This window comes from Neofelis nebulosa, chromosome 4 (genome assembly GCF_028018385.1).
Source record: "Neofelis nebulosa isolate mNeoNeb1 chromosome 4, mNeoNeb1.pri, whole genome shotgun sequence".
Classification (NCBI taxonomy): domain Eukaryota; kingdom Metazoa; phylum Chordata; class Mammalia; order Carnivora; family Felidae; genus Neofelis; species Neofelis nebulosa.
In genome coordinates, this window is record NC_080785.1 from 95,741,347 (window position 1) to 96,894,779 (window position 1,153,433).

The following is a 1,153,433-nucleotide window of genomic DNA, read 5'->3' on the forward strand; positions in this document are numbered from 1 at the left end:
AATTATAACAGATCTTTTACTTCATTTTATTTTTTTAAGGATGTTGATTGTTCACAGCAAAAGAAATAATAATACATTTTGCTTTCTATTGTGTATGCATATATGTTATATGTGTAGAATTAAAACCTTGGCAAAAACAGCATAAAAGATGGGAGAGGGAAATGGAAGTATGCTGTGGTAAGGTTCTTACACCAAATTTGAAGTAGTATAATATCATTTGAAATTAGATTCTGTTAAGATGAAGGTTCATATTGCAAGTCCCACAGTATGCACACAGACATACAAAAAAGAGGTATAGCTAACAAATAAATAATGGGGATAAAATGGAATACATTTAATGGAATACATTAAATAGAAATAGATCAACCACTCTAATTAAAAGGTAGGGAATGTTGAACTGGATTTTAAAAAAAGCAAGACCCACATAGATGCTATATACAAGAAACTTGCTTTAAATATAAAGAGGTATAGCTAACAAATAAATAATGGAGATAAAATGGAATGCATTTAATGGAATACAGTAATTAGAAATAGACTAGCCACTCTAATTAAAAGGTAGGGACTGTTGAACTGGATTTTCAAAAAAGCAAGATCCCCCCCCCCCAATAAATAAATAAATAAATAAATAAATAAATAAAGTAAGACCCAAATGCTATATACAAGAAACTTGCTTTACATATAGGTTAAAAGGATAGAAAAAGTTATAATAGGCAAACAATAATTACGAGAAAGCTGGAATGGCTCTAGTAAGAAAAAAGTAACATCAGGATAAAGAATATACCAGATATAAAGAGGGACATTTCAGTATGAAAAAGAATATGGGGTTAAATTCACAAGGATGACATAATTCCTACATGTATCTGCAGCTAAAAACAGTGTTTCAAAATATGAAGCGTAAGTTGATAGAATTAAAGGAGAAATAGAACAATTCACAATTGTGGTTCAAGATTTCACTCAGCTCAGTAATTGATAGACTAATTAGCACATCTGTAAGAATATATGAGACCCCTAAGCCACATTGACCCATTGATATTTATAGAACACTTTTTCCTTATCATAGTACACTATACCTAACAACAGAAGAATACACATTGTTTTTAACTTAGAATAATCACTAAAATAGGCCATATATTGGACCATAAAACAAGTTTCAATAGATTTAGATGTATTGAAATCATAATGAACATGTTCTCTGATCATAATGGAATTAAATTAGAAACTGGTAGCCAAAAGATATATGAGAAGAGTCTAATTATCTGGATAATCAACAGATTTGTAACTAATTTATGGATTAAAAAAGAAATCACAAAAGGAATTTTAAAACATTTTGAACCAACTGATAACAAAACCACAGCATATCAAAATTTATGGGAGGTAGCTAAAGCTTAAAGGAAAATGTGTAGTTTGTTAAACATTTTTTAAAATGTTTATTTATTTTTGAGACAGAGAGAGACAGAGCATGAGCATGGGAGGGGCAGAGAGAGAGGGAGACACAGAATCTGAAGCAGGCTCCAGGCTCTGAGCTGGCAGCACAGAGCCCGATGTGGGGCTCAAACTCGTTAACTATGAGATCATGACCTGAGCAGACGTTGGATGTTTAACCGACTAAGCCACGCAGGTGCCCCATTAAATAAATAATAAATTTTAAAAACAAAATAAAAATCCGTTGTAACTTTTAAGTTTATTTATTTATGAGAGAGAGAGAGAGAGAGAGAGAGAGAGAGAGAGGTGCAAGTGCGGGAGGGGCAGAGAAAAAGAGAAGGCAAGAGAGAATCACAAGCAGACTCCATAGTGTCAGTGCAGAGCTGGAGACAGGGCTCAAACCCATGAACCTTGAGATCATGAACCTGAGCCAAAATTGAGAGTCAGACGCTTAACCGACTGAGCCCCAAATCAATAGTAATTCCAAATACTAGTAATAAACTGAAGAAAATGAGGAGCACCTAGGTGGCTCAGCTGGTTAAACATCGACTTTGGCTCATGCAACTCAGGTCATTATCTCATACTTTGTGAGTTCGGGCCCTGCCTCTGGCTCTGTGCTGACAGCTCAGAACCTGGAACCTGCTTTAGATTCTTTGTCTTGCTCTCTTTCTGCCCTTTCCCTGCTCATGCTCTCTCTCTCTCTCAAAAATAAACATAAAAAGAAAACTAAAAAAAACCTGAAAAAAATGAAATATTAAAAAACATTTTACATATCTTTCATGAAAATTAACTAAAAAATGGATCACTGACCAAATATTAAAATGCAAAGCTATAAAACTTCCGGTTTGGAACATAGAAGAAAATATATTTGACCTTGGATTTGGTGATGAATTTTTAGATACACCAAAAGCATGATCCATGAAGGAAAAACTTGTTAATTTGTACTTTGTAAAAACTAAACATATCTGTTCTGGGAAGATAATCAAAAGACAAGCCTCGGACAGGCAAAAAATTTTTGGAAAACACATATCTGATATGAAAAATATACAAAGAACTCTTAAAGCTCAACAATAAGAAAACAATCCAAATTGTAAAAACGTGCATCAAATCTAAAACACACACAACATACACATCAAAGAAGATATGCAGATAGCAAATAAACATATGAAAAAATGCTCAATAGCATTTGATATTAGGGGTCTTCATAATAAAACAAGAAGATACGACTATATACCCGTTAGAACTGCTAAAATCCAAATACTGATAATACCTGTTGCTGGTGAGGATGTGGAGAACAGGAACTCTCACTCACTGATGGCAGAAATGGAAAATGGTACAAACACTTTGGTAGTTTCTTACAAAGCTAAAAATAGTCTAGACATAATATTATTATATGATCCAGCAATTTCACTCCTGGTGATTTGCTGATTTGCAAAATTACCCAACTGATTTGAAAAATTATGTCTACCTAGAAACCTGCAGACAATCATCAGCTCTATTCATAACCACTCAAAATAGGAAGCAACAAAGATATCCTTCAATAGGTGAAGAGATAAGCAAATTGTGGTACATCCATACAATGTATATCTTTTCAGCCACAAAAAAGAAATTAGCTATCAAGCCACAAAAAGATATGGATGAATCTTAAATACATATTGCTAAGTGAAAGGTGCCTGTCCCAAAAGATTACTGCATAATTATAATTACAATTACATCATGGAAAAGGTAAACTATAGCAGTATTAAAAAGATCAGTGATTGACAGGCCAGAGGCTTGAGGGGAATGGGAGAGGGTTAAATGGGTGAATCACAGAATTTTTTTTAGGGAAGTGAAACTATTCTATATGAGACGCTAGTGGTAGATACGTGAATTTAACAGTTTTGTACATAATAGCTCCCAACTGGAAACAACCTGAATGTCCAACCACAGGTGAGTGGATAAGCAATGTGGTCTATCCATTCAAGGCAGTACTACTCAGCAACAGGAAGAAATGAATTACTGATATGAGTTACAACACGACAAATCTCAAAAACACTACGTCTAGCAAGAGAAGCCAGTACTGCATACTCTATGATTCAGTTCAGCAGAAGTTCTAGAACATGAAAACTAGTTGCCTAGGGTGGGCTGGTGGTGGCAGTGGTGATTGATTGCAAAGAGGCAGGAGGAAAGTTTATTTTTGTGAATGACATATTCTTTGTGTGGTGGTTACATGCCTTATGTGTTTGCCACTATATTATAAACAAATTGATTTTGTAATAAAATTGATTTGATTTTTTTTTTTTTTAAAGAGGCAACGGTAAGACTGACTGGATGATTTGTAGACAAAGAAGGAGATTCTCAATTGATAGGCTTTCCTGGAGAGTACAGGTCATGGGCTGGTTTTTATGATGGAAACTTCTCCCATGCCAGAAGGGAGAGCTTTTCTCTGCTCTACCAACTCCTTCCTAACACCCCTACTTCTCTCTAGGTAGTTCTCTAGAAAGGAATTCTCCTGTCCATCCCAGCCTCCAGATGTAATCACCTGGCTGGCAACTATTCTGTGTCTCAAAGTCTGTTCCCTATACACCTTCGGATGGTCTGATCCTGCCTCATTTCTCTTTCTTTCCCTCTGTAATACTTCCTATACCCGAGTCCAAAACCTCTCCAAAGCCCTACAAATCCAGAGTTGTTTATGTGTTGTTAGGATGTTTGTTCTGTGATGTGCATCCGTTGATTTAATCCTAGTTGAAGTGTGTTGTAATAATTATCTATTGTTGAATAGCAAATACTGCAAAATTTAGGGGCTAAAACAATAATAAAAAGGACCTGAGGATCATTGGGGTTCATCTTGGGGGCTGTCTAATCCAGTCAGTAAATACTTACTTGTGTGTTTATGTCCATCTATTTCATTTTTATTCCTCAGCATCTGTTTCACCTGCCACTTGTGAAGAAAATACCAATCAATTTTTATTAGTATGATAGATACTATGGCAAACATAACTAAGACATTTATAGTATTTCAAAGTTTCAAAGTTACAATTGTAAGTGCTTCTCTCTCTCTCTTTTTTTAAAAAGACTTTTATTTTAAGTAATCTCTACTCTCTATACCCAGTGCCAGGCTCTAACTCACAATCCCGAGACCAAAAGTCGCATGCCCCATCAACAGAGCCAGCCAGGCACCTCTGTGTTTCTCTCTTTTCATTTTTATTTTTCATTATTTTTTAAAGTTTATTTATTTATTTGGAGAGAGAAAGAGAGAGCAGGGGAGGGGCAGAGAGAGGGAGAGAGAGAGAATCGAAAACACGCTTTGCACTGGTGGCACACACCCCTACACGGGTCTCAAACCCGCGAATTGTGAGGTCATGACCTGAGCTGAAACCAAAAGTTGGATGGACACTTAACCAACTGAGCCACTTAGGTGCCCCTCTCTCTTTCTAAAAAAGTAATAGATTTTAGAGCACCTGGCTTGCTCAGTCTGTTAAGCGTCTGATCCTTTATCTCGGCTCAGGTCATGATCTTACAGTTTGTGAGTCTGAGTCCCACGTTGAGCTCTGTGCTGAGAGGACAGGGCCTACTTGGGATTCTCTCTCTCCTTCTCTCACTGCCCTGCTCATGCTCTAAATCTCTTTCAAAATAAACATTTTTTAAAAAGTAATAGACTTTATCTTTTTGAGCAGTTTTAGATTAACAGAAGAATTGAGCAAGATGGATAGAGTCCCATAAACTCTTCACCCCCTGGTTTCTTCAACTAACGTCTTGCATTACTGTGGTGTGCTTGTTACAGTTAATGAATCAATAGGGATGCATTATTATTATTGAAGTTCATAGTCTACATTGGGTTCACTCTTAGTGTTGTGCATGCTATGGATTTTGACAAATGTATAATGACACGTATCTACCTTTACAGCATCATACAGAACAGTTCACTTCCTTAAAAATATTCCATCCTCCCCTAAGAACCTCTGATCTTTTTACTATCTCCAGTTTTGCCTTTCCCAGAATGTCATATCATTAGAATCATACAGTATTAAGCCTCTTCCAATTGGTTTCTTTCACTTAGTGATATGCACCTGGGTTCCTCTATGTCTTTTGTGGCTTGAGAGCTCAACTCTTTTCATTGCTGAGTAATATTCTACTGAATGGATGTACCACAGTTGGTTTACCCATTCACTTACTGATGGCTATCTCAGTTGCTTCCACATTTTGGAAATTATGGAAAAAGCTGCTATAAACACTGACGTGCAGGTTTTTGTGTAGCTATATACACATCCTTTTTCATCCTTGGTTCTTCAGGCTTATGCTAAACTTTTTTTTCTTAGATGGTTCATTTCTTTCATATCTGAGAAAAACCCTTCATCTTTTTTGTATGAGCCTGAATTCTTGGTAGTCTCTCAGTAAATATTAATTACTGCGAGGTTTCCTCAAAATTTGACAGGCATTTTAACTTCTGTTGAGTAACTTTCAAAGTCCTTTGAATTTCTAGACTCATGCCCATTTCCACAGAAAGGTAGAACTGTATGCTGTAATTGAGATTGGAGCAGTAAGGAACTTATGGATAATGCAAGCAAAAGTATTTTAAGTTCTTTTCACATGATGTTTTAAATGTCTATCTTATAATTTCTCTTTCTATCCTTACCTGAGCTCTTCATTAAGAATTCTAGCATAAACACATCCAAATTACTGAATATTCCATTTGATTATAAAATGAAGATTATGTTTCTCTGAAAACATCATGCCCAATTCTTGTGTTTTATTACTTTTTAAGCCATTCCAGGGGCCCTAAACACACACATGGCACCAAAACAGACTGCTCTGTATGAGAACACATATTTTGCTTTAGTTCTAGACAGCTGTAATGGACAGCTGGACTTTCTTGGCTGCAGCATAACCAACCTTTCTTCCTGTTTGAGGAAATTCCCCCACTGTCTCGTTGAGAGGTCACACCCTCCTTCCCACTCGGGAAGTGTAAGGGGCCATTTACCCTAGCAGCCTGCATGGGCACATGATCTTTAGCCAATGATCATTTTTTTCAGAAAGTTGAATCTTAACCAAGTGACACAAAAGTAAAGAAGTGATGAGATTTAATTCACACTAGTGGGGACATTATCTCTAAACAGCAGTGTCCTTCCACAGAGGTGGTTGTGTCCTTCCTCAGCGATTCTTCCTCACGTTTTCTGGCTTCCTTGCTGTCTGGATTTATCTGGGTCTTTACCTATTATTTAATCCATGGTATTATAGCTTCAATTTGTGAGCCCTTTACACATCTTCAATAAATTCCTTTTTTACTTAGGATTTTTAACTAACTTTCTAACTTTCAGTAGAATTATTTTAATTGATAAATCGGCAAAATCAATCCATCAATTCTCCCAATATTGATTAAGCACAACCTATGTTGTGCAGGGCTTAAGAATAAAATGGCGGGGCACGTGGGTATCTCAATCTGCTAAACTTCTGACTCTTGATTTCAGCTCAGGTCATGATCCCATGGTTCAGAAGACTGAGCCGCATGTTGGGCTCCACACTGACAGCACGGAGCCTGCTTGGGATTCTCTCTCTCCCTCTCTCTTTGCCCCTCTCCTGCTTGTGTGCGAGTGTGCACATGTGCGTGCTCTCTTTCTCAAAATACATAAACTTAAAAAAATAAATAAAATCTTAAACAAAAACCTGTCTACTTTGTACTTTAGATAACATTGAAAAGACAGAAACTAAGGCTTAATCTGGCATAATGTTTTCAAAGTTCATCCGTGTTATAGCATGTATTAGAAGTTCATTCCTTTTTATTGCTGACAAATACTATATTGTATGGATCTCTCACATGTTGTTTATCCATTCATCTGTTGATGGACATTTGGGCCCTTTCTACTTTTTGGCCATTATGCTGCTATAAACATTCATGTACAAGTTTTTGCATGGAAATAGGTTTTCACAACTCATAGGTATATACTTAATGGTAGAATTGCTGGGCCACATTGAAATTCTATGTTTAGCACTTTGAGGAACTGTCAAACTGTTTTCCAAAGCAGACATACCAATTTTACTTCCTTACCAGCAATGTATGAAGGTCCATTTTCTCCACATTTTTCAACAAAACTTATCTATTGATTATTGACAGCCTGGTGTTTGAAGTGGTATCTCACTGTGATTTTTATCTGAATTTCCCTAATAGCTAATGATGTTGAGCATCTTTTCATGTCCTTTTTTAGCTATTTGTATCTTCTTTGGAGAAGAGTCTATTCAGATCCTTTAACCATTTTAAAATTGGGTTTTTTCATTTCAATATTGAGTTGTAGGAATTCTTTATATATTCTAGATGCAAGTCCCTTAACACACACACACACACACACACACACACATATATATATAGCTCATATGTATGTATATGTGTGTATATGTGTGTATATGTGTGTATATATATATATAGCTCATATATATATATGAGCTATATATATATATATATATACACACATATACACACATATACGTACATATATATATATATATATATATATATATATATATGAGCTGTTCACTTTCTTGATGTTGTCATTTGAAGCACAAAGCTTTTGAATCATAATATGTCCAATTTATCTATTTTTCCTTTTGTCATTTGTATCCTTGGTATCTCATCTGAGATTTTATGTAACCCAAAATTGCAAATATTTATTTGTATGTTTCCTTCTCAGAGTTCTATAGTTTTAGGTCTTATATTAGGTCTCTAATCCATTTCATGTTAATTTTTGAATATGGTATGAGATTGGGGTCCAACTATGTTCTTTTGTATGTGGCTACCCAGTTGTCCCAGCACCGTTTGTTGAAAAGACTATTCTTCCCCATTGAATTATTTTGGGACCCTTGTTGAAAATGATCTGACCATAAAAATAAAGGTGAATCAACTCTTAAATTCTAAGTCTAATACGTTTATTGTAATGCTCTGAAAACAAAATAAGATTCTCATTGTCAGTTAAAAAGTTCTGGGAGAAATCATTTCACTTGATCTATATCACCAATCATGTACTTTAAGATTATAATGACTTCATTAATAAGAACTTTAACACAACATAGATGAATTGTTCATGTTTGTTTGCACTTTCTCCATCAACTCTCTTAGTTGATATAATTGGAAATTTAAAGTATTCTTGTTCTATACTTGAACTTCCAAATATTCCTGAAAATCTCCTAAGAGTACATATTCTGATGAAGTTACACATTAACAAACTATCCCAAAAAGGTATATCCATTTTAAATTCTGACATAATTCAATGTATTAATTTGATTTATCTCTATAACTAAGGCATAACTAGTATAAGATAACTGTAATGTTCGTAGTTTTATGCCAAAGTGTGAATCCTAGTTTTTGGACCAAACCCCCCCAAAATTACAACAGTTGCTCTAGGACAGGCATGAAAAATGATTTAATTGCTGGTACCATCTCTGACCTATTGGTAATGGGCCTCTGAACCATGGAAAAGATGAGCATGGGACCAGCACATCTATCATTTTCATCTATTATTAGTAAAATTCATCTTAAAATTTTATCACAAATTTTGTGTTTTACTTTTATTCTGAAATATACTATGTTTGTGTGCGCCTCCCCCAGGCTTAAGAAAAAAGTTATGCGTGATGTATAGATTAAAATCAAGAGCACCACAAAAGGGCGCCTGGGTGGCTCAGTTGGTTTAGGCGTCCGACTTCAGCTCAGGTCATGATTTCCCATGAGTTTGAGCCCTGTGTCAGGCTCTGTGCTGACAGCTCAGAGCTTAGAGCCTGCTTCACATTGTGTCTCCCTCTCTGCCCCTTCTGGGCTCACACATTCTTTCTCTCTCTAAAATAAAATGCATTAAAAACAAAAACAGAGCATCACTGAACTTTACCTTCCCTCCAACTAATTCCTCAAACTCCCTGTCCCTACACCCTTTGTGTTCCCAATTCCTTTCTTAGTGAATGAAGAGCTTAATCCCCAAAGGCCTGATATAATCCCCAGGGTTCTCTTCCCATAGATTTCCCACTCCTCTTCCCCCATTCCTGGGAAGGGGCAGGCACCTCAATTTGAATGGATGCGGTACAGCCTAGTGAAGGACCCCATAACCTGGGGCACCAAAATGGGGCCCTCGTGCCATAGAAAAAGGATACTGGTGCCTCTGAGAAAGGAGGCATGCAGACTCAAAATCCTCTCATCATGAATAGTCACTGCTAAATCGGTTGCCCTTCTAATGAGGGCTGTAGAACCACACCATGTCCTTCTTGAGCCCGAGCTGCTGGGCAATGTGGCTGATCTGCTCCACTGTGGGTTTCAGGCACTTATTTTGAGATGGAGTCTGAGGCTATATTTAGGATGCGCAGGAAGGAGTGCTGTCATTAATTAATGATATCCATCATGGAAGTGGGATGAGCATGGGGTCACACTGAAGTGTTTGGAATTTAGTTTGGCTGTAATAAAACTGGAAAAAGCAGCGGCTTAAACATATTACCAGATTTATGTATTTTTCAGTCCAGGATTGGTTTGGCACATCCACAACATCCTCAGGGAGCCAGGGTCCTCCACTCTCCCTCCACCTAGCAATCCTTAGCCCACACTTGTTCCTTTGTAGTCACAAGACGGCTGCCCAAACTCCAGTATTGCATCCAGACGTAAAGAAAAGTAAGGGTGAAGGGCAAAAGGCACAGGTCAGTTAAACTGGTCTTCCGTTTTCAGAAGCATTTACAGAAGCCTCATCCAAACTGTTCTGCTTCCATTTCATTGGCCAGAACTACATAATATGTTCTTGTCCTTCATCTGCATTGTGCTGGAAGATGTAGTTTTTAGCTAGGCACATTCATACCCCCTCCGAAACCAGTGTTCTGTTACTTATGATCAGGGAGAATCCATATTAGGAAGGTCTCTAGCAGTTTAGTCCACCACTCCTATTCTGTAAATAGGTATCCTTCAGCTTTATTGAACCAGCAAGAACTCTACCCCCAGTACCCCCAAATCCCCACCCACTTTCACACACAGAGGTAGCATTGCTCTCCTGCAAAGGGTTGATAGCCAGTGTGGGTTCTGAACTGTGTGAAAGATGAGCATGGGAGAGGCACTTCTTTTGCTTCTGAGTCTTACTAGTGAAATTGATCTTAAAATTGTATTACAAATTTTGTGTTCTATTTCCTTTTTCTGGGAAATTTATTACTATAGTTGTGTTCAACATAAATCTCAGGACTGATATCACTGTGAAACATCTTGTAATTCTTAAAAGACCGGACTACAAACCTAGACAGACTTGGGTTAGAATCCAGATCCAAATTTACTAGCAATGTACTTTGGGCAAGGCATTCAAACTATGCCTAAATTTCCTCATTTGTAAACTGTGGGTAATAATTTTTATAAGTCAGATGAGAAGACAATTTATGTCCAAACTGGAAAACCTTAATGTGCTGGAAAGGGGATACTATTAATAATTACGCTTCAGCAAGTGGCATAAACCAGGACCGCCCCAGGCAAACCCAGAACTATGGTCACCCTACTTATAGGTACTGATGAGGATTAAATGAGAAAATAAAAATAAAGCACTTAGCATAGAGCCTGATACACAGCAAGTGCTCAGTAAATACTAGCCACTACGTTTTTGTTATTGAATTGAGAAGTTTCACTGTTTTAGTTGACAATCTTCCATGTGATAGCGGGCTGACTTAAGAAGAGCTTAATTTCTTTCAAGGTGGAGAAAAACCTAACTGAAAGTCAAACAACCAGCCTCTCCAGAGGCGGAACAGTGTTGAAAGACACTGCAGAAATTCCTAGTGATAAGGATCCTGGAATGATAGTGAATGGCCTGTCAACAGTTTGTACGTTAGAAGCATGAAGCAGAGAATCAGAATTTTAATGATTTTATATACTATTTCTCAAAGGTTTTGATCTGAGGATCCTTTCACACTCTTAAAAATTTTTGAGGCCCACAAAGAGCTTTTGTTTATGTGAGTTGTATCTATTGATATTAAAAATAAAAGTGGAGAAAATTAAAAAGTATTCATCTGAAATGACAATAACCTCGTCATATATTAACACAACAAACACATTTAAATTAACTATCTTTACAAAACAAAACAAAACAAAACTGAGAGGATTATTGTTTTACCTTTCTGGAGATCTCTTTATCGACTGGTTTAATAGAACCAAAACTGATTCTCATTTCTGTCTTTTTATGACATTTGTTGCAGTATGTTGTTTCAGTGAATATATATGAACAAGATATGTCCTTGGAAAAGAGAGGGAGTATTTTAATACCCTTTCCAGATAATTGTGGTTATTCTTTGATATTACATCAAAACTCCACAGTAGTTTCTTAAAGGTTAGTTGTAAAGTGGAATCTCAAATCCTATCCCTGAATGTTTTGTACTTATATTAAAATCCCTCAGTCAGTCTTGCACTTTGAATGAATGTTTTACTCATGACTTTGTAACATCACCCATTACTCATATGGAAAATATCAGTTCATGGAGTTATGCAGATTTTCCAAATGTTTACACATTTCAGAAACCTAATACCTTAGAACATTCTAGAAAACAAATGAACACACAAGCACACATTCTATTAGCCACCAGAACGATGATGTCATCACATGTCATGTCGTCTCTGGAAAACTCCACCATACATTCATGAAAGAATTAGAATAAAAAAGACAAATCATATCTTATTATTAGGAAAAGTGTTCTGACTGCATGAGTCGCTGAATAGGTTTTAGTCTCAAGGCATACTTTAAGAACAGCTGATATGGTACGATATGACTGTTAGATAAAAAAAAGCAAAAAACTTACCACCTGTTTTTTTTTCTTTTAAAATCAAGAGGCAATAAATTATAACACACAAACAGCAAAATACTAAAATATAGTCCCAACTGGCAATTTCAAACCTTTTTATATGAAGACAAGTAGACAAGCTTACAGAAACAGATGGCTTTTAATCTGAAGGTCTTTCTCATTTTTTGTTTTTGTCTTTTGTTTTTAGTTTGGAGTCTATTAATTATTAGTATTTCCATGTATGCAGGCAGGTACCTCTTAGGAGCTCAAAATGCTTCATTTCTTCCACTTCTTCCCATTGCTCCCAAGATAGAATCTTTACAGAAACATGTGGGCAGCAAAATCCCACTAAAAATATTTTAGTACATCTTTTCTGTTTGCAACCTGGCCTGGAAGCTGCCCATGAATTATGGGTCAAGTTTTTGTACAAGTACAGATCACATTCTCACGTGAAATTGGTTATAGATTTGAGAAACTGCTAAATAAATCTCTTATCTTGCTCCCCTGCTCTGTTACTCCAGGCTTTTCAAAGTACGATGATAGTAGAGGTTAATCCTATTTTTTGGAAAAAACCACGTCCTACCTGGTCTTTAGCGGGCTATAACACCTTCACTCAGCATACTGCCAAGGAGGAATTTGTTTTAGGCACCCTGGCCCTTACTTTTCTATTCCGTTTTCCAGTGCCCTTACCACTTCCTTCTGGCTGCACAGTAGAGCCCACTGTGTGGCCCACCCAGGCTTACCTTCCTGGGCAATGCTTTGCCTCCTCCTTTATCCTTCAGCAAACACATACCCTTTGTATTCTTTCTTTCAGTAAAGTCTGATTTTAGCTTAGATTAGTCCAGTCTGAAAAACAGTGTTAGTGGATGTCAAACCAATTAAAATATTTACACTAAGGTATGAATGATGGAAGCATACCAAGTGTTTGGGAACTAAGAACCAACTGATGATCTGAAAAAACAAACATGTAAAGGGGTTACTACTTGTAGCCACTGAATGGACTGCTCAGCTTTTTTTCAAGTATATTAAAAGCCAATAACCCATTTAAATTTCAATCTAATTATCCTATGAGCCCAGTCTATAACTGAAAGGCAATTTGGGAAGGCAAGAAATGAGACATGAGGTCACCGAATGGCTACGTTTGGCAGCGCCATAGGTTTAGATATTAAGAAGAAAGTGGGTGAAGTGCCAAGAGGGCAGTCCTCATTTGAGCAAAATGTTTTGACTTCTAGCTGCTGGTAATAATTTTGGGATTTCCAGTAGTTCCTTTGGAAGTTTCATTTATTCCCCAAATCAATTCAAGGCTCTTTCTTTTTTAAAGTAAATTTCAGTGTTACCAAAGCTCAAGACTCTGATTCCCAAGTGTGCTTTTAGGTTAAGATGGGGCCTCCAACTTGGATGTTCGTAAGACAGTTTAAACCAACGCCACCTCTGCTCTCTTTTGCACGGTGCCCTCTTTTCTTGTCGCAGCTATTCCATCCTCGGGATTTGGCTGAGGGTACAAGATAGAATGACTACCCAGCCCAGAGGCTCCTAACGGCGTTACTAATGAGTCTCTAGATTCTTGCTGTCGCCGTGACCTTTCAACAGGCGGGCGGTGCAACACCGCGTTGGACGCAACAGGCACGACCGGCGTGCCATCACTGCGAGAGTCTCGAGCGACAGCAGTGGGCGGTACACGAAACCTCTCCTTTCTTTAACCCTTCTTCACACAGAGTCCCACCCTCACCGGAAGTGGAGCCGTTTCTACGTTACGCCACTTCCGGCCCGCACGCCCGTCTCCGGCGGGAGCGAGCACGCTGGTGCGCGGCAACTTTGTTCCCGCCTCCTTTGCCCCGACACCACTCACCTTCGGCTTTCTCGGAGCGTGACGTGCGTGCGCGTCCCTGGCCTTGCGTCAGGGCCGAGGGGAAAGGCCGAAAGAGCGAGGCGAGAAGGAGGGGTTGTGGAGGTTAGGGCCCAACCAGCAAGTCCCGTCGCCCTCCCTCCTCCTGACGAAGATCGGCGAGGGAAGGGGAGGAGCGAGCCGGGGCCGGCCGCGCACACCAGGAGCCTCCTCGTGGAGGGGGGGGGAGCGGAGGAAAAGGGAGCTCCGCCACCTCTGCTCGCGGCGGCGGCGAAGGAAGAAGAAAGTCAGGGCCCGAACCCACCGCCACAGGCTCAGAAACTTCCCCCCCCCGCCCCTATCTCCCCGGAAACAGCCCCCCGCCCAGCCCCGCACACTCGCTGCCCCAACCGTGAGCCGCAGCCCGGTCGCCCCCGCCTCGCCCCGCCCCGCCGCCCGTCCCTGCGGGCGGCAGAGTGCGCGAGGCCCTAGGCCGGGAGTTGTTGTCAGGCCCAGGCCACTTCCGAGGCGCCCGCCGTGTGTCGCCGCCACCACAGGAGGACGACGTCGACGCTGAGGAGGCGGCGGCGGAGGCGTGTTGTTGTTTCGCCCACTCCCCTCCCCTGAACTCGCACCCAACGTCAGGGCGCGATGGAGTGAAGCGGAGACGAAGGTGGTACTTCCGCGTTGCGCTGCCCGAGCCGAGAGCGCGGCCGAGGCCGCTCCCCCACCCCCGGGGGCACTTGGAGGACTCCGGACTCCCCCGCAGGTCAGCGCCCGGCGCATCTGGTGTTTTTGCTGCTGAGGAGAGGACGACGAGCACGATCGCGAGCTCTGCCACCAGGATTCCTGCTTCCCTCAGGCCCGGAGGCCGCTGCATACCCCACTGTGACCTGGAACCCAGGGACCCGAGTCCTGACCCGGATTATCGTGGCGCGTCCCCTGGCCGGCCCTGGTGCTCGGTGTCCCTCCGCCGCCGCCGCAGTTCCCGTTTCCGGCGGGGGAGATGGCCAGGATCTGACCCGGGAGGAGGCCGCACCCGCGCCGCGCTCTGCGGCGGGCTCTAGGCGATGCCGAGCAGCTCGGACACGGCGCTGGGGGGAGGCGGGGGCCTGAGCTGGGCGGAGAAGAAGTTGGAGGAACGCCGCAAGCGGAGGCGATTCCTGTCCCCTCAGCAGCCGCCGCTGCTGTTGCCGCTCCTGCAGCCGCAGCTCCTGCAACCGCCGCCGCCCCCGCCGCCTCTGCTCTTCCTGGCTGCTCCCGGCACGGCCGCCGCCGCAGCCGCCGCCGCCGCGGCCTCCTCCTCTTGCTTCAGCCCGGGCCCCCCTCTGGAGGTCAAGCGGCTGGCGAGAGGCAAGAGGCGCGCAGGAGGGCGGCAGAAGCGGCGCCGCGGGCCCCGCGCCGGGCAGGAGGCGGAGAAGCGTCGGGTCTTCTCGCTGCCCCAGCCGCAGCAGGACGGCGGTGGCGGTGCTAGTAGCGGCGGGGGTGTGACCCCGCTGGTGGAATACGAGGATGTGAGCTCCCAGTCCGAGCAGGGGCTGCTGCTGGGGGGGGCCAGCGCGGCAACGGCGGCGACGGCTGCCGGGGGAACGGGGGGCAGCGGCGGGAGTCCGGCCTCCTCCTCCGGCACCCAGCGGCGCGGGGAGGGGTCGGAGCGCAGGCCCCGCCGGGACCGCCGCAGCAGCAGCGGCCGCAGCAAGGAGCGCCACCGCGAGCACCGGCGGCGGGACGGGCAGCGCGGCGGCAGCGAGGCCTCCAAGTCCCGCAGCCGCCACAGCCACAGCGGCGAGGAGCGGGCCGAGGCCGCTAAGAGCGGCAGCAGCAGCAGCAGCGGCGGCCGCCGGAAAAGCGCCTCGGCCACGTCTAGCAGCAGCAGTAGCCGCAAGGATCGAGACCTGAAGGCTCACCGGAGCCGGACTAAGTCGTCCAAGGAGCCGCCTTCGGCCTACAAGGAGCCGCCCAAGGCCTACCGGGAGGACAAGAGCGAGCCCAAGGCCTACAGGCGGCGGCAGCGGTCCCTGAGCCCGCTGGGAGGCCGGGACGACAGCCCGGTGTCCCACAGGGCCTCGCAGAGCCTGAGAAGCCGCAAGTCCCCCAGCCCAGCAGGAGGTGGCAGCAGCCCGTACTCTCGGCGGCTGCCACGCTCCCCGAGCCCCTACAGCCGCCGCCGCTCCCCCAGCTACAGCCGCCACAGCTCCTACGAGCGGGGCGGCGACGTGTCCCCGAGCCCCTACAGCAGCAGCAGCTGGCGCCGCTCCCGGAGCCCCTACAGCCCGGTGATCAGGTGAGTCCGCCGCCTGGTGCGCGCCGGTCCTCTGCAGCGCTGGCCAGATCTCCAGGGGGCAGGGAAAGTGGTGATTGGCCTCTTGGAGCCACTTAGCTCTACAACCGGCCCTAGAAAAACCCATCTTCAGACTGGGCTTCAAGTCGGGAGAGGCGTTTTCGCGCGCCCACGACACCTTTTAGTGGGTTGGAGGGACAAAGCAACAGGTCCCGCAGTTTTTTTCTTCTCGCTCGTGCAGGGAAAATTTCTAAGAAAGAGTTCAAAGTTTTCAACTTGTTGCATTGATATATTCACAGATTTCCCTCAACTGCTCTTTGCTTTTCCAGCACAATTACTTTGGGTAAACCTAGACGTTTTAATTTGTCATCATTTTGAAAGCCCTATGAAGAGGTTTCATCGTTGGAGATTTAGGAACGGACTGCAGCTAGGGCCTAAATATTGTAGGAGAGAATCAGAATCACTTGCTGATGTCAGTTAGATGTACATTTCAGATGTTTCAGGTGATTAATACAACGACAGAAAAAGGTTTTCTGTAAAGTTTATTCTTTTAAGATGTAGAAGCCTTATAGTTCTAAATTCTCAAGACAAGGAAGATGCCCGATTTGTGATATTCTTGTGTGGAATGTTTTTTTAAGTGTTCAAAAGTAGAAAAAAAATGACAACATTGTGGTTTCTCTGTTGGTTTGTGATGACACCCAGTTGCTAATGACGTATAATTAATTGGTGTGACCAAGCAAATGGTCTGGTACATTCTTACACTATTACACTATTTACCATATACATTAAGTTACTGTTTACATTTACCATAAGTTAGCTATACTTTTAAAGATCAGGATCTTTGTTCAGGAATCTTTAAAAGGGGTAATTTAATCTAGTGAAATTGGAGTAAATCTTTTATGTAGTTGTTATACCTTGTTACGTAATTCTTCAGGAAAAGTGTGTGCATTGATATATGCATACCTGTGAAGCAAAGTGAATTAAAAATAACTTTTGAATATTTTGTAGGTTCTTAATTCCTTGAGTTGTCTGGAAATTCTAGGCCTTATATTTTAGGGTATTACAGAATGACGTTTGCATCTGTTATGCTTTTCCTATTGGCCTTAGTTTGCAGTAATGCCAAGTGGATGCTAAGAATCTCTAAGTAGAAATTATGTTGAATCTCAATTCATGTATCTGTAAAATTAGCAGATCTCTTTGAAGTGTCAGCCTAGTAAATATTTGTGAAGATGTGATTGGAGTAGAGATCTGGGTGTGAGTTTGTCTTTAAATGAAAACATCTGTGTACATGTGTTTCTTACAGTGTTCAAGTACACTTAAAATGCTAGTTGATGCCTTAATAAAGACTATTAACAGTGACCAGTTAGCTTTTATATCTTGTAAGACTTTGCATTTTACTTTTAGTTAAAATATTTTAGGTTTGCCAAAAGGCTTGCTTTCTTTTCTTTTTCTTTTTTTTTTTTGCAGTTGACTGTTTTTGAAAACTGATTAGGTTAAGTTTCAGCGCTTTACATTGTAATTTTTAAGCGTATGATGCAATATAAGAGTAGATTTATGTGTTTGTTTGGTTTTTTAGTTGCCGGTTACTTTAGCAAGGCCCTGCACTATGGTGCTGTGTATTTTATATATATTGTAGAGTAGTGGTATGTATGATTAGGATTATTCATCTTTATTAGCAAATATTTATTAAGCACATTATATGCCAGTTACTGTTCTAGGGACTGGAATAGATTGGTGAAGGGAGATGAGGTCCTTGCCCTCATGAAGCTTGCATTCTAGAGGGCCATTCATTGCTGAATCTTTTCATGGTGTTTATACTGACCACCAGTATTTCTAATGGATTGGATTTGGAAGAGGCTTTAGAGTATCTTGGCCAACATTCCTGACAGCTGTCCATTTGCATTTGGTGTGTGCCTGAAACATCCAGACCTGGGAAAACATTATTTTGAGATGGCCTGTTCCATTAGATTTGGGACTTGAATTCTAGTTCTGACTTAGCAAGACCCTCTCTTAAAGGCTCCCGTTTCTGAACTATAATGGGAAAATGCTTGTGATTTTTGGATTATTTCAAGGATTAAGTGAAAATTTGTGTTTTGTAAAGTATAGAAATACTATAGATTATGATAGAAATGTAATGTTGAGTTATTATTGCGTAGTTTGAATTATTAGAATTCTTCACATTGAAACAGAAATCTATCTCCATATAACTTTCTACCCATTGCTTCAAGTTTATCCCTTTGGAATGATACAGAGCAAACCTGTATGCCACCTCTTTAAAATGTAAAGGCACTTCCCATGTCTTCTTTTCTTCTCTAGGGCCAAGAACTTCATTTTTCGTGACGTGTGGTTTTTAAAGATTTTTAAATATAACAAATGTGTTATAACTGTTTAGGAAATTGAACTTGTCCAGTTTAATGCTAAAAGTTTTATTTACTTTCAGAATTTAGTAATGTCTTAAGTGTCTCATGTCATTTAATGAATAGACTGCTAGATCGTGAGCCTTGTGAAGGCAGCTATCCTGTCATGCCCACCACTGTATTCCTGGTGTTCAGCATGGCATCTAGCACATGTAGTCTCCTAATAATTGTTGAATGGGTAAATGAAGGGATGATGGAGTTTATGGAGCATGTGAAATATTAGAGTGGGCCTGGATTGCATAAGTATTTAATAGAGACCATGTGCTATGCTATGAGAAATATCAGTGAGATCTTTTACCAGTCCACATGGACCTAATGTATTCATAAATTGTCAGTGTAATATTTTAAGGAAATGCATGCACATTGAAAATGGTATTGAAACCATGGTATGAAGTTTTTTCTTGGTGTTAATTCCTAGAGTAAATCCTCTCCATTCTAGTGACTTCTAAATCACAGTTTTCTCTAGGCCTTCATCTGAATTTTCAGTCCTCTCCTCCTGCTTTTCTTTTCATCAGTCCCTCCTTAGCTTTACGTTTTCTCTGTGTAACCAGTTTACCATATTTTCTTTACTGCTTGACTATCGGGCTGTGGGAAGTCACATAATTTTGCTGACTGGCCCTATAGTAAGTGTGAGAGTGTACTGAAGAGAGAGCTGTTTAATAAAGGGAGGGAATGGTACTGAGATTTGGATTTTACTATATGCCAGGCATTGATAAATACTTTCCATACATTCACCCTCAAATCCCCTAAGATACACTTCTATTGATAGACTGGGAAACTGAAGCTTTAAAAAGTTAAGTCAGCTTGGATTCAAACCCAGGGCTGACTGAAGTATGTGTTCTTGATATTAGGTATTGGTATTGTCATGCATTAAAGGGAGCTGGCTTTCAAGGGAGCTGACCCCCTCATGTGATAATCTGTTTTGCTGAAATTCATCTCCCTGTTTGGTTATTTATTGATTTTTTTTTCCTGGCCATCTTTGCAGCATTTTGAAAATTTTAAAAAAGAAATTCTTCTCTAAAGATTGTTTCAGCTCATTTGGTCTTTATTAACTTGTAGTTTTTATGAATATGAGCCTAAGAACATTCCTTGAAGGCTTTAATTATACTTAGTTATTGACAGTTGTTTTGTAATGGAATGTCTTGATCTGAAGTCACTCAAGTCTCATCAGTTACAACCAGTATAATAAATTGTTATATATACTGTAATTGGTTCTGTGTCTGAAATTGTGGAAGTTCTATTCTAAATGGAGCAAAAGCCTCCATTACAGGATAGTATAGAGACCCTGAAAATCTAAAGATGGGTGGACCCTAGGTGTAAATCAGTGAAGTTATTAGTATTTACTTGCATATGATGTGGGATACCTCTGTCATGATTTATTTAGTGTATTGTCTTAAAATCTGTGTTCAAAAATATGTAAAATAAAACCACTCCGGGATAATGAAAAAGCTCCTATTAACCGATAATGCTACTGATTTGGTTTGTACTTACTAGAATGGTAGTATCCTTAGATGAATGTAATTCTTAAAATGCTTTTTAAAAGTGTTGAGTGTATAGGATACTAGAATAAATGAAGAAATACATAGAAGGAATGGAAATTTAGGTGAAGTGTCTTAAGTGTCCAAACCTGTAGTTACTTATTTCATGTTCAAAGTAGGCTTGTGTTTTGCTTCTTCTCTGACCAAACTTTACCCAGCATTTATATCTATGTAGTCCTTATCACATGTATATTTTTTAAGTTTATTTATTTTTGAGAGGCAGCACAGGTGAGGGAGGGGCAGAGAGAGAGGGAGACAGAGAATCCCAACAGGCTCTGCACTGTCAGTATAGAGCCCAACATGGGTCTCGAACCAACAAACTGTGACACTCTGACCTGAGCCGAAATCAAGACGCTGCTCAACTGACTGAGGCACCAAGGTGCCCTGCCCCATTTATCATATATTTGTTCTAACACTGGTATTTCTCCCGTTTTCATTTTCATTCAGCACCTTAGTTCAGGCCCTAGTTTTCACTCAGACTTCCTGTTATCATTCTTTTCTTCTTTCTTCTTCCATCCCTTTCTTCCCACTTCATTCTTTATCAGGAGAATTTTCTTTTTTAATTTCTTTTAACATTTATTCATTTTTGAGAAACAGAGCATGAGTGGGGAAGGGACAGAGAGAGAGAGGGAGACACAGAATCTGAAGCAGGCTCCAGGCTCTGAGCTGTCAGCACAGAGCCCGACATGGGGCTCGAACCCACGAACCGTGATATCGTGACCTGAGCCGAAGTTGGACGCTCAACTGACTGAGCCACCCAGGCGCCCCATCAGGAGAATTTTCTTAAAGTCTTGGTTAGATTGTGTCACTTCCATTTTATAGAATTAAGTCCAGACTTTTCAGTGGATTTTCAGGTAATACCTTTTATGATCAGGCCCCATTCTATCAGAATTCTATTTCCAGAGGCCCTTTTATTTCTCTGTATTCTTGCTCTTGCTGTTCTTTTACCTTGAAATGCCCGTTTTTCCCTCTTCTCTGCTTCCGGCTTTGCATTCAAATCCTAGCTCCAGTTGAACCATGTTGAGGTCTTGCTCCATTCATCTAGAAAAAGTTAATTCTTGTATTACTGCAGCACTTTGCTTTATCTTTGTTATAGAGCTTCAAAAAATTCTATTTAATATTCTAATTATTTGGCTGCGTACATTTGTGTTTTCTCTCTAAGATTGTAACCTCCTAGAGGATAAATTTTAAAGTGTATTGATTAGTGGTTGAGTTAGTTTAGATAGCATTTTTTCACCATAGATTAATGAAAATCAGCGTTTTTGCAGAATCCAGTTGTGTCTCTAAACTTGGAATTTTGGGGATGCGTGGGTGGCTCGTTCTGTTAAGCATCCATTCTGGATTTTGGTTCAGGTCATGATCCCACAAGCCCTGCGTCTGGGTTCCATGCTGAGCATGAAGCCTGCTTGGAATTCTCTCTCCCTTTCTTTGCCCCTCTCCCATTTGCGTTCTCTGTCTCTCTCAAAATAAATAAGTAAAAATTAAAAAAAAAATACTTGCTATTTTGGTTCACATATACTCTAGGATAGATGAAGTAATTATTTTATTTTGTAAGGAGAAAAGCTAAGAACTTCTTTTTCTAGCTGCTTCTTTACTGGCATGAGTTGAAGATGCTGGGACTCGTTTTCTGTGTGAGTAGAAAAAATTCAGACCTAGTGTTTATATTTGCACTCTGGTATTAATCAAGATAAGTGATATGCTTTTCTTGGTGAAAATTTTCTGAACAAGTTGACTGTATGTCAAGCTTTATTTCCTAACTGAAAAATTGTAGCTGTTTCTGAAAAATAAGTTGAAAATTAATATTGCTTAATATTTATATTTTAGATCATTTTAATCTGTTGTTTTACACTTTCTCTATGAATATCACTTAATTTTTTTTTTTAATTTATTCATTTACTTTGAGAGAGAGAATGAGAGAGAATTCCAGGCAGACTTCACACTGCTGGCCAGAGCTGGACGTGGGAGTCTTGAACCCACGAACCAACTACGAGATCACGACCTGAGGTGAAGTCTAGAGTCAGACATTCAACCGACTGAGCCACCCAGGCACCCCTCATTTAAATTTTTATTGCTGTTATTTTGGTTTTGGTTGGCTTTGTTTCATAGCTAGATATTTATATGCTTTTAAGTGGATGTCAGAAACAAAAGTATCAAGCTAGAATCAGAAGTACTACTTGTTTGCAGTGATTTTTGTTACTTGAATTTCTACATATGTAAATCGTGAGAGAATCTAGTTTGCTTAATGTATTTGGAAAACAAAATGAATGTACAGAGTAAAATCTAGGTTAGAAACTGGAATTTATTTTTAAAGTTTTAATTTAAATTCCAGTTAGTTGATGTACAGTGTAATACTAGTTTCACGTGTGCAATATAGTGATTCATCACTTCCGTACAACACCGGGCGCTCATGACAAGTACACTCCTTAATCCCCATCACCTATTTCAAAACCCATTCCTTCATCCCTTTGTCTCTGGTAACCATCAGTTTGTTCTCTATAGTTAAGAGTCTGTTTCTTGGTTTATCTTGCTCTTTTTTTCCCCTTTGCTCATTTAAAAACTGGAGTTTATAAAAAAGAAATGAAAAAGGTAGTGAGAGGAACTGAAAACTGAAAGTAGTTAATGGGCTGCATGCCTCCCCACTTTTGTTACTGCATTTTCAGTTGCACAGAGGCACTTTCACTGAGATATGTTATTGATTCTCCAAACTTACTTTATTTAATATTAAGTTAATTATTTCACCATTCTTAAAATCATTTCTTCTTCTGATGCTACTCTTCAGTATTTTTCACCTGTTTACAAAGATTCTAGAGAATCATGGTTTTTCGGTTACTACAGAACAGTGTGAGAGATTAAAAGTCCTTCTGAATCCAACCACCTGAGATGATCATCTTTGACATTTCTGAATAACATTCTTCTAGACTTCTCTCTGCATAATATATGGGACTTATGCATATAGCAAAGCATAGAGACAAAAGATTTTATATAAATCTTAGGAATTGTCGGAATATACTACAATGCTGTTTTGTACATTGTACTCTGTAGTATGGTCTTTTTATTGGCTTTTGTTGTTGTATGGATGTACTGTAACTTATTTGACCAACTCCATTTTGCTAGAATCTTAGTTTTTTATTTTTGACATGTGTATGTATTTGTTGCAGATATTTTGTATGTGCATTTGTCCCGTTAAATCCCATATATTGGACTTTTCAGAGGTAAAATTGTTGGGTCAGAAATGGTACTCATATTTGTAATTTTGATACACTGTCATATTGTCCTTCAGAAGGCTCTTACCGTTTTTTATTTCCCAACAATGTACCACTGCTCATTTCCTCAGCCCTATCATCACTCGGAGTTGTCAGATACGCCATTATTTTTTTATTTGCTTTTCTTTAATATCTAATAAGACTGACTTTATTTTCATCTATTTATTGAGTGTTTTAGTTTCTTGATTTATTCTCTTTGTTGTTTTTGTTATTAATTTGTAAGCTTTTTTGTGTATTAGGGGTATTAACTTTCTGTGGCATAGCAACTATTTTTCATGGGTTTGTTTTTTGTTTTTTTTTTTAACGTTGTTTATATAATGTTTTGTTTTAAGAAGTGCTATGCATGTATTCATGTTTTTTTTTTTAATATATGAAATTTATTGTCAAATTGGTTTCCATACAACACCCAGTGGTCATCCCAACAGGTGCCCTCCTCAATATCCATCACCCACCCTCCCCTCCCTTCCACCCCCCATGTATTCATGTGTTTTAAGTGACAGTTTCTCCAAGGCACCTAGGTCCAAAACTGCAGTAATACTTCACTTGCCTCTTGTTCTTCCCCAGTTCTAGTGAATTGCTTGTTCTGTTGGTCCTTTTGCAGTGGTCTTTAGTCTATCTGTTCTTACTTTGGTTTTGAAATTCCTTACTTTACGCTTTTATTGTGGGGTTTGCTTGCTTTGGGTTTTTCCTCTTAGACACTTTCCTGTTTTCTGCGTTCAAATTAATCTTAAAATACCATTTTGATTCTATCATGTTTCTCTGAAGCATACTTACCGAATCAAATTCTTGAACTGGGCATTTATGATTCCTTACCCCAGACCGACCCACACTACCTTTATTTATATATGCTGATCGCAATGCAAGCTGGACTCTTTACTATGTTAAAAACATGGAATTGCAGGTGCCCTACACTTTAGTTTATGCCCTTCTCTCAGTTGGCTAATCCTCCTTGTCCATTCTTCCAGCCATAGTTGAGGTGTCCTCTTCATTAATGTCATCTAGAAGTGACCTCTCACATCCAGGCTTGAATTAATTTGAGTTGTCCCCTCCCACCCAGGTATACTGGACATATTTCATTCATTCATTAAAAAAAAAGTCAGTTTCATTAAGGTATAATTTGCATACAGTATAATTTCCCAATTTATGTATAAAATTAAATGCTTTTGACAAATAGATATACTTGTGTATCTTCTACACAATCATGATAAAGAACATTTCTATTACCCCAAAAACTTCCCTGTGCCCCTTTGTAGTTTGTCCCCTGTTCTGCATGTGGTCCTTGGCAACTGCTAATCTGCTTTTTGTCACATTAATTTTATCTTTCTTGAACTTCATATCAGTAGAATTATATGGTATGTAATCTTTGGTGTCTGCCATTCACTTAGCATGCTTTTGAAATTCATTGTTGTTGATGTGCATTTGAGTGCTTTTTTAAAAAAATTTTTTAATGTTTATTTATTTTTTGAGAGAGAGACAGAGACAGAGCATGAGTGGGAGAGGGGCAGAGAGAGAGGGAGACACCGAATCCCAAGCAGTCTCCAGGCTCCAGGCTCTGAGCTGTCAGCACAGAGCCCAATGTGGGGCTCGAACTCACAAACCGCAAGATGACCTGAGCTGAAGTTGGATGCTTAACCGACTGAGCTACCCAGGTGCCTCAGTGGTTTGTTTCTTTTTATTGCTTAGTAGTATTCCATTTACATCTACAGTCGGTGGATATACCATAATTTGCTTGTCCATTCACCCAGTTGATGAGCATTTAAGTTTCCAGTTTTTGGCTATTATGAGCAAAGGTGCTGTGAACATTTGAATAGTTTTTTTCTGTTTGCATATCTCATGAATAAATTTGGAGTGGGATTGCTATGTTGTATAGGAAGTGAGTTTTTGACTTTATAAGCAGCCTCTTTTCCAAAATGGTTGTACCATTTTTCGTTCTAGTCAGTAATGTATGACCATTCTGGTAGCTTCAAATCCTGACTTGTTTTTATCAGTCTTTGTTCTTAGCTATTCTGGTGGACGTGTAATGGTACATCATTGTGCTTTTATTTGCAATTCTGTAATGACTAATAATGTTAAGCATCTTTCCATATGCTTATTTGCTCTTCATATCTTTTGTGAAGTGTCTTAAAATGTTTTGTCCATATTTTTTATGAATTGGGCTATTTGCTTTATTGAATTGTGAGAGTTCTGTACATATTATAGATATAAGCTTTGTCAGTTTGTAAATGAGTATTCCTGTTCTGTGGCTTGCCTTTCCTTAACAGTAGTTTTGAAAAGCAGAATTTGATGAAATCTAATTTAGCAAATCTGAGTCTAACTTATGGTCACAAAGACTTTCTCTTTGGTTTTATAATGTACCACTTTAGTTTATCACAGGCTACCTTCATGTATAATATAATATTGCAAGAGTATGCTTCTATTTCCTCCTTCTCTTCTTATGTACTATTCTTGTCATATGTGTTATTTCTACAGAAGTATGACTTATGTACGTTATTTATAGACATGAAATTAAAAAAATGAGAAAAAAATTTATATCTAATATATACCTCTTTTTTTTTTTGAGAGAGAGAGGGTGCAAGTGAGTGAAGGGTAGAGAGAGAAAGAGGAAGAATCCCACGAGGGGCAGAGAGAAAGAGAGAAGCGGTGTTCACCTGGGACTTGTGTTTAACCCAAAGCAGGGCTCGCGCTCACCTGATGTGGGGCTCGAACTCACAAACTGTGAGATAATGACCTGAGCCAAAGTCAGCTGCTTAATGACTGAGCCATGAAGCCACCCCTTAATGTACCTTTTGAAACACTTCTAATGCCTTTGTGTAGATCCAAGTTTTGAGGTAGTATTTTGCTGTAGTGAGAGAAATAGCTTTTAGCCTTTATTTTTTTTTTAAAGTAGGCTCCACACTGGGTATGGAGCCCAACACAGAGCTTAAACTCTTAAACTCATGACCCTGAGATCAAGACCTGAGCCGAGATCAAGATTCAGATGCTTAACCCAGACACCCCTTTCAGCATTTCTTACCAATGCCACTCTGCTGTCTTTGTCTGAAAAAGTCTCTATTTTGAAAGATATTTTTGCTGGGTATGGAATTCTACATGGACTTTCCTCCCCCCCCCCCACCCCCCCCTTTGTTACTTTAAGTTATTCCACTTCTGGCTTGGGTAGTTTGACAAGAATTTACATAATATTTTGTTTTTGCTTCAGTCACTGGATTGTAAGTCTCATGAGGTTCTTTTTTAATCTTACTGTCTCTTAAGCACCTACCACAGCACATGATAGGAAATAGATACCTAACAAATGATGTTAAATTGGTTTGGATAAGAAAATATCCAGCACCTCAGAATTTGAAAAAAAAATCCTTTTAATATTAATAGAGTCTAATATTGATTTATGAATAAATCAATAATGGCTAGAGCTGGACCTATCAAAAAATGTGCCTTTGTGCAAATCAAGTATTAAGCTTTCCCTCTACTTTTCTCACCATCTTTCCTTTTTCTCTCTTCAAAAACATATCTCAGGGCATGGTTCAGTGAAACATGAAGACAAACACAGTTTATGTGCTCAGTGGACTAGAACTTGTTTGCCTGAGCAAATCCGCAAAAAGTCAGTCATGTGTCTTTAATCTTCTTAACTTTTAGTGTTTCATAAGGAACATGAAAGGAAGTATACTTTTCAAATAAACACAAAACATTTCAGTTTTATATTAAATTTTTCTAGTTTTTAAAATAACATCTTTTTTGAGATATTATTCACCTACCATGCAATTTACTCTAATTTTAACTGATACAGACAGTGGCCTTTAGTATAGTCACAGAGTTGTGCAGCCATCACCACTAATTTTAGAACATTTTAATCACTCCAAAAAGAAACTCAGTGCCTGTTAGTAGTCAGTCTCCATTCTCACCTCCCTACATCTTTGGCAACTACCAATATACTTCTTATCTCTTTGGATTTGCCTATTTTGGACATTTCATATAAATGGCATCATATGATTCACGGTTTTTTATGACTGCTTTCATTTGAGCTTAATGTTATTAAGGTTCATCTATGTTGTAGCATGTGTCATCAGTATTTCATTTCTTTTTAGGGAAAAATAGTGTACCATTGTATGAATATACCACATTTTGTTGTCAGTTGATGGACATTTGGGTTGTTTTCAGTTTTTGAATATTATGAATTATGCTTCTATGAACATTTGTGTTTAGTTTCTTGTTTTCGTTTGTGTTTAGTTTTTGCATGAGATTTTTTTTGCATGAGGTATGTTTTTATTTCTTTTCTTCCTTTTTTTTTTTAATGTTTGTTTATTTTTGAGAGAGAGAGAGAGAGAGCAAGCAGGGGAGGGGCAGAGAGGGAGACACAGAATCGGAGGCAGGCTCTAGGCTCTGAGCTGTCAGCACAGAGCCTGAACTCATGAACTCATGAACTGCAGGATCATGACCTGAGCTGAAGTCAGACACTTAACCGACTGAGCTACCCACGTGCCCCTGTTTTATTTCTCTTGGATATATATATATACCTAGGAGTGGAATTTCTGGGTCATGTGGTAATTCTGTTTAACATCTTAAGGAACTGCCAATCTCTTTTCCAAAGTGGCTACATCATTTTTTATATTCCAACCAACTATATATGAGGGTTTCAATTTCTGCATATCCTTGACAATAGTTGTCTGTTTTTATTACATCTGTCCTGGTATCTCGTTGTACTTTTGATTTGCATTTCTTTAGTGACTAATGATGTTGAACAGCTTTTCATATGTTTATTGGCCATTTGTATATCTTTTTGGGAGAAATGTTTATTCATATCCTTCACCTATTTTAAAATTGGGTTTTCTTCTCATTGTTGAATGTCTTGAATTCTTTATATATTCTAGGTACTAATATGACTATGACATTTCTTCTAGAAAGAAGAACTCTTGTATTCACGAGAGTTCATTTTAATTTAGTGCAAAATAATGGACTCTCCCTAGGTAACTTGTTTGTAACCGCTTAGGCCATTCTCACAGTGTAAACTTTGGACAAGTCACTTAGCTTTTGAGTCATTGTCTATGGACTCATAAGAAGAAAAAAGAGAATTCCTAGGGCGAAGTGTTAACAGAACAACCAAAAGACTACTGTCTGGTTGGCAGACCCTCTACCTTGGGTTGACTGGGTAAATATCCACTATAAAGGAAAAAGCAAGGACTAGAAATTATATAGATGTGGATTTAGGTACTAATTCTGTTGCTTTCATAGCAGAGGAATATCAAGCAATTCAATTTTTGAGCTCTGGTCTTTCTACTTTGTAAAATGGGAGGTATAATGCCTACCTAGTAAAAAAAAGAAAAATAAAACAACAAAACTGGAAACAACCCAAGTACAATGACTAGGAGCAATTAAATTGTGCTACAGATACATGATTTGCATTTTTCCCCCATTGTATCACTTTGTTGACATCCATTAATGCACATTAGTTTTTAATTTTGATGAAGTCCTGTTTATTTTTTCTTTTGTTGCTTGTGCTTTGATGTTGTGTCTAAGAAGTCTTTGCCTAATTGAACATCACAAAGATTTATTCCTATATTTTCTTCTAAGAGTTTTATAGTTTTAGCTTTTACATCTTGATCTTTGATCTATTTTGGATTAATTTTTGTGTATGGTGAGAGAAAGAAGTCCACCCTTATTCTATTGTGTGGAAAACCAGTTGTGCCAGCACTATTTATTTAAAAGGCTATGTATTTTTTTCGCCATTGAATTGTATTGGCATCCTTGTTGAAAATCCACTTACTATAAATGAGAGGGTTTATATATGGACTGTCAGCTCTAGTCCATTGATTTTACATGTCCATCTTTAGCCAGTACCATACAGTTTTGATTATTCTAATCTTGTAGTAGTTTTTGAAATTAGGAAGTCCTTGATTCTAATTTTGCAGTGATTTTTGAAATCAGGAAGTGCAAGTCCTTCAGCTTTGCTCTTTTACATTGCTTTGACCTTTCCCCCTCTTTTTTGGAGGAGGAGAGGGGTCCTTTGCATTTCCACATGAATTTTAGGTTTACCTGGCCAAAAGGCAGCTTGGATTTTCATAGGGATTGCACTGAATCTGGAGATCAATTTGAGAGTATTGCCATCTTAATGGTAAGTCATAAAATATATGAGTATGGAATGTCTTTGCATTTATTTATGTCCCCTCAATATTTTCAGTGGTATGTTGAAGTTTTCAGGGAATAATCCTTGAACTTTTTTTTGTTAGATTTATTCCTAAGTATACTTTTTCAGTGTAATGGGAGTTGTTTTTGTAATTTCATTTAATTGTTCATTGCTAGTGTCTGGAACTACAATAGATTTTTCTACATTGATCATGTATCCTGCCATCTTGCTTGCTTATTAGTTCTAATAGTTTTTAGTAGATTTCTTAGGATTTTCTGTATACAAGATTATGTCATTTGCAAATGGATACAGTCTGGATTCCTTTTACTTATTTTTTCTTGCTCAGTTGCAATGGCTAGAATCTCAAGTACAATGTTTTGTGGGGTTTTTTTAAATTTATTTTTTTAATGTTAATTTATTTTTGAGACGGAGACAGAGTGTGAGCAGGGGAGGGGCAGAGAGAGAGGGAGACACAGAATCTGCAATGGGCTCCAGGCTCTGAGCTGTCAGCACAGAGCCCGATGTGGGGCTTGAACCCACGAAACGTGAGATCATGACCTGAGCTGAAGTCGGACGCTTAACCGACTGAGCCACCCAGGCGCTCCTCAAGTACAATGTTTATTAGAAGTGGTAAAATGAGACTTCCTTGTGTTGATCCTGATGATCCTATAGGAAAAGCATTTTAGTCTTTTTCCACAAAATGATGTTAGCTCTGAATTTTTCATAAATCCTACTTTTATTTTTTGGTTAAAGTTGTTTCCCTTGGGGTCTAATTTTTGGTGTCAGAAAAATTCTAGATGCCTTGCTTGACCCTTACATATGAGCCTGTGTAATTATTTATTACTCTTACAGAGTCCAGGAAAAGAGGAAAATCTCCTATTTTGTAGCATGTGTGTAATGATAATGATTAGCTATATTGGTTTCCTACAGGAACATTTGAAAAATGTTTTATTGTTAAAAATATATGCATTAATGTTCATAGTATTTTCTTTAATTAGTGTTACTTAAGTAATGATTTTCTAAATTTAATTTTTTAAGATTAAGAGGTGGTGTACTGTAGTAAGAATAATTTGTGCAGCCTTTTTTATTTTTATTAAAGAAAGTGACAAGTTTTCTTTATAGCATAGATTTTGGTTTGTTGTAATTTCTGGTGGTATTCATCTTTAAACTTTTCTGTTGGTGTTTGTGTATTCTTTTGATGAGTTTTGAATACTCACTGTTTTTTAAGTAATCTCTATGCCCTGTGTGAGACTTGTCCTCACGACCCCGAGATCAAGAGTTGCGTGCTCTACCAACTGAGCCAGCAAGGCACCACTGTTGGTGTTTATTTTCATTAAAATTTTTTTAAAAATTTATTTTTTACTAACAAAAGTGGGTTTATTTGAGAGTAACAGTAGCAGTCAAGGGCATACAAGCTACCACAGAACCATGGGCAGGATCTATGAGTATTTATTTTTAAACTTTTCTGTACTTTTCAGTTTTCTACAATGAAATTGTGTTACCTTTTTTAAAAACCCATACTGTTTGTATTTAAAACTTACATATGAGGGGGTGCATGGGTGGCTCAGTCTGCTAAGTGTCTGACTTTTGGTTTTCGGCTCAGGTCATGATCTCACTGGGGTTTGAGCCCCGCATCAGGCTCTGCACTGACAGCATGGAGCCTGCTTGGGATTCTCTCTCTCCCCCTCTCTCTGCACCTTCCCCTGCTTGCTTGCTCTCTTTCTCAAAATAAATAAATAAACATTAAAAAAAAAACCTTATATATGAGATACTTGAAAACAATACAGAAGAATATACAGCAAGATGTGAAAGCTACCCTTGATGTCCTTTTTGTTCCTGTTCCTTTTAAAATGTATAACTCTGTACGTAGTTGGTGTATATGTTTTTTCTGTGTATATACTTTCATACAAACATGTGTACATGTAAACATTAAGAATGTAACTATGCCATAAATTTTTATTTACTTTTTTTTTTTAGCAGTAGTATTTGAAGATCTTTCCAAATTGGCTACATAGAATTCCATACTGAAATGTTTCAAGTTTTATTTACCTATCAGTTGTTGGGCACTGTTTTTTCATTTTTTCTGTATTATAGTCAGTCCTTTAAAGAGTATCTGTGTAATAACTTTTTGACACATATGGAAATGTTTTTGTAGGATATGTTCTTGTAAGTGAAATTGCAGATCAAAAGCATTTGATAGATATTACCAAACTGCCTTTTAAAAAGGCTGAGTAATTTTATATTCCTTCTGATAATTTATGTAACTGACCATTTCTGTGCATTTTCATAAATTATGTTTTCAGAATTCCAATTTTTGACATTCTGATGGATGCAAATTAATTACCATTGCTTTATTTTGCCTTTTCTGGTTATGAGAGAGAAGAGAGCATTTAAATTTCTTTACTTGCCATTTGCATTTCTTCTGTGATTACATATTTTTCTAATCAAGAAGAGACTCTAGTTATTAAAAATAAGGAATGAATATAGTTTTACAACAGAAAAACTAGTTTTGTTCATTAAATCCCTATGGGATAATGGATATAAAATGGTTGGTTAATAAAATGATAAATTCATCTCAGTGTTTATATGAAGAAGCTAATTAGCTAAATGTTATTCTGTCTCAAATCTTTTTAGTTTAAGTAGAATTTCATCAGTGGACCTTTGCCTGTTAGTTAGCTGGGTATCAGTTATACAAAGTTAGCATTTATGGGCAGTTAGAGAATAGATGATAAACATGTGCTTTGCTCTTTTATTCATCAATTCAATAAATATCTTTTGATTCCTTATTACATACCAGACACAGTTCTAGGCACTGGGATGGAGTAATAAACAAGACAGTGGTGGAAGGGGGGAGGGAACATGATGTGCTTATTTATTTTTCTGAGGAGAGGCTCACTGTGGTGTTGATAAATATATGGGGCCCTGAATGACAAGAAAGAGCAACTATGTGATGATCTCAGTATCCCAGAAAGAGAAAACAGTATTGCCGAGGTACCAGGAAGAAGCATAACTTTGAAGAATCATAAAAGAGACTAGTGACTGGGACCTAGTGAGTAAAGGAGAGTGTAATGAAGATGAGAGGCAGTTTGGGTCTTGTGGATCACAACAAAGATTTTTATTTTAATTTTAAATGCAGTGAGAAGCCATTGGAGAGTTTTAGGCAAAGGTGTGGTATAATCCAGTTTATATTTTTGATAGACATAGAATACAAGACAGTATGTCACAAGTATTATTCAGCAAATGGGGAGGTTACAGAGTTGGGACTTTAACTTGATCCATAAAGGCAAGTAAGAAATAAATGGAGGGGAAGGATGTAGTTTGATGTGGTAGCAATAAAGAACGCCTGGGTTTCAATTGGAAGACTTGGTATTCAGTATTGACTCTACTTCTTTATAGCTCTTGGCCTCTACATAAAATTTTTAACTCTCTTCTTAGTTTCTCTCATCTTTCTGTGTACTTTGGTTGCTGGGAAGAGCAAGTCAGACGAACAATGTTTATAAAAGTGTTTTGTAAACTGAGACATGCAATATGGTATGTTTGTTTACTCAGGAAAAGACTTATCATCTGTGTGGTATTATGCTAAGGACTGTGGAGTGATTAAAAAAAAATGAATTATACCTTGTTTCTGCTGCTCAAAGAGGATATAGTCTAGTAGACAATGTGGTAAATACCTAAAATACAAAGTTAAGAATGGTAAACATCTTAAGAAAGATGCACATAAAGCCCTATGGGGAGTTCAAAGAAAGAAGAGCTTTCTTCTTTCTTGGAGTTGGCGGTAAGGCTTTTAGAGTAAGAACTCTTGAATGAGGCCTTGTAGGACTTCAGTAGAATATGGAGGGGAAGAGAATATTCTCAGTAGGTGAGTCTGTGAGTAAAGGCATGGCAATATTAGGCAGATTCAGAATGTGATAAGGAAAGGTAGTTTAGAATTAGATCATGCAGCACCTTAATATTAGGATAAGGAAGATGAATTCCATTCAATAGGAATATTCTCAGCAGGTGCTTAATTCTGCAAATATTTATTGACTATCTGCCATTGCCACATTGGTGCTAGTTAGGGCTATGAAGATACAGTTGATCTCAGTCTATTTGCGGAAGACAAATTATCTGTTATTCTAATGAGGCAGGATCATAGGAGAAGGAACATCTCCAGCTCTCTGGCATAATGAGGGAAGGCTTTATAGAGGTATCGTAGACCTTTTGTTATGATATGAGGTATCTTTGTACTTACCAGGTACCAGAGATGAAGAGAGGAATATAAGAAAGGCATTCTGTGTTTTGGCATGGCTGGACGAGGTCTTTGTATGCAGTGCAAGGTTGTCTAGAGCTTTGTTACAGGGGTAACTGAAGATTCAGGTGGTGGTATGGAGACTAAATTGGAAAGGATAGAGATTTGAGGTGAGGAGTCTGGAAAGGAGACTATTAGACTGGGCAAAGTGAGAGGTGATGTAGGACCAAATGAGAAATAGTAGCTATGGGACAAAGAGCCTAGACAACTAGAGAGATGCTTAAGATGTACAATTGGCAGGACTTGCAGATCAGTTGGATATGGGAGAAGAGAGGAAAAGGACCATATGGAATATAGAATGATTTCTGGATCTTTGCTGTTTCAGAATTTCAGAATCTGCTATTGCCTGAGAAGAAAAGGGGTGGATTTGGAGAGGACTTAATAGTTTTATCTGTATTGTGTTGAAGGTTCTTGTAGGTTAGTTGGAAGTGGGAAGAAGGTCATCACAGATGTTGATATTCCTCCCCCACCCCAAAGATAGGTCATTGTTCACCCTAGTAATTAATTTCAGTGAGGAGACAAGCCAAATTATAGGGGTTTGAGGGGTGTATGTATGTAGAGAATTTGGTTGTAATTGGAAGCAGAGAAAAAGATAAAATACAAAAATACCATTGTTTGTTTTTTTTTATATGTATGTATTTATGTACGTATTTTTCTTGTTTGTTTTTAAAGATTTTAAAGATGAATTATTTAATCCTTGAAATAGTAAATGGACAGCAAAGGGTTGAAGTCACAAATAGTGGAATAGTCATGGAGGAGCCTAGAATAGTGCATCTCAAACTTTAGTGAGGATCTTGTTAAAATGCAGACTCTGAATCGGAAGGTCTGGGTTGGGGCTTGAGATACAGCATTTCTGACAAACTCCCAGATGAGGCTAATGCTGCTGGTTTGTGGCCCATACTCTTTGAAGTAAGATCTAGAGAGTATGGCATTGATAGCATTATAAAAGAGTTAGTCTTGGATAGGAAGAAGAACACCTCTATTCTGAGATCAGGTAAAATGTGAGGTAGATGGAGATACAGATTAAGCTTGTAGGTGGGAGCTATGCCTGATAATTTTTTTTATTTCTGCAAAATAGAAGTAAAACAATGTTAAGAAAAGACTTTGGAATGGTGTTAACTTGAAGACAGAAAGGTTTGGAATAAATTGTGAAGGTTTGGAATAGCTACTAAAAAGAGAAGGGAAATGAGTGAATTTGGAGCATTTAACATTCACTGAACAGTGAGGATTTGTTTGGTGATGGTGTCTGTAGAAATAATTGGAGTAGGGAGAGACTATATATGAAGATTTTTGAGATGATAAGGTACTCTCAGGGGAGATAATGAGGTCTGAAATAGAAAAGTGGCCTTGAGAATACAGAGGGGAGGATGTGGTAGGCTACATAATGGCCCACCCAAAGGTGTCCATGTGAACCCGTGAGTATACTTCCTTACACGGCCAAAGGGACTTTGCAGATGAGATTAAAATAAGCATCTTGAGATGGAGAGATTATCCTGGACTGTACACGTGGGTCTTCTGTAATCACAAGGGTCATTATAAAAGGAAGCAGGAGGGTCAGCAGAGTCAGAAAAGGCCATGTGAGGACAGAAACAGCAGAAGAGGAAATGTGATAAAGGAAGCAGAGGTCAGATTGTTGGAGGACCAAGAGCCAAGGAATGGACAGCCTTAAGAAGCTAGAAAAGGCAAGGAAACAGATTTTCCCAAGAGACTGCAAAAGGAACAAAGCCCTGGTGATGTGCTGATTTTTGCCCAATAAGACTGATTTTGGAATTTCAACCTTCAGGTACTGTAAGATAATAAATTTGTGTGGTTAAGCCATTAAATCTGGTAATTTGTTATAGCCACAATAGGAAACATGCATAGAAGTGTGGATGTAAGGGAATGCAGAGTTAGAACTGATAAAGTGAGGCAGTTGATGAGATGTGCTGTGGGCATCAGGTAACTGGGAAGATTTCTAGCCTGGATAAATGGGTGGAAAAGAGTGGTGAAATTAAAATTACAGGAGGAGATATTAGAGGAAGGTAGTCGCTTTGCATTAAGTATAGATTAGTTAGGGTAAAGGAAGATCTGAAACAGGAAGACGGATTTAAGAGGCTGCCCTAGTATTGTTAATAGTTACTTGAAAAAAATGAGAAAAAAAAAGTTAATTGAGCTGTTCCAATACCAGTACATGACAAATTACATAGGAATATTTAAAATTTTGACTGAGAAGGTAACAAAAGGGATGATTGAGAAAGGCAGGTTTTTGACTACTTCAGGTACTGTTTTTCATTTTAGAAGTCATTTTATTTTACTAGTTTTATTAAGATATAATTGAGAAAATTATGTATTTAAAGTGTCATTGTGATGATTCGCTATGTGTATATATTGGGAAAAGATTCTCATATCATAATCAGGTTATGTAATACATCCATCACCTCATAGATTTAATTTTTTTGGTTAGAGTTCTCTAAGTTAATTTCAGTTATACAGTATTATCAATGGTAGTCACCACGTTACACATTAGATCCTCAAACCTTATTAATCTTGTAACTGAAAGTTTTTATTGAGGTGCGTTCCTTCTATACTGTTTGTTTAGTTTTTATCATGCAAAGTTGTTGAATTTTGTCAAATGCTTTTTCTGCATCTGCTGAGATGATCCTGTGATTTTTATCCTTCATTTTGTTGATGTGGTATGTCACATTTATGGATTAGCATATGTTGGACCGTCCTTGCATGGGAAGCATTGTTATATCTTTTTTGGGAGGGTAATCAAGTTTTTGAAATGCGTATAGCTGCTGTTAGAATGTGAAATAAACAGGGTAGAAAAATTAAGCTAAAAAATGTTGAGAATAGTGGCTAATGTATCAGACATGAACATGTATAGAACATTTCTATCATTTTAGAAACTTCTTTTGGATAGTGGTTATATATTGTTTTATATAATGAGGAACTAGATATTATTATAGTAAAAATTTTAAGAGTTAGTGTTAGCATACCTGGACTCTTGGAGAGATTGTGTGATATAGTTGAGTGAATACTACACCATGCTCTTTCTCTAAGAAACACTAACCTAATTCACAATGAGCACTAACCAGTTGAGTTTCGGGATATCAAGTTTTGATTCTGGTTCTGCTTTGTGTTGTATGAATTTGCAAGCCTTAGAAACATGGAAAGTTTTCTCAACTTCTTAAAGAGATACTACCATGTCTCAAAAACATTAAAAAGAGACAAACAGCTAATATGTATTCACTGCGTAGAGATATTAGAAAAAACATTTTTAAAAAGAAGAAAAATCTTATCTTCAAAGAGAGACTTGCTATCTACCATCCATTTCGTTCTTTTGGTTAAGATACCATGATATCGTTCATTCTGTAGTCTTGAAGATGCACTTCTCTCTTACCCTCATAACTTTGTATGGCTGAAGTATTAGATCATTTGTAAAAATGACTTAAACTTGAATTTTGTGTTTATATTTAATATTAGGTTCCCAAACCATGTTTGTTTCAGACCGTAAGCACTGAGAGAATGCATGTTTCCTAGGACATGAAGTTAAAAGGTTAAGGAACTTATGGGGCACCTGGGTGGCTCAGTCGGTATGATTTTGGCCCAGGTCGTGATCTTACCTTTTGTGAGATGGAGCCCCGTGTCGGATTCTGTGCTGTGATAGCACAGAGCCTGCTTGGAATTTTCTCTGTCCCTCTCTGTTTGCCCCTCTCCAGCTTGAACTCATGCAGTCTGTCTGTCTGTTTGTCTCTCTCTCTTTTTCAAAATAAGTAAATAAACATTTTTTTAAGTTAAAAAATGAAAAGTTAAATTTTTGAAGAGAAATAGAATTAGAGAGGAATGGAGGGTATGTCCAGAAGAATTTAATTGATACAGAGATCAAAACATATAAAAACCTCATTTCTTTTTTTTTTTTTTTTTTTTTAAATTTTTTTTTCAACGTTTTTTATTTATTTTTGGGACAGAGAGAGACAGAGCATGAACGGGGGAGGGGCACAGAGAGAGGGAGACACAGAATCGGAAACAGGCTCCAGGCTCCGAGCCATCAGCCCAGAGCCCGACGCGGGGCTCGAACTCACGGACCGCGAGATCGTGACCTGGCTGAAGTCGGACGCTTAACCGACTGCGCCACCCAGGCGCCCTAAAAACCTCATTTCTAAAATAACCCTTTTATTTTTTACTTTTTTTAAAAAAATGTTTATTTTTGGGAGAGAGCATGCACAAGCAAGGAAGGGGTAGAGAGAGGGATATAGCAGTGAGCTGGATGGGAGCGCGAACTCACAAATCTTGAGATCACGACCTGAGTCCAAGTGGGACACTCAACCAACTGAGCCACCCAGGCACCTCCAATATATATATCCCTTTTATAGACCAGAAAATTTTAAGTCTTTGCTGATAATGCTTATCCAGATTCTATCCAGAAAAGAATAATTTAATAGGCCACGGGAGTTAATTGTATTAGGGTTTTACCTAATATCTTTGTCTCTCTTTTCTCAGGTAAAACTTAGTCATAAATCTCTCAGTTAAATATAATTTATGTGTCTGTATGAAATTGATGATCCGAATCTTGCTAGCGTAGGAAAGTTAATTTGAGGAAAGTTCTGTACTGTTACCTCTGATGAAATGATAGTCTCTTTGCTCTCTCCTGCTGTGTACCTTTCTGTTGCTTTAGAAGCATGGCATATGAGACTTGTTTTGAGGCCCAAGAGTTTAAAGGGAGAAGACGTAAAAAATGTGGCTGTTTCATATTATGACACTGTTGGTTCCTGTATTAAAGTTATCTGAGATAGTTACCACTTTATATTTAGCAAAACAATTCCTCTCATATCCGTAAATAGTTGTAAGCTTATTGGTGATTTTAATGATTGGTGTATATGAATATTTAATGATAAGCAAGTGTTAGATTTAAGTATTTTTTTTTTTTAATTTTTTTTTTTTTCAACGTTTTTAATTTATTTTTGGGACAGAGAAAGACAGAGCATGAACGGGGGAGGGGCAGATAGAGAGGGAGACACAGAATCGGAAACAGGCTCCAGGCTCCGAGCCATCAGCCCAGAGCCTGATGCGGGGCTCGAACTCACGGACCGCGAGATCGTGACCTGGCTGAAGTCGGATGCTTAACCGACTGCGCCACCCAGGCGCCCCAGATTTAAGTATTTTCTAAACTGTGTTCCCATTAATCTAAAATAGTGTTGCATAAATACTTTATATAAAATATTGGGTTTGTATGAAACACAAGCTCAATGTTGAACAGCAATTGGCCCTCAGTACATTTTGAAATGTTTTTGAAAGAGTGAGGGAGAAGTTTAATTTGTATTTGAGTTTATCCTAAACCTAATCATCATTTTATTTTCATATTAGAATTATAGAATGTTTCTAACGTTTTTCCTCCATACTTTACTAACATCAGATATAAACAGAGTTTCCAGTCCTTTCTTTTCTCTCTGCCCTATTTTAATTATGGGTTCTTAGGAGTTTCTTTGCTTTATTTACTCTCTCCCCATAGCTTCTACAAAATTTCAGCAAGAGTTCTCTCCTTCACAGTGTGTTAATTTTTTTTATTGTGTTAACCTAGCTACTTTTCAGTCAGAAGGTCTGGATTTAAAACCTGGCATACAAGGTAGATCAGGCAAGGTTCTGAAAGGAAACTGAATCCAACTGAGATGGTGCAAGAGACTTTCACGAAGGATTGCAGATAAAGGGGTGGATTAAGGGAACCCACAAGGGATGTTCCTGTAGTTACAGAGGGAAGCAAGGAAAATACAGTGTTTTTAGAGCCTGATGAGAGCTGTGGAGAGGGTGATAAGGGGACACAGCTTCTGTCAGAAAATGTGACCAAAAGGGAGGATGCTGGGAAGAAATAATCCGGCCTTCTCTGCCTTCTGATCTGCCGGTGACAGCCCTGAAACTCAGAAGGTGCATTTGTTGAGGTTAGCCTCCTTTGGCACAGAGTTGGATAGAAGAGTATTGGAGGAATAGGGTAGTGACAGTAAGTAATAACCAGTACAACTACTGATGAGTATGGGATTGATTTTAGGTAAGATAATATTTTAGATTACATTTCTAATCTGTTAACTGTAGATACTTCACTAGGATTGATGTGAGCATTAAAATGAGACCTGGTAAACATGTCAGAGTACTATCATAGTGCCTTTGTCTTGTAGATACTTGTTTTTAGTTTTGATAAGGTGAGGATTTGAAAACTTCAGTTTCCTTTCACATGGTGCTGTGCTGCATTTGTTTTATAGGAATTTTGGTTGTCACTGTATTTTAAATATATATGATAGTTTTTGTATTTTCCAGTATTTTTTGAAAAGTGAATTGCAGTCATTATTGAGTAGTTACCAAGATTTAGAGACTGCTTTTACTTATTGCCCAATGACAGGCATTGTCTTTTTCACTCTTGCTGTAGACAGAGCACTACCGACTACTGAATTTGTGGGGTGAGGAAGCTTTACAGATGTAGAGATTAGACTTTGGTGAAAGATTGGTCAGACTTCACCCTGCTACTGCTACCATTGGTGTACCCTTGTTGTGTACTTCTCTTTTCTTTCTTTTTTTTTTTTTTTAAAGCAGGAGGCTCCCAGGGACCTCAGAAAGACCTTTTTTTTTTTTTTTTAATGTTTTAAAATGTTTATTTAATTAGAGAGAGAGAGTGAGTAAGCATGGGGGGGGGGCAGAGAGACAGAGACAGAATCTGAAGCAGACTCCAGGTTCCAGGCTGTGAGCTGTCAACACAGAGCCCAACACGGGGTCCAACTCACGAACCTGAAATCACGACCTGATCTGAAGTTGAACGCTCAACCGACTGAGCCATCCAGGCACCCCTGTACTTCTCTTTCCTTTCCTTTTCTTTCTTTTAATTATTTTTTAATCTTTATTTATTTTTGAGAGACAGAGTGTGAGCAGGGGAAGAGCAGAGAGAGAGGGAGACACAATCTGAAGTAGGCTCCAGGCCCCAAGCTGTCAGCCACAGCCCGACGCGGGGCTTAAACTCATGAACTGTGAGATCACGACCTGAGCTGAAGTCGGATGCTCAACCAACTGAACCACCCAGGCGCCCCTGTACTTCTCTTTTCTAAAGACAGCAGTGATGCTTCATCACACTTTTGTTCCTAATCCTTAGAGTATTTCTTCTACCAGAGATCTGCTTTCATCCAGTCTCACCTTTGAGCATTCATAGGCTAGACCAGGATGAAGACAGTCTATTTTCAGGAAAATTTTAGCTACCAGATAGATAATAATCTGCTTAAAAGCATTTTCTGTCTTTAAAAAAGTCTCCCCCCAAAAAACTATTATGATTTTGAAATTTAATAAATTTCTATTTTATGTAACAGGGTTGAGTTAGTAGTTTTTGTAAATTTCAGACTGAACTTTTCTGAATTCCTGACTAAATCTTCATTATTTTCCACCAGACGTTCTGCCAAATCCCGAAGCAGAAGCCCATATTCCTCTAGGCATTCAAGATCTCGTAGCAGGCACAGGTTGTCTCGATCCAGAAGCCGTCACTCTAGCATTTCTCCTAGCACACTAACTCTGAAGAGTAGCCTGGCAGCCGAGTTGAACAAGAATAAAAAAGCACGGGCTGCAGAGGCAGCAAGAGCTGCAGAAGCCGCAAAAGCTGCAGAAGCAGCTAAGGCTGCTGAGGCTGCTGCCAAAGCTGCCAAAGCCTCCAACACTTCTACACCTACGAAGGGGAGCACGGAGACGGGTGCCAGTGCATCTCAAACAAACCATGTGAAGGATGTGAAGAAACTGAAAACAGAACACGCACCTTCTCCGTCAAGTGGTGGGACTTTAAAAAACGACAAGGCAAAAACAAAGCCACCTCTTCAGGTAACCAAGGTGGACAATAATTTGATTGTAGATAAAGCCGCCAAGAAAGCAGTTGTAGTTGGGAAGGAGAGTAAGTCTGCTGCTACAAAGGACGAACCAGTATCTCTTAAAGAGAAAACCAAACCACTTACACCAAGTTTAGGAGCCAAGGAGAAGGAGCAACATGTGGCTTTAGTGACCTCTACGTTACCACCGTTACCTTTGCCTCCCATGCTGCCTGAAGATAAAGATGCCGATAGGTAAGTGCAAAAAAGTTTTGTCACTAACAGTTTATTTTTATTATTTTGAAATTATTTTTTTACTGTTTATTTTTGAGAGAGAGAGCAAGAGCAAATGAGCGTGGGGGAGGGGTAAAGAGAGAGGGGATGGGGGAGACACAGAATGTGAAGCATTCTGTCAGCACAGAACCAGCCTCGGGGCTCGAACTCTCAAGCCGCAAGTTAATGACCTGAGCCGAAGTCAGACGCTTAACTGACTGAGCCACCTAGGCGCCCTTGTCACTAACAGTTTAAAAAAAGAAATGTAAGTTTGGAGTGAGAAATTACCTGAAATGCCCTCCCCCCCCCCATAAAAAGGTTATAAAAAATCATAAGTAAGTAAACTATCTTTATTATGTACACTTTAAAATGAAGCACACTGCTTGTAAGATGAGAAAATATAGTTTATGCTAAGAATTCCAGGAAAAATTTGCTGTTGGGTTCGGAATACAATGTATATTTCCGATTGAGTTTGGGAATTAGAAATGCTAGTACTGTGTTTTCTTTGATTTAATATTCCTTAAATGACAGTATCAGAAACAGGACATTTATGAGAGACTCTGTCCTGGGTGATTAAAGCAGGTATATTCGTTATTTCTAGGTTTCTTCTGTGGCCTTATACATTTATCACTCTGGGTAGCTTTATGAATTTATTATTTTTTAGACTTTTCTTGACCCTTTTAATTTTGTGCAATTGGAGATTCATTATGTATTACAGAGAACTCAATGTGGTTATGCTTTCCTTTAACATGTTTACAGATTCTTTTATGAATATTGGGGGTATGACTTTTTTTTGAAACATTTTATTTTTTAGAGGATGAAGATAAGAGTGTCTGTAAAGTAAATGTGGTTCTAAGAATATTTCTGAAACATATGCTAGGATAGAAGCATTATGCTACTGTGTAATGTCTGTCTGTTACACCACTTAACCTTTTTCATTTTTATTTTTATGGAGAAATTAGAGCTGTTTTTCCCTCATTTTCTGTTAAAAAGCAACTATATGAGCAGTTTTCCTAGCTGACATCTTTATAGAATTTGGAAACAAGTGGATGAGAATGCTGTGTGGGTAGGTCTTTCAAGTGCTCACTTCGGCTGGCATTATGAACATTTTATAATTTAAAACAAAAAAATCATAATTCATGTGTTTTGTGTCCACTATAATGTCTTTTTTCTACAATCAAAAATGTTGCCAGGAGAACTCATCCAATATAATCAGGTATTCTCCAATTATACCACTCTAATTATGGTATTTACAGGTTTCACTATTCTCTAGGAACACTGAAGGTTCATAAACAGAGTAGTGATTTGTAATTTTGATGAGTTGTGGAATGGACTCTCCAGCAGAGAGGCATGAATGCAGAACTGAGTCACTTCATTAGTGAGAAAATAACCCATTTGCCAAGAATCTAGTAATTCTGGGCTGGTGAGACTGGTTATTCTCTATTTTTCATATATCCTATGGAGATAAATTTTTACTGGTGGTATTTTCAAGAATTCAAGATGTATGCAGGTGAATGCTTTAAGGAGGGCATTTTTTGTGCATCCTTTTTTTTTTTTGACAATTGACTGATTTATTGAACAATAGAATCTAAAGTTCTGATCTCGGATGTGTACAATCCCCATTTAGCTTTGCGTCTTTTATTTTTTATTTATTTATTTTTTTGATTTAACTTTATTTTTTATTTTTTTAAATTTACATCCAAACTAGTTAGTATATAGTGAAGCAATGATTTCAGTAGATTCCTTAATGCCCCTTACCCATTTAGCCCATCCCCCCTCCCACAACCCCTCCAGCAACCCTCAGTTTGTTCTCCATATTTATGAGTCTCTTTTGTTTTGTCCCCTCCCTGTTTTTATATTATTTTTGTTTCCCTTCCCTTATGTTCATCTGTTTTGTCTCTTAAAGTCCTCATATGAGTGAAGTGATATGATTTTTGTCTTTCTCTGACTAATTTCACAGCATAATACCCTCAAGTTCCATCCACATAGTTGCAAATGGCAAGATTTCATTCTTTTTGATTGCTGAGTAATACTTCATTGTATACATATACCACATTTTCTTTATCCATTCATCCATCGATGGACATTTGGGCTGTTTCCATACTTTGGCTATTGTTGATAGTGCTGCTATAAACATGGGGGCGCATGTGTCCCTTTGAAACAGCACACCTGTATCCCTTGGATAAATGCCTAGTAGTGCAATTGCTGGGTCATAGGGTAGTTCTGTTTTTAGTTGTTTGAGAAACCTCCATACTGTTTTCCATGTGCATCCATTTTTTTTTAACGTTTATTTATTTTTGAGACAGAGAGAGAGAGCATGAACAGGGGAGGGTCAGAGAAAGAGGGAGACACAGAATCTGAAACAGCCTCCAGGCTCTGAGCTGTCAGCACAGAACCCGATGCGGGGCTCGAACCTATGGACCGCGACATCATGACCTGAGCCGAAGTCGGACGCTTAACCGACTGAGCCACAGGCGCCCCAGTGTGCGTCCATTTTTAATGAGATGTTGGTATATGTCATGCTTATCATCAAAAATTTTTTTGACCTGTATTCTTTTTGGTCTCTTCTGCTTTTCTGTTGTGTCTCTGTTCTTCTTTCTTTGAATATGTTTGCACATTTCATGGATATAGAAGTTTTTAAGACCCCTGGCTACTACTACTAACATGTGTGGCCACAGATCAATTCAACACCAGTCAGTCACTCTTCTTTTGATGCTCCATTGTCCTTGGTCAGTGGGAACTCCTTAAGCTGACTGTCTTGTCCTTTTGACATGACCTGTTTGGTTTTGAGTACTTCCTAGCCAAGTAATATCTTTTAGGGTTACTTTGAACTTTGCTTCTCCTTCAGACCCGGAATTTATTACTCTTTAAAAATCACAAGATAGACTGTTAACTATATACTTTCATATAATAAATTGTTTTGTTTTAAAGGAAATTAGGATTATACTATGCATAATACTCGACTTTTTTTTTCATTTAATATGTTGGAGATCATTCCATATTGGTATATGGATAGGTTCAATATTCCTGTCTATAGGAATGGTAAATCATGCTCTTACTAACTATTCTATTGGTTAAGGGATACTTAGATTTATAATAATTGTTTGCTATCACACTCGTTATATTAATATTTTATGTACGTTTGAGCAATTTTTGTAGGATAGTTATAAGGTTGAAGTATACACATTTAAAATCTGATTGGGGCGCCTGGGTGGCGCAGTCGGTTAAGCGTCCGACTTCAGCCAGGTCACGATCTCGCGGTCCGTGAGTTCGAGCCCCGCGTCAGGCTCTGGGCTGATGGCTCGGAGCCTGGAGCCTGTTTCCGATTCTGTGTCTCCCTCTCTCTCTGCCCCTCCCCCGTTCATGCTCTGTCTCTCTCTGTCCCAAAAATAAATAAAAAATGTTGAGAAAAAAAAAAAAATTTAAATCTGATAAAAGCTGCCAAATTGTATCTTAATAAGACTGTGTGCCAATTTATACAGTCTATAAAATATATGATTATTTAATTTTGCATTTTTCTGATTGTTGAGATAGCATCTTTCTGAATACTTGTTGGCTATTTATTTTTTTCCAGTGAACTACTTGTTTATATCTTATGCTGGCTTTTCCTTAATACTGTTTTTCTTTTTTTTTTTTCCTTATGTTAAAGATCTTGCCTTTCAGAGTCTATTGCTTGCCTTTGACATTTATTTGTTTTTGGCCATATGGATGTTTTCCTTTTTTAAAAATTTTTTTTTAATGTTTATTATTTTTTGAGAGAGAGAGACAGAGAGCAAGCAGGGAAGGGGCAGAGAGAGAGGGAGACAGAATCGGAAGCAGGCTCCAGGCTCTGAGCTGTCAGCACAGAGCCCGATGCAGGACTCAAACTCACAGACCGCGAGATCATGACCCATGCTGTAGTGGGCCGCCCAACCGACTGAGCCACCCAGGCGCCCCGGATGTTTTCCATTTTTAAATATAGTCAGATCTGTCATTTTTCCTTTAAAACTTATGGGTTCATAAAGTTAAAAAAGCTTGACTCAAATCATACAGAAATTTGTTTTTGGTTATTAGATGAGGAAGAAAAATGCTCTCCCCTACCACCCTGTAGGCTGATAGATCTAGTTGTTTCTAACATCACTTACTGAATAGTCCCAGCTCACTGGTTTGTGGTGCCATATATAAAAATTCTTATAGATACCTGTATTTCTGGACCCTCTCTTCTTTTTTTTTAAAAAATGTTTCATTATTTTTGACAGAGAGACAGAGACAGAGAGACAGAGCATGAGTTGGGGAGGGGCAGAGAGGGAGGGCGACACAGAATCCATACAGGCTCCAGGCTTTGAGCTGTCAGCACGGAGCCCTATGTGGGACTCAGACTCACCGACCGCGAGATCATGACCTGAGCCGAAGTTGGATGCTCAACCGACTGAGCCACCCAGGTGCCCCTGGACCCTCTTTTCTATTAATGTGTTTTATTATTTCTTTGCCAGTACTTTTTTGTTTTGACTTCTTTAGATGAATAGTATATTGGTTCTCAGACTCAAATACCGATTAGTGAATAGCTCTGCTATTCAGCCTCAGCTTCAGTGCTACTGTATATGAATTTGAGCCCAGTGTTGCTAGAGCCTTTGATTTTTTTTTTAAGAAGCCTGAAATCTGAATGTTTATGTAAATTTTCTGATTTAAAAATATTTACAATTTAATTCATAGTTTTTTGTTTTTGTTTTTTTTTTTTCTTATAAAACATTGGGTAGACCATAATATATATTCCTTGACTTCAGCCAATCTTGGGCTTCTAGTTTGGGATCTTTTATAAAATTTGTTTTAATGTTTATTTTTGAGAGGGAGACAGAGAGAGACAGAGAGAGACAGAGTATGAGTGGGGGGATGGGCCGAGAGAGAAGTAGACATAGAATTCGAAGCAGGTTCCAAGCCATCAGCACAGAGCCGGATGTGGGGCTCGAACTCATGAACTGGGAGATCATGACCTGAGTCAAAGGTCACGCTTAACTGACTGAGCCATCCAGGTGCCCCTAGTTTGGGATCTTTTAAAACAGGTTGACCACAGGACAAGGCAAATATCACTTCATTATTGTTTTTTGGAAGTGTTTTTTGGCAGATTTTTGTCTTTATTCTTAGATTTTTATAAGCTGCTTGTCAAGTTATATTAAAAAATTTTTTGCTTGTGTTTTGTGTGGGACTCTAGTGAGTGTAGTAGATTAATTTGGAGACTAATAGCTTTACAGCATTACAGTTTCCCGTACAAAAACATTGTTTCTTTCCATTCATTCAGATCCAGTTTTATTTTCATCATATTTTTAAATTTTCTTCTATTGGCCTTGTATATTTCTTGTTAAGGCATTTTATTGTTTTTGTTGCTGTAGTATATGGGAGCTATTAAAAATGTCATGCTTCCTGTTTGGTTATTGTAGGTATTCAATAAAAATAATGATGCTTTTAATTATATAGTATTATTCTTGGATAGTTAGTATTTCATTTCTCTGAAGCCTGGGAGTCTTGCTGAATTTGGTAGTTCATAACATATATATGAATATAGGCAGTCTTTTAATTTTTAAGTTATAAGTAAAGTTAAGATTTGTGTTTTTTCCTCTAAAAATGTTGATTTGAATCTTCAGACAAATGAGAATTATTGACTGAAAACTAATTACAAGTAAGAGATTACAGTTTTGTTTTGTTTTGTTTTTTGAGACTACAGTTTTCTAAGAATTATTTGGAATAGGTTTATTTTCAGGCACAGTTCAAGTGGTACCTTTTTAGAAAGAAGCCTTTACTATCTTTCAATCCTGATTTAGCGACCCTTTAGCTACATTACTCTAGGACTCCATTTGTGTAGTACTTTATCCTACTGCTTGCTTGACTATGTTCTCCAAAAGTCTGTCTAAGTTCCTTTCTGAGAGGAGTTATATCTTAAATTTTTTTGATGTTTATTTATTTTATTTTTATTTTTTTTAAATGTTAAAAAAATGTTTATTTTTGAGAGAGAGGGAGAGACAGAGTGTGAGCAGAGGAGGGGCAGAGAGAGAGAGGGAGACACAGCATCCGAAGCAGGCTCCAGGCTCCGAGCTGTCAACACAGAGCCCAATGTGGGGCCCGAACTCACAAACCATGAGATCATGACCTGAGCTGAAGTTGGACACTTAACCATCTGAGCCACCCAGGCGCCCCTGGAGTTGTATCTTGACCTGAGCTGAAGTCGGATGCTCAGCTGACTGAGCCACCCAGGCACCCCTGATGTTTGTTTATTTTTGAGAGAGAGAGAGAGCGTGAGCAGGGGAGGGGCAGAGAGAGAGGAGACACAGAATCTAAAGCAGGCTCCAGGGTCTGAGCTGTGAGCACAGACGCAATGTGGGGCTCAAACTTCACAAACCATGAGATCATGACGTGAGCTGAAGTTGGATGCTTAACCATCTGGGCCACCCACGTGCCCCAGGAGTTGTATCTTAATATATTTGTTATAGTTTTTATTGTTAAAGTCCAGTGCCTTACCTAACATCTAGTACATAGAAGCATAAAATCAATTGAACGTATGGACATTAACATTGAAAAGGAGGCTATGTACCATTACTGTAAAAATAAAACTGCAAACTAGTTTCCTTTTGAGCATGTTTTCTCTGTTAAAGAACCTTCTGGTGAGTAACACGGGGCTATGGAGAAAAGGCACAATTTTATTGTAGTTATTGATAAATGGTTTTTATCAGATGGTATTAAAGTGTGCCTTTGTACAATAATATTGTTTAACATGAATAGAAGTTATAATTAATGATTTACATTGATAATGTCATTTGTAATTTCCGACCCCAGTGGTGTAGTCTCACTAAACTTTTTCATTATCGGACTCATAACTGCTATGAAAGTGTGTGAAGTCCAAATTTTGTTATCATTATAAGATTTTCTTTCAAGAAATGTCATTTTTTAAAAATTTTTTTCAACATTTTATTTATTTTCTGAGAACGAGAGACAGAGTGTGAGTGGGGGATGGTCAGAGAGAGGGGGAGACACAGAATCCAAAGCAGGCTCCAGGCTCTGAGCTGTCAGTACAGAGCCTGATGCAGGGCTTGAACCCACAAACTGTGAGATCATGACCTAAGCCGAAGTCTGACGCTTGACTGACAAGCCACCCAGGTGCCCCAAGAAATGTCATATTTTTAAGCAGATTTTTTAGTAACTGGGAGGTTTAAAATAATCAGATTACCTAGTTAAAATTCAGAGTTCTTTATGCATTCAAAAAAGTACAATACAAACAACTTAAATTTTGACCTGTAATTTCCGTAAGCTAGAACCTTAAAAATATTTGAGAGTCATTATCCAATTTAAGAAAATTAACCCTGGAAAAGGGCAAAGCTAAACTAGTTGTTCGTGGTTATTTAAATGGGCAAGATAAATAACTCCATTTAGTGTTATTTATTTAATAAGAGACTTTTTCTTTTAAGTTTATTTATTTATTTTGAGAGAGAGGGCATGAGTAGAGAAGGTGCAAAGAGAGAAGGAGAGACTCCCAAGCAGGCTTCATTCACACTGTCAGCACAGAGCCTGATGCGGGGCTTGAACTCACGAACCATGAGATCATGATGTGAGTTGAAATCAAGAGTTGGATGCTTAACTGACTGAGCCACCCAGATGCCCCGAGACTTTTTTTTTTTTAATGTTTGTTTATTTTTATGGGAGAGAAAGAGAACACATGCGGGGGAGGGGCAGAGAGAGAGGAAGAGAGAATCCTGTGGGTTCTGTGTTTGCAGCGCTTGAACTAACGAACACTGAGATCATGACGTGAGCCTAAATCACGAGTCGGACCCTCAACTGACTAGCTGCCCAGGTGCCCCATGTAGTGTTATTTATTTCTATAAAACCTCTTTATGTCTCTCCAACAGAGTCAGGATGCTATCACAGAACTAATGAATTTTTCTGTGAAGCATGAATAATTGATTTTTTTAGTCTTAATTTACAGTTTCATAGTAATTCTAAATCATCTTTAAAATATACGATTTTTTGAACAGATTTAGATTTGCAGAAAAATTATAATTATACTACAGAGAGTCCCCATAGATACTGTATTCAGTTTTTTCAGTATTAACATCTTACATTAATATGGTATGTTTGTTTCAATCAGTGAACAAATATCAAAATATTATTGTAACTAAAGTTCATACTTTGTTTAGGTTCCTTAGTTTTTATCTAATCATTTTGACCCCCAGATTTGGTATTTTGCAATTGAATACAGTTTATTATTTTAGCTGGAAAGTAACTTAGTTTAGTATTTTGCCATTACTACTTAAGTGTAAGACATGGCTGATTATTATTTCTCAAATAAATGTGTTTTGTTTGTCTGACTCCTTTCTTCCTTAGCTTACGAGGAAATATTTCAGTAAAAGCAGTTAAAAAAGAAGTAGAGAAGAAACTACGATGTTTACTTGCTGATTTACCACTGCCCCCTGAGCTACCAGGAGGAGATGATCTCTCAAAGAGTCCAGAAGAAAAGAAAACAACAACACAGTTACATAGTAAAAGGAGGCCTAAGTATGTTGCTTGCTTTCTACCTGCTTTTAAATTGACCAGAAATGATTCTGGGTCCTCATAAAATCATAAAACACAAAAAATTAAGATTTAAAATAATAAAAAGTATATTTATTCTTTAAACTTAAGTATATGAATAAATTCTACTAGAGTTTTGAAAAAAAATTCATAATTCCCTGCATACCTATTCAAAATGACTAATAAAACTAAATTTAATTTTCTCTCATGGTTTGTAATGTATTAATTTCTTGGGGTATTATATGTTAAAGATAATTTCTATAATTAAGTTTTTAAATAACACAAAACACTGAAATTGGAGAAGGTGGAAGTCAGCATTCAGTGAGCCCAAACAAAATTAGTAATGGGCAAGCTGCTATGTTTTCTTTGCTTTTTAGCTCCATTTGCTCCTATAACTAAATGCATTTTTCATTTTGCAAGAGGTGGAGTGGAAGAAGGTTTGAAATCTGTATCCTAAATTAGCTTCAAGTAAGTGCCTAGAGATAACTCCCTTGAAATGTGTTCATCAGTTAAGAAGTGAGCATGTTGATTTCTTTTTTTACTTCTACTTAACCAAGGGAAAGTGTGAGTAAGACTTTGAGTTAGATCTGATTTTAGAATTGCTGTTCAGGTGCCTCGTGTGAGTATGAGGCAATTTTCTAGTATAGAGTAGAAAACTAGAAAACTTTTAAAAGTCTTTCTGAGTATTGTAGCTTTATTCCTTTACTTGAATTTCTATTACATACCAGAATATTGAAAGACTATTAAATTATGTATCTTTTGAAGAATGTCAAATATTTGTCATATATAACACACACACAGCCACAAAGTATGGATTCCTGGAAGTTGATTATATTAATACTTTTTTTACTCTCTTGGACTAAACATCTTTCTAGTATTTCCATTTTTAAGATAATTTCATCTAGCTGTAAGTCTAAATTTGTCAGTAAGCTTTATAGTTAGATTTTTGGTGATGTTCATTATCAAACTTGCTTTTTGGAAGCATTTTATATATTTTGTATATATATATATATATAATATGTATTATATATATAGATGATGAATGAAAAGGAAAATTTCCTAAAGGTTGGTTAGAGAACTTTGACTCTTTGTATCAGTGTTGGTTTTATCCACTCATTGAAAAATTACATTTTATTAATCTGGAAGTTCTTCATATAAGCCTTAGTTCTTTTTCCAGTTTGTTAGTCTATAGAAGAAGAGTCAGCATGGAGAAATGATGCCTTGACTTTCATGATAATTTATAATACTTTTTGGGAGAGGGTGGATATTAAATATTAAACAGTTTATTCAACTTGCTTGATTGTATATAAAAACTTAAGAACTATATTTGATAGAATATGTGGGCCTCGCTATGGTGAAATCAAAGAAAAAGATATTGACTGGGGAAAACGCTGCGTGGATAAATTTGATATCATCGGAATTATTGGAGAAGGTACCTATGGACAAGTTTACAAGGCCAGGGATAAAGACACTGGTAAGTATGCCAAATACTGTGGATCTTTGGATCTATTGAATGTACTTAATTTGTGTTTTTTAAAGTGGTTTTTTAGTATTTGTGATGTGTAGCATGGTGGGATTTAGATTTCTTCAATTGTGAATAAATTCTTACATTGTTAGTAATCAGGGGGAAAAAAGTATCTTGACCTTAATTAGCCTTAGTAGTAAATTTTGTTGAATTAAGCCTTATGCAGCACTTTTGCTTTTAGCAAAATATTCTTTTTTTCTGTCAAAGTTACCCTTTGGAGGCCATATTTGGCAGCTTAATCTTTTAGAACATAATCAGGAACCTGTGAGACAGTTTTAAAGGTTTTGCAGCCAGTAAAAAGTAACTGTGCAGAGGCTACATATTTTACTAATAACTCTTAGAGCCAGTGTTTAATCTTTACTTATAATTCCTTGTTGAAATAAACCAATAGATTAAAATAGCATAGCTATTTGAAGCCATTTAGTATAGGGGAGACTAGACTACCTTATGCCTGGAAACTCTGGAACACGGTTACAGCATACAGTAATACTATTTATACTGGTGATTCTGCATTATCAAAAAGAGATTAAATTGTAGCTTTTAAAAGCTGTTTAACAAATAAGGAATCATACTTTATTTTAGACTTCCATCAAAGAGAATTAAATAAGTTTTAATGATTAAAAGGATAAACATCCTTCTTTTGGAAAATTTGTAAGTACAGAATTCCTTTTTTCTCCAAAGAAGTAGAATGAACAAACCTTTTTTTCTAATTTTTTTTTTTTTTTTTTAACATTTATTTATTTTTGAGAGAGACAGAGCATGAGTTGGGGAGGGGCAGAGAGAGGGAGACACAGAATCTGAAGCAGGCTTCAGGCTCTGAGCTGTCAGCATGGAGCCCTATGTGGGGCTCTAACTCACAAACTGAGATCATGACCTGAGCTGCAGTTAGACACTTAACCAACTGAGCCACCCAGGCGCCCCAACAAACCTTTATTATAGTTAACTTTTACTTACAGGATTTGTGTGTGTGTGTGTTCTTTTAATAGTGAGATCTTATCTGAGATAGTACTCACTCATATCTGAATTATAAAGTCGTTTAGTGTAGTGGGAAGAGCACATACTTTTGAGATAGCTAAAACAGATTTTGAATCCATGTCTCACTGCTGGGCTGGGCAGCTTTGGACAAGTTAATATGTCCGAGCACATTTTGTCACCTGCTTAATGTATAGAATCTTCTCATCTGTTGAGAGATTTTATGTATGTATAAGCATATTATATAAATTTAACCTCCTCTCTACCTTTTTTTTTTTTTTTTTTTTGAGGGAGAGAGAGCATGAGCCGAGGGGTGGTGGTATAGGAAAAGGGAGAATCTTCAGCAGGCTCTGTGCTCAGTGTGGAGCCCAAAGCAGAACTTGATTTCAGGAGCATGAGATCATGACCTGAGATGGAATCAAGCTGGACAGTTAACCAACTGAGCCATCCAGGCATTCCATCCCCTCCTTCACTTTTTAAAAATGGTAGTGTAATGCAGCTACTGTTCATCATCTTGCTTTTTTCATTTAATATATCATACAGAGCATACAGTAACAATACTTATGGACCTACACCCCATCCTTTTTAACAGTTATATAGTATTCCACAGTTTGGATAGTTTAACTAGAGACTTAATTTCTTGAGCTATGAACATTATCATTGGTACTTTGAAAGCTAAAATATATTTTGTGAGTAGTAAAAGGTAGGAACAGAAATTTTGAATTAAAATAAAGTTAAAATTAAGAAAAATGTCATTTGGTTTTGTCAGCTGCTAACTTGATTTTACTTAATTTTTATAGGAGAAATGGTAGCCTTAAAGAAAGTACGTCTAGATAATGAAAAGGAAGGCTTTCCAATTACAGCAATTCGAGAAATTAAAATTCTCCGGCAGCTTACCCACCAGAGTATTATCAATATGAAGGAAATAGTGACTGATAAAGAAGATGCTTTGGATTTTAAGAAGGATAAAGGTATGTGTGCATATTTACATAACCAGTTCTGCATACGCATGATGTTGCTAACTTGCAGATTTTGTCATAGGTATTGACTATATGAGTAATTACTAGGTACATAAAACTATTGCATTAATATCATACTCTGTTTTTAGATGTAGTTGAGTTGAAGAATTATTTATTTACTTTAGTGATATTTGAGTCCTCTAAGAAACAAAACATATTTATCGGTATTACACATATTTAGTAGTAGTAGTTTTTTGGAGCATCAATGTATAATTTTTAATCTTCATTTTTTAGTTATTGAGAAATAGTTTATATTGGGGCGCCTGGGTGGCGCAGTCGGTTAAGCGTCCGACTTCAGCCAGGTCACGATCTCGCGGTCCGTGAGTTCGAGCCCCGCATCAGGCTCTGGGCTGATGGCTTGGAGCCTGGAGCCTGTTTCCGATTCTGTGTCTCCCTCTCTCTCTGACCCTCCCCCGTTCATGCTCTGTCTCTCTCTGTCCCAAAAATAAATAAAATTAAAAAAAAAAACAACAACAACAAAAAATGAGAAATAGTTTATAGTAGTATAGAATATATGCTTATCTTACATTTTTAAAATGTTTTAATGCCTTAACATATAAGGAAACTTTATGGTAGGCATTTATGTTATTTCTGAACGTGTGGAGGCAAAATCTTACCTGAAATTGCCTTTAATGAATTATAGTGGTATATGCTTTTAGCAGAAAAACTAAAAAGAAATTAGCATGCTCATTAAAGTAGTTATCATAAGGCATATGGTAGGTAAAAGGCTCTACTTCCAGTAGGTTTTAGGATCTTTAAGATTTTGGAACCAAAGTTGACTTCATTATAACCTGTGGTTTTCAAAGAGCAAAATTCTTTTTCAAATCTAAGATAAGATAGATTAAAATAGGTGTTCTGATTGAACATGGTACTTAACCCCCTCCCATCCGCAACTGTACACACACACACACACACACACACACACACAATCTTAGTCTTCTGGGGAACAGTATAAAAAATGAGTGACTTAATACATAATAGTTACTTTGTAGAAAGGAACTTCTTCTCAAAGTATTCTGTATGCACTATGTAGAAAATTTGAATTTTTTTTAAAAATTTTTTAAATGTTTATTTATTGTTGAGAGAGACAGACCAACAGAACGTTGAGCAGGGGACGGGCAGAGAGAGAGGGAGACACAGAATCTGAAACAAGCTCCAGGCTCTGAGCTGTCAGCACAGAGCCCGATGCAGGGCTTGAACTTGTGAACCATGAGATCATGATCTGAACTGAAGTTGGATGCTTAACGGACTGAGCGGTTAAGTCCCTAGAATCATCTTTTTAATTGATACCACTTTCATTAGTTGTTGTCCACAATAACACCAATATTCCTTAGCTTGATTTTAATCCAGTTTCTATTTTTCATCGTTTCTTATTGTGTAGTAGAAAGGATACTGGTTTGACTTGTGTTGGAATGTCTGAGATTTGTGACTTTGCTTACGAGCAGTGCAACCTTATTTGCAAGATCTTTAGCCCATCTGAGCCCTTGTGACCTCTTCATCCATTAAAGGAAACATTATTTTTCTTACTGTGTAGTAAGGATTAAATTAAGATCTTATATATGAGTGTTGTATGTAAATATTTTTCCTTAATGTCATACTATAGCCAAAATTAATATATTTGTTCTTCCTCCAACATACCCTGAACCTCCTGCTGCTTTGATTTGGGGGATCATATCCCTGCCTATTTCTTTAACCCCATCTCTGCCATTTTTCTGATTGTCCACCAAGCTTCAGTCATATAGGTCACATATGCCAATGCACTTCGCTGCCTTAAAGTCTTTACATATGCTGCTTCCCTGGGCTTAAACCTCTCTACCCTCAACACACACATGCATGCATGCATGCACACACGTGTGCACACACAATTTGAAAGACTGTTTTCTCATCCTCTGGGTCACAGACTGAATGTTACTTTATTCATCAGTGAAGCCTAACTGGATGGACCACTTTCAGCTGAATGGAGACACAGGCAATTTAAAAGCCTTAGTTTTTTTCTTCATAACTTTTTCCAGAATAACTACTGATTTGTTATTTACTTTTATCTCCATATGAGAATGGGGACCATACCTGTTTTATTCATTATTATAACCCTTACCTAGCTCAGTGACTAGGCCATAGAAGGTACTGAATAACTAATTGCTGGATTGGTAATTAAACTCTGCTTACTATAGCCTGTTCATACTTTAATACTTTTTTTGTTTTAATTTTTTTTTTAATGTTTATTTATTTTTGAGAGAGACAGAGACAGAATGTGAGTAGGTTAGGGGCAGAGAGAGAGACACACAGAATCCTAAGCAGGCTCCAGGCTCTGAGCTGTCAGCCCAGAGCCCGACGCAGGGCTTGAACTCACAAGCTATGAGATCATGACCTGAGCCGAAGTCGGACGCTCAACTGACTGAGCCACCCAGGCGCCCCAATACTTTTTTTTTTTTTTTTTCAATGAAATCAGGTTCTTTATTTTATTTTTTTATTTATTTTTTATTTTTTAATATATGAAATTTACTGTCAAATTGGTTTCCATACAACACCCAGTGCTCATCCCAAAAGGTGCCCTCCTCAATACCCATCACCCACCCTGCCCTCCCTCCCACCCCCCATCAACCCTCAGTTTGTTCTCAGTTTTTAACAGTCTCTTATGCTTTGGCTCTCTCCCACTCTAACCTCTTTTTTTTTTTTTTTTTTCCTTCTCCTCCCCCATGGGTTTCTGTTATGTTTCTCAGGATCCACATAAGAGTGAAACCATATGGTATCTGTCTTTCTCTGTATGGCTTATTTCATTTAGCATCACACTCTCCAGTTCCATCCACGTTGCTACAAAAGGCCATATTTCATTTTTTCTCATTGCCACGTAGTATTCCATTGTGTATATAAACCACAATATCTTTATCCATTCATCAGTTGATGGACATTTAGGCTCTTTCCATAATTTGGCTATTGTTGAGAGTGCTGCTGTAAACATTGGGGTACAAGTGCCCCTATGCATCAGTACTCCTGTATCCCTTGGATAAATTCCTAGCAGTGCTATTGCTGGGTCATAGGGTAGGTCTATTTTTAATTTTCTGAGGAACCTCCACACTGCTTTCCAGAGCGGCTGCACCAATTTGCATTCCCACCAACAGTGCAAGAGGGTTCCCGTTTCTCCACATCCTCTCCAGCATCTATAGTCTCCTGATTTCTTCATTTTGGCCACTCTGACTGGCGTGAGGTGGTATCTGAGTGTGGTTTTGATTTGTATTTCCCTGATAAGGAGCGACGTTGAACATCTTTTCATGTGCCTGTTGGCCATCCGGATGTCTTCTTTAGAGAAGTGTCCATTCATGTTTTCTGCCCATTTCTTCACTGGGTTATTTGTTTTTCGGGTGTGGAGTTTGATGAGCTCTTTATAGATTTTGGATACTAGCCCTTTGTCCGATGTGTCATTTGCAAATATCTTTTCCCATTCCGTTGGTTGCCTTTTAGTTTTGTTGGTTGTTTCCTTTGCTGTGCAGAAGCTTTTTATCTTCATAAGGTCCCAGTAATTCACTTTTGCTTTTAATTCCCTTGCCTTTGGGGATGTGCCGAGTAAGAGATTGCTACGGCTGAGGTCAGAGAGGTCTTTTCCTGCTTTCTCCTCTAAGGTTTTGATGGTTTCCTGTCTCACATTCAGGTCCTTTATCCATTTTGAGTTTATTTTTGTGAATGGTGTGAGAAAGTGGTCTAGTTTCAACCTTCTGCATGTTGCTGTCCAGTTCTCCCAGCACCATTTGTTAAAGAGACTGTCTTTTTTCCATTGGATGTTCTTTCCTGCTTTGTCAAAGATGAGTTGGCCATACGTTTGTGGGTCTAGTTCTGGGGTTTCTATTCCATTCCATTGGTCTATGTGTCTGTTTTTATGCCAATACCATGCTGTCTTGATGATGACAGCTTTGTAGTAGAGGCTAAAGTCTGGGATTGTGATGCCTCCTGCTTTGGTCTTCTTCTTCAAAATTACTTTGGCTATTCGGGGCCTTTTGTGGTTCCATATGAATTTTAGGATTGCTTCTTCTAGTTTCGAGAAGAATGCTGGTGCAATTTTGATTGGGATTGCATTGAATGTGTAAATAGCTTTGGGTAGTATTGACATTTTGACAATATTTATTCTTCCAATCCATGAGCAGGGAATGTCTTTCCATTTCTTTATATCTTCTTCAATTACCTGCATAAGCTTTCTATAGTTTTCAGCATACAGATCTTTTACATCTTTGCTTAGATTTATTCCTAGGTATTTTATGCTTCTTGGTGCAATTGTGAATGGGATCAGTTTCTTTATTTGTCTTTCTGTTGCTTCATTGTTAGTGTATAAGAATGCAACTGATTTCTGTACATTGATTTTGTATCCTGCAACTTTGCTGAATTCATGTATCAGTTCTAGCAGACTTTTGGTGGAGTCTATCGGATTTTCCGTGTATAATATCATGTCATCTGCAAAAAGCGAAAGCTTGACTTCATCTTTGCCAATTTTGATGCCTTTGATTTCCTTTTGTTGTCTGATTGCTGATGCTAGAACTTCCAGCACTATATTGCCCCAATACTTTTTAAAAGAATACAGTAGTCAGAATTTTCCTTGTATCATATTTATGGTCCTTATTTATTTTCCTTACTGGATTATAAGTTTCCTCAGTCCTTTGTTTTTTGCTTTGTGTCTCCCCCACAATGTCTATCACCATATTTTACAAACCATAGATTTTCCTCTATTTGCTTCCTCATCTTTTCCCCCACCATAATCCTGTTTGTAATTGCTGGAATCATGATACATAATGTGTTTTACTGTGGGGAAGTTACATTTAGATGCCAGCTATTAAATATACTACAGTATGTCAAGGAGTATGGAATTTAAAACATAATCCTCTTTCAGAATTATTTATTTTATTGAGATAAAATCGACATAACATTGTATTAGTTTTAACAGTATAATGATTTGGTATTACATATATTGTGAAATGAGCACCGTGATAAATCCAGTTAACATTCATCACTACACAGTTACATTTTTTTTCTCACGAGAACTTTTTTTTTTTGAGAGCGCACATGAGCTGGAGTGAGCATGAGTCAGAGAGGAGCAGAGGGAGTGGGGGACCGGGCATGATCTCACAACTCTGAGATCATGACCTGAGCTGAAATCAAGAGCTGGATGCTTAACCGACAGAGCCACCTAGGCACCCCATGATGAGAACTTTTAAGATCTACTGTCTTGGTAACTTTCAAATATACAATACAGTATTATTAACCATAGTCACCATACTGTGTATTACACCCTCATGCACACAGTTATTTATTTTATAATTGGAAATTTCTATCTTTTGATCCCCTTCACCCATTTTGCCCACCTCTTGTCCCCTGCCTCTGGCAACCACCAGTCTGTTCTTTATTTTTTTTATTTATTTTTTTTTTTCAAAGGCTATTTTTTTTTTTTTAATTTTTTTTTTTTTCAACGTTTTTTATTTATTTTTGGGACAGAGAGAGACAGAGCATGAACGGGGGAGGGGCAGAGAGAGAGGGAGACACAGAATCGGAAACACGCTCCAGGCTCCGAGCCATCAGCCCAGAGCCTGACGCGGGGCTCGAACTCACAGACCGCGAGATCGTGACCTGGCTGAAGTCGGACGCTTAACCGACTGCGCCACCCAGGCGCCCCCAGTCTGTTCTTTAGATTATCTATGAGTTTGGGGGGTTTTTTGTTCTTGTTTTTGTTTTAAATTTCACATATAAGTGAGATCATATGATATTTGTCTTTCTCTGTTTGACTTCAGGGCACAAAACCCTCAGGGTCCATCCACATTGTTGCAAATGGCAAGATTTCCTTCTTTTTTATGGCTGAATTATATTATACCATATAGTTATGCTACATTTTATTTATTCAGTCATCTTTTGATAGACAGGTTGTTTCCATGTCTTGGCTGTTGTAAGTAATGTTGCATGGGGGTACATGCATCTTTTTGAGTTAGATTTTTATTTCTTTTGGATAAATAACCAGAAGTGGAATTGCTGAATCATATGGTAGTTCTACTTTTAATTTTTGAGGCGCTTCTATACTGTTTTCCATAATGGCTGCACCATTTTACATTCCCACCAACAGTGCATGAGGGTACCCTGTACTCCTCGCCAACGCTTATTTCTTGTCTTTTTTGATAATAGCTATTCTAATAGGTGTGAGGTGATACGTAATCCTTTTTCAATGAATCTATTAAATTTGGTTTGTTTTATTTTAGAGAGAGACAGTGTGTGAGCAGGGGAGAGGGGCAGAGGGAGAGAGAGAGAGAGGGAGAATCTTAAGCAGGCTCTACACTCAGAGCAGAGCCCAATGTAGGGCTCGATCCTACAACTCTAGGATCATGACTTGAGCCAAAATCAAGAGTTGAATGCTCAACTGACTGAGCCACCCAGGTGCCCCATGAATCTATTCTTTCTGGTGAGAACCACGATGATGCAGACTGATTTGGTGAAAAGGGAACTAGATCTGAAGTCTTTGGGTTCTAATCCTGATCATGTTAGCTGTGTACCATTATTCCAATTGTGATTGCTGTCCTGGAGCAGAAAGACAGTATGGAAACTTTGATTTAATATTTTATATTAGAATTGATGAAACTAAAACAACAAAGTAAAACCAAATACTTAACAATAATTTAAATTTGAAAATTGTAAACAACACAAAAATCAAGTAAAATTGCTAACATAATAATATAAACTTTGTGCCTGAGTGGCTCAGTCTGTTGAGTGTTGGACTTTTGGTTTCAGCTCAGGTCATGATCCCAGGGTTGTGAGATCAAGCGCAAAGTTGGCCTCCGCTTTGAGTTTAGAGTCTGCTTAAGATTCTCTCTTTTGGGGTGTCTGAGTGGTTCAGTAGGTTAAGCCTTTGACTCTTGACTTTGGCTCAGGTCATGATGTCATGGTTCATGAGTTCCAACCCTGTGTTGGTCTCTGTGCTAAGGCTACAGAGCCTGGATGGAATATTCTCTGTCTCTGTCTCTCTCTGTGTCTCTCTGTTCCTTCCCCTCCCACCATTAGTTCTTTCTCTCTCTCTCTCTCAAAATAAATAAATTTAAAAAAAATTAAAAAAATAAAAACTTAAAAAAATATAAAAACATAGTAAAAACAATATATATAAATATATAGTGTAAATATATTATAATAAATAATATAAATAAAATCAATAAATATAAATAAAATAGAAACAAATATATATAAAGATTTGCATTATTATAACAGAAGCCATAGCACAAAGCACTTGGCTCTACTTCCTTAAGGAAACAGGGTTAAGTGGTTTCCATAAGTCATAGGTAGATTTTTGTGCAAAATCTTAGAGATGCTGAATGAGCTTTTTCTGAAATAATCTGGGGAAATGGAGGGAGGCTAAACTAATTCTAAATTTTTTTCTTAATTTTCTTTATCTTCAGGCAGTCTCATCTTTTTAATAACTGAGGGGAATCTTTGAACCTTTTTGTGTGTTTTTCAGTCTTTAAGTGTTAGCAAAGGGTAGTTTTTGTTTCAAGGAAAATATTTCTTGTACTTCTAGATTTGCAGTTTCAAGTATGAAAGGAGAGTGGGATGTAATTACTTGTATTAATTTCAGTACTCTGGTGTTCATATTTCACCGTTCCTCAAATTTTTGAACTAAAGTATGAACTATTTTGCAACAAAAGTTTTGCTTTATTTTCTTGCTCCCACTGAGGATTATGAATTTATGGAAAGATACTTTCTGACTGAATGTAATAATATTCAATTAAAAATTTAAAGCAGTTTATAATTCTCTGGGCAGAGAAGACTTTGTTTTTGCAATTATATGCACTATAAAATAAAAACTACAGTCTTTGATCTCCATCTCAAAATGTAAATATTTTATATTCAGGTTAAAAAAAAAAAACCTTAATACTGAAATAATGGTATCATTCCAACAAAATAGTATTGGTACTTAAAAATAATATGATATGCTGGACAGCCAAAAGCTGCAATTGTAATTACTATATTCAAATTAAGCTATAATACTTTCAGTATTAGTACTTATTTAATCATGGAATTTGTGTAATCTTTTAATTTGGAATTTTCTTAAAAATCAGCAAAAAACAATATTCTATAGTAAATGTTTGTGGCAAAGTGTCACCATACGGTTGAGGGAAAAAGTCTCGTATGTCACTGCTATGATTTCTGATTTCACATGGTGCTCCCCTGCATTTGCATTGCATGTCATACACAGTTCTCCTAGACACTGGAGCCAGATTTCCTTCTGTTTTAGTGACTTTGTACATAAAACTTTTATTCACCTCTGATTGTTCCCTTAAATAGATTAATACAAATTGGATTACTAGGTCAGTGGATTTGAACTTTGAAATTTCTTGACACATGTCACCAAGTTTTTCAGAAAGGCTGTGCCAATTTATAAAGCAGGAATAGAACAGACTAGGAAAAGAAGGTAACTGTCTCAACCTGATGAAGGGCATCTATGAAAAACAAGATGTCTGTTCTTACCACCTCTATTCAGCATTGCCAAGGCAGTTAGGCAAGAAAATTAAATAAAAGATAAACAGATTAGAAAGGAAGAAATAATACTATCTCTAATGTGTGCATGGTGTGTGTGTGTGTGTGTGTGTGTGTGTGTGTGTGTGTATGTACGTACGTACGTACACACATACTCTCTCTTCATAGAGAATCCTATAGAATCTACTAAAAAACTCAGAACTAATAAATGAGTTCATTGAGGTGGCAGAATGCAAGATCAATACACAAAAAACTGTCATATTTCTGTATATTAACAATGAACAGTCCAAAGTGAAATTAAGAAAACAGTTTCATTGTAATAGCCCTAAAAGGAATAAAATATCTAGGAATAAATGAACAAAAAAAATGTAAAAGTCTTGTACACTGAAAACTATAAAACATCACTGAAAAAAAATAAGACATAAATAAATGGAAAGACGTTCCTTGTTCATGGATCTGTTGACTTAATATTACTAAGATGGTAAATTGATTTGTATATTTATTGCAGTCCCTATCCTGGCTGACTCCTTTTCAGAAACTGACCAGCTGATTTTAAAGTACATATGGAGGGGCAACTGGGTGACTCGTTCGGTTGAGTGTCTGACTCTTGGTTTCGGCTCAGATCATGATCCCAGGGTTATGAGTTCGAGCCTCTTATCACTCTGCATTGAGCATGGAGCCTGTTTCAGAATCTCTTTCTCTCCCTCTTTCTCTCCTTCTGCCTCTCCCTCTGCCTCTCCCTCTGCCCCTCCCTCTGCCCCTCCCTCTGCCCCTCTACCCTGCTCACACTTTTGAAAGAAAGAAAGAAAGAAAGAAAGAAAGAAAGAAAGAAAGACAAAGAAAGAACATATGAAAATTCAAGAGAGGTAAAACAGTCAAAAAATATCTTTAAACAGAAGAACTGGGGTGTCTGGGGGCTCAGTTGGTTAAAGTGTCTGACTTCAGCTCAAGTCATGACCTCACAGTTCACGAGTTCGAGCCCTGCGTTGGGCTGTGTGCTGACAGCTCAGAGCCTGGAGCCTGCTTCGGATTCTGTGTCTCCCTCTGTCTCTCTGCCCCTTCCCCACTTACGCTCTGTCTGTCTGTCTGTCTCTCTCTCTCAAAAATAAACATACTCACATTTCCTGATTTCAAATATTACTATAAAACTTAGAGTGATCAAGACTGTGTAGTTCTGGCTTTAGGATAAATATATAGATCCGTAGAATAGGTTTGGAAGTCTAGAAATAAACACTCACATTTTTGGTCAGTTGATTTTTCAATGATGATACCAAGACCATTCAGTGGAAAAGAATAGCCTTTTTTTAGTAATCAGTGCTGGCTCAAGTGGATATGAAAAAGAATGAAATTGGGCCTTTTATTCATACCATATGTAATAAATAACTCAAAATGGTTCAGTGACTTAAATATAAGACCTAAAACCTTAAAACTCTTAGAAGAAAATATAGCAGTAAATCTTCATGACCTTGAGTTAGCTAAAGCCTTCTTAAGACACCAAAAGCAGAAGCAGTAGAAGAAAGTAGATATATTGGACTTCGTCAAAATTAGAAACTTTTGTGCTCTAGGGGACACTACTGAGAACAAGTGAAAAGACAACTCATAGAATGGGAGAAAATATTTGTATAGCATCTATCTGATAAGGAACTTGTATCTAGAATGTATAAAGAACTCTTACAACCAAATGATAAAAAGACAACCTGTTTAAACATGCAAAGGATCTGAATAAACATTTTTCCAAAGAAGATAGGCAAATAGGGGCACCTGGGTGGCTCAGTCGATTCAGCATCTGACTTTGGCTCAGGTCATGATCTCTCAGTTTGTGAGTTCAAGCCCCGCATCAGGCTCTGTGCTGACAGCTCAGAGCCTGGAACCTACTTCGGATTCTGTGTCTGCCTGTCTCCCACTCATACTCTGTGTCTCTTTCTCTCTCAAAAATAAATAAAGATTTAAAAAGTTTAAAAAAAAAAACATAGGCAAATGACCAATAAGCACATGAAAACATGTTCAATATCATAGCCGTCAGGGAAATGCAAATCAAAATTAGAGTGAGATGCCACTTCATATGCACTATAGGATGGCCATAAGAAAGAGGATAGATATTGACATGTATTGGAGAAGATGTGGAGAGATTGGAAGATTCAGACATTACTGGTGGGAGACTCATACATTACTGGTGGGGTTGTAAAATGGTACAACCACCTTGGAAAGCAATCTGGCATGTTTTTCAGGATATTAAACGTAAGAGTTATGAGCTATAGAACTTCAACTTTTGGGACATATCCAGGAAAAATAAAAAGATATATCCACACAGAAACTTGTAAACTAATGTTCATAGGAGGATCATTCATAATGGCCAGAAAATGCCAACATCAGTTGATGAATATGTCTATCGATTGGTGAATAAACAAAATCTGGTACACCCATGCAGTGCAGTAGTATTATACCGTAAAAGAGAATGAAGAACTTAGACCAACAAATTTGATAACCTGGATAAAATGGAAAAATTCATAGAAATGTACAACCTCCAAGAATTATGAAGAAATAGAAAATCTGAACAGACCTATAACTGTAAGGAAATGAATCTGTAACAAAAACTTCAACAATAACAACTAAAAAGCCCAGGACCAGATGCTTTCACAGTGAATTCTACCAGTCATTTGAAGAATTAACATCAGTCCTCTCCAAAACTTTCCAAAAAAACTGATCACGAAGAAACATTTTTTGGGGCGCCTAGGTGGCTCAGTTGGTTAAGCGTCTGACTCTTGATTTCTGCTTGGGTCATGATCTCATGGTTCGTGGAATTGAGCCCTGCATTGGGTTTGGAGCTGACAGCTCGGAGCCTGCTTGGGATTCCCTCTTCCTCTCTATGCCCTTCCCTTGGTTGTATGGTCACTCTCTCCCTCTCTCTCTTTCAAAATACATAAACATTAAAAAAAAAAAAAAAAAAAGGGAGAAACACTTTCAGAATCATTCTGTAAGCACATCATTATCCTGATATCAAAACCAGGCAAAGACACTATAAGAAAACTATAGACCAATATTTCAGAGATATATTTATACAGAAATCCTTAGAAAATACTAGCAAACTGGATTCAGCAGTATATTAAGAGGATTATACACTATGACCAAGTGAGATTTATTCCTGGAATGCAGAGATAGTTCAGCATATGAAGATTAGTCACTGTAATACACTACATTAACACAATGAAGAAAAAAATTTACATGATCATCTCTCCAGATACAGAATAAACATTTGACAGAATTCAACATTCTTTCATGATAACGACACTCAACAAACTAGGATTAGAAGGAAACTATGTCAAACGTATTAAAGGCCCATATATGAAAAGTCCACAGCTACCGTCATATTCTGTAGTGAAAGATGAAAAGCTTTTATTTTATAATCAGGGTGAGACAAGGGTACTCACTTTTGTCACTTCTATTCAGTATAGTGCTAGAAGCAGTTAAGCAAGAAAAAGAAATAAATATATCAAAATTGGAAAGGGAGAAATAAAATTATCTTTATTCATAGACAACATGATCTTATATGTAGAAAGTCCTAAAGATTCTACCAAACAAAATATTAGAATTAATAAGTAAATTCAGCAAATCGCAAGGTACAAAATCAATGTGCAAAAAAGATGAGTTTCTGTATTCTAACAGCAAAAATCTGAAAAGGAAAAGAAAATGATTTCATTTGCAATAGCATCAAAAAGAATAAAATAGGAGTAAATTAACCAGGGAGATGAAATATTTGTATATTGAAAATTATAAAACGTTGCTGAAAGAAGTTAGACACCATAAATTAAAGATATTGGTGTTCCTGGATTAGAAGACTTAATATTGTTAAGATATCAGTACTACCCAGAGTAATCTACAGATTTAATGCAATTCTAATGAAAATCCCAACAATGGTTGTGGCAGATTGGAAAAATTCATCCTGAAATTTATTTGGAATCTCACGGGACCCTCAAATAACCGAAGCAAACTTGAAACAAGAACAAAGTTGGAGGTCTCACACTTCCCAGTTTCAACACTTATCATAAACTACAGTACTGGCATAAAGACAAGACATATGCACCAGTGGAACAGAATTCAGAGCCCAGAAATAAACCCTGGCATATATGGGCACGTGATTTTAGACAAGGGTACTAATACAGAGGAAGTTTTTTCAACAATTTGTGTTGAAAAAGTTGGATATCTATATGCGAAACCATGAAGTTGGACTCTTAACCTAATACTGTGTTAAAAATAAAACCTTGAGGGGCACCTGAGTGGCTCAGTCAGTTAAGTGTCCGACTTCGGCTCAGGTCATGATCTCATGGTTTGTGAGTTTGAGCCCCGCATTGAACTCTGTGCTGACTGCTCAGAGCCTGGAGCCTGCTTCAGATTCTGTGTCTCCCCCTCTCTCTGCCCCTCCCCTGCTCGTGCTCTCTCTCTCTCTCAAACATTTTTTTTAGTTAAAAAAACTAAAAAAATAGAAATAATATAAAACATCAGGGTGCCTGGGTGGCTCAGTCAGTTAAGCATCCAAATCTTGATTTCGGCTCAAGTTATGATCCCATGGTTATAAGATCCATCCCTGCTTTCGGCTCCGTGCTGGGTGTGGAGCTTGCTTGGGATTCTCTCTGTCCTTCTGTGCCTCTCCCCCACTTGCATGGTTTCTCTCTGTCTCTCTCCTTCAAAATGAAGTAAACTTTAAAAAAAAGTGAGACTGAGGATCACTTAAGATAAAATACAAAACAAAAAACGGGTGCCTGGATGGCTCAGTTGGTTAAGCATCCAACTTTGGCTCAGGTTATGATCTGGTGGTATGAGCCCCGTGTTGGGCTCTGTGCTGACAGCTCAGAGCCTGGAGCTTGCTTTAGGATTTGTGTGTATGTCTCTCTTTCTCTGCCTTTTGCCTGTTTACGTTCTCTCTCTCTCTCTCTCTCTCTCTCTCTCTCTCTCTCTCTCTCTCTCTCAAAAAGAAGAACTTAAAATAAAACCAATTCAAAATGGATCAAAGACCCAAATGTATGAGCTAGAACTAGAATACTTCTATAAGAAAACATAGGGGAGAACTTGACTACATTGAGTTTGGCAATGGTTTTTGGGTAGGATATCAAAAGCACAGAACAACAAAAGGAAAAAGAAAAAGTTGGGCTACTCAAAATTAAATTTGATTTTTTTAGCAAATTCTACCCCCAACATGGGGCTCAAACTCATGACCCCGAGATCAAGAGTCTCATGCTTTACAGGCTGAGCTACCCAGGCGTCCCCAAAATCAAAATTTTTTAGGCATCAAAGGACATAAGAGTAAAAAAGCAACTCAGGATATAGAAGAAGATATTTGCTAATCACATATCTGATAAGATTTTATATTAATTTTATGTAAAGAACTCCAACTCAATGAAAATAAAATACCAAAGGACTTTAATGGATTTTAAACACATGAAAAGACATTCAACATCACTATTAGGGAAATGCACGTTAAAACGGCATTGAATTACCAGTCATACCCATTAAAATGACTTATCAAAAGAACAAAAATAAAAACAACAGAAAATTAACGAGTGATGCCAAAGGTGTGGAGAAATTGGAATACTTGGCCTTTGCCAGTTGGAATGTATAATGGTAAAACTGCTGTGGAAGATATGATGATTCCTTAAAAAGTTAAAAACAATTAACCATATGGTCCAGCATTTCCACTTTTGGTTATATACTCATAAGAACTAAAGTAGCATCTTGAAGAGATATTTGTACCTTTTGTTAATAGCACTATTCACAGTAACCAAAAGGCAGAAGCAATCTAAATCTTCTTGGATGGATGAATTGACAAGCAAAATGTGGTATATACATACAATGAAATATCATTCAGTCTTTAAAAGGAAATTCTGACACAAGCTACAACATGGATGGACCTTAAGGACATTATGCTAAGTAAAATAAACATCACAAAAGCGAAATACTAGATGAATTTACTTTCAGGAAGTACCTGAGGTAGTCAGATCCATAGAGACAGAAAGTCAAATGGTGGTTACCAGGGAGTAGAGGCGGGTAAGAATGGGCAGTTACAGTTCAATAGGTACAGAATTTCATTTTTGCAAGATGAAAAGAGTTCTGGAAATGGGTGCTGCTGATTGGTTGCACAACAGTGTGAATGAACTTGCTGCCCCTAAATGGTACACTTAAAAAATAGTTATGAATGGTTTATATTATATACATTTTACTACAGTTTAAAAAAAAAAAAAAAGATGAAGTACAGATACATCTTACAACATGAATGGACCTTAAAAACAATAAGTGGAAGAAGCCAGGTAAAAAGACTGTGTATTGTATAATTCTGTTTATATAAAATGTCCAGAATAGGCAAATCTGTAAAGACAGAAAATAGATTGGTGGTTGTCAGACACTTGGGGAGGTGTTGAAAATGGGGAATACCTGCTAATGGGTATGAGGCTCTTTTTGAGGTGATTTCATTGTGGTGGTGGTTGCACAACTCTGAATACATTAAAACCGATTGAATTGAGTACTTTAAATGGGTGAATGTATGATATATGAATTAAATCTCAATGAAGCTGTTATTTAAGACAAAATCCAAACAGCACCCCAGAATTCTTTGTTCTGATGAAAATACTGGGTAGATTGAGAGGGAGAGGTGTGTGTGGTGGATGGGGTGGGTTTGTTTAGAAGATGAGACTGGAAGGGTAGGTTAGGACCAAAAATGGTGCTTGACATTAAATACAATGCCAAGGAATCAAAATACTCACTTTTTTCAGAAAAAATAGCACAGAGCTTGTCATGTATTTTGACCAGCATTTATAATGATTTTGTTTGATAATTTGATAGGTAAAAAATGGTATCCTGTCTTTTTAATAATTATTTTTTATTACAATGGAGATTGGACAGTTTCCTGTTCTTAGAGGCCATTTATATATATTTTTAACATATATTACCTATTTATGTCCTTTGCCTATTTTTTAAAATTAGGGTATTAGTGTTTTTAATTGAGTTTTGAATATATTTGTAACATAGTAAGAATGTTCATCTTTTGAGTAGTTTATATAGAAACTGTCCAGACATCTGGTTTCCTTGCTCTCATGTTTCTTATGTTAGTGCTCAGTAAATGTTAGAGTTGAATCGAGGAGAAAAATATTTATAAAACAGATTGTATTCTGTTCCAAAATAACCAAATGAATATTTCATGATTGTGAATTTTGCATAATCAGTTAAAAGGTATAGGAGTGTTTTATTTACATTTAATGAAATGTAGCATATAAAGCTTTTACTCTTTTAAATGTTTACTTTTGAGAGAGCATGGGGGAGGGGGAGAGAGAAAGTGGAGGGGGGGGAGAGAGAGACCATGTGGGTGTGAGCGTGGGGGATGGGCAGAGAGAGAAGGGGACAGAGGATCCGAAGCAGGCTCCATGCTGACAGCAGTGAGAGTCCAATGTGGGGCTCGAACTCACAAACCAGGAGATCATGAGCTGAACTGAAGTTGGATGCTCAGCTGACAGAGCTACCCAGGTGTCCCTTGCCTATAATGCTTTTAAAGGAAAGAATGTAAAATCTTAATTAGGAAATGACTCCTTTCTGAATCACAAGGAGATACAGAGTTAGCATCATGTGTTGAAATTAAGAGTTTATTTTCATTTATTTTTTGATTAAGCTCTATGCCCAAGGTGGGTCCTGAACTCAAGACCTTGAGATCAAGAGCCAGGTGCCTTTAAAAATTTAAAGAACATAGGGGTGCCTGGGTGGCTCAGTTGGTTAAGCATCCGACTTCGGCTCAGGTCATGATCTCGTGGTCCGTGAGTTCGAGCCCCGCGTCAGGCTCTGTGCTGACAGTTCAGAGCCTGGAGCCTGTTTCAGATTCTGTGTCTCCCTCTCTCTCTGACCCTCCCCTGTTCATGCTGTCTCTCCCTGTCTCAAAAATAAAAAAAATAAACATTAAAAAAATTAAAAAAAAAAATTTAAAGAACATAGAGAAATCAGAATGTTTAGTTGCCCATCAAATGATTTATGGCAAAGGGATTGTGGAGTTTAAGGGAAAAGGAATCTGTGGGAAAGGCAGGAAGGAGTAGATGGGAATGGAAAGGGGAAGTGCCTTTCTCTTGTCAATATTTCCTGAGTAGCTGAACAAGAAATAGTGTTCTTTTGGGGCAGATGTTATAAAGTAAAAGTAACGAGAAATATGTGTAATGATTAAGAGTACATAGTTTGAATCCGAGCTTCGTCCATCTCTGGTTTCCTCATCTGGAAGATGGAGTAATAATTCATTATTCATAGGTTTGTTGCATTTGATGAAATAATTCATGAGAAACACTTAGAATATTGCACACAGCAAGAACACAATAAAGTTTGTGTTTATTATAGGTTGGTAGTCTATTGATTGTGAGGGTAGAAATAGATCAATAATACAGTAATTGTTTTAATTAGGTGGAGAGGATGGAGGTTTGGGAGAAATGGTTTTAGTCCTCCAGTGAAGTTTTGGAGAGCAGACCCAGAAATTAGGAAAAAAAAAAAAAAACAACCTTTTTTCTGAAAGCTTACAAGTAGTCTTTAATTATTAATAGTAAAAGTTGTCAAGAGTGAAAAAGTTGTCACATAATGACTAGGTGTGTTTGATTGGTTAACCTTACCGGAAGTTAAAAAGTGAGCTCAAACCCAGGCAGAGAAAGGGGGATCGTAAGAATGAAACTCAGCAACAGACACGTAAGACAGAAGCCAATTGCAGAAGCCATGGTATCGGTTTGAAATGGAGAGTAGAGGGAGAAGTTAAAAAGCGGGTGATCTGCATTGTGAATACTGTGGCCATTAATAGAAGAACTTTAGCAGTTAAATCCTGCAGTGGGGCAAGGTGGGTGGTGAAGGGTGGAAGTGGCAGAGAATCATTTAGGGCAGCATCAGCATTAGGGCAGTCAACTATGAAAGGTTAAAGATTTGTCAGGTTTTTGCCATTTCTGTGAATTGCCCGTTTGTTTGATGTTTGCTTACTAACTGGAAAGATTTATTAAAATACATATTAATGTTTTATGTGTTTCACATAGCATAGATAATTTTTCCCATTTCCATTGTTTGCCCTCACCTTTGTTTTTCTCGTGTTCTTTGTTATTCTGAAATTTATATGTGGTCATATGTCAGTTTGTGGGATTTTTTTTTGAAGGAAGGTGATTTGTCTCACGCTTAGGAAGGCTTAGCCCCCTAGAAAATTGTAAGAATGTTTTCTGTTTACATATTTTTAAAGTTTTTATTTAAATTCTAATTAGTTAATGCAGTGTAATACTGGTGTCAGGTGTATAATACAGTGATTCAGCACTTACCATACAACACCGGGTGTTCATCACAAGTGCACTCCTTAATCCCCATCACCTACTTAACCCATCCCCCCATCCACCTCCCCTCTGGTAACCATCAGTTTGTTCTCTGTAGTTTAATAGTCTGTTTTTTGGTTTCCCTCTCCCCCTACCCCTTTGCTCATTTGTTTTCTTTCTCTTATTTAAATTTTACATATGACCATGGGGGAGGGGAAGAAAAAAAAAGGTTAGAGAGGGGGGGAGCCAAAGCATAAGAGACTCTTAAAAACTGAGAACAAACTGAGGGCTGATGGGGGGGTGAGAGGGAGCGGAGGGTGGGTGATGGGTATTGAGGAGGGCACCTGTTGGGATGAGCACTGGGTGTTGTATGGAAACCAATTTGACAATAAATTTCATAATAAAAATAAAAGTAAAAAATAAATAAATAAAATTTACATATAAATGAAATTTTGTGGTGTTTGTCTTTCTGTGACTGATTTATTTGGCCTATTTCCATAATTTGGCTGTTGTAGATACAAACATCAGGGTCTGTGTATCCCTTTGAATTAGTATCTTTGTGTTCTTTGGGTAAATACCTAGTAGCACAATTGCTGGGTTTTAGGTATTTCTATTTTCTGGTTTCTTAAAAATGTCTATGTGAGTTTTTAAAAACATTTGGATATTTAATCTTTCTTACTCTGTTCTGTCATGTTCATCGTATATAAAGTTTGTACATATTCTGGGCTTTCCTGTTTTATAGATCCCTTTGGGTGTCCTGCTATCATACATTGTTTTAATTATTGTAATCTTATATTACATTTTAATTTCTGATACATAAAGGTCTCCTCTTCTGTGCTCCTTAAGAAAAGATCTTATTTTTATACATTTAGATGTTCATGAAGTGTGAAAACTTAAAAATGGAGACTTGACTGGAATTATGTTGAGGTTTATTTGGGGAAGAGCAGGAGTTTTTAAAAAACTTGTTCAGTGTATGAAATCATAGGTATATTCATGTAATGCTTGAGACTGAAAATTGGTACAGCTTATTTCATAGAGGAAGGGCATGGTATGATACCTGGCACATACTACATGTTGTATAAGTATTTAATGTTGATATTATATTACAATAATTATTTCTTAAAGTATAATTGTCCTTTAACTCAGCAATTCTGTTTTTAGAAACATAGAAGGAAGTAATCATGACTTTATATAAATATAGCTATGAGAATGTTGTTCACATTATGGCTTATAATAGCAAAACATTAGAATTAATTTAAGTGTCTAACAACTTAAATTGCCTGGGTGGCTCAGTCGGTTAAATGTCCGACTTCGGCTCAGGTCATGATCTCAAAGCTTGTGAGTTGGCGCTCTGCGTTGGGCTCTGTGCTGACAGCTCAGAGCCAGGATGGAGCCTGCTTCGGATTCTGTGTCTCCCTCTCTTTCTGTCCCTCCCCTGCTTGCTTGAGCTCTATCTCAAAAATAAACATTAAAAAAAAAAAAAAAACTTTATATGTCTAACATCAGAAGATGATTGAACAGAACTATGGTGTATTATTACTTTGGAGTACTATGTAGCCATTATAATTGTGTTCAATGATAAGGAAAACTGTTCACTCTATATATTATGAACTGGAAAAAGTTTATAAAGGAGTAGGTAAAGTTTAATCCATATTTTGTATTAAAAACATAGTCTAGGAGCACAAGGAAACCTTTGGGGCTGATGGATGTGTTCATTATGTTAATTGTAGACACAGTCTCACAGGTGTATACCTATGTGAAAACTACTTAAATTGTGTCTTCTAAATATGTACAGTTTATTATTGTCAATTAACACATTGAAACTGAAAAACATTTTTGTTCAGTTAAAGTGTAATAAGCTCAAGGAGAACGATTGAGTTTATTACTTCAGAAATTAAACCAATAGAATATATGAATATATAGAGAGATTTATTTTAAGGAATTGGGTCAGACAATTGTTGAGGCTGGCAAGTCTGAAATTTGTTAAGAGTGGCTAGTAAGCTGGAAATTCTGGCAGGAGTCTGTGTTGCAGACTTGAGTTCAAAAGCATTCTGGAGGCAGAATTTCTTCTTTAAAAGGACCTCAGTCTTTTCTCTTGAGGCCTTCAGATGGTTGGATGAAGCCTACGCACATTATTGAAGGTAATCTGTCCTCAAAGTCTACTGACTTGAGTGTTAATCACATCTAAAAATACCTTCACACAACATCTGGACTGGTATTGACCAAGCAGCTGGGCACTGTAGCCTAGTCAGGGTAACACATCAAATTAACCATCACACTCTATCAGAGTGATTTCAGCAGAGCAACAAAATTCAATTGAAATGGTTTAATCATAATGGGAATGTATTAGCTTGCATAAAAAGTGGTCCAGAGATAGGGCAGGCTTTAGGGTTAATTGATTCAGTGGCTTTCGGATGTCATCAAAGGCTCAAGTTATGCCATCTGCAGTGTCTGTTTTATTCTCACAGTAGGATGGCTTGAAGAGGCAGTTACTCATATCTGGTGAGGGGAGAGCCTGGCTTCGCATGGCTTGCTTTCTTTTTCCTTTCCTTTCCTTTCCTTTCCTTTCCTTTCCTTTCCTTTCCTTTCCTTTCCTTTCCTTTCCTTTCCTTTCCTTTCCTTTTTTTTCTTTTCTTTTCTTTTCTTTTCTTTTCTTTTCTTTTCTTTTCTTTTCTTTTCTTTCTTTTCCTTTCCTTTCCTTTCCTTTCCTTTCCTTTCCTTTCCTTTCCTTTCCTTTCCTTTCCTTTCCTTTCTTTCCTTCCTTCCTTCCTTCCTTCCTTCCTTCCTTCCTTCCTTCCTTCCTTCCTTCCTTCCTTCCTTCCTTCCTTCCTTCCTTTTATTTACTTTTGTGAGAGAGAGAGTGTGAGGGCCGAGACACAGAATCTAAAGCAGTCTCCAGGCCTGAGCTGTCAGCACAGAGCCCTACACAGAGCTCAAACTCATGAACCGCGACATCATGACCTAAGCCAACATTGGATGCTTGACTGAGCCACCCAGACGCTCCTTCCCACGCATTTCTGAAGTCTCTTAGGGCCCCTCATCAGTGCCTCAGTAGGCCCAAATCTTCTGTGCCTGCACATCTGTTAAGTTAAGCTGTTAAGTTAACATAGAATGTACTGTAATTAGAATATGATGAAAAGAAAACAAACTAAGCAAAATACCACTTTCAGTACTCAGGACCTTATTGGGAGGGAGGGAGATAGCTGACTTGGGCAGAGACTGATTCTTGGCTTTACATGAAATCTGAAGATGCTACAGTATTACAAAAGAAGATTGAGAAATATGTATTGTGTTATGCAAGTGAAGGTTATGCAGACTTTTTCTTTTTCGGTTAGTCTGTGTCCCTAGGACAGGTGGGAATTGGCAGCCAAAATAGTCATGAAGTTAATGGAATTACTGACTTTTTATTTTAGGATATGGAAAGTTGCATTGATACTGTCTTTTTATGTTCTGACTTTAAGTGTTTTATTTTAGTTAATGTAGTAATTATTTCCTGACTGTTGGCTCCTATTACTGGGCTTGTTCATTAGGGCTTATGTTCATTTCACTCTTGGGTTTTTAGGTACCAGACTTTTAATTTGGGGATTTGGGGTCATTTTTGCATATAATTGGATTTTCTAGCAAATGTTATGTAATCATAAGATTTGTCCATTATCACAGATATTTGGGGTAACAATTGAATGCGTTTTGCATTTCTCGGCTTTTTTGTTCTTTGTTTCTGGGTTTAACTGAGTTTTCTGAAAGTGAATTGGAATTTTACAGTTTGTTCTAGATTTAATATAACCAGTAAACTTTTAAAAAGTTCAGATTCTCCTGTCATCTCATGTTATTTATGCAGCAGCCACTTGGCCAACTTGGATTCCCTACACACTATTAATCTTCATTTTAAAGCTGTTCACTCTCCCCCAACGTATTGAGTTGCATAAGAAAGACTGGACTGGCATCAGCTGTCCCTAAAATGTTACGTGATTGTATTTGTCCCAGAATGTAATTGAGGTTGCATAGACTTCTCACCGTACATCCAACTCTTACAGCAGAAGCTGCATTAAATGATGGCAGTTTAATGGAGCACTCATGATTAAGTGTAAATAAAGGTACATGATTAAGGTAAATAAAAATTGCTTAAACATGGGGATCCTGGGTGGCTGAGTTGGCTAACCATCCAACTTTGGCTTAGGTCATGATCTCACAGTTTGTGAGTTCAAGCCTCGCATCGGGCTCTGTGCTGACAGCTCAGAGCCTGGAGCCTGCTTCGGATTCTGTCTCCTCCTCTCTCTGACCCTCCCCACTTGTGCTCTCTCTCTCAGAAATAAATAAATGAAAAAAAATTGCTGAAACGTAACAAATATACTTTTAAGGGAGTGACAATATGGCTGTGGGTAAAATAGGTTGTAGGTAAAGTTTTAATTTTTTTAAAGGTTTTTTTTTTTTTCTTTTTAAGTTTATTTATTTTGCGTGAGCAGAAGAGGGGCAGAGAGAGAGGCAGAGAGAATCTCAAGCAGGAAACTGAACCACCCAGGCTCCCCTTTAGGTAAAATTTTTTAAAAACAGGACAACTTTGGAAGATAAGGTTACTTTAAACATACTGAAAAGTTACAAATTATGAAGTTATAAATTAATCTGAAATTCCCAAAGAGCAGTTAATGTGCTAGTCTTTTGAAATGACAATTTTGACTGTGAATTCTGGATAATTCGTTTTGAAGTGATCAAAAAATGAATTTTGAAAACCCCACTAAAAAAGTAAAGCCAAAAAAAAGCAAAAAAAAAGTAGAGCCAAAAATACTTTTTTGAAAATTAATTAGAAATTAATGAGAGAATTAATTTAACAAATTTGAAAAATGTAGTGTTTTATTTAATTAAAAAAAAATAATGCTTGCTGTGGGCCAGGCACTTTCCTGAGCAATTTACAAATATTAACTCAAAACTTATAGAAAGCTTATGAAAGTAATTGAAGAAGACACAAAAAAATGGAAAAAGATTCCATGCTCCTGGATAGGAAGAACAAATATTGTTAAAATGTCAATACTACCCAAAGCAATCTACATATTCAATGCAATCCACATGAAAATTACAACAGCATTCCTCACAGAGCTAGAACAAATAATCCTAAAATTTGTATGGAACCAGAAAAGACCCCGAATAGCCAAAGCAATCTTGAAAAAGAAAACCAAAGCAGGAGGCATCACAATCCCAGACTTCAAACTATACTACAAAGCTGTAATCATCAAGACAGAACAAAATAGAGAACCCAGAAATGGACCCACAAACGTATGGCCAACTAATCTTTGACAAAGCAGGAAAGAATATCCAATGGAATGAAGACAGTCTCTTCAGCAAGTGGTGCTGGGAAAACCGGACAGCAACATGCAGAAAAATGAACCTGGACCACACACCATACACAAAAATAAACTCAAAATGGATGAAAGACCTCAATGTAAGACAGGAAGCCATCAAAATCCTTGAGGAGAAAAACCTCTTTGATCTTGGTCGCAGCAACTTCTTACTCAAACCATGTCTGGAGGCAAGGGAAACAAAAGCAAAAATGAACTACTGGGACCTCATCAAAATAAAAAGCTTCTGCATAGCAAAGGAAATAATCAGCAAAACTAAAAAGGCAACTGACAGAATGGAAGAAGATATTTGTAAATGACATATCAGGTAAAGGGTTAGTATCCAAAATCTATAAAGAACTTAACCAAACTCAACACCCAAAAAACAAATAAGCCAGTGAAGAAATGGGCAAAAGATATGAATAGACACTTCTTCAAAGAAGACCTCCAGATGGCCAACCGACGCATGAAAAAATGCTCCACATCACTCATCATCAGGGAAATACAGATCAAAACCACAATGAGATACCACCTCACACCTGTCAGAATGGCTAACATTAACAACTCAGGCAGCAACAGGTGTTGGCGAGGATGCAGAGAAAGAGGATCTCTTTTGCATTGTTGGTGGGAATGCAGGGTGGTGCAGCCACTCTGGAAAAACAGTATGGAGGTTCCTCAAAAAAACATAAATAGAACTACCCTATGATCCAGCAATTGCACTACTAGGCATTTATCCAAGGGATACAGGTGTGCTGTTTCGAAGGGACACATTCACCCCCATGTCTATAGCAGCACTATCAACCATAGCCAAAGTATGGAAAGAGCCCAAATGTCCATCAATGGATGAATGGATAAAGAAGATGTGGTATATATATACAATGGAGTATTACTCGGCAATCAAAAAGAATGAAATCTTGCATTTGCAACCACGTGGGTAGAACTGGAGGGTATTATGCTAAGTGAAATTAATCAGAAAAAGACAAACATCATATGACTTCACTCATGTGAGGACTCTAAGAGACAAAACAGATGGACATAAGGGTAGGGAAACAAAAATATAAAAACCGGGAGGGGGACAAAATAGAAGAGACTCATAAATATGGAGAACAAACTGAAGGTTGTTGGAGGGGTTGTGGGTGGGGGGGATGGGCTAAATGGGTAAAGGACACTAAAGAATCTACTCCAGAAATCATTGTTGCATTATATGCTAACAAATTTGGATGTAAATTTAAAAAAATAAAAAATAAAACAAGTTAAAATATTAACTCGTTTAATCCTCATAAAAAATCTGTGAGGAATAGAGAAGGAAATGAGATGTAAAAACATCAGAACCACTCTTAAATACACATACCTGGTATATGAAAAATAGTGACTAGAAATACTCTTTTTCAAGTGGACATTTCAGTTTGTTTGATTTTAATAGGATGTAGAAAATCTGACTTTGATGTATCACAGTATTTTTGTGGGAAAATGCATTAGAAATACAAATATTAAGGCCAAGTACACACCTGTTTCCTGCCATTCTCAGCTGTGGTGGCATTCAATGGATTTCTCCTCTTTTCTGCTCCTTTCACATGGTGGGAGCACGTTTCCTAACCCCACTCACTGTCACTGGTAGTGACCTTGGAGGCCTGAAATGAGAAATGGAGACCTTCAGGTGACAAGCCAGGAGCTCTCAGGTTTTCAGAATTGGAAGCTTTTGGGCTTTTTTTTTGTGATAGAAAAATCTCTGGATTTGAGGTATTAGGTTTCAGGCAGGCACAGTCATCAAACCTCTCTCTTTCTGCCATTTCAGGAATTGATCTGTTTCTCTTTTTATTGCTACTGACCGCCACTCTTGGTCACAACTTCGTGTAATGTGCATATATCTGTTGTTAAGTTTTCTGCCGCTAATACCAATGAGAAGCAGAGGAGGATAGCTTTCTTCCTTCTCTGCCAGTACTTAACACCCAAACCCTTTTCCCCAGACACATTTTCCTCTTTGGCCTGTGGGAAATGCAGAGATAAGAAAGTGACTGGGTAATGTATTTACTGAATGCCGAAATAAAATTGTCTGGATACTTTTTTTTTTTTTTTTTTTTTTTAACATTTTTTAATTTATTTTTGGGACAGAGAGAGACATAGCATGAACGGGGGAGGGGCAGAGAGAGAGGGAGACACAGAATCGGAAACAGGCTCCAGGCTCTGAGCCATCAGCCCAGAGCCTGACGCGGGGCTCGAACTCACGGACAGCGAGATCGTGACCTGGCTGAAGTCGGACGCTTAACCGACTGCGCCACCCAGGCGCCCCTGTCTGGATACTTTTTGAAGAAATTACTTAACAAGTATTTGTTGAGTACTTGTTATATGCTTTACATTGTTCTAGATGCTAGGTATAGGCAGTACATTTGATAGACAAGTTTTCTACCTTTTGGTGCTTAACATTCTAATTGAATAAGACTGGCTGTCTTGGATATTCTATTGTAAGACCTGAGGATTGGGGTTGGGCTGGGGAGGATTTAAGGGAATAGGGAAATGAAGTTGCTTTTTTCTCCTCCAACTTGGACAGAATACAGAGTCAAAGGAGAGTTTAGGAATATCCCCATCCATCCTCAGTGATACTGTATGGTTTGGGATGCTGATGTTAAGTGGTTAATGTAGCATCATGTTTTCTAGCAATTACGGATTAAAGGCAAAGATGACTACAAGAAGAAATGTTTTTACTTTCTTTTTCTTTCCTTGCAGATTTCAGGCAGAAATGTTTTTGAATTTATATAAATGTCTTAAAAATGTATACATTCCAAATATTGAGACTATGATTCTTTTCCTTGTTTTCTTAAGTAAAGACAATGCAGTTTTGGCAGTCCTTAGTTTTACAGTGAGAACTGTTAAAGCATGTCCATTAAGCATTTCCTTCCTTGATTATTTCTGATGTTGAATTTGAGAAAACAGAGTTGTAATGCAGCTTATACTTTGTTTTTACAGGGTGAGAATTCTCTGCCTCCACTTCTGACTTTCCATGCACTCACCTCACTCTGTACCCATTTTGCTCTTTGAAGTAATGTTTCTTCCTGCTTAAGGCTGATTCCTTCTTGTTCCTAGGATCTTGGTTGTGTGTTATCTCTTCTGTATTTCGTCCTCTTCCCTCTTTTCTGGCTCCTTACTTTCAGGACTAAACCTACTCAAATCTCTTCTGTCTTGAACAAAACAAAAATCTTTCTCTGATTTGAGTCTACTTATGACTCCATTACTCTTGTTCCTTTCCATTGTTGCCAGACATTTGGAAAGAGTAATGAACAATTGTTGTCTGTATTTCTCACTTTTTCAATCACACATTCATCTGAATTTTCCTACTACTTTATTAAGATAACGTCATTAATGATCTCTTGCCAAACCAGTGGTAATTTTTCAGTTTTTCTTTATATGGGCAGTATTTACTGTTGACTTGTTTCTTAAATGTCTTCTTGCCTTTTCTGAAAAAGCTCTTGTCAGATTTGTTTTCTTCTTCTCTGACTGTGGCTTCATGGCCTTGATCATTGGCCCCTTCTTTGCCTGATACTTAAATGTTGGTGTTAAGTCCTTGGTGGTCTTCTCTTAATTCTCAGATACTCTCATTGGCTAAGGCTATTACCATCATTGGCTCTGTTCTGTTACCTTGTAAAAATTTTCTAGACCTGAGCTCCGTACAGTTACAACTGTTCACTAGATGTCTCCATATTGACATTTCACAAGGGTTTCTCAAACTGAGCATACTCCTTGCTTCTGTCAGCCTGCTTGCTCCTAGCCCTGATTTTAAACCCAGGTTAAAATGTTTCTTCTCGATTCCCTAATCAGGATACCACTGCATTTTAAGCTTGTCAGTTACAGCACTATAGTATTTTTATTTACTTAACATCTGCAGTGCTACCTTATTAGGCTCTTGATGTCAGCAGCTCTTAGTCATATCTGTACTTATAAGCCATAAACTTCTGTTGACTGTTCTATCGAAAAATGTCTCACAAAGGTAAAATTCTGAAATAATTGATACATTTACAAAACATATGTGATCTCAAAAATAATATAAATTAGAATTTACAAGTGGAAACTTGTAATTTTGGGTTCAAATTCACCATTCCTATACCTTGTGTTTGCTTCCAGTATTACTGTATTTGCCTTGAACAGGCAGGATCTAGGCTTAATATACTAGATGATTTTTAGAATGGCTAGTTGAAAGTAGATTGGTCTTTCACATTCTTTTCTTTTTTTAATTTTTTTTTGATTTTTTAATTTATTTTGAGACAGAGACAGCACAATTGGGAGAGGGGCAGAGAGAGAGACCAAGAGAATCCCATGGAGGCTCTGTTCTGCCAGCGCAGAGCCTAATGTGAGGCTCGAACCCATGAAGCCGTGAGATTACGACCTGAGCTGAAACCAAGAGTTGGATAACCAGCTGAGCCACCCAGGCACCCTAGAATGCTTTTTCTGTTTGCATTGTTTATTATGGTAATTAGTTAACAGCATGGTAACCTTCCATGTTCAAAAATAAGGCAATCTCGAACAGAGTGGTTGGTCTATTTATTTAAGAAATCTGTTTCTTTTGGGGCGCCTGAGTGGCTCAGTCGGTTAAGCATCCAACTTCGGCTCACATGACCTCACAGTTCATGGGTTCAACAGCACAGAGCTTGGAGCCTGCTTCAGATTCTGTGTCTCCCTCTCTTTCTGCCCCTCCCTCACTTGTGCTCACTCTCTTTCTCTCTCAAAAATAAATAACAATTAAAAAAAAAAAAGACGTCTTTGGCTCAGGTCATGATCTCATGTTTTGTGAGATTGAGCCCCATGTCAGGCTCCGTGCTGAGTGTAGAGCCTGCTTGGGATTCTCCCTCTCTGCCCCTCCACCACTTGCACTCTCACTCTCTCTCAAAATAAATAAATAAACATTAAAACACCACATTTTTATAAATTATGTTAGGCGTGAGTTTACCTTTCCATATATTTTGGTCATGGGTGAAATACTATATTTGAATTAGTACTAAGTGGACAGTTGATTTTCACATAAGTCAGTGTGCTAGTGAATTTATTGTTCATTTTTTGGATGTATTCCTCCCCTTCCCTACCTTTTTGCCATGTTTTTAATAATACAATAAAATATTTTCTCTTTGCTAATCATGATCTTTTTTTTTTAATGTGAGGGAGAGTGCAAGCAGGGGAGGGGCAGAGAGAGAGGGAGACACAGAATCTGAAGCAGGTTCCAGGCTCTAGGCTCTGAGTTGTCAGCACAGAGCCCAATGCGGGGTTTGAACTCATTAACCATGAGATCATGACCTGGGCCAAAGTTAGACGCTTAATTACTGAGCCACCTGGGCGTCCCATCCTTGCCAATTATTTTTAATAATATTTTATTTATTTAAAATACCCCAAAATATAATTGTAATTATAACATGTAATGATTATTTAAAAATTATTGAGATGTTTTACATGTTTTTGTACTAAGTCTTCAAAATCTATAGCACATCTCATCTCATTGGGTCTAGCCACATTTCAGGTGCTTCAAAGGCAATTGTGACTCATGCGTTGTGAATGGAGAGCGTAGTCCTAGAATATAGCTTGATAGTGGCTCTACTTTGAGGTTGATAATTGTATTTGATGTGTTTTGGAGTCTCCTACTGCCCATTTACCCCATTTCCTATATACTTCCTGTAACAGCTGTGGACTTTTTGTTTTTGAGGATCCACCTTTTATCTATTCTCGGTTGGTCTAGCAGTAGAGCTTACTCCACTTGCAGCGCCTTAGGGGCACATCACTGGCCAGTTAGAGTAAGGTCTTCCTGTGTATGAGGTTGAGATTTATTCCAAGATTTCATGCATAGAGTGAGGTTCTCTCACCTGTGCGGTGTAAGCTTGAGAGCAAGAAGGAACTGTTGTTGCAGCAGCCACCTTGTGACAGTATAGGTTCTTAGTTTAAGGCCAGCACTGAGATGTAGAGGAGACTAGACTCTTGGTGTAGGATTTTGAAAACTCCGTTTCACTCTATACCCAAAACAAAGAATGTTTAGGAGATTGATAAATCAACTTTTTTGTTCAGGTCAGTATACTTTGACTCTTGTAGGTGTGGATTAGGGAGGTCTATCTTAAAATATCCTGTGGTCTTAGAATGTCCTAGTAGCACAGGATTGTTCTGGGATTGACTGGAGGGTTTCCACCAAATATAATTCAGGTTAAGTTGTGATTCCTAGGCCTCAAATGCTTGACTTTACCCCTTATAAAGGGTTGTTCCTGACCTTCTGGTGGGGCTGACATTTAAGTACTCAGCCTAATTACAATGAACAGTAATGATTCAAATGTCTGTTCAGTGAAGGGAATCAGAAATGCAAGTAACACGTAATTTATTCCCCCCAATTTATTTGTTCTCCGTTTTGCATTTTATTGCTTTTGCCTGTGAGTGTAGAGCTTATTGTGATCAGTTTTTACTGAATTTAAAATCTCTTGTATCTTAAGGACTTTTAACTATAAATTCTTTATTATTTTAATGTTCTTTTGAAAGAGTTCCTCTGTAATGAGTATAAAAGTAAAAATTAGTTTATCATAATCTTTGAAATAATGCAAATATAGATAAAGAAAAAACTTAATTTCCTGGTTTTTTTTCTTGATACTTTTTTCCTAATCCAGGGTTAACAGCCTGTTATATATCTTTCAAGACCTTTGTGTCTTGGAATGGAAATAGAAATAGAAATAGAAATAATAGAAATGTAGATTTTTTAAGTTTATTTATTTTGAGAGAGAGCACATGCAAGGGAGGGAGAAGGAAGGGAGAGAATCCCAAGTAGGCTCCGTGCTGGCGGCACAGAGCCTGTCGTGGGGCTCAATCTCACAAACTGTGAGATCATGAGCTGACTCAAAATCATGAGTCTGATGCTTAATCGACTGAGCCACCCAAGTGCCCCTAGAAATATTTATTTATTTATTTATTTATTTATTTATTTATTTATTTATTTAATTTTTTCAACGTTTTTTATTTATTTTTTTTGGAACAGAGAGAGACAGAGCATGAACGGGGGAGGGGCAGAGAGAGAGGGAGACACAGAATCGGAAACAGGCTCCAGGCTCCAAGCCATCAGCCCAGAGCCTGACGCGGGGCTCGAACTCATGGACCACGAGATCGTGACCTGGCTGAAGTCGGACGCTTAACCGACTGCGCCACCCAGGCGCCCCTAGAAATATATATTTAAATATATATGTTGAGAGAGAGAGAGTCAGAGAGACAGTCAAGCAGAGAGAGACAGAATCCAACAGTTTGATAGAGTTTGAGACAAACTGATAGGAACACAGAGAAAGAAAGACAGGGGCACAGAAAGTCCCCCAGACACAGAGAATCTGACAGAGTATTTACACTGTCTTAAAAATCCCCTGTATTCACTTGTTCATATCCACATTTAAATTCTTTGGCAAATACTGTTTGTTTCTTACTATCTCCCTAGTTTTACATTTTCCAGAATGTCATTATAATTGGAAAAATAACAGTATGTAGCCTTTTCAGATTGGTTCCTTTCACTTAAATAATACACTTAAGTTTGCTCCATGGATTTCCATGGTTTTCATGCATCATTTCTTTTTAGTGCTAATTAATATTCCATTGGCTGGATGTACCCCATTTATCCATTCACCTACTGAAGGACATGCTGGGTTTGGATTATTGGGTTTGGATGCTTGGGTTTGAATAAAGCTGCTGTAAACATTCACATGCAGGTTTCTGTTTGGATATATGTTTGTAGCTTCTTTGGCTAAATATCAAGGGGCATGAGTACTGGGTCATATAGGAAGAATGTATTTGGTTTTCTGAGAAACTTTCAAATGGTCTTCAGAAGTGACTTTACCATTTTGTGTTTCCATTAAGTAATAAATGATGAGAGGTCTGCTGTTTCATAGCCTCACCAGCATTTGGTGTTGTCAATGTTTTGGATTTTTGCCATTCTAGTAGGTGTGTATGGTATCCCATTGTTGTTTCAGTTTGCCATTCTTTTTTATATTTATTTATTTTGGGGGAAAGCACAAGTGGGTGAGGGGCAGAGAGAGGAGGACTGCGCATCTGAAGGTGGGCTCTGTGCTGACAGGCTGACAGCAGGGAGCCCCATGTGGCTTGAACTCACAAACCTCAAAATCATACCTGAGCCACCCAGGTGGCCCTCAGTTTGCTCTTCTTTAATGAAGTATGATGTTGAGAATCTTTCCATATGCTTATGTGCCACCTGTTTGTGGGGTATTTTGGGTTTTTTTTCTCCTTGGTGAGGTATCTGTTCAGATCTTGTGCCCATGTTTTAATTGGGCTGTTTGTTTTCTTAGTGTTGAATTAAACAACTTTTTGTACATGGCTGTATACCAGTCCTTTCTCAGATACGTTTATTAAGATTTTCTTCCAGTCTGTGGCTTGCCTTTTCATTCTTCTAAGGGGGTCTTCCACAGAGCTGAAGTTTTTAATTTTAGTGAAGTCCAACTCTTTTTCCTTAACACCATTTCTTCTTTCACAGATTGTAAATTTGGTGGTACATCCAAAAAGCCTTTGTCAAACTCAGGGTCACCTGGATATTCTCCTGTGTTATCTTCTAGGAGCTTTATAGTTTTACATTTTACCCTTAGGTCTATGATCCATTTTAAGTTAATTTTTGTGAAGCATGTAGTATCTGTATCTAGATTCTTTCAGTTTTTTGTGGGTTTTCTTTCTTCTTTTTCTTTTTTGGCATGCATGCCAGTGCCTATTTATTCCAGCAGCATTTGTTGAAGACTGTCCTTTCACTATTGAGGTGCCTTTGCTCTGTTGCTGAAGATCAGTTGACTGTTTTTTAAGGGTCTATTTCTGGGCTCTCTATTCTGCTATTCCGTTCCATTGGTCTACTTGCCTATTCTTTTGCAAATACCACATTGTATTGAGTATTGTAGCTTATAGTGAGGTTAGATAGTGTTAGTCCTCTAACTTGATTCTTCTACTGTGTTGCTCTTCTAGGAATTTTGCCTCTCCGTATGAACTTTAGAATCATTTTGCCAATATTCATAAAATAACTTGTTAGGATTTTTATTAGGATTGCAATAAATGCATAGATCTGGTTGGGAAGAAATATCTTTACAATATTATGTCTTCACTCCATGTACATGGACTGTCTCCATTGATTTAGATTTTTGCTTTTTCATCAGGGTTTGTAGTTTTTCTGGTACATATTTTGTTAGATTTATAACTTAAATATTTAATTATTTTTGTTCTTAACGTGAATAGTATAATGTTTTTAATTTCGAATTCAGTTGTTCACTGCTGGTATATAAGAAAGCAGTTAACTTTGTACATCAATTTTGTATCTTGCAACCTTGTTACAATTGCTTATTAGTTGCCTGACTTTTTTTGGTAATTCTTTGGGATTTTCTACACAGACAATAATGCACATTTTATTTTTTCTTTCTAATAATGCCGTTTATTTCTTTTTCTTGTCTCACTGCATTAATTAGGTCTTACAGTACGACGAGTAGAAGTGATAAGAGGGGATATCCGTGGTTTATTCTTGCTATCAGTGGGAGATCTCTCACCATTTAAGAATGATGTTAGCTGCAGGTTTTTGTAGAAACTTTTGTAGAGGAAGTTTACTGAGTTTTGTTTTGTTTGTTTTGTTTTGTTTAATCATGAATGAGTGCTGGATTTTGTCAGATGCTTTTTCCTGCATCTGTTGCTATGATCAGATAATTTTTTTTTGTTGTTAGCCTTGATGTCATGGGTTACACTGACTAATTGTTGAATGATGAACCTGGTTTTCATACCTGAACTAAATCCCACTTGGTCATGGTGTATATTTTTTATATATACATTGTTGGATTTGATTTGCTTATATTTGGTGAGGATTCTTACATATGTGTTCATGAGAGATATTGGCTGTAGTTTTTATTTCTTGTGGTGACTTTAGTTTTGGTATTAGAGTAATGCTGGCCTTATAAAATGAGTTAGGAAGTAGTCTGTCTCCCTATATTTTCTGGAAGAGATTGTAGAGAATTGATATAATGTCCTTCTTAAAATTTTTGGTAAAATGCACCAGTAAGCCCATCTGGGCCTGATGCTTTTGGTCTTGGAAAGTTATTAATTATTAGTTCATTTTCTTTAATAGATATAGGCCTATTATTTTTCCTTTTGTGAGTTTTGGTACATTGTGTCTTCCAAGGCATTGGTTCATTTCATCTATATTATCAAATTTGTGGGCAGAGTTGTTCATATATTCCTTTACTGTCTTTAAAATGTTTTTGAGAGAAATAGTGATGTTTCCTCTTTCATTTCTGAGATTTGTAATTTGTACATATTCTCTTTTTTCCCCTAATTAACCTGGCTAGAGGTTTACTAATTTTATTTGATCTTTTCAAAGAATCAGCTTTTAATTTCACTGATTTCTATTCTAATTTTTATTATTTCTCTTTTGCTTACTTTGACTTTAATTTGCCTTTTTTCTAGTTTCCTAGAAAGATGGATGCTTAGGTTACTGATTTTAGGTCTTTTCAAATACATGCATTCAGTGATGTAATTTTTCTCTAAGCAGTACCTTTGCTTTCTGAGGAGAAATTTGATATAATTTTTATCTTTGCTACTCTGTAGGTGAGTTTCCCCCTCCCTCTGGCTTCTTTCAAGATTTTTCTTTCTTTCTTTCTTTATTTTATTTTATTTTATTTTTTGATTCTCAGTAGTTTGAATGTGATATACCTAGATGTAGTTGTTTTGTATTTGTCTTCCTGGGTATTCTTTGAGTTTCCTAGATCAGTGGTTTGGATTTATCATTAATTTGGGGGAGATTTCAGCCATTATTACTTGAGATTTTTTGTTTTCCTTCCTCTCTTTTTTCTGTTCCTAGTATTCTCTTTACATGTGTGTTAACACCTTTTGTACTTGTCCCACATTTTTTGAGTATTTTGTATTGTTCTGCATTTTTTTTTTTTCAGCTCAGTTTTGGAAGTTTCTTTTGATATCTTCAAGCTCAGTGATTTTTTGCTTGGCCATGTCCCATATATTGATTACCCATCAAAGGCATTCTTCATTTTTGTTACAGTGTTTTTTTATTTTTAGTACTTCCTATTCATTCTCTTTTAGAACTTCTATTTCTCTGCTTACAATACCCATTTGTTCTTGCTTGTTGTCTACTTTTCCCATTAGAGCCCTTAGAATATTAATTATAGTTTTTAAAATTCCTTGTGTGATAATTCTAGTTTTTCTGCTATATCTGAATGTGACTCTGATGTTTGCATTTTCTCTTCAGATTGTGTTATAAAATACTGTATGATATTTAGTTGAAAACCAGATGCACAATGTATTGGATAAAAGTAACTGAGGTAAATTGGCTTTTAGTGTATGGTTTATATTTATCTGCCTAGTGGCTAGGCTGTGCTTTTTGTTTGCTGAAGCTGTGTCAGAGGCTAAGCTCTCCCCTCTTGTCTTTTGGGTTCCTTGGAGACTTCTTAAATAATATCTGGGATGTGCAGTTCTTTAAGTTGTATTCCCTTGTTACTATACAGAAGCCCTATTTATACGGTGGTAAGTTATGGGGGGAGGAAAAGTATTCTGTACTTCTATGATTCGGTCTGTTTTTTAGTAAGCCTGTATCCTTGGGCTGTGTCCTTCAGAAGTGTTTCTCAGTTTTCTTATATTTTTCCCCCTTAAGTGAGGCAGGAATACTAAAGGATGCTGCAGTTGAGTATTTCCTTCCTCTAAGTGAAAGGCTAGAGTGTTGTGGAGATGGGATTTTATTTTTTTTCTGCCAGATCAGTAAGGCTCTCGTGGAACCCCAGTCAGTTAGTCTCTGTTAATATAATTTCTCTTGAGAGCAGGCTGTGTTAAGAACAGAATGCTCTGAGTGTATTTGATCATGACTGTTTTCCCCCACCCCTTGCTAGAAGCACAGTATAATTTTTTTGTGATCTTCGATGTGATAACCTGGTAGGTTTCCTGAAGGGAAAACTTGCAGAAGTATGGGAACCTATGTAAGGCTGGATCCCCTGGAGTTTTTAACTGTTAGACTTGTTCGTGTGGAGTATCCAGCCATTTGTCAACTACATTTTGGGCTTTCCTACCCTGATAATAGTTTCTATGGAGATTTCTGTTCCTGGGTTTCTGCTCTGGTGAGTTGACTCTCTTTATCCACCTGTCTCCTTTGCTAATTTGGGGGGCAGTGGTTTGCTCTGTGACCCTTAATTCTCTGATCTAAGAAGAGTTGTTGATTTTCAGTTTATTCTCCTATTTTCTTGTTGTAACAATGGGATTGGTAACTTCCAAATTCCATACATGTCAGACCAGAATCAGGAACACCTGGTGTTAATTGCTTTTTTACTATGTATTTTACTTTTCTTATTAAAGAATAAAACATACCTCTAGGTGATAAAATTTTTTTTTTTTTTTAATTTTTTTTTTTTTCAACGTTTTTTATTTTTATTTTTGGGACAGAGAGAAACAGAGCATGAACGGGGGAGGGGCAGAGAGAGAGAGGGAGACACAGAATCGGAAACAGGCTCCAGGCTCCGAGCCATCAGCCCAGAGCCTGATGCGGGGCTCGAACTCGCGGACCGGACCGCGAGATCGTGACCTGGCTGAAGTCGGACGCTTAACCGACTGCGCCACCCAGGCGCCCCGGTGATAAAATTTTTTTGACACAGCTGCATGATGTGCCACAGTGTGGATATGTACAGTTTTATTCAGTCAGTTCTTTATGGGCATTCAATATTTCCCATCATTTTTTGCATTACAAACAGTTCTGCTAGAAATGTTCTTATGGGGTACCTGGATGGCTCAGTCAGTTAAGCGTCTGACTCTTGATTTCGGCGCAGGTCTTGATCTCATGGCTCATGAGATCTAGCCCTACATCAGTTTATGAGATCGAGCCCCGCATTGGGCTCTGGGCTGACAGTGTGGAGCCTGCTTGGGATTCTCTCTCTCTCTGTCTCTCTGTCTCTCTCTGTCCCTCCCCTGCGCACACTCTCTGTCTCTCTCAATCTCTCTCTAAAATAAACATTTTTTTTTTTAAAGTCCTTATTCATGTGTAAGTATACATGTATACTTGCATACTGGCGCTATTATTTCCTTTGATTTACTCCCAAATGTGGGATAGCTAAGTCAACAGACATTGTAGTTTTAATTAGTAGGTAATCAGGTTACTTTGCTAAAAAGTTGTAGTGTATGAGTTTCCTTTCATTTGAAAATCACTGGAGGGGGTGCCTGCGTGGCTCAGTTGGTTAAGCATCTGACTCTTGGTTTTGGCTCAGGTCTCACGATCTCATGGTTTTGTGGGTTCGAGCCCCACTTTGGGCTTTGCACTGGGAGCCTGGAGCCTGCTTGGGATACTCTGTCTCCGTCTCTCTGATCCTCCCCCACTTGCACTGTCTCTGTTTCTCTTACATAAATAAACTTAGGAAGAAAGAAAGAAAGAAAAAGAAAGAAAGAAAGAAGGAAGGAAGGAAGGAAGGAAGGAAGGAAGGAAGGAAGGAAGGAGGAAGGAAGGAAGGAAGGAAGGAAGGAAGGAAGGAAGGAAGGAAGGAAGGAAGGAATTGCTGAATATTGTCAGTCTGATAGGTAAAAATGGTATCTCATTGTTTCTTTGATTAGTACTTTCCTGATTACTAGTGAGGTATGGAGCATCTTATTACCATTTTGATTTCCCACATGCATTCTTTGTGACATTGCCATTTCTTTCAGTTGGGTTGTTCTTTCCTTAACAAATTGTATATTAGACATAGTTGTTAGTATATTTAAAAATTTACTGTTTGTGTTCCTCGTAGAAAAGTCAGAAAATGGCAGCAAAAGAAGAAAGTAAAAATCACCCATCTGCTCACACAGAGATAAACTGCTCTTAGAATTTTGATATTGGACATTTTTCTAACCATATGTATGTATATAAATTCCTACCAAAATGAAAGTTTACTTGGCATGCTATATTATAAAAAATATTATTACATACGATTTTACTAATGTTTCAATACAATGTAAGGAAAAATAACATGCAGTAGAAAAAAAAATTTTTTTTTTAATTTTTTTTTTTTAATGTTTATTTTTGAGATAGAGACAGAGCATGAACGGGGGAGGGTCAGAGAGAGAGGGAGACACAGAATCCGAAGCAGGCTCCAGGCTCTGAGCTGTCAGCACAGAGCCTGATGCAGGGCTCGAACTCAGGGATCGCGAGATCATGACCTGAGCCGAAGTCGGACGCTTAACTGACTGAGCCACCCAGGCGCCCCGAAAAAAAAATTTTTTTAATGCATTTTGTGGGGTGCCCAGCTAGCTCAGTCAGTGCAGTGTATGACTCTTGATTTTGAGATTGTGGGTTTGGGCCCCACACTGAGTGTAAAGATTACTTAAAAATAAAATATTTAAAAATAAATTTTAAAAATAAAAATAAATGCTTATGACTTACTAAATTGATTTCATGATCCAGTTTGAAAGTTGGAACTTTTGAAACATTTTGATATGGGAACATTCTATCCCTTAATTCAGGATAACTTGAAAACCTACTGAAATTTTTATTTATTCATTTTTGTTGCACACATTTAAAACAATTCAGTATTAGTGAAATAGTATTATTGAACTACTCAAACATACTTAAGACAGTATGATGAAACCCATTGTTGCCATTTCTCACATTTAGCCATTATCACATTTTGCTAATCTTGTTTCATTTCTCTCCCCACCTGTTTTTATTATGCCTGGATTATTTTTAAGTGAGTCTTAGGCATCATATTGTAAACATAAATACTTGATTAATCCTCCGCCTATAGTATATAATGAAGTTGTGGTTATGTTAAAAAAGAGAAGAGGCAGTTTTTTATAATATTTATATAATTTATATAATATTTATATAATTTATAATATTTTCTAATAGTTGATATTTACATTTACCAAGTTGTCTCAGAAATACTTTTTATGAGGGCTTTGTTGAAATCTGGATGCAAACAAGATCTACATTGTATGTGGTTAATTATCTGCTCTTACGTTTTAAAAATTTCATTCCATTTATTTACTGAAGATTAGACCACATTTTGGATTTGGCTAAATGCTTCCTTTTGGTGTTTTTGGATTGTTCTTCTAACTCTCATATTTGCTATAAATGGTAATTAGATCTAGATGCTTATTTAGAGATAAGCTTGATTCTTTGGCAGTTGTGCTTAAAAGATGATGCTGGAAGCTATTATCTCTTATGGTTTCTATGGGCAGGGATTTAGGAGCATCTTTGCTGGGCACTTTTGGCTCACGTTCTCTCATGAGGTTGCAGTGAGGTGTTGACTAGATCTGTAGTCACTAGAAGGCTTGACTGGAGTTGGAGAATCAACTTCCCTCAAATGGCTGGCAAGGTGTAGTTCCACGGTTGGTGGGTGGTCTCAGTTCTTTACATGGGCCTTTCAGTAGAGTTGCTTGACTATCCTGACAGCTTCATGGCTGTCTTCTCCCAGGGCAAGTTATTCGAGAAGGTAAAATAGAACCTGCAGTGTCTATATACGATCTTGCCTTGGCAGTCATTGATATTATCACTTCTGCAGTATTCCTTTGGTCACACAGGCTGCCCTCGAACCATTGTGGGAGGGCAGAGATACCTGGACATAGAATTGTTGGGGACCATGTTGGAGGCTGACTAACCATAGATGATTTGTTTTTAAAGAAATTCATTTACTTATTTTTCATTCTAAGTAGGCTCCGTACCCAGCATGGTACTTGAACCATGACCCTGAGATCAAGAGTCACATGCTCTAGCAACAGAGCCAGCCAGGCGCCCTTACTGTAGATAATTTTAATTTAAAAGAATAAGGTTTATATTTGTTTGATCTTATACTTTTCTTTGTTCTATATTAAAAATCTTAATTCCCAAGGTACTAACCTAGTCCCATAATATACACAGAATTTCAAGATAACAATGCTAATATTAGTTACTAAGAAGAACACTGAATAAGGTTTTAGATTTCTTAATGTTTCTTTTTGTTCCTAGACTATACCCCACTAGGGATATTTAGTCAAAATACTATGATACAGACCTGCAGCCAGTTTGATACACGTTTAGGTTCATCTGTTTCTGATCTTTTATGGAAATACTTTCTTACCCTTTTTGATTAATGATGTATATTTATCATGTAAAACATTACATGACTCTAAACTCACAGGTTTAAAACAGGGCACATTCAGAATAGGCTCACTCGCATTTCTCTTTTTCTCATTCTGTCCCTTTCCCATGGGTAACTGTTATGTTTTTGTTTTTAAAGTTTAATTCATTTCAGTTTCTTTTCTACATATTCACCCTCCTCTCTTTGTATAAATAGAAGCATAATAGTAAATGATCTCCTGTGCCTGGTTCTTTCCTCCATAGTGGTAGAGATTGTCATCACCTCTTTTTATGGCTACACAGCACTCCACCATGCGGATGTACAGTTTATTTGGTCAGTCTCCTGCTGGTCGACATTTACATTGTTTTCAGTCTTTTACTGTTAGAAATAATGCTGCATTGAGTAGCTCTGTGCCTACATCATTTAGCATTTTTGTCAGTGAATTTTGGGACAGGTTCCTAGAATTGGGTTTGTTATAGGTCAAAGGGAAATGCTAAATATGATTAAATTAGATATTAACAGATTCCTAGCATGTCTGAGAGAGCGTTCCTTACAAGCTTTGCAGTAGAGTCTGGTGTCATACTTTAGGGTTGTTGTCAGTTTGTTATTGTGGTGAGCTTTCAGTTTGAAAAAATAAATTTTTATTCTGGGCGAGGTTAAGCAACTTTCCATTGATGGAATGGCAATTTGCTATACTGGTTTTTTGGTGGTTGTGGGTTTTTTTGTTTTTTTTTGGGGGGGGGATCTTTTTTTTGCCTACTTTTCTTAAGGTTGTTAATCTTTTTCTTTCCGACTTAGAGGGACTTTTTATAATGGATATTAATAAATTGCCTGGAATATAAGTTACAATTGAATATTTTCCAGTTTGCTTAACTCTTCTAAATTTGCTTGTAGTGTTTTTAGCCATGCAATAGATTTTTATTTTTACATAGTCGCATCATGGAAGTGTTTTCCCTCTTATTGCTTCTTGATTTGATTCCTAGTTAGGAAAGTTTTCCTCATTCTGAAGTTAGGAAGAAACTCATGGTTTTTTTTTTTTTTTTTTTTTTTAAGTGTTCTCATGATTTTATTTTTTATATTTAGGACTTCTTCGTTTGCTTTTTATGCTGGTGTATGTTGTGAGGAAAAGACCAGTTTTATCTGTTTCTGTCTATTTCAATTGCTCAAATATTGTCAATAAATCCATATTTTGCCCTATTGAAATGATACACCATCTTTATCATATATTAAAGTTTTGTATGTGCTTGGGTAATAGATTTCTGGATTTCTGCTTTATTTCATGTTTACTTGCAAATATTACACTTTCTAGTTACAGACATTAACACTGTCTTTATATCTGGTAGAGCCTCATGCCCAGATCCCCTTTTAGATGTTTTCATTGCTATTCTTATATTTTTCTATATGGATATAACATCAACTTTATGTTTAATTGTAGGGAAGAAAAGCTATTTTAAAAAATTGAGCTTGTGATTAATTTATAAATTACTTAGGGGGAATTGACATCTTTTTCATGTTGAGCCTTCCTATCTAAGAGTGTATGAACTTTTTGTGTGTATAGTTTTGTCTCGTAAGAGTCTTACAAGTTTATCTTTGAAGGATTTGGCACATTCCTTAAATTAAAAAAAATTAATCTTTTATTAGAAACAGAGCCTTCCATTTTGTCTTTTAACTGGTAGTTACGTTAGTGACTCCTTTATGTTTTATTTCTGCTGTTTTTTTTAAATGTGTTACTGTTTTTAATAATTTTCTCGTTGAATGTTTATGTCTTTTGCAGGGACCAAAAGATAATTTCATCTGTATAGAGAGATAGTTTTCGTTTTAATTCTTACACCTGTAATTCAATTCTAATAGAAATAGAATGCAAGCCGTTATATTTTAACTTAAAATGATCTGTTAGCCTCATTTTAAAAAAATCAGTCTGTTTAAATAATATTTTTATTTAACCCAGTGTATCAAGTAGATTATTTCAGAATGTGATTGGTATAACAGATTATTAAAGTATTTTATATTCTTTTTGTTGGTTTGTAGTAAGTCTTGGAAATCTGTTATACATTTTATACTTCCAGCACATTCAGTCTAGCCAGATTTCAAGTGTTGAATAGCCACATGTGGCTTGTGGCAACTGTATAACACCATGCACATTCTAAATACTTTCTCTAACTGTGTTATTTAATGTCATCAAAGATTAATCTGTCAAATGCATACTATTTTATAATCTACTTACTTTATCTTAACATCAATATTGTACCTCTACAATAATTTTCAAAGCGCATGGTATGGTATAGATGTACCATAATAAGCCAGTTTTTTGTTTGTTTTTTGTTTGCCTATTGTTTTGCCTTTAAGTATTTTATTGCACTATTGCTTTTAGTGAACATGCTTATAGCTAAATCTTTGCAATCTTTATTTCCTTTTGCTGAATATCTATAAATGCACTTGCTCTGTAAAAGGGTATGTAATTTTTAAAGCTTTGGTGTATATTGCCTACTTATATTTTATGAATCTTCTAATTTACTGATACTACATAACAGTGTCTATTTACCTCATGAGGCCTTTGTTAATACTGTGTATTTATTGTCTTTCTTTTGAAATGCCTTTAGTTAAAACCCTTTAGGTAACCCTTCGGTTAAAAGTGGTATATTGCTTTGTATATTTTGATTGATAGTGAAATGTGTGTTTGGATATAAGCATCTTTTGCATATTGACAGTTCATTTTATTTATCATTTTCTATTGTGGGATTGGTCTTCTAACGTACTGATTTGTAAGACTTTGTTTTATATTAAGGATATTAATCTGTTTTGTAGCAAATATATTTCTCCAGTTTGCCATTTGCCTTTACCTCCCTTTTTTTAATTGTATTTTAAAGTTTATTTATTATTTATTTTTGAGAGAGAGAGAAAGTGCACACGTGCACAAGCAGGGGAGGGGCAGAGAGAAGAAAAGAGAGACTCCCAAGCAGGCTCTGTGCTCTCAGTGGGACTTGATCCCACGAACTGTGAGATCATGACCTGAGCCGAAATCAAGAGTCAGACGCTTAACCGACTGAGCCACCCAGGCACCCCTTGCCTTTACCTTTCATATTGTTTACTTATGTACATGATTCTAAATTTTTATTTAGTGAAATCTGTTGGTTTTTTTTATGGGGTTGTGTTTTGTCTTTGGTGTAACTCACCCATCTTCCTGTGGGGTTATGGTATTTGTTCCAATACCAGCTTCACCTTGTTTTTTCTTCACTGACTTCAAATGCTTGCTTTCATAATTATTAGATGTATATTGACGCTTTATTTTCTGGTGTATATTATATTACACTTCTCTGTCCCTACAGGTTATATGAAATCTCTGGTAGGGCAGATGTTCATTTTCAGAAACATTTTGGCTGGTACTTTGGTTCTTGTTTTCTTTAAGGTGAATTTTAGCATTATTTTGTGAAGTTAATTATCTTCTTAGCAAGAGAAAATAGAAACAAATCCTTGGCTCTTTTATTGAAACCATTTTATAGTACAGAATTTTATAGTTTGGTATTTCGTAATGAATTTGTATGGTTATTGTTAAAGTTTATTTTCCTGGTCATTTGTAGTAATGTTTCTTCTGTGGAGTCGTGTAAATTTTATTTTCTACTAAGTTGTTACTTGCATATATGAATGCACCTTTTGCTTTTTGTATATGATTTTCTCTAACTTAGGTAGTCTCTTTTTATTCTATTGGATTTTCAAGGAAAATAGTCATCTACCAGTAATTCTGTTTTTCTTCCTTTCAGTGTTTACACATTGTCTTTAATTTTACTTACTAACTTCTACAGCAGTTAGTAATAATTAATGTTTTTTCTTGTTTATAACACCAAGCATTTTACTGCTAAATATGACTTGGTTGTTGGTTTGAGAGAAGGGTACCATCATAAACTTGTTTTTCAATTTTTATTTACATTCCAGTTAACATAGAGTGTAACGTTAGTTTCCGGTGTACAGTTTAGTGACTCGGCACTTACATAGAACACCCGATGCTCATCACAAGTTCACTCCTTCATCCCCAACTTTTAAGAGTATTTTTTTTTTAAGTTTACTATAAGTAAGATCTTGGCTCTGTTTTTAGTTAGGAACTGATTGTTAACTTTCTTCAGATGACTTTTTTGGCATATTGATAGCTTATTTTCTTTGATAGATATATTGAATTTTGTCAGCTTTTCCATGAATATTTTTAGATACAGCTTTGGATTCAATTTCTACAAGCTTCAGTTAGGGTTTTTGGATCTCTTATAAGTACAGTTGTTATGTATGTGCTATGTGCTATTTTAGGTTTTGGTAGCAAGATTAAGTTGGTTTTATAAAATAAAGTTGTAATTTGTGTGCTTTCAAATGCTCTGGAGATGTACAAACAGAATTAAATTATATGTTTATTGAAGGCTTAATAGAAATCATCTAAAATCAAACTGGGCTCAGATTCTTTTCTTATTAAATACAATTCTTTTAACACTTTTAAATTTTCTTTGATGAACTGTACTCATTTTATTCAGCTTCTGCTGAGAGACAATTTGTTCAGTGTATAAAGCAGTTAATTTATTTTACATTAATCACGCCCAGAAGCTATGCACTGTAGGGTTGATTTCCATATCTTAACAGTTTTCTGTTTCCTTGGGACGTTTTTATTGATTTTAAATTCAGAGAGAAAGATGAATGTTATTGAAGTCACAAAGTAGGACTTCTTTTCAAGAGATAATTTTCTTCACAGCATTTTTTTTTTTAAATTTTGAGCCTATAGAAAAGTCTTATAAGAATAAAAATTTTAATGTGTTAACTATTCTTGTTCTTAGGTGCATTTTATCTGGTGTTTGAATATATGGACCATGATCTGATGGGACTACTGGAATCAGGCTTGGTTCATTTTAATGAAAATCACATAAAGTCATTTATGAGACAGCTTATGGAAGGCCTGGATTATTGTCATAAGAAGAACTTTTTGCATAGAGATATTAAATGTTCAAATATTCTTCTAAATAATAGGTATGGTATGAGTCTGATATATGTGTTTCAAATGAGTATTATATAATGTATACTTTGATTCTGTTAAAAAGATTTAAAATTTATTGCTCAAGCTGTTATAACATAATCAGTGTTATTACTGCCAGAACTGCATCTGAACATGTGTTAAATACACTTTGGTTAATTTTCCGATAATGGTTTTTAGTGTACATAAAATAATACTTAATCAATTTTCTTATTTGATATTCTTCCAGATAATGTGAATGGATATTCTTATAATTAATAATGATTTCAGCCTTAGGTTAAGAATAGTTCTGAGAATTTTTTTTAATTTAGAATTTGTTTTACACCAGTATCACAGTTTTAAAGTGAACTTTTTTTGAAGTGTGTATACACAGACACACACACATATATACTTATACACACACACAAGTAGATATTTAAAGTTTATGTTAAACATTTTACTGACAGCATAACCTGAGCTCTGATAATTCTTTTGTAAGTAGTACTCCTTGTTAGTTTAAGTGAGATATGCCTGGTTCTGATTTTAGTTACTAGAAAGGGTTCTATGTACCTAGCCCCTCTAAGAATTGGAAAATTAAACATAAATTTAAAATGATACGATTTCATTCTCATGCTTTACTGTTTTGATTTGAACAAGTAATATGTCTTAATACTGAGTAGCAACAATAATCTCATTTTATTTTCATTGAAGTGTACTTTTCTTAATAGGAACTAACTAATACTAAAATACTGTTAATACTAGTACAATAATAGTAATAGTTGTGGTGGTTGTACTAGAATAATAGTAGCTGAAATTGTCAAAGGAAAAGTACTGTTTGTTTGGTTTTTTTTTTTTACTTGTTTATCTGTTTACCTTTCCTTATAGGACTTGGGGTACTGCTGTGTGATCAATGTTAAAGTTTATATAAGTATATTTTTTATTAGTTCTAGGAATAGAATATGAATGTGTATGATAGGATTAGATATCTATGAATATGTACAAATATGTATGATTTCATAGTAGACTAATAGTTTATGTTCATTTTGTCTTCCACCAGAGGGCAAATAAAACTTGCAGATTTTGGACTTGCTCGATTGTATAGCTCAGAAGAAAGGTAAGAGTATTTTCAAATGAGTATTATAGACAATAGAGACCAGTTTTAAGGACAGCTTATTGATAGTTTATTTTTTTTTTTAAGAAATAAACTTTTTTAAGAAAAGGGAAATATACTATACTTTTCATTGTTAAATACAGGAAATAATATAATTTTATACCATATTGGATTGACTGTTTTAATTATAAATTTTATGTATTTATCTCAATTTAAAAATAATTGTTTTTTTGGCACTTTAGAGGTAAATAAAAATTTTTTTTAAATGTGTCATTTTAAATGTATCTTAAGTGCAGATCCAGATATTAAGATGTTGGTGATTTTTGTGTTTAGTGAAAAATATTAGTACAGTATGTGCTTTTTTTATACTGCATGTTTAAGCTCACAAATTTTGTTTTAGTTATTAATTTGGATTCCTTTTTTTAAAAACTCAAGTTTTATCTATAGTTATGTTTGTTGTAAACTCTCTAGAACCTTTTATTTAAACTATTGTGAGAAAGTTCCATTGTATAACTCTTCTCTGTATGGAGCTTCCCTGGCTGCACTTGGGACGTGTATCCCATTTTGGCTCCTTTGGGCCTGGTGGTAGTGAAATAGGACTTGCCTCATTAGAACTAATATGTGGGAGTCTGGCTGGCTCAGTGGGTGGAGCATGGGATTCTTGATCTCGGGGTTGTAAGTTTAAGCCCACACTGGGTACAGAGATTACTTAAAAAGAAAATCTTAAAAAAAGAAGAAAACTAATATGGAATTTCAAAATTATTTTTGTGAAGTAGTGGATTTTATATAAATATTCTATGGAATTAATTGGGTTTAATCTATCTCTAGTTTGGTCAGTTTCTTTCCTATCAAACAACACTGTTTCTTTATTTCCAGATATATATTCTGAAATACTTTATGCTTGACAATTCTGTAATTTCTTTAGTGCAACTATAATTTAATCATGATACAAAAGTTAATTAGAATTCTCAGAAATAGGTACTTTCACTGAATGTTGGCCAGTTTCTGGTTGGTTGAAAAAAATCCTCTTTGAATTTTTTACAGTGAAAATTTATTTCTTTTCGTATCTTGCATTGTCTGTTATGTCATTCTGAAAATTATTTTCATTGTTTAGTGTGGAGAGGTTTTTAAATGGTGTGTTTTGGACCCATGAGAATTCATTAAATCCCTCAGAAACTATGGTATGGACCAGTTGTTACAGACCTACTTTAAAAAGGCAGAGCTTTTTGGCTTTTGTTGTTTTACCTGCCATACTTCTAATTAATATTTTATTTTAAGAAAGAGTCATAGGATTTATTTTTTTTAAGTTTGAAACTTTTCTAAAGCCTTAAAAGCTGTAACCCTCATCTTGCATTTGAGAAAACTGAGCCCTAGAAAGGGTTGAGTTAAAGATAAAAAAATATTTGTTGGCAGAGTCCAGAGTATGTGTAGTTCAGTTTCCAACTCCCAATTTTTTATTTTTTCTATCACCTATAATAGTGCCTCTTGGTAGAAATTGAAGAAAAAAATAAACTGGCCAAGTATGCACTTAATCCAAAACTTCTCTTGGGAGTATATTTTTTGAGTAACTAAATTTCGTTGACTATTCTTTATGGGGAAGTTCTTTTTTTTTTTTAACGTTTATTTATTTTTGAGACAGAGAGAGACAGAGCATGAACGGGGGAGGGGCAGAGAGAGAGGGAGACACAGAATCGGAAGCAGGCTCCAGGCTCTGAGCCATCAGCCCAGAGCCCGACGCGGGGCTCGAACTCACGGACCGCGAGATCGTGACCTGAGCTGAAGTTGGACGCTTAACCGACTGCGCCACCCAGGCGCCCCTGGGGAAGTTCTATTTAATTAAAGATTCTGTCCTCTTAGCTGGTTATTTGAGATTTCACTGTAGTTTCAATCATCCTTTCTTAATACAGGTATATGTTTTTGTCAAACTTAAATGTAAATCCCTTCTTGATTTCATGTTAGGTTTCAGTAGAAATGGAGAACAGCTAAATTACCATTTTTTGTCTTATTTTCATGTTAGTGAAAAATCTTAGTATAGTATATGCTTTTTATACTGTATGTTTAAGCTTATAAATTTTGTTTTAGTTATTAATTTGGACTTCCTTTTTTTAAAAAAAACCTCAATTTTATATATAGTTATATGTTTGTTGTAAACTCACTAGAATCTTTTATTTAAACAAACTATTGTGAGAAAGTTCCACTGTATAATTCATTTTATGTTGATATTTATTCACATTAGAATAGATATGTTCCAGAAAAACTGACTGTAAAGTCAAGTTTTACCTATCAAAATACATTTTCTAATTTATTTTACCTTTTAAAAATGGAGTGTTGGGGGGTGCCTGGGTGGCTCAGTCGGTTAAGTATCTGACTTCAGTTCAGGTCATGATCTCACAGCTGCTCATGCGTTCAACCCCTGCATCGGGCTCTGTGCTGACAGCTCAGAGCCTGGAGCCTGCTTCAGATTCTGTGTCTCCCTCTCTCTCTCTTGCCCCTCCGTTAAAAAAAATTTTTTTTAAATGGAGTGTTGGGTTTCAGGGGAGTGCCAAGGGTGTGGTGTGTTCACTGAGCCGGGGTCCCCATTGCTGTACTGAATTGATACAGGAATTTTGGGCTTAGAAAGGTAGGAAGTTTAAAATTTGCATCTTCAGGTAATGTGTAGTAAATGTTTCTGCTTACCCAATTTTTGTAAGATAAAACCTTTTGGTGTATTATTTTGTTTTGTAAGCAAAGTTTTTCAGGGGCTTATGTACTCCCTTACAACTTTTCTTTTTCAGATTTGAATAATTCCAATTTAAGATCAGAGTAGGTTTAATTTTAATGGAATGACTTTAAAATATATATATTGTTATAGTAAATTTTAATAACCTACCAGTTTCTAACATACTGCCTTTAGCAGATTTACTATTGTTCCGACTTTTCTAGATATTTTTAAAAATAAACATACCATGATATTTCATTCATACTTCTTTGTTGTTATAAGCAGGAATAAAAGTAAGGCTTTACAGTAATAACACTCATCCAAATGTTAAATCACTTTGAAGTGTTTTCTAAGTAACTAGCTGTTACAGATAGAATAACTGAAGTGTTCAAGAAATTATTGCAAGGTTTTTTTGTTCAGAAATTGAGCACATTTCAGCTTACCACTAATAGCTTCAACTACATTCTCACTCACTTGGTTTCCGATATCTTTTTTGAATTTGGAGAACTGGATGGAATTCTCTCTAGTACTTAGGAATTGAACATGGGAGGTGATGTGACCATTGTGGATCTCCTCTGTCACGTGTGCTACAGAAGAAAGAACCACTGAGTTAAAATTAGGGTGAAAATGATTCCTTTAAACTTGAAAAATCCTTTTCTCATTTTGGGAAATATAGAACTTGAGAACAGAGGGTTTTGCCCATTTCTTTATACCCATTCATTTTTTTCAGTAGCTATTTTAAGTTCAACTTTTCCTGAAACTTTTAGCCATGGTAATATACCCACATCTGAGTTTTTATTTTACCAAGTCATTGCTCCATTGCTTTCCCAAATGATGGGATATCTTTTTCTCTTTATGTGACTGTCCCATATGAATAAATATGTGCATCAGGAAAACTTTGGTTCTAGTCCTGGCATTTCCATTTCTTTAAGAAGTTAATCTTGGGCAGGTCACTTAATCTCTCTATATTTCATTATTCACAACTTTAAGATGAAAGATTTTGTTTTATAAAATTTTTTTAAGTTTATTTAGAGACAGAACGCATGCGTGCAAGTGAGCAGGGGAGGGGCAGAGAGAGAGAGAGAGAGAGAGAGAGAAAATCCCAAGCAGGCTTCACGCTGTCAGCACAGAGCCTGACGTGTGCCTCGAACTCACAAACTGTGAGATCATGACCTGAGCCAAAACCAACACCCAGACGCTTAATCGGCTGGGCCACCCAGGTGCCCCAAGATGAAAGATTTAAAATCTCTAAAATCCTTATTTAAAGTGTATTGAGAAACCTATCTTTTATGGTTCTAAGAGTTAGTGTAATCAAAATAAAAGTTTCTTAAACATTTTTAAAGGTAATATCACCATCTAGTGGCTTTTCATAAAATTGCCATTAAAAGCAAAATTAAATTTTTCCAAAGCTAAGTATCAGTGGGAAAGGGAGAAAGTATTACCTCTTGCAGCTTGTCCAAGGACTAGATGAATTTATATTCAGGACATATTACTTGTGTTCTTGCCTTTTCAGTCAAGCTAGAATTGTAGTCATCTTAAAGACAGAGACCATATTTTAAACTTTTATGTTTTTTATGCCCTAAAGTGTAAAACACATTCACACTAACTGCTTGATTAATTCTGATCCAAGAGACCAGCATTCTGATCTGGAGGACCCTCCTGATAGAGATTAGTGCAGGGAGCTCTGGGGACTACAGATAATACAGAGTACTTCTGGGAGATCCTGGGCCAATATTAGGACCATAGTAATAAAAAGATGGCTAATAACATATTAATAACAATAAAAAATGTGGCTAAACAAGCTTTAGGAATGGAAATCTCATTTAGATTACTAACCTAACCATATGATCCAGATTAAATTGTACTTCCTTTGGCCCTAATGGAGTAGCTTACATTTTTGAGCATATAAAATGGGAAAGGCAGTTTAATTATCTGGAGTATGGTGTTCCCCCTCTTCATGTAGGGTAAATGTATTCCCTCAATGCTGAAGATTTACAAATTTCTCTTTCTTTCTCTTGATCTTTCTTTTGATCTCTAAACCTGTACTGGACATAACTGCACAACTCCACCTAGGTGGTGTAGGTGCTTTAAACATACTGTACAAAGCCTGTCTTCGTATTTCCAGAAAAAAAGTTTGCTCTTTTCCTTTATTCCCCATTTTAGTTGAAGGTATCAGTCACTCTCACATATAGATATGTCTCCTATAGACCACTGTAAGTAGAATTGTATTGGTTTTCCTGCCTCTGGGCTGTTTCCCTAACATTCTTTTCCTTCTGCCATTCTTACCAATTGCTGTCCCCTGCCCCCCAGATAATAGCAATGTCAACTCTTTGTAGTTCCCTTAAACAGGTTAAGCTCTTGAATGCCTTTGTGAGTCTACATAAGTTGTTTCCTTTGTATGGAATTATACTTTCCATTATCTGAGTCTGATGTTTGTTTTTTTTTTGAAAAATTTACCCTGAATCCTACAGTCATTATTGGTCACATCTTCCTTTATGTATCCAGAGTACATTTTTCATTATTTTATGTAGTACTTAAAGTATATTATTGTAATTTATATCGATATTACCACCAGACTTCAAGGCTTTAAACAACTACTTGGTTGGTTGGCTCTTTGGTCTAGCCATCTCTTGGTGCTTAGTGCAGTACCTAGCTCAGAGTGTCAGTAAATACTTGTTTATAAAGAAGGAACAGGGACCCCTTGGGTTGCTCAGTTGGTTAAGGTCCAACTCTTGATTTAGGCTCAGGTCATTATCTCACACTTCATGAGTTCGGGCTCCACATTGGGCTCCTCGCTGACAGTGTGGAGGCTGCTGGGGTTCTCTCTCTCCCTCTTTCTCTGCCCTTCCCCTGCTTGTGTACTTGCTCACTCTCTCAACATAAATAAATAAACTTAAAAAAAATATATATATATATACATATATATATATTTTTTATATATATATATAAGTTTATATATATATATAAAGAAGGAACAAACTTAACTAGCATTTGTGCATAGTACTTTATTTTATATATGTATGTATACATATATACACATACATTCATACATACATACATATATACACATATACACATATATTCACAGTATATAATCAAAAGCATTAGACTTTTGATTTTGGTTTAGGTCGTGTTCTCACAGTTGTGAGATCGAGCCCCAAGTCGGGCTCTGTGCTGAGCCTGGAGGCTGCTTGAAATTCTCTCTCTCCCTGTCCCTCTGCCCTCCCCTGCTTGTTCACTTGTGCATGTGCTTGCGCTCTCTCTCATAAATAAATAAATAAATATCATTTAAATTAGTGAATTAGGTAATTTGAAATTGGCTTTATTTGCCAACTCCATCTATCTTGGTATTTGCTTTTATGATTAAAAGTCTGTCTGCATACTTTCTCAATATTTGCTTCCTTCTTATTAGACACTAAGGTAGAAAGTGAGGTGGGACACCTGTTTTGCAGAATACTTGAATAAATCATGTAAGTTTTTTCTTAACTTTTAAACAATCATTTTGTCTTTTGTCAATATTAACTTCTAAACATTTAAAACTAGTTTATTGAAAAGCTTATTTAAAATGTTTATTTAAAAAATGTTTAGCACAGACATTTAAAACATAATTATAGCACCATCATCTTAAAAGTTTTCTTGCTAGCTCTGCTCTCTCCCTGGCTTATCTCCTAGCTCTAGAAAATGAACATTTGCTCAGCCTTCTCAGGAACTGATGGTTCAGTGTGCTTGAAACAAGAACCAAGTAGTAAATATTTTTTTTTTTTTTTAATGTTTTTTTTATTTTTGAGAGACAGAGCATGAAGGGCAGAGAGAGACGGAAACACAGAATTGGAAGCAGGCTCCAGGCTCTGGGCTGTCAGCACAGAGCCCGACATGGGACTCGACCTCGTGAATCGTGAGATCATGACCTGAGCCGAAGTCGGCCACCTAACCAACTGAGCCACCTAGGCGCCCTAGTAATAAAGATTTTTATAGGCCTTATGTGCATATTCTCTAGGAGGAAGAGAATGTGTGTGTGTTAAAGGTATAACATATTGACGTTTTGTGTTGTCCCTTTGACTATTTGGAAAGGAAGTCTGGAAGCAAGGGCAGTCAGAGAGCTGTTGCAGTAAACCTGGGTAGGATGATTATGGCTAGAACTTGGGAATGGGCATAGATGTTGGCAAAACAGATGAATTATATCATAAGATATAAAATTGTTAAAACTTGATAGTTGCATATGTTTATTATTTATTTATTTTTAATTTTTTTTTTAACGTTTTATTTATTTTTGAGACAGGGAAAGACAGAGCATGAACGGGGGGGGGGGGTGGTGTCAGAGAGAGAGAGGGAGACACAGAATCTGAAACAGGCTCCAGGTCTGAGCTGTCAGCACAGAGCTTGACGTAGGGCTCGAACTCATGGACTGCGAGATCATGACCTGAGCCGAAGTCAGCCGCTTAACCGACTGAGCCACCCAGGCGCCCCTGAATATGTTTGTTTAGACACATCCCTGTCTGTACCTCTACTGTAGATTTCTGGTTAAGAAACTGAATAAATGGTTTGTTAGGGTAAGCTAAGCTTTTACATCAAAAAGAACCTGGAAATTCAGTGGCTTAAAGAGTACGAAGTTTGTATGTGTTTCTCACTTAATGATCAGGAATGGATATTGCTTACCTCAGTGGACAACGAAGAGTATTTAACCATCTCATTAGATCAAGTAGTGACTATTTCATATAGTCATTGAGGGATCCAAGTTGGAAGATCTGCCATCTTCTTCACATGACTTCCAAGGCTGACACCACCTCTGTTAACCAGAAGCTAGAAAAAAGGAGAGAGGGATGTTATGAGCCAGACCTAGAATGGTGCTTATCATTTATGATCATGTTCTTTTAGTGAGAACATGGTGCTGTGATCACACACACCCAACTACAGTGAGGGTAGGCAGTGGCCTATAGGTGGGCAGCTACCATTGAAGAAAAGAAGAACAGATTTTGGAAGACAGCTAGCAGTGTCTACCATACATTACTGAGACAGGAAACAGGAAGCAAGTGTGTGGCAAAAGATGATACATTTCCTTTGGGATGTGTTAAGATACAGGTACTTTTAGGACTTCTAAATTTACATGTGTAGTAAAAACAGGTAAGATGACCTTAGTTGGGGAAAAAAAATTATTGTTTCTTTGCAGCAGTGTTACAATACAGAAGTTTCAGAGTTATTTTTCTTGGAAAATATCAGGAAGAAAGTGGGAGTGAAGATAGAAAAGTAAGGGGGAAGGGGCATGTGAAAAAAATTGTGTTCGTCATATATAGTTAAGGCATGTCTTAGCTCATTAAAAGTATTAGTAAGTGCAGGGTACCCAGGTGGCTCAGTTGGTTAAATGTCTGACTCTTGATTTTGATTCATGTCATGATCTCACAGTTCTTGAGTTTGAACCCCGTGTGGGGCTCCACACTGCTGACAATGCAGAGCCTGTTTGAGATTCTCTTTCCCTCCTCCTTTATCTGCCCCTCCTCCACTCTCACCTGCTTTCTCTCTCAAAATAAATAGACTTAAGAATATGTTAATGAGGGGCGCATGGGTGGCTCAGTGGGTTGGTTGAGCGGCTGACTTCGACTTCGGCTCAGGACGATCTCACGGTCCGTGGGTTCGAGCCCGCATCGGGCTCTGTGCTGTCAGCTGGGAGCCTGGAGCCTGCTTCGGATTCTCGGTCTCTGTCTTACTCTGGCCCTCCCCTACTCATGTTCGTGTTCTCTCTCTCTCTCTCTCTCTGTCAAAAATATAAAACATTAAAAAATATATACATATATATTAACAAGTGCTTACTCTGTGCCAGACACTGACCTAGGTAATACCTACTGGTTAAGTATTAGAGATATAGCTATGAAAGACACCAGGTCCATGGTCTCATTTACACGGTGATGGCAGAGGTAGACATGAACCTGTGGAATAGAGGAAAGAATTTAAAATACTTAAGTGCTGCAAAACAAAATAGTGACTGCGAGGTCACTCTAGGCATGTGGGTAGTTTTTAGCTAAGGTAGTTAGGACAGACCTTTAAAGAAGTAAAATTGAGCCTGAGACCTGAATAATGAGTGATGAGAATGGGATAACTTAATGAAGACATAGGGCAAGAACATTCCAGTAGAAGGAACTGAGCAACTGCAAAACCTGGGAATAGACTTGGAAAATTTAAGGGCCAGAAAGTTGCCTAGTGTAAAAATAGGAGGTGAGATGCCCAGGAATATGGTTATATCAACTGAGGTAAAGTTTAAATTTTATGTACTTGCAGTAATAGGATCTGATTTTAGGCTTTGAAAAAAGTCTTTAAAAAAGTGGGGGAGGGAGGCCAGATAGAAATAGAGGCAGGGAAACTCATACCAATGAAAAAATAATAATGACTCAGACTAAAAGATAATCTTGGCTTTCACTTTTTTGAAATCATGGAAAATGGTTGGATTTAGCATCTGTTTGGATGTAGAAATGACAAAAGCTGTTGACAGGTTAGATGTGAGATTTGAAAGAAAGAAGAGTCAAGGATGACAGAATATTTTTGACCTCTGGAGAGTAGGTATTAAAAACAGGTCCTAGATTTCTTTTGTAGGTTTGATAGGTGTTTCTGCAGTAGATTCTGAAGGGAGACATGGCATTTGTGCATATGATAAATTTTGTTAGCAGAAGGCTCTCCATGTTTTTCTCAAAAATATAAGTTATAGTCTAAAAGAAGTACAGGCATACTATATATGTTGAAAGAATGAAGCATTTTGGAGCAGTTTAGGTATTTCCTTTTATATAATTCTCTTTTTTTTATTTCTTATAAGAGTCTTTAACAAAGTTAGCAACTCTGGTTTGTAAATTTTAATTATGTAGAACCTCCAAATACTTCAGGGGTCTAGGATCTTGCTCTGAACATTTGCTTTTTTGCCTTTTTATTTATTTAGACCAGATAGGAGGCTGAGTTGCCTACCAGCCTCGGGACACACCCTTAAGGCATTGCTTTTTTTTTTTTTTTTTTTTTTTAATTTTTTTTTTAACGTTTATTCATTTTCGAGAGACAGAAAGAGACAGAGCATGAGCGGGGAAGGGGCAGAGAGAGGGAGACACAGAATCTGAAACAGGCTTCAGGCTCTGAGCTGTCAGCACAGAGCCCAGTGCTCTCACAAACTGTGAGATCCTGACTAGACCCTAAGTCGGGCACTCAACTGACTGAGCCATCCAGGCATCCCAGGCATTGCTTTTGTTTGTTGGGAAAAAAGGTAGGCAAGTCTGTAACTGTTTCCCACCACCTCCCCTGATCCACCCCAGTCTTTTGAATTCCTGGGATTATCTAAAGGCAGAGTGTTGAAATCTATCATCTAACAGATAGTCTTTGAGCTCTCTTGATACCTCCATTGAATGTAAAGAAAAATTCAGTGAAAATTCACAATGGTACTTTGTTTTATAAAAGGTATATATCAATCTGAATATTTTATTCACTTTACAAATAAAAGAATTTCCCCAATATTGAGATATTCGTGTTTTAAAATTGAACTTTTTGGGGCACCTGGGTGGCTCAGTCAGTTAAGCTTCGGACTTTGGCTCAGGTCATGATCTTGCAGCCTGTGATTTTGAGCCCCTCATCGGGCTCTGTGTTAACGGCTCGGAGCCTGGAGCCTGCTTTGGATTCTGTGTCTTCCTCTGTCTCTGACCTTCCCCTGCTCGTGGTCTCTCTCTCAAAAACAAATAAACATAAAAAAAATATTTTTAGGGGCACCTGGGTGGCTCAGTCGGTTAAGCATCCAACTTCAGCTCAGGTCATGATCTCATGGTTTGTGGGTTTGAGCCCCGAGTCAGGCTTCTTGCTGACAGCTTAGAGCCTGGAACCTGCTTCAGATTCTGTATCTACACACTACCCCCCCCCCCCCCCCCCGCCACCTTTGCCCCTCCCCCGCTGGCACTCTGTCTCTCAAAAAAATAAAAAAGATTTTTTTTTTAATTAAAAAATATATAATTGAGCTTTCTGGGTCAAATTTTACAGTTGAATGATTTTTCTCGGTCTCCCTACTTCTTATTTTTTTCTGACAGAAACTAAGAATTTGGAAATATTAGAAAAAGCTGTCAACTAGTATACATGAAATATTTTTGCCATATATTTAGAAGTGTATTTTGGGACTCCTGGGCGACTCAATCAGTTGAGCATCTGACTTTGGCTCAGGTCATGATCTCACAGTTTGAGTTCGAGCCCCCTGTTGAGCCCTCCATTGTCAGTACAGAGCCCACATCAGATCCTCTGCCCCTCCCTGCTCATGCTCGCTTGCGAGAGCTCGCGCTCTCTCTCTCTCTCTCTCTGTCTCTCTCTCACACACACACACACAATAAACATTAAAAAATTAAAAAAAAAAAAGTGGATTTCATCCAGTTTTGCATTTAATCATCTTTGATAATATACTAAATATTTTCACTTCTGGATTTGATAAAAGTTAAAAAATTAAACTAGTCTAATTTTAACTGCTTAAAGATGACTATGTTGTAAATGTTGTCTAGGACTTGATACATAGTATATAAAATAATCTTTTATTTAAATATTGCTTTCAATAAAACTTAATGACTTTAATTTGTGTAATTTCTCTACATAATTCAACATACTTTTATTTTTAAAATTATATTTAAATATACTTCTAAACATAAAAAGATAAAATATAAACTATTTACAGATTTATATTAATTTAAACATATTCTTGAGACTGTAGATATCTAGTTGCACTTGAGGCGATGAGACCATAGGTTTCATATGCTTAAAAATCCTTGAAATGTTTTAGAAAACTAGCCATTATCATTTTCACAAATTTCTCCCACCCAGCTAATTCATATAGGTCAACTAAACTTGCAAGGCCATATCCATTAAAGTGTCTGTCCTGTGCTCAGCATTGTTCTGGGCTTTGTGTGTGGGGTTCATAATAAAGAATGGTCTCTGGGGTCTTTTGTCTTCCTGGGAAGACAGAAAACATAAAATACAATACAGTGGTAAGTATGATATAAAAAATAAGAATGTGAAAATCTGCTGATAATAGAGATTCGAGTTAATGAAGATTGGTCTTTCACTATGTCTTGAAGGAGGTACAGGATTGAATGAGAAAAATGGGGAATTTCAAATTTAAAAGGAGTTAAGGCATAAACAGGTGAATTTTTTTTATTGACGTATAATTGACATACAACTTTATATTAGTTTCAGAATGTAATGATTTGACAGTTGTATGCACTGTGAAATGACAGTAGATCTAGTTATCATTTGTCACCATAAAAAGTTACAGAAGAGGGGCGCCTGGGTGGCTCAGTCGGTTGAGCGCCGACTTCGGCTCAGGTCACGATCTCGCGGTCCGTGAGTTCGAGCCCCGCATCGGGCCCCTGTGCTGACAGCTCAGAGCCCGGAGCCTGTTTCGGATTCTGTGTCTCCCTCTCTCTGACCCTCCCCCATTCATGCTCTGTCTCTCTCTGTCTCAAAAATAAATAAACGTTAAAAAAAAAAAAAAAAAAAAAAAGTTACAGAAGAAAAATTTTCATTCTTGTGATGAGAACTTTTCAAGATCCACTCTCCTGGCAACCTTCAAATATGCACTGCAATACCATTGACTTTGAGTCACCATGCCGCACAGCACATCCCCATGACCTGTTCGTTTCACAACGGGAGGTCTGTACCTCCTGACTCTCTTCATCCAAATCACCCCACCTCCTCCCTGGCAACCACCATTCTGTTCTTCATGTCCATGAGTTTTTTTTATTGTTTGTTTTTTAGATTTCATATATAAATGAGATCACATGGTATTTGTCTTTTTCTGTCTGCTTATTTCACTTAGCACAATACCTTCATGGTCCATGCATGTTGTCACAAATGGCAAGATTTCATTCTCTTGCCTGCATAGTATGACTTATGACTGCATAGTATTCCATTATATAGAGAGTAGTCTCCAGGTCTGGGTTTTGTGTTCCACAGTTTCAGATGCCTGCAGTCAAACCCAGTTCAGAAGCAGATGATCCTTCTGATGTATCATCAGAAGGTCAGTAGTAGCCTAATGCTACATCACAGTGTCAGCATCACTCACCTCACTTTGTCTCATCACATAGGCATTTTGTTATCTCTCATCACAAGAAAGATGAGTACAGTACAGTAAGATACTTTGAGAGAGAGACCATATTCACAAGTTTCATTACTATATATTATAATTGTTCTACTTTATTATTATTATTATTATTGCTAATCTCTTATTGTGCCTGATTTATAAATTAAGCTTTATTATAGTTCTGTGTGGATTAGAAAAAAGCAGTATATGTATAGCTCAGTACTACTTAAGGTTTCAGGCATTCACTGGGGGGTTTTGGATTGTATCCCTTATGAATAAGGGGGGGACTACTTTGTGTACCACATCTTCTTTATCCATTCATCCATTGTTGGACGCTTAGGTTGATCCATATCATGACTACTGTAAATAATGCTGCAGTGAACATGGAGGTGCAGATTATTATTTCCATTAGTGTTTACTTTTTTTTTTTTTTTTTTTTGGATAAATACATAGAGTGGGATTGCTGGGTCATATGGTATTCTGTTCTTAGTTTTTTGAGGAACCTCCATACTGTTTTCCATAGTGGCTGTACCGATTTACGTTCCCACCAACAGTGCACAAGGGTCCCCTGTTCTCCACATCCTTGGCAACATTTGTTATTTCTTATCTTTCTGATAATAGCCATTCTAACAGGTGTGAATTGATCTCTCATGGTGGTTTTGCATTTCCCTCATGATAAGTGAGGCTGAGCATCTTATATGCCTGTTGGCCATGTGTATGTCATCTTTGGGAAAATGTCTCTTTGGATCCTATGCCCTTTTTTTTTTTTTTTTTTCTTTTTTCTTATGCCCATTTTTAAATCCGTTTTTTTTTGGGGGGGGGTTGTTTTGCTATTTGTATGAGTTCTTTATGTGTTTTGTATATTAACCCCTTATGAGATATATGATTTGCAAATATTTTCTCACAGTCAGTAGGTTGCCTTTTCATTTTGTTGATGGTTTTCTTTGCTGTGCAGAAGCTTTTTAATATGATGTAGTCCCAACTTGGGACTTTAACCTTTTTTGCCTTTTCTTTTGGAGTCAGATCAAAAAAAAAACCCCAAAAAACCAACACTAAGACTTGATGTCAAGTGTTTTCTTCTAGGAGTTTTCTGGTTTCAGGTGTTAACATTCAAGTCTTTAATCCATTTTGAGTTAATTTTTGTGTATGACAAGATAGTGGTCCAGTTTTATTGTTTTGCATGTGGCGGTTCAGTTTTCTCAGTACCATTGATACTCAAGAGATTGTCTTTTCTCTAGTTATATTCTTGTCTGCTTTGTCATAAGTTAATTGACCATATATGCGTGGGTTTATATCTGGGTTCTCTATTCCGATCCATTGACCTATGTGTCAGTTTTTATGCCACTGCTACACTGTTTAGATTACTATAGCTTAGTAAATTACTAAGTAAATTAATTGAAATTGGGAGAGTGTGATGCCTTCACCTTTCTTCAGATTGCTTTGGCTGTTTGGAGTCTTTTTTGGTTCCACTCAAATTTTGGGATAGTTTATACTATTTTTGTGAAAAATCCCATTGGGACTTTGATAGAACTTGCATTGAGTCTATAGATTGCTCTGAGTAGTATAGACATTTTAAACAATATTAATTTTTCCAGTCCATGAGCATGGACAATATGTCTTTACATTTATCTGTGCCTTTGGTTTCTTTCATCAGTGTCTTTATAGTTTTCAGTGAACAGGTCTTTAATCTCCTTAGTAAATTTATTTCTAGGTGTTTTATTCTTTTTGATGCAATTGTAAGTGGGATTGCTTTCTTAATTTCTCTTTCTCATAGTTTATTGTTAGTGTATAGCAATGCAACAGATTTTTGTGTGGTTGATTTTATATCCTGCAGTTTCACAGAATTTGTTTTATAGTATTTTGTGGAGTCTTTAGGGTTTTCTACATATAAAATGTCCTCCACAAATAGTGACACTTTTATTTCTTCCTTTTCAATTTCAGTGCTTTTTGTTTGTTTTTATTGCCTAATTGTTCTGGCTAGAGCAATTTGACATATTGAATGAAGGTGGATAGAATGGGCATCTTTGTCATTTTTACATCTGTGTTCACCAGGGATACTGGCCTATAATTTTCTTTTTTTTTTTTTTTCCTTTTCTTTTCTTTCCTCTTCTTTTTTTTTTTTTTTTTTTTTTTTTTTAATGTCTTTGGTTTTGTTATCGGGGTAATCCTGACCTAATAAAATGAGTTTGGAAGTGTTCTCCCTTAATCAATTTTTTGCCAGAGTTTTGGAAGGATAGGTATTAAATCTCTGTTTGGTAGAATTCATAAGTGAAGCCATCTGGTCCTGGACTTTTGTTTGTTGGGAGGTTTTTGATTACTGATTCAGTCTCATTAGTAGTTGGTCTGTTCACATTTTTTCTTCATGATTCGGTCTTGGAGGCCTGTATGTTTCTAGCGATTTTTGTTTGAGCCTTTTCTCTTTTTTTCTTGTTGAAGCTAGTTAAAGGTTTGTCAGTTCTGTTTAGTTTTCAGAGAACCAGTACATGGTGTCATTGATCTTTTCTGTTGTCTGATTAGTCTCTATTTCATTTATTTCTGCTCTGATCTTTGTTATTTCCCTCCTACTACTAACTTTGGGTTTTGTTCTTCTTTTTCTAGTTTCTTTACATGTAAAGTTAGATTGTTTATTTGAGATTTTTCTTATTGTTTGGAGGTAGCCTCTGTTGCTTTGAACTTCCCTTTTAGAACTGATTTTGCTGCATCCCATAGATTTTGGTAAGTTGTATTTCCATTTTCATTTGTTTTGATGTATTTTCTTACTTCTCCCTTCTAATTCTTCATTGACCCATTGGTGGTTTAGTATTATATTGTTTAATCTCCACATACTTATGATTTTTTTCCAGTTTTTTTTTTCATGTAAGTGATTTTTAGTTGCATACCATTGTGATTGAAAAAGATGCTTAATGTGATTTCAGTCTTCTCAAATTTATTGAGACTTACTTTGTGGCCTCACATGATTTATCCTAGTTGTTTATCTTTTTCTTATGTTTATTTAGTTTTGTCACAGAGAGAGAGAGAGAGAGAGAGAGAGAGAGAGAGAGAGAGGGAGAGAGGGAGAGAGGGGAAAGCATGGGGGTGGCAGAGAGAGAGGAGACACAGGCTCTGAGCTGTCAGCACTGAGCTTGACATAGGGTTCCAACTCAGAATTCTCAACATTATGACCTGAGCCAAAGTAAGATGCCTAACCAGCTGAACCACCCAGGTGCCCCTAATTGGTTGTTTAAAGCTGATGTTGCCTTACTGGTTTTTTTTGTCTGGATGATCTGTCCATTGATGTAAGTGGGGTATTAAGTCCCCTGATATTATTGTATTGCTGTCCATTTTTCCCATTGGGTCTGTTAATATTTACATATTTAGGTGCTCCTATCTTGGGTGCATAAGCATTTAGAAATGTTATATCCTCTTGTTGGATTGACCCCTTTATTATTATGTAAAGTTCTTCTTTGTCTCTTACTACATTCTTGGTTTTAAAATCTATTTTGTCTGATACAAGTAAAGCTACCTCTGCTTTCTTTTGGTTTCCATTTGTGTGAAATATATTTTTCCATTTCTTTAGGCTGTGTATGTTCTTACATCTGAAGCAAATCTCGTGTAGCAGATCGATGGTTTTTTTTATTCCAGCAACTTACTTTGTCTTTTGGTTGGAGAATTTAGTCCATTTACCTTAAAGTACTTATTGATATTTACTTATTGCCATTCTGTTCCTTGTTTTCTGGCTGTTTTGTAGTTCCTATCTTCTCTTGCTGTCTTCCTTTGTGATTTGATGGTTTTCTTTAGTGTTATGCTTAGATTCCTTTCTTGCTATTTTTGTGTTTCTCTTGTAGATGTTTACTTTGTGGTTACCATGATGCTCCCCCCTCCCATTTTATGTTTTTGATGTCACATTTTACATCTTTTTCTTTTGTGTGTCCCTTAACTGATTATTGTAGTTACAGTTATTTTTACTTATGTCTTTTAACCTGTATGGTAGCTTTATGTGATTAATCCATTACCTTTACTATATATTTATCTTTACCAGTGAGAGTTACATGTTTTCTTATTCAATTAGTGTACTTCCTTTGCTGCTTAAAGAATTCCCTTTAAAAGTTCTTTTATTTTTTTTTTTTTTTATTTTTTTATTTTTTTTTTTATTTATTTTTGGGACAGAGAGAGACAGAGCATGAACGGGGGAGGGGCAGAGAGAGAGGGAGACACAGAATCGGAAACAGGCTCCAGGCTCCGAGCCATCGGCCCAGAGCCTGACGCGGGGCTCGAACTCACGGACCGCGAGATCGTGACCTGGCTGAAGTCGGACGCTTAACCGACTGCGCCACCCAGGCGCCCCTAAAAGTTCTTTTAAAGCCAGTTTAGCAATGATGAACTTCTCTAGCTTTTGCTTGTCTGGAAAACTCTCTCTGCTTTAATTCTGAATGATAACCTTGCTGGGTAGAGTATTTTTGGTTGGAAGTTTCTTTCCTTTCAGCTCTTTGTCTATATTGTGCCTCTCCCTTCTGGCTTGCAAAGTTTCTGCTGAAAGATCTGCTTAAAGTCTTAAGGGGGCTGGGGTGGGGGGTTCCTTGTATCTTAAAGTTGTTTTCCTCTTGCTTCTTTTTGGATTCTCTGTTACTTTTGACATTTTAATTATACTATGTCTTGCTGTGGATCTTTTGGAGTTCAATTTTTTTTATGGGACCTTTTGGGCTTCCTAGATCTGGACATCTGTTTGCCCACATTAGGGATATTTGCAGCCATTATTTCTCCAAATAAGTTTAATGTCCCTTTGTTTTCTCTCTTCTCTTTCCGGTACCCCTATAAGGTGGATGTTATTCTGCTTGATGTCGTTCCATAGGTTCCTTAAGCTTTCTTCACTTTAATTTTTTTCTTTTTTCCACTCTGTTTGAGTTTCACTGCTATATCTTCTAGATCACTACTCTTGTCTCCTGCTTAATCTAGTCTGCTGTTGAATCCCTCTAGTTTAGTTTCTGTTTTTCAGATCAGTTGTCTTCAGCTTTGTGACTTCCCTTTGATACTTTTTTTTTTTTTTAATTTTTTTTTCAACATTTTTTATTTATTTTTGGGACAGAGAGAGACAGAGCATGAACGGGGGAGGGGCAGAGAGAGAGGGAGACACAGAATCGGAAACAGGCTCCAGGCTCCGAGCCATCAGCCCAGAGCCTGACGCAGGGCTCGAACTCACGGACCGCGAGATCGTGACCTGGCTGAAGTCGGACGCTTAACCGACTGCGCCACCCAGGCGCCCCTGATACTTTCTTATATTTTCAATCTATTTGTTTAACTTCATGCTGTGTTTGTTGACTTTTCTCCCAAGATTGGTGAACATGTTTATGATCATGACTTCCACTCTTGTTAGATAAATTACTTATTTCTGTTTCATTAAATTTTTTCTTCTCAGGTTTTATCTTGTTCTTTTGTTTGGAACATATTTTTCTGTTTCCTTATTTTGCTTGACTCTGTGTGTTGTTTCTATGTTTAGGGAAAACAGCTACCTCTTCTAGTCCTAAGGAGTGGCCTTGTGTGGGAGATGAACTTTGTCTTTCAACCTTGCCCTAGCTCTTCTGTTTATCAGACCTTTGTGTTTGTCTAAGCAGCCTGATTTATATTTGCTAGGAACCAGTTATTGAGGGTGTCCCAAGACCAGTCAGTGTTCTGAAGGGAGGGATCTCAGTCAACACTTAAGTTCAGGTTGATTGGAAGCCAGACCCTCAGGCGGCAGCTTTTAACATATGCAAATATATATAGTTGTATGGTACCACAATTGTAAATCCTCTGCCTACAGACCAGGTGATCTGGAGATATCCCTGGGCTACAATTGGAAAAGTCAAAATATATAAGCTCTTTTCTGGGAGGTACCAGTGAGCTGTAATGAGGCCAATGGAGAGTGCAAAGATGGTGTCCCCTGCCGGACATTGCCCGAGAGCACCTGTGTAGCCTTTAGATGTGTGGCAAACCTGAAGTCTGTCCCTTAGGCGGAAGCTCTAGGACAGATAAATGGGCCTTTTTCACAGAAAGCCTGGGGGTGTGTTTCAGTCTGTGTGGTGCCCTGGTTATGGTGGCCTGCCAAGAACCTTTTCTCTGATTATTACATTCTCATGGGACTAAGGAACGCAGTCACCCCTGGCCACTAGAGCCATGTGATCAGGGAGCATCTCTTGTGTAGACTGTGTGTGACCAGCAGGTTTAGTGCCACTGCGGGAGAGTGCAGGGCTGGGGTGCACCTGCTGGCTTTAGTGGGGCCATGGGAGAGTGCAACAGTGGCACAGGGCAGTGCCTTTGTCTCTGGAGAGAGTCCCAGCAGGCCCCTACCCCTCTGGTGGATGGTTTAAGATTAGCAAATTAATATCCTTCACATATAATCTAGTTGCTTTTTAAACAGCTACTTTGTGCTGGTCCCTGGCTTGAGGGAGCCTGTTTGCAAGCCTTTTAAGAGAAGTATCTCAATTCCCTACAGGCTGTTTGGTCCCCTGGATGTAAGCCCCACTGGCAAATAAAGAGGTAGCAGTATGTGTATATTTTCTCTGTTAGAAGGTGACAAAGGAATCGTCTGATACGGTATCATACCTATTGCTTGTGGCGCTTTGCAGAGTAGACCTCAGCTACTACAGTACATTCACGTACTTTGTGTTTGCATACTAAAGTGGGTTGAAATATTGTCAAAGATATGTCCAGGTGAAAATGTTTGTTAGGTGATTCCAATTTGTACCGTATCTTGCCACACATTAGTAATTTGCTGGCTTTGGTTAAAATCATTCAACTTCCTTTAAGTCAGTTAATTCCTTTTAAAGTTATGGAAAGGAAAAACCAAACTGAACAGTTGAGTTGAAATATAAAGACCTTTTTTGGACCAAATGACAGTTAAAATCAGCCAACTACTTTTCATTTTTATGTATTAAGGGAATTTTCGGTTAATCACGTTGCTCTCAGATGCATTTTATGATCATAGTCAGATGTAATAGCATGTCGGAATTTCGTAGGCAGGTGGAATTGGTTTTAGTTCGGATTGTTATGCTTTGATTAGCCAAAATAATATTTCCTAAGAGAATGTCTCTTATTCTAACAGATACTAACTCTAAAGAGTGATTTTTGTTTTCTTTTAGTCGGCCGTATACTAACAAGGTCATCACTTTATGGTACCGTCCACCTGAACTGCTGTTGGGAGAAGAAAGATACACACCAGCCATTGATGTATGGAGCTGTGGGTAAGATAGTTTTACTGATGGTTTAATTTACTTGAAACTTTTGGTAGTGAAGTAAATTCGTATCATTTAGTAATGATGGGTATTTTTCTCGTTAGATGTATCCTCGGTGAACTCTTCACTAAAAAACCTATATTTCAAGCAAATCAGGAACTTGCACAACTAGAATTAATAAGGTAAGTTCATGACTGTAATATTTGTCGGGGGTGTATTTAAAGTCTCTCAAGTTTGTGTTTTCAGGAGAACGACGTGGTTTTCCTGAAGGCTAATGATTGCTGAGTGGAGGAAAAACTAGAATGTGGGTACTTTGATCCTTGTTCTAGTAAAATTAAGGATCTTAAAGTCCCTAGATCTTTTTTGCAATTAAATGAAAGGGCTAGAGGCCCAAAAAATAAGACTGGGAAGAAAGAGTAAATAAATATGAGGAAGGAGACAATACGTGATAGGTAACATTTTTTTAGTATGTCAGGGTGGAAGAATTCATGTTTTGGAGTACTGTAAAAGAATATCTGTTTTATATATACATATGCATATGCATATACATTTATATGTATCTATATATGAATGTCTACACACCAAATGTATACATATGCACGTACCCACTAACATAAGTCTTCATTATTTGGAGCCTATTGTAGAGCCTACGTCATCAAGGGCATACATGTTAATCACGTTTCTCTTTAATATTTTAAAATATTTTTTTTAAAGAGCCTTGGTTTTCATATATAATAATGTTAATTTACAACTTCTAAGATTTGTGTGTTTCTCAAAATATGGATGAGAACTTTTAGGAAAGGTACTGGTATGAGGTACCTTTGATACCAGATACCAGTATACTATGATATATACCAGATACCAGTATACTATGAACCTTCCTTTCAACAGACTTAATTGGATTAATTGATGCTCCCCAGTCCCCCTGTAAGTAACACTAGCTTGATAAATGGCAAACTGAATGTTTGCAGCTAATAGGCTACTACTCTCTAGTAAGACTATGTATTTATCCTACCAGTTGAAGTATGATGACTAAGAAATAGGTGTTTACTGACTTTTTTGTATACCGACTTTTTTTTTGTATGCCTACGTTTTATTATTGTATATATATCCTTTAATTAAATATAGACAGATGCAGTGCTTTGCAAAGACTTAACAAAGTTGGGGTGGGCAAATTAGATAAGTCATAAAAATTTGGAAGAATTTAGTACTCAAATTGCTTTAAATCCTTGATATGATGTGTTATGGGTGTGGTTTATTCAAGAAAGCGAATACAGAGTCCCATTCAACGCATCCTCTGTTCAAAGGGAAGGCCTTGCTCTGTGTCAGAAAATTGGAGAATAAATGTACATTTTTTATTTTTCAGTTATAATAAAATGTTTAAATTATGTATCTGTGTTTCTTTATTTGTTTTAAATCATTCCCTGTTACCCATTTTTTCTATTAACAAGGCATTGGTCCTGATTGTATTGGATACTAAGGCTCCTATTAATGATAAGTTAACATTTATTTACTTTATACATAATGCAAGCATTGTTCTAAGAATTTCACCTGAATTAACCTCAGTTAAGCTTCATAACAACCTTCTTTCTTCTTTTTATAGTAAGAAAATGGAACCTTAGAAAGTGAAGAATTTGTCCAGGGTCATAGAACTAGCAAGTGGCAAATTTGAGATTTGAATTTAGTTTTACCATAGTAGCTAAACTTCTAACTCATTCTCTCCACCATGTAGGAAATAAAACTGCTTGGAGATTTTTGGTTAGTATGACATAAGCATCGATAATTGATCAAACATCCTGAAAAATTTCTCCAGAATATTAATCCAAAACTCCTAAAGAAAAGATTAGTCAGTAGTATCTAGTTTTTCATTAAAAATCAACTTGCAGAGTCAAGTAGGAGTCATCTCAAGAATACAAGAATGTTTCAGTTTTAGGAAATCTATTACTATAATTCATCATTTTAATAGAAGGAAAATAATTATCTTAGTAGGTATTGAATAGGCATTTACTAGAAATATAAACCAAGTGTAGAGGTAAAATTCTTTAATGTGATGAAAAGATGTATTACAGACTAATATCCAGAATATTTAGTGTTGAAATACTAGAAGATAGAAGACAAGAATTATAAAAAGTGTTTTCTAGTATCATTACTTTAAGAGTGTTTTTAGAAGTACCAACCAGTTAACTAGTAGTGTTATAAAAGTGAACCAATAAGAGGTATAAATAGTGGAAAGATAAGGCAGTATTGTTATAATTTGTATATGATAACATTGCATACATGCAACATGCAAGGGAATTACCTGAAAGACCTTAAATTAAAAAGTTTGGTAAAATGATGAGTGTTGAGAAACCCTGTGTGTGTGTACATATGTGTGTATATACGTATATACATATGTGTGTGTGTGTGTACACACAATATACACGTATATAAATATATATGTATATACATACAATACCCTAATACGTTAATACATTTATGCCAAAAGCAGTAGCTTCTTAAAAATATGTACCAATAATAACCAGTTAGAAACATACCTGAGGGAAAAGATCCCTTTAACAAAAGCACCATCATATATTCTCCATGCTTAGTGAAAACTATAATAATCTCACTTAACATTGTAAAGCAGATTTGAATAACTATTGGGAGAAATGTATCTTGTTTTTGGTTGGAAGCCTTAACTTTTTTAAAGATGGCAGTTCAACCTGTGTCAATCAGTATAGTCCTAATGAGAATTTCAAAAGACATTAGCCCTCCAGATAAACGTTAAAATAACCAGAAAAATTCTTAAAAAGAAGGAAAATCTGGCATATCATATGTTAAAACAAAATTATAGCAACTAAAACCATTTGCACTGGCACAACATACATAGATGAATTGGTGGAATTATATGGCAAGTCCAGAAATAAAGCAAATTTATATGGACTTTCAAATATAGTATAGAGAAAACATTTCAAGGCCAGGGGGATTAACTGAACAAGTATCTATTGGTTGCTGGTTGTGTGCCAGTTACTTGGCACTGAGGGTACAGTGAAGGGTGCGGGTTGTATCCTCAGTGCCTAGCGACTGGCACACAATTTTTTTACTTTCTAACTGGGAGAGACAAGACAAAACAAATTAATAAAATGGATCAGGTGGTGATAAGGGATAGAAAATGACAGGAGGTAGTGTTATATATAATATGAGTCAGGGAAGGTTTCTCCCATAAAGTATCATTTGAGCAGGGATCTGAAAGAAGTGAGGGGACAGCAAAATAAAGATCCTGATGCATGAGTGTACTTGTTATGAACATGTTAAGTCCATTAGTGAACTCAGCCCATCCACTTGGTCACATACTGTACAGAGATTAAAAAGGAAATGGTAGATCTGGAGATGTTGACATAGAAAAGCAACATCATTACATGATGTTTTACAGAACCGTTTTGCAGAAGGCTATGTTTGGTTTGGTCCCATTTAGGTAAGACTGACACATCAAAAGAGTCTGGAGTTACTGTCTGAGCATGGATTTGTGAGAGGGGGCTATTTTACATTCCAGTTTATATATTTCAGAATGTTTTTGTTTTTGTTGGTATGTTACCAAATATTTATAATATAAAAAGATGGTGGAATTGTGATTCTATGGCATTATTTTTAAAACATGAAGAAAAAGATGTTTCTGACAAAAGAAACAGTTGTCTCCCTGACTCCCTGATATGAAGGAGGCATCAGAGTACTATTGATTGAAAGGGTGGGCTGTGGAATCCTCCAGACCTGGGTTCTAATGCCAGCTCAGCTACTTCCTGCTCTTGTGACTTAGGGTAAGTTCCATAACCCTCTAAGTTTGTTTCTTCACAAGTAAAACAGGATTAATCATATGCTTAGGGTTGTAAGAATTTAGTGTAAGTTTCTTGCTTCTCCCTCTAACTTTGTTTGCAGTTATGTTTGAATATATCCCCAGTCTAAAGCCCCAGGAATGATGGGTTCTAGTCTGCATAAAAATCCGTGTGAACTAATCAAAGGTGGGAATACTAGTCAGAATCTGTATTTAAAAGCTTCACACTACAGTGGTTAAGTTCTGTCTACTTAGCCTTGTTCCAGAAACTATTTTAGGCAAATTACAAAAGTTTTGTGATAAGAAATAGCTTGGGTTTAAAATCAACGGCAAAAGAAAGTGAAAACAGGTGATGCCAAAATGGGATGAATTGAGAGCAAAAACTGTTAACACAAGAGTCACTGTTTTAACTCCACGAAGAACTTTTATATCACACAGTGTACATTACATTGCTTATGAAATAAAAAACACTTAATAATCATGGAAAAAGTGAGAAGTAGATTGGAATGAAAAGAATTCTGCTTCTATCCACCTATGGTCACACAGGTGACATTTTTAACACCTTAAAAGCTTAGCCATTGATTGTTCTAAAATATAGCTCAAGAAGGGAAGCTCCCATATTTTTAAAAATGAAGCATGTATATCTTCATAAATCAATAGCATAAACATTAGACTTGTGCTTCTTTTTGCTCTTAAGAATTTCTCTACACCCTGAAAAATTATGTAAGATCCCAGGAGCTTTGTTTATGCTAGTTGTATCTATTGATATTTATCATACAAGAAATTAAAACTGAAAAATTAAAAATATTCACTTTAAATCAATATATTAATACGGTTTAATTGTAAAAGTCTTTGTTTTCCAAACTAAAATAAATGTTGGTGAAAATGAGTAGCATTGTTTTACATTTTTATATATCATTTAATATCTGGCTTAATAAAGTAGTAACATCTGGATTCTTCTCTTTGTGATATGTTGTTTTCAGTAGTCTTTTAGATAATTGTGTGTATTCTCCTTTGAAACTATACTAAATAAGTGGTTATTTTTTATAGGTTAGTTGTAAAGTGCAGTGTGAAAACATGAAGGAATATATTGTATTCTAATGTATTAAAATCCATTAGTCTGTCTTGCACTCTGGATCTGTGTTGATTTTGTAACATTGGTAATTTGGAAGATATCAGATCACTGAATTTAGCAGATCTTCTAAATGGAACATTTCATTATATAATATTGGTTATCACCACTAATCTCATCAGAAAAGCCTATAGGTATTTATTGTGAAGCTTTCAAGTCTATGGTGTAGATAAAACCTTTCTGGTATTCTAATTTTCTCCTGAAATCTTGGATTTTATAATTGAAAATAAATACCACACTTGTCTTCCTTGAAGTAACAAGCTGACTTTGTTCACATGTGAGAAAATGTCTGGCAGATACCCAAGTCTGAATGACCGTAGTGTGTTACTTATTCATATAGGGAAAAATGATGGGCCGTGAAAAAACTGCTACTTCAGCAGGTACATAACACAAGTGTGTCTCAAGATAACCATCAGAATTTTTTGAGCAACAAAAGTGCTTTATCTTCTGTTTTCTCACTGAGAATATAAATAAGATGTATACTCAAGTGTTAGGGTTTAATAACATTAACAGTTTTTAGTGCTTCAGCAAGTATGACCGTAAGTGAAATGGCTGTTCTGTATCATCCCTGCCCTGGGAGATTGTATAGTAGTAAAGAGTATTTACTGTTGATAGCTTTATACCATCAGTGGATAATCAACACATTGAAAAAAGGCAAATAATGTTTCAGTAACATCTTTCACCTGCCGGACTGCTAAAGGGTCCAAGGGATTATTATCCAAGGGTCTTTGGACCCCCTTTTTGAGAACTGCTACTGTATACCAATCTCACATACGAATATTGATGCAAAACATCCAAACGAACAAGTAGAATACAGCATTACACTAAAATAATAGTACTTTTGTCAGGGCCAGGTGTATTCCTCATTTAAATGTAAGGATGAGTATTAGGAAAGCTCTTAATATAATATACAACATTAGTAACCCAGGGAGGAAAATGCAGATGATGGTTATAATAGTTTCTAAAAAATGAAACTAACAAACTAAAAATGAAACCAACAAAAGAGTGCAAAACATTATAGTTAGGCAAACTGCCTTTTAAACATTTAAAAGCCACAAAATAAAACCCATAGTAAAAAGGAATACGTTAATTTTTAACAGGATATATGTGAGAGAAAGTGTGTGTGTGTGTGTGTGTGTGTGTGTGTGTGTGTGTGTGTATGAATATCTTTATTATATGTTTTTCTCAAACCAAAAGTCATCATCCTTCCCAGTTGTAAACAATTAGAGTACTCCCATTTAAAGTCAGAAACTAAACTACCCAGTATCGTATGGCATCATTATCATTGTAACATTGTTTTGAAATTGCCACATACCATATCATAATGATAAAGAGGTATGCATGTTTGAAAAAATAGAGGAGAATTCTCATTATAGGTGAGAAGACTGTAAACCTGGAAAGCCTCAAAGAAACAACTATTAAAACTATGTTAGGACCCATAGGATCTCAGATGGCTATTTAAAATTTTGTGTCATATGTCAAACGTTTTCTATAATAGGACTTTCCTAATAGGAATAAGAATACATTCAAACAAGCAAAAAATAAGATGATAAAAAGCAATATATAAGATCTAATTAAAGATACATATAAACGGAAGGAAATATAAATGTTGTGTATTTCTGGGATAGAAATATTAAACCTTCTGAAGATAGCAATTCTTTCTAAATCTATAAATTCAGAGCAGCAGTGGAATCTGAACAGATTCTCTTACTTTTGGAGTGTGACAGTATTGATTCTACAATCTGTAAGAAAATTCTAAGGAGAGTAATTAGAGGTGTGGGTGGATAGAAGGCTTTTTCCTGTTGGCCTTACAAAAAATAAAAAGCTACCGTATGGTATTGATACCAGAGTAGGTGAGTCAGAATAAAGTCCCAAAATAGATCTCAGGTATTTGGGGATTTAGCATATGATGCATCTCAAGACCTCTTCGGTAAGTGATCTTGAGAGAGCTGGTTGGCCATCGGGTACAGATCTTAACCAACATGCACTTATCATCAATTGCTGTCATGTCTGCTTCCTCAGTTTCTAGTAACTTTCCCTGCCTCAGATGATCTAATGACCTGCTACTAGTTCGATAACTTCACTATTCAACTATCTTCTCACAACACATAGAGTAAAATAGTTGAAACTCTTTAGCTAAGGGGTAATGAAACTTACTTTCATTTTATTGCTATTGAATGGGCCAGATGCCAGCTCATTTAATTTCACAGCTCTGAAGTAAAACTAATCTGCCTTTTACAAAAGAAGAAACAGATTTTTAAGCAATGCAGTTTGACCAATTGTCACAGGCAGGTTTCAGTTCTAAAGTTTGTTTTCAGAGTTTGCCTTCATTCTAGTTAGGCGAACTGCCTGTTAAAACTTACTGTGTGGCTCCTATCTGTGCTCCCAGCAACCCTCCCTGAGCCCTAAATTCCACCTATTTCCTTAGTCTTCCTCTGATATGTCTGTACTGGACTACTTCTGTGCCTCTGCCTATGCACTTCTCTTTGCCAGTAACATTTTTGTTAGTTCCTTTCCACCTGTCTATTATTTACTTATCCTTGGAGCTGTAGCCAAAATTCTGTACCTCTTCCATAACTTGAGTACATTTTCTTGTATTTCTGCTGTTGAAAGCATCCTTCACTTTTGAAAATTTCAGTATACTTTATATTTCTGTAATAACGTACATCACTCTGCCTGGGATTATTTATATTTATACTGTTATTGAGAGAAGTTTACAAAAGTTAAAAGACACAGTTCCCAAACTGTAGTTTAGTAAGAAAAAACAGATACGTAAACTAAAATACAAAACAGTGAAATAGTGTCAAAAGAAGCAAGTAGAAAGCAGAGTGATTGTTCTCGGTAGCTATGGGGACACAGAAGACCTCATTGAATACATTATTTTTGATCTGAATCTGGAGAAATGAAAAGGATTCTTCTAGTTAGAATCTAGCAAGGGGAAATATCACAAATGTGGAAGAGTGATTGATCTGTGGGGAGGGATGAATTGGGAAATGAGACTGGGAAGGCAGTTTGAAACCAGATCATAGAACCATACTCCTGAGTTTGACCTTGTTTTCTGAGACAGCCACTGTATTTTTGAGGAAGTTGTAAGGAAAAAGAGACTGGCAGTGTACAAATACCTTAATACCTTTTTAAAAGCTTAAGTTTACAAAAATCCTGAACTATGTTGAAACAAAAATGTACTTTTCAGTGGCATAGCTTAAAAGACCTGCGATTTCTTCCATAAAGAAGAAATCTTTATTTCTTATGTGTTTCTGAGACCGTGTTCTACAGCTCAGCTAAAGAATGGCTGGCAACTTTAGCCATCGCTTGTTTATACACATTGGTGCATGCATTTATATTTATTATGTACAGAACAGTTACTTTTAGTCAGTGATGCCTGGACATTTCCTCTTTACATATGAAGACCAGCTGAGGATTTTATGTACAATGCACATTTATTTTTGAGATTCAGTGTACTGAGGGTAAGCATATTTAATGATTTTTCATCTATATATTATCAAATCAGTGTTTAAATATTTAGCAGCTGGGGTTATCCATGTTATAGCCTTCCTTCTACAAATTACCATAACAAGGACTTACTAGTTAGTACAAAAATAGGGTTTCCAAAATACAGATCAGCAGAGATTAAAGCAGTTAAAATTTCTAAATACCTTGAAATCAGTGGCACTACTTAAGTTGAAGAACTTTTATGTCTCAAGAATGTTACTTTGAAGGGTCCTCCTGTTGACTGAATTCAGCAGCAGACATAGTACAGTTCCCTTCCTGGATGTAGGAAGTTTGTTTCCAGTGTTCTCACAGACTTCATCATAGTCATGAGAAGGTGATGACAGGTACCTATAGAACAAGAGAAAGACATACTAAGTTCTTGCTCCTTAATTTATTGGCATAAATTTTTTAGCTTGCTTCACAATATGGTCAGCATATTTGAAGTGTTTTCAGACTTGATTGTACAAATATAAAGGTTTTCTTTTCAGGAATGTTTGGAGTGTTAGAAGTAGCTACTGAAAATAAGTTGATATCTTAACACAAGTAATTAAGTTGGGATGACTAAAATATTGAGTAAAACTTCTCATACATTGCATGAAGATTCTATGTAACCTTTATGTATTGAATAATGAGTTGAGGTTTTATGTGGCAGTCGTATGTATGATTTTTTTCTGTGTAATTTATATTGATGTACTTATTTTTGTGTGTTGTTTAGCCGTATATGTGGGAGTCCATGTCCTGCAGTGTGGCCTGATGTAATCAAACTACCGTATTTCAACACCATGAAACCAAAGAAGCAATATCGTCGAAAGTTAAGAGAAGAATTTGTTTTGTAAGAAGGGGATGCTTAAATGTCCATATTGCATTGATTTTTTTTTCTTTTTAGTTACTGTGAATTCTAAATGTTACTGTCCTCTATTGACCCAACGTAGACCGATCACAATTCTCTTATGTCCTTTAATTTTGACTTTCCCTTTGCTACATGCAAATTAACATTTCACTATCATTATGGTTTCAGTGATTTGGGGTTGTGTGTTTGATTTGGAGTTTACGTGATGGAACTTTAACATCATTTAAAATTTTAATGAAGCAACTTACATGTTATTTGAGTTCAGGTTTTTATTTTGTTATAGGAAACTATACTATTCAGTTCTTCATTGTTAAAATTGCATATTTCCAATTGAGTAATAAAATAACGCTATTGTTTGCCAAATTTCAAATTATTTAGAATGATAGTTAAAAAGTATGTAAAAATATGTCTCAAAGGAAAATTTGGAATTTATTGGACTAAAGTAGTACAAACATGTTATAAAATGTTATTTTAAAGAAGCATTAAACTTATGTCAAAGACCATGTATGACTTTTGTAATCCTCTCATGCCAGTATTCCTGCAGCCGCATTAGACTTATTTGATTACATGCTCGCCTTGGATCCTAGTAAGCGCTGCACTGCAGAACAGGCTCTTCAGTGCGAATTCCTTCGGGACGTGGAGCCCTCAAAGATGCCTCCACCAGAGTAAGTGGCTCTTTATTAATAATTAGATCCCATCTGGACAGTTTTAGTAGCATCTGTATAAAATGATCAGAAGCTATTGCATGATTATTTAAGTCAAAAAGAATAAGTCAAAAGAAATAGAATACTAGTAATACACATAATTTGCACATCTAGAATTTAGAACCTTGCTTAATGTTCTGCTAACCATAGGAATAGCAAGAGCAGCTTTCCTCTTTCTAATTTTATTAATAGATTTCAACTCTAGGAAAATATTCCTGCTGCTAATACTATTCTAGTACTACTTCTGCCAGCCCCGGTGTTGCTATAGCTAAAAATTTGGGTGCTATGCTAAGCATTTTTCATGTATTACATTAATCTTTATAATCCTATCAGGTGGGTATTATTATTGTCCTCTTTATATAGAGGAGGAAGCAGGCTCAAAGAGGTTAAGAAACTTGCCCAAGAATACAAATCTAGTAAAGGGTGGAGCCAGCCAGTTAGTTCAGTAGCAAAGAGAAGTTCTGAAATATTCCTGGCATACTATATAATAGAAAATCCTTATCATTGGATAAAAGAGCATTAGTAACAAAAGTCTGTATAGAAGGAGTTTATTGGATGAAGCAGAGAAAATGTATAGAGTTTGGGAGTCAGAATAGCTGGGTTCTTGAACCTTCCTTCCCTGTGGCTCCTGTAATTTCTCTAGGATTGCTTTGGGAAAAAGGGAGGGGACAGAGCAGTCCACTTGGTTCTCTTTTTTGATAGGACCTAGAACTTTTGTAGGGATTTTTATAGTAATTTAAAAACTTAACGATGAGTGTCACAAAAGCAGGCCTATCCCTATAATAAAATGTTTCCATGTATATTGTGAATGAACAAACATGGGCTTTGGAGTTCAAATCCTGGCTCTTCCACTTATCACTTAGATTGGACTTACTTTATTTCTGAGACCTTCACGTTCAACTTCATTAGGTTTTTATTGAATTATATGAATAGACATTGTGGGATGATTTGACAGGCAGAAAGGATCTATCACTTAACATGTTGAAGGACCTGAATCATTCGCTGTTTAATTAATTGTTTCATGGTGGGGTTTTTGTTGTTGTTGTTCTTTGCTTGTCAGTATATATCAGCAGGCTTGAGACTTTGGCACCAGTACCCCTTCAAAGTATATCTTTTATAACTTCTGATTTGGAAAAATTTCACCTCTGCAGAAAAATATGAAGAACAGTACAATAAGCACTTATATGTCATTCACCTAGATTCAATAATTATTAACATTTGCTTTATACTATATATAAGGTTTTTGTCCTGAAATATCTGAATATTGTATTGTGGAAGTGACACAATACTTATAAATGATTTGTCATGTAGCTATAAGAACTGGGACTTTGTTACTACAGTGCCATTATAAAGCATAAGAAATTTAACATTGCAGTATGTAGTAGGCAATCCATATTTAAATTTCTCCAGTTGTCCCAGTAATTTCCTTTATAGTTTTTGTTGTGTTTTTTGTGTTTTTTTGATGAAGAATTCATTCAAAGCTCACTCGTTGGATTTGGTTGTAATTCTCTTCAGTCTTTAATTGCTCTTTGGGGGAGGGCTTTTATGACATTGGCATTTTTGAAGAGTTCAAGCTAGCTATTTTGTAAAACATTCTACATTTTGGCTGTAATTGCTTTCTTGTGATCAAAATTAGAATAACTTTTTTTTTTTTTTGTCAAGAATAGTACTTAGGTAGTGATGTGTGCTTCCTGCTCTATCCTATCAGGAGGAATGTAAGGTCACTCTTCTCCCATTATTGGTAATACTAAGTTGATCTCCTGGTTCAAGTGGCCCACATGAAAGAATCCTGGTAAAAATTATATTGAGCATATTTTTAATTAACATCTAAACTTGTTTTAATCAAGGGTGGAGATAGTTGCAAAAGATGTAAATTTCAGTGTATGGTAAGTGTTGACACTTTTAAATGGAGCAGTTATCTCACTTCTTGTAAATGTACCCACTGGGATCAAAATATCTTAGCATTTTGATATTCATCAAGATTCATTTAGAAAATACAGAATACTCTTCAACAATTGGACAGTGTCCCTTTTTTTAATCTGGAACTTATATTAATTTCACAGGTTTTTAATGTAACATATTTATGCTTGAAAGTATTTTATTGATTACCGTATTGAACTTCTTTAAAACAAATATATGTATATAAATGGAAATTTAATCTTAAAATTTTTCTGACTTTAAGCTTTTTTTCTTCTTGATCAGATGGTCATTGTGAATATTACTAGTACATATTTCAGTTTAAAAAAGGAAAGAAAATTGTTGACTCACTATGTTGTAGCCCTGAAACTAATATAATATTATATGGTAAATTATATGGCAACTATGTTCCAATTAAAAACATTTTTTTAAGGAAAGAAAAAATTAATAAATTTGTTTGTAAATTCAACCTAATGAAATAGGTAGGACTGTGGTTTCTTTTTATATCTATCAATTAATATTACTCATTCTAGAATGAGAGAGTTCCACATTAATTGTAATTTTATTCTTTTCTTTTTATAAGTACCCTTGTAAGTAAGCCTTTGCGAACAAATGGTCTTTTGTCATAGTTTTATCACTGAGTTCTTTGCACCCCTTCCATATTATGTCCAAAAATCACAGAGTGATCTGTCATCAGAAATTATGGTAATGACCTTTCAGATATCGACTTAAGGTTCTGTTTTAATTTTCTTGACAGTAAAGAATTGGAAAGCCTATGGCTTGAAAAGATTTTTAAGAGTCATTCATTATTTATTTTTTCAAATTTTGAGAAAATAAACTAAAGAAGCTTCATTAGTATCTTATTAAATGATTTCTTATACTTCGTACTTTTTCTTTTATTAACACTAATTTCATCCAGTAAGTATACTTGGAAAAGTTTAGGGTGTCAACATGTAACATCAGTACAACTTCGCCAATCTTTTTGTTACATCTTTTTTCTTATTACATTTTTAAAATATGCATGGTTTTGTGAAAACCTTGGAACTGTAGATACACCCCATTTAATTAATGGAAAACATCTGTCATATAACCTAATTGGAACCTGTCCATATTGTCAAACACATCACCTAAATGTACTTAATTTTTACCAGAACACACCTGACTGCATTTCTCCATTAAAAATAAGCATATTAAAAAAAAAACAAAACATATTAATACACATTTTGGTGAACAGGCTGTAATCCAGTAATAAATTACAGGATGCATCACTAAAGCATTCAGGTTGAAAGTATAATGATATTGTGATTAATTTTAGGAATAATCAAATGAGAATAGGATATTAAAACAAAAAAACAAAACAACTGCATTAATTATATTAGATGTGGTGTCGAGACTTTACTGGCATATTTAATGGAAAGAAAAAAACATATTGCTAAAAAGTGAAAGAGTGACAGCTAGCCTATAATTTTATTTTTTCTCAACAGCAAGTGAAAAGCACTGAACAATTTATAAGATAAAATATGATCAGCTGTAATTGGAATAAGCATTTGATGATGTGAGTGATTTGATAAAAGTAGTTTTAAACTATCTTACGGAATGATGATAAATGGGTATCAAGCGTGAATACAGTGCCTACTATGTGAGGGGCACTGTCCATCGCTTACATATGTTAACATATATCATTACCTCTACCCCATAAGGTAGATTATATTGTTAATCTCATTTTTAAAGATAAGGAAACTGAGGCACAGAGGTCAAGTTACTTGCCTAATGAGAGCCAGTAAGTAAGTGGCTGAGCCGGTATTTGAACCTTCAGAAAAAGCACATAAAAATGTGGTCATCCTGGAAAACATTGCCGGTATATCCAGAGTCTGCATCACTAACCTATACATTACAGCTATTGGTTGGGTAATGTTGGTCTTTCCTAGAGATGAGCGTGGAGATCATCCGTAAAGAATCTCTCAGCTTTAAATTGTGGGAGGGAGCCCAGAAGCCCTTTCCCGTGGATTTCTTTGCTTTCCCGTTATGGGGCTCTCCTGCAAGAGCATCAGGGTGGAAGAAGTGAAGTCACTCCTGTTGCCCCACTCTGAGTACTGCAGTATATCTGAATTCAGAATATCCCAGCAGGGGCTAAGGCCACACATCTTAAAATACATAAACACACACACAGAAAGGAAAGTCTTTGGCGGGTTTATGATGCCTTAAAGCTTCCCAATATCAATATTTCAAATTGTACCTTTGTTTGTTACTCCAGGAGGTTTTTACACGCTGAGGCAATGCACCATAGTAAGATGGCTGAGAGGTATGCCTTTGTTTTGTTTTTGGACCTCAGGTGCATAGACTTGGTTTAATCATAATCCTTGTGTCACTCATCATTGGTCCATGCATGGCTCTCTTTTTTTTCTTTTAGTTACTTAATTAGTTATTTTAAATGATGTTAATAAGCAGCCATGAACCTACCAAATAAAAGCTAGAACCTTGGAAATAACCTACGTTAGTCATATCATACCCTCTCCCCACCCCCTGCCCCACGACCTATCCCCTTGCCTTCCTCCACCTGAGGTAACCATCATCCCTGTTTTCTTTTGTATATACTTTTGTTGCCATCTATATGTACTCATAAAAAGTTATATTTTAAAATTTTTAGTTGTTTTTAATTTTATAAAAGGGTGTCATGCTGTTTGTAATCTTTTGGGAATGACTTTTTTTTACTTGATATTATATTGCTAAGATTCGACCATATTGTTGCATATGCCTTTATTTTGTAACATGAGATGAGAGTAATTGTGAAAGAGGAGGTGTGAAAGAACTTGCTGTGCAGGCCATTCTCCAAAGTCAATTGTAGGAAAGGACACGGAGCTATGTCAGTTGTTTTAAAACCATTTCAGGTGCATCCCCTTCAAAAGCATCCCTAGAGGTGAACACACCCAGGTTGAAGACTTGTAGCTGTATCAACCAGGTTGGGGCTGCTTAAGAGAATTTGTAGATATTCTGGGCAAGTTTATTAACCTTTCCAAGCCTCAATTTTCTCATCTTTAAAATAGATATAATAGTAACTTCCCATTGGAATTTTTATTAGGATAAGAAGAAAACATTTATAAATCAACCACTTACATCTTTCTTTAGGCAAAAGTTACTCTGTAGTGTTGTCAGTTTTAAGAAATTACATTAATGAAGGTAGAACTGTTTCAGAATTGTGGGTAATTTTGATAGCTGCTAGGCATTCAGAACTCTTTATTGATGAGTAATTAGCCTGGACTACCTATTTTTGAACCTTCTCTGTAGCATAGTTTGATTTTAGAGCATTTGATTATGGAAGTAAATAAGAGGGTATTAAAAAAGTAAAAAGCTTTTACTAGAAAGTCTTTCACAAATGTTATCTCCTAGCCTTTACTACTCTTTAATCCTGTTTCCATTTCCTGCGAATGGCATATTTTTTGCCTTTTTTTCCATGTCCTGTTCAGTGTATGGTGTACTGTGATAAGAACTGGCTTTAAAAGACTGCACCAAGGATAATAGTAACAAAGTTTTATGAACATGTGTTCTTCATTCATAGTTTTTAAAAAATTTTTTAATGTTTTATTTTTTATAGAGAGAGAGAGACAGAGCGTGAGCGGGGGAGGGGCAGATAGAGAGGGAGACATACAATCCGAAGCAGGCTTCAGGCTCCAAGCTGTCAGCACAGAGCCCGACACGGGGCTCAAACCCACGAACTGCGAGATTATGACCTGAGCCAAAGTCGGATGCATAACCGACTGAGCCACCCAGGCACCCCCTTCATTCATAGTTTTAATAAATGATTATTTGTCAATTATTCAGAAGCCACAGGAAAACAGTCCATTTGTAAAAGTGAATCCCTGACAGAGGTGGGGCCTCAAGGATGATTTTTGTTGAGGGGCTCACACAGCATGTGTATGGAGTCTTCAAGATCAACTGGCAGGGGTGTGGGGTGGCAGCTTTGGTGCTGTGTAGGAAATATTAGCAGGTTTTGGTTGTCATTAAGAAATAACACTGACAAACAATTTTGATACCTTTTTTTTTTCCAGTCTTCCTTTATGGCAAGATTGTCATGAGCTGTGGAGTAAAAAGCGAAGAAGACAGAAGCAGATGGGCATGACTGATGATGTTTCAACAATTAAAGCCCCCAGAAAGGACTTGTCTCTTGGCTTAGATGACAGCAGGACCAGCACACCACAGGGCGTGCTGCCGTCTTCACAGCTGAAACCTCAGGGCAACTCGAACGTAGCACCTGGTCAGTAATGCTTCCCGGGTTGGTTTTCTTCCCTCGTTTTGTGGCTAGCGGTGATTATGTTGCTATCGTGTTAAAGCATTTGTGGCTAAAACATTAAGATTTACTCACCAAACTTGACATTTCCCTGTTAATTGCTTGTGCCAGTATAGACATTTCACTGCTACTGGCATCACAATATGAAACAATCTTAAAGTAAGAGGCACTTCAGAAGAGCATCAAATTACATATGATTAGTGAATGGTCAGATTTCTCTATTTCCTTTTTCCCCCTAGGGCAAGAATCCAGAGAAAGATACAGGAAGACAGCCAAAATTCATAATAGAAGTTCTTTCATTCTGTTTATAATGTCCTCAGATCACTCTTACTACATGGCCTGTTATATTATAGAATCTCAAAAATTGGAATCTCATATTGTTCGAGAAATGACTTGAAGTATGATAAAGAAGGCTATCTGGGGGAAACTTACTAAATATCTTCCTCTGGATCAGTCTGTCATAAGAGTAAGCTTCTTCATGAGAATTCGGCCTCTTGAGTGTTGTCAGAAATGTTGTTAAACTCATTCTGTCATTTAGTTTTAAAGATCAGTTAGTTGATTAAAACAGATCTGCTGATCAGATTGAGCTTTGGTGGTTGGATATAAATATAGAGTAGATTAGCTGAGAAAGATTACCATTAATGCTTTCCCATGTAATATGCAAGCTTATACTTGACCTTGGTCAGACTGCATTAAAGTACTGGTACATTACTTTACAAACCAAAAGCAATTGTTATTTGTTGCTCAGAGTTTCATTTTATCTTTTGTTTTCCTTTTTTTGAAACTGTCACTGTTAAGAAGAATCCTGGTTTTGTGAAATAGGAATGAATCCTCTCTGCTTCATTTTCTTCATCATCAACTGTCTTATTTTAAAAGAAAATGCCCTTTTTGTTAGAGGAGACACCATAGTTACAGAATACTTGCAAGCTCACACAGAGCCTGCCTCTGCTGATGTAGAAATTAAATGGAAAATGAGGGGAAACTGGCTCTTAGGATGCAGCAAACAGATATGGCTCCTTGTTTCTTAATGCCTGCGAGTCACAGGAAGAACTTGCAAAAGTTTGTTTTGAGTTAACCTACAAATAACATTAAGAAGTAATAAAAAGTCTCTTAAAATATATATAAAGAGAGAAAATAAAAGGAGAGCATTACTCATCAGTTTTTTATTTTCTTGGAGTTTCTCTTCTGTTGGTTCATCATTCTTATAATAGAAATTGCTTATCAGGGTAGTGTCGCTGAACTTCTGTGGTATCATACACATTCGAGCCTCGTTATGTGTGGCTCAGAGAAGCTTGCACGAGAACCTGTGTAAACCGTCACAAGCCTCAACTGAAAATTGAAAAACAACGCCATCTGTTTTGTTGGTGATGAGTTAATACCATCTTGCAGGAGCATTATAAGCATGCTTCTGTAGGAGTTTCTAACTTACCCTAAGGGACTTACCTTAAAAAAAAGGTAATTTGAATAAAATACATTTTATTAAGGAGTCCATAACATCTCAGTTTGAATTTACAGCAAAATCAGGTTAGGTCCTCAGATAATAAGCATGATTTTAGAGATGATTTTAGTGAGTAGTTAAGAGCTCAGACTCTGGAATCAGAATACCTGGGTTCTGATCTCAACTTGGGCAAATTATTTAGTGTCCCTGGATGTCAGTTTCTTCTTCAGTTTAAAAACAAACAAACTGGGAGTAATAATAGAGGGTGCCTTCAAGGTTGTTGCGAGGAATGAAAGATCCCAAATGCTTCAAGAGTGCCTGACACTGTAGCTGCCTGGCACCGCCGCCTCCAGTCCCTGCTCACAGCTGGCGGCTCCCACTCACACCTACCGTACGGGGCTCCAGCAGTAGTCTCGGTTTTCCTTTTGAACTATTGAGCCCTGAAGAGAATTCTTCAGAACGGGCCGCAGTGTGTTGTTGTTGTTTTGACTTACGTGCAGTTACATCTTAAATGTACGTACATGAAATTAGAACCAGACTGAGATTCCTGTTTCACAGTGTTCCCTACACACTGTCCCACAAATGGACATTTTAATAGGGTAATATAGAGCCATTTTGGGGGGACGGGGTGTGCTGTGAATTATGGCAATTCTAATTAATACAAATTTTGTCTTTAGTAAAAACAGGCCCTGGACAGCAGTTAAACCACAGTGAATTGGCAATTCTACTAAACCTACTACAGTCTAAAACAAGTGTTAATATGGCTGATTTTGTCCAAGTGTTGAACATTAAGGTAAACTCTGAGACTCAACAGCAGCTAAATAAAATAAACCTTCCTGCTGGAATTTTGGCAACAGGTGAAAAACAGACAGACCCATCCACACCACAACAGGAGTCTTCGAAACCATTGGGAGGAATTCAGCCTTCTTCTCAGAGCGCGCAGCCTAAAGTGGAGACTGATGCTGCCCAGGCGGCCGTGCAGAGCGCGTTTGCAGTTCTGCTGACTCAGTTAATAAAGGCCCAGCAGTCCAAGCAGAAAGACGTGCTACTGGAAGAGAGGGAAAATGGGTCGGGACATGAAGCATCATTACAACTCAGGCCACCTCCAGAACCTAGCACTCCGGCATCGGGTGAGTGTGCAGAGAGCAGACCGCTAACAGTGTCCACACTGTTTTTCTTGATGGGGGGGGGGGGGGGGGGTCTCTGATGTGTATCATTTGGTGGCATTGCTAGGAGTAGATGTTCTGAAAATTCCCAGGTCACTGGTCATAGGTTGGTTCGTGAGTCCATTTACTCCTAGGAGGAGTAGATTCTTTGACAAATTACCCATGTGTGCTGTAGCTCATTAAGAATGCCAGAGATTTTTCTCATGTAAACCTCTTATGGAAGAAATAATTTACTCCAACTACAACAACATGATTGAGCAAGGCAGAAACTTTGTGTGTACGGTAGCTTTTGTTCTTCAGGCAATAAATAGGTAGATGTGAGATACCTTGGAAAAGTCCGATGCAGTTAAATTTTTCAGTCACCACAGACCTAAATGGTAGCAGGCAATATTAGTATTTATATCCCTGTTTCCTTTCGTTCCTTTTTTTTTTGCTGGAAATGGAACTTCCGGAACTTGTGATGTTCTTTAGGACCACCTGTGGGAAACTGACTATTTTGAAACACGTAGTTTTCCATGATCACTTTTGACTCTCTCTCTCTCTTTTTTTTTCCTTTTCTCTTTGCTTTGTTTCACTTAGGGCAAGATGACCTCATTCAGCACCAAGATATGAGGATGTTGGAGCTCACCCCAGAACCGGACCGGCCTCGTATCCTCCCTCCTGATCAGCGACCTCCTGAACCGCCTGAACCACCACCAGTCACCGAAGAAGATCTGGATTATCGGACAGAAAACCAGCACGTACCCACCACCAGTTCTTCGTTAACTGACCCTCATGCCGGAGTGAAAGCCGCCCTGTTACAGCTGCTCGCTCAGCATCAGCCCCAGGATGATCCCAAAAGAGAAAGTGGTATGGATTACCAGGCAGGAGACACTTATGTGCCCACATCAGACTACAAGGACAATTTTGGATCCTCTTCTTTCTCTTCCGCTCCTTATGTTAGCAATGATGGTCTGGGAAGTAGCTCTGCTCCTCCACCATTGGAACGACGTAGCTTCATTGGAAACTCAGATATTCAGTCTTTGGATAACTACAGTACTTCTTCATCTCATTCTGGTGGTCCACCTCAGCCTTCTGCCTTTTCCGAGTCATTTCCCAGTTCAGTAGCTGGATACGGAGACATTTACCTCAATACTGGTCCCATGTTGTTCAGTGGAGACAAGGACCATAGATTTGAATATAGCCATGGCCCCATTGCAGTCCTGGCGAACAGCAGTGACCCTCCCACAGGGCCAGAGAGTACTCATCCTTTGCCAGCAAAGATGCACAACTATAACTATGGTGGTAACTTACAGGAAAACCCGGGTGGCCCTGGCCTCATGCATGGACAGACCTGGACTTCTCCTGCCCAAGGACCTGGATATTCACAAGGATACAGGGGACACATTAGCACATCAGCTGGCAGAGGTCGAGGCAGAGGGTTACCATACTGAGTATCTGTTTTTCCTCAGGCACATCATTTTTATCTGGAAAGACTTTTCTAGCTGCAATTTAAGGCAGCAATCCAAGAGACTTGAATAATATTAATTCAACAACAGCTTTATTTTTATGTGGAAAGGGTCTTGCATACAATAGTTAAAAAAAAAAGAAAAAAAAACCTTTGCTTAAATTCATGCTGTTCTAAAAACTAGATCTATTGATTGTACATCTTCACAAATTCTAGTTAACAGTTTTATTTTGTATTCTTGCAGTTTTACGTGGATGCTAATCTTAGGGACATAAGAGTCTTTTATGGCCCTCTTGCAGATCTTCTGAACTATGCACATTTGTGCTTTTTTTGTAAGTTTGGACCAACTTTTATGTAACAACCAACCAACCCCGCCCCCCCTCCAGTTTTACAACAATCAGAAAGGGCACTGATTTATTTGGTATTTTTCTTTTTACAAAGCTACCTTTAGTCAAAGGTCACTGTCAGTCTTTGCACCTGCTTCCAGTGTTATTGTGAAAGGTGTACTTTGTGCTCACTTCAGAAAATAAAACACAACCTTTCTCTTGATGCAACAGTTTTATAAAAAAAAATGGTCAACGTTATTTTTGTTTTATTTTGCAGATTATCATAGCCGAGCAAAATGCATTCAAATGAAATAGTGGGTTTTATATGAAAAATATGGGGTGGGGAGGGTAAGTAAGTGCCTTAACAGGTAAGCTGAAGGTCTGAAAAAGCAGTTAACCTTTACACCCATTTGTCTTCTAAAGGGAATCAATACTGTATTGAAGAGGCAGGGAGCTCTCCAGTGTTTAGGGACTGCTGCCTGTTCAGTTCCCGCTAGACTCATTCCCTCTGCCTGTCACACTTTCTTCTTTCCTGCCTGTCTTTGGGCTATGTTACCTTCCACTACCACCTTGTCTTGATAGGAGCGTGAGAGCAAAGAAAGGGATTAGAACTCCAGTCAGTACCTTGTTACTTCCAAGAAGTTCTAAAAAGTTACATCAGTTAAGTGGTTGAAAGTAATAGCTAAATGAGAATTTTAGAGTACCCGTTTTCAGGCTGCCATATTGTCCCTGTTTTCCTTTTGCCATGGATAATTGGAGGGCAGTAGTACAGAAGCAAGGCTTAATAAACAGAATTGCCTGATTCTATTAAAGTTCATGGGGGGAGGGGAGGCAGACATCATATTTTAAGTTACGCAATTGCCATTTTAAGAAAAAGCCGTTCAGTTTGTTAACTAGAAACTTTGCCTACACCGAATTTATTGAAACAAAAAGAAAAAGTAGTGAGAGAAAACCTCTTCTCTTCCTTCCTCTCACCTTCTGTGAGGTTTATTAGGACTTCTGCCAGACTTAGAGCAACTTTAGTTCATTTTAGCATTTTTCTCTTTTATTAAAAGCAGCAAAGAAGGATGGACTAACCCTTATGTAAGCTGTAATGGTGTCAAGTCTAACTAACTTCTCGTGCACGCTCAGGTACACGTACAATTACAATAAATTCTCAAAAGGAACCAAAGGTGAATAACCAGTGTTTCCAGTATCCCTGAATGGAAAAATAAACTCTGGAAATGAGAGCTGTGCCAATTAACCATTTTGTTTTAACTGTTCTTTCTCCTGGTAACTTACTTTTTCATTGGAATTGTAAATCGGAAGAACTGTTTTAGAATGGAAATTTGCTCCAGTTCTAAAGTCAGTCTTTTAACCCCATGTCCTCTGACTTGTGAACCTTCATTTCAAAATACTATATGGGAAGCATTACAGTTTGGTGACAGCAAGGATATTTTAAAGTGGATATTTTACCATTTTACTGCTATAAAATGAGTTGATGTCAGTTGATCATTTTATTTTTTTGATGGAATTTTTTTTTATTGGGGAGAAAAATGAATGGAAGAAAAATTATTTTGCTTTTATTTGAATTTTGAGTACTAACAACTTAAAACTACGTTGCAGGAGGTGAAGAAATACTTCAAATTTAGCAAAATAGCTACAGTATTCAACTATCTCAAATTTTAATATGGTGAGTCTTAGCGCTTTAGACTTTCCTATAAGTGACAGTATCTAAGTTATTCTTAATAGTCACACTTGATAATTCTGCTGACCATAGCAGCTAACCGAAAATTGAAGATATTTATGTGACATGAATAGCCTGTGTTTTAAAAATTAAATATTTTATATAAAATTGAACTGTGTTTGGATAGTTTTTCCAACATTTCAGTTATATATTTATGTTGGGAGAGTGGCTGGGAGGACAGGGAAATTGTTGCTTGAAATTGGAAATTTGAACTACAGCTTATAATATTACCCTTAGACAGTATTAATTGTGAAATATACCAGTATCTTATGCACCACTTAGAAAAAATCTTGCCGGTTAAACCACAACACAATGCCCAGATGCAGTAATTGTCAGATACTTCCAAATTCATAGATGTTATTATATGAAACAGTCGGTAAAATACGGTAATAAAAATCTCAATGCATCCTTCCATACCATTTAATACTTCAGTAAATACGGATTAATAAAAAGAGCCGGGATGGAAATCACTAATTACATAGGTTATAATTGCAGTAATCACGAGTATTCTTGAGTAAAGTCTAAGGACCATAAAACGTTAACTTAAGTTTTGGGGAAAGAAACAGGTAAGTCAGATTGCAAATATGAAGATGAAAATAGAAGACTGACCTACCAAAAGAAGAAAACTTATTATCTCCCATGTGAAATTCCCATTTATATTTCCTGACGCAGCAAGTTTTTCTGCATGCGACTCAAAAGTCTTCAGTCTGTTCTTTGTGGAAGAATTGTAGTCACCCATGAAATTTTTAAGACTCGTTTTAAGAGGTTTATTGATGAAAATGGTTTGTGGAATGTGAATTAAGATAATGCTTTAGCTGTGATTCAGGGCTTCATTCTGTCAGTGAGTATATATATTCAGTGCCTTGGGCTACGTCAGTTAACTTGTGAAGGGCATTCAGTCACACTTCCAGTGGGCTGATAAGATTTTAAAAAGGGGCTGGAGAAGCTAGTAGTATTTGCTACTCTCAGCTGTATCTACATTACTCTTAAGTGAATGTAAGAAGTGACCATGTGAGTGTGCAGTTTTAAAGTGGAAACTGAATAAAGAAATAACATTCTGGAACAAAATAGAACAACTGGAAACTCTATGATGAAAACAAATTTTAAGTTGCATCTGGCCAATTTGTAATAGGCCAATTTGTAGGAAATATCAGGATTTCTTAAGAAAAGTGGAAGGTAAATGGGTTAAGTGCTTCCAAACTACTCTCACTGGAACTCGTGAGTCAAAGTTTTGCCGTGTTTGCTAGGAGCTTAATCATATTTTACACAACTTTTCACCATAGTCCCTCCCCCCACCTTTTGTTAAAATAAACTTGAAATACAAGTTCTGAATGAAAATCTACTGATCCTCTGGGATACTGGTTTTGAGATTTTTAAAGTCTGAACAGGACATGCCTTCCAATATTCTAACCATCTGGTCTGTCCCCTCACTTTTACAGCCTAAGAGAAATGAGATGGATTTCCAGGGCAGTTCCTCTAAGCCTCATCTAAATTCTGCAGAAAACACTTAACTTTTTTAAAAAATTGACTTAAAATAGTTACCAATGTTGGGGCCAGGCTGACAGAAGCCTGCTTGGGATTCTCTCTTGCCCCTCCCCTGCTCACGCATGTGCACACTCACTCTCTCAAACTTAAAAAAAAAAAAAAAAAATTACCAGTGTTACAGTGAAGTAAAATAATTAAATTTAGAATACTGAACAACTACCTTAACACAAATGGTTTTAAAAAGTCAACTTATAAAACGACTCAAAAAATAGAGAAATAGACTAAAACAAAACTTTAGAAAAACTTCATTAGAAGCCTATACAGGATGGATAGTTCTTCAAAAGGAGGCTCCTCGTTTTTTTTTGGTTTGTTTTTTGTTTGTTTCTTTTTTTTTTTTTTTTTTTTTTTTTAATTTTTTTTTTTCAACATTTTTTATTTATTTTTGGGACAGAGAGAGACAGAGCATGAACGGGGGAGGGGCAGAGAGAGACGGAGACACAGAATCGGAAACAGGCTCCAGGCTCCGAGCCATCGGCCCAGAGCCTGACGCGGGGCTCGAACTCACAGACCGCGAGATCGTGACCTGGCTGAAGTCGGACGCTTAACCGACTGCGCCACCCAGGCGCCCATGTTTGTTTCTTTTTGACAACAGTAGTTTTTAACGATTAGGTAGTGAACTGAATCATTTACATTTGTTTTCTCTTTAGAGGAGGAAAGTCTATGCTAGCAGGCCTGCAAACATTGCTTTTAAAATCTTTCAAGGGTTTATAATTTCCAGTGGTGTCATGAGGGAGCAACGGTTTGTCATTTACCAAAGCCTCTCCAGATAATTTCTCAAGCTGCTTTTAATTTAATTAAAAATAAAAGCTATTAAATTAATAAGCTATCAAGGGATCCACTTGAAGATGGAGAAAACAAAATTTTGACCATAACAGAACTTTGTCTTTAAATTGTGTAGACTAACAAATTTTGTGGGTCTTACCCTCTTCATCACGTCAAAACAATTCCTAGTTGTAGTTGCATTCAAAATGAGGCCCTGTAAGTGAATCACCCCTTGGTTTTCTTTGACAGCTAGTTTGTTGTAAAGGTGTTGTACTTTTTTGCAAGAACTTTTAGTAAAGTCTTGTAACTGTTAAATCTAATGTGTTTAATAGAAGCCATTTGTTTAAAAATAAATAAATAAAGGCTGTATTCGATAGTCTGTAAATAAACTGCCATAAGAATTCGAGGCCATTTTTAGCCTTGTTTTATTCTTGCTTATATCCAGTACAGACTTCCAGGAATAATCTTAATAAATAATCTGAAAAAGATGACCACTTATTATCCATTGTGCCGTGTTTTATTGACAAAACGTAAAACCCGGAATACTTACTTTGTCCTTTTTAGACTGGTACATATTTGAAAATGTAGGAACACCTCCAAAGATAACCGTTAATAATTAGACTTTGATGGATGTATATAAATGCATATCTAATCTTTTTCTTAAAACAATGGGTTTATGTTACCCGTAACTTTGTAGTTTATTTTTTTCATTTAATAATACATTGTGAACATCCTGCTATGCGAATAATTAAATTCTACCCTCTTTTTAATGGTTGTTAAGTTATTCCCTTATAAAAAGAAGAACCGTAGCTTCCAATTTCCTTATTGCTGGACACAAAATATTTCTAACCCTCCTGTCATAAATAACGTGATGAAAATCCACATAAAAACAAATATGCATGATTTCCTTGGAATTGCTGGTGTATAGGAGTATACTTCTAAATTTCTGCTATATCCAAATTGCCCTCAGGAAGGGTTTGCAAATTTTACATTCATTCCTATTACTTTTCACTTAGCTATGCTGGGTATTTAAAACTTTTAAATCTGCCATTTTGACAGGTGATAAATCATTTCGATTTGTATTTATTTGATTACTAATGAAATTCATTATTATTTCATGTTAGCCAGGTGTATTTTGTTTTATTAACTATTCATGTTCAATTATTGCTTGAAAGAGCAACAGAGATAAAGAAGATAGCCCTATGTAAAGTATAATTTTAAAAACACTGTATGGTGTGTTTTGATGTAGGAAAAATTTATAATTTTTAATTTATAATATATAATTTATAATTTTTAATTTATAATTTTTAGCCAATTCTCTTCATCTTTTCCTATGGTTTCTCCTTAGAAAAGCTTTCTCCAAGATTATTTTAATATTCACATAAGTTTTATTTTACTTCTCTGGCTTCTTTTACACTTAATTCTAAATCACCTTAGAATTCAGTTTTGTGAGGTGAGCGACGACTTAAGGCTTTCTCGGAGTGGCTAACCTGATGACGCAAGCAGCATTGGTGAGCAGTACGTCCTAGTCATAGTTTGTAAATACCATCTATGTCTTATTCAGGTCTGTTTCTGGGCTTTCAGTTGCGTTCCACCCTCATCTCTTCTGTTACAAGTTCTACAGTTGCATTATGTCTGTATAAATTATGCATCGGTCCTTGTAGTCCTTTTTTTAATCACTCTATTTTCAATCCCTAGAACGATGTATAGCACACTGCAGGCAGTAATACTTGCTGTAGGACAGAGCTTAGTTGTCCCTTTTTCAAAGTTTTCTATTTTTGCCTGTTTATTTTTTCATGTGACTTTTAGAATCATTTTGTTCACTTTCCCCAAGGTATCTTGTTAGGATTTTAACTGGAAACATTAAGTGTTTAAATTCACTTAGGAGTCTTTCCATTGAGAACATAGAATTGGTTTTTCGCATGTTCCTCATTGAAAGTTCCAAAATTTTCTTTACTGTAGCTGTTAATTTTTTAAAAAGTTTCCAAAAATATTGTTGTTGCCTTTAGAAATGGCCTTTTCATATTATTAAATAATAGTATTGTAATATTTTAAACTAGTCACTGCTTATATAGGAAAGCAGTCTTTTTTTTTTTAACTGAAGACATTTTATTATTATTTCCAGTAATTTTTTGTTTGATTTAATATGATAATGGGCATTCTTGTTTCTGACTTTATGAAAGTCTGTAGTATTTCACTCCCACGTATAATTTTAACCTATAGAGTAGAAATAGAATGCTTTATGGGGCACCTGGGTGGCTCAGTTGGTTAAGCGTCTGGCTCTTGATTTTGGCTCAGGGCATGATCTCATGGTTTGTGACTCTGTGCTGACAGTGCTTTATTATGTCAAGATTATTCATGAAGCCCATTTATTAGGATCAGATGTTAAATTTTTTTTCAAATGCCTTTTCAGTGTCTACCATTATATTTATACAGATTTTCTCCTTTGAGCTATTGATCATAGACACCAACTATGTTAGTAGAATCCAATCTTGAGCTGCTCATTTAAAATGCTGCTGTGTTCTATTGACTAACCCTGTATTTAGGATTTTGTATTTACGTTTGTTCATAAGAAACAAGTCTGGTTTTAATTTACAGGTTTTGATAGCTGTGCAGAATAAACTCGAAAACTATCTCCTGTTTTGTTTGATTTGGAATAGTTTATATATTTGAGAATGATTGTTTATTGAAGTTGATGCTGTTTTACTTATACCCAGATAGACCTGACTCTTTTCTTGAAGGTAATTCTTTCACAGTATTTCTGTTTCCTCATATGTTCTTGCTCTGTTCAGCATTCTGTTTCTTGAGTACATGTTGGTAATTTTCCTTTTTCTGGAAATTTGTCATTGTGGTCTACCTTATATTTAAACTGTTCTTAGCATACAGTTGCACTTAATAATCTCACTGTTGTAAATACATATATTATCTGTTACCAATCTCCTTTTTGTGTCTTTTCTTCTCCTTCATTAGACTAGCTCTGATTTGCTCCCTTCTTCCTCCATCCTTTCTCTCACTACCAAGGAAGGAAGGATCTATTGTTTTCTCATTTATTTCAGTATTTTGACTTTGATTCCTTTCTTCTACTTCCCTTACTTATTCCCACCTCTTGAGTTTGAATGACTGATTCATTTATTTTTCTTTCTTCGATTCTAAAGCCATGTTAATGGTATGGATTCTCTGATTATTTTCTTTGGCTCCATTCCATACGTTGAGGATGGTGTGTTATCATCACTGTTTTCTAAATATTTGGTGGCTGCAAATTTAATAGCTTGTTTGATCCAAGTCTTACTGAGGATAGTGTGTTTGAATTTCCAGGTGGCTGGATATACTTTATTTTTTACTTTAGTGTTTTGTTAATAACTTATAGTTTCTTTTCTTTCTTTTTTTTTTTTTTTAATGTTTATTTTTGAGAGAGACAGAGCATGAGTGGGGCAGGGGCAGAGAGAGAGGGAGACAAAATCCGAAGCAGGTTCCAGGCTCTGAACTGTCAGCACAGAGCCCGATGTGGGGCTTGAATTGGCAAGCTATGACCTGAGCTGAAGTCGGACGCTCGACCAACTGAGCCACCCAGGTACCCCAATAACTTACAGTTTGTATTACATGTAGTCAGTGTATACAGTCCACTTTGGGGAACTTATTAAGGATATCTTTTTAACCTGCTAACCAAACACATTTTGTAAATATTTCCTGGGTGCTCTGGTACAGGGCATTTCCTTTGGTACAGTTTGTCATATAACCACTCAATCAATATTATTCATTGAACACTGGGGAGATCTTTACTTACTATCTATATGTCTTTCAAGGAGTGAGATATGTAAATTCTCATACTGCTTTTATGTATTTTTCCATATTAATCCTTTTTGTTATATATATTCTGTGCTCTTACAGGTTCATAACTACTTAATCTTTGTTCCATTTCTTCACATTTTTGAAAACTTTTAATTCCAGTGGGTCCAGTTTTAAGATTATCACTATTAATGTTATCACTTGATCTTCTGAAAGTTTATTTTATAATCCCTTCTTGCCCTTTTTTTTTTTTTTTAATGCTACCTTGCTGGCTTTGTTTTTAATCTTTTATTAACTTACTTTCTTTTACTCTCTTTTTAAAATTTGTGTTTGGGGGCCTTCTGTTGATTTGTAATGTTCCTGTTTATCTTTAAATGTTTGGAAGACATATGTAAACCTATATTTTGAATGAATAATGTCAGGAATGAGGGAGTTGCTATAGACCGTCACTTATATAAAAAGAAATGTGCCTACTTTCCCTATTTCCTAACCTACTTCCTGCTACTTTTTTGGTAGTAAAATTCATGATTTTAGACTCATTTTAAAAATACTGTGCTTCAGTTCTGTTACATAGCTATTATAATCATCACCAAAACCTAATGCCACCAATATATTGGGATATATTGTTAGACACGTTCACTTTAAGAGGAGGAATGGACAAACGTGCCCATTATGAGTGACTACTTGGTATTTGACACTTTGTAGCAGGTCTTGTTACACAGTTAAGAAAGAGCTGGGAGAAGGAGGAAGGAAGAGAAGAGTAGGATTGGAAAGGAAGAAAAAGTTCTTAATGGCAGACTCTATTACTGTCTATGGAGGACTTGCAACAGAGATCCATGGGAAAATTATTAGCATTAATATGCACTTTGAGAAAGTGGCTAAAACATTTATACAGAAGAACAAGGGACCAAGAATAGCAAAGGCAATTTTGAAAAAATAAGAATTTGGACTTGTTCTACCGGATACTAAGTTTTCTGGGACAATTGGTTATATGCAAGTACAAATACTAACGTCAAAAAGAGGCAAATGTTTAAAATACACATTTTCTTGAGTCTGTGTGACAAAAATTAAAAATCCGGAGGAAGAGGGGCGCCTGGGTGGCGCAGTCGGTTAAGCGTCCGACTTCAGCCAGGTCACGATCTCGCGGTCCGTGAGTTCGAGCCCCGCGTCAGGCTCTGGGCTGATGGCTCGGAGCCTGGAGCCTGTTTCCGATTCTGTGTCTCCCTCTCTCTCTGCCCCTCCCCCGTTCATGCTCTGTCTCTCTCTGTCCCAAAAATAAATAAAAAACATTAAAAAAATTAAAAAAAAAAAATCCGGAGGAAGAGAAAATGCACTTTGACATAGCAAATCCATTTCTGGGAATCTGTTATTCATAAATAATATTATTTACAAAGTAGTAAATGTAAATATCCCTTTATTGGAGAATAGTTAAATATTGTTATGGATAAAAGTATAGTATGATTCCATTTGATTAACGAAATATGTCTATATATGGTGTATAGGAAAGATATGAAAACTAAAACTGATTGTGGGTTAATGAATAACAGTGGTTTAAAAGGCAGGCTTCTAAGCCAGCATCAAACTCTGGCTTTACCATGTATTAATCTGTACAACCTTAGACAAGTTAGTGAAACTCTGATTCTCAGTTTTTACATTTGTGAAACGGGTAAAATACTAAAGTTTTATGGGTTCAGTAACTTCATAGCGCCTGGTATCTAGTAAGTGCTTCATGAATACTCATGTTGTTACCGACAGATTGGGTAGGAGTGGTGAAGGGCAAATTTTGCTGCTTCATTCATGCTTGCTCTTTATCTTTAAAAAAATTTTTTTTAAATGTTTTTATTTATTTTTGAGACAGAGAGAGACAGAGCATGAGCAGGGGAGGGGCAGAGGGGGAGACACAGAATCTGAAGTGGGCTCCAGGCTCCGAGCTGTCAGCACAGAGCCTGACGCGGGGCTTGAACTCACGGAGTGTGAGATCATGATCTGAGCTGAAGTCAGACACTCAACCGACTGAGCCACCCAGGCACCCCTATGCTTGCTCTTTATCTTAACATCTTTTTGTAATAAAAAATTTTAAGTTGGAAGGTATCAACTTCAGTCAACAAATAATAACTTTCACCCTTGAGGCTTTCCACAGAATATAAAAACTATCTTGAACTATCACCTTAAACACCAGAAAGAAGTGATTAACAGAGAACTGTCTGTTCTTTCTCCTTCAAGCACTAATGTTTACTATCCGCAAGTTCAGAGAAATGATTTCTTTCTCGATCTCCATCAGAGGAGTTAGGAGTAAAGCTAGTTCTGCGTTCACTACGGGAAAATGGTCTAATAAGCATTGGGACCACTCATTTTGAAAATGGAGGGTTCCATCAGTGCTCAGACCGGCTTTCTCAAGCCACGTGTGAATACAAAATTTCAGCCTTGGGTGGGCATTAGAATCACATGTTAAGTTTTATTTTTAACTGAACATTTAAACTTTTACGTAGGTATAACACGGATAAGTTAAAGTAACATTAAGTATATACCTAATGCATTCTTACATGTTTGCACCCCATGTAACCACGGCCCAGATTAACGTTTCTATCACTCCAAAAGGTCACACTCCTTCCCAAGCAGGACTCCTAGGAACTACCGTTCTAACTTCTATCACCTTTGATTAGGATTTTGTCTGTTCCTAGGCTTCAAATTAAGGGAGCCAGACAGTATATACTCTTATTAACAACTTTGTTCAAATAAATTTGATAAGGTAGATGAAACAGACAAATACAATTTAAGACTGGCAGGAAAATTGAAAAGTCTTGAATTGAAACTATAATTAGAAACCTCCCCCACCCCACCTCCCCCAAAAAACCCAAAACATATAACTGCAGGCTCAGAATGGTTTGCTAATGAAACCTTCCAAACACCTACAGAAAAACTAATAATTCTACACTATTAGAGATTAGAGAGAGAAGAAATATATTCCCACTCATGAGTTCAACAAAACCCTGACAGCTAAAACCTAACATGGACTTTGCAAGAAAATTATAAGCCAATATCTCTCATTGAACATCCCTAACAAAATAGAAAATCCAGATTAAAAGAAAAAAATGTATGATGACTAAGTGGAGTTTATGCCAGGAATGCAAGGTTGGGTTAAAATTCATAAATCAATGTAATTTACCACATTCACATGATAAGGAGAAAAGCCATGTCATCATCTCCATGAGGAACTTCCTCAATTTGATGAAGGGTATTTATTTAAAACCTATACCTAGGGGCGCCTGGGTGGCTCAGTTGGTTAAGCATCCAACTTCGGCTCAGGTCATGATCTTGAGGTTCCTGGGTTCAAGACCTGCATTGGGCTCTGTGCTGACAGCTCACAGCCTGGAGCCTTCTTTGGATTCTGTGTCTCCCTCTCTCTCTGCTCCTCCCTTGCTCATGCTTTGTCTCTCTGTCTCAAAAATAAACATTAGAAAAAAATAAAAAAGAAAAGAAAAGAAAACCTATACCTTACATACCTAATGGAAAAATATCAAACTCTTCCTCCTGAGGTCCAGACAAGAAAGGATGTTTAACTATCACTGCTGCTTATCAATATTTTACTAGAGGTATGAGCCATAAGACAAGGAGGAGAATGTAAAGATTGGAACAGAAGAAGCAAGTATGCCTTTATTTGCAGATGATATGATTGTATAAATAAAAATAGAAAAGAAACTACAAATAATAAGTTAATTTAGCAAGGAATCTGAATAAAAAATCAGTATACAAAAATCAATTGTATTTATTTATACTAGCAGTTAGAAAATGAAATTCATGGGGCGCCTGGGTGGCTCAGTCGGTTAAGCGCTGACTTTGGCTCAGGTCATGTTCTCGCGGTTCATGGGTTCGAGCCCCGCGTCGGGCTCTGTGCTGACAGCTCAGAGCCCAGAGCCTGCTTCCGAACCCATGTCTGTCTCTCTCTCTCTCTCTCTCTGCCCCTCACCCACTCGAGCTCTTGTCTCTCTCAAAAATAAACATTAAAAAAATTAAAAAAAAAAAAGAAAATGAAATTCAGTAAATCTCACTTACATTAACATAAATATAGGAATATCCTACAAAAAATGTACTTCTATACTAAAAACTACAATACACTGCCAAGAGAAGTTAAAGGAGGCCTAAAACTATGGAGAAAAAGTGACAGACAATGAACTAGCTCATGGGTAAATATATTAAGCTCATCGATTGGAAGCCTCAGTTTTATTATATCAATTCTACTCATACTGGGCTATCTATAGATTTAATGCAATTCCAATCAGAAACGCAGCAGGTGTGTGTGTGTGTGTGTGTGTGTGTGTGAGAGAGAGAGAGAGAGAGAGGGAGGGAGAGAATTGACATATTGACATTAAAATTTAAGGCCAAGTGGCAAAGGAACTAGCATAGCCAAGGAAACCTTGAAGAAGAATAAAATTGAAGAACTTTATCAGATTTTCAATGCTTAATGTAAAGAAACAGCTTTTAAAATAGTGTGGTATTTACACAATGGTAGGTGTAGACCAATGAAACAGAATACAAGTCCAGAAATAAATCCCCACATACCCACTCACCTTCATGTAATTCAGTGAGATAAACTAATCTTTTCCAAAACTTTTTTTAATGTTTATTTTTGAGACACACACACACACAGCGTGAGGGGGAGTGGCGGGGCAGAGAGAGAGGAAGACGCAGAATCCAAAGCAAGCTCCAGTCTCTGAGCTGTCAGCACAGAGCCCAAGGTGGGGCTCGAACCCACAAACCATGAGATCATGACATGAGCAAAGTCAGATACTTAACTGAGCCACCCAGGTGTCCCAAAATAATCTTTTCAATAAATGTTGCTGTAGTAATTGGTATCCATGTGTGTGTGGGGGGGGGATGAAGCTTGAGTCATATATCATATGGTATTCAAAAATTAATTTCAGATAGATCATAGGGCTAAATGTGAAAGGTCAAAAAAGCAAAGCTTGGGGCACCTGAGTGGCTCGGTCGGTTAATCGTTTGATTCTTGACCTCAGCTCAGGTCTCGATCTCAAAGTTGTGAATTCAAACCCAACTTTGGGCTCTGCATTGGGCTCCATGTTGGGTTGTAAAGCCTGCTTTAAAAAAAATTAAAAATGGGATGCCTGGGAGGCTCAGTTGGCTGAATATCTCTTGATTTCCACTCAGATCATGATCTCAGAGTCATGGGAGTGAGGCCCATGTCGGGCTTTGCACTGTGTTGGGAGTCTGCTTGAGATTCTCTCTCTCTCTCTCTCTCTCTCTCTCTCTCTCTCTCTCTCCATCCCCCTCACCCCTCTCCCCAGCTCATGCTCTCTCTCTCTCTAAAATGAAAAAAAAAGGGGGGGGTGCCTGTGTAGCTCAGTCAGTTGAGTGTCTGACTCTTGATTTTGGCTCAGGCCATGGTCTCCTAGTAGTGGGACTGAACCCCGAGTTGGGCTCCGGGCTAGGTGTGGAGCCTGCTTGAGATTCTCCCCGTCCCTCTCCCTCTGCCCCTCCCTCTCTCTCAAATAAATAAATAAGAAAAAAGAAAATGTTTAAAAAATTAATTTAAAAAATTTTAATAAAAAGATAAAAAAAGCAAAGCTTATAGAAAAAAATACATTTGTTGTGACTCTGAACAAAACACAAAAGCACTAATACTTCATTAAATTTAGGAAAAAAGTCATGTTTTCTTCTACATATTCTAAGTGGTATCCTCAGATCAAACTAGACCTTCAGAATATTTAAGTACTGCTACCATTATCTGGATAGTTTGTAGAATTGCCTTAACTAACATTTTATTGGTAAGCTTTCAGCTTTTTATCAAAGGACACTATACAAAAACTAATGAAATTATTCTTGCATTTGGTGTCATTGATTCTTTAACCAACACTTTTCCTGTTTACCATGTGTTATGCACTGTTCTAAGACCTTTATAAATATTAACTTATTTAATCCTAATAACTCTCAGGAGCTGGATACTAGTCCTAAGTACATTTTACAGAGGATGATACTGGTGAAGAAACATTAAACACATTGCCTGTGGTCATATAATCAGTTATAGGCAGTGTGGGGATTTAAACATGGCCATAACCCAAAACCACAGGCTGGGGGGCTTACATTTAAACAGAAATTTATTTCTCACAGTTCTGGAGATTGGAGGTCCCAGACAAAGGTCAGCAGGGTTTCTGGTAAGAGCTCTCTTCTGATTTGTAGATGGCCACCTTTCCCCTGTGTCCTCACATAGCCTTTCTTCTGAGTGTGTGGAGAGAGAGAGACAGAGACAGAGACAGAACTCTCTGGCATCTATCCCGATAAGGACACTAATCCTATTGGATCAAGGGCCCATTCTAATGACCTCATTTAACCTTAATGATTCCTTACTCCTTATTTAACAACACTGGGGGTTAGAGCTTTAGTTTATGAAGCTGTTAGAGCTTTAGTTTATGAACCAGACTGGGGACACAGTCTGGTTCCAGAGTCCACATAGAACCACTGATTCTAAGGTGCACATAAACATTTTCTGTAAGAAATTGATGCAGGGAGAGATTAGCATATTGAGCACACTCTTCTTCAAAAATTTCTGTATTTATAATTCAATAACAGTGTCAGAACACAGGCCTCTTATGTCCTAGAAGGTTTTAGAAATTCTTGGAAGATAGAATGCAAAGAAGTTGGAGAAACTTGATAGAAAACAATTAAAACAGGGGCACCCAGGTGGCTCCGTCGGTTAAGCATCCGACTTCAGCTCAGGTCATGAACTCGTTGTTCATGAGTTCGAGCCCCACATGGGGCTCTGTGCTGACAGCTCAGAGCCTGGAGCCTGCTTCAGATTCTGTGTCTCCCTCTCTCTCTGTTCCTACCCTGCTTGTACTCTCTCCCTCAAAAATAAAGTTTAAGAAAAAAATTTAAAAAACGTAGGGGGAAACCACATGGTGAAATATTACAGAGAAATTCCAAGGTCGGAGCCAGTAAATATAGATCCTTCTTATGCCAGGAAAATTGGTGCAGCAGAAAACAACTTACAGGGAATCCACTCCCAATGGGGGTGAGGAATTCTACGACGGGGGAAAAAGTTCGCTCGGTACTTTATCTTTAATGATTATGAAAGCCATGAGAATGAATGTATTAAATGTATAGTTAACAAAACTTGTTATAATTGCAACTGTAGTGTTAAAAAGATACCAGTTGAATCACTTGTCTTTTTGGATGTAATAGTTTTGATGAAACAGTGTTGCTAACACAATGAGATGCCTTTCATTCTACGCTTCACTTTTGTAATCTCTTCATCCCTCTCACCTTCTACTTTATATCTGCCCTTGAAATTTGAAACAACAGCATTAGGTAAGAAAGAATGCTTCATAACCCTATAGTTCTGAGAAAGGCATAATAAAATTTATCTTTTTTTTCCTCAGTCTTATCTCCTACTATGTCTTCCACTTCCTGGAGCAGAGAATTCAGCTTTTCAAACCTCAGGGTCTTGACTTGGATTGCAGGCTGGACCTGGGAAGGACTTGTGCTTTCAGATAGGTCACCTTCGGCTGGATCTTTTCTTGTGTGCTGTAAGAAATGGCCAACATATTCCAACATCCTCATTTTTCCCTACCATTTGCCTTGATACCACATTTCTGTAGGTATATGGTTAATGTCCCAATGTATAAGGTAAGAACTTAGCCAAATGCAAGGGTCATCCAAACCTGGAACAGTGGGAATCACGTTGTCCAATCTTCCACATCCTTGACTTTGCCAATTATACATTTGAGGATGTGCTGTGGTACTTGAAGCGTCTTACTTCCTTTAACCACATTCTCTATCAGGTCAGCATGTTTGGGTTGCTCATCACAGAAAATCCAGCTCAAAGTTGCATAAGCAATAGGGAAATTTATGGGGCGTCTGGGTTGCTCAGTCATTTAAGCATCTGACTTGGCTCAGGTCATGATGTAGTGGTTTGTGAGTTTGAGCCCTGGATCAGACTCTCTGCTGTCAGCACAGAGCCTGCTTTGGATCCTCTGTCTCCCTTTCTCTCTGCCCTTCCCCTGCTCACTCTCTCTGTCTTTCAAAAATAAATAAACATTAAAAAAAAAAAAAAGCAATAGGGAAATTTATTTTCTCACATAGACCCAGAAAAGGGTAACTTTCAGACATGGTATGCCAGCTACTTCTTTGTAGCTTTCCTGATCGGTTCTGTCCTCTGTGCATTGGTTTCATTTCAGCAGGGGAGCAAGTTTGTTGTGGCTGTTCCGGTATCACAAACAAAACTCTCTAGAGCAAGACGGATGGCCTCTTAAGAACTACATCTCATTAGCCAGAATCGAACTATATACACATTGCCAATCCAACTACTGAACGAGGAATGACATGGTTAAAGAAATGTTGGAGAGTCACTTCTTATTAAGCATTCATAAAAAAAAAAAAAAAAAAAAGCTGACAAAAGTGAGAATCAGAGTTCCTGGATATTAAAAACATGATTGCAAACAAACAAAAAGGTGGACGGGCTGTAAAATATCCATAGCTGAAGGTCAAATTAGTGAGCCTGAGTATCAAGCCGGAAGATGTTGGGGATGATCCTCCCCCAAATTCACCACTAAACTAAATAAGGAAAAGTATAAGCAAATTGAATAAGTAGATGGATATCCCAGTATCCATCTGATAGGAGTTCCAAAAGGAGAAAACAGAGAGATTGGAGAGGAAGAAATAAGCAAAAAAGTATTAGAAGAAACTTTCCCAGAACTGAAAGAGACATGAGGCTTGTAATGGAAGAGGTCCAGAGCAAGACCTATGATAAAAGATTTACACATGAAATACACCAAAGTAATATGTCAGAGTTTTCAGTTTTATTGGAACTTTAGATTTATTTAGATTGAGGAAATAACAAAAATAGACTGTCAGTAAAAGAGAGAATCAGACTGCCACTGGACCCCTCACCATTAACACTGGATGCTAAAAGTTACTGCAAAGTCTAAGGGAAATCATTTTGACTTTAGAATACCCTACTCAGTGTGGGAAGGGATAGTTGTGTTCTCCTGGTCTGCTTGCTTTGACTGATACCTCGCCCTTCCCTAAGGATACCGATTGCCCTGCAGCCTTCTCAAGTGATAGCTGTTTTCTCTCCCTTGTGCCACTGTGCCTGGAGTCCAATTAGGTTTCCTTCTTGACCTTCAATTTTGGTTTTAGACTTCTCTCATTGCCTCCTTAAAACTACATAGTTTTTTTTGTTTGTTTTTAATGTTGATTTTTGAGAGAGCTCCAGCAGGGGAGGGGCAGAGACAGAGAGAGAGAGAGAGAGAGAAAGATACGGAATCGGAAGCAGGCTCCGGGCTCTGAGCTGTTAGCATGGAGCCTGATGTAGGGCTCGAACCCACAAACCGTGAAATCATGACCTGAGCCAAAGTCGGATGTTTAACCTACTGAGCCACCTAGGCGCCCCAAAACTACATAGTTTTGACTCTCCTTAGACTGTTTCACTCCACTTGTCCTGCTGTTATTATTTACTGACCTCTGAGTTGTTCTTCTCCTTCCACCCTCCCCCCAATACCCAACCCCACACGCATTCTTTCAAGATTTTAATTCCTGGCTCACTCACTCTTGCCTATTTCTATCTTGATTTCACATGTGGATGATTCTTCAAACCTTGCCCACTTCTCTAATGGTCTTTTCCTCCACCTCATCTCAGCTACTCACGCCCTTGTCATACTTGGGACTTTATCAACACCAATAATGTCATCCCCTCCACAAACCTCAATGTCAAGCACATTACTCATACTGCTCTTTGGAACTCCTCCTAAGTTTGTAGCTCACCCTCCCAGTACTCAGACTCTGCTACTTGTTTTCATTATCATCTCTCCCTCACTTCCTTATATACCCCTTCAACTGCCTCAGGCATCCCCTTTCTTTCCTGTACTCACTTGATAAAATGAAAACTCTGTTTAGACCCAAACTCCAGAAACACTGTTTGAATCCACACTATGCCTGTATCCATGCAGCTGAACATAGTGGAGAAACGAGCTGTGCCATCTAGTTTCCCTTTACTTCATGATCACCAGTCTCACTGTGGGCCCACTGGCTGCCCATCACTTATCCTGTCATATGCCATCGGTTCTAGAACATACACGCTGTCACACTTAGTATCTCCAGAATGAGGGTGTGCCTTGTACACGTCACTACCAAATGTCATACTTTGATTGGCAGAGCTTTTCCTTTTTTGTGGAACCTAAAACATTGTTGTGGCTCTCAAGTGGCATTTTGGGTTTGATGAACTGCAGCATAATTCTCTAGTCCTCGTCATTCTCTTGTCCTGATCATGATCATCTCACACTCTTCCCCTCTCTCCTCAGACCTCCAGGACTTCTCTGCCCAAGGCTGCCTTCTCGCTGTGTCCTCACATGGTCTCCCCTCTGTGTGTGCCCCAATTTCCTCTTATATGGACACCAGTCATACTGGATTAGGGGCCACACTGACAGCCTCATTTTAATTAGGTTACCTCTGTAAAGACCTTATCTGCAAATACAGTTACATTGTTAGGTACTGGGGGGCTAGGACTTCAACATATGAATTTTGAGGGGACACAGTTCTGCCCATCACACTCTCCCATCCTCACTTTTCCCCCCTTTATTACAGATACAGAAATAAGAAATCCCAAAGCTGCTACCTCCACCTTTCACTAACTGCCCCCATTTCAAGAATGCCTTTCCTGTTACTGTGGATAAACTCTCTCCCAGAAAATCTCTTCTTGCCAAAAAAAGAACTTCACTCCAGCCTGTGTCTCCCTCCTGCTTTATCGACTTTTCCCCTCATATAAACTCCAAGGGAACCAGTTGTTTGTTTTGTTTTGTTTTGTTTTATGGTTCTCTACTCCCAGTCTCTAGAAATGTGACTGGCACACCATACAAGCTCAATATTCAAGGAACAAATACTGATTTTATGGATAAAAAGGAAACCCTTCCCTGGAAGTAGAAATATGAGTATATCAAATAAGACAATAAAATGAAACAAAGTTTCAGTCAGCCCAAGAAAGGCAGAACACTTCACAGGAAAAGAGGGAGGTGGTTGAAGAACAGCAGTCACTTGAAGGAAAAAACCTCACTTTCAGATTCATTTCAGATATGACCATATGCCAAAGACACAGGAGATTCAGACAGAGCCATGGCTGATGAAAAAACTTACTTTCCTGTCCAGTAAAAAACTCCATAGGGTTTTTTGCTATGCTTTTCAATTAGGCTATGTTATATACATATTTTCATTTCCTTCCCATCCTAATGGAATCCTTCCTTCCTCCCTCCCTTCCATCCTCTCTCCCTCCCTTCCTTCCCTCCATCCTTCCTTTCCTCCTCCCTCCCTCCCTTCTTTCCACCCTTCCTCCCTCCCTTCCTCCCTCCCTCCCTTCCTTCCTCCCTCCCTCCCTTCCTTCTTCCATCTCCCCTCCCTCCATCCTTCCTTCTTTCTCTCATCCTTCTTCATCTCCTCCTCTTCCTCCTTCTAATTGTAAATACCCAGTTTCCTTTCCACAACTGCCTATTTGAGTATGGAGGAACTGGTTAAGTATGTAATTTAGCCTCAGTTTGCCATAAGGAGTTGTACCATAGCAAACCTGAAAAGAGAAATACATATCTAGAGTTTTTTTTGAACTTCATTGTGAATGAATAATGAGACAGAGTTGTCTCTATAAAAAGATGTGTTTGGTCATATACGGTAGTTACATTTTATCAGGTGTGACTTTTAAAAGTACATGTTGGCTAAATGCAGTGTGGAATTGTGGATTGGATCTTAGAACAGATCACTAATGGAAAGACTGATGAAATCCAAATAGTCTGCAGCTTAGTATTCTTGACAAGTACAGTGTGGTTATATAAGATGCTAATATCAGGGAAAGTTGTGTAAAGACTATACAGGAACTCTCTGTACTATCTTTGCAACTTTCTGTAAGTCTAACATTAAAAATATAAACCAACCCCTGAAAACAGTGTATGTATAAAGAAACCTATATATGGAAACTGGACTGCTGGGAGATGGAATATCTTTTCTTACTTAGCATTCATTTCCTCTTTGGCAAGAACATTCTGCTTCCTATTGGGAAACTATGCATTCCTTTGCTCTCAGTATTCATGTTTCAGAGAGCCATGGACTCTCCTCTGCCTCTGTGGATGGCAAGTGCCCCAGGCTTGCCCTACTGATTAATATCATATCCTCGGATATGTCCCTCAATCAATGTCTGTGAGACTCAATTCCCAGAAATGACCATTCCCTAGAAAATGGTACCAAGACAGGAAAGAGCACAACAACCACCCAGAGAGCAAATCCATGAACTGATAACACCATCTAAGCTCCTCTCTATAGCTCTCTACAGCTAGCCTTGGACTTGCTCAATAAAGTTCGTTTGCTGAATAGGTCAATTTAAGTTGGATTTTCTGAAGCTTGCAATTTGGATGCAGACTAGTTCAAAAATTTCTAACTGGAGTGGGTTAATGCTAAACTGTTCATCTAGTATGATACCTTTTGAAAACATATTTGGGCATCTAAAATCGTTGGAAAGATTTAATCTGTTACCTGGATTGGGGTTATAAGACTTTTACAGCCTGCTTTACACGTTTCTGAATTGCTCTTAAGGACATATGATATTTCTGTCACTGGAGGTAGCAAATATAGACTGCTGTCCTGTGAGATATCTATGGTAAAGAAAATCAAATTAAAAACAGCTGGACCTTAGTTATTTTAATTTGCCTTGTTCAGTTAGTCAGATAATTTAATTGGCTCAAGTGATAGGCTGAGCCACTAAGATTTTTTTCTTAATCCATGCCATATAGCTGAAAGTGATAAACATTTTGCTCATGACAAACATACAGAATATTTCATGAAAGATAGGCATGAAAAACATGCAGCTTTTGAGAGAAAACTCTAGCAATGTACAGACTTTTATTTTGTTAACATCTCTTCCCTCTACCTTTGATTTTTGGTCCAATTCATTTTCTAGGGTTACAAGTTTAAAATGATTACAGCATAGTACATAGTACCAAAGTTTGAGATGAAGTAGTTCATTGTTTTATTTTTTTTTTTTTTTAAATTTTTTTTTTTTTCAACGTTTTTTATTTATTTTTGAGACAGAGAGAGACAGAGCATGAACGGGGGAGGGGCAGAGAGAGAGGGAGACACAGAATCGGAAACAGGCTCCAGGCTCCGAGCCATCAGCCCAGAGCCTGACGCGGGGCTCGAACTCACGGACCGCGAGATCGTGACCTGGCTGAAGTCGGACGCTTAACCGACTGCGCCACCCAGGCGCCCAGTAGTTCATTGTTTTAAATTCAGGATTCATAATACAATAGTGTCCTTCAATGGGAATTTCATCACGTGTTCTATGGGCTCTTGTGGTGAAAGAAAAAAAAAATTATCACAATCATCCATTAAACTTTGTTGAATTACAAAATTGGTCCTAACATGTAGAATATCAACCAACAATGTGAATTCCTTTATACCTACATATTTAGGGAATATTTGGAAAAGTTACTCAATAGATTCCAATCCTAGCTTGAAAAGTGTACCCCCTCCTCTATCCCTGGCCCTTGCATTTATTGAGGACACGAAAAAGCATTTACCAAGGGACAACATGTGCACATTTCTCTGTGAATCACTCAGAACAAAGGTTATAAACTGATGACCCAAGGTAGGGATTCAGTTTATAGGTGGTTTTCTTTGGTTTACAGTGTTTAAACACTTAAAGAATTAGTGTGAAACTGGGAGGATTTGTGTAAAAAAGTCCAGATTTCTAGGAGTCATTTGAAAAATGGAAAATCTGGCATCATTGCGCTTCTGCTTTGGGCATTTTGTACCAATTTACAAACAGATTAACTTCTCAGCTTCTGTCACATGTAAATGCAGGTAGGAAAAAGATGGCAAGAGAAATGGCTCATCCCCCTCCCCTGCAGTCCTCTCTCTGGGAGCCGAATGTTGAAGATTCTTCAATAACATAGAGCTCACTGTTCTACAAGAAGTATTAAGGATTCTGACTTCCAAAGGATTAATAACAATCTAGAAGACCAAAGGGAAAGGTAATGTGCAGTATTTACTTAAATGTTGCTTTTGCAGCATCAAATTACAGATCTAATATGTTTAAGGGCCATTTCATAAAATCAGAACAAAACAAATAGAAAGCATGCTGATACTTTCTTATGGTGTAAGCTTACCCTAACTAGAGAATAAAGGAGAGGAAGAAATTTGAATGTTAGAGTCATAAAACCCCACCAAATATACTTATCCCAGATGATATGCTCACCTAAAGAAAAATAAAATTTTGACAGTTTTCTTTGACTCTTTTTACCCTAGCCTCATAGGCATTGGGTTTTGGTGTTTCTTTAATGAATCTTAACTATGAAAAACTTAGTGAACTAGCAGGGTTTGGATAATCTATGTGGCCGAGACATTCATTGAAGCTGTAAGCTGAGGTAATGAAAGTTGGTCTGTACGTTAACAATCTCATCCTCAAGGGCTGTTCTCTTCCATTCCTCATTCCCTATTACAAAAACAAACTTAACAAGGATTTCCAGATAACACAAATCTTTCCTTTTTTTTTTTTTTTTTTAATGCTTATTTATATTTGAAACAGAGAAAGAGACAGAGGGCAAGTGGGGGAAGGACAGAGAGGGAGACAGAATCCGAAGCAGGCTCCAGGCTCTGGGGTGTTAGCACAGAGCCCAATGAGGAACTTGAACTCACGAACTATGAGATCATGACCTGAGCTGAAGTTGGACGTTTAACCGACTGAGCCACCCAGGTGCCCCAGCAAATCTTTGCTTTTAAAATCTCTATGGATTGTGTTACATCTAACTAATCCAAGGCATGAAACAAAATTCACTATATTTATTAAGTGGGAAGGTTCTTTTAACACCAGTGGCATGCCTGAAGGAGCAGGATTTAAGTTGGGCCGCTGGAATGCTCTCTGAAAACATAGAAGTTGTCCAGTAGGGAACTTACTGCACTGAAGCCACACTAAAACTGGGGATACCACTGCCAGCAACTGCATCTAGATAATAGGAAGACAACTGCATCCAGGCACTAGGGAACTAGGTCAAGAAGCCGGAGACACCTACAAAGTTGGCAAATGAACCTTGGAATCTTCTCAGGAAAACTACAATCTTCCTAACCAGTGGCAACAGCCAGAAGCCACCCTGAAGATGGACTAACTTCTACTTCCCAAATCTTGGGCAAGTGTGTCTAACGGACAAAAACAGATTTATATTTAGAGATTAGGTGCAAAAGGGTTGGAGCATTAAAAAAAACGAAACATCTTTCTAACAAGGGAAGATGAATGAAAGTTGAAGGCCAAATTACTTACTATATACGTTTTTAAAATTTAATTTGTGTTAAATGATTTCTGCAAATGTATATTTAAAGGTATACAGAATTAAGGTGCTACAGCAACAATTCAATTCTAGGCATTTACAAACATTTAACACAGATTACATATAAGGTAATAGGACTGTGAGAAAAACAAAGAAGGGATTATATTTTCTCTCACACAGAAATAAGCTGTAGGGGGGCCCCAGGGTGGCTCAGTCGGTTAAGCATCTGACTCTAGATCTCGGCTCAGGTCATGATCTCACTGTTTGTGGGATCGAGCCCCCAGTTGGGCTCTGTGCTGACAGCATGGAGCCTGCTTGGCATTCTCTGTCTCCCTCTCTCTGCCCCTCCCCCGCTCACTAGCATGTGCTCTCTCTCTCTCTCTCTCAAAATAAAATTAAAAGAAAAAAATGGAGCTGTAGGACTAATACTTTAAACTTGCTTTATCCTGGAATCCATCCATTTCCAGCTCTATTGTCACTATTTCAATGCAATGCATGACCATCTGTGGCCCTATCTTAGTGGTTTACTAAATGGTCTTTGGGAATCTATTGTCTATTCTGTTTTCCACACTGAAGTCAAAGTAAAAAAATTTTTTTTTAATTAATAGACTTTATTTTTCTCAGTTTAGGTTTACAGAAGAATGAGCAGAAAACACAGAAAGTTCCCATATACCCTCTCATCCTCCTTTTACCCCCATTTCCCCTGCTATTAACATCTTGCATTAGTGTGGTGCCTTTATTGTAACTGAGCCATTATTAATACATTATTTAACATATAAAGTCACAGATTAGAGTTCACTTTTTGTGCTGTACATTCTATGGGTGTGGGTCATTGTATAATGACATGTATCCACCATTAACAGTGCCATAGAGAATAGTTTCACTGCCCTAGAAATCCCCTGTGCTTCACCTATTCATTCTTCCCTCCACCCACCAATCCCTCCAAGCTTCTGCAACAACTGGTCTTTTTAACTGTCTCCATCGTTTTGCCTTTTCCAGAATGTCACATCAGTGCAATGATAGCATGTGTAGGCTTTTCAGATTGACTTCTTTCACTTAGCTCTTAAGTTTTCTCCGTGACTTTTCGTGACTTGATAAGTGATTTCTTTTTATTGCTGGATAACTCAACTGTATGGATGTACCACAGTTTGTTACCTATTGAAGGACATGTGGTTGCTTCCAAGTTTTGGCAATTATGAATAAAGCTGTTATAAATACAAATGTGCAGTTTTTGTGTGGACATAAGTTTTCAACTCTTTTGGGTAAATACCAAGGAATATGATTACTGGATCATTTCGAAGGAGTTCAATTAGTTTTTTAGGAAAATGCCAAACTGTCTTCCAAAGTGGCTGCATCATTTTGCATTCTCACTAGCAATGCATGAGGGTTCCTGTTGCATTACATCCTTGTAAACATTTAGTGTTTTCAGCGTTTTGGATTTTATCCACTGGATTACCCATTACAACTGGTATCTCATTGTTCTGCATGTATTTTCTCCCCATCCATGGCTTGTTTCTTCATTTTCTGAACATTGTCTTTTGCAGAGCAGAAATTTTCAATTTTAATGAAGTTTAACTTACTTTTTCTTTTATGGATCATGCATTTAGTGCTGTATCTAAAAAGTCATCACCACAGCCAAGGTAACCTAGATTTTCTTGTAAGTTACCTTCTTTTATAGGTTTGTGTTTTCTATTTAGGTCTATGATTCATTATTATTTTTTGAAAGGTGTAAGGTCTGTGTCCAGTTGTTCTAACACCATTTGTTGAAAGACGGTCCTTTCTCCACTGAATTGCCTTTGATCCTTCATCAAAGATGTTGACTATATTTGTGTTGGTCTATTTCTGGTGTCTGTATTCTGCTCTATTGACCTGGCTGTCTATTCTTTCACCAGTACCACATGGTCTTGGTTATTGTAGCTTAATAGGAAGTCTTGGGGTCTGATAGTGTCAATCTTCCAACTATGTTCTTATTTAATATTGTGTTGGCTGTTTTGCCTTTACAATTAAATTTTACAGTCCTTTGACTTTACAATTAAACTTTAGAATCATTTTGTCAATATTTAACTTCCTGGCATTTTGATTGGGATTGCATTGAATCTATAAATCAAATTGGGAAGAACTGATATCTTGACAATATTGAGTCTTTTTATCTGTGTATATGGAGTATATCCATTTATTTCAAATTTTTATATTTTTCACCAGTTTTGTAGTTTTCCTCATAGAGATCTTACATATATTTTGTTAGATTTATACCTCAGTATTTATTATTATTATTACTATTATTATTTTGGTGTTAATGTAAGCTATATTGGATTTTTAAATTCAAATTCTAATCTTTCTGGTATACAAGAAAGCTATTAACTTTGTATACTGCAACCTTTTTGTAATTGCTTATTCCAGGATGTTTTGTCTTTTTTTTTTTTGATTCTTTGTGCTTTTCTACATAGACAATAGTGTCATTTGTGAATAGGTTTTAATTTCTTTCTTCTCAATTTGTACACCTTTAATTTTTTTTTTTTTTTTTTGGAACTTCCAGTACAGTGTTGAAAAGCCATGGTAAGAGGGGACATGCTGGCCTTGTTCCTGATCTTGGTTGGAGCTTATTTTTCTCACCATTTAGTATGATATTAGCTGTAGGTTTTGGTAGATATTCTTTCTCAAGTTTGAGAAACTTCCTTTCTGTTCTAGTTTGTTGAAAGTTTTAATCATTAATGGGTGCTGGACTTTGTCAAATACTTTTTCTGCCTATATTGATAAGATCATATGATTTTTCTTCTTTAGCCTGTTAATATGATGAATTACATTGATTTTTTTAATTAAAAAATTTTTTTTACACTTATTTATTTTTTGAGAGACAGAGCACAAGTGGGGGAGGGGCAGATTTTAATATTTTCCAACTTTTGATAGCTTGTAATATACACCCATCTACCCATCCACCCAAATCCATTTGAAGCTTCTATCTCCCTACCCCAAAATAATTACTATCATGAGTAGGATTTCTTACTTTCGTTCATATTTTTATACACTTTATTATTTGGCAGACTTAAATTTTCATGTAAAGAATATCACATGGCTTTTTTTTTTTTTGCTCTTTACATAAAACTATTTTTACATAAATTTGTGTCTGTAGCTTAATTTGCTGAATTCTATTACATTTTGCAAATTTACAACTTAACCTTTTTCCTATCAATGGTCATTTAGATTATTGCCAATCTTTTGATCTTACAAACATCACTGCAAAGAACATTCTTAACTATATCTCAGCAAAAATACAACAGCAAGTATTTTTCTAGGTTATATATTGCAGAAGAAAATAGCTCATCTTTTAATTCTCTTATTTTATTTGCAAAAATAATTTTTGCAAGGAGGCTTCCAGATACTTTATTCAGTAAGATTTAAAAATATTTTTGGGGCACCTGGGTGGCTCAGTCAGTTGAGCGTCCGACTTTGGCTCAGGTCACGATCTCGCGGTTCGTGAGTTCGAGCCCCGCGTCGGGCTCTGGGCTGATGGCTCAGAGCCTGGAGCCTGTTTCCGATTCTGTGTCTCCCTCTCTCTCTGCCCCTCCCCCGTTCATGCTCTGTCTCTCTCTGTTCCAAAAATAAATAAACGTTAAAAAAAAAATAAAAAAAAAATATTTTTATGCTGAGTTCATGGTCAGGTTATTATACACAATTTGTGAGTGAACTGACCTATCATAACTTTAAATAAACATAAATTCATGCACAAATATTTTTATTTATTTAAAATATTTTTTAAGTTTATTTAGAGAGAGAGACAGAGAGAGGGAGCAGGGGAGGGGCAGAGAGAGAGGGATAGAGAGAATCCCAAGCAGGCTCTGCACGGCCAGCACAGAGTGGGATGCAGGGCTCAAACCCACGAAGCTGAGATCATGACCTGAGCTGAAACCAAGAGTTGGATGCTTTACAGGCTGAGCCACTCAGGCACCCCACTTTACTTGTTTTGTAATTACTTTAGTGTGGTATCTTGCTCAAGATTTTTGACCACTATGTTCATAAGTTAAATATTGTACAATTTCCATTAATAGGTCCTTGGCCAGGTTTGAGATCAAGTTAATACCAAGGTTGTAGCCTGTGTTGGATACTTTCTTTTCTTTCTTTTTTTTTTTAGATAAAGGTTTTGTAATACAGGGATTAGGTGTTCCAGGAAGGTTTGGTTAAGTCTGATGTCATTTTTGGGGAGAATCATTATCAATTCAATATGTATAATGGCTGTTGGTTTATTCCTGCTTTCTATTCTTTTTGAGTCAATTTGGATCATGTCCTTTTCTAAAAAATTACTCATTTTAACTGTTTTCAAATGCTTTGGCCATACTATGTTTGAATGACTTTCAAAGCTTCTATCAGTAGTAATAGAATTTCTTCATCTTAATCCTCAATATACCAGAAAAAAATAAACATCATTTGTTATCTGGGGCCAACACATCCTTTTAATTTTTAGATGTATTTTAAGTTATTTATCAAAATGTACAGAATATATAGTTAGAAGCACTTTATTAGAAATTTGAATAAAAATATAAACATAGCAAATCCCAATTTTTGTTATTTTCTTTGTTTTCATGGTATTAATATAGGAGACACTGGTAATGTATTTCGAATATAATAGACATTCCTTAACTGTCATGAGCCTAGAACATATTCAACTTATAAATCTTGACTCCAGATTTCAAGTAAATCTCTAATGGGCTCTGGATTAGTATTACTTCTGGTTCTTCTTACACTTGCATCTTCAAAATGCAATATAGTCTAAGACTTTGATGTCACACTTTTGAAGAGAATGGCTATCTTCTGTGCTTTGTAATGGCAAAACATTTTCACTTGTAGATTTGTAAACACTAATTAAAATGGTGAATCCAATTTTTCACTTTTACATCATTTATTTCATTTCAATCACCTTTAAATATGCATCTGCCTTTAAATTTTGTCTTACAAACTAGATCATGTAAATTTTGATGAACACAAAAGATGTTCTTGCGAGACAGTATTGTAATGAAGTCCTTTTAGATGACAAATTATATGGATTAAGTATTTCCTTTGTCCTTAGAAATGTATTGCCCACTCACTGATTCTTGAATTTCGGAAAAATTTTCTAGGGTATTTTCATTTGAAAATTTATAGTTAGGGTTAGAATCCAGAGGGCTTGTGAAATACCTTTTTCTTTACCATCATGAATGCAAAATAAAAAACTACAAATTGCTAACTGTGCTCGGTGAAAGCTTAAAAAAATGGTTGCATGGATTGTCTCTAGACTTCTTGTATATCTTCTTAAAATATGATGCAGTACTTCAGGCAATGCAATAAAAAAGGATGATGCAATGATGGTTTATTTCACTATTGCATTATCCTTCTAGGTGATTACTTCCATTGCTATTGTTTTCTTACAGTCTTTTTTTTTTCTTTTTTTGCATAGTTTCTGATATTACACCAAAGGTTAATAGTTTAGGTTTTTTCATCTGTCATTGCACCCCCCGCCCCTCCCGGCAACCCACCTTCATCAATTTTTGTTTCATTTATCCAAAGAATAGGCTTTTGCTTTCTTAACATTCTCTACAGTTTGCCTTCTGTTTCACTGATTTATCCTTTTATTTTTTGATGGAGGGTACTTTTTATTTTTAAATTTATCAAGCATTTTGTCAGAGAACTTGATCTGCATATCAATCACATCTTTGAAATTTGCACTTTGTCATTTAGAACATATAAAAATTATTATACGCTGTGTGTAGTTGGAAAGAATGTACATATATATACACATAACCTCTGTTTTGTCTGTATCCTTACAAATTCCACATCTGCTTGATATGTCTGTCCATGTCTGGTACAGATGTGCTAAAATCCCCACTGTGATTGTGAATTTGAATCTTTTTGTAACCCTTTATAACCCTTTTAGATGTATCTTTTTAAAACCAGCAAATATATTGATTCCATTCTCCTAATCCAATCTGATGTTTCTTTAAAACAAATTTTTATTTTTCTTAGATTCATTGTGATACATTGGGACTTACTACTGTCATTTTTACTTTTTTTTCCTTCCCTGATTTCTTTTGGATTTATGGTTTACTATACTTTCTTCCTCCTCTGCTGGAGATCTTTAAAATTTTTGGTCATATATTCTCTATCGTAAAGGAAGTAATTTCTGTAATATTGAAATTTTAAGCTAAGTCCATTAAATTACAAAGGTATCCAGCTGATACATCACAGCAATTTGATATTCACCATTACTCCTTAAAAGTTATTGAAATTTTATGCTATTTTATTTCTAAATTATATCTCCATTATACTTTCCCATGTAATTTTATCTCATTGGAATATAGTGTATTGCTTGATAGTCTTTTACTGATACTTTATTATACATCTCTGACTCAAAATACATGAAAAACATTTACTGAAATAAAAAATATTTTTAGAAATTAAAAAAATATATTTCTAATAACTATAAACCTCCAAGTGTTGAAGATTGTTGTTTGGATTATCATCACTATTCAAATGATAAAAACATAAATATATTAATTTTAATAAATTATTAAAAACATAACATTAAGTTTTATTGGAAATGTATCTTAATGAGGATAGTGCTGTATTTTATTTTCATAAATATTGCTAATTGCTAGAATAATACATCTATTTTATTACTATTTTCTATGTATAATGTAATATATAATATATAAAATGTATACATATATAATATATAATGTATAAATGTTAAATATACGTATGTATAAATGCTAAGAAAATTCATTCACGTATATAGTAAAAAGGGATAGAAAGAATTCTGTTGTAGTGATGTCACTCATTTCTTGAATTCCTTTTAAGTTACATGCCAAAACTTATAAACTAGTCTGTCATCAAATTATTTTTAATGATTTTAATTGACAATCTGATTAAGCTTTCTTCAATTTTGTTGAAAGCAAAGAGCTGAAAACTACCCTCACTAAAGACCTTATTTTCAAGCCATTTTCCTTCTCAATTCTTTGGAAAGTTAACCAAAGATGTTTATTACTAAGACTTATCTATAACTCTTTCACAGAGTCATCTTGCTCATGGAGCTTAAAATTAAGATAAAATGGAGTAAAAATACCCCCACAAAATTTGAAATTGCACAGATTTCTTGAGGATAATTTTATATAGATTAGAAACTGTATGTTTGAAAGTTATAGTTTTTACAAAATTAGGATGTAATATAAAAGAATTAATCATAACTAAATAAAGTTGATTTTCTAAAGTTAAATGTACTATGTCCTAGTGTACATTTTGGGAATACTTATTCCATTTACCAATATAAGTATATGTTCTGCTTTTATGATTATTGTTTATGGTATTTTTATCAAACTAAGATACATATCTTAACATTTATGAAACTGGGATGCATCTTACAATTGATGGCATATCATAGTGGGTAGTGTTTTTACTAAGTGGTGTGTAACAGTGAATCACAGAATAGCGTCTTAGATTAGATGAAAAATTAGGTTGTGGAAATTAGGAGGTAAAAACTATATTGAATCACTAGTAAGCCAGGTATATCGATGACTATTATGGGTTTTATTTATAATAAAAGTTAATAGTTTTGTTAATTTAAACCTAAATACATATTAAGAATGAAAAAAGCTTAGGAAATAAGGAAGAGACTTGGGCTAGGTAAAAAATTAATAAGGATTTACAAAATCTAATAATGAACTGGCAAAGGTTAATAAGTTTCTCCTAAGAAATCTGAAAAATGCTCTGGAAAATATACAATCATGAACTTACCTTTGGTATGTGATCTATTCATTTGAAAATCTATTAGTATGTCAGAAATAAACATGGAACTTTCAATTTCTTCCTCCTTGAAATCATGCTAATTATGCTACTGAGACAGGTTTGAGACATTATTTATCAGGCTCTTTACCATTATTGAGAATGGTGAAAATAGTTTGCTTGACAGCATTTATCAAAACCCATCATGTTTTTGTACCAATTTCGAATATTCTAAGATAGATGAGGCAAATAATCTTATCATTTGTTACCTAAAAATAAGGTACCTTTACCTTCATTTATGTTCTTGCTCTTTGCTTTACTTTCACATGATTCACCCACAGGAATAATGAATTTTTGATCAGGAAACAAAAAAGGCAAGGTCATTAAATAAGAACTATCATTATACTATCTCCTACTTGACCACACATCTGAATTCTGAAAATCTCCACATTGGCCAATATAACCCATTTCTAAGACCACACTTCACTCACAATGAAAATTAACTTCCACCATATTTTAAATAGAGCAGTCAGAAAAGGTCTGTTCAGGTTGCAAGGGAAGGGATGTAACTCCACATCTTGATGGGGTAGTGCAAGGTTCTGGAAGAGTATGTGGGATCTGAAATATTGTTGGGCTTGTTTTTGGAAAACACAAGCTGCCATAGTTTTCTTACGTAAAGTGGGAGAAGGGTTATTATGAAAAGGCAGAAGATAAAAAGGAGAACTGGCACAATTCACCAAACATGAAAATGTTCTTTAGGCAGATCATTTTAACAAAGAGTATATATGGGAACTGAGGATCTGCAAAGGTTTTTATGCCTGCATTTCCCTTGGAAGGCTGAAGACTCCCAGAAGTACACACACCCTTGTTTGAAGACCCCATACAGATTATACTTCTGTTCTTTAGTTATCTGAATATTCAGGATGCATACTTAACTAAAACTTTTTCCAACTTATATAGCATTTCTATGGAGGCAAAAATGTGTATTTTGAAACGCTAGAAAACAATTATTTTTCATTTTAAAGAATGATCAATTCCTTTCATTCAGCTAAACAAAGATAGGCTAATAATAGCAACAAACCAAATTATCAATGTTGCAAGAACTTGGATATCTGAAGACACTACTAACTAGAGCGAAATAGCAATGCACCCTCCCTGAGGACAAAAAAAAGTTTTTCTTAAGAAAAGTCAGAAAAGGTCAGACCCCTGGAAGTAGATGTTGGGTACTTGGCAAGAAAGAAATTTTACATTTAGTTTTTAACATTACACTTATAGTGAAATAAAATGCACATAAACCATTGGAACCGTTACAATTTGTGTATCTTCCAAATATGATATGAATACATTGGCACAAAATTCTTCCTGACTTCCTTTTTCATCTTTGCCAATAACCCAGTGATCTCTAAGAGGTGGTTTAATAATTATTTCCAAATGTCATTTCCTGAAGATAGTATATCTTACCTATAAAGTTCATTAAAAGATTTATAAGTATTCTACTTGCTCTAATTTCCATCACACATCATGACCTCAAATAATCTGGAAAGACAATGTGTTAAAGAATAAAGACATTTCCTTTAAAATATTGGGGAAAATTACTAATTTACTATCCCTTTTATATAGAGGAGACAAGGCAGAGCAATATAGTAGTTATAATCAGAAGGTCTACATTCATTCACCAAATATTTATTAAGCACCTACTATTTCCCAGACATCATTCTAGGAGCTGAGGCTCTATAGGGGTGAATGAGAAAGTAATAGCTACCATTTATTGAGTGCTTACTATGTGCCAGGCTCTGGCCTAAGAGTTGCACACATATAAACCCATTGAATCCTCAAACACAATACCTCTATGACATGGGTACTATTTTCATTTTACATATGAAAAAATTGAGGCATAGAGAAGTTAAATAACTGAATCAGCTAGTAGTTGGTACAAACAGTCCTGGCTGTTGTGAAGCTAAACTCCTTCCCTTCTCATTTTCTTCTTTGCCTCTGCCAAAGACCTAACAGAACAGAGTATGGCTCAAATAGGTGTGTGACCTTTTCATTTTTAGATGTTTCTTTTTTGGGGATGTTTAAAAAGAATTTTAACTAGCTCTACCTTCATCATGTTGTGATCTAAAAACATCTAAAAAGCCTGAATGTTAGAAAACTTAGCTTTATTTAAATATTTGCGGGAGAAATACAGGTATACACACGTAGCATCCCTTCCTTTGGAAAACCACTATTCTAATCCAGGCAGGCCTAGCAGGGCTGAAGATTATGGGACCCTGTCTTGTTATAGGGGAGGTCAATAGTTCAAGGCCTCACTGCCTTGAGCATAATTATTGGTTCAAGACTATAGAAATATGAATCAGGCATGACAAATTTGTCTTCCTTGGGATGGACGGTATTAGGAAATGTTCTCTTCACAATGGAAGTGATTTCAGACTGCTGGTATCCATCTTCCTTGGCTCAAGAGAAGATGGCCCCGTAATATTGAGATGTTGAGAAATTCAGATACAGAACACTTTAATCTAGCTACACAAGAAATAGGTCTATCATTGCCCTTTCTAGTTAAATGAGTATAAAAAGAATAAATACCCTCTTTAAGTGTAAGTGGGTTTCTGTGACTTTCAATAAAGTTTCAATGCATTTTTACAAAAGCATTACATAACTATGCACAAACAATGGTTATAATAAATATGAGTAGAATTCTTTTCTGTTCTCTTCCTTCACCCTTTTTCCCTATGAACAAATATAGAACTATCTACAGCTCAAAGGATGGTTTATTTCACTTTCAAAAGTAGTATGCAAAATATTTATCTATGAATTCTAAGCAAGTGATTACAGGCATTATTTTGATAATTCCACTTCTTTAGCATATGACAAAACCACAATATATCTAGAAAGACAAAATGTTTTATTTTAAAACATTGGAAAAACCATTGAAAAGACAAATGTCCATTATATAACCATGAACGTTAAATATCTGGAAACTGTAAATCTTCTAAAATGTGGTAGGCACTTCCAAAGAGCTAAATATTGCAAATTATTCTACTGGATGTTTTCTCTATTATCAACAATACTTGATATGATGAAAAATACCAAGAAGACCCAACTAATTATTCAAAGTCACCATCTTAGGGTTCAACTTAATTACACAAGTAAAAGTTTTGTCCAAGATGTTCCTGTCACAAGAAGCTTCCCGGTGAATTTCAGAAATGTTAACAAAAGTATCTTCCTTTTTTGCCTGTGAATGTTTGAGTATTGCTGTACTGTTGGTTAATATCCACTACAGATACTGGTTCTAGGCCAGCCCAAGGGTCTTCAAGCATTGAAGGCTTGAAATAACTTTCCAACTCATTAGACATTCTTTTTTCTCTACCACGCCCTGATCCAAATGGTGTAGATGTCCTTGGAGAACCCTTTAGAAAAAAAATCATCAGTTAAAAAAATGTTTAGTAGAGATAATTGGCACTTTTTTTTTTTTAAAGCTAGTGGGGATCACATTGCTAGTTAAAAATTGTGTTTTGAACCCAAACATGTTCAACTGCAAAGTCGGTTCTTCCTTTAATCTAGTGTTTTTGTTCCTAAAAGTATTTAAGCCAGTTTGATATACTTGTTTATTAATAAGTCCATGCCAACTGTCACCTTCAAATACTTCTAGATTTCTAGTGTAGTAACTGCAGAACTATCAGTTGGTGATGAAATAAGAAATTATATTTCAATTTTTCCTCAAAATTTTCATCTTTTTCTGAAAGGAAATTAAAACTTTTTTTTTTAACCCTACACCTTCAAAATTTCTAGAACCTTTACATCCTATGAAATTTTATCTCTTTATAAAGCACCAGACTCTAAGGGGGTGAGGTTGGTTTAGTATAAGGAAAGTTAGAAAACCATGTAAGTTTTAAACGACAGAAACCCTAGACACATCAGAAATACCCCCTGGGCCTTCCTGAATTCACTTACTGAGAATGGGAAACTTCCAATATCACCGATTTTCCTTTAAGAAGGCTTGGAGCAGGAGACAGTGTCGTTTGAAGCTCCTAACCCCCTCCCGCCGCCCTCGCCTAAAAAAGGTACCGGTAGTAAGAAAATGGCACCAGGCTAGAACCCAGTAACTCAGAGGAACTCTATGCTGGTGAGTCATTCGTCCCCCCCCCCCCCCCCCGGAGAATAATTTACACACACGAACTGGCAAGGTCCCTGGCAAAGGGGAGGGAATTAGGGAAATCTATGTATGAATAGCAGTGTACTAGTTCAAAGCAGGAGGGCTCTAGAAACACAAAGTACAGCTCTATTACTTAAGATAATCTAAAGAAAGTTACTTAACTTCTCTCAGCCTCAGTTTACTCATCTGCAAAACAGGGCCAACAATAGTATCTCACCTCATAGAGGATTAAACAAAATAATCCATGTAAAGGGATTATTAGCACCATGCCTGCCATACAGTAAGAGCTCGGCAAACGCTGGCTATTATTACCTGGGGGTGGGTCTGCTGCTGCCCTGGGGAGTAGCCGAATTGCTGCTGGGACCCCGCGGGGGACTTGGAGTAGGAGCCAGGGTAGCCGCCAGGGGACGGAGACCCGAATCGGCCCCCCGGGAAGCTGCCGCCGTGTCGCGGAGAGTGGCTGCTCCCGTAGGGCCTAGACCGGGGCCCGTACGGCGGCGTGTGGTGCGGACTCCCGTACCCGTCCCGAGGGGAGGGCGGCCGCGGTCCGCCTCCGCCCGGGGTACCCCGGAAGCTGCTCCCGCTACCCCAACCTCCTACACCCGCGCCGGGGTAGGGAGGAGTCGGGGGTCGAAAATTCTGTCGGTGCATATCAGGAGATGAAGACGAAGACCTCACTGCCGCGTTCTCCCGCCGGAACTGTCCCGACCAACCCTTCTCAGAGACTCGGTGGTCCTTTGGCAAAACAGTCCTCTGCCTTTCAGCGCAGTACAGCATATTGGTTCCGGTGTCACAAGGGTTCCGCTAGGCACAGGCCAGCCAGTACGTGGATTACTGAATTGGGTGGAGATTGAACGGATTAAAGTAAAGGAAGGATAAATAAAAAGAACAAAAGAAAGACCGAACCCTCGGCTCCAGCAAAGAGCTCTGTCGTCTTTTGCGGTGTGCGGTCGGGACCGACTAACTAGACAACTCCCGGACGCAGTGACAAGAGATCCAGAGCACTTCGACGGAGCTCCGCCCAGTGGGGGGGCTGCCCAGTTGGGGGCGGGGCCTGGTGTGCTCGCGGGCGCCCCCAGTGGCGGCGAACGGCGCGCGCGCTGTGCTCTTTCCTCACGCAGGGTCCTAGGCTAACCGAGAGGCGCGCGATGCTGGCGACCCTGGCGAAGGTTGCGGCTCTGCGGAGAACCCGCCTTCTCTTCGGCCCGGGCGGCGGGAGGGGGCTGTGGACCGGCCGCCCGCAGTCAGGTACCCTCCGAGACGCGGTCCGGGCGGCGAAGGGGAACCCAGCCCCTGTCTCCCCTTCGGGCGGCGCCATGGAGAGAGCGCCCGCGCTTTCCTGAAGTGTCTCCTGTCCCCGCAGCCCGCCCTTTGGCCTCTCCCATCTCCCGGGGCCTTCACTCGTTGGCCCCGCGGCCGGCTTGGCCCCGCGCCCGCAGCCGCCCCGGGGTCACCTGCCCGGCTTCCCGGCCGAGGGCCCGAGAGTTCGCCCCTGCGCGATCGTACTGGGCGGACGCCTCGCCTCTGCCCCTTACCCCTTCCCTGTGTCCCCCGAGTTTAAGTAACTTTAAAAAGGTACACCCAGCCGCATTTCAGAAAGGATTTCAGAATACATCTCTGCATAACTTGGGGGGAGAGCCTGTGGTAACTCATATCGGACTTCAGCCCCTTCCTTGTTCTTGTTAAATGGAAGCGGGTTAGGGAGGCGGCTCCGAGGCAGATGCTGATTTTCAGAGAGCAAACTTTGACCGAAGCTTTTAAAATCTTGACTGTTTCACAAACTGTTGGTTATAAAGACGAATGTGCTAATTCAGGAACGACACCTACTGTATAATAAAACACGCTTTTGTACCAGACACCTGTCCCAGAATTTTATTTAGAAAATGTAGTTTAAATTGACTACCGTTTTAAAGAACTTTCTTTACTCCCTCAGAATTTGGGAATGATAGTCCACCATGACTCTTGAAATCAGCTCGCAGGAAACAGAATCTTAAGGAACTTTAGGACTCATTAAATCACAGCCTAACGGGTAGCGGGGACCTCTGCTTTCCAGGCTGTACGCCTTGCAGCTGTCACTCCTCACTGCCTCTCTGTCACTGCTTGGTGTCACTGCTAGGTGACATGGCTAGCTGAAGAGCGTGCTGTCTTCTCAGCTTCCATCCCTCTTGAGAAGTGGAGACACAAATGGTTGTTTTTGTTTTTGTTTTTTGTTATTTATTCTGAGCAAGTTCTGTTCACCAAATTTGTCCTTTAGACCCAAGTTGTAGAATCGATCAGGGCAGGATAATGCCATCAAGGCCTTGTGACACAATGCAGGCGTGAGGACCCAGATTATCTACTTTATTGTGTATTTCTATCTTGGCCAAAAATTTAGCTTTTGTACCTTGTCTGTGGTGCTTAGCTTAATGCCTGGTAATTGAGCAGTCAGGTATTTATTGAATAAACGATTGGGTCGGTCACGACATCATCAGTGATACCTGTCATGTAATTAACCAATCTACTTTTCTGGGGAGAGGAGCAGAAAAATGAGGGTGTTGGAGGCCAAAATTACCTTTATTAATTTTTTTATAACTGGCAAATGATTTGCAGAATTGATTAAAATACCGTATGTTGTCTTTTTACTTGGCTTACACTTTTAGAACGATCTTCCCTGAGGCGGTGTCTTGCTATCTTCTACACGTATGCATTTGCATTAGAAATGGGGTGGGAGGAGTGCCTGGGTGGCTCATTCAGTTAAGCCTCTGACTCTTGGTTTTGGCTCAGGTCATGATCTCACAGTTCGTGGGACCCTGCCCTGTGTCAGGCTCTGTGCTAACAGCACTGAGCCTGCGTGGGATTCTCTCTCCTTTCTGCCCATCTCCCTCATGCATACATGCAAGCCCGCTCTCTCTTTTTTCTTTCAAAATAAATAAATAAATAAATGTTAAAAAAAAATAGATGAGTAAAGGAAAGAAATACAGTGCAGAATGTTTGACAGGTAGATTATACATGACAATGTACCCTTCACCAGGTTTGCAGATACATATGAGGATTGTGGGAGAGTTCTTAATTATATGAAAACTCCATATTCCATTTGGATCACTTCTGAGCATAGGCCATTTGCCTTTTTAGAGATGAGAAATAGCCCAAGAGAAGTCAAGTTGACTTGCTTAAGTTCACATAACAAACAGAGGTGCGACTAGAACTCAGGCTTCTTGAATCCCAGGAGATTTTTTTTCCTACGTAAAGATATATGAATTGACTATTAGTCTGTGCTTTGGAAACTGCAATAGATAAATAAACATGTAAAATTTTGAAAATGCTGTGTAGCATATTGTTTTGGATTTAGAGATTAGTAGGTATAGCCTTAATACTGATTTTTTGTAAGTGTAGCTACAATCTTCTCAGGTGTTAGCATGGGAATTGCAATGTGGGTGCCTGAACTGGTCCGTCTGAGGCATCTGTTTGTATTCAATGTATGGTGGTGAGTTCAGGGGGAGAGAGATGAGGGGAAGGAGAAGTAAAAAAGTGAAGAACTGGGATGATAGATATGAGAGTATGGTAGTTGCCCCCCTGAAGTCTGAGTCCTGTGGAGAGAAAAGGGCACTTCTTATTTTGTGAGCAACAGAGGTTTGGTTCCCTCCCCCCGCCACTCTCCCCTCCCCCCCCCCCCCCCCCCCCCCCCCGCCAAAAAAAAAGAATTGCAGCCCTGTTTAGGGAGTATCAACATTAGAAAATTGGGTACTGGATAGGTTGGTGCTTTCATGGAAGACACTTAGTGTCTTTTTTCAAGTGGCATTGTGTACATAGGACATCAACAGACAGAACATCAAGAACTTTCTGAGTACCTGTGAACAATATGAGGAGCCCCAGAAATAATTGGTTAATTTTATGGTGTTGTGTATTTTATAAGTTTCACATTAATGCAAGTAAGAGTACCAAGCCAAGGAAATTTAAGCGAAAATGTCAATGGAACCATGTCTGTTTCTGTAAGACAGGATTTTTATTTAGGTTGCTTAAGATTTTTCAGTGTTTTTTTTTTTTTTCTTCCAGTGGATTTCAAGTTTTTGTTTTGTTTTGTTTTTTTGTAGAGTCTTATCTTTAAAAAACATAATTGGAAACCCCAAATATGAGAGCATATGGGCTGTGCTTGAAGCAGGAATTGGGGTTTCAGAGCCCTGCTCACTATGCACCTCTAAATGCTCCCCTGAAAAGAGGCATCTGAGGCACCTCTGAGGAATTCCCAGGGCTCTCTAGAAAGAGTGCGAAAGCCAGTATTTTAGGAGGTGTCAGATATTAACAAGGGCTGAAAATATTGAATATTTTGGCTTGTTTTACTGTGTATTACCAAGAAGTGTATATATTCATTTTTCTGCGTGATCACGGCTTTCTAAGTCAAGAAAACCAGAACCTGGATTAAAGGGCAAGGTTTGGAAGTTAAATGATTGTTAAGAGATTAGATTGTTAGAGAATTCCCAGGAAGTTTATGTGTCTATTTCAAAGAGGTATAAAACTCTGAGCCTTGGAGACATTCAGGATTGAGATTGTAAAGCTGTAAAATTAATCTTTCCCTCTGTAAAGTTAATCTTCTCTCCCTGAGACATTTATTTACATTCCAAAGGGTAAGAACTCAGAGACCTTCCCTTTTCTTCCTAAGGAAAATTTGCTTACATTAGGAAGATTAACTTTTTTCTGCCTTTCTCAGGGAAAGGTGGCAATTGGGTAGCTATAATATATATACTCCCAGATTTATACTTTTGGGGATCTTTCCTGTGGTTCAACCCCTGTATGTACAGGCCTACCCAACTGTCTGTCTTACAATGCCTTGACATATTAGATATACATACCTAATATCATGACCTGAGCTGAAACCAAGAGTCAGATGCTTAACTGACTGAACCACCCAGGCGCCCCTTGGCCTAATTATTTATGCAAGCCCAGGAAGAATAGCATTTGGCCTTATAGATCTTTTAAAATCTGCTTCGCTGGAACTTCTCATGAGGAATCTCAATTGAACTGTTAGTAGCCTCTCTAGGCCAGAAGCCAAGCCAAATACTTGTCATCAGACATACCTCCAATACGTATAGATTTGGGCGATTTCCTCTTCGAGGTCCCCAAAGTATCCTGAGGTTCCTGCACCTGCCAGGAAGTGACATTCTTTACTCACCTGGTAAGGCTGCTGGGAACTCTGTAAGCAGGGTATCAGGCCAACATTTCCAAGGGACTTTATGACTCCGTGTTTCATAAAGTCAACCTCAGTTCCTTAAAGCTGTCTGGTCATCTGAGTCTATGCATGTCTTTCTCAGATATGGCATTCCAGTCTAAACCTTGGTAAAAGAACTAGTGTTTCCAATGGTTTCCTGTTAAAAGGAGAACAGATTCTTATTGAACTTAATGCAAATGACTATGATTACCATGGAAGAAAGGATACTCACTGAGACTTTTTGAACTTCAGAGGGTTCAGATAGAGAGAAAAATTAAATACTTCAATTTGTTTACAAATGAATACCACATTTCTGTAAGTCATAGATATCTTAAGAGAAAGTTTCCTTAATCTGGAATAGCAAACGTTACAGAACCAGCAATGTTTCAAACAAGAGTTACAAAAACTGTAATAATTTTCCCCAATTCACTTAGTTCCATGTTACTAATTCTTGTTCAGTTAAAATGCAGCTTTTTAGTTAGTTCTGGAGGTTCTTACCCATTTCAGTTTTATGATCTTAAAGATGTCAAATACCTGTATTTGTCAAAAGCCCTTTTTATAAATCTCCTTGAAGACAAAATTCATTTTGCAAGAGCATCAGAACAATAACTATAAATTACAAAGACATTGTTAACAATCTGGTGAGAGTTCATTATGATGCAATTGGCATGAAAACTTGGTTATGTCTGTGACACAAAACAGTTTAATAATCAGAATATTGAGTGATGTCCTTATCCCAGAATATAACATATCAGGTAAACAAGCTGAATTAGTCACAGACTTCAGTTTACAATTTTAAATCCTGGGGAAGTTTGTTAAAACTTTAGAAAGTTTTTATTTTTTTAATGTTTATTTACTTTTGAGAGAGACAGAGACAGAGCGTGAGCAGGGGAGGGGCAGAAAGAGAGAGGGAGATGCAGAATCCTAAGTAGGCTCCAGCTGAGCTGTCAGCACAGAGCCCAATGCAGGGCTCGAACTCACAACCTGTGAGATCATGACCTGAGCCTAAGTTGGATGCTTAACTGACTGAACCACCCAGGCACCTCTAAAACCTTAGAAAGTTTTAAAGCACATGCCTAAATAGGATTATGGATCATTAAAGACCTGATAAAGACAAAACATAGAAACTGGTTTTTCGGGGCAAAGAAAAGAGAAAACAACTTTGTTTACATTTTCTTATCAAGAGCCGAGAACAATCCAAGGAAACTTTGTGTTTTTAACAGAGAGAAAAGCAGAATTGTAAACTCTTAGCAACCTTAGTCTCCAGTGAAAACTAAGTAGTAACCAATTGTGAGCTGTGAACTGTTGCACCAAGATTCTTTGGATCGCAAATTTATGAATCAATTAAGCATAAAGCATGTTTTCCAATGTACCCAAATATTCTTAGTTTTTCTGAAATAAGTCAAGACCAGATAAAACTCATGTTTAGTAATCAATGTGTTAGTATTTTATCTTATTTGGAAAAGACCTAGAAGTCCAATGAATTCAATCCCATTTATCATCTAAGCGGAACTTTACAATTTCAGGTTACCAAAGTCTTTTAAAGCTATTTTAACCTATGAAAATTTTGAGACAAACAAAATTCACCATTATTTTAAGTCATGTTTTTGCTAACAAATTGAAACAGGAATAACATGAGCTTATTTGGCCTTCAGTAAATCTTGGTAGAATAAAAGTTTCAATTAGTTTAAATACTGAATTATGTTTCACCTGGGTGCACTTAAAAGTCAATCAGTTTGTCCCCATGTCAGTTTTTACCTGGGGCACCGGTGAAGAACTCTGAAGTGGGTGGTCTAAGTCCCAAAGGATGCTCTTGGCTTCTACACAGAAAATTCTTTTTTTTCTGTGACACAAAATACTTTAATAGGAATTTTGAGTGATGACTTTCTACCAGAATATAACATACCAAGCAAACAAGCCGAATTAGTCAGAAATTTCAGTTTACAGTTTTAAACCTGGAGAAGTTTGTTAAAACCTTAGAAAGTATTTTTTTTTTAACGTTTATTTATTTTTGAGACAGAGAGAGACAGAGCATGAACAGGGGAGGGGCAGAGAGAGAGGGAGACACAGAATCTGAAACAGGCTCCAGGCTCTGAGCGGTCAGCACAGAGCCCGACGTGGGGCTCGAACTCACGGACCGTGAGATCATGACCTGAGCCGAAGTCGGATGCTTAACTGACCAAGCCACCCAGGCGCCCCAGAAAGTATTTTTTTTTAATGTTTATTTATTTTAAAGAGAATGAGAGAGACAGAGCATGAACAGGGGAAGGGCAGAGAGAGGGCAACAGAATCTGAAGCAGGATCCAGGCTCTGCAAGGATAGAAGGAGGAGCCAATGATGCTGGAGGCACTGAGGATGCTATAGGAACCAGTTAGGTAGGCTGAACCCAAAGTGGTGCAGAAACAGGAGGAGGTGGAGGCAGAAGAGGTGAGGTGCCACTAGAAGGCAGAGAAAAAGGACTCCCCAGTCCTAATGCTTGGCTTCTCAATTTGGACAGATTTGCAGATGCCATGTTTTCCTGTCATCAGATGAAAATTTAGGCAGTTCGCATGGGGTGGGAGAAGACAGGAACCTTTCCCAAAACAAAGGGAGTTTCTGCAGCTGCTTGGGAATATTTCTTAAAGTCCCCCTCAAAGATAGATTAACCAGAGACAGTTGGCTCCAAATTATCATAGCCATTAACTTGGGAAATGAATGAGGGAGAAGCCCCCATATCTATTAGGAGGAAGCACAGTGAGGCAGTCAGCATCCAATATGTCAGGCAGCAACTGGCTATTGGCCAAACACATTCTGCAAATGGCTCTTATGTCAAGGTGCTGATTTAGGGCCATGAAACCGACCAAGATGTCGGAAGATATGGGACTTCTAACCATTTGGAAGAGTTCTAGCAAAGGAGGTCAAGCTGAAAAAAATATTATACAAAAGCGTTCTGTGGAAGGGCCATACCTCTTAATCAGGGGGTTTGTACTAAGGCCCAGAAACATCAGGCCTTGTGGATCCAATTTGTTCCTGCTTTTAAGAACACAGCCCAAGAGTGAGTCAGAAGGAAGAGAAGAGGTCCCATCGTCGGAAAGACCAGCTACTGATTCCCAAAGGGGTGTCCTGACAAAGAGAATGGAGTTCGGACTCATGGTCTGGATTTTAGTCAGGGCGTCGGGCTGACCTGAAAAAGGACCAGACCTAATAGGAGGGGATGGACTCTTCAGGTGGTGTCCCACCATGGAGAGGAGTCATGGCAAATACAGGGTGACCAACTCTTGGGGTATCCCACCGTGTTGGTGTGTATTACCAAGAGGTTGCAGCAAATGGCATGGCACTTCCTGGTGGGGTGTCCCCTGGCGACAGGGAGAGCCAGACACCGGTTTGGCCAGACTGGGTCAGACCCATGCAGATGCGTGGGAACATGTTTGCCCACAGATCAAGATGGCAGCTGGATCTGCAGGAACAGAGGAAAAGGGTGGAGGCCAAAAGAAGCAGCGGCTCAGAGTCAGCCAGTGTCAGGAAAGGGTCCCAATGCAGTCCATAGTGTGTGGGGATTCAGACTGGGCAACCTGCCAGTTGTGTCAGACTTTGGGAACAGACCTCAGGAGACAGAATGAGAGAGCAGAGAAAAGAGGTCCTTCACTCTCCCAGGCTCGGACAATCCTAGCTTTCCCCCTCAGACCTTCAGACCACACTGGAGAGCCGCCCTGGCCAGAGGCCTTCAGTTATCTGAGGAGTACTAGGGGTTAGACTGTTGAAGGGTCCAAAAGAGAAAGGAGCGGGAGGGAGGGATTCCCCTCTGAAGGGCAAAAGGGGAAATCCCTCACCCTTTCTGGCAAGGGCGTCAGGCTGGTTCTCCCTGGGGCTTTGAATCCTGTATGAGGAGTAACCCCTGACAGAGGTCATCAGTTCCCCAAAGAGCAGTAGAGCTGGTTCACCCAGGGAAAGTCCTGAGAGATTCCCAAGAGAATTTGAGGAGAGTCCCAGACCGGCAGGGCTCCTCGTGCAGGGTTCCCCCAAATGTGGGTGGAGGGGGCACCAAATGTGGTGCCTCCTAAATGGGGGGGTCTCTTGATCAGATGGGGGCCCTCAAATGTGGGGTGATGATTGGGTGGAAGCCAGTGGCCCCTGAGGTGGAAGAATTCACCTGAAGCAGAACAAAGGAGATAGAAGTTTACTGAACACATGGAATGGGAGCTGAGGGCAGGACAGCAGAGGAGAGGCTGTCTGCGATGAGACAGTAGGAGGGGGCTGCTTGTAAGGAGTGGAGGTGAGGTATGAAATTTTACCTTTTTTGGTAACTGTCTGGTTATAAGTAGCCCACTGGTCAGTTAGGAATTATAGGTATTTCCGGGTGGGTCACTGATGGGCCTGTGTTCAGCCAGGTGGTCACTGTGGCCCTTTCTGCATTCCATCATTGCTCAAACCTGTTTGTGTAAAAAGGGCCTCCACATCTGAGAGCCAAAGGTTACTGTTAATCATCTTCTTTTTAACTCTAAGCATGTATGCATTGTCTGTGGTAGTCAAGCACAGGTGAATTGTTTTATACATATTTACTTCTTTAAAAAAATTTATGTTTATTTATTTTTGAGAGAGACAGAGACAGAGTGCGAGCAGGGGAGGGGCCGAGAGAGAATGAGGCACAGACTCTGAAGCAGGCTCCAGGCTCTGAGCTGTAGGCTCTGAGCTGTCAGTACAGAGCCCGATGAGGGGCTTGAACTTGCAAACGGTGAGATCATGACCTGAGCCGAAGTCGGATGCCTAACTGACTGAGCCACACAGGTGCCCCACATATTTACTTCTTTGTAGACTAATATTCTTTACTCAGGTGTTAACACAGATGTTAAAGCGTTAACTCGCACATAAAAATTTTCTTTGAGAATAAAGTTGCTGACAGAGTACTTCAATATGAAGGGATATGTAAGAGTATAAATATTGTTTTTGAGACAGATATTTATTTTATTATTAATTTTTTTAAATGTTTATTTATTTATTTTGAAAGGGAGAGAGGGAAAGAGAGAATCCTAAGCTGAGCTCCACACTCAGTACAGAGCCCGATGTGGTACTTGATCTCATTAACTGTAATCATGACCTGAAGTCGAAATCAAGAGTTAGATGCTTTACCAACTGAGCCACATAGGTGCCCCACAAATATTTATTTTAAAATTAAAAAATAAAATTTTTATTTCACTGGAAGTCATATTCTTGTATATTTTCCAGTTATAAAAACAATAAAATTTGTAGAAAACCTGAAGTGTTTAGAAAAATAGAAAGCAAGATTAATTTCTTATCTAAGAAGCAACTATTAATACTTAAATAGAAAAAATAAGCCTTAGGTAGCTTAAACCTTTAAATAGGAAAATAAAAGCTTTTTAAATGGGAAACCCACCTGTACACGAACATTTATATAATCTGGGATTGGGATAACATGGTACCTGTGCAGAAAATCATTAACATAGCAGGCCTCAGGCCTTTAGAAGGCCTTTAGAAGGGGGCGCCTGGGTGGCGCAGTCGGTTAGGCGTCCGACTTCAGCCAGGTCACGATCTCGCGGTCCGTGAGTTCGAGCCCCGCGTCAGGCTCTGGGCTGATAGCTCGGAGCCTGGAGCCTGTTTCCGATTCTGTGTCTCCCTCTCTCTCTGCCCCTCCCCCGTTCATGCTCTGTCTCTCCATAAAAATTATGGTCCATAAAAATTAATAATAAGAAAATTCTGCCTAAGCAATATGGGGCAAACAAAATAATTTATAAGAGAATTTATAAGAATAATTTATAAGGGAAGATGTGAAACAAGAGCAGTTACGAAAAACTCTTCACTTTCAGAAGTCATTAAATAAATGCAAATTAAAATGACAATGACATGCAAATTTTTAATTTTCAAATTTGCAACAAGTAAATAAAAATCCTACAAAGCCAAGAGATCATATTCAGTGTTATGGAAGATGGCGGAGAACACTATTTTCATACACTGCTGGTGCCAGCATATATTAGTACTACCTTTCTCATGGACAATTTGATAATTGGTATTAACAGTACTAAAGAGTTTGTATCATGAACACAGCTAGGCCACCATAAGGCCTGCCTCTGTATTTGGAAGCATGGTCTTTGTTTTCCTTTAAGTATCAACTTATATGCAAGATATTGTTTACAAGTTATTTAGGAGTTAGACCACTACTAAAGATTCGTATGTGGAAGGCTGAAAAGCTACCAATTTATAGACTTTATAAATCAATCTAGAGTTAAAGACTTTATAACCAAAAGTTTTTATCACTTAAATACATTTTATAATATGAACTAAAGTGAGAGTTAAGATCTGGGATGTGTGAGGAATATGCTTTTCTTTAGCCTAGTGGGGAGAACGGTTATCATGAAAGAAGGCTTATTCACTGGCTAATCAACTTTAGGCAAGAATACATATGGAAGTTGAGGGGCGCCTGGGTGGCTTAGTTGGTTAAGTGTCTGACTTCAGCTCAGGTCATGATCTTGCGGTTCTTGGGTTCGAGCCATGTGTCTGGCTCTGTGCTGACAGCTTGGATCCTGGAGACTGCTTTGGATTCTGTGTCTCCCTGTCCTCTTTGCTCCTTTCTATCTCTCTGTGTGTCTCTTTCTCTCTGTCTCTGTCTCTCAAAAATGACTAAACATTTAAAAAATTAAAAAAATGTATGTATGGAAGTTGAAAACCTGGAAATTGATTTTTTAAAAATGATTCATGTATCTCTTAGGAAAGTTTTCACACATCTCAGTTTGAAGACTGCTGCTAAAGGGATAGTAAAACAATCTACCCCTGAAATGGACTTATCACTTGTTAGCTTTCTTGCCGTGAAATTGCTTAGAAGCTACCATTTTTCTTCCTTCAATGCTTGGCATCTCAAGTGGTCAGGATAGGCTTGGTTGTGCTGCAGTACAAATTAGCCCACCATCTCATTGGCTTTAATACAATAAAAACATCTTTCTTGCATGTCTGTCTTCACTATGTGAAACTTGCAGCCTCCAGGGTTGCTGCAGTAGAAGAGAAACCTGGAGGATTTCATGGGATTAAAAAAAATTATTTATTTATTTTGAGAGAGAGCGAGAGTGTGTGTGTGCACATGCATGAACCGGGGAAGGGCAGAGACAGAGGGAGACCAAAGATCCCAAGCAGGTTCCATGTTGTCAGCGCAGAGCCTGATGCTGGACTCTATCTCACAAACCATGAGATCATGACCTGAGCTGAAATCAAGAGTTGGTCGCTTAGCCGACTAAGCCACCCAGGTGCTCCTTCATGGGATGTTTTTAAGGGTCTGTACTGAATTGGCTTAAGTTACTTCCATCTATCCATTTCATTGGCCAGACCCCAGGCATTTGAGCCCAATCTCACTGAAAGAGAAAGCTATAAGTGTGGAGGGGCAGAGGGATTTGGAATTAGCACTGACGTGTATTTTGGTTGTGGCACGCTTTACTCATGATTCAGAAGCCCTCTTTCTGATCAGAGGCCATCGTTCTTCCTATAAACTTCTCAAGTTTTCATTAAAATAGTGGCATCCGACAGTTATAAAACCTGTTTGATTGCAAATCCCACAGTAATAATAGCTGCATTCTTATAGGTGAAGGGCAGTTGGTAAGAAACTGGTGTCAATAGGAGGTAGATTATAAATTATTCTAAGTTATTTTTTTTAATTTTTTAAGGTTTATTTATTTTTTGAAAGAGAGAGAGGGAGGGAGGGAGGGGTGGAAAGAGAGGGAGACCCAGAATCCGAAGCAGGTTCCAGGCTCTGAGCTGTCAGCACAGAGCCCGATGCGGGGCCCAAACTCATGAACTGTGAGATCATGACCTGAGCCGAAGTCAGATGCTTTAACTGACTGAGCCACCCAGGCACCCCAATTATTCTAAGTTATTACCCATCTATTTTCTGGTTGTCTCTAAGTGGTATGGTTGGCTCATAACTTGAGTATCACTCCCACACTACCTTTTTACAACTCAGAAATTCTACTTTCCCTGGAATGTCTTCCAGTGGATACTAATTTTTGAAGTGCTCTAAACTCCTAAAATTACCTGTCAAACTATATCATTAGTAACAGAGATTTTTTCAAGACTTCTAACACATGCCAGAAAGAAAACATCATGCTAACTATTTTAAATAAAGCTTCAGCAGATTAAGAGAACATGCTTTGAAAAAAATGTCCATCTTCTGCTTTCTCACTCCTAAGTTCTGGTAGTTAAGTTCTCTGTAAAATATCAAATTAAAAAAATCCTTTTAATGTATATTACATATTCTATTTGATCAGTTTGTTTTATGACTTGGCCTTTTTGTTAGCTAGTACAGTGGGGAGGGATGCCATGATTGCTGTCACACAGATGAGCCACTTAGCTGGGTATTTGTCAATTATGTCTACTCTCATGCTGCTCAAGTTTATTTGTGTCCTGGAAACCTTAGGGCCACATACCAGGGGAGTCTTAGAAACAGCTCTAGCAAGCAGGGAATTGATGGCTCCTTCATTACAATTATACTTCTTTGCATGATTGCTTGGCTGTATTCTTATAATAGCTTTCCATCCTAGAGGCCAAATAAATAGAGCGATATACAAACTGCTTGATATATCACAGAAAATTAACAACTGTTGCCCTTTCCAACTGTTTTTCCTCCTATAATCACCCTTTACTCCCATCCAACTTATTCTTGTCTTTCACAAACTGCCAAAATGTGGATGTAGATATCCTTAAGTATAGAGTGTTGAGAGTCATTTTTTTTTTCTGTACCTTAAAATAATTGTGTGTTTTTCTTTTCTTATTTTCCAATCTAGAATAAGTTATTTACTTTAATAGGTGGTGTGACTGTGTAATACATATATGATAGTGATAATAATGACAAAAGTAAACTTTTAGTAAGCCTTTACTATATGCCAAGAAGTTTGCTGAGCACTTTACACACAACATTTCATGTAATATTGCAAACTCTATGATTTAGGTGTTTCACATGAGGAAACTGAAGCTCAGAGACGTGAAGTTACCTTGAAGGTCATAAGGTAGCAAGTACTGGAGCAGGGAATTGAATCCAGTCAGTCTCCAAAGTTCATGCTCTTTACTATTGAAAGCTCATTTATTAATTTTGACTTCAGTGTGTTCCAGAAGTCCTTTCTGGGTGTCTTCTCAGACAATACAAAATTCTGTTGCCTGATATGAAATGAATTCAGTTTAAAAGTTTTTGTGGTTTATATATACAATGGAATACTACTTGGCAATGAGAAAGAATGAAATCTTGCCATTTGCAACAATGTGGATGGAACTGGAAGGTATTATGCTGAATGAAGTAAGTCGGTCAGAGAAGGACAGATATCATATGTTTTCACTCATATGTGGAATTTGAGAAACTTAACAAAAGACCATGGGGGAAGGGAAAGGGAAAAAATTGTTTCAAACAGAGAGGGAGGCAAACCATAAGAGACTCTTAAATACAGAGGACAAACTGAGGGTTGATGGGGGTGGGGTGGGGGAGAGGGGAAAATGGATGATGGGCATTGAGGAGGGCACTTGTTGGGATGAGCACAGGGTGTTGTATGTAAGCGATGAATCACGGGAATCTACCCCCGAAGCCATTGATATACTGTATGTTAGCTAACTTGACAATAAATTATATTAAAAAAAAAAGTTTTTGCTTCATTGAAGTGCCTGGGTGGCTCAGTTGGTTAAGTGTCTGACTCTTGATTTCGGGTCAGGTCATGATCTCACGTTTCAGGGGTTTGATCCCCATGTTGGGCTCTGCGCTGACAGTGCAAAGCCTTGCTTGGGATTCTCTGTCTCCCTCTCTGCCTTTCCCTCATACACACACACACACACTCTCTCTCTCTCTCTCTCTCAAATAAATAAAAATTAAAAATAAATAAAAGTTTTTGCTTCATTAAACAAAATTTACTAATTTTTATGGCTGTGAGATGGCATTGTAGTGAAATATAGACTTCTCTTAATAGATTTGTAATGAAACGAGATTTATGGGATGAAGAGATTCCTAAACGTATCTTATGCATCATTTGAAATAAAACAGGGGACCTAAAAAGAGATTTGAGAACAGAAGACCAGTATTTTTGGAGACATATATAACAAAGAGAATTACTTGTCCGTTCATTCCTAATGATGTCAAACTATCCTCTCATATTTGAGGTCTTTTTCTATGTTTTTATTCTTGAAAATGTTTTTCCAATGTTTTTGTTTATTCTGTATGTTTTTTCTTTTTCTTTTTTTTTTTGCTGATTAGAAACATAATCAAAATTAAACAAAATTACAGAAAAATAAAACTTAGCTGGTAAAAGTTCTCCATAACTTCTTTTCCCAAGATTTAATCCCTGATAAAATTTCATGAATGCTTCTACAACTACCAACATACATTATTAATGCTATTATGTATATTTATAAAATAGGATAATATTATGCATTTTATTCTATAACTTGATTTTATTTTTTAACTAGAAATATATCTTGGTTGTGGCACCTGGCTCAGTGACTGAGTGGGTCAATCGGTTAAGCATCCAATTCTTGATTTGACTCAGGTCATGATCTTACGGTTGGTGAGGTCAAGCCCTGTGTCAGGCTCTGTGCTGACAGTGCAAAACTTGCTTGGGATTCTCTCTCTCCCTCTCTTGTCTTTGCCCCTCCCCCACATCCTGCTCATGTGCACAATCTCTGTCTCAAGATAAATTAACTTCAAAAAAAAAGAAATATATATACTGGTCCACTTTTCGTGTTAGGATATGTAAGTCTGTTTCATTTTTTTTTCTTTTTTTTTAAATTAAAAAAAGTTTGTTTGTTTGTTTGTTTGTTTGTTTATTTATTTATTTATCTATTTAGATCACGAGTGGGGAAGGGGCAGAAAGAGAGGGAGAGTGAGAGAATCCCAAACAGGCTCTGTGCTGTGTGTGTAGAGTCTGGTGTGGGGCTTGAACTCATGAAATGTGAAATCATGACCTGATCTGAAATTAAGAGTCACACGCCCAACCAACTGAGCCACTCAGGCTCCCTTTAAATTTTCTTTAATGTTTATTTATTTTTGAGAGAGAGAGACAGACAGACAGACAGACAGACAGTGTGTGAGTCGGGAAAGGGTAGAGACAGAGGGAGACACACAATCTGAAGCAGGCTCCAGGCTCTGAGCTGTCGGCACAGAGTCCAGTCAGGACTCGAACCTACGAACTATGAGATCATGACCTGAGCCAAAGTTGGATGCTTAACCACTGAGCCACTCAGGCACCCTTGTTTCCTTTTTAAAAATATCTATATGAGAATCTGTTGTATGAATGTGCCAGTGCTTATTTAACATTTCACCTGTTGGTGGATTTTTGCATTGTTTTGAATATTTTGCTTCAGTATTTTCATTTCTTTAAAATTTTAGTAAGAGTGTGTGAGCAGGGGAGAGGCACAGCGAAAGAGAGAGAGAGAGAGACAGACAGAGAGAGAGAGAGAGAGAGAGAGAGAGAGAGAGAGAGAGAGAGAGAATGTTAAGCAGTCTCCTCACCCAGCGACTGGAGCGCTTGACCCTGAGATCATGACCTGAGCTGAAATCAAGATTCAGTCGCTCAGCCAAGTGAGCCATCCAGGTGCCCCTATTTTGCTTCACTATTAAACATAGTGGGGCAGTTCATAAGAAGATGTATGAATGGCCAATTATTACACGAAAAGATGTGCAATATCATTATTCATCAGGGAAATGCAAATTAAAACCACAACAAGAAATATCTACCCATTAGAATGACTAACTTTGAAAATAACAGCAATTTCCAGTGTTGCGAGGATGTGGAGCATCTAGAACTCACATGCACTGTTTTACAACCACTTGGAAGATCTGTTTGGCTGTTTCTTAGAAGGTTAAAGATACACTTAGCATATTACCCAGCCGTTTCACTAGGTATTTACCCAAGAAAAATTAAAACATGTTCATACAAAGACTTGTACATGAATGTTCATAGCAGTTTGATTCATTGTAGCCTAAAACTGGAACCAACTCAATGTCCATCAACAGCTGAATGCATAACAAATGTGGTATATCCATATAGTAGAATACTACTCACTTATAAAAATGCAACAACATGAATGAATCTCAAAATTATAATGCTTTATGAAAGAAGCCAGACATACAAGAGTCTCTATTAAGTGATTTCATTTACATAAAATTCTAGAAAATGCAAACTACATTTTAGTAACAGAAAGCAGATCATTGGTTGCCTAAGGCTGAGAGTGGAGGGAGAGGTAGTTTGCAAAGGAAGAATCTTCTTTCACAGGAAGAAACTTTCAGGGGATGGAGAGTTCTATTGATTGTGGAGGTGACTGCACAAGTATATATATCTGTCAAAACTTAATTAATTGTATAATTTATTATATGTAAATTATTTTTAACAATGTTGATAGAAAAACATTTGAAGTACAGCTGAAAATCAAAACAAAAAGGTTCTGCAATGAACATTTTCTTTTACCCATGTCTAGGCATACTTGTGGAATTGTTTTGTGAATTAAATGCCAAACAACAGGAAAACCTAGTATGAGGATATTAACATTTAAAAAAATTTTTTAATGTTTTTATTTATTTTTTGAGAGAGAGAGAGAGAGACAGAGTGTGAGTGGGGGAGGGACAGAGAGAGGGAGACACAGAATCTGAAACAGGTTCTGCAGGCTCTGAAATGTCATGACAGCACAGAGCTTGATGTAGGACTCGAACTTGCAGACCACGAGATCATGATCTAAGCTGAAGTTGGATGCTTAACCGACTGAGCCAACCAGGTGCCCCTAACATTTAAAATTTTTATGCCCTACAAAGTTGTTAGTGATTTATGTGTATGAATGTGCCCATTTCATCACCCCCTTGCCAATATTGGGTATTATAAATATTTGCCAATCTGGTGAGAAAAATATTATTATTATTATAACTTTCATCTTTTCATTGTAGATGAAATTGCTATGGATGTCTTTTGTTACGCATACTAGAAATTTTTATTTATCTGTGAATTGACTGTGTATATTTCCAATTTTTCCTTTCTTTCTTTCTTACTGATTTCTAACAGTATTTTATATGTAATAAAAACCTTTGTCTTTTATTTTTATTGCAAATATTTCCATTCTTCCAGTATGTTATTTATCTTTTAAGTTTAATCATGGTATCTTTCATTGTACTGAGTTTAAAATTTTATGTAGTCAGAACTGTCAACTTTGATGATGTTTTAATTTCAAAATTTTTTTTAGATAGAGAAGAACTTTTCTCAAAGTTTCTCAAACGTTCTTGCTTTAATGGTTTTATTTACTTTAAATTTTATTTGTATTTAGATCTTAGAACTTAAGTGTAGATCACATTTCTTCTTTTCTATATGGATAGTCAGTTTTCCTAACACTGTTTCTTAAATAATTTATCATTTTCCCACTGATTTGAGATTTCTTCTTTGTTATGTAATAATTTTTCATTTCTATGTATGGCTGTTTCTTTGTTCATATGTTAATATCTTATTTTAAAAATTACACTTTTATTTTTACCTTGTAGGCTAAATATTCTTCTCCCCACAAAAAATTTTTTCTAGGCTATTCTTGATCATATACTCATCAAGATGAATTTTAGAATCAATTTATCAAATCTTCTTTACCTTTTCTTCCCCTGTGGCCCACCCTTCCAAACTGTGTTTTGATGATGGCACTCAGGTTTGTTTGAAAGCTTCCCAAGGCTGGTCAGGGCTTTCTGGTTGAGGTAGTGCTGATCTTTCTCTTGCCTCTTTTATACAGTTAATTCTCGTTATTAGAAGTAGTTTTGTTCTATAAACTGTGAACACCAAATTAGTGAATACTGAACCATTGCTCCTGGGGGAAATATAGGATTAAGTTCCTGCAAGTCTTTGGTCACACATTTTTGTCTACCAGTTAATACACATAATGTTGTATTATGGGTGTTTCTGTTTAAAGTCGCCTTACTTAATATATATTGTTGATTCATTAACATTGAATCCATGGCCATAGCATTATAACTTATATAGTTATAGTCATGCCTGAACAAAGCTTATCTAACACATATTTTCTCTATAGGGCTCATCATGGTCTTCTTGCACTTAGGAACACCAGACAGCACTTCAGCACTACTCTTGGGGCCATTTTATTTATTTATTTATTTATTAATTAAAAAATTAAAAATTAAAAAATTAAAACAATTTTTTTTTCTTTATTTTTGAGAGAGAGAGAGACAGAGTGCGAGCTGGGGAGGGGCAGAAAGAGAGGGAGACACAGAATCAGAAGCAGGCTCCAGGCTCTGAGCTATCAGCACAGAGCCCAACACGGGGCTCGAACCCACAAACCATGAGATCATGACTTGAGCCGAAGTCAGATGCTCAGCCGACTTGAGCCACCCAGGCGACTTAGACTTGGGGGCTATTTTAAATGGTGAAATCACCAACAAAAAAGCACAGAAACGTGAAAATGTGACACTAAGTACACCACACTAAGGACACTTGTTTACAGTATGAGACCTGAGACAAGAAGGCCTAACAAGGCAAAACAAGAAGAGTGTTGCTGGGAACATGTACATCAAGTGATTGAAATTTTTCTGCATTCTGTGCATGGCCTGGAATGACTGCAAAAGCACTGAAAATGTTGATTTTGGAGTTAGTGAGTAGTTGAATCCTCAAATACAGAATCTGCGAATGATGACAATAGACTATAATTTCCCCTTGAAGCTGCTGCAGTGTGTGTAAATAATTAAATGGAAAGCTTCAGAGTGCAATATTTATCAAAACATTGCAGGGGGCAGTACAGCAAAATGATTCCTCAACTGTCGCTCATGAATTTAACGTAACTTATAGTTTATTTTTTAATTTTTAAAATCAATATTTTATATATACTTCACATCTATATGGTTAATTACGAAAAATAGTAACCTCTGATGCCTCTGCCCCTTTTTCCCAGAGACAACAAATGTCAATTCTTTTAGCTGTTTCTTTTAGCTTTTACCTTCAAATTTCTAAGTAATGTAATTATAATGCTACTTCTTGCTTTTGTTTTTAGGAATTTTCTGTAGTGAGAAAGACTAGCTCTCTTTCACCACCATGCCAACAACTACACATACACTTTCTATCTTATCAAATCATACATTTTGCTAGATCAGAATTCAAGTATTTGCATCGTTATGATTATACAACTATTCTTCAGATTTGGATGACATTGCTGCTCTTGCACACCTTTTTGTTTTTCCTTGTGTTAATATTTGTATGGCTTCTTTATTTACTTTCTCAATATATGTCCTTAATTCACCCCCAACTGGACCATGAAGATATTTCAGCTATTGTGTTAGTATTTTCTTTACTTTCATTCTGAAGATTCCTTTCATCTTTCTCCTTTAGATCCCTCATTTTCTGGATCCCTTATCTTCTTATTTCTTTAAAAAAAATTTTTTTTTAACATTTATTCATTTTTGAGAGGCAGAGAGAGACAGCATGAGCAGGGAAGGGGCAGAGAAAGGGAGACACAGAATCCGAAGCAGGTCCAGGCTCTGAGCCGTCAGCACAGAGCCCAACGTGGGGCTCGAACTCAGGAACTGCGAGATCATGACCTGAGCCGAAGTGGGATGCTCAACCGACTGAGCCACCCAGGTGCCTCTCTTCTTATTTCTTTTTAAAAAGTGTTTATTTATTTATTTTGAGACGGAGAGCAAGAGAGAGTGCACTTGCTTGCATGAGCGGGGGAGGGGCAGAGGGAGAGAGAGAATCCTAAGCGGGACCCCACTCTGTCAGCACAGAGCCCAACATGGGGCTCGAACTCACGATGCTGGGATCCTGACTGGAGCTAAAATCAAGAGTTGGTCACTCAACCGACTGAGCCATCCAGGTGCCCCTCTTTCTTTTTCTGTTTTTGGTGGACCATATCCTCTAGAAATAATTTTCCCAAGAAGGGATGGGAAGGTAAAATTTTTCTGATTAAAAAGTTTCTTTTTTCTACCCTCACACAAGACTCATGGCTTGACTGGGTTTAGAATTTAAAAGAGAAATACATATTCCTTTCAAAAATTTTAAGGTTTTTGTTCCATTTTTATGTTTTAGCTTCTAGTACTGTTGAGAAGTTCAATGAGATTCTGTTAGCCAATCCTTTATATATGCTTGTTTCCTCCCTAGAGATTTTTCAGATCTTCTTTTGGCAGAGACAAAAAATCTTAGTGTTCCAAATTCTTACACTGATGTGCCTTGGTGTATGTTTTTAATTTATTTATTTGTTTTTAAATTTCTAGCACTTTGTCACCTTTTAAAATTTTTATTGTGGTTGAGACACAATGTTACATTAGTTGCAGGTATATAATATTGTGATTTGACCACTTTAATATATGCTATATTCACCACAAGTGTAGCTACCGTCTGTCACTGTACAATGCTATTACAACACCATTTATCATTTTTCCTATCCTGTACCTTTTTTTTTTTTAAGTTTATGTATTTATTTTGAGAGAGAGAGAGAGATTGAAAGAGAGAGCACAGGAGTGGAGCAGAGAGAGAGAGGGGAGAGAGAGAATCCCAAGCAGGCTCTGCACTGACAGTGAGATCATGACCTGAGCTGAAATCAAGAGTTGGATGTTTAACTGACTGAGCCACTCAGGCACCCCTCCTATGCTGTACCTTTCATTCCCATGACTTATTCATTCTTGGTGTGTGTCTTTATTGTTATTAATTTAATTTGACTTAATTAATTTGTAAAAATTTGAGTATATTTGACACGTTACATTGGTTTCAGGTATACAATATAGTGATTTGACAAATCTGTATGTTAATACTACCCTCACCACAAATGTAGCTATAATCTGACACCATGCAATGCTATTACCATATTGTTAACTAGAGTCCTTATGCTTTGCCTGTTATCCCCATGACTTACTCATTCCATAACTGGAAGCCTGTATCTCTAACTCCCCGTCAACCATTTTGCCCATCCTCCTACCCCCTCTCCTCTCTGGCAACCATCAGTTTGTATTTATAGGTCTGATTCTGCTTTTTGTTTGTTTATTCATTTATTTTGCTTTTTAGATTTCATCTCTGAGTGAAATCATGTGATGTTTGTCTTTCTGTCTGACTTACTTCACTTAGCATAATACCCTCTAAGTTCATCCGTGTTGTTGCAAATGGCAAGATCTCATCTTTTTTAAGGCTGAGTAATATTCCACTGTGTGTGTGTGTGTGTGTGTGTGTGTGTGTGTGTGTGTGTGTGTATCATATCTTCTTTATCCATTCATCTATTGATGAACACTTGGGCTGCTTTCATATATTGGCTATTGTAAATAATGCTGAAATAAACATAAGGGTGCATGTATCTTTTCAAAATGGGGTGTGTCTTTTTAAAGTCTAGGCAGGGCATTCAGAGCCCCCCTCTTTTTTTGAGATATAGAGGGGAGGGGCAGAGAGGGAGAGAGAGTATCTCGATCAGGCTCCATGCTCAGCACGGAGCCCTATGAGGGACCTGATCTCATGACCCTGAGATCAAGACCCTGAGATCACGACCTGAGCTGAAACCAAGAGTTGGAAGCTTAACCGACTACAGCACCCAGGTGCTGCAAGGACCCTTTCAGTCTGCAAAATCATATCCTTCAATTCTGTGATCTTGATCTGAATTATTTATTAATGTTCTCTCTTCTGTTTTTGCTGTTCACTCTTTGAGAAACCTGTATTATTGGAATTCCTAGGCTGATTCTTTTTTTCCCCCTCTCCTCCATTTTTCACTTTTATCATTTCTTTTTGTTCTACTGTCTGAGTGATTTTCTTTTTTCTTTTTTTTAATTTTGTTAATGTTTATTTATTTTTGAAAGACAGAGTGTGAGTAAGGGAGGGGCAGAGAGAGAGAGGGAGACACAGAATCTGAAGCAGGCTCCAGGCTCCAAGCCATCAGCATAGAGCCCGACGCGGGGCTTGAACCCACAAGCTGTGAGATCGTCACCTGAGTCAAAGTTGGACACTTAGCCAACTGAGCCACCCAGGCGCCCCTGGGTAATTTTCTTATCTTTATCTTTCTGCCTTTCTCTTACATTTTCATTCTTCTGTCATTTTTTAAAGTTCCAAGATCATATTTTCATTCTCTAAATACTTTTTACAAGTGTCCTTTTCTGTTTTATAGGTGCAAGTTCTTCATTTTTCTGATAATATTGATAATTTTTTATGGACATAAAACTTGCATACAGTAAAATTCTTTTTGGCGTGTAGTCCTGTGAATTTGGGCAAACATATAGAGTCACGTAACCATCACCATAATTACGATATAGAACACTTCCCTCACCTCTCAAAACTTGCAGTCATTCTCTCTTCATTCCCAGCCTCTCCCAACTCTTACCTATTTTCTATCTCTATCCTTTGTCTTTTCAAGAATGTCATATTGATGGAATTGTAATGTAGTTTACCTGTCTTATATCTGTTTGCTCTTTCTTTTTCATGTTTGCCTTGGTCTCTTTCTTTCCTGATATAGGTTTTCCCTATATCTTGCTGATTTTTTGACTGTTCTTTTATACAATAGGGGATGGACATTTAAAAAGCTGATTAGAGGGGTGCCTGGGTGGCTCACTTGGTTAGTGTCTGACTTTGGCTTGGGTCATGATCTCGCAGTTCGTGAGTTCAAGCCCCGTGTCTGACTCTGTGCTGACAGCTCAGAGCCTGGAGCCTGCTTCAGATTCTGTGTCTCCCTGTCTCTCTGCCCCTCTCCCTTTCATGCTCTCTCTCAAAAATAAATAAACATTAGAAAAAAATTAAAAAAAAATAAAAAGCTGATTAGAAACTGTATGCATGGGTCGAGCTTTGTTATGGGCTGAATTTGTCCCCCTCAATTTATACATTGAAGTCCTAATCCCCCACATCTCAGACTGTTTTTGGAGATAGTTCCCTTAAAGAGATACTTACATTAAAATGAGGCTATTTGGGTGGGTCTTTACTGGTTGGTGTCTTTATAAGAAGAGGTTAGAACATAGAGATATCAGGGATGTAGTGCAAAGAGGGATGACCCTGTGAAGAGGCAGCAAGAAGGTGGCCATCTGCAAATGAAGGAGAGAGGTTTCAGGAGAAACTAAACTTGCTGATACCTTGATCTTGGACTTCTAGTCTCTAGAACTATGAAAAAATAATTCCTATTGTTGAAGGCACTCAGGCTATGGTATTTTGTTATGGCAGCTCCAGAACACTAAATAAGGTTTCTTGGTTGACAAGTTTCAATGTCGGGTGATATGATATGGCTGGACTTTTATGTGTCAATGACTACTATCAGTATTTTTAGTTATTTTCTCTTGGATTGATAAAATTCTTTTCCAAAGAGGAATTTTCAAGTAAAGCTATTTGATATGGCAGCTAGAGAAGAAAGGGATTTGGAGACTTATGGAGTGGAGAAGATTTGCAATAGCTGTTTTGGGAAGAGGTGGGTTGAGCAATAGGTTGTTGGGTAACAATGAATTTGAAGTTAGGCAACTTGATTTTATAGGGGGCAAAACTCAATAGCCTCTCTTCATCAGCTTGATGTTTATGTTGCAGTGTAAGTGACAAGGATGGTAAGGGTGCTTGAAGCAATGTTGTGTAGGCTCCTTAAGGAACTGAATTAAACATGGGCACAAGTTTCAAGTAGATGTTTATGTATTTTTAAAACATTTATTTATTTACTTATTTGTGGGGGAGGGAGCATGAGTGGGGGAGGGGGAGAGAGGGGGAATCCCATGCAGGTTCTGCACATTCAGCACAGAGCCCAGCTTGGGGCTTGATCTCACAAACCTCAAGATCATGACTGGAGCCCAAATCAAGAGTCTGATGCTCAACTGACTGAGCTACCCAGATGCCCCACAAGCAGATGTTTACTAGAAGAGGTATGATAATGGCCAATAAACATATCAAAATGTGCTCAATGTCACTTGTCATCACAGCAATACAGATTGAAACCACTATGAGTGTATTACCCAGTGTCCAAGATGGCTGCAATGATCCTTACCTCCTCATACACCCTTGTGTATGGAGTACTCCCTAATACTGCACCAGAGTTGGCCTATGTGACTAATAGCATATGGTAGCTGTGATAATATGTCACATATGAGATTAGGTTATAAACACTGCAGCATCCATCTTGGCACCAAGAAACCCCACCTGTAATATTGCTGCAATGGGACTGTAGTTTTTTCACTGTGTTCCATTATGGCAATCTATTAATGCATTGTGGCAAAATGAGGATTTTTTTTTTTCTCCTCATCTTTCTGTCCTTTCTTTCCCTCCACAAACATTTTTTAAATGGTATTTTTAAAGTTTACTTATTTTGAGAGGGAGGGAGGGGCAGAGTGAGGGGAAGAGAGAGAGACTCCCAAGCAGGCTCCGTGGTGTCAGTGCAGAGCCCAACACAGGGCTTGAACCCACGAACTGTGAGACCATGACTTGAGCCAAAATCAAGAGTTGGAGGCTTAACCGACTGGACCATCCAGGTGCCCCTTTAATGTTTTTTTTTTTTTTTTTTTAATGTTTATTTTTGAGAGAGAGAGAGAGGGGCAGAGAGAGAGGGGGACAGAGGATCCAAAGTGGGCTCTGAGCTGACAGCAGATAGCTTGATGCAGGGCTCAAACTCACGAACTGTGAGATCATGACCTGAGCCGAAGTCTGATGCTTAACTGACTGAACCACCCAGGAGCTCCAGCAATTTCTTATTTTAAAAGAATGAATGGGTTGATTTCAAGGAGCAAGTGCCCACTATATGGAATTTCAATGTTCCTTACCAGAACATTGAGGTAATGTCCTCTTAGCTGAGGACACTCCTAGCTAAGAATTGTTGTGTCTCTTGTGATCCTTCTCAAGACTATAATGATATGTGTGTAAATGTGTGGTATATGTGTAAATCTGTAACTCTTATTCTTAATCCACTGGTGATGGAGATGCATTAAGATTTTTAAAAAAATGTATTGACATGAGGAACTCCCAATCATTGCTGGTGGGAATGCAAAACGGTACAGCTACTTTGGAAGGTGGGGTGGAAAACGAAACATACTCTTAGCACACTTTTCAGTAATCAGCACTTCTTGAGAATTACCCAAATGAATTGAAAATTTAATGTCCACAGAAAAACCTGCACACAATGTTTTAGCAGCTTTCTTTGTAACCACCAAACCTGGGAAGCAACCAAGGTGCCCTTTAGTAGGTGAATGGATAAATAAACTGGTCTATCAAGGTATTGGAATATCATTCAGCACTGAAAAGAAATGATCTGTCAAGCCACAGAGGAAACTTAAATGAATATTATTGAGTGAAAGAAGACAATCTAAAAAGGGTACTACTGTATGATTCCAACCATATGACATTCTGGAAAAGGCAAACTGTGGATACAGTAAAAAGATTGGATTACAGGAGTTTGAGGTGGGGAGGAAGGGATGAATAGGCAGAGCAGAGAGGATTTTTGGGGCAGTGAAAGTATTCTGTGTATTATAATGTTTGATACACGCCATTATGCATTTGTCTAAACCCATAAAATGTACGAGAGCAAGAGTGAACTCTAAAGTATGCGATAGTGATGTGTCAGGGTAACTTTGTCAGTTGTGAAAAATGTGTCACTCTGGTGAGGGATGTTCAAAATGGGCGATGTTGGGCACATGTGGGGAAAAGAAGTACATGAGAATTCTTTGTAATTTCTGCTCAGTTTTGCTGTGAATCTAAAAACTTCTCTAAAAAAGTCTATTTAAAAAATGTATTGAACCAGTAGTTCATCATTTTCCCCCATAAATTCAGCTTGATCTCAGTCATCATGATCTAAACTTTGTAAGCCATTTGGCTAGAATTTGACTTTGTGATTTAGTGTTGATGTTAAATATTTTTAGTGAATTAGTGATACAATTATTGACCTATCTGCTAATTTTTATAGCTGGTGGGTGAAGAGAAGAAGTAAATACACATATTTTTTATATGTAAATATTTTTTGTAAATAAATTATTTAATAAACTTTAAAAATTCATATTTTCTCCCTGTCTGAAGTGTAGAATAAATACGTGGAGGTCTTTGTTGTTCTTTTTTAGTTGTTAGTAATTTTTTTGTTGTTTAGTTCACTTTTTATTATTTTTTTTATGACTTTATTTTTTTTATAGCTGTTTCAGGTTTACAGCAAAATTGAGAGGAAGGTACAGAGATTTCCCATATACCCCTTGCCTACACACACCTCCATTATCCATATCCCTCCACCAGAGTATAATTTGTTAGAAACTATATTGACAGTGCCCTAAAAATCCTTATTTTTCATTAGACAAATTATCTTAGGTGTAACTGTGGACTTTATTAATAGGGTATTAGAGGTTGTAATTTTTACAGATTGACTTAACTGGATCAGGTCAAAAGTTTCTGTGTTACATATAAAGCAGAAATATAGTAAAGGAAAAAATATAGTTTTGGTAGTAATAGAGATTACTTAAAACAGAATATTAACAATTTTGCACTTTTCCTTCTGAAAATTCGTCATCAATGCTCTTAAAATATTTTCTGTGTTTTGCCAGATACTGACAATATGAAGCCACTGGAGGGTGTAAAAATTCTGGATCTAACAAGGTTTGTATTGGTTTATCTATGTTTTGGTGATTGAATTTTCCCTTCTTTCAAAAAAACATTCATTCAGTTTTGGGTTTTAATGCTTACTATTAAAATTTTAGAAAAGAAAATAAAAAAATGGTATAATTTCATCATTCTAACAGATAATTAGTATAATATTTGCATTTTTTTCAATCTGCATATTTATATATTATTTTTAAAGACAAATATTAGAACTATACTGAAATTATAGTTTTACCCACATGTAAAAGATAATATTATATTCTGAGTATTTTTCCATGTCATTAAAAATTCAACAAAAATGTAAGATGATATTTTATTATATGGTTGTCACATAATTACTCATCCCCCAAGATTTCACTGTTGTAAATTAGGCTTCCTTCCGGATGTACAATTCCTTGTTCATCAGTCTTTGCCTCAGGAAATCTTAGGATTTCTTCCTCAGGATAGAATGCTGAAAGTGGAATTACTGCATCAGTATACTTTTTAAAGCTTTTAATACATAAGGTCAAATTGCAATTCTGAACAGTTTTAACAATTTTAAATCTTGCTAGCATTATATGAGCTTGTCTGTGTTAATGGATTATTAAGAAAAGAATTAATATAAACATCTTCAAGGTGGTGATTACTTGTCATTGTTAATATTGTAGAGTACTGGCGGGACCTTTTGCTACTATGAATTTAGGAGATCTTGGAGCAGAAGTTATAAAAGTGGAAAGACCAGGTAAAGCTATTTATTACTCCTTTTAAAACATAGAAACAGACTAATACAGTTTTTTTTTTTAAGATTTTGTTTATTATTATTATTTTTTAAAGTTTATTCATTTTTGATAGAGAGAAGGAGAGAGAGAGAGAGAGAGAGAGAGACAGACAGACAGACAGAGCTTGAGCAGGGGAGGGGCAGGGAGGGAGAAACAATCTGTAGCAGGCTCCTGGCTTTGAGCTGTCAGCACAGAGCTACGAGATCATGACCTGAGCAGAAGTCGGATGCTTAACTAAATGAGCCACCCAGGCGCCCCTAGGATTTTATTTTTAAGTAACCTCTATATCTAGCATGGGGCTTGTACTCACGACCCTGAGATCAAGCGTCTCATGCTCTTTTGACTGAGCAAGCCAGGCACTGCAAACTAATGGTTTTTTTTGTTGTTGTTGTTGTTTGTTTTTAAGTGTATTTATTTATTTTGAGAGAGCTCAAGCAGGGGAGGGGCAGAGAGAGAGACAGAGAGAGAGATAATCCCAAGCTGGCTCTGTACTGTCAGAATGGAGCCCAACTCGGGAGCTGGATGCTTAACCAACTGAGCCACCCAAGCGCTCTAATAACAGTTTTTAACTGGTTTTTGAAATATCCATGTACCTATATGTGGAATGAGGAGAGAATTGACTGAAATGTTTATTTTTTTTCCTCCATTCCTTACTTTCCTCTGAACCTATACTAATGATTTCCTTTCACTTTTTTAAAGTGTTTTTTAAATTTTATTTTTGAAAGAGAGAGAGAGCGTGCGAGCTTGTGCCCATGTGCACATGACCAGGGGGTGGGGGGGTGGGGAGAAGGGCAGAGAGAGGGATACAGGGTCCGAACCAGGCTCCTCACTATCAGCACAGAGCCTGAAATGGGGCTGGAACCCACGAACTGCGAGATCATGTCGTGAGCCGAAGACAGGCACCCCTCTTTTTACTTTTTATAAGTGCCAAGGGCTAAAGCTTAAGTCAGGTCCTTCACACACACCTGAAAGCCTCTGGTAGAAACTGAGATGCAGCTCGTAGTAACAGATGCTAACACTTGTCAGAGTACCATATACAGTTCTAAGCACTTTGCCTATATTAATTTATTTAATCTCTACAACAGCCTTATGGGTTGCTGTTATTATTCCTCGATTAAAAATGAAAAGACAGGGGTCCTGGGTAGCTCAGTTGGTTGAGTGACTCTTGGTTTTGGCTCAGGTCATGATCTCATAGTTCGTGGGATGGAGCACTGAGTCAGGCTCTGTGCTGACAGCACGGAGTCTGTTTGGGATTCTTTCTCTCCCTCTCTCTCTGCCCATCTCTGGTGCCTGCTCTCTCTCTTTCTCTGTCTCTCTCTCTCAAAATAAATTTTAAAAAAGTTAAAAAAATAAATGAAAAGACAGAGACAAAGGGAGATAAAGCAGTTTGTCCAAAGTCACACAGGTAATAAGGAATATCCAGGCGCTCAGGTCTGGTCCTGGCCCTCCCTAGCCCCATACAAACCTTACTGTTGATGGGGCACCTGGGTGGCTCAGTCGGTTGGGCGGCCGACTTCGGCTCAGGTCAGGATCTTGCGGTCCGTGAGTTCGAGCCCCGCGTTGGGCTCTGTGCTGACAGCTCAGAGCCTGGAGCCTGTTTCAGATTCTGTGTCTCCCTCTCTCTGACCCTCCCCCGTTCATGCTCTGTCTCTCTCTGTCTCAAAAATAAATAAACGTTAAAAAAAAAAATTTAAAACCTTACTGTTGAGACTGAATTTAGAGTCGACCCCGCCACATTCCCTCGCTGTGGGATGAAGGGAACGCGAGGAGGAGGGAGGGTAAAAGGGTCTTCCCTTTTAGCACACACAAGAAGGAGAGAGGGAAAGGAATCCAAGTCCTTCCGAAAGGAACCCAGATACTCCAATCCAAGTCATTCTTTTCTCTTTCTAGTAAAAGAAACATTTTCTCATTATATGATTTTCAAGATTTTGAGCAAGAAACACCGAAGCTGAGATCAATTCTTTGTATTTGTTTTTCATCTGACATCTTTCCTATTTTTTCTTTCCCCTGTGTCCACCAGATAAACCTATTCTGTGTACATAATTCTCACTTCCGTTTGGTGCTTTCTCAGTATTTTGGTATTGAGCTCATGCTGGTATTGAAAGTGTCATGTTGTATGCTCTTTCTCTCCTGCAAGCACTTGAAGGGCACAGTCCATATTCTCCATATCCTCTACATCATTCTATTGTTTTGGAAGGTTTTAAAAGTTAGCATTATTATTTGTTTTTCAAGATCGGATCCATATGGATCTGGAACAGAATTACTAAATCAGTGAAAATGGTCTACCCTTGAATAGTGTGAGTATATCTGTAAGACCATAAGAGTCGAGTTTATTACATCACCTTATTAATTTCCCATAAGTGATTAAATGCCATAAAGTAGAATACTTGGTGTGGAAGATTCATCTTCCTGATAAATAGATTTCTTAGGAGGCTGAAGCAAATTAGCATAAGATTCTCTGATCAGCATGGGGAATATTACATATTATTCTGTTGTATAATCGGACCCTGTGTTTATCAGGCTCCAGGTGGTAGCTCCTGCTTTCAGGGATAATGCTTCAATTATCTAGATAGTGTTGTTCACCACTTTTGGTCATTGCTGGCTACATGCTGGCTACATGTTTACTTTCTAGCTGAATATCTGTTTTTTCTTTTCCACATTTCATAAAACTTTAATTTCCACACTGTTACGCAATTTCAACACGACAGCACTTTGAAATTTTAGCTGTTAGGTCTTCTAATCCTAGGTAGAGCATCTGATCTTCTCTCTCTTGCTATTTCAGTTGATCACTGGTCTACATATTTGTATTTATATTAATTTTAGAGATCATTATCCCCTGTTTACGTGGGCCTTATTTCTCCTTTGTACTTTTTCGGTTTTTCAGTGGGGGGCACCTTCCTTGTGTAGGCATTCCACAGTCCTACACTTGGTAGCAAGCTTTGCTGCTAGCAGGTAGGTGTTTATTGCTTTTTGCCTGACTGATTACTCTCTTTCCCTTAACCCTTCTGCCCAATGCATTTTATTGTTCATATTGTGTATTTAACAGTTTTGGGTTTTTGAGATGGTTGTTCAACCCAGATCTGAGGCGAAGTGGCTTGGCAGAGTTATCAAAGTTCAGTAGAGAACTAGTCTTTTCTCATGTCTGCTTCTCCTGTTCTTTAATTACATAGAATTGGTTACAGTTTTGGGACTTGGGACTTGGACTATTCTTATTTTTATAATCAAAGAGCAAATAAATTTTCTTCTCCTTCTTTCTGTAGAGTTACCTTAGTCTGTAACCTAGCTGAGTGAAGTGGACAGTGTAGGGCAGCAGATGATGTGACTGGGGTTCCTGGACTATCCCCTGTAGGCAGGGATATGAAGGCAGGGGTGTTGATCTTTTGGTCATTGCTGTGTCTGCTCTGCATAGAGCAGTGTCTGTGACATAGTAGGTACCCAATAAATACTTGCCGAGTGTCTTGAATGTGTTGAAATGTCATTTAAGAAAGGCAGTGTGAAATTTTATATGAGATCTCCAGATTTTGAAATCATGGCAGCTAGTTAAAAACTTTAAATTATGTGTGGGTCAAATAAGACATCTCTCAAACTGCCAGTTTTCCCAGTTTGTAAACTTTAGCCCTTATATCCTGTCATGTGCCATCAGTGCTGATTCTTTTTTTTTTTTTTTTAAATGTTTACTTATTTTTGAGAGAGAGAACGTGAAAACAGGGGAGGGGCAGAGAGAAGGGGAGACACAGAATCCAGAGTAGGCTCCCAACCGTGAGATCATGACCTGAGCGGAAGTCGGATGCTTAACCAACTAAGCCACCCGGCCTGCCCATCAGCACTGATTCTTTAGAGAGGCCATTGATCCTCTCCAAAGCCCTGGATACTTCCCAAAGACAGATGGGGCAGGAAAGCCCTGTAGGCCTTCAATTTAGATTCCTGACAATATCTCCACCTGAGATGAATGTAAACATTTAAAATTATTTAATTTTAGCCTTATGTTGGCATTGCTTTATTAAAAAAAATTAATATATTGGGAGCCTTAAAAAAATGGAAGTGGCTGGATTTTCTCTTGACTCTGTGAGGTCCTGTCTGATCCTGAAGGTCCAGATTCACACATACCTTTTCCATGAAGCCTCTAATTGGTTTTTTACTAGAAGATTGCCTTTCTCGGATCTTGTAGTTTTATTTTTCCCCTGGTGTTTTGAGCATGCCATTCCTTTTGATACTTACCACTGATTGCTTTGTGTTGTTATTGGTTCATCTCCAGTTAGAACTAATGCTTCTTTTCTCCTCTGGCTTGTTGTCCTCTCTCTTATGAGGTTTGTCTTCCTTCCTTCCTTCCTTCCTTCCTTCCTTCCTTCCTTCCTTCCTTCCTTCCTTCCTTCCTTCCTTCACAAGTCTGTTCTTTGGCCTCTGTTTTGTTTTCCAAAAGGCTGTATTTGCTTTTCTTGATTAGTTTCAGTGGGTAAAGTCTACTGGGCCAATAGATTAATTATATCATTTAGATGAGATCAGAATTTAAACTTTAATTCATTCTCAAGTTCTCTCTTCTTGGGGGCTAGAGATAAATACTTTAACTGTAATTACCTATATAATGATTAGTTTCTAATATCAATATTTAATCAGACTTTATAAAATTCTTAAGTGATACTATTTTGTGCCACTTAATCCTTGATTCATTTTCTGAGCTCTGTCTACGTTGTCAGTGGCTTTTTGTGCAAAGGAAAATTTTTTTCTGTAACTCTATAGTGTTGTCTTTGAATCTAACACAAACATATGACTTGAAGTAGATGTTCAGAAGAAAACACCCTATATTTTGATGGTTTTAAACTTTTACTTTGTAGCAAGACCTAGATGAGTAAAATTTTATTCTAGAATAGTATTTTAAATTAAATAAATATGCTATTCATTTACTTATTTTGCCTTTTTTGATTGTTTGTAACACATTTTTTTTTTTTTTTAAGTAGGCTCCACACTTGGTGTGGAGCCCAACGTGGGGCTTGAACTCAGGACCCTGAGATCAGATCAAGAGTTGAACTCAGGACCCTGAGCTAAGATCAAGAGTTGGACACTTAAATGACTTATCCACCCAGGTGCCCATATAACACAAATTTTTTTCCCAATTGTATTGAGAAATAATTAGCACACATCACTGTGTAAGTATAAGGCACAGAACATGATGGTTTAATTTATATACTTAGTTATCGTGTTATTACCACAATAAGTTCAGCTTACATCCCTCTTCTCTTGTAGACATGATAAGAAAAGAAAAAAGAAAAAAATTTTCTTCTTGTGATGAGAGCTATTAGGATTTACTCTCTCAATTTTTTTTTTTTTTTTTTTTTTTTTAGTATTTATTTTTTGGGAAAGTGCAAGCAGGGGAGAGGCAAAGAGAGGGGGACAGAGGATCTGAAGCAGGCTCTGCACTGATAGGCTGACAGCAGTGAGCCCGATGTGGGGCTCGAACTCACGAACCTTGAGATCATGACCTGAGCCAAGGTCGGACACTCAACTGACTGAGCCACCCAGATGCCCCTAGGATTTACTCTCTTAACAAATTTCCTGTATATCATACAGCAGTGTTAACTATAGTCATGATGCTGTACGTTACATCCCTCATACTTACTTGACCTTATGCCTGGCAGTTTGTACCTTTTGACCACCTTCCTCCAGTCTCCCCTGCCCCCACCCTCCACCTCTGGTAACCACAGGTCAGATCTCTTATTCTATGAATTTGTTTTTTTTTTTTTTTAATTTTTTTTTAATGTTTATTTATTTTTGAGACAGAGAGACAGAGCATGAATGGGAGAGGGTCAGAGAGAGAGGGAGACACAGAATCCGAAGCAGGCTCCAGGCTCTGAGCTGTCAGCACAGAGCCCGTCGCGGGGCTCAAACTCACGGACCCGTGAGATCATGACCTGAGCCGAAGTCGGATGATTAACCGACTGAGCCACCCAGGCGCCCCTGAATTTGGTTTTTTATTTTCTAAAATTCCACATATAAATGAGATCATACAATATTTGTCTTTATCTGAGTTATCTCATTTAGCATGATGCTTTCAAGTCCATCCATGTTGTCACAAATGGAGGATTTCCTCATTTTTTATGGCTTAATATTCCATTGTGTGTATGTGTGTGTGTGTGTGTGTGTGTATACATACAGTTGTGTATATACTCCCTCTCTCTCTCTCTCTCTCTCTATATATATATATATATATATACACATATACATATACATATATATGTATACATATATACATATATATGTATATGTATATGTGTATGTATACATATATATGTATATATATATGTATATATGTATATATATGTGTGTGTGTGTACATATATATATATATATATATATATTGCAACTTTATCCATGCATCCATCAATGGACACAGGTGTGTTTTCATGTCTTGGCTATTGTAAATAATGCTGCTATGAACATAGGATGCATATCTTTTTGAGTTAGTGTTTTTGTTTCCTTTGGATATATTCCAGGAAGTGGAATTGCTGGATCATATTGTAGTTCTATTTTTAATTTTTTGAGGATATTTCATATTGTTTTCAATAGTGGCTGTACTGATTTACATTCCTATAAACAGTGCACAAGGGTTCCCTTTTATCTACATTCTTGCCAGCATTTGTTGTCTCTTGTCTTTTTGACGGTGACCATTCTAACAGGTGTGAGGTTGTGGTTTTATTTTGCATTCTTGCAATGAATAGTGATGTTGAGCTTCTTTTTATGTACCTGTTGGTCTTTTGTCTATCTTTAAAAAAATGTCTTTTTGGGTCCTTTGCCCATTTAAAAAAATTTGTTTGTTTATGTATTTATTCATTTATTTTTGAGAGAGAGAGAGAGGGTGCATGTGAGCAAGGAGCAGAGAGAGAGGGAGAGAGAGAGGTAGAGAGAGAGAGAAGTGGGACTCACCTGAAGTGGGGCTCAAGCTCACCCAACACGGGGCTGGAACTCAGGAACTGTGAGATCATGACCTGAGTTGAAGTCTGACACTTAACTGACTGAGCTACCCAGGTGCCCCCTTTTGCCCATTTTTTAATTGGGTTATTTGTTTTTTAGCTGTTGACTTGTGTGAGTTCTTTAGATGTTTGGGTATTAACCTGTTATGAGCTATATGATTTGCAAATATTTTTTCCCCATTCTGTAAGTTGTCTTTTCACTTCAACAAAGTGAAATGGTTTCTTTTGCTGTGCAGAAGCTTTTCAGTTTGATGCAGTCTCACTTGTTTATTTTAGATTTTATTGCTTGGTACTTTGGTGTCAAATCCAAAAAAAATCATTAACTAAGACCCATGTCAAGGAACTTTGTTCCCATGTTTTTTCTAGGAGTTTCATGCTTTTAGGTCTTAAAGTTGTCTTTAACTCATTTAACTCAGTTAACTCATTTTGAGTTAATTTAAAACATTGTTTTAAGGTTTGTTTATTTTTGAGAGAGAGAGAGAGAGAGAGAGAGAGAGAGTAAGAGAGTCAGAGCATGAGTGGGGGAGGGGTTGAGAGAGAAGGGACTCAGAATCTGAAGCAGGCTCCAGGCTCCAGGCTCTGAGCTGTCAGCACGAAGCCTGACACAGGGCTTGAACTAACGAACCATGAGATCATGACCTGAGTTGAAGTCAGACACTTAATCAACTGATCCACCCAGGCGCCCCTTTTTTGAGTTAATTTTTGTGAATGATGTGTGGTGTAAGATATAGGTTCAGTTTCATTATTTTACATGTGACTATCCAATTATCCCAGCACCATTTGTTGAAAAGACTATCTTTTTTCTTCATTGAGTGTTCTTGGCTCTCTTGTCAAACTGAAGCTTAGTTTGATTTTTCTAAATTTTTCTCCATTGTTGTTGCCCTGCTCTATTTTTCTGCAATGGTCTACCCTCACTTTGGACCCAATTCTCATTGTCTTCATTTTCAGACCATTCTTTTTATCTTCTCTTCAGTGGTTAGTTGATTTTATTTAAATCATTAAATATTAGTTGACCATATATGCTTGGTTTATTTCTGGAATTTCACAAAAATTTATAGATTTATTTATTTATTTATCATTGTTCTTAAGATGCCGTTTTATTATAAAATCTCACTTACCATTATTCTGGTTTAAATAATATTTAACAAAAATCTTTTGCAGACTCAGCATTTCTTTGTACATTTAATGCTGAGAAACACCCAAAGAGCTGACCAACTTGCTTGCCAAAAATTGAGAGTGATTCTTTTAGATTTGCCATTTATTAATTTTTTTTTTCAGATTTGCTATTTATTAAATCTAAAGACTGCTAGTAGGGCATTTCTTTCTGGATTTTGACTTTTAGGGATGGCTTCTAGTGAAAGATGATTTGGAAGGATTTCATTATTAACATGAGCAGGTTGAGTTTGGACAGTTCCAGCAAGTTCTTATGGCCCCTCTAGATTGCCAATTCCACTGAATTGAGCTGATTTTGTTTAGGCATCTGTGAATGTATATGATGGGTTGGTTTGAATGTCTTATGATGTTTCAGAGATAAAGATTAATAGCTCATACTGTTATTTTCAGGAGCTGGTGATGATACACGAACTTGGGGGCCACCTTTTGTGGGGACAGAGAGTACTTATTTTCTCAGTGTTAATCGAAATAAAAAAGTAAGAATATTTCTTTCTTTGATTTTTGTGTAATTTTCTTGTAATAATAAAACTTTAGGTATTACCTTGGTTCATTCATTTCTACCCTTTTTTTTTGTATATATAAATAATATTTCAAATAAGATGAAATTTTATTCATTCACTAGTTACCAAATAGAAACAATAGAGTTTTTTTGAAACTAATATTCCTTCTCGACTAACTTAAAAATTTCATGAGAATTTATAATGGTTTATAATGGGAATAATTTTATTAGAGGAAGAAATCATTTGATTCTCTACATTTCATTCTTTTGGAGATTGCTAATTGCCTAACACTTGATATTATAGTTTGAAAAATTTTTTGTATAATCCTTGCTTGTGGGGAATAAGCTTAGGACTTCCCTGAGCTTTCATCAATGGGTTAACTAGGCATAAAGAATTAGAAAGCCATAGGATGTACACACCCAAGTTTGGGTAAATAAGATTAGGTGAATAAGATTAGGTAAACAGGGCAAAGGCCCCCAGTATAGGACAAAGGTATAGGAATAGGGAATTTTAGGATGAAAACATCCAAGATTAGGTATTCAGGGTGGAAACACCCCCCCCCCCCCCCAACTTAGTACAATAGCAGAAAGCTGCTTTCACAGAAGGAAGGACCAAATTAGGTAAACAGGTAAATAGAGGTGTAGACCCCTATGGGCCAGCGAAGTGGCTAACTAGCAAAAGAAAGATACTTTGTTGACCCTGAGATAGCATGCTCTTGTCCCTTAGGCCAGTTTAGGCAAACAGAGGTGGGGCCTCATGTCTGCTGTAAACAACCTTCTGCCTGGAGCCAGGATTTTGTTTTGTATTGACCCAAACCCCTAATACCACATATCTTCAAAATCCCCTTTCTCTCATGTCCATGAGGTAATATTCACGATTCATCGTCTCTTTGTGCATATCCATCACCACATTTTTAAGCCTTCTGATCCTAAGAAAAACAGAGCAAGGACCCTTCCTCAGGCTTTTGTTTCCTCCTGCACATTAGCCTCACTTGCATTTTTAATCCTGTGTCCCAGTTTCTTGCTGGACAAGAGAGAACTCCAGACCCAGAGTCTATGACACTTGCTCTCATCCTAACATATCTACATTGCAAATAAAATCAGTAAAGATAATTTAAATGTTTCTTCTTGAGGAAAATACATTTGCTTTAAGAAGAGAATCTATGCTATGGATGGCTCCCTTATTGAACTGTTAGTACTATGAAAAACATTTATGATACTATTTTAAGATATATATATTTTAATTTTTAGAGTATAGCTGTTAATATCAAGGATCCAAGAGGGGTGAAAATCATCAAAGAGGTACAGTATGCTCTATGGAAGGCATCTTGTCACTTGGGTTGTAATTGGGGATTTGAGCATCAGAGTAAAAGTGTTTTAAAAATTTATTTCATTGGCAGTCTCTAATTTTGCTATGAATGCCATTTGGGAATTTAACTTTACTTTTATCGTAAGTAAAATATGCTTTATAATTTCTCATATGTTGTGTATAATGTTTCTCTACAGTGTGTAAGTGTTCAGTTAATACTAGCTACTATTGACTGAATCCCTACTCTGCATCAGATCTTAGGCTTGGGCACTTACAGTATATCTCCTCAAATCCTCAGAATTTTATTTGTAAATGAAGTATTAGGATCCTCATTTTCATGTGGGGGGAAATGAGCCTCATGGGGCTCAAGTGTTGCTCCAAAGATCACATAGCTAGTAAAGGGAAGAGCTGGAATTTCAACCCAGGTCACATCACTGGAGAGCTCAAGCTTTTTCTAACCCTTATTCAGATGGCTAATATATCCAGACCTAATCTGAGCATCTTTTCTTTTTTTTTTTAATTTTTTTTTTTTTCAACGTTTTTTATTTATTTTTGGGACAGAGAGAGACAGAGCATGAACGGGGGAGGGGCGGAGAGAGAGGGAGACACAGAATGGGAAACAGGCTCCAGGCTCCGAGCCATCAGCCCAGAGCCCGACGCGGGGTTCGAACTCACGGACCGCGAGATTGTGACCTGGCTGAAGTCGGACGCTTAACCGACTGCGCCACCCAGGCGCCCCTGAGCATCTTTTCTTGAGAGGCAAGATTGTGTGATGGTTTGGTGCACACCTTAGTGTTCCAGTGCTGAGATTCAATTCCTGCCTTCTCTACTTACTAGCTATGTGACTGCAGGTAGGTTACTTAAGTTTATTTTTTGATTGTTACTTAACATTTTCTTTAAATGTTTGTTTATTTAGAGAGAATGAGCAGGGGAGGGGCAGAGAGAGAGGGTAAGAGAGAGAGAATCCCAAGTAGGCTTTATGCTCAGCATGGAGCCCGACGTGGGGGCTCGATCTCACAGCCGTGAGATCATAACTTAAGCTGAAATCAAGAGTTGGAAGATTGAGCCACCCAGGCGCCCCTTAGTTAACATCTTTATGCCCTTCATTCCTTACCAGTAAAATGGGGATAATAATAGTACCTGCATCTGAAACTTGTTAGAATTGAGTTGATATGTGTAAAATATATAGAAGAGTGTTTGCCATAGTTAGTACTCATTAAGTATTAGCTATTATTGTTGTTCTTTTTTTTATTAAAAAAAAATTTTTTTTTAATGTTTATTTTTGAGACAGAGAGAGACAGAGCATGAACGGGGGAGGGGCACAGAGAGAGGGAGACACAGAATCTGAAGCAGGCTCCAGGCTCTGAGCTGTCAGCACAGAGCCCGACGCAGAGCTCGAACTCACGGACCGTGACATCATGACCTGAGCCAAAGTCGGATGCTTAACCGACTGAGACACCCAGGCGCCCCTATTATTGTTGTTCTTGATGCACATGAAATTGGATTATCATGTGAGATAGAACTTGCTTGCTGTCTTTGTTAAAGTTTAAAATCTACCCTAGTGGATGTACTTGATTAGAGAACCAAATCCCCAAATTTGTTTCATATCAAAGCATCAACTTTGACATCATTGCTCTGTTGGCTACTTTCCTTATCTATCTGGCTGATTGAAAGATAATTTCTTTTAATCATTAGGATTAGAATCAGTGACCATCCGCTTTGGATCTCATGGGTCATTCCAACAAATTTAGAATTTTTGTTTACTAGATATATTTTGAACACAAGGCGTGGTAATTGTCCTGATCTTAGTGCCTTATTTCCACATATCTTTTCTACAGTATAACTTACATTTTTTGTTTGTTTGTTTGTTTTCTTTTTTAATTGAACCTTAGTTTGATTTTTCTAAATTTTTCTCCATTGTTGTTGCCCTGCTCTATTTTTTCTGCAATGGCCTACCCTCACTTTGAACCCAATTCCCATTGTCTGCATTCTCAGACCATTCTTTTTATTTTCTCTTCAGTGGTTAGTTGATTTTATTTAATTTTGTTTTAGGCAATTGTTCTTGCCTCAATTCTTCTTTATGTCCTGTCTCTCAGTTTCATCTTTAGTGTTCATAGCTCCTGCTTCTTTGCTTCTATTTCAGGGCATTCTGATATTTTATCCTCAAAAGTCAAGGTTTCAGATTTGATTAAACCCATACTTTGCAATTTCATTAGAGCTTCTCAATGAGGCAGTATTTGGGTGGAGTTCATAACTCTTGCTACTAAGACATAAATGTACATTTGAGTATTTTGGACCTGCTTGTGTAGTTCAGACCAAAGTAAATGAATCTCCAGGACTTGCTTCTAATTCTCCTTGGATCTTGCCAGTTTTCTACTATACTGTAACAACTTTAAATAAATTTCATCATGGGCTTGATTTCTCTTCATGTCTGATTGATAACAATAAAGTACATTTCAACTCCTATTAAACTTAAATAGATTGTATGGGGACATTATTCATATCCATTGCTGGTTGTACCATTCATGTTATGTATCTTATTGCCTAGGGGAAAAATTATCTTTTGCTTAGTCTTTTTAATCTTTCTGGCATGGATTTCTCTTTTAGCTTAAGAGTAGTAAAACAACCTCTGTATACAGACCGTGGTGGCTATGATTGCTAACATAATGAGTTTAGTTTATAGAAATAGTTCCAAAGTAGCTTACAAACCAATCAGCTGGATACACGAGAGCTCCAAAAAATATGACTCCTTTGTACAAGGCTAACCAAAAACAGCTTGTGCAAAAAACAAAACTCTGCTTTGAAAATCTATGTAGAGCCTGGTATTTTCATGGCAATATGATTTGATAACTTTCTAATATGTCATTTATATTTCAAATAATTCTCTATGTTAGTCAATAGTCACAATATCCAGGGGCGCCTGGGTGGCGCAGTCGGTTGGGCGTCCGACTTCAGCCAGGTCACGATCTCGCGGTCCGTGAGTTCGAGCCCCGCGTCAGGCTCTGGGCTGATGGCTCAGAGCCTGGAGCCTGTTTCCGATTCTGTGTCTCCCTCTCTCTCTGCCCCTCCCCCATTCATGCTATGTCTCTCTCTGTCCCAAAAATAAATAAAAAACGTTGAAAAAAAAAATTAAAAAAAAAAAAAATAGTCACAATATCCATATTGTGTGCACATATTATGGTCCATAGAGCAATGTCATGGATTTTATTTTCTTCCAACATTTTATTATGAAAAATTCAAACGTACAGAAAAGTTGAAAGAATAGTATAATGAACTTTCAATAACCCTATCCTACATGTAATAATTTTAATATTTTGCTATATTTGCATATTTACATATGTATACCTATCTGTGTGTGTGTGTGTGTGTGTGTGTGTGTGTGTGTGTGTGTTTGAACTATTTTAAAGTGGGAGATATCATGAAACTTTGCACTTAAATCTTTTAGAATACATTTCTTACCAGTAAGCACATTATTTGATACAACATTTAAAAAATTACTGTACTGGGGCGCCTGGGTGGCTCAGTTGGTTAAGTGACTGACTTCGGCCCAGGTCATGACCTCGCAGTTTGTGAGTTCGAACCCCGCATCAGGCTCTGTGCTGACAGCTCAGAGCCTGGAGCCTACTTCAGATTCTATGTCTCCCCCTCTCTCTACCCCTCCCCTGCTCACGCTCTGTGTCTCTCTGTCTCTCAATAATAAATATTGAAAAATTAAAAAAAAAATTACTGTACTATTTCTGATCTCTAGTCTGTTCTTAAATTACATCTAATAAAGATAACTCAGAATTAGATACTCTATATTTCAAATGAATTTTAGTTCTTATTTACTCTGTGACTAGAGGGAAGAATTTTTTTTATCTCCTTTCAGAAAGAAAAAAGATAGTAGGTTCTCTAAGTCATTCAAAATTGTGCTTGCTTTTTATTCTGGGCCAGATTCTAGAATAGATTTTTTCAATGATTTGTAAGCACTTAGATGAGGAAGAGGATATAATACCAGTAAAACTGGGAACTAGTCTTCTTCTCTCCCTTTATTTCCTGGTAGATCATTGTATCAGGGAAATGCAGTAAACATTTGGTCTCTACTGAGGTAACTATCACATATAATACTTGTAGTTAGTGTGGAGATCAATTTCTCATGGCTCCGAGTTTTGCACTATTTTCTTAGAATACTTCTGAATGATTAGCTAAAGCTGTAGGGAATAGATATAATCTTGAAATGGGTGAATATCCTAAAACAGAGAGGGAGAGAGAATATGGTCAATGACAGACCAGCTTGGAATCAATATCTAGTAAGTGGCTAGTACATATCTAAAATAAATATTTGTAAAATGGAGAAAGGAATAATTTCTGCCCTATAAACTTTTTTTGGGTATTTCTTAATAAATAAATATCAAAATGCATACATGTTGATTTCTTGGGTAATCATAAAAAAACTACTGTGCATCTTTATTAGTAGAAATATTTAGCTCTTAAACTCAACTTTTCTGTATTTTTCTTGTAATGTTGTAGAGCCAGACTACATGGTACTCTGAGCACAGCTCTTTTTAGTTACCATTTTTTTTTCATGTTACCCAAGAAATAATACAAGTTCATGCAAAGACATTAATATTTTAGTATATCATATCCAATCTCTTTATGTCCTTGTATACTTATTTTTCCCGAAAACGTGAGATAATACCATGTATATTGTTTTTTTATCTGCTTTTTTTGGCTACTTGAAATATTTTTATACTTTTATATTAATATAAATTACTCATTATATTTATTTCCTTCTGTTATTGAAATAGTGCATTTGTTTGTGGTTCATCTATATACTTTATGTAGATTGAGATGTGACTTAGGATTCCTTAGAAGTCTAAAAATACAAATACCTTACATAGTTAAAAAATTTTTTGTTGTGGTAAAATATATAGAGCATAAAAATTTCCATTTTAACCATTTTTAAGTACACAGTTCAGTGGCATTAATATATTCCTAATACTGTACAATCAGCACTGCTATTTTTTTTAAATGTTTTATTTATTTGAGACAAAGAGATAGAGAGTGAGCAGGGGAGGGGCAGAGAGAGTGAGGGAGACAGAGAATCCCAAGCAGGCTCTGCAACTGTCAGTACAGAGCCCGATGTAGGGCTTGAACTCACGAACCATGAGATTATGATCTGACCGGAAACCCAAGAGTTGGACGCTTAACTGACTGAGCCACCCAGGTGGCCCACTACTATCTATTTCTAAAATGTTGCATCACCCCAGACAGAAACTGTATCCATTAAGCAATAATTCCACTTCCCACTCACTCCAGCCCCTGATAATCTCTCATCTACTTTGTGTCTCTATGGGTTTGCCTATTGTGAGTATTTTATATAAGTGAAATTATACAATATTTGTATTTTTGTGTCTGATTACTGTCATTTAGCATAATATTAAAAAAAATTTTTTTTAAACGTTTATTCGCCCCTGAGACAGAGAGAGACAGAGGATGAATGGGGGAGGGTCAGAGAGAGAGGGAGACACAGAATCTGAAACAGGCTCCAGGCTCTGAGCTGTCAGCACAGAGCCCAATGTGGGGCTTGAACTCACGGACCGCGAGATAATGACCTGAGCCGAAGTCAGACGCCCTTCCGACTGAGCCACCCAGGAGCCCATTTAGTATAATATTTTAAAGGTTTGTGTATGTTCTAGCATGTATCAGAACTTCATTCTCTTTTTACAACTGAGTAATATTCCACTTTATGGATGGATACGTTTGTCTGCTGATGGACACTTGGATTATTTCCACCTTTTGGCTATTGCAAATAATACTGCTGCCTTGAACATTGGCATACAAGTATCTGTTCGGGTCCCTGATTTTAGTTCTTTTGAGTATATACCTGGGAGAGGCATTGCTGGGTCATATGGTAATTCTATGTTTAACTTCTTGGGGAACCCACACAGAGTTTTAAAAAATTAAATAATTCATTAAATGTCATTTGCATAAGGTGCTATATAGTGCGCCATGCAGAATATATGCAGCAAGAGATGACCAGTGTAGAAGTCTAGATGTGTTTGATGTAGTTTGTTTTCTTTACAGCCCACAGGAGTGCCTTGTCAATAGTAAATAGAGGCTCAGAAGAATTTGTGGAATAAATTAAAGTGTACCATTTTGTTTTATTTAAAATAAACACTTGGCCTTCCTCCAAATCCCTAAGCAAGCAGTACTTGGTAGAATCATTAACAATAAATAAGTAAATGCATTTTTATTGGGACTCTCCCTGTATGGAGTTGCTTACAAACAGCTCAAATGTTAATTGGTACCTGAAATTTGGAAAGACACCTATATGGCTTGAGATTTGGAGTGCATACTTCAACCTTTCTATCTCTGTCCTATGTCTTAATATATTTATCATTTCTCTCTAGAGAAGTGTTTACCTGGCTCCTGGTGCCACTGTTTCAGGAGCTCTGGAGGATGACAGCTTATTTCCTTGAGATGTTTCCTGAGATCCCCTCCCTCCAAATTTTGTTAAATCTGACAATTCCATATATATATTCCAAACTCAGTGACACAGTAACATATAGGCATTCAGTTTATTTACATGTTTCCATCTAAAGTTGATGCTAATTCAGTCTTTTTAATCTAGAGCAGAGGTTTGTAGATAATGTGGGTCATATCAGGTTTGTTTCTGTATGGTCCTTGGACTAAGAATCGATTTTACATTTTTAAAGATTGCTGAAGGAAAATAAAGAAGAGTATCTGACAGGGAATGTATGTGGCCTTCAAAGGCTGAAATATTTACTATTTGACCTTTTATGGAAAAAGTTTGCCCATCTTTTATCTAGAGTCTTACTCTATTACATTAGTTTGTATGCGTGGATATATTTAAGTCTATGTCACCATGGCAATTAAAAAAATTGTTGAATAGGGGCGCCTGGGTGGCGCAGTCGGTTAAGCGTCCGACTTCAGCCAGGTCACGATCTCGCGGTCCGTGAGTTCGAGCCCCGCGTCAGGCTCTGGGCTGATGGCTCGGAGCCTGGAGCCTGTTTCCGATTCTGTGTCTCCCTCTCTCTCTGCCCCTCCCCCGTTCATGCTCTGTCTCTCTCTGTCCCAAAAATAAATAAAAAAATGTTGAAAAAAAAATTAAAAAAAAAATTGTTGAATAGTTATTAGGCACTTGAATATGTTCAAGAATTACTGTAATGGGGGCACCTGGCTGGTGGAGCATGTGATTCTTGATCTTGGGATTGTAGGTTCGAGCCCCACGTTGGGTGTAGAGATTACTTAAAAATAAATTCTTTAAAAAAAAAGGATTACTGTAATGAATTTCTCTGGGTGAAATAGTATAATTTTTGGATGACTTTAAAACATACCTTAAAAGATGTGTAGTCACAATTGAAATTTTGAAAATTTAAGGTTAAGGTTTACAGTGGTTCATTGTCCTCTAATTCGGGTTGCAGTGATCTGGGAATCAAAATCTGGGTCTTGTTTCTGACTTACTGCTTCACTGAGCTATGTATGGTTTAATATGCATATTTATATATATTATATATATGTATATATGTATATATATTATATTAATATGAATATATATATTTAAATGATTCATTAAATACATTTAGAACTCTTTGGAAAGGAAGCATCTGAAAAGTATGAAGACATTTCTGAATCATGTTTACATGTATTAAACACCTATATGTTCAGGTTGTAATGAGGAACAAACATTACATAGTGACCATGATGAAGAGCAAAAAACATCATATTTAGTTTTTTATAAAGGGTTTAGAAGATGTTTTTCATATATTTTTATACATATATTTTACCTTTCCTACTGAAACTTCTGAGAATATGTTGGGACCATGTAACCTAGATATTTCTTACATTTAACATAAGCAGAATCCACTTAACACCACAGTAGTTACCGAATATTTTAATGGCCATTGTTTTATTGGCAGTAATATCTCAAGTAGTTGACCAGAGCCTTTGTGTTTATTTAATTCTACTTTGTAATTCTACTTTTCTTGTTGTTTTTCTGGACTATTACAAAGTGAAGATCAACTGTGTTTACTGAAATTAGAATTGTGTCATGTGGGGGCTTGTTGAAAGTCTGGAAGGTCCCTGAAGAAGTCTGACTCATCTTCACCTCTTTCCTCAGCTTGCAGCTGTTTGTGATGTGTTTGTGGAAAACTATGTCCCTGGCAAACTGTCTGAAATGGGCCTAGGATATGAAGATATAGACAAGATTGCTCCTCACATCATCTATTGTTCCATCACAGGTATCTGTACCCCACACCCTCCCCAGTGAGTAGACTTTTCAGTTATTGGGTTTCTTTATGTACGTAAGAAACCTCTTGCTAGTGTTGGCTTTCCTGAAGTGATTCCGTTCTCCCTTGCCCTCACCCCCAACTCATTGTTAAAGAACATTAACCTAAATGAAGATTTTCATGCTTTGATTGGCTGTTTGTATTTCTTCTTGTATTGTATGTCTGTAGTTTTTTGCCCATTTTTCTACTGATATTCTACAAACATTTACGAAGTACTGTTATTAATTAATACATAGAAATATAGGTGAAATATTAGTTGGCTTTAAGATAGCACAGGGTCTCGGGGTGCCTGGGTGGCTCAGTTGGTTGAGTGTCTGACTTCAGCTCAGGTCATGATCTCACACTCTGTGTTAGAGCCCCGTGTCGGGCTGTGTGCTGACAGCTCAGAGCCTGGAGCCTGCTTCAGATTCTGTCTCCCCCTCCCCTGTTCATGCTCTGTCTCTCTCTGTCTCAAAATAAAAATAAAAACATTAAAAAAAAAGATAGTACAGGATCCCAACATATCCCTTTAATATATTCAAAAGCGTTAAGCCAGGTGAAGGAAAAGAGTGCTTTATATATAGTCTTCCAGATTGTTGAGCCGGTGAACATTGTGTGTGTGTGTGTGTGTGTGTGTGTGTGTGTGCACGTGTGTGTGCGTGTGTGTCTTTAGGTCCAAAAGAAAAAAGTCATTATATTAGTTAAGTTTTCTATTTTATAAGCAATTGTGTATTAATTAGGGATGCAATATAGAGAGGTGGCTCTGAAAATTCCAAGTTACATTGATAGTTTTTGTCAGAAAACTTTCTTAATATTTTCAGTCTTTATTCATTCATCTTCTAAATATTTACTGCAGGCCTATGATCTGCCAGGCAGTATTCTAAGGTCCTGGGATGTAGCACTGAATAACACATATTTATACTTTCATTGAGGTTTGCATTATAGGTTAGGGAGATAGATAGTAAATACAGAAACAAAAACATTCTTTTGTTTTTGTCTTTTATAATTGAACCCAGTAGTGATAAGGGCAAAAGAGAAATAAAGTACGGCGAGGGGGATGAGGTAAGGAGGAGCTATTTTATGCTTGGAAGTAAGAGAAGTTTCCCTTGATAAGGTGACATTTGAGCAGAGACCTGGATGAAGTAAAGGAGTGAATCATGTAGATATTGGCAAAGATGGTTTCAGGAAAGAAAAACAGCAAGTGCAGGGGCACCTGGTTGGCTCAGTGGGTTGAGCGACCGACTTTGGCTCAGGTCATGATCTCACAGTTTGTGAGCTGTGCTGACAGCTCAGAGCCCGGAGCCTGCTTCAGATTCTGCGTCTCCCTCTCTCTCTCTGCCCCTCTCCCACTCATGCTCTGTCTCTCTCTGTCTCAGAAATAAATAAACATAAAAAAAATAAAAATAAAACAGCAAGTGCAAAGGACCTGAGGCAGGAATGTGCTGGGCATGTTTGAGGACCAGCAAGGCAGAGTGAGCCAAGAGGAATGTAATAGGAAGAAAATCAGGGAGATGTTGGTTAGCACGATCATGAAGAGTTCAGGGTGACTCTTACTGAAGGAGTTTGACTTTTATTTTGAATAAGTGAATAAGCCAATGGAGTGTTTTGAGCAGAAGAATGATATGATGTGACATTTTTTTTTTTTAAAGGATGAGTTTAGCTACCGTGTTGAGAAAAAGATTGTAGAAGACAAGGGTAGAAGTGGAAGAACAATTGTGAAGCTATTGAACTAGTCCAGGCTAGAGATGTTGGTGGCCTGAATTAGAGTAGTCATGGTAGAGGTAGTTGAAGAGTGATAGGATTAAAGATATCTGTTAGTCATAAAGTAATAACCAAAATACTTTTGTTTCTATGCATTCGGGTTACTTGGGATACAATAATACTTTGACTATGACATATTGCTTTAGTAAAAATAGTGCTTTTCATGGTATAGTTTTGTGGTGCTATTTTCATATAAATTAGGCTATAACTGCAATGTTTGACATATTAGAGAGGATGAAGGGCCCAATGATCATTAACTTCTCTACTGAATCAGCATGAGAGACAGAGTCTGTACACAGTAGATGACTCTTTGCCTCTAGATCTGAGTCTTTCTTAGATGTGCTATTTTATAGACCTGTAATCACACTTTTGTTTTTGTATCTGTATGACAATATTTATATGTGTCCGAGAGAGGGAAAGATTTTTCCCTAAAATATCACAGTCCAATGGAAATGTTGAAGTCTGAATTATTAAAATAGGTAAAATATTATCTTCTGAATTATCCTGTTATCATAAAAATGCTATGTAATTGGCAAATGCAAAATCTCATATGACAGTAAGTCTTTATTTCTCATTCTCATCAATTTGGGTTGGCTGCGATTTGGCTGATCTATGACTGGTTAGATTGGGCTCCAAGTTTTATGTTGGGGACCTGGCCTGTTCTCCATGTCTCTTATACTCCTTGGATCAGTGGCTACCAAATGCATCTTCTCATAGTGAAAGGCAAGCGTACAGAGAACAAGCCCAACTTCACAAGCACATTTAAAGCATGTGCTCGCATCTGATTTGCTTACTTTACTTTGGTCAAGGAAAGTCATATGGCCAAAGGCCACTACCAATGTGTGATCGAAATATATTCTACTCTACGTGGCAGGAACTACAGAGTCACATGGCAAAGTGTGGATTTCAAGAGGGGTAAAGTTTGGGAATAATAATGTATTTTATCATATCCCCCAGCCTAATAAAATGCTAATAATCCACATGGGGAGCCTCACAGTTCTCAAAGTTCCACATACTATAACTAAATGTTTAGAGCCAAGAGTTCTTCTGGGCCTTGGCTTGTGATTAGAGAATCTCTGTGTTTTCTTCCAGTTCTCAGATCCCGTATTAACATTTTGGTGTGGCAAAGGGCCTTGGAGATAGACTATATAATTCAGAAATTCTCAGCTATGGGGAGAATGGGGATTTCATATTCTTTTCAGTGTTACAGATGGGGAAATAAAGAAGTGATGGGGAAAAGCATTTGTAGTCTGGAAAAATACCTTCCATAATTCTGTAATCCTTTACATCCCCATCTCCTGCCAATCATTAGAATAACATCCATACAGTGCATTCTCCTTTATTTCCTGATAAGGAAACAGGTCCAGAACATCTAAGGGACCTCTGGTCATACAGATATTTAATGGCATATGGGTTTAAAACTCAGGCCTCTTGACTAAATATTAAGTGCCCTATGCTTTCCAAACTTAGACATATATCATTGTTAAGTAATGACACGGACTTTGCGACCATAAGACACCGAACAGCTTGACTTGAGAATAACATATACTTGCTCTTCTCTTTCATTTGTTGTTAATCATATTTTCAGTGGTGGAAGTCATGAACAAGTTTGCTCATCAGGGAGTTTAAATTTCAACAGATTCTTTTGGAAGCAAAGGTCATTTATGAGTCATGAATTTGTGTATATAAAGTAAGGGCCATCTCTTTTTTAAAAGTTTGATATTCTTGGTAATCAGTGTTTGTTTTTGATATTTTTTAATAAGACTGATTAGATCAGTCTAAAGTTGCACATGTTATGATTGGGATCCTAGACTTTCCTGATGTTTCCCAGTGGCATTGCTGTTCGGTCAGTGCTGTCCAAGCCCAAATAGTCTGTTCTCACTCACATGTTGGCCTTATTGCTGATGAGAGTAATCTTAGAATGGTTGAGAGATTTACTTTAATGCACTCTGACAGTTGTGTGGTTGAGATTGCCTCAGTATGTGAAATCTGGTCTGCAGGACAAAAATGCTAGACTGATCACAGGGGAGGAAGGACCAGATTATTTTTGTTAGCGAGGTCCTCTTATCATCTCAGAGTGTGAACATTAGGGGGCAGTGTTTAAAAAGCTATAAGCCACTAGGAATTACTTAAAAAAAAAAATTTTTTTTTTAATCTTTATTTTTGAGAGAGAGAGAGAGAGACAGAGAGAGAGAGAGAGACAGAGAGACAGAGTGCAAGTGGGGGAGGGGCAGGGACAGAAGGAAGCACAGAATCCGAAACAGGCTTCAGGCTCTGAGCTGTCAGCACAAAGCCCGACGCGGGGCTGAAACTCACGCACTGCAAGATCTTGACCTGAGCCAAAATCGAACACTTAACCACCTGAGCCACCCAGGTGCCCCAGGAATTACTTTTTGAGAAAACTAGTGTTTCCTTTGTACCAGTGGGTAGAGAAAAATCTCTTAAAGTACATTATTTATATTTTTAAAGTTTTTTGTTTTAAGTGACCATTCTCTACTTCTGTATACTTGTAGAAGTATAATACTTCCCTTAACACTTTAATTTTAATGTTTTTTTTTAATTTGTTTTTGAAGGAGAGAGGGAGACAGAGCATGAGCGGGGGAGGAACAGAGAGAGAGGGAGACACAGAATCCAAAGCAGGCTCCAGGCTCTGAGCTGTCAGCACAGAGCCTGATGTGGGGCTCAAACCCACAAACTGTGAGATCATGACCTGAGCCGAAGTCGGACACTTAACCGGCTGAGCCACCCAGACGCCCCATTAACACTTTAATTTTAGGTTGTATCTGTTTTCCTTTGCATCTTCTGAGCGTGTTATTAATTATAAACATTTAGTATTAAAAATCCTCTCTACCACATTTTATTTTATTTTATTTTATTTATTTATTTTTTCAGAGCTAGGATTTATTTTATTTATTTTTAATTTTTTTAAATGTTTTATTTATTATTGAGGGAGAGAGTATGAGCTGGGGAGGGGCAGAGAGAGAGGGAGACACAGAAGCCGAAGCAGGTTCCAGGCTCTGAGCTGTCAGTTGAAGCCCAATGCGGGGCTCAAACTCGTGAACTGTGAGATCCTGACCTGAGCCGAAGTCAGACTCTTACCTGACTGAACCACCCAGGCACCCCTGTTTTATTTTATTTTTTAATTTTATTTATTTTTTAAATTTACATTCAAGTTAGTTAGCATATGGTGCAACAAAGATTTCAAGAGTAGATTTCTTAATGTGCCTTACTCATTTAGCCCATCTCCCCCTTCCCACAACCCCTCTAGTAACCCTCTGTTTATTCTCTATATTTAAGAGTCTCTTATGTTTTGTCCCCCTCCCTGTTTTTTTAAATTATTTTTGCTTCCCTTCCCTTATGTTTATCTGTTTTGTCTCTTAAAGTCCTCATATGAGTGAAGTCATATGATATTTGTCTTTCTCTGACTAATTTCGCTTAGCATAATACCCTCTTGTTCCATCCATGTAGTTGCAAGTGGCAAGATTTCATTCTTTTTGATTGCTGAATAATACTCCATTGTATATATATACCACATCTTCTTTATCCATTTATCTATCGATGGCCATTTGGGTTCTTTCCATACTTTGGCTATGGTTGATAGTGCTGCTACAAATATTGGGGTGCATGTGTCCCTTTGAAACAGCATACCTGTATCCCTTGGATAAATACCTAGTAGTGCAATTGCTGGGTCATAGGGTAGTTCTATTTTTAGTTTTTTGAGGAACCTCCATACTGTTTTCCAGAGTGGCTGCACCCCCTTGCAGTCCCACCAACAATGCAAGAGATCCTCTTTCTCTGCATCCTCACCAACATCTGTTGTTGCCTGAGTTGTTAATGTTGGCCATTCTGACAGGTGTGAAGTGGTATCTCATTGTGGTTTCGATTTGTATTTCCCTGATGATGAGTGATCTGGAGCATTTTTTCATGTGTTGGTTGGCCATCTGGATGTCTTCTTTGGAGAAGTGTCTATTCATGTCTTTTGCCCATTTCTTCACTGGCTTATTTGTTTTTTGGGTGTTGAGTTTGATAAATTCTTTATAGATTTTGGATACTAACCCTTTATCTGATGTGTCATTTGCAAATATCTTCTTCCATTCTGTCAGTTGCCTTTTAGTTTTGTTGATTTTTTCCTTCGCTGTGCAGTAGCTTTTAATTTTGATGAGGTCCCAATAGTTCATTTTTGCTTTTGTTTCCCTTGCCTCCAGAGATGTGTTGAGTAAGAAGTTGCTGTGGCCAAAGTCAAAGAGGTTTTTGCCTGCTTTCTCCTCGAGGATTTTGATGGCTTCCTGTCTTACATTGAGGTCTTTCATCCATTTGGAGCTTATTTTTGTATATGATGCAAGAAAGTGGTCCAGGTTGATTTTTCTGTATGTCGGTGTCCAGTTTTCCCAGTACCACTTGCTGAAGAGACTGTCTTCATTCCATTGGATATTCTTTCCTGCTTTGTCAAAGATTAGTTGGCCATACCTCTCTACCACATTTAAAAATATTTACTTTTTTTATTATCAACTTCATTATTTTTTCTTCCTAGAAGGATAAACATTACATTATATCATTGACTAGACTAATTTTGTGGTAGGAACACTGTTTGCCCTTTAATAAATCATTATTATTATTATTATTATTAGGAAAGCGGTTTGCAAAGTACCCTTTTGATTTTTGTGAATTCCCCAATGGCATCTTCTTATTTTTTTCTTAAAAATTTTATTTATTTTTTTTTTAAATTTTTTTCAACGTTTTTTATTTATTTTTGGGACAGAGAGAGACAGATCATGAACGGGGGAGGGGCAGAGAGAGAGGGAGACACAGAATCGGAAACAGGCTCCAGGCTCCGAGCCATCAGCCCAGAGCCTGACGTGGGGCTCGAACTCACGGACTGCGAGATCGTGACCTGGCTGAAGTTGGACGCTTAACTGACTGCGCCACCCAGGCGCCCCTTAAAAATTTTATTTTTAAGTAATCTCTACACCCATCATGGGGCTTTAACTCGCAACCCCAAGATCAAGAGTTGCAAGCTCTACTGACTGAGTTAGCCAGGAACCACCCCCAACTCCCATGGCATTTTCTTAATCTCTGTCCTTGTATGGACAGATTACAGGATTTCTCTTGGGGATAGGTACTCAGGAGGGACCTCAGGACTCATATCAAAGAGAATATTTTAGAGAATTAGACCCATTTTAAAATTTTAAATAGAAAAAGTCTGAGGGCCCTACTTAAGAGCTAAGAATAGTTAAGGCAGTTTTAAGGAAGAACCTGGTAGGCAGATTTGCCCTTTTAGATATAAAGACATGCAACCCATAATATTAGTACAAGGATAAAGAAATACATCAATGGAACAGAATAGAGAGCTCAGAAACATGTAGGCATATATATGGAAACATGTTTTTTTAGGGCTTATACTATAAATCATTAAAGAATAGAGTAAACAATAATTGATGGTTGAACATTAATTATCCTTATGGGGAAAGATAAAAATTGAATAAATTTTAGTTTATTCTATATAATAAAATAATGTTCGAGGTCAATTTATGCCCTAAATATAAAAAGCAAAACTTTAAAACTTATAGAAAATAATATAGGAAAGCATCTTTATGACCTTAGGGCAGGGAAGAATTTTGTAGACAACATACGAAAAGTATAAACTACAAAGAAAAGATTGATAAACTTCACTACTTATTAAAATGAAAAACTTTTGTGCATCAGAAGCCACCATATAAAAGCAAGAAGATGAATCACAGACCCTTAGAAGGTAACGGACCAAAGATTAATAACCAGAATATATTAAAAATTCCTTAAAATCAAATAGAAAAAAGAAACAATTCAGCAGAAAAATAGGCAATCTCCAGAAAAGGAAACCTGACTGGCTATAAAACGTTACTCAGGCTCAGTTGTTTTTAGACCAATGCAAATTAAAACAGAAATAATATTCCATTTCACACTGAAGAGATTGTAAGACATTTAAGAGTCTGACACTACTAAGTGTGGATAAAGCAAAGAAATCCATGAACATTGCTGGAGGACTGATATCCATGTTGGAAAATGATACCCGTGTTGGAGAGCAATTTGGCAAGCTCTTTGAGATTGTACATGAGTCTACCCTATGATCTCCAGTTTCACCTTTAGGCATGTCCCTGTAGAAAGTCTTGAACATGTGCATGAGGGGACATGGAAAATGTTCACAGCAGCATTGTTTTTAATAGCCAAAAGGTGAAAATATGAGATGAAGTGTATTTCAATATGAAAATGGATAAGTGTGTAATATAATGGGATACTATTAAGCAGTGGAAAAAATAAGCTAGAACAACGTGAAATGAATTAGATGAATTTTCCAAACATAAAATTCAGTGAAGAAAGCAAGTTACAAAAACTGATATGCAGGATGATGCTATTTATGCAGAGTTAAAATAATAAAAATCATGTATATTTTTTAGTAATTCACTTAAATGTGGTTAAAATATAAAGACCTGCATGGTAGTGAGAAATACTAAATTTAAGAGAATGCTTACCCCTGGGGAGTGGAAAGGGAGGGATATGGGACATGGAAGGGACACAAGACACAAGACTTCAACTTGCTTGCCAAATAAGCATGTGTATTTGTTATATTATTCTTGTATACCCTTTTACATTTGACATAACAAAAGATCCAGAAATGCCCAAATAATTCCCTCCCTTACTTTCTTCTGTCTTCCTCCTCCCACTCCAATGCATATTGCTTTTAAAAAATTTAGTTTAAATTTGGAGAGGGAAGGAGGGAGGGAGAGAGAGAGAGAGAGTGAGAGAGTGAGTCTCAAGCAGACTCCACACCCAGCATGGAGCCAGATGTGGGGCTCGATCCCACAGCCCTGGGATTATAACCCAAGCTGAAATCAAGAGTTGGCTGCTCAACTGACTGAGCTACCCAGCCACCCCTCCAATGCATGTTTCTTGAGCTTCTGTATTGCCTGGCTGTGTTGAGTGTACAGGTTGAACAATGCAGACATGATTTCTGCCTTTTGAGAGCTTACAGCCTATCGTTAGAGACATTTTATAAAGAAGTTAAAAAAATACTATGGCATGTATTAATAAATTGTGTTATTATGAAAGAATCAAATAAGGTACTGTGACAGAGATTAATAGGGGAGGGGATGCATAGTGTAAATGGGATGGTCAGCAAAGGCTTTTCTGGGGAGTTATCATTTAGTAGACCTAAAATATGAGTAAGAGCCAGCCATTCAAGGATCAAGGGGAAGAGTAGTTCAGGCAGTGAGAACACCGTGCGCAAAGGCCCTGAGGTAGGAAGGGCCTAGATACATTTAAAGGCCTAAGAGAATACCACTGTGACTGAAATACCAAAAACAACCAGGATGCTTGACAAGACACTATATAAGGATGCAAGGGCCATGGCATACTGGGAAAGATTTAAGCAGTAGAGGGATACGATCCAAATTACATTAAAAACAATCTTTAAAATAAGTAGGAATCAAATACTGATTAAGTCATCAAAGAACTTCATTATAAATATTGAACACTGAATTGCACAACCATAAAAAAGGATGAGCTCTGCCATTTGTGATATCATGGATGGACCTCGAGTATTATGCTAAGTGAAATAAAATCAGAGAAAGACAAACACCATATGATTTCACTCATATGTGGAATCTAAAATACAAAACAAATGAATAAAGAAACAAAAGCAGAATTAGACCTAGAAATGCAGAGGACAAACTGATGGTTGCTGGGGGTGGGGAAAGGGTGGGCAAAATATGTGAAGGGGAGTGGGAGATACACACTTCCAGTTATGGAATGAGTAAGTCATGGGAATAAAAGGCACAGCGTAGGGAATATAATCAACAATATTGTAATAGCATTGCATGGTGACAGAAAGTAGCTACACTTGTGGTGAGCATAATGTATAGAGAAGTTCAATCACTATGTGGTACACCTGAAGCTAAAGTAACACTGTGTGTCAACTATACTCAAAAAAACAAAAACAAAAACAAAAACGAAACACAACCGATAAACTTCTAGTCATACTGACCAAGATAAAAAGAGAGAAGATACAAAGTTATTAGGAATACAAAGTATCAGGAATGAAAGAAGGGCCATCACTCCTGACAACAAAGGCATTGAAAGGATATCAACAGAATATTACAAATAACTCTATGCCCACGAATTAAAAAATTGAGATAAAATAGAATAGAATAATTCCTTAGAAGACACAAAGTACCAAAACTCAGTCAAGAGGAACTAATGTGAATCGTGCTATATCTATTAGAGACATTATATTTTTAGTTAAATACCCTTTAGAAAAGAAAACTTCAGGCCCAGATGGTTTCATGGTGAATTTTACCAACACTGAGTAAGAAATGCTGTCAATTCTACACAACCTCTTCCAGAAATTAGAAACGCAGGAAATACTTCCAAACTCATTTCGTGAGGCCAGCATTACCCTGATTCCAAACTAAAGACATTTCAAGAAAAGAAAACCAAAGACCAATGTCCCTCATGAACAAGGAAGCAAAAATTCTCCACAAAATATGAACAAATTGAATCCAGCAGTGTATAAAATGACAATACATCACAATCGAGTGGGATTCATCCCAGTAATGCAGGACAGGTCAACGTTCAAAATCTATGGTAACCATATTAGCGCACACAAGAAGGACATAGGAGAAAAGCAGCATGAGCTTTGGCTTTGACTGTGACTTGAGACATATGATAAAGAGCGCGATCCACTCGGCTGTCAAAAGGAGTGTAGTATTGACTCATACTACAGTATGGGTAAACCTCAGAAAACATCAAGCTACATGAAAAAGGCCAGATGCAAAAGACTAGGTATTGTCTGATTCCGTTTACGTGAAATGTCTAGGAAGAGACAAATTTATAAGTTGGAAAGCAGATCAGTGGTTGCCTAAAGCTGGAGATGGGAGCAGGGGATTAACTGCAAATGAGCATGAGGAGACTTTTTAGATTGTGGCGATGGTTGTAAAACTCTGTCTATTGATTTATGTACTTATGGTGGGTGGATTTAATGCTGTATAAATTATATTTTCATGAAGCCATTCAGAAAAGTGAAAAAAAATTGGATGTTGAAATACAGTTCATGTTACAGAGAGTAGTTATTAAAATGAAATTTCTGTAGATTACTAAAGAAATCACCATACCTCCATAGTGCTTCAGAGTTGATAGCCGAGAGGGGTGAGCCCAAATGGATATGGCAAATCATGTAGCAACTGCATCCAACATTCATATCATGGCAACGGCAATACAAAACAAAACAGTGCTGCGGTTGGATTCTTCCGGAGTGAGTTAGTCTGTGTGTGTGTATATATATATTCTCATCATTTTCTGCATATTCACCGCATAACCACATCTCTTAGAAAAGAATAATTAGAAGTCTGCCTGCACTGTAAATCCATCAAAATTTTGAAGGAGAGAAAAAGAAGGAAGGAAAGAAAGGAGGGAGGAATGGATGGAGGAGGATGACAGAAAGAAGGGAAGGAAGGAAAGAAGAGAAAGACTCAGAGTTAAGTCAAATGGAATAACAATGGGCAAGTTTGTTTTTTGTTTTTGTTTTTCTTTCTTTCTTTCTTTTTTTTTTTTTTTACACCTCTAAAATTTGTAGTCCAGTTTAGTTCATGTGGCATTCACATGGCAGTAAGCATCATTTCTAGATTGGGTCAATAATCAATATGGATATGACATTAAAAGGGTCCTTATAGTCAAAATAATTGGAAACTACTGGTCTAAATTATGAATGTCTTGGTTGCACCCTGTCTTCTCAGGAAGTGTTTTTTTCTTCAGAAATTCAGAGTATTGTGGCCATCTGTCCAACTTTATAGTCAGTGATCCCCAGCAAAAGTGTGGTTTGACGTATTTACCATTTCATACCAAACTCGTTATTTAAACAAATAATGACACCATCTCTGCAGGGGAAGAGAAACTTAGCACATAAATACAAGATTTCAAAACACAGCCCATAAAGCTGAGGACTGAGATTATATTTTGTCTGTAGACATGGACTGGCTCCAGAAAGTGACTTTATGCCTTTATTTTATTCCCGAAGGGAATAACCTTTTTATCTTCAAATACTTCTTTTTACCCTCACACATATAACAGATGTGTTGTTTGAGTTGGACTCAGTGGAGAATAGGCAGAAACTTTATTCTCCCCCACCCTACCTCTGCAACCTGCAGTCTTGACTCATTTTCATTGCTCATGGATGAAATCCCAGGCAAGTCCTATCAATATTTTTCCTGCTGTTTCATGTAAAGTATTAAAAAGTCCAGCTCAGTCTGAAATCATAACTTCAGACTCTTGTGGAATTTATGACTTTTCCCTTTCCCCAACTTGGGCCTGTCTTTTTGGAAACCTGGAGTGAGAGAGAGAGGGAGAGAGAGAGAGAGAGTTGGGAGGTGATATTTTCTTCATTCTTCCATGATTCTCTTCCATACTGCTAGCTGCTGTAATTCCTTCAGAGTCAGGTCCTCTTAGGGAAAGGGAACCGAGTTGGTGAGCCCACAAAAAGCCTTCAGTTGACTGGTGTAATTGGAGCCCTGTGCTGGAGACTTCTGTTCCCCTGAATCTCAGGTGGTGGCTCTTTGTCTTGCGGGGAGCTTTGTAGGATCCTGAGACCTCAGACTGTAGTTCTTCCCCTCCAGTCTCTGTCTCATTGTGGTCCTCTGTACATAGAGACTATCCATTCAGGTCACATGGTCCTATAGGCAGCCCTCATGGATAGAATTCCTTATACTTTTTTTTTGACAGGAAGGGATGGAAGGAGGGAGGGAGGGAGAGAGAGAGAGAGAGAGAGAGAGAGAATGAGAATGAACATGAGCGGGGAGGGGCAGAGAAAGAGGGAGACAGAGAATCATAAGCAGGCTCTGCACTGTTAGCACAGAGCCTGACCCTGGTTTTGAACCCATGAACTGTGAGATCATGACCTGAGCTGAAGTCTTGCTGGGCCACCCAGATGCCCCATAGAATTCCTTTTATATGAGCTAGTTGTGCTCTGCTGATGGTCTACTTGGCTCATAAGGAAAACTCCTCCTTTCTCTTCATCATTGGCAGGAGTGCAGTTTACTCCCAAACCTGTTACTTTTGCTGCTTTTACCTGATTTAACCATAACTTCTTGCTTTTGGTATGTTTTTAGGCCACGTGTCAAGTCCTTACGTAATTTCCAGTTCTCAGAACAGGGCCAAGATCTCAGATACTCTTTTTGAAGAGTCCCTCAAGTGGCTTGAAAGAAGGGGGGGGAGGTAGTTTGGCGGGGTGAAATGCATGGCCTGCTGACAACTCCTTCTAGGGAAAGCCTTGCTAAAGGTCTTATTTGCCTCTACCTTCTTGCGTCCCTTCATGGATGATAAGCTAAGGGCAGCAAGACTGGTTTCATAATAGTTCAGCATGACCTACACTGGTATTCTGGCAATTAATGGCATTCTTTTTGGATTTGAAGCCTCAGATGAACTGAGGTGAGACATTTGAACACTCTAACTCCTATTTTGTTGAAGAAATGTTTTTCAGGTAATAAAGAATAATATTAAGTAGAGCAGACCTGAGATATCTGTCTTCAAAATTTTTAAGAATTAAAGGATAATATTTAATGATAAAAATGTTTTGGCTAATTTCCTATGTGTTTTAAATTATTTAAACACAAATGCAAAGGTCAAGTTTTTCCATATACATAATTTCCAAGTAAGTATCTTTTCTCAATAACAAATACCACTTTATAGCTGATACTCAGTTGTTACTGGGTATAAGGAGCATTATAATAGCTTCCCTTGGGAATTCTTTTTTTTTTTTAATTTATTTTTAAATTTTTTACTATTTTTTAAAAAGTTTATTTATTTACTTTGAGACAGACAGAGCACAAGCAGGGAAGGGGCAGAGAGAGAGGAAGAGAGGAGAATCTCAAGCAGGCTCTGCACTATCAGCACAGATAGTGCTCAAATTCATGAACCATGAGATCATACCTGAGCCGAAATCAGGAGTTAGTCGCTTAAGCGACTCAACCACCCAGGCACCCCTTTTTAAAATTTATTTTGAGAGAGAGAGAGAGACAGACAGAGAGATAATATGAGCAGGGGAGGGCCAGAGAGAGAGGGGGAGAGAGAGAATCCCAAATGGGGCTCGAACTCACGAACATGAAATCCTGGCCTGAGCTGAAATCAAGAGCTGGGCACTTAACTGACTGAGCCACCCAGGCACCCCCTTTGGGAACTCTTTATGAAACTGTGGGATTAGGAATATCTACTGGACTGGAACATGGACAAAATGACTTGCCATCATGTTAAAAGAGACAAAATTGCTCTTCTTAAAAGATCTCTGCTGGGTGTATTTATGGATATGCAGTGAGTACCATCTCATGACAGAATTTTATACATAAATGTATGTTTGGCCTACTCCAGTCCCCAGTTACTTTTATTTTTCATATACTATTGATCAGTAAAAAAAGGAATTCAAGGAGCACCTGGGTGGCTCAGTCAGTTGAGCGTCTGACTTCGGCTTAGGTCATGATCTTACAGTCCATGAGTTCGAGCCCCGCGTCGGGCTCTGTGCTGACAGCTTGGAGCCTGGAGCCTGCTTTGGATTCTGTGTCTCCCTTTCTCTCTGCCCCTTCCCTGACCATGCTCTGTCTATATCTCTCAAAAATAAATAAACATTAAAAGAAATTAAAAAAAGAGGAATTCAAGATGTGGGGAGGTGGAGCTGTTTTCTCAGTGCTTTAAAATTCCAGAAGAAAAGAGACAGGCTTGGCCTAGAAATATGGTATATATCTAGAATCAGCTGGTTTCATGTTTGGTCTTCAATTTCTAATATATGGATAATGGTTTCCAATTTAAAGAACTTCTTGGGGACTAGCGACCAGCAAGAGGGGAAAAAATATGACAATGTTAGGTAATGTTAAAGCAGTAATAATTTCAAAATCTTCACAAATCAAGTGTTTCATGTGTCATGCCAAATCAACATGCCAAGACTTAGCCATCATCCCAAAACCCTGTCATCAAACTGAATTGTTTCCCTTTATGGTAATAGGCCTGGAAAATAAATCCATAAATTTAAAGAAGCAATGCTAGATAAGAGGAAATGTTATACTTCAAAGGATGCCAAAAATAAATGTTAGATAAAATTTAGATAGCATTTATTTCATGAATACTAATGATATTTTCCAGTCTTTGGATGGTCTTCCAAGCCAGCATTAGTGCAATATTACAACTTTCAGCCCTTGATTTGAACTACAGTATTTTTAATCACAGAGGTTAAAAAATGTGGAGTAAGTAATAGTCCTGCACCCTGAAAGATAAAGGATGTTGCTAGAATATCAGATTGTGTAATCAGTGATTCTGATTTGTAAAGAACATAAAATCCACAAAAGTTTATCAAGTGAAAAAAATACCAATGTTAAAAAATTTGGCTAACATACTTGCTTATAAGAAAAGCTAGTCTTAAACAAGCCAGTTAAAAAATGGGCAAAGGACCTGAATAGACTTTTCTCCAAAGCAAATATACAAACGCCAATGAGCACAAGAAAAGCTGCTCAATGTAACTGATCATTAGGAAAATTCAAATCAATACCACAATGAGATACCACTCATAGGGTTACTACTATTAAAAAAAAACTACAAAAGATAAGTGTTGGTGAGGATATGGAGAAATTGGAACCCTTGTGCATTGTTGGTGGGAATGTATAATGATGTAAACCACAATGGAGGTTCCTCAGATATTTAAACAGAATTACCATATGAGCCAGCAATTCCACTGCTGGGTGTACGTGCAAAAGAATTGAAACAGAGACTTGAACAGATACTACACATATATGTTCATAGCAGCATTATTCAAGATGGCCATAAGTTGGATGGATGAACATTAAAAAAAATTAAAGGATGAACCTTGAAGATGTTATGCTAAGTGAAATAAGCCAGCCACAAAAGGACAAATACTTATGATTCCACTCATATGAAGTACCTAGAATAGTCAGATTCATAGAGACAGGAAGTAGACCTGTGGTTGCTGGGGCTTGTGGGGAGGGAAAATGAGGAGTTCTTGTTTCATGCAAAGTTTCAGTTTGGGAAGGTGAAAAAGTTTTGGAGATGGTTGAATGGTGATGGCAATATAAATGCCACTGCACTGTGCACTTAAACCTGGTTAAAATGGCAAAGTTTATGTTATGCATACTTTATCATGATTTAAAAGGTAGAAATTCAAATTAAAAAATAAGTTAAATAATTAAGTAAAATAAATAATAGTTTAAGCTACAAGGTATACTATGGGAAAAACTATAATTACTATGCTACAGCCACAAGAAAATGTTTTACTGTATCTGGAATAGTGGTATACAAATATAAATATTTGACGACTAAGTATTGAATATATAAAACACTCCTTTGTTCAAGAATAAATTGATTCTTATGTGTATAAATTAAAAGCCCTTTATTTCAAGGATTTTGTTTCTTTTCAATCTGATGGGATTAGTATCTGTATATATATTAGAATATAATTGTAAATTTGCTTAATACTAATATTGACCAGTATTCCATTTCTTTTGGTCAAAATCCTATTCCATAATACTAATTCTATGTGTTTAGATTCTTACTGCTTTTCACCCTATATTTATCATTCTGTTGTGAATAATTTATCATTCCTACCATTGCCTATGAAATACTCAGAGGATTGAGGCAAATATTTATTCATCTAAATGAATCCTTTCTGGAAAGAAGAATTGCCTGTCAGAATAAATAGTTATGAGAGTTCTATGAGAATTGCCGGTCTTACTTCAAAATAAAGGTACAGTTTTATAAAAATTTCCAATCTGACAAATGAAATGTTATAGTCCCAGGTATTTCTAGGAGGGTTCATTTCTCCTACTCCAGCCAGAAATTTCAGTCGTGTTTCTCACAGATCCCCAAGGAAAGCCAAAATGGTAGTGTGGGACTTCCTACCGTCACCATATTAGATACACTCAGAACTTTATTTGTTCTATTACCACCCTTATTTTTATTTTTTTATTTTTTTTACATGTTTATCTATTTTTGAAGGAAAGACAGCGTGAGAAGGGGAGGGGCAGAGAGAGGGAGACACAGACTACGAAATGGGCTCCAGGCTCTGAGCTGTCAGCGCAGAGCCCGACCCCACAAACCGTAAGATCGTGACCTGAGCTGAAGTCAGTTGCTTAACAGACTGAGCCACCCAGGCACCCCTCCACCATTATGTTTTGAATCTTCTACTCTTCTTCCCGCACAGAACCTTGGGCGCTTGTGTCTCACATACTATCAGTTCTATTTCTAACACAGCATGTGGGTGCAGTGATTCCACCAGGCTGTACATGTTTGTGTCCACACAGATACCCTCATTTAGATCTTTTACCTGTCAGCGTTTAGTTGAAGGTGCTCAGGATCATTTATCAGCAACTAAGTCTTTATTTACTTGTTTATTTGTTTATAATGTTTGCTTATTTTTGAGAGAGAGTGTGTGAGCTGGGGAGGGACAGCGGGAGAGGGAGGCAGAAGATCGAAAGCGGGCTCTATGCTTCAGCGGGGCTTGAACTCACGAACCATGAAATCGTGACCTGAGCCAAAATCCCATACTTAACCGACTGAGCCACCCAGGCGCCCCCAGTCTTCAGTTTTTATCCTCAGTGCTTCTGTGGGTCTTTTGCTTCTTTGGGGGGGATGCTGTATGCTTCTGTCCTTTACCCTCTCCACCATCTCAGGTCTGATCTGTCACTTGGACTTAAATTGTTTATTATATCTGAAAGCCATGGAGATAATGGACCTAAGCTGTCTGGTCTGTCTTTTTGACTCTCTTGAGTTTTGCAGTCTTGGAAACAACCAAAGCTAATGTGAAAAGAATAGTCACTGACTGTGCGGCCCAAGTACTCTCAGGTGAAAATGGGGTGGGTGTGCCGGATAAGGCACAGGAAGAATCTCAGATTGTGAGATATGGGTGTGGAGAGGCAAATGTTTCCCTCTCATGTGCCTACCATTGCACTTCCAGCATTTCATTGGATTCCTTGAAGTTCCTCAATTCAGTTACATAGAGCAGGCACCTGGAAGGGCTTGTGGGCCAAATCTGTCCAGTTGTCATCTTTTGAAAATAAAGTTTTGAAAATTTTTTTTTTAAGGTTTTATTTATTTTTGAGACAGAGAGAGACAGAGCATGAACGGGGGAGGGGCAGAGAGAGAGGGAGACACAGAATCAGAAGCAGGCTCCAGGCTCTGAGCCATCAGCCCAGAGCCCGACGCGGGGCTCGAACCCACGGACTGCGAGATCGTGACCTGAGCTGAAGTCGGACGCTTAACCGACTGAGCCACCCAGGCGCCCCAAAAATAAAGTTTTGTAGGAACACAGCCATCCCCATTTGTTTATATATTATCTATGGCTATTTTTGCATTGCAACAGCAGGGTTGAGTAGTTGCAACAGAGACACCCCCCAACCTCACACAGTCTAAAATATTTACTATCTAGTGCTTGACAGAGTTTGCAGGTCCCAGATCTAGAGCATTATTAATGGTCTGAAGGTGGGATGATACCACAGGATGGAGACGAAAATACTATCCTTTTGCTTTTATTTTATTTATTTGTTCCCTTTCATTCTCTTTTGAGTAAAAACTCTAAGGATATTTAGGATAGAAAGTGCATTATGATGTTAAAGCTAGAATCTGAGTTCTGTGCCTATATTCCCAAGAAGGAAAACAATTCTCTACAATGAAAATGACTATAGACATAATAAATGGAATCAAGAAAAAATTTACATTTAGAGTGGCTATATAACATAACATCTAATATTTTAAGTCTTTTTTGAAAGTTTATTTAGGCTCAGTCGGTTAAGCGTCCAACTTTGGCTCAGGTCATGATCTCACGGTTCATGGGTTCAAGCCCCACATCGGGCTCTGTGCTGACAGCTCAGAGCGTGGAGCCTGCTTCAGATTCTGTGTCTCCCTCTCTCTCTGCCCCTCCCCCACTCGTGCTCTGTGTCTCTCAAAAATAAATAAACATAAAAAAAAATAAAGTTTATTTATTTATTTTGAGAGAGAGAGAGAGAGACAGAGCGAGCAGGAGAGGGGCAGAGGGAGAGGGAGAGAGAGAATCCCAAGCAATCTCTGTGCTGTCAGCACAGACCCCGACCAGGGGCTCAAACCCACAAACTGAGAGATCATGACCTGAGCCAAAATCAAGAGGCAGATGCTCAACTGACTGAACCACCCTGGCACTCCCATAATATCTAATATTTATTGAGTGCTTATTATGTTTTAGGCACTGTGGTAAGCATTTATTATGTATTATTCATATAACAGATCTTGGAATTATATTAATTGCTTATCAATTATAAAAAATAGCATGTAGCATAATCTAAAAAAGCTCTCAATGAGGATTTATGATGTGTGTATTGGAATATCTTGTAACCTTGGGGAAGTCATTACACTGATCTGAGCTTAAATGTCCTCATCTCTAAAATGGAAAGAAATCTGCCCTGCTTCCTCATAAACTTCTAGTGGACTCTGAGATGTGATTCATGAAACTTCCTTCAAAGTTGTAAATTATTATGTAGATATTAGAGACATGAAGTCATTAAATATGTTTCAGGTTATGCTATGTAAATTTTATATTGTGTATGACACTAGTCATACTCTTTTTCATGAGACTACATAATGGAGAGCAAAGGCTGAGTTGTTGGAGGACCTGGGGTAAATTCCCAGTTCTAACATTGTTGGCTGTATAACTTTTGTCAAGTTATTTAATCTCTGTTTTCTGACTGTACTATAGGAACATTGATGCTGGTGCCTCCCCTGGTGATGTTATTATAAGGATTAAGTAGGAGTGCAAATAGAATCCATAAAAGTGATACAGTCTTAACAAGCAATGTTATTCTCAGACCTTGAGCCTTCTACCCCCCTCTCCTCCACGGTACTCCGGACCTTTTCCTTCCACATACCCTCTATAGTGAAACTCAAAGTTGACAAGAAATTGCTCTCGAGCTACCATTTCTCAGGGCAGAGACTGAACTAAATATGTTAATCCTCACATTCTAATGTCTCCCACGTTCTCTGGCTCAATGCTGCTTTCTGTGCTTACTTCTTTATATGCTGTATGGAAGCTCATTTATTTTTGCTTTGTTATATGAGCCGGAATAAAAAAAAAATACAAATGAGGGTTCTTTTCTCAGTTAAAAGCAAGAAAGAATTTGTGGAACGTATCCTGAGGTGACAGCTGTCCATTCAAGAAATATTTACTGATGTAGATACTTTGATAGGTACCAGGAGCACAAAGATTAATGAGTCACATGGGCAGCCAGCAGCCCCTGGGGAAAAGAGATGGTTCGTATGGAAGCCAATAGTTACAGATCAATTTAAGGAATGGACAGAAGTACTCTGAAGCACAGATTAGGGGTTGACTAACTCCACGGTGGGTGGTGGGGTGCTAAGGAAGTCTTAACAAAGGAAGTAATAATTAAGTTGGCTTTTGTAATATGATTAGGTTTTTTTTTTTCCAGGCAGGGAGTGGAAGTATAAGATGTGTTAGACAGTGGGATTGATCGGGCAAAGGAGTTGAGACACAAAGAGATGGTGTGTTCAAAGAAAGTGCAGAGGCCTATGTGGATAAAATGTGAGGTAGAAGATGAGGCTTGAAAAGTAGAGTGAGGCCCCACAGAAAGACTATATGCCAGATTTACAAGTTCAGTCTCTATCCTGTTATCAATAGGAAATCATCAGAGACTTTAAGCAGGGAAATGTCCTGGTCAAATCCATTTTAAGAAGATAACTAATTGCAGGTAGAGAATTGCATTCAAGCAGAGAATATCCTGACAGCAGTTCATCCGTTATAGTAAAATAATGGGAGAAACAGTCTGCACAAAGAAGAAGCAATGGGGCTAGAGTGGAGGGGGTGGATCAAAGAAGGATTTAGCATGTGAATTGAGTGACCAAAAGAAAGGAAAAAGATAGGAATTGAGATGATTTCAAATTGTCTAGTTTAAGCCATTCTGGGATCAGGGAGAAATGAAAATAAGTTCAATATTGGGAGCAGTGGGAAGAGAGAATTTCACGGGGAAGATAAAATAATCAGTGTCAGATCCTGTGCAGAGGACATTTTTGACCTTGTACTCTCATAGCCCCTTTTCTACTCTTTTGATTTCAGCATTTATTAGATTGTATTCATCCATATTTAGATGGATGCATGGATCCACTCATTCATTTGTTCATTCATTCAGCAAAGTAAGTGTTGTATCTACTCCATGCAAAGCAATATAATGTAATTCTTTAGCTGAATTCCTTCTCCCCTCAAGTATGAGTCTGTGATCACCTTGATAGCAGAACTGAGTCTTCTTTATGCTCCCAATACTAGGATGATGTCTGTAATGCAGAAGTAATGCAAACATGTTTGTTGGGGTCATTATTGAGCCAAACAGGATATGGACTGGAAGAACAAGCCATTAAATTAAACATTAAGAGGTTATTGTTAATCCTTCAGGAACAATTCACTAGAATGTTGGGAGAAGAAGGCAAATTATAAAGGGTGTTTAGGAGTGAATGGGAGGTGATAAAATAAAAAAATGAGTTGTCAATTCTTCAAGAGTTTTTAGGTTAAAGGAAAGAGAGCATTTGGATGGCAGCTTCGAGGGCAGAAAGTATTGGGCAGGCTTTGATAATACATTCCTGTAATACAAAAGTTGAGTCAATATTATATAAAATTTTAGAGAATGGATAGTGCAACATTTAAACTATACATTTAAAATTTTTTTCTCATGTTTACTTATTTTTGAGAGAGAGAGAGACAGAGAGAGAGAGAGAGAGAGAGAGAGAGAGAAAGAGAAAGAGGCAAAACATGAGCAGTGTAGGGGCAGAGAGAGAGGGACACACAGAATCTGAAGCAGGCTCCAGGCTCTGAGCTGTCAGCACAGAGCCCAACATGGGGCTCGAACTCACAACTCCATAGATTGGGGGGATATTGGAGCAATGGCCTGAAGGAAGTGAAGGAATGTCTCGTATAAACTCGTATCTAGAAAAAGAACATTCTCAGCAGAGATTAGGAAGGGCAGAGGTCTTCAGGTAGAAGAGAGCTTGCCTTGTTCAAGCAACATTGAGGAGTTAATAGGGCTGGATCAGAGTGGGTGGACACTTAATGAAGTTTAGGTTAGACAGGTGGTTGGGGACTGGATTCATGGGGCCTTGTGGGCAGCTTTAAGGACTTTGGTTTTTACTCTAAATGAGATGCCAAGCCCATGGGGGATTTTTGAGCAGAGTAGTGATACAATCTGTGTTTTGAAAGAGTTAAGCAAGGAGACCAGTTAAGAAAGAGCTGTGTGTGAGGGGCACCTGGGTGGCTCATTCGGTTAAGTGGCTGACTTCATCTCAGGTCATGATCCCGCGGTTCGTGAGTTCGAGCCCTGCGTTGAGCTCTGTGATGACAGTTCAGAGCCTGGAGCCTGCTTCAGTTTCTGTGTCTTCCACTCTCTGCCCCTCCCCACTCATGTTCTGTCTCTCTCTCTGTCTCTCTCTCTGTCTCTTTCTCTCTCTCAAAAATAAACATTTAAAAAAACAACAACAAAGAGCCGAATGTGAGAGGCTGATGGCCTTGAACCAGGAGGCTGGTAGTGCAAGTGGTCAGATTCTGGACTTACTTTCCAGTTAGAACTGACAGAATTTGGTGAAAGTTTGGATGTGTAATGCAGGAGAAAGAAAGGAATCAAGGATGACTCCAAAGTTTTTTTTGCCTGAACGGCTGAAAGGATACTATATTGGTTAGGGTAGGTATACTGCTCTCTAGTCAGTCCCAAATCTCCATGACTTAATTATGGTTTATTTCTTATTTGTATCATGAATAGTAGGACTCAGAGAGAGAGGGCTTTGCACTGGTATAATCATCCTAGGACTGGGTCCTTTCATTTGGTAGCTCAGCTATTATCAAGAGCATTTGAATCTTGTGTCAGATCCTCTGAAACCAGCTTCAAATGAAGAAAGTGAGTGTGTGGAATGAGGAGGGTCACTCTAACCTGAATCAGGGTAAATGGGAAGAAATCCTTATCTCCGCACATCAGAGACAGAGAAGATATTAACAGTAGCTGAAGGGGAAGGGGAAGACAGTTTATTGTCAAAGGAATGAGAGTTGTCTGACAGCTGGCTTCTTAATAGCAGCATTGAAAGCTAGGAAATAGTGGACAAATATCTTTATCAAGGTGCTGAAATAAAAGAACGGTCAATTAATACTTCTGTAACCAAAGGGGCTCCTGGGTGGCTCAGTTGGTTAAGCCTCCGACTTTGGCTCAGGTCATGATCTCTCGTTTGGTGAGTTCCAGCCCCGAGGGCTCACTGTTGTCAGCACAGAGCCCACTCTGGATCCTCTGTCCCTCTGTTTCTCTGTCCCTCCCCTGTGTGCACGCCTGCTCGCTTGCTCTCTCTCCCTCTCTAAAAAATAAACATTAAAAAACAAAACAAAACAAAAAGAATTCTCTAACCACAAAAATATTCTCCAAAAATGTTGACGACAAAGACATTTTCCAACAAAATACACTGAGAGAATTCACTTAGTAGCAAACTCGTACCAAAAAATTCTACAGGCCCTTCTTCAGAAGGAAAATGAGCTTAAATGGGTAAACCTAAATAAATGCTGACTATATAAAACATAATATGTGGGTATTAAAAATATGTATGTATGTACATATACATTAGTACATAATATGTGTAGCACATACACACATATATGACCATAGCAAATAAGTTAGGAGGGGGTAAAAGTGTTCTAATGTCTTTGCACTGTCCAGGAGAAGGATAGAAGAAAAAAAAAAAGATCACATAGACTGGTAATTCCAAGGATGAATACTACATTTTCTAAGCTAAGAAAATAGAAAAGACAGCTAGAAAAAAAAAAAAAATGCAAGGTGGGGGGCATAGCTTCTAAACTAATGCAAGGGATAAAGAATGACAACAGATATGCAGCCTATCCAAAAGAAGTTAAGAGAGGAGAGCCGAACATAGAACAGTTGGGACAGATATAAAGGACGTTAGGAGATGATAGAGGAGTTAAAACCAAATAGAAGATACAATTCTTTTTTTTTTTTTCTTTTCCTGATGATAGAATCTAAGGTCAATTTTATTTTTACAAAAAAAAAAAAAAAAAAGGCAGTCAAAACAATAGAAAGCACATGTAAAGGATGTTGCTGAGTGAGCTTCGAGTGCAGCCTGCCTCTGCAAAGGGTTTGAGTCCAGAGGGAGAGGGAAGGCCTGGTCTCTGTCCTGGCCTGGCCGACTGCTCCGAAGGAAGGGGCCAGCGGGGCGCAGGTGACCCAGACTGGTGGAGGCTACAGCCGCGTCCAGCCAATCCCAGCCAATTCCAGCTCCGAAAAAGGTCAAACTGCACCGAGGGAGGGTCGTCGAGGGAGGGTCCCGGTGGGACTGCACCGCACTGAGAAGCCGGGGGAGCGAGCTCGTGACAGGTCTTCAGCGTGGCCTGCAATGACCCGCACATTTTCTCCAGTGGCTGCAGGGAGGAGAGGCACCCTTTGGCCTCCGGAGACCCACTGGCGAGGAATTCCTCCCCCAAGTGCTCGGCCATCCTCTGGTCGGAGGGCCCTCCCCTGGGGCCCCACAGACCGGGTTTCCCTGAGCAGGCCAGGCCCGGCTGGAAGTCAATCACGCAGGCGGACATCAGGGTTTGCCCATTCGATTGACGTTTTTGTGGTAACAGCCGGCCAGATTTGTACTTAAGAACTGGGCCTCCCTTTTCATGACTTTTGTTTTTTGTTTGGTTTGGTGGTGAGGAGGAGGTGGTGGGGTGGTGAGTAGTGATTTGCTTGTTTTTAAATTAAAAAAAAAAAGGATGTTATAAATTGGAGCCGCCAGGAGATTTGAACCAACTCCCACACAGGGCAGTGCAACATGGGAGAAGCCACCAGACAGCCACGAGCTGTCTCCTTGCGGAGGAGGCTGGTCTGGGGAAGGGAATGAGTGAAAAATAAACCCAGTGCAAGAAAATGGGAGCTGCAAGGGAACTGCAACCTTTGTTTTTTCTTTCTTTCTTTAACCTTAAAGGCTAAATGTAAATGGAAGATTTTGGATAAATTTGGACAAGAAAAGAAACACCACTCTTTCTTTCCTTTTTAAGTAGGCTTCACACCCAACCCAACTTGGAGTCCAAGGTGGGGGCTTGAACTCAGGACCCTGAGATCATGACCTGAGCTGAGATGGAGAGTCCCACTGCTCAACTGACTGAGCTACCCAGGCTGTCTACTTTTAAAGTAGATTGATGCAGTGATTTTCAAAACAAAGCAGAACTAGAGCATCTTACATTTTTAATCCTTCCTTTACAGGTCACCTAGACTGCTTTTGATTCAGATAACAGTAGACAGTGAGTAACTGCTGGGAGCAAATGCCAGGTGGCACATGGGTCCTGTTTTGGGGGGTGTCTGAGTGTAGGGGTCTCTGTGCACAGGCTTGTTGCCGTCGGTGTCTTCTCCCTGTATTTCTTTGTAGCCTCTGAAGCATTCTTACGTAACATTTTACCGCCCTTAGAGTATTCTTCAGCTATAGCTTCCAGCTTTCAGCACAAATTATCGGACAGACCTGCCCCTTTTCATGGTTGTTCCGGTGGTCTTTTGTTTTAAAGGTGATCTACGGAGGTTTGAACGTGGACTCTTCTGGAAACATGACTTCCATTGTGAAGGCCCTCTTATCATATGGAGGCTTGTCAGGAACAAGAGGCCCTTGCCAAGTCAGTAAATTAGCTTCACCAACCTGGGTTGTTAGGTTTTTCATTCTACATCTGCAGATTTCTTCAAGCTCCTTCCTCAGCCTCCTACTGGCCACCATCTTGGATCCGGTGCTGCTCTACAATTGCTTTAAATATAAAAGGATTAACGTTTCCAGTTAATGTCAGAGATTCTCAGACTAGGTACACACACACACACACACACACACACACACACACACACACTTTAACTAAAGTATCCTTTTTTGGTTTGTTTTTAAGTACTTTTTAAGTAGGCTCCATACCTAAGGTGGGGCTTGAACTCCAAACCACTGAGATCCCTGCTTGTACAATTGTGTTCTCCAAAACAGTGGCCGGAATGACTGCAAAGCAACCATGTCCCTCTCCTGCTTTACACCCTCCAATAGCTCCGTCAAAAACCCTCCCAAAGCACGTGGAATGGGATCCAGACTCCTCTTTGGCCTGTAGGACCCTGCCTGTATCTACAACTGCATCTTACCATATATTCCTTACTACAGTGCTCACTGAACCTCAGGGACGCTCGCATTCTTTTTGTCCTTCAACCTTCCAAGCTAATGCTTAGTGCTTTTATGCATGACTTTTATGCCTGGAATTTCTTTATCCAGCCCTTCTAATGCTGGATTTATTTGTTTATTTATGTTTAATTTAGGTCTCAGGTAAATGTGATCTACTAAGAGAGAGCCTTTCCAACTTTTCCATCCGTGATATTACTTTGACCCTTTTATTGTTTTGAAACTACTTACTACCTACCTGTGTGATATATATTTCTAGTTCCATGCAACCACTCTTTCTTTTTTTATGACTTGCTTTCCCAAAATATTTCTAACAATTTCTGGAAGTAACATGTGTGGTACAAACATTCCTCTGTTAGTGGGTCCTGATTAAGGTAACTTTTCCTCTAAGAGAGAAGTTCTTAATCCGGGCTGCACATTAGTATTACCTGGTATAATTAAAAAAAAAAAATAGTGATGCCTAGGCACCTCCCCATTGAATCAGAATCTCAGAGAGGGCAGGGTGAGGCCTGGGCTCATATTTTTTTAGGAGCTCACCAGGTAATTCAAACGTGAATCTAGAGTTGAGAATCTGTCTTAGAAGTTAGCTGGGTGCCTGGGTGGCTCAGTTGGTTGAGTGTCCAGTGGCTCAGCTCATGATCTCAGGATCTGGGGGGGATGGAGCCTCATGTTGGGTTCTGCACAGAGTGTGAAACCTCTCCCTCCCTCTGCCCCTCTGCCCTGCTCATGCTTGCTCTCTTGCTCTTTCTTTTAAAAAAGAAAAAAAAGTTAATGGAGGTAGCAGTAGGAGGAGGACAGGAGAGCGGAGAGTATTTTTTGTCACATATAATCTGAGCCCGAAGCTTTCCAGTCCTGCTGCCCTGTCTGTGGCTATTACTGTCCCTATGTTCTGTTGCTTCTGAGGCTCACTGGTTTCTACCAAATGTGATCTACTAATAGAAAAGCTCTAGGGACCTGCCTAAGCTGGAGTCAGTCTCTTTCAGACCACTGGGCTTGTTTCTTTCTGTCTTAGGTGCTGTGCTCATTTTCTAACACTTACTGATGCTATGTGTTAATGATATGGTAAGTCCTTGAAATTTTTTTTATTTTGGCATAATTTTAGATGGACAGGAAAGGAGCAAAGATAGTGCAGAGAGTTCATATATACCTTTACCCCACTTTCTCTTATGTTAACATATAACAATGATACATTTGTCAAATTAATAAATTAACATTGGTATGATATTTTCTTTTAATTTAATTTTTTAACATTGATTTGATATTTTAAATCCCAGGCTTTATTCAGATTTTGCCAGTTTTTCCATTAATGTCTTTTTTTCTGTCCCAGAATCCATTCCAAGATGTTGCATCACATACAGTTATTATATTTCCTTAAATTTCTCCAATCTGTGACAGTTCCTCAGGCTTTCCTTGTTTTTATGGCCTTGACACTTTTGGAGAATGCTTGTTAGATGTTTTGTAGAATGTTCCTCACTTTGGATTTGTCTGATGTTTTCCTACGATTCAACTTGGGTAGGGGTGCCTGGGTGGCTCAGTCAGTTCAGCATCCGACTCTTGATTTCGGTTCAGGTCATGATCTCACAGTTCCTGGGTTCGAGCCCTGCATCAGGTTCCCTGCTGACAGCACGGAGCCTGCTTGGGATTCTCTCCTTCTCCTTTTCTTTGTGCCTTCCCCCGCTCATGTGTGTTATGTGCTCTCTCTCTCCAAATAAATGAATAAACTTAAAAAAAATTCTTAGCAAAATAAACCGGGGTGATGGGCTTTTCGGGAAGAACATCACAGAAGTGAAATGTCCTTCTCATGGAGTCATGTCAGCAGTATACTATATCAACATGACCTGTCACTGGTGATGTTAACTTTGATCTCCTGGTTAGAGTGCTGTCTGCCAGCTTTCTCCACTATAAATCCACTACTTTTCTCTTTCCGTACTGTATTCTTGGGAATCCAGTCACTAAGTTCAATCTACTCGCAAGTAAAGGGGACTTAAGGTACAACTTCTGGAGTGGGAGTATCTACAGATATCTGTCGTAATTCTGAAAAGAGGATTTGTCCATTCTTGCTCATGTGTTTGTTTACTCATTCGTATCCGCCCATGCTCATGCATATTTGTCTTATTCATTTGGTTATAATCAATTGCTGTTGTTGCTTTGTTGCTAACATTTCTCCAGCTTTGGCCATGGGTTGCACTTTTTAGGTTGGATTCTATGTCCTTTTTTAACACGTCTCCATCTTTTCCTTTCTTTTTCTCTCTGCTGCTCTTTCTCTCTCTGTCTCCCTCCCTGTTTCTCCCTCTCCCCCAACATTTCCTCCTCCCCTTCCTCCTTTTTTCTAACATTACCTTCTGGTACTAGGACATGCTCATCTTGTATTTTCCTTGCCTCAGCCCTGCAACCGAGTGCTTTTTTTTTATATACATGATCTCATTGAACCCCCAAGATACCTTGTGAGGTGGATAGATATTATCTCCATTTTTACTCATTTTGAAATGGAACCCATGTGGTAAGTATCCTAGAGAGAACATGAAACAGCACTGTTTGGAACCAAACAGAACCATTTTGTTATTGACCCCTAAGATATACGCCTTCTTCTGAAACGCTCATTCTGAGATAGATTGGTTGAGGAAACACCTATGGGTGTGGTGCAAACATTTTCCCACAATGCTTCTCCCTCCTTCCAGGCCCTTCTATCCCTGGGAACTCAGTAGTAACCAAAACAGTGAAAAATCCCAGCCCTCATGGAGTCTACATTGTTATGAGATAATAATAGCAATTATTGAACATACGAATGTTAGGTACTGTTTGTCTTTACAACAGTCTTTAACCTTTAACTGATACAGTCTTTACAACAGCCCTTTGAAGTAACTTCTGTTATCATTCATCATTTTTAAGAGAGAACTGAGGCACGGTGAGGTTAAATCACTAGTCCAAGTTTGCTAGTTAAGTGGCTTGTCCAGGATTGCTCTGCTAGTAAGCCGTGGAGCCAGACTCTGAACCAGGCAGTCTCACTGCCCTGCCTCTATCCCTACACACTCCCTACTGTTGTTTGCCTGTGAGGAAATGAAGCTTACAGGTGTGAATTACATGTCTGCACTCCAGACCTATGTTTAAACTAATCCCATTTGAATTGTGTTTAATAGAAGTTCCTAATAATTTGGGGGTCAGAGATACAGGTTTTACCCATTTGTGTAGTTCTTTGGCTATTTCTGTCAGAATGGGGAGAGAGAATTGTGAGGCCAGAGCTCACCATCCATGCCTGGAAACCCATTGGATACTTTTTTTTTTTTTTTTTTTTTTTTTTAAGAGAGAGAGTGAGCAAAGGAGTGTGTGCTAATTCATGCATGAGCGGGGTAGGGGCAGAGGGAGAGAGAGAGAGAGAGAGAGAGAGAGAGAGAGAGAGAGAGAGAGAGAGAATCTCAAGCAGGGTCCACACTTAGCAAAGACCCTGATATGGGGCTCAAACTCACAACTGTGAGATTATGAGCTGAGCTGAAATCAAGAGTTAGATGCTTAACTGACTAGCAACCCACGCACCCACTTTTTAAAATTTTTTTGAGTGTCGGCCATTTAAAAATTTTTTTAAGTTTATTTATTTTGGAGGGGGAGGGGCAGAGAGAGAGACAGGAGAGAGAGAATTCCAAGCAGGCAGCGCAGAGCCCCATGTGGGACTCAAACTCAGCAACCGTGAGATCATGACCTGAGCAGACAACAAGGGTTGGACGCTTAGCCGACTGAGCCACCCAGGCGCCCCTGGAACCTCTCTGTTATGAATGGCTCTGGATTTTGGAATGGCTGTTTCTCTATTATTAGTTAAATGGAGGTAGATGACTACAACCCACAGCTCAGACATTTTAGGAAATAGCTGCTTATAATTACCTTTATTGGGAGAGAGATTCTGGATCAACAGTGAAATTTACTTACAACTTCCATCTATAGGAAAGTCCTGTTCTACTTTCTTTCTTTGTTTTGGGAAACAAAAGTGCTTAAAAAAATTTTTTTTTAATTATTTTTCTTGGTGCAGATGTATAGATAGCTTACAAGAAAGCATGAAGGGAGGTGGGTGGGGGATGGGTGAAATAGATGAAAAGGATTAAGAGGTACAAACTTGAAGTTATTAAATACACAAGGCACAGAAATGAAGAGAACAGCATAGGGAATACAGTCATAATATTGTAACGACATTGTATGGTGACAGATGGTGACTACACTTACCATGGTGAGTATTGAGTAATGGACGGAATTGTCAAATCAATATGTTGTACACCTGAAACTATTATAACATTGTAAGTCAGTTGTACTTAAATTAAAAAAAGAAAGGGGGAAGCATGAGGGACAAGCTGGCTAAACTTGCTTCAGAAGGGTGTAGTAATTTATTTGTACCCTCTTTATGTAAGAAGGGGGAAGGGCTAACAGGATAGCTAGGAGGCCACATGCAAGGATGTTCCTGGTGGAGTGTTCTTTTCTACCCTGTCCACATGGAGGCTTGCGTTTCCCCTCTCTCCATGCTAGATTGCATGGCTCATTATTTATAGAATCCGTATCTGAATTTAGCAGAGGATTGCTGCACTGAGGTTTTTAGTGTCTTGCTTTTGTTTCCTGTTACTATGATGAAGCCAGGGTCACAGATACCATGTGAAGTCTCCTTCACCCCCTCCCAGCCAACTTCCCCACCCTGAATTGCTTCCAGAATTACCCTTGTCTTCACTCCTGCTCACAGTGCTTTTGCTTAGATATCAAAGCATCCCAGTATCCTGTCCGTCTACTAATCCTTATGCAATTTCTTCTGTGTTTTGTACCAGGAATTTGTAGGAATTGGAATGGTTATAGAAACAGAAAGGTGAAAGGGACTGATGGAAGACCCAAACTGTGTTCTGGAAAGCTTTCATTTCTTTATATGCTTTATGGCTTCTAGAAGTAGTGACTGTGCCAGGGTACTCTTGGAAAAGAGTGGACAGAGATGTTTGACCACTTGCAATGTGATAATCCTTCTGGAAAAAGAGGGACAAACTGTCACTAGTGTCCCTCGAGTTGGTCATGCATGGTTAGGGAGCTTCAGTCCAGGACATTTCACACAGTTTAAAAGAAAGGGGTGAAAGCAAGAGATGCTTAGTTTACTCTTCAGAGAACTGTGCACACGTACTACTTTGTGGTAGTAATAGTTCTAGGAAAGAGTGGAGGAAGCTTGACTACCAGTGCTCCAAATGAGAAAACAGTTTGTAATTGGATGTCATTCATTAATTGTCATTGAATGATCAATCATCTCAGTTATAAAAGTCAGGTCACCTTGTCTCTTGGAGAGGTGGTGGCCAGGCCGTGTCTGTGGATATTTTCCATGGGTGACCTCTCTCCACCAGGCATGCTGGTTGTAGGGGTGTGACAGCTCTTTGCATGTTTAAAGCAAACATTGAGCAGACACAGTGAAACAAAAGTACCAAACAAAAGTACAAAATTAAAAAGTCCTTATCAGCAAAGGACTGAAAAAAGCCATTACAGATAATACCTTAATGTCGAAATGAAGAGACTTTATTAAAAAATCCCTTTGACCAAACTTTTTTCCTTAGAATTCTAAATCTTTTTTGTTTACTGCCTTATACAAAGTATCAATTAATTTATTAGGACCTTGTGAAGATGAGGAAGTCTGCCCTAATCTCTGGCTGTTTTTTGTTAGCATAGGAACATGTAGGGGAAAATATTTTTTTCCTATTTATTAGAAGGTGGCCTGTATGGTTCTGGTACAGAATAGGATGTGTATGATCTATCACTCAAGAATGCATCTTAACCCTTTGCACCAATGATGTTTTCCATGGAAATTCTCCATGGAACATTGCTTGTCATGTTATCTTCCTTTCAAAGTTCCTTCCTTCCTTCCTTCCTTCCTTCCTTCCTTCCTTCCTTCCTTCCTTCCTTCCTTCCCTTCCTTCCTTCCTTCCCTTCTTTTCCTTCTTTTCTTCTTTCTTCCTCTCTCCCTTCATTCGTTCATTCGTTCGTTCCTTCCTTCGTTCCCTCCTTCGTTCCTTCCTTCCTCTCTCCCTTCCCTTCCCTTCCCCTTCCCCAGTTTTGATCTTTACTATTTCTCTCTATAGTTATTTTGATGGGAGGTTGAGAGAAAGCATACTAGCATGACTGTCTGCTTCCATGTTAACTCAGAAGTTAGAGAACCAGTTTTGATACATTCCCTGATATTTCATCTGGCTCTAATGATATTCCCAGAGTGTCCCAGATATTTATTTACATCTGGTGCAAAGATAGTATTAATTAAAAACATAAAGCTGGCTTTGGAACTTGACTGTATCAGGAGGAAACTTGGCATTGGTTCAGAGCTTTGTGATAAGTCTGTTACTGAGTACTTTGAGGCTATCAGACCATCAGGCCAAGTGATAGTCCCTGAGTGATGATGGAGGAACGAACTGCTTAATCGAAATTGCATGTGGAGATGACAAAATCTGAAAGTCTCTAATCACTTCATCAGGACCATTTAACTGAGGGCTGCAACAGAGACTACAATTTATGCAATAATTTCTCATATAGTTTGGGAAATTTTCTACTCCTGGCACAATTCCCCATAAATAAGTAGAAATACCGATTTCCTACAAAGTAAGGTCAGCCTCACTTTAGTTTCTTATTCTAGCATGGTAAATTCTAAATTATTTATTTTTGGATTATCCACAGGGGAAAAGAAAAAAAAGATGGAACCTGAGCTGACTCCCCCTGACACAAAATGTTTGGAATCCTCCTCCTTTGCCATTGTTTGGATTCTTGAAAGAAAATGTAAATTTATCTTAATATGAGTTTAGTTCAAACTGTGAGGAAGATAAGTTTAGTGACATTAAAAACATAGATTTGTATTGGGGATACAGTAACTGAACAGTTTTTTTTTTTTTTGGGTAGGGGTCTCTGTCTTCACCACCAGTGGAGACACCAAAGATGTGAGTATGGTTAGATCTCCTCTTGACATTTGTTGCTCGTAGAAAAAAAATAAAAAGCAGCTTTCCTCTAATATTGGGAAGTATACTTTGAAACTGTTGTTGATTAGACATCTGATTATAGAATAAAGCAGATATTTACATTATCTATGTTTTTCCTTAATGAAAAAAACCTGTTACTGCTTTTTGTCAGTCATAAAAGTGATAAATGTTTATTGTGGGAAATTCTGAAAGTAGAGGGCTATAAAAAAAAATAATTATGAGCTACAATGCTACCACCCTGAGATAACAATTGTAAGATTCTGGTGCATTTCCGTAATCATGTTTACACTGAGATTTTTTAATCGAACATTTAAAGTTTCAAAAGAAATAGTTTTACGAATTTAGAATCTTAAACCAAAGGAAAGGACCCTGAATGGGACGCCTGGGAGGATTTGGTGTTTGTTCCCTGGAGCTTGGTAGATAAGTGGATTGATATGTGATTCATGCCTGAGATTTTTAGAGAGACAGAGGATGTCTGGAGGGCTGTGGTTTGGGAGCCACTGTGGTCTTGCCAATATTTCCTGTGGATCAGGGTGAGAACGAGAAAAACATTGTGTGATTGCTTTAGATCCTGTCCAAGAGGGCAGAAGGAAGCTGGTGGTGTACTAATGATGTCTGGGGATGAGGACGGATCATAAGTGATTAACTGGAAAAGGGAGAGATTGACCAGTATAAAGAGACCCTGGAGGTAAGAGACCCCCGCTGATGGAGTAGGGGAGGTCTTTGAAGAACCCATTAAAGTACTCTGTGAAACAAGTAGGCTTTAAACCCCTGCCAAGTCTAGATCACCATGATAGTACCAATTAAGAAGACATTCCCTGCTGACCATACCTCTTCTCATTTTTCTCCATCCCCATCCCTTCCAACATATGCCTGAACATGGAGGCATTAGAAACTAAGCTTAGCAAATGGGGAAGCTACACAGAGTTGGATTCTGTCATTATTGGATGCTCATGAGTTTTCTTAACGCTACTGATTTCTTGAAAGTAACATTTACACATGGTAGATATTCAGTAGATACTTATCCAATCAATATTAGTGGAATAAAATGTTGTAACTGATTTACTAGAAATGAAATGATTATCCAAGTTCCTGTTTTGGGTTTGAGCACTGTGATGGGTGTTCTTTTCCTTCCTGAAGCTTTGCTTTAAAGTACTGGACTTAGCTTGTCCTGACCTCTTTATAGCCTTTGTCTTGTGTCTTCCCAAGTGATACTCTCATTGCAACTTTAGGGCAAGTCGTCTGGCAACATTGTGAGGGAGAATTGTGTAATATAGTGTTTTAAAGTTATTGAGGCTTTTCTTCGAATATCTTCCATAGAAGCCTAACACAGATAAAGGTAGAGCTGCTCAGATCAAAGCAGGGCAAAGAGAGCAGGGGGCATTGTCCCCTATACAGTAGACTGGTTCAAACATTGGCTCTGTCACTTACTACTTACGTGGTTTTGGATAAGTTACTTAACCTTTGCAGGTGCAATTTTCTCATCTGTAAATTTTAGGGTCATTGTAAGAAAGGGTTATTATAAAGGTTGTTACAGGGTTATTACAAGGGAGTGCTCAGGAAATGTTAGCTATTCCTCCTTGGCCACTGCTGCCTTCCGCTCCTCGTCTTCCTCTTTATTTTCCTTTTCTTCCTTAAGCACAGGGCTGAGTTTAATGGTGTTCAGGTGTGTGTTAGAACTCAGTACTTAAAGTTTATTATAAGTTTTGATCTTTACTATTTCTCCCCATAGGTATTTTGATGGGAGGTTGAGAGAAAGCATACACACTAGCATGGCTGTCTGCTTCCATGTTAACTCAGAGGTTAGAGAACCAGTTTTCTGCTTCCCATCCAGTCCCATGGACTTGGATATACAAATACTTCTGCCTTATACTTCTTTCTGCTTCTATCTATCTATCTATCTATCTGTCTACTAATCTGTCATCTATCTACATTTTTTAAAGTTTATTTATTCTGAGAGAAAGAAAGAGAACGACAGCATGAGTGGGGTAGGGGTAGAGAGAGGGAGAGAGAATTCCAAGCAGGCTCCATGCTATCAGCGCATAAACTGTGAGATCGTGACCAGAGCCAAGATCAGGAGTCTGACACTTAAACTACTGAGTCACCCAGATGCCCCTGTCTACATTTTTTATGAACCCAATAAGAGTAAGCTACAGCCATGTGATGCCCATTTCCCATAAATTTTTTAGTTTGTATTTCATAAAAACATAGAATTCTGTTATGTAACCAATTACCAAAATCAGGAAATTAACATTGAAAAATACTATCGTACAATTTTCAGACTTAACTGATATTTTATCTATTGTCCCATTAATGTCTTTTTACAGCAAAAGAAAGAAAATGTAGGTTGCATTGTATTCAATTGTCATGTCTGTTTAGCCTCCTTTCATCTGGGCCTATCTTTGTAGCATTTGAGTCTTTCTGTGTGATTCCTGGCATTGACATTTTTGAAGAGTGTAGGTCAGTTATTTAGTAGACTATCCCTCAATTTGGATTTGTCCGATATTTCTTCATGAAGAGATTCAAGAGAGGTCTTTTGACCTTCATGCCACAGAAGGGATGCTAAGTTCTCAGTGCATTGTCAGGAGGCACATGCTTTTTTTTTTTTTTAATATGAAATTTATTGTCAAATTGGTTTCTTTTTTTTTAATATGAAATTTATTGTCAAATTGGTTTCCATACAACACCCAGTGCTCCTCCCAACAGGTTCCCTCTTCAATGCCCATCACCCACTTGTTCACCACCCGCCCCACCCCCCCAACCCTCAGTTTATTCTCAGTGTTTAGGAGGAACATGCTTTTGATTAGTCTAGTACTAGCAATGTAATTTTGACCATTGGGTTTAGGTGGTAGTTTCTACAGGGTAAAGTTATTGTTTTCTCTTTTACAGTTAAAGGGAGATGTTGTAATGGGTGAGGGACAGTATACTTTGAGACTATGTAAATATTCTGGTATTTGCTTAAGCTACCATCCACTACTTTTGTCATATATTGATAGTTCTTACTTGAGTTTACCATTGTTATGATGATGTTAGTGATTTTCTAATTCTACCATTCCTTCTACATTTATTAGTTGACTTTCTACAGTAAGGAAGAGCTTTCCCTTTCCTTTATTTACTTATATCGGGGTTGACTCTTGAATTCATATTTTATTCTTTCAGTTCCAATCCTTTATTCTCACTATATATTTTGGTGCTCAGATTGCCCCAGATTTGGCCACTGGGAACACCTTCAAGATGTCCTCTGTATTCTTTTGATATGTGCTCACCATCTTTTGAGCACTTTCTGAAGTTTTGGCATGAGATGGTCTAGGTTTATCCTGTTTTGTGTCCCCCCCACTCCTGCCCTGTCCCAGTCCTGGAACTGACCATTTCTCCAAGTAGCCCTGATTCCACTGAGTGGAGAATGGTATTTACAAACCAAGATCTAAGCACTAGACGTCCTCATAACTGCAAACTTTTAAAAGCTTCCATCAGCTTATTTTACAAATGATTATTTTCACCAGTGCCATTACATGTTATACTATTCCTCTTGATTTCATGTTATTTTCCTGCTTTTGGATTTATTGTATACACATATAATACTATGTGTATGTGCTTATTTTGGAAACATTGGTTACGCAGAAGTCTGTACTTTTGGAAAGGTTTTAATTATTTGCGATTTTGGGCAGTTCGAGGATTACCGGATTTTATTTGATATCTTTCTTACTTGGGTTACTGTTATCCTTTTTTTCCCTCATTGATCTCTATTAAATAAAGATGTAGACTGTACTTAATTGAATATTTTTTTCTTGGCAATGAACGAAGGCTAAAGGTGATTCTTGTTAATTTGTTACTCAATCGAGTTATCTGTTTATCTGGATTTAATTTGAGATGATGTTTAGTCTCTCAAAAGAGGTCAGTAATGAACATTTTTATGGTCTTTGCCTAGAATGTTCTTTCACAGTCTGACGTAGTGCTGCTGTTTGGGGTGTGGGAATCTAGCTATAGGGAGTTGGTTTTACGTGAGAGTCTGGCTCAATTTTTATTTTCTTTTCAACTCATAGGGTGTGTTTTATCTTTCTGACGTTTAAAATTTGATTTTGTACCTGAAAATGAAGAATATATATAGCAATAGTCATTCTCTTTGTTCTTTAATGATTTTTATGGGGCATTTGTCAGAATGTGAACTGTATTTGTCTAATAGAAAATATTGACTCTTGGGATATGGATGTAACTACTAATGTAGTTTCTTTAAAATAGATCCTGTGAAATATATTTGGATTCTTAATTTCAGGACAAATTCTGCAATTTATTTTCATTATTTAAAAAATTTTTTAAACGTTTATTTACTTTTGAGACAGAGAGAGACAGAGCATGAACGGGGAGGGTCAGAGAGAGAGAGAGGGAGACACAGAATCTGAAACAGGCTCCAGGCTCTGAGCTGTCAGCACAGAGCCCGACGCGGGGCTCGAACTCACGAACCATGAGATCATGACCTGAGCCGAAGTCGGACACTTAACTGACTGAGCCACCCAGGCGCCCCTATTTTCATTATTTAAATTTGGTTTGTAATAGTTTTTCCCTCCCTACTTGAATAAGTCTTAAGGAATTTAGGATAATTTGTGTGTGTGTACGTGTGTGTGTGTATGCACGTGATTGAGGTGTAGTTAAGTCACTTTTAGCATGATGCACTGACATGATCATGACAGTCTTTGAAACTGTAGATTCCTGTTGGATGATGGAATTATTGAAGAGTTTTGATCTCTTTTCCATAAAAAAACATTGTGTATATTATAGACAAGATTGTATCTTGATACCCAGTTATCCCTAACTCCTGTCAATCCTATAAAAACATTTGAAAAAAATAGTTACAAACAGAGAGGGAGGGAGGCTAACCATAAGAGACTCTTAAATGCAGAGAACAAACTGAGGATGGATGGGGGGTGTGTGAAGGAGAGGGGGCAAATGGGTGATGGGCACTGAGGAGGACACTTGTTGGGATAAGCACTGGATGTTGTATGTAAGCAATGAACCATGGGAATCTACCCCAAAAACCAAGAACACACTTACCTTACACACTGCATATTAGCCAATTAGCCAATAAATTATATTAAAAAATAAAAATAAAAACATTTGATAGTTTATGTGAAGAATATCATTGGCATGCATGAAATAGTATAAAATACAAAAATATGCACCAGTTGGGTGATAAATGTTTATTAAGTACTTACTGTGTGCTTATTGTTATGTTAACTAGTTGGGGAAAATGAAATATCTGCATAAGAAACAATTCTTGAACACACATACTTTTATATTAATGTCAGCAAATTGTGTATTGTAAAACGAAGTGGTAATTCTGTGATAAAGACATGTATCGTCAGTGTAAGCTGTTTTTTATTTTTTATTTTGCTTAGTATGCTTTAGCTGCATTGCAGAATACTGCTTAACTTACAAATTCACTTACCCTTTCTGACTAGGAACATATGCTTATTAGTATTATATTTCAGATGCTTGGGTGCTGTACAGTTAGTTACCCAGTTTTGATGCCTCCCTGTGATAGAGAGTGAGGAGTCTAATTTCAAAGATCATTGAGGGAACAAACCTAGTGATTAATATATCAAATTTCTGGTCTTTGAACAATGTGTGCACTTTTGATACTCATGGAAATATTTTGTAAAAGTGGTTACACAGTAATGAATGTCAACAGTTTGATAATTACATATAGAATCACAGTAAGCAGCTGTGTGACTTCGGGTTAGGCACTTAGTCTCTCAAAATTTCATTTTTCTCAACGGTAATTAAAATACCTCATGTAGGTTTCATGAGACTTAAACATGTACAGAGCACCAGCACAGTTCCTGGCACATAGCAAGTGCTCTGTACATGTTAACTATTATTATTGGATTAATTGTATAAAATAGAAAGTGGCCAAGAAGATTCTTCAGAATAGAATAAAACTCTACTGTTTAGATGAAGGAGAACCCAATTGGGAAACTGAAAACTTGAGTGTTCATTCTAGTTTTGCTGTTGATAGGCTTTATGACTTTGGGCAAGTCAGTTAATCTCTGTAGGCCTCAGTTTTCTCATTTGTAAAGCCATAATTTTTGCCCCAGACCCATTCAACTCAAATATGCCTTGGTGTACTTTCAGGCATACAAAATGAAATTTTCCTATCATTGACAGTTGATTTTTTGACATTTTATTGTAGAAAAATTTAAAGTTACAGGAAAGTAGACAGAAGAGTATAATGGCTCTTGAGGTACACCCATAATCTCTTTATGACCAATCTTATTTTGTCTATAATCCCACATATTCTCTCTCCCCTGATTATTTAAGAGCACATCTCAGATTTTATATCATTTCATTTCTAAATACCTCAGAATATATCCAAAAAAAGGATTATTTTTAAAGCATCAACACTCAGTGGCATCACATGTAAATAAAAAAAGGACTATAATTCCTTAATATTATTAAATATTCAGCTGGTGTTTCAATTTTCCCAATTCCCTCTCTCTTTCTCTTTATAGTTTGTTAATTTTGAACTGGCATCCAAATGAAGTCTAGTCACTGCAACTGATTGATATGTTTCTTAAATCTTCTTTAATTTGATTGTTCCTCCTCAATCTTGTTTTTCCTGCAACTTTTTTTTAAATTTTTAAATGTTTATTTATTTTTGAGAGAGAAAAAGCATGAGCAGAGAAAGGCAGACACACACACACACACACACACACACACACACACACACACAGAATCCAAAGCAGGTTCCGGGCTCTGAGCTCTCAGCACACAGCCCCACATGGGGCTGGAACTCACAAACCATGATATTATGACCTGAGTCAAAGTCGGACACTTTGGCTCAACTGAGCCACCTAGGTGCCCCATAACTTATTTGTTTAAAATATCAGTTTATTTATCTTGGTGCCCATGTGTTTAATTTTGTTGTTGTTTTTTAAAAAATTGGCATCTGTAGGTTTGCTCAGATTTTGGTTTGATATATTTTTTTTTGTTAAGGATATTTCATAGAGGGGCTCCTGAGTGGGTCTGTTGGTTAAGTGTTGGACTTCTGATTTTGGTTCATTCGTGATCTCATGGTTCATGGGATCAGGTCCCATGTTGGGCTCTGTGCTGACAACGCGGAGCCTGCTTGGGATTCTCTCCCTCCCTCTCTCTCTGCCCTTCCTCTGCTTGCACTCTCTCTCTCTCTCTCTCTCTCTCAAAATAAATAAATAAACATTAAATAGAAGGGTATTTCACAGAAGGTGGTGTGTAGTTCCATTAGGAGGCACATAAGGGCTAGCTATTGCTGTCTTTGTGATGTTAGAAGCCATTGATGATGATTGCCTACATCTGTTAATTCATTAGGAATTATGAAATGATAATATCCTAATTTTTCCAGTCCTTCTTCATATATTGGTTGGGAAATTTCTATAAAAGAATATCCTCTCATCAACTATTGGATTAGTATTTGACAAGCAAAGGCAACACAGATGTAAATTCTTTCCTTTTATTCACCAATTGTCATAATAACAAATTTATTTCCTATTATCCTCCAAGGGTGACTGGTGATTTAAAAAATATCATTATGAATTCTCAAAATTTGCCATATTTGTTGTGTTTCAGTCCATTGCAGCTATTATTTTGATTCATACTCAAAATCGTCTCATCTTTGGTCATTGCAGGTCAGTTCAAGTTGGCATCTGCATATTTTTTTGACATGACCAGTAGTCTTTGATAGGATCCTTGATTTCTGGCCAAACAAGATATTCTAGGTAAATTTTGTATGTTTCCTGCTCTATCCTGGGATCAACCATTTCTTCATGGAATCCTGGTTCCTTTTAGTAGGAAATGGCATTTAGAGACCACAGTCTGGATACTAAGAATGCTCATTGCCACTGGGTTAGTCTTTGGTTCTAGGCCTTTTCAGTGGACAGATAAGAAAATAAATATCCTTTAAAAATAAAATCAATTATTAGTTCATAATCTATCATTTTAATTCAGAAACATTTTGTACATGAGAAAATGAGCAAAGAAAGAAACAAAGTTCATATACAGTTGACCCTTGAAAATGTGGGGGTTAGGGCTCTTGACTCCCCCCCCCCCCCTTGCAGTTGAAAATCTGTGTATAACATTTGACATCCAAAACTTAACTACTAATAGCCTAATTACTGTTGCCTGGAAGCCTTATCAATAACATAAACAATAGATTAGCACATATTTTGTATGTTGTGTGTATTATATACTGTGCTTTTAAATAAAATAAGCTATAGAAAAGAAAATTTTATTAAAATCATAAGGGGTGCCTAGGTGGCTCAGTGGGTTAAACATCCAACTCTTGATTCAGCTCATGTCATGATCTTATGGTTCAGTTAATGAGTTTGAGCCCTGCATCTGGCTCTGTGCTGACAGTGCAGAGCCTGCTTGGGATTCTCTCTGTCTGCCTCTCTCTCTATTCCTCCCCTACTTGTGCTCTCTCTCTCTTTCAAAATAAATAAATAAACTTAAAAAAATTGTAATGAAGAGAAAATATATTTATGGTACTGTGCTGTATTTTTGGAAGAAATTTGCATGTAAGTAGACGTGCACAGTTCAAACCTGTGCAGTTGACCAACTGTATTAATATACGTTTTTAAGGATTACATTATTTGCTATAAAATATTTTATTGCCTTCTGATCTTCTTTGGTAAATAATCTATTGTTGGAGTTTCTGTAGCTGCTGGAATAGTAGTATTAACTATCTAGATAATAGCCATAGTATTAACTTTAAACATACTCCTCTTTTGTTTTGAATTTATCAACAGGGTAGATAGTAGTCCTCTTTGAAACCTCCTTCTTTATTGTCCATAATAGCCATTATCGACTAAGTCTGTATCTTGAGGAGGTTTATATTTCCTAGACAGATGGGGGAAGTGGGGATCACAAGTAAAATGGCATGAACAGAGAGAAGCCCAGAGTTAATGAAAGAGCCTTGCATATTTGGAGAGCAGCTATACTGAATATGAGTTGTTTTGGAGGAGTGACAGGAGATAAGATGTATGGGGTAGTTAGAGGCTAGGTCACAAAAGACTCAGTTGGTCATACTGAGTAATTTTTATACTATGGGCAACTTAATAAGAATTTAAGGGGCACCTGGGGGGCTCAGTCAGTTAGCATTGGACTTTGGCTCTGGTCGTGATCTCGCAGTTCATGAGTTTGAGTCCTGTGTTGGGCTCTGTGCTGACAGCTCAGAGCCTGGAGCCTGCTTCAGATTCTGTGCCTCCCTCTCTCTCTGCCCCTACCCCACTTATGCTCTCTCTCTCTCTCTCAAAAATAAATAAAACATTAAAAAATTTTAATGAAAGAAATGACTTGATCAGAATTACGTATTTGAAAGATCTTTGTAGCCATGTGAAGAACAAACTGAGACAGGGGGACCAGTAAGTAAGCTATTGCAATGTATAAGGACTTAGATGGATTGAGAGTTACTTAACAGATCAAATAAGGAATTAGTGACCAATTGGTCATGGGCAGGAACTGAAAGAGTCCAGGATGACTTTTAGGTTTTGGAGTTGTGCAAATGTGTGGGTGAAGTTTCACTCAGTGAAACAAAAGTGGTCTCCCAGTCTGGGTTGGTGATCTTGAGGGTGAATGTGCTGGGGTAATACTTTCTGTTTAGGGCATCTTTAAACTTGTGGTGCCTTCGATTTTTTGGTGGAGATGTCTGTACACACACAAGCAAACATCTTTGTGTATAAGGATTCAGACTTGGGTTAAAATCTTGGTTCTGCTACTTCTTATCTGTATGACCTTGGATGGGTCACTTAACATTTTAAGCCTCAGATTTTATCATTGTAAAAAAGGGATAATGGTACCTAACTCATAAGGGTCTTATGTGAATTAAGTGATTCTAATGGACAAAAATCTATCAGTGTCTACTACATAGTAACTTGATAAATCGTCATTATTATTCTAGATAGGGTGTTGCCAGTATCTTGTTTGAGGCCACGGTATGGATGAAATTCATTAGAACACTGAGAATAAGAGAGGGGGCCAAATATGTATGGACTCTTGGGGAATGTCAGTGGTTGAACCTGGGAAATTTAGTTTGCCTGGACCTTCCCACACTGTCCCTTTCCCCAAGCCCCAAACAGGTTATTTCAGGTATTACTAGAGGAGGTATAATTTAATCTTTGTGTTATAGCCAGTAGTAAGATAAGTGTTATTTTTATTTCCCTAGCTTATTTAATTATATTCATTCATTTGTTTAACACACATTTACTGAGATACTGGTAGACATTAATCTAGGTGCTGAAGGAATCGCAGAGAATATTCACCTCCGTCACAGCTCTCATGGGGCTAACGTTCTAGAGGGGAGATATATATTCATGTAAAAAATTAAACATCAGATAGTGATAAGTACTTTAGAGAGACTGAAAATATGATAAAGTGCTAGGGAGTTCCTAGAAGTCTATTTTAGATTGGGTAGTTAGGGAAGGCCTTTTTGAAGAGGGTATGTTCAGGATGACATAATCAGTAGTAGCAGGCATGGGAAGACTGGAAGAAAGAACATTCTCGGTAGTGCAAGATCTCCAGGATGGAGATAAGCTGTGGGTGTATTCAGAGAACAATAAGAATCACAGGGGGACTCGAGGTAGAGGGCAGTGGGAAAACTGATGAGATTAGTCCAGAGAGCAGGCAAGAACTAAGACACGGACATGAAGAGTTTGGATTTACTCTAGATGGCTTGGAAAGCCCCTAGAAAGCTTTAGGCAGGTAAGTAGGACACACTGATTTAGATTTTAGGAAGATCACCAGGAACACAAGAGGCAAGCATGAGGGAGAGAGACTAGAGCAGGAGGCTAATGATGAGAGATGCTGTGTTTCATTCCCCCCTTTTCTTTTTATTAGGCCAAAGCCGCATGCTGGAGCTCATAGTTGCTAGGAAGCCTCATAGCTGTCCTTGAACTGATCCCCAGCAGGAGAGTTATACTGATGATGCAGGTGCCGTGGGCCTGGAGTAGATAGATGCAAGCAGTGGTAACTTGCAGAGGGTCCTTTAACCTGCCTCTTCACTAGGGGTGCATGAACGGGGTTTGAAATGTTTTGTTGTTTTCTTCTGGGGAGGAGTTCTAACTTCTTGCCAGTTTGTCAGAGGGGTGTTTGACCTTCAAAAGGTTAACCTTTGATAGTGTGTTGAGCACTGTGGGAGGTGTCATAGGAGTTATAGAAAACAAAAGCACCCGTGGGAGTTCCTGCTTTCTAAGTGCTCGTAAGTTAAGGTCAAAGGGAAAACACAGATATAATTAAGAAGAAAAATGGTGAAGCCAGGAGCGGGCAGACCAGATCATGTGGTATTCAGGACAAATATTAAAAGAAGAAATCTTTTCCCTTTAAGTTTCTTTTCCTCACAGTTTTGCTTGTAGGTCTGGAAATGTGTTTTGCTTTATGGTCAATGTTCATAAAAGCCACAAGATGGCGAGGTTGCTCCTTAAAATGAATGTGAGTGAAGTTAAGGGGTGGGAGAAGAGAGACAGAGAAGGAGAGAGAGGGAGAGAGAGAGACAGAGAGAGAGAGGGAAAGAGAGAGAGAGAGAGAAGAAAGAAAGCGAGAGAAAAAAAATGAATGAATGTGTGGCGTTCCTCTCTGATTTTCCATAACCTCCTTAATTTTCCTTACCCCATTACTTGAATATGCAATAAAACTGACATGCTTAGATTTCTTCTCTTTAGTTTAGGTTTTGATTATACTTATTTTGGAATTGTAAGCTAAAATAAAATTAAAAAGAACTTTCTGGATCCCAGGCTTATCATTTTTTCAGCCTTTTAATAAATTATTACTAAATCAATCTTCACGTTGCCAACAGAGTAATCTTTACAAAATACTATTTGATAATATCAGTTCCCAGCTTTAAAACAGCTCAGAGTCTGGAGTCTGCTTCAGATTCTGTATCTCCCTCTCTCTCTCTATCCCTCCCCTGCTTGTGCTCTTCTCTGTCTGTCAAAAATAAATAAATGTTAAAAAAAATTAAAAAAAACCCTTTCGGGGGGTGGGAGGGAGGGGAGGGTGGGTGATGGGTATTGAGGAGGGCACCTTTTGGGATGAGCACTGGGTGTTGTATGGAAACCAATTTGACAATAAATTTCATAAAAAAATAAAAAAAAGAAAAAACAACAACAACAACAACAACAACAAACCCCTTTCTATTTATTGTCAGAAATATTGGTTAATAGTCCTGGTAGTCAGTATTCAGATAGTTAAGGTTAAGTGTAGGATGAAAAGGTGGAATAATTTTTGACTCATATTGTTGCAGGATGATCAAGTGCAACAGTCAAGAAAGAGTTCTTGAGAGGTTGTACAGTGCAACTTACTAAATTTATTTAAGTAACACAGGGACAGGACCTGGGGACAGAAAGAGCCCCACTTTTTGCTGTATGAAGCTGGTGATTATATGCTTAGTGCTTAATGGGGAGAGGACATACTGGGCATATTAGATCATAACTGTCTTCTTCAAATTTCTACTCATAAAACTACCTTTACACGATTTCCCTCATACTTATCATTCAGTTCGATATTAACTATCAGTGGGATGTATAGGCAGTCATGAGACCCTTTAAGATAAATGTAACAACCAGCGCATGTTTGATCCTTGTCAGCACTACGCAGGCTCTAGGTCAGCCTTCTGGGCTAAAGGTGAACATTTTTCTGCTCCTGACCCTCGTCAGTATTACAAAATATATATATTTTATTATTGTCTGCTTCTTCTCCAAAACGAACATATGCAAGCTTTCAAGTACAAAAATTTTCAATTTTTATGTATTATTAAATAACGTAATTGCAATGCTTAGAATATTTATTGTCATCATTTCAACATACCTCAAGGTAGTTTTCTTTTTATTCTCAACATGTTGTGGAAAGAGTAAGGTACTGCATTATTAGTATACTGATTAAGGCATATTTATTAATGAAGTGTATTTAGCCCTTGATGTAAAATACACTTTGCTTATGCTGTCTTATCAAATAAAATCCTCATAAGACATCTATGAGATAAGTGTGAATATTGCCATTTTACAGATGAGGACATTGAGGCTCAGGAAGATCAAATAAATTGCTGATGATTTAGTAGTTGGCAGAACTATAATGTGGATCCATGTTTTTTTTCAGTCCTGAAAACTCATCTTCTGACTCAGTATGCCCTACTGTCTCCATGAGAGCAACTACATCTCTCTTTAAAAGAAGTACTTGGGGGCACCTGGGTGGTTCAGGTGGTTAAGTGTCCAACTCTTGGTTTTGGCTCCGGGCATGATCTTATGGTTTGTGAGTTCAAGCTGCATGTTGGCCTCTGTGCTCAAAGAAAAAAATAGTTAAAAGAAAAAGAAGTTAGATGGAAAAAAAAAAGTACTTGGAAGTTGTAATTTAAAGTAATTTGGTATTTGTGCTTCCTCTTTGTTGTAAACTGAACAAGAAAATTTGTATCACAAGGCAACTATTTTGGTGCACTTTTATTTAGCCTGTTGTTTGTTTTTCTGAGCATATTTTCCTGCAGGCCTTTATTTAGAAGACTCCATATAGAGTTGTGCTGATGGGCCTTGATTGATTTGAGGGATTTGGACTCCTAATTCCTGAGCACCTGAGAGTGGACTGAAACTTAATTCCTTCTCTTGACTTCCTGTTGAGCTAACAGGTTTTTTTAAATTTTAATTTTTATTTTATTTTATTCTTTTTGGAGAGAGAGAGGGTGGGGACAGAGGGAGAGGGAGAAAGAGAATCTTAAGCAGGCTCTAAGCTCAGTGTGGAGCCCAGCTTGGAGCCTGATGCATCGCTCGATCCCATGACCCTGAGATCATGACCTGAGCTAAAATCAAGAGTCAGATGCTTAACCAACCAAGCCACCCAGGCGCTCCAATGTTCCTCTCTTATGGTGGAGCTTTTCTCTGCTCCAGGGGGCCTGTTTTATGTTGGAGATACCAGCTGTTTAAAAACTATTGTGTGGAATACTGGAAGGCTGGTCTAGAGCGCCCTTTACAGTTGTAAATTAGCTGCCCTGGAATATAAATTCACTCCTAATGCTTGGTATTAATTTTTGTATTTCTGGAGAAATATCACCTTATGCTTTATTTCCCATTATATTCCCTTCATATCCCATTTTAGCTTTTCTAAAGATTTAAAAAGTAACAGTTCAGAATTTACAAGTTTTGTTTCTGAAACTGGAACACCAGCATGGCAGAGTCTAGGATTTTGTGTGAATAGTTTTTACCTGAGTCAAGACTTTTTATGGTTTTTACTTCGTTCTTCATATAATAGTTTTAGCTGAAAAATAAGTGTAATGGAAAGAAGATTGTCTATGAATAAATAATTATGGAAGTTGCTAATGGATTTATTATATGATTCTTCCAACTTTTATTTGTGTGAAACTTTCCAAAATAAGGCATATAGGAGATATATGTTGTGACATCTTTTCTGTCATCGGTACTGATAAATATAACTTAATCTTGAACCACTTTAATTTCTTAATACTAAGTGATAATTTTATCTGGAGATTTTGTTTTACATATCTATCTTTTTTTTCTTTTTTCCCAAGATAAATGAGAAATAATTGACAAAATTGTATATATTCAAAATGCACAATGTGTTTCCATATCTTTGCTATTGTGAATAATGCCGCACTGAATATGAGAGTCCACATACCTTCTTGAGATACTGATTTCATGTCCTTTGGATATATACCCAGAAGTGGTATCATATGGAGTTCTATTATTAATTTATTTTTCTGAGGAATTTTCATAATGTTTTCCATAATAGCTATACCAACTTACATTCCTACCAATAGTGCTCAAGGGTTCCTTTTTTTTCCTAGAACCTTGCCAACATTTGTCATCTCTTGTCTTTTTGATAATAGCCATCCTAACAAGTGTGTGGTGATATCTCATTGTGGGTTTGATTTGCATTTCCCTGATGATTAATGAAGTTGAGCATCTTTCATGTACTTATTGGTCTCTTGTTATGTCTTCTTTGGAAAAATGTTTATTCAGGTCCTGTGTTCATTTTTAAATCAGATTATTTGTTTTTTTTTTTTTCTATTTGGTTGTATGAGTTCCATATAAATTTTGGATATTAACACCTTATCAGGTTACATGGTTTGCAAATACTTTCTCCCATTCTGTAGATAGACTTTTCATTTCTGATTGTTCCCTGTGCTTTGCAGAAGCTTTTTAGTTTAATGTAATTCCATTTGTCTATTTTAGCCCATGTTTTCGGTGTCATATCCAAAAAATTATTGCCAAGGGCAATGTGAAGAAGCTTTTTCCTTATGTTTTCTTCTAGAACTTTTATGATTTCACATATTATAGTTAAGTATTTAAACCATTTTGAGTTGATTTTTGTGTATAGTGTAATATAGGGATACATTTCATTCTTTTGCATGTGGAGATATATATATATATATATATATATATATATATTTAAATTTATATATATATGTGTGTATATATATATATATATTTTTTTTTTTTTTTTCCCCCCCAGCACCATTTATTGAACAGAATGTCAATTACCATTGTGTGTTCTTGGTACTCTTGTCAAAGATTAGTTGACCATATATTTGTGGTTTTTGGGGGGCTCTGTATTCAGTTCCATTGGTCTATTTGTCTGTTTTTATGCCATTACCATGTACTGTTTTGATTACTGTAGCTTTTAATATATTTTGAAATCAAGAAATGTGGTGTTTCCAGCTTTGTTCTTATTGCTCACAATAGCTTTGGCTATTTAGGGTCTTTTCTGGTTTCATATAAATTATACTATTATTTTTCTAATTTCATAAAAAGTGCCATTGGGATTTTGATACAGATTGTGTTGAATCTGTAGGTGGCTTCGGGTAACACTGACATTTTAACAATGTTAATTCTTCCAGTCCAAGAGCTTGGGGAATCTTTCCATTTAATGTGTCTTCTTCAGTTTCTTTCATTAATGTCTATAATTTTCAGTGTACAGATCTTTTATCTTTTTGGTTAATATATTACAAATGTTTTATTGTTTTGATACTGTTGTAAATAGGGTTGTTTTCTTAATTTCTCTTTCATATAATTTGTTGTTAGTGTATAGAAATGCAACAGATTTTTGTATATTGAGTTTGTATCCTGAAATTTTATTAAATTTGTTTATTTTCACAGTTTTTGGTGGAGTCTTAAGGGTTTTCTATATGTAAGATCGTATCATTCACAGACGATTTTACTTTTCCTTTCTGCTTTGGATGCACTTTTTTTTTTCTTCAATTAATTTGCTTAATTACTCTGGCTAGGTCCTCAAATACTATGTTGAATAGAAGTGGTGAGAGTGGGTACTATTGTCTTGTGCCTGATTTTAGAGGGAAAGCTGATAACTTTTCACCATTTAGTATGGTGTTAACTCTGGTTTTGTCATATATGTCCTTTATTAGGTTGTGGTACATTCCCTGTATACTCAATTTGTTGAGAGCTTTTATGATAAATGGATGTTGAATTTTGTCAGGTGCTTTATCTGTATCTATTGACATGATCATATGATTTTTATCCTTCATTTTGTTGATGTGATGTATCACATTGACTGATTTGTGGATGTTGAACCATCCTTGCATTCCTGGAATAAATTCCACTTGATCATGGTGTATTTAAAATGTTCTGTTGGATTCAGTTTGCTAATTTTTGTTGAGATTTTTACATCTATGTTGATCAGGGTTATTAGTCTGTAATTTTCTTTTCTTTAGTGTCCTTGTTGGTTTTGGTGTCAGGATAATACTGGCCTTGTAAAATGAGTTTTGAAGCCCTCCTCTTTTAGATTTTGGCAGTTGTCTAATATATAGGTTGTCCAATTTGTTGTTGTATAATTGTTAATAATAGTCTCTTGTGTCCTTTGTATTTCTGTGGCATCACTTGTAACTTCTCTTTCATTTCTGATTTTATTTATTTCAGTTCTGTCTCTTTTTTTCCCTTGGCTATTCTAACTAAAGATTGTCTATTTTGTTTATATTTAAAAAAAAAAAGAGATGTTAGTTTCATTGATCTTTTCTGTTATCTTTTTAGTCTCTATCTGTTCCGATTTTGGTTATTTCCTTCTGTCTGCTAATTTTGGGCTTAGTTTGTTCTTCTTTTCCTAGTCCTTGAGGTGTGAAATTAGGTTGTTTATCTGAGATCTTTCCTTTTTCTCAATGTAGGCATTTATCACTGTAAACTTCCCTCTTAGAACTGCTTATATATTATATATTACAAGTTTTGTTAAGTTGTATTTGCATTTTTATTTGTCTCAAGATGTTTATTTATCTTTTGATTTCTTCTTTGACCCATTGGTTGTTTAGGAGCATGTACATAAATATTTACAAGTGTTATATCCTCCCGTTGGATTGACTTTTTTTTTAATCATTACACAATACCCTTGTTTATCTCTTATTAGAGTCTTTGGCTTAAAGTCTATTTTACTTGATATAACTATAGCTACCCTTGCTTTCTTTTGGTTTCATTTGCATAGAATATTTTTTCTATCTTTTCATTTTCAATCTGTGTGCTTAAAGTTTAAGGAAGTCTTTAGTAGGCAGCATATAGTTGGGTCTTTTTTTTTTTTTAATCTATTTAGCTACTCTATGTCTTTTGATTAGAGAACTTAGTGCATTTGTATTAAAGTAATTATTGATAGGTAAGGACTTAACTGTGTCATTTTGTTAATTGTTGTCTGGTTGTTTTGTAATTGCTTTGTTTCTTCCTTTCTCTTTTGTTTTCTTCTTTTATGATTTGATGATTTTCTGTGGTGGTATGCTTAGATTTCTTTCTTTTTTGTGTAGCTGTTATAGGTTTTTGCTTTCTGTTACCATGAGGCTTACATAAAACATCTTATAATTATAGCAGTCTATTATAAGTTGATAACAACCTAATTTAGATGTATACAAACATTTTTACATTCTTTCCTGACATTTTAATGTTTTGATGTCACAGTTTATATTTTTTTATATTATGTATCTATTTAGAAATTACTATAAGTCAGGCAGAGAAAGACAGATACCATATGTTTTCACTCTTATCCTGAGAAACTTAATAGAAGACCAGGGGGGAGGGGCAGGGGGAAAAAAAAAGTTACAGAGAGAGAAGGAGGCAAACCATAATAGACTCTTAAATACTGAGAACAAACTGAGGGTTGATGGGCAGTGGGGGAGAGGGAAAAGTGGGTGATGGGCATTGAGGAGGGCACCTATTGGGGTGAGCACTGGGTGTTGTATGGAAACCAATCTGACAATAAATTATATATACAATAAAATAAAAACCTACAACCTAAAAAAAAAGAAATTACTGTAGTTATGGGAGTTCTTAATACTTTTGTCTTTTAACTTTTATATTACAGTTATATAAGTGACTTACCCACCACCATTACAACATTAGAGTTTTCTGAATTTAGCTATATATTTACCAAAGTGTCATACTTTGATAAATTTAATGTAACCAGTTAGCACTCTTTTGTTTTCATACCTTGCAAGGCTGGTCTAGTGGGGATAAATTCCTCCAGCTTTTGTTCATCTGGGAAATTCTTTATTACTCCTTCAATTCTGAAAGGCAGCTTTATTGAATAGAGTGTCCTTGGCTGGCAATTTTTTTTATTTCAGCACTTTGAATATCTCATTTTACTCCCTTCTGGCCTGCATAGTTTTTGTAAAATCTACTGTTAGTCTTATGACAGTTCTCTTATATGCAACAAGTTGCTCTTCTCTTGATGGTTTTAAGGTTCTCCCTTTGGCAGTAAGTTTTGACAATTTAATTATAATGTGTCTGAGTGTGAGTCTCTTTAGATTCATCTTTTTAGGTATTTTTGGGCTGCCTGGATCTGGATATCATGTTTTTTCTTTCAGATAAGGGAAGTTTTTAGGCACTATATCTTTAAGTAAACTTTTGCCTCTTCCTCTGCCTCTTTTCTTCTTCTGGGACCTCTATAATATGTATATTGGTCTTTTTGATGATGTCCCATAAGCCCATAAGCTATTTTCACTCATTTTCCTTTTTGTTCCTCTGATTGGATGTGTTCCACTGCCTGTCTTCTAATTCTCTGATCTCTTCTTCCAGCTGATCTAGTCTGTGGTTGAATGCGTCTACCAAATTTTTCACTTTAGTTATTGTATTCTTCAGCTCTATGATTTCTGTGGTACTTTTAAATGTTTTCTCTCTCTTTGTCCAAGTTTTCACTTTGGTCATGCATTACTTTCCTGTGAAGTTCTCACTTTGACCATGCATTGCTCTTCTGATCTTGCCTTTATGATTGTTATTTCAAACTCTCTGTCAGAAAAATAATTTCCATTTCCTTCAGGTCAGTTTCTGGAGATTTACCGTGTTCTTTTGTTTGGAACATATTCCTGTTTCTTCGTTTTCCTTGATTCTCTGTGTTGGTTTCTATATATTATCTAAAACAGCCACCTCTCTCAGTCTTGAGACCAGTTTTGTATAGGAGACAAACCTCATTAATCACCCTGGGCTGAGCTCCAAGTTTCCTCTCAAATCTTTATGATTGCCCAAGCCATTGTGTTTGTTCTTCATGTCTTTTGCTGGTTGAGTGTGTGCCAAGATCCATCAGTGTCCCCAAAGGGGATGATAGCAGTTAACAAGTACATGTAAGTTTATTAGAAGCTGGTCCTCAGACAACACCTGAGAAAGTATGCATTCAAACTCCTTCTGTGGAGAAACTGGGAGATAGGTGTTTTTGTGCTCTCTTTCTGTGCTGAGCCTGATGTATAGCCATGGAATTTGCCTGTTTATTTATTTATTAAAAAAATTTTTTTTAACGTTTATTTATTTTTGAGACAAAGACAGAGCATGAACGGGGGAGGGGCAGAGAGAGAGGGAGACACAGAATCGGAAGCAGGCTCCAGGCTCTGAGCCATCAGCCCAGAGCCCGACGCGGGGCTCGAACTCACGGACCAGACCATGAGATCGTGACCTGAGCTGAAGTTGGATGCTTAACTGACTGAGCCACCCAGGCGCCCCAAAGTTTGCCTGTTTAAAAGCTGCTTCTTTATAGCAGGTATAGCACTGTGGGACTTGTGAATGTAAACCCACATTGGCTGTCAGAGTCAGGTGATCTGGGGGCCCATCCCTTGGGCAATAGTTACAAAAGCCTGGGTCCAGACATGTGTAGAAGCTCTTTCCAGAGAGATGCTGGTGACCTGGTGTTATTATTGGAGTATGAACCACTAGCTCTTTTGAATTCCAGGTAGAATTGCAGTCAGCACCTAGATATATGTTAATTACAGTCCAAATCCTCAGGTGGTAGCTTATAAATTATGCAGTGAGACCATTTGTAGGGAAAAGCTGGGAGATGGACGTTTTTGCCTGCTCCCTCTGTGCTGATCCCTGGGAAGATAGCTTGTGGTTAGTGTTTATGCACCTGTCATTGACTCGTTTTTGTTTGCTTTAGTTCTGCTTTAGTCCTGCTGGATCTCAGAGCGAGGTGCTTTGGGGGCCTTTCCCTCAGGTGGGAGCCTTAAAAGTTGGGACACCTGATATGTGGCCCAAACCTTTTACTCTTGAAGGAGAAGTTGGAGCTGGGAGTTTCCTCTTGATTGGATGGTGCTGTGCCAGGAGTGGGGTTTATGGCAGGAGTGTGACTCAGCCTTTCCTGCCCATTCAGATGTGGGTATTTTCTCCATTACACCATGTAGTAGTCAAACAACTAATTCTGGATTTCTCTCAGAGGGAATTAGTCCACGTGGAGCTGTGCATTTGGTGTGTCTGTGGGAGGAGGAAAATTCAGGCACCTCCTAGATTGCAATTTTTGTCAAAAACAAAACAAAACAAAAAGTTCTTTAGTTTCTTTATTAATTTAGTTGTTATAGATTATTTCTTTTAATGTATTTTATGTAACAAGTATTCATTTATTCAATAAATGTTATTGAATACTATTCTGGATGCTGTGAACCCAGCAGTGAATCAGATGGAAAAAAAATTCTGGAGCACACATTTTCGTAGGGAGGAGACCAGACTAAATCAGTAAACATACAGCTATGTTATATATCTTGGGATGAGTGCTATGAAGACAAATATAGTCAGATAAGGCAGATTAAGAGTGAGAAGGGAGAGTGCTCTTTCATAAAAGTTCTTTGGGGAAGGCCTCTCTGGTAAGGAGACATTTGAATGCAAATTTGGAGGATGTGAGGGAGTGATGTATATGGATATATGGAATGAAATGGAGGGAGAATGTCCCAGGTAACTGGAGAGGAAAGCAAAGGCCCTGAGGCACCCCTTTCTGGGTTTTTAAAGTAAGGTATACAGGAGATTTCAGCTAATAGCTTACGGATCTGGAAGGCTTTTCATGTGTTCACTCTTTGGTTGATAACATGGTATTTGGAGACAGATTCATGTAGCACCTGAAATACTCTTTATTATTCAACAATAAGTGCCAGGGCTTAGGAACCTAGGAGAGCAGGAGAAACTATTTCTTGTGTTCTCTTGATTTTTGCTGGAGGAAAAAAAAATAATAACTTCACCTTCTGTTTGTAATCTTAGAACACACTGTTAGGTCATGCAATCATATTATTTATGTTCAAAGTTTTTAATCATCATTTGTGTATATATTTTTGCATACCTGAGAAAATATGTAAACAGATTCCAGAGGGACATTGGTTTATTGTTTTATTTTACTTTGTATTATTGGTTTGTACAGAACAAGAATAACATATATGATTGGAGTCTGGGAGTGAATTAGGCTTAGGCATAAAGGAGTAAGACTGGTGGAGGAAAGGCAAATTGGAGAATTTTATTTCCCTCTGTAAAGGGAAGAGCTGTTACTTACTCTAATTGATTGTTGCCTGGACCTAGTTTTGAACTTATTTTCTGATTTTTCAAGAAAAGCCAGAGATTTGCATTTTATGTGTTATCTCCTGCTTTTTAAACAGCTGGAAACTCAATAAAAACATTCCAGGACACTCTTCAGGCCAGACAGAACATTCATGCAGGTGGGATTCAGACCTCGAGTTTCCAGTTTGCACCCTTTTAGGGTATAAGATCATAAATAATTTTTGTTGCTTCCTTTCAAGGGATACTATTATATGCCTTGTAATAGTAATAAATTGCTGCAAGATTTCTGGATACAAAGAGTTTTTAACACACTATTGTACCATTGCTCCCCCGGCTTGTTACCGACTATGTCTATTCTTGTCTTAGGGTACGGTCAGACAGGTCCACTGTCTCAGCGAGCTGGTTATGATGCTGTTGCCTCTGCTGTTTCTGGTCTGATGCACATCACAGGGCCTGAGGTAGGTATCATTCTTTAGCTTTAGAATATTCATAAATTTATTCCCTGTTTCTTCCAAAGGGATTTTCCTCTTCATTAACCTATAAGCCTAAATTTGAGTTAATTTTATAACAATCTTTTTAAAAAGCAAGAAGCAACAGATAAGCGATGAACACATTTTCTGCGTGGATTATATTGTTCAAGCTTGGTATAGGCACCCGGATGTAACTTAGGAATAGTCCTTCTGTCAAGTAGAATGGCTGACTAGACCATACCTTCATTTGGCATATGTACAGAGCGGAAGGTCTCTTTTTCCTTCTGGAGTATTAATAAGTGGTTATGTATTTAAAAATTTGTTGCTTAAAGCCTCAGGTGGAGTTGCGTCTGATTTGTTATATACATTAGGTTCTGACAGTGGGAGAATTATTTGATTTTATAGCAAACCCTCTTTATTAATAATAGGTTGGGAATTTCCTAAAAAATGTAGAGATGACTAAAATGTGTTTGGTTGACTTGAAGACTCTTAGAAAACGGACTCTGTGAGAAAACGGTAAGAATGGCGTGGGAGCTAAAAAAAAGTGTGAAAGTCTAATAAATAAAAATAGTTAAAGACATCCATTTCCAAAACAGATTGGATTGGTAGGTCTGAAACCTTTTCCCAGTTAGGTGTTCCTTCCCTGAATCACTTTAGTCAGTGAATTCTTTAGGAAATATACCTGCAGTTTTGGGTTAAACGGAGGCAGAGTGACCTTGAGTCTTCTCTTTTGCTGCCTTTCCTTCTTTTTATTAATTTTAAAGCAGCTGTTGGGATTTCAGTGTCTTGAGATACAAGTATTTGTTGCTTTTATTGCCTGTTTCATTTTCACAAGTCTAAGAAAAATGTGTATAGCCTTTTCTTAAAATATGTAAGGACACCAGTTTTCTTTCCATCTGCCAGGAGAATGGAGGATGGATATATCTCTTTGCTCTATCCCATAGAAGTGCTTATGTGTACAAGACTTTATTATTGTGGGTGGTTTTGTTTTAAGAGTACTGAACTCAACCACGAATATGTGAAAAGATCTTGGACTTTCTTTTTTTTTTAATGTTTATTTATTTATTTTGAGAGAGAGAGAGAGACAGACAGAGAGTGGGGGCGGGGCAGAGAGAGAGAGAGGGAGGGAGAGAATCCCAAACAAGGTCCATGCTCAGCGCAGAGCCCAACACAGGGCCTGATTCTATGAACTTTGAGATCGTGACCTGAGCTGAAACCAAGAGTCAGACGCTTAACTGACTGAGTCATCTAGGCGCCCTGGATCTTGGACTTTTAAATTTGTATATTCACATGTTAAAATGAAATAACTTAAAAACAGTTGTTGTGAAGCATTACTCTGGTTCCTTTAGTGCACTGTGATATATACTCTGACAGGGGTAACCACCCAGCATGTGCTCAACCTTAGTATTTGTCAGTCACTAACAGCTGTTCTGTCTTCTGTTATCCTACTTGGCAGATTTTTGTTCTAGCTAAGCAGATAAAGACAGCATTCATTGAGTGCTACTAAGTGCCCAGCATTACTTTATGTACTTTACATGTATTAGGTAAACTTAACTTCCATATACTGTATTTCTTTCTTTCACATGGACACATCTTTATATCTTAATTAATCGATCCAGTGAATGGTTCTTGCACATGTTCCCTCTCTATGCTGGGAACTGGCAGGCACTGGTGATAAAGCAGGCAATGGCGGGGGGCAGGGGGGGCACAGTCCTTAAATGGAGAAAACAAACATTAGCAGAAAGTAAACACTAAAGACAAATAAAAAGAACTCTGAAAAAGGGCTCTATATACTATTAACATATACAACAGTGTGCCTCAGACCATTATAATAGTGTACTTCCAAAGTTCTCTGCAAAATGTGTTTTGACAGCAAAGAATAAAAGCAGAAGTGGAGAGAATTAGGCCACATTGGGAGTTCCCTTTAATAGTACTCCCTGTTGTCAGCAATATTTTATACCTCTTGGCAGAGGAAGGAACACTTCCGAAAGCTCTGGCTGATATCTTCAACTAGCCAATGCAGATGCATTATTGCCAGTTATATCATATTGCTCGTGAACTTTTATCTACCTTGTCAGATGACTGAATGGAACCCAGGCTTCTCTATCATGTATCATTGTCCTGAGGCTTCACCACATCACCCTACACTGTGCAGCCTAACACTGTCGGAATGGTTGGTCAGGGAAGGCTTCTCTGAGGACCAGATGTATAAGGTGCGACCCAGTTAGGCATCAGCCTGGTGACCCATGCTGGTGTCTAAATGCTGGAGAGTCTGGTACGTTTGAGGAGCTAAAAGAATGCCAGTGTCATTGGATTGTTGTGAGCTGACAAAGAAGGGGGAAAATTAGGTTGGGGAGGTAGGACATGGTAGCTGAACTTAGTCTTTAGGGTCTTATTATATTACTTAACAGTTTGATAAAAAGAGAAGATACATTATTATATATACACACTTTTTAAGTGATGATCCGATATAATTCTTCCTAGAAAATGAAGTGATGTTCCTAATGTATAGACTAGCATCATGATAATAAAACCTCAAAATGCATGTTTTTTTAAAAAATGTTTAATTATTTTTGAGAGAGAGAGAGAGAGAGACAGAGTGTGAACTGGGAAAGGGGCAGAGATAGGGAGATACAGAATCTGAAGCAGGCTGCAGGCTCCAGGCTCCGGGCTGTCAGCCCAGAGCCCGATGCAGGGCTCGAACTCACAAGCCTGAGATCATGACCTGAGCCAAAGTTGGGCACTCAACTGACTGAGCCACCCAGGCGCCCTGCATGTTTTTTTTAAATAACAGGATAATATTGCGCTTTTTATCCCAACGGGGTATCACCTAAGTATATAATGTAGGATAAAATTTGTGAAAGCAGTCTCTATGATGAAATTTAAGCAAACCAGTTACAGTTGACTTCCACTAGATCTCAAATCTGGCCTTTTAGGTTAGGCATGCTGTGGTGTTGTCAGATAAGATTCATATTTGATTGTGGAGGAAAAGCTAACCAATGCCTGCACTCTCCTGGACCCATGCTTGATGCTTTACATACACTGTTACAGGTTTTGATCCTCACATCAATCCTTCTAGGTAGGCATTGATAAATTCTGTAACAAAAGCTTAAAGGGTTAGATAACTTGTCCAGAGTGCTGTCATGGTATATGAAGCGCAAAAGCCAGACTTTTAACCCAGATTTCCTTTACTCTTTACACCCTGACACTATATCCACTCTCCATACTTCCTGAAGAATGAATTTTGCTTTTTATTGTATTTGCATTTTGCCTACACAGGCTACATGATATGATATGTTACAGTTAGTGAATCAATCATGCATTGTAGGGAGAAAGCATTTGATTAAGAGTCTGGAGGCCTGACTGTATCTAATTTCTCTTGTGTAATGTTTACTGGCTGCCCAATGTGCCCAAAAGAATAATAAGCCTCATAAGACCATGGTCTTTGCTTGGTCACTGCTGTATCTCTGCCTAGAACAGTCTGGCACTTGGTAAGCACTTAATGAATACATGTTGAATGAATATTCTGGCACTGTGCTGTGTGACCTTGAACATATCACCTAGCTTCTCTGTGTTTCAGTGAAGTGCACCTCGAAGTGATACTCACATATTTTCTCTTCAAGGTATTAGATTAAGCAAATAAAATATCTCTTATAAAACATAAAAGCACAAAATTGTGTGTAATGTGGGATAGTATATAAAATAGTCAGCAAGTGCTTGGTATATCTGTAGTTTTCTCATCTCCACTCTTAGAGATACTGATTTGTGGGCTTATCATTAATGCATATTTAATGGTGACCCCAAATGTTTCTGATGGAGATGGTTTGAGAAACACTTGGAAACATTATGTGAGGTATTGTTATTAAAAACCCCTTTGCACTGAAAGTAGGCAGCAGATATTCTTTGATAGCCTCTGACAGAAGCCAATGACTTACTAAGGTCTATATATTATGATTAAATTATAATCTTGTGCTTCAAACAAAATCATATTATCTTTTTCATGTTCATGGCTGTATGCTAACTAGTCATTACTCAAAACAGGTATCTATCTATCCATCTACTTTTTTTTTTTCTTCATGCATAGGGAATATGGAGAAGGGTTGGGAACAAAACCAATAAGTATGAGATTTTGAAAAGTAGATGACTGATAAATATGTAACATGTATTCTGAGTAATAATTCACCTATAATTTATAGTACACATAAATATCAAGATGGATTATTTTGATCGGTCAATGAACAATGATGTATTTACCATATGTGTATAGTATTGTATTAGATATCATAAGTTTAGTATCTTACTCTATAAGTAACAATTTGATTGACTAGATTCAACATATACTTACGGAAAAATTAGAAAAGAATAGAAAATGCATAAAATTAAGTGGAATGCTCTGTAGCAGACAATATAGAGAGCTGTAAGATAGAGGACCTCTAACTTTTTCTTCCGGAGAAGCAACTTTTGAAAGCCTTTGAGTTTTATGATCCTAGAGGCCTGGGTTAGGAAATATGTATGTGTGTGGGTGTGTGTGTCTGTATGTGGAATGTTGATTGCGCATTAAGTGCTTTGCAGGCAGCTGAGAATGGCAGATATGTGAGGAAAAGTTGGTATGGGAGCAGTTGTCAGCTGTTTCTATGAGATCTTCCAGGGTGGGGACAGCCTCTTATTCAACCTGATGTCTTAGTGCCCAGAACAATAGATACTCTAAAAATGTTTTCTTTTTTTAAATGTAACTAATAAATTCTTCAAAAGCCAATTTATGGCTCACTTGGAATCTGTTGTAGAGAATTTACTCTAACTTGAAGTAAAATATAAGTGTGGCTCAGAGCAGGACTTGAAGAAAGTGGCAAGATTTGAGTTGAAGGCCACCTGGAAAAGTGGATAGCATTCAGATGGATGGAGACATTCGTAGTGGAGATCAGAGTGGATAAAGACAGAGAAGCAGGATAGAATCAGGCTTATGTAGGGCAAGTATATGGGCTAGGTATGGAAGAGCTGAGTTAAGGTTTCAGAAGAGTGGGAGAAAAGTGGTGAAGGTGCTACTTTGCAAAGTCTAAGTTCAAGCGAAGAAGTTGGGATGTTGTTTGCTCATGGTGGAGTTATGGAGGTTTTTGAAGGGGTATGATGTGATGAAAGCTGTACTTCAGATTAGTTTGTCTCAAGTGTGCAGGATTGATAAAATGAGGTTCACAAGCAATGCTTCTTAGATATTTATCTTTCCTTTTAAAACCAAAGGAAGCACTTGGGGCACCTGGGTGGCTCAGTCGGTTAAGCGGCCAACTTTGGCTCAGGTCATGATCTCATGGTTCGTGGGTTCAAGCCCTGCATCAGGCTCTGTGCTGACAGCTCGGAGCCTGGATCCTGCTTCAGATTCTGTGTCTCCCTCTTTCTCTGCCCTTCCCCTGCTCATGTTCTGTCTCTGTCTCAAAAGTAAACATTAAAAAAAAATTAAGTGAAAGCCAAGGAAGCACAAATAATGGCATAAAGAGAAAATGCTCTTACGGTGCTGTCCAAAGGCACTGTATTACATTTAGTTTGTATTTTATTTTGAAGATGTAATACATTCATATACTAAATCTACAAGACATGTGAATATGTTGACCATATAATTTAACTATAACCAGGACTCTTTTAAGAGTGGAAGAGGGTTTTTACATAATAACATTGGGGTGTAAATCAGGCTTGTCTTTGTCACCCTAAATTTAAGAGTCTACAGTGTAAATCTCCTTTCCTCAATGTAAATCCGATTGTCTTGTCCTCCTCAGAAACAATCAGTGCTACCACTTTTCTCTTGCATCCTTTCAGAGAAACTCTGTTCAAAAATAAGTAAAATAGGGGCACCTGGGTGCTTCAGTCAGTTGAACATCTGACTTCGGCTCACGTCTCCCAGTTCGTGGGTTTGAGCCCCGCATTGGGCTCTGTGCTGACAGCTCAGAGCCTGCAGCCTGCTTCAGATTCTGTGTCTCCATCTCTCTCTGCCCCTTCCCCGCTCATGCTGTCTCTCTCTCTCTCAAAAATAAATAAACATTAAAAAATTTTAATAAAAAAATAAGCAAAATAGTCTTCCCTTAGCTTTGAAGAAACACAGTTGGTACTATATTTTCTTGATGTTTTAAAATCCCATAAAAGCTGGGGTATAATTATACTCGTGAAAAATCTTAAGGGTATGGTTTATTTTTTTTTTAATATTTATTTTTGAGAGAGAGAGAGAGAGAGAGAGCCAGCAGGGGAGGGGCAGAGAGTAAGGGGGACAGAAGATCCAAAGCAGACTCCATGCTGACAGCAGAGAGCCTGATGTGGAACTCCAACTCACGAACTGTGAGATCATGACCTGAGCCAAAGTCGCATGCTTAACCGAATGAGCCACCCAGGCACCCCTTGAGGGTATGGCTTAATGATTTACAAATATATTGTAATATTACAATAATACAATATTGTAATACCACCTTCTCCTAACCACTGTTTTCACTTCTATGGACTATTTTATTTCTTAAACATCTATCAATAGAATCATATTGTAAAGGAGTACCTTAATGTCTGGCTTCTTTTGCTCAACATAATGTTTTGAGGTTCATTCAATTGTGTGCATTACTGATATGTTTTTACTGCTATATAGTATTTCACTGGTTGAATATATCACAATTTATCTACTGTTTTATTAATGAACATCTGAGCTGTTTCCAGGTTTTGCCTGTTATGAATAAAACTCCCATGAACATTCTTTTGAATGTCTTTTTTTGGACATTCACACTCCTTTATATCTTGGATATATACCTAGGTGTGGGACTGATGGATCATAGGTTAGAGATACATTTAGCTTTAGTAGACTACCAGTTTTCCAGAATGGTACCAGTTTATACTCTTCCAGCAATGAGTGGAAGTTTTAATTATCTTCACCAACTCTTGCCATTGCTAGTCTCTTTAGCTATAGTCATGTTGGTGGGTATGCTGTAGTACCTCATTGTGATGTGAATTTGCATTTCCCTGATGAATAATGATATACATTTTTTTCATATTGCTAGTGGTCATTTGGATATCTTTTGAACTATATGTTAGAATCTTTTCTGTTTTTTTTTTTTTTTGGAGCATTATTTTTTTTTTTTCTCATTGATTCATAGGATTTCTTTTTGTATTTTGGATACAAGTGTCTGTCAGATAAATGTATTGCTGATATTTTCTCCCCGTCTATGGGCTTGCCTTTTTAGTATCATAATGATGTTTTTTGATGAGAAGTTTTTAATTTTAAGTCAAATTAATGTTTTCCATTTATTTGTTACTGTCCTTTATGTCCTGTTTAAGAAATCTTTACTTGCCTTAAGTCAGGAAGATTTTCTTCTATGTTTTTTTTTTCTAGAAGCTTTAGAATTTAAATTTTCACAATTTGGGTTACATAAACTAAATGTATTGTATTGTATTTTATTTCACTTTATATATTTTGGAGCTTATTCTGTATCAGTACACTTCCTTTTATTTTGTCCACATCTACGGATATGCCATAATTTATTTAAGCAGCCTTTTCTTGATGGGCATTTCATTCCTTTTGAGTATTTTGCTATTTCCATAAGACTGCAGGGAATATTCTTTTTTAAAAAAATGTTTATTTATTTATTTTGGGAGAGAGTGTGCTCTAGCAGAGGAGGGACAGAGAGAGAGAGAGAGGGTGAGAGAGAATCCCAAGTAGGCTCTGCACTGACAGATGTGAGTCTTAATCTATGAACCATGAAATCATGACCCAAGCCAAATTGAGTTGGACGCTTAACTGACTGAGCCACTCAGGTGCCCCTACAGGGAATATTCTTGCATCTGTTATTTTTCACATGTGTAATTATATATATATTAAAAAGTCCCTAGAACAAAAATGCTGTGTCAAAAGATTTTTTCATTTGTACTTTTGATAGCTATTGATATTCCATGAGATTCAACCAATTGATACTCCTGTCAGTAATGTCTGAGAATAAGGACCTAACTGAAATTTGAAATATTTATGTACAGGCATATCTCAGAGATACTGTGAGTTTGGTTCCAGAGCACCACAATAAGGCCAATATTGCAATAAAGCAAGTCAAATGAACTTTTTGGCTTCCCAGTGAATATAAAATTTATGTTTGCACTGTAGTCTATTAAGTGTGCAATAGCATTATATCTTAAAAAATGCACTTCCTTAACTTAAAAACCCTTTATTGCCAAAAATTGCTAACGATCAGTTGAACTTTCAGTGAGTTATAATCTTATGGCAGGTGGAGGGTTTTGCCTTGATGTTGGTAGCTGCTGACCAATTAGGGTGGTGGTTGCGGAAGGTTGGAATAGATGTGACAATTTTTTTTCTTTAAGTTTTTATTTAAATTCCAATTAGCTAACATACAGTGTAATATTAGTTTCAGGTATACAGGCTCGTGATTCAACACTTCCATATAGCACCTGCTGCTCATCACAAGCACCATCCTTAATCCGCATCACCTATTTAATCTGTCTCCCACCCATGTCTCTTCTGGTAACCATCAGTTTGTTCTCTATACTTAAGAGTCTGTTTCTTGGATTGCCTCTCTCTCTTTTATTGTTTCCCTTTGCTCATTTGTTTTGTTTCTTAAATTCCACATATGAGTGAAATCATATGGTATTTGTCTTTCTCTGACTGCCTTCTTTCAACTTAGCATAATACTTTCTAGCTTCATCCATGCCAATGCAAATGGCAAGATTTCATTCCCTTTTATGGCTGAGTAATATTCTATTGTATATATACACCACATCTTTACTCATCTATCTGTCGATGGGCACTTGGGCTGTTACCATGGTTTGGCTACTGTAGATAATGCTGCTATAAACATTGGAGTGCATGTATCCTTTTGAATTAGTAATTTTGTATTCTTTGGGTAAATACCTAGTGGTGCAATTGCTGGATCATAGGGTGGTTCTATTTTTAACTTCTTGAGGAACCTCCATACTGTTTTCCAGAGTGGTTGCCCCTGTTTACAACCCCACCAATGATGCAAGAGAATTCCTTTTCCTCCACATCCTCGACAACACTTGTTGTTTCTTACATTTTTTATTTTAACCATTCTGAGAGGTATGAGGTAATGTCCCATAGTAGTTTTGATTTGCCTTTCCCTGATGAGCAGTGATGTTGAGCATTTTTTTGTATGTCTGTTGCCATCTGGATGTCTTCTTTGGAAATTGTCCATTTCTTTTTTTCTTTAATGTTTATTTATTTTTGATAGAGAGAGAGTGTGTGTGTGTGTGAAGCAGGGGAAGGGACAGAGAGAGAGGGAGACACAGAATCCAAAGCAGGCTTTAGGCTCTGAGCTGGCAGCACAGAACCCGACACAGGGCTCAAACCCACAAACTGTGAGATCATGACCTGAGCTGAAGTAGGACACCCAACTGACTGAGCCACCCAGGCGCCCCTGAAAAATGTCCATTTCTTAACTGGGTTATTTGTTTTTTGGGTGTTGAGTTTGCTGAAGTTGCTACAGGCCATGTCAATGGAGGTTACTGTAGCCAGTGCTCTCTCCCAGGATTTTTATGATTTCAGGCCTCACATTTAGGGCTTTAATACATTTTGAGTTTTTCTGTGTGTGTGTGTGTGTGTATGTGTATGTGTGTGTGTGTGTGTGTGTGGTATAAAAAGTGGTCCAGTTTCATTCTTTTGCATGTTGCTGTCCAGTTTTCCCATCACCATTTTTTGAAGAGACTGTCTTTTTTCCATTAGATTTTCTTTCCTGCTTTGTCGAAGATTAATTGACCATATAATTGTGGTGGGTTCATCTCTGGGTTTTCTGTTCTGTTACATTGATCTATGTGTCTGTTTTGTGCAGTACCATACTGTTTTTATCACTACAGCTTTGTAATATAACTTGAAGTCTGCAATTGTGATGCTTCCAGCTTTGTTTTTCTTTTTCAAGGTTGCTTTGCCTATTTGGGGACTTGTGTGGTTCCATTCAGATTTTAGGATTGTTCTAGTTCTGTGAAAAATGCTGTTGGTATTTTGATAGGGGTTGAATTAAATGTGTATATTGCTTTGGGTAAGTATAGACATTTTGACAATGTTTGTTATTCTGATCCATGAGCATGGAATGTTTTTCCATTTTTTTGTGTTGTCTTCGATTTTTTTCATCAGTGTTTTATAGATTTCAGAGTACAGGTCTTTCACCTCTTTGGTTTGGTTTATTCATAGGTATTTTATTGTTTTTTGTGCAGTTGTAAATGGGATTGATTCCTTAATTTCTCTTTGTGCCACTTCATTATTGGTGCATAGAAATGCAACAGGTGTCTGTACATTGATTTTGTATCCTGCAACTTTACTGAATTCATTTATCAGTTATAGCAGTTTTGCTGGTGGAGTCTTTTGGGTTTTCTATGTATAGTATCGTGTCATCCTGCAAATAGTGGAAGTTGTAGTTTGTCCTTGCTGATCTGGATGCCTTTTATTTCTTTGTGTTGTCCAGTTGTTGTGGCTAGGACTTCCAGTGCTATATTGAATAACGGGCAGTAACCTCTGTTGACATCGGCTGTAGCGCCTTCATTCTAGACATGTCTCATGAGGCAAGGGAAGCAAGATAAAAAATAAACTATTGGAACTAAATCAAAAAAAAAAAAAAGCTTCTGCACAGTGAAGGAAATAATCAACAAAACCAAAAGGCAAACTAGGGAATGAGAGAAGATTTTTGTAAATGACGTATCTGATGAAGGGTTAGCATCTCAAATCTACAAAGAACTTATTAAACTGAATCACCAAAAAAACAAATAACCCAATTGAGAAATGGGCAGAAAACATGAATAAACATTTTTCCAAAGAAGACATCCAGATGGCCAACAGACATACAAAAAAATGCTCAACATCACTGCTCATCAGGGAAAGGCAAATCAAAACTACTATGGGACATTACCTCATACCTCTCAGAATGGTTAAAATAAAAAATGTAAGAAGCAAGTGTTGTCGAGGATGTGGAAGAAAAGGAATTCTCTTGCATCATTGGTGGGGTTGCAAAGAGATGCAACCACTCTGGAAAACAGTATGGAGGTTCCTCAAGAATTTAAAAATAGAACCACCCTATGATCCAGCTATTTACCCAAAGAATACAAAATTACTAATTCAAAAGGTTACATGCACTCTGATGTTTATAGCAGCATTATCTACCATAGCCAAACTATGGAAACAGCCCAAGTGTCCTTCGATGGATGAATGGGTAAAGAAGATGTGGTCTATATATACAGTGGAGTATTACCCATAAAAGGGAATGAAATCTTGCCATTTGCAACAACATGGATGAAGCTAGAGGGTATTATGCTAACTGAAAGAAGGCAGTCAGAGAAAGACAAATACCGTATGATTTCACTCACATGTGATATTTAAGAAACAAAATGACTGGGCAAAGGGGAAAAGAAAAAGAGGGAAGGAGGCAATCCAAGAAACAGACTCTTAACTATAGAGAATAAATTGATGGTCACCAGAAAGGAGATGGGTAGGTGGGACAGATTAAATAGGTGATGGGGATCAAGGAGTGCCCTTGTTGTGATGAGCACTGGGTGTTGTATGGAAATGTTGAATCACTCTATTACATACCTGAAACTAATATAACACTGTATGTTAACTAACTAGAATTGAAAAGTTATAAAAAGAAGTTAAGCAATGCAGAAAACAATGGATTAGAAAACAAATTATCCTAGATTTCACCACTCAGAAGTTACTAGTAGTAATATTTGGTGAGCATCATTCCAGACATCTGTTTATGCTTTACAAGTGGACATATTCAGATGGCATGATAAATGGAAATAATTTCATAAGAACAAGATCATAATGTATCTTAATTATAATATTCTTGTTGATTTAAAGCCAATAAGTATTAAATTTAGTTGAATTTAACAAAGGAACAATAAATTAAGTGAAATAGAAGGCATTGCTTGAATTTAGCTAAATGTTCCTTCTTTACAAAAGTAATTGTTCATAACAGATCCTTTCAAGGTTGAGACAAGAGATTATGAAAACCCATCAAGTAATGTTGGAGTCATTTCATGCTTCGTTAACTAACCTCATGTTCATTTTTAAACATTGTGTGTTGATTTCGTGCTATGAGAAATTATTAGCATTCTACATTTCTTCCCTCTATCTCCCTTTCATCACTTCCCAATTGTTGCTGATTAGTACTTTGACTTAGTCAAAGTTTAGTTAGTATTTATACTTAAGTACTTTTATTCACTTACTCTGTCTCTAATACCAGCTCTAGTCAAGTTCTGTAGCACTGAAGTTCTGGACTGCAACAATCATTTCTCCAAGTTGGAGTTGCTTGAGGTATAGGAATAGGAGTGGGGTGAGGTAGAAGAGGTTGAGTGGGGGGTGGTAGGAGGCCAAGCCTTGCAGGACTGAGTGTAGTCTTTACTGGGGCTTAGGGTTGCCCTCTTTCTAGACCCCAACAAGTGCCCTGTGCTACACCTGCTTCAGCCAGCCAATGGTGTGTGGAACTCCCAAGAATGGACAAGGCAAATCCTGGTGGCATTTCTTGCCTTGGTTCTGGACCTTAGACTTTCTTCTTTAAGGGCATTTTTTTTTTTAATTTAGTTATTTATTTTGCGAGAGTGGGGGGAGCATGGGGGAGGGGCAGAGAGAGAGAGAGGGAAAGAGAGAATCCCAAGCAGGCCCTGCACTGAAGCATGGAGCCAGACACGGGGCTTGATCTCAGGAACCATGAGATCATGACCTGAGCCAAAATCAAGAGTCAGATGCTTAACAGATTGAGCTATCCAGGCGCCCCTCCTTTAAGGGTACTTGTGTTAACTTTTCTGAGAGTTCTTTTTTTTTTTTTTTTTAACCCTTTCATTGTGCTTCTTTCCTATTAGAGAGTTTTGATCTGGATTCTCAGTATTTGGTCAACTAAACCTATCTTTCCTTAGTATTGTCTGGGCAAGGGAGGGGAAGTGAGGAGCTGTACCACATGGGTGCTCCTCAATTTTTGGTTCTTTTCATGGTCTGTGCCTTTTAAGAGTTATCATTCCATCGTTGCAGAGTTATACTTCTTTGGTTCATAATAGGACCAATGATGTAGGAAAAACAAACAAAAACCTAAAATCCACACAAAGAAGATGATGGGCAAAGTATAAACGGGGTGGTAGAATTGTGCTTTAATGTGTCTGTTCACCAGCCGAAAACAGTAATTTTCCAATTGGACTTGTATTTTCCCAAATAAAACAATGTGTAATAACATTTTTATTTGGTTATTAAAGTTACAATTCCGTAGGTCACATAAGATTCCAAGATAAAAAAGTCCTAAGGATATACCATATGTTGGTAAATATGGTTTTATTATAATAAATATTTTGGGATAGTGTCCAGATCATGGAAGATGTTTTGTGAGACACAGAAAATGTTGCTAAGAATTTCCAAATACAATTACCACAGACATTATAAATGATAATTCTGAAAGTACTGAATTTTAAGGGTTAATAACATATCATTCCTCTTATTTCCTAACACCTCTTGGAAATGTAGTGTATACGAAGGATTTGATTTATTAAACCTTTGTAAAGCTAATGAATATTATAACTATGGTAAGGAATTGTAGTTTGGAAACAATGAGGCCATTTTGATCTTTATCAGAGCAGTTGTGTGATCTAGAAGAAAGAGCATGGACTTTGGTGTTACATAGAGTTTGAATCTAGGCTCTGCTATTTATTATCTAAGTAACTTTACACAAGCTACTATGAATTTCCATTTCCTCATCTATAAAATGGCAGTCACATACCTGTTTTTCATAATTGTTGTGAAGATTCTACCCACTGTAGTGCCTGAATAAGAGTATGTGCTGAATAAATGGAATACTTGAATTAGTGTCCTAGTAGTAGAGGTCAGTCCTGAAAGGGCAACATTACTTTTAGTTTGTCCACCCATCCCACATTATTTCCAGTCACTCCCCAACTCCTTACCCTCCTTATTTTTTCTTCATAGCACTTATCGTCGTGTGTGGAATTATATTTCGTTCTTTTTTTTAAAAGTTTTTAAAATTTATTTTTAGAGAGAGCATATGGGGTAGGGGCAGAGAGAGAGGGAGAGCAAGAATCCCAAGCAGGCATGGAGCCAGATGCAGGGCTGGAACCCACAAACTGTGAGATCATGACCTGAGCCTAAATCAAGAGTCAGATGCGTAACTGATTGAGTCACCCAGGTGCCCTTATTCTTACCCGTTTATTGTTTACTGTCCATTTTCACCTTTAAAATGTAAGCTCTGTGAGGTCACGAACTTGTTGTTACTGCCAGAATCTATGACAATGCCTGGAACATAACAGGCACTCAAACATTGGTTGACTGAATGCAGATGTACATTTATATGTGTTAAAACAACTAGATCGTAGGTCAGTTCAGTGAAACTGCAAATAAATTTAGAGAAAAGAAATAATTATGTTTTTTCCCCCTTGTGTACAACCGATTTGTTGGTTGATTTATTGACTATTCAATTTAGTTTAGTTTGTATAAAGTTGGATTTATGAACCTGATCCTACTGACTGACATTAACACTACTGATATTTCTTTTTGAAGCTTACTTGGTGTTTTAGCTGCTATTCCATAGAGTGTATATTACAGTGTAGTTTTGCTTTGTTTTCTTCATATTTGACCCCTAAATGGAAGTGAACACAAAGAAAGAGTCAGCTGTGAAATTAATGAAGGAATGCAAAAATCCTCAAATTCCTCTAAAACAGATCTCTAATAAGATATTTCACAGGGATCCTGGGTGGCTCAGTCGATTACACATCAGACTCTTGGTTTCAGCTCAGGTCATGGTTTCATGAGTTTGAGCCCCTTGCTTGGGATTGTCTCGCTCTCTCCCTCTCTCTCAGCCCCTCTCCTGCTCATGCTGTCTCAGTTTCTCTCAAGTAAATAAAGTTTAAAAAGTATTAAAAAAAGATTTTATACACATGCATGCATACACAAACAAACAATCCCAGTTTTTCAAGAAATGAACTATATTTCCTTGGGGAGAAAAGGCCTCCTTTATTTAAGTTTTTTCTTTTAGAGAAAGCATTCTATTTTATTTTTTTTAATGCCTGATTCTTTTTATTTGTTTACAAAATGTACAATGATCAGCTAGTTCTCTAGGTTCTGAGTCCTTTCAAGCTGCTCTGACAAAATATCACAGACTGGGGTGGAAAGCATTTCATTTTAGAAGGATTATGTCTTATTCTGAAATAGCCAATGCTTGCTAAAAATTTCTTTATACTATAAAAAGCCATACAATCTTCTATAGTTTAAGATGTCAAATTATTCTCGGTTACTGGTTGTTGTTTTTTTTCCCTGTAACTTAAATACCTTTAAAAATGTACTGTTCTTTTTTTCTAGAAAATTCCTGGGGTGCCTGGTTTGCTCGGTTGGTTAAGTGTCCGACTTCCGACTTGGGCTCAGATCATGATCTCACAGTTTGTGAATTCAAGCCCTGCATCGGGCTCTGTGCTGATAGCTTGGAGCCTGGAGCCTGCTTCGGATTCTGTTGTCTCCCTATCTCTCTGACCCTCCTGTGCTCATGCTCTGTCTCTCTGTCTCTCAAAAATAAATAACCATTGAAAAAAAATTAAAAAAAAAAGAAAACTCGGGGCGCCTGGGTGGCGCAGTCGGTTAAGCGTCCGACTTCAGCCAGGTCACGATCTCGCGGTCCGTGAGTTCGAGCCCTGCGTCAGGCTCTGGGCTGATGGCTCGGAGCCTGGAGCCTGTTTCCGATTCTGTGTCTCCCTCTCTCTCTGCCCCTCCCCTGTTCATGCTATGTCTCTCTCTGTCCCAAAAATAAATAAAAAACGTTGAAAAAAAAAATTAAAAAAAAAAAAAAAAAAGAAAACTCCTTTAAAAAATTTAACACATTTATATTTAATGATTCTTTACTTTTCATAGGATAAAAAGCAAATACTTGCTTTAAACTTTGAAAGAGAATAGTAATAGAGACGTCCTTCATTTTGAACTCATCCATAAATTGCAATAGAAAAGAACAATAGCAGGAGGCTTAAAGATGTGATTTTATTTTTTCTTCATTCTATGAAAGAGTTAAAAAAAACAGACTGAATTGTCTGCTTATAATCTGTAGGTTTGCATATTTTCTCTTATTTGCAATCTAGTTTTCCCCTGATGTTTTCTTTTGATCATCAGTCGGAGATTTTCTCATCTAAAAAATTATATGTTGGGATTACATAGACTGAGGAATGAGGATGCATGTGTATTACCCTTTTGGGGGTGAGGAAGTCTCAGCACCTAGTTTGTTTGGGAGTGAGGATTTTTTTTTTTTAACATTTATTTTTGAGAGAGAGAGAGGGACAGAGAGTGTGAGTGGGGGAGGGGCAGAGAGAGAGAGGGAGACACAGAATGTGAAGCAGGCTCCAGGCTCTGAGCATGGAGCCTGATGTGGGGCTCAGACCCACAAACTGCGAGACCATGACCTGAACCCAAGTCGGATGCTTAACCAACTGAGCCACCCAGGTGCCCAGGAGTGAGGATTCCTAATGGTCAGCAGTTCTTATTATAGAGGCTGGTCATTATTATCATGTTTCTAAACTGTCCAGTATATATAACCAGAATTTGAATAAGTTATTTTTATTTAGCATTTTATTCACCCAAATTACTTGTTTATGTTGACCCCTTTGATATTGTCAATATCATTTTGAGCTGTATCCACTCTTGTTTCACAGTGCAGAGGAAGAAGATTATTATAGTTTATCTATATATAGCACTGGTACTCCTGGAAATGTAATACTGAGTTGATTTGTAAACACCAAAAATGCCAGAGAAATGTCAACAAGTTGGAAACATCCCAAAGAAATGTTAAAAAAAAAAAAATCCTTTTTTTAAGACCAAGAGGAAAGACTAAAGTAAATATAAACAGTTTATTTAAATGTTGTAGGACAAAAAGGACATTTACCAATATAGAAAGGGATTATACATTGGGGTGTTTTGTAATATTATTTGTATCATGTATGGGTTTTATTTACCTTTTTCAAGTTCCTCTCAATTGGAGGATGCTCGTGCTTGGCTACTGCACCTTCTGCAAACTTCAGGCTAGGGATGGGGTCCTAGTCTTCTTGCTGTCCATCCCCACATCTAGCGTTTGGTTCCACAACTTAGGCCAACACTCACTCCACTTCTAAAATCTCTGCACAAACTCTCTCTTTCCCGTGCTTCTAGCTATAGTCATCCTGGTCTTGTCTCTCTTTTGCCATGTTATCCTGGAACTTTGACCCTCACAGTTGTCTTGTCAAGTCCCCATGCCTGTCATTATCTTGAACTGTTTTAACACCTTCATTGAATGGTCCCAGGAATTAGGAATCTGGGTTTGAACGTTCATCCTGTCATTCAGTTTAACATAAGACAAGTTGTCTACATTAATTTTCTCCTTTAAAAGACAGAGAAAACATCTTGTTAAAATGGTGGTTGTAAAGTGGTCAAGTGATGGTAGAAGCATCACATGAATTACATGGGAAACCATGCTCAGTGCCTGTTCTATAGTCATCTTTTAGGTAGTGACAGTTAATTTGGTTCATCAAACCAACTGATATGTCTGCATTTTATATTTTGTGTAACATAAAGATTCCATTTTGGTATGTATTCTCTGATTGCATCTTCCACACCACAAATTCCTTCACCTTATTATCCCTCTTAATCTTTTAAACCCATCTTCCTATTCATTTAGTCATTCACCTTTCTTTTACTTCATTTCCCTTGCTACTGTCTGTAACTAAGAAGTAGGATGATGGGTCTCTGCACTTTGTCAGTTCTGAACTTGAGGTAGCCTATGCTCTAGAAATTGTTTTCATCTGGGTGGTAGTCTCTATCCCTACTTTGGGGAGTTTTAAAATGACATGCGATTGTTATTGGCACTTAGTACTTAGGGTAGGGATGAGTAAACATCCTTAATCTATGGATGGGCTCATGAATCTAAAATTCTCCCTCCAAGGGTGCCTGGGTGGTCCAGTTGGGTAATTGTCCTACTGTTGATTTCAGCTCAGGTCATGATCTCAAGGTTTGTGGGTTTGTGAGATCGAGCCCCGTGTCAGGCTCTGTGCTGACAGTTCATGCCTGCTTGGGATTCCCTCTCTCTCTGCCCTTTCCCCACTTGTGTACACACACTCTCTCTCTCTCTCTCTCTCAAAATAAATAAATAAATAAATAAATAAATAAATAAACAAACACTAAAAATATCTTAAAAAATAAATAAAATTCTCCCTGTAAAATGCCAGTAGTGCCCCTATTGAAAGCACTAGTCTGTTTCCAGGGCTTTTATTCATCATTTATAACCTGGTTCCTTTCTTACTTTTTTAGGCTACATTTGCCACTTCTTTCTCTATGTACCTGTATAATTTTCATTATGCTGTTAACTGTATGTCTCTCTGTCTTTAGAATGTAAGTGGCTTGGGGCGCCTGGGTGGCTCGGTCGGTTAAGCGTCTGACTTCGGCTCAGGTCATGATCTCACGGTCCATGAGTTCGAGCCCTGCGTCGGGCTCTGTGCTGACTGCTCAGAGCCTGGATCCTGTTTCAGATTCTGTGTCTCCCTCTCTCTCTGGCCCTCCCCTGTTCATACTCTGTCTCTCTCTGTCTCAAAAATAAACGTTAAAAAAAATTAAAAAAAAAAAGAATATAAGTGGCTTAATTCAGGGAGAGTGTCTTTGGAACACTTACTTTTGTATGCCTAGAGTATAATACAGATCTCCTACATAGTTGGTACTCACTGACTGTTACATATGAATTTGGAATCTCTCATTGTTTCAGGAAGGATCATTTTCCATTTGATAAAAAGAGGTTGGTAAAGTGTAGCAACATCTATGACATTTGAGTTTCCATCTGAAGTCCTTTCTTTTTTAAAATTAATTTTGAGAGAGAGAGACAGAGAGAGGGACAGAGAGACAGAGAGAGAGAGAACGAGTGGTTGGGGGTGGGGGCAGAGAGAGAGGGGGACAGAAGATCCGAAGCTCTGTGCTGACAGCTGACAGCCTGATGTGGGTCTTGAACTCACGAACCACAAGATCATGACCTGAGCCAAAGTTGGACGCATAACTGACTGAGTCCCTCAGGAGTCCCCACTCCCTCATGCTTTTTTAAAATGTTTTTTTATATTTTGACGGAGACAGAGACAGTGCAAGAGGGGGAGGAGCAGAGAGAGAGGGAAACACAGAATCCGAAGCAGGCTCCAGAGCTGTCAGCACAGAACCTGATGCGGGACTCAAACCATGGGCCGCAAGATCATGACACTTCACCAACTGAGCCACCCAGGCTCCCCTAAAGTTCTTTAAGAGACATGAAAATAAAAAGAATATCTTTCCTATTGGGTAGATCACATAAACATCTCATACTCGGAAAATGAAAATAAAGAATTTGGGGGTTGTGACTGGAAAAATACGGTAAAAATATTTGAAAACATGTACAGCTTGAAATAAGGATTAAAAAACATTTAAATAAGTTTCTTTCTAATGTTTTTGTTTTTTGAATCTTATAATAGAAAAATCTTCCCCCTCCTTTTTTTTTCTATCTCACTAAATGGTTGCTTTTGAGAGCGTTGTGTTCATTTTGAGTCATCATGCTTTGAAAAAGTGTTATAATCAGAGAAGATCCTGAAAAGAATGGCCAAAATTATCCCAGGGATATAAAATAGTGTTTTTTTTTTTTTTCAATGAAAGCCTATAGGGACTGGATTTGTTTACCTGAGATAGGGCAAAGAAATAATTTGATTTCTATTTTCATCTATTTTTGGGGAGAGAATGTAGAATAGTTATTTTCATTGCTCAAAGAATAATGAACAAGAGAAAACGTGCTCACATCAGAGAGGAGATTTTAGTTAGCTGAATGAAGGGTATTGAACAGTGCAGTGCATGAAGAAGAAGGTCATGCCATTTCTACTAGTTTGGTGGAAAGACACTGGGCTTTGAGACAGGAACCATAGTCCCACTTAACATCTCTGAACCTCATTGTTTTCATTGGTAAAAATGAGAGTACTAACACGTCCTGAAAGATGTCCTCAGATACCATATGTTTTCACTCTTATGTGGATCCTGAGAAACTTAACAGAAGACCATGGGGAGGGGAAGGAAAATAAAAAAGGTTAGAGAGGGAGGGAGCCAAACCATAAGAGACTCTTAAAAACTGAGAATAAACTGAGGGTTGATGGGGGGTGGGAAGGAGGGGAGGGTGGGTGATGGGCATTGAGGAGGGCACCTGTTGGGGTGAGCACTGGGTGTTGTATGGAAACCAATTTGACAATGAATTTCATATTAAAAAAAAATCCCAATGGGTGGGGGGGGAAGGTGTCCTCAGATTAAATGACATAATGTGTAGTCAAGCACCTGGGAAATAACGCTAGCTCCTGTTCCCTTTCTGGCACATGCCTGGTATGTACTAGGTAGTCAATAACTGTTCTTATTCCTCTGGAGATCCTTAAGGAGAGGAGGATAAGCATCTGTACTGGAAAATTTAGAAATGCACCTGTCTAAAGGTAGTGAGTTAGGCCCAATGCCCTTTTGAGAGTTTTTATATCTTTAGGAGTCTTTATTTACTGCTCTATTTGGAAACCAAGTAATAGATTGTTCTTAAGTTCTTTTGTGGGAAAGATTTACCAGTCAAGGATGTATGTAGTGTTTGATTCATACTTCATTATACACTGTAAAAAGAAAGATGCAGAGTGTCTTGAATTACCTTTTGAACCATAAAGACTTTTGATGGAAAGTTAATGAGAGCTTGAATTCTGAGTTAGCATCTTCCCTAGGACATTGGATTGTAGGGCAGATCACAATGTGTATTTTGCACCCTGGCATTTTTATCTATGTGAGATCAGGGTAAAGTGCTAAAAAGGAGGAGTTAAGAGGGTCCCTAAAGGGGAGTATGCAGCCTTGAGAAAATAAGATTTAGCTCGGTCAGTCTTAGTTCTGAACCACCTTATTTTCACGCATTGTTATCCCTCTGGCTGGGGGTCAGACACCATAACCCTGTTTAGCTGTAACTGAGGAATAGTTTCCACATTTACTTTTGAGAAGGAAGTTTAATTTTCTTTCTTTTACTACATGTTCAGAGAGGAATAGACACCTGCACTTTTGGCATGAAAAGTTCTAAAATATTAGGAGGAATGATACTTAAGTCTGTGCAAACACAATAGCTTTCAGTAGAGTCAAATGTGATTTTAGTCAAATGCCCGAAGTAGTGTTTCCCTTTGTATATTGAGGATAAGCCAGTGCAAAAAATATTAAATACTTGGTTTATAGTCAGAGTCACTGGAAAAGAATTTTGAATTTTTCAGAAAGCTCACAGTGGTGTGAGTAAATTATAATTCCTCTCCTGATGTGTAAGGGATGTTGAAGAACTTTCACTACAGAAGAGGGTTAAGAACTGCAGCTTGTACCCTTTTGTGTCCTCAGTGTTCCTTCTATAATGTATTGCCAGTTTTCCTCTTGGCCAGTTGTGAGCCTTGATTTCTATTCTGCTAACAATTATTGTGTAATAATTCACCCTAGAACCTAATGACTTCCAACAAGAGCAATTATTATATTAACTCTCATAGTTTCCATGGTTCAGGAAATGGGGAAGGGCTTAGCTGCGTGGTTCTGGCATGGGGTTTTCTCAAGTAATTGTAGTCAAAGCAGGAGCAGTGGGGGCTGGAGCGTCTTGCGGCTGCCAGGCACCTCTCCGTGTAATCTCAGGGCTTCTTCGTGTGGACCGTTTACATGGGGGCTCAGGGCTCTACTTGCACAAGTGTTCCAGTAAACACGGCAAAGGCCCCATTCCATATATGTTTTGTGCTGTAGTAGTTGTGGAAGTTATGCTCTAACCCTTCTGCAACTCTTTATTTGGTTCTGAGCATGTCACAAGACCATCCAGATTCAAGGATCAGGAAGTGGCAAGGTACTTTCAGTCTTTCTATAATCTTTCCACTTTGTGGAGAAATCTATAAGTAACAATGGACTTTTCATAGCATTGATTGATCTTTTCTTGGCTTTGCCTGTGGCAAAAATCAATTATGGACTAAGCTTTAATGATCTCAGTATCAGCCTTCTCTACTGTTAGTGTCTGAACCTAATCACCAAAGAAGGAAGCAGGATGGAAGGAACAAAGCAGATTATCTCTTGACACATTAAATAGCAGTTTTGAGCAGGTAAAAAGGATATGTTACCACCATTTATTCTTCATCTTTTAGAACTTGTATCTTAATGACTTGATAATCCATTTGGATAAAACAAATGCACAGTCATAGGGAGCAGAAAGATAAATGTTTCCTTATGTGCTGATGGCTTGTTATTGTGCACCACCAAATTTGGCCTTAATATGCTTCTGGTTCTACCTAATTTTTGTCCTGACTAAACAACTAAAGTAATTGTTTTCACCGGATTATTTCATGCTTTTATTTGGCTTAACCTAGCAATTCCATGCATGTGGAGGGTTCAGGAAGAATTGTACTGGATAACTCGTAATACTGATGTAAAAGATTTCTCTACAAGAAGTGATTGCATTCAAAGTACATAGTGTGCATCTTTGAGACATCATTCATTGATGGGAAATGAAATTAAATGAAGTAGGTACAAATCATAGGATAGGAAAAGCCCTCAAGAGTTCATCTGTTTAACACAGGAAACAGCAGATGCGGGAAAAGGGGAATTTCTTACACTTTTGGTGGGAATGCATACTGGTGCAGGCACTGTGGAAAACAGTATGGAGGTTCCTCAAAAAGTTAAAAATAGAACTACCCTATTGCACTATTAGGTATTGCAAAGGATACAACAATATTGATTCAAAAGGGCACATGCACTCCAGTGTTTATAGCAGCATTATCAACAATAGCCAAATTATGGAAAGGGCCCAAATGTCCATCAACTGATTAATGGATAAAGAAGATTACACACACACACACACACACACACACACACACACACACACACAGTGGTATATTACCCTTACCATGATGAGGACTGAGTAATGTGTAGAATTGTTGAATCACTATATGGTATACCTGTAACTAATATAACACTGTATGTTAATTAAACTGGAATTAAAATTTAAAAAACTTCATAAAAGAAAAACATTGACTGTTAGATTTGACTTTGCTTCTTTCTGATGCATTAGCGCAGAAAGCGCTAACACAGAAACTATTCTTGAAGAACAACATGGAAAGAAGTAAAAAAAACTTTCCAAATTATTTCTTAGGCCATCCCTTAAAATGTCAGAATTCCCTAACCATCCATTCCATTTTCTCCCAGTCTTACCCTATTTAAACTATGATATTTTGGGCATCTCACAGTGGGAGTTAACTTAAAATGATTTAGATGGTATTTAATCACTGGATAAGAAAATATTCTAATTGGTGTGTTAAACATTTTTGAAAATTTTTAATTTTGTCTACTTTTTATTTTGGAGTCATTAATCCATCCAATAAATGGATTTTTACAGTTTTTTTCTGAAAAATGTGTGGTTTACATTTTTCACACTGATAAAATCATATTTCCTTGTAAGTGCATTAGATTGTTTGCAGTTCACTTGAATCGCTTAGAACAAATGATCTCACATCGGGACTGATTACTGAAGTTGTAGAAATGACAAATCAACTCACATCTTTGAAAGTTTTGGGCTCTAGTGATTGCCTGAAGAAAAGATGATGAACTGGAATTAGAATAATGTATGGAGGCAAGATGGTAGTGAAAAGAACAGAAGCTTTAGGGTCAGAATTCCTGCGTCCTAGTCCGAGTTGTACCCGATGCTCTCTGTGATTTTGACAAGTTCATTTATCATCTATATCCTTCCTTCACAATATGTAAAATGGAGATAATATTGGTACTTACAGAATTGTTGTGGAAAGCTAAATGTAACTTTAACATAGTTAAAGTACCTTGAAAAGCAGGAAGTTTCATACAGCATTGTAGACCTGCAGGAGACCTGAAGAGAGCTTCTTACTAGCTTACTAAATACAAGATAGTTAAGAATCCAAACCTGCTCATGAAGCCCTAGGAATATAGCTGAATGCAGTAATGTGGTAGAGGCAGTGGATTCGAGGCCACTTGCCTGGGGTCTTGTTTTGACTCAGCTACTAAATGATTGTAACGTGTTCTTCGGTTCCTTGTCCTTCACAAGGATTGCTTACTTCGAAGGATTGTGCAAAGAGTTGGTTAGTTATTTTTGAGAGAGGGAGAAAGAGCACAAGTAGGGGAGGGGCAGAGAGAGAGGAGGAATAGAGGATCCTAAGTGGACTCTGCTGACAGCAGAGAGCCTGATGCAAGGGCTTGAACTCATAAACTGTGAGATCATGACCTGATCCTAATACTTAACCTACTGAGCCATCCAGGTGCCCCTTAGAAACTGTTTTTTTTTTTTTTAGTTTATTTTTATTTATTTTGAGAGAGAGAGAGAGAGAGAGAGAGAGAGAGAGAAAGCAGGGGTGAGGCAGAAAGAGAGGGAGACAGAATCCCAAGCGGGCTCCGTGCCACCAGTGCAGAGCCCGATGTAGGGCTTGTATGTATGTGTGTGTGTGACAACCGTGAGATCATGACCTGAGCCTAAGTTAAGAGTCTTACGCTCAGCCGACTGAGCCACCCAGGCACACCTAGATACTGGTTTTAAAGTGCACTATAAGAATGTTATATTCTGTAAATACCTCTAAGTTATATTTTTAATGTTTAGAAGTACAAAAACCTTTAATTCATTACCAGAAAGAAATTTCCGAACAGGTAATGAAGCATTCACAAGCAGCCAGAGAATGGCACAAATTGGTTTGTTACATTTACCCTTGAGCTGCCTATCTGGTGTGGACTCTCTGATCTTCTCTCCCTTCTCAGTTTCTCTTCTCCTTCCTTCCTTCTGGGGTCCCAGTTTGTTGTGACTTTGGCTTCTGACTTGTGCTTTGTTGAGGCTGAGATGGAGATGTGTTGGCTTGAAACTTCAAGTCTTTCAGGATGTGATGAAGAAAGGTGATCTTCCTGTTCCAGTCTCCAGGTGAAACATCTAAAGATTTTTCTCCTGTTGGTACCGTCCACCCCTAAAAGCCTAGCTTTAATGCATTTCGATGCAAAAACAACATTTTCTCTTTCTTACTGGGTATCTGTTTGCTAGTAAGTAGCATCGACTGATCTCTTAGCAACTACACACTTTCCTGCTTTTCTGCCTTCGCTGATAGGGGACTGAGCCATGAGATCCTTTTAACTTCTAAAAAGATGTGATTTAGGTTGGAGGAGTCAGTGAGGCACATAGGTGATAGATTTTGCTGTGCCTTTTTACAGGTGAGAAAGTGAAGGCATGGAGGAGTTGGATCTATAGCTCTGAGTTCAGTGTTTCAGCCACTACATAGATTTTCTCTTCATGTAAGGGAAATAGTACTTCGTAGAAATTTATATGTGGATGTCACTATCAGCATATTTTTAGCTTCAGTGAGTGGTTTGGGTACAGTGTGTATTTAGAACAGAAGGTTTGGATACTGTGTGGTTCCAGTGCCTGCACCCATGAAATGTGGGGGCAGTGACCGTGGTGACTGACTGTATTCTTGTGCCCTGGAAGACTTGTTTGATCTGAATATATCATAGTTTGTTGTTGTTGTTGTTGTGCGCCATGTTGCCCTTTGTACTAAAGATATTTTTCCTACTAGTTGGGGATCTAAGTCATACTTGCAGTGTTTTTCGTAATCAAAATATTACTTTCATATTAAGAAAGTTAATTGCATGTTGATTATTTTCCCAAGTTAATTCAATTAAAATTTTTTAAAATGTTTATTTATTTTCGAGAGACAGAGACAGAGACAGAGACATAGAGACAGAGAGAGAGGGAGACACAGAATCTGAAGCAGGCTCCAGGCTCTGAGTTGTCAGTACAGAGCCTGATGTGGGGCTCGAACTCACGGAATGTGAGATCATGACCCGAGCTGAAGTCTGGTGCTTAACTGACTGAGCCATCCAGTTGTCTCCCCCTCAAATTAATTTAATTTTAACCTCTCTTTTCATTTGATCAGTAATCAAAGTCTAAGAATTCAAATTTCTAAGGATCTCTGGCATCAACCCATTCCCTCTGTCCTTAATTGAGGTTCTCTCTATGGCTCTCTCCCTTGGACTATTGCTAAATGTTTCTGATGGATCTCCTAGCCCCACACCAAGTATCGTATAAAAAGTCACATTTGTGTATAAAGTGCTTTTATACACCTTTTCTTATTTAATTCTCATACCTTGTGATGAAGTAGATTTTATCATTACCCGCCTTTGACAATTGGGAAAAAATTAGAATGGCTAAGAACTTTTCAGAGTAATGGTGGAAGAATTCATATTTTAGAAAATAGGTCACTGAAAAAATTCATGTGCCCCAAGGTAGAAACAAAATTTTCTGTAGATTACATTAGTATAATGAATGACTCAGTATGAAATAAATGTATGACATACAGACACAGATACATTTAAGGATAACTTTTTATTTTGGAAATGAAGCCAAGTACTTAAAAAAAAGTTTTAACATTTTTGTTGTTTTATGAAATAATTAGGTTGAGTAATATAACTAAGGAGAAAAATGCTTGGTGACTCCTTAAATTCATGCCACTTTATCGAACACCTTCCAGAATTGATTTACAGTTTCTTATGTACTTTTTTTTTTTTGACCAAACAAGGTTTTAAATAATAACTTAGAAAATCACATGATTTTTCTTTCTTCCACCCTCCCTTCTTTCCTTTAAAAAATTTATTTGGTAACCTCTGAAAGTTGTGGGGATATGGAGAAATAAATGAAAATGTTACATAGCCTTAAATCATGTATGGAAGGCAATCTTTTTTAAAATTCTTAATTTAGGACACTGTGATGTAAAGGAAACAAAATGACCTTTTAGGTTTTTTTTTTTTCCCCCTTCTCTAGATTGCATTATTAGGAAACAAAAAAACACTAAAACATTTCTACAACTTAAAATTATCATATTTATTTTTTAAAGAAATAATTCAGGTTTTACTTTTCAACTTTTTAAACTTTGAAGCAGTTTTATACTTATAGAAAAGTTGCAAAAATAGTACAGTGAGTTCCTATACCTTTTACCAATACCCTTACCTATACCGTATAACCTTCAACCCATACCCTTCACCATTTGTAATGTTTTTACAAAACCATAATATGATGATCAAAACTAAGACATTCACACTGGTGCAGGACTATTACCTAAACTATACTCCAGTTTAGTCAGATTTCGCTAGTTATTTATTTATTTTTAACTAATGCTCAGGTTTTACTTTTGAATTGCATGAATGAATGGGGATGAGAGAGCTTAAGAAAACAACACTGGTAACAGTTGAGGATGCAAAAATACATGAATGGATGTAGAAAGTGAATAACTGGGAAGACTTAGTATTTCTAACATATACATATACATATACATATACATATACATATACATATACATATACCATATCAGTTTAGATCCACTTCTTCCAAACAATGATGATGGATGGAATTCTAGTGCATATTGCTTAACAAGATCAGTTAATTACCCATTTTTTCCTCAAATGTGTTTTGGCTAAGTGTTATGAGCCATATCTATTAAAAAGGTTTTTTAGGGGCACCTGGATGACTCAGTTGGGTGAGCATTTGACTTCAGCCTAGGTCATGATCTCGCTGTTGGTGAGTTTGAGCCCCATGTCGGGCTCTGTGCTGCCTGCTCAGAGCCTGGAGCCTGCTTCGGATTCTGTGTCTCCCTCTCTGCCTCTCCCCGACTCATGCTGTGTCTCTCTCAAAAATAAAACATTTTTTTAAACGTTTATTTATTTTTGAGAGAGAGAGACACACACACACACAGAGTTAAAGCGGGGTAGGGGCAGAGAGAGAGGAGGACAAAGGATCTGAAGCAGGCTCCAGGCTCCCAGCTGTCAGTCAGCACAGAGCTGGACTTGGGGCTTGAACTCAGGAACCGTGAGATCATGACCCAAGCCAAAGTTGGACGCTTAACCGACTGAATCACCCAGGTGCCCCTAAATTCTTATATCTATTGACATGCAGAGATAACACCACCCCATTTATCCCAAATTTCAAGAGGAGAGACACATTGTTTTGTATTGTCAAGGCAATAGGGCTGGAGCTCTGGATGTGGAAGGGGAGTTTCATACTTTGTATGTACACAGTCCCCGCTCTGATTCTGTTAGATTGCACCTGGGAATACTTAGTCATTTCACAGCCACAGTGTGCTTCTCTGTGGGATTTCCTGCTTACTAAATGGTATTTTATTGGCACTTCCTTATTTCTCTGGCATGCTGACAATTCTTCAATGACAGGAATATGATTGAGGGATTTCCAAACTATGAGCATAGCCACCTCTGAATTATACTGGAAGATGAGTGGTACATCCTTAGTTATTGCTACCAAAGAGCTTTGAATGAAATGTAGCTTCTCGAGTTTCCACTAATACATGTCCTTTTAGCAGGCCTTTAAAAAGACTTTTTAAAAACTTTATTTCCAATGACTTCTTTTTTTTCTGTTTTGTTTAATTATCAGCATTATAATGGTATTTAAAAAGTGAAACAGCTTTATGAACACATAATTCATAGGCCATATGATTCACTCATTTAAGGTGTACAAGTCGATGGTTTTATATTCACAGAGTTCTGCAGCCTTCACCACAACCAATTTAAGGCATTTTCATTTAGGGGCGCCTGGGTGGCTCAGTTGGTTAAGTGTTCGACTTTGGCTCAGGTCATGATCTCCCGGTTTTTGGGTTCGAGCCCCAAGTCGAGCTCTGTGCTGACAGCTCAGAGCCTGGAGCCTGCTTAAGATTCTGTGTCTCCCTCTCTCTCTGCCTGTCCCCCACTCGCATTCTGTCTCTTTCTCAAAAAGAAATAAACATTAAAAAAATGTTTTTAAAACATTTTCATCTTTTAAAAGGAACCCCAAACTCATTAGCAGCACTTCCTATTCCACTTCCTGTCAGACCCTGGCTCTACTTTTTGTCTCTATGGATTTGCCTATTCTAGACATTTCACAAAAATAGTATCATATAATATGTGGCCTTTTGGGACTGGCTTCTGTCACTTAGTGTAAAATCTTAGCATGTATCGGTACTTCATTTCTTTTTATTGCCTAACATATCCCATTGTGTGGCCATCCCACAATTTATTCACTTATTGGTTGATGGACAGTTGGGTTACTTCCACTCTTAGGCCAAGATGAATAATGCTGCTATGAATTGTACATTGAGTTTTTTGTGAAGACGTATGTTTTCATTCTTTTGGGTATATTCCTGGAAGTCGAATTGCCGGGTCATAAGGCAGCTTTATGTTTAACTCTTTAAGGAATTGCCAGACTGTTTTCCACAATGAGCACACCATTTGCAATCCCATCAGCGCTGTATAAGAATTTTGATTTTTCCACATCCTTGCTAACACTTGCTATTATCTCTCTTTTTCATGACAGCCATTCTAGTTAGTGTAATATGGCATTTCATTGTGGTTTTCATTTACATTTCCCTGATGGCTATGGATGTTGAGCATCTTTTCATGTGCTTATTGGCTATCTGTACATCTTGTTTTTGAGTGTGTAAACACTCTGCTCATTTGAAACTTGAGTTGTCTTTTTATTGTTGGGTTGTAAGTTTATTGTGGTTTTCATTTCCATTTCCCTGATGGCTAGTGATGTTGAACATCTTTTTTCATGTGCTTAATGGCTATTTGTGTATCTTCTTTGGAGAAATGTCTGTTTTGCCCACTTTGCTCATTTAAAAAGTGGGTTATTTGCCTTCTTATTATTGAGTTGTAAATTATTGAGTTTCTTTATAAATTCTACACATTTTTAAGTTGATGATGTTTCATTTATCTATTTTTATCTTTTGTTGCTATTGATGTCATAACTAAGAGATCATAGCCAAATTTACAATCATGAGAGTTTATGGCTATATTTTTTTCTGTTGTATAGTTTTAGCCTTATGTTTAGGTCTATGATCCATTTAGAGTTAATTTTTTTTTTTTTTATGTGGTGTAAGGAGGGATTCCAACTTCATTCTTTTGCACTACCATTTTTTGAAAAGACTACTCTTTCCCCATTGAATTATCTTGGTATGGGGGGTACTTGTGATGAGCACTGGGTGTTGTATGTAAGTGATGAATCACTGAATTCTACTCCTGAAACCAATATTGCACTGTATGTTAACTAAATATAATTTAAAAAAATTAATTGCAAGTAAATCTGAAAACTTCCATTGTCTGTATATCTGTCTTGTTTTAATACCATGCTGCCTTATTTACAGTAGCATTGCAGTAAGTTTTGAAATTGGGAAGTCTGAATTGTCCAACTTTATTCTTCTTTTTCTAGATTTTTTTTGGCTATTGTCCCTGGTATTTTCATATGGATTATAAGATTAGATATTATTTCTACAAAAAAAGGCATCTAGGATTTTGGTAGGTGAAATTGCATTGAATGTGTAGATCAATTTGGGGAGTATTGGCCATATTAACAATATAAAGTCTTCTGATTCATGACAGTGGGATGTCTTTCCTTTTATTTAGGTCTTTAATTTCTTTCTTTTCAGAATGTAAGTTTGTTACATTTATTCCTAAGTATTTTATTCATATTGATGGTATTGTAAGTGGAATTGTTTTCTTAATATAATTTTTAGTTTACTTATTGTTACTGTGTAGAAATACAATAGATTTTTTATATTGCCTGTATCTTGCAAACTTGCTGAACTCATTTATTAGTTCTAAGAGTTTTTTAGTGGGTTTCTAAGCATTTTCTGTATATATGATTATGTCATCTGCAAATATAGGTTTACTTCTTTCTTTCCAGTCTAGATTCCTTTTATTTCTTTTTCTCTCTTTTTAAAAAAAATTTTTTTTTAACGTTTATTTATTTTTGAGACAGAGAGAGACAGAGCATGAACAGGGGAGGGTCAGAGAGAGAGAGAGGGAGACACAGAATCTGAAACAGGCTTCAGGCTCTGAGCTGTCAGCACAGAGCCCGACACGGGGCTCGAACTCACGAACCACGAGATCATGACCTGAGCTGAAGTCAGACACTTAACCAACTGAGCCACCAGGCGCCTCTCTTTTTCTCTCTTAATTGCACTGGCTACAACCTGCAGTACAATGTTGAAGGGATGAGAGCAGGCATCCTTCTCTTATTCCTGATATTAGAAGGAAAACATTCAGTTTTTCATATTTACTTATGATATGGCCTCTGTCTTTTTCACATATGTCCTGTATGAGATTGAAGAAGTTCACTTCTCTTCCTAGTGTGTTGAGTATTTCAACATGAAGGGTGTTGAATTTTATCAATGCTTTATTTGCCCCTGTTGAGATGATCATTTTGCATTTTTCCTTTATTTTAATGATTTGGTCTGTTATATTGATTGATTTTCAAATGTTAGATCAACCTTGTTCCTGAGAAAATTGATCCCAATTGCTCATGGTGTATAATCCTTTTGTATATTGCCAGCTTCAATTTGCTAGTATTTGGTTGAGAATTTTTTTTGTGTTTATATTCATAAGAGATATTGGTCTGTATAGTTTTATTTTCTTTTGATGTCTTTGTGTGGCTTGACCTCAGTATATTACTAGCCTCAAAGAATAAGCTGAGAAGTGTTCTCTTTCAGTTTTTGGAGGCATTTATTACGAATTAATATTAACTCTTCTTTAAATACTTGGTAGACAATTCTTTAAATGCTTAGCTGTTATTTTGAGATAGTTCTTCTTTTAAATACAGGTATGTACAGCTATAAGTTGCTCTCAAATACTGCTTTAGCTGCATCTCATAAATTTTGGTATGTTTACCTTTATTTTCATTTGTCTTGAAGCATTTTCTTTCCTTTTTTAAAAAAATTTTATTTGAGTATAGTTGGCCCACAATGTTACATTATTTTCAGGTGTACAAGATAGTGATTCCACATGTTTATATGTTATGCTATCCTCACCACAGATGTAGCTACCATCTGCATCATACAACACTGTTCCAATACCATTGACTATATTCTTTGTGCTGTGCCTTTTATTCCCATGACTTATTTATTCCATAACTGGAAGCCACCTCTCTTCACCATTTTCCCTAGCCCCCACCTTCCATCCCTCTGGCAACCATCAAACAAAGTCTGTTTCTGCTTTTTGTTTGTTATTTCATTTGTTTTTTAGATTCTACATATAAACAAAATCGTATGGTGTTTGTCTTTCTCTGACTTATTTCACTTAGCGTAATACCCTCCAGGTCTATCCGGGCTGTCTCAAATGGATGTATCTCACCCTTTTTTATGACAATGTAATATTTCAGTGTGTGTGTGCGTGTGCGTGTGTGTGTGTGTGTGTGTGTGTACATGTACAAATATACCACATATTTCTTATCCATTTGTTTCTCTCTGTTTTTTTGAAAATTTTTAACATTTATTCATTTTTGAGAGACAGAGTGCAAGCAGGGGAGGGGCAGAGAGAGACAGGGAGACACAGAATCCGAAGCAGGCTCTAGGCTCTGAGCTGTCAACACAGAGCCTGATGCAAGGCTCGAACTCATGAACTGTGAGATCTTGACCTGAGCTGAGGTTGGTCGCCTAACCGACTGAGCCACCCAGGCACTCCGTCCATTTGGCTCTTGATGGACTCTTAGGTTGCTTCCATATCTTGGCTATTGTAAGTAAGGCTGCAACAAACATAGGGGTATATACATCTTTTTGAATTAGTGTTTTTGTTTTTTTGGGGGGTAAATAGCCAGTAGTGGAATTATTGGATCATATGGTCTTTCTATTTTTAATTTTTTGAGGAACTCTTATATTGTTTCCACAGTATGGAGTGTACCAGTTTACATTCCCACCAACAGAGCACAAAAGTTCCTTTTTTTTCCATGTCTTTGGCAATACTTGTTATTTCTTATCTTTTTGATGTCAGCCATTCTGACAGGTGTAAGGTGTTATCTCATTGTGGTCTTAATTTCTGTTTCTCTGGTGATTGGTGATGTTGAGAATCTTTCCATGTGTCTGTTGGCCATCTGTAGGTCTTCTATGGAAAAATTTCTATTCAGGTTCTGTGCCCATTTTTAATCAGATTTTTTTTTTTTTTTGGTATTGAGTTGTGTAAATCCTTTACATATTTTGGATCTTAACCCTTTATTGGATTTATCATTTGCAAATATCTTTTCCCATTCACTAGGTTGCATTTTTGTTTTGTTGATGGTTTCTTTCACTGTGAAAGAACTTTTTATTTTGATGTAGTCCCGATAGTTTATTTTTGTTTTTTTCCCTTGCTTTAGGAGACATATTTAGAAAACTATTGCTATAGTTCATGTTAGAGAAATGACTGCCTGTGTTCTCTTGTAGGTTTTCTATGGTTTCATGTCTTACATTTGGGTCTTTAATCTATTTTGAGTTATTTTTGTGTATGGTGTTAGAAAGTGGTTCAGTTTCATTCTTTTACATGTAGCTGTCTAGTTTTCCCAGTACCATTTATGAAGAGACTGTCTTTTCCTCATTGTGTATTCTTGCCTCCTTTGTAATAGATTAATTGACCATATAATTGTGGGTTTATTTTGGGTTCTCTGTTCTGTTCTGTTGATCTATGTGTCTATTTTTGTGCCAGTACCATACTGTTTTGATCACTACAGCTTTGTAATATAACTTGAAGTCAGAATTGTGAGGCTTCCAGCTTTGTTTTTCTTTTTCAAGGTTGCTTTGACTATTTGGGGACTTGTGTGGTTCCATACAAATTTTAGGATTGTTGTAGTTTTATGAAAAATGCTGTTGGTATTTTGATAGGGATTGCATTGAATCTGTAGATTGCTTTTGGGTAGTATGCACATTTTTAAGATTAATTCATCTAATCCATGAGCATGACATATATTTCCATTTGTTTGTGTCATCTTCAATTTCTTTCATCGATGTTTTATGGTTTTCAAAGTACAGGACTTTCACCTTCTTCTTTAAGTTTATTCCTAGGTATTTTATTCTTTTTGGTATACTTGTAAATGGAGTTATTGTCTTAATTTCTCTTTCGTTATTAGTATATAGAATGATACTGACTTCTGGGTATTAATTTTGTATCCTGAAATTTTACTGAATTCATTTACTCAGTAAATAATAGTTTTTTTGGTGGGGTCTAGGATTTTCTATGTGTAGTACAATGTTGTCTGTAAATAGAGATAGGTTAAACTTTACCTATATGGATGCCTCTTATTCATCTTGAAGTATTTTCTAATTTCTTATGTGATTTTCTTTGTTGCTTATTGGTATATTGGGATTATGTTGTTTGCTGTGCACATATTTTTGAGTTTCCAAAATATGCCTCTGTTAGTGATTCTAATTTTATTCAGTTGTTATCTGAGAACATATTTTGTGTGAACTCACTACTTTTAAGTTTATTTTAGCTTGTCTTATTGCCTATGATATGATCTGTCCTAGAGAATGTTCCATGTGCACTTGAGAAGAATGTGCGTTTTGTTGTTGTTGCATGAAGTGTTTTATAGTCATTTAAATATAGATGTATTTGGTTTATGGTGTTGTTCAAATCTTTTCTTTCTTTTCTGATATTCTCTCTAGTTGTTCTATTCACTATTTGTATTTGAGTATTGAAACCTGCTATTATACCTGAAGTGTCTGTTTCTCTTTTCAAATATGTCACTTTTTGCTTTTTATATTTTGGCAGCTCTGTTTTGGGTGCATATATGTTTATAATTATTATATCTTCCCAGTGCCATGGCCCCATTTTCCTTATAAAATCTTTTATTTTCTCAAGTGACTTTTTTTGGTTTGTTTAAAATCTATTTTGTCTGATAGTAGTATAGCCACTCCAGCATTTTTATGGCTATTGTTTGCAAGATCTGTTTTTCCCCATGCTTTCTTTTTATTTTCAGCCAATTTGTATCTTTGAATCTAAAGCGTGTTAGTAAGCTTGTTTCACTTAGTGTTTCACTAAAATTATCTGGTACAAATTGTCACTTTTAAGAGTGATAATGTTGTTTCTGTAGATGAGTTCATGTTTATTTAATGTCCATACATTTAATACTATTATTCTGGATAACATAATGATATTTTTAGAATATTAATCAGGTGAAGTCTCCCCCTTTCAATAAGTTTATATATAAGTTAAAAGATTTATTATCTACTTTATTCCTATTGGTCTGAGAAGCATAGCAGATAAAATATGAGTACATTATTTTATAGTGAGGAAATGTGTCTATAAACTTAGATTTGAACTTGTCTCTCATTTAAAAAAAATTTTTTTTAAACGTTTATTTTTAATTTTTGAGCAGAGAGAGACAGAGCATGAACGGGGGAGGGGCAGAGAGAGAGGGAGACACAGAATTGGAAGCAGGCTCTAGCCTCTGAGCCATCAGCCCAGAGCCCAGCGTGGGGCTCGAACTCCGACCGCGAGATTGTGACCTGAGCTGAAGTCAGACACTTAACCGACTGAGCCACCCAGGCGCCCCTTGTCTCTCATTTTTTAACATAATAAATAATTTTAAATCCCAGTGACAAATTTAATTTAAAATTTACTGATTTTATTCTTTTTGGTACAATTGTAAATAGAGTTATTTTCTTAATTTCTCTTTCTACTATTTTGGTATTAGTACATAGAATGCTACAAAACTACAAGTTTTTCCAATCATAATAGTTAGAAAACAGCTAGAAGTTGCCAATTTTCATTGCTATATCTTTCTTGAAATGGTGTTGAAAAGCAAAAAAAAAAAAAAAAGTTTAGTCATTAAATATTCTCATTTACTTGCTTTTAACATTATTTAGTACTCTTATAAGGTGATTGACAGATTATGTATGGGTTGCAGAAAAGGGAAAACTAGCTTCTGAAAATGGTTGAATAACAGCTGGAATTAATGAATAAGGAAGTGATTGAATAAATGCATCAACCAGATGAAATGTAGGTTTTTTTAGGTATTCTGTGTAATGAAAGGCTTAACAGAATTCAAGGTAGTGAAAAATAAGAACTCTATGATGTTACAATGACTGATAATAATGTAAATGATAGTGTTAGCTCATTTTTACCTGGTACTTATTGTTTGCCAGGCACAGTTCTAGTATCTGTACGTATAGGTCAAGGATTGGATTATCAAAACCGACTGACATCAGTTGAAGATGTTAATCAGTATTAAGCTTTACTTGTAATTTTAAGGGTACAAGGAACCAAAAGGCACAGGAAAATCAGACTGAAGTCTTGAACATTGAGAGAGGCTTTCTTTCTTCCCACAATAGACAAAATTCTCAATCCCAGAGCAGTAGGTACTATACCTAATGAAGTACATGGGTTACCTCATACAGTAGGGAACATTGCAGGCTGTGAAATGTTACATTTTATACTTTGATAATGCATAGCTGGTGTCCTATCCCTTATAAACCTATAGATTCTAGGCTTGTTTATCATGGTAATTCTAAGCCAGGAATAATCTGCTTTTAAAAGCCTTCTATGGATAAGTATTACTTTTTTTTTTAAGCAAATACCATTAGTATATTTGCCAGTAATTAGCATGCTTATAAGGAGAATAGCCCAGGTCTTCTGCCTTTTTCCTGGAAGAGCCTCCTACCCAACAGGAAAAAAAAAATGCTCTTTTTCATTCCCAATATATTAACTCATTTAAATTCAAATTTAATTATTTATTTTGTTACTATAAACAGGTAAAATATATTAAGAAGGCACCTGGGTGGCTCAGTCAGTTCATTGTCTGACTTCGGCTCAGGTCATGATTTTGCTCTTCCTGAGTTCGGTCCCCGTATCAGGCTCTGTGCTGACAGCTCGGAGCCTGTAGCCTGCTTCAGATTCTGTGTCTCCCTCCCTCTCTGCCCCTCCCACACTCATGTTCTCTCTCTCTCTCTCTCTCTGTCTCAAAAATAAATAAACATTAAATTTTTTTTTTTTAAAAAGAAGGAACTTCAGACATGTTTAAAAAATATTTTATTTTATTTGGTTTGGTTTAGTTTGGTTGGTAGGAGAAGGAGTGAGAAATACAGTAAATATATATTCTTACCACCAACAGGTATCCACAGTAGCAGCTTGTTGGTTTTTCTCTTGTGTGTGTGCATACACAAGTCATATACAATTCTTTCTTCTGTTTGATCTTAGAATATTTGAGAAATCATCTGATGGTTTCAATTTTCAATTTTCTCTGTTTTTCTCACCCCAACCCTCAATCAGGATGGAGATCCAGTTCGTCCAGGAGTGGCCATGACTGATCTTGCTACTGGCCTGTATGCATATGGAGCCATTATGGCTGGATTGATACAAAGATATAAAACTGGGAAAGGACTGTTCATTGATTGCAACCTGCTGTCATCTCAGGTACCAATCCAAAAAGCATTCTAGATTGTGCTGTAAAGACGTGTATCTGGGTCATACTCTTTCATATCAAATTTTATGGTCACATGTGCAAAAATAAAAACAACAGAAAAAAACCCACAAACAACAACAGCAAAAGCTATTTTGTTTTGATATAGTTAATTATTGTCATCTTAAAATAAGTGGGCCATGAAGATTTTGTTGTAATAGGCATTGCTGTTGAATTAGAATTTTAAGGACTGTTTATATTAGAATGAGTGTGACAAGAGTGAGATAAGAGTACGTTTGGTTCTATTTTATTGTCACATGAGCTCTGTAACTTCTTTTGACAAGAGTTTCTTCACCTTTTTTGTACTGTAGACCCCTTGTGTACTCTGGTGAAGTCTATGGACCTTTTCTTAGAATTATATTTCTAAATGCATAAAATGATATACTTAGGATTGCAAGGGAAGCCAATTATATTGAAATATAGTTATTTCAATGTAAAAACCAATTTTGTGTTATAATAACATATCGTTTTTTTATTAACACATTAAACCATAAGATCTATTATTGGGCCTAGTAACTACTACAATTTTGAGGAAATGTTGAACATAAATGATGCTTTAAGATACCTACAATAACTATAATATGATATGAAAATATGTATAATATTTATTGGTGATCAAGCCATAGGTACTACTAATCTCCTGTGGTTTGCTGCTTATACTCGTAATTGAAGAAAACGCTAAATTTTATCTAGGAGTTGGATGGAAATAAAGATCTAATTTTTTCTGTTCAGGTTAATTAGTTGCCAGAATTCTTTCCATGGACTCCGGAGTAAGAACCCTTGGTTTAGACAGTTATCAGTTATGTTATGCTAAATACTAAACTGGTAGAATAAAAGAGTTAACTAACTCTCACATTGACATTTTGCCTCCTTTTTACTGGAGCAGACCCAGGTGCTGTACCATAGGTGGACGTTGATTTGGAACAGATAATTTTTTGGGAATAGAATAAAAAAGAAAATAGTTTAATTTGTGCAAGGAGATATTTTACCATGAGAAAAATTACTTTATAGATGGAGATCTCAGTTAGGAATTTCAGATTTAAATGGCATACACGGGAGACTAATAAAGTTGGAAAACTGCTTTGGAGATATTTTCTCTTAGACAAAATTGAGGAATTATCTAGAGGTAAGAAAAATATCAAATGGTTGCAGGTGAATTACAATGTCTGGAGTTTCAACATTAGCTTTGAGTTACAGTGAGCATTTTAATGGTTAAATAAAAGGGTAAAATAATTCTCTCCAAATGAATGAATTGTCTTTTGAATAGAAAAACACAGATGTTAGTTATGGGAAGAAGCTGAAAGCCTTTTTCTTCCCTCCTCTAATTTAATAGCTGTAGGGAACCTGATGTAGGTTAAGTGACTGTTTACAAGTTACACATTTAATAAGTATGGAAGACATGAAGGTTTCATGGGTGTTTGACCTGTCTGATCACAGAGGGTCCTAGGCTTAGTTTAAAGTCCTTAAGACTCCTGAACTGTACTTAGACTGCTTTACTTATATGTCAATGATAATTAGCTTTGGAAGAAATTCTCCTATAGAGTATTATACAGTTTAAGTCTCTTCCATCACCTAATGCAATGATTCACAACTCAGAGGTGTGTGGGTCCCTGGAGATGGGAGTGGAGGGGGGTGGTATGACTGGTAGGGCTGTTTCGAAGTGAGGGTACAGTAAGTCCAAACTCATGCATGCATACACACATATACACATTCCAGTCATTTTGGGTATGTGTCTGTGTTTGTTGTTCATGGTATTTCCTAAGACTGTAAGTTCCCTGAATGCAGGAATGTTTGTTCCTGTTTACAGTGGTAACCTAATAGCGTATCCCAGTATTTGTCAAATAGCAGTCTCTCCCAGTCTTTTGAGATCAGTCGGGGACCCACTGTTACCAGTAGGTATGTCACACAGCCTTTAGGTTTGCTGCGAAAGATTAGAAAAAGGTAGAAAACCATTGAATTAGAATAAGTACTTAATAAACAACTTATGATGAAATGATGTGTTTTCAGTAAACTAGGTAGCAGTGATTTAGCTGTAGCTGATGGTGCTGTAGTTAACCTAGTCAAAGTTTGCTAAAATTATTTGTGTATTTAAGACTCATTAACTATCTTTTTTAAAATTGAGGTAAATTGGGGCACCTGAGTGACTTAGTCGCTTAAGCATCCAACTTCAGCTCAGGTCATGATCTCGCTGTTTGTGGGTTCAAGCCCTGTGTCAGGCTGTGTGCTGACAGCTCAGAGCCTGGAGCCTGCTTCAGATTCTGTGTGTGTGTCTCTCTCTGCCCTTCTCTCTCTCTCTCTCTCTCTCTCTCTGTCAAAAATAAATAAACTGAGGTAAAACTGATATATAACATTATATTAAGTTCAGTTGCACAACAAAATGATTTGATATTTGTATACATTGCAAAACGCTCACCACGTCTGGTTAACATCGGTTGATTTTGTTTTCTCGTGGTGAGAACTTTCTCCATCTACTCTCTTAGCAGCTTTCAAATATGTGGTAGAGTATTACTAGTTATAGTCACCATGTTGTACATTACATCCCTATGACTTATTTATTTTATAACTGGAAATTTGTACCTTTTGACCCCCTTCACCCGTTTTACCCACCCTCTGCCTCTCACAATCACCAATCTATTCTCTGTATTATGAGCTCAGTATTTTTTTTAAGTAAAAAAAAGTCTTCTAGATTCCAAAAATAAGTGAGATTGTACTGTATTTGTTTTTCTCTCTCTGGCTTATTTTACTTAATGCCCTCAAGGTCCATCCATGTTATTGCAAATGACAGGATTTCCTTCTTTTTTTTTTTTTTTTATGGCTGAATAACATTCCATTGTGTGTGTGTATATGTATCACATTATTTTATCCATTCATCCACCGATGAACACTTAGCTTGTTTACATACCTTGACCGTTGTCCTTACCTTTTACCTTTTATGATAAAAAAATTGATTAAGTCTAATTTTAGAGCTATGGACTTTCACATCTACTATTTTATTTTTATTATTTTATTTTATTATATTTTTGAGAGAGAGAGAGAGTGTGAGCCTGGGAAAGGGGCAGAGGGAGAGAAAGAGAGAATCTTAAGCAGGCTCCATGCTCAGTGTGGAGCCTGATGTGGGGCTCGATCCCACGGCCTGGGATCATGACTCAAGCTGAAACCAAGAGTCAGATGCTCAAACAACTGAGCCACCCAGGTGCCCCATGTTTACTATTATATATGATCTTCATAATTATCACCTGAGGTAGGTAGGGCAGGAATTTTTATTCCTATTTTACTTATAAGGAAACTGAAGTAGGAGAGGTTGATCTGCTTGACCAAAGAGTCACAGCAAGAATTTGGTTTCTGATATCCTGGCTGGTTCTCTTTTCCCTGCTTCATAAAGGCTAGATTTTTAGCACTGAGGGACAGGCAAGATCCAGCTTTCCTACACTGGGGCTCCAGAGGAGAAGGCAAATTTAGTAAGAGGCAGAGGAAGCAAAAGAGCACTCAGTAACAAGGGAAAACATAACAGGACTGGCTCCCCTGCCCCCCAACCTGCATGCCAAGAGTCAGAATAAGATAGTGCAACAAGGTGGCCCCTCTGGATCATTATCTAATCATGTTTAGATCCAGTGAATGAAAACTATCATGGAATTTAACCCGATGGACCAGTGTTTCTGTTGAAATATGAGAATTTTGAGAAAAACAGCATTTAGAGTCATGGACACCTGGATTTTTTTATGCACTCTGGCCAACTGAGGGCTCACTGTGCCCCAGGCTCTGTGGTCGCTAGGTTGGAGTGCAAAGTGACACCTCAGTCCAAGGTTTAATACAAGAGGCAGCTGTGTCAGAAAGGAGAGTCTAAGGTGTGGTTTTCTAACAGGGCCTTGGAACATGGTTGGACCAAGGTAGTTAAGGGCCTTGTATGTTATGCTTCGGAATCTGGATTTTAACCTCCCAAGGCCTCTGTTTCTCTACCTACAAATTCTGTTGGTGATGGTCTTTTCAACCAAAGACTACGTCTGCTTGGGTACATGCTATAGTTGCCATGTGCTGAATAACCTCTGGGCTGTGGACAACGTTTGAGTTTCAGAGGGCAGTGGTACAGACACTATTTTTTGTTGAAGGCTGTCTGAGGTGCCAGGCAGCGGGTGGGAAGAACATTTTCGTTCTCTTAACCCACTGCAGCCCAAGCTCTGTTTTTCTCTTTTTGCCTCTGCCCTTGTCTTGTCTCTGTACTTCTTCTCATGTGTGTTTCTCTACCCTTGGGCATCTCTTTTCTCTGTCTATTTCTCACTTGTCTTTCTTTACTTTCCTGTTTTCACTCCTATTCTGTGCTGTCGCTGCCTTCCTCTGTCCCCTTTTCTCCATGTTTCATGATGTGGAGCTATAGGTGAAGCAGTTCTGGTCCCAGGTCTTATGTCCTTATACTGTACGGTTAAGGAAACTTACAGAATCGTTTAGCAGTTTGCATGGAAGAGAAAGGAAGACCTTTTTCCTGGAAGCCCCGGAAAACAAGACCATATATTTTACTGGGTTAAATGACCATTCCTGAACCAATTAATGAGGACTGAAAGAAATATGCTATTTGGCTTAAGCTGTTCTAGGTACTAGTGATAGTGTTAACTCTACCCAAACCATAAGACTGTAACTGGGGAGATGTGATTCACCTAAAGCATTGTGTGGTTATCTTTTGTCCAGAGGAAGGGGAAATAAATGTTGGGGGGCCAATCAACATTCTACTAACATAACTGGGTTGTTTAGAGAATCTACTGCTCTCAAGGATGTGAAAAATTCTTCATAAAAGTATTCTGATGACTAGCATTAATTTTATTAGGTTATTTAAAAAATATTTTGCAGTGTTAGAAATGGGCTGAGATTGGGGCACCTGGGTGGCGCAGTCGGTTAAGCATCCAACTTCGGCTCAGGTCATGATTTCGCGGTCCGTGAGTTCGAGCCCCGCGTCGGGCTCTGTGCTGACAGCTCAGAGCCTGGAGCCTGTTTCAGATTCTGTGTCTCCCTCTCTCTCTGACCCTCCCCCATTCATGCTGTCTCTCCCTGTCTCAAAAATAAATAAATGTTAAAAAAAATTAAAAAAAAAAAAGAAATGGGCTGAGATTAAAAAAACTGGTTATTGACATAATTATTTTATTATCATTATTATTATAACTTTTCATAATAGAGAAATCTTGACTAACTTTACTTAGTCTTTCCTTAAAAAATTTTTTTTTGGGGCTGCCTGGGTGGCTCAGTCGGTTGGGCGTCTGACTTCGGCTCAGGTCATGATCTCGCAGTTCGTGGGTTCAGACCCCGCGTCAGGCTCTGTGCTGACAGCTCAGAGCCTGGACCCTGCTTCAGATTCTGTGTCTCCCTGTCTCTCTCTGCCCCTCCCCTGCTCATGCTCTGTCTCTCTCTGTCTCAAAAATAAAATAAAACATTAAAAAAATGGGGCACAGAGAGAGAGGGAGACACAGTATCCAAAGTAGGCTCCAGGCTCTGAGCTGTCAACACAGAGCCCAACACGGGGCTTGAACTCATGAACCATGAGATCATGACCTGAGCTGAAGTTGGACACTTAACCGACTGAGCCACCCAGACATCCCACTTTACTTAGTTTTTCAATTTAAGATAACATAGATCCTAGATCCAAAAACCCAACCCAACCCCAAAATGATTAAAATCTGCTTCATGTAAATGTGAAGTGCTATTTCTAGATGCTTTTCAAAGTAATATAATAGGAAACTTCACCTTTTAAAAAATGTATTCACTTTCTTCTTCTTTTTTTATATAAATGTTCACCTGCGTTAAGCAGATAGCATTCGAACTTCATTTCAGATGCCTGGAAAGTGACTGTGATTTCATGCAGTGGGTAAAAAAACAGGCTTTTCTAACTCATTTTGATTGCGTTACACAGGATGACAAATGAATGACTATAACATTCAATATCAGTTGCTAAAAATGAAATTTTGTACTCCCTCTCCTAAAAGTGATCTAGTGTACAATTACACAAATTACACTTGATTTGAATAGTAGCTAATTATTAACTCAGAGCTGATTGCCTCGACCACAACAAAACCGTTTCATTGTAGAGACATGACAGTTGCCAGGATGTGGTTTATAGTGGGCACCAGATTTTTTGTAGTTTCAAGGCTGTGAACTTTTAACCCTTGTCATAAAATTCTTTGATTTTTTTTTAAGTCTTAATATGATTTAAAGTTGTCAACTGAAGATTGTCTCCCGTCAGCATCTAAACAGTATTCTTTAGATGATATTGGTAAATAACAAGGAAGTGGATTTGGATGTGGTTCCAATTATTCTGTTGCTCTTATTCTTCTGTTGTGGCTGACAGAAATATCTTTTGGAAGTTTTAATATCCTTCCTGTACTTAATTGCAACCAGGCTCCCTTAATTACTACTACAATGAGTTAGTTTTTTTAGCACCAAACTTCCATAATTATTTTCACATATAGAATGTTTTGACATTTTTGATGTCATTATTCTTTTTTCATGTTTGTAAAAGTGTTCATATTTAGGGTAGATAAAATTTTAACTCCCAGTATTATGGCACATTTTTGTGGGGATCAACTTCTGAATTTAAAATAAGTATAGTAATCTGAAATTTATCTTTTTGTGTTTTTAGATACACCTGTGTTTCTGCTTTTTTTTTATTCTGTATCGTAAAAAATTTTTTTTTTAGTTTATTTTTTTTTAGTTTATTTTTTTTTAGTTTATTCTCTCTTTTTAGAGAGAGAGAGCAGGGGAGGGACAGAGAGAGAAGGAGAGAAAGAATCTGAAGCAGGCTCCACACTGTCAGTGCAGAGCCTGATGTGGGGCTCGAACTCATGAACTTGAGACTGTGACCTGAGCCAACATCAAGAGTCGGAGGCTTAACCAACTGAGCCACCTAGGTGCCCTTCTATATCTTTTTAAAGAAACAGTTTCAGTGAGGTATATTTTGCACGTCATAAAATTCACCCTGTTTCAATGGACCATTTAATAATTCTTAGTGTATGTGTTGAGTGATGCAACCGTCACCATAAGTCAGGTTTTGAAATAAATACTCATATGGTCACTTCTGGTATGGGTCTTATCCATAAGGCTAGCATGGACCAGTTTTGAGTGGGAAGGATGTAGGGCTAGGTTGACTCACAATTCAGGGCCCATTATGACTTCTGTGGGCCCTAGAAAATTTTGCCCTTGTAGGTCCTTTGCTCCAATAAAAATACTATGAATTACAGATGCATTGGTATAAAGATGAATATAATTCATTAATGTGTATTAATTATTATTGCATTAATTTTTTTCTGATTTAAAAAGCAATTAGAATTGGAACGCCTGGGTGGCTCAGTTGGTTAAGCATCTGACTTCAGCTCTGGTCGCATGATCTTGCGGTTCGTGAGTTTGAGCACCACATCGGTGCTGACAGCTCAGTTCCTGGACCCTGTGTCAGATTCTGTGTCTATCTGTGTCTCTGCCCCTTCCCCGTTCTCTCTCTCTCTCTCTCTTTCTCTCAAAAATAAATAAACATAAAAAAAAAGAAATTAGAATGAAAACATTTTGTGTACCTCTCAAGTATCATGAGCACTGTATCATATTGATGTCAGCTCTGAAAGAATTTCCTTAAGAATATTGTAAATGTGCCAGATCTGTGAGGAAAGACAATTACGTATCCAGGAAGGAAGTGAGAGGCTGAAGGTTGAGATCATGCTGAAGGGTGAATAGAGGATGGAAAGGGAGAGAGGCAGCAGCCTATGACCAAGGAAGTTGACAGCATGGAGTAGGGAGAGAAAAAAGAGGAGGTAATATCATCAGAAAGCTTAAGAAATCAGAGAACTGTGAGTTTGCATTTGAATCTCCCGTTTTTGAGGAGCCTAATGCATTCCTGCCCTGAAGACTCCTGTCAGCCTGACAATCCTTAGTTACTTGAGGCCCATTAAAAACATTTCTTTTTTAATTTGTAAGTTTATGTATTTATGTATTTATGTATGTATGTATGTATGTATGTATGTATTTATTTATTTATTTAGTGTGTGTGTGTGTGTGTGTGTGTGTGTGAGAGAGAGAGTGAGAGAGAGAGAGAGAGGCAGAGAGAGGATCCCAAGCAGGTCCTGCGTTGTTAGTACAGAGCCTGACCTGGGGCTCTAACTCACAAACTGAGACCCTGACCTGAGCCGAAAGCAAGGATTGGACACTAAACTGACTGAGCCACCCAGGTGTCCCATGAAGCCAATTTTTAAATCCTTGTCCAGCTTCCATTCTTTAACTGGCATTCTCTCCAAGGCCTCCTGCTCCTTTATTATAGTTCAGGGAATAAAAAAAAAATCAACACTTATCTAATATCAAGATGACTAATTAGGAAGGTAAAGACACACCAAAAAATGAAATCTCAGATGATTTCCAAAGAAAATTAGAATTTTAGATAATCTATTATTTTATGTTTTTATTTTTATACTGTTGGATTGAATGCAAGTTGGCTGTAATATAAAACATGGTTGGCTGTTTTTCTTTCTCTTTCTTTCTTTCTTTCTTTCTTTCTTTCTTTCTTTCTTTCTTTCTTTCTTTCTTTCTTTCTTTCTTTCTTTCTTTCTTCTGCTCCTATTCCTCCTCCTCCTCCTCCTCCCCCTCTCCCTCCTCCTCCTCCTCCTCCTCCTCCTCCTCCTCCTCCTTCTCCTTCTTCTAGAAGATCCAGTGAAATGTAAGTGTATTGGGAGGATGCTCTAGCTTTGTATAACTGAAATCCTTAGTTATATTCATGGGCATTGCATATTTTTATATGACATGAACCACAGTGAGGGAAACTAGGGCTTTTAATTGTAATAATTGATAATCAGTGATGAGAGAATATCTCAAAGGAGAAAAGAATAAAACAGGAGGACAAATTTCATTGTGATCTAATTTAATTCTCTTATTAGATACTTTAAAACAATTTGGTACTTTCAAAATGTTCTGAAAAAAATAGGAACATGATTAAGATCAAGATACAAAAGAGATAGGAGAAAGATCCATTGGTGCTGATAAATAGTCACTGAATTTAGATTTTAGTTTTGCAGAATCTTATGGAATAATGAATTTAATGGACTGTTCCTAAAGGTGGATTTAACAGTATGAGAATCACTTATGTTCTTCTACTAGAGTTACAACAATTTGTTTTTGTTGCTAAGTTAATCGATTCTACCTTCATCTTTGTACTTCCTAGGGTTGGAACATTTTATGTAGAATGAAATGTAGTAATCATATCCTCTGTGTTGGCTAATTAGTAGTAGCTCTATACCTGCCATAGTTATAGACCAACTGATTCCTAGTGGAACACATCTATTTGGCCCCAACCATTATGTCATCATTGTAGCTAAAGGAAAAGTAAACCACTAGCATGAAGCATGGTGGTTGAGATTTAATTTCTAGGAAAATCACTTTAACTTCTTTACAGAATGTATATGAAGTATAATGGTGAGTAATTTTTAAGTTTTTTTGTATCCTTGAGTCATTATATACCAGCAATACATAACAAGATCTTGATTAGCTCAAGTACTTAGCAATTTGGATATTCTGGTTGATTTCATTTTGTAGATGACTGGAGGCTAAAAGGAAACTACTTTGGTTTCAACCATTTTCATAGAAAATCTTCTAATATGCTTTAATTTACCTTTCTGTTGTGGTAAATGCCATATACTAAATATATTTTCACCTTAAAAGTTATTATTCAGATCTTTTTCTCTTTTTTTTCAACCTATGGATACTCACTGTAGGGAGTAAGAAATGAAGGAGAATCTGCACTAACAGAGTCTATCTGCCTGCCATCCGTCCATCCTTCCTCCCTGTTTCTCATCTACTATACGCCAAAGTATGCAATAAATGATAAATAAGCCAGTATGTTCCTTGTCTAATGGAATTTAGACACAGACAAAAAACGAGTAATAAGTGACACATTTGCAGAAGGAAATAAACAGTGTAATAAAGATAACAGGGGCACGTCTGTTAGCCAGGGCAAGATCATTCCAGAGAGAGGGAACAATAAATGCAAAGGCCCGAAGCAGGACAGGACTTGGCATGTTCTAGGAACTGACAAAAGTCTGATGTGACTGACTGCAAGACATCCCTTGAAGTAGACACTGGCACTAAACCTGGTCATTTATTAATAATCATCTGAGGAATAAGCATGGGTTGTGACATTTAAATAATAACCCAATAATCTATAATTAGTAGGCCCATTAGAAGTTAGGAGTAGGTAACAGGTCAAACCTGTAGGGTAGGAGTTGAGTTCTGTTAACAACAGAACTAGAAGTTCTCAAAGTGCTGTTTTAGTGGGATGATAGAAGAAACAACACAGGACTGCAAATAGCTTTAATCTTTAATCACTTAGGCTGACTGGAGACCAGTACCAAGAAGATTGAGACAGGTTCTGTGGTGAGACAGTGCTGTGGTTATTAACAACGGTGTCTGCCAAGGTGCAACACTGGGAAAGCGCTATCACCTTGCTGACCTTGGAGTAGATGCTGTGTTACATAGGCTGCTTTTATTCTCTGAAGTTGAATTACTGAGAATGGCTTTAACAACTTAATAAAACTTGTATAATGTTTGCTTTATACTAGACACTATTCTAAGAACCTTGCATATATTAACTAATTTATTTCCTCAACAGCTCTATTGTTCCCATTTTACTGAGGAGGAAACAGAGGCACAGAATAATAATACATAGTCATTAACTAAGTGGTAGAGCTGGAACCTGAACTAGGTCTGCATCCAGAGGCTGCTATATTTTTATTCTCCTTGAGTGTATAAGGCCCTCCCACTATTCATTAATTTATTTATGCACTTAAATCTTTAAGTGCCCAATGCTAGAAATATATTGTTATGATGAATAGGGATGTTTGGGGAACATGTTTTAGCTATTAAGAAGGACTTACAAAAAGAATATATCTTGACTTATCTTTTGGGAGAATGATCTTAATCAGTAAGGTGATTAGCACTGAGCAATAGAACTTAACATGATTGTAGATTCATCTTGTATCTTGCAGCCTTGCTGGGCTCATTTTTCTAGTTCTAAGTGTATTTTAGTGGATACTGTAGGATTTTCCATATACAAGACCACATCATATGTGAATAAAGATAGTTTTACTTTCTCCTTTTCAAAATGGATGCCTGCTATTTCTTTTTCTTGCTTAACTGCCCTGGGTAGAAAGAATCCCAGTACAATGTTGAATAGAAGTGGCAAGAGCAAACAACCTTTTCTTCTTCTTTATTTCAGAGCAAAATGTTCAGTTTTTACCAGTATGTATGAGGTGAGCTGTGGTTTTTTCATTGATGCTCTTTATCAGATTGAGGAGTTTCCTTTTATACTTGGTTTGCTGAGTGTTTTTTATCACAAAAGGTGTTAGATTTTGGCAACTGCTGTTTCTGAAACTATTAAGATCATTATTTGGCTTTCATCAATTATCCTATTAAATTGTTATTTGATTATTAATTGGTTAACTTTGATTGATTGATTTTGTAGTCCTGGGGAAAATCTCACTTGGTCATGTTGCATAATCTTTTGTATCTGTTACTCTATTCAGTTTGCTACTATATTGCTAAGGATTTTGGGGTCTATATTCAAAAGGAGAATTGGTCTGTAGTTTTCTTCTTCTGGATATTTTTCTGTTTTTGGTATCAGGTATATCACATAGAATGAGTTTTTCCTTTTTCTCCTAGTTTTTGGAAGAGTTTGTGGAGAATTGGCATTAGTTTTTCTTTAATTGTTTGGTAGAGTTCATCAATGAAGCTAAAAAATCCTGGACTTTTAATTGTTTTGTAAGTTTTATGAGTACTAATTCAATCTCCCTATTTGTTATATGTTTATTTCGATTTTCTATTTATTATTTAGTCAGTTTCAGTAATTTGTGTCTTTGTAGGAATTTGTCATTTTATTTAGGTGACTTAATTTATTGGAATATGATTGTAGTATTTAAAAAAATTTTTTTTAACGTTTATTTTGAGACAGAGACAGAGATGAGTGGGGGTGGGCAGAGAGAGAGGGAGACACAGAATCTGAAGCAGGATCCAGGCTCTGAGCTGTCAGCACAGAGCCTGACACGGGGCTCGAACTCGTCAACTGCAAGATCATGACCTGAGCCAAAGTCAGATGCTCAACCAACTGAGCCACCCAGGTGCCCCTGTAGTATTTTTATATAACCCTTTTTATTTCTGTAAGATGATTAGAGATGTTCACTCTTTTATTCCTGATTTTAGCAATTTGAGTCTTCTCTCTTTTTTTTCTCAGTCTACCTTAAGATTTGTTAATTTTTTCGATCATTCCAGCAAACCAACGTTAGATTTCATTGATTTTCTCTGTTGTTTTTCTCCATTCTATTTCATTCATTCCTGCTCTTTATTATTTCTTTCCTCTTGTTAATTTTGGGTTTAGTTTGCTTGTCTTTTTTTGGTGTCTTATGGTGGAATGTTAAGTTATTTATTTGAGGTCATTTTCTTTTTAAACGTAGGTATTTTCAGCTGTAAATTTCCTTTAAGGACTGTTTCACTAAATTTCATCTCATAAGTTCTGGTGTGTTGTGTTTTCCTTTTCAATTATCTCAAATTGCTTTCTAATTTCCTTTTGTGATTTCTTCTTTGATCCATTGGTTTTTAGGAATGTGCTGTTGAATTTCCATTCGTTTGTGAATTTCCCAAATACCTTCTGTTATTAATTTTTCACTTCATTCCATTGTAGTTGGAGAACGTTCATTGTGTGAATTTCAGTCTTTTTAAATGTACTGTGGCTTGTTTTTGACCTAACGAATGGTCTGTCTTAGAGGATATTCCAGGTGTGCTTGTGAAGTGGGGTGTTATATAGATGCCTGTTAAGTCTAGTTGGTTTGTAAAGTAATGTTATGTTTAATATTTTGAGGAACTGTCATTTTTTTTCTAAAACAGCAGCACTATTTTATAATGTCACCAGCAATTTATGAAGTATCTAATTTTTCCACATCCTTTCCTAACATGACTAGCTATTCTCTATAATTTGTTTTAAAAGTGTATTTATTTATTTATTTTGAAAGAGAGAGAGAGAGAGAGAGAGAGAGAGAGAGAGAGAGAATCCCTCTGTCAGCACAGAGCCTGAAGCAAGGCTGAATCCCACGAACTGTGAGATCAGCCCTTGAGCCAAAACCAAGAGTTGGATGCTTAACTGACGGAGCCACCCAGGTGCCCCTCTATAATTTTTTAATTTAGTTCTTATAAAGTAATTCATGTAAAGTGGTTTTGATTTACATTTATGCATTTCAGTTCTATTTCTCTGTTGATTTTCTGCCTAGTCACTCTATCCATTATTGAAAGTGGGGTATATAAGTCTCCATCTGTTATTATTGGATTGTCTCTTTCTTCCTTCATTTCTCTCAGTTTTTGCTTCAGGTCTTTGGTAGTCTGTTGTTAGGCTCATATATGTTTATAATTGTTATGTCTTCCTGATAAATTGACCATTTGATCATTGTAAAATGAATTCATTTGCCTCCAGTAACAAGTTTTTGGTCTTAAAGTCTATTTTGTCTGATATTTGTATGTATTCCATCTGTCTTTTGGCTACCATTTTCATGAGGTATTATTTGCTAGGCCTATCATAATGAAGTACCATAGACTGAGTGGCTTAAACACTAGACATTTATTTTCTCATAATTCTAGAGGGTTGAACTCTGAGGTGAGGGTGTTGTCAGAGTTGATTTCTTCTGAAGGCCATGAGGGAAGGATCTGGTTCAGGCCTTTTTTCTTGCTTGTGGATGGTCATGTTTACCTATGTTTTTACATCATCGTTTTTTTGCACTCTGTGTCCAAATGTTTTCTTTACATAAAGACATCAGTCATTTTAGATTAGGGCACATCCCAGTGACCTCATTTTAACTTAATTGCCTCTTAGAAGACACTGTCTCCAAATGTGGTCACATCCTGAGGTACAAAGATTAAGACTTCAATGCATGAACTTTTGAGGAGGTATAGCCCATGACATATGGTCTATCTTCTTTCATCATTTTACCTTGACCTCTTTGTGGTTTTGAATTTAAAGTGTGTCTCTTATAGACAGAATATGGTTAGATTGACTTTTTTAATGCATTTTGCTAATCTCTGCTTTTTAAATTTGCTATTTGCTATTGTTTTTTATATGTCTTACATATTTTTTGTTTCTTTGTTCCTTCATTAATGTCTTTTTTTGGTTAAATAGATGTTTTGTAGTGTATTATTATAATTCCCTTTATATATATAATACATATATTAATTTTTTATTTTCTCAGTGTTGTCCTGGGAATTATAAATAATATCTCAATCTAAAACAATCTATTTTAGATTAATACCAACTTAATTTGAATACCAGGTAAAAATTTTGCTCCAATATAACTTTGTTTCCTCCTCTTTTCTTTGCACCACTATTGTGATACATCTTTATACATTGTATGCTCATCAACACAGATTTACCACTATAGGCTCTATTCAGTTCTCTTCTAAATCAGGTAGAAGAAGAAAGATTTATGCACAAAATATATTTATACTGTCTTTTATGCTTACTTATTTTGTTTAAAAACTTTTTTAATATTTATGTATTATTTTGAGAGACAGAGACAGAGCGTGAGCAGAGGAGGGGCAGAGAGAGGGAAACACAGAATCCAAAGCACGCTCCAGGCTCTGAGCTGTTAACACAGAGCCTAATGGGCTAGAACTCACGAACCATGACATCATGACCTGAGCCAAAGTTGGATGCTTATTCGACTGAGCCACCCAGTTGTCCCCTCCCACCCCAATTTTTTTAATGTTTATTTATTTATTTTTGAGAGAGAGAGTGAGAGACAGAGCGCAAACAGAGGAGGGGCAGAGAGAGAGGGAGACACACAATCCAAAGCAGGCTCCAGGCTCTGAGCTGTCAGCACAGAGCCCAACGTGGGGTTTGAACCCACAAACTGAGATCACAATGTGAGCCAAGGTCAGATGCTTACCTGACTGAGCCACCCAGGAGCCCCCTATCCTTACTTATTTTAGGTAGCTCTACTGGTGCTCTTTATTTCTTTGTGTGGATTTGTGTTACTGTCTAGTATTTATTTATTTATTTTTTCCATTTCTGCCTACAGGACTCCCTTTGGTATTTCTTGTGGGACAGGTTTGCTAGCAACAAATTCTTCCTTTTTTTTTTTGTTTCTCTAAAAATGTCTTAATTACTCCTTTAGTTTTGCAAGGTAGTTTTTCCAGGAATAAAATTCTTGTTTGGAATTCTCTCTACCCACATATGTTATTCTATGGGACCTGTGATTTTTAATGAGAAGTCAGGTATGAAATCTTTCTACTTTCAAAATTCTTTCTTTGCCTCTGTCTTTTGTCAGTTGATTTTTTATGTGTCTAGATTTGGATCTCTTTGGGTCCTGCTTGGAATTCGCTGAGCTTGTTGGATGTGTCGATTAATGTTTTCCATCAAATTTGGGAAGTTTTTGGCCATTGCTCTTTTTAATATTTATTCTTCCACTGTTATTCTTTCCTCTCTTCTGACTCCACTCTCATAGTCATTCTTACACTTTTCTTTAATTTTTCAGGCAGGGTTCTTTCAGGTCTTTCTTTGTACAAACTTACAGTACCTGATTTAAAGTCTTTGTCTAGGAAGTATAACACTGGGGCTTCCTCAGAGATAGTTCCTCTTGACTGCCTTCCCCTACCTTCTCCCGCCTCCCACCCCCCACTGTGCATAGCCATAATTTACCATCTCTTTTCATGTCTCTTAATTTTGTTGTTGTTGAAAACTGGATATTTTATTTTTTTTAAGTTTATTTATTTATTTTTGAGAGAGAGAGAGAGAGAGAGAGCACAAGTTGGGGGGGGGGGTGCAGAGAGAGAGGGAGAGAGACAATTCCAAGCATGCTTCATGCTATCAGAGCAGAGATCATGACCCAAGCCAAAATCAAGACTTGGACGCTTTACTGACTGAGCCACCCAGATGTCCCCAAAAGTAGATATTTTAAATAATAGAATGTAGAAACTATGGAGATTGAATTTTTCCTGTACCCGATGGTTTGTTATTGTTGCTATATGTTGTTGCTGTTATTTGTTTGCTTAATGACTTTATCGAATGAATTCTGTAAAGTCTTTCTTGTTTGTCTTGTGTAGCCACTGAAGTCTGTGCTCAGTTCAGTGGTTAGCTGCTGATTAGGCAGACAATTTCTTCCATTGTTCTTTTGTTCCTTTATTCCTTCCATCCTTTTTTCCTTCTTTCTTTCTTTCTTTCTTTCTTTCTTTCTTTCTTTCTTTCTTTCTTTGGAGATTGAAGTTTATTGAATACACTATAAGGTAGCAGGAGGCAGGACAGCGAAGGAGAGACTGTTTGCCAGGAGGCAGTGATGGAGGGGGCTGTAGTTAAGGGGGGAAGTGAGAAGGTATAGGAACATATGAATTTTCCTTTTTTGGTATCTGTGCCCAGTTGTAAGTAGCCCGTTGGTCAGCTAGGGCTTATGGATAATTTGAGGTGGGTCACCTAATGTGTCTATTTGCATCTAACCCAGTGGTCACTGTGGGCCCTTTTTCTTTACTCAGGTTTCCATTGCTCAAGCCGCTTGCCTAAAAGCAGCCTCTACATTCCCCCTGACGATCTACAATGACATATCTTTGGCATTTGGGCAGAGGGCTCAAATTCAGTAACTGCTTCATGCTGGATGGGGGTGGAGTGCTGTCCCTACCCAGACTTACCAATCTGTCAGGGGTTCTGTGCAGTTATAGACCAAAGCATGGTATTATAGTAATGGGCTGATGGGTGATTTGAGTGAAATTCCTTGGTGGTCAGGTCCCCGGGATTTAGGGGTAAGGGATCCTCCGATGCTATTGGCTGGAATCCTTGTTGAAACATGATTTGTATATGGAATTGTTGGATTCACTCATATTTTGCTGCCAGATCAAGATGATGGTGGATCTGTGGGAACAAAAGGAAAAGGGGGGCACACAGGAAGCAAGGCCTCTGAGAGTCAGGAGGTGTCAGGAAAAGGGTCCCCTGCAAGTCCAAAACTAGTGCAGATTCGCCCTGAGGGAGCTTCTTCTGCCAATGGAGGCCTCAGGGGGACAGAGTGGGAGAAGAGAGAAAGGAAAGGGGTCCTTAGCCCTCGCAGGCATGGACCATCTCACCTGCTTACCTTCAGACCTTCAGATCACACTGGGGAGCCACCCTGGCCAGAGATCTTCAGTTGTCTGAGGAGTACTAGGCTTAGACCACCTACGGTAGGAAGAGAATTTCCCTTAACTGTCTTGAGCCAATATATCTCTTAGTTTTGCACTGTGTGTGTTGGAACAGAATTCCCAACTCTACCTTAGCCTTCACTTCACATTTGTGCAGAACCTGAAGGTTGGCTGTAAGTGAAACATTAATTAGGTCTTGTCAGGTCTTTCTTGTTCATGCACATGGCCCTGCACATGCATGTTGCCTTCTAGATTCCCAGGAATATGTTGGAGCTTTCCAATGTTCCCTATGGACATCTCTTTACCCAGTGCTTCTTTTTAAGTTTGGGGGTAGCCTCTTGTTTCCTCTCATGGGTATTGCCACTTCAGCTAGCTGTGATGTTAAAAAATTACTGCTAATTGTTTTTCCAAATGTCCTGAGGACAGGGCTTTTTGTACTGAGTAAGCTCCGAGGCAAGTCAAATAAGGCAAACCTGAAAATGCCGCTCTTCTAGGGCACTGCCAGGCAGGTTAAATAGTGACAGTTTTCTGGTGATGGTGCTCTTTCATAAACTTCAAATTCATTCTGCCCATTTCTGTGGCTTCTAGGTTGCTAGCTGTGAGGCTGTTGATTTTCAAGGTTGCCTTGGAACTGGTCAAGGCGGATGGTAATATGGCAAGTTAAGAGAAAAGCTTACTGTTCTTACTTAAATTCAGTCATTTTTCTTGAATAATCATTCATCAAGCTCCAAGGCTTTGCTCAACTTGCAGGTTCTGAAAAAGTTGATTTTGAGAATTTTTCCAGGGTTCTCATTTTGGAAGTTGTATTAATCAGAGTTCTCTAGGAGCACCTGGGTGGTTCAGTCGGGTAAGTGTCCGACTTCAACTCAGGTCATGATCTTGTGGTTCCTGAGTTCCAGCCCCGCATCGGGCTCTGTGCTGACAGCTCGGAGCCTGGAACCTGCTTCAGATTCTGTGTCTCCCTCTTTCTCCACCCCTCCCCTGCTCGTGCTCTGTCTCTCTCTTTCTCTCAAAAATAAATAAACATTAAAAAATTTTTTCAAAAAGTCAGAGTTCTCTAGAGGACCAGACCTATAGTATACATACTGCTACATACATATATATGATATAGGAAGGCCAATAGTTTAATTCCGTCCAAATTTGAAGGCCCAAGAACCAGTAGCACTGATTCCAGGGGCAGGAGTAGATGGATGCTCCCATTCAGGCAGATTGGATGATGGAGTGGATTACATGGTGCCCACTCAGATTGGTGAGGCGAACTTCATTTGCTCTTTCTTCTTTTTTTTTTTTAAATGTGATAATTGTTCAGAGAGAAACAGAACATGAGCAGGGGAGGGGCAGAGAGACAGGGAGACACAGAATCCAAAGCAGGTTCCAGGCTCTGAGCTGTTAGCACAGAGCCTGACGCAGGGCTCAAACCCACGAACTGTGAGCTCACGGCCTGAGCCGAGGTCGGACGCTTAGCTGACTGAGACACCCAGCTGCCCCTTTTGCTCTTTATTCAAGGGCTATTTTTTTCTGGAAACAGCAGAAATAATGTTTTACCAGATATCTGTGCATCCCTTAATCCAGTCAAGTTGACACATAAAATTAACCATCAAATAAGTGCTACTTCCTTACACACGTAATTAAAAGTTTCTAACAGCCACAATAAAAAAGTAAGAAGAAAGTAGTGAAATTAATTTTAATTATGTATTTCATTTAACCAAATATAATGAAGATATTTTTATTTCACAATGTAAAATTGATATAAAATCAATAAGGAGATATTTTACATTTTTTTTCTGTACCAAGTCTTTCCATATTTGATACATACTTTATACTTCTAGCACATCTTAATTTGGAGGGCTCATGAAGGGCTCATGAAAGACTCAATTGGCCACATGTGGCTAGTGGCTTTTGCAATGGCCAGAACAGTCTTAGAAGGCAGAAGAATGGGTAGATGTGTTGAGATTCTAGCATAGAAATTCTAGTAAAAGAAATCCTTGCCCAGTTGTGTTGAAAGGGAAACATAATGTTTAACTATGACCATGTCCACCATCTACTTCTTCCCCGTTACTGTCTGTGGTAGATTGAATAATGGCCCTGAAAGATGTCAATGTCCTTATTCCCGGAACCTGTGGATATGTTACCTTACATGGTAGAAGGAACAATGTAGATCTGATTAAGTTAAGGAGTTTGAGACAGGGAGAGTATCCTTTGTACTTACAAGTGTCCTTGTAAGAGAGAGGGAGGAAGATCAGAGTCAATAGTTTGAGCTATGACAATGGTAGCAAGAGAGTGGAGTGGTGTGAGGAAAGAGGCCACACCTTAAGGAACACAGATGGCCTCTGGAAACTGTCAGGGGAAAGCAAACAGGTTCTCACCAGAGAGCCTCCAGAAGGAATCAGTCTTGTTGACCCCTTGACATTAGCCCAGTGACAGTGGTTTTAGACTTCTGACCTCCAGGACTATAAGATAACAAATTTGTGTTGTTTTGAACCCCTAAGTTTGGGGTCATCTGTAATAGCAGCAGTGGGAATTAGCAGCAACTAATTTACCACCTTAGCAGGCAGAAATGGCTATAGAAAGTTTGGCTTCATATATAAACTTTTGTTAATATTAAAGAAGTCATGTTCTGTGTATGTTAAGGTCCACATCAATTATTTCTTTAGTTTTTATTTTTTTGAGAGAGGGAGAGGACAGGGGAGAGGCAGAGGGAGAGGGAGAGGGAGGGTCTTAAGTAGGTTCCACGCCTGGTGTGGGGCCTGATGCAGGGCTCAGTCTCCTAACTGTGAGATCAAGACCTGAGCCTAAATTGAGTCAGACACCTAACCAACTAAGCCACCCAGGCTCCCTGTTACATATCAACTCAAGCTTTGTGTCACTGATTGAAGTACTCATTTTTAGTTTCAGCAATTTTATACTTTAGATGAATTTTCACAGGGCCAGAGGATTAAACCATTACTGAGAGACGATTGCCAGAAATTTCAGGGTAGCTCTAGAATCTATATATTTATCTCTAAAATTCCAGGAACACGGTGTCTTCTTGGTGGGATAGTTTGTTTTCAGTTCAATCAATTCTTTCTGAAATGGAACCACACTTACAGGATAGATGATAACACAAATAGGTTCTGAGGTTTTTTCTAAAGGAAACTGCAGAACTTAAAGCATGATTTGAAATCATGTAAATTGTGGAGTCTTTTCTGAAACGATGACTTCCTTCCCACCAAATAGTTCCATAATTCTTTATATTTTTGAGTTTATTGAACTCAAGCCAGGCCACAATAGTAAAGTGAGTACATTCTCCTTTAGTGTTGTGTTCAACCTATAGGCCCAGTTTGAGGCTGAAATTTGCACTTCTTTGAGTAAAAATAGGGTTTTTGAATTCTAGGACTGTAGTTTTCCATTGTATTTGGATATACTATTTCCAATTTACTAATGTAGTGTCTTGTAAGCCACTGAGGGAAAACCAGGTGCATCTGTCAGTCTTCTTAACTACAGAAAAAAAGATTTGACTGGAGAAATAATTTGGTTTCTCTGACATTGGTACCTAATTGAATATTTAGTTTGTTTTGTTTTGGTACACATTCTGCTTCCGCATCTACTAAATATCCCTAAACTGTTGCAGATTGGTTTATAATGGTATGAAAAAAATGTACAATATTTGTTACTTCCTTTGTCATATAATGAAACTGACCTGTGATATTTAGAGCATAAGTTTTTTGTCAATGAAGGCTGGACTTAATAAGTTTCCTTTTCCATTGCCTCAAACTGTTGAAAACCTCAAACTGTTGAAAACTTTTTCTCCTCCCTTTTTTGTATGTTGTCATATTGGTAAAAAGTATTTTTCCATGTTTAAATTTTTTTAAATGTTTATTTTTGAGAAAGAGAGAGAGAGAGAAAGAGAGAGATAGAGATATTGAGCACAAGTGGGGGAGGGGCAGAGAGAGGGAGACACAGAATCCGAAGCAGACTCCAGGCTCTGAGCTGTCAGCACAGAACCTGATGCAGGACTGGAACCCATGAACCATGAGATCATGACTGGAACTGAAGTCAGACATTTAACCAGCTGAGCCACCCAGGCACCCCATCTTTTTCCATGTTTAAACCATACTTAACATTTTTCTTAATGACAGTGTGTTAGGTTTTATTTGTTGCCACCATGGCTAAGTGGGTATTAAACATTTTTTCTTGTTGTTACTGCTAAAAACTTCAAGCTGAATATGCCTAGACGCCAAGGAATGCTGCATTTGGCCTCTGTGCTTTACCTAATAGCCAGTGCTCAAACTTGGCCACACATTGGGATCCCTTGGGAGTTTCAAAAACGTCACCTATGTACCACCCCCAGAAATTCTGGAGATATGGTCTGGGCATTGGAATTTTTAAAAGTTCTCTAGATGATTCTAATGTACAGCAAAGTTTGAGAACTGCCACTCCACAAAGTGATCCCCAAATTATGATGTATGAAGTTCACTAGGAAACTTAAGAAAAAAAAAAGCAACAACAGTGTTTTTAAGACTAGTTTTTGGTTTACAACAAAATTGAGAGGAAGGTACAGAGATTTCTCATATACTCTCTCTTCCTATACTATTATCAATATCACTGTCCAGAACGGTACATTTTTACCCAGGATGAACCTACACTGACACATCATAATTACCCAAAGTCCATAGTTTAAATTAGGGATGTACATAGCATTGTGTATCCTATGGGTTTAGATAAAAGTATAATGATATGTATCCATCATTATAATATCATACACAATATTTTCACTACCTTAAAAATCCTCTGTTCATTCCCTCCCCAACCCTGCAACTACTGATCATTTCATTGTCTCTAGTTTTGCCTTTTCCAGAATGTCATATAGTTGGAATCATACAGTACGTAGCCTTTTCAGATGGGCTTCTTTCACTTACTAATATGCATTTAAGCTTCCTCCATGTCTTTTCATGGCTTGACAGCTCATTTCTTTTTGACGCTGAATAATATTCCATTGTTTGGATATACTACAGCTTGGGTAATTATGAATAACCAAAGTTTTGGCAATTATGAAGAAAGCTATGATAAACATCCACGAACAGGTTTTTGAGTGATGTAAGTTTTTAACTCTTTTGGTAAATAATGGTGAGTGCAATTGCTGGGTCATATGGCAAGATTGTATTTAGTTTTGTAAGGAACCACTAAGCTGTCTTTCAAAGTGGCTGTACCATTTTGCATTCCTGCCAGCGTGAGAGTTCTTGTTGCTGCACATCCTTGCCAGCATTTGGTGTTGTCAGTGTTCTGGATTTTGGCCATTCTAATAGCTGTGTCCAGGGAGATGAAAACAAACAAACAAACAAACAAACAAACAAACAAACAAACCCCCAGATTCTTGGGCCTCACACGCAAGCATTCACTTCCAGTTCTGGGGCAGAACTTTGAAGCCTGCAGTTTGAAGCAGCATCCCAGGAGACTGTTGCATTTGACCTGTGGGTCAGATTTTATTTTGATTGATTGATTGATTTTTAATTTTTTAAAACGTTTATTTATTTTTGAGAGAGATAGAGACAGAGTGTGAGCAGGGGAGGGGCAGAAAGAGAGAGGGAGACACACACACATAGAATCCAAAGCAGGCTTCAGGCTCTGAGCTGTCAGCACAGAGTCTGAAGCAGGGCTCGAACTCACAAGCTATGAGATAATGACCTGAGCCGAAGTTGGACTCTCAACCAACAGAGCCACGCAGGTGCCCCTATTTATTTATTTTTAAAAGTTTATTCATGGGGCACCTGGGTGGCTCAGTCAGTTAAGCGGCCGACTTCAGCTCAGGTCACGATCTCGCGGTCCGTGAGTTCGAGCCCCGCATCGGGCTCTGGGCTGATGGCTCAGAGCCTGGAGCCTGCTTCCGATTCTGTGTCTCCCTCTCTCTCTGCCCCTCCCCCATTCATGCTCTGTCTCTCTCTGTCTCAAAAATAAATAAAACGTTAAAAAAAATTTTAAAGTTTATTCATTTTGAGAGAGATTGAGACAGCATGAGTAGGGAAGGGGCAGAGAGAGGGAGAGAGAGAATCCTTAGCAGGCTCTGCATTGTCAGCTGAAATCAAGAGTTGGACACTTAACCCATTGAGCCACCCCGGGCACCCCAGAATTTTAAAAGGAGGTTGGTCTTCCAGGGATAAGGTAGGTGAGTCACATGTACACTTCTTCTGCATGCTACCATAATCTTTTCTTGCAGTCAACCTGCAAGGTATATCTCTTCCATATATCATCTTGATACTTGTACAATTAAATGGCATTAAAATTCCCCCAAATAATTAAAAAAAATTTAATGTTTATTTATTTTTTGAGAGAGAGAGAGAGACAGAGGGTGAGCGGGGCAGGGGCAGAGAGAGAGGGAGATACAGACTCCGAAGCAGACTCCAGGCTCTGAGCTGTCAACACAGAGCCCGACACAGGGCTCAAACTCACAAACGGAGAGATCATCACCTGAGCTGAAGTCAAACACTTAACTGACTGAGCCACCAAGGTGCCCCAAGTTTTAATCAAAACTCAAGTCATACTTGACACAACTTTTTTGGCTGGGTTTAGTTATTTGCATCACTGTACTTCAAGTCTTTGCTCTACAAGCTTCCATGGGACCTGTAGCTAGATAGGGAACCAAAAGAACATAAAGTAATTTGGAAACAACCTTAGCTTTATGACTGTATGGTAAATTGAACACAACTTTAGGCATTGATGGTGTGGAATAAATGAAAATCAGCAGCTAACTGGTCACTGTGACTTACAGTCTTTAGGAGTGTGGGAACTCTTCATCCTGAATCCTTAGCTTAAAGGAAAACAGCTGGAGAGAGGGACATTCCAGGGACCACAGACATGAACCTCAAGTCAGACTCTGTTTCTCACATACTGGTGACCAGAGTTCACATATTTTTCTTTTTAATCATATTTGTACCCATAGATATGTTATCAATCATGGCATTTGAAAAATGAAAGAATTTAAAAATCTGGCCTAGCTGATAACTGGGAAATACACTTTACCAAATAATTAGATTTATAAGTAGTTCTTTGTTATTTGTTATTTTAAGCAAAAAAGCTGAGTTTTAGAAGTGTATGTGAACATATCAATTGCATGATTGAAATATAGAAGGGATATATAGAAAATAGAGACAAATGTCTTATTTAGTGTTTCTTCCTGATGAGTGTAATAGAGTGGAGCACAGGACTTTTCCAGATTTTTAACAAAAGAAATGCATGTTCATGAAAAAATTGTTAAAAATATACAAATGTGTAACTTAGTAACTAAAAGTTTTTTGAAATTCCACTCCTTAGCAATAACTACTATTAAAAGTTTGGTGAGTATTTCAGCAAAAGATTTTATTAAAATAACTCACTAATGCATCTTTCTTGAATTGCTTCCAGGGACATATATAGTTATTTTGTCTTAGGATATAATCAGTGATAATATTATGATTTAAAAAAAAATTTTTTTTTAACATTTATTTATTTTTGAGAGGGAGAGAGAGAGAGAGAGCAGGTGAGCATGAGCAGGGGAGAGGGAGACACAGAATACGAAGCAGGCTCCAGGTTCCGAGCTGTTGGCACAGAGCCCGACGTGGGGCTCGAACCCACAAGCTGTGAGATCATGACCTGAGCCGAAGTTGGACGCTTAACCAACTGAGCCACTCAGGTACCCCAATAATATTATGGTTTTGAATGAAAAACTAAACTTTAGAATTCAGTTAAGTCATATTGTAAACATTCCCAGCGTGAGAATTTTTGAAAGCGAATCACCTGCCTATTTAGGTCTCTAGAGAAATTTTGCTTTGTTGGATATGTGCTTGGCTCTCCTCCCTACACCTCTCACTCCTCCACCACATGGTTACTTGCTGCATCCATTTTCCTTCTGGAAGTTCCACAGTACAGGTGCTGCTGATGGGGCGCTCCCCACAATTTGTGTTGTTCTTTGGAGTGGATATTTCAGCCCTTGCCACTGACTGCTTCTCAACTCCATTATCCATGAATTGAACAGTTACATTCACGAGCGCTGAAGTGCTCTATATGTTGTCACTAGGTGACAGATGCTATTAATAAATAGTTTGTTTTCTCGAGGAAAATGAAGCACTCTACTAAATTATCAGCAACCTTTCTTACCCCTCAAGTTAATAGCTTGGGTTGTTCTGGTCAAACTCGCATGTTTAATTAAGAAGGGTTGGGGCACCTGGGTGGCTCAGTTGGTTAGGCGGCCGACTTCAGCTCAGGTCACGATCTCACGGTCTGTGAGTTCGAGCCCCGCGTCAGGCTCTGGGCTGATGGCTCAGAGCCTGGAGCCTGCTTCCGATTCTGTGTCTCCCTCTCTCTCTGCCCCTCCCCCGTTCATGCTCTGTCTCTCTCTGTCTCAAAAATAAATAAAACGTTAAAAAAAAATTAAAAAAAAAAAAAGAAGGGTTGGGGGAGGGGTGCTTGGGTGGCTCAGTCGGTTAAGTGTCTGACTCTTCGTTTTAGCTCAGGTCATGATCTCACAGTTTATGAGTTCAACCCCACATCAGGCTCTATGCTGACAGTGCAGAGCCTGCTTGGGATTCTCTCTCTCCCTCTCTCTCTGCCCTTCCCCCTGCTCTCTCTCTCTCTGTAAAAATAAATAAATAAACTTAAAAAATTTTTTTTAAAAACAGTGGGGGGAAATTTAAATGTAAGGGTCATTCTGCAAAAGTTATAGTAAATTAAAAGATAGGTATTACTAATGTAAGTTTCCTTTTTTGTGTGGAAATTCTGGATTAGTTATAGGAAAGATTATAGTAACCTGCAGGAGAAATGTATGCGTGATTCACCTACCTTATCACTGGATGGCACTGTGGGCTCATGAACTGCACTAGAAATAGGCTGTCCTTGGTGGCTGAAATCTTGTGCTCCCATCTTTCTGGAGAAGGCTTTTTATATTCATTTCTAATGTTTGTAATTGCGCTTGTTACCTGTTGCCAAATACACATGAAAATTTATATTGTGTTTATTAGGTAGAACATTTTAATCTGAATGCAAAATGTATTTTTTTCCTTATAAGGTAAAACCTCATTTCTTTTTTTTTTGTTATTTAATTTTTTAATGTATGTTTATTTATTTTTGAGAGAGTGAGCACAAGCAGGGGAGGGGCTGAGAGAGAGGCAGACATAGAATCTGAAGCAGGCTCCAGGCTCTGAGCTGTCATCAGAGAGCCTGATGGGGGGCTTGAACCCACAAACCGTGGGATCATGACCTGAGTCGAAGTTGGATGCTTAACTGACTGAGCCACCCTGGCACCCCTTAAATTTAATTTTAAACTTGTTGAATTATTTTCTCTCATTTGGTAACCTTTCTGTTTAGACTACAGAGTAGTCGTTAGGAGCATGGACTCTCCAGCCAGACTGCTGAAATTTAAATCCTCAATATGCTACTAAGTAGCTAAAGACTTGTGCAAGTCAAAATGGCTCTGTCTCAGTTTTCTCATTCATTAAATGGGGATAATAACACTGTCTGCCTCCTCCAATTGCTATGAGGATTAAAATAGGCTAATACATGTAAAGTGCTTACTGCAGAGTCCATTACATAGTAAGCACTAAATAAGTGTTAACTTTTATTATTGTATTATCATTATTATTGTTGTCTCTACTTTAGTTTTTCCTGTTTTGTTTCCTTTCCTTGTCCCCCCCTTTTGCACACTCTTACCTTATTACTGCCTTTCTTAACCTTACATGTCCAGACACAGGAGCTATATTGGTTGCAGCAGAGACTGATTTTTTTTTTTTTTTTTTTTTTTTTTTTTTTTTTACCCAAAGCTTTTTTGAGTAAGTCTTGCAATTATTTATTTAATTTTTTTCCAAAAATAATTTTAAAAAATATTTTTTTAATGTTTATTTATTTTTGAGAGAGAGAGAGATAGGGAGAGTGAGCATAAGTAGGCAGACAGAATGCAAAACAGTCTCCAGGCTCTGAGCTGTCAGCACAGAGCCCGACCTGGGACTCTAGCTCATGAACTAGTCTTGCGATTAATTATTTAGAATATAACCATTAAGGGGTGCCTGGGTGGCTCAGTCATTTGAGTGTCCGACCTCGGCTCCCGTTCATGATCTCGCAGTTCGTAAGTTTGGGCCCCGTGTCGGCTCTGTGCTGACGGCCTGGAGCCTGCTTTGGGTTCTGTGTCTCCCTCTCTCTCCGCCCCTCCCCTGCTTGTGCTCTGTGTCTCTCTGTCCCTCAAAAATAAATAAAGGTTAAAAAAAAACATTTAGAATACAACCATTAAAAAGTAAAAATCTTGCTACTGCTTTTTTTTTTTTTAAGTTGAGGGAACGTGTGTGCTAAAATGCCTCAACCAAAATTAAGCTAAAAATAGTGGTGACATATTGCTTATGTCATTATACAGGCGAGGCCCGCGGATGATGGTTGGAGCTCAGACTAGGCAGTGGGCTGAGACCACTTGTAAGTCCAGAAAATACTTTCAGTCAGCTGCAGTACATGCCTGAGAATTGTGAGCAGAAGTACTCAGGCTCACCTTGAGTTCTTTTACTAAAAGCACTCAGTACCCCCTGAAGCTAACATGACATTACATGTTAACTATGCTGGAAATGAAATAAAAAATAAAATAAAATAAAATAAAATAAAATAAAATAAAATGAGAAGAACTCTGTTATTCTTGAGGTCCAGGTCTTTAGCATTAGATCAGTGAAAATCAATATACAGAAAACAAAAAACTCGATGTAAGTTAGCACTGCTAGTACACATTACTGAATGTAGGTAAAACTCTTGCTCTTTTTGTTATTGTTCTGCCTTGTTTTTGTTTTCAGTATTATCAACAAACTGCTTTTAAGTTTAGCTGGATCATTTCCTAAGCTTTCCCATGTATACTGGAGAATGTCCCATGGAAGTGAGAGCATGTCGAAAATCGGAGGCAAAATGTTTCACGGGTGACCAAGAATAGTATTTGGATTCTACCCCAACTCAACATATATATATATATATATATATATATATATATATATATATATGTTTCTTTTTTTTAATTTATTTTTGAGAGAGAGTGCAAGCAGTGGAGGGACAGAGAGAGGGAGACAGAATCTGCAGCAGGCTGCAGGCTCTGAGCTGTCAGCTCAGAGCCTGACACGGGGCTGAAACTCAGGAACCGTGAGATCATGACCTGAGCCAAAGTCAGACACTTAAATGACTGAGTTACCTAGGCGCCCCTAACTCAACATTTATATTAAGAGCAATCAAAAACACAACAGTGGCTTTCCTCCTTTTATCAACTTGGTCCCCTTCTCTCATGTTACCTCAAACATGCTTTTGTCCTTTCTTTGTTCTTCTCCTCTGTTCCTCTCACCTTCTTTCCTTTCTATTTCTTTCTTCCTGTTGCTTTACTATCCTTGATTTGTTGCCACAGTAAAATTGAACATATGATAATTTGGGGACTAGGATAGAGTTCCAAATACTTGTCATTTTGGGGCATGTCGAAAAAAAGAAAAGGCCAGGAATCATGCTGAAGTAGGTCTGAGACTGAAGAGAAATGTAGCGAGAGGTGGAGGAGAGAAGATAGACTTTGAAAAGTGGTGTGTATTGAGGCTCCTGGCACTTGGTCAGATTGCCCCTTCCTTAACGGTGGTGGTGATTACTGGCAGGACAGTATTCACATCTACGGAACCAGTCGATGGGAACTGTTTTAGGAACTTCCCTTGGTGTGCATTCCTCCCCAGATTTTGTCCTCTGTCTTTGTTCTTGGGACTGTGGAAGTGGTTTCTGGAAAATGCTTTTCTTCTGGTGGGTGGGACTCTGATACTCATGCCCCAAGGGAAGGGAGGGATAAATGAAAGCACTATTGTCTTTGGAAGCACAGACCTATGTATTAGGGCAGGCTAAGCATGGGTTCATCTGTGTGTGAACCCATGTAATGTGACATGAAAGGGAATTTTTCTGACCACTATCATATCTGATTTCATGTTCAGACATTCTAGTCAAGAGTCATTTAGTCAGAGGTTTGTCTCGTGTCAGAATTTTTCTGCTCAGGGTTTCAAGATATCTGTCATATATCCATTTGCAGACAAACCAAAGCCTTCAGAGTTTTGAAAAGCAATGATGATCTTTCCCCCCCTAGAAATAAAAATCCTCAGCTTTTCATTATTTGTTTCGTAAGGGTATACAGTTAAACAATACTCTTATCATTTAAAAAATATCTATATTTGCTAACTGTTCCATTTATGACTTGAAAACCATCACAATGTTCTTGTTTGCCTAAATACCACAATGACTAAAATAGGGAGAAGAAGGAATCTGTAGATGGTATTTCACTTTGTCCAACTGTGTTGAATTTAAGCCTGGTCTTTGTTTTTAATTATCAAGCAAGCACAGTGGCTTAGGTTTTTGGTTTTTGTTCTTTGTTTTTTTCTTTGTTATCACCTAAGAGTTGTTTTGAATACATTATGACTGTAAACCAGGAGTTGCAAATACTTAAATATGCCAGGCAGGTTATTAAAATGAGTGAAGTGAGCCAGACAAGGAACAATAGTGGTGGATATGGGCTAGGAAGGGCTTAGTCACTCCTCACTCCAGCATTTACTGTCATGTGAGATTGTGGTCCAAGTGTGGGGTGTGCTTGTAAATGTTCAACTTGCTTTCTTAAAGCAAAAAGAAAAAAAGAAAAAAAAAAAAGAGCAGCGATTTGTAGCATTTGCCAATTCTCATTGTGTAAACATTTCCACATGGCTGATTTCAAGCCTCTAATACGATCGTTACTGAACGTGTTTGGAGGAGATGCTAACAATCAACTCTGCGGAACCAGTATAAGCCAGTTCCACCATACTGGCCCAGTATAACCAGATCTTCAATTTTTGAAGTAAGACATTTGAATTTTTATATAAAACTTTTTAATTTTCGAAATGCTACATAGCCCAGACGAAATGCAGTTGTGAATGGAATCCTGCTCACGAGCTGCTCGTTTGCAACCTCTGGAGGTAAACTGCTGATGATTTGTCTTAGAAATCTCATTAGAAATCAATTTTTGCTGCTTTATAGTCTACCTGAAGATTTAATCAATGGTTTGATTCATCCAAACATTGAGTTAAAAAAATTTAATTCCAATAGAATTAACATACAGAATTATACTTGTTTCAGGTACAAAGTGTTGATTTTAATCAGTGGTTCCACTGCTATTTTTCTGAACCAGTAGTGTTTTAAAGTGTGTTTAATATTTATAAGAGTTAAAAAAATTTGCAGTTCAGAAACTTCTTTCATGAATAAAAACAATCAATATACCTGGAATTTCTAAAGCTGACTGACCTGTTTTTGCCATCTCTGGGAATTGTTTTTCCTAGATGGATTATTTGTATGAATGAAAGATGGAGAGCATCAATCTAATAGAAATTACTAAATTGTTGTAGAGTAAAACCCCATGTGAGCTCTTTGGTCTGTATTTGCTTGGATAATATGTTTTTTTAAAGGATAATTTTTTAGGATTCTTACATTTGAGTATTTTCAAAGTGCTTTTACCATGTTATTGTGAAGTTATACGAACAAGGCTATAAAGAAGTTGGTTATGTTTTGCAAACCTGAGTTGGGGTTCAGAACTTTGTAGTGAAGAACTAGGCTGACCCTGGGACTCAGGATCCAAATATCTTTCCACCAAACTGCTGAGGATATCAAAAAGATTCAAAGACTCTGCCCTCTTCAGAACTGTCTAGCCCTCCAATTGTGGTTAAGGAGTAGGTGGAGGATGTGGCTAAGAGACTGATCATTGTCTGATGAATATGAGGATTGACACAACAAAGCAAAGTGGATCCTTAAGGGCTCTATCATATTACAGTCCTCTAGCAGAGAAAAACAGATTTGCGGATACGTTAGAATGCAGATCATATGCAAATGTATGAAATTAGGGGCATATGAGAATGTGGATATATGATACAGTGTGTCATCAAAGGCTGATTATGTCGGTGTACCTTTGAGGTCTCTTAAAGGTGATGTTGAAAAGTCCAAACACATCCACAGGTTGCAGCTTAGACCTTAAAAGCCATCCAGCTTGTGTCATGTGGCTTGCTGTTGAGTTCTGACTGTGGGATGTAAGTTAGCAAAGTTCTGAAATCAGTTTCCTTGGTTTTAGTCTCTGGTCAGATGTGTTAGTAAGAACAGAGGTGAGGTTGCCCAGGTGTTCGTATGTAGAGTGGAGTATTATTATTGTTTCTGTTCCCGTGAAGTGACTCCCACACCAGTAAAGATGGCTGTAACGTGGCAGTTATATTTGCCAAAAGCAGTTTTTGTGTCCTGGTGGCAGGAGGGGGCAGGGAAGTGTGAAAAGAATATGCTTATCATGCTTATCATGCCAAGGTCACTTTGCTCAAAGTCCCCTAGGCTTGTCCCCAAATTCCTCACCTCACTAGGCTTTATATCGTTTTTTTTTTTAAGTTTCTAAATTTATTTTGAGAGAGAGAGAGTGAGAGAGCAGAAGACAGGCAGGGACAGGGAGAGAGAGAGAGAGAGAGAGAGAGAGAGAGAATCCCAAGCACGCTCTGTGCTGTCAGCACAGAGCCTGATGCAGGGCTCGATCTCACAAACCCCGAGATCACGACCTGAGCCGAAGTCAGAGGCTTAACTGACTGAGCCGCCCGGGCGCCCCATAGGCTGTACATGTTTAACGTGTCCTCTCTCTAGACCCTGTGTTCCATGAGGGCAGAGGATTTATCTCTTTCACTATTGTATTCCCAGGACCTTGCACGTTGCCTGGAACAAAGTAGTCACTCAATACGTATTTGTTGATTGAAGATATGAAATGTAAGTACAAGATTAACACTTTCAAATACAACAGAATTAGTATATAAAAATAGAGGGGCGCCTGGGTGGCTCAGTCGGTTAAGCGGCCGACTTCGGCTCAGGTCATGATCACGCGGTCCGTGAGTTCGAGCCCCACATCGGGCTCTGTGCTGACAGCTCAGAGCCTGGAGCCTGTTTCGGATTCTGTGTCTCTCTCTCTCTGACCCTCCCCCATTCGTGCTCTGTCTCAAAAATAAATAAACGTTAAAAAAACGTAATGTATTTTTTCTTTCTTGGTGTTCTTAGAGTTTTTTGTTTGTCTGTTTTTATCACTGAGTTGATTTTGTTAATTAAATGGCAGTCCTTGGCACTGTGTACCTGTCTTCAGTGCATGAATTTTTTCTTGAAGTGTAATAATGTGACACATACTTTACCTGCTGAATCATTTGGTCACTGACATGATTTCTTGCCCTAATTCACACCTGGTTTTGCACCTCTCCCTTGAAGTCCCATGAGGACACTTTAAGAAGAGTCACCACTGAAGAACTTAATCATGTCCTGTATGCTGGTGAGTCTCCCTTGTTATTCTGGGAGCCATGCCACAGAAGCTCAGGAGAGCAGTGCAGTGTGATGTGGCCAGACAAAAATCCTCATTCGAATCACCTTTACATTCTTGGATTTTAGTCAGTTAGAATGATCAGATGTAGTCAGAGTGTGTAAATGAATTTTTGTTCTCATGTCGGAGCTTGGTTTATAAGCTGTTGTTCTATGCAGCGTTGTTTTATATAGCTCTGTGACTTCAAGGTTCTAGGAAAATGACTCAATTATAAAATCTTTCTCCCATGAACTTGAGGGAAATGCCTGAAATTCCACTCAGAGAGATTCATTCCTTTAGCTCTAAGGCTTTTGTGTTCATTAGTTTTCTATTAAAGTCTGTATACCCTGGAAAAGGTAACATCACGAACAATCTTCACTTGACACCATTTTTGGTAATTTGGCTAAGCATTCCAGCTATTGTTCTGTCTCTTTCCTCCTTTTACTGCCAGACTTACATGTATTATTTGTATTGAGTTTTCTGTTTTCCACCGACTTTTCTTAATCCTTTGCGTTATGATATCCACTCCAATTTCTCTCTTGACATTGCCTTTGAAGGCTAATTTCTTTTTGTTGAGTCTGAGATTCTCACTGTCCTCCTCCTTGGCCTCACTTGGCTATTTGGCACACATTCAACACTGTTCTTCTAACATGCTTCTCCTTTGGCCTCCAGACACCACACCTTTCTGTTATTCTTCCCACCTTCATATCCTTTAGAGTTATGTTCTTTTTTTTTTTTTTTTTTTGTTCCCTCTTTGGTTGACTCCAGAGCCCTTCCCCTGTCCTCTGCTTTCCTTGGAAGCATTCAGCCGACTCATCTACTTCAGCGGCTTCAGCCTTGTATTAATTTTCTATTGCCATGTAATAGATTAACACATGCATAGTTCGAAATAACACAAGGTTATTACATTATAGTTTCCATGGGTGAAGAGTCTAGGAAAGCCTGGACCATTTGCTCAGGTCTTAAGAGGCTACGATCAAGGTGTCTGCTGGGCTGCAGCTCTCACTAGGGGCTCAGAGTCCTTCAAACCCTTTCAGGTTGTTGGCAGGTTGTTCCTTGTGGCTGTAGAGCCCATGCAGGCTGTGTTGTCAAGGTCGGCAGGAGCATGTCTCTCTGAGCTTAACCTTTATTTTATTTTATTATTTATTTTTAAGTTTTTATTTAAATTCCAGTTAGCTGACATACAATGTTAGTTTCAGGTGTACCGTGTAGTGATTCAACACTTCCATACAATACCCAGTGCTCATCACAGCGTGTGCCCTCCTTAATCCCCATCAACTATTTAACCCATCCCCCCCCCCCCCCACCTCCCTTCTGGTAACCATCAGTTTATTCTGTATAGTTAAGAGTCTGTTTCTTGGAGTGCTTCTCTCTCTTTTATTTTTTGCCTTTGATTGTTTTGTTTCTTAAATTCCACATATGAGTGAAATCGTATGGTATTTGTCTTTCTCTGACTGACTTATTTAGCTTAGTAATAATACTCTCTAGCTCCATCCACATCGTTGCAAATGGCAAGATTTATTCTTTTTTTATGGCTGAGTAATATTCCATTATGTATAATACATTGTATATTATACATTAATGTAATATATTAATAATTTTTATATATTATAATATATATATCTCCCATCTTCATTATCCATTCATCAGTGGAGAGACACTTGGACTGTTTCCATAATTTGGCTATTGTAGTTAATGCTGCTATAAACATCAGGGTATATGTATCCTTTTGAATTAGTGTTTTTATATTCTTTGAATAAATACCTAGTAGTGCAGTTGCTGGATGGAAACCTCCATAGTGTTTTCCAGAGTGGCTGCACCAATTTGCATTCCCACCAACAGTGCAAGAGGGTTCCACTTTCTCCACATCCTTGCCAACATCTGTTGCTTCTATGTTGTTGACATTCTGACAGGTGTGAGGTGATATCTCATTGTAGTTTTGATTTGCATTTCCTTGATGATCAGTGATGTTGAGCATCTTTTCATGTATCTGTTGGCCATCTGGATATTTTCTTTTTTCTCTTCTGCCCATTTTAATTGGATTTTTCGGGTTTTTTGAGTGTTCAGTTTTATACGTTCTTTATATATTTTGGATACTAACCCTTTATCTGGTATGTCATTTGCAAGTAAGTATCTTCCCCCATTCCATAGGTTGCCTTTTAGTTTTGTTGATTGTTTCCTTCGCTGTGCAGAAGCATTTTATTTTGATGAAGTCCCAATGGTTTATTTTTGCTTTTGTTTTCCTTGCTTTAGGAGACATATCTAGAAAGAAGTTGCTACGGCTGGCATCATGGATGTTACTGTCTGCATTCTCTTCTAGAATTTTTATGGTTTCAGGTCTTACATGTAGGTTTTTAATCCATTTTGAACTTATTTTTGTGTATGGTGTAAGAAAATGGTCCAGTTTCATTGTTTTGGATGTTGTTCCAGTTTTCCCAACACCATTTGTTGAAGAGACCATCTTTTCCCCGTTGCATATTCTTTTTATGCTTTGTCAAAGATTTATTGACTATGTAGTTTTAGGTTCCTTTTTGGGTTTTCTATTCTACTTCATTGATATATATGTCTGTTTTGGTGCCAGTACTATACTGGTTTGATCACTATAGCTTTGTAATTTAAGTTGAAATCCAGTATTGTGATGCCTCCAGCTTTGCTTTTCTTTTTCAAGGTGCTTTGGCTATTTAGGGTCTTTTGTGATTCCTTACACATTTTAGGATTATTTGTTGTAGCTCTGTGAAAAACGCTGTTTGTATTTAAAAACTTTTTTTAATGTTTATTTTTAAGAGAGAGAGAGAGAGAGAGAGAGAGAGAGAGAGAGAGAGGCAGTGTGCATGAGTGGGGCAGGGGCAAAGAAAGAAGGAGACACAGAATCTGAAGCAGACTCCCGGCTCTGAGCTGTCGGCACAGAGCCCGATATGGGGCTCAAACCCACGAACTGCGAGATCATAACCTGAGCCAAAGTGGGACGCCCAACCTACTGAGCCACCTAGGCGTCCTGTCTACTTGATAGATTTTTTTTAAAAAGTCTCTTGTGGGACTGATTATTTCTATTTTGAATTAAAGATTTTAGCTTTCGGGTGTCTGGGTGGCTCAGTCTGTTAAGCATCCAGCTTCGGCTCAGGTCATGATCTCACAGTCCGTGAGTTGGAGCCCTGCGTCGGGCTCTGTGCTGACAGTTCAGAGCCTGGAGCCTGCTTCAGATTCTGTGTCTGCCTCTCTCTCTCTCTCTGCCCCTCCCCTGCTCATGCTCTGTCTCTCTCTGTCTCAAAAATAAATAAAAACATTTACAAAAATGGAAAAAAAGATTTTAACTGTCTTGAGAGATAAAACTCTCTTTTTTTTTGATTTTGGGACCTCTGACAGCACCTGACAGAGTGCTCTGCATATAATAAGGGCTTATTAAATATCTGCTAAATGCATGAAGGAAGCAATAAACAAAAGTAACTTTCATTTCTTATAACTTCTTTTTAAAACTAGCGTTGCAGAGCAATGTATGTATTCTAAAAACAGAACTTAGAAAAATGTTTGAGTGTAATTGACACACAATGTTACATTAGTTTCAGGTGTACGGCGTGGGGATTCAACAACTCTGTACTTCTGCTGTGCTCAACACAAGTGTAGCTACCATCTGTCACCATATCGTGCTGTTATAATATCGTTGACTATATTCCCTATGCTATGCCTTCTATTCCTGAGACTTTCTCCTTCCATAAATGGAAGCCTGTATCTTCCACTTCCCTTCATCCATTTTGCCCACTCTCTCACCCCCATTCCCTCTGGCAACCATCGGTTTGTTCTCTATATTTATAGTCTGATTCTGCTTTTTGTTTGTTTATTCATTTGTTTTAAGAAACAAATATTTTAAAGAATGAAGTTATTTCAAATGTAAAACCATATTTGAAGAAAACATTTGAAACCGAAGACATCACAGGAATAAATAAGTACATCATGTCACTAACTGTTACCTTTCTATATTTCCACTTACTCATCACATTTTTTCCTTTTAGTTATTCATAACCACTTTTTGAGTGAAATGATTGACTGGGTCAGTGGTTAATGGTAAGAAATATGTTTGATGTATTACACTAAACATGCTTTTGAAATTCTGTCTCTCTGTGTTGTCTGGTCTTACCTTCTGGCATTTGAGATCCAGTTTCCACATGTCTGATTTTGATTCAGATGGATTGGCAAAATTATTCTGAGTATGATGCAAATATGTTTTCTTTTTGAGTTCAGTATATAAAATAAACATCAATATGATTTGACTACCATTAGTGATAGTTCAGAGGAATGTGAAATGTGTGTGTTCCTTTCATTAGGTTAAAAAAAAATGCCCCAAAGAGAAGGATTTGACAATATGTTCTTCCTTTGCTAAACAAATACAGGTAGAGATTTTAAAATTACATAACAGCCCTACTGGTTTTTCCAGTGTTTACAGGTAAAATGTTTATAGGTTGAAGTTTATTTCTAATTACATTGGAATAGAAGTAAAGACATAGTTGCAGCAAAGCAGAAATCTTTGAGTGAGTACCATATTAAGGATTATGTAATAATTAAGGTCGGACTTATCTGTAGAGGTTTACCTAATAGAAAAGGATGTTTACTGACTGTCTTTTCTTTACCAAGTAGGACAGTCCAATAAACCTTTTCTAGGATCGTGGCCATTCAGGAATACTAAGGAGTTTGATTCTGTATGAAATACAGAATAGAATGCCAGAATCCAGACTAGCTGAGTTCAGGTCCTGGCTTGTCCATTTACTAGGTATGTAACTGTGGGAAGATTATGAAACTGCTCTGTGCCTCAGTTTTCTCATTTGTAAAATGGGTTCATCATAGCACCTCTCTCATACAGTTGTCATGTGGATGAAATAAGATAATTTGCATAAAATGCTTAGAACAGTACACAGTAAGTACTTAATACAGATATTAGCTTTTATCGTTAGTGAATACTAGAAGCTTAAAATGGTAAATGCAGTATGAATAGGTATAGTTCTTGTTCTTTTTTCAACATGGGATAGCCATTCCACTCCTGAATGCGTTCCCTCCTTAGCCCTATGGGCTGGAGATTAGACTGACCTGCGAGTGAGTCATAGATTTGCCATTCAGTAACTCACTGTGTGACCTAGACGAGACACCTAATCTGCCTAGGCTTAGTTTTTTCATCTGTAAAATAGAGGCTGTAATACCAACCTCATGTGAGATCATTTGGTTTCATTCATTCCCCCTTAATACTCCATATAACAGCCAGATGATCTAATTATTATAAATCAATGGCTTCCCATGACACTTAGAATGATATTGTAGGTCCTTACTCAGGCCTGCAATACCTACATGATCTGGTGCTTGCTTCCCTCTTTAACTCCATCTTTTTTTTTTTTTTTTTTTTTTTTTTTTTAAGTTTATTTATTTATTCTGAGAGAGAGAGAATCGGGAGAGAGAGTGCATGAGCAGGGTAGGGGCAGAGAAAGAGAGAATACCAAGCAGGCTCCACACTGTCAGCACAGAGCCTGACACGGGGGCTTGAGCTCACAAACCGTGAGATCATGACCTGAGCTGAAATCAAGAGTCCAACGCTTAACTGACTGAGCCACCCAGGCGCCCCCCTCCTTAACCCCATCTTATACTATTGCCTTTTTTACCTACTACGTTCCCGCTCCAGTGACCTTATTTCTGTTCTGAAATATGGTAGATTTTTTACCGCAAGAAAGTCTTTTAGTTGTTGATGTGGTTGCCTAGAAAGATTCCCCTAGATTTTCACATGCTTTCTACAGGTCTCCAGTTAAGTGTTAACATCTTCAAAAAAATTTTTATTTTTACATTTATTTATTTTTGAGAGACAGAGAGACACAGAGCACAAGTGGGGGAGGGGCAGAGAGAGAGGGAGACACAGAATCGGAATCAGGCTCCAGGCTTCCAGCTGTCAGCACAGAGCCCCATGCGGGGCTCGAACCCGCAAGAACTGGGAGATCATGACCTGAACTGCAAGATCATGACCTGAGCCGAAGTCGGACGCTTAACCGACTGAGTGACCCAGGTGCCCCTAGTGTTAACCTCTTCAAAGAGACTTTTCTAACCTGCTGGTCTAGAAAATCATTTCTATCTATCATTTCTTGATATCCTCCTGTTTTTTTATGCCTGAATGTAGCTGACCCTGGAATGTAAGCTTCATGACAGTGCAACCATGTCTGTCTTATTCACTCCTATTTCCCCTGTGCCTTGAACAGTTCCTGGCACATAGTAGGTGTGATGTCAAGATTTTTGAATAAATGAATGAATGAGGCACTGGTTGACACTTAAATAAATATTATATATAATATATTAACATAATATATAAATAAACATTCCCTTTACTTACCTTTTGATCCCTCTTCTTTTTATGCTTTCTTGTAAGACTGAAACAGGACTTCTAGAGATGATCCTGGAGTATCCTGTAGTGCCACAAAAAAAAGAAGTGCTTAAAAACAAAAACCTCACCATGATGGGGTGTGTGTCAAAGGAGCCAACTGAAAGAACTCCCAGTGGCCAAAAAAGAATGATTTGAGCAACAAAATAGAGTCATATTGGATTATAACCCAAAGTATAAAATAAATACCTAGGACTCTGTGCTGATATAAATAAATGACTGAATAAATAAATAGGAGAGAAGAGACAAATATCCTATGCAGAATTCAAAATAATTTATGTGGACAGTTCATCCTTGAGAAGGAGGAGCATAACTCCTCACCCCCAAAGATTTCATTGTGGAAAGGGGGAGAAAAAAAAGGATGATTTTACAGTGGAGATACCTGATAGCCACCACCTCAGGCAGGTGATGGAGGTCAACACCAACAATGTTAAGTCATATGGATAGTTTGTACCTTTGATAAGATGGACGAAAATGGCCCTTTACTTTTGTGAGCTTTCTTCCAAAAAGTCCAAATTCCCAAAGACCAACCCATAATTCTCTAATTATGAGAAAAATAGAAGAAAAATCCCTATTGAGGAGCAGTCTCCAAAATACCTGATCTGTACTCCTCAAAGCTGTCCAGGTCCTCAGAAAGAAAGAATGTATGATCAGTTGTTACAATCAAGAGGAGCCTACGGAAGCAACCACCAAATAGAATGTGATAGGTATCCTGAATAGGATCTTGGAGCTGAAAAGAACATTAAAAATGAAGGAAATCTGAGGCACCTGGGTGGCTCAGTCGGTTAAGCATCCAACTTGGGCTCAGGTCATGATCTCACGGTTTGTGTGTTTGAGCCCTGTGTCCTGGGTCTGTGCTGACAGCTCAGAGCCTGGAGCCTGCTTCAAAAAGAATAAGTTCTGTCTCTCTCTCTCAAAAGTAAACAAACATTAAAAAAATTTTTTTTAAATGAAGGAAATCTGAACACATGGACTTTAATAACAATGTGTCAATATTGGCTCTTTCATTGTAAAATATATACCACACTGGAGTAAGAGGCTAATTAATAGGAGCATTGGAATGAACAGTCAAGGGAATAAAAGGCGCAGCATAGGGAATATAGTGAATGGCACTGGGATGGCGTTGAAGGAAGCCTGATGGGAGCCACACTTGTGCTGAGCACAGCATAACGTCTAGAGAAGTTGAGTCTCTAGGTGGTACACCTGAAACCAATGTAACATTGTGTCAGCTAAAAAATAAATAAGAAATGAAATCAGCAGAGAAAAGAAATAAAAATAATAGGGGAACTGGGTGTGGAGTATATGGGAACTCATTACTATTTTGGTAAGTTTTCTGTAACTCTAAAACCGTTCTAAGATAAAAAGTTAAAAAAATTATAAACATTTCCTCACATGGTACTACCTTCTTCTGTTGCACCATTTTAAATGCCTACTTTTATCTCCTGTTATGTTTAAATATCGTAGTTTATTTCACCTACTCCCTATTTTGGGGTAAGTTGGTGCTGGTGGTTTGAATTGCATCATCATCATACCTCTGATTGGAGGCTATTTTTGGCATGGAGACTTATCTTCTTTTGTTTTACCTTGTTCCTGGTTTCTTCTCTAATTTTCTCTCCCTATTTTCCCTTAGGGAATGACTTTAAATACTTTCTATATGCTGATGACTGCAGCCCCAATGATTGTCTTGCATGCATCTCCAATGCAACATATGCAAAGGAGGGTTCTTGTTTTCCTTTCCCTTCACCTCCTTCCTCTCTTGGATTTGCTTATTTCTGTTAGTGCCTTCATAGCCTACCCAGATATTCAGCCAGAAACCTGGGAGTTATGTGTAGCTCCCTCCTCTTCCTCACCATTTTATCTGCCATCCCCTTCCCATACAGTCTTTTACATGTTCTGTCCATTCTATCCCTAAAGGAGATCTTAAATCCATTCATTTGGCCATTTCCACTGCCACGAACTTAGTCTGAGCGGTCATAGGCTTATGCCTGGACCTTCACAGTATCTGTAACTGGTCCCTTTTCTCTCTTGTCTCTTTTCAGTCCATTCTTTGGGTTTAATTCCAAATGCAGTGGGAAGCCCTATGAGTTTTAAATAAAAGGATGACATAATATAATTCTTGATTTTAAAACTATCATTCTGAGGGACACCTGGCTGGCTCAGTCGGTGGAGCATGAGACTTGTGATCTTGGGGTTGTGAGTTTGAGCCCCACGTTGGGTGTAGAGATTAATTACAAACAAACAAACAAACAAATAAAATAAAATAAAATGATCATTCTGAAAGATGTGCAGAGAATGACTCCTTCAGGGGCCGGCAGGATCTGTCCACCTCTAATTTCATTTCCTGTCTCTTTCCTGTCATGCTTCAGTTATATGCGTCTACTTTCAGATTTTTTTTCCCCTGTATGCCACTCTCTTTCTTGCCTTAGGACTTGCCCACATGGTATTCTCTTTGTTTTTAAAGTTCTCCCCATGCAATTCCTATAACTGTTTAGTTGTCTTCTCCACTATTCTTAAGTCCAAAGAGAGCAGGACTGTGTCTTTTTATTTACTTTTGTACCCAGTAGCTGACATAATACCTTACACAAAGCAGCACTCAGTATTTGTTGAGTAAATAAACTAATACTTACTGTTTCCATTCACGCGTTAAAAAAATTAGTGCGTGGAAGCGCCTGGGTGGCTCAGTAGATGGATTAAGCATCCAGCTGCAGCTCAGGTCAGGATCTTGCGGTTTATGACTTGGAGTCCCACATCGGGCTCACTGCTGTCAGCACAGAGCCTGCTTTGGATCCTCTGTCCCCCTCTTTCTCTGCCCCTCCCTTGCTCACACACTCTTTCTCTCTCAAAAATAAACATTAAAAAAATAGTGTGGAAACTCTATGTTAGGTGCTGGGAGAACATATGAAGGGTTTGTAGCAAACAGTTCTTACCCTGAAATAGTTCCCGGTTTAAAAAGAGGGATAGGATAAGCTATGGATAATAAGTTAGGTTGGAGGAGGACACTGTAGTTAGAGTAGTTTAAAGTTCTGTCATTAGCCAGCTGTGTGACTTCAAGTAAGTTATTTCCTTCTCTGTTCCTTTATTTATCCATCTCTAACCTTAAGAGATTAGGCTAGATTTTCCTGAGGCTTTGGTTCTCAAATCTGGTTACATTGGTTAAATTATGTTTTTCCCAGACCCCATCCCTGGAGAGTCTGATTCAGTAGGTCCGGGGCGGGGGGGGGGGGGGGGGGTCCAGGAATTCTGCAGGTGACTATGATGCACAGGTAGGTTTAGGAACCACTGATCTAGGTTTTCTTAGCTTTGCCATCTTATAAGTGTAGTTGTATAAGGTGGACTGTGAAAGGGCAGCTGGAGTTAGGCAGATTAAGGGGTTGTGTTTGTTCAGAGGCAGGGGAAATATTTGTTTGCTTGGGTGATGAGAGGGTACTTAGTGGAAATGGTGACATTGCAATGGACTTTGAAGAATGGTTGGAAAGATGGGCAGGTGCAGAAGTGAAGCATGATTGGTGTTTAGCCCAGCTTAGTTGGAGGCCAGAATATGTGCAAGGGAGCAGGAGGGAAAAATTGACCAGTTGTGATGCAATGGACCCCAATCCCAGTATTGTTTTCCCCACTTTTCCCATCATACTTGGTTTTTTGGAGATGAAAAATTCTATTATTGCAGTTTGATCCTCATTTGGTAGAAGTGAAATGTGGTGACAGACCCCATGGGGCTGCTGTGGGAAATAATTGGGTGTATTCTTCCTCATGTCTTTTGGGGCTGTGCCCTTTGAGAGCCACTTTGACCATGCCATTGGTTTTCTGGTTAGACACACAATACCAGGACCCACTATGTTATCTAAAATAATAGTTTTTCTGTCAGAATGATTATTATTAAACCAAAGTTGGCTTTTTTGTTCAGATGAAACCATATAAAGGCAACATTCTGAGTAAATTATATAGCGTCCACATGATGAAATAATGGCCCTAAGTTTAGGGGATGTAAGTAATGATCTAATGCAATATTTAGAATGGATATACAGTATGTAGTTATTAACCTAAAAGTCACATCCTGCATTCTCTTGATTTGTGGAAAATTTGTCATTAATTGCCAGGAAGCCTCTGATTTTTCATACATAATCACGTCATAGCTGTTGACTTTCTCCCCCTTCTCCTGCCTTAAAATACTTCATTGCAAATAGTAGATTACTCTTAGTTTTGCAATGCCCCTTTTAAACACTGGGTTGCTAAATTTAGCCCTGTCGCTCCTTTTTTTTTTTTTTTAATAGAATTCATTTTTCCCCCAAATTTGCCTCTGAATAGTTACTGACAAATCACACTTTGTTTTTGGGTGGCAGTGGCTTAAAATCTTATCTAACCTTTCTGCCCAGTGAGAGGCTGTTAGTCCTGAAATGCTCTTTTGTTTTCATGAGTTACTGTTGTGTGCAAGAAACTGATAGGGCATCCCATTTAGAAACAGTTGGTGAGATGAGTTTTGACTCTTCATTCAAACTTACTCTAAATAACTCTGATTTTACTAAATAGTTATCAAAGATATAGCTTAGCAAGGTAGGGTCAGAAACACAGAAGTCAAAATTGAGATGAGAGAAAGAGGTCGTGGGCAAGAAAGGAGGTAGTCGGGCTCATCTCCAGCCTAGAATCCAGCCCATACATCCTCCTGGCAACCATGTCAGATCAATCTAGGATTTTCAGGTTAACCTGTGATCATCCAGTCAGTTCACTACCTCTTGCAGCTATTGCTGATGTTGGTCTATTGACTCTCAGTTGACTTTGAAATTAAAAGAGTGGAAATACCAAGCCTCTTATGATTCTTTGCTTGCAGAGAATTACCTTTATTAATGTGAATCCTTGGCCTTCAGTAGCACCAGAGCAACTTGGAGAGTGACTTTTACCAGAATTTATTTGAGAAGAACAACCTCCTCCCCCCATCTCTCATATATAGTTAGATCAAAGAAAAACCTTTCTTATAGAAAAACCTCAGACTTGAGAGAATTTACCCAATTTCAGGAAGAGCTTTAACGGGAAAATGACTACGATTGCATCCCTGGTATCATTTTTATCTGCCAGATTGTTAAGAAGAATAAGAGTCAGAAGTATAGACCTAGGAAGCAAATTTAAGACCATTTACTATTTGCAAATTAAGTTCTGTGTTTATGCTGCCCCGGGTGACATTGTAGGCCTGCTTCCGCTTCAACCAGAACACTGGGGGTTTACTTCCTCACACATTAGGATTTTGTGCATTATGTGGTTTGGTACAGGAGTTCTGCTTTTTTCCTCCTTTTTTTTAAAAGATCGAAAAGTACCCATTTTGGCCAAATGCCCAAGATTTTATAGAGAATGTGTCTGAAGGTCAAAGTAGTTAAATACCTACAGCCGTACAACCTCTTAGAGTTTACAGAGATGCAAAATCATGAAACTGGACTTCCTATCCAGTGCATTTTTTTGACTACAAAATGTTGATTTGATTTTCCATTTTGAAAGACACAGAAGTGATCTGTGAAATGGTGATTAGCACGAGGCAGCCCCAGGCAGCCCTGGAATGCTCCATGGTTCAAATGCCCGAGACCAGATGGAGGTCCAGAAGTGGATGACTCAAAGTTTATTAGTTTTGCCACCTGGGCAGTACAGCCGAACCAGCTGCCATAAGGCAGTTCCAATTTCAACAGAGCAGTAAATGAACATAAAAGTGAGTGTAAATCCCAAGAATAAAGTAAAGGAGAATGTCTGCTGCTGTAAGGAGATTCATCCAGGCCGAGCCCTCTTGATAGGCCTTGAGGGAGGCAAGAAGCCATGCCAGGGAGAGGGCAATGACAGGTCATGGCACGGAGCCCTGAAAAACCACCCCTGAGTTGTTCCAGGAGCCAGACTTAGTTTGGGATATGTTCGACTTACTGGCTTGGGAGATTCCCAGTCACACCTGATGATCCAGAATGGGGAAAATAAACCCATGGTATATGTGGAATATCCTGATTATGTTATGAGGCCAGAAGCTCGTGGCGGGTCATCGGGAATCAAGTCATTATCCTCATGTTATCCTCCTATGCTATTGAATCATTGTAGGTTTTCAAGATATGTGTATGAAATACTGCAAGAGTCAGAAGTTGACCCTAAGGTTTTAGATGATCCCTTTAAGAGATCTAAGGCTTTTGAAACCTGAAATAGGTATAATAATGAGGGTATGGGGTTAGGACTAATTTGAGAGAGGTACAGCAGTTTTTGTTTAAATGAGGACAATTCACGGGGAATTTCAAAAAGTCAAATAATTTCGATTCTCTGTGTCAGTAAGAATGCTTTGGGCAGCTGAACTGATTGAAACAAACTAGAGGTTTATTATTGTTATTTTTTTCATGAAATGAGAACTTTAGAGGAACCTGGCTCATGGCTGGTTCAGCTGCTCAGGGATGACACCAGCTCTTCTTTTTGTCATTCTGACAGAAAGCAAAAGGACACGGGTGAGGAGGGGAAAGGAATGTACTAGATGCTGATGTATTTTGATGTGGTTTTGATGCTAAAGGCTGGACCAGGGTTTCATCTACTGGGTCGACCTCCATCCTCAGTTGATCTTTAAATTTTATTTTTTAAGTTTATTTATTTATTTTGAGAGAGACAGAGACAGCATGAGAAAGGGAGGGGCTGAGAGAGAATCCCAAGCAGGCCTTGCGCTGTCAGCGCAGAGTCCAATGTGGGGCTCAAACCCATGAAATTTTGGTGAGGCGAAACCAAGAGTTGGATGCTTAAACTGATTTGAGCCACCCAGGCACCCCTGTCCTCCAGTGATCTTTCTGGGAGCTGAATGTTATTCATACTTAGTCTCAGGCAATAATGTAATACTGTTCTATCTTTCTTTGCGTGATGAAGGCATGGTGGCCTGTGTATTTTCTTTATTTTTTAAATGTTTTTATTTATTTTTGAGAGACAGAGACAGAGCACAAGTTGGGGAGGGGCAGAGAGAGAGGGAGACACCGAATCGGAAGCAGGCTCCAGGCTCTGAGCTGTCAGCACAGAGCCCGATGTGGGGCTCGAACTCAGGAACCTCAAGATCATGACCTGAGCCAAAGTCGGACATGTAACCAACTGAGCCACCCAGGCATCCCTCCTGTGTATTTTCTAACCTATTTGGAGTTTCTTCTCTCTTTTATTTTCTTCTGCACTGACATGAAATGAACTCAAATGAGAACTTTCACAGTATAACCTTCTGTTCGTAATTGTGGGTTAACTACCTTTTTTTCCCCCCCTCCTCTGGTAGGTGGCCTGTCTGACCCAGGTAGCTGCTAACTATCTGATTGCCCAAAAGGAAGCAGAACGATGGGGCACAGCTCATGGCAGTATTGTTCCTTACCAGGTAAGAATAATACATACAACATAGAGTTGGGCTACTGTAATCTGCAGTTTCGTATGATATGAATTTGGGAAATTATTTCCCTTGCTAAGAAAAAAAAACCTTTCAGGATACTCTGTTATGTATCTTTGTCTGACTATAACAAGGTTCTGTTGTTCACTTTAAATTCTGTTTGCACATTTCTTCATCAGAAGATTAGTAACAGGACACTTAAATGGATCAAAGGAACTTGCTGAAAGTGAGTGACTTTTGGCCACACATGATGGTTTGTGTTTTTTTTCACCCCAAAGAAACACTGATTGTAGCCATTTTATAAAGCATGGTTTGTTCACCATGTCAGTTATAAACCAAATGTTACCTACCCCAGCTGACAATAATATTCTCACAGGGTTGGAGTAAAATGAAAACTCGCGTGTGACGGATCTTTATTTTCAGAGCAAAGCAGATGGTTCAGGAACTGCTGTTCTTTATTAAGTGTCTAAACTTGTCCTTAGAAATTCTTGATGTTGGCTAGTGTGAATGAATATGTGAAGGAATTGTGATCTTTCACAAATAAAATAAGAACAGAAACTAACTCTTCTTCCAAACCCTTAACCTTTGCTTAGCTTTGTAGTATCATTTCTCATTGTATTTACTAATATATTTGTTATATCTTCTCTAATACGTTTAAGAGTTAGAGGTGTCTTTTTCATCACCATATCCTTTCTCACATCCAGCAGAAGTATGGACTAGGCACCATGTAAATATCTGTTGAATGAAGGAGTGAAGTTTACTGTAGCCATTTCAGTGCTAATGGCCTTGACAGAGCATGCAGAAGTCAGCATTTTGCATTTGCCAGGAAGTCAATCCATCAACAACTGCTACTCATCCTTTTAGTTTTAAGAACATTATTTCCTTCAGCAAAGCTAGCTTCTTTTCCATTTCTTTTAATACCAATTTGAGCAATTCAGTGACCCAATGTGAATCTGGAATTTTTCGCTTTCTATTTCTGTGTATCTTCTCCTTGTCCCTGAGGCGTTACTATGATTTCCTTGTAGAAGTGCCTTTTGGCGTAACTACAGTAGTGGAGACATTTTCTTTTCTTTTCTTTTTTCCTTTCTAAGTTTTTATTTATTTATTTTGAGAGAAACAGAGACAGTGTGAGCTGAAGACGGGCAGAGGGAGAGGGAGAGAGAGAGAGAGAGAGAGAAAATCCCAAGTAGGCTCCACACTGTTAGCACAGAGCCTGACATGGGGCTCAATCTCATGAACTGTGAGATCATGACCTGAGCCAAAACCAAGAGTCTGATACTTAACTGTCTGAGCCACCCAGGTACCCCTGAAGATGTTTTCTTGAGTGCCTCCCCTTTTTTCTTTAGCAGTGCTTTTATGACCACTGTTAGTGACATTTGGGTTCCCTACTTCTTAGCCCTCTGTGGCTAAACTTCTAGCCAGACCTACCAAAAGCTGCATTTTTGAACTTTTTAGAGATTATCAAATTCAGCCTTCTTACTTCTCTGATAGGCAACTTGATACCTGGGGCGCCTGGGTGGCTCAGTTGGTTAAGCGTCCGACTTCAGCTTAGGTCATGATCTCACCACTCATGAATTCAAGCCCTGAGTCGGGCTCCATGCTGACAGCTCAGAGCCTGGAACCTGCTTCCGATTCTGTGTCTGCCTCTCTCTCTGCTTCTCCCCTGCTCACCCTCTGTCTCTCTCTCTCTCTTTCTCTCAAAAATAAATAAATGTTAAAAAAAAAAAAAGAATTTGATACCTGTATTGAATAGATGGATCCCAACACTGATCTGCCTCCTTGTTGACTAGTCTTTCAGATCCTGCTACCTTTGACAGGAGAGTGCTGTGGTTCCAGTTGCTTCTTCTATTCCAAACCATACCCTCTCCGTCAAACTTGCTCATGGCTGAAAGGTTGCCATCAACTAATTGATACTTATCACTGACTGTGGAGATCCATCTCAAAGGCATTTTAGCAGAGGGAAATGTTGGAACCTGTGGGAGTTCATCACTAATAATGGAAGGCGTATTTTTAGTTTTTGGTGTGTGGAGAAAGCATTTTTGACTTGGAAGGCTTTATAGTATAATTCCAAATCACATCACATAGGGATGTGTTCACTGTGTTGTAGTGTAAGGTTTATAGTTTATTTTTTGATTATTTTTTTAAAAAATGGAATGTCTTTTAAAAATATATATTTTTAATGTTTTATTTATTTATTTTTGAGAGGGGGTGGTGGGGAAGGGCAGAGGGAGAAGGAGACCAAGAATCTGAAGCAGGCTCTGCGCTGACAGCAGTGAGCCTGATGCGAGGCTTGAACTCACAAACCGTGAGATCATGACCTGAACTGAAGTCGGACGCTTAACCAACTGAACTACCCAGGCGCCCCAGAAAAAATAGAATGTCTTTTAAAAAAGTTTTGTATATCGGGGTGCCTGGGGGGCTCAGTCAATTAAGCGTCTGACTTCGGCTCAGGTCATGATCTCACGGTTCGTGAGTTCGGGCCCCACTTGGGGCTCTGGACTGACAGCTCAGAGCCTGGAGCCCACTTCCGATTTTGTGTCTCCCTCTCTCTGTCTCAGCCCCTCCCCCACTCGTTCTCTGTCTCTCTCAAAAATAAATAAACATTAAAAAAAAAAAAAAGTTTTGTATAGACCTTGGCTGTCCTTCCTGTGCTCAGGAGTCTTGAGTATGCTGTCAATTATTTTACTGTGAGGTAAAAAGAAATTTAGAATCTTTTGGCTTTTACTAGAGTAGGTAAAGGATATGGGAGACTCTGTGTGTGCATGTGTATATATTCTTTGAAGACAGAAATGTACTTTTCCTGCCAGAATTGTCCCAGTCACATAAAGTGGATACTGTGCTTATTTGATCTAGTTGATTGCAGCTTTATTATCTGTAAGAAATAAGAGAAGATCTACTAGGATCTTTCCTCAGGAACTCAGAATTCATCTGTTTTTTCTTGGTAGAGGACTGGTTCAGCACTGTGATTAAGGAACAAATGCAAATTCAGCTTGAATGAAACCAGCATATTAAGATGGATCCTAGATATGTTTCTAGACCTTGGTCTGTTTTTAATTTTTAAAATAGATTTGGGAAATATTTTTATGGGTGAGTGCCAGGATAATTATAATTCAGTTTTCTAGAATAATTATAGCTTTGCATCTAATTTGAGTTGTCTGCGTTTGGAGCTGAAAGTCTATAATGGAAGACCCCAATGGTCTCAGGAATTAGTTAGGCACCCTGCTCACTCTGCTTAATTCTTGTTGAACCCTATCTGAAAGATCACAGACCTTGAATGCATGGAATGTAAATTTCTGAAAAGTAAGGATCCTTCATTTGTATGTTATTTTATGTACCCTCAATCCTGAACTTCTCGGGTTGATTATCCACTTGTGTTCATTCTTCCCTATTCTTCAACTGCCAACTTTCTGAAAATGAGTAAACCAAACAAAAGTAGACAGAATTGAGATAGTCATTCTGCTACTTGTTGAATAGATTTGGTGGGTGCTTTTCTGAGAATTCAGATTTTTAAAAAGTGGATTTCAGTGTTTCTTTTGTTACCATTACCATTGGGCCTTGCCTCTGAGAAACACCTAGCCCAAGGGGTTAATAATTACATAATGCTGATGTGATGCTGATGATTTTTAATGCATTGGTATTAGTCCGGTGTTTCTCAGCCCTTCAAACATTTATATTTATAAAGACAGGAGAGTTTTGGGGGATGGGAGAGAAGAGTGCAGAGAAAGCAATTGGCTGGTCTTCAAAAAGAATATGTTTTATTGTGTAATATGGTTATCAGTGGGGCCACTGCACTTTACATACATGCTTAACATCATAATCCCCCTAATTTCATAACCCATGTGTATCCAAAAGTCTCTCCCATATTTCTTCAACATGCTAGGAGCCTGTATTTGTATGTTCCTCTCTGCTTTCCAGGCTCATGATCCTTACTGACCCCTCTCCCTCTCTCCAGAAGATCCATTCACACATATACTCATGAAGAGAGGAGACTATACTGAACATTTTCAAGGAAAAGGGGGAGATTTTATAGATGAAACTTATACAGTCTCTGATAGGAAGTCTCACCTGTCTTAACCATATCTTTTGGCTGCTACTGGGGAGTTTCACTATCTTGAATAGCATAAGAATCTCCCCATCTTTTCTGTTCCTCTTTCTCTCCCCTCTTCTTTTCGGAGACCAACGAACTTCTCTACTCTTATACAGAATTATTGTGCTCTGTAGTGCAAGCACAGATCTTTGGGTGGCCATCTCTGCCCTAAATGCTTAACAATGTATTGCTACTGTGCCCTAAGGAGCATGCTGGTATATGGATCTAACAGAAGCCCACTGAGCTCCCTCTGGATTCCTGATAAGACCATCTCTCTCCCAGTCCATACTACCAGCAGGACTTGGGGATGCTCACAGAGTTCTATGTGCTCCTTGGAAAAAACCCACAATCTCTTCAGCTACAGCATTGCCTTCATGATTAGTATGTACTGCCACAGAGACCAATCTGGGGAATGAGACAACCACAATTACCTCCTTCCCTTAAAAGAACACCCATCCCATCATCCTTTACACATTTGCCTCAATCACCACCAGGACTCCAAGCCTTCCAGGCTATGTGTTATCACCCGCACGATTATTCTCACATGGCTCCGTTCATCTCTTCCTTTGACCCAGTTATTTCTTCTATCAACAGTCTTGGTGGCTTTACAATCCACTTAGATGACCCAAGCAACATCCTGGCATCTCATTTCTTTAGCGTCCCATGGCCCTTAATGATCTTTTCCTGTTTGCACTTGACTACCACTCAGGTATTTCTCAAGCTTTAACATGCATATGAATCTCTACATAGAAATCGTAAGATGCATTGTCTGATTCCAGGTGATATTGATGCTGCACTATGAGTAATAAATGACTATATTATTATTGGTAACTGTACCGTCTCCTTTGTATTCAAGTGGCAAAAGCCCACTGCTGATTAGACTTAATGCTCCTTTCAATCTGCGCCCACACTCAAGTAGCGAATATGGCTAGAGGAAAACACAGCTACCATGTTGACAAGCTCCCTCTCCATTCACCACCATTTTTCTCAAGTGGTCCCTCATCCTTACCCACAATCCTGGCACACTATTTACATATTTATTTTCTCTCTCTGAGATGACCATTTCACATCTCTGTCCGCAGACCTTCCCCCATCTCCTCATCCTTAGCCAAAGATGGTCTCTTATTTCACTGAAAATTGATGCGATTGGAAAAGAACTATTTCATCTTTTCTTTGCCATGCCTCCCCAGCTCCTGAATGTGTTCCCATCTATGGTTCACTTCATTCCCTCCTGTCACAATGAATGAATTGTCCCTTTCCACATTTTACCTATTTAAAGGCATTGCCCCTGTACTTTATCTCCTCTGTCACCTGCATTGTGTATCTGTGGGTAGTCATATGATCATGTTCCTCACCTTAAAAACCCCAGCAACCTTCCTTAGACCCCCAAGGCATCTTTTTCCTTTTACCATCCCATTTCTCTGTGCTCTTGTATTACAGAATTCCTCAGAAGAGTTTTGGGTGGTATCTGCTGGGAAGAAGGACTACATCATCTAGTTTGCAATGTCATTTGTACCTCACAGGCAAAGAGATTTTACAGTCCTCAGTCCTCAGCCATTTGGGTGCTGTGGAATAGCTCAGGGAAGTTGACTTTCTGAGCAGTTCATTAATATTACTCTTTTTATGCTTTTTCTTGAGGCTTTCAAATGTAGGGCCTTCAAAAGAAACCTTTCCTCTAAATGGCCTGAGAATTCACATGGCAATTTCTTTTAAAGCTTCCTTTTTCTGGAGTACCCTCTAAACCAAGAAATTGAAGAAAACAATTATTTAGATGATTAAATAAAATCATGTCTCCTTTTCTTCAGTTTGGGCTCATTCAACCAAGGAATAGAGCAGGAAGCTTGCTCTGTTATTTCTGGTATGGACATTATACTGTATATTTAATTTGGCACAAGCAGAGACTCAGACAGGCAGTAAATTCCAAGTTTGAAGAGATGCAGTACTTTGCTATCATTCCTTAGAAAACGTTAAAATGCTGTTAAATCATAACAGATTAGGTAACCTTGGGAATCTTTTTTTTTCGCCCATGTTAAGATTTTGTAAAAAGTGAAAATGTAAATGATATATATCTGTCTCTTCTTGTGTGGCTTTTTTTCTTTACCATAGTCACACTAAAGCATTCACTGGAATTTGAAAGTATACTTTAAACAGGCATATGATTATATTGCGTATTTAATTTCATTGATGTATTAGTAAATAACAGTAAAATAATCATGCTGGCTTCCATTGAAACAATGATTATATATTATGTAAATTATATAAATTTTTATATATTCATTATATAATAAACAATATATAATTATATACATAATTATATAATAAATTTACATAATATATACTTTATATAAATTATATATATATACTCACATATGTAAAAGTTATATATATGTAAATATGTTGATGAAAGGGAGGCCAAGAGAGAGAAAGCAACTTTGTTGTGGCCATTGGTAGAAAATCCGAGACCCTGGATCAGAACCATAGTTTTAATATTTCCAAAACTTGCTTCCTTTCCCTCTGTATTTAAACTAGTAGTTCTTTTGGTGCTTGATACATTGTGGATGCCTGTCTTTTAGTTTCTTTGATAGATGGTAGAATTCTTCTCATATTTTTCCATCATCTTGACAAATGACCTATTTATTATGATTCTGGAAGGCGTCAAACCTAATAAATGACATTGAAGTACATTTGAATTTTGAGCTATGGGGCAATTAATGGTAGGTTTCCGTCATGTTTTCAACGTATGCTTTCAAATGACTCTTGATTTTTCAATTAAACAGTTTCTTGAGCCTCCAGTGGAGTAGGCAGTGTTTTAGTTCTCGAAGGCTTCCAGATGAGGAAGAACTGGGCCTTTGATTTCAAGGAGGTCAGAAGCACTACAGCAGGCATGGTTGGGAGAGCTTGAACTTGGGAGTCAGACCACGGTTCGTAACTTGGCTCTGCCCCTTATTGACTGTGAAATCTCGAACAGGTCTTTTGATATCACTAGTGTTAGCTGCTTCCTACACAACAAGGTGATAATGATAGTTTCCATGTTTGTCTGAAAGAATTAAATGGAATAGCATACGCTGGATATTTGCTGCAGTACCAGACTCTTGTAAGAATTCAGTGGAAGGTGCTCCTATTATTACTTCTGTAGTTGAACTTATTACTTTGTGAAAGTTTCTAGGAAACTACGAAATAATCTCTGTGAAAGCTATCCATGGCAATGGAGGGGCAGAGTAAATAAAGAATAAAGATACATAGCCGAATTTCTTTCATAATGGAATTTCTACTTTAATTTGTTTCTTTCTTTTCAAGATGGAAAGGAGAGCAACATGCTGTGGTATTTTTGTTTGTTTTAGAAAACAGAAAACTGTTCTTAGATCTTTTGAAGAAATTGCAAGTTATACCACTGCCAAAATGTACCATTCTTTTTTCCCCAGGTGTATTGAGGAATAATTGACATACATTTCTGTATAAGTTTAAGGTGTACAGTGTGATGGTTTGATTTACACATATTGTGAAGTGATAATACAATAGATTCAGCTAATGTCCATTTTTTCTTGTAGTTGCAAAAAAAAAAAAGAGAAAAAGAAAAAAGGAAAAAAATTTTTTTTCTCCTTGTGCTGAGAACTCTCTTACAACTTCTTGAAAGAAATCTAGTTTGAGAATTTACTCTCAACAACTTCTTGAAAGAAATATAGTTTGAGGAGAATCATATATCGCAATATCATTGAGTTGTCAAGGGGAATAGGGCTTCTTGTTTATCGAATTGTCTGATTAATTGAGATTTAGTATATATTCATAGTTAGCAAAATCAAACATGACAAAAATGATTTTCAGAAATAATCTCTGAGAAGCCCACAAGATGGGAACCTAGCTCTATAAAAGTTACATTTCCCTTTGAGGGCCAAAAACTACGGTGATTTGTCCTCCAGTTTTAAAAAGTGAGAGAATTAGAGAATATTTTAAACATCTGTTCTTGTAATCTTAAGATTGCAATGAACTTTGATAATGTTTACCCAGTAAAAAAATACCTGGGGATTTATTTGAAACAAAAGTGCCGGTGATAGGAAATACATTAGATTGCATCTCTGAGGTTTCTGAAAACTTTTGGATTACTTAGTAGTGACAAGTTAGAATATTCAAATGTCTGTATTTTTTTTTTTTTGGGTAAATTAAGGCATGAATTATCTGAATATCTCCCACATCCTTTATTCTACAGCTTTTGGCAAGGTAGCTTTGGAGTATTTGCTATAAAGCTTATGTGTGTGCCTCAGTTCTTACGAATTTTGGATTCTTGTTAAAGCAAAACAAAAATTTTTATTTGGAGATTCTGGTTACTTTGAAGCCAGTTGGCCTGGACTTTGCCACAGTCCTAAGAATATAGGTAATTGGGCATTCCAACAGGCAGATAAAATTAGGGCAAATATGCCAGCTACTGGCATAATAGTTGCCACTCTCTGGGCTTCTCCTTAGAAAAAGTTCAGCTTTCTTTAGTTTAAAATAAAATTGTGAAGTTTAAAAGAAATTTGACAATATGATGTTTAAGGAGAGCATATTGCACAAAGAATAAATGTAGTTATGACTGTTCAAAAACTAATGTGCTTTTTAAAAATCAGAATTGCCTCCAATTGACAAATACAGTCTTTTTTAAAAAAAATATTTATTTCTTTAGAGAGACAGAGAGAGAGGCAGGGAGGGGCAGAGAGAGAGAGAGAGAGAGAGGGAGAGAGAGAATCCCAAGCAGGCCTCATGCGGTTGGCACAGAGCCTGACATGGGACTCAGTCTCACAAACAGCAAGACCATGATCTGAACTGAAATCAAGAGTGGGATGCTTAACCGACTGAGCCACACAGGCATCCCAATATGGTTTTTTAATGCATTTTACTAAGAGGTAAAATGGAAACACAAGGACAGGCAATGTATCTTAAGAAATATACCTGAAATTCATTTAGGATTTTATCAACTTCTCTTGCATTCTCAATATTCTCAATATATAAGCAGAATTGATGGGATTGTATGTTGTTTATACCTATCAATTTTGGCTAAAATTTGATGGTGGGAATGCAAATTGGTGCAGCCACTGTGGAAAACAGTATGGAGGTTCCTAAAAAAAATTAAAAACAGAATTATCATGTGATCCAGTAGCTCCTACTGCTAGGTATTTAGCCAAAAACAATGAAAACACACATTTGAAAAGATGTATGCACCCCTATGTTTATTTCAGCATTATTTACATTAGCCCAGATATGGAAGCAGCCCAAGTGTCCATCCATAGATGAATGGATAAAGGAGATATGGTAATAAATAAATAATGGAATATTACCATAAAAAAATGAAATCTTGCCATTTGCAACAACATGGATGGATCCGTAGGGAATAATGCTAAGTGAAATAAGTCAAAGACAAGTATACAGTTTCACTCATGTGAAATTTAAGAAACAAAACAAGTAAACAAACAAACAGAAAAAAACAGACTCTTAAATACAGAGAACACACTGGTGGTTGCCAGAGGGGAGGTGGTGGGGGAATGGGTGAAGTACATAAAGGAGATTAAGAGTATATTTACCTTGGTGAGCACTGAGAAATTTATGAAATTGTTGAATTATTTTACTCTATACCTGAAACTAATATAACACTGCATGTTCATTATACTTGAATTAAAAAAAAAAGAATAATAAAAAAAAACTTGGCTAAAATTATCCAAGAGAATTAAACACCATTTTGAATAATATTAATAGTCGTTACTCTTAATAATATATTAATAGTTATAACCATCACTAGAGGTAACATTTATTGAATGATTACTCCATGTTAGTTATTAACTACTTTGCCTATATTAATTCAGTCATCACAACAACCCTCCGAAATAGGTATTGCTGTTGTCCTCACTTTCAGATGAGGATACTGAGGCATAGAGAGGTTAGGTAACCAACTCGCCCAAGGTCATATGCAAGTAAATGGTGTAATAGGATTCTAACAATAGGCAGGTGATGCAGGGCTACTTACTGACACTGGCATGTTATTTCATTTTCTGTCTTCGTCCCACTTTTGAGGAAGAATTATGTGACATTTTCCTCTACCTACTTTCCCCTTTGGGACTGCCAAGAATAATTGAAGAGGTAGAAACAATTCTGTTGTTGACCCATCACAAACATCCTTAATTATGACTTAAAAGCAGATTTCCATCAGGAAATCAAGTTGTACATCTTTTGAATAAATCCTTTGATTGCAGATGCTGAAACTATTAGAATCATAGCTAAGTCAAGTTCTAGTGAAACAGGTATTTCTAGCTCTGTCTGTGGTAATGAGAACAATATTGTCCTTGAGCGATATGGGAGCTTGGGATGGTTTGAACTGTTGTGAGACTCACAGTTTCTGGTTTTCAAACTGTGTTTCTGTGAGGGTAGTAGCTGGGGTGGGATTTGGGGTGAGAAGGAGTATTTAAGGCGTGAAGAGGAGTATTTAGGGGAGGGGCAGTATGGGGAGTATGGGGAGGGGCAGGCTGGGGAGAAATCAGATAGTTAGATCTCCAAGTACTCTAACTCTATTTCAGCCAAAACAGGTCCACTTTTCTTTGTTTGAAATAGGAATCCCACTGCTTAAAAAAAAAAAAAAAAAAAAAAAAAAAAAAAAAGATTATTTGTCTTGGATCAATCTGTTTGTACTAAAGGATTCTCCTAGACTAGAAAGTGGGTTTTGTACATGGTTCTGTGTGTGTTTGGGGAAAGAGAGACTGATTTTCCTCAATGTTGATGGCTCCTAGCACTGTGACCTAGAACCAAAGGGTTTCATCTAGCTGAGGAGGAGTCTGAGTGGGGCCTGACAGATCAACTGGGTGAAGGAGCTCATACATTACCTTACAGCTAAGAGTCTACTCTGGGGGCTCTGCATGGAGGTCAAGGCTCTTTGGCTCAGATAAATCACATAGGACTGGGTTCTGGAGACAGTTGGATTTGGATATAGCCACACATCCTGTTCTGTACTTAGGAATGTCCAGGCAAAATATTGTTGAAATTCTGAGGAGGTGTGCTTAGTGCCTAGACATTACCCCAATGGCTTCCTGCTCAGGTTTGGGTTACCTGAGGGAAAAAGAACTGAGTTCTGATATGGTTCAAATTACTATTATAATATAATTTGATATTGAGCAAATAAAATAATAGCAATGAAAGAAAACTTACAAGATGTTAAGTTCTGAAGTGAACCTGAGACTTGAGCAAATCATGTCACAAATAAATATGGTTGTGAAGTAAGCTCTTTTCCTTCTTAGTTTTGTTGGTGGTATTTAGGATGAGGAGTGTTGGCCTCAGGACTCTGCTCAGACAGGAGACCATAAGTGTGCATGCTGAGTTGGGCGAATGAACCAGGAACTTAAAAAAAAATTATGGTAATAATTTATCTGACCTAATTTTAACCTGGAAGTGATGATTCTCAAATGTCCCTTCCCTCTTTTCTTTCCTGAGGGTAAAAGCAGGTATGAACTGTTCTAGGTCCGTGCCACTCTCTTAATGGTCCATGGAGTAGTGGCATCAGCATTACCTGTAGCTTGTTAGAAATAATAGATTCTAGTCTATTCTACTGAACCAGAATCTGTATTTTAACAAGATTCTCAGGTGATTTCATGTTCACGTTAGATTTTGAGATGCCCTGGTCTAAAGTACATGTAAAATACTTTCGGTCATTGTATTATGTGTCCACTAGATGTCACTCTTGTAACCTGATAATGGGATGGCACTTTTCAATGGGGACTTGAAAAAAAATCTGTGAATAATGAGCACATTATTAGGTGATTTGCTCCCTATCCTTAGAGCTACTGATATCCACATTGATTATTTTAGGTAAAACTACCTTTCTTTTTGCTTCAAAGTCCTGGAGAGAGATTCCTGGAAGTGATTTTCATTTTGTTGAATTAGCACTCATGCCTTCTGTCTCTCCCTCCTCAAGCCCCCTGTTGCTTGGGCTAGTTCTGTCATTATATAACCTTAGCACAGAATATACTGCACTTGCTCTGAATGACTGGCTTACCGAGAGAACAGAGAGCAGGTTTGATTTCTGCAGAAGTGATTGGGAGCAGAAAGGAAGCAAGGCTGTATCCTGAAATTAGCATCAATCTCTGTGTGATTGTTGGAGGAAGTGTGGACCTTTCTGAATTCTCGGGGTGTCTCCAGGGTGGTTTTACAAAAAAGATCAAGTTCACTTCTACTTAGAAGGAAGTGTCCCAAGTGTAACCTTTTAGGGTGCTAGTTCCAGCCATGAAGATGGATGTAAGGGACATTTACAGGTAAATTTTACTGTAGAGTAAAATCCATAGGGAGATGATATACTTTCAGAAACATATGAGGCCCCTAGGACAAGTCCTGTTAACAACTGGTTAGGTCTGCATATTAGGAAAGAGGGTGAAAAGGTTAAGGACTGTGCTTTAGAATATCCAATTTTTTTGCCGGATGCCCAGCTTGAGAAAAGTTAGTCTTGAAATAAATCAAACCCTTGCAAAACTCTCTTCCCTCTGAGTCTGATGTGGTTTTTCATCTGTTTCAGTTAACAAGGGTAGCAAACGACTCATAAAGTAGCAGGTGTGTGTGCGCGTGCACTTGGGTGTGTTTGATGAGCACGTATATTTCCTCTTCTTGGTCTGTGGGAGGGTCATTTAATTTGGTAATATCACCAAACGAATGCAAAATGTTTAATTTGATTTCAGTCAAGTAAATATTCTTATTGGTATGAAAACAATATGGTTTTTGCTTAAATATAATTTTTCTTTTGTTCAATATAATTAAAGTGGCCATAGTATTTACTTCTAAGCTTTAGAATCTTTTTGGCAACATCATTTACAATGATGTGATTCTTAATGATGAGGAACAAAAGTAAGCATTTCAAGCATTTTACTGAAAATCAATTTCATTTTTAAAAACAGAATCTAAATTATGGAAAGCAAGCCTAAAATGCTTATTCCCATTCTAGCCATGGTTTAAATTTCTACATCTGCAGCGATAGCATTTTGCACCACCATCCCTTTTACTGTTGAATTTCCTTCTGTCCTTTGTTTTTAATTGTTGCTCTTGATGCTGTCAGATGTAGCAGCATACTTTAGATGTATTATTTAAAAGCATGGGCTTTGGAGTGAGACAGACCTTGGGCAAACTGCTTCATTTCACTGAACCTTAGTTTTGTTTGTAAAGTAGAGATACTATTACCTGCCTCATGGGTGGTGGTGATGATTGAGCAAGACAGTGCATATGAAGTATGTGGCATAGGGGTGCCTGGGTGGCTCAACAGATTAAGCATCAGACTCTTGATTTTGGTTCAGGTCATGACCTCACCATTCATGAGTTCTAGCCCCGCGTCTGGCTCTGCCTTGTCAGCACGGATTGAGATTCTCTTTCTTTTCTTCTCTCTCTGCTCCTACCCTGCTGGTGTTCTGTCTCTCTCTATCTTTCTCAAAGTTAATAAATAAACTTAAAAAAAGTTCAGTGTGTGAAGCATAGAGTCAGGCACATAGTGTAGTAGATGGTAGCTGTTATCACCATTTTTGCATCCATCCCACAGCCCCCAGACCTGTGGCTGGTATCCCCATCTCTCCTGTTAAAATCCCTGCACCAACTGTGGCAGGAGCGCCTGTCCCTATACTTTTTCTCTCCAAGTCAAGGAAGAGTCTTGCTTTCCTCTGCCCAGCCGATGTGCATGTGGTGGGGGTGGGGCAGGGAGCAGATGACGAGGGTGGTGGAGCGATAGAGCAGGTGTTGGCCCAGGACTGCAGGGAGGAGAGAAGTCTTCCTCACAGCCCATACTGGAACTCTTGGTAGACATCTCCCTCAGGGTCATAAAATGGTGGTCCCGTTCAGCAGAAAATTGAGAGGACTGTTAGGATCATCAGTGCATCCACAGGACAGGCTGGCCTGGCCCATGACCCTGTTCACCAATTTAAACAATGCTTTTAAAGCAAAACAAAAAAACAACAAACAAAACAAAACAAAACAAAACAAAAACCCTTGAGATGCAAACTGCCAAATCTCAATTGAATTTCTGTAACATATGTTTCAGCTCATTTGCTCTTTCTTATCTTAACTGCTTTGGAATGACTTTTTTGGTCCTGAAGGATCTCTAGACCTTGGGGTTACTGGAACATTACCTGGTTAGCAGCAGACTCAGAGAGCTGCTGTGCAGAAGTCTAAGGAGATACTTCATCCGAGAACATCCTTGTAAGAGTCTTTGCAATTCCATTGTAAGCCGCCCTGTGGTTTCATTTGATAATATCCTGTTGATGAAGAACAATGGAGATTTTGATGTAGCAGTAGCTGTAGGAGTGTGCTGCCTCAAGTAGAAGAGGATTTAAAATATTAAGAATTATGAGCATGATGTATCTTAAAAATACACTCTCACTCTTTTTGTTTCCTTGCTAGACTTTTGGAATCTGCACTGGATTTTTTTACATAGTGAATCTTAATATATATTTTCAGTAGTTTAAAATGCATGCTCAACAACAACAACAAAAAACCTTAAAAAGGGCATGGATCATTCTTTTCCCCTCATCATATCATTCTTGTTTCCATTGCAAGGAGTCAAGTCAGTAAGTTCAGTCCAGTTCAAAGAAGAGGGGGTAGGGAGCAAAACTTATAATGGTGTTACTGTGTAGATTGCAAAAGAATCTGAGGTTTGTTCAGCAAATATAATGGTGCATTGAGGTGTTGTGTTAATGTGGGGGGCCAGAAAATGAGCTCTGTGTGTAGCAAATCTGTTAAGTGGCAGTTTAGAGTTTAACCTAAAAATTGGGAGAAAGTTGATAAGTGCACAGGAAGCATGAGACCCAATTTGACACAGATCTTGCTAAGGAGATGGTGGTGGGGTGTGGAAGGAGGGGTGGGAGGAGAAGGGACTCTGTCATGTTGGATGAAGATGGGATGGAAAAACTGTCCATCCATCAAAACAGAATTGGTACTTTGGGGGAAAAGCAAAGTCTCACGTATTTAAGTGCATAGTGGATATATAAACTCTGGAAGTATAAATAAGAGTGGATGGGGCGCCTGGGTGGCTCATTCAGTTGAGTGTCTGACTGAGGCTCAGGTCATGACCTCGCAGTTCATGGGTTCAAGCCCCGTGTTGGACTCTGTGCTGACAGCTCAGAGCCTGGAGCCTGCTTTGGATTCTGTGTCTCCCTCTCTCTCTGCCCCTCCCCTGCTCATGCTCTTTCTCTCTCAAAAAATGAATAAACCTTTATTTATTTTTTTTTTAAAAGAAGAGTGGATAGAATGATTGGTAGCAAGTAAGGATCCCAATTCCATTTTTTTCCCCCTCCTTAGGCTTGGTAGAAGGAGGAAACTAGTAGGAACTGGTGAAAACTGGTTACAACAGGGTTAGGGAATCCATGGGAATATTAGGGATGGATGAACTGATGGGGTTATAACATTTTATGAGCAGAAATGATGAAAACAGAATAGGTATAATAAAAACAGTAAACAAAAGTGTACAAAATAATGCTGGGTAAATACATTCTGTGTGGATGAGAAATTCATGCCCAATAATAATATATTTAGGGACACTATGAATCCTAAACTTTTTTGTTTGTTTCTTAATCCCTGTGAGAAACTCTGAAATTCTTTCTCAGAAAAGTCCACATTCCCATAGACATGTGTGGTTTTGCCTACGATTTCAGGAGCTTCTCAGACTTCCCAGCACCCATTCCTGGACCGTGGCTAAGATTCCCCACTAAATGCCAACCAGATAGGGTAAGGATATTGAAATTCTATTGATAACAGTGGAGAATTAGACCAAATAATAGTTATGAGGGAAGTCATACCCTAAGATTGGAAGATCTCACACAAATATCTGTTTCATAAGGCAAGAAGTTTTGAAATTAAGGAAGGAGAGAAATTATACTGGCCTTGAGCCTAAGATTAGACAGGGATTAGTGCAGGAAATTATCTGTGACTGTTGTAATAATGCTCACAACTCAATTACATTCAACCTTCTGAAGGGGAGTAAAAGACGAAAAAATCCTGTCACATTATTATTCAGTTCAAGAGAATGGAACTATGATCAAATCAATGTGTGCATGCAGTTAACATTGAAAGTAATATTTTAAAAAGTCTGTAACTTGTAGGAAACCTGGAAATGCTTTAAGCACATTAATGGAAGGGCAGGGAAATATGTCACATACCAAAGATTAGGAGTTTATATAAAAACGTTTGCATCCATCTCATAAAGTGTAAAAGAAGCAAAAGTGGGGGTCGGGGGAAAGTAGGCAAAAGATTGTGCCAGTCGAGAACAAGGAAGGCCTCAAAGTGTGACAGGTCAGGTGTAAATAAGTCAGGTTGTAAAGGAATTCAAGAAACAGCACAAAAAGGACTCTAATCCAGAAATAAAAGCTTTTTTATACATGAAAGGCAGAAGGTCAACTGGGGAATCAATAGGACCGCTTGATGATCAGGATGCAAAAGATGTGCTCCCGGGGAAGAAAGGAGATCTGGAGGCTCACTGAATTCTTTGCTTTGGTCTTTGTTGAAACATAGACATTTCCACTGTCATCACGTCTTTTGAAGCAAAGAGGTGAGAGATGTAGTATGAGATCAAATGATGGTAGGGGAACAGGATGTTCTACCTGCTTGGCATGCCGGATATGAGTAAATTGCTGAAACTTTATGGCATCTGTTATAAAGGTCTGAAGAAGCTCAAGGGAATAAGTGACCAAAGTGCAAGATAAGCTATTGCATGTATTCTTCAGTATTCGTGAAGTCTACTCTTGTTTCATTTCTAATGGAGAGGCCCTAAAGTCTACCGGTGAAGCTCACTCATATTGGTAAACTCCAGAAGTTAAGGGATCATTGACCACTTAGTGTAATGAGTGGAGAGGAGTATTCTGTTTCCTAGAACATGTCTGAATTGGTTGAGGAGGTTCATAAGCACCAGGAAAAAAACAAAAACAACAAATGTGGTTTGTTTAGACTTCAAGGAGTCAGTTACAAAGTTTTACAACAAAGCTATTCCAAATCGTGTTACCATGGTTAGAGAAGGACTATTTTGTCACACATAGGTGTGAATAGAGGAAACAAAAAGTAGGATGTGTGAGCCTGCTGTTGATGGAGACGTGTAAACAGTGAGGCCCCTCCAGGGATTTCTGCTGGGGCTCTTTATTAAACATGTTTATAGATAATCTGGAAGAGTAAGTACACCATGAAATTTCAGAGGGGGCAGGACTGAGCTCTTTTGGCTGGTGAAATTAAAAAATCAGCACGAATGAGCTTTTGAAAGATTGTATAAGTGGAGAAGAAAGTGGCTGGGAGGCTGAAAGTGCTGAAAGTACTGGGAGAAGTGCTACCCATTTATGGAGAAACCAGAGTAAACTCGTAAAATTTTGGGCTCTGAATTATTTAGAAACCTGCTTTCATTTAGAAGCCAGAAAAGGAATTTGGCATCATTCCTTTCTGAGTAGCCCGTCAGAATGTCTCATCCTTCTGAATAGGCCGGCAGAATGTTGGAAGATTCTGAAAACAAAGGTACACGTGAAGCCAAACCATTGTGCCTATGTATTCTTTTGGTTTTGACCCTCCTATCTCAAAAAGGCACATGACAGATACCTGGTTTCAAACCCTGACACAGTCCTCAAAACACTGTCATGAGGACCAAATTAAATAACATGTATAATTGCCTAGAACCATGGTCCATGGCAAATATTGAATGCAGAGTCCCAGAGGGGGCATGATGAGATTAGATGCTCTTCGTTGGAAGAAATCATTCAATCTGTCACTTGGTACAGGATATTCCATCCCAGATGCTGATCCAGCTTCTCTCTAACTCACCTACAAGGAACTCGCTTTAAAGGAAGATGATTTAATAATTGTCACTAAGTACTTTATACTTAGTTGAAAGCTACCTTTCTGTAAGTTATAGAACAACAGAAAAGAAGGACCTGAGACATCACTCCTTGTTTTCTGAATGAGGACCAGGAATATAGGGTGAAATCAAATCTCAGGAAAGTAAATGAGAGACAAATGACCAATTTCTGAACTTTGATTTTCCAAGAGTGTAATCAATCATAAAGTTCCCGACACACAAGCTTACACATCTCTGTTTAGTTAGTGATTACTAGATGCTTAACTCAGAGTGGTGGGCTCTGTGGAAAGTGTATAGACTACCTGGGATTCCATTCTCAAGAGTCTTTAAAAAAAAAATGCTGGGCAACCTATTACCGATGTTGTCACTTTCCAATCCCAGCATATTAGAAGTTAATAGAAGGTCCCAAAAATCTTAACTGTTGGTCTCCCTCAGTCTTGAGAAGCAATGTAGCCTGAAATATCTTGCTGTTTTTAGAAGCGTGGCATATAAGAAGCTTTCTAATATGAAGTAATCACTGTTGATAAACATCTTTATTTTGTTTGTTTGTTTAAAATCCAGGCTAAGCTACGGAGTGAGTTTCATAGTTATACCCAAATATATACATCTATATCAGCATTTCACTTTCCAGTTTATCTCAAAATGTTACTCTAATTCATCTGTTAATTCCTAAGATTATTATTGTTATATTTATTAGAAATTTCTATTGGCCCATGAACTCACAGCTATTATAATTACTTGCAAAATATAAATTAATTTGCGTACTAGAGAGTCATGATATTTATCTATAATAATTACCAACATGCCACCTCACAGAATGTTTCTGGCCAGGGTGATAGAGCAAATTAGGCAGACTTGGGACTTGAATCCAGATTTTTCCAAAGCCAAGAAATCAGAAACCTCTTTGAAACCGTGCCTTGTGTTTCAGTCCTAGAATCTTTTGGAAAAAAGATAAAGGAAAAGGAACCATAGAGATCTATGTAGATGATGGCATTTCACCAGAAGAGTGAGAAAGGTCTTCATATAGGAAATGAAGTTTGAGGGGCGCCTGGGTGGCTCAGTCGGTTAAGCGGCCGACTTCGGCTCAGGTCACTATCTCGCGGTCCGTGGGTTCGAGCCCCGCGTCGGGCTCTGGGCTGATGGCTCAGAGCCTGGAGCCTGCTTCTGATTCTGTGTCTCCCTCTCTCTCTGCCCCTCCCCTGCTCATGCTGTGTCTCTCTCTGTCTCAAAAATAAATAAACGTTAAAAAAAAAAAAAAGGAAATGAAGTTTGATTTAAATATTGAAGGCTGAGTAGAAGCTTGATAAGTGAAGAAGAGAGAATGGGGAGAAGAGGGTTTGAGTATTTGAAGCCTGTGTGTGTACAAGGCATGGATCGACAAATGCGTCCAGGTGACTTCCCATTCGTTTTCTTCCCTGTAGAGGGATGAACACTGTCCTATGTCTGGTATTATCAATATCATGAATGCTTTTAGCCTTGTACATACATGTATGTCTTCAAATAATACATAGTACTGTTTTAGGTGCTTGTAAACTTTATATAAATAGTATCATACTGATACATCATTTTGAAAATTGCCTTTTTTTCTTTCAACCTCATTTTTATAAGTTTTATCAGCATTAACACATACAGTTCTAATACATTTATTTTTAATGCCCTGTATTATTCCATTCCATCAGTATGGCACATTGTTTACCATTTACCTGTTGAAAGACTTCTGTACATTTTTGTTGTTCATATATCTGAAATTCTTTGGAATCTATACCTGAGAATAGAAGTGCTGGGTCATAGATATTTGTATCTTCAACTTTGCCTGTATTATATAAATAGATTTTCTAATATTGCATCAGTTTTTGGATTCCCAGGAAAACCCATTGATTTACTGTATTGTTTTTACATCTTTATAAATTTATTTTTCTAGAGTTTTATGTGGGACTGTTACATCTGTTTTACATTATAAGTAAACTGGCACAGAACTTCCTTTTGTCATGGTACTCTTGTGTGTGTGTGTGTGTGTGTGTGTGTGTGTGTGTGTGTGTTTTAATATAAATCTCATAATGAGATAGAGGGGGCACCTGTGTGGCTGAGTTGTTTGAGTGTCCGACTTTGGCCCAGATCATGATCTCATGGTTCATGAGTTCACACTCCGTGTTGGGCTCTGTGCTGACAGCTCAGAGCCTGGGTGGAGCCTGCTTTGGATTCTGTGTCTCCTGCTCTCTCTGCCCCTTCCTCACTCATGCTCTGTCTCTGTCTCTCTCTATCTCAAAAATAAATAAACATTAAAAAAATTTTAAAAATGAGATAGAGAATATCCATTCCTTTGCTGTTCTCTAGATTAGAATTATCTGTATATTAAAAGTTTGTAGAAATTGTTTATTAGACCAAATGGTTCTAGTAGTCTTTGGATGAATAGATTTTAAATTATAGATTTTTTTGAAAGATTAAAGATCTATATATGGGATTTCTATTTCTTTTTAAGTCAGTTTTACTGAGTTACATTTTTTTCTATAAATTTGTCCATGCAATCTAAGTATTCTAATTTATTCTCATAAAGTTAAGCATGTTTTCCCATAATTAAAAAAAATAGATACTGTTGTACCTATTATTGTTTTCTTCTTTTCATTCCTAACATAGAGAAAATAACTATAGGGTAGTGAATAAAAGCACAGACTATATAGCCATATTATTTCTGTTTGAATACAGGTTACCCAATTTTCGGGTTATATAACCTTGGGAAAGTTACAAAACTTCTCTGTGCCTCAGCTCCTCAACTATAAAAATGATAGTAAAATAGCATTTACCTTACAGGCTGTACTTAGAATTTTATAAACCTAAAAAAATGTATATACACAAAAATACCTATATGTACACAAATGTGCATAAACACAAATGTATATACGTATATATATATTTTCATCTATCTTATCTGCATGTATGCACACATGCACATATATACATCATTATACATATGATGATGTAATATATACATTATAGACATGGATTAAATGTTTGTGTCACTGAAAATTCATATATGGATTTTGCCTTAACTCTCAGTGTGGCTGCTTAGAGTAAAATGTAAGAGAAGAGACATGAATTGAAGAATAATTGTTAACTAAAAGGGAACCAGAAGTTAAAGATTTGGAAATTTCTCAGCCTGTCCATATTGCAAAAAATAAGAAAGCATGTTTAGAGGAGAACACCAAAGGTGTGGCTAAACTATAATTTGATAAAGAGATCATATAATTATATGAGCAGAAATACTGCCAATTTGGACTGAAGGGGATGGAGACAGGACAAAGTGAAGGAAGGCTGGGGACCTCTGGAATTCTACAGAAAGGGACCATAGAGCTATCCAGCTGCAGTCCTGGTTATCCTTCAAGAAAAGGGAAGAATTACCTCAAAGTCAATTCAGAAATCATTGGGGCTCTCCTTCCACCGAAGGCCCAGGGGTTAAGGCTGATTGCTCTTTGGTTTCAGAGGTGGAGCCCCCTCTTTAGTTTCAGTGTGCCAGGTGACTACTGCAAAGATCTGTGTGGGCAGCCCCACAGAGCCGTGGGGATGATGCTACCACTCCAGTGAGCTTGGAGGGCAGAGCGCTGAACCAGAGTATTGTTAGTCTTGAGCCTCAAGATCTACTAGAATTTACTTCGGCAGGTTTTGGACTTCCTTAGAACCCATCACCCTTTTCTTCCGGATTTTCGCTTTTGGAATGGGAATGGCTACCCTATGCCTGTTCTCCCATTATATTCTGGAAGCACATAACTTGTCTGGGTTCACAAGTTCACAGCCAGAGAGGAATTCTGTCTCAGATGAATTGTACCCAGAGTCTCACCCAAACCTGATTTAGATGAATTTTAGATGAGACTTCAGATTTTAATGATGATGTAATGAGTTAAGACTTTGAGGCTGTTGAAATGGAATGAATGTATTTTGCATGTGAGAAGCACATGAAATTTGGGGGGGCCAGGGATGGAGTGTTATGAACTGAAAGTTTGTAGCCCCTCAAATTCATATATGGAAGCCCCATCCCCCGGTGTGGCTACATTTACTTTATGGAATGTAATTAAGGTTAAATGAGGTCATAAGGGTGGGGACACCAGAGAACTCTTTGTGAGTCTCCCCTCCTTTGTGCACGCGCTGAGGAAAGGCCATGTGAGGACATGCTGAGAAGTGGCTGTTTGCAAGCCAGGAAGAAAACTCTTACCAGAAACTTAATTGGCTAGAACCATGATCTTGAGTTTCTGGCCTCCAGAACTGATAAATGCCTGTTGTTTAAGCTACCTAGTCTGTGGTGTTTTGTTATAGAAGCCCGAGCAGACTAATATACTACTTGGACCTGACTGGGTTAATTAAGTTCCATGTAAGAAGCTGCCATGATTTTTAGGGAAGATTTTTCTTCCCTATCTCACGTGGAGACATTTATATTTCCCTTGCAGGCCGACATTTTTTTTTTTTTCTAGTTGAGCCCTGCTTTTTAAAAATACATCAACAGTATGTGAAAGTGTCTATTTTTCCTCATTCTTACCAGCAATGCTAGATATTATCATTAAAAAAATCTTTTCCTATTTGCAGATGAAAAATGATACTGCCTTTTTTTTTTATTTTAGTTGACATTTATTTGATCTCAAGAGTTTTATTTTAGCCATATTTTTGTTCTGCTTTTGTAACTTCCTTATTCAGATCATTAAGCAATTTTACAATTTTCATTTTTTTCTTACTGATTTCTGGAATATCCTCAAAGTTCTTGACTTCTTTAATTGTCATTTATGATGTCACTATGGCTGTTGTCTGTTTTTGACAGCTGACTTTCGCATTCTTGGCTGGTTCTGGTCTTGGGTACTTGCTTGAAGATCATTCATGGTTTCAGCTATGGCCCACATCTTCTGTGCTTACAACTGTCTCATCATCTCTGTCTTTCTTCATTATACCCCAGTGAAACATTTAAGGGGTATATATTAGATACCTGATCTTTCCTAAGATCCCGGGACAGGCTATCTACCTGGATTAATAGTAATTACATGATTTTTTATGTGTAGGTATTTTGTAGAAGGATTTTATTTTATATAAAAGAGTAGATTGATTACTGTTAAGATATGGATTTTCTCATTTAGTTTTGCCTATAGGAATCCTTTTTTGGATCATGTAGGCAAAATGCATGTGAGGAAGTAATCATTTTCATGAACACTGGTTAAAAATACATCAGCGAAGAGCCTATAAATACTGGTGATACTGTTATACATAGAACAATGGATTGGATAGATTCTTGGCTTGCTTATTATGGCATAGTTTGTTTGCATGTACATATACATATGTGTCCATGTATATATGTACACATATATGTGTATATATGCATCATATGTTATATGTTTTAAGTAGTGTTGAGAAATTGTCCTGCTTACGGTTGGACTTCCATCTTCTCTTGACCCTCTGTGGCTCTGATTATACATTATCCTCTAATATAAGCTTGAATGTTTCCAAATTTATATGTGAAATGTCATTATTGCCAAGAAGGAAATGTTCAGTAAATTACAAAGTTAATCAGGAAGCCATTGGAAATAATAGCAAAAATAATGAAATTCTATAATTTAACAATTGAAATCGACTGGATAAAAACAAGTTTATGGAAATACTATTTTTACTTATTTGTAAATATATATTGCATGAATGGTAAACTAAATTTTGAGGTATCCAGAATAACTTAACATTAATTTTTTTTTTTTTTTTGAGAGAGAGAAAGAGAGAAGGTGCAAGTGAGAGAGGGGAAGAGAGAGAGAGAGGGAGAGAGAGAGACAGAAAGAAAGAGAAGGGGGAGAGAGAGAGAGAGAGAGAGAGAGAGAGAGAGAGAGAGAGAGAGAAAGAATACCAAGCAGGCTCTGCAGGGTCATCCCACATCTCTGATGTGGGGCTAGACTCACCAACTGTGAGATCATGACCTGAGCCAAAGTTAGATGCTTAACTGACTGAGCCACCCAGGTGCCCTTAGCATTGATTTGTTTTTTGTTTACTATTTTTTTATTCACTTGTTTTATTTTTAATTTTTTTAAATTTACATCCAGATTAGTTACCATATAGTGCAACAATGATTTCAGGAGTAGATTCCTTAGTGCTCCTTACCCATTTAGCCCATCCCCCCTCCCATAACCCCTCCCTTAACCCTCAGTTTGTTCTCCATATTTATGAGTCTCTTCTGTTTTGTCCCCCTCCCTGTTTTTATATTATTTTTGTTTCCCTTCCCTTATGTTCATCTGTTTTGTCTCTTAAAGTCCTCATATGAGTGAAGTCATATGATATCTGTCTTTCTCTGACTGACTCATTTCACTTAGCATAATACCCTCCAGTTCCATCCACGTAGTTGCAAATGGCAAGATTTTCATTCTTTTGGATTGCCGAGTAACACTCCATTGTATATATATACCACATCTTCTTTATCCATTCATCCATCGATGGCTATTTGGGCTCTTCCCATATTTTGGCTATTGTTGATAGTTCTGCTATAAACATGGGGTGCATGTGTCCCTTCAAAACAGCACACCTGTATCCCTTGGATAAATGCCTAGTAGTGCAATTTCTGGGTCGTAGGGTAGTTCTATTTTTAGTTTTTGGAGGAACCTCCATACTGTTTACCAGAATGGCTGCACCAGCTTGCATTCCCAATATTAATTTTTTTATAGGCAATAAAAATTATGAGTATATAAAGGAAAAAATATTGGCTGAAATCCATCATCCAAGATATAATATAACTATTATTGAAATTCGTATGCCTTTTTTCTAGTCTGTTCTTTCTCATTTTTTATGTGTGTGTCCATGTGTTTGTGTAGATGTATTTGTGTGCTTATTTGAATTGCTAGGTTTGGAGAGGTGTATATATAAATGTACATATGTGTGTGCATGTATGTACATGTGTACATAGACAAATGTGTATGTGCACATGTGTATATATGTGTGCAACACATATGCATATAAATGTGCATTTCCATCTCTTCCATTTTTCTTTATCTTGATCATCTGCCATATCATTATGTATCTTTCAAAAACGTGATTTTTAAAAATGTTTATTATTTATTTTTGAGACAGAGAGAGACAGAGTGTGAGCGGGGCAGGGGCAGAGAGAGAGGGAGACCCAAAGCAGGCTCCAGGCTCTGAGCCGTCAGCACTGAGCCCGATGCAGGGCTCCAACCCACGAACCGTGAGATCATGACCTGTGCTGAAGTCAGATGCTTAACCGGCTGAGCCACCCAGGTGCCCTTCAAAAACATGATTTTTAATGTCACATGGGTTAAAAATGATGATGTGGTGAATAGGCATGTATATAACAAAGATTTTTAGAAGAAGAAATTACCCACGTGGTTTTCCTAGTGTTTTTATGGATTTCATTATCGTGTTTGATTTTTGTCACTTGTCACATTGAAAAACATCATCTTTATCACTTGAGTTTAAATTTAAGCTCCTTAACAATGTCATATAAGGGATCTGTTCTGTTCTTATCTTTCCTGTTTCAAATTCTTAGTATCCTGTCGCTCCTTCCCCAGCCATCATCAACACTTGGTATTTGTGTTGTGTTCTAGCTCAACCCCAGAAGTTTATACATTCTTCTTCCTCCGCCCACACACCATTTCTCAATTGGCTAGTGAGCTTATTTGCAGTTTTTGTTCAGTTAATCATTTGTGGAGTTAATCTTTTTCTCATTCATTTGTAAAACTTTTTATATGTTGAAGATATTAATCTTTTGACATACAGTTGTGATATTTTTCTTACATTATTCACATGTAAATTTTATATGTGGTGGTTTTCTTTATGTAGAATACTTTGGTTTTTTTAATGTGATCAAATCCATCACTCTTTTAAGATTTCAGTTTTTGAAGTAAATTGCCTGCATTATTTTGTTTTCCTATTTTTTGGAATTTTAAATTCATATCAGGTTTCTATGGCTATATAATCTGAAGTAAATTTTAACAGTTTTTTTCCCTCTCAATAATATGTGAATTATTCCAGAATATTGAAGTAATCCATGCTTTGTCCACTGTTTAAAGCGTTAATTTTGTCACATATCAAATTTACATATATTGGTCATTTTCTGACTCCTGTGTTCTGTTTATTCTATTGATGTCTTCTCTCAAACCTGTGTCACATTGTGACTCTATAATATGCTCTAATATTCTGTGGTGAATATCGCCCCTCATTTTCATTTTCATCATTTACTTAGATTTTTTTGGTGATGATTTCTTTCAAAATAGGTAAAAAGTCTTTTTCAAGTTAAGAAATCCCTTTCAAGTTTTCTTAAGATTACATTGAACATATAAATTGTTGGGCAAGGATTTTCCCTTAAACTTACTGATTAATGCATTCGTATAATAAGTTTCTTAATATTGAGTTATTCAGATATTTCTGGGACCAATTGTATTCAGTCATAGTTTATTTTTCTCTTATATGCTGCTGATCTAATATGGTAGTATTTTAGTTACAAGTTTTACATCTATTTTTCTAAGTATTGATTCATAAGTTTTCTTTATTATGTTTTAGGTTGTAGTTTGAGGACAATGCTAGATTTTGGATATCAAAGTAGGCAGTTTTCCAGTTTTATTAAGAGTTGAACTTTTTTTCTTAGATCTTTTTAAATTATTAGGATATAACTGACATACAGCATTGTTAAGTTAAGATGGTGTACAATACATTGAATTGATACATTTGTATATTGCAACATGATTACCCTCATAGCATTAACTAATGCCTTGGTTGTCATATAATTATCTTTTCTTTTTTGTGGTGAGAACATGTAAGAGCTAGTCTCTTACCAACTTTGAAGATGACCTTTACGTAACAGAAGTATCTTTTCTATGAGTGTTTGGTAAGAAACTTTCCTAAAATCTGACTCCAGGGCTTTTTCTTCGGGAGTCAGTTTTAGTCTATAGTATTTCTTTGTGTCTTCAGTTGTTCAGCTTACTTTATGGTCACCTGCACTGAATTATATAATGTTATTTTTGTATAGCTTTATGAATCTCCTCTGTCACCAGGTCTTTGTTCTAATTTTGGGTGTTTGATTACTGACCCTCTTGTTCTATTTTAATTAATTCAAGTTTAGTTTTAATTTTTTTTTACAAAACAGAATCTCATCTTTGATTTATCAAAATGGTGTTTTTTTTTCCCTAGAAATTGAAATTTGCAGCAAGATATATCTAGGTTGGTCTTCATTTAGTAATTTTGGGGGTCTTTAATTTACAAACCTGTCTTTTTTAAAAAAAATTAGGGGGCTGTACTCCCATTATATTTTTATCTCTTCTTAGAAATACCAGATTATCTTTATTTTGGGTGTCTATCTGTTCTCCATACTTATTATGTTTCCTCAATTTCATTCTCGTTTTTTTTCCTTCTTCATTCTGGAAGAACTTTTGGGGTTCGTCCCACACACGACTTACTCTGGTACTTCTGCAATGCTGAAACTGGCTTTTTGCTTTTAATATATTTTTGTCATCATATTCCTGCCTACCTCTGTTGTAAATCCTTCTGACCTCTCAGGTCGTGCCATTATCTCATAATCGTATGGTTTATCTCCTATTTCAGAAAGATTGTATTTCCATGAATTTTATTGAGTGACCAAAGCAGGTATTCATTGTAATTGACTTATTTTCCCTGCATAAGTAATTTTGAAATTTTTGTCTTTTTCATGTATTTGGAGTTCTCTGTTCTCTTTCTTCTATGTTATAGAATATTTTATGCATCCTCTCCATCTCTCTTCTGCATAATTCTCTCTGAATGAGCTCTCGTCGGTGTTGTCTGGTGTTTACAAAGCAGGTGGCTTTGCTTCTCTTTAGTACTCATCACTATCTGCTTACTGTTCAAAATGCTTCTTTTAAATCTTAATGTGAAATACTCACTGGTCCAAACTTAGACTCAAAGGCATTATGGAGTAGATAGACAGTCCCATCAGGGCAATGAGGTTGCTTCTCAGCCTGTTGTTCCAGTGACTAGCTTTCTGTGTCTGACATTATACTTGTCTTTGTTCCAAGTATAAGCTGGGTGTCCTATCTGAAATAATTGAGTCCAGCCCTTGGTATTCTGCTTTCTGTCTGGTGTTGTCCATGCACAAAATACGGTGCTTGGTCCCAGAGCCCTGCTTTCAAACATTGCTTATTCCCCAAATGGAGGCTGTGCCACTTGCTTCCAAACTGCCGTATGATTTGGTTCCTCTAATAAGGTCCTTCTTGCATTTTGCCAGTGTTATTTTTTTCACTTGTGGGAGTTATCTGTGGGTCCCTGGTGATTTCATTTAGTTTGGCTTGTTTAGAATGTACCTAGCAGAAAATCTTCAACATTTCTGTTCCAGTACTCATGATCCTTATAGCATTCTTTTTCTTATTTTAAAAATCATTTCAGGGGCTCCTGGGTGGCTCAGTTGGTTATGTGTCTGACTTTGGCTCAAGTCATGATCTCATGGCTCATGGGTTTGGGCCCCGCATGAGGCTCTGTGCTGACAGCTCAGAGCCTGGAACCTGCTTTGGATTCTGTATCTCTCTCTCTCTCTCTCTCTGTCCCCTACCTGCTCCTGTTCTGTCTTTCTCTTTTCCCTCAAAAATAAATAAACATTAAAAAAAGTATGTTCCATCCTGAAATATGACAATAATTGATCTTCTTTTGTCAAATTTTTATGATTTCCCATGAAAATATTTTTATGTTTATTTCCTCCCTTTAAAAAATAAACAATGTTCCTATCTTCCTTGAATGGATTATTAGACTTATTTTGAGATTCAGTATAATTATAATAGTTTGATTGTATTTTCTTCCACTATCCTTCCAAGATGCTTCAAGCCTTTGTTAGTAGTATCTCATTAATTCACACCACACCCTTGTGGGTTAGGTAATAACTGTGATCAGAATCCCAAGGCTGTTTTTAGAAAATCCCCAGAACAAATAAGGCTTAATTTTGTTAACTAAACATTTATAAGCAGTCTTTAATGACTGCTTGACATCACATTTAGAGTTTGGGACAAAAGCATAGTTCTATTTTGCCAACTTCTATTTTCTGACTTTATTTTTTAATCTGTGGAAAATTTGCCACTGTCGTACATCTTTCTTAAATGATATAAGGTGGATTATGATTGAACAAATGGAGATTTTAAATTTAAATTGAGTGGTTCTCAATCTTGGCTTCATATTAGAATTATCTGAGAAGCTTTTTAGAATACACTAATATTTAAGTTTCACCCCCAGAAATTACTGTTTAATTGTTCTGTGTTGGAATTCGGTATTAAGAGTTATTAAAAAGCTCCCCAGGTGATTCTAATGTGCAGCCAGCGTAGGAAACCATTATTTGACATCAGCGGTTCTCCAAGTGTTGTCCCCAGATTTGCTGTATCACCTGGGAACTTGTTAGAAATGCAAATTTTCAGGCCATGTCTCAGGCCTATTGAATCAGAAACTCTGGCGATAGGGCTTGGCAGTGTGTGTGTGTGTGTGTGTGTGTGTGTGTGTGTTAACTTTTTGTTATAATTGTAGATTCACATGAAGTTGAAAGAAATAATACAGGGATCCATTTTCACCAGGTTTTTTAAAAAAAATTTAATGTTTATTTTAGTTTTGAGAGAAAGAGAGAGACAGAGTGGGAGCGGGGGAGGAGCAAAGAGAGAGGGAGACATAGAATGTGAAGCAGGCTCCAGACTCAGAGCTGTCAGCACAGAGCCCGACGTGGGCCTCGAACTCACGAACTGTGAGGTCATAACCTGAGCCGAAGTCAAATGCGTAACCTACTAAGCCACCCAGACGCCCCCATTTTCACCAATTTGGCTTACACTGGAGTGTGTGTTTAGGTCTATGAAATTTTATCATGGGTGCCACCACCACACTTAAAATACAACAGATATCTGTATTTTCTCAAGCCTTCAGGTGATTCTAATGCAGCGAAGGCTTGAGAAAACTACTTTAAAAATGAGACTTCAGGAGCAAGAACAATCTAACTACTCCAAGTCTGCTAACAGGCCAGCAGTGCAGAGCTCAGCAGAAGCTTGAGAAATGCATTGGCCCACCCCAGTTCCTTCTCAGACCCAAGGAATTGGAGTCTGCATTATGACACCATCCCCAGGGGATTTGTGTGCACATTGAGGATGAAGGGGACCTCACAAATAGGTAAACCAAAACCAAAAACATCTCCAACAAACAAACAAAAATTTAGTTTTTTGAAATTGGGCTCAGATATTTACTTTTGCGGTAAAGATAAAATCAGTTTTTAAGCCAAACTAGTATCCATTTTTCTGCTTTTATAGCCTGCTCTTACTTTTGTCTGATGGACTTGGATTTTTTTTTTTTTTTACAACATATGATATAAAATTTGAGATTTTTCTCTTAGTCTTAATATTATAACATATTAAGTATAAGAAACAATGACAGCTGTCATCAGCTTCATTGATATCAAATATGAATGTGTCTGAACCCTTTTCCCCATCTCTCTCTCTCCTTCTATTCCCCACTTGTTTCTGATAAAATTGAAGATTCTGGGTTTGTCTCATGTTCATGTTGCAGCTCTTTTGATGACTATCACTCTTTCCTGCTTTCATTTTTATGGTATTTGTTTTGAGAGTCTGAGACAGTGCTTTAAGGAAAAAAGTGCTGCATTGAGGAGAACAATTAAGTGGGGTGGGGAGCCCTGTTATTGGTCCATTATTTTAGGCCATTTTCCACCTCCCTTCCACCTTGATTCCCACCTGAGAATAAATGAGGACATTTAGAGTTTTTCCTTCTCTCCTCCCTCTCTTCCTCTGTACTTATAAGGCAGCAGAGATTAATCAGTGAATAAGATACGACTCTGTTTCTTAGGGAGCTGACATTCTGTTGGGAATATGCAAAACAATCACAAAACGATGAAGAGAGTATGAGAGGAACACCAACAAGGGAAGACTCAGCTCAAGCTGGGGAAAAGTGTTGCTGAACAAGGTTTCACAGAAGTGCATCTATTCAGGCTGAATGTAGAAGGTTGGATAAGAATTTGTTAGGCAGGGGAATCTGGGTGGCACAGTTAGTTGAGCACCTGACTTCGGCTCAGGTTATGATCTCAAGGTTTGTGGGCTCCACACTGGGCTCGCTGCTGTCAGCCAGACAATGTGGAGCCAGCTTAAGATCCTCTGTTCCCCTCTCTCTTCCCCCGCCTCCCACTTGCTCTGTCCCCAAAATAAATAAATATTTAAAAAAAAAACGAGAATTTGTTAGGCAGATTTATCAGCCAGGGGTCAGCAGGAAACAAATTCAGCCCTGATAGTTTAAGTGGAGGTACTAAATACAACGGTGAGGGTAGAAGGCAATGAAAGGATGGAAAGGCAGGCAAAGTGGGACACTATTACCTCTTTATACAGCCAAAGGGATGAGAAGGAAATAGAGGTCCTGGAGCCCAGTGAGGGCTAGAGCTGTGGAGGAGAGGCCACCTGGTTAAAGCTGTAGTAGTGGAGACACCCGGCTGCTTCCAGAGATAACAGTGCCTAAGCTGGGAGGGAGCTGCTAAGAAAGTCCTTGATCTCTTCCTCTTCCCATTGGTGCCTGCCATTGGTCAAATCTAATTAAAAGTCAACTGGCAAGGGAACTGGGTACTGCGGTCCATACGGTCAGTGTCAAGAGCGCCGAGCAGGGCAGAGCACACTGGGAATGGATGGAGGTTGGACCAAGTAAAAGAACCAGGAGATAAGGGAGAATTGGCAGTTACAGGAACATTACGTGCTGATGCACGGAAATGCAGAAGATTGGCAACTCCGAGGAATAAAAAGGAGAAAAGGAAGGAGGGAATGTGAAAAGAGAGGAGTAACAGATGTGGCTGGATAAATATTAATAATAGCCAGTATAATTTTGGCCCCAGGCATTTGGCTAAATACTTTATATAATTTATTCCATTCAGCCCTCACATGGTTATGGATTTGGCCATCTTAAGTTGCAGTTATGACTCGTGTCCACAAATACGTATGCAATTATTTTTTTACATTGACTCAGATTTGGCTGTGAACCTTTAATTGTATTGGGAGATTGTATCTCGGTCATTATTTTAGAGGCTCCTGCCCTCTTCACTGAGTTGCATGGAAAGCCAGGACATTCGCATGGTGCCCAGATAAATAAGGAAGACTCTAATTTCCAGGCTGCTAGATTCTGCTGACCTCCCCCCTTGTGACCTGAGATCCCTGCATTATCACCTAGGGAATGCCGGCATCTTTGTGGAGGCTGTGAGCCCCAAGGGGGAGTCATTCCTGATGTCATAATTTGTGTCAGAATCTTTTGGCAAGAGCCTTAGGAAGGTATGTTGTACTTTGTCCCTCTTTCAGATAAGGGTATTCTTCAAGAGTTTTTGATTTATATCAATCATAACCTGTGATAGTTTTTTATCTTTATATTATTGTAACCTGTTCCACTTTTGGGAAATATAAACAGTTTATGCTCCTTGGAGACTGTGACATCCTCCATTTTACCACCAACTCTTTTGAGCAAGAGTTGGCAAATTTTTTCGGTAAAGGTCTAGATAGTAATTTAGGCTCTGCAAGCCAAGAGGCAAAATTGAGGGCATTATGCAAGTACTTATATAATAATGGAGAAAACAAATTTTCACAAAATTTTCATTAGTAAAATTAGAAATATAATAATTGAGTACAGTTTTTATTTATTTATTTTTTGTAAAACACATTTACTAATGAGAAGAGTGAAATTCTTTTTGGGGGAGGGTAATATTTTTATTTAATTGGGGTACAAAGTTAATGTTCCCTATCACCAGAATTGATCGCAAATGTTTTTCCCTTAATGTTGATTTGTAATAAGAATTTACATATTTCATCATTAAAAATTTTTTTTTCCCACACAGAAAGGTGCTGCCAAATAGTGATATCAATCCACAAGCACCTGATTTTAATTGAGTGTATTCATTGCCTAGAGAACATTTATAGAATTTAGTAGAGTTTTCTCCTGGTGTTCTCCTTTTTTGTGTCGTTACATTGCAGATTCATCACTTAAAATGGAAGTGCTCCTTGATGGCACAGTTAAATGGATTTTGAAATACGGAAATTTCCTTTGCAATTGCATGGAAGTCTGAAAACCACTGCTGTAGTTTGAGTTCAGAAAATGAATCTGCTGCAAGTTTGTGTGGGAATAGAAATCTCACTTTTTGTTTTAACTTTTGCCAGCATGGGGAGTACATAAAGCATTACTGGTGATTGCCATTAGTTGTCAATGAAATGACTTTATCACCGTAAAAGTTTTGCATGTTAGTTCTGTTTTGCCTTATAATTTTAGGTTGAATTCATGAAAAAAACATTACCAATTCTGCAGGAAGAGGTAATTTCCAGAGCTACTCAGCATTCATTTATGGTGGTTGAGGGTGGTTCTTCTTATTCAGAAAAGACTAATTCTTGACCATGAGCTTTAAAAAAAATCACAGTCAAAGGCGCCTAGGTGGCTCAGTCAGTTGAGCATTGGACTTGGGCTCAGGTCATGATCTCAGGGTTCATGAGTTTGAGCCTCACATCAGGCTCGCTGCTGTCAGCACAGAGCCCTGCTATGGATCCTCTGTCCTCCCTCTCCCTGCCCCTCCCCCTCCCCCTCTTTCTGTCTCCCTCAAAAATAAATAAAACATTAAAAAAAATAAAATCACCGTCAAACTTGACCAGTGTTAAGCCATAGTACTGCTGTATGATAGAGTGGGTCACGATATTCAGCTTCTATTTTTGAGAAAATTTCATGAGACTAATGACAGTTAAGGCTATCAGAACAAATGAAAATCACCATTAACACTGCTGGTTTAATGTCACTCGATAGAGTCAAGTGTTTTCCTCAAAATACATGCTGACAAATAAAACAATGAACAGCCCTTGGCTTTAAACACCTGATATTTTTACAAGCTCTGCACCTTTGTTCAGCTAAGTCTGTTTTTGCCACCTTAAGTTGTAACATATCTTTGCGGAGTCCACTTAATAGCTTAAGTTGTATTGAATTAGTGCTTTTTCAACTTCTTTGGAAATATCCTTGTTTGTAGTTGTTCCATGCGGCCTATTCATAGAGGCTAATTCTTCAGTCACTTCAAAATCGGCAAAATTGACTCTTTTTATAAAGAACAACTGAGCAGTATCCAACAACATCTGTCAACTCATCAAAGCCAAGGAAAACCACTCAGAATAATTTGCCTCATTTTTAAATTGACTATTGATATTACTCCCAATGTCTTCAACTCTTTGAACAACTGTTCTTACCAAAAGACTAATCGTCCTAAACAAGTTTATTTTCTTTGGACACATTGCTTCAGCTGCTGCAATCAAACACAACTTAATTAACTCACCATTGGTAAATGGCTTTCCTTGCCTGGCCAACAGAGCAGCCACTCAGAAACTGACTTTTGTTGCCGTCTCACTTTTAATTTTTTTATACTTTTGTGAAGGAATTCTGCTGTGATGAGATATTCTGTTTTAAATTTTATTCTAAGTTTTTTGACCACTTCTTTTCCTATGAGTTGGGCATATTGCAATGCACACTTAATTGTGTATATTGTAGTAGTTAGCATGGACCTAATATCATTGAATAATAAACCAAACACCTTGTTATCTAATTCAATAAAAAAATAGCCCATCTTCCAGTGTGTGCTAAGAGTATGGCACACTTCACCTCTTTTTTTGTTTTGTTTTGACATGATGGGTGTGCATTGTGGTAAGGTGATACATGTGACATTTGAAAAACTGTTGAGTTCTAGCTGCATCACTGTGATTTGGAGTGCACCAGGCAGGCGTGCAAAGCCATGAGTGTGGGAGTGCCACATGGGGTCGTTGTTACAACCTCTCAGCTTTTGTACGTGCAAAAGCAACCAGAGGTGTGAATAGGTGAGTGTGGCTGTGTTCTAATAAAAATTGATTTATGACCCTGAAGTTGGAATGCCTTATGTTTTATCTATTATGAAATATTATTTTCCTTTTGATTTTTTTAACCATTTAAACATGTAAACATAATTCTTAGTTTGTGGATCAAACAAAAATGGGCAGCAGTCTAGGTTTGGCCTGCAGGCCATTGTTTGCTGACCGCTGATTCTCCTCATCATCTAGGTCACTTTGAATCTCAGAGCCACTGAGCAATACAGATGTCTAGGCCCTGCTTACGACTTGACAGTTAGGAAAACCTGCCTACCTTGTTTAACATTAAATCTCCAGCATATAGATGCTCAGTATTTTTTTGAGTAATAAATTATAGAGAATTTCTGGCATATAAAAAGCCTAGAATAAGTCTGTTGGATTAATGATATGAATGATTTATTATGTATCATTATAATTTATGGGATCTTAAAGATAGTGAGATTGAAATGGATTGTTTAATCTTAGAGAAGTTAAAATAGAGAGGGGTAGCCCTGAGAAGCATAAAGTGTTTAGTATCTGGGAATTATTTTGGCCAGACTGCTATATATATATATATATATATACACACACACACACACACACATACATATACATATATGTATACATATATATGTATGTACATATACAATATACATACATATATATGTGTGTGTGTATATATATATATATATATATATATATATATTTTTTTTTTTTTTTTTTTTTTTTTTTTTAATTTGAGAGAGAGAGAGAGAGAGAGAGCGCGCATGAGCCAGGGAGAGGGGCAGAGGGAGAGAGAGAAAATCCCAAGCAGGCTCCATGCTCAGTGTGGAGCTCCATGTGGGGCTCAATCCCACAAACCTGGGATCATGATCTGAGTGGAAATCAAGAGTTGGATACTCAACCGACTGGGCCACCCAGGCACCCCCAGGCTACTAATTTAAGTAATAATAACTGGGGAACCTATTATATAAGGTAATTCAGATATTAGGGAGGTATAGCAGGTAAACAAAATACTCTGTAGGCTATTTCAATAAGACTCTTTACCATTAGATATTATAACTAGATCTCTTAACAATGTTATACAGACTCTATCAAAATTCTAATGGCATCTTACACAGAACAAGGACAAACAATCCTAAAACTTGTATGGACTCACAAAAGATCCTGAATAGCCAAGACAATTGTGAGAAAGAAGAACAAAGCTGGAGGTATCATACTCTTTGGTTTCAAACAATATGACAAGGTATAGTAATCAAAACACTGTGGTATTGGCATAAAAAGAGACATAGAGATCAATGGAACAGAATTAAGAGACCAAAAATAAACCCACACATATATGGTCAGTTAATTTATGACACAGGACGCAAGAAAAGACAATGGGAAAAGGACGGTTTCTTCAAAAAGTGGTTCTGGGAAAACTGGACAGACAGTTACATGCGAAAGAATATAACCGGACCAGTTGTCTTACACCATACACAAAAATTAACTCAAAATGGATTAAAGACTTGAAACCGTAAAACTCCTATAAGGAAACATAGGTAGTAAGCTCCTTGACGTTGTTCTTGGTGATATTATTTTAGATCTGATTACAAAGGCAGTGGCAACAAAAGTAAAACTAAACAGTTGTAACTACATCAAACTAAAATCCTGCACAGCCAAGGAGACTATCAACAAAATAAAAAGGCAACCTAATGAATGGGAGAAGATATATGCAGATCATGTATCAGATAAGGGGTTAACATCTAAAATTATATATATAAAGAACTCATATAGCTCAATACCAATAAAACCAAACAGTCCAATTACAAAAAATGGGCAGAGGACCTGAACAGACATTTTTCCAAAGAAGAAATCCAGGGGTGCCTGGGTGGCTCAATCAGTTAAGCATCTGACTTCGGCTCCCAGGTCATGATTTCATGGCTCATGAGTTCGAGCCATGCATCGGATTCTGTGCTGACAGATCCTGGAGCCTGCTTCAGATTCTGTGTCTTCCTTTCTCTCTGATCCTCCCCCACTCTCTCTCTCTCTCTCTGTCTCTCTCTCTCTCTCTCTCTCTCTCTCTCTCACTCACTCTCAAAAATAAAGATTAAAAAAAGGAAGACATCCAGATGGCCAGCAGACACATTGAAAAGACGCTCAACACTGTCAACCATCAGGGAAATGCAAAACAAAACCACCATGAGATACTCCCTCACACCTGTCAGAATGGCTGTTTTCAAAAAAGTACAACAAGGATTGGTGAGGATGTGGAGAAAAGGGGACCCCCAGGCACCGTTGGTGGGAATGTACATTGGTACAGCCACTATGGAAAGCAGTTTGGAAGTTCTTAAAAAAATTAACAATAGAACTACCATATGATGCAGCAGTTCTACTTCTGGGTATTTATCTGAAGAAAAGAAGAACACTAATTTGAAAAGATATATGCACCCCAATGTTCACTGCAGCATTATTTATAATAACCAAGCTATGGAAAGAACCTATGCATCCACTAATGGATAAATGGACAAAGAAGATGTGGAGATACACCACACACACAGTAGAATACTGCTCAACCATAAAGAGAATGAAATTTACCATTTGTCACAATGTGGATAGACCTGGAGGGTATTATGCTAAGTGAAGTAAGTCAGATACAGAAAGACAAATACCATATGATTTCACTTATATATGGAATCTAAAAAAGCAAAACAAATGAACAAACAAAGCAAAACAAAACTTACTGGTACAAAGAATAAATTGGTGGTTGCCAGAGGGGAGGGTGTGGGGGATGGATGAACTTGGTGCAGAGGATCAAGAGGTATAAACTTCCAGTTACAAATAAGTCCTGAGGATTTGATGTACAGCATGGTGGCTACAGCCAATAATATTGTAAAGTTGGAAGTTGCTAAGAAGGTTAATCTTTTCTTTAAAATTTATTTTGAGAGAGAGACAGAGCGAGAGAGAGAGAGACTGAGAGCACATGGGAAGGGCAGAGACAGAGGGAGAGAGAATCCCAAGCAGGCTTCACACTGTTAGCACACAGCCTGATCCATGCTGGGCTCGAACCCATGAACTGTTGAGATCATGACCTGAGCTGAAATCAAGAGTCAGACGCTGAACTGACTGAGCCACCCAAGGCGCCCTGAAAGTGAATCTTAAAAGCCTGCACACATGCACACACATGAATTGCTTTGTGACTTTGTATGGTGACCCATGGTAACCAGACTTACTCTGGTGATCATTTCACAATGTATATGATTGTGGAATCATGGTGTTGCACACCTGAAACTAACATGTTTTGTTTTTGTTTTTGTTTTTTGTGGGGTTTTTTTTGGCTAAAACTAACTTTATTTATTTTTAAAAATTTATTAATTAAAAAAAAATTACATCCAAGTTAGTTAACGTATAGTGCAATAATGATTTCAGGAGTAGAACCCAGTGATTCATCACCTACATATAACACCCAGTGCCCATCCTGACAGATGCCCTCCTTTAATGCCCATCACCCATTTAGCCCATCCTCCCACTCAAAATCTCTCCAGCAACCTCAGTTTGTTCTCTGTATTTAAGAGTCTCTTATGGTTTGTCCCCCTCCCTGTTTTTATATTATTTTTGCTTCCCTTCCCTTATGTTCATCTGTTGTGTATCTTAAATTCCACATATGAAGTCATATGATATTTGTCTTTCTCTGACTAATTTTGCTTAGCATAATACACTCTATGAAACTAACATGTTGTATGTCAGTTACACCTCAATTAAAAAAAGTTATGCAGAGAAAATGAAAGACTTTTCAGCAAGGAAAGAATTTCAAACCAAAGAAGCTAGTAGCTAATTGCATTTTCCAGGAGGGTTAACTCAGTGTATTTTAGCTATTTAATATACTAGAATATTTAAATAAAGTCCTCCCTCCCCAATTAGTGTGTACCTTCAAGAGTGTGCTTTGACATAGGATATGGACACCTGTGACTGTTTGCCAAAGGTATACTTTAAACTACATTTCAAATTCATTTAGATCACATGCAATTAGAGAACTCAGCTCTTAAGCTTTGACATAGGGCTGTGTTCCATGGATATACACTATTATAAAGTCAGAGGCATTTCTCACAGCAGCCTTAACTTTGTGTTTTGTTACTAGAGCAAGATTAAACGTGACATGGCTATGAAAGTACAGGTTTCCTGTTCATCCCCACCACCCCCCTCCCCCGACACTGCTGCCCACTATAACGGTATACAAGAGAAGGGTTTGTATACTGGCTTTTTTCACATCCTAATTGTGCTCTTGTAGGCAAGGTGCTTACCCTTACCGAGCCTTGGTTTATTTCTCTGAGAAGCTGTAATATGATCTTCCTTTAGAGCTTGATTATGGAGATTAAATGAGACAATATGTGTCAACTGCTGAGCACAGTGCTTGGAGAATGGTAATGGTAGCTATTATTTATATTAAATGACAGATTTCTTACTTTAATATTTCTTAATTTAAGATGACTAGGTGACTGTTGACACTGCATAATACAAGGTCATTATGGGCAGAGTTAAACAGTAACTACTTACAAATGTTGGATAAATGAACCACAGCCTTTTAATATCCACAGGGTAGCCCATGGGTCTGTTGTGCATGTGTGTGCAAGACTTTTTTTTAACTACTGTTTTTCTTGCATTCTGACTTTGCTTGAAGAGGATTAATGCAGATTTTGCTAATGAGGTTTGTGAGAAGGGATACTAAGGATGATTATTAATTAATTAATTGTTTATTTCAATAATACTGAGCACCTACAATGTACCAAGCATTGGGTGACAGTGAAGAATAAGACATTGTCTCTGCCCCTAAGGAGCTTACTTGTAGCTGGGAAGACAATCAAGTTAGCAATGGATACGGTAACAGAGTAAGTGCATGATCATACGGGCATGAATGAAAGGGGCATCTAACTGGTTTTGGGAGACGAGAGATTTCCCAGAAGAAATCCGAAGTCTGGTGACATAGTGATGAGGGCATTGGACTAGCAGCAGAGGGAGCAGTGAAAGCATCTGGAGAGGTTTGTCCACCATGTTATGAAACGTGAACACCATCCTACCGGCAGGAAGGAGCGTCTGAAAGGTTTTAAGTACACAAAGGCATCTGTGTTCAGAGATACAGTTTTGGTAGTAGTGCAGAAGGAAGAAAGGTTGTGGGTAAGATGACCAGTTAAGAGGCTGGTGCAGCACTCTGGGCTCAAGGCAATGGTGGTTATGGGGATGGAGACAAAGCGAACAGATACCAGATCTGTTAAAGAGTTAGAATTGAGGTTACTTGGTCTCTAATTGAAGGTGAGGGTATATAAAAGATGGAGGGTTAAGTCCCGGGTTTTTTACTTCAGCCTCTGGGTAGATGTTGGTGCCATTCATTGAGATAGGAAATGTGAGAGGAAGAACAGGTTTTGTCTGGGGAATTGGGGAGATGATGAGTTCTTTTTTAGACATATTGATTTTTTTAGTGCTTATGGGATCTTCAGATGGAGATCCCTCCCTGCCATACCATCCCAATATCTGTAATTTAGGAAAGGAAACTTAGGAAAGGAAAGGAAAGGAAAGGAAAGGTCTAGCATGTGTTTGATTTCCCAGCAGGCAATCTAGTCAGCTTTTGGGATACCAGCAAAGCTTAGGCACCTCATACCTCAAGAGAGAGAAAATTAGAAAAATCTAGAAAGAAGTTACTTAAACTTCAGCATACTTTTAAAATTTTGTGTCAGTTTAAAAGTAAAATTTTATTTTGTTGTTTAAGTTTGTTTAATTTTGAATGGCAAAGGTTGTGGGAACTGGAAGTACTGATCCGTGAATCATTGGCATAAAGAGGCTAATTAAAGTGACCATGTGGAAGAAGTTATCCAGGGAGGGAATGAAGAGCAGTAGTTTTCTCTTTGACTGCACATTGGAATTTTTTGGAGGAACTCGAAAAAAAATTCTGATGCTTGAGACCTATCTCTAGAGATTCTGACTTAATTGATCCAGGTTGACCTGGGTCAAGGTTTGAGAAGCTCTGGCCCAGAGTGAGGAGAGATCCCAGGAAAGAATATGGACGATCGTGATACTTAAGAGTAAGACAGGTGGCCTGACTCAGAGTCCACGGAGACGCTCTTCAGGGACATTGGGTATAGCTGCCTCGTATGTGCTTGACTCAGATAATTGAGTTCAAAGACCAACCAACCAACCAACCAATCTTCAATAATCTCCAGAGTCTCCCATCACCACCACCATCCCTCCTGGGATGTATAGGATAACAATGAGTGCTATGGATAAAGACTCTGAGACTAAGCCTGCATGCTAAAGAAGGGAGCTTGGCAAGGAATTCCTACATGTATCTGGCCTCAGTGTGTGTGTGTAGTTATCTCTTTCTGTTGTAGTACTATATAGCTGTGAGTATTAAAGATTACATCCAACTTAGGAGGAAAGTTGGAAGTAGAAGCTTAAGTCTGGAAGCAATAATATAGTTCTACAAAGTTGAGATGTAATTCACATACCACAAAAATTCATCCTTTAAAAATGTGCAATTCTGGGGTGCCTGGGTGGCTCAGTCAGGTAAGCATCCGCCTTTGGCTCAGGTCATGATCTCACAGTTCATGAGTTCAAGCCCCGTGTTGGGCTGTGCGCTGTCAGCTTAGAGCCTAGACCCTGCTTTGGATTATGTGTCTCCCTCTCTTTCTGTCCCTCCTCCACATATGCTCTGTTTCTCTCTCTCTCTCAAAAATAAACATTAAAAAAACAATGTTAGTATATTCACAAGGTTGTATAACTGTTACTACTATCTAACACCAGAAAAAAAATGTAGTTTTGACCTTTGTGATAGGAAAAGAATTTGCTTTTAGTCATTTGACTTGCAAATATAATTTAATCTAATATATATGAAAACAGTTCTAGTTTTAAAAATTACAAAGTGAAATGCAAAAAAAACAAAAAAAACCACCTTAACTCATTTTAAAAAACTGCTGGCACTGAGGTATTTGCTAAAAGTATATCAACTCACTAAACAACACCAAAAATATCCATTATTTAAAAAAAAACAACAAAGCACAACTGTTATTTTACTTCCATACAATGAAACCCAACATCATTTGCCATGAGTAGTAAGAGTAAGAATAAATATAATGGAAATTAAGAAAGTAAGATTTAACTACAGCAAAGATATTTCTTTTTTTTCTTTTTAAAAATGATTTATTTTTGAGAGAGAGAGAGAGAGTGGGGAAGGGGCAGAGAGAGAGAGAAGGGGACAGAGGATCCAAAGTGGTTCCGTGCTGACAGCAGAGAGCCTGATGGGGGGCTCAAACCCATGAACCAGGAGATCATGACCTGAGCCAAAGTCGGATGCTTAACCGACTGTGCCACCCAGATGCCCCAAAGATATTCATTTTCAGTATCTCACAGATCTCTCCCGTTATGTCCATTTACCTCCATCACTGCTGCCCCTAGTCTGGGCCATCATCCCTCAGAATCCTGCAGAATCTCATTGTTCCCTTGCTTTCATGCTTGCCTCTCAAACCTTGAAGACCTATTTTTTAACTGGCCTTCCTGTCTCACACGATTTGTCCTTGCTTCTCTGCCCATGCTCATCTCCTAACATTGTCTTCTGTCTATACTGCACTCCATGTAAACTGCCTGCTTTCATTCCCTCAGATGAATCACTCTTCTTTTAGCCCCTAAGCTTTTCTTTCTGACATTTTTCCATCTCCCTGAAACACTCTTGTCCTCGTCTCTTTGCCTCATAAACTCCTACTTATCTTTTAGTCACCTTCTCGGGAAGTCTTCCCTGACCACATTCTCATACTTCCTGCTCTTGCCTACTGAGTCAAATCTCCCTTTATAAGACTTTATCTATATGTTGTGTGTGTGTGATTATTTGTGTAATGTTCATTATCTGTCTTAATAGATCATAAATTCAGTAAGAACAAGGGCTTGATCTGTTTTGCTTATTCTTGTATTCCCCACACATAGCACGTTGTTTGGCACATAATAGGTCTCACTATATATTATCTTAAAAAAAAATGAGTGAATGAGTACTTGAATGGACCCATTGTCCTTGATTGGTTGTATTCTGACTTCCATATTCTTTCTTGTTCTCTCTTGACTGGAATGCTTCTCTTACACTGAGCTGATATGATGATGGCATAGAGTTTTCATCTTCTGTCTGCAGTTGCCTGAAGTTCAGACTTTAAGGACAGAGTATATTCTCTGGCTGAATATCTATAGCTAATATTAGTGTTGATCATAATTTACCACTACTCAGAATTAGGCAACATGAAACTGAAGAAAATCCATTTTCCTATAATGTACCGATTCCCCAAGTTGCTGATTTTCAAAATCATCTGGAGACCTTTTCAAAATGTAAATTCCTGGGTTTTGGGTGTCCCAAATTAGAACTTTTGATTGGGGCCTGGATGTCCATATTTTTGGTAAGTTCTCCAGGTAGTTCACATCCAGTGGTATTAGCACTGGACTGAAGAGTGACAAATGGGAACCAGTAATTTAGAAAATGTGGCAAAATGCTGATGTAACTGTCTTCCCTCTTTGTCTTGGAGGTAGGGTGGAGCATGAGGAGGGAGGTGAGTATTATTACACATTTCTCTGGCTTTTGTGGAAAGAAAACTTCTAAGTTGAGCTCTTTCTGAAGAAACTAAGGCTCAATGTCTATATCAATATCTTTACAATTTCTTCCATCGTATTATCAGATATCCTATCCTAGCCCTGACTTTCCATTTCCACATTGCAGCAGTGTGGTATATAATTGCTTAGCAATTTTATATACATCTATGTCCAACCACTCATGGAACGTTACAATAGACCATTGAGAGAAGGAAGGAAGTTCAGATGTGGTAGGGCCATGCCAAGGAATGACTCTGCTCATGTCCCTAAGAAGGAGGATGGGGCATTAGTCCAAGTCATATATTTAAGAGACATAGAAAAGTTGTAACCATTTTGGGTTTATTGTGAGCAGCCGATGGCAGGAAATGGAGAAGGAATATTGGATGGAGGCGACAAGGAAAAAACTAGGCCCAGAGATTATGATCTCAAGGATCAGTTGCAGTAGACCCTAGGTTCCTATAACTGTGGGACTATGTCAAGAATGGAGGATGGTTGTGGAAAGGAGGAAGGCAACTGGTGACATCTAGCGGCATTTCAGAATGATGGCGAGATTAACTGAGGTCATGGCCAAGGTGAAGACCATATGCAGGGAGTATGATACTCCATGCTCCAACATCCAGGGAATATGATATTGGACAGGTGGCAAAAATTTAGTTCAGGACACGTGGTTTGTGCAGCCCTGGTGTTGTTTGTGTAACACACAGCACTGCAGCTAAATTGGGAGTAGGGGAAGGTGAGGCACCCCGGGCACGTTGGATCTGGGATTTAGGGTAGTTTGCAAATATCTGACTCTACTCGCTAGTGGGAGTAGAGCTTCTGATCTACTGATCACTGGTACTCCACAGTGATAGTAGAAAGTGAATAGTAGAAAGCTGTCTCATCATATCTGCCTCCCTTCCCCCTCAGATTAATTAGTAAAGGACACCTAGAGGAGGTAAGTAGAAAACAAGAATGGTTCTTGCAAAAGCCAGGGAGGGATCAGTTTTAAGGATGGACCGGTTTCCTTTCCATACTTTCTCTGAATACTTTGTTTACTAAGTTGCCCAAATTAGAAGCTTTGTGGTCAATCTTGAATTCTCTTCTTTCACTTTATCTATCCTGATGTGATATTGATTCTACCTCCTAAACATCTCTGAAATCTCTCTCCTCTCCTTTCCTTAGCTGTTCTCTCTGCCTCTCTGCTCTCCTTGCTCCGATGCCTCCTTAAAGTTTTCTTTCTATACTTAAAAACTGAGTGTCACCACCCAGCCAAGAAGACTTCCCTCTGACAAATTAGTGATTACCTCTGACAAATTAGAGAAGAATTTATTGAATATATCTTGGAGTTCCTATATGCAGTCCATGCTCATTATTCACGGACTCTGTATCGTCAATTTGTCTACTTCCTGACATTTATTTGTAACCCCAAATCAATACTTGTGTGGTTTCATGGTCATGTGCAGTGTTGCACGGAGCAGCAGCGTTGTCTGTCATGCATGTTCCCAGCTGAAGTCAAACACGGCTATGTTCTTTTCTTATACTGCAAACTGGTGCCCTTCTGGTGGTCTATGTAGTAACTTGTTTTTCACATTTTTGTGCCTTTTCTTGTGCTTTTGCTGTTTAAAATGGAACCCAAGTGTAGGGGTGCCTGGGTGGCTCCGTCAGTCAAGCGTCTGACTTTGGCTCAGGTCATGATCTCATGGTTTGTGAGTTCAAGCCCCGCGTCTGGCGCTGTGCTGACAGTGTGGAGCCTGCTTGTGATTCTCTCTTTGTCTCTCTTTGACCCTTCCCCCCGCTCTCTCTCTTTCAAAACAAATAAAAAAACTTAAAAAAAAAATGGAACACAAGTGTAGTGCTGATGCACGATCTAGTTTTCCTAAGTGCAAGGAGGCTGTAATGTGCCTGTTGGAGAAACTACAAGTGTTAGATAAGCTTTGTTCATGCATGAGTTTAGTGCTGTTGGCTGTGAGTTCAGTGTTAATGAGTCAACAATATATATTAAATACGGTGTCTTTAAGCAGAAACACACATAAAACAAGTCTATGTAACAATGAGTCGATGAAAATGTGACCAGAGGCTCTCAGGAACCTAACCGTGTATTTCACCTAGGAGAATAGCTCAGTATTTGCTAACTCGGTGCTCCCTGTGACTTTACTGAATATAACTACTGCAAATAACAAGAACTGACTGTATATGGACTCAATTAATTCTTATACGCATGCTACTATGATCCCATTTTTATAAATGGAAACCCAAGCTTATGGAAGTTAAGTAAGTTCCCCAAGGTCATGTAAGTGGTGTACCTGGAGCTGGAACTGAGGACAGTTTGACAGCAAAATTCATGCCTCTAACCATTTGTCTCTGTGGTCTAAAAGCCTTAGCATGGCAGATGAGTTCCCTTACTAGCTGGCCCTCCCTCCCTTCTAGGTTCCCTTCTCCACTGCTCCCCTCTCCATGGCAGAGTGCCTGAGCTACAGCCATATGGGACAAATGTAATTTTCTGAAAATGCCATCTTCCTTCAGGCCTCTCTGCTTTTGGCCATGCTATTTTCTTTGTATATATTACTTTCTTCTTATTGTAGGCAAATATATACACATTCTTCTTGCATTTCAGTGTTAACTTTAAAAAGTCCATCAACATGGAAAAAGTAAAGCAGATTGTAAACCATGTGCAGAGTGATACCCCTGGGATCTGCATGCCATGGTGGTGATGATTAACTCATGAGATCCCTGAGGACGGAATAAGTGGGACTCTGAACTCTACCTGCTCTTTCCTACATGCATATTCTTCTAACTTTGCCCAATCTGGAGGATCAAGAGTGATTTTCCCCAAGAGGGGGTAATTGCCAAGTCCCTCTGTATGAAATTGATTGCTTTATATGTAGCTGGGGCTACAGTGTCCCTATACCTAGGGATCCTCACTTGCAGGGGTTCATTTCACTATGCTTAGGATGTGTGTAGAGGGTAAAATGCATGTGTGTGTGTGTGTGAGAGAGAGAGAGAGAGAGAGAGAGAGAGAGAGAGAGAGAGAGAGATGGAGACATGCCTAAAGGTTAACTGTGGTTATCTCACTTTTAAGAGTTGGGGTGATTCTCATTTTTTCTTTTGCTGCTCAGTGTTTTCTGAACATTTCTACAATTTGTGTACATTACTTTTTAATAAGAAAAAAATGTTTTTATAAAGCACCTCAGCTATAATTTGTATTTGTGCAAAAATGTGAGCACAAAACATGCTTGAAACCAACAAATAACAAGTTTAGTGTTAATTTATGGAGGAACTATCGTGTGTTAAACACTTCACCTTAAGTGACTCTTAGTAACATTGTACAACATATATTATGATTATTATTTTACAGGTGGAGAAACTGATGCTCAGAGAAATTATATGACTTTCCCAGAGACTTTTGTAACACAGAGCTAGACAGTCCCAGCTCAAAAGACCATAAATGTTTCTTTTATACAATCGTTTTTCTTATTATGAACATTAAGAAACAATGCAAAAAGAATCCATTTTGACCAAGTTCTCAGTTGTGATTTATCCAATGCGCTCTCTCTCTTAGTTCCTTAAAAACAGTGTGTTGCTAGATAAGGGCTCAGTAAATGCTGATTGGTTATTTTTCATTTATTTTTCATAAATACAGTGCAGGATGAGCCAGGAACTCTTCTTTATGCTTTGCTTTCTGTGCTTTGTTTGTTCAGTTTGTTCTTTTGATTTCTCCTACAGTTTGGGCGTGTAGTCAGTAAGCAGCGATGCCAGTGAGAAAGAGTATAGGAAAGGTTACTGTAGAAAGAAAGTCAGTTGTTAACCTTCAGGAATGCAGGTGTGGAGTCAGGTTAAAGGCAAAGCATGACTTCCTCGGCACTTCAAGTTTTTAAAAGTAATCAAAGAGGGGCGCCTGGGTGGCTCAGTCGGTTAAGCGTCCGACTTCGGCTCAGGTCGTGATCTCACGGTTTGTGAGTTCGAGCCCCGCGTCGGGCTCTGTGCTGACAGCTCAGAGCCTGGAGCCTGTTTCGGATTCTGTGTCTCCCTCTCTCTCTCTGACCCTCCCCCATTCATGCTGTTTCTCTCTCTGTCTCAAAGGTAAATAAACGTTAAAAAAAATAAAAAAAAAAGTAATCAAAGAAATAGAGACAATGAATTCATTATATTTTGTTTTCTCTACCCTGGCTAACTGAGCAAATTTGGGAACCTGACAAAATGTTACACATTGTTGAAAAATATTAATAAGAAGTCTCAGCTGTGCAACAAACGTCATTAAATTTAATATTTTTAGAAGATGTTTCGGTCATCAAAGAATTTTGGTATTGTTTCCTTAGGATCTTAGTTGTCACTGCTCAGAGGTAACATTCAACATTGTACTGATATTCAAACAGATTATTAAAAAAACTTCCATTTCATTTCCTGAGGTACAGGAAGAAAAGACTCTTCTGATTTTCTCCTCCCTAATTTAAAAATCATGTTCACAGGAAATTCTTTATAATTCTTTTAAATAAACAGGAAACATAATTATTTGCTTGCGGGTGTATATATATATGTGTGTGTGTGTTAAAAATAGTATTGGTTGAGGAGTACAGTGTTTTGTTTTTTTTTTAAATCAGGATTATGTAACGTGCTTCAAATGAGATCCAGGGTTGTGTGTGTGTGTGTATGTGTGTGTGTGTGTGTGTGTGTGTGTGTGTGTGTGTGTGTGTGTATGTATGTTTTCATGGTTACTGGCTTGAGGATTTTTTTGGTTGTTGTTAAGTTTTGTTTTTGAATTTTATTTTTCTGACACTCTTCCTGTTTTCTTATAAGTTCAGTGATGGAATAAGAGTTGAAGAGCTGGCAGATTCCCATGGAGACAGTCTTTGTAACATCATCTTTCAGGTGTCTGTTTCTTTCTTATTAGTCATCTGGAATTTTGAAGACTGATTGAGGCCATTACAAAATGCCTCGTACTGCAGATCATAGACCTTACATCTTTAATTAATTAATGTTCACACAGCACTGTGCAATTGATTAATAAAACTGGCTGTTGAAATATACTGAATGGTTAGCTCTTTCCATATTTTTCTCTTGTTTCCACACGAAATGCATTAATCTGATTTAAAAAAATATGTGCCATAGCTGATCTCAAGCACTTTTTTTCTTTTGAGCTCTTTTTGCATTATTTACCATTTATATAGGTATAGCTTTCATAGTTTTGCTTCTTCTGATTTTCCTGGTACATATATATTCCTGAAGGATATAGATTTATTTCTTATCTGGAAAACACCGTTCAAATGTCATTTTCATTTTTTTTTTTTAATGTTTATTTATTTTTGAGACAGAGGGAGACAGAGCATGAACAGGGGAGGGGCAGAGAGAGAGGGAGACACAGAATCTGAAACAGGCTCCAGGCTCTGAGCTGTCATCAGCACAGAGCCCGATGCTGGGCTCGAACTCACGGACCGTGAGATCATGACCTGAGCCGAAGTCGGACGCTTAACTGACCGAGCCACCCAGGCCCCCCCATTTTCATTCTTAATAGAATTAATTTTTTATGTCAATGGGAAAAATCTGTAAAATTATTCAGGCAACTAAACCAACATCTATATCAGCTTTGAAAGAGAAACTTAAGGATCATAGAGAATACTTTCTAAGAAAAAAGAATATTTAATGAAGAATGCTCATTTACATGAAAAGGTACTATCTGTTGTAAAAAACAGCAACGACTGTGACCTAAGGAGCAGATACATTCTTAATCAGATAACTGTGAAAAATTCAATACAAGTAATTTAGTCATGTTACCCTCTAAGAATTCATAATATCAAATCCATATTGAGTTAAAAAATTTTTTTTAATCTTTATTTACTTTTGAGAGAGACAGAGACAGAGTGCAAGTGGGAGAGAAACAGAGAAAGAGGGAGACACCGAATCGGAAGCAGGCCCCAGGCTCTGAGCTGTCGCGGGGCTCGAACTCATGAACTGTAAGATCATGAGCTGAGCAGAAGTTGGACATTTAACCAGCTGAGGCACCCAAGTGCCCCTCAAATCCATGTTGATTTTTAATAAAAATAAGTTGCAGCACAAATTTATAAAGACGGGATTATTAGCTCAAATAAAGTAAGATTTATATCAAATTTAGATCAGTGAAATGTAACCTTAAAGTTTTATAGATTTTATCCCTGAAGAGCATTATGAGACTTTAAGTCATATCCTCATAATTTGAGGATATTAATTTTGAATGGGAGAAGTTTTCAATGGGAGAGTATGTATTTTTGAAAAAGGAATATAATACCAGGAAGTCCTCATATTTAAATTAGGAAGATACTGTCTGTGGACGTCATTCTGTCTATATATGTGTATTTCTGATTGTCCTTGATATCGGAAGTTGAATGTGAATTTATTTTTGTAAGTAACAGCAGAGATAGACAAGTGATTTATCTATGATTGACTCATTCCGTTTGTGGCAAATCACTTTTGGAAGTATTTTCAGGGGTTTTGACAAAATAACTGAGTTTTAATAGAAATGAGTCAATGACAAGAGTAATAGAAATCTGTGAGGATGTTTAGAATATTCTGTAGATAAAAAGTATATGCAAGTTGAATTCATTATCATAAAGAGTTCACTTGGGTAGGTACAAAATAGCTGTATTAATTTTTTTCTTTTTATGCCTGCAATTTATCAGCATATATACCCAAGGCCCCCATTCGTATTTGGTCAAATACAAAAATGTTCTGGTAAATATTTTTTACATTTTTGCTGTGAAGTAAGATTTGAAGTTCCTCGTGAAACATCTGAGTTACATGAAGCCCTATTAAAGTTGTACAACACTACTGTATACGCCCATAGGGCAAGACTTTGATAAAGTGTGTCAGGTACTTTGCTGGGCAAGTGCTTATATAGGAAAGATCCAGGAAAGAGGGATATTAATCTAGCCCTGAGGAAAAGCTATTTCTGTGTTGAAGATGTCAATAATTACAGTTTGAATTAACATTTATATGGTGATATTTGCATGTATTTTCTGGTTTAACCTTCAAAGTGACCATCTGAGGTATGTGTTATTTTATACACGAGGGAACTGAGGTTCAGAGATATGAATTGCCTTAAGTCATAGATGAGCAAAGTGAATTTAACTCAAGTCTCCTGGCTCTATATTCTTTATTTTTTCTTTCTATCAAGTGGAGACAGAAGCAAAGTTTGCATCCATATTAAGGGGATCAGCATAAATTTTATGAGACAGGCAATGCTTCAAAACCTTCAAGGAAAGGCAAAATCCAGATGTGTGGAACTAGGGATGTCACAAACTGAATGAGTGATCAACCAATTGGATTCAGCCTGCGGATGAGTTTGGTGTGAGTAGTCTGGTGTTTTTTTAAAAAGTCTGAATTTGAATGCCTTAGGTAGAAGAAGGATTTTCTGGTTGTCTCAGTCTCCACTACTCTCTATTATTCTCATCTGACTGCCCTCACTATATCATCTGCTTGGACTTGGATGTTCTTTGAATATGCAGTCCTGAGCTGAATGAATCACATGACCAAAAACGATCACATGGAGGAAAGGATGAAGGGTGGACGTAGAGAGCAGTTTCATCTGGCCTGAGCATAGCTTTTTATCCGGGGGACCTTGGCAGAAAGTTGCCAAGGACCAGATTACGGATGCTACTTGTCCCTCCACCTCCCCCAACCACCCCACCTCTTCCATGAAAACTAGCCTGGATGAGTTGGCCATAGTCCAAGGGAGTAGGAGTATATCATGATCTATGAGGCACAGTCCTTGGAAGGGAGGTCCTGAAATTTCAAGCTTAATTGAGGTAGGTCCAATTTCTTGGGAACGCACTATTGTGTAGACAGGGTCACAATGCTGTCTTCTGAGGTTGGAAAAGCAATCACGGTAAGTGAGTTAAGTTCCTGAGTATTGCTCTGAACATTGGCTGATGTTACTAGTACACTTTAATGGGACACTGGAAGCATGTTGTTGTATAGATACATTTTTTAAGGGTCGGGGAAGAGTAGAAATGTGCAATCAGTTTTGTTTTGTTTTGTTTTTGTATATGTGTAAGGTTGTTTCCTGAGATACCTAATTAAGGCAAGTCCCTTTAATTGGATACTTTGTGGGGACAGTTGCTTCTTTTCTTCCAATGGACTTTGGAGCCTTTGGAGAAGAAATAAGGTTATGAGAAATTACCTATGTATATTTATGTCTGGATTCTGAAATCATGAACTTCTTTTCCACCTCAGGGCCTTTGCACATACTTTATTTCCTGCATGTAATGTTCTTCTCCATTCTTAATGAAGCTGACTTGTTTTTATCCTTTAAGTTCTTTACATATCAGCACAACTATCTCTCCTTTGGGAGATTGTCTCTGACCTATCTAAAAAGTAAATTCCTAACTAAACCTCATCTAAAAAGTAAGCTCCTTCCACCTTTATTTTGTTGTGTTTTTTGTTGTTGTTTTTGTCTTTTGTTATTTTTTTGTTATTTTTTGTTATTTTTTGTTATCTTTTGTTAATTTTTACCATAGGATTAATCAGTTTATAATTGTTTTGTCTATGTACATATTTGTGGAAATGTAGCCTCAGAGTAATGTATCCCACAGTATTCTCAAAGAATATAAATTTTGTAAGGTCAGAGATTATGAATTCAGACTCTAGTTCCATGACAGAATGGATACTCAAATAAGTATGTGTAAATGAATAAATAATGGGAATACAACCGAAGAAAAATAAAACCATGGGTATTGATGGGAAGCCTAAATTCCCATATTAGATGGAGGATGTGGAAGATGTTTTTCCAGTGTGCATTGTAACAAGAATTCAATGTGTAATAGCAATAGGGAAATCTCATACTACTGCTGAAAATTTCTTACTGCTAAAGTAGAATATTGAGTAATTCTTTAAAAATTGCATAATTAATACATTTTGAAGGTATAAAGTTTAAATGACAGAAAAGGCTGCAAAGGGAAAGTAAAACTTTTAGTTCCCCCTAATTCCATTTAATCACTATTAATACATTCTTACATGTCTTTCTATAAATTTTATATGTGTATATATCTGTCATTGATCTTACTTATATCTAGTTATCCCCTTGTTGTCTAAACCATTTTGATTATAATAGAAGTATGGTTCTGCTATTTGCAATTTTCATTTAGCGTATCTTGAATATTTTCTCATGTGAACCCGTAAGGATATAATGACTTGTTTTTTAACAATTGCATAAACTCTCTTAAAGTGCCATTTGATTACAATTTCCCTTCTGTCTGAAGAACTTCCTTTAGTAATTCTTTTGCAGGTCTGCTGGCTACAAATTCTCTTAGTTCCATTCATTTGAGAATGTCATTATTTCATCTTTATTCCCGAATGGTAATTTTACCGGATATAGAATTCTGGGTTATGGTTCTTTTCTTTCAGCATGTTGAACATGTTTCAGTTTCTTTTGCCTTTCATGGTTTCTGGTAAGAAACCCATAGTTATTTGGATTATTGTTCCCTTATAGGTAATGCATCGTTGTTCTTTGGCAATTTTCAAAGTACTTTTTCTTTGTCATAAACTCTCACCTGTTTGATTATGTGCCTGGGCATGGGTTGCTCTGAGTTTATCCTACTTGGAAATCATTCACCTTCTTTAATCTGTTTCACTAAATTTGGGAAATTTTCAGCCATTATTTCTTAAAACATTTTTTCAGCACCAACCCTTTTCCCTGTCTTTCTGACACTTTGAAGATGTAAATATTAGTCATTTTGTTATTGTCCAACAGATCCCTGTTCATTTTTTCTTCATTCTGTTCTGTGCATTGTGTTCATTCTTTCTTCAAACGTTTCTCTCCACTCTGGTTTAGACTGAATAATTTCTATTGATCTATCTTCAAGTACACTGACACTTTCCTTTGTCATCTATATTCTGCTCTCATGTTCATCAGTGAATTTGTAATTTTGGTTATTGTATTTTTTACTTCTAAAATTCCTATTTGGTTTCTCTATATATTTTTTTCTGATACTTTCTATTTTAATATTTGTCTCAAGAGTATTAGTATCACTTGAGCATTTTTTAAACAGCTGCTTCAAAATTTTTGTCAGATAATTTTCGTACATGTGCTATTTCATCCTTGATGTGTGTTAAATGTCTTGCTCTGTGGTTTGAAATTTTCATAGCTCTTCATATACTGAGAAATTTTGAATTTTATTATGGGTGCTTTGAATATAATGTTGTGGGACCCTGGGTCTTGTTTAAATGCTATGGCAAAGTTTTATATTTTTGTTTTAGTGGACATTTGACTTGGTTAAGTTTAGGCCATAAGTTCAAAGTGCTTTCTGTTTGCCTTCTGTTGGTTCTAATGGTGGTTTACTTTCAAAGTTTTTGCAGTACTATTTGAATCTGTCCTGCATTTGCACTACTCAGTGGTCTGAGACTTGGGCTAAGGTCTCTGTTAGCTCAATTTTCAAAATCTTTGATATACCAATGAAAGCCATATCTTAATAGGCATAGATAAGGGGTGAACTAAGGTGTTCATAAACAATTTCATAGGATTTCTTCCCAGACCTCTTTCCTTTGTACTACCTTTCTAGTTCTTTCCAGTTCCCTGGGCTACTCTTCATGGTTCTCGGGCCAAAAAATGCCTATTTCTCCAATTACACTAATTCTGGGGCCATGTGGTGGGAGGCCAACCATGAGAAAGGAAATAAAAGCAAGGGATTTGTTCTTACACCACTGGGACTCCAACGAACAGAGAGCTTCCCCCTCCATATAGTTATAGTTTCTACTTTCATATTACTGGCTGTCTTTCACTGCTACCTCTCCACCCATCGCCCTTTTTGACAATATTACTTCTCTACTAGGGCATGAGAGGGTCAAAGAAAAAAAGAAAAGACAAAAGAAAAGAAAAGAAAAAAGAAAAAAGAAAGGAAAAGAAAATGAACCTATGGAAATTTCCCCCATTCACTTTGAACTGTAAGATTTTTTTTTCTTCTTTTTGAACTAGAAGTTTACTTCCAGATCTCTCTTTGTCTGCACCGCAGTGCTCACTTTTAGGATTTGAGCTGTATTGAGTTCAGATCAGGAGGTACGTGGAGGTAAACAGAATGACGAACTCACTGCCAGTTTGGTAATACTTTACATTCTGGTGTTTTCTGATCTGCCTGCTGATATTTACCTTTTGAAGTCAAATAGTTGCACAATGCTTTCTGTCCAGGTTTTATAGTTGGATTCATTGGGAGAGAAAACTTGGCCTGTGTTTATTTCCCTTACTGGGAGCTGGAACTCTATCCTATTCGTCATTGTTTATAATTATCTATTAATTATGCAGTGTTTTACTCTAAATATGTTTTCTTAGTTCTACCTATTCCCATATCATTTAGTTTAGCTTTCTTATCATCCTGCCTCTGATCTCTTTTTGTATAAGGTTTCACATTGTCCCTACTTTTTTCAGGAGAGTGAAATACTTGCTATGGGAAACTATTTTTTTGTGATATGTCTTCTTCCAGAACATATCCTTCATCTTCCTTTACCCTCCATGCACTTTCCTAGTTTGTTTTCTTTAAGCAGTGATTTTGCATCAGTGTTGTATAATTGCCTTTAATTTTATATAACTTTGACATGAGATGCTGTATATCAGCTTTCTTTTTCCTCAAATATGGTGTGAATGAATTCCATTTAACATTTTTCCACCTTTTATAGGTGCTGTTGGTATTTATGCTTAAGGATGAAATATTAATGGCTTAGGTTCAATTTGATCTTCTGTTTCCTGTAGGCAGAGAGAGGGGAGAAATGTGATAAAGAGCTGAAAGCCACATGGAGCTGTGGGTTGGCACAGTTGGTGTAAAAGTTTGCACTATTGTGTCTTTCCTTTTTGCTATAATTCCTAAATAGTTAGGAGCACATGGACTTCCCAAGGAAGCTACATTCAAGTTTTTTATTTCCCCACCTCATAGTTTTTTCTAATAGAGAAAATTAGCCTTGCATTTCTGTTTCCTAATATTTCTTACCTTCCCAAGCAGCTATATCCAGATGCCTCCATCTCAAGGGCAGAAAAAATTATTTTTAAAACATAGGGCTTTTAAAATATTTTAAGTTTATTAAAGTTTATTTATAAAAATATTAAGATTTATTCTATGTGATTGGTCTCTTCTCTCTTGCTGCTTTCAAGATTCTTTCTTTGTCTTTAGCTTTTGGTTGTTTGGTTATGATATGTCTAGCTGTGGAGCTCTTGGTTTATCCAACGTGGAGTTCACAGAGCTTCTTGGATGTATAGTTAGTTTTTTTTTCTTTAATATTTTCATCAAATATAGGATGTTTTTGGCTTTTGGCTTTTAATTCCTTAAATATGTTTTGTTTTGTTTTCTTTCTTTTTTTTATCTCTTTCTCTTCTTCTGTTTCTCTCTTCTCTCCTTTTTCCTTTTGGAATTCTCATTATGCCTATGTAGGTACATTTGATTGTGTTCCACAAGTCTCTAAGGGTTTTTACACTTTTTTTCCCCATTCCTTTTTCTTTCTGCTACTCAGACTGTATACTCTGAATTAACCTATCTTCAAGTTCACAGATGCTTTCTTCTGTTACCTCAAATCTATTGAGCTCACCTAGTGAAATTTTAATTTATATTATTTTACTTTTTAATTCCAGAATCTCTATTTGGTTCTTTTTATAATTTGTATTTCTTTATTGATATTCTTTATTTGGTGAGTCATTGCTCTCATACTTTCTTTTAGTTCACAAGACATGGTTTCTTTTAATTCTTTGAAGAAATTTTATTTTATTTTATTTTTTTTTTAAGTTTGTCTGTTTGTTTATTTATTTTTAGAAAGAGAGAGAGAGAATCCCAAGCAGGCTCCGCACCGTCAGCTCAGAGCCCAATGCATGTCTCAATCTTACAAATAGAACCATGAGATCACCTGAGCCAAAGTTGGGCACTTAACCCACTGAGCCACCCACACACCCCAATGGCTGATTTTTTTTTTTTAATTAATTAATTAATTAATTTATTTTTTAATATATGAAATTTACTGTCAAATTGGTTTCCATACAACACCCAGTGCTCATCCCAAAAGGTGCCCTCCTCAATACCCATCACCCACCCTGCCCTCCCTCCCACCCCCCATCAACCCTCAGTTTGTTCTCAGTTTTTAACAGTCTCTTATGCTTTGGCTCTCTCCCACTCTAACCTCTTTTTTTTTTTTTTTTTTCCCCTTCCCCTCCCCCATGGGTTTCTGTTACGTTTCTCAGGATCCACATAAGAGTGAAACATATGGTATCTGTCTTTCTCTGTGTGGCTTATTTCACTTAGCATCACACTCTCCAGTTCCATCCACGTTGCTACAAAAGGCCATATTTCATTTTTTCTCATTGCCACGTAGTATTCCATTGTGTATATAAACCACAATTTCTTTATCCATTCTTCAGTTGATGGACATTTAGGCTCTTTCCATAATTTGGCTATTGTTGAGAGTGCTGCTATAAACATTGGGGTACAAGTGCTCCTATGCATCAGTACTCCTGTATCCCTTGGATAAATTCCTAGCAGTGCTATTGCTGGGTCATAGGGTAGGTCTATTTTTAATTTTCTGAGGAACCTCCACACTGCTTTCCAGAGCGGCTGCACCAATTTGCATTCCCACCAACAGTGCAAGAGGGTTCCCGTCTCTCCACATCCTCTCCAGCATCTATAGTCTCCTGATTTCTTCATGTTGGCCACTCTGACTGGCGTGAGGTGGTATCTGAGTGTGGTTTTGATTTGTATTTCCCTGATGAGGAGCGACGTTGAACATCTTTTCGTGTGCCTGTTGGCCATCCGGATGTCTTCTTTAGAGAAGTGTCTATTCATGTTTTCTGCCCATTTCTTCACTGGGTTATTTGTTTTTCGGGTGTGGAGTTTGATGAGCTCTTTATAGATTTTAGATACTAGCCCTTTGTCCGATGTGTCATTTGCAAATATCTTTTCCCATTCCGTTGGTTGCCTTTTAGTTTTGTTGGTTGTTTCCTTTGCTGTGCAGAAGCTTTTTATCTTCATAAGGTCCCAGTAATTCGTTTTTGCTTTTAATTCCCTTGCCTTTGGGGATGTGCCGAGTAAGAGATTGCTACGGCTGAGGTCAGAGAGGTCTTTTCCTGCTTTCTCCTCTAAGGTTTTGATGGTTTCCTGTCTCACATTCAGGTCCTTTATCCATTTTGAGTTTATTTTTGTGAATGGTGTGAGAAAGTGGTCTAGTTTCAACCTTCTGCATGTTGCTGTCCAGTTCTCCCAGCACCATTTGTTAAAGAGACTGTCTTTTTTCCATTGGATGTTCTTTCCTGCTTTGTCAAAAATGAGTTGGCCATACGTTTGTGGGTCTAGTTCTGGGGTTTCTATTCGATTCCATTGGTCTATGTGTCTGTTTTTATGCCAATACCACGCTGTCTTGATGATGACAGCTTTGTAGTAGAGGCTAAAGTCTGGGATTGTGATGCCTCCTGCTTTGGTCTTCTTCTTCAAAATGACTTTGGCTATTCGGGGCCTTTTGTGGTTCCATATGAATTTTAGGACTGCTTGTTCTAGTTTCAAGAAGAATGCTGGTGCAATTTTGATTGGGATTGCACTGAATGTGTAGATAGCTTTGGGTAGTATTGACATTTTGACAATATTTATTCTTCCAATCCATGAGCAGGGAATGTCTTTCCATTTCTTTATATCTTCTTCAATTACCTGCATAAGCTTTCTATAGTTTTCAGCATACAGATCTTTTACATCTTTGGTTAGATTTATTCCTAGGTATTTTATGCTTCTTCGTGCAATTGTGAATGGGATCAGTTTCTTTATTTGTCTTTCTATTGCTTCATTGTTAGTGTATAAGAATGCAACTGATTTCTGTACATTGATTTTGTATCCTGCAACTTTGCTGAATTCATGTATCAGTTCTAGCAGACTTTTGGTGGAGTCTATCGGATTTTCCATGTATAATATCATGTCATCTGCAAAAAGCGAAAGCTTGACTTCATCTTTGCCAATTTGGATGCCTTTGATTTCCTTTTGTTGTCTGATTGCTGATGCTAGAACTTCCAGCACTATATTAAACAACAGCGGTGAGAGTGGGCATCCCTGTCGTGTTCCTGATCTCAGGGAAAAAGCTCTCAGTTTTTCCCCATTGAGGATGATGTTAGCTGTGGGCTTTTCATAAATGGCTTTTATGATCTTTAAGTATGTTCCTTCTATCCCGACTTTCTCAAGGGTTTTTATTAAGAAAGGGTGCTGGATTTTGTCAAAGGCCTTTTCTGCATCGATTGACAGGATCATATGGTTCTTCTCTTTTTTTTTGTTAATGTGATGTATCACGTTGATCGATTTGCGAATGTTGAACCAGCCCTGCATCCCAGGAATGAATCCCACTTGATCATGGTGAATAATTCTTTTTATATGCTGTTGAATTCGATTTGCTAGTATCTTATTGAGAATTTTTGCATCCATATTCATCAGGGATATTGGCCTGTAGTTCTCTTTTTTTACTGGGTCTCTGTCTGGTTTAGGAATCAAAGTAATACTGGCTTCATAGAATGAGTCTGGAAGTTTTCCTTCCCTTTCTATTTCTTGGAATAGCTTGAGAAGGATAGGTATTATCTCTGCTTTAAACGTCTGGTAGAACTCCCCTGGGAAGCCATCTGGTCCTGGACTCTTATTTGTTGGGAGATTTTTGATAACCGATTCAATTTCTTCACTGGTTATGGGTCTGTTCAAGCTTTCTATTTCCTCCTGATTGAGTTTTGGAAGAGTGTGGGTGTTTAGGAATTTGTCCATTTCTTCAAGGTTGTCCAATTTGTTGGCATATAATTTTTCATAGTATTCCCTGATAATTGTTTGTATCTCTGAGGGATTGGTTGTAATAATTCCATTTTCATTCATGATTTTATCTATTTGGGTCATCTCCCTTTTCTTTTTGAGAAGCCTGGCTAGAGGTTTGTCAATTTTGTTTATTTTTTCAAAAAACCAACTCTTGGTTTCGTTGATCTGCTCTACAGTTTTTTTAGATTCTATATTGTTTATTTCTGCTCTGATCTTTATGATTTCTCTTCTTCTGCTGGGTTTAGGCTGCCTTTGCTGTTCTGCTTCTATTTCCTTTAGGTGTGCTGTTAGATTTTGTATTTGGGATTTTTCTTGTTTCTTGAGATAGGCCTGGATTGCAATGTATTTTCCTCTCAGGACTGCCTTCGCTGCGTCCCAAAGAGTTTGGATTGTTGTATTTTCATTTTCGTTTGTTTCCATATATTTTTTAATTTCTTCTCTAATTTCCTGGTTGACCCACTCATTCGTTAGTAGGGTGTTCTTTAACCTCCATGCTTTTGGAGGTTTTCCAGACTTTTTCCTGTGGTTGATTTCAAGCTTCATAGCATTGTGGTCTGAAAGTATGCATGGTATAATTTCAATTCTTGTAAACTTATGAAGGGCTGTTTTGTGACCCAGTATATGATCTATCTTGGAGAATGTTCCATGTGCACTCGAGAAGAAAGTATATTCTGTTGCTTTGGGATGCAGAGTTCTAAATATATCTGTCAAGTCCATCTGATCCAATGTATCATTCAGGGCCCTTGTTTCTTTATTGACTGTGTGTCTAGACGATCTATCCATTTCTCTAAGTGGGGTGTTAAAGTCCCCTGCAATGACCACATTCTTATCAATAAGGTTGCTTATGTTTATGAGTAACTGTTTTATATATCTGGGGGCTCCGGTATTTGGCGCATAGACATTTATAATTGTTAGCTCTTCCTGATGGATAGACCCTGTAATTATTATATAATGCCCTTCTTCATCTCTTGTTACAGCCTTTAATTTAAAGTCTAGTTTGTCTGATATAAGTATGGCTACTCCAGCTTTCTTTTGGCTTCCAGTAGCATGATAAATAGTTCTCCATCCCCTCACTCTCAATCTAAAGGTGTCCTCAGATCTCAAATGAGTCTCTTGTAGACAGCAAATAGATGGGTCTTGTTTTTTTATCCATTCTGACACCCTATGTCTTTTGGTTGGCGCATTTAATCCATTTACATTCAGTGTTATTATAGAAAGATACGGGTTTAGAGTCATTGTGATGTCTGTATGTTTTATGCTTGTAGTAATGTCTCTGGTACTTTGTCTCACAGGATCCCCCTTAGGATCTCTTGTAGGGCTGGTTTCGTGGTGACAAATTCCTTCAGTTTTTGTTTGTTTGGGAAGACCTTTATCTCTCCTTCTATTCTAAATGACAGACTTGCTGGATAAAGGATTCTCGGCTGCATATTTTTTCTGTTTAGCACACTGAAGATATCGTGCCAAGCCTTTCTGGCCTGCCTAGTTTCAAAGGAGAGATCAGTCACGAGTCTTATAGGTCTCCCTTTATATGTGAGGGCACGTTTATCCCTTGCTGCTTTCAGAATTTTCTCTTTATCCTTGTATTTTGCCAGTTTCACTATGATATGTCGTGCAGAAGATCGATTCAAGTTACGTCTGAAGGGAGTTCTCTGTGCCTCTTGGATTTCAATGCCTTTTTCCTTCCCCAGTTCAGGGAAGTTCTCAGCTATAATTTCTTCAAGTACCCCTTCAGCACCTTTCCCTCTCTCTTCCTCCTCTGGGATACCAATTATGCGTATATTATTTCTTTTTAGTGTATCACTTAGTTCTCTAATTTTCCCCTCATACTCCTGGATTTTTTTATCTCTCTTTCTTTCAGCTTCCTCTTTCTCCATAACTTTATCTTCTAGTTCACCTATTCTCTCCTCTGCCTCTTCAATCCGAGCCGTCGTGGTTTCCATTTTGTTTTGCATTTCGTTTAAAGCGTTTTTCAGCTCCTCGTGACTGTTCCTTAGTCCCTTGATCTCTGTAGCAAGAGATTCTCTGCTGTCCTGTATACTGTTTTCAAGCCCAGCGATTAATTTTATGACTATTATTCTAAATTCACTTTCTGTTATATTATTTAAATCCTTTTTGATCAGTTCATTAGCTGTTGTTATTTCCTGGAGATTCTTCTGAGGGGAATTCTTCTGTTTGGTCATTTTGGATAGTCCCTGGAGTGGTGAGGACCCGCAGGGCACTTCCCCCGTGCTGTGGTGTATAACTGGAGTTGGTGGGCGGGGCCGCAGTCCGACCTGATGTCTGCCCCCAGCCCACCGCTGGGGCCACAGTCAGACTGGTGTGTGCCTTCTCTTCCCCTCTCCTAGGGGCGGGATTCACTGTGGGGTGGCGTGGCCCGTCTGGGCTACTTGCACACTGCCAGGCTTGTGGTGCTGGGGATCTGGCGTATTAGCTGGGGTGGGTAGGCAAGGTGCACGGGGGCGGGAGGGGCAGGCTTAGCTCGCTTCTCCTTAGGTGATCCACTTCAGGAGGGGCCCTGTGGCAGCGGGAGGGAGTCAGATCCGCTGCCGGAGGTTTGGCTCCGCAGAAGCACAGAGTTGGGTGTTTGCGCGGAGCGAGCAAGTTCCCTGGCAGGAACTGGTTCTCTTTGGGATTTTGGCTGGGGGATGGGCGGGGGAGATGGCGCTGGCGAGCGCCTTTGTTCCCCGCCAAGCTGAGCTCTGCCGTCCGTCTGGGGGCTCAGCAGCTCTCCCTCCCTTTGTCCTCCAGCCTTCCCGCTTTCTGAGCAGAGCTGTTAACTTATGACCTCCCAGACGCTAAGTCGCGCTTGCTGTCAGAACACGGTCCGTCCGGCCCCTCCGCTTTTGCCAGCCCGACTCAGAGGCTCTGCTTGGCCGGCGAGCCGCCCCTCCGCCCCGGCTCCCTCCCGCCAGTCCGTGGAGCGCGCACCGCCTCGCCGCCCTTCCTACCCTCTTCCGTGGGCCTCTCGTCTGCGCTTGGCTCCGGAGACTCCGTTCTGCTAATCCTCTGGCGCTTTTCTGGGTTCTTTAGGCAGGTGTAGGTGGAATCTAAGTGATTAGCAGGACGCGCGGTGAGCCCAGCGTCCTCCTACGCCGCCATCTTCCGGAACACTCCCCTTTGAAGAAATTTTAAATACCTCGTTTACAATTTTTGTAGCAGGCTGAATGGTGGTTTCAATGATGTATTCATGTCCTAATCCTTAAAGCCTGTCTTACATGCCAAAAGAGTAATTTATGGCAAAATATGTGATTAAATTAAGGGTCTTGAGAGGTGGAGATTATCCTGGGTTTTCTGGGTGGGCTCTAATTGTAATCACATGCATCCTTACTAGAGATAGAGGAGGCTTTGAGATACACAAAATAAGAGAAAGCAATGTGAAGATGGAGGCAGAGATTGGAGTGATACAGTCTCAAGCCAAGGAGAGCCAGTGATAGAAGGTGGTAGAAACAAGGAAAGGAATATTCTCTAGAGCCTCTTGAGGTAATGTAACCATGCCAGCCCCTCAATTTCAGACTTATGAGCTCCAGAACTATGCGAGAATAAATTTATGTTATTTAAACCTAGCAAGATCACGATAATTTGTTATGGCAGCCGTAGGAAACTAATAAAGTCTGTCTAGTAAGTCCAATGTCTGGCCTTCCTCAGGAACAGTTTCTGTAGACTACTTTTTTTCCCTGTTAAGGTCCATAAATTTTGTTTCTTTGCATATTTCATATTTTTGTTATCGGAATTGCACATTTAAAATAATATTATGTGGTGGGTTTGACTTTTGCTGAGTCCTGGGGATGGTGTGTGTCAAGCTCAGAGTGCTGACATCAGCACAGTTCCAAGCCTGGTGACCAGGTACTTGCTTTCAGCTTTCATGCCGCTCTCATGAAATGCAACCCCCACTCTACCTAAGACATTGGTGAGTTTTGGTCCCATCTGTCCAGATTTCAGCCTGGACACCATGCAGAGGGGATGAGGTTTTATCCTTGCCCAGTTGGCCAGTCAGGTGATCTTACAATGAGATGCTACTCTCCATAAGGATGCTCATGCTCTCAGCCACACAAGTCTATTCGTTCTTGACTATCCAGCTCTTTGCATTCTTAAACCTGCTACCTATAGAAGCAGACATTTTAGCATATAATTTTGAAAATGCATCTCAGACATTTGATGACTGTCCAGTAAGACTTGGTTATAGACTTCCAGCTGAAGGTTTAAAGATTTGTGTTTTTTTCTTTATTTTTCTTTTTAATGTTTATTTATTTTTGAGAGAGAGAGAGCATGTGTGCATGAGTGGGGGAGGGGCGGGGGGTTAGACAGAGAACCCCAAGCAGGCTCTGAGCTGTCAGTGCAGAGCCAGACTTGAAACTCGAACTCATGAACCAAGAGATCATGACCTGTGTGGAAATCAAGTATTGGACACTTAACTGACTGAGCCACCCAGGTGCTCCTAAATACAAATCAAATGTATTTGATTAATTCAAAACCAGAGAACACTGTGAACCCATAGTGCCTCCCCCACTAAGAGACAATTCATCTGGCACTTTCACTGTGGTAATTAGAAGACTTGATTGTAATTTTGATGTAAAGGTTTTATTTATTTTTTTAGTGTTTATTTATTTTGAGAGAGAGAGATCATAAGCAGGGAAGGGGCAGAGAGACAATCCCAACCAGTCTTTGCTTTGTCAGCACAGAGCCTGATGTGGGGCTCTATTTATGAATCCTTGAGATCACGACCTGAGCTGAAACCACGAGTTGTATGCTTAGCCAACTGAGCCACCCAGGTGCCCCTGATGTAAAGGTTTTAAATTCACAGAGAGCAGTATACAAAGCAGACATAGTTGACAATATTGACTCTGATAACCTCATTAGCATGGGATCCAACAACTTTGATGTGCTAAAGAAAGTTGACATTCCATCTGTCTTTACTGGGGAATCATCAGCTAGTTCCCTGAAAGATGAATTCACATATGAGAAAAGGGGCACATTATCATAGTTCCACAAGCCAGTCTTCCTCTCGAATCCCATCTAATCCCTTTCTCATGATAGTGGGCATCTGTCTCACCTTGATAGTCATTTTCATGAAGTAGGTAAATTCACATTAAATATATTTTTAAAAATAGCATGGGGGGTTCTAAAAATCATTGTATTGAGTAAAAGGAGTCTTACATAAAGGAGTACATATTGAATGAGTCCATTTATATGATTGGGTCTGGAAAAAGTAAAGATAATCTGGGTAGAAATTTCAGAACAGTGATTGCTTCTGGGTGGGGGCTGGAAAAGGGTGAGGGATATACTGAGATGGGTATGGGAAACTTTTTTATTTTGTGATAAGTCATATTCTGTATCTTGAGAGAGGTTTAGATTGCAGAGATTTCTGTATACTTAAATTTGGTGCATTTCATTGTATATAAGTTTTACCTAAGGGAGGAAAAACTAAGAAAAATACTAAACTCTAAGTAATGATACATATGCTAAAGTATTTGGGGGCTAAAGTATACTGAGTATCTGCAACTTACTTTGAAGTGCACTGTTAAAAAATGAAGAGAAAAAAAGATGTATTGATGGATAGAGAGGTGATAAAAAAAATACGGTACATCGTTAATTATAGAATCTAGGTAGTGGATATATGTGTATTAAAGAATTTCTTCAACTTTTCACTGTACTTCAAATTTTTATATTAAAATGTAAATAAAGAATAGTATGAGTGCTATAATAAAATAATATTATGTGGCAACTCTGGAAGTCAGATTCTTCTCCCCCTTCAGGGTTTGTTGTTGCTGTTTGCCTAATGATTTTTCTGAACTCAGTCTGTAAAGTCTGTACTTGTTGTGTGTGATCACTGAAGTCTCTTCTCTGTTAGCTTGGTGATCAATTAATGATTGGACAGAGATTTGTGTAAGTTTGTGGAACCAGTAAGTCTCCAAGTTTCTGCTGAGGGGCTGTCTGTATGTGTTGTGTATGTCTTTCACACTCAGAAAGGCAGTTGACAATTCTGCTTTACTTTTACTTCCTGCTTGCACATAGCTTCAAGGTCAGTCACAGCTGAGAACTAGGGTCTTCTCAGCTCCTTTTCTGAGCACGTGCACAGCTCTGGAGATGCAAACAACCCCACACATGTGATGGACCTTTTAGATTTCCAGGAATATTTTGGTGCTTTTCAAAGCTCCTTCTTGACATTTCACTCCCCAGATTTCCCTTGATAAGCTTTTTGCTTAGTCTTTTGTTTGCCCTAGCACTGCCTCAGTCAGCAGTGATGTTAAACAATTAACAAATGCCCTCAAGACAAGGCTATTGGCATTGAGGGAACTCTGAGTTAGGTCAGATAAAAAGAAGCCTTCCATAAAGAGTATACTTATCATGATGAACACTAAGTAATGTGTAGAATTGTTAAATCGCTATATTGTACACCTGAGAGAAGATGTTAAATGGCAGAGCAGAGTGGAGACCCTCAGTTTGTCCCATTCCTGAAACACAGCCAGATCAGCCCCAAACCATTTTTGCACACCTAGGAAATTGATCTGAGGATTAACACAATTTGCATAACTTGAGCCTCTGAGCTTGTCAGGTACACCTTGCCTTGCGGAGAGGTGAAGGGGGGAGAGAAAAGCCGGAGGGTAGCTGTTTTTGTAGAGAGAGGACAGAGAAAGGGGGAGAGTGCAGCACACTGGGAGAGTGCAGGAAAAACACTCCCCCAGAAGTAGTTGGAGAGAAAGAGAGGGAGAGAGTGAAAACACTCACAGGGGACTGAACAAGAAATCTGTTCCCTAAAATCACTGATGGGAAGAAAGGAGAGGGTTTCAGTATCACCAGGATTCCATAAACAGTGGAGTGCAGTCTGAAGTTCCGGAGCTCAGTGGCTGGCTGTGCTCTGGGGAGGAAGTAGGGTGAGTCACCAGGAACAGGCAGCAGAGTCTGAGAGGTTCGTGTGTCACACAGGAAGAAGCAGTTCCCCTGCTTGGAGAGCATTTGGTAGAGGGCATATAGCCTCCCCACAGGCAAAAGTCCCAACAGACTCTGGAGAGCAGCCGTGTTTGCTGGTATTGGGAAAAAGATGCCAGAGTATGGTGAAACCTGTGCCAGCTGGGTGTTATGATTTGTTATAATCTCTGAAGCTCTGTTGCTGCACTATTGCACAAACATTTTCTGGGACAAGCCGGCACCTGGCCACTGCTCAGCAAGACCCTCCCCCAGAGAGTTGGCCTGAGTCCATGCTGCAGGGGTCTCTGAAGTGTGTGATTTTGAAATACAACCCCATCTGATATAAAACTCTGGAGGGAGGTGCTGCCTGGTAAGCGGATGGCTTGGACATGGACAGAGTAGAAGCGGGGAGTGGACAGAGGCCTGAGACAAAGGAGGGGCTTGATCGCTGCTGGGTGAGAGAGCAAAGTTCCTGTGCCCAAGACTAGGGAGCTGGGTGAAGCCATTTCCACCTCTCCTGCACACACGCTTGTGTGTCACACTGATCCACCCAAGTAATGTAAGCAGCGCCACCTAGTGGAAAAGGGAGCCATTACACCAAGTCCTGCCCAACTGCACCGTCCAAGCACATACCCTGGAAGACCAGCACAAGTCCTTCCATCTGCTTAGTGTACTGACCATAGAGGGCTTCATAGTTTCAGTTCTCCAAGACAGACAAGGAAAGAATTATGAAAGCAACAAGGGAAAACAAGTCCTTAAGTATAAGGGAAGACAGATCAGGTTCACAGCAGACCTATCTACAGAAATTAGGCATGACAGAAAGGAGTGTCAGGATAGATGCAACGTTCTGAATTGGAAAAATATACAGCCAAGAATTCTTTATCCAGCAAGGCTGTCATTCAAAATAGAAGGAGAGATAAAGAATTTCCCAGACAAACAAAAACCAAGTGAGTTTGTGACCACTAAACCTGCCCCGGAAGAAATTTTAAGGGGGACTCTTTGGAGAAAAGATGAAACAAAACAAACAAGACCAAAAGCAACAAAGACTAGAAAGTACCAGAGAACATCACCAGAAACACCCAATTCTACAGGCACCACAATGGCATCAAGTTCATCTCTTTCAGTACTCACTGTAAATGTCAAACGTTAAATGCTCTAAATGCTCCAATCAAAAGATATACGGTATCAGAATATATAAGAAACCAAGTCCCATCTATATGCTGATTATAAGAGACCCGTTTTAGACCTAAAGACACCTGCAGATTGAAAGTAAGGGGATGGAAAACCATCTATCATGTTAATGTTTGTCAAAAGAAAGCTGGAATAGCCATACTTATATCAGACAAACTAGATTTTAAAATAAAGATTGTAACAGATAAAGAAGGGCATTACATCATAATTAAAGGGTCTATCCACCAAGGAGATCTAACAATTGTAAATATTTATGCCCCAACGTGAGACACCCAAATATATAAATCAATCACAAACATAAACTCATTGGTAATAATGCCATAATAATAGGGGACTTCAATACCCCACTTACAACAGTGGACAGATCATCTAAACAGAAAATCAACAATGGCTCTGAATAGCACATTGGATAAGATGGACTAAACAGATATATTCAGAATATTTCATCCTAAAGCAACATAGTACACATTCTTCTCGAGTGCACACGGAACATTCTCTAGAATAGATCACATACTGGGACACAAGTCAGCCCTCAACAAGTACAAAAAGATTGAGATCATACCTTGGATATTTTCAGGCCACTATATTGTACACCTAAAACTAATATAACAATGTATGTTAACTATACTGGAATTAAAATAAAAAAAAAACAATTAAAAAAAGAAGCCTTCCAAATGGGTCTTCCAGATAGGTCAAATACTGACAATTTTCTGTTAATGAGGCTTTGAAAGTTCCAACCCCATTCTGTATCCACTAGTGGCTGCTAGACAGCTGGTTTTCACTGTGATTGCAGACTACTGATTTTCAAGGCTACTGGGTAGCTGGAATTGGGGGATGGGAATAGGTTAAGTTAAAATGTCATGAAGCTCACTGTTCTTACTGTTGACTCAGCTGTTTTTCCAAAATAAATGCTCTCTGGATTGCCACAAGCCTTTCGTTAATTTTCAAAGTTCTGAAAAAGTTTTATTGACTATTTTCACCAATGATATTATTGTTATGTGGAGGAGAGAATTTTGGGGGTCTTTAGCCTTCCATATTTGCTGATGTCACTCCAACATGTGGCTTTTGGGTGAAGTGTTTTTATAGGATGGAGGGGAGAGGACTTAACAATAGTTTTGCCTTATGACTTTACTATAGTTTTAGTATTAATTTCTTTTTCTTTCATTTTTGTAAGTCCTTGTTTGTTTTTTGAGGTGATGATGAGTGTGCAGGCTGCCTCCTAAACAGGGAATAGCCAAATGGCAAGTCTTTTGAGACACTTCGTGCTGTGTTTATGGTTTACCTCTGAAAGGGCAAGATTCTGTACTTTGGAGTGGCATTACTGGTCTTTTTTTGTTTTCCTCGATTCCTATTGGCCTTTTCTTTGAGTCGCATTTCATCCTCTAGATTCTACTTCATTCCTAATCGAGGAATATCAATAAGAATTTTCACAATTTTCTGGATTCAGTTTCCCTCATCTCCATAATGCTTCTGGACAATAATGAAAGGAGCTAAATATTGATATCATAAATCTTCAGTCCGTTGTCTATGATGACACTTAACAAAATTTGGGGTGTTACTGCTGTCTTCTTCTGCTTGCTGCTTGCACATTTTGATTCTTTTTCCTTTTTGTATTTATTTTGTTAGGTTTTGGGATAGAGGTTTTGTGATTCAGTTTCTTCTTTGTACTGACTTTCTGAAATGGTGCAGAATTATTTACTTTAAAATAAAAAGTAAATGTCTATAAAATGGGAATTTTGGTTTTAAAGAATGTGTGGTGGAATGTGTTGAGAAAAATGAAAGAATTCACTTTGTTTTATCTTTTTAAATTCAAGTTATTTGATTCTTTAAGAGTCAGCTCGATTCTTATCACAGAATTATGCTGCAAGTCTGTATGACCCTGAATGTGGCTGGATATATAATATATAAATAATAGAAATAGTAGTACTAGTAATAGTAATCATAATGAAAAACTTTTAATAATATGTAAATTGTGTTTTTAGTTACCTTTGTGCAGGAATATTATAAGGCAGTTGCATTATTTAGGTTTGTTTGTCCCAGTCTTATAGTACTGTTTCTTTTGTTCACATGGATAAAATATTAAAATGTGAATGTGTCACCTTCACAATTTAAATTCTTTTAAACTCCAATTCCTTTAAAAAACTGTCCACAAAGCATTACCAGTTTTACTCTTGTACAAAACAAAATAAACAGGGCATCTGAGTGGCTCAGTCGGTTGAGCATCTGACTCTATCTAGATTTTGGCTCAGGTTTTGATCTCACAGTTTTTGAGTTCAAAGACCCACATCGCGCTCTGCACTGGTGGTGTGGAACCTGCTTGGGATTCTCTCTCTCCCTCTCTGTGACCCTCCCCAGCTCTCTCTCTCTCTTTCTCAAAGTAAATAAATAAACTTAAAAAAAAAAAAAATAAACAACCCCTTCCCCACAAGAAACTCCTAAATCTGTTGATTGGTTTTTCAGAAAAAAATATGAAATTCAGTAATTTATAAATCAGTGTGATGAGGTTATTTCCATTTTACAGGAACCACCCTAGACCCAGTGGTGTTGTGCCAGTGTGGATGTAATGAAACCTGATACATTAATGATTATATTGGAAAGTCCAAAATATGTTATCTCCCTTGTCTCCCCCACTGTGCCAAATATCCTAATCATTAAAAAAAAATCACAAATGGGCACACAAAAATTCTGTCAGAACAGATAACTATGTAACATCTGGAAAAATTTGGTTAAGGAACAAGACAATAAGTGGTCTTTTTTTTTCATGTCAGTCATTTGTGCTTATATTTATTTTATATTTCTTTCTTTGGACAGTTATTTTAGAAGAGGTTGATGAACTTAACTTATTCATCCAACACATCATGCAAGTTCTGCTGATTACACAGAACCAGAGTAATGTAGTTCCTACCATCAAGGGAGGGGCATCTGTCTGTAAAACCCTAGACATTTCTTGGACCTGGTAATTAAGACATGGATACTGAATTAATAGCACTGTTATTATTTTTCAAAAAATGCCTAATATATTTGAAAATATAAGCAATGCTATTTTAGTATATTTATTTTCATGTGTCCCTGAGTATCCTGTTTTAAGAGTCTTATGGGCATGTTTCTTTTCTAGAGATAGTTTTTCAGGATCTTGCATAATCTAGTGGCTCTCAGAATTATGTTATGAGGAATAGAATTTTATTGCTTGTAGGTTTACTCTTCACACATTTATACTCTTCATATATTTATGGTTAAAAATGTAAAGAGCTATTTTAAGGTAGAAGGAAGTGAGCTTAGCTCGTCTCATGTTGTCCCTTGAGAGAACAACACTCCCAAGGATTTGGAGCATCCACTCCACATTACTGGATAGGAAGAGGTCATGGGTTACTAGTTTCAGTCAATCTCTCCTTTTTATGGTAAAGAATACTCCTCAAATATACAGAAAGGAGCATGTGAAAGATGATATAAAACCTTGGCTTTGTGTCTAAGATCATACCTTTAACTCGTAATTACAGTGCTAACTATAATGGTTTACATGGACTTAGCAAGGAACAAAGGGTTACACCTTATTAAGTCTAATATATTTGTGTTAATTTAGATATATTCATGAGATAAAGAAACCAATATGTTTCAAATGTTTATATCAAGTTAAGCATTTCAAATTTTATTTCCTACTGCTTTGGTTAGCTGTACTACAGCTAGGTTAGACTACAAATGATAGTCTTTCCTTAGTATTCACATGAAAGATTTGCATTTATAGAAGATTTCATTGATATTTCATTTAACTAATTAAATCTGTTTAATTGTTATTTGTTGATTTAAAAATCAAATATTAAGTTATGGGTATAAAGAAATATTTTTGTTTTTTTCCTTGCTCATAATAAGGGGCTTACTTTCTATATCATAAATAGAATCTCTAAATTGGTATTTTTACCTAACTACTGACCCAAGAAAACACATGTGATGAGTTGTTTTATAGATAAATTTCTTTTTCTAAATCATTATTATTATTTTTATTTTAGAGAGAGAGAGAACAGGGGACAGGGGCAGAAGGAAAGAAAGAGAATCTTAAGCAGGCTCCATGCTCAGTGTGGAGCCTGATGCAGGGGTCAATCCCATGACCCTGGGGTCATGATCTGAGCCCAAATCAAGAGTCAGACACTCCACTGACTGAGCCACATAGGTGCCTCAACAAATTTCTTTTAAATAGAGAAAAAATACAAATTAAAATAGCAAAGAGTTGAAATAAAACAAAAGAGAATTTAATTTAGATTTCGTGCTTAGAAATGTCTGAGACCATATTATTTGAATATATAGTCTTTGATGAAATGTCAAATTAGATGTTTTGAAAACTATGTTAACTCTTTGAAATTGTGATCACCTAGCTTTTCTCCATCATCTTTGGAAAGCATTTAAATGCTGAAACATACGTGATTATATACATTACAAAGAAAACTACTGAGAAATATACTTCTGTTTGTAAGATCTCATATTCTAAGACAGATTACACTCATTTTCATTTTTCATATTCATTTTATTAAATGTAGGGGAGCTAAGTAGGGGTAGACTTTAATTAAGTAATACAGAAATGAATAAAAATCGTAAGTATCGTAAGTCATGCAAAGTGGAGATTTATAGTGCTGTGAGAGCATTGTGTGGAGGGGTTTGATGTAATCATGGTCATCAGGGAAATTTCTCTGGAAGTGATGATGAGTTGAGCTCTGAAGAAACACTGAGAGTTACTAGGCACAGGGTAAGGAGAATCCTATTTCCTCTGGTTGGAATTTTTCACAGATTTTATACTATATAATATATTGACACATTAATATTGGCTTGAGAGATCAACCCTTGTTCACTCCTTTGTCAGACAAGGAAACTAGAATCCATGCAGGTTAAGTAACTTGCCTGATTCATAGCTACTTCTGAGAAAAATGGAAGTAGGATTTATGATTTATGTTTAATGCCCCTTCTATTAAGCCAGGTTCAAGACATAAGAATAACAGGACAAAGATGCACTTAACTTCTTGTTCGTTCATTTATTTACTCAACTTATAAAGCACCACTGCATGGAAGACTCTGTGCTACTTGATGTAAAAGATACAGAAGTGACTGATATGTGGCATTTGCCTTCGGGGAACTTTTCATCTAGTAGGTAATGTAAAGCCATATATGAATTTATAGACTAAAATTATATATGCTGAAAGAAAAATCTAGATAAAATATGGGAATTGAGATGAAGAAAGAATTAACGTCCATTGGGAATAAGTTTGTGAAGGCTTCCTGGAGGGAATGATAATTGAGCTGGGCTCAAGCATGAAAATGAAGGGCGTTTGGTGCAAAATGAGCTGCATGATCAAAGGAAGATTGTCAGAACATCAGCAGGTAGTTCTCTTTAGATGACACTAAAATGGGTCAAGGGATGGACAGTGAGTAATAGATTTGGAATATGGGTTGAGGCTTGATTGTGGAGAAATACTACAGGTAAGGGCCAGTCATTATTGAAAAGAGGCATAAAGAAATCGTAACTGTAGGTCAATGCTAAGAGCACTGGGTAGAAGGTAAAGAAAGACTGAATGTGTAGGTGCTTTATGGGATGCTGGGGATACAAAGATGAATGTATGCAATTTAAGGATAGAAGTAAGTGTGATGGAGGAAACACAGAGAAAACCAGGTATGAGAGTTTCATGCCTACGTTGGGGGTTAGCCATTAGTTCTCTTGTGAAGAGTTTTCAAAGTCGTTGTAGGTAGGTGGAGTTACAGTTGTTCATCTCTGCTCTTGTTTTGTCTCCTTGGACCACTGGTTCTCTATAAGTCAATGATTATCCAGCAGTGGACAATGAAGGCTTACTGACCCTGGTGTTACCACTACGCCATGCTTCCTTTAGCTCATAAGACTGCCCTGGCTTCTTCAATTTTTCATTCATCAGATGTTTATTGACAGCCTACTATGTGCCAGGTGTGGAGTTTGGGTGCTGAGAGTATGGCAAATGATGCTAGAAACCTTTCCTGTCCTCAAGGGTCTTGCGTCTGGCATATGAAACAAGTAATTAAAATGTGGTGTGATTAGTGTTACTGATAGAGGAAGGGATTGGGAACTATGGAAGATAAAACCAGGGAAGGCTCTTTTCAATGATCATAACATTAAAAAAATTTTTTTGTTTATTTATTCTTGAGACAGAGAGAGACAGAGCGCGAGCAGGGGAGGGGGAGAGAGAGAGGGAGACATAGAATCTGAAACAGGCTCCAGGCTCTGAGCTGTCAGCACAGAACCTGATATGGTGCTTGAACCCACAAACCTCGAGATCATGACCTGAGGGGTCATGTGAGGGGTACCCCTGTGAGGGGTAAAGAAAGAAGGAGGACTCATAGCTGGGAGCATGGCCTTGGAGTCCAACAGTCCTGGCTGGATTTCAGTCAGTACTTACTTGCTGGGTGACCTTCTGTAAGCTACTTAATGCCACTGCCCTCAGTTTCTTCAGCTGTAAAGTGGGGAAAATTGTATCTACCTCTTAGTAAAACTTAAGTGAGATGAATATTTGAAGCATATTGCTTTGTATGTACTAAGTATTCAATGAGTGATGTCTTTTTAAAAAGATACAGTGCTCGTCAGGGCACCTGGGTGGCTCAGTCGGTTGAGCGTCTGACTTTGGCTCAGGTCATGATCTCACAGTTCATGAGTTCGAGCCCCACGGCGGGCTCTGTGCTGACAGCTCAGAGTCTGGAGCCTGCTTCGGATTCTGTGTCTCCCTCTCTCTCCGCCCTTCCCCTGCTCATGTTCTGTGTCTGTCTGTCCCTCAAAAATGAATAAATGTTAAAAAAAAAAAAGATACAGTGCTTGTAAGAGAATGGGATCTAACTAGTGTTTTAATCTCTGTGCAGTATTTGGATCCTATGTCCACTGATCACTGTCCTTGGGCAAGAAGTCTGACTTTGTGCAATCTTCTCCCATATAAAAAAGCGACTGTGTTTCCCCCTCTTTCCTTTTAGTAAAAGTATGAAGAATTACACCATATAGTACTTTTTATTTATTTTATTTTATTATTTTTTTCATGTTTATTTAGTTTTAGAGCAAGAGAGAGAGAGAGACAGACAGACAGACAGAGTGCTAGGGGTGGGAGGGGCAAAGAGAGAGGCAGACACAGAATGTGAAGCAGGCACCAGGCTCTGAGCTGTCAGTACAGAGCCCAACAAGGGGCTCGAACTCACTAACCGCAAGATCATGACCTGAGCCGAAGATGGACGCTTAACCGACTGAGCCACCCAGGTGCCCCACCCTATAGTACCTTTTTAGATGCTACATCTAGTGTTTTATTCCTTCGATCAAATTAATTTTTCTACAAAAGTCGAAAATCGTTCATGTCTCTTTCTAATCTTATTTTTTTTAACGCACATGGCTGTTTACAGCTTTTAAGGTGACGTGTGGACATTTCTCACGAAACTAATAATTTGTGTCACTTTATAAAGCACTGCCCGAGTCCTTCCTTGCCAATCTTCTTGTGACATGGAACAATTGTTAGGTGGGATGGATGCATATGCAGATGCTTAACCAGATTTTATTGATTATAAATAAAATGGCTTAAAATAAAACTTTAAAAATACAATCACTGCTGCCATTTTCATAAGAAATTCAGAGTAAAGAAATATGGGGTGTTCTCTTTGGGACAGGAACCTGGATTGGTTCTTTCTTCATTGTTCTAAGACATAGATGCAGTGTGGAAGGCCATTTTCAGAACAGTACAGAAGATGGTACAAAGGAGTGTTCAGAAGAGCACTCGAGAGGTGCTCATGCTTTTCAGAAAGGCCCTAAACACTGTGCTCTTAAAAATGAAATAGCTATGGGGCATATCAGTCTTTTCAGTAAGCTCCAGTAATAAGAAATGCTACATTCTTTCTTTCTTTCTTTTAAATAAATCTACATCCATCTCTGAACTCCCATCCCACTAGCTTGAATTGAGTCTCAGTCGTAAAGGCACTCCCTCTCTCACTCACAAAATTACGGGGTCCAGTTCCTGAGCGTGTTGCACAGAACAGAGCATTCAAGGGTGATCCTTGGTCTTTTCGTCCCAATTAGTTTCCACTTTGATACCCATGGCCTGCCAGTGTCTCTTAACAGAGTGTCCTGGCATTTTGGGTGGGACAGGTTTTGTGGCGTAGAACATGTCACTGTAGGATGTTTTTGGCATCTGTGACTGTCACTTGTTTTGACAACAACTATAAGAACAAAAGTCTTCCCTCCCTTTCTAAAGTGCCTTAGTTGGACCCCCTAATGTACCTACTTTTATTTCCCCAGCCAATCCTTTGGGGTCAGATGGTGTTGTGGCGACTGTGTCACCCAGCATCTGGGGACCCACTGGGCTCAGGTGCTCTGAATGGAGTCTTTCGTGGCCACTTTGCTATTGTTTCCTATGGAGACCCAGCCTCTTTCCTGGAATTCTGTAAGGGAGAAGCTGCAGATACCTTTGCTGAAGGTCCCACAGACTTCCAGCCCTTCATTAAGCCTGGGACAGTCTTGCTGCTTGTGCCACCCCTGTCCCCACCTTTATCTCACAATCTCACACTCTCACATTTAGCTAATGCTAAAGTGCATTAGCTTTTGTTTGTTTGTTTCCCTAGAACAAAGCTTTTGGAAAACTATAGCAAGGAAAAGAAGTTCTCTTAAGGCTACTTCGCCTCATCCCTGCAGCCTACACTGTGGCAAGGGAGTGCCGAAGGCCTGGTCATCCGTTCTTAGAAAGTAGGGGTGGAAACTAAGTAGGCAAAATAGAAAATAGAAACTACTCAATGTCATTTCACCCTTTGACATCATTCAATGGCACTAAAACCAAAAAGCTAGTTAATATCTCAGTGCATTATCCCAGCACATATCCAAGTATAAATTTTTATACCGCATCCCCCCAAAATGAATGGTGCTGACTTACCTCTGTGGTCTGCTTTTTCAAATATTTATTTATTTTTGAGAGAGAGGGAGACAGAGCATGAGTGGGGAGGGACAGAGAGAAAGGGAGACACAGAATCTGAAGCAGGCTTCAGGCTCTAAGCTGTCAGCACAGAGCCCGATGTTGGGCTTGAACCCATGACTGTGAGATCATAATCTGAGCTGAAGTCAGATACTTAACCAACTGAGCCACCCAGGTGCCCTTGGTATGATTTCTTTACCACAGAAATCGGAGCTCCATAACTTGGGCAAATAGGACCATGGCTATTAGTAATGCTGAGGCAAAGGCAGAGAATAATTGGATAGAACTGAGAGCATATGTACTTTTTTTTGTTTTTTGTTTTTGTTTTTTGGAGTTCTTCAGCTGAACAACAGAAAGCAGAAAACTATTTGAGCGGCTATTCACAACTCTCCTGTGGATGGTACTTTCTAGTTTGATAGGAGAGAAGTTAATTTGTTCCGTGCAATGGATGCCTTAGGATTAGGCATTAGGGGCATTAAGATTTACTTTTCTTGCTGAACCTTTAGGAGTGGTGAGCATTAACACCATTTATCTGGTCCTGTTGCCCTGTGAAATAATCAGAACTGTGATTTACATTTGGCTTCTCATCTATTAAAGGAGGATGATAATAGTACCTACCCCGTGGGGCTATTAAAGATTTAAAGGAATTAATACACAGAAAGTCCCCAGAACACAGCCTGGCACTCAGTAGGTGCCGTGTAAGGAGATCATGTTAATGAGTCCTGGTGCTGTGCTAAGTACTTTACGTCTTTGTGCATTCTCATTTATGCTCCCCTAAACCTTCCTAAGATAGATATTATTATCCCCATTTCACAGAGAACGATATGAGGCTTAAAGAGTTTTTTACTTGCCCAGAGAAACACAGCCTATGAGGGGATGAGTTGGAATTGGTTGCAAGTACAGAGAGAAGCATCCTCTTTGCAACTGTGAGGGGGAGAGGGGCTCGGGCTCACCTTATTGTATTGCTGAGTTATTGCATTGCTGAGTTTTGTTTGTACATGCCCGCACACACTCTTTGATTGAAAGTAGAATAATGAAGCAGAAATCCAATCAGAATGATCCCGATGTTCAGACTGAAAAAAATGAATCCGGTTAAGTCTGTTGAGTAAGAGGGTTTACACCTGGAATATATTTGTTTGAATCCCCCTTACGCACTACTGACAAATAGTCTGTAATTATGGGCATTTAATGAAGCAGGCTAGTGGGCATGTTGGTAATAGGTTACATTTTATTTTCCTTAGGGTGATTATAACAGGCTTAACGTATAATGAGAGAATTTTGGTTTTGGAATTGAAATGAATTTAAATACAAATCACTGGAAAAGCACAAGTCAGAACATGTGAACATTTTAAAAATTAGCAGATGTTCTTGTAGAACTTCACATTTTATATTTTCACATTATGCTCTGAAGTAAAATAAAAGCAGGATCTCCTATTATTTTGAGTGTGGATAATTCATAATGATTTAGTTATAAGGGATCTTTTTTCTTCTAGAAAAAGTCCTCCATGGTTCTCAGTATTCATGTTTTTACCAATTAAGAGCTTAAGAAATATGTTTGACATGTTCCTTTATCCAGAGAAAAACTATGCTGCCCTGTCATCGTCAGACTTTCCCTCTTGTTATTGTTTTTTTAAAATGTTTATTTATTTTTGAGACAGAGAGAGACAGAGCATGAATGGGGGAGGGTCAGAGAGAGGGAGACACAGAATCTGAAACAGGCTCCAGGCTCTGAGCTGTCAGCACAGAGCCCAATGCGGGGCTCGAACTCACGGACCGCGAGATCATGACCTGAGCCGAAGTCGGCCGCTTAACCGACTGAGCCACCCAGGCGCCCCCTAGTAAGACTAACTTAAGTAGATAAAAATATCAAAGTATTTTTCAGATTCCTTTGCAAAAGTAAGACATTTGAATAATTATGGAGCACATTCATCAAGTTTGTGTTCTGGCTTTAAAATCAACAACAAATATTGATAATAATTAAAATTCCAATTTATTGGGTTTTACTCTGTGCCAGGTTATATCCTAAGCACCTTATATCATTAATATTTATTCATTTGCTTATTTATTGATAGAGAACAAACTCAAGAGAGGGGGAGGGGCAGAGGGAGAGGCAGAGAATCTTAAGCAGGCTCCATTCTCAGTGCAGAGCCTGACGCGGGCATGATCCCACAACTGTGAGATCATGACCCAACCCTAAATCGAGAGTCGGACACCCAACCGACTGAGCCACCCAGGTGCCCCTATCTCATTAATTCTTAATGACAAAGCAATAAGGTGAATATTATCCCCGGTGCCCCTATCTCATTAATTCTTAATGACAAAGCAATAAGGTGAATATTATCCCCACTGTCCACATGAAGGAGGTGAGAAATTAAAGAAGTTACATGATTTTCTCAGGTAAGAATGTTGACAAATGGTGCATCAGTGGTTGGAATCCAGATCTCTGTCATTAGTCAGTTTTCTCAACTACTGCATTATGATGTGAGTGAAACAGAAGTGCACAGGTGATTATGGACATATTGAGGTAGACACTTCACCAAGCCTGGGGGACATGAGTCCTAAGGTATATGAATGAGCTAAGGGTGTTTCTGGAGGAGACATGGGAGAGTAGGGAGGGAGAAGGAAGGAATTCCAGGTAGAGGATTCTGTAAGTCGAAGAACTGTTGCTGTTACTTGCAGTGTATTGGGAGTATTAAATGAGACAGGGGATGATGCCAGAGAGGTAAGGTCAAAATATTGGAGAATCTGTGTTGAAGAGCTTAAGCATGTTCTGATAGGATAGGGAGACCCTGACAGTTTTCAGGCAGATAACTGGCATGGTTATAACTGTGTTTTAGGTAAATCACTCTTGAATGGGTGAGGAGATGGTTTTAGTAGACAAAACTGAGGGAAGGAGTCCAGTTGCAGTCTTCTGAGGATGATGAAGACTTGGATTACGTCAGCGGTGCTAGGGGATCCATATAGGGTGTGATTAAGGTACATACTTGCAGTATTTAATGGTGCTTAGCTCTGGGTGATGAGAGAAAGGGGTAAATACTAAGTGTCAGATTTCCATACTGCATAACTGGGTGGTTTGTAGAGTCACTAGTTAAGACTGAGAAAAATAGAGGAAGAGGATTAGGCATAAGATAAAATGAGTTCAGTTTGGGACATGTTGGGTTTGATACAGCCAAACGTATTTTTCAATTTCAACAGAAATTGACTATATCAGTCTGACAGTGTGGGCAGCGATTTGAGGTGGAGAGGCTTAGGAATCACAAGCAGCTATGATAGGTGCAGCTATTATAGTAACTAAGATCATGGTGCCAGTGAGAATAGCGAGCTGTCAATGGGCCACTGGGGTACCTAGGTTGGGTGAAGAGAGGGGAACCTACTAAGGAGACAGAGCAAGAATAATCAGAGAGATGATGAAGCAACAGTGTGTGGCATCAGAGAAACAGAATTTCAGGAAAACGATAAACAGGTGTGGAGTGCTGGAGAGCAGTGTTATAAGGGTTGGAAAATGTCTACAGAATGAGGCAATGGAGGTAACAGGTGACTTTTGCAAGAAGAAATCTAGTACAATGGTGACAGTGGTTGACACAAATCATGACACATTGGGTTTAGACGTAAATGTTAGGCTGGGAATTAAGATGCCAAGAAAGTTCACTTTCTTTTTGGTCGATTTAACAGGTTTCTAGGTTGTGGGGAAGGAGGCCACTGAGAGGGAAGGGTTAAAGATACAGGAGAGTTATGGCCAATGTGCAGGACCCAGATGAGGCCCTGGGGCTGAATTAAAGAGACACAGACCTGGCATGGGATTACGAGGCCATTCCTTTCCTGAAGGAAGGAAGGAGAAGAATGAATATGGGTGTGCTTACAGATCACTTATGGGTCCTGTATGTTAGTCCGGTGATAACACAGCTTGCTTGTTTTCAGCTATCTGGAAGAAGGAAGTAATGACAATTCTTGAAAATAAATGTGGCGAGAGACGTGGAGAGGGGTGAAGCTTTATCACCTGTTTTGGAGTGCTGGAGTGAACAACAACAACAACAACAAACCCAAAGGATTGTGCTAGTATTGTGTCTTGGGTCCTGGTGACCACAATGTAGATGGTCACCCAGGGGACAAGCTATGAGTAGTTGACCTGGACTTTAAGCTTTGACTTTGGTGACTTTGTCTATAGGTGCTGAGACATTGCATAGGAAGGGAATAGTTCCTTTAGACCAGAGGTTTCCAAAAGTGATTGCTAGCAGGAGTCCCTGGGAGTGCTTTTAAGAAATAATGATGCCAGTGTTACTCCCTTAGTTTCTGAGTTGACTGATTTTGGGTGGTACATGGTCATCAGTGTTTCTTTAAAAATATTTTTAGGGGTGCCTGGGTGGCGCAGTCGGTTAAGCATCCGACATCAGCCAGGTCACGATCTCGCGGTCCGTGAGTTCGAGCCCCGCGTCAGGCTCTGGGCTGATGGCTCGGAGCCTGGAGCCTGTTTCTGATTCTGTGTCTCCCTCTCTCTCTGCCCCTCCCCCGTTCATGCTCTGTCTCTCTCTGTCCCAAAAATAAATAAAAAACGTTGAAAAAAAATTAAAAAAAAAATTTAATGTTTGTTTATTTTTGAGAGAGAGAAAGAGAGAGCAGGGGAGGGGTAGAGAGAGGGGGACAGAAGAGCCAAAGCAGACTCCGTGCTGACAGCAGAGTGCCTGATGCAGGGCTTGAACTCATGAACCATGAGATTATGGCCTGAGCCAAAGTTGGAGGCTTAACTGACTGAGCCACCCAGGTGTTCCCATGGTCATCAATATTTTTTAAAGCTCAGTAGGTGGTTTGATGATGCAGCCAGGGTTGAGAACCACTGCTTTAGACCAGTGGTCAGCAAATGGTTCCTGTGAAGGGCCACACAGTAAATAGTTTGGGCTTTGTGGGCTCTAAAGTCTCTGTTTTAACTATTCAACTCTGTCCTAGCTCAAAAGAAGCCAAAGATAATACATCAATAAGTTAGCATGGCTGTATCCCAGTAAAAATTTACTTATGGACACTGAAATGTGAATTTCATATAATTTTCACATGTCACAAAATATTACTCTTCTTTTGATACCGACCCCACCCCTGACCAGCCATTTAAGAATGTGAAAACTGGGGCGCGTGGGTGGCTTAGTTGGTTGAGCGTCTGACTTCAGCTCAGGTCATGATCTCACAGTCTGTGAGTTCAAGCCCCGCATCAGTCTCTGTGCTGACAGCCTGCTTCGGATTCTGTGTCTCCCTCTCTCTTTGCCCCTCCCCTGCTCATGCTCTGTCTCTCTGTCTCAAAAATAAATAAAAACATTAAAAATTTTTAAAAAAAGAATATGAAAACCATTATCTCATTAGCTGTATTGGCATGGGCTGCAGTTTGCAGACTCCTGCTTTACACCCTCATTGCTCAAAGTGTGGTCCTGAACTAAGAACATTGGCATCACCTAGAAGGTAGTTAGAAGTGCAGAATTTTGAGCCTCAACCTGAACTAGCTTCTATGAATTCAGGTCCTGAATCATAATCTGGATTTTAACAAGATTCTCAAGTGGTTTATATGCAGATTAAAGTCTGAGAGTCATTAATCTGCTCTAAGCCATTCTACTCCCATTTCTACCCGGCTCAGAAAGTAGGGGAGCTCCTTCATTGGCCCCATTGTCTCAGTGATCTTTTAATGAAGTTAGAGAGCTTTTAAGGAGAATCCTGTGGCAAGAAGCTGTCATCCAGGTTTCTGAATTGCTTAACAATTCACATAGTCTGGCTTTAGGTCTTAGAACTTATAAGTGGAAAATTGACATTCTGTTATGAAAATCAGAGCTTTAATTTATATTCTAGCACATATAGAGGATCTGTCTTCATATAGAACAAGCACACTTTGGGTTTTGGAGGCAGAACCAAATTTTTCCTTAAGAAAAACCTTAAATTTATTTAGTAGCCTCTAATAAGAACTTTTCTGAAACTCCAGAAAACTATATCCAAGAGCATGTAAAAGAGGTTTTATGGGAGGAAAACCATGGAAATCATGGACAAATATTTTTTTTTAAATTTATTTATTTTGAGAGAGAGGGAGGGAGCGAGAGAGAACCCCAAGCAGGCTCTGTGTTGTCAGCACGGAGCCCGACATGGGGCTCGATCTCACAAATCGTGAGATCATGACCTAAACCGAAATTAGAGTCTGATGCTTAACATACTGAGCCACCCAGATGCCCCATGGGGGAATATTAAATGTCTCAAGATTAGCTCATGCACTCATAGTGAGGCCATTACTGAAAGAAGTGAGCCCCACCTGTTTTGCCCTGCGTAGGGCAAAAGCAAATTACTTAGCAAATAATATTTCCTACTGAGACCCATTTCAGGTAAATTAGGAAGAACATGAAAAGTGGGACTCAAAACACCTCATCACAACTCTGAAGTGGGGAGGCTCTGAAAAGTATGAACTGATTTTTCTGATGCAGACGAACTCATGCCTTTGTGAGCTGGGCTAAGGCTGTGAGTGTATTTGCAGGTTGACAAAACAATTGTTAGTTTGATTGTCTACAACGGTCTTCAGGCTGAACTGAAGTATTTGTTCTGCAAGAAAAGAAACCATTTCCTTTTAGCTTCGGTTATAACACTTTCGCAGATTTGCTTCCCATTTGACTCTGGTAAGAGAAAGATTAATAGGGGAACTGTAGCAAGACTAAAATGTTAATTCCCCCAGGATGTGGAGAAAAACCACATGCATACAAATGTGTTTAACGTTGATTTCCCACGTTATTTACTTTGGCTAATTTCCTTTTAAACTCACATATATGTGTAGGTTTGGACACCTGTTGAAGAGAATATTAAGCCTTGACTGATTTTGTTCATTAATCTTTTTTTTTTATTACCTTGATCCAACTCTTTTGCAAAACAGTAACCAACACTTCTTTCTTTAAACACCATTTGGACAAACAGAGATAAAAAAGATCACAGACTTTTAAACTTTTATGACCGTAAGGGAATGACCTCCTCTGACTTCCTACATTTCCTTTCAACAAGTTTGATAGTGCGGAAATTTTAAAATATGAATACTAACCTGGTATTAGAAAATGATATGCTGTTGATTGGCCTTCCCGCCAGAGGCACTGATGTCATGCCACTTTTAGGAGTTGAAAGCTCCGATAATAAATTACTGAAATGGTTAAAAGTTCATGCAGAGTGGTGTTTTCCCGCCATATCCCCCCGTATAGCTCTGTGATGTGTACATTATGCTTCAGCCAAATCAGACTGTTTCTCAGAGGAGCGTGCATTTTTCTGTGGTTGGAGCTTTGCTTATAATATTCTCTATATTTAGAAAGCCCTCTAGCCACCTTTTACTGACAAAATCCCATCCATCCTTCAAAACTCTGCTCACAAGCCCCCTCCTTCACATATCCTTCCTGATCCTGCCAACTGGATGTGATATTTATCTCCGTTGAGCCCTCAAAGCACTTTGTATGTACCTCTCTTATGGCACTTAGCTCATTCTGCCTTATGTTTTAGTTATTTGTGACCTTGATTTCTTTCCTTTGCTAGGCAGCTGGAGAGCAGGGACTATGTCTTCTTTATTCCTGAAACTCTTGAAAGTTAATGCTCCTGTTTCCACAAGATCATTCTTGAGGAGTCTAAAGACAGAGACTGGTCAGAAAAAGGACAGATTATATCAAGCAGAAGTTTCTTTTGTCTTTTGGATGATGTTGATCAAAAGGGAAAATATTATATTTAATACAGGAATTGGATCTGTTGTTAGATGTAGAAATACAATAGTTTAAGTGGGTGAATGAAGAGGCATGTGGAGACTGTAGAGAAATCCAGGAGATAATGGGAGACAGAAGAATGGTGGGGTTCTTGTGATCACAGAGGTGAGATACCTTGAAATCTCAGCCTGTGTAACTGAGACTGTTGACGTCAACCCTCCTGCCCCCATGCTGCTTGCATCTACTTCTGAGTTCTCCTGCAGTGTGTGGTCCCTGACAGCTTCCCACCTCAAGCATTTGTGTCTCTCTGTGTCTCTGCCAGACACACTTCTGTTTACTTCCGTGTCATAGGTGACTGCTTCACCCACATATAGGCTAGCTCGGAAATGCCAGGGAACTCATGCCTCCCTGGGCAACCCTCCACCAGTGAGGGATGACTGTCAGTGTTTTCACATTCTATCTGGTCTCTTCCTGGATGTGACAATTCTGAGGTATATTGTATGTGGTTTGCCAGAAGGGCCCCAGTGGGATTGAGTCTCAGCCTGCCACAGCAATAATCTGATCATTATCTCATTTTTTTTATTGGCTTTTCTTCCTTTCCTGATTTCACTTTTATTTCTCCCTAACTTGTGCTTCCTGCGATCACACAGCAAACGAGGTCTTCCTTTGGGTTAACCTATCCTGAGACATTCTGACCAAGTAGAACTGAGGTCTTAGAAAAGAATAAATTACTTCCATGATGAGGTCCAATCTTTATATTAATAATGTAATCAGTGTATTACACTATTACAATGTAATAGTGTATATACATTATATTAATAATGTAATCAGTGACAGTAGCCACAGATAAAACATACACAGGGTAATCAGAGTAGGAAAAATGTGGCTTAGTTTGCATCATTTTGGAAAAGGATTTTTGTAGGGGTCTAGGAAGAATTTGTACAATGAACGAAGGATGGACTCATAAAGGGATGGCCTAGGGTTGTAGACAACAGTTGATTGTATTGAGCCTTCATGCTCGAAAACAAAATGTGTACCATATAGTTCTCATATCTCCTGTTGCATTTTGCCATAATCAGTATAAATAAAATATACATTTTATACATCTATGCTGAACAAATCTGCCATGTCTGATTGCATTCCACTGCTATTTTAATGATGAGAGTGAATCCAGAAGTATAATGGATGAATCTACATTGTCAGCCTCTTACATTGGGAAGAGGTTTACAGAGGATTGACTTTGATTCACCAGTTAGAGATTAAAAAAAATTACCACATTACATTTATTTCTCACACATATGACAGGCTCTTATTTTTATATACTAATTTATATGTTATTTTACCCATGCAAGATATATTTAGAGTCAACCTTCAAGGTAGAAAAAACAGCAGGAAAAGAATTCAAAAGTCTAACCCCTAGGGGGACTTAAGGTAAGAAAGAAGATACTAGAAAAAAAAAATTAGACTCTTAGGTGATCAACCTACATTGGCTTAAGCCAAAAAAGGAATTTATTATTTCATATAATGGAATAGTCCAGGGATAGAACTACTCTCAGACTAGCATGATTCATGGTTCAACGTCCCTAGGTCATTTTTAGGCCCTGCACTTAATGGGGTAGTTCTATTCTCAGACTGTGTGATGGATCCCAGAGACTTGAGAGTCTCTTCACGACAAGAAAAAATAATACAGCGGAAAAGAGATTTCATACCCAAATTCGGGAATTGGACCTCACTGGCCTGACTTGGGTCATGTGTCCATCTCCAAACAGAGCTCATGTCAATGAAATGAGCACATTAGCTTATTTGACTTTCCACTTTCTAATCTGTATGCCATTCGTGTCTTTTTCTTGATTTACTGCTCTGTCTAGTTCCTCCCGTACAATGTTGCATAGAAAGCAGGGATCCCAGCTTTTTCCTGATATTAGAGAAAAATGGTTTAGTGTTTTACACAAACTTCATGATAGTTATAGGTTTTTTATAAGGCTTCATCTATCAGAGTGAGGAAGCCCTCTTCCATTCCTAGTTTACAGAGGATTTAAAAAAAATCATGAATTGGTGTTCAATTTTATTAAGTGCTTTTTCTGCATAAATAGAGATGATTATGTGGATGTTCTTCATTATCCCGTTAGTATGGTGAATTATGTCAATGGATCTCACCTTGATTCCTAGCATAAACGCTACAAAGTCATGACGTATTGGATAAGTTTTAAAAGTTGCTGAATTCAGTTGTGTGTGTGTGTGTGTGTGTGTGTGTGCATGCGCTTAATGTTTATGTCTACATTCTGGAGTGATACTGGTTTGTTGCATTGTTTTTTGTAATATGTTTATCTGATTTTGATATCAGGGTAATGCTGGCCTCATAAAATGAGTTGGAAAGTGTTCCCTCTTCCTCTATTTACTGACAGAGTTTGTAAGAAGATTAACTTATTTTAATTCATGATCTTACCCTACTTCTCAAGGAGGAGAGTCAGTTTTACCCAAGTGTGTTCATTGACAATGGGAGAGGGATGGTTCCTCTGAAAAAAATGGAGGTCCTGTGGCTGCAAGAAAGAAGAGCGGAAGCTCTTTGATAGATTGAAGGTACAACAAATGACTATTACACCCAATGAAGCAGAACAAGTCTTCTCATCACCAAGACTAGATAAGATTCCCTGGGTTGGTGGGGCAGGAAGGAAAGAGCGGAATCGAATGAGGAGATAGGGCTCACAAGTAGGAGCAGAGTTAGTTTCTAAAGGTTGAGCAGTGCCCACTGTTATGGGAGACTCTTGGGAGCTAACTTGAGTCTTCATCTGAGAAGAATTTACTGATGCCTCACCTGTGGCAAGGATGTGAGGAGCTGTTCTTCTAATTGGCATTTGGTGAGGACCTAACTCCCTGTCAGCATGTTTTTCATTGACTTTCGACTGATGTGATACAGTTTTGTGCCTCCACATTTTGCTTACTTTCTACTCTGTTTACCTAAGTGACACCTTTCAGTGTCCTTGGATACTCACACCCCCTTCAACTCAATTCCTACAGATATAGAGTATGAACCCACACTCCAGAAAAGTGGTGGAGTATGAGGGGGCAAAGCTTCCCACCCCTGTAGTTGGATGGGTTTGAACAGAACTGGGTGGATCTCTCTGATACAAGTAATGGTCAAAAAAAGCTGCCCAACTGATCTGTCTGAAGTTGCTAAAATGCTCTTATTTTACATCATTTTTTTCATCCTAATGTTAATCTATCTGTGATTGACCCCTTTCTTGTCAATCTTGAATTGATTCTTCTTAACTTCAGAGAGTAAGGAAAGATAACCAGCTGGTGTTTTTTCCTTCTGGACGAGCCTGCATGTCACAAAGCCATGCTTTTTAAAAATTGCAGTCTCTGTCTTCAAAAGGAGAGTTTCCCCTCATTACCAGCTGGTTTAAAAATCTTCTTGGGATTTTATTACACTAAACCTGAGAGATCGTTGTATGACAATAAAAGATGCAGTGGCAGGATGCTTATTTCACTTCGTCTTCCTAAGGGGTCTATTATATACCAGGTAAGCAACAGGGCTACACCTTGGGATGATTAGACAAAGACTCTGCCCTCTGGGTGCTCCGCAACCCTGTAGAGTAGAAGTGGTGGACACTGAAGACTGGATAAGAAAACGGAAGTGGAACAGCATGTGAGAGGCTGCTAATTTGTTAATTTATGCAGCACACTGTTAGTATCCAAGCAGAGAAGAGTCAGCCAAACTTGTGAGAGTTCTGGAAAGATAGGTTAAGGAACCCTTCATTCCTCTCCTCTCCACTCTTTGGGGTTTGTACTTCAATTTTGCAGTCTGGGAGTTGGCCATTCAGTTCATCTAAGGAGTGATTAAGCCTGGGGGAAAATGTACTCACAATGACCAAATTCTGATTTTAGCTCAAAACTAGTTTAATAACTTAAAATAGCAAATCCTTCTTCCTAGAAGGGAAGTTTACATAAGACCAGAAATAACAGGAGCTGTAAATCAAGACGAGAAAGCAACTTGGTGAATATATACTATTTGAATAAAGAAGGGTCCCTAAGGAAAAGCCTATCCCAACTATTAGAGTACTCTAGTCTACTTAGGGTTCCTTCGTCCTTAACCATGATCCCATTTCTTTCTGGTAATCTTTCAAAAATGCTCCAGGTTGCTCCCTGTAATATTTTTGGTTACAACAACTACCGTTTTTTTTTTTTTTTAATTTTTTTTTTTCAACATTTTTTATTTATTTTTGGGACAGAGAGAGACAGAGCATGAACGGGGGAGGGGCAGAGAGAGAGGGAGACACAGAATCGGAAACAGGCTCCAGGCTCCGAGCCATCAGCCCAGAGCCTGACGCGGGGCTCGAACTCACGGACCGCGAGATTGTGACCTGGCTGAAGTCGGACGCTTAACCGACTGCGCCACCCAGGCGCCCCCAACTACCGTTTTTTTTAACTAAACATTCCAAATTGCTTCATGAAAAGCACATTCAGTGAACACACATAATAATAATAATAGCTAATAGCTAATATGTATTGAGCATTTACTGTTCTAAATGTTTCATATGGATTATATTCTTTATCTCTTATGCCCAATCTATGAAATATGTGCTATTATCGCCCTGCCCCCCCCTTTTTTTCTCAAATGAAGAAGCTAAAGGTGGTCGGGAGGGTGGTCCCAGATCCTGTGCTGCTAAAGCATCTGTGATCCTCTCAGCCTTTCATTTGAGGTGGTTGAGACATTCAAGATGAGTTGTTGTAATCTGTGTTCAATTTATCTTTAAAATTAAAACAAATTATGTTAGAGAGAGAGTACAAGTGGAGTAGAGGGGCAGAGAGAGTGAGAGAGAGAGAGAGAGAGAGAGAGAGAGAGACAGAATATTACACAGGCTCCATGCTCAGTGTGGAGCATGATGTGGGGCTCGAACCCCTGCCCCTGGGATCATGATCTGAGCAGAAATCGAGTCGGGCGCTCAACTGACTGAGCCACTCAGGTGCCCCCTATGTTCATTTTTTTAAAATTTTTTTTTTTCAACATTTTTTTTTTTTTTTTAATTTTTGGGACAGAGAGAGACAGCTATGCTCATTTTTAAGATGAGTGAATAGAGAGGGTTATGGGAGTGCAGTTTATGGCTGATGTAGAAAATCAAGCTGTCTGCTCTTGTGCTTTCTGACATTGTATGGCTTGGAAATTAGCTGTCTTAATTAAGAAGGGCAACATTCTTTTTATAAACTCCTGTAGAGAAACACTAATGATAAAACAAAAATAAAGCCCAGTAACACTGTACTCATGCAGACAGTGCGATTTCTCTTTGTTCTGCAGGTATTGTTTATTTCCATGTATCTTCTTTCTGTTATTTCCTGTAAATCCACTTTTGAACATGTATCTAACTTTTCTATTCTTGGCCCAAATGTGTTAGGATGGGAGTTCATATTTGTAGTTTATTAAGAGCCACATTAAATGGTTTTGGAATAAAATCTCTGTCTCAGTCTCTCAACTTTTAGGAAGTCCTCTCTTATTGCTTCATCCTGATTGGGAAGGATCCACCCTTTTTAGGGTAAGAGAAAGCTCAGTCTCCAAACGGATTAAACTTTGGACCCTCCACAGTGAGCACTGCCAACTTGCTGATTTCTGTGTGTTTTTAGTGATGAGGACTACTGTCATCCGTGGATATAGGTGAGAGCACCAGAGACTTCTTACTGGAAAATTCATGTTGCACTTAATTTCCAATAGGTTAGAAGCAGTTCAGTACCTGATCAAATGCAGGGAGGCATTAGCTGGTCTCGATGTCTGGGCCACTTATTATATTTTAAGCTGTAACCTTATTCCTCATGTTCAATGTTCATTCTTATATTTTTCCATTTTCCTTCTTTTGCTTTTGGGGAGTAGATGACAATGTTAAACACAATAATTTTCTTTTTGTTGTCATTTCCCCATAATTTTATTAGGTTTTACACAAAAATGCTGCTGACCTGGCACAAAAATAAGGACATAGATGAGGCAAACAATCTAAAAATCCTTGTCAGTAGGTAAAGAGTCCCATGCAAGTTTTGCTCACTAATAAATAGAACAAGACTTGTCATGCGGAATGAAGCTGGGTAGGGTTTTCTTCACCACACACTTGAATATGCCACAACTTATTCATCTTATTGTATTAAAATTAGTGACACCATTTTTAGGAACACAGACTTTTGCTAGAGGGACTGCAAATCTAAACGGACAGAGGAATAGCTTTTTCAAAGATGGAATAATAACTATATTTTTCACTGTTAGTATGTTGGGCAAAAGAGGAAGGTTATATAGGCATAAAAATGGAGGATCCAGTGGAAAACTCATGAGAATTGTTTACGTAGCCTGAGCATGTTCTATGACCTGAACATAGGTCAGAGTAGCTAAAATGTTTAATTTCAGTCTGAGGCTGACCTTGTCTCTGGTTTTGATGTGCTTAGATGATTCATAATTTATTTCTACTCAATTTCTTCATAAGAGAATGGAACTAATTTGATGCAGTTTGATGGCAAGCATGTTTTCGTGTTTTCTTTGTCTATATGGCAAACAGGTTGAGTTTACAGTATGAACATGCCTTTTTAATCTCTTTGAAGATTAATTTTGGAAGCAGCATCTGCTCCTGGTGATTCTTTCTGACTGGCTCGCTGGCTGATGAAATGTAATCAATCTAGATGGAATCATCATTCCAGTCTTGGCTCGCTCTTTTTTTCCTTTCCTTTCCTTTCCTTTCCTTTCCTTTCCTTTCCTTTCCTTTCCTTTCCTTTCCTTTCCTTTCCTTTCCTTTCCTTTCCTTTCCTTTCCTTTCCTTTCCTTTCCTTTCCTTCCCTTCCCTTCCCTTCCCTTCCCTTCCCTTCCCTTCCCTTCCCTTCCCTTCCCTTCCCTTTCCTTCCCTTCCCTTCCCTTCCCTTCCCTTCCTTCCCCTCTCCTTCCCTCCCCTCTCCTTTCTTCTCCTCTCCCCTCCCCTTTTTTCTTCCTTCCTTCCTTCCTTCCTTCCTTCCTTCCTTCCTTCCTTCCTTCCTTCCTTCCTTCCTTCCTTCCTTCTTTTAGTAGGTTTTCTTCCTCAGGTTTTAAGTGTCACAGGAAAAGGAGATAAGGCAGGGATCAAGAGAAGAACCGTACTGGCTTTGTCCAGGGATCAAACACAAAGTGCGTGCAGGTCACGTAGGAAGGGAAGCAGACACAGGAACACTGTTCTCTGCCATGGGAGGGCCCCTGCCTGCATCTCAGGAAACTCTACTCTGACTGAGTGACCTTGGGCAAGTTGCTGAATTTCACTGGTCTTGTGTTTTCTCATCAGTAAGATGAAGAATTCGAGCTGATGAGGTTCCTTGAAGAGTTACTGTTCCATGCTTCTACGTAGAAGAGGGAAAGTGACATTGGTCTTACTAACTAGGAAGCTTGGTAAGGCCTCTGACACGTTGCACAGGAGCGAGTACCATGGTGGTGACCTCTGTTTTCCTTTAGCTTCCTCGGTCTGGGGAAGACATTCCTTTGGAGAGGTGTCTAGTCGCGTTTGTTGCTCTATCTTTGTACCTAGAGGAGTTCCTGATGTTCTGGCATTTTGGTAACATAGCTTCTTGTAGACAAAAATAATTTTTAGGCCAACAGAGGCTCTTCAGCATGATCCCAAACTCTCCTGGATCTGTACTTCTGATGGAGAAATGTGCCCTTGTAACGCTGGGACTAAGTGCTTCCTGTCCTTAATCCTAGTATCTTGATGGAATTAGTCGGGCTTTAGCTTGAAACATCACAGCAGGGCTCTCTGGGGTACTGAGCAGGGTATGTGGTTTAATTTCTAAGCCTCTTCATCACCTGAAATTGAAACCTAAACGTCACTACCTTCCTGCAAGCTGCATAGGAGATCAGAGATGAGAGTCTCTCTGCAGATCCCCCAGAGCGCAAGAAGGATTTAAATATCCAGGCCCCTCCTGGACTGTCCAGATGACGCTGTGGTGGCATCAGTTTATTGATCTCTGCTCACATGGCTAGAAAGAGTAAGAGAGTCCCCAATCAGGATACTGTAACCTCATTCACACTCAGTGTTTGATGCTGTTTTTTTTTTTTTTTTATAAATCTTTAAAAAAATTTTTTTTAAATATTTTTATTTATTTTTGAAGGAGAGAGAGAGAGACAGAGCATGAGCAGGGGAGGAGCAGAGAGAGAGGGAGACACAGAATCGGAAACAGGCTCCAGGCTCTGAGCTGTCAGCACAGAGCCTGACTTGGGGCTCGAACCCACAAACTGTGAGATCGTGACCTGAGTCAAAGTCGGACGCTTAACCGACTGAGCCACCCAGGGGCTCTGATGCTGGTTTTAAAGAGATAGAAGATGTAGGTGTGATAGGAAACCTGTTACATGAATAGGGACCTCATTTTCTTCATTTCTATAATGAGGATAATGTCTTTTCCTTTTGCATTATCATTAATATAATAGGTTTCCTGCTTTAAAGTTAGCATTTGAACATGTACTGCTTTACATTTTATTTTATTGCAAAGCACATTTAACTTTGCTTCTGATAATGCCAATGTTTCTTATTATAGGAAATATTTTGTAAACTTAACATTTAAAAAATTTTTTATTAATATTTATTTTATTTTTTGCCAGAGAGACAGGGCATGAATGGGGGAGGCCCAGAGAAAGAGGGAGGACACAGAATCTGAAGCAGGCTCCAGGCTCTGGGCTGTCGCCTGGATGCAGGGCTTGAACTCACAAATTGCAAGACCAGACCTGAGCTGAAGTCAGATGCTCAACCGACTGAGCCACCCAGGCGCCCCTAAACTTAGCATTTTGAACAATAAGGAAATGTCCCTTTAGATTTATGAAGTCCTATAATGCTATCACAGCAGATTTTAATCGTGATGCAATTAGGAAAGTAAAGTAGTTTATTTGTGTTGGAGAGCTAATCTGATTAGAGTTAGTTCAGTTCTGAGCTGATTTATACAAATCTCATTTATTCAGAAGGTCGTCACATAGTCAGAAAAGAGTGAGTAATATTATCGTAAAAGGTGCTGGTTGTTTAGGTGCTTATTCATATTCATTGACAGCTTAGCAAATTCTGAGTTTTTACAATGATCATTTGGCTTGGGACTAGAAACAAAGGGTCTCTTTTTATTTGCTGTTTTTGCTAAGCTTTTAAAAAATTATACATAAGGGGCACCTGGGTGGCTCAGTAGGTTGAGCGTCAGACTTGGGCTCAGGTCACTATCTCGGGGTTTGTGAGTTCGAGCCCTACGTTGGGCACGCTGCTGTCAGCCTGTCGCTGCAGAGCCCACTTGGGATCTTCTGTCCCCCTCTCTTTGCCCCTCCTGTTTGCGCTCTCCCTAAATAAATAGATATTTTAAAAAATGATACATATAAGCAGAAAACTGGGAAACATAATGATAGCCTAGGTTCTTGGTTTAAAAAAATGTTGAGATGAAGCTTAGCTTTCAAAATTAAAACAAATAAGTTTTTTCCAGTAGACTTCAGATATGTATGTGAGATCATTAAATACATTTTTTTTTGGGAAAAAAAAGGAGTTGCAAGGTCTATTGGTTTCAAGACTACAACAAAGAAAACAGAAAATATGAATGAAAATGAGAATCCAAATACACAAGCTTCTAGAAAAATACTTGCAATTTATTTTATTGTCATAAGATGAACTTTTACTATCAACATCTATATGTTGATTGAAGACAAATTTTCCCCTGACTTGTTTGGCTCCCTGAATAAAAATATAATAAACATAGCTATGCAAGATTTCAAGAGCTGGATGAAACAGCTTTTAAAATTTAAGAGCAATTCCAGTTATTTTGTTTGATTAAAACAATAGAAGTCAGAAAGCATTGTCAGAATGTTATATGAACTTAAGGTAAATGTATTCCCTTACTCTTCTGTTGTATCTTTTGATGAAGTTGATAAAGACATACAATTGTGTGTGTATTGCTACTGGGCAAAAAATTAAACAAAAGGAATATTATTTTTTATCTGATATATATGTTTGAAAGTAGTCCAATTTAAGTTGTAAAAGGATAGAAATAGTTTCAGAACTTAAGAAGATCATGCCAAGAAAAAAAAATTATATTGAGCTCAGCCTGTACGTATTGAAGAATAAACAACATGGACAATACTTTGCTTTTGATTCAGTTTTGGCAATCCTCAGCAAAAGGATTTGGCAAGTCTGAGCTTTTAGAAGGCTTTTTAAGGAGTATATGTAATAGGAGTACCCTTTTTTTTAACACCCCCTTCCCCAATTTATTTCTCAATGCACACAGAATTGGCAACATGGACCAGAGGAACATTTTCATTTATATTCATTCTAAACTAGATTATCTTCGCTTAAAACAGGACACAGTCTCTGAAATAAGAGCCATCTGATTCAGTCCCCAATGAGGCTGGGATAGTTTTCTATTACATTAACTCACTAACCTACCCCTGAGTTCAGATGTTTTCTTTAGTCCTAAAGAAAACATTTTACCTATTTCTCTTGGAAGGATATTAGTAACTTGTTGATTTTGATGCCAGTAAGCTTTTCCAAGTCACTCAAACCAAACATACTTTTATGTAATCTTTTAGTGGTCATTATGTCAGAAAATGTAATAGGTAAATTGAAGGGGGTGACTTTAAAGGAATGTGACAATATTCCTAGAGCATTCCTTCCAGCTATCATCTTTCTTTTAAAGGACAGGCGCTCCCAATGATCAGTGTGTAATGTGGGTATGTGCATATTCTATTCATCATATATGCTGGAGTCGCTACTAAGAACATATGCTCTAGTGATTTTTCTAGAGATGCTCATCTGTATTAGTAGTAACATAGAAAAAATAGTCACTTGTATTTGACTATTTTTTTTCTTCCTGAAACCATGTTAGAAACAGGCTTATGCAAACTGAGAAAGGATGGGCTTTCTTTGATTATTTATATATCCCTCCCAGGACGCATGCCCTTCCTACCTGCAGAAGGTGGCCTCATGGAACTCCTTTCTGACTCTGTCGCCTCACCGAGTCCTGCCTTTCCAGGGCAGTTCCCAGCTTTCTAAGGAGGTTTTCACCCGTTTTCTCTTTCACAGATTTATCTGGGTGATAGTTTGTTACCAAAGCCATTTTTGTTCCTTAGTTGCCTTTCACTGTGGAGGGAATCTCAAGTTTATAGAATGAAAACAACGTATTTTTCTATTCTAATTACAACTCTAATGGAATCCACAGCATTAAAATAACATTTATGAGGTTTTTCTAATTACACAGTTAAAACATTTGCAATGTTGGAAATTTGGAGAGCTCGGGAAAATATCAAAATGCTAAGGAAAGACAAAACAATCTGCAACACAACAAAATAAAAATTATTTGTAATTTTACTGCATGAGTACAGTTCATATTTTTCCCTTTCTTTCTTTCTTAATGTTTTTTTTTTTTTTCACTTTTGAGAGACAGAGAGAGAGTGTGAGCGGGAGAGGGGCAGAGAGAGAGAGAGAGGGAGACACAAAGTCTGAAGCAGGCTCCAGGATCTGAGCTGTCAGCACAGAGCCCAATGTGGAACTTGAACCCATGAACTGTGAGATCATGACCTGAGCTGAAGTCAGACACTCAACCGTCTGAGCCACCCAGGCATCCATTTATGTATTTCTTTCAAATAGTTAACTCATTAACTTAATCTGTCAGTGATATTAACTAATATTATGAACACAAATACACACAGGCCCACGTGGTTCTGGACTTTATGTTTGGTCCATTGTCTCCCAGCTAAACTCTATTACCAGTATTTTAGCTTTATAACAACTTCAGACTTCTATTTCTCTAAGCTTTCTAGCATTATTCTTTTTCAATATTTTCTTGCCTATTATTATCTGTGTATACTTTCGGGGAAAGTTTGATTGAAAATGTCAAGTTAAAAGCATCCTTTCACGGGTGCCTGGGTGGCTCAGTCAGTGAAGCGTCTGAATCTTGGTTTTGGCTTAGATCATGATCTCACAATTCGTGAGTTTGAGCTCCATGTTGGGCTCTGTGCTGAGCCTGCTTGGGATTCTCTCTCTTCCTCTCTCTCTGCTCCTCCCCTGCTGGCATGTGCTCTCTCTCTCTCTCAAAATAAATAAATTAAGAAAAATAATCCTTTCAGATTTTGATTGGAATTTCTTTAAATATAAAAATTAATTTGGCTAGAGGTGACCTGATTCATAACTGAATTGTCTCATCCAGGAATATGACAGTAATCAACCCTTACAGTACACCCCTCAGCCCGGTTTTGCATATTTTTTTCATGTTAAGTCATATACTTTTTTTCTTGTCTATTATTGGCTATCTTACATGTTTTGGGAACTGTAGTGGGTAGGATCTTTTCCCATTATGTTTGCCAGGTAGTAACTGCTTGTGATATGTATGGTTCATAACTGGACACATCACCAAAATCCTTTATTATTTCTAATTAGTTCTAATTCAGATCTTGAGTTGTATAATATTAACTTTCCCTAATTTATGTAGTTATTTTAAGTTATCCTTTTTTATTCAATTTCATATTTTTTGTCCTGAATTCTCTAATTTTTGTTTGCTTGTATGACATTATTTTATCTGTTTGGTATGACTTTGTCCATAAATGAAGGCAACAGAGAGAGGCAGGTGATAGATCTGCAGGGGTAGCATTGAGGAACACCTGTGTGGAGCAGCAATATCATGATTAAAATCATGTGCTCTGGCGCGGGACTGCCTTTGGTCATGGCTATGCCACTTACTACCTGATTGACCTTAGGCACGTTAATTAACCACTTTGTCCCTCAGTTTATATCATCTATAGAATGGGAACGTTTTGAGGATTTCAGTGAATAACCAGATGTAAAATGCTTGTGATGGTTCGTGTCTCAAGTGTACTACACACTATATAAGTATATGCTATTATCATTGTTATTCTTATATATATTTTAAACTTTATAGAACAATTTTGATTGATTAATTTATTTTAATGTTTATTTATTTATTTTGAGAGAGACAGAGAGAAGAGAGACAGGGGGAGAGAGAATCCCAAGTAGGCTCCACGCTCAGCACACCCCATTATTTTGATTTAGTTATGTCTTTTAAAATATAGTTTTAAATAAATGCTTATTTCTGTAATACTGATATATTTGGTTCTGCTTCTTATGTGAGTTTTTTTAAAAAAACTTTTCTGTTGTTCCCTTTGCTTTGTGTCTTTTCAAAACTTGCTGTATTGCTTTTTTGTTCCTTCTAGTAATTTGGAGTATATATACTTGAAAATATATTGTATACCTATCCACCTTAAGAAACAGACCCTATTGGGGTACCTGGGTGGCTCAGTTGGTTAAGCATCTGACTCTTGATTTCGGCTCAGGTCACGATCTCACGATTCATGAGATTGACCCCTGCATTCAACTCTGTGCTGATAGTGTGGAGCCTGCTTGGGATTCATTCTCTCTCTCTCTCTCTCTCTCTCTCTCTCTCTCTCCCTCCTCCCTGCCCCTCCCCCACCTACCCTCTCTCTGTTTCTAAAAATAAATAAACTTAAAAAAAAGAAACAAACCATATTGTTTCTCTTGATATGAATTAAAGGAATTTGTGCCTTTAGTTTTCTTCTCCCTACAGCTTCCAGATTTGTTTGCAGATTTTGTCGTTTTTCATCTCACTTACTACTTATTTTTTTAACTTGTATCATTTCTTTCGATAATTATTATGTTGTTTTATATTTGTATTTTAGTAGCTATTTTATTATAATTATGAGATTAAGTGGTGACAGTATTCATTCCCATTTCTTTCATAGCTCAGTTTGCATATTTGTGAGGTTTTTGTCTTATTTAACCTGTGGTTGAAATATGCCTCCAAGCATTTTATTTTTCCTCTGGTATACATAGTTGGTATATTTTATAAGCCTTTACATATCTGATAATATATTTCTGTTGTCTTTACAAATGAGTGATGATTTGTCTGGCTATAGAATTCTTAAGCAATCTTTACCCGTTAAAATAATTTTATTCTATCTGTAATATTGTGAATAAGTGATCTAGACCAATCTACCGTTATAAAAACTTTTTAAGGAGTATTTACCTTTGACAAATATATATCAGGGGTTTTCTAGGTATAATTAGTTGTATCCTGTATAGAGTGAAGGTTTTTGGTCAGCAGATTTAGATTTTTTTATTCAGCTCAGTAATTTTATTTTTTATGGAAAAACTGTGATTAAGCTAAAAGAATACAGATTTGGCAAAATGGCACATCTCACTCCTCCCTAACCCACTGACATAAGCCAATGAATCAGGCTTGCAAAAAAAGGACATGTATTGAGTGTGGTGGACAGAAATGTGGCAGGGCATTCCTCCTGCCCTCTTTAACCCAACCCTATTTATGTGCTGCTCCTCTTCTGGTTGGGCATTGTTGATGGCAAATATGATGTAAATGAATTCTTGTTGAAGGATGGAAGTCAAAAGGCACCAGTACGGTTTCATATCTGATCATTCCTTTAATAGTGTTCCCAACCCCCAAAATTTTGTCTGTTAGACCAGAGTCTCTGCTGTTGTTCATAGTCTTTATGACACATATCAGAAGCCACTCTCCTCTCATTGGCTTATTTCCTCCTCTAAGTTTGACTCACAAATACAGCGCTTAATTCTTACAGGTGCATCTATTCTACTCGTTAGGAAGACAATATTTAATCAGGAACTAACACTTTTTGATGGCTGAAGGTGCTGAACAAGACAGCATTCTTTTTTTTTTTTTTTTTAAGTTTATTTATTTTGAGAGAGATAGAGCATGTGCAAGTGAGGGGGGGGGGGGTGGTCAGAGAGAAGGAAGGAGAATCCTAAGCAGGCCTGTGCTGCCAGTGCAGAACCTGACGTGGAGCTCCATTTCACGAACCGTGAGATCATGGCCTGAGCCAAGATCAAGAGTTGGTAGCTTAAAGGACTGAGTGACCCTGGCGCCCCAAGACATCATCCTTACTACTGCTCAGAGTAATTGTATTTGAAACACTAGCTGATGCTTTTTCTTTATTCTTCCAAGAGGAGATTGAACAACGCCAACTGTTCTTTTGAGGGTGGTTTCTTGTGCCATATTAGATGTTTTTGTTTCATTTGTTTAGATTTCATCTTTAACAAAATACATTATTGTAATGTTGAATCTCCATTTTGTATCTTCTATAATTTTTACCATTTTTGGAGCATTTTAATATTGTGTCCCTTTCTTCTTCAATGTTGGCTAGGTTTAAAAGTTTGTGCTTCTGCTGACTTACTAGATTTTCTGCAGTATAGATGCTGACATTTATAAGTTTTAGTGTGATTTTAATTCTATTGAGTCATTGTCTCTTTACTCTCTACGTGCTTTTAGCAAGTCCGTTGATTTTCTTTTCCTGTAAGTGCTTTTTCTTAGTTCATATTCACTCTTTTTGTTTGGGGAGTCCAGAATGTTTTCTTTAATTTACTTGAGAGCATAAATAAATGCTTTCTAAACTTTACTTATGTTTTCTGCCATATTTACATTAAATATGCTCTTTACCTCTTACATGTTGTATTTGTTTTCTTTCATAGGGCATAAACTCTTTATGGGTATCATTTCATCTTTATATTTATACATTCTTAAATGAAAAAGATGTATTCTGACCATGTATTTGCCAATAAATAGCATGAATGGATTTTGAGAGGGGACTTTTCACAATATTCTCCTGTATAATATTAGGATTCTTCCCTAAGCTTTACAGTCTAATGGCTTTCTGGGGTAACTTTATATTAGTGACCCAGCAATCTGGAAGAAGTTGGAGACATGGGGGACATCCAAGCAGGGAAATTTTCTCTCTGTGTGGTTTTTTTCTCTGTATGTGGGGAAGCTGTGTTTAGCTTTCCAAAGCTAGTTTCTTTTCTTCCCTGCTTCCCCTAAAAAACACTGTTTGGCTATGTCTGACCTCTTTCCTGGAGCTGCCTGCTGTCTCAGGCAAAAACCCTACTTTAATAGGAGAGTCGGATTCCTAACTCACTTCATCCACCAAAATAAACTCCAGATGGATTAAAGATTTACATGTAAAAAAAAAAAAAAACTCTGTAAGTACTCAAAGAAAATATGGGAAAGCATTTATATACTCTTTGGGTGGCAATGTACATTTTAAGTCCAATATAAAGACAAATTAAGTTACTGAGAGATTTAACTATTTGAAAATGTATAACGTCTGTGTGTGAGAAAGCCCACTCCATATATGATATTATATGGTAAATAAAAAATATTTATAACATGATTTGATGGTCAAGGAATAAGTGCTTTGGTGTAAAGAAGTTTTACAAACCAATAAGGAAAATATGAAAATCCTAATAAAAAATGAACAATATTGAGAGATAACTTATACAGAAGAAAATACAAATGGCTAATAACAATGTGAAAAAAATCTTTTCATGTAATTAATAATTAAATAAGTACAAATCACAGTATTGAGATATAATTTTTTTATTATATTGATAAGTGTAAAGAAAAGTCAACAATATTTATCCACTAATAATACTTACCATGGAAATTTCACTTTTCAAGGTCTTTTTTTAAATAGTTGCATAATATTTCATGGCTTGGATATAACTTGGTTTATTCTCCACTGATGGACAGTATACTGGTTCCATTTTTTTTTGCCATGATAATAAATGTTGTAATGAATATTCATTTAAATATGAATAAACTATGGCTGTTATATACACAGGATAGGTTATCAGGAGTGGGATTTCTATAACTAAGGGAATGAAGAAACAATTCACATTTTTACCAGCAGTATGTGAAAAAGCTCTTGTCCTGCCTCTAATTTTCCCTAAAACTGGGTACTATCACTTTTCATAATTTTTGCCAACCCTAATGGGTAAGAAGTTGAAGAGCATTGCTGTTTAAATATTTAATATTGGATATTTGCATTTCTAGTCATATTATATTTTTGTTTGTTTCAGTATTTTTCTTTCAATACGTAGGAATTCTTTTTATATTGATATTTTCTCAACGTAACTTTCATCTTTAACTATGTTTTTATTTTTTAACTAATCAAATGTAATTGATTTTTCTTCCAGAACTTTTGGGTTTTGGCCTTGATTAAAAGATTTCTCAACATTTATTTTTCTTTATTTCATTCTATTAAAAAATTTGTTTTGATGTTTATTCACTTTTTGAGAGAGAGAGAGGAGGGGGGTAGAACATGAGCAGGGGAGGGGTAGAGAGAGAGGAAGGCACAGAATCAGAAGTAGGCTTCAGGCTTTGAGCTGTCAGCACAGAGCCCAATGCCGGGCTTGAACCCATGAACAATGAGATCATGACCTCGGCTGAAGGAGCACTTAACCCACTGCGCCACCCAGGTTCCCCTATTCTATTTTTGTTTTATTTTTACATTTGTGTCTTTACTCCATATGAAATGTTTCTTTTTTTTTTTAATTTTTAACATATTTATCTATTTATTTATTTGAGAGAGAGAGTGAGAGAGAGAGCGAGAGAGAGAGCACAAGCGGGGAGGGGCAGAGAGAGAAGGAGACACAGAATCTGAAGCAGACTCCAGGCTCTGAGCTGTCAGCACAGAGCCTGATGAGGGGCTCGAACCCATGAACCATGAGATCATGGCCTGAGCTGAAGTCGAACGCTCAACCAGCTGAGCCACTCAGGCGCCCCAATATGAAATGTTTCTTTATATGACAGGAAGTAGTGTCCAACTTAATTTACTTACAGATGGATAGCTAGTTTTGACAGAATTTTGACTAGTTTTTTATTTCTAAAATAAAATTCTATCTCTGTCATATTAAATTTTTGTGTATATTGGGACCTACTACTGATTCTCTTTCATTCCACTGAATTATTTATTTCTTGTTTGATTAAGATTATGTTACAGTAGTTTCTTTGGTTTTTGTTGTTTTTTAAATTTATTTTCAGAAAGAGAGAGAGAGAGAGTGCATGAGTGGGAGGGGCAGAGAGAGACGGGGAGACAGAACCCCAAGTAGGCTCTGCACTGCCAGTGCTGGGCTTGAACTCACCAACTGAGATCATGACCCGAGCTGACATTAAGAGTCAGACACTTAACCAACTGAGCCACGCAGGCACCTCTATAGTAAGTTTTAGTAGATGGTTGCAAGCCCTCAACTTACTCTTATTTTCATATTTTTTCTTTCTTACCAATGTATTCTTCCATGTGAATATTTTTTTAATGTTTATTTATTTTTGAGAGAGAGAGGGAGCAGGGGTGGGGCGCAGAGAGAGGAGACAGAGAATTCCCAGCAGGCTCCATGCTGTCAGTGCAGTGCCTGATGGGGACTTGAACTCATGAACCCCACATTATGACCTGAGCTGAAATCAATAGTAGGACGCTTAACTGACAGAGCCACCCAGGCGACCTATCTTCCATATGAATATTAAGATCATTTTAACTTAATTCAAAATAATTAGGATTCCAACTGGATTGCTTGCAATCCAGAAAAAATGAAGAAATGAAAAATATATACTTTCAAAGTATATGCATTAGGAGGACATATTTATATATATTTATAATATTTTGGCATCAAATCTTCCTTTTCAAGGACATGGTTTGCCTCTTGACTGGTTAAAATCTTATTTGTATCTGAGAATAAAATTTTATGCCTACATAGATTTTTTTCACTATTGTGAATAGGAATTTGGTTTTATTTTAATTTCTTTTGTTTGTCAGGCATAAAATGTTGGTTTTGCATATGACATATCTAGTCACCTTATCAAATAATCTCATGGATTGTAGCAGCTTTATTTTTAGGGTCTTTTGAATTTTCTAGGTATAATTTTCTAGGTATGTTAGTCGTTTTGTTTCTTATCTTCATATACTGGAGTCTAAAGCCCAATTTTGGCTAAGAACTGTGATAAAGGGTCATCGTGATTTTAATGATGTTTATCTTTTTATATAGTCTTACTGTATTCTTTTTACTTTCAATTTTACTTGGAGCTCTTAGAAATTATTGTTGAATTTTATAAAGTGACATTTAGTATCATTTATAGAATCATACATCAATATGAAATTTTTTGAAGTTTTGGATGCAATTCATTTGTTATATTTCTTGATCATCTTTGGCTTTCTGAAATAAACCCTCCTTGATCATAGTGCAACATTCTTTTGAAATATTGCAAATATTAATAGATTTTATTTGGAATAATTTAAATAACATTGGAATTTGAGTCCTTTAAAACTTGGCAAGAGTTCAGTTGTAGATCTATCTGGGCCTCGTGCTTCTAGAAATGATTCGTTTTAAGATTGTCATAATTTAATAGCCTTTATAATCTTCATCATTAATGGTTTGTTCAGTTTTTGATACTTTTTTCATTGGTTTTGATATTTTTCTAGAAAATATTGGCCATTTATGTTAGGCTTTCAAATATGTTGTCAGAATTGCATATAATATTTTTAGGCCTTTTCCTAATTTCCTGTGTATCTTTTATGTCTCTGTTTTTGTTTCTTTTTGCCTGCTTTATTTATCTTTTCTTTTTTTTTATCAGACTTGTGAAAATGTATGTATTTCATTGGTCTTAACAAAGAATTTTTTATTTTTTCTGTTATTTTTCTATCATATATTTCAGCTTTTCCTTTTGTTAATTTCTGTGCTATATTTTCTTTTGGTTTATTTTGTGATCTCTTTTTTCCCCTCTCCTTCTCCCCCAACGTGGAACTTGAACTCACAACCCTGAGATCAAGATTTGAGATCAAGGGTCAGACTCTTAACTGACTGAGCCACCCAGGTGCCCCTATCTTGTGGCTTCTTCTTAAATACTTAAAATGTATACTTGGTTCCTTTATTTTCAGTTTTATTTTTTAATCATAATAGTTCAAGCTATACATTTTTCTGGAAATAAGTTTTATGTTTCCCAGAGGTTTTGATATTTACTAGTCTCTCCTTTTCATTGACTTGTAGATAATTAGTAATTGCAGTTTTCATTTATTTTCTAATGTAGGTATTATTTAGGAAAATAATGATCAATTTCCAAAGAGGTTTGTTTTTATTAACTTTTATTATAATTTTCTAATTTATTGGTTTATAGAAGTGACCCATACAGTTTGTCGGATTTTGAATTTGTTAAACATTTTGTGTATGTGTGTGTTCAAATGTATGATTTATTTAAAAAAAGTGTTCTGTGGACATTAAGAAAATGTTCTTCATTTATAGTATGTGAAACTGTGTATTATGTATTTATATAAAATCTTATTTTTGGATTACATGATTCAATTTTTCTATTGATTATATTATTTAACTTTTCTATGTGCTTACATATTTTTAATGTACTAGCTCTTTGGTCTTTTGAAAGATTAATATCTCTCTCTGATTGTATTGTTTATGAATTTCTCCTTGTATTTCTATTAGCTTTTGCTTTATTTATTTTGTTTTGTTTATTTTACTTCTCAGTTATTTCACTTTGTTTATTTAACATCTTTGTTATTTAACTTTTAAGTTATATGTTTTTGAAATTAAACCTTCCTTGTATAAATCATATTTTGTATTACTGTGTAATGCTATTCTCTGTCATGTTTAATTTTTTTAACTTAAATTCTGGCTCATCAAAGATTACTGTCACTGCCCCTGCTTTCCTTTTTGTTTGCACTTGAATGTCCGTTGTTTTGTTTTTCTTTTAATTTTAGTCTTTTTCTATTGTTTTTTAAAAAGTATAAACATACTGATTTATAAAATATGTTAGTACAGAATACATTTAAAAAAAAGAAAATGCTAGGTAAAATTATCCTCATTTATGAGTTATATAATGAGCTCCTATGGATTGAAAAGAAATACCTCAATAGAAAAATGATCAAAGAACACAATTTACATCAATAACAATACAGCCTATGTAAAAATATAGATAGGCTATTTCAGCCTTACTGGTGATTAAACTAATGTGACTTAAAAGAAAAGTCTTAAGTTTGTATCCTTTAAATTCAGAAAAAATGGATAATATCTGATGTTTTAATGAAATTAAATAGTTTTGCTTTGCTTTGGCCTGTATAAATAGGTAATCTACTTTTGAAAAACTACTTGGCAATGCCTTTCAAGAAACACATAGCAATTTTGTACTTTGGCTCATAATTCCCACTTTTGCAAATTTTCCCTGAGGAATTTTATTTATGGCAACAACTAATAACAAATCTAATATCTAATAGGAGAATGGTATCTTGAATTATGATGTATCAACTTCATGATATTTTAAGTAGGCACTGAAACTTAATAGACTGTATTGGGAGAGGCTTAACTCATTTGTTTCTGTGCTATGACCACCATTGTAAAAGCATAAACACATAAATCTGTATCTATCTATCTATCTATCTATCTATCATCTCTCTATCTGTCATCTCTCTGGATGATGTGTGGAAGATGTTGTGGAAAATGTTTATTATCAGTTTTGCTTTTGTCAGATTATGGGATTTGTTCTTTAAAATTATTTTTACTTCTTTTATTTTTATTTATTTATTTTTTAAAATTATTTTTACTTCTTTTAAAAGTATTAATTTTATAAGAACATTTTTGCCGTTTGGTGATTTGTATTAATTTTGGCTGGAGAGGGTGTGTTTGTGCTGGTTTCAGCCTATCAATAACCAGCGTCATGGTTGGTCTATCCCTTTTGATTCTTATATGATTTCAAGACACCCTTCAGCAACAATCACTGGGAAACTTTGAAAAAGTCAAGGTTTATTACTTATAAGACCTGGAAATTACACAGCACACCTGGGGCCACAATAAGATCACAGGTAGAGAGAGAGGGAGATTGAGAGAGAGAGAGAGAGAGAGAGAGAGAGCAAGAGTGTGTGGGCTGGGGGTTCTGCTTTTATTAGGGTTGAGGGTGGAGACCTGGGATTTTGCTGCCTCACTCTTTATTGGTGAATTTAAAACATAAGAGTGGGAATTCAAAGTGTGGGGAACAGAAAAGACAAGTGGCCAAATTTAGAAATCAACATCTCTAAAACAAAAGTGCCTTGGACAGGGGGGTTGTTGTTGTTGTTGGTGGCCTGACTTTTTACTTAGTGTGGCTGGCAATATGTTTATTCAAGAAAGTCTTATTGAAGTGGATGTCTCGGTGATCAAAGATTACTGTCGGGACTTATACCACAGGGTATTTGTATGGAACTTTGTGTCTTGAACTGATATTTATTCCTTCATAATTTTCTGAAGATACTTCCAAAGCATGAGAATTTTGAGTAGCTTATTTTGTAAACAGAAAAGGCATAGTAGTCAGTGATAATTGTTTGAAGAATTAGGAGATGGTCCTCAATGGTCCATGTCCTTGTGTAATCCCGTTCCCTAGAATACAAGTGGAACTTAGAACCTGTTCTCGAGCCCACACAGCACATGGGGAAGGTGATGGGCTAGTCACTGCTATGACTATGTTATAGCCTATGGCTCTGTCTTAGTAGACGGGGTGAGAGACTGTCTCTTGGTGGCCATGACGAAGCAAACAGCCATGTTGTGAACTCCTTTTGTAGAGGTGTGGCCTTTGGCAGCTGAGGGCCTCAGTCCTACAAGCACAAGGAAATGAATCAGCAAACGAAGGGAGCTTGGAAAGGGATCCTTTCCTGGTCAAGCCTCCAATGGCACCAGGCCCTGGGTGGCACCTGGATTTTAGCTGTTGAGACCCTGCACAGAGAACTCAGCTGAGCTGTGTCCCGATTTGCCATATAGAAACTGAAATAATAACTGGATGCCCTTTTCAGCCACTAAGTTTATAGTAATTTATTATGTAGCATAGAAAATCAGTACATCTGATAAGCATTTATATTTCATATGAGCCTCAAGCTTCACATGATGTCAACCGGTTTAAGACAAATCTGTATTTTTCATGTGACTATAACCCCAAAGTTGCATATTTATTTTGATGTTTAAAGAGAAGAAATTTTCCTTTCTGTTATGTTTTTGAATTTTACATTTTGTGAAAGTGCTTTTTCTCTTAATTCTGAAATTGTATCAGTTATCCAATAGACACCATGTTAAAAGTCGCTGTATATCTGATTGCAAGCAGAGAGCCACTGGGTAAAAAGACATTTCTTGTAAGGACTCACAGATTGGAAATTTCAGGAACTGTGTCTTCTTTAGGAACCAGTCTCTCTGCCCTCTCTGCTTCTCCCTGGATAATGCTGTGATCTCCAATGATTGGCTTCCTCACCAGCTAGTCAGTGTTGTTTTGCTCCTTCATTATTTTGGGGTGCATGTGTGGTGCAAGGCAATAAATAGCCTTGCCGTGTGCCTTGAGTCACTTTCATAATGTATTTTTGCTTCCAGCTTCACATTTAATGGCCCAGCCTCTCCTTTTCCCAGTATCAAATGTTTGGGAGAATGAGATTGGACCAGCTCAAAGTTATGGTCAAGAATAGGCCACCGTTGAGCTGCTACTGGTCAGGTGCCCCTGTCTAACTCTCATGAACTAAGGCAAGAGAGGGTTCCCATGGTAGAGGAAAAACCACTTAAGGTGCAGGAGTTAGAAAGAGGCAGATTATGGTGAGGTGTGGTCTGGATAGGCAGTGACAGCATTACTTGTATAATCTGTCAATTGCCAGGAGGTTCTTTAAATGAAAAGCATCATCAGGGCACCTGGGTGGCTCAGTCAGTTGAGCATTATACTTTGGCTCAGGTCATGATCTCATGGTTTTTGAGTTCAAGTCCTGCATAGGGCTTGCTGATGACAGCTCAGAGCCTGCTTCGGATCCTCTGTCTCTCCCCCCACCCCCCTGCCCCTTCCCCACTCATGCTTCTCTCTCTCAAAAATGAGTAAATATTTTTAAAAAACAAATGAAAAGCATCCCCATTTTTAGTTTTTCTCACTTGTAAAATAGAGGAAGTTACATTTTCCCATTTGTCCTCTGAAGGTTGGACAACTTAATTTTGGAATACTGCAAAGAAATTAAAATGCCTTATTACAGCATCAGAATCCATAAACTGCAGTGTATTTATAGTAATAATTTTAGTGTTCATTAGGGTCCTGAAATAATGCTTTATTTTTTTTCTTACTCCCTGCCTAAAGTATAATGCTGTAAATATATTTGGAAGTTATTATGGCAAGAAATGTAATTGTAAAGAAGAACATCAGTGTAAACTATGTTAACTCAGCTCATGTCCTGAAAGGCAGCAGAATCATAAAGGAATGTGTTCATCTATGGGGCAGTGAGTTCCTGCTGCAATGGAACAAAAGACAGTTTGTGTTTATATATTGTAAATGGATACCGTAAATGGAGAGTTCTTCGTGGGTTTTATGGATTGAATTTCTTTGGCTGATGACAAAGTTACTAAAAAGTAGTGCAAATAGAGATCTGATAGCAGAAATTCATTTTCTTCCTTTTACTTAATTAACCACATCCACTTTTGTTATATTGCTAGCCAACTCTAAATCTAGACAGAATCCCCAATATACTCATGAATCACTTGATTCGTTACTGAAGGGGAAAAAATAATTTTGGCTTGAATTAGAAGGAAAAGGAGGAGAGTTGTAATTTTTAACCAGTAAAAAGCTACTTTCCCCCTGTTTTTTTTTTAACCTGGTCGCAAAGGTACGCCGAGTTCAGTTTATACTTTTGGTGTTCCCTCTTTGCATTTTTTCTTGTCCGATAGCTGTCGGAAGAAATGACCAATTGATTCAAGAGCTTGGTATCTCCTTGTGAATTTACAGTCCAAGTCCTCTCTGGGAAAGTCCACTTCCAAGAGGCATATCTGGATGGAAGGTGGTTGAGAGGCTAGAGATCTTGGTAGAAAGCCTAGTTCTAGTCCTTGACTTTGGTCAAGTAGCCTGGTCTGCTTTGTTGTTTAATCTGCAACAGCATGAGAATAGTTAATGGAAGAGCTGTATGATTCAGTGCTTCTGCCATGCCAGTCACTGCTTTAATCAGTTTCCAAGTATTGTCTCCCACACTTCTTGCAGTAGTCCTGTGAGGTAGGCTTTACATGCATCTTGCAGAAGAGGATAGGGGCCCAACGGTGTTATGTAGGTGGTAAACTGCAGAAACAAGCGACTGTGAGGGGTGCCTGGGTGGGTCAATCAGTTAAGTATCTGACTTCGGCTCAGGTCATGATCTTGCAGTCCATGAGTTGAGCCCTGCATCAGGCTCTGTGCTGACAGCTCAGAGCCTGGAGCCTGCTTTGGATTCTGTATCTCCCTCTCTCTCTGCCCCCGCCCACTCGCACCCTGTCTCTCTCTCAAAAACATTAAAAAATAATAAAAAATAATAAAAAACAAAAAACCAGGAGCCTGTGCTCCTAACCTGTGTGTTTGACTTCCTTTCCCTGTGATGGCTTACAGTCTCAGGAGGAAGAACAGAAAATGGGAATCAACACCTTGTGTGTGTTAAGTACTGGAGCAGAGAATGGACGGCTGCTGTGGAGTAACAGACGCGGGGAGATCAGAGAACTTCGGGAGAATCAGAAGCCGAGGTGAAATTTGAAGCATGAGAAAGGGTTGTTGAATGAAGAAGGTAGGAAGAGGACATTCTGGTGACAAGGACTAGCATTCTGTGTTATGTGGGTGGGTGACTATGGGTGCATTACTCTCCTGGTGCAGAGAAAGTTTCCTAGGCACAGGTACTTCAATGGGCAGGAGTCAGATTCCACTATGGAAGTTGCTTTGTACGAAGGTTATGTCTGCACATTTCCTTGACGTTTCTAAGTGCCATGGGGAGGCTTCTGTGACTGGCTCTTTGTGCTGCTGTGATTTGCATCTCCATTTCCACGAACACAGCCTTAACTCGGTAGCTCACTTTTGCTTACCTGGAAGATTATACAAGTTTACCTTCTCCCTTGTTTTCTTTCTGATATATACTCTTTTGAACCTGGAAGCAGAGTTCTTTGATCAGGTCTCTCTCCTGCTCACAAACTTACAGAGGCTCTCGAAGGTTTTATTGGCTAAAATCTAGCTTTCTTAATGTGACTGCTGTCAAAGGCTCTATCCCATCTTTCCAACGGTATTTTCAGTATTTCCTTTAACAACTTATCAGATGGATTTGTTGATGTGCTCACTTTGTGCTCTCTCACTGAGTCCCCTTCTTACCTTCCCCCATCTTTGGGTCTTCAAAGATGTCCAGCCAGGTAGAGAGCTGTAATAGATGCTTCTTAACTGATTCCCGAGAACTCTGGCACCTTTTTTTTTTTTTTTTAATGTTTATTTATTTTTGACAGAGAGAGAGACAGAGCATGAACAGGGGAGGGGCAGAGAGAGAGGGAGACAGAATCTGAAACAGGCTTCAGGCTCCGAGCTGTCAGCACAGAGACCGACGCGGGGCTCGAACTCACAGACCGCGTGAGATCATGACCTGAGCCGAAGTTGGACACTCAACCGACTGAGCCACCCAGGCACCTTCCTCTGGCACCTTTTAAACAGCTTTAGGAGCTGTGTTTTGCAGCTCTGGGGACTTTTCTAGCTTCTGTCTTCCATGTTCTGCTTACATCTAATTTCCTGAGCTTCTGTCTTATTGTCCAGTTCCTAGAGATCTGTTGCTGCCTTTTCCCTTGTTTTCTCCTCAATATATCACCACCTGCATCATCTTGCACTGAGAGGTCACAGAACAAGGGACACCTGACTCCTTGTCCTGACCAGACCAGGCTCTAGGGTACTTTACTAGAATTCAGGCTTGGTATTCCTGCTGCCCTCTGGTCTAGACAGAAGATTGGCCCTGATTCATTTTGTCATCTATTCCTTTCACCAATATTTACCAATTACCTAGTAATTGTGTGCCAGGCCACTGGAGATACTGTGGTGAGCCAAACAGTCGGTATGACACCTACTTTCTAAGGATGTCAGGAAATGCTTGCTTCCTTGAGAACTCCCCAAGACTAATAGTTGTCACTATCCCTAAGACTGTGCATTAACCCTGAGCTATTGGAGTTAAACGAACAGTTGTTAGAAAAGGGCTGTGTGAATACTGATGTGTTCACCCAGTTTTGAGCTCTTTATCTTGCCCCTACTTTCTTCTTTGGTCCATAGGGACCATGTTTTGGCAAATTCCAATATCTACCCCTTGAGTCATTTTTTCCCAGATCAAGACTAGGTATACATAACTGAAGGAACTATTTGAACTTTTTTTTTTTATTTGATCCCTAGAAGTCTGTGGAACCCAATTAAAATGGATTTAAATGCTTCTAAATTAGTCTTAAATTTATAATAAGCGCGAGATATGGTGGGAACAAGTGGGAGGGTTCTTTGTTTATGTTGGTAGTATTTTGTTAGTATTTAGAATGAGGTGTAATTAAATTTTTAATAAATAACTTATTGGCTAGCAGTTTTAGTGGTTAGTAGGTGACAGGCACTATGCTAAAAGTTACCATATGTATTATTTCATTTAATCCTTTGGAAAAACTGTCAACACATCTTTCACTGAATTCATGTATAAACACTTTCTTGGGCTCTTCACAATTTGGCTTCCACCGTGTCCGGACTCATTTTCTACTATCTTTGAACCTTTTGTGACAACTCAGCATATTCCTGGCTATTTTGTGTGTTGTATTAGTGTCTGTTTTTTCTTCCACCTATTCTTCCACCATTCTTTCCTCTTCATGTGAAAATCTTACACTTTGTAATCGTTACATTGTCAAGATATTCCAGTCTGTACACATTGGATGTGATCTTTGACACTTTCCCTAAATAAAGTAGAGGTTCAGTGAATATCTGTTGGGTTAAACGTCAGGTGCTTTGGGTAGTTTTGCTAATTTATCTCACTTAAAATAGGTAGATGTTCTTTAACAGCCACGTAATTAATATGATTTGAAATGGTTTGCTGCTCTTCATCCTTCCATCTTAGAGAACTAACCAGCTGCCAAAACAAACATCCTTTTTAAAACATATAATCACTAAGAATTACTTCATTTCGAACAACTTCTATGATTTAAGAGTATCTTATTTTGTATTTTAATAAAGGAAGTCCCAGGAAGTCTAGTTTATAACTGTTTGCCACAGTAGGTGCTCAGTTTTTGAATGAGTGGGTCCTAGGAGATGGGTAATGTTATTATTTTTTTAATGTTTATTTTTGAGAGAGAGAGAGAGAGAGAGAGAGAAAGAGAGACAGAGAGAGAATATGAGTGGGGGAGGGGCAGAAATAGAAGGGGACACAGACTCCAAAGCAGGATCCAGGCTCCAAGCTGTCCAGACAGAGCCCAAGGTGGGGCTCAAACCCACGAACAGTGAGATCATGAACTCAGGGGAAGTCAGATGCTTAACCAACTGAGCCACCCAGGCTCTCAGAGACAGGTATTATTATTATATCAGATTATGGCACAGAGAAGTTAGGTAGGTTGCCCGCCTCACACAAAGTTGCTGTACAGAGCTGACATTTATGTGTCATCCCAACTGTGTCAACAGTTTTCAGGGGTATATTTCTAAATTGAGTCTCATTTCACACTTAATTCCATTATTACTCTTTGGTATACCACCCTTCTAGGAACACCTGGACTCCCAAATACCGTGACAAATGACTGTAGAAAAATATTAATGTTACTGATGATGCATGTCATATCTGATAAAAAAAAAGTGCATGTCAAAGTGTCTGAAATGGTAGATTATTTTATAGAAAAAGATAGGATTAGGGATGCCTGGGTCGCTCAGTCAATTAAGCGTCCAACTTGATTTTGGCTCAGGTCATGATCTCATGGTTGTGAGATCGAGTCCCCTGTCGGGCTCCAGGCTGACAGCATGGTGCCTGCTTGGGATTCTCTCTCTCTCTTCTCTCACTTCCCCTCCCCCTGCTTGCATGCACTCTCTCTCTCAAAATAAATAAATAAACTTAAAGAAAAAGATAGGATTAAATTTATTTGGCAAAAACTTCCAAAATATATTATGAATCTAATTGCCAAAAGCTTTTATTTAATTTTCCTTGACAGAACCTGTTCTTCAAAATAATTGAAAAAAACTTCTTCCAAATGGTCAACAGTTGCTTCCCCCCCACCCACTTTTAAAAAATGTTACTTACTAAGAACACAGATGCCAGATTTCACTTAATTGCATTTTTACGGTGCAGTCATTAACTACTGAAAAAAAGTAGCTTAAATGGAAACACTGACATAAACCTCATTACACTGGCTCCAATGTGTTGCTATCGTAAAGTATCCATCTTCTATATGTGTATGTTTTCATAGGATGCTCTTGAAAAGGTAATGGAAAATTAATGTTGCAATGGAGAATTTGATTCTGTGTATATATTTTTAAACACTCTAGCACAGTGTATGTTTACAACATCAAGCGGTTTATTTGGAATTAAGGTTTATCATAAACTTTATGATATTTAAAACATATTTTACAACCGACCATATATTATTTATGCTCCCCATTTTGAGGTTTTTCTTATTTCTTTGACCAAGTATTTCTTATGCTTCTCTCTTTAGGCTGAACAGACTATTTATACTCAATTTTCAATAAGGATAAACAAGCCTTAGGATTTCAAAGTGATTAATTAAGCTTTCTCTCATAAATTATTTTTCTGACATTTAAATTTGAGAGCATGCTCTGCCATGGTGGGGTAGTGTGTCAAACGATAGACATAGTGGAGTTTAAAATAATCATTTAAAAGGTGTCACCGCAATCATCATCTTTGACCTCACTGATCCCTGTGTAGTTTTGCTGTTGTTTGAGAGAGAGAGAGAGAGAGAGAGAGAGAGAGAAAGAGAGAAAGAGAGAATCTTAAGCAGGCTTCACCCTCATCACGTAGCCTGACCTGGGGCTAGATCCCACGACCCTTGGGATCATGACCCTGAGCTGAAATCAAGAGCAGGATGCTTTAATGGACTACTCACGCACCACAGCTGGTGTAGTTTTTATAAAGAAGGGAACGAAGGTGTGGGGAACTAAAGTAATTGAAATGTGATAGGAATGTGCAAGCCTGGGAGCTAATCTCTTTTCATACACGCTTGCTATATGTGTAGATGTATGGGAAAACAGTAGAGGAGGAAGAATTTCATGATTTGAGACTCTGTAATCATTGCCTTCTCAGTCTAATCATGCTAAATAGCAATTCGAAAAGCCTGAGGAGAAATGAGTACTTTTCTTTAAGACTCAGTGCTTCTACTACATGGTAGGTGCTTTGCTGGAAGGGGTTTGAGAGCGTTCATCTTTTTTAACTGTATGACCCTGGACACGGTGCTTAACTTCTCTGTGTTCTAGTTTCTATCCCTGTAAAATGGAGACCATAGTACTCTCTAGCTGATAACATTTCTGGGAGGCTTCACAGGGTTATTACACAATAAGGATTCAATAAATTTTACAACTATTATTATTTCAATAGCAAACCGGTTTATTTTGAGGCAGAAAGGTAGAGTAGAGCTTGATGGACTTGGGTTCTCATCTCGGTTTCTTATTTAATGGTGTTCAGCTAAGCTACCGTATTCTCTGAGGCCTGATTTTCTTATGAGTAAAATGGGATAATATTATTTTGCAGTCTTTGGAAGAATGAGATTATGTATGTAAATTACCAAGCATGGGAGTCACACCCAGTAGTGGGTGCTCAGTGAATGGAGCCATTATAATTACTTACAAAAAACACGGTAATAATTAGATTGAGTGCCTAAGGACACTGTGTCTTTACAAAATAGCTTTACTTTGTTCAACAACATAAAGAACAAAGGTCAGTGTTCTGAGAAACTCATGTAGTTGAACATGACCTCTCAGCCAAAAGAAATACATTATGGAGTAAGTGGTTGTAAATGCTATGTTCTATTTATACATGATGAGGGTGTTGTGAACTCTGGAGCCACATTTTTAAATATCATGTGTGAGGGCTTTCTTGTTTCTTACCTTATAAAATGTACTCATTTTAAATGTCTCTAAGTGCATGTAAACATATATAAAATAGCCCCAAACACTTGCTTTAAAATAAGCAAGATCTTCTAGACCAGACCATTTTCTTTCTTTTTCACTGTTTTACTACAATCCTCCTATCAGGATTTCATGTTTGATCTTAAAATCACAGAATTTTATAGCTGGAAGGGACCAGTCCAACACCCTAAATTTATAAGTGAGGAAACTGACCTGACAAGTTTAAGTGACTTGCCTAAGGCTACGTAGTAAGTTAGTGACAGAATCTTGGTCTCTTGTCTCTAAGCCAGAACATTTAGGGAAGAGAAGTAATGACTGGATTCAGACAAAATTGAAGCTTTTGCAAACTTAGGAGAGATGGTTTGGGACCAGCAGCATAGAGCTGAAAGAAAGGTTTGGGTGAGGCTGGTGCTGGGGAACATCACCTGGTGGCAGAGACTGGCCCTTGTGAAATCACCTGGATGGAGCCATACTCCTTTTCTAAAGGATATTGTGATCTCGGGTATGTTCAGGTAACAATTATCTAAGGATGTCAGTTTGAACCAGAAAGTCAAGCACCAGGTAGGTATCCAGATAGTGGGATGGAAGCTTCAAAGTCAGAAAGGCAATATGGCACCTTAAGCTCCAGGGGTGCTGTGCTAATTGATAGCTTGAGGAAGTCATTTATCTTTCAGTGCTTTGCTTTTCTCAATAACACATTTGTATTAATACCTGTATCTTACGGTTGTGTTGATCACAGAACAAGGTGATTGATTCATGAGGCGAATGTAGCATAGTGTCCGGTCAGTATAGTAACTGCTTAGTACACAATAGCCATCACTACAGCTCCATGTAATCAGTCTCTCCGTGGTAGAAGATCTGTTACAGGGAGGTAAATTCTATCCCTTGAGAAAGTGCTTGGAGAACTTGCTATGTTCTCAGGTCCCAACAAAGGCACCCGCAACTTAGGATAGCATTCTAGTCTGAACAGATAAAAGAGGTACTTAAGGCAGGTGCTTAATCTAGAATTAATTTGTAATTTCTCTTAAGAGAAATTAAGGCAGAAGCCTGTTGCCTGAGCTGGCCAACAACGTGGGTATTCAGTATTCTTAGGGCGTGAAGCATCTGGAATAGTATACTTTCCAATAAATACAAGTGAGGTGGGTATATCTCAGGCTCAAGAGGCCGAGTCTAAGACACATTTCAGTGACCTTATTCTAACTAGACTCCAAGATCACTGCCGGATTTTCCTCCTCCATTGTTTTAGAAAGATGACTTTAAAAAAAAATTTTTTTATGTTTATTTATTTTTGAGACAGAGAGAGACAGAGCATGAATGGGGGAGAGTCAGAGAGAGGGAGACACAGAATCCGAAACAGGCTCCAGGCTCCGAACTGTCAGCTTGGGGCCCGACGCGGGGCTCGAACTCACGGACTGAGAGATCATGACCTGAGCTGAAGTCGGATGCTTAACCAACTGAGCCACCCAGGCGCCCCTCGAAAGATGACTTTTAAAAAACATCTAGTTAATATCTATTATGATTGCCTTAACTTTAAAACTTACTGGTGGCTAGTAAATGTCTTCTTTTAGATATGGCATTCGTAATGTGTTTTTTTAATTTGTTTTCTGCTGCTGCTCCAAAGTGACTTTTAAGTGCTGTGCTGACTGGTTACAGTTGTAGTTAAAGTTTAGTCTCTAAAATGCTGCTCTAGGTTTTGATAAACCCAAATAGCAGTCCACCTGAGCCTCAAAAATCTCAGCAACAAATTTGCCCCAACTACAAATTTCTGCTGTATCCCAAGACATGAAAATATATGGTTTTTCTTAACTGTTTATAAGGTTTAACTTCTGTTTACTTAATTTCTTTCTTTTAACATTTATTCATTTTTGAGAGACAGGGAGAGACAGAGCACAAGCAGGGGTGGGGCAGAGAGAGAGGGAGGACACAGAATCTGAAGCAGGCTCCAGGCTCTGAGCTGTCAGCACAGAGCCCAGCGTGGGGCTCAAACTCACAAACCGTGAGATCATGACCTGAGTGGAAATCGGACGCTTAACCAACTGAGCCACCCAGACACCCCTGTTTACTTAATTTCTTAATTTCTGATCATGGAGTTTCAGGGGAAATCTGTGTAGCCTGAAGCAGCTTGAGTAAGGAAATGATGTGGGCATATTACATGCAAAAGTTGTGCATTAAAGATTAATAGAAAAGACATCAATTTACAGTTAATAAGAACCATGTATTTGTACATTAGATCTTCCCAGATTCTTCTTAGAATGTAGACATAAGCATTGAAAATCAAGGCCAAAAATCAACCACAAAAGGAAAATGTGGAAACAAATAAGACAGAAGACATTTTGTTTTTGTTAGCTCTCACATTTCTTCCTTTATTCACAAGATCATAAGATTTTACATTGGACTTCTTGAGAGTGTATTATTCGTGTTTATAGCCCCAGTGTCTAATATAGCAGCCTGAAGAAAATATAGTAGGTGCATAATAATATGTGTTGGATGAATGAATAATGGCAGTTTGATTATATAATCCTGGGACAAGGAATAGCCTAGTAAATGTGGAGAACTTTTGGATGTTTTGTAGTATGTGCAGAATATTCTTTTAGTTCTCTTTGTAAGAGAACCTGTTTGATCAAATAAAACAATATATATGAAAATTCATTATAAATCTCTACATGCTCTGCCAAAAGTAGGTCTTGTCAGTACTCCATATTATTACTTTGAGGACCTGGAAAGACCACATCCTCTGCATAAGGGCCAAGGTCTATGAGTAAGGAAAATGCTGACACACACCACGCCTAACAAAAGCTAAAGTCAATTCTTTTATTTTTTGTTTTTTATTATTAATTAATTAATTAATTAATTAATTTTTGACCATTTTATTTTTTATTTTTAAAATATAATTTATTGTCAAGTTAGGTAACATACAGTGTATACAGCGTGCTCTTGGCTTCGAGAGTAGATTCCCATGATTCTTCGCTTACATACCCAGTGCTCATCCCAATAAATGTCCTTTACAACGCCCATCAACCATTTTCCCTTCTCCCCTGCCCTCCTCCCACCCATCAACCCTCAGTTTGTTCTCTAAGAGTCTCTTATGCTTTGCCTCCCTCTCTGTTTGAAACTGTTTTTCCCCTTCCCTTCCCCCATGGTCTTCTGTTAAGTTTCTCAAATTCCACATGTGAGTGAAAACATATGATATTTGTCTTTCTCTGCCTGACTTAATTCGCTTAGCATAATACCCTCCAGGTCCATCCATCTTGTTGAAAATGGCAGGATTTCATTCTTTCTCATTGCTGAATTATATTCCATTGTATACATAAACCACATCTTCTTTATCCACTCATCAGTTGTTGGACATTTGGGCTCTTTCCATAATTTGGGTGTTGTTGATAGCTAAAGCCAAATCTTGATACGATCAAGGTGATCTTTCAGGTACTACAATATATTTGCCATAACAAAACTTAACATAAACATCCTGGAATTTTATAAGAAGTTGACATCATCCAGAACCTTAGGCATATAATCTTTATAATGTTTAACCCACGACTGAAAATTTGTAGATGTGAGAAAGCTGGAAAAAAGTCACTAATAAGAAAAAGATAAAATCCTCAATGGAAACAGACACAGAGATGATCCAGATGGATTTTTAAATTTTATTGGGTTTTATTTTATTAATCACGATTAGTGTGTTAAATAGAGGGAAATATGGAAAAAATAATGATAATTAAAAAGATAGGATATTTACACAGAAATATAACATTAATTAAATGAGCATTTGGAGAATATAACTGAAATGAGAACTCATTAGATGAATTTAATTTCAGACTACACACAGCAAGACAGAATTAGTGAATTCACAGATAAGTCAGTAAAAAACATCCAGACTGAAATTCAAGATTGAAAAAACAACAAGAAGAAAAGAATGTAAGCAGAAAAAGTATAGGTATAAATTGATCATCTGCAAATGCTCAAACATATGTGTGACTTTAATCCCAGAAGAAGAGGACAGAGAATGGGATTAAGTAATGTCTGGACAAATCATAGCTGAGAATTTTACTAACCTGATGAAAGATATCCAGCCACTGAATCAAGAATCTCAGGCAACTGAAAAGAAATCTCAGAACCTCAGAATCTAAATGAATCTTCATTGATTAAATGAAGCCAGAGTAGGGGGAAAAGCCGTGTTACCTGTGAAGGAGCAACATAAAGAATAAGGACTGATTTTTGACCAGAATCTGTGAAAGCCGGGAGACAATGTGATGGCATTTTAAAATGCTGAAATTAAAAGGGGGGGGGGGGAAGCCCTATATGGTAAAAGACCTAATATTACTGTGATGTGCCGCCTTGACATCTGGAACCAGGAGAGCCTAGAATGGCCTAATTGCAAGTTCCTGTCCCCACTCTGTTCCCAGGGATAAAGTCCTCTAGCTGATCAAATCTCCTTATCAGCTCCTGCTTATTTCTGAGGAACACGCCTCAGTCTTCTGCCCACCTGTGGAATTATCCAAACAAACCCATCACATGGTTCTGTGGGAACCAGAGTGGCACTCTGCCTCTGATCTTGCAAAGCCTTGCTTCCCACAGCCACTGGTTGTTCACTCTGTTCCTGAATGCAGCCCCCATGTGGCCCTGTGTGGTGTGCAGTGCCCTCCTTCCCTAGGCTGTGGGTACAAGTGACTAATAAACTGTTGTTCTTATCTTCCCAGTTTTAGGTGTTATGTGTTTGGCCATTCCCTTAATCCTAGGGTAGGGGCTCCCTCCTTCACCAATGAGGTAAAGAGGAGGCAATGGAAACCTTTCTGCCTGTGATGTTTTATTATCATACAAGGAATTTTGCTAAGTGCAGGGGCAAAGGTAGTGATCAATAAGATATCATCTCTTGCTTCAAGGAGCTTATGATTTAGAGGGATAAAAGAATAATCCAAAATTTAGAACCGGATTATCTAATGAAAGCCAGGCTAGTTGCCTGCTGCGATCAACTCTGGAACAAAACATTAAGAGCAGTAAATTGGAAAGGGGGAGCCTGAGGTTTAGAGGGCTTAAAGCAATACCAGACATGTTTTAGAAAAATTGAAACTCCTGGTCCCTACCCTTATCTATTCTGATCCTGTAGGTGTTTGAAAGGCTTACATGTAAAGTGGTATTAGACTTGTTCTATGTGACCTCCAGCAGTTAGGAACTACCTGAAGGAAGAGCAAGCTACAAAAAGATGGATTTGGGTTAAAAAATAAAGTACCTCTGTTGATGGTCAGAAATACCTATTTAAGGACTTGGTGACTTTGGCTGATACTAATTTCTGCATCACTGGAAATGTTACTGCAGATGGGTGACAACCACCTTGTGGAAATTCTGGAATTGGATCTCAGGCCCTTCAAGTTTTATAGCACTGGAGAATATCTGGGTTTATGATCAGCGAAGGTTTATGGAAATAGTGGGTGCTAAAGTGTGACTAAAAGGTATGGAAGCAGGAGAGCATGTTTTTTCTTCAGAGAATGCTACATTTTAAATTTTAGTCGAATCATAGAAAGATATGTCTAGGAGTTGTGAGTGGTGAGATTCAACAGGTGGATTGGGATCAAACTGTGGGGAGTTCCGAGTGCATAATAAGGATTTTATGTTTATTTGATAACTAACAAGTGATAATGACACTTGCCATGGTCTGAATGTGCCCCCCCCCCCCGATTTATATATTGAAAATTAATCTCCAAGGTGATGGTATTAGGAGGTGGGGCTTCTGGGAGATGATAAATTTTGGATTATTTGTACTAGTTCTGTGAAAAATACCATTAGAATTTTATAGGGATTATATTGATTGTACATTGTATACATATTGCAATGATTGTATATTCCTTTGGATAATATGGACATTTTAACATATTAATTCTTTCAGTCCATGAGCACAGAGTATTCTTTCCATTTATTTGTGTCTTCGGTTTCTTCCAACAGTGTCTTACAGTTTTCAGAGTACAGATCTTTCACCCCCTTGATTACCTTTATTTCTAGATATTTTATTCTGTTTGATACAATTATAAATTGTATTGTTTCCCTTGATTTCTATTTCTGACAGTTCATTTTAGTGTATAAAAATACAGATTTTTGTATATTAGATTTGTATCTGGAAACTTTACTGAATTCATTTGTTAGCTCTAATAGTTTTTTGATGGAGTCTGTAGGATTTTCTACATACTGTATCATGAAGTCTGCAAATAGTGACAATTTTAAGTCTTCCTTTCCATTTTGAATGTCTTCTATTTCATTTTCTTGGCTATTTTCTCTGGCTATGACTTTCAATGCTATGTTGAATAAAAGTGGGGAGGGTGGGCATCCTTGTTTTGTTCCTAATCTTAGAGGAAAAGCTTTCTGCTTCTCACCATTAACTATGATATTAAATGGGGCTTGTTAAATACACTTTGTATGAAATTCAGGTACATTTCCTCCTTGGACACTTCGTTGGGAGTTTTTTTTTTTATCATAAATAGATGTTGAATTTTGTGAAATGTTTTTTTCTGTTTATATTGATCTGATCACGTTTTTTATTTTTCATTTTGTTAATGTGATATATCATGTTGATTGATTTGTGGATGTTGAACTATCCTTGGATCCCTAGAATAAGTCTCACTCGATCTTGGTGTCATACCCTTTTAATGTGTTGTTGAATTAGGTTTACTGAGGATTCGTGCGTCTATTTTTCTCAAGGATATTGGCCTGTACTTTTTTTATTTGGTGTCCTTGTCTGGTTTTGGTATCAGGGTAATGCTGGCCTTGTTTGTTCATTTGTAAAGTTTATTTATTTTGAAAGAGAAAGAGAGAGAGAGAGAGAGAGAGAGAGAGAGAGAGAGAGAGCAAGCTGGGGAGGGGCAGAGAGAGAGGAGGAGAGAGAGAATCCCAAGCAGGCTCTACGCTGTCAGCACAGAGCCTGACATAGGGTTCAAACTCATGAACCGTGAGATCATGACCCAAATTTGAAATCAGGAGTCGGATGCTGAACTGACTGAGCCACCCAGGCAACCCTGGCCTTGGTAAAATGAGTTTATAAGTGTTTTCCCCTCTTTAGTTTTTTGGAAGAGTTCAAGAGGATTGATATTAATTATATGACTAATTATATTGGTGTTCTTTATATTTTTGGTAGACTCTATCAGTGAAGCCATCTGATCCTGGACTTTTGTTCATTGGGAGGTTTTTGATTACTGATTCACTCTCTTTACTCATGATGGGTCTGTTCAGATTTTCTATTTCTTATGATTCAGTCTTGGAAGGTTGTATGTTTCTGGGAATTTACCCATTTCTTTTAGATTGTGCAATGTGTTGACATACAATTATTAATTGTAGTCTCTTATGATCCTTTGTATTTCTGTGGTATCAGTTGTAACTTCTCCTCTTTCATTTCTGATTTTACTTATTTGGGCCCTCTCTTTTTTTTCTTGGAGTGCCTAGTTAAAGGTTTGTCCAAATTCTTTATCTTTTCAAAGAATCAGCTCTTAGGCTTATTAACCTTTTCTACTGCATTTTTAGTTTCTATTTCTTATTTCCTTCCTGTTCTTTATTATTTACTTCTTTCTACTAATGATTTTGTTTGTTCTTTTTCTAGCCCCTTTAGATGGAAATTTAGGTTGTTTATTCAGGCTTTTTCTTTTTCTTGAGTTGACCTGAAATGTTATGAACTTCCCTCTTTTAGCCACTTATGCTGAATCCTATAGATTTTGATACACTGCATTTTTGTTTTCCTCTGTCACTAGGTATTTTTTTATTTACCTTGATTTCTTTGATTACCAATTAGTTCCTCGATAGTATGTTTTTTAATCTCCACATTTTTGTGGTTTTTCCATTTTTCATTTTGTACTTGATTTTCATACCATTTTTCTGAAAAGATGCTTGATATGATTTCATTCTTCTTTTTTTAAGTTTATTTATTTTGAGAGACAGAGCATGAGTGGGGAGGGGTAGAGAGAGGGAGAGAGAGAAAATCCCAAGCAGGCTCTGTTCTATCAGCCCAGAGCCTGATGCAGGGCTTGAACTCATAAACTGTGAGATCATGACCTGAGCCAAAATCAAGAGTCAGATGTTTAAATCACTGAGCCACCCAGGCACCTCCAATTTCATTCTTCTTAAATTTACTGTAGACTTGCTTTGTGGCCTAACATGTGATATGGAGAATGGTTCATGTGAACTGAGAATATGTATTCTACTGCTATTGGATGGAATGTTCCATAAATAAACATTAAGTCCCTCTGGTCTTATTTAAGGCTGATGTTTTCTTATTGATTATCTGTCTGGATGATTTATCCATTGATGTAAGTGGGGTTTTAAAGTCTCCTACTATAATTTTATTGCTGTCTATTTCTCCCTTTAGATCTGTTGATATTTGCGTTTTATATTTTTGTGCTCCTATGTTGGTTGCATATATATTCATAAAGGTTTTATCTTCTGGCTCAGTTCACCCCTTTTGTCATTAGGTATTGCACTACTTTGTCTTTTATTAGTCTTTGTTTTAAAGTCTAGTTTGTCTGTTATGAATACAGCTACACCAGTTTTCTTTTGTTTTCCTTTGTATGGAATATCTTTTTCCATCCTTTTACTTTTAGTCTGTGTGTGTCTTACTTCTGAAGTGTGTCCTTTGTAGGCGGCATATAGACAAACTCCTCTTTTTCTCCATTTAGCTACTTTTGATTGAAGAATGTAGCTGATTTATATTTAAGGTAATTATCGGTGGGTATGTGTTATTGTCATTTTAAAAATTGTTTTCTGGCTGTTTTTGTAGTTCCTATATGCTTCTTTCTTCTCTCTCTTTTCTCATGTAATGTAGTTTCATAACTTTCTTGGTGTTATTTTTAGATTCCTTTTTCACTTTCTTTTGTGTATTTACTGTAAATTTTTGTTTTGTGGTTACTGTGAGGTTCACATATAACATACTATCCATATAATGGCCTATTTTAAGGTCAGAGAAACTTAAATTTGAATACATTGCCAAACTCCACATTTTGACACCCCCCCCAATTTTATGTTTTTGATGTCATATTTTACATTTTTAACTTTATGTATTCCTTAGCTAATTATTGCAATTTTAGTTAATTTTGTCACTTTTGCCTTTTGACCTTCATAGAAGCTTTATGAGTGATTAGTCAACTACCTTTACTATATATTTACCTTTACTAGTGGGATTTTTACTCTTGTAAAAATTACTCTTGTTATTAATTGGTGCTATTTCATTTCAACTTAAAGAAATCTCTTCAACATTTCTTACAAGGCTGCTTTAGTGGTAATGCACTTCTTTAGCTTTTCTTATGTGGAAAAGTTTTTAATCTGTCCTATGATCACCTTGCCAGACAGAGTATACTTTTCTTTTTAAGTTTTTATTTTTATTTAAAAATTTTTGAAGTTTATTTATTTATTTTGAGAGAGGGAGGAGAGCACAAGCAGGGGAGGGACAGAGAGAGAGGGAGAGAGAGAGAATCCCAAGCAGGCTCTGTACTGTCAGCACAAAGCCCGATGTGGAGCTTAAACTCACGAACTGAGATTACGACCTGAGCCGAAACCAAGAGTCAGATGCTTAATGACTGAGCCACCCAGGCGGCCCTTAAGTTTTTATTTAAATTCCAGTTTGTTAACATACAGTGTAGTATTAGGTGTACAATTAGTGATTCAACACGTCCTTACAATACCTGGTGCTTATCACAACAAGTGCACTCCTTAGTCCCCATCATCTATTTAACCCATCCCTCTACCTACCTCCCCTCTGCTAACCATTAGTTTGTTCTCTATATTAAAGAGTCTATTTCTTGGTTTGCCTCTCTCTTTCTTTTTTTCCCCCTTGCTCATTTGTTTTGTTTCTTAAATTCCACATATGAATGAAATCATATGATATTTGTCTTTCTCTGACCAGGCAGAATATTTTTGGTTGGAAGTTGTTGTTTTTGTTTTTGTTTTTTTCCTTTTAGTACTTCAAATATGTCATGCCACTCCCTTCTGCAAAGTTTCTGCTGAAAAATCTGCTGGTAGCCTTATAAGGTTTCCCTTGTATGTAACAAGTTTTTCTCTTGCTAATTTTACAGTTCTTTCTTAATGTTTAATTTCTAATATTTTAATTACAGATATTCCTCTGGGCACCTGGGTGGCTCAGTTGGTTAAGTATCCAATTTTGGCTCAGGTCATGATCTCACGGTTCATGGGTTTGAGCCCCAAGTCAGGCTCTGTGCTGACAGCTCAGAGCCTGGAGCCTGCTTTGGATTCTTTGTTACCCTTTCTTTCTGCCTCTCCCCCACTCGCCCTCCATCTCTCTCTCAAAAATATATAGACATTAAAAAATTTTTAATTAAAGATATTCCTTGACTTATGATGGAATTATGTTCTGACAAACTTACTGTAAGTTGAAAATATCTTCAGTCAAAAATACATTTAATACACCTAACCTATTGAACATGATAGCTTAGCCTTGCCTACCTCAAACATGCCCAGAGTAGTTATATCAGTGTACAGTTGGGCAAAGTCATCTAATGCAAAGTCTACTTTATAACAATGTGTTCAATAACTCGTGTAATGTATTGAACACCCACTGTACTGAAAGTGAGAAACAGAAGTGTTGTAAGTATATCAGTTGTTCTTGTGATTGACTGGCAAACTGCTAGCTGTGGCTTGCTGCTGTCACCTAGCATCATGAGGGAGTATTACACCACATATCACTAGCCTGGGAAAAGATCAAAATTCAAAATTTGCTTTTTCAGTTTTTTCAGTTTCTACTGAATGCATATCACTTTTGCACCACCATAATGTCAAAAAATCATAAATTGAATTGTCATGAATCAGGGACTGCCTGTATAATGTGGTGTCTTTGGTATGGATCCCTTTGGGTCCATTTTGTTTGGAAATCTCTTTGTTTCCTGGACTTAGATGTCTATTTCCTTTTCCACATTTCAGAAGTTTTCATTTATTATTTCTTCAAATAAGTTTTCTGCCCATCTCTTTTTCTCTTCTCCTTCTGGGACCCCTATAATGTGGATGTTATTCCACTTGATATTTTCCTATTTCCTTAAGCTCTCTTCACTTTCTAAAATTCTTGTTTTATCTTTGCTGCTCTGCCTGGGTAAGTTTCATTGTTTCTTCTTTTAGGCCAGTGATACATTCTTCTGCTTTATCCAGTCTTCTTTGTAACCCCTCTAGTTTATTTTTCAGTTCAGTTATTTTATTCCATCAGTTCTGTGACTTGTTTGGCATTGCATTATTTTTTTTAAGTTTAAAAATATTTTCTGTATCTTTGTTGAGGTTCTGACTGTGTTCATCCATTTTTCTTCTCTAGTGTCTTAAGCATCTTTATTACCATTACTTTGAATTCTTTATCAGGTAGATGACTTAATTCCCATTTCGCTAATGTTTTCTTTACAGTTTTTGTCTTATTCTTTTGTTTGGACTGTATTCTAAGTCTCCTCATTTTGCCTGATTCTCTGTGTAGTTTGTATGTATTAGGCAAAACAGCTACTTCTCCAAGTCTTAAAGGAGTTGCCTTGTATAGGAGATGATATGATATGTGGGGCCTAGAATCACAATTCTCCCTTGCCATTAGAGCCAAGTGCTCCAGGGGGCTCTCCTGCTTAGGCTGTGTGTGCCCATCAGCTATGGTGTGGCTGCTGTGGAGGGAGAGCCATTGTACTCCCAACTGTGCTAGCAGGTTAGAGGAAGACTGCCATAAAGGCACCCACCAGTGTAGGCATTATCAAGGTATGGTGTGATTGCAAAAATGGTACCCATTAGCACTTTTGTCCCTGGAAAGGGTCCCAACAGGTTCTTGTGTTTCTGACAGTCTCTTTAAGATTTGCAAGTAGCTCTCCTTCACATATGATATATGGTCTAGGTGCTTTTCAAACTGCTGCTTTTGTGCTGAACCCTGCCTGGCCTGAGTCTGCATACAAGCCCTTTAAGGGTAGATTCTTCATCCCGTACAGTTTTATGGTTCTCCTGGACATAATTCCCATTGGTTTTATGTTTCATGGTCTTGACTCTCCAGTTCAGGACTCAAGGTTGGGGAACCTGATACAGAACACAAACCCCTCAACCTCAGGGGAAAGTTCATATTTTTGAGATCTTTCCAGAAAGTGAGTCACCATGCCTGGGGTGGAGTTTTTGGCAAGAACATGAATCTGCCTCTCCTACCTTTCTTATAACACAAATCTGGTGGTGATGAATTTTCTTAGCTTTTGTTTATCTGGGAAACTCTTTATTTGTCTTTTATTTTGAAGGACAGTTTTGCTGGGAATCCTAGTCTTGGTAGTCAGTTCTTTTATTTCAGCATTTTGAATATATCATCCCATCTCTTGTGGTCTGTAAGATTCTGCTAAGAAATCTGCTCATTGTCTTGTGGGAGCCTGTTTGTGTGTGATGAATTGCTTTTTTTTTTTTTATTCCTGCTTTCAACATTCTCTTTTTGTTTTTGACTTTTGACATTTTAATTATAATGTATTTTGGTGTGGACTTCTTTAGGTTTACTCTAGTTGGATTTTTGGGGGGAAGGTGTGGCTTCTTGAATCTGGATATCCATTTCTTTCCCCAGAACTGTGAAGTTTCTTTTTTAATTCTTTTTAATGTTTTATTTATTTTTGAGAGAGAGACACACACACAGAATGTGAGCAGGGGAGGGGAAGAGAGAGAGACACACACACAGAATCTGAAGCAGACTCAAGGCTCTGAGCAATCAGCACAGAGCTCGATGCAGGGCTTGAACCCATGAACTGTGGGATCACAACCTGAGCTGAAGTTGGACGCCCAATAGACTGAGCCATCCAGGCGCCACCCTCCCCCCCCCCCCCCCCCCCCCCCGCCGATTTGGGAAGTTTTAATCATTTTCTCTAGTAACCCTTCTGATCCTTTGTTTCTCTATTCTCCTTCTTGGGACATTTATAAATGTATATTAGTCTACTGGATTGTGTCTCATAAGTTCCTTATGCTTTCTTCATTCTTTTTTCCTTTCTTCTTCTGACTGGATAATTTGAAATGACCTATCTTTGAGTTCACTGATTCTTTCTTCAATCTGATCAAGTCGACTGTTGTTCAATTAAGTGAACAACAAATTCTTTGTGTGTCAATTCAGTTATCGTATCCTTTGGCTCCAAAATTTTAAGTTGGTTTTTTTTTTTATATTTTCCATGTTTTTGATGTTAGTCTATTTTGTTCATACATTGTTTCCCTGAGCTCATTGAGCATTCTCATGATGGTCATTTAGTATATTATCAAGTAACTCATATTATACCCATTTCTTTAGGATTGGTTTCTGTAGATTAATTTTGTTTCTTTGATTGGACCAATATGTCCCTGTTTCTTCATGTACCTTATATCTAACTTGGTGTTGGGATTCATGTACTTGAAAAAACAGCTAGCTTTCCAGTTTTTATGGGCTGTCTCTGTTCAGGGAAAGACCTTTACCAATTATCCTCGCTAGATATTCTGGGGTTTCCTCAAATCTTTTTGGTGGGTGCATATTCTCTGGACTGGTTTATATAGAGTCAGAGGGATTTGCTAGTTTTATTTTTCAGGAGCTCATAATCTTTTGCTCCCTCTGGCATCTGTGCACATTACTGCAGTTTCTCTAGAAGTGACACAAATTCCTAGCTCTCTTTTATCCTCATTCTACCCTGCCGCATCACCCCCATTCCTGGCCCCAGCTATCCAGTGTATGTTGTGTCAAATCAGTGATCCGAGACTGGAGAGACAGAAACCAGTCCCTTGAGCAGCCCCTGAGAAGCCAGAATATTGATGCACACTCCACTCCTCTTTCCTACCCTTTGAGTGAGAGGCCACTTCACTATGTTGGCCTCTATCTGTTGTACTGTTGTTCCTCTGAAATAGTAACAGGCCACCCAAGTATCTTTTTCCATCTGGAATCCTAAGGCATCTAGAGTATGCTGTGTCCTATAAGTGTTCTGAGACATGCAAAACAGAAACTAGTGCCTTGGGCAGCCCCCTGAAAATTTAGAAAATTATACACAGTCTCCAACTCTTTCCCTCCCCAAGGAAAAGCCAGGAGTTAGGAGTTTTCTTTCACTTTTTCTACAGTGAACCAGGGGGAAGGACTATGATGAGAGAGTGTGTGCTAGTCCAAACCCTCACTTTCATTCTCAGCAGCTCACGGCCCAACATCGTTCTTGTTAGCACTTAGATTCAGGCAAGACAAAAACCAGTTCCTCAGGTAGCCCTTCAGAAAGTCTGCTTACTGGACATACATTTTGTTTTTTTCTTTCCCTCCCCAAGGAAAAGCCAGGAGCTGGGAGTTTTTGCTTAACAATGCCTCACTGAGCTGGGGCAGGGAGGGAATATGGCCAGTGAGTTCTACAGATTTTCCTGCTGGCTTTGATGTGATTGGTTTCACACTCACTTGGGGTGCGGCAGACTTTTAGCCATTTTTCTGAGTTTCTCACAAAGGAAATTGATCTATGTATTGTTATTGAATCAGTGTTTCCATGGGGGGTGGGCAGCTGCGGCTTCCTATTCTGCCATTTTGCTGATGTCATCTCACATCTTTAAGGGAGATCTTAGTGATTCATTTCCATTCCTGCTACCACCACTCCTACTATTAACTGCCTCCCTTCTTCCTCCTCTCCGCCTTCTCCTTTTTCATATTAGTGCTTTAGGTTAACTCATATGTATTTTCTTTCCTTTTTCACAATTCCTTTTTGTATTTCATTTCTTCTAGATTCAATTTCTGTCTTCCTAAAGCATATATTTTAGAAATTGCTTAGTGAGGATCTGGTGGTGATAAGCTGTCTTAGATTTTGCTAGTCTGAACATAACTTTATTTCAAGATCATTCTTCAACGTTTTTTTGTTTTTTGTTTTTTTTTTATTTATTTTTGGGACAGAGAGAGACAGAGCATGAACGGGGGAGGGGCAGAGAGAGAGGGAGACACAGAATCGGAAACAGGCTCCAGGCTCCGAGCCATCAGCCCAGAGCCTGACGCGGGGCTCGAACTCACGGACCGCGAGATCGTGACCCGGCTGAAGTCGGACGCTTAACCGACTGCGCCACCCAGGCGCCCCTATTTCAAGATCATTCTTTAACAATATTTTAGCTACGTATAAAATTCTTTGTTAACAGTTATTATACCCCAGCTTTATCATCTGACTTCTATAATTGCTATTGAAGTTTCTGCTGCTGGTGTAAATGATATGCTTTACAGGTATTCAGCCCTTTTTAAAAAATGTTTATTTATTTTTGAGAGAGAGAGAGAGAGAGAGAGAGAGAGATCACAAGCAGTGGTGGGGGGGGTGGGGCAGAGAAAGAGGGAGACAGACAGAAAATCCCAAGCAGGCTCTTCACTGTCAGCACAGAGCCTGACCAGGGGCTGGAACTCATGACTCATGAGATGACGACCTGAGCTGAAATCAAGAGTCATACGCTTAACCAACTGAGCCACGCAGGTGCCCCTGTCTTTTCCATTTGGATGATTTTAACATGTCTACTTTGGCTTTGGTATTCTTCACTTTTACTGTGGTATATCTGATTGTCCATTTCTTTTTGTTTGTCCCACTTGGGATTCATTGAGTTTATAGGATTAATTAATTCTGGATATTTATCTTTTATATACTGTGTTTCCTCCATTATCTTTGTCTTTCCATCTGTAATTGGAGAATTTCATTTTAACCTTCTCTCTCACTCTCTCTTTTAGAAGAGAAAGAGAGCATGGGAAGAGCTGGGGGAGAGAGAGAAGGAGACAGAGAGAGAGAGAGAGGGAGGGAGAGAGAGAGAGAGAGAGAGAAGGAGAGAGAGAGAGAGAGAGAGAGAGAGAGAGAATCTTAAGCAGGCTCCACACCCAGTGTGAAACCCAGTGCGAAGCTCAATCTCACAACTGTGAGATCATCACCTGAGCCAAAATCAAGAGTCAGATGCTTAACTGACTGAGCCATCCAGGCACCCCAACCTCCTTGTCTCTTAATATCACTTTTATAGTTTTGATCTCTTCTTTCTGCTTAATTCTATCTAGCTTCTATCTAGCTTATTTTTCAAAATGTCTGTTTCAGGCAACAATTCTTATTTCAGCTTTGAATTTTAAATTTCAATGATACTTTTATTTTATTTTATTAAAAATTTTTTTAATGTTTACTTTTGAGACAGAGACAGAGCACAAGCAGGGAGATGCAGAGAGAGAGGGAGCCACAGAATAGGAAGCAGGTTCCAGACTCTGAGCTGTCAGCACAGAGTCCGACGTGGGGCTCGAACTCACGAACTGTGAGATCAAGACCTGAGCCGAAGTTGGACGCTTAACCGACTGAGCCACCCAGGCATTCTCCCAATGATATTTTTATTTTAAAAAATGATATCTTGTTCTTTCAAAAATGTACCTTTTAAAAGAGTAACTTCTACTTTCCTCATATGTTTGAATCTATACTCCATTAAAAATATTAGCCATGCTTATTTTATATTTTATTTCTAGAAATACTGTTATTTGAAGATCTTGTTATTCGAATTCTGCTTCTTATTGTTGCTTCCAACTCTGGCTCATGGTAGCTTATTTCCATGTATAATGTTGCATTATAGGCTCAAATACAACTGGACTATCTCAGTGAAAATCTCCCTCAATTTCAGTTGAGGGTTTCCTTCTAAATAGGATTCGTATTTGTTTCTTGCATAGTAACTGAAGGCAGTAGAAAGAAGGACTGGCTTTCTGTTAATTTTTTGTTTTTTGTGATCCACACCTTTACAGATAAATTCGAACCTCTTTAAGGAAAAGCCATGATTAGGATTATTCAGGGGAGTCTTTTTTTCTCTCACCTTTTCTTATGAATGGATCTTTCTCATTTACACGTTTACTGGTAAAGTAGCCCTTTATGTGTCCCAGCTTTATGAGGATGTTCCCTTGATGCAGTTTCTCAACTTGTCCCAGTCCTGGTTTAGACTTGATTACCAACTTTGGCTAATTTAGTACAAGAGCTTGGGAGTGGGTCGGTGTCCGAAAAAGAATTCCTATAGAAGTTATGGTTGAATCTCTGCTAGTGAGTGAGGTCACAGTGCCAAAAGGTAAGGAGGAGGGAGAGAGGTCACCTGAGGAGGAAAGCTCAAGAACCCCCCCAGAATGGATGGGGTTGGAATCTGAAGGAAGTAAGATTGTGTAGTTTCTCCCAATGGTAAAATGGGAGGTTTGAGGACAAAGAGATAAAGAAAGGTGAGGACTTTGAGAAAACATACTGTGATTAAGATGGCATTTGACAGTAGTTTTTCTGGCGTTCTGGGATGGGCACCATCCCAGGGATGGAGGGAAGGGGTAAATGGTAGGGAAATGGAAGTAGAGAGGGACCCTCTGAGTCCCTTTTGCTCTGAGAAGAAAAGTAATTTATTGTATGCAGTGTAAATAATTAAACACTAAATTTTATTATTATTTATTTATAAGTGAGGTATAATTAACATATAATGTTATATTAGTTTCAGGTACAAAAGATAATGATTCAACAATTCTATATATAACTTAGTGCTCACCGCAATAGGTGTAGTCACCTGAATTTTAATTTTTAACATTTAGAGAGGTTCCTGAAGAACTTAAACTATTTAGTCTTTGCACATGTTCTTCTCTCCTCAGAGCACCAGATTTACAAGATTTCAAGGTCATTTAAAAAAAAAAACTATCCTGGGGCGCCTGGGTGGCTCGGTCGGTTAAGCGGCCGACTTCGGCTCAGGTCATGATCTCGTGGTCCGTGAGTTCGAGCCCCGCATCGGGCTCTGTGCTGACTGCTCAGAGCCTGGAGCCTGTTTCAGATTCTGTGTCTCCCTCTCTCTCTGCCCCTCCCCTGTTCATGCTCTGTCTCTCTCTGTCTCAAAAATAAATAAACGTTAAAAAAAATTAAAAAAAAACAAAACAAAACTATCCTATCTAAATAATTAGCTATCATATTTAAAAAAACCTGAACTTATTGGGTGGAAAATATAGATTAAGGTAAAATAATTTATAGCATTTTTTTTTTTTTTTTGGAGTTTAGCCAAAGCCTTTATTTAGGGACTTGTATAAAATTTCAAGCATGGTTTATCCATTAGGGGATAATGTTAAATCAGACTTTAAATCAGTTAATTTGTGAAACTAACCTTGAAGAAAATGAAAGATAACAGTTTGTAGGTTCTTCTGGATGACAGCAGGGTCTTTGCTCCTTTAAAGATCTGACAGGTTCATGTTGTTCTGTGGAACACTCTTTTGGCCCTTTTCATATTGTTCTGTGGAACACTCTTCTGGGAGAAATTAATGGGTATGCTTAGAAAAAAGGGTTTCATGAACAAACTAATTTGAGGAACTCCTTTTTAAAGACTCTAGGCCTCTTTTGGAGATTCATAAAATTCACTATCACATTAAGGGTTTTGAAAAGTAGAGTTTAAAAAGCTGTTGAACTTGCGTTTCTCAAACTTATTTGAGTGAAGAAATGAAAAAGTTTGTATGTGTGTGGTGCTGAGAGAGAAAAGTAGAGAGAAGGCTATTATTAATACTTTATGTAACAGTGTTTTGTGGAACTAGTTTGGGAAATACCTGTTTAAAATCTCTAGTAAAAGGAAAAGATTTCAAATAAGTATAAGGACCTCCTTTATATCAGGCCCTGTGCTAGGCAAATAGACATTGAGTCCATAAGATATTGACCCAGCTTGTTCACTGCTCCCCAAAACTCTGCTCTGCTAGAGAACTCCAGTTATCTATTGATCCTCAATTTGCACCATATAGCACCATTTAGGAAATCTATGATTAAGTCGTTTTTGGTTCTAACAAACAGAAATGCAGCCAAGATAATTCTGATAAATAGAGATGAGGTGGCTAAGAGGGAGGTCATTGTAAGGCTATAGAGATTTTGCAGAAACAAAAGTATAGTTTGGTTTCATGAAAATCAGGGTACTATCAGACATGGAGCAGTTCCTTAGTCCTTATCAGTTTCCTTTGTGTAGTCTAGTCTTTTGTCTCACTTGTAGTCTGTCTGAGGCTTTCTTACTTACTTACGTAAGCCTAATATGGCCATTTCAGCCCCATCTCCACGTGACCTTTTGAATTCTCAAGTTGATGTAATTGATTCCTGTCCAGTGAATCTATTAGCTGGCTTGGGAATGGTATCCACACTATTCTAGTCAACCAGGGGTGAGGAATGATCAGTCACATGAAGAATGAGGTTGCTTCTTCAAGGGGTGAGGGTTGGGATGGAATGGAAATTAAACATATTTAATGCAATTGGGATGAAGAATTGTAGTGTTTGAAGAGACAGGGAATGGTAAGTTATTTCCAGCACATTCTGTTATTATGTATAAAAATTCGTATGCAGAATAAGTTTCCACCTTCATTTGTAGAACATGATATCCAGAGGAACTAAAATATAAATTATCCAAAATAGATAAATAAACTCTAAAATAAAACAGAATCTCCTGCTACCTTTGAGTTTTTAACTAAAATAACCTGTTAATGTTGACAGGGATGCACAGAAGTACCAAATATGTTCTGTTAAGTGCTTATGTAGAAGACCAGAAAGGGATTATTGCTTCTTTCACCTTCTGACCTACTAGAAGGACTACTGAAAATTCTTTTCAGGTTGTTTGTAAGAATGCTGTGCTGTTAAGTTACTTTGGAAGGGACAACTTCTTAGTTGGTCTAAAAGAACCTTGTATAACACTCTCATGACTCAGTCATGCCGTATGTGCCCATGTGAGTCCAACTCTTTTGGGTCACCAGTGATTGAAACAGGAATGCACAGAATAGTATTCAGAATGCATCTTGTTTTTTCTTGTGTATTTCATGAAATGTAAATGGTTGAGGTACATTTTGAGATCTCTGATCTCTAGTGATTCAGCATGGCTTCTTCTGCTGAACAAGTCTGAGCTCATTTCCCCCTGCTTCTTGTAGCCATATGTGGAAGGGTCTACTGACCTTTCCACCGACAGATTCAGACTTGACTCAGCATCTAGATGCAAGAGGACTTGAGACAAGAAGTAATTAATCCATGTTCAATTCTGATAATTTTGCCTTCTGATTATTAGTTTTCAAGGGAGAAAATTTATGGAGCATTTAGTCTTCAAAGATACTGGCTTCTAATATAGTTCTTTCTCACTGTATAGTGGCAATATTATCATCCTGGTGTCGACCTTAATCTCCCATGCACTTTAGATGGCCTACGTCAGGCTTTCAGGTCCTGATAATCCAGTGAAGGAGTAGGTCCTTTGAGGGACCAGTCCAGACCCTGGAATATGGCAATCTCATCAAATTCCTAACAGCTACTTATAGCCTACTGCTTTTTCCATCACTTTCCTTAGAAATGTCTACAGATATTTAAGACAGAGCTTTCCCCTGTGCTTTTTCTGACTCTTGAGTTAACTTGTTTTAGATACTTGGTTATCCCATGAAGGCTACATTTTACCTGTTCCTGTGAGTTAGCAGGTCCTTCTTAAAGTGCTTATTCTCCACCATGTTAAGCCACATAGCTTCTCGTGATCTTTAGACCAAGCCCACAGATATTTTGAGAATCTGTATACTTTGATTCCAAGCCTCTGTACAGGAACTCATTTTATATTGGGTGGAAAATAAATTTTAATTCCAGTTCATGTCCAATGACTTGGTAATAGCTATGTGGAATGTTTCTTGGGAAGAATACTAAGGATGATCCTATATGCTTCAAGACAGAGTGGATACTGGATTAGGGTGATAATGGTGGAATTGGTCGTTGGAGGTAGTGGCAGTATGCATGGATCCTTGCCCCATGACAATATGCTAAGGAGATTTCTCCTCACCATCCTACAAGGTAGCGACTTGCAAACATCACGATGGGTTAAGAAACCCTTGGCTATGAGTATTAGGGAGATAAGGGAAGAGATCTTTCAGACAACTAAATGGTCTTTGGAAAGGGACATTGTGAAGGGGCTAAATTTTGACCATGGAAAGAAGGAGGAGTACTTAATTAGGGGGACTAAGTCTCTCATTGTTCCAACTACAGGACATATCTGGAACTCCTTTTGGAATTATATTCTCCATCTCCCCTAAAACTTAATCTTCACCTTTAAATTTAGGCAGTCATCTCTAAGGAAGGACGTTTGCTGTGGGAATTGATTCTTAGTGTGTTTGCCATGCTCAGTAAGCACCCTCTTCGAGTCCTTGACATTTTCTCATCTCTTCTACTTCTTGCTTCCCAGTTTTGCTGCCATGCCTTTTGTATAGTGAGTAATGGTTCATGAGTTGCCTAGTTTGCTGTTATTTAATGTTAATACATTGGCTTTCATTTAACAAAATGTATTGAAGCCTGCCATGCCAGACATAATCCCAGATATTAGGTATAACTACCATGGGCTCTAAGTTCTTATATGCCAGCCAGACTCCCGTGCTTATAGGAACTGTCATTGATTCATATATCTTTGTTCAAAGTCTTGGGCTTCTGCTTTTGTCTCTATTCTCTGAGCTTCTCGTCTAGTTAACTTCCTGTTTCCTGTCCCTCTAACTTTTGCTTTGTTTTCACAAGTCTTTGAGCCTCCTTCCCATAACCGGGACCCTATAGGCTCTATCTGTACATCTCAGTGGCCAACTGCCTTCAAGAATTATTCTGTCAGAATTTCTCACCCTCTCTACCTATACCCCCATACTTTATCTTGCCAACTGCTTTCCTGAACCATGCTTATTTAAACTTTCCATACTCTGCGGTGAAATTCTGCTGTCAACTGGACCTGTACTGTACCACCTACTGCCTTGCTTCAGGTGTAGTGGGCAGGTCTCATGTCAGGGCCTCCCTCCTCCTAATCCTAATCGCTTATGTTTTGTCATTGATGAATCTTGAGACATGATGGAATTAAAATATGTTTGGAAAACCTTATTGGCAATCCACTCTATAATCCACATTAGAATATTCTCATTGTAATTATAATTAATATCCTTTTATAGCTTGATTTTTGGCTTGAAAGTGAACTATGGTGGCATCTTGAATAAAGTTCTGGTCTATGAATGAATGCCTTAAACTAGTCTGAAATAAATGTAGGCTCATTTTCAGAAATGGTATTTTCATGGATGGAACATAACTCATTGGGACTGTGATTGTTGTAACATGTTTGAGATAAAGAGAAGTTTGAAAATGCTTAACACCTTGAAGTGCTCCTGAAAAATCAATATGGACTTATCCAGGAATTTTTGGTTGTTGCTTTTGCTTGCCTATTTCAAATAATCTGGCTTATTATTCTTTATAATGAAATCAATTCAGGATCATCATCAAAACCAGTTTCTGGCCCATACTTCCCAAGGAAAGGAACCCCATGTGCCATTTTACATTGTGTCCAGGATGCACGATGACTCCATTTTTGACAGTAGGCTTTCATGACAAAGGACTTCTTTTCTTAAAAAAAAATCCATTGACAGTGTGGGAAGAATATTAAAAAATTTTGACATTTCTCATTTTCTTCTTTGCACTTGCATAGTATCAGAAACTGAGTGATTGAAGATCATACATATGTTCAATTTGAAATGAGACTTAATTGATTTGAAGAACCTCCAGTATATTTTTGAACATTCAAATTTCCTGTGGAATCAGCAAATCCTGGCCTTGATCTGAGGTGGAAGGAAATCAGCATGTAATACCTCTGTAAAGGCTATTCTAAATTTCAAGGCAAAGATTTGTATTTAGAAATCGGTCTTCAAAATGGCTTTTTTTTTTTCATGATGAAAAATGTACAGACGAAGGCAAATTGGTAGTAGGCGAGATTAGGGACTCCTGGGTTCGTTTACCACTTGTTGCATGGTTTCATCCCATAGATGACACTGTTCTTGAGCTCTAAGTGGTTTGTGCCTCACTGCCATCTGGCTCAGCCAGCTTCAGCACCATAAGGTGAACTGAACTGTTTGTGGTAGGAAATAGTGCTCTATATTTGTCATGATGTACTAGCACAGACCCAAAGTCGGTAACTGCTTGACATTCCAGAAAACATTCTCATGGCAGTGAGTTGAACTTCATGGAATGTCTTTTTCCAGTGGATGATGAAGTCATTTAGCAATAGTTACCTTTTGTGGAAGAAAATCTTGTTAAAAATTAGGTAGCCCTGGGAGACCCAAGAGTTTGAGGGCTTGTTTTTGAAGTAGACACAGCACCACTTGTATGTACTTTATTTAGACGAGAGGAAATACTGATGCATCAATATGGTAGCTTAAGAGAGTGACACAGGAAGTTTCAGTTTTATTTTTTTTTTCCTTTTTCCATTTGACCATGAAATATATTGAGTTGGTGCAGAACTTCGAAGGGTCCTTCTGTGATTTTATCTGTAGCCAGATCAATAATTAAGAGATCATCAATCCGGGTTAGCTGGCCTGGAAGCAGGGAAAGCAGAGTATTTCGGAAGCAGTAGACACTTCCAGATTTACCTTCTTATATCTCTGACTTCATGTCTGCTCAGTATTCTCTATTCCTATATCTTCTATCGCCACCCCTGGGTCTCTCAGGTGTGGTCCTATTTCACCTGTGACACTGTTCTAACCAGAGCAATGAAACTCTGACTCCCCATGCCTTCTTGTCTTTACATGTCTCCCAATTTGCTCGTAAGTGGTACAGTTTCTTTGGCACGTCCAATCGCTTGACCCATCAATATTTTCTCAGTCTGAGAAACACCTCTTCACCCAGGAGAGGAGGTTCATTGTGAACTGGAATGTGAAGAAAACTGTGCAGTTTCTGTGTGGTCTCCCCAATGGTGAAACTTACCCTAGAGAAAGCACAACCCATGGTAATAAGCTTAATAAAATCTGGTCTTCTAAGAGGAATGGCTTGGTTTTGGCTTTGTCCTTTTTCTGTTTGTTTGTTTTGTTTTTGTTTTTTTGTTTCTCTTTTTTTGTAATTTTATGTATGTATGCATGTATGTATGTATTTTTTTATTTATATCCAAGTTAGTTGGCATATAGTGCAAAAATGATTTCAGGAGTCCAGTGATTCATTCCCTATGTATAACACCCAGTGCTCATCCCAACAAGTGTCTGCCTTAATGCCCCTTACCCATTTAGCCCATCCCCTCCCCACAACCCCTCCAGCAACCCTCTGTTTGTTCTCTGTATTTAAGAGTCTCCTATGTTTTGTCTCTCTCTCTGTTTTTATAGTATTTTTGCTTCCCTTCCCTTGTGTTCAGATCTTTTGTATATTAAATTCTACATAGGAGTGAAACCATATGATATTTGTCTTTCTGTGACTGACTAATTTTGCTTAGCATAATACCCTCTAGTTCCATCCACGTAGCTGCAAATGGCAAGATTTCGTTCTTTCCGATTACCGTGTAATACTCCATTGTGTATATATATATCTTCTTTATCCATTCTCTTGTTGATGGACATTTGGGCTCTTCAGTACTTTGACTCTTGTCGATAGTGCTGCTGTGAATACTGGAGTTTGGCCTTGTCCTTTTAAAACTATAGACCCCTGCTGCCCTCTCCCCCATCATTTCATGCAGAAGCAATGGTTTCTTGCCTCCTGAGGCCTAAATTCCTTATGAGAGAAACACCCTAGCCATGAGTGTTTTTAGCCCAATTCGATGCTTTTGATGTGAGTTCTCCCTGGTGTGGAAAGCCTGCTGGCAGTTTGTGCGTATGGCTTGTTATCACTTACTTTGCTCAGTCTGGAGAGTGAGGCAACCAAGGGAATAAAGAGAGAGAGAGGAGTCTGTTGCAGAGTAGATGAGGGCCCAAGAGTCAGGATATAAGGGTTTAGAATACATAAGGAAGTTCCTTTTAGGTAGGATGCAATTATTTAATAATAATGATATTTATTGAATCCCTACCTTTTATTTATTTTTGAGAGAGAGTTACACGTGGATTATGCGTGTGTGGGTTGCCATTGTTCAAGGGTCAGTCCCTGTGAGGCCTTCCTTTCCTGTTGATGACTCTTGTGTTGGGGTCTGTAATGGACAGCTATTCTTGTAATTGATGCTTGTCAATTACAAGTGATACAGCTTTTCCTTTTTTTTTTTTTTTTTTAAATTCTTTTTAACATTTATTCATTTTTGAGAGACAGAGCATGAGTGGGGAAGGGGCAGAGAGAGGGAGACACAGAATCCGAACTAGGCTCCAGGCTCTGAGCTGTCAGCACAGAGCCCGATGTGGGGCTCGAACTCACAAACTGTGAGATCACGACCTGAGCCGAAGTCGGACGCTTAACCGACTGAGCCACCCAGGCGCCCCCAGCTTTTCCTTTTAATCTCCTGACTCCACTTTAGTGACGTTTCCCTCTATTAATTTTCATACTCCTAATACCATCATATTGGGGTTAGGATTTCAACATGCGACTCTGAGACATAATTATTTACTCTTCAGCCAATACTTTGTTTTTAAGTTTTTACTTAAAATATATTTATTAAATAAACACTGTAGGAACAGTAACAGGGAACAAATAAGCATTTAAAGAACTCAATCTTACCTTTATCCTTATAAATCTATTTGATGATCTTTAATTGTGTTTAGTGGCTCAGCCACTATGCAGTCTTCATTTTCCTGTGATCATTAACTGGTTATCTCTGCTTAAAGTTTTGAAAGTTTTATATTGATAAAGACATATTTCATGGCATAGCTAAGGCTTAAGGAAGAAACACTTCTTCATTAATTAAAAGGGAATGAGGATCTCCAAAAATGTAAACTTGCTGAGTTTTTTGTCACTAATCTAAAATTTTAAAATTTATTTATTTATTTACTTTGAGAGAGAGACAGAAAAGAGAGAGGCTGAGCAGGGGAGGGGCAGGGAGAGAGAGAATCCCAAGCAGGCTCTGCACTCTCAGTGTGGAGCCTGATGTGGGGCTCAAACTCACGAACTGTGAGATCATGATCTGAGCCAAAATCAAGAGTCGGATACTTAACCAACTGAGCTACCCAGGCACCCCTAAAATTTTGAAAATCTTTTTTCACATTATACTTGGTAGCATACATTGTTACTTCGCATTACTTATTCGCTTCCCAACTCAGTTTTTCTCCGGAAAACAAACAAAAAAACAAGCCGACAATCTGTGTACCTTCATAGTTATCAATGGTTTATTGGGGCATCTCTGTTCAAAATCCTTTGCTCCTCACTCATACCTCCATTGCAAATTCCCTTTCTATAGTTTGAGAAACACCAATGCATTGTTTATAACACAAACTTTGCTTTTGCCCTGTGAACAGGGAAGATAAACTTTTAAAATAGTTCATGTGAAATCTTTTTAGTAGCATTCATTACCAAATCAAGCAAAATGTAAATAGAATAAACCCCATTAATAATGTTTTGCCTGAGATTCATTTTAGCCATGAGTCTATTATATGGAAGCAGTTATCTGAGAGATTTATTACATTTTACGACCATTTATTAATTGCCTAACATTCTTCAGATATCATGTTAGGTCTAGTAGGAAGAATAAAAAGAAAACATACCATCTTCCAGCTTCAGTTTCCCAGCATCAGACAATGGGACTTTCAATGATGCTGGAAATGCTCTTTATCTACGCTGATATGACAGCCATGGCTTTTGAATGTTTGACATTGTGGCTAGTGGGTCTGTGGAACTGAACTGTTACTTACTTTTTTCTGAATAACATCTCTACTGAGATATAATTGATATATCATAATTCACTCATGTAAAGTGTACATTACAACAATCTTGGAACATTTTCATCACCCCATCAGGAAACCCAGAACTCATTAGTGGTAGTGGTCACACCCCCAAATTCTCCCCATCTTCTCAGCCCTGGGTGGTTGCCAATCTTTCTGTCTCTATGGATTTCCCTATTTTGGACGTATCATATAAATGCTATCAAAATATGTGGACTTTTGTGACTGGCTAATTTAATTTTAGTTTATTTAAATTTAATAGCCACATGCGGCTAATGGCTATTATAGGAAGCAAGTGAAGTGAAAGACCACATACAGATCCTGAAGGCTAAGAAGAAGATAATTCTGAGAAAGGGGAATGCGGAATACAGGTCAGAGAGATTGGAGATGAACCCAGATGGAGCCTAGTGATAAGACAGGTTCCTGGAGGAAGGGATGGTTAACAGTACCAAATAATACAGAGGGGTCAAGAAAGAATAGTTCAGTGTAAAGATCGGATAAAAATCCTGATGACAAAGGGCATTGGCATGTGGCGTTGGTGAAGAAGTGTAGGCAGGTGGAATTTTATATCATTCAGAGATGGAGGGAAGGAAGAAAATTTCAAGATAGCCTGAGAAGGATAACAGGATTGATAGAAATTTTGTTTTGTTGCTGTTAATATTTTTAGTGTAGACATGAGCCTATATCTAGGCAGAAAGAAAAGGATCTAGTCGGAATGAAGAGATTAAGGATGATTGAGCAAGGTTCTGAAGGATATGAGTGAGGGTGGGACGAGGGTTTTTAGTATAGGAGCAAGCCCTGGCAAGGAAGATTGAAGTCATCTTTCTCAGAGGTAGGAGTAAGTAAAGAAAGAGTAGGTGAAAATACAGAGTAATGTTTACATAGAAAAGAAGGAAACTAAAGGAACTCATTTAAGAAAGTGGGAATGAGGCCTTCTGTGGGTAAAATTTGGTTCCTCCAACCATCACTGTGATCAAATGTGGAGAAGGGAGTTCTCCAGATGCTCTGGGAGGTGAGTGTATCAATTTCTTATATTCTTGTTGCTGCTCAAATGAATGTGTCTCCTAGAAGCAACAAACATTTTCAAGTACATAAAAGCCACATGAGATTCAGAGATCCACATGTGTCAATTTTCACTTAATGAAAAGTAAATTGTCCAAAAGTTTACATATGAGATCTTCAAAGATAAAATGTATCAGTGTATGCATCCTCCCTTCCACCCTCCCTTCCTCCCTCCTCCCTCCCTGTTTCCTTCCTTCCTTCCTTCCTTCCTTCCTTCCTTCCTTCCTTCCTTCCTTCCTTCCTTCCTTCCTCCCTCCCTCCCTCCCTCCCTCCCTCCCTCCCATTCATTTATTTTTCTTTCAGTTTGTAGAAAACATTGTATCCTCTTGCTCTTTTCCCTCCAAGGAAAAATGGAAACAAACAAAATATAAAACTTTGGAAAAGCCCAACATTAATCCATACTATAATGAATACAGAATTTCATGTTATGCATTATAATAAAACTGTTTTAGTTTAATTTAGTATTTTCTTTATTTTTCCAAGCCGTGTTACAACAGTTAATGGAAGAGCCAGGAAGTGCTTTGAAAATCCCAAATTAAGAAAAACAAAACAAAACAAAAGAAACCAACTATGCAAATATAAGAACAAAATCTACTAATTAATATTTATTTAATTAGTAATGTACTTTAGAATATGCTTTCTATATAGAAGTTTTAGAAATTAAAGCTAACTTTTATGGTATTTTCAATATATAAAGTTATATATTCATGTATCTATGTATTTGTATGTATGTATGTGTGTACTTATGTATTTATTGATTTCTTTTAGGCTTTTAAAACCAAGGATGGATATCTTGTAGTTGGAGCAGGAAATAACCAACAGTTTGCTACTGTGTGCAAGGTAATCTTGAATCACTGGGGTGGGCGGATGACCCGTGCAACAACTCGTTTTGTATACAGCCAGGAAAGTTCAGTTTTGCCTAGAACAATGTTGTTAAGTCTACAGCCAACTCCAGACCCCTTGCCTTCACACCTAACAATGTGCCATTTTGATACTTACAAGTGCTCGGGACATGGTCTGAATTAGCATTCTGACTATATGTTTTTTTCAGGTTATCTGGCTGTATTTTGAAATGAATCATAGTACATAGGAACCTAAATTATCCTCAAACAGGACCTGACTACCAGTCCAATGAAAAAAAAAAGGAAAGAAAAAAATGCACTAATTTTTTTTTTAAATGTTTGTTTATTTTTGAGAGAAAGAGACACAGAATGTGAGAGGGAGGGTCAGAGAGAGAGAGAGAGAGAGAGAGAGAGAGATGGAATCTGAAGCAGGCTCCAGGCTCTGAGCTGTCAGCACAGAGCCCCATGTGGGGCTTGAATCCATAAACCAAACCATGAGATCATGACCTGAACCGATGTCAGATGCTTAACCGACTGAGCCACCCAGGTGCCCCCAAAAAAATGCATTTTAAAAGGAATTTTATTGCCAGGATATTTTTCTTTTCTCTTTCCTTTCTTTTTTTTTCTTTTTTTTTTCTTTTTTTTTTGTAATAACATGAGATCTAATTAGGCCCAAATACAGTATAATACCAAATTTATTGTATTAACCACTAGAAAACTAAAAACAACTTTTCACATTAGCTTTTAATTTTGCAGAATACCTTTCTGCAAAATTCATGTTTTAAGGTGTTAGCAATTAAGGTTGTATTAAAGATGTTGCTACTCATTGGGTTTAAAAAAAGGCCTTGGAATAGTTTGAGATAATTTTATATTGAAGATTTTACATTTTTGGCATCGCTTAGACACTTTTTTTATTTGATGTCTTTACTACTTACCTAGATTTTAGGGTTTTTTAGATTTGCTTTTATTTAAGTCTTTAGGTTCCCGTTCACTTTTTCCAGTTCTAGTCCCAGAAGTATGATCTAGCTTTAAAAATATGTATTTAAGTTTTTGTTTTAATTTTTCTTTCCTGTAGGGGAAAGGCCTCACCTGTTGAGGACGTTTTAATTTTTTTGCACTCCTCATACGTACCACTGTGAACTTCCGGCGTTATTAAAGATGCCCAAATATTCCTTAGAGGAGCCTTCTTTATTGCAGTTAGCCTGCTAGAACCTTCTGTATTGCAGTTAACCTGTTATGCACAAAAATTCTTTATTGTGGTGCCTCTTTTGCAGGAGAGGGTAGGGAGCGCAGCTCAAAACCACAGCAAAGGGGTGGGAAGTACCAGGGAGAAGGTGACAAATGGAGCTGGTTCCTATGGCAGGGAGGGCTGGAACATCTGAGGTGGGGAAGAGGGAGCTTTCATAATGGTGACTCTGAGTAAGTGTAGAGAAAATCGATTCAAACATTTGATCCAGGATCAAAGAATCTTTATTATGAACGGTCAACGTTAAAAATATGAAACATACGGAAGCCGTTGCCTGTGAAGTCATTTGCGTACTCTAGCCACAGAGATGTAAAAGCCAGTTCATTGCTATAAATGAGTACAGATTTTCTTCCTGGGCCATATGTTTTGGAGTTTTCTCTCTCCAGAAAGGGGGGCGGGGTGGGGGGGGGTAGAAATTACTGGTTGACATATTCTTCACTGTTGAAAATAACTGTACTGAGCTCTTTTTATTTTTGATTCATTACTGCTGATCAGTTTGAAACTTTTGAACTTCCTCATAAATATCCATAAGAACATTTTTTTTTGAAAAGATTTTTATTTCAAAGCAGAATATTTGCCATAAGTCTGAGTACTAAAATATGACTTACTGTGATGGTGTGTTAGGATACGTTTGTTTAAAAGGAGACCATCAGAGGGCCTTTGAGAGTGGTACACTTGACCTTGTTTTTCCATATGTGAGTTAGGAATGATAATCTCTGTTATGAGCCCATAAGACAATGTCTATCAAATTCTTTGAAACACTCAGAAGAAAATTTTTATGTGTCCAGGATTTTAATGCTATTTACATCACTTACTAGGCATCTTGAGCGAACATTGCAATCTGATTGATTTTTTTTAACCTTCATAATTATATCCTTACATGTAAACTTGCCCTATAAAACCTTTTAACCTGAGAAAAATGCTCTGTTCCCTTATGCCATGTATAGTGGGTTTCTTATAAGTATTTTTGGTTCAGATTTATCTGTTGCTAAGGGGCTTGTGATTCAAATTGACCTTACGGAAGATGAAGTTCCCAGGTTTTCACATGATGCCCATCAATTGTTCTTTTGCCAATTAAGGCCTGTCATAAAAGATAGGGTGGCTCGGGTGCCTGGGTAGCTCAGTTGGTTGAATGTCAGACTTCAGCTCAAGTCATGATCTTGCAGTCAGTGAATTTGAGCCCCCCACATTAGGCTCTGTGCTGACAGCTCAGAGCCTAGAGTCTGCTATGGCTTCTGTGTCTCCCTCTCTCTCTGCCCCTTCCTCACTCATGCTCTGTCTCTCTCTCTCACTCTCTCTCTCTCTCTCTCTCTCAAAAAATAAACAAACATCCAAAAAAAAAAAAAAAAAAGATAGGGAGGCTCTACCTCCTAGGGAGAAATACAGCAGTATTGTCTGTGATGAATGAGTAGAATTTACTTGGGCCTAATCTCTTTCCAAAATTGAAATAGATCTACTGGTTGACTAATACTTCTGGGGCAGGGGGTCCTATTAAGGAGCTCTTATTGTCAGGAATTAGGGTGAGAACAAGAGCAATTGGGTTCAAGGCTTGGGGTTCAGAAAATCTTCCTGCATATAAACCAAACCTTGGCTTAGAACAAATCCCATTTTATGTCTCTTAACGTGATACAGAAGAGTAGGCAACATGAGCATATGTAAGCTATTTTAAGCTGATTGATGCCAACACTAATGGGTATTCCTATTTGAAGTACATTGACATCCTTTCAAAAGTCATTTAGACTGAAAGTTTCTTTTATTGGAGGCAATATGCATTGGTTCTCAACTCTAGCATGCATAAGAAATCTCCTTGAGCTTCATACCCAAAGATTTTGACTTAGTGTGTCTGAGGTGGGGTATGGGAAACTTCAATTTCAGTAAGCGTTGTAGCTGATTTTGGAGCAGGTGGTTTGAGGACGTTATAGCATAGTTCTAAGGCATACTGTGAGTCTTGGAGATAGTCAGGTGACCTCTGGCAAGATGCTTAATCTTTGTTAAGCATCTGTGTTCTCATGACAAAATGAATATTATAATACATGACTATGCTAATATATAACTTTTGGGATTTTGCAAGAGTTAGATTGGATAAGTAAAATAGTCTGTCTAGTCCTGACTCACAGTATGCACTTAATAAATGGTCTCTATAAAAATTACATTTGTGGGGGGGCATCTGGGTGACTCAGTCAGTTAAGCAACCAACTATTGGTTTCAGCTCAGGTCATGATCTCTTTGTGAGATTGAGCCTCCTGTAGGGCTCTGTATGGACAGCACGAAGCCTGCTTGGGATTCTCTCTCTCTCTGTCCCTCCCCCCCCCCCCCACTTGCTGTCTCTCTCTCTCTCTCTCTCTCTCTCTCAAAATAAATAAATCTTAAAAAATTGGGTTTGGAGAATCTGGTTCTGGTTAAGATAAAGTAAGCACACTTCTCCCTATCTCTTCCATTGAATGCAGCGATAAAACCTGGATAGAATGCAGGGAGCATCTATGAGAGGGTGTAAGAGGGCTCTGAGAAGTAAGTAGTAGGAGGAGAATTGGGGAAGAACACCAGAATTTAAAGTATCTCTAAGGCAGCAGTAAGTTTCTCTGCAATGACTTCCTTATACAGTGGAGCCTGAAACATGGAAGTAGGCACTAGGAAACAGAGCTGAGCCCTACGAGATGCCCTTTGTTCTTAGAGTGAGGACCACAAAAGAGAGCTCTAATAGCAGAGAGAGTGTGGAAATCCTCCGTCTTTTCTCCCTCTCCATTTTCTCATGCGCCACCCCACAAACAACCCCTGTAATGGTATCAGCAGATGAACAGGAACTAAAACTCTGAGGAAGGAGAACTTTCCTCTTTATCTCTGAGCAGTGATCCCCCAGAAAGAGGGGTGAATCCCTGTTGCCTTTTTCTCTCCCCCCACTGCTTGGCCTCCACCCTGCAAGTCTGCTGGGGAGTAGGCTACCTAAGGGGGTAGTTCTATCAGGGAACTGGAAAGAGACTGCAGAGAGGCAGGAGCTGTGGAAAGCAATCCTTGAAGTTGTTGGTGAACCCCTCACTCACCTCTGAGCTGCACATACACTGATCTGGTGCTAACCAGCACCCCAGAGGAGTTGAGGACTGAGTTAAGGAACAGATGACTGCCCAGGTGGCAGCATAACCATTAAGTAGGGCACATGTGGGACAGATTCGAATAGCACTGCAAGCGCTCAGAACTCCACTACCTCTAGAACCAAAGCACACCAAAGGTGGGTTGTGGGACTCACAGCCTGGACCTCACCAGGTCAACTGCTTGCTAAACACAATAACAACAAGATTTTTCTGTAGGATTTAAACAAGACCCAGAGGCTCATAATATAATATTTAAAACGTCCAGGATACAATCCAAAATTACTCAGCATATGCAGAGCCAGAGCTTGCATGAGAAAAGACAGTCAATAAATGCCAATGCCAAGATGACACAGATGTTGGAATTAATTTACAAAGGCTTTAAAACAGCTATTATAAAAATGCTCCGATAAGCATCACAGACTTTGTGGAAATAAATGGAAAAATAGAAATGTCCCGCAAAGAAATAGAAGATATGAAGAAGAACCAACTAGAAATTCTAGGATGGAAAAATACAGCCACCAAATAAAAAAAAAAAGCATCTCCTCACTGGGTGAGCCCAATAACACAATGGGGATGACAGAGGAAACTAGTCATGGAACTTGAAGATAGATAAGTAGAAATCATTCAGTCTGAACCACAGAGAAAGAAAAAAAGGGAGTCTCCTCCCCAAAAGTCTATGCTGAAAAAATATTTGAAGATGTAATTGCTGAAAACTTCCCAAATTTGGCAAAAGACAAAAACCTACAGATTTAATAATTTCAGCGAACCCCAAATAGGATCAACCCCAATAAATCCATGCACAAACACACCCAAGACTACCCACTGAAAAGGAAAGACCAAAGCAGATATTTTGAAAGCACCCGAAGAAAAATGATATATTACCTGTGGGGGGACACGGACTCAATTGACTGCAGATTTTTCGTAAGAACTTGGGAGCCCAGAGAGAAGTGGCACAGAGGTGTCCACCCTGAACTCTATATCCAGTAGAAATATTCTCAGAAAATGAAGGTTAATTAAAGACATTCTCCCTTCCTGTCTCCCCGCCTTCCTCTTTCCCATCCTTCTCTTTTGAACAAACCCATACTTCATTATTTCTTTTGGGGGAAAATGCACCTCATTGGAATGCTTCCCATGGATTTAGTGCTCAAGATGTCAGGCACTTTCACTGACATGGCTTCATTCCGTCCCAGGCAACACTGCTTCGAGCACGTAAGGAATGGTTGTGATCACAGCACCCGAAACGAAGCGGTCTCTCTAGGAACATTTTGAATGGCAGCGTGGCTGAACACAGAACAATAATTATTGTGACCCACTGTTTCGTATCAACTTTCAAATAGAAAAGAGGTCTAATATGTCAAGTTTAGAGAAGGACAAATGAGGATATCCTGGTTCCCATTGAGTAAAATCACTGAGTGGGTTTTTTTTTGTTTGTTTTTTTTTTTTTAACATTTATTCAGTTTTTGAGAGACAGAGAGAGACAGAGCATGAGGGGGGAGGGACAAAGAGAGAGGGAGACACAGAATCCGAAGCAGGCTCCAGGCTCTGAGCTGTCAGTACAGAGTCCAATGTGGGGCTCTAACCCACAAACTTTGAGACCCTGACTTGAGCCAAAGTCAGATGCTCAACTGACTGAGCCACCCAGGCGCCCCACTGAGTGTTTTTTTTATTTTATTTTTTTAATGTAGCTTATACTATTTCTGGGTGAGGCTAGATTTACAGATTTAACCTGTGATTTGGTGAAGGCACTTGCTTTTTCTTGAAATGACTTATTCATTCTTGGGGAGGGAAGGGGTTTCCATTCCTGGACAAGGCTGGAGGCCATTCTGGGATCAGGTGTGGTGACAGGGAGGGTTTGAAAAAGGACGCTCTATGTGGTGTCGCTTTTTAAACTCTGGGAGAGTAACGCTGTCTTTATTATTCCTAAAGGAAATGAATAAGTGAACCATGCAAAAGAGAAATGACACCGTGGAGATGCTCTCTTTACTCCAGGGAACCTCCTTCACTTCTCTGTCCTTTGTGAGATGATTAATGGATTGATTTTATTTAAACTGTGGGAAACAAATGAAACCATTAAATGTTTATATTTAAAGCAAATACATTACTAGAGGTAGTGAAGCTTTCTGTGGGCCACATGGCCTGCCCGGAACCCATAAATGCTCCTTCTGACTTTCCAACACAACTGCCAAACACTGCCTCCACACATTCTTTATAAAACTTCTTTTCCATTCCAAATCCACTTGGTACTTTCATTACGGTCTTGTTAAAATTGCAAGATGTCCGAAGGGACTTGCAAGATAGATTTCCCTTTATTGAGGAGGAGCAAAAGAGGAAGTGTATAAAAGCATTTCTATTTGTTATTCCTTCAGGGAGACATATTAAAGAAAAATAGTGACACTTCTATAGGAAGAATATCTTTTAATTTGACATTATTTTAATGGTGAGCATTTGGGGCAAATGTATATGCTTTTCCTCTATTTTAGCACCTTGTACAACATCCTGGATTGGACTTCTGGGACAGATAATGTTATTTTATTTACATGTGGAACAAATAAGTGAATGTACCTACAAGATATATGTTGATCGTGGGCTTTGTGAAAGTGCAGACAAGTACTTATGATATTGGTTCTCAGAATTAGGTCCGTTTTATCCAGTTTTGTATCTCTCTACTTACTCTCTCCAGACAAGCTTATGATGGGGATCTGATAACTCTTTCTATGCTCCTGTTTGTAGGTACCTACACAAATGTAGCAAAAACTTCTCATAAATGACAAACTCAGTCACAACATTACCCATATTAAAAAAATTTTTTGTACCGTTTATTCATTTTTGAGAGACAGAGAGACAGAGAGTGAGTGGGGGAGGGGCAGAGAGAGAGGGAGACACAGAATCCATAGCAGGATCCAGGCTCTGAGCTGTCAGCACAGTCCGACATGGGGTTTGAACTCACTGACCGTGAGAATATAACCTGAGCCAAGTCAGACGCTCAACTGACTGAGCCACCCAGGCCCCTCAACATTACCCATCTTGATTGCACGATCCTTCCCTCTATATTCCTTTGCTGTTCTATATGCTTTTGTCTGGAAGCATAAAGGTCAGCAAAGGATGGTGTTGGGAAGGGTGTGGTAGTTGCTGAACACTTGCACTCACAGGCAGGTACCCCCAAAATCGTGAATTATACATTAAGATTATTTTTCCTGGGGGCGCCTGGGTGGCTCAGTTGCTTAAGCATCAGACTCTTGATTTCCTCTCAGGTCATGATCTCAGGGTTCATGAGTTCAAACCCTGAGTCAGGCTCTGTGCTGGCAGCACAGACACTACTTGGGATTCTCTCTCTCCTTCTCTTTCTCTCTCTGTCCCTCCACCCCCCCCCCTTGCTCTTTCAAAAGTAAGTAAATAAATAAATGTTAAAAAACATTATTTTTCCCTTTTAGATCTTGAATTTGCCTGAACTGATTGATGACTCCAAGTATAAAACTAACCACCTTCGGGTACAGAATAGAAAAGAGCTTATCAAAATACTATCTGCACGGTAAGCTTGGATTTACTGTGTGTACACTTAAGAATTAATGTCATTAGATTTACCTGGGTTTTTTTTCGTTTGTTTGTTTTTTGGTGTTCTTTTTTGCCTTATTTAAATTAACTTGTATTTCTTTAACATTTCACAAAGCTGGTTAGTGGAAAGATATTTCAAAGCCATGTTTTTTCTTTATTTGAAAACATTTTACATGTCTTATTAAGAACTGAGTCATAACAATGATATAAATAAGAAAGTCAAATGACTTGAATTAGGTTGCTCTTCTGTAGCATGTGAGTGTTTGGGATTAGTCTATTATGAATTCTAATAACAACACTACTAGTAATAATGATTTAACTTTTTTTTTACCTTTTACTATTTAAACAGTCTACATATCTGACCCCTTTTAACCCTTACAATCATTCTGTGAGGTAAATTCTATTCCTATTTTACAGATAAGGAAACTGAGGCAAAGAACAGTGAAGTCAAAAGTTTGTTGGCTTTTCTGTTCTCCTGTGCAGTTTATCATGATGACGTTTGGAAAATGCCAGATTGAGTTATGGGTCATAAAGGATTAATGCTAGTCAATTAGAGCATTTGATTTCCAAATTATAACATTCATGTCAGGTTTTGCTTTCATTAAAACCCGCATCAGTCTTTCAGGTATCCCTCAGAAAAGGGTACCAATCCTGCATATTTCCTACCAGTGTCGCTTTTGTTTATGTCTAAACTCCATCTACAGAATAGGCATCAGGGTTCTTGTGGATCTAAATGCCCACAGAAGCGGTTCTTCAATACGGAACATTTGCTGTCATCATGCCCATGAATTAAGTACTTTTGTTCAAATATCATATCTTGTCTTTTGAAAGAGCCCTTATTTTTCTGTGTAGTATGTACCAAAGTTCTTAGACAATAAGATTCTGCTACTGTAATTTTTATTTCTGTCCCCTTGGTATTTGGGGATCTCTGTGTGAATCAGCAACAATTCATTACCTATTTTCCCTTTCCTGGATCGCAGACACTTCGCAATGCCTGTTTCGCCTTGGGCCCCATGCCGGTCGATCAGCGGGGGGCTCTGTGTGGGACTGATGTGCAGAGAATGCAGGAGGCAGAATCGGGCTCCCCTATCCCTGTCGTTCGTTAAATGTCAGTCTGATTCTACCACAGAGCCTGAGAGCCCTCAGTCATTAACCTTTCTTCACACGAGAATTGGCCATTTATTTCTGCTCTTTGCCTCTCATTTAATTCATTGATAGGACTTTTTCCTTTCACACCAAGGTTACCCACTTTCAATAATAGGCATTTGTGAGAACCTTATCAAAAGCTCTTTGAGAGTCTAAATAGATCGTATCCATGCTGTGAGAAGTGGACCCAAGAAAAATACAAAACTGAGGCAGATAAAAGTGTCATCTTCGTACTCAGCTGCCGGCCCTTTTATAACATCAAGGGCCACAAAGTTACATTACTGGTTTCCCATGTCTTAAGATTTTTCTTCCTTGCTCAATTCTGTGACAGAATTCTGCTGTAGAAAGACTTTTAGTAGCATCTGTAATAGATTAATTTCTATTTTCTCTCTTCATTGTGAATTACATAATTTGTCGCCTCCTTCTTTCTACTCTTACGCACACAGAAGTGGAAGTTTCCTCATTGTGGAAATCCATAAGGTTCTTATGTCTTTATTCAGGGCTTAACAAGGAGTTAAGGAATCCAATCACAAGGAAGAGACTGGGGGGTTGTCTTCAGAGAGGAAATTTGATAGGGGAGGTCACATTATCACAGGTCCTGCTGTTAAAGCACAGACCACAGAGAGCCTGCACTGTTTGGAGGCTCTGTTGTGTGAGTGTGTTGATGTTTTTTGGTGCTCTCTTGTGGTAAGCAGTCTTCAGTCTCTGCCAGCTCAAGTCTCTTCTGCGTGATGGATCAAACAGTGATGAGTGGGGAAGATTAGGATATGATTCATTCCCATTTATGACCTTGTCGTTTGTTTTTCTGAACAAATGTCACTGGATTCACCGGTACTGTTCAGTGCCTGGCTTTCGGGGGGTCTCTGTGAAAGTTTAAAAGTGTATCATTTTCATTAGCTGATTCTATGTTCTCTATGAAAATTTAAAAATGTTTAGTGGCTCTCTATTATAGGATGAAAGCTGGTCTTTTTTGTCTGACATCATGGTCTTCCACAGTCTGACATGGTTTTTTCTTTCCACCTTTTCTCAACATAAAGGCCCTGCTGTGGCCACACTCCCATTCGGTGGGGTCTTTTGTTCTCTGTCTGGAACGCTTCCCAGACTCACTACGATTCTGAAACATAGTCGTGCTTCCAAGGTCAGTTCCACAGCTTCATGAAACCATCCTCAAATGTCCCTCTTTGGGGTCCCAGTCAGATGACAACACTTGCAGAAAAGCAGGTGTCCTTCCGTGCTTCGTATCCAGCCTACCAGTTATCAAACACAAACAGAATCGGCATTAACTTGTTGGGAATGGTTCTGTCAGAGGTGTGCTTGACACGCTGTTCTTTTCATTCCACAGCAGAACCTGTGAATCACAGACACGCTAGCTCCCAACCACAGAAAGGAGGCAGGGAGAAGGGAAGGGGAGAAAGCAGCACTGAGTAGATGCCTTTAATTATCAGGAAAGCATTATTATTCCCACTTTACAGATGAATATTCTGAAGTGTAGGGAGGTTAGTCTCAAGGTTAGAAACATAGTGAATAGTTAGTTTAGAATTCAAAAGGCTGTATCTTTTCCATATGTCATATTGCCTCCCTAAAGTGGTGCACGGAACGTTACCCTGTCTTTGCTTATTTACTCAATAAATATTTATTGATCACTAGGGATAGAGAATAAACGAAACAAAGAACATTGGTGAAAAATATTGCAGGGAAGGAAAATGAGGAGTGCCAAAAGTTGGTTGTGAGGCTATTTCATTTAAGCTGGTCACAGAGAGCTTCTCTGCTTAAGGGACATTTGAGCAGAGTCCTGAAGGAGGTGAGGGAAGGGACCTGCAGAGAACTGGAAGAAGCTCTTTAGGCAGCAGGTGCATGGGTGGGAGTTTAGGGAGTACCAGAGAGGACAGTGAGCCCAAACTCAATGATCAAAAGGAAGAGTTGGGGGGGAGGTGGGTCCAGAGAGAGAGAGAGAGAGAGAGAGAGAGAGAGAGAGAGAGAATGGAGGGATGTGGGTCCAGGGTGGGTCCAGGGAGACAGTAGAGAGAGTGGGGGGAGGTGGCCAGCAAATCATGTTTAAAAGTTATGATAGACTTTATAACAAAGTAGTTTCTTAAACTCGTGAAATGAAGGGATTATTTTCATCATATAGTCAGTTTGCTTCTCAGCCACTACTATTTTCTATCCAACCTGAAGACACATTTTTTTCCAGTTTGATTGAGACATGCCTGACATATAACCGTGTATTAGTTTAAGGCATACACCATCATGATGTGATATATGCATGTATTGCAAAATGAGCATCCCAGTAAGTTTCGTTGACACCCATCACCTCACAGTTACAGATTTCTTTTTCTTGTGTTGGGTTTTAAAATCTCTCCTAGCAACCTTCACATATACAGTATTGTTAACTACAGTCCTCTTTGTGTTCTCCTATGGAATTCATAGACTCTTTTGAAAGCCTACCAGGAAAGCCAGTCGCTTACCTCACTTTTCTGTTATTCCTGCTAAAAATCGTGTGATGCTTCTCTCTGAGCAGCCAGGCTCATTCAGGAAGGCAGCTGCATGTTTTTGTCATCCGCTGAGTTTTCCGCAGACAGCACACAGTGTGTCTCAGGTGTTCTCAGGTGTTACTATTTCCCACCCCCCCACCCCCGCCCCCCACCAGGCTGGCCCTGAACAAGTTTTGCTTTTTTTAAATTTCAAGATGGGAGACTTTTCCCTTGGGCTTGCCGTTTTATCCAGGGTGTTGCAGAACGTCTGTTTACCCAGCTGCTAAGACTGAAAACGGTGCAAGGAGAAAGCATGTTAAAAGTCCCCAGCTAAAACAGAAGAGACATAATAGAGACTAATCCAGGGCCCGTTAAAACAAACCCCTTCTCTGCAGCTCCCAGGAGCAATAACTCCTAAGTCAGGGCCCCTGATACACTGAATCAGCACTTTTGCCACCGTGAGGACCTCAAGGGAGAGAGTGAACATCATAACCTGCATTGAAACCAAGAGGAGAAGGTTAAAGATGTTGTGTTAGTAATTGGGGAAAATAAGAGGAAGACATGAAATGAGGAGGAAGGAGAAGAGAAATGATGGAGAAAATAGAAATATAATTTGCTTTATTTCTCTCCCTTCCTTTCTTCACTGTTACTGGCCACTGACTGTGTGCCCTTGTCCTGCAGCTACAGAGATGAAACAAAAGATCTGGGCTTGTGAGGAGTTCATGATCTAGTTAGGAAAATAAGCAGGTAAAGCAGTGGCTTAAGTAGTGTTTGCTCAGGACAACTGGTAAACACACTCACAGGGTGCCCGCAGCCCAGAGAAGGGTAACTCCCTCAACGTGGGCAAGTCCAGGAAGGCTTCCTGGAGGTGGTGCCACCTGAGATGAGTCTTTTTTTTTTTTTTAAATGTTTGTATATTTTTGAAGGAGAGAGAGAGCATGAGCAGGGGAGGGGCAGAGAGAGAGAGAGAGAGAGAGAGAGAGAGAGAGAGAGAGAGAACACAAGGCAGGCTCCAGGCTCTGAGCTCTCTGCACAGAGCCCAACACAGGGCTTGAGCTCGCAACCTGTGAGATCATGACCTGAGCTGAAGTTGGATGCTTAACTGACTGAGCCACCCAGGCGTACCCCCCGCCCCACCCCAGATGAGTCTTGGACAAATAGAATGAGGTGAAGAGAAGAGAAAAGAGAACTCAAAGGAAGAACTATCTGATCAAGTGGAATTTCACAGGGAGAAAAAAAAATAAGTCATAGGAGAAGAAAAATAAGGTAACTTGGAAAGAAACTGATGACAACTTTTAAATTGATTTTTGAAAAATGCTGCACATGTTAAGCAAGTGTCTGTCAATATAGTCCTAGTGAAGGCGTTACTAAAAAGTTGGTTACACTAAGATGATATAAATAAAAATTAACAATGTAAGATAAACTTACCTTTTTTACAATGCTGTGACAATTCCTTTAGTGAAATAGTAATTGGTTTTGGTTTGAATGATCTGATTTTTCTTAAGTTTCTGATATGTGATTGAGTATTTACTTACTTTCAGAGTTTACTGTATTAAAAAACAGTGAAATTTTTTTTATTAAAAAAATGTTTTTTAATGTTTATCTTTGAGAGACTTTGAGAGAGATGGAGAGACAGAGCGTGAGTGGGGGAGGGACAGAGAGAGAGGGAGGGAGACACAGAATCCAAAGCAGGCAGGCTCCAGGCTCTGAGCTGTCAGCACAGAGCCCGACATGGGGCTGGAACTCATGAACCGTGAGATCATGACCTGAGTTGAAGTTGGACGCCTAATCTACTGAGCCACCCTGGCACCCCAAAAAACAATGAAATTAAGTGCTGGAGTTCAGGGCCTTCTAAGCGGAAGTGCTAAATAAATATTGGTGAACTGAATCAAAGGTTTATTAAAGAGCTTCATCTAATCTGATCACTTCCAAAATTTGGTATCAAATTATTTTATTTTATTTTTAAATTTAAATTTAATTTTATCATTGTATTAATTTTTTTATTTTAGAGAGACATAGGGCACAGGAGAGTGGCAGAAGGAGAGAGAGAAAATCCCAAGCAGGCTTCACATTCAGTACAGAGCCCAATATGGGGCTTGATCCCATGATGCTCAAATTATTTTTTTAATTTTTTAAAAATTTGTTTAATGTTTATTTTTGAGAGAGAGAGAGAGAGAGAGAGCAGAGGAGGGGCAGAGAGACCCAGAGACAGAATCTGAAGCAGGCTCCAGGCTCTGAGCTGTCAGCACAGAGCCCGACGCAGGGCTCGAACCCACGAACTGTGAGATCATGACCTGAGCTGAAGTCGGATGCTTAACCGACTGAACCACCCAGGCGCTCCCCAAATTATTTTTAATTGGCTTGTTTAGAATATTGGAGAGTTGGACCTAGAGTGTTTTTTGGCTGTTGGTAGGGGGTTGTATTTTCAAAGGTGCCTGAATATAATGTTAATTTATAAAAACTGACATCTTGGTCTCAATCCGGCAAATTTGGTCCTTCTGCTTCCCTGCCTAGGTCTTTCAGGGAGTCTCCACAGCTTTGAGGACAAAGATTGAACTGTTTGCCTTAATACATGTAATTGCCTCCTACCTAGTCACCCAAGAACCACCTGCAACTCCTTATAACGTGGCCTGGTGTTTTAATCCTCTGTGTCTTCCCATATGCTGTTTGCTTTTCACTGAAATGATGAAGCTTCTTGGCCTCACTGGCTGCTTCCATTCCTTCCAAATGAGCACGAGCCCCAGGAGCCTTTCCTGCCTCACTTGTCTGTTGTAAACAGCCCCTCTGATGCCACGACATCAAAGCATCCATCACACCCAACTATCATCAGTTGTCCTCCTTGACAAGACAGTAAAGTTCTTAAATAAGTTTCACATTTCTTAATTTCTTATTTTTTTAAGTTTATTTATTTGTTTTTAGAGAGGGGGAGAGCAGGAGTGGGGGGAGGGGCAGAGAGAGAGGGAGAGAGAGAATCACAAACAGTCTCCACACTGTCAGTGCAGAGTCGGACCTGGGGCTTGATCTCACGAACTGTGAGCTCATGACCTGAGCCTAAATCAAGAGTCGGACACTTGATTGAGTCACCCAACTGCCCCTCTTATTTTTTTAAAACAATTAAATGTTTTTGAGAGAAGTTTTAGGAGGAAGGTACAGAAAGTTTCCATATATCCCCCTCCCCCACTATCAACACTCCCCACTAGAGTGGTACATTTGGTGCAATTGATGAACCTACATGGACACATCATAAGAGATAATATATCTCTTTTGATTTTTATTTCTAATGCCTGTTGGGTTTCTGGAACTCAATAAACAATCTTTCAGTTAGTCAACGTATTACCCAAGGAGCAATACCATCCAAGTTTGGAAGAAGTAGCCAAAAGGAAAAGAGGACAAATTCCCAGTGTTGTTAAGATAAAAAGAGAACAATGGAATATTACTCAGCCATCACAAGGAATGGAATCTTGCCATTTGCAGTGATGTGGATGGAACTAGAGTGTATTATGCTGAGCGAAATAAGTCAGTTCAGGAAAGAAAAATACCATATGATTTCACTCATATGTGGAATTTAAGAAACAAAACAGATGAACATAGGAAAAAGGAAGGAAAAATAAAATAAGATAAAAACAGAGAAGGGAGGCAAACCGTAAAGAGACTCTTGTTTTTTTAAGTTTATTTATTTATTGAGAGAGACAGAAGGAGAGAGAGGGAGAGAAGCCTGATGATCTCACACTATGAGATCCTGACCTGAACTGAAACCAAAAGTCACTTAACCGACTGAGCCATCCAGGTTCCAAAAGAGACTCTTATGTACAGAGAACAAACTGAGGATTGCTGGAGGGGAGTTGGGTGGGGGATGGGCTAAATGGGCAACGGGCATTAAGGAGGGCATTTGTGATGAGCAATGGGTGTTATATGTAAATGATGAATCACTAAATTCTACTCCTGAAACCAATGTTACGAGTATGTTAACTAGCTTGAGTTTAAATAAAAACTTAGAAGGCAAAGGAAAAATAAAAAAAAGAACAATGGTAGCCAGAGATGAAAACTTTCTAAACTAACCTAAGAGGACTGTATTATGATCACTGAATGTCAAAAGGCCTGAATTTGAGGCCAGAGTCTTCCACTAACTCTGTGGCCTTGAACTAGCCCCGATTCTTGGAGCCTCAGGTCCTCATATATATATACAATGTGCATAACGATACCTACACCATAGTGAGAATTACGAACCAGAGCAGGCCTGAGAGCAGCTAGCCCAACACAGCACACAGCAATGTTCGGTCTGTTTTAGGAGAATCTCAATCCCCTAGAATCACAAATCACAGTTCCCCAGTTTTGTTTTTTTTACCATCAAATTTCTCCTGTATAATTTTTTTTTTTACTCATGAACCCCCTATCTTTGAGAAATTTTTCTCTCCCAAGCTGTAAATTTTCATGAATTCCATAATTTTTATTTAATCAAGTTCTATTCAACTGCCAATCAAACCCTGCTTAGGATGATACAACGGGTATCATTGATTATTGTACTGATTTGATCCCAGTGAAAGGAAAGCAGGATATTGTAGTAGGCCTGTATATCCTTTTTGCAGCTAAATGATTTCTGTTCAACTCTCTTGAAAAGTTAAAAATAGCTCACAAGGCTTGGAATAAAGACTTTATTCTTAATGAAGACTGTTAATAGTGCTTAGTTTTTTAAACCAAAATAGACCTTAACGGCCCATAGTCTATTCCCTTTCAAGAGACACTTGTTTCTTGGTGGGGGCGATGAATTTGGAACTTGTGAACACTCCATTTAAGTTATTCCTTGCATTGGTGGCTATACCCTCATAAAGAACGACACATTTTGCGTTCCTTAGCTGCTATGCTGTGTTAATAGTCTCTATGAAAAGCTTCAGCCAGGGCCTTTGAACTTGGAAAAAAATATGTCCATGAGTTCTCCTGTGTCATTTTTATGGTTAAGTTTTTTCAAAGTTTTAATGGGCATTTTTGGCCTTCCTGAAAGCTATTGACTTTAATTATCTGCTAAATAACATCTATAATTTCCTTAATTTTTATTCTTAGTAGAAAATGAAGCTACAGTTGACCCTTGAACAAAACAGGTTTGAACTGTGCAGGTTCATATACATGCAGAATTTTTTCGATACATACAAATGGGACTATAAACGTACTTTCTCTTTCTTATGATTTTTCCCAGTAACATTTTTTCTCTAGCTTACTTTATTGTAAGAATACAGCATATAATACATATAACATACAACATATGTGTTAATGGACTATTCTGTTATTGGTAAGTCTTCTGGTCAACAGGAGGCTCTTGGTTAAATTTTAGGGAAGTCAAACGTTATACACGGATTTTCAACTGTGTGTGGGGTTGACGCCCCTAATCTCTGTTCTGTTTAAGGGCCAACTCTTCTTTATATTTAATTTCTTAATGGCTAGCTATCATTCATTCCTTCCCTTTATCCCTGTCTTAAACCCCATTTTAGTTCATCCTCTTGTCTTCCTTTTCTGGTTCCATCTTCCTGTCCTCATCCAGTTATTAAGAATTTGATCTCTTTTTAAAATTAAATTCTAAATGGATATTATGTATCACTTTCCTAATAATTGGATTTCATTTATTTGCATGAAGCCTTCATTTGAATAAGTAGTTTGCTCAGAGAACAGAGAATTTTATCAGTGTCCACCTATATGATAGAATTTAGAAGGGCTGGAAGGAACCTCTGTTGCATGGAATATAACCCTTCCTTACACTGCTGATTTCAGAGGTCTGCAATTATAGATTTTTTTTGCCCCAAAAGTTTGTCTATTCTTTTTTTTTTTAAGTTTTTTGTTATTATTTATTTTTGAGAAAGAGAGAGTGTGAGGAGGGGAGGGATAGAGACAGAGGGAGAATCTCAAGCAGGCTCTGTGCTGTCAGCGCAGAGCCCAACCTGAGGCTCGAACTCATGAGACTGTGCAATCATGAGCTGAGCTAAAATCAAGAGTCAGACGCTTAACTGACTGAGCCATCCAGGTACCCTAAGTTTTTCCATTCTTAAGCTTCAGACAGCACAGAGAGAGTTAAAGCTTGAACTCTTATTCCTTAGCGTAAGTTTTCTCAGACTTTCCCCTCAGACTAGATTTTCATGTGAAGAAAGTAGAGAAATCATCAAAGCCCAGGCTGCCTCAGCGAGGCCGAGAGCAGAGTGAAAGGCTGAGAGCACTCAGGAGCCCCAGAGATCAAGTTCCCTCCAATGATGCTTCTGCCAGGGCTGGGAGGCTAGGGAAGTCTCTTTTAACTCTGATTCATTCCTCTCCTCTCTAAACCTGGCAACCATCGACTCTCCCATGTCTACATGTTTTTAATATATAGAGAGAAACTTATTGTTCGCTCCCCCTGAAACTCTTTGGTTGGTCTAAAGTTCTCTTTCCCATGTGATCACATTTTAAAATCTTCCTGCCAGCCTTCCCCCCACCCCCCCACCCCTGACTTCTATTAGTATCTTATGAGGCTGCAATTCGTGTGATTTATATATATCCTCAACCTACATGTTTAGTTTATTGCAGCCTCCCCCCCTCAAACCTCTTATAATGCCTTGAATGATACTGTAGGTTAATCTGGCATTTGCTGCAGAGGGCTGATTGGGATAAATGGATCTGATGTTTTGGTGAGGGTCACATTGGTTTTCTTTTGCATTCCATGGCAGCTCTGCCATTATCAGCTAATAGATGGTTCCTTGTAAAATGTCTCTATTTTATGTGGTACGTTTTCTGAATGTTGGCTATTTGGAGATAGCTTTAAGTGGCTGTGTGTTGTTACTATAAAATCAGCCTGGAGGGAAAAAGAATGAAAGAAACACAGCCCTGGAATGTATCCTTTTGGCTTACAGATCGTATAAGGAACTACTGCAACTCCAAACGAGGGGCTGTTTCTACCCTGTTAGGAGAATTCTTTGTGACTGAGGATCGAATGATATCTTTAAGTGAGTCAGGATGAAATGGAATGTCATCCCGCTCCTCCCCCCACCCCCATTTTTTTCTTTCCAGGAGGGCTATAAACCATTCCATACTGCCTTTTAGTAGAAAGAATTAGATGGTGGTGGTGGGATATTTATATATGTGTGTGGGGGCGGGAAGGGGGGGTGATGGCTGTGAGAGGGAGTCCAGTAAACTATGTTTCCCTGGATAAAACATTTAATACCCTCGTTTCTCCACTGGAACTTAATGTATATTTTTAGATTTATAGAATGCTAAAGTCCTAAACATTTGGGGAGTTGGGTAGGGCCTCAGATACCATTCATTGGACTTAACCCCTTCCTAAGTGTAAGAACTTAGAATTTAACAGCATCATGGCTGGAGACCCCTGATCTGGTGGGAGACTGCACAAAGCCAGCTCAGAAGGCTTTCCTTTGGGAAGGGTGTAGGCACATCTCTCCAGCCTTTTCTGGCTGACCTTGTTTTGCTCTTGACTTTCAAATTGGATAGGGAATCTGGAGTTTGACTCAGTCTCTTGACACTGCTTTGCTCCTCAGACTCCCCAGACTCATCCTGCCCTGCCCAATTTCCTGCCTGCCTTTGGCTCACACCGAGTTCTGTTCTGCAACTACTTTGCCCCTACTTGGGTTCTATTCTTATCTCTTCTTAGCTTTGGTGCCCTCGCATAGGCCTTCCTCTGCTCTTTTTGATCTTACATTAACTGATGTTTCTAGTAAGAGCAGACTCCACCTCTCTTCCAGTGCTGACAGCTGACGTCCCTGCTGGGTCTTGATTTCCACCAGCTGTCCAGCATCCTGGAACATTCCCTGGTGACCAGCTGCTCCTGACCACCTTCACCTGGATGATCCACAGTAGTCCTGGCAAGCTACTTGCCGCTCCCAATGTCAGACTAAACCTACCTTAGTTCTAGTTTAACATGTTTTGGCCAATAACACATAGGTCATTAGTGAGGCTCAAATTGGGAATCTCTTGATTATCAATGCCTTTTCCACAGCACTCACAGAATAACTGCTTTTTTTCTCTTTTCTCTATAAATTTCATATTTAGAATAATACTGGCCGGGGAAAGGAAACAAGTAAACACCCTGCACCTCACCCCCCACACTTATACAAACACACACACACACAGACACACAGGTACACACACAACTTTTAATCTTTGAATTTATAAATTGACATTTTCCTTTCTTAATGATTTTTCTTCCCTCTATTGTGAATTGTTTTTCTTTTTCTCATTTGCTAACTTTGGAAAGAAAAATCCAGACATTGGAATGTCTGAGTTTATTTAAGTCTCAGTACTCTGTTCAATTTAATGAAGGAAAACAAAAAAAGGAAAATTGGAGTGCTGGTCTGTATCTTCATAGCCCTGGGACTGACCCTTCCTGGCGGTCATTGATCTATACTGTATCTTTAAAATAAGAGTCATTGATTGTTCCAAGTTATTTTTAAGCATGGAAAGATATAGAAATATATTCCAAAACATAGAAAGTTATATATTCTAAAACATTAGAAAGTTAGAAATTGTGAGACACATGATTATTTTATAATAATTTAACATGGTATTTTCTAAACTAGATTAAGAACTAAAAAGAGGATTTATTTAGTATATTGAATGAGATGGAAGTATTAGATATACGTCACCTTACGTACCCTGCTAACAGAGAGCACATAGTCTTGTGTCTGTGGAACATTTACAAACACTGATTATAGACTAGGTTACAAAAAAAATTTCAGTAAGCTTCAAAAGAACCAACTACAATGAAATATTCTAAAACTTAATAATAAATTTAGAAATACAATTATAGACAAAACTATAAAGCAAAGTGTTTAAGTAAAAAGGAATTAAATGGGATTAAAATTGTAAAATCGTAGTTAACTATTGTGGCATGGCAAACCATACTGAAACTTATCGCTTTAAAACGAGTTGGCAAGCTTTTTCTATAAAGATAATAAATACTTGAGCCTCTGTGGATTAAATGATCTCCATCACAGCTACTTAACTCTACCATTGTAGCCAGATAGCAACCGTAGACAATACTTAAATGAGTGGACATGACTGTATTCCGTTTTTTTATATTAAAATTTTTTTTAATTTTTTTAAATTTTTATTATTTTTGATTGAGAGAGAAAGAGACAGAGAAAGAGAGAGAGAGAGAGAGCAGGGGAAAGGCAGAGAGAGAGGGAGACACAGAATCTGAAGCAGGCTCCAGGCTTGGAGCTGTCAGCACAGAGCCCAATGAGGGGCTCGAACTCCTGAACTGCGAGATCATGACCTGAGCCAACATCAGATGCTTAACCGACTGAGCCACCCAGGCACCCCACATGACTGTATTCCAATAGAATTTTATTTGTGGACACCAAAAGTTGAATTTCATAGAGCTTTCATATGTTATGAGATATTCTTCTTTTGATTCCTTCCAACCATTTAAAAAGGTAAAATCCATTTTTTAATGAGAACTCATAAGATTTACTCTATTAACTTCCCTACATCTCATATAACAGTGTTAGCTACAGTCATTGTGGTGTACATTATATCCCTAGTACTTGTTTATCTTATGACTGGCAATTTGTCTTTTCTGACTACCTTTCTCCACTCTTCCTTCCTCTCCACTCCACCTCTGGGAATCAACAGTCTGATCTCTTTTTCTGGCATGTTATGTTTTCAATTTTCCTTTGATCCATTGTTTGTTCAGGAGAGTGTTGTTTAATTTCCATGTATTCATGAATTGCCAGTTTTTTTCTTGTTCTTGAATTCTAGTTTAATGCCACTGTGGTCAGAGAAGATACTTGCTATCATTTCAATCTTCTTGAATTTGCTAAGACTTGTTTTTTGGCCTAACATATAGCCTATTCTAGAACATGTTCCATGTGCACTTGAGAAGAACGTGTATTCTGCTGTTGTTGGATAGAATGTTCTGTATAAATCTTTTAGGTCCATTTGGTCTCTAGTGTTATTCAGATCTGCTGTTTCCTTATTGATTCTCTATCTGGATAATCTATCTGTTGTTGAGAGTAGGGTATTAAAGTCCCCAACTATTATTGTATTATTGTATTTTATTGTGTTGTATTGTATTGTATTATTGTATTTTATTCAATTTTATTTCTTATTTTAGCTGTGTTAGTTTTCACTTTATATATTTAGGTGTTCCAAGTGTTGAATGCACTTACATTTACAGTTATGTCTTCTTGATGAATTGATCACATTAGCATCATATAGTGCCCCTGTTTCCTTTCATCATTTGTAAAGTCTATTTTGTCTGATGTAAGTATAGCTAAGCCTACTCATTTTTGGTTACTTTTGTCTTTTGTTGTGTGTGTTCTGGTTGTTTTAGAGATCTTTGTTTCTTGTTTCTTATCCTGCTATCTTTGTGTGTGTGTGTTGATGTTTTTGTATCAGTATGTTTTGAGTTCTTTAATTTTTTTGTTTGTTTACTTATTCTTGGGAGAGAGAGAGAGCACGAGTAGGGAAGGGGCAGAGAGCAACAAAAAGACACAGAATCTCAAGCAGGCTCCAGACTCTGAGATGTCAGCACAGAGCCTGATGTGGGGCTCGAACCCACGGACAGTGAGATCATAACCTGAGCTGAAGTTGGATGCTTAACTGACTGAGCCTGCAGGTGCCCCTGTTTTGAATTCTTTCTCATGCTCTTTTTTTTAAATACTACAGGATTTTCCTTTGTGGCTTATGTAAAATGTTTTAATTTTATAACACCTTGTTTTAAACTGATGACAACTTAACTTCAATAGAATTCATGAACTTTATATTTTTACTGCTCCTGCTTGTCAAGTTTTTGGTTACTGCTGTTAAAATTTACGTGTTTTTAATATCATGCAACTAATACTATTGTAGGCACGGTTATTTTTACTATCCTCATTTTTTAAAACTTTCATACAAAAGTTGTAAGTGAATTATATACCACTCTTATCATCTAACTACATATTTACTGTTATTAGTGAGATATACACTACCTTTTACGTTTTTATTATGTTAATTGTTGTTCTTTAACTTCTACTCCAAGAGATCCCTTTAGCATTTCTTGTAAGGCAGATCTGGTGGTAATGAACTCCCTCAGCCTTTGTTTGGGAAAGTCTTTGTCCCTCCGTCAAGTCTGAAGGACAGCTTTGGCTGACAGCTATTTTATTTCAATATTTTGAATATGTCATCCCATTCTTGCCTGGCTTGAAAAGTTTCTGTTAAGAAATGTGCTGATGATCTTATGGGTTTCCTTGTATGTACCTTCTTTCTTTTCTGTTCCTGCTTTTATTTATTTATTTATTTATTTATTTATTTATTTAGTCTTCATTTTTGAGAGAAAGAGAGAGAGACAGACAGAGTGTGAGCAGGAGAGAAACAGAGAGAGAGAGGGAGGTGCAGAATCCAAAGCAGGCTCCAGGCTCTGAGCTGTCAGCACAGAGCCCGACACGGGGCTTGACCTCATGAACCGTGAGATCATGACCTGCGCCAAAGTTGGACGCTTAACCTACTGAGCCACCCAGGCGCCCCTCTGTTCCTGCTTTTAAAATTCTTTGTCTTTGACTTTTGACAATTTAACTATAATTAAATTTTATCCTAAATAGGGCTTTGATCCCAAATAGGGCTCAATTAGTTTGGGTCCTTTGGGCCTCATTGATATGACTGTCCATTTCTCTCCCCAGGTTTGGGGCATTTTCAACTATTTTTGCTTTAAAGATACTTTCTGTCTCTTTTTTTTTCTCCTTCTGGATTTCCCATAATGCAAATATTGTCTCTTTTTTCATTGTGCCCTATAATTCCTGTAAGTTTTCTTCACTCTTTTTCATTCTTTTTTCCTTTTGTGCCTCTCACTGGATAATTTCCAACGTCCCATCCTCCAGATCACTGATTCTTATGCATGGCCGAGTTTACTTTTGAGACTCTATTGAATTCTTCAGTTCAGTTATTATATTTTTGAACTCTGGGATTGCTGTTTCATTATTATTATTATTTTTTGATGGCTGCTATTTTCTTGTCAGACTTCTCCTTTTGCTTATGCATTCTTTTCTTAATTTTATTTAGTTGTCGGTGTGTTATTAAAGGTCACTAAACTACTTTGAGAGGATTGTTTTGAATTCCTTGTCTGACAGTTCATAGATCTCCATTTTTTTTTAAAGATCAGTTTTTAAAGCTTTATTGTTGTCTTTTGGTGCTGTCATATTTCTCTGTTTTTCATCCTTGATTTCCTTATGTTCTTATCTCTGCATTTGAGTAATCACATGCACACTTAACGGGCTTGTTTTGGCAGAAACAGTTCTTCACCAGGCGGCTTGGGTTTCTGGGTGTGTCTCTTGGTAATGTCCTTGAGCAGGTGGGGTCTGTTATTATGATTTATTTTGGGGGCAAGGCAACCGTTCAGGCTGTGAGGATGGGAGTGCAGGTGGTGTGCCAATGCCTGAGGAAGTTGTGTAGGACTGCTGTCTTGGCTCCCTACCCAAGTGAGGTTGTAGGATGGGTCCACGGTTGCCTGGATTCTCTGTCAGGCTTACCAGATGGTAGGGACTGGGTGCTATGTTCAGTAGTAGCTGGAGCTATGAATTAGCTTCCCTGCCCTGGCAAGGCAGCAGGATGGGACCTGGGGCCTATACAGCTCATTGGGGACCCAAATCAGGCCAGGGTATGCACTGGACTTCCTGGTCAGGTGAAGACGGTGGGGGAAGCCATGAGCTATGCTCTCTGTTCAGGTGCCACTCTCTGAGGAGCTGTCGAATGAGCCATGCAGCTTCCTGTGTGTTTTGGTCAGGTTCCCTGGTTGGACCAGCTGATAGCTGTATTCAGTGATAAATGGGACTATGAATTAGATTCCTTCCCCGGGTACCGTAGAAGCAGCTCTAAAGCTGGCAAAGCTCTTTTTTGTTGTTGTTATTTTTAACTCAAGCCAACCTGCCCCTAAATTCTCTGACCAAACAAAGCTACTGGCTTTGTTCTGTAGACTGTGGGCTCAGGCAGCCCACCTCTCCACTTCAGTGCCACCGGGCTGCACAGTTTGCAGGGGTTGTGACTGGCCCTTCTGGTTAGATGGGCCTGGAAGATACTCTCCAAAGTGAGTGAGGCTATGTCTCAGCTCCCTTCCATGGCTGATAGAGGGAGGGGCTGCTCCTGACCACTCTCAGTTTTTCAAACAGGCTATCTTATTGGGTGAGGCTGGGAGCTACTATTAGCTTTGGCTATGAATTAATCTATTGCTTGTATATAGCATGGGATTACTCCATGCTCAGTACTAGCTCTGCTCTGGGGGTGATTAGTGCTGCCTGCTTATTTCTTACCTTAGGCGCCACGGGCCAGCACAGGTTCCGGTAGCTGTCATCAGTCCTGGTCAGATGGGGCTGGAGGCCACTCTCCACAGTGGGTGGGGCTGCGATTCAACTCCTTGCCTGGGCGTGGGCAAACCGGGCTCTAGGGCCCTCAAAACTCCTTGTTTGAGGATCCAAATTGGGCAGATGTGTGTTCCACTGAGTTCCCTGGTCAGAGTGTGGCCCTAATTTGCCTCTGCAGATGAGCAAAGCCACTGGTTGGGAGGACTGCTCTGGCAGTACAAGCATGAACTGGTTTTTGCAAGCCCCTCCCCTTTTCTCCTTCACGGTTGGATCCCCAATGGTTGTGCCCTACAGGTTCCCCTGTAATCTCTGTGGTCTGAGATCAGACTAGGGGTTCCTGCAAAGTGACCCACAATGCTGGAGAGGGTTCCCATTTTCACTGGAGGAAGCATAGCCGCAGGGGAGACCTCTCCTTGTGGTGCTATGCTGACTGGGGTGAGGAACAGTATGGTCATTGTGTCACCACTTGTCTTGCCCTTCTAATGCAGTCTGTCTTGGTCTCTGTGGGGTGGGGGGGGGCACTTAAGTCTCAGCCCTCTGTTGTAGGATTCTCTCAGTGGGGCTCCTGGGTGGCTCAGTCGGTTAAGCATCTGACTCTTGATTTCAGCTTAGGTCATGATCTCACGGTTCATGGGTTCCAGCCGAATGTCAGGCTCCACACTAACAGCATGGAGCCTGCTTGGGATTCTCTCTCTCATTCTCTCTCTCTCTCTCTCTCTCTCTCTCTCTCTCCCCGCCCCTCAAAAATAAATAACCAAACATTAAAAAAAAAAAAAGAATTCTCTCAGTGGTGTCTTCTTCTTAAATAGCTGGTAGTCATTCTTATGAGGAGTAACAGTCAGGAATGATGTATGTTACACCTCAGGATGTCACTCCTATGTCCATTTTTAGCTTGAGGGTTGTACAAAAACAGATGGACTAAATGTGGCCCGTGGGTCACAATTTTGAGTTTTTGAGCCTGTTTTAAAACAACGGTGATTTACTATTTCTCATGATTCTGAGAGTTGGCTTGGTGGTCCTGTTGGACTTGGGGGCTCCATTAAGTGGTTGCTTTTAGCTAGTAGGTTATCTGGGCCAGAAAGTCCAGGATGGCCCTACTCTCTTGTCTGGCTGGTGCCGGCTATTGGTTACATGGAGTTACTTGGTTCTCTTGTTCATCTTTTTAATCCTTCAGGCTACAGAGACTTGCTTATATGGTGCTCTTTGAATACCGTTGAAGGGCAAAGGCAGAAGCAACAAGGCTTTTGAGATGTGGACTCTAGAACTTGCACAGTATCTCTTCCATCATATTTTATTAGTCTAGATGCATCCCAAGGTCAACCAACATTTAAACTGGAGGCAAATATTTTATTTTTTTAGAGAATTCCTTACATTAATATGCTGACATATATTATGAATCTCAGTGGAGAAGTGTAGCAAGCAGTGATTTCCAAACGAATGTGGCCAGAGAAACTGTTTTCTCCTTTCTACTCCACTAGCCCCAATTCCTATTAACATATCAAGGGATGTTAGCATGCCTTGGAACACAGTTTGGAAATCAGGATATATAATCTAATATAATTTAGGAAACTAGATACTGAAATAATATCAGAATATAAGAATGTATTAAAAACATAATACATGTTTTTAAGTAGAGCTTATCTCAAATATTAAAGTTACAGGAAACCTAGGACTTGAACTTGCACAGGGGTTCTACCTTTTACTGTTATATTGTAGCAGAGTAGAGTTATGTAGATCTTGGACTGAACTAGATTATTTTAATACCAGAACGAAAGGACCATGCATTCATTACCTAAGACAGATTGGGAAGGCTGCAGGATCTTTCCAGGATTTTATCCAGGGTTTAGAAAATACTAAATCCAGAGAATGGGTTGAAAGTTGGGAGAGAGAATAAAATCAATATCTGAATGCACACTAGTATATACAGATTGTTCACTAAAATGATTATATTTGTCAGATGGAAAAGAGTATTAAACACTGATCTGCATATAATAAAGGAATAATACTTTTAACAAAACTTACAACTAATTGAGTTAAGCATGTGATCAAATACAAAATCAATGTACAGAAAATACTGCTTTCCTTTATAATTGTATATGTAATGAAGGAGAGATTCCATACCTACCATATAGATATGTAACCCCCCCCCCCACCACAGAGATTTGTAACACCATATACAAAACACCTAGGAAAATGGTAACAAGGTATGGGAGTTACATGAAAAAAAAATCACAAAATTTATTGCTAGGAGAACTAAATATTGTAAAGATATCAGTTTTTCTTATTATTAGTTGTTTAACAAAATCCAAACACCATTTCAACAGCATTAATTTGGGAATTTAACAAATTCTAAAATTTATCTTTAAGAATAGAGTAAATGAATTAAGAAGTATTAGAGATTACTATCCCTACTATGTATTAGAACAACTCTAAAAACACCATAATGCACCATAAATGCATATATTTATTTTCTGTGTAAGAGAGTCAGAGAGAGAGAGAGAGAGAGAGAGAGAGAATCGTGATATGGGGCTTGATCTCACGACTGTGAGATCATGACTTGAGCCAAAATCAAGAGTCAGACACTTAACCAACTGGGCCACCTAGGCTCCCCTTAAACACCATAAATAAATTAAAAGAAAAATGAAGTGGGAAAAGTATTTCCAACAGTAACTACAGATAATGGTAGTTATTTTACAAGAGAACAGCCAAATAGATTAGAAAACAACAAACAAACAACAACAGCAACCTCAGCAGATTAACCTGAATAACTCATAAAAGCTGAAATCTTAATGTCAATATATGAAGAAGTATTTGGTTTTGCTAATAATTAGATATATGTAGATAAAGATGGCTCAAATATGTTATTTATTCAAATATTTATTAAACAAAATAATTAATGTGTCCTAATACATAGTAAGATATAGAAGTTGATGCCATGCTGAGGAGAAAGAACGTGGACAGTAGGTGTATAGAACATTAAAGTGACTATTCTTAGTGACTTTATAATTCTATTTTAAAATAACCATCCTTTGCATTCTAGTAAATCTCTTTAGAGGAATCAAGCTAAAGACACTTGCAGAGTTGTTTGCAATAATGAAATATGCAAAGCACATAAACATATGGCATTAGGGTAATAAGTAAGCACTTACTGTACAATATTGTTCATTCACCCCAAATTAAATTTTTTATAGGAAGGGAAATGCTTATTATATAATATTAATTTAAAAAGGAAAAACTATAAACTATATTAACAACAGCAAAGGAAAGGCACCAAGGGGAGAAGTATTGGTTAATATTAACCATGGTTGTCTCTGGAGAGAATTGTAATTTCACCCATTTTAGGAGAGCAAACAACATAACACCAAAAATAACCAAAAAATAAAAAATTCTGTGCTCTGGCCTAATTGGTAAACACACCAACAGTTTTATTATAAGTGTTTGGTCATTGAGTGCTAAGAATAGCACAGAACATAGAGGTCAAAATAAAGGTAAGAAGTTAATGCTGTTTAAGGAGATGCCTCCTGTCGTTAGTGCATGTTCTTAATTTCACTTGGTGTGCATTTCAAAATAAAAACAGGTATCTTTGATTTTTTTCTGACCTTAATGTTAATCTGGATAAGTAGCTACATTTTTATGATAATGTCCTATACATTTTACTTGTTTTCAGTTCTACTTTTATTACATTTACTGAGAAGGTTGTATATATTCTGTGCTTTGACTTCTGGAAAGGAAAGTGTAAAGTTGGTAAGAAGAAAAAGGACCGTGTCTTTTGTGTGCTACAAAACTTTTCATTTTTCAGTGGGGGAAAGAATATTTTGATGAAACACAGTCCACCAATGAATTCTGCCATAATTTGCAGAATCTACTAACAATTTATGCATGCTTTTTGTGGTTGTTTACCGTATTGTTCAATAAAGCTTACATATTTGTTGTAACAGTAACCATATGAAGCATCTTAAAGCAACATGTCCATGCAAAAGCTGTATGTTTGAGAAATGTCAATAATTTTCTGATAGCGGGTCACCTTATTTTTTTCCATGCAACAACCGGCAGTAGAATGCAACAGTTAATCATTAAAATGTTATTTTTCAGTAAAATAAAAAATTGCTACAAAGTAAGATTGCACTTAGGATACCTTCCCAAGAAGCCTTATGCTTTTCCCATTCCCAAGGTGTTTCTAAGTCTGCACTGTTCATTCTATAAGAAAGCAGAAACCTAGCATTACTGGTTAATCAATAACACTTTCCACTGCTTCTTGAAATTACTCCTGGAATTAGAAGGGGGCAACTGTGACCTCAGAATGCAGTAGCAAAGGGTGGCATGATTTGGTTTTCCAGTTTGATAGATCCAGTATGATTTATTTTCCTAAGTACCAACAACTCCCTTTGAGCTTATCCAAAAAGGAAATGATTTAAGGAACTCATCCCTCTCAGAAATATTCTTGAGAATGGGGGCAGTTTTGTAATTTGGTACTGGAAATCCACTGCTGGGTGACAGGGTGGGCAAAGACATACATTGTACTTGAGTTACAGTGATTATGTTAAAAATTCCTGTCTCATGTTCCTTTCCCATTATTTTGCCATCTTTCCTTCCCTAAACCTATTATTGGGTTTAGCTAATGACCTAGAAGAAAATCGTGCTAACCCCTTTTATTTTCCCCCAAGACATGCTCTAGTTTAGCTCAGAACATAAAACAATCAAAGCGTGTATAATTAATGTCAGAGCTATCCATGGTATGCTTAAAAAGATAAATTACTTAAACTCTTGAAGAAATTAAATTAAGTCATTACTTAATTACTTAAAGTTAGTGGAAGATTTAAGAGTGATTCAGAAATCACTTAGCTGGGTTTCCCCTAAAGCAGATCCTGATCCAGGGACTTGGGTGGAGGGAATTTATTAGGGAAATGATCTCATGAAACACAAATAAACAAGGGGAAAATAAGACAGAGAAGGGTGCTTTGATGAGCAGGTTGCCACTGTGGGCAGCTGGGGTCAGTCATTCTGGGAACATTGAAAATGGCCTGGAACGTGCTTCACTATCATCTCACCAGAGAATGGAGACACTGGGTATTTATCCACCATCTCCCGTCCCTAGTGCTTGAGGATTGCCCCTGCGGGTGCCATCCAGCAAATTCCCACGGTGTTGGAGAAAGCCCACATATAAGGAAACGATGCAGGCATTTGCAAGAGGAAGCCATCAGTGGGCTGGAACTCTCTAGAGCTGAGGTAGAGCTCATGCTGGTCAAGGGCACATGGGGTGGGGATTCTACAGCCTCTGCAGCTATTCGTGTCAGAGGACAAGAAAGGCTGAGTAGAATCGTGGTTAACCTCAGTTGAAGCTGGAATTAGACTCCTCAGCTTTCAACACTTGTCCTATCCTATCAATTGTAAGATATTAGGCAAGCTGTGAGGCTTTGATATTCTACATTTTTCATCTGTAAATTGGGGATAATAATAATAATCCTTACGTCTAGAATTGTTGAAAGAATTGAATGGGTGAATACACACGGAGGAAAAGCTCTCAGCAGAATGCCTGGCATAGGGCAGACACTAGATAATGTGTTACTTATTGTACAGGCCGGGCAGCAGTCTAATGGAGTGGTAGTTCATTTGTTTTGGGTAACAGTTCTGTTGCTGTCCCAGTTTCCACTCTTATTCCGCAGCCATGTGGCATGTTGACTCTCAATATGCGACCACAAACGCCTTATTTCCTTTTCTTTTCTTCCTCCCTCCCTCCCTCTCTCTCTCTCTCCCCCCCTTTTTCTTTTTCTTTTTCTTTCTTTCTTTCTTTCTTTCTTTCTTTCTTTCTTTCTTTCTTTCTTTCTTTCTTTCTTTCTTTCTTTCTTTCTTTCTTTCTTTCTCTTTCTTTCTTTCTTTCTTTCTTTCTTTCTTTCTTTCTTTCTTTCTTTCTCTTTCTTTCTCTCTCTTTTTCTTTCTTTCTTTCTTTCTTTCTTTCTTTCTTTCTTTCTTTCTTTCTTTCTTTCTTTCTTTCTTTCTTTCTTCCTTCCTTCCTTCCTTCCTTCCTTCCTTCCTTCCTTCCTTCCTTCCTTCCTTTCTTTCTTTCTTTCTTTCTTTCTTTCTTTCTTTCTTTCTTTCTTTCTTTCTTTCTTCCTTTCAGAGAGAGAGAGCACATGTGAGTCAGCAGGGAAGCGGCAGAGGGAGCAGGAGAGTCTCCACACCCAGCACAGAGCCCAACCAGGCCCCATCTTACAAACTGTGAGATCATGACCTGAGCCAAAATCAAGAGTCAGATGCTTAACCGACTAAGTGACCCAGGTGCCCTTCAAAGCACCTTTAAAAAAAAAACACAAAACCCTGGAGGTAACTGGGTCATTCAGTGGGTTAAGCATCCGACTTCAGCTCAGGTCATGACCTCACAGTTTGTGAGTTCGAGCCCCACGTCAGGCTCTGAGCTAATAGCTCAGAGCCTGGAGCCTGCTTCAGATTCTGTCTCCCTCCCTTGCTTGTCCTTCTCTCTCTCTTCCTATCTCTCAAAAATAAATGAATAAACATTTAAAAAACGTTTAAAAAATTAAAAATAAACTCTGGCTACTATTAAGCCCTGTTTCTCTGTGCATTTATTATTTTTGTATGTAACTTCCTTTTTTTTTTTTTAATTAACTTTGTTTAAGACACAATTGGCTCTGTTTAAACCAACTTGATTGCTGTATCTACTAGCTTCTTGTTATGCACAAATCCAACCAACATGACATCATCCTAATCCTCATTTAGATTCAACAACAGACACCACCCTTACTATCCAGGATTGAAACTGAACTGTCTGGGTGTGTGGTGGCCTGGCTTGAAATTTGCACATCATGTCCTTATGCAAACTGCATTTCTCTGTCTTATCCACAAGGACATTTTTAATGACCTTGTGGGTAGCTTTGGTGAAATCCAGGAACGCTGCCCATTCGTATTTCCTTCACACTCCTGTATGAACCCAATCAAAAGAATACTTCTTTTTATAAGTATTAAAAAGTTATTTTAAAGTCCTGTATTCAATGACATATTGAGCTCCTACTCTGCTAAGCATCATTTTTGTGTCTCAGGGTGACTTTTCCAAGATTCGACAGCAAATGAACAAAAAACCCAGTTTCCTCATATTGAAAAAAATGGGCCATATAAGGCATCCTTGCAAAGTGCGTGCTATGATTTAGTGAGATAATGTATGAAAGCACCTATCATGGTTCCAGAGTGCATAGGTGTCTAATACGTCAGTTTCCTTTCTCAGGTTCCAGAGAGAGTAAACACAAACAATTCATTAGTCAATCAGTTGATCGATCCGTTGATCCATTCTTCCATATATACATTTTTTATTGCTCACCTCCTCATTTACTGAAGTGGTACAGCATAGGGGAAGGGTGGGGAGAGCATGGATTCTGGAACTCATACTATCTGGGTTCTAATCCTGGATCTTTTCCTGACCGTGTGATCTTGCCAAGTCACTGAAGCCTCGCCATGCTTCAGGTTCATCATCTATCAAATGGGGATGATAATAGTATCTATGTCATAGGGTTGTTATATTAGATGTGTAATCCATGTAAAGAGCTTAAAGTAGTGTCTGGCACATAGAATATGCTATGTAAATGTCATCTATCAAATGTCAGGCTCTGTCGTCGTATAAGGATACAACAGAAAGCAAGCCAAGCCCATCTCTTGCCCCATAGTACTTACTGTTAGTGGGGATCCCCATATTTTTTATGGAGCCATGAGACTGCTTTAATCATCTTGGTTTCTTTTAAGGATTTGAGAAATTTTGAAGAAAAAAAGAATACGATGAGTTCTTTTTTTTTTTAGTTCTATTTATATCTTGCCAAATTGTTTTGTGGAGTTTTGTTAATGTATATACATAATTAGATATAATTATATGCACATACAATTGTGAGTTCTGTTTTTGCATTTCCTAAAGTATTTCTGTGTATATTGTATAAAGTATTTAGTGTATATTGGCTATATATTTACTTTAAATTGCTTATGTACTAACCTGTTGTATAAATATTCTGTAGTGTACAAAGGCATTTTGCTGTTTTCTAGGCATTTAGGATATTTTTACTTTTTTACTGCATTAGAAGCTTTTGATTTGAATATCACTGTACAAATGGAATCATTCAAACTGCATGAACAGATTTATAGTTCTTATTACTTCTTAACAGATTGTTTTCAAGAAAATCTGAGTTAATTTGTAGGACCTCAGTAATATGTAACCATACTTTTTCCCCCCACTTCTTACAGTGTATAATGATACCTCAAATCATTTAACTTGCATCTCTTAAATTATAAGTGGGGCTGAGCATGTTTTTCTGTGATGGTTTATTTTCATCTTTTCCCTTTGAATAACATGTTTTTCTCCACTGATGGGTAGGCTATGAATTGTTTAAATTCTTTGTATATGCCATATTGAGGAATAGGTAAAGGATGTCAGGGTGTTTCATTTCCAGAAGAGAGGACTTGATGGAGGATCATGGCTGCTCTTTTAGAATGTGAAAAGACTGTTATGGGGAAGAATGTGGTCTGAGGCTCCCCAGGAGTCAACAAGGATCAGTGGGGAAGACATTTCCAGAGGCAGATTCGAGGATGGATGTGAACGGTTGTGTTCTAACATTTACAGTCTTGGTTCCCACCCTCAGGGAAAGGGTACCAGGGTGGGTGGAGCTAGGGAGGATGGGAAAAGAAGAGAAAGATTGGGAAGCTAGAATCCTTCTTCAGAGATTTCCAAATATGAAGTGAGTTCCTTCTGAAGGTACTGTCTTCCCTGGCAGAGCACTGTCTGTACTATCTACATGCAAAAGCAGGTTGGACGGCCACTCTTCTGGGTTTTAAGGATTGGAAGACATTACCAATAGAATTCATTCTCCCTCTGGTATCCTTTGGAATAATAAAAAAAGTAGATTCTCTGTCTTATAACTCTTTTCCTTCCTATCATTTTCATGTTAGTGTATTATGTCCAGTAACAAAATCATGTGCCCTTTCCTAAAGGTGTTCATTCATGGAAGACACCAGATGAGAAAGTGGGTAAATCTGTGAAGTAGTAGATTTTCACACTTCATTTGAAAATGTCTTTTATTTGGGGCACCTGCGTGACTCAGTCAGTTAAGCATCCAACTCTTGGTTTCAGCTCAGGTCATGATCTTGCGGTTTCTTGCATTCAAGCCCCGTGTTGGGCTCTGCATTGACTGCACTCGTGCTTGGGATTCTCTGTCTCCCTGTCTCTCTGCCCCTGCCCCTGTCTCTCTCAAAATAAATAAATAAACTTAAAAAAAATAAAGAAGAAAGAAAATATCTTTTGTTTAATGAGTGTAAATCAGATTCAGTAGAGATGCCTTGAAAAGCAGTGTTTTGAAGCAGGAAAATTAAGGAACAATTGCAAGCTTGCCTTTTAGGGTGTGTTGCTTTGCATTAGCTTATACCTGGATTCAGATTGTGTTTGATATGATGCTAATGGTCTAAATGTGTATTTGAAGTGAGTAGAAGAGGTGGACGTCATACATCACCTGGGTTATACATTTTACTCCTGGGCAGGACTAGAAGCACGTAAGTAAAAGATGCCTGTTGGTCAAGTGATAACAGGTTGAACTTGGCCAGGAAAAATAAAAACTGAATCATAAATGAGTTTCCTTTGATTTCAAAATGGCACCTGACTCACAGCCAAAAGGAAGCTTCTCCACATTTCTTAAAAATAATACCCTGGAGGGGCGCCTGTGTGGCTCAGTTGGTTAAGCATTTGACTCTTGATTTCAGCTCAGCTCATGATCTGAGTTCGTGGGTTCAAGCCTTGCATTGGGCTCCCCACTGACAATGCAGAGCCTGCTTGGGATTCTCTGTCTCCCTCTCTCTGCCCCTCCCCTGCTCTCTCTAAACTTAAACATTTTTTTGAACAATACCCTTGAACTTCTGGGAAGACAGTGGTGGCAGTGGCAGCATCATTTTTGGATCTCCCAAATCTCCACATAAAAACAGAGCTACTAAAGAACAAAATGAGAAAAAAACACGGAAAACACTTACAACAAAAGGACAACCCTCTTCAACCCCAAAATGTGAGTGGAGACAAACTACCAAAAGCATAGGACCTGAATAATAGCATCTGTCTGTAAGGGGAAAAACCGAGGGTAGCACTGGGGCCTCTGTCCTGGACTCGAGCATAGGTTCAGAATAACCTAGACGCATTCTTCAGGAAGGGACGAGCAATTTTGAGAACAGCAACAGAAGCTAGGAACTGAGTGCAGGGCTTCCCAATGAGCTCTGAAGAAACTGGGGCAGTATAGTTGCTATGAATTGTTGACAGTCCCCTCCAGGAGAGGACTCCATGCTGAAAAACTTCAGGGAGTGAGATAAAAATTGAGCAGGGTATTGGGAAGCCAGCATGGCTCAGTCGGTTAAGCACTGACTTCAGCTCAGGTCATGATCTCACGGTTCGTGAGTTTGAGCCCTGCGTTGGGCTCTGTGCTGACAGCTTAGAGCCTAGAGCCTGCTTCGGATTCTGTGTCTCCCTCTCTCTCTCTGCCCCTCTCTCCACTCACACTCTATCTTGCTCTGTCTCTCAAAAATAATAAACATTAAAAAAAGTTTAAAAGTATATAAAAAAATTAAAAATTCAGGAAAACTAGTTTTACATAAAAAAGGAGAAAGTAACAGAAAAGTGCTGAGATCAAATCCTATCAGTTATAAAATTTAAAAAAGAGAAGAAGCAGAATGATATTCCTATAGGCAATGAAAACATGCCATTAAGACATGCCCATAGAACAGATAAAAATGAAGTAAAAGACACTAAAAATGATGTAAGATCTGAAAGAGCAACTTGACTAAGAATTTGAAACACACAGAAATTAAGTGAAAGAACTCAGAAAATATTACATATGAAAGAAAAAAAATCAAGATTAAATGAGAAGGCACACAAGAGGGAATCAACAACAGAAAAGTCTTCAGGAAAATAAAAAAAAAAATTCAAAAATTAAAAAGCAATGGAAATATATTTCAAGCAAGAATTTGAGGAAAGTGCCAAATGTTGAAGATGGAGGGGGGAAGAAAATCTAACACATGACTAATAGCAGTCTCCAAGGTATAAAACCAAAGCAGGAGAACAGAACAAATACAGAAACAACAGGGTGTCTATAAAAGTCTGGAAATATAAGCTAATGTACATTATGTCATAAAAGACAGTTAAAAAAATACGGTTAATATATACTTAAATTTTAAAGCAAAATGGTGTAATGAATGCCCATGGAATTACTACTCATGCAAGAACCAGAATATTAATCTATCTGTATGTGACTCACCTATATCATCTTCCTGGTACCCTCCGGGAGGAAGGAACAGCTACACTGAATTTTGTGTTCATTTCCTTCCTTTCTTTATGTACTTTCAACACATATATAGGTAGCCTAAAGAATAGATTGTTTAGTTCATAAATGACACTTTTAATATTTAAGAACATAATAATATTATCTGTTTCCAGACTTTTAAGATAGTCACTATAACTGATGGCAATTTCCTGAAGTTAAAAAAAATAATTTGAAGCTATATATTGAAATAGCATACCATGTATCTGAGACTATTGACTCTAAAAAACAATGCTAAGACATAGGAAAATTATTGGACTTTAAAGGAAAAAAAAATATATATCTTTCAAGCCAGTAGGCAAAAAGAACGCATAATGTATAAGGGCAAGAAATTTAAATTATCAGATTTTTTTTTCAGGAGCAGTAATTTATTCCAGAAAAAAAAAAAAGGGGAGTAACATTTTAAAGATATTCAAAGAAAGAAAGCTAAGGATTTTCATAAACACTCAACCTGACCTTAAAGTAAAAAGGATACAAATTGTTAATAATTATGCAGGAATTGTGTAATCTACTAAAAAATGGGCTAACAAAAGTAACTGGAAATATAGTGACCTAAAGACTTGTGGCAAGCCCCATTTATAAATATGAAATATATGTAATATAAGTAAATGAAAGTCAAAGAGAAAGTATGTAGTATGCACCGGCAATATATTCTGGCTATGTAGATACATAGATACAGAAAGTTAAACATGGGGAGTACAATTGGGGCCACATAACAAAAATATTTTTAAAAAAAATCATAATTGTGGTAGGATTAAAGTAGTTATTCTGAGATTATTGTGTATGTGATGTAGGATAATGCAAATGGATAATTATGAGTTATTCTAATTCTATTATCACCTGTGTCCTTGAGAATCAAAATTATTCTAAAAGTTCTGTACATTAAAAACCACCGTAAATAAAAGTTAAAGGCAAATACAAAACTTGTCAAAGCTTGTCACACATTAATATGAAAGAGGAAAACCCAATAGAAAATTGTTGAAAGAATATAATCAGGCATTTTATAAATAAAGATACACAAATAATCAAAAGCATTAGTGATTAGCAAGATGTCTTTCTTTTTTCTTTTGGCTTACCAAATTGGGAAAAATCAAATCAAATGATAGTTTCCGATTTGCTGTAAGAGAAACTGTCCATACAGTGCATTTGGCAACATTTATTCTTTTCACTGAGACCTTCTTAAGTCATCCTATTAATGGTGTGTCCACTCATGGAAGGTGTTTATTTTCTGCTTTATTTTTCTCCACAGCACTTCTGCAAGAAATATAGATTTTACTCATTTATTCTGTCTCCTTCATGAAGATGAGAATTTTTGTTTTGTTCACTGCTATAATCCTAGACACTTCCTAGCACTTAGTAGGAACTCAGTAAATACTTGTTCAATGAATGAATATAAAAATGTTCTAAAATTATGCACATTTAAAAGATTTTCATTTCTAGGAATAAATCCTGAGGAAATAAGATCATGTATAGAGAATAAGCTGTGATGATGTTTATTGAAGCAACATTCACATACCTTAAGAAAATAAAACACAAATATCCAAATGCCATAGTAAGTAACTATTCCTTGACTGTTGGACATGTGATTGCTAAATTTGAAATGGTTACAAAGCATCGTAAATCATTTATCCATTGATGGATATGTGGTTGCTTCCACGTTTTAACTATTGTGAATAGAGGCGCCTGGGTGGCTCAGTGGGTTAAGTGTTCAACTCTTGATTTCGGCTCAGGTCATGAACTTATGTTTTGTGAGTTTGAATCCCACATCAGGCTCCACACTGACAATGCAGAACCTGCTTGGGATTCTTTCTCTCCCTCTCTACCCCACCCCTACTAAAGTTCATGCTCTCTCTCTCAAAATAAAAAAAATAAACTAAAAAAAATTTAAAAAATAACAATTGTGAATAATGCTGCTATAAACACAGGTGTACAAATACTTTGAGATCTTGCTTTCACTCCTTTTGGGTATATACTCATTAGTGGAATTACTGGGTCATATGGCAATTCTTTTTTTTTTTTTTTTTTTTTTTTTTTTAAATTTTTTTTTCAACGTTTTTTATTTATTTTTGGGACAGAGAGAGACAGAGCATGAACGGGGAGGGGCAGAGAGAGAGGGAGACACAGAATCAGAAACAGGCTCCAGGCTCCGAGCCATCAGCCCAGAGCCTGACGCGGGGCTCGAACTCACAGACCGCGAGATCGTGACCTGGCTGAAGTCGGACGCTTAACCGACTGCGCCACCCAGGCGCCCCTTCTTTTTTTTTTTAAAGTTTTTTGGGGAATATCCATACAGTTTTCCAGGTGACTGTACCATTTTACATTCTCACCAACAGTGCACGAGAGTTTCAGTCTCTCCACATCCTTGCTAGCACTTGTTTTCTGGGTTTTTTTCTTCTCTTGAAATAGTCATACTTTCAAGGTATGAGGTGATATCTCTATGTAGTTTTGATTTGCATTTCACCATTGATTAAAGATGAGCATCTTTTCATGTGCTTTGAAGAAATGTCTATTCAAGTCCTTTACCCATTTTTTAAACTGTGTTGTTTCTTTGTTGTTGAGTTTTTGGAGTTCTCTATATATTTTGGTTATTAATCCCTTATCAGATATATAATTTGCAAATATTCTTTCCCATTCTGTGCATTGCCTTTTTTTCTCTTAATGCTAGGATACAGGAACTTTATTTATTTATTTTTATTTAAATTTTAGTTAACATACAGTACAATATCGGTTTCAGGAGTAGAATTTAGTGATTCATCAGTTACATAAAACACCCAGTGCTCATCACAAGTGCCCTCCATAGTACCCATCACCCATCTAGCCAATCTCCCACTCACCTCCCTCCATCAACCCTCAGTTTGTTCTCTATCATTAGAAGTCTCTCATGGTTTGTTTCCCTCTCTTCCCCACCCCTTCCCATATGTTCATCTGTTTTGTTTTTTAAATTCCACATATGAGCGAAATCATATGGCATTTGTCTTTCTCTGATTGACTTATTTCATTGAACATAATTCATTCTAGCTGTATCCATGTCATTGAAAATGGCGAGAGTTCATTCTTTTTGATAACTGACTAATATTCCATTGTATATGTATCACATCTTCTTTATCCATTCATCAGTTGATGGATATTTGGGCTCCCTCCTGAGTTTGGCTATTGTTGATCATGTGCTATAACCAGTGAAGTTCATACATCCCTTTGAATCTCTATTTTTGTATCCTTTGGGTAAATATCTAGTAATGCAATTGCCGGGTCATAGAGTAGCTCTATTTTTAGTTTTTTGAAGAGTCTCCATACTGTTCTCCTGAGTGGCTGCACCAGTTTGCATTCCCAACAACAGTGCAAAAGAGTTCCCTTTTCTCCACATCCTGCCAACGCCTATAGTTTCTTGTGTTGTTCATTTTAGCCATTCTGTTAGGTGTGAGGTGCTGTTTCACCATGGTTTTGATTTATATTTCCCTGAAGATGATTGATGTTGAATATCTTTTCATTTGTCTGTTAGCCATCTGGATGTCTTGTTTGATAAAGGGTCTATTCATGTTTTTTGCCCATTTCTTAACTGGGTTGTTTGATTTTTGGGTGTTGAGTTTGGTAAGTTCTTTATAGATTTTGGATACTAACCCTTTATCAGATATGTCATTTGCAGATATCTTCTCCCATTCCATAGGCTGCCTTTTAGTTCTGTTGATTGTTTTCTTTGCTGTGCAGAAGTTTTTCTCTTGATGAAGTCCCAATAGTTCATATTTTCTTTTGTTTCCCTTGCCTTCAGCAATGTGTCTAGTGAGAAGTTGTTCTGGCCAAGGTCAAAGAGGTTGCTGCCTGTGTTCTTCTCTAGGATTTTGATGGTTTCCTGTCTCACATTTAGGTCTGTCATCTATTTTGAATTTATTTTATGTATGGTGTTATAAAGTGGTCCAGTTTCATTCTTCTGCATGTCACCACCAGTTTTCCCACCATCATTTGTTGAAGAGACTGTCTTTTTTCCATTGGATATTCTTTCTTGCTTTGTTGAAGATGAGTTGACCATATAGTTGTGGGACCACTTCCAGGTTTTCTATTCTGTTCCATTGATCTATTTGTCTGGTTTTGTGCCAAAACATACCGTCTTGATGACTACAACTTTGTAGTAAAGCTTGAAATCTGGAATCGTGATGCCTCCAGTTTTGTTTTTCTTTTTTAGCATTGCTTTGGCTATTTGGCAGCATCTTTTGTGGTTCCACACAAATTTTGGGATTGTTTATTATAGCTCTGCAAAAAAAATACTGGTGGTATTTTGATAGGGATTGCATTAAATGTGTAGACTGCTTTGAGTAGTATAGACATTTAAAAAAAAAGTTTAAATGTTTTTTATCTATCTATTTTTTTGAGACAGAGAGAGGCAGAGCATGAGCAGGGGAGGGGCAGAGAGAGAGAGAGAGATACAGAATCTGAAGCAGGCTCCAGGCTCTGAGCTGTCAGCACAGAGCCCGACGTGGGGCTTGAACTCACGGACTGTGAGATCATGACCTGAGCTGAAGTTGGACGCTCAACCGACTGAGCCACCCAGGCACCCCTAGACATTTTAACAATGTTTGTTCCTCCAATCCCTGAGCATGGAATATTTTTCCATTTCTTTGTGTCTTCAATTTCTTTCATAAGCATTATATAGTTTTCAGTGTACAGATCTTTTACCTCTTTGGTTAGCTTTCTAGGTTTCCTAGGTTTCCAGGTTTTATTCTTTTTCCTAGGTTTATTATTATTCCTAGTTTTCTAGGTTTCATTCCTAGGTTTCTTATGATTTTTGGTGAAATTGTAAATGGGATCAATTCCTTTATTTCTCTTTCTGTTGCTTCATTATTGGTGAATATAAATGCAACAGATTTCTATACGTTGATTTTATATTCTGTGACTTTGCTGAATTCATGTATCAGTTCTAGCTATTTTTTTGGTGGAGTCTTTCAGGTTTTCCATGTAGAGTATCATGTTGTCTGCAAATAGTGAAAGTTTGACTTCTTCCTTGCCAGTTTGTATGCCCTTTATTTCCTTTGGTTGTCTGATTACTGAGGCTATGACTTCCAGTACTATGTTAAATAGTAATGGTGAGAGTGGACATCCTTGTCTTGTTTCTGACCATAGGGGAAAGGCTCTCAGTTTTTCCCCGTTGAGGATGATATTAGCTGCTGGTGTTTCATATATGGCCCTTATGATGTTGAGGTATGTTCCATCTATCCCTACTTTGTTGAGGGTTTTTTATCAAGAATAGATACTTCTGTCAAATGCTTTTTCTACATCTATTGAGAAGATCATAACCTTTCTTTTATTAATGTGTTGTATCACATTGATGATTTGTGAATATTGAACTAGCCCTGCAGCCCAGGAAATCTCACTTGATCATGGTGAATAATTCTTTTAATGTAATTTTGAATTCAATGTGTGCATTGGCTTTTTACTTTATGAATAGTGTCTTTGATGCACAAATTTTTCAAATTTTCATGAAGTCCAGTTTATCTTTTTTTTTTTTTTTTTTGGTTACCTGTGCCTTTGGTGTCCTATCCAAAAAATCATTGCCAAATCCAGTGTTGTGAAACTTTTGTCCTATGTATTCTTCTAAGAGCTTTCTTGTTCTATGTGTTACATTTAGGTCCATGATCCACTTTGAGTTAATTTTTGTACATGGTGTTAGATAAGATTCCAACATCATTCTTTTTACATGTGGATATACAGTTAGTTTTCCCTGCACCATTTGTTGAAAAATCATCCTTTCCCCCATTGAATGGTCTTGGCACCCTGTTAAAAGTCATCTGACCATAAATGTTAGGGTTTATTTCTGGCTCTCTTTTCTATTCTGTTAGTCTGTATGTCTGTCTTTATGCAAAACCATACTCTTTTGATTACTATAACTTTGTAGTTATAGTCTCTCTCTCTCTCAAAAAAAAGTAAATAAATAAATAAAACGTTAAATATGGTTGAGATGATGGATTTAAAGTTATGTGTATTTATTTTAACACAATGAAAAGAAAAAAACATTGTGATCCCTTTTAAATTTCTAAAATTATTTTTTTAATGTTTATTTATTTTTGAGAGAGCGAGACAGAGCACGAGCGGGGGATGGGTGGAGAGAGAGGGAGACACAGAATCCAAAGCAAGCTCCAGGCTCTGAGCTGTCAGCACAGAGCCCGACGTGGGCTCGAACTCATGAACCGTGAGATCATGACCTGAGCTGAAGTGAGAAGCTTAACTGAGCCACCCAGGCGCTCCTAAAATTATTTCTGTAATTGATTTTATTTCTTCTTTTGTGTCTGTTGATATTAAATATTTTTCTACAAAAATTACGTATTGCTTTACTAGTAGGTCTTCACAAAGAGATCTCAGTTCAAGAGGCTTATGTTTTAGTATGAGAGGCCTTGGTATAAGTTATTTCTGGACCTTGGAAATGTGGGCAACTTTCCTATATTAGCTTTGCAGTGATGCTGCTTGGGCTGTTTGTACAGTCACAGCAGATGCTGGTCAAACCGTTATAATATTATGACCCACACTTCATTTAAAATCTGTACAAAACAGAGTATGTTTCTGAACTGTGAATGATCGTTAGTATGGGCCAGAATTATTACTGTGGTAACAGTTAGTGTGAATCTTAAGAAATAGTGGCCTAGTAAGTGTCTTGATGGGTTTAAGAGCAAGTTGTATGAAAAGTTCTGAGTGACCCTGCTCTGGAAGGCAGTGACTGGATTCCCCGGGGGAATTCTCGCTCCATCTTTTGTGTGGCCTGCAGATTGACATTCAGGCAAAGGAGAGAGCTAGTGAATGCTAGAGGGAAAAAGGGATAACTTTAATCATAATTTATCAGTAATAGTAGAGATAAATTTCTAAGAGGAAATAAGGTCTGAGAAGATTACAGGAAATATTAAGTCTGTGGTTCTGTTTACGGTAGGAACACCGACCAACAAATTCCAGCTGTTTTTCTGTGGGTTATAGAAGTGTTACAGGCCTGTTTATAGTTAATGCATTGTAGACTTTAGCCTGGATATTATGGAATCCTATTGGTTTGGTTTGGATTTACTCAGATTTGTCCAAACAGACCTTTTCTATAGGCAGTATATTTATCTACCAAATTTTTGTTTCCAAAACTTCTAGTTTCTTTCCCCTTGTTGCCAACAGTTTGCCTCTCCAGTAATGTTAGTGTAGCTTTATTTATTTAACACTTCTGTAGCACTGACTCATACCATGCACTGTTCTATACACCTTTAAATTTAATGCCTCATGACAAGCTTACAAGCTAGATACTGCTTATTAAATCAGAGCAGAAAGCAAAAAAATGACAGGACAAGAATTATGATTTGTCTACATTAAAATTAATAGTTATTGTATGAAAAGGTAAGAAAGCTAAAAGACGAGCTATAGTGTAGAAAAAATTTAAAGCACGTTAAGTCAGTAGTAAAAGAGAAATAGTCCAATTGAGAAAAGTGCAAAAAATATGAAAGGGAAAGAAAAAAATATTCTTTAAACTTGTGAAAAGATGTTTACCTTCTCTAGTTGTGAGAAATGCAATTTAATTTAAAGTAACCATGAGAGGGGTCCCTGGGTGGCTCAGCTGGCTGAGCATCTGACTTCAGCTTAGGTCATGATCCATGGTTCGTGAGTTTGAGTCCTGCGTCAGGCTCTGTGCTGGCAGCTCAGAGCCTGCAGTCTGCTTTGGATTCTGTGTCTCCCTCTGTCTGCCCCTTCCCTGCTTGTGCTCTGTCTCTTTCTCAAAAATAAATAAACAATAAAAAAAATTAAAGTAACCATGAGATACCATTTCATCTCTACCAGAGTGACAAAACTTTAGTCTGACAATAACAAAAGTTGGTGAGAATATGGAGCATGAAAGAAGCAAAAATTGTCATCAGGCTGTATGGAGCTCTTTGGAGAATAGTCTGGCAAAATCTAATACAGCTGATGATATATCTACTTTATGACTCAGCAATTCTGCTTCTCTATGTATACCTTAGGGAATCAATCCTACTTGAATAGATAGAGAAAATTATTAGGTTCTATTGAGCATCATGTGTAATAGTAGGAAACTGGAAACAATAGACCATAAGTAGGAAAAAAGATAAATTGCGGAATATTCACACAGGAATGTGCCCAGTGGATAAAGCACATGAACCAAATCCGTATGTATGAATACAGATAGATCTTGAAATTAAAATGCTTAATATGAAAGCAAGTTCCAGTATAAAGTTTAAAAACCCACATGATACCTTTTATTGCTCATGGATTAATTCCAACAGATACACATGTATTTAATAGGATGGTGCTTCTTTTGAAGAGGAGAAAAAGGGCAACAAGGTAAAAGAGAGGTACAAAAGGGGCTTCACCTCTGTTGGCAACATTTGTTCCTTAAAGATAGGAAACACAGATGCTCAAATGTTAAGATTTTAATGATGTGGGTAGGTGAGGGGACATAAGTATTTGCATTATTTTCTTTCCTATAGCTTTCTATTCCTATACTTTTTGGCATGTTTGAAATATTTTACAAGAGTAAAATAAAAAATAAACTTAATAATTTAAAAACTAACTCTAGTGGATAACATTCCTGAATTTTCTTTTAAAAATCACAGGAAAGCATTGCTATTATATTGAAATAAACTCTCCCCAAAACTTGTATGTTATGTGGACAGCATTTCTTTACAAAGTTATATTCAGTTCTCACTGTCTTCCAGTGTAATGTATTTTGCAATTCTCCATTGTTTTTGTTAAGTCCCCGCAAGATATTTATTTAGCTTTCTGTGTTTTTCACAAAATTATTTGGAGTTTAAAGGCACAGTCTTTTGTATATCAAGAAGATGGGGTGTGAAAACTTTCTCTCCACTGTTCTGGAGAGCCACCCTTAGAGGAAATCCACAAATGTATTTATATTTATTTGTATAAGGGGATGGAATTAATGTGTACAAATTTTAGAAGATTATGGGTTCTGGGTATACAGATATTGACACTTATATTAAAAAAAAAACTGTGGTTGGCAAATTGACAACTCTTCCGTAGAAACAATATTGCAGCAAGATAAGGTTTACCTTTGTGCTTATGCAAAAAATATAATTTTTTTTGCAAATTGATTCATATTTCCAATTATATGAACAAATCATTGTGTGCATTGAAGAATGCTTTTATAACATAAAGTCATATTCCAATGTTAGTTAAGTTACATTTGGATTTTCATATAAAACTTCTCTGAAAATACAACTAACTAGACCTCCAAAATAACTTACATTTTTGAGTCCTGAATTTTGATGTGGAAAAATGATTGAGGGGACTCAAAGATTTAAAAACTTGTTGCAGAGTCTCTGTATATAGTTTATCCTTGAAATACTTTTCTGTTCTGACCCAAAAGTGGGGAGAAACTCATAAAACCAAGATGGATGTGATTTTACTTTTGCCACAAATGTTGCCATATTCTTCACTCAAGAAACTCTGAAGACCATGGAAGACAACGTTTCTTTGAGCCTCTCATAAAGTCAGGCGGGAGATATAGGTAAAAGGGCAAAGGCTCCAAGTTGCTGTCACTAACTTTTAAGTCACCATATTTTGCCCAGGGGTATCCATGGACCTCTTAAGGAAATGAGACCTTGTCTATCTATGGGCACAGTGTGACCTCGCAGTAGGCATTCTCTTTTGTCACTGACAGGAATTGAGACTTTGTACTTCCTCTGAACCACTAGGATGAGCCAGAAAGACAAGATTTAACATCTGTGGCTCTCTACAAGCTATAGTGATGTTGGTACCTCTTTAAATTGTTACAACCCTCCTGGATGCTATCCTGGTTAAAATGTATTTGCTCTACTACCCCCTGCTTAGCTTGAAATCTCTGCATTGTCGCTACCTACCATGAGATCTCCAGATGTAATGAAGACCAGTTGAAATTCCTGACACTGGTGGCATCACCAATGATTTACACTGCACAAACACTGATATTTTCTAGAAAAAAAATAACAAAGTGACATGTAAATACATTTTAGAAGTCCCAGAAGCTTTGAATTTTTATTTTCAAAATTAAAAATAGTTTTTGATTGGGTGCCTGGGAGGCTCAGGAGATTGAGCATTTGACTCTTGGTTTTGGGTCAGGTCACGATTCCAGGGTCATGGGACTGAGCCCTGCATTGGGCTCTGTGCTGATCATGGAGCCTGCTTAAGGATTCTCTTTCCCTCCCTCTGCCCCTCTCATCTGCTCTCTCTCTAAAATAAATAAATAATATTTTTTGATTGAGGTACACAGTTGACTCTTAGGGGTGCCAGACTCCCACGCAGTTAGTTGAAAAATCTCTTTATAACTTTTGAGTGTCTATGAATTTAACTAGTAGTAGGCTACTGTTGACTAGAAGCCTTACTAATAACATGAACAGGTGATTAACTCATTTTGCATGTTATATGTATTATAAACTGTATTCTTACAATAAGCTGGAGAAAAGAAAATGTTATTAAGAAAATCATAAAAAAGAAAATACATTTACAGTACTGTATTGTATTTATTGAAAAAAGTCTGTGTGTAAGTGGACCCACGCAATTCAAGCTGATATTGTTCAAAGGTCAACTGTAATTGATACATAATACTGTATTAGTTTTAGGTGTACAGCATAATGAATGATTTGACATATATATGCTTATATTTTTACAGCCATAAAATATCTGAGAGATGATCAGCAGTAAATAGGATCTGCTGTATAAATTGTTAAAATGCATTCCTTGGATTGCAGTTTAGGCATATTTTATTATCGTGTTTATTTTTAGTATAAGTGATACAACGACTAAGTGGAATACCAGTTATTGGGTACTTACTATGTGCTATGTGCCATGTTAAGCAATTTGCAACTATAATTTTCTTATAGCAGATGAGAAAATTAGAACTCAGAAAAGTTAAACCACTTACCTACCATCACAAAGCTAAGGGAGGTTAGGAAATACATTTCATTTATTGATTTGTTTATTGATTATCTTTCATAAATGGCAGCAGTGCATAGTGAGATGAGCTCTGAGCCAAGAATATAAAGATTGAGTATGACTCCCAATTATGCTTCAAATTTTTCGTCTTCAAAATAATGATAACTTGTCCTTTCTCATAGGATTCTTGAAAAGATCAGATTGGAATATGGTGGTCAATATTATGAGACATTATGGGACCATAGCATTGATCAATGGTCAGTGAGAAAGAAATTGGGAATTGTTGGAGAACAAGCACCTCACCCAGTACAGAGTTAACTTGCTTCTGTCCCCCAACTTTGATATGCCAGTGGCCTAAGGGTGCCACTGTATGCTGAGCTTGGTTGGATTGATGTTGACTTCTAGCAGGTCGACCCTACTGAGCAAACATAGAGAAAGACGAGTTCAAAATCCCACCCATGGATAGATTTGAGCCTTCTCTTACATATACCTCCCTACTTGACTTCTCTATGCCTTAATTTACTCAGTCATCAGAATCATAAAACTCACCTCCCAGGATTATGATGACTAGAAATAATATATGCAAAGTATTTCTTATGGTGCCTAGTAGATAAAAGGCTCTCAGTTAAGAGTAACACCAAGATGCTAGGCTTCAAGTACTCCTTTTGAAGCCTTCTCTGGGGCTGGTCTTCGGCTGCACATGACTCACAGAGCTTTGTCTGGTCTGCTCTCCTGGACTTTGCTACCTTGAGTCAAACAGTAGAAAGTTGTGGTTAACACATGGGCTTTGGACCCAGGATAGACTTCCAGCTTGGCTACTTAATTTGATATGACTTAAAAAGGTTACTTAAACTCTCTAAACTGTGGTTTATTTAAAGGTTTAAACCTTTAAAATGACCATGATGATACCCTTCTCACAGGATCGTTGTGAGAATTGATTTGATTTGAAAAATTGTGAATGTTATTAACTGATATTTTTATTAAGGTCATATAGGTAGGTGGTTTTGGGGCTGTAACTCAATATCTATCCACATCTCATGCCTTTTCTGTTGTGCACACTTCCTGTGTTTGAATACTTTCAGTAACTGGACTGACAGTGTGCTATTAATAGAAATATGTACAATGTGCAAAATAGGATGATTTTATAGAGCCATAGAAAACAATAGATAGTTTTTAAGGTCTTTTTAATTCCTGAGATCTTATGATTTTCTGGATAACATAGTCAGTCCCTAAATCAAAACATTATGTTTTAAGCATCTGTTTGTAAGTTAGTTGTTGGGAACTTGAAATTTATTTTCAATAAGACATATTTCTGTGAAGAATTTAAAGAGCAGTGTGAAGGAAGAAGGAAAAGAGGAGATATTGTGATACTGCATTTAAACCTAAGACCCTCAGATTGTCTTCCTTCTCCAAACCTCAGTATCTAAATATACCTACTGTCAGCAAGGTTTTGGAAGAAAGTAATCTACCCCACTTATTCAAGCTAATGTGACTAAGACCCTCTTATTCTGACCAATTAGTCGTATACTCATTCATTTAGCAAATATTGGGTGCCAACTGTGTTCTCAGTTTTGGGGATATAGCAGTGAAGAGATAGTCTGTTTCTCTAGTGTGAGAGAAGATAGTCATCCTGGGAAAAGAGACAATTGGACAGATTTGAAACATCTAAAATTCACTTTAGTAAAAGGAGTAAAATTGGAGGCAATAAGTTTTTAGTCTACTATTGCCACAGTCCAAGTGTCAGACTAGATAAGTAAAACTTAACTATTGAAATGTTGATTCTGCAGGCCCGTTATGTGTCAATTATAAGAGATGACGAAAAAACGAGTTCCTGAGTTAGCCAAAAGTGTGAATTCAGGAAAGGGAGAAATACAAGGTTTATGGGGGCAACAGAAGTGGTAGTCATCCATGGGCGTGTTGTATTTATGGGGATGGTAGTGCATCTGAGTGGAAATATCCTATGGCAACTAGGAAGAGGAGATGGGGGAAAGGTCAGGGCTAGAAATACAGATTTGGATATCATCTCCATGGAGATGACAGGATTACTTAGATAGGTGAAAAAGAACAAAGAATATTGGGACTGGAAGAAAAAGGTAAAAGAATTTAAAGAAGAAACTGAGGGGCGCCCGGGTGGCTCAGTCGGTTGAGCACCCGACTTCGACTCAGGTCATGATCTCACAGTCTGTGAGTTCGAGCCCCGCATCGGGCTCTGTGCTGATGGCTCAGAGCCTGGAGCCTGCTTCTGATTCTGTGTCTCCCTCTCTCTCTGCCCCTTCCCTGCTCATGCTCTGTCTCTCTCTGTCTCAAAAATAAATAAAAACATTAAGAAAAAAAAATTAAAAAAAAAAAAAGAAGAAACTGAAATGGCCAAAGAGGTCTTAAAAATCCAATAAGTATAGTACTATAGGATGTAAAGATAGGCTGGTCAAAAGCATCAAATGCTGTGTGGAGAGCAGGTAAGATGAGGACTGTGAAAAGAATATTGGGTTTGACAAGTGGTAACTGAAGACTCTTGGAGTCTGGGTAAGAAAAAGTGTTGGTGAACAAATCAGATTTCTGAGGCTTATGCAGCCATGACAGACAGGAAATGGATAAATAAGAGGGCAAAAGGGGTAAGAGCGCCAAGAAAACGTTTTTTTTTCCAATGAAAATTGTTTATTATTGGCAATAATATGGAAGATATTGATAGAGGGGAAGATTTAAGATGCATCGGAGAGAGAGTACATTACCTCCTTTCAAGTTTTCTTGCCTCTGGTCTCATCTGTATCTCTCCGTTCTCTGTGTTAATGTGTTAATGCTGATTATGTCAGTCCCCCGCTGAAAGACCTCTCTGGATTCCTCGTTGCCAGTGGAAATCCAATATCCTTAGCATAGCAGACAAGATGCCTTGCACTCCAGTTCTAACCTTCTTTTCTCATTTTTCATCTTTTGCCACTCAGGGCACAGGAGACTTTAGATTCTTTCCAGGATGGGTCTTTGTACATATTGTTCTCTCTGTCTGGAAGACCCTTCTTTCCATCTTCCCCATGGAAAATGCTAACTCATCCTTCAACAGCTGGCTCAAATGTCACCTGGTTTTTTAATTCCTTCCTGACTCACCAGGCCCCGTTCAGGTCTCCTTTTTTGGTACTTTAATTCAGGTTGTATACTCATTTTTTTGCTTTAGCATCTTGCATTGCAATTCATCAGTTTCTTTAGCTGTGTTCTCCCTTTAGGTCTCCTTTATGATCTTTGAATACAGGGGCGTTTTTATTGTTGTAATCCCCATGACTGACACAAAACACACTATTAGTAAAAACATCAGGAATGAGTGAGTATTAATGTAAGGAGATAGAGCTTGAAGTGAAAAAGCATCTTTGTGCTAAATGAAATAAGCCAGATGCAGAAATACAAACAGTGCATTGATCTCACTTATGTGTGGAATCTAAAAAGTCAAACTCCTAGAACCAGAGTGTAGAATGGTGGTTGCCCAGGACTAGGGTGTGGGGAAAGTGGGGAAATACTGGTCAAAGGGTACAAGCTTTCAGTTATAAGATGAGTAAGTTCTGAGAATTGAATGCATAGCATGGTCATTATAGGTTTTAATACCATATTTTATACTTAAATTGTTCTTAAGTAGATTTTAAATGTTCTCACTCCCCCCCTCACCCACATAAATGGTAACCATGAGGTGAAGGATGTGTAAATTAATTTGCCTGCAATAATCATTTCATGATGTATATGTATATTAAATCACTGCACCACATTTCACTCTTTAAAAAACCATGTTGTACAAGCTAAATGTGTACAGTTTTTATTGGTCAGTCATACCTCAAAAAAAGGTTGGGGGGGGCTAAAGCTGTATGAATTTGAGCAGGTTCATTTCTCCAAACCTGATTTTCCTACTGATCATATGAGAATAATATTTACCTTACAGTAAGCTTGTGAGGATAAAAGCTACAAGATATAGACCAAACAATTTAATAACCAGTATTTAGTAATCATTAACATTAGAATTATTTCCAACTCCACCTTCATGGCCCATGCCTCTTAGTTTCTCTCTGGTCTTGCATTTGGCTGCAACGTTACACCATTCTCTAAAGAGAAGAGTTTTTGTTTTTTAAGTGAAATCTTGATGCAAAGAAATTTAAACTCAAGTCCGTCTTCGTGTTTCATCTACCTAAGTGATGCGATCTGGTTAACAATACTCATTCTGACATCAAGTGAATTCAGCAAAAATCTAAAATGTAATATGTGGATTGGTTTAATAAGTTCACAATTAAGTCTGGTTTGTTTAATGAGTTTCCAAGTAACGTCCCAGAGGAGGCTCTAATTTTGAGGCTCACTTCACTGGATCTAGGGACACTTTCCTGTCTTACCTTCAGTATTATACTGCCTGAAAAGTGATTTAGAACAGCTCTTTCCTTTTCCTTTTTTTTTTCAGCAGAATTTTTGTGGTTAATAAAAACATGCGCTTACAGCTTTTTTGCATAGATAAAGGAAAGGATTCCACATCAGATTTAGATCAAGAGATAGATTTTCAGAGGAAAATGATGGATGTGTCCTCTGGGAGCAGCGGAATGTAGCGATGTTCTGTCTCTGACTGATTGAGTTTAAGGCATTTACGAACACTTCCACACCCACACCCACGCAAATACACAAACAGTGGTCACAACTGCAGCTCCAGACACTGCCTCTCTCCCCTGTCTCATTTCCAAAGTGCATCCATTGTTTTCCATAACATGAAATAAATCCCTTGCTTTTGCCCAGTGGTGAAAAGCTTATATAAATACTAAAACTGCAACTATTCCCCTGAGTTTTCTGTTGGCAAGTCTGCAGCCATGGGTTTGTTTGGATATTGACATGCATTTTCTGTGCGGCTCTTTTAGGCCACTTGGGTGAGGCCAGTGGTGATAAATTCACTTGTCTTGAAAATTTATCAGCTTAACCATTATAATACTCCGTTTATGAAAATTTAAGTAATTGACACCTTGATTGAAAAGGCTCCAAGTTCAAAGTATCTCTTTTATTCTTTCAGCATATATCATTCTGGTGATATATATGTCTCAGGAAGTCTTGGCCAGGAGATGACTTTAACAGTCATTGAAAAGAAAATAAGGTTGTGAAGAATTGATTATTGTAAGACATTTAATGTGCATGGTGGTGTTCCCATGAAAGAATGCTTTTCAGTATGTAGAAGGGAAGTGTTTGGTTGTATACTACATAGGGATGGTTAACATTACCGGCTGCGATTCAAATGTACAATAAAATCTTGTCATAATAATAAGATTAGAAAAGTGTCCTCAAAGTATTGATACTGTTTTTACCCTGGTTTTAAACAGTGGAAGGAGTAGTGTATTTCTCTTACATAATTTCCCACAGAATCTGCAAATTTAAGGTTAATTCTAGCTATGTGTAAGATTGCTGAATGGAAATCCATGAATACTATTTCAATTATATTTTCACTTGTTTTTCCATAGTAGTACCTTCTACTTGCTCCCAATAATCTATTTTACCTAAGGCGTTTTAAAAATCTCTTTTCACCTAGATTATTACTTAACTGAAAATAGTTCGCCACTTTAACAATTAGTAATTCTAAACTCTTTTACAAGTTATCACTGTTCAGTTGCCTTGAAGATCCAAGATTGTGTTCTATTTCATTGTCTTAACAAGAAAAAATACAAAACAGTTAATCTCATTAATGAATTAGGTCCCCTTTTCTTGAGACCTAATAGAGAAAATAAAGGCAATCAATTAGGCTTTTAGGTCTGTGGAGCCTAATTTTAAATTATAGAAAAAACAAACAGAGGTAAGGGACTTGGTTGGATTTGAGAGGTAATGGCTAAACTGATATATCAGTCTTCACATGCCTAGATTTGTTCTGATTAGTAAATCACAGTGCAAATAAGTACCTAAAGTTGTTTTTAGGCCAATGGTTGTGGCTGTTAGCTCTGATGTACCTTAAATATAATAGGGGTAGAACATATAGCTTTCTTTTAAAACAACTACATTTTTTAACAATGTTTATTTATTTTGAGAGAGAGAGAACAAGGGAGAGAGAAGGAGTGTGAGCAGGGGAGGGGCAGAGAGAATTTCAAGCAGGTTCCATACTGCCAGTGCAGAGCCTGATGCAGGGCTTGAACCCACGAACCATGAGATCATGACCTGAGCTGAAATCAAGAGTCGGATACTAAACTGACTGAGTTACCCAGGCACCGCTAACGCAACATTTGTTTATTTTTTGTTTTGAGGAATAATTTAGTATGTCAGTGTCTACCTTACACTGGTGTATTATGCCTTATACCTAAAAAATACTTTGCACAATGACATTATGCTCAAAATTGCAATTATTATTATTATTATATTTATAAACTGCTCGAAACCACAACAATTGAAACTCAGTTAAAACCATTCCCCACATAATCTCTCTTCTCCAGTGGGCTCTCTGTCAAAAAGCACACAGGGACAGAAGTAGGAGGAGTTTTATCTCTAAAGGTGGATTTTCAAACAACGGGACCTGGGTGGCTGTTCTTACCACTGCAGGGCAAGTCGAGTTGTTTCAGTTAGACAACATTCTCAAAACTAGGAGCAAAGAGAGTCTAAGAAACATATTTTTGTCGTTATTGGTTGCTTCAAAAGAGGGCCATATGAGAAAAACTGTTGTGTTACATTCTTTGTAAAAATACATCTTTTTTTGGTGTGTTCCTAGGTTTGAAAAAGAAATGACCAGCAAGTGGTTATACCTCTTTGAAGGCAGTGGGGTTGCATACGGCCCAATCAACAACATGAAGAATGTATTTGCAGAACCCCAGGTTTGGTTTTTGAAGTTTTTAGTACATTGCAGTTTTTTAGTACATATTGCCTCTCTTTCTTATCCAGATTGATTCATATAAATACCTGTTAGCCATTGGTCTTGAGCTTAAGTCACGTAACATGATTTTTGACTATTATGTTAGACTGTGGGTCTGAAGTAAAAAGAATCAATTTGGAACTGGCTGTCTATAATCATGCTTTTATGTCCATCAGATCTAACATATTTCTTCAACAGTCTCTACATAAAGCCTGCAAGGTCAGGACATTCGTTTTTCCTGAAAAATAGAAATATAGACAATTGAAAGATTGGGATCAGGCACTTGGAGATCATTCTCTGTAGAAGGAAATATGACAGCTCTCACAGTTACAGTCCATATCTTGTCAGATGGCTATCTTAAACTGTACAAAGCAGGTTACATTAATTTTGCAAATGAGAGGCTTTTATATGTTTTGATTAATAAAGGGCATTATTTGTGAAGAATTAATTGTTCTTGAATAGAGATTTGATCTGTACAATTCTTATAGGCTTCTTCTTGGGCCCAGGAATAAGGATCACCTGAAAAAATATTTTTTTCTATAACATTGTTCAAATAATTACTTTTAGATGGTATCGAAATAATTTCTGATTTTATTAATCAGTATCACTGCAGGCAACTTACTGTTTCTTGGATTCACATATTAATCCCAAAAGGTAGAGGAACTCCATTTTTCTATGAAGCTTTCACTATGATTATTCACATATCTTGTCAGTTTCCAATGCTTCAAAATTACAGGTTTAAAAAAATTCTTTTCATTGTAACAGATTTTTCTTTGAAACGAATTATTGAAAATGGAATACGATGTTTTCTAAGAGAGGAGAACTTCGTTGGAAGCTGACCTAATTCTTTACCTTTGGTATCTGTATTTTACATGTATACCTGCTTCAAGGAGAATTGAGATGTATTTGATTCAATGGTTACAGTATTTACTGGAGGAAAAAAAGTGAATGAATTCAGGAATTCTGCTTTGGGTTTATTTTCCTGCCAAGATCGTGAAAATGGCAAGGCTTTGCCCGTAATAAAACAATGGCCAATAAGTATTTGAGATAAGGGGGCCCACTTGATGTGTGCTGAGTTTATGTGGAAGGGTCCTCACTATATCATGGATCACTGTCTGGTGACTCTTTGCAATGATGTAGCAGCATGCATGCCCTGAAATGTACTAGACCCAGAGGACCAGTTTCCTCACTTCATGACTTTGAATGAGGCCAAGCTCTGACTTTAAATTGTTGTGGGGGAATGGGTGGGTGTGTTGTTCTATTATTTTCCCGCTTAAAAGTGGTACTGAGGCGTGTAGGACTTGGTGTTTAATTCAATTAATGTGAGGGCATGTTTCTCTAGAGATAATTTCTGAGAGTTTTATCATCAGCATTTCCGTTGCTCCACCTGTTTCATCAGGCGTAAATTCACCCCAAAGAACGTTATTTTAAAAATCAGTAGGTATATTCTAATGTGACCTATTTTCTAGGTTTTGTTGAACAAGGAACCAAGGTTCCACTCTTCAAATTGATCAATGCAGTCTGCTCTGGTTCAGACCGAATCTAGGATAATTAGATTTTTCATTCCCAATTTTCCCTTGTAGTTTAGTTTAATTACTGGAATCTCTGTATCTCGTCTCTTTTGGACCTGCATGAAGTTTCTATTGTTGGTCTATGGCATATTTTTAGGACTTCAATCATTTTTCAAATGGAGAAGAGTGGTATTACCTGAGCCAGGACACCAACTTGTGCTACTACCCCAAGGGTCTCTGAAAACTGCCTTCTTAGCCACCAAAAAGAAGATTGTAACTATTACAATTCTAACATCAAAAATTTTTAACTGTACAGTGATGATTACTGACAAGGTACCCTAGTCTCAAGAATAGAGTTGGTCTCTTTTATATATAATTTCATTCTTCTTTGCGATTTAAATATCAAGCGTACACTTCAAAGTTTTTTGGAGTTTTAGAAAGACAAGAGAGCAGCATACCATTACATTTTGAAAGTTACCAAAGATGGCTCTGGCAGTTGTACGTAGGATTGTTTGGCACAAGAGGTAAGGCCACTGTATTTCCCCTATGCTTGGAATTGCTGGGCTCTTTTTAAAGAATTCCATATAATTTGGAATTTTGGAAGGAATGTAAAATGTGACAAAATCATGGAGTTGTTTTTTAGGACTGCTTTAAAAGTTCATTCGGCAAACCATTCTTGTACTTATTATGTACCAAGTGCTAGGGATTTAGCATGAACTTAGTAATTATCTTACGTTCTGAAAAATAAATTTAAAATGGACTTAAATAGCAGATACACATTAAATATTGTTGATGCATGGATCAGTGAATGAATGAGTTGGCTAACTCTGCAAAGTATAGGTTTTCCAAATGATCAAGTGGCTATTGTGCACCCCTGAGTGGGGCTGACAAGCTCTATCTATAGTGCTGGCTGGAAACCCTTTGTCTGGAAAGCCTAGGGGAGGTAAGCACAACATAATGGTTAAGACCATGAAGTCAAAATTGTTGGGCAGCTTTATAAACTTACTAGGGTTCAGTTTACTCAACTGTAAAGTGGTGAAATAGGATCTTGTCTCTATATTGTTGTGTTGTGAGAGATAGTGTTTATCAAGGGCAGTAAGGGATTGCCAGATGGTAATATCCCTGGTTATGATGGTGTTCTTTAAGGTCATATTTTTGTTTAAAAAAAAAGAAACACCCTCTTTTACTTACCTTTGTTTCGTGAATACAAACAAACTCAGTGTGGCTGTGGGGAGGGGATCGTTAGCTTAAAACCGAGCTCTAATACTCTTTTAAGAAAATGCATCTACAAACTCTGTGCCAAGTTCTCAACCTTCATCATTTCTGATTGCTGAAATTCCTTTTATTTTATTTTTTATTTTCTGTACAAGTATCATTTCCGTTTAAGGTGTCCTCCCTTGTTTTTCCCCCATGAGCTGTAGAGTTTCTTGGCCCTGGGTATGTGGAACCGGCCACTTGTGCTCAGATGTGGGACCGTGCCGCTGGCGCCCGTGGCTGGCTCTCCGTGTGTGCTGTGCCAGCACAGCTGCTAGTTCAACTGAAAATTGACTTGGGTGAAATACAAGGCCTGGAACATGGCGCAGGAAGTGAGGCTTTGATGAAGTGAAGAGGGGGTATGTCTAACCAAAAAAAAAAAAAAAAAAAAAAGAAGCATCACAGTGCAAGAGAGAATTTTCTGCGGGCCTGCTTATAGTGGGCCATGTACATTTCATCTATGGTTTAGACTTGGTAGACAACAAAAATTTACTTGACGGTAGAAACTACTGCTAACCTAAATAATTTCATCATGGCCTCCTGTTCCAAGAAAACTTGATTTTTTGACTCAACTGAAAGAACAGATGATTTTTTTTTTTTCTTGGATAGAGACAAGGTTGTCTACCTTTTATCCTCTGGTTATATGCTACAGACTGCGTAGTCAAAATGATCCTAAAGTATCCACTGTTAAGTCAATCAAGAATACTATGGGGGTTTTGGTCTGGATTTACTGATAGCTTTGAGAAATTTTGATCCAAAAGCCTTTTAGTGGTAGTTTTATTGTTTTTCTCCCTCAGTTATAAATTATCTGTGGAAAAGTCTGTGTATTATAGAAGTATAATGGAGATTATCTGCATATAGATTTTCATGGTCGTTTTTCCAAGTGCTTTCTTAAAATATCTTTTTTTAATCAGGCCAAGATTGTGCAATACATTAAAGGAATTCTTAAAAAGTTTAAAAAACTTGCTAGATGACCTCAGTATGGTCCTATTTAACATACCCTTGGGAACATGTGCATGAAATACATTGTGGTTTGAGGTTTTCCAACCCAAACAAACTTAAAAGAAAATGCAGCTTTTAATAGAAACTATTCAAATTCTTGCAAAAATAGGTATGGATCTCACCACTGAGAGCATTTAAAAGCATCATTATCTACCATGAGAATCAAAAGAGATTGTGTTATCCTGTCTTTTGTATTTTGGTTAAGACTGTGTGTTTGACGATTCTAGTGTATTCTTTGCTGAACTGCGCAATTAAAAAAAATACATAGAGATGAATGACTGAATGTCTGATTAATGTTTTTTTTTTTTTCTCCTTGATGCCATGACCTGTGGGTGGGGAAGAGAGGGCAAAGGGTGTCGCAAAACTGATGTTATTTAACAAAGTCTTCACATTTCTACCACACAAGTTGAATACATCAGGTGTAAGACATCACCCTGAAGCATCACTTCTGAGAACTATTGGGAGGGAAATATCAGAACTGAAATATCACAGCTGGCCCTGATTTTAGCTGGTGCCAAACACCTGCAGGCTCTAAAAGGATACCAAAACAAAACCCCACCCCATGGCCGCAAGCCATCCCTTAACAACCCTTCCTTAACTTTGTATCACCATCAAAATTAATTTAACATTTTCTACAGAAACCTTATTCTTCCGGTCCCAGAAGGCCATTACAACTCCGTTAGCAAATCTTTCGTATGGGGTAAATATGTCATAGAAACAAACAGAATGAAGTATTGAAATATTTGATGGCTTAAAATTATCTGTTGTTTTCATATCATTATTTGTGGAAGCCTGTGAACTTGGAGATTTTATTAATCTCTAGGCTAGCTCATATTCTCTAAGTGATTTGGGTTTTTTTTAGCACATTTTGGCAAAATATCTGAGCATCTGGGAAAAAAAGTTTCAATATTCATGTAGTAAGTGTCAGAAGCACCCCAATATACAAAGCTGTTTTTCAAGCCCTTTCTACACTCATGCATGCACGTGCTTCTGCACATGCGCACAAACGCACGCATGCACACACACATTGTTGATGCATTTTAAAGATTGCCTTCTCAATGACATTAGTTAATATTTATTGAAATGCAGTTGTATAGCCTTGGGGGTCTTATACACCTCAGACAAAATTATATCCTTGTCTCTAATACTGCTGGGAAGCACGCATACCTACAGTGCTTCTTGCAACAGGAAAACAGTTGATGAAGATCCGAAGTAAAACATTATGTCTGGAAATAATTCCTGGGAGACGAAGGAGATAAAAAAACAAATTTTGTGCCCATCTCTGAATATATACATGACACATTTTAGATGGTGAACAAATTCAGATATATTATGTGTGTGTTTGTTTTATGAACCTGGGTTTAATACTTTAAATTTTTGAAGAAATAATGGGTTTTAGACTTAAGTGATTAAATAAAATAAAAATGGAGAGTGTAAGCCTTCAATTTTATATTAAAATAAAAAGCATTAGGCAGTAATATCTAGTGTTATTTTATTGTGTTGAGAAGGATCCTAATAATGTAAGAGGAAACCGATTAAAATGTCAAATCAAAATTAAGGACATATTACAACATTACTGGCATTTTGTGCTCATTTTTAAAATATAGCTAAGAAAATTGGATGCACCAGTTTCTTTGAATGATAACACTTCTATATATTTAGATAGCCAATTCAAATGCCTTGGACATTACTTGACTGATGGTGATGGAAATAAGATTGTAGAGTTTATGTTAAAGAAAAAAAGCCTCCTTTACTTTTTATCTTTTTATAAAAATGTCAAAGGCATGGTTCAGGGCAAAGGAGAATGTATTTGCTTATTCATTCAATCAGACATTCACTCATTTGTTCAGCAAATAGTAATTGATGGCCAACACTAGCTTATGTGCATGCACACTCTCATAGATATTATATTACATAATATATAATATATATATACCAATATATATACCGATATATATATTGGTTTTGTAGTAGATATTTTGCAAAGGAAGAGAGTATGATGGAAAACAGTAAATCAACAAAAATAAAGCTTCCTCCAAGGAGGCCCTGCTGTCCAGTTCAAGGTAATGAGTGTCCATCAATCACAGAAGAGTTACATATAAATGTTTTGGGCATTTTAGTAGTGAGAAATAATAGTCACAAATCATCCTATTTAATGAACTAACAGAAGTTTAAGATATGACAAAGACTTGCAAAATGTCTTTATCATGAAACTTACCAAAAAACTCTTTATTCTTTTAAATACTTTTTGTAATCAGTTTGTCATATTACTCATATATTCTTTCTCAGTGATTAAGAGGAATTTAATGGAGGTTTTAAACTTTTACTGTTCAGTGATTTTGAAATTATTTGGGACCTGGGAATATCTGAAGGGTTTGTTTGTTTGTTTGTTTGTTTGTTTTGTAAAGTTATTCTCTCTGTATTTCTCTGTCTCAGCCAATACTGAATGTTATGATTTCACAGATTTAGTCAAATAAGAACATTTTTCATTACCATGGTATTGTAGTTATTAATTAAAAAGCATTCTATTTGTATTATTGGTACTACTGAACATGAACAATGATTGACAGGGACTGAGCACCATTGATATTTGAAGAACTTTCCTAAAATGATTAATGATGAAGAAAGAAGACCCACAAAATGGTGTATTCAAAGTCTAAAGGGACCTTGAAATGGAGTTCAACATTCTGTAAGAACTCAGCAGTTAAAAATGGACCCTGAATTTGCAATTTAGCTCTTTTATTTTTGTTACCTGTGCTTTATGTGCTATACTAGGAAACCGTTGCTTATCTGAGGACATGAATATTTACGGCTGTATTTTCTAAGAGTTTTGTAAGTTTTACATCTTACATTCAGGTCTGTGAACAATCTGGCACGTGTGTGTGTGTGTGTGTGTGTGTGTGTGTGTGTGTGTGTGTGTATGTTCATCCTGTAAGGTGTGGAGTCCAACTTCACTATTTTGCATATGGATATATCCAAATTTGTTAAAAAAAAGACTATTCTTTTCCCATTGAATTTTCTTGTCATTCTTGTTCAAAACCTATTAATGTAAGTGTTCATTTCAGAACTTTAATTATTTAAACATTTTTATTTATTTCCACAATTGTGTATTTCTCAAGATTTCTAATGCTGATTTCTAATTTTATTCATTGTGTTTGAAAAACATACTTTGAATGATTTAAGCTCCTTCAAATTTATTGAGGCTTATTTTATGTCTTATTATAGGATCCATTCTGCAGAATGTTCAATGTATTCTTAAGAATGTGTATTCTATTGGAGTGTTCTGTAGATGTCTGTTAGGTCTCATTTATTTTTACCATTATTTAACTCTTATATTTCCTTGTTGATCTTCGGCCTTGTTGTTGTAGACATTATTGAAAGTTGGGTGTGAAATCTCCCAATGGTTATTGGTAAATTGTCTGTCTCTCCTTTTGGTCAGCTTTTGCTTCATCTATTTTGGGCTCTGTTGTTACATGCTTATATGTTCATCACTGTTATACCATCTTGATGAATTATCCCTTTATCATCATAAAATGTTTGTCTTTCACTCTAGTAAGATTCTGTTTTTGATTTTTTAAAGTTTATTTTGAGAGAGAGAGCAAGAGAGAGTGAGAGCAAGCATGCATGAGTGGGGAAGGGCAGAGAGAGAGGGAGAGAGAAAATCCCAAGCAGGCTCCATGCTGTCCACACAGAGCCCAATGCAGAGCTGAATGTCATGAACAGTGAGATTGTGACCTGAACTGAGATCAAGAGTCAGGCACTTAACTGACTGAATCACCCAGGTGCTCCAAGATTTTTTGTTTTAATATCTACTTTCTGATAATTAGTATTGTCACTGCATTCTCTTTTATGATTGTTGTTTGCATTGTACATCTTTTTCATCCTTTTGTTTTCAATCTATTTGCATGTTTGAATATAAAGTATCTCTTATGTAGACAGTATATAGTTGGATCTTGTTTTTTTTTTTTTAATCCAACCTGAAAATGTATGCCTTTTGATTGAATTGTTTAAGCCATTTACACTTAGTTATTACTGGTGTGGTTGGATTTACACCTGACATTTTGCTTTTTGTTTTCTATGTGTCTCAAGTCTTTTTTATTGCTGTTCTTTTCATTGCCTTCTTTTGTATTAAGTAGATATTTTCCTCTGTAATATTTTAATTCCTTTCATAACTTTTAATGATATTTTGAGCTTTTTTTATTGGTTTCTTTGGGGCCTATAATATATACCTTAACTTATCAGAATTGACTTCAGCTTCTTTTATTTGAGTTTAGTTGACACACAATGTCACATTAGTTTCAGGTGTACAAAATAGTGATTCAACAACTATAGTTATGCTGTTCTCACAAGTATAGCCACCATATGTCACCATACAGCACTATTGCAACACCAGTGACTATATTCTCTGCATTGCACCTTTTATTCCTATGACTAATTCATTCCATAACTGGCAGCCTGTATCTCCCACTACCTTCACTCATAACCACTAGTGGATACTTACCCAAAGAAAATGAAAACACTAATTCAAAAAATATATGCACCCCTATGTTTATTACAGCATTATTTATAATAACCAAGATATGGAAGAACTCAAGTATCCATCAGTAGATGAATGCATAAAGAAGGTGTGGCACACACACACACACACACACACACACACACACACAGGAATATTACTCGGCCATAAAAAAGGTGAGATCTTGCCATTTGTGACAACATGGATTGACCTAGAAGGTCCTAAAGGAAGACAAATGCTGTGTGATTTGTATATGTGGAACCTACAAAATAAAACAAATGAATGAACAAACAAAAAGCAAAATCAGACCTATAAATACAGAGAACAAACTGGTGGTTGCCAGAGGCAAGAAGGGTGGGTAGGTGGTCAAAAAGAATTGATTTCACGGGCTCCTGGGTGGCTGCGTTGGTTAAGCGTCAGACTTCGGCTCAGGTCATGATCTCACGGTCTGTGACTTCGAGCCCCGCATTGGGCTCTGTGCTGACAGCTCAGAGCCTGGAGCCTGTTTTGGATTCTGTGTCTCCCTCTCTCTCTGCCCCTCCCCTGTTCACACTGTCTCTCTCTGTCTCAAAAATAAATAAACGTTAAAAAAAAAAAAAAAAAAGAATTGACTTCAGTTTTATACTGACTTAGTTACAGTGAAATATTGAAACTTTACTCCTATATAGCTCCATATATATATATATATATATATATATATATATATATATATATAGTATATATAGTTTCAGATATATAACATCTATACATATTATAAACTCAGCAATACGCTGTTACAATTATTTCTCTATAAAATATGTTATACAGTATTAAATCTTTCAGAGTTGCTGATGAAAGAAATAAGGGCAAATAAATATTCATAGAATTTTTATATTAATCTTTTTATGCCATCTTATTTTCTTAATTTATACCTATGGATTTGAGTTAAAGATTTGAGTTGGATCTGATGTCCTTTCCTTAATCCAGTACATCTTTTTGCTGTTGTCTACCCCCCCTTGTGCTATTATTGTTAAATATATTACATTTACATATTATAGGCCCAATAGTATATTTATATACATACTGTTTATTGCAATAGCTTTTGTTTGTTTCACATTTTTATTTAAATTCTAGTTAGTTAACATACAGTTGGTATTGGTTTCAGGTGTAGAATCCAGCGATTCATTACTTACATACAACACCTAGTTTTCATCACAAGTGCCCTCCTTAATGCCCATCACCCATTTAGCCCATCCCTTCTAGCAACCCTCAGTTTGTTCTCTATAGTTAAGAGTCTGTTCTATGGTTTGCCTCTCTCTCTTTTTTACCCCCTATGTTCATCTGTTTTGTTTCTTAAATTCCACATATGAGTGAAAACATATGGTATTTGTCTTTCTCTGACTGACTTATTTTACTTAGCATAATACTCTCTAGTTCCATCCCTGTTGTTGTGAATGGCAAGATTTCATTATTTTTTTATGGCTGAACAATATTTCTCTCTCTCTCTCTCTCTGTCTCTGTCTCTGTCTCTGTCTCTCTCTCTCTCTCTCTCTCTGTGTATATATATGTGTGTGTGTGTGTATATATATATCCACACACACACACGTATATATATACACACATACATACATACATGCCACATCGTCTTTATCCACTCATCAGTCAGTGGACACTTGAGCTCTTTCCATAATTTGGCTATTATAGATAATGCTGCTATAAACATTGGGGTGCACGTGCCCCTTCGAATCAGTATTTTTGTATCATTTGGGTGAATATCTAGTAGTGTACCTGTTGGGTCATAGGGTAGTTCTATTTTTAAGTTTTTGAGGAAACTCCATACTGTTTACCAAAGTGGCTGTGCCAATTTGTATTCCCATGAACAGTGTAAGAGGGTTCCCCTTTCTATGAATCCTCACCAACACCTGTTGTTTCCTGTGCTGTTCATTTTAGCCATTCTGACAGGTGTGAGGTGGTATCTCATCATATTTTTGATTTATATTTCCCTGATGATGAGTGATGGTGAGCATCTTTTCATGTGTCTGTTAGCCATCTGGATGTCTTCTTTGGAAAAATGTGTATTCATGTCTTCTGCCCAGTTCTTAACTGGATTATTTGATTTTTGAGTGTTGAGTTTGATAAGGTCTTTATAGATTTTGCAGTAGCTATGTAAATCAGTCAAGAGGAGAAAGTAACAAATATGTAATTACATTGTTTTTTGTAATTGCCTTAATTATTATTTTATTGGTTTTCTGCTGTGTATCTGTGTGTGGATTCATAGTGCTATATGATATCATTTACTTCCAGCCTAAAGAACTTTCTTTGCTATTTATTACAATGTAAATCTGATACCAAAAAATTCTTTCAGTTTTTGTTTATCTGGGATTATCTTTAGTTTGCTTTCATTTGTGAAAGATAGTTTTGCTGGCTATAATATTGTTTGACAGTTTTTTACTTCTAACTCTTTTAATACATTGCTCCAGTGCCTTCTGAATTCCATGGTATCTGATGAGATGTTACATGTTAGTTTTACTGGGCTACCTAGTATGTTATCAGTCATTTTTCTTTTGCTCCTTTAGGGTTTCTTCTTTGTATTTGAACATTTTGAGTATTATGTGTCTGGGTGTATGTGAATCCCTTTACATTGATCATACTTAGAGTTCATTGAGCTTCTTGGATGTGTAGACTAATGTTTTTCATGAAATTTCCAAAGTTTTCAGCCATTATTTCTTTGGTATTGTTCATCACTTTCTCATACCTCCTTCTGGTTCTCCCATTTATGTGTATGTTGGTGCTTTTAAATGGCTCTGTTCTCATTTCTCTAAGGCTCTGTTCTTCATTTTTTCCTCTTCTTCAGATTGCATAATCTCTATTCATCTATCTCCAAATTTACTGATTATTTCTTCTGCCAATTCAAGTATATGGTTGAGCCCCTCCAGTGAAATTTTCATTTCAGTTATTGTACTTCTTGACTGCAGAATTTCCATTTGGTTCCTTTTAAATAATTGGAATATTTCTATCTCCCCATTGATATGGTATCTTTGATGAGACAATGTCCTCATATCTTCCTTTAATTATTTAAGCATGATTTCCTTTTGTTCTTTGAACATATTTATAATAGCTGCTTTGAAGTTTTTGCCTGCTAAGTCCACCATCTGGGCCTCTCCAAAGGCAGTTTCTATTGCCAGCATTTTCTTTCTGTGTATTGGTCACACTTTACTGTTTATTTGCATGTCTCATACCTTTTTGTTGCTATCTGGATATATTAGATCTCCTCCAACCCCAGGCATTGTTTTGTTTGTTGCTTAACAGGTAATACAACAGTGACTTGCCTGCATCCATTCTGTGAGAACCATTTTCCTTGCAATGCATAGCCACTGAGGTCCCAGCTCAGATGGTTTCCACTTACTTTTATCTTTTAGCTCCAAGTCTTCCCTGAGTAGGTATAAGCCACTTACTAAGAACCCTGAGGATGTTCTTACCCAGTTAGATTTTTATCCTTTGTAGTTGGTCGTGTGTGTGACTTGGAAGCTGCTATTGAGTTTACAGTCTCCTTCCCCCCACCCCCTGCCTTTTTTTTTAGCCAGGGACTAATAGCTTGGGGATTTCCTCTGTGACTGCTTCTGAGAGATCACAACCTTGGACACTCACACAGCTCCTAGACTTCCAGAAGTAATTGTGATTTGATTTTTAAGTGTAACTTCCAGTCTGTCTTTCTAGGATGTCCTGAAGTTGTTTACCCTATCAGAATATCCACGTCTAAATTTCTTTTACTTTGTACTTTGTGCTGACCCTCTTTACACTTATGCTTACACCTTCAAGAAGGTCTTACTGTGCTCTGCTGGAGTTCTTAGGCTCCTTGTCCTTACCTTGCTAGGTTTGGTCTCCCATTTATTGCTACTTTTGAAAGACAAATGTAAAAGTTTTATGGCAGTGTTTTTAGAGTGGTCTCCAAAAGAACACCTGGGTTAGAATCATCCAGAGGCCTTGTTAAAATTCATATTTCTGGAACTAACCAAGCCCAGTGATTTTTAATGTCTTTGGATGAGGTTCAGGTATTGGCTTATGTAGATTTCCCAGAATTATTCTGGTACAAACTATATTTTGAAAACCATTATAGGAGATGGTAGAAGATTAAGTTGGAAGTGTAGCTTGGGTCCTGATCGTGAAGCACCTCAAATATTTCTCTAAAGGATTTGAATTTTCCCTGTGGGCTAAGTGTTGGAAACAAAAATGGCCTTACATATTATGTGTATAGTACTAAGTATCTTCTGTGTTCTCTCACCTTCCTTGATGGTCTCCCTGCTCTGTTGCAGACACTTTGTGTGCTCCTCACTCACTCACTAAGGACTTAGGGCCCTCATCCTTTTATCCTCTTTTATCCTTGCTTCCTCTCCTTTCTATTGTCTCTGACTCCCTACCAGCTCAGCATGACCTCATCCACCCTTCTCCTCAAAGATCTTAAAGCATCACTTTGTTTCTTTCTCTTTCAAGTAAAAACTTAAAAGAGTATTTCCAGCAATTCAAATGAATTTCTAAACCAGATACTGGGTGCAGGGAGTTATTTTTTAATAGGATTAGCTTTCTTGCCTACTTCTCTGCACTACCCTCCACTAATGCCATAAGAAAAAGGGACAGTAACCTTGTACTTAAATTCTGAAATATTATCAACCCCTAAAATTCCTAAAGATTGTCAGCCTAATATAGGCATTGATTAAAAGTGAAGACTTTCTAAAAAAGCCATATATATCAAGAACTTCTATGTAGGAAATATTAACTTGGATACCAAGTAAAAAATTATTTGATGGGTGCTTTTAAAATCATAGGAAAGAAGATCTTATAGAAAGCTTTTGCCATAGATCAATTAGAGGATTATGTTGCTGAATGATTACTCTAGGCATCAGATGTTAAAAGCTTGAACTAAAATGATTATGATGGGTCTGGAAAATAAGAGATAAAAGCCACACTAAAAAAGAAGTGATTGGACTCAGTGACTACTTGAATATTGGGAACACTACAATTTAGAGTCAAAGATACTATAAGTTCTCATGTCCAGATTATATAAATAATTTCTACAGCTCAATAATAAAAAGAGAAATAATACAATTAAAAGTGGATAAACGATTTATATAGACACTTGTCCAAAGAAGATATACAAATGGCCATTAATCACATGTAAGAATGCTCAGCATCATAAATTATTATGGAAATACAAATCAGAATTACAGTGTGATATAACTAGGGTGACTGTAATGAAAAAGTGGTAAGTGTTGTTAAGGGTATAAATGAGTTGGAACCCTTGTACAGTGCTGGTGACAGTGTGAAATGGTGCAACTGCTTTGGAAAATAGTTTGTCAGTTCCTCAAAATGTTAAACATGGAGTTACCACCTGACCCAGCGATTTCCCTCCTAGGTATAATAATTGAAGAAAAATATGTTTGTACAAAAATGTGCCCACATATGTTCATGAAAGCTTTACTTGTAATATCTAAAAAGACACAAACAACCGAAATTTTCATCTGCAGATGAATAGATAATCAAATGTGGTATATCTATGCAATGGAATATTATTCATCCATAAAACTGTATGAAGTTCTGCAACAGCATGAATGGCCCTTGAAAACATTATGCTAAGTGAAGGGAGATACCTGTAATTGGCCACCTATTGTATGACTCCAACTATATGAAATGTCCAGAAGAGGTAAAACCTATTCAGAAAGACAGAAAATACATTGGTGGCTTCCAGGGACTGAGAGAAGGAGGGGGAATGGGGAATGGTTGCTAATGAGTATGGGGTTTCCTTCTGGAATGATGAAAATGTTCTGGAATTAGATAGTAGTGAGGGTTGCACAAACTTGAGAATGTATTTAAAGCCACTGAATTGTACACTTTAAAAGGATGAATTTCGTGATATATAAATTATATCTCAAAATAATAACAAAAACAAAAAAAAGATACCAGAAGAGGTTAGAAATCTATTGTTAAAGAACAAATCAGAGTTTTGGGAGGGTTTAATTTGTTGTATAGGGATGAACATGGAGAAGTCTGGGTTAGGTCTTGAGTTTTATGAAAGAGTAGAAAATTTCATATACTCCCTTAAAGCAGATTCCTTTGGGTTTCTTGGTCTTTGTGTCCCTAATTACAGTCTCACTGTAGGCTTACAATGTAGTTGTAAACAGGATGAATATAATACCCGTGCATTCTTGTTATTGTCCCACAGATCACTGAGAACTTGTTTTTTTTTTTAATGTTTATTAATTTATTCTGAGAGAGAAAGAGATCGAGCAGGGGAGGGGCAGAGAGAGAGAGGGAGAGAGAATCCCAAGCAGGCTCTGTGCTATCAACACAAAGCCTGACGTGGGGCTCTATCCCGCGAACCCTGAGATTGTGACCTGAGTTGAGATCAAGAGTCAGACGCTTACCCAACTGAGCCACACAGGCACCCTGACTGTGTTTTTTTATTCAATTGTTTTTCTCTTTTTTCACATGACATTGGTCATTTCAACATGATTGGGTTCATACTAAGTTCTGCTTAGCCTTCAGTGGGGAATGGTTCTAATGTCATTTCAATTTTCTAACCTTTTGCAGAGCTATCCAAATCTGGGGTGCATATATACCACCTTGTAGCCAGTATGGGATCTGGGTCATGTTGTGTCTGTTAATTCAGTTTTCAAAGTGTGGTTTGTTGAACTCGACACATACACATGTCTAGGAGTTCATAAGCAACGTTACACAGCCATATTCCTGAGTTCCTCTCTCAAGATCCCTTTGGTAATTTCCAGTTTCCTGGGGTGCATCTTTTTGGTCCTCTGGCCAGAATGCTATGACTTTAGTTATGCTATTCTCTGTGCACTTCCACAACTGCACCTGTCTTTGGGGCCAAGTGGCAGCAGGACAATGAAGGAAAAAGTGCCATCAGATCTGAGTCCACCCTTTGCAACTGCAGTTCCATCAAACTTCAAGGAACATTCCCTTTCTTAGGATTTTGTCTTCTGCTGGCTCCCACTGCCTCTGCTGTCAAAGCTGCTGCTACCCTGACACCACAGCATTGCCTGAGAGCCGGGGAGTGAGATAGATAAAAGAAAGAGAAAAAACCAGGGGGGTTCCACTGTCTTGTTGACTGTTTTGCATTCACTTTCCCACTCCTTGAACCAGAACTAAAAGGCTTCTCTCCGTGTTTTCCCTGTCTGCATCGATTGTAGTCCATTTAGGATGCTGTAACAAAAATACCGTAGACTGTGTTGCTAATAAACAACAGAAACTTATTTGTCACATTTCTAGAGGCTGGAAAATCCAAGACGAAGATGCTGGCATGTTTGGCGTCTGGTGAGGATCCACTTCCTGGTTCATAGCCAGCTGTTTTTATGTTTTGTTCTGTCATGTTGGAAGGGGTGAGGGAGCTCCCTGAAGTTTGAGGGTGTTAATCTCATTCATGAGGGCTCCACCCTCCTGCCTTAATCACCTCCTTAGGACTCCCACCTCCAAATACCATCACTTTGGTGGACTAGATTTCAACATAAGAATTTGGATGGGGGGGTGGGCATGGAAGATGGGCACAAACATTCAGCCTATAGCAGCCTCCCAGTGTTCACTTCTTTGTTTCCTATGTGATGAGTTCAGACCAGGGGATACAGCAGTAAAAAAATTGGTAAACTTACTGCTTATATGGTGGTATTTGAATTCTGTTCTTCCCCAATCCATCTGCTGCTGTTTACTTTTGAATCCTCAAATAGCCGTTCCCTGTATTCTGTCGAGGTTTTATAGCCGCATTCAGTGGGAGACAGTGTAGAGTATACTTATTTCTCTGTTACCCAGAACCTGAATGTTTCAACTTTAAAGCAAAATTTCTTACTATTTTTAGAAAAGTTCTTGAATAGTTTTTCTCAAAGAGAATCCTGTCATAGTTAAGTAGAAGTGCTCAAAAAGTTCGTGTACTTTGTAACTACTTATTCATGCAAATTAGGGTTTTTATGAAATACGTAATCAAAACAAAATATAGAAATAAATTGAACAAAAAAGTTATTAAATAACCTGAACTATAATAGAAAACCCCAATTTTTATATGGATTGTAGGGTAAGCAAATGTTATCGTTTTGAACGATACATTTACATAACTATACTAATACATTCTTGCTTTTGAATGCTTTATGTATTGGGGTTTTGTTTACTTTTTTCATTAAAATAAAGGCTTTTCTGCTAAAGAGAAGAAAATCTTCTGACTTGTAGGAATGACTCGTTAGCTTGTCCTTAAGGTACTCTCCTTAAATACCAATTTTCCATGTCAGGCATTTGACATACATCTAGCACTTCTTCATTGTTCCCTGACAAATGAAATATTTTGGAGTATGAGAAAAAACAGAATTTTCAGAAAGAGGAATAACGTATCAGAGCCAGCAATGGTCAGGGATACTAAGAGAAAAAAAAGTCTATTTTCTTGTTTCTGAGCAGTGCTAAATCATTCGTCCAGTTTTTCACAGCAAACGTAATATAAGCCTGGAACACTTTGTGGTGACAGTGAGGAAGTGCTCACAAAATGATGGGAACATGAAAGAAGTACAAAGGAACCAACTTCAGAGAGTTCCCAAGGGCCCGGATGGGACCCTTTGAGTAACAAAATAAATATAATATAATTATGGTAATGAACTGTAATGCATAGAATATCCATGAGTCTATACTAATGTAAATAAATAATTGAATCAATAAATAAATGTGGAAGAATGGAAAAGAGCTGGTCAGATTGTAGGATTTCAATTAACAAACATAGAAGGAATGAGGAAATAGAAAATTACCTTTAGGTAAACATCACAGTAAAATCTGTTTCAGGAAAGAACCATTGATGGATGCTAAAATTACAGTGAAAAAGAGGATGTTCGTAATCTCAAAGTATGTCTCTATCTTCTCAGTTACAAAGGAAAAGCTAGTAACTTTATGCTGGGGTGGGGGGAGGGGATTGGTTACTAATACCAGCTTAACCAAGTGATCCAAGTTAGTACTAAGATCTGTCAGCATCAGAAACCCTTTGAGATGATTCATGACATCACTTTTTTGCTCCAAATGCATAATTTTAACCTAGTCATGAGAAAATATCTGATCAACTCAATTTGAGAGACATTCTATACAATACCTGACCAGTCCTCTTTAAAAGTGTCCAGGTCATGCAAGACAGAGACTGAGGAACTGTCCCAGATTGGAGAATGCTAAAAAGGTTTGACAGTTACCTGCAGTGTGGGATCCTGGATTGTACCTTGGACCAGAGAAAAGGGCCAGTGTGATACTTGTCAAAATCCAGAGTCTCTACATTAGTTACTAATATAGTACCCATTTAAAATTGTTGGTTTTATTTTTTTTTTAATTTTTTTTTTCAACGTTTTTTATTTATTTATTTTGGGGACAGAGACAGAGCATGAACGGGGGAGGGGCAGAGAGAGAGGGAGACACAGAATCGGAAACAGGCTCCAGGCTCCGAGCCATCAGCCCAGAGCCTGACGCGGGGCTCGAACTCACGGACTGCGAGATCGTGACCTGGCTGAAGTCGGACGCTTAACCGACGGCGCCACCCAGGCGCCCCTAAAATTGTTGGTTTTAATAGTTTTACTATGGTTAGGAAAGATGTTAATAGTAGAAGCTGGATGAAGTGATGTTTGAGTACTGTGCTTTGCAACTTTTCTGTAAGTCTAAAATTATTTCCAAATAAAAATGAAAAAAAAAATCAGAAAAAATTTCATTTCAAGTAACTTATATTATATAAATGCAAAAACAAAGAGGCTTGCATTAAAAGAAAATTAAAATGAAATGTAACAAAGGGAAGTCCTACGGAACAGACAAAATAAAATTTCAAATTTCATTGCCTTTCTTTCAGATTTCAGTCACTTAAAAACAATGCTTATTAAAAAGTCTGAAGACTGTTATATACCATTTTTCCCCTCACATTTCAAATTGACTGGTTATAATACTTCTCCCTTTACTCTTTTAGAGATATGAAACACTGAGTAATTGAAGCCTGAACTATTACTGATATTTCTGCATCATAGTTGAGATTTTATTTCTGATGCCTGAAGACCACGAAGACAGCATACACTCAATCAAATGTTCAGATCTTCTCCACACAATTGTAGTTGATTCCTTGTCAAAAATTTAAATGAAAGATAATTTAAATTCATTTTTCTTTACAAAACAGATTTTTGCTAATTTATAAAATGTAATTAAAATGTTACCAGAATGCAGTTACTCTTGGAAATACTTCTCTACAGATTCTCATTTTTGCAAAATAGATATGTCTCATTTAACTTTTATGAAAAATGGTTAAATTTTCAAAATTGGTTTCAGATGCTACCCAATTTCTTGGTACATTGAAGTGTCAATAGTTGATGTAAGCCCTTTTAGTTCAGCAGGCAGGGATTCTCAAACAGGGTATCCATTAGTCACCTGGGGAACTATTTCAAAATATAGATCCCACAGCTCCAGCAACAGGGATTCTGACAGCACAGGTTAATATAGAATTAAGGATGTCTGGATTTTTAGAAGATTCCCCAAGGATTCTACTGTAGAACCACAGAATGCTTTGGAGAGAGGAGAGTGTTGTTTATGAACATGGTCGTTATAGTTGGACAGAACTGACTTTTATTTGAGCTCTGCCACTTACTCATGGAGTGATTTGAGCATTACTCAAGTTTCCTATGCCTCAGTTTCCACCTGTGTAAAATGGAGCTTTTAATGATTTCTATCTCATTAATTAAAAATATTTCAATGACATAGTGCATATGAAGTATTTAAAATGAAAGCACTTTTTATTGATTCATTTTTTAAGATGGCTAGATGTTTTTTTGGAAAATGCGATGGTGCACAGGGAAGCACTTCAGGCAGAAGCATTAACCAAGCAAAGAAATAGGAGATGTGGAGCTGCCTGCAGAGGTCTGAGAAGCTCAGGTGTTGGGTTATGGCTGGAGCCTAGAGTGTGGGGGAGATATGGTAAGAGGTGAAAATAGGGAACCCAAGAGTCATTTCATGGAGTACTTGTATGCCATGCTGAAGGGCTTGATCTACATCCAAAATGTCAGACTGTGTAGTGTGATACCAGCTACTGGAAGTGGAGCAGAGGAACTTGTATGAGCAGCAATGTTGTCTGGTGATCCTGGGTAGCAGTGAAGCCCAGGAGGATGTAGGGTGCAGGATACACACGCCGATGTACAGCTGTGTGTGACATATGCGGAGTTTATCAGTTTCATGGTAGAGATTCAGGATATAAGATAGAATTCCTCAGGTTCAAGCCATATTTGATATAGCCTACCAAAAATCATGCACTGTAAGAGTTACTAGAAGCTATTCATTCTTTGTTTTATATCCTGTCAGCCAGAACTCTGGTCCTGAACCCCTCATAAACTCAAATTCTGGTAAAAATCTAGCTGTAGATGACCATATCTGAGCATTGTGGAAACGTAGTTTCCAGGTTCTAGGAAATCAGCCACTTTAATAATTCTAGACATGTGTGGGCATCTTGGGGAACAGTATCGTTGTGTTGCAACTAGACTAACAGATCCTATGTTAATCCCTGTTCTTGGCCATGTCAGAGGGTAAAATCTATTTCAAAGAACTTTTTCCAGGATAAGATTCAGTTCCTAGTCTCGTGGAGATTCATTTTACTTATCCTCAGACTGAAGTGTGGGGAAGCCAGGACACCTATTTGCAGGAGCAGACACGGGCTGAGTAGGATGCTATTTATAGTCTGGGGTCCTCTGACCCAAGGCACACAATGACATCATCTCATTGAAAAAGTGACTTTTTTTTAATGACTCTTATCCCCCAAAAGTTTATGAATGCAACTAGGGCTTGTTTAAGTTAGGAGATTCTCCTAGAAATAGTGGTGATTGCATGGTCAGTGGCTCAGAGAAGTATATTTCTGCCAACTGTAGTAAGAAGAACAAGTAAAGAAGGACTGTATTTTTTTCAGAGACTGAGAGATTTATATGTGGAAAAGAAGGTGCTTTGGGTTATTCTGCTGTGTCATTGTTGGTTATTTGTAGTGATGTAATTGGTGGCAGATGTTGATAATGGGAGAGGCTATGCATGTGTGGGGACTGGGCATATATGGAAACTCTTTGTACCTTCCTTTTAGTTTTGTTGTGAACCTAAAACAGTTCTAGAAAATGGTCTTTAAATATGCAAAAAAGGAAGGTGCCCTAAACTGAGATTGCTGTTCCCTTTATTTATTTATTAAAAATTTTCTTAATATGTATTTATTTTTAGAGAGAGAGAGACAGACAGACAGACTGAGTGTGAACAGGGGAGTTGCAGAGAGAGAGGGAGACAGAATCTGAAGCAGGCTCCAGGCTCTGAGCTGTCAGCACAGAGCCCGACATGGGGCTCAAACTCACAGACCACAAGATCATGACCTGAGCCAAAGCTGAACGCTTAACTGACTGAGCCACCCAGGCACCCCTTGCTGTTCCCTTTGGGAGAGGCTTCCCAGTAATGAAGTGGAGCTGCTACAGTTGTTTATTGAGACCTAAAGATCAGAATTGATTCATAGTCAAATATTTCATGAGTATCAGCTGTGTGCAAAGCAGTGTGCTAAGCACTGGGGAGAAAAAATCACAATACTAGGTTTACTCTAAGCAAATAGGAGACTACTTAATGAACAGAGGTACCAAATAATTTATTTGCAATGAGAGACTTAATTGCCTCAAAGCCTTTAATATGTTATATCTATTTGCCAGGGTATCTTTTTTAGGTACTGAGCAACTCATTGAGAACCAGGTTAATAATTAGGACATCGTTGACAAAGATCAGATTAGAAGACCATCGAGGTTTAAAAAAATTTTTTTTAAACATTTTATTTAGAAATAATTAGATTCACAGGGAATTCCAAAGATGGTACAGAGAGTTCCTGTGGACTCCTCACTTGTTTCCCTCGATGATTATGTCTTGCTTACATAATTACAGCATAACAGCAAAACCAGGAATCTGACGTTGGTAGAATGTGTGTATATAGTTCTATGTCGTTTTATTACATGATTGTGTAGATTTGTGTAACCATGGCCACAATCCAGGCCCAGAACTCATCTGTAACCACATCCATATCCCTTCTGCTGCCTCACTGTGGCCATATCAAACACTTCCCTGTTTCTAATTCACAGCAGCCACGAGTTTTCCTTCCATCTTTATAATTTTGTCATTTCAAGAATGTTAGATAGATGCGATCCTACAGCGTGTGAGCTTTTAAAAAACTACTAGCTTTATTGGGATATTATTCATATAGTGGAAAATTCCCCCTTTAAAGTGTATAATCCATGATTTTCAGCACACTTCACAGAATTGTGCAACCATCACCTCTAATTTCAGAACATTTTTATAACCCCCTAAAAAGCCCCATTAGCATTTCCTCTCCATTTTACCATCTTGCCAGCTTCCTGCAACCACTAATGTGCTTTCTGTTTTTATGGATTTGCCTATTCTCTGCATTTCATATAAATAGAATCATTCAACATGTGTCTTTTTGTGAGTGGCTCCTTCACTTAGCCTAATGATTTCAAGGTTCCTCCAATACTCCATTCCTTTATGTGGCTGAATAATGTACCTTGGTATAGATGCACCACATTTCACTTGTACATTCATCAGTTGATGGACATTTGGTTTATACCCACATAGTGTCTGTTTTGAAAGGTGTTTTTATGTAAATTCATGTACAGGCTTTGTGTAGATATATGTTTTAATACCTATTGGATAGATAGCCAGGAGTAAACATAATTCTGTTTAATTTTTTGAGGAATTGCCAAACTGGTTTCCAAAGTAGCTGCCCCATTTTACAGTCCCACAAACAGTGCATGAAGGTTGCAATTTCTCTATGTCCTTGCCAACACTTATTATCTTCCTTCCTTCCTTCCTTCCTTCCTTCCTTCCTTCCTTCCTTCCTTCCTTCCTTCCTTCTTCCTTCCTTCCTTAGTCTTTCTTTCCTCCCTGCCTTCTTTCCTTCCTTCTTCCCTTCCCTCCCATCCTCCGTATTTCCTTCTCCCTCTCCCTCCCTCCTTTCCTCCTTTATTCCTTCTCTTCTTCTTTCCTTTTTTCCTTTCATAGCCATACTAGTGGATATGAAGTAGTATCTCACTATGGTTTTGATTTGTATTTCACTAATGATAATGATGTTGAAAATGTTCTAAAGTGATTATTGACCATTTGTATGTCCACTCTGGATAAATGCCTATACAAATATTTTGCCCATTTTTCAATTGGGTTATTTGTCTTTATTATTGAGTTAAAAGAGTTCTTTACGGGCAACTGGGTGGCTCAGTTGGTTGAGCGTCCAACTCTTGACTTTAGCTCAGGTCATGATCTCATGGTTAGTGAGATCAAACCTTGGGGTCGGGCTCTGTGCTCTCTCTCCCTCTCTCTCACCCCTCCCCTATTTGTGCTTGCCCTCTCTCAAAAATAAAAAAAATAAAGAGTTCTTTAGATCCTCTGGATACAAGTCCCTAATCAAATGTATGAGTTGCAAATATTTTCTTCCATCCTGTGGGTTGTCTTTATATTTTCTTGATGGTCTCTGAAGCACAAGTACTTTTAGTTTTGATGAAGTCTTATTTATCTATTTTTTTTTTCTTTCATTGCTTGTGTTTTTGGTGTTGTATTCAAGAATCCAAGGACATAAAGATTTATGAATATGTTTTCTTCTAACAATTTTATAGTTTTACCTTTACATTTAGGTCTCTAATCCATTTAGTTTAATTAACTCTATGAGTTAGTCTTTACATATGGTGTGAGATAGGAGTCTAACTTTTTTCTTTTACATATAAATAACCAGTGGCACGCTACCAATTATTGAACGACTATTCTTTCCTGCATTGAATTTTCTGGCACCCTTGTTGGGAATCAATTCATAGGAAATGTGAGGGTTTATTTCTGTTCCATTAATCTGTATGTCTGTTCTTTTGCCAGTACCACACTGTCTTGAACTGTGGCTTTGTCATAGTTTTGAAATGAAGAGAACCTCAACTTTGTTTTTCCTTTCCAAGATTGTTTTTTATTCCAGCTCCCTTGCATTGCCACATAAATTTTAGGAGTAGCTTGTCAGTTTCTGCTAATTAGTTAGTTGGGATTTTGATAGGAATTGTGCTGAATCTGTAGATCAATTTGGTAGCATTGTCATTTTAGCAATATTGTCTTCTGATCCTTGAAGATATTATGTCTTTCCGTTTATTTAGTCTAATTTATTGCAAACATATTTTGTCGTTTTCAGTGTGCAAGTCTTGTATTTCTTTGGCCAATTTTGTGCCTGAGTATTTTACTCTTTTTGATGATACTGTAAATGGAATTTATTTCTCGATTTTACTTTTGTAATTTTAGTTATTACTGCATGGAAATAAAATTGACTTTTTCTTCAGTCTTACTGAATTCACTTACTAGTTCCAATAGTATTTTTTAGGAGGGGTTGCGGATTCCTTGGGAATTTTCTGTATATAAGATTATGCTGTCTTCCTATCTAATCTGGATGGCTTTCATTTCAGTTTTTGTCTGAATTCCTTAGGTAGAGTCCCCAGTACTATGTTGAATAGAAGTAGCAAGAGCAGACATCTTTGTCTTGTTCCTGATCTAAGGGACAAAGCATTCATTTTTTTACTTCCAAGTATAACATTTGCTGTGGTCTTTTCATACGTGCCTTGTATCAGGACTGGGGAAGTTACTTTGAATTTATTGTTTGTTGAATGCTTTTATCATAAAAGAGTGTTGCTTTTCGGTATCTATTGAAATGATTATGTGTTCTTTGTTTTTTTTTATTGATATGGTGATTTACCTTAATTGGTATTCAGTTGTCAAATCAAACTTGCATTCCTGGGATAAATTACAATCAGTCATGGTGTATAATTCATTTTATTTGATGCTGTGTTTGGTTTGCTGATATTTTGTCGAGTATTTTTTGGGTCTGTTTTCATAAAAGTATGTATATATGCATGTAGTTTTCTTATGTCTTGTTTTGTTTTTATTTCAGGGTAATACTGGCCTCATATAATGAATTCAAAACTCATATAATGAGTTGGTCTCATACATGTATGTGTGTAATAGGTTTTTTTTTTTATTTAGTTAGGATAAGAAAGAAGATGAAATATACATTTCTTATGTCTTTTATATTTTGATACTTGCCTTTACTGGTTTTTCCATATGGACTCAAAGGACTTCCTTTAATATGTCTTATAAGGTCTATTAACAGCACAGTCTCAGTCTTTGTTTATCTGGGAATGTCTTTAGTTCATTTACATTTTTAAAAAACTGAAAAATAATTTATGAGAAATAATTTTGCAAGATGTATGTATGTAAGATTATTGATTGACAGTTTTTTGGGTTTTTTCCCCCAAATATTTGTGAAACTTCTTGATATATCATCCCCTGCCTTCTGTACTGCATTGTTTCTTCTTTCCTTTTTTTTTGAATGTTTACTTATTTTTGAGAGAGAGAGAGAGAGAGAGAGAGAGAGAGAGAGAGAGAGAGAGAAGGGTAGGGGCAGAGAGAGAGAGAGAGGGGGAGACACAGAATCCGAAGCAGGCTCTAGGCTCTAACCTGTCGGCACAGAGCCCAATGCGGTGCTCGAACTCATGAACTGGGAGATCATGACCTGAGCCAAAGTCAGACGTTTAACCCACTGAGCCACCCAGGCACCCCTGTCTTGTTTCGGATGTGAAATCAGCTGCCAATATTATTGGTGTTCCTTTTTTGTTCCAAGTTGTTTTTCTCTTGATTTCAAGATTTTCTTTTTGTCTTTGGTTTTTAACATTTTGACTAAGTTGTGTCTGGGTGTGGATTTCTTTAAATTGATCCTAGTTGGAGCTCATTGAACTTCTTGGATGTGCAGGTTAATGTTTTCATCAAATTTTGGAAATACTTAGCCATTTTGTGTCCCTTTCTTTCTCTCTTCTTCCTTGGTACACTCATTATGCCTATGTTGCTGTATTTAGTGCTGTCACATTTATCTGAGTCTATTTTTCTTCATTCTTTTTTTCTGTTTTTTCAGACTTCATAATCCCTATCAATTTATCTTCAGACTCATTCAGTGTTTATTCTCCTAGTTCAAATTTACTTTTTAGCCCCTGTAGTAAATATTTAATTTCAATTATTCTACTGTTTTAGCTTCAGAAGTTTCATTTGGTCCTTTTAAAATAATTTATTTTCCTTTATTGATATTCTCTATTTGGCAAGATATTTTCATCATTCTTTCCTGTAATTCATTAAGCATGGTTTCCTTTTAGTTTTCTGAACATACTTATAAGGCTATTTTGAAATCTTTATCCATTAGGTCTGACATCTGGATACTCTCAGAAGTAGTTTTTATTGCCTACTCTTTTTCTTGTGTATGAGTCACATTTTCATGTTTCTTTGCATGTGTCATAATTTTTGCTGAAAACTGGACATTTTAGATAGTGTACCGTAAGCAGTTTGGGGTACAGATTCCCTCACCATGCCTCTGCAATGCTTGTTGTTATTTCTTGTTTATTGTTTAATGACTTTTCTGGATTGATTCTGTGAAGTCTCTCCTCTCCCTCTTCCCCTTGCAGTTTGAACCCTCTACTGTTGACATTCAGAAGGTGTAGCCTTGGGCATAGGTAGTCTCAACCTAGGACTGCAGTGGTTTTAGCAGAGCTCTCTTTGACTTTCCCTAATCTCTCTGTTAAATTATCTGCCTCAGTGGATATCACATCTGGGTGTTAGGCTCTATTATTGTTTGGTTTTTCTGTATTGTTTTTAGCAATGCCTTTGAGCATGAATAGCCCCATAGTCTGATCCAACTAAATTGGTTCCCCTTTGTAGGGATGGTTTTCTGAGGCCAGCTTTGTGTTTTGTTCTGACCCAAGAGGGACTCTACTTAATTTTCTCTTTGGTTGCTTCTGATAAATAAAGTGGCCTCCAGTTTACTTTTTTTGCTCTCATATAGCTACTAGCCTCCTATTAATTGCCTATCAGCAGATCTCCATTGTTTTCGAGAGCATCCTTACTCCTAGACTTCCCCATACTCTTTCCAAATACAGTCACTTCCTTTGGGAGAACTCTTGATCTTCCTGTTCTTATCACTTCCTTCAGTCTGTGGGCAAAATCTCTGAGGCACTGCTCTGGAGATCTAGTCAGGGACAGTGGTGGCTTCTCTCAGAGTGCCATCCTTGCTTTATGAGCAGAGCACTTGGTGGGAGTGGTGACTTCTGGTCTTTTTGGTTTGCCTTTCCCAGTTAGGGAATCTCTGTTCTATGAGCAAGGTGGGACAAGAGTAACTGGGATCTCAGTATTCTTGGCCTGTCATCCCTGGGGTCAAAACCATGTTCTATGAGTCAGAGCTGTGTGGAAAAAGATAGCCCTATACCTCTAACACTTCTTGCCTGAAATAGAGAATTTGCAGTACTGAGCTTGGGAGTAGGGGAGGTTTGGCAATGAGAAATGCTCTTGGGTGGCTCAGTCGGTTAAGTGTTGACTTTTGCTCAGGTCATGATCTCATGGTTTGTGAATTCAAGCCCCACATTGGGCTCTGTGCTGACAGCTCAGAGCTGGGAGCCTGCTTTGGATTCTGTATCTTCCTCTCTCTGTGCCTCTCTTTTTCTCTCTCTCTCTCTTTTTCTCTCTCTCTCAAAAATAAATAAACATTAAAGAAAAAAAAGAAAAGAAATGCTATTGGCCTATGACTTTTGGAGAGACACTGTAGCCCTTGGTTGGGAGCTGGGTGGATGGGGAGCCCTGTGTTCTTAGAGGCACCCACTGGGAGTAGAGTTTTATCCTGCTGATCTCAGTGGTGGTTAAAAGAGGGGGACTGGTGGAGGGAGTGGGTTGTGGCCCAAATGCCACAGACTTTTGCTCTTCTTTCTGAGATTTAGTAGCTTTTATTGAATAAATATTTCTTCCTTTGCTCTATATTCTTTGGATAATTTATAGAAACTTTAAATGGTTGTTTTTAAAAGTGGTTTTTACCAGCTATGGTTGTTTCACTGAAGAGTGAATCCATGGAGCTATTTGTGTTATCATTCTGGAAGTTACCAAACAGCCCCCACCAACCTCTGCCACACACACCCACATCAGGTAAATTTTAGGTGCATCTTGCTGCACTTAAGCCAGGCACAAAAGACTGCATATTATTTAATTACATTTGTATAACATTCCAGAAGATGTGAAAATGAAGAGTTGGAAAACAGGTTAATGATTGATAGTGGTTAAGAGTTGAGGTAGAGATTGATTATGAGGGGACAGCACACGAGAATTTTGGGGGTGATTGCACTGTTCCATATGGTGCTGTGGTGGTAATACGGAAATTTATGTATTGGTCAAAACTCATACCACTCTATCGTATGAAGAGTATCAAAATTGATAAAAAATCAACCAGGATGTCAAGAAACCCAGATCTTGACTGTGACAAATGAACAGCATAACTACACTACAGAGGATAGGGAAGGAAGGAGCTAACCTGACTTGGGAAGCCAGTTTTTTGACTAAATACTGTAAGGCTAAAGACAAAAATTACCACATACAAACAATGTACTGTAGCTGGTAAATTTGTTTTTCAAATGGGCGTGGGTTAGCACCTGTGAAACTGCTTTCATATGTGTAATAGGGTCGAACAGACAAGCAGATATATTGTAGATAATGAAAGCCAGGTTTCTTTTGTTGTAAAAGAATTTATAAATAAACACAGTAAGAATAATAGAATGAGTCCTCTGGTGCTTGATTAGAATCAATATCAATTCATTTGTTGTTGTTTTTTAAAAATACATACAGATACAGAAATACAGAAACAAATACAGATATATGTGCATGAGTAGTTAGCATTCATACACGTGAGGTCATAGAAGCAGGGAATCCACAGTTGTCATGAACATACTTAACTCCCAGGTCTTGCTCTCTAAATATTATTCTTTTATTACATAGTATCAGAGCTTCTTGGAAAAATAGTTGGTTCCAGGGCTTGTGTAGGAAAAATTCAGGATAAACCTGGGCATCTGGTGATGCCAGAAAATATGGAGGTCCAAAAAAAAAGTGTGGGGACATATCAAAAGGATATGGGAGCTAACCTGAAAGAACTTTCCACGGTCAAAGTTAGAACATGTAGAATACCAAATAATCCAAACAAAGGCATAAAAACCAAAAAGCCAAAAGTATTTGAATCATACCTCAAATAATAAAATATTTATTTTTTCACACTGACATAATAAATGATTAAATGAATGAATAAGTAAGAATAAGGGACAAGTCTTTCTTACAGAAATATTACAGTTAATAAATGTAGAAGGGATGAAGGAAATAGAATATCACCATTAAAACATCACAAGAGTAATTACAGTAGGCAAAATCCACCAGTGAATGCTTATATTAGTGTGTGAATGTTTAATGAGAAGCAGGATATTTTCAGTACATCACCATCCTCCCCCAAATATTTATTAACGACGCTAAGAAGAATATAAGTTAACAGCAGTGAAAACTGGTAGACACACTGCAGACACTCTGCAGTCTGGTAATATCACCCGTGATGATGATGATGATGATGATGATGATGATGATGATGGTGGTGGTGTAATCTTGAATTAGATCCTGGCATAGGAAAAGGACATTAGTGGAAGAGCTGCTAAAACCCAAATAAAGTCTATAATTTAGTCAATAGCATTGTACCAATGTTAGTTTCTCAGTGTTGACAGTTGTACCCGGTTATGTAAGAGGTTAGCACTAAGAGAAGCTAGGTAAAGCATACATAGGAACTCTTTGTAACTATTTTTTTTTAACTTTTCTTATGTCTGAACTTATTTCAAAATAAATAATTGAAACAGTTAAACAAAAAATGAAGTGAAACAACATTGTATAAAAGACATCACAAGATGCTTTATGGACAATAGTTACAAAAAAATTCTTTGAACTGAGAAAAGGAAAAGGAAAAGAAGAATCCTGACAGCATATGTCTGATTTAAATCTCTGAAGCAAATTGCCAGAAGAGTAGAATTCATAATAAAAGTACTGTAACGGAGGTAATTCATAAAGATAAGACAAGCTATGATAAATTTTATTAGCTTATAATAGTGAACAAAAACGAGATTATTTTTGCTTAATAATGCATGTGGATTTTCCTTCCAGTAGGGGAATCTTACATTGCCGATACAGAGTCAGTGTGAATTTCATGGAACTCTATCTCGTGCAAAATTAGGATAATTTATAAAGGTGTCCAACAGACTTCAACTTTGTTGAAAAATTCATTCAACTACTTATTCATTCCAGGGACTGAGTAAATGACAGTTACCAAAGCATATGATTCATACTTTCTGATACTTTGGAATTTGGACTGTCTTTAAAAAGAGGAAGCTGAGTAACCTCTAATTTTAAAGTTTGGAAGACTATGGAAATAAACAATGGGAAACTGGCTTACTGAATACAGGCAGAATGGATAATCAAAAGGAGATAATAAGGAATTTTTACATTGAGCTGGAAGAAAATGAAAGTTCCAAATAAGGCTTGGCACCCAATTCACGTGTAGAGGATTCTAATACCAAGTGTCCTAGACATATAGAATAAAAACAAAATACTAAAAAACACATGATATCCTTACAAAACTGGAATATCCATAATTTTCGACATATAGCATTGAATATAATTAGAAAGGCTAAAGATGAGACAGACTGAAACAATTCTGGTGGTTATTAAAATGATCTTTTCTGGGGGCTTTCTAGCTGTCTCTGTCACTAATTATGTAACCTTGAACAAGTCACTTATCTCTAAACCTTAATTTCCTCAATTATAAACTGGTGACTATAATACTGACAATTGTAGGGTCGCTGTGATGATGAAATGAGATAGCATAAGTATCACTTAGCACAGTATTGGTACATGTTAAGGCCTCAATAAACGTAAGCTACTGTTCTAATCACTACTGTTGTCACTGTTAATTCCTATTTGTTGAGTGCCTCCTATGTACCCGCTCACTGTTGCTGGGTGAACTCACCTATTGTTTAATAATCTAAGTGGTTCTAGAAGTAGATGCCATTATAAATTCTCCTTTATTTGGGCACTTGGAGAATATACAGGACTTAACATTGGCTTTGCTCACCCAGGCTTTTCATACTTCCTTCATACATGCATAACGTTAACGCGACCTTTATTAATGTTACCTCGCCCCCCTTCAGCCCTCTCTATTTGGTCACTCCTTTCTGGTCTTCTTTTTGTTGTCACCCACCGCTATCCCCTCCTTGTCTTTTGATTATCCTGCTGATCTCCTTACAACACCTGGCAGGACCCAGTGATACTTGGTTAATATCTCCATTTCTCATTTGAAAGGTGAAAAATTATTTCCTATTAGTCTATTTTTTACCCCATACCTTGTCTATTCAACTCTTTGCAACATTGACCTTGGCGAAGAGCCTCACCTTTAAAAACTAGGTGTTTTTCTCTGTATGGCTTATTTCACTTAGCATCACACTCTCCAGTTCCATCCACGTTGCTACAAAAGGCCATATTTCATTCTTTCTCATTGCCACGTAGTATTCCATTGTGTATATAAACCACAATTTCTTTATCCATTCATCAGTTGATGGACATTTAGGCTCTTTCCATAATTTGGCGATTGTTGAGAGTGCTGCTATAAACATTGGGGTACAAGTGCCCCTATGCATATGGTTTCACTCTTATGTGGATCCTGAGAAACGTAACAGAAACCCATGGGGGAGGGGAAGGGAAAAAAAAAAAAAAAAGAGGTTAGAGTGGGAGAGAGCCAAAGCATAAGAGACTGTTAAAAACTGAGAACAAACTGAGGGTTGATGGGGGGTGGGAGGGAGGGCAGGGTGGGTGATGGGTATTGAGGAGGGCACCTTTTGGGATGAGCACTGGGTGTTGTATGGAAACCAATTTGACAGTAAATTTCATATATTAAAAAATAAATAAATAAATAAATAAATAAAAAAAATAAAAAATAAAAACTAGGTGTTTTTGGGGCCCCTGGGTGGCTCAGTCGGTTGAGTGTCTGATTTCAGCTCAGGTCATAATCTCACAGTTGCTGAGTTCAAGCCCCACATTGGGCTGTGTGCTGACAGTGCAGAGCCTGGGGCCTGATTCAGGTTCTGTCTCCCTCCCTCTCTCTCTGCCCCTCTGTTGCTTGTGTTCTCTTTCTCAAAAAATAAATAAACTTTAAAAATTAGGTGTGTTGTTGTTGTTGTTGTTGTTGTTTTTAGCTTTATTGATAGTATAGTTCATGTCCTTTCTCTGTTTAAGTTTAATTTTCTGGTTCCTCTTCTTCCTTCTTTTAGAGGCACTGTAGAATAGTGAGAGATTGTGTAGGCTTGAATCAAATGGATTTGAGGAAGGGTCCTGTCTCTCTAGTTTCTATTCTGTAACCTGGGACAAGTTGTTGAACTTCCCTGAAATTGCCAAACCTCTCTAGGCTTCTGTTGTCTTATTTGTGACCCCCAGCCCCCCACCCCCCGAGTAGGTATAGAGTGTGAAGATATTTGTGTACCATGTTCATGCTCATTAACGGCTCTCAATAATCAAGCAGACAAAATGACGCGTTTTTTAATGGATGTCAGTAAACCTCTTTTCTCAGTCCCCCCCACCCCCCGCCGAGTACCTGCTCAATGGATCCATGTACAAAGTAGCCATATGCAGGGATAGAGGCTATGAATGGGCTCAACAATATAGATTTCTCCTCATCAAGGCTTAGCGCCTTGTGTAGTGCCTACCCTGCCAATAGCAGAGACCACTTAGGGTGGGTTGATTACATTAGGCACATGCCATCATGGAGGTGGCATGATTTTCCCCCCTCCCTGTACTGGCATGTAATCCTGATGTGGATTTGCCTTCCCCACCCATAATGCCTTTGCCAGCATCCAGGGATTCACAAGAATGTATTATCCATTATCATGATACTTTGCACAACATCGTGCAGCATCTCACCACAAAATTGTGTGGTGATAGGCTCAAGCCTGTGAAATTAACTTGTCCTAGCCCTTGTCTCATCACTCAGAAGCAGCTTTCCCCATGGAAGGGTAGAATGGAGACCGCACCTGGAAGAATGGGCGCTGTCTTACAGAATGCAGTATCTGCTTTGAATCAAAGTCCCACTTCTGGTGTTGTGTCTTCTATGGGTCTGGAAACCAAGGAATTAGGAGTGGCTCCACTCATTGTAATATCTACAAGCCCATTCTCAGAATTTTGGTTTCTCTCTCTACAACATTAAGCTCTGCTGGTTAATAGTCACATTTCCTAAGGAAAGAGAGCCTCTACCAGGTGACCCAGTACCAATTCATTGAACTGAAGATGAGTCAGCCACCTGACTATGTAGGGATTCAAATGCCACTGAAGCAACAAGTAACAAATGTAGCTGCTAGCTGGGGTGGCTGATCCTGACTGCCAAGGGAAAATAGGGTTGGTACCACACAATGAGAGCAGGGAAGACCATGTCTGAAAACCAGCACATTTTCTTGGAAGCCTCTTAGTACTTCCATGTCCAGTAGGTAAAAGTTACAATGAAACAGGATTCAGACACATCAGGAATGAGGGTTCAGGTTACCTCATCAGGTAAGAACACTGACTTACTGAAGTTTTGGCTGAGGGGGAGGAAACTTGGAATAGGTGGTAAAAGAAGGACGTTATAAACATCAGTGACAGACTCATGACCAGTTTCATAAATAGTGTAGCAGCGATGTGTCTTTTCCTCTTTGTGTTTTATAGCTTTTTAGAGATTATTTTCCAGTTGGTACCAGGTAAGAGAAAATTCAGATGGGACTGTGGCCAGATTTGGTATACAGTAGCATTTCACAGGAATGGGTGCCATGACTGTTAAGATTTTTCTCTCTATTAATTTTCAAGGGAGGGTGTCTTCATTCGCACTAACAGGTGCATCTTGTTGTGTGGAAACGGAATTGTGTCGTTGTCGTTTAGACGAAATGTGAATGTGCATCCTCGAAGGGCTGAACCAGTTACTAAGTTCTTTCTCAGCCTCATATCCATGCTTTTGTACTCTGCTTTGTGATGTTGGAGCTGGGACTCTAAACCACATTTCTGGGGGCGCCTGGGTGGCTCAGTCGGTTAAGCATCTGACTCTTGGTTTCAGCTCAGGTCGTGATCTGGTGGTTTTGGGAGTTCGAGCCCAGGATCTGGCTCTGTGCTCACAGCGCGGAGCCTGCTTGGGATTCTCTCTGTCTCTCTGTCTCTCTCACTCTTTCTCCCTCTCTCTGCCCTTTCCCCACTCGCCCTGTCTGTGTCTCTCTCAAAATAAATAAATAAAACTTTTTTAAAAAATTTAAAAAATAAACCACATTTCTGCTTTGCTACCTGACTTGTGTTTGAAGCTGGCACAGAGGAGGCACTAGAGGGAGTCAGCAAGGTGGGAGGAGCAAGAAAAAGACTTCCTCTTTACTATTTTTCTGCATCCTCCCATGGACTCCAGTTCATCTGTGGCTCTTGAACTCATCATGCTAGCAACCCTTCCCCTGCGGGCAGCAGGGCTTTTATGTGGCGGCAGCTGAGTCAAGTTTGAAGTTTTCCAGCACTTGCAGAATTAACTGCAAAATGTCCAATCTCAGAGAAACCGGCTCTCACTGGCCAGCACCTTCTCAGGGGTCTGAGTTTTAACTCTGCCATTTCTATCTCTAAGGGCCTAGGTTTAATAATGCCGACATTTTCTACTGTTTCCCCTAGTCCTAGGAATTGCTAACTTTGTAATACCTTGGAGTTCTCTCTCTCTCTCTCTCTCTCTCTCTCTCTCTCTCTCTCCCTCCCTCTCATTTTTAACAGATTAAATTTATCACAGTGCACATACACCATTCAACACTGTGCATTAATGTTGTATTTATTTTTAAGAAAGAGAGTGTGAGCAAGGGAGGGGCAGAGAGCGGGGGCAGGGGTGTTATAGAGGGTCCAAAGTGGGGTCTGCGCTGACAGCAGCAAGCCCTACAGGGCGGGGCTCAAACTCACGAACCGTGAGATCATGACCTGAGCCAAAGTACGATGCTCAACCGACTGAACCACCCAGGTGACCCTAGAGTTCTCTTTTTATCTGTTCAGTTACCTTGCTAACAACTTTGGGGGGAATTCTTATTGGATTGTCTATGAAAAGAGAAATGGTGTGCTTTCTGTCTCTTGACTTGACCCTGACTGATTCTGAAAGTCGCATAAAAACAATTTAATTTGGAGAAAATTTTGTGTAGGGAATGTTAAATATACCACAAGGGAAAGCATCTCATAAATATTTGAAATTTTCCATCAAGGGAGTAACTAGACTGAGTTGTCCTTTTTCCTTTTAGTTGTGGCTGGTGAGTAGACCTACTGGAAGTTACTCTAGGAAGAACCTTCAAATTCCAAGCTAACAAAGTTCTTCCTATTTGCGCATTTATTTGCTAATCATTTTCTGTCCCTGCTGCGGACAGGTTCACACTACTGTTGCAGGTGCGGCCGGCCATAACACCTGGGGGCGATGCCAGCAATTCTCTTCCCCAGGAGTAAATTCCCATGTGGTTTATTTATTAAAATCCATTTAAGAAGTTCTAACTGACACATTTTGTTTACTTTCTAAAAATTTCAGGATTCAATATCTATTAAACTATATTTTATGCATAGATGCTCAATAATGTATTATAATTAATGTGTGCCAGACTCTTTTTTTTTCTAAGTTATTTATTTGTTTTGAGAGAAACAGAGAGAGTGAGCGAGGGAGGGGCAGAGAGAGAGAGTGAGAGAGAGAAGCCCAAGCAGGCTCTATGCTGCCAGCAGCAGAGCCCGACAGCGGCTCAAACTCAAACCCTGAGATCATGCCCGGAGCTGAAACCAAGAGTTGGATGTTTAACTGACTGAGCCACCTAGGCAACCAATGTTGCCAAACTCTTAAGTGAAGCTGGGTATGAAATATAGAAAGTGAATGTCCCTTTATCCCTATTTTAATAATAAATAATTTTATGACATTATCTATAGAATTCAGAAAGATGTTAAGAATGTCCTAATAGCAAAGACTAAGATATTTAGGACAAAGTTGTAAGTTTATTTACTTTCGGTCAATAATAACAAACCACCAAAATCAATTTTATTAACATGCAGACATCTACAGATTTCTAAAGTGAGACTATCAGCAGACATAATGAAACTATGCATCATTAAAAAGAATCAGAAAGTCTTATATCTTTGACATTTAACATGTATCTTAAAATTTGTAATTTGTATCTGTTTCTTCCACTGGAAGTACTGTGATCTCAAAGGCAGGAGGATATCTTAGTATTTGTAACAGTGTCTGATTGTATTGGTTTTCTATTATTGCTAAAACAATTTTCTTTACATACTAAAATAATACATATTTATTATAATTCTGCAGGTCTGAAATCTGAAATAGGTCTCACTGAGCTAAAAATCAAGATGTCTGTAGGGTTAAATTCCTATGGAGGCTCTAGGGGAGAATTAATTCCCTTGCCTTTACCAGCTTCTAGAAACTGTCCATATTCTTTCTCTCATGGTCTCCTTCCACCTTTTAAAGACAGCAATGTACATTTGAGTCTTTCCTTTTGTTATATACCTCACTTTGAAACAGATTCTTCTGCTTTCCTTTTGCTGTTAAAAGGACCCTTGTAACTGTACTGGGCCCACCCAGGTTACCCAGGGTAATCACCCCATCTCAAAGCTGCTGATTTAATCACACTCAGAAGGCCCTTATTGCTATGTAAAATAACACATTCACAGTTTCTGGGGATTAGGGTGTGGACATCTTTGAGGGGTTATTGTTTTGCCTATGGCAGTGGTCTGCAGCCCAGAACAATTATTGACTCAGTGGACCCAATAAAGTTGCACATAGTATCTAAAAATAGAGGCAGAGAATTTCCACGTAAATATTATGCAATGGTTAAGGGTAATTGTGCAATGGGAAGGAATGTAGTCAGTGTTTTTAAAGAATGATTTTAATTGTTTTAAAATCGGTAATTATTTATATATTACGTTATATTAATGATTAATTATTTAAATATCAAATGATTTTTAAAGGATGCACATTTGGTATACGGGAATAACAAAATTTTTTAGATGGCGCCTATGTGGCTTGAAATGTTTAGATGCATGGAGTAAGACAACGTGCAAGTTTTTCTAGAATAAATTCCTTGAAGTATTAATTCTGGTAGAGCAAGTAAGCAAAATTTGAATTTCAGTAAAAACAACCAAAATGCTTCTCAGAGGGCTGTGCTGATTCGTACTCCAATCAACGTTGAACGGAGAATGGTTTTCTCACACCGTCACCAATACTAGAGGCCATCCATCTTTGCAGCTTTCACTCCTGTGACTCAAAAAGAGGTGGCATTTGCATTTCATAAACATTAGCACTAGCTCTTTGATTCCTAGATTAAAAATGAGAATGAGAACTTTTTTTCTGTCCATTTGTCCTGTTAAAATCCTTTGCCCATTTTTCTTTTAGATTTTAAGAGGTTCTTAACTTTGTATATTATGGATCTTAATCCTTTTTTCTAGTTATAAACAGTAAACTTGTTTCCTGAAGTGATGCTGGCCTTTTAGCTTTATGCGTTAAAAAAAAAAAAAAAAATTATTGGGGCACCTGGGCGACTCAGTCGGTTAAGCGTCTGGCTTCGGCTCAGGTCATGATCTCACAGTTTGTGGGTTTGAGCCCCACGTCGGGCTCTGTGCTGACAGCTCAGAACCTGGAGCCTGCTTGGGATTTTGTGTCTCCCTGTCTCTCTCTGCCCCTCTCCTGCTTGTGCTCTGTCTCTCTCAAAAATAAATAAAATAAAAATGTAAAAAAAAAAAAATTTAAAAAACCTTATTTATTTTTTGCCAAAAATAATATTTGGTTTTTAGTGTAGTTGAATAAGTCGGGGTTTTGTTTTTGTTTTTTCCTTTATGGAGACTGAGCTTAGTGTCTTATGTAAAAAGGTCTGCCCTCTCAAAGTAATTAAAATTCATTATTTCTCTGACGCTTTATAGCTTTGTTTTTAGCTGTTTATTATATCAAGAATTTTTGTCTATGGTGTGGGATAAGATAATAATATAACTTAGTTTTTTTTTAAACTAAGTAAAAAGCTATGTATCCCAATGCCATTTATTGTTGTTAGTCTTTTTTTTTTCCTGTTGGTTTGAAATATTACCATTAGCATGATAAATTTCATGTATGCATGGATCTTTTTCTGGATTCTCTATTCTGTTTACCGTCCAGTCTATGTATCTCTAGATTACTTGCTGATTTTTAAATACTGTATTTGCATAGTATGTCAGGCCAAATTTTCTTCTTTTTAAGAAATGATTTTGTTCATTTCATGAATGTATTTTACATAGATTTTAGTATAATGAAGGATTTTCTTTAATTTATAAATTAATTTGGGGCAAATTCACACTTTTACAATATTGAATCTTCCTACCCAGGAACACGGTATTCTCTAGGATTTAAGCTTTATTATGTGTCCTTCATAAGATTGACAGTTATTCTAAAAATATCTTTTGCACATTTACTTGATCTTTATTCTTAGTTATTATATGAGTGTTATTTGAATTCTGAATGAAATCTTTATGGGTTTCATCTTCTAATTTGTGACTGTTAGCATGTAAGATAGCTACTGATTTTATGTTGACATTGTTTCCATCTGGCTTAGTAAACTCATATTTATTTTAATAATTTTCTAAATGTTTTGCTAGACATCAGATTGTTGGTAAAGAATGCTAATTTTGTTTCTTACACTACATGCTTTGATTCCTTATGTTTTTTTTTTTTCTTAATGTTTTTGCTAAGGCCAATTTTTTGTCCCTTTTACTCTACTCTGGAAGATTTCTTATGATCTTCTGAATCATTAATTGAACCTTTACTCATATTCATATTCATATCCACTTTATTGTTTACTCATCTATTGATTTGTTTTATTTCAGCCACACTGCTTTCAATTTCCAAAAATGCTAACTCTTTTCTTCCTTCACTTCCTTTTTCTTCCTATTCTTCTTTCATATCCACAATGTTTTTTTTAAAGAATGCAATATTTTCTTTAGTTTTGTTGATTATAATAATTACAGTCCTTTGAAAAGTTCTTTTTATTTCTTTCAGAAATTCTTTTTTCATAGGGATTTGTTCTGTTTGGAACCTTTTTATCATTCCATTGGTCTCCCTTAAATGTTGGTGATTCTTGTTAGTTAGAGTTGAAGGACTCTGTTGAATGTTTTTGGTAGTTGGATGGTTACTCCCTAAGGATAATTAGGAAATCCTGTTCCTTCAGCGACAGATCTGGTCAAATCCCAGGAAAACTTCCTTGGTGGTGGTTCTGTGGAGAGAGGAAGGAGGGTGTTGGATGTTTGCTTCACCTCATGACCTCAGGACTCTAGAGTAGAAGCCCTCTTCCTATATCAACATTTTTATCTTTGGCATCTGAAAGTGCAGGCTTCATATTTAATCCAAATGCTGCCATATAGGCTAACCAAAGACCCATGTTAAATCTTTAGACACTTATTATTTTCTTCTAATGGCTGTAAATTCAATATGGCAGAATAATAAAATTGGAAGCACTAGTCTGTAATTAAATCTGGGATAGTAAACAGACATTAATGTATTCCATGCCTTAATGCCTGTTCTCACTTTGCATTTTACATCCATTATTGTTTGTCTGAAGCTGTGAGGAGGGATGAAGAACAGTTACTGGGACATCCATGAAATGTTTTGGAGACAGTGAATATACAACTGTGATTCAAATTTAGGATTCACAAAAAGAAACCATTGGAGATAAAGCTGGAGCCAAGCTGTGAAGATGCTCATGTTTATGTTTAAGGAGTTTGGACTTTACCTTGTCAGTAACGGAGTATTTTGGATGGGTTTTGAGCAGGGAAGTGTCGTGATAAAAGTGGCTTTATTTGAGAGCTGTCTCCATGATAAGTATCAGGAGGTCAGACACCACTGTGGTAATCTAGGAAGAGATAATAAGGTCCTGAGATAAAGTAAGGGAAATTGGAATGGGAAGCAAGTGACATATATAAGAGTCTGAGCAAAATCATTTTAGCCTTTGGCGATTTCTTGGATGAGAGTATAAAGAGAAAGGAATGCTCGAAAAGACCTCAAGGTTTCAAGCCTAGATCACTAAAAGAGGTAACAGAACTAAATAAGGGGATAAAAAGAGGCTGCTATCCCCCCCCCCCAATTTTAGCTGTCGTTTAAACACTTCGACCCCATCATGTTTTGTTTCTTTATTTTCATCTAATTTTTTCATTAGATGATTTATGCTTAAAAATGTCAAATGATCAGAAATGAATTATTTTATGTTTCCTGTCCAGTGATACTAAGAATATCCATTGATTTCCTAAGGCTGTGGAGCTGGCTGTGGGGATGGAAAAGACGGTATTTGAGGAATGTGCTGGTCAGACTTGAGGACAGTGTAGTATGGTGCCTGCCACCTCACTGACCACCAAACTACTCACTGTGTCTGGCTAGCTGCACTCGGCCCAGATCCCATTCTGGAGGGGAAGGGGAAAAGACTAGACCTTGACCTGTTTGTCTTTCAAAAGAAATTTCAAAATATTATGAAGATTCTTTAGCTGTAAATGTTGCTGTAGAGACACATGAAAGTTCTCTCTTCGTTCCTCTGTTTTTGCCTCTGCGTCTACCCGTAGCTGGATTTTCAAGAAACTTACTGTTTTCATAGTAGCACTGTCTTTTCTTAGGTCTTAATTTCACTGTGCCCTGTTGAGCTGGTGAGTTGCATGGGCATAGCAGTTACAAAGTTGCCCATAAGGATTACATGGGTGAATCTAAGTAATACATACAAGTCATAAAGACATATATATAACACATTATATATATATATATATATATATATATATATATATATATGTATGTGTCATGAAGAGGCTTTGCTCGCAGTGAAGCCCTCAGTAACTATGAACTGTTAAGACCCACAGACTGAAGATGGGCATCTCTACTTTTTACGGATTGTGTGGTGCCATTCCAGGCAGTGGATCTCAAACTTTAGTGTGCATTAAGATAATCTTTTGGGTTGATGAAAACACAGATTACCAGGCCTTATCCCCAGAGTTTTGATTCAGCTGGTCTTAGGTGGAGCCTGAGAATTTGTGTCTGTAGCAAGTTCCCAGAAGATGTTGATGCTGCCGGCTGGGGACTAAGTTTTTGAGAACCAGCGGTTTGGGGACTGGGAGGAAGGTTAATGAGATTTGTATTCATAATGGAGTCAGTTACTTTGCAGTTAGGAATTCCCTTCTTTTCTGGCTGTACATTCTGAACCCTAGTCTGCTGGGCTCTTTGTTTTCTGAAGCAGCAGAAACCAGTCAGCAGGTGACAAATTTCATTACTCTACTTTCTTTGAATTTTCCCAGGGATTACTAAGTATACCACTGTTAGTGCTGGCACTTCTCTGTTATTTTAAGGATTTGTTGGTTTTTCCAAGGTGGTTTTCCCTTGATGCCAGAAGATGTGAATAGGAGCAATCTCATGGTGATGCTTGGGTCTCTCTTGGTATTTGCTATACTGCAGAATTTATATTTTTCACTTAATATTAATTTTAAATCCGTGCCTTTCTTTCTCACACCCTTTTAAATTCTCATTTAATTAGTCAGAGTTACAAATGGCATCACTTATAAACATACTTGTGTAAAGCAGAGCAATGTGGCTTTCGGCATCTCTGTAATGAAAGTTTAAACTACTTGGAACTCTAGCTTACATTCCTTTAAGTCTTTATGATCTAAATATTCTTTTCCGTGATGCCAAAAAGGTTCTGTGTGATCATCTAAAGTTTTAAATTCGTTTTCAAATCAAAGGCACTGCCAAACTCAGAAGCAACTGTGTGAAGAAAATGTGTGGAAACACCAGTCATTACAGGTTGGTTTATAAAAAGAGTTGCAGATTGATCGGTCTTTGAAAAATGTTTGGTGACACGAAACTCTTTCAATCAGTTCCAAATCTGGCAACTCTCTTGTTGCATTAGATTTTCTTTCCTTCACTTTTCTTCTCTCTCTAACAGAGACAGACACATCCCTTTTCCTGCGTCCCGTTTTAGATGACTGACGGAAAAGTAAACACCAAATATGAGCATGTGGGGATGGTTTATTTCTTTTTACATTGACTAGAAGGCAGTGTTGAAAGGGAGACACTGCTGTCATTTCACAATGTAGGAAATTTAGAAAAGGTGTTAGAGCTGTTTTAAATAATTTCTATTTTTGGATTATGCCATTCATGAGGGTATGTAGTCTTTCCTTTAGAGAAGGAATTTGTTTAAAGTATATCTGAGATCTCTTGGTGACAAATAAACAATGTGTTCAAAAGAAAGCCCTGTAATATTTTTCATTCGATGATTCATGCTTAAAAATGTCAAATGATCAGAAACGAAAGACCCAATGATCGGGTCATTTGAAACATATGGTTCTGGGAATTATTAGGCATGCCAACTCTAATATGGAATCTCAGTCCCTTCTTTTGTCCTCATAAAGATAGCAGAGTCATTTGTGCCTCGTTCTTTTCTTTTTACCTGTCACATTCAGTGCCCTCACGTTTCCTCGCCTGTGAGGCAGCACTCACACAGGGGTTGGATGAGTCTGCCCGAGTTCAAGTTCTGACTCCACTACTTATTTACTGAGTGCTGCTGAGAAAGCCACTCACCTTTCTGTGCTTCCATTTCCTAACTCGTCAACTCAAAATGAGGACACGTACCTTGAAACACGATGGCAAAGAATAAATAATACACGTACTGCCCTTAGAGCAGTTTCTGGCACAGAATAGCAGAGTCTGTCAATGTTAGCTTTTATCGCTTACTTTGTTGGACTTCCTGGTTTGGTTACTTATTTCTCCCAGAGAAGGAAGATTATGACAACCTCCCTGTCAATGGCTATTTAGAATATCATTGGGAATGATGGAGAGTTAATATGGCTCCAATATTATAAATTCAGAACCATCCTTATGAGAATCAAATAAGTGATATTTTGGTCATGAGTTCTGTTTCTCCATGTTAGAAACCATCTTCTTTTACAGTAATTGCCCCACACATTAACAATGGGAAATTCTTTTAGGCCAGTAGACTTTGGATTTTTTTGTTTAGTGAGATCTGTGATTTTTATTTCTGTTCTGTTTTCTCTGATGAATGAAAAGTTTGCACAAAAAAGCACAACTTGTTAATTCTATTGAAACCATTAAGAATGGCTCAAGTTAAATATAACTTCATAGAAATGAGTTCTTCTGAACTGTTTGTATATTTGGACTTGAGATGCACATTGAAGATACTTTGGAGATATTAAAATGATGTATTTGGATTCCTAATGACAAGTTCCTACTTGTGCCTTGATTCTCCTGCCTCATTAAATCAATAACACCCATTATTTCTTGGGAAGGAAAGACCCAGCTGAGAACAGCAGAGTTATAATGCGGCTTTGAACTTCCAAATAGAATTTGTCACATCGATAGCAAGGTCATAGTCTTGCTATGTAAGCACCTTTTATTTGCAGAAGCCATTCTTTTTTGAGGAAGAAAAAAAAGAGGGGCGTATGTAATGGTTTTCTTATAAATCAGAACTTGGAGGAGGGGTTGTGGAGCAGGAAAGAGCAGAGCAGAGCACAGATCAGAACTCATGGGCGTTCCCACCATATGAGAAGGAGCAAATGTCACAGGACTGGAGAGAATCACTGGAAGAGAAGTAGGTCCAGAAAGGTGACAGAACATTTTCACTTCCGCATCCTGTGACCGTATGGTGGGATCTTGAAACTGGGAGGGGAGAATTAAATATTAATAAATCTGTCTGAATTCGGCAGTCAGTATTCCCTTTCACTTGGGAAAAGCCTGGGAAAGTTGCAGACCCTTCGTCATGGCAAGATGTCCAGCAGAGAAAGCAGCTGAAAGCTTCTTCTTCCCCATTTGCTCTCCACCGTTCCCATTCTGAGAGGACAAGTGGACCAAAGGGCCAGGTACTGGAGGATGCAGAATGGAGGGAAGGCAAGCTTCATGGCCATCAGCAGTGGGTACCAGGCCGACACCATCAAAAACCAGGTCAGAGAAATCAGTCTCACTAACAGAGGATTCCCAGCAGACGGCACATTGCAGGACATCTCAGCGAAGCCAGAGAAAACCCAGGGGATACAGGAACCAGATGCTCCTCTCCACACAGACAACGCCACCTCGGGAAGAAGGATGAGGGAGGAAAAAAATTTTCCTTTCAATTGTCAAGTTAAAAGATTTTTTGTTTGTTTGTTGTGTCATCAGTAAGAATGAGACTTGGAAGGAAAACGTTACCAGTGAAGGAAGCTAAAGTAGGTGAATTGTAGAACAGAAATTTCACCCCACGACACTGAGTATTAGTTAAGATCGTCATTCTACATGAAAGGTTGAGTTTCCCAAGGTCTAGAAATGCGGGAGTATAAACACAGCTCATTCAGCCCCACAACGGACCACATGCCCCCAGAGTCCCACTGTCTGGAGATTTTTAACCTAATTGCTCACCTGACTCCAATTTCTCTGCTTTAAATTCTATCCCGCATGTTTCTGCCCACGTAATCATCTGCCTGCAGTCAGCCTCTTTTGTCATGTAGTTCCTTAGCACAAGAACCCCAGCGATGTATGTGTTTATTTGGTATAAAGTACTGTGATTCACTCTTACGGTTTATTTGTTTCTTGCTTTATTGCTATTTTTTTGTCCCTTTTGAATGGTTCTAATTATAACTTCTATCAAATTGGGAATAGTTCTGTAATTTTTAGCTACAGAAAATGACTATTTGAATTTAGTTTTACTTCTCTGCCGTTACTGTTATTTGAAAGAGACTATGTACATTTTGGCAGAAAGATATAATTGTTTTAATAAAGAATCATACGGGCCAATAGCAGGAAGTATATATAAGCCTTCAAATTCTACTGCTAAGCAGTCGAATTCAGTGACCACACTGAAACCTGAGAAAAGCATGCTTACAATTTAGCTTTGTGGTGTATTGAAGTCTTGTATGTCAGTTTTCCTATTTCATGGGATTTGTAAGCTGAAAGACCTTGATGCTAACTTAATACAAACAAGATAAAACATTCTTAACAGAGTGTGCTGACCATATGTGGGATTCATTTGATGAGGATTTTCATTTTCTTTATAAAACATATCTCAGGAAGACCAGCAGTTATTGTTTAAATCACAAAAATGAAGTGATATCAGGGCACGCACAGGCTCCGTCATCTCTGAGGGTTTAAGTTTCAGATTGTGCTAACCTACTCCGAATCTACTAATATCACAAAAACCAAGCCCAATTCTTTTCTGTATGTCGTATGTTCATTTAATCATCCATTGAGTCCCCCCACACCCCGCACTGTGGGTTAGGCATGTGCTAGGTACAAAATTTGAGATGGAAGAGATGGAGGGCACAGTTTAGGAACTCGAGGGATGTAGAGTGTGGTCTGGGAGTTGGACCAATAGACAGGTAAATATTACATTTGTACAGGTTGATCGCGGGGCCTGGAGGATGAGCTCATTCAACTTGGAGATGGTCAGGAAAGGGTTTCTTGAGTGTTGATGCGTTAATCTATACTATCCAAGTAAACAGATGAAGAAGGATTTTGAAACAAAGGGAAAGAATGAAGATGACATTTTAACTTATTTTTTTAATTATGCATTTTCATTTTTTTAAAGCTTATTGATTTATTTTTGAGAAAGACAGAGCATGAGCAGGAGAGGGACAGAGAGAGAGAGAGAGAGAGGGAGAAAGAGAGAGAGAGGAAATCCCAAGCAGGCTCTGCCCTGTCAGTGTAGAGCCCAATGTGGAGCTTCAACTCACAAACAGTGAGATCATGACCTGAGCTGAAACCGAGTCTGATGCGTCACTGGCTGAGCCACCCGGGTGTCCAGAAGATGACATTTTTAGAGAAGCTTCAGGAGTTTGGTGTGACTAGAATACAAGATGCATGCTGATGAAGTATAGAGACACTTCAGTGTAAGGATTAAAAATTAGAGTGGAAGAAAGGTTATGAGCTATCTAGTTTAAACCTCACAACAACTCTGTCTGGTGGGTGGTATTATGCCTGTTTTAATGATGAGGAAGCAGAGTTGTGAAGCTTAGACATGCTTATGGCCACACAGTAAGCAGCAGAGATGGGGGGGGGGGGTCTTCTGACTACAAATTCAGTGATGCAGCCGAGGAGGTCACAGGATTTTTTTTTTTTTTAGTCTCTTCGTGGCCTCTTTCCCCACCCCCCCCCCCCCGCCACGATATAATTATCCATAACATGTGAGAAAGAATTAAATTAGAATTGCTTTGTGGTTGTTTAGAAAATTAAACTACTCAAAAATGTAATAATAATAATAATAATAATAATAATAATGGTTCTTGCTCTTATTATAACAAGGAAGAAGTTCCCAGTCACCTCCACAGTGATGTGCTTACAGTTTGTACTGAGCATGTGAAATTTTAAAAATATGTTTCTGCCACACTTATGGGACAGTCTTTAGCTAGTCCTTCTGAATATCCTCCTTCCAAAAGCCTGAGAGATGAGATCAAACAGCCGAGGGAATGGGTCTAAGGAATGGGGCCGACTGGACGGGTGGTCTCATGTGGATTTTTATGAGGTTGTTTAAAATCTGTGCATGGTTTCTTCAGGAATAAGGATCCAACCAAAATGGTTTGATGTCTTCTAGTGACTTTACCACAGGAGAAACACTAGAAGAATTTATTTTAGAATTCTTACAACAATACAAAACAAGTCAAAACAAAACTAAACTATGTCTTATGATCCTTTGAGGACCACAAAAGGAAAATCATCTTGTTTGAAGAAAAATTGACTAACCTGGGGCCCATTTTCCTTAGGAGAGTTCCCATGTTAGGCTTTAGCCAGGGGTCTGTGTGTATATAATATGTCTGGAATGGAGGGAGGGAACCTATAGGACTCCTTATGTTCTTAAAGGGACCAAATCAGGAAAGATTAAGAAATATTTCATGTAAGGGACGCCTGAGTGGCTCAGTCAGTTAAGCCTCCGACTTCAGCTCAGGTCATGATGTCGGTTTGTGAGTTTCAGCCCTGCGTTGGGCTCTGTGTTGACAGCTCAGAGCCTGGAGCCCACTTCAGATTCTGTGTGTATCTGTCTCTCTCTGCCCCTCCCCCATTCACACTCTGTCTCTGTTTCTCTCTCTCTCAAAAATAAATAGACATTAAAAAATAGAAACATTTCAAGTGTGACACCCCAAACTGAATGTGTGTGTGAGTGTGCGTGTGCATGCGCGTATGTGTGTGTGTGGTCTCAGATTACTTTTAATTTGTAGGATTGAATTCTCCAGATTTGATCCTAAGTAAGCATGCAAGAGGTTTTAGAAGGCATTTCATTTTAACATTTGACAAAATAAGGGTTTTTTTTTTAATATTAAGAGAGGATTTTCATAAAGTAACATGCTGATTCCGTTATCTCATCCAAACAATAGTATCAACATTGTTCCACAACAATAAAGCTTTTGAACCTATAAATAAGTGTTAAAATGTCAATTATAACAGTATTTTAATTATGATGGAATTAAATCAATATCACATCATCACTCCTCTCAGCTGATATGAATGAATAGAATAGCTATCTTTAAGTTCAGTTGAGTTGGTTAACAATTTCTGTGTTTTAAAATTTGTGACATGCTACTAAGTCCCTTGATAAACTGTCCCCTCAAACTCCAAAACTTTTTCAGATAATTCAGAATAGAATATGAGTTGCTATGTAATAACTATATATGTACAAGCTAAAGTAATATACCATGCAATAGCCATGAAATGCAGGGTGCATTACTATGAAGTTTGTATTAAATAAACAAAGAGCCAGAATGTGTAAAGGTAATTCAACTGTAAAAAATTTAATCTTATGTTATCAGTAAAATTAAAATCTGTGAATCATGTTTGTATCATCTACAGAGTTTTTGCAAATCTTCAATTGTTTCAGCGTTTATTTCTTTTAAAGGGTAGCTCTTTCATTTTGCTCAAATTACTGGCCTTGAAAGGTAAATTTAAGTTGGAATAATATTGCATCCAATATAAGCAATACATATTTCAGAATAGTAATTAAATATCAGTATTTATCTTTTTTATGGGAGCTGTGGAGAAATACCTAAATCAAAAAACTATAATCTTGTCCTATCTAAGAAGATGGTTTTGTTGATTTTTACATGTTTGGAGAGAATACTTTTTTATATGCTTTCCACTCTTTTGCAAAATCCATTTTGAAATTTAGCTGAAGAATCACTTCTAATTTTGAAAGTAAGAAAATACGTGTAATTCTGTGTTTAACCTTTTTAGAAAGAAGTCTTTCTAAAGACTCAGCATATGATAAAGAAATTTTAAACCCAAAGTAAATTCAGATTTGTACAACACTATCACCAAATCCTTTGATTTATCAGCCACCTATTTGTTTGATTGAAAAATCATTTTCTACAACATCCGATGTTTTCATAGCTTTTGGAATGTTTCGATCACACCTAATAATGCACTAGGGTGCAAGTCCAGCACATTTCTAAAAATTATGTAGCTTCTTGCACATTATTAATCTCTACTTGTTGATATTTTGACAAATGGCCAATCTTTCTGCAGATGCACACAAGGAGCTGATAGTATTGGGAACACTTTCCAGTTCTTGCCGTCTCCTCTGAAACTTTACCACTTCTCAATCCAAAAGACATGTAAGACAGAGTAAATACACTTAAATTTTGCAGCAAAATGTCTATGTGTGTTAATGGCATGATATTAGACCTGGTTTAAAGTTTTAGGAAAATAATTTTGAATTGGTGCAATTAAAAAAAAAATTAGTTGGATGATCCCACTATTCTCCAAGGTCTCTCCTTAGTATGGTTTCTGATGTCAATTGCCTGTATCTTATACAAATAGATTCTGTTTTTGGGGTGTACCTATTGTCACATCTGATATTGAATAGACTGAAGAACATTAAATCTCATTAATGGTATTCAGTAGGAATTTGATCTTTGTTATGCCAGTGATTTTATATGGAATTTGGGCAAATTTGTCAGAATCAAAAACTTATTTCTTAAGTTAAAACAATCTTATCTTCCATTCTGATTTTCAGTAATTTCCCAAAACCTTTAGTCACAGTTAAAAAATTATTGATGCCATCTTAATGGTAAACATGTTTTTAAGAAATAAGATGTTTTCAACCATAAGTTTCGCCTACTCTTTCTTTTTCTTAACATGTTTTTATAATTTGTGGGTGACAGTTGATCACAAAGGGATTCATTCCAAAACTGCGATGATTTTAAATATAATTATTTGAATGATTTGTGAATATTTTAAAATATTTTGTGAGCAACCGTTCTCTATAGATTAAATTTTTGATGTGAGAACAAATTTGTATACATTTAAATGTAATATCCTGATTATCACTTATCTAGATATTAAGATGCTTTAAAAAAGATTTTGTTTTAAAATTTTTATAATTTACTTATTTATTTTAAACAAATTTTTAAATCTTTGTTTATTTTGAAAGAGACAGAGCATGAGCAGGGGAGGGCAGAGAGAGAGGGAGACACAGAATTGGAAGCAGGCTCCAGGCTCTGAGCTGTCAGCACAGAGCCCGATGCAGGGCTCAAACCCATGAGCCATGAGATCATGACCTGAGCCGAAGTCGGACGCTCAACCGACTAAGCCACCCAGGCACCCCCAAATTTTTATGATTTAGGGATAATTTTGTGCATACAATATTACTTATATTTATGACTCTCCCACTGTATATGGAATCCAGGTTTACAATAGCACCGTTATCTACGAATACATTGATAGCAGATCTACACTAACAAAATATTCAGTTATGTTATCCTTTTGCCATTAGCACTATGGCTTGACTTCCCCGTTTTAGGGAAACATTATAACACAGAGTTTTATTTTAATATTATTGCCAAGTAACTAAAGTTCATAGGAACCCCACATCAGTGACCAAATAGTTTGCAAAATTGTACAAGTGCTTGACAGGTGTTGTTTATTCAGAAAGATTTCTGTGGAATGGGAGAGGCAGGGCACTCGTAGCATTGGGGTTTAGGTATTCATGGGAGTGAGTGAACCCGTTGGATCAATCTTTCCAGGAGCTTGGCTGTGAATGGAAGGTCAGAGGGATGATTAAAAGGAGATGTTATAAGAGACTCTTAAAAACTGAGAACAAACTGAGGGTTGATGGGGGGTGGGAGGGAGGGTAGGGTAGGTGATGGGCATTGAAGAGGGCATCTTTTGGGATGAGCACTGGGTGTTGTATGGAAACCAATTCGACAATAAATTTCATATATTAAAAAAATAATTTCTGGAAGGATTAAAAAAAAAAAGGAGATGTTAGATCAAGGATGGGGGAGACTTGCACACTTCAGAGAAGGCACTGACAGCCGAGAGGAAGAGGTTGCATATTCTGGAGAAAGAAGGAGCATGGCAAGTGGAATAAGATGGTGACCTGGGGCGCCTGGGTGGCTCAGTCGGTTAAGCGGCCGACTTCGGCTCAGGTCATGATCTCACGGTCCATGAGTTCGAGCCCCGCGTTGGGCTCTGTGCTGATAGCTCGGAGCCTGGAGCCTGTTTCGGCTTCTGTGTCTCCCTCTCTCTGACCCTCCCCCGTTCATGCTCTGTCTCTCTCTGGCTCAAAAATAAATAAACGTTAAAAAAAAAATTAAAAAAAAAAAGATGGTGACTATGCAGGGTATGGGAAGGGAGAAGAAAGAGAACCAAGGAGAAGGCACTTTATGCCCTGAGATTGGCAGAAAGAAAGGGGAGATGGGTGGTGTGAAGGTGAAAAGATATGCAGAAAGAGTTCATGCTTTGTTCATTTGCTCAAAATGAGGTTGGGGGCAAAATGATTAGTTAATGGGAAGAGGAGAAGGCAAGGCAATTGTGAGGAATGTGAGAATGGAAAATTTTGGTTGGCTATTCTCAGACTTGGAGGTGAGCTAGCCAGCTAGGGCCAGGCAAATAGCCGTGTCATGCTGAGACCCATTAACTTAATAAGCACTTCCCGAAGGCTTGCCACATGCTAAGTACTTGGTTAGGCTCTGGGGATACAGAGATGAAAGACCTGGTCCTGGTCCCCAAGGAGTCTGCGGATGCGTAAGTCACTAGTTACCATGCGGGTGCTGCCGTGGGAGCTGAGAGAGGGATGTGTTTCTCAGCCTGGGGAGAAGAGAGAAGCTGGAAAATTTTCTTCTAAAGGAGAGCTTCTTAGACTCTTTTAATGTGCCTGGTTAGCTTTACTTTATGCATTTCAAAGAAGATTATCTAGTTTTCAAGGAAATTAGCAGGAGAAAATTCTAAGGTCTCAGTTATGCTCTAAGTGACATCTGACAGAACAATAGGAAATAAACTACAAAGCCAAAAAAAAAAAAATGAGTACCAACATCTTAGACTCTTTAATTGGTTAGTGACCAAAATCTAATTCAAAATGGATTAAAGAGAAAGGAATGAAATTAGAGATTCACATCATTGTCAAAGTCTGGGAGGCATTCTTGGTCTCAGGAATGGCTGCATTTAGGAGTTCAAATAATATCATCAGGTCTTGGTCTTTCTACATTTTTTGAGAAATGAGCCTCTTCTTTACTTCTTTCTGGCAGTTTCATACCATAGCACCTTTAAGCCTGTGTTTTCTCTTTGGGAAGTAAAATTGTACCTTTTGCCAGAGCAGCGTGGCGGACCTTGGAGCCCCCGGTTCAAGAAAGCTACATTCCCTATAAATGTGGGTCACTGAATCTGATGGGAAACTTTTGCCATTAAAAAAAAAAAAGGTTTTGAAGCTATTATTCATATTTTTGTTAAAGTTTGGGGTAAAACTATAAAATCCACAATTAAAGCTTATCATGATCCCCCCCCCCCCGTGGTTGAGTAGTTTTTAGGCTTCATTGATTAATCCTAAAAGCTTAATCTTTATTAACAAGAAGTAGCCACTAATAACTTCAGTATAATTCTGGATACATCCCATGTGCAACTCTGGTGTTTGGAGGGAGTAATTTAAACAGTAGAAAACAGACACATCCATTAGAATCTTAGATGTACATGTAGACTAAATCTTATGTGCTTGTTTGAGAAATAATTTTTGTGGTTCTACAGCTCTGACTAAACCATTATAAAACGTTTACTGTGGGGTCCCCCTAACATTCAGATGTATTGCCTCTTGTCAGTGATCTTAACGATTTTGAACTTAATATAACCCAAATGACTATTAAGTACTTTTCCTAATAATGTTTAATACAGATAAGAAACTATCGGTGGTGAACATTTAAGAATTTTGGAGATTAAAAAGAAAGAGTCAAGGGGTGTCTGGGTGGCTCAGTTGGTTAAGTATCTGACTCAATTTTGTCTCAGGTCTTGATCCCAGGACTATGAGATCGAGTCCCTTGTCCGGCTCTGCTCTGGGCATGGAGCCTGCTTAAGATTCTCCTTCTCCCTCTCCTTCTGCCCCTCCCTCACTTGCACATGCTCTCTCTCTGTCTCTCAAAAAAAAAAAAAAAAGAAAGAAAGAAAGAAAGAAAGAAAGAAAGAAAGAAAGAAAAAAGAAAAGAAAAGAAAAGAAAAAAAAAGAAACAGCCAAAACACAGTAGCATGTCTAGTTTTAGACTGACTACATTCCGAGCAAGGGAATTTCTACTTGGGGAAGTTTAGAAAATAACGTATACATGTTTTATATAATTAATAATTATGAATCATTTTAGTGTGCTCTGTTACATCTATTGGAATTTCTATACTCCTTTTTTGTTGTTAGAATAAAAATCAAGGATATCTACAAAACACTGTTTCCTTTACCTAATGAACTTTAACCCTTCTATAGCCTCAATGACATTCATCTGTAGGTGATCAACTTAATTCTACTATTGATGTCGCTCTCATAATAAATCAAGTAAGAGAATGTGTCTGTAGTGAAGCACAATGTATTGTGTTTTGGTAGTTCAGTTTTATTACTGTGATTAATGACAATAATGACTATTATTATTGTTGTCTCGTCTAGCCTTGGTATTTTTTGACATAAGAAATCATTACCACCTATTCATCCACTTAGCATTAGTAATTTTTAATGCTTAGACTTTGGTACTCTGTTTGAAAGCAACTGGAAGGATGCAAATGTTAGGATTATTACTGATTACCAAATAAATGTCCTGGAGATATTAAATGATATAAAAAGTTTAAAGTTTGTGCACAGCCTGCAGTAGAAAATGAAGGCTTATGACATGATCTCTGCAGTCAAAATAATCCTCTCTCCTCCTCCCTAAAATATACTCAACCAGATAAGATTATAGTTTTGCTCACTAAATTGTTGTTTTGTTTTTTTTTTTTTTTTTAATTACAGCTGGTCATTTTGCCTCTAAGTTTCCAGTCAGAGGTTAGAACTGTGTAAAACAAAATAAACACCTTTGTTATATAAGCACTGCATGTAGATAGGCCATGTCCTTTCGAATATTAAAGGCCTAGAATATAGAAGCTAGTAATCTGGGTAAATTTTTAAAGAAATGATTCTCAACAACACAAACGACAAAGTTGAAGGCTCAGTATTGACGATACAAAGGAATGATAAGAAACAAGGACAGAAATTTCACCAGAGAGATTTTCTTTTCAAAAAATTTTTTTAATGTTTATTTATTTTTGAGAGAGAGATGGAGTGTGAGTGTTGGAGGGACAGAGAGAGAGGGAGACACAGAATCCGAAGCAGGCTCCAGGCTCTGAGCTGTCAGCACAGAGCCCAACATGGTGCTCGAAGTCACGAACCACCAGATCACAACCTGAGCCAAGTCGGATGCTTAACCGACTGAGCCACCCAGGTACCCCTCACCAGAGATATTTTCTTGAGGAAACGCTGAACACAGAAGACCCCTGAACTTGTACAGTGGGTGTGCAGATGAAGAAATACTGAATGAGATGCTCTGGGACTGTACAGGGCAGAAGGAAGACACACAGGTGAAAGGTAGCTCTCCTTTAAAAGACTCTATGAAGCTCCAAACTCACCCCTCCCTCATCATTGAGATTGTTCTGGGTCTTTATTTAACTTTCTTACTCAAGAAGATAAAAGGCCAAGTAGGAAAATCTGGGCAAAAAAAATGTGTATATATATTATATATATATAATAAAATCTATCTGGGAAGAGTTGAGAACACAAAATACAAAATGCTGTGTACTCCAGCACATTCAGAAGTGACCTCACATTTTTTTTCTGAGAGTTCTATCAGCCAGCAAAGAGAAGGAAACTGGATCCCTTACAAGCCTCACGGTTTTCGTAAAATTAAAATAAACCGTTGTTCTGGAGAAGCAAACTCCTTTACTGACTCTATAAATAGATATTTTTCTTGTTAGTCCTTATAGAGTTAGGGAAAGGGTGATTCCTTTCCTTTTGTCTCAAATGTTAGGCAGAATCTTCTCATTCACAAAGTACGAAGTAGAAGTTGAACACCTCTCAATAAGGTAAACGGAAAAAAAATTGCCAACATTATTTCATCCCTAGAAAAATGCTCCTGACATTTTCAATCATAGAACACGTTATTGTTTTAGCACTAACTAAATGCCAGTAATAACCAAGGTGCCTGTCTTTGGAAATCAATGATTTTAACATATTTTATGCTACTTTGCAGGTTGCAAAGTGCTTTCACATTCATTGTTACATCCAATTTTTACAGTGTCTCTGTGGTGTAGATAATATTATCTCTGTTGACAGTGTGGTGGGTACTGGTTTGAGGTCAAGGGACTCACTTGCTTGAATTTCCACATCCAGGAAGTAGTATAATTGGGGCTCAAACTGGAATCAAATCTTCCTTTCTTAAAATAGTATATTTTCCCCGCTACAGCAAATGCAATTCAATTTTGCAGGGGAAACCTCCCACTGAATCACGTATCATAGGTATAGACATTTCTTTCCAATACTTATTTCAGATATTAGCAGCATACCTTCATCTGTTGCTTTAATCTTCATAATGTGGAATAAGTTGAAGAAATACCAGGCATAATAAAATAGCCACCATTTGTCAAGCACTACACCATGATTTCATTTGGTATTAAAACAACCCTTTAAAGCCAGTGTCATGGTCCACATTTTTCAGATGACAAAATTGATGTCAGAAGAAGGAAAAAAAGGGACGTAACTGGTGTGTGGCAGTGAAAATTCTAACCAGGTCTGTTTGACTCCAAAGACCTTGTTTTGATCACCATAATGTGTGGCTTGGCAGCTTTCGTGATCCACGTCCAACAAGCGTTCACGATGGAAGTGAGAGACCACTGTTGCTCTGTCCTTGCCAGGGAAGTCATAGAAAGCATAGCTGTCTGCACTGGACATTTGGTAAATGCCTACTTACTCTCTAGGACATACTGATGTTGGCGAACAGGGCATTTTCTTAACCAATCGTTGCTCCTGTGTTTAAGAGCAGGTCTTTGGGAGTTATCAGGATGAAGCTGCCAGTCTAATTTCCATTAGGTCCTCAAAGTGAGTAGTGAAGAGTATATACTTACACACCTGATTAGTATGTATCTCAGTAGAATCTCCATTTCAGAATTCCTCACCTTCTTCTTCCCTGGCCCTATGGGTGCTGCCATGTTCATTTCAGCTGGCCAAGGGAAATCATGGTTTTAGCAAGAAGAGGGTGAACCATAGCCAACTTATTTTAGAATTCAAAGCACTCATTTTTCTCTGTAACTTTTCCCATCCACTCATAGTTCCGTGCCTGCAGTGTGTTTTTGTGTACGTACATTTTATGTCTTTCCTCAGGTGCTGTGGTAGGCACCGTAGGGAGTGCAAAAATGAGCAAAAACCAAAACAAACCACCTTAGAGAAATTTATGATCTTGCAGAAGGTAAAGAGAAAAAAAGCAAGTATCTTATTTAAAAATTCTCCAGGTTATGTAAGCTAAATGTCTAAGAAAAAAATAGAACCATAAAGAATAAATGTATTAGTAAGCAGAAATATGCAAATGTAAATAGTGATGTCTGTTTACACTGAATAAAGTAACAAGAATTAGAAGTCTGGATAGAGCCAGAAGTTGGCAGAGATGTGGGGATATAGAGGCCAACACACACCTTTGTGAGAGTGCACGCCAGTGCAGACATTCTGAGGACAGTGTAGCATTACTTAGTCAATAGGCTTACCTCTTCCTGTGATGCTGCATTTGTTCTGTTCAGTATATATCTCAATAAAATTCCCAAACAGGGCCATAAGGGGCCATGTATGAACATACTCATTTCTGGCAGCCAGGAGTATATTGTCAAAAGTGTAGGTGAGGGGTGCCTGGGTGGCTCAGTCAGTTGAACATCTGACTTTGGCTCAAGTCATGATCTCGTGTTATCGATTGAAGCCGCACATGAGGCTCTGTGCTGACAGCTCAGAGCCTGTAGCCGCTTTGTATTCTGTGTCTCCCTCTCTCTCTGCCCCTGCCCTGCTCATTTCCTGTCTCTCTCTCTCTGTCTCTCAAAAAACAAAAACAAAAACAAAAACCGTTAAAAAAAGTGTAGGTGAAGTGTGGGCAATGCAAATCATAGAGTATTACGCAGCAGTTAGAAATACCAGAAGAAACATGGAAGGGTCACGAAACAGCATGGAACAATAAAAGAAGCAGAGTAAAATTTATCATGGTATCTATTTAAATAAATTAGCATGCTTGCATAAAAATAGTGTATATTTCCCAAGAACACTTAATAAAAAGATACATATTTATGGGTTTTTGTGGGAAGAAGAGAATTGAAATGGGGATTGGGAATAAAAGGGAAAATAAATATAACACAGGGACTATCCATTGACCCATCTTTTTTTTTTTAAGTTTATTTATTTTGAGAGAGAGTGTGAGTGAGCAGGGGAGGACAGAGAGAGAGAGAGGAAAAGAGAATTCCAAGCAGACTGTCAGCACAGAGCCTGATGAACTCACGAACCGTGAGATCATGACCTGAGCCAAAACTAAGAGTCAGATGCTTAACTGAGCCACCCAGATGCCCCTATCCATTAACCAATCTTTGTGACATGACATTAAATGAGGAGCATGTTGAATTCAATGCTCTACAACAAGCAAAACAAAAATCATGGAGATTCAAGGTGGTAAGAGTTACAACCTGATGAGTTCAGGAAATAACTTCATAGAAAAGTGGCACTTGACATATGTCTCTAAGGATGGGTAAAATCTGAACAGAGGTTAGAGAAGACGGGAAGCCAGTACAGGGAGTAGATATTGGGGTATATGAAAAGGGCCTTCCAGGGAAAGCAGGGCCAACAAATGCTTGGCAATACAGTGACAAGGGGCAAGGGTTCAGTGAGGAGAGAAGGGCTCACTTTGGCTGATGCATAGAGTACAGGTGCGGCACTGTAGTAACAGCTAAGTGTCAGGCTCTAAGCTGAGTCTTTTATGCACCTTATCTACTGAATCCTCACAATGGCCAGATGATACAGATATTCTACTCTTAATCATCATCAATCATCATCATTCACTTTACAGATGGGGAAGTGTGTTGAAGAGGTAAGTAACTTTCTAGCTGCACATCCTGTAATTGCTAGATACATGACGAAAAGCCAGGTATCTCTGGCTTCAGAGCCTGTGCCCTTAACCCCCATGCTCGCCTCCCTTTCAGGGCCATGCTCTCTATTCCTCTGTCAGCGTAGATGTAGAAGGGCCTGGTAGTGAAGGGGTTAAAGTAGTCAGAACTCAGCCCTATGCTGTGTATGGCTTTAATTATCCCTTACTACTGATTAGTTTGATAGCAAAAGGATATTTGAGAAGGAAGCTGCCCATGTTATAAAGTTCTGCCTATATTATAAAGGCCTTTCTGCTCATGTGTCTCTCATTGAAATGATGGAGGGGCTGTGCCAACATCAAGCTAAATAAGGAGAAAACATTTATAAGCACCCTTTTAACCCTGTTGAAGCTATGCGTTCTGAAATCCCTTCAAGTAACAAATGGGTAAGAACAAAAGGGGCAAAACTAGCTTTTTAACTATGGCGACTGAGGTCAAAGCTTTAGCTGGGCCCTGTTTATCATGCTGCCTTGATTAAACTCTAAGCTTCTATGCCATAAAGATGAGAGGAATGACCACATCTATAAGATAGGGTTTTGAATCTCAGCATACTCAACTGGAACATATCAGGACATATCACTCTGGTCGATGTAGGAGTAGAGTTTGGTTTGTTGGAAATGTATAGCCAGGTGAACACTGAGGCCAAGTACTATGACAGTTTCCATGTTTTGGGAAGTGGCATTTGCAAACAGAGAAACGGTTGCGTATAGACGCACACAAATGGAAAACAAAGGCCAGAGTGTCGAGAAAGGGCTTTTAGTGATAGACTCAAGTGAAATGAAGTTTCGACAGGTCTGTTTTTTATTTATGCCTTCCTTTTTCTTGCATCTCCACCCATTTCTCAAATTCTTTCTTTGCTATTTACACATCAGAACATCTGGGATTGGGCTTCCAGCACCTGCTATAGGGAGCAGAGATTTTCCTGCTGAAAATATACTTTTCAATGGCAAAATTTAAATTAGTATGCCTTACTTAGTTCAAAAAGAGTATGTTTCAAAATCTGGCTCTAAGCAAATACGCAGCTTAAGAAACAATCGAGAGCAACAAAATAATTTTAACAAAAGAAATACCCAAACCTGAAGATCTTGATAAAAGAATAAAACAAACGAAGGATTCAACACACAGACTGAAAACAGACTCTTCATAGTTTAGACCTGGAAGGCTCTACAGTACATCTGGTTAACATCTTGCAAGCTGAAGAACCCTGCCTTGAAAAACCTTCTGTACCAATGACACACAGAATGAAAGGTTATGTTATGACTTTCAGATGGAAACCTGCAAAAGTATATCCACTGGACTGGACCGTTAACTCTTACTACTTCTGATTCCAACTGTTAAAGAGATTTTTCATGTGTGAATTATAATGAACTTTTTCAGTTTATATCAGAAACACCAGAAAGAATTTTTACTTGGAGAGAGTGAACATGCTGTGGACGGAATAGAATGTCTCAGTTGTGATGTCCAAATGGAACTAAAATCCCCCCAGTAGGGATTTTGTAGACTGCATTTTAATAATAAGCATACATGTCTGTATATTGGGTTGGGAACAAAAATGCCGTATTTGAAATACAAGCGTGTTACAAAACCTCTGTAACTGGTAACATTCACTGAAAGTTTTGTTGAGATAAAGGAGTCTATTTGCTTCCAAGTATGGGTACAGAAAAATGCCTTTATATTGATGTGGCAAAAGTCATACGTGCTAAGGAGGTACTGTAATTTGTAATATAGTAGAAAAATTAGAAGAATCCTTTTTTGAGATCCGTTCACTATCAGAATTGTATTGTCTTTGTCTACAATTTACTTGACTCTGGGGAGGGAGGTAAAAATGAAGAAGGGCAGTTTCTCTAAACACCGGATTGTCCTGTGTTTAACCATCACGTGGTTATGCATTTTCTTGATCTGTAGGAAGGAGGTACTTCCTTCTTCCCTAACCACCCAGGAGGCTCGCTGCCAGCCTCTTGCCTCCATGCCCCCAGCATCCAGCAGACACTTCTCAGAAATGCCGTTTGAAGTTCTCTGTGCAGCAAGTGGGTGTGTGAGCGAAGGAGAGGTATCATTTCCTTCAGACACATACACACCCCCCCCCCCCCCACCCAGACGAAGGGAGAATCGGCTATGCAGCAGGCTTGCTACAAGGGATTTTTCCATGTGTGTTTTATTATGCTGGAGAGGACTGTGGTGACAAGCAACACATGAAATTGCTATCTGTCTTTTCTGAAATTTTACATTCTCTTCTCTTTGTAGGGAAAGTGATGTAATACTCTATTGCTTGTGTAAACAGTATCATTCAATTAGAGGGTGTCTGCTTTCCCTTGCATACCGTGAAAGCTGCATTCTCCTCGCTCAGATGCCATCATGGACTTGGTTGCGTAGTGGTGACCTGTGCTCTTGGGGACAGTGAGCTGCATATACTGACACTGTTAGTAGCCAGAAGTTTTCACTGGGGAAATAAGTTTAGTATACTGTTATTAATTTGGTTCAGAAAAGAGTTGCAGAAGTACTCAGATGAATAAGACGTAGCAAGAACACATGGTCTTCGTTATTCAATAACTATTCCTCTGCAAAGGAAACATGGTCTATTTCCCATTTGAGAAGGAGCTTACAACAAACTAGTAAATATGGAAAAAGGGCTACACATGTACTATAATTTTATTGAGGAGTTGTCCTCGTGCACTTATGTAGCCCTCCCCCACCCCAACAAACTCACAAAACATGTCCACGTCGATGTATTCCCAGCTGGTATTAGCATAATCATTACCACATTATAAACAAGCCTGTGGAAAAATAGCCTGCGAGATTTAGATGGCTTGTTGTATAAATGAAGGCAGGTGGGGATAGACAACCAGATATTTTGGGAACAAATTCTTCCCCCCCCCCCCTTTAGAAATAATAGGTGAGATCTACCAAATCTCAGTTGATAGCATGGACTGAAGAGGTAAGAGTTGAAAGGCATTATGACACGTTCAGTATGCCTAGATAGAAGTCTGTGAAAGGCTTACTGTGGAGCCCCTCCACTGGAAGAAGTTCTCATTTGATGATGGGAATGTTGAGCCTCCCTTTTTTCTTTCCTATTGGAGCACAAGTGGACTACTTTTCCTCTGATTTCATATAGTTCCTGTTGGTCAAGGTATCTGGCTCTTTCTTTCTTTCTTTCTTTCTTTCTTTCTTTCTTTCTTTCTTTCTTTCTTTCTTTCTTTCTTTCTTTCTTTCTTTCTTTCTTTTCCCTATTGTACTTTTTCCAAGAGTTGACCAGATGAGAAATCTGGACTTAATAGCTACTTCCAAGTTTACTGCCAAGACCAGAAATAAAATATGATGTAGAATATTGCCTTACCTGAAAGCTTCAGGACGCTAAATGCCGTTAGATCCAGGTTTAATTGTAAAAAGAGTCCAAGACAGAGGAAGGAAACGAATTTTATGAAAGTAAAAGCTGGTCCGTGTGTCCAGGTTCTAAGAGATCAGACAACAGGCTGAAGAGATTTAGCATATTTAGAGATTTAGATTTAGCATTTGCTTCTTTCTTTTTTTCTATTGATTTGTACAGGCATGCAGAGAATAACTAAGTATGCTAGCCACAGAAAAATCATGGTGTATTCTTTCAAATTTGTGATTCGAGCAATACCCAGAGAACCATACAATTAGGATAAGGATGCATTGGTGAGTGTGGGTGAGGCAATATATTCTCTGTGGGCTTATTACATCTTCTGTGGCCTGGTGATTTGTTTGTAAGTTGCTTTAATTTGATGAGATGGGTTTAACCACATGTACCTATAAAATCAGAATGATATATAATATGGATCGCATGAGTTTCAACATCCAGGGAAGTTAATCTTCGAGTACAGTACTCCAGTAAGGGTCCCTCAACTTTGACATGAGATTTCTATTTGCAATAAAGTTAACGAGGCTCTTTCTTCCTAGGCTGTCTTAGACTCAGATATAGGTAACCATCAGGTATAGCAGACCTATGGGAAGGGAATGCACACAGATCAAACTGGCATGATGGTCTGCTTTACTGGAACTCACTTAACCCCTGTGCAATATCCTCAAATTGCATAAGTGCTGAAGTTACTTAATGTTTCATTATAAATAAATTATCTGATATGAAATGTGTTATTCTCATAAATTGGCTTTTTCCGTGATTAAGAAAGAGAATTAGATTAAAATGGGCCTGTTTCAAAGTGACATGGCCATTTTTCCTTTATATGTTTGCAAAGTTAATAAAGTAATTGATATTGCAGAGACTTTGCCAAAAGGCAGGGCATTTTCAGGCCCTACAATTAAACCATGATGTCCAAAAGAGCTTGCTTAATGTATTATTTATTGAGCACTGATGGGATATTCAGTATAGCATAAGAATGAAGTTAAGCCAGTGTTTTCACAGTTTGAATAAAAGCATCTAAGTGTTGTTTCCTATTGATAATAGAATCTGAGATTTATAGACAAGAAAAAGGACCCTGGAGGATTTCTGGTAACAACTCATTTTATAGATGAAGAATCAGAGGCTTCAAGAAAGGAAATGATTTATTCACTCCAAGGCATAATAGCTCAGCTAGAATTAGAACTCAGCCCTGTTGACTTTCCCAACACCATAGCTGTGCTCTCCCGCTGGCTGCACCCCTCCATGCTTGCCATCCCTCATCCTTTTTGCCCAATCCCTGAAGCATCTTTCTGGCTGGATTCTTAGCCTCTAGCCTTTCTCACCTGTAGTCCATCCCACACATCACTTATAAGATTAACTGTCTTTAAACCTATTTCTTTAAAAAAAATTTTTTATGGTTTTTTTTTTTTTTTTTTTTTTTTTTTTTTTTTTTTTTTTGAGAGACAGAGACAAAGCATGAGCAGCAGAGAGGGAGAGAGAGGGAGACACAGAGCTCATAGCAGGCTCCAGGCTCCGAGCTGTCAGCACAGAGCCTGACACAGGGCTCGAACTCACAAACCATGAGATCATGACCCGAGCCAAAGTTGGACGCTTAACTGACTGAGCCACCCAGGCACCCCTTTAAACTTATTTCTTATCAAGAATCCCTTCTGTATTAGGGTTCTCCAGGGAAACAGAACCAGTAGGAGATACACATATGTACACCCCCACACCCAGTGGTATAGTTCTGGTCTGAAGCTGAAGGTCTGAGATCCCAGCTCACACAGTCAGACAGGTGAAGCCCCCCCTTAACTTAGCATTGTACCCAGGTCTTCACTGACTGGATGAGGGCCACCACATTGGAGAGGGTCATCTGTTTTATTTAGTCTATGGACCCAAATGTTAATATCATCCAAAAACCTCCTCACAGACACATGCACATTAACGTTTGACCAAATACCTGGGCATCTCATGGTGCAGTAAAGTTGACACATAAAATTAACCATCATACTTTCCTTCAGAAGGTATAATGGCTATGTCTTCCTCTTCTTCCTCTTCTTCTTCTCCTTCTTCTTCTTGTTCTTGTTCTTCTTGTTCTTGTTGTTGTTGTTGTTGTTGTTCTTCTTCTTCTTCTTTTTCTTCTTCTTCTCCTTCTCCTTCTTCCTTTTCATCAGAGCTTATTATCTGGAGTTTCAAAACTCTTTCCTGGACTTAATTTTATTATATCATCACTTGGACACAGAGAGAAGGGAAGGCTGACTTTGAGTGCCAAATTGCTCTGAGGCACTAAGAAAATCTTATAGTATTTATTTCTGTTATAAAATAAATACATGTTTATCATAAAAAATACAGATAATGGAGATAAGTAAAAGAAGGAAATAGATGTCTTCCTTGATTCAAGAGTCAGAGGTAACCTCTATAGCTTTTTAGACTTTTGTGTATGTAGTTTTATAAAATGTTACATGTAATACTCATCCTGAGTATTATTTTCCACTAACACACACATATACCTATGGAAGGATTATTTTTAATCATTTCACAGTATTTTCTTTATGAACGTCCCCATAATTTGTTAACTAATTCGGTATTGGATACCAAGATAATTTCCATTTTATTCTGAGATACCACTTTGTACATGTAGCCTTGCATACATGTCTAATTCTTCTTCTTTTTTTTTCATTTTTAAGTTTATTTATTTATTTTTGTGAAAGAGATGGAGAGAGTGAGCGGGGAAGGGACAGAGAGAGAAGGAGACAGAGAATCTCAAGAAGGCTCCACACTGTCAGCATGGAGCCCAATGTGGGGCTCAATCTCACAAACCAGGAGATCATGACCTGAGCCAAAACCAAGAGTTGGACACTTAACCGACTGAGCCACCTAGGCGCCCCTAATTATTCTTTTATAAAAAAACACAGGTGAATTGTTACTTTCTTTATCACATCAGCTCTAAACTACTTTGCCTAATTTTCACCTTCTCCTCCTAACTATATTTTTTACAACTTCCTAAAGCAAATCTTTTAATTTGGTGACCTTGGTTTTATACTGTCTTATGTTCTTTACTTTCTTGCCTGTATTTATTTTAGCCCTCCAGATAAGCTATCAGCGTCTTGAAGGAAAGAGTCATATTTTATATTTTTATATAAAGATATAAACATATCAAGAGTGGTAGAACCTTGGTTTGAGAGCATAATTTGTGCCAGAAACATGCTTGTGATCCAGAGCACTTGTGTGTCAAAGTGAATTTCAAGAACCACTGGCTCAGTTGTGATCATGTGATGTTCAGTGTCACATACTACTCATATGGCAAGACATCGCTTGTTTATTAAGTTAAAATTTATTAGAATTGTTTGTTCATCTTGCAGAACAAGTTACTAGCAATTCAAGGTTTTATTGTAATTGATTTGAATTGTTAATAAAACTTCCTGTGCACTGTTAGGCTATTTTTAGTTCAGTAGTCTAAGTCCTAAAGAAATTATTTTATGTAGTTCCTATCAGCTTTGAAAATTTGGTAGCTCACAAATTAAACATAAATAGTGAGTTTCTCAATCTTTCAATCACTTGACACATTATTGAGTACTTTTCTTTGTGTAGATTATTGCAGTGGTCCTGTTTGAGGGTGCAGTGAGGCACAAAGAGACACTATTTCTACATCTCAAGATATAGCTAACAATCTGTGTCATACATATAAGATAAAAAATTATTTGGGGCACTCTTGTGCTTTCCCTGATACAATTTTCTGTAAGAAATTTCTCCATTTTTTTAAATGTTTGTTTTTGAGAGAGAGAGACAGAGACAGAGACAGAGTATGAGCCAGGGAGGGGCAGAGAGAGAGAGAGGGAGACACAGAATCTGAAGCAGGCTCCAGCTGTCAGCACAAAGCCCGACATGGGGCTCGAACTCATAAGCCATGAGATCATGACCTGAGCTGAAGTTGGACGCTTAAACGACTGGGCCCCCAGGCGCCCTGACATTGTTCCATTTAATTAATGACATGGATTTTGCCCTTTGTTAACATGACATCCACTGTCACTTTTTTGTTTGGACTTTCACTTGATATTTGGTCTGATGATCTAGACTTTCTATAGATTTGATTAAGAAATTATGGATGGAAAATATTGCATTCTAAAAATAGAACTCTTTCGTGTGATTATTACGAATACATATTAGGAGGCCTTGGAGTGATCACTAAATTTAAACTGAGTATGAAATTAGAACAAGCATTAACAAAATGCAAGGATAGGCTGAAATTTTGTTGGGGAGGAAAACACCTAGATGGTAAAACTGCCTGAGGTCTTTATTGTCCAGTTGGAAATTTGGACACATACAACTCTCTAGTGATGCCAATTAGGCATTAACATAATTCAAATGTGTGAAGGGGAATAATTACTGTGACTAAGAGGGTCAAGGAAAGATTCATTGAGAAAAAGACACTGGAGCAGGGCCTTGAAAGAGAAGTAGGATTTAGATGTGTCAGTAGTGGAAAGTGAACTGGAAGTGTTGGGGAGAGCATGAAGAGACATACAAACATCTGAACATATATTTTTGTTCCTAGAATGTTGAAGGGTCTTGTGTAGTGGGGGAACAAAAAAAGATGAGGGAGGAGGAAAATGGTAGAAGGAAAAAAATGGGCCTGTAGATTGAGGTCTGATTCTGACGACTGTTCAATGTCATTCTAAGCAGCTCAGAATTCATTCTACAGGGGGAGAGGTTTTAAAACAGAGAATGGCGGGGCGCCTGGGTGGCGCAGTCGGTTAAGCGTCCGACTTCAGCCAGGTCACGATCTCGCGGTCCGTGAGTTCGAGCCCCGCGTCAGGCTCTGGGCTGATGGCTCGGAGCCTGGAGCCTGTTTCCGATTCTGTGTCTCCCTCTCTCTCTGCCCCTCCCCTGTTCATGCTCTGTCTCTCTCTGTCCAAAAATAAAAAAATAAAAAAATAAAAACGTTGAAAAAAAAAAAAAGAAAAAAAGAAAAAAAAAAATAAAAATAAAACAGAGAATGGCATGATTGGGTTTATCTCTCAGGTTGATATTCTGACTTTGTCAGAGAAGATAACTTGCAAGGGCTAGACACTGGAGGTGAGAGAACAGTTGAGAATACAAGCAATGGTTCAGGGTGACTATCCACAAGGAACTGTTATTTATAACAGCGGCTCTAACACCTGAGGAAGAGATACTTTAATGGAATTTAAACTGTCCTGGATTTTATCTGTGTGGGTTTTTTTTTTTTTTTAATGTTTATTTAGCAGGTGCTAATGGTCTAACAGTCCAGATTTCATCTTCTCTTCAACACCTAGTCTTTTATGAATTTGCATTTGCTTTCATGGACCGATTCTTCTCTATTCCACCTCTGGTCTTTATTGACAGGAAGACAGGAACAGAGGCAGATCCAATCAAAAACTATTTATTCCCATTTGGGTGGAGAACAGCTGTTGCTGCCCTCACATTTGGGACAAGAATATCCTTACGGCATCGTATCTTGAGACTTAAAACCAACAAAGATTTATCTGAGAACCATGTAATCATACACTGTGGAGAAAGCATGAACTAAAATGATGAAATAACTGTATGAACATTACCAACAAGTACAAATACACCAATATACTTCTTCTTGGCCCTTGGTTTCACTTCACTTGGGAAGTTCTCCCTCGCCGGAATAGCCATGGCTCCTTTCTCTTTCCATTACTCTCACGCTCCCTTTTCTGTCTTGCAAGGTGCTCTAGCTGTTTGGCAAGGTTCACATACATTTCACCTTTCTCCTCAGGACCCATTCACTATATTATTAGATTTCTCCTGGCTAGGAAGTGTTTCCCTTCTTCTTGCTTTCCCTTTTACTCATTTGGCCTGTTTGCTTTTTCTGTCTCTTTTGTGGTTTTTCTCCCCCCTTGGCAGCCTGCTTCCTGCCTTTCATCGGCTGCAGGTGTCCTGTGTCTTTGTGATGACTTCTTGTTCAGAGGCCCTCACCAAGCCCTTCTCAGGCCTTCCACATTCAAGTGGGCATGCTCTCTGGCCAACGGGTCTCCCCAGGACCTCCTCCTGATGATTCTCTCGGGCCACTTTTGTTTTTACAGATTACAACTTTCTTGCTCTCCTGTTCCCCACTCTACACCTCCCCTCTGCCCCTCATCTGTTTTGGTTAAATCCTCGGCGAGGGTTCTGGCCTTTGTGTTGAAAAGCTGCTTTCTGGTATAAAAGACAACTCAGTTTCTGCTGAATGTAAAGTTTTATTTATTTTCCCTCAGAATATACAATCTCTTTGGAGGGAGAGAATCGGCTTTCAGTCTGCATGCTACTAGGAATACCATCATCGCTACAAATATGGTCAACCTATACTCGCATATGACTTTAAAACACATTTAGTGTTATCATAAATGAAGCAGTTTGGTTCAATCATGAGGAAGTATCCGATGTCAGCCAGAAAGAGAAATCAATATGTATTGTGCTGGGTCATAATGAGTATTGACAAGGCAGACTGGAGTACATGTATTTGTTCACAGAACGCACCCCAACGGAACATGGTATGTGTTGAGTTCTGTAGACATGAGACAGTAGAAAGCATACTTTCTGTCCGTACAGAAGTCAGTCTCGTTGGAGGGACCAACGTGAATCTGGATGTTTACAGTGTGGTAGGATGAGTGCCGCGATACAGACATATAAAGGAATCTTGGACGCACAGAAGGAGAATGTAAATAATTTTGCCCCAGGGGTGCCGACCGACCTCAGCTCAGGTCACGATCTCATGGTCAGTGAGTTCGAGCCCCACGTCGGGCTCCGTGCTGACAGCATGGAGCCTGCTTTGGATTTTGCATCTTCCTCTCTCTCTGCCCCTCCCCTGCTCATGATCTATCTGTCTCTCAAAAATAAATAAACGTTAAAAAAAAGTTTTTTAAAAATACTTCTGACCCAGCCCAGGAAACCGCTCTGCAGTGATGGTGTTCAGTTAGTCAGCCTGAGAACGACAGATTCTGGAATACACGAGGTTTCACAGGCCAGCATTACACCTGGTGTGCAAGCTGTGAGAGGCCACTTTCAGCTCAAGTACAGAGTTTATCAGAATTGTTGAACTTCAGCTAGGCGATCTTGGAGCGCTTTCTCAAACTCTAAGGATCCGGATTGCCTAGAGAACAAAAGCATCTATGAGATGCTTGAGACCTGTTCTCTAGAGGCCATAGGTCGCTGTTTCCCATGTCACATTGACACTTTCCCTTGACAGTGTGCTAGCAAAGCAGTAACATCTGTTTCTGCGCGGCTATGCTGTGAATGCATCGAAGAGGACAGGCAGGCAGTGGTTTAGTGCAGCCTGCGACTTGTAAGGAATTTCATATGGAGAGAATTCTACTCTGTGGTTCCGAAATTAGGGTAAAGAGGAAGTTGCTTTTATTACTGTGGCAGAAGAGGGCCCTCTGCCCTCGATTTCTCTTTCTTTTTCTAATTTGTAACCATTTCCTGACTGACGTTGCCATTGCATGCTTTTTTTCTTAAGTTCCCCCTGATGCTTAAATAGGTTAAGGGCCCGGGCCGCACCGGGTGAGCCCAGACTCCCCGCACCTGGGCTCACACCCCTGCTCCATCACACAGGGTCCGGCGCTGACCTGCCAGGCCACATGGAACTGTTCAACCCCCGTGTCCTCCGTCAAGATTACCATGAGCTGGGGGTTTACCCTGCTTGCTCCTCATTTTCTTTGTCAGCAAGACTGAGATCAAAGTGCAAGACGGATACATAAACGATAACCTAGAACTTTGCCCAAACACAGAGGCTGCTACCCAGGCAGCATCTTCCATCACACTTTCCCCAAAGGCAAGGAAGGAGAGGGGCCAATTATGTTTAAGTATAGCCTTTCTCACACAGCCGCTTCCAACCACCCCCCGCCCCTCGCTTTTTTTCCTGAACCCATCATCGCTGTATTAATCAATTGGTTCAGGGATTTGAGGTTTCCTGACCTAATCACAGGATCTGGGACATACTGATTTCTGTTTATATGAAGCTGTGGCCGTGATTGCAAACTTCGTACCTGGCTGAGCTCACATCTGTCATTCTGTACTCAGGGTCTGGGATGGTTCTGGCTGTTCTCCTGAAGAGTGGGGAAGGGTGATCTCCGCTTGTGTTGTGAGCCGATGATAGTTTACTTTCGGAATGCATTTCGTTTAAAACAATATTGACAAATAACATTCGTAATGGCAACAATGATTTATGGAAGCAATCGGACAGGTAATAATTCCCTTTGGGCTTGTGTCCCAGATTTTTACAAAATACCTTGCAGCGTGTCTGAGTTGATTTATGTCATGCTACACTTCCTCTCTTTAAAACGAATATTGGTGTCTTGAAGAAAGAGAGAGATGGACCGAGGATATAGCCAAAAGGTAGGGAATGACTGGGAATTAACCAAGAGGATTAATTCTTTTAGAAAAATAACACTCAGATAACACCAGTTTTAGTTAGCAAAATTTATATGATTGTTCTCTAGATTGATGTTGTCTCTGAGCCCATCGTATAGACTAGACCTGGAAAGGTGAGGTTGAATAAGGCAGCTCTTGCGTAGTGCAGTTGTAAATGCTCCGTGGATTTTTTTTTTTTTTATCAATATGATTGATTATATTTTATAACAGATGGTAATTCCTCCCTGGATCTCCAGAAATCACAGCTAACCCATGTGATTGTTCTCATTCCTTTCTGAAATCAGGTATCTATATGTGCATGTGTATCTTATAGATACATGACTCCGTAGATCTTCCCATACCCACACGGGCTGATACAGCATTAATTGGTCATGGAAAAGCTGAAGCGTGGACACTTCCCCCACACTCCTATCACCCCTACCAAGCTGCCACATTTGTGTGCGTGTGTGTATGCACTCACATCCAAGCATGCTCGCGTTTGTATGTATCTTCAGTGCTGTCAGCCATGTTGTATTTCAAATGCTCTGCTTGGTTTCTCAGAAAATACTGGCACGTTTTGGAAATACTGAGGATGATCTCAGTCAGTAACCACCACAGCAGGTAGGGGAGCAGCACAACCCCGAACTGAGACAACTCGGGTTAGACCTTCCAGGTAGACTCTTGCTGAACTTGACATTTGACTTCTCCGGGTCTCATATTCCTCACCTGTAAAATGGTGACAATACTGAGTACCACAAAGCGTTCTTTAAAGGATTAAATTATAAGATATAATGTATGAAGAGACCTAGTGCTTTGAACTCTGGCCCTGGAGTGGGCATGTGTGGATTTGCATCCAGGCTTTGCTTCTTAAGAGCTGTGTAAACTCCAGGCGCCAATCTTGGCTCAGGTCATGATCTCATGGCTTGTCATCAAGGCCCGCGTAGGGCTCTGTGCTGACAGCTCAGAGCCTGGATGGAGCCTGCTTCGGATTCTGTGTCTCCCTCTCGCTCTGCCCCTCCCCCGCTCATGCTTTATCTCTCCTTCAGAAATAAATAAACTTAAAAAAAAAAAAAGCTGTGTACCCTCAAGCAATTCATTTAATTCTCTGTGTCTCAGAAAAAAAAAAAAATACAATGCATATAAAGAGCAAAGTTCCTGGTATGTTGTAAGCACTTGTTAAATATTTGCCATTATTATTAAATTATAAAAACTATGCAGATGTTACCTTTTGTTATGATGGGCCAATTAATAAGACAATGTCTAACTCTGAGGGTAAGTGTTTTTCTGACAACTGATCTGGAGAATGTAGTGGCCTGCTAATCAGCATTTTGTTGAAATAACCTGCCAGCTTTGTGAGGGAATGGATGTATTTATAGACTTAAGCTCAAAGTGTGATCCCATGCGTGTGTCTTAAAGACGCCTGGAGTCATTTAGCTTGTCCACGTTTCACAAGCTCTCCTATGGTAAATATGAGAGTTAAACAGCATTTGCATGGTTGCAGCTTCTCTGTCCCCTGCTTTGCCGTGGGGATAATTTTAATGACTGTTGTTCTGTGGCTAAGAATGAATGTTTGGTTTCAGAAAAAAAAATCCAACTTTTGTAGAAGAGCTGTGGCACATTAATTGATATCAGCAGTCTGCAGAAAAAATGTTCCCTTGTCTTTCCGTGGTTAAATATTTGTCAAGTTTATCTCTAGAATTTTTCATGTGTTTTTCTGCCTTGCCGTAGTTCTACTGAGCCTCCTAAGATATTCCCTTTTTTCCAGGATCTCTTCTAATTCTTTTTGTTTCCCTTGCCAGAGACACTTACCTAAAGCCCCAGCTCTTGTTTATTTCATGCCCTGGCCTGATGGTTCCTCACCCTGATCTAGAATGCCTCTTCCTAAAATCATATTTCCATGACTCCTTTCTTCATACCCTGTCCCACCAAACTGTTCTTCTTTCATAAAGCATACTTTTATATATTACATATTCGTGGTCACTTCTAAACCATTTGCTTATAGGGATTCTCTCATCTTTCATACGGCATTTGATACACAATTCCAAAATATGGCGGTGCTGCCTGTTGGCAAAAACTGTTAGCCTGTCATTGTGTGAGTATTTGTGAGCCCCTGGAGCTGCCCCAGTCCTTAAGGAAGAAGGAACAGCAAGAACTTCTAGACTTCCAGGAGACGAATGGGGAGGATGGCCCTTATGGTGGTCCAGGCCCTTCCCTCTGGCCATTGAAATTGTTCCTCTCTATCATTTTTGTTTTCATTGAATTGGCTTCATGGATCTCTTCATCGCCTGAGCATCAAGCTTGTAGTTCAGGCTGCTCTCTGGCATGGCTGTCCCTTCGTCTAGTCCAAGATCCACTTTCATCCCTGCTGTTGTTATTCACTTAAGAGAGGGAGTGGAAGAGTCACCTGCAGGGCTCATTAGAGTAGACCACTGGATCCATTCCAGAGTATCTGATTCATGTAAGTCTAGAGTGCGGGCTGAGATTTTGCATTTCTAACACTTTCTGGGGTGGGTGTGGGAAATCATACATATTTGGAACTCTTTATATTTGCTGAATACTATCTGATTATGAAAGTGCTCTATGCCTTCATACCTCTGTGCGGCTGCTCATGTAGTTTGGTTGATCTTGAAGGCTTTCCCTAAATCTTGCCATTTGGAACACCCAGGTTAAATGCCACCGCTTTAGTGGTCTTTTACGATTCCCTTAGCCAGGGCATGAAACTGTTGTTGTATGATCTCTTCTCCCCAATTTCGTAACAATTTATTTGTCCCTCATAGTATTTACCACCATCTACTCTATATAAAGTATGCATGTCCTGGCTTTGCTCCTTGAAGGCAAAGGTATTAGTCTCTTTTATCTCGCTTCTTCAAGTTCACTACAGTGCTTTACACACACACTGTTTCTGTTGATGCTCTACCCACATCTCCTTGGAGATTTACCACCTCTGTGTATCCATCTTTCACACTTCTGTATGGTTTGTTCCTACCAAGTTGAATTTCTGACTTTCTTTGGAGGACTAAACTTGAACCACCAGAGCCGCTTATCTCAACCATGTGAAGAGCTAGAATTGTCTGGAAGTTTACACCCCCGGCAGAATGACCTACAGCTAGTGCAGGAGTACAAAAGCCCTTGCCTTGAGGGGGACACACATGCTGCACAGCTCTCATGGGATGAGGCTGACACAGGGACCTCACCTGAAATCACATTCCTGTTTGCTATCTTCTCCTTTCCTATCCTGCTTTTCTTACTCCCTCAGTGGCTTTCTCCTGGGAGCACTTCCTTAATAAATCACTTCTGCATGAACTCTTGTCTCAGGGCCTGCTTCTGGTATTGTGGAAATGCTTATTGAATGAATGAATGCTTGAAAAGGAAAGTAACATCATAGTGGGGAGCTTGGACTCCAGAGCCAGACTGCCTGGGTTTAAATCCCAGTTCTGCCACTCTCAGCTCTGTGACCTTGGGCAAGTCACTAAACCTCTTTGTGTTTCAGTTTCTTTGTTCATAAAATTGAGTTAAAATCGTTCTTTACGGGGATGTTAAGAGGGGATAAATAAATCAATACTTGTAAAGCATTTGAGTGTAGTTCCCAGAATAGAGTAAATGCCAATTAAATATTTGTATAAACAAGTAAAAAAATAAATGCATTGAAAGAAATGAAAGGAAACATAAGTAATCCAAAGACATAGTATGTTCAACAATAGGAAGACAATATTAAGATGATAGTACTACTGAAAGTGACCTATGGATTCAGTGTAATCCCTATGGCACTTTTTTTTTCTTTGAAGAAGTAAAAGTCCTAAAGGAATTCTGAATAGCTGAAATAACCTTGAAAAAGAAGAATGAAGTAGGAGGACTCACACCTCACAGTCTCCAAACTTATTACAAAGCTATAGCAATCAAAATGGTGTGGTACCAGTATAAGGACAGACAGTTCATGGCTGTCCCTCATATATGAAATAAATCCTTATATAGGCGATCAATTGTTGATTTTCAACAAAGGTCCCAAGGCCATTCAATGGCTGGGAGAGGGCAATCTCTTCAACCAAAGTGTTGGATATCCACATGCAAAAGCTTTTGCCATATATGAACATTAACTCAAAATGGACTAAGAACCTAAAATGTGAGACCTAATATTACAATACTGTTTGAAAAAAAAATAGGGGAAAATATCCATGACTTTAGGTCTGGGAATGACTTTTTATTTTTTTTTTTTTTATTTTTTTTTTTATTTTTTAATATATGAAATTTACTGTCAAATTGGTTTCCATACAACACCCAGTGCTCATCCCAAAAGGTGCCCTCCTCAATACCCATCACCCACCCTGCCCTCCCTCCCACCCCCCAACAACCCTCAGTTTGTTCTCAGTTTTTAACAGTCTCTTATGCTTTGGCTCTCTCCCACTCTAACCTCTTTTTTTTTTTTTTTTCCCTTCCCCTCCCCCATGGGTTTCTGTTACGTTTCTCAGGATCCACATAAGAGTGAAACCATATGGTATCTGTCTTTCTCTGTATGGCTTATTTCACTTAGCATCACACTCTCCAGTTCCATCCACGTTGCTACAAAAGGCCATATTTCATTCTTTCTCATTGCCACGTAGTATTCCATTGTGTATATAAACCACAATTTCTTTATCCATTCATCAGTTGATGGACATTTAGGCTCTTTCCATAATTTGGCGATTGTTGAGAGTGCTGCTATAAACATTGGGGTACAAGTGCCCCTATGCATCAGTACTCCTGTATCCCTTGGATAAATTCCTAGCAGTGCTATTGCTGGGTCATAGGGTAGGTCTATTTTTAATTTTTTGAGGAACCTCCACACTGCTTTCCAGAGCGGCTGCACCAATTTGCATTCCCACCAACAGTGCAAGAGGGTTCCCGTCTCTCTACATCCTCTCCAGCATCTATAGTCTCCTGATTTGTTCATTTTGGCCACTCTGACTGGCGTGAGGTGGTATCTGAGTGTGGTTTTGATTTGTATTTCCCTGATGAGGAGCGACGTTGAACATCTTTTCATGTGCCTGTTGGCCATCCGGATGTCTTCTTTAGAGAAGTGTCTATTCATGTTTTCTGCCCATTTCTTCACTGGGTTATTTGTTTTTCGGGTGTGGAGTTTGATGAGCTCTTTATAGATTTTGGATACTAGCCCTTTGTCCGATGTGTCATTTGCAAATATCTTTTCCCATTCCGTTGGTTGCCTTTTAGTTTTGTTGGTTGTTTCCTTTGCTGTGCAGAAGCTTTTTATCTTCATAAGGTCCCAGTAATTCACTTTTGCTTTTAATTCCCTTGCCTTTGGGATGGGAATGACTTTTTAGATATGATTCCAAAAGTACAGGCAGCAAAAGAAAAAAATATATGAAATGGACTTTATCAAAATTAAAAACTTTAATATGCCAAAAACCACTATCAAAAGAGTGAAAAGGCAACCCATAGAAAGGGAGAGCATATTTAAAAATCATACATCTGATAAGGGATTGATATCCAGAATATATCAAGAACTCTTACAACTCAACAAAAAAATATCCAATTCAAAATATGGGCCAAGGACTCAAATAGACATTTCTTTGAAGAAGATATGCAAATAGTGAATAATCACATGAATAAGTATAAACACACAAACAGAAAATAACAAGTGTTGGTAAACATATGGAGAAATTGAAACCCTTATGCAATGTGGGAATGTAAAATTGTACAGCTGCTGTGGAAAACAGTTCAGCAGTTTTTCAAAAAGTTAAGCATTGGCAATCCCATTTACAATTGCACCAAAAGCAATAAAATATCTAGGAATAAACTTAACCGAAGAGGTGAACAATCTGTACTCTAAAAGCTATAAAACATTGATAAAAGAAATTCAAGACAATGCAAAAAAATGGAAAGAACTTTCATGCTCATAGATTGGAAGAACAAATATTATTAAAATGTCTATACCACCCAAAGCAATCTACAGATTTAATGCAATCCCTATCAAAATGCCAACAACATTTTTCACAGAACTAGAACAAACAATCCTAAAATTTGTATGGAACCATTAAAGACCCCCAAATAACCAAAGCAGTCTTCAAAAAGAAGAATAAAACTGGAGGTATCATAATTCCAGATTTCAAGTTACATTACAAAGTGGTAGTAATGAAAATAGTATGGTCTTGGCATAAAAATAGACACATAGGGGCGCCTGGGTGGCTCAGTCAGTTAAGCGTCTGACTTTGGCTCAGGTCATGCTGACAGCTCAGAGCCTCGAGCCTGCTTCAGATTCTGTGTCTCCCTCTCTCTCTGCCCCTCCCCTGCTCATGCTCTATCTCTCTTTCTCTCTCTTTCTTTCAAAAATAAACATTTACCAAAAAACTTTAAAAATAAACACATAGATTAAGAGAAGAATAGAAAACCCAGAAATAAACCCACAATTATATGATCAGTTAATCTTCAACAAAGGAGGAATGAATATACAATGGGAAAGAGACAATCTCTTCCTCAAATGGTGTTGGGAAAACTAGACAGCTGCATGTAAAAGGATGAAACCGGACTGGTTATGCAATACACAAAATAAACTTAAAATGATTAAAAGACCTAAATGTGAGATCAGAAACCATAAAAATCATAGAAGAGAGTACAGGCAGTAATTCCTCTGACATTGACCATGACATTTTTGTATATCTGTCTCTGGAGGCAAGGAAAGCAAAAGCAAAAATAAACTATCGGGACTTCATTAAAATAAAAAGTTTCTGCACAGTGAAGGAAACAATCAATAAAACTAAAAGGCAACCTATGGAATGGGAGAAGATTTTGCAAATGACATCTGATAAAGGGGTATTATCCAAAGTACATAAAGAACTTATTACAACTCAACACCCAAAAAACAGATGACCCATTTAAAAAATGGGCAGAAGACATGAACAGACATTTCTCCAAAGAAGACATCCAGATGGCCAACAGACACATGAAAAGATGCTTAACATCACTTCCATCATCATGGAAATACAAATCAAAACCACAATGAGATACCACCTCACACCTGTCAGAATGGCTAAAACCAACAACACAAAAAACAACAATTTTTGGTGAGGATGTAGAAAAAGGAACCCTGGTGCCCTGTTGGTGGGAATGCAAACTGGTATAACCACCATGGAAAACAGTATGGAGGTTTCTCAAAAAGTTAAAAACAGAACTACCCTACGATCCATCATATTACTCAATCCTACTACTGAGTATTTACCCCAAAAACGAGAAAATACTAATTCAAAGGGATACACAAACCCCTGTGTTTATAGCAGCATTATTTAAAAAAACCAAAATATCAAAGCAGCTCAAATGTTCATTGATTGGTGAATAGATAAAGGAAGAGGTGTCATGCATATATATATATATATATATATGCATATTCCATTATATATACAATATAATGTATATTATATATATATTATATATATAATGGAATATTATTCAGCCATAAAAAAGAATGAAATCTTGCCATTTGCAAAATTATGGATAGAGCTAGAGAGTATAATGCTAAGTGAAATAAATCAACCAGAGAAAGACAAATGCTGTATGGTCTCATTCATACATGGAATTTAAGAAACAAAACAAAGAAGCAAAGGAGAAAATAAAAGAGACAAACCAATAAAGAAACTTTTAACTATAGAGAACAAACTGATGGTTACCAGAGGGGAGGTGGTGGGGGGAGATGGCTGAAATAGGTGATGGGGAAAAAACAAAGAAAAAAAAATTTAAACATGGAATTACTATATGGTCCAATAATTCGGTCTAGTAATCCAGTAGGTATATACTCCAATGAGATGAAAGCAAACACTCTAAGAGATACTTGTGCACCAATGATCATAGCAACATTATTCACAATAGCCAATAGGTGGAAACAACTCAAGTGTCCGTTACAGATGAATGTATGAACAAAATGTTACATACAATGGAACTTACTGAGCCATAAAAAGGAATGAAATTCTGGTACATGCACAACATGGATGAACTTTGAAAACATTATGCTAAGTGAAGTAAGCAAGACATAAAAGGACAAATACCGTATGATTCCACTTACATGAGGTACCTAGAATAGACAAATTCATAGAGACAGAAAGTAGGCCAGAGGTTACTGGGGGAGGAATGAGAGTGGGGAGTTCTTGTTTAATGGGTACAAAGTTTCCCTTTAGGATGATAAAAACAGTCTGGAAATAGATAGTGGTGATGGTTGTATAACATTATGAATGTGCTTAATGCAATCGTATACTCAAAAATGGTTAAAATGGGTAATATTATGTTATGTGTATTTTACCAGAGTACAATGAAAATGCACTAATCCTAGTCTTTCATTTTGCTATTCCTATTCTGTCTCTGGGACTTTGTTATCTGTCTCAATGTTTCGTTTCTCTCTCATGGAAGAAAGACATGTGATTCATCTATGGGCATTTAAGCAAAGTGCTTGAGTAGCTGTGAATTTTTAAACATCCAAACAAAAGCAGAGAAATGAAAAAACTGTGGATAAACATGAATAAATTGAAAAATAGATTATTTGAAAATTCTTTAGTTTTAGTCAGAATTAGTTATAACCCCCTGAGTGCAATGAGTCAAGTTTAATTATTGATGCCATAAAGCAGTCTGAGCCTAGAGTTTTCTTCAGCTTTACCATTTATGGTTTTATAAAAGCTGTCCATATGGGTCCACTTGGTTTGGGCTCACAGGCAAATTGGTCTCCAGCCAGATGCTCCATCTTCTTACGTTATCACACCTCTCCATAGAGCTGAAATGTTCCCCTGAAGAGAAACTTTTAAAAATCCCACAGACTCTAATTTAAATTTGGCAATCACTGTGCTGTGATGTTTGAGTGTTTTAGACTTAGCGATAAATAATGTTTTAAAACTTCCAATGTCTTGTGTCTTAGTTGCTGTGCTCTTTGTGTCTGTAGGCAAAAACCTTAGACGTAAGAGTAAATTAAATCTAACAGAGCCTCTCATTGGCTAAGATTGTTCTTCCTACCCCACTGTCCAAGATTCTCCTCATTTTTATCATAAATAGGGAAGTGAAATGAAAGAAGTAAGGAGAGGAGAAGGTTCGTTTGTTTATGAGGTAGTGTTCCTCAAGGACTCAGTCAGCACGTTTGACTAACCCTCATGACATTTACTTTGATATATTTTTGTCTTTGCTTGTTATATTTACATCTTTATTTTAAGACTTTTTGGTCTTCCTCTGGCCAATCTGTTGGGTCAGAGGACTGACCTATTCAAATATATGTTAACTCACATCCAGTTTCATCAAAAGGGACACAATAGGAACTTTAGCCCAAATTGCATTTAACAATAAGTTTCCCAAATTCAGCCAGTCTCACACCTATTTCAAACAAAACTATTCTACTCTAAGCCTTTTTCAGAACAAGACAAGTCATTAAGGGACAAAATAGTGTATGTTGAACTATTCAATACAAAATTTCTGTATGCAATAGTATATTTCTTATGTTTGCAGTTTGGATTCAAATTGGCTCCTCTTTTGTTATTGGTCTAGAGGTCTTAGGTGAAAAGGGAGTTGGTTGTAAATTATCCTGTTGAAGACATCTTGATGCTTGTTACTGGTGGATCTGTTCTCAGGCAGTGTAAACACAACACATCTCTTCATCTATTGTGAATGGAGTTAACTGTGACAAGAGATGAGTAGCTTTGAGTATACAGTTAGGTTGACCAAGTGAGTACTTGGTCAATACCCACTAGTAGAAAACCTGAGCATTTGGAAAGCAACACACACACACATGTGCATATATATACATGTACCCATAATACATATGTACGTACATATTTATATATATTCTCTCTGTTTTTTGAGTGGAGGGACCTGACAAACAGTGACATAGCCAATGAACAGAGAGGCAGAAAAAGGAATGGGTACAGGGAAGAGGGCAGTATTCTTTAAGGTTTTACTTATCAAACTAATTTCTGGGGGTTACTTGCTCTCTCCACTCAAGGCAGAGAGTTAATTCTCACGGAGTTAACAGCATCACAGCTTACTCCCTTATGGCATGCACAGAACTCCCAAAAAGTCTCTTAGGGGTGATATATCTTAAGCCAAATGGAAATCCTATACCCAAGGTCTTGGATTCCTGAGTAGAGATTATACAGATAGAGACAAATTGGTTATTTCCACTCAACCCTCCAAACCCTACTGTTCGGCTTTGTATTGAAAATCAAAAGTAAACCTTTGTTTATTTCCCTTTACTGCAAGACTTCCATGGTGGAAGTTGGTTGATGAGCAGTAAATCCCTAGTGGGAAATTACTAGAACTAACAAGACTAGGAATATTTGTTTTCAAATGGATTTTTAAATTGACCTTGATAGTTTTCAGTGTTTCTTAATTAGTGTTTGCAAATCTGCTGATTTTATGAAAAATCTGTTTCTTGCTGTATTAGAGTATAGCATCACAACAAAATTAGCATTCCATATGTTGTTTTGTTAAACATACTTGGTGACTTTCTTTAAAATCCCTTGGGAAATGTTTTGAAATTTGTTGAAACAAATATGCAACACTTGAAATTAAATGGTGATTATCACCACATTGTTCTTTCTTTAAAGCATCGCCTGTGTTTGGATTCATTTAGGAGTGCTATCACTGAACACATACCCTTCAGAAATTACTCATGAATGGGTAAGGCTTAGATACAAGCCTTTTGACCTAGGTAAGTAAAAGCAGCTTGCTACAGAATTCTACCAGTGCCATGATGCCATGATGATTCTCTTCTACCTCACCAAGGGCTGTATTGGCAAAACTGTCTTATAAAAGACTTTATGTAGGTTTTCTGTCCTCTAAGTGGAATGAGAAAATTCAGCTCCCTTTTCCTAAAGTCTCCTTCAGAACTCTTTAAAAAAATTTTTTTTAGTGTTTTTTTAGTATTTTTGTGACAGAGAGAGACAGAGCATGAGCGGGGGAGGGGCAGAGAAACAGAGGGAGACACAGAATCCAAAGCAGACACCAGGCTCTGAGCTGTCAGCACAGAGCCAGATGCAGGGCTCAAACTCACTGACTGTGAGATCATGACCTAAGCTGAAATCAGACGCTTAACCGACTAAGCCACCCAGGCACCCCTCCTTCAGAACTGTTAAATAGAAACAGAAGAATAGATTTCATCTGAAATTGGAGAACTGGGATGCCTCCCATTGGGAACACTGATCATTAACATTTAATCATTTATTGTATCTGAGATGTGGAAAGAGGTGTTGTGTACAGGCCTTCATGTCAGGCTTAAAATTTAATCAGCACACATATTGAACATCTACTATGTGCCAGGCCTTGTGGTAGGGACTGAAGTTTCTGCTGGAAATACCACACAATGGGATCAATATCTCTACCTTGATGGTATCACAGCTTAGCAGGGAAATAATGGGCAGCACATTGGGGCTAGTGCTCAGAGATTTCACAGAAAACTAGATGCTAAAGCATAAAAGCAAATGCAAGTTTACCAGATAGAAGAGGCAGGGAAGGATCTTCCAGGAGGAGTGACTGAGTCATATTAGGCACTGAAGTGTAAAAGGTTGCAGGTTGTTGGTGATGGTGTGATCACAATTCATTCAGTTTGGTTGGAGCATAAGATTCAAGGTGGGCCTAGGGGTGAGTTGGGGGAAGCATTTGAAAGGTAGGTGTTTTTCTGCCATACTGAGGAGTTTGGACCTCATCTTGTAGGATATGGAGAGACTGAAAAATTTTAAGAAGGGACGGGTATGGGACAGAGGTGATGAGCCTGAAGACACTGCGAGTGAATCGTAACAGTATGGATCTTTGCCTTCGCTCCTAGAGCGTTCCCTGCCTCCCTTTAGGGCTTGTCTTCCCATGGGAGGCGGGTCCAGGGAAGTGAGGGTGGTTAACGCTTGTCCCCTATTAGCAGCTGAGTGCCACTTGCATGCACATGCCATGGCAGGGGCTCTCTCTAGCCTCCTGTCCTGTGGATACCCACGGAGAAGAGCTTGCTAGGGTGCAGACTCCCCCTTTGCCCGTGGCTTCTGGTTATCCTGTCATGCTAGCCCATGGTCAGATTTGAAGAATTTGTTAAAAGTTTAACTTTTTCTCTTAGCCTTTATGACAGACATCTCTTCTTCCCACACTCAGCCAAAGGAGAAACATTTCCTGTGTCCCACCTCTTCCCAGAGGGGTGATCCACTTGGAATTTGGTTCACCTGATTGCCCTGCTTCTTTAAGCTCTAGGAAGTACCCAAGAAAAGTCTTGGTTTGTAAATTATTTGGCTTTTTCTCATTGTTAGGATAAGAACTTCTTGTGAGTTTCTGCATTCTACTTGGAAGCAGTACTCCCTCTATAGAATTGATTTTGCTAATTAAGGATCTGGCAATTACTTTACAACATGATCTGAAAAGACAGCTTCTGGCAGGTAGTCACACGAGGACCATAGGTATATACTGGAGAGGCTCTTCTAGATTATTGCCCAAATCAGAACTGTTTCTGTTAGGCTGCCTTTACCTCTCTTAACCCTCAGCACTTCAAGGACACCACCTTGCAACTGAGGGTAAATAAAGCAGAAAGCAAAACAAATTGTAGTGTGTCCCCAAACCTCTAAAAATTCAATATGGACATATTGGTTTGGAAACTCGGACTATGGCAGTTAAAAACCTAACCAAGCCAAAATAAATATGGAGGAGGGGAGAGTTGGATGCCCACACCGTATTTTTCTTCTGTGAGTTAGATGGGGGTGGGGGTAGTCAGCACACTTTTTCTATAAAGGGCCAGCCAGACTATAAATATTTCAGGCTTTGCAGGCCTTGCAGTCTCTGTTAAGATCATTCTATTGCAACTTAACTCTGCCATGGTAGAAGAAAAGCAGCCATGGTTAATACAAAAACAAATGGGTGTGGCTGTGTTCTAGTAAAACTTTATTTACCAAAACAGGTGACAGCTAGATTTGACCCCAGGGGTACAGTTTGCTAGCCCCTGAGTTATAGGATTGATATAGAGTGTTTGGCAGATTCCATCACCATTTTGGCCATGACAATCCATCTATATCACACAGTTTTGCAAAGAAATTCATTGAACTCAAGCCTAACCTGATGTACTAACTCAAAATATTTTCCTGTGAAATGTGAATCGTCTCTGTTATAAATCGCATTTAGAAGCAATAACTGCCCACTGGATTTTCAATGTTAAGTCTTTTGTGGAACAAGACACAGAATCGATCATTACATAAATAATACAAGTGGAGATTACATATATATGTGTGATGTGTATGATACATTTTATATGATACATAATACAAATATTTATATAATACATAATATAAATTTTTATATTATAACTTAAATGATAATATATAAGATATATAGATAAATATAAATATATATGAATATAGAAAATATAGTTTACATTATATATTTGTATTCATATAATACATATAAAATATATATTATATAAATATAATATAAAATATATATTATGTTATATATATTATGTTATATATGTATATAATATTTTATATATATTTTAATATAAAATATTTGTATTATATATCATGTACATAAAATAACTGGAAGGAAGGAAACATACCAAAATATTACTATTTCTTAGATCTGAGTTGTTGAATTGTAGGCAATTTAATTGTTAAAAATATGCAAAGTTTCAAACAATAAGCCTGTGTAACTTTTAACATCACCCAAAAATTATTTTAAAACAAAATAACACTAGGGTGCCTGTGTGGCTCTGTCGGTTAAGCATCCGACTTCGGCTCAGGTCATGACCTCGCATTTCATGGGTTTGAGCCCCTCATCGGGCTCTGTGCTGACAGTTTAGACCCTGGATCCTGATTCAGATTCTATGTCTCCCTCTCCTCCCTCTCCCTCATTCATGCTCTGTCTCTGTCTCTCAAAAAATGAATAAACATTAAAATTTAAAGCAACACTAATATATGTATACTGGGGGAAAGGAATGTATTTGAAAATATTCTGTATGTAGGAATTCATTTTAATTTATTCTGTTTACTTTCCTCAAGTCATTAATTAGAATCTCAGGGTTTTTTTTTTCTTTTCTGGGCTAGAGATTTGTCCATTCCTTTAGACTTTAGATGATTTAACATCTTGAGAATGAAGATAATTTTGTGACATAAAAAAGCTTGCTATTACTAAGCCCTGGGCCAATGGTCCTTGTTAACATGGCCTGTCATAGGAGCCTAAACTCCTATACTTAAGGATGGATGGACTCAGATCTCTCTAATAATCAAGTTTCCTTTTTGCTACCAAACTGGACACTCTAAGAGACATACTTATGAATTAAGAGCAGCCTTTTAGTATATTAGGAATGAAGACCATTTTCTATCCTCCAAAGGGCCCCAGTATTAGTTTGGTCTACATAAAAGGCACTTGCTAACCGTGTTCTCCTAGAAGTAGAGCCACATCCAACTTCCTGTGCTATGAGTATAAAAATAATCCAGGAATGATACCCACGCCCTTTGACTAGAAACCCTGGATTCTGCAGAAGTAGGGTGGGCACTGCAAATACACTGTAGATGTGGGCAAGTATTGTCAGGACTGGCCTTTGGGCCACTGAAAAATAGGCAGAATCATTGTCATTGTCTTCCTACTTCCCCTTTCAGTGGCGTCCTTCCAATTCTGTTATTACTCAACTCCTATCAAGAACCTAAGATACAGCTTTCGTCTCCCAGATCTCTTTTTATGCAGAGGCTTATGAAAACTGCTTTCTGCTTTTGGTCACATTGGGCAGAATCTGTTTGTCAACCAATTCATGAAACACACCGATGGCTTACAGTGACCACGTTGTGATGCTGCTCAGATGCATTCTGCAGTAGAGCAGGGAACATGCTTTTAATTAAAGGAACAAAGGTCTAATCCAATGGTGGATAAATTTTTATTGGGGTGATATGATGTTACCATCACATCATATATTCCTTCAGCGTTTCTTTCATTCAACAGATCTTTAGTAAACATCTGTCCGTGCTAGGCACTGTTTTAAGTACTTGCATGTTAAGGATTTTATGGCTCGGCTTTAGTTAGAAGCTGCTGTGACCTGCCCTGGTCCTTGGACACCGTAATTATCATGTCCCTTCTCTGCTTGGGCCCTCCGGTGGCTTTCCATCACAATTGGCAGGATTTCCGAGGCTCTACATAATGTGGCCCAGGTTAGCTCTCTCCTTATTTCCTGCCTCCACCCAACTTCGTCACTTTGCTCCAGCCCCACTGACTCCCTTAATGGTCCTCAGGCAAGCTTAGCAAGCTCATGCTGCAGGATTCTTGTGCAGTAGTGCCCCCTTACACATGGTTTTGCTCTCCACAGTTTCAGTTGCCTACGGCCAATCACAGCCTAGAAGCGGATGGTCCTCCTGACATAGTGTCAGAAGGTCAACAGTAGCCTAACTCTATGTCACAAGGCTGATGCCATCTACCTTACTTTCTCCCATCACACAGGCATTTTATCAGCTCACATCATCACAAGAAGAAGAAGAAGAATTACAGTACAAGAAAGTGTTTTGAGAGAGGGACCACATTTACATAACTCTTATTACAGTAGATTGTTATGATAATTCTAGTATCTAGATAACTAATTTATTATTGGTTATTGTTATTACTGTCTTACTGTGCCTAATTTATAAATTAAACTCCATCATAGATATGTACATATAGGAAAAAATAGTATATATAGGGTTTGGTACTATCTGTGATTTTAGGCATCCTCTGAGGGTCTTGGAATGTGTGCCCTGCAGATAAGAGGTGACTGCTGTATTTGCTATTCTGTCTTTATGGAATACTCTTTCTATAGAAACCATGGTGCTTACTCCCTCACTTTATTCAGGGGTCTGCCCAGATGTCACCTCAACAGAGGTGCTTTACCTGACATAATACTCTTTATTTTCTGTTCCTTTTTCTGGCTTCACTTTCATCATATTACCTATAAGCACCTGGCCACACACACACACACACACACACACACACACACACGGTGTGTGTGCATGTGTGTATACATGTGTATGTGGCCTTTTTCTCCACTAGAATATAAACTCCATGAAGTCAGTTATTTTATTTTGTTCATGGTTAACGTTTCCAGCACCTAAGATAGTACTTGGGCATAATATATAAATCAACAAATATTTATAGATTGTTGAAAGACTGTGGTTTACTTGAAGCATCTACAATTCAGTCTTCTTAACCTTGAGTTCTTGTCTCTTGCCCAGCACATAATCAGCTCAACAAGGAAGGAATAGCATGATTACACCAAAAATGCTTATGGAGGGAATTCAATCATAAGTCCCGGTTACCTACCAAAGATACAACTAATATTAGATCCACGAGTTCCTTTCCTAGAGCCTTGTTTTCGGGACATTTGGCCGTTGTGACTTTGGTTTGGCTCTGCTGTTATTTTTACATGGTGTTAATGTGTTCCTGACATATTTCAGAGACCGGGCTTGTCATTTACTTTGAGGGGTCCCATGAATTTCTCTCTTACACTTTTGAAATGAAATTTCAGAATTGACTCAAATTTATTGTTTCAATCAAATGGATTTGATTTACAGATGTCTGATCCCTTAAAAACAGATCTAAAAATGGAAAGCTTCCATCAACTTCAGTTCTCGTTTTCTTGTCTCCTCTAAACGAGAACTAAGAACTTTCTATGAGACATTTTCTGTAAGACTTTATTGTGTTAAAAACATCAGTGCATGTTAAACTAAGTACATTATATTTGCTTATGTTTTAAGGTTCATTTCATCGGGGAAGTAGTATAATCCACTAGCAAGTTGTGTATGCCTTTTCAGAATGTGATTATTGCTCATAAAAGTGGTTTTAATTGAAAATTTTATGTCATGGATAGCCTATAGCAGTCTTAGATCCACATACCTATATTTATGTGTCTATAATTTATTTTTTAAGATTCCCAGTACAACACTATTTTGAAATTACTAAAGGGGTTTTCTTTATTTTTTTGTTATTCATTTGGGTATCTTAAAAAAAATATTGCTGTTATGTTTGACTGTTGGCACCACTGCAGGCAACTAAAAGCTTAAGAAAATTATTCCCCCGCCTGTCCCCTCCCAAAGCCACATCTAAAAAGGTCACAAAAGGAAACACACAATTCAAATAATCTCCGTGCTGTATCTGAGATTAACTTGGACACAGATGTTTTCACTTATAGTTTGATCTGGCATAATATATACATTTAACAAAATCCTGTTTTGTATTGCTTCTATAAACACTGAAGTCTGATAAAAGTGTATTGATTTTTCTGCTATTTAAGAGCTTTTGAACCAGTGCTTCAAGTGGGTTTTCTCCAAGGCCTAAATTAACTCTTTCAGCTTTTGACGACGGTTTCCGTGTAGGGGTGGGTGTACATGCAAGTATGTGTTTGTTTACGCTTGAAATGGATCAGAATGGCAAGCCATTTTGTGGTCTGCAATATTTTACTTGCTAGGGATAATCATTAGACTTTGTTCTTGGTTTTTTTCTTAGAAGATGAAATGATTCAACACTGTTCATTACTGTTCATTTCCTAACCACACTGTAATCATTATAGGCCTGAACATTATCTGAGAAGTCGCTGAAAATATTAATGCAACATGAACAGAGTTTGCCTCCCCGACTCTGGGCATTTCAATATGGGCATCATACTTCCCTCCCTGATCCTCAGGCCTTTGGTCCAACTGACCTCATCACGAGGGCTCTCAAAGTGGTGACTCAGGGAACATCAGTGTCGTGTAAGTTTGTCTGGCTTGGAAAGCCATTCTCTCATCTCTTCTTTCTTGGCCTACATTCCAACACTCTACAAGGTCAGCTTCTTACCTTGTGAGGCTCGCAGCAGCCACGACAACCAGACCGTAATTGTGACCTTAGTAACTCCTGGGGAAGAAGATAGGCCTAAATTTAAAATTTCAAATAAGGGGCGCCTGGGTGGCTCAGTCAGTTGAGCGTCCAACTCTTGATTTGGGCTCAGGTCATGATCTCACAGTTCATGATTTCGAGCCCTATATCTGTCAGCGCAGATACTGCTTGGGATTCTCTTTCTCTTCCTCTCTCTGGCCCTCCCCTGCTCATGCTCTCTCTGTCTCTCTCAAGATAAATAAATAAATAAATAAATAAATAAATAAATAAATAAATAGAATTTTTAAAATGTCAAACGGAATGTCAGATTCAGCAACACTATGACCCTTTGAAGCTACAGAGACTATTACTTAGTGGAGTATCTTATGATGGTATGAAAAGACAGGTTCTGAGTTAGATAAGACACCAGCTAATTTTGTAAGGTCAGACCACATGTCTTACTTTTTACATTCATCTTTCGGGTGCATAGTAAGCATAACATATAACAGCAGTGAGAACATTTATCTATTTTTTTTAATTAAAAAAATATTTATTTATTTTTGAGAGAGAGCAAGCAGACAAGCAGAGGAGGAGGAGAAAGAGAGAGGGAGAGAGAGAGTCCCAAGCAGACTCTGCCTTGTCAATGCAGAACCCGATGCAGGGCTCGAACTCATGAACTGTGAGATCATGACGTGAATTGAAATCAAGAGTCAGATGCTTAACCAGCTGAGCTCCTCAGGCACCCTGAGAACATCTATCTACCTATCAGCCACACACACACACACACACACACACACACACACACACACACACACCTCAAGATCAGGGGACAAACAAATGGGTAACCCCAAACTAGAAATCTATGAAGGTTTTGTAAAGGATTCTCTCCATACCTTAAAGGGCAAACTTGAACAAAACTTAAAGAACATAAATATCCATTTCAGTGATTGCCAGAGAATTTGCTTGTCAGCTAACAGAGGCTGGCTGCCCTCCCCCCGCCCCCCAACCCCACCCAGGGACAGTACTTCCAAGTTCTCTTGGGGCCAGGGGGCAGCACTGTTGGCCTCATCACCTTTGCAGAGTGTAAACACGCCTGTCCAGACGTTGGCTGGAAAATGACACTGTAGACACATGACGGCTCTTGGGAAACCGAGGACATAGTCTCAGGTAAACTTGTTATTTATTGATGTCAAGATTATAGAAGTGTTTGACATGGTTATGGAGATTTTCCTTACTTTACATTTTATAAAAGGAAAGTATCTTCCCCTAGCAGAAATGCTTGATAACTTCCTCAGTGAGAATGGCTGTTCTATCAGCAACAGTAGAAGGCAAGAGAATAGTATAATTCTGAAGGGTGTGGCTTTAAATCCTGGCTCTGCTACTCACTAACTGTATGATCTTGGGTAAGTTAATTTTCTCTGTGAGCCTCGGTTCTTCCTGTCTGCAAAACGTGAATAATAATATCTACTTGAAGGGTTGTTTGAAAGATTATAGGGAATATACGTACTGGCCCCAGATGACTTTTTAAAAAAGCAGGTATTTCATTTACTTGAGGAACAGGGCTTTGGCTCATGAAAAGTTTCATCACAGGGACACCTGGGTGGCTCAGTCAGTTGAGCGTCTGACTTGGGTTCAGGTCATGATCTCGCAGTTTGTGAGTTCGAGCCCCACATCAGGCTCACTGCTGTCAGCACAGAGCTTGCTTTGGATCCCCTGTCTCCCTCTCCCTACCCCTCCCCTGCTTATGCTCTCCCAAAAATAAATGAAAAAAAGGAAGTTTCAGCACAGGACATATATGCTACCAAGGACCTATAACTCCATTACAAATACCTGAAATACCATATAAGGGAGGTGAGATGAGGAGGCAGGAAGTTTAGATTGTAAGAAACAGCGGAATCCTAAGGAGACACTTACCGGCCTTCCTTCCTCCAGTGGTTACTGAACCTTTGGCAAAGGCAGCATTCACCAGATCAGTAAAAGTGTGAATGTCTTCCTTTTGCTTGCTCTCTCTTCCCGTGTGCCTTTGACTTCTATCTGCTCCTTTCATCCGCCAAATTTGCTTTTATTGTCTGCAGCCCTGTAGAGCCAGCACCTCCCTGCAGGAATGAGCTGGATCGAATTCTGCTTCTCACAGCCCTGACAGAGCCGTCAGCTTCATTTCCATCACAGAATCCTGGGAGCTCTTAAGAGTGTCAGAACTCAATGTTTCCCAACCCAGGTTGAACTGGCACAGCCGGGGCAGAGAGGAATCTTCTTTAAACTTGTGTACTGAGCAACTTGGATTAGCAAGTCACTGAGAAGATGTAAATGGGGGGTTGAATTTTTACCGTAAAAATCTCAATTATCTGAATGTCAAAAGATCATAAAAAATGAACTTGGAAATCATTCATTGATAGGTGAAAGTTACATTATGAAAAACAATCAGACCATCTAATCCCTTTGACCTGTGGTCTATTGTGAACATATAAATGCCCCGAAAAGCTTTTAATCTCATTAAACTTTGAGCCCCAACCTAAATGATAAGGTAGATGCTGCCCTTCATTTATTTAATTGGAAAAAATAATAGGCAGAAATTGATACAGTTCTTCCACCAAAATCTGAAACATGGCATCCAGAGTTGACGATATGCAGCTTGCTTCCATAGAGGCGAAGGCTGCATAGCCACGTTGTTATCAAACCTTATTTGCATATAGTAAAGAAAATGTGGGTTTTGAGAGAGATTACTGCATTGGGGGCAGTCGTTCAGTGGTAAACTGTATCCCATTTCGGGAAATAAGAGTTCTGCCAGTTACCTGAAGTTGCTACTGTTTTTATCCTTAAGACTGACTCATTTTAAATATTGTTGATAGACATACAGTTCTACGTATCTCACTCTTTGCTTAAAAAGCTAGTTTAGACCAGAGGTAGCTTTATCAGAATGACACAGAGTTAACATTATAGATATTTATTCTTGCATTTATTTATTTGGCAAACGTTTGCCTAGTGCCCATCCAGTGACACTTCCTAGTGTCACCTCGCCTGGAGGAGTTTAGTGAGGAGGAAGAGAATGGAGCAATGGACTGAAAACGACAGACTGGAGCACAGTTAGACCTCGCGGGGCTGTTCGTGAAACGTGTAGAGCTCTTGCCCTCACCTTACACGTCACCGATTTACTGTATGTTGCGAGATGCATGTGGCGTTTTTATTTTATGCTGCTGATGCTGTTCCTCTGGTTTCTTCGTGCATTATTGTTAATTCTTTGACTGTGAAGCAATGATTGCATCTGAGTCCAGTAACTTTATCTTCTTTCTTTCTAAGTTGCTTTCTGTTGAGGCGAAAGATCAGATAACCAAACTAGTTAGAATCGTGTCTAAGGTATGAGTAAAAAACCATGAATTTGAGAAGTCTCCTCTAGGCAAAATCTATAAGCCTTTATAAACGGACCACTTTCTTCTAGACCTCAGTGTCTTCATCTGTAAAAGCTGGCTAATGATCAAAACACCCCATAAGTGCCCTTTCGGTCTGTAATTTGACCTGCAATGGTTTTATAAAAGATCTTTAAAAATTAATTGCATTTTGTTGTGCTTTCCATAGTTAAGCTTGCCACATCTTAATCATCTGGAGGTGTTAACTACTTCTTTAAATACCAGTACCCTCAATGCCTCCATATTGAGTAAGAGAAACTAAAAACATTAAAGTTTTGAAAATCTAAATATCTTAATGAGGATCAATATTTAATTATAAATTTTTTAAAGGTTTATTTATTTATTTTTGAGAGAGCGAGAACTTGAGCAGAAGAGGGGCAGAGAGAAAGGGAGACAGAGAATTTGAAGCAGGTTCAATGCTGTCAGCGCACAGCCCAATGCAGGGCTCGAACTCAAGAACCGCGAGATTACGACCTGAGCAGAAGTCAAGAGTGAGATGCTTAACCAACTGAGCCACCCGGGCGCCCCATATTTAATTATAAATCACCTGTTCTCTTACATTTTTCTTCATCTGACTATAAAATGCATTAGGGGGAGATGTGAACACAAGTGAAATGTACAGTTTTGGGTTCCCTAATGATTTCTTGTATTTTGGGAATGCATGTAATTATTTTCTTTTTTAAATTATTTAGAGAGAGAGAGAGAGCAGGGGAAGGGCAGCAAGAGAGGGAGGCACAGAATCCGAAGCAGCCTCCAGGCTCTGAGCTGTCAGCACAGTGCCCAACGCGGGGCTCGAACTCACAAACTGTGAGATCATGACCTGAGCCGAAGTCAGACACTTAACCAACTAAACCACCCAGGCACCCTGTAATTATTCTCTTATTTCAAAATTCTAGACTCTAAACTTTTTTGTACACAGGAGTGTGCAGCGTGCACGGACACACATTACTAACTCTGAGAGGAGTCTCTTCTATTTTCATATCTCTGCAGCATTTGCTACAGCATTCTGAGCAGACTAGGTACACAAGAAAATGTTTATTGAATGAATGAATGCATCAATGACTAAAATCCATTGGCTTGAATCCTACTTAAACTTTGCTAAAATGTATCAGGAGTCATCACCCAGCTGCTCTTCTGTCTTCAGAAAAGCTTTTGTCAGGCACCAGTTTCTTAAAAATAAAGCGTGGATTTGTGGTGTTCTAGAATTCTCTGAGATTATGTAAGAATGTGTAAGATGGTCTTCAACTGTCTCAGGAGAAAACGATTAGTCGGAAACACATAGAAATGAAATAGTTTCAGACAGTGGTCAACCTCAGCAAAATATTTCTAAGACAGCCATCCAGTGACTTTTTCCCTTTGCTTCTGGAGTGTGAAGCTGTCTACTCACCTCCAGATCTCACTCCTGGCTAATTGCAGGGAGGGATGCGTGGAAGCAGGGTGCTAGACAAGTGCTGACAGCTGTCCTGAATGTGGCATCTTATTTCCTGCAGGCTCAGGTCTGCTTAGCATTACACAGTGCTTAGCTTTGGTCAGGATGTGGTCAGTGTTTGTTGGAAGGTGTATCATATGAACTTGGCTCTCGAGGAGGAAAGCTCCTGAAAAATTTACACTATGCATGCAAATTTTAGTGTAGAAAATTGCCTGTAAAAATTCAGGATGCGGGGTGGTTGGGGGAGAAAATTGGTTTGGCAGCAAGGGCAATATTTCTTTTGCGTCCCCAAAGGAAAAGATTCTTTGGAGCTTATCGTCTATAGTTGGAGAGAAATAAATTCATCCCTAGAAATATTTTGGGAGCACTAGCTCTCACATGGCTCAGGGTCCGTTCATCTGTGGTCAGGTGATGCTGGAGAGTTTTGTCGGGGGTCAAGGAAGGAAACATGAAGAGATGGGCTGGGGGGTCTTGTATGAGGATGGCAGGTACTCTTGTGTTAGAACGAGCCTTGAAGATCATGAGGAAGTGGTGGAAGTTATTTATTGCATTAATCTGGGCCTAAACTTAATGGGGATTATCTTTAGTTTAAAGAGCAGTGGTGGAAAAAGGCATCTGGGGAAAAGCTTTAACAACTTCTGGAAGAAATTTCTGATTTTAATCTCATCATATTATTGTGTGTTTAAAGTATTAACTCTTCCCTAAGACTAAGCAGCTAAACTGATGATGTGCGAGGTCCCCACTGGCTTTAGATGCTGTGATTAATAAAGAACAAAGGGCGTGTCTGAGAAAGACCCGGCGTGTCTGCTTATTTCTAAATAAAATAGTGTCATTGGTAGTATTCATTGTGGCATCGAATTCTCTGGAACAAGAAGAGACAGGATGTAAGCTGCACAGGTAAGTGATTCACATTGATGAAGAGATCTGTCTGAGTCGTTTGGAGAGTTGGCTGCAAAATCTGGGGCTGAGGACGATGAGAGTAACGAGACACCCATCCAATCACAACGTGTGAGCACAGACGTTCACGTTTTGTTTCATCTTGAGCTGTGACGTCTCAATATCGCTTGCTCAGCCTTTCCTAATACCGGAGCAACTGAAAAACAACTCACGTTTTTGTTTTTGTTGTTGTTGTTTTAACCAAAATGGCATAAAGCCGCTCCTCTGAGTCTCTGACTTTGACAGGACTCATTCTGGAATGGTCCTGCATTCCACAACCTATACAGCAAATCTGTTACTTTTATAACAGAAGAATCAGACAAGATTTTCCAGAGTCCACCTGTGGATCTTTTGATTGCCGTCATGTTACTCAGAACAGAACAACTGTTTGAATCAAAGCCAAAGATGTCCTTGAATCATTTGGTATCAGGGCACTAACGAGCTCTGCAGACATTTCAAATTCCTTTTCCTTCCCTTCTCTCCCTCCCCTTCCACCTTAACCAGGTGTGACTTAATCCAGCCTACTTTTCCCCTAAGTAATAAACTGTAATAACACACACATGCACACACACACACACACACACACACACACACACACACACGCCTATATACTTGTGTATATGTACACACATGAAACGTATGTATACACAATTTTTTACTGTGAAGTGAGTTTTCCAAACAATGGGTTGCTTTTTTTAAACAAGCACTAGAGACTTGACTGATGTATTTCATGAATAGGTATGGAAAAGCGGAGCCTCAGTTTTCATTGTCTCCTGGAGTTTTTAAGAGACGACAGATACCTTAATGATCTGATAAGCCAACTCAGATTTGCGAGATGAGAAGGACAAGGCTCAGGGTTTGAAGAGACTTACCCAAGATCACGCAGGTAGTGGCTGGCAGAGCTCGACTAGAACCAGGTCCTTGAACTCCTGTGCTCTTTCCTCTGGAGCACGTGATTTGAGAGCTTCATTGATATATCTCTCTCTTCTCCTCTTTTTCTCCACTTAAAATTGTTTGCTATAAATGGGCCAGTTTTAATGACCTATGATGTTTCCTTTTTCTTGTTTTCCATGGTGACTTTGTGATATTATGTTATACTGAAGTCATAAGTTATGTGAACACATGTAAGTTCTATTTGTCTGGTATGCTCGCTGCTCCCTCCCCCTCCTGTCATCTCATCTGTCTGATGAACCCCCACTGATAACCAAGGCTCAGCTCCTCTGCTGTGTCTGTGCAAAGTGAAACCTTCCCCAGACAACCACCTCCCTTCACCCCCTCTCCCGTGCCAGCTGTCCCTTCTCTGTGCTCTAGCAATCCTTTACATATGTGACTATGAGCACTTTTTACATTGTGTTATATTGATTTATTTATTCATTCATTTAACTCTTAATTTTATTATTATTTTTTTAATTTTAGAGAGATGAGGGAGGGGTGCAGAGAGAGAATCCCAAGCAGGCTCCACGCTGAGCTCAATCCAACCACCCTGGGATCATTATCTGAGCTGAAATCAAGAGTTGGACACTCAACCTGAGCCACCCAGGCACCCCAATTCACTTAACCCTTTTCTCCCCAGTTCCACAATATAGAAAATGGAATCCTTTGTAGAACAAACCTCTAAATAATTTAAAACCCTTTTAACATTTATTTCTAATTTTGTTTTCTGAACACATATGTTGTCTATTAGTTCAGTCTCACAGATTTTTAGAGCAACAGCTTTTACTTCCAATTAACTGAGATTATTGAGCACTTACTATTACAAATAACTACAGCAGCTGGTCCTATAGACATCTCAATGAAATCCTTGCAACAATCGCAGGGGTTTAAGTTATCATACTCAATGTATAGCTATGGAAACTGAATTGCACAAAGTACACATCTTGTCCAACATCCATATAGTGGCTGCATCTGAAATTAATTCAGATTCAACCAGTGGAATCAGTGCTCAAGTATTTTTTCCCAATTACATCCATTCTTGTATCATTAAGCATTTTCTTCAGTGTGCTATACTTCAATTAAGTATGCAATTATATACAAGTATAATATATAATACAATGTATGTAGTATACAAGTATACTGCAATAAGGTACAAGAGTGGCTTTGGAGAGGGAAGTTGAGAGAAGTTTTGGAAGTTTGGGGATAAATTCATTGGGTTGTCTGCGTTGTATATATCTGTTCAAAAGTCACCACCACTAATATGAAAAATGTAACTGTTACACTTTTGAAAGAAGGGGACTAATCTTTACTTTGTTATTATTGCCTTTCTGTGTATAACTTGTTTGGTGTAATTTCTTACCACCAATACTTTTTTTTTTTTTTTAAATTGGCAACAAGTTTAGTATGCTAACTACTAAAAGATAGCTCTGAGGATCATGGAAGACAGAGGATGACACTTAAATTACTAGTTGCTTAAAAATCTTGAATTTGTCTCTTTGCACTTTCCCACTACATTTTTTGCCAGAACATCTAATCAACATCAAATGTAGAACTTCAACTCCTTTTTTTTTTTTTCATCTTTTAATCTCGGAAGTCCTATTGATTCTTTAAGTGGATATATAGAGAGTGGTAAAGAGCAGAAAAGTTAAAAGTCTCTAAGGTTTCCTCACAGTGAATCACCTGCACCTGAATAGGTATGTCACGTGTAAGTCTTGCCCTGTGTTTTGAAAACTAGACAGGATTGCTGAACTGGGACAAAACAGTCTTTTAATTCGCTGTTGCTCATATTTGGCATTTGTCAATTAGCACTAGAGCATAAAGGATGGGCCTTTTATTCACAGAAGATTAAAAAATAAGGCTCATAAAGCTTATTTAGCATTTTGAACAGCCCAGTGCTAGTGGCAGAACAGGAGTGTGTTTGAAAGAATTGAAAGTAACAGAAAGTGAAGGGCACCTGGATGGCTCAGTCGGTTGAGTGTCCGACTTCAGCTCAGATCATGATCTCACAGCCTGTGAGTTCGAGCCCTGCATCTGGCTCTGTGCTGACAGCTCAGAGCCTGGAGCCTGCTTTGGATTCTGTGACTCCCTCTCTCTCTCTGCCCCTCTGTCTCTCTCTTTGAGAGAGACTGTTTCTCTTTGAGAGTGTCTCTCTCTCAAAAATAAATAAACATTAAAAAAATTTTTTTAAGTAACAAAAGGTGTTTATCCATTGGTAGAGCAGCAGCTTGAAAGGTTGAATGTTAGCGGCAGCTTCGTAACTTTTGGCTACTCCATCTATTTTCTCTTCTGCCTTGCAGCTGTCAAATGAAGGTGACAGTTTGTGAAAAGGCAAGAGAGAAAGTAGAGAAAGGGGTCTGCTCTCCAGAGGAAAATGCTTTTTCTTTTTCTTATTTCTTTTAATGTTTATTTTTTGAGAGAGAAAGAGACAGATCATGAGCAAGGGAGGGCCCAAGAGGGAGGGGGAGTCACAGAAGCCGAAACAAGCTCCAGGCTCTGAGCTGTCAGCACAGAGCCCCATGTGGGGCTCAAACTCATAGACTGCGAAATCATGACCTGAACTGAAGTCAGGCTCTTAACCAACTGAGCCACTCAGGCACCCCAGAAAATGCTTTTTCAATTCAGCTTATGAGCTTCTAAAAAAGCTGTTTATGCCCCCCAAAAGTAAAATAAAAAATCTCTTCAGTCCTTTGAGAGCAGAGAACATGTGAATTGGGGAAATCAGAAGGCTCTTGGAAACCTGAGCATTATGTGAAAGTTAGAATGAGGTCATAGGGGAGGGCTGTTCCAAAAAGCTACTGGGCAGTGTAGTCTTGTTGGTCAAGCAGACCAGAAGGAGAGAATTGCCAGCATTGTCCTCATTTTATAGGAAGAGGCTTGGTTGAGTTTTGTTAGAGCCACTGTTTTCAAATGTATTTCTTATCACTTGAACCCTTTTATCAAATCAAATATCAATATATAAAATTGATAACAACAGATCTGCTTTGAATGAAGTGAGGCGAGGGTCTGGAGCCCTGCCTCCAAAGCTTCACCTTTCTGCTGACAGCTGATCCTCAAGCATCAGATTTCCCCAGGACACAGTTTGGAAACCATATGATCATGTTTGGAACTCAGACCAGTGGTTCTCAAAGTGTGGCCCAAGACCAGCAACATCAGGATCACCGGGAACTTGTTAGACTGCAAAGTCAGTGTCAAAATCCCTTGGCGGGGGAGGGACCCAGCAGGCTGTTTTCTAACAATACCTGCAAGTGTCAAGACCACCAGTGTTTGAGAACCATTACTATACCATTAGTTTGGACTTTTAGATTTCTCAGACCAGTTGCCTAATTGGGTCCTCAGAGAAGCAGACACCAAGATGAAATTGAACTTGCAAGGATTTTAATAGAGGAAACACCTGTTAGAGAAAATGGAGAGGGAACTGAGAAAGGCTGGGAGAGCTGTTTCAACCTCAGCACAGGTCTACCCTGAGTGGAGGAGACAGGAAAGGAAGAGCGAATGGAAGCATCTCAGAATGTAACTGCTAATATCTGGGTCATTTCCATTGTTTCTTTTTTTTCTTTTGAAAATGTTATATTTTCCTGAGTATTTGTTGTTGTTGTTGTTGTTGTTGTTGTTGTTGTTAGGGAGGAGCCGTATGGTGAGTAAATTGCTTTGTTTTCTGGTCATTGTGAATGATCTGTTGTAGAGATTCTGTATTTTGGTATACTCCTCTGAAGAGTGCTGGTTTTCAAAACAGGCTCTAAGTTTTTCTGGACTCAAACTGCAGAATCTCTCTCCTTTGCACCTCAAATCTTGGCTCATTCTTCTTAGTCTTAGCTGTCAGTGCTACATGGACAGGTCAGGGTCATCATGGTTTGGGCAGAATTTATACATTTCCCTTTCAGGCTGTTTCCTTTCTGGGGTTCCCTCTTCACTTTTTAGGAGCTGTAGTTTCCTTGAGTTCTGATCTCTATTTCTTTAGGCCAGGACGACTCTAAATTATCAATAGGAATTGTATCCTTTTCTCATGGGTCTATTTTGTGTTTATTTGGTTTTGTTTCTTGTTTTAAGTATTTAATTTTGTTGTGTTTTCATATATCCAGATTCAAGATTGGTATTTATATATTTTAAAAACTAAATTATGCCTCTATCATTACATATCTCTTTAAAAAAATTTTTTTAAACGTTTTTCTTTATTTTTGACAGAGAGAGAGACAGAGGATGAACGGAGGAGGGTCAGAGGGAGAGGGAGACACAGAATCTGAAACAGGCTCCAGGCCCTGAGCTGTCAGCACAGAGCCCGACACGGGGCTCGAACCCACAAGCTGTGAGATCATGACCTGAGCTGAAGTCGGATGCTTAACCGACTGAGCCACCCAGGCACCCCCATTACATATCTGTTGAACTTTTTAGTGTTTTGTCTTCAAATTTCTCCTTATTTTTGATATTAATATTGGCTCTTTTATCTTCTCTTTATTTGCATTTGCCTATCTTTTTGCTCATTTATTTATATTAAATCTTTAGTACTTTGGATTAATTTTTAAAAATATAATCTGCCAATTGCTTTTAAGTGGGAAAATGTGCCCATTCACATTTATTTTACCACTGATATACTTAGCGTTCTTTTTTCCCCATTTTTGTTTTACATTCAATATTTATTTCCTTCTTTTCTTTTTTTGAAAAATTTATGCCAATTTTCTGATGCTGTAATTCATTTACTTTATTCCCTTTTCTAAATTATTTTTCTATTCCATTAGTGGTTGCCTTCACTCTCTAATATTCACAATATTATACATATTTTTAAATTGTCAGATGAAATCAAGATACCAGAATTTCTCTTAGGAACATACTCTATTCTTCCAGGGAGATGAATGAAACCTATAGAAAACCTTTACTGTCTATTCCTCTCTCCCCATATTTTTACCAAACTTCTGGGTTGTACTGCAATAATGTAATATTTTAAGTTCTGGAATTAATTAAATTTTCTCTCATGGTATATATCTCTTTTATCTCAGGAGTCCTTATTTAGCAGCACTTTACACATTTCTAGATAGTCTGTCAGTGTATCATTATCTGTAGATTTAATTATATGGAGATAGTATATGTGCATATGTATGTATGTGTGTGTATTTCTAATTAATGTTTCCTCCTTTCTCAATCTTGAGGCTTCTGTTCAGATTCAGTGTTTCAATAGATTTGTTTTTTGAGTATTTTCTTTAGTTGGGTCTATGGTTTATTTGTTATCTGAATATTTGCATATCTAAAGACACGAGGTGTTTTTTTCAAGCCTAATAACGGGTGCAGGTTCTTTGAGTTGCAATCCTTTAGATAATCTGTATTATGGATTATATTATTTTACTGTCTTCTAACATCTAGGTTTGCAAGTGAGAAGTCTGATTCATGTCTGTTTCTTTTCTCTTTTGGTAAGGAAATCATTCTTTCAACCTAGAAGATTGTAAGATTTTGTTTTTAAATCCTTGGATTTAAGGATTTTTTAAGTCATATGTGTCTAAATGTATTTTATCATCAATTCTATTTGAAACTTAGTCTACTCTTTCAAGTCTTTCTTCATTTTGGAGGATTTTTAAAAAATTTGTTCAATACTTATCTTTCCTCTGTTAGTTCCTCTTGCTGACCTCCCAGGGTACCCGCTATTTGGATGTTAAGGGCTTGTGGATTTGTCTTTAGTTTTTTTGTTTGTTTGTTTGTTTTTTGTTCCTTATGATTTCTATCTTTTTGCATGTTTTCTCTTTGATTTTCTAGGCTATTAATTTGACTCTTGACAGAGACCAATTTCTCCTTCAACTTATGTAACAATTTTTTTAGTTTAAAAATTATGGTGGTTTTTAATTTTGTTTTTTAAGTCCTCTGGTTAGGGGACCCCGAGTGGTTGTGGTCATGGGGAATGGTTGAGGGCAGATTGTCTCTGACCTCAATGCAGCAGCAAGCATGTGATGAGGTTTATGTTCAAACACTAGAAATCCACTCCGTTCTTTGGTCTCCACACCAAGCACGCAGCCTACTTGTTCAATATTCTTCAGTATCTTGGGCTTCAAGGACACCAGTAGGCCCAGCTTTTCAGAACCAAGTCAAGAGACTGCTTGGTTGGTCACCAGGGAATCAAGAAGGTCCAAAGGAGAGCAATCCCTTTCATGTATCTACGGTGTGACATCTCCTTCATCCTGCTTGACTGCCTGCTGGCCTCGCCACCTGCTAGGCTCAAGACAGATGCTTGGGTTGGAGTGGATTTGGGGAATGGAGGGAAAAGAAGTGTATTTGGGCCACCCCATTTCTAGTACAAAGGCAGCCCCTTGATGGCAAGACAGAGCATTTGTCAGTTTTTAATTCTTTCAGAAGAATGTAACAATTACGCATTTTTTGACTGAGTAATATTCTTTTAGCATTATATTAACAAGGTACTCTATTCTTAGGAGTTTCACAGTAGTTTAAACCTTATGCTGATTTTTTTTTTTTGCCTATGATTGTTTAAAAACCATAAACAATTGTTTTATTGCTTGAGCACAATATGCCTTTTCTCCAGTTTACATGTTCCTAAAATCAAAGGAGAGTTTAATATTTATCCCCCAGTAGAATCCTGGTAAGTTCATTCATTCATTTGTCTCTTCCTTTATTCATTCATTCATTCTTCTAGCCAGTGTCTACTTCTTTAACTTTATCTATATTATTGACACAGAGTTCTCTTCTCTAACATAGGGGTTCTCAAGTGAAGGGGTTCTCACTTCAGCCCATATCAGAATCATGTGATTCTAAAACACAGATTGTCCGCCCCCCGTCCCACCGCCAGCATTTCTGATTCAGTAGGACCAGTCTTTGAGAACCACTTGTCTGACTAGTTTTCCAAGGACAGCTCCAGTTTTAGCACTAAAGGCACATGTCCTGGAAATCACGTCCTGGGCAAACCAAGATAACTGGTTGCCTTAAGTGGCACACACTTAGTTATATATTGCAGTCTTCTACAAAGTCTTCTAGAACACTGATGCTTGCTTGGCCCTCACTGCTCCATAGTCTTTATTTGATGGGTTTAGGACGTTCTAATGGCACATGGACTAAAGCTCTCTAGATGATTCTAATCAAGGGTTATATTCTTATCATTGCTCTAATTACAAGCCTTACTCCCATAGGAAGACTTTTGTACTAGCAGTTTCTTTGCCTGGAAGGTTCTTTCTCTTCAGTGGTTCTCATTCCTAGCTGTCCATTACAATTGGCTTGGGAACATTCAAATATACCAGTACCCAGGCCCCACCATCTGAGCACAGTGAAATCAGAATCTCTAATTCCTTAACATCCCCAATGATTCTCATGGGCAACCACAAAGGACAGGTATTGTGATCTTGTGGCTGGCTCCAGTCATTCAGTGAAAAAGACCCATCCTAGTCACTCCATTTAAATTAGCTCCTCAACCCCTCACCCTGACGCTTCCTAATAGCATGTACCACTTTCTCATCTTTTCTTCTTTCTTTAATTCTCTATTTATTTGTTTTCTGCTTCCTACTACCCCACCCCCAAATAGAATTCAAGCTCCATGACAGTAAGAATTTTATCTTATCACCATATCCCCAGATCTCAGAATAGTATCTAGACCATGTAAGCACTTAATAAATATTAGTCCATGCCTGCAGTGTGCTAAGCACTATGTTAGGCACTAGGGACAGTACAATACTAACAACAGATGAAAAAAATAGTGCTTTCTGCCTACACCTCAGGAAAGTAAATGGTAAAATAAAAGGGAAACACCTTGCCACTCAAAGACCATTACTAGCATCCTGTCTTTTCATTGCAGCTATCAACAACACATTTACACCATTAAATGGACCCAGTGATTTACAGAAACTGAAATGACATTTCAACCCTCTGCCTTAAAACAACCCAAGCCATGGTTTCAGGACTCTGATTTCTTCCGCCTTCCCTTGCAGCCTAGTGCTGTTGAGGAGAGGTGAGACAGTACAACTTCTTCTCCCACGCGGCGGGTCTTTGGTGGGATCCTCCTGGTGGTCCAAGCCCAGAGCCGAGCCTTCCTGCTGTAGTTGGCCGCAGGAAGTACTCTCTAGTCCTTCAGTTCAGCTGAACACACACATGAAAGGGCCCAGGAACACACACAGAGAAAACACATAAACAAGTGCACACTCATCCATTTTTATAGAAATAGACATTAGTGGTGTGGGTGTGCTTTAGCACGTGGAGTGTCTACATTCTAGAGGCTTTAATCAGCAGACAGTGACTAAATCTCTATGGCAGAAATTTCAGGGAAAGGGAGACTCATTCAGGGAGATCAGAACCAGAGCAGTGCAGGCCAAGCAAATCTATCTGGTGAGTCTAAGAGACTGTAGCTAACACACCTCATGTGAGGCCAAAGCGAGTAGTCCCTTTACTGATCTGAGGGAGTCCTGCCTGGACTGGAGCAAGATGGTTTAGGGGTTAGGTAGAGTTGGCATTTCTTCATGCTGTCTTTCCTTCTGAGAGAATAGCCCTATGTGGTCAGGTTTATTATAGAAAAAAGGAGTAATTATAAAGCGATTTATTCATCCATTTGAAATGATCCTCATAGCCAGTATAGACACTGTATGGAAACAAACATTAAGGAGACGTTTGACTAGCTTATCTATATTTATTATGTCTTTAATTATTACGCCCTGAGAAAAGCTTAACCTAGAACTTTGTGTTTGCAATGCAAACTTTAGACGGAATCCATTAGTTGAAGCATGAGCATGAACAAGATATATTTTTTCCATTTCAGTATATCTATACTATAGACATAGTATATATGTTACACATATACTAACTATATTATGTATATAGTATTTATGTATATGTGTATCTGTCTAAATGAGATGACAAACTCTAGGCTGCCAAAGGTAGTGAATATTCTGCCTGGAAAATATGTCCTATAAACATTTAAAATATTTATGTTTTCAGTGAAGAAAGGTTTTTTAAAAATTTTTTTAATGTTTATTTATTTAATGTTTATTTATTTATTTAGAGATAGGGACAGAACACGAATGGGGGAGGGGCAGAGAGAGAGGGAGACACAGAATCTGAAACAGGCTCCAGGCTCTGAGCAGTCAGCACAGAGCCCGACGCGGGCTCGAACTCACGGACCGCGAGATCATGACCTGAGCCAAAGTCGGACGCTTAACCGACCAAGCCACCCAGGCGCCCCAATACATACTTACTGAGTTGTATTATGTGCCCGGGTACTGTGATGGCACTGGGTATATAATGGTTAAAATTTTTAGAAGTTTAGTATTAAGTGAAGGAGGCAGGGATTAAAATCTCTATTACAATAGGGGTGGTCTTACTTGAATCTACATGGGCTATGAGAAACTCATGTGGGGGATACAATTTAAATGAGAGATGGGCAGCTAAGTGACATTTAAGCTTAGAAGGAGTCAGCCAGCCAAAGACTATTTTATATTTCAGGGTTTCCAGAAAATCTTCAACTTGGCATATTTTGTTTTACTTTCAGAGCTAAAGGAAGAAGAAGGACAGTAACTTATTTTAGTTTTTATTGTATTTTTGGAGAAAGATGTGGAAATTAATTTTCCCTCTTAAGTATGGTAATTGTGGAGGAAGCCTAAAAAAGATTACTTTATTTTTGTTTCAAAATTGTGATTTTATCCTACACATTTAATACCCTACCTCCCAAATGATGTGTGTGTATGTGTGTGTATAATCTTTTTCCTGATACATATCAGGTAAAAGACTGTACTTGCACAGGAAATAAGAAATAGGAATCCCCACAGGCTAGAATATTTGAATAATTTCTGCAAGATGTAGTAAAAATAGGATCTAATTTAGGGAGGTTTTACTCAGCCTGGCATTTATAGCATGGGAAGGAAAAGTCCACCTCAAAGTAAGTGGAGAGAATCTCAAAGAGTTACAGTCGCCTCCATGTTTGTAAAGACTCATCTATGAAGCTAAAGACAGGAGACCAATGGGCACAGAAGTAAATGTCCCTCCTCCTACATGACTAATCTGGGGAAACAGAACTTCAGGAAACATCATCTTCCTTCTTTATACTTTGGTACTGGGAGTATGGATCAGGGGCACACAATCTCTCACGGATTCCATTATAAAGTCCAATCCTGGACAAACATATACCAACTCATAAGGATAGAGCGAAAAGCCACTAGGAGAGGTTGCTTCCAGAAACAATAGGCAAACAGAAGAAATCCTCTTTCCTCACCCGGAAAATAGGGTCATAGGTAGACTATAAACCTATATCTATAATTGCATCTGAAAATAGAGTCATCCCCTTCAGAATGATTGCACTGGGAGGATTATGAAGTATACACTTCACTGGTATATTCTGTGTGTTGTTTCCTAATTGAAGACATATTAACAAATTGTGTAATGGTTTTGGTGTCTCTCAACAATGATGTATTTTTTAAAGTTTTTATTTAGATTCCAGTTAGTTAGCATACAGTGTAACATTAGTGTCAGTTGTACAATTGAATGATTCAACACTGCCATACATCACCCAGTGCTCATTACAACAAGCGCCTTCCTTAATCCCCGTCACCTATTTCACCCGTACCCACACCCACCTTCTGGTAATCATCAGTTTGTTCGCAATAGTTAAGAGTCTCTTTCTTGGTTTGCCTCTGTTTCTTTTCCCTGTGCTCGTTTGTTTTGTTTCTTAAATTCTACATATGAGTGAAATTGTATGGTATTTTTCTTTCTCTCACTGACTTATTTTGCTGAGCATAATACTGTCTAGCTCCATCCATGTCATTTCAAATGGCAAGATTTCATTCTTGTTTATGGCTAAATAATATTCCAACAGTGATGTATCTGAATCCCATTATTGTTTTCACAACCAGAACTAACGTTGGGTCACTGTTTGCCACTAAACGGTTATAATCAAGGTATAGGGCCTAAAGATTGGTTTTCATTACTACAAGTGCTATAAATTTTACCCATAATTTGGTATTTAATAGTGCTTTTTTTTTGTGGGCCCTAGTTTTTTATCTGCCCTGATGAGACACTGTGGCCCAAACTTTGAACTAGAACTTGTTTCTAGTGCTCTAACAGAAGACTTTTATTGAAGGTCTCCTCCCCCTCTGCCAGCTACTGCTGCAAACACAAAATTGGGTTGCTGGGTAACAGCAAGTGCTCTGGAATCCAATGACTCAGCTTTCTCTCCCCACTTTGCCTTAACTTCCTTGTCTATGCACCGGGGAAACGAATGCTCTTGTGTTGAGCGGGCTGCTGGCTTCATGCCTATCACAGAGCCCATGCTCAGTATAGCATCCAAAAAGCTCTACATCCAAAAGGGTTAGGAAAGCAAGGGTTTAATAATGTCACTGTGTGGCATTTTCAGTAATAATAATAATGCTGCTATTATTAATATTTCCTAGATACTGTCATTTTTTTCCCCAAAGACCCTTATGTTAGCTCTCTTTTATATATAGGTATATCTTCCTTAAAAAGTAAACCAACACAAGCACAAAAAAGTGACTCACTATGCAAATACAATTTGTTGCACACAAAAATTGGCAGTTCAGTAACTTGCTTCACCACATAATTCTCTGAAATAACAAGTAACTAGTTATCTGAAGCTTTTGAAAGCAAAAAATTCACAGAATGGCTAGCTACATCAGGAAAGCTAGATGTACTTCAAAAAACCTAAAAAACCCAGTGAAGTGCATAGGTGCAAAAAATAGCCTTTGAATTCCTATAATAAGACAATATAAAAGTAAAAGAGATTTTTTTCTTGACTGTAGAAGGACATAGATTTTTTTAGTGCTCTATAAAAAAACTCTTTTGTCCTACATGGATAGATCTTTCCTTGGTTCTTCTAATAAAGCACATTTTAGCATTATGTATTTTTCTTAAAGCGATCATGAAAGGTCAATATCCTTGCCATTGTTAATTCACAGTCAATCTTCCAAAACAGATCTTCTTTTGACTTGCCTGATGACCTTCAGTGACACACTGACTCAATGTTTTTACCTTCACATCCAGACAGTTCAGCTTAAAATCAATTCTTCAACATAGAAAACCGAAAACAATGCTTCCAAATTAAACCGGTGGCACTTCCTGTATCTGCAGCATGCTTTAACTTCTACCACGTATGCATTAAGTTGGCAAAGTACCTTATGGACTATAATAATCCTGATGGCTTAGAATCAGTGTTTTACCATCATTGAACAAGTCCCGAGCCCATCTACCCTGAATCTCTGCATAAAGACAAGACTCCATCCTGCCATGCACCTGGTCAGTTGTGCAATGGTGACCAACAAACAGCTGCTAACAATAAGGGTATTGTGCTTATGTAACACAGTTCAGGATCTGATGTTTAGTCTCTTGATAAATGGCAAAACACTAGGGAATTTTCTCTTGCCAGGATGCCGGCTTCATGGAAAATACCGTGTCTATGTTGAGCTGTACACTTAAATCTACACTCTATATGAGCTGGCGGACTTGGATTCTAGAAGATCACGTTAGCCTTCCCAGTTGGTTTTGAGGGGGTTAAGCATCTCTCAGCCAAGAAATGGCCATACAGTGTGGCAGTGGATGTAATTTTAGGAACTGTTTTCTGTATACTTGTTTTACCATGTTAACAAAAGTCTGTATTATGTTTCTTCCCCTTGATGTGGGTGTGTCCTTGTGTGTGTATTCAAGAGAGGCTTCCGTTTGTTGAGTGATCTTCATGCAAACATCTTGGAGTGCTTTACAAAAGAATTTTAAAAATTAAACCAAACAGGATATGAAACTGTGCTGCCAAACAAGTAAGTCTTTAGGCATGATTTAAATTTAGTTAATGACATAAAGAGCTAAATCTGTGAAAGGAAGCAAGTTCCTTGGATCAGAGAAAAAGAAGCAGAAAACAGATTCTCATATTTGTGTAAGTCTTCATTTGAGTGGCTCCAAAAATGTTCTTTTAGAAGTGTGGTTGGAAAACCCCAGGCTAAGTGAGTTCCAAGGCACAGTATTTTAGGGAAGAAGACCAAATAATAGCTCCCATGTGCGTAGCAATGTACAGATCGTGAAGTATTTTCCCAGCCATTATCTCATTTGATTGTCACAACACCCCACCAAAGTAGTTAAGGAATGTGTTATCCCACTTTACAGATGAATACACTGATGGCGGGAGAAATTAAGGTATTGCTCTAAGGTCGCTCAACCAGAAGGTGATAGAACTACGAATCTGATGTGTATTTTGATCTTGACCTATTGTGCTATTTATATTTCTCTGAGTCTGTGGCACGTCATCTATGCCGGCTGCTTTTCTCCTGCCATTATAGTTCTCTGTATCTGAGGTAATACTCTGGCTTCCCAGGAGAACCTGGCATTCTGCTCCCTCTCAGGAGGAATTCCTGACATTCTTGTGTACATGGGAAATGAGAAAACCAGGGTCTTCTAATGCAAGTGCACCCCAGACGACAATGTCATGGCTTAATCCTTTCACAACATCCAAGCTGACCTTGTTGGTTTGCCTTTTAATTCACCCTCCAGTGGTTCCCAGGTTGCTCCCTGAGTAGATGTGATTGGAATGATAGGGGCCCCAGTTCCCACTGTTGTAGGTGGCTTCTTGTGGTAAGAGATGATAGTGGGAGGGAAATGGGGGATTCTTAATGAGCTTCCTGTCCATTGGTGACTCGGGCCAAGTGTGGTTATTCTAGAGACTCTGAAGATTATGTGAGCATTGTGGTTTCAGACAGTGAGTCTTGGCCTTGTGCCCAAAGGCTGGGTGACATAGTAACTGGGTTGGTTCTTGAGACTTACAGTGTCTCTTCAAGGCAGATCATTTAGAAGTGACAGAGCTACTGCTGTCAAGTTTCATTGTTGTTGTTTTGCCTTTTCTTCTAAAAACACATTTGATTTCTCACCCAAAGCTTGGACTTTAGAAGTTTACATTTTTGTTAAGATTCAGTTTGCTTCAGACAAGCCGGGAAGAACGCTGTTTTGTGACTCTAGATCTTTCGGCAAAACATATGTGGTGGAACCCAACAAGCAGCTGAAGCCATGTCTCTGTAACCAGCTCCTTGAGGAAGTCACTCGGGCCAAATATAAGCCCAATAAGGTGATGGAAAAAAGGAGGGACACCATTAGAGGCAGCTAGGGCCTTGCAGGAAGCCAGTAAACTTAAGGATGTTACTTTATACCTTACATTTCAATATTGCTTTTGCAGATTTTTGCCTTTATGCTTAATTCAAAAATATTAATACAAAGGCTTCAGCTATCTTGCCGTTAGCCAATAAACATAGCCTATCCAAAAGATTTGTATGACTTCCATATGTCATTTGAGCATTTGAGACAGGAAGACAAACCATCCCATCTGGAACCATCAGGGATAAAAGATAGCTGGAACCACATTTCCAAACTGGCTGCATTCCCCAGCCGAGCCTCCTGTATGGGCACCCGTTCTCATAGCCTTCAATCTTTTAGGTGATGAATTGTTCCTGGCTGCAATGAGCTAATCTTTGGACACTGCCCCCCTCCTATGTTTATCTCAGTATCACTTTGATTTCCTGTTCTCTGTTCATCTATTCATTTTTTTCAACTTGACTTGACTTTGCTTCTTATCCCTTACCTCTGGATTGGTTCTATGCACAGCTTTGCCAATCTGCCCTTGGTTTGATCTGCTCTGAGCATCTGTTTCTTGGATGCTTATCACATGGCTGTCCATCACATGGCACCCTCTGTCACGTGACTGTATTTATTCCCGTTCCTGATCATTTGGTTCCTCCCTGTCTTGGTGTGTTAGTTATAACCCCATCAGTGCATATAGGACTGGGCTTGAGGCTCTGGAAGGAATATAAAAAAGTAGAAGATAAGGTTCCACCTACTTCTTACATACCTGGATTTCTCCTTATCATTTTTGTCCTAAATTTTTAATGACCCACTTCTTTTACCAGCCAGACCTTGGTAATTGTTGCTTCTTTTAAATTTCTTCAGCATTTATCATCCAGGTGGCTAGGCATCACCTAAATGCTACAACATTGTATGCTTGTATTGTAATACAAGGCAGCTCTTCAGGTCCTCGGTCCCTGGCAGTGTCTGGCACAGAATAGATGCTCAGTCATTGTCTGCTAATTATTATTAGTTTTGTGCACAGAAAAACTGAGAATATGACTATATCATGTAACCCAGTCACAAATGGAACTGTATAGTTTAAATGTTCATTAATGTTGTCCAACAGCAGTTCTTGTAATGATTGAAATAGTTTATACAGGCATACCTTGAGAGACTGCGGGTTTGGTTTCATACCACCATAATAAGCCAAATATCTAAATAAAGTGAATCAAATGAATTTTTTGGTTTCTTGGTGGATATAAAAGTTATGCTTACACTATACTACAGTCTGTTAAGTGTGCAATTGCATTATAGCTAAAAAACCAGTGTACTTAATTAAAAAGTATTTTATTGCTAAAACATGCTAACAACTATCTGAGCTTTCAGGGAGTCATACTCTTTTTGCTGGTGGAGGGTCTTGCCTAATGTTGATGGCTGCTGATTGGGGTGCTGGTTGCTGAAGGTTGGGGTGGCTGTGGAAATTTCTTAAAATAAGACAGCAATGAAGTTTGCCACATCAATTGACCTTTCTTTTCATGAACAATTTGTCTGTAGCATGTGATGCTGTGTGATAGCACTTTACTCACAGTACCTTGTTTCAAAAGTGGAGTCAATCCTCTCAAACCCTGCTGCTTTATCTACTAAGTTGATGTGATATTCTAACTCCTTTGTTATCATTGCAAGTCTTCACAGCATCTTCACCAGGAGTAGATTCTATTTCAAGAAACTACTTTCTTTGCATCAGAAGCAACTCTTCATCCATTAAAGTTGTATGGTGAGATTGCAGCCACTCAGTCCCATCCTCAGGCTCCACTTCTAATTCTAGTTCTCATGCTGTTTCCATCCTGTCTTAAGGTATTCCCTCCACTGAAGTGTTGAACCCCTGAAAGTCACCCATGAGGGTTGGAATCAGCTTCTTCCAAACTCCTGTTCATGTTGATATTTTGGCTTCTTCCCATGAATCATGAATGTTCTTAATGGTATCAAGAATAGTGAATCCTTTCCAGAATATTTTCAAGTTATTTTACCAAAATTCATCCAAGGAGTCACTATGGCAATGGTAGCCTTATGAAATGGATTTTTTAAAAAAAAATAAGACTTGAAAGTCAAAATTACTTCTTGATCTTTGTTTTGCAGAATGGATGTTTTTAGTATAGGCATGAAAACAACATTAATCATTGTCCCATTGTCCACCTTCATCAGAGCTCTTAGGTGACCAGGTGCTTTGTCAATGAGCAGTAATATTTTGAAAGGAATTTTTTTTTTGAATAGGTCTCAACAGCAGGCTTAATATATTAAGTTAACCATGTCGTAAGCAGATGTGCTGCTATCCAGGCTTTGTTGTCCCATTTATAGAGCGCAGGTAGAGTAGATTTAGCATCATTCTTAAGGTTCTTAGGATCTTTAGAATGATAAATGAGCATTAGCTTCAACTTAAAGTCACCAGCTGCACTAGCAGTTGAGAAGAGAGTCAGCCTGTCCCTTGAAACTTTGATGCCAGGTATTTACTTCTCCCTAGCTATGGAAGTCCTAGATGCCATCTTCTTCCAGGAGAAGACTGTTTTTTTCTACATCAAAAATCTGTTGTTTAGCGTAGCCAGTGTCAGTAGCTCAGCTAAATCTTCTGGATAACTTGCTGTGGCTTCTATATCAGCACTTTCTGCTCTGCCTTGCACTTTTAGGCTTTGGCTTAAGGGAATGTTGTGGCTGGTTTGATCTTCTATCCAGACCACTCAAACTTTCTCCATATCAGCAATAAGGTTGTTTTGCTTTCTCATCATTCATGTGTTCACTGGAGTAGCACATTTAATTTTCTTCAAGAACTTTTCCTTTGTATGTCTAAGTTGGCTAACTTTTTGGCACAAGAGACATAGCTTTTCACCTATCTTGGCTTTTGACATGCCCTCCTGACTAAGCTTAATCATTTCTAGCTTTTGATTTACAATGAGAGACGTATGACTCTTCCCTTCATTTGAGCACTTAGATGCCATTGTAGGGCTATTAATTGGGTTAATTTCAATATTTTTGTGTCTCAGGAAATACAAAGTTTTGAGGAGAGGGAGGGAGATGGGGGAACCGCTGGTTGGTGAAGCAGTCAACATGTATTATTAAGTTGATTATCTTATACAGGCACCGATCATGGTACCCCAAAACAATTGCAATAGTAACATCAAAGATTACTGATCACAGATCGCCATAATAAGTGCAGTAATAAAGAAAAAGTTTGAAATATTGCAGGAATTAACAAAGCGAGACAGAGACACCAAGTGAGCAAATGCTGTTGGAAAAATGGCACCAATAGACTTGCGGGATGAAGGTTTGTCACAAGCATTCAGCTTGTGAACATTGCAGTATCTGCAAAGCACAATGAAATGATGTGAAATAAAACGAGGTATGCTTGTATCTTCATTGCCTAATATGGCAGCCACTAGCCACCTTTTCAAGTTAGAACTGGAAATGTGGCTACTGTGACCAAAGGATTGAGTTTAAATTTTATTTTAACTGTAATTAATTTAAAGTTAAAAAGCCACATGTGCCACCAGATTGGATAATGTGTGCTACAGGAATGTGGAGAATGGAAAGATAAATGTGGGCTGTGAATTGGAACATGTGGCCTTCCTTATGGAAGAAGATGAACTTGGGTCTTAAGGGTGGGAAGCAGAAAGAAGGAGTGATGTGTTTCTAATTTTTTAAAATATTTATTTATTTTTGAGAGAGAGAGAGAGAAAGAGAGAGACAGAATGTGAGCAGGGAAGGGGCAAAGAGAGAGGGAGACACAATCTGAAGCAGGCTCCAGGCTCTGAGCTGTCAGCACAGAGCCCCACATAGAGCTCGAACTAACAAGCCATGAGATCATGACCTGAGCTGAAGTCGGACGCTTAACTGACTGAGCCATCTAGGCGCCCTGGGGGTGATGTATTTTAAATAAAGGGGTATAGTGGAAGCTCTGAGGTGGTTGAAGATGTTATGTTTGGGATCAGTTTGAAGATTTGAAGTAAAACAGTTTGAGAACTAAGGATAATAGTAATAATAATAGCAGTTGTTAATTCACACTACAAGTCACACATTAATTTAATCTTCACACCAATATTATGACTCAGAAAATATAAGTGATTTGCCTAAGGGAACAAATTAATATATGACAGACTTTGGATTTGGACAAAGGTCTGTCTAGCTCAAAAAACTAGGCTCTTAAGCACCATACTATACTGTCTCGTGCTTTGACATATTAAGAAAGACTGGCAAGTAAAAAATATCCCAAATGTCCTTCATCTGGTAAATGGGTAAACAAATAATGCAATATACCCAACCAATGGCATACTCCTTAGCATTATAAACAGTTACAGAATTGCAGATAAATGTAACAATATGGATGACTCTCAAATGCATTATGCCAAATGGAAGAAGCCAGATTTAAAAGGCTACATACTATTGGGGTGCCTGGGTGGCTCAGTCGGGTGGGCGTCCAACTTCGGCTCAGGACATGATCTCACGGTTTGTGAGTTCGAGCCCCGCATCGGGCCCAGTGCTGACAGCTCAGAGCCTGGAGCCTGCTTTGGATTCTGTGTCTCCCTCTGTCTCTGCCCCTCCCCTGCTCACACTCTCTGTCTCTCAAAAATAAATAAATGTTAAAAAAAAATTTTTTAAATAAAATAAAAAGCCACATACTGTATTATTCCATTTATATGACACTCTGGAAAAGGTAAAATTATAGGAACAAGAAACAAATCAGTGACTGTCATGGGCTAGGGGTGAGGGGCAGGGATTGACTACAGGAAAACAAAACATTGGGGTGGAGGGTGATGAAATAATCTACATTTTTATTGTGGTGGTGGTTACCTGACCATGTATTTGTCAAACTCACAGAAATGTGAACCAAAAAAGGGTGAATTTCACTATATGTGAATTATACTTGAATAAACTTGACTGAAAAAGAAAGAAAGACTTACAAATAGATCCAAGTTTATTTTCACAAAGGCAGGTGGGAATATGGTTGGTTTCTCTAACTCAGATATTTTCAAAAATAAATAATTCTAAATTTTTTGTGTCTAAACATATCTTCATATTTATTATATATGTACATATATTTATACACACACACACAACAAAAAAGCGATGTAGGCATTTAAGACTTTAAAAGAGATGTGTGTGTGTGTGTGTGTGTGTGTGTGTGTGTGTCTAAAGCAGTTAAATTTATATTTAACATGAGTTGACACAGTAAATGTTTATTCAACGTGGTGTTTATTTGCCATTGGCATGGGAAAGAGGCTCGAGGTGGAAGAGGAAGAGATATTTTAATTAAACCTGAATGGTAAGATGTCAGATGACTTATCCCATTTTCTTTTTATTTTGTTTAAGTGAAGAATAGCTACCCTATGAGGTCACCAGCTCCTTTGAAAGCTTGCTTTAAAATTTCCCAGTACATAATGAAATTCTTGTTTTTAAGCCATTTATATGAGACAATAGTACAATGGATCTTTTTGCATATACTGATTTCCTCTTTTTATATTTGTATTTCTAAGAAAGCTGTCATGCAGAATTGATTATGTAAAAGGCTCACATGACTTTGTCTTCACTCATGTTGCTGTGTGTTCATAAAATCACGGATACATTAAATATTTAGGCGGAGGGGATGTCAAAATATTGTATGGACGCCCAGAGACGCTGTCTCTGGGCAGATAAGGGGTTATCTGTGTTTTATAATTGAAGAATTGGTTTATAACGGACATACAGAGTAGTTAAATAACTTTCCCATGATCACATTTCTAATGCTTAGGGTTTTATGTGTAAAGAGTGATTAATCTTAATAAAGAACTATAAACAAGATTAATTAGTGATTATGATTTAAGTATTTTTCTGGGTTTTCTGCATTAAGCATTTTTCCAGGTTCAAGCTTTATTATCATACATAATAATACTTTAATAACCCTGGTTAATCTTAAAATAGCTTTCTTAGGGAAAGTGTAAATTACAGGATATGTTATTTTTTTTGAATAATTCCATTTACTAATGTGGAATTTGAAGTAGTGAATATGAAAACACTTTGCTGGCTATAAAGCACTGAACAAATGTTGTATTTTTTCTTTGATTTTTATCTCCCAGTCATGTACTTTTTGTTTTTCCTAGAATCCTGAGTGGTATAATGCATACATTTGCAGAGAAAGCTGACATCTGATATTTTTGATAGCGAGGCAATATTTCTGTTGGGGTACAAAAAAATATGTAATTATATATCTACATCTACATATAATAAAATTTCAAAGAGTTTCTAATTAAAATAATCTAAATAAAAGTGCTTTTTGAACTGGTTAAAAAATCAGTAATTGGTGTCATAGTGACCTGTCACTCCATTTAATAATGTTATAGATCATTTAAATACATAATATACCCGTGTGTGTGTGTGTGTGTGTGTGTGTGTGTGAACCTAGGCAACATTTTCATATTTACTCCATTTATTTTTCTCGTAATTTAACTTTAAAGATATATAGGGGGAAAGAGATTAGATTATAAATAGGGTCAGAGAACTTGTCTCTTAATTGTGTTAAGGCAATGTTAATATCTCCATAACTATTTCTTCAGACACTTAATGAAAACTTAAAACCAAAGAACAAAATGGTAACTTTGTTGATTTTATAATTTCTGTTTTGGATCTTCTACTAGATTGAAAGCATTTTGGAGAAGTATTTGGATGCCTTTTCTACCCATTTCTAGTTATTTCTTTTCACAAAATAGAGAAAAACTTTGCAAAAGGAGAGAATGTTTTAGCTGTGTGGCAGGAGGTATCAAACTTACATCGGAAGACAAATCTTTGGCAATGTTAAAGGACAGGTTTAAACATTTGTTGAAAAGTTGACTTTGATTTTCATTCAAGTCCCTTTCTCTTTTGTGAATTGCTAATTGCCATAATCAGTTTAGCTATTGAAAACTGATGGCTTAAAAGACAGAGCCCCAAGTCCTGTTGTCTCCCTCATTCCCTTGGGGCAGACTCAGATAAAATAATGAAGCCTGCTGCTCCTGCTTGTGCGGGCTACTGTACGGAAAGCCCTACAATCACTGGTTGTCTGGAGAGAGAGGGAGAGAGAACCCATGCGAGATGGTAGTAATTCCCTATCTTTCCTCCATTACCAAGGAGGTAAGGATGGTCTTCAACTCATTACTCTTCTTCATCTCTGGGTCTTGAGAATGGCGAATAAAGTTTAGAGATGTCTGTTGTCCACATTTCTCAGTTATAAACAGTGATTTTTTCCATTTGCATTTACATCAAAAAGCTCTCCAAAGAGCTAAATGAAATATCCTGCTTGGAATTAAGGTCACAACAAGAGCCAGGTGATTAATCTAGATCAGAGCCTCTGAGAAAAGCATAGCTGTGGGCCAGACTCTAAGTGACTGAGTGACAGAAAGAGGAAGAAGACAAAGATGATGAAGGACACAGCCAGGTAAGAAGGCAGAAGCCTCCTGGAACTGTTAGGAATTCAGGGTCATAGAGATAATACATAGGTGTATTATCCCTGGATGCTGATTTCAGGGCCCATAGGTGGATTTTGATGGTGACCAGAAAATTGGTGTTGGCAAAAGGGAACCAGGAGAGTTGTTACCCCAAGGGTCTGGCCTGTCTGAGGGGTTCATGGGTTAGGAAGTTTGAAAACAATATACTAAAATCAATTTAAAAAGTAAACAAAAAAAATCTTAAATAGGAAATTTTTGACTTAAAAAATCTCAGAACTTTTTTTCAAATAAAATGTGGTGTCAAATCCTTGCTATATCATCACTTCCATCATAATTGCAAAATATGATCGCGCTTCCTTTTCATACCCAGTTATTATGGTGGGAACCTCCACTTGCCAAATTGCTGACAATTAGCCTATCTCAAAATGTCCTCAAACAATTTAATTATCCCACTTGGGGTAAGTTACTTAACATCCTTATGCCTCAGTTTCCTCCTCTGTAAAACCAGGGGAATATCTACCTAGTAGGGTTCCAGTGAGGATTAAATGAGTAAATCATTGTACAGCACTTAAGGCTTGGCATGTAGAATGCCGTATAGGTGATAATTTATTATTATTTTGTCTGCTTCTGCCTCATACATGCCCAAGAATAAGCTCCTCCTTCTCCCTGCCTCTTGTTTATCTGGCTCAAACTCTTCAAGTCACCAAATGGTGGCCTTGGGAGAGCACGCCAGGCTAGGCACCTTTTTCCAGCGACAATGACTGCCACTCCACACTTGGGTTTCCAACGAAGTACATTGGACTACTTTTCCCCACACGCGGACACAAGTCCATCAGAGTCTACCGTGTCTCTTGTATGAGACACATACAAGATCTGGGGATGGCAGAGGCAGAATACAGCACAGGGAATGACTCTCAAAAGTAAGCACAAGTCCAGACCCAGCCCAGACCCTCCTCAGGCCAGTGCCAGCCTCGCCCGGCCTCCCCCACAGGGCAGAGATGTGGCTCATTCTCCACCTCCCAGACCACTCAGCCTCCAGGCTGGGGTTCAGGGCCAAACCTTGGCCCCAGATGTGCCTGCCTGACTCTGAAACTTTTCCAGGGTTATTCACAGTGAGAAGAGCTGTCTTCTGGGGAAACTCCTCCCTTCACAGAAGTACGGCCAGGTGTGTGGCACCGACAAGAAAATCGTAACTAGACCATCACTGGCGCATTTTCTGATCCCACCCTTATACACGGTCGGTATCAAACAGAGCAAAGTAGAGCTGCTTTGGTTAAAGTCGGGCAAGAAACCCAAAGTCTCATCTGCTTGGGCTTCCCCAGCCCTACCACCCTGCAGGCCACTCTGCTGGTCTAGAATGAAAATCACACCTTTAATGCATCCTTTCTCCTAGGAGTAGTTTATCGACCGTCTCCACTTTCTGTGTCATTACTGAATCATTCTTGCTTTGGAGTATCCTCTGGCATTGATAATGAAACAAGAAGGGATTTTTTTTTGGTCAAACCTCTGGAGAAAAGAGTGTTCTCCATATACTTCATATTATAAAGATGAAACAAAAAGTGTTAAAGCTTACAGTGTGCCTGGTGCTTTTTTTTTTTTTTTTTTTTAATTTATTTTTGGGACAGAGAGAGACAGAGCATGAACGGGGGAGGGGCAGAGAGAGAGGGAGACACAGAATCGGAAACAGGCTCCAGGCTCCGAGCCATCAGCCCAGAGCCTGACGCGGGGCTCTGAACTCACGGACCGCGAGATCGTGACCTGGCTGAAGTCGGACGCTTAACCGACTGCACCACCCAGGCGCCCCTGCCTGGTGCTTTTAAATATCTTATCCTCCATGCTATGTGCCATAATTCTGTGACAAAACTACTATCCTCCACATTATGGTAGATAAAAACGGGCGCCTAAAAAAGGTGAAGTTATTTGGCTTAGGTCATAATGCTACAAAGTGACGGATCTGTATGACACTAAAGGCCACATTCTTTCCATTCCCCCCGTTCCTTCTATGGATGCTTCAGGAAATGTATTGCGCTGCTTAATTTCTGCTATAATATATTATTAGGAATGTTAATGCTGTGGGCAGAGAAGCAAGTGGAGTAGAGCCTGTGAACCTTGGAAAGCATTTCATAGGAAGTTGGGAGTAGGTAGTTGGCAAGTTGACGTTGGTAAGACTGAAAACATGTTAGAGGTAGAGGACAAAGCCTCGCATTACTTCTTGGACAGAGGTGTGGAAAAGGAGAAACTTCAGGAAGTTTTAGTGGCTCCCTGCATGTTGCGTATCTTACTGGGCTACTAGATCTAACCTTTCCTTTTAATTTCCTTCGTTCATTCGTTTGTTCGTTCCTTCCTTCCTCCTTCCCTCCCTCCCTCCCTTCCTTCCTTTTCCATGTAAAAGAAAAATACAGTGAATTTTCAATGTTAGGAACTAGCTACAGTATATTACCATTGTCTTCTTCAGGATCACTCAGTGGTCACAACTTGTTAAAAGTGAAATGTGGCAACCAAAATATGGAGAGGGTGTTTGTATGAAGCCTTTGTATGAAGGCTGAAACATAACATAGCCTATTCACACCTGTGAGCTGGGTAGGACTTAGAGTTTGTACCAATGGTTGGTAGCTTACGATCTTAAACTTTGTTGCTTAAACAATATATATTCATCAAAAGCAATTACTGGTACCTCTTCTCCTGCCTAAAGTTGATGGAAAAAAGTGTCCTAAATAGGACAAATAATTGGATGGAAGATCATCTTAAAATAACACTCAATCATGGACATGTTGAAGGGCAAATAGTCACATTCCCATGTAGTGTGAAATGTTCATTTTATTCAGAACATGACTGACATGTTTATAAGCTAAGGTTCTTTTCAGACCAGAGAATCCTACAGATGTCTCATCTGGGAGGACTTAGGAGCTATGTGACTTACTTTATTGTTATTGTTAATAATAAAACAAACTTTAATTTAGAAATCATTTCTTATCCTTTTCATTGCTTCTTGCACATTTTCTTTGCAGCTTTAAAAGGATCCTTTGTGTTTTAATAGTTGACTCACTCCTTCCAATAAAAATAGCTAAATAATAAAACTACAATAGGCATTGGGAGTACACCAAGTCCTCTGAAGACACGTTGGTACTACCGATATTAAGAGGACCACAGAGGCACAGAGAAAATTCTGCAACTGCTTTTGCGAATATGGAGAGAACATTTTGGTAATGTTGTGTGCTGCTGCAATGTACATTTTCATATATTGTTTAGGAAATTAGAGCCTTTAAAACAAGACCAAATTGTTCTAAATTGAATACCTAGGAAATCAAAGGAAAACCTTTAAAGGCCCTATGAGCTAGCTCAGAAAACATAAGGCTCCGGTTCCATAAATGGGTCACACACAGTCAGGTTTGACTTCATGTATCTTTTACCTGGACATGTTTCATTGCACGCTAGAGATCTACTAGTTGGCAACGGATGAAGATCTTTCTAACAGTGAGGTGTTAATGTGTTTCTTGTATTCCTCTTGTATTCCTTGTCTCCCCTATCACTTATTTTTCCTATGAGCTCCCTTTAGGGGCTTATATATCAGTGCATTGAGCACATTAGTGAAGCCTTAGTAATTTTCATATGATGTTAATCATGTATTACCACATTATATTATTTAGAATCAAGTGATTTCTATCACTGGTGGTAAATAGATTATAAGATTCATGAAGTCAAGGATCATACGTTTTTCTCTTAGTCTCTGTATTACCAATGAAGTGATGAATGAACGCTTCAGCCAAGTGCCTGTATCCAGTGGATATTAAATGAACATTGGATAATTGTATGAAATAATGTTATCTGCAACTGGATAGAAAAACTGAAGCACATAAGCTTATAAGACTCTGAAGTTAAACAACAGGCAGGTGGAAAATGAGGAACCAGATCTCAGATGTTTGCCTTTCTCATCCATCTTCGATTTCTAGCAGACTTTTCTTCCTTCAAGAGGAAATTCTTAACTCATCAAAATCTGTTAATAACTGGACTAATTTTTCCCCAACATATTTGTCAAACAACAGGGACTGGTCTGATCAGGCTTCCTTAGCCAAAGTCCTTGAAGATATAACTGTATAGTTGTGCCACTGCACGTTCAAATAGACTTTTCTAGAATCTTTCAAACTGGATACAGAGACCCTCAAGACATCTATGAACAATGTGCATTGTATTCACTTAAACTAAATCAATAGGAAAACCTGTTCCAGTACAATACAGTTCAATTTATTGTAAGAGCTGTTATCTTCTTTACAAGCCTGGGGTACAAATAAGGTCATGTGCTAGTCATCAGCGCTACTCACCAAATATTTCCAGCTATCTCCCTTCTGGCCACATGGTAGGGCTGCACTTCTTGGTTTCCAACAGTGAGATGGGACCATGTGACTAGATCTGGCCAATGTGTTGTGAACGAAGAGCATATGTCATTTCTAAGCCAGAACATTTAATATCGGGCCTGAGACCCTACATAGCTATCATCCTCTTTGGTGCCATGGGCTGGTAAATGCTTGCGATGGTGGCTCCTCTATCAGTCTGGGTCCCTGAGAGATTAAAAGGAGCAGAGTCCACTATTGGCCCAAAGTATGCGTGCAGGTAATATTTTTCTAGCTAATTTTTGGAGTGCTCAGGGACTATCATCTGCCTTCTCCATCAATTTGTCCCCCAAAATGCAGTGTTTTGTTTTATCCAAAAAGGTCATAAAAAGATTGAAAAGTCCACTACTGCCTTTTCTCTGTGTCTACCACAGCGTCTCTGTGTCTGTCCCCAGTTTCTCACAAAGTGGCTTTTTTGTCCTCTAGAGTGATAATACTCCTGCTGGTCCAGATCCCCCATAGGTGTAAGTATTGCCACATGCCCAGATTCCAATTGCTTCAATCCACACTTACATCCTTAGCTGTTGCCCAAGTGTAGCAGTATGGAAGGGTAAGTGGACCACAGCACTCACTATACTGAAACCACACCTCTCTCCTAAGTGTTGGGCCATAGCAGGTCCCTCTCTGTGGTGTCAGCTGATCATAGTTAGAGTCATGATTTATCAGCGACAGTCCAATAATCCTCACCACCAAGGAGGAGGAAATCAACGCCCTGATCCTTGCTCAGGGAGACAGACAGGTACATACACAGTAAATTCTAATGTATACATCAGGCTCTGTCATTCTTACAGAAGCAGAAGCTCTTGTGAAAGGTGATAGGAGGGAGCCTTTATTGAAGTGATAATTGATTTGAGCCTCAAAGTATATGATTTTTTTTTCCCAGGGGGTTGGAGCAGACAGGGGGATCTAATGAGACATACATCTGGAAAGGAGTTTGTTGGGATGCATGGGGAGTGAGAAATCACTGTAGGACATGATGTGGATAATCAGATGGGAAAGCAGGTGATATAAGATGATAACTTTGACCGTCCCAAACACAGCATCTTTGTAGTACAGGGTGCCAATTTCTAAACTTCTCACATGTGATACATGACTTCTAGAACCGAGAAGATTCTCTTTGAACTAAATTGGAAAGAGGGAGCATATGGGATTTTCAAAACACCGACAGAGGTGATCCTAAAGAGATCATCTCCATCATCTCCAAGACCATATTTTTTCTCCATCCACAGCTCTCAACGTGACAGTGGCTGCAGAGGTGGGCACAGCCTAAACGTGGTTCGCCTGCCTCCTCACTTCCCCCTAAATAAAATGCCGTCTCTCCTTTCTGCTGCCCCTTTCAGAAGCCACAGGAAGCAGCCTGACTTTGTGGTCAGATGCAAGAAAGGGAGGTTGAAACCAATACTTTCAGGGAAGCCTCAGAAACTGGTGCTTGAGATTTGCTGGCCATCGCTCCTTATCCTTGCTGTAGGAGACCACCATGTCAGGCAGAGTTTGTGGAGAAGTCGTGGGCAGCCTGTACATTCTCATTAATTAGGAAATTCGATTGTTGACGATAAATTGGAGGGTTAGGAATGTCTTTATTTAAAGTAGAGGAAATGAAGCGTGGGAGGTTAGATGATAGCTATGCTTTTTTACACCAGATCGCACTGGCTTACTTGCTTTTGCTTCAGGGGTTACATTAACTTCAGCACCAAAGCTTGTCCCTCAGAAGGCTGTACAGTTCCCCCTTTGGATGGGTTCATTTTACAAGATTTCCCGTGTGAACGTGATTCTGGGTAACATAAGTAACCTTATTGATTATAAGTCTTTTTTTTCTCTTCCCCTAAACTGCCCATCTGATTTTCTTAAAACTCTCTTACTCTTTAGGGGAGCCTGGGTGGCTCAGTCTGTTTAAAAGTCAGACTTCAGCTCAGGTCACGATCTCGCAGTTTGTGACTTCCAGCCCCCTGTCAGGCTCTGTGCTGACAGCTCGAAGCCCGGAGCCTGCTTCAGATTCTGTGTCTCCCTCTCTCTCTCTGTTCCTCCCTCCTCTCATGCTCTGTCTCTCTGTTTCTCTCAAAAATAAATATTAAAACACACATACACACAGTCTCTCACACACACAACTCTCTTACTCTTTCTAGAAGCAAACTTAAAATCCAATTGTTTTTTATTTCTAACCAAGTCTCCCTAGGCTTACCAGCTTGTGGATAATACTTCATAAACTGAAATATCATCTCCACTCACTAGTATAATTCCTGGTTTCTAATCACACTCCTACACAGTCCTTTCTTATTTTCCCCACTTCAGCCCTGAACCCCTTGCTGGGGTGCAAACCCCAGGGACACTTAGGGGTAAGTGCCCTATGTGGCCACCAGGGCCCGCCATAGGAATACTGGAGTGTGCCTGAAAAGAGCTGACACCTGCCCTCTTTAAGCTCTTTCAAGGTGCTGGGGTCCCTGCATGTCTCCTTGTGGGAAAACTATCCTGGATTCTACATACATGAAGAAATTGCCTTTCTTCCTCTTTGCAGTTACACTTTGTCTCTTGGCCCTGGAGTGGCGTTCCTTGTGCGGATCAGGAAAGCGCTCCGTCAGCTTTCCTTGCAGCTCTCCTTTCCGGGGTTCTGTACCTGCTGTAGACTACGAGCTGTTCTTTTTTTTTTTTTTTTTTAATTTATTTTTTATTTTTAATTTTTTAAAAAGTTTTTATTTATTTATTTTGAGAGAGAGTGAGAAAGAGAGAGAGTAGAGAGAGAGAGCAGAAGGAGAGAGAGACAGAGAGACACCCAAGCAGGCTTTGCAACACCAGCACCGAGCCCGACACGGGGCTCGAACTCACAAACCATGAGATCATGACCTGAGCCAAAATCAAGAGTTGGAAGCTTAACCGACTGAACCATCCAGGCGCCCGACTATGGACTGTTCTGCCTGTCACAGTGTTTTCCTGGATGTGTATAAAAGCCATCTTATTGTTCATTTTTAGGAACCTGCCCTCCACACATAAAAGCAAAAGAATCCCAGCAACAAAAGCGTAAGAGCCTGAGTTCTTACCCACCCCTTCATCAGGTGTGCTAAACCCCAGTTTAGATTCAAGCTGGATTCCTGCACACATAAAAGTTACTTCTTGCAAGTGTTTCTTAACCACACTGAAGAGGGTAGGCTGCAAAATCGCTTCCCCAGAATCCAACACATCACTGTCACTAGATGAATCGGTTATCAAGGATGACAGTGACATCATTTGAAGAATGTCATCCAAGGCATTAATTTTGCGAACGTCACATGTTTTAGGAGAACCTCTGGGCATCAGCTTAATCTCCAGGGCTTTCACATAAGTCTAGGGGATAAAGTTGCAACAGTCCCCATTCCTCTTTCTCTGGCAGGAGACACAGACAACTTAGTACTCGACTTCCTATGTGGTTCGAAAAATCAAGCCTCAAATACTGTGGGGAGAAGTGGAATTTGTTAAAATCAAGGTGAACCACTTTTGTTGGTCAAGAGGGCATACAGGTTCAGAATTTGTAAAGAGTCCAGGTTTTTCCTAACTCGTGGATTAGATCCAGTTGAACAGGCATTCACTGTGTGCACAGGAAGTAGATATGTGCGTGGGGTTTTCTAATTAAAGGCAGTTTTGTTTTGTTTTGAAACCATCTTTACATTGATATGGGTGCCATTCAAGGACATTTTTTGTTACCTGTGTTCCGTACTCCGTTCCAGTATTTTCCCTGGTGGAAACATGACATGTACCTCTGTCATTCTAATAACAACATACCCGGAATTCTACGAATCTGGTGCGAATTCTAGGAAGAGGAGGACGGGACTACATTTCTTAGGTCACATGTTTACATAAAATACAGAACTGTTCGCGGTAATTGGAGAACAAACACGTTCCGGCCTAGATGGTACAAAAGGAAACAAATAGCTTCCAGGGTAATAATTGTACAAGTTAGAGACCTGTAGTGTTTGATACCCGAGTGTACACTACAAATATTCCCTGGGACTCAAGTTTATCTTGAGTCTTGTGGTGTAGACCTGAAGCTCCTACTCTATCTGTTCCGGAGCCAGAGGGAGAGATCATGGGCCTGCAGGTACCAGGTTCTCTTGTGGGCTGTGACCATCCAGCACAGTTTTATCTCAAATCCATGTGTCGCTAGTGTCATCGATTTCTGCGTGATAAAATAATATTGCTTAGAAGTATTTTCTGAAGGTTTCACATGTGTAACGGAAATGATTATGTGAACCACGCAGTTCCCTGGCTTCACGTTGCGGTTCATTAACACGAGATTCCATCACGTGGAGTATCACAGTAATCTTGCTCTACCCCCTTCCAGTGTTGGATGATAGCAGTTTGCTGCAGAAAGCCCAAGCCTAGAAAATATTACACACAATCAGATCTAAACATTCAAATGGCCAAGTTCAAGTGTATGTGAAAGTCCAGAATTGCCCTTTGCCTGGAAGTTTGCATTTTAAAGCATATCTCATTAGAAATAGTTCCTGGGGCCCCTGGGTGGCTCAGTCAGTTAAGTGTCTGACTTCAGCTTAAGTCATGATCTCACGGTTCATGGGTTCAAGTCCCTCTTTGGGCTCTGTGCTGACAGGTCAGCCTGGAACTTGCTTTAGATTCTGTGTCTCCCTCTCTCTCTCTCTCTGCCCCTCTTCTGCTTGCATTCTCTCTCTCTCTCAAAAATAAATAAACATTCAAAACGTTTTTGTAAAAAAAGAAATAGTTCCTTTGGCCTTTTATAGACACACAATTTCAATTTTGTACTGAAACTAAAATGTTAATTTATGTCATTATTTGGAAGGCCTCTTCATATAACAACACTTGGGATTTTAAAAATGGTTTGTACTAAATAATCTCTGCTCCGCTTTGCTGAGTGAAAAAGATTTCCTTTGTTCCCTAATCCTGTCTGCTATAATACAGGCTTAGATTGTATGGCTATAGCTGTATACTTACTTCAGGCATGGGGACAAACAGACAAACACAAACCATGAGTTACTGAAGCAGTAGGAAGTCCTAGTGACCTCATGAGAACCTACTAGAACCATTTCCTTCCCTTCTGACATCTTCAATTCTTTTTGCCATCTACTTCAGTTATTTCTATGTGCACTCTGTCTCCCTTCCAGGAATTAGCAATCCCATTGTAGACATTGTTTATAGTAGCCCCATCATCCTTTTCTTCTTTTTTCATTCATTTTTTAAAATGTTTTTAAAAAAATTTTTAATGTTTATTTTTGAGAGAGAAGAGTGTTGAGTGAGGGAGGGGCAGAGAGAGAGGGAGACACAGAATCTGAAGCAGGCTCCAGGATCTGACCCGTCGGCAGAGCCTGACGTGGGCCTCGAACCCACAGACCGCGAGATCATGACCCAAGCCGAAGTCGGACGCTTACCTGACTGAGCCAGCCAGGCATTCCCCCTCCCCCCCATCATCCTTTTCAATAGAAATGATGCCCTTAAGATTTGCCCACTTGCTTCCTGAAAATGACAGGCCTAATGCCTAATGCCCTGGGTGACTGCTTTTCAGACTTGCAGCAATGATGGGATTTTGGAGCAAACAGGCTGGACAAGCCATTTTAAGCATAAATAGGTCTGAGGGAACAAAAAACTCTCATCTGAGCTTGTTGGGAACTTAAATTTTAGGAGGAATTAGGTACATTTTTCATTTGTAGTCATTCTCTAGTTTGGTGCTCATGTGTCTTTAGAATATCCAGCCTGTTTTTAGGGGAAATATGACTTAATATGGATTTAAATTTGTTTTTTTCCCCTAAATTCAAACTATTTGTTCATGCTTAGAGAATTGGGTTTTCGAGACTAAGAGGGCTTAGATACATATGGATGTATACAAATGCACAATGACAACATAAAGTGCTTTTGTTGGTATTTTTATCTGCCTAAGATAACCTGTGAAAAAAGTGTTTTCCTCTCTACTTGATTTGAAGTCGTCTGTGCGTTTCTAGAAGACAGAGATTACATTTCATTAGCCCCAGAGTTCCCAGAAGAGTCTAGTACAGTGGTTTAGCATAGTAGCAGCTCCATAAATATTTGTGAGGTTAAGTCCCTCTGTAAATAACATTACTTTTCTAATTGGAAAGTAGTGTTATAAGTTAGGTCACTTGCGGTTTTATTCTGAGTTCAGTTGGCTCTAAGCCTTCTGGTCCACCAAAATGGTGGCAAGACACGGGGCCCTGGGTCTAGGGTAAAGCAAGTGGAGCAGAAATGGAAGAAACTCCCCATTCTTACTTGCTACACTCTGGTTTTTCAAAAATAGATTTATGATCTTGGTAGGCCTTATCATAATTAGTAAGCATGGCATTTAATTTCACATTTCATATTTGAGATGCATAAGCTTGCCCCACTGTCTTTTATTTCTAGAGTGAACTTCCCAACATGCAAGTTTGATCAGGTCACTCACTCCGTTTAAAACTCTCCAAGCATTTCTTCTGGCACGGGGAGAAAATCATACCCCATAGTACGACCATGGAGTATGGCCATGGGGTATACCCAGCTTGTCTTTCACTACACCCCAGCTCTGTTCCCCGTCTGGAGCACCTGTGGGCCTCCAGCAGTCATTCCCCATTCTCCTTCCGGAGCCCTGTGCATGGGTAAAATCCCAGGTAGACCTCTCACGTCTGCCTGAGGTGGATTTTGAAGGAAAAAGACAATATTCTGCACACTCTTTCTGAGTATTAACGAGACCCTTGCTATCTGCTCCTTCCTAGCAGGTTTTGGGGTTAATCGAGCAGACAGTCTCCCCATAAGGACTATGATATTCCTTTGTTCTCCTCAAACAAATCCTTGTGGGGTTCCTTGAGAGCTACATGAATCTGTTCAGTTTATTTTTATTTTGCTTTTCTAGATCACTGGCCCTTACTCTTAACAACAGAAGCATCTGTCTCTAGAATGTGAGAGTATGTGATATTTTTTTCTCTGCTTCCACTCGTTAACCCTCATAAAATGTAAATATCTACCTAGAGGAAGGAGTTTACCCCCATTCAGCCTTTTAATAGCCTGATGACCTTAAAGTCACACTTCTGATACCTAAAATATCTAAACCAAATCAGTAAGAGCAGAAAGTAATTGCTTTCATGTTGGGGGGAGGGGCATTTTGCAAACCTCCACCTCTAAGCCTGAAGGAATCAGAATGCATGATATAACCAGTGTAGGACGCTTTTCTGTAGCTGTCCTGCTAAGTAGGAGTGAGTTAAAGCTTTCTTTTCCAAGGAATTATCACACTTCTAAGTGAACAGCTTCCCCTTTGCCCTCTCCTCATTTACTCCAAAACTGGTGTGCTTGAGATCTGGAAGTTCACTGACACCTCATTGTCAGTGGGAAGAACAGAACGGAGCGCCAGGGAGCAGGCAAGGACAGGAGGGCAGGCGCACTGACCCGGATTTGGACGTTTTGGTTTATTGAACAACTTCACCCCAGCTCCGCCGGTTGTGTTGACCGGTCTGGCAAGGTATTGGGAGTTGTGCGCCCTCTGCTGGTCAGAGCAACACTAGCGGCCGCCCCACGGCACCTGGCCTAAGGAACTTCACGCTTTTGCTAACCCCAGGGGCAGATTTTCTTCTCAGGGGAGATGCTCTGCTGGTGTAAGATGATGGTCATGAAAACAGAGCGTTGGATTTCTAAGTTAGTTTTAAGTCTAATCTGAACAAACAAACAACTCATTTTATGTTTTATCCTGGTCAACCTCATACTCACCCATTTCCTCTGTGCTGATTGTGGCTTTAATCATACTGTCAGGGCATTCGGTTCAATGGCACAATACATCAAAGTGTCTTTGTGCTCAGAGTAAATAGGATCACAAGAAGAATCACTTACTAACTCACACTTTCTATTTAACATGTCATATTTTGGAGCGAGTGGAAGACTTTGGCATATGCGAATGCTTTTCCTTATGTTTAACTCAGCTCTTTCTAACATTAATATTCCAATATCAGGGCTTAAACTTTTATTTGAATTTCATGCCTTATTTTTTTTAGTCATTTCACAAACATTAAGGAGCACTTACTATATATCAGGCACTGTACAGGGTTGTACAGAGAACTAGGAAAGAGAGGAGATAAGAGACACCCAGAATTTCGAGGGGCTCAGTCTCCAGGGTGGTGTTTAGACTTGCAACATAAAAAGTATTAAGAAAGAAAGGGATCCAGCGCGCTGAGCAGATAGGATTGTACAGCGGGCGGTGGGGCCTCACAGAAAGGCCATAACCAGGAAGGCAAAATGACCGCTTTTCACTGTGGAAATATCTCAGGAAGGTAGAGGGTGGATAGAGGGTCGGGCAATGTCAAAGTATCAAGAGGAGGCTATTTAGAAAACTGCTGGGAGTCGAAGAGAAAAACAAAACAAAACAGAGAGTGGGGATCCTGGGGAAAGGGTTAACTGGACAGCCTCTTAAGAGGTGGACCTGGCTGTGGAGGATGAGGAAGATGAAAGAATGAAGACAAGTTGGATGCCAGGTGACGGTGATAGTGGGCTGAGCAGGAAAAGATTTGGGGTAGCCGTAGTGAGCTCCACTTTGGGCCTGCTGAATTCGAGGTGACTGCATGTGAGGATATGCCCTTCAGTAGATGGCAATGCAGGTCATGAGCTCAGAAAGGGGGCATGGCTAACAGGGAGATCTGAGATTCACCAGCTGGAGCCTGAGGAATCAGTGAGAGTGTCCAAGAACTCTGCGTGGACAGAAGATAGGCAAAAATGGAACGTCTCACACTTCTCTTTTACTCCATTGAGTTAGGTGACAATTTCATGACCTGCTCTTTATTAATTTTTTATTTTTTTAAAATGAAAGAAAACAAAACAAAACAAAATAAAATAAAATAAAATAAAATAAAAATAAGACTGTGAGCAGGGGAGGGGCAGAGAGAGAAGAAGAAGAGAGAATTCCAAGCAGACTCCGTGCTGTCAGTGCAGAGCTGGACTCAGGGCTCAAACTCAGGAAGCATGAGATCATGACCTGAGCTGAAATCAAGAGTCTGCCACTCAACCAACTGAGCCACCTAAGTGCCTTTCATAACCTGCTTTTTAAATATTAAATGTTGTCGAGGATGTGGATTTGGGTAACATGTTCTCTTAATGAAAAACCTATTTAAGAGTAAGTTTAAAAAAAGAAAAAGAAAAAGAAAAACCTGTGCTCCTTACATGATCCAGTCTTCATTATGCAGCCTGTTAGCTTTTGCATCTAATACATTTTTTCAAAAAGTCATATTAAATCAGAAATGACTTAAAAATAAACTCTCAATGAACTTGATCTATGCAAGTTAAAAGCCAGGATTAAGCTATATACATGATAAAGCATAAAGATTCAGTTCTTTTTGGGTGGGCTTTGGAATGGAAAAGTGGGAAAAGATCTCATTTGTTATGATCTCAAGGGGAAGGGGATCAGCATTCATTTTAATCTCTATTCATATGCATAACTAGTTCTGAAAAATGCCTAGAATTCTAATCTCTTAACGAGGAGGGAAGAATTTAGAGATCTTGTAAAATCCTCTGTTTGACAGACAAGGAAACTGCACAGTAAATTTAAGAAACACTGCACGCTGCCTCTTATGTCTCTTTAGGAGATTCATAATTCATGCTGTCTCTTTAAAGGCTCCGAGAGGTTCTGCAGGAGAGAAAATACTGATTTTGTTTAACTTAGATTTCCCAGTCTTATCTGATGACCAACCCAATATTTCCCAGAGTTTGAGGAGCGGTGCTTTGAAGGTTTCCTTTATAATTAAGTGGACGAATGTAATATTTCAAACCATTAGCCCCAAAGCTCGATTTTGTTAGCAAACATTTATTGATCCCTTACTATTTATAGGCACTATGTTAGGTACTAAGGGCACAACGGCTATTCATAAAATGACAATAATAAATAATGATGATAATAATAATTAAAACTTATGAGCATTTACCAAGTGCCAGGAGATTTGCTAAATATTTTACACATATCATCTCATTTAATCCTTTCAACCCTGTGAAGGAAGAAAGCACTTTTTCCCATTTTAGAGATGAGGAAATTAAGGCTCAGAGAGGTGAAGGGATTTTCCTAAGATGGTGGAACTAGTGAATTACAAAATTGGTATTCAAATGTTGTTTCTATCTGATTCTGCTGCCTACTTTCTTAACTACCGTATAGCACTGTCCTTGGAGAATTTTCGGCCTGAGTAATCTCCATAAACTTTGCCAAGATGGGCTTCAGGTTTTTTGACTTGAGAATCTTCAAACTGTGAAGTCTAATGGTGACCCTTGGCATTCACCTTAACCCTAACCTTGACATTACCCTGACAAGTCTACATTTACCAACCAGGGTGATCTCTCTGAGTCTGAAGCTCTTGGTATCAAACAGCTCTTTGTTGGGCTGTAGTATCTCGTTTCTTCTGCATTACATAATGCAACATATATGAAGTAAATCAGGATATAGCTAATTTACAACTTTCCTGCAAGGTTCCTGAATGTTCTTTTTTAATTTTTTTTTTTTTAAGCGGGAAAAATGAGCACTATATTTTAAATCTTCTTTATACACTCTAGGCAATACTTAAACATTTAACTCTTAGCAATTTGTGTTTTTAATGGAATAGGGTTTTCCTTTTGGGTCATTTTCATAGAGTAACTTTGGTTGTCCAAACATACTCTGAAATACGTTGGGGATTATGGTTTCAACACATGTAAGCCTAAGGCCAAAGTATGAGTAACACAAGATATTTTGTTACATTTCGTGAACAAACCACTGTTTTGTGGTATAATACAAAACATAGCTAAGTAGTTTAGATCACTATCAGGCATTACAAGGTTAGGTTTTCAATTTATGTGATTACTCAAAGCTCATTAGAAGTATATTCTCTAGCTCCAGGGACTGCAGCCTAGAAAACTGTGGTTTCCCTTGTGAAAATGGTATATTTTTAGTCCATTTATTATGTTTTTAGTTTATCTCAATTATACCCCTTTGTACTTCTAGTACAATAGTTGAATTCATAAATAAACTTACAAAGTCTATTTACCAACGAGCCAAAATGGGTAAACAAACAAAGAAAGAAAGCACATTATTTTGATTTATTAACCTAAGCTCTGTCTGTAGAGTGTCACCAACTTTCTATCAATGAAACCACTGTTAACAAATTCTTCTCTTTCAATCATACCAACTATGATGTAGTAGAAAAGTTCCAAGTTCTAGTTCTGGCTCTCCTATACATTAGAAAGACCGTTTGACTTGTTGATTTTTTTGGGTTCCACACTTAGCAAATGGGCCTACTATCATGTGCCTGGCTGTGAGAAAGTTCTGATGTGTGTTGGGAATCCCATGAGCTTCGCAATTATGTATGCGCGGAGGCCATATTCTCTTGCCAGCTTTGTGATCTTGGGTGAATTTTTTAATCTCTTTGAGCCCTGGTTTCTTCATTTGTAAAACAATGATAATGATAGTGTCTACCTGATAGGATTACTGTGGGGATTAAATTAGAAAATATGTGTAATTACCAGAGACCAGGATGGTGTATACAGGGTAATTACTCACTGCATGTTAAATTCTTTCTCTTATTCCTTATGATACACATACTATTATGATTTTATTCTTTTATAAACTTTCTTTTATTTATATATGAATATTTCTAAAATTGCACTTAAAATCCTAAATAAATAATATGAAAACCATGACTGTGGCTTATGGTTATATATCTGATACTTGAGGAACTGGGGCTAATTTTGATCCAGCATATTTACTGAGCTTTTGCTGTGTGTGTTACGTTGGATCAGCAAATGAGAACTTACCTGTTTCCAAATTCTTGGTGAGTCCACATTTCAAAACTGGGAGGATTTTTGTTTTGTTCTGTTTTGCTTTTATTTTTAGCAAAACAAGAATGCATTATTGGTAATATAAGGGTCATTACTTGGAAATAATCCACTTCCTTGGTTTAAAAACTGAAATGCAATTGATCGTAGAGACGTTCCTTCTAGAGAGTCTAGAGGCCTTTCTATGGGAAAAGGCTGCAGGATATTGCTCTGGAAGAGACATGTGTGAAGGAAACATTCATCTGTGAGTCTTAAGTAGACACACATGCATTGAAATAGTCTGACCTGTAATTTTGAAATAATTCCATTAAATCCGGCTGCATATCTTCAGTTCCTTTAACTTCATTCTTACAGTTCTTTTCTTTACTTGCTTTGACCATCAGGAAGCTTAACATTGAATCTGTGACCCGATTATTTTCGCCTATGATACTTTAGCTTGGGTCTTATTTTACTTGGCCCTGAATTTTAGATTTTGGTTTCAATTAGTTATCTCATATATTTTGTTGAGGAAGAGGGGGTATTAATAAAACAAATAGATACATACATATATCAGAAAAAAAAATCCAGTTAAACCTTGATGCAGTTCCCAAAGGAGCCAGACATTTGACTCGTAATGGGTAAGAAAAACATGGGTCAGCTTACATGAGGTGTAAGCAGATGAGGTCTCCTCCCTTTTGGAAAATACAAACCCCAAACTGAGTGTTTGGAGAGGGGGCATTCTTAGAAGAGACCAGAAAATCCCCATGATTTTGGACTGCCCTTGGGATCAGAGTGTTGGTTTGAACGATGATCCTGATTTTTAACATCTTATTGCTATGTGGACCCGCTTCGTGCCAAGGGGATTTATTCATGCTTATGACTTCAGATTCCACCATGAACCTCCACGTTGCCCCATGTCAGTTTAAGATTAATTACGGTAATTCTCAAAGCCATTGAGTGCACGTCAGAGTCTCCATCTCAGTGGATACTCCTCCTCTGATCCAGAACCCAGGCTGGGGAGGCTGGGAAGGAAGGACGTAGACTCTGAGGAAGGACATGCATTTCAGGCATTTCTCCTGAGCACGGTGAGTTCCAGTAGCATGAAGCCTGACCTCCCACTGTTAATAGTATAAGCGGGCACTTTCATGTATACTTGCTGTACATTTCCTGGCTCTGTCATACATTTTTATAGTCAGGAGACATCAGATTTAGCAATAAAATTCCAGAATGATCATATGCTTTGAGGTCTAATTCCTTTTCCAACACAGAAAATGAAAAGACAATTAGGTCGTGAATCCGTAAACAATCAGCCATTCCCTTGTTCAAGTACAACAAATGTCTCAGTAAATTCAGCTTTCTTTAGAGTGCCGTTTATGTCCCCATGCTATATCATGATGGTTGGTGATGACTGAAAAAATAATACCCCATGAAGTTTTCCATTTTAGGTTGCTAATGGCAAGAGTGATTGTAAGCGGACTCAAACACCCTGGCTGTCCTTCTGCAAACTTTGGGAGACAAAGTTCTTGGGTCTTCACACGGAGCACTGATTTTATTTTAAATCAGATGGTATCCCCACATTCCATGTGTTCCATTGTTTCTCTGGGGGCAGTACTTCTGTGAGGAAAAAAAAAAAACTACAAGATATACTGAGTTATGTAGTAGAATTTCACAGTAGTAGGAACAGTAATAGCTTCTACTACTATAGCAAACATTTTTTTTGGAATATCTTCCAGGCTTCCCTCTAAGTACATTACATCTATTATCTAACTTAAATATCACAATCCTAGAAGGCAAACATTATTATTATCTCCATTGTCCAACCCTCTAGGCATTTTTAGTATCTTCACTTTACAGGTGAGGAAACTGAGGCACAGACAGGGTAAGCCACTTGCCCAAGGTCACACAGCTATTAAATAGTAGAGCGCATTTTCTTTTTTTTTTTTAAATTTTTTTTCAACGTTTTTTATTTATTTTTGGGACAGAGAGAGACAGAGCATGAACGGGGGAGGGGCAGAGAGAGAGGGAGACACAGAATCGGAAGCAGGCTCCAGGCTCCGAGCCATCAGCCCAGAGCCTGACGCGGGGCTCGAACTCACGGACCGCGAGATCGTGACCTGGCTGAAGTCCGACGCTTAACCGACTGCGCCACCCAGGCGCCCCAAGAGCGCATTTTCTGATCTGGGCAGCCCGTAGACAGAGATACTGCATTTATTTATTTATTTATTTATTTATTTATTTATTTATTTAAAACTCTTTTAAGTTTTATTTGTTTTTGAGAGAGAGAGAGAGACAGAGAGAGGGAGAGAGAGCACAAATAGGGGAGGGGAAGAAGAGGGGGCCAGAGGATCTGAAGCTGGCTCTGTGCTGACAGCAGTGAGTCCCATGTGGGGCTCGAACTCACGAACCGTGAGATCATGACCTGAGGCGAAGTTGGACGCTCAGTGGACTAACACAGGTGCCCCAGAGCTGCTGTTTTTAAGCCACTATCATAGAAGAGCTGCCTCCTCCGTCATTCTTTATTGTTGATATTTTATACATTTATATTACATTAAAGCATTGTCAGAAACCTAAATTAACCCCCCTTTTAAAAATAATGTGCCACAGATTTGTAAACAACATCCCTGTGTGTTAACAAAGACCATAACAAAAATCATGTTATGATTAAGTGTATATGCATGATGGGTCTGATAGCTAACATTTATTGATGTTTTGTCAGGCATTTTTTAAAGTCCTTTACATGCATTAAAACATTCAATTTAGCTCTTACTTAGGTATCAGTAAAGATAATAATTAACTACGTTGTAGAATTAATAAATGCAAAGGGCTTGGAATGTATGGCATACAGTAAGTGCTCAAAAATGCTAATTATTATTATCTTTATGTTACAGAGGAGGGGACTGAGACTTTACTGAGGTCAAATGCTTGCTCACAGGCATGCGGCTGGTTAGAGGCAGAGCAGGGCTTTGAACTGAGGCTATCATGCTTCAGACCCCATACTCAACCACCACGCAAGCAGGAAAAATCAAGACATCTATGAATGACACTTTTGTTTTTACTTGCTTTGATGGCCAATCCGAACTGAAGCTTTTATTTTATTTATGAGAAGCAGCAAGGTATCAGAATTAAGAGGAGTCAGCCTGTCTAAATTGAAACATCATCTTTATCCTGTGAGAGCTGTGCAACCTTGGGAACTTTACCCAAACTCTCTGTGCCCTGGGTTTCTTATCTCTCCCATGGGAAAAATTATACCTTACAAGGCTGCTGTGAAGATTAAAAGAGAAAAACCTATCTAAAGCTCTTAGTGTAGTTTCTGGAATATAGTAGCATCCAAATAAGATTAGCTAACGTTATCATGGTTATTAGAAAGACACTTACATTTGCATTTCACAAGTATACTTTGAATTTTAAAGTCACAGATTAAGTCCTGGGAGCCCAATTTAATGAATACTTCTATAAGCTATATCAGACTTTCAAAGTCTATGTGTACCAAACTGTCTTACTCTGAAAGTCAGAGTGTGGGCTATTATAACAGGGCTTGAGGGAGAACACGATGAGGCTACTTAACACAGCTGGAGTAGCTGGTGGGGGAACTGACTGAAAATGCCAAAATGAACCACATTGCTACATTTATTTTGGGCATTTAGAAGCCATGTTTAGACAGCTTCTTCTCTGGTTTTGTGGGGAATCAGAATTCACTTAGTTCAGTTATGACTATTTTCCAGACCCAAGATAGAAGGAGAAGAGAGAGAGAGAGACAAGGAACATATACAATGACCTTGTGACATGGTGCCTTCCCCATCTTTGATTCTTTCATTCTTGGACAATAAGCCAAGTGGTACGGCCTGCTCACAACAGCCAGCATGCACTTTTGTTGATGTCTCCCAGACTTATCATGCACCCAGTATTTCTAAATAACACAGTAGTGAATGCTATGGGTTATAGTTTTGATTTCTATTAATTTTTAAGTTGTTTCTGTTCGGGGTTTTGAATGGCTTATCTGTGCCTAAAATTTTTTACAGTACTTGCTCTCTGAAAGCCTAGAGTTTCCTTCAGGGAAACAGTTCTGGGAAGGGGAGAATACGATAAATAAAAAACCGTAAGCAAATCCAAGGCAGTGTTTGTTTCAAAACCCACTCTGTTATCCAGTTGACTTTGAGGGATTGTTGCTTCATTTTTCTTGTTTTCTCTTCATTCTGTTGAGTTCTGCATTCAAGAAGACAACATGTTTCCGTGTGGCTATTGCCTGCTTCCCCAGTCTGTTTACAATGGCAGGTCAGAGGATATTAATAGATGCTCTTGCTAGAAGAGTGCACGGTTTCACATTCATTTGGGACACACTGGCTTATACAGCATACCCAGGCTTCTTCTCTGCTGGACTTTGTAAGACTGTGCTAGTCCCGTGTACTCATCAGGAGATGATCATAAGATGTGTCTATTTCTTTTTAAAAAAAATGAATGTTTACTTATATCTGAGAAAGAGAGGGAGAGACAGAGTGTCAGTGAGGAGAGGGAGACACAGAATCCAAAGAAGGCTCCAGACTCTGATCTGTCAGCACAGAGTCTCACATGGGGCTCAAACTCATGAGCCGTGAGATCATGACCTGAGCCAAAGTTGGACACTTAACCGACTGAGCCACCCAAGCACTCCAGGATGCTGTGACATCTTTATTTCTTGCAATGTCTTAGAGTTAGTGTTTGAGGACCATGCTCTGAGAAATGCTAATTTATATAGTCATCATTTTTTCAGATAGAAATAGTTAGGGAAAGGTGCTAGAGCTTAATGGTAATTGCACTATTATTTTTTAAAGATTAAATAAGTGATATACCACAGCTTATTAAAAATACAAAAATCTTGAATTCAGAACTTACTAGAATGTTCTTCCCCGGTATCAAACTTAAGAAAAAGAGGAAAATGACAAAAATGAAAAATAGAATTAATTTAAAAATACAATCTGATTCTCTACCAAATCCTGAATCCACCAGAAATTTAATCCAATAGTAAACATATTCTATCTACAGTCAGATTGTTGAGAGACACCTAGGGTACCCCAAGCCCCTCAACCATCAAAGATGTTGTATTTCTTCTTCTTCCTCTTCCTCTTCTTCTTCCCCCTCTCTTCCTCCTTATCCTCCTTCTACCAATGCAAGGCAGTACAATATAGACTAATAAACTACTGATAATTTTTATAATAGAGATTGAAACAAACATATTTTAGGACATCCCCATTGACCCAAAAAACCATTTTACCAGAACCTCCTAACCCCAGAATACTAAATGGGATAATTTATTATGGTGATATTTTAATTTATGCCCTTTAATTCTTAGGTAGGAAGAAAATTAATTTTTGCTATCGTGAAAATAAGAAGATAATCAGACAGAAAATCAAAAGGTCTTGGTGGCCTTGTTAAGTTCATATCCCAACAGGCATCATGCCTGATACAGAGCAGCTACTGGACACATGTTTGTGGCATCAACTTCATCTGCCAGTGCTTTGACCTCCCATCTGTTCAAAGAAGAGGTGGGACAGAATACATGACCTCGTAGGTTCCTTAGTGCATGGAAATGTGGGTTCTGTGTTACACTGTAGTTCCTAGATTGTTAGGGAACACGTAAGTGTCATTTGAGAGCAAATACAAATAATTTTCACTTTGCTGTATATAATCATAAGACCAAGTATAAGCTTTATTTTAAAAATCAAATCTTCCTCCCTGCTTCAGCTTTTATCCTATTCATTGTTTTTGACACTCTTTCAAATGTGAAGAATGAACCCTCTTCTCCACACAGAACGGAGAGCAAATTATTATTGCTGGTGGTATAGAAGAGTTTGCTCTCAGTCTTGAAAGTCACCCACCATTCAAAATGTTTCATCCATCATTAGGACTTAATTAATGCACTTAATTAACTCTTGGAAATAGGAACAGCTGCCTTTCCCTCAAAGGTCACTTGTACACTTTTGATTCCAGGATGACTATCTAAAATGTCAAAACTATAATAAATATATAACTGCAAACCGCAGTTATGTATTAACTGAATGCCTACTATGTCCCGATACTGCACAGTACGTTTACATATCTGGCTGTAGGATCTTCCTTATTCTTGAAAGAAACCTAAGAACTAGGTATTGAAGTCTGTTTTGAGAAAATCGAGGCTAAAGTTCAGGTGATTTGTGCAAGCTCCAAGAGCTAGTACGTGATGGAAGAGGAGTACAAACCTAGTTACCTTCAGAGGAAAAGAAAAGTATTTCGGGAATTAACTAGTCCGTTTCAAGTGTATAGTGGATGATGTAACTGTGGGATTATTAGAGAGAGAGAAGACCTTGAAGGTGGCAGTGGACTAAGGGCCTTTATGGTCTCCAGGCAAGGGTCTTCAGTAGAAGTGGGCTGTGACCCCCTATTGTACACTGTACTCTCAGGAGAGCTTAAAGCTTAAGTGGCAGTCCATTCCGCATGGTGTGGGCTTGAGGACAACACATTTATCAGGATATTTTTATTTGATTAATGTTGCTTGCTATGGCAAAGTCTAGATTTTTCCATTTGCCTATGAATGAATCCAGATATTCAATAAAGTTTCCAGTTCAAATATGAAAAGGATATCTTTAGTGGATTAAAGGTCAGGAATAGTTATGACTGTTTTTCATACCATGCTACAAGGCAAATGAATATTACGTTTTTGTTTTTTTTTAGACTCAAACTTCATTTTTCACCTTTATTTTATTTCCTGTTGAATGTTTGACCAAAAAAAAAAAAAAAAAAATTCCAAAGACACTTGCTTCTACTTCTATTTTGAAGAAGGCATTCCTAAAGACTGGGGGTATGTCTTTAAAAGATGGATGGGGGCGCCTGGGTGGCGCAGTCGGTTAAGCGTCCGACTTCAGCCAGGTCACGATCTCGCGGTCCGTGAGTTCGAGCCCCGCGTCAGGCTCTGGGCTGATGGCTCGGGGCCTGGAGCCTGTTTCCGATTTTGTGTCTCCCTCTCTCTCTGCCCCTCCCCCGTTCATGCTCTGTCTCTCTCTGTCCCAAAAATAAATAAAAAATGTTGAAAAAAAAAAATTAAAAAAAAAAAAAAAAAGATGGATGAACATCATTTTAATGTCCAGTAGAACACCTTTGTCATACTGGAGCTTAATGAATGCTCTTGGATGATCAAGGGTAGATGAAAGCATTTGGAAGGCCATCTAGTCCTGGGCTTTGAATAAGATCTCCTCCAAGGTTTCTGTTGGGCTTGAAGCTTTATACTTTTATGCTATCTGAAGTTTGCCCATGAAATGTGTGCTTTTGACATATTTTTTAAAGAAGAAGTTTTGATTCTCACAGTAAAAGAGCTCAGATGTCCGGTAAAATTCCGATATAAATTCCACTGGTTAGATTTCTTTTTAAAAAATTATTATTAACTGACCTCTTCAAGGAAAAAAGAGAATTAGTTACTTAAAACAAATCACTGTAGACCCTCACTAAGGATTCCATACATAAAAATAACTTTTAGTCATATTAAGGAGTTAAGTTTTCAAATCTAAGAAGATTTAAAACACCTCAGAAATTTTATTTCTTCAGATCTTTACCTATAACTTTATTTTAAATACTGAAAATCAATAACTACATACATATTTCTAAGTGGAAAGAAACGACTGTGTTTTCTTGATCGTTTCAGTGACATGCCCCTTACGCCACTTAAAAAAAAAAGTCAAATAAATTCTTATTTCTTACATTTTACCAATTATTGGAAATCATGTCTTACTTCAGGTTCTTCATATGTATTCCATCAGACTATCTCAATAATATTTTTCTTCCTGTTTTTAGTTGCCTTTTATATACTGCGGACAAAAATATATTTCTACTTTATTATAACTCTGCTCTGTAATCACATTGTATATTTCTTGTAATCCATTTCATTCTCTTTCTAGAAGCCATTCTTGGAGATTTCCACTGATTTCCCATTTTAATTTTGACCAACTGTTTTCTAGGCCTGTTGCAAAGCTGACATCACAAGAATTATTTTCAAAGAACTCTTGAATTGGTTTCAACATTATATAGCACTGATGTCTTTCTTTTGGTCTTTCTATTCTTATTCTGTGAGATCACTACTTGACGTCTCCTCTTCGATATCTAGTAAACATCTCAAATGTAATAGGTCTTTCCGCTAGACCTGCTCTACCCTTCATGTTTGTTAAGGGTAGAGCAAACATGGCTCTGGCTGGCCCATCCTTTCAGCTTCTCAGGCCGGAAATCCGGAAGCTGCACTTGACTCTTCCTCTCACCCTCCACATCTCATCCAACAGGAAATGCTTTAGCCTTCCTGCCGAAATACATGAACATCTAAGCAGACCTCTACTGCAACCATGTGCATCCTTGGAGTGGTAGCCATAGTCTGTCTCAGAATCGTACATGACCAAATGACTTTGTTGTCACTTACAAACACTTAAGTAGAGACAGCTAGGCTGGTAACCTGTCTTGATTCATTCTGATTTGGAATTCCACCCTCCAGAAACAACCCTTGGTGGCATTCGGTAGCTATTTGTAAATAACTTAGGGACTGTCAAATAGTTGCAAACAGTAAGAAGTAATTGTTGGAGTTCACATTGTCTGTTATTTGTAGAGCAACTTATAATTTATAAAGCACTTCACATAATTATATCACTTGATCTTCACAATCCTAGGGAGCTGTTTTTATTACTGTTTTGCAGATAGAGAAACTGAGGCTCAGAGTCTAAGTGATTTGATCTCAGCCCATTAATGGTGAATGACCTCAGAATTTAAATCTGATCTTTTCCTTTTAAATCTTACAGTTTCTGCTACTTTGCTTCTGTCTTCTAGAAGGCATAAATAGGACATGTAGTCTGAACTTAGTCTTATTGAGAAAAATGGACACTCTCATAATCAGAGCTAATCATCCAACATTAGACTGTGTTGCAGAGATGAACATTTTTCTCTCCATGGTGGTGTTTAAGGAGAGGCAGATATCCGGCCCCCCCTTCTCTTCCCAACCACTCCATCACCTCTCACGCTCTGGCCAGGGATACCGTGGGAATCCCACACTGGCTAGGTAGCTTTTTGGGATGCTGCCCACACATCCTTTCAGAGATGAGATTCTGTTATTTATAAAGACCTACAGGCATCTCTGCTTCTATAGGAACCCATACATCAAAGATACTGCTAGGCTCGTTGTTTTCTCATGAATAGAACTGCTTTTTATTAAATTACTGAAGCTGCTAAATTATTAGTCATGACTACTGCCTTGTCCATTAATTCTTTAATATTTAATATCTGTCTTATTTTCTTCATGCTATCGTAGGCCAGTATATTTAAAATGAAAGCTAAAGAAATACCCTGACAAATAGTTGAAAAATATATTCTGTATTTCACATTGCCAAATGTTATTCATCTATTAATTTTTCTTTACTCAGAGTACTTAAAAATTTTACATGAAAAGCTAGATGAAGGAAGTCATTCTGACACTTTTATTATTTATTGTTTTTGTGTTGGCCAGTTTTCATACATTAGTGATAAATGACCTCTCTATTAGGTGTACGACTTTTGTTTCGAAATTTTTAACAGGTATGAGGACATATTTTCATGAAATAGGTTTTAAAGTCAGATAGAGGCGGAAGATTTATTTTATTTTTACCATCATACATGAAGTAATTCTTACCTTGTATTTCACAGATTTTGTCAGCCAGGCAAAGCTTTTGTAAAATTCCTTTCCCTCACATTCATTTGTGATGCATGACCAGGCTAATGATTAGTTTTAAAGGAAATGTTGAAGACCTACATTTTCATCCACTGGCTTCTTTCTGGGCAACGGCACTGATGGATGCCATAGTCTCATTTTTCAGAATGAAGAGATGCTGGGGCGCCTAGGTCTCTCAGTAGGTTAAGCATCCAACTTTGGCTCAGGTCATGATCTCACTGTTTGGGAGTTTGAGCCCCGCATCGGGCTCTGTTCTGACAGCTCAGAGCCTGGAGGCTGCTTCAGATTCTGTGTCTCCCTCTCTCTTCTCCTCCCTGGCTCTCTCTCTCTCTCTCTCTCTCTCTCTCTCTCTCTCTCTCTCTCTCTCTGTCACACACACACACACACACACACACACACACAAACAAACATTGAAAAAAAAACAATGGAGAGGTGCTTTTCTCATTTTCCTTTTCATCAGTAGTTATGAGTTAGACAGGTATAGCAGACAGGTATTGATGTATAACTTTTGTCCTAAGAGATGAATATTAGAGTATTTCAAAGAGTAACAAGTCAATGACATTTGAATTATTTTAGCCAACGTGGTGTACAGATGAAAGAAAAGAAGAGGAAAAACTCTGTATGTTATAGCTGAGGACTAGGTAGTATGACTTTACTTTATTGAATTAAAACATTCGGTTTGGGGGGAAAAGAGTCTTAAATAAAGAAACTAAGCCCCATGTCAAAAGAATGCTGATATTCCCCATTAGTACTAGACTTGTCATCCTGTATATGATATTTTTGCTCTATTACTTGCAATTCGGCTTTCAAAGTTGTCTACAAAGAGTTTTCACTTTTGATTCTAGCTTTGTACTGTAACAACAGAATAATTTGGTGCCTTCCCTCACCTTTTCAGTGAATGAAAAAAGAATCTGGTGTCTGCAAATTGTCTGGTACATGGCCAGGGTCCACCTCCCCCACTCAGATGGTCACCTGCATGGAGCAGTGGGTGAATTATTCCACATTCTGAATAAGGCTGGCCAAGACTCAAGCCATGGTGTGTGGGAGCACTGCCACAGTTAAGATGTCACTGAGCCCCATCCCTTCCCAACTCTATGCTCAGTAACATCTCCTTGGCAGTTTGAAATTCCTTGCTGGGAGTATTTATACCATGGGAACCAGTGAATACTACAAATCGGAACTCTTCCCTGACCCCAAAGAGTTGCTTGGTAAACATTTACCAGCACAACCCTGGTTTGACACAATTTATGTGACTTTGCTCAAGATAGTTGACCTCTCTGAGCCTCATTTTTTATCTCTGTCAAAGTTTGGGAAGCCAGTACCTACTTCACAAAATTTTTGAAAAAAATTACATGAGCTAACATTATCTAGATGGCATGGAACTTAATCAGTGGCTATAATAATGATGTTAATGATAAAAATAATCCTTTCGAACACAAACAGATTGGTAGTATTAACTTCCAAGGCCTTGGAAAGGCCTTACTCACTGTTAGCTAAGTAGCAAGAAGAACAAAATAGTAAAATGAGGGGAGAAACTTGGGTTTTTAGGTGGACATAGTCCTGGTGAGCTCTTTCTCTTATCAGTCTTTTAACTTTTTTGATTTAATTCAGCATCTATTTTCAGTACACATCATATGGCAAACCACTATGGTAAGTATAGTGAGAAGTATGTTTTGTATTTTGCAGTCTGTTTCCTTTTGCTATTCCGAAACAGTAAAACAGTTCTTGAAGTAAGCACCAACAATTTATCATGCGTTTTTATTCATCCTGTATTCTAAGACCTTTTTATTATATTCATTTATTTATATTTACATATGGAATGCATATTATATACATTTTTGTTATTATAATTTATGATTGCATCAGGTGGAGAAATAAACAGGAAACGAGAAATAGAAGGTCCACAGGAAAGTCAGCAATTCCAGGCCAAGGAATGCAATAGAAAGAACACTGAACAGGGAGCTTTCCTGTGTTTGTTACTTTGTTGTTGTTGTTGTTGTTGTTGTTGTTGTTGTTGTTGTTTTTTCCCCTGTCTTTCTCCTTGTATTGATCAGTGATGATGATGGACCAATGTCAGCTGGACTGCTAAGCTGCATTTCGCTCCCTGGCTTGTAGCTTGAGAGGACAGAGTCTCAAGGGTGGAGTGTGTAGAAGTAGGTACCTAAGGAGAAGGAACCAGTTTAAGTCTCTGGGGTTTTGCCTACACAGCAGAGAACAGGGGAGGCTGGTCTTGGCCTGTGAGCCAGCCCTGAGGCTGTTCAGAAGGGGCTACAGTGAGGTTTCTTGACATATGGAACAGTTGGAGAAATCTGGAGATAAAAGGAAGAAGGGTGTTTCAATAGCTTGAGGAGAAGGTAACAAGCAAGGGAAAATCAGGGATGCAGGATGTGAAGTGAAATGATGGAACTTTCCATCTTAATCTAGACCATCTGGTCATCTTATCTTTAAAGCAGTGATTTCTCAGACATTTTTCATCTTATATCACGATGACCATATGTCCCAGATTTCCTAGGATGGGCCAGATGTCAAATATTTTCACCATTGTTAGACCATTGGTACCAAATCAGGATTGGAAAATACGATCATTATTCTTACATCCTCCTCTGTCAGCTCTTGTTTACCTTTATCACATTGTTTCCAAGTAGTTAACAGCATCATCAAGCAGCTGTCCAAAGCAGTAGTTCCCAAATCTGATTGTGTATCTGAATCATCTGGGATGTTTGTTAAAATACTGGTTCTTGTGGTACCTGCTCCACCTTTATAAACCTGAAAATTTAGGTTGATCCAGATCTGGAAGATACTCAGATGTCTATCTGTATTTTTAGCAAGTGTCCTATGTGGTCATGAGGCAGCTGGCTTGGACAGGTTTTAAGAACCACTGGACCAGTCAACACCATTCACATCTTCTTCTGAGCATTGCAAAGTCTCTTACAACAGAGCTTCTCATACAGGGGTTCTGTTGACTTCTGGATTCTGTGAGCTCCTGAAATTTTAACATTACATTTGGAAGTCTGGGTCCATGAGCAATTTCCTGGGAAAGGACCACAGCCTTAATTAAGTTCTTGATGGAGTTAATGGCCAAGAAAGGTTACAAACCCAAGAATACAAGATCATTTAGAAGGTAGAAGGTACTTTTTTCAATGATCTTAGACTTAACTGCCCCTGTGTTTTGTTTTGTTCATCTTCTCATTACTCATATCTACTTAATGATCTAATAGGAGTCTTTTTCCTGGGTTTAAGGAATACATGTATGTGTGTGTACATGCACACACACACACACACACACACACACACACACACACACCAGTGACTTATTCTAAAACAGTGATTCTTCTTGCAGACAAGTATTTTTGAATTTATCAGCCAATAACGTGTGTGTGTGTGTGTGTGTGTGTGTGTGTGTGTGTGTGTGTGTTAAGGGTGATGGTTTGTTGGGTGGGGTGATCCGATCACTTAATTTAAACTCCCTATTTCCTCAGCCAGTCCTGCCCCGCCCTCCTTTGCTCTCCAGCTTTCCCTGTGTATCCATTGAAACAGGTTGTGGATCCATGATCCAGTGAAATCCTGTGTGTTTTAAACCTTGGGGTTAATATTCTCCAGCTGTGTTGCCTCAGCTCTAGGGAGACTACTTCCTTGACAAGCATTTGTGGTTTAAGGAGCCAAGCAATAGACTAGAAACTTCAGGGCTATGAGTTCTAACTCTGGGTCTGCCCTGACACAGTGTGTGACCTTGGGCAATTCATTTGATCTCTGTCCAAACTCTCTGATGCTTGATAACAGGATTTTCTAGAAATCTCCCTGCCAATAAAGACATATGGAACCACTCCTTGCTTCCACAAGGGAAGGCTACAGTTCATTATCTTCTAGGCTTTTAACTCTCTTTCTCCATTTGCCCATTTCCCCATGCCAGGGACTCCAGAGTCTAACTGTGGCTGTTTTCCCAAGTCTTAGAACCACTTTCTTACTTTTCTTTCCAAAAGTGCGTCAGCAATGCTACCATATTTCAGCCTGCCCCAGGATTCCAGACTTTGTCCCCAAATGCATACCCCACAAAACTAAATTGCCCAGGCTGCTTTGGAACAGTGTGTGTTGTGCAGAACTGTACTCTGCCCTGGATTTCACGTGGCTACTGTAGATAGATGAGAGCTGAGTTTCTCTCCCATCTTTTGCATTCTGCAAAGTACAATTTATTGCTTTATGAGCCTCCACAAATCATTTTTATACTCCTTCTACTTTTTAACATCTCCTTTTATAGAAAATGATTAAGCTAATAAATTTTATGAAAAGCAATACAATTCCAAGAATTTTTTTTTAAAGAAAATATGCACTATTTCAGCTTTTGGATTTTGTTGGAAGATCATTAACTCAGATAATATGTGTCTTTTAAGTTTTGGGAACACACACACACATTTTTTAGTGTGCAGTCAAGAGTTTTGTGGGGTGGCAGAGGAGAAAATGATGTTTTGTAATGGCTGGTTCTCTCCTTTCAGAATACAGCTGGAGCAGTGGAGTTGTGAATGCTTCTTTTTTTACTAATGTCTTGCTCTGCCTTCTGCCTCAAGATACCATGCCCCTCCAGACATTGGGTTTTGATGTCTCAGATAGTTTATTTCTGCTAATGATAGATAAAGGTCCTTGGACCAAAATACTAGAAAGAGTCAGCATGTGGCCTGAAGCACATCAGTCAAATGGATTTGAGTTCACCAGGTAGTGGAGTAACTTTGGTTGTGTGTTTTAAGTGCCTTCTGATTTGGAGTGGTATCAGTGGGTACTCATCTGGGATGGAGAACTTTCCTTCCCCTGGGATGGAGGTGCGTCCCTCACTCTCCTCTCAATCTGTGGCTGCTCCAGAGCCCACCACCCTGGTTTATCTCCCCAGTATCTTTCTTCTGTTGGACCATCCCCTTTTTCCTCTCCGCTAAGACCTCTTTTGAGTAATTGCCAACCTGGAAATTATTTGATAATCTAATATCTCTGTATTATTTCATTGCAAAGGAAGTATATTAAAGGAACAATAACAGTTAGCATTTATTATTTACTCTGTGCCAAGACTTTTTTACAATACTTTACATGTAATTTTGCACTCAATCATCACAATAAGCCTGTGGGGTCTTTGATACACCCACTATCTATATGAAGAGTAAAAAAGTGTTAAGGTAATTTGCCTAGACCCACTCGATGAGTAAAGGCAAACTGAATGGAGACCTGTGTGCTTGATGAATGTGCTCCATCTTTTAAATTTTTTGTTAATTTATTTTTAAATAATCTCTACGCCCAACATGGGGCTCGAACTCATGACCCCGAGGTCGAGAGTTGCATGGTCTACTTACTGAGCCAGCTCTCAGTCCCTCAATGTGCTCATCTTTAAAGAATAACCAGATGCACTGTTGTATGTGGTTTGTGAAATTGTGATGATGAGGTCCCAGTCACAGGAAGAGCTGCTCTAAAGGTGACAGATGACAGGAAAGTGGACGGGGGGAGAAGCAAGTAGGTAGGGTTCTGTGTCCCCTTCCTTCTCCTTTCTGTCTCTCTCTTTCTCTCACCCACACACCACATGCATGTGCACACACATCAAGCTGAGCAAATATTCTTTTATCTGTTTTCACAATGGACTTCCAAGTAATGTTTCCTTTGAAGAGTTTCTCTGTAAAATACAAACACACTTTGAGAATGACTGCTTTCTAGGATCCCACTTATCACAGCATATTCTTATCTCTTCCCCCTGATCTGGAAATGCTAATATAACTCAGATGTTAACTGAGGTCTCCCTTGTCTCTGAGGTCACCCTGTCCTTTGAGATTTAAGTAAAATTGTCTCTGCCCCCCATTTCCTATCTCCTGGAAGTTTCCAGCGCCATCGTTCAGATTTCTGCACATTCTCGAACCTACTCTCAGGGGCAGTTTTCCCTGGCAAACTCTTGACCTCACTGCATCCTACCTCCCACAGCTGCCTTTTCCTCTGTGTTGCTTGCTGACCTCGAGGGGACTCAGTTCATTTTTCTTCACTTGCACCCTCACTTCGTCCACAATTCACTCCCACAGAGAACTGTTCCATAGTGAAGACCTGCAGGCCACAGGAGAGGGTTGACATCCCAGCAAAACATTTAAATGGAAGATTAAGCATCCTTGTTCTGAAACCATGTTAAGTCTCTTTGCCACCAGGAATTTCTAACTGACTGCAGGCTGCAGGGCATTCTTCTGCAGGGCACGTTCAGTCCAAGCCTTTTCCCTCTCAGTTCCTTTCCCCTCCCTCTTCTTACTCCCCTCCCTCCTCCCCCTCCTCCCCTTTCCCTCCTCTCCCTCCTCCCTCCTTCCCTCCTTCCTTCCTTCCTTCCTTCCTTCCTTCCTTCCTTCCTTCCTTCCTTCCTTCCTTCCTTCCATTCTCCTTCCTTTCCTCCTCCCTCCTTCTCTCCTCCCTTCCCTTTTCCCTTCCCTTCTCCCCCTCTTCCCTCCTTCCCTCCTCCCTTCTTTTCTCCCTCCTTTCTCCTCCTCCTCTCCCCCTCCCTCCCTTTCCCCTTCCCTTCTCTCCCTCCTTCTCCTCCCCTCTCTTCTTCCCAGACTCCTTCTCTTCCTTGCCATCCCTCAATTCAAAATCCCTCTGCATTTCCTCAGCTAGGTTTTGTTTCCTGCCTCCTTCTTAACCACGTACCCTAGAACCTCAACTTTTCTACCCAGAGCAATGAGCAACATAGTAGGGTATTTCTGTAAACAGAGTTAGGTTTCTCTCCAAAAGAAACCACGGTAAGCCGTTGAGAGGGTTCCCCCCAGCTCCATGAACACAGGATAGCCCCGTTGGAAGGGTGTGGCCAGGCGGATCAGCAAGCCCAGACTGGAGGCTGACTTCAACCCTTCTTGGAGAAGAGTCAGGGGCCTGTGTAAAGGGTGGGTAAACAATTTGCCTTCTTCCTGCACTGTTAATAGGCAGTAGTAAAAACCAGCATCAGGCACCATGCGAAGCACTTCACATTTGTCATTTGATTGAAATCTCACACTCTGTGAAGTACATTATTTCTATTTTCTTTTCACTAATGATGGGGGTTAAGCACCTTGCCGCAGATTCACAGTTAGGACAGCCTGCTTGGGCCCCACACAGACTTGCCATGCTCTTGACTACAGTGCTACGTTATTCAACCACTCAGTGGTCAGAAGAATACTTCTTTCCCTAAGTGTTTCAGTCCACCTTCTAGCACCCCTTACTCCCCATGGGAAGTTCCTCAGGCTCCATGTCTTTTTCCTGCCTCCTGAGAGACTCCGAGGAATGCAACTATTTTCGGCTCCCTTATGGGAATATGTGCTTTTTCCAGTATACAGCAGAGAACCGAGCTTATCTGCAAGTCATGTTAACTGTATATTTAGATATCTGTATCTCGAAATGAAATGTGCTAAGTAAACTTTTTTTTTTTTTTTTTTTTTTAACAATAATGACAGAGCTTGTGGGGAAGGGGGCCCAGTCATGGGCCTCCATCCTGGGTTTACATCTTCTTGTGTGTCTGATGGCAAGTTGCTTGTTTTCTACATAGCCTCTATTTCTGTGTGATGGGCACAATAATACCTACTTCCCCGCCATAGTGCCTGACACTCAGAAAATGCGTAATGAATATTAGTTTCTTTCCTTTTTGTAGTTGACATTCTCATATCAGCATATTTACTCTGTATTTGCTCAAAATTCCAAGTGATTTCAGCATTGAAAGTTGAAGGAAGGTGATAGGATGAATGTGTTCTACTTTTTCAGTTTTCTTTAACTTTTTATATGCATTTTTCTTGTAAAAAAAATAAAAATAGAGGTCTTTCTAAATGCCAACAAGGAGAGGCCTATTATCCAGCTCCTGGTTTCGGTGAAGAGGCAAAGGCATGTAGACAAGAGGCTGGAGGTGGATTCGAACCCCGTGAGGTAAAACTCTTTTTGTCAGGGCTGGATGGCAGGATGGCTCTCAAAATTTGTGAAGGAATTAAAGATGGTTTTCACATCCTCATAGTGAAACATGTGGCCTGTGTTCATCTGAACGTATCAGTTTATTGGCTAGTTGGAATTTGGGATTTTTATGTGATCAACATTTACTACATCTATTTTTTAAAAATATATTTTTTTATTTATAGAGAGAGAAAGAGTGTGAGCATGTGGAGGGGCAGAGGGAGGGAGAGAGAGAAAGAAAGAGGAAGAGAGAGAGAGAAAGAGAGAGAGAGAGAAGGGGAGAGAATCTTCAGCAGGCTCCATGGAGCAGGGCTCGATCTTATGACCCTGGGATCATGACCTGAGCCTAAATCAGGAGTTAGACACTCAACTGACTGAGCAACTCAGGCATGCCAACATTTACTATATTATGTGACTTTATTTCCAAATTTACTGTAAATGTTTTGTAATTTAAATGGGCTCATTCAAATGCAAGGTGCTTCCTGCAGCTTCATTGGGTGGTAAGCATCAGTCCGATGATTTGACAACTTTCTCCTCCCAATAACCATAGGCACAAAATATCTACACTGTTCAATCATAAGACTCTGCTATTTAATTTCTCTTTAAGTGAGTGGTAGCTGAGAGGTGAGACATCCGAATCAGGCCCTCGGGCTAGTGCTGAGACACACACAAGGGCTCCTGTCACCTTGAATGGAAAGATTTCATCAGGCAGCCAATCCTGCTCCTGTTTGACATCAATAACTACAAGCTAAAAGGAAACCTGTGTCCAAGATAAAGTGTTCTTTCTCCCTTCAGGTTCTAAATTATTTCTGAAAGTGAATAGTAGTAAAAACTTTGAAACTTGCTGTCTATACTTATACTTCAGTGGCTCTCAAACCTCAATACCCAATACAATTGCCAGACTCCTAGGTGCCACCCACTACCATCGGCTCTGAGTGAGTTAACTTGTATTGGAATCTAAGAATCCTGACTTTTCAAAAGCCCCTTCTCCTCCTCCTCCTTCTCCTCCTCCTTCTCCTCCTCCTTCTTCTTCTTCTTCTTCTTCTTCTTCTTCTTCTTCTTCTTCAAGATTTTTAATTTTAACTCCAGTATGGTTAACATACAGTGTTATATTAGTTTCAGGCATACAATAAAACAATTCACCAATTCTGTGCATTACTCAGTGCTCATCATGATAATAAACACACTCTTAATCTCTATCATCTATTCTGCTTGAGTGTTTCTGTACAAATAGTGCCTGTCTTTCAAATAGCTGCATTACAGGGGCTCTTAGGTGGCTCAGTAGGTTAATCGTCTAACTCTTGATTTTGGCTCAGGTCATGATCTCATGGTCGTGAGATCAATCCCCGCATCAGGCTCTGTGCTGAGTGTTGAGCCTGGTTGGGATTCTCTCTCTGCCTCTCTTTCTGCCTTTCCCCTGCTAGCACACATGTGCATGCTAGCTCTCTTTCTTACAGATAAATAAAACATTTAAAAAACACAAGTAGCTACATTGCAGATAATCAATACATGCAAATAGCTGCTTCTGCTCCTCTTCTACCCCTGAATGCCTCTATTCTTCCGCCTCCACCCTCCCATCCCATGTTGTTTCTTTATAAAAAGTTGTTTTATAAAGATTGTTGGGTTTCTATGGGCTCTGAAGTGGAAGAAGGAACTGCAGTAGTAATTAGCATATACCACTCTTCCACAGGGATCTCAGTGAGTCTGACTTGCCTAAGCAGTGACTGGATTCCTGTCCAAAGCTGTATTTACTCCACTTGTCTCTGTTGGTCAGGGATGGCTCCACTGCAGGAGGCAGAATTGATTACAGAACCTCTCCGCTGTGCTGCTGAAAAGCTGCACCACTTCTGCGAGAAACTGATGGTAAGGAGGCTATTGCTACGAGGGTTCTGCTTCCTCTGCTGCCCTCAGGAAAGCAACTTTGGCTGCTAAGCCAGGAAGAACCTAATTCAGGAACAACACAGTCTCTGGCGGAAAGTGAGATGCCCCACACTTGCTTCTCTCTCCATGAGACTCACTATTCGAGATCAGAATTTCATGTAAGGTCCTCTGATTGGTGGAAACTAAGTCTTGCCTGAAACCCTAGTTACAAGAGTGTCTTCTAGTTGTTGTGTTTCTTTTTTCCCCCAAAATTTAACTCTCCAATCTCTTGCTAACTAGAAGGGAGCTAGAATAGATCTTGGACCAATGTATTCTCAGCATCTGCTAATTCCCTTGCAGCTTGAATGTTTGCACTTCATTTTATTATATTTTCAGAAGTGTCATCATTTAAAAGTTAATTTGAGTCCTCGAATTCTGCGAATACTTTATTCTAGTCATTGTTTCTGTGAGGGGAAAAAAACATTTCCAAGATCAAAAAACATTCTTATCAATATATTTTTAGATTGAAGCTCTTTATAATATGGAGACTGCCTTTTTGGAGAAGCTATCTTGTTACATACATGTATATGCAAGTGTATGTGTGTTCTGTTAATGCAAATGACCTTGACCTAGTGCATATGTGGTAATTATTATTGACAGTCATACTGATCAATTGGAAGCCCTACCAGATTCTGAAGTGCCATAGTAATTATAGTAGATAACACTTATTGAGCCTTAACTTTGTTCCAAGAACCATGCTATATGTGTTCTTATATTTAAATTCTTAAAATTCTATGAGCTGGGTGTCATTGTCATCATCCCACTTTACCAAAAAGGAAACGGAAGCAGGGAGATTAATTTGCCAATGATCCACAGCTGGTAAGTGGCACAGCCGGAAGTTGAATCCAGTATTCACATCATCCCACAAAAGTATTATTAGTATGATTTCACTATAGGTGTTTTATTTTAATCTAATACCAGATGGCATAATTTATTCTCTCTCCATGTCTTTCTGCCTCTTTGCTGGTGCGTGTGTAAGTGTGTGAGTTCAGTTTTGGACATGTTATATTTGAGATCCTACCCGCGCGTGGTGGGGCGGCATTCTTTAATCTCCTCATCTTTGTTTAGAATGAAATTTAAGATAAAAAGTTTATTCATCTCCAGTTCCAAAAGAAATACTAACCCACATTTGTCCAACTGGTAAGCAGGAAAGGAGAATGTATAGGTTCACAGCTCATCGAAAAGTAGAACACTTGTGATACTTCACCATCTGGTGGTCAGAAACTCAAGTGAGCCATCTGGGCACTAACTAAGCAAAGACCATGTTATTGAGGTGCCTTCTTACTTAGCTGAGAATTCTGTTATGACTTGGCCATTAGCCAGTACCAAGGACTGCTGTCTAGCTGTCATGCAAAAGTAGAATTCTCAGTTCATGCTCTAAGCCATGCAGATCTTAGTATATATGCCAGTCGTGTGCATTCCTGCACTCAACTGTTAGAGGTCTGATCCTGCACTTCTCCACTGAAAACCATTTACACTGAGCCAGGTTTTGACCCTTCTGGTCATAACCAGTCATATTTTGCTCTCTTGACCACTTGCTCTTTCTAAATTCTATCCTCCCCTGACTTCTGGAAGTGTACATACACCCTCTTCTAGTTTTCCTTCTGCCCCTTTAGTCTTCCCTCTCAGGCACCCCCTTAAAAGTTCCTCTTGTTTTATTGGTCCCTAAAATTTAGTTATTTATTAGGGTCCCATGCTTGGCCTTTTGGGTTCAATGGGGAGCTCTTGGCAAGTCGTAGTAACTTCCGATTCCTAACTTCATCCCCAAGGAAGAGGGCTGATTAAGTGGGATCAAGGGCAATGACATTTATTAGATCCAGGTGCAGCGGACTCTCTCTCAGTATATCTCTTGATTATTACCCTTATACAATACCTCTCTTTCTCCTATGAAATTGGGAGTGACATGGATTTGGGGCCATTACTTCCAGGGAAATACCTTATCCTGAGAACTCCTTGGTGCCTGGATTAGACAGTTTCTGCTGTAGACCATGGGAAAACCCCTGCTTTGTCCTCTTGTTTACCTCAGTCTACTTTTCCTTTGACATTGGAGTGGGCAGATACAGAGGACTAAGACTTGTGTTTCTGTTTAGGGCATATGGACTAAACAGCCTTCTCAGCCTACTTTAAAGGCCCTAGATCCTTTGTATCTGCTTCTGGCATTAGAACATGGGCCTGTATTTCCTTGGGGAATTTATGAAGGAGATTGAAGGTGAAGGGTAGAGCTTGGGAATTCTATGGCAAGACAAAGTTTAGTGTTCTGGTTTCTGAATATCTCTTAATGGATTTCCATCATAGTCACAGCTTATAAGACCTACTTCTCATTCTATATATACCTCCTTCTTTTGCTTCTAAATAGAACTCAGCTACCACGTACATGCTGGCTTTTCCAATAGTCTTATCTTTAGTCTAATTGTCCCTACTACAGGCTAGACACATACAGTCCTTTGTCATCTGGAAATTTTTCCTTGGGCACCCCACAGGATCTTACACGTGTCCCAACTAAACTCATATCTTTCCTTCTCTCACCTCCTGAATTGGCCCTTCCTCCTCTTTCTCAACAATAGCAGACATTCCCGTTGGAAACGAACCTGGCTGTCTCGTAGCCCCCACATTCAACTGTCATTAAGTTATGCAGAGAGAATGTTGCAAGTAGCTTCCTTGGGGGGCACCTGGCTGGCTCAGTCAGTGGAGCATGTGACTCTTGATCCGGGGGTTGTGAGTTTGAGCCCTACGTTGGGCATAGAGTTTGCTTAAAAATAAAATCTTAAAAAACAAACAAACAAACAAACAAACAAACAAACAAACAAATCTTCCTTGGATCTGCTGTCTCTTTTTCACTCTCACTGCCACTGCCTTATTTAGGCCTTCATCATTTCTCACATGTTTTATACCAGTCCTAAGAGGTCTCCCTCTTCACATCACCGTCTCACAGCCTCCAGGTACACATGGGATGGAGTCACCTGCTTTCACTCTTTCAGAACAGGACCCACAGCCCTCACCTTCCTCCCCTGCGGTCAGCTCTGTCCTCTCACTGCCTGTGCTGTGTCCTCACTGAACAGCATCCAGTCCCAGAGTGCACGCTGTGATTTCCAGCCCACTGCTTCGTCTGCCCAGATGTCCTCACCCCACAGATGCTGCTGCTCAGGATCTCCTTCCTCCCTTCTCCCTGTGTTCTCCGCTTGGGACTTGTTTCTTCTGTATCATCTCTTAGCAACTTTTGCTTTTCTCTATCATAGTCCTTGCATCATCATCTTATAATTTTCCATTTACTCAGCTTCTACTAAACCGTGATATCCCCAAGATGAGGAGCTAGGCCTTTTTCATGTTCGCATAAGCCCAGCCAAACACACAGCCTGACACTCACTAAGCGTCATGTATGTAGTTGAAATCAAAGAATGGTATATTTATCCAGCTAAAAAACCTTGTGTGCCACCCCTCAGGGTATGTATTATTTCAACATTTAGCTAATCATTTGAACTCAGAAAGTCTCCCATGTAGAAAATAAGTAATAAGCCAGGAGCAAAGAGAAAATTCCTTCTTCTCTTCCTAAGCATCATTAGGGGAGAGCCTCACAGAGGAAGACCTTTGAGGGTAGCCTTAAAGGTAGACTCAATTTCCCAAAGACACAAGAGACAGAGGGGCTTTCAAGCCACAGCTCTCAAGATGATGTTTGTGGACCTCCACTAATCCTGTGTGGCAAGAATAGGGGGTAAGAGTGTCACAGGAGGAGGGGGTCAGTCTTGAGGGACCTTGAGAGGGAGAATGTGTTGTCTGAGGCCACTTAGTATGTTAGTAACTAAGTTGAGATTCAGGTTCTTTTATTTGAAGAATGAGCCAGGAAAGGTATTGTTCAAAATTGGTGATCAGAGTTGAAGATGGCCTCATCAGTCAGATTATACATCAAAAACTACCAATCTTGTGAATCGGTATTATGTATTTTATCCAAATATAAAATTGACATGCCAGGTTAAACATCAAAGGAGGAAAATATTCATGACTCTTTAAAAGATCTTTCAGTCTATAAGCAGAACTCTACTTGCAAAGGGCAGAGTTAGAATGAAAAGCTACTGGAGCGCCTGGGTGGCTCAGGTGGTTAAGCATTCAACTTCTGCTCAGGTCATGATCTCATGGTTTGTGGGTTTGAGCCCCACATTGGACTCTGTGCTGACAGCTCGGAACCTGGACCCTACTTCAGATCCTGTGTTTCCCTCTCTCTCTGCTCCTACCCTGCTTGCACTTTGTCTCTCTCTTCCTCTCAAAAACGAATAAACATTAAAAACAAACAAACAAACAAACAAACAAAGAATGAAAAGCTACAGTTTGAGAAGAAACATCTCTAAGTTTGTGAGGCCGATTTCGGTAGGGGAAATAAAAACCTGGCACTTCAGGAGAAGAAAGTTTTCAGGGGCAGCCTGCTTATACTTCTCCTGACTTCTGGCTTCCTGCTTCTTGGTTTAAGCCTATACTTAGGCAGCACCTGGGGGGCTCAGTCAGTTGAGTGTCTGGCTTCAGAGTTTGGCTCAGGTCATGATCCCAGGATTGTGGGATCAAGCTCCATATCAAGCCCCATCTTGAGTTCCATGCTGAGTGTGAAGCCTGTTTAGGATTCTTTCTGTCTCTGTCCCTCTCCTCCGCTCACACTCTCTATCTATAATAATAATAAAAAAGCCTCCACTTAGGCAGAGAATGACCCTTACCTCCCCTCAATTAGCCAGCTTAGTCCCACACTGTCTTTGCCAATACGTCCTCTACCCACTTGCTCTGTGCTGTCAGGAAACCACTTCTCCGTCAGGGCTTCCTCAGTTCACCTATTCTGCTTTGCTCCTTCAGTGACTGTTCCTTAGCCCAAGCCCAGAGTCCTCTGATACCGGCTCCCTATCAAGTCACATGGAAGGAGGAAGCCACCTGTCTTGCTCCATGTTGGCTCTCGGGAAGTGGGGAAGTAGATCTTTTCCTTCTTTATCTCCCACGTCTTCAATTCATACTATAAAATACCTGGTATCCTTTCATATCTGCTTGACCCGATATCTGAGAACCACGATACTATTTCTTAGGAAAGAGTAACCACAAGCCAAGGGCAAGAAAACACTAGAAATACCAGACCTCTGATTGTAACGTCATTTGTGGTGAAAAGATTTTGCATGTGCGCACTGGTAATGTTGGCACTGAGATGTTGTCTTTCTCTTGTTCTCTCTTCCTCACTTAAATGGAGACAAGGGCCCTTGTGACATGAACATAGTGAAAGTTATAAAAGCAGAGACAGAAAAGAACATTTTTTTGAGTACCTCCTCTATGCCAAGAACTTTCTGAATCCTCATGCCTGAAAGATAAGCTACACGTCTGTCTCCAAAGAGTTCTCGGTTTAGTAGAGAAGGTAAATTTGTAAAAAATACTTAAAAAGCCTTATAATAGAGTACACACAGGATTCTGAGCTAACAGAATGGGAATTGATTACCCAGTGAGTGAGTGTGTGTGTGTGTGTGTGTGTGTGTGTAGACAGAGAGAGAGAGAGAGAGAGAGAGAGAGAGAGAGAGAATCTCATTTGTTCCATATGAAAATCCTATGAGATTTTATTAATCTGAGATAGTTATTAATATCTCTGCTTTACAGATTAGAAAATTGAAGCTCAGAGTGGCAGTGTAATGTGACCCAGGTCAGGTAGTAGGTGCTTAACTTGACATTCACACTGAAATCTGTCTGACTCCAAAGTCCCACATTGTTTTACTTCATTCCACTGTCTCCTGTCTCCATATCCCTATGTTCTAGGAGGATAGAACAGAACTGGATGGAAACAGAAAACACTAATCATTATCATGAGCACTGTATTGTACACACGTGTCGTGCAGCCGTACCCTGGATGGTTTTGGGTTTCTCTCGGCATTATTTCTGTGTAGCAAGGAACCATTTAGCCTTCAACATACACTCCCAACTTATGTTTCATAGCACTTTTCTTCCGAACTTTGGCTGTATGTGTATTGTTATGGATTTTGAACATAATATGCACCCACCTGAGCGTTAAGATGACCATGGGACATTTGTTGTCCCTGTCACCAAATGTCTAGGTTCAGTTGTACACACTCAACATTCAAGAGGTTTTTCCTCATCGGAGACCTACATCAGCAGATGCCTCACAAGTTGTCAAAAAAGCCCCTTTGTGATCTGACATGTTGTGTGTGTATTGGATCTGGAATAACTGTGGCAGGAATGGAGTCATTAGTTTTAGGCTTTTTGTCATCAAGAAGGTAATACCACAGATTTCTCAGATCAGATCCTTCTGTAGAGGTCCATCTCTCCTGAGATATAAGAGCTGTTCCATCTCAAAGGCCTGAGTAGAGTATGACAGGCGTAGTGAGGAGACCACAGAGCTGAGATTCCCTTGATTGTGGAGAGGACACCGCCCCCCCGACCCCCAATCTTCTCTAGGAAAATAAAGGTCCACTTTACTGCTGCATGGATTTGAAGGTTCTTCTTTGAGAACCTGGAATCATCCCCCACATCTACACCCACCTCTGAATTTTAACCCAGCTGGGTTTTTGAAGTTACTGGATTCTTTCTTTGGACCCTGACCTGACCCGTTGTAGATGCTTCCAGGCCCAGAGCCCTTTTGGTTTTACTGGAATGCCAGCCCCATGCAAGCGGGGCCTCATTTACCACAGTGTCTCCATGGCCTAGAATAGTGTCTTGCATAAATATGTGTGGAATGAATTTTGCCCCACTAGACACTCAGGATGACCCATTCTTGTCTGAGATTGTTTTCCTCCTGGGATGGAAGTCCTGCCCCAGTCTTTATCATATAGCATGATAGCAAAAGCTTTTAAAAGTTTTTTGCCAGTTTTCTTGAGCTATAATTGACATATAACATTGTGTAAGTTTAAAGTACACAACATCATGATTTGAGATGTATAAATTGTGAAATTATTACTGCAATAAGTTTAGTTAACACCCATCAGTTCACACAGTTATGGTTTTTCCCTTATGATGAGAACTTTTACGATCTACTCTTAACAACTTTCAAATATACAGCACAATATTGTTAACTCTAGTCATCATGTTTTCTGTTACATCCCTAGAACTTGTTTATGTTATAGCTGGAAGTTCGTACCTTTTGCCCACCTTCACCCAATTCCCCCACCTCCTACCCCTGCCTCTGACAACCACAAATATGATCTGTTTCTATGAGTTTGGTGTTTTAGATTCCACAAATAAGTGAGATCACACAGTATTTGTCTTTCCCTGACTTATCTCATTTAGCGTAATACCCTCAAGGTCCATCCCTACTGTCACAAAGGGCAGGATTCCCTTCTTTTTTTTCTGGCTGAAGAGTTTTCCATTATATACACACACACACACACACACACACACACACACACACCCCCACACACACATAATTCTCACATTTTCTGTTGATGGACTCTTCTGTTGTTCTAGTGAACGTGAGAGTGCAGATCTCTTCAAGGTAGCGATTTTGTTACCTTTGGATAAATATAAATACTCAGGAGTGGGATTGCTGGAGCATATGGTAGTTCTATTTTCAATATTTGGAGGATTCTCCATATTGGTTTTCATTGTGGCTGTACCCATTTATCTTCCCACCAACGCTGCACCAAAGTTCTATTTTCTTTACATCCTCGCCAGCATTTATTGTCTCTTGTCTTTTGGGTGATTGGTCATTCTAACAGGTGTGAGGTGATGTCTTACTGTGGTTTGGGTTTGTATTTCCCTGATGATGGGGATATTCAGCACCTGTTAGCCATTCGAATGTCTTCTTTGGAAAACGACTTGCTTTTTGCTGGAAGATGAGATTTGTGCTCTTTTATGCCAGGCATAAAGCTTAAGGCTAGTAAATGCCAGACTTCCTTATCTGAATCATCTACCTCTTTGTCTCTTCTTAAGCAGTGTGTGATCCCCATTCAGGCATCTGTCCTTCCCCACTTGGCTTTCCATTTCCTAATCAACCTCACTCAGCATGAAAACAACCTAAGCAAAAATGAAAAAGGGAAAATGGAGCCACCCACCAATTTCTTTCTTCTGACTTTCTTGCCCTTCTATGCCTGAGCAAGAAGAAAAAGTAATATAGCTGTTCCTATGCAGATGGTGTACAATCATATTCACTCATTTAAAAAACACTAATGAGTATTAACTCTATGTCAGTCACACAAATTTTTGAAAACCTAAAGTATTTTCTCTGTATTTTTGAAAAAGAGAAGACTTAGAATCTCCCACTTAGAAATATTAAACAATAATGACTAGTGCCATTAAACAATAAATGCCTTGAATTTAAGGACAATAGTATTTCTAAATGCCACTAAGTCATGTCATAACCTGCACATTTCATAAGTCTGGATACAGACTGAATTATAAAGAGAGTTGTTTTCTTCACCTAGTTAAAAAAAAATGTATCCTTAGGAGAATATCTCAAAAACTATGAGAGAGAGAGAGAGAGAGAGAGAGAGAGAAAGAGAGAGAGAGAGAGAAGCAGGGAGAGAAACAGAGAGAGACTGATTTAGAAGGGTTCATCACATAGCATAAAACAACCATATTATAATTTTTAAAATGTTTATTTATTTTTGAGAGAGAAAAAGAAAGAGACAGAGTGTGAGGAGGGCAGGGGCATAGAGAGAGGGAGACACAGAATCCGAAGCAGGCTCCAGGCTCTGAGCTGTCAGCACAGAGCCCGACACAGGACTCAAATTCACATATCATGAGATCATGACCTGAGCCAAAGTCGGATGCTTAACCAACTGAGCTACCCAGGCACCCCAAAACAACTATATTATAAATAGTATAAAGTCAGCTAGAGGATGAATTGTGTCTTACACATTCCTTGTATTATCCAGTGTAGGTACTCAGTAACTTTGCCTCTGAGTTCCTGTACAGACATCTGTTTAAGTAAAATCAGAAATTGAAATTGTCTGCATTGTATTTTCTTTTAAATTATTTAATACATAATATTAAGGACTGAAAGTGTATCTTTTTAAAATAACATAAACTTTCTATAAATGATACAACCCCATATGCAGAAACTGACCTCTTTGCAGAAAGACAGGCCTGTACTGAAATGGGCTGACTCAGCTCAGGGTTTTTGAACATATTAAAGTTTGCCCGCAATGAAATGACAGGTATACACATATTTATATGAAGTCTACTGTCAGTGTGTATATCAAGGTCTCTGCACCTTCAATCAGAAAAACGGTAGATTCTAGCAGGTGCTTGGTGCAATCAGAACTTGTCCTTGAAAATTAGAAGAGCTAAAGAAGCAGTTCTCATGTAGCTGGGAGCCCGTTAAGTTACGAAGATTTCTGAAGCAAAATTCAGTAATTCAAAAGATATAAAGGCTCCTAAACAGAGTTATGGAGATCTACAAAAGGTTCGTTTCCCATGTGAGGAATGTAACGTGTGATTTTCTGCGTATCTTCTGCTTTTGCATAAATATGCACATGTATTTAAAAGTTGTATTCTTTTGGTAACACTAACATTGAATCAAATATTTGTCAGACCCCTGCATTACTTATAGCATTTGCTTCAGAGCATTATTTTCAGTTCTTTATTATAGCAAATACTATCATTTTTTGCAATGTAGACTTACTTTACCTTTTCTTCATTATGATAAAAAGATGAATTTTTAAAAATGTTTCATTTATTGTTGAGAGAGAGTGCAAGCAGAGGCGGGGCAGGGAGAGATATAATTGTCAAATCACTATGTTGTATATCTGAAACTAATATTATCGCCCAAATATACTTCAACTAAATTAAAAAAAAAAATTTAACGTTTATTTATTTTTGGGAGACAGAGAGACAGAGCGTGAGCAGGGGAGGGGCAGAGAAAAGTGGAGACACAGAATGTGAAGCAGGCTCCAGGCTCTGAGCTGTCATCACAGAGCCCGACACGGGGCTTGAACCTACAAACTGTGAGATCATGAACCTGAGCTGAAGTTGGTTGCTTAACCAACTAAGCCACCCAGGAGCCCCCAATTAAACTTTTTTTTTTTAATTTTAAAAAAGAAAATATGTAGAAATTCAATACTATGACAGATAGCCAGTTTATTGAATAAGTGGGAGGAATTACACTGAAGGATTTAGAAATAATCAAACATTTGTCAAATGATTTCAATAGCATTATTTTAGAAATCTTTGAAATAATTAAAAAAGGGCCTCGTATCCACATTAAACAGTAGTAGGAGATTGTAAATAAAAATAAAAATTTTTGAAAGTAGTATGTATGAATGCAGCTAAGGACCCATTAGAAACCTTGCAACTGAATTTTTCATATAGGTTAAAAATTAAAAACAAGGACTCTAATAAAGAAAATAAATAATAAATTGGATAAAGTTGAAGCAATACTTAATGAAATGGAATTAGAACTGAGTAAATTACATGGAATGTTCAAAAAGAAAAAAGATATGAAAAGTATAAAAGATATGAGAGTCAGGATGAATTGACACACTGAAATATATATTTTTTAAGTGTTTTTTATGTTTATTTATTTTTGAGTGAGACAGAGTGTAAGCAGAGGAGGGGCAGAGAAGGAAGGAGACACAGAATTCAAAGCAGGTTTCAGGCTCTGAGCTGTCAGCACAGACCCCGATGCAGGGCTCTAGCTCAAAAACCATGAGATGATGACCTGAGCCGAAGTCGGATGCTTAAGCGACTGAGCCACCTAGGCACCCCCTGAAATATATTTCTTAGAGGAGTTCCAGGAGGATAGGATGAAGAAAAGATATTAACAGATGATAACAGCTGAGAATTTTCTAGAACTGAAGTGCATTCCCAGCCAGATAAAGCATGGAGTGGCAATCAGTGTAAATTAAAACAAACAAACAAACAAACAAACAAAAAAAACCCCCCAAAACTCTGCCTATAAACACATTTTATTGAAGCTTTACATTAAGGTATTATTTTGAAACGTTATTTTTTTTTAGTCTTATTTTTGCCAGAACACAGCCTGTTTGCATTATTATCTTTCTTTCTGCCATGAAGATCACCTATTCTCTTGTTTTTATCACCAATATTTGTTAAAGGAAGGGGAAAGCAATTAAAATAGGCAAAATTTGAATTTTATTTTCTCACCAAGGAGAAACACACTTTGGTTTTGCTGGTGTTACACGTATACATCAATAATACTTCTTATCTTTTTTTTCTTAAAGTATAGTTGATACACCGTGTGACATTTGTTTCAGGTATACAGCATAGTGATTCAAGCTCTATGTTGTGCTGTGCTCACCACAAGCACGGCTACCATCTGTCACCATACAACACTAATTACAGTACCATTAACTCTATTCCCTATGCTGTGCCTTTGATTCCTGTGACTTATTCATTTCATAGGTATGAATATTCATTTCCAAGGTATGAATATTACTAGCTATTATGTAGATACTCCAGTAACCCTGGTAGATTCAAGACTGTTGCTTTCTTCTTGCCTTCACTCTAGTCTAACTTACTATGAACTCGTTTCACTGACTATTCGAAAGCCATCTTATCTTCCAAATTCCCTGGAATGGGTTTCTGATTTTTTTTTTTCCTGCTTGATCCATCGTATGGGATACACAGAGGTCTGACATTCAGCTGATACACAGCTATGTGACATACCGGCATTTACCCTGAGTAGTTGTTACTCCAATTATCTATTGCTATGTAACAAACGGTCTCAAAAGTTAGTGATAGAAAGCATTGACAACATTTATCTTGCTTGTGAATATGAGATTTGAGGAGGGCTGAATGAGGCCAGCTTGTCTGTCTTTCCCTTGGTGTCAGCCAGGGTGGCTCCAAAGTTGGGGGCTGCAGTTACCTCAAGACTCGCTCACATGTCCGGTGCTTAGTGCCAGCCACTGGCTGGGACTTCAGCTGGGGCTGGGGCCAGAATACCTACTCTTGGCTTCCGTGGACTCTGGTGTCTGGGTTCCCAGGGTGAGAAGAGAGGAAGCCAGGTAGAAGCTGTATTGTTATTTTGACCTAGGCTCAGTCAGCCAGGGCCACATTTACCTCATTAGAAGTATTATTCACTAGAAGTGAGTCACAAAGGGGGTGCCTGGGTGGCTCAATCGGTTAAGCGTCCGACTTCAGCTCAGGTCATGATCTCATGGTTTGTGGGTTCGAGCCCCACGTCGGCCTCTGCGCTGACAGCTCAGAGCCTGGAGCCTGCTTCAGATTCTGTGTCTCCCTCTCTCTCTGCCCCTTCCCTGCTCACACTCTGTCTCTCTGTCTCTCAAAAATAAATAAATGTTAAAAAAAAAAAAAGTGAGTCACAAAGGCAGACCCATATTCAAGGGAGGAGAAATTAGATTCACCTTTTGATGGGCAGGAAAGAATTACAGACATTAAAGCCACAGTCCTTTCATGGGATATGTAGAGTAGGCAAATCCACAGAGACACGCAACACAGCAGAGGTTACTGGGAGCTGGATGGAAGGCGGACTGGTGCATTACTGTTTAACGCATACAGGGTTTCTTTCTGTTTGGTGGGATGAAAGGTTCTGCAAATGATAATGGTGATGGTTGCACGACATTGTGAATGAACTTAATGCCACTGGATTGTACACTTAAAATGGTTAAAAGATAAATTTTATGTTATGTATATTTTGCTACCATGAAACAACAAGTGTAACACATGGTCTACACCCATTGTAATGAATCAGTGTTTGGCTATTTTGCCCTTAAAGTATTTTTAAAGTATGTTTTAAGTTTATTTACTTATTTTGAGAGAGAGAAAGTGTGAGTAGCGGAGGGGCAGAAAGAGAGGGAGACAGAGAATCCAAAACAGGCTCTACATTCACAGCATAGAGCCCCGACCTGGGGCTGGATCTCATGAACCGTGAGATCATGACCTGAGCCGAAACCAAGAGTCAGACGCTTAGCCAGCTGAGCCACCCAGGCACCCCTTGGTCTTAAAGTATTTTAATTAATATTTCTCTGGGCACATGTGTGTCCCAAAAGTATTCATAAAGCTATGAACTCCTCACTCCTCCCTGTCCTGACGGATTCCACAAAGGTAGGGGCAAATATTACTATTGGAAGGAAGCAGTGACTTTTGCTTGCTATGTGCTCCTGGGGCCACAAGATCTAGAAAAATTTGGAAAATGCTGTTTTATTTGGTGAGCCACCCAACTGGCTTTTAATAAATAAGATGGCTGATGAAGCACACGTTTCCTATTTATGTTTGATGAACTAGGAATATCCTTTCATTCCAGGGAAACCTCACTAAAAGGGAAGTTCTCATGGAGATTTTTAACTACTAAACCCAGCTTCCTCATTCTATTCACCAAAGGCTGGAAAAGCCAAATATCCTCAATTCCTCACGGAGTTACAGTGGGACTTGGTGAGAAGCGTGTTAACACTGACCACCCAGTTAGCACCAGCCCCAGGACCTTTGCAGTCTTGTCATGCACGCCCAACGCTTCCACCAAAACATTTGAGTTCCACGCTGGTATCAGGGAGAAGTGTGGCTAATTCATAGGAACCAGTGTCTCTAAAACATAAAAATATGTTTAGTTGTGAACAGCAGACACTCAGTCCTGGGATCATTTTGTACAACATCAGACCCTGGGTCACTCTCATGAATAGAAACGTCTTTCTGGTATATTTGATGTTAATTCTTTACTATCAGACCTTAGTCAGAAAACTACCATAGCACATAGCTCACTGGCCTTAGGAAATTGGCTGCCTGCATTTCAGCATGATGGCCTTTCTTTCTTTAGGAATGCCAGAGCGTGGTCTCTTCATGTTTTGCCACTAATTGAGAACCCTTACAAGTGTTCTAATATATTTACCTCTGTGGTTTCTTAGTTTTATAATAGTGATATCCCCACACTAACTGATTATTACGCTAACAGCACAAATGTACTCCTTTGAGAATGTAATATGATGGTTGGAAAAGTCTTTAAGTTTACTTCTATTGAGCAATGATTTGCCTTAAAAGTAAGGGTCAGTTGCCTTCAGAAGGCAAGGTTACTAACCATTGCCTTCAAACATCTTGCAATCATTTTTGGTGGCAGGTTAGTAACCACAATGCCTTGATTGTGAGGTGTGTTGTGAAGCATAAATCATTGTTTACCACCAGTTAAGTGAAATTCTAGAGTGGTTTATTAGAGATAAGTTAGAGCAAATTCAGGGTTTTCCCTTTAATGCTATCACTCTGACTTGCCTTCAGAAATGCTTTCTGGGTGGAAGAGACTAGATGGAGCTATGACAGCATCACTCCCATGTTGTCATCCATCATGTGCATATTGAAGGGTTCTGGCTCATTTGGCACTTTGTGTTCATCCTGGTGCTTTGCTTGTGTCTGCCTTTAAATATCTCAAGCCCACAATGACTGAGCACATGTCCCAAAGTGGGGAAAGCTGGATTAGAGTGCTTCCAGAAAAGTTCTCACATTTCTGCTTAGCGTGAGGGGGGAAAGGACAAAGGTACCGAGAATGATACCACGTTGTCCTATCTGCCTGTGGGACGTGTTCATTCCTAGGGCACAGAGGTGCTGCACAGGTCAGCAGTGAGGAAGGGACAAGGCGCATGCATTAGGAGAAGGATGGTTAGGGATACAGTGCATGTGATGTAAAAGGACCTCAGGGTAGTGTGATGGAGACAAAGAGGGTCCAGTTGGGCAGGGAGAAGGGATAATGGATGGCTTCAGAGATATCATTAGGACACACAGAGGAGGTGATAGGAGGGCATTATGAAGAATTGAAATCCAAGGAAAGAATAATCCAAGGTCGATTATTCTTTTTTTGCATTTAAGAGCCCTTTTAGTACCTCGGCTCTTATTCTTTGGCCCTTCAGAAGTCACAGTCAACCAAGGAACATTGATTGGATGATATCCACTTAATTGGAAACATCAAGATAACTGAGATTGAATTGAGTTAGCAGTGGAATGACTTACAGTTTGGGGAGATGAATGTGATTACTCAGTAGATATTTTTCAGCAGTTTCTTGTGCAGCCTGCAGAATTTGTACCATTTGGCCAGGTCCAGAGTGTGCTCCCTAATGTTCTAGCCTGCTGTTAATAACCCACATTTCACTTATTAGTACTTTTTGTATGTCTGTCTTCCTGGCTAAACTGTGAACCGTGAGGGCGGGACCACATCTACCCGCCTAACTCATACATTCCCTGTACAGTGCCTGGCAAAAAATCATTGCTAAGTAGATGTTGGCAAAGAGGAAGCATAATAGAGAGAAAAGACCATAGCATTTCAAACCAGATGAACCTGAATTCTAGGTTTATCATTTACTTAGCAATTATCTAACTTGAACCAGTCACATTAATTATGCTTTTTTTTTTTTTTGCCTGTAAAATGAGGGTAATAGCAAATGCTTTACAAAGATATTAGGAATTAAAGATAGTGTTTGTAAAATACTTCATTCAGTTTATGGCTCTTAGTAGGTGCTCAATAAATGCTTTCTATTATTTGTAATAATAAGCGATTAAAGTCATCTTTCTCTGGTGTTTGTTTTATTGAACAAGCTATGAAGATTCTAGCATCACTGTGTTTGAAAACGTATGTGAGAATGTGCAAACCATCCTTAAGATGCTTGCTAGAAATTCTTCATTTCAGAAGAATATAAAACAATGCTTATACCTTCTTAATGAACCCTCCCTTCAAACTTCTGGTGGCTCTCTTTTCCCATTAAACCCAGTAAGTCAGAAAATCAAACAGTGAAACAAAAAAAGCTAAAACCAACCATGGGAAGTGAAATAAATATTTACACATGGCTTCCATAAGCATGATATATGTTTATACCTTTAGTATGTCTTGATTTGTGTATCCTACCACCTCAAGATGGAAGCTTCTAGCAGCTGGGATCCGCATCCTGGACGTATTTTGTTTGCTCTTTATTGTATGTGATGACTTCGGAGTCTACCACTAAACATACTAGACTTAGTGTGGATACATGCAAGGCTAATTCCACAGGCAAGCATTTTTTTTTCCCCAGAAAGCATTCTTATCTAAAATTCTGTGTTTGTGCTTGGCTGCTGTATCAGTAGACTCGAAGACTCAGCTACAGTCATCCTTAGAGGCTATCTATAAAAGTGCAGGTGTTCAGCATTAGCAAATAGTTCTTATTATATGGATCGACTTTTGGCAGCTAGTAACGATGTTTCCTGAGATTGAAAAATGATTTTCTACCTTAAACAGTGGTTTCACATTACTGGAATGCCGAATTACAAAAAAAAAAAAAAAAAAAAAAAAAAAAAGCGCCACACAAAATTCCTCTCATCAAATAGTACTGAAACTGTTTTTGTTCGTTGTATACATCGCATGATTTGTATATTTTATAGTAGAATGTAAGCCTTTCTTTTTAACTATTGTGGTTAGGTTTAGGTCCTTTGGCAAACGAAGCAGACTATGAAGAATTAGGAAGGGTAATGCATCCTGGGGTTCTGTTCCTGGTAAAGGGGACCGAGACCTGGCTGGATGCCAAGGAAGGACCTGGGCTGGAGATGTTTTCAGAGCTTTAAGAATATCAGGGCGTTCTTGTGTTCTACTTTTAGAGACTTGTTTTTACAGCACCAGATACTAGCAGATTGCCTTTTAGCCCCATTTTCAAGGATTTCAAATGCCCTTTAGGATGTCACTTTTACCCTTCCTGGACCTTAACTTGAAGGTCACGGCTGTGCAGAATTTGAGGACCTTGTTTAAAATATTTATGGGAAGTTGAGAAATCCCCTGCATTCTCTGTTTCCTACATGCAATGCCCACTGATTAAACCAGAGGATGAGCTATGTGGCTTGGTATCTGTTGACTTCTAGGTCAAAAATACAAGACTAAAAACTTCAAGTATGGGGCAGAGACATTTTCCTTTTGGAATATTGTATTTAAAATATTTTAAAGCTACTATCTAATACTTGAGGTCTTCTAATACTTGAGTTCTTCACTGCTTGCTTGGGAGTCTGCTGGGGCAACAGAAACCTGTTTGGCTAAATAAATCAAAGACAAGATGGTGCTATTAGGTGGGTGGTGTTGGGGGACTACCACTGAGCTGGTCTTAAAAAAGGCTGGTTGTGTTAAATAAGTAATCTTCCTTACTTTGGAAACACATCACTGACTTTTTGGAATCTTTACAAGGTAAGTAAGCCTTGATATGGAGGAAAACCAAACAAACTGATGTCAGTTATCTGAACTAAGCTCTACTCTAGCGGGCTTGAGTTATGGCCCATGTCAGGAGAATTCAGAAACGTTCCACGTGCAAAGGTTTCCCCTTTATCATCTTACCTTCTCTCTCCTTCAGGTCTCTGCAGCAGAGTGCTTTTCAGGTTTTTGTTCAACATACGAAAGGCTCAGTTTCAAAGGCTTGGGTTTTCACATCCATGTCAATATCACAGATTGAAATGTGACACAGGTACCTGGCTGCATACTTTCTTTAAACCTGAGCCAGTAATACTGCGAAATGTTAGGGGAGGCACTCTTTCATCTCACACTTTAAAGTGAAAGGTTTGTTGATGTAACCCAATTTCCAGTCTGCAGAGGTCACCCTGTAATGTAGCACAATGATGATAAGCCCATCAATCCTGTTTGATGTTCGAGTTTCCCTTCCCCTGGTTTTACCCCCACCTTGTTTTGTAAAGTAAGTTTAGTAATAGTGATATTCTGGCTTGCCAACATGTGATGATGTGATTTCCCCTGACACTCACAGGGTGGCTTTTTAAAACCACACATGTGCTTTGCAGGGATTGTTCCCTGGATACAATTATGAGAGGGATGATAGAAATAAGTATGTTCTTCCCTACATTTGATAATGTTCTTGGGGAAAGTAAGTGATCAAATACCGAGCTACTAAACTCCAATTCCTGGCTCTTCTGTGACCTTTGACAGCAGTAAACGTTGTTCTGTATTCTAAGCATTCAGCAACCAATATGAAGTCAGTTAGTGGTCTCAGTGCAGCCACTGTATGGTGTGGGTGTGTGGGCATGAGCTGAGGGTAGGGTGAACAAGGGCTTCGGACAGGAACCAGTGTTGGGGACAGGAAGGCATGAGACAATGCTTGTGACATCCTCAGTCGCCCTTGGTAGAACATACATAAACCTAAAGTCAAAGGCCATACAATTGTTTCTGGTCCCGGTCCTAAATTAAAAAACAGAATCAGGGATGAACATGGACCAAAGCCTGTTGCCTAGAATATACTGGAAGGTCCAAGTCGGTTGGAACCAGGACAGCGAAATAGAGGTTGAAACAGGCTGGAGAGACAATACTTGGTCATTTATGATTTATAAAACAACAACAACAACAACAACAACAACAACAAAAACAACAACAAAAATCATTTATGATTTATAAAACAATCAATAACATATGATTCAAAGTTTTCATTTCATTTCATTTCATTTCATTTCATTTCATTTCATTTCATTTCATTGATTCAACCTAATTCTGTCTGCAGTAAGTAAATCAGTTTTATCCTTCTGGTTTAAAAACACCTCCCTTACCACCCCTTTCTCCTGGAAGACCAGGGCTATAGTGAGGGCAGGAGGTATTAATTAGCAGATGTCTATTATGACCAACATTGATTATCTTTGTCTTCTGGCCCCTTTGGGATAGGAGAGACAGAAAGACACCTTCTTCGAATTATAACGCTGGAGGTCACCTGGGAAGCCCCAGTAGTTTATCCCTTTCTCTCTGGCTAAACCATCCTGATAATTATTTACCCTTTCGTTAAGGTCTGTATCAGCAGCAATGGCAGTAAAGGGTATCCCTAGCTCTTCTTCATAATACTTTTCAGTGAACCTCTCAGCTACACGCAGCCGCCTCTAAGACCTAGGGGCATTACTAGATGGGGTGTATGGTGATAGAAAAAGAAAGACCCGTATTCATACAGTCCCTTCCAAGTGAGTGGAAACTCTCTGTGTTGCTTTCAAGCCCTTCTCTAGGTGACAATCACCATGAAGGTTTCAGAAGCTCTGTCTTCACCTGTGACTCAGCTGCACAAATTGAGTTAGCAGTTTTCTTAATAACTAAGCAACATAATTTCTGGGGTTAGCATTTTCCCAGCACAGTAGGAACTACTTCAGAGGTCTAGAAACTACAGCTTGAAGTACTACGGTTCCTCTGAGTTGCCTTTGGGTGGCTCCTGAGGAAGGGGAGGTGGCGTCCCTGTGGGTTCTGCCCGGGCTTTCTACACCTCTTACCTTTTTCCTCCTTTCAGCCAGGACAGCTCCGTCTCCTGTGTTTTCTATCTGAAGAATGACCTCAACAACTAAAATCCATAACAACAAATATTGAAGGCCCCTGGAACAAACGATCTTCAGGTCTTTTAGCTTACTGAGAAATTAGAATTTTTCCTCTAAATATCAAAATGCACAATCTGACAGTGTATGCCAGTATAATGCAAGGAAAATAATTTCCTTCCTTTTCCAGGCATCCCTACCGAGGCCCATAAAATAGAAACATCTGTCCTTCTGGAGATACTGGGAAGGGAGGAAACTTTCAGCCTTTCTTCCAGGCCCCCTCCCAGAGGAGACGGGGACTCCTTTGACTGACTAATTTGAGGAAAGGAACTGGACTTTGTGTGGCTCAACCCCCGCTGGATTTTCTTTCTGTCAGCCCAGTTTTGCCTGCAGACAGGGCATGTTCTTTCCTCCTTGTGGAAATCAGACAGGGAAGGCTGTGCCTCTTAGTCTGCAAAACCTGCCATTTGGAGTGGGTATGGGGAAGGGGGAAGCTTGACCGTGACCTCAGTCCTAGCCACATTCTCTGAGCCAGACTGACTAGCAATAAAACTGACAGATCGATCCCCATGTGACTCTTGCATTCATTTCTCAGTAAGTTCTGAAACTGTAGGGGTGGGAGATGGAGTAAGTTTCCTTGGAGAAACTCCAACAACGAAAGCCTCATTCCCTGGCCATTAATTCTCGATTTCCCCAGTATACAGAACATCCCCGCCCCCACCCCCTGATCGCTTGGCCGGTGCGGCTGTGCCTTCTGTGTCTAGACTAACAATCTGTCCTCTTATTCTCACCTCACCACCTCTCTTATTCTAGGCTGTGCCCGTAGCTGGTGCACAATGATTTCTCTACTGGATCTATGAGCCACTCTCATTACTGATCACGTGCTCTCTTCTGTCCCAGTTATTTACTTTTCCTCACACTGCCTTTGCAGTGCAGGTGAATGCACAGCCCTGTGACCTACCAGAAGTGGATCTGGTCTTCACAAGAAAGTGGGGAGTTCAGCCCCAATGGACAAGAGCAGTCAGCTCAACCACAGCGTTACGTGCTCAGACATGCCCAACGCTTTAATCTCAGGACGCCTCCCTCTGTTCCATGGCAAACGGAGGTGTCTGTCAGTTGCAAGCTGGTGGGAAGCCTTGTGGCATGAAGTTTGCAGCGCCAGGAGAAAGCCCCTGTCATTCCTCTGTCTCTTTATTTCTTTCCTGGGCAGGCCCTGTGTGGCACTTGGCCTCAGACTGCCTCATGGTGTCCACCAGAATCCTTCTGTGGGTCCGTCCTCATCCCTGCACCTATGTTCAGGGGAAGCACATCCTATGCCTTGCCTCAGGTGTGCTGTTGGTGTATTTCTGTCTCTGTTTTTCTCCAGGGCTTCCGGCATGATATATTTCAAAGTGCTTTTCCTGCCTTCTCCCCACCCCTGCCCCCTACTCGTGTTCCATTCCCATGGCTTGTGCAATGTATTCCCGCTGACTGAGTCCGTAGAGGAGGGTGTTTAATCCACTGGAGCAGATATGACTCGACATCACTCTGTTCGGCACAGTCACGTGCTGTGCCCTGCTCTTTTCCGTCTATTTGTCAACACCTACCTGAGTGTAGAGCATATACCTGAACTGCTGCTGGCTTCCACACAGGCTGAGGCTCAACCGTGCCTTCCCGCCTCCCTTCTATTGGCTACTCTGCTTAAAATGCCTTCCCCACCATGCCTGGGGTTGGGCAGCAAGAACGGGGAGCCTCTGATCTTGAGGACAAGTGAGAACACCATCCTAGAAGAACTCCAGGGCCTGGTGCTGTTGACCATGGCTCTCTTCTCTCCCCCCCGGGTTAGTGTGTACCCGTGGGAGGACCAGCAATGCAGAAAGGGCCAGAGGCTATGTAGACATGACAGAAATGCTCTCAGGGCTGCTTTTCTTGTATGTTCCTCACTTCATGCACATGAGCACACAGTGGAATGCAGAGGCTCTCTACCCCGTGATTTTTCTCACCCTTGCATCCCTGAAACACTGTGATTTATCTTCCTTGGAGAGACACTGCCTTTCCATGAAGGCTCCTTTAAAAAATTTTTTTAATGATTTTATTTTTATTACTTATTTTGAGAGAGAGAGAGAGAGAGAGAGAGAGAGCAGGGGAGGGGCAGAGAGAGAGAAACCCAAGCAGTGGTCACCGACGCAGGGCTCAATCCCACGAACCACAAGATCATGACCCAAGCCAAAATCAAGAGTCAGACGCTTAACCGATTGAGCCACCCAGGTGCCTCTCCACTAAGACTCATTTAGAATCAAAGTATCTGGTAGAGCACAGGCACATAGTCCAGTGCAGGCGAGATCTTGGTTCTAGAAGCCTGGCAGGAAATATCTAGGTCATTTTAGTCTATACGTCAGACAGGATCCCAGCGGGATCCAAGAGTGGACCTCAGTCTACTGCAAGGCCCCCACCTCAGGGAGAAGGGATCGGTGGGAGGTCAGTCCCTCAGCCAACCAAGTTGGGGTTCAGGCCAAGGCTCAAGTCAAAGTGGGAACTGTTTCACAAGGTCTAGGCAGTTCTGACCCTGACCAACATCCACGTTTTCATCTCGAGCTCAGACCTCCATATCAGTTCCAGATGTGTATACCCAGCAGCCTCCTTACATCTCCACCGGGGTACTAGATGTTTACCATATCTGAAATATATTTCAAATATCACATGGAAGACTCTACTCTTAGCCTCATTTTCAACTCCACCATCACCAACCCACCAATAAAATTTTCTCCAAGCCTCCTCATCAGTGGCCCTGCAGCCAGCCATTTGCTCAAGCAAGAATCCTGGAAAAGTGTTCTTTTCCTTAGACACAGTATAGTAGCAAGCTCTATCATTTCCTTCCCCACAGAAAACTCAAATGCATCCAGCGGCCTGCCTCCCCACTGGTTAGAGGCCCTACTACACTTCATCTGGAACTCTTCCTAGCCTCCTCACTAGTCTCCGCATTTCATTCTTCTCTATTTTCTATTTTCCAGAAAGCCGTCAATGCTTCAAAAACATAATTTGGAAAAGCATTGTTCTGTTCCTTTGCTTTAAACCTATCAATGCCTTCTCAGTGCACATAAAACAGAATCAAAATGTATTTCTTGGGGTGCCTGGGTGGCTCAGTCACTTGCATATCTGACTTCAACTCAGGTCATGATCTTACGGTTCATGAATTCAAGCCCCACTCAGGTTTTCTGCTGACAGCTCAGAGCCTGGAGCCTGCTTTGGATTCTGTTTCTCCCTCTCTCTCTGCCCCTCCCCACTCACGCTCTCTCTGTCTCTCTGTCTCTCTCTCTCTCTCTCTCTCAGTCAAAAATAAATAAATATTTAAAAAACATTTAAAAAATGTATTTCCTACTGTGTTCTACAAGACCAAGCTCTGCAAGGGCTGGCCTCTGTTTAGCCAGCCTGTATCTTTCTTCTCTCCCCTGTGCCAGGACACCTGCTTTGTTTCTATTGTTTGTGTTTGTCTAGTGCTTTCCCCTCCAGAACCTTCATGCAGAATTCCCTCACGCAGGTCACTATCCTGCCGTCTTCTTTGTCTAGGCTTCTCCCTTCATCCTTGAGGTTTTCAATGAACTGTCACCTCCTCAAAGAGACCTCCCCTGACTACCCAGTCTGACTAGGTCACCTATTCTTGGCTCTTTTACATCTTTATACCCTTCATGCTGCTTATTACAATGTTTAGATCTATATTTGTGTAGTGCTTTAATTCACTAAGCTCCTGGACCACAGGTGCTATTTTATTCAGCATCTAATACAAGACCTTGTATTCAATGAATGTTTGTTACATGACTGAATCATCTAACTCTGCAAGGGTCTGGGTGAGCAAGGTGGTGATGCCAACTCAGAAATTGGGCATACCTGCCAGCAGCTAGTGCAGTGTGTGAATCCTGGACTGCTGGGCTGCTGTGCTCTTGGAGAGAGTGCTCTGAACACAATGCCCAGGGTTTGGCAGGTTGGGCTGGGTGCACAGGAAGGCCACCAACCTTCAACCCCTGCAGCCTGACACAATACGGCAAGAATACTCTCTGTTCTAACACTATCTGTACTAATGTCAGGGCCCTCAGCATCCTCTGTGGCCTCTTTCACTGGGGGTTGGACAGGTGACTATAAGCCTATAATCATCAAATCATTACAATATTAAATCATTTGAAGGATATAAAAAAATACCTGGAGGGGCGCCTGGGTGGCTCAGTCGGTTAAGCATTTGACCTTTGGCTCAGGTCATGATCTCACGGTTCATGAGTTCAAGCCCCATATCGGGCTCTGTGCTGACAGCTGGGAGTCTGGAGCCTGCTTCGGATTCTGTGTCTCCCTCTCTCTCTCTGCCCCTCCCCTGCTCAGACTCTGTTTCTGTCTCGCTGTCTCTCAAAAATAAATAAATATTTAAAAAAATACCTAGAAATATATCAGACTTGCCTGTGTATTTGGTAGGGGGTGGGCAGGAACGACTATCCTATCGTCATTTTGGGTTTCTTTAGGACCTCTGTGGCTGTGTACAATTGAAATTATCATGTTGCATTTCAGGAATGCACTGAATCAGAATATACGTGTGGAAATCTAGAAGGTACATTATTACTACCACCCCTTTATTCCTACTAATACTGCTAATATTAGTAATTGGAATTTCATACACGATATGGCATTGCTGGACCTGAAATTTACATTTCATACACTGTATGAAATTGTTGGTCAAACTGTAGGTAAAAAGCAGTTGAGCCATCATTTTTGTTAAATATATGAGCAAAAACCTTGCTAAAACAATATTCTGAGTCAAGCCCTGTTATATTTCCTGCTTACAGATTAGGACACTGAAACACCTAGAGGTTAGGGCTTGCCCAAGTTCACGCAGCCAGGAAGGAATAGATCTTGAACATAAGCCCAGGTTATTGGTATGTGATCTTAACTAATATGTGACGTGGAAACAGCCATCTCAATCCCGTACATTCTGTGAGTTTTACTGAATTCCTTCAAAAAAACACAGGAATATCCACAGCTATCAGAAGGCAGGTATGAAACATACACACTACATTTACTGTTATAAAGCAGACAAAGACTGTGAAAGTCTAAAAAAATTCTAACTGTAAGAAAATATTGACAGTTCAGAAAATTATAAAGATGAAAATAAAATCACCCCTAATGCTATCAACCAGTGTTAACCACTATTAATATTTTAGTGTGTTTTCTCTAAAACTTTTTTCTATGCATATTTGTGCATAGGTCATTATATCTTTTTACCTGTTTATTTATATTTCCGTATTTTTAGTTTATATCATATCCCTAACACTTTCTCCCATATTAATTATTCTTCCACAACTGATTTTCAGTTGGTTTTAAATATTTGGTTACGTAGAGGCATGCTAATTTGTTTCTTTATTGTCACATATTTAAATTGTTTCTGGGTATATTTAGGTTTCCTTCTATAAATAGTGCATAGCTGTGATTGGTTGAATTGTGTGCCACAAGAGATATATGCTGAAGTCCTAACCTTGGTACCTATGAATGTGACTTCATGTGGACATAGAGTCTTTGGAGATATAACTGAGTTAGAATGAAGTCATCCTGGTTGGGGTCGGTCCTGAATCCAGTGATTGGTGTCCTTATCAGTGGGGAGAGATTTAGAAGCAGAATCACACACACACGTACAGAGAAGGTGGCCGCAGGAAGATGGAGGCAGGAACCGATGTCATACACCTGTCCATAAAGGAAGGCCAACCCCGAATAGCCATAGCAATCCTGAAAATGAAAACCAAAGCTGGGGGCATCACAATACCAGACTTCAAGCTATACTACAAAGCTGTAATCATCAAGACAGTATGGTACTGACACAAGAACAGACACTCAGATCAATGGAACAGAATAGAGAACCCAGAAATGGAACCACAAATGTATGGCCAACTAATCTTTGACAAAGCAGGAAAGAATATCCAATGGAATAAAAAAAGTCTCTTCAGCAAATAGTGTTGGGAAAACTGGACAGCAACATGTAGAAAAATGAATCTTGACCACTTTCTTACACCAGACACAAAAATAAACTCAAAATGGATGAAAGACCTAAACATAAGACAGGAAGCCATCAAAATCCTTGAAGAGAAAGCAGGCAAAAACTTCTGTGACCTTGGCCGCAGCAACTTCATCCTCAACAAGTCTCCAGAGACAAGGGAAACAAAAGCAAAAATGAACCCAGTAGGACCTCATCAAGATAAAAAGCATCTGTACAGAAAAGGAAACAATCAGCAAAACTAAAAGGAAACTGATGGAGTGGTAGAAGATATTTGCAAATGACATATTAGATAAAGGGTTAGTATCCAAAATCTGTAAAGAACTTATCAAACTCAACACCCAAAAAACAAATAATGCAGTGAAGAAATGGGCAAAAGACATGAATAGACACTTTTCCAAAGAAAACATCCAGATGGCTAACAGATAAATGAAAAATTCTCAATATCATTCATCATCAGGGAAATACAAATTAAAACCACAATGAGATGCCACCTCACACCAGTGAAAATGGCTAAAATTAGCAACTCACTCAGACAATAAGAGATATTGTCAAGGATGCGGAGAAAGAGGATGTCTTTTGTACTGCTGGTGGGAATGCAAACTGGTGCAGCCACTCTGGAATATGGAGGTTCCTCAAAAAGTCAAAAATAGAACTACCCTATGACCCAGCAATTGCATTATTAGGTATTTATCCAAGGGATACAGGTGTGCTGTTTTGAAAAGTTACATGCACCCCAATGCTTATAGCAGCACTATCAACAATGGCCAAAGTATGGAAAGAGCCCAAATGTCCATAGACAGACAAATGGATAAAGAGATGTGGTATATATACACAATGGAGTATTACTTGGCAATTACAAAGAATGAAATCTTTTCATTTGCAACTACGTGGATGGACCCAGAGGGTATTATGCTAAGCAAAATAAGTCAGAGAAAGACAAATATCATATGACTTCACTTGTATGTGGTATTTAAGTTACAAAACAGATGAACATAAGGGAAGGGAAACAAAAATAATATAAAAATGGAGGGAGACAAAACATAAGAGACTCTTAAATACAGAGAACAAACAGAGGGTTGCTATAGGGGTTGTGGGTGGGGGGATGGGCTAAATGGGTACAGGGCATTAAGGAAGACACTTGTTGGGATGAGCAGTGGGTATTATACTTAGGGGATGAAGCACTGGAATCTACTCCTGAAATCATTGTTGCACTATATGCTAAGTAACTTGGATATAAATTAAAAAATTAATTAGATAAAAAAAAAAAAAAAAAGGAAGACCAAGGGCTGTGGGCAACACCAGAAGCTGGAATGAGGCAGGTAAGGATTTGTCCCTAGAACCTTCTAAGGGATCCCAGGCCAGCTGACACCTTGCTGGCCTCCAGAAATGGAGGGAATAATTTTTTGTTGTCTTAAGCCACCCAGTTTTTGGCAATTTGTTACAGAAGCCCTAGAAATCATATAAAATAGTACAAATTTGTATAAAGACATTTTTCTTTAAAAAATGGGAGGGCTTAATCTATTTTCATTTGTTATTATCATTAATGTAATTAGTCTAACATCTTTGACTTACTTGATTCTTTTTATCTGCTTCCTAATGTTACTTTTTTTTTTTTTTTTTGGTCTTTTTATTTATGTATACTTAGCCATTGTTTTCAAAAGTGTATCTATTACTTCTATGCTTTTCAAAATCATTATTTGTCTTATATTTTTTCTAATTGTCAGAATTAAGATTGAAACAGCACTATCTGAATTGCCTATACGAGAGATTAGTAGGAGTCGAGCAAATTTACTTTTCCCTTCGTTTCCACTTTTAGCTCTTAAAATACAGTGATGTTACCTCACATTTACTGAGTAGGTTTCATGATGCTGTACTAGTGTTTACATGCAAAAGCATATCTCTGCTTCACAGATGAGGAGACTGAAGCATGGAGAGATTATGGAGCTCGCCCAAGGTTATCATGTAAACCTGGTTGACCCAACATTCAAAAAGAGGGTCTTCTATTTCTGGAGCTGGGTTCTCTACCACTATGCTGTCAGGCCTTCCGAATAAATTATGGCGTTTTAGGCCTAACTTGTAATAGATTATGGTGTTCTACATTAATTATATCTTCTATTTTAAGATAATTTTGGACATTTTTTTTTAGTGTTAAAGATAGATTGCAATTTTATTAGAAACTTAAAAAGAGATATATTGATGGATTAATTGACTGATTGGCTGATTTCTAAATCCTTGTAGTCCATGATCAGAGACTTGATGGGATTTAGCACATGTATCAAGTTCTTGATCTGATCAGGGATGTCTCGCATCTCCAGACCAAGACTAATTTTCAGTTGTTCAAAAATAGGCCATATGGTAGAAATTTCAGAGCACCAAGTGACCCAGAAGCCAAAGAATTATGTTCTCTCCCCTTATTATTTACTCAGTATTAACATGTTATATATTGGTTATCTACTGCTGCATGACAAATTACCCCAAAACTTGAATGGCTTAAAATAAGAAACATTTATTATCTCAGGGTTTTTGTGTCAGGGGTCTGAGCATGGCTTAATTGGATGCCTCTGGCTCAAGGTCTTTTTCGCAAGATTGCAATCCACCTGCTTGCCAGGGATACGTTCCTATCTGAAGGCTCAGCCAGGGGAGTGGATTTGTTGGCAGGGTTAATTTCCTCATAAGTTGTTGGGCTGAGGGCCTCAGTTCCTCACAGGTTCTTGGTAGGGGGCCTCTTTTGGTTCCTTACCATGTGGGACTCCCAATTGCGAGCAACATGGCAGCAAGAGTTCCAGGGCCAGGGAGAGAATGAGAATGTGTGTCCAAGGCAAGAGCCACATTCGTTTTGTAACCTAATCCTGGATGTAACATTCTGCTACCTCTGCCACATTATATTTATCCTACAAGAGGATATATATATCTTGTAGGATATATATATATATATATATCCTACAAGAGGATAACTAAATTCAATCCACTGTCAAGGAGAAGGGCTTACACAAGAGCATGAATACCAGGAGATGGGGATCATTGGAGGCCATCTTAGAGGCTGCCTACCACATCTTGGTTTTAGCTCTCTGTTCATGTGAGAACATTTTAAAATCATACTTCTGAGCAGGTTAGAATCACCTTACATCTTTTAGAGGAAACTGATACTGAGAGTTTTGGCATATGCTTCTGGGGGCAATGTTCCGCCACCTCTTATCTGATTTAGGCAGAAATGATTGGCAGTGATCACATGGATATGCCTTAACCAAATTTCAGCAATAAATTAGATCTCCCTTCATTGTCATTTTGTATTTAATGCTGTAAAGGATATTGTTAAGAGTGATTAAAATGTGTTGCTTTGTATTCCTGAATCTGGGAATTTTTTCCACTTAATTTTAACTTAGGGATATGCTTAGGCCTGCACTTTCTCACTGGTTTTCCTGTGAACTATAAGCTGTCAACTGTTGCAATCTGCTTACACTGCCCTTTCTTCATCTCAAGGAAATCTTTTCCTTTTATGTCTTTGATTATTGCTGGTTTTCTTTTATTTTATTCTTTTCTTCAGAAACAACTTTCAGCCTCAAGTTGAGTTTATGGTTTTGATCATCTGTGGTGCTCATTTCCTTCTTCTTGCTTGGAATTTTCCATCATTCTAAAAAAACTTCTATGCCCACCATGATGATGCACACTTGAGTTTTTATATCATTGGTTCTACCCTAACTTCAATGTAGATTTCAAAGATGTTCATTCTAATAGTGTGGTTTCAATGTCCTTGCCATTGGTTTTTCATTTTATCCTCACCCTTTTAATTCCTCATTTTATTTTTCACTTCATCCTGTTGTTTCCTTAAAATTATTTGTTCCTATTTATAGTTGCCTTGTCTTCTTGTCCTTCATTGAGGAAAACAAACATTTTCTGGAAATTCTTCTCAGTCCTAAAGTAATATTACAAAGTGTTTTATTCATCCCTATCTGCTGAATGCTATTTTTTTCTACGAAATCTTTTCTCCATGTCAATTTTCTTTTTACTCATCTTCGAACAGGGTCCAGACTCACTTTTTCAATAAATAAGGCGATTAGATAGATCTTTCCGTACCTGAGACTGAATTAGTTTCTTGACTGCGCATGTGGAGGCAGGTTTATATATTTGCCTCCCATTTTAGGCTTAAATTATGCTGCATCTCTACCCCATTGAAGGAGCAACTCACTCCCTCTCTGACTTCTTATTTCTCTGGTGATTCAATACATCAAATACTCTAACATTTGTGATCCAAAGCTTCCAAAATGTACCACCCTAGGGGCGCCTGGGTGGCTTAGTTAAGCATCTGACTCTTGATTTCGGCACCAGTCATGATCTCATGGTTTGTGGGTTCGTGCCCTGCATCGGGCTCTGCGAGGGCAGCGCAGAACCTACCTGCGATTCTCTGTCTCCCTCTCTCTCTGCCCCTCCCTCGCTTGTGCTTTCTCTCTCTCTGAAAATAAATAAATAAATAAACATTTTTAAAAAATGTATCACTGTAGGGGCACCTGGGTGGCTCAGTCAGTTAAGCGTCCGACTTGGGCTCAGGTCATGATCTTGCAGTTCGTGGGTTCAAGCCCTGCGTCGGGCTCTGTGCCGAAAGCTCGGAGCCTGGAGCCTGCTTCGGATTCTCCATCTCCCCCTTTCTCTGCGCTTCCCATGCTCATGTTCTGTCTCTGTCTCTCAATAATAAGTAAACGTTAAAAAAAAATGTATCACTGTATCTCTAGGATCTCCTCCCTACTATTTACCACCCAATGGCTTCCTGGCTTTCTGTCCAGGGCTGCAAATAGACTCTTAGAGAGATGTTAGGTAGTCCAGCTCCACCCACCTTCGAATTATTGCCTGTTTTCCTAGATCCGTACATTGTTGATACTGGTTTTAGGTGTGTTTAACTTTTTCTGTGCCTTCATGGATATTTTAACAGGAAGATGAGAATTGCACCGGTGACTGTTACCAAACATTGTTTTGGAAGAAAAATCTGTATTGATATCATAATACTTGCCCTCTCCAATATGTTTGCCACAGTGCTGCTTATAGGTCTTTGCAAGATCTCTAAGCAGATCTTATGCCTTTGTAAGGCATAGATTGTGCCACTCCCACTCCCTGCCCTGTCCCCGAACATCCTTCCTATCCAAACTCCGTGCCATGGGATATTTGATCTTCAAAAATCTCATGTCTGCCTAAAGCTCCCGCTTCGTCCCTCACACCGCATTCCAATCCGCTGTGCTTTGACTGGTGGCATTCCCTCTGCCCATTTTGTCCTTTCTTCCCAGCTGGTCTTGAAAGTGCTTGTTCGAGGCAGTTCCTGCTTCATCTCCACGAAAAGGAGACTTGATAATTCCATTCTGTGCCTCCACCAGGTCCCCTGCATGAGCTGGTCTCGGTACCTCTCTCTCCTCATCACTTTTACCTGGCCGTGGCTAAGCAGAGATTTCTAGTTTACTTTTATATCGCCAGAACCTGGTACGTATTGTCTGGCCTGACACAGACACAATATTGTCTGGTCCATCTGATGCAGTATGTCTAGTACACATTAAATGCATCAAAAAATGGTTTCTGAGTCAAGGAAAACTTGGATGTGTAAGTACGTTTCTTCTTGCTCTTAGTAAAATAAGGAGTGGTAAATATGGGGGCTAGTTCCTCTCTTTAGGTCCTCTTTTCTCTTAAGGATTTACAGTTCAATTCTTGAGGTTTTGCTGTTGTTGACTAAAATTAAAACCTCTCATCCTGTAAAAAAATTCATAAACTGCATTGTGATTTTGGTGCTCGTTACGCCCTCTCTGTGACAGTTGGGTACATCAACCCTCCTACTGGAAGCAACGACGGAGGATGATAGCCAACTCGTAAATGGACATTCCCTAAGCGTATTTAAAAATCTGGATTCAAACACCCCTTCCCCTTCCCCCTCCCTTTCAGTTCCCACTTTACTCCTTTCCAGTCCCGTTTATAGCATAAACAACCAGAATGATCTGGGAGTTGCCTGGTCAGCTTCATGGAGTCCTAATGTTGGCGCAGTTAGGCTGTAAATCCCTGAGGAAACCACTTAGCCCTCTAGGTGTCTCACCTTTAACCTCTACAAAACCGGTTGACCTGGTTCACTGGGCTGTTTCGCATGAACTCCATCTATTAAGTAGCATAAAAGTAGTGTTGTTTTTCCCTGCCTGGATGCTAAAATTAGTTTCTGTGGAAATGATTTAGTTGTCGCTAACAGTATTACGGACTCCTGTGTGACACAGTAGCAAATACACATCAGCTGTTAAGAAACAAAGATCTTGCTTTCCTACTGGAGACATATGGTTAAAACCACAACAACAACAATTACACAAAGTACCAAAAGGATATTCTGCACACGCTGAAAAAAAATGCAAGAGAATTAGTTTTAATTCACGTATCACCGACTTTTCCTTGAAGTATCAATATCTCCGAAACACTGAATAGCATTGATCTGATTTTTGACAATTTGATGTTAAATTAAGACACGAGTTACTTTAGCAACAAGGAGATGGATAGAGTACGTTAGGGAGTGAGAAGGAATCTTTTGCTCTTGTCACTTACGAGAATGAAAGTATAAGAGGAGCTCAGGAAAAAAAAAATGTCTAATTGCAGTGCAATCCGCAAGTTTGCACATCCTATAACAAGAAAGCTCCTTGTTAGCTGCCAAAATCTGCCATCCAATCTGTCTGGTAGTTGATTTCGTTATTGCATTTTGATGTGCCCTTGACAAGCTTTAGCACACAGAAACTCAACACCTCCTCCTGAACCCTCCAGTACCAGAAAGATCATGGAGGGATGACAAAGGCCCGTGCTTGGCTTTTTATTATCCACATAGCTGGAATGTTTATAAACAGAACAGAGTGTAAGGAGAGCAAATGCTCAGCTCCATCAAGCGGCTCCCTTGTCTTGCCTGCCATTTAAATATCGACTCCCTCTTATCCTGCATTTGAGGCTTCCCACACACAAAGACCCAAACTAAGTGCCTGAAAACTGTCCTTAAGGGCTTAAAAATGTGGACAAACAAATCTCTTTTCTTTTGATAATTCTGATGCATTGTTCCACCACTTTGGGTCTGTAGCATCTGGTGTTTTTGAAATCCTCTTTGCATGTCACCCTGAACTCCATCGTTCTAGTGACAGCACTAGGCTTGCTCAGTCCCTGACACATCCTCACAGGTGGACCCCGTGCCTGGACTCACGTGGGGAAATGGAAGGGATTCAACATTGCCATTAATTTTATGACATATATTACAAGCCTCAGAAAAACTTAAAGGAGAGGCCATCAACACAACCAGTGCCACGGTGCCTTCGCCAGTAGAATCATATCCTCCCTCTCTTTTCCGTTGGTGTTAATGTGGTATAAATGTTTTGGCCGAGTTTCATTTGAAAGGTCATAACCCGGTCCCCAGGAGTGAAATGTCACTTTCAGCATCACTCCTAGCTACGCTGAACTTCTTCATCGCAAAGCAGAATTCTCTCTTGCACTCGGGGCAGAGTGTCAGTTGACGAACTTGTCCATGGTTTAGAGACTAGTTACAAAGGGATTGACACACCCGAACCCCAGGGCCCTGACCTGATTTTGGTGTAGCAAGATGATTATAATCTGCTACTATTGACTATTTCGGGGGGCGGGTGGTGGGGGCAGTGGTGAAATCATAAAGGTACAGTTTGCTGCAATCATAAAAATAGATGCCAGGACATACTTTTCATGGAATGCCTTTAACTGCAATGATGAACTTTTCTGAGCCATCTAAAGGAGAACACTTTCAAATCCATGTGTATGTTTAATTTCTTTTATACTTTTTTGTGCTGTCCTACTGACATTTTAGGTTGTAGGGTACAGACAGCTTCCTGTCTCATTATATTTGCCAAAAATATATTGCTTTCAGAAGAATAAGCTAACAAAGAAGAGAGGGTCAAGAGAGTTAACATTTGTGGGATACTTATAGCCACACAGTCTCATAATTGTTTTACATATGCTGGATAATTTAATATAATAATCAGAACACAGATCTCCTCCAGATAAGAAATATTCCCATTTCCCAGATAAGGAAAAGATAAAGAAAGATTAAGTAACGTTCCCAAAGCCACACAGCTAGTAAATTAAAATCTAGGTCATTCTGATGCCAAAACCGTGCTTCTTTCTCAGCATCTTTTCTTTCTTAAAGAGACAAGAACACCTAGAGTTCACCCTAACATTCAAACTCCCAGGCAAAATGTGCACCTCAAAGGGACACTCAAAAATTTGCCTTAGTTCACCAACCACGGACAGAAACCACATATAGATATAGTACTAATGATTCACATTGAAATAAGAAGCGAATATATTCATTATCTGCAAGTGACCTGTTTGCATTTGAGATTAGCTCGAAATCCTAGGCTACTCTTTCTTGTTTTAAACATGTAATTAAACCAACTGTCCTAAGAAAACTCTTCCTTCTGTTCCCCATATAACCAATTCCAGATGTGAAACTGCTTGCCTGCAATAATTGGTGAGCGTTCTACTTTGACTGGTCTGACCTTTCGTAAAGCCTATTCCTCTCTCAAACTCATTTAGATTCTGGTCTCCAGACTGAAATCAGATTTGGACCCTAAAGTGAAGAATGTCTGCAAACTGAAAATTCCAATTTAATTTACGCGCTGTTCTCGAAACATTAGAAGTTGAAGGGAAGGAAGGAACGATGATCTCCCCAGGACCAAAGATCCAACTCTAGTCTGGTATGTTCCTGTGGCGTAGCCCCTCTTCCAGGCAGGACCCTCAGCTGGGGCTTTCTTGGCTTGGAGTCATTTTGCTGCAGTTAGCATTTAGTTCACACATCATTAGGTGAAGCCCGGGTTACAAAGATACACTGCTCTTGTCATAGCAGAAGTATGCTGCGTGCACCTGCAGTTTGAAGTTTTTGTTGAGGGAATAGACTAAAATGAATGAAAATATTGAAACCATTTACTTTTTTGTGACTCCACCTGCTGTGGTATATTTTTGTTGGATGGGATAACTAGAGGTGTGTTTATGGCTTTAGGGAAAGGATACATTAGGGGTTACATGGTTTTAAGGCTATTTTTTTCTTTAAAGCTATAAATCAAATTTCCATGAAAACAGTTATATGTATATAACTGTTATAGATTTTGTGTATATATGTATTGTACTTTTTTCCCCCCTTTGGTGAGTCAGAGAGGAATAATTTCCTTTGTGGTCATCAGCCCAGGAATAATTTGCTCGTGGTCCTGGTGTGTCAGTACTATATCTGTGTTGTGTTTGACGTTGACAACAAGGACAGGATAAAAACTAGCCTACCATCCTTGTAAATTTACAAATGCCAGCTTCTGCTTCAAGTGTCTTTCAGGAAAGCACATTCTATAACCGGTGTCCAGGTGGGTCCTACTGCGTTTTGCTGGTAACCTCAATGATAATGGTAATCTCAAATGTAGTTGGCATCCATTGTGCATCATGGTCTATACTGGGTGTCTGGACACAGATAAAGCATGCTTCCTGCTCTCCAAGAAAGGAAGCGTTGGGATTGCCATAAATGTTAAATACTGATAAATAGATAGAAGAGCAGATTAATGGAATAAGAAACCAAATGCAGCAAAGGCTGATTGTAGCTGCCAAATTCACCAAAACAACGGCTTCAGTTAGATAGGACAGTAAAACCCTTGCTTAGTATTAGGCACACAGACAACCATTTTCCGGATGAAGAACCTCAGGCTAAAGAAGGTAAGTGACTTGTGAAGCTTTCAGAGCTCTCAAGTGATAGAGCTGGGCTGCAATACGTGGTCCACGGACACAAAGTACAATGCTCGACTACCCAGCAGTCCCACTACTAAAAACTAAAGCCCCAAACGACAGTCAAACACACTGTGCTTCTATCAATTTGTTTCAGGATTTCTGCTAACCTTCCATTTCCTATCTATGACTTCTCGGTATCCTTTCTATGTGGCATTTCACTTAGCGACCTCTCAGTATTTACAAGTTAGAATGACCATAGGAAGTATAATCACTATATTGAGGAGTCTCAATTCATTGAGATAGAAGCAGGAAATGGTCTTGATGTTTACTGATGACCGTTTTTAACTCTGTTGAACCCCTCCCCCACTTTCCCATCTACTATGACATTGGTATGACTCCATAAATTTCCAGTTAGTTTAATATTAGGCCAGATATTAGTCGAATCCCATACTCATTTTAAAGCCCTCTCTTTTTCCTACCAAAGGCTAGACTTCTCCCTTAGAGTGGAGGAGTTTATGCCCTGGCTCCGGGTTACCTTCTTCCAACATCCTCTTTCACACTTAGATCCTTATCTGTTGGGCTCAGGCAGGAGGAATAGCAAAGGCAGATATCTTCTTTCCTTCTCCCTTTTTTTCAAATACCTTTTTCTCCTATACCTTTCTATTGATGTATAATTGACAAATAAAATTGTAATGTATTTAAAGAGTACCACGTGACGATTTGATACACGTACGTGTTGTGAAAGGATACCCACCACCAAGTTAGCGAACACATCCATCACTCCACATTTTTTACCTTTTTTCTCACTTGGCTTTGGGTGAAGGGCACCATCACTCTCTCCTTCTGCTTAGACACACTGGACTACTCATGAAGCCAGCAACTCAGGTCTCACCTCCTCTTAACCCTGTCTTTATATAAGCTAGGGAGGAGGGATGTGGGGTAATGGTTGGTGGGTGTAAATTACTAAACTACATCTTGGTAATTTTTGGAAGAGGTCCCTGGCTCTAATTATGAGACACATGATAGATATTTATTGGTTAAAGTAGTATTATCTGGGTAATGAATACACCTGAAATTTCAGTGGCTTATTCAATATAATTTCTATTTTTCCCACATAAAGCCTCCTAACCAGGAGACTTGCTCTGTATAGGCTGAGAGAGGCTCTGCCATATTCAGTATCAGGCCTGCCATGTCAATCTGACCTTGACACCCAGCCAGCGAAAGAGCCGAGACAGAAAACGTGTAAAGTGTTTGTGGGCCAGACTGGAAGTGGCATTCATCATTCCTGTTCACATTTTGTTGGCCAGAACTTAGTTACACCTAATTCATGCCTTTACCTAAAAACACAGGATGAGGGTGGAGGAGGTGGCTGGGAAATGTAGCCTTTGGTTGGGAAGCTGTCTCTCTCTCAACACTGAGAAGGGAGAGTATGAACCTTTGGTAGATGGCTAGTCATTGCCATCTATGAAGCATGACACACATAGACGAGCCCCTCCCTGCAGGGTTTGCACCACATTCCCTGGGGTCAAATGTCTAGCAGCCACAGAGAATCCCCGAGCTTGCCAGTCACTGAGTGCACAAACTCAAGACCAGTCCCAGCAGTCCTCACACCCTCAGTTGCCTTCAGAGCTCCTCACCTTGTGCTTCCCCTCCTGCTGTGTAACCACACCAGTCATATCCCATTTGCTATACCCTACTCTCTCACTCTCCAAACCTCCCCATCATATCTCATCAACTATCCTATACCCTCAACCTTTTCTTGGAAAGTTCCCTTGACTTTCTTGCTCTAACCATAACCAACCTGGCTCTGTCCCGAGAACACTGCCTCTCCTACAGCCCTCTCACATGACAGTGGTGTTGACTTCCTCCTGTACAGATCTCAGGGCTAGAAGGCCAGGTGGGTATCACTTTCTCTATTTTCTGCTTCTAAATTGTCCTGTCATCTTCAGTCTTTGACATGCATGTCATCAGACTCTACTATCCATAGCCCTTCCCATCGGCATCTCTTGGCTTTCTGATCTCATGTCTGATGATGATGTCAGCATTTAGATGATTATCTCACTTTTGACCACTTATCCCTTCATTCTTGACAATTTCTACGTCCAAGCAGTTACTTCAAACGATACCCCGGTGCCTTGGTTCTCTTATCCCTTTGGCTTCCATGATCTTATCGACCTACCACATGTTGCAACTTATTCAGGCACTAATATTGGAGATGTTTAATCACTGATCGTTGTGCCACCTCGGAAAACTCAATTTGATAAGAGCAACCCACCTCCTATATTTCTAACTCACTTACTCTGGTTCTATCTTTCTAAGAGTCTTCCACTAATCCTCAGCTGTGTCTCTTTTCAACAATTCATTATTCTCCTGGTGCCCTTACCACTTTGCCTACTGGCCTCGTTTCCAGTGCTCAGCACTTACAATCTCACATTCTTTGCTCCTCTTTTTTTTTTTTTTTTTCTGTTGTTGTACTTGACTGGAAAAACCCCAAGTCTAGTCAAATCCAACTATCTACTTATGCCACACATGTATCTGTGCAGCTGAATGTTGCTAGTGAAAAAAAAAAACAAAAAAAAAAAACCAAAAAAAACTACAACTTTACTGACTGGACTCATTTCAAATTTATGACCAAAAATCTCAAATGGGTAGTAGTCGTGTTTTCCATATATAGAACACAGGAAGATTTTACTACTTGAAGCGACATTAATACAAATTTCAGCTTAGTGTCCAAATAATGGCAAAACATTAGTGTACTAGTGTATCTCCATACCACAGATAAGAATTACTGCCCCCTTTTATGATGATAGATAAAAGGCTCATTAATTCCATTGCTTTTGTTTGTTTAATTTTTAATTAAGGAGAATTCTTTTAAAAATAACATTTTTCTCTTTTCCTGCTTATTAATGTAATACATAAATATTTTTTTTAATTTAGAAAATTTATATAAAAAAGAAAATTATGTAAAAGTATTTCTTACTTTTAAAGCCATCAAGAGAAAATTACTTACGACTTTCTGGTGTAATGTATATTGTGCTTAGTTATTTAAAGTACCCTCCCCCTCAGTCTCTCTTGGAGGTCGTCTGTGAGCTGGGTGGTCTCTTGTACACATGTTCTTAAATTAATCCATACCATAGCTATGACCAATAACCCATTTCTAGCCCTCTGCCCATCAGTTGGTTATCCTTCAGGTAGTTTCAAGGCCATTCATCTTGAATAGAAGGGCTTCAATTCCACCCAGCCTCATTCATAGGAAACATATTCAGAGTGTGATCCATGAACCAGCAATATCAGCATCACCTGAGGGTTTGTTAGAAATGCAAATTAAGCCTCCTGGTTTGGGTTGAATTGTGTCCCACCAACATTTACATAGGAAGGCCTGATCTCCAGTGTCTCAGAATGTCCTTTGGAAATAGTTTTTATAGAAATAGGTTAAAATAAGGTCATTACAGTAGGCTCTAATCCAATATGAACGGCTTCCTTTTTAAGAGGGGAAATTTGGACAGGAATTTAGAAATTTGCATAGAGGGAAGATGCCATCCATAAACTAAGGAGAGAGGCTTGGAACAGACCCTCGTCTCACAGCCTTTGGAAGAAACTGACCACGCAAACTCATTGATTTTGGACTTCTAGATTCCAGAATTTTGAATACATTTCTTTTGTATCAGCCACCAAGCTTGTGGTGCATTATTACAGTAACCCTAGCAAACTATTCCCTCTATAGAGCTGTGAATCAGGATCTGCATTTTAACAAAATCGTCAAGTGATTTTTATGCAAATAAAACATGGAGTTTTATGCATGTTGGAAATAAGGCGTTAGAGTGCTTTCAAGGGCAAGTAAGGAAGAACCTGACTTCCACAGTCATCAACAACAAAGAGTACTGATTGAAGGGGCTCAGAACCCTGGAGGCACATTAGAATCACCTGGGGAGCTTTTAAAAAATACAAATGCCCGGGGCCCAACTCAGAACACTTACCTAAGACTCTCTTTTGGATGGATTTCATGTATCCTTAACCTTCCCAGAAGAATCTAAAGGATGGCCAGGGATAGGAACTACTTAAGTAACTGAACAATCCTGCATAGTGTAAACTCTGAGTGTGATGGATCAGGGTTTGACTTTGATTCTAGCTCTCTATGTTGATTTGTCCTCAGATGATTTCCTTCAAGGTCAAGAGCTTCTGCTGGCAGCAATCATGGCTGCCTGCTTCCTCAGTCATCTCCAGAGGAGATGGAGGGTGCTTTACTTTAGCTTGACTGGGCCTACTTCTGACATCGCTTGTCCCTGAACTACAGCGAAGCTCAGGGAGCACTAGGTACTGAAAGGTTTGAGGCTGCTGTGTGTGCCCATTCTCAAATCAATGATGGTGAGGGCAGAGGAGCCACTCTGAATTCCTTTGACCAAATGAAAGGAACCTCTGAAGCAAACAGTGGGGCCGTTCCCTTCCAAACTGCTGGGCTTTCTCAGAGCAGGGAGGGTTATATGAAATCTCTTTGATTGTTCATTTTAATGCTCCATGTGCCAATAAATATGTAAGTACAGTTAATAGGCAGGAAGGAAGGAAGGTGGCTTTGCTGAAGCAGAGTTAAATAAACAAATGGAATTAATCTAACAAATATTTTAAAGCAATCATAATTAAAATACTTAAACTAACAATTATGAATGTGCTTGAAACAGATGAGAACAATAGAAAGTCTAAGAAACAGAATGTGCCAGCAGAAAAATAGATGATGTAAAAAAATGAAAAATAGAATAATAATAAAAAAATCCCTTAAAAACCCAAAACTCATTAGATGGATTCAATAGCAGAGCAGAGGGGGCAGAGAAAAGAATCAGTGCACTTCAAGATAGAGCAATAGAAATTCCCTCAGATGAACAGCAGAGAGAAAATAGACTGGAAAAAAAATAAAAAAATAAAAGAACAGAGCCTCGGGGATCTGTAGGATCTAACACTCCTGTTATTGGTGTCCTAGAGAGACAAAATCAAAAGGGTGAGGCTGAAAAAGTACTGGAAGAAATAATGACCAAAAACTTCCCAAATTTGGCAAGAAACATAAATGTAGAGAATCTGGAAGCTGAACAAATCCTGAAGAAAAACAAACAAACAAAATCCATGCCAAAGCACAACATAATTCTGAAAACTTCTAAAAACTAAAGACCTGGAAAAACAAAATCTTTAAAGCAGCCAGAGAAAAAGGACACCTTACCTATAGAGGAAAAACAATTCAAATATCAGCAGATTTCTCATCAGACATCATGGAAGCCAAGAAAGAAGTAGCACAAGATCGTTCAAGGGCTGAAAGAAAGAAATTGTCAACCCAGAACTCTATAAACAGCAAAAATATGCTTCAGGAATGAAGAGAAAATGAAGACATTCTCAGATGAAAGAAAACTAAGACAATTTGTCACTAGCAGACTAAAAGGACGGCTAAAGGAAACCCTAAATAGAAAGAAAAGGATAAAAGAAGGAATCTTGGAACATTAGCAAGGAAGAAAGAACATGAAGAGTAAAAATATGGGTAATTACAATAGACTTTCCTTCTCTTCTTGAATTTTTTAAAATTATGTTTGAAGATTCAAGCAAAAAGTCAGACACTGTCTGATGTAGTTCTAAATGTATGTCAGGAAACTACTTAAGACAATTATATACAAGGGAGGACAAACAGATGTAAAAGGAGGTAAGATTTCTACACTTCATTTAAAGTGATAAAATGTCTGAAAAAAAAAAAAACTAGTAAAGTGACAAGAGCAGTGGACAGTTACCGAATATGTATATATAATATCTTATGCAACCATTTAAAAACTGTACAAAGGTACACAGTTTGAAAATACTATATCTAAACCACAATGGAATTTTTTAAAGCATGTGAGAAACCCACAGGAAGGTAGGAAAAAGAAAAAAAGTGAGAGAAATAGAAAACACAAAATGGCAGACTTAAGTTATAAAATATGCAAAAATTACATTATAGGTAAATCATCTATATACACCAATTAAAAATAAAGATTGGCAGAGTGAATTAAAAAAACACGACCCACCTCTGTACTATCTATAAGAAACTTGCTTCAATATAATGTAGGTTGGAAGTAAAAGGATGGAAAAAGATCATGAAAATGTTAATCAGAAGACAATGGGATTGACTATATTAATTCTGATAAAGTAGACTTCAGAGCTGAGCTAATATATGAGAGCAAAGGTGGATATTATGTAGTGATAGAAGTGTAAATATATCAAGAAGAGATAGCAAATTCTACATGTGTATGCAACAGACAACAGAGTGTAAAATGTGTGAATCAAAACTGATAGACTCAAAAAAAGACTCAAAAACCTGATAGACTCAAAAGAAAAAGACTAAAAAAAACCGATAGACTCATTCATAATTATAGTTGGAGATTTCAACACCCTTTCTCAACAACCAAGAGAACAACTGGGCAGACAACAAGGGAATGAAAGAACTTAACACTGTCAACTGACATCCAACAACAATGGCAGAATACATGTTCTTTCCATGTGTCCATAGAACATAGACAGATATAGACCATTCCTTGGGCCACAAGAAAAACCACCAAATTTAAAGGAGTAAAAATCATTGAGTACACATGGACAATGGAATTTAACTAGAAATCAATAGCAGAAAGATAATCCTAGAAAAGTCTCCAAACACTGGGAAATGAAACAACATGCTTATAAATAATTAGTGGATAGGGGCGCCTGGGTGGCGCAGTCGGTTAAGCGTCCGACTTCAGCCAGGTCACGATCTCGCGGTCCGTGAGTTCGAGCCCCGCGTCAGGCTCTGGGCCGATGGCTCGGAGCCTGGAGCCTGTTTCCGATTCTGTGTCTCCCTCTCTCTCTGCCCCTCCCCCGTTCATGCTCTGTCTCTCTCTGTCCCAAAAATAAATTAAAAATGTTGAAAAAAAAAAAAAAAATTAAAAAAAAAAAAAATAAATAAATAAATAAATAATTAGTGGATAAAAGAGAAAGTCTTAAGGGAAGTCAAACAAACAGGAACTAACTGAATAGAATGGAAATGAAAATAGAGCATATCAAAATTCACAGGACATGGCTAAAACAGCAAGGAACTGTTAGCACTAAATGCAAAAGTCAGAAAAGAGGGAGTCTCACATCAATCAACTACATTCCCACCACAAGAACCTAGAAAAAGAAGAGCAAAATAAAACAGATGCAAACAGAAGGAAGGAATTAATAAAGAGCAGAAATCAATGAAACTAAATATAGAAAAGCCAATAGAGAAAAATCAAGGAAACGAAGAACAGGTGGTTTGAAAAGATTGATAAAATTAACAAACTTGTACAAAGACAGACAAAGATAAAAAGAAAAAAGACAAATGACCAAGCTCAATGATGAAACGGGATATTAACAAGACCCTGCAGATATCCAAAGGATAATAAAGGAATCCTATGAATGACTGTATGTACATAAATTTGACAACTTAGATGGAATGGATCACTTCTCTGGAAAATCACTTCTCCAGAAAACACAAACAACCACAACTCACCCAATATCAAATACTTAAGTAATCAAATAAATAATTTGAATAGTCCTATAACTATTAATGCAATTGGAGTCTAATAGGCACTCTCTGTGCTTCTTGGATTTTAATGTTTGTGTCCTTCCCTAGATATATTAGGCGAAGCAAAATAAGTCAGAGAAAGACAAATACCATATGATTTCACTCATATGTGGAATTTAAGAAACAAAACAGAGGAACATAGAGGAAGGGAAGGAAAAGTAAGATAAAAACAGAGAGGGAGGCAAACCATAAGAGACTCTCAAATACAGAGAACAAACTAAGGATTGCTTGTGGGGAGGTGAGTGAGGGGATGGGCTAAATGGGTGATAGGTACTAAGGAGGGCACTTGTGGCGAGTACTGGGTGTTATATGTAAGTGATGAATCACTAAATTCTACTCCTGAAAACATTATTATACTATATGCTAACTAACTTGGATTTAAATAAAATTTTTAAAAAAGAAAGAAATAATATGGGATCTGTTTTAAAAAAAATATTTCTATAATAAGATAATATGTATCAATTTAGCATGTTATACAATATATAAATGACACAGACAAATGTTTGCAAAATTATAAATAGCAAATATAAGTTTAAGAACATGACCTTAATTTAAAAAAAAATACATAAATAGACAAATAAAAAATATGTGTTACAGATATATAGATGAATATCCAAAGACACCAGGGACATGATAAGTAATTCATTTTCTTCATTTTGTTATCTTTCCTAAATTTTCTACCTTTGCATTAAAAATTGTCTTTTTAGAGGGAAAAAAAAGCTATTGAAGTCATAATTTTAAAACTCCCTAAAGAAATATTTAAAAAAGAACTAACATAAATTCTATACAATCTCTTCCAGAAATTAAGAGAATAAAACTCATTATTTAGTTAATTTTATGAAGATAATATTACCCTGATATCAAAAACAAAGAAACCAATAGAGAAAAAGAGGAAAAAAAAGACCAATATTCTTAATGAATATAGAAGCAAAAATCCTAAATAAAAGTTTGTAAATAAATTCCGCAATATGTAAGAAGGATTATACATTATGACAAGTGGGGTTTATTGCAGAAATGCAAGGTACAATATTTGCAAATCAAAGCTTGCCTATATCCTGCTGGGATTTCGATAGGAATTGTGTGAAAACTATTTATCAATATAGGGATCATCTATACATTTCCTATATTGAGTCTTCCAATCAGTGGAGTACTAGAGAGTTACCATATTCATAGGCTAAAGAAGACCAATGATATGATCATATCAACCAATGAAGAAAAAGCACATGAGAAATATTTAAAACCCATTTATGAAAAAAACTTTCAGAAAAATAGGAGTAGAGGAGAATTTTACCAACTTGATCAAGAGCATTTGCAAAATTCTGGAAGTTCTAGCCACTGCAACAACAAAAGGAAATAAAAGGCATACAAATTGGAGAGGAAGAAAATTAAAATGGTCTTTGCAGATGGCATAGCTGACTATATAGGAAATCCTCAGAAATCTGTAGAAAACTCTTAGAACTAATAAGTGAGTTCAGCAAGGTAGCAGGATGTTACCATATCCAAATCATTTTTATTTCTATATACTGGGAATGAACATGTGGACAACAAATTTAAAATACAGTGTCGTTTATATTATTTGAAAAATAAAAATGAAATAAGTATGTAGGACTGGTATGCTAAAACAGAAAATGCTGGTGAAAGAAATCAAAGAAAGTTTAAATAAATGGAGAGAAATGCCATGTCTATAGATGGGAAGACTCAACGTAAGAAAGGTGCCACTTAGAATATTGATAATATAGGTTTAATGGAATTCTTAGCAAAATCCCAGCAAGATACAGACAAACTTATTCCAGATTTTATAGAGAAGCGTGGGATTTAGACTAACTAGAACAGTACTGAAGAAGAAGGATAAAATAATTAGTGTATTTGGGGCACCTGGGTGGCTCAGTCAGTTAAGTGTCTGACTTCAGCTCAGGTCATAATCTCACAGTTCATAGGTTCGAGCCCCACATTGGGCTCTGTGCTGGCAGCTCAGAGCCTGGAGCCTGCTTCAGATTCTGTGTCTCCTTCTCTCTCTGCCCCCCACCTTCATGTTCTGTCTTGCTCTGACTCTCAAAAATAAATAAATGTTAAATTTTCTTTTTAAAAAATTAGTGTATTCAATTCTAAGACTTATATAGCTACACTAGTCAAGACTGTGTGGAATAGGAGGGCAGCTAAACGTGTAGATCAATGGAAGGGAAGACAGAAAGAACCCAGAAATAGACCCCCACAAATATGCCCCACTGATTTTTGACAAAGGTGCAAAAGCAATTCAACAGAAGAAAGATAGACTTTTCAACAAGTTGTGTGGGAGAAATTGGACACCCATGGGAAAAAAAAACAAAATAAATGTAATATTCATAACTTATACAAAGATTAACTCAAAATATATAAAAAACTTAAATCTAAAACATAAAGCTGTAAAACCTTCAAAAAAACAGGAAAAAAATCTTTGGAATCTATGACTAGGCAGAGAATTACTAGACTTGAAACAAAAGCAAGTCCACAAAAGAAGAAAATGGTAAATTGACTTTCACTAAAATTGAGAACTTTCCTCCATGAGGACACTGTTAGGAAGATAAAAGACAAGCTAGAGAGGGGGAGAAAATATTTGTAATCCACATTATCCAGCAAAGGACCAGTAGTCCTAGTTTAAAAACAAGACAAAACAAGCTTAATACAAACAGTAAAAAAAAAAAAAAAAAATCTGATTAGAAAATAGGCAAAAGACTTGAACAGATATTTCTTCTAAGATGATATACAAGTACATGGATGTTCAACATCTTTAGCCATTAGGGGATTGCAAATGACAACCACAATGAGATATTACTACCCACTTATCACGCCAAGACATGGTAACAATACCAAATGTTGGCTGAAGACATGGAGAAACTGGGTCACTTGTACCTCGCTGATGGGCATAATTAATGGCATGGCCACTCTGGAAATCAGTTTTGCAGTTTCTTAAAAACTATTTGAATTCCACATGACCCAGTAATATTACTTCTGGGCATTTGTCCCAGATAAATGAAAAGTTATGTTCATTTAAAAAAAATATGAATGTTTGTAGCAGCTTTATTCTTAATAGCCCCAAACTAGAAACAAACAAACCAGTACACTCATACTATGGAATATTTCTCAGCAACAAAAAAGAATGAACTATTAAAATGTAGGAGAAAAAGTCATGATGTTGGACTTGGCAATGATTTCTTTGCACAACCAACAAAAGCAAAAATAGACAAGTAAGACTATATCAAACTTCAAAACTTCTGTGCAGGAAGGGAAATAATGAACATGGTGGAAAAGCAAACTATGGAATGGGAGAAAATATTTGCAAATCATCTGATAATGGGCTGATATCCACAATAAAAAACAACTCCTATGACTCAATAACAACAAAACAACAATAACAACAGCAACAATAACCTGATTAAATAGCCAATGGACTTGAATGGACATTTCTTCAAAGAAGGTATACAAATGGCCATGTACACATGTACATATGCATGTACAAATGTATACAAAAACATAGGTAATCATCAGGGAAATGTAAATCAAAACCACGATCAGATATCATCTTACACCCTTTAGGATGGCTACTAACAAAAAAGAAAGAGGAAGGAAGGAAGGAAGGGGGGAGGGAGGGAGGAGAGAGATGAAAGAAAGAAAGAAAGAAAGAAAAGAAAGAAAGAAAGAGAAAGAGAAAGAAAGAAAGAAGAAAGAAAGGGAGGGAGAAAGAAGGAGAGAAAGAAAGAAAAGAAGAGAGAGAGAAAGAAAGAGACAAAGAAAAATAGAGAAAGAAAAGAAAGGAAGAAAAAAACACATGTTGGTAAGGATATGGAGAAATTAGAACCCTTGTGCACTGCTGGTGGGAATATAAAATGGTGCAGCTGCTATGGAAATAGTATATAAGTTCCTCAAAATACTAAGAATATGATCCGGCAATCAAACTTCTAGGTATATGTTCAAAATAATTAAAAACTGGATCTTAAAGAGATATTTGCATACACATGTTCATTGCAACATTATTCACAGTAACCAGGAAGTGGAAACAACCTAAATGTCCATCAGTAGATGAATGGATAAAGAAAATGTGGTATATACATACAACGAAATATTCAGCCTTAAGACAAGAAAATTTTGTCATATGCTACAACATGGATGAAGTTGAGGACATGTAAGTGAAATAAGCTAGACACAAAAAGACAAATACTGCTTGATTCCACTTAGGAAGTATCTAAAGTAGTCAAATTCTTAGAACCTAAAAAGTAGAGTGGTGGTTCCTAGGCGCTAGGGTAGAGGTGGAGAATTTGAAGCTTTAAGTGGATATAGGGTTTTAGTTTTGCAAGTTGAGAGAGTTCTACTAGAGATTTGTTGCACAACAATGTACATATAGTTAACACTACTGTACCGTATGCTTAAAATGGTTAAGATGGTAAATTTCATGTCATTTGTTTTTATTACAATTTTTTAAAAAGCAACAAACTATTGATACATATAGTAACTTTTCTTGATTGCCAGGGAATTATGCTGGCAGTTCCAGAACTTACATATTGTATCATTCCTTTTAAATGTACATTCTTAAAAAATAAATGAATAAATGTATGTTCTTGAAATGACAAAATTATAGAAATAGAGGCTAGATTCATGGTTGCCAGGGTTTAAGGAGAAGGTGGGGACAGGAATCAAGTAGTGTGGGTGTCAAAGGCCAACAGAAGAGATCTTTATGGCTATGGCAATGTGGTAAAGGAATGTGTCTTCACTGTGTCAATGTTGGTATCCTGCTTGTGATATGGTACTACAGTTTTACAAAATGTTACCATTGGGGGAAATTGAGTAGGGAGTACTTAGGATCTCTCTGTATTATTTCTTACAACTGCATGCAAATCAATAATTATCTCAAAATCAAAATTTTAATAAAAATAAACTTTAGGTAATTTACAGTATAGTAAAATGCATTTTAAAAGTAATCCCCAGACCCAACATGGAACTCAGACTCATGACTCCAAGATCAAGAGTTACATGCTCTACTGACTGAGCCTGCCAGGTACCCCTAAAATGCTTTTTTTTTTTAATGTGTACAGCTTGATGAGTTTTGACAAAGGCATACAACCGGGTAACCACCACCATGTACACTTGAATCTCTGTCCTCCATATCTGCTATTTTCTTTCTCACGTCATTTTCATTTCTTTGTTTCTTTCCCCTCTGTGATAAGAGAACATTTCATCTTTGTCCCCTCAATCACTGATTAGATTTTCTGTAGAGTAACATGTTTTTCAACTATTAATACAGATTTGGATAGTGCTATGTGCTTAAATGTTTCTTGAATACTACCTGTGGGTCCTGCTGCTCACATCACTGATCAAATTCTAACCTCCCATGCCCTTTTATAATTTTGTTTCTTCTTCTTGGATGCTACTCCATTTCTGCCAACACTCCCCCTGAATCACTGAGTCACTTCCTCTATTTAAACCTTGCATCAAAGCTCTTTTTTTCTTTTTTTCTTTATGAATGAAACTCTCAGTGAGGAATTTTGTGATTCTATTTAAGGGCACTATGTAAAGCCGAAGAATATTATATAACCACCCATAAAATGTCTGTGACTGAAATAAAACATACAAATGGAGGATATACCATTCATAAACTTCCATAAACTTCTTTTATAGTCACCTATCACTTAATAAACATAAAGGAATTAAGTGTAGCACATTTTTTTTCATGTTGTTTTTGTATAACCAATCATTGAGACCAAATTACTTGTGTTTTGGAGCCAGTTTTAATGTTTTGTGGCCAAAAATTGTATGCATTGTGAATTTACCTATCTTATTGGGGAGAAATAATTCCTCCCCTAATTTTACAAGGAGTTTTGCTACCTTAAAAGACATTGCAGATACCTAGAATCCTCTTCTGTTCCCCAAACTCATTTTCTGCCAAAATCACTTAAAACAACAATCAACCACAACAGCAATAACAACAATGAAAACCAGGCCCAGATTTTAAACATTCAAAAGTTCTAAAATTAAGGTGGAGAGGAAGAGTAAATGAAAGATTAAGCTGAGTTATTAAAGAAACAAATACACAAGGCTTAAAATGTGAAACTGTTCTTTCTGTTTTTGGAAGAACAAGTTTGTCATTATAGTATTAAATGGTATTTCTCCCTGGAAATAATTAATTTTCTGTAAGGAGTAACTGCACGCAATAGAGACTTTTACCACAGGATATAGTCTATGGAAACTTCATGTACCTTGTAGTGAAACTCTCTATTACAGACTATTGCTTAATCTGACACTTGAAGTCCAAGAAATCCAGCTGGTTTGTGCCAGCTAAGACAAAAGAAGTCCTTTGAAGGGTGAGAAGAGCCGTCTGGTTCAGAATGTCATCATATTCACATTTCATAATATGCCCTTTCTTAACTTTCTATTGAAATACTTATGAAGACATAGGAACTTATACAGTTATGAAAAGCAATGATAATACTGAGCCATTTGATGGCCATGGAGGAACTCTATCAACCATAGAAGGAAAGAAACTGGATGGAGACCCAAATCTGTGGCCTCTGCATGCATGCTTTAACTTCTAGAAAAGAGTAGCTTCATCTGATGAGAAATAAAAAATTAAGGCAAATTAAAAAATAAGCCAGGAAATTAGAAAAATGGTTATGGTTTAGAAATAGATAAGGGGTGGGGCTCCTGGGTGGCTCAGTCGATTAAGCCTCCAACTCTTGATCTCAGCTCAGGTCGTGATCTCTGAGTCATGAGTTCAAGCCCTATGTTGGGCTGTGCACTGGACATGAAGCCTACTTAAATAGAATGGAATAGAAGAGAATAGAAAAAATAGAATAGGGGAAGATGCTGTATCTGTGAAACTAGCAGAATATTGCCTATAATTATACAAATGTGGGTAGCATGCATTGTACCAACAAAGTTTTACTGTGATGATTTGGTGCTGGTTGTGATGGAAATTAATGGACAGAACACAGTTTCACTTTTGTTCCTTAGAAACTGTGAGCTCTTCACAATAGGTTGTATCTTGACCAATTTTGATTTGAATGAGCATGCAAACATTTTGTTTGTTTTTTTAAATTTTTTTTAACGTTTATTTATTTTTGAGAGACAGAGAAAGACAGAGTGCAAGCAGGGAAGGGGCACAGAGAGAGGGAGACACGGAATCCGAAGCAGGCTCCAAGCTCTGAGCTGTCAGCACAGAGCCCGTCGTGGGGCTCGAACCCAGGAACCTGAGATCATGACCTGAGCTGAAGTCAGATGCTCAACCGACTGAGCCACCCAGGTGCTCTAAGCATGGAAATATTTTTAAAAGAATGAATGAATTGAGCATCAATGGAACCCTGGGAGCACAAGGATAAAAATTACTTACAGAGTCAAGCTAAGAGAGAGACAAAGAAAAGACAGTAAGAACTGAAATTGGTTGAAGCATAAAGTGCTTGAGAAGTGATGTTTGAGATGAAGGACATGTGGGAGGTCACCAGGCCAGAAAAGTCAAGAGACAGTGCCCAGGGAGAGGGGGCAGGTAGGACTGAAAAAGCATAAGGAAGTGAGAGAAAGCCGGTCAGGAGAGGACACAGAATGAGCAGGGGGAGCTACGAGGTGAAAGAGGTGTCAAGACAGGGAGGAATGCCAAGAGCTGAGGCAGGCGGGCAGGGAATAGGGGTGAGTGACACAGAACTTGGAGGCGTCACGTCAGGGAGTTTTGACTTAAGCCTTTAAACAACAATGTATAAACATGAGCGAGTATAGACTTGAGAAAGATGTCTGTGACTGCAGCCAGATTGGAGGAGAGCCAGGGAGACCAGTGAGGAGGTGGAGGCCAGTCACATCAGGAAAGCAGACAACAGTGAGCAATATTCTAAATAAATAATTAACAGAAACACTTGGAGGCATTACAGCATAATGATATGAACGAAGAGTTCTGGAGCCAAATGAGGCTGGGCTTCCTTTGCAAGCATCTTCAATTTTCTCCTTTGGCAAAGGGACTGTTGTTGTAAAGATCAGATAAAGTAATGCATATAGCAATGCCTTGAAACCTAGTACCGGCTTGACAAACGGTTACGACTACCTTTCTAATGGCTGATATTCTATCACAGGACAAAAAGTGAAATACGTTTCATGAGACCTTAGGCCTGTCCATTTCTGTTTCCCTTTCGTGGGCTAAATGGGAAAAGTATACATCAGACTCTACAAAAGGTTTGCTTCATTGCTACGTATCAAAGCACAGGAGAGACAAAGGGAGAAAAACCTTTCATGTTTGGAAGTCACCTATTCAGTTTCGCACAACAGTTGTTACTGGAAACCAAGCTTGCAAACCCACAGCCTTCGGAATGACTACTGAGTGTATACGTGTCCTCTTTGACCTGCCATGTCCTGAGGTGCCCACTCAAGTCCCTTGCCTCCCCATGTGAGCTTCCTAAACATTCTGAAACAGCCAAAAAAGATGTATGGAAAAAAATGCTGCCACAGCTCGTTTTTCTGCGTTTCCCCCTAACACTACATCTTTTTGTTTTGGTACCGAGTCGGCATCCCAGCAGGCAGCGGTTTAAACAAGGTGCTTCATCACTACATAACCGAGGTAATCTTTTTGCCAAACACAAATAATCAGAACCTCAGAGGCTGATGTCCTACCTCTTCCCCTCAGCCAGGTCTACGTGTCAAGCCTCCCCACCACCCCCCCAGCCACCGTTCCAAATTCTCTATCAGTGAGGAATGCTGTCGGCTGTAAGTCGTAGAAACCCCAGCTGACAGTGATGTAAAAGTTGGGTTTGTTTTAGTCACTTTCTGAGGTGGTAGGATGTAACCAGCCAGTGTTACCTCACATAGCCAACAGTGTTGTCAGGAACCTAACCTCTCTCCTGTTTACTCCACACTCCTTTGCTGCATCCCAGTGGTAAGATAGGTGCCTCAGCTCCAAACGTCATGATATTCATTAATATTTTTATTATTTTTTTTATTTTTTTAAAGTTTATTTATTTTGAGAGAGAGAAATGTAAGTGCAGAGCCCAGCGTGGGGTTCAAACCCACAAACCACAAGATCATGACCCCGGCTGAAATCAGGAGTCAGACATTTAACCGACTGAGCCACCCAGGCACCTCTGGACATCATTATATTCAGAGCAGAAACCTGGAAGGGTGGGAAGAGCTATGTGAGTGAACTCTGTTTGTACCTGTTCTTTTTCTAAGACAACCCTCTTAGCAGACTATGTCTCATTGGCCAGAACAGTTTCCATGGCCACTTCTAGTAAAAGAAAGGCTAATAAGAAAATCAGTAACTTGCTTTTAGAAACCTCTATGTGGGAGACTTTCAAAAAAGAATGGAGTTGAAAATGCTGTAGGGTTAGCCGTGGCTAGTTATTTATCACTATGTAACAAACTACCCCCAAACATAGTAACTTTAAACAAAATAAGTGGCTTATTCTCTTTCACAGTTCCTGTAGGTCAGGAATTCAGGAGCAGTTTAGCCGGGTGGTTTTGCCTTGTAGTCTCTTATGAGTTTGTAGTCTCACTTGGCTGTAGTCATCCGAAGGCTTGACTGGGGCTGCAAGTTCTGTTCCAAGGTGGCCCACAGTCATGGCTGGCAAGTTGGCACTGGCTAAGCCTCTCCATGCTTCCCATGTTCAAGAGATTCAAGCATAAAACCCAAACATAATATTTTTTTATGACTTATTCTTGGAGTTCACACACCATTACTTCTGTAGTATTCTATTGATCATACAGGTCAGCCCTATTCCTCAAGGAGGAGACTGCACAAGTACGAAAATACTAGAAAGCAAGGATAATTGGTTGCCATTTGAGAACTGGCTACTACAGCAGTGAAAATCTAAGGTACTGCTCCTCTTTTAGCTTTTGCCTCACAGTGTTTCGTTGGCAGCCATGGTGACATGTTTACAGTTTTCTCTCCTCCTGATCTGTGAGCAGGAATGAATGAATGTGTGAAGTAAAAAGGCTTGATCTAGAGTTATATTTAGCTGTCAAGAGATAATTATCCATACCTCCTTACTTCACCAGAAAAATCCTTCTGAACTGCCAGTCATCAACAGAAGGAAAACAATCCACAAATAGGGCATGCGGGGCAACTCCTGCTTTCCCCTCCTGAGTAAACTCACTGGAAAAACTCCATTACATTAACGTAGAGTGAGTGGTGTGAATTGTTTCTCCGGGGTGATTATAACTCACGTGGTATATGAGACCCAGAGGCAAGAGACTATGTAATTTTGAATACAATTCTGGATTTTTAAGACAAGTATTGCTTTCTTACATGAAGAAAATATAGGTAATTTGATTCAATTAACCCCTCATTACAACCAATTTGTTTACTTGCCCCAAATATTTAGGCAAGTCTCTTGATTGCAAAGCAACCTTAGCCAATTTGCTTATTCATAACTTTTAGGTTCTTTCTGGTTGGTTTTGGTAGCTTCTTAGAGTTCCAGATAGTGGTGACCAATGATTCTTCCATCAAAGGCTGGATATGAGACTTCTTCTGGGAGCCCAGGCCACCATTCTGAAGGGTACAGGCTTACCAGATTCCTAAATGTCATTTATTTATGTGAAAGTAAAAATGCCCCTACCTACCATGTTCCTATCACATATTTTGTTACTAATATCATGATTAAAGAATATTTCCAATATTCACTATGCTAACCAACAAAGCCCCTGGCATTTATCAGGTTTGAAGATAGCTGAAGACTATCTTGTGGTAACTATGTCTGGAACTGGTTTTCTGATTAAGATTTTTCCCACACTAACTCACCACCCCTGGGATGATTAGTGCAGATGACCATTCCGAGGGTATAGATGAAAACTAACCTGCATGGACACATCACTGTCTACACTGGAATATTTAAAAGAAAGTTGCAATCTCATAATAACCACTTTCCGGAAAGCTGGACAAAGGTTGCATCCCGCCTCATACATCTGCCCTGTATTATCTAGTTTTTCAAGGAAGTCAAGGTCTTTCATTAACAATGAGTAGTACTCTGGGTACCTTTTTCCACTTTGCTCCTGTTTTGTTGCTTTGGCTCCTGTTTTGGTCGCTGGAAGCAGAGACCACTTTGTCTGGCATGGCAACAGAAAATAACTAGTCATTAAAATAGTGGTAACACCAGAAAGTTTATGAGAAAAAAAGCCCATAAGTTAGGGTAGAATCCTGAGTCCAAGGCCAAACCCCTCACCAATTCAATTGGTTTGTTTTTGTTAAATATCCCCTCCTGTTTTCAAATCTCATTTGCTATGCTGTGATTGATTCCTTTTTACTCACTCCAGTATTCTCCTATGATGGGAATTTCATACCCAGTCTAGATGATTCCTAATTTAGAGCCACTTGCCATTCCATGGCATTTTATGCCATTATAGAAAGATAGACTATTTCATTTTTAAGCCAGTATTGCTAATATGTGTCCCTCCATCCTAAATTAAAGGGTTAAGAAACAATGTAATGTCACATTATGGACCCATCGTTTTTTAAGGACCAAGTTGTCATGAGGTCATGTCTTAATCTTCACAGAAAGTTTATTTTTACAGAGAAATGCAATCCTTTTTCTGGGACAGAATAGAGAGGAAGGATTTACTGTCAAAATTACCTAAATAAATAGGGCTAATTTTTTTGTGGAGGGGTTGGTAAAAGATGGATTTGGTTCTTTAAAAAATTAAAGTCAGCTGTTTAACACCTGCACAAGATTCAGGGTATATTATGCTCAATAAGTGTTAACTTTTTAAAGGGGGAAAAAATCAGCAAACAAAAAAAAAATTCTTAGTACAGTAAATGTTAGCATCTGAAACTCTCTCTTTGGCTTATTCATGAGTGTTACTTAGAAGTCTGTCTGAAGCTCATTAGGCCATTTAAAATCACAGGTCTATCCATATGTAGACCAAATGTTTAAGAAAGGATTGCACACCCACAAAAGAAGTAAAAGAAAAATAAAAGGCCTAACGGTTTTGCCTTGAAAGTCCCAGGGAACATTCTATTGTCAAAGGTAATTATATTCCCCATACCCTTCTCAGGGATGTAACTACTCCTTGTCTCATGAAGTTTTATAGGAAAGAAATCTATATTTCTCATTGGTAAAGTCCAATGTGGAGGGAATTTTGACATCATTTATGATTGGAAATCACATCTCTGTCTTCATTTTTTATGCTCTCTTTGGTGGTGTATGGTGACCATAGTTCCCTGTTCCAAAGCTGGGATGTGTGGCCAGTGTAGCCACAGTCATTCTACCTGGGGATGGCTATCAATTCAGTAGTAGTACAGTAAGTGAGACCCTAGGGATAGTAATGAGAAATGAGATGAAGCACAGGTCCAGTTTATTACCATGATCCATTTCAACATCGGATAACATCCACACTTCCATTAGGAAAGCCCATGAATTTTCTTTAAACTTAAGCAAAACTTACACTTTCCACTAGCAAAGGACAACTGAAGACTTCTGTTAGGACATTAATGTCAAAACAGCCTGATCCCCCTTTGTAAATACACGTGAAGTGCCAGGGACCTTGAGGAGATTACACACAAAACTAAGGCAAGAGACAAAAATAAATCCCCTTACTCTCTCTGGTAGGAAGGAGAGTTTATATTTTATTTGTTTTTACTTAGCTTGAAAATAGTCTTTATTCTTTGTTCATTTTGTGAATGTAATTTTGTGATGTAAATTACATTCTTCTTATTGTATACTAACTGTTTGGTGTCTCCAAAAGCAAAGGATTTGAAGACCAAGAATATCTGTAGTGCCAAAGTGGAAAGGGTCCATTCCATTTCTATCATTGCTATTCTTTCAACAGGTTGTGGACCTGTGGCACGTCCATAGTGGAAATAGGATTCCTTTATATTTTGTAGCTTGTCAGTTTATTTTCTTTGCTTTATGTCAGTAACTTATTATTTTAAAAATTGGTTTAGATGCATTTTCTGCTTGAAAAAAAAAACCTAGACTTTTCTGTGAAAAGCAATTTCCCAATTATTCTGTGTAAATTTCATCAGGCTTTAATGTAGCAAGAAAAAAAAATCAGGAAAAAGGTCCCAACATCACACTCCTCATTGAATATTATTCAGCCATGAGAAAGAAGGAAATCCTGTCATTTGTGACAACACGGATGAACCATGAGGACATTATGCTAAGTGAGATGTCAGACAGAGAAAGACAAATACTGTATGACCTCATATATATGTGCCATCTAAAAAAGCTGAACTCATAGAAACAGAGAGTAGAATAGAATGGTGGTTACCAGGGGCTGGGGGATGGCAGAATGGGGAGACATGCATCAAAGGGTACAAACTTACAGTTGGAAGATGAATACATTTTGGAGATCGAATGCACAGCACCGCATCCACAGTATTGTAGTATTATACTTCAAAGTTGCTAAGAGACTGAATCTTAAAGTTTTCACCACAAAAAAGAAGTGATAATTATGTGACATGATGGAGGTGTTAGCTAACACTGTGGTACTGCAATATATAAATGTATGAAGGCAGCATGTTGTACACCTTAAACTTACACAGTGTTATATGATAATTATATCTCAATTTAAAAAGAAGTTTCCCACAAGAAAAAAAGGAAGAAAGAAAGATCAGAGCTATTTTCTTCATTTGCTGGCTCTCAGGTTGAAATAAAGGGCAGTTTGCACCTTTAGTTAAGCTTGATTTAGCCCTGAAACTTTTGCTGTTTGAGCAGGTCAGTTTTTTCACCTGCTCACCTGTGCCCAAGACTACCACCTTGTTTTTGCAGGGCTTACTTGTGAAATCAGAGACTATGATTTTATGTTGGGTGCTTACAAATATTTATATTCCATCATAAACCCATCCCACTGGCTTGGATCCATTTGATAGGAATGGCTCTAGCAGAAGAATGTAGAAGCAATTTGGATGTTTGAAGCTTCCTTTTCCACTGTGGGAACCTTCAGAACCCTTAGCCATGCTCAAAACTATTGATTAGTGTTTGATGGGCTGGTGGGTTCTCCATTGCTTGACTCACAGTTGACCTTAGTCAACTGTATTAAGAAGATAAAACAATCTCTCTGGTGATTTTTAAATTTATGGATTTATTAAGCCCATTGAGTGTCCACATTCACTCTCAAACTGTCACTCAATGTTCATCCATAGTAATTGCATGAGTTGGTTTAGAAGCTGGCACTCTGTGTTAGTTTTCTATTGTTGCCATGACAGATTACCACAGATGTAGTGGCTTAGAACATCATGACTGTATCGTGTAATAATTTTGTAAGTCAGAAGTCTGGCATGGACCTCACCAAGCTAAAACCAAGATGTCAGTAGGCTGTATCCCTCTGTGGAGACTTTATGGTACAATCCATTTCCTTGTTCATCCTGGTTGATGGAAGAGTTCAGTTCCTTGTAGTCATAAGACTGAGGTCCCCATATTCTTGCTGATTATCAGCTGAGGGATGTTCTGCTGCCTTCCTTGGCTCATGGCCCCCTGTCTTCACCTTCAGAGTCCAACAAGGGTGGATTGGGCCCTGTTATGTTTCATCTCTCTTACTGCAGCCAGTAAAGGTTCTCCACTCCTAAGGTCTCATGTGATTAATTTGGACCACCATCTGGAACCTTAATTACATCTATACTTTTCCTGTGTAAGGTAATATCACAGATTATAGGAAATAGGACATGACATGTTTGGGGACCTAAGAGTCTCTGTGTATCTAGGGGATAGAGATGCAATGAGATTTTACTTGGAGTCCAGTTCGGAGACTCTAATCCACCCTTTTAAAGTGTTTCCTTGTAATTAAAAAAAAAGACCATCTTATCAAAGTAATACATATCCATGGTTTGAAGAAACAAGTAGAATTCATAGGCTTATCATTAAAAGCAGCATCCTCCTCCTCCACCGTCTCCTTCCCAAATTCTTGTTTTTGGAAAACGCTTAAAGTTGTTTCTTCTACTAATTACCTCCATATTTCTAAATAACACAGTTTTGCTATCTCCTAACTTCTTGGAATTGTGGACATTATATATTTATTCTGTCCTACAGATAATGAGAATTCAGCTCTCTAGAATCATCTCCCATACAACTTACGACCTATTTTTCCCTTCCTCCTTTCCAACATAATTGGTAACTGTTTTTGGTTAAATCCATAGCCAGTATTTACATTATTGGGAGTAAATAACTATTTCTCACAATTGAGAGACATACTGTTCTAGGAGTATTTTATTTTTATTCTGAATTAATAGCTGTCTTGCTTATCCATTCCTTAGTTTTTAATGTTTGTAGGAGTAATTCATACCTAAATTCTGCAATGGAGTTGTAAAATTCCACTGTAAGATGAACAAGAATAACAACAACAAAACAGATGATCTATCATTGAGTATTTACCCAAAGACATCTCCCCTGCTGCTCTGATTTGGATTAATTCTCCCTAGTTCTGCTATTTGAATGACTTCTTGAAGCTTCCCTGCATCATCAAATTGGGGTTATTTTCTAGAACGCTGTCTTTCTATAGGAAAAAAAAAGACAGAAGGGACAAAATTTTTGTTGAGACCTCACGTGTTGGAAAAGCTCTTTATTTTATTTTCACCTTTGATCACTACTTGGTCAGAAGCCACTCATTGTCTTCTGTCTTTCAGAATTGCTGTTCAGAAGCCTAATGTCATTCTAAATCTTTATCTTCTGCTTGTGTTTAGTTTCCTCCCTAGAAACTTCCAGAATAATCTTTTTTATATTTATCAGTGGTGTGTCATAGTGGAACTCTTTTATCATTTATTGTGCTAATTGGATATTCATGGGATCATTCACTCTGGAGGTTTTCTTGTATTATTTCTCTGGGTAATTTCATAATGACAGCTTACTCTGTCTTTCCTAGGTAGATCGTCTTAGTTTTCTCTCCTATTTTCTCTTTTCCTTTTAGTTCTATAAGTTTATTTTATAACTCATTTACTTCAATCTTCTGTTCCCATACTCATTCTCTGAATAAGGGAGCATCTTGGCATTTTATTTTGCTTTGTTTTACAAATGAATAAATTGAGTAATACAAATGAATAAATTGAGTAAATGTGTTATAGTTAACTTACACTTTTCTTTTGGTCCTTGGTTGCCTGTTTCCATTGTTTCCCTCTCTCTCTGGTTGTCTAACTTTGTCTGTACATTTATTTTGAGGCAGTATAATCTAGAGATTAGAAGCATTGGATCTGGTTCCAAACTTAAAGGTTGTGAAACTGGCCACACCACTTCATAGCTTGTGACCTTGAGCAAGTTGCTTAGTCTTTAGGTCCCTCAGTTTCCTTATTGAAAAATGAGAACAGTAATGGTACTTACATTATAGAGCTATTATGATGAAATACATTTACATGTATATGTGCAAAACACTAATACTATATGTAAAGGGTTAAAGTAATTAACTTTTATAAAAATGAAAATGTGCACATCACATAGAAAGACATATAGGGTACCTATTAATATTGAAGAAGGTGACACTAAAAGGCTAGCTGGAAGCTTATAGGTGAGGGCAGAGTTTATGGACTGTTCATTTCTTGAGTGTAGGCTGATAGGAAGGCTTTTCATTGGGGGACCCCAAATATCTGCATCTACAGATATTCTCTTGGTTTGTTCAGTTCTTGAGAGAGAAATCCTACAAATCTCTGTCTTTGGAGTTTTAGCCTGGTAATCTGTGTTCTTGAAGTCAAGTTGGGGAAGGAGGCTAGGGAATCTCATGATTGCCATGCAGATTTTTACTTAATTGTCTAGTTTCCTGTGTGGAATATAACTTTTGTCCTCAGCTGTGGGCCCTGTTCAGCCTCTCCAGAAGGATGAGGGGGGCAGTCAACATCAACTGTCTGAATATGCTTGCTTTCAGTTTTACCCTGTACCCCTGCCTTTTTTGAGGTTGCTGGTTCCTCTAGTTCCAGGATTTTGCAGCTTAATGTTCCTCACTGCTCCACTCTCTAATCCGCAGTTTCAGCTTTTTCCCATCTCTAAGTAAATGATGGCTCATCCATTGCATTTTCAGCTTACAAAATATTGCTACCATTTCTCATCTTCTGTCAATTCCTTCCCTTATCTCTTAGTCCTTCTAGGTCTTCTAGTCCTTCCAGTCCTTCTTAGTCCTTTTCTAGGTCTAGAAAACTTCCTTTCCTGTCATTTTCATGGAGAATTGGGAGGGATTAATAATAAACATTTATGTTCAATTTACCATATCTAATTGTCCCTTTCTAAGTAAGGCATGGCTCCCTTTGCGGTGGATGAGGGGTGTGGAGGCAGAGATCTGACATCAGTGGACACTTGTCTGTGAACATGTATTCTCATTTCCAGTTCTGTCTTATTTTCTCTGATATTGGTAGACTGTGCTGATGTAGTGCTTGTGATAAGATAAATAACAACGAAATGTTATTTATCAGTTAGTATTTACCTAAAGACATCCCTCCTGGAGTTCTTTATCTTTTTGCTCTAACTTGGGTTAATTCTCTGTAGTTTTGCTGTTCAAATGACTTTTTGAAGTTTCCCTTCATCATCAACCTGTGGTTACTTCCATCTTTACTTCTGCTCCCTCTCAGAGTATCAGGTAAATTTTCCCTTAGCAGTACCAGTCAACAGTGCCCCAATCCCTTTTCTGCCTACTAGTGCCTCCTAGCTGTTTATGGTAGCCTTTTTGCAGCCCCATAGCTCATGCACCTCTTCTAACTTCTATGTTCTTTCTTGAGGAGCTTAGGAATAACTAAATTCCTCTTTTACATCCTCAGAGTTCCATGGGGAACTGGATGGTATGAAAGAGGTTCCTTGAGGAACTGGATGGTGTGAAAGAGGTTCCATCCAGTTCCTCTATGGAACTGGATGATGTGAAAGAAAAATGCATGGACATGCCCCCAACTCCTGCCTTTGGAGAGACTTACCCCTTACTTCATATCAGAAATTTTTTGTCTCTTTGTGGGGGGGGGGGCATGTGTTTTTCTTTCACACAAACACTATAGTTTTTTTCTTTCCACAAACACTATGCTTTACTGCAACTAATTGATGCTTGTTGTCATGGGCTGCTGCCCTCCCTCAGTAATCTCTAGATGAGAATCAAGCACTAGTCTCAACTTTTGATCACCCACATATACCTCACAAGACTATGTCACTCCTCTAAGGATATGTCATGAGGATCCTCTTGGGAGCATCTTCAGAGAATCTTCTGGGTTCTATAAGTCAGCAAGTCTCAAGCAAAGGAGAAGTGGCTATACTTGAAAATGATGAAGATAAATAATTCTTGTTCATTTCCTTTATGTGTATTTGGAATTATAGGCTCAGATTTGTTATTTCATCAATGAACTTATTTACCAAGGAAGTGATTTGGTAATGTGGAGCTATTCATCCTTCAATAAAATTTATTGGACATTCAAGATATTAAGACCTAATCTAGCAGGTGTTATAGAAATGTAAAATCTTAGTACTATTCTTAGTGCTATAGTGAGTAAATATTAGTGCTATGCAGGTACAGACCTTTGGCCTCCCATGACGTGATGAATTTTGGTCCAAGAGACTGAACCTTCTTGCTAATGTCCATGTTGCAGTGGATGCCATTAGAGACCCAATCTCCCTATCTTATCAGAATTCTAGCTGGATCTGCAGAGTCCAAAGAGGTGTCTGTTGCCAGAGATCTAAAGTGAGATGCTTCAAGACCTGCTAGCCATTGTGCTTCTGAGTTCCAGTTTGTCCCAATAAATCAAAAACCTGGCATTGTTCCCAATTACTAGAGTAGTTGGTATGGCACTTTTATTTATCTTGAAATTATGTTTGCCCCCAAGATGCCATTAATAATAAAAAATTAAAAACAATTTCCAAAGTCCCAAAGCAGTTATATACAAACAATAGGTTATCATCAAACCATTGAAATGTATGGGGGCACCTGGGTGGCTCAGTTGGTTAAGCGTCTGACTTTGGCTCAGGTCATGATCTCACAGTTCATGGGTTGGAGCCCTACATCAGGTTCTGTGCTGACAGCTCAGAGCTTGGAGCCTGTTTCAGATTCTATGTCTCCCTCTCTCTCTCTGCCCCTCCCCTGCTCACGCTCTGTCTCTCTCTGTCTCAAAAATAAATAAACATTAAAAAAAAAATTTTAATGTATGTAACATTTCAGAGATGATAGCAAGATACAAAATTTCTGTGCACTTTGATCACATTTGTAATAAAAGTAATATACAATATAAAAACATTTAGGAAGGAAAAAATGCACTCAAATGCTAATACTAATCATATTTGGGAATGAGATTATGGATAACTTTTCCCCTTTACAATTTTTTTCTGCATTCCCCATATTTACTATAATGAAATTTTATTCTATTTTTAGTCAAAAAATAATTTATGAAAAATTTATATATAATATATAATGTATTATACTTTATCATATAATAATCTATATAATAAAAATACATTTACCCTTAAATTAAAATTGGCAGATTAAGTATTTGAATTCTATATTCATATCTGCAAGAAACTTTGGGGGGAGTAAACATTCTAAGGCCCCACTGTGGAATTCTGAAATGGAATGGATTTACTTAAAGGCTAATTTATGGGCCTATGGGGGCTGGAGTGGGAGTTTGTCTATGCCTTGTATAGTTTGTCACTGAAGGAAGGAAAGGAAAGAAATTGACTCAATTCTATGAGGTTCAGACTCAGTTTTACATTTCTTTAAAAGTTTATCATAAGCAAGACTTGCTCAGAAAGCCACAGACTGAGCGTTATGTATTCCAGTTTCCACCACCCTGCATTTTTCCCTCTGTGTTTACTCATTTTAAGCCTATCAAGTAATAGAAAAAGCGGATTTCACTGGAGCAGACATCTCATTGTTCTGGAGAAGATTTAAGTGTCCAGTTTATGGGAAGTGATGGGTCCCCCAATTCTGGGGAAAATAAAAATAATGGGAAGGCAGTATTTTTTTTTAAATCTTTTTATGTCTGAATTAAAAACAAAACAAAACAAAATGTAGATTTCCAAGCAAAGAAGGAGCACTATGGTTTGTTTAGAATGTCACTCTCAAAGGATGAGATAACTAGAAATTTCCTAATGAAACAATCTTAATGGAATAGCTATCCTCTCAGATTTTATTTTTTATTTAATAAATTTTTTGAATGTTTATTTATTTTTGAGAGATAAAGAGAGAAAGAGCACAAGAGCACACGTGGGGGGAAACAGAGAGAGAGGAAGAATTCAAAGTAAGCTCCAGGCTTTGAGCTGTCTGCACAGAGGCTGACACGGGCCTGAACTCAGGAATCATGAGATCATGACCTGAGCCAAAGTCAGACACTTGACCAACTGAGCTACTGAGGCACCCCTTCCTCTTGGATTTTAGAGGGAGACTTTCTGCTGCTGGTTTCTTGGCCCTCCGTAGAGATGAAACTTTCCCTTGATTCAAAGTTCCTTCCTTCTCACCATGTGAAGGACATCGTATAGTAAAGACAGGGGAACTTCTTGGAATCCTGGAATGAAAGAGATGAAAATTTGACAATAAATTTCATATTAAAAAAAAAGAAAGAAAGAAAATGGCAGAAGAATCATTTCTTATAAATAGACCAGGTCCGTTTGCTGCAACTCACATTCTTGTAGCAAACTCTGCCAGACATTTCTTATTTAACTGAGTAGCTGGGGGTGCGGTGGATGGAGTGGAGGGTGAGGAAGTGGGTAGGGAATTGTACGGTGGAGAAGGATACAGGGTGAATGATGAGGATTAGCTGTGCATATTATTGTACTCAGGGTACTCTCTTCCTTAAGTCCCAATGTCTATCCCTGTGGATTTTCCACATTTAAGCAATAAGTAGCCACTGTAAATTACCAGTTAATAGGATCAGTTCCTCATGTCAGAAATCTAAAGTGTTCCACCAGAGAGGGAAGTTAATATTTTGCTTTTACTTTTCAAGGATTGATGCATATGGTCACCATACACCAAAGAGTTTCAAATTCATTTTTAGATAAATGGATTTGTTCTCTTATTCATTTGGAATAGCAACAAAAAGGGATCTTCATAGTTGAGCCCTTATTGTTGATTTAAAAAAAACTATGCCAAAAACATGTGGAGCTTGGGACATGGGCCAAGATGGTAAACATAATGGTTACAATTTGGTTGTCTGCGACTATTGCCTTAAAGCTCTTTTTAAAACTTGTATTTACAGAATCATTATATGTATGAACAAGAACATTTTTGTGATGTGAGCTGACTTCTGTTCAAAAGAGAGTTTAAAACAAGAAACTGTTTTAGACTTTAGATTTTCTATCCAGTCTCCTTCAAATATACTGTATAAATCAACTATTATCAGTCTTAAGTGCTGACTTCTTCCCCATGGCTAATTAAGTTACCTATTAATTATTGAAAAGGCACATTTTCATAGGTCCTGGTGCAAGTCATATTAATGAACTAATAAGAGAGATTCATCCATACAGACATTTAAGCTGGAATCTTTAGGAGGACCTAAAGATTGTGGCCAAAAATCACTGACGAAGTCTGTTTCTCCTCCAACAGTGAAGACAATAGTTCATCAAGACCAACTATACTTGGGCTTTTTGCCTTTGGCTCTCTGATTTTTTTTTTCTTGGAGGCAGAAGAAAAAGACCGAGGAAAAACTGAGAGTGGATCTCCCTTCTGTTAGAGAACTGAGGACCTCAAAGAATCCTGGTGAAGTCTATAGGAATAGGGGGGAAAACAAAACTAAATGAAGTCTTGGGGTGATCTGGACCTCTCCTTGAAGACACAAGAAATCAAGTTTGCATTTAGGTCAATCAATACTGTCTCATGTAAGATAAAATATATATGAGTTTGTGGTAGACTCCAGAAAACTGATTACTTTACTGGAGCCACTTACTGAAATAAGACCAGAAGCTTTCTTCTCACAGCCAGATCATAATCAGAAGCCATGCTATTTCCTGATTGTGAAATGTCACAGCCATAGGGGCCTGGAAAGAGTCAAAATCAGCATGACCCATAATTCTTCCCAGAAGGCTGGCCCAGCTTTCTGGTGAGAGTGGAATCAGAATAATCATGTTAGATGTATTACAATTTTAATGGAGCCAAACCAAGATAGCCTGCTATATTTACTCCATAATGGTGATAACTTTGTCAGTGGGCCCAGAAATATTAAAGGCCATTGGTTTAAGATCCTACATCCATATCCATGTATATTTGATATCAGGCTTGTAGTATTTAAGTCAAATGGTTCTGTCTTTCTCTTAGGCTCTGCTTATAAGGATTCTAAAACCTGTCATTATAATACTCTTTTATCCAAACTTTCAACAGCTACATTCCTCTGTTCTAAGAAGAAATAGTGTGTGGGTCGGGGAGGAGAGGAGGAATATAAAGACATGAAAATGTGTGCAAAATTTAAGAGAGACACAAAAATTTGTTAAATGTGCACCATGTAGCAAAACTGTTTATATTCTTTTCTCATTTACTTCTTATAACAATACTGTGTATTTCATAAATGAAGAAACAGAGGTTTGTAGAGGACTTCTTATGGTCACACAACTGGGAGGTGATTGAACCGGAATTTGAAACTAGATCTCTCGGATATCAAAAATTATACTCTTTCTCACTAAACCTCACCTACCTAAGTCACCTTTTAATAGTTTTTCTCAATAAACCCTATTGAGTGGCTATTACATTTCAAGACTTTATCTGGTGCTGAACAAAGATTATGATACACTGTGCTAAATGTGATAGGATTATGAGAAATTGAAGAATGTAAAGAAACAGTGTTGCCTTGCAGGGGACACAGATGTTCATGTGGGCTAGGAAATCTATAGTGATGCATGGCATTTTTCTTCCCCTTAGAGGAGGTGTAGGAGTTTTTCGGTTTAACAGGGCAAACAGGTGGGGGGTAGTTGAGGGAAAAGAAGAAGGTATCCGAGGTCTAGAAAGAACAGCAGAAGCAAATGTTGGAAGGCTTCAAGGTCCTGATTTTAAGGACTTCCATCGGACAGTCATTGAAAATGCACAAGGTGTCTTCCAAAGTGTACAAAGAGAATGGGAGCTTTTGCTGATGGAAACCTGCATGAGAAAAACTGAGCTTCAACATTTGTTACTGATGTGAATGTGTTGCCATAGTGGACACTTTCACCAACCCAAGAACAATTCAAAGAGCCTGGATTCCTGGCAAGAAGTAGGGGTGGGGTGGTGTAGGGGAGGTGGGCAGGGATCATGGCAGGGGACAGAGGGTCCCAAGAGAAAGACAGGTAAAGAGAGGGCTCAGGCACCAACATTAACCTTCCTTTTAAAATCCTGCGAGAACCTCTTAGACCTCTTTGCCTTTACCCATAAGTCAGCCGATGTTCACTCAGTCAGCAAAAGTCTACTAACAACAGACTTGATTGTGATGAGAGGTGCACATTCTTGTGAACTTTGTTGGGGAAGAGGAAGGAGAAAGGCTTTCGGCTATTCCTGCTTTGTGCTAAGTGTTAAGCAAGGGATCTGATTAAATTGAGGGAAAAAGAGTTTGGAAAGGGTTCATCTCTGTAATCACACCCCTTCTCTCCTATTCTGAGTGCTTTAGGGAGAGGAATAGAGTGGCAAATGCCCCATAGAAAGTTATGGAAAGTTACTTCCTGGACTAGGGATTTTGCTAATTTCTGCCCTAGCAACTATTTTCCTTAGTAGGAAAGACCAACTCTTTCTCTTCTCAGTCATATTCCCAAATATACTATGTAGTGGACTTTGGGCCAAAAGCAGGTCATTTCAAGTACTGGCTTCACCACTTATGAGCTGTCTATCCTTGAACGAGTTAATATACCTATCAAATCCTCATCTTCCCATGTGTGAGATGAGAATTATGGATGGTACTTATCTCACAAGGTTTGTGTGAAGATGAAATGACATGAGGAGAGCCAGAATTGATGGAACGCTGAAAATATTTCAGGCAGTGTTCTTTCCAAATGCTTCACGTGCATTTAGATGTTAAACTCATTTAATGTTTGATAAAGTGACCTTATGAGGCAGGTACCATTATCATTCCCATTTAACAAATGAAGAAGCTGAGGATCAAAGAGGTTAAATAAGTTCCCCAAAGCCACACAAGTATCAGAGCTGGGATTTGAACCCAGATCTTTGGGCTGCAGAGGTCACTCTGTTTGGCTACCATGTTCTACAAATCCCCATGAGTATACACCATTTGGGCACAATTTCTTGGAGATATAATCATGGAATAAGGATTAGCCAGGTTTTAGAAAGCCTGGCTTTTTACTTGACTCTGACATTCAGCATATTTCTCAGTATTAGAATTTTGAAACCTTCATCTTACCTTGATGACACTTTAACTGAAACTCACTTCCTCACAAATTCTGGTTACTATATGCAGTTAAAATATTTACTCTTTCCATGACCTGGAAACTTGTAAGGAGTGGTATATGTCTCAATCACTGTTTTAATTTTTTTAAGTTTATTTATTTATTTTGAGAGACAGGGAGAGAGAAGGGGGGGACAGAGAGAGAGGGAGAGAGAGCATCCCAAGCAGGCCCCTTGCTGACAGCACAGAGCCTGATGTGGGGCTCCCTCCCACAAACTGTAAGATGGTGACCTGAGCTGAAATCAAGAGTAGGATACTTACCTAACTAAGCCACCCAGGTGCCCCTCAATTGCTGTTTTAAAACAATTTCATTCCAACCTGTGGAAAATAGAAGTCAATATATCAAGCCCTCACAAGATCTTTGTCCCACCATGTTTTCACCACACTTTTTGAAAACATTCCCACAGCTCAAACAAATGAAAGATGTCAGAATCCATGGTGTAACCAACAAATATCTGTATGTTTCTTGGGGTGCATTTTCATATAAGTCCAAGCCCATTCTGCTTTTATCGGCCGTTGTCTTCAAAACGGATCTCCAGATGTTGCAAAAATTAGAACCTTGATTTTGACTGGCTGCCATTTTTGTTTTCCATTTTGAAAATTTCTGTCAAAGGTCCCAGGTATGAATGAGGGAGATTGCCTTTAGTCCAAAACCTACCAACTCATTTCCATGCTGCAAAAAGCTGACATGAAGAAAGCTCGGCAAGGATGTCAGGTCTGCCCTAACGTATCTATCATGGTCTGCAAGGCATGTGAGCAGGCTCTTGGCAAAACCCTGAGGAGGGGAACTTCTCCAGCTGTAGCACTAGCCTGCCATCTTTCTCTTGAACTTGGCACTTAATGAATCGGTCTTTGGCTTGTTTGCATCTTAGAGTCAGGCTGGAATAAGCTTCACTCTCAATGTAGGGCTTTTCAGTGTTGTCTCTAGTATTTCCTTTGCAATAGAAATTTTATTAACATTCATAAATAAAGTTTTCCACATACTGTCATCTATCTCTCTTCCACCTAACTTATCCCAGATTTTCTGGGGATTGTCTGAAAATGATTCACATTGCTAGTGAACAATTTCCACATTGTTCTTCCTGGTGTCTAAATAGAACACTGCCCTTGCTGAAGTTAGTGAGAAAGATATGACTTTGTCCTCTTTTGGTCTTGCTAAACAAACAAACCTAAAAAGAGATAAAACAATTTTTGCCATTGGTGGCCAGATCTCTCCTTTCCAAGCATGTCACTGCCTGGGAGATGATGCTGCATTCTCTAAGATAAAATTAGCATCTTGCCTTAAGAAGTAGCAGAATGAGGGGTGTCTGGATGGCTCAGTCGGTTAAGCATCCAACTTTGGCTCAAGTCATGACCTTGAAGTTCATGAGTTTGAGTCTCATATCGGGCTCTGTGCTGACGGCTCAGAGCCTGGAGCCTGCTTTGGATTCTCTGTCTCCTTCTCTCTCTCTGCCCCTCCCCTGGTTGCACTGTGTCTCTCTCTGCCTCTCAAAAATAAATAAACATTTTAAAAAATAAAAAAAAAAGAAGAAACGGAATGAATCTGGACTGCATGCCTAGAGACATTTTGGGGACGTTAGATAGTCCAATGCCACTGGGTCGCCTGGTCATGTAGTGGCTTTGGCTTGAAAATTAGACATATTTGTGCTGACCATCCCTTTGTCTTATGACCTAAGTCTTGGTTTCAGGAAAGATTGAAGGCAGTATTGGGCATAAGATGAAAACTTATGAGGTATTAATGGGGGGGGGGGCATTGAAATTGTCATTGGCACTCAAATAGCCCACACAAAATTGCCCCCACTTAAGAACCACTGGGTTAAGGAGATGATGAGACTGAGGCCTGGAGAGGTTCAGCAGCTTTCCTAAGGTCTCATGGCTGGTAAGTGGCAGAGCTAGGACTACAAAGCTTTTCTGAGGACAAAGTGCTCATCTACTACCCTATACCACTACTCCATGTCACCGTCCTCTCTCTCACTTCTGTCTAATATCATACGTCTACTGGGCATTTGCTTAGTGTACTGTGTGTGCACACCTGCATGCACTCATGTCCAGCAAATAACTGTTAATATTTCAAAGCATTCTTTTTTTTTTTAAATATGGAACACTTCATGAATTTGAGTGCCATTCTCACGCAGGGGCCATGCTAATCTCTGAATCGTTCCAGTTTTAGTCTATGCACTGCAGAAGCAAGCAGTATTTCAGAACACTCTTAAAGTGACTTTGCATTGATTCTTAGATGCCATCAGACAGGAATTGTGGAAAAAGAAATTTCCACTTGTGTCATGACAGTAGCTGTCTCTGAGCCAAGAGCTGCATCTGAACAGAGGTCTGAGGTCAGAAATATGGGTACGAGTTCGGACTAGGAGTTCCCATTGCAGGCAATTCCTCATTTCCTAGCAAGGCTCGGCTCACCGCTGCCCAGGTTCTATCTCATGCTCGGGGTCAGTAGACCATCCCAGTCTCCAAGGGATAAATTAGATAATGTGAAAAGGCTTCTTACCCATGCGCTGTTGTGAAATAGAAGTGACACCCAGAGCCATAATTCGCCAATTATATCTTTTGTTTTCCTTCCCATCTTGTAGTCATTCTCAAAACCTCCAAACTCCATGCTTCAGCCTCTTGTCTGAAACAATTAAGCCTCTAGGAAGATGTGGGCATGCTAATAGATTTAGTGTTGTGTTTCATCCACTCCTGACTGTTGACATCAACTCTTCATGCTCAGCAATGTTTTCTCTGCGACTTCATAAGCACATGAATATTTATTATGTGGGGGAAGCACACTACTGTTCGCAATGACTGCAGCTGAAAAAATGATAATAAACGTGAGAGATTAACAGGACTCAGGACAGGAAGCAGTTCAGGGATGGTAGACCAGGGTCTGTGGAATGTTAAAACCACTGTCATCCAAAGAGCAGCTAAAATGTTAAGAGACGCGCAGCAAAGGGACGTTGTGTTGGCAGGAAATAACCTAGGGGAGTTTTAGATTATAGTGTGTAATTAGTGCGTAATTAGCATTTGCATAAATATTCATTCCAGGGAATTTTGTGGATAGTAGTAGCACGTATCCAAAACACACGGGCACACGTACACACATGACTAAGAAGACTCAAACAAAGGATATTCACGTACTCATCAGTTAAGACCTGCCTGAAAACTCCTCTCCATGGCTATATCTTCCCTATTTCCCCTACAAAGGGCTGCTGGTGATTCACTCAGACTTGGACGACTCTCTACTGTTTATAAACCTATTACTCCTCTTGACTCTAGACCCCTCCAGGCCCTTGGTTTACCCGGTCGTTTCTTCCACAGTGTCTACTACGCACAGTTCCACAGTACGTCCTGGATGGTCAATACCTGATGACCGAATGAATGAGGACTGGTCAAGGAAAGGATTATGTAGTTCAGTTTTATTTAACTACCTGGGAACCTGCAGCAGACACTGTGTTAGGCACTAAGGAAAATCTCAAAGGAAGTTAGGACTTTTCTTGACCACACTTCTTGCAGTTTCTTCTTTTAGTGAGTCAGTCAGCCAGTCAGCAAGTTCTGGCATGTTGTGAGAACCAAGGACACAAGTAGAGAAGTTAATAGGAATACTATCTGGTGTAATTAACACTGTGTTTGATATATACTCAGGATTTTGGGAAAGCATGGGCAGGGATTCTAACTCAGCCTGGCAGTCAGTAAAGACTTCCCAGGTTGTATGAGCTGAGTCTGGAAGGGCAAGTGGGAGTTCCTGGGGTGGGCATTGGAGCCAAAGTATAGCATGAGCAAGTTTGGCAGACAGAGAGAGAACCAGGGCGGGGAGCCTGCCAGTTGTCGGCATGGCAGGGGTTGGGGGAGGCATTAGGGCTTAGAGGCCATTGGGGAGGGACAGGCGGTATCCCTCAGTGAGTATTGCAGGTTCAGGGGGCCTGAACTGAGGCTGTAAGAGGTGCCAGGAAGGAGAGGCAGGGACAGGAGATGGCAGCGACAGAACTTAGTGGCTCAAAGTGTAAACTGAAAAAGCTGAGGCTGAAGAGTGGGCTCCCCCGTGATGTGGGCCTCAGGAATCTTCAAGGACAGAATGCAGACACCTTAGCATGTGTCCATTTGTAAGTGGAGTGCAAGCTCTGGGCTGAAGGGGCGCTCAGGATGCAGTGTCCCTTAGTCCACGTCAAGGAGAAGACACAATCGTACTTTGTTGTTTGCATGGAGAGTTCATGGGTGCTTTGAGTTACACATATTGGGATATCCACATAATCTTTTTAAATAGCTTACTCTTTCTCTCTTGGACTTGTTCTTTGGTTTCAAAGTCAACTCTGTCTAATTGGTTGCTAAGATTGGCCTTAGCATTCGGTTAGGGTTGAAACATTGCATTTTACGATCCAAATAATTGGGGAGTTAAAAATACTTCCAACAGTTTATGACTCACACTTTTCAACTCATAGATGAGAAAAACCAAGGTGGGTGACTGTGAATGCCTGTGATTTCGGCACAGGCTGAAGTTCCACTGAGTTCTACATGTGATTTCTGGCCTGCTCGGAAGGCCCTGACTTTCTCAGGTCATCCCAGACTTTCTGGCTGTGCCTGAAATTAATTACAGCCACATCCACTAGATTCAAATGTCACCTTACAGGGATAGAGAACACTTTAAGTCCCTATCAATCGTAGAGTTTATGCATTTGAAAGATCTAGAAGTATAGGTTTTGACAGGCGGGAATCAAGGTTAAGAACGAGGGGTTACAGGATGAAGGGTAATGCACAAAATTTACCTGCTTTGCAATTTGATCAGGTTGATTCAGTTTGTTTCAATTTGCCAAATATTTACTGAGCACGTGCTGCCCACGTGATGCAGTGACATGTCCTCAGGCCATCCAAGGTGGGCCTCACATGCTCCTGAGGGGCGCAGAGGGTGGAGAGTGAGTAGGTATGTATGTTCAGGTAAGAGAGGTCATGACTCGGAGAGAGAGAGAGAGAGAGAGAGAGCTCAGTCCACATGGCGTGAACCATGAGCAAGAAGGCTGCGTCGATAACAGTTCTGCCTATGTAGCAATGCACTCTTTGGCAGGTTATGCAGACCTCAGAGTTGGCTTGCTCATCTGCAAACTTGGGATGACGAGGCTTCCCTTTCTCCCTCAGAGGTTTGTTATGAAGGTCAAAGGAATTACTTCATGTTAAAGAACTTGAAATACAGAGAGGATGTATTTCATTATTTAATTGTTAGCAGAATCAGAATTGGAACCCCAGGCTATTTGATTTAACTCCTAAGCCACAAAACTCTGTGAGCTTTTCTGGAACATTCTCCACTCCCCCCCGCCCCACACTTTTCATTGCTTTATTGGAGAAATCTTTGAGGTTGCTGTAGGCAGCTACATGTGTCTCTTGCTTTATAGAGGAGGGTAGAACAAGGAGAAGGAAGATGACACTGATAAGTGTGGGTGAAGAATTCTAAATTTTGTGAGTCAAATACAATCCCTGGAACTCTGAAGATATGTGGAGTCTCTTGAAAGGCTGCCTTACACACTATGATTTAAATTACACAGTGTACATGCGTTCGCTAAGTGGGTCTGCTGTCACATCTCCAGTCCCATCTTAGGGCTGGAGACTCTGAAAACAGGAGAAGTTTTCTTTTTCTTTTTAAAAGTTATTTATTTATTTATTCTGAGACAGAGAAGGGCAGAGAAAGAAAGGGAAAGAGAGAGGATCCCAAGCAGGCTCTGCACTGTCAGTGCAGGGTCTGGTGCAGGGTTCAAACTCATGAACCATGAGATCATGACCTGAGCTAAAATCAAGAGTCCGAGCTTAACTGACTGAGCCACCCAGGTGCCCCAGAGCTTATCTTTTTCTTAGGGGATGGGTCTCTCAGGCCTTGCCTGCATGAGATTTTACTTTGCAGGATTTAAGTGGTCATGAAATGATAGACCTGAGCATTGAATCTCTACAGGGAGTCTATCATGAGAAACATCACCAATACGCTATTGCTTGAGTAACTTGGAAAGCTGAAGGAAATAGGCCAATTGTGCTGAGTATTTTGAACAATTTTCCATTTGTTCTGCTTCATATCAGCTACTCATATTCTTGTTGCAACTGAAAAATTGACAGATGTCAGAGGGAAGGCTCCATGATTTTCCCTTGTCCTGGAAACCCCATGAAGAAAACATATGTATCGACTACGTCACTGGTTTTTATATCCAAGTTATGGCCCTTGTCCAAAGAGATTATTTTCTTGATTTCAGGCAGCAACAATTCATATAGCAAGGGATACTTTCTGAGCAGGTAATACATTTTGTTGGAGACCACTAGGAGGTGTGGGATGCACAAAGACACCACTGATTCCTGTTCAACTTCTTAAATATATTATAGTGGGAACACGAGAAGACTAGATCTGACCTACAGCCACTCACGGAGGAGAAAAGAGCCACCACAGAAACAAAACCAAACCTCACATCCCCTCTGAAAAGCTTCCTGCAGCAAACCCAGCCTGAAGATTACAAGCAAGGGTTGGAGCTGAAGGGAAACTTCTCTTCCCCTCTTTGGTTTGGGTGGTAGTAGCCTGCTAAAGCCCAGCTTTATCATTTTTTTTTTCCTTTTATAGTTTCTTCAGGAAAGCCCCGGGCCTCTGAGGCTGCCTTCCACCCCCATCGGAGATTTTAAATGTGAGGACAGGAAACGTTTGTCCGGCTTCGTCATTTTATGACACTGTTGCCCACTCCCCCCCTCCCACACACCCTCCTTTGGTGCCTCCCGAAAAGTTCTGCCAACGTTAAGCAACCATCTTTTAATGTGGCTTTGGCTGAACTCGTACTCTAGGAAGTGAGTGTGGCAGGGCACCCCTGTCTCAGCCAGGCCAGCCACTTCTGAGAGCTGAGCTCATCCGCCGCCCCAGCGTCCGGAGGCCCAGCCCACGGGGGGCCGTCTGTGAAGGGTGCTGGGTGGCAGGAGGGCACAAAGCAGCCTCAGCAGGGCAGGCTGGCTGCTCCTAAGACTAGCACTGTGCTTCGGATGGTAGGCACTACGTTATGAAAGACAGGTGTCCTGAGAAACAGTGATTCTATGCAGGTTCTATGCATAGTATTTTCCAGGTGATTATCTGGAAAATGACAGAAGCTATTTAAGGACATAGAGAAACATATAGTGGTGAAAGGAATTGTCCAACTTCCACAAGCCATTCGGGTACACTGATGGAAGGGGAATCTGAGCTCTCCTTTCTACCAAATGTCATCTCCTCAGCTGCTTTTGGCCACTAGTATATTTGCAATCGTAAACACACCGTAAGCTCTGCCATCCTGACTTGTTAAAACTCCACTAAGCAGTTCTGTGCAGTAGGTAAGTGGGGCCTTCCCCCTACCTTTCAGTGGAGGAAAGTGGGTTGTAGGAGTTGATGTACTCCTGAAGCCACATGGCAAGTTCAGGTGAGACACGTTCTAAAAATCCTGCCTCAGGCTGGGAGTCTGTGGGATACCTCAGGGCCACTGTTAGGACCCTTCACTGGCCCAGGCTTGTCAAGGCAAAGCCCTAGAAATGCATAAGACTCAGATTCATGGGAGACCCACCTGGTTTACGTCATCACGGGCTGTGATTCTCACTCTGTTTCGGCCCTTTGTGTAAACCCGGCCAAGCACTAGCTTCCTGGAATAACCCTCACCAGCACCAGAAGCCCGAGCCTTCTGCCGGAGACAGGGCAACGTGAAGGCAGCCAGGTGTCTCTCACATTGTCTAGGTGGCCGTAGAGAGGTAATTATCAATGACCAGATTTCTTTTGTGCCTTTACTATCTTACTGGATGGGCACGCAGGATGCTAGGACGAGTGTAGAAGAAATTTAAAATCCAGTTTCTAACTGTTGGTCCTGTTGAGATATTTCTCCTAATGTGAAAGAAACTTGGCTCTGTTTCAGATGAGGGAAATAATAGAGTGGAAAACACACATTTTCATGTGATTTTCTGTAACAACATCAAAGTCAAGAAAACCATGTGAAATCATTATTCATGACCTCTAAAAGCCACAAATTACCTTCTTAGCTTTTTGGGCTGTGGACACCTGGCTGCCTTTTCCTCCCCTGTGCACTCAGCATTGCCGTCTGGAGCATATGCTGTTGGTACATTAGATTTATGTGTCTTTTAAGGGTACTGCGCCCACCTCACTTTAACACTCTTTGCTTTTGGGGTCAACCTACTGTTAAATTACTTTCAGTTTTATGGTGACCTATCAACATTAATGCTCCATGTTTTTAGGATTGAGACAACTGTGTGGAACAGGGTGTTCTTATAAATGCCGTGCAAGCACCTATAAGGCCTTTCTATCTCCATAAAAGATCACCAAAATGCCTTTTCCCGAGCTGGTTTCTTATTTTGTGGGGTCCTCACCTATAAAGCAGAGCTAAACATGGAACATGTTACAGTAAAAAACCATGCTTACTTTCTTTTTTTTTTTTTTTTTTTTTTTTTTATTTATTTTTGGGACAGAGAGAGACAGAGCATGAACGGGGGAGGGGCAGAGAGAGAGGGAGACACAGAATCGGAAACAGGCTCCAGGCTCCGAGCCATCAGCCCAGAGCCTGACGCGGGGCTCGAACTCACGGACCGCGAGATCGTGACCTGGCTGAAGTCGGACGCTTAACCGACTGCGCCACCCAGGCGCCCCAAAACCATGCTTACTTTCAAGTCCACCCACAAGTGTGCAAGAAGATTTTGACTAGAGGCCATTTTTTTTTTCTGTACACATAACAAAGCCATTCTACCATTCCTGCCTACCTTTTGTGATTCCAAGGAAAAGCATCTAAGTAATATCCATGTAAAGTATTATAAGAGAAATATACATTTTGTGTGTATGTGTGTGAATGCATGTATGTGTGTGAGTGTGTATATAGGTGAATGTGTATATTTGTGAGTGTGTATGCATGAGAGAGAGAGAGAGAGAGAGAGAGAGGAGAGAACGTGTATACATATCTGTGTCTGCCTGTCTTCTCCATCAGTGTTGGTTGTTGCCCAGGCCCAAATGTGTGCATTGAGCTCTCTCCTCTTCTCCCCTTGCCCCATCTCTCTGTAAATACTCAAATGTCTTTGGAGGTGGGAAGGATTGGAGGTGCTCTCTTGCAGAGTAGATTTCCTTAAAAGTGATAAATTCCTTTCACCGTGTGGGAAAAGAGATCCAGTACAATTTAATCACCTGCCTGAGATCACACTGGATAGTGATTTTATGAGAATTCCATTCTTAGCTCCAAGAGCTAGCAATAAAGCAAATATTCCTCTTCCTTGGCACCAGGGTAACTGATACTCAGATTTCTATACTTATAATCCAGGTGGTCATTCATGTACACAAGAGCTTCTTAAATAGAAACATGGACCAAGTGTGCCTCTTCAAGCGTTGTTCCAGATCAAGAGGCCAACAACCTGAAGTTACAGTCTATTGTACTAGCTATTTTTGAGTAGATACCAGATAATGACAACAGGTGGTCCTTGTGTTTTATAAGCCTCCAATCTACTAGGAGAAACAGAGCTCTAAAACATCATAAGGAGCACAGAAAGCAACATGTGCCCCCCCATAGAGTGTGGTCTCACAGTTGACTTGCCACGATGGGACTTGTATGATAAATACTCCTATTTGGAACACTGGCAAGAATCAGGAAGGAAAAGGAAAACCCATCAGGAAGGAGTCAACAAAGTTGTCCAAAAGCCCATGCCAGAAAAATGTGGAACCTCACAGATCTGTATTGGGAATCCTAGTTTAGACATGGTACTTAGAATTGTGAGTCAGAGGGTTTCCCATCACTTTGGAAATGTCCAGGCTTTTGATTCAGAATAGCTGGTTTTGAGATTAGGTGCTACTACTGGCTGGTTGTGTGACCTTGGGCAGTCCAGTGACTACAACTTCTCTGAGTTGCCATCTCTTCATGAAACAGAGATAGTAAGAGTAACCCAATGCATGGGAGAATGCAAATCACAACACCGGATACCAGCACAAGGGGCTCTCACAAACATCCTGTTACCTAGTTATGGTGGCCTAGAAACACCACAGTAGACGGGACACGGGATGAATAACCGCAGAGGTAGATGTGTTGAAGACAGCAAAAAATTCTAGCTCACAGGTGACCACAAGGGTAAGGATTGCTTACCACAGATCATTAGCTGTCAGCATAAATGTCCAGGCCTGATTCAGCCTGAGGATTTAATTATATCAGGGAAATCTGTGTCAGAGTTATCAAGAGTGAGTTTACCCCAGTCAGATCCTGAATAGCCAAGAGCTTGGCATCACAGAAGGATTTAGCGTTTGTTTTTGTTTGTTTGTTTGTTTGGTTTGGTTTTTGTATTGCATTGTAACAATTATAAGAACCCAGCTAATGCTGCATGTGTTACTGTGCTCCAGATACTATTCAATTCTTAAGTCTTTTAATCCTCACACCAGCTCATTGAGGAAGGCACCACCATTATCTCTATCTCACGGACAGTAAAGCCAAAGCTCAGTGAAGGTAATTTTCTCAAAGTCACCAGCCATCAAATGATGGGGCCATGATTTTTAATCCAAGGATTCTGGCCCTTTCAACCAAAGTCCACTCTTTTAACCAGGATATAAATGATACTAACTTAACTAAACCCTCGTTTTCTGTATATATGGAAAACATCTGAATATTTGCCTTTCAACTGTATGCTTTTGGACATTAGAAACTTTTCATTTATAAGTGGTTAAATTGATCAGTTTTTAAAAATTGGATTCTTCCTTGGCCATGCCAAGTTCAGTATTCAGTTTTACCATGTTCTATTTGTGATTATATTTAAATTTTGTTTTTACTTTTTATTTGACATAATTATAGGTTCACAGGAAGTTGCAAAAATAGTAGAGAAGTCCTGTGTACTCTTCATCCAGTTTCCCCCCATGGGTATGTCTTACATAATTATAGTACACTATCAAAATCAGGAAATAGACATCAGGGCAACGTCTGTGCAGAATTCTGTGCTGTTTTATCACATATGTAGATGCATGTAATCTACGCATGATGTAATCTACTCATTGACAATAAAAACCTTGACTGCAAGATACAGAACTATTTCATCGCCATAAAAATCTTTACACTTTCATTTTTATTCAAAATTTGTTGGTTCATCTGGAGGTTAGTTTGATGTTTGAGAAGTAAAGAACCTGTTTTCTACTTTCCGATTTCCTCAGTACCATTTATTTTATAAGTTATCATGTGGACATGATTAGAAATGTCACTCTTCAGTTCCAGCAGTACGTAATTAACAAATCCTGCATTCCTCAGACCTCAGAGCCATTGTTCCTCCCAGTCCACCACTTTATCTCCTAAAAATTTGGTCTTGGAAGCAGTGGGGTTTGATCTTTATGCCATCGGACACGACAGAACCTACATCAGGGTCTTGGGTCATTTAATTGTGCTGTTGGTGTGAAATTATTGCCTTTTTTCCTTGAAATTTATCAAAGGGGAAGGCTGTACCCATTGGTGGCTCCCTTCCAGGGCAGTATATCTCAGAAATCCTCAGGGGCCTGGATATGAGATCAGAGTTACAAAACTTCAGGTGCCAACACTTTTCTTAATTTTTCTTCAGCCTTAGTTTCCTCATCTGAAAAATGAGGAAAATTCAATCTCTCTTGGAGGGCTATGATTTTTATGCGGATTAAATGAGGTAATATATTTAAATGTACAGCCGAGGAAGGGCTTAACATAGTCTAGGATTTTTATGATCATATTCATTTCTAATAAAATATCTTTGAATTCAATGGAAATATATTTTTATTATTTATATTTGTATGTGCCTTCAATCATGATGACATTTCTTATTCCCTCTTGAAAAGTCAGTGTGGGAAGTCTTAGATTTGAGGAAATATGATCATGATAAGATTTGTGTACAAAGCTAATTATCAATGTCTTAGTCTGTTCAGGCTCCCAAGACCATTCCCAGTGGGTAGCCATCTCTAGGGACCCGGCTAAGTCTTAATCCAGAGGAAACCACAGCATTTCCAAGAGTTTACCAGATAGTTTTGGATGATAACTTTGTGTTCAAGAAGCTAGGCTATGGAACTCAGCTGTCCCACCCCTTCTTCAAATAGGTCTGCTCAGACCTGTTCCTTACAGGAGGTGTCACAGAGTTTGTGGTTATATCACAGCTCGGACAACTGGAGAGCTCCCCACCCTCATTGTCATCTTCACCTTGGAACACAAGAACACGTCTGTGGTTAGCATGTCCCAACAGCAGCCCTGGGCATCCTGTAATTGCCTGGGGTAGAATTAACTCTGCTAGTGGCTCAGATTACATAAATCTACATCTAACCCAAGAAAGAATCTGCCCTGAAATGAGGAGAATGGATGTGAAATCCCAGTATACGCCATGAAAATACAGCAACAGCGACTAGTTTTTAAGAAGGAGAAGCAGTTTGGGGAAAAGGAGAAAATTTCTTTACTCTCTTTACCCTGCTTCATCCTCACTTTCTTTTGAAAGGTGTTTTGTATGTGTGAATGTGAGTGTTCTGCGTGTCACTAGAAAACACAAGAAGGACGCTGTGATTATCATTTTCTGAAGAGGCCCTCCTACAGGAAATTGGGCTGCAGGGGAGGAAAAGTGTGTGTTTTCCTGAAGGAAGTGCTTATAGAAAGCCAAATCTGGGAAACAAATCATGGAGAAGGTATAAATAAACTTCTGGCCCTTTGCATTTTGAATGGCGAGATAGTACCTTTGGTCCCAAGGAAAGCAATTTCTTTTGGACGTGGTCCTTAAGGCACGTGAAAGCTTCAGATTTAATTTTAAAACCAGCACCTTCATGCTTCCCATTTTTCCTAAATCGCCTGACCACAGGCACATACTCTCTAACCACCAACATTGGGAAACTTACAAATGGGAAAATTGAATTCCACTTAGAAAAAGAGTATTAGAAATCTCCGTGGAGTGAAGCCTTAAATATTGTTTCAAAGTAAGCTCTGGTGGGTTTTTGTTCCTTTTGAAAGAACTGACTTCCTTATGTTCAAACTTGCTTCGGTTATAAATTGTAATTGCAATCTTTTTTCCGTGCACTTAAAAACTCACTGACAATAAAATTTTAACAAAGAATAGGTTTTATTGGGAGCAAAAAACCAAGTGGAAATTTTTAGTTGTTAGCATAGATGTTATCAAATGTCTTCTTTCATGGTATTGTTTACCAACGTGTTTATACACTTTGAATAAAATGAAATGGGAAAAAAAAATCCTTACGTTGTGGCTTTCGAGAGTAGAACTTGCTCTCAGTAAAACTTCCCGGACCTGCACAGTACGGTATGAAGCAACAGGAATCAGGGAGCTGTTTCGTGAAACATAATAGTAGTAATGTCAACGTGGGGCTCCAGGATCGAAACACTTCCCTGGTACCCTGTGCAATAATGCTGTCTGTCCCTAACTCGGTCTGGATGTCTGAGACTCAGTGCCTTCATAAATCCTTCCTTCCTGCTCCAGGTTGTGATCAGGCAAAGAGGGAAGGAGACTTAAACAGGGTGTGCACATCTTGTAGGGCCCTTCAGAGCTCTCAAGGGATTAAAGTCAATGAGTAGATAAATAAGCTTTCCTGGAAGCCGTTCACCTTCGTCTCATTCCTGCCTAGTCTATTGCAATATCATTTTATCTGTGGTCTCTGATTCTCTTGCCCCACCTGCAGTCTCTTCTCTCTAAGGAGACTTTTACAAACATAAATGCATTCATGCCACTGTCTGCTCAGAACCCCCGAGGGCATCCCATCACATCTTGTTTCCACTCTGACCTACTACCCCCTACACGGTCAGGGCCCTGGCTACCTTCTAAACCCATCTACTGCCCCTGTCCTCCTTTCTCCCACCCCCAACTAACCAAGCCCTTGCCTGGAGACTTTATACTTGCTGTTTCTTCTGTCTAGAACAGTAGATAGTCTCATAACTTTGCTTATAGAAAGTGAAATTTGCTCACTGCTTTTAAGGGTCTGCTCAAATATTGCCTCCTCACTGAGCTCCCTGCTCCCATCCCATTATCACTCTCTATCTCCTTCCCCTGCTTTACTTTTCTTCATAATATTTTTCACTCTTGGATATCAGATTACACATATTCCTCTGTTTACTGCCTGTTTCCCTCATCAGATCAGAAGCTCCCTGAGGGGAGAGACTTTGCAAAGTTTACTGTGGAAGCCCTATATAGGAGCTCAATAAACGTGTCGAATGAATTGTTTTATGTTAGTGAATGTGAATACCTTCCCCTCTGGCAACTTCTCATCCTTTCTCTTCATCTAATTGAACATAAATAAAATTGTATAATATTCACTACTGGGGATTGTCACGACATATACATTTCAGAACTTGAATGGTCAATAGAGATCATCTAGCCCATCAGTTTAAAGGTTTCAAGCCCAACCTTTATTTTCTCCTTGCTGAGATGCAGAGTATAGTCTCATATACTTTTGAGAAGACTCCCATGGGTATTCCCATATTTGGGAATTCTTCCCCCCACCAAACAGTAACCATTCCCACCTATCATTGCTCTAAGAGAAGCTTTCCAAACATTTCTAATCATTAGAACTATTAATAATGTCATAGTCTGGTTCCCTAGAAGCAGCATGTGAGAAAGGGATTGGGGTGCACTGATTTCATGAGGGAGTAGTCTTTAGGAAAAAACTGGAAGAGAGTGAAGACAGCAAGATAGGGAAGGAGAAGGAATCTCCAAGGAAGCGATCTTAGGTAAAGTCTAACTTTGGCCTGATACACAGGGCTCACAGGGCAGAACCCTCCTTCCCTTCAAAGGGTCTAGGGTAAAGAACCTGATACCAAGCAGTCATTGGGTGCCCTGGGGCTGGGGTGGTGGGTGGGTGGCTGGCTTCCCAGGCATGTATCTTTGTCTGTCAGCCAAGGATAAGTCACTGGAGAAGGTCACAGGAGAACATCCTCAGCAGTCTTACTCAAAGCAAGCAAAGGATGGGTGTGCTGGCTGGTCCACAACCTCTACCACAGATGGTTTCTCAGTAGTGACTATGCACCACAGGTTATAGTTGTCAAATTCATTGCACATCGGAATCCCTTGGAGGGCTACTTGAAGTCCATATCGCTGGGCTCCAGTCCCACAATTTCTGACACAGACGGGAAGTGGGGCCCAAAGATCTATTCTAACAAGTTCCCAGGTGGTGCTGATACTAGTCAGGGGTTAGGTGAACAGTTTTGAAGATGGTTGGGTTGTATCATACTTAAGATTCCCTTAAAGAATCTCAGACAAAAGAAACACAAATCTTAATCCCAAAAACACTGGAAGTAACAGAAGTCCTTCTCGAAATTCTCTTGAAGAAGGGGTAGGGGTATGTATACACTACACCACACTCAGCAAACTTTCTAAGAGATAGGTTTTATTTTTTTTTATTTTTTTTAATGTTTATTTATTTTTGAGAGAGAGAGAGAGAGAGCGAGCATGAGTGGGAGAGGGGAAGAGAGAGGGAGACACAGAATCTGAAGCAGGCTCCAGGCTCCGAGCTGTCAGCACAAAGCCCGAACTGGGGCTCAAACTCATGGGCCACGAGATCATAACCTGAGCCGAAGTTGGACGCTTAACCGACTGAGCCACCCACCCAGGCACCCCTAAAGGATAGTTTTTAGATACTGTTCCTCTGCTCACTTTCATCCTTACCACAACTACCATCTCCCCCTCTCCCCCACCCCCCGTGTCATAAAACATTCTCTGAGTGTTAGCTCTAAGATGGGACACTTCTTTCCCATTACGGAAAGTGTTGTAGAATGCAGGACAGACAGACATTATCACAAACATATCCTTGAATTTGCTTTTATTTACATAGAAACAAGCTATGTGTGTGTTTTTATTCTATAGCTCTTAGGAACAAATTGCTTATGATCTGCCTCACAGTTTATGGAAACGATACATATGTCCCAGCCTCTCTTCTGTAGCTGATGAGTATGGGGCACTGGGGGGTGAGGTCTTTAATGTTCTACCTCAGATGGAATTTTTCTCTTTCTTCCACCCCATTCCTCCTACATCCTCAGTTTTCTAGATCTTGCTAAACAGGGTAGTTTTAGGGTTTAGGGTATCTGTCTATATGTTTGTGTAAATGAGAGAAGTTGAGAGAGATTTCTAAAATCATGCCTAAGGAAAAAAACAGATTAAAAAAACAACAAAAACCAAAAAACCTCTGTAGTCACATTAAAAAACTTGTCAAGGGGACCCTGGGTGGCTCAGTCCGTTAAGTGTCCAACTCTTGATTTTGGCTCAGGTCATGATCTCGCTGTTCATGGGGTTGAGCCCCGTGTTGGGCTCTGTGCTGACAATGCAGACCCTGCTTGGGAATCTCTCTCTCTCCCTCTCTCTCTGCTCCCACTCTGAAAATACACAAACAAACTTAAAAAAATTTTTAAAAATAATAAGTAAGATAAAAAATAAAAACTAGCCCAGGAGCAACAATAATAACAAAAAGTGCTAAAACTAGATAATTTTATCTGAGTGGACAAGTTTAACAAATAATCATCAGTTTATTGAAAGATCAGCCAGAATGTTCATCAGTGGTTGTATTATCATTTGATTATTTTTTTTCCCTGGGATCTTAATTTAAGAAAATTTCCTTCAAGAGTTTTGACTTGAAAAGATGCCATCTAAAATAAACTCCTGGTTTGTCTGTCGGTGCTCTGTGTTTGGAGTGTGGAATGCTGCCCGAAGATGTTGGAAGAAGGGTTCTCACCAGTGGAATGGGCTGAGGAAAGGAATAGGGAGTAATCTGTGTTTGCCCAAGAAGGCTCATGTTCACTTAGGTTAGGATCCCTGCTTGAACAAGGTGGTGAAACTTCTTCTTCTTTTTTTTTTTTAATTTTTAATGTTAATTTATTTTTGAGAGAGAGAGAGCAGGAGAGGGGCAGAGAGAGAGAGGGAAACACAGAATCTGAGGCAGGCTCCAGGCTCTGAGTTGTCAGCTCAGAATCCAACATGGGGCTCAAACCCACGAACTGTGAGATCGTGACCTGAGCCGAAGTCGGACGCTCAACCAACTGAGCCACCCAGGCACCCCAAGGTGCTGAAGCTTCTAATTCGGAGATGAGAATCCCAGACACCCAGTAGGACCCATCAGGGAATGCTGGTGAGTGAAGGCAGAAGAGGGAAGAAACACAGAATGGAGCCCTGTGGGTGGCACACTTCCCTTTCTGGGGACGACACAGGCTCAGCTTCTGTGTTTAGAAAGGAAAGCTGCATCAAGATTTTGTCATGAAATCTTACAATGGAGCCATACCAATTCCTCTTTCCCTATCCAGTCCCCCTCCCCAAGCTCTGGTCCCCCATTCTTTTGAGACCCAAACACCATGGCTTCTGGACTTCACTCCCTCCTGTGGAATTCTAGCCCTCACTCTCTGAGCCACACATATGAATTTACACTGTTTTGTGAATTCTGTTTTTATGGGAACTTTCGAATCACTGTCAAAATGTCTTCATGGTACCCCAGCTGGATCGTAAGCTTGTGAACTCTCTTAGCACAATGTCCCATCTCAAGGCTTTGTCCTCCCTCCACATGCACAGAGCAGGACGGCCGGCCTGCACTTAGCACCCACGCTATGGCAGAGGCTCTTTGTCCTTATTCATGGCTCTGTAAGCCAGGCCCACGTTGAAGATGAGGAGACAGCGTCAGCAAGCCCACCTGGCCTGGCCCACTCATAAAGGAAGGAGCTGTATGCTTCTGACTGCCTTTGACTTTGCTGCCCTTTCCATTATTGTCTTTGTCACGTAAGGCTGCCATAACAGAAACATCATAGAGTGAGTGGTTTGAACCACAGACGTTTACTTCTCATAGTCCCGGCAGCTGGAAGCCCGAAGTGAAGGTACTGGCAAACCTGGTGTCCGGTGAGGCTCATTTCCGGTTTGCAGATGGCCTCACCTGGCAGAGGGAGCAGAGAGAAGAAGCCATATTCTTCTTATAAGGCACTAACTTATTCAAAAGGGCTCCACCCTCATGGCCTAATTCCATTCCAAAGGCTCCGCCTCCAAATACCATCACACTGGGGGTTAGGATTTCAACATGTAAACCTTGGGGGTGTGGCGGGACACAGACATTCAATACATTACAATTATTTAGACTACAGCTACTTGCTTGTAAATAGGTATTTTCAACAATGAATCAGTGATTGAGTATTCCAATTATTTTTTATACTGACTGCCAGATTACAATCATCTTATAACTTCTAGGATATACTATTTGTTAAAGTGGGAATAGGAACAGAGAAGGAGGTTAGTGAGGTCTGATCAAAAATATAACCACCCTCTGGGGCACTTGGGTGACTCAGTTGGTTAAGCGTCTGACTTTGGCTCAGGTCATGATCTCAAGGTTTGTGGGTTCAAGCCCCACATCGGGCCCTGTGCTGACAGTTCAGAGCCTGGAGTCTGCTTCAGATTCCATGCCTCCCTCTCTCTCTGACCCTCCCCTGCTCATGCTTTCTCTCTCTCTCTCTCTCTCTCAAAAAAAAAAAAAAAAAAAAATATATATATATATATATATATGTATATATAAAACCTCCCTCCTTTCAGCCACAAGCAATTTCATAAGAACAGATCAGCTCTATTTTCTAGCCAGATAAAACATATTGTGTTTCATGAGGCAGAGCTGGAAAGCAGTGTATATCTTACATTGTATGGTGTAGGTAACTTGATTTCCCCTTCTAATTTGTTGTAAGATGTTGCACGAGCCTCCTATATATAGCATGATACAGTGTGGAAAAGAAACTACCTATTGCCTCTGTAGAGAAAAAGAGTTTAAGATCATCTTAAACTTGGTTTGGGTATGCAACAACCCTTCCTTGTAAGGAAATGACGACCATATAAAACCAAAGTATATTTGTTTCTTTTCTCATACTTATTAGAACTACTAGTTAGATGCTATCCTTGCAAAGAAGGACATTGGATCAAATGTTTCAACATTGAGCCTCTGACCTAGACTCAGAGAAGGATGGCGTCTTGGAGCCAGAGAGGTGGGTCCCCTGTGGGGTCCTTGGCATGGGCAGGTCTCACCTCTCTTTAGAGTTAAACTTAGGAGATTTTAGAAGATGCTGACAGTCCTCCATTCATTTTAGACTTTTGGATTGGGGCTCCTGGGTGGCTCAGTCAGTTAAGTGTCCGACTCTTGGTTTTGGCTTAAGTCATGAGTTTGTAAGTTTGTGAGTGTGTTAAGTTTGTAAGTTCAAGCCCCGCCTCGGGCTCTGTGCTGACAGTGCAGAGCACACTTAGGATTCTCTCTCTTGCCCCCTCTCTCTGCCCCTCTTGTTCTCTCTCTCTGTCTCTCTCAATAAATAAATAAATAAACTTTAAAAGAAACCAGAAAATTTGGATTTTGCTGTCACTGGATCTTGGGGAGATCCCGTAACCTTTTCAGTGATCTGATAACAGAATTCTCCCACATCACTGTCAGTTGCAAGATTCATCTCAAATGTAATTCATATGTCAGTTGCCACGGGAGAATAAAATGTCTGAACTTATTTAAAAATTTTTAAATGTTTATTTATTTTTGAGAGACAGAGACAGAGTGCGAACGGGGGCGGGGGGGGGGGGCAGAGAGTGAGAGGGACACAGAATCTGAAACAGGCTCCAGGCTCTGAGCTGTCGGCTCAGAGCCTGACATGCGGCTTGAACTGGGATGCGGCTTGAACTGGGCAACAGGGAGATCATGACGTGAGCCAAAGCCGAACGCTTAACCGACTGAGCGGCCCAGGTGCCCCTGAACTTATTTTAAGATGAAAGTTCCTATTTCCCCCCAGGCCAGGCCTACTTCAATTTAGAAGTCTACAGTGGAGGGGTACACAGGGCAGAGGAGGGGTACACAGTTGGCTTCTGTTCCATTTTCTCACTGTCATTTGTCTTCTACCCCCTTCCCTCCCCCTTCATCCCCCATCTTCCCCCCCCCGCGCCCCCCCCCCCCCCCCCCCCCCGCCTCCCACCACCACCATTCCAGTGTCCTGCTGGAAAAGGACTCAAAGAGAGCAGGGCAGAAAAAGCCTCACCTGACTGATGTTGGGTAGACTCTCTCTGTGCTTGGAGACTGCTCGAGGCTGGCCCTCCCATGATATGCTTTCAGGGGTCTTCCACTCAGAAAATCCCACTGCAGGCCCCTGACTCAGACGTGCCTCCCTGCACCTGCCAGTTAGCATTTCCTCAGCCCCAGGCTTGAACCCAGTGGGTACGCTACACCTCCAGTTCTTCCTTTGTTGTCTTCCCCAAGCCTCTCTTATAAGCTTGAGGGAAGGAGGATTCTTACATGGCCAGAGGGTGGTATTCTCATAAATGCTGCTATGCTCCAGCATTCTCATTCTCAGGAGGGGGCTGTTGACCTAAGGGCTACAAAACTAATTCTCTCCACCTCCTTGCAAGTCCTGCAAAGGTGGTCTAGAACCACAGCCACCTGTTATTTTGCTTTTAACCTTTGGGCCTTTTGTGTTTAACCAAAACAGAGGTGGCCATGATTCTGTTTTAATATCCTGTAGCACTTTAAGTCCAACTTTGGACATAGGCGGGTAGCAGGCATCAGTTTGAGTATTTGTCTGAGAAGTACCAGGTGTGTATAGAATTGTTTGAATTATTCTTTCAAACACTTATTCTTTCAGACTCTAGCCCCCATCTTCTCTAACCCCTACTCTCATCCCCCTGCAACATGCTGTACATTTTCTTTCATATTCTCTTCCCTCTTTAGGAAAGGAGGCATTATGACCACATCAGGGGAGATCATTGGGCATCTACCTCGCTTTTGCCATGTAGAAACTGTCCAAAGGTATTAAGAAATACTTTAATTTTTTTAATGTTTATTTGTTTCTGAAAGAGAGAGAGAGAGAGAGAGAATGACCAAGGGAGGGGCAGAGAGAGAGGGAGACACAGGATCTGAAGCAGGATCCAGGCTCTGAGCTGTCAGCACAGAGCCAGATGCAGGGCTCGAACCCCCGAATTGTGAGATCATGACCTGAGCCGAAGTCGGATGCTTAACTGACTGATCAACCCAGGAGCTCCATTTTATTTTATTTAAAAAAATTTTTTTTGAAATATTTTTAACTTTATGTCACTTTCCATGGCGACACTATTTAGCTAACATTAATTACTGAAAACAAAACAAAAAAAAACAAAAGAAACACAACTACTCACTCCCCCCCGTAAAAAAGTCCAAAGATTTCCTGAGATTTGTCATGTACTGAGTTAAGTGTCTCTAAAACTGAGGTCTCTGGTTTTGCTGTAGTTTCTGTTTAATCTCCCAGTTTTGCCTGAAGCCACGAAGTCGACCTCAGAGCAGAGCCTCTCTCCAGCCCTTACTGCCAAAATGAAAACCATGTGCTTGTGTGGGTTTTCTTTGTTTTTCTTTTTAAAGTTCTTCTCCATTATTTAATGAAACTATTTAGTAATGCATAGGTCTTAAATAATAGGGTTCACATGGGCTGTTATCAATTAAGTCACATTAACACAAACACTTGTTCTCAGAAGCAAATTTAACTCTGGACATGTTTAAAGCCGATTGTAACACCCTGGAGGAAGTTAGAAACTCTTTGAATTTTTACAAGTCAGACTATACAGGACAATACATAAAAATAATATGTGTATGAAATACTTAATACTTGTACAGCTCCCATCCATCCTTTCCTCCTTCCAGGAAGGCAATTTATCAACCTAAACTCCCATCCTGGGTAGTGTTACTTCTGACCCCGGTTTAACAGTAGAAAAATCTAATTCACACTGGAGGTATGTCACATCCCAGAACTCGGGATGCAAATCACAAATCTGTATGCCGAGTGGGTTGTGGAGATGCCTCTTCTTTCCACCTGCCAGGAGTTAAGATTGTCTGGAAAAGAAGAATTGCAAGGGTATGACTTGAATTCTGAAAATCACGCCTTCTATTCTACTGAAACAATATTTTAAAGCATAAAATCCTTTTTTTTTTGTTTGCTTTAAAACAGACCAACCTAGTACAGATAGGTCATTCTTGAGTATTTGTTCATGCCATTTGCATAACAGAATGAGCAGTTTATGGTCAGTGCAGCAAACACAATGGAGGTGTTGATGTGGGGGTGGGATGGAGAGATTTTGCCACTGTGACCCAATCTGCACAATTGCAAACAACATTTGGCCTTCTCGAAGCCCCTTCTCTTACTTCCTGGCACATTCTCTCCTGCCTGACTGCAGGATGGAAGGACTATCACTCTATAGCATGCTCCAATGGTGAATTCTCCTTATTTCCCACAAAACTAACAAGCAAAAAGGCCCAACTCTTCATTTCCCAGCGGGTGCTCTCACTAGAAGAACAAATGAAGTGAGGCGATTTGCAGTTGGATGTGAGCCACTGCTCACTGAGCCACTGATATGTACATATCCAGCGGTGAGCTGGCATATCCCCCTCGGATATGGCCACGGACAGCAGCTCATACTCTACATGTGTGGGCGGAGTTTACCCGCCATCTCCCCCACCCCCAGCCTCCTGTGTTCTCTATCTCTTGGCTGGGCACAAGCATGTCACCAAGCATGCAAGCTACTGAGTGGATAATGTGTCCAGGCTTCTCGTCCCCACTGCATCTTCTAACCTGGTTCTGGCTCAGTTTCCCCAGACTTGCCATTGGACATTCTCACTGCCATTTCAGTGACTGATCCCATAGGTCGGCTTGTCATTTCCTCAACCCAACAGGCTGCTGGTACACACACCAAGTCCCATTCTGCATCTTCGGAGCCCTTTGATTCTTCAGACATCTCTTCCATCTGGTTTTCTGTCCTCCTCCCTTCCTCTTGGACCACTGTCTCTTTCTTTGTCCCCTTATCGCTCTCCCCCTGGACACGCTAAACTGAGGATTGGGTTTTACAGCACTTCCTAATCGACTTAATCTTTTTTCTCCGCTGGCTGGTTCTCTGAGGGCAGTTTTGTACCCATCTGCCTGTCATTAGTGCTGGGCACAGAGTAGCTGCTCAGCAAGTGTTAGTTGAGTGCACCGACTGGATGTGGGCATTGTAAAAGATGAACTTGTGAACTCATTTGCTAAGCTGGGTGGGGGATGTATTCCTGACTTTAGTCCCGGTGGGCTCCTAATAAATTCCTGTGGAGTTTTGTTGAGTACTGAAAGCAGAAACTTTCCAGTCTTGCTTGGTAATCCCTCCTCCCTGCTTCCAGCCAGAGGAATGGTCACCAGCAATGAGAAACACTAGTTTTTAGTTCGCTGGGTCCTATTATATATTACGTGACTGAAGCCAAAATGGACTTTCACCCCTAAAACTAGAATCCCTTCAGAAGCCTGCACCGTGGCTTCAAACCTATAACTTAAGCCAAAGTGTACAGATTGTTTCTACAAATTAATCCATCAATGGAAATCTATTAAATGCTTGTTCTGTGGATGCCAAAATGATTGGGATTACTGTGAGCAAACAAACAGACAAAAAAAAGGAATTGCTCAATAAATACTAGAGTGATTGGTGTATTCATTTGTGAAAAAGTAATTTTCGACTTTATTAAAGAATTAAGTAAAGTATAATAACAGGAGGAAACCTAGGTGAATGTTCATTCCGTAAAATCAGAAATTATGAGCAAGACAGCTATTGAGGAAACCATTTGACCATATAAAAACTAAAGTCCTTTGTGTATCTATGAGCACAGCCACACATATAAAGGCAAATGCCATATCTTATGGCATTCAAGACATCAATTATATGATGCATCACTATATTATCAATGTCACTGAAAGAAGGAAAAATAACAAACCACCAGTTAAAATATGATAGGCCATCAATTATGAAACATGAATTGATTTTAGGCATGTTAAAATGTGGGTGGAAAATGTGCCTCTTGGGATCGAGGAGGTATGGTAGCAAACTAGAAAAAAAAACATGACAGAAACATGTCATCTACTCACCTCCAATGGGAACATAACTTAGCACAATCTTTCTGGATATAATTTAGCAGTTATGTACCAAGATTTTTGAAACATGCATTCTTTTGACCCACAAATTTCACTTCTTGGAATTTGCGCCGAGGAAATCATTAAGAATGTGTAGAAAGATTAAGCTACATATTTGTTCACTGCCATAATATTTATAAAACCAAGATATCGGCATACCTTAAATGTTCAGAAATCAGTGATTAGTTTCTGCAACACATTATAGCATATCCATATCAGGGCACTGCCTTCAGTCATTTAAAAATGACGCTGTAGATGAAGATTAATTGGCAGGAAAAGATCTTTGCTGCATGTTTTGATTTCATTTCTCCAAGAAAATATCTATAGATGTAGCTATGTAGATATGAATATACAGAGGAAAAAGCTGGAACTAAATTTATATTAGAGGTGGTTTTTCTGAGGGTGGTGCTGTAATGCTAATTTTATTTTTATTTTTTCTCATATATTTTAGTTTCTCTTAAAAATATAATTTATACTAGCACAATAATGAAATGTTATGTCTATTTAAAATGAAAGTCTGCCTTGAAGAGATTTAAAAGACTATTTGACACATTAAGGGGAGAATACAAATGAAAATTATTGAAATAAAAAATATAAACTATGCCCTTGGTTTTAGGCATTTGTGGAAAATCATTTTTCATGCCAAGTAATGAACATTCTGGTATAAAAACTGGTTTCTCCCTGTTTTATTGCTACTTTGATTAATAACAAGTCAAGTTCCTATTTGTGTCTCATGTGTATATTAAGACTCTGACCCCTGCAACCAAATTCAACAAGACCTTGTGAAAAATTTCAGAAACGATTCTTGAGAAGTAACCAGGCACTTTGAAATTAACAAGTATTCAGTGTAACCTGACCTTCCGTGTCACATTTTAACATCTGTTTTTCACGTTGTGATACTTATTTGAGATCTGGTATTATTAAGTAATGAGGAAAATATCTGACTGTTACCATAGGTAACAGAGCAGTAACTTGAGGCGGATGGATTGGCATGCTTTGTCTCTATAATGTAATTCAAATAAAGTCATAACATTATGGCTATAGCCTTCATCCGTCAAGCATTTATACATATTTTTCCCTCTGATAAATGAACTGCTAGGCTTTATGACTGCTTAATAATAGTCCAATAAAAAGGAAGAGAAACAGCTTTTGGCCTTCCATTTAAAATCGCCATCGGCAGTTTGGAGATTTAGGTATATACGTAAACATTTTTTAAGTGATTCTGCAGTGGCGTTTTTTTTTTCAAGTGAAAGAACTTTGAGTATTTTAAATAATACTTATTGAAATGGATTCCACATACTTGTGTCCGAGCCAGTGTCCACACTATTGCCACAAACTCTGGGAACAAGTTCTTATAATATTAGAGACTACAAAAATATTTATTTATAGTCTTTCTTCCCAAAGACTACATCATATAAAATTTTTTAAAAACCCCACAGTATGAAAGGAGACCACTTTGAAAAGGTGGTTGAATGTAGCTGCTTCAGCTACTAAGATAGTTCTGGAGATTTCCTAGGCAGCATTCCTAGAGTGGAAATTTCATCGAGTTATTGCATGCTTCAACTTTGTAGCGTCTCTTTGTTGTCCTTAGGATAAAGTTCCAGTCCCTTACCACGGCTTACAGAGCCATGTGTGATCTGGCCCTGGCCAGCCTCCCCACCTCATCCTTCCCTGCCTACTGCTCCCCACTCTACCTTGCTCCTTTCTCTCCTTCTCCTCCTCTTCTTCTCCGTCTTCCTCCTCCTCTCCTCTTTTTTTTCTTCTTCACCTGCCACGTCCTCCTCTTTCTCTTCCTCCCCCTCCCTCTTCCTCCTCCTTCTCCCCTTCCTTCTCTCCCTCCCCTCCCCCACCCCCTCTTTCCTCCTCCTCCTCCTCACGTAACTTTCTGGCTGCTCTGTCTAGTGTTTGCAGTAAGTCAGTTTCTCCACTCTTGACTCTCCTTTCCTTCAGAAACTTTTGGTTCCACTTGCTCTTCCCACATTGATCCCTTTGACAACCTACACGGCTATAGCCAGCCCTCAGGTCCCACAAGTCAAGGGGCCTCAGAATGCATAGTCATCGACTCAAAAGCAGCTCAAGCTGACCAGAACGGGGTCAGGCAAAGAGTTACCAAAGAGTTACCATGGTAACTTCTGTCAAGTTACCATGACAGAAAATTCAAAAGCAGAATAAGGCTGAAAATTGGGTGAACACAGAGGGAGAATTGGGACGAATAAGAGAAGCTGGTGGGCAAGATGAGGCGAGACACCTGGAGAACCAGTGTGAGGACACGCAAGTTCATGTGCGACCTCTGAGGTGGCGCTCGGCACACAGGCCTCCAGTGGGACCATCACACATTGAAATTGTAGTCACTCTGCTGCTCCCTGTGACTTTGGACAAGTCATGTAATCATTTTAGAGTCATATGACTTGGTGAGGTCACAAGCTGTCTGTAAGCTCTGTATTTGCCAAAGTTTGGCTTGGCAATATTCAGAGGTGCATGGGGTTATGGCAGGGGTTCCCAAAGCCGTAGGATTATAAATGACACACCTCTCGGGGTGTCTGAGTGGCTCAGTGGGTTAAGTGTCTGACTTCTGCTCGGGTCACGATCTTGTGGTCCATGAGTTCGAGCCCCGCGTCGGGCTCTGTGCTGACAGCTCAGAGCCTGGAGCCTGCTTCGGATTCTGTGTCTCCCTCTCTCTCTGCCCCTCCCCAACTCATGTCTCATGTGTGCACACGCACACACACGCTCTCTCTCTCTCAAAAATAAACAGCCATTAAAAAAAAGTTTTGTTTTGTTTTGTTTTTTAAATGATGTACCTTCTTGGAGCATTCATCTTATATAATGGAACAACATTAACATCATATATTTTAATTTACAGAAAAATAGATTTGTTTAGGACTCAAATGCAAAATTTGAATACTGTTTTAAGAGAAGCATGAGATTACAAAGAAATGTTATCCATGGTCTCTGTAGGCTTCCCCCCAAATCTCTGAGGGCCTCTCAGTGCACATGTGTGGATTACCCAGGCTCCTTCAAGCTAAGACAAGAGGGGTTTTTTTTGTTTTGTTTTTTAATAAAAAGATTAGTGTAACATGTTAAATAGGAACTTTGTCAAGAGTAGTATTCTGCCTCTTTGAGATAAGTTAACACAATAATCTTAGTATGACCAAATGTCACCAATCTGTCGTGTGTTTGCTTCTTGAATGTATGTGTCTTGTATTCAGGCTCATCTTTTACATACCAGCTTTGAAATAGGACAGGAAGACACATGACATTTGGACAACATGAAGGAAGCCCTACCACAGGTTCCATACAAGATTTTAAAACAGAACTATATTTTCTCATGTCTTTCTAGGTTCCACCTGCATTTATTACAGTAGGAATTTTCCTCCCTGGTCTTTATGAGCCTTATCTTTCAAAAGCACAGCTAAGGTTCATTTTCCCAAACAATGAGTCTGGGTGACAGTAACTGGGGCTTTTGATTTGCCCACTTCTGTGACTTGTTTATGCGAGGCCCCTGAGTAGGCAGGTTCTGGAGCCAGGCTGTAACGGCTCTCTTCACTCTGAGGACGTATTGAGGGATGAAAGCGGGGCCCAGACAATCACTGCCTGTCAGTTGCTGTGGAAGTGAGCACCCCTTGATTTAGAAAAGGTTGGGGGGGTAGGGGCACCTGGGTGGCTCAGTTGGTTAAGTGGCTGAGTCTTGATTCCAGCTCAAATCATGATCTAACAGTTCAGTTCGTGAGTTCGAGCCCTGCATCAGGCCCTGCGCTGACAGTGCGGAGCTGGCTTCAGATTCTCTCTCTCTCTCTCTCCGTCTCTGCCCCTCCCCTGATTGTGCTCGCTCATGCTCTCTCTCAAAATAAATAAATAAACATTTTAACAAATAATAAAGTAAAAAAAAAAAAAGGCAGGAGGTAAATCATGGGGCTGGGGGTTAACCAACCAGATTAGCACAGAGTTCCCATGTTACACTATTCCTCATTCAAGTGCCACTCATTCAAGCGGTCTTTTTGTTTTTCATCTCTTGAGAGGTATCATGGGCTTTCTTCACCGAATGTTCTACTTAAGCCCTCTGAATAGTTCGCTCTCTGCCCAGGGGCAGCAGATAAGGAATAATATCAGCGCATCTCTCTGTGAGACATAATGGTGAAGTGCTGCGATGCATGGAATTTTATTTGGGCCTGCGATTTAATAGATGATGGACTATCTCTAGGTCAGATCTAGTCCAGATCAGTCACTACCATCTGTCACCAAGCTACAGCCAACTGGCAGCTGGTTGGTGGCCATTACAAAATCCATTAGTAATTTCAGTTCAGTTCTTAATTAATGGACATACTTAGGTACAGAACATTCCATAATTGGCCATTTTCTTAAGTGGCTTCATTCCGTTCCTATAACCTGGACCTTCTTGGCCCCTGAGGAGTGTCCTTTGGTTTGGAGTTGCTGTAGTGGGGATAGGATTTCTTGTGTCCCGGTTCGCGCATGCAGATACAGTCTGTGGAGAAATGGTAGGCTTTGAAATTTCAGTTTACGCTGCTTGAAGAAGCAAATAGGATTCCCAACGAGACTTCCTTCTAGAATTGGAGGTACTTGAAGACTGCCCTTTCGTGAAGGCTTTTAGTGCTGCACCTCCGTTGTGGTCCTAGGTGAAAGCCGGTCTTACGGAAGGCTGTGACAGGAAAGAAAACCAACCTGTTTAAGTCTGAGGCAAGCTGGCCTTGTTTGGGGCCTTTGTCCCGGAAGTTTTTATTTTATCTGAACAACTCCATCCACCACAACTTGATGGAGCAGAGAACTTCCTCTTTCTGGGTTACCAACAGGCACACTTTGCTACCAGTAAATTCTCCTAAATAATAAGCACAGTGCATAATAATCAATTGGGGAACATTTTTAACAGAAAAAGAGGCTGATGGCTGTGAAAACCAAACAAGCATGCAGCTCCTCAATTTAAAGAAATCCGAGCCTGCTCTTATACTATAACGTAGGAGAGCCTTTTGGCAGAGTCATAGTTTTGCTCTATTTTTGTATAATAAATACACATATAATCAAGTGAAAATAGACCTTGCTGCAGTGTTCAGCCGTTCCCATGCTGTGACGATGTAGCTCATTTAAATGCTCCTTGGGAATGTTGGCTCGTTCAATGAGAAAACAGTCAGTTTTAGACCAAATATAGTCAATTCCAAAAAGCAGTCAAACCAGTAGCATGAAAATGAATTTTTCACTTCTTCCACTGGTTGTTTTGGAATCCCATCGACACGGGCAAGAGGATGGAATGAACATTCTAAAACCGCATTGTTTATCCACTCTAGACACAGTGGGCTTCAAGGAGCCCCGATGAATCTGCATTTTCTTAAGATGCTTGTGGTCCCCCAAACAGGACCTTCCCGGGGGGGGGGAGGCGGGGTGGAAGGGGGTGCTCTCTAGACCTATCACCTCCTGAGGAGGACAGATGTTGTGAAGATCCCGGGCTGTGGTGCTGGCAAATAGCCAGAGACTGTTCCATTCCCCACAACCCCGTGCACAGAATTTTCATCTCTGGTGCAGCTGATGAGTCCGGAACGCAGGCTGTGTGCATTTCTCCTGCCGAGGCAAAAGCGTCTCCTTACAAGGAATCAGCTTCATGAGGAGATTTAGTCAAGTTCAGGGGCTAAACCTACACCTTGGTCTGATAGCTCCATTTCAGCAAGCAGCCTCTCAGGAGACGACCTTGCACAGGATGTCACTCTCAGTGACTCCTCGCACGGAACTGCGTTGTCCTGAAATGGCGGTCAAAGAGTGCTGGGCAAGACTTAGGGGTTTCTTCACTGATGCCTTTACTCAGCGAATGAGATAAACAGAAAGTTAAGGGAAAATTGAGTCCAAGTCTTCACACTGTTTTCAACCCTCCAGAAGTCACGCGCAGGGACGTGAGAACAAGGTGCCGTAGTACAAGTCTGAATCCGACGGGTAAGGCTCCAGGCACACAAGTGCAGACACAGACAGTGAGTGTGTGTTCCTGAGGGGGTTTGGTACTTGCCTTGCTTAAGCCTGGTGGTTGGCATTCAAAACATAAAGCCAAACAAAGCTATCCCCAATCCTCTTAGTTCTGTACATCCCTCCTCAAGGCAACCTAAAACAAACCACAAATCCCTGGAAGGCACAACTTTGCATCCATCATTCAGGAAACTGGTCAAACAGGTAACTGAATCTTCTTTCTTAGAAAGTCAACATTTTGAAGTGTACTGGCTCAGAGAGGAGAGAAACTATAAAAAATCAAACTACTATGCATTTTAATAGTCTTGTACGCTTTACAAAATGTTGCTCATCCATGGTCTATCATGCCAATCAAGACTGAGAAAAGTAGGTGTTCCCAGAAGATGCTTGGTTTCTGGTTCCAAAAAGCTCACATGTGGAAGTCTGCATTAATTTGACTATATCCATTCAGACAAATAATATAGTAAATATAGTAACTAATTTCCCTTCTATGGAAGATGATTTTAGCAAAATCCTAGTCTGTTGAGTCTGTATTTGAGTGTAGCCTGAAATCAGAAAAGCTATAGGGAATAAAAAGAATCCTTACTGAATTACTTTATAATGTAAAGTAATCTTGCCCAAAGGTAGTTTTTGAAGAGGGATGGCCACATAGTATCTTTTATAAGTTTTATTCTTAAGGGTTTAGACTTCTCAGAAGGCTATATGGTGTATGTAAATAAAGCAGTAGGTTTAGAAACACATTACTTGGAACTATGGGTTGGTAAAGCCACTCACTCCAGGGACACATCCAAAAGGGACGGTTGAGGGGCGCCTGGGTGGCGCAGTCGGTTAAGCGTCCGACTTCAGCCAGGTCACGATCTCGCGGTCCGTGAGTTCGAGCCCCGCGTCAGGCTCTGGGCTGATGGCTCGGAGCCTGGAGCCTGTTTCCGATTCTGTGTCTCCCTCTCTCTCTGCCCCTCCCCCGTTCATGCTCTGTCTCTCTCTGTCCCAAAAATAAATAAAAAACGTTGAAAAAAAAAATTAAAAAAAAAAAACAAAAGGGACGGTTGATACATTATTAAACATCACAAATGTGTAAGAGAGATTTTCTTTTAGGTTTTTTTTTTTAAGTTTATTTATTCATTTTGAGAGAGAGAGAGAGACAGAGATGGCATGAGTGGGGAGGGGCAGAGAGAGAGAACCCCAAGCAGTCTCCGCACTGTCAACCCAGAGCCCGACATGGGGCTTGAACTCAAAACTGTGAGGTCATGATCTGAGCCAGAATCAAGAGTTGGACACTTAACTGGTTGAGCCACGCAGGCACCCTGATATTTTCTTTTAGTTTGAACCTAGATTCAATCAGTAAATACCTCTTGAATGTGTGAAGGAATGCAATACATTTCCATATAATGTTCAGTGCGTATATATTTGTTCCCTAAGCTCAATTACCATGTTCCTACTTTCCTTTTCTTACCACATCATTCTAATGTGTCCCTTCGAAGTGAAGTATCCTCCCCCCACCACACACACACACACACACACACACACACACACTTTTTTGGGGGGGGTCAGAAAATGTCCATGTGACACATTAGGGCAATATCCTTCAATCTGATAAAGTTATTTATAAGCTGTATACATCATAAACAACATCTGTACTTTCAAGTAATGTTTACCATCTGAAATGAATCTACCAATAGTGCTGTGTAAGCGATTTGCTTCTGAGATCAGCAAGCGTGGGGTCCAAATACAGAACGCAAACTGGCAGAGTTTTCTATGAACTTCTTATAGGACTGGTGAAAATTCTAGCTAACTAGAAGAATGAAATGCATCTGAAGTATGCCGGGGAAACTGGGGGTCTTGCCACTTGATAAGCACATCAGGTACATGTCTGTGAGACTGAACCTTGGACACTCACCTAGCACCGAACATAAGATCTCTGAATTTAGCAGGAGGTAGATAGACTGGACTCTGTCTCTCCCCTTCCCAGCAGGCATAGGGGCTGCTGTTTTTTTCTTTCCTTTTGCTTCTATTTGCAGAAAGATCATAAAAGCACAGATGCCTCCCCTGATCACCGAATAGGTGAGCATTTATCCTCTGGGATGTCCTGTTTCCTTGAAGTCACAGTTCTCTGAGAGAGTGAGGTTTTGATTTAACGAGCAGTTTCTGATGCTCATTTCTAGTAATGGACTCCTACTTCTGATTCTGACTTCCAATTAAATTATAAAACCACAGGAAATCTCTGACTACTTTGGTTTTTAAGAGGAACTTTTTGGTGGGGGAAAAAATGATGACTTTCCAGGAAACAGAGTTCCTTATCTCACGTACTCCATCCGTTAATTCAGACACATAATGAGGAAATTGAGCTGTTAACGCCCTACACACTGCAGTTGTCTATATTTTCTGTTTGTATTTTTAGGAGAGAGGATCTTATGCCCCTCCATCTCCAGTACTTACCACTTCAGAGACACTGGGCAGCTGTTGCGAAATCAACAAATGTATCAATATTTGCATATTTCCCATCTATTTCCTAACCGGATTCTAGGCACTTTGTAATGAAACACATGTGAAACAGAACAATAAAATGAAGGTAACAAACAAAGGAGGCACCATGTGAAGAAAATGAAAAGATATGTATGCTAAGGGCCAGGGACTGGGATGAGATCATGGAAGCACTAGATTTGACTCTAAACTGAGGTGAAGAACGAATCCCTGATCGACTGTATTGTTTTCTTAACCTGAGAAAATGAAGCACACAGAGGGTTTCCTCACGTGGGGGGTCCGCAGCACATGGGAGGACATTGCAGATGCCCGTTGCCACATCTGACTTGTTCATGTCTATCAGGCATACTTGGTCACCCCGTCTCCTATTAAGAAGATCTGGGGGGGCGCCTGGGTGGCGCAGTCGGTTAAGCGTCCGACTTCAGCCAGGTCACGATCTCGCGGTCCGTGAGTTCGAGCCCCGCGTCAGGCTCTGGGCTGATGGCTCAGAGCCTGGAGCCTGTTTCCGCTTCTGTGCCTCCCTCTCTCTCTGCCCCTCCCCCGTTCATGCTCTGTCTCTCTCTGTCCCAAAAATAAATAAAAAACGTTGAAAAAAAAAAAAAATTTTAAAAAAAAGAAGATCTGGGGCCCACTGAAGACAGCGGCCTGGAAATCTGAGATCTAGGTGCTGCAAGTGATTTACTGACCTCTCCTCTGAAGTCAGTTCAGTGCAACTTGAATATGTATTATATATGTACTATATGTGTTTATTATGTATATGATGTTATACGGAATATATATATACACACATTTTTATATACAACTTGTATATGTATGTTTATCTCCTATGCACAAAAGCCAAGTTTCTATTGGAATCAACCTTATATCCTTTATTTAAAAATAAGACAAATTGGAAGCAGATAAAACACCAACGCGCTTATTTTATTTAAGATTTGAGAAAACAAAAGAAAAGTCCTTTTAAACGCCTGAATAGGCCACCATTAAAGGGGCCTTTGGCTGCCTGAGTAGGGGGCCACTCTGACACACTGAGGGCCATAAAGGATGTTGGCCAGTAGAGACCCCTATTTTCTTCCCCACAGCTGAGAATCCAAGCCTTCTCAGTTATCTTTTCACTCTCTCTCTTAATGATTGGGATTCACCAGAACTTTCTGTTCTTCTGCTTGGCTCATACGTTCCCTCCTAGAGATCATCTCTCAAATCCTATATTAATTGCTTATACTTACCTTAAAATATTGTTTCTCAACAGACTTAATCCAAGTCACTAGCACTCTTGATACAAGCCCCAAACTCTTTCTCTGTAGAAACTGGATGTTGCCCTGTTTCTACTGCTTTAAATCCTTTGACAGTCTTGATTTGGGAGGATACATTTTTTTTTTCTAGACAAGGAAACTGCCAGAGGTTTAAAGAGAGAACTTTATAGAGAGGAAAGGCAAGCAATTCATGAAGAATAACAGCTAACTTTATCATCAGGAAGACAGTAATTAGAAGACCGTACAGAATGGAGGTTGACAGCTTGGGCCCTGGGACGTAGTCCCAATTCAAACACCACTCTGCCATTTAAACTAGTGGGGTGACCTTGGCAAATTACATGGACTCTATACCTCAGTTTCTTTGTAAAATGGGGCTAATAGACAATGAAAGGGAATAATCTATAGAAAATGCTCGGGACATAGTAAACATTTATTAAATATTGCAATTATAACCTAGTATGTACTAATCTGTATGCTCAAGACACCTAACTATTTCTCAGATGTCCATAAAGACACCTAAGATGTTTTATATTCTATTCTTGCATAGTAACTCACGGAGAGAGATTACATGTGGGGCAAGGTGAAAGAAAAGTGGAGGCTTCACCCCAGTGTGGTAATCCAGTCGCCGAGATGCCAGGGTGTGAACTTTGGGTGCACCCGCAATGGGTGGGCTCCCCTCACCATGAGGGCACACACTGTCACTGACTGCACAGGTGCCATTTGGAACAGGCATTGTCATGCAGGGAGTACGCTTGGTTATCGAGGGAGGGGTTAGTGCTTATAACCAAAGGGCCATGTGCTCAGAAAACAAAGGATGATATATAAACAAGGCGCAACACTTGCGTGACAGGTGAAAGATGAATGAGGTACTTAAGCAAGGCTCTCGAGACAGAGCAGTGTGTGTGATTGAAAGGCTGCACTGACTGTGTGCATTGTGTTTGGAGAAACAGGTGAGGCCCCCGCGGGCTGTCAAATACTGCATAATATATTAGTAGGAATGGTATCGTGTTATTGTTAGTGACTCCTCGCTCCCTGTTAGCTAAGGCAGTAACTTTTTCTCTATACGAGGATTTTGTGACCTTAGAGATTTCTTTTTTGCCTTCCACGAGTATGCTTTTCCATGCTTTATACAAAGATGTCATGATTTCTTTAGGAGAACGTCTATCATTGGTGTCCCCGGGAAGTTATTCTTCAGCTTATCCAAGAGATATGAATTCACTTTTGCATTTCCCAGCCCCAGTTGTTGGGTCCCTAGTCTCAGTGGCTAGAAAGCAGCAGCATTTGGGCAACTGGTCACCAGGTAGCCTTATCATCTTCAGCAAGAGGATCTAACCCTCTGGACATTGTCCTCCCTGAGAAGCACTTTGCATTAGGTGAGTCCCAAGGGCCATTATCATCCTTTCTCATTACACGCTGATACAAATGTAGACCATCCGACTGAAAATATTCACTTATGCCTTCGTATCTGACAGCTGTGCTAAGGCTCAGCAAGAAATCCTTCTATGTAGGCATAGTTTCTTCCAAATTAGTCATCCTGTTCAGATTAGAACTGATCTTTCTTTGGGAATGCAAGCTGGTGCAGCCACTCTGGAAAACAGTATGGAGGTTCCTCAAAAAACTAAAAATAGAACTACCTATGACCCAGGAATTGCACTAGTAGGCATTTATCCAAGTGATACAGGTGTGCTGTTTCAAAGGGACACATGCACCCCCACGTTTCTAGCAGCACTATCAACAATAGCCAAAGTATGGAAACAGCCCCAATGTCCATCGATGGATGAATGGATAAGGAAGATGTGGTATAGATATACAATGCAGTATTACTCAGCAATCAAAAAGAATGAAATCTTGCCATTTGCAACTATGTGGATGGAACTGGAGGGTATTAATGCTAAGTGAAATTAGTCAGAGAAAGACAAAAATCATATGACTTCACTCATATGAGGACTTTAAGACAAAACAGATGAACATAAGGGAAGGGAAACAAAAATAATATAAAAACAGGGAGCGGGACAAAACAAAAGAGACTCATAAATATGAAGAACAAACTGAGGGTTGATGGAGGGGTTGTGGGAGGAGGGGTGAGCTAAATGGGTAAGGGGCACTAAGGAATCTACTCCTGAAATCATTGCTGCACTATATCTATCTAATTTGGATGTAAATTAAAAAAATAATAAAAAATAAAATAAAAAGTTTTGAAAAGACAAAAAAAATAAGTGAATTCATCAGTTGCCTTATAGAGTCAAGGTACAAATTTTAATTCATCTCTATATTCTAATTTTAAAAAATGGAAATTTTATAAATGATACTTTTAATGATATAATAAAAAATGTTGAAAGACTACAAATGAAAAAAAAAAGAACTGAGCTTTCTGAACTTTGACTCTTGACAACCAATGTCGCCATCAATTTAATGGAAACTTTTTGGCTAGATCTGAATGCATGTGTCCTAAAGATGAAATATTTAGTTACTCTAAGCAAGGAAAGAATTTTTGCCTGCCCTAGGAATGTTGCGGTTCTAGATACCTATGTACAAAAATAAGTGATGCATATTTCCTTTCATCTTTTTTTTCTTTTCATATTTGGGATTATCTTACTCATACAAATTTGTATCTTGAATTTTTAGTTAGTAACTTTCCTGCGTTGCCAAAGAACCTTTGTAAATATACTTTTAATAGTTCTTCAGTATTCAGTCATGATTTGTATTATTTATTTATCATTCTATTTTTGGACATTTAAGTTATTACTAACTTGATAATGCTACAAACATGCAGAGATGAACCTTTTTTTAGTATGAGTCTTTTTCCTTTTTAAAAGTTGTTTCTTTAGAGGTGGTTGTCTGTCTCCCTGTCTCTCTGCCTCTCCCCCACTCGCCCTCTGTCTCTCTCTCTCAAAGATAAATAAACATTAAAAATTTTTTTTAAAGTTGTTTCTTTAGAGCAGAGTCACAGAATTAGGATTACTTGGTCAAGGGTACATATTTAAAGCTATATATATTATATAAATATGAAATATATATGTTAATATTTTATATTTATAAAGTTATATATATGTGTGTGTGTGTGTGTGTGTGTGTGTGTGTGTGTATCCTCTTCTCAAAAAGTTATATAAATTTAGACCCTTACTTTCAAGGTAAAAATTATATGTCTCCTTTCACCCTTGAAAGGTTTGTCCTTATTTAAGAATATACATATTTAGAAATGTCATAATTAAAATATGGTATTTAGTTGTTATTGTAAGTATGTTGTATCTTATTGCTTGACTTTGTTTAACTAGGATGGCTTTTCTCTAAGTATATTTATTTATAACTAAGTTGGAGCTTTAGGAAAAGAGTTTTCTGAAGGCCCCACCTATGAGAAAAAAGAACTTTCTAGTTTCTTTGAATATATATAATTTTTACCTCAGTTAGTAAAATGTGAGACTTCAGAATATAGCTGTCTCACTGGAGTCCTGTTCTATGTGTCCAATGGGGGTTTGTTATTCAAGGGAGATTGTTTTTTGTTTTGTTTTTTTAAATTTTTTTTTTAACGTTTATTTATTTTTGAGACAGAGAGAGACAGAGCATGCGTGGGGGAGGGGCAAAGAGAGAGGGAGACACAGAATCTGAAACAGGCTCCAGGCTCTGAGCTGTCAGCACAGAGCCCGACACCGGGCTCCAACTCACGGACCGCGAGATCATGACCTGAGCCGAAGTCGGACGCTTAACCGACTGAGCCACCCAGGCGCCCTGGGAGATTGTTTTTTAATGTTTGTTTATTTATGAGACAGAGAGAGAGAGAGTGAGAGCAGAGGAGGGGCAGAGAGAAGGGGGGACAGAGGACACAAAGCAGGCTCTGTGCTGACAGCAGAGAGCCTGATGTGGGGCTCGAACTCACAAACCATGAGATCATGACCTGAGCTGAAGTAGAATGCTTAACTGACTGAGTCACTCAGGCGCCCCCAAGGGAGATTTCTTGATATAAAGAAGGCTTTATATAACAAAGTAATAATTACAGCTAATAATTTCAGCCGTGTGCTGAAAGCTCTTAGAGTTTTATAAATACCTTATGTAATCATTTCAGTAACCTTTGAAGCAGGTACTATTAGAATTCCCATTTTCAGGTTCTCAAACTAACTTAGAAAAGATTCTTACCAAACATTGAGCGATTGATTCGAGAAGAGCTCGAATCAAAAAGTCTGATTCCAGAGCCTGTACCCTGAGCTGCTACACTATGATCTTCTCTTTTGATGGGATCCAGAGTGCAGCTTATTCATATTAAACTTTAGTCTGTGATGCTCAATACTGTTTACTCCAGTTCAAATAAATTTGAGCATTTGCTATGTGCCAAATAGTGGATAAGCACATCAGCATATTGTGTTTTTAATTAACACTAGGGGCTTCTGGGTGGCTCAGTCGGTTAAGCATCCTCTTGGTCTTGGCTCAGGTCATGATCTTACAGTTCTCAGGTTTGAGCCCTGCATCAGGCTCTGTGCTGACAGCTAAGAGCCTGGAGCCTGCTTGGGATTATGTGTCTCCCTCTCTCTCTGCCCTACCCCGCTTGTGCTCTGTCTCTGTCTTTCAAAAATAAATAAAAACATTACAAATTTAATCAACAGTAACACTTATCTATAACAGGTATTGTGCTGGAGAGTAGGGGTATAAAATGTTCAGTCCCGTTTCTCAGGGACTGTATGTCCACAGATGATTAGAAGCCTATGCGATAAATGATTTAATAGTGTAGGATTAGAAGAGGAAACACAAAGTTGTTCTGGGCTGGCAAAGTAAGATGACAAAAGTACTGCCTTTTGAATCTTCTTATAGGGTACATATTTGCAAAAAAGAAAACATTGGGATGTGTGTGTGTGTGTGTGTGCGTATGTGTGGGTGTGTGTGGGGGTGGAAGCATGTTAAAAGTCAAGGAGGTTTGGAAGACTTGATGTTCAGGAATCTGGAAGTGTTTGATGCTACATTTTGGTGAGGTGTGACTGGAAAAGTAGTCCAGGGAAAGGGTATGAGGGTTTTGTTTTGTTGCCCATGTGAAAGGGTTTAGACTTTATCCTATGGATCTGAAGTCACAGTTCAAATACCTACAGGTACCTGACAGATTAAAGCCAATGACTAAATCAGAGAAGGTAACCAGGAGTAGGGAAGACAGGAAAGCACATGTCACAGCTAAAGACGATAGCTGCCTCTCAGCTCGCGTAGGTTACATACAGACTCTCCAGACCCTTTCACTTTCTGTGAAAATCCACAAATCTATATTTATATGTAAAATTCTCCACATTTTAAATCTTGGCCATTAAGAACAAGAATGATGAAGGTGATAAAATATCAAGCAAGCCAGAGAAAGCTGCTTGGGTGCACCCTCTCTTAATGCAGAGAGACCATGGAAGAACCTAGAGCAGGGATAACATGGTCAGATCTGAACTTTAGAGACTCAGTTCAGATGGTTGCTGTCTTTGATGATAGATGAGGCCCATGGTGAGACTGATTTGGAGACTCTTTAGTGCTGTTGGCAAGTGGTTCTGATGTCTCAACTTATGGCTATCTTCATACAAAAAGGAGTAAAGGGCATATTTGAGAAGTGGTAGGAAGTGATAGGACTTGGTAATGAATTTAACTTGACTGGGGGAGAGGTGGATATGTGTAAGATGGGGGGAAAGGTCAAGGAGACTTCCCAGTTAGAAGACACGTGAGGCTGAGTCCGTGGGAATTGGGAGGAACAGGTTTGAGGTGTGGTGACAAGGAGTTTTATTTGGACTCTCGTGAATTTGAGAGTCTGTCATAGTATTCTGGTAAAAATAGTGTAATTCATCTAATTCTCCTAACAAGGCTATGAGGTATATCACATTAACCCAGTTTTTAACAGTGAAGAAATTGACGTTCAGAGAGGTGAAAAACCTTTGTCCAAGTCCTTAGCCTTGGCAGGACTGAGATTGGCAAGGGTTCCTGCTACTTGTCACCATGGCTTTCAGACAAGATCAAGATCTTTTGAAATACCTGTCAAATGTTCATCATTTCCTTAGTTTAGGTTCTGGGTACTCTTATGTGATAGGGAAATACAAAGCACTCATAAATCATGCCTTCATATATTAAGTAAAAAGTTGGGAAAGTCAATATTCTAGAGTCCTCAGAAAATAATCTTGTGCTACCAAGGAACCAAAATTGCGAGGATATATCATGGTACACACCCTCATGAAGCAGTCCCTCTACCTAAACTCAGGTCAGGTGCACACACAAGCCACCGAAGTGGAAGAAGAAAAAAATTTGATGTGACAACAGCGTTTGGTTTTAAGTTTTTACAAGGTTATTGAAAACGACAAAGCGAGTTCCAAAAGAGTACAAAACAGGGTTATTCCTTCATGCAAATGATTTCAATAAAATACCAGCTGGTTGACTGAAATCCAGATGGATTAAATCTGGACGTAAACATTCCTGTCTCCATTATGTAGGACCTCTGAATCTCACTTGGATTTATAAGATTAGGCAAGTGGTTTTTTGGGGGGGAGAGGGGAAGGAGGAGAGTGTTTAGATAGGGGTTCATGATAAACTGATAATTCTAGCTTCTGAGGATCTATCTGGATGTAACTGAAGAGCTAGATACAGTGGGTTGTAGGATTGCTGTAACAGATGACTACAAACTATGGCTTACAAGGACAGATATTTATCCTTGGATTGTTCTGGAGACCAGATCTAAAATCAAGGTGTGGGCAGGACCCTACTCCCTCTGACAGCCCCTGGGGAGAACCTTCCCTTGCCTCTCCCTGCTTCTAGTGGTTCCAGGTGTTCCTTGGCTTGTGGCCACTTCCTTCCATCCTCAGCCTCTCTGGTCACACTGCCACCACCTCTTGGGTGTGTTGGTGTTATCTTCTCTCACCTGTCTCTTATAAGGACACTTGTGATGGCATTTGGGGCCTAGGCCTTTAATCCAGGATAATCTTGGTATTCTAAAATTCTTAACTGAATCACATCTGCAATGACTCTTTTTTCCAAATCAGGCAATGCTTGTAAATTTCAGGCATTAGGGGTTGATAACAACCCTAATAACCCTGCCGTTATTCAACCTCACTACATACGGTATAATGGTTAATTCAAGGACTAAGCTAAACAAGATGTGTGTTTGGCCATGGGGCTCAGCTCAAAGGAAAATCTTCAGTGTGAGCAGAAGTGAAATGTCCAAATCAGACTGGGGCTGTCAGATGTCAGGCCCCAAGGATAAAGCATGGTTATAAATAGGAAGACAGATCAAACCACTAGGATTCAGAAGACAGTATGTCCCATGATATTCAAGTTAAGCAAACCAGAGGCCTGAACCACTTTTCTGTCCGCTCTGCTGAGATGCGATACTGCCGTGAATTTCCAGGTTGAAAAATGTGTCTATGAGGCAAGTTGATAACAAGTGATTGCAATTATGAGCCACTGGATGCAAAAAGTCAGCTGAGAAAATGAATATGTCTAAAAGGGGCTCAGGCTTAACCCTCAACTGGGTTCATATCTTTCTCTTTTGGTTTCTATGTATCACCATCCCTCCCCTCCCCTCCATATCCAACTAATTCTAGCCATAATTATATATACATGACTCAGCCCTTTCTGGTGGATAAAATCTTTTGGCAATATCCCAAGGATCACTTGTCCACAAAATTATCAGTGACTCTCCTCACACTTACCAATATTATCTCCCCCAACCCGAGTCACAAAGACTCCTTCCTAAAACACTTGTCCTTATCTCTTGCCCTAGAGCAAAGTATTTCCCCAACAACACAATTCCCCTGAAAACCAAACCAAAATGTAAATGAAAACATGCAATTTATTCAATTTTACAACCACGTCTTAGTGCTTTTGTCTTAGCAACAGGCTAATTATCATAATGGTTCTGTTCTTTTCTGAATCTGAGCAAATTCTGTGAATGATGAATCTGGTGTGAGGAAGATACGGTGTGCAGTGTCTATGATCTTTCTGTAGTTACAGGACTGTCATCGGATTGCCTCTTGGGTAGTTATGGTTCTCTAGAATGGCTGACATAAAGTAAGCAAGTGGTATTGCTTCCTCATGGTAGACAACTGAGTAATCATTCCATTTATCAACGGCCACTCTGCTTTGTGGCTCTTCAGATACTGTGTGTGCCACGACATCATTTCCTCTATGGTTTCCCAATGCTGAAAATCTTTCCTGGTTAAACTGATATCATACTGTATCAAGAATGGTAATGAGTCAAACATATTTGGCATGCATGACTCTATGAAAGAAGAAATCAGATACTGATGCTTGGTTACCTCCTGCTGTCCTTTGTGTTCCTGTGGACTTAGTAAGAAAAAGCTTTACTACACCCAATAAAGAGATGCCTTATTGTAATTAGCTCCCAGGGGAGATTTAATCTCAATAGAGTTTACAACATGCTTCCATCAAAGACACAGAAAGGAAGCCCTCAATAAAATATGGCCTGCATCTTTCTATACCTGAGCTTCCCGGTGGCCCTTGAGCCAACAGAAGAAATGACAAATTGCTAGTGGCACTCATTTGGAATATTTGGGGTCCCCAATGATTCTTTCTCCATCTATCTATGTTGCACTCAGGTCAGGACACTAGGATCTTATTATAGTGAGAAAAGGTACTGAACACTTAAGAGACGGCATAATGCAGTGGGAAACAATAATATGTTCTGTTGTGGGAGAAGCGTGAGTATGCCTCCTTTTTTTTTTCTTCTCTATTAATGATATTCAAGTCGTCTTACCTCTCCAACCCTGTTTCTTCATTTATAAAATGAAAATAATAACACCTATTTCCCTGGGCCTCTGTGTGGATAAAATGAGCCCAGGGGTGGCAAATTGTGCTGTAGGTGGTAGGTAGGTGCTAATCTCTCACACTCACCCCTGTCCGTTTTTTACATCGATGCTGGCTAGGCTCTTGAACCCTGACACATCACTTAGAAAACTGTGCACACTCAGAGACTCCACGTAAGTTTTTTGTTGTTGTGCCGTATTTTGTTATGCAACTGGCCTTTTTCCTTATCGTACTCATTTGTTACTTTGGTCCCTGAAAGAGTAGAGCAGTTGGCAGTGATTCACATTTCAGTGATGATTTAAAAAAAAAAAAAATAATAGTGTTTATTTTTGTGAGAGAGAGAGAGAAGGAGAGGGAAAGCGGGGAAGGGGCAGAGAGAGAGGGAGACACAGAATCCGAAGCAGGTTCCAGGCTCTGAACTGTCAGCACAGAGCCCAATGTGGGGTTCAAACTCACAAGCCGTAAGATCACGATGTGAGCCCAAGCAGACACTTAACCAACTGAGCCATCCAGGCGCCCCTAAGTGAGGATTTCTTGACCAATAAATGAATATTAATAAGAAATATGATTATTTCCATAGCTTCTGAAAACAATCAAAAAGGTTCATTAAATAAATTAGATTGGGTTATGCATCTTAGACTGAGCTCCTGAATCTTTGCCTAATATCTTCAGTGTCTGGGAAGTGGACACTGAAGTGTCCAGGAAGGAGTGTCCAGGAAGAAAGATGACATACTTAAAACCTCCTGACCTGTCCTCATAACTAATCAAAACTCAGTTTTCCCACTGGGAAATTGGGAGATTCCTAAGAACAAAGGAATTATTTGGTTCTTGTTACATGAAGACAGCACACATAACCACCCTGATGACCGCCTCTTGGAATGGTTCCTTTCACGGGCTGGAGGGGAACAAATGTTTTCTTAACCTCCACCAAAGTTCATAGCAATTGGTTCTGGGACAATTTCCTTAAAGGCCCCACTGCCAAGGAGGACTGAGTTAAAGATAAAAGTCCTAATATCCTGACTTTAAAATTCATAAATCACCTTTATATTTAACTGGATGCTATTGTATTTCCTCTTCCATTTAATAGTTATTATTTTTCTTCTTCCCTGGGATAATTATTCCTGGGAAAGTCAGAGCACCAAATTAAGCCTGAATCCTGAAGCTTAGAGAAGACATCCAGAGGCATGCCACACAATGATATCCAGAGCATGGATGACGACAGTGAAGGACCTCTGTCTCTGTCAATGTGGAGGACTCTGTGACCTGAGAAATCCTGCTGGTACAGAAATCACTAGAAAACATGCATGCAGAGAAGCATACATTGGACCAGTACTGGCTAATATCTGTTGGCTTAGAACTTGGGTTGGAGGGGCCATAACACATGGAGACAGAACAAAAATCCTAAAGCACATGCTAGCTGGGAGATTGGACTTCTGAATAAACCTCGGACATCCAAAAGTCAGCATTCTCCGTGGGTAGACTTGGGAAAAAAACAAAGCAAAACAAATAAATGTAAAACCCTGCATTGAAGGAAGAAGGAAATGGCTGTTATTCTGGCCTGTCTGGACTTTGGCTCCTGCAGGAAAGATATAAAGAGAAAATCTCCCATGAATGTTTTTTAGCCACAAACCTACTGGTCTGCATAGAGAGCAGGAATTAATTCTACTGGGGTCCCAAAATATACAAGCACAAAATTTAATTTAATGTGGTCCCATTTTGGTGGTGCCCCTGAGCACTGGCCTGGAAGAAACCAGTGCAAATCATCTTTGGATGAAGCACATGTACGAGATGCAGAGACATGTAGAGTGATCAAGTTCAATGCATGTCAAATATATGTCTAAGATATATCTAACTGGGGCTCCAGGAGAAGCCAGAGAGAATTGGTAGAGGCAATACTTGAACATGGTTCGGAATGTTTCCAGAGCTTGTGAAGACATAAGTCCTCAGATTACTGAAGGCAAAATAGATTACATAAAAATCACAAAACTTAAATAAAAAGTGAGTCTAAGCCTAATGGTAGAAAATCAAAAACATACAGAGGATGTTTAATCAGTCAGGTTACCTACATGGGAATGACCATTCAGCCTGTAGCTGACTTCTTAAAAGCAGCAATGAAAATCACTAGACTATGGAAGAATATCCTCAGTGTGCCAACAGAAAATAACTATCAGCTTAGAAACGTATAATCAGTATAGCTATCATTCAGAATGAGGGAAAAATGAAGTAACTTCTAAGATAAAAACAAAGAAGATAAAAAAAAAAGAAAAAAGAAACAAACAAAAAGTAAAACTGAAGAGGATTTATTACGAACAAATGACTAAGGAAATTCTAAAGAACATCTTGGCGCCTGGGTAGCTCAGTCAGTTGTGTCAGATTTTGGCTCAGATCATGATCTCAAGTTTCGTGAGTTCGAGCCCGCATCGGGCTCTGTCACAGAGCCCACTTCAGATCCTCTGTCTCCCTCTCTCTCTGCCCTTCCCCTGCTCGTGCTCTCCCTCCTTCTGTCTCTCTCTCTCTCTCTCTCTCTCTCTCTCTCAAAAATCAACATTAAAAAAAAAAGAACATCTCATAGAAAAAGGGAATATAACCACTGAAGGAAGGTCTACAATAAAAAAGAAAAAAGTGAGCCAAAAATATGGTAAACGTGTAGTAAGCTAAAAAACCCTTGACTTTGGGGCGCCTGGGTGGCGCAGTCGGTTAAGCGTCCGACATCAGCCAGGTCACGATCTCGCGGTCCGTGAGTTCGAGCCCCGCATCAGGCTCTGGGCTGATGGCTCGGAGCCTGGAGCCTGTTTCCGATTCTGTGTCTCCCTCTCTCTCTGCCCCTCCCCCGTTCATGCTCTGTCTCTCTCTGTCCCAAAAATAAATAAAAAACGTTGAAAAAAAAATTAAAAAAAAAAAATAAATAAATAAAAAATAAATAAAAACCCTTGACTTTGAAAAACAATATTGATATTGCCTCATTTTTTATTTTAAAAAAGAGAACCCAAATGTTGCCAACAAGAACATATAACTGTTGTTCCCAAACTATGTACTGAGGCACCCACAGCATCCTAGTGAATACGCAGGGGAAACAGAAGTTATTAACATTTTCTAGGAAGACACAGGAACATCTGTTGGAGGCAGCATGGAATGCTAGCTCAAGGCAGTTCACGGTTTCAACAGTGAATTCACTATGTTCCTTTCGATTACATCTTATCTGTGTGAAACCAAGTTTTCATATGGATGTTTCTATGGAAAAACAAAGCGAATACCAAGAGAAGATAAATATCCAACAACAAATAATGGCGGAAGTACATAATTTTATTCCAAGATTTGAGAAGTTGTGCAGTGCCTCACAAGTGCACATGTGCTACGAGACAATAACTGTGGTTATTTAAGGATGAAATAAAATTATTATTTTTTCTTTCAGTTCATGTCTACTTTTTCAAATAGCTCCTAAGTTATTAGGATCCAAATACATGATAAGTTGTTTTGACCTAGTTATTTAATGAACAAGACAAAATTAGTTAATAACCAAAACAAAAGGTTCTTCCATTTGCCTAGGGGCACAGTGAAAAAAATTAGACGCTATGAATACGGGCAACAGAGACAGTTTGGGACCATCTGGAATATAAATTGGCATGGGGATAACTGGATAGGTATGAATGAAATTTCTATTTTTTTAAGTTAAATATGCATGTTAAAATTTGCAGGGGAAAGAAAGGCGAAGATGTGTAACTTCCAAACTAGTAAACGTGGAAAACATTCAGTGTAGGAAAACAATATCAACCAATCTCAAACGAGGCAAGACGAGATTTTTTTTTCATAAGTGGGACAACAAGAAAGCCCTAAATAAGATGCCAGAAATGAATTCAAACCTATTAATTATCCCGATTCATGTAAATGCACTAAATCCTCCAGATGAAAGACTTGCTAAGTCCTGTGATTTTCCATTTTCAAGAGATACACCTAAAACGTAAAACTTAGGTTGATTACAAAGCACAAAAAGGTATATGAAGACACAACAAACCAAAATTAAGCTCATTGTAACTTCAGTGATGTTAGCAGACTTTAAAACGTGTTACTATAGAAGTTGCCACACATTCGTAAAAATTTCAATTCGCCAAAAAGATACAATAATTCTAAAATTGTATAAGTGATGAACAATTTTAAGATAGTAAATTTGAGTAAATTGGAGTTGTAAAATTCCTAGAAAATACGCATTATTGAAACGTACTTAAGGAAGAAAAATCTTAAATGCCCTATATATATTTTTAAAAATTTTTTCAATGTTTATTTATTTTTGAGAGAGAGAGAGGCAGAGAGAGAGCATGAGCAGGAGGGAGACACAGAATCCGAAGCAGGCTCTAGGCTCTGAGCTGTCAGCACAGAGCCCGACGTGGGGCTCAAACCCACGGCTGTGAGATCATGACCTGAGCCTAAGTTGGACGCTTAACTGACTGAGCCACCCAGGTGTCCCTTAAATGCCCTATATTGATTAAAAGAGTAAATTGATAATGGAAAAATCTTCTCACTCACAAAACACCAGGTCCAGATAGTTTGTAGGTGAATTTCCATCAGATATGAAGGAGCTGATATTCCAATATGACAGAAATGCTTTCAGAAAATAGGAAAAGAAGGTTTACTCTAGCTCACCTTATGAAGGAAAGATTAATCTTGTTACTAAGACTCAGCAAGAGCAATACAAGGACAATTACAGATCATTCTCATTTATGAAATAGATTCAAGAAAATATTAAACAAAACATTAGCAAACAAAACTCCAAAATTAATTTTTCTTGAAATGTCAGATTGGTTCAGCATTAGAAAATTATTTTGACAGATAAATGGAGAAAAATTATGTGATCTTAATAAATGGATAAAAGGAATTTGGTAACATCTATGTTACCATAAATGGATAAAATTTATGTTATCTATGTTACCATAAATGGAAAAATTATGTGATCTTAATAAATGGATAAAAGGAATTAAGCCAACATCTATGGTAAAAGTTCTCAACCAACTAGGAATAGATTCTTTAGCCTAATACAGTGTCCCTACAATGCTTTGATATAAACATAATGATGAAACATTATGTACATTTCCTTTAAAATTGAGAACAAAATAAAAATGTTATCTGCTAACACTATCAATGTATTGGTATTCCTAGCCAATAATATAATATAAGAAAACAAAATGAAAGGTATAAGATTTGGAAAGGAAAAACAAAACTGTATTTATTCTGAGATGATATCATTCATTTTACAGGAAACCAATAGCGTCTACCAATCAGTTATTAATAAGAGAGTTTGCCAGATGTGATATCAAAATGTTAAAGTAAATCTCATTTCTATAGGCTAGCAATAAACAGCAAGTTTTATTTTTTAAAAAGAATCCATTTTACTATAGCAGCTAAAACGGACTGCTTTTATAAGGCATAAATGTAATGAAAAATTGCTCAAAGCCTTTATGAAAAATGCTAACACTTTATAAAACATATTAAAAATTACCTAAATAAACTGAAATTATTAAAGTAAATTTTTAATAGGTAGTAAGATAATATTATAATGAGGTTATTTCTTCCCAGTAGGGTTTTCCTGGCACCTGACAGGTTGCCTTTAAAATTTACAGAGAAGAGCAAAGGGCCACGAATCCCTGAAGACAATCCCACGAATCCCACAAATCCCACAAATCCCTGAAGGCAGGGGTGTGGTGGGGATCATGCCAAATGAAACACTGATACTTAGGATGAAAGACAGTGATCCGGTCAGTGTGGTATTGGCCATGGGGTAGACAACTGTACCTGTAGGACAGAACAGAGAGGCCAGGAACAACCCCAACATGTATGGAAATGATCAACAGCATAACTGCTATTGCAGATTCATAAGGAAAGGAGGGACCGATGGCTCAGAAGTTTTCTAGGGGGACAAATGAAATTGAATCCCTTTTTACATCATGTGCAAAATTCAATTCCAGTTTCTCAAAAAGCAAAATACGGAAAACCAAAGTTAAAAAAAATTGATAAAACTTTATTCTGAGGTAATGATAGATTTTCATGCAGTCATAAGAAATAGTACAGAAACCCCGGGTACCCTTTGTCCCGCTCCCCAATCGTAACATCTTGCCAAACTATCTCACGGTATCACAGCCAGGATAGTAACATCGATACAGTCAAGATACAGACAGCTCCATCTCAAAATCAATCCTACTGCCCTTTACAGCCACACACACTCAGCTCTCCTCGACTGCCATCTCTCTTGCATCTTCTACTGCTAATCTGTTGTCCGCTTCTGGAATTTCATCACTTCAACAATGCTATGTAAATGGAATCATATACTATGTAATCTTCGGAGGATTGGCTTTTTGCACTCAGCTCAATTCCATCAAGATGCATCCAGGCTGTTGGGTGAATCGATAGCTTGTTCCTTTTTATTGCTTAGGAGTATTCCACAACATGGATGTACCACAGTTGGCTTAGTGACCCATCGGTTGAAGGACATCTGTGTTGTTCTCAGTTTGGGGCTATTACAAATAAAGGTGCTATGACCGTTCATGTGCAGGTTTTTGTATGAGCATAACTTTTCATTTATCTGGGATAAATGCTGAGGAGTGCAGCGTCTAGGTTGTACGTAGCTGCAGGTTTAGTTTTTTTAAGGAAACTGTCCAACTGTTTTCTAAAGTGGCTGTACCATTTGACATTCTCCTCAGAAATGTATGCATGATTCATTTTCTGCTTACCAATATTTAATGTACCTTTTTATTTTTAATTTTTTTTTTTTAACATTTTTTATTTATTTTTGGGACAGAGAGAGACAGAGCATGAACGGGGGAGGGGCAGAGAGAGAGGGAGACACAGAATCGGAAACAGGCTCCAGGCTCCGAGCCATCAGCCCAGAGCCTGACGCGGGGCTCGAACTCACGGACCGCGAGATCGTGACCTGGCTGAAGTCGGACGCTTAACCGACTGCGCCACCCAGGCGCCCCTGTACCTTTTTAAAACTTAAGCCATTGGTATTATCTCATTATGCTTTCTAAAAAATTTTTTAATGTTTATTTATCTTTGAGAGAGAGAGACAGAGCAAGAGTGGGGGAGGGCCAGAGAGAGGGGGAGACACAGAATCTGAAGCAGGCGCCAGGCTCTGAGCTATGAGCACAGAGCCCGACACAGGGCTCAAACTCACGAACTGTGGGACCATGACCTGAGCCAAAGTAGGACGTGCAACTTACTGAGCCACTCAGGTGCTCCTCTCATTATGCTTTTAACTTGCATCTCCTTCACGGTTAATGATATTGAACATCTTCTCATGTGCTTATTTGCCATCTGTATATCTTCTTTGGTGAAATGTCTGTTTATGCCTTTTGCTTATTTTCTCCTTGGATTTTTTTTTACTGTTAAGTCATAAGAATTAGACACACACACACACACACACACACACACACACACAATACTAGTCATTTGCCCAATATACTGCTTTAAATATCTCTCCCATTTTGTAGCTTTAATTTCCATCCCTTTAACATGATCTTTGCAGAGCAACATCAAAGATTTTTCCTAAGATTTTAGAGTTTTAAATTATACACTGAAGGCCATGATGCATTTAAGTTAATTTTTGAATAAGGAATGAGATTTAGGTTGAGATTTTTCATTTTTCTTCTGATTGTTCCAGGACTATTTATTTAAGGGGTTGTCATTCCTCCATTGTTTTTGCACCTTTGCCAGAATTATTAGGGCATGTTCGAGTGGATATATTTCTGAGTTCTCTATTCTGTTCCATTACCATAGTTTCTAAGTCGCTGTATACTATATAGCATCTATCTAGTATACCTCAATATCAGGTAGACTAATTCTCTCTCATTTAATTCTTATTTTCAAGGTTGTTTAAGCTATTCTAACGTCTGTGTCTTTCCATATAATTTTTTTTATAAGCTTTTTAAAATATACAAAAAAATCTTTGCTGGGATTTTGGTAAGAATTGCATTAAACCCATAGATAAATTTGAGGAGAATTGACATCTTTACTATGTTGAGTCTTCAAATCCAAGAACGTGATATGCATCCCCACTTATTTAGGCAGTCTTTGATTTCTCTCACGAAAATTTTGTAATTTCTAGCATACAGAGTCCATACCTATTTTGTTACGTTTCTGTCTAAGCATTTCATTTATTTTTAGCAATTGTCGCTGGCATTGTGTTTTCCATTTTGGTTTCCTCATGTCATCATTGGGATACAGAAATGTGATTGCTTTTTGCGTGTTGACCTTTTGCCCTGTGACCTTGAAGAACTCATTTATTAGTTCCAGGAGTATTTTTGAATTTTTTTTTTTTTTTAATGTTTTTTGTTTATTTTTGGGACAGAGAGAGAGACAGAGCATGAACGGGGGAGGGGCAGAGAGAGAGGGAGACACAGAATCGGAAACAGGCTCCAGGCTCTGAGCTGTCAGCCCAGAGCCTGACGCGGGGCTCGAACTCACGGACCGCGAGATCGTGACCTGGCTGAAGTCGGACGCTTAACCGACTGCGCCACCCAGGCGCCCCAAGTATTTTTGTATATTCATGGGAATTTTCTATGCACACAGTCATGTCATCTGTGTGATTTCTTTCTTTTATTCTTCTTCTTTTTATTATATTTCTTTTTATATTTCTTCCTTTTATATTTAGTATTTATTCCATTATTTTTTCCCCTTAAAATCTGTATGCTTTTATGAAGATCATGCCTTTTTTCTAGATTTATTTCCATGGCTAGGACTTCTAGTAATATGCTGAATAAGAATGGTGGCAACAAACATCCTTGCCTTGCTCTCAAAATTAGAGCAAAAGCTTTCAGTTTCTTACCATTAAGTATGATGTTATCTTTAGGATTTTTGTAGACAGTCTTTATCAAGCTAAGGTAATTCCTCTCAATCCTTGACTTGCCGTGAACTTTTATTATAAATGAGCAATGCCTAACATTTTTATGGGAAAATTTAGGAGACTATTTGCATCATCTAGGGTAGGGAAGAATTCTTTAAATATGTCATAAAAGATACAGAACATAAACGGAAAAAAATAAATTCAAGAATGCTGAAATTAAAAACTTCTGTTCATCAAAATACCACAAAATGAGTGAGAAATAAAGCCATAATATTTTCAATTTATGTTCCAGTGAAGGATTCATAACCAGAATACACAAAGAACTCATGAATCAATAAGAAAAGTTAATTAAGCCAATAGAAAAAAATGCAAATGACTTGAACACACATTCATTGAAGAGGAAATAATAAGCAGGGAAAATATATTCAGTCTCCTTAGTAATCAAGGAAATAGAAGTTACAGCTTCAGTAAGATACTATTTCAAAGTGCTTAGATTGGCAAAGCCTTAAAAACACTGATAATATCAAGTTTTGCTACCATTGTAAAACAAATAAAAATATTCACTACTGGTGGGAATTTTTGGTAAATCATTGAGAAAAATAATTTGCCTAACATGAAAGATACATGTACCCTATGTCAGCCTTTGAGCCCTAGGCACGTGCCCTAGAGCAACTGTTGCATGAAGAGATGTGTATGACAGCAGTGTTTGTTGTAGTAAAATAACTGGAAACAGTGTAAGAGCAGAGTGAATTAATACATTATGATGTATTTCTATAATGACATGTTACATTAATGGCCATAATTGGCCCTCAGCCACATACTTCCAAGTGGGTGAGTCACGAAAACAATGTTAAAGAGAAAAAGCAAATCAGAGAAGAAGATATATACACAATTTCATTGCTATAAATCTTACAAATGGGTGAAAACAGGCACTGAATCCTTAGAGATATAAACATATGGGATACAAAGATGGAAAAAAAGGAAGGAAAAAAAACCAGCAGAGTGATTATTTGGGGGACAGAAGAGGGAGGGATTGGGGCAAACTTGGAGTTGTAAACATTCTTTTTTTCATTTTTATTTTTTAATTTTTAAAAAATGTTTGTTTATTTTTGAGAGAGAGACAGACAGACAGAGTGTGAGCCCGGGAGGGGCAGAGAGAGAGGGAGACACTGAATCCTAATCAGGCTCCAAGCTCTCAGCACAGAGCCTGATGCAAGGCTCAAACTCATGAACCACAAGATCATGACGTGAGCTGAAGTCAGATGCTTAACTGACTGAGCCACCCTGGTGCCCCTGAGATGTAAGCATTCTTAAGTTTTTATTAGTACTCATTAAACTATATGTATATGTTATAATACCTCTTTGAATAACAAATATTCATGTTTTTAATTAGAAAAAAGAGGAAAAAAAGCTCGGTCGTGTGCATTAGCACCATAGTAAGTTTGGTTGCAGCCAATTGTTTCAAAAGAAATAAGAAAAACAAAAATGTCATCACTTAAATCTGACCTCCATTATCAAGGAAAAGTTTACTTGTTCATTAGTTTCCATTAATTATGTGTTATTTTTGCATTTTTTGGTTTTCAAAATAGTTGAATTAACTTTTAACATATTAGTTGTGTGTTAGACCTTCAGTTATGTAACTTTTCAAATATTAGTCTTTGCTGTTTTCCTATCAAGTTAAAGCAATGACTGAGTGGACAATGCAATAAATTAGTTCACTCCAGTGCTTTTTTGCTTTCTAAGATATTAGTGCATGTTTTGGAAATGGTTTTCTGAGTTTTCCCTGTAAAGAAGCATGCTATGATTCTGGTGTTCAAGTGTGGTAGATTCACTTCCCACGTATAATGCGCGTATCCACTGTTTCTGCTGAATTCCCACGTCACCCTTTTTGGCTCTCTTCACTGTTAATGACCATGGTCCTCCCGTAGCTCCTCAGCATGGCCTCTGCAGTGCCTTCAGACGTGGGCAAGATAACTAAGGCAGATGCAAGATATTTGGAAAGCTTTAGGAAACTGAGGAAATTGCAAGAAGGCAACACGGGAACTTGGTAACTGAATTCTTAAAAATGAATATATTTTGGGGACCCAGTAACATTTTCATGTCTAGAGAAATCTAGGGATTTGTTAAAAGCTTAAAAGAGACAACAGCCTCCAATCCTGCCCCCCCCCCCATAAAGAAATGAAACCAAAAGGAGGCACTTGCTACTTAGTTCATTCAATTTACGTTGATCTCGGATAATGATGAATAGATGCCATGAATTTTGAGTTCACTGTGTCCAAGGCCCTGTGCTCACAGTTTTGCGCCCATCTCTCACTTAATCCTTACAGACTCTGGAGAAACAGATATTATTGCCACCTTTTTACTGAGGAGGGTTCTGATCCTCAGAGTACTTAAGTGCCTTGCCCAAGGTCACTCGCTGGGTCTGTCCCCTTCAAAATCTGAGCTATGCTGGGGCCAAAATCCTTCCTCTTTTCACGGCCTTTGTATCTGTGGTAGCCTTGGCTAGCTACAAGGGAGCTTCAGTTTATTAACTAATTGGGCTATATGGTGCCAAGCAATCCGTTGGGCTGATTTTCTTGCCCCAGTGAATTGACTAATTTATTTTACAGAATTGACTACATCAGCTAGTTATTTTAATGGTAAATCAAATTATGCTGGTCTTTTTTTTTTTTTTTTTTCTTTCTCTTACTAAGTCTCCAACTGGCAAAGTGTTTAGGGTCAGAGGCACCTTAATTATCATCCAAAGTCAACCATTTATTAGCTGTGAAACCTTGGGCAAGTTCTCAACCTTTCTAGGCTTCCATCACTTTATCAGTAGAAATGCAGATGAGAGTAATTCCTACGGGGTTTAGTTCATGAGAGGATTAAATGGAGACAACTCTTTCCCTTCTAACACAATGACTGACCCTTAAAAGTATTGTTGAGCAATAGCTTCTGTAATTATATATATCCTTGCAATTGTTAACCTAATGTTTTATCTCTGTATTATCTTTGTGTTGGGACTTCCATTAAACTCCTTGATCTATGTCCTTTAGCTTCGTTCCAAGGTAGATAAAGTTACTTGTTACTTATTAGATTTTGCTCCTTCATTTGAAGCTTAAACTGTTATAAAAATCGGCTCAAGTCTCTTATTCCCAACCCTGTCTTCTAATTATAGGCACTTTGAATGCATGTTCATTCATCTTTTTACTGCCAACCCCTTGCTATCATTCAGTACATGGGTGCTCTATGATGTTTGTTAAACTGAATGACTGGCCATTTCTCTATTCATCGTCCGTTCTCTGTTGAGCATCACTGTTAATGTCATGGACGGTATCATATTGATTTTTAATATGGTCTTTACACATATCGTTTGTGTATGTCATTTAATGCCGCCATTCTGTCAGTCTCTTTTCATCTGAATATGCCTTGTTAGTTCTACTCTTGACCTAGATCTCTTGCTTTTCTTAGAGGTTTTCACCACCTAGATAGGGGGGAATTGATTTTTTATTTTTTGCATTGTTTTCCTGTTAGTGCTATATCACAGACCTGTTCTGCCATTCCTGCCGTAGGACTTTATCAAAAGACTTTCTTACTTTAACTTACACTCGTATTTCACTTCAAGGTATACATTTTACTCCCCCCCTTCCCCCCATCATTAATACATTACCATTTGACTCTGTCATTAGCCTGTCAATCTCTGAAACTCTTGAAGAAGAAAGAAAGACCTTATTTTAAATAGGCCCGATTCTTTGCTAAAGAGGTTAGTACACTCTCTACAATTCTATTCTTGTCAGGAATAGGCTTTTGCAATTATAAGGAAAAGAAATGATATTTAGAAGAGCTACCCAACCATGAAGATCTAGGGAGGATAAAATAAGTGAAAGAAGGATGAAATCCACTATAAAGTTCTAGGGAAGCTTCCTTGCCTCATTCAAAAATAATGAAATAGATACCCCCAGGTGCCCTGGATGGCCAGACTGAGGCTCCAGGCGTGACATTTCCTTGAGAGAAAATGGTATTGGAGGTCCCTAAAGCTGAGGTTCCCCCATTCCATTGTTAGTGGTCAGAAAATGAAATGTTTTATATTTTTAAAATTTTTTTAAACATTTATTTATTATTGAGAGACAGAGAGACAGAGCATGATCATGGGAGGTGCAGAGAGGGGGAGACACCGAATCTGAAGCAAGCTCCAGGTTCTGTCAGCACAGAGTGGTGACACAGAGTGGTGACTCCCAATGGGGAGTGGGGGGGGGGGGGCTCGAACTCACAAACTGAGAGATCATGACCTGAGCCGAAGTCGGACGCTTAACCGACTGAGCCACCCAGGCGCCCCATGAAAATGAAACACTTTAAATCTGAATTTCTAGGTTGAGGTAATAGAGGCTGGGGTGATGAGGCTGGGTGAGAAAAAGGAACGGGGAACATTTAGTAACCGTTCCCAAAGAAGCATTCTACAAATGTTAGTAAGCGCCAGGTCCTCCGTTTCCAGTGAAGTTAGGGAGAGACAATACGCTTGAAGTGCAGCAGGAGAGATTTATGCTAAAATTCAGACAGCCTGCCTGCGTTCTGAGGTTCTCGAATATGTTACTAAGCAGAGCAGGACTTGCCCCACAAACAAGGCTGGAGAGTTTTCCAAGATTCCGAGTCATTAGGCAGGGTTTCCAGGGACAGCAGTGCCACGGCCTCGATTGTTCCCCGAGATAATCTGACCTGATTCGCAGAAGAAAGCCTATGGAATTGTATTGACTCCAAACTTTACCTAAAAAGGGGGATAGCAACCAAGCAGTGGAATAGGTCAGATCTTTCTGAAGATGGGGGCTCAGACTAGCCCATTTATTTCATAATTGTACAAATGCCGTAGCAGATGAAAAACCGCAGTTAACCTTCCTGAGCCAAACATGAGAAGAATTTATATTTCTGCTTAAAACTGAAGGACTTTCAATGCAAAGGAACTGGTAAGGCTGGATTTCAAAGTTTCATGTTGGGAATATCATACACAGACCGTAATGAGGGTAGAGGCGAAGGAAGCACATTCTTTAAGCTGCTTCCATGAAAAACTTCAATCAACTGCTAGCTTTTGCTTTGCAGATCTGTGACATATGTCCCTTGACCTTTACCAACTACCCTTTCACGTTTGACACTTAACGTTTCCTACATGATTAAAATTCAGCGTTAATTAATTTCAACAATATCAGTTAAGTTATATTTAGCCGAGAACACTCACTTTTGTCTTCTGTGAGTAGCATTGCAGTGTTATTACAAAGAGGTAGTCACGAGGGCAACAGATACGAGAAGAGAAGAATGATTCAGTGTGCAGATAATTGTTTCGAGTGAAATTTAGCTTGGTATTTTTGTTCCTGTCCTCAGTAGAACTGAGATTTAGCACCTCGCCTTGGCATTTAGCCCCCACCCCCACACAGGAGGAGGCTGTGCTGGGCGGGTGCTGAGAACGAGCCACACCAGAGTTAAATTATAGCTCAGTTCTAACACTGGCAAGAATTTTCTCTGGCCAGCTCTTGGGTGCAAAGCTGGTGATTCCAAAAGAGAGGCAAGGCATCCCTAGAAAGGATCTCCATATGGTGTGGCATCACCCTCACTGAGGGAGGTTGACACGGTTGTTTAAAGAGCATCACCCCAAAGGTGGTGACCATTCCCAAAGAAATCGGTGGAAGCCAGAATATTTAGACACAGCAGAGTTCTACTTCTAACCTTTAAATGTCACCTATAGGGTTGTCTTATTGGTGGGTTATTCTGCAATGTGACCAAAAAGCTCACAGGAAATGGAGAGAGCCTAAGAAATGTGACCTCTTTCCCTGAGTTTTACATTTTTATTAGTTTATTTATTCCATGCTCTTTTAACTCTGGGAAAAGACTAGGATAAGGATATGGATATGCAAATCTTGCTTTTACCTGAAGCTCAAAATGCTATAGAGCCATTACAACTGCTGCTTTTGGGGATGTTAGCATGAAATCATGGTCTGCAAGTTTACTGTGCCACTGAAACCCTTGCCCTTTAGATCCATGTACAAAACAGGAAGAGAGAAGCTCTCCATTTGGTAGATAGTACAGATAGAGCACAATTCATATGTGACTCACCCATATATGTCTCACTGAACAGTCAGTAATAATAATAGTAAATTGAATTTTGGGGTTCTTTAGACAGTAGCTATTAAAAACAATTAAACAAAGGAAAACAACTTTGTAGAATTTTCATTTGTGTATGACCAAATGTTTTGCCTCCCAGAATTCAACTTTTGTAGTCTAGAATCTAGTTCCATACCCTTGTCTCATCCTTTACCTATGAGGGCACTTGATCCCTGGCAGATTCTGTGTTCCTGCCCACCCCATAGGAAAAATGAAAGCCAAGGATGTAGGTAGCTCTTTTCCAGTAGTCAAGCAATTCAACATCAAGCCACATTTCTTCTGCTTGTGTCCCTAATAGAATGTCCCTGTCCTAGTAATTGGCCTTGAGTCTGAACCTGAGGCCAAGTCTAGGTAGGTCAGGACCTACCTAGCTTGGAGGTCCAAGCTATTTGGACCACCAAATACCTATCGTGGTCCTAGTGCATGGGAACCTAACCAGCCCTTCAGGACAGGGTCTATGTTTTGTTTTGTTTGCTCAATTTCCTCCCTGCCAGCTCCCCACTGACTCCCAGTTCTGAGATCTTGTCTTATAATAATGGTCTTATTACCACCAAAAACCTCTCTGGTTCCAATCTCCAGCTCAAGCCTCTGACATGAGTCCACTCTGGGCTCCCGGTCAGCTGGCCCTGCCTATTACTGGTCACAGCAGCCCTGAATATGTCTACTTCCAGCAGTCACTGAGCCTTCTGGTTATTCTGATTCACCTTTCAAACTGGACTGACTCCCACACCTTCCACTGAATAAATTGCTAGGAGCTCATGTACCATCCCCATGGGCTCCTCAGTTCCTGGTCCTGGTTCTTCCTCCCATTCTGTCCTTCTGCAGTTGACTTTGGCCATGGCCTGTGATGAAGTAATGCCAGAAGAGGCAGAGCTTCAGTATTTAGAGGATCAAACACAGATGAAAAGGGGAAAATCATACTGTATATTTAGGAGCAAATAGCATTTTTAAGAGTGGGAAGACTTTATAAAAAAAAATGTAGTGCCTTCTAAATCTTCTTGGCATCACTTGGTTTAATATAAGATGGAAACATTTTTGTTTCAAATATTTACTTCCAAATTAAAATTCCAAACTTGAAAATTCTGTGTTTTGCAATGTTTCTTTGGTGGGCCAAATAGGGGGCTTTTCAAACTCCTTGAGATTAAGTAATTTTATTTTGTAATTTAGTTTTCTGTCTGTTTTTACATTTGAAGGTGTTACACAATGGCCTCATTATGGAGATGAAGCATCCGACCGTGGGGAAGATCTCAGTCCCAGGTTTGAAAACTTTGGTTATTTTCCTCAATACCTTCCTTCATTAATTATTCCCTGTGCTGATCCCTGCAGGTAGCTGGTGATTCCCCAAACAGTTTGTCAAGACATTATCCAACTTCTTCATTTGGATGAAAGGGAAACCTTAGAATCTTACCCACAAGCACATATACCTAGGCTACGGACTTGTGTCTTCGTTTTAACGAATATCTGATTGCCCTGGTAACCAAAATTGCTCATATTATCTGACTCCATTTTATGTAATCACATGCTCACAAAAATACACAATGTAACTGCCGAAGATAGACAACAATAGATGTGGCAGCTATTCTGAAATTGCACATGGTTCATAGGTGAATGGGAAGGTAAGCCAGGCACAATGGAACTGGCATCCAGGGAAGGCTAGTGGCTGCTCAGACCAGGACATTTTTTTTCCTGAACTATGATTTACGGTGAGGATCTCAGCTTTGTAGATAAGGAAACAAAATATTTTCACTTAACTCAAAATACATTGAATTTTTCTAAGTTGACTCATACCAAACAAACTCACTAAGACATTTTGGTCCGAGCCAAAATGCCAACTTTTTCACTTCCGGGAGAGAGTTCTCTTTCCAGCAGCCAGAAGCCTCAGAGCATCCAAACTGTAGTGAGAGCTCATGACCAGCTTGCTACCCCGACAAATCTCACTTCTCTAACAACCATAATGTTACTGTTCCTTAGCTCAGTTGTCTCTACTTGGGGCACTGCTGGGAAAACACACCATGTTCTTGTTCCTCAGGTCCCTCTTTTATAGACTATATATAAACCATACACTTATTTTTGTCTTTTCTTCTGACAGAGGATAATGAAATTAGGATACAACTTTGGTCATTGTTTACTTGAAGCTCAGTGCTGGTTACCTTGCTTGAAATTTGGGCATTCCCCAAACCCCTCACTCACCTGAGTCAAAACAGCATAGAGGGGTGCCTGGGTGGTTCAGTCAGTTAAGTGTCCAACTTTGGCTCAGGTCATGATCTCCCAGTTTGTTAAGTTCTAGCCTCACATCAGACTCTCTGCTGTCAGCACAGAGCCTGCTTTGGATCCTCTGTCCCCCGTCTCTGCCCCTCCCCCATGCTCGCTCGCTATCTCTCTCTCTCTCTCAAAATAAATAAACAGCATAGAATATTTACTTCTCTAGGTATCAGATGGCACTTATTGAATAACTGCTATTGTTAGGTATTATGTAGCTATAATCTAATTTCAAGATTCAGGATCAGCTTGATAACAAAGTCCCAGAACAGATCAGATCATGACCATTGGTGCAAGAAGGAAAAGAAGAGGAAAGTGGGATGATAAAGTAAGTTGAAAGAGAAAATTCTTATGTACAGGAGTATAAGGACCACTGTCTGGGAATTAAGGAAGGTAACTAAGAGAGAGAGAGAGAGCAGGTGTAAGCATGTCAGAGACTGGAACCACATGTGAACAGGGAAATGCTATGAGATGTAGACAGGTGGTGGAGGAAAAAGAAAAGAATTATCATAAAAGCTAAGACAGTCACTTGTTGACTCATATTATTGAGCATACTCCATATACACATTCCATGGGCAATGCTTTGGGTCCTGGGAATGTAAAAATAAACCAGACCTGACCACATGAAGCTCAAACTCAATGGAGAGTCAGGTAATAAAAGCAACCAACAAATGTTCTGGTAAGGGTTAAGTCACGATAAGTGCAAAAAAAAAAAAAAAAAAAAAAAGAAAGAAAGAAAGGACAGACCATGTATTGTCGTAGAGAATAATGGAGGCAGATGGGACTTACATTAGTTTGAGTGATCAGAGAAAGCCTGGTCACCTATCAATGGAGAATTGAAGGATAATAAGAAGTTGACATTTGAAGAGTAGGGGAACGGTATTCCAAGCAGAGGGACCAGCATGTGAGAAGACTCTGAGTTGGGAAAGAGCAGGGTGTATTTTAAGCCAATAAGAAAGGTGAGGTAAGGAGTGGGAAGTCAGACTGCAGAGAGAGGCAGAGCCGGGACACCCTGCCAGATGTGGTTTTACTCTAATTTGATGCAGGGGAGTGAAATGGCACAATTTATAACTAAAAGCAGGCAGTCACGTTTGGAAGTTGTTACGGTACTTCAGGTGATTCTGTCTTAAGTTAGGGTCATGGCAATAGCAGTGAAGAGTGGGGGTGGTCAAAAAAATTTAATCAGTGTTTTCAGTGTGAGGAGATCTTAAAAAATATTTTCTCTAATATTTTTTATTTTTTTATTTTTGCTTTTTAAATGTTTACTTATTTATTTATCTTGGGGGGGGGGTGCAGAGAAAGAGGGAGAGATAGAATCCCAAGCAGTTCCATGCTATCAGCACAGAGCCTGACAGGGGGCTTGATCTCATGAACCGTGAGATAATGACCTGAGCTGAAATCAAGGGTCTGACACTTAATTGACTGAAGCACCTAAGTGCCCCTATCCAGCAGTTTTTAATTTTAATTTTTAAAACAGTGGAACTGAGTTCCAACTGAAACCTCAATATCTAAAATATATTAAAGCAGAGTTCTGCTGGTTGAGAGGTTAGTACTCTAACTGTTAAGCTTTCTCCCACTGCTTCCATCAGGCTGTCTCCTCCAAACACCTGCTTGGAACCATGGGATCTAAAGAACATTCAAGAACCTCTGATGAAACTTTATTCTACAAGTTTACAGATGAGATCATAGTCATTAATATCCTCAATACATGGGAGGAAAGGGTAAACATTTGAAAGTTAATTATAGTTGTTGGTATAGGAGGGAGAAAAGTAAGTCAGTGGTCAACCTACAATGAAGTTATTGGTTCTGGCACTCTCTCAATCAATCAGATGTGAATTTGTTGGCTTTCCTGGCAAATGAATGAACATCAATCTTGGGGAGAGAGAAATATTTTTTTTAGATTCCTAAGGAAAAAGCATACCCTTTTTGCTCATTTTATTTTTAATTTTTATTTATTTATTATTTTTTAATGTTTATTTTTTGAGAGAGAGAGAGAGGAAGAGAGAGAGCACAAGCAGGGGAGGGTCAGAGAAAGAGGGAGGCACAGAATCTGAAGCAGGCTCCAGGCTTTGAGCTGTCAGCACTGAGCCCCATGTAGGGCTGAATTCATGAACCGTGAGATCATGACCTGAGCAGAAGATGGACACTTAACTGACTGTGCCACCCAGGTGCCCCCCTTTTTGCTCATTTTAATTTATAAGTGTATCACTTAGCTACTGTGATGATAATGCTGTGTAACAAATAACCACAAAAATCTCAGTTCCATTCAAACATAAGCATTTATTTATTCCACACAAGTAGACCAGGTAGGGGTAGCCAAGCTGGACTTGCCTGGGTGACTTTGCTTTTGGGTGCAGGTCTGGCCAAGCATGGCTCCTCACTATCACATGGGCTCAGCTCTGCCCCACATTGTATCTCTCACATTCTTCACATGGCAATGGCAGGAAAATAAGAAGGCAAACAGAAACCACAAGGCCACAGAAGAACCGATGCATAACTAGCAGACCCTTCTGTCGGCATTCCATTGGCCAAAGCAAGTTTTAGGCTGTGTTCCAAGGAGTGGAGGAATGTTTCTCTCTTTTTAAGAGAAATTGCAGAGTTACATGGAAGCCTGGGCAAAGAGGGGTAAATAATTGAGGCCAAAAATTCAATTTACCACAATACGATTCTCAGATCTTCAGCTCTTTTGTTTTTATCTGTTATTTTTATCTTTATTTCCCTTTGGAAAATACTATTTTTGTTTCTTTAATTTCTGTTGAGTTCAGGCATATTTTTGGTATATCTACTTTATTGACTTACCTTGTATCCGTTCTATAAGATTATCAGTATAAGAAATCTCAGATTTCTGGTGAAATGGATATGTTTAGGTTATTTTTGGAATTAGCATCTGAGCATCTCTTGAGAGCAGCACATTTGGACCACCCGTGAAAGAGGAGAGACAATTCTGCTTATGGATGTCAAAAAAGAAGTTGCTGTTGTATTTCCTAACTCACTGTATCCTACTGCAAGGCCACTCAGACAGGGTAAGAGGTATTAAATGTAAAGGGAATTTATAAGTAAATAATTACATTTTTTCCTGTGGATTTCCCCTTTCACTGATTGTATTTACCTATGATAGTTCTGCCTTTCTTTGTAAAGGATGTCCCCATTGGACAAGTTTTAGGCTATAGTTTGAATGCTGCAGAAACACCTCTAATTCTCCCACAATGCCTCAATGAGGTGAATCTGCCAAAACAGGAAACCCAGAGTGGAGTTAAAAGTGATATTATGCGGGGCGCCTGGGTGGCGCAGTTGGTTAAGCGTCCGACTTCAGCCAGGTCACGATCTCGCGGTCCGTGAGTTCGAGCCCCGCGTCAGGCTCTGGGCTGATGGCTCGGAGCCTGGAGCCTGTTTCTGATTCTGTGTCTCCCTCTCTCTCTGCCCCTCCCCCGTTCATGCTCTGTCTCTCTCTGTCCCCCCCCCAAAAAAAAAAAGTTGAAAAAAAAAAAAAGTGATATTATGCTACATTGTGTTCTAGTTGGCTAGTGGAGACATGTTTTTGAATTCATTAAATGCAGTTTATATATTTATATATGTATCTTTACATTTCCAATAAAAATCCTTATTAACATTACCTAAAACTACCTATTTAAATTTCCTTTAATATTAAGGAATTTCTTGTGACCTTTACTGAATTTTCTATACAATGCACTAATTTGAAAAGTTTTCTTAGTTCTAGAAATATGTCTCTTGAAGAACAGCAGTAATTCTTTAAAAAAAATTTTTTTTTAAATTTTATTTAAATCCAAGTTAGTTAACATATAGTGTAATAATGGTTTTAGGAATAGAATTTAGTGATTCATCACTTACATAGAACATCCAGTGCTCATCCCCACAAGTGCCCTTCTTGACGCCCACCACCCATTTAGCCCATCCCCCCCCACTTCCCCTCCACCAATCCTCAGTTTGTTCTCTGTATTTAAGAGTTTTTTATGGTTTGTCTTCCTCTCTGTTTTTATCTTATTTTTCCTTCCTTTCCCCTAGGTCCATTGTTTTGTTTCTTAAATTCCACATGTGAGTGAAATCATATGATATTTATCTTTTTCTGACTGACTTATTTCACTTAGCACAAAACATTCAAGTTCTATCCACATTGTTGCAAATGACAAGATTTCATTCTTTTTGATCCCCAAGTAATGTTCCATTGTGTGTGTGCATATATATATATATATATTACATCTTCCTTATCCATTCGTCACTCAATGGACATTTGGGCTCTTTCCATACTTTGGCTATTGTCAATAGTGATGCTATGAACATTGGGGTGCATGTGCCCCTTCAAATTTTGTATCCTTTGGATAAATACCTAGTAGTGCAATTGCTGGGTTGTAAGGTAGTTCTATTTTTAATTTTTGAGGAACCTCCATACTGTTTTCTAGAGTGGCTGCACCAGTTTGCATTCCCACCAGCAGTGCAAAAGAGTTCCCTTTTATCCACATCCCTGGCAACATCTGTTGTTTCTTGAGTTGTTAATTTTAGCTACTGACAGGTGTGAGGTTGTGTTTTTGATTTGTATTTCCCTGATGATAAGTGATGTTGAGCATCTTTTCATGTGTCTGTTAGCTATCTGAATATCTTCTTTGGAAAAGTGTCTGTTCATGTCTTTTGCCCATTTCTTTACTGGATTATTTATTTTTTTGGGGTGGTAAGTTTCATAAGTTCTTTATAGATTTTGGATACTAACCCTTTATCCAATATGTCACTTACAAATATCTTCTCCCATTCCATCTATTGCATTTTAGTTTTGCTGACTTTTTTTTTTCCCATGGGGAAATTTTTATCTTGATGATGTCCCAATAGTTCATTTTTGCTTTTGTTTCCTTGGCCTCCACAGACATGTCTAGTAAGAAGTTTCTCTGTCCGAGGTCAAAGAGGTCAGCAATAATTCTTATACAATATTTATTGCACCATTTTTAGAGATGATAAATCCACACCATTCCCTTAGGTGCTCAGTTTAGAGCTCTCATATAGGATACTAATTGATCAATACCTTAAAGGTCTTGGTCAATCAATTTTAATATTCTTTTAACAAGGATAGGAAATTATTAACCTCTTCAAAATTTCTTTTAGCTACTTAAATAATTATTGTAAGTACTTAATACATTGTTTCAATATTTGTAATCATTATTGATACTAAAGTGAGTAGTATGATCTAAACTATTCCTTTTATTAGTTTGTATCTGTTGCAACATACTCCCTTTTCATATCATTTCCCACTACCTCCAATCTATAGTCAATAATTAAGAAAGAAATTTCATTTGTGTGGATACATGTCTTTGAAAACATATGAACTAATTAATGTTCATGAACTATCTGTAAGTATGAGTCGTAGTTAAGCTCATACCATTGTTCTTTATTTCATATATTGTTCATTAAACTACTCTCTCATTTGAGCTTTAAAGCCTATTTGACAGTTTTAAAAGTGGAAAGAGACTAAGAAAAATTAATTCTTAGTGGGGATATAAATGACAAAATGCATCCTCTCTCTCTTTGCCAGGCTTAAATATTCTGGTATTCCAAGAGTCCCCAGGAGGGCAACGTTCATTAGTCACAGGTCACCATTAGTTTAATGACGGAGGTATCAGCACAGTGAGCACAATGTACTAATATGCTCATAATTAACTAATGTAACCTGAGAACTGAGTTGAGTAGTAAAATCTCAAACACACAAACTTCACTCTATGGTCTTCTATTGGCTAGATGAAGCTCTGGTAATAGAGCTGTGCCCAGGTCAGGCTCAGTCACTCAGGAGGCTTACACTTCACCAGGGAGGGCTTATTGGACTAGAAGGAAAAGGGGGACCAGAATTTCCATGGAGAACCTGAGGCCACAGCAGGGTGCTGGGAGAGCACAGACCAGGGAGACCTCATCTAATGTGTGGCATCAGGGGAGGCTTCCCTAAGAAGTGAAATGTACAGACACACAAAAAATGGCCAACTGTCAGTTGGCAAATCTGGTGTGGGCTGTGGGGGCCTTCAGGAGGCCATGCTGGTGTACAGGAGGAGCTGAGGAAGGGCTCAAAGGGACTAAGTGAGAGGGGCAGGTTCACAGTCACCCTGACGAGGTAGGCAGAGGCAGGAAGAATAAGACCTAACACAGAACTAATGACCAAACTAAAAACAAATCAGAATGTAAAGGAGATCTATGCCAAGGTCTCTGAGGTCATTAGTATCTGGAGAAGGGATCTGGAAGAGGAGCTCAGGTAGAAGCCTCAACCTGGTTTGGCAGATGTTCTCACTGACTGCTTTTAGGTATAATTTCTAGAAACCTTCTAACTCCATTGGAGATTTTTGTAAAACTCATAATGTCCTGAGGTTTAAACTATGAAACTGATAGCAGTTTGTATGTAATTGCTAAATTAAAAAGTAAGTTAAAGTTCACACCACAACATTTCATCAAAAAGAGATTGGCCATTATATAAACATCACCTTATTTGTGACTGTAGTGGAAAGATATTCCACTGGTTATCACATTCCAAAGGACTGCCCGTTTCCACGACGCCATTTGTCATTTGCATCTTGTAATTCTGCTGCCCATTGGCCTTTTAGCCAGAGTGGAACATGCTGTCCTCCATGGTCTATGTAGGTGCCAAATCACCTTGGTTTTGAGTTCCAAACTTCAAAGGCTGTCACTGAAATAGAGTTTGATGTGTAACTCTAAACTTTCTCACCATAACCATTTACAGATACTTCCCTGTGTGTACTGCAATTGTCCGATTCCAGTAGCACTTCTGGGAAGTATTTTAATGGGGAGTGTGTCAGTGCTGTTAAAGGGAAGTAGTCTTCTGTGCCTGTGAAGCGATTTTATTATTTATTTATTTATTTACTTATTTATTTTAAATGTGTTATTTTTTAAATATAATTTATTGTCAAATTGGTTTCCATACAACACCCAGTGCTCATCCCAACAAGTGCCCTCCTCAGTGCCCATCACCTACATTTCCCTCTTCCCCTTCCCCCATCAGCCTTCCGTTTAAGTGTCCATCAACTGATGAATGGATCAAGAAGATGTGAAATGATTTTAAATTGAATTACCCTTGCCTGCTTGTACCCTGATCTGTGTTTTTCAGCAAGCAGCTCTAAGTTCTTTCATTTTATTTTTTTAAGTTTATTTATTTATTTTGAGAGAGAGCAAGAGAGCAAATGAGCCTGAGCAGGGGAGGGGCAGAGAGAGAGAGAGAGAGAGAGAGAGAGAGAGAGAGAGAATCCCAAGCAGCATCCACACTGTCAGCACAGAACCCAATGTGGGGCTTGAACTCATGAACCGTGAGGTCATGTCCTGAGCTAAAATCAAGAGTCAGATGCTTAATTGACTGAGCCACCCAGACACTTCTTTAAGTTCTTTTAAATAAAACTTTTGTTAAGTCTTTTCCCCATAATATTTTAACATTTGTATTTGGACTCTGCAACAGTTTTTAACTAGTCAGTGTTGGGGCAGGAAGGACAATCACTGCTGTGAGTTAATGGAGCTCAAACCAACTTATTGGAATATTGATGTCTGGATTTTATAGTGAAATTTGAAAAAGTTGAATGTACTTCTGTGATTACCTGACATTTTTTTTTATTTCTTTAAAAAAATTTTTTTAAACATTTATTTATTTTTGAGAGACAGAGTGAAAGCAGGAGAGGGGCAGAGACAAAAGGAGACACAGAACCAAAAACAGACTCAAGACTCCACACTGTCAGCACAGAACCCCACAGGGGCTTGAACCCACAAACCATGAGATCATGACCTGAGCTGAAAAGTCAGATACTTAACTGACTGAGATACCCAGGTGCCCCTATTTTTTAATTTCTGAATGTTTTGCAAGACTTTTTATAAATGATGAACATCTTTCTTTTGTAAGCTTCTGGAGGACAAAAATATCATTTGAAATCAAACCAGCACCCTCTATACCAACTAAATAATTAATAGACATTTTCTGGGTGATGATTAGAATAAAAAACTATTAGGTGAAAAATAATTAAAAACATGATTTGTGACAATTTTAAGCAGTATGGATTTTTTATGAACAGATGGACTATTCATGAACAGAATAACGTGGAAGTTATCTGAAAGAGATTTATTGTACATTTTTAGTTTGTTTCCAGTTTGAAGTACACACTTTACATGGAGTGACCACCTAGTCTCTTGTATCGTCACCAGTCTTCCTCCGCTAAGCTTTCATGTCGTCCTCGTGCTTTTAGCTGTTTTATTCCCTTTAGATAGAAACTTAGATAGTGTCTCTGAAATCACATACCCTCAAAGTGCAGTTACATTTCTACAATCGTTTACAGCAATGGACAAAGTTGTCACAGATCTCACCAGGGAGAAAGAAAAATTAAGAGGAACCAAAGTTTCAGCTTGTATCCCTCCATAAAGTTTAAAAATGTCGGTGCTCGTAAGGAATCCTATGTAAAGCCAATCTGAGAGTGGAAGGTGAGATAAGTTATTTCTTCCAGGTAGAAAAATCTTTCAGATGACAACAGGAAGAGTGTGTAAAGTTTTCATGTTGTGTGTAGTACTCAATCTATCTTCTAGAAAGAGCATACTCCTTCGGGGACCAGGTTAAGCTGTAAAGAGAGGAAACAGATGAAAGCAAGGTTCTACAGGCTGTCAACAGAATGAGAGAAAGCTGGCAGGGAAATGAATTTTCAAATAGACTAGCCATGGTACTTCCCAAAGTCCTCAATTATTTTTAACTTTATTAAACCCTTAACCCATGGCAATGTACTGAGAGTTAAATAAATCAGTGTATTCCCAGGTGATTTGACATTGAGTGCCTGCAGCCTTCTCTGGCAGTCCTGTTACAATGAGGCAGGGCCGTAGACATTGTTATCCTTTAGTGAGAAATGAATAGCACAGTGACTTCCCTTCCTAGGAGAGCAGGGAGGAAGCAGAGGAGGAGTGAATCGCATCTCCAGGAATGTCTTTCCATAAGGAACTGGAGAAGCCCTAAGAGCCAAGTTACTGTCGCTGATATGACTTAGGGATCTCCATCAACTATGCTTATCTGTGCCATGAGGAAGAAATATTTTGTGAGAGCTGGGCTTTCATGCTCAGGGAATTCATGTTCCTGTTAGTAGGGACTGGGAAAATGGCCAAGATCTCAGTTGTTCCTCTTCAACCTGTCCTCATCAATCTCAGCACTGAGATAAGTGAATCTGTCTAGTAGACAATAAACTCTTGTTGCAAGTCAGTCCTACGTTATCAATAAAGTTCTGGGGCGCAGAGTTGTTTTCACTATTAGAAAGTGACATGTAGGCTGAAGACTTTTCCTGGGTGAATATTTAATTGGAGGTGTTTTCTCCAACTATCACTCTGCAGAATGATCCTTGAGGTTAGGGGTGTTTGAAATCATCTGAGAAGACCACTGAATGTTGAACAAAATCTAGAAATCCAAACCAAACAAAATAAAAACAAATGGCTACACGAAGAGTGGAAGTTTCAGGGATGGTTAAGCATTTTTGGTTATTTTGTCCTAAAAGGTGGATGGATTAGATGTCTTCTGGGATCCGTGCTAGAGTCCTTGCTGCCCTAGTAGCAGCCAACTTACATTGGGTACCCAGAGAAGTCTTTTTCTGGATCAAATTTAAATACACACTTTCTGATGGGTCTTTAGAGGATAAATTAATTAAATGTAATTAGGCATGTACATTGGCTGGAGAAGTAAAATCAGATGCCATCTAATAGCTAAGTACAAAAAAAGTTAAAATAATCTTTCAGTTTAGACTTCTGTGTTATAGAGTTACCTTGGATAGTCAAGAAGTGACACTACTTTTGCCTCCAAGTGGGCTTCAGCCTAGAGTGAATTGCTTGGCTTCATTGCCAGGTTCATTCATGGCTGGAGAGCCAGTCCTCTCTGAGAGAGAAATGGCTTTGCTCTCCTCTAGCGCTCCCAGGTAGGAACTCTTTGGTTCATGAAGAGGTGACAGTCGGGCTGAATCCAAGAAAGTTGTTTTCTTTAAATATGCTTCCTTAATGCCAAGATACATTCCTGTTAAGACTTAGCCAGAGAAAACATCGGAGTAAGCCATCTTTTTGTTTAAAAGGATGATAGTTTAATTTTGACTAGGCCTACAGTGTTATGTTAATATTAATGAGAAGTATTGGTGGAGGTGAAGAAATGGTAGTAAAGGGTTAGATAAGAGCCTCCAGCCATCTTAACACAACCAATAGGTCATGGGCAATATCCCATGTATCACATCACCTCCAAACCATAAGGATTTACTTGGCTTTGAGCTGGGTGCTTGGGGTTCATTGCTCATCTCTTTCTCTGTAAGAGTGATGCTATCTTTTGTGTGTGAATTATGTATCAGCTTCTATGGAACCAAATTTCCTTGTTGTCGTGTCTTTATCTGCTATGGCATCACTAGTCAGCGTGTCTCTGGGCTCATCCTTTGAGCCCAGAAGGGGCATAGAGGGGGAGGGATGAGGCACTTTGAAGTGCTCCCCTAGCTTGTCCTTCATCAGAATATCATATAAGGTGCAGTGGGCTCTTGGAATGGCCCTACAATTAGTCTAACCCACTCAGAACCCTGTGTCTGTTGAAAGTGTCCCTAGGAACCCTATTCTCCAGTTCATTACAAGAAACCAAGTGCTTTTCAAACAATTAAGCAAAAACCTAATTTTAATTAAATAGGAAAGGAAAAATTAATCCAAGATATTTTAGGGATTTGAAGAGAGTGTATGCCCATGTACTGACAAGTAAGAGAAGCAGTACCCCGTATAGATTTAGAGACTGTCCTCAGCACAGTCCGCCCCCCACCCCCTCCCATTAAACCCTCAAAGACCTAACCTGTTTTCTCTTTGTTGCTGGGCCTTCAAGTTTGCATGTGACCTTAAGTGATTCACTTTGCCTTTTAGTGTCTTGTCTTGATGTTCTAATGGGATTGATCTTTTCGGCCTTTCAATTTAAAGGAAAGATGCAATTCACCATACTGCATGCAAATATGTTTTGTGAATAGAGTTTAATGACTTCATTGCTGGGGAACATTCAAATTGTAAACAAGGGACTATAAGGGAACATCTGTTGAGTCTTTCTCTATACATGGTACATATATGAGCCCTTTATAGACATAGTGTGTTTAATCTCCAGGACAATTCAGTTAACCATTCATTATTTTTCTTTTAAGTTTATTTGTTTATTTTGAGAGAGAGAGAGAGAGAGAGAGAGAGCGCACACAGGAGTGGGGGAGGGGCAGAGAGAGAGGGAGAGAAGATAGTCCCAAGCAGGCTCTATGCTGTCTAGGTGGAGCCCAGCGGAGGGCTCAATCTCACCAAATCCTGAGATCTATGACTTGAACTGAAATCCAGTCAGACGCTCAACTGACTGAGCCACACAGGCGCTGCTTATTATCATGTGCATTTTTACAGATGGGAAAGTTGACACTCGCTGAGTGTTGCAGGGTCACTGGGAACCCACATCTGGGTATCCTTGAACTCTGTCCTCTTTTTCCCGATTACTACCATCTCCTAAAGTTGAGCCAATCATTGAGTTTTTACCTTACAACTTTAGTCTCTCACGGGAAGACCCCTTAATGTATCTTAAATGTTTCATTTAAAAAAGATCAGCTAGGCAATTTATTTAAAGAATGCTTAAATTTCAAGAATTTGAACTTAGAGACTATTTCCTTTGGGAATTAAGTTTGTTTTTATTTTTTATTTTTTATTTTTTACCAAGTCTATAATTATGTTTCTTTGAAAGACAAAAAAGTCTTTGGAAAATATATTGTTAGGCCATTTTGATATTCTCAAGAGCATGGAAGTGTAAATGCACCAAAACATGTGGGTTACATTTCCCTCAAGTTGTGCCGTTTTCACACATTAACAGAAAAGCAGTTTGAAAGGGAAAAAAAAGAGAAATGTTTGGGATGTATATGCAGATTTCAATCATCAAAAAAAAAAAAAAAAAACTGAAGATGTTAAGCTGTCACCCTGACTTACCCAGATTTCTCATCTTTCCTATGATCTGACCATGGCCCTGGTGCTGTGTGGGCAAATTTCCTCTGGCTCACGGGGGACTGATTTTGTTTTAAAGTCAGAACCTGGTTCCCTTTGAGTAACACTAATTAAACTGCAAACAATTTGGTGTTGGTATAAGAAAGTTAAGATGATTTTCTTTTCAAGTGAATGGTTGGTACTATATCTAGAGCAAGAATTTAAAAAGTAATTAGTGACAAATTCTGTAAGGTTCCACTTAAATGAAATACCTAGAGTAGTTAAGTTCATAGAGACAGGAAGTGGAAGATTGGTTGCCAGGCTCTGGGGGAGGGATGAATGGGGAGTTAGTGGTGAATTGGTACAAAGTCTCAGTTGGGGATGATGAAAAATTTCTGGAAGTGGGCAGTGCTAATGCTTGGACAACAGTGTGAATGCCTTTAATGCCACAGAACTGGACACTTCGGTAAATTTTATATTATCGATATTTTGTCCCAATAAAAATATGGTTGCTAAAAAAATGTAGCTAACTTCTAAGTTGTTTTCCTGTGTACATGTGATCTATCCATGTGGTGTGCATCCAAGGATGTGGAGTGGAGTGCATGTAGACTTAGCCAGTGAGACCTGAGTGCAAAACCCGGCTCTGCAGATTATAAATGGAGATAATAGACAGCCTCCCTTGTCTGACTCAGTGACCTATCTTATCTGTAATACAAAATCACACACTGCGACTTAACAATCGTTAAATACTATGTGCCAAAGTTCAGCACATAGAAGGAGTAAGTGGAAGCATGCTGTAGATAATTAATAAACTCTGTTTTTAAGTTTTTTTTTTTAATTTATTTTGAGAGAGAGAGAGAGTAGGGGAGGAACAGGGAGAGAAGGAGAGAGAGAATCCCAAGCAGGCTCCAGGATGTCAGCACAGAGCCTGATACGGGGCTCGAACTCACAAACTGTGAGATCATGACCTGTGAGATCATGACCAAGATCAAGAGTCAGACGCTTAACTGACTGAGCCACCCAGGTGCCCCAATAATTAATAAACTCTTAACAGTACCTGCAGCAGCAAAGACTCTTGGGGGGAAATAAAACTAGCCACGTTATTAGTTATTTGTCAAATTTTAAAAGTGGAAATAATCATGGGCATTTTCTCTAGGTCAGACGTGATGCAATGATACAAATGACGCAAATCATTCTTTTTTTGTTTCACAAACTTTTGTCTGGGATCTACTCTGTGCCAAGTGTAGGCAGACAAGAAACTCGGTCTTGTGGTTGCATTTGACAGCGACCGATCCGAGGAAATGCCCTGGGGATATGGAAACGGTGGCACAGTCACTGCCAGTTGTGTGTGTTAGGACAAACCAGCCTCTTTATTCATCTTCCAGGTAGGTGCTCTCGGATAAATATGTCATGCGTGGAGTCAGTGGAGACGGTGTAGCGTGAAAGCATCCTTCCCAAACAGCATTGTTCTCCGACAGAACATGCAGGTGAAAATAATAATTCAGGGATGGCAGCTGATGATGTAACAGTTTGTTTAAGGGAAATTAGAGAAGGGCTGTGACGCCGTGCGACATTTCCAAAATATACTCTGCAGACCCCATGGTTTCTTGAAGTCTTAATAATTGTCCCAGCAAGACAAGACTCTTGTCAAACAGCTTTGGGAAACCTATGTTAAACAAAGGTCAGTGAATGTTCTACTTTTCTCAGAACTATGAACATTCTAAGATATGTTTTCGGTCACTAAGAGGGAGATACTAAATGCCCCGTTTCCTTACGTTATTTGACAGTGGAACCTTTTTCTCCCCCAAAGCTCATGGAAAAGCATTTTGTGGGTTACCCCACTGGGAACATGTGTCCCTTAGAGCCACATGGGACAGGTTGTAATGGTCATTTACTGGATAAATTTGGCTAGTTTACAGTTAGAAAGGGAGGGGAAACCAGCTAAGAAAAGTGTCCCTTCTCTGAAGGGTAGAATTTTCTCTTGTTTCTTAGCTCAAGGGACCCAGGCGTCCTGAGGAATATTAGAAGATTTTTTTCTTTCTTTTGTGAGGGATGAACACCCAGAAACACTGGGCAGGAGAGGGTCAGCCAGGAGCACAGCCATGGGGGCTTCAGGGGGGCCAGCAGGCTGTAGCGTGGAGGTGGGGCGCCTTCCCTCTGAGCTGGTTCAGCCCCGGCCAGCGAGAGCCACATTGAGCAGTGAAAGGCACTGGGCACGGATTGAGGGCAACACTGAAGTGCAGATCAGGAATAGCTCACACGGTGATGCTCTTGCTCTAGGAGCAAAAACTATCCTGGGATCTAAAGGAATCACTTAAGGAGGAACACTTTCTCTTCATCTCTCCGCAGTAACGCTGCGTTAGGGGGATTCTGCACAATTGTTCTTACGCTGGCTTAGAAAATGGAGTTGATTAAGTGAAAGGAAAATTTTTAAATGTGACAAAGATGATGAGGTGATTAAGGGGTAGAATTTAAGTGGCGAGATGTGGAGAATTTAAGATGTATGACTGAGTAGCGATGACAGTGGGGTATATGATAGCTGCCTATAAATACCCAATTAATTGCCTAATGCGGCAAATGAGAAGAAACAGGCTTTAAGCACAAAAGGGAAACTTGAATTGAAGTCTGTTAGGGAAACATTATTTACCAGTAAGGGTGATTTGACTGCCTTCACACAGGAAGTCAGTGGAGTTATTTGGGCAAAGATTCAGGATGATACTTTTCTTACTTATAAAATCCTGAGGCTAACAAAGTTTCTTTCTTTAAAGTGAATACATACATCTTCATGTTTCTTAGGAGCAGAAATTGTAGACTGGAGAAACATGTTTAATTTGCGGCAGGGTATTATGAGCTGGTAGCAACGCTTACGGTTGTTTTCAGCCTCTAGATGCGTTTTCCCTTAGGCTGAATTATAAGTAATATTCTTGGTGGTAAGAATCATAGAAAATTTACGCATTGTGTTCTACTGCGTGGGGAGGTACGCTTGTGATGTAAAGCATAAGAAGAGTTACTTAAGGGAACACTCGCTAAAACTAGCCAACAGTCAGTGTGATTAGGCATCTGGTGCTTGACAGAGATCGTCTCTAATTATCACATCGACATTCTGAGGGAGTCCTTAGTATCCCCATTTTACAGATGAGCAAACTGAGAAATTAAATAACTTGACCAAAGTTATTTGGTAACTTGCAAACTTACTCCAGTAAATTGCAGACCCAGAATTTGCATTCAATTCTGAGTTACTCAAAACTCCATGCCCTTTTATTGCGATGTTATGCTGCCTCCTGAAGGCATTTTTGATCATCGCTTTTATACACTTTAGACCAATGGCTTAGTGTATATGAAGTACTCCTGAGAGTGAAATGGTCTGCTCATGTGCGCGAGTGTATGGTCACTAAGACTGTTGCCCACACCCAGAGCAGATAATGCTATGGCATGGCTGGAGCCACGCACTTGCACGGGGAATGAACTAGACAGGGCTGGAGGAAGGGACGGTGGCTCCAGCTTTCCGCGCAGTCAGAGCTGATGTATGGAGGAGCTTTGTCAGATCTCGCAAACGGCATCCAGATTTGATTATAACTTCTCTTTGTGGTCTTTGAAGATTTTGTTATTTCTTCCCTTGCCTCATGGAGTTCAGATCTATTTTCACATAAACAGAAATGATTCCTCCTTTCTGAGCACTTCATTGTTGGTGGCATTGTGGAATGTCCCAGGAAGGGGGAATGGGCCCAATTATAAAGGAGAAATTCCTCTTAGGCTTGCGTGTTTACATGAAAATGCCAACGCCACCAGCTGTTACAATAGCGGGCCTGGGGTGAAGCCTTATTTCTCAACTGCCTTACACCCTCCACACAGCAGGGGGAGATCTTTCCAGTAGACTCCATTGGAAGACAAAAAAAAAAAAAAAAGTTTCCCCCAAAAGTGTCCTCCTGCATTCGAGTTTTACAGGAAATTGAGGAAATCTGCACTGTGCTGTACTTTTTATTTCAGTAGGAAGTTCCCAAATTATAAACACGGAAGTAACAAATTCTAATCATGGTCTCTCTTTTTTTTCACCAAATTTTTAACGTTTATTTATTTTTGAGAGAGGTGGGGGGTGAGGGGGAGGGAAGGGTTAGAGAGAGGAGGGACACAGAGGATCCAAAGAGGGCTCTGCCCTGTTAGCAGGGAGCCCGAAGTGGGGCTCAAATCCACAAACTGTGAGATCATGACCTGAGCCAAAGTTGGTCGCTTAACCAACTGAGCCATCTAGGTGCCCCACTAATTATTCTCTCTTAAATACCTTACCTCAGCTTACCACTGAGGAGTGAATGTTTGCTTTGACTAGGGGGAATGTAGATTGAAAAAATTAATTTCACATTCCTATTTATAGGACACTTGAGACAAACAGCCCCTCAGTGTGACCGTTACCTCATTCGCCTTTTTTCACCATCAGGACTGACTACTTATGTCTTTTACATTCACAGAACGCATTTCAAATCTCAGGAATTTGGTTCCATAGCAGGACCTTAGCAGAGATGATATATATCATCTTGTTTGGCTATCTTTTAATGCTTTCTTCTTTTCTTTAAAAAAAAAAAAAACATAAATGGCATATTAGTACTGATGGAAAAACCAGGTCTGACAGGAAGGTTGAAAAAAATAAGTTACTTAAATAATTCTTCTGGAATCATTCAAGACAGTAGGGTGGAGTAGACTCTAGAAGCAAAACAATGTCATCCTAAAGATTATATTTTTTAAAAATTAAGCTTCTTTGGGGCTGTTTTCCTGCATTGAAATGGCCAATGCATCTTCCCTGTCGACACTCCTGATCAAGGGAACCTCAGTCCTATTTCCTGCCCCTTCCACCTAATGTCCAAGGTGAGCTGTGGATTTCCTGGACAGGAGCACTACGGCAGCTGGGACACACCCAGCTTTCCACATCAGGACACGGGTTGGAACAACATGCTCTTTCTGAGGAGAGAATTTCTCCCTGATGGTGCTGGAGGCTCATCTTTCTCAATTACTACAACTTTAGAGGTCCTCTGCATGCCTGGTAGTTCAGGTTCTCATCACAATGATGTTTCTCAGTTCCGTGGTCTGCAATAGAGTCCCTGAGGCATCAGAAAGCAAAAGTGATGGCTTCTTCCATGCTTGGAGTTTTAGATTCAGCAGTTCGTTTGTAGTGAATTACAGATTTGTTTCTTTCTGGTTCATTTTTCCGCATCTTAAATTGCGAAAATTTCCAGTAAGACAAGGGGGGAAAAAAAAAGCTGTCACTTAAACACATTTGGTCTTAAATCAAATTAAAATGATAGGAACTCTAAACCAGAGGTTCCATTCTGGTTGAAATACCAAGATATTTTCTGTGGAAATAGATTTGTTTGTTTACCTTTAAAACAAACAAAAACAAAATAAACCAGCAAACAAAAAAAAACCAACACAGAAACGAAATTTGCCGGACACAGCTTCGTGGGCTCTTGCATTCAGTTGTCCCCAGACGCCCTACCTGGGATCCAGAGAGTCCAATAAATGCTGTTAGGGCCATGTTGTTTCAGAAAAGTAAATAAAAACTATGTGCTTCCCTTGAAAGCCTTCACATGATCTATTTGAGTATTTGAGCCAAAAGAAAAATCAGAGAATCAGAGGTTTCCAAACCAATATAAAAAGCAAATTGGGCCCATCTTTATTATTTATTTCCTTTGCCTCTATTTAAAAGGATAAGCCGAGTGCCTGGATGGCTCAGTCAATTAAGCATCCGATTCTTGATTTTGGCTCAGGTCGTGATCTCATGCTGACAGCACAGAGCCTGCTTGGGATTCTCTCTCTTTCTTTGCCTCTCTCTCTCTGCCTCGTCACCCAATCATACTCTCTTCCTCTAAAAAAAAAAAAAAAGAAAAAGAAAAAAAAAAAGAAAAAACAAACATTAAAAGGACATAGGAAGTAATGACTAAGAAGGCCAAAGGGAGGCAAGCCAAGGTGGGGGGAATAGAATTTATGACTGAAAAAAATAGAGGGAATACTCATATTTAAGCAGTTTCTGAAATTGCCTAAATCTTCTGCTCTAGTCAACCAGCACACCTCCTCTGAGATGCGGGAAATCCTCCCACAACATGGAGGCTCCCTGTGCTTTTCTTGAATATCACATCACCCTCTGAGTTTTCATGCATGTTTATTATTTTCTTTGGACTTCTCTTCTTTACGCTTATTAAATTTTTCACTATACAAAAAGAAATGTCAACATTTAAACTTTCATGTGAGGTGGGAAAAGGAGAATGTTTATTTCAGCTCTCTTCTGTTTAAACACAACAGAATTCTGTTATGATGTAACTTTACTCTTGCATTCCCATGTGATATGGTTAAAACCCCAGAAAATTACTTAAAAAAAGCAATACGTGTCATTTCTACACAAATCCTCGTGTCAAGTCTGGTGTTACAAGAAAATCCAGCTTTATATTCTTAATTTTTTTTAACGTTTATTTATTATTGAGAGACAGAGAGAGAAAGAGCACAAGCAGGGGAGGGGCAGAGAGAAGAGGAGACACAAAATCTGAAGCAGGCTCCAGACTCTGAGCTGTCAGCACAGAGCCCGATGCAAGGCTTGAATCCACAAACTGTGAGATCATGACCTGATCCGAAGTCGGTCGCTCAACCAGCTGAGCCACCCATGCTCTCCCAGCTTTATATTTTTATATATGGGTATTATGCTTATTTATTTCTCTCCCAATCCAAATTCCTGCAAATTTGAAAGTCAATTTATTTTCACTTTCTAAAAGAAAAATCTAAATCTCAGTATGTTAGTGATAATTAAGCCTTTGAAACAATTTTTCCTTACAACGCTCTATTAAAGTAAATATAAAGAACTTCTGGATAATTTGAAAATCAACCAGTTTTAGACTTTACCAGATATATGTAGCTTTGATATAAGCAGTCCAATCCTATCTTCTGGACTTCTATGCAATTTGATGTGTGTATGTTTTTGTGTGATGTATTTTAAAATGTCTTGTCAAATATTTTAAGTTTATATACATGTCAGTTTTGCTATTACTATATATGTGTTGTGGGAAATTTTATGTTAGATGGAAGTGAGAGATCATAGGTAGTAGTGTTGGCATAAAAACTGGAGTCTATTCATAGGGAGATCTTGTTCTGAAAATGATGATTATACAATAGCAACATTTCTACATCTAATGTAAGAAATGTTTAGACATATATTGTCTGGTCTATTTGCTTGTTAGGTGCATTTGAAAATGTTCCAGTGACCTTTCCTTAAGGTTCCTTAAGACCTTTAAGTCTCTATTTTGCAAAAAAAAAGATAAAAGTTAAGCTAAACCACAAGACTAAAACGAAACAGATCGGTAAGAATTAACTTCCTAATTTTTTTTTCTTTTTATAATGTAGGTGGTCTCTTCATAGAATTTTCTTTTTTCTTTTTTTTTGAGAGAGAAATGTGTGCATATGAATGGGGGGAGGGGCAGAGAGAAAGGGAAAGGGAGAGAGAGAATCATAAGCAGGCTCCACGCCCAGGGCAGAGTCCAACGTGGGGCTTGATCTCAGGACTGTGAGATCACGACCTGAGCTGAAATCAAGAATGGGATGCTTAACCTACTGGGCCGCCCAGGTGCCACTCTTCATAGAATTTTCTAATATTAATTCCTGTACTTGGAGAGGAATCTATACTTCTATACACAAAAGGTGTGCTATAGAATATGAATCACATGATATAAAAGAAAACTGGATGGTATTCCTAAGCCTTAGCACTCCAAAAACTCTTAATGGGGTATTTTTCAAAATGTCATTAGTTCAAAGGATCACTCGTGGGATTCCCAGGGTCTCATGACCCAAGCAGTGGCAGAGTTGTTCACCTTGCAGGAAAGAGGAGCCCAGTCATGTGAGGACTCAGAACTCGATAGACATGCTGGTGTGGCTCAGAGGAATGGCGAGGACAACCTGCCCACTGGCAATAGAGAGAATGTCAACCTATCAGCTGGGGCACGATAACTGGGAAACATGGTTTCATATTTACCAAGAGATGACAAGGTGCCTGACACCTTGTCAGGGACAAAATGCACTGAGATTGTAGGCTCAAGGAACATCACAGAATCATAACAAATAGTATGCAGTGGACCTCAGCTATAACCTTCTGCTTAGCAAGACCTCAGCCACAGGGTTGGCATTTAGGAGTGCAACTCAAATCCTGGCATGAGAAAGAAAAAGGCAAGAGCAAGATGACATCATTGATTTTCCCATATCCCGGAAGGATGAGGCTGCCGGGATGGTTTTAAGGGCAGAGCTGTGTCCCAGGGAAGAAGGCAGAACCTACTTCTCAAAACTTGACCAAAAGGCAGGAATTGGTTTGGGATCAAGGTAGAGCCCATGACTGGGTCTGAAGCATGCAGTGAGCACTGGACTGGCCCTGTGTCTTCTGAGTTCAGTCTTCTCTGGGAGGATCCCAGGCTCCCAGGCTCTGCGGAAGGGAGGAAGGAGTATCAAGGGGCAGAGAGCCAAGCAGGATATTACCCAGGGAGTGTTTTCCAGCTTAAGTTTGGGCTTTTTCCTCTCTGTTCAGCAGGTGAGAGTACAGAGGCAGTGGTCTCAAGCTATTTAACAGCTTATTTCTGAGAACTTTGTACAGCATCATTGGAAGAGGCCATGCCTGCTCCTGGAGAGTTCATGGCAGTAGGTCTACAGGAATCCAGCTGTTCCCCTGCCCAGACAACCCTTCAGGAATTTCCCAGGGTCCTTGATGGCCCCATGGACTCTTGATCCCTATGAAAGGCATCAAGATGTTGCAACTTCTCTAGGCTACTTTGTGGGAGTTACCTTTTGACCAGGAGGGAAGGACACCCAGGAGTCTGTTCAGTTTATTGGGATAGATAGATGACACCAACTGATAGGTTTTAAAGACCTTGCAGACCCAACCATCCATCTCTCCATCACCATGTGTAGGAAAGAAGTACGTTCAACATGATTAACCACAAGTGGTGCTTTTCAAAAGAATATTGGCTATGAAGACCATGCTCGATGCTTAAAACACTGGGCCCTATAGTCACTTCACTTACTTTCAAATAATGTATTTACCACATTGCAATCCAGATGTCTTCATGTTGTGGTTGATGCTGCTGGTGATACAGTCATAAGACACCTAATATGTTTTTGCCATTCCTTTTTTAATGTAAACACCTTTAAGCATCCAAACAAACCTCAGCACGCTGCACTGTTAGACTGCTGCACAGTGTATCTTGATGGGGGAAATGTGTGATGAAGTGCTCTTGAAGGAGAGAGCCACCAGCAGAGTGAGGATCTTGACATCATGTCCTGCACTGGACATGCTTATGAAAAGTCTTGGATATGGTGATTAACTTAGAGAGAGATATGCCTTTTGTAGGACTGAGCTAGGACCAACAGACGTAACAGGGAGGGGAACTGGGCTTAAAATAAGGACGAACTTTCTTACACGTGGAGCAGTAAAGGAAAAGACAAGGGTGGGGAGAGTGTTGATCTTCTGGCAAGATGGTGACATCACAAGAGTTCAGTGGAAATAGACAGTGGGTGGGCACTTAGCAGGAATGTTGTGTTTAAGTGCAGAGTAGGGAATTGGCCGATGTGGCTATTCAAGTGAGTGACTGAACTAGAATCAAAATTTGCATTTCCTGTTTTGTAATCTGGGGTTTTTACTCAATTCCTTGCTGTGATAGGCCAGACAAGAGTCCCCATTAAAGTGTGAATGTTATCTTCTATGGCAAGAGGGACTTTGCAGATGTGATTTAGTTAACCATCTCAAGTTAGGGAAATTATCCTTCTCTTAAAAACACGTAATCCAGGAGGGAAGGCAGACTATACTAAAAATTGTAATGTGTTATAGTAGTTACAACTGAGGTGAACTGAGAGAATGGATGAATGACCATAGCAAATGGGGAGAACGTTTCTTCAGCGTATTCTAAGGAATACCTGTTCCTATTTTTCCCACCATCCTCTACCTCAAGAATGGTTGTAGGGGTGCCTGAGTGGCTCGGTCGGTTAAGCGTCTGACTTCGGCTCAGGTCATGATCTCGCAGTCCATGAGTTCGAGCCCCACGTCGGGCTCTGTGCTGATAGCTCAGAGCCTGGAGCCTGTTTCAGATTCTGTGTCTCCCTCTCTCTCTGCCCCTCCCCTGTTCATGCTCTGTCTCTCTCTGTCTCAAAAATAAATACACGTTAAAAAAATTTTTTTAAATAAAATAAAAAAAAAAGAATGGTTGTAGGGCGATTAGCATCATATTTTTCACCTTGCTCCTTAAAACCAGGGTGACCATAGCCTCCAGTGTGCTTGGGCCTGTCTCCATCTATACCTGTTGTGCCCACGTGATTAGAGTGCTGTTTTCACCCCCCGGATCAGCCAACTTCCAGCCTGCTCCAACATGTACTCTCTTACACTTCTCTTTCCTTTGCTTTCCACACCCAAGGATGGAGAAGCAGGAAAGGAGGGCAACTTATTCTCCTTGAAGGTTCAGATTCTGGCTCTGGATTCTATATTCCTGCTACCACCTGCTGAATATCAGCCTATCTTCAAGTCTTGCAGATTGTTTCAAGTTCCTGTGGTTTTGTGGACAAAAAAAGCCTTTATTCTTTGGAGGAGAACATGCCTCTGGTTTAAAGAAAAAAAAAAAGCCAAATTTCTGTGCTTGAGCTCAAAAGCATTTTTTTTTTTAATTTTAGAGAGAGAGAGAGAGAGAGAGAGAGAGCAGGTGCAATGGACAGGGGTAGAGAGAGGGGAATCTTAAGCAGGCTCCATGCTCAGCAAAGAACCCCATGCAGGGCTCAATCCCTTGACTCTGAGAACGAGACCTGAACAGAAATCAAGAGTCACATGTTCAATTGACTGAGGCACCTAGGCACTCCTCAAAAGCATTTCTTTAGATTACTGAATGATCATCTGTGCTGAGTATACACCCTTTCTCAAACTGAATAATTTTCTCCACTGCAATTTGGCTTTGGCATTTAAAAACATTTTCTTCTGAGGGAGTGAACTTTTCATAAAGGTGACCATGGTGTATGGACTGATCAATTGATCAGTAGGTAAATGGTAGGTAGATCACCAAAGCTTATCCTCTTCTTTTTTAAACATAGTTTATTTATTCATTTTTAAATGTTTATTCAGTTTTGAGAGACAGAGTGAGACAGAGCACGAGCAGCAGAGGGTCATAGAGAGAGAGGGAGACACAGAATCCAAAGCAGCTGTCAGCACAGAAACCCAATGTGGCACTCGAACCCATGAACCCATGAAATCATGACCTGAACCAAAGTCAGATGCTTAACCGACTGAGCTTAACCTTCTAAGTGCTAATCCTTGAGAAATGTTTTCCTTATTTTATAGAATTTTATAAAATGACTTAAATACCTATCTGGCTTTTAATTTATATGAATTAAAAAGAATAAAACATTATTTTCATAATCATTAGAACTGTTAATTATTGTTTCTTTATATAGTAAGTGATGTCCTCATGGACTCTTGAGGCATATGGGGTCGTTTGTCCTTTTCCTATAATTTTTGAATATCTTTTTTTCTTCTATCATATTGTTCTAGGTTTATTGCCTCTGTCCATTCCTCTTTCTCCCTCATGATTCGTTTCTTCTCATCTGTTGTAGGCTCAAAAACAACATCAGTATAGTGATCAGAATTGTTAATGAAATCAAGGTAACTTTGCTCTAACTGATTAGCAACTCTCCATTGGGGAAAATCTATGGGTTTTTATGACATCACTTTTGGCTGCACAGATACTTTTTTGCTTGCTTTTTGTCTGTGTTCCAAGTAGTGGGGTTTGTCAAATAGTTGACCTCTAGATAAGTAAAGTGTTTTTGTAATTCTATTTGAAAATTAGTGTGGAAAATTAAGGTGTGCACCCCTATGGAGAAAGTTGAGGTCAAGTAATTCATTCCTGAAGCTGTGCAGTCATAAAGATTCACATACTGGGCTCAGAACTAGTATTAACCAATCAAATTGCTCCCAGAGGGGTGCTCACTTCCTAGGTCAACTCTTAAAACACTCCACATAGCCATTTTAGGCTTCCAAATACTTGCTCAGTGGATGGACAGAGAAACAGGAAATCAGAGTGAAAATGGATGCTATAAATCTGTTTTGTACAGAAATGTGTTGAACACCTTTTAGGGAGGGCAAATGTACTACATCAGATGTTAGGATTCCACAGTACTGCCTAATTCATCTGGGAACCGAAATCTTTCTTTTGTTATGCTTCTTTTGCCCCCCCCCCTAATTTAAGGCTCACCAAAATTGTGTAAAGCTTGTGATTGTGTCACAATTTGAGAAGTCAGTCTTCCTTCACTTTTATCAAAGGTCAGAAAACAATACTATGAAGTAGATTTAACTCATCTAGTGAAAGGCCAGAGTTATTATTGCCAAAAGAGTATCTTCAAAAACTAAAATGAAAAGATTTTCTCTGACACACGTAAAAGGGAACTCAGTAAGTTCAATCGTGTTTATGTGTCTGTTGCTCTCCTGTTTTGGAATAGATGTTAAAAATTAAGCCTGAAAAGTTCCCAGACACCAGTGTCCCAGGAAATTAATCTGTCATTTTCTTGTTACTCATTGTGGACATGGGAAGGCAGTTGATCTGGTGGATTTTTGCTACATTTTGGTTTTTAGATGCCCAAGTAGAACCTGTAGGCCAAAGGTATCTCACCTCAATGCAATTACATTTCCCAACAGAGTGATTTCTGGCGCTGATGATATTTGTATGCAGATTATTATAAAGACTTGGAAAGACTCCTGGGTTTTGATTTTATGTTGGCTTTTTCCACAGGTTACATGTTTTCAATCTACCCCAAACACTGGAATTGTGAAATACAACTGAAGCATTTTGGCAAAACCCACGAATTTGTCCTGAATGTCAAGATATAATGAGTTTTTATGGTCATTAATGCTCTTCCATTAATAACATGCAGGAGAAAAAGAGGGGAAAGTTGTTAAAATGATTCGCATTTTTTTTTTTTAATTTTTTTTTTTTTTTCAACATTTTTTATTTTTATTTTTGGGACAGAGAGAGACAGAGCATGAACGGGGGAGGGGCAGAGAGAGAGGGAGACACAGAATCGGAAACAGGCTCCAGGCTCCGAGCCATCAGCCCAGAGCCTGACGCGGGGCTCGAACTCACGGACCGCGAGATCGTGACCTGGCTGAAGTCGGACGCTTAACCGACTGCGCCACCCAGGCGCCCCTTCTATTTTTTTTTTTTTTTAAATTTTTTTTTTTTTTCAACATGATTCGCATTTTTTAAAAACTGTGAACCAACCACAACAAAACCTTTAAGTGGGCCAAATGCTTATTATTGGAAAATGTATATTTTGCAGTATTATTTAATAGTTACTTACTACACTGTGCAGTTTCAACTGTGGTATCACCAGGATTTGTTTCTGCACAGAAGAGATACCAAAAAATAAATAAATGAGCAAAGAAACAAACCAAATAACAAAAACAAACTTATATTTGAGAGCCATAAGAGCTGCCTGAGTATTTTGGAAGGTTTTGAAAGATAAACCTACTTTCCCTCTGCAACCATTAATGTGGCTTATACTAGAAGAAGGTGATTTTAAAAAAAATATTTTTTTTGATGTTTATTTCTTTTTGAGAGAGACAGAAACAGAATGCAACTGGGTTAGGGGCAGAGAGAGAGGGAGACACAGAATCCAAAACAGGCTCCAGGCTCCGAGCTCTCAGCACAGAGCCCGAGGCGGGCCTCAAACTCGCGAGCCACGAGATCATGACCTGAGCCGAAGTCGGCCGCTCAACCAGCTGAGTCACCCAGGCGCCCCTTAGAAGAAGGTGATTTTTAAGGACCTGCACATGCTAACGAGCTCCGCTCAGAATGAGCGGGGTGTCTTTGGTGCAGTTACATAGCCTTTCAACTTGATGTATTTTATTTCCGGACCCAGCCACTGATTTATACCTGAGGTCTTTGGTGTGTGAAGGAGTCCCACGTTCTCTTCTAGAAAAGTAAGCATCCACAAGTATTCTCAATGAACAAAACCAAGAGGTATGTCTATAAACTAATAGTTGCTATGCATTGAACGCTAACTCTATGTGAGACACTGGATTAGGTGCCTAACACACACTACTCTAAAAATATTCTTTCCTCTTGCAAGGTGGATACTATTTTCTCTGCTATGGAACACCAGAGTTCAGATCGATTAAGGGTATGTTTAAGGTCATACAGCTGGTGAGAGGCAGGACCAGTGTTCCAACTGATGGGAGCCTGATTCTAAAGTCATTACACCTTCTTTTCCTTTACTTCAGGAAAAGAATCTAGTCTGATTTCAGACGGATGCACTTTATGCCTTTTGGAGGGCAAACCTAAGATATTAAACTGTCTCTGGCTTAAGTGTAAAGTGAGTGGATTATTTCAGCACTTTATCTCTCTCATGGAAGTATAAATAAGTCAAAATAGGTGCACTATTCCAGATTCCTTTAAAGAAGCAGCAACATAAAATCAAGTCCGCATATGGTATACACACTCGATACGTATTTTGAACACAGATGAGCCTTCCAGAAGTGATTTGGTTTCTGGAATTGTTAGAACACTTCTTTTCCTGTTTCCAAAGTTTCTAAAGACTCTATCCAGGTGGGATACATCACGCTTCAATGTCAGCTAATCTCCTGACCACTCACTGGAGCTCTGCCTATCACGAAACTTTGCCTATCTCCTGCTGGTCTGTATTGTAGTTTGTAGGGAGGTGCCCAGAGGTCACTTCCATCCTGTCACTGGGAAAGCTAGCTGGGGAATCCTGGTGTCTGAGGACTACAGGAAGTCAGCTGTAAAGCAACTCTTAAACGTTTTCTATGCCCAGAACCTGCTCTCGATTCACACTGGAGCCTTTGAATCAGTTTTTCCTTTTTACTCTGCCTCAGTTTTTCAACTATCAAAATGAGGAGGGGGAAAAAAAAGCCATGTTCTGAATAGAGAATCCAGCCTTGTTTAGATTTAAAGGATTTTTTGAGTTTTTTTAAGGATCTGAGTCCCAGCTTATGACATCATTACTTCCCCCCCGGCCCCCATGTTTATAGTTCTCTTTTGGGCTGGTATATGGTTCTTTCACATCATTAGAAAAATTCTACTTCCTGGATTAGAGTTTCATATTCTTCTGGAAATTTCAGTCATTAATCGTTACCATTAATTTTTCCAAACCTAGAGGCAACAAATTTTGTATCAGTGTTATTTTCTATATGTTATTTTAGTCTTCAGTGTCAACACCTCTGTCTAAAAGGGATATTTGAAGCTGAATAGTTTTGTGCTAGGCTCAAAAAGTGTGCTAGGTCAAACACTTGCTTATACATTAAAGGTGCAAACTGAAGTTGGCCTGCACCTAGCATCCTGGCTCTCCTCCCTCCCATGCCTGTGGCAGACATTGCTAATCAATCCTGGGCTCTTTACCACCAAGCGTAGGGGTCACTTGGCTTTCAAGAGTCCTTCTTGGCACAAGGCTCAGTCATTTGGAGTTGGCCTGCAGGATAAAATCAATTTGCCACCCGTGGAACAATGCCCCATGTAATAAACACCAAAGCAAACATAGATTTTTCTCCTCAGGGAGCACTTTGAAACTTTAATGAAAAGATATTTTGTAGTGGAGGAGTGAACCAGAGGAAAAGCCCTAAAATTCTTATAAGCTTTGTAATAGTGTAATGGGGACGCCCATCTATGAAAAATCCTTTGTCAAGAAATGAAATTTTGAATTAAAAATCCCACTATTAGAGGCAAGGAAGAATTTGCTTCCCTCTATAGACAATAAAAATACTATACTTAATCTGGAGATTTGAATTCAGATTCGTATTCACCAAACTCTGATGACACCCGTATTCTTGTGCCTGGACTGAGATTAGTCTCTAAGGATGGTTCCTACTTACTTTTTTTCTCCTTAGCTTGAACAGAAAGATATGTTATGGAGATATGCGATGGATGGGCACTCACCTTTTCCATGAACATCGGGGTGAACTCCTAGCCTTCCTGTTAATTAAGTGTTAGAGCAAAAAGACATCACACCCAAACTGAATAATCATATTCCCATTTACGCTTCTTTTTTTAGCCACTCACTTTTTTGGGTCATGTTTTAATCTAAGTGCAAGTAGTATTAAATTGTAGCCGTCCTTCATATTAATTTGGGGTGAAGAATGACCAAATTACTTGAAGTGCTCTAATTGACCAGGAGCTGCACTAGGGGGCACTCTCTTCCAGGAGTCCTGGCATTGCTGTGGGTTTGGGGAGAGCTGTGTGTGCCTGGGGCTGCACATTGCGACGGTTGGACTACCCCAGAAGGTCTTTAATCATTTCCTTGGGGGCCTTTGTTCTTCTCAAGGCTCTTTTGGTTACAAGAAACAGACATGCACTTAAGTTGCCTCACGTGAAGGAGGATTTATTGCAAGTTTGTGCATGGGAGAAGCTGAATGACCAGCCTCAGAAGGACAGAAGTTAAAGCACACTGCCCTCGTAATCTCTGTCTCTCCGAGGTGTGGTGCCCCTGCCCTTCTCTCCTGGCTTCCCCTCAGCACCCACAGGTGACTCCTTCCTCATAAATCCAACATGCAGCTGGCCTACAGTGGCCACCCCAGTTCTGCCTACCTCTACTTATTAGGTGTCCTGGCTCCAGAGAACTAGTTTAGTGACTTAGGATCCCAGTTCTCACTTCCACAGAGGGGACCTGGGCACAGCTTCTCTTTCCAGGCCAACTCATTGATCATGATGTCACATAGATGGAAGTCCAGGGCTTGGCTGTCCTTGAGTCAGGGCCCTGTTGGCTTAGTCAGGTATGGTCAGAGGTTGTAGAGTGAGACTGTACACATCACAGCTGCCTACTTCAGTATGTGTGTGCTTCCAGCCCTGTTGGAGGCATGAGAGTATAATGACCAAGCCTGGAATTAGAGTCACAAGAATCAGCGGGATGTCCCTGGGGGGACTGGTGGAACAGTGCAGTAGCCACTTCTCTGGCTTCAGAGAGTGGACAGTAGGTTTAACATTACATTTCGAAACTTAACTATGCCACTTACCTGTGTGAAATTTACATCCATCTTAACATTTTCTTTTTCTGGCTGAGGTAGATTCATTTTAGAAGTACCCATTTTTCCTATAATTATTGCCATTGGCTTACTTCCTAATTTAATGATCTAGGAATGCTTGGTCGCTCAACGGTGAGGTGAGGCTATGAAGGAAGGATTCTTTACATTGTGCTCTGTACTCTGTAGGTGATCAGAAAATAATCAGAGTGCATCATAGGCTTGGAGGCTGAAGAAGCTGGGTTCTACTTGATATAAAGTTTATATTTTTCTTAGCCTGACATTTCCAATTAATGAAATATGATGTTAGCAGTAACCTGGGATCAGACCTGGGAGCCTTGAAATAAAATATTTTCTAGAACCATATATCTTCTTGGTAAGTAAGATGAGGCTGAGATCTTTTGGAAAAGGAGATTTTCTCACTCTATTGTTATTTCCTGAATGGCTTGTACCAAGTACAAATCAAGCCATGAATAGAGGCTGTTTGTTGGGCCCTTTCGGCTTCCTTCCAGCCACTCGAGAAATGTTAGCATGGGCCTTGACCAACACTCCCACCCTCCCCCAGCCTTGTAAAGAGGAGATAGGTTGCATTCTGAGCAGTGACTTTGCAGAAAAAGACCAGGCTAGGATGGCTCAGGGGTCTGAGATCCCCTGGGGCCTTTCCTTGTTCTGTGCCTCTTTGTTCTCGACCTCGAAAAATTCACCCCATCTCTTTCCAGGTCTCAGCACCCTCATCTGCAAAATGGGCATCCGTTCCCCTCAGGGATCACTAATGAGCACTGTGGAGTTTGCTTGTTAATGACGCTAAGAATGCGTGGAATGTATAAATATTTCCTAAGAAGAGCTGGTGTCTCTCCTCTTGCTATAAGATTGGAGGAAGTATGCAGCGTCTCTTCTGCTCATCTGTAATTTAGTCAGCTTGTATACAGACTGCACTGCATTAAACGCTGAGCTCCGATCCTCGTGTTTAAACATATTAAATACAAAATATGAGTAGTATAAATCGTGTGAAACACTTTGGTCTCCTCCTTGGAGGCCTAACAAGATTTCAGCGCGGGGTCACCACGAACATTATACAGACACGGCTAACTAAGAGTAAGTGGAAGTCTTTTAGATGGTGGCTGGAAAATAGTCTTATGGCAAAAGTTGCAGAAGCCCATCCCTGGGGATTTATAAGTGGGCCTAGGAAAGATGAGGGGAACCAGTCTACACCGCTCATGGGTGGGCAGAGGACTAGAGGTATTTGTTTATTTTATTTGCACATTAACTTTTATAATGCTATTGCTCTAAAGAGCACGCACACAAAAAAACTTTACAAATCACAGACTCCACGGTTCAAAACGCTTCATCCCCCCCAACAGCTTTGCAGGGGTTTGCTGCCACAACTTATCACACCGAACATCCACCCATATCTCCCTTTAGAAAAGTAAAGCTTTAAGACAAGGTATTTCCAGAATTTCCTTAATAGAAATACAAGAGATTTCACAGGATGGTTATGTAAGTAGGTGCCCATGGCCACACTGGCGCAATGATGGGCCAGTATGGATGATTCTCGTCCCCCACTGTTGAACTGTAGCTGCAGTGGTTTTCATAATCCACACATGCTTTAATTAGGCATTTTCCTTTCTTCCTCTTTCCAGAGGAAGTGGTCATTTGTTGCCCTCCTTTGCTTTTATGTTTGGATAGTGACTCGCAGCCTCTCCCGTGCTCCACTTGTGTTTCTCCAAAGTCACATTGGATATGGATCAGACCCTGAGTGAATGTTTATGTCGCCAGGGAAATGTGAGGCTCTTTGACCTTTTCCTTTCTACGTCCCGCTGTTCTCTGTTTGGTCCTGGCCTGGGATTTTTGATTTTTACTATTAACAACCTGAGGTCTTTAATATTTTCCTCCGGGGCAAAGCCCAAGAAGAAATGGAACTCTGTGCAGAGTGGTAGAAACTGTTGACAAGGGAAGTTTGAAAATGACCATGTTTTGTTGCAGTTTCTTAAAAACTGTAAGCTGACACAGAGAAACCTCAGCAGTTACACATCCCGGCTGATCCTTCTGTCCTCTGAGAAGGGAGAGATTTATGGAATCCACAGAGGCTGGGGCCACATAACCCAGTTTGAGCTTAGAAGGCACTAGCTCCTTAATGCCAAGTAAATTTTGGAAATGATTCTCCTTTGCTGACAGTACCCTCATTACTGATTGTGTAGAGTAATTTATCAGGCATTTCTTAAAATAAACCGTTCATTTATACTAATAGGACTTGGCAGGAAGGAAAAATTGGCAGGACTTGGAGTTCCTAGTGTGGGTTTTTCTTTTTCTTTCTTTTTTTTTTTTTATTTTCTGTCTTTAAAAAATTTAAAAACACCAACATTGAAAACTTTTAAACATTTTGAGGAAACAGTTTTTAGGGGCCAGGTTGAAGTTCACGAAAACATAAAGAATTTCATGATAAATCTCCAAAATGGAAGAAAGGAACCATTTCCCATGACGAAGTTCAGCAAAAGAAAGAATAAGTACAATGTCACTGACTTTTATCTTTCTGCATTCTTCAGGCACTAGGTTCCTCATGCTGATGACTTTGTTACTTAGGTTTGGTATCACACGGGCTTTTACAGAGAGTTCATTTCTCTTTTTCTTCTCCTGTACAGTTAGAGCCTCCTTCTCCTTGAAGTCTGCCTCAGCTGGCTGTTCCTCTTTAGTTATGCACATAATGTATCAGTGTTGTTTATATACACCCAACGTCGTTAGCCTCCAGGCTTTCTGATTATCTGCATATTCTTAGCCTTGGGTCTCTGACAGTAGTTTCCATCTTCCATTCCCTCGGAATTAAAAGGACATCAGCGGGATTGATAACCTTTTCTCCTGAATAAAATGATAGTCATGTAAATCATAATAAAACATAAGTAACAATCGAAATCTACCGGCTCAGGAAAAATGCTTCAGGCCCCTGCCAGCAGTGGGGATGCGCACGAGCCAAACTCGGAAAAAATGCTCCAGTACCGGAGATATAGATCTACATCCACATATGCACATACACATACATGTTACGTAGGAATACGCATACACAGACATGTAACATAATCTACTTAAACATATGCCCACATATGTGTACACCAACGTGTATGTATATTTATCTGGATAACGGAATGTGTAAGTTACAGCACGTGTTGAGAGGCATGCCGATAAATTCTGGGACTTCAGATCAGAACAGAAAGACTAAATGTTGTTTGTGAGACTGAGAGCAGTTCTTAAAAAGTGCAGGGGTCCATGGATGAATCAAACTACAGAGGGTGATGTGGGCCAAGTAGAGCTTACAGTAGTGGGTTAGCAATTGTTTTCCTGTCGTTGAATTAGCAACTCTACCAGCTTCTCAGACAAGGCAACATCCTTGGCTGACTTTTTAATATGAAATGGTACTTACCTCTTTGTTTTCCTCCTCTCTCCTATCAAGATGTTAGAGCTGGCTATTTGTTTAAAACCCAACTTTCAGATTGATTTGTAACATTCAACCTTTAGCACAATGGGTATAATGAGGTTTGTGGCTCCTGAAAAAAAAAAATGTCTGTTAGGAAATACATCAAAATATTAATAATAATGTTACAACATAAAGACTGTCTTTCTAGGGGCACCTGAGTAGCTCAGTCGGTTAAGCGTCTAAGCTCAGCTCAGGTCATGATCTCATGGCTCGTGGGTTCGGGCCCTGCGTCAGGCTCTGTGCTGACAGCTCAGAGCCTGGAGCCTGCTTCAGATTCTGTGTCTCCCTCTGTCTCTGCCCACCCCCTGACTGCTTTCTCTCTCTCTCTCTCAAAAATAAATAAACATTAAAAAAATTAAAAAAAATATATATCTTTCTGGGTTGTAAGATTATGGGTACTCTTCACCGTCTGTATTCAGTATTTTTGTAAATTATTAGTGTTACTTTAATATATAGAAAAAATATTTCCAGAAAAACAAGGAAGAGAGGCCTGTACCTTATTTTTTAGGAATAGAGTATGAAGAACTAGAATACTTTTTTCCTAGAAAGTTTAAAGTATGTTCGTTAATTTTTTTCTCAGTGTGCAATATCAGGGCTTCATAAGCCACACGATATCCTATATATCCTTATTTCTTTATATCCATACTTCTTAAATGTGCCCGACAATTCATTAGTAACTTCTAAGTCTCTAGTTTTCTCATACTTGCATTACCAATGTCAAGTCTTTTTGCTGTTTCCTTTCTTGTTACTTTTAGATTCTCTATTAAGATAAGTATGTGCAAAACTTTGAGATGCCATCACCAGTTTGTTTCGATTATTATCTGTGGCCTGAGTGATAGTGCATGGGCTTTGGAAATTTCCTTTTTTCCTAACTAAAGATTTCAGACGAAATCCTCAGCAGAATTGCTGCTGCAGCCACCAAATTTAGATCATTGCATTTAACTCCAAGCTGAAGGACCCTCTAAAAAATTTCGAGGGCAGCACGTATTTGGATTGGCACACAGATTCACGGAGTCTGAAAATAACTGGAGAATCCAGAAAAAAGTTCATTGCTGTTAAGGTTGAAAGTAGTGCGTGGGCCTTATACCTTGCCCTTTTTTGGATTAAATCCAACTCATGACATTGCCAGTGTTCCTGTTTAGCAAAAGCAACAGGAGAATGGAAGAACATAGTTCTTGATCATGAAGAGTCTTTTTATCACAGGGATGCCCAAGAAACTCAGGAGATTTCATTGCTCCTTAGGTGACGTTTCTGGCCTCAGTTTGCCTTTTCCTTCCCTGCTATGCATTTGTAGGAAGGGGGATGGGAGTCGGCAGGAATGAGTGAGGGGCTAGCTCCCCACCTGTAACTCTGCCTCTATGAGTAGTGTGTGGATATAATGTTGTGGTAAGATATTGAGCTTCAGCTGGTTCTGTGCTGATGAAGGTTTGTCTTTTTTTTTTTTTTTTTTTTAATTTGAGAGAGAGAGAGTGTGCACAAGAGAGGGTGGGAGAGGCAGAGGGAGAGAAAGAGGGAATCTCTTGGGGCTCAATCCCATGACCCTGGGATCATGACCTGAGCCAAAACCAAGAGTTGAACACTCAACCAGCTAAGCCATTCAGGCGTCCCAAGGAAGGTTCTTCTTGAGCGTGGATTTCTTCCCGGTATCAAAGACTGGTCAGACTTCCAGTCAGAAATTGAAATACAGCTTGTGTCTTTTGTTAAAAGCGCTGGGTGGGGGCAACTGAAGCTTGCCATGTGGGGGCCAGCTGGTGTTACGAAGGGAAGTCAGTCTGCCTTGCTGGTAGAGTTACTTTAGTCCTGGAGATCTAGAGGTTGCCACCCCCTTTTCAGGGAATCCCATACAGAAGGAGATAGCCCCATAAGCTACCTACGTTCGACAAGGTCAGAAAACTTTTCCTAATTAGCTTGCCTGTATATATAATATTCTCTTTATTTCCTTTTTGTTCTTGAACATTTAGTAGAGAAACTTCTGAAAGTTTTAGCCAATTTCAGCTAATGAACAGTTAATGAACAAAACCAATTGGTTTATGTTTGTTTCAAGACACTAACAGGAGAGACAGTAGGGGCCATTTGGAGGGGAGTAAGAATCAGAGATGGGAACTTGAACAGGGAGATAAATTCAAGAGGAAAACCTGAGGGGTGTTTGTCCAGATGTCCCTTCCCAGCAGTAGATTCTCTGTCCGGTGCTAAACTCTGAAGGTCCCTAACTATGTCTTAGGAAAGGAAATTAGTGGTGACATGTTGAGAAAATGAGCCAGTGTTGATGTGGGTTTGACCGAATGCTAGTTTATTTATTTAGACTGGGATGTTAGATTTGCTTTCACCTTGGAACTTCTCAGAGATTTCTCAGTTATCCGCACTGGATCGCTATGATTTGCTCACCCAGGAAGTTTTAGGTCTTTGTATATATAGTTGATTCATGCCCTTTAAATTCACATAAAACTAATTTGCACCAGAAAGCCAATTATATTCTGAGCTTGTGAAGGGCAAGGGTATCTTTATCATTTTTTGATTCCTCGGTGCTGAGCATGGATGTGTGACTCAGACAATGCTTGTTGAATGAACCTGTACTAAGTCAGGTGTGAGAAAAGCCTTTTACCATGCCTAGACATTTCTGCCCTTGCCAACAGTACCTTTTCAGTTTAAAAACATCGTTTGGCAAGTTGATATATTTGCAAGATGGTTTCAGCATGGTTTGAGGGCACATAGGAGCAGGTGGGTTAGAGCAGTTACAGGAGGAGGGTGATCTCAAAGCTTCATGAAAGATTATCTCTGTTCCACTCCTCAGTAAATATTTGCTGTTATCTGAGACTTGAGCTTCTCTGATGGTGTCTCTCTTAGGCAGGGCTGACAGATTTCTTTTCATCTTCATGTTCCATGTTTCATCTGGGTCATTCAGCACTGCTGGGACCATATTCTTCTCATAGCCATGACTAACGCTTGTATATCATCAAAATCCTACATTGCCAAGATTACATGCAGAAGACTAGATTCACTTGCTTTGGGGAGGAATTCTTGTTGACTAATCCCTTATTAATACCCTGTTAATTCCTGATCTCTTGGGCCAGAGGATGACCTCTATTTTTGACCTCTATTTTATCTTTTCTGTAAGGACAAGGGAAGAGAGTAAATTTAAAACAGTTATAAGCGCAATGCAAAAATGACTTAAAAATTCCTTGACAATTGTTTGCACGGCATTACAGGCATACCGCATTTTACAGGACTTTGCATTATTGTGCTTCACAGATATAGTGTGGTTTGTTTGTTTTTTTACTGTTTTGCAAATTGAAGGTTGTGGCAACCTTGCCTCCAGCAAATCTGTCAGCGCATTTGCTCACTTCATGTCCCTGTCACATTTTGGTAATTCTCTCAATATTTCAAACTTTTTCATTATTATTATATTTGTGATGACAATCTGTGATCAGTGATTACAACTCGCGGAAGGTTCAGATGCTGGTTGGCATTTTTGAGCGGTAAAGCATTTTTAATTACGGCATGTACTTTTTTGTAGACATAATGCTATTGCACACTTAATAGACTAGAGTATAATATATACAGAACTCTTATGTGCACTGGGAAGCCAAAAAATTCATTTGACTCCCATTATTGTGATGGTCTAAACTGAACCCACAATATCTCTGAGATATGCCTGTATCAGACATCCAGCATATGCAAACATTACTCGGAGGGTGGTCAATTGCAAAGGACATTGGACTAGAATCCAACTTTTCTACTTAGGTGTTTTGTTACTGTGAGTGAGTCACTGACTCACACCGAGCTTCCATTTCCTCACTTAAAACTTTACTTCCTGCCAGAAAGAACATTAACATATTATCTATCTATAGGATCCACAAACGCAAGGTAATGTTGCATATAACATCTTGAGAGACCACTCATAAGAGGACATGTACATTTCTGATGATGGCCAATAGCTAGCTGGTGGTAGTCTCTTAATCCCTTGGACACCCTGACATTTATAAATTCGTCATTTTTTATGATGGAAAGTTGCCTTCTAAACTGTACCAGAATGCCCACAAAATTAATAGCAACTGTTTTTCTATAAGGAAGCATATACTGCCAGGTTGTCATTCCTAGAGAAGAAAGCTGTTCTCAGATGGAGTTGGTCTGACTACCTGTTTTTCACCAGTTCTTTAGGGGTAGGAACCATGACCCAGTTAGCTCAATATGAAATAGATCCTGACCATCTGGCAGTCTTCCTGTATCTTGTAACCCAATCCTTAACAGTAGCTTCAGGTAGGTCAGTCTCACATATCCGTGTCAAAGAAGCGTAGTCCTAGTTAAACAGGGTAAATTAGGTATTGAGGTTTCTTTGGACTCAGTTGCTCACCAGGTACTTGAGGTAGGTCCCAGAACAGCATCCAAGGCTTGGTCACAATGGCTGGGAACTAGCAATGCATCTGTAATGCTTTTCCTTCTCCTGGCAGCACACAACAGCATTTCCAAAGTAGCATATGAAGAAAAAAAAAAGAGCTAAGGCATTAAAAAAAAAAATTGCATGTGATATCATCTCGATTGGTCAGTTTCAGTGAAAAAATACAGGGAAGCAAAGATTTTACACCTGTGTGACAAGTCAGTAAAATCATTAATTGGGCTTTGGTTTGTAATTTAGTTCAAAAAAACCAATAATCTAACTTAATAAATGCCTCGAATCTTCCCGTAGAAGTAAATAAGTGAATTAGAAGTGAATAAGTGATGAAGACTGGTAGTAAACATAAAACATAAAATTCTCACGTGTTCGTGTGAAATTTGAACATGTTATCTCAGACAAGCATAACAGCAATGATATAGGAGACCACGGTTCAAGGAGTAAATGATTGCAGTGAATAATAGAAAAATAAAGATGGCCACAATTCATAAATTTGCAATGATTATTTTCTGTCAGATGTGTTATAGAGTGTTCTTAGTTTCATCTAGTCAGCATAGCATTTTTGATTAGTAAGAGAAAATTATCTCAGCAGTGAGGTTAGCCTTATCAGAAGTTATTTGGCTTAACCTGGCTATTATCTCTGATTTTAATTATGTTAATAAAAGGTAAAGCTATTCATAGACTAGAAATTAAAATAGGGCTCATTAGCAGAAACAATTCTGAATATTTCTGCTAATTATATTGTTGCCTATCATCCAAATGAATGGAAGAACCATGCCAAACAATTCTCTATGGAAATAACTAAGAGGGAAATATAATTAATTCCTATAATAAGAGAAAAAGCAAACTAGGATCTGTATGGCTCAGGCATACACAGGAGTGATACTGAAAATACTTAGCAACAGCTAAGCTTGGGCCCTCACCAAAAATGGTAGGATGCTAGCCATGACATCAGAGCGGGGCTGCTGAAGGGACATCCTGACCAGGTGTTCACCCTTTATACCTTGGATCATTAGAAATTTCAGTGGGATCCTGGGGAGGGCACAGGGAATGGAAGACAACAATTATTTAGTAATTAACATATCAATGTTTTAGTAACCAGAATGGATATGCCGGTGCACACAAACTGAATATCAGCCATGGAAATACTTAATAATGCATTGATAAACTTTTGATGCATTTCCCATTAAACCTTAAGGATGGAATCTGTCCCGACTTTGTGGCCTTCATTGTCAGAATTAATTTGTAAGCCTGGGGCAGTTATAAAAGACAAGAATGCCAGGGACAGTGCTGTGTGGACACCCACCCATAGGATATATCTGAGAGTTCCGTTTCTGGTAAGGCGAAGGCTAGCTTTTAGCACACCAACCCTCCCAGCAAGAACAACAAGAAAAACAGGACACTTTTTAAAGATCAGTTTGAAAGCACTGGGGAACTACCAAGAAAGCTAGGGCTTCCGGGGCCAAATCCCAAAGAGAAGGAAAACACAGTGAGGTGGGCCCAATATGTTCCCTCACTTAGAACAGCACCATTTCTTGATGCACAACATCAGTGGTGACTTAGAATGAGCAAGATTTTGCTGGGTTTGGGTTTAAGTTTTGGGATACCTCAGGCAGCCAGGACTTAATGGGACAAGAACTGAGAGAAAAGTAGATGTTGAAGATGAACATAAAAGGTTCTGAAAGATGGAGAGAATCAGGAGAACCAGCCAGGGATCCTGGAACCCAGGGACTGACATGGCACTGATTTGCCTGGGTTTGGTTTTGTTTTTGTTTTCTTCACATATCACACTTGGGTATTGGAGAAGCTGGCAGCTCCAAATTCCAAGGCCGAAACTGGACAATAAATTAAAAAAACAAACAAACAAAAAACTCCAGGAAGTGCCTGTTCTCTCTTGCCAAAGGGGTCAGGAAATACGCAGGCTATAATGACAGAAGACCTTTAGACAATAACCGCCCCGCCCACTTCAGTCAAACGCCAAACTGCAGCCCCACCCCCACCTCTATCAGCAAAACAAAGTGGGGAGTCTAGACTTTTGCCTTGCCCCGTTGAAATGAGAGCCCCACTCGACACACACCCATGCTAGGGTGCTGTGAGAGAAAGCCAGGTGGGGAGGCTGGACTTTCCTTTCTGCCTGGTGGTAACGAGCAAGACCCCCATGGTGAAAGCGGAGACCTTGGGAGAGAATGGACTTCTACTCTGACTCCCACTCAGTGGTAACAAGGCGCTTGTCCCCATCTGTGCTGAGTGGTGTCAGGGGAGGCTGAGTGGAAAGCCTGGAATTCCATCATCTTTCGGTAATGGCAAGCCAACGACTCTACTTGCTGTATCAGTCAAAGCCAGGTGAGCAGGAGTAACCAGGCACTCCCCTTTCTGTGAGCCAGGTTGATATCAGTAGAAGTTAGTGGGGAACCCAAATCGCCCATACTGCCTTGAGGAGCCCCTCCAACCCCACCAGCATAGGGTGTCAGTGGAGATGGAATGGAAAAACTGGGTTTCTACCACATTGCTGGCAGCAATGAAAAAGCACCCCCTTTCCCCTGCCAGCACAGAGTCAGAAGAGTCCTATTAAAAACAGACTTAAATAAGATGTAGAGATTCATAATACCAAATATGTGTAAGATATAATTGAAAATCACTCTTCATACCAAGAACCAAGAAAATCTCCGCTTGAATGAGAATACAACCAACAGATTTCAACACTGGGAATGCACAAATGTTGCAATTATATAACAGATTTTAAGGCAGTCTTATAAAAATGCTTCAACAAGAAATTGCAAACACACTTGCAATAAAGGAAAAAAAGTACAAAATGTTAGTAATTAATAGAATGTCTCTGCAAAGAAATGGAACATATAATGAAAGACCAAATGGAAATGATAGAACATGTTCAGCCTATAAAGTTTCCATTCTGTTTAGATCGATCTTGGTGTGGACTGGGGCATACGTTTACAGTTCAGACATTTCCCAAGTCTGTCTCAGCTGTTACTTTCCACTTGGCCCTCTCTCGTCTCCTCCCACTCATGGTGACTCAAGTAGGGATGCATGCATTCTTTTTTATCACATTCTCTTGGCCTTAGAGTTTAGTTCAGGGTTAGACAAGTAACCAGACCAAGATAGAGAAAATTCTGAAATTCTTGCTGAAAGTATTGGGAAAGAGAACTCAACTATTAACATGTAAGCACAGGCTCTTGGATGTCATATTTGCTGCCACTTGGTGGCAGCCTGCTTGAGATGAGCCAAGAGACTGGAAGGAAGACATGACGAGAGGGTCCTGGTGACATGGTATGATCACTTGGATTGATCTGGCCTTTTTTGAGTTGGGTTTTGCATGAGGTCATTTGCTTCTTAACGGGCCCAAGAAATAGAGAATCCTAAAGAAAAAAGAGCCTATTTTATATTATAATTCTATGGACTAAAAATAGAAAAAGAAGCTAATTTTTATTGTGTGCTTATTTTGTTTTCAAAGCACCATACTAGATTTGATATTCACCAACTTGTCTAATCCTCATAAAACCCAACATGGTGAGTGTGATGCCCACACTTAACAGATGAATAAAGAAAGAGACCTGGAAAGATTAGGAAATGTGTCCAAGTTCCCTTGTTAGTAAATGCCAGAGGTAAACCTCAAGGTCTGAAATGGCTGAGCTCAAAGACCGCCTTTGAATTAAGCATGATCTGTACATATATGAGGAAGATAAAACGTGATGCAAGTAGTAATTTCTCTATCACTGAATTTTCACTGCTGTGGTACAACTTCTAGATATATACTGATATGCCAACACACAAAGAGGAGTGTTTTATTAAAATCTCTTTTCTCTGAAAGCCTAATTCAGATTTAGAGAACAATTCCAATGGATAAGAGAGTAATAAGATGGTCTGTTGAAATTATTCTCAGGCAAATAAAATTAATTTCCATGCAATAGTGTAATAATTCAGGAATATTATGTCACCACATGTTTCTTTATGTGCGTGTAATCTTTAAATTCTGATCATTGTACCTTGGGAAAATAGAAATTTGAGGTATTACTGGTGGGTTTTTTAGAAACACTCTTTAAATTATAAAGGGATGAATAGATATTTGAGCGTGATCTGTTTTGGATATAGTATTATACTCTGTCCTTAGACAATGACCGATGTTCATTATTTCCATCTGTAAGCAATGAGTTAAATTGCTTTTTTGATGCAGTCCTTTTATTTGCTAGTCAAAGAATATTACAAATGATTGAAAGGATTTATAAAATGAGGTGGCTGAGATTTGTTCTTATTTGCTTCCAGCTGAAAGCATAATACACTTAATGTTTCCAGGATATGGAGGAGCTAACAGATGTCAAAAGAGCAGAGAAAGCTATTTTACTCAAGATTGTTCAAAAGCTAAACAAAAACCTTTCTTTTCCAAAATTCATAAACTTTATTTATCAGACATTAATTATATTTGACATAAAATGCATTTGCTGTTTACCCAAAATGTATCTTTTTCCTTTTCAATTAAGAAAATAAAAGTTGTTATGGTAAAGGTAAGACCCCTGGATTAAAATTAGTGTAACATAAGTTTGTTTTCATCAAATAACCATTACCGTAAACTTTATCTTTGTAACTCTTTACTGTCTATACAATACAGACAAATAATTTTACTTGAAGATGAAAACAAAATAATTAAAAATCAGAGACTGTTTGAACTTGCTGTTTTGCTTAGCCAAATTTCAAACTGATCTGAGTTTCCAGGAACTACCATTCAATGCTGGATATTTTATCTGTGGATTTACTTTAGGGATCAGAATTCTGCAAGGCTTGCTAATGAGGTCAACTTGGTAGACCCAAAAGAACAGCCATAGTGTTGCATATTAGAATTTTAAGAGCAAGATGGTAGTTTGAAGGAACAAATTGCTTAATGCTGTTTCCATAGGTCCCATGTAAACAAACAGTAAAAGGTTGGCAAGTTTTTGCAATCAAGGCCCACATTTAATAAAGGCACAAATGAATGAAAAATGGAAATATTATTCCTGGATTTACATTTTGCCTCACCTCCGTCCAAATTCTTACTGTTAAAACAATCCAAAAATATATTTAAGATCTCACCTGGGCTGCCACCCTGCTCTTATAAACATGCTACTTTAATGAATCGGTTTGTTTCTGACAGAAGCTCCCTTTGAAATTAATCAAGAATACTATGAATACAGCTAGCTTATTTCCCTCTTTTGTTTTCCTAGCCTTTCTTTCCTTTTCTTTCTTCCCCCCCCCCACCCCCCATACCCCCCGGGGGAAATTCCTCCCACACACATGGACAGCATGACCATTTTAATCCTGCCCCTCTGGCCATACTTGATTATTCGAGGGTTGACCTAGGATAACTCCGGCAAATGTGAGGCATCACCACAGAAAGTTTGCAATTATAATAGAAAAAAGAGTTTGTATCATATAACTGGAGCTCTCTGAATTAATCTTTTAAAAAGTCATATTAAATCTACACATCTGTCTTAAGACACATCTTGACTTTAGAAATATGAACATGTGCTTGTGTCTTAGAATAGAAAGGAACAGTGTATGTTCAAAAAGTTTTAATCTGAAGCAGGGCTAGGGTGGTTTGCTAAAGAGTTTTACAGAGGCAGTATCATCTGTGCACATCCCGATCCCACCCAAATACTGTCAGCGTCATCATCAGGAGGCTCCTGAGGCAGACGACCTCATCCACAAAGCTGCTTGTTGTCAACACGCTTGCATATTCCAGCCTTGTTGAAAACCCTCCCTTTGGTGGGAAGGATATCTCAAGGGATTTTTAATTTACCTAATGCCCCTCGTTCTGATTCTCTATTCATCAGCAACCTGCTAATTCCCAAGAAGAAACTATGCTGATAGAATATACTAGACTTAATGTAACTATGGGGTACATATAACAATGATTGCTGATGTAAGTTGTTCAAGTCTCTTCTTGTGATTATGGTTTCATGTAGTTGACTATAGGTGGAGAAGGGCCAATCATGTAAACGTGAAGATCTGTGCTTCACGTGACAGTTATATAATTAAGGAGTGGCCATCCTGGTATCTATTTCAGTCTTAAAGACAGTTTGATTTTGAGTGTATCAGCTTTCATGGAACTTAGAGCTGATAAGAACTAGGTTCTGGGTCTTTGAAGCACAAGGCTAGATCTAGCTGGAATTCTCTTAGACCAATAGTTCCCAAACTTGTCAGTGTATCAGAATCAACTGGAGAGCTTTTTTAAAAGTATAGATTCCTGTGTTTGAGATGCTGATTCAGTAGATCAGATATAGTACAGCTATTTACATTTTAAGGAACACTCCCCAGATGGTTCTAATGCATAGCCATGTTTGGGAACCACTGCTTTAGACTCTGTTTCCATACGACATTCATATGTGCTTTCTTTTAACTGATTTTTTTGAAAGCCATAATTAGATTTAGTGAGTTGCTAGATTTGCCTACACAATACTTACAAATTTGGCCCTAGATGGAATTTCTGGTTGAGCAACCATAATACACCTTTCTGAATTTGTAGAACAGGTGAATGGGGTGGGGGGGGGGTGCAAAAACCATGAGAAGAGGCAGTGGCATCTTAGATGTGGTAAATAGGCAGCCAAGCTCACTACTCCCTTCCCTACAGACTTCAGGGATGCTTACCCTTGCCAAATGGTATCTTTTTTCTAGTTACTTTTTTCATTGGTCAGATTCTGATTCCTTTTACTGTGTTTGCATAATTATTAATGAGACCATTTGCACTGATCAGGAACATCCATACCTCTGGCTTCATTTTTGCTGTTGGGATGTCAGTTGTCTATCTAATTATGTTACTTTGTAGGCAGTATTTTCCCTTTCTGTCTCTGTTGTTCAACTGAAAGTTTTCTCCTCGACTTTTTCTTTTATTCCCAATTTACTGAGATGTGTCTAGTTATAGATCTATTGATATTTTTATTAACTTACTCGGAATTTGTTAGGCTTTCTGAATCTGAGAAGTCATGTCTTTCATCAACACTAGAAAATTCCTCAAAAGTGAACTCTCTGTTTTCTCCTTCTGGACTCCAGCTGGATGTGTGTTCAACCTTGCCACTTTATCTTTTAGGTCTTTTCATTTCTCTTTCATATTTTCCAACACTTTGTTCCTTTTATCGCATGTTGAGTAGTATCTTCAGTTCTGTTTTGCACTTGACTAAATGCCTCTTCAGCTGTGTCTGATATGATGTTTAATCTTTCCATTGAGTTTTTAATTTAATGACTTTATTTTTTACTTCTAGATGCTATGTTTTCAGATACTTCTGATTGTTCTAACAGCTTTTGGTTTTTTTCCTTATAGCGCTGATTCCTCCTTTGATTTCTTTAAACATATTTATATACTGGATCTGATCATCTAATATCTGAAATATTTAAATACCTGATTATTTATTTGTTTTGCACTGTCTAGTTTATGGTGACTTGTTGCCAGGTATATTATGTTATGCATGTTATGTTCATTGGAACTTTGTCTAAATTCTTCATGGCCTAGATTGAAAACGTGTTCCTTTGTGTTGGTTTCTGGTAGACATCCATGACGCTTCAAACCTAATGACTCTTGAAAGTGAATTTCTCCTTAAAGTTTTTTTGTGACTACCACAATGGTGTGAATTCAAGCTCCAAATCTGTATGAGGACTGTATATGTGGTTATACATTCTCAAGGAAATTATTTTATCAATTTTCATCAGAATCAGAGTAAGGCAGAATTTTGTTTGTTTGTTTGTTTGTTTTTTATGCCACTGTGCCACACAAGGTGGATCTTATTTCTGATTTACCATATCACTGAGGAATAACATTTGGTGGTGGGGGTGGGGAATCTCAGCTTTAAGCAGAAGTCTCAAATATGACTTCTCACCTGTACAACCCATCGATTCTGTCTTCTGTTTTCCACAGCTACAGGTAAGTAAGCATTGATAGATGGTCTTGGGGCACCTGCTCACTTCAGAACTTACTTAACTTTTTATGATTTTCTCTCTTTGTTGGGTCCTCCCCATCTCCCTCAACCCCTCATCACCCCCCGAGGGTTTCTTACTTTCTTGTTAACTCAGCCATACATTTAAACTGTTTACAAAATATATCCTAACATTTTTAAATGTCTTAGATGAAGAGGGTTTTTTCCTTGATAGTTAATCCATATTTCCATAAACAGAAGTTTCATGTTCTTTTTAAAATGTAATTGAGATTTTTTTTCATTCTCCAATTCTCATTTCATGCCACAGACATTTTTAGCAATCAAGCAATATAAAAATTTACAGAAATCCTAATATATGTTTTTCTGATACCCTCATCTTTTTTTTTTTTTCCTGATGAGTAAATGTATACCTAAGTAGCATTTCCCAAAGTGAATTCCATAGAACAGGAATTTGTAGTTAAGTGGTCAAATAAGCTTGGGTAACACTGGTTTAAGCAAAGTTACAGTGAAAGAACTTGTGTGGTGTGTACTGTGTTGTGCAATTCTGAGAGTGGATAACACAGGACTGGTGCACTTCCCTGAGGTGAACTTGAAGAAAGCTGGGATAGAGGTAAAAATGACATCCCTAAGTCCATAGGGGCAGTTAATAACAGAGCCAAGACTGGAACATGGTTCTTCTAACTCTCTCTTCCTCTTTATCATCACAATGAAACATTTTGTAAATAGCTCCTTGTGAAACTATGTCTAGTAGTACCCCATCCTCAAATTGAAATGCGTTTGGAGCCCGTCTTCTTTCACTCGATGAAAGGGAAGTTGGCTTGTCTCCCAAAGGCAGTTAAATAGGCATGCTCCAGAAGTTCTTCAAGGAAAATAAAATCTGAAGTAGAAAAGCCAGGGTTCCAGATCTTGACCTGATGTAGAAAATCAATGTTTTCAGAGGGCTTCCATCCAAATCAATGCAGAGATATAGTCATCATGTCTGATTTTGAAGAGGGTTTGTACTCTCCCAAAAACCATCGTTTTTAGCTGGCAGGGAACAAACTCCCAAGAACAAGTTGTGACAGAAAACTTTTTTTTTTTAAAAAACTACTTTTGGATTTCAACCAGGAGAATGTGCAGTTTCTGACTGTTAGTGTATTCTTCCCCCTCTTACTCAGAAAGTGGACTGTGGGAACTTGGGAAGGTGAAGGATAATGTTATTTACATTTTTGTGCCAAAACATTATGAAGGGAAGTAGTCAAACATGCTGAGTGAGTTTAGCATATGAAAATTAATAGGAACATTTTGAATATGTGATATTTTACTTGAAACAATGTAAATGAAAGAGTTTCTGTCAAGGTACTTTTTGACCTCTTTTAAATGTTTCTTTTTTCTTTTTTTTTTAAACACTCTCAATTGATTGTAATAAACGCCTTTGGATCCTAGACCTCAAAGTTCTTTTCTTTTAGAATTTCCTTTTCTCTGTGTACAACAAATACCTTTCAGAGAAAAAAAAAACACCACAGTGCCTTGACTCTTTTAAATAGTCAGTTCATGATGTCTACTAATATTGAAATAGGACAGCAAGGGTGAATATTGGGTTTGGGATCCAAGTGTTGGTGTTCCATTTGGTCATCAATCCTTAAAATAAGTGGCTATATACAAAAGTATTCAGAGTATGGAACATTATAGATATTTTAAGGCAAGAACTTTCAGTTAAGGCTAAGAAGGGAGGTGAGTATTTCTGAGATTGTAAGATGGCAAATTGACAGAATTTGCACTAGCAAAAATAATATTATAGAGAATTCATAATAATGAGAAAGCAGAAGAGAAAGAGAAGAAGAGATATTGAACTTTTACTCTCTCTCAGATACCAAGTTCAGTACTGAACACATACTATATTACATTTGTACCTCAAAGCTAAGAGGCCGTGTCTATTATCATCCCTGTTACAGGCAAGGCTTAGAGAATGAACAAGCTAAGGTAACTTGTTTGAGATTTTACAACATACGTGGCAGATGAGGAATTTGAACCCAGCTTTCTTCCGACACCACATTCCTGGCCTTAACTGCTAAGTTACATTGCCTCCTATTGCAGGTATAGCTACAGGGTATATCTTTTAAAAAGCTTTATTATTGAAGCATGGTTGACACACAGTGTTATGTTAATTTCAGGTAGTAGGACATCATGATTTGACAATTTTATACACTATCCAGTGCTCACCACTATAGTCTAGTCTGTCACCATATCACCAAGGTTATATATATATATAAGCCACCCCTCCTCTTGTGGACCATGAGGCCCTTTGGATCTCTTAGAATCCAGTCTTCTTATTTATCTAAACACTCAAATCAAATGGTAAAGATATTATATATATATATATATATATATAATATCTTTACCATTTTGGAAAAAGGGTTTGACTTTATGTAGTGAATCTAAACTAGTGGAAGAAGTCTGGAGCCAACTGGTAACCCCAGTGGTTTGGGCATGACCAAGTGCTGAAGAGAAGGTGGCATTGAGTGGATGTCAGCAATGATGAGCCTATGGCTGATTTCTGGAGGCAAGCCAGGGGCAGCCTGGAAGTCAAATGTCAAGGAGCAAGGCAGGGATGAGCCAGGGTTAACTGGGATATGAACAAAATAGTAAGAGCATCAGGACGTTTCTGAAAAAGCATTTTTTAGTGGGCATGGCCAATTTTCCTCAAGCTGTAGCCTATAGGGTATCTGGAGGGGCTCTTTTAAGTCTTGTGACAACTTTTCACATTTCTAATAGGATGGAGAGGAGAGTAGGTGATGTACAACTTCATTCCATGCATTTAGGTTAGTATTTATGAAATAGCACAGCATGAATTGTTTTTTTAACCATAAAATTGATCTTTGATCTCAGTATTTAACTTAAAGTACACAGAACTTCATAGTTGTAGTAATAACCCAAGCTTAAATACCTGTCTTATTTTCTCATTAAAAAAACTGCATATTGGGCAGTTGTAAACCAATTTTTCACTCGGAAAATATGACTACTCTCTTCATAATACACAGCTTATTTATTTCAGTTTCCTATTTCAAGATCTCTCTATCCATCCTCTGAAATCTCTTCCTCCTCTTGTGTTTACTCGATGAATTATTGGCCCCATCAGTCACCGTAGCTGGAAACTTAGTAGTTCATGCCTAAGGGGCTTCCTCTCCCTCATCCTCCACATCCTTCTGGTCAAAAGAGCCCTCCATTCCAAGTTCTATATGCTTCTTAAATGTATCCCTTCCTCTCTTTTCCTAAATTCCCCATCCTCTCTACCTTACAAGCCAGTTTGCTTTCTCATGTCTAATATTTGGGTCAGACACTGATGCTCAGCCTGGTTTATCATGTCAAACTTATGGGGTCATATGATCAAAGACACGGAATCCAGAAGGAATGACCTGCTTTGCTTGGAAGGGGTAATGCAAGTGGTGGGTCCTTTTAGGATTCTGGACCTCTCAATATTAGATTCGTACCCTGTATGCCTTTGCATATGGGTCAGAATTTAAATTCCATACCCTGGAATCCAAAGACTTCACAACTGGGACCCCATCCATCTTCTCTGTCTCTCTTGCCCCACTCCCAAACTCACGACATATGTGTGACCCACTTAGACACATTGCTGCCCTTATGCAGTTTGATGTTCTTTCCTGTGCTTGAAGTGTGCACCCCCCTCATGTCCACCCAGAGAGCTCTAATCCCACCATCAGAATTCAGGCATCAGCAACTCTGATGGAATCCCCAGCCACACACACATTCTCCAAGCTTCTTTACACCCCTTTGCAGGTATGCTTTCTAGCATCTCTCAAACTGTGTTATAATAATAATTTGCTACTATATCTTCTCCACTGACCAGGGACCTTCTCTGAGTGTAGACCCAAAAAAGTTTGACTTACCTTTTATCCCCAGCCCATCGCATAAGACCTGGATCAATACATGCATATGTCAAATGAATGATTGTGCTGAGATTAATCAATTATGAAAAAGAAATTCTGCTTTGATACATTCTGTTGTTTTCTGTGATGCTCTCCTTTCTCTGAGATACTGCGAGAACTGTATACCTGATTATATATTATATACATGAAAGGAAATGATCTTTTTAGGATTGCTGAGTTAGAACCTCCAGATAGGGAAAAGATATAGAAAATGTTTGTAAGTTAACAGTTATAAGAGATAAAGTCAGAATCCATTGCTTGCTGACATAGCTTTAGTCAAAATAAGAAATAAAGTTTTAACCAATTTTACCATATAATATATCCTCACACTAGTGGGTAGTATTTCAGAGTGTATTGGTGTCTTGGATTTTAAATAAAAATATGTTTTCTTTAATGCTACAAGTTTCAAATATTGCCATGTATTTTCTCTGTCCTTTATGTCTTGTACATGCTGCTTACCTTTCCTGAGCATCACGACCTTACCTTAAAGCGTAGGAAATTATACCTATCTCACATAATCATCCTAATGACCCAAGAAGGTAAAATACATAAGATCCTAAAATACTGGCTGACATAGTTACCACTTACTAATACATGTTGATGGCTTTCTTTTTTTTTTTTATTTTTTTAAGCCATTTTTGCTAGATGGGCTCCATTCCAAAATGTTAGGTTCACAAATACATAATAACTTGTCATTCCCAATTATGAGTTATACTACACTGCGCCATTATAAATCCCAGTAGATCATTGCTCGAGGAAGATTGCAGTAGGCTCCAGGGTGAATTGCTGTGCTTTGCTGGAGGCCAATACTGTGGGCTGAGGAAGCCCACTGCCACTGTGGATGAAGGCTCCTTCAAGGCAGAGTGGGTCCTAGGCTCAAACACATCTCCACTTGGCTTTAAAAGGCCTGACAGTCTACCAGGACTGCCTCTCCCGTGAAAGGTGTCGTGAGCCACCCCTCCCCTTGTGGACCATGAGGCCCTTTGGATCTCTTAGAATCCAGTCTTCTTATTTATCTAAACACTCAAATCAAACCTTTTTTGTTTTCTTTTAAACTAACATCAGGGTTATTGAAATATTTTGATAGCTTTGGTTAGGAATAGCATGCTACTTTGAAACCTTCTAAAGAAAGCATACTGAAAACATCCTGTGCATATTGTTTGCAATATTGACAGAAGTTTTTTGGGGTTTGTTTTTTTTTTTAAAGAAAATTACCCAAACAACTAGAAGGAAAGACAGAGCAAGGGATCGACACGGGTTGGTTGGCTGATGCTTGACACATGAAACCCTTTACCATTCATCAAATGTTTAGGTTATTTGAGCTGAGGAGGAAATTGTTAAGGATTAGGTTTATAGCACTTGACTATGTCTCACAAGTGCTATCGTGCAAAACTTGTCAAAGGCCAAAAAAAAGAAAAAAGGAACGAAAACAAAAACAAAACATAACACACGCACACACACACACACACACACAAAACCACAAAAAGCAATCCCATTAAGGAACCTGGGCTGTGCATCCTGTCATTTATTAAATTTGTCAGTTGAAGCAGTAAGGATTATGGCAGTAGATTTATTAATTTTCACAAAACTTGGCATGGAGAAGCCTTACCCTGGGCAGCAGGCTGGAAAATGTGGTGAAGGAAGTTTGTGAAACAAGCACAATGCTGAATACCTGCCGTGAAAAAGTCATTACCATAGCAAACCTGTCACAGATGGAGCCAGGTAACAAATTTGAGGAGGGCTGTCTTCCTGATAATCAGCAAGATCATATTCGGAATCTTTTTGTGCAAAGGAAAATTCTTTTGTAGCACGAACCCTATGGCGGCTCCAGGAACCGCGGGCCTGGAAAATGACATTGTGCTCCAGGCAGACGTTTGTTTTCATTTCTGACATTCAAGACTCATTGTCATGAATGTCCACAGTCATTCTTGCCTACCCAGCCAAAAGGCAGGACTTACCCCTTTCTCTTCACATAATGATGGGGCTGCAGGGCTCTAGGACCCTCTTGCTAATATTCTCACCCTGGAGAGTGGCTGTGGCCTCGGGGTGGGTGGGGGAGTTGTACTGTAGCCTTTTAAGGTCTTTTTTATTTATGATAGATACCACAGAGGCCAATTTTTCTTTTCTCTTTTCTTTTCTTTTCTTTTCTTTTCTTTTCTTTTTTTTCTTTTCTGTTTTCTCTTCTCTTCTCTTCTCTTCTCTTCTCTTCTCTTCTCTTCTCTTCTCTTCTCCTCTTCTTTTCTCTTCTCTTTTTTCTGCCCCTGCTTCCCATAGATCCAAGTTTCTCCATTTCTTTCTTTCTTTTCTACCCAGGACAGTATACAGGGGAAGCAGGAGCTTCTATATTGTGTACTGAAATTAAAGTACATACCCTAAATTTACAGTGTCCCCACAGTGTTGACTATATTTGAAGCTCTCTAACATTAATTAATTGAATCTTATGGTCCTCACACTAGCCCCTGAGGTAGGTGCTATGATTACTACTGTGTGAGGTTTGAGGAGACTGGGACAGAGACTGGTGGCTTGGCCAGGATCACAAACCCCCCAGTAAGTGACAGCTAAGTCAACCACCTTACCAAGCCAGGGTTACAGCAGTCACACAGCAGAGGCAAGCAGTGTTGTTCGTGTGAACCAGATCCACATGTCCATAGAGAATGATGGTTCCATTCTCTGAGCACCAGCAGCTGAGGGGGAGGACAACGCATGGAAGGCAGGAGATACAAATTAAAAGTCTGTGAGCACCATTGTGGATAGAGCCAAAATAATGAAAACCTTTGGTACTCTGATTCTATGGTGTGTACAAATCACCTGACGCATTTATTAATTTTGGCCTCACCCGCAGAAATTTCTGATCTGTCAAGCCTTGGAGTTTGAGTCTGCGTTAACGTAAGCACTCCCAAATAATTCAGAGCCTCTTGAGTGTGCCTGGGAGGTATTTCGTTAGGGATTTGTGCCTTGTACCTGCAGACTTGGGGTTGTTTCAGAGAGGACAGAAAGATGCTACAGTTTTATCCTGAACACCTCTCCTATCTTGTGGATGTGTCCCAGGTAAGAAACTCTGCAGACCTCAAGTTTATCTTCACGGGCAGGTTTCACCTGTGCTGTGAAGAAGCGGTTTTGAGAAGCTGGCAACAGCGAGGTAGACTAAGATCTTAACCATGAACATGAAGACTTGATTTTTTTTTAAAGAGAGGATGCCCCTTCTTCTGGAAGGTACAGCAGATGGCAGTGTACTCCTCTGACGAAGTAAGTTTAGAAATAAAAGCTTGTGGGACATTTCAAATAGGACTGAACTTTGAACTCACACTTATGTACCTTGGACATAGGAATAGGGAAAAAACAACCCTTAAAATATTATTATGTCATAGGTGGCTTATCAGATGTGCTTAAGGCCCCTGTGGGCCACAGTGGATACAACTAAAAATGCCCTCATAATTTTACTGGATGAGGATTTGACCTCACAGACCAGCCAATATACCTCTTTCGAACAAGAAAACAATCTGCGTATATAGTCTTGAGTCCCTTCAAGCAAATGTTAGGCATGGCTACAGATGATTTAACCCAATCACTAAAGTGAAAATAAAACAGAAACTCTTTCCTATGACATGAATTTAAGGAACAGACTGACTTTCACCCCTCCCCCCATTGGATAGGAACAGTGAATTGAAGTGGAGTAAAATTAAGCTAAATAAGAGGAAACAGTGAAATTTTGTAGACTGTGGAATGGTCTCACTGGGAACATTTTGGAAGCCCCATCACTTAGTCATTTCAAACTAGACCAGACAAATGACTTGAAGATCTGCTGCAGAGGCACGGTTGTGGAGAATGGATGAAGGCATTTTTTCTCTATCCCCTATGGAAATTTCCTCAGTGGTGTCAGCTGGTGTTTCTCTCTCTCTCTCTCTCTCTCTCTCTCTCTCTCTCTCTCTCTCTCTTTTACATACCACATGCACACAACACACAGTTCTGACTTTTCAATTTGATCATCACCCAAACAGCATTTTAAAACCTCAAAATTGCTGGGTCTTACATTTACTATCTATTCTGCTCCTCCCTTTCCTTCATTATGGATGAAGTTTTCCTTTCAGGCTGTAAAATCCTTACAAGTTCCCCTTGGTCATCTTTAAAGCCTTGTAAACACCTTTCCCGGTGAGCCCTGGTGATTGCAAGCAGTGAGTAGTGGAACTTCCTCTTTGAGACTCAGTGGGGGAACAAAAAAGATCACCCAGTTCCCATGCAATGGAGATATACAGAAGCTGGACATTTCACCAGGCTCATTTAAAGGGAAGAGAGGGAAACAAACCACAAGGGACTCTTCAAGATAGGGAACGAACTGAGGGTTGATGGAGGGGAGGTGGCAGGGGGGATGAGCTAGATGGGTGATGGGTATTGAAAAGGGCACTTGGGATAAGCACTGGGTGTTGCATGTAAGTGAGGAATCACTGAATTCTCCTGAAACCAGTATTGCACTATATGTTAACTAATCAGAATTTAAAATTTTTAAAAAGAGCACCCAACCAGAAAACCACTGACCATTTCTTCCATCTGTTGAGAAGCTGGTACAAATCACAATATTGAGGAACTAACTTCTTGCAAATTTGGAACTGAAGGTGGCAATGCTAGGCATAACCATCCCCCCTCCTTCCTATTCTTAGAGTTTAGCCTGTTTTACACCAGAGAGTATAGAAATGATGGGATTTTTTTTTTTTACTTTTTTGTTCTACTTTGTGTTTGATACAATAAGAAATTTGACTAAAATTTAAAGACTACTTATGATTTTCCATTATGCTAACTTTTATTCCCTGATTAGGGATACTTGAGAATTGGTTACCTGTTTCTTTACAATGTATATATTTACCTACTCCAGGTAACTGGCCATAATCAAATAGAACAAAATGTTGATTTTTATTTTCAATTGTAATTTTTTTTTAAAACAAAGCTATCATCATCATCATCATCATCATCATCATTATTATTTTTATAATCCATTCTTTTCCTTGTTACTCATGGTCATGATCAAGCAAGATTCTCCATCTGGCTTCATGATATGTAACAGTAAAACAAAATAACAATGATAGTAATAATAAAAAACAGCAACCATTTATGGAGTATTCACAGATATGCCAGACCCTGCATTAACGATTTATAGATATTCCATTTTGTCCACACAACAGCTCTAGAAGTAAAATGTTCCCATTTACTGGGGAGAAGATTGATCTTAGCAAGTTTCAACTATGTTTAAAATCATACAACTAGGTGTGTAGCAGAAGTCAAGCCATTTTTTTTCCTGACTCCAAAGCCTATGTCTCTAACTATGCCTATAAGCCTCAGAAAGACACATTTTCATTTATTAAAAAAAATTTATTTTAAGAGAGAGAGAGCAAGCGGGCGATAGCATGAGCTAGGGAGGAGCAGAGAAAGAGGGAGAGAGAGAGAATCCCAAGCAGGTTCTGCACTGTTCACGTGGGGCCTGACATGGGGCTTGATCTCACGAATTGTGACATCATGACCTGAGCCAAGATCAAGAGTCGGACACTCAACTGACTCAGCCACCCAAGTGCCCCAAGACACATTTTCATTTAAATCGTAAGAAAATCATTGTATTTCCTGTGGTCGTCCCTTCCTTCCCTCACACTGTGTTTTCTTATTCCATTCTCCAGAAGGAAACAAGAGTCCATCATCCAAAATGATATTTTTGAACCATTAAAAATAGTAGAAACTACTATGATTAATTTTCAGGGTTATTAGAAGAGGCAAACCATAAGAGACTCTTAACTACAGAGAACAAATGAGGTTTGCTGGAGGGGAGTTGGAGGGGGGATGGGGCTAAATGGGTGATGGACATTAAGGAGGGCACTTGTGATGAGCACTGGGTGTTATATGCAATTAATGAATCACAAAATTCTACTCCTGAAGCCAATACTACACTATATACTAACTAACTTGAATTTAAATAAAATTTTGGAAGAAAAATAAAAAAAGGGTACACAAATAATATGATAATACAACTAGGGATGGATTCTCTGGGTAACCTAAGGAAATCAAGCAGTGGTTCTGAAGAAATTTATATTACTTTGTCTATCTGGAAAGACCAACTACACCACACAAGGTCTATTTACTGCATGAAAAACAGTTCCTCACAGTAGGGCGACCACATGGAACGTGGGATTTTGAGTCAATTGTATTTTAGTCATTGTTTCCAGGATGGTGACGGTAATGGCAATCATCTACAAATTAATGACTGCCCCAGAGAAAAGTGGGTAGACTTCTTTCTGCTTCCAAAAGCTTACACATTTTGGCATTGTTATTATGCACCTTCTGCATAAATATAACATTGGATATAAAACTTGAGTGCAGGCCCTTACCCAAATTTTAAGCAAGTACATAAATGAACAAGAAAGTATTGGTATGTTTGTTTTCTGCACTCCAAATAGAATGCCAGATCCATAAGAGCAGATGCTTGGCATTCTTTAAAAAAAATTTTTTTTTAATGCTTACTTATTTATTTTGAAAGAGAGAGAGAAGAGCAGGGGAGGGGCAGAGAGAGAGAGAGAGGGAGAGAGAGAATCCCAAGCAGGCTCTGTGCCATCAGTGCAGAGCCCACGGACCGTGAGATCATGACCTGAGCCAAAATCAAGAGTCAGATGCTTAACTGACTGAGCCACCCAGGCACCTGGACATTTGGCATTCTTAATTAATTATGTCTCTAACATGTAGAAAAGTACTTGGCACATACTAGATGCTTAATAAGTACTTCTTAGCTAATGTGAACTGTAAAAGAAGGAATCAAGGGGAGACTGCACCTCCCCATTTATGTATCTGTGAGGGGGAACAGTGGGTTTGTCCACTTTCCTCTTAAGAATATCACTGTCAGGTCATCGCTCTTCTCAGACAAAAAAACATCCTTTCAGTGTAATCGACATTGCGGGTGATTCAAGCACTGAATATCTTAAGTAAAAGCATCTGTTAGAAAACATGATAAGGCACTCAAGGACAAAGTCCTTGTCATTTATATGTTCTGAATGATGCCCAACTTCCCATGGGTAAACACTGAGTCCTAAATTGCCATAATAAAAGATCAGTGCCATTGTCATAGAGGCACATTGTGTTGATCCCAGCTTGAGTGTGGAAAACAAATGTTGGCACCATGGGACTGATTTTGCACCCATGTGGAATAATTTAATTCCATTAATAATGCTAGAAATGTTAAGAAAACATTTTTAGGGTAAAAAGAAGCAGAATATGGAAGCATGCAAAACCAGTCTTTTGCATCTGAACTCCAGGATCCATTTGTTTTCCATTGTTTGCTGTACTTATTCTGGATCTGTTTTCACTTTTATTTGTGGTCAGCTTGATATGTCTACACGAAAGCACACATCAGAAGTAAAATGACTATGTCTTTTTATAGTATGACTTCAGACAGTTGGACAGCTTTAGGACTCACTGGATCCTGGATCAGTTTTCCCATGCCTGCCTGAAGCATGCTAGTTAATATGCTGCAAGGAGAAAAGGCATTGTCTTTAAAGACACATGAATCCAACTCACTGAGCCAGGTTCTGGGCTCAAACCCTGCCCTTAGATCCTCATGCATAGCCCCCCAGCTGAATTTACTCCCCTGAAATTCTCCAAGAATTTTCATTGACTACAGTGGGACTCATCTGGGTGTGTCTAAGGGCAAAGTCTGGCTGGCTGCATGTAACATACTGTTTGAGTCGGGGTCTAAGCCAAGAAAGCATTGTTTACTATTTATACGGGCCTTCACCAATTTCTGGATGCCAAAAGAGATGAACTCACTGCTTCTGAGTAACTCATTCATCAAACCAAACATGAATAGTTTTCTTCCTTGGATTTAGTTAGAAAGAAAATCATTTGCTGGTTCACTGTCTGGAAGCCAAAGTATGTTTGGGGTTCTCCACTTCGACCCAAGCTGACAGCCTGCAAGCTGACAACACCTCAAAGTAAGATGGCTAGCTTCCCTCTAAAGTTCAAGTTCTTGTAGACCATTTTGGGAGCCATCACTTTGATATCATCCAAACAAGAACCCAGCCTAGGACAATGTTAATGCCTCCACTGTCAGAAATCAATATTTCTTCTGTCTTGATTTAATGGTAGTTGTCATTTGTTTTATGCCCTTGTGAAAAGAGCACATATTCCTTTGGGGGTACTTTTTAATATAAAAATGCTAGTGCTTTTCTTTTGAACATATTAAATGGTTCCATGTGTATTATCAAGCTGTTGTGGTAGCATGAAATGAGGGTGTTGCTCTGACTTGGTCTAAGATCATTGTGTGTGTGTGTGAAATGGCATCTAAGGAGCCTCAGAGTCAAACACCACAAATGTACAGCAGTGAGAAGAAAAGTCTCCTGGAAGTGGTGCATGCATCTTGGAAAGCACTTGGGAAAACTCCTAGAAGCAATGGGTAGATATGCTTCCAAATCCTCAGCTATCAAGCACCCAAGTGAAAATCATTAAGTTTAATGAGATCTTTTGTCTGTAGAAGAAAACCAAAAGCTTAAAGTTTTTTTTTTTTTCAAGTTTACAAGTACCTAGGGCTCAATATTTTGGACTAAATTCCAGCTTTTAAGAAGGGGATGTCTAAATCCTACGATACTGATGAGGTTTTGTTCTCAAAGGGTTCCAGGTGGTCCTGAGTAGCCAGTAAGTTTCATCAAACTTATGGTTGCAAGTTGCAGATGTTCAACCCCAAATCCATCCTGCTTTAAATCTACTTTATCCTGTCCATGCTTCTATGAACATTGAGAGTAATTTCTTCCTGGGGAATTCATTGAAGACTGAGATTCCATTCAAGACAGCCATAGCCTTCTCTTCTAAACCATCATCGTTGTTACTTCCCTCTTCAACCTGACTTTCCTTCTTGCTCATTTCTGTTACCTTCTTCTCGAAATTTTATAAAAAGAGAGAAACAACAGTGGTTCTGATTAGTGTTATTCTTTGATGCCACCCTTGGGGAATTTTAGCCTGGTTTTGTTGCTCCTTCCCCTTTAATTTGTTTTGTTAGGACAGACAAACATCGTTATGAATGTTTACCTTGAGATCGGGTTCTGATTTCCACAGATGCGAATTCAGAGTGGCTCCACCATTTAACCAAGTGGCTTAAACTGGTGCTTCACAACCATTTTGAATGTCATGGAATAAATGAAAAGTGAGAATATTGGTACAAATGCTGATATAAGAACCCTGGAGTAAACAAATGGGGCCTCTTGAGGCAGAGACTGGAGAGTCTGGCACAGCGGCCATAAGGAGTGAGATGATCGGAAGGCTCACAACCTGTTTTCCATGTGGTGCCATGGCATAGCAGGCAGCAATCTCTGGCTTCAATTCTGTATATATCAGTTTCTTGCTCTATAAAAAGAAAGTAATAAAGATATCTACAACCCATCTTTTATAGTTGTAAAGATTAAACATGTTCATACCTGTAACGTGCTTAGCACAACACCCGTCACTGAGAAGGTGCTATTAGTAATGGTGGTAGTAGAAGTAGCTGTAGTTTCTCAGCAGTGGCGGTAACTTTGGTTCTGTGCAATCCCACAAGTTCGAGAGAATCATTGACAAGTAATAGGCCAGTTCTATTTACATTGTCAAAGAACAAGTATGATTTGATGCTTAGTGTGATAGAATCGGAGATCTGGATGTGATGCCTCACATGATAGTTCTTCAGTAAACCAAGACTAGTGACGAGGGGGAGGGAAGGTTGCCAAGGCAGGTAGTGTCTTGTGGAAATGACTCCATTTCTGAGAAGAAGCAAGCACATTGCCCAAGGACCAGACCATGTAACTAAAACTTAGTCAATAAGCTGAAATTTAGGAAAGGACTATGGGCCCCTGAGGAAGAGTCTGCAGGAGGAAGCTGGACAGCCAGACAGAAGGTCAGTAATATGATGAGAGTAATATGATGAGGGGGTAGTTTGAATTTTGATGGAAGGGCTCTCTGGCTACATGTCCCCAGGGCACCCCAGCCTTACCCTGTTTGCCACCAAGAGAACCACTGAAGTAGGTGAAGGCAGCACAGGGGCTGAGCAGTGAATTCCAAGCCTGAGAGAGCTGGTTGATTCCCAGGTACATCTGAAGGACTCCTCTCTGGAGATTGGCCCCCAGCTTCATCTGCAGATAGAGGACTTCTGGTATCCAGCAGCAGAGGCCCAGGCAGTCTGAACAAGTGGGAATGGCCATCTGGAAAGCTAAGAAGCCCTAGATTTGTAAAAGCTATGTTCAGCCAAGTCTGGATTATCTGCACAGAGGCGTCTCTATGCTTGGGCACTGTCTCTTCCCTCACTGCCCAAATGGTCTACTTCCAGCCATGCTCCCTGGGGACATTGCCTCCATTCCCCAAGCCTTACTCTTCAGCAGTTTCACAAAGCCTCCTTGGTTTAAATTCTTTGCCCTTCCATTGTCCAAGCCTAATAAGGAAGTCAGTCAGCTGTGGGTTGGGATAAGAAGCTGGTGGTGAGGAATAACATTCCTCCAAGGGCCTTTTGATCTTTAAGAGGCTGTAAGTGGCCCAATTCCCCGCTTTTATGCAAAAATATCTCTTGTATGTGTCATTCAAACAGACTGTTTTCCTTCTCATGAATGTAATTGTTGTCTCTTGGAGATTTTATAAGAAACAGAACGCAGACCGTCCCGAGGTTAAGCAGAAGAGGAGAGCATAGGACTTTACTTTGCTCACCTCTCAGACTTGTCTTTCTTCTTCATTGATATCTGCCTTTAGAAGTCACCTGTTTCAATGGTGAGGCGAGATGCCCCATGGTAATTCATGCCTAGGCTTGACTCTGTCGCTGATCAACTGTGTGCCTTTGGAAAAGCTGTTTCACACCTCTGGGCCTCAGTTCTCTTATTTGGATACTGAGCACATTGGACTTTATGAGGCAAATTTGATAGGCAGTGTGTTATTCCTGTTGAGAACAGGATTTTGAAAATGAAGATATGTGATTTTAAATCCTGGTTCTGTTACTTTGCAAAGGTGACTCAGCCATAACAGAGTCTTGGTTTTCTTATCTACAAACAAGTTTGTTAGGAGGATCTTTTAAAGATAATGCTTCAAGTGCTTACCAGTGCCTGAATATTTTAAGTGCTGCATAAATGTTAGTTCCTATTATTTTTCCCATCTCTGATTTTCCTTCTAAGTGTTAATTTTACATAAATCTATTATCCTCTACCATATATGCTAATATTTTTTCCCTTAGTTTGGGCAAATTAAGATGGGCAATGGTGAACCTATATTTTATTTTATATACACAAGTATGTGTGCATATATGTATTCTCCCTCTCTCCTCTCTTTCTCTCTCACACACACATACAAAGACACACACACACACACAAACACACACAAAACAAAAAATAACTGGATTTCCTCCTATTAGTAGAATCTAGGATAAATTCAATTAAAAACTATCAATCCAGCATTTGGTTCCTCAAGCTTTTGTACAAATCCTTCCCTTTGAGTCAATGGCTTATGAAGACAGCAGTTTTAAAGCTGAGGAGGTTGTTAAGGGCATTCGTCAGCAATCCCATTGTGTGTGCAAAGGTCCTCTGTAATATGAAATGAACAGAATCCTGATGAGCGAGGTCATTACAACTCTGCAGTATTAGCTATAGCCATTAACCTCAGAGGCAGGGCCTGGCTTGGTAGGAGTAGACAAAAATAAGTCAAATAAGAGCTGCAAGAAAATCTTGCAGAGAAGGAGTCTGACAAAGGGACGGGACTGGAGTGAGGGAGAAATGTTTGTGTCTAGCACCTTTTCAGAAGAGAGGTTCTTTGGAGAGGAGAGATTTAGAGACTGTGAACCAATACCTCTGCCGTTCAAGATTACATTTCCCATGTTTAGTTGAGTGGGTTTTGGTGCAATTAGGCGTCTTCATTTTTGTGTATGGCTCAGATAAATCTAACTTTTATTTACTTATTCATTTATTTATTATGTACTCAACACACACACACACACACACACACACACATACACACACACTGATATGTACCTGCAACTGGCCATTATTGTGCCAGGTGGTAGCAGTACTGATGTGCCTGAAACTGGATCTCTACCCACAAAAATTCACAGTGTTGGAGGAGACAGGAAATCTGCACTCTCTGTATAGGGGTTTGGTGCTACGACTGACGTATACAGAAGGTACTATGTGAACACAGAACCACTGGGGAGTCAGGGAGGAGGACCTGAAGAAAGTAGCAATGGAGGAAGGCAGTGGTGAAGATCTCTTAGAGAGACCTTTAAGCATGGGTTAGGTGGATTTAGAGTCATTAATGGAAGGATACAAGGCAAAGAGCTGTTTTGTACAAGATAATGATGACTGGTTTTAACCATGTGGAATTTGAAGATCTTGTGGAACATGCCGTGAAGACAAGGTGTCCAGAAAGCAACTGTCATTAGAATTTAAATGGAGGTTGAAGCCATGAGTGTATATGTACTTCTTTGAAGAGAGAGTGTAGAGATTTAAGAAAAGTAGATCGTGGTATGCCTGGGGAATACCCATTTTTAAGGGTTGACATGGGGAAATAAAGATAGTGGGAAAGAAAGAAAAGGAATACTACAGAAATAGGAGGAATACCAAGAAGACTTTCATCACTGAAGCCAAAGAGACAGAGAACTTCTGGGAGGAGAGAGTGACCAACAGAGTCAAATATCACAGAAATAAGATGATTTATAGGTGTCTCTATTACTCATGTAGGCTTTTTACTAGCAAAGAATATGTTCATTCAAATTTTGTTAAACAGTAGTGGCTTTACAGAAAGTACACACTCAGAAAATGAGGTCCACAGGAGCCCCATTCATGCAACCACGTCTGGGGAGAATAGAAGAGTCAGACCCTGTAGAGTGTGGAATACAGCTTAGAAACCAGAAGGTTTTCAGGATACAACACAACTCTTGCAGTGAAGATATCTTGTTGCCTCCTGAAGCTTCTACGGGAACATAGAGGAGGCTCCATGATCCTGTTTCAGGCTGCCTGCCAATCCTAACTCTTTGTTTCTCTACGAAGTTCTGCATACTTTGGCTCCACAACCATATACTATCTCTAACTGGCTTTTCAGGGAGAAAATCCAGCTGGTCTAGTTCATCCCCATGTTTATAAATGGAAAACGATGGCATAGTCCATAGATTGGGAGGCCTTGAGTTACTTGTATATCCCCACCCCTTGGGGTCCAGTCAGCTATAGCCAGGAAGGCAAGGCAATATGGCACCCAGCCCAGACCATTGATTACCTCTTCATAAAGAACCACCAAGGACTTCTTTCCTCCACAAGGGGCAGTAGCCCTGGAAGATGCTTCCTGTTTTAAAGCTTCTTCTTTATTACCATGGACATTGGTAATGTGGAAATATTGGCATACCAGGGAGAGCACTTTAAGTGGAGTGGTGGAGACAGAAGCCAGAGTTTGAATTTTAGTAGATTGAGGAGCAAATAGGAAGCAAGCTAGTAGAGACAGAGAATATAGATGAGTCTTTGAGGGAAGGTAGGTAAGAGGTACAGTAGCTAATAGGACATTTGCTTCCAAGACAAGATTGTCCTTTAGGATAGAAGATACTTCTACTACTAGATACATATAGTAGTAGAAGAGAGAGAGAAAGAAACATAGGGTGGTGTATGCACAGGAGAAGATGATTCATAGTCTGGGGTCCCTAAAGAGCTGGAGGGAATCCAGCAGAGACCATTATTCACTTTATACATATTTACACTTGTCCTTGGGCTTCCCTATCTGAAGCAGCCTGATATTGTTGGATGTGGAGAAATTCTGGCAGAGAGATGGAGAAAGACTAAAATGACAAGGAGAACATGAAGAAAATGGAGGAATACCATGTGTGTGGCAGCTAGAAAGACCAACGGGAGTAAGAACAAAAGAGTGGGAACGTCAAAGTGAACAATCAGCAGGCAGAAGTTTGACCAAATCCCCAAGGGACAGGTCATGGGTCCTCTTCGATGTTCTAATGAGTCTAAGGATTGCATTTATTTCTCTGGCTGCAAGGAGAAAGACAAAAGCAGGCCTTGGTTGTGATGTGTCTCGTAACTTACTACCATAGCAGCAAGTCCCCAGATATTCTGGAGCTTCTTATTTTGCATCAATAAATATTTACTGCTGTTTATCACCTTAGTGATGAGTTTTACCATACATCCTGTCTGAATTTCTTGGAACAATCCCTTAAAAATTTTTTAATACCAGAAATAATCCCAGCGGATAAGCCAATTAGGTCTTAAAAATAGAACCTTTGTTAAAAAGCCATTACAATCTCTCTTCTGGTGTTGGGCTCTGTCATTGATAAATTGCCCCCAGGCTCCTCTCTTAACGTCTTAGGTTAAGACTGTCTGTAGTACATACATATACCAGAAGCACTAAGATTTGTTCACTTAAAAATAGACCCAAAGGCAAACATATTTCAAGTGGATTTCCTACTATGGGGATTTCAAAAATTAACACTGGAGAATGAAGGTGGAAACTGTAGTTTTCATTTGTACTTACTTAGCAAATACAACGTCTGCTCCCATAGTTTTTCCATTTCCTCCACCTAACTCTGCTATCCTGCTTACTATAAATATGAGTTGTAAAGGGCAGATTTTGCAAGCATTTGAGACCTCCGTTTTCTGCTTTGAAAGGAAAATGGACCTCTTACAAGCTTTTCTTTTGTCTCTTCCCCCCCCCCCCAACTTTCTTCTTCTCCTCCTTCTTCTTTTGAGGCAAGGGAAAAAGAAAGAGAAATTATTTGAAGGTGAATTAGAAGGTAGTATTTATATTTAACATTTCATTTCCTTTAAGTATCAGATTGGGGACTCAAGTAACCGTGGTTGAAGAGACGGGCCAGACAGCTGTTGCAGTCCCATTAAATTGCCCTAATTCCTCTTGACAGAGTCAAAGCCAATTTGTCTCCTGGCTTATAATCTTATCACTAGATAATAGACAACATTTTTTGACCACCTAGTAGGTTGCAAATCCTGAGGATAAAAAGGGAATAAGCACTGGTCCCTTTCCTAAAAGCTTATGCTTTAGTGGTGACCAGCAGGTAGTGGCTAGATTAATGCAGCATTTCAGGGGGGTATCAAAAGAGAGAAAGTGACAGAAAGCAGTGGATATAAAATTTCTCCCTCTTACTCAAGCTTATGACAAGCATTTAGCTCTATCTTTGACTTCACTCTGTGACTGGAGACAGGAAAATATATTCCTTGCTCAAAAAACTGTTCCTGAAGGAAAGAACTTTCCCTGTAACTAGGAAGCTGATTGATGTCCTTAATGCCCAAGGAGTCTTCGCTGACAGGCCTGCTTGCCCTTTCAAAACTGAAAAGGGGGTGTGTAAAGGGAAAGGGGTGTGTGTGCCTGTGTGTGTGTGTGTGTGTGTGTGTGTGTGTGTGTGTGTGGTAGAAGCAGGGACCAAGGCGAGAAACAGCAGGTGGGGACACAGAGGAAGCACTTGTGTAGACGAAGTATTTTCCCTTTTTTTTTTTTTTTTTTTTTTTTTTTACCTTAAATGATGGCTACGGGTAAGGCAGGAACTAAGCAACAGAGAGAACATTTGTTATGTGATGGGGTATAAATGAGTTGTCAGTAATGCTAGCTGCTGTAACAAGCAGCCTCTGGATCTCAAATAATTATTCCTTATTTGCCTCTGTCACGGTCTAATCAGGTCCTGGAGGAGGGGACATCACCTCATGCAGTCTTTCAGGCCCCCCGAACCTCTCTATTATGTAGTGCCACCATTAATTAGGTGGTCCCTGTGTTACTGAATAAGGGCTAGAGAGGTGTCACAATTTAGGCAGCAGGAGGCAGGGCTGTGACCAGTCCTGGAAGTGGCACACGAAACTTTTCTTGCATCCCACTGGATGGAATCCAGGATTCACGGCCCAAAACTAATTGCAAAAGAAACTGGGAAATGTAGTCTTCCTGTGTGCCCAGAAGGAAAAGAAATTGTTTTCAGTGAACATATGGCATTGTCTCTGACATGTGGTAGTCCTTTCATCAAGCCACAATTGACAGTGATAAGAGTCCTAAAAAGCATACAACAAGCAAGGTCTTGCCCTTGTTGGAACACTGACTGTCTTGTTTCAACATTACTTAGAAGAGTTTGAATCTATATGCTTAGTATTTATATCTCTCTATGGCTTGAGTGAAAAACATTTCTAAGGTTTCAAATTTTCTGAGGAAACCTAATTTGAAGTGCATGGCATTGGCTGAAGATGTCTTTCTTTCTTTCTTTCTTTCTTTCTTTCTTTCTTTCTTTCTTTATGTCTTTTTGTCTTTCTTCCTTTCTTTCTTTCTTATAATCCCTGTGTCAATTCCATGCAAAAAAGGAAAAAGACAAAAAGAAAATCAAACTCTTTTAAAGTACTGGCATTGCACATGAGTGAGGGAAAATGGAGGGTGGCCTCAGAAGTGTCCATTCTGAAGGGGATACTTCCTCCCAGCTCTGTCAGAGTTGACTCAGCACATTAAGTAGCTTAGGCAGGTGTCCCATCCTGCCCTGCTGTCAGATGGTCAAAATACACAACTGTGGCAATGAGAGGGGTCGTGTTCTGGGTTAGGGTTACAGGAGTGCCTCGGTGGCTCAGCTGGTTAAACATCTGACTCTTGATCTAGGCTCAGGTCATGATCGAAGGGTCATGGGATTGAGCCCTGCATCGAGATCTGTGCTGAGTGTGGAGCCTGCTTAAGATTCTCCGTCTCCTTCCCTCTGCCCCTCTCCCCAGCTCTCTCTCTCTCTCTCTCTCTGTCTCTCTAACAAGCAAACAAAAGATTACATAGATACTTGCATTCCCAGCTCGAACTTCCCATAAGCCCCTTGGTGTAGGAGCCTGGCTTTCAATTTTAGCATCTTTGTACACATAACTAAATGACTATAGTAGAAAAAAATACAGAAAAATAAATCACTCAAAAGTTCAACCTTATATATATGTATTTCCTTTTCCCCTAAAACTTTATTAAGTGCTACAGACAATATGATTAAGAAGGAGATTTCAACTCAAAACTTGAAACCATAATAAACAATCCAAACACTATGTATTTTTAATTCCTCATATTGCACAGCTAGTTGTCTCTTTAAGTTTTAAATGGTAGTTGCTAAAGCAGACCAGCAAGGATTACTTTTAGCAAAAATCACAGCTGGCTTTGAAATTAATTTGAAAATGAATCTAATCTATAACAGGTACATATGCAAGAGGTGAAGTAATTCCTGGCATCTTTCAACTGATACACTATCTTAAAAGTTTAGGGCAAAGCATTTAGTATTCAGGAAAATTACACATAAGATTGTATTTTATGATTTTTTTTTCCCTGGGAGTGTATGAACAAGCATTACAAGCATGCTATACACCTGTAAGACCTAGCATTATGGTGGGTAGCTAGGGAATATCCACTACACCAGAAAGAAATCTGCACAATGAATCAGGCAGGGAACAGCTGGTGGAGAAATCAGATGGAGAATCAGAGGAATCTGTGGAAGGTATTTGAGTTCACTATAAACATTTTGCAAGCGCTGGGTGAAGAAGCTAGATTTCTGGGCCTCACGACTGAAGCCCAGACTTGCTGTAGGCTAGAGAAACGGTTCTCAGAAATTCACAGCTCAACACAAAGAGCTACCATGTTGTTTCTTTCTGACTCGGGGATGTCTGACTCGGGGCTCGCGAGGCATCATCTTGGGAAGAACTGGCCATGGGTTTCTAGTGCTTGGCCTCTGGGGTGCCCTGTCTTTCCACTGCCAGTAAGTGCGTTGCTAGACAAGGGAAGGGCATTGCTTTTAAGTATTAAGTATGTGCTGAGCAGGAAAGAGCCTTCTCCTGTCCCTTAGGGCACAAAATAAGAACACTGTGGTGAGTAACCGAGAACTTGGCCAACAAAAGAAATATGTCCGAGGTTTGGAAAAGTGGGATGCAAGTTTGCTTTCCTTCACCTCCAAATCCACTAGATTTGCCTATCTTGTTTTTCTTTGGCACCTTCTATTTCAAATCTTTGTGCCAGGCATAGCTAAAAAACAAACAAACAAACAAATAAACAAAACCCAAACCCAGATGAATAGAAAGGAATCCCTCTCATACAAACAAGGGAAGATGCTCTGTGAGCCTGGGCCATGGAAGAAAGGAGGGACGGGCAGAGAAAGGAAAGCACAGAAAAGAAAAACACAAAAGTAGATTCTGGAACGTAGGGTCAAATGAAAACCCACAAATGCAAAGGGCAAAGGATCAGAGGTGATAGGGTGTGTGGGTGGAAGGTTGTTGCCCTGCTCGGAGACATTCTGAGGTGGAGAAATTCTGCAGGACTCAGGCACCTGCTGCTTGAGGTTCACACCATCAGGAGAGTGGAGAGAAACCGGAAGTGGGGCGGCGTGGGGCGGCGGCAAAGTGGCTGCCAGGGACACACTGAGCTACCTTCATTTACAGGCCAAGGTGTCACTCCTTTGCTCAAGCCAATTCTACATGGGGCCCCCAGGATTCTAGAATCCTCTAGAATTGACTGACATGTGAAAGGTTAGGCAGGGGAAGGGTGGCTCTGTTACTAACCTTGAGGACCATTTCCCTTCCTGAGTATGTTCAGGCCTGAAGCTGTGGGCCTGATCTCTGCTCGCTGTGGCCAGGGGACAGGGGACCTGAGCTGCAAGACCTTTGCCCCCCTGAGGGAGGTCACCCTCCATCTCTCCTTTGGTCCCGAGCAAGGCTAGCAAAAGGGAGAAAGCCACAGAACTTAAACTTCATAAGAGCAATAGCAACAGCGCTTCTGGTCCCCCCCCCCCCCACAACACCCCCCCCCCCCCCGCCTCCCCATGGGAACCGACCCACCACAGAGGGCCAGCTCCTCCCACCGGTGGCTTTGCTTTGATACCTCCAGCACCGAGGGGGCCATCTGTCACACCCTGGCAGCAGGGTCCTGAAAACCAGTCCTGTCCTCCAGCTTAAGCTCCACAATGACATTGGTCAAATTGCCACTTTGAAATTCATGCCTGAATCCTTATGTGGAATGTGCCCTCTGTCTACCCTCCTCGCTTTGGAGCTTAAATCCAAACATTGCGTCTCTTGTTAAGACTCTGGAATAAACATAAAACAGGTAATTGGAATATGAGAGCGCAGGGAAATAACTGTAACCAGCAAGGAGAGCTTCTGTGTTCACTTCCTCTTTGCTAGTAGAAGAGAAAAGGATTCATTAATAAAATGAGGCTGCCCCAGAGTTATAAACTCCTTGGGGTGAGGACTGTCACCCACTTTCAGCTCCTTGTTGGGGATCAAGCATTGGAACGAGCTGGGGGCAATTGGACCAGATGGTCTGTGAAGCTAGCGTTTAATATTGTTACAACACTGAGTGGGCCTGGCTTTCCTCTGCCCTAGCTGCACAGGTGAGCAGGGATGGAGAGGGGGAAGGGATAGAGAGCGTGCTGGGGAGCAGGTGCGTAGCAGGGACTTCCAAACACCCCACCTTCCTCTCCTTGCAGAGTTCACTTCCTTCCCCCCCTAACTCTTACTTTCTAAGCTGTGTCTGACTAAAGAGAGAAAAGATATGACACCTCCAAAACACAGCGTTGAGGGGCACCTGTGTGGCTCAGTTGGGTAAGTGCCCGACTCTTGATTTTGGCTCAGGTCATGATTTTGGCTCATGGGTTTGTGAGTTTGAGCCCCATGTCGGGATCTGCACTGACAGTGAGGAGCTTGCTTGGGATTCTCCGTCTCCTTCTCTCTCTGCTCCTCCCCTCATGCAAAATAAATAAATAAACTTAAAAAAAAACAATGTTGAGTGAAATAAAGGTACATAAAAATATGGTATGAATATTAACCATGTACATTAATTTTTTAAATAGAAAATTGGACTGCAAATTGTCATGAAGTTATATTTATGTAATAAAAAAAGGTAGAAAATGCATGAGGATACACGTCAGCATAATAAGAACACCAACAGCCACATCCACCAGGACCACAGTGCCCAACTTTATGGAGAACTTTCCGTTTGCTGGGTGCTGTTTTCATTAGCTCACTAAAGCCTCTGGGAAGGAAAGAAGGGGGTGGGGGCGAGACTTTAATTGTATTCGAAGCGAATATAGCAAACTGGCAAAGTGTTCACAAATTACAAATTTGGGTGGAGTGTTCGTTTTATTTTCGGTATTCAGTGTGTTTGAAACACTTCCTAATTAAAAAAATTTTTTTTTAATGTTTACTTATTTTTGAGAGAAAGAGAGACAGAGCATGAGCAGGGGAGGGGCAGAGAGAGAGGGAGACCGAGAAACTGAAACAGGGTCCAGGCTCCCAGCTGTCAGCACAGACCCCGACTTGGGACTCGAACCCACAAGCTGCGAGATCATGACCTGAGCTGAAGTTGGATGCTTAACCAATTGGACCACCCAGATGCCCCCTAATTTTTTAATTAAAAGAAGCAAGCAAAAGCAATAACAAAGAGAAACATGCAGATTTGGGGTTAGAAAGCACCTGTTCTGCCCAAGGACATGCCTTCTCAAGTTCTACCCTGGGAGTATATCCCCATTGACCTTCACCTGCTGCCAGGGGTTGGGTGGGGCTTCAGTCTTTCTCCACTCTTCCTCCCCAGAGGTGTATCTGCTCCCACACCTCTCAGACACTGTGTCTGATGTATCTTCTAAGTAGCTCCTTAGTACATCCTGTAAGAAGCATCCTTAATCACTGGGCCCTGCTGAGGCCTCCAGAGCATCTGTCCCCAGGCCCATGCCCTTCTGCACCCAGGAACTGCCGTGCATCACACAGACACCCGAGGGTGCATCAAACCCAACCTGCTCAAAAGCAAGCCTGACTTCCCCAAACTATTTCTCCCACAGTAAGTTCCCATCCTCTTTAGAGTAAAAATAGTAGCACGGATTTGTTCCCAGCTCCCTTCTTTCTGTTGCTTTCCACTACCCACCCATCAGCCCATCTTATTGGCTCTGATTTCAAAATACACATTGGATCACAATGCGTCTCAGCTTCCCCACGCCTGGCCCCAGTGCCATCCGGCCCGGACCGCTGACTGCAGGAGCCTCCTAGCCTGCCAGCTTCCACCTTCCACCACCCTTAGACTACAGCCAAGAATCCATATGGATTCTTTAAAAGCTTCCCAGGGCTTCCTCGCACTCAGAATCAAATAGAAAGGCTTCTCTGTGGTCTGTAAAGTGCTCATCACTGGGCCACCAGTCCCTTCCCAGCCCATCCTGTCCCTGCTCCCTTGACTAGAGTCATAAGGACCTTCCAAGGGACGTGTGTCCCTGGTTCTCAGTGAGGGCCAGGCAGGCCCCAGTAGTCTGGCCATATGTCTTGGCTGTTTCCTCTGTCTGAATGCCTCTTCACCTGGATAGCATATTTTTTTAATTTTTAAAAAATGTTTATATTTATTTTTGAGAGAGAGATAAAGAGCAAGCAGGAGAGAGGCAGAGAGAGGGAGACAGAGAATCCCAAGCAAGCTCCACACTGTCAGCACAGAGCCATCATGACCTGAGCCAAAATCAAGAGTCAGACACTTACCAACTGAGCCACCCAAGCGCCCCTTACCTGGATAGTTTTATGACTCTCTCCCCCTTCTTCTCTTCACTCAGATCTGGGCAAATCTCATCACCCTGTCGGACAAAACAGCCCTGTCACTTTCCTTGTCCTTGTCTGGATTCATTCTTCTAGACCAGCGCCTGGTCCATCGTGGGCACTCAATTGCACATTTGTGGAAATACAGAATTAATAATACTTCTCAAACACGAGCTGGTCACAGGCATTAAATCATTTAGTTCCCACAAAAGTCATCTCTGAACAGCACGGGTGACCGACCCTTGGAGAAGGCTCACAGGCTCCATTGGTGCCAATTCCAAGGTGGAACTCAAACACCTTTCCTTTTGCTCCAGTCTTTCCCCCTGTACCACACTGTGGCTCTCCAAGGAGGAAAGTAAGGAGAAACAGCATTCAACTGTCTGTTCTGTGCTCCAGGGATGGAGTGGGTCACACAGACAAACTTATTTTCATCTTCACAAACACCCTGAGAAGTTAGCGATATCTCCATTTTAGAGATCAGAAAACTCAGCCTTCTGAGAGGTGAAATATTTAGCTTAAAATCACCACTTCTACTCAGTGACAGAATGTGCCCAGCCCTGCCTCTTCTGCAGCTCGTGCTTTCTTAAACACATCCATCCTGTTTGCCTCAAAGTTCCATTTTGATTCCCCTAAAAGGCCTCTTTCCCTGGAGCTTGTCAACAGCACAGGCTTTCTGATCCCTGCCGTCTCGTGAATGATTCCAACTCTGTCTCCTTCCCTCTCCTCACTCCCTCCCTCTGCCGCAGGGACCTTTCCCCAGAACTTTCACCCTCTACTCATTGCTTACGCCTGCTGTGGTCTCAGAGGAGCAATCGTTCTCACGGGCCACCCAGAAGTTGGACATGAGCAAACAGGTTAGGTCGAAGAGAACATTTAGTGCTAGAAGGCAGATGGTGCCCAACTTGCAAATGGGTTTGTTTGCTAGAATTTCTTTGGAGGATAGTCAGATGCAACTTGAAACACATTTCCCCATAGAAGCAATATCATCAATGATGAATAGGGCCTTGGGTCATCCATGAAGCCCTGACTAATGTGAATGCCCAATCAAGATACCACTAGATATTCCTAGAATTATTGAACCTCACTAGCAAGTCGACATCAGTCACATGGATTCTGTGGAAAAACAGGATTTTGAGTTCCAACTGGGGACACCAAGAACAGTTCTGTTCACATTATTCACCTCATGCTCCAGTCTCTGTGTGACATTCTCCTTGTCACGTGCCCCCATCCCAGCTGGAATTCAGTAGGGGTGGTTGTTGGCCTCGGGTAGTGGAAGGTGCTGGGCATTTGAAGGAGGGAAGCACAAAAGAGGGCTTGCAGAGTAGGGGGTTATTGGGCAGGGCATAGCCTGTGCTTAGAATCTGGATGTAGTAATGGCATCAGTTTCAGGGCCCGGCACGTGCTGGGGGGGGGGGGGCGTCTTTTGTGCTGTGGTACAATGACTGGAGCAGGCAGAGTAATGACAGAATGTTAGCAGTAGGGAGGGAGTCACCCTTCAGAAGGGATAACACGTGCAGATGTATGACTGCTTCCTGTGTAGGTCCTGATGTCTTTGGAGAATGCAAATGCAATGGGGTGGCAGTGCCCAGTCATGCAGAGCACCCAGAACGGGAACCAGTGGGCCCCACTCCTTGCTCCACTTCCTTAACATGTAGTCTCTCGAGCCTTATTTTTCCTCTGTGTTAAGTGGGAAAAATCACAATTACCCTCTGCTCTGCAGGGTCACGATGATCATCTATTATGATATGATTATGAAAATGCTTTCTAGCGCATTCATTGCCCTGTTAGTATTATACTTAGCATTACACAATAGGCCACCTGCTCTCCAGAAATTAATATTGTTTGGTAAAAAACAACTATGAGTGGGACATATAAAAACTTCCACCTAGTCACTAAGTGTTTTTTGTTTTGTTTTTGTTTTTTTTAATACTCGGAGCAATTGAGAATTATCTAAAGAGGGAGATTTCAGCCCAGACATTCTTATGCTCCAGGCTGAGAACTGGCCACTCCTACTCCTCATCTTCCTTGTCTGTTGGCCTCTATCCCCTCAGACCATGCAGCTTAGCACTCTGTGTGTGGATGTGCTCCCTTTAGAAGGATTTACCTTTCTAGCAGCCCATTTTTTTCTTTGTTGTCCTGCTGGAGAAGAATCTAATCTAATCAGTAGTCCTTTTTTATTTTTATTTTTTTAAGTTTATTTATTTGAGAGAGGGGGGCGTGGGGCAGAGAGAAGGGAGAGAGAATCCCAAGCAGGCTCCATGCCATCAACACGCAGCCCTACCCGGGGCTCGATTCCAGAACTGTGAGGTCATGACCTGAGCCAAAATCAAGAGTCAGATGCTTAACCAACTGAGCCACCCAAGCGCCCCTCAACAATCCTTTTTAAAAACTTAATAACAATCGAAGAGATCACATTTTAGTTTCAGATTTCTGGAGGAAAAAAAAAATCCTTATCCAAACTCCATGTGTAGGAATGTTAACATGAGATGGATTGTATTCCAGGATCCTGGGTGTAACAAAGGAACATTAACAACTCAAGGAGAGTTCTCTATTTGGAAAGTATTTTTCCCCTACCTGCTGAATTATTTCTCTCCAGTTTGGGATCTAATGTTCCTATGTGGAGAGTAAACATGGACTCAACTGGCTCCTTTCAAATTCCTATTTTCTGTAGGGGAAGTCAACCTATTTAGGCTTTGTCATTTCAACATGGGTTCATAAACATATTGGCCAATCTGTCAGATTCTCTGTTTTAAAGTCCCTGACTATATTTATCTTTGAAAATTGAAGCCATGGACACAAACCATTTTCAAGTTGGCAAGATATTAAAAATAATTATGTCCTGCAGTGTTTCTCTAGAACCTTGCCTTTCAGGATCTTGGCACCTGCTACATCATTACTGTATAGCCACCTGCTTTGAGATCAGATGCTACAAGTTTTCCTCTATTTGTCTCTGGACCAAGGAGTCAATGTAGGATTTGGTTCTAAAAACTCTTATCTGAACAGCGGTGAAGGCAGCATGTAGAATGCTAAAGCCAGTTCCAATGGTTTTATACCAGAGATACAGGACTGTGGGAAATACCAAACTCATTAGAATTCAGATAAGCAGGACCTCACTTTTATTATTGTTTGAAAATCAGTAGAATCATTGGAAAATATTCTCAGCATTGCATTAATATAAAATTCTAGTTGCCCACTGTGCCATCCTGAGAGTCTAAGTGCATCTTAGTGCTTCAGGGTTGATGAGTTCTTTTTTGTGTTGTAAAAGCCTCCCTCTACCATCTTAAACTTAAAATTTTTGGCACCTGCTTTTTAGTTTTCTGGGAAACGTGAGGTGTGTTGTAGGAAATTCAGTGGTACCTAGATTACTAGGTATGTCTTTGTGGTAGAACAGAGAAACATGGACTTGTACTACTATAGCTGGACTGACTTGAGAATGGTTTTTTTCAAAACTTTCATGGTTATGGGGCTGAAGGTGAATGGTCATGAGAGTTTTCCAAGGACTTGGGAAGCATCCTTGATTTCTATTGTCCCTATTTTTATCGCTTAGATTGGGAAAGATATAAAAGGCCCTGCATTTGCATCTGACACAAAACCGAGCGTGTTAATGAATTTGCCACCTAAAATACAGAAAAGCACACTGTTGATCCACTTCATAGACACATTATTAGAAATAAGATACAAAACATGTCAATTAGCTGGAGCAGTGGGACACATTAACCAGGGTTTTATTTGACTGAAAGCTCATTGCAAATAAACTGACTGGTGGGGTTACTAAGACACCTTGTGATTTCAGTCTGTAAAAATAGAGATATGATATCCAGAATAAGGGAAAAGATAAATCTTTTGTACTCTAAGCACCTGAAACACGCACGTAATTTTGGCACTTTTATACTCTGAGCATCTTAATAACATGCACAGTTAATTTGATTAGAGAGGGGGATAAATTGGAATCCAGATTTGTATTCAGCAGTGAACAGCCAGAATAATGAAAGACCTAAAGCCATAGAATGGTTTCAAAGTACAGAAATATTTCTTTTGACCTGAAAAAGAATTTAGGAGGGACACCTGTGTAGCTCAGATGGTTGTGTTCAACTTTGGCTCAGGTCATGATCTCATGGTTCGTGAATTCAAGCCCCACATCGGGCTTTCTACTGTCAGCACGGAGCCTGCTTCCGATCCTCTGTCCCCCTCTCTCTCTCTGCCCTCCCCCACTTGTTCTCTCTTTTTACCAAAAATAACTAAACATACAAAAAAGAATTAAGGAAATAATAATTGCTTGCTGTAGGAAAGGATGTGTTCAAACGTAGTCTTGGACCACTAGAAAGATTTTAGCACATGAAAGCTGTTTTGACATGATGATGTTCAGATCCTTTCCAACCATGCCCTTCAAGGAGGCCATGGGTATACTTCTATAGAGGTGCCATTTTAGGAAACTGTGTCCCTTTTGAATAAAAAAAAGAATGTTTTGAAATTTTATAATATTTTCTTTCATCATCTGGATTGGAGCTTCTCAATACTTGATTGAGATGATGGAAATGTTTTCTGTACTGTGCAGTATGATAGCCACTGGCCACATGTAGTTAATGAGCACTGGAAATTTGCTACTCCGACTGAGGAGCTGAATTTTAATTTTAGTCAACTTTAATTTTAATTTAAATACCCACATAGGACTGGTGCTTATGGTACTGGGCAGTGCAGGTCCACACATTGCCTTTCTTTCCCATTTCACCTTGCTAATGGCTTTGAAATTGGGTCTTTGGTCTCTTCCATATTCATCCAAATTCTTAGAAGCAAATGAGGAAAAGAATTAAAATCTAATTTCCAGATGACTTAAATGTGAACTCTTTATTTTTAAAATACCTTCTAGGTGTTTCCTAAGTTTCATATTCAGGTTCTTCAAAGTTTTTCTTTAAAACAAATTTTTTTAATGTTTATTTATTTTTTGAGAGACAGAGAGAGGGAAAGAGAGACAGAGCATGAGTGGGGAAGGGGCAGAGAGCGAGGGAGACACAGAATCCGAAGCAGGCTCCAGGCTCTGAGCTGTCAGCACCGAGCCTGACGCGGGGCTCAAACTCATGAACCATGAGATCATGACCTGGCCAAAGTCAGATGCTTAACCAGTTGAGCCACCCAGGAGCCCCTCCAATTTTTTCTTATCAGATGATGTCTGCTTCAGAGCACCTTCCCCCATTCCTTGCGTGTTGAAATGTTGATTGCAGAAATTAAGTTCTGCTGGTGCTCTCTCTTTGGCACTCATATTCTCATGCGAGTTCTCCAGAAGCAGTGTTTTTCAAAAGGACCTGCATTTGCTGCACTCAGCCCACTGTAAACTGATTCCATGACATGTAGGCAATCCCCCGAGGCTTGCCAACAATTTGGCAGGAGACCATATTTAATGGTTGTATTGTTTTTTCTCATTTGGTTTCAAAACTTTAGAAAACATAAACATCGTCTTGGATTTGAGGCAAAGTTTATTCTAGGTTTGAGGTAAATCTTCTTAACCCATTATTAAGCCCTCTGGTTCAGAAAAATCACTTCTCCAGATCAATGCTCCGATTTCAAGATCCATCCAGTTAAGTTTGGGAAATAGTATCTTCTATTTGGAGTAAATCATTAGTATCATCCATTTTCTTGAGATGAGTTGTTCAATATGGAATGATTTGTAATAAAAAAAAAAAAAGAAAAGCATTAATCAAATGTAAGGTATTGCTTTTGTTTGTAGTCTTTTTATAGCTTTTAAAAACTTTTTATTTTGAGATAACTCTAGATTTATATGCAATTATAAGAAATAATCCCTTCACCCAGTTTACCCCAATGGTAATGCTTTGCATAATTATAATACAGTATCACAGACCGGAAATTGACATTAATATGATCCACTGATCTTTTTCAGATTTCTCCAGTTTACAGGACTCATTTATGTGTGTGTGTATATTTAGTTCTATTCAATTTTGTCACACATGTAGATTCATGAAAATACCATGGTAGTCAATGTACAGAACAGTTCCATCCCGAGGACCCCTCATCCTACCCTTTATAGGCAATGTCACTTCCCACCATCCTACCTTCTATAATCCTTATTAACCAGCATTACACTCCATCTCTATAATTTTGTCATTTCATGAACGTTATATAAATGAAGTCATACACTATGTGACTTTTTCATTTTGGCCCTTTTCACTTAACATAATTTCCCCGAGCTACATCCAAAGTGTTGCTTATATCAACAGTTCATTCATTTTATTGCTGAATAGTAGTTCATATAACGATGTTTGACAATTCACCTGTTGAAGGACATTTGGGTTCTTTCCAGCTTTTGCTATTACAAATAAAGCTTCTGTGAACATTTGTGAACAGATTTCTGGGTGAACATCAATTTCTCTGAGATAAGTATCTAGGAGTACAATAGCTGGATCATATGGTAAATGCACATATAGTTTTGAAAGAGACTGCCATATTCTTTTCCAGTATGACTGTAAATTACATTCCACTGGCAATGTATGAGTGATCTAATTTCTCTGCATCATAACCAGGATTTGGTGTTATCACTATTGTTTATTTTAGTTATTCTGATGTTTTAATTTACATCTCACTGATACTATTGAACATATTCATGAACTATTCATTTTCTATTTCTTCATGGTTCAGTCTTGAATATACAGTAGCCAAGTGTATATTGTACACTCAGTGAAATGTCTGTTTATGTATTTTGCTCATTTCTAATTGGATTGTTTGGCATTTCATGTTTTTTTACTTTGTTGAACATGTGGTTTGAAAACATTTTCTCCAGGTCTATACTTTGGCTTTTAATTCTCTTCACATAGTCTTTCACTGAAAAAACGATATTTTTAATTTTAACGAAACCCAAATTATCAATTTTTCCTTTTATGGATCCTGCTTTTGGTGTCAAATCTAGGAGCTATTCATCTAGTCCTGATTCCCAAAGATTTTTCTTCTAGGCTTTATTCTAAGTTTTATAGTTTTACATGTTGCATTTATTGCTATGATCCATTTTGAAAAAAAATTTTGTAAGGTGTACAACCTAGCTTGAGGTTAGATTGCCTGTGGACGGTCAGTTGCTCCATTACCATTTGCTGAAAAGGTTATCTTTCCTCTGTTTAATTGATTTTGCACCTTTGACAAGCACACTGAGTCTTCCAATGGATGTAGATCCATTTACTTACTTTTTGATGATTTCTTTCACCGGTATTTTGTCATTTTCAGCATACTTGTTTTGTACAAAGTTTTTTCATTTTCTTTACAAGAGTTGGAAATAGTATTATGTTTGCAATAACAGTTTCCACATTTTCCTTGGTAGTAGATAGAAATGTGATTACTTTTTGTATGTTTGTATTGTATCCTGTAACCTTTTTTTAATTTTTTTTAAAAATTTTTTTTTTTCAACGTTTTTTATTTATTTTTGGGACAGAGAGAGACAGAGCATGAACGGGGGAGGGGCAGAGAGAGAGGGAGACACAGAATCGGAAACAGGCTCCAGGCTCCGAGCCATCAGCCCAGAGCCTGACGCGGGGCTCGAACTCACAGACTGCGAGATCGTGACCTGGCTGAAGTCGGACGCTTAACCGACTGCGCCACCCAGGCGCCCCTGTAACCTTTTTTTTAATGTTCACTTCTAGCAAGCCAACCTTGCTAAAAGGTGTTTTTTGTTTGTTTGTATATAGATTATTTGGGATTTTTTTTACATAGACAATGTTATCTGTGAAAAGGGACACTAATTTCTCTCTCTGTAATTCATATGCCTTTCATTTTTTTCTTGTCTTATTATAGGGACTAGAACTTAAAGTACTTATTGTTGAATAAGAATGATAAAAGTAGACATCCTTGCCTTGTTCCTAATCTTAAAGAAAAGTAATCAATCTTTTACTATCAGGTATGATGGCAACTATTGGGTTTTGTAAATACTTTTTATCAAGTTAAGAAAGTGCTTTCATTCCTACTTTGCTGAGAAATTTTTTCACAAGTAGATGTTGGGAGCCACCTGAGTGGCTCAGTCAGTTAAGCATCTGACTTCGGCTCAGGTCCTGATCTCACGGTTTGTGTGTTCGAGCCCTGCATCAGTCTATGTGCTGATGGCTCAGAGCCTGGTGCCTGCTTTGGATTTTGTGTCTCCCTCTCTCTCTGAACCCCCCTTAAAAATAAATAAACATTAAAAATAATTTTAAAAATTAAAAAAACCCGAATGGATGGTGGATTTTGCCTTGGGTTTTTCTGCATCAATTGATATGATCATATGATTTTTTCTTTTTTAATCCATTGATATAGTGGATTGAAGGAATTGATTTTAAAATGTTGAACCAGTTTTGCTAAATGTAATAGATCCCACTTGGTCATTGAGTATACTTGTTTTTTTACACATTTAATTTGTTAATATGTTGAGAAGGGTTTGCTATCAACAAATTCATTCAGTTTTCCTTTGTCTGAAAAGTCTTGATTTCCTCTTCATTCCTGAAGGATATTTTTTGCCAGATATAGAATTCAGAGCTGACACTTCTTTTCTTTCAGTAATTTAAAAAATTTCCACTTCCTTCTGTCCTACATGGTTTCAGATGAGAAATCTCTTGTCATTCGAATTGTTTTTCCCCTATAAATAAGCTGCTGCTTTTCTCTGACTGCTTTAAAAATGTTTTTTCACTGTCCTTTGTTTTTAGAAGTTTAATTATGATGGGTCTTGGCATCAATTTCTATGGGCTTGTTTGTTCAGTTTTTTACAACAATACACTTATGTATTTCACCAAGTTTTCTGAAGCTTGGGGGCATTATTTATTCAAATATTTTTCAGAAAGTCTCACTTTCTCCTGTTCTTCATCTGAGACTCCAGTGATAGAAAGTTTGGCTCTTTTGTTGTTGTCCTGATTCTCTGTGCAATTATTTTTTCAGTCTATTTCTTTCTCTTAGACAGCTAAATTCTGTTGATTTGTCTCCATGTTCATTGATTTTATTCTCTGTCATCTCTACTATGTTGCTGAGCAAATCAGTTAATTTTTAAAATTTTAGTTATTGTATTTTTCAGTTCTACAATTTCTATTTGTTTCTTTTGAACAACTTCTTTTTTATGCTGATTTTATTTTTTCATTTGTTTCACTTATTTATGAAGCATTTTTATGTCTGCTTTATAATCCTTGTCAGATTTATCTTGACGTTGGCATCTGTTGATTGTCTTTTCTCATTTAAGTTGTGATTTTCCTGGTTATTGCTTTGATCAGTGAATTTCTATTGTATCCAGGGTGCTTTGGATATTATGATATGACTCTCTGTATCCTTTTCAATCTCTCCCTCTCTCTCTCTCTCTCTCTCTCTCTCTCTCTTTTAGCAAACAACCCTCCTGTTAGGGTGTAGCATGAAGGGTGGGTCTTTATGGTCAGCTTCCTACTGGGTTCCCCAAACCCACTCAACTCACTGCTGGATGACCATGGCATTATCTTGGCAGGTAATTAGAGTACCATCTTTTCCATTGGATGGGAAATGAGGTATCTGCTCTCCCCTTTGGTCCTGCTGACCACACAGGGTTGGAAAATCAGAATGCCACTGCCTGCTTCCATGGTAGTGGTATTGGAGTAATAGTCTAGCAGATCAGCTCTTGGCTTGGCCACACCAGAATCACTGGGCAGTAGTGGTAAAGAGGACTTCCTTTGGTGTTTGCCCAGAGTATGGCAGGTATTGACCAAAGGGTTTATGGTTCAGTTAGACCATCCTTTCCTGGTGCCCTGGCTTAGAAGGAACAGACTTTTCTTGCTATTTATTTTGCCTGTGTCTGTTTGTGGTCCCAGATTGGAGGTTTCTGTAGTGCCTTGTCCAGGATATGTAGGAGGCAACAAGGAAGCCCAGAAAACTCTCCTCAGTGTAGTTCTTCAAGTCACAAGATCCTTTGGCAGTCACCTTTTTGTTTCAACTCCTCAGAATTTTCCTATTATTATTATTTTTTTTTTGCCTTGTGTCCAAAGTTTTTTTACTTGGAACAGGGAGGACTTGGGAGGAATGGTATTGCTTTTGATATAATGCTTTATTAAGACTTCATCTTTTCTAATTGTAAAATAAATAGCCTCCCTTCAGAAAGAGTCTCTGTGCAGGGCACCTGGATGGCTCAGTCAGTTGAGTGTCTGACTCTTGGTTTCAGCTCAGGTCATGATCTCACAGTTCGTGAGTTCCAGTCCCGCATTGGGCTCTGTACTGATAGTACAGAGCCTGTTTGGGATTCTCTGTCTCTCACTGTCTCTCCCTGGCTCATTCTTCCCCGGCTCATTATCTCTCTCTCTTTCTTTCTCTCTCTCTCAAAAATAGACAAAAAATTAAAAAAAAAAAAAGAGTCTCTCTGCACAAATTTCAGTCTAGATCCTAAACATGAGTGAATCACTGCTGGTCATGATGAAACAGAAACTCAATTCTCATAGCTCCTGCCCCTAAAACCCTGCAGTGTTAATTATAATAAGAAGAAAAAGAAGAACTAACAATTTTCAATTGCTTAATATATGCTGGGTTCTGGATTAAGTACTTGGCAGCATTTTTTATTTAATTTTCTAAAGTAGTGTGTGAACTAGATACTGTTTTCACCCTCTTGTTCTAGATGAGGACATGGAAATATTTGACATCAAATCCACATAGCTTGGGAGTGACAGGACTTTTCCAACTTAGTGATTCAAAAAACTTCTGATGTGCATATTCAAATTCAGATAACAAGCGCTATTCTCAAAGATTTTGATCTGGTGGGTGTAAGGCTGGGCCCAACAATTTGTAATATTGACTTGGCAAGCTAGAAAATTGAGGTAGGAAGTCCTTTACTCACACTTTAACAAACATCTGAGGTACTGAGGCATTTGCTTTGTCTTTGGTTAGATGGCTGTCACCAATAAAGGATGAAGAAAACAAGCACACTTGTCCTTTTTAAAGAAAACAAGAATTTGAGGATGGTCCTCTCTTTTGGGTTTTCCCCAAGAAGATGTCCAGGACTTTCTAATAGGCTCTATGGGGTTTACTGCACATTCACTGTCACACCATTGGGCGGGGCAATCAGACTCACTCCAGAGTAGTCACTTGGATGTTTCTTGAATGTTCCATTTCATTGGAGACAAAATCATGGTTATCCTCAAAATATATATCATGTGCTTGGATGTTTTTGACTTTATAACACTCTTTTTATAGTGTTCCAACTACCAGATCCTTTTATAGTGTACAAAAATAGTCACTTTCCTCACATAAACTGTTTTATACATTGTCATGTAATTTTAAGGTAACTTAAAAATTAACTTTCAGGGAAAGTTTAATCCAGAGAGGACTCTTAATTTACCACACATTATTGTTATAATGCTTACCCGTTTTCTTTCACATGGTTCGAAATGTCTTGTAGAAACCTTCTACTTAAAGTTTTTCTTATGTACTTATTTTTGTTAAGAAATTGACATTTGACAAATTATCCCTGAATCACTGCTCATCAAAGACTTTCTAACTCAGGATAATCTATAATCTGGGACCAGGTCTTCTGGTTTTATGGACCTTGTGAATTTAGAGACCTGAGAATAGTAACTTTAAGTAGTAATTTTAAATTTGGTTTTCATCAACTTTGAAGGTATGATCACTTAGATACTTAGAGGATCATTTTGAAGTTTATCTTTGTGCTATCTTGTTAAAGACAAATCCCTGAACAAATTATTGACTTAATGATGATTACACAGGAAATGTTTCAAATGTTCCTAAAAATAAGCATGCTGAAACACAGAAAGAGTACCCTTTGTAGGAAAGAACTGATTTACTATTTAAAATCCACTTGTGTGTATTATTAAGTTTTCTTATGGATTTACAAGACATCTTTGGTCTAGTTTTATTTATTTGTAAGAAATAATGCTTCATATTTTTCATTTGGTTAAGCTGGATTATTACTCAGGCAAAATTAATGAAATTCCAATGTGGAAAGAATGTCTTCCCACTCAGCATGGATTGAGGATATCCTCACCATTTCATAGACAACAGCCAACTCTACCCTTAGCAGAAGAAAAGTTTGTGTTCTTGTAAGCTGTGCAAGGAGCTCTTATATGGAAAGAGAATATTACCCATGTATTTAATTAACATATAAAAAAGTAAATGACCATCTTCAAATTTACAATGAAACTGTGAAAATGAAAACAACACTTCAGATATTTAATAGCCCTTATTACCTTGTGTGTTAAATACATTTAAATAATTCAAAAGGTAGTAGGAAAGAATAACCATAGAATTAATGTGCAAGAGAGTCAGCAGGACATTTTGTAGGCACCAATATAAATAGCTAACGAGGAGAATGTGGAAAAAGGGAGAAGAATCAATAAGTAGGAAAATGTTTGTGTATCACAACAGGCGTGTATTATTATTATGTGAAATTTACAACACCCACTAGCAAAGAAACATGGGAAACAAAATTAAATTAATGTGCAATTGTAAAAATTATAGTCTCATATAAATAAAACCAAGACTTATGTTTTCCAAATAGAAAAACAAATAGTCATTAAAAATCCAAAGACCTTATGTTCTTCCAAGAAGGACTAAATATTTTTTTGAGTCTGACAATGTTTTCCTGAGCTATTTTACATTGTTCATAGAGTCCTACATATTATTGTCAAAATAAAAAATTAACTTCTAAACAAATTAAATTAAGATAAAATTTGGTATCATTGTACCAACATCCAGATGGTAAAACCTTTCTTTTTGTGAACAGTGAAATTGCCTTTTACAGCCTTGTTTATTTCTGAAAATATAGGGGTCCTTTTTCTTCAGGCATACATTCATTCAACAAATACGTATTGGGCATCCCAATTTACTGGCTTCTGGAGACAATGCAAACAGAGCAGGTATGATTCCTGCCCTCATGGAGCTTCAAAATTCTTCTGAACACCTGTTTGTACCCAATCCATGAAATGAATGTTGATACTAAAAAATTCTGCATAGCTGTTGGAATGTTTCATCTTTGGAATATTGCAGGTGTCTGTCTTCGTGGGTAGCATAACTATAAGTTGCACAACTGGATAACCCAGAGGTAGTGAGAACAAACACACTGCATTTAGCACTTTTCTGTTTGTGTGTAAGTATTTTGGCTCATAGTCAGCAATAGGGTTTTACTTTGCTTTGGGGTCTATTCAACAGGATTTATTTCGCTAGAATCTTGAGGTCTGAGGCTATGGACACTTCGAGTTTCATTGTTTTAGAACTTTGAGAACTGCATTCAAAGTTTAATTGAATGAAATCATTCATTCACTCACTCATACACTCACTCACTCACAATCAGCAAATATTTGTTGAGGAAAACAGACAATGCTCCCTGCTATTATAAAGTTTACATCCTAGCAAAGGGAGACAAATAAAGTGGACATACATGAAAAGTACGATGGAAAAAAAGAGAAAGTAAAACAGTGTAAAGGAGATTGGAAGTGGCAGGATCAGAATGGCAGGTTAAAATGTCCAGTGGGGTAGTTAGAGTAGACTTCATTGAGCAAAGAAGTGAAGGCTTTAAAGGAATAATTAGTGTAAATAGCAGAAGGGAAAACGTTGCAAGCAGGGAGATCAGCTGGAACAAAGCCCCTAAGGATGAGCATGCTTGGTGAAGAGCAAGAAGGCCAGCTCTCCTGGAGCAGGTGGGTAGGAGTGGGGAGGGTAAGATGGGAGGTCAAGGGTAGCTTAGTGGGGAGGCAGGTGGATTATGCAGAATCTCAGAGCCCTCTGTCAAGAATGAAACAAAGAAAGCTTTGCAGAATTTTGAGCAGAGGAATGATGTGATGTGACTTAGGGTTTTAAAAGGTGACTCCAGCCGCCTTATAGATAATATATTGCAGGGTAAGCATGCAGACAGGGAGTCATGATAGGAGGCTCCCACAGAAATCCAGGCAAGAGGTGATGGTGGCTAGATCCAGGATGTTTATAAAAAAAGAGGTTGGATTCTGCATATATTTTGAAGGTAGAGCCCATAGGAGTTGCTGATGAGTTGGTTATGCGGTGTAAGAGAAAGAAGAGTCAGGATGACTCCATTTATACACCATGTAAACAAGCATTAGCGTTTCTGTCCTTCCGTATTTCACATATTTCTAGTGGCCTTGTTTCCTAATCTAGGATTCGAGTTAGGTGGCTTTTTCTTTTTTTGTCTACTCCTTCAGTTATTTACTGGACACTCACCAGGTGGTAGATGCTATGAAAGATCAAGATGAGCAGAACATTAATTCTGGTCTCAAAAAAGATCACAGGAGGTAATACAATCAGAGTTTGAGATACATCATTGAGGAAAAAACAGATCAAATGTTGGAGGGAACCAAGCAAGAGAGATGTTCTTTGACCTGTGAGAACAAAAGGAAGGCTCAACAGCAAATTAGCCTGAGCAGAGCCTCAAGAATAACATGGGCTTGAGGATGGCCATGTTGAGATACCTTCCAGGTCAGCAAAGGGGCTGGCACAGAGTCAGAGCCAGGAGAGAATGAGCGCAGTTGGGCTGGAGGGAAGAGCTGGGAATAAAGATTAGGCAAGAAGCCCTCCTGTTTCAGAGTGCTTGGGCCCAAGGAGGGGGAAGGAAAGGTAAGTATGGGAATATGTGAGAGGCATTTCAGAGGCCAGAGCACTGGGATAGCAAGTTTACAAGGCAAGGCTGACGATTAAGGTGGTTGAGAGTATGAACATGCCAAAATGGAAATAGGGGCATAGAGGGAAAGCGTTTTCTAAAATCCTTCCCTGTGGACGTCAGCAATAAAGTGAAAGGGAAAAATTAAGATCAATTCTTGTGGCAAAGAGTCAACACATCCGCATTTTCCCAGCAGCAAGTTTGGGGACCTAATTTTCTGGATCCTCCATTTGCTTGGGCTATGATTGTGATTTGTGTGATCTCAGACACTCTTGGGAAAGCAAAGCCGAAGACGGTAGATATAAAGCTGATTCCTTTAAGACAGAGATTAAGAAGCACAGAAAAATTTTATTAAATTATGAAAGACCTTCAGAGGTTTACAGAAGAACTTTTCAAAGCTCATTTGTAGTAAGAGCCACAAATAACCACCTGCTCCAGCTCTGTTCAGTTCCTCCCCTCAAAACTGAATCGAAATGCAATCTGGCTTCTCTGACTGGAAACTTCTTCCGGTATTTTCCTTAATGGAGCACAGAGGCAGAGGAGGTGAGGAGGAGGTCACTACTTTGAAGGTCTATGAAGCTTAAAATGTTCTGGCTACAGACTTCAGCTGAACCAATTTTGTTTTCCATGGTGAAGTCTAACCAAACAAAATCCTGGGAATGCACCCAAAGAGCTTGTATTGGATACTTGAATTTTAGAAGGCAAAGAAGTGGGAGAATTGATTATTTTGGCAAAGCGCACATTGTCAGCAAGGTGTTTCTTCACCCTTTTTAGTGTTTGCAGAAGTGTTGAAAATAATTAGAAGCAAACACAAATGTTGGAAAGAAGCATTAAGGGGAGCGCTTCTTCTAGTCCAGCATTTTTCAGGGACCTCAGCCACCGGTTTGGGGAGCACACTCTGAGGGGAGATGGCGTGTTTGTTAATGAATATGAATAGCATTTCCTTATGGGCCATATATTTTTCTAGCAGGAAACGGATAATCTACTATGACATTTCAGTGGGTTGGAACAAGATAGATAAATCAAGTACAAGTCGCCCTGTTTCTTTTTCAAATGAAAGATAAATGCCTTAATGGATTAGCAATCATGAAATATATAAGTGTTTATAATACAATACTGCTTTATAACACCATCTGCCAAAGAATGGTATTTATTCAGCCACTGATATGAGAACAGATTTTCTTCCACATTATGCAGGGAGGAAATACATCCCAGTGTTAACGAGCATGCACTTTGTATTTAGGCAGCCTAAGTAGTAACGAAATTCTTTAGTTGACCGGCTGTGTAATTTTGATAACGTTACTTAACCCCACTTTCCTTGTCGATAAAATGGTGTAATAATAATCCTACTTTTTCAAGTCTTTTAGTCTTTCAAGCAAGGTGATATATGGAAAGCATTCTACCAAATGCCTAACACATGTAAGTACTCAATACATAATAGCTGTTATCATCATTCCACTGGTCCAAATTGGCTACACACAAAGTGAGAGTTTCAAAGTATTTGGGCCATCTGAACTGATTGCTTTTTAAAGGAGTGCTGAGGCTTAAGGGGTCCCTCGTTTGGTCGCAGCAAACAGATCTCTGGATTAAAGATGAGGCATCTAATCAGCCTTCGTGGGCTAGGTTATGCTGTAGTAACAGTTCCCAAGTAACACTGGCTTACAACAACACAGATATATTTCTTGCTTACGGTATATGTCCATCGTGGGTTGAAATGGCCCCAGACTGGTGGAGCAGTCACCATATCACACACTGCCAAGTCACCACACCAGCACCAGAGAGACCCAGAGGCTCTTAAGTCAGCAGTTGAGTGTTCTGGCCTGGAGGTGGCATACGCAGCCCTTCTATTCACAGATTGTTGGGCAGTCACATGGCGTCGTCCAACATCACAGGGGTTAGGGCATGTAATGCCAGCATACTCCTGGAAGGTGAGAATTGGAAAATCGATGGACAACACTCACGACTACCACAGGGTCATAGACACAGTTGAAAATATACTCTTACCTTACAGGTAGCAGCACTTGAAGAATTCTTTATTGAGTTGCAAAATAATGAATTAAAATTTGTGACCTCAGTAATGATAAATGGTGCTTGTGAACTCTGAATGAGACTAAGGGTGCCCTATCCCAGTTGGTGGTACAAACCACATGTTGCCTTGAGTTTCTGGGATGCCTGACCACAAAAGCAGTGCCACAGATTGAGTGCTTTTGTTAAAGAAGTCCAAAGCCATTTTTATTCTCTATGGCTTTTCCCCCGGCACCCATGCTATTTTAAATGGCTTTATCTGTTTTTATCTCACATCTAATGGGCTTAATGTGTTCTAACTGTGTGGCTCCATTTGGCACTTTGGATGCTATGGCTGAGAGGCGCCATATAAAAAATATTGTTATTGTTATGATGATGAGTTCAAGCACTGGAGGGGAAATTGTGAAACAACTCGGTACTGGAGCTATCATTATTTTCAGCAAAATAAAGTTTGGCTTCTTAGTACACTAGTAAGCCTTGAAGATTAAATGGTATCTACAGCATGTATCTTAGAGATGGGCCAAAGAAGTCAAAATAAAAACGTTTGATATAGCATTTCATATATTATAAAACAGATGTTTGCTTTTAAGTATTCATGATATTTTTAAAAGTTGACACCCATATCAGACATTGAAAAAAAAAAGATCCACACACTTAGTATCATTTTTTTTATTCTTGCTTCCATTATGATTGGACAGGCCAGCTATGTTAATTAACTTAACCCTTAGCGTTGACCATTTTCCAGTTTGCTGTGAGGTTGAGCAATGGATTGTTTCATCACTTTAGAAATGCATCATCAAGACGGGAGGTGCATGGAGTTCTGGAAAAAAGGACTGTTTAGGTCCCTTCCCTCATGATGATGATGTGATATTATGTTCCCATTACTTGAATATTCATTATGGTTTCCCACATGTTTTTGGCTACCTCTGTTTCCTGCAACTGTTTACATTATTAAGTTGGTCTGGATTATAGAAATGTAGCTTGAATTCTGAATATAGTTAGAGTAGCCTGGGATGTTTGCATAGATTGGGTAGTTCCCTTTTTAGCCTAAGAGAATCATGGAAGTTTTCTAAAAGGAGATGAGACAAAATAGTCAGGGTCTTGTTACTGAAGGGCCTCAAACCACAGCTGGAAAACACCACAGGGCTTGTCTGAGGAATTTTCTGGCACACCAGGAACTGGACCCTCCCTGGGCCTTGAACCAGATAACTTTCCACAGAGAGCACAGGGAAGACTTCATTCCTTTCGGGGCGGGTAGAAGCGTACATTGCCTGAGTCAGGAGCACGGGAAATTGGGGATGTATTGATGTTGCTCTGATCCCGGGACTTCCTACAAGGAAATTAGTGGCATATGACAAGTTAATTTGAAAAGATGAGGTAGTAATGAATACATAGTGCATGAGGTATCTGGAGGCACTGTAATCTAGAAAGACGGAGAGAACAGCCTGGTCAGAAGATGAAATGTGAAATTGTCCTTGGCATGTTCTACCCCAAGGCACCTGAGTTCAGTTTCAACCTTAGCTAACCCCTCTTCTTTTGCTGCCCAGGAAGTAGTGTGGCCCATTGGCAATGACTGGGGATTTGGAGCAAGACTGGGTGTGAAGCCTGGCTCTTCTTCTTACTGACTCTGTGACCCCTAGCGAGTGACTTCCCCACTACGTCTCTCAGTTTCCCTGGTTGTAAAATGGTGATGACAATAGTAGCTTCTGGAATTATCCTAAGGGCTGAATGAATCAAATGTGTCAAGCACATAAAATAGTGTCTGGCGCATAGTGTTTGTTAAATAAGTCAAATAAGTTCCATGTTTTCTAAGTTCCTTCTCCTATACCTAGTTAAAATCTAAAGGAGTATAAAATTAATTTCCAGTGTAGGTTCTGATGCTGTGGAAAACAGTAAGTGTGCACTTATCAGATGTGTGACATGGGTAATCTAACCTTCCTTAGCCTTCTCTTTGCTATCTGTAGGAAGAGGAAGAAAATGCCTATTTCAAGGGGTTGTAATGGAGAAGGAACAAAATAAACATTTGAGAAGGGTCTGTTATGTAATATGTGCTTAAGTAATGGTTGATTCCTTTCTCCCTTTTCCTTTCCCTTGAAATATTTGTATCCTTGACTCTAAAGGAATTTTTAAAAGTTAACACTTTTATCCCCAACTTGCTGCCATGAACTGAAAATGCAGCTAACTCAGAGCACCTGGGTGACTCAGTCGGTTAAGCACCCGACTTCGGCTCAGGTCATGATCTCATGGTTGGTGAGTTCGAGCCCCGTGTTGGGCTCTGTGCTGACAGCTTAGAGCCTGGATCCTGCTTTAGATTCCGTGTCTCCCTCTCTCTCCACCCATCTCTCTCTCTCTCTCTCTCTCTCTCTCTCTCTCTCTCTCAAAAATAAATAAACATTAAAAAACAAATGCAGCTAACTTGTCAGTGTTCTGGAAGGTCTTGAAGTAGGAGGTGACCGGGGCTCTGCTGAGGAATCTAAGTTGTTAAGGCAAACTGGAGAAGAGAAGGAAAGAAAATGATAGCAGTTGGCATGTATTAAGTGCTTACTGTGTTTCTGGTACTTTCGAAGAATTTTTTTTTTTTTTTACGTCCTCACAACTTGATATGGTAGGTGCTATTATCGTCCCCATTTTCCAGAGAAAGATATTGAGGCACAGGCTGATTAGGTTGCTATCGAGGAGATACAGTTAGTAAATGGCAGAGCCAGGATGTGAAACTAGACACTCTGCTTCCAGAACCCACACTCTTCATCATCTTGCCATATCACTTGTCAAAAACCGTGGCTACAAAGTCAGCAGGTCTATATGTGCACCTGCTATACCTGCTCTTACATGCATTTCACAACCTCTCTCAGCAACATATTGCTCTTCGGGGATATAGGAATGGAATGCATTCATAAATATAAAAAACTGCCTACAGTGATCGTGAGGATCTAGAAAGTACTCAGCCCCGGGCCTGGTTTAGAGGAGGGACTCAGTAAGTAGTAGTTTCAGACGTTACCATGTCTGACTTGCAGGCTGTGATGCGACTCCTCCTCCCCTGCCTCTGCATGGTGTCGGCCTCCAGCTCTTGAACTCTAGAGTCCATGAAGTTTATTAGTGCAGCCTCTCAGGAAAGCACATGCACAGAATGCAATAGAAGTTGAAATACAGGTCATTGCCGCTTTCCTAGAAATCCCTTGTGTGAGGGGACACACACACACAGTCGTCACTTAGAGATGGGTACAGCCTACAAGCTGTGCCACCCAGCCCCCTTCCTGGTGAAGGGCATAAGGATACCCATGGCCTTGACCACCAATCATTAGACTAGGTGGTCTCCTCAAAAGGACAGCACCTGGGGTTGCAGATTTGGTACCAAGTTATGTGCCCATTTGTTTCCATGTTTTTTAGTTTGACCTCCTCTATTAAGGCGGAGGAAAAATTTTCCCACCTTACTTTATCCCTAGGTGGCTATGACTCAGGTCCCCCCTCCCATCTCTTTCTATGGGGAACAACACTCACAGTTCCTTCAAAAATAAAAATGCCGTGTTTTCTGCTGTCAGGTCAATGGAAATGTGTTTGTTTAAGCCCAAGAATATGGAATCCCTTTTAAAGAAATGCATTTTTCTTCAAATTTATCGACTGTCGAGATTAGCTTTTTATTCATTTACTTTGCTTCCTGGGGACAGAACACATTTTGATGTGATAGATACTGAGCTAGAACTTAGTAAAGAAAAGGCTGCCCAAACATCTCATTTAAAACCTCAGCACCTGGGCACCTGGGTGGCTCAGTCGGTTGAGCGTCCGACTTCAGCTCAGGTCACGGTCTCGCGGTCCGTGAGTTCGAGCCCCGCGTCGGGCTCTGGGCTGATGGCTCAGAGCCTGGAGCGTACTTCCGATTCTGTGTCTCCCTCTCTCTCTGCCCCTCCCCCGTTCATGCTCTGTCTCTCTCTGTCTCAAAAATAAATGAACTTAAAAAAAAAATAAAAAATAAAAATAAAACCTCAGCACCAAGGACGTTGGAATAAATACAGTTACCATGAAAATACAGTGTTTTGGAATATGGACATTTAGATGGTAAGTGGCTTCTTAAATGTATGTATATCCTGGCCCCAAATCTTCTCTGAATTCCAGACTCGCATAACTAATGGCCCACTCACCTCTCCCCTTGGCTATCTCACAGACACCTCAAACAGCATGTCAGAAAGAGAATTTGACTTCTGCTTCCACCCAAACTTGTCCATACAGAATCCATTCAGTCTTCCCCATCTGGCAAATGGCCCCACCAGTTGTTCAATCCAGAAACACAGGATTCTCCATTTCTCCTTCTCTTCCCCACGGCTCATGTAATCCATCAGCAAGCCCTCTCATTCCTATCACCAACATGTCCCTCAAATGCATCCACTTTTCTCAAACTCTACAGGCACCACCCCAGTCCGGGCCACCACCATCTTTGCTGGTCTGCCCACAGCAACCTCCAAACACATCTCATCTCACTCTCTGCCTGGCAACACGAGTGTTGTTTCACTGCTCTCAAAGCTCCAGTGGCTTCCCATGGAACTCAGAATAAGATCTAGCTTCACGACTATAACTTCTGAACTCTTTGCTTCTTCTAAATCCTCTTCTACACTCTGTTCTGCCTCTTCCTCCAACTTCATTTAGAATCTCTCTTCTCTTGCCAAATTGAGTTCCAGCCACACTGGATCTTTTTTTTTAGTTTCTTGAACATCAAACCTGTTCACACTGCCTGGACTTTTCTTTTCTCCACTAGTTGTACGGATAGCTCAATTTAGGGCTCAGCTTAAGGATCATCTAATCAGTCTGGCCTTATCACACATTCCATCTAGAACAGTCCTTTCCTGCTACCCTGGCCTCTCCCCACTCTGCCTATAATATTCTTTTCTTTCCAGCTAGATTTTAAGCAATTTTATTGTTTCTATAAAATTTTAGCTATTTATTTAGTTGCTTGTTTATTGTCTGTTTCCCAAATCAGAATATAAATTCCATGAGAGTAGGGTCCAGATATGTTTTTGTTTTTTGTTTTTTTTTTGCTAATATATATCTAGCTCATAGGGCCAAGATCTTGACACAGGGATAAATACTAAAAAATTATATGTAGACTTAATTAGTGGAAAAATTAATTAAAATGACATAAATGGTACTTATTCAAATACCTTTAATTATTGGCAGTCATTAATTCAACACATTTATGTCAAATGACAGAGCATGCCCCATGGAATCTGATACACAGATCTTGTCCTGGTTCTATTATTTATTTAGCTGCTTAACCTTAGGCAAACTAACCCTTTAAAGGACCTCAGTTTTCTGATCCATAAAATGAGAGTTATAAGGGTCTCTATTTTATAAACTGAAAATTCCAATGAGATAATGCAAATAAAAAACACAATCTAGAGCAGCTGAGTGCCTGGGTGGCTCGGTCGGTTGAGTGTCCAACTTTGGGTCAGGTCTCACGGTTCATGAGTTCAGTCTTATGGTTCTTGAGCCCCCATAGGGTTCGCTGCTGTCAGCATGGAGCCTGCTTATGAGCCTCTGTCCCACCCCCCCCCCCCCCGCCTCTCCCCTTCTTGTGCTCTCTGTCTCAAAATAAATAAAAAAGCATTTAAAAAACCACAATCTACAATCATTATAGGTGTTTAAGAAAGGATGTTTGCCATTATCTTCATTTCATAGGACCGTAAAAAGCATGCAGGACACATTAATAAACCCAATTGGCATGTTCCTGCCCTCACAGGAGATACAGACAACTAAGTAGACAGTGGAATACAATATGCCTAGTGCTGGTATAGAGGATGCACAGGTAATACGTACTACCCAGATGTTCTTGGCATCAAGGTCAACTGGATTTTCTTTGTGTTCCATCAGTTACTTAAAATCTTGCCACATTATAATTTGCTTCATATTTGGATCTTTTCTTTCTTATGCAAATTTCGTTTTTCTAGAGTTTTTAATTATTATTTTCTTGTATAATGTAATTTTATCTTCTTTTAAAATTTTTTAAAAATTTATTTCTTTTGAGAGAGATAGAGCAAGTGGGGGAGGGGCATAAAGAGAGGGAGAGAAAGAGAATCCCAAGCAGGTTCTGTGCTGCCAGTGCAGAGCCTGACATGGGGCTTGAACTCATGAGAGCATGAGATCATGACCTGAGCTGAAACCAAAAGTCAGATGCCTAACCGACTGAGCCACCCAGGTGCCCCTAATTTTATCTTATTATTACATTGTTCCAATCTTTAAGTTATTCTAGTTATACAATTAACGTTCTTCTTGCTTTCTTAGACTCCTCTTTTGAATGTCTCTGTCCTCTTCCATTTCTACGTTATTGACTGTCTTGGTCTGAGCTGTCATCCTGGGACTTTCCTTCCCTGTGCTCCCTGGTTGGTTCTCACTGAGTATCAAAGTTTTCCATCATTTACTCCCATGTTTTACTGGATTCAACATCAAGAAATTATTTAGTAAACTTAGTTAATCTTTGAAAGTTTCAAAAGGTCTTCGCACTTGATTAGTCATTTGTTTGGATATGCAATTCTAGGTTGAATATCATTTTCATTTAGAAACTTGAAAGCAAGCTTCATTTTCCTTCTAGTTGCAAGTACAAACTAGTAAGTTAGTCTGAACTAACACATTCAATCCTTCCGCTTTAAGTTCTACTTCTATTTTAAGACCTGTCTCGGGGCACCTGGGTGGCTCAGTCGGTTAAGTGTCCGACTTCGGCTCAGGTCATGATTTCATGGTTTGTAGGTTTGAGCCCCACGTCGTGCTCTGTGCTGACAGCTCGGAGCTCATGAACCTGGAGCCTGCTTTGGATTCCGTGTCTCCCTCTCTCTCTGCCCCTCTCCTGCTTGTGCTCTCTCTCTTTCTCAAAAATAAATACACATTAAAAAAAAAATAAAGTAAAAAGACCTTTCTCCTCACCACGGATTTTAAGTTCAGAATGTCTTGGGGGGTGAAATGGGCCAATGAATACCCATTTCCTCTCAGTCTCCTTGTAGAATATTCTGGGCTTCAGATTTCTCTCGCTCTTTTTCACACATCAACATTATCCTATCCATGTCATTCTTAACTTTGTTGTAATATCCTATTCACCAGTGATGCTACCACCCACTTTCTTTACTCTTGAAGTTTTATATTTGTTTAACTTCTAAACTCTTATGTCAGTGGTACTTCAGGAGAGAGTGAAGATAATATTTGTGTTCAAAGACCCACAAAATACAACTTGAAATTATTGTACAGGTTGCCATCGTTTGGAGGCACTATAATTTATTTGACCAGTGCCCAAGTTTTGGACATATATTCCAATATTTTTTGATAATTGTGACTGTGTGACCTCTTCATCCGGAAGAAAGGGGTTGGAGATAGACCTATGGGAGCAGTATGTGAGACAAAGAGTTGCTAAACACCGGGTCCTAACAAGGTCACTTTTGGAAGCTAGAAGTTTTAAAAAAAAATACATACAGAATTCCACACAGAGAACCCTCACAGCCTGTAAATTGTAAATTAGAAAGCTCTGTGGGAAGGAGATAGGTCTTAAGAATATAAAATGTATTTGGAAATTTGTATAGATTCTTGCCTATAGAATTTGTCGACATTCCTCATTACATCCATAGAAGAAAATTTTTGAAGCAGGATTTCTCCATCCAAGAAACTCGTCGTACTGAGTTGACAAAATTCCCTCCAGAAGGGTTGTATCAGTTTATACTCCTACCTGTCACTGACCTCTTAAAAACAAGCCAAAATAGCCACAAGATTTGCTAATTTTACAAACAAAATTTTACCTTATTTTATTATCTTCATATGTATTTCTTGGATTATTGCTGACAGTGAATATTATCCATGTTATGTTACCCAAATGCTCAAACCAACCCTCCATAGGTACTGTCAACCTCATTTTAGAAATGTGTAGACTGAGGCTCAGGGACTTTAAGAATTCTCAAGATCACACAGCTTGCAAGTGTTTGAAAGCATATGTGAACATAGATGTTACTTTGCCAAAAAGTAATTTAAGAACATGTGACTTATCTGCTCATCTTTTTTTAATGGAAGATCAAATTATTCATTCTTTCTGGACCTTAGATGTAAATAATTATGTCAAGCATTTTCTACTTCTTGAGACAAATGTATTTTAAGAACCCTTTATTCCCTTTGTGCAAAGTCTCGACTGGAAAGGATGTCCCTGGTACACAGGATTATTGCACAGGGCTGCAAGAACAGGGGATTTCAATTGATTCATGAGATGTTAGCTTTCTCTGGGATCTAGATATCACTTTTAATTGTCCCATTGCTTAACTATATATATATATATATATATATATATATATATACATATGTATATATATATATATATATTTCCATTGCAAAAATACATATGACTATAAATTTTTGTTTTTTAATAAACCACGTGGCAAAACAATAATTATTTTAAAAATGTATAAAAATTACAATTTGAAAATTGCCAGTACAGTAGATATATATATACACTATATTTTGATCTTAAATTAGATGAACAAACCCCAGCTTCAGAATCGTTCTGAACTCAACCATATGCAAAATACCTGGTTTATGACAGTGCTTATGGAAAAACATATACAATTTATTAAATTGTGATATGGTTTCCTTAATAATATACACTTATTTAGAGAAGCATAAGCTTTCCAAACATACAGTATCTTCCAGGTGTCTTTATGCCAGCAATTCTAAAAACCAAGCAATACCATTCTAGTGCTTTAATAATACCATTCTAGTAAATGGTATGTAGTAAAACCATTCTAAATTCTTTAAGACTTTTTGTGCAAACTATTAAATACCCTTCATCCCAAATTGGTAGCATAGTCTTTAGTGTATATCTGGAAGCTTCCAAGAAAGAATAGTGTTTAGTGGGAGTAACACAAATTGAACTGCCCTTTAGTATGGCTGGACCTGAAGAATTCCCTTATACCACCACTGCATGGAAGTTCAAAGTCCAGGTTCTTAGTGTTGACACATGCTGCAAAGTGGATGAATCTCAAAAACATGCTAAGTGAAAGAAACCAGACACAAAAGGTCACATATTGAATGATTCTATTTGTATAGAATAGGTATATCCAGAATAGATCAATCCAGAGACAGAAAGTAGGTTAGTGGTTGCCAGGGGTTTAGAGGAGGGCCGAGTTGAGGGAAACTGCTTCAGGCCCAGAGGGTTTAACTTCGGAGTGATGGAAACATCTTGCAACTTCTAAATAGAGGTGGTCATTGCACAGCATTGTGAATGTACTAAATGCCACTGAACTGTTCACTTAAAAAAGTTTCTAAGTTTATTTATTCATTTCAAGAGAGACAGAAAGGGTGGCAGAGGAGGGGCAGAGAGAGAGGAAGAGAAAGAGAATCCCAAGCAGGCTGCACACTGTCAGCTCAGAGCCCACTGCAGGGCTTGAACTCACAAAACTTGAGATCATGACCTGAGAAACCGAGAATCAGATGCTAAACCAATTGAGCCACCCAGGCACCCCTGAACTGTTCATTTTTATGTTTATTTTATTATTTTTTAAATGTTTATTTTTGAGAGAGAGAGAGAGAGAGAGCACAAGCAGGGGAGGGACAGAGGGAGAGAGGGAGACACAGAATCTGAAGCAGACTCTAGGCTCCAAGCTGTGAGCTCAGACCCCGACGCGGGGCTTGAACCCACGAATCGTGAGATCATGACCTGAGCTAAAGTCAGATGCTTAACCAGCTGAGCCACCCAGGTGCCCCTGAACTGTTCACTTTTAAATGGTTCATTTTATGTTATGTGGATTTCCCCTGACAAATTATTTTGTTTAAAAACCCAAGTTCCTGAACCTAACAGAACCAAATTTGGAAACTGACTCTTCCTACCTGGGTGATGTTGGACAGATTATTCTCATTCCCTAACCTGAACCCTAAGCCTGTACCTAAAGTCTCCTTTAACTTCAGTGTCCGCCCGGGATTGTTGTGAAGACTCTCTAACAGGACTGCACGGTGGCTGAGTTATCGATCCCAGGTTCTTATGAAATATTTGCAGCTGTCGTGCTACAACCACCAGCAGCAATCCCAGCAGCGAGTTCCAGCCCAGATTCTCAGTGTAGTCAAGTGACTATTTTCCAGCTGGTAGTCACGCTCCAGGAATTCTGTTAGGAAGGAGTCACATGACATTGACCTCAGCCTATACCCTCAGTGGCATCCTTCTTTTGAAAGACAAATTTTCGATTAAAACTGTTGTTAATTAATGTCAAAATGGAACGGACTCAGAGTGGTGAGTAAGGATCACATCCCTGAAACATCAAATGATCAGCCTTCTCGTGAGAGTAGTGGACCCTGCCTCCCAGTGTGTGCTCCTTAACTGAAAAAGGGACCAACCAGTGAAAAAAAAAAAAAAAAAAAACAGTCTTCCCTGGGACATTTTAAAAGGTAGCGTGAGCTTCCACGTGGAACCTAAAAACATAACAAATAAATAAAGAAACAAAAAGCAGAGACAGACCCTTAAAGCCAAAAAACAAACTGGTGGTTGCCAGAGGGAAGGGGGAGTGATGGGCAAAATGGGTGAAAATTGGGAGGTACAGGCCTCCAGTTATGGAATGAATGAGGCAGGAATGAAAGGCACAGCAGGGAGAACACTGTCAGGGGGTGGCTACATGTGTGGCAGGCCTAGCATAATGGGCGGACTCGTTGACTCGCTGTGTCATACACGTGAAACCGATGTAACGTCATGTGTCCACTACACGTCAGGAAAAAAAAAAAGTAAATATAATTTAAAACAATAAGAAGAAGTGTGAGGAGAAGAAATGAATTTCACTGAGCTTCAGAGAAACAAAACTCTGGCCAGCAGCTGAAAGTTGCCATTTGTCCACAGTGGATGGTGTGTGTTGACACAAAAGCATGGCTTGTGGGGGGGTGCCTGGGTGGCTCAGTCGGTGAAGCGTCCGACTTCAGCTCAGGTCATGATTTCGCGGTCCGTGAGTTCGAGCCCCACGTCGGGCTCTGTGCTGACAGCTCAGAGCTTGGAGCCTGCTTCCGATTCTGTGTCTCCCTCTCTCTCTGCCCCTCCCCCGTTAAAAAAATAAATAAATAAATAAACGTGGCTTGGGGTGTCAGGGTGGCTCAGCCAGTTGAGCGTCTGACCTTGGCTCAGGTCACGATCTCACGGTTTGAGAGTTCAAGCCCCACATCGGGCTTGCTGCTGTCAGCGCAGAGCCCACTTCAAATCCTCTGTTCCCACCCACCCCCCGCCCCTCCCCTGCTTGTGCTCTCTCAAAAATAAAAAAACATAAAAAAAAAAAGTGTGGCTTTTGACCGGCTGGGAAGGTCTGTGTCCTCTTTATCATCGACAACGGCTTCTACAAAAGTACTTTTTATTAATGGGATTCTCTGGAGAGCTTGAAGCACATTTGTTGCTTTACTAACTGACATTCTGTTACCCACACGTGCTTTGGTTTTGTGTGTTCTTCCTTTGCGCTCCCCAAATCGGGAGCAGGCTGGAGAATTTTTTAAGAGATGGAAACGTACTGTTTTGTAGTCTTCTTGCAACTATCTAATTTGTTTTCCCAAAGCCTAACCAAATTAGATGTGAAGGACAGCCAGCATCCCGGTGCTGTTAGTTATTAGCCATGTGACCTCGAGCAAAACTTGAGCTTTTTGGGCTTTCGTTGTCCTGACGTGAATGAAGAAGGAGGATAATAGAATCCATCTCCAGTAGGTGTTGAAAGTACCGTTTGAGTTCCGGGTTTACAGTGGCTCAGTGCTCAGCAAACAGAGGGCAATAAATCGCCTTCTCCCCCAGCTCTATCCGTGTCAAGAGAGATTCGGCGGCAGCTTTTTCCTCATAGTAGCCAGCCAGTCTCGTGCGTTGGCGTGGATTAGGGAATGTTTAGTGTGTGCCTCTTGTCCATCACCTCATTTAATAATTTTTTTTAAGTTTTTAAAATTTATTTTGAGAGAGAGAGAGCAAGGGGGAAGAACAGAGAGAGAGAGAGAGAGAGAGAGAGAATTCCAAGCAGGCTCCACGCTGTCAGCGAGGAGCACAACAGGGGGCTCCAACTCACAAACCGCGAGACTGTGGCCCGAGCAGAAATCGAGAGTCTGAAGCTCAACCCACCGAGCCACCCAGGCGCCCCTCCGTTATCTCATTTAAACCCTTACGTGATCATACCCAGTTTAGTTGCAGAACATGAGGCTCAGAGAATTTAAGCAATTTGTCCTAGACGGCTCTGCCACAGAGTAGGGGAGCTGATGTGCAAACCCAAATCTCCCTGACAATGAAGCTTGTACCACCAAAAGGCTTCACCAGGGTCTGGCAGAAGTTTAGTTGATCTGCAGTCTGTTGAATTCGACACTGAATAATAAACTGCTAGACCCCCTTCCACCTGGGCTCAGGTTTCCAGCTTCAGAGAGACACTGTGCACCTGCGGTCACGGTTTGTCTGGATCCAGAGAGCCTGCCCAGTTGCGTGACGGACCCCTAAGCGCCTCTGCAACAGGACTGGCGACTTCGGAACGATCCTGGCACCCACTGGGCGTGTACATGCTGCCCCCTGCATGATGGGGGCAGGTCAGATGACCACTGCACAGTTGAACGAGACTGAGGCAGGAAAAGCCTCATGTGAAAACACACGTCTTTCCAAAATGATGGTGGACCTACACCGTTGTAACTGGCAGTGATATTCTTGGCATTCGTTGAAAACACCCCAGGCTGCTTGGGTAATTAATTTCATAGGGTTAGTCATTAACAGGCTTCCTGCTTTCCTCCTCTTTTGACAGGCCCAGCTGTGAGATACAGTAAGTTCGACATGTCAGAGGCCAGGCCGCCTCCCCTGCTTGGGCAGCACACGACGCGCGTCCTGAAGGAGGTCCTCAGATACGATGACAAGGCCATTGGGGAGCTGCTCAGCACTGGAGTGGTGACCCAACATGAAGCTCAGTGACGAAAAATGCCTTCTCAAAACCGCAATCTGAATGTACTTCACTAGCAAAAGCAATAGTCTTTCTGGACCCTTCTCCACAGTTCTGGTGCCTGCCTCTGCAAAGAGAAGTTAGAGTAATTCCAGATTTCCTGCCTGGCGCCTCCAGAATGGCTCTGGTATCAATGCATCTCGTGCTTTCTAAATGTACCCCACCTTTTACTCCTTACCATTTCCCCCCACCCCACCCAGATAATAGGTTAATTGTGAATTTGTGGGGGTTTTTTGTAAAGATTTTTTTTTTCTGGAAAAATACATTCCTCTTTCTAATTACATTAATCGCCCAAACATTTGCCCCTCCAGCCCACGCAGGTCTGAAAAAGAGCAGATCTCTTGCCGTTCTCTACTTGCACATGAAGTCCTCATTTAAACCTTTGTTAGGAAGTCAAAGCAATAAGTAGAATGACAGTTTCAGTGATTGATTTTAAACAGAATAACTTAATTTTGAGCTCATGAACCCTTTGTTAATCTGTAATTTAAACCGTGGACTTTGCTGATGTCCATCATAAAACTGAGCTTCTTTCTCTCCATGGGGGTAAATATTTGCTTTATGTTGTATTTCTCTGATCATTTCATGACATGTGGCAGAAAATCAATTTCCATGAATGCATTTTGGAATGTATGTGTCTATCTGCATTAGGGAGTGAAGAGTGGTTCTTTGATCAGTACCTTATTTTGAGCCAAGTACAAATGTAACAGGTTTTTAAACGAATGTCAAATGACTAGTATTAAATAATGTTTAAATAATGACAAATAGGAGAATATAATCTGAGCACTCATTGTAGAAGAATACATCATGCCTTAATATTAAATATTTGCATTTACATATTTAAGTTTTTGTCAGAGAATTTGAAGTATAGAAAACATTTTCTGTCCAGAAGTTAGTAGCTGATTTGTATTATGTTCTGGGATCAGTCATCTCTCAAAGTACCAATCACCAAAGCCCAAGGTATAGACCAAGGGATCAGATGGTCACATCCTGATATGATCACAGTTCACGACTGTTAAGCACACGTATCTTAAAGCCATGTCATGACATCCCAAGTGGTAACTGAAAGTTAAATTACAAATGTTCATCTTTCAAACTGTGAGTCATAGTTAGTTTTCCTTTTGTGTTCTTTTTGTATTGGAGTGATTGGAGCCATTTATGCTGTAAGCCCCAGTAGGTTTCTAGAATCAAGGATTTCAAATAAATAAGGAAATATGTCTTCTCACAGGCGTCGTGGGACTTTTTAGAAGCATGCCTACTAGTTCCTGGGAGAGGAGCGCCCCGCTTTCCTCTTTGTGAACATTTTATTCTGAGGCTCTCCTGCCTTTCACTATTTAGAATGTCATCATACAACGGTAATTTCGTGCCTTTTGCAGTGCTTTCCTCCCTATGGCTAACCCGTAGACACACATTTGGAGACATTCCCTTCAGGCCAGATACAATTAGCAATGAAAATGGTAAAAGACGGGATGACAGAGAATTGGCAAGACCACATGATCTTGAAAAACAGATTCATCATTTCTCCTGCTGGTTCAAGTAGATTCTCTTGAAATGCAAATTGCTTGATTACTGAACAGTAACCCTAACTATCTGGGTAGCCTTGTGTAGGACGATATCGATCGTTCAGACTAGGTCACAAAATGCCTCTAAAACCCTGAAATCCATCGAGACTGTGGTTTTCATCCATAGAAGAGTTACCGTGGGAGACAAATGTATCCAGATTTCCACCTACACAATTCAGAATGATCCAAGAACTTTGAATCTGTTCGTTACCCAACGGAAAGCATTTACTCTACTGAGTTAGTGAGAGAAATCATTTAGAATATATTTCAAGTTCAGATCAATAATTGGTCCTGAAAGAAGCATTGCGCTGGCTACAATTTCTAGCAATATGCCCAGATCAAGTTATGCTTTATAAACAAATGTGCTGTTTTAATTATCAGGGCCTATTTTCTTACACATTCCCAAAGCTGAGCACACTACTAAGAGACCATATGCTCAAGTTCAGTGTGTGTCAAGGCCCGCCTTCTGGCAGGTTTGTGTCTGAGGTTGACTTAGAAAATTCTTCGAAACTTCGTGGGTTAATCATTATGGAACTGAGGCTGTGTCCACAAGCAACTAGTCTTCCCTCTCTTGATTTTTTCCTTCAACTTTTTGCTGCCATGGTTTTCTGGTTAATCAAGCATGATATTTTCCAGCATGCACTCTGATATTCAGAATGTTTCCCTAGAAGAAGAGAAATGAACATTGACCAATTGTGTGTGACTAGTCCAGTTACTTGGTATTCCTTTGTCTTCGATTCATCTCCTAGGAATTGGAAGTACAATCTTTTATTTTTTAAGTTTATTTTGTTTATTTTGAGAGAGAGAGAGAGAGAACAAGTGAGGGAGGGGCAGAGAGGGAGAGAACCCCAAGCAGTCTCCACACTGCCAGCACAGAGCTTGATGCAGGGTTTGAGATCATGACCTGAGCAAAAGTTGGATGCTTAACCAACTGAGACACCCAGGTGCCCCACGGAAGTACAATCTTGATTTAAAAAAACACAGGAGGGGGGCGCCTGGGTGGCTCGGTCGGTTGGGCATCTGACTTTGGCTCAGGTCATGATCTCACGGTTTATGGGTTTGAGCCCCGCGTCAGGCTCTGTGCCGACAGCTCAGAGCCTGGAGCCTGCTTCGGATTCTGTGTCTCCCTCTCTCTCTGCCCCTCCCCCACTCACACTCTGTCTCTTTCTCTCCTTCAAAGATAAATAAACATTTAAAAACACACACACAGGCGGTCTCATATAGGCTATTTCATATGAGGTCACTAGGCCACCTAACCCCGATAGCCCCACAATGGAGGGCTTTTGCATGAAGACTTCATGACCCCTACTTTCAGCCTTTCTCAGGGAAATCCACCCCACTCATGTCTCACCTAAATATGATATTTCAACATGGACTCTTTCATCCCATGACAGTAGCACGTTGTCTACTTGAAAAGCTTTGTCGATTTGAGTCTGGCTTGCCATTCTCCCACATAGCTCAATTTTGCCTTCGTCCATAGGACTTATTCTCCAAATAGTGGGCTTAAAGGCTCTGGGAAAGAATGCCAGCCTAGAGCTGAACAGATTGTCCAGATCTTCTGCCTCTCCTCTGACTGTTCTCCATGAATTCTCAACCAGCAAAGGAAATGAGTGTGAAAAACATCCCCTGACCCTGGGCTCTTCATTTTCAAACTTGTTCCCAAGATTATGAGATTCTTCTTACACTTGCCTCTATTTATGGGAGACTCTCTGCTGTACCAAGCTCTTACAATTGATGAGATTCTTCAGATGCAGTGGGCCTAAAGAAAACAGGGTTGTCCACCTGGAACATTGTAGTATCAATGATCCTTACGAGGCCAGAATATCAAGCGCCCTTCTTTTCCTTCTCGATTTTGTGGTACCAGGACTGGCACATTCATCATTTGATAAGGAAGATGAAAACGTTAAAAACATAAAAGGGTACACACTTCTATTGCCAACAGCAGTTAGGGAAAATAAAAAATACATCACCAAGGCCCTCATGCTGGTGTGTAGAAGTTTCCTCAGACATCGGGATAAAATTGTATTTCTTACAATTCTACCAGGGTTGAAGGTTTTATAAATTGCTACTCTTACAAGATTCTTAAATAGTTTCTGTATATAGACATACCAAGCTATCTTCTGAGTGCAAATGGCCCTGCACTTTTAAACTAGCTATAAGCAGGGCACGTGTATGTGGTGAGATTAGTGGTGATTAAGCAACTCCAAGACATGTTTCCCCTGACACCCATTCAAAAACAAGTCTTCTAGTATCACTCTGGTATTACAGACAAACGAATGGGAACATTTTGCACACATAAATTTATTTCACACACCAGAGGGGGGAAACACACAAAAAAGGAGAGTTTGGAAAAAACAAGAGGTGACATACATCAATTTGATTAGCAGGAAAGGAAAAGAGAAAGCATGCCCAGGTCAGACAGACCCAAGGTTGCATTTTTTCCGGAGAGTCTGGTGAACCCATGGCAGTATGAACCCAGCCAGAGGTGTAGATGCCAAGAGGGAAGGACAAGCACTAGAAGGAGCTCAAACAATGCAGGAAATAGATTTCACCCACCTCATATTCTTTCTTGAGAAATACCTTTATTTCCCTATTCCTTAAGATCATAACATTAAAATGCTTGTCCAATCTTCTGTCTCTCGGCAATATTTTATTTTATTTTATTTCATTTCATTTTATTTTTTGTTTTGTTTTTCAGAGAGAGAGAGAGAGAGCGAGCACACAAATGAGGGAGAGGGGCTGAGAGAGAGAGAGAGAGAGAATCAAGCAGGGTCCACACTCAGCACAAAGCCTGATGCAGGCCTTGATCCATGACTCTGGGATCATGACCTGAGCTGAAATCAAATGTTGGACACTCAACTGACCGAACCACCCAGGCACCCCATATTTTACAATACTCTTAATAAAAGGCTCTGGTAGGCAGAATAATGGCCCACCAAAGATGCCTATGTCCTAATGCCCAGAACCTACTAATATGCCACTGTACTTTGCAAGAGGGAATAAAGATTGCTTATCAGCTGACTTTAAAATGGGGAGCTTATCCTGGATTATCCTGGCAGTCCCTGTGTAATCACAGGGGTCCTTCCAATGTGGAAGAGTCAATGTCAGAGGGATGTGATGTAAGAAGGACTTTACCAATTGTTGTTAGATTTGAAATGGAAATAAATGAAGGAATGTGGGCATTTTCTAGAAGATGAAAAAGGCAAGAAAAGTGGACTTTCCCTTTGAGCCTCCAGAAGGACCACAGCTCTACCTGATTTCTTAGCCCAGTGAGACCTATTTTGGACTCATTTGTGGTCTCCAGAACCACAAGGCAACATATCTGTATTATTTGAAGACACTAAACGTGTGATATTTTTTACAGCACCAGGAGTAAACTGATAGGGCATTCTGCCTTTGTTTGAAAGTCTAAAGTGACAGGAAAAAACTCACCTTGTAATTCCATTTTTTTTCTTCCCTTTTTTTTTTCTACCTACCACTGTTCCTACCTTCTTTTTTTCTCATTCTTAGAAACTCCTGTCTTTCCTTCCTTTCTCAGTGGTAATAATATTCTTTCTTCCTTTTATCTTCTTCCTCCATCCTGCTTTCTTCTTATCTTCTTTCTCTCCCCTTTTCTGCACAGAGTTATACATCCCTGTTACACAGCATGGATCCCCAACCCTGTGACTGATCTTTGAAAAAATAGGACTGGGGCGGCTGGGTGGCTCAGTCGGTTGAGCAGCTGACTTTGGCTCAGGACATGATCTTGCGGTCCGTGACTTCGAGCCCCGCATTGGGCTCTGTGCTGACAGCTTGGAGCCTGAAGCCTGCTTCGAATTCTGTGTCTCCCTCTCTCTCTGCCCCTTCCCGATTTGCACTCTGTCTCTCTCTGTCTTTCAAAAATGAATGAATGTTAAAAAAAAAAAATTTTTAAATAAAAGAAAAAATAGGACTAGCTCAGTAATTTGGAAGATAACTAGCAGTAATTCTGGCCATGACTTCACCTCCACTAGCTATCTTGAATTAATAAGTGGCTGCCCTCCCTGCCCCCTACCCACCCCGAAACTCAGGAAAAGAAACGAAGGAGTGTTCCAAATGCTACTCTGGGCTGTGGCAATGCCCTCAGCCATGCCCATGCCTGTCCCATGCCCTCCGTCCTAAGAAACAACTAAAATAAATAAAATACAATACAGAGCAGAGTTTAGACTTTGTGACAGCCAGGGTCCTACTGTTGTGGTTACTGAGCCTTCAGAGGAAGGGGAGGGAGGGCATGATGGACAATGTCAACTAAACTCCGCTTCTTGCTCTTTCTTACAAACGGCGGGTTTTCTCGGTCTCTAGGTGGGAGTGAGTAGTTTGTCGCTTGCCCTTTCAGTCAAATGGCCTCCAGAGGACTGCTGCCTTCTCCTTTACCTTGGTTTTGCCATCTGTTAAACAGGGCGAGTGGATCCTCGGAGCAACCTTTGCTTTCTTCTTTCCACAAGATGAAACACTCTTTGACACATCCCTCCTCCACCCCCGTCACCCCCCCCCAATGGTCCACCCTTTCTTTTTCTTTGCAAATTAACCACATGACAGTCTATTCAACTCAAGTTGGTTTCTTTGGCTCCTGACCACACAGATGGGAGCAACAATGTTTCCTGCTCCTCATCCCGTTGCCCGCACCCTTTCCTCTTGCCCAGAACTTCTACACACGTGCTCGCCATGAAGCAAGACACTCCACTTCAGAGCACACAGCCAAGATGTTGAGAGGAAAGAAATTAATGTGAAACTGCCATAGGAAAATGTCTTTCTTTCCACCCCTTTACCTCTTCGTGACCCCCAAAGAAGAACTCGGATTTACATAGCATCTCGTGGTAAGAGACATGGCAACATGTGTAACACACATTCACCCTGAGAGTCTTGGATTTATGTTTTTAGGTTTTACAAAGAACTTCCTGTCTGTTCTTGACAGAAGCTTTGAAATGTACCATCAATGAACATTGTTGTGTTCTTTCTTTGGAGAGGGTCAAGATAATCGTAGCATCCATTTTGAGAGGACTGTTAAAGAATCACTATTTCTGGGGGCAGAAAAATGAACTATATTTCCCCGTCTAGGGTGGCTCGTGTATACAGGCATGGCACTGCTATTGTCTAACCAGACGGGCACTGGCACAAGACTAGAGGACAGGACAGAAGTGCAGTGACCCACAAGTCACCTCTGGAAACAGTGCCCAGTGACGTAGGATCTTCTCAGCCTGATTTGCTGAACTGTGCGATGGGAAAGGTCTGAGACCAGAGGGAACTAGTGTCCGATTCTTAAGGATATGACAGAGTTGGAAATATCCAATCCCTGATGCTTGCGTCTCTGGGCCCATGTTTCCCATCTTCTGAGTCCCAAACATTGTGTCTGGTTCTCCAGCTTGACTTTCTGGGAGAGCTTAGATGAAAGGATGTGGGTTCCATGTGCAAGCAGAGGTGGTGCTCAGTTAGCTGAACTCACCGACAAAACCATGGGGAGATGACAGGAGTGGAAACTCAACATTGTGCACAGCGACTCTCGTGTAACCCCGGGGACGTGAGGTGAAGCGACTAGCTTGGTGGGTCTCTGAGTGGGTGCACTTCTGGGGGAAGGTTTAGTAACTGAGGGAAGGTTTGTTAGCTTGGAGCATGAGCCCTCAGACCTAGAATAGGCCCCCTTGGAAGAGAAGAAGACTCTGCCACTCGTCAGTTATTACCTTTTATTTCCTATACAGAATGGAAGTAGATTTACCCCGTTCATCCCTGTAAAATAAGAATTCTTATTATAATCTTTTTACTTTCTTAGGACACATAGCAGCTATAGTTCAGCTGGCATGTCTTTTCATGCATTCTGTGACTGGGGTTACATTTGATGCTTAACAACAACATCTAGTAGGCACTGTACGTAAAGTGCTATTCTAGGTAGACTTACATGTACTAACCGACTTGACAAACTTGCCTGGGAGGGCCTAGCGGATGCTCCTGAAGAGGGCATCGTGTTGAGTGGGCCATCCACGTGTCCTCTAGTCCACCACATTCAGTGGGACTAAATGATACCTGCTGTGATTACCAGGATGCTACCCTCAGAGCATATCCCTAAAGCTCAAGGGTCCAGGACTTTTGGAATCTGCAAAGGCATGAAGGACAAGACACGTCAGGACCAAAAAGACCCTAGTCCGAGTATTTTCAACCTTTGCTAATGATCTAAAGATAACAAGGTTCCAAAGAGGGTCAGCTGAGCTCAAACGTTGTCAGCAAAACCCTCGCGAAAGTCTTCTCGGGTTACCACCTCAGGGAGATATTACAGTTTCCCGCGTGTTAAAAGTCCTAAGAATATATCCTTTTACGAACTAAGATCTTAAAATGTTTTCCCCACCCCAGCATATTTTTCTGTGTGTAAACGTACAAATACAAACTGCCATTTCTAGTTTTTTTTAAAGGTAAAGCGGAGTCCTGATAAAGTGGCTGATGAAGTAGGTCAAAGCAGCTCTCCCAGAGGCCACTGCTTGAGAAAAATGAGAGAAGGAAGAGCTCTTGGGTTTAACCACTTAGATGAACATCACTTGCGCTGGACGACAGCCAGAGTGGTATTGAAACCTAATGGGCATTGACGGAGGGACATTCCAGTGTAAATAAACTACGGCTTATCAGAGATCACTGGGAAATGTCGGAAAATGAGGGATACCCATTTCCAGTTACATTTCAGATTTTCCTTGGAAAGGTGGAAGAAGTATGAGAGATGTCTACAATGATCCTGATGACCCTAGCAAGAGCTAAAAACTGTATTAGTAGGAAGATACTCATTTGTGTAAAAACCTACTCAATCAGAAAATTCAGTGAAAAATTTAATCCCCCCCCCTCCTCCCCGTGAGAAGATACAGCAGTGAGCCATACAAACAATGTATTTTGGTTTGGAGCATTTTCAAGATATCAGAGTAGAGGGGAGCGGGAAGTACATCTTGGTGTTTGTCTCTTGATCTGGGAATCAAGCTGCTTCTGATCTCCACAGTTGGGAGTGAGCTCTGTATCTTGTTTACCATCTCAGTCCTCTGTGTTTGCCTGAGCGTGACAGTTATCACACACTGAGTTATAATTACTGGTCACCAATCGTGCTCTCCCATTAAATGATAATATCCTTGTGGGTTCTTTCATCACCATTGTATCTCCAGGAATTATCACGATGCTTACTCTATAGGAGATCCACGGTAAATATCTGTTGGACAGACATCTTCTCACCCACCAGATAATGTGTTCTCTATGAAAGGAACTGCTCATATTCATTTTTTCTTACTCGGGGTGCCTGTAATAGATAATCTTCCAAGATAGTCACCATCAATTCCTCCTTCCCTCTATGCACATGCCTCTGTTCCTATCAAGAGATGCACTTTATTTCCTTCTTCCTGGAATCTGGACTGGCCTGGTGACTTACCCTATTTGTTGATTTATTTAGGTTAAACTTTTTCTTTTAAATAATATTAGATTTACAAAAACTTCCAAATATAGTACGTTGAGTTCCTACATACTGTTCACTGTTAACTTTCTGCTAAAGCTAACATTTTATATAACCAGTGTACAATGTCTAAGGCAGAAAATTAGCATTGGTGTGAACTATTAATTAATCTACAAATGTTCATATTTTACCAGCTGTCTCACTTGGGCAAGCAGAAATTCTAAAAGAGTCCCTAAGATTTGTAGTCCCTGTTACACACACTCTCTCCCAGTTATTCATTCAAGCACTAAGTGCCCCTACGGAAAGGCTTTGCAGCTGTAAGGAAGGTCCAAAATCAGTTAACCTGAAGATAGAAAAATTATCAGTGGGCCTGGCCTAATCCCTAAGTCCTTTGAATCTAGGTCTAAGAGGTCAAAGATGTTAGGCCAAAGATTTGAAACACAAAAAGAATTGACATGAGAGAACTTTCCAAAGGGGTGTACTTTCCAAAAGTGGATCACTTTGACCAATGAAATGAGGTAAAGGTGATACTATGCCAGTTCTAGACCAAGCCTTGAAGGTGTTTAGCATCTTCTTCTTTTGCTCTTGGAAATCAAACTCCATGAACGAAGTCTTACCACCATTTCCCAAGGAAGCCCAGGGCCATTATCTTCAGAAAGAGAGGGGCCACTTGGAAGGGCACAAAGGCACCACACATGGTAGTGAAACTTCCGTGGACCTCCCACTCACCTCTGCAACCACATGAATACAGCTAAGAGACCCCAGCCAGTGCCACATGGAGCAGAACTGACCAGCCGAACCTTATCCCAATTTCTGACCCACATAAATTGATGTTGTTTCAACCTACTGTTTTCAGGGGGTTTGTTGTATAGCAATATATAAGCAAATGTCTAATTCAGAGAAGGATCTCAATAAATATTTCATATTATCAAATAGTTTTCATGGAATCTTGGCTAGTTGAAATAGGAAGTGATAGGGGCACCTGGGTGGCTCAGTTGGTTAAGTGTCTAACTTCAGTCCAGGGTCATGATCTCGTAGTCCATGAGTTCAAGCCCTGCATCGGGCTCTGTGCTGACAATTCAGAGCCTGGAGCCAGCTTATGATTCTGTGTCTCCCTCTCTCTCTCTCTCTGCCCTGCTCATGCATGTGCGCTCTCTCGGTCTCTCTCTCCCCCCCCTCAAAAAAAAAATAAATATTTTTTTTAAAAAGGAAGTAATATGTTACGGTTTATTAATTATTTTTTCTACTGAAAGAGGGCAACCAAGACCCCCCTTTTGTTGAAAGTTCCTTTAAAATGAATCAATTGGGGCGCCTGAGTGACTCAGTTGGTTAAGTGTCTGACTTTGACTCAGGTCACGATCTCACAGTTTGTGAGTTTGAGCCTCACATCCAGCTGAAAGCTTGGAGTCTGGGGCCTGCTTCAGATTCTGTGTCCCCCTCTCTCTCTGCCCCTCTCTCACTTGCACTTTCTCTCTCTCTCTCTCTCTCTCTTTCTCAAAAGGAAATAAACATTAAAAAATTAAAGAAAATAAATTGACTTACTATTGTTACTTAAGGAATGGAGTATGTTGAATTATTTTGATTATGTGATGCCTCAGGGTCATCATTCTGACAAGATAAAAATCCCTTCCCATTCTCAGGTGAAACTGAGGATGGTCAGAAATCATCACGTTTCTGATCTGGGAAGAGGTTAAACTTAGGAAAATTTTAAGTTATTGAGGGGTTTCCATGGTAGGAAGCTTCTAAGATGGTCCCCAATTGGCCTTACCCCAGCCTCAAAAGGGACCTTTGTGTTGTCCCTTCCCACATTGTACTAAGGCTGGTCTGTGGAAACAATAGCATATAGAGGAGGTGAAAACTGAAGCTTCTATTCTATCTACCTCTCTCCTTCTCTCTCTCTCTCTCTCTCTTTCTCTCTCTCTCTCTCTCTCTCTCTCTCTCATATCCCTCACTCTGGGGACAGCCAGTTGCCATGGAGTGAGCAACTCTATGTAGAGGCTCACATAACAAGGCACTAAGGCCTCTGGCCAATAGCCAGTGAGGAGCTGAGGTCTGCAAGCCTGCCAAGTACCACATGAGTAAGTTTGGAAGCAGATTCTCCAGCCTCAGTATAGCCTGGAGTTGACTGTAGTCCCGGCCCATAGCCTACTGACATCTCAGAGCCATGCAGCTGAGCTACTCCCAGATTCCTGACTTGTGCGAAATAATTCCTGAAACCGTGTGAAATAGTAAGTAGTTGTTATTTTAGCTTTACTTTTAATAGATTAGATTAGCTTCAGTGTGGGGCAATTTGTTACACAACGATAGATAACTAATAAAGTTCTCCATCAGATTATGACAAAGAGTTATTTCTAATACGTGACTTTCAGTTTCGGGGCACTTGGGTGGCTCAGTAAGTTGAGAGTCCGGCTCTTGATTTCAACTCAGACGGTGATCTCGCGGTTCATGAGATTGAGGCCTGCGTTGGGTTCTGTGCTGACAGTGTGGAGCCTGCTTGGGATTCTCTCTCACCCTCTCTTTCTGCCCCTCCCCGCCTCTCAAAATAAATAAACATTAACAAAAATATATATGATTTTCAGTTTTGACCTTTGACGTTGTATTTTTTGTCAATGATCTCCACTCTGTTAAGCACAATACACATGCACAGCTTGTGTGGGGACCTCACAAACAATAAGGGATGGTGTTGCCTCTCTGTGGGAGTCCAGGATGGAAATTACAGCAGCAATAGTAGAGTTGGTGGGGCGGGAGGTGAGGGGGTGTGGAACACAAATTTTGATGAGAAACTTCTGAACAGGACCCCTCAGATAACCTCCATGTCCACAGTGGTCTAAAGGAGAAGCGGGGGAAGGGGAAGTTTGCTACTAGCTTCTAGTGAGGAGAGGCCAGAGATGCTGACAAATGTGAACACACAGGATAGCCCCACAACAAAGAATTGTTCAGCCTGAAATGTCAACAGGGCTGCTATAAGAAATGCTGATCCTTGAGACAGAAGAGTGGGGGCCTGTCACCTCTATGTCTTTTTTTTTTTTTTTTTTACATTATGTAAGTTTAAGGGAGAAAGGAGGTGGGCTTGCTGGGTATAATATAATCCCGAATTTTTTCTTTGGAAATGTGAAATCTTTATTTTGGCTTCTTGTGGTGAGTTGCTTTTAAAGAGGATGGAGCAGGGGCGCCTGGGTGGCTCTGTCGGTTAAGTGTCCGACTTCGGCTCAGGTCACGATCTCGCGGTCCGTGAGTTCGAGCCCCGCGTCAGGCCCTGTGTTGACAGCTCAGAGCCCGGAGCCTGTTTCCGATTCTGTGTCTCCCTCTCTCTCTGACCCTCCCCCATTCATGCTCTGTCTCTCTCTGTCTCAAAAAATTAATAAACGTTACAAAAAAAAAAGTTTAAAGAGGACGGAGCAAAGCATTCTCGGGAATGGAAGGAACTCCGTTGTTTTTCGTAGTTGCAGTTACATTAAAGACATAAATCAAATTGCCAGAACAATCTTAGTCCTCAGTATAATCAAGAACTGTAACATGGCCCAAGTGACAGTGGCCAAGGCTGCAGTCTCCTTCTGGATTGTAGTTTGCTTTGTAGAGTTAGGGACTTTGATGAGACAACGACTGAGATCCTCCTTTTAAATTCTTCCATTCTGTAGGTCTTTCATTCTATGGAGGCACAGGGAATGCCATAAGTGTTGACAAAACTGGTGGCAGGTTTGAACAATATTGTTTAAAGGAGAAAGACAATCTAAATGAGGAATTAGGAGAACCCCTTTTAGGTATCTGGTAATCCAGAGTGGTAGGGAGTGTTTACAGAGTTAACAATAGAAGTGGGATAATCCCCACATTCCTTGGCATATCTTCTTATCCCTTTGATCTATGCACCCTGCAGATGTCTGCTCTGGAGAAGAGTTGAGATGTGGTTGAGGCTGAAGTGTCTAGCATGGGAAGGGTCTCAGGTCAGGGCTTGTAGATGGGGTCTCAGCTGTCACCTCAGCAGAACCCAGCTGACTCTTTGATCAGCACATGCCCAGTAATACCCTCAATATCTCTGAAAACCTACAGGTCAGGATGTGATAGGGTTTTCTCTACAACATGGAGCTTTTGAGGGGGATCTGAGGACATGAAAAGGAGAATAAGTGCGTGTGCAAAATATTAATCAACACTTGCAATTCTGCCCAGTTGTTCTGACAAGGCTAAAGCGAGGACCAAAAAACTCACCACCAAGCTCCCATTGGAAAAAGTTCCCTTGCCAAAGGAAATGATATTTCAAAGAATTGAATGGAAGAGGAACATTTAAAGGTCATAAGATAGAATTTAAGCCTAAATGACGACTTTTTCTTGGCTGTAATTGTCAACTCTATGGACCTACGCAAGTTACACCTAGAAGATATGCAGAGGGAAGGGCATCTGGCATCCAGACTTCTGTACCAGTTTGTTGATTTTACTCAACTATCAGAACATGGCCAGGCTCCCGAATCCACCCATTCCTTTCCATGTCCACAGTCACCATGTTAACCCTCGCCCTTTTTGCTTCCTCTTCTTCTTGCCTGTTATTCCATTCCTTTCTTCCAAACCCAGTTTAAAAAGTCACTTGTCTATGAAGTCTTTTAAAATTCATTCCAGTCCATTCTGATGATAACTGATCAGTCCTTTACTTTGTCCAACACTTATGCCTAGTTTTATTTTGCTGTCTGTGGCATCACTGAAAATCTCGTGTTCGTTAAGCATTGGGCAAGTAGAGAGGATGGGAACAGGTATTTGACATCAAGGAACTGGAAATCGAGCTGGGAAGGCAAGACACATATGAACTCGATGCAGAATAACTCATAGTATACATACAAATGCCAGTACTAGGGGAGTTCAGAGGAGGGAATAACCTCTATAATCTGGTGTGTAGGGAAGTAATTATGTAGGAAGCAAACCTTCATCTTCAAAGAAGAGTGAGACTAAAACAAGTGAAGGCAGGAACAGTGTTGTATGCAGAACTGAGCAGGCCACGGAGGCAGGAGGGCCATGCCACATTTGGAAAGAGAGAGCAGTGATAGAGGGCCATTCTCTTGGCAGGAGATTGGAAGCCTGGAGAGGAGCAGACTATAGAGGGTGGTTGGAGACCTTGAATGGCAAGAGGGCAATTTTTCTGTAGACACTGGGAAGCCCTTGTAGATTTTCTAACAAGCATGTGACTTGCCCGGCGCTGTACTTTGGGAAGGTAGCACAACCTGGTATTTGTGATAGAGCACACTGGAACAGAAGGACTGGAGCCAAGGGGGCCGACTGTCATAATTCTGGCTATGAGTCCCTGAGGGTCTGGACCCGAGATAGCAGTCTAGCATGTTACTTGATACATTTTGTTCCGTGTATCTACGTCGTATTAGCTCACTCAGATTATAAATGTCTTGTAAACCAGGAACATTTCCTCCTAGTTTTATTAGCATGTTCCTGCCTAGACAGTACTAAAGATTAAGTGCCTGGTGATGAGTAAAAGTTATTGTTATTATTACTCTATACATTTTCGATCAGGCTTAGCTGCTCCAAGTGGTTTATGAACACCCTGCGTTGGTATGGCAACCATGTAAGGATTTGTGACAAACGATCTTTTCTCTACACAATATGTTCTCCAAGGCCAAGGGTGCAGAGCTGCTTGGATCAGATCAATCACGTTTGAGCCATGAATCCTCAGGGTTGTGTTGGAAGATGGAGCCTTCAGAAGCCACGCCACACTTTTAGAGCTCCGGCAACCTACCATCTCATCAGGCTTCAAGACTGATCCTCCTCTGAAAGAAGACATAGATACAAGATCATGGTCATGGAGACTGTTAGCACATGGGAGAAACTGATGCTAAGTCTGAAAACCTGTGAGGCCACCTGTCTGCCTGCTCCATGGAAAGCATCAGTCCCTATTACAGATTGGGCTGAGCCCACATGCCAGTCTGCAAAAACGGTGCTGCCGTTAATTATGGGATTCTTGCCGGCCGGTTTAGTCATGGCCAATTAAAATGGCTGTAGCAATTTTCTCAGGCTGTGAATTCTAGGTAATCTTGTTCTACTATTTGATGTTTTACCATCCACATGCTTTATTTTTAGAGATAGATTGGAAGTTTCTTAAGGATAGGATGTATGTCTTACACTCCCTTTGTATTCTGCTGAGCATCTGGCACAAAACAGGAAAATGAGTATGTGCTCAGTAAATGGTTGCTGAATCGGTCTGTTGAGAAAGTTCACTCTCTCAGAAATCTGGAAGACTGGCTATTCTGTCAAACTCATTCTTCAGTAACGCAAATGCACTGTTGAGTTTAGTCTGAAAGACTTGAAGGCATGCTAGAGGTAGTTCTTTGTGGCCTAAAGTTTAAAAGGCGGCAGAGAGAAAGAACGCCCAGTTACTCAGTTCTACCCAGAGCATTGATGAAGCCATATCTCGCACCTGTGGCTGATTCCTATAACTGATCGTTTTGCCTTTCCCTTCCAAAGACAGAACCCCAGAATTCTTAAGCACCACTCTGGACAGCCACTAGAAATAAATCTGAAGTGGCACACACACACACACACACACACACACACACAAATCCATTTGCCATTTCAAGACCATTGAAACTATAGCCAGTTTCACCTTTTTTAAAAAAAATATTTTTTAATGTTTATTTTTGAGAGAGAGACACAGAGGGCAAGTGGGGTAGGGGCTGAGAGAGAGGGAGACACAGAATCCGAAGCAGGCTCCAGGCTGTCAGCACAGAGCCTGATGCAGGGCTTGAACCCAAGAACCGTGAGATCATGACCTGAGCTGAAGTCAGACGCTTAACCGACTGAGCCCCCCAGGAGCCCCTAGCCAGGTCCATTTTCAGGAGAACTTCCTATAAGACTGTAAGGGCAGCAAACACAGTGTGGACATTAATGTTAATAAGAGGTCATCTTTATTGGGTGGTTAAGTGATCTTCCCCTACATCCATTTCTCCTCCAAAGGTGACTCCATGCCAGTCCTGGTGATCCTATTCTACCTGCAGTGATAATTTTAGAATAAGCTTGTGACCCAATTTTGGCCAATGGAATGAGAGAAGTCTACTGGAAAGCCTCTGGAAAGTTTTTCTTGCCCTTCCTTATTGAATATGAGAAATGATGTAGTCCTACTTGCCCTAGGAAGCCAAAATGTGACCAGGAGAAGACACAGCTTTGGGATGAATTCATGCCAAAAATAGGATATTAGAGAGGAAAAGAACCTAGGTTTTTGACAACCCATCAAGCTATCAGTCGTTTTGTGCTGGAAGTGTGCTCTCTTGGATTCCAGCCTATATGAAACACACATTTACTTACTGTTTAGTCAGTTTGAGTTACTCCTTTTGTGGTTTGCAGCCACAACACCTCTGGGCAGGGGGATATCCTAACTTTACAGGGATTATCTCAGCCTTCATCATAGCTCTATAAGGTTGACACTATCTTCATCCTTATTTCTTAGGGGAGGAAGCAGAGAATTAGATTGTATAAGTGACTTTCCTAAGGGCAGGGGACACTTATGCATCAGAGCCATCATTTGTACTAAGGCACCCACACTCTTAAACAGTATGCTGGAGTCAAGCTGTCTGTCAATTTATTCCATGGAAAAAACATGAAGGATGATACTAGGAAGTGTACAGGCTGGGCATGTTGAAGTTTCTAAGAAGTCTTTTCTAACACATTAAAGGAAAGGGGATTATGTGTCTTTACCAAGTTGAAGACATAACTAAGGAGCTAATGACACCCACAACTTAGAAGTCTACGTACAGTGTTTAATTTGGCTTTTTTCCTTCCAGCGGGCCAGAGCTATATTTCAGAAGGAAGGAAAGCTTCACCACCATAAATCAGAGGTTCCTCTCCAAATGCCACATGGGTTGTCTCAGGAAGGCGGAGTTGGTACTCTGGGATGGTAAAGCCCTTTGAGGTGGGTTAGCGAATCGTGATGCTGAATGAATGTGTGTGTGTGTGTGTCCCTCCCAGGGCTGCCACACTTGACAAATGCTCAGTGCCACGGCTCCCACTGCGAACAGACGCTGTCTGTACAAACGCTGCTTCGGGAAAGGCCTGGGCAGCCTGGAGCCATTCCAGGCAGCACATTATCAGGGCTCGAATTTCCCCTGGGATCAGCTGGTTCCTTCCTTCTTTTCTTTCTTTCTTCTTTCTTTCTTTCTTTCTTCTTTCTTTCTTTCTTTCTTTCTTCCTTTCTCTCTCTCTCTTTCTTTGTTTCTTTGTTTCTTTCTTTCTTTCTTGCCTTTTGACAGTACTCTTCCCCAGAATTCATAATCACTTTTCTCTTCCTCAGTACATATATGGATTTCTCTTCTTTTTCACTTAGAACCTGGATGAAGTTCAAAAACATTTAAAGCTGAAGTCTACCTGTGATTTTTTTTTTGAAGAAATATCTTCCTTTTGTGTATTGATCACTTTAACCCACTTGAAGCCTCCCTTTGCCAAAGGATGCTCTCAGAACAACAAAGTTTCTCTTGGATTATGGGTGGTGATCAAAACTGTAAATGATCTTTAGATAAAATGGAATAAACCATTTAGCAAGAGCCTCCTAAAGTATCTTTCATGTTATATCCAAAAGTGTGTCTGTGTTTATGTGTGTTTACTGGAAATCATGTATAATTGCAAGGTTCATCATTGGATAGCTTCCTTTAAATCATTACCAAATGGATTTTAAGCACTTTGATAAGCATTTTTAGACATAGCCTGTGTGAAGGTGATTTTGAGATATTTCATGGATTTTTCAATAATGAACTTGCAAGCACTTAATGTGTGCTCTGTGAGTGGGGCGTGTGTGTGAGTTGAAGTTCTCAATATGAAAACCTTTTCTTTCTATAAAAATTTCATACATAACTCTCATCTAAAATCCACAAACTTTTGAAACAAAAATGACAGGAACTTCTCTAGGGAAGTAATTGCCTTTGCTGTGAGAAACTTTTAATTTTGTTGTTTTGTTTTGTCTTTTTGGAACCTTAACCTTTCTACACCAAGTGCTGACAATATAGAGACGAGAGTTTGAGATTTTTGGTTCCGGAAATAAGAACCTGAGTGAATTATTAGATACTCGAGGATTTGCCAGTTAGGATGCTGAATTATCTTTGGTTTACATTTCTAAAATATGCTCATCACATTAAATTGTTTCTGCACGTGTGAGTGTCATATATTCTGAAAATGCACAGTGACACAATCAGATATGATGGGAAACTGAATATCGGAACAAAGCTCTGGTGTGCACTGTCCTTCCCTTTACCCACCCATCTTCTGCGTGCCCCTAATACTTCCTTCACCTTCCCTGAGATGGCAAGTATCCTAGTTCTCTTTCTCATCTGGTAGGGCCTGCATTATCTTCATCTATCTTTTCTTTGTTTGGATGGGACAGAGTCGAGGTTGGGATTTAGTTTTAACTTCTAACTTTGATTTTTCTATTTTCATAGAATCCTAGTCTTGTTTTCTGGATGCCACTTTGTTTCAAATCTCTTTGATCTCTTCTCTCTTTAATTGAAAGTGTTTCCTTTTTCAGAAATATTAGCCTCTGTTTCCTAATTATTTCTGTTTTCTCTGGTGTCATTTTTCCTCTGTGTTTATCTCTGTCATCCTGCAGCCCTTCCTCTGTATGGTGAACCTCAATAGTCCATTCACATTCAGCAATGGAGCAATGGTCACCTGGTCTGTATTCCTCTGTGGGGCTGGTTTTCTGGCGGGCTTCACTTCAGGGTGAACCATTACATTAAAATACCAGTTTGGAGAGTGCTTTGCCCTTGTGTGTCAGTACCAATACGTGCTGTCCTAGTTTTCCCAGAGAGATTTTGTTTTGTTTTATTTATAAAAGAAAGGAAGTCTGCTAGTTTTCACCTGAACAGTAAATACTTTATTGGGCATGATTCTGTGTATAGGTGGGTGGATGGGTGGATGTCATAATGTCAACTGTTGCTTATACAGACTTTCACTTGCACCCATTGTTGTCAGTTCTGTGCTTTGCTCTTTTTAAGGACACTGTCACCCCTGCAGACCCCAACACACACGTGCGTACACACACACACACACACACACACTCAGGCTACGCACACAAGAATGAAGCTTTCTTTTTTTTTTTTTTTTTTTTTTTTTAATTTATTTTTGGGACAGAGAGAGACAGAGCATGAACGGGGGAGGGGCAGAGAGAGAGGGAGACACAGAATCGGAAACAGGCTCCAGGCTCTGAGCCATCAGCCCAGAGCCTGACGCGGGGCTCGAACTCACGGACCGCGAGATCGTGACCTGGCTGAAGTCGGACGCTTAACCGACTGCGCCACCCAGGCGCCCCAAGAATGAAGCTTTCTTAATCTTACTTTCTAAATTACCCTTCATCCAAATACTGCATCTTCCAGAAATTTTGGAATTTCCTTGCCTGCTGGTGACTACCATTATATCCTGTCTGTCATTGTTTGTTAATGCTTTTTAATTTATGTGCTACAATTTAATATTTATTTATAAGGAAAATTTTAAAACATACATAAAATTATAGATAATAGTATAATCAACCTCTGTGTACTCATTATCCAGCTTCAACAATTATCAACATTGTGTGATGTTTATTCATCCTCTTACTGTCTTTTGGAATACTCAGAAGAAAATTCAGATATCGTGTCATTTGACCCATACATACCTCAGAATACATCTCTGAGAAATACATGTGTATATGAGCATGCTCACACCTGACAAAATTAACAATAACTCCTTACTTCTAAATAACACACAGACATTATCCAAGTTGTTTCAATTATCCCCAAAGTGACATTTTAAAGTTTGAATTGTTTGAACTGTGATCCACGATCCACAACATGTCTTCAACAGTTACATTACTCAAGTTTCTTTTACTTTATAACAGTTCTTTGTGTGTGTGTACGTGTGTGTGCAAGTGAGTGCATGCATGTGCAAGTGTGTGCGGTGTGTGTGTATGTTGGGGTGGTGGGAGGTTCATATGAAATTTACCAGCTCTCCTGGGGTAACAAATGACCCCCAAATCTCAATGGTATAACAAAAAATGTTAATAAAAGTTTTTGTTTCTGGCTTCCATTGCCCATCGTCTGCAGTTTGGCGGTGGTTCAGCTCCTCTCCATGTGTCTTCTTATTCTGGGACCCAGAAATTGTGTCAGGACGTTCTTGCCACAGAAGTAAAAGGGCAACAAAACCAGTGACGGGATGGCCAGCAAAGCTTTCTTAGATGTGGCCTAGTCTCACTCACCACCATGCAGAGTAAGTCATGAGGCCCAACCGGTGTGAGCGGAACAGGAATACACACAGTTCCACCAGGAGAGGGGCCAGCCAAAAGGCAGTAGGCACAAATGTATGATCCTTTTACGAATGAATAATCCTTCCTCTTGCAGGAAGGGAGATGAATAATTGGGCAATAATAAAATCCACTGCACATGCCTTTGATCAATTAGAGAAACTAGGTCATCTGTTCTGTAGAGTGTCCCACGTTCTGAATTTGGCTGATTGCTTCCTCATGGTGTTGTTTGATTTGTTCTTTTATGTCCTGGGCACTGGTATTTAAACCTACAAGACTGAATGGATGTGAGTTTGATATTTTTTAAGGCAAGAGTACTTCATGGATACTCTTCATATGTACTTCTGCTGCATTACCTCTGAAACCACAGTACAACTGATTAACCCATTTTTCTAATGCTGTTTGGTCAATGGGCTCAGTTGGTACCAGCTGGATCCTTCCATTAAAATGTTCCCTGTCGGGGTACCTGGGGGGCTCAGTTGGTCAAGTGTCTGACTACTCTTGATTTATGACCAGGTCATGATCTCACGGTTCGTGGGTTTGAGCCCTGCATCAGGTGCCATGGCTGGTGGCATGGAGCCTGCTTGATTTCTCTCGCTCCCTCTCTCTCTGCCCCTCCCCTGCACATGCTGTCTCTGTCTTTCTCAAAATGAATAAATAAACTTAAAAAAAAATTCCCACACCAGCCTTTTGTCTTAGGGTTTCAACCTCCATTCATGATTATTGCCTACATCCATTGTCTCATTAGTGAATGCAAAATGATGATTTTTTTTCTAATTCAGTCCATTTTTATTTATGAGGTAAAAATATTAAAAAGTGATGCTGACCTGCCATATTGAATCACAGCTACTAAATTTATTTTATATTTTGGTGTCTGAGTAAAATTTTATTTGAAAATATTTTATTTAAGACAGTTTAGAAAGCACTGAGCCAGAGGATCTACTGAGTACCTTTTATCTCTCATGGTTCTCAGTGACATGTGCTGAGCCAGTGTTTCATGACAGGACAAAGAAGGACAGCTGTGTTGTGAGTGTGCAAAGGTAGCCAGTTAGACTCTCCCTCTGGCCTAGAGAAGGCTGGATTATTATGAAGCCATGGAAGGTCCCCCTGAGCAACAGTTTCTTGTAAGGTGAAGGGAGAATGACTTTCAAGCCTTCAGTCCTTGGAAGCCACACCAAATTTTATATATATATATATATATATATATAATACCAATATATGATATAAAACCAGGATTAATAATTACAACAGACATAGCCTTGATCCTTATCTTCTCTTCATCCTCCCACTATAGGACCTTTTGCTTCCTCTAAAGTACACTGGAACTATTCCCATATTTTAGCATGGGATACCATGTACTCCCGTGTTCTCAGAAACATGGACACATCCATTATTAAATTTTTCTCATGACCCATCACCCAAAGCCTTGGTTGCTTTGAAACCATAACCTGCCACTACAGAAGTACATAGCTCTGCTATATTCTCTGAACTCCCTGATGTATGGCTCTGACCTCCTTTGAAGTGGGAAGAATTCCTCTCCATGTTTATGTTCCATCTCGTTGCATGAATAGAAAAGCAATTCTCTTGGGCACCCAATGATTTATAGAGATTTTAGTGAAACAGGCCTTTCAAGTTGAACCTACTGCTTCTTCTCTTGTGACCCAGGCACATGTTGATGGACTTAGGAGAACGGGTCATCTGAATGACAGCCACTTGTTTATTGCATATCAAATGTTCTCTCTCTTGCTTCTGCTGGGACATGCAGGTGGCCCCATGTGCTGATATAAACGAGGACATTGTTGGGCCTTAACATGAGAACCGCAGTGGCTGGTTATGCCAAGTAAAGCAGCAGAATGGGAGATTACTTCAGATCTCTTTTCCAGATCTCAAGTACAATGATATCCTTCCCCATGTAGATGTTGACACTGGCTTCTACCCCCTAGGTTGGTCCGGTAGAGAGTCAAGATAGAACCTTGCTGATAAACAGTGTTTATTCTATGGTCCTCACTCCCTCCTCAGGGAAAGTTGACAGCAGAAGGAGCAGCAAGAAAATCTGTATGGGAAGCCTTGGGAAGCAGCCCAATCTCGGGCAACACGAAGACTAGTGTAGAAAAAAATGTACATGTAAGAGCCAACAGACAAAGAGGATCACTTGGTTTGCTAAGTAAATCAACATTGGCTCTAATTGTTGTCTAAATCCCTGAGAAAGTTTCCTGTTCTCACACCTTTGCTTGCTTCCAAGTTTCCTCTTAGACAAGTTTTGGAAGCTCTGAAATGTCTGCATAGACATGAAAGCAACTCACTAAACCTGTCACAAGCAGAAATGTCTCCCGCTACACTCCAGGAATCAGAGGATGATCCACCAGTATGAAAATTATGGAGGAAAGAGTCTTTAATTTATGAAGGTTATGAAATAACAAACACTTAAGTTTAAGTTCTTTGAAATCTGGCCAGTATAAACAATTTTACATAAAGCTCTATTTACTCCTATTCAGAAGCAGTCAAAATGACCCAGTTGTTCTGTGACTCACGGGGCTCTTGTGTCTATCATCAACTGATTGGATTTCTTTACACTCCGGTTACAGAGAAGACCATTGTAACCACCGGGGCCATGGGTACAAACTTATCTTCTTTTCCCCAAAGGAAAGCAATACCCAATGATTACTATAGAATTTATACTACTATTTGTAACACGCATCGAAGGCGCACGCGTGTGTGCGTGTGTGTGTGTGTGTGTGTGTGTGTGAGCTCTCCAGATCCCCAGTGTCACTAGCAGAAGAAAAGCATGTATCTGCTCAGTATTAGAATAATAATAAGGTCCTGAGAGTAATGCTCACACTAAGAGCTTGTGAAGTTTGCTTTCTGTTGAATTTGGGTTAAGGTTGAAAGAATAAAGTTAAAATAATAAAGATACTGGGGCACCTCGGAGCTCAGCCAGTGAAGCGTTAGACTTCAGCTCAGGTCATGATCTCATTGTTCATGAGTTCAAACCCCGCTTTGGGCTCCTCTCTCGTGGTGCAGAGACTGCTTGGGATGCTCGCTCTCTCCTCTCTCTCTGCCCCTTCCCTGCTTGTGCTTTCTCTCTGTCAAAATAAATAAATAAAAACTTAAAAAAAATAATAAAGATACTACAGGTATCTTTAACATTGGTGCATAAATTTAATTGTTTAAACAGAACAATAAAGTAAGTCATTGCGTTCTTAGTCCAGTTTTAAAGAGAAGAAAAAGAGGTGATCAGAATTGGTGTTCTATCAGGTAAAACCAGATTCATCTTATTTCGTTTGCCCTAGAATCAGTAATTTGTCCTTGGTATCCCTTAGAATGATTTGCTGTGATGTGGGGGCTCAAAAGATTGGACCCACATCCACCTGTCCCTTACACACACTCCCAGAATACGTGGGTCAGCTTGCTTTCCTTCTCTCTTCATAGAACTCTTTCTCTGCCCTAGCCCTCTGTGCTGACAACAGAGTGCCCAGGGATTGATGGAGAATAATCTTCACCACTCACTCCAATTCTCCTCCTCATGGTTCAGTCGTCCCATCTAACCAAAAGCAAGAGATTATACATTAAGGTGATCAGAACCTAGTGCTCTTGACTTACACTGGTGTGGTCAGTCTGCCGGGTCTCACTATTCTTTCTTGTTAATGATACAGGTGTGTTCGTTAGGTATCAGTCCAGCTCCTGAGTTGCACAGGTACAGAGCTCTCCCAGGCACACATTCCCATCAAAAGCAGCCTGCTTCTGGAAATTCGGTGCACTGGCCCCAGTAACTCATCTGAAATTTACTCCTGTAGTCAACTGCGTGTGTGTCTTTGAAGACCTTGGGGGGTGGAAGATGTGGAAACAACAATTCCACTGGGGTTCAGTGTCTTTTATTTGACCCAGAGGTATCATTACCCAGAAGTTAGTAGCAGGATCCCTGGAATCCAACAGCCTGAAGGTCACATCTTTGTTCTGACATATGTTCGGTGTGAATTTAGAAAAGTTTTGGAGCCCTTCTGGGTCAGTTTCATCTATAAAATGGGGATAGTATGTATCTCATAGGATTGTCATGAGGATTAGTGAGATTATGGATGTAAAATACTTAGGGCAGAGTAAGGTCTCTCTAAATGTTAGCTGCTGCAGTTGTTATAAGTAGTATAAGATTGGCCTTCTGGAAGCTGGGGGTGGAAGACCCTGAGGATGTACTTTACCTGCTTTAATATTGCAAAATGCAAATGCCTGGAATGGATTCTGTAACACGGATTGTGGTTTAACTTCCTGTGAATTTCACTATAAGCAGTGAATACAGCTGCACCTCATTTGACAGAATAGACTAACGCTGCCTGTCTACTGCAGGGAGTGTCCCACGGAACCAGCACCCTGATGCGGGAGCAGGACCCACAGCCACAGTTTCCAAGAGCTCAAATAACAGAAAACCTCTGCAACCACAAGTTTTTTCCAGAAAGAGAAGTACTGTGATCATGGCTCATAGAATCAGGTTGGCCTTTTCTTTCTTGTAACCCTAGTGAAAAAAAAAAAAAAAAAATCTGTCAAGGAATCCTTACCCTAGGCAAGATTTATGTTCAGCTTTTCTGACATTTGGTTCTTTAACTGGGATCAGGTTCATTCCAAGATGCTAATGCTCGGAGAGTCCCCTGGAAAATTTTCCAAGCCAGCAACAGGAGACAGCTACCTGGCTGAGCCATTGCTCCGGTTCTGGCACAGGCAGAGAAAAGACTCAGGAACCTTCGACAGACTGTTTACCTCCTTGCCAGGTCTGCTCCAACATTAACTCTTTGTAGCTCATGACTGACTCACCTGTGTTCCCTTGGCCTCTAATCTTCTTGTGAAGGAACACATGCCTGGGATTCTTGGAAAGGCGGCCTTTCTAGTGCTGTGTGTCCTAAGCCTAGGGCACATGGGGCTAGCAGGTGGCCCTGCACTTCGTTCAGTCCTCACATGTTAAGATTTGGCTTACGTCTCCTGCTGTGCTAGATGTTGGGGAGCTTTTGTGAAAGAAATTGGTATTTCCCTGAAATCCTCAAGCAGAGGTCACAGTGACCCACTGGGAAGGCAAGAATGGCCATGATGATTTACAATAGAAGGGACATGGCAACTGCCTCTTGCTGGTGAAAATGAAGAAGGGAGCCATGGCCCCAAGGGAGAAGAAGGATAATAATCACCCATGATTCTAAAGAGTACTACGGTGTCACTGAACGTCCATGTGAGCAGAAAGAGACGAGTGGCTGTCGGTGGGATGGAGTAGGAGCGGCCTTTGCTTTGTGGTTTGTTTGTTTGTTCATCTGGACTCTACCCTTCTGCCCCAAGGGGCATCTTCGGTCTGGCACAGTGGTCGAGAGCACAGCCTTAGTGTTAGACAGGCTTGGGTGAGAATTCCAACTCTGTGACCACAAGACATATACCTTGGTCATGTTGCCTGATGTCTCTAATGGTTTCCTCGTTATTAAAGAAAACAGCTCATGTTAAATAAATTAAATGAAAAGGAAACACAGATCCTAGAATGGTACCTGCCAAATAATGTGATGGCATTGGAGGGGAGCTAGTGGAGGTGATGGGGGGTAAGGGTGGAGATGGTGATGACGGTGGAGAGGTGTGGTAATGGAGGTAATGGTGGTGGTGACATGCGGGAAAGAAGGAGCAGTAATGCATGTGGGCTCTAGCTTTTCACCACACCTTTCAGTGGTTCTCCACGGGTGCCATAGCAGATGTACTGGCTTGGAGAGGAACCAAAGTTTGTTGGCCTCACCCCTCTACTGCTTTCTCCAAAATACGTTTTCCACCACTTTCCCTGCTTTTAATGGAACCAGACCTACAAATGGAAGAAAAATAAGAAGGGTCAATGTTCCTGACACCTGCCTCACCTGAGCTCTTCAGAGACCTGGCAGCGAGGATTTCCTAAGAGCCCCGGGTAGAGCCTGACCTTTGAGTATTCCTCTCTGGGGACCCCTGTTCCCCCTCCTGGATCCTTTGCCAGACAGGCCAGGTGGTTTTCCATGCCATCAGACTGAGGTCAGATTCAACCTCATTCCTCCAAGGGAAAGGTACCATTTCCTTTCACCAATCCCCCGGAGCCAACCTTCATCCTGCGATTGGCCTTCTCCCAGAGTGACTCATCAACTCGGAGTCTGGCCTTGTGCTGACCCCTGACGTCTTCCTGAGACAGGGTGAGACCTGCTGGGAGGAAAGGCAATCATTATATCATCCCAGAGCCAAGGCCACATAAACACTTCCCTTCTCTAATGAATGGGCTCCAAAGGGCAGGCTGACTTGTCTTGGTGTGGCCCCTCCTAGGCCAAGGGTGTGGATGAGAATTTAAGCTAATGTTGGTGTTGGGAACATTTAGATATCAACTTCCCGACTTTTTCTCATTATAACAGAATGCTAAGCCTGTTGTAGAAGGACCTTCACCTTTTTTTCCTCCCCTTTTAAGAGACTTTCCAGAAGCAGAATAAGAAACCACCCGATTAACAGCACATTGTCCAAAGTGTGTGCTGTGGAGGCCTACGAGAGATGAAGGTGAGTCTCAAGGGCCATGGAGATACAGGCATGCTTGTAAATGAGGCAAAAGGGTGTAATGGCTGAGACAACGCCTGAGACAGTCAGACATAGGGGGCTTGAATTGTGACTGGGAACATGTCACTTCATTTTCTGAGCCTTGTGTCCCTCTGGGTAACATGGAGAGATTCATGGTGCCCACCTCATAGATACCATGCTAAGTATGTCAGAGAAGGCTTATAAACTGCTCAGCACAGTGCCTGACACGGGGCTGAAGCTCAATCCACCATAAGATGTGGTGGGGACCACCAGTGGGAGGTGAACACCGTGCCTTAAAGCCTGGGGAGTGAACACTGGGCCCCAGTTAGGACCAAACACGTGGATATAGGGTATTTCCCAGCCAGCATTCGATCTGGGCCTTGAAGGACAGCACTGTCCACAGTGGCTGAGGAAGCTGCATGGCTAGAAATGAACAGAGTTGTGGAAGATAGATTCATTAGACAGTGGGTGGCATCGTGGAACTGAACACAGGCTGTGTGGGGGGAGCAGTGAATGGAAAACTGAGCTGGGCCAACATGTTGGTGGGCTTGACTAACGCACAAAGAAATTTGTCTGAGATGAGAGGTCTCCATCGTGGTCCATTCCCCAACCCTGCTAACTAGCCAACTCCCAGAACTCTTAACTCCAAGAGATGAGGGAATTCAGAGATACCCATTTTGGTACGCAGTGGGCATCCCAGCATATTCTAGGCCTGTTTCCACCACAGGAATCTAGACCTACTGACAGCTCAGAGCTATTGGAAAGGCAGGTGAGAAAAGTCTATGTATACTAAAAAGTAGGATGCCATCAGAGAAAATAACCATTCCAAGAAGCTGACTCTTGTCAAAGCCTTTAGCTTGAGAGAGAAGTGATTCTGAACCCACGACATCTCTCACTTTGGTTTCTCATGCACCTACGCCAGAGACCCATGTTGGATAAAGGTCCTAGAAACTGGGAATGGGAGAAAGTTCTAGGCCAGTGGAATAACACCTGCAAGGACCCTGAGATGGGAAAGAGGCCAGGGTGATTAGGACATATCCGGGGATGGGGATAATGGCATCGGGGGTTGTAGAGGTAGGCAAAGCTGGCTGGATGGTTAAAAGCATCCCAGTTCCCAGAGAATGGTTTGAATTTATTATGTTTCTTTCCTTTTGAGAGGCAGAGAGAGACAGAGCGTGAGTGGGGGAAGGGCAGAGAGAGGGAGACACAGAATCTGCAGCAGGCTCCAGGCTCTGAGCTGTCAGCACAGATCCCGATGCGGGGCTCGAACTTACGAACTGTGAGATCATGAGCTGAGCCGAAGTCGGATGCTTAACCGACTGAGCCACCCAGGAGCCCTGAGAATGGTTTGAATTTAAATGTACGTATGATGGGCAGTTACCAGAGGGGAGTAAGCCACTGAGTGACATGGTCTAGCTCTTGAGTTAGAAACAGCACACTTGCTTGGAGAGGGTGCTGGGTGGGAGCAGGGCTGGAACCAGGAAGCCGGCAAAGAGATACTTCAGGGGTCGCAGTGGGAGGTGGGAGGGAACTGGATTGCTAAGGGGGGGGGGTGCAGGGTCACAGAAACAAGTCTTGATTCAAGTTTTAGATATAGAACCATGGAGTTCAATGACCAATAAGAGGAGTAGTGAAGACAGGAAGGGTGGAAGTGAGAAAATCTCTTTTTTCTGGCTTCAGCCACCAGGGGGACAGCGGAACTATCAGCAGAAATGAAATATTCGGGGATGAGGAACCTCTGTGGCAGGGAGAATCAGGCGTTCTGTGTTTGAGCAATTCAGATGGAGTCCCAAGGGGCATTGTTTCTCCATGACCCCTTGGAGTTCCAGGATGGGCGGGGCTGGAGACACAAGGTGAAGGGGTTGAGCCTTCTGCGGGACAGATCTACTCATAGCACCTTACCTGATCCCCAAGGTGTCAGAATGGGGGGTTGAAAGCCAGGTCTGTTTGATTCCAAAGCGGATGCCCCTTCTACTCCACCATGCTCTTTAGGCAACAGTGTGCTCGTTCTGCAGATAAAGAACTGAGCATCAGGGAATGAGGCGGCAAAACAGGCCAGCCAAGGCCTCAAGTGGGGCTCCATCCCAAGGCTTCTCCTCACCCCCAGCAGCTTCGCCTCCTCCCCTGTGCCCATCACGGGATTGAGAGACTTGGAAATATCTGGAAATGGCTCTCCATGAAGAGGTCACCTCGCAAGTAGAGCTACACCCAGTCTCTGGATGTCAGAATGTTTTTGGAGAATCCGAGTACGTTTGATTTGCATAGGAAGCAACGACGAATGGCATTCTTAGCCTTGTGCTTTAAAACAGGGATGTAGGCTTTTTGGTAGCTGCATCACAGAATATCTAAGGGCGAGGTCTAAGCAGGTTGAGGGGCACCTCGATAGGTTGGGGGCACCTGGGCGTTCTCACCTCAGTGGGGAGAGTTTATGGGCCACCTCAGACAGGCACTGTCCCCTGCCTCAGTTGGGGCCAGAGAGGGCCAGGGACGGGTTCCAGGCAGGAAGCCTGAGCAAGGCCCGGGTGACCCTCCCCGGAGTGTGGGTTGGAGGGGCTCAGATGCCACCGGGCAGTATCTGTCTCTGTTCCTGGAACCCTGGGCTGCTGGGCTGCTCTCCTCCCTGAGCTGTCAGTCAGTTAGGTTGAGACACACAGCCTGTGGCCTGATGCCGCGTGATTATGTTTTATTTGACTGATTTTATTTTGACACAAAGGCTGCCAGGAAAATGCCAACGTGCTGGAGCTTGACTCCGACGGGTGAAGCGGGGATCCAGGAGTTAAGCTGCACCCTGAGGCAGCTCGATGGGCCAGACTGGAAGCATGGATCCTGGCCGTGGGAACGTGGGCCCTGGAGGGCACGTGGGTCGGCTGGCCACGGTGGCTCCGGGGGGGCACCTAGAAAGTAGGGGACATCCATGCGTCTGTGGCTGAGTCTCACGTGGCCTGCAGCATTCCCTGGGAGGACGACTACTTTCAAAACTTGAGTGCTGTGTGCCCCGTGGGGCCACCCCCTTAACGGGAGGAGAAGGGGCCTTGGAACACTGCTAACCTTGGGGTGGACTGGACCTGGCAACAGGCCCTGGGAAGCTCTTGTCTCCTTTCAGCTCCCAAATCCCGACTAGAGCGGCTCCTGGAGGCCTTTGCTCTGTCTAATCACATACCCTCCCTGTCTTCAGCATCAGAAACACAGCTTGTGGTCAGGCCCTCACATCCCAGTCCACACCCCGAGGCCCTGGGAGTGGGTCCTCTTCCTCACAGAATAAGATCCCTGCCTGTGAAATCCTACATGCACACAAGGTAAATTCCTCCATCGCCACATTGCCTCAAAGCCAAAAAAAAAAAAAAAAAAAAAAAAAAAAAAAAAAAAAAAAAATGAACTGGAAACAACCTGAGTGTCTATCGATGGATAAACGGATAGGAAAGTTGTGGTATATACATGCAAGGGAATACGACTCAGCCATGGAAAACGAGGGAATCCCACCATTTGCCACAACAAAGAGGGATCTTGAAGGCATCATGCTAAATGACATAGGTCAGACAGAAAAAGACACACAAGGTATGATCTCACTTATATGGGGAATCTAAACAACACAAAACAAAGAAAACCCCTAAACTCAGAAAAAGAGATCACAGCGGTGGTTACCAGAGGGTGGGGGCGGGGGATTGGTGGAAGGCGGACGAAGGTTCGTGCCGCCTGTCACGAGGTAAATGCGCACCGCGAGCGCAATGTAGGGCATGACTGCAGCCAGGTCTGCTGTGTGATGGGCAGGGAAACTGTTAACAGAGGCAACCCTGAGAGTTGTTGTCACAGGGAAACCATTTTTTTTTCCAGTTTCCCCGCTTCTTTTTTACGATATCTATGTTGAGAAGATAGATGTTCGCTGGACCTATTGTAATCATTTCATGATGTATGTAAGTAAATCAGCCCATCACGCTGTCTGCATTAACCTTATGCAGTGAGGTGTGTCAATTATTTCCGAGTAAAACTGAAAAAAAAAAAAAAAAGAAACACCACAAACATTTATTACTAATATGCCCACAAGAAGACAAAAATGGGATAATAAAAAATTACTTATCTGAAAGAAGACAAAAAGAGAGGAAAAAAGAGCAAAGAACGGATGGAGACAAAGAGAAAACAATAAGAAATTAGATTGACATCAAATTACATCACTAATCATATTAGGTGTAAGTAGCTAAAGCACCCCATTTAAAAGACAAATTTTCTGGGGCTCCTGGGTGGCTCAGTTGGTTAAGCATCTGACTTTGGCTCAGGTCATGATCTCATAGTTCCTGGGCTCGAGCCCCACATGGGCTCAGAGCCTGGAGCCTGCTTCAGATTCTCCATCTCCCTCTCTCTCTGCACGCCCCCCCCCCCACACTCTGTATCACTCTCAAAAATCAATAAAACATTAAAAAGAAATTAAAGACAGATTTTCTAACCAAACAGAAAAAAAAAAGACCCAACTATAGGCAACCTATAAGAAAGCCACTTTAATTATAAAGATCCAGAAAGATAAGAAGTAAAAGGATAGAAAAAACAAAAACAAAAACATGTAACACAAACCAAAGATGGTTTCAGCAGCTATACTAATATAAGACAAAGTGAATTTCTGAGTAAATGACCAGGGATAAAGAAGCTCATTTAGTAATGATAAAAGGATCAGTTCATCAAGAGGACAATACAATCCTAAATGTTTATGCATTTAATACTACAGCTTTAGAACACTCGAAGCAAAAACTCACAGAACTTCAAGGAGAGACAAGTCTATCACAGTAGTCAGAGATTTCAACTTCCTTCTCTCAGTCAGTAATAGAACACGTAGATAAGAATCATGAAAGATGCAGAAGACTTAATCCTTGCACAACTTGGGGGTCATTATCTTGATTGTGGTAGTTTCATGAGCATATGCGTATATCAAAATTTATTTTGTGCACGTTAAGAATATGCAGGTTTTTTAAAAAAAATATGACTAATACCTCCATAGGGGTGTTAAAAATGTAAATCTAAGACTTTCTGGAGCATTTACAATCACTTAAAATCCAGGAGCGCCTGGGTGACTCAGTGGGTTAAGCATCCAACTTTGGCCCAGGTCATGATCTCATGGTTTGTGAGTTCGAGCCCTGCGCTAGGCTCTGTGCTGACAGCTCGGAGCCTGGAGCCTGCAGCCTGCTTTGGATTCTGTTTCTCCCTCTCTCTCTGCTCCTCCCTTGTTCACCTTCTCTCTCTCTCTCTCAAAAATAAATAAACATTAAAAAATTTTTTTACAATCACTTAAAATCCAACGTTGTAAAAAGGAGGGATGGATGAGAAATATGAACCCGAACTTCATACCTGGTGAACACGAGGCTGGGACTGAGAAAGGAATCAATCACGATAGGTAACAGCATCCGGAACATCACAACAATGAGCTTGATGAGTGTTAGCAGCACAGCAAATGGAATTCTGCCCCATCCACGGAGACACTATCCAGCGGAAGTTCATAATAATAGCAAATTATACTGGAAAAGATGTGTTTGTTTTTTTTTTTTTTTTAATTTATTTAGAGAGAGAGAGAGAAGGGAGGGGAAGGGCAGAGGCAGAGATAGAGGGAGAGAATCCCAAGCAGGCTCCCTGCTGTCAGCGAGGAGACCAACTTGGGACTTGATCTCACAGACCATGAGCCAAATCAAGAGTAGCCCTGAGCCACCCAGGTGGCCCTGGAAAAGGTTTTAAACAACAAATGTAGTACACTTCCTAAATGCAGCATTAAATACAATGTGACTCTAACCAATAATAAAATTGAGCCCAGTGATTTTATCCAATAATGGAAAAACAGTAACAACAAAAAACCCCAAAATACAAAAAAACTGAACAAACCTCCTTTGACTATATCACTGCCAGGTGGCTACAGTCTTACCTCACTGGGCCCTTTTCTAGCCAAGCTCAAGGAAAGTTATGCCCCTCTTTCTCACTCCTGAACCCACTTCTGTGTCTGCAGCCGCCAAAAGGCAGGGTGAGGAGGTTGCTGTGAAGGGTCTGCCCCCGTCCTGGGCAGCAGCAGTCCCCTCCCCTCTGTGGGTCAGTCTGGGGTCCCTGAACAGGCTGACCCCTCTCTGACCACTTCTATCACCATTCTCCACACAGCAACTAGGGAGGTCTTTTAAAAATGGGAATTAGGTCATACCCTCCACTAGTTTCCAATCCCCCCCATATCTTCCCACAATGAGAAGAGATCCTAACCCTCCAGGCCTGCAGGGCTCGGACCCTGCCAGCCTCCCTGCCCGGACGCTACTTCCTCAGATCCTGTCTCCGCTGTTCACCTGCCGGGTCTCTGCTCAAAGGTTACCTGCACAGAGTCCTAGCCTTGACCCTATATAAAACAGCCTTCCAACTCACCTTGTTCTCTGCACAATCCCTGCTGTGTGTAGGCTCCTTTCGCCTGAAGAATGCAAGTCCCCCCCACTGGGCAGTTATTTTACATCTCTCATTCAGAATTCTTGCAACATAGTAGTTGCTCAATAAATACTTCTTCAGGGGTGCCTGGGTGGCTCAGTAAGTTAAGTGTCCCACTCTTGATTTCGGCTCAGGTCATGACCTCACGGTTCCTGAGATTGAGCCCAGCCCAGCTCGGGCTCTGTGCTGTCAGAAGCCTGCTCTTGGGATTTTCTCTCTCCCTCTCTCTCTGTTCTTCCTCCGCTTGCACACGCGTGCTTGCACTCTGTCTCAAAAAATGAAAAAATAAATACTTGTTCAATCACTGAGTGAATACAAAGTCCACGTGGTTGCCATATGGGGGATGATAGGGAGACAGGGGAGCAGCTAGAAAGTAAGTAAGGCCCAGAGTGTGCAGGCCCTGAGTGTTGTGTTAACATATTTGGTTTTTTGTTTGTTTGTTTTGTTTTGTTATCTTCTAGGAGGTGGGCCAGCCACAGAAGAGCTTTAACCTCCAGGATAGGAGCAAAGTCATGCTGCAAAATGATCACTCAGGTGGCTGGGAAGGGTGGGTTGTGTCTCCAGAAGCAGAGAGATCTCACTGGGGGGCCACTGCAGTGGGAATTAAGGAGGGGAGGGAGTTGGGAGGGTGTGTGCAGGGAGGAGGGGGAACAAACTTACTGAGCTCTCAGAGGGCCATGAGATGGTTCATTTGATAGGAGAGGAGAATTCCTATAGATGAGGGGCAAACTCTTCAAACAAAATCATGTCCAGAACTCCCACAAGGAGCCGCATAAAAGTGGAGTGGCTCTCACTGGGGCTGGAGAGGGGGCCCAGAGCCAAGCCCTGCCCCCATCCATGGGTTCTCTCCATCAGTGGCCTCCAAGCCCCTCCAGGGTTCTGAGAGCACACTCCCGATGGGGGCGGAGAGAGGGTCGAACCTCTGGCGTCCTTGCCCTGCTGACACACGCAGGGGTCAGGCCTGCTCTCTGCTAACAGACGGGCCCCCCAGCCACTCGGCCACCCACCACCAACCTGGTGGGACAGAGGTTCTCTTGGCCACCCACCACCGACCTGGTGGGACAGAGGTTCTCTTCGGAAGGCAAGGAGGTGCGCCCCTGGGAGGCTGGGCCCTCCGTTCCCCCTCCCTGCACCGCCCCCCCCCCCCCCTCCCGCTGGCACCAGCATTGCTATAAATACACCCTGTGGAGGTAATTACACTGAGGAACAGAAGCGGCTCCAGAGCCTGCTGGCTTGGGGCTATTGTGCCAGCAACACACCTCTGAGAGAAGCACATAAAAAGACAAGCAGCTCAGGAGGTGACGCAGCACGGGCTGAAAAGGAAAGAAAAGAATGAAAGGAAAAACACAGCCACAAGCGCAACTCATAAGCCCACGTTATGAGTATTCCCAGGAGAAGGAAGAGGCTCCAGAAAGGCACCCCAGTCCCTGGAGCACACAATATGGTTTTTATAAACTTCCAGGACTTCTCCCTACTTTTTTTTTTTTTTTTTTTTTTTTTTTTTTTTTTTTTTTTTACCGTTTCACCCCTACAATACACTTTCTTCTTTAGGAAATTAAACACAAAATGCCTACTGTATATTTAGTTCAAAAAGAGGGGGAAAAAAATCCCAGGAACCCGCTCAATGTTGAAATGTCATTAAAGAGGGTGACACAAGGCCAAGAGGCCAGGAAATGAAGTCTCTAAGCTGCCACCCGGCCCTGAGCACGCTGAAGTGTATCAGCACACAGCGTGGGGCTCCATGGAGAAGTTCAGCTGGATTCTGGAGACGCGGGGCTCCACAGCAGGGGGCAGGGCCCAGCGGTCTTGGTCACACAGAGACCCTGGTCACTTTGAGTATGGGGCAACCGCCAGGCCTCCACCACGGAGCTGTGGAAGGAGCTTCCACAGGACAGCCTGTGATTTCCAGTTCTGGAAAGTTGGCTCCAGCTTCCTCTTAAATATCCTCTCTTCTCTGCTTTTCTCGAATCTTGCCACCCCTCAAGGCCCAGCAAGGACCCTGGGCTCCATGAAGGCATCCCTAAGTCCCAGCTTTTCTTCCTCTGGCCCCTCCTGCCCCCTGTGGATTCGTGGCTGGAATTCTGAGCTCAGGGTGATGTTCCGCCTTGGACAGATTACTAAGCCTCTTTATGTTTCTTTTTCTGTACAGTGAACTACCCGTACGGATTGAGATTGTGCCCAGGAAACACTCAGCATGGGGTCTGGCCTATTGCTTATTAATTCGGCCAGTTAAATCTGCCCAGGCTCTTGCTTGGTTGGGTATTCTGCAGGCCCTGGGGACAGCAGTTGGGCGGGGGGGGAGGGATGATTGAGGGGTAGAGGCAGTCAGGGATTCCATCCTCCGTGACTCACAGCCTCTTGGGAAGGCTTATCACTAACTTGCATTTCTCCCACCAGTCACCTCTTTTCCTTACACTGTGATTGTATTTGCCACTCCCTCTCCTTCTAGAAGGGTTGGGTTTATAGCCCCCCCGCCCTTTGCAGTTATAAAAATTGCAGTCCCTGAGAGATGAAGAAGCTTGCAGGAGTTTCTGCAGGGAGGGACAGGTGGAACTGGGGCACCCCAGGACCCTCCGTCTCAAGGCCTCAGCCTCTCTGCCGCGCTGCCCGATCTCGCCTCTCAGTGATCCTCAGACTGAGAGTTTGGATCCGTGCAAACATCAGGTGGTGCGGGACCACGGACGATGTACCATCGTATTTGAGATTGGAGTCTGTAATGCCGCTTTGTGTTTGCATTGTTCCTCGATTTCAGTAACGTGTTCTCATAGCAAAGGAGAGACTTGGTTTTCATGAATAAAGTGTTCACTAAAGTTTTCTACATGTCCTGTCTTATGTGTCCTGTGTTAGAGGTTAATGTGGACAGTTGTTTTGCTCAACTGACAACTTTGAAGAGGAAGTGACTGATCCAAGCTCACAGCTGACATTGGCTGTGGGGTTGGTGCCAGCTCCCCACCTCCTGCCAGGCTTTGAGGGCATCAGGCTTGGGGGCGGAGGTGCCCTCCTCCAGGGAGGGCCATACCCTCCAGGCTGGTCTTTATCCTTCATCAGTGTTGCTGGGAAAACCTGGCTCAGAATCAGCTGGGTGGCTTGTTAAATCTGCAGACTCTGAACCTAGTCCAGGGGTTTCTGCATCAGGCCTTGTGGGGATGGGAATCCCATACTTAACCATACCCCTGGGGGGTGGGGGGTGGTAAAGCACACAGAGGGACACTGGCTTTCTCCAGAGAAAGTGGTCTTTGTGACCCAGGCTAGCCAGCCTTGTGGAGGCCATCTTTCATTCACCACCTTCCTCAAGGACCTTCACTCAGTCACTCAACAACTATTAAAGTCTGACTGTGGGCATAATAGATGTAGAAAGAAAACTAGTTTTCACCTCTGTTGATCTCCTAAGGTAATTCCATGCAGCCGGATGGATAAAACAACAGTGCTTGTTTGGTCATCAAAGGTATGATCTGGGCCCAGGACCGGCTTGGGTGGGTGCCAATGGACATTGACAAGAATGCCAAAGAGGCATGATGGTCCTTGACCATGAAGAGCACAGACACTCTCAGGAAGCTACCTGTGTTTAATAAACCACAAGACAACATAGAAGCCATGCTTCCATGAGGAGCTGAAGGGACAGAATAGGGTAAGAACATCTGGCTGGAGGGAGGGTGCCTCACAAGAAAAATGGCACCTCGTTGGTTTTTCATTTATGGAGTGATCGATCTGTACATTACTTTTCATCCAAGGATTTTAGGTGATTTTCAGAAATATAATTAAAAATATAAGAGCAATTCATGGGGCTCCTGGGTGGCTCAGGTTAAGTGTCTGACTTTGGCTCAGGTCATGATCTCATGGTCTGTGAGTTTGGGCCCCACGATGGGTTCTGTGCTGACAGATCAGAGCCTAGAGTCTGTTTCAGATTCTGTGTTTCCCTCTGTCTCTCTGCCCCTGCCCTACTTGCACTCTGTCTCTCTCAAAAATAATTAAACATTAAAAAAAATTATAAAAAAACAAAATATAAGAGCAATTCAAAATATAAGATTAATAAGGATATATATATATATATACACACATATATATATACATGCACACACACACACACATATGTAAGTACAGGTCCACTGAACATAAAGAAATAAGTAAGTTAGAATGAATATGTGTAGGTTTCAGGGATGAGAGTTGGGGAGCATGTCCTATCTCTGAACTCACTCTTGGGTGCTTCATCTTGTGATTCGTATCTACTTGGCTTTAAATCCATTGTAGAGTAAATATTCCAGATGACTGCCAGCTCTTGCATAGATTCTAAGCAGAACTTGGTTACTCAGGACTGAAAGAGTCACCCATGGCCTTTAGAGACCAATGGCCACAGAGGGGACAATAAAAAGGCGACTCAGGGAGAAGGCTAGTGAGGAAGAAGATGACAGGTCCCTAGCCTGTCCTAAGTCTCTGCTTCCTCAGCAAGATCCTTTGGCCACCACTTTGGCCAGACAAAGCTGTCCTTACTGTTTGTTTCAACTTACTGGTAATTGTCCAGGAGCCTGGCTCCCAATCTCCTTCTCACGAGGAAAACTGTTTAATTCCATCAATCTTCATAACACATGCTGTTCAGCAGCCATCACCTTAGAGAGTACTGGACAGTGCCATTGGTGTGCATCCATTTAGAGGGTCATCCCGAGGTGTTCTGGAAGCTCAGGCCCTGCCGGACATGGTTTCCAATCTGCCTTGATTTATGGTCATCTTCAGACAGAAGATCAAAGCGCATTTCTGCATCCACGTTAACTGTGGGACTTTCTTGGCACATATATATCAAAGCAGAGGATGCCAGACAATAAATCAAGAAGCAGAACTGAAAAATAAGCACAAAGAGGAGCAAGGGAAATGAAGAATATATCTGATTTCTGAGGGGAATAAGTTGGGTTACAATCTTAAAAATCACTTAAAATAGTGCAGAGAAGCTAAATGTGAAAAGGGTTGCTGGATTTTTTTTTTTTATTAAGACAGTTTTTTAAAACAGTTTCCATATACCCCTGGCCCCACACATGCACAGCCTCTGCCACTGTCAATATCTTGCACCAGAGTGGTACATGTTTACCACTGATGAACTCACACACACACATCATCATCACCCAAAGTCCACAGCGCACATCATGGCTCACTGTTGGTGGTGTTCACTCAATGGGTTTGGACACATGTGATGATGTGCACCCATTGTTATGGTACCACACTAAATATTTTCAATACCTTAAAAAATCCCGTGTTCCACCTATTCATCTCTCCCCTCTTCCCAACTTCTGGAAACCTCTGATGTTGTTTTTTCTGTCTCCACAGTTTTGCCTTTTCCAGAATGTTATGTAGTTAAAAACCATACCGTATGTAGCCTTTTCAGATTGTTTTTTTTCACTTAGTAATATCCATTTAAATTTACTCCGTGGCTTTTTATGTCTTGATACCTCATTTCTTTTTATTTATTTTTTTAAAGTTTACTTATTTATTTTGAAAGAGAGAGAGAGAGAGAGAGAGAAAGCACAAGTGGGGGAAGCTCAGAGACAAGGAGAGACAGAATACCAAGCAGGCTCTGCACCATCAGCAGAGAGCCTGATGTGGGGCTTGAACTCATGAACTGCGAGATCATGACCTGAGCCAAAATTGAGAGTCGGACGCTTAACCAGCTGCACCACCCAGGCTTCCCTCCCCCATTTCTTTTTAGTACCAAATAATATTCCATTGTCTGGAGGGAGAGCTTATTTATGTACAGTTTATTTATGCATTCTCCAACTGAAGGAAGACGTCTTTGTTTCTTGCAAGTTTTGGTAATGTGTTGGATATTGTTAAAAGTAGAGAATCTCAGAATCTGAGAATTTCATAATGTAGTAGGGATTCACTGGTCATTTTACACGGTGGTGTCAGACATGAGGAGTGTGGTAACACGATCAAGTCTAATTCAGGCAGATTGGAATGGAGAAGTGAGGAGGGCCTCGGATACAGTAAAGTATCATCATCCTGCCCCATCAGGATTTGTTAATGTCCTCACGTGGGCCCCAGACTCTGTGGCACGTACCAAGGCACAAAATCACCTTCAGCTCTAACAGCCAACATTTACTGTGCAGGGGGTGGTTCTGCAAGAAAATAAGAATGCATATTCCTTCCATGTAACAGAGAGCATGAGATCTGGTGTTCCTGGTGTTCAGACCAGGATTTCTTGTGAATCCAGATATTGGAGACAAACTTGTGGCCAGAATGATATGTTTATATTTAATATACTTTTTTCTTTTGCATAAACAGAGATGAAACCACAGAGAATTAATAAAATACCCATGTTGTTTATCTAAGTCATATCCTTGTATTTTTTTTTAAGAATAGTTCAATTTTGATACAATCTCAAATAAAATGGTATTTCCAAGTTGGCTTCCAGGATATGTGTGTGTTTCTCTTTATCTCTATGTCTAAGCAAGAACTCTGACTGAAATAAAGGTCCTCTTGTATCCAGTTCTTCTCTGGCCTCATCTTTCTGAAAGGGTAGAGAACCAAGGGCCCCAAGAGGTTATCTTCACCTCAAAAATCAGAACTGTTAGAGCTAGAAAGAACCTCAGAAAATGAACTTAATCACCTCATGTTACAAGGAGGATGCAAGCCAGTAAGATACAATTCTTTCCCCCGGGTAGGTATTTCCCGGCTCCAAATCAAGGTACTTTCTGCCATCCTGGGGCTTGTTGTACGGCAAATCCAAGGTAAGACAGCCATTTTGTTTAGTCAAATTCTCCTCCTCTGAAGGGTTACTTAGCTGTGTCTGGGGTGAGAAGCAAACTTAAGTGGACTTCACCCAGAACTAGTGTCACCCAAGGGATAGTTCTTAATGCAGTGGGGGTGGTGGGCTCTGTGAGACCATGGCTTTGCTTAGACTTGGTCTGTTGAGTCAAAGTTTCACTTCCCTGGACACTTCTGAGAGCTCTTACAGCACAAAACAAGCTTATTGATACCAGGTTAGTTCTGGCCCTGAGGGGTCCACCTTTTGGTTACACTTCCCCTGCCTCAGAATGAATAAAAACAACCTCCTCCTTACTTGGCTAAACCTTCCTCTAGGAATTCCTGGAGAAAGGAGACCTGATCTTTTGTCACACACAAGGTAAGAGATGGCACACTAGACTCTCAATGAGAACTGTTTTTAGCATGAAATGGCCTCTATCTCTATTCTTCATTTCCAAGGCTGCCTCATAGGTTTTTGCCAAAACAAAGACCCCTGTTGTTCAAGGTACTTGAGGGTCTTGAAGGGTGTCTTTGTACAACAATAAAGCCAAGATTGATGTTGAGTCGCTGGGTTAATACTTAGGAACCCATCAGGATTTGACATAGCTGGACACTGAAGGTCACAAGAAAGACAAACCTCTCTACAAGCAATATCGGATGGCCCCAGCCCAAGCTTTGCTCAACTTACATCATACATACCATCCTTTGTGCCCAGCCAACCATCCTTGGCCTCTCCAACGGTGTTTGTGCCAGCAATCATTATGACTTTATTATAGCCCCTTTCAGCAAGTCATGAATTTTTACAGCTAAATTACAAGTCTGTTTACAGTTAAGTGGCAGCAAGTACTTTTAAAGCATGTACTGTAGATATTTTTATGACTGAGTTTGCACCGTCAGAAACACACAAAGTATATAAGCAGTCCCCATAATGCCAGTGAGACTTTCAGGGTTCAACTAAATAGGATAAATAAGGGGGCTTTGTATTTGGCCGATGGAGGCAACTCCACATCAGGCCAAGGCTCAGATTCCGTTGCAAAACCATGAGGTCTTTGTATCCACCAAAGATGGGTTGATTCTATAGTTTAGGCAACATAATTTTCTTGATTAACAATATTAAAATTAGGATAATTCCATTGCAATGAAAAAAATTATTTGTTATTGCCTGATTACACTTATATGAGGTATGTAGCATAGTCAAATTCAGAGACAAAAAGTAGAATAATAGTTTCCAGGGGTTGGGGGAAAGGGGAGTTATTGTTTAAGAGATCCAGAGTTTCAGTTTGGGAAGATGAAAATATTCTGGGAATGGATGGTGGCGATGGTTGCACAAAATGTGAGTGCACCAAACTATGTACTTAAAAATGGCAGATTCTGGGGCACCCCAGTGACTCATTCGGTTAAGCATCTGACTTGATTTCAGCTCAGGTCATGATCTTATGGTTTGTGAGATCAAGCCCTGTGTTGGGCTCTGTGCTGACTGCGCTGATCCTGCTTGGGGTTCTCTCTCCCCCTCCCTCTGCCCCTCCTCTGCTTTCTCTCTCTTTAAAAGTAAATAAATAAACCTTTAAAAAATGGTAGATTTTATGTTATATATATTGTACTGCAATAAAAAATATTTTGGAAGTTGAAGACATATGCTATTGTCTTCAGGTAGAGGATGGGTTTAGGAACCCCTTTCTTTTTTTTTTTTTAATTTTCATGTTTTTATTTATTTTTGAGACAGAGAGAGACAGAGCATGAGCGGGGAAGGGGCAGAGAGAGAGGAACACACAGAATCTGAAGCAGGCTCCAGGCTCTGAGCTGTCAGCACAGAGCCCAACGTGGGGCTCGAACTCACAGACTGTGAGATCATGACCTGAGCTGAAGTCAGATGCTTAACCAACTGAGCCACCCAGGCGCCCCTAGGAACCCCTTTCTTGAAGCACATATTTAACTTCACCTTCTAGTCTTTGGTAACATCACCATCTAGGGTTAATATAAGATGATTAAAACATTTTAGCTTTATCATATCAGCTAGAAGATGACAGTATGTTTATTTATTTTTGTTTTATTTTTTAGCCTTTCATCATTTTGATTATTAAACAAAGATAATAACCATATCTAAACTTGAACTTAAAATTTTTTAATTTATAAGTTTTAAAATTTATAATTAAATAAATATAATTAAAGTAGAGCCATGCAATGTTAGATGGTTGATGGAGATTGGTTAAAAAAAGGAATAAAAGTAGAATTAATGGATTGAAGCATTCATGATGTTATGTAATATATTTATCTCAGCAATACTAATCCAAAAAACAAAGGTTAAAGACAAAAATATACATATTTAGAAGGAGTAAATGTTTTAATTATGAATATAAATAATTTAAAATGTAAAAAAATGCAATATGAATTATTTTGGAAACTAATTAAAAATATACATATGCTTAAAATTTTAATTTGTATTACATATTATTATATATTATATACAGTATGTATATACATATATACAGTATATATATATCTACGTATATATCTACACACACACACACACACACACATATATATATATATTCTTACACTCCCCCCACAAAAAATGTTGAAAATTAAACAGAAAGAACAGATATGGAAAAAACTGAGAACGTTGACAAGATGAGCATCTTTCCATATGCTAACTCTCACACTGATAACTGCAGTGTGTAAATCTCCAATAAACTTTGAGACTCACAGGTATTTCCCTCTTTGATACCTCCATTGTAGTGATTCACTGCCACTCTGAGTATAACATTCCCCCAAATGAACTTTTGATTTCCACCCTGCAAACCTGTTCATCTGCCAGTCTCCAAATCTTTTTAATGAGACACTTAAACCCATCTGTGATAATGCTGAATAATGGCCTCCTAGAGGTATCCACATCCTTATCCCTGGAACCTGTGAATACGTCACCCGACATGGTGAAAGGGAACTTGCAGATATTTCCTGGGTGTGTGAGAAAAGACAGTATGAAGTAGAAGTAGAAGCAGGAGAGGGTAATAATACATGGAGAACAGAGGGGAAAATGGATAGCATGACATAAGGGTGAAGGACAAGAGACAGAGACAGATAAGAAGAAAAACAAGAAGGAAATGGTTGAGCATCTGCATTGGACTTCTTAGTTATATAACCTGATGCACTCCCATTTTGTTTATGAGAATTTGAAATGGGCTTCTCTTAAATAACTCTCAAAACACAGAGTCAAGTACAAAATTGGGACTTGGGTATGAGGAGTTTAAAGTCATAGACTGTTTGGAGGTATTAATGTAAGTGATACTTATACCATACTCAGGTAAGAACTGTTATTCTTTTGCCTAGAGTGATCTCCATAGTCCGACAAATGGTCATATATTTCATCTTAGGACTCAGCTGTATATTTAAATATTGTGGTTTGTTGGATACTTTTATTGCTTCCAGCAAGAAAGAGATAAGTTTCAGTCTTCCTTGGCTCATCTGAAAGCAAAAATGAGACTTTAAAGTTTCTTAAATGGGTCCTTACTGCCCATGAATTGCTATCTATGAACAGCTATACAATTTCTGAATACAATAATAAAAATTCATACTATGTGCTAAAAATACAGCTCAGCATAACTGATGAGGATAGAAACGGGCAGAGGTAAGTTTTAGATTTGCATCAGCTAGTTTTTTTCATCCCCCCCACCCCCACTTTATTGAATTAACTGACATATAACATTGTGTAAATTTAAGATGTACACTATGTTGATTTTCTTTGGAAAAATATCTATTCAAGTCTTTTGCCCATTTTTAAATCAGGTTTTTAGTGCTTTTAGTTGAGTTGTAGAACTTCTTTATATATTCTGGATATTAATCCTTTATCAGAATGTCATTTGCAAATATTTTCTCCCATTCCATGGGTTACCATTTCACTCTGTTGATGGCGTCCTTTGATGCACAATTTTTAATGTTTTTAAAACTTTTCTTGAATGTTTATTCATTTTTGAGAGAGAGAGAGAGAGAGAGAGAGAGCACGTGGAGGAGAGGCAGAGGAAGAGGGAGACACAGAATCCAAAGCAGGCTCAGGGCTCTGAGCTGTCAGCACAAACGTGGGGCTAGAACTCAGGAGCTGTGAGATCATGACCTGAGCCGAAGTTGGACGCCCAACCAACTGAGCCACTCAAGCGCCCCACAACTTTTAAATTTTGAAAAAAATCCAATTTATCTATATTCTTCTTTTGTTGCCTATAGTTTTGGTGTCACACTGAATAAATTATTGCCAACTTCCACATTGTGAACCTTTTCCCCTATGTTTTCTTTGAACAGTTTTGTAGTTTTAGCCCTTATGTTTAGGTTTCTGTGTAATTTGTTTTTAAGGTGATGGGCAAATAAGGTATAACTTCTGGAAAGGTTTAAAAATAAATGAGACATAGTGGGCCAAATTGATGAAAATAAACATGGCCCTCATTTTGGAAGACTTCTACAGAATGCTTGCTACTCAACTCACATTCACTGTCAAGCCTTTTTATCATTTAGCTTCACTTTCAGAAGGCTCAGAAGATTATGTCCATACTAAATCCATTCAGCCAACCCATCAAAACATTACTCTATGAAGTGTTGTTTTTACTCTATGAAGAAGATAAGAAATCGATTAAATTCTCACTACCAATATCCTCTATAGGTATGAAGGAAGAGAATGTTTGCTGAGAGAATGAACTTCAAGGAATGCCTTCCTTACGAGAGAGCTGGAGTTGCAGGAGCTCAGCAATGAGTGGATCTGAATGCAATAAATAAATAAATAAATAAATAAATAAATAAATAAATAAAATAATTTACTACACCAGGAAGATGAAGTTTCTTGACTTTTGTGGGGACAAAAAGCTGAGTGACTGGTATATGAGGCCAAGGCAGTGAACTTTGACTGGTTTGTACCTTGAGAGTATCTGTGGATTATGCCTTGTATGAAATACAGATATTGAAAAAATTGGCTTAGCGTAACTATCTGAATCTATGTGTCATTTATCCTTAACTGGTATATTTCCCTAAAATTATTATTTATTTCTTTGTTTCTTTCAAAACTCAGATTCCATAAATGGGAAAATCCTGTCTTATATTGCTCGCATATGATAACCCACAGGTATCCACAGATCAGAAACACCAGGAAAGCTTATTTCATCGTACAGATCCTGGTCCCTGCCCTGGAATCCTAGAATAGAATTTGGGAAATAGTGTCCAAGAATCTATGGTAATTCCAATGTTGTGTTCAGTTTGAGAACCAGTGTCCTCACTATGCCAGAACATCTGTCACTCACTTGATTCGGTGAAAAACAAATCACATTACCTGTAGGATATTAGCAAGTACATAGATCTGAATTTCTCCACACGTCTTCCAGAAACATACAGATTAAAAAGGAATCTAAATAAAATCATTCATAGCTCACACTTAATAATGTACATGAGACTGAGATAACTACAGATTTCAGTTTGTGCGGAAGAGGGAAAGATGCACCCGAAACTAGCAGTTGGCTCCAGAGCCAACACGGGCATCGACAGTCAGGAGGACGCTGCACAGGCAAAAGGGAGAGGACAGCGGTGGCTAGTGTTGGTGACTGTGTTCTTTTTCTAAGGCATCTATAACAAATTACCAGAATCTAGGTGGCTTAAAGCAACATAAATTTGTTCGCCCACAGTTCAGCTGGTTTGGTTCCTTCTGGAGGCTCTGGGAGAGACAGTGTTCCGTGCCTATCTCTCCACTTCTAGTGGTTGCCAGCAATCTTTGGCAATCCATAAGTAGCTCCATTACTCCAATATCTGGCTCCATGGCCACCTAGTTGGTCTTCTTCTCCATGTTTTCTCATGGCCTGTTTCTTCCTGTGTGTCTGCACCACTCTTTCTCCAAATCTCCCTCTCATTATAAGAACACCAGTCATTGCATCTAGGACCCACCCTCATCCACCATGACCCCCATCTTAACCTGATTACATCTGCAAAGATCCTATTTCTAAATATGGCCCCATTGACGGGGATCTAGATGGGCATGAATTTGGAGGGGATGCTATTCAACCAAATAGAGTAGTATTACATGGATACGGTCACACCTGGAAAGGGGGGGGACCCACCCTTAGTGAGGAAATACAGAGACTTGGCCTCATATCTGGTAAGTGAGACTATTGGTGATTCAATAAATTAAAGAAGGAAGGTGGCATGAGAATTGGAGGAGGAAGACATGACCATCCTAGGAAAGCCCCACTTCCAGGAAAGATGGGCAACTTGGGAGGTGAAGTAGCCTTTGGAGATTAAGTAGTAAAAAGGTGAAAAGTAAGAGCACTATAGAAATAAAAGTGAGCCACAAAGTGGGAAGTCTCAGTAACCCCCTTGCACCTCCAAAATGCCACCTACTAAAGAAACTGCACCTTACACTGCCATTCAAAGAGGGGCCTCTTGAACTAAGGGACCTAAAAAGTCATTCCTGCCTGCACCTGTGCTCCTATTACTGCTGACCTAAGAAATACAAGACATTTCAAAATGAGCAGAAAATGACAGGCAACACCTGAACACCATTACTGTTAAGAAGTAAACCTAAAAAGAAAGAAAACCTTTCAGCTCACAAAGAATCTGTTCTGCCCCAAAATAAAATCTCAAAGCAGAAGGAAACTGTAGTACCCCAACCTGATTTAAACATCTGTTAATGGGCATTTGTAGATATGAAGAATTCCTTGAAACAAAATTCAAAATCTCAGAACAAAAAGGAACACAAGTCAGGAGGATGTGAAATGCAAAGAAACCAAGCTCAGAAAAGAAATTTAAGAAAAAGATAAAATCAACTGAAAAAATGAAGTTACAAGGCACCCCAGGGAGAACAGATTTGACCAAACATGTAATAAGGGGCATCAAATAGAGGAAGGAAAAGAGCCAAGGGCATGAAAACACAATTTTAAAAAGTAAGTAAAGGGACGCCTGGGTGGCTTAGTTAGTTAAGCATCTGACTCCTGGTTTTGGTTCAAGTCATGATCTCATGGTTTGTGAGTTCAAGCCCTACATCAGGCTCCCTGTTGACATTGTGAAGCCTGCTTGGGAGTCTGTCTCTCCCTCTCTCTCTGCCCCTCCCCCATTTGCTCTCTGTGTCTCTCTCTCAAAATAAATAAATAAATGTAAAAAAAAATTTTTAAAAGTAAAAAGAATCAGAGACATGTGACAAATGTAGAAGACCCATAAAGAAGAGCTAGCATTACATAGTTGAAGTCCCTGAAAGAGAAAAACAAAACAAAACAATGAATAAGAACTAAAAACAAAACAAAACAAAACAAACAATGTAATTCAAGGAAACTTTCTAGAAATAAAGTCCTGAATCTATGGGTTGGAAGGGCCTACCATATGTCTAAGAAATGGAATAGTCAACTCTGAGACATATACCAATAAAACTATTACACTGAAAAGGTAATTTTAAAAGTCCTTTGGGCCTTAAGGCAATTTAAGAAATTAGGTTTTGCATCAACCTTCTCAACAATAAACAAGACCATAGTGGAGAACATTTTCAAGAAATTCAAGAATGTGGTCCAAGAATTATACCCAGCCAAGCTATCCTTCACCAACTTTGAATACATACCACTCAGGCCTTCCTGTACTCTGAGTCCTTCCTGAGGGATGTCCAAAGAGAGAAGCTTCATCTAAATCAGAGAGGAAACTTTGGCAGAAGGACTAGCAGTGAGCCTTGTGTATATTTAATTGTAGATAGAAGCCTAAAATTAATGTGGAGACAAGGAAAATGGCATAATTTGTATTATTCTGGCAAAATATAACCTACCTAAAACACTAGGAGGAGGGAAAGAGGAGAGAATAGAATAAGCACATGAGTTGGCTGCCTAAGAAATAGGTGGGAGTCAAATTTAAAAATTGCTATATAATTTAGTGTCTATAAACCAAGTAACAAAATATTCCCAGAGAAGGAGCTATCCCTTCAAGCACTAGTGGTCTCACGGAGACTCAAGATGGTTCTCTCGTTTCGTTGTGAAGGTGCTGTTGTCAGGAGCCATGGGCTTACCTGGATGTTTCTTTGTTCTTATAATGGGGCAGGTTTGAGTTCAGGGTAGGAAACTGGAGGTAGGGATCTGTTCCTCAGGCAAAATATCTCTCCTAAGTAGGTGTGGGGCGGGGAGGGAGAGGGTATGCATGTATGTAGAGACATGTGAGGGTGAGGACGTGCTTTCTGATTCATGATCATGAGCTTTCCTGGCTCCTGCACTTCTCCTGAACACACTTATGATTAAACACTGTCTCCACTCAGAAGAACAGTGTCCACATCCTGACTTAGCCCCCCTACTATTGTGTTATACGTCACATTCTCAGACAGAAATCAACCTCACCATAAGGGTTGGTGCTTAATCTACCTTGTACCTCCCTGGGCTCTGAATTCCTCATTCTAATTGTTAGATCCCATGAGGAACAGATGTAATAATACTAGTTTAATCCAGCCAACACTTATTAAGTGATCATTCAATGTCAGGCGTTATGCTTGTAAAGCAGCGCCTAAGTGTAGTGAACATGTAGCTCTTATTATTTTTATATGTGTTGCCTCATCTAATGCTCACAAAAAGACCCTATGAAGTAGGCGTTATTGCTTTTCCCATTTCACAGCTGAAAAAACTGAAACTGTAATGAAGTCTGTATTATAGTGCCCGATGTCACATGGCTGGTGGGTTGCAGAGAGAACTGGAGTCCAGATTTGATTCACATCACAGCCCTGTCACTTAACCACGATGTTATTTCTGGACGGGATCTCCAACTCTGAAATGTGTAAAGATGAGGAGAGTGTGTAGACAATGCCCAGTGCCTGAGACACACTCTATTTTACAGCTGTAATCTAAGATAAAAGTCTGACCTCATCCTCACGAAAGTTGAAACAGTAAAACTAGAAAAGGTTGTTAATTTATTTATCTTATGAGAGAGAGGCAGTCCTTAGTGTTTCATTCCTAACTCTAGGAAATAGAGATCTAGTTCATTACTTTGTATTTTCAAAATGTCCGAAAGTAACTATCCTATTTTTTGTAAGATATGTATACAAATCAGTAAGAAAAAAAGCTCACGCTCAACCTAATAGAAAAATGGGAAAGGCATCACCAGGGAAGTCACTAAAAACATCAGCATCAGGGTCATCTGGGTGGCTCAGTCAGTTGAGCATCCGACTTCAGCTCAGGTCATGATCTCACGGTTCGTGGGTTCGAGCCCCGTGTCGGGCTCTGTGCTGACGGCTCGGAGCCTGGAGCCTGTTTCAGATTCTGTATCCCCCTCTCTCTACCTCTCCCCCACTCATGCTCTGTCTCTCTCTCTCTCTTTTTTTCTCTCTCTCAAAAATAAACATTAAAAAAAACATCAGTATCAAAGAACTGCGAATTAAATAATTAATAAAAAACCAGTTTAGACTATCAAATTGGCATCATTTCTAAAATAAATAATGCATACTGTTGGACACAGTATGACAAAAGACCCCCCCAACTAACTTGGAGAGCATTTTGCCCAATTGTGTCAAAATCTGCCATCTTCTGACACAGCATTTTTTTTCTTCCTCTAGCAATTTGTAATACAACGTAATTTAAGAAATAGTAAAAAAAATTAGAAGCAGAATATATAGCTACCAGAATTTTCAGTGGAATGTCTAACAAGGGGAATTGGTTAAGCAAATTTTAGAAGAACCCTACAATTAAATATCAAGTAGCTGTTAAAACAAAGCGGACTCTTTGTAGCTTTAGACAGCCACAGTGAATTATTAAAGAAGAATTTACAGCATAATAGGGATTTTATTGCGCTGTACATTTATATGTGCATTTTTGCACGCATGTTATATTTACATTTTTTAAAGTTTATTTATTTATTTTGAGAGAGAAAGAGAGAGAAATAGAGGCAGAGAGAGAGAATCCCAAGCAGGCTCTGCACTGATAGCCCCAATGCGGGGCTCAAACTCACCAACTGTGAGATCATGACCCGAGCTGAAACTAAGAGTCGGACGCTTCACTGACTGAGCCATCCTGGTGCCCCTGTTATATTCACATTTAAAAAATTAATATGCAAAATATGGCTCCATTTTTGAAGAATATGCAAGGATACATATATAAGGTAGAAAATCATTGGAATGCCATATGTTAAAATGCCCACAAAACTATCTCTGGGTGGACATTTATGGGTTTTTTTTTTCTTTATTCTCATTTCTTTTTCTAAAATGGACAGATACTGCAAGCACTGCAATAAAATTTTATTAAGTCAAAAAGAGTACAGACCCAATCATCTGCTGTGGCAGAAATACAGCCCCAGCCATTTCCAAAGTCAACATTTCCTGCTCAGGTCACCTGGGCCACAGCTCCGCCAAGGCGGGCTGAGGTCTGGAAAGCAGTAGATCACTTGGGAACAATACTGCGGACACTGGTTTGGGTTCCGAGTGTGACTTGTACAGCGTGTGCCTCCACCTGCCTCTTTGACTTACTACCCTGCCGTGCGGCTGCACGTCGCCCGGGGTTCACTCAGCTCCTGCTCGTGGGCCGCTGGCCAGCGCTCTCTGGTTGAGTGTTGGTTTATTTTATGACAGCCGGAGCTGGTCACCGAGGTGCGTGCTGCTGTCTTCCTTGTGACATCACAGGGAAGAAAGCGCGAGAGGGAAATCTGTCCTTAAATATTCTATCCTTAAACAGTTCTTTGCCAATGGTTGCTTTTGTTTGCCTTGCCTTTCTGTAGAGCTTCATCTGGAATATTCTGTTTTCTCACTATAACCTGCTTCCAGATATTTCATGAGAGATTTCAACTAGGCCACTTCTCTGGTTATTCTGGCACCTTCCAGACAGGCTGACTCCAAGGTTATGAGGTAGTTTGGACTCATCTCGTGGCTTTATCAGGAAAGTTTTCAGAAGACTAAATTCATCTGTGTGAAAATTCCTACAGAATGGCGGCTTTTAGAGCCAGCAAGTCTGAGTCTAAAAACAGCAACCTGGTTAGACAGGGGCCCATCCAGGGGCATCTCCCAGGGATGTGCTCACTTTACCAGCTGACTCCTTGAGTTGAGGTTCAACAGGTGAACTCACTTTTCATTTTCCTTGTTAAAAGCTGGTGACAAGAGGGAGCACATCCAGTTAAAAAAATTCCGTCTAATCCAGCTGCTCCTGCATTAAATTGGATGGGGGTGGGGTGAGGTTTTGTTCTGTGTTGTTTTGTTTGCTTTGTTGTTTGTATTTTTTTCATGCTCAACATGAAAAATGCTCCTCTAAGTCCTATTCCCCACAAGGGAAGATTCTGTGAAGGGCCCACTGAGTAGATGAAGTGTCTGAGACGTGAAGTGATCATAGGCTTAAGAAATGTGTATCAAGCTGTAGAAAGATGATTAAGACCAAGGATGATGGATGGTAGGTCGACATATGATAAAGATGGCAAAATGCCCAGTCTGAGAAAATCAACCCTGAATGGAGAATAGCAAGACTTATAAACTCAAATTGGTGCTTGCTATGTGCAGAAAGTAGTTAACCCATCATGGTTTGCGTTTAAGAGACATTGACATGCCTGTCTATAGATGCCTATAAGAATATGGACCATTTTTATGATGAGATATAAACTCGACAGTTGATCCATATTTATAAGGTGTGGTTGGAGAGTAATGACACTTAGATGTGATAAAAAGTGAGAATGGCTATCTGTGTGCCTAATACCAAGTAAGGGTTTCACTGCCCTATCGAATTGAAGCTGTTGTTTTGGTGAATTTGGCAGCTACAATCAGCCTTTGCTACATTTGGTTTCTTATTCCACTAATCTGCTCTTCTATCTATTGATCAGTATTTAATATTTATGGCAAGCCCATGTTTCCTTTCTTGGAGAGCAGGAAGTATACTTTATCTATGTCCAGATACCCAATATAGACCATGGAGTACAATAGATGCCGACTACATTTATGAATTTGGCATTTATTTAATGACTAACTTTTACATGTAGAACTTATGATAGGCCCTGGGAAAAGTCAAAATGGCTTTCCAGAGATTTGTAGGGCTTTGTTTGTAAAACAGACTATGCTGATGCTGGATTGTGATTTAAGGAAAGAAGGAGGAGATTCTGATAAGAGAATGCTAAAAATAAGAATAAGTCTGGGGGCACCTGGGTGGCTCTGAGAGTTAAGCGGTTAAGCGTCCAGCTGTTGATTTAGGCTTAGGTCATGATCTCATGGTTTTGTGAGTTTGAGCCGCATGTCAGGATCTATGCTGGCAGTGAGAAGCCTGCTTGGGATTCTCTCTCTCTTCCTCTGTCTCTTCCTCCCCTGCTCATGCTGTCTCTGTCTCTCTCTCAAAAAAAAAAAAAAAAAAAAAAAAAGGAATAAGTCTGGATTTTATTAATATATATCATTGTGCCCCCTCCCTTTCCCAACCTCTTCTCTGGGACCATGGCCAGCAAGCCTAACTTTCTATTCTTCCTGAACACTTACCTCCAAGTAGGCACTAGTGATGTTTTTGCCTCGGGATATTGCTTAGGGGTAAGGAAAGGCCAAGAGACCTAAGAAGAAAAGCAACAGACAAAGTACAACAAAGCAAATGAGCGAACAAACAACACAGCTCCCCAAAACCTCTCATGAAGGTTATTTAGATGTTGTGATTGCTGTTTTGAAAATAACCTTTAAACTGAGTGCCATTGACACGGACAGTTAGTGACATTATTTTACCATCTTCTATTTGTGAGCAGCTATGAAAACAATCACATAGTGATTGTTAACACCTTGAGTCCTTTAATTGCCATTAATATGATAACGTTCAATACAAGAAGTAATTAATAATAGTAATTAGTAAATAATAAACATTAGCTGAACCTGTGCCTATTGTTTTTCTGGAGGACAGTGAATGAAAGGAAAGCAAGTTCACCAAAATCAAGCGAACTTTGGCTCTGGCACCATCCACTTCCTTCCTCCCCCGCCCTTTCCATCTTTCTTTCTTCCCCTTTCCATTCACTCATTCGTTTATTTAACAAATATTCCTTAAGGCACCGAAATGTGCCAGGAACTAGACTGATACCTAGTATCCACTGATACTAGAGTGATGAACGAAACAATCAAGTGTCCTGCTTTCCTTGAAGACTACCTTGCTAGGGTTACTGATGACTAGAAATTGAGAAGTCAAATAGATGATCAAGGTTTAGCCAGGTAGGCTGAATGGCCGAATCCGTGTCTTTTTTCTATAATACAAGTTTTTGTGTAAGGCAATGTTGTCTAAATTTGGCACCCCTGATGTTTACAGCTGGATAATTTCCTGTTGTAGAAGAAAAATTTAGTTAAGAACAGCTGGTAGAAAGCAACCATGATAAGGAGTTTTCTTGGTGTTACTTCTCATATCCGTATGTTCAGGGGTGGACACTGGAAGAATTATGACTCATGCAGGAGGGACAGTGTGGGTGTATGTGTGCGTGTACGCACAGGTGCCAGCTAATTACATATGGAGATAGATGGAAATGTCGGCAATTTAAATTTAAGGTCTATTGGTGTTTTGTCCTAAACACTCTTCCCCAAGGTCTTGCATTTCAAGAAACAATATTGGCTTTTATTTGACATATTTACAGCAGTGGAATTGATTGAGGAATAAAGAAGAATCCATCAGTTAAATTTACTGTGACAGCTTGCTTTTCCTCTCTTGAAGACTGGCCATCCACATCATCCTACAACAGTCTTAATTCAATGTTTACAATAGCTATTTTTTCTATTAGTTCTAGATTGACCAAATTTATGATGCATTTGGCTTATGATACATTTATGTATTATTGGTAAATTCTTGCCCATTTTATGGCACTGGGATCATAATTTTACTAATTCAAACGACTTTGGAGGTTTATGGTTGTTGTATCTTGCTTGTATGACACATTATTGCTTATATCTATGATTTATTTGCTACTGAGTCCTTGGTCAGGAACACAACCCCCAATTATCCAACCAATTATAATATTGTTCCGTGGGAAAACCTCAGCAGCTGAGACTATTGACGAACTGCAATCAAACAGAGCAGCTTGATATCAGATAACCCGAAGCTAAACTTTTGTTTTGGTTGACAATTGCCAGCACTCACAAAGCGACAACGAAGTACCAGCATCCATCATGGGTTTATGATGCCTAGTTTCCCATGCTGGATGGGACCATGCTTGTAGTTTTTTTCACTGTCAAGATGGCCAATTGATAATAACTGTTCTGAACAATCTCCAAATAAAAAATAATTGCTTTGTTGCTACATGATACGGTAATCTGGGTTCTGAAAAACTACGCATTCAGGCAATTAGGCGCATCAAAGAAAAAAAAAAAAAAGCTGACTCCACCATACTGCAGAGTGGAATTCACTGGTTTTCCCAACAGAATACGACTTTGCTTTCAGTTAACTCGTACTCTCTCAATATTTAATAAATGCACTGGTCACAATGCACTGGTCAGAGAGCACAACCTTGATCAGCTCCAGTCTTACACGTGCTTCCTGACTTCTGTATGGCTGGATTGTAAGACACACTGAGTCTACTTTTAGAGGACACAGCATTGAGGGTAGGGCCAAGGAAATGGAGAAACTCTGCCATCCACCACTAGGCCTCAAGCACATTGATTTAATTAGCATCCTGGGACACAAATGTTAGAGTGGGAAAGGTACATCTTAGAACTGAGGACATCACACCATCCCCCCAAATCTCTACGAGCCGACCTAAAGTAAACATACCTTCTAAGTAAAAAGTGTCATTCCTCTGTAAATGCAACTTCAAGATGACTTCCCTTGTTCTGTATTCTTGCATTTAGAAAGAAATTCTACATTTAGAAATACATTCTGGAGCATCTATGGCAAAAATGTCTCAATGAGGTTGTTGCCAAAATAATGCTGCATGACCACCCCAAAGCTCAGTGGCTTACGACACAAGCGTTTGTTCTTTTACAGCTATGCAGGCCTGCAGCTCTTGTAGAATAGACTCATCCAGGTGGGTTTGCTTGAGGCTGAGGATTGGATTCAGGTCTGCTGTATATGTGTCCATTCTGGGATGCAGACTGATGGAGCAGCTCTATGTACAGCATGTTGTTCTTCTGTCTTGTTACCAAAGCATGAGAGCCAAGCCAAAATGAAGAAACTCATGTAAGGCCACTTCATGTCATGTCCACTGACATTCCATTGGCTATAGAAAATCATATGGCTAAATTGAGCATCAGGAGGTCAGGAAGACAAACTTCACCCTCACAGGAAAGGGAAAGAAAGAAATATTTGTTTAATAATAATCCAAACTATCACACAACATATGTTATTTAAAAAAGAGACTAAAAGAGCTGTTAAATAGAGATTTTTTTTTCAGTTTTTTTGTTTTGTTTTGGGTTTTGGCATATTCTTTTATTTTTTTTTTTAATGTTTATTTATTTTTGAGACAGTGTGAGCAGAGGAGGGGCAGAGAGAGAGGGAGGCACAGAATCTGAAGCAGGCTCCAGGCTTCAAGCTGTCAGTGCAGAGCCCAATGCGGGACTCAGACCCAAGAACCATAAGATCGTGACCTGAGCTGAAGTCAGAAGCCTAACTGAGCCACCCAGGCGCCCCGGTTTTTGGCATATTTTTGAGTTAACCCAGGCAGCATTACTTTCCTTACATATTTAGTTTTGTCTTAGGATCCTCCCCCTCTTTCAGTTGTGCATGTCCGGGTGGGGTTCCACCTCGTCCCAGGAGTGGAGCGTATGACCCTAAGAGCAAATCACCTCCACTTTGCCACAGTGATTTATGTATCTTCAGACAAGGCTGCTAACTGTTGGGACAAGGACTTTCACTTTTATTTTCATTTGTATTTATTTAAATTCAAGTTAGTTAATATGCAGTGTAGTTTTGGCTTCAAGAGTGGAACCCAGTGATTCGTCTCTTACATATGACACCCACTGCTCATCCCAACAAGTGCCTTCCTCCATGCCCATCACCCATTTAACCCATCCCCTCACCCACCTCCCCTCCAGCAACTCTCAGTTTGTTCTCTGTATTTAAGAGTCTCTTCTGGTTTGCCTCCGTCTCTGTTTTTATCTTATTTTTCCTTCCCTTTCCCTGTGTTATCTGTTGTGTTTGTTTTTTAAAGTCACCTTCAAAGCCATGTCTACTTCTGGACTCTCAAGTTTTATGCATCAATTAGTGTCTATGCTTCATACCTCATACTTAGGAAATCAAGCACAGATAGGATCTTGACTTACCAAGAATCATTACCAGGAATGTGGTATAGTAGTAAGCCCTAAATTATGAAAATGCTAAGCTGAGGGAATAGAGTGGAAAGCACTGAAAACTCCTATTCACAGCTTACAAGTTTGTGAGTCAAGTTACTCACTGGTACAATCGTGTCCCAAACTACTGCATCTTAGACCGTGGACCACACGCCTACAAATGTTGCTGCATTAGGGAGTTTGGTAGGAGAAATTCAGGATGCTAGAACATGTGAACCACTTTTTGTGGTGAAATCTGTAGAACAAGAAAGTTGAGAATTAGGTAATCTAGATATTTGCAGGGTTAGAAAAATTTATTCTCTACCAATCAAAAGCTAGTGCCAACCAAATCAGGAAGGAGGAACCATATCAAAAGATATTAGAATATGTGGCGAAGTTGTTTTCATATCATTGCCAAGCACCTCCTGATACATGGTTCCTACAGGACAAACATCATGATTACCCACATGTGGCCCACTTGGCTGCTGCCTACGTGCCAGCTCAGTTTTCTTATCTTGACCATCATTTCAGGTTGCTCTAGGGCAGAGCAAAGATGAAGGCCACTCAAGGAAGGACTTCAGGGAGGGAGAGAGTGCCTATCCTATTACTGAGAAACAGACATTCTCAAGCTGGATTCAGACTGAAAGGATCATAACCAAACAAGGTCTCTGAGTTTGGATTCTAGCCTTTGGAGTTCTGTTTGGAACTAGGTAAAACCTGAAACATTTCTAAAGGAGGAGCCAGAACAATTGTCTGTAAATGTTGTTTATGAATGACCCTAAGAAAGCCCTCAGACTTGAGAGATGTTAACCAAAGAAGTGGGAGCTATTCCTGGGGGCATATTCCACAAGGCTATTCTGAGATATGGCAACAGAAGGTAATAGATCAGGAAGGTTTTACCAAAGGGCAGAAAAGTTGGCCACAAAGGCAAAGGACTGGAGCCATTCTCAGATAGAAGGACAGGAAAGCTAGACCAGCTGAGCAAGGACTCACTCAACAGTTAAGACAGGAAGTCCTTGCTATTCCTGTTCAGCTGTGTATTCACCAGTTCAGCAAATTCTAGGCACCTACTATGCCCCAGACCTATATACATACAGAAATACATTAGTGAACAAAGCAGAAGTTTGTATGTGCAATGAAGCAGTGATTACTAGTGCTTCCATTCCCACCCTGGTTTTTCTGTTCTCTCTCTGCCTTTGTGTACTGGGTATGTTGGCCTCATGCTTAAAAATGTTGCACATCACTCAATAATCCTAAACCTGAAATAGGGTGCAAGCATCAAATCAGATTTTACTTTCTCTTTCTGGGGACTGATTATGTTATATCTGGGGGTAGACATTAAAGAGAGAATGAAAAACATCTCTCTACATACAGTAGTACTAAGATTGTACATAAATATTGGATAGCCAAGAGGCATATTGTTGTGGATGGTTGTTTATTTCTCTGTCGTCTGTTTCCTCTCCTTTGAGGAACAGACCTAATATTTTGTTTGGGGTTTGCTCCTTCCTCTCTCTCTCAGTCCACATAGTTTGGGTGTGGATCCATTGACAGCTCTAGGAGTGGAGGTCTAAGCCAATCACTGCATTGCATTCTGCTCACAGTGATCAATTCAGGGATGGGTATGACCAAAGCATGTCCAATGAAAGTGAATCCCAGGACTTTGAGACTGTTAGGGAAGGAAGACTCTAGTTACCACTGGATTTGAAGCTGGGATTATGTAGCTCTGTGAGCCTCTGAGATCTTGTGTCAAGAAGAGTGTTTTTGAGAATGGAACCAATACAGAAGAAGTGAAACAAACTGAATTTTGATAACATCATATCGGCCATGACATGCTATCACAGCTGAAACCAGGTCTACCCTTGAATAGCTCTGTTATTGAACTAGTGAGCTGCCACTTTTTTGATGGCACTTTTTTGGTGGCACCACTATTTGGTGTTTGCGTATGTGCATGCAGAGAAGATGAAGACATGCTACGAGCATTTTTGAGTGTGAGACTATAAGTTTTTAACATTTATTGTCTGTTTCTTCATATGCAGAGATATTATACTATAAAAATATCAATATATAAATCTATTGACAGAATGTGAAAGAGGCTGTAATAGCTGTAGGATGTAAAACACACTGACCATCACTAAGAGTGCAAAAAGAAGCTATTGGTTCAAGTAAATAAGGAGTCAGGAGAGACACTGTAGATAAAAAAAGGGCTTCAGATACTGACTTTGTTAGGTGTTGACAGTGGACTGGGAATACCTGACACAACAGTAAGTTATTATTCAAAGGATATAGTGAGGAACATGAAGAGTCCATCGTAAAATTTAGCTTTCTCTTCTGAGTCGAGAAGCGTTGGCCCCAAATGGCAAACACTGAGGACAAAAATGCACGATGTCAACTGTCTGGCAAATTATCTTCATGTCTTTGACTCTTCTAATCATTATAAAATAACCTTCCAATGTTCTCTATACTTTATTAATTTCTCTTGAGAGGAAGGAGTGGATCTTGGTGTTATTACCCATTTTACCCACTATTTCTATCTTGCCATTAGTTAGTGGAGGTAGGCTGCTCTTACAAAGATACCTTCCCCCTAAATTTAGTGGATCAAGAAATAAAAAGTTAATTTTTCTCTAAAAGTTCAAGGTAAGAGTTCAAGGTCAGTGGGATCCAATGAGCCATGCAGGCTCCTTTCATCTTGTGACTACATCATCTCTTAGGGCCTTGCTGTCATCAGCATGGTAGGATCTGAGTTGCAGCCATGACTAGGCCATAGCCTACAAGAAGGAAAAAGAAGCCTGTCCACAGGCTACAAGGTCTATGGACAGGAGTGGCAGGACAGGAGAGAAGCTAGTCAGATGGGCATTGCAAGAGGAATTGGGAAATGTTGCCTAGCCATAAGCCTGGAGAGAGGAGAATGAAATTGGTGGGGAAAAAATAGTTTTTACCACATACTCTGCCCCCTGAAATCTTTAGTGAGAAAGGGGAAAATATGGAAACTCTATTAGACTATTAAAGCAATGAGGCTATACTTACATGAGCAGCCTCAAATTTGCATGCGGATAATTTACTTGTTTTAGAGACATTTTCATTTGTCAGATCTTACAGCTATTCTCCAGGGTGAAATGCATAGCATCCACTGAATGAGACCAGAATCCTGCATGGTGATGATTGGAATAAAAAGATGGAACAAGAATGGAAAAAAGAGAGAATGAACTCCATGATGTCTGTCCTGGCTTCAACAATCTTTGCTTATGCCTGAAATTTCATTCTTAGTAGTTCATTCCTTGGTATTAAAACACCAAAGCAGCCAGAGTCCCTTAGAGTCTAAATTTCACAAGGAGAGGTAATGCTTAATCTATTATACCATTGTTTGATTCAAATGTTTGCCACTGACTGAAAGATCAGGTGCAAATAAAAAAATCCCCTCAAAAGTGATGATGGGAAAAAGGTTATCCTAAACACTCTGATTTACTTCACAGGAATGGAGAGCCACCCACTTTAACTGTTGGGGTTTTCCAGAGTTTTGTCTTTCCTCTCTCCTCATTCCTGAAAGAGCTCATTGAGTCACGTACATTTACCCACCTTTTAGGTATAGATGACTCATACGTTTATTTCTGTAACCATGACCTCTCTTCAAGCTCCATACTTATATGCTCACCCAACGCCTACTAGACATCCCCACCTGGATGCCCCGCAGGCACTTCAAACTCAACCAGCCTAACACCCTTATTTCTCTCAAAGTAAGCTTCCTCCCATATTCTCCATGTTATTGTTGGTGCCATTGTGAACCAAGTCACTCCAGTCAGACACCTGAAAGTTACTTTTGAATCCTCTCTCTCCTCCACTTTCCATTTAATCACTCAGAAAGGCCTATAACTGTTACCTCACAAATAATCCCATCCCTAGGCATTTTTAATTTAGTTTTTAGGGTCTCTTAGCCTTACATATTATAATAACTGATTGACAGGCCTTCTTGTCCCAGTTTTCTCCTTCTCCATCATCCATTCCCCCAAATTCATTTTCCAGATTGCTGCTAGAAGGTTCGATCTGACCATCTCACTTCCTTGTGCAAAACCTTTCAGTGACTCCCTGTTGTGTAACTCACCTATGAGTTACACCTATGAATTCATCCAGGCACTCCGCAACCTGATTTACCCCGATTCTCTGAGCTCATCTCTCATAGTTCTTCTATCAGCCCCTCTGCACCTTTTTTGTTCTAGCATGATCTCTAATTCCCAGAACACATCTTGCTGACCATTATTTTCTCTTTCTTCATCCATAGTTTTTCTTATAGTGTCCTCTATTTGTTCTTTATAACTTAGCTTAGGAGCACCTTCTCTGGGAAGTTTTCCTTGACTACCTTTTCCCACCTCCTCTACTGGGCTAAAGGCCCCTGTATGTGCCCATTCTCCTATACATTATAATTCACCTACTATGACATAGTATTAAAATTGTTTATATGTCTAGCACATCTGCTAGACTGTTATTTTTCTCTGGGGATAGAATGGTGTGCTGGTCACCTTTATTTTCTAAGTGCCCATATCTGGCATATACCATGCTGTGACAAATATTTCTTTCTTTGATTGGGTCTCATCTGTGAGGAAAATACACCATGCACAGGACAAATGGTAACTGTGAATGAGGTTAACCAGAAGTCATGAGAAGCCTTGGAAAGTTCAACATTTGTTGCCACCTGCCCTCTACCTGCTGATATTGACAACAGAAAGGGCTGAAGGAGAGGATAGGACTTTTCCTCTAGGAATGGCCAGAAGGATGCATTCTCATGCAGCCCATCCGGCAGCAACTTCCTGTCTGCAGGTGGTTATGTCAGATACTTAAAAATGAATTGTGGGGGCGCCTGGGTGGCGCAGTCGGTTAAGCGTCCGACTTCAGCCAGGTCACGATCTCGCGGTCTGTGAGTTCGAGCCCCGCGTCGGGCTCTGGGCTGATGGCTCGGAGCCTGGAGCCTGTTTCCAATTCTGTGTCTCCCTCTCTCTCTGCCCCTCCCCCGTTCATGCTCTGTCTCTCTCTGTCCCAAAAATAAATAAAAAAAAAAAAAAAAAAAAAAAAAGAATTGTGCTTTGCTTTTCTTGTCCTTAATTGGCTTGTTGGTTGGTTTGGTTTCTTCTTTCTCCTCCACCATTTTTGCCCTGCAAGAAAATTATCATCCCAGACTGTTAGCTGGCAAATCTTCTGTTTGGTCTAAGGAGTCCTTGTATTCCCAGATGAAAGAGAAAGGGTAGCTTCTTTTCAGATCTTATCAGACACAGAAGCAGAAATAGTGTGAGAGGATGTGGCCAAGAGGTAAATAAAAGATAATCGGCTTTAAGACTTAAGGACTTAATACCTTTGTTATCTGAAAGTTTTGTAAGGAGATTAAAAAAAAAAAAAAGCAATGCAAAACTCATTTCTTTGGATGGCTATTAAATTGTAGTCTTGTTGTACCTCTATTCTGAGCACCCTTTGAAGAAAGAGCCCAGGCTAGAAGTAGGCAGGTTGGTGTTGACCCCCTGGGTTATGTCCCTGGGTTGGGTGACCTTGGGTCCAGCCTCTGTGCCCATATATCCCATTGTAGGTTGAACATTACTAACAACTTCCACATTTGCCAGTGCTCTAGAGAGATAGATGGAAACGCACTAACATAAACAGAAAATATGTTGCAAGACTCACTTTAGCAGGTGTGGGCAAGGTGAAATTTTTATTTTTGTTTATTTTTTTTCACAAGAGAAGATATTGTTAGGAAGAGCAGAGGGTAAATTTGCACATGGACAACAGAGACCTCCTAAAAGCAGGGAGACTCATATCCCTGAATCCTGTGTTTTCCAAGTTCAAAGTTGTTGAAAGTTGTCTGGATGGAAAGGTCCTGGTGAAGGGGACTTGCAAGGTCTCTGAAAGTATCAATGGAGCCAAAGAGAGGCAGGGGTAGGTGGGGCCTTCTGCTGGGGTTGAGGGGTGTAGTTGTTCTGAGGTTTGGCTCAGGTTCAAGGCCTAAGGGAGAGGGGGATGCTCTGGGAGACCCAGTTTGGTTTAGGCAGCAACCTCTTCACCTCCAAGAATGGCTGCTATAGCCACATAAGGTTATGGACTTTCTCTAATGGTAAATAAGGGCCCAGTCAGGAGTAGCATCAGCAGATGACTTGGCATTTCCCAGACTTCTACGGAGGCCTTTACTGGTTCCAAAACTACAAGCTTCTGGGAGTGGTTGGTGTACCTTCCTGTCTCTCAGGGGCTCCAGCTGGAAAGTGAGGTTTCCATCGTGCTTTGAAGAATTCTGTGTTATGTGCTTGTGTATGTGTTTATCATGTGAGGGAAGACCCCAAATTGGAGAAAAGGACAATGTCACAAGAAGGAGGTGGCAGGTCCAGCCTCTTATTTAGAACATGAAAATAAGATATCTCCATCTTTTTCACTCCCACCTGGAAAAGTTGCATATAGCCATAATATTAATATAAATCATATTAGAGTCAGTTAATTCGCAGATTCAAAGGAGACTCAAGTATTCTTATATCAGCTCAGATATGTTAAAAAGAAAAAAAAATTCTTATCATCACCTGGATTGTTTCCTCAGGGTTGTCCATACTGTGAGGGGAGACACTTGATTTTTTGCCAGGATTTTAAGGGTGAGAGGCTCATTGATAATAAAGACAGGTGTTTCTCTGAATTGGACTTTGCATTGGTCTCCCAGGGACCCTTTTGGGCTTAGTAAAATGATTACCACTTACTCCCGTGTTTCTTTAGAATTGACCAGGGGAGAAGACCTCCCATCTGGTCTCCCTGGTGGATGAGACACCAGAGTCCAACCCTGATTCACAGGAATCCTGTGAACTCCTGATTGTTAGGAAGAGTGGAGAGTAAACCCTTCAGCCCTTTGATTGTGCCTGCTAAGATTTGGGCACTTTTGAAAGCAAAAAAACAAACAAACAAAAATCACCTTTGTTCTCCATCAGGTGGCTCTTGCCACCCACTTTAGAGTTCATGCCTCAGGAGATAGACCCTGACTCATGGGGCAGGGTTCTTGGTCCTCGGCAAGGAGCCCAAGACAGCAGCCTCGGGCAAAACTGAAATCATATGTGTGCTTGAAAGGAAGCAACAAAACACTGGCTTTCCCCTCTGAGTATACACGTCCACTACGATGGTCTCTTCTCTGGAAAAATACCCACCAGTATATTTCATTTCATCCAAAAATGAGCTGTATTCAATGACACACCTAGTAAGCTCTGAGTTAATAATCAGGTGCCCTTGGCCCTTGCCTCAAATTGGAGTTAGTAACTTTATAATAACGGTGAATGGAATTTACCTGGTAGTAAATGTCACAAGTAGCTGACTTGCCCCAAACAAGTTTCTTTATAGACCTCTACCTTTTCTCTCTGTACCCAGTGGTAGTTGCTGCTCTTTGGCTGCTTTGCACAAGCAGTGACAACATGGATAATTACCAGTGAGCGATCTGGCCCCTGAGCTGTCTTGAAAGTGCCCAGCTCTTGGCTACTAGACAGACACAGAGCAGGCACACTGGTGCAAGGACATTCCATCCATGCTCCTGGGAAGGTTACAAAGCTGAACTGGGGTCAGAAGGTAGATGTCATGGCAAACACATTTGAGATTCAGTTGGAGCCTCTCTATGATACATAGGAGTTGAAGGAGATCCCTTAGCCTTTAAGTGTGAAGAAGGAGAAGAAAGATGAGTAATGTTCTATCCAGAGTATGCATCCTGTGGAGCTTTCATCTAGGAACTCATAACCCCTGGTCCCTTGCCTGGTTTTAAAAATCATACTTGCTTGGCAAAAAGTGAGTGCCAAAAGATATCACAGAATTGTCTGCTTTGTATGTTGAAGATACTATATCCAGGAAATATTTGGTCCGAAAAATACCCTTTGAGAATCAGAAAATCAGGGTCATAAGAAGTTTTGACTAGAAGTCTAAGTCAAATAGTGATTTCAGTTTGGCCATTGATAATAATTAACCAAGTTTTTGCATCATTCATTCATTCATTCAGAGCACATCCACACATGAAGTACTTACAGAGTTGTCACTCAGTAAGTGACAATCATTAATGCAAATGATGCCTGTAGTTTTACTTTACTCTAAAGAGGCAGAAAATAGTCAGCGTAAATTCTAACTTGAGAAAAAATACACAGGCCCCTCAACTGGCCCTTCTCCAAGGTACAAGCATTGGTTGGCCAAAGGTCTTCTCTGGGAACACCAATCTATTCTCTAAATCTGCCATTTTCTCCAGGCCATTGTTTCTTGTATCCTTGGTGTTGCAGATCGTATTATGAGTTATCTTCTCTACACCTCTAAGTGAGTCCTTGTCACTCTTCCAGACTTCACTCCTTCAATGTTGAGTCATTCTTAAGGCCACAGAATTTGATCCCTCTGAACCATGAATAGAGATTTTTCCCTGCTGGTGATGAACTTCCTCAGTTGGCCTTCAACTTAGGTAGCTTAGCTTTTTCCATTTTCTATGGTTAAACTGTACAGGAAAATTGCCCAGTAGATTGGAGGATTAGCCCATTAGCCATCATCCTGGGTCCAAGGACCACAGCTCTCTGCTTTAGCTAGGTACTCATTGCAGGGCACATTTTAACAGGGAGGACCACTCTGGGGCTTGATTATATAACATTGCATAAAACACAGTCCACATGCCCGAGAAATTCTTAATCTATTTAGGTGGTGAGAACAGTAGAAGGAAACATAGAGGGTTCCTGCTAATTAGTAATTCTGTATCATCAATACTTCCGTAAAGTCAAGATGAACTTTTTTCCCTCGCGGATTCTAAGATGCTTTCATATTGTTGTTCACAACTGTAACACACTTATTTTTAACACTATATATTATGCTATTGTCATGCCATAATTTAGTTATCCATTCTCCAGTCACATGGATATTATGCTTCTATGAAGGTCCATGTATATGGCTCCTAATGCACCATATGCAAGTTTCTCTAAGTTGAGTGTCTATGCTCAGAACTCTTTGTGGTCTGTATTTCTAGAAGGAAGAGAACTATAGCAGGCCATGGTTTGCAAAGCTTAGTGATGTCTCTGGGTTATAAGAGGGAGCCCTTGATTTTTCTCTTAGAATAATTTTACTATTTCTTGAGTGAATCTTGCCTTTTTGCTCTTATTGGACTTTTAAAGCTTTCTGATAGTAGCCAAATGCCAACATTCACACTGAGAACGGATTCTTGACTTATAGGATGAGCCTGCATGGTATTCCCTGCATGTAAAGACTGGTTTCTGCCTGACACCTTCAACCTGAATCCCTTCAGGGAACGTCTTGAATGCAATTACAATGCATTCACCTCCCTCAGTTATCTGCATACCTTCCCAGAGATAACTATTGTGACAAATCATCGCATGGTTTCAACTTTTTTGAGATATCAGCACCATTTATAAGAAATGCTACCAGTCTCTATTCTACAAAGTCCCTTACCGAGAGCCCCAAAATACACTCATTCGCAAAGGACAGCTCTTTTGGGCTTGTGCTTTGTAAAAGACTGGAGAAACTCCACTTCAGAGTAAGGAGGAGGAAGTGGCTAAACTAGATGTCAAGATAAGGAAACTGGACAGTTTCTTATCCCCTCTAAAATGACATCTTCATAGTGCACCTTTGGTGTTTTACTTGATGTACAAAATTTATGTCAAGCCTAACAAAATAAACATTTGATGAATGGTCATTTGAAATTTCCCATTCCACTGCTCATTCTGCTAATGGAGTATTACTGACACTGAGTAAATACTTCCTAATACAGTTTGATACTTTCTAAACAGGACCATGAATGTTACTCAATATTTCAATAATAGGGAGAATCTTGAGCCTTAGTTTATAAGGGAAAACAGAGAGGAGCTCTTCAGAATTCAATCATTTTATTTTCTTTGTCTTGGACTGGTTGTTTGGTTTTACTCAGCCAAACATCCACAAAATTCCTTCCCTCAAGGAGAAATGGGCTCTTCGTGGATACTAGATCAGGTAATTTCCTGAAATTGCTGATGGAAACCAGAAGGATGCTAAAGAAAAAAAAAAGGGGGGGTGCCTAAGTGTTTCAGTTGGTTGAGCGTCTGACTCTTGATTTCAGCTCAGGTCATGATCTGGCAGTTTGTGGCATTGAGCCTGTGTTGGGCTCTGCACTTACAGCATGGAGTCTGTTGGAGATTTTCTCTCTCCTACTGTCTCTGCCCCTCACCCCCCAAATAAATAAACATTAAAAAAATCAATGAAAACATCAGATAAAGGTAATCAGAGACTTTCTAGATTCAAGTAGTTTGTTTTGTGGTATGTACTAAATGTTTGTGACTCCCTAAATTCATGTGTTGAGGTCCTAACCCTCAATGTGGATGACATCTGGAGATGGGGCATGTGGGAGATAGAGTTAGATGAGGTCAGAGGGTAGAGCCCTCATGATGAGATTAGGGCTCTTGTAATAATAGACACCAGAAAACTTGATGGTTTTCTCTCTACTGTGTGAGAACAAGTGAGAAGGTGACCATATACAAGCCAGGAAGAGAGCTCTCACTTACGAAGTGACTCACTTGGCACCTTGATCTTGAATTGAATGGATTTTAGAACTGTGAGAAATACATTTCTGTTGTTTAAGCCACAGTCTATGATATTTTGTTATGACAGCCTAAGTAGGCTAATACACTATTTTTCTTGTTGTTGTCTGTTTTTTATTTGTTTGTGGTGTTTTTGTCTTTCTCTCAAAACCAAATATTATTTTGAGCTCAATTTCAAGTAGTGAAGACTGATTCATTTTAATAGAGCTTCTGGGTCTCTTGCAAACTTGAATGTTCCTACAGTGCCTGAATGTATAATTGTTTAGACGTTGTGGCTGAGGAGATCTTGTGCCAACTCTCTATGTGGGAAACAGATTTTGTGACAGGAAAATAATGTACAGAAATATGGTCAATTTTGTATATGATCCTATGTCTTGCAACCTTGGTAAACTAGTGCTAATAAGCACTATTCCTTTTTGTGTGTTTGTGGATTCCATAGGATTTCTATACAAAAGACTGTGTCATATGCAAAGAAAAATAGTTTTATTTCTTCCTTTCCAATCTAGATGTCTTTTATTTATTTCATTTGCCTAACTTCCCTGACTAGAATCTCCGGTACAATGTTGAATAGAAGGGGTAAAAGCAGACATTCTTCCTTAATCCTGAGATTAGCAGGCAAACTTTTCAGTCTTTTATAAGTATGGTGTGAACTGTGATTTTTTTCATAGATGCCATTTTTCAGGGTAAGGACTTCATTTCGATTCTTAGTTGAGTATTTTTTTTTTTTTTCATAGAAGATAATGGTTTTGTCAAATGCTTTTACTATTGAGATGGTTATATGTTTTGCCCTGTATTTCATTCACATGGTACATTGCATGGATTAAATTCTGTATGTTTAAACCAACCTTCCATTCTTGGGCTACATTCCACTTGGTCATGATGTATATAATTTATTCTACATGCCGCTCCATTGGGGTTACTGATATTTTGTTTAACAATTTTGCATCTATATTTGTGAGGGATGCTACTAGTGTGTAGTTTTCCTTTCTAGTGATGATTTTGGAAACAGGAATGCTGGCTTTATAGAATAAGTTGTCTATTTTTTCAAAGGGTTTGTGAAGTATTGTTAATAATTCTTCAAGTCTTTGGTAGAATTCACTACTGAAGAATTTGTGTCTGGGCTTTTCTTTGTGGTACGTTTTTATTGCTAATTCAATCTCCTAACTTGCTATAGGTTCAGTCAGATGTTCTCTTTCTTCTTGACCCAGTTTTGGTAGTTTGCATATTTTGAGGAATTTGTCCACTTCATCTAAGTTATCTTAAATGTTGGCTTACAATTGCTTATAGTGCTCCCTTAAAAGCCTTTTTTATTTTTTGAAGATCAGTATTAATGTGTCTTCCTTCAGTCCTGATTTTAGTAATTTGAGACTTTTCTTTTATTACTGTTCAGTCTAGCTAAAAGTTTATTGTTGTTGATCTTTTTGATCAATAAGATCAATACCATCTGTTTGATCTTATTGATCAACAATAATTATTGTTGATCACTGTTGATCTTTTTGAAAGAATAAACTTTTGGTTTTATTGGTTTTCTCTGTTGTTCTTCTATTCTCTGTTTCATTTATTTAGTTTCTAATCTATATATATTTTTTCTCCTTACTTTCATTTAGTTTGTGCTTCTTTTCCTAGTTTCTTTTTTTTTTTTTTAATTTTTTTTTCAACGTTTTTTATTTATTTTTGGGACAGAGAGAGACAGAGCATGAACGGGGGAGGGGCAGAGAGAGAGGGAGACACAGAATCGGAAACAGGCTCTAGGCTCCGAGCCATCAGCCCAGAGCCTGACGCTGGGCTCGAACTCACAGACCGCTAGATCGTGACCTGGCTGAAGTCGGACGCTTAACCGACTGCGCCACCCAGGCGCCCCATCCTAGTTTCTTAAGAAACTATTAATGTGAGAATTTCTTCCTTTTTAATATGTGTATCTTAAATCCATAAATTTCCTTCCTATACTGCTGTAGCTGCTCCTCGTATTTTGACATGTTGTATTAATTTTTTTTTTTTTTAGTTTACACACAGTGTTACGTTAGTTTCAGGTATACAACATAGTGATTCAATTTCTCTATATGTTTTGCTGTGCTCATAAGTGTAGCTACCATCTGTCACCATACAACATTATAATATCATTGACTATATTCTGTATGCTGTGCCTTTTATTCCTATGACTTATACATTCCATATCTGGGAGCCTGTATTTTTGTTTGTATTCATCTCGAAGTATTTTCTAATTTCCTCTGTGATTTCCTTTTTGACCTATGGGTCATTTAACAGTTTTATTTCCACATACTTATACATATTCCAAATTTTCTTCTGTTATTGATTTATAATTTTATATCACTGTATGGACTGTTAATATTTTGTACAATTTCAATTTTTTTACATTTTTGATACTCCTGTTATGGCCTAACATCATCTGTCCTGGATAATTTTCTATGTACAATTGAGAGCAATATGTATTCTTCTGTTGTTAGGTGGAATCTATAGATGTCTGTTGGTCTAGTCAGTTTAGAGTGTTATAAAATCTTCTATTTCCTAATTATTCTTTGTAGTTCTAATCATTATTGACAGAGCTATATTAAAGTCCCCAATCATTACTGTTGATTTGTAGGTTTTTCCTGTCAGGTCTATTAGTTTTTGCTTCATGCATTGTAGGGCTCTGATATTAGGTATATGTGTGTTTATAATTGTTACGCCTTATTGATAAATTGACCCTTTTATCATTATAAAATTTCATTATTTGTCTCCAGCAGCAATTTTGTTGTAAAGATTATTTTTTCTGTTATTAGTATATTTATTATAGCTCTCCTTTGATTACTGTTTGGCTAGTATATCTTTTGCCATCCTTTCACTTACAGTTAATTTGTGTCATAAATCTAAAATGTGTTTTGTAGACAGCATACAGTTGGACTTTTTTCTTTTTCAAATCTTTGCTCTTTGATTTGAGTGATTAATCCATTTATATTTAATGTAATTGTCAGTAAGGTACATCTGCTGTTTTGCTTTTTGTTTTTATACTCTGATATCTTTTGGATTCTCTATTCCTCCATTATGCCTTCTTTTGTGTTAAACATTTTTCAATGTATCATTTTAATTCCCTTGTCCTTTCTTTCACTATTTTTTTTGAATTATTGTCTCAGTGGTTACCCTGGGGATTACAACTAACAGTTTAATTTATAACAATCTCATTTGGATAAATACCAACTAATTCAAACAGTGTACAAAAACTTTCCTTCTTCCCCCTCCTTTTCTTATTATTTTCATAAAATTAAATCTGTATATATCATATGGTCATGAATAAAGACTTATAATTATACCTTTATGTAATTCTTTAAATCAGAAAAGAGAAAAAAACGTGTTATAAATAAAAAAATACATTTGTACTATCTTTTATATTCATCTGTGGGCTTATCCTTACTAGCATTCTTTATTTCTTCATGTGGATTTGAATTACTCTCTAGTGTCCTTTTATTTCATCCTAAAGAGCTCCATTTAGTATTTCTTATAGGACAGGTTTGCTAGTGACACATTATTTTAGTTTCGTTTTTCTGGAAATGTCTTCATTTCTTCTTTAATATTATTTTTAAGAACAAAACCTGCTAGATATAAAATTCTCATTTTCTTTCTGTACTTTAAGAATGTTATCCCAATGTCTTCTGGTCTTCATGGTTTTTGATGAGAAATTAGCTATTAATATTATTGATGATCCTTCCCTATATGTGATAAACTGCTTCTCTCTTGCTGCTTTCAAGATTCTCTTTTTGTATTTGTCTTTTACCAATTTGATTATCATGTTTTGATCAGGATCTCTTTGAATTTATCCTATTTGGAATCAAGAAATTCCATGTGTAGATTGTGTAGATCTACACAATTCCAATGTGTAGATCAATATTTTGCATCAAATTTGTAAAGTTTTCATACATTATATCTTCAAATATTCTTTCTGTTCATTTCTTTCACTCCTCTCCGTCTGAGATTCCCATTATATGTATATTTGTACTCTTGATTGAATCCCATAGGTCTCTGAGACTCAATTCATTTTTCTTCACTCTTTCTATTTTTCAGATTTGATATCTCAGCTAAACTACCTTCAAGCTTACTAATTCTTCCTGATACTGGCTCAAATTTGTTGCTGCTCCCTTCTGGTAAATTTTTCCTTTCAGTTATTGTACTTTTCAACTCCAGAATTTCTATTTGGTTATTTTTGTAATTTCTATCTTCATTGATATTCTATAATTGATGAGGCATAATTCTTATACTTTTTTTTTAGACATTTTTTTAAGCTGTCAGGACATATTTAAATTATCTGATTTAAAGTCTTTTTCTAGTAAAGTTCAGTGTCTCAGCTTTCTCATGAGTTCCACTGACTGCTTTTGTTCCTGTGGGTGAGCTGTACTGTTTCACTTCTTTGCATGTGTTATTTTTTGTTGTTGTTGAAAACTTAACTTTTTAAATAATATAATGTACAACTCTGGAAATCAGATTCTACCCCCTCTATGGAATTTGTTGTTGTTGCTATTTTTTGTTATTTTTCTCGATGCTGTTTGTTAATGATTTTCTTAAGCTCATTTATAAAGCCTATATTGTTTGCCATGTGTGGACACTGAACTTTCTGCTCAATAAAGTTACTATTCCGCTAATTACTGAAAGAGAGTTCCTCAAATGCCCATTTACCAGCCTTTGCCAAGGACCTGTCTTGAATGATGTTGTCACTGTTCAAGTAGGCAGTTTACAACTCTGCATTAGCCTTCACTTACTGCTCGTGTAGAGCCTCAAGTTCAGTCAGCACTTTCTTGGTGAAACCATAAAGAATATCAGCAGGAATGCTTGGACTTTATCCTATCCAGTATGCAGCAAGACAGTCTCTTCTTTAGCCAGTGAAGCTTCTATTGCCATTTTGAAGAGAGCAAAGAAATAACTGATGCTCTCTCATTATGTGTTTGGCAAAACACAAGGCATACCCTTAGACTGGTTGGCTTCTACAAAGAAATGTCGTGGATGTCTCGAAGTTTCTCCTCATGTACTGTGTCATTGCACAAGTAGATGAATGCCAAACAGAAAATAATTTTTAAAGGTCAATTATGTATTTGTTTTAGTCATCCCATTTCTTCTATACATGAAAATACAAGCACAGCTATCTCTTTAAAAAAAAAAAAAACTGCGACCCATGATAGTGTTCCAAAGTAATTGCAAGATAGATCACTAACGCAACATTTAATAGATGACTTTCTCCATCATTCCATGATTCATGTCACTTGCACTGGAATGTAACCCACAAACGGATTTAGTGTCGAATATAGCAATAACTCTGCTCCCCAAAAAACCTTTGATGCTACATTGCCCAACTGCTGATGATGATCATAAGATTCTGAGCTCTTTGTGAAGTGGAAACAAACAACTACCCACAAAAGGACATAGCACCTCATTTGCATCCCATGCTTCAAAGTTGTTTCTCATGGTGGTTTCTGCAATTTTTTTGGAAGATGAGACTTGGCAAATATATATCTTGTGTTCACGTTAGTCTTTTGTTCTCATACAGGTTTATTCTTAACAGCACTCAGTGAACATAAATGACATCAGTCCCATTAGTGCAAAGAGAGTCCCATTAGTGCCATTAGAAGGCTGCTGCATTTTGCTTCCAAGTCCAAACAAGAACATTTGAAACCAGAGTAGGTCTTGCACAATATATAACCATTCCAGATACTGTAAATACTTTCAAGTGCCCCATGAATCTAAAAGATGTTAGAAATTCAGAGACCTGCACTAAACATATATTTTTAAAGAGAAACATTACAAATTTATGGCACATCATTTTGGAAAAATTTGGAGTGTCTTTTTCACTTGTGCTTCTTCCAATCTTTCTCATGCCTGTAGACATTTTCTTTTTTTTTCTTTTTTCAAATAAAACATTTAGTATTCATGTCATCTTATGTTTCTTTTAATATATCTTAGCATACCGGCACATTACTTCTCTTCCGGAACTTTAATGCATCAGTCCAGAAACATATATATGTGTTGTAGTGGGTGTTCAACAGTAACCCCAGACATCACTGGTGATATGAAAACTTATCTGAACAGACAGATCTGAAAAGTATTACCATGAAGATTTTTGAAGGCAAATGTTCATTCTTGAAAGATTGGGATATACTCTTAAGGGGAAAAAATGTTGTGTACACACAGATGATACTATGAAATAACACTATTATGATTGACTGCAACTGTATGTTAATTCTTCCCTTCCCCACCCATAGCAGGTCACTTTAAATTCCATAGTTGATTCAATATACTTAGAAATACTTGAATAATATTGAATGGTTTCAAACTGCAAAAAAGTTTACCAAGTCCAAGTTAATAGTCTTTAGAAGGCTAAACTTCTTGTCTACACATGGACACTCTCCAAGTGAAGGCTCTGAGGCAGATGGGTTCACACACAGAAACCCATCCTGCCCTCCAAGAAGAGTGAGGGAGTGTGACCAAAGACTCCCTCACTGAGGACTCTGTGATGCTTTCAGGACTCTGTCATGTCTTTCTTGCTTTTCTTCTTTGTTATCAGTCACTCCACTCCCTGGCTTTGGCTTCTGCTAGGTTGGACTTTATCTCCCACCTTTTATTGACAAAGAGGGAAGGACGAACTCAGAAAATCCCAGTTTTTCTGTATTTGCTTCAAATGCAACCAAAGTCTAAGATAGAACAGAGGTAGGGTGCTTGTTGTCCTCTTTCCTCAAGTGGGCAGTTTGTCTCTATATGTTTCAGACTGAGTGATATCAATAGTTGAAGAGATTCTCCTCCCCAAGATTCCCAGCCCCTTCTATGGGGATCCCTTCAAAGACAAATCATATACAACAATAATAACGATGAGCTCAAGAAAATAGTGAGTTTTGCCCAGGCAGGCAGCATACTTGCATTACTAGTAAAGAGTCTAAGTAGAAAAGTCATCAAAGTCATGAAAACAGTATGCAATTCAATGGGAAATAGGTGGGTGATTTTTCTTTTCCTGGGCTGATCACACAATGGCTCTACGTTGACTTTTGATAAGGAATACAGCAGAATTCAATGTGCTTATTAGATAGCAGTATTGTGGATCAGCTCCTGGAAACTTTTCTACCCTAATCAGTCCTAGCCAGTTTATTTTCAAATCAATGTATCTCTCTCTTAGGCTGGTTTCCAGGTGGATCATCTGGAGAGGCGTGTATTTCTAGCACCCTGCCCTCAGAACAATGGCAAAGAAGAAGCTGACCAAACCAAAGAGACTGTATTTTAAGCATCAATTTCACCTTTCCTGGGAATTTCAATAAATAAGGCAGCATTATTGTACTCCTCCAGCCTGTGATTTCATAAGTTCTCTCTTCTGAGTTATACCATTTCAAAATTTACCTAATTATTATTTGAATTATTCCCACATGTATGTATTGTGCTTATTCTATTTTCAAGTATTTTGGTTTTTGAACCCAGAAGTAAGAGCCATTTTTGGCAGATGTAGAAGGTATTGTTGGCTGCCCAAGTGGAGACTGTCACCAAGCTCCTCAGTCCACTGAATAAGATTGTATCCTATCCCAAATCCACTTTCCAATGAGATAGAGATGTTTGCTGATTTTTACTCTGTCCAACACAACTAATGCATTGTTTGCTTGGACATTAGACTCCAATTAGATAGCTTTTTAACATCAATTTTGTTTCTGTGCTTTTAGGAATGGAAATAATTGTCTCCAGAAACCTGAACAGCAGGATATGTTTTCATGCCTTACCTGGAGCCAATTTGTACTGTTTTCGTGTTGCTCTCCTTAAGGAGAGCTGTGTTAAATTAAATGGAATACTCCCTTCCAAATTTATTTGCATACACAATTTAATAATGTTAAATGGCACTCTATGGGATAAATGTGGGAAAATATTACTCACATAATCAGTTCTTTAGTTATACCTACATATATCAATATCTTAGTTACTTTATTATATATAGCCATTGGTGCATGCTTGTTCTTTTCATTCTGGTAGGTCGAGCATACACATCTAGATTATCTGGAAACAGCTTCAAATCATCAAGATATAAGTTAAAAATAGGTCAAACATAGCAACATTTTATATCACTCAATAATTGGATCCTTTGAAAAGACATCAAATATGTTTAGATTGTGCATTTGCATGAAGCTGACTTGCTCATCTAGCTTGATTAGAACCATCCTCAAGAAGGCTACCCTGGACATGTCAAGAGCAACTGTTTTTTCCTTCATTTTACTCTTGAAGTGATGTCTCCCAGCCCACTGACTGAATTGAACAAAGGGTATTAGGAGTTTTTGGAAAAGTTGTCATATTCTGTGTAGCATTCTTTGTTGCTCTGAAGATACTGAAATGTCTGATTAGCCTTCTCTCAAGAGGTATTTATTGCCTATCAGTGAATCATTTATAAATTGAAAGAGATTCGTCTCACTATGTTTGAATAAACATGGACCTTGCCTATCTAGTTCCTGGTTGGGAAGGTCTTTTTGGGTAGAAAGAAAACCCCACTGGGGTGTTTGGGTGGCTCAGTCAGTTAAGTGTCCGACTCTTGGTTTGGGCTCAGGTCATGATTTCGTGGTTTCGTGGGCGCCTGGGTGGCGCAGTCGGTTAAGCGTCCGACTTCAGCCAGGTCACGATCTCGCGGTCCGGTCCGTGAGTTCGAGCCCCGCGTCAGGCTCTGGGCTGATGGCTCGGAGCCTGGAGCCTGTTTCTGATTCTGTGTCTCCCTCTCTCTCTGCCCCTCCCCCGTTCATGCTCTGTCTCTCTCTGTCCCAAAAATAAAAATAAAAAACGTTGAAAAAAAAAAAAATTTCGTGGTTTCGTGAATTTAAGCCCTGTGTCAGACTCTGCGCTGGCAGCATAGACCTGCCAGAGATTCTCTCTCTCCTTCTTTCTCTGCCCTTCCCCCACCTGTGCTGTCTCTGTCTCTCTCAAAATAAATAAATAAACTTAAAAAAATTTAAAAATTAAAAAAAAAAGAAAGAAAAGCCCATTTAGGTCAAAAAGACAGGGTATGAAAAGGACACAGAAAGGAACCTGCTAAAATTCAAACTTAATTTTAAACATTACCATTACATCCTAAAAACAAGTACATTCAATCTTTGTGGGTTGACTGTGCTAATCAGTAAGAAGGTTGCTTCTGAGACCCAGATTCTGGAGACGGGTTCAAGAAAGCACAATCCAGGCAACGTCCTCAAATGTAATAGACACTTGGCTTCCTTTGGATGGGACCCAGCCATCCCGCATGGCAAAATTCACATTATGAAACCAGTCAGTTGTTTGCAGAACTGGGTGAGGATGCTTTGTCCTCCCGAGCTGTTCCAATCTCAGTCTGCAAATCCATGGACATGATCCCTGCTGTGTAGGTCCCAAGTATATAATCTTCCCTGTTTGCAAAAGGTGCATATTCAATTTTTTATATGCTGGAAATAACTTTTTATGAGAAATTTTACCTACAGGGCCTAACTCTGTGCGGAAGTGGGAGAACCATCAATGAAGAGTGTAATCACTGCTCACCTGCACCTTCATTGTAGTAAGCCCATATGTTGCGGTGACTATCTCTGGCCGAGAACAATGGATCTGCTTTCAACCATCTCATCATAGCACTGGCCTTTCATGTCCCCGCTGAAAAGGTAACATTTAAAATGTCTGTTAACAGCCTCAACAAAAGAGATATCTAAAAGTTAAACATTCCATTCATGCTTCCACTTGAGCTGGACTCACAGAAATCGTCATATTTGGACTTGAAATTTGCCTAATTAGGCTGCGTTTTAATTTTGTGTCCTTGATTTTTAAGGGGCGGGAGGTCTGTGTGGTATCCTTGCCTGAAGAACTCCAGTTGAATATACTGTTTATGACATCACTGTGTTTCCTGTATGAGGCCCCATCAGTGTGATTTCCTTGAGAAATTAATACAAGAAAAATACATTTGCTTTCCTGAGGAACGAGTGTGTTTCTTCTTATCTAATAATAAGAACTGTGTAATAGCCCATGTCTCCCCCCCCCCTTTTTTTTTGCTTTGGCTGATAGAGGCCTTAGAACCAAATTTAATGATGTTTGCAACTATGTAAGCTTATATGGCCTGTGTATTTACATTCTTTTATCATCCTCCCTTCTTTTCTTTCTTTTTGTCCTTTCTTCACTAGCTCATGTGTTTTAGTCTTACCCTCATCAATTAATCTGGGAAAAGAGGCAGAGTGTAAATTATAACAAAAAAAGAACCATGTTTGGCAATTTTCAAAATACCAAGATTGCTTCACTTCAGCATGATTATTGGCCAATTTCTAATGACCCTTCCATGAATCATATTAATTGAGTTGCATATGATGTTTTTCTAAAGTATTATATATTCACATAAAAACAAATAAAACAAAATAAAAAAATACTTTTGTTGATTTAAGTTGCTTGTTGATTTCAGTTGTTGATTTGAGTTGTTGTTGATTTAAGTTCCAAGAATTTGTTAGTTCTACTTCTGAAAGATAAACTAGACCTTTTTGGGAAAACTTATAGAGAATCAACCTATTCAGCTACTACTGGAGATTAAACACTTCATTTTAAAATGGATAATGACAAATGAAAATGAAAGTTATTTACATTAGCTGAGCCTCACTGACTTGCAGATACCATGATGGAAAACAAGACGGTGGAAAATCCAAAATGTTATGAGAATTTAGTCATGGTAATATCCTAGTTTAAAATACCACAAGACAGGATTTCCTCCTATTGTCTCTTCCCTCATAACTCTCTTCTTCTCTACCTCATCACTCTCTCACTCAAGAACTTTCTTTTTTAAATTAATCAGAGAATAGAGATCAGGTCACTATTTGTACAGAACATAAAGTTTATGAAAGATAGTGGATAATATTATCAAGACAAGGTTTTGTCATGTGTATTTTAATTATGAAGAACCTAAAGCTACTTCCAAGGACAAAACAGGACTCCATAGACTGGACAGAGATTTTACAGGTTGTGAAAGTAAATAGGACAACGGGTTGGGAGCCAGGAATCTTGGAGGAAGAAAGCAGAACATAAAGACTATGAAGGAAGACCAGGAGAGAGAGGACTCAAGAGAAGGATTCTTCAGTGATGGAAAAATGGAAAACGAATAAACAAACCTGTTTTGCATCATCCTCTAAACATACATTAGTGATCCTAGGACAGCAATATTTTCTTTCTGGTAATGGTCAGAAGTAAAGAATTTTATTAAGTGGTGATTAAAATCTTGACTTAAACATAGAGCAATGGACAGTCATGTTGAAAAAGAGTTACAGTTTGGTTGAAAGAGCTTGGAGAGGACGTAATTGAAACTGTTCTGGAGGCTGTTTCAACCCGTGCAGAGATGTTTAACTTAGTTTTGGGTCCCTTATCTAAAAAGATGTACATGTACATCCATCATATTTCTTCCATCTTTTGCAAATTTGATGATTACCAGCACATGACCCTGGGCATGACTAAACACATCTTTTCTGGGCTTAGTATCTATAAAGCACAACTTAAAAGTTACACAGAGGATCCCCTTTGTTGCGCAGGTGGGGTGAGAACTGACATGCCCTGTGCTTTCTCTCCCATTACTACAGAACCCTGTGCTACCCAATAGCTGCTTCTTCTGCAATGGGCCAGAGTACAAACTCACTGGCGTGGGAAAGGTGCTGCCAAGCTCCCAGGAGCAGGGATGTTATCCTTGTCACGGCTGGAAAAGAGCAAGTTGAGATTGGATCATGAAGTGTTATTGTAAGTCACTAAGTTCATGTGTAAGTAATGAGAGAATCACAGAATCTTGATTTAATGACTAAGACGAGCAAAGAACCCCTCAGCACGGAGTGCATTTCATAGGAAACTGATAACCAGGTCCTCCCACACCCAAGCAATTAAAATAAAATAACCGCCTCCCCGTTTCCCAATCTCACACACTCCCACCCTCAATCAAAATGATGTTGATGATGTACTTGTTTAAATTCTGGCTAAGTAGCTTTGAATGTCCTTTCTAAAATTCAGGGAATTTCTGGAAGTAAAACAGTGATTTCTCATATAGAAATACAAACAATAACCACATAAAGTCACTCCTCCACTACTTCTTCCCTAAAATAGAGCCTAATACTGAAAGCAATGAAGGAAAACTAAGCATAATGAATATTTCTAATCTGTAGAGCATAATTTTAGCAAAATATGGTATTTTATAAGTTTCTGTGTAACCCACCCATTGTTATTTTCTTCTTTCACAAACCTAAGGAAATTTCCAAATGAAAAACACACTAATTCTACCATTCTATGATAAGGGTTGGAACAAATTCTTTTTTTTGCCCATATATTTGAGTATTATTAACATACTTTTGTAAAATTAGAAAGAATGCAATAAGACAATCTAGATATCTCTGAAGAATCTGCAAAATCAACTCTTTTTACAACAAATAATTTACAACACCCATAGACTAGGTCACAAACTGAACCATGCCCGCCACTTTGAATTGAATAATGGAACTGCATTTGCCAAGTCGGCTGTGGGAAGAACTGCTTCAAGACAGCCTCATCCTATTATCGGGGCTAAACTTAGACGTGGGTGGGGTACAGTAAATCATGATCAGTTGATCATGTTTCCTCTGTGTATGTAATTTGGTGGGTGGTTCTAGCTCTGAGGAACAGAGAAACTGATGAGTGTGGTGTCCACACATGAGTTTCAAACCTCGTTGCGACCAGTTCAGAGGTAGGAGTCAGCCTCTGAGGTTGGAAGAGACATCAACTAACAGAACAAAGTTCTTCTGGGACTGTGGGAAAGGAAGTCATGATGATCACAAGATAAAAAGTATGGGCTGGCTAAGGGTATGTAGGGGATGTGGGCCTCAATGATGAATAAGCCAAGATGGAGTAATCAAAAGCAACCTACTGAATGGAAGAAGATATCTGCAAATGATATATTCAATAAGGGGTTAATATCCAAAATATATAAAGAAGTTACGCAACTCAATACCAAAAACTCCAAAGTAATCTGATTTAAAAAAGGGCAGAGGACCCGAATAGACATTTGTCCAAAAGGAACATACATAAGGTCAATAGATACATGAAAAAGGATGCTCAACATCACTAATTATCAGGAAAAGGCAAAACAAAACCATGGTAAGATATTATCTTACACCTGTTAGAATGGATGAAAAAAATACAAGAAATAACAAGTGTTGGTGAGGATGTGGAGAAAAATTAACCCTCATGCATTATTGGTGGGAATACAAACTAGTGCAGCCACTGTGGAAAACAGTATGGACGTTCCTCAAAAAATTAAAACTAAAAATACCATATGATCCAGTGATTCCACTGTTGGGTATTTACCCAAGGAAAATGAAAACACTGATTAAAAGAGACATATACACTTCTATGTTTATTGCAGCATTGTTTAGAGTGGTCAGGATATGGAAGCATCCAGTGTCCACTGACAGATGAATGGATAAAGAAGGTGTGGTATATGCCTACAATGACATATTTCACAGCCATAAAAAAGAAAGATCTTGGGGCACCTGAGTGGCTCAGTCAGTTAAGCATCTAACTCGATTTTGGCTCAGGTCATGATCTCACGGTTTGTGAGTTCAAACCCCTTGTAGAGCTCTGTGCTGACAGCTCAGAGCCTGGAGCCTGCTTCAGATTCTCTCTCTCTCTCTCTCTCTCTCTCTCTCTCTCTCTCTCTCTCTGCCCCTCCCCCACTCATGCTCTGTCTCCCTCTCTCAAAAATAAATAAACATTAAAAAAATTTTTTTAAATGAGATCTTTCCATTTACATCAACATGGATGAACCTAGAGGGTATAATGCTAAATGAAGTAAATCAGTCAGAAAGACGAATACCATATGATTTTAGTCATATGTGAAATTTAAGAAACAAAACCAAACAATAGCAAAACAAACCAAAAAACTGAAAGGAAAAAGAAACAAACAAAAAAAATCAGACTCTCAAAAAAAGAGAGAACAAACTGGTGGTTGCCAGAGGGTAGGGGGGTGGGGGGATTGGTGAAATAGATAAAGGAGAAGAGATTGCACCTATCTTGATAAGCATTGAGTAATGTATAGAATTGTTGGGAAAAAAAGAAAAGAAAAAAAAAAAGCAAGAGTTCTCCAAAGCAAAACAAGAAGGCCATGCTCCATCTGTGGAGGTCTGGGGTGGACCCGATGCAGGTCATGTGCTGTTACTCTTCTGTACCCATAGACTTGAGAGTTCAGAGCCTTCCACTTGGAGCCCCTGTGATGTGAGTGTCCACAGAGGATGTGAATGCTGGGTGAGCTCCCGAGACCCAGTCCCTTCTAGGAGCCCCTCAGTTATGCTTTTCTTCTAGCTCCTTCTCTGACCAGCTGAGCAAGGCCCACTCAGGGTGCTAGGAGTATCAGGAGGAGAAAGAACCTTTAACGACAGGTTGGCTTGTCCTGATTGTGATTTAAAAGAGAGCTCTGTAAACTCCACTGCTGCTGGTTGTTCCAGAGCCTTTCTTGGCAAAAATCTTCATGTAAGAAATGGCTTATCAAGTCCTATCATGCTACAGGGTCTGTCTTGACATTTCGAAACCTTGCAGTAAACACCTTATTATGACACTCTGCTTAAGATAAGAGGTCGCACTGAAGAAATAAAGAAAATTCCAAATTTACATTTGGTCCATCTTTTGGGGACCTATCTCACGTGATACATTTTACATGGAATATAGAAGCCTGATGTCCAAATTCAGCCCCACATCCTATCGAACCAGCCATTATGTCTAAAGGCTTTTGTTCGTTTTGTTTTCTGCATCTCTTTGATTTGCCCAAGTTCACATTTGTTTCTGTCCTTGAATGTTTTTGTTAACAAATTAGAGAAAAGGCTTAAAGTGTTTAGTATGCTCAGTTCCCTGTGATAATCTTATAAAGCCAACTATGCTGTTACAATGTTAGCTCTTGCTGTTGGCCTGTCTCCCAGGGATGTGGACGTTCCTAAGGTGTTCTCTCTCCAAGGGCAGCAGAGTGGGCTGCCCTGTGTCACACAGAAACAAAGATTTCCAAAGCCACATTTTTTGCAAGTAGAAATCACCTAATTTAGCCCTTCCTGGGCAGTAAAATATTGATGGCAACATATTCGGAGTCTGTCAGGAGGGGTTCTTAACTTGGAACTTTCAGAATAAAGATTTGCTGAGTATGATTAAACTCAGACTCTTAAATTTTAACGGTATGTTTTAGTTTATGCATAGATTCACTCTTTTATGCCAGGTATGGGACCAGATATTGACAATATAAATATAAATAAGATACACTGTTTCCCTTAAAGGGCTTACAAGCCTGGGCACCTGGGTGGCTCCTAACTCTTCTGACTCTTGATTTCTGCTCGGTTCAGGATCTCATGAAGCCTGAGTTCCAGCCCCCCGAGTTGGGCTCTGCACTGACAGCTTGAGATTCTCTCTCTCCCTCTCTCTGACCCTCCCCCATTCTCCCTCTATCAAAATAAATAAACATTGAAAAAAAAAGAGCTCATAAGCCAATAGAAACAATAGTATGAAACAAACAAAAGCAAAGGATGAGAAGGGCTTTGATTAATTTGCATATGATCTAGTTGGGACTCCGAGGAGGGAATTCAACTTGGGCGGGGTGGGGGGGAGGGAGGGGGTGGTGGTTGGGGTGGTTATGACACACTTCCATAGAGCTGAATCCTGAAACAAGCATTTGCCTAACAGGGTCAGGGTGGGGGCATTTTGTAAGGAAGGGGCAAGAAGTAGAAGAAAAGAGTCTGGAGAGTTGGGCACAGAGGCCAAGAAAGAAGTGTGGTGAGCCAGCCAGAGCAGATTATGGCAGGCCTTACCTGCCAGGCCACTTGGCAGGTATTTGGGAGGCATGGAAGCATCTGAAGCAAAGAAGTGACATGCTCTGATGTGTGTGTGTGTTTTAATCACGTGGTAGCAGTTACAAATAGTCCAGAGAAATGTAAAATGGAGACAGAGATCAGTTCAAAGATTGTTGTGGTATCCAGGAAAATGATGGGGAAGACAAGGAGTTAGGCCAGAGCCCTGAGACAAACTGGAAGGGAGGGACCTAAGAGACTCAAAAGACATACAGATAGAGATGAATCATTGAGATTGAGGGCCGGCCTCAGACTTCAGGTATAAATTATGGTATAACTCAGAGACATGAAAGATTGTCTCTTTGTTCAATTTAAGCTTTATTGAGGGACAATCGGCATATATAATTGTATAATACTTAAAGTGTACACCATAGTGATTTGATATATGGGTACATTGTGAAAAGACTTCTCCTATCTAGTTAATTAGCACATCCATCACCTCAAATATTTATCTTTTTTCTTTTTTTGTGAGAACATTTAAGTTCCACTTTCATAACAAATTTCAATTATACAATACAATTATATACTATTCATCAGTTTACATTAAATCTTTGGACCTTACTCATCTTGTAGCTAAATTTGTACCCTTTTACCAACCTCTCCCTATTTCTCCCACCCCTCACCCCAGCCCCTGGCAACCACTTTCCTACTTTCCATTCTCTGTTTCTATGAATGACTTCTTTTCTTTTTTTTCAAGATTCCACATGTAAGTGATACCATGAAGTATTTGTCTTTCTTTTTCTGGTTTATTTTATTTACCATAATGCCCTCAAAGTTCATCTATGTTGCCTCAAATAGCAGGACTTCCTTCTTTCTCATGGTTGAATAATATACCATTATATATATATATATATATATATATATATATATATATATATATATTTCATTGTGCGTGTATATATATGTGTGTTTGTACACACACACACACACACACATATACACACACAATGGAATACACACACACACACACACACATACACACATATACATTGTACACCACATCTTTATCCATTTATCCGTTGATGGACACTCGGGTTATTTCCATATCTTAGCTATTGTGAATATGCTTAAATAAACATCAAAGCTTTTGCACAACAAAGGAAACCATCAACAAAATGAAAGGGCAACCTATAGAATGGGAGAGACTATTTGCAAATCATATACCTTTTTTTTAATTTTAGAGAGACAGTGCAAGTGGGGGAGAGGGGCAGAAGGAGAGAGAGAGAGAGAGAGAGAGAGAGAGAATCTTAAGCAGGTTCCACACTCAACACAGAGGCCAACACAGGGCTCAACCCCAAGACCCTGGGATCATGACCCATGCCTAAATGAGAGTAGGACGCTCAACCGAGACACCCAGGCATCTGGCAAATCATATATCTGATAAGGGGGTAATATCTAAAATATAGATCAATAGAACAGAATAGAGAACCAAGAAATGGACCCAAAAATGTATGGTCAACTAATCTTTGACAAAGCAGAAAAGAGTATCCAATGGAAAGAGTATTTAATAAATGGTGCTGGGAAAACTGGACAGTGACATGTAGAAGAATGAAACTGGATCACTTTCTTACACCATACACAAAAATAAATTCAAAATGGATGAAAGACCTAAATGTGAGACAGGAAGCCATCAAAATCCTACAAGAGAAAACGGGCAGCAAACTCTTTGACCTCAGCTGCAGCAACTTCTTACTAGACATGTCTCCAGCAACGGAAACAAAAGCAAAAATGAACTAATGGGACCTCATTAAGATAAAAAGATTCTGCAAAGTGAAGGAAACAATCAACAAAACTAAAAGGCAACTGACAGAATGGGAGAAGATATTTGCAAATTACATATTGGATAAAGGTTTAGTATCCAAAATCTATAAAAAACTTGTCAAACTCAACATCCAAAAAACAAATAATCCAGTGATGAAATGGGCAGAAGACATCAATAGACACTTTTTCAAAGAAGACATCCAGATGGCTAAAAGACACATGAAAAGATGCTCAACATTACTCATCATCAGAGAAATACAAGTTGAAATCACAATGAGATGCTACCTCGCACCTGTCAGAATGACCAAAATTAACAACTCAGGCAACAACAGATATTGGTGAAAAGGCGGAGAAAGTAGAACACTTGCACTTCTGGTGGGAATGCAAACTGGTGCAGCCACTCTGGAAAACAGTATGGAGGTCCCTCAAAAAATTAAAACGACACAGCATTTGTACTACTAAGTATTTATTCAAAGGATACAAAAATATGCTGATTCGAAGGGGCACATGCATCCCAATGTTTATAGCAGCACTATTGACAATAGCCAAAGTATGGAAAGAGCCCAAATGTCCATCGGCTGATGAATGGATAAAGAAGATGTGGTATATAAATACAATGGAGTGTTGCTCGGTGATAAAAAAGAATGAAATCTTGCCATTTGCAACAACGTGGATGGAGCTAGAATGTATTATGCCAGGTGAAATAAGTCAGTCAGAGAAAGACAACCACATGACTTCACTCATCTGTGGAATTTAAGAAACAGAACAGATGAACATAGGGGAAGGGTGGGAAAAATAAGATAAAAACAGAGGGAGGGAAACCATAAGAGACTCTTAAATACACAGAACAAACTGAGGGTTGCTGGAGGGGCAGTGGGTGGGAGATGGGCTAAATGGGTGAAGGGCACTTGTTGGGATGAGCACCGGGTGTTATATGTAAGTGATGAATCACTGAGTTCTATTCCTAAACCCAATACTACACTGTATGTTAACTAATTTGAATTTAAATAAATAAATTAAGTTAAATTAAAAGGTATAAGAACTCATAAAATTCAACATCCAAAAAACCAAATAATCCAATTAAAAAATGGGCAGAGGAACTGAATAGAAATTTTTTCAAAGAAGACTGACAAATAGTCAACAGGTACATGAAAGGATGCTTGACATCACTAATCGTCAGGGAAATGCAAATCAAAACTACAATGAGATATCACCTCACACTTGCTAGAAAGGCTGTTATCAAAAAGACAAGAGATGACAAGTGAAAATGTGGAAAAAAGAGAACCCTCATGCACTGTTGGTAGGAATATAAATTGGTGCAACCACCATGGAAAACAGTATGGAGGTCCCTCAAAAATTTAAAATTAGAACTACCATATGATCCAGCAATCCCACTTCTGGGTATTTATCTAAAGGAAATGAAAACCAGATATTGGCAAGATGTCTACAATCCCATGTTGACTGCAGCATTACTCACAATAGCTAAGACAGATTGTCTCAATACCCATCAAAACATTAGGCATAATTAGGTAGCTTTCCAAAGGTAGGTTCTGATAGTCATCTTTGATGTTCTAAGAAGATAGTGTCAAATAAAGGACTTTTCCATAACTTCTACTCTTTCAGGATCTGTGGATTATCATCTGTAGCACATGAAGAGCTGCGTCCCATCAGGAACTTTACTTCGACTTGTACTTCTCCTCTCTATTTGCATATTACTTGTTTACAGTTTCTTTCAAGAACAAATATTTTATCACATTCTTTTTTGTCTAGCAGCTCTTTTCTTTTAATTAATATTATTTTGTTTACACAAATAATACATGTTCACTGCAGAAAATGAGAGACCATACAGATGAGAAAATAAATAAAACTCATTCCTGAGTCCACTATCTCAAGAAAGCTTCAGTTGACATTTCTTTTGTCAAAACCATCCAGAAATGTGATGCATGTATGACTGAAATATCTATGTGTTTATATAAAGGTGGATTTTCTATACACATTTCTCAATTACATGCTTTTCTCATTCAAAATATACTATTATATTGTTTCAATGTCAATAAAGATACAAACTGACGTTGTTTGAAATGCCTGTGCCATCCTTTTTGTATGCATGTACCATCATTAATCAATCCTCTTTGGAGGCCATTTAGTTTCATTATTTTTGCTAAACCACGCTGTTTTGTTTTTTTTTTAATTTTTTTTTTAATGTTTATTTATTTTTGAGACAGAGAGAGACAGAGCATGAACGGGGGAGGGTCACAGAGAGAAGGAGACACAGAATCTGAAACAGGCTCCAGGCTCTGAGCTGTCAGCACAGAGCCCGATGTGGGGCTCGAACCCACGGACCGAGAGATAATGACCTGAGCCGAAGTCAGACGCTTAACTGACTGAGCCACCCAGGCGCCCCATAAACCACGCTGTTTTAAGTTTTAAGTTTGGGGTTTGATTTGATCCTACTTGCCTGCTCAGAAATAAGCCTAGTACTATGTTGTAGTTGCTGGCAGAAGACACAAAACCTCTGGGTCAGAGACAAGGTACTTTATAACCTATAGCGTGTCAGGCAGGTGGGCATCACCTTGTGTTCTGGTCCTCCTGGCCCCCAAGCCCCAGGCAGCAATTCCACAAGCCCAGATGGATATTGTGCACCCAGCGAGTTTATGGAATCCGCTTCTACAGAAGCAGTAAGCAAGCCTTCTCTTTGCAAGAGAGCTCAGAGACATTACCTCCTCCTCTAAGTTCACCTGGCTTAATTAAGTACTAGCCTGAGAAATGGCCTGGGTGAGGTGGTAGATGTTGCCTTCTTGGCATACCCCAGTAAGTTGTTTAGGAGCACAAGAAAACCATGAAGGGCTCTCTCCTAATAATCCGCATCTTGACTATACATCTTTAAATACCCTCTGGGTAAATTCAAAGGACTGACATTACTCAACGAAACAGTCTGCCCTGCTATAGGCTTTCTGTTCGTGTTACCAAATCATCTCTTAAAAACTTACTCTTGCACATTTGCTTTCTCAGTTGTGTTCTGTAAAATGACTACTGTCATCCACTTGCTAGCAGCAATGACTTCCCTCATTTGAGGACTCAGGCCCATATTTGTATTCTCTTCCTTTCCAGGGATATGTCTCATTTGCATTAACAGGGAGGGTATTTTAGCAGAGCCACTTCCTGATTGGTGTCGAGCTGGAAAGAGATAGCTTGCCCCAGTATGGTGGGAGCAGGAATGCTAAGCACAGCATCACCTCCCCCCTTCTGCAGCAGGTCAAGTCTTTCCATCCAGGAGGCCCAGGCCCCTGTATTCTCATTTGATCTAACATTATGGACAGGTGGTATGTCATGTCTGTGTGCCGATAGGTGAATTTTAATGACATTTCAAGGCATTCTGAAAAAACAAAGTAATTCTTTGGGTTGCTTTTTTTTTTTTTTTTTTTCAAAGAATACAATTATTTGACATAAGTCTCACTGAAACCAGATGTGGAAATATGCAATTCTTACTTTTTTACTATCCTTCCCTGGGGGCTCTTGGCTTATGCCAATCTGAATTTTAATGTTGAAAGTTTCAGTCTCTCTTTTCCAGGTATGTTGTCTTTAATACATAGGAAAACTTTGGGAAAGGACCCTTGAGCAGTAGCTAACATTATTAAAAGGCAAGCTTAACCATCAGAGGGCTAAATAAATAGGAAAGATTTGTCCTTACATCCAGGCCTCCTACAGGATAGGACTGTGCTCCATGTACCTTGGTAGTGGCTGGGGCCAGTGGTTTGGGGCATGGAGCATTCTGTTTTTATCATAAGCTCTTCCTACGACCTTGCCGTATTCACTTCTTTTTGGTTTCCTTTTCTGTTAAATGAGAATGCAAATGTCTGATCCTGACCTCAGTTTGAGAATTACCTGAAAAATCCTTGCTTTTATTTATGTGTGTGAGACCCAAGTACAGATCCCAGGCAGCATTTTATGCCCTGGAGTCCCCTCCTTTATTCCTGAGTAGTGACTCTATATGGTTTGCCCATGCGTTTCCTGGCACTGGAAACAGATCAGTGGAGGGGCGCCTGAGTGGCTCAGTCGGTTGAGCGTCCGAGTTCGGCTCAGGTCATGATCTCACGGTCTGTGGGTTCGAGCCCCGCATCGGGCTCTGTGCTGATGGCTCAGAGCCTGCTTCAGGTTGTGTCTCCCTCTCTCTGCCTCTCCCCCACTCTCACTTTGTCTCACACTGTCTCTCAAAAATAAATAAATGTAAAAAAAAAATTAAAATAAAAGAAACTGATCAATGGAAATGGTTTTGCTCTCGGCCACATATGGTGTCTCCTTGAAGTGAATGGGCAGGGTGTGCTGAGCTATTTTTTCTGCAGAGGGGGATCCTGATTACCATACCCTCCAGCAGTTTTATTTTCATCTCCATACCAGGAAAACAGATCCTTGTCTACTGGAATGTTTGAAGGAAAATCCATAGTGTCTAAAGAGCTAAATTAGAAGGAATTTTTTTTTTTTTTTTCCTGATCTTGTGGTAATAATGTTCGCAAAAAGTGTTCTCCAAGCAGGCGGAATAGGTCATTGTTATGGACTGAATGTTTGTGTCCCTCCCCTCTCCCCACCTCCAAAATTCATTAATGGAAGTCCTAATCCCCCAAATGCCTGCATTTGGAGATAGGGCCTGAGAGGAGGTGATAATGTTAAAGGAGGACCTAAAGGTAGGGCTCTAATCTGATAGCATCAGTGCCTTTTTAAAAAGGGAGACATCCAAGCTTTCTCTCTCCACTGTGTGAAAACAGAGCAAGAAGGGAGCAATCCAGAAAAGGAGTTCTTACCAGAAATTGACCATGCCAGACCCTGACCTGGGGCTTCTAGTCTTCAGAATCATGAGAAAATACATTTCTGTGGTTGAAGCCACATAGTTTCTGGTATGTTGTCATTGCAGCCTAAGCAGACTAACACAGTCATGAAAACACCCCAGCAATAGCCATTATGACTGAGCAGGAGGGAATCCAATTACCTTTGTCAAAATGTGTCCAAGAGTGCTATTTCACCCTGACTGCTCTCAAACCAATCTTATCAAATCTTTTCTTGGGAAAGCACAAATTCTAGGTGAACAACGACAACAACCGAACAGATTATTATTGTTGTTATTTTTATTTTTCTTAGCTGTGATGAGCTACTTTTCCATTTTTCTGTGGAACTTAATGCAGATCTCAACTATCCAGATGTTCATCAACTTTATAGGAAGTGTTGGCTGAATCATGTCTTGAGATCCATATTGACATTTTTTGAAAGCTGATAAACCCTATTTATCATGGAACATGTGCACCTGGCATTGCTATTGGTGTTAAACATTTGTGGCATGATTAACAAATGAATGAATAAAATAGTAATAAATGGAATCTGAACTGACTACGTGTTTGGTCAATATTCCAGATTATCCCACATTTCTTCTCTTTTTGCAATAACCACCTTTACCCCACATTTTATATACATATTTCTTCAAATAACCTAAAGAAATCCGACTAGTATACCTTCATCCAGTTCCAATCTGTAAAGGATAGAAACTTTAGAAGTAGGCATCTCAAGGACCATCCTTACCTGACAATATATTCATCTGGATCTCTATGTGTGGATGGCTTCCCTACGCCTTAGGTCACAGCTGAGATGTTGAAACCCTTTCAATCAGTTTCATATGCTTAAAAGGAGTGCCATAATTTGTTAGTTCTAAACTCAAGAAGCTGCCTCTTCTGTTTGGAAATTTCAGAATACCCAAATCACAGATGCTTAAACCAACAGTTGTATTTTTCTTTTTATATATGTCACAAAGTCTAGAGGTAGACTGTTCAGGGATGATACCCTGATTCAGTGATCTTTTAGCTCCATAGGTTTTGTTTTTGTTTTTTTGGGTTTTTTTTGCTTTGTTTTTAATGTTTTCCAGGTGCCTCTTCAGGCATAACATCTGCTTTCCAGCTAGCAAGGAATGGGAAGGGCACATCTTTGCCTTTTTATTTTTGAAACCATAGTTAAGCCTAAGGCATTGTGCCTATGTCTCCTTGGCTAAAACTACGCTGTGTAGCCACCCTTATATGCCAAGATGAGAGGAAGACAAGGAAAAGCTTGGTTGAGGATGTGTGTTAGATGAACCAACCTTCCGTATCTTTCATATTATCTTAGGTAAGAAAAGGAAGATTTTTGAGAATCCCAAACAAGACTTGGAGAAGTGGAAAGAAACATAGTTTCTGAGACTTCAGCAACAAGAGATTATGGGTATTCCTTTTGCAGCCCTGCTTAACTTAGCTCCATGGAGGTTCACATCTGCATTACCTTGTTTCAATCTGGATGGCCAACCCGGAGAGGTGTCCCTCCCTATGTGAGCCAATCATGACTGGGGGTCTGCTGGCTGAGGGTGAAGCTTGGGTAGTTCAAATGTGGGTTCATATAGGTAACCTCTAGATGTGGTTTTAGAGACCTTGGAGAAGAGACCCCTGGTCTAAGCATCCAAAGACAGTCTTGAACCCCAGCTTTGGGCTATGACTTTGGGCAAATCATCCCTTAGATTTCCATTACCTCATCTGTGAAGTAAGAATAGAGATATCCACAGATTAAGTGAGAAAATGGAATAAGTACATTCTGACAGGTGTGAGGACTTGTGTACCTAGAAGGTGTTACTATAATTTTTAGAACAGTGCCAAGATATCGCTGCCTTTTCTGGTCATTGATATATTGCATGCCACTGAAAAACTCATGAACATAGACAATTAATATTTATAAGAATCTTCTTTCCTAACACCCATCCTTAGATTTTTCCAGGCCTCTGTCACCTCTCCCCAGCTATGTTCTCTTTCATGAGTGGGTGGAGAAAGACATGTATGTGTACGGAGCATGTGTCTGCTAGAAGCAGTAGCCATGTCTCATGATCCCATCTGCAGTGGATGTGAATAGCAAAGGCACAATCTAATTTTTCACCCTACTCACTGGAGATCACACAGAACCCAAGGGGTTAAAAGCAACATTCACATGAGCTGCACAATAAAGTCTCTATAAGGCTGTCCAAGGAGACAGTCACTTGACCACACTACATTCAGTGAAGTAATGGTCCCACATGCATCCTCTTCTCCTTGGTGGAAGGTGCATAAAATATAAATAAATGATCAAGTTACAGAATGAACTCTGAATGACCAATTTTAGTTCAAGCAAAGGCCTTCTCCTACCTCACAGTTTCCTGATGATAAATCTTTCAGCAACAGGTTGATCCCTCTCAGAAACAGACTGTCTAGCAATGTTTTCACCTTCTGCACTTGTCAGGATGGAGTGAGTGTGAGTTGGAGGCCCGAATACACACGCAACCACAGACTAATGGCCTTGAATGTGTTTCTTCTTTCAAGAGCCTTTGGTAGATACTGTGGCTGCTGCTGGAAGGGAGAAAAAAGGGAACAGGTTGCAGTGTCAATAGCAAATGCAATAGACCATCTGCAAAAGGGAGCTACTGATCTGACTTCCACAGTCTGCTAGCTACAAAATTAAAGGGATAGTACAGAGCTCCTACTTCTGAAAAGAATGGCAATATCCTCTTCAATTTCTCCATCCTCTTCGTTTTCCCTTGGGCTGGATTATTTAAAGTCTGTCATGAGTCTTTGTAAATTCATAAAGCAACTTGCATGTGCTATCCCATTTTACTCAGGTCTCCATGTATTCCATGGGAAGAGGGGTATGAAGGAATTAGGGCTTCAACATTTCTCAAGGGATTCTTTGGTGACAGGTTGCATGGGGTTGATGGGGAAGGAGGTGGACATAAACTTATGAAGCTGCTGCTTTGGCCAGAAATGGAAATCACTCCTTCCCATGGGAATGTTGGTTTTGATAAAGAACCAGGACAAGGTTATTCTGCTTTGTCTTATTTCTCTGGTTCCCCTGGTGTTTGCTTTCCCCTCCAAGTTTATTTTTTTTTTAATTTTTTTATTTAAAAAAAAATTTTTTTTCAACGTTTTTTATTTATTTTTGGGACAGAGAGAGACAGAGCATGAACGGGGGAGGGGCAGAGAGAGAGGGAGACACAGAATCGGAAACAGGCTCCAGGCTCCGAGCCATCAGCCCAGAGCCTGACGCGGGGCTCGAACTCACGGACCGCGAGATCGTGACCTGGCTGAAGTCGGACGCTTAACCCACTGCGCCACCCAGGCGCCCCTCCCCTCCAAGTTTAGTAGTGCCAAACTGCATTAGAGTGACTAGTGCATCCCTTTTCCGGTAGATATTGTCTCAGTGCCTCCAACCCCTGCTCTTCAAGGAGGCTTTAGTGTTGGGTCTAGTTGATGTCTTTCTGTGATCCAAAGGCTTCTTCTTTGGCCCAGTGGACTGGCCACTTGACTGGTAAGCTCAGCTATCCTGGACCTGAGACTCATATTTTTTCTGGTCACCACTGGCTTGTAGGTCTGTACTCTCTTGAATTATTGACAGGGTCCTGGATAGCCCCTAATGTGTCTTTGTGAATTACCAAAGGCTCCCTGCTCTTGACAGACAAAGTAGAAAGCATCCCTCTGTAGACCAAAGCAGCTAAGCCAGGGTACTGTGAGGTGCAGGCATGTCCTCAGCCCCAGGTACACCCCTTCACCCTCACACAGATACACACTGTGGGCCTGGTTGGTGGCAACACTTCTCATCTTTCTCTTTGCCAAAGTGTCACAAAGAGGTCGGACACAGGGCAAGTCAGTCAGTGTTCATTCTCCAGGCTCCTTTCACTTCTACCTCAGGCAACTGCGACATCCTGGCATGGACCAGAACAGGCTCAGCTCTTGTCACAGAGACTTTAAACTCATTCATTCATTCATTCATTCATTCATGCAACAAATACTTATTAAACACCTCCCAAATTCTAGGCAAATATCAGGTGGTGGAACACAGACATAGTCCTGGTGATCATGGGCCTCGCAGTCTAGGTGGACAACAGGCAAAGTAATTTCATAATGTTCTAGTGTAAAGGAACTTATAAGAGTGAAAATACCATCAAAACAGGAAGTGAGACTTGGGTTGGACAAGTAATAATACCAGAAGGATAAGACTAAGCCAAGGTCAAGAAGATGAGCAGTCTAATCTGAGACAAGCCCTTCATATGTCAAGGCTGCAAGGCAAAAAGGGACAGACACACTCCAGGAACTGAGGGGAGAGTGGTGTGAGGGAATGAAGGTAGAAAAGGAGAAAAGGTAAATATTAAGTTATTGGAATGTGCACAAGATAGATTATTGCAGGAGAGGTCAAGGCTTTTCAACCATTTTCTTTATGTAGTTGGAGGGGTTGAAAAGCTTTAAGCAGGACAAGGATGCCATAGTTTGGTTTGGAATTTATGAAGACTGTATGGCTGATGACTCCACTTGTAGTACATTGTTTTATCTGCCTTGTGTAGTTCCATGATGAACCTCCATGACCGGAGGTAGGTGAAAGGTGGTGGTCCCCACATATTTAGGGTCCCTTGTCCCCCACGCCTTTTTCATCATACCCCTTTGCCTGTGTCTCCACAAAATACTAAACTCCACATTTACAAGGGGACTTTCTTAACTTGGGTTTCCCCCTTATCATTTTCCACTTTCAGGTTCCAAGACATCCATAAGCAAACCTCCTTGGGACACTTGTTCCCATTCACATGAAAAAAGTGTGATTCTTGTCAACTCTATTCTATCACCAATCACTAACTTCACCAAGATTCAAAACTGATCCAAACTACCTGTGAATCTGATACATTGCATGTGTTAATCTAAAGTCCAGAAATGCTGCTGCATTTACCTTCATGTCAGTACTAAATATGTGTTTGTATTTTCTCTAAGTGCTCCATTCTCACCAGACTACAGAAGGTCAGCACACAGTGGTCTGATGAGCTGCTTGGAGTGTGTGTCATCAATGGGCCCTCCTGGAGATGCTGTGGCTGTGCAGTCCCCTCAGGGGCCAGGCTGCATCTGGTGAAACTTCATTTCGACACAGGTGTTGGTGACATGGTCAAGTCATGTAGAAATGAGAGATTCAGTTGCTCCTTCCCTTGGTGGCCTGTCTACACAGGTTCATGAAGGGAGGAGTGGGGAAATTTCTGTCCTACTACTCAAAGACATTTTAAGAAGAAAGAATAAATCCAAGCACCTGGAACCTTCAGTTAAGTCACATTTTTCTCTATCCCACTGGTATAAGGGGAATGTGAGAGACTGAAACATACTTTAAAGATAAAGCTAGCTCTCTAGATTTTATTGAAAGTATTGAAAGTAGTCATGGGAAAAGTTCTCAGATCAGACTTCTGAGTTCAAATCCCAATACTACCATTTCCTAGGTGTATGTCAGTCTGCTTGGGCTGCCATATTAAAATACCATTGGCTGGCTGGCAATGTATGGTAAATAACAGAAACGTATTTCTCAGAGTTCTAGAGGCTGGAAGTGTGTGATTAGGGTGCCAGCATGGTGGGGTTCTGGTGAGGTTTTCCTTTCTGGATGATAGATGGCTGCTTTCCCACTGTGTCCTCACACGGAAGAGAGAGAGTGAGAGACAGAGAGAGAGAGCAAGCAAGCTTGAGTGCAAGCATGAGCACCCAAAGCCCTGCCCAAAGTGCAGTCAGGTGTGTCTTCTGATAAGTGTACTAATCTCATCATGAAGGCCATCCTCATGACCTCATCTAATTTCCTCCCAAAGTCCCTATCTCCAAACACCCTAACACTGGGGGTTTGGGTTTAACACATGAATTTTTGAGGGACACATTTAGTCCAAAGGATTCTGCCCCTGGACCCTCCAAATAGTGTCTTTCTCATATGCAAACTACATTCATCCCACTCCAACATATCCAAGTCTGAACTTGTTCCAGCATCAACTCTAAAGTTTAAAGTCCAAAGTCTCAGATAAATAGCATGTACATCAGATATGGGTGAGACTCTAGGTACGATTCATCTTGAGGCAAAATTCCTCTGCATTGTGAACCTGTGGAACCAGACAAGTTATGTGCTTCCAAAATACAATGGGTGGCCAGCAGAAAATAGGCAATCCCATTCCAAAAGGGAGGAATTAGAAGAAAGGAAGGGGTGCTGGGTCCCAAGCAAATTCAAATCTAGCAAGGAAAATTCCATTAAATCTTAATTAAGCCTTGAGAATAATCCTCTTTGATTTGATGCTCTGCCCTCCAGGCCCACTGGGGTGGCAGCATCATCTCCAAGTTTCAGGAAGGTGGCCCTGCCTATGGAGTCTCTGCAAAGGTGGCAGTCCTTACCTTTTAAATTGAGGTTGAGACAGCCTTGCTCCTTGCATCCCTGGTGGGAGTGGCAGCTGTGATAATCTCTGAACTGCCTGTGGAGTACTTCTTCCCTTTGCTCAAAGATAGCACACATTTGCAGCTGAATAGCCCTATGGTCCCATTCTGTGAACTCCACGAAGTCCAGCAACCTTCTTTCACTGTCCCACGTTTTCTGCCCCCTTTAGTTCAAACTGGCAGTGTCTCAGCTGATATAATCTCTTCTCTGCTCTTGGCTTCTGTTGAGGTGGCAAATTAAGTTTATAAGTAGAATTCAGGATCTCCTATCAAATGGTTGTTCAGCCATACCCTTAGTGTTTTCTTCAAAACAAGCTTTCTCATTTTTTCACCATGGCTGAGAAGTTCCACATTTTCAAATTCTGGCTTCTTGTTGCTTAAGAATTGTTTTTTCAGGGTGCCTAGGTAGCTCAGCCAGTTAAGCTTCCAACTTCGGCTCTGGTCAAGATCTCATGGTTCGTGGGTTTGAGCCCCTTGTCAGGCTGAATTTGGAGCCTGATTCAGATTCTGTGTCTTCTTCTCTCTCTGTCCCTCCCCCACTCTGTCTGTATCAAAAAAATGAATAAACACTTAAAAATTAAAAAAAAAAAGAATTGTTTCTTCAATTTACTCTCTCTCTTTTTACTTTATGAGCTCAGAAGGAACCAAACCACTCCAATGCTTTGTGTAGAAATCTCCTCAGCTGGGGTGCTTGGTGGCTCAGTTGGTTAAGCATCTGACTCTTGGTTTGGCTATAGTCACAATCTCACGGTTTCTTGGGTTCAAGTCCTGGATTAGGTTCTATGATGATTGTAGGTAGCCTGCATGGGATTCTCTGTCTCCCTCTCACTCTCTGCTCCTCCCCCACTTGTGCTGTATCTGTCTCTAAATAAATAAATAAATAAATAAATAAATAAATAGATAGATAGATAAATGAATAGAAATCTCCTCAGCTAAATAACCAATTTAATCACTTACAAGTTCTACCTTCCACAAAACACTAAAATACAAACACAATTCAGTCAAGTTCTTTGCCACTGTGTAATAGGATCACTTTTCCTCCCAGTTTCCAAAAACATGTTCCTGTTTGTGACCTCCCCAGAATGGCCCTTAATACCCACATGTCTAGCTGTACCTCAAAGCTCTTCCAGCCTCTACCCATCATTCGATTCCAAAGCCACTTCCTCATAGTTAGGTAGTTATTATAACAGTACTCAGTTCTCAGTACCGAAATCTGTCTTACTTAGACTACTTAAGTTGCCTTAACAAAATGCCATAGACTGGGTGGCTTCAACAACAGAAATTAAACTTTCTTACAGTTCTAGATGCCGGAGGTACAAAGATTTGCAGTTCAGTCTGGCTCCAAAGGCCTGTGAACCAGGAAAGCCAATGGTGCAAGTCCAGGTTCCGAGGCCAGGAAAAGTCATCTTAGCTCAAGCAATCTGGCAAGCAAAGTTCCCTCTTACCAGCCTTCTTGTTTTATTCAGGTCAATTGATTGCATGAGGCCCACCCACATTAAAAAATGTAATCTACTTTACTCAATCTACCAGTTTTAATCTCATCCAGAAACACCTTCACAAACATACCCAGAATAACCTTTTACTAAATGTCTGGATGCCTTATGGCCTAGTCAAGTTGACACAAAAATAGCCATCACAATATATGATACCCAAGATTCTCATCCTTTCTATCATTTTTTATCTATAAAATGGGGATGGAAATAAAGCCATCGTCCCAGAGTTACTTTGAAGAGCGAACTGAAAAGCAATATCTGGCCCACAGTGAGGGTTCAATACACGATGGCTATTATTATCACTGGGGTGTACATATCACCAGATAACAAGTCTACCCAGAAAATTAGAATTTTCATAAATGAGTTTAATTCACTCCTGATTATTCATAATGTTTTAATGTCAAATGTCTTAGTCTCAAGCATATCCTTCTAGGACAATACAACCTGGTGTTGTACCTATGAAAACTAGAAGAAACCTTACTGGACGCTGCTGTAGTATATTGAATAATGCCACGTGCATTAGAAGCACCTTCAAACCAGTTGAGAATGATGGGGTTTTGGGGGACTGGTAGGGGTTTGGAGTCAATGGCCAGGCCAAGAAAGAATTCTTGAAGATGTCTTTGGTGCAAAAAAGGTAATTTTATTAAAACATGGGGACAGGACCCATGGGCAGGAAGAGCTGCAAGGGATTGCGCAGAGTGATTGCTTATATACTGTAGAGTTGGGGGAGGTAAAGCCAAGAGGAAGTTTCTTAAAGGGATTTCCATATGCTAAAGAGGATCCACAGATTGGTGGAGGTTTAGCTATTGTCAAGCTAAGGTTGTTTTTCCCTCTAGCAAAGCATTATCATTAAGACAGTAGGGAATTCCTAGAGATTAGGCTATTGATGAGATATTTGTAAACTGATGGGGATTATCAGTTTAACCATTTGTTTTCTGCCCTTTCCTTTGTTCCTGGGCAGCCAGGAGTGTCTGAAGAATATCACACACATATCCCACCTGGGGTGGGGGGTGGCTGGTGGCTGGGGGGTGTGAGCTTGCCTTATGCTCCCTCATCAGAAAATACACATCTCTGGCTCCACACAAAAAACATTATAGCAGCACCTATTGAGTGGAGGTCCAGGGATCTGTGCTTTTAACAAGAGTCACAGATAACGTACACAAAATGTTGAGAATTACTGCCACGATGGATTTCTGCACAGGCTACTGATCCACTCTTTCCTTGTCTTTCCTTTATCAAATTTATGTGAATGTGCGTTAATGTTATTGCCCCGTTTGAGTTTCTGTTAACATTTTATCCCTCTTGTGTTCTTCTAGTTGTATATTGTATTCTGTCAGGGTCTGGTTCAGGGCAGTTCTCTGCTTTGGTTGATGTTTGTAGTCCCAGGCCTCCTCACCTTCACCTGGCTCACTGCTACTGAGCACATCATTCCCTTACTACCCTCAACCATAACAGACAGTCCTGCCCACTCCCTCCTCATTTAATTCTGTGTTGTATTACCTTCTCCCTCCCCCCCCCCCCCACCCTGCCTTGATTTAAGGAGCTGTTTTTATCATTGCTGAAGCCAACATATCTGCATATATTTCCCTCCAACTTAAAAACATCAGAAAATCACTGGTTACTGAACATTAAGTCACGTCTGCCCTAGCTGACCATTTCTTTTATAAGTGGCATTAATTTGGTGAGACTGGATTTTCTGGGCTTCTACTCACCAACACTCCTTTGCTGGCATTTAGGTCAGGTCCCAACTCAGAATAGACGGAGATACCTCTCAAGCCTAGGTTTGTGTGTATAATTGCTTAATCTTGTGAATTAAAGTAAACTTTGTGGTTCATCTGCAATTTCCCATCTTTATACACTACTCTTTCTCCATAAACACAGGAAATTAAGCTGTGGTAATAATTGAGAAAGTGATGTAGCTCAAAGTGTGTTAACAATGGACTGTGAGCAGATTGGAAAGGATTTCTCTGCCTCCATTACAATTATATCTATAATGAGCATCATACTATTTCTGACAAATGGTAGAAATCAAGTTTATTTAACCTAAATACATAAGGAATTTGCTGGGGGATATCAGAGAGCTCCCCAAAACGCCAAGCTCAGAGCACACCTAGGAACCAAGGGAGACTCTGAACTTGATCCTCTGGCAGAATGCAAGCAGGGCAGGGGCCTGGTAAGGGTGCTGGGTTGTGCCCCACCAGCCTGCCACTTTCAGATTCAGAGCTCCAGGCGAAGAAGTTCTGATTGGCTGAGGTGACCATGCATTCACTCTCCCACTAACAGCTTCTATAGTGGAAGGTAAGCTTTACTCCTCTCCCCTAGGGTTCTTCAAAATACTAAGATTTGGATGTTGTAGCTTCAAATGACAAAAGTCTACCCCAGACATGACTCGCATCCCTCTATTCCCACTACAATAATAACACCCATCAGTTTTTGAGGGCTTCTGTTATTTTTTCAGGCACTGGGCTAGATGCTCCATATGTCAAATCGCTAATCCTTAGCACAACCCCTCAAAAAGATAGCAATAGATGTATTTCTTACAGTTGAAGAAACGGTTGAAAAGGTTAGGTAACTTCCCCATGGCCATAGAGGCGATAAGTGATAAACCTAGACTTACGTGATCCAGAATTGATGGCCTGTCCACTCTATCACACTGCCACCTCAATGCATGATCTTCACCTGAATTTTTTCCCCTGTATCCCAAGTAAGTTACACAAATAGAACTTGTTTAGCCATTGCATCTATATCTGAATAAGAAAGGGTATTAACAAGGTAACCTCTAAGGCTCCTTCCATCTATGTCATTCTATGTTTCCATAACTATATTTTGATGGCTATCATCTTAAAATGGCATCAAGTGTATAACTAAAGAGCAGATTTGGAAGATGTTGGTGGAATCATTAATGCTATCAAGTGCAAGTCTGTTTTCTTTGGTCTCCTGCAGCTTTCCCTGAAAGATTGTACTTCCCCCGCCAAGTCAGGTCCCTGAAATCTGTTTGGAAACTAAATGCAGGCCTGTATCCCTGTGGAAGTGGCTGTCAAACATACAATTCCTGCTGTCTGGCTAGTGACATGCTAATCACCCTTTGTTCTTCCAAGTAAATACATCTCAGCAAAAACTCAAAGAAACTTTCAAAGAAGAAAGCATATGTGTTCACCATTTTTACCGGCACTAAGTGACGGGTGGTTGTGCAAGTAATCACTCTTGATATTCTCTTGGGTATATGTGGTTTTAACTAGAAACTAAAAGATACTTGGACACTTTTGCAGAACCGTATTGCTGCAAACTCCAGTCTGCAACTTCTGTCTTAAACCACCACTAGCATCAAGGCATTAAAAGGCATGAGTTCTGGGTGTGTTCCTTCTTCAGGAGAAACTGTGATTCCTTTATTCAATTGTGTTGCAAATGGACATTTATGGAGCAGCCTGTTGGGGTTAAGATTGTATCAGTGTTGAGATGTGACTTTAAAAAAAGGACAAAATTCTCAGCACAGGAGAAAACAGACATTAAGACAAATAATGAAAATGCAGGGGGATAGAAATGTCCTGTTATGAATGCCTGGAGAACGTACTGTAGGATCACAGAAAAGGGAATTACTGGGAATTACTAGATGTTAGGGAGTAAATTGGTGGTGGTGGAGGGGGGAATCTCAGAAGAAGTTTTATCTGGGTGGAGTCATAATGAAAACAATTCTACCCAGAAGATAAGGGGGAAGGTATTTGAAGACTGAAAGACAAAAGTCTGCAAGTGTCAGGACATAGGGGTGATTGTGAGTAGCACAGAAGGAAGTAATAGCTGAGTGAAAGGAGGAGTTAAAAAGGAGCTAACATAGGCCACGATGCAAATAGTTGTATGTATATCAAACAAAGGTGTTTGGATCTTATTAATAGGGAATCACTGAAGGTTCTTACATGGGAGGGTGATATGATCAGACTGTGTTTTAGAAAGATCACTGTTGCAGAAGGATGAATTAGAGCAAGAAGGGGAAATGAGCCCCTACAGATAGTCAAATGACACGTACAATTTCATTCTTTTGATACGAATTTACAGAAGTGTGAGAAGACTCATTGTTTTTCATAGTCTCTTCAAAACTATGAAAGCCATGAAGATCCGATATGAAAATATGTGATATTTTCATTAGGAAATAATTACAGTACTTACTTTCTTTTACTGGCCTGAAACCTGAAAAAAAAATACAGTAGGCAGTAGAGTGTACCTCGACTTTTTATAACATAAGTTTTATATAGCATGAGTCAAATTTTGGTCTCTAATCCATAAAATAATTACCAACAAAATCTTCAATTACAGTGAGTTAATAGGTTATTAAAGAATACTGTTTCTTATTTGAAAGTTTTCACACTAGCTGTCCAGCCACTAAAAGTGATTATTTAACATCAAATGCTATTATTTAAGAATGACCTTCAAACAACTATCTTGTACCATTGAACTAAATCAGAAGATATGAATGTGGACTGCTTTAAGACATGTCAAAATGAATAAGTGTTTTAGTAAGCTGTTCTATTTCTAATACAAGGCAGTGAAAACAACAATGAGCAAGTCTCCAGTGTTGAGATGGGAAAATATGAAAACCATCCCAGCTTACTCCACTCATCACCATGGTTTCATCATCTATTACACAGTAAAACAAACACAGCCACTGACTATAACCCTTAATGAGCATATGTGACTCTGATAATATTTATCAGGTTTATTTGTTTGAGGCCAACTGAAATGAAAAGAAAACAGTACAGCATTGGGTCATTAGTCTCTTCTGACGTGTGCTGTAATTCTAAGGAAAACATTAGGAGCTTATTTTTAGCAAGCACCTTCATCCACTGAAGTGATAATGGCCCAAAGAATAATCCCTAGGATGGAAAACAGAAATTCCCAGAATTAAACTTTCTTGCTCATCTGTTGGATGAGCATTGACAATCCATCAGCATTGTTATTTCTCATCAGCATCAAGGAATGTTTTACTTCAGACCATTATGTAATTCTCCCAAACTAGACTGCCTTTCACCTTCACCTCAGCTAAATCAAGGTCCTCACAGCCAAAAGAAATGAAAAATGTCACCTCCTCCAGGAAACCTCTCTTTACATAAATACATTATCACTTGTATCTTATATTATTTTCACTTACATAATCTGTTTATTCTGTATTCTTTATTTAAAAATGCTATTTAAAAACTCATACGATTGAAGCAAGACACTGTTCTAGGACCCACTCTGATGGTATATGGGGGAGACAGCAGATAGATAAAGAAAATACAGTTTCTTCCTCATAAGGGTGAAAACCCAGTAGGAGACAAGGCAGATCAACAGGATAAAAGAGTGATCCTCAATATTATTTCACCTCAGCATCTGAGAAGGACATGGCCTTTGCCACCAATCCCAAGGACTCACCATTGATTGACAAAAGTATGCAGACACAGTGAAGTGGCCACAATCCAGGCTGGTAGAGTGGGAGGAGAGGAAGATATGGGAAATAGTTTGAAAATCATCAAAAGGCACTGGTGATTCAAAGTAGGGCCTTTGAAATAAAACATACGTGGGCTAAAATGTGGGGCCTTCTACTACCTGTGTGATTTTGATGAGTTACATAATCATTTTGAATGAGTGACTGTGAAAGGATGTATTATAATGTTAAGCTTGTAAGTTCTTAATAAAGAAGGATATTTATTGTTTTGTGGCTATTATTTTATGCTTCTTCAAAGGAAGCATAACCTGGTGAAGAATTATTTAACCCAGTGAAGAATCATTGTATTAAATTGCAAAATTCCTCCTAAAGGAAGAACAGAGTATGCTGGGAGTTCAGAAGAAGAGGAATTCTATGACTTGGGAGAGGGGATCAGAGGAGGCTTTCTGGAAGAGATGCCCATTACAGCTGGTTTATAAGGGTCACTTATGATTTGAGGAAGCAGTGGGGAAGGAGGTAGACCATCCAACCATGAACTAAATGATAAATGGAGAGCTTTTATACATTTCTTTTTTGGTTTTACAACATGAATTCCAGGCATTTGTTGGGTATTCCCACCAGAAATGGCAAACTTCTTAGAGCAGGAACCATGATTTTACTTTTTTTTTATTATCCCCAAAGAGAATCCAGTATAAATAAAATAAATACTTCTGTTGACAATCTGGGGTCTTTGCAAAAGCCATTCTTATAACCAAGAGATTGATTAATACACTGCAAAAACTCTCTCTTCATCTATCTCTATTTAAAAAAGAGAATAGGAAGGAGGTGGTTCAAGAAGAAGTGTAGGGAGATTGTGAACTCACCTTCTCCCACAGACACAACAAATCTACCGATACATATGAAATAATTTCCTCTAAAAGGTCCTAAAAATTAAATGACCAGCAACCTCACAACAAAGGATAAAAGGGTCACATTGAGACAGGAGAGTCAGAGAAACACTGCTACCAAAAACCCTACCCCAGATTCTGGAAACCCATAATCAGGAGAAATGTCAAAAATATGGAACTGTTTCATGAGGAGTGAGGCTTTTTACACCACATCAGGACCCCAACCCTTAAGTCCTGCATCAGAGAGAAACAGAACTGTAGGTAATGGAGAACCTACCCATAAAGTGTTCACACAGACTCACTCACCCTGAAACCCTGTGCTAAAGCAGCAATATGAAAAGTGCCTAGACTATATGTGAAGTAGACTCACTTACAAACCTTAAAATGATGGCTAGAGAGTCAGGAACCTGTTGGGACTCTCTCCATGGATGGACGCACTGGTGGGCACTGTTTTTGTTTGTTTGTTTGTTTGATTTTTTTGTTTTTTGTTTGTTTTTTTGTTTTTTGTTTTTTGGGTTTTTTTTTTTTTTTTTTTTTTTGCAATTTCACTCCACTTTGTTAATTCCAGTGCTGGTGGAGCATTTTGACATTCTTCCTCTAACCTGTTAGCACAAGGAGGTTAGCCTCAACCCTCTACAGCCCAGCCTCACAACCACTGGCTGGGCAAGGAGCCCACCCTTCTTTGTTGGTGGGTAAATGCCCCACCCCCTGCACCATAGCCACAGCTCGACCACAGCTGGCTGGCACACACAGCCCACACAGGACATACCCCTGGAGCACTTGGCTATGGTGGCTAGAGTGATTGTGATCCTGGGCTCCATGTGTCATCTCTTACACAAGGTCATTCCTTCAATATTGGAGGAGATGGCTTTTTTACCTATTACATAGAAGCAAACACAGAGAATCAGGCAAAGTGAGAAGACAGAGGAATATGTTCTAAACAAAAGACCAACAAAGCCTCAGAAAAAGACCTTAATGAAATGGAGATAAATAATCTACCCAAAAGAGCTCAAAGTAATGGTCATAAAGATGCTTACCAAACTAAGGAGAAGAATGAATGAACACAGTAAGAATTTCAACAAAGAGAAAATATAGGAAAGTATAAAACCGAAGGAACAGAGCTGAAGAATACAATGTCTGCAATAAAAAATTTACTAGAGGGGTTCCACAGCAAATTGGAAGAAGCAGAAGAACAAATCTGTGAGCTGGAAGATGAAGCAATAAAAATCACCAGACAAAGAAGCAAAAAAAAAAATACCATAAGGAACCTATAGAACAACCCCAAGTGGAATAACATTCCCATTATTAGGGTCCCAGGAGAAGAGAGAGAAATGGACAGGAAGCTTACTTGAAAAAATATTGGCTGAAAACTTCCCTAATCAGGGGAAGGAAACAGAACTCCACGTCAGGAAACCCAAAAAGACCCACACTAAGGCACATTATAATTAGAATTAAAATGTGACAAGTTAATGGTAAAGAAAAAACTTGAAAGCAATGAGAGAGAGAGAGAGAGAAAGAGAGAGAGAGAGAGAGAGAGAGAGAGAGAGAGAAACTTACTACATTCAAGGGCAACACCATAATGCTATTAGCAGATTTTTCAGAAGGAACTTTGTAGGCCAGAAGGAAGTGGTATGACATATTCAAAGTACTAAAAGAAAAAAAAATTCCATCCAAGAATACTCTGCCCAGCAAGGTGATCATTCAGGATAAAAAGAGAGATAGAGATTCCCAGACAAACAAAAGTTAAAGGAATTCATCACCACTAAATTAACCTTACAAAAATTTTTAAAGGGACTTCTTTTAATGGGCAAGGCCATAATTAGCAGCAAGAAATTACGAGAGGAACCAATTTAATGAGTAAAGCAAGCATACAGTAAAGGTAGTAGAGCAAACACTTATAAAATTAGTAAAAATGTTAGAAGACAAAAATGGTAAAATCAATTATATCTAAACAATTAGTTTAAGGGACTCCAAGTTAAAAAGATATAAAATATGAAAACATATACACAAAACATGGTGGGGGGGAGTACAAATGAAGAATGAAGTTCTTTTAAATGTGTTCAAATTTAAGTGACCATCAACTTAATACTTATATATATAATATTTATTTAGTATGTTATATATAAACCTCATGGTAACCACAAACCAAAAACCTATAACAGATAAACAAAAAATAAAAAGAAAGTAAAGCACAACACTAAAGAAAGTCATCAATCACAAGCAAAGAGAGCAAGAGAAGAAGAAAGGAACAGAGAAGAAATACAAAAATAACCAGAAAACAATTAACAAAATTGCAATAAGTACATACTTATCAATATTTAAATGTAAATAGCTTAAATGTCCCAATCAAAAAGATATAGGGTGACAGAATGGAAACAAAAACAAGACCCATCTACATATTGTTTGAAGACACTCATTTCAGCCCTTAAACAAATGCAGACTGAAAGTGAAGGAATGGAAAAAGATATTGCAGGAAAAAGCAAGTGAAAATAAATTTGGAGTAGTAATACATACCAGAGAAAATAGAGTTTAAATTTTTTTTTAATGTTTATTTATTTTTGACACAGAGAAAGAGACAGAGCATGAGCAGGGGAGGGGCAGAGAGAGAGAGAGAATCTCTCTGGAGCAAGCTCCAGGTTCTGAGCTGTCAACACAGAGCCTGACACAGGGTTCGAACTCACAGACCGCAAGACCATGACCTGAGCTGAAGTCAGATGCTCAACCGACTGAGCCACCTAGGTGCCCTGAGAAAACAGAGTTTAAAACAAAGACAGAAACAAAGAAGGGCATTACATAATGGTAAAGCTATCAATCCAACTAGAGGGTATAACAGTTGTAAAAAAAAAAAAAAAAAAGAACAAGAAAAAGAAACAATTTTAAATATCTATGCACCCAACATTGAAGCACCAGAATACATAAAGCAAATATTAACAGACATAAAGGGAGAAATTGACATTAATATAATAATAGTTGGGAATTTAACACCCTACTTACATCAACGGACAGATCATCCAGGCAGAAGATCAGTAGGGAAACAGTGTCTGAACAACACATTAGACCATATGGACTTAGACACACACAGAACATTCCATCTGAAAATAACAGAATACACATTCCTTTCAAGTGCACATGGAATATTCTCCAGGATAGATCACATGTCAGGCCACAAAACTCGTCTGAATAAATTTAAGAAGATTGAAATATCAGGCATCTTTTCCAACCACAATGGTATTAAACTAGAAGTCAATTACAAGAAAACCTGAAAACACATGCACACACACACACACACACACACACACACACACAAACACATGGAGGCTAACAACATGCTACTAAACTACCAATGGGTCAGTGAAGAAATCAAAGAGTAAATAAAAAAATAAATGGAGACAAGTGAATATAAAAACACTGCAGTCCAAAATTTTTGAGACCCAGCAAAAGCAGTTTTAAGGAAGGAAATTTATAACAATACAGGCTTACCTCAAAAAATAATAATCTCAAACAAAGAACATAACCTTATACCTGAAGAACCCAGAAAAAGAAAAAAACAAAACAAAAAAACAAAAACAAAGCCCAAAGTTAGTAAAAGAAAGAAAATAATAAAGATCAGAGTGAAAATAAACAAAGTAGAGACTGAGAAAAACAATAGAAAAGACCAATGAAACAAAGAGTTGGTTTTTTGAAAAGATAAACAAAATTGATAAACTTTTATCCACTCATTATGAAAAAGAGAGAACCCCAATAAATAAAATCAAGATAGCAATTATATGATCATCTCAGTAGATGGAGAAAAAACATTTGACAAAATTCTCCAACCATTCAGGATAAAAACTCTCACAAAGTGGGTTTAGAGGGAACATACCTCAACATAATTAAGACCATGTATGATAAACTCATAGTTAATCATATTCAATGGTGACAAACTGAGAGCTCTTCTTTTAAGACTGAGAACAAGATGAGGATGTCCACTATTCCTATTTTTACTCAACATAGCACTAGAGGTCTTATCTACAATACTCAGACAAGAAAAAGAAATAAAATGCATCCAAATTGGTAAGGAAGATGTAAAACTGTCACTATTTGCCGAGGATATGCTACTATACATAGAAAACCCTAAAGAATCCCGGTGTGTGTGGGGGGGAACTATTAGAAGTGATAAATGAATTCAGTAAAGTTGCAGCATACAAAATTAATACACAGAAGTTGGTTGCATTTCTACACCCTAATAATGAAGTAGCAGAAAGATATCAATTTCTTTTATCAGTGTTTTATATAGTTTTCACAGTGCAGGTCTTTAACCCCCTTGGTTAAGAAACTGAAGATGACACAAACGAATGGAAAGATGAACCAGGCTTATGGATTGGAAAAATTAATGTAAAATGTCCATACTGCCTAAAGCAATCTAGACATTTAATGTAATCCCTATCAAAATGCCAACAGTATTTTTCAAAGAACTATGACCGATAATCCAAAAATCTGGAACCACAGGAGACCCCAAATGGCCAAAGCAATCTTGAAAAAGAATAAAGTTGGAGGTATGACAGTCACAGATTTTAAGATATACTACAAAGATGTATGGTATTGGTACAAAAATAGACACACAGATTAATGGAACACAATAGAGAGCCCAGAAATAAACCCATGTTTATATTATCAGTTAATATTTGACAAGGAGGCAAGAATATACAACGGGGAAAAGACTGTCTCCTCAACAAATGGTGTTTGAAGAACTTGGCAGCTACATGCAAAAAAATGAAACTAGACCATATGTCATGTATGTAATAAAAATTACATTACATACAAAAATTAACTCAAAATGAATGAAAAACTTGAATGTAATACATGAAACCATAAAACTCCTGGAAGGCATAGGTGGTGAATTCCTTGACACCGGTATCAGAATTTTTTTTTTTTTTTACCTGACTCCAAAGGCCAGGTCCACAAAACAAACGAAAGGGCAAAATAAGCATAGAACTAAAAAGCTTTTCCACAGTGAAGGAACCATCAACAAAACAAAAATGCAAGTTACTGAATGGAAGAAGCTATTTGCAAATCATATATCAGATTAAGGTTCAATATCCAAAATATATAAAGAACTCATATAACTCAATAAAAAAAAAAAAAAACCTTTTGATTTAAAAATGGACCCAAACAGGCAATTTCTCCCAGAAGACATACAGACAGCCAATAGGCATACGAAAAGATGCTCAACATCATTATCTGTGGAAACACAAATCAAACAACAATGGGCTATCTCCTCACACTCGTCAGAATGGCTATTCTCAAAAAGACAAGAAATAAATGTTGGCGAGGATGTGGAGAAAAGGGAACCTCGTGCACTATCTGTGGGAATGTAAAATGGTGCAACCCATATGAAAAACATTATGGAGGCTTCTCAAAAAATTAAAAATAGAATTACTTTATGATCTAGCAATTCCACCTCTGGGTACCTAGCCACAGAAAATAAAAACACTAATTTTAAAAGATACATGGACACTTTTCTTCATTGCAGCATTATTTATAATAGCCAAGATACAGCAATTGGTAGATGAATAGATACAGAAGAGATAGTATATATAATCAGTGGAATACTACTCAGCTGTAATTTAAAAAGAAAGATTTAGAAAAATGAAATCTTGCCATTTGTAACAACATGGATGAAGCTTGAAGGTATTATGCTAAGTGAAATAAGTCAGACAGAGAAAGACAAATATCATGTGATTTCACTTACAAATGGAATATAAAAAACAAAAAAACAAAAAAACAAAAAAAACCAAACCACAACCCAGACTCATATTTAGAGAGAACAGAGTGGTGATTTCCAGAAAGGAGGGAGTTTGGGATTGCAAAATGGGTGAAGGGGATCAAGAAGCACAAACTTCCGTTTATAAAATAAGTAAGTCATAGGGATATAATGTACATCATAGGGATTACAGTCAATAATATTGTACTAACTTTGCATGATGACAGTTGGTTACTAGATTTATTGTGGTGACCAGTCTGCAATGCATACAGCTATTGAATCACTATGTAATATATATGAAACAAATATTATATGTCAATTATAGTTCAATTTAAAAAAGAGAAAATAAATCTTGGAGAAAGCTGGGATGCATCGAGGAGGCAGGATGCAGCCTTGTTTCTAGATGGTTTCATTTGCGTGAGCTCCCATCAATATTCCTCAAAGAGCATGGCATATATAATAGAATCATTGTACTTTAAATTTATTAACTTTTTGTAATTCCTCATTCATTAGTAAATTCTTCTATTTTATTCATAAAAAATCCAACGTTTTTCAACTTGGCAAAGAGGTAACAAGGTGAAGATGTTTATTTTATTTTATTTTATTTTATTTTATTTTATTTTGTTTTGTTTTGTTTTATTTCATTTCATTTCATTTCATTTCATTTCATTTCATTTTTATTTTTTTTAATTCATTTAATAGGTCTTTAGTTTTGTGTTGCCTACATATATTATAATTAATTTACTAGTCTTCTGCTGATACACATCTAAAGCTGTTTGTACTGTTTTTTATTTTTATTTATTTTTATTATTTTTATTTTTTTTAATATGAAATTTATTGTCAGATTGGTTTCCATAAAGCACCCAGTGCTCATCCCAACAGGTGCCCTCCTCAATACCCCTCACCCACCCTCCACTCCTTCCCACCCCCCATCATTTTAAATGTGTGCAGAAGTGTTAAAGGCCACAGAATGGTGGGTGTGGGGATAAGACCTTATGGTGAGGGCAACTTCCAGGGAAAAGAAGGTGCGCTTATTATCTCATGTCCCCCCCCCCGCCATGAGAAGATTCTCCTTTTTTAGTGCTACCAGGTTCTGGATTACTTTTTCTTAGGGAAGATTTGCTTTTCTAGAAGGGATCTCTTATAGAATGCCATAGCTACAGAGATAATACCAACAGGAGGTGTTTCAACAAAGTTCATCTTAAATAATGCTATAGAACTGTATAGGTCTTAAAATCTGAATATTGACATTGAGGATAATAATGATGCTAAAGAAAAGAAGTATATGCTTAAAAATGTTTTAAATATGTAGTCCAAGGGGTGCCTGGGTGGCTCAGTTGGTTAAGCATTCAACTCTTGATTTCAGCTCAGGTCATGATCTTACGGTTGTGAGACCGAGCCCCAAGTCCAGCTCCGTGCTGGGCAAGGAGCCTGCTTAACATTCTTTCTTCCTCTCCCACTTCCCCTCCTCCACTCGAGTGCACATGCACATGCCTTCTAAATAGATAGATAGATAAATAAATAAATAAATAAATAAATAAATAAATAAATACAAACAAATATGTAGTCCACAATATATGTTTGTTGTAGAGGAAAAAAACCCTAAAATATTGAGAAAAACATCAAGAATAAAAATCTGCCATAGCTTATTCTTTTTAGCATTATTTTATGTACCTATTTTATAGAGAAATAGTTTTTTGAAAAGACATAGGAGATGCTAAAAATTTTTTTTTGTGACTTGAATTTTTTCCAGTTAATGTATGATCTTGTCCATAAATATATTTTTAGAACAGCCTTAACTATTGTAGAGGTGTAAAGGTTTTTTGGCTTCCCCTTCACTGTATATTCTCATTTCACCTATTATATCCTGGCTGGTTTGGGGTGGGGTGCAGGGGGTGGGGGAAGATATTCACTTCCTCCTGTTTAGCCATGTGATTGTGTGGAAAGACCCCACTCACAGCTCCAGGAGTACACCCAAGTTGGTTTAACAGTGTTTCCACCTTCAGCCCCTGTGATCAGTACAAGAATGGGAGTGAAACAATATGAGCCAAGGACTGATAACAGATGCCAGGACAAGTAAATGTATCAGAAGAGACTTGCTCTCTTCTGGATGATGTTTGAATTTGTGAAGCCTGAAGTTCTCGCATCCGTTTTGTGACCACACAGGGGAGCCCTGCACTGCCCAAGGAAGTGTCCCTTCTCTGAGCCTTTGAGATGGGTAAGAATTGCCTTTCCCTTGTTCTGAAAAGCCTTCATCTGGAAAAAGTGGGCCACAGAGGATTTGTATAGAATAGTTCTGGTTATAAAGGGAAGAAATTTGGCATTGCAATGAGCCAAACCTGACTTCAAATCCTAGGTTCACCTATACTTAGTGGCAGTCTTACCCTTGATGAATTACTCTCTAAACCTCAGTTTCAGTGCCAGAAAAGTGGGGGGAAACGTTATCTACAAGTTGTGAAAATTTAAGGAATGTATTCAAGAGCCTGAGTGTTGTGAGAAATGGATGTTGTGACAAAGACAGACACAACAATACAGAGAAGCCGGGGGGAGGGGGGGGAGAGAGAGAGAGAGAGAGAGAGGAAGACAGAGGAGACGTGACTAGAAAGTAAGGGCATGGGGTCTTGTTAAAATGCAGATTCTTATTTGAGAGGTCTTGGATGAGGCCTGAGCCTCTATGTTTCTAACTAGCTCCCACCTCCCAATGATACTGATCAGCTGGTTTGTGGACTACTTGGCTAGCAAAGTTGTAGATCACAAATGAGGATGGACCTTACTTTCATTCCCTAGAAGCCCTCTCTACTCTCCATTGGATGTCATTTCTTGATGTATTCAGTGTTCTACATGCTGCCATTTCTCACTACCTAGAGGAAAAGGCTTAATTATGGCAGGTGAAGGGGATGCCCCATCACCTCTGCTTATCCTGTGTAGCTTAACTGGAAACTCCTTTACAAGTGGAGCTGAGCTCACAAGTCAGAAAGCACTGGTGGAATCATGGCCAAGGCCTGGGTGGAGGGTTCCTAGGGAGGGAAGGTAGGAAATGAAAGGTTCTCAATGTCACCATTCTCACCATTGTTGGATGTTCACATCTCATTGCACAGGAAACAGCTTCATCTGCAGTTTCCTTCGTTGAGTCTGGGAAGATCAAATTACTTTTTGGGTAGAAGGCAGGTAAGAAGGGGACTTGTTTCCCATTGGCAAGAATTTTACATGTGGCCAGAATCCAATCCCAGGGTTCTGCACATTTGAGATGTAATTGAAGAGCAGTCTTCAGACTCCAAAGAACTTCATATCACTTAGAGCTCTGACGTTACCAGCTCAGGTTCTTGGACAAGCTACCCAACCTCCCTGAGTCCCTGAGACTCATATTTTTCGTCTGTGGAGGTTATCAAATAGTACAAGCTTTCTAACAGCCCTCTCATGAGGAACAAGTGAGAAAAAGGATGGAATAACTTTGAAAAACAAACGAAACATTATACACTTGTGAAGTATTATTGGGGCAAGAGTTCAAAGGCAGCTTAGCTACTCAATTGCCCAACTGTAAAATTATGTCTAAGACTTTAAAAACAAATTAAATGGAACCTAAATACACCTAAGGAAGGGGAAAATCAGATAGAAAGCACAAGCCACTCAGGAAATCTGTCATGTACCATGCTGTTTCACATGGTTGGTCAGCCTTGCCCCCAAGGTCAGGATGCTGGTCAGAACAGAGCCAGCCAAAGCAAGACTCCAAAGGGTGGACTAGATGGCCCCCCAGAGGTGCACAGGGTGTATTTAACTTGAAGCTAACGAGCTCTTATTGCTTTAATAAAGCACATTTGAGTAAGAGGATGGAGTCAGTTCCCTCCATATGGTTGCTACTAGAATGGCAATACCCCAAAAATCCAGTGTAAGAAGGGAAAAGAACAGAGAAAAGTATCCATACCTCTCCTCTAACAAAGAGTTACTGGAGCCTGCCAGCTCCTTAATATTCTTTTCTAACTCCTTGATCTAAATTAACAAGTCTTAGGCCCTTATTCTGAAGAGATTGGAGCACATGCTTTGGATTGGTTTTTTGATGTTTTTGGAAGAAGCAAGAATAACTCAGAAACCACCTGGCACACAGACCAAGAGAGCTGGACCCTGGCCAGAGGAAGTCACAGAAGACAGACTGATCATAAACTCTTGTGTCTTAGTCCACATGGTCCAATAATCAGAAGATGATTCTGATAATCAACAGTACGATTCTGATAGGTAATGAGACTGAGGACACTCAAAGTGAAGGCTACACCAGTCCATTTAGTCACTGGATTCTGTGCTCTCTCTCTCTCTCTATATATATATACACATATATGTATATATATATACATATATATATACACATATATATATACACATATATACATATACACATATACACATATATGTATATATATATATTTCAGTTTTCTCATATACACATATACATATACATATATGTATATATATATATATATATATATATATATATTTCAGTTTTCTCTCTTCCATCACTATAATGGAAGTTTCATGGAAGTGTCATTTCTTTGCTTACTATTATTATATGCTCAGCACCTAGCACGGTCTGAAAATAATAGGTGCTCAATAAATATCTCTGAAAGAGTGATGCCCTGGTGTATCAATGTCCCTGAACTCTTCCTTCACATTATAGTTTTAGATTACTCTTGTGCTTTTTTTCTCTCATTCTACTTACCTCCCTCACTATTTTTATTAGCCTATTCTAATCATCATCACTACAATCATCAGATAATTTTTTTTTTGTATTTCTATTTGTGGAGAATTTGAAAACCTATCGCTCTCCACGGCAACAGCCTCCTGGCAGTATACGCATTGGGTACAGGAGGGCCCAACAATTGCATTTCAAGTTAAACATTTCTTAACTTCCTTCAGTCAGGTTGATTCCTTTGTAAAATCCACTTCTCAGGGTATGTTTCTCTCCAAGGCGTTTAGGAAAAGTGACTAGGATAGTTAGATAAAAGGAAAGTCATAAAATCACTTTCCTGGTGATATCACAAATCAGGGGCAAATGGTATGCCAATGTCGTAACTCCCTGAATCGCACAGTGATTTCCGAGTGGCAAGAAACATATTTCTCCAGTGTGTGCAATTTTGTCACAGGCAGGAAAATATCATTGGAAAATATTTGACATATAGTAAGCACTCAAAAGTTTTGGGATGAATATGTGGATGAAATCCCCCTGGATGCTTCCTTTCTCTCTGCTATGTTGGTGGCTTCAATATGGGGATTTGTGGTAGAATTAACTACATGTCCATACTTTTTTCTCCAAAACCCAGCTGTCCCTGTGTAGCCTCTGTCTTCCTGTACATAAAACATTCCCTGTGCATCTGGAGACTCAGAGTAAGGACCCCGCAAGTCTGCACATGGAATTTGCAGCATTCAGCTTCTGCACCTGTGGGCTGAGCGATCTGGAATATATTTGGGTTTCCTGGTAACACTTGGAGCAGTGAGATTTGACCTTTAGAAAGCAGTGGTTTGCTGAGAGCCTGTTCTTAGTTCTTTTTAAATCATGTACACATTGCAAAAGCCGGACACCTCTGCCTACCAAAGGCTGAAAGAATGTGCCTTGAAGCCAAGTCTAGACAGAATTCCAAGGCAGGGGAGTCAGTGGGACAGGGAAATCACCACAGGGTCCATGCCAACTTTCTGTCCTGTTATTTTACCATTTTCATGTTTCTGGATTTTAGCCAGCACGAGAGGCCTTTTGTGCCAAGAATGACCATAACAAGTGGGTTGGGGTTTCCACTGAAGGTTAATTTAAATGTTCCACCTTCCTTCAGCTCCTCATTTAGAGTGTGTTACTGTTCCCGAGGCAGCCTCAAGACTTTCCAGGCCTCTGGTTTGCTGAGGGAAGGAGAGAAGGGAGGCCAAGCTACGCTGTCATTTCTGTTTATAGACACCTGTAATCAATCATCAGATGAACGGGGATTTACAAAAACAATTGAATTAGGAAAGTACTAATCCCAACTGTCAATGTGATGAGTAAACTACAGAATGAAAGTAAAGAAGACAGGCAAGATCTCTCTGCCGCACTTTCTGCAGGTGTCCAATCTGATTTAACAGCTCAAGGCTGTGCCCTACCTGAACTACACAGCTGGCACCCTATTAAAAGCACCCTATTAAAAAGCACCCCAAATCCTCATGTGGCTCATGGTCTTCATCTTAAATTGCCTGTCCCCACCTATTTCAAACTCCACGTCCTGAGGGTAACATTCTCACGGTGTCTGACTTTCCTTATTGATAGTCTAGTCTCTCTCTCCCTCATCCCACACATACCATCAGTCCTGAAGTCCTGCTGATTTTACTCCCTGCCCATCCATATCCACCTCTACTGCCACTGCTCTGGTGCTGGTCCTACCGTCTCTCGCCTAGATCATCGCCATCATGCTCTGCTCACCCTCCTCCAGCCGTATTCTCTACCCCAGCTCTACTCTCAAACACATTCTCCACACTGCAGCCACCCTACCATATGAATCTGACCTTGCTCTTTCCTGCCTAACATTCTAATCTTTGGTCATACCAGACAGTTTATAATCCACCCGACACCGCCCTCCACACATACCTCTACGGTACCATAACTTGTGCCGTTGCCCTTTCTTTGCCCACTTCCCAGGCATTCCTAACTTGCTTCACTAAACATTTACTTCTCAAGACTCGGATAAGGTTATACGTTCTAGAAATCTTCTCAAATACGCCACTTTGGGACAAATGTCCTTTCTCACTCTGCTCATAACTTTCCATGTAATTTTGAAATTATGTGATGATATATCTTCCCTAAACTCTCAGATCTCAGAGAGTGGGATTGTACCTGCAATGCCTGGTCCAATACTTGGAACACAATAGGTACTCAAGAAGTCTTTGGTAAGTGGAAACGATTGGTTGCATTTTCTCCTCAAGTGAGCATTCTTGGCATTGATCTCTTGACTTGGCTCTGTTTCCTATCTTGGCAATGGTTTAGACTATTCCTCTAGTGATGCTGCCCCTGGTGTCTTGGTGAACTACCCCTCCAGGAGAGCTAGGGCATCTCTCTGTGGTTCTGGGATCCAGTCTTGGACCTCAGTGGCCTCTTTACAGTTCTAAGAAGCTTTATATATGAGGACTTAATTCCTGAATTACTTTGAAACTAGGTTTGGTGGGTTGTGTATATAATTACTATGAAATTAGAAAGTTGTCTCAGAATAAAGACAGCGAGGAATGTAGGGTTATATGGAAGGGGTAACAACTGTGTAGCATCCAATAGACACAAAGGGCTGGTCATCTTATTTGGAGATGTTAGTGGACCTCATACCCAGTTGGTAATAATGTTTGCTTTCTGAATTCTGGGTGTGTATCAGCATCAGCTGGGAACCTTTTAGAAAAGCTAATGGCCAGGTACAATCCCAGAGATTCTGATTTAACTGGTCCAAGTAGAGCCTGAGTATTGGTGTCTTCTAGAAAGTCCTCCAATGATTTTTTGAGTATACAGGATTGGTCTATAAGGAGCTTCTTCCCATTAGCTTCTTCCCAGCCTGAGTGAGTCTTGTCCATTGTGCCCCTAATGACAGTGGATTTTACAAAAGCTTAGGTGATCCCTCTTTAGTACAGCTTCAAATGATTCTTCAACTTGGAATTTCACTATGGGAGGCATTTGTTGAAGAAAAAAAAAAACCTACGAGAGGATCACATTTATGTTTTTGTCATAGTTAATGTAAGCATTGATAGGCATTGGCACATATAAATACATACCCGATGCAAATGTAACACATTTTGTGCATACCTCCACAGAATGTAGGAGGACAGGCATTGCTGTGTTGTGACCTGCTGAAATAACATACTTTAAACTTTATTTGGAGAAAGTCTGGAGATCTGCCTTCATAAACTTAGGTGGGAGGACATTAGAGGGGAGCAAAATTTGCCACTCTAAAATGTGTCTCTTTGGCATGTGGATTATTTCAGGCTGATTATTTTTAAGACATGGAAGACTTAGAAGTTTTTGTGCTTGCCTGGCCCCTATTTACCTAAAAGAATTTAGATAGAGGACCTGGGGAAAGAGACATCACCATAGATGACTAGGTATAATATGAACGAGGTATGGGAGACAGGGAGGAACCTAGCAAAGCCTGTCTGATAAAAAGTCCTATGTTTCTGAATGGCTCAGCCAATATTTGTTTACTCTTTCCATTCTTCCCATGAATTGCCTTCTCTGTCTTTGAAGCCTGGGATCCCTACTCTCTTCTCCTTAGTCTAAAATGACAAATATACCTTATTTTACCTATCTTTGAAATCTCTCGTGTTTATGTAGATTCCCTGTACCTGTGTAACTAAATGCGATTCTCTTCTATTCATCTGATGTCAGTTTAATTCTTAGACCAGCCAGAAGATTAGAGGGTGGAAAAAAGTTTTTTCCTTCCTAATAACATCTTTCAGGGTGAGGGGGCTGCCCAAGAGACAAACTCTCCTCTTGCTCACAGTTATTATTTATTTATTTTTCTTTGTAAATCATTCGTCATGTTTTCCTGAAGCAAGACCGACCATCACCGGGAAGATTAAATGGTACGTCAACCCTTGGCACTATAACTTAAGTTTCAACGATTTTTAACTTTTTCAGCGATTCCATACATGCCACCCTGGAATTACAGGTTCAAAAATTCTGTGCTCACGTTGATTTTGGTCTTTGAAGCACATTCATCTTGTGAAGGTAGGCTAGCCAGGAGACCGTAGATTGTCTGACTTGGTGATTAGGAAGCAAATTGAATAGCGCCTTGCACCCAGTTAGCCATACTTACGTGTTGGTTAAACAAAAACAAATAAATACAGTGGAAAACTGCTATTTTTGCTTCCTAAAGCCCCTTCCCAAACTTACCTGTAGAGACTAAAGCTTTCAGAAGCAGGGCCAAGTATGGCATTCGAGACTGCCTTTCTAGCACTTTTGTCTTCATTGATTCGTTCATAACAGTCTCACAGCAAAGGCTTTTACTTTTCCAGTTCTTTTCCCTTCCAGGACCAGAGAGGAATGCTTTGCTTTGTCTCTGAGACTCTGGAGCAGGCAGATTTCATAGACAAATTACAGGTGAAGGGGCACCTGGGTGGCTCAGTCAGTTAAGTGGCCGACATTGGCTCAGGTCGTGATCTCATGGTTCACAAGTTCAAGCCCCATGTCGGGCTCTGTGCTGACAGCTCAGAGCCTTGGAGCCCACTTTGGATTCTGTGTCTCCCTCTCTCTCTGCCCCTCCCCTGCTTGTGTTCTGTCTCTCTCACTATCACAAATAAATAAACATTAAAAAAAACCCACAAGAAATTATAAGTTAAATTTAAAGCAACTCCACAAGTTCTTGCTAAGCACCACTATCATGCGTATGTATTTCTCGTTACACTTCACACACACACACACACACACACACAACCTATTGATTTTGGATGGAAGGAGTCTGCAATCTGGTTGATATGTCCATGATTTATCCAGATCCCAAATGTCTTCCTACAAAGAGCCTGACATTAAATAGAATAATTTCCTTAGGCTCTCTAATGACAGCCCTTCAACTGTAAGCGACTAGATTAGACTCTGGCTAACTTAGGTTAAAAAAGCAAATTTGCTGGAAAGGTAATGGAGAATGCTTGGAATAAAAAAAAAAAAGCTTCATGACCATTTTTTCTCAAAGACACTATGCTATGTTGTGCTTTGTCAGACAGGGTGAGAAATTTGGATTTAATTACAATGAGAAAGGAAACTATCGATGGATTTAAGGGAGAGAAGTGGTACGATGTGATTTATATTTTTAAGTAATGTCTCTAGCTGCTGTGTGGCTAATGGATTGTAGACATGGGAGATGGGATCAGGATAATAAGTTAGGAGACATATTTCAGCCAGGTGAGAAATGATGGGGCTCTTGCTGGTGAGAAATATCCACACAGAGGGTAACAAACTGAGGTGAAACATATCTTTAAGGTTAGGGAAGGAAAACAAGCATCAAAGTCTCCTTATCAGAGGCCCTAAGGCTTCTGACAGGACCAAGTAGGTGAAAGTCATGCTACTTACTAAGAAAAAAAAAATGGAAAAGAAACATGTTTGGGGGGTATTGGAATTATTGCCAGGGCAGTTTGAGGTGCCTAACATATATCCACATGGAAATGGTAAGTCAGGAGTAGGTTCTGAGTCTGGAGTTTCAGGAAAGACCAGGGCTGAGGCTATCTCTTTTCAAGTTTTATATAGGTGAATTTAATATGGTGGGTCTGGATAAATTTTTTAAGTTAAAAACACAGACAACAGAAGACAGCTACGATGGTACTCTCGGGTGGGCACTTCTACATTTAAAGGTCAATCAGAGAAGGCAAGTGAGGGAGAAGTGAAAGCGGGAGAGTGTGGTGTCACAGCCACTCAGACAAGATGCATTAAATCTCACTGAGAAGTAAAGAGAGGAGAGAGGCCACCAATGCATTTGGTGGTGGCACGGAGGAGGTGACCTTGACAAAGGCAGACTCAAGGGTAGAGTAGAAATAGAGGTCTTATTGGGATGAGATGTTTTTCCTCATTCTACTTAGACCGTGGGAAGCAGGGAATAGGATGTTAACTGGAGGGGGTGTAGCCTCAAGGTAGGAATATTTTAAGGTTGCCTGTTTGGATGCTAATGGCAGTGATCCAGTAGGAAGGGAGAATTTGATGATTTAGCAAAGACTGGAGCCAAGTCTTTGAAAAGACGAGAGGGCATGAGATCCAGGTGTATAATTGGAACAGCTACCATTTGGTGGGAATGGGAACTTCCTCCCTTACTTAGCAAAAGGCAGAGAGCAGAAAACAGGTGGTCAGCAAGTATGGTGTAGGAGAGATGAAAAAAGCTCCTAGTTACTTGCTTGTTTCCTCAATAATGAGGCAAGGTCATCAGCTGAGGGTGAGAATAGCCTTGGTGTACAAGATATGAGGATAGGTAGAAAATAGTTGTTTGGGGGAGTCTAAAAGTGAACATGAAAGGGAAATACGATAGGCTTCCTGGGACTCTCGAGTGTCCACTTGAGACTTTCAACATGAAATTTATAAGACCAGTCAGTATAATGGGTTTTTGTCCACCGATGTTTAGCTGCACTGGGGCAGGACCCATGGCTACTATTATGAAAAATACTAGCTGGCATATATTGAATGCTTACTATGTGTCAGACACTTTTTAAAAGCACTTTACAAGTGCTTACTTTATGATGTATGTGCTATTATAGGTAAGGAAACCGAGGCACAGACAGATTAAGTAATTTGTTCAAGGTCACATGGTAAGTAAGGGCTAGAGCTCATTACAGACCCTAGCAATTAGACTCAAAGGACCACATAATTTGCACCTCATAGTGTTATTACTAGGAAAGACAAGCCAATGGCGTATGAAGCAGCTAGCATGATGCTCTGCCCATAGGAAACATTCAGTACATTTTAGCTAATAGGAATAGCAGCATTTAGAGAATGATATTATTTACTCAGCAGAAGTTTGGTAAAGTTTCAAAAAGCTGACATGTATGAATTCTGAGACTAGCACCTGGAACTTATGAAGGTTGGTGCACTTCTGCTCTGTCCCACCCCTACCAACCTTGGTAATCAGACATCTACATCCTTAGTCTTTTGATTGCTAAGAACTGTGTTGCCATGGGAGGCCACTAGGTGGCGCCACCAAAGAGCAAGCCTGTATGATTTACCTTCAGGTCTTGAATTCAGACACAGGTGGGCAAGCCAAAGCTGGACCTCAGCAACCAAAAGAAAAGTTGTCATAAATAAGTAAATGGACAGAGAGAGGGATAGAGTTGCATTTAAAGCATATAGTTGGGCAAGCAAATAAAACAAAGGGTATGTATATCCTAAGAAACTGCTATTTGATAGGAGAGCAACAAAAGCCAATGCAAATTTCTTGTGCTTGCGAGCTAAATAAGACAGAAATAGTGCCTACTTTGTCAGAATCAAGCTCTGCTCCCCAAATGTTAAATCCAAGGGTCAGACAAAATTTCTAACATAGGCACGGACATACCCATCTTTCCTTTTTCTGCCTCCAGCTCAGGTAACTGAGATGCGAGCTGTAACTAAGTAAGGTCTGTGTTCCCGCCCTCACCTTCAGCCCAGCCCAGCCTATAATTTGATAGCTATCTTTCTTTCTGGCTGTTCCATCCAAGGTCAACAAATGAAAACACCTAGTGTTCAAGGAACGTTGCCTCATAAGGAGACTATTCCAGGTATCCTCCATTGTGCAACACCTGCATTCCTATCGTTTCTTTCTGAATGGCAATAGTCAGCCACAGAAACAGCACAGCATACTTTTCTTATCTTTATTTCCCTCAGAGCAGTGATGTCATGCGATGGAAATCTCTGCCTGTTTATTGTATCATCACCAATAGCTCTATGATTACACTGTATTCTGAAAAAGGCATAGATGCAATCCATTGAAATGTAAGTCGAATGGAAACCCACCTTGCCACATTATCATGGCATTTGGGTACATTTTCCAAGTTCCACCCTCCCTATCCCTGGCCATCTTCAAGTCTTTGTATTGTTTCCTGGATTGTCCCACTAAGACCATATGTATCTGCTTGTAGCCAGTGCAACTAAGCTCCCTAAACACAGATTCCCATGAAAATGGAACAAAAGAGGAGGGAGAGGCAGAGCATGTTAAATGTCTCATTAGGCCTTCTGTCTGATTCTCATTAGATTCGCTGACTGCTTCTCATTAGGCCCCTGGCCTCGACTCCTTGCAGGCCCTGAATATGTAGGCCAGTGCTTATAGTCATGGTTGGTCCAGAAGATCCATTGCATTTACTCACAAATTGAATGTGGCTTCTGAAAAATCCCAGGCAATTTTGTTTTGGCAAAGTTAAGACAGGCTTGTTGTTGTTATTTGCCATTTTCCAAGCAATCCTAAGCAAGGGTGGGCAGGAGAAATAATTTAAAGACCCAGCACAAAAACTTCAAACTCTGCTGCAGGATTTGGATGCCGGGAGATAAAGAGTCCAGCCTGATGTGTAGATATCAGCAATGGGTGATACTGTGGGAGAAGTCACAAATACCACTGGGTCAGAAAGTAACCGTTGCTGATCTAACAAGATGTCCAGAGGGAAGAGGACAGCTATCAGGGCCTACCAGTGAGCTGCAACTCCTATTCTCCCTGATCTCTGGGAACATTTGCCTAGTTGTTGAATTAAGAGCCAGATAATATTATGGAAAAGTCACCAGACAGCTGAATATTCTACAAATTCTGTGTGCAGTGTGAAAGAAATCCTTTATATCTCAATATTCTTCTCACTAAAACAAGTGGCTGATTCTTCTTCTGGGAAGAAAGCTCCCAAGACATGGTATTGTTGATGACATCAGTGGACATGGCCCTAAATTACAACACAAAATGTATATCTCCTGTGGAAGAAACAGATACTGATGAGCCTTTGCTCAAAAAACGAATGCCTACTGTCTATCTTCTCTCTTTGTTCTTGTTTTCTGTCTTGATGTTTGAGTTTCTCACTTGATGAACATGAAGTTGATACAAGATGATTTTGGGAGTCATCTGGTACCAGAAATCAGAGAAGTGATACTCACAAGGAATTATTATTATTATTATTATTATTATTATTATTTTCTTCTTGGATAGTCAAGCTTGAAGGAGATTTGATAACTTTAGAAAATAAAGTTTCCCTCTTAATTGATATGTAGTCTGGGTTTGAAATAGCTCTATAGAGGAAAGTCAGATTGCCCAATAGAAACATTTGTAAAATTAGATGTCAATATAAGTTTTGATAACCTTCTTGCTGCCTTATGACCCTACACAGAGGGGAGAGGAAGGGTGCCTCCATATAAAACTTTCTTCTCCGTCAGGAAGTGAGGCTGGTATTCCCCAAGGAAGGAGGAGGGTGATGACTCACAGAGGAGGCGGCGGGTGTGGTCCCTTTTAGACATGATCCAGCTGCTCCATAAGCCGGAAAGACATGGTCACTTCTTTGTGGATTTTGCCTGAGTTTGCAATGTCCCATTTTTGTGATAGAGCTGGAATCATATTTTTATCCTGTGTTATATGAAGAATTTGTCTCTGTCCATAATCACATCAATGTAGGTATATATTTTTAAGGTTATTGCCTTTGTATCAGGCTAGGCAGTCAGTCTTAAGTGGATCTATGTGGATACTAGAGAATAGAACTTGCCCATATGAAAGGGTATAGCCATTCCAAAGATGTTTCTATGAAAGTTTTTTTTTTTTTCTCTCCTCCAATATTGACTTCTAAGCAAGTTTCAGCATCCTTGGTGAGCTGCCCTCATCCCTTTTGTAAATGTTTTCTCTTTGGAGAACTTGACTTCTGAGAATTCCAGGAAATATGTATCCCAGACTGTAATGTTCATTCACAACATTCCCAAACAAAAAATGTTTTCTCCCAATTTGCCCGTGGAGTACACTGTTTTATGAAGACCTTCTAAGACGGCAGATCTCTGTGCATTAATTTCTGAAAGTGACATTCTTATTGGTGCCTGTGGGCCATGATTGCGGAGATGACATAAAAATTTTGGCTCCAAAGCTCTTTAGCAAAAAGCTCCGTTCAGAGACAGGCTAGAACAATGGGCTGAAAATGATCTTGGCCTTTCAAGGGCTTTATCCTATCCAAAGTTCCAGCAGGAGAACCTGATCTCCCAGAAAGTATTTCTTTTATTGCCAACCATAGAGAATCACTGACAAAACTAATTAAAGAATTTGAACCTCATTCTGTCTTTCCTTAGCTGACCCTCAACCAGGGGCTGGACTCGAAACAAAGACACAAGATATAGAATATGAGGCTCTCACCAGGGTAAAGAGGGCTGCGTGCTCTCATTCCCCTCTTTGAAAGAGCTACTTGAACGTAAAATACCTCACCTTTTTTTTTTTTTTTCTTTTCTTTTTTACAATGGAAAAAGCTTTGGGTTGCCATCAGAAATAATGAAGTTTGAAGTTCCTGAATGTTATCCATTTATTAGATTCGACTTTCCACCCTTCCCTTGAATTCAAGGAGCCAGGTCAAAACGGAGAATTCTCATGGAAAATTAAGCGCTTTTGCAAAGGTGCTTAAAGAAATATAGTTGTTTCAGGTTTCGGACTCTCAAGGGGATGATGGTCATTGATTTCCAGGCTTAAGACAATGATAAAGACTTCCAGATATGAAGGGACTTATGTGGAACCCGGAGAGTCTACCTGAAAGGCCTCCTGCCATAAAATACTTGGTCTTGTCCTGGATAGTCACCCCTCTTGTCCTTTGTTTTTCCCCTACATTTTAAGATTGCATAGTTTGGCAGTCACAGTCATGATCACATGGAATGGCATTTATTGATTGAATATCTTGGCTGATTGAAGAAAACTATTTTAAGATTGTGAAGTGATTTCTGAAAGCTACATAATTATCCACTGAAGTGAAGGGATCTATTATAACATACATCTTTATTAATTATATAGCTTATATAAATTTAAATTTTTTTTTCAACGTTTTTTATTTATTTTTGGGACAGAGAGAGACAGAGCATGAACGGGGGAGGGGCAGAGAGAGAGGGAGACACAGAATCGGAAACAGGCTCCAGGCTCCGAGCCATCAGCCCAGAGCCTGACGCGGGGCTCGAACTCACGGACCGGACCGCGAGATCGTGACCTGGCTGAAGTCGGACGCTTAACCGACTGCGCCACCCAGGCGCCCCTAGCTTATATAAATTTAAAGAAGAGGGGTCTCAGGGAGGCTCCCGAAAGAATTCTTCATTTTATTGATATGGAAAAATATTAGGCTTAGAAATTCATAATTTATGTTTAAAATTAAAGAGCAGAAACACACATGCTATTTTATTTTAAAATGCATTTTCTTTCTGTCTTAACTTTGTTAACAATAAAACAAAGGTTTTGGCTCAAGACTCTTCACGTGAAAAGAAACGATGGATCTCCGTTCTTGACTTGTACACTAACTTGACTTACTGTTGCCCTACTCATCAGTCTGCGCAATCCTGTTTGACCAATTGAGACTGCCCTTGTTGAACAGGCTTTTCCAAAAGCATTTTACATCAAGTCAAGGCCTTCTTAATCCACAGTAAAGCTATGTATATACAAGAGTGGCTAAATATAAACAAGGGTAGACCCAAGCATGTGTTCCAAATGAGAACTCATGTGCTCTGCTCTGAGTCTGGCTGGAGTATTGTTCCTGTTGTGTACACGCCTTCGGATATCACCCAGGGAACCAGATGCAATGCTTTGGCGCATCATCTAATCCCTTCACTCTGGAGACCTAGTCTTCAATGCCAGAGAGATTCTCTTGCAAATGACCAAATACTTGACTTTGAACTTTTGATGAAAGATTTAATGTGGGGTGATCAATGAGTGAAACCACCTTATGCAATGCCAGAAATATGCAAAAAGTAAGAAAATGAAATGGGAAATTAACATTCTTGGATTATTTGACCAGGGAGAACAAAAATTGCTTAAAGTAAAGGCTTCTGTGACAATGGGATCTTGGAAGAATTGCAACTCTAATCCAAAGAAAAAAGAAATAGTTGTATGTATTTTTTAAAGTTTCTGTGTTCGATTGTGCTATGCAGAATCCACTATTTTCTCTTCCTTTAACAAAATCTTGGGTGTGTTCCATAACTTCCTGGTCACATTTGGTAATTAAAACTTAGTGTGGCTTAATTTAAACCCTTAATTGCATATCCAATTTACAGCTAGAGCTGTGACTCTGGCTGCTTACAAAGAGGGTGGGGGGCAAGATCTGGCTCTGAATCAATACTATCCCCTCCCTCCTCTAGACCCAGCTCCTCCGGAAGACGAAAGGAGGGCTAGGGACTCAGAGAAATCTTTCCTGAAATATCTACTTGCCCTTGAGAGGGAGGAATCTTTGGACACTGATGTGATTCTCCCTGGTTCTGTCTACTACTAGTGGGTTTCACAGAGGTGGCATATGTGTGCTTTTAAGCTTGCCCCACATTCCCCAAAGCAGCGTTGGCTGCCATCAACCCTGTGTGGACATTCCAGGTTTTCACTTGGTGGCTATGGAGGAAACCCATGGCTCCATTTCCTCCACTAATGTTTGAGCTCCTTTAGGTGAAGCCAATGGAAGGCTGGGGTCCTCTTTCACCTCATCCAGGGATGGAAAACATCCTAGATGGGTTGGAGATCACCCTGCCCTCCCCAGGTATTTCTGCCACAGTCCTTCCAAGTTGTGATATTCATGCCTCCAGAAATGTATAGGCTGAAAGAGGGCCACAGAGTGCATAATTCTGTATACCTCTGCCATACCTCAGAGGTACACATCTGGCTCCCCCCACAAGTCTGGCACCTATTCTTCTATGGAGACATGTTGAAGGAGGGTCTGCCAACTTTGGAAGCTCAGGATGCCTCCATTTGGAGAATGAGATGCCAGTTTCCCTTCATTGCAGGTGCCCCAATCGTTATGAGTGACTCTCCAAGAGCCCTCTCAATTTGTTTCAGGAGGGGAAACACACATTTCCCTGCCCCTCGATTAGGGGTGAGAACATGCACTGCAATTTACATAAGGACCTTGCTAAGCACATCTCCTGCCATCTTCCCTAGACTATGGAGGGCCTGGTGGGATGGCGCTTGGTAAAAGTGGAAACATCCTACTGCCTCTCAGTCACTATGAGGGGTAGTGTCTGGTCCTGATGCATGGTGGCTTCTTGAGGGTCTTGTCAGAATATGGGGATATCTTTGTTCCCAGTGGTATTAAATATCTTGTTATAACAGCAAAATTAGTAGAAGTGACTTATTCGGGGAAAATGTGATTCCAAAAAATGTAATTATTTTGGTATATGGTGGGCAATTGAATGAAAGATTACATTTCACACAGTCTATTTTAATTATTCATTCTCAAAATGATTTTTATATCTAGGACTCAGAGAATAAGCTTTTGCTTCATGAAAAATTAGAGGGAGGAGATGGAACTGAGCTTATGAGCTTACCTTCCCAAATCATAGGCTCAGTGCCACAGGACGAAGTTAGAGTCATGGAACATATGTTGTATCATATGCCCACTTGCTCAGAAACCTTTTGTGAATTTGGCTACTAACTTACAGCCTAAAAATCTTTGGGTCCATTTATGTATTCAGCCTTCCTTCTGGCCACCCTTCCTTCCATCCATTCATTCATCCATCCATCGCAGTGTCCTGATCATCACGTAAAGTGTTACGGCGTTTTATTATAGAGTCCCAGGGTCAACTGCACTGGAACATCTGGATGTGCATTTTAAACAAGTGCCCCAGACGAATCCAATTAAGTTGGAGAAACTAATGAGACATTCAAGTTTCTGAAGCTCGGCTATACTGAAGACTACAGAAGGGCAACTTTTCACCAACGAAATTGATGCCTGGTCTCCTCAGTGATATTTTCCCAGACATAAGTGGTCTCGAGGAGAACCTTCCCTTGAGACGTGTTCAACATGTTTTGTCCACATGCAAACTTTGATGTGCTTATCTATGAAGTCCGAGAGAGAGTTCAAACCAAAAGTGAGCTGACTTCATGCTCTGTAGCCCTCATAACATCCAGTAGGAAGTACTTCTTCATCATCTGAAATTATTGTTCGTTTATTTGTTTACTGCTCATTCTCCACCTTCCCAAACCTGAATGTAAACTCTTTGATACTAAGAAGCTTGCCCTCCTGTTCACCGTGATTGGCAGCACCTGGATTATTACCTAACACAGAAGAAACATGTTGTAACTGTCTCTTAATGACTCAGAGAGTCACATATGTATACATGAGTAAAACATATTTTTTTTTTCTAAAATAACTGGAAGGCATTGAAGTAAACTAGGGACCACAAGGTATTGAAGAATGGATGGGGTTAATTTTGGAAACATCCCTAAAGGTATCGATCTTGAACTAAAATCTGAAAACCCTTCTGAAATGTGTAAAAAATGAAAAGCAGGGACTTACTTCTTCTCTGTAGACCAGTTCAGGCAGAAGCAGAAGCCTTGAGGCAAAATTGAGGAAAGCGTTCTGCAAAATAACAAGGCCAGCCTAGTTGGAGCAGAGAGACCCTGGAGAAGAAAAGTAACAAATGAGAGGGGCATCAGGGTGGGGTAGGAAGAGGAGAATTGGAATCAATGGTCAGAAGTTTATATTTGGTCCAGATGGTAATAGGAAGCCACTGGAGGGCCATGTTTACACATTTTCAAAATCCAATTAGGATACCACATGTTTTTATGGTCTAATCACCCATTTTGGACCCATTAAATAAATTAGTTGAAAGAGAAAAACAAAGGGAAAAAAATAAAACGATGTCATTCGATAGCATTAGGAAATCATGGGATAAATGTGTGAAATTGGAAAGTTTGACCTGGAACCAAATTAATCTAAATAGGGTCTTGATGACTGAGTCTCGAACAGCACCAGGCCCACGCTGATGTTTGAAAATGTGAACAGTTAAGAAAGACAAAAGAAATGATGGTGGTTTGGGTGAGGAAAACAGGCATCTCTCTCCCTCTGAATGATTTAGACATTTACTTACTGAGAGTAGAAGGCTAGGCCAGCTGATTTCTCATGCTCGGTTCCAAGCTCTAGATTCTAACTGTTCTATAAGAACACTGGTTGATACACATGAGGAGGAAGCAGCTGTTTCACTGAATTCCCTCTGGAGAGGAAGGAAGGCCAGCCATCCAGATGGGAGCAGGCAAAGGGGGAGAATAGGGGAGAAACAGGCACTGGGAACAGGCCTGGGATTTGGTGTGGCACCTGCTGTCCATCCTGTCCTCAGCCTCAGCCGCAAGTAAGAACATACAGAGAATGGGGTGTAGCAACAAAAAAGAAGTGTATGCCTGGGAGAAAGACATAATCCTCGTTCTCTTGTGCTGGGATGATTTCATTTTTTAGAATCCCATTACTCAAAGTGTGGTTCTCCAACGAGGGCATCCACAACTGCTGGGGGCTTGTTAGAAATACAGAAACTCAGGCCTCAACTCAGACTTACTAAAGAAGAATCTGCGCTTTAACACGATTTCCCAAGTGACTCATAAGCACATTTCAGTTTGCAAAGCATTGTGTTAGAGGGCTTAAAGAAAACTAGATAAGATGAGGTGAGGAAAGAGAGAGAATTACAATCCCATGGGACAGAACGCAGTGTAAGTAGTTCTCCCACCGTGCCCTTTGAACCTGGATGGGTCACAAGAATTGCAACGGTGAAGACAGACCCACAATGCACATCTATGTGCACATAGGAGGCGCTAGGAATGCATTGGTGGGAACATGTCTACTGTTCCAACCCCAAATCAGCTTGTCTCTGTCTCTCTACAATGTGACTTTGAAACCACTTTCTTCCCTCTGAATTACACCCAGTTCCTTTCATGAATTATATTTTATGTCCTCTCCTGGTTTCACTTCATCTTCCACTCTCGTAGCTTTCTTGAGTGCAGCCCCGGGTCAACCAATAACCGGGGAAGCCAAACTGAGACAGTTAGAATTGTAATCATTTGCCATTCAGCTGGAAAAATAATGATTCCCTGGTTTCTCAAGTGTGGAAATTTCCCGGAACCAGCTTCTTTCCAGGGCCCGGGGACCCTCCCTCATTAGTTCCAGTGAACTTTCTCTCACTCTGAAGTACTTACTTATACCCCTCGTGAGGTTCCAGATTTAATTAGCTCACACTCTACCGTGCTGCTTTCCATCACCACTCAAACTCCTTATTGCCTTTTATTGCTTTCTTTTCTTTCTTTCTTTCTTTCTTTCTTTCTTTCTTTCTTTCTTTCTTTCTTTCTTTCTTTCTTTCTTTCTTTCTTTCTTTCTTTCTTTCTTTTGGAGGTTTTTAGTCTCTATAAAGGGGAGTGCACTGTAACGGCTTAGGGCAGCAGTTCACGTCCGATGGATCAGGTTCAACCCAGCCCCACTACTCTGTGATCCTGCTTAAGTTACTCAGTCTCGAGGAGCTGTGGTCTCTTTACCTGTAAAATAGAAATAATAAGAGCAGCTGCATAGAAATTTGTCATTATCAAAAAGACAATGTTACCTAAAGTTGTCAGCACGCCACATGCATGTAAGCAAGCACTCAAAAAGTGATACGTGGAGGCTATCTGAGGCCCTCAATGGTAAATTCATTAGGTAAGATTGATTTTTAAGAAATGATATATCAAGTGGCCTCATTTACGTTGTGATTACTTGTACTCTCTCTGGATAGGGCAAGCCGTAAGATTCTTAGAGGTTTTAGGTGAGGAGAATGCCACCCATTCATTTAACTACACTAATCTTCTATCCAGGGAAACTAAAAGAAAAATTAAAAGAAAGCAGAAGGATGCCAAATCAGGAAATGTATCGTGATAGAGCTAGACTCTCAGGATCTATAACGAAAATTCTAAATGACAGGCAAAGGAGCTTGACCTTATTTAAGTATTTCCACATTCAGAACTCGTGTAAATTTCTGTGTGAGTTATGCGGCTGCCAGCACAATAACACCATCTGCAAGCCACCGTTCATAATCCAAGTAAAGAACCTCCGATAAAATCTGATATTGTTTTTTTTTTTTTTTTTCAAAATGTTACTTATGTGTTTGCAGAAAGTTTTGTCCCACGCAATCTACCGAGCTGTTTCGGAACAATGATAAATACAAATGGCATTTCACTTCGAACTGCGGAAATAATACATGATTTCTGCTCCTTTGGCTGACCAGTCATTTATCACAGGTCATTTACATAGAGCTAGATGGCTTGGTAAACTAATCACTAAGCTCTTTCATGTGGTACTGTGTTCTTCTTAGTACATCATGTGAAATTAGTCTGATGATTTCAGTTCCTTCTCTTGGGATCCATAACCCAGTTCACAGACGAACCAAAAACAATTTGGCTGAACCTACCAGCCTGCATCCACATTGGGGACTGTTGTGTCTTGATGTTGGATTCATTGATAGTCAGTGAGTCAGTTCTGACTTCTGAGAAGGAAGCTTTGGCTGAGGACATAGATAAAAAATATAATAATAAAAAGTGGTGTGTTAGCATGTGTGTATATGGGTATTATATATTTATATGCTGTATATGTGTGTGTGTGTGGCTGCAGCAATGAGCTGATTTAGGAAGGCAAAGATTCTGACAGAATTTCAAGTGGCTACCTAATACAATTGTGATCATGACATTTAATTGCTTAAGAAAATGAAAACATCAACTTTAGATTTTTTTCACTGATGTATCTTCCTAACAGTATCTCATAACAGTATTTCTGGTTTCACATCCTCTTTCAAAACTTTGTTGGGGCGCTTGGGTGGCTCAGTCGGTTAAGCGGCCGACTTCGGCTCAGGTCATGATCTCATGGTCCGTGAGTTCGAGCCCCACGTCGGGCTCTGTGCTGACAGCTCAGAGCCTGGAACCTGTTTCAGAGTCTGTGTCTCCCTCTCTCTGACCCTCCCCTGTTCATGCTCTCTCTCTGTCTCAAAAATAAAATAAAAACGTTAAAAATAAAATAAAAAAAAACAAAAAAACAAAACTTTGCTCTTCTTCCATCAAAAGGTAAAGTCTAAATCCTCTGTCCTTGAAACTGAGTACCCCTTTGTGACTGTCACAATGCACAAAAGATTGTGGATGTGAGGCTGCATGACTTTTGAGGCGAGGCCATAAAGCGTATATAGATTCTCTGTCTCAGTCTCGGTCTCTCTCCACAAGTACCTTGGGAGCCCTGAGCTGACAAGTAAGAAGTCCAGCTTCCCTAAAGCTGTCTTCTGGAGGCACCCTGGGGAGAGAGCATTACTCAAAGTGAGACAGACATACCTGAGAAGCCGAAGTAGCCCAACCCCCAGCTCTCTGAGTTTTCCCAGCAGAGCAGGTAAAGATGCTTGTGACTGAGGAGCTTTCGGATGATCCCAAGCCCCATGCCCACTCTGACGTAATCCTGCTAGCCAAGTAGAGCCAGAGAGAGCCTGCCGGCCTTTGAGCCTCCCCAGCTGATATGCAGTGATACAATAGAACAGAGACAAACTGTCTCCACTATGCTCTGCCCAAGTTGCAGATCTGTGAGCAAAATAAATGTGATTTTTTTAAGCTACTACATTTTGAGTTTATTTCATAGCACAGGTAACTGAAACATACATCGTGTAAAATCAGCATGATCATTTTTTTTCTTTTTCTTTTTCTTTTCACTTTGATCTTTTTGTTTGTTTGTTTGTTTGTTTAGGGAATTTTTTCTTTGGCGAACTATAGTCCAATTCAAAAACAAACCAAAACACTTGACTGAATCTACCAACTTGGGTTCACACAGCAAGGCAGTTGTGACTTGATGTTGATTCAGTGAAAGTCAGTGAGTCAATTTGGCTTTTGAGAAGGAAGCTTCGCCTAGATAACCAGGTCAGATTTTTTATTCCCTCCCTTCCTTCCTTCCTTCCTTCCTTCCTTCCTTCCTTCCTTCCTTCCTTCCTTCCATTCAGATTTTTTGAAGTGTGTATAACATATTATACCAGGGCTGATATCCTGGTTTTAATATTATACTATACTTAGAAAAGATAAAACCATTGGAGAAAACTGCATGAAAGGTACGTGGGACCTGTCTGTACTATCTTTGCAATTTCATGTGAATCTAATTATTGCAAAACAATTTTTTTAAAGTGGCCATATTTGAGTACGTGTGTGTATGTATGTGTGTGACTGTGGGAAATGGATTTACTTGGTATGGCAAATATTCTAATGAAACTTCCAGTGACTCCTTAATAAAAATTCGCTCATTACATATATTAATTGTTCTTTTTAAAAAAGAAACATCAAATTTAGATATTTTTATGAATTCATTCATACCTCCCTTTCCCCATAGTTGCACATTAAATTTAAAAAATGAGAAGGAGTTTTACTTTCATCTTTTCAGTCAAATAGCACAATTTCCCTACTGGAAACCCCTAATAAATAATGATAAAAGGGGTCTGAAAAGTGTAAAACAATCCCAGCCTCTCCCAGTGAGTTCCGGTTTCTTCCTGAGAGAACTGAGAGGACCTTGGGGGTGTCTTTGCCAGGCTGGAGCTGATGATCACTGAAGGGGAAAGTACCAGACTTGACATTAATCCTAGCAATCAGTTTGAACTGATTACTATGAAGATGGTTTCTTAAACAAGGAAAAATGAAACTAGGGAGAACTGTCTAGCAACACAGGATCCCTGAAAAAACTTTTACCAAACTTTCTGAATTCCAGACATAATACATTAGGGACACAGAATTCACAGCCTCTGTATGAACAGGATTGAGAAACTGGTAGTGACCAAATGAAAGTGTATAGCATAGGATTACATGGCATATGCTGGCAATCCATTCATTTCTTGATAAAATACTTAGAATTGCGATCTTTTTTTTTTAATTTTTAAAAATATTTTATTTTATTTTTTTGAGAGACAGAGAGACAGCATGAGTGGGGGAGGAACAGAGAGAGAGGGAGACACAGAATCCGAAGCAGGCTCCAGGTTCTGAGCTGTTAGCACAGAGCCCGACGGGGGGCTCAAACCCACAAACTGTGAGATCATGACCTGAGCCGAAGTCGGATGCCCAACTGACTGAGCCACCCAGGCGCCCCAGAATTGTGATCTTTTTAAAACAAAGGGAGAAGTATTATTGCAGCTCAAGCTTTTTAAAAAAATGTTTATTTATTTTTGAGAGACAGAGACAGCACAAGCATGGGAGGAGCGGGGGGCGGGGGGGGGGGTGGGCAGACACAGAATCTGAAGCAGGCTCCAGGCTCCAAGCTGTCAGCACAGAGCCTGACATGGGGCTCCCACTCATGAACAGTGAGATCATGACCTGAGCCAAAGTCGGACACTTAACCAACTGAGCCACCCAGGTGCCCCGCAGCTTAAACTTTTTTAATTAAAGGAGAGATACAATTGTAGGCGGGAGAAATTGATGAGTCATTGACAATGGGAAGACTTTTTCCCCTCACCAGTCTGATGGTCATTGAAGGAGTCACGGGTGAGAAAAGGGCAATAGAACAAAGGTGGAGCTCAGACAAGAGGCTCTCATCTCCAGAGGGGGGAAAAAGACTGATGAATTAACAGTGGAGTGAATAGAGACTTTTTACTTTTCATTGGTTTGATGGTGTGTGTGTGTGTGTGTGTGTGTGTGTGTGCACATGCTAATTTAAAGCAATTGATTCAGTGAAATAAATTAGTGTATTACTGATTAGTGTGTCAGACTGTTACTGAAAATGGTTGTGAGCAAGGTTTTCAAATGTGGCTGATCATTACTTCCTGTAACCTTTTAAAAATAAAGATTCTTAAGCCTCCCTCTCCACCTGTGAGTCAGAATTTTCGAGGGTAGAGCCCTAAATTCTATATTTTTAAGTGCTCCCTGGGTGATTCTTAATATCACCCAGGTTTGGACTAGGTAGAAATAAATGGATGTTTCAGTTTCCCATCCTTCAGGTGATACTGGAATCAGGTCATTTCTGTTCAACTGCATTGAGGCAACAAGACTGTCCAGGGGTGGTTCCTGGCAGGGCCCTTCAAACAATGAACTCCCTGAGACATGGCAGACTCAGTGTGAACTCTCCTGTGTGGGAAAACACATTCGGTGCAATTTCATTTCTAGATATGTCTGTTTTAACCCAAGAATCCGGTAACATATATTCTCCCCAAATACCTTTCCTGCTTCCTCCCTTGAATGCCAACATCCCACACAAAAGCCCCTGGACTAGGCACTGAGTGTGTGTGTGTGTGTGTGTGTGTGTGTGTGTGTGTGTGTATGTGTGTATGTGTGTGTGTAGGTAGGAGTGGGGGTGCACCAGGAGGGACCAGCTCAGGAAAGACCCCTTCCTGGTATGGTTTCTACTTTCAGTTAGAACAGCACATCACAAATGGTTTTGAAGGTCTAGTGTTTCAGGGAGGTCTCTGGCTCAAAAGGACTTGCTACAAGGAAAGCATGCTCATAAGATTGGCTCTCTTTTGAAAACGACCTCATTGGCCAGATTCACAAAAGGGTAGGAGGTCTTCCTCAAAGATGGATTCTTTGTGACTAGCAGAGATTTTCACCCTGATCACCTCTGTGTTATGCAGGGAAGGTCCACTTGTGTTCCTTCCAATACACAAACCTCAGTGGCTTAACATAGCCAAGTTTAATTTCTCATTCACATCACAGTGCACTGTAGACCACTTGGGGGTTGTGCTCCACAGGGTCATTCATGGACCCATGGTCCTTCCTTCTCTCTACTCTACTATTTCCTAGGGCCTTCAATTCTCCACTGGAGTCTTTGCCTTAGACCAAAGCATGAGGAATGAGTAAATAATGTGGAAAACCTATGGCGGGTTCACTATGGGCAAAGCTTGAGAATTTTGTTAGCCAGAACCCAGTTTCGTGGTCTCACTAACTTTAAGGCAGGCTAAGAAATGCAGTCTAATCATGTGCTTAGGCAAAAAATAGAAACATATTTTGGTGAACACACCACAGTTTCCATGGTTTGCCATTATCTTTGGCGGCCTTAGAAATGTGATGAGAATGGCACTTTAGTTTTTATTTTTTCTAATGGTTATTTATTTTGGGGAGAGAGAGAGACAGAGTGTGAACAGGGGAGGGGCAGAGAGAGGGAGACACAGAATTCAAAGCAGTCTCCAGCTCTGAGCTGTCAGCAAGAGCCTGACACAGGACTCGAACTCACGAACCGTGAGATCATGACCTGAGCCAAAGTCAAACGCTTAACCAAGTGGGCCACCCAGGTGCCCTGAGAATGGCATTTTTATCTCTGTGGTTTACCTCCCCCAAACCCGTAACTCCTATCTAACCGTGACGAAAACTTCACACAAACCCCAGTTGAAGAATATGCTGCAAAATGCCTAATGAGTACTCCTCAAAGCTGTCAAAGTCATCAGAAACAAGAAAAGTCTGAGCAACTATCATAGCCAAGAGGAGTCCAAGGAGATATGACAAGTAAATGCAATATGCTAATCCTGGATGGGATTCTGAAACAGAAGAAGGACAGTAAGTAAAAACCAAGGGAATCTGAATATAGTACGGGCCCTCAATAATAATAGTGTATGGGTATTTGTTCATCAGTTGTGACAAATGTACCATATTAATGTACAATGCTAATAATGGTGGAAACTGGGCCTGGGGCACAGTGAAATGCATTTTTTCCTTCATAACTTCTCTATAAATCTGAAATTGTTTTAAAATAAAAGCTTTTAAGATTTATTTATTTATTTATTTTATTTATTTTTTATTTTTTTTTAACGTTTATTTATTTATTTATTTATTTTATTTTTTTATTTTTTAATGTTTTTTTTTTTTTTTTATTTATTTTTGGGACAGAGAGAGACAGAGCATGAACGGGGGAGGGGCAGAGAGAGAGGGAGACACAGAATCGGAAACAGGCTCCAGGCTCCAGGCTCCGAGCCATCAGCCCAGAGCCTGACGCGGGGCTCGAACTCACGGACCGCGAGATCGTGACCTGGCTGAAGTCCGACGCTTAACCAACTGCGCCACCCAGGCGCCCCAACGTTTATTTATTTTTTGAGACAGAGAGAGACAGAGCATGAACGAGGGAGGGTCACAGAGGGAAGGAGACACAGAATCTGAAACAGGCTCCAGGCTCTGAGCTGTCAGCACAAAGCCCGACGCAGGGCTCGAACTCACGGACCGTGAGATCATGACCTGAGCCGAAGTCGGACGCTTAACCGACTGAGCCACCCAGGAGCCCCATGATTTTTTTAAAAAGTGAGTAACAAACTCTACTACTCCTGTTTTCCCACAATAGCCGTGGCAGGAAAAACAAAGCCAAAACACATTGTCTACTGAGAAACTGCTACTCTGGTCTTCTTCTTACACTCATTTTTCCCCTTATACCAGTTCCTTCTACCTGCCTCATTCCATAGGGACTGTTCCTCCAGAACTAACTGTGACATCTTTTTACTAACATGCCTCATGCTCCTCTAAGAACATGAATCAAAACATGATGATAAACAATTAAAAAACTAAAAGCTATTACGTTTCTGCGTTAAAGCATACATGTACATCCTTAGACGCACAAGTGCACACATGCACACACGTATGCACACACGCATGTGCACACACATGTGCACACACAAGACCCAGGAAGCTTCTCACTTGGTCTTCACTGGATCACCACTTTCAGACCTCTCCTATCACAAACTTTGTTATTGATGTCAACAGTTTATACAGAAGCTCATTTTCATTATAGTTTGCCCCCTTTCCCTGCCCATCCAAAATGTGGTCGGTCAAGTATATTTGAAAGTTTCACCAAATGGGAATAGAGGAGAACATAAGAGGAATATTGATTGAGAAAAAAACTTCCCATTCACAGAAATAAAAATAAATAAATAAATAAATAAATAAATAAAAAGATTTCAGATTTCCCATTCAAAACCTCTCCCAGATTACTTTGGGACATACACAGTGTTCCATAATACAACTCTGGAGACCCACCTCGCATGTAAAAGAATCTGACAACTCCCACAATAAAGAAATTTATCTCCTTTGGTTTAATCCAACATTACCAAAACTTCTTTGACGTGAAACTTTATTTTGTTCTGTTTTCATTTTCTTTTTCCCCGTCTTACCTGTTTATCCATTAACCTCGTGTAGAACTAGCAAGTCTTCAAACACACTTCAGATATTGTAACATTCAAATACACTAAGTTAGGTGCGCCTGGGTGGCTCAGTCCCTTGAGCGTCCAACTTCCGCTTAGGTCATGATCTCACGGTTTATGGGTTCAAGCCCCACGTTGGGCTTTGCATTGGCAGCACAGAGCCCACATCAGGTTCTTGGTCCTTTCCATATCTCTTGGCCCCGCCCTCAAAAAGAAATAAACATTTAAAAAACTTAAAAATAAGAGCTAAGTTAAATAATGTTTGGTTTCTTCTGCCCATTCACAGAGAAGAGGTGAGAAAGAAGAACCTATCTTTTTCTGGTCTTATTCTCCAAATTAAGCAATTGTCTTGAAATTAGAGAAAATAATCTGGTCCTTTTTCCTACCTGTGTCTTTGGGTAAATTATCTTACCTGAGCCTGGGCCAATAATAATTGCCATTTGGGGAATTTGTTGGGTGAATTAGATGACAACTTTAGCCTATATATAATTATTCCTCTTCCTCACTGGGCTGGGAAATTTTGTTTGTTTTTGACTTTGGACTTTATTCTTTAAACAAATGGAGACAAAATGGGTTATTGCAGAAAACAATATCTACATATGCACTCAGAGGTACACGTTTGGGGACAGAAGAGACTTAAGCATAGGCTGACATCTCAGAAGTGGTTCCCAAAGAACTAAGCTTTATTTTCTTGGATTTTAAAAATGCCTATGATCCTCCTTCATCCCTGATCTTCAGAGCCAAATAGTATATTAAATGTCCCTTATCAGAAATTCTATCGTCTACAACAAGGGATACATCTGTAGACACATTGCAAAAGAGTACAAAATATCTGGGTGACATGGCAGCTCAGTATTGACTCAAAAGGCTAAACCTGACAACTTTCATTAAATCAAGAACTCCCATCTCAAACAAGAAGGGGTGGGATTGGTTCCTGGTGGTCAACAAGTGAGGTCCCAGGAAGGAAACAAGTTAGGAGGGGGGTGGTGGCAAATGGGGCTTTATATGACAGCACAGCCACGTGCCTTAGTACCAATCCTTAGAGCTGACATTCAGTGATCATTACTATCAGCCAAGCACTGTGGCAAGCACTTTACACATATTAGCTTATCTAACGTTCACAGTAACCCGTGAGACAGGCCTTCTGATAATCCTCATTTTTACAGATGAGAGTGTTTGGCTAGGAAACATGGTCTTGGTTAGTAAATGGCAATTCCATGATTTAAATTCAGGCAGGCAGACTCCAGAGCCCCACCTCTTACAACTATATTATCTGGGCATCATCTTTGTTGATCAAAGTTTTTGTTTTGTTTTTGTTGTTGTTGTTGTTGTTTTTGTGTTTTTGGTTTTCTTAACAGATTGAAAAGGTGATGACTCTCCATTGTTCTCCCCCATCCCACTCTCGTTTTTTTCTTTCCATCTGTTAGGCTGCCCTGGTAAAGGAAAGTCTACTTTCCTGACCCAAGTCCCTTTCCCAGAAGGAGATAGGGCACTAGCATATTCCCTCCAAGGCTTCCATTTCTGATCAAGGTGGAGGGTTTGAAATTTCTTAATTATTTTTATTTTTATTGTTTGGTAAACACATTCAGAGTGGACACATGTTAACTAATCTTAAAGATGGATGCATGGGTGAAACAAAATAGAAATCTATTGTTTTGCATTTTAAAATGTAACAGCCAACAGGATAGCAGATAGAACATTACATTTATGTAATGTAGAGCCCATGGATATCTGTCCTCTTAACTCATCTGATTCTGAGTCATATTTTTCCTTATGTTTTTCCTTTAAACTCAAATTTGCTTTTTTTTTCTAATTACAAAAACATGGTAGAAAATCTAAGAAACATCTATTAGTAAAAAAAAAAAAATGAAAAAGAAGATAATGATTTCTCGTAATCCTACCATCTAGCAATAACCACAGTTAACATCTTCCAGACATTTTAATATGTATACTTATATGTATAAGCCAGATGTCAAATGGGTCTCTCTGCTCCTTATTATCTAGATAAGATGCCTTGGTCCTTCATTTCATTGTTCTTCTTAGGATTCTGGCAACTTCCCAGAATCTCACATTCTAATGATCACCTGTGACTCCGACTTCCTGTTTCTTCTGAATTCCATTCTCTACTGTTCAGCCTACAGCTGTTGCTTTATTTTGCTCTGGCTATAGACCCAAATGTGGAAATCAGGTTCTTTCTTTGATTCGACAGTAACAACAAATCACCCATATGAGGATTTTTCGATGTGTAGCCCTCTTCACTTCAGGATGTAAAGACTATTACATTTAAATAGTAGACATCATTTCCCCTGGAATTTTCTGTTTTGTTCTAAAGCCATGTTACCCAGTCATGTACTCTCTCCCCCTTCCCATTGATTTTGTTTTTTCCTTCTCAGGAGGAGAAATCATATTCTTCCCTTTTTTTTTTTCTTGCAAAGCAATTCAGATATATGAGACCTTGCCTCCAAATTTAACTTCAGGAATTCCCTTTGTATACACAAAGTCTCCCCCAAAGCTCTGACACTGTCATGATCAAAAAGTCTGGAGTTATTGGATAAGGGCTATTCATGTCCCCATTTGTGGCATGTAGTTTCTACTAAGATCCAGAGATGTGATACATGGCAAAGACCAAAGGGGGTTGAAAACCATGTATTCCACATGGTAGGGGTTTCAAAGGAGATGTTAAAAGCTTAGTTTCATAGTTCCTAGAGCCTTCCCTCACATCGAGGATATAAAAGCAAGACTAGGGATTAGGAAAGGTAATCTTTAGAAAGATTTCACTGAATGGAGCAGTTAGTGGGATATAAGAACCCCCATCCAAACCAGAAAGAGACGGGGAGTGGGATGCTCTCCAGGTCACATCAGGTTGTTGGTTAAAAGAGAGAGGCTTCAAGGAGCACTCAGAATTGATTTGATATGTGTTCTCCTTAGTTGGGGAGACACAGTAGACTGACAACCGACTTCTGCTTGGAAAACTTAAAAGCTGACATGGGCTACATGCACTAGGCTGAGTCTGCCTGCCCTCAGAGAAGAGGAAGGTGGGTGTTTCCTATGGACCACATGTGGCCTCACAGTCAGGGAGAACTGGTGGGACCATTCTCAGTGCAGCCCAAGAGCATTTCCTGGGGACCTTGGGACTTACATAGTCTCTGCTGAGTAGGCTGCTGCAAGGATAGTGACTAAATTTAGGGAACACATGCAAAGTCATGGAAAATGCAATCGAATGAGTCCATTGGGAGACTCCAAAAGTCCAGCAAAGGGCCTAGCAGAGAAAGAAAGCTTTGGCCTCCAACCAGACCCATGACCTCTCATTACAGAACCAAGTCAGGAAACTTTCTTGCTCCCTTACTACTCTCCTCCTTCACCAGAACCCTGTGAAGGGGGTAAGAGCCCCAGTTGGCAAAATAGAAAAATGGGGGAAAGGTGAGGAAATAGAGCGGGGCATGAGGGGGCATAAGGAACCACCAGCCCTTCTAGACTACCTATCTCCAGAGGGCCCAAGTTAGATAAAGAGAGAAGTTTTCTCTTAAAACCAAGCTCTAAGTTTGGAGAATTGTATGCTAAGAATGATTTAAAAAATGAAACCAAATATGGAGATCCTTAAGTTTCCATCTAGAGGAACCCCCTCTACCTGATAGGTCTGGAGAAGTAGTGGAAGACAAAAGTACAGAGGCTAACTGATGCATTTCCCTGTGTTGTATGAACTATTCTATAATATTGCTTTGTAATTATTAACAGTTATAAAATAATTACTAACAATTACTAATAATTCTTTAACCAACCTCTTTGAGCTTAGGTTATTTCTTTATTTTTCCTTATGAACAACACTGATACAATTACTTCATGTATCCTTAGGTATTTCTTTTGGCTGGATCAAGGTTTAGATTCATGCTTCAAACTTTAGCGATGAACTGCCAAATTCATATTGATTTCCCTGTCATCCATGCACGCCCTTGCCATACATCTATTAGAACCATCAGTTCTACCATATTAAAGTGACTTTGTTCTCCTGACTCTGATTCCTTATAGGTCAATTTCTAATGTAACTCTAAAGGGACAAAATTATTTCCCAGTTCTTGAGGTGGTGCCTCACTTCACTCTTGTTCCTACACTTATGAGTGTATTTCAGAACTCAAACTATTCATGGATTAGCAGCTGCCTTTATATTGTTTTCTCAGTTGTTAGGATTTCGAGATAGAAGACGCACTAAAAAGGCACAATTATTTATATACCGTGGATAGACTACCTGCCTATATTTGGGTTGGGAAAACAAATTCAGCAGATAAAATTTTCCAACCTCATGTTTTCCTTCTGAGAAAGATGTGACTGCTTCTCCCGACCTCACAACCTCAGCAAAAGCTGTAATTAGAGCTGATTCAGTAAATACAACTTGTGCCTGGGTGGGTGGGGGCGGTGTTCTCCACAACAGCTCTGGTCTTGAACAGGGCAGGGAGGAGGGCTACTATAGGTTTTCTGGGGCTTTGGCTACGGGGAAAACAAACACAGTTAAAAAAAAAAATCTTAAGAAATATTCCAAAACAGGATTTCAAGAGCAGTAATCCCCTCTGTCTATATTTGGCTATGAAGTCCCTTCCCATGAAATATAATTCCTAGCTGGCTGTCACTCGTCATTTTCCCTGTGTTCAATATTCACCAACATAAAGGTCCTATTTTGCCAACTCCCAGCACTTAATTTTCATTCTCATTCATTTTACCATTTCTCTTCAAGTGAAAATAACACTCAATTGTCAAGGGGATTGAACGAATTGTAAATAACAAATGTTATCTTACTCCCTGGAACTTATCTCATGCTATGTTATGGATTTACCAGGTCTTACAAAATAGCTGATATATGAGCCTTAAAGGGGAAAAGTCTCCATACTAGTAGATGAAAAAATTCCTAAATTCCAGAAGGGTGAATGAACAGATGGATACTTTTGGGACATGTGTGTGTGTCATTTTTGTTTTACATTTCCTTGGCTCTGCAAGAGAACGCATTTTCTACAAAGTATGGTAGCTGGAGTGAAGGATAATATTAAATTAAACCTGGAAACAAGAAATGAGAAGTAAATAGTTTAACAAAAATGCAGTTCCATATGTTAATTTTGAAAAGTTTCATTACTAAAACAGAGTTAAAACAACGTGGCCACGAACAGAGACACAAAAGGTAAATAGTGACTGATGTCATGGAGAACATTTTTCTTACTTGGAGGTGTAGATACCATTCTAACACATTCATATATGTATTTCCAAGTTTTATTCATTGAGGAAATTCAATATTTTAATAAATTTCCATCAAAGTAATTACTGATTGGTGATGTCTTTCCCTGAGTGGTGATTTCTTACACAGAAAGTAAAGCTCTGGGTGGTTCCAGCAACGTGGAGCACTGAACTATTACACCTCTTGCCACAACATATAAATTCTGGATATTTTATAATAACACAACAGCTTATAAATTGTATCTGAGAGGAAAAGTAAACACAAGGAATCTCTCGTTGTCAGAAATGAAGAGTGAACTCTTGGCCAGTGCACAGCTAAATTAGCAGCAACCCGAAATGATAGTGGGGTCATTCAGATTTAGATAAGTGTCCTACAACTGATGGGCTGAAGTACTAACACTCACCCTTTGACAGAGAACATGGACTTTGACCCCCTAAGGCATAGTGCTTGAACTGACACTGGCATTGAACCCTAGAAGGATACTCACTCCATGAAAAACCCTTCATAGGAAAACCACCAGGAGCAATGTGGCAAGCTGGGGCACAGTGAAAAGTAGAAAACGAAGCAAGACTCCAGCCTATCACATGCACAGAGTGACAATCAGATTTTTAGCACCAGCTAGTGCAGAATTTGAACTCAGTAAATAACATGAAATCTGGTCTCAGACAGGTGAAATCCTTGGCTTCCTTGAAAATAACAAAAACAAAACAACAACAACAACAAAAACAAAACCACTAGGGATTCAGAGCTGGTGACTTAACGATAAAAAAGAGATTCCCTTTACTTTTTCTCCCTCACACATGTTTTACGTACCGTTCTGTTGTTATAGTTCATCCGACACTTGAGTATGTTTGCAGTTTGTAGTGGAGCTGAGTCCCAGATAGTTTGGTTCTCTGTGTTGCTAGAATCAGACCATGGGTTACTTTCTTTGAGAAATCACCATTCAGGAAAAAAATGCCAGTCTGAAAAATTTCAAGATGAACTTGCAGGAAAAATGCTGCAAATGATATTAGCAATTAATTATTCACCATAAGAGACAGTTGATACAATCAATAGGAAGATGATGCCCCTCCCAAGAACTAGAATAGAACAATCTGGAACCAGGAAATGAGACCATCTAAAATTATTATTCTATTTAAAAGGAATAGAAAATGTGCTGAAAGGTATGATATTGTGCATGAAGAACAATCCAATTAATCAAAATGACTAAATCAAGGCTTTCTGCAAAGAGAAAAAATTACAATTAAAAATTCAAAGGATAGGCTAAAAGTTACATTAAACAGACTACAAGAAAAAAAAATCAATAAACAAAAACATAAAATCTGGGAAATTACCTGGAATGCAGAATGCAGTGCTGTAAAAATTGAAATGTGAAGGAGAAGATAAGCAATATGCACAATAGAGTTAGGCAGAGTATAAAATATGGCGCCAGGTGGCTCAGTTGGTTAAGCATCAGACTTGGCTCAGGTCATGATCTCATGGTTTGTGGGATGGTTTGACTTTGTGCTGACAGCTCAGAGCCTAGAGCCTGCTTCAGATTCTGTATCCCCCTCTCTGCCCCTTTCCCCCTGTGCTTTGTCTCTCTCTCTCTCAAAAATTAATATTAAAAATAATTTTTAAAAATAATAAAATAAAATAAAATATGACAGGGGTGCCTGGGTGGCTCAGTTAAACATCTGACTTAGGCTTAGGTTATGATCTCATGGTTTGTGGGTTCAACCCACACATCGGGCTCTGTGTTGACAGCTCTGAGCCTGCAGCCTGCTTCAGATTCTGTGTCTCCCTCTCTCTCTGCCCTTCCCCCACTCATGCTCTGTTTCTCTCTCTCTCATAAATAAAAAAATTAAAAAAAAATTTTTAATATGGTAAATTAAATTTTCAGAAAGAAAAGAGTGAAAAGAGAAGCAACATTCAAAAAGATAATGGCACAGAATTTTTCTGGAATTGCTTTAAAGCATCAATTTTCAGGTGTAGGAATCTCAGTGAATCCTAGGCAAGATAGATTAAAAATAAAATCCTCACCTAGACACATTGTAGTGGAGCTACAGAACACCAAAGACAAGAAGAAGGTCCTCATAGCAGCTGGGGTGGGGGGAGATATTTGAAATAAAAGAACGATAATTAGGCTGATAATGGATTTCTTATCACCAAATGGAGACCTGAAGACAATGGGATAATATCTTCAAAATGCTCACTAACTATATATTGAAAACAGTCCTCAGTGTAGGATTCTATAAGTAGCTAAACTTCCTTTTGAAAGAGAAGGCAAGATAAAGACGTTTTCATACAAACAATGAGTGGGAGTTAATTCTTTAAATGTGCTTGATAAAAGGACTACTTGCTGTAATCAACTTAGAAGAAAATAAACCCTGACATGAACAGGAGGGAAAAAGCAGTAGTGAGCAAATGATTGTTAAAATGGACAATAAGTCTACAGAGTTGAAGACTGTTAAAAATAGTTTTTAAAAAAGATTTCAAGAGAAATTTAAAAGTAAGGTGAGACGAAAGTGCTAGAAAAGCAAACACCACAGACAACAGAGGACACTCTGTAGAATAACTGTATTTTGAGTTCCTTGTAATACAAAAATGTTTGGTTTGCTTCATTAAATGCACTTATCAAAATTTAAAGGTAAGCATGTAAAACTAGAAATAGCAGATGTGTTCTTTATCCCAATAAATGAGAGTAAAGGAAGTGGACAAGAGAAATAAAAGCAAGGTAATAAAAGCACAAATTAGTCCATATATAAATATTCACAGTAAATATAATATATAACATAATATAATATATAGTATAATCTTACCAATTAATGCAGCCTCTCACACTGAATTTTATTTTAACCATTTAAATATCTGCCATGGCAGTTATTAATGCTGTTCACTAATTATTTCTTATTCTCATTCTGGACTCTTGGGTTGAATTTCAGTCACCTGCTCCTCAGGAGTGAGATGTGGCTCTGTAACTTGTCACGACAAATTTTGAAGAAGCTGAAGTGATGTGTGACACAGAGGGGTGGAAATGTTAGCATTCAGTGAATGATATATCAAGTTTTTCTTCTCTTCTGCTATGCCCACTGGCGATACTACAGAGAGTGGCTGCTGTGGACCCCAGGTAAGGACCAGGTGGAGCAAAGCCTTCTGTAAATCCTGGAGGGACCTGTAGCTCAAGAGGGAAATAAAATCTTTGCTGTTTTAAGCTGTAGAAATGTTAGAATTGTTTGTTATGAAGCATACCATAGCCCATGCTTGCTGATACACACAAGAGGAATATGCACAACATAAAGAAATAGACCTTGAAAGTAGAGGGATGAGAAAAGAGATACAGAAAAGCATTGACAAAAAGAAAACCAGAATATTAAAATTAATTTTAAGCAGAATAGTCTGCAAGACAACAAGGAATTAGTAAGGAAAAAATAGAAAATATATTCCTGTATAAGAATAAAAGGAAGAGTCTGCCAGGAAGATCACAATCCTGAATCTTTAAACATCTAACACTAGAGTCCCCAAATATGTGAAGTCAAAGTGGATGACAGAATTATGAGGAGAGATGGACAAGCCACAATAATAAGCCAAGTCCTGAACCCCCATGTCCCTTTGCTAGGTGGAAATGGTGGATGGTTGGTTGTCAGTCTCACACATGACTGGGCAATGACACATGGACAGAAATGCCTAGAAGGGCTTCTGGAAAAGGATTTTTTTTTTTTCTCTGATAAAAAGCAAGGGATAACTTTGAAGGTATCTTTTTGTCTTTGAATGGGATTTTGTGAGAAAGTGATGGTTGAAGTTGCAATGGCCATTTTCCTTCAGATTCCTTATTATATGGCATTTTATAAAACCCCACTTTTTTATGCTAGCATTATTTGCAGCCTAAAGCATCCTCACAAAGCATTAGGTATCAATGATCATGATCAAGTTATGGCAAATATAACAGCATGGTGTTATTGAAGGAACAAATTGACCAGTGGAAGATAACATAAAGATATATGAACTTGATATATGACAGAAGTGGCATTACAAGTAAGTAGAAATAGAATGTGCTATTAAATAAATCATCTTGAGAGAACTCCCATTTGGAAAAACATTAAGTTAGCATCTTACCTCAGAAATATTAGCATCTGGGACACCTGGGTGGCTCAGTGTGTTAAGTGTCCAACTTTGGCTCAGGTCATGATCTCGTGGTGTGTGGGTTCGAGACCCAGCATTGGGCTCTGTGCTGACAGCTCAGAGCCTGGATCCTGATTCAGATTCTGTGTCTCTGTGTCTCTCTGCCTGTCTCTTGCTCACACTCTGTCTCTCTCTTTCTCTCAAAAATAAATAAACATTAAAAAGATTAACAAAATAAAAAGAAATATCAGCATCCTACCTAATAAAAATGTTCCCTATTTCTGTAATAGAGAAAATTACATTCCAAGAGGATTAAAGACATACATATGGAGACTACTACTTTAAAATATTTAGAAGAACATATTGGAGAGATGTTAAATTTTATGTGTATTTTTATACACATAACATTATACCACAATTTTAAAAAAGTTACATGCTGACGGGCACCTGGGTGGCTCAGCGGGTTAAGTGTCTGACGTCAGCTCAGGTCATGATCTCATGGTTCATGGGTTCGGGCCCCACATTGGGCTCTGTGCTGAGAGTTCAAAGCCTGAAGCCTGCTTCAGATTCTGTGTCTCCCTCTCTCTCTGCCCCTCCCTTGCTTATGCTCTCTCTCTCAAAAATAAATAAACATTAAAAAATTTTTAAAAAAAGATACATGCTTATGGACAAAGACTTAATTATCAATGCAAAATTACAAAATTATGTGAAAGAAATATATTGGAGAGCATTTTTATAAGGTTGGATTAAAGAAGGATTCCCTAAACAAGACATAGAAAGAACAAAACAAAAGATGTAAAAAGCAAAGAATGATAAATTTCACATTAAAATTAAAATCTTCTGTGTAAGGAAAGACCATCCAAAGTGAGAAAGTGAACCACAGACCCGGAGAAGATACTTGCTACACTTTAACTGAAAATTAATCCATACCAGGATGTATAAAGGACATCCTCATAGCAATATAAGAAAGACAAACAGATAATCTAAGATTTTTAAACGGCAAAGGATATAAATAAGTGCTTGGTAAAAGAGAAAACCCTAATGTCCTATAAACATAAGGAAAGACACCTGATCCCATCAGCGACAAAAATTAAGATTAGATCAGCAATGACACATCTCTTCACACTCATCAGTATGGCCAAAAAAATAATGTCTCATAGTAAGTGTGGGAGAGGATATGGGATTTGGGGGCTCTGAGATACTGTGTGTGGGGTGTAAACTAGTACAGCCCTGATTGGATATTGTCAAGCTGCTCCCAACCTGTAAATGTTCAAATTCCACAACCCATAGCTTTGAGAAATGTATCCACATGCACAAGGACCCATATACCAAGATCTTCGCTGCACATTGTTTACAATAACAAGAAATCAGAAAGAAACAGAAAGACTCATGCATGAGGCATGAATAAATTATCCTATATGCATATAGGGACTTACTAAACAGCAGTTAAAATGAATATCCTAGATGTACTGTATCAACATAGATCTATTCTGAAAGTGTTGAGGGAATAAAAAAAAACAAGTTGAAAATGAATTATATAATTTGGGTATTATGCTGAGTGAAATAAGCCAGACAGAGAAAGACAAATACCATATGATTTCACTTACATGTGGAATCTAAAAAAAAAAAAACCCAAACGAATGAACAAACAAACAAACAACAACAACAAAGAGAGAAAGACTCATAAATATAGAGAACAAACTGATCGTTGCCAAAGCAGAGGGGGTGGGGGGATGAGCGAAATTGGGGAAGGAGGAGAGCAAAATAGGTGAAACTTCCAGTTATAAAATGAATGTCACAGGGATGGAAGGCACACATGGGGGACATAGTCAATAATATTGTAATACATTTATCGTGGTGAGCGTTTCATGATGCATATAATTGTTGAATAACTATGCTGTACACCTGAAACTAACTTAACACTATATGTCAACTATACTTCAATTAGAAATTAAAAAAAAGGAAAAATGCATATATTTACTTAAGTATCAAAACCTAAAACATAAAACCATTGATGGGGAAGTTATAAAACCGTCAAGATTGTGGTTAATTCTGGAGTAAAAGGGAAAGGAATACGTGGGGTATTTCACATATATATGTAATATTTCTTTATTTTTCTTTTACTTTTTTAAGGATTTATTTTAAGTTGATTTATTTCAGCAATCTCTACACCCAATATGGGGCTTGAACTTACAATCCCGAGATCAAGAGCCACGTGCTTTAGTGACTGAGCCAGCCAGGCGCTCCTATAATATTTCTTCTTAAAACAAAGAAAATATAGCTGAAAGAAATATGTCAAAATGCCAACATTTATTAAATCAAAGATTAGATATGTTTGGATGTCTGTATATTATGTTTGAAATGTAATCAATTATTTTGCATGTTTGAAACATAATAAATATTTGAAATAAAACATGAATAACACATTATAAAATAAACAATGTTGAATAAAATGAGTGAGGAATAAAAGTGGAAAATAATGTAAATATCATGGGTGGAGGGAAGACATGAATTCTGTTTTAGAACGGGACCACATGAAAGGAAGACATGTCAGGTCTTGACCTCGAATCCCACAGCTGTGTTCCCATGGCTTTCTGGAAAGCTCCTTGCCACGTTATCAAAGACTCAGGTGACTGAGCTCAGGAGCTCCAAACAGGCCCGGGAGCTGGTGGAAACAGTGGAGGGGCAGACGCCAGGAGAGGCAGCACAGGGGGGCCGTGGAAAGCCGACCCCCTCAGTACCCCAGGCCACCTCCTACAGCATCCACCTAGGGTCCTGCGCTGAGGTTAAAGGCCTCAAGGAGAGAGCAAGCTCTGGTCTCTGTGTGCTCCTGTCATCAACATGGCCCACCATTCTCTCCTGGCTGAGGCCACCTGCATGGGCCCCTGACCTGTGCAGTCACACATCGCACCCCCATATTTGGTTTGATGCTCCACTGGCGCTGTCTTGACAAAGGACCCTGCATTTGCATGTTGCACTGGGTCCCTCATGCCAGTGGCACCGAGAGACTGCCCACTCCCTCTTGGCAAAGGGGTTTGTTCCTCTGTCTTCACCTGCTCATCCCTGCTCTCAACACTTAAATGGAATCTGCCATTTACATCCATTGCCACCCCCCTGCAGGCATCTGCATGGTTTCTGCTACTTTAGAGCTTTGATCTTGGGGATCCATCTGTGCCCCCGGAGGACAGCTGCCCTGTAGCCACAGAGCTCTGGGGAACTTGAGGTGTCCAGGGGCGGAAGGCCACATTCACCTCAAAACTGACATGTTGGTACCATTTATATTTATATTTATATTTATATTTATATTTATATTTATATTTATATAACATCCTATTTACATTCATTGAAACCAACAGCAACCACATAAAGTAAATGTGCAATACAAAATGCAGTTATGGTATTGCAGCAATGACTATTTAGGTTGTATTTAGGTAAACACAATATGATGGTATTTACACAGGATTAACATACACTCCTAGGCAGAAAGTCTTTTACAGTCTTTATCCATATCAAAGGCACCTGCCCAATGCAGGCTTTCATAGATGATTATCTGGTTCTTAGCATTTATACTTAAAATTTTTTTTTAAATATCAATATTATTTCTAGAACTGAGACAGAGGTGGCTAATTCATATATTTGCTTTTGGAAGCTGAAACAGTTCTGGAAAAAGAAGTTCAGTCGTTCCACCTGGGACCTTTAGGGCTGGTCCTCTAAAATCCCTAGGTCTCATCCCATGTCATTATCCTCCACAGACTTCTCAGGGAATTCCAAGGTCAGAGTCTCAAAGAAAGGACCGCCCTGGGCACTGTGAGTGGTGGCACCAGCCCTTGGAAAGAAGACTTGCCCAGCGCAGGGCTAAGGATGGGCCAAGGGCTTTGGCTTCCCCTGTCCTCAGTGGCTCTGTGGTATCCAGGAGCAGAAAAACGGTAATTCTACCATGTCACTGATTAGGTTTGAGGCTTATATTATATTGGGATGAACAGGGGAATTCCCCTGTTAAAAAACCTATTCATTCCTAGATATACATAACATCCTGTGGCGCAAGCATGCCTGGAACAGAAGGGACAAATATGCAGGAAGTTTGTATGTCCATTTTATACATGCTACAATCTGTGGTTATGAGAGGATCAAAGGTATTCAGGGCAATGACATTGTCATTCGTGGCATTCCACTTGGCTCTTGGGGAATATAAACCGGTTGTCTCCAGTGGAAGAATCTCAAGCTCCCACTGAGAAAATATTAGGAGAAAATAGACTTAACAGGGGCATATTTGATTTTTGAATGTCACATGAAGACCACAAAAAGTCTGTGATTTGAAAGACCCACATTCCTGTCTGGTCTACTTCAGCTGAACAGTCACATTATCACGACAGGCTGGGGCTCAGAGAGTCTAAAACAATGCGGTTGTCATCTCAGGGCCGCCAGGCCTCCTGCCTCCGTGCGAGTCGGCTGACATCTTCGAGCCTCACTTTCCTCATCTGTAATGTGTGGGTGATATTGAGGGCTCTTCATAAGGTTTTGGGGTTTCGATGAGCTCAGGCATGAGAAAAGCGTGGCGTCGTATCCAGCACCGGGAAAGCCCTTGGTGGACGATAAGGATGGTGATTAGCATGGGCTGCCAGCGGTCAGGTGGGGCCTCTGTTGTCTGGACCCTGTCTCCTGTCCCTAAATTTAGTGCAGAGGGGGGACCTGTGTGATGGCCATAGAACTAGGAGCCAAGAGGAAAAGGAGATATGTCCCTATTGTTCTAAGGCTGAGACTCGGGTACATGGGGAAAACTAGCATGGGATAAAGGGGGCAGAGAAGGTCTGAGAAAGGCCTCAAGAACTAAAAGCATTAGGATCTCCTGCTTGGGCTGAACACTAAATAGTTCCCTGACATGACCGAAGCCTCAAGGGCCACGCCAAGTTACTAATGTGGAAAGCAGTGCACCAGAACCAGTCAGCCCTCCAGCATGCACTGGCTGGGCCCTTCAGGCAGTGCTCCGCACCTGTAAGCCCAGGTCTCCTCATCTGGGATATCAGTCGAGCCTCCCCTGCTGACTTGCCGGAGTGTTAAATGTTCAGTTCTCAGGGGTGACCACCAGTATTCTTTTAATGTGTCTCCAGAGAGGAGCTGCTCTTGGAGGACAGAGTAGCTCCAGCAGTCACACCTTAGGCGTGTCTTTCAGATCAAGGGTTTAGCATTCGTGAACGTTCGAGGCCCCGTTCTGTTGGTCTTTCCTGGCGCCCTCCTCCCGCGTTGGCCTCAGGGATGCGGGATCCCTCGTGAGGACTTCTCAGCCAGCCGGCCTCATGCCGTGGGGTGACCTGAAATCTCAGGCATCTGAAGAGTCTGATGTGAGCATGAGTCACCTCACTCGAAATGCTACAGTCTATGATGACAGGGCTACTTGTTTGTCCGATGGGCCTTAACTATCAGGATCACATCTCCTTGAAAATTCCTAGTCACGCATTAGTCAGCCCACCCCCAAATCTGAGGGGAGAGCCCACCTCCAGATTCTGCGTGTAACTCATAGACTGTCCCGAGGAAGCAGTGCTGGGCAGGGGTCAACTGAATCTACCACGGAATGGATGCATCTCCATGAAACAGTCCCCTCTGCCCTGTGAATCCCCCACCTCTGCTAGGTCTATCACGAGCATCTAAAGCTTCTGTGTCTTCCTTCTGGGAAAAACTCATGCCAGAGACTCCTTTTTTTTTTTTTTTAATTTTTTTTTTTAACATTTATTTATTTTTGAGACAGACAGAGAGAGAGAGCATGAACAGGGGAGGGTCAGAGGAAGAGGGAGACATAGAATCTGAAACAGGCTCCAGGCTCTGAGCTGTCAGCACAGAGCCCGACGCGGGGCTCGAACCCACAGACCGCGAGATCATGACCTGAGCCGAAGTCGGACGCTTAACCGACTGAGCCACCCAGGCACCCCCAGAGACTCCTTTTAATAGGTTTCCTCATTCAGACCGGTTTTAGGTTTTCAGAAAAATTGTGTGGAAAGTACAGAGTTCCTTTACATGCCTGCTTCCACTCCAAGTTTCTTTTATTATTAAATGTTGCATTAGTGGGGTACATTCGTTACAACTGATGAACCACTACCGACATACTACACCAGGGTTCGCTCTCCATGTTGCACGACCCATGGCTCTTGGCGAGTGCATACGGCCGGGTGTCCACCATTACAGCATCATCCACCCAGCTTCAGCCCTGAAAACCTCCCAGGCCCCGTCTATCCGTCCCTCTCCCCAGCCCCTAACAACCACTGATCTTTTTACTGTCTTTATGGTTTCGCCTTTTCCAGTATGTCATATATGTGAAAATCATATAGAACGTAGCCTTTAGAGATCAGCTTCTTTCAGTTAGTAGTAGGCACTCAAGGTGCTTCTGTGCCTTTTGGTGGCTTGATAGCTCATGTCTTTGACTGCCGAATAGGACTCCACTGTGCAGATGTACCACGGTTTAGTCATTCACCCATTCAAGGACATCTTGGTTGCTACCAGTTTTTGATAATTATGAATAAAGCTACTATAAACACGTGTACGCAGGTATTTGTGTGGACTTCAGTTTTGTGTGAACTGCTTTTCCATTACAAAGACCTTCAGATTGACCCCAGGTCTTCCTCCTCCTTGTTCTTAGAGTCCACACATGCTAGGGTTTTCATTTTAAGGTCTTTCTTACCAGGTGAGCTGGTGAAGTGGGGAGTGTGGGATTTCGTCCTTTACAAGTTCATGGAAGCTTTCTGAACTCTGGCCTACTTGCCTACTGGAGAAGCGGTAACATAGAGGCCTGGAAATATGTGTAAAGATGATGGTTACGTAATAAGAAGTGGCCAATAAATATCTTCTCTATGTCCTCGCACCCTTTCCTCCCTTCCCCCACCTCTCTCTCCATCATTTCCTGCTAAGAAACTCAGAAAAGTAGATTTCCAGATGATCTTCTGCTTGAATTTTCACACATTTTAATTCAGTATCTGAGGATTTCCAATACCACCCTGATTTCCATCCTTGAGCCATCACACGTTATAAATCCTGAATGTATGCTGACATTTCTCTTTGGGGTCTGCACTTACGATGAAAAGAGAAATTGGGTTAATTCCAAGGTGAGTCTTCATTGGCTGGAAGCAGGATTGCCTGCTGAGTTGTGGGAGGGCCCGGTGGTGGCCCGCATGGGAGATGGGGGACAGGCTGAGGAAGGGCTCGCTTGCTGTCAAGGTTGAGGACTCATTAGTGCCTCACAGATCTGTGCCCAGTTTATGCCCCAAGTGGGTGGCTCGTGACATGGCTTTAGATGTCACAGGCCAGTGAACACACTAGCAGTGTGGTCTAGCCTCTCTGATTCATAGATTTTGGAAGCTGAGTCAACACAGTACTGCCATAAAAGACCAAAAAAATTTGTCTGTTTTCCTCCCGGGTGTTTCACCAAATAAAAGGAAAACCACTTAGAATGGGGTTATCTGAGCTAAAGAATTGAGAGGGATTTCAACATGACCTTCTGTGACCATCTCTGACAGCTGCTTCAAGCCCTCCCTCGGCTCCCTGTGCTGTCCCAAGAAGGTCCTCCTGGTCTGACCCTGGATACCTCGGTCCTGATTGCTTTGCCTTGTTTTGCACCCTGGATTTCAGACATTCCGAACATTGAAAGTTTTCAAAAGGCCGGTATCCTTCCCCCACGTCCCTTCCTTTGGAACACGTGCACAACAGTTTGCATTCTGATCTCCACCTTTCTTCACTACTCTGAGAACAGCCTTCTTAATCCCTCAATGGATTGGATGCCCTGCCATGGGTGTGCCCTGCTGTGTCATCATTTACTTCCCTTATAACAGCACTCCTCTCTCTGTGTTGTACTCACCTGCTCTTGTTTTTCCCTCCCTCTGCTGGCATGTAAGTTCCATCAGAGTGGAAGTCAGCCTCACGCCATCACACCCATAGGGTGGGGCTTTGTGCCTGACACTGAGTGCAGTCTCAATGAATGGATGGTTGGATGGATGGACTTAAAACAAGACACAAGAAGCTTGAGGTGCACATTAAAAGCTGGGGAACCATGTGAAGAGAGAAGGTGCGTAGCATCACTGCTACTCACACCGCACTGCAAGGACAAGCAGGTACGTACAACAAAAGAATTGTCTTCCCCAGATAAGCCATCTCTAGGCCTAGTTACTCACTGCTGATTATCTACCCAGTATCCAAATGTCTCTTCTTCTTTACTAATAGTATCCCAATTTTGTCCAAGGAGACAATGCTCTAAATTTTTAAAATGCAAGTCACAATTATCATAACCTCTTGCGATTGGGGGTGGTCATCTCAGATATCTTACCAGTGAGAAGCAGAGGGTTCTGGGTTTGCAGGGAACTTCTGGCTTTCCTGATAGAAGTGGTGCCTTCCCTTCTTGTTGCTTCCGTTTCCCTCCTTTTGCCCAGAATACAGAGGGAAGGTGAGGGTACAACTACCATCAGGACGAGGTTACATTCTATGCAAGGCAGATCAGAAAGATAGAAGGAGCCTTGGACTTTAACAATTTGGTGGAGCCTGCCTTAGATGTCTCAGTGATGTCCGGTGAAGCCACAATAGGCCGCTCTGTGCTCCATGGAGAGTCCACTTTCTAAATGACACAGCCTTCATCTCTAGGCTCCTGCAATGAATCCATTTGAGTGCTGGGGGGGTCAGAGGAGAAGCCCCAGATTTAAGCTCCTGTTTTGTATGGCCATTATGTACAGGGAAAAGGAAACTAGTGGGACCCACACACTTGGTCATTCCACACTCAAATTAGAGGTGGCTCAGGACCATTAGTCCTGCCACCCTGGGGACATCAGGATAACATACATGCTCACAAGTTGTAGGCAATCAGATCCACAAGTATAAACTTGTTCCCCACTCATCGTTCCTGAGGTTGTCTCCCTTTCCAGTATCCCTTCCTCTTTTTACTCGCTTACCATACAAGCTTTCATTTCTGGCCTGTGCAGGATGTGATACGGCCATTTAAACTTCACTATTTCTCTGCTGGCCTTCTGCCAAAGGAGCCATCGATGCCTGGATCTGATAAGCTCACATATTATCCAAACACCTTACATGTGTCCCAGCCTAGATCGATGCTAAGAGTGTCGTCCTAGAATCTGTAAGTCTCTGGGATTCACCAACTTCTCTTTGAGCCCTTGGGACACTAACTACTTCATTTTAGTGACGTGTGTGTGTGCATGTGTGTGTGTGCATGTGTACACACACACGCATAGGGGGTTACCTGGGAAACTTATTGAAAATGCTTATTCTTATTTCCCACTCCAAGAAATTGTGATTCAGTTGGTGGAGCCCAGGAATGTGACTTGTTTACAGGCACCCACATGTTCCAGCTGCAGGTGGCCCCTGCATCAGACTTGGAAAAACCACACTGCCATGGGCCAGAGGCGGTGCTGCCTGAATGAGCTGATCTCCATCTGAGATTCTGAGAACAAGGTTCTGGGGAAGAGAAAACTAGAAGGGGATCCGGAGGCGCCAAGTGAAAAGGGATACGGGAAAAGCAAACTGACATGAAATGATACCAGAACAGGAGGATGAAACTGGCAAAAGACAAAGTCTCCATCTTCACAGAGGTCTGGTCCTGTCAGCGCTGTCCTCGTACCTTACAGTGACAGAATGTTAGCACCAAATTGTCTGTTTAGCTTAACGACTGCATACTTATTATAATAGGTTGTTAAACCAATAAAACTCAAGAGGCATAAGCAATTTAATTACACTACTCATTCTGTTTAAAGCATTTAAATTAGGCTGTGTTGACATGGTCCAACTTCGTACTCAGAATCCGATCATTTGAATTCAGAAGAGTCTATGTGTGAGTGTGTGCAAGGGAGATGGGGTATGGTACGTCTTGATTCATGAAATATCTGTGTGGTCGAGAGAATTCTTATTTTGGAGAAAAACGAGACAGATTTAGAAGGAACACTTCACTACCTCGGGGCCACAGTCTCTTTTTTTCTCGAGTCAAACGAGCGAGCGTGTAGAGCTGAGTCTGAGCCTTGAGAAAACAAGGTTCACAATAGGGCTTTTGGACCCAGGAACACAACCCGAGCTGGAGCTGGAGCTGGAGGGGCCGGAGCCACTCACATATAACCCCACCGAAGCCGAGCTAATGAGGATTAATTGGGCCTTCCTGTGCACCAGGCTGAGGGTAATTGGGTCCCTGGACACGCTGACCTTTTCATTTACTCACCATTTAACACGAGCTCTTGGCTACCGTGTTTGGAGCTTAAACAGTGGTACATTTAAAGCAGCAGCCACATTCTTCTGCACGTTCATCCATCCCACCTTGCTTCATTTCTTTCTTCCTTCCTTCCGTCTGCCCTTCTTTTGGCCTTTGGAGGAAGGCGGAGGGGCCTCCGAGTGGAGCTGTTCTGCCAAGGGAAGACAAGCATTACTTGTTGTCTGGCCTTCTCTCTAGGGGTGAGGAGGGGTATCACTTAATGAGGCCCCAGCCTCAGCAACGGAGCTGAGGACTTGAATAGCGTGACTCTGCTCCCGGTCGGTGGCTCCAGCTGCCCCTCCAAACCCTCTCATCACGGGCTGGCCAGACCCCCTACCTCCCCACCCCGAAGGCTGGCTGATGGGCCGTGAAGCGGGCACTTGTGCAACGGGGGCAGTGACCCTGCCTCTGCACCTCTGTGGCTTTCTCTTTTGCCACTAGCTGCCTGCTGAGCTAACTCAATCTGTTCCTTCAGCCAGTCAGTAGAGGGCTGAAGCACTCAATCAACACGGGCATAGGCTGATTTGCATTTAGCCTGGACCTCTTGTATGGCTGCTGTCATCCTATTGCTAAGATGACAAAGTTCCTAAAATTAGAGTTCTGGCTATTTAGTACTACCAGGTGGCCTCATGGAATCCAAATAAGATGAATAGCAGGTGGATTCATGCTCGCTATTTTATGCTTTCACACAACCACTCACAATGCAACCTGCCTCATTCTACAGCGGAGAGGACTTGACCTCTCCTCCAGGAACCTCCGGGCCCTTCCGTTCTGAAATGACATCCGAAACAGCACGTGTGAGTGCGTGCGCTTGTGCACACACTGGTGTACCTAGAGAGGACCCATGCTTCTCACTTTTATGCTCCAGCCCAGGATATTCACACTTTGTGATGCAATGGCAGATGATTTATAAGAGACACAGATGAATATTTTTAATTTTAATGTCTTAGAAAAAATAATTAACTACTGAGCAAAACAGCAATTTTGTGGCTTCAATTTGAAGCTAGGTTATTTTTAAATAGTTGATTTAAATAACTATATCACTCAAATAATTATGCAGATGGCATGCTGATATATTGAAAATCAGGAAGAATGAGCCTGTCACCATTTGGGAACTCACTCTGGCCACTCAGGCTTCTTTGTGGTCCCACACATTACACTGTACAAGGCCCTGAGCTTTACTTCACAGGACTGCCCCTCCCCCTCCCCCTCCTTTCTCCCCGCCCCCCCCCCCCCCCCCCCAGTGCTCCAGGCCCCAGCCCCATGGAGAGCCCGCCTAACACCGACTCATCTCCTCAACTCAGAAGGGGCCACTTGCTCTCTGAATCTTTTCTGACCTTCAGGAAGAGCAACCCCTCGCCCCTGATGCCCCTTGGTGGCCGCACAGTCTTCTCTCACACTGCCTTCAACAGACAAATGAATGTTTTTGTTGAGTGCCTGTTTCCTCTAAGGTACAATCGGGTCTCCTCCACACAGGAATCCTTGCTGACTTGCCTGTTGCTGGGTTCATTGTAGATGCTCAAAAAAAACGATAACTGAAATGAATGAATGGATGAATGAGTCAACATGAATGAATCAACAGGCTCATATATTCACTTCATCAGGAGAATAATCAAATTAAGGCTCCTTTAAAAAAAAATGTTTGTAACTATCAAACCTCTTGTGACAATTTTTGTTAGAAAATTTTCTACATTAGGAAACATAATATTTAAGAGCATATAATTACAAGATGGACAGACTTGGTTCCTAAATCTGGCTCTGACAAACCAGTTTGATGACCTCAGGGAAGTGGCTTAACTAACCCTGAGTTTTCTTACAGTGAACTGGAGGGAACAGCAATAACCGTTCATACTGGGAATTCTAATAGCCCACATACATACTAACTATAGTACTGGGCACATAGGGAGTGCTTGAAAAAATTATCCACTTGAGTTGGTTTTTCTCAGTATGGACATTCTTGTCTTCATCTCCAGAGGATATCGGATACCATGTAATATGTGCTTAATTATGTAGTGTTTTCAGTGGGAACATCATGTATATAACCTACTTCCCGGTTTGCATTTTGCTGTCTCCTCCACTGATAATCAGGCCACTAGATGTCATTTTTCCTACAACCATACCTGCCTCTGACCCCTCCCCCCAACATTTCTTTACTCCTGTGAATACCTTTCTGTTAGTTTATATTTTCCTCTGTAAACACAGACCCCTGACATGGTTTCACAGAGAAAATGAGGCCAAGGCTAAGGGTTGGGATTGTTCCCTGTGTCCCTAGTGATCTTCAAATTAGTCTGCATCATCTCTTATCTCTCCAAGGATGACTTCTTCACCACTCCCTCTGGGATTCTGTTCCTTCCCAAACTTTCTGCCTCTACCTTATCCTAGAACCTTTTCTTTTCCACTGACACCCTGCCTTCTGCAAGCAAACATTCTTAAAAATCCTCCATCCTGAAATGGACCAACAAATCAAGCAAAACAATCCTTATTTTGTCCCTTAAAAGCTCAGGACTTAACTCTTGCCTGAATTCATAGTCAGCTTTCCTGACCATTTTTGCTTGCTTATCCTTACCTTTCTTCTTGCCAAGGTCTCCTCCGTCTTCCCACCTCAGGACTAAAAGTCCTGTCTCTAAGGTCTTTGAAAACCTTCCAACCATCAAATCGAATGACCGTTGCCCTGTGTAAGGTTTTGGAAGCATTTATGGCATTTGCCAACCCTGTTCATTCCTTAAAACTCTCCTTTCTCTTGGTTTCCATGGTTTTACCTCTCTTTCTGCTGCTTCAGCCACATTCTCCATTTCTCCTGTGCATCTTCTGACTCTTTCCATTATCCTAGGATCCTATCTGTAGGTGCTTTTCTCACCACACACCTGTCCAGGCCAATCTCACTAACTCTCACACATACCTCAACTCTCACCAACCTCCCTGTGCTCCCAAATCTTTCTCCAAACTCTCTTTGAATCCCAGACCCTTATTTCCAGCTAATCTACCCCCCATGTACTGCATGACATATGAAGAGCAAAACTCATTACCTTCCCCCCCGACCCAAACCTGCCTGTCTCAAGTTAGAGCACACCTTGATTATAACTCACAGACTGTGAGTTAGATGCCTGACCAAACCATGGTTCACTGAGGTAAAATCATGGACAAGTAACTCTGTCTCTTGTTGCCTCAGTTTCCTTAAACTTGTAAAATGGGAAGACTAATTCTGGAAGACCTGAAACCCACTTGTATGTGAGTAGATGAACCAAGATAATGTGTGTAAAACCTGAAACACAAAGGAAGCCCCCTCTCTCTGGATTGCCTTATTCACCTTGTCAACCAGGAACTTTGTCATTCTCTAGTCTCTCCCGACACTCTGAGGCAGAACCACTTCCCCCTGAGTAGACACTCCTGTCCTTGAAGCACGGATGACGTACTTCCATAGATCTCTGTTTGCATGCTGTCTTTCTACTTTGTGAGCTCCTGAGTTCATACTGGGTCTCTGAATTCTTGCATCAGGCATTCAATGAACCAGGCACACTTAGGCATTCAACTTATTTGGTGAACTGCATTAAATTGAACACATTTTTAAAATATCATAGAATAAACAATTTTCAATAAGATTCTAGAAAGAAAATAGCAAAGTCTGTGACCTTTGACGCTTTTTGCTCCAAAGTGCTGAGTTCCAAAAAATTGAAGTTTACTGACCGAGGAACAATGCAAATTTCTTAAGTAACCTGGGTAAGTTCACTAATGAAAAGGGCTATTTCAACCTCACTCCCAGGAAGTCTTCTGGAGTCAGCTTTGGTGCTCTTAGCAAATCTTTGTTCAGGCTTTCCCATCCAACATGCAAAGTGTGGAAATGCCTTAGCTATCAGTTCATTGCCGGGTATGCATTTTTTTTTTTTTTTTTTTTTGGAAAGGTAGGTCAGAGTTTCCCTCCAACTTTTCTTGAGAAAAGCTGAAAAAATGGAAACTTCTTAAGTAATTGATTTAGCTTTCCTGAAGCTCCTGATTCTTGGCAGGTCAGATATTGGAAACTGCAATAAGATTCCTTTTTCTGCTGTGTTTTCAACATTTGGTTCTTAATCCATATAAAAGTGCAGTTGCTATGAGAGAATGTTGTTGGGTCACTCAGAACACAGGAAAGGCAAAGAATGATCTTATAACACATACACACCCTGCAAGTGGGGGAGGGGGCGGATGGCTCTTCTTATCTTTCTTGTATTTTTCTTCCCGAGAAAGCCTTGAATGGGGATGGGGAAAGGGTGTGAGAAGACCTTGTCAAGCAGACAGGTCAGGTCACCAGAATGTCTGCCCACTTGTCGCTGGGACAGGAAGAAGGGGGGGCGCCCCTCCTCCCTTCTCCCACTTCTCTTGGTTCTGGGTACAAGCAGAGGGTTGCTGCAGAGCTGTGGGGGGGGGGGCGACTCTTTTGAGACTTCCCACTGATGCCTTCTGCGTGAGGGCATTTCCCTTATTCCCTCCTCACCTCCGCCATTCTACGGGCAGCAAACCAAGGCCCTGAGAAGTGAATCCTCAAAAGTGGTGCCCTGGGTGAAAGCCTAAGTGAAGCGTCTCATCTCTGACCTTTCAGGGTACACCCCTCAGGCCTGTTCCTATCCGTATGTGGGATACACGCTGCTGTAAACAGACCAAGTAGCCATAGTTGACTCACTAGCAATGCACCCGACTCTTCTGTGACCAATGCAGGTTTCAGAAAGGGGAGGGAACGAATTGCCTCCTGGCAGCGGAGAAGCGGTGTGCCGGAAGACTGCTTTATGAGCCCAGACTGACATCCCCGCATGCTGGGTCTCTCCACAGAAGGAGAACAGATTAGTCAAAAAACGCCTGACCTCTGCCTCCGGACCTCATAGCTCCCATGAAGGAGAGCACACGAGGCCCTCTCTTTCTTCTCTTTAGTCTCAGCGTGAGCAAACTGAAGACGGTCACGTTTGCCTCACTGTGTGGTTCTCAGAGTTAACCGAGATGGTCCATGTGGCACGCGTAAAGTGGAGCCTGCTGAAGAGGAAGTTCTCCATCGCTCCTAATTATTGCTTACTTTCTTTTCTGTATGTTTTATTATTTTGTGTTTCCTCTACCATTTCACCAACTTCCCGGTTGGCCACGCTTGCGCCACTAGAGACCCCTTTTCTAATTCGCAGTCCCCTATAACCCCCCATTCTATCCAAGTGGAGGCTTCGTGAGGCTGCCTCTCTAACAAGTGTTGGCCACCGAAAGCCAGTCTCTCAGAATCCCTTGTGTGAGAGACACCAAGCCCTGAGGAGCTGGCACTTGTGAAACAGTCTCAAGGCAGGAAAAGAAGGGAGTCCAGTGTGTGTGTGTGTGTGTGTGTGTGTGCGCGCGCGCGCGCGCACACACACACACACACACACACACACACACAAGCAAATCTGTGTGCATACATGTCTAGGGTTTGTTAAGGATTGAGGTGGGAGGCGTTGGGGGTTTGGATGGGGAGGGTTAATTTAAAACCCAAGGATTTCTTGGAAGGAGAGGCCACTGTGGTGACGATCAGGGAATATTTGAGAAGGAGAGAGCTCCAGGGCGTGGGTAGAGTCATGGAGAGGAGCAGGGGGAATGAAGACTTCCTCCCCTGCTCCCCACTGTTTGCTCAGACTACCCAAGGAAGGCTGCTGGGGCCTCAGGACAATCCGGAGTTAGCAATGGGGTGCTGAGAAAGTCTCTGCAGTCACTCACCACCTGGGTTTCTATTACTCTCATCACTTGTATTCTTGTCTTTTTGCTCACGTTTTCTTGGCTTTGGCATGATGACTGGTCTCTAGACTCCCATGGACCTCTCGCCACTCTCTTCCAATGTGCTAACAATATTGTCTTTTCTCATATTTCTTATTGGTTGTGTTTTTTTTTCAAGAAAGGAAGAAAAAGAAAGTTTTCCATATCCACTCCACATATCCAGCCACAGAGCCTTGGATTAAAAGAGGTATTTCCTGCGGAATTTGGTGTTTCTGTTCTGCCAGGCTCTAATCCTCTGCCACTAAAATAAAAACTGGAGAGGAAGCTCCCTTTTCTGAGTGGTCTCAACCTCTGTGGTGCTTCTAGAAATCTCCCTCTGTTTACTGCCCCACTGCTCTCAGGCTCCTGATTTCAAGGCTGTGAATACCACACAACTTGCAATCAGAGCACCTCATCTAACCAACAGATGTGGCCAGGGTCCTGGGTGGCTAGGGGAGTAGGAAGAAGACAGGAGACAAAGTAGGACTAATTCTAAGTCAGCTGACTCACTTTATGAAGGAGCAGGCAGACATTTTTAATTAAAAAATTTTTTTAATGTTTTTATTTATTTTTGAGAGAGAGAGAGAGAAAGAGAGAACTAGTGAGGGAGAGGCAGAGAGAGAGGGAGACACAGAATCTGAAGTAGGCTCTAGGCTCTGAGCAGTCAGCACAGAGACCGATGTGGGGCTCGAACTCATGAACTGCGAGATCATGACCTGCGCCGAAGTCGGATGCTTAACGATCTGGCGCCCTTTTAACGCCCTTTTAACCACCAGGCACCCCTTTAAATTCTTATAAAAAGTAGTGCTCTTAAACTGGAAGACTGTTCTGGCATCTATATAGATTATTCCTAGGCAAGCCAGGTTTGTGGGTTTAGGAACTCTATTCCATCTCTGAACTTCAACAGTGTTCTTTATTATTATGATTTTGAAGCTTCCCTTCAAAATAGGCATTTTGATAGCTAAAGCAGTCTTGAAGACAAACAGAATTAGAAGTCTCATTCTTCCTGACTTCAAATTTTATTAAAAACCTACAGCAATCAAAATAGCATGGTACTGGCATAAAGACAGACATATAGGGCCGATGGAAAAGAGCTTAGAAATAAACGCTTGCATAAATGGTTAAATGATTTTTGCCACGATCATCCAATAGTAAAGACAGTCTTTTCAACAACTGGTGCTGGGAAAACTGGATAGGCACAAAGAAAAGAACTGAAGTGGGCCCCTACCTACCACTGTATACAAAAATTAACTGAAAATGGATTAAAGACCTAAACATAAGACCTAAAACCATGAAACTCTTGGGAGAAAACACAGGGAAAAAGCTTTGTGACACTGGATTTGACCATTATTTCTTGGATATGACATGAGAAGCACAAGCAGTAAAGTAAAAAATTAAATATATTGGACTACATCAAAATTAAAAACTGTGCATTAAGGGACACAACCAACAGAGTGAAAAGGCAATCTGTGGAATGGGAGGAAATATTTGCAAATCATATATCTGATAAGGGGTTAATAGCTGGAATATATAAAGAACTCTTACAACTAAACAACAACAAAAATAAATTGATTTAAAAATAGGCAAAGGATTTGAACACACATTTCTCCAAAGAAGATATACAACAAGCCTATGAAAAAGATGCTCAACACTGCTAATGATCAGGGAAATGCAAATCGAATCCACAATGAGATACCAGTTCATACCCGTTAGAATGGCTACTACCACAAAACCAAGAAATAAGTATTGGCAAATTAAATAAATAAATAAATAAATAAATAAATAAATAAATAGTGGTGCTATTAGTGGCAAGGATGTGGAGAAATTGGAAGTTTGTGTACTGGTGGTGAGAATGTGAAATGGTACAGCCTCTATGGAAAATATCAATGCTAGTTGTTAAATTAAAACTAGAATTATCATGTGATCCAACTTTCCAGTTCTGTAGATATAGATACAGACATAGACATAGACATAGACATAGACATAGACATAGACATAGACATAGACATAGACATAGATATATATCCAGGAGAATTTAGAGCAGGGTCTCAAAGAGATACCTGCAAACTCATGTTCATAGCAGCATTATTAACAATAGCCAAAAGATGGAAGTAATCCAAGTGTCCATTGATAGGTGAATGGATAAACAAATGTGATATATACATACAATGGAATATTATTTAGCCTTAAAAAGGAGGGAAACTGTGACAAATGCTACAGCATGGATGAACCTTGAGGACATTATGCTAAGTGAAATAAGCCAGTCACAAAAAGATAAATACTGCGTGATTCCACTTGTATGAATGATCTAGAGTAGTCAGATTCATAGAAATAGAGAGGTTACCAGGGGCTGGGGGAGGGAGAATGGGGACTTGTTGTTTAATGGGTATAGAGTTCTAGTTTGCAAGACGAACAGGTTCTGGAGGTAGGCTACCCAATAATGTGAATGCCCTTAACAATACTCAACTGTAAGCTTAAGCATTGTTAAGATGGCAAATTCTACGTTAGATGCATTTTATCATAAAAAACCATTCAGCCAACAAACAAACCACAGGTATTTTGCTGAAATCAATGGTTGGGCCTCAAGCAGGCCCAGAACTGAATCCTGTCATATCACCAACGTTGGTTAAGCCTCTATGTCCTCATCTGTTAATGTACGGGGTACATTTACTCACAGGATTGCTATGAGTATTGAATGAGATATCATTATTTGTAAAGCCTATTACATAGGCTTTACACATAGCACAAAGCCTATTACATAGAAGGCACTCAAGAAGTGTTGGTTCCCTTTACCTAATATTCATGAGAGCATGTCAGTGAGGGCCCATGGATTGCAAAGGAAATGAGGTCTACACAGAAGGTCTCTTTTCAAGAAGCAGCTATGTGCATCTTGTGGGCTCTCTGTCTCTAGACAGAAGAGCTTGGTGTGCCGTTCACTGCAGATTCGACAGGCCAGTGATGTGTGGAAGCTGTGTTTCCAATGCTTCCAGAGGGCTTTCCCAACTGATGTGGCTCCTTATCTGTGCTGCCAGGAACACAGAAATCCTCCCACACAGATTTACTTATTTACACTAGAAGTCCAAGTTGGGTAAGGGGCACAGAATTATTTACATGTACAGCCCACATACTGCCTTTTCTTTCCATAGCTTGTGTTTCCCCATTCCCCACAGAAGTTCTTGGGCTTTTGCTGGAATCCTGGTGGTTTCTCAGAAAAGCTCAGCTTCTTTTCTAAACCTCCTCTTGGCAATCTCAGAATCTTTGGGTGACACGGTTGGGTTAGGGTTTTCTGTCCCTGAACTTTGATGTTAAAACATTTAAAAGGACACATTAAAGTTTGAGGAATGTATTTGCCCTGTCACCAGTGCCATCTTGTTCATACTGGTTGGATATCAAATTAAATGATGTCTCCTGCCAAAGGGTCAGTCAGAGCTGTCCTGGAGTGCTCAGGGTGGCACTCCTATGAAATGAGGTAGGCATGGTTGAGGGGAGAGAAGAAGAAGAAAAAGATGAAAAAGAACTTGAATTCTCTGGTATTCATGGGCCACAGGCCTTTCAGCTATATATAAAAATATTGGCTATATTTCATTAGCCAAGAAATTCTCAGATTTCCACAGTCACCTCACCAATGAGAGAGGTATGATTTCAAAAGTATTATGAACCCTTCCTTCCTCTAAATCTCTTTACCCTTCATGCCCTAACGTGTCTGCAATAATTTCTACCTTTGGATTTTTCTCATTTATATTAAGCAATAGGTAATAAACTAATGGGTTATCTAAAATTTTTCTCTGGATGGGTTTATCAGCTTCCCATCTCTGAGACCGAGCTCCTTGAGAGGCCCCTGGCAGGAAGAAGTGAAGGCTTAGAGTGGGTGTGTTAAGTGAAATAGCAGACAAAGGCAGTATGGCCCAGCACCGGGGTCCACAGAGCATTCCTGGACCAGGAACATCACCCGAGGAGGCAAATTCTGGGGTTCTCCCAAGACCTTCTGAATCAGAAACTTGGGGGTGGGTCCAGTGCTCTAAGAAGCCTCCAGGTGATCCTAAGGCATCTGTAAGGTTAGAAACACTTCTTTACTATTCATAAATCCCCAATTTCTGTGTGCCAAGTACACACTGTCCTCCTGGCTTTATGTTAGATGCTTGTATATTTTATCTACTAATTAAAGCAATCCTTTGAGGTTGCAAAACCTAGCCGTAAACTCTTCCTTCCCTGAGATGGAGGGATAGTCCCGTGCTGAGTCGGGTTCGAACTTCTCTCACAGAGCCAAGGAGAAGTAATGAATGAGTTATTCTCACAACCTCTGTGCCCTAAAAATGTCACTTATTTTCCTCAAGGCCCCAAGGTATGAAAATATGAGCATATTGTCTGCTCAACCCTTGTTCTACTGATGGGCACCACATTTGATTAAGAGAAGAGTTGGTTAATTAATACCTGGGATACACTTAGCATAGTGCATACTATGGACATACTAAACCCTTCCCTGTAATTCTTACTCCTCTTCCCCCAATTTTTATTCCTAGGCCTTTTTTCTCCAACCTACTTCTTCCTCACTAAAATGTTATTTCTCTGTACCACTTCCTTCATGTGTAAATGTTACCCATTTTTTTTTTTCAAGTTCAGCTCCTCTAGAGTTTTCCTAAATGCTCTCTTTGGAAGGTTCTCGTCCTTCCCTCTCTATTCCCACAGCCTTTTATCCTCACAATTCCCCAAACCTCACGGTACCCTCAGAGAGTCCAGTACCTGACAGACGACCTAAATCACTTGTTAAAGGTGGAAACAAACACCACACGGAAAAAAATCATAGGCATTCTAGAAATATGTTTCTCTTACTATTGTCACCATATGAGATGTGACCAATATGCAGATGTTCTTAACTATCTTCTATTCTTTCTCCAAGTATATTCAGAGACATTTTATGGAGAAAATATCCCCGTCGCTGACACATTATAGGTATTTGTCTATTTTTCTCTTCACTGTCAAGTTTCTCTTCAAATGAGTCTACAAATGCAAATGATAAATGGGTTCCATCTTGTGCTCCAGTCAATCAGTCCAGTTTGGAGGCTATAAGTCCCGTGTCATCTCAACTCTACTAGACAGAATTCTGTGGTCATGTCTGATGTCTGCCATTGACAAGGGCTCTAGGAGCCCAACTCCATATGCTGTGGGTCTGCCTCATCCTTGTCTGCAGCTGCCTCAACTTGATTTAATGTTTCTTTACCTCTTTCCTCTCTTTAATTACTCATTATCATTAATTTATTCATAAGATCCCCAGCGGGAATACAGTGGGTGCCTATCCTATGTGCCAGAAGTTTTCTTACTGCTGGGGTAAGAAATTAGAGGCAGAACAAACCCCGTGAATAAAGGCAGGGACATGAAAACTTCAAAGGGCTCCCATTGCCTGCTGTGCTTTGCCCACTTCTGTGCCTGGAAATACCTGTTCATCCAGTCTCAGAAGCCTTCCTGATGCCTGCAGGTGGCACTGACCACCTACACTATGTCACTGCACCATGCCTCATGAGCTCAGATCAAGGTGCCACATAATTGCGTATATTTGCTCACCAGTCTTTCTGTTACCACACAGCCAGACCATCAGTGAGAAGTATCATGTCTGATCCCTGGGCCTCCCTGTGTCCAGCAGATTGTGCACTTGAGTATTTTAGAATGAATGGATGGATGGTTGGATATATGAGATATGAGAAAGTGAATCTAATAAGTTTGGGCTAATGAGGGATAATGTATCACCTCTATAGGTTTCTGACGTGATCCCACCATTTTACTTGAAAACAATAGAGCTGAAGAATTGTGACTTGGGGACAATGTGTGATTCTCATTTACCAAAGATTTGCTAAACCTACCTGATTTCAACAATTGACATTCCGGGGGTTATCACAGGAAGGTGAGAGGATAGGAAAGTCATTTCAGCCAAATTTTTAGCCAACTCAGGAGTGGCCCGGTGCATAGACACATATCATGAGTGCATGGCCTTCTTCTGGAAGTTGGAGGGAAATGGTACTGTTGGAAGTAGGATTTGATTTCAAGTAGCAGCTGAGCCTCAGTGATGGCCCCTGGCTCTCCGTGCTGGGAGAGAGTTTAATGGCTTACAAGAGAGCAATGGGCCCAGAGAGTGAGTCATTTCCTCCTTCTGGCTCTCTGTGGGGTTGGCCTGCAAGATTCTGATTTGGAATGGATTTGGAGTGACCCCTGATGTGTTCTTACCCCCCACCAAGTCGCCTTAGAAAATATCTTTGTGCCTAACCGGACATGAGTTAAACTAAAAAATGAGTCTGTGTTAGCCAGTAACGTAGGTCATCAAGCTAAGGGGCGGGGGTGCAGCTGGTGAATGATGTTTGTGTTGTCTCACCAAAAGTGCCTCTTGGGGAGGGGAGAAATGTTAGGAAGGACATCCTACTAAGAGGGGCAATCTCAGTCCTCGGCCAAAGTTTCTTACAACAGCTACTGAATGAGACTGCATCACTGATGAATTCACTACTGGGACTCATGGGAAACATGGAACTTTGCAGGAGAGCAGGACACACACACACACACACACACACACACACACACACACACACTCACATGCACGGACACCCCAGGGTGGGTGAATTTTGTAAAGGGATTCTTTCACTGTCAGCACCTGACAAGTGCTGAACCTGAAGATTAGCAGGGTCAGCATGGCAGGGGGTGGGGGGTGGGGGGGTGGGGGGTGGGGGTGTGGGTGAGGGGAGGGGAATGGATTAAAAGCACCTGCCCGCAAACACATTTCCTTGGTGACAACAGGCCTCGGTGACAATGCACAGGCTTCCTAATCAGCTGAGCGTATCTGTGGGCTAGGCACGGAGTACACTGGGGAGAAAGAGCCAGAGGAAGAGAGGGAGCCAGCTCGAGTTTGCTAAAAGAGAGATTAAATTTCAACCCCTGGAGGAAAACAAAGAGTGAAAACGAAAAATGGAAAATGCTAAACCCCAGGTTTATTTTTGGTGCTAATTTTGTTTTCTTAAGAATGCGTCCCGGTTTTTTGAACACTTGCAGAATGGCAAGCACACACGTTTCAGTCAGGACTGCCGGACGCTGCCTGGGGCAGCGGGCATCTCCCTGACTTTTCTTTATGGACAGAGTGGTGACGGGGAGAAGCAAGCCTGCCCCTCCACATTCTGTCTGACCCGGCACACAGCTGCGTGTTCTCATCCCTGAGAACCGGACGGGTTTCCTGAGCCCTGGGCTGATGTTCCGTAGCATCCCTGGTGCAGCTGTGATGTTAACAGGGGGAGCCGACTTGAACCTCTCTAATCCTTACTCCAGACACCCTGAACTCCCGAGACTGGTGTGCATGTGTGCATGTGTGCATGCGTGTTTAAGGGTTTTTCAGCTGTGCTTCTGAGAAAGTGGCTGCATCCAAAGTTTAAAAAAAGAAAAGGGTGGTGGGGGACGGGGGGGAAGCAGGGAGGAGGTTAGTGACACAATTGCGTGATTCTGACCATGAGGTATTTCTGTAGCTTTAACATTTGCAACAGCAAAAATAATGTTATTATCCTGTGCTCACCTACTTGTGTCTTTCAATTCCTGTTTCTTTTCTGCGGCTGAGTGACAGGTTCCATGCCCCCTTTTCTGCTCTGAACCATGTTAGAATTAACCCGGAATTGAAAGTATGAGAAGCATCAGCCGGCGGAGAAGCGGGGAGAGGGTCTTGGAAAACAATTGCAGCTAGTCGTAGAATTGCACAACCAACTTCAGATTTTTTTTTTCCTAGAGACTTATATTTTGGGAAGGAGCTGTTTTATGAATGGATATAGGCCTGACACACAAAACGCGTGGGATCCGTCTGAGGGCCTCGTCTGGGTCAGCTGCGACATCTGGCTCTTATGAATCTGGTGCATTGTGACTCACGGATACACAAATAGTAATCCTTGATAGCGACCACTTGTGACTGCTGACAAACAGTATCAAACGCCAGGGGACCGCTGTGGCCACCTCGGCTGAGCTGCTCAGGCCACCGCTATTCCTGCTGCCGTCAGGGAGGAGTCAGTGGACTCTAGGGATTCTGGTGCCCCCCCTCCCCCGCTAGGGCCCCAGGTGACCTCTGCCACCATGTGCAGCCTGGCAGATCCCAAGCTCCCCTCTCAGAAGAGACCGGTTCAAGGTATGTGACTCCGATGGCAGATGGCCTAGATTTGAAGTCACACCTCAGCTGAGAACGTGACAAATTTTTTAACTTCTCTCAGTTTCTTCATCTATCAAGCAAACAAAAAAAATAAAACCTAGTTAAAATAGCTAACATTTATGCAAACTTCCTATGGGCCAGGCACTGTTCTAAGCACAATATAGGCATTATTTCAGGTGAAAATTTCTAAAATAGGATGTGGTTGGTATATTTCCCATGGAAGGGGCTAGACATAGGTGCATTGGTGTAAGTGTGGCAGCTAGAAATCCCAGCATGCTTTCCTCAGACTGCACAGCAGTGACTCTCAACGGGGCCGATTCTGCTTCCCAGGGGATGTTTGGCAATGTCTGGAAACCTTTTTGGTTGTCATGGCTCGGGTAGGTAGGGGAGGGACACTACCGGTATTTACAGGGCTAAGGGAGATAGGGATGCTGTTTAACATACTACAGTGCACAGGACAGTCCCCATCCAGTCCCCAGGAGTTATCCAGCCTCAAAATACCAATAGTGTTCAGGTTGAGAAACTGTGCCCAGTTACCGCACCAACTCACCAGATCATACCTACTGGCAGAGGTTTAGGGAAGATAAAATGGGATGACGCCTATTAAGCACTAAGCACATTGTCTGGCACATAGTAAGGGCTCAATAAATTCAAGGTGCCATCACTGTAGTTTTTCATTCACAACCTCTTTTCTGTTATGACCAACGTCTTCAAGGACATGTGGACCTTGGAGTCATGTCCCTCTGCCTGAAGGGTCTGTGAGGTACAGTTTTTTTTTTTTTTAAAGACAGATTTCCTTTTACTTCCTAGTGCTCACTGATGTTGTTCTTCCACCAAATGCTTTCGGTTGTCAGATCTTCAAGGGGACATCTGCCGGGCCTCACCTGGGACCCACAGCCTGAAGCTTTGTTGGAGACATGGTGCTCATCAACGCTTCAGAAAATCATGTAGGTGGACTGGGTTGATCCTCCCTAGCAATGGAGAATTAGCAGGTTCATCTAAGAGTGGGCAACGCCAACTGTCCAAGGGATGAGGAAGCTGTTTTCATAAATGAAGGATGCCTATGTCTACCTGTTGCATGTCTAGCCCCTATTTATTTCTGGGATATCTTTAAAGTTCTCTTCTTCCCTGGAAGTTAGGAAGTGGAGCATATCAGGAGACAGTGAAGGATCAGCAAGTGCTATATAGTAAAAGGTAACCTGGGAGGAAACAACAACTTGGCTTTTCTTTTTACCTCCTCCCGGTCCTCCAGGAGAGCAATTTCAAGCCCCAAGTGCATGTTGCTCATTGCTGAGAGCTGCCTGAGAACCTGTGGCGGAAATCCTCACTGCTCTGTAGGCAGCCATCAGTGAGGCCAGCTGATGCTAGTCCCAGATTCCTCTGAGCCACCCCATCAGCTGCTCCACTGTGTCAAGTTGGGACAGCTGCAGGCCAACATACAGGGGCAAGCAGGTAACAACAACCACAAGTCCACAACTACCGTACATTTCGTGAATGTTTCCCATGTGCTTGGCGCTGTTCTAGCCACAGAACATGTAATAACCAATTTAATTTTCATAACCACCCAACAGGAGAGGTTCCGGTTTTATTACCATTTTAGATATAGGGAAACCAAGGCACAGAGAGGCTAAGCAATCTGCCCCCAGCACAAAGATAGAAGGTGGCAGAGCTAAAAAGTTAACCCAGAGGCCACATTCTTGACCATTATGATGAGCTGCCTCTACCTAAAAGAAGTCAGATGTCATCTAGTCGAGGCGGGCAAAGGTTCCAAAGCCCAGCAAATCAAGGAGGTCAAGGACAACATTAACAACTGAGGCACGTAACTCACCTGTATTCTTTATGAGCTTTATATATTTTGCAGAAATGGCAGAAATTGGTGAGGGAGTACACACGGTTATGGGTGAAAGAGCCTTACATACGTGTAATATCAGATGTGAGGAGGACCAACCAGAGAGCTGTCACCCTGATCAGGATATAAGGGATGGAATCTGGGGTTACAGAGATCAACAGAGAAGTGTTGATCTATAGCTGTGAATGACATCTAACCTTAGCGAGGTACTCGCAAATGCACCTTCCGTGAAACACTCAACACCTATTTTCTAAGTGCCTGCTGTGTGCCACACAGAACCTGTCAATGCACATGGGTACATCAAAGGAGGAACTCAGCACATAATCTGAATTTAAAAGTTAGCTTGTTCAGAGAGATGTTCTTAAATACAGAATTGCTCACAAATTTGGTCCACTTTTTAGTCTACGTTTTAGAGCATCAAGCATTGGACACACTGTAGAGACTGAGTTGGAGAAACTGAAAGTTGAATCAATATCCCTGAAAAATCCCTGCAACACAGGTAAAGTCCTGGAATTCTGGCCATCTCTGCATATAACGTGCAATTAAACTTCTAATGTCTGCTGAACTGTAATTAAGGGACACTCAATCATTTGATTGCATCATCTGTCAAGTGAAAATGCTGGTATTGGTCATTGACCAACCTGCTGCCCACTGGACAGGAAAGGTTGGTGAGGGAGCTTTATAAATGCATTGATGTTCTTAGGATTACCATGTTTATACATCCATCAATGTGTATTGATCCTTAAAATTCCTCCCTTTTTATGTTGAAAAGATTCTGAGTCCCTTCAAGTTCTTGGGGCACACACGCCAGGCCATGTGCATTGTGCTTCAGAGGATAATGAGACTAGACTAGGGTCCTGCTCTGTACTCTGTGCATTTCCTAGGAGTGCTCATGGATTTGCCCTGCACAACTTCACAAGCTTTTCTCACCCCTTTTGTAACCAAAGGTCATGCGGTTGCAGAACAAATACCTGGATTAATGTGATGATCTGTGTGGTTCACTTACCGCCACTTCTGCCTCACAGCCTTCCATCAACTCCCAAAGCCTCCATGGCTGCCTCCCCGCCCCCTCCCAGTGCAGCCCTGAAGCTATGTGACATGGGTGCCCACTCCCCTCTTAATCTTCTCTCTTTGGCTTATGTGATTTCACCCTCCTCTCTGACCCTCATTCTGTTGCTCTCCCTTATGCCTTCTAGCAATGAAGGTGAAGTTCAAGTTCTCAGCTTCATCGTGCTCTCCACAGATGACCACCGGCTGGATCATGGGCACCCCCACAGTAATCCCAACTTAATTTGCCCCTAGCTTAATTGTGTTTCCACCCCATCCCTGCTCCCATCTGTGAATCCTGTATCTCAGTAAACATCAATGCCATCTTCCTAACAACCTGGTCAGATGCCAGAGAGGTGAACCGAGACTCCAAACTTTTCTTATTCTCCCCAATCCTGGGAACTACCGAGTCTGACATCTTTCCCTCTGAATATATACCTGGACTCCATTCCCTTCCCACAATGCCTGCCTTGAATAGTGCACTGTCTTCTCACTCTTGCACAACTGCAACAGTGTCCTTTTGCTGTTCTCCTTGCCTCCATGTCTCTCCTTCTGAAACCATCCTTACCACGGTGAGTCACATTTGGTTAAAGGACCTTTCATTCTAGATTCCAAGATATATCATGTCGTTTAAAAAAAAGCAGGGTCACAACATAAAATCTGACATAGTTATTTTCGATGTCTGTGTGTGTGTGTGTGTGTGTGTGTGTGTGTGTGTGTGTCCCTGAATCCTCCACCTCAACTACTCAGGATTTAAAGTGTCAGTTTGCAAGTTTCTAAAAGCATGTATTTTTTTTTTCAGAGTGGTACTCTACAGTAGAAATTGAGGAAATCAGACAGGCAGTTATATGGAAATTAAATTAAAATTAAATTACATTAAATTAAAATGTAAGCTCCTTTAAGACAGCTGCCCGTGGTCCCTTGTTATGCCTCACAACTCTCAGCGAAGTACCTTGTTTAATGTGATTGGGTTCAGACCCAGGAAAGAGAGAACTTGCATTAATCAAAAGCAGATGAGGGCAGTCGATCCTCTACAGGTTAAAATATGTCAGTCTTTGAGGGGAAGATGGAGTGGATTTCAGAAGCAAAATATTTGTGTGTGATGAGTTGGAGTTTGGGTAGTTTTTATTTTCTGTGTGTTTTTTGTTTTGTTTTGCTTTGCTTTGCTTTGCTTTGTTTGTTTCTTTCCTTCCTTCTTTCTTTCTTTTACTTTTTTTTCTTCTTTTTTTTTTTTTTAATGGAAAAAAAGGAGCCCAAAGGAGCCAGGGAGACGCTAATGGATGAAATGCTTTGCACATATGGGATGGAAAATTGTGCTCAGTTAAGTCAAAAAGCAGCTTCTGAAGAACGTATTGTGGCTGCGGCTTCACAGGTGTCTGACCCTCTGGCCCTGCTACATCACTGCGCCATGTGTTTGGCGCTGGTCCTCCACTCCAGCCGCCATGCGGGAAGATCATATTCAGTGAGGCAGAAACTTCTAGAACTGCTTGGAACCGCTGCTCGTGCCAAAGAAGATCCCCTCCTTCTCACCCTTTTATCCACACACAGGAGCATTAAAGAACTAAACAGCTCTCATCTCAACTTCCTCCCAGCCTCACTCTTGGCTCATTCTCCTCTGAGGAGCAGCTGTTTTTCAGCTGATGTTTAAGCACACACTCTAACTTAAATTACTCAATTTCTTCATAAAGGAAAGAGCTCCTTTTCTCTGGTTTGTTTTAATTTCTCCTAAATATCATTCCTATAGGAGTACCTCACTTTACACATTTTTAACTCTTCTCGGGAACATATGGTTTATGCACTGCAGTATAAACCCATTATTTGCAAATTGACTCAGGGTTGAAATTCACCAAGAAAGGATGCCATTTAAAGAGACCATGTGGGGAATCCTTTAAAAATTATTTTAGGGGCGCCTGGGTGGCGCAGTCGGTTAAGCGTCCGACTTCAGCCAGGTCACGATCTCGCGGTCCGTGAGTTCGAGCCCCGCGTCAGGCTCTGGGCCGATGGCTCGGAGCCTGGAGCCTGTTTCTGATTCTGTGTCTCCCTCTCTCTCTCTGCCCCTTCCCCGTTCGTGCTCTGTCTCTCTCTGTCCCAAAAATAAATAAAAAACGTTGAAAAAAAAAAATTAAAAAAAATTATTTTAAATTTTCTTTTCTTTTCTTTCTCCCCCCCACCCCCGCCGCAGCAAAGAACCTTTCGATAATGCAAATGATTGATTCTCTTTCCTCTTTTTCCAGAAAACTACACTCTATTTTTACAAGCCTAGCAGATTTTGATTGACATGCATTGGGACTTTTCAAAATGGGATACCCACTTGTGCCCAGATAAGCAGTTACTCCTAGGCCAGGGCTAGCTTCACATATTTCACCTCATTTTCCCATCTTGTTCTTCCTCTGCAGAAAATGGTGATTGTGTAGAAATGTAACAATGATATTAGAATTCATTCATACATCTAAACAGCTCCCATCCCCTCCAAGTCATCATGATGAGACAGCCTAGAACGTTTTGGCACTGTACTGTGGAGTTGTTTCAAGTTCCAGTTTGGAAATGTCACCAGTCGGATGGTCTACCAAGACTATCATCACAGCATGCCGATTCCAGGGACAGCTATGGTCCTGCTGAGTGCTCAGGGCCTGGTCATCAGAAAAGTTGGTCTCCAAGACCCCCAGCCTTCTATCCATTGGCTGTTAACATCTCAGTGGTGTCCCCCCGCCCCACAAGTTCTCTTGTCTCTTTCTTCTCCTTTAGAAGCATCAGCAGCTAAATTTAAACACTGCCCATGGTACACAAGGCACCGTGCCCACCAGTTTACAGACACCAACTCTTCTTATCTGTATAGTAACTTGATGCAGGAGCTGCACGGTCAGCCTCTCCATCTTGCACAAAAGGAAGCTCAGGTGCAGAGAGGTGTAGGCCACACAGTGGGCAGAGTTGCGACTCCAAGGTCACATGCTATGGCCATGTGTGACCCCTCCTCCGGGACCCCTCCCCTGTGACTAGTGCCGGCATGTCAGTGTACTTCCGCAGCAATAACAACTGCTTACTTTGTGCTTAGCAGATATAAGGTTTTTATTTAACGCTTATATCTCTTACGACCCTTGCAAATATCGCTGTTGTAAGTGAGGAAGCTGTGTTATGGAACTCTTCTAATGGCACAGAACTCCCAAGCTGGGGGAGAGGACATTCACTCACTAACTTTACCCACTGTGGTGTATACAGTTAAGCTGAACAGAAGGAAAGCATCGGGCCTCCTTTAAAGGAATTTTAATGTAGTAGAATGGGTAAGAGGGGTTTGAGGACAGGGTTTAGAAGCACCTAAAATTTTATCATTCAAATCTGACTCTTCTTACTGGATTCACCTCCTCTTCTAACACACACACACACACACACACACATACACACACACACACATGTTTAGATACATGGACATGTACACCAAGTACATGCACTTTAATGTGCATGCACACTCACTCATGCATGCACACATTCCACACCCATGCACACACTCCCCCCCCCCCAAAAGCTGCTTCATAAAATAAGACTCTCCATTATAAAATGCAGAACTCTTACAGCAAGTTAGAATAAGCTAAACAGAACTCCAAGCCCTTGAAGAGCCCGTTAGAATCCCCTCACCCCATGAAGCAGTGCTTGGCTGGCATGGGTGCAAGGCAGGTGGAATTTGAGGGCTCGCACCTGTTGCCAGAGGGAGAAGAAGCTTGTTCAAGTACAGATGAAGGAAATGCTACCTGGAGGGCATGGCTCCTGCTCCTCGCCTTTGGGCACCTCTGGAAAACCACACAGGGACCAAGAACCCTTGGGGACACTCCTCCACATGCTTCTGTGTTCTCTATGCCAGCAAAGGGGGTCTCCCTCCTCCCAAACACCTAGAACCTGAGCCCCAACATGGTCTTTGCTTTGAACTTCTTGCTTATCCACACAGCCCTCAGGTCTCTCCCTCAGTCTCCTTGTTGGTATTCTGATGCCACGGGTCAGACCCTTGCCTTGACTTCCTGGCAGGAGTCTCCCCTTGCTTTAGTCACTTTGATCTTCCAAGCTATCTGCTCTTAGAATTTTTTTTTTGAAATGTGAGTTTAGGTTATTTATTACTTAGAAACTTACCAAGGCTTCCTATTCCATATGAGAATATGTCCTGATTCCTTCCTTTGTCTCTGAGGGTCTTTTCTAATCTGTTTCAAACTTAACTCCCTTGCTCACTCTATTACCCTTTTCTGTACCACGCACCCTGCACTCTTACTCCCGGATGACCTAATTACCTTCGAACATGTCAAAAACTTTTATTTATTCCTTCATCACTTTGTACTTGCTATTCCTCTGACCTCCGGTTTCTCTCCGGCTACTGCGTTCTTTTGTCTAAGGTTTGACTTACATGTGCTGCTTCTGTGAGGACCTCCCCAGGGCTGCGCCCAGATAAGACACTGAATGACATTACAGTTCACTGAGGATGTGCCAGGCCTCTTCAAAACACCCATTAACTCTTTTAATCCTCTCAGCAATCCCATCTTCATTTTACAAATGGGGAAATAGAGGCACAGACAGGTAATGGACCTTGCTCAAGACCACATGCATGGGAAGAGGTAGCGCAAAGAACTAAAGCCAGGAAGACTGATTCTGGCTCATCCTCTTTTTTTTAAGTGCTTACCCCAGTATCAGCTGGCATGAAGACGGGAGGGTAGGAAATACTCCGTATTGAGTCTGGCACCTGGTAGCCCCTTAGGCAAGGTGCCCTGGGGCATGCTTATGACTGCAGGAATATGTACAGAGGCTCAGTACAAGTCCATGAAATAACTGAGGAAGGATTTCTTGACAAGTCAGATCATTCCAGTTCCTGCTGCCTCAGGATGGGAGAGAAAAACCAAAGAGGGAAATGATGTTCTCGAGGATAGCTTACGTCTGACGTTTACTTTAAATCAAAGAATGCTGACAGAAGAAATTATTACAACTTTTTGAGTCTCTACCAAAACAGATCTAAGAGTCAGTCAGTCTGAGCTACATGAGAACTTCTCAAACCTCATTCGTTAATTTCAACGTACACTTCACTCTCAAAGCCCTGCAGGACCCAAGCGAGTTGTCAGTTTTCCTGGACACACCACATTCACCTTGGCATTTCCAGGTGGCTCGGGTCGTAGCAGAGCCTCCAAGGTTCACCCAGGTCTTCCTGCAAGGTTATCGTCTGCACTGTGTGTGCTTGGTGTGTGTGTACTGTGTGGGGCTGAGGTGATAGTAGGCCCAGAGGGCACTTCATCAGCCTTCACTTCACTGCATAGAAATAATCAAGCCAGAATATTAATACTGTGGCAACTGCGTCCTCCCTTCGTGTTTACACAGGGAGAGAAACAGCTGGGGTGGCTGACATCTGAAACAGGAGCAGCGGATGGTTACTAGTGTAGCAGATGGGCTTGGGTCATGAATAAGCAGCAAATGTGAAAAAGAGATTCACAGAGCTGAGCCAGGCTTGCTTTGTGCACAACCGGGTTAACCCTTGCTGCTTGCTGCTGGTCCAAGGTTCGGAAAGCTGCTGCTTTTTATGGTCGGAGACCTGGTGCCACTGGAAGGGGCAAAACTGGACTGGGAAAGTGCAAGAGAAGAGCTGAACAAATGGGAAGTCAAAACCCAACACAGACCTTGCTATGAATGGATGGAAAAGAAGCCCCTAGGTCTGCATTCAAGCTCCTGGCAGTTGTGTAAATCAACACCTCAGAGATGGGGCAGCCCCACAAGGCACAGTGAGTTCATCAGATGGGATCCTGGACATGATGTGACTTAAGAGGTGCCGGAACATTCCCATTTCCCACCAATCCCTCCCTAACTTGTCACTAATGTCTGCATTTAGGAAAATTTTAGGAAAGCATTTCGGGAAGCATTTAGGAAAGCATCCCTTGCATATTACATAACCGAATGAGGCTCGCTGAAATGCAACGTCCTTGAGAGGGGTGATATGTTGAAACTTACCAGTGTTTAACATTACCCTATGCAAGTTGGTTTGTCATATCCTTTCCAGATTTCCTCATTCCCAGCTCTCAGAGAGCAGCTTCCTGTGGAGTCGGACAAGTGACGGGGGAGAGCTGGTACTGAGGGGGAACTCTGAGCATTGCGAATGCCTTCAGCATCTAGTTTTCTCTGGGTCTACCACTTAACAGCCACGTGTTCTTGGGCCTAGAGTTGACCCTGGGGCATGTAACCTTGCTGAGCTTCAAGAGCAGAGAAATAACAGGTACTGCGAATAGGTGATAGGATGTTGTGCAGATCAAACATCATTTTCCTTACCAAAGCACGTGTGTTGGTGGCTCCTCTTGCACCTGCTAGTTTAGGGCTCCAGCCTTTTCCAAAAGGCCTCACAATCAAGTCTTTGTATCATCGAGGGTTTCCATGCATTCTTAGAGTCAATTCTCTTCAACCACAGAGTATCCTCCCTTTCCTGCTGTGGCCCGTCCACCATCACCTCTTTCATCCCCTCAATCCTTCACATGAGCCACACTCACCCTTGAGGTGCTGACGTCCTTGGAGTGCTGACACTTAGCTCTGTGGTGTGTTGACCATATACAAAAGGTGCACAGGGTCCCTTCCAAGAATGAGGAAACTCCTCACCTAGCTTTTGAGTTACCCTTAGAGGAGAACCAAAGTGCCTCAAATGTTTCATAGTATTTCGCAACCACACACCCTTCTCCCCAAGTGGGAAAAACATGGAGCCAAGTACTTGCCATATCCACGACCTCATCTGAGGTCATGAGCCACGGCAGCCTGTCATGTACAAATCAAAATGCATCATCCATGTGATCCCACTAGCTGGTCACACCTGTGGGCCAGGGATGGGCCTCGGGGCCAAAGGCAGCCACCCAGACAGAAGTGAGCCAGCTGGCAGACTGGGGCAAAGCTCTGGTCCACTGGGCACTCTGTACTAGGCAGTGACTACCCATACCATTCCTTGGGGAGCTTAAACCCGAGCTACATGGTGACTTGACTTGACTGCAGAGATGGGGAGGCTGCACCACGATGACAGAGCTCTGGAATGGAGAAAATCACAGGCTGGTAGCTCAGGGAACACCAATCACACCAGGCAGCAAGGTCTGTGCTTTGTCCCATTACAATATTTCAGTTTGGGTAAAGAATGGTCCCTTCCCTTTGCATCAGCAGCTGCCAGCTAAGTAACTGGAGTATGTCTGTTCTCATCTGAAAGATACCAAAGACCTGACTCTTCTTCCATTATCACTGAAGGAAAGCCAGTGTCTTCTCCCCCACCCTTCTGCTTGAACAACATAGGATTAATATGTCCTCAAGTGGGCTGCTTCTGGAAGAGAGAACTCCTTGTTTCCTTAATCCCTTTGATACTAGAAATTAGAGCCCATAGAGGAAAATAAAAGCCTCAAACACACCTAATGCAAAGCTAGTCCCAGCCAAGGTACTCTCCCTATCCTCTCTATGTCGGCAAACTCTCCACAAAGCCAGGGAACCAGGAACTATGGGCTTAAGTAATGACAGCAGAATTGGGCCCAAGCTGAGTCAGCCACAGCCCTTGGCATATCCCCAACTGAAAGGAACAGAGGGTTGAGGGTTACTTAAGATAGGAACTTTAAATAGTTTCCCGTTGGGGATGCTTTGACAAGCCAGCCAGCCAAAGTGCCTCCTTTCCCTTGCCCCTCCTCATCCCAACAAATGACAAAGTGCAGGCTGTTGCCTCCAGGTGAGCAGAGCTCTGGGGAAACAAGGAAAGCAAACAAATACTCGATGTGGTTGAAGGGTTCCCAGGCTCCATTTCAAAGGCAGTCCCTTATGGCTTTGTTTGCTCCTGTTTTTCCCAGCATAGGTGTTTGATATCACACAGACCTATTCTGAGATTTCCAAGGACAGGAGTATTTAGTTTACAATGGTTAGCCAAGAGTTTCCTAGTTTGAAAAGGGGAATAAGTTACCTGTCCACTGGGTATATTTAAGAGCCCCCAATTGTGCTGCTATCAAGGTACTGATGGGACATGAGAAAGTTCAAACCAGGTATCTACAAAAGCACCTATGGCAATAACCATCTCTGAGACACCTCAGCACTATCTGTCCTTGGTTGAGGGGCAGCCTCCTCACTGGGATGTCACTCCGCTTTCCTAGCTTCGGGTATGGCAGGAGAAGGGCAGACCGTGAGGTGATTGCCTATGCAGGTAAGTTTGGGAAAGACCAAATAAATTCTAGAGAAAAGAGGAAGTGTGAAGTTACTATAACATGCCATGTTATCATTGGGGCTTGCCAAAATTTGGAACTCCCAAAACCCTTCCCCACTTTGCCTCTGACACAGACATGATTAAAGCATCAGGGAAACTTTTATTTTTGCTCCCTTAACTCTAGCCTAGGCAGGTACCCAAACATGCCAGCACCAGGTGTTATGAAGGAAGCAAGAAAATCCATTTTTAAAACCAGGAAGAATAACATTCGGCAAAGTTCTGAACATACAGAAACGTCCCTAAGGCCTGCTATGGGTCACAAAGGGACAGAGATGAAAGGGCGGAGGCCCCAGAGAGGGAATGCAGGCAGAAGGATCTAGCGGCTATCTGGAATGGGGGCAAGGTCTTAAGTCACCCTTCTGCCTCCGTCCTCAGTAGTGGGCTGTATCTTCACCACTTCCTCTTGTCCAGAGACCAGTGCCACTCTCTCCAATCAGCCTGCTCTCAGAAATCCCCGGGAGAGGTAGAAACAATGGACAGGGTGTAGTATATCATTCGACCATCCCTTGGGTATTTATCTTTTGACAGAGCAAATGGTTTTAACCTCCAACTGAAAACAGTGCCTCAGTTTGAGGTCTTAAAAAGGGACATCTAGGAAAATAAACACAACATGGGCAACGGTACCAGCCTCAAGATTAGCTTTAAAAAGGTACTTTGTTCCTGGAATATGAGCAAAAACTTTCTTTAAATCAGAAAACATTCAAGTCCTTCCTTTTGTCTACCAGCCGCCTCCCCATCAAAGCCCAACAGCAAGGCCACATGCAGGAAAGGGCCCGAGGCAGGATCCCTAGTCTAGGCAGTATCCTATCAGTTTAATTCAGCACATTCTGAACTTTGGCCTATTCCAAACTTTAGGCCATCATGAAACATAACTGACAATGGCAACCAGGGTGTGAACTGTGTTCACATTCATTGGCCTTGTGTTTGAGTGACAGACAATACCTGTGCAACAAGCGTGGGAATCCCTTCCCTATATTGCTATCAGTCAATGATTCACAAGGCCTACAAAGAAATACATTTCAAACCATGTAGCACACCATTAGAACCACTTGGATGGATGCCTCTGCCCTGGGCATGTCCAGGTAATGCTCTCCTGAAGTAAAACACAGCCCAGGCAGAGGGAGGAGACCATCTGGGAAGTGGGCCCAGCCACAGAGTTGGCGCCATGCCCTTCGACTTGTGTGACTTGCAGTGTGGCTCTGCCATCAGCCAGGGATGCCCATAAGAGTCAACAAAGCTAATGTCCATAGTGCTTAGTGTGTGTGGGCACTCGTTTAGCAGCTTTATCTCGATTGTGTCACATAGTCCTCATCTTACAGATGATGAAAGGGTAAAGTATTTGCTTGGCTTTACCCCTACACATACTGATGGAACGAATGCCTAATACGGTGCCAGGTATACAGAGACTTGAAAAGCATGAGAGAGACTTAAAAGCATAAGAACAGCACCTGATTTGAAAGTTACAAATCTTGAATTTGTTCCCCCTAGGTGTTGCCTAAGCATGTTTACCAAGAGACTTGTGGAAAAAGAATGATTCCCCTGCCTCCCTCCCCACGTTAGAGGTAAGGTGATGAGAGTAACCCACATCAATAACTCATGCACAACTGGATTTGGTGGTCCTATTTTAAACTATATCTCTGAAAATAAAACCTTTTAAACGTTGATGTTAACTTTATTTTTTTATTTTTTATTTTTTTTATATTTATTTATTTTTGAGAGACAGAGTGAGACAAAGTGAGAGTGGGGGAGGGGCAGAGAGAGAGGGAGACACAGAATCTGAAGCAGGCTCCAGGCTCTGAGCTGTCAGCACAGAGCCTGATGTGGGGCTTGAACCCACGAACCATGAGATCATGACCTGAGCCGAAGTCGGACACTCAACCAACTGAGCCACCCAGGTGCCCCCGTTGACATTGACTTTAAATAAAATACATAAAAGAACAACTATCAGTAAGTTTAATACATTCCATTTATTAAAAGTAAAAATGTATGCAATAAAAATTCACATGTCTAGGTATATTAAATATAAAATTTGATTAAAGAAATAAAACTCCTAATGCTTTCAGGTTGTTATATTAGTAGGAGCTAATATAAAGTGACTAACTGCAATTTTGCCTTTCATTTTCCTTTCTGACCTTCCTTTAATAAAAAAAAATCAAACTAAAAAAAAACTTTTATCAGTAATAAAAATAATCCATAACTGCAACACCTACATTAAATAAATAACATTCTTTATAATGTTCAAAAACTCATAATTTTCAAAAGTCGTTAGAAAATATCTTTGGGGCACCTGGGTGTCTCAGTTGGTTAAGCGTTCAACTTCAGCTCAGGTCATGATCTTATGGTTTGTGAATTCGAGCCCTGCATCAGGCTCTGTGCTGAATAGCTCAGAGCCTGGAACCTGCTTTGGGTTCTGTGTCTCCCCCTCTCTCTGCCCCTCCCTCTCTCACGCTCTGTCTCTCTTTCAGAAATAAACAAACATTTAAAAAATTAAAGAAAAAATAAAATATCTTTGTGATTTAAAAAAAAATTAAAATGGTTGTATTCAAATTTACTGATTCAGTTGGGTCAATTTTTGCTGACTTTCATAAAGCTGCTCTGAACAATCTTGTTCTTACCGGTGTGTTTAATAGCTCTGATTGCATCCTCGAGATGCATCCAGAGCAGAATCACTGAGTCAAAAAGTCTGAGCTCTTTAAGGTTCTTGACACTTAGGATCTGACTGTTCTCGGGAAAGGTTTAAATAGTTTGCTTTCCCATCAGCAGACTGCAGGAGTGCGTGTTTCCTGGGGCAGCCATTTGCCCCTTATTTCTCGCCGTGAGAATGTTCAAACTATCTCCTCTAGTTAGGATTCTGTTAGTAAATAAGTATTTTCCTTATTGAATGGAAAAAAAGGTAGCACATAAAGGATATTAGGCCTCAGATATTTGTTGTATTTTCCCCCCAGTTTGATGTTTGTCTTTATGTTTTCCTGGGATGTGTTATGTAGAGTCTAGGTAACCAACGATCTTGTGTAATATCCTTCTATGTTTTCTTTTTTTTTTTCTATTGCTTTTAATGTTAAAAACTTAGTAGCCATTCCAAGATCAGCTAAATATTAAATATTTAATAAATAAAAATTCCCTTCATTTCCTGCCAAATCATCAATTTCATAAACTACGTTCATTGAACAATTCCATTGATTCATCAATTTTTACACTACTAATATACCACTTGTACTTTTGTTGTATTAAAATCTATCTTATTATTTTTTAGCTGTTCTTATCTGCTTTTGGAACTTTAGAACCATTTGGTCAAGTTCCAAGAACAAATGAAGAAATATAATCGTTTCAGGAATCTGTGCAAGTATCAAATCTATAAATTATTGGTCTACCTATCTATCTGCCTGCCTACCCAGTTTTGTGGCTAATTTTAATTAGAATGCCTTTACTATTTCATCACTAAGTATGATGTTTAAAATAGATGTTCCTGATTATAAGGAAGTAGCCATCCATTTCTACTTAAATCTTTTATTTAAAAACATCACATATGGTGTTGGAATCTGTCCAATGCATTTCAACATCTACTGAAATGATCATATGGTTTTCTCATTACTCTCCTATATGGACTCTTATTCTAGTTAAATTAACCTGCTTGCTCATTTTTTTTTTTTTAAGTTTTACACTTTTTGGTGTAAGTCCCTCCCCCACCTTTTAAAAAACTTGATGCTCTTCTGTATTAGTCAAGGTCTCTAGCTGCAAGTGATGGCAAACCAACTGCAACCAGCTGGAACAGAAAGGGAAATATATCTGATCACTTAACTGAAAAGTCCAGGAGCAGTGTTGATGCAGGAACCCATGGGGTATCACCGGAATGCAGCTTTGCCTCTCCTAGTCCCTGAAACTTCAGACTTTCATCATCACACGTGCAAGTCCAGGGGGAACAGAGGATTTCTTTGCCAACAGCTCTGACACAGTCCTAAGCAATTTTCTCTTTTATTCCAAAGTGCTCACATGCTCAAGCCTGTACCAATCACCGTGGCCAAGCAAAGCTGATTGACTGAGGCATAGGGAACTTGTTTACACTGAGGCTGGGAGTGGGGTGGGCGGAGAGTAGGAGAGGGTTTCCAAGGGGAACATTAAGGTGCTATTACCAAGAGAACAAGGATGGATTCCAGATGGACATATACATGAACTGTCTGCTCTCCACGTTTCATAGCTTGGAACCTCCCAGGATGGAATTTAAGAAGGAAGTAGCTATCTTCTGACCATGTTGTTTCTCTGTTCTACCCAATATACTGGGCTTTCACCTCCTTTTAGTGTGGTAGCAACTCTCCTCCAGTCATGTTATGAAACTAAGAGTCCTAACCCCCAACAGCTCAGCCTTATTTTAGCCTGACTGGCTTCTCTAGCTCAGGGCTTGCTTGACTTTCCCAAGATGTCCACTGTGAGTAGGTCCTTGGGTGCTGTTGCTCACAATACAGGCTGTGCAGTGGGGTGTGGTCTCCTTGCCTTCTCTACTCAGCGCTGCTCCCATAGACAAATGCTAGTGTCTCCTTCAGGGCAAGAATTCAATTGCTGATCCCAATACAGGCACAAGGGGCATAAAACCAGGACAAGGTTACACCAGTTTCCATGAAATCCTTCCCATCATGGTTCCTGATTCATGGTGTTGATATCCCTGTTGAGAAAGCAGGCTGTAGCTTTCCTATTTTTTTCTGAGCAAAGTACTCCCCAGTCATTTTTCCTTCTTCTAATTCTTTCTCTGCCTCCATCATGAAAGCCCCACTTTTTTGGTAAGTCTCAAAAGGGAGAGAGAACTGACACTAAGTAGAGCACCTCACAGCTTAGACTGTACTATATTGCAATTAATAAGAGCTTCTCTCTGGGGACATCCCCTTCAAGGAGTTCTCACCCACTCAATCATCTAGGGCATTTCTGAGGATTCAAAGGGGAAGCCTACCCAAGGCTGAATGGAAACCACTTCCAGTCACGTTTAAAACATGAAAAAGTAAGTTAGAGGTCAATATGTTATCTACCTTGCAGAAATGTTGCAAAATTTAGAAATTAAGATGGAGAAGCCAAACAGGCTTTCTTGGTAAACCAATCACTCACTCACTCACTCACTCTAGCAGACAGAGGAGTATATTAAAGTTAAAACTACCCTTTGAAAGAAACAGGAGTGTAATTGCCAGAGATGATGACACCCACACCAGTGAAGTGAAATGGCGAGGGAGAGAATGCTGCTTTGTGTGGCTGAGGGTAGGGCTGAGGTCAGCTGCTCAGAAGCAGTTTGATGCCTGGAGGCTGTGGGTGGGGAAGGAGGTAGAGAGGGCTGGTGGAGTAACCAAGTAAGTTTGCCAAGGTTCTGAGCAGGGCTGGCTGCTTAGCCCAAGACTGCCTCAGTCCAGTGCTAAGAAGTACAATTCCTTCCTTGTGAATGTATTTGTCTTGCACTGAAACCAGGAGAGGGATTTGGTGATTGTCAACTGCTTGGAAACTAGTAAATATTCTTTATTTACTTGGTTTCTCCTTCCCCTTTCATCTTTTGTCTCTGCTTTTCTTTTTCTGAAAGCTTGTTATTCCTCAACAAATCACCACATTCACCAGGATGAATTTAGGGTTGTAGGCAAAGTGCAGTTACCATGTTGGCCCCACAGAAATTCACTATTGCCATTTCCTACTGTAAAAGTGCACAGTGGAGGAAAATGAGCATCCCTTGACACCCTGTTCCACCTGCAGAAAAGAAGAACAATCTGAGTCCATTCCATGCCTTTTTGAACCTGCTTGTCTTGCTCTATCTGGCAAATAGAAAATGTATAGTCCTCTCCCACGAAGGGATAATAATGCATTATTGTTCTTTTGCATAAGTCAAAAAATTTTTTGGACACTGGGTCTAAGATGCTGTGTGGTTTAAGAGGTAATTATGTAATATTTTATGTTATCACCCAGCCTGATCATTATTCATCTTTTTCATCACACTTTCAATCCAACAGACATCATGGTTGTTACTGTGCTCTCTTAGGTAAGAAATGCTAAGGGAATATGGCCTATTGATAACATTAGTTCAAGCCATCTTAACCTGACATGGCTGGGCTTGGTCCAAGGTGGCACTGTTGTCCATCCTCACTGAAATCTGAGCATGAATCCCGGAATCCCATCTGACACATCACCCTGCACAACTCTCTCCCCTCTCACTTTCTATAATATGAGACTGTGCAGATAGCAACCATGCCAGAGGCTTCTCTCTAATACCTTAAATGTATTTGGTTATTAGATGCCCTCAGATCCTTTCAGATATTAGGTGCCATTGGCACAAGAAATTTGAACTGATTTGGAAATGGGCCATGAATTCCCTGTTCTTTCCCCTGAAAACCCCTCAACACAGATGTTATGACAGAGAATATTAAAATCACACACTGCCCTGAAAGATAACACTTGTTTAACAGTGTATAGAAGCTGCTAATTTTGAATTTATAACATAAGCAAAAACAAATTCATAAATGATGGAGGGACTATAATACTATTTTCATTGAGCCACTGTCCTTTGTATTATTCCAAACAATGAATACACAGGTACCCTTAACCTGTAGGCCACAGGCTCCTAGGAAGGCATAAAATAATCTCAGAGGGAGGGAGATTTCATTTGGAAAAAAAGCCCATTCAGTAACGTAACATCATTTTATATTGGGAAACTGTTGTTTTACAAATACAAACTTAAGAAAGTCAAGTTGGTCAAAATTGTCTAGCCAATTAGAGACACACAGAAGGTAAAGGGATTCTTAGGCTATGACCTGACAGAGTCCCAGTAGTGGTCTTGTGTATGTGACAGAGACAAAGAGATAGAGAACAAGAGACAGAAAGTGAGAGACAGAGAGAGAGGAGTCTATATGGATTTTAAAAGCTGCTGGAATAGGTAGAAACCTCTGTTTCCTTCTTAGAGTTGTTAACTTTTCCGGAACTGCTGACGAGAAAGACCATGTGTTGTGATATTTCTCTGGGAAAGGACATACATCTATTGTGCATGCATTTGTATGCACCCCACACAGTCATAAGTGGCTTATTTTACCATGACAGTGGTGCAGGGTAAATTACTGCTCTAAGATAATTTATAGACAGTGGTTTGAACCTGAGGGTTTCTTTCCCTTGTTTGGGTGATGGACTCTTGGATATCAAATTTCCTCTGTCTGCACTATTGTCCCATGAAACTACTTGATTCTAGTGAATGCAGAGCTTGGCAGTCCTTGATGAAGCATATTTATGAGTTAAGTCCAAATGAATCCAAAACATATGGATTAAATTTCCCTTGAAATATCTAAATTAAAGGTGGAAAGCACTTCGAAGAATGCATTGGGGATCTGCTATTCCTCAGGCCTATTTTAAAGGTTGAGCTATTTTTTCCCAATCAAGGGAGTTTGCCCATGTGGCCCGGTACTCGAAGGTCTCCATCTTGGCCGTTCTGTGGCTACTGCTATTCCAGGGCTGATGGACCTTGCTATTCTAAGAGAGACTCCACCAAGATTCAGAAGGTCATGCATCAAGCTGAACAGGGAATGCTTTATTGAGTGATATAGCTTAATGGCTCTTCCGGGTTCCTGCCTCCTTCAAACCCTTAAGCACAAATAATGCCAAATGTATAAGAATAAAAACAGAGTGAGGAAGGTGTCCCCAAAGCATTTCCAGGCAGAACCACGGATCACCTTGGTTCTCCTTCCCATAAGCCAAAGTTATAGTGAATGTAGCTCAATAATTTTTCAAGTGAAAAACAAAACAAGAAAAGCTATCCAGTCATCATGGTTTCTTCATTTACAGATAAGCCAGTCTCTCTTAATTTTTGGAACAATTATATGATAGCTGAGTACTGATCCCATCATGGTACATTTGCTTTGCATTTAACAACTCAAATTGTAATAGCAATAACTTCAACTAAAGGGACTTCAACTAGTTCCTGAAGTTTTTATTCTTCCCCCGCTTTTCTTCTTTGTACAGACTGCGGATCATTCAAGGGTCTCAAACAATTATGAATCTGAATAAGGTTACTTTTACAAAGGCCAAATCTTTTCTACATATGTTTGCTTAGGCTTGACAGAAAATGCTTCTTCTATATTTTGTCATCACAATGACTGTATTTGTTTGTTTGTTTGTTTGTTTTCAAGAGACTGAAATAATTTTCCTTCTGGTCTTTGGCCTCAACAGAATATTCCAGTGAAGTTCAGGTCTGTCTACAAATGACTTGAAATTTGGAAACTAATATCTGGAAATTTACTCTATCGATGGCCAAAGAGATTATCTTTTCATTGCAAAGAGTCTAACTTTCCTCAGGCTAATGCCCTCTTCATCTAGGCTGGTGGATCATCAGAATTCAATGTTCTCAAAATCTGACCACGTGCACATATATCAGAGTCCAAGGTTGTAACAGTGTCCATGGAATCAAGTAGAACCAAGTATTTTGGGCACCAAAAGTGTTCCTTTTCATCAGTGCTTGGCCCATAAAACTGCAACTTGCTCAAGGCAACCAGCTGTAGTTTTAATATACTTATAGGAGAATAGTTTTCTCCCTCTCACCTAAAGGAAAGGGGAGAAAACGTCTGCACCTAATGACATTTTTTTAACATCTAATCTTAACACTCGGAGTCCTTATGGATCTACATATAAATTTGGAGAAGTGGATGTTTAATAAACTGACATTGCAGGGAAAATAAATATAGAAAAAATTGAGAAGACGTTTTGTGGCCATAAATATCTGATACTGTGGTTTGTAACCATCAAACGAGCAAGGTAATAATAGCTATCTGTTTTCATCTCTATGTAGTCATTACCCTTCTGTCTAGGTTTTATCCTGGTCAGCATTGAATAGGGGGAAAATTATGAAAACACTGGAACAGATGATGCCCTTGTAATGTATTCCCAATGACCCTCAAGTAACAGTTCAGACTTTGGTCTAGAACAAAGCAATACCTCTCCCGAGTCTATGAGCTTCCCCAGAGAGCCTGAGTGTTTTAATAAGAAGAGGTCGTCCCAAATAGAGATGCTAAATGTATGATGACTGTTTAGGGTGTATCTGTTCTGTTCAGATATTTCCTCCATCCTGTCATCATCATCCAGGCTCTCCGGGCCAGACCTCCCTGTGCCTTGACCCCCTGGCTCTCTCCCACGGGTTTTAAATCTGGCTCAATCTTGCTCTCTGACTGGAGGGAGCAATGGGATTCTCCATTATGTATTCAAGACTCAACATCTGGCTTTTCTTCCATGTTTCTCTAATCAAGTTATTGAAAGCCAGCTTTTAGTGGCAAACTACTCTCAGAGAGAGTACTGATATTTCTCTATGTCTTTTTGTCATGCACTGAGCATTATCCTTTAAGAAAGAGGAGTTAAGATGAAAATCATTTCTCTTAAAACAAAAGATTGTGTATTTTACATACAGATGTGAGCCTGAAGTATAGCGAAGCTTCATTTTCACCTCATGCCCTGTTCCAAGAACATGGTGTGTGTACACGTGTTCATTATGGACACAACTTCCTTTCTTCTTTGTACCAATAGACCCAAATTACTTTAATTTGGTCAACATCTGAATAACCCATTTTATTTAAAGCAGTAAATGTCGTGAACAAAATTGGCTATATCAGACAGAGAGGTGTAACAGGTTAAACAATAAACTAAAGGGTTTGTTTTATTTCTTTCTTTTTCGTACCTACTTCTTAAGATTGGTACTTGATCCAAATAGTCTTGTGTGATTCTAGTGTGCACTTTAATGACACTATGAGCATAGCAGAGAAAGTACCCATGCTTCAGACATTGACAAAAGACACAGAGTTTCTGCCTTGGCCAGTTTTTCTGCCTATGTAGAGATTCAGTGAGTTTATAAAACAGGTTGATAAAATCAGTTGTCCTTGTGCCTTGTTAAAATTATTTTTGACTGCTTTTTATTCCTCTTATAGCCTCCATACAGCACCTAAAAAACAGGTCCAAACAACTACAGTGGCCTTTAGTCTGACTCATGGGCCACACAGACAAGTACTAAGGAATTTATATCTCCAGAGTAACTGTAGTTTCCCAGGACGGAGGATTCCTACTCCTTAGGGAAGTATTATAGAATAACCGAAAGTGTTCAGAGAGACTTGGATTAAAAGTGTGCCTCCACCCCTTACTAGCCCTGTGATCTGCAGCAAGTTCTAGCCACTTCTCTGAGCCTCCATTTTCATCCTTGACGAATACTGATCAGAATATCTGCATCTTGAAGTCCTAATGATGATTCAGCGAGACAAGGTGTATAAAGAGCTTGACCAACACATGTAGACCAAACTTCTCAGCATTGGAGGACTAATTTTGAATCCCTTTGCTTAGTATTTTCTTCTCTTCCCATATGAAGCAGAGAGCTTGTGGAAGGTATAAGGTTTCTATTCTTGCAGAATTGGTTTGATCTGCCTAATTTCACCAGGTACCAAAGACTGTTTAGGGCAATGTTTGTAGGTCTTGTTTGCCTTGGTAGGGAAAGAAACTAGCATCTTTGGGTTTCTACTTCCTTACAGAATTTGAAAACTTGGTCAAGAGACAGGAATGGGCAAAACAGTCACAAATGTTCAGTTCCATCTTGCAAATACATAACTGTACTCTCGATGGATAAAAAAAAATTACTTGATCAAAATATGTGCACTTCAAGGTATGATAGTAATAGAACTACCATACCTTGAAGTGCATATAACCAGACTGGTAGCTTGTCATAGTGTCTAAAATAGGGAAATGCAATTCCCGATACATTACACAGTCAGTGAATTATTGTTTCCCCATAAAATCATTCTGATCCAACTCGAAAGGCTTTTGGGAACTTAAATCAGTCAGAATGCATTGAACCCAAAGCCACGTTTCTCCTTCCACTTCAATCAGCCCTATTTGAGTAAATGGAGAAGGGTAACAAAAACACTCATCCAATTCTATATTACATACCCAGAGACATTATTGATACCACATCTTCATTTTTCTTTGACCAGTATTATCAAAAAATGGGGCCAGAAATAGGAGATTTCAGGAAATAAGGTAAACAAAAAGATCATATGGTATTTATTTGCTAAAATCTCATAAAGCAAACTCAAAGCAAGAACACAGCATCAAACACACACCACCCTGCAAGAAAAAAAAAAAAAGGACAATTTTCAATCATAATCTTTGAAAAGTTATGAATGAGGAAAGAAAAGACAGATAACCAGTTTGGGAAATTTTGTGTACCTCCTAACTCTGATCCTCAGAATCAGTCCAGGGAAAAGAAGTGGAGACTCCAGGATAAAATTTCACAAACATCCCCCAACCGAGGGAGATTTAGACAAAGAGTATGTAGGTCTTGGACAGGAGGTGAAGAGGAACAAGGAAGACTCTGAAATCAGAAGCACCTCTTCAACAACTCGTAAACAACATGCTGGGCGAGACTTCTCCCTAGAGAATTAGAGTCACCTTGAGCTGTAATCTCCAAGGATAAAGAGGCTCTTAACTGGATGGAAGACAGAAGAGAAGAAACAAAAACTCTGGGAGTGAGTCCTGAGGGAGCAACTAGTCCCAAGTAGGAAAGGCAAACAGAGCAGCTCAGTTAAGGAATTGTTTCTTCTACTTCTCAACTAGAAGCTGTGGCCCACGGCTATGGATTTTACTCACTTGCCCCTGATTTGCTGGGAGGAGAAGGGGACACTTGCTGGGAGCTGTGGGTGGAGCTGGGGAAGGTAACACTGGGAGCAGGTTATAGAACACTCTGGGGATCTGTTCTGAATAGGCATGGGGGGAAGAATTTCTATACCTGGAGGTACCCGAAATAGGATGGAGAGATGCCCTGGGCCAGGTGAGGTGAACGCAAGCACACTCTAGCACACACGCCTTACCCAGATTGTTGAAGGCAGCAATCAAGCCCCCTAAGCACATTGATTTATTAAGGTAGAAATGTGCAGCCTCCCTTACTCCCCAACTCTTGGGGAAGAAAGAAAAGTACAAGAAAACACACACTATCCTGAATCCAAACTGAAGTTCTAAGGAGAAAGGCAAGTTGACAGCATCTAGGAGAATTTATCTGAACATGATCAGAATAAAGATCTAATATCCTTTATAAACTTGTTCAAAACAAATGTGATAAAAAGAAATATTATGGTAACTAGTTACATGGTATCAATATTATGGTAACTAGGGTTGTGCTGGTAAATATATAACAAGTTGGGGAGGGAGGCAACAATTTATTACATGTGCTAATTGCCAGAAGGGAAATACTCCCACCACAGCCAGTTTCAACCTATCAAAGTGACATCAGTGAATGTGAAGTCAGAAGAGATGTAAACATTTGGCACTCATGAGTCTGCTCCAGCACACCACTGGATGGCAACTATGCAAAAACTCCACTGCAGTAAGTATGCAAGGAAGGAAGAGCATGCATAAGACAGATAATGCTTACATTCTGTAAGATGATATAAACCAGGAAATGGAAGGAAATTCCTTGCAATATGTTTTTCTTTCTAGAACTTAAACTGATCAAAAAAGCTTAAATGAAAGACATCCAGAACAGCACATTAAAACACTAGAACACATTTGCAAAGCTAAGGAAACAATTGAGGATCCAAATAAAACAATTACAGAATTAAACCAAATAAATTAGAAATATCAAGAACTAAACTGACACCACTGAAAATTAGTAACCAAGAAAAGTCTTTATATCAATGAAAGAATACAGAAAAAATAAGATTCAAACAATTTTAGAAATCAATGAGTATATAAAGATGATTGATATATTTGAAACGAAGAAATGGTAGAAAAAATATACTCAATGGATCGATCTCATAACTATGAGTTCAAGGATCTTAAAAACAGTAGCAAATGAAATTCAGCAGCACCTTCAGAGAAATATACAATGTAATCTAATAGGTTTTTCTCAAGAATGTGAAGATGGTCCATTATTAATAAAGCATATAATTCATCATATAAATAGATTAAAAGGTAAAGGCATACTTACTTCAAATATACCAAAACATAATTTAATAAAATTCAACATCCATTGTTCATTTATGTATTTTTTCTTCCATTGCTAATTAAAAAAAAAAGAAGAAGCACTAACATAGACTTCAGTGGGATACTTCTTTTTTTTTTTCTTAATTTTTTTTTAACGTTTATTTAGTTTTGAGACAGAGAGAGACAGAGCATGAACAGGGGAGGGGCAGAGAGAGAGGGAGACACAGAATCTGAAACAGGCTCCAGGCTCTGAGCTGTCAGCACAGAGCCTGATGCGGGGCTCGAACCCACGGACCGTGAGATCATGACCTGAGCCGAAGTGGGATGCTTAACCGACCAAGCCACCCAGGCGCCCCTTCAGTGGGATACTTCTATGACATTTTGTGTTATGTATACATGTATGTGTATATGTATATGTGTAAATATATGCAATGAAAAGCCCTTACCATGTTAATGATGAAACACTAGAAGCATTCTCATTAAGGATCAAGAGAGAGATGCCCTCTGTAACTGCTATATTTATTCTTGCTCTGTAAAAACTAGACAATGCAATTAAGGAACACCTATAAAGCAGGTATAATTGTAACAGAGGCAAAAATTATCATTATTTGCATACTATATTATCAAATACCTAGACAACTCAAGAGAGTCAATTAAAATTATTAGAATGATGGCATTTAATAAGAAGCTACTTACAAAATTAAAATAAAAAATCAATAGCTTTCCTATATGCAAACACTATCCAATTAAAAAATAGATTGGAAGATCATGTTTCCTTAAAAATAGGAATTCTATATACTTTAATGTAAATTATGTATATATAAAGGGCTTCAAAGAAAACTTAAATGTTAAACTATATCATGTCTTAGATGGAGACACTGAATTTTGAAAAAAATCCATTCATTTATTCATTCACTCACTCCAAAAATATTGATTGAAGGCCTATTATATATCAAGCTCTGTTCTATGCTTTGGGAAGACATTAGTGAACAAAATAGACAAAAGTCCCTGATCATGAAGGGGATCTAGGGAGGGAGACAGACAATTTACCATGTGATATGATGAGCTAAAAAGTTGGATAAATGTGTGCTCTTTCAAACAGCAAAGCTGGAGGGGGCGCCTGGGAGGCTCAGTTGGTTGAGCATCCAACTTTAGCTCAGGTCATGATCTTGCGGTTGATGAGTTCGAGCCCTACATTGGGCTCTGTGCTGACAGCTCAGAGCCTGGTGCCTGCTTTGTATTCTGTGTGTGTGTGTGTCTCTCTCTCTGCCCCTCCCTTGCTCATGCTCTGTCTCTCTCTGTCTCAAAAATAAATAAAAAACAAACAGCAGAGCTGGAGAAGTGGTCAGAGAAGACTTCATTGTCAGGCGACATTTAGAGCTGTGTGACCTTAGGAAGTGTGGATGCAAGCCATGTGCAAAGTCCTCCAAGTGGGAGATGATTCAGGTATTTAAGAATAGCAGGCAGACCATGTGGTTGGTGTGAAGGAAGAGATATAGTAATAGGAGATGGGTGTAGAGAGAATGCCAGAACATTGGGTCCATTGGCCATTGAAGGACTTTGGATTGCATTATGAATGAATAAGATGGGAGCCCTTGAAGGTTTTGAGAAAGAGACATGCTCTGACTAGATATTTTGTTAATCAATAAGTTTGTTCATAAGTCTACAAATATGGGCATTACTGGAAACCCAAAGCAGCATCAGAAACAGAAAACATTGCAATCAAGGGGTAGTCGTATACAAAGGAAAAATAACAGAGCAGGCTATGAAATATTCATAGGACATAAACATAGCAAGTTTCTTATGCTATTCAATCACTGGAAAGACTTTTTTTCTGCTTTATTTTATAGGATTAACTTATAATAATCTTAATACTCAAACTATCCAATTTGATTTATTTAAATGAGTCAACTGTTTGATGTGTGTTTTTTTTCCTAAGGAAAATTAAAAAAAAAATGATACTAAATTTCATCTGGAAAAAACCGATGTGCAAGAGTGGTCACCAAAATTTTGCAGTAAAAGAGAAAAAAGGTAATTCAGTCAAAACACACATTAACCATATCACGAAGCTTTCATAATTAATACATTTTGAAACTGGAGTAGATTATGTAAAAATGTGGGTTTCATAGTTTGATAATTCTGGAATTCTCAGTATTCAAAAGATAAAATGCTCAATAAATAATGTTGAGAACAGGATAGACATTTAAAATATTAACAAAATATTTGTGAAGAAGACTTGTGAGATCTTATGTAAAAGCAAATTTAAGTTCTTTAAAAATATGTATACATAAAAATAAATTCACAAAACAGCTAGAAGATAGTATGAGAGAGATGTGCCTACATGTGTGTATGTGTGTATATTAGGATGCAAATAATCTTTGCAAGTAGGAATCTAAATCATGACCCTATCCAAGAAACAAAAAAACTATTATAAAGATATAAAAAATGATTCAAAAGATAAAATTTTAAAAATATTGGGGCACTTGTGTGGCTCAGTTGGTTGAACATCCGACTTCGGTTCAGGTCACGACCTCATGGTTCATGGGTTCAAGCCCGCGTCGGGCTCTGTGCTGACAGTTCAGAGCTTTGAGCCTGCTTTGGAAACTGTGTCTCCCTCTCTCTATCCCTCCCCTTCTCATAATCTGTCTCTCTCTCTCAAAAATAAATAAACATTTAAAAAATATTAAAACACACATTATTGACTAGAAATTTACTTGAAATAGAACATTTTAAACTAAATACAAAAGGGGCGCCTGGGTGGCTCAGTCGGTTGAGCGTCCGACTTCGGCTCAGGTCATGATCTCATGGTCCGTGAGTTCGAGCCCCGCGTCGGGCTCTGTGCTGACAGCTCGGAGCCTGGAGCCTGCTTCCGATTCTGTGTCGCCCTCTCTCTCTGACCCTCCCCCATTCATGCTCTGTCTCTCTCTGTCTCAAAAATAAATAAATGTTAAAAAAAAAAATTAAACTAAATACAAAAAATACTAACAATATGATAGAAATCAAGACACAAATGGTAAAGGAATATGTGAAAATTAGTTCAACTCTACTTTTGAATTAAAATATTAAAATAAAAAAGCCAAGATAATATTTTAAAACTAGTAGACTGACAAAAATAATTTAAAATAATCGATAATAACCAGCTGGGTGTGTGTGGGAAAATGAGAGTTACACATCAATCCATCACTTCCATAAGATACACTGGCATAATCTATAAAAATTATCACTATGTTTATCATTTGACTAAAATGGCATACAAGAATAACAATATAGATCATTGAAACAGAATAAAGATTTAAAAAGATCCAGAATATACTATATAACAAATAGGCTTTCAATTCAGTGAGGAAAGGAAGGTTTTATTTAATAAATAGAATTTGAAAACTGGTCATCAATCTGGAAGAAAACAAGATTGGATCCCTACCTCACAGCTTATCAAAAATGAATTCCAAATAGATGAAAATTTCAAATAACTAAAAATGAAAAGTGACTTAAAAATGTATTTATTCTTTGACCCAATGATCCCACTGCTAGAGATTTACACTGAGATGAGATACATTAACAAAAATTTTCCCAGCATTGTAATAAGAAAAAAAAACTGGAACCCCCCCCCCAAATGCCAGTCAATAGAAGTCTACTTAAGTTTGTAAAAGTATAGTATGTATGTAAATAGTATGCTAAATAGTTTGTAAAGTATAGTATAGTATGTAAATAGTATGTTAATAATACATAATTATTAATAAAAGAATTAGACCTGTGTTTACATGGAAGGATCTTATAGTTATTTCATTTGATGAAAAAATAAAGCAAAAGTTAAAAATACTATCTTTAGTATATGTAGATTTCTTAAAAGGAGTTCCATATAAATGATAATTATTTTAATAATAATAATAAAACCTATCATTTATTTAATTATGACTCTGTTCCAGGTACTATTTTAAGCACTTTATACACTTAAACAACTGTGTAAGATAGACATTATTAGGCCTCTGTGAGTCAGAAAGCCAAGGGGAATTGCCCGTGGTCCTATTAAATGGTGGAGCCAGGATTCAAAACCAAGCAGGGTGACTCCAAATCTTGCACTGTTAACTGTTAATCACTGTGCTGTGGAGACATACACACCATTAGTATTTACAGCCAAAGTATTAGTTGTAGTTACCAGGAATAGATAAATAAAAGTTGGTTGCTGGAATATGAGAAACCAACAATCATTTGGTAACTTTCTGTACCTGTTTGAGATTTAAAAAAAAAAAAATTTATATATATATATATATATATATATATATATATATATACACACACACACACACACACACATATATATACACACACATATGTACTGAAACACATATATATACACATATGTGTCTATATAGGTGTGTGTCTATATGTGTGTGTGTGTCTACATATGTGTGTGTATATATACGTGTGTCTATATATGTATATGTGTGTGTGTGTATTTTTTTTCTTTTTAATTTTTCCAGACTAAACTACTAAGAAAACTTAACAAAGGGGGGAAAAAAGAGGCAGGGATGCCGAGCATCCTCAGGAACTCTAGAGAAAAACGAGCCCAGCTGGCACAGAGCGGTGAAACTTGAAGTCACCGAACTTGAGAACAGCTGGCTTTGCTTTTGCGCGCCCTTTGCTGAGCTGCTGTATGGGCCTGACTTGCTGGAGCAGAACGTGGGCGCCACTGTGTTGCATTCCCTATCAGCAAAGAGATCAGAGAAGGATGCTGCTCTATCATGTCTCTCCTATCAATTGATCGAATTCTCTCCTTTTCTGTGTGCCTGACACTGTGATACCCAGGAGCTCGGAGAGCGCTGCTTTGACCCCAAACAAACAACAATGCCAGGGGGTGCTCACTTATCATCCCATGGGAAGGGGGGCCTGAGAGCCAGCACCGGTTGGCTAAGTCCCTGGCACACGGGCTTGGTTTCTTTGGCAGGGAAGAAGTCACCATATGTCTCCAGGCACCAGCTAGTTGGCCATCTCCAAAAGAAGAGTTACTGTATCCATCACTGGAGGACTCGGGTGTCAAGTATGCTGGCAAGCTCCTGGCTGCTACCTGAAACCTCCAGAACGCCGCATTGTTCTTTTCCAGGTTCTGGGAGGGAGGGGATGAGAGGCAACTGGGCTATTATTGTTGGGCCACAGAGAAATAAAATCAGCCTTTCTGCAAGTCCACAGTTGGTGTGAACTGATAAAGTGTCTGGTGCAAATGGCAAACATAAAAGGACTTTGTGGTGCTCCAAATATCTCCTCCTCTGTGTGTTGCTCAGTTGAGGTTTCCCTGAATCTTGCCTTATTTTCTCCAGTGATACAAGGAGTGAATGCAAAACTAAGTGAGCAGAAAAGTTACAAGTAGAGAATACAAATTATGTCTATAAGGGTGTGCATGTGACCCTGGATATGAATAGAAGAAAATTTACCACACTTTCTTCTGATAGTAACAGAGTGAAGGTATATTGTTTACAAGCATGGGGTTTAGGAAGGAAAATGCAAAGGCAGTTTACAAGGGCTCACAAAGTATTGGCAGCAGGTAGGGGGGTTGCTGCAGGAGGACAGGAGGAGTTTTTCAGATATCGTTGTTCTGGCTGCTGCACGAACAGGATTTCTTTTAAAAAACAAAGCTAATTAGACTCATATCAGGTTTCCTTTACAAGAAATTATGTACATTGGTCTAGATCAGTGGTGCTCAAATTCTTTGGTCTCAGTACCACTTTGCACTCTTAAAAATTAGTAAAGACCCCAAAGAGCTTTTGTTTATGTGAATTGTATCTGTCTATATTTATCATATTAAAAATTAAAACTGAGAATTAAAAAACATGTTTAATAATTTATTAAAATAACAAGCATTATCACATGCTAACATACATAATATAAACTTATGAAAATAACTACACTTTCTAAAACAGCAATAAAATTATTGAGGAATGGCATTGTTTTACATTTTTCCAAATCTCTTTCATGTCTGCCTTAATAGAACATAGCTGGATTCTCATATGTGCTTCTACATTCAATCTATTGCTCCACTGGTGTTATTGTAGCTTCTAGAAAACTCCACTGTATACTATATGCTTAAGAAAACGATAATTTAAAAGGACAAATAATGCCTTATGATTATCATGAAAAATAGTTTTGACTGCAAAGACCTTCTAAAGAGTTGCAGAGACCCACAGGTATCTCCAGGCCAGACTCAGAGAACCACCAGTCCGATTAACAAGCAGGTAATTAAATAATAGAGGTGATGCATGGGAAAGTCACTGGGCTGGTTGGACTGTGTTGCTAGCACTATTATTTCCACTGCTAAAAAGCTATACACTGGACGATGAGCGTTCTGGGTTTGAAGAAAACCAATTATGATTTTGAAAATCAAGCCATGTGAGGTTGCATTTTGAGAAAAGCATATAGGAGAAACGCATATCTACTTACACAATAACAATAACAATCCAGCTACCCTCATGCCAAGGCCATGGTTTCACGACTGTGCAGTTTGACACTTTCGATGACTTCCATAATTGAGAGTTTGGGAACTGTTAGAAATTAGAAACCCAGTGGCTTTTTTTTTTTTCTTAAAGTAAGTGTTGCATTTGAAGTTCTGTGCCAAGGTTATTTTGCATAAATGGCACCACAGCTGTAATTCAACCACAGGTTAAAATGCACAGGGCAGGTCTTTGTCTTTTGGTTGGAAGTTCCTCTTTATCTCTCAGATTTGTGGGGGAGATGATGAGGAAATAGATGGAAAAACCTACCGAGAAGTTAGCACAATAAACTATAAGACTTATTTGTTTGTGTCTATGTTTGTTTGATTTTTGGAAGGGTCTACATGGGATAGCTGCCATATTAATGTCTAAAATCTGGCCTTCAGGGAATATATGGACCACACAGAAATCTGACCATCAGGGAATATATGCACCACACAGATAGTTAAAAATGGGAACACACAGTAAGAAGTTTAATACATTCAAATTCAACAATAATTACTCACAAGGTCATGAATCCTGAAAAACACAAACTGGTTTATGGCAAATAGACCCAAATAAGCTTTCTGGCATATTGGATTATTTGCAAAAGCAATTTCTTTCCTCAGTAACTAGAGAGATTAATATAGATGAGGGGACCTGTGGGTTTGCAGCACAGGGATCCAAAGAACAAGAATGCACATGTGCACATCAGTACACATCCACATTAAAGGATCCTAGGTTTAGGTGTCCCTTTTTTGTGGGTTTGTGAAACTCCAACCTTGCTTCTAGATTCAGAATCCTGAGATAACATCATAGAGATTTCTGATCTTTGCTAATAGGCCAGCTGTAAAACCTTTGGCAAATTACTTAAACTATTAATAGAACCATTTTATCATAACATAGGTATAATAATATATTATTTATAGAATTGTAAGGATTCAATGAGATATAATATGTATAGAGCCCAGCTCATTGCCTGGTAGTTAGAAAATACTCAGAAAACTCACTCTATCCCGCTCCACCCCCGCGTAGTTCAAAAGGGCAATCCACAATTTTAAGGACCTCGGAAGTTGGTATTTTAGCCTGCTAAAAAAATAACTTGTTAGAACTATGAAGCTGTCATGTAGTTCAGGGATGGGAAGAGTGCTGCGACTGTACACAGGCATTTGTAATTGGTGTGAAAATTTAAGGTTAACTGTGTGAAAGCAAATCAGACTAAATTTATTATTGTGTGTCCAGTTAAGCAAAAATCTGCTTTTCTGGGTCTTAATAACCTGCAAAGAGGAGTAAGCTTGGAAAACACAAACACACAAATGAATCAGGTGAATAGAGTCTTTGTCCACAGATGAGAGACCAGATCGAGTCACCCTGCCCACAGTAGGATGGAATCCTAGGGCTGAGCAGGCCCTGTTTGAGGGGTAGGCCAGGCAGCATGGAGTCTGACAGGGGACTTGAACCTAATGACTGTGAGATCATGACCTGAGCTGAAGTCGGATGCTTAACTGACTGAGCCACCCAGGCTCTCCCTGCCTTGTCTTTCTCACTGTCTAGTTTTTCTTTTTCTCTAGTGTTTTTCTTTTCCTATTAATATATAGGTCTTTTCTCCATATTTTCATCTTTTTGTGTTTTTCCTTTGTTCTCCTCCCTTCTCCTTATCTTCTTTATTTTTTGTATAAACTCGTCATAGCATGAACAGGTATTTGAAATAGTTCCATCATAATGTCTCAAATCTGGCATTCTCCCTCAGTTTACTTTTATATCAGTATGTTTGAATACACCCCTGTATAGCCTGCGTACTTCCCAGATTGCATAGGTTTCTCTTCTTCGAACATTCAGTGCCTCTTCACACATTTGAATATTTTGCTAGAAATTTCCTTTTTGACATCTCTGACTACTGACATATTACCAATATTTCAAGCCTCAGTTCACTGTCATTTTCTACATGAAGCCTTTTACAATCCTCTTACATACTCTTTTTTAGATGGTCTTCATATTTTCTCATTTGGTGATCTAATCCAATCTCATAACTCCATTTACTCCTTTTGATGTGAACAGCACTCTAATCTACCATTTTAGATCTAACTTTAATTCTGATAAGTCTATCAACTAAATATTAAATTTCTCCTTGTGGGTGACCAGTTTATCCTAGAGGACAATACATTTCTAATAATGTATCAGTAGTTTCTAAATTCACATTCATGCATGCATATGTACACACATACATGTGCATGTGTGTGCGCGCATGCACACACACACAGACACAGACACACACACACACAGACACACACACACACACACACACACACACACACACACACACACACACCAGGACGTTCATGGACACATTTTCCCATCCCATCTTCCAAAGCAGTTTGGGTGATCTAGTGTGTCAATTATTTCAAAAAAAATTCTGTTTTTTTTTTTCAAAAAAAACTGCTGTTTTCTGAGCTTTTCCTCATTCATTGCTTTACCCTCAGTAATTACTAAGACACATTGGATTCTTGGTGTTATTGTGTGACTAATCTCTGAGGTCCCTGCCTGTTCCAGGCTCTAAGGAACCTCTCGTGGATGTTCATGAGAGCCCAGAGCCTTACATCTGTTGAAGGATATAGGCTTTGGTAAGGGAGCATGAAGTATGGGATGCTCTGGGATTCTTCTGACACTCTAATATTGTCTGGAATGTTTAAAAACATTCTTTATAAGCCAAACTTATAAGTATTACAGCCACAACACAGATGGGTATGTGCTCTAAGCCCAACTATGTAGGAGGCTACAGGAAGAGGTCAGATTGACACATATTGCTAGCACCTTCCAGATACAGCAGAGAAAATGGGTCTGTTTGCTGGAAATTTCCACGGTCATTTCCACAAAGAGGGTTTGTGTCTTCATATATTGTCTATCAACATGGGTACTTATGTTTTAAGAGTAGGACTTGCAAGCCAAAGGAAGCTAAAACAGTCTATTATGTCATTTCTTCTTTGTCAAAAAGATTAAACTATAAATGGATTACTTATTGACTCTTTAAAAAAGGCATTACTTATGTAATTAAACTTGAAGCATTAATAGACAATTTAAATTTTCTCTATTGTGTCTATGCCCTGTAAATTTAAAGTTAACTATGTGGATGTATTTCCTTCAGTTATGTTAAAATCAAACAAACACACACATCCTGGGTGCACAGATTAAAAAAAAAAAGCAAAAAAAAGCAATTATTTATAGATTTTGCAATTTGACCAGTGGGTCTCAACCTTGTAACACAACAACTTTGGAAGGGAGATATTAAAAAAAATAGCCCGTGATAGATTTGTATTATTAAAATATGTGGGGGAAACAACATCAGGAAAGTTCAGGATGAGAAGTTTGTTTCATCAATGCACATCACATCTCCTCAAGCTACTTCTTGTATTTCTGAAAGATTCATCTCTTTCTTTCACAAACTCCCCCCATAAACTGGACCCTGACTGAGACACACTAGGTATAACAGATTATTCATCCAAATGAAAAGCTTAAAGTCTTTGGTTTATGTAAAAATTTATAGTTGCATAAGAAAATAATGATTTTGTTGTTCTCAGTTTCTTTTCTGCTATAGAGTAGGGAAGCCAATTTTATGAATAACTCCTAGTAATGCCCAAGTTAAAATCTTTTGGTGTGTTGGAAGCTAAAACTACTGATGAATCATCATATTGATGAATGGCCACACAAATTCAGACCACACAAGACTTCAAACCAGGCCTAGAGTAAGTCAAAAAATTGTCAAGCATTTCAATTTCCTTTTGAAAAACCTGATTGTTGAATTAATATCATAAATTCATAACCTGGAAGAATTGACATGACTTAAATGTCACTTCATGGTCTTTTTCTGCTCTTTGACTCAATTAATAGTTGGATTCAGTTAATTGACAGATAATAATTACTACAGAGATTTTTTAAAAGTAAATTGTTATTTAAATTAATTCAACTTTTTCCTTTCCTCAAAGTTTGTTTAAAAATGTTGTTTGAGGGGCACCTGGGTGGTTCAGTCAGTTAAGCATCTGACTTCAGCTCAGGTCACGATCTCATAGTTCGTGGGTTCGAGCCCCGTGTCAGGCTCTGTGCTGACAGCTCAGAACCTGGAGCCTGCTTCGGATTCTGTGTCTCCCTCCCTCTCTTCCCCTCCCCTGCTCACACACACACACTCCCTTTCTCAAAAATAAATAAGCATAAAAAGATTTAAAAAATACAAATGTTGTTTGACTTTTATATTTCTTATATTTCATTTTTCACTAAAATGATTTACAGACTTTTAGAATCCCAAAAGTAAGCTATACACTAAAAGTATACATAATATTGTAACATATAAGAAGGATTTTAAAAATGAGTGACCAAGCTACTGAGACCCAAATTGTCATTTCTGGAGTTACGGAAGGGCTATTATCATTACTCTACCAACTGTAGTTTGGATCATACTATTTGTAAACTGGAAAACAATTTTTAAACTGTATTCTAAAATGTTTGACTATAATTTTTGTTTTAGTGATGTGTTCATGAGTCAGATTATTGATTCCAATAAGTCGCAGTTAGACCTCCTTTGTCATTTATAGTTAGTTGTACACGGCCCGATCACTATTTGTTAACTGCTGTCGGTTGTTGCTTTTATCCCATGGCACCTTTCTCTAGTAAGCTTGATCCTAAAATTCACCATAGGGCAAGTGAGCACTTCCTAGGCTTCAAGGAACGGGTTGGGGTGGGGGGCACTGAATCTTGTTTCTCCTGACAATGTAAATCACATATAACTTTTCAAACAGATTTTAATTTTTAGAGAAATTTTAGTTTCCAGCAAAACTGAACAGAAGTTACAGATTTCCCATATACTTCCTGCCCTGACATATGTACCGCTTTCCCCACTAACAATACCCCACACCAGAGTGATACACTGTAGGGTGTATGGGTACATCTAGACCAGAGTGGTACATCTGTACAACTGATGAGCCTATATTGATACATCATCATTACCCAAAGTCCATAATTTACATCAGGATTCCCACATAGTGGCATACATACTGTGGGTTTCAACGAATGTATAAGGACATCGATACATCATTACAGTGTCCTACAGAATAGTTTTACCACACTAGATGGCCTTATGCTCTATTTATTCCTCCCTCCTCCCTAACCCCTGAAAACCACTGATCCTTTTACTGTTCCCATAGTTTTGCCTTTTACAGAATGTTATATGGCTGTCATACAGAAATGTCATATCAGAATCATGCGGTATGTAGTTTTTCATATTAGCTTCTTCACCAAGCAATATACATTTAAAGTTCTTCCAGGTCTTTTCATGGCTTGATAGCTAATTTCTTTTTAGTGCTGAATAACAAATATTCCATTATCTGGATGTATCTTACTAATGTATTGACCTGTGAAAGGACATCTCGGTTGCTTCCAAGTTTTGGCAATTATGAATAAAGCTGCTATAAACATTCATGTGCAGGGTTTTGTGTGGATATAAATTTTCACCTTGTTTGCATAAATACCAACGAGCATGATTGCTAAATCATATGGTAAGAGTATGTTTACTTTTGTAAGAAAGTGCCAAACTATCTTCAGAAGTGGCTGTGCCATTTTGAATTCCTAATAGCAGTGAATTAGAGTTCCTGTTCCTCTATATCCTTGCCAGCCTTTGGCATTTGTAGGGTTTAAAATTGTGCCATTCTAACAAGTGTGTAGTAGGATCTCACTGTTTTAATTTGTAATACCCTAATGAGATGAATTTTAATATGTTACCATACATTTATATTCCATCTGTATGTTCTTCAATGAAGTGTCTATTCTTATCTTTTGCCCATTTTAATTTGGTTGCTCATTTTCTTTTCTTTTCTTTTTCTTTCTTTCTTTATTTTTGAGAGAGACAGAGACAGTGTGAGCAGGGGAGGGGCAGAAAGAGAGGGAGAGAGAGAGAATCCCAAGCAAATTCTGCACTGTCAGCACAGAGCCTGATGCAAGGCTCAAACTCACGAAACCATGAGATTATGGCCTGAGCCAAAATCAAGAGTCAGAGGCTTTACTGACTGAGCTACCCAGGTGCCCCTTTGTTCATTTTCTTATTGTTGAATTATAAGAGGTTTTTAAAATTTTTGGATATTAGCCCTTTATCAGATATGTCTTTTGCATATATTTCTCCCAGTCTGTGGCATGTCTTCTTATTCTTTTCACAGTATATTTCACAAAGCATGTTTTTAATTTAAATGAATTACACCTCATCAGTTATTTCTTGTATGGATTGTGACTTTGATGTTGTATTTAAAAGTTATCACCATACTCATGGTTATCTAAATTTTCTCCTAGTTTATCTTCTAGGAGTTTTATAATTTTGTGTTTTACATTTAGGTCTATGATTCACTTTGAGTAAATTTTGGGGAGGGGTATAATATCTATGTCTAGATTAACTGTGTGTGTGGGGGTTCTGTTTTTTTCTCCCCACATGTGGATGTCCAGTTGTTCCAGCATGATTTGCTGAAAAGACTCTTTTCTCTATTGTATTGCCTTTGATTCTTTGTCAAAAGTAAGTTAACTATATTTATTTGTGTATATTTATGAACTATTTACTCTGTTCTATTAATCTACTTGTCTATTCTTTTGTGAATACCACACTGTCTTAATGATAGTAGTTTTACAATAAATCTTAAAGTCAGGAGTACAGTCCTCCAATTTTATTCTTTTTCTTTCATATTGTGTTGGCTATTCTGGGTCTTCTGCTTCTTATAAACTTTATAATCAGTTTGTCAAGGTCAATGCTGGGATTTTGACTGGGATTCAATCAAAATTTGTAGATTTAAGATTCTTAATTTACAGGTTAAGAAGAACTGGCATCTTGAAAATGTTGTTTTCCTATCTATGAATATAAAATATCTCTCCATTTATTTAGTTCTTTGATTTCTTTCATCAGAGTTTTGTCGTTTTCTTCATATAGATCTTATACTTATTTCATTAGATTTATATCTAAGTATTTCATTCTGGGGGATGTTAATATAAATGGCATTGCATTTTAATTCCAAATTCTACCTGTTCGTTACTGACATACTGGAAAGCAACTGAATTTTATATATTAACTTTGTATTCTATAACCTTGATATAATGTCTTACTAGTTCTAGAAGTTTTCTTCAATTCTTTCAGATTTTCTATACAGAGGATCATGTCATCTGTGAACAGAGTTTTATTTCTTTTTTCCCAATTTCTATACTTTTTATTTCTTTTTCTTATTGCATTAGCTAGATCTTCTGGTACCATGTTGAAAAGGAGCATGAGAGAGGAAATCCTTGCTTTGTTCTTTATCTTAATGGGAAAGTTTCCAGTTTCTCAACCATTAAGTGTGATATTAGTCCTAAGTTTTTTTGTAGATTTTTTATCAAGTTGAAGAAGTCCTCCACTATTCCTAGTTTACTGAGAGTTTTTTCAAGGAATGGGTGTTGGGTTTTCTCAAATGCTTTTTCTGCATCTATTTTCATGTTGTTTTTCTTGTGTAGCCTGTTTTGATATGTTGGGTTATAGCAACTGATTTTTGAATGTTGAACCAGGGATAAGTATCATTTGGTTTTGTTGTATAATTATATTTATACATTGTTGGATTTGATTCACTAATATTCTGTTGAGGATTTTTGCATCTATGTTCACGAGAGATATCGGCCTCTAAATTTCTTGTTATTTCTTTGTCTGATTTTGGTATTAGGGTAATGGTGTCCTCATTGAGTTATGAATCATTCCTTCTGTTTCTATCTTCTGGAAGAGATTGTAGAGAATCGGTATAATATCTTCCTTAATTGTTTGGTAGAATTCACCAGTAAACCTACCTGGGCCTGGTACTTTCTGTTTTTGAAGGTAATTAAATTCAATTATTATTTCAATTTCTTTAATAGATATAGACCTATTCAAATTTTCTATTTCTTTTTGTGTGAGTTTTAGCAGTTTGTATCTTTCATGGAATTTGTGCATTTCATCTAAATTATCATATTTGTGGGCAACGATTTGTTCATACTATTCATTTATTATTTTAGTGTGTAAGGGATCTGTAGTGATGTCTCTTTTTTTTTATTTCTGATGTTAGCAATTTAAGTCTTCCCTGTCTCCCTGTCCCCGTCCCAGTTAGCCTGGCTAGATGCTTATCAATTATTGCTCTTCTCAAAGAACCAGATTTTGGTTTTGTTGATTTTCTCTACTAATTTCCTATTTCCAATATCATTGATGTTTGTTCTATTTTTATTTATTTTCTTCTGTTTACTTTGGATTTAATTTGCTCTTCTTTTTCTATTTCCCTAAGGTAGATGCTTAGATTATTGATTTAAAATTTTTCTTCTTCTGAAATATATGTATTCAGCTTTTTAAACTTCTCTCTAAACACTTTTGCTGCATCCCACAATATTTGATAGGTTATATTTTCATATATTTCAAAATATTTTAAAATTACTCTCGGGGTGCCTGGGTGGCTCAGTCAGTTAAGCTGCCGACCTTGGCTCAGGTCATGATCTTGTGATTCATGATGAGCCCCATGTCAGGCTCTGTGCTGATAGTTCAGAGCCTGGAGCCTGCTTTGGATTCTGTGTCTCCCTGTCTCTCTGCCCCTCCCCCTTCCACCCACTCATGCTCTCTCTCTCTTTCTCTCAAAAATAAAAAAAAAAACATTAAAAAATAGTAAAATTACTCTTGAGATTTATTTTTGGCTCATGTGTTATTTAGAAGTACATTGTTTAATCTCCATGTATTTGTGGGTTTCCCAGTTATCTTTCTGTTACTGATTTCTAGTTTAATTCTACTATGATACGAGAGCAGACATTATATTATTTCTATTCTTTTAAATTTATTAAGGTGTATTTTAGGGACAGAATGCTGTCTATCTTAGTGAATGTTCCATGTGAGCTGGAAAAGAGTATCTATCCTGCTGTTGTTGAATGAAGTAGTTAACAGACACCAATTATAGTCAGTTGATTGATGTTACTGTTGAATTAAACTATGTCCTTACTGATTTTCTGCCTTCTGTATCTATTTCTGATAGAAAGGTCTTGAGGCTTCCAGTCATAACAGTGGATTTATCTACTTCTCCTTGCAGTTCTATCAGTTTTTGCCTTATGTATTTTGATCTTCTGTTGCTAGGTGTGTTCATATTAAGGATTATAATATCGTCCTGGAGAATTATCGTTATGTGAAACCAACATTTATCCCTTATAACCTTCCCTCCTCTAAAGTCTGCTCTGTCTGAAATTAATATAACTATGCCACCATTCTTTTCTTTTGATTAGTTTAGCATGGTATATCTTTCTCTATTTACTTTTTATCTATGGGTACCTTTATATTTAAAGTGGTTTTCTTGTAGACAACCTATAGTTGGGTCTTGTTTTTTGATCTACACTCTAACCATCTCTGTCTTTTAATCAGTATGTTTATACCACTAAGTTAAAAATGATTGTTGATATAGTTGGATTCATAGCTACCATATTTGGTACTGTTTTCTATTTGTTGCCCTTGTTCTTTGTTCCTAATTTTATCTTTGACTTCTTTTCCGCCTTTTGTTGTTTTAATTAAGCATTTATTTTTTTACTTTATTAAGTTTTGAATTTTAACTCCAGTATAGTTAACATACAGTGTTATATTAGTTTCAGGTGTACAATATGGTAATTTAACTATATACATGCATGATGCATAGATTTAATAATATAACTAATTCCTCCTAAATCAAATCAATAATCTGTGTCTCTCATATGCCTCTAGAGATTTAACTTGTATTAAATACTCTGCTTTGGTTTGCCCAAGTATCTCATGTTCAAAATATCATAAACTGTATCATAAGCAATATCACACTTCCTATTCCCAAACTTCTCCTGTGTTCTCTTTGATTAGTTTTACTACCTTGTCATCTAAGTTAGAAAAATGTTTTCTTTCATTCCTCTAGCCTCCTAATGCCATCTACCTAATTAGTAAACAAGTCCTGTTAATTTTACCTTGTAAGTGTCTCTCGATTCCTGATATCCATATCTGTTCTCACTGCCACAGCCATAATCCAAGCTCTCAACATCATTTTCTTTGAGTATCTCAATAGCTATTTTGAGACCTCATTCTTTCTATTCTGCTTCTAGATTATGTGTCTGCGTTAAATTCTTAATAGGTTTCTGTAGCCTATTCGAATGTTTTTCCAAGTGCTACATTAGTGAATCTTAAAGTCCATTTAGTGGGTGCATGCACAAACACATTCATAAATACTGAAAGAAAATTTTGTGAAATAACACTAGCCATACTATATGCACTGCACTCTGAATATTACATAATTTTGCATTCTATTTCATTTTTTGAGTGGTAGTAATGACCCACTGATAGGTAATCTAAAATGTGGGATCTGGACAAAATGTCTGAATAATACTATACTATAACAACAGCGACAACACACATCACATTCCATCCTCTGTCCATATTGCATATATCCAGCTTCATTGCACTTCTGATCCTTTTGTTTATGATTTTCATTTTTCTGTGATGTTTTGCCTAATGCTCCCTATTTCCTTTATCTTCTCTCTGAAAATCTCTCAATTCATTTTTTAAGATCCCATGCAAATGTTTCTTTCTCTAGATACTCTTAAAGTAAAACTAATCATTCCTTATTTTGTGTCTTTTTATGACTTAAAAAAAGTAACTTCATGTAATGTGTATATCTGTACATCTATATTCCTCAACATGAAATTTCTTGAAACCAAGACTTTAATTTACTTTTATATCCTCAGTATTTAGCACACTGCCAGACAATTAGTAAGTGATTAATAAATTATTGTTAGCTGATTATTGATTGAATAACTGAAATGGTATTCAATAACCCACAGCAGCAAGGATTTTGAAGGAATGGTTGCAGCACTTACTACCCAGAGGAAGGCTTGTGCCTGGCAAAAACCACCTCAAGGAATTAACTTTCCAAATTATTAGTCTAATTCTTTCGTGCTCATTAACACCAATAGGTAGGTGTAGGTTTAACTTTTTAAGAAATTACTGAATGTTTTTTCTAAAGTGTTTGTACCATTTTATACTCCCACCAGCAATGTATTGTTGTTCTAATTGCTTCACATCCTCAGAAGAACTTGGTAAGATCAGGCTTTTAATTTTAACCATTCCAGTAGGTGTACAGTAGAATTTCATTGTGGTTTCAATTTACATTTCTATAATGACTAATGATGTTAAGCATCTTTTCATGTGTTTATTTGCCATCTATATATATTCTCTAGAGAAGTGTCTGTTTAAATCTTTTGCCCATATTTTACTGGGTTATCTTTTTATTATTGAGTTGTTAGAGTTCTTTACATATTCTAGACACAAACCTTTGTGGGATGTATGTTTTGAAAATATTTTCTCCTACTCTGTGGCTTATCTTTTCATTTTTTGTGTCTTTTGAAGAAAAGTTTTTAATTCTGATGAAGTTTTATATATTAATTTTTAAAAAATAATTTGTACTTCTTGTGTTATATTCAATAAATCTTTGCCAAAGCCAAGGTCAATAAGGCTTCTGCTGTCATTCTTCCAGAAATTTCATAGTTTTAGGACTTACATTTAGGCATACACTCTATCTTGAATTAATTTTATTTTTATTTTTTTTAATGTTTTTATTTATTTTTGAGACAGAGAGAGACAGAGCATGAGCAAGGGAGGGGCAGAGAGAGAGGGAGACTTAGAATCCGAAGCAGGCTCCAGGCTCTGAGCTGTCAGCGCAGAGCCTGATGCGGGGCTCAAACTCATGGACTGTAAGATCATGACCTGAGCTGAAGTCAGGCGCTTAACTGACTGAGCCACCCAGGCGCCCCTATCTTGAGTTAATTTTTATACATGATAAGGCATATAAGTTAATTTTTTTTTTTTGGCAAATATCAGTCAATTGTTACAGTATCATTTATTCTTTCATGGTTAAATTGCCTTGTACTTTTACTGAAAGGCAACTGAAAATATATGATTGGGTCTACTTCTGATCTCTGTATTTTGTTTTATTAATCTATTTGTCTATCTTTATGCCTATACCCTGCTATCTTGATTCCTGTAGCTTTCAGTAAGACTTTAAATCAGGAGTGTACTCTTCTAACTTTGTTCTTTTTTGCCAATTTTGTTTTACCTCTTTTTGGTCCTTAGCTTATCCATATGAACTTTAAATTGGTTTGTCAATTTGTACAAACACCTGCTTGGATTTTGATTGGGACTGTGTTGTATTCATGGATCATTTTGTTAGGAACTGACACCTTGATAATTTTGGAGTCTCCTATTCTGTGATATATACTTATTTCTCCATTTGATGATTTTTTTTTTAATCAAAAAGTTTCTCTCATGAGTGTTTTAAATTTAGTGTCTATATCTTTTAGGCAGAAAATAGTTGGGCCTTGCTTTGTTTTTAGTCCAATCTGATCATCTTTTTTAGTAGAATGTAAGATGATTAATGAGGTGGTTTAGTTTAAATAGACAATCTTGCAATTCCTATTTTTATATTTGTCATATTTCTTTTTTTTGTGCTTTCTCTTATACTCATTGAGGAATTTTCTGATTCTATTTTATCCTCTCTATTAGTTATAATTAATAAACTAATTACTAAAAGTAATTAGTGGTTACTTTAGTGGTTATAATATATATCTTTAACTTAGCACAGTATACAAGTAATTTTATGGCACTTTACGAATAACATAAGAAACTTACTTAATAATATACTTCCATTTCTTCACTTCTGGCCTTTGTGCTATTGTTGTTATATATTTTATTTCTACACATGTCATAAACATCATAATTCATTGTTATTACTTTTGTTTTAAATAATTACCTTCTAAATAGATTTTTACAATAGAAAAAAAAAGCTTTTATATTACATCAAAAGGAATGCATTATCTAGGGATAATTGAATGAAAAATGGTAAAAAATCTGTACACTCAAGCTTACAAGACACTGATTGAAGAAATTGAAGAAGATACAAATAAACTGAGAGATATCCCATGCTCATGAATCAGAAGAATTAGTACTGTTAAAATGTCCATACTACCCAAAGCAATCTTTAGATTCCATGAAATCTTTATCAAAATTCCAATGGTATTTATCACAGAAAAATGAAACAGAAAAAACAATCCTACAATTTGTGTAGAACCTTAAAAGACCTCAAATAATCAAAGCAATTTTGAGAAAGAATAACAAAGGTAGAGGCATCACACTTCATGATTTCAAACTATGTTACAAAGTAATAGTAATCAAAACAGTATGTTATTGGCATAGAAACAGACACACAGATCAATGGAACAACATAGTAAGCTCAGAAATAAACCCATGCGTATACAGTGGACTAATTTATGACAAAGGCTCCAACAACATGGGGAAAGGAAAGTCTCTCCAATAAATGGAGTTGGGAAAACTGGACAGGCACATACAAAAGAAAGAAACTGGACCACAATCTTCCACCACACATAAAAATCAAGTCAAAGTAGATTAAACACTCAAATGAAACCATAGAACTCCTAGAAGAAAACATGGAGGATTAGCTCCTTGATATTGCTTAGCAGTATCATCTTAGCAATGACTTTTTTTTTTTGCTTTGAAACCAAAAGCAAAGGCAACAAAAGCAAAAAATAAAAATAAAAAAATAAACGAGTGGGACTGTATGAAACCAAAAAGCTTCTGCGCAGCAAAGGAAACCATCAACAAAATGAAAAGACAATGTATGAAATGGGAAAGAATATTTGTGACTTACATTATCTAATGAGGGATTGATATCTAAAATATATAAGGAATTCACACAATTCAATAGCAACAAACAAAAAACAAGCAAGCAAACAAACAAAAAACTAACAATCTGATTTTAAAATGGGCAGAGGACCTGAACAGACATTTTTTTTTTCAAAGAAGACACACAAATGGCCAACAGGTACATGAAAGGTGCTTGATATCACCAACACCAGGGAAATAGAAATCAAAACCAATTTGGTCATTTTAAGACTGGATTTTAAGATTTAGAGGTGGGACTAGTGCAGTCTAGTGCTATTTTTTTCCTTGGGCTAAGGAATCACATTATAATTATCTAGTGTCATTTCAGTTTTCCCATATGAGTTTTCTACTCTAGATGTATGATTTCCAGGGATAGTTTTCTCTGCTTCTTTCATCCGCTTCTTCCCTTGGCCTTGTTAATTTTTTTCACATGTGTGCTCTGAGCAGTACTCAATTGAAAAGTTGAGAGGGGAACTTGGCAGATCTCTGGAGCTCTCTCCTTTTTGGTATGGTGCTCTATAAATTCTAGCTGCCTTAGTTTACTCTGACTCCAGGTCCAGAGATGACAAGTCTCTTCCTGGGTGTCCTCTTCCCAAGCTGTTGCCTAAAAATTCTCCAGGTGACAAGCTGTGACAATCACACAACTTGTTTGGATCCCTTCTCTCAGGGACCACTGTCCTGTGCATCCAGATACCTAACATATGAAAACCACTATTCATATAGTTGTCTGTTTTGTTTTAGCTGTTTCAGGTGAGAAATAACCGTTACTGTATCCTGGACACGAGTAGAATTGTTTTACTTTTTAAAGAAACTTATGGGGCACATGGGTGGCTCAGTCAGTTAAGCATCCAACTTCAGGTCAGGTCATGATCTTGCAGTTTGTGAGCTCGAGCCCTGTGTCAAGCTCTGTGCTGACAGCTCACAGCCTGATGCCTGCTTTGTATTCTGTGGCTCCCTCTTTCTCTGCTCCTACCCCACTCTTGCTCTGTCTGTCAGTCTCTCTCTCTCAAAAATGAATACACATTAAAAAATTAAAAAAAATAAAGAAACATATTATGACCTCAAATAATAGCTTATGATTATGTAAGAAAAAGTTATCTCATAATTATTTTAAAATGTTATATGTAAAAATTTGCAAAACTACTATTTAGTTCCGCTAAAAATAAGAAAGATCATTGTATAATGTATTTCAAAATTAAGGAGTGAAACAGAGATATACTTAGTGATTAATGGATTGACTGATTGATTTGTTCATTCATTTATTCTTCCAATAAGTACTTACTGAGTTCCAGGCACTGGAGACACAGGGAAAACAAGTTGGACAGGGTGTTTAGATTCTAATTGGTGAGACAGACACTAAAATAAATAAACAAATTCAAGATTATAATAAGTGCTAAGAGGAAGAATAGAAGAATAGGACATCACTGAACATCCTCTGAGAAGATATGAGTTAAGACCCAAAATACGAAAATAACCCATTCATAGGAAGAACTATGGGAAACAGTATTCTTAGGCAGGGGGGATTACAGTTCTAAAGACCCTAAGGTATAATAAGCTTCTTGTTGTGCTTCAGGAATGGGAAGAAAACCAATAGGTTGAAATGAATGTTAAGGATGGTGGTAGAAAACCAAACTAGAAAGTCAAATCCAGGTTAGCCTTATGGGTCATGATAAGAATTTGGATTTATTTGGATTTGGATTTATTTGGATTTATTCTGAGCATACTGAAAATTACCGGCATGGTCACAGGGGGATGATATGATCTGATTAAAATTTAATAAAGAAAAAAAATCAGGGTTACCCAGTATCTATGTGGAGAATGGACATAGGTAAGAATGAAAGGCAAGAATAGAAGTAGAAGGGAAAATTAAGATGTTGTTGCAGGAGGCCATGTGAGAAATTACAGGGGTTTGAACAGGGGTGGCAGTAGAAGTATAGAAAACCGGGTGTTTTTGAAACAGATTTTAAAAGCAGAATTTATAAGATGTTCTGATGTATAGAAGAATCATGCAAGACTCTTCAAGTTTGGGCTAGACCAACTGGGCATTTCATAGTACTTTTATTGAAAGGTGGAAAAGACTGAATAGAGGAAAATGGATAATGGATAGATGAGAAACAAAAAAGTCCATTTAAGTTTAAAATGCTTCTTAGATGTATAAGCTAAGAAGACAAATATTTAAATATGCAAGTCTAAAACTCAGATATTAATTCAGATATTCAGATATTAATTCAGATATTAATTCAGATATTAATTTGATAGACATCAAATTCAGATATTAATTTGAGAAATTCAGATATTAATTTGATAGACGTCAGCACATAGATGTAAGCTATGACTTAAGATGAAAACAGTAAAGGAGAAAATGTGGATTAGAAAATATGGTCCAAAGCCCTAAGACCTAAGGACTCCATTATTAAAATCAAATAGAGAAGAAGGAACCAGCAAGAGGTTAAGAAGGAATGGTCAGAAGGGTGCAGGACAAATAAGGGAGTGTGGTGTGAAAGAACCTAAGGCCAGTGGTCAACTATGTTGAATGATGCTAAGAGGTTAGAGAAGATACCAAAGCTTTACTAAATGAGAAAAAGGACAGAAAGTATCAGAGCCTTATTGAATCAAAAAGAGATAATACTGATGCAAATTAGGGTCACCTCTGAAGCATGAACAAATTACTGAAAAATGGTCATAATAAAATATTCAAGAAAGGAGACATATGGATTTTGATGAACCTTCTAAAAATGGTATCCCAGATAGATACTCCTTTAAATTTTGCAGTCTGGAAGAATGATGCCTGGGGATATCAGGTACATTTCAGGAGAGATCTTAACATTTGCACATGAATATATAGGGCATGCTGTTTCCTTTGGAGAAGGTTAATTTTCTGTTGACTTGTTTTAAGTAACAGAGAAAGATGGAAGGCAATTGCTAGGAGGAATAAGGGCATGCTTAAATGTGTTATCTCAGATACTTTTGTCAAACAAAAGTTATTTGTAATAAGGTGATGAAATTAAAGAATTAGGTCCCTACAGAGGAGAAGACCAGTGATAAAATTCAGAGTGATGTGAAAAGACTAATGGAAATATACTCTGGTAACTGGCTGATGAAATTCCATGTGAAGAAATGTCAAATAATGAAGACAGGGTCAAAGTTCCAGAAAAGGAACTATATAAAGCCCAGCAGCACTAGGAGGGAGAGAGTTCTGAGGGACTGGAAAAATAAATTCCCAAGTCTCCAGCACAGACTGAGAATAAAAAGTATAAAGAGAACACTGGAAACCAGAAGGAGAGAGTCTGAATGAGTGTAAATGGAAGGAAATTACTTCAGGCCCCTATAAGGGATTAATGAGGCTACATATAAATTATGGTTAGCATTTCTTGTCACTCTATGATTAACAGTGTGTGGAGATGGCGAGGGATGAAAAGGGGGCCTGAGGACTGTGAAGTATTCAGTTAGGTCAGAGAAAGTACAGCATCCTCCTGACAGGGCTGGATCACATTCCAGCCCTTGAGTTCCTTGTCTGGAGTAGCCTGTAAATGCAGTGAGTAATGCCAAATGATGACATCGTCCATTGTGGAGCATTTCCACGGTCTTTTGGAAATTTATAGCAGGGGAGGGGAGCAGAGGACCATATCATTATAAAGCCTGAGGTGGACAACAGAGGTGACTGGTTTGGATAATAATTGCCTGACCCTTTTAAAACTTTTGTGGTACTTTCTTTCCTGTCTTCTTTGTCCCCCTACCCCACCTGGGATTTTAGTATAGAATATTCTTCTCCGTTCCTGCGTTCACCCAGGCTGTGTTTACCCAACTCTATTGTTAAGTTCCTTGAGGATCGGAGAGTTTGTATGAGTCATGTTAAAGTCCACACAGTTAAAGCTCAGGATTTTAAATGTACAAGAAAATCAGCAAAATTTGTAGGCTCATCCTTCACCAAAATATGAGTGGTTTTTCACTGACAAGGGTTTCAACAGCCTGAAAGAAGTCATTTGAGGTTTTGGATGTGCTGAATCTACATTTTTTAGACACTAAAAAAGCACAAGGTCAGTCTATTTTAGGCACTACTCAAGATGTAGTCATTATTATGAGACATGTGTTTAAAAAGATATTTTCTGACATTTCTTTCTGAAGATCTATTTCAGAGGTGTGTGTCATTGTGGCTAACCAGTATTAGTATGACTTACTATTACTGTTCTTCTGTGTACGTGTGTCCTTATATGACTGTGGACAAGAGTCCGCAGACTACCTAATTAATGTATTTGAAAAGTAATTTCTCCAAAGACAAGAAAGAGCTTGTTCAAAATTACAAAGAAATAACCTAATATGAATACCAGCATTCCATACTTAATGGAATGACTCTTTAGAGTGCATATAAAGGACAACGTGCTAGAGAGCAACCATTTATTACACTATTTCCAAGTGGTCTTTGCTGGTCTTTCCACTGTTCCATTCAATCCTCAAAATTAAGCTCAATTTTGAGCTTGGTCAACAGATGAGGAAACTGAGGCTCAAAGATGTCAAGTTCCATAGGATAGTACTGTGGGTTACATGAAGATCTGGCACGCAAAGTCAGATTTTTTTCATCCCAAACTGCATCTGCTTTTTACTTAACAATACCAATTCTTCTTGTAGTAAGGATTTTATAAATACTCAATGAATTGAATTCAACAATCCAAGAATAAATCAATATGTGAAAAGTCATGACCAAATGCAACCCAAAATGTAACCATATGCGAATTTGCTTTGTCTCCCTTTGTTCCTTTAAATGTATATGGGGGTGCAGAGTTGTTTTTCCCACCTCCAAGACTATTCCAGTCAACCTTAGGTCACAGGCAGACATAAAACACTTTAAATTACAAAACAGTCAACTGAGAAATCAGCGTGTCCAGGTTAATATAACAATTATAATTTCAATTTTCATTCTAACATTAGAGACCCCCATCCCTTTCTCCTGTTAAGCCTATATTAGACAGCTACCACCATCTGGGAAGAGGTATGTTTCGATTTTTCGCTTATACTCCTCGAATTTTTCTTGGGCTACTGACTGGTACTACAGTTGGTCTGCCTCTCCTCACTCAGATGCTGGTCCTTTCCATGCCCATTCTCCTCTGATAAATCTCTTTCCTTCCCAGTAGGCTCTCAGGTAGGACTTAAATAGCTCTGTGATTTCCCTTTTGTATGTGGTCCAGGAGAAAAACACACATTCTTTGCCTTGTCATGCATGTGAGATGAATTACTTCCCCAATTCAGCCCTCTATTCTCTCTCTGTCCTGCCACAGACCACTTTAAACCTTCTCAGGCATGAATAAGGCTGCAGTTCAAGATGGACCTGTATTCCAGAAACTTGCCTCAAACTCTCCATATGGTTCTATACCTGAGGCACAGTAGGTAGCAATAACTCAGTCCCAGACCTACTCCCCAAGAAATCCTCTGGACAACTGGAAGTGGCTCATGCACATAGCAATTCCCTTGAAAGATAACACCTCACAACAACTTCCCTGCATACCCTGATAATGCTTTTCTGGCTTTAGTTTGATGAAAGTTTTGTGGGGTTGGTTCTCCACTCTTCC

The 1,153,433-nt window shown here is 39.1% G+C and overlaps 3 protein-coding genes, 3 long non-coding RNA genes and 1 other non-coding gene across 13 annotated transcripts; 3 read left to right on the forward strand and 4 right to left on the reverse strand.

The window, feature by feature from the left end:
• Positions 1-8,297: 8,297 nt before the first annotated feature.
• On the reverse strand, positions 8,298-14,340 carry LOC131509594 (uncharacterized). The gene is made up of 2 exons (XR_009260595.1): positions 14,018-14,340; positions 8,298-11,627 (listed from the first exon to the last, which is right to left on the reverse strand). It is a non-coding gene; the product is annotated as an uncharacterized LOC131509594 (long non-coding RNA).
• Positions 14,341-15,063: 723 nt separating this feature from the next.
• Positions 15,064-141,636, forward strand: CDK13 (cyclin dependent kinase 13). 4 transcript variants are annotated; one of them, XM_058725461.1, is made up of 15 exons: positions 15,064-16,277; positions 41,296-41,955; positions 50,320-50,490; positions 51,840-51,979; positions 53,803-53,973; positions 97,989-98,178; positions 99,219-99,275; positions 119,140-119,241; positions 119,337-119,414; positions 128,380-128,496; positions 129,048-129,179; positions 133,390-133,437; positions 135,182-135,387; positions 137,536-137,988; positions 138,604-141,636. In XM_058725461.1, the coding sequence occupies exons 1-15, from the start codon at positions 15,064-15,066 to the stop codon at positions 139,455-139,457; spliced, it is 4,593 nt and encodes a 1,530-aa protein (XP_058581444.1). In that variant the 3' UTR covers positions 139,458-141,636. The 4 variants fall into 4 exon arrangements, with proteins under 4 accessions (XP_058581444.1, XP_058581446.1, XP_058581445.1 ...); XM_058725463.1 differs by having other exon boundaries at positions 137,716-137,988; XM_058725462.1 differs by lacking the exon at positions 133,390-133,437.
• On the reverse strand, positions 74,587-106,775 carry LOC131509593 (uncharacterized). The gene is made up of 3 exons (XR_009260593.1): positions 106,627-106,775; positions 78,646-78,768; positions 74,587-74,900 (listed from the first exon to the last, which is right to left on the reverse strand). It is a non-coding gene; the product is annotated as an uncharacterized LOC131509593 (long non-coding RNA).
• A 31,179-nt stretch (positions 141,637-172,815) lies between the features above and the next one.
• MPLKIP (M-phase specific PLK1 interacting protein) lies at positions 172,816-175,795 on the reverse strand. The gene is made up of 2 exons (XM_058725469.1): positions 175,139-175,795; positions 172,816-174,080 (listed from the first exon to the last, which is right to left on the reverse strand). Exons 1-2 carry the CDS (start codon positions 175,601-175,603, stop codon positions 173,880-173,882), a joined length of 666 nt encoding a protein of 221 aa, XP_058581452.1. The 5' UTR covers positions 175,604-175,795; the 3' UTR covers positions 172,816-173,879.
• A 67-nt stretch (positions 175,796-175,862) lies between these two features.
• SUGCT (succinyl-CoA:glutarate-CoA transferase) lies at positions 175,863-933,893 on the forward strand. 4 transcript variants are annotated; one of them, XM_058725465.1, is made up of 14 exons: positions 175,863-176,074; positions 202,438-202,489; positions 203,140-203,213; positions 211,779-211,864; positions 213,139-213,189; positions 221,319-221,439; positions 276,521-276,612; positions 313,667-313,810; positions 359,961-360,056; positions 502,841-502,912; positions 510,678-510,775; positions 556,637-556,739; positions 831,889-831,952; positions 932,480-933,893. In XM_058725465.1, exons 1-14 carry the CDS (start codon positions 175,975-175,977, stop codon positions 932,641-932,643), a joined length of 1,317 nt encoding a protein of 438 aa, XP_058581448.1. In that variant the 5' UTR covers positions 175,863-175,974; the 3' UTR covers positions 932,644-933,893. The 4 variants fall into 4 exon arrangements, with proteins under 4 accessions (XP_058581448.1, XP_058581449.1, XP_058581450.1 ...); XM_058725466.1 differs by lacking the exon at positions 313,667-313,810; XM_058725467.1 differs by lacking the exons at positions 831,889-831,952; positions 932,480-933,893 and adding an exon at positions 625,381-625,800.
• On the reverse strand, positions 775,523-775,624 carry LOC131511202 (U6 spliceosomal RNA). Its single transcript, XR_009261405.1, has one exon. It is a non-coding gene; the product is annotated as a U6 spliceosomal RNA (small nuclear RNA).
• A 153,440-nt stretch (positions 933,894-1,087,333) lies between the features above and the next one.
• LOC131508430 (uncharacterized) lies at positions 1,087,334-1,089,200 on the forward strand. Its single transcript, XR_009260009.1, has 3 exons — positions 1,087,334-1,087,585; positions 1,088,444-1,088,595; positions 1,088,811-1,089,200. It is a non-coding gene; the product is annotated as an uncharacterized LOC131508430 (long non-coding RNA).
• Positions 1,089,201-1,153,433: the final 64,233 nt, after the last annotated feature.

Excerpts from the sequence above, each read along its gene's own strand:
- SUGCT (XM_058725465.1), top strand. The coding sequence starts at position 175,975 with ATGCTGGCGACCCTGGCGAAGGTTGCGGCTCTGCGGAGAACCCGCCTT. Across the intron at positions 203,214-211,778 it reads TATAAAAGTGGAAAGACCAG|GAGCTGGTGATGATACACGA; the intron begins GTAAAGCTATTT and ends TGTTATTTTCAG. Across the intron at positions 221,440-276,520 it reads CATCTATTGTTCCATCACAG|GGTACGGTCAGACAGGTCCA; the intron begins GTATCTGTACCC and ends TTCTTGTCTTAG.
- MPLKIP (XM_058725469.1), bottom strand. The coding sequence starts at position 175,603 with ATGCTGTACTGCGCTGAAAGGCAGAGGACTGTTTTGCCAAAGGACCAC. Across the intron at positions 174,081-175,138 it reads AGCAGCAGACCCACCCCCAG|GGTTCTCCAAGGACATCTAC; the intron begins GTAATAATAGCC and ends TTTTTTCTAAAG.
- CDK13 (XM_058725461.1), top strand. The coding sequence starts at position 15,064 with ATGCCGAGCAGCTCGGACACGGCGCTGGGGGGAGGCGGGGGCCTGAGC. Across the intron at positions 16,278-41,295 it reads CCCTACAGCCCGGTGATCAG|ACGTTCTGCCAAATCCCGAA; the intron begins GTGAGTCCGCCG and ends ATTTTCCACCAG. Across the intron at positions 129,180-133,389 it reads TCAAAGATGCCTCCACCAGA|GAGGTTTTTACACGCTGAGG; the intron begins GTAAGTGGCTCT and ends TTGTTACTCCAG.